This window comes from Triturus cristatus, chromosome 5_1 (genome assembly GCF_964204655.1).
Source record: "Triturus cristatus chromosome 5_1, aTriCri1.1, whole genome shotgun sequence".
Lineage (NCBI taxonomy): Eukaryota > Metazoa > Chordata > Amphibia > Caudata > Salamandridae > Triturus > Triturus cristatus.
Window position 1 is genome coordinate 213,181,494 of NC_140587.1, and position 1,040,477 is coordinate 214,221,970.

At 46.4% G+C, this 1,040,477-nt stretch overlaps 1 protein-coding gene and 1 non-coding gene across 3 annotated transcripts; both read right to left on the minus strand.

Annotated features, from left to right (window-relative positions):
• Positions 1-217,787: 217,787 nt before the first annotated feature.
• DENND3 (DENN domain containing 3) lies at positions 217,788-974,807 on the minus strand. Of its 2 annotated transcripts, none has more exons than XM_085604830.1 (23): positions 974,131-974,807; positions 882,690-882,972; positions 743,818-743,933; positions 696,657-696,799; positions 694,206-694,317; positions 689,451-689,570; positions 668,022-668,240; positions 662,551-662,669; positions 650,185-650,340; positions 611,699-611,795; positions 574,692-574,795; positions 572,135-572,310; positions 521,151-521,672; positions 444,375-444,634; positions 424,287-424,457; positions 415,134-415,263; positions 389,879-389,986; positions 380,859-380,998; positions 369,338-369,498; positions 288,080-288,213; positions 235,652-235,770; positions 235,391-235,531; positions 217,788-218,750 (listed from the first exon to the last, which is right to left on the minus strand). In XM_085604830.1, exons 1-23 carry the CDS (start codon positions 974,212-974,214, stop codon positions 218,550-218,552), a joined length of 3,816 nt encoding a protein of 1,271 aa, XP_085460956.1. In that variant the 5' UTR covers positions 974,215-974,807; the 3' UTR covers positions 217,788-218,549. The 2 variants fall into 2 exon arrangements, with proteins under 2 accessions (XP_085460956.1, XP_085460958.1); XM_085604832.1 differs by having other exon boundaries at positions 696,657-696,794; positions 974,131-974,618.
• LOC146830656 (U6 spliceosomal RNA) lies at positions 365,356-365,462 on the minus strand. The gene has a single exon (XR_014961623.1). It is a non-coding gene; the product is annotated as a U6 spliceosomal RNA (small nuclear RNA).
• Positions 974,808-1,040,477: the final 65,670 nt, after the last annotated feature.

Genomic DNA, 1,040,477 nt, shown 5'->3' on the forward strand with positions numbered 1-1,040,477 from the left:
CTCCCTCATCCCTCCAACTTGTTGGGCACTAATTTAAATGCAAGTGCTCCTAATTGTTTTAACTCTAATTGTACAGTTTCCCCTGATGGTACTATAACTGATACTCCCTTACCAGTTGCAACCCCTCTGGACATTCCGACGGCCCCTGAGGCAACTATTGGGGTGAAACGCAAAAGAAAGTCTGCCAAAATGACCAGCGTGAAGAGGAAGCAACCCACCCGCCCCAGCACGTCCTGTACTGCCCTGAGCTCATGGGTACGTGCTTCCCCAAACCCTAAGACTGTCGTCGCTCATGTGCACACTTCAACTATTGAATCTTGCCGCTCCATCAGTACCCAGACCGAAACTGGCCTGCCCCCCTTTGAAAGCTACAGTCATGGTGAAGCTATTATTAGCCGTATCATGGACACTGTCTTTGAACGTGTAAAAAACGTACTCGACAGTCATTTCGCCACTTTGAAGGAACAAATGCCTTTGCTTCAACATGAGCCATCTGGAACAAACTTAATTACCCAGGATAGTCCCACAGTGCCTATCATAACGGGTAGCACAGACTCATTTGTACCATCTAATAATGTGTTTAACTCTAACTCTAATATTTTGTCCTGAGTGTCCAATCCAACCCCTTCGGTCAATTTATGTGGTGTCTGCAGTAAAATCAAGGAGTGTTTTGCGCTTGAGGGCAACGGTACAGAACATAGTACCTCCTACAATAGTAGCGTAGAAAGTCTATCTGTAAATAATATGCCCGACTTATTACTCCTGCTAGTATACCTACTGTGGCACAGATCAATACTTCCTCAGTAGGTGGTGGGTCACGAGAGGGTGGCATTCATAACACACACTTGTTAAGTCCCATTAGCAGTAGGGAGGTGTTAAATCTGCCTCCGGCAGCTAGCCCCTACGTAGTGGTTTTGGCGGGTGTACCCCTCCTTAGGACAAATCAAGTTGAATCGTAGGATCAACTACGTTACAAAAGTGCAGACTGGTTATCTAAGCATAAAGGGTTGAGGGCATCATTGATCAACAATATCATTATGGTACATATAGTTGGATGGGTGGGGCAGTCTCCAAAGAGCATCAAGGGGGACTGCATAGTCATCAACTTTCGTAATTCGTCAGTGGCCAAATCAATAATAATGGCACAGGAGGCCCGTTCTAACATTACCACCAGTATATGGGCCTTACCCTGTGGCTATTTTTATAAACCAACCCTGGGGGCTACATTTCCCGATTTTCCACCTACTGCCCCCCCCCCCCCCCCCCCCCCTCATTACACAACAGATTTCTGCCATTATCGGGCCTGGACAGCCAGATGTGACTGTCTCCCCCACTGACATCATCAGCATTATCTGAACCAGTCCCCTTACCAATTGTGTCCCCACCCCGTGAATTTGTCACTCCAATCATACCTGACGTGGACTCTACCTTGAAAATATTAAGTTGGAACGTCGTGGGCCTAGCATCCAAAATGGACCTACCTGATTGGTTGGAGTTAGTCCAAAAACAGGACATTTTAATGTTCCAGGAAACTTGGGCCACACGGGAGCTATTCCTGGAGGGATTTGAATGCTTTAATATCATAGCCCCAATCCCAAATTCCGGTCGGCCGACAGGAGGTCTCTCAACTTGGATCAACGTCATGGCGGGCGGTGGTGCAAGGGCTCTTGCTACTAACAACGCTAAATTTCAGGCAATAATCTCTAAACGGGGGATCTCGATTTGTTTAATTAATTTCTATAATAATGCTTTCAAGAGTATCCCAAACATGAATTTTATTCATTTGTTTAAATTTATTTCTAACTTGCAGAAGTCCAAATGTGTTGCCAGTCATGTAGGAATTTGTCTAGGGGGTGATTTTAATGTTAAGTTACCGAGCGGTATTTATTCTGCTATTCACCCCACCAACAAGGCACCACTATGCAATAGGGGGACCCAACTACTAAATCTTATAAGTATTAATAACTTTTTAGATGTGATGGAGTGTGCTGCAGTCCCCACAAGGGGCAATCACATAGAACCTACTTATAGAGGCAGGGGCTCGCCTCCACCTTCGATTTCATTTTTATTACACCTCCACTAGAGAAATGTGTGCTAAAAGCCGAGTTAGTCCCCACAGTTCATGGGGATCACAACCCCATCAACCTAACCCCGAGTCTCGCCCCCAGGCCGATCCATGACAAAGAGTGTGGTGCTAGGGACTTGTCCCCTTCCACCGATAATCTCAGATTGGTCTGGCGTGGTGTAGACAATAAAGTTTCATTTGGTAGGATGGCAAGAATAAATCCAGAATTAATCGATATTTGTTTGTCTTTTAAGGAACATAATTCTGCTGTAGTTGTTGCTTTTACGCAGCTATGTGCGGGCGTCAAAACCTTGCTGTCCAGGTCCATCAAGGAAACCCATTCCGACCCAGGCTGGTTTAACGCTGATTGTTCCGCAGCGAATAGAGCTCTTCGAAGGGCTCTTGTTAAGAAACCCAGAGACAGCTCCCTTATCAAATCACTCAGACAACGCTATAAAGCAGTCATATCAATTAGAAAGGAGGAAATAATCAGGGAGCGCTGGGATAATCTCGCCCGGGCAGTCACGTTTAAAAATGGGAAGGACTTTTGGTTAGCTGTCAAAGACATGAGGTCCTTGGGACACCCCATGACCACAATTAGCTGTAATATCTCTAATGAGGCATGGGAAGCGCATTTTAAGAAAATGTATTCAGCTTCAGCTCCAACTATAGCCACTAATGAGCATGCTATCACCAAAGGGGTCCTGATTAACCTGTCAGAAGTCGAGGAGACTATTGATCAGAGCCTGGGGTGTAAAGCCCCAGGCCCTGATGGTTTGCCCATTGATCTTATCAAAAGCCAACCAGACTGTTGGGTGCCCTTATTGCTGAATGTTTTTAATAATTTAACTAATTCCACTATACCCAATACATGGTCCACCAGCATTATCGTGCCGATTTTTTAAAAGGGTGACTGTTCCAAGCCAAGCTGCTACAGGCCGATCTCCCTGATCGATAATACGTTGAAAATTTTGGGGAGGGTCCTGTGTAATAAGATCAGGTCGTGGGCCGAGGAAGACTAGATTTTACATCCTTGTCATTTGAGGTTAAGAAGCAACATTGGCACTGTTGAGCAGTGCCTCAACCTCAACTTGATCATTAGTAAATATAATGTAGCCAAAAAAACACCTACATACCTAGCTTTTATGGATCTTACCTCGGCCTTCGACTTTGTTATCAGGTCACGGCTTTGGACTATCCTTTTAAACTATGGCCTGGACGAGTCCCTTGTATATTTTTTAGCCTATTTACATGAAGACCTACACGCCCAGGTGCGCATCGGTAGGGGTGGCGAGGTATCCAAAGATATTGAAGTCGGTAAAGGGGTCAGGCAGGGTTGTGTCCTGGCCTTTTCATTCTTTACATTAACGCCCTGAATAAGTCACTGGCAAAACTCACCCATGATGTTCCCTGTATTAATGGCAACAAACTCCCCGCTTTATTATACGCCGATGATGCGGTGCTAAGGGGTCGTACCCCAAAAGCTCTCCGCATCTTGGTGCGGGGTTTTGTTGATTTTATGGCTAGCATGGATCTATGTAATTTAAAAAATCTTTTTTAATGGTGTGTGGGTCGAAGAAGCATTTTTACACATCGATTGTTTTAGATTCAGACAGTTTACAAAGCACTCGCACTTTACCTTACCTAGGGCTGGTAGTTGCCAGCAATAGACTGTGGGCCGATCATGTAGCTTACTGTAGGAGAAAGTTCTCCAACTCTACTAATACAATAATTAGTTTGCCAAAACCTAGGAACACGGAGGTTGTATCTGCCACTGTTAAGATCTTTAAACTTCAATGTATTCCAAACGCCACTTATGGCGCAGAAGTTTGGGGTTTCACTAACTGTGGTAGTATCCAGGGTGAAGAGAACAGATTCTGTCGCAAAAACCTGGGTGCTCCTATTTCCTCCTCACAGTATGTTTGCCACAGGGAATTAAATCTGCTACACATTGAAGATTACATTAAGGCTCGCCCTGCACTATTTTGGCTCAGAGTCTGGAAGAACCCAGCGGCACAACTTACTAGGGTGATTATATCAGATTGCTTAAAATGTGATAGAGGGGTGGAAATACCTTGGCTAGCTGCTGTTCACAAAAGTTTAACTAGCGTGAACCATGAGTATTTATTTTCAAACCCCACAGAGCTTGGTATTGTAAGTAAGAAAACCCTACAAACAGCCTTATATGCATTATATAGAAATGTCAGACACAATAAAGAGATTCAGAAAATGTCTGTCGCCAGATATATGCGTATTGAGAACATTTCCTTCGCTCCATCTAGCTATCTTCTAAAGCCTATTGGCCATTGGGAAAGGGGTCTATTGTTTCAGTTGAGGGTTGATACAATGAAATTCATGCTCTATTTTCCTGCGGGGTATAACTCCAACCTCAATCATTTGCCATGCCCCTGTAACAGTCAATACAAAAAGTCTATGCTGCACTATTTATTCTTTTGTAGTTACTATTTAATACAATATTCAAACTGGAGGGAGAAAGAAGAGTCTCTGATCCACTCAGCTTCCTTTTCTCAAGTATCTCAAAAATCAATAGGGGAGTGGATCACTAGTCCCAAAAGAACCAGGGTGTGCAAAGACAGTACTTTGTACTGTTAAGAAACTCTCAATCACGTGTTACAGAGATCGATATAAGCGGTATATTTTCGTTCTCCGCTCTGTTGTTATCAACGTGACAGCATCATCATAGGGTTAATGCAATGCTTCCTCCACCTGGAGGTCGTCCCACTGGTTGTTTCAGTAGTGATCGTAGAAAGAAAAAAGGTGATTTTTAGTGAAGTGACATGTGGTGGAAAAATAATACTAAAAAAAGGGTTAAAAATCCCGTAGAGCCAGTAAAATATCTTTAATTACACTGGATACGAGAAGATTATAATAGTTCTTCGGTGTGCACTCAAAGACTGGTTATGGTCTAGTGCACTATAAAAAAGTGTCCATAAAAAAGGTCGAAATGTTTCAGCCCTCTTAAATGCCCCGAAGGGTCAAATGGGCTTTCTTCAGGACCTAAACACGGTGGTGGTGACCCTAATATTCAGGGGGTCTCCAGTGAAAAAGGAGGGATGTAACGTTTATAGTCCCACGTATATCTGTTCAATTTGAACCTATAGTCATCATTCAAATCAATGTAGGGAAGGGTAGAGGATAGAGGGAAATAACAGAGAACAGGCCATGTTAGAACTGTAAAAGTGTACAAACATTGCTTGTTACGTCAAACATTATAACAACTAAAAAATGGCAATTCTTTGGAGGTGAGTGGCTATAAATAGAACCACTGTTCATGGCAAAATTCGTCCCTCCTTCCAGCAAGAAAAAGAAGAAGAAACACACAATCCATTTTGTCATACAACGAAAGTTAACAAACCCGCTTAAGGGTGGCGTTCTAAGGGGTAAACTGTGATTCTGAAAAGAAGGGGGTGCATGTGCCAACAACCCCATTGTTTTGTTACTAAGATGAGCCATTACGCCAAAACCATACGACACCAGACATCTCTCTTGTTACACGTTGCTCATTAAGCTTCATTACATATATAAAGAGTGGGGTTCTCGATATAAATAAAGAAAAGGCCGTGTATAGCGTCAAAAGTAAAGCGTGCTAAGTTAGCATACTTGTACTCTGAAAATGAAAAAAACCTTATCATACAGTGCTGACAAGAAACACTGACTGGTGAGGACGATGGTGGTATAGCAAGAGGGATGACAAGAGGGCACACTGAGTTTCACTCTCTTTCATAGCTATGTGTCTCATGCCATGCTGGTCACATTCTGTCAATCTTTTTTCAAACTAACAGAGCATTGCAGGGGTGTAATGCAGGGCCCTGCAGTTCCTTTGGCATGGTGGTGGAGGAGACCACCCTTCAGAGGGCCCTATTCATCCCAAGGTCAATGAATATCTGTGAGATATAGGAGATTTAGGGGGCCTCACCATGTTCTGTAGGGGGGCTATCATGTTCTGTTACACTATTGAAATATCGTATTCTGGGACATGTAGGTCAATGTAGTTTCCCTTTTGGGTAGAGTTAGAGGTGTCCCACATGACATGCACGTGCTTAGCAATGATCATTTTTAATAGCTTCATATATCTGTTGGCAGTACTCTCTTTAGTGGTAACAATTTTAAGTCTTGAAATGATGAGTTTGCCCTGCCAGAGTCTAAACTGTGATCTAACATTTGCACAGAAATACATTTAAATTATGCAGGGTTTTTGCATGTTTCTTTAATAATCTAATTGCACTGTCCTGGGAAACCTGTTGTTTTATAAGCCTCATTTTCTAGTATATCTGATTGTATGTAGTAGGTTTTTGTGAAGTTTGGTGCAGACCTTCAAATGGGATGATGACTAGCCTCGCTCTTGACCACTCTCAGAGACTCCACTGACCTGAAAAGGAGTATTGGGAAGCTTCAAACTGCATGCAGACCACTGTAGGAGGCAGATGACAGCAGCTAGCAGACCTCACAGCCCTTCAGAGAGGGCAAACAGCCTCAGTCCCTGAAGCACTGCTGCACTGGGGATAAGCACAAGTTAATCTCATGCAGTGGAGTGATATTTCAGTCAACACCTGGGAAGTGATAAAAAGTAAACCTGTAGGTCATGTAGTGTCTTGGAGTAAACAGTGTCTGCATGGAGGCTGTGCACATGTAAGTGACCAGGACGTTCAGTCATCTGCAGTGTGCACAGGAACTTCGGGAAAGGAAAGCGAGGAGGAGCTTTAATGTCCTGCAGTAGCCTCTGGGACAGAAGGTGAAGAGAAGCTTCAGGAACCTTAGAGGGAGGAGTGTTGGAGAACTTGAGATTAAGCAGGGTGAGCAGGAGTCTTTTGGAATTAAAGGTTAGCAGGAGGCACTGAGAACTGAGAATGAAGCTGGAGCCTTGAGGACCTAATAGGTTGAACCGATAATTGGGTGTCATTAACACAAGGATACACTTGGCGCCCAAAGAATTTAGCGTAGTAAGAAAAAGCGCAAATATGCAATTTAAGCGGTGCAAAAGGCAAGGGAAATCACCCTAGACCCTCCAATACATCCCCCCTGAGGTGTATTCCAAGTAACACTTATCCTCTGCACACGTATTAATCAAAACCAAAATGTCACAAGTAATCGAAATAGAATCAACAAAAGAGAGTATGTTGTTTCTGGTTTTTCTTTGGTATTTAATCCAAATCGCCCATCCAACACGTGTTTCGTCGATTGAGGTGATGACCCCTCGACTTCTTCAGGGCTGTCAGGCTCTCTTGTAATTGATAAATGCCCTCTCCGCTGGTTGTAATTCCGTCCTGGCTGGTTTGGTTGGCTTTATTGAAGAATTTCTGGTAAGTGTGACAGCATCAGTATTGTGACTCTATTAATGTACACCGGTGTTTCCCCCGGCAAGTAGACTGGGTAAAGTTACGCTGTATCCAGTCTGAGATCCTTGTCAGCGAGTACGCTGAAACGAAATGCAATCTCCACTCGGTGTTCTATCGTTGAACCGGAAGCATTGAGGACCTAGATTGAGCATGGCATAAACTGGGAACCTAAGGGTGAGCCTATGGGGCCCAGTGGTCAGCAGGAGCTTTGGAAATCTAGTGGTGAGTGGGAACCTTGAGGTCTTTGTGTGTTTAGGGCCCAGGAAGAGCTGGGGGAAAAGTAAGTAAATGTACTGTTGATTAATGGAAATCTTACAATATAAGATCATCAAAACAATCATGTTATGCAATCTAATACGATGAAAATAATCAGCCATCACTTTATACAATTGAGTAAAAAGATTTTCAGTTTTGCAGTTTAAAACCAATTTTTTAAAATGTGTATAATGCAAGCAGCCATCAAGGCATCAATGGTTCTCAAAAAGTCCACAGTAATCATCTTTTGATATGTATGCTAAATACCGCCTCATATGCAAGACTTCAATAGCTAACAAAAAGTGTAAAGTAAGTGCCTAATTGGTACATATGTTAGCACCTCATATGACTTGTGTTGAACACATGAGCGCGACATGCGCTATGCCACGCTCATGCGTTGTGAGCATTTTTCTATCATTGCTACTGCTGACGGAGACACGAGCATGATGAGTTGTGGAAACTCTCGTGTCTATTTCATATAGTGCTCTGGGGGTTGGTGGGGAGTCTAAGTGTGTGGGCATCTTTTGAAACCCTGGAGCTATGTATATATGTGGAGGGTGGTTACAGTTGGGTCATTCTCGATCTGGAATTCTGGCTGTTAACTTCTGTCACAGAATAAAGCTTGTGCTGTTACTTACCGGAGTCTCGCCTGTTTCTGCAATTTGTGTGCTTCCAGTTCATACACTGGCGACGATTGGGAACGTACCTATGTGTTATTGGAAGTTCCCTGGGGCTGCCCGGATTTTGTAGTTTTTGCAGCTCATTTATTGGAGTACGGGAGCCCATGCATCTTCATTGGTGCAATTGTGTACTGCTCTGCCCTATTTCCTATTTGTATCCTACAATTGGTTTGGAGAGCATCCATGCTGTGCCTGATTGGGAGCTCAGTCATTTTCGTATCTGCTCTTGGATTCGTCCGTGTTCTTTGCGGCATCTCTGCTGGATTGTGTTATTTTATTTCCGGCATCTTGCGGAGTTCGTGCACTGTGTACTTATCACTGTGACATGCACACATCTTCGCAACCTCACTGGTTACATTTGTTTTATTGCCGACATCCTGCGGAGTTCAAGCAAAGCGTGTCTGGTCACTGTGACGCGCACACAAATTTACAGTTGGACTCTGCCATTCCCAGTTTTGTTGGCGGTTTCCCGCAGAGATGGGCAGAGTGCACCTTTTTCTGTAACATGCGGGTGGATTATTGGCAGTCGTGGCTCGCATGACTTGTGGGTGAGGTGGCGAGTAGGGGGGCGGGTGGGTTGGTCGCGTGGGGGGGATAAAAGAAACAAAAATGTCTTCACTTACCAGGTCCCGCAACGCCTCCGCTCCTGGTCGGATCCTGCGCCGTGTTTTCCTGGAACAGGAAGCAGGCATCCTCCCGGACCCTCCGCTAAGCCAACCTCAATGCTGCAATTGCAGAGTTGTGATTGGTGTGGACGGCGCCCAGCCGGGCACCTGTAGGGAGGCCATTTTTTAGGTCTCGCCTGGCGTTGGAGCACGCATGCGCTCCTCGCCCTGCGAGGTCTATAGTAAACACTCTAAGAAGGGGAACTTTAATCCACGCCCCTGTGTCTCGACCGTTTCCAATTGGCTTTGGTCGTGATCAATGTTTTTCCCATGCTTTTGGTTTTCTGGCTGTCACTTTTGTTGATGCCCTTGCAGTTTTGTGATGCCGCCCATCGTGACAAGCGCATCTGTTTTCATTCAGCCCAGATGCAAATACAAGCGGCTGAATGAAAACAGATGGCGAGCGTTTTTTTTCTCTTTGTGCAAACACAGTCCGAGTCTTTGATCTGTTATCTTTCTCTCCTTGGCAGGGTGTGTGTCTGTGTAGTGAATACTTGTTATGGCGATGTTCCTGCCAGCACACAGTTATTTTTATTTTGAGTTTGCTGGAGGTGGGTCGCTTTGGCAGCCTTTGTACGAGTTTAGTTGATGAACCTGGTGGGGTTGGGAATGGAATGACATCGGTAGTTTCTCTGAAATGCCTTTAAAGTTCTCCCTTGTTTCAAGAGAAGTCAACGCGTGAAACAGCGACCCTCTCACCTTCCTGTGAAAGAGATGGCACAGTCAAACTGTTTTCAAAATATGGGCTTTAGATTATTATCTGTGTAAAACTGCTTCGGGAATGGTTCTGGGAAGCTCGGATATGGTCCGGAAAGCTTCAGTCTCCCGCGCTGCACCAGACATGTGAAAAACACGCAGTGTTAGGGGGCTGCTGCTGTTTGCATGTGGTAGCTTTCTGTTGTGTGGCTATAATGCTTAGAGGCTGTGGTGTGTACGTGTGGATGTAATGCTTGGAGGCTGTGGTGTGCAGGCACAAAGTAATGCTGATTGTACAATTTTGTGTGTTCGTGCTCCTACATCGGCACCGAGTGAAACCCGTCTCTGACTTCTGTGTTGGGTGTGATTGTTAGAGTGAATGTTCCGGAGAGGGCACGTCCTCTGGTGCCGGCTGATGGAGGTGAACCTGCCCAGACAGGGTTTGAGACCTGTGCGTGTGGGTGGGCCTCGGCTGTCCTCGTTTGCCCTCAGTGTGCTTGGAAGCTGTTTGCATGAAAGCAGGGCGTTGTGTCCCTAATCTAGTGTGCGAGGCAATGGGCATTGTGTGTCACACAATTTCTGCGTGTAATGACATCATGGTGTTTACTGTTCATATGGAGACGTGCGTGTATGCAGTGTGTTGGTGTCTCTCATGCACAACGTGTGGTGGTTGTTTGTGGTTTGTACACCAGGCCTGGTTCTGCGGTGTGTGGCACTATACAGCACTATACAGCATTTGAACATCTGTGCAAAGCGCGTTATTTGGAAATTGTTGCACGACATGTGGTGCAATTTATTTCGGTGTAGCATGTCAGGGGTCAGTGTGCACTTTACCTTTTAAGAATTGGACTGGATTTCTTTTTAATTAATGCATTTACAATAAGGAGAGTGTGGGCTTAATTTCATTAGTAATTCAATAAGGACGGCGATTTCTAGCTGCCCTCAAGTGGGGACTGGGTGATTGTTCCTCAAGGTTCGAGCACCTTGAAAAAACGTTTTTCTTTTTTCTGTGATGTTACAGGATTAATAAGTATGGTACCGAACTATTACTCCAGGGTAGGGTGACCACGCGTCCCGGGTTGGCCGGGAAAATCACAGTAGCTAGGGTGTAAGAGGTATGAAAGGCGCACATATAGTATTCACACTAAAATTAGTTAAGAAACAGATTATTACGGTGCATCCAGAAAAAGGAGAAAAAACACCCTAATCTCTCCAAAGCTCAATCATAAGATTTTTGGCCGGGAAATGCCTGTTTTACACCTCAGATTTCAGCAAATGGGGCTCGTTATGACCCAGTTTTCAGAGAGGACCCGCTAAAAACAGTGGGGGGCATTTCTCAGGATAAATTCAAAGAATGCAGCCCCAGGTGCACTGTCAGGCAGCTTTGGCCTATGGAGTATTGTTGGGCTTCCAGAGCCACGTTTGCGAGAGTTGAAGCTTTTAGCATTGCAAACAACAATTCCTTTTATTTGTTTTAAAAACCAAAACATAAATAAAAGACATTGTTATTTACAATGCCAATTGCTCAAACTTGTTCCCAGTATTAGCACATACCTGACTTCAATTGACAACGCCCCGCCATATTCCAAAGTCACCCGATTGTGCCCACCATGTGCAACCCCTCTTCCCAGTCATACCTCATCTCGCACATTCTTATGCATTACTCCGACTCCCGATTACCCAAAACCCACAATGTATCCCCCTTTTCTTTTCCTTCTACTCACCCGCTTCCTTACCCAAACTCTCCCATACCTCCTATGTCCTTTAAACACCATCCTTGCCACTCTCGAGTCACCTTCTCTTGATTTATCAAATTGTACCCGCTCCTACGGCTAACTTCTCCACATCCCCGTTTTCCTTCCGTCCTTTATTCTTGTACTTAGTACAGAGATCATGCAAAAACCATGCCAGTCACTGCTTGCATTTTTCACCGCACCAACCTTAGATATGCCTATAAAAAACTCACGCTGACCTCTATAAACCTTCGTCACTTGGTGGCTTTTTCCCCAGCCCACCCATCCTTACCAAATGTGCTTTCAAGAAGTAAATCTCTTTTGGGTGCGGTTTACAATTCAGTTACCAGTTTGTAACAGCATCGGCCATCACAACCCACACCATATTTACGACATAATAGAGTACGATGCCTAATTCTATAACTAGAAGAATGACCCCCACCCCCGAAACTTTTATCGCCTGCCCCCACCCCCCGAAATTTGTCTCTAGTTGCGCCTCTGACGCCTTGCATACTTCCCAAACATTAATCCAACACTCCCTGCTGGCACCACGTGCAGCACTTTACACCGTCATCCTCCCGCAGTTCCAAATACTGCACTCCCCGCATAGCTTGATTAGTTGGGATTCGTGCCAGTCTGACCCGTGAACACAGTCTGGAGTAGTTGCTGCCTTGCTCTTTGAGACATTGAATACAAGCAACACAATGTGATGTTCTGCAAAAATATAGCTGGCTCCGAGATGCCACTTGTAATTACCACGGCGCCTGCCTCCCGGGCCGCTATGCATGTAGTGCAGACGCAGTGCCCTTAACTTTCTCAACACGGCTCCTGCTCCGTCCTCCGTGGCCGGAGCAGCTGTGCCACCCAGTCTCAAACGCCATCCTGCATAAAGGCGCATGGTTGGTTTCGAGGCGCATTCAAAGCACATTCTTCCTTTCACAGATCATTCACTTCAAGGCGCATCACCCCGTCCGAGGCACATCATCTCTTTCAAGGCGCAGAGTTCCATTCAAGACGTAACATTCAAGGCGCAACAATCCGTACAGCAGCCCTTTCAAGCCACATCGTCCCTATCAGGGCACAGCATATTTCCTTGCCAGGCGCCTCATTCAAGGCGCATCATTACTTTCGGAGCGTATCATTCATTTCCATGCTCCTCACTTCAAAGCGCATCATTCCTTTGAAGGCAGCCTCTTCCTTCTGACTCACGCCGTTCCTTCCAATACAGCCTTCCCTTGAGTACTGCATTCCACTCAAAGTGCCCCTTTCAGTGCCACATGCCTCCAACAATGCTCCCTCCTTAAGTACCGCATTCCATCTGCACGAGCATGCTCCTTCCGAGGTAATTCAACCCCCCACTTGGCCCCTTCAGATGCGCCTTGTTTCTGCCTGTAAGTCCTATTCTTTATAAAAGCGCCTCGTTCCTCCAAGGGAGGCATGGTATCTTACAAGGCGCTGTACTTCTTCCAAAGCACCCCTTTCCCCCAAAGCAGCTGGCTTTTATCAAGACTCCCCTTCCTCCCAAGGCACCTCATTCAGCCCGAGGCACCTTCCTCCCCTGACGACACGCTATTTCCTCAACGAAGACTATTCTCTCAATGGCACCCTATTCCCTCAATAGCACCGTGATCCCTCAATGCACTCTATTCCCTCAATGTACAGTATTCTCTCAATGGTATAATCCCCCCTCAACTCACACAATTCCCTCGAAGCACACTGTTCCCTCAATGCAACCACACCCCCTCAACGCTATTCCCTTAATGGCACCCCATTTCTTCAACGCACACTGTTCCCTCCATGCAACCGTATTCCCTCAACCCACACTATTCTTTCAATGCACAGTATTCTTTCAATGGTACCATATTCCCTCGACGGAAACTATTCCCTCAATGGCACCATATTCCCTCAGCTAATTACTCCATAACACACACTCCCCTTCCACATAATCCCTATAATTACTATATAATCCATATAATTACTAGACACAATACTACTGCATGCCATGCCACATAATTCCATTACACATAACTGCACTCAACACCACACATTTCATGCCACACAATTACCCAACAAACAATTCCAATCCAACCCACATAATTCCAATCCACACCACATACATGCACTCCACGAAACGCAAAGCTATCCACACATTTCCATACCACACAATTCAACTCCACACATTTCCAATCCACACCACATAATTCAACACCAAACCACATAATACAACTCAACAATACAATTACACAACACAGCAAACACATCCAGTACACTCCACACAATTCCATATCCTGCCACAACATTCAACTGCAGACCACATGTTTAAACTCCACTACATACCACTCCAAAACACAAAATACCATTCCTTATAATTACACTCCAGAACACGCAATCCCACTCCACATAATTCCAAAACATGCAATACCATATATTTAATATCCACATAATTCTACATCACACCATGCCACATACTTCCACAACACAATTCCACGCCACACAAGTACGTAACTAACGAATCCAATCCCTCTCACATAATTCCAGTACACACCACATTCATACACTCCGTAACACATAGGTAAAAGACATTACCATTTACAATGACAATAGCTCTAACTCAAACAAATGCGAGACCTATTGCATTTCCAATGCTTGTTCTATGTAGGCTGCAGCCTACATAGAGAAAATGGAGCGTGCGCATGACTGGTTTGGTTGGCCCCAGAGGGCCGACCAATCAGTCAAAGCACTCAGAGTGGGCAAGCTACTCTTCCCCAACCTGCCCACCCGCCCGCTCGCCCCCAACCAGGCATACCATTCTGCTTTCTCGCAGCGCTAGAAGCAGAAACATAAAATGGTATTTAAAATACAATTTTATGTTTCTGCTTCTGGCACTGCGTGAAAGTAGTGGGGCGACGGTCCTCCGCCCTAATGGAGGAGCCGCCCCGATTATTGGTATTGATATTATTTCAAGCTCGACCTCCTCGTGACATGCACACCTCCTGGGTAAGAATTTGCGTTTAGGCGTGTCATTTCTCAGTGATTTGCTCACTTTCTCGTATGGGACAACAGTGACTACTTTTATTTGTTCTATTCCTTTATTTTGGGACTGTGTTTAAATTTATTCATTTGTACAATGTCTGGGATCGTTCCACCTCTTTCTTTCCTCACAACTCCAGGGGAACCACCCATGGACTGGGAAACATGGGAGGCGGTATTTTTAGCATATGTGGAAGTCTTAGAGAGAGAGTATTGTGAACCAGAAAGGAAATTGTCTTTATTAAAACATTGTATGGGAGGGATTGGTTTGAAAGAATTCAAGAATCTGTCAGTTTAGGTCAATCCTGGCAATAATCATGCTTATCAATATGCCTCTAAACAGTTATCTCTACGGTATGGTAAGAAGACTAATGTGGTTATGGAAAAATTCATATATCACTCTAGGAAACAGCGGTAAGATGAATCTATAGAGAGTTATGTGTCTACACACATCGCTAGCTGTGACTTGTGATTTTGAACATGACACATGTGAGCAAGTTTTAAGGAGCCAAATTCTTATTAGGACTAATAGAAAGAAAATACTGGAGAGACTATGGACCACGTCAGATATGTCACTAAATGCTGCGCTCCTGAATGCTAAGGCTATTCAGCACTCTGAAAAGTTTCTATAAGAGATAAGGGACAATGAGAATAATGAGGTGCACATAGTAACTAAGGATGAGGATAAGTTAAAGAAATTTATAGTGCAGAAAAATTAGATGCCACCGAGGCCAGAGATGAAGAAAAAATGTCCAATTCCAAAAGGTAAAAACATAGCTGTGTGTTTCAGGTGTGGCAGTAGTTCCCATTTGGGTAATTCTAAAATGTGTCCCTCCATGGATAAGGTGTATTCCAGGTGCAACAAAAGAGAGCATATTGCTAGATTGTCTAGATCGGCACATAGGAAGGTGAATGTGATACAAAATTATGATAAATGTGACCTTGTATGTTAATATAATGACCAAGATATGAACACTGTGTTAAATATTAGTGTTGGTAAATGTGTCATTAAATTTCCATCTTATGACTGTACTGTAGATGGAGTAGGTATACAGGTTTTGGTGGACTCATGTGCTTGGTACACCATCATAGTCCATGGTTTGGTCATGGGGGAACAACTTTTTATTGTCTCCAGATGTTGCTCCTGGAGGGTATACTGGCCATAAAATTCATTTGGTTGGGTATTTGTGGGCCAATATAGAGTTTGGCGGATCTCACATGTTTGGGAAAATGTATGCGGCAAAGATTGGGCAATCGGTTAGGTTGGGCACACCAGAAATAACTGGGTATTAGGTTGGACCTGAGTGCGGATCCTCCTTTATACACCATTGGAGCTTCTTCTGATGTCACATGTGGTGTGAGTTCGGGGGGGATTCTGATTTCATGCAGGAGCTGAAGAAGAAATTCCCTGACGTTTTCAGTAATACATTTGGGGTGTACCAGGACTTTGAGCATCGTATCAGGTTGCCTGACAATGTTATTCCCTCTCATCACAGGGTGAGGAATGTACCACTGTCATACAGGAGCAAGTTGAAAGACACGTTAGAGGATATGTGTGAAAAGAACATCATTGAACTAGTGGAATCTTCACCCTGGGTATCTCTGGTAGTGATTTTGGTCAACTCTACAGGGGAATTTAGGCTCTGTATTGATCGGCGCAGCCTTAACAAAGCTAGTTGGATCAATGCTCATCCTCTTCTAAATCTTCATTAGATAGTATCCACTTTAGCAGGAGCACAAGTGTTCTCGTGCCTTGATTTAGCTAATGCATACCATCAAGTGTTTTTACATGTGGAATCCAAAAATCTCACTGCGTTCATCACTTCTGAGCTGAGGGGTTGTTTAGATTTTATGGAATGCCTATTGGCTTGGCAAGCATGGCTTCTGTGTTCCAAGGGTTAACGAAGGAAACGGTAGAACAATTTAGTGGAACTGTCGCTTTCCAGGATGATATATTGGTAATTGGCAAGGAAGGAGAAGAGCATGATTGTAATTTGAACAATGTTTTGGTTACTTTAACAGCTAAGGGTCTTACTTTACGCTCAGACATATGTAGATTTAGGAAACAGGGGATTGAGTACTTGGGTCATTGCATTAGTGGGGTTGGCATTAAACCCAAGAGGAACCATGTAGAAAACATTAGCAAGGCACCAGCTCCTAACTGCAAAGAGCAATTGGAGGCTTTTCTTAGGTTAACTGAGTTCTACAAAAAGTGTTTACCAAACTATGCGTTTATGATGGACCCCTTCAGATGTTTATTAAAGAAGAATGCTAAGTTTAAATGCATGTCCACTGCGTTTGATACTTCAAAAGGTTTGATTGTGAATGCCCCTTGTCTTACACCCTTTGTGGTTGGGAAAAAGTGTATTGTGATAGCGGACACCAGCAATTGTGGTTTGGGTGGAGTCCCAATGCAGGAAGAACATGGTAAGGAGTGGATTGTGGTGCATGCGTCAAGGGCGTTGCATGATGCCAAGAAGAACTACTTTGTAATTAAATGGGAGTTATTGGCCTGTGTGTGGGGTGCTTAACACTTTAGACCTTTTTTGTGTGGAAGTAAGTGCATTATCATAATGGATCACAAGCTTCTTATGCACACTTTGGTGCCAAGTGGGGGTGCACTATGTCTGCTACATTAGCCAGGTTGGCTTCTAGGTTGCAGAACCTTCTGTACAAGGTGGAGTATGTGCCGGTAAGGTTAATGTACATGCAGATTGCATGTTTAGGTTACCATTACCGGAAGGAGTTTTTAGTGATGTTGACATGGATGATTGCGAAGTGGCGTTTACTCGGCAGGATTTTAATTTACTTGTTTCTGAGCATCCCATTGTGCAAGAAACTAATTGGGAAGAGGAGATGGAGAGGGACAGTGAGCTGAACAGAGTAAAACAGTTTATTTTAGGTGGTTGGCGAGAAGAGAGGAGGGTTCCAGGTGAATTGATGGGTTATTTCAAGATATGGGTGGAATTAGCAGTTGAGAATGGCATGGTGGTATGAGGGGACAAGTTTGTTCCTCCTTTTAATTCAAGGAAGTCCATTGTGGATATTTCTCATGAGGGTCATCTTGGTATCTCGGCCACAAGAAGGCATATCAAAATCAATTTTTGCTGGCCAGGTATTTGTTCTTTTGTGGAACATCAGGTAAGGATATGTGGGAAGTGTGCATATAATGATAAGTCAGCTAAGGCTCTGTCTGCTGATCCTAAGCCGGTTGATTTTCCTGTAGCATCATCCGTACGATGGGCCTTGACAAGACAGGAAGCTTTTGGTATTGTGTTGATGGATTACTACTCTAAATAGCCTAAGATGAAGATGGTGAACAAAGTGGTTGTAGAGTTTTAGGATTAGGTTTTTTGTACAGAGGGCATTCCTCAGGAACTTGTGACTGACAATGGGCCTCAATTTGTCCGTAAACATATGGAGAATTATTTGGATAAATGTGGTGTTACACATAAGAGGATTGCTGATTTCCATCCCGAAATAAAATATTCAGCTGTCTGTGAAGGGAGGGTTGAGCTGGAGGGATGTTTTGCAGTCTATGTTAGCCTATAGAACTTTCCTAATTCCGTTACTTCAGTAAGTCCGTTTGAGCTATCAAGAGGACTCAAACCCAGCACCGAGTTGGTTCCATGGTGGTTTGAAGAGTAATAAAATTGTCAGTGTGAGATTGCGGAAGTGGATTTTAGGGAAATTCAAAGTAGGATGGAAGTTTACAAAGCAAGGATGAAAGAAGATTTAAGGGAAAGGAAATATTTTGTAGGCAGGCAGGTGGTGCAAGTGGGTGATATGTTTCGCCTTGAAAAAGGCACTATGGTGGGTAAGAGATTTCCTAATTGGTCTGATCCTGTACATGTTATTGAAGTTTTAAGGAATACTGTACATGTGGATGGTGGTGGGGTTTGGAATCTCAGCAGGGTGTCATTGTTCAGGGGTGGGATTTTGTCTTTGGATAATTATGTCACCAATGCTTCTTTGGATGTGTCTGGAGATGAATGTGCCAGGAACGCTGGAATGGATGAGCCTTCCAGTAGCAAAAGTATGGAATGACCGGGGATAACTCCAGAAGTCCAGATCAGGATGACCACCTTTAAGGTTCAAGGATTTTTTTCCATCCTAAAGGGAAAAAAATGTAAAGGGAGGTGCGCTCATGTGTTGGGAGCATTTTTCTGTCATTGGTATTGCTTGAAGTAGACATGAGCGTGACATTGTGGGAAAGCTTGTATCAATTTCATATGACGCTCTGGGGGTTTGTGGGGAAGTTCGCGTGTGTGGACATCTTTTAAAACCCTGGGCTATGTATATATGCGGCGGGTGGTTACAGTTGGGTCATTCATTCTCGATCTGTTCTTCTGGCTGTTAACTTCTGTTGCGGAATCAAGCGTGCGCTGTTACTTACCGGAGTCTCACCTGTTCCTGCAATTTGTGTGCCTCCAGTAATTACTATTAGGCTACCTAAATACATGACTGTGCAATAAAAATATAATGGATCTGTAATTCTATACTATATGTTAATTAAAAATGTAATCACTTGCAGCAAATCCAATTCCAAAATGGCATCATGAAAGTCCAAATTTCTAGCCACAAGCTTCAGGAACTTTGTAAAAATGCAGTTCAACGATGTTTTAAAGCATGGTAGCGCCGCTTGCCTGCAAATCCCATCTTGTTAAAAACTATCATTAATAGCCCAGTTCTCTCTTCCAGTACTGCAGGGCAAAGACAGGTTAAGTGAATGATGTTTTCATCTCCAGTTTTGCACAGACTCGAACATGAGGTTTTTGTTACCCGCAGTCAAGGCATTGCACGAGCAAGGCCTGGGAGAAGGACAAATCATGCTCTAGTAAAAATCATTTTTAGCTGCATTGAGCAACCCCTCTCTAGATAGGGCTTTGCTTTAAGAATTGTATATTTGTTCAGCATCCTTCATGCATGTGATCTACGTGCAAGGAGCGCATTAATCTTTCAACATTGAGATTTGTTTCATTAAACCGTTGATGACTTTTTAAAAGAACTCGGAGGGTAGAGACATTTCCCATAAAGTGCGAGCTGACAACTCATCTATTGCCAAGTTTAGACACTCCCAGGACAGAGAGTTACATTTGTTTGAACCTCTTGCCAAAGAATGTGGCATAGATAGTTTGAAGTGTTTGATTTTATTATTTTCCAAATTGGAATATTAGCTCCTTTCCTTGCTTGATTTAATAATCCAAATTCAAGCCTTGTCTGGGCTGGCGAGGCATAGCAGGGGACACGGAAAAGAGATCTACGTGTTTTTACAATGATTGTGTTTAAGGTTACCGCGTCTCTACCACGCAGTGCCTCGCTTCCATAAGAGATAGTCATGTTGTGGTTATTACTTTTAGCAATGGGAGGTGGCTTGGGCGGCCTAGTGACCGCTGTCGTGTGTGGAATGCGAGAATGAGAGTTGTGCCTTTCCTCTGCAGATCCAGCCCATGCTGCTGAAAGGAACCCTTATCATCAAGTAGTACTCCAAGGTATCTGCATGTTTTGACCTGCTCCAGTTCTTGGCCTTGTAAGTACCACTTATGCTTTTTCTGTATCCTGTTGTTTACTTCCATAACTTTTGTTTTTTTCCTATTTATATCCATATTTATAACCATGCCATTGACTAATGAATAATTTCATATTGTATCAATAAGTCTTTGCAGACCAATCTTTGTTTGACTTAACAGGATCGTCGCACAAAAGGTTCGATATGTGCTTGTCTTCAAACATGGGAGGATGTCCTCTTACTTCATCCAGTGCTTGCATCAGATCAGACGAAAAATACGTTAAAGAGGTATGGAGCAAGAACGCACCCTTGCTTCAGTCCCTGGGAGGTTTACTTTTTCCATCACCTATTTTCACCCTTACTCAAGTATCAGAATACAATAACTGGATAAGACAAGCAGGTATGTCTAGTTAAAACAGCTTTTGCCAGAGAAGGTGGCGCTGCACGCAGTCAAATGGCGACTTAAAATCTACAAAACAAAGGTAGATTGGTTGCTTATTTAACTTCTATTTATCTATGATTACTGAGATTGCTACAATGTTGGTCGCCGTACCTGACTCTTGAACAATCCCTGATTGGTTTGGAGGGATAATCTGCCTCTCTACCGCCCAATGTGATAATTCAGTCAGGAGGATACCCGCGAAGAGTTTTGCCTCGGTATCTTGCAATAGGATAAGGCGATAAAAGAGCTGGAAGTAAACAGAAGCGTCTGAGAATCTCAAGGTGGACATGGTCTACACTGACCTGAGGAAAAGCAGGAGTTCACAGGCAAGAGAGAGCAAGAGAAACAGAGCCTAACGGGGATCCAAGCAGGACTAATGCGGAGCAGGATTCCAAGACACCAGGGAGCGAACAGAACACAAGCGTGAGCAGAAGCTTCTTGGGTTCTCCATGTGAGCAGGGTCCTCAGGGATGTCTCTGAGCAGGAGTCTCAGAGGACCAGAGAGTGAACATGAGTTTAAGGCTCCTGAGGATGAGTGGGTAGTTTTAGGACTAACTGATGATGAGCAGAAGCCTCTTGGGTTCTCCATGTGAGCAGGAGTCTCAGAGGACCAGAGAGTGAACATGAGTTTAAGGCTCCTGAGGATGAGTGGGTAGTTTTAGGACTAACTGATGATGAGCAGGAGCCCCACTGTCTTGGGTCCTTCGGAGTGAAAAAAAGTCAGAACTAAGGATGGATATTAGCCTCTAGGGGCCTGTGGGTCAGTGGGGATCCCCATGAATGAGCAGGAGTTTGAGGACCTAAGAACAGGGAGATGATGCAGGGGTATGAGGGTGAGCAAGGGCAAAGCGAGACTCATGGACATGAAGACGAGTGTCAGTAGGCAGCAGGTGAGCTGCAGTGGAAAATGGAGTTTTCAGTCGTATCCAATGTTACTGGCCTACAGGTTATAAAAGGCTTGATTTACCACAAAGCTTTCCCACACTGAATCATCTGATGCTAACCAAGTAATGCTTCACCAAAGGTTGCAATCTGAGCCACATTTTTCGGGGTGCCTTTAAATGGATTGCTGGTAGTTGGCAGAACAGAGGGGAGAATGGGGTGAGGAAGGGAAAGCATCACACACAGGAGTGAACAACACTGGAGCCGGCGGAGAAACAAACAAGGAGTTAAGAACACAGCACAGAGGAGACAAGGTAGAGAAGAACATGGAGCACAGCAGGTAGAAGCAAGATAGACTTTTAAAGTGTCTCCCATGTGTCTGGTCGGATCACTCCCTTATTTCTTGCTAGGTCCCTCTGGATGGTCCTTCCACCTGTCCACCTCCAGAGTGGAGGAGAGTGCGAAGTTGGCACAAGATCGAGTCGGATAACCTTACTAACTTCTTCCAAAGACTTCCCCCGTACAGGACTGAGGAGGGTTATACTAATATTGACCTGACCAGCCAGTCTCTTAGTGATACTCTCCTCCTGGCCATTGACCACCTGGCACCAGTACGTAGGGAAAGAGTCAAGCCTAAAAACAAAGGGGCCCCCTGGTTCAACGAGGCTCTACGAATACATAGACAGAGCCTACGTAAAGTTGAAAGACAGTGGAGAAGAGCTTATAAGGCCTCTGACCTGATCCTCTATAAAGCTGCTTTGGCCCTCTATAAGAGAGCTACCACTTCAAGGAAAGCTGAATATTATGAGGCTCGGATTATTGAGGCACCTAATAAGCAAAAGGAAACCTTTAAGATCCTAAAAGAACTCAGCAGTAAGGTTGATGTGCCCTCGTCTCAAATACCCTTCGATGTCGACACCCTGCAGTCCTTCTTTCTGCAGAAAGTGTTGGATATTTTGCTTGAGATCAATAGCCTCCCTGTGACTGATGCTAGTCAAGGACTGGTGTCGTCTCAAACTTCACCAGTCCAATTTCTTGCCCAATTCCCGCCGCTGGACTCAGAAGCGTTGGCCTTCTTGATAAACAAGATCAAATCCGGCTCACCGGCTGATCCCTGCCCTCCGAGGATCTTCCAGCTGGCTCGCCCAATCCTGGAATGCCAGATTCTCTCGCTCCTTAACTTCTCCCTGGCCACGGGTCAGGTGCCAAGTAATCTGTAAGAGGCTCGAGTTATCCCTCTATTGAAAAAGCCAGGAGCTGATAAGGCTGATTTGAAAAATTAGAGGCCTATCTCACAGCTCCCCTTTCTGGCTAAAGTCATGGAGCAACATGTCCTAAAACACCTTTCTGGCTTCTTGGACACATTTAAGCTTCTACATCCTCGTCAGGCAGGCTTTAGAGCATACCATAGTACGGAGTTAGTCATGCTGTCCGTCCTTGACGACCTTAGATTGAATGCTGATAAGAGAGAGCCGAGCGCACTTGTGCTCTTGGACCTCTCTGCGGCATTTGATACGGTCCGTCATTCCATCCTGCTGAGCCGTCTGTTGGACCTCGGACTCAGGGGCTCGGTCCTTGACTGGTTAAAATCCTTCCTCTCGGGTCGCTCGCAAAGGGTGCAGCTTGGCGACCGTTTCTCTAAGAAAGGTGTCATTCCATGCGGCGTACCCCAGGGCTCTGCGCTATCCCCGCTGCTCTTTAACATCTATCTGCAACCTTTAGTGGCTGCCTTATCCAATCTTGACTGTCGTGTTTTTAATTATGCTGACGACACACAGCTCATTCTGAGGATTGACAATTCAGCCCAGGCCCAAGAAACGGCTCAAAACATTTTAAGATTCACAACTAGCTGGATGACTGCTAACTCTCTGAAAATTAACCCGGATAAAACGGAGGTCCTCGTCAGCCCAACTATTAACAACTCCTGGGGTGGCCTGTTCTGGCCCACAGAACTTGGGACTCCTCCATGCCCATCCCCAGTTGTGAAAAGCTTGGGAATCAAGATTGATGCAGAACTCTCACTAAGCCATCAAGTCTCCTCTGTGGTGGGCACTTGCTCTGGTATTATGAGGCAATTGAGGAAACTGGCCCCCATTCTGTCCGCTTCTACCATGAAAACCATAGTCTTGGCTACTATTCTATCTCGCCTTGACTATGGAAATGCGCTGTACCTAGGTCTCCCGCAGAGACTTACTAACCGGCTCCAGGTGGCACAGAATGATGCTGCTAGGTTAGTTTTTAGCCTTCCTAGAAGGTCTCATGCATCACCTCTGCTTCTAAAGCTACACTGGCTGCCCGTTAGACAACGCGCTAAATTTAAGGCCCTATGTATCGCCCACAAGTCCCTCTATGGTCACGCTCCCAGCTACATTAGGGATCGCCTGGCCAGGTATATTCCGGGACGCCTACTTCGCTCTACAGACGCCTTCCATCTGGTCTGTCCCCGAAGCAACTTGGCCTCCAAGGGCGGGCGAGCTTTCTCTGTGATCTTGCCTCGCCTTTGGAATCAACTGCCGGACGTCGTACGGAAAGAACCAGGCTTACTCCCCTTTCGAAAGATACTGAAAACGCTGCTTTTTAGAGACAGTTTCTAAGCTCCCTATGACCAGGACTGTCTTTATCGGGCTATTTTTGCAAATCTCCTTCTGTCAGCGCTAAGAGACCTGTCGGTATACATGCGCTATATAAATTCCCTTACAAATACAAATACAAATAAGAAGCGAGAAGTACCCGAAAATGCCAGCATCAAAAGCAGGGGCAGAGACGTACACGAAGGCAATAACAACACTTAGAGAGAAACACAGCATAAGGGTGCGCATTTGGGCGAGCACACAGAGGCGATGAGAGAGCTAAAAAACACATGCACTCTTATGGAGTGCATAACCCAAAAGAAAAAAAGTTCGGCAAAAGTGATCAGTGGAAGGATAGAAGACAGCCAATAAGCGAGATGGAAAGCAGACTGTGCTTCAAGGGAGGGACTGAGACACAAGAGGGACAAGTTGTGACAATGAAAGCCATTGAAGTAGAAGCAAGCAAATGAGACTGACAATAAAGGCAACCAAAGGTCAACAATGGTGGGCTTTAAGCCCCTGCAAGTTCTTGCACTGTCTGGCAAGCTTCACACAGTAGAAGGTTCCCCAGCAGCTTTTAGACTTGCTGATTCAATAATTGCAAACATTTTCTTTTAGGTAACAGGCACCCTGGAGAGAAGCCTTATTTATTCTTTAGCCATATGTCCCACCTCTCGCTTCACACCATAGGAAAACCTTTCCTTCTCAACCCGAGGCTGCTGAAGAGCAGGGTTAACAGTTCCGGAGCAGTTTCACACCCTCTAGTAGTGCTACTGCCTGTGAACTCTAATTCTACGTTCAGTATCACAGCGCTGTCTCCGGCTCTAGCATTTTTTGACGGCTGTCAAATTCTGCTTGGAGTGTATATGTTTGCTAGTTTTCTCATCTTTTAATACATCCAACTATATTCAAATGTTTGCTCACTATTCCAATGTGTAATACCATTGTCAACTGTCCAATTTATAACCTTGCAACCTCCTCAGAACTGTCAGTAAAAATTACCTTTTGGCCTGTATTTTTGCCCTAGATATTGACCTGTTCTCCAGAATTTTCTCCCTCTGTCCTGAATTTTTACTGTCACTGTCCAGAATTCGCCTTCTTGCCTGGTGGTCACCCTACTCTGGAGCCACACCCGCCAAGGCCTAAATAAAGCCAACAGTGTCTAATGTAGTTGAGGTTTCATAACAAAACCTAGAAACCACTGAAGGTGGGTAAGTTTGCAGCTTTGGGAAGCGTATCCCAGTTAGACTAGGCCAGTCCCTGACTGATACCTCCTGCTTGTAAGTGCTGGGCAAGCCATGGCGGTGCTGGGCAGGCGCAAACGTAAAAGGTCCCAATGCAAAACGAGAAGACTCCTTTGGAATCAGGGCACTGCATTTCTGTTTTATCGAAAACAAAACCATGTTTAGTGTGTTTGCTTTCGGGGAATAAAAATCCCTACCCATCTTGCACGCCGCCATGGTGGACGAGCCGGCATTGACATTTGAGCCAAAAGTGCTCCCGCTGACCTTGGCTAGAAAATACCCCACCGCACAGTGGACCAATGATTACCTTAGTGATACTGCGCTAAGTATGACCACATGTGATGTACAAACGAAATAAAAAAACGAGTTATCAAAATAACACAGGTTAAGTCTGAATATTGAAAATCCCTTATTCAGCACCCATCAGAGAACAGGAGAGGAAGTAAGGAGGCAGCAGACAGGAAACTGAGCGGCCAGATAAATCCAGAGCCTGTGGTTCTCTGTTACTTGTAGGTTAAATGTAGGTTAAATCCAGAGCCTGTGGCTCTCTGTAATCCGTAAAATAAATCCAGAGCATGTAGCTCTCTGTAGCCTGTGGGATGAATCCAGAACAGAGCCTGTGGTTCTCTCTATCCTGTGGGATAAATCCAGAGCCTGGGGCTCTCTGTAACCTGTAGAATAAATCCAGAGCCTGGGGCTCTCTGTAACTCATGGGATAAACACAGAGCTCGTGGCTTTCTGTAACCTGTGGGATAAATCCAGAGCCTGTTGCTGTCTGTGACCCATGGGATAAATCTAGAGCCTGTAGCTCTCTGTAACCTGTAGAATAAATCCAGAGCCTGGGGCTCTCTGTAACTCATGGGATAAATACAGAGCTCGTGGCTTTCTGTAACCTGTGGGATAAATCCAGAGCCTGTTGCTGTCTGTTACCCACGGGATATATCCAGAGCCTGTGGATTTCTGATACCTGTGTGATAAATCATGAGCTTGTGGCTCTCTGTAACCTGTGGGATAAATCCAAAGCCTATGGCTCTCGGTAACCTGTGAGAAAATTTCAGAACTCGTAGCTCTCTGTAACCTGTGGGATAAATCCAGAGTTCGTGGCTCTCAGTGATCCGGGGGATAAATCCAGAGCCGGTGGCTCTCTGTAACCTGTGAGATAAATCCAGAGCCTGGGGCTCTTTCTTACCCGTGGGATGAATCTAGACCCTGTAGCTGCCTGTAATCCGTGGGATAAAGCAAGAGCCTGTGACTCTCTAACCAGTGGGATACATCCAGAGGACGTGGCTCTTCATAACCTGTGGGATAAATCCAGAGCCTGTGGTTCTCTAACCCGTGGGGTAAATCCAGAGCCACTGGCTCTCTGTAACCACTGGGATGAATCCAGAGCCTGTGGCTTTCTGTAACCCGTGGGATAAATCCAGAGCCTGTGGGTCACTCGAACTCATGGGATGAACCCAGAGCCCATGGGAAAAATCCAGAGCCTGTTGTTGTCTGTAACCCATGGGATAAATCCAGAGCCTGTGGCTCTCTGTTACCTGTGTGATAAATCAAGACCTTGTGGCTCTCTGTAACCTGTGGGATAAATCCAGAGCCCATGGCTCTCGGTAACCTGTGAGAAACTTTCCGAACTCTTAGCTCTCTGTAACCTGTGGGATAAATTCAGAGCTCGTGGCTCTCAGTAATCCGTTGGATAAATCCAGAGCCGGTGGCTCTCTGTAACCCATGGGATAAATCCAGAGCCTGGGCCTCTCTCTTACCCGTGGGATCAATCTAGACCCTGAGGCTGCCCGTAACCTGTGGGATAAATCCAGAGCCTGTGGCTCTCTAACCAGTGGGATACATCCAGAGGACGTGGCTCTCCATAACCCATGGGATAAATCCAGATCCTCTGGCTCTCTGTAGCCCATGGGATAAATCCAGAGCCCGTGGTTTTCTGTAACCTGTGGGATAAATCCAGAGCCTGTGGCTCTCTGTAACCCTTGGGATAAATCCAGAGCCTGTGGCTTTTTGTAACCCGTGGGATAAATCCAGAGCCTGTTTCTCTAACTCGTGGGATGAATCCAGAGCCCATGGCGCTTCTTAACCCATGGGAATAATCCAGAGCCTGTGGCTTTCCATAACCTTTGGGATAAAACCAGAGCCTGTGGTTCTCTAACCAGTGGGATACATCCAGAGGATGTGGCTCTCCATAACCCGTGGGATAAATCCAGAGCCTGTGGTTCTCTAACCCATGGGATAAATCTGGAGTCTGTGGTTCTCTCTAACCTGTGAGATAAATCTAGGCCTCTTGCTCTCTGTAACCCGTGGGATAAATCCAGAGCCCGTAGCTCTTTGTAACCTGTGGGATACATCCAGAGGACGTGGCTCTCCATAACCCGTGGGTTAAATCCAGAGCCTGTGGTTCTCTAACCCATGGGATAAATCCGGAGTCTGTGGTTCTCTCTAACTTGTGAGATAAATCCAGAGCCCGTGGCCTCTGTAGCCCGTGGGATAAATCCAGAGCCAGTGGCTCTCTGCAACCAATGGAATAAATCCAGAGCATGTGGTTCTTTCTAACCCATAGGACAAATCCAGAGCCTATGGCTATCTATAACCTGTGGGATTAGTCAAGAGCCCATAGCTCTCCGTAACCCATGGGATAAATCTAGAACCCGTGGCTCTCTCTAACTCGTGGGATACATCCAGGGCCCGTGGCTCACCATAACCCGTCGGATAAATCCAGAGCCTGTGGTTCTCTGTAACCCATGGGATAAATCAAGTGTCCGTGGCTCTCCGTAACCCATAGGAGAAATCCAGAGTCTTTGGCTCTCCATAACATGGGGGATAAATCCAGAGCCCTTGGCTCTCTCTAACTTGTAGGATAAATCCTGAGCTTGTGGATCTCTGTAACCCGTGGGATAAATTCAGAGCCCGTGGCTTTCCATAACCTGTGGGATAAATCAAGAGTCTGTGGCTCTCCGTATCCCATAGGAGAAATCCAGGGGCAGATTTACAAGAAAGTGATGCATCTGTAGAGATGTGTCACTTTCCTGCCCCACCTTGAGCAACCCTTGCGCCACCATGGATGGCGCAAGGATTGACTGATGCGTCAGAAATTTTTATGCATCGGTTGGCGCAAAAGTCACGCATTGCTGGAGCCGTGTCGCAAGCTCGACGCAACTCCAGCAATGCATGTTGAGGCCTATCCTCATTGTCCTGCGTCACTGTTATGCCTGCCTAAAGCAGGCATAGGGTTTTGATGCAGTGGCGTCCTAGAAGTGAAGCAGTGAAGTCTTGTAGATTTCACTGCATCACTTTTACAAGGCTTTGCTGCATGGGAACGCCTACCCTGAATACATTATATCGGACGCAGGTATAATGTGACGCAGGGCTTTACAGCGTGATGCATCTCCCTAGATGTGTCAGGTTATAAATTGGCTGCATTTTTATGCTGCGGCTGTGTCACAAAAAGTGTCGCAAAAAAGGCCCAAGGGACTTGTAAATCTGCCCCCCAGAGTCTTTGGCTTTCCATAACATGGGGGCCAAATCCAGAGCCCTTGGCTCTCTCTAACCCGTGGGATAAATCCAGAGCCTGTGGGGATAAATCCGGAGTCTGTGACTCTCCGTATCCCGTGGGATAAATCTAGAGCCAGTGGCTTTCCGTAACCCGTGGGATGAATCCAGAGCCTGTGGCTCTCTGTAACCGTGGTATAAATCCAGAGGCTGTGGCTTTCTTTAAACTCTGAGATGAGTCCAGAGACTGTGGTTTGATGTTTGCTTGTAAACACCACACTTGGCTTGGAAAAGCGGTGCAATTCTGCGAGGTCCATTTTTGTTCGTTAGCCCTACATTTTCTTCCATTGAGCTTGCCAGCCGTTATGCTCCATCCATTTCCTTTTCTGTTCATCATCAGAACTGGGCTCAGATGAAGGTGTCTACAATCCCACCAACCAGGGCTATGTACTGACTCAACGAACAGTGGTTCCAGCAGATCTGTTTTGCCAAGGGCATGTTCCAGATTTACCGTAACCGGAGTCCCTCTAGTCCCCATAACTGTGGTTCCTTACATTTATCATGTGGGGGACATGTATAGAAGCAGTATATGTATGCTATTTGTGTGTTGGAAGTCATATAGACTGCATGTGTGTGTTCTGCATACGAAGGCAACTCTCCATGTTGAAGTCTGGTTTCATCCACCATGGACATCCCAGCATGCATGTTATTCTTCTCGAGTCCCCTTCCATGAAACCTATTCTATCTTGTGGGTAGGCAGGGTCAACAGCCAATTTCTTTCCTTAGAGAAAAGGGAACCCTCCAATCTCCCTCTTCTTGTGATGTCGCTGGTATCCAAGGACGTGGTACCAGATGCGGAGATCTATCTGAGAAGAAATCCACAAACTATCTTGGCCACGCCAAACTGGTGTGACTTCTGACACGCCCCTCCTAGGCGGTTGTTTCCCACTTGCACCATAAGAGGATGAAAGATGCTCACACGTTCGAGCATCTGGACACCAAAGAGGCCTGCAAATGTGGCACCAGAGTGAAACATTTCGTGGATTGCTATTCTCCATCCAGATTTGAATTAAATCTAGGAATTCAGACTTACGTCTTGCTGCTGTAACCCGAGGAGAGAAAGGGAGCTTGGAAGAGCCTGCCACTTGGAACTGTCCCAGAAAGTCACCTGGAGAATCTGCATGGAGGGCATCCAGTGGGGCCAAGAACACACAGGAATCATGAATCCCCACCTCCCCGATATCGTGGAACTGCGGTGCCACTTGTCTTACACAGTCTGGTGAGTCTGCACCATCCATAACCCATGCTTTGTCTATAAGGGGTATCTTGGCATCATTCCCTCCTCAGTCCAGAAGAACCAGGAGGCAATCCTCGTCCCCACCCCTGCCATGGCACTGGCTTCTGCTTGCTGGAGGAGGTCGCCCCGGTAGCACAGCAGTTTGAACCATGGCTCTAGCCCACATGTTTTGGGAGACAGTGACTCTCGATACTGTCGACAAGTTCAATTCCCATTTGGGAACGGCTGAAGAGAGTTACTGAAATAGGCGCCCCCGTCTCACTGTACTTTGCTGGGGAGCCATAAAGTTATGTTACCCCAGGGATCAGGGGAGTGCCTCTAGAGGACGCCGTCACGCACTGCCACTGATGCGTCTTCACGCAGACATCGCAAACGTAGACTTGTTTTCTCAGTTAGATAATGTAAGGGTCTCTCGAGTGAGGGAGAGGCCTTTCGTTTTTAGTTAACAGATTTTATTGAAGTATTCAATAAGATACACAACCGTAGGCGGGGCTCATTGCAGTGGTAGCTCGTAATGCAACACACAATATAAAAGTGTTCACAGAATCACAATGCAGGTTTGAAAAGGTATACAAATAACGCATTTGAAGAAGAAACTGCAAGAGTACATCCCCTTCCAGGCAGTCGTACTTCCCAACACACAGCCACCGCTACCCCACGTCAATCAATCAATCAATCAATCAATCAATCAGAGAATTTGTAGAGCGTGCTACATACCCGGGAGGGTCTCAAGGCGCTGAGGGGGGGGGGCCGCTACTGCTCGAAGAGCCAGGTCTTGAGGAGTCTTCTGAAGGTGAGTTGGTCTTGGGTCTGCTGTAGATGGGTAGGGAGGGTGTTCCAGGTCTTGGCGGCGAGGTAGGAGAAGGATCTGCTGCCGGAGGTTGTTCGTTCAATGCGGGGGACAGCGGCGAGGGCGAGGTTGGCGGAGCGGAGCTGGCGGGTGGAGGTGTAGAAGCTGAGTCTGCTGTTCAGGTAGGCTGGTCTGGCGTTGTGGAGTGCTTTGTGTGCGTGTGTGAGGAGCTTGAAGGTGATCCTTTTGTCTACGGGGAGCCAGTGTAGGTCTCTCAGGTGGGAGGTGATGTTGCTGCGGCGGGGGACATAGACGATTAGTCGGGCGAAGGCGTTTTGGATGCGTTGTAGTCGTCGTAGGTGTTTGGCTGGGATCCCTGCGTAGAGTGCGTTGCCGTAGTCCAGTCTGCTGCAGACGAGGGCCTGCGTCACCGTTCTTCTTGTTTCGGTCGGGATCCACTTGTAGATCCTGCGAAGCATGCGGAGAGTGTTGTAGCAGGAGGAGGAGACGGCGCTGACCTGCTTGGACATGGAGAGGGAGGAGTCGAGGATGAATCCTAGGTTGCGTGCATGGTAGGTGGGTGTCGGTGCTGTTCCCAGTGTGGTCGGCCACCAGGAGTCGTCCCAAGCTGAGGGGGTGGGTCCGAGGATGAGCACCTCCGTCTTGTCCATGTTCAGCTTCAGACGGCTGGTCCTCATCCAGCTGGCGACGGCCTTCATACCCTCATGGAGGTTGGTTTTGGTGGTGTGTGGGTTCTTGGTGAGGGAGAGGATGAGCTGGGTGTCGTCGGCGTAGGAGATTATGTTGAGGTCGTGATGGCAAGCCACTTGTGGGAGGGGGGCCATGTAGATGTTGAACAGCGTCAGGCTGAGGGATGAGCCCTGGGGGACGCCGCAGATGATGTCGGTGGTTTTGGACCGGAAGGGTGGGAGGCGGACCCTCTGGGTTCTGCCGGAGAGGAAGGACGTGGTCCAGTCTTGGGCCCTTTCTTGGATTCCAGCTTCCTGGAGGCGTGTCTTTAGAGTGCGATGACAGACCGTGTCGAAGGCGGCTGATGGTCCAGGAGGATGAGGGCTGATGTCTCGCCGTTGTCTAGTTGGCGCCTGATGTCGTCTGTGACGGCGATGAGTGCAGTCTCGGTGCTGTGGTTTCGTCTGAATCCGGAATGGGATGGGTCCAAGATGTTGTTGTCCTCCAGGTGGCGGGTCAGCTGCAGGTTCATATCTATAAGAACATTCACCCTACCCTTCACCCTTCACCCCTCCCCCCCTCGGCTGTCCCCTGGTCGTCCTTAGTGTCAGGTGTGTGGAACTTGCTAGCATCCCAGTGGGAGTGGTTGCATGTGGTGTTAGGTGCTATCACAAGAATCAATGGGGTCCTGGTGCTATACCCCCTCGGGTGCTGCCCCCATGAGAGATTGGATCTTCAAAGTGGCGATAGTATATGGGGGGTACTTGGTATCTCGTCAGCAGCAGAGGGGTCAGGATTCTACAATGTCTTCACCAATGTCTCCCAGGCCCTGGCTAGTTCGAGGGAGCCTTGACCCCGTGCAACCTCGTTACCCTCTCAACACTCTCAAAGCCCACCCACCTTGGAAATTCCTTCTTCTAAACCATCACTTGGGCCCTCTTGGATATTTCCAATTTCTGGTCATTTCTCTCTTCGCAAGAATAAAAGTAAAATCCTGGAACTTACTCATAGCTGTGGTTTTGGCAGTGTGTGGGAACCAGCTCAAAAGACAGTGTGTGAAGTACTCTGGATGCAGGTAGGAGAGTAAAAAGTACTTTATTGGCATAAGTACACCATCCACTGGAAAACACCTCCAGACAGAATTGGACCGTAAGAGCAACTGTCAAGGAGCAGAGCTAGCACTCCAAACCAGAATGTAGAATGCACACTTGACTGCTGCACAAGCCAAATACCCCAACATCACACACTTTTCCCCCTAAATATAAAAACTAAATATAAACAATAACTCAAAAATAAGAAATGGAAGAGGAAATGGCAAGACACAAAGAAAACCAAAAGTAATTTTAAAAAACATTCATGATCAGACACCCACAGTTGTTTCTTCCTGACCCTTCTGCCAAAACGTTCAAATTATCGTAGATTACCTCAGCAGATACGATGCTGGACGACGTGGCTTCAACAGGGGAAGGATTGACAGATGAGTACTTACCCACAAAATCCATGTCCCCACAAGAAGAATTCATGTCATCCAAACAATTATTCTTAGCACAGGGAGCAACATAAACATTTTTGTCACCTCTGAGAATAGCAACGCGTTTGAGATGCCAAACTTTACCATAACTTAATTTGACAGCAGTTTTTTAAAACCTTAGTAACTTCAAAAGGACCTCAAAATGTACTGCCACCTTTCCTAACCTTCCATGGTTTCTTGACTTTGACAAGCATACCAACTTCAACGTTGGTGTTTACCTTAGAACCTCTCTTGCGATCATACATACTCTTGTACATGTCATGAGTGTCCCTGATCTTCTGTCTCACAACCTCCAAATCCAAATTGGATGCTGTGCTCTTAATTAACCATGCAGGATTAATTTTAGTTTGGGCAATTCTTCCTCTCATAATTTCAAAAGGGTTACACCATCAATATCATTGATAGTGGTGCAATACAACTAAACAGATTTAAGGACACGTAATTCCCAGTTACCATCTTCCGTACGAGCAAATTGAACAGCACCCTTGAGCACCTTGTTAAAAGGCTTGATCATGCCGTTCCCGCTGGGATTATATAAAGATGTAGTGCGATGTTTGAGACCTAACCTGTTGAAAAAATCTTGAGCTCTATGGGAGACAAATTGTACACCATTTTCAGTGATAATCTGGGTAGGTACACCTTCCTCAGTGAAAATGGTGTCTAAAAAGGACAGGACAGCATCAGTATCAATTCTGTCAAGAATCGTAACAATGGGCCATCTAGAAAACACATCAATGGCAGAAATAACATACTTCGACTCATTGCCAACAGGACCCATAATGTCCACTGCAATAGTTTCCCAAGGACCGTTAGGAATACAAGGAGTACTCCTGTTGTGCCGCAAGGTTTAGAGGGACTTGTCGGCGTTGGCACAAATTACACAATTCCTAACAATGCTTCAATGCTTTCCACAAAAATGTCTAAACCAGGCCACCAAAAACCATTTTTTACTGACTGTTTAGTTCTAGCTATGCCACAATGGCCCTCATGACACAGCTTAGCAATAGAATCCCTTAACTCAAAGGGAGGAACAGCCTTATCACCTCTCCACTGAACCCCATCAGCAGAAGATAGCTCGTTACGCACTTCCCAAAAACATCTTAAATCCAGACTTAAAAGATTTTTACTGGGCCATCCATTGTTGATAAAAGACAAAACCCTTCGCACAACAGCATCCTTGGAGTAGGCCTCTAACCAAACCTGTTTATGGATGAAAGGAATACCATCATCATGTAGAAAAGCAGTATGGAAATCATCCCAAACTTTAGAAACATTCTCCTTAATTTTTAAAGGCATTCTGGACAGAATATCAGCAGAGACGTTCTCCTTGCCAGGAACATAATAGATCTTGTAAATAGAATCCTGAAGTGTCATAGACATTCTTGCAGTACGTGCAGAAGCTTTGATCCTGCCATCAGTAGTAAGAAAGATTAACCAAAGGTTTGTGATCACTTCTGATGTTGCACTGTTTGCCCCAAACAAAAGCTCTGAAGTGCTCCAAAGCCCACACCATGGCTAAAGTTTCCCTTTCAATTACTGAAAACTTTTCCTCAGCAGCAATAACAGCCCTAGAGGCATAAACAATGATGGCCTCACCACCCCATATCTTGCTTCTGGGACAAAACCGCACCTAAGCCTTTAGAACCGGCATTGGTGGTGAGCACACTATGCAGATTGGGATCAAAACCAGACAACGTAATGGCATCGGCAATGGCATATTTAACATCCTTGAATTCCCTCTCACATTCAGAACACCAGGAGAATTTGGATTTATTCTTCAAAAGCTGTATGATTTGAAACACCCTGCAAGAAACATTTTTTAATGTACTTGGCATAAAATTCAGTAAGACCAAGAAATTATCGTACATCCTCTTTGCTTTTGGGGGCAGGGCCAGCAAGTATAGCCTCGACTAACTCGGGTTTGAGTTTAACACCATACATGCAGAAGACATGACCCAAATACGTTACAGAACTTTCAGCAAACCTACACTTCGAGAATTTCACATTGAGGCCCCTGGAGTCTAGGATCTCTAACACCTTGTTGAGAATGGAATCATGTTCTGCTTTATCTTTCCCGTACAAAAGAATGTCATCTTGAAAGTATTGAACGTTGTCAAGTGACCCAAATAACGAACGCATGAGTCTTTGGAAGACAGCCGTAGCTGAAGCAAGCCCAAAAGGCATTCTTTTGTACTGATAACATCCCACAGGAGTGATAAAAGCAGTACATTTCTTGCAGTCATCGTGTAAGACAATTTGGCGGTACGCTGCAGAAAGGTCAATAGTAGAAAAATATTTGGCACCTTTAACAGAAGCAAGCATTTCAGAAATGTGGGGTAAAGGAAACTGATCAATGAGGATTTCATTGTTAATATATCTCAAATCAATGCACAGACGAATATTGCCATTGGAACGTCTGGCAATGACAACAGTGGAAACCCACTCTGAAGATTCTATTTTGTATATGATATCCTAAGCAACCAAATGGTTCAACTCTTTTTCCACCTCCCTCCTGACAGTAATAGTAATGTTTCTGGCTTTGAAAATTTCAGGACAAGCATCCTTTTTGAGAACGATATTGTGCTCAAAACCAGATAATTTACCAATTTTGTCATTAAAAACATTGGGAAACTTGTTAAGCATGTTTTTTCCAGTAACTTCCCCCTCAGCTAAATCCATAACAGGTTCAGGGCTGTTAGGGTCTAACAAAATGCAGAGTTCGCCCTAAGATGTACAATTTGCCTAAGCTTTCACGGTTCTTGAATCTAAAAATTAAATTGCAGAAACCCAATAAATCAATTCTTTCCCCAGAATACCCTTCAGGAGAAATATCAGGTTCTTCCAGATCTGAACCCAGCTTTGTAGAAAGCAAAGTATTCCAAGCATTTTCATTGACAATAGAATAGAGTGAAATCTGAATATCCACTCCACCAATGGTCATTTCACAAAGGGGTTTCTTTTTGCAAGAAACATTGTTGACTTTCTCCGTTACCTTATCCTTAATATTAAGAACAAATTTATCATAGACAAATGAAGAGGAATCAGCATCATCATCACTGTAATCACCATCTTCAACACATTTTACCTTTTGTTTGGATTTTTTATTGCACACCTTTGCAAAATGGCCAATCAACCCGCAAAGGGAACACTTCTGTTTTAAAGCTGGACAAAACGTACTATTGGCAAGGTGAGATTGGCTATCACACATAAAGCATCTTTAGGTTGCTTTAGAGCAGGCTCTGGGTTTATCTTTACCTAACAGGTTGTGATCAGTTTTAAGAGGGCTCTTAGAAGGACGAGAGCTGGTATTAACTTTAGTGACAACATCAACCTGTCTAGTAACTGATTCTGCTTGTATGACTTTAGCGCTCCAGCTGGACATTTCAGCCTTCATAACTAATGCCAGGATATGTTGCAAGTTGGAATCCCCATTAACCCATAGTCTCTCTTGTATAAAAGAATCATTAACAAGCATAAATATTTGATCTCTGATGAGATCCTCTTGAAGTGAGCCAAATTAGCAATCAAGGGATAAGTACTGAGAGCAGCTACGAATTCATCGACACTTTCATTGGGTTCCTGTTTTCTATTGAAGAATTTGTATCTTACAATGCCAATGCAAACTTTAGTAGAGAAATGCCTATCAAAATCATCAATAGCACAGTCAAATACATTTGAATCCCCTTCCCCACTCAAACCCTCAGGCCATTACAATGTAAATAAATACATTTTTTTTGTTCAGGGTACGTCTTTCCTTGGTCATCCAAAGTCTCAATATTGTTTAGAAAAAACGGTTTGCATTTCACCCACTTCATACAAGGGACTCTCCTGCAGGCCAAAACGACTGGGGTGGGTTCAAAGAAAAGTTCTGTGCACACATATTGAGAGAATGTATGTGTGTAAAAACAACAGCAAGTTTCAAAGTATCAAAAGAGGGATTGGTTCGCTGTATGCATAAGAGCTTGAGGAAGGTTGCAGAGTATTAACAGCACCCTTTCTTCACCCTTGGAAAGCCTTTTTAAAAAAATAAAAATCTTGCCACAAATGGGGAAGCAAGAAAAAAAAAATGGTCCGAAGAATCCAGGAGACCGCAAGAGGCGAAAGGTGCGGAACGTGAACACAATGAAAATAGAAGGAGAACACAGCAAAATGGCGCCATGCAGCATGAGATGTGCAACGTGCAGCGTATGAACGCTAGAGGGCTGACCTTCCAAACAGAGGGACCGTTGGTCTTAGATGCAGCACCGACGTCTTGACGTCACAAACGGTTGCTTGCCGATGACGAAGGATGAAGCATAAAAAGCAACAGAGTAAGCGCGAGAAGGGTGATGTAGGAAAACAATGGAGGTCAAGCAAGCCAAACTGCCAGGAACAGCCGAGGAGCCGCAAAATTTAGAAAATAAGGGGACTCACGAAGGGAAGGCGTCAGAGTCGGTCGAATCACCATAGAACTCAGCAGAGAAGCGGCGAAGCTCAGGAAATAGTAACGTTGCAGCGGATGGAAGACAGCCATCGAAGAACACGCTGTGAAGTTGAAGAAACTGTGGGGTCCGCCGGGGTGGTGTGACAACTCATGGACACAATTGTAAAGTACGCCAGACGCAGGTAAGAGAGTAAAAAGTACTTTAATGGCATAAGTACACCATCCACAGGAAAACACCTCCAGCAGAAGTGGACCGTAAGAGCAACTGTCAAGGAGCAGAGCTAGCACTCCAAGCCGGAATATAGAATGAACACTTGCCACCTGAATGAGCCACCTAACCCAAAATCACACAGTGTCCAGGGGCACAGGGGACCTCCTTCTCAATGACCTCAGCCAGAACTCCTGTAATGTTCCTCCAGTAATCCGCTAAGCTTGGGCATTCCCAAAAGATGTGCAGGAATTCGGCTCCTACTGCTCCACATCTCGGGTATCTCATATCCTCTACTGCAAAGTGCCTAGTAATCCTTCCGGGGGTAAGATACACTCTATGCAATACATAGAAACTGATGAGCTTAAAGCTGTCATTTCTAGATACTTTGAGTATTTGCTCTAAAATAGTGCCCTAGTCCCCCTCCGAAATGGGTACCCCAAGTCTCCCTCCCAGCGGGCTCTAAGGGTGGCTAAGGGCAACATCATGTCTCCCCGTAATCTTTGGTATAAAGTAGTAACGGCTTTAAAGGTCCTCAACGAAGTGACAAGGTGCTGACTGCTTTGTGCATGAGGTGGTTCCGCTAAGACCAATTTCCAGTGTCTACGAATAGGTGCATTACCCCGCCATGAAGGAGAAAATGGCCCTGCAGCAGATCACGTTGCAAGTGAAACTCCTCAAACTGGAGGAGCACTTTCACCTCAAAGAGGGCCCTGAAGGTCATCACCGCTGCGGCCATCGAGTCTGTTATACTTCTCCAGTCGCCTCCATGAGGTAGCCTTGCCAAACAAGTCATCAGTACATCAAGGGAATACAGCAACTTCATCCGAATCCTCTGTAAGCTTCTACTCCAACGATGACTGAGGGAGAGGCCTTTTGTGGCAGTAATAGTGCATAGTGCATAGTGGAGAGGGAGAGGCACTCCATATTGTGACAGAAGAAAGGAGTCGTGGTTTCATAGAGTCAAATAAGAGCTCCAACAAGACCTCACTGACCCCTCATGATTCTGGGCCGGTTGAAGTGGTTAGGCCTGGGAGTTAGGGTCTAGATCTCACAGTCACCAGCTAACTATGTAGCCTGGAAAGAACCAAATGGATGTTCAGTTATATGACCTTATTGAACGTATGCATACGTGATGACTGGATAATGTGAGCCTGGGGCCTATTTAAGAGCCGGTTTGTGTTGCTCTTGCACCACAAAACGTGGTGCAAGAGGGACGCAAACCTTTCATGTTATTTCTGAAGCCATGCAAGGCCACTATGCGTGGCTATAATGGGCTCCATAAATCTGGAGTAAGGCAATGCAGCACAAATCGCTGCGTTGCTTACTCTGTGCTACGAACGCATTCCATGGGCTTTGCATGGGTGTTGCATGGGTGTTCCCACACGAAACCGAGGGATTTTGACTCATTCCCAGATTAACCAGAATTGGTAGACCTAGGAATGCGCCAAAAAGCTATTCCTTCTCAGGGGAGGCGTGAGCGGGCCACTGTACCCCTTAAGATTTCTGAGCTTTAGGGTGTAATCCCATCGAGCTTTCATTGAACACCTATAGTAGGTTCCAATGCGTACAGATTTCAGAGAGTCAGTTAGAATCCTTGGTAGGATCTGGATGTGATGGGAGCAGGCACTTTTCATCAAGACGCACTGTGCTGGAAACCGGAGCAGGAAGGTTCCTTTCTCTCAGCCTCTCATTCCTTTGAGATGGTGCATCTTGCACGGGACGGCACCCGTGTCATAATTTTATCCAACAAACGCCGAAGCTTCTCAAGATGCACTTGACAGTGCGTCTGCCATTCGACATCACGGTTCAGCCCGCCCCAGCCATCCAAGTTCATTGTATTGCCTGACGTGTTTCTGTGGCCAATATATATATATCAAAATCACTTCGCTGCACCAGTCCCCCAGCCACAAGATCCTGACATGCATCCTGAACTTGGAGCATACCGCCCGATAGTTGAGGACCGGCGGCGCTCCCGACAGCAACTCCGGCCCCGCTGTGACACCGGGGGCCAAAGATACGGAGTTCCGAAATCGTGGCCTACATCGACGCCGGAGCCGGGGGCTCAAGTGTGGGCAGCGGCCGGACCACAATAGAACAACACGGGGGCTGCAAACCGTAAGTCGCCGGTCTTGCTTCGGCCTCTGGACACCAGCGGGCACCAGCCACGACGAATCGTCAGGGGCGAGAGAGATGAGCGGGGGCGCGCTGGAAGGCCCCTCGCGTGTGATCCCCGGAGCGGCAGCAGTGAATTAAAGACTCAGAGGTGCACGGTGTGGCTTCGAGCCGGGAGATTGCGGTGAGGCCACAGCGGAACCCTGAGAGGGCGAGGGGGTGCGTGGAGGGCTGCAGGTTGTTGGTCCTGACCCCCCCATTTTTCTACATCCGGTGGTATATTGGAGGGAAAATGTACTGTGTGCCCCGAAGGGTGGGCTCCGGCGCATGAAAGGCGGCATATTGGGAAGACAGCCACCAGAGAGGGTCGCGGGGGCAGATTGGCTCACTGAGAGGTGGAGACCCAGTGGCGGATGTCGGAAGCCCAGTCCGGAGCCCTTGGTTGGGGGGCCAGGGGTCAGCAGGGCCCCCCCCCCCCCGCTGACTTGGACCATCACTGAGGAGCGGGGCTGGCCAAGGAGGTGTTGACTGTAGGCTGCGGGGGGTCCCAGCATCGACGCAAATAGGGCAGCTCCTCGGGCGCTGAAGGTCGCGCACTAACTCACTACGTGGGAGCACGGAGTGCCCGGGGACTGGGCCAGCTTGGATCCACCATGGCAGAGGAACGTAGCTGTGGATAGATTGCTGTGTGGTCCCGGCCTAGACCCCCTATAACTCTTTGCAGGAGGAAACAGTGCCGACACGCTCGGGGAGTAGCTATTCCGATGGCAACCAAACCGGAAATCGACAAGCACCAGCCAAGGTCATCTAAAGGAGCGAGCCAGGTCCAGACCAACAAATTAGACCGGTATACAATGCCTAAGGGCTCCCCTGCCGTGTACTATCGGTGGGGGGGGCTTACGGGCCCTCCAATCGAACCAACGTTGCTCGATGTAATAGCAGACATAGACGGAGTCAAGTCGTCGCTGGGACAGAAAATTGAGTTGCTGGACAATAAGTTGGACACAGTCATAATAAAAGTCAATCTTATCCGTGCAGATCTCACGAAAGTGAATGAAAAGGTCAAGTCACTAGATATAAAGACTGCCAGTCTAACCGATGACGTGGCGTTGCTCCAGCAGGAAGTGCAAGACCTTAAAACTTCTCTGGACCTGACCGAACACAAGCTGGTTGAATATGAGGGGAGAGCCCGACGCAACAACGTACGCATCCTAGGGGTGCCTGAGAAATCTGAAGGCCCAGCCCCGGAAATGTTTGTTGAAGACATTATCCTCAAGCACCTCAAGCCAAAGGGACTGGGTAACTTCTTCCCCATCGAGCGTGCACACAGAGTCCCGGGAGGGCGACCCAAACCTGGTGCGCACCCGCGTCCGATGATTGCTAGGGTCTTGAACTTCAGAGACAGGGACGTGATCCTGTAGGTGGCTCGCTCAGGGCCCCCTTTGCGATACGAAGATGCAAATCTCTTTCTTCCCTGATTTCACGCAAACTGTGCAGAAACAATGCCGGAACTTTCTTGCAGTAAAGAAAAAAGTAAGACAAGATGATGAAATACGCAATGATGTTCCCGGCACGCTTGAGGGTGGAGGTCGAGGGGAGAGCCTGTTTTTTTGATAACCCAAAGGTGGTCTTGGACTGGGTCGACAGCCGTCCCCCTGGTGGCCCGGGGAGGCGAGATCGAGACGGAGAAGGTCGCACCGCAGGAGCAGGACTGAATGGGGCCGCTGATTCAAGGGACTATTGTGTACTGTCATGTATTGGGGATTGACCCACGGCTGATTCCCCCATTTAACCCCTGAGACTATATGACATTAATGGGCTGTATCGGCTTCAGGGAGACTATTTTGAGTTGGGCTGGGGGGGGGGGGGGGGGGGGGAGATGGGACACCGGCCTTCCTCCTCATTACTACCTTTAGATAAACAGTAGATTTAGAGTTTGGGGCGACAGGCACACTGCCAGTTGGGGATGGGCGGAAGCCACGAGCAGCGGTGCAGGGAGGGGGGGAAGGGGAATGGGGTTAGCGGCGGTTCTTGTTTTCGGGGTCGCACTGTTTGTGAGAATGGTTGTAGTTTTCATTGTTTTGACAGCATCAAGTGACAGCGGAGTGCATGTGACGTTTCTATGACAATCCAATGACGAGCGATAGACGGGGATCGGGGATAAGCGTGCTGAGTTAGAATGTGAACGGGCTAGATGACAAAATAAAGAGGGGGATGGTTAGTCAGTATATTAGACGGCACTCTCCAGACGTGGTACTTTTGCAGGAGACACATCTAATTGGGAATAGATGCATGGCCCTCCATAAAGGGGGCTACAAGCTGGTGGCACATGCAGGTTTCACCACAGGGTCGAGGGGGGTCAGCATATTGATTAAAAACTCATTCCCCCTGACTATTCAGGCCACATGGTCTGACCAGAAGGGTAGGTATACTGGTATATCGGGTCAGTGGGAAGGGAAAACAGTCACTTTTGTCTCCATTTATGTCCCACCTGGCCTTCAAACGGATACGTTTCAGGATCTGGGCTCCATTTTCCTGACGCTGCCCCTGGGCCTCCTGGTGTTAGGGGGTGACTTCAACGCGGTAATGGATGGTGAACTAGACCAGCATCCCGCCCGTACATTGAGACCGGCGCAAAGGTGGCTTCCTGACTATTTGGACACAATGGGGCTAATAGACGGCTGGCTGGCGCACAACCCAGGCAGAGCGCAATATACACATGTATCATGCACGCACCATAGTTTATCGAGGATAGATCATGTACTGGTCCCGGCTGCTCAGGCCCACGCCCTCCGGGAAGTGCATCATCTGGGTAGGGGTGTCTCGGATCACTCCCCCATTTGGCTCAAAATGGAATTTGACCAGACGAATGCAGGCAGGATAGCTCCTATCAACCCGTGGCACTCGAGGGACCCTTCGACAAAGAAAACCATAGTCATGGCCACAGATAGGTACTTTCAGGAGAATCAAGGCACGGTGGACTCAGCACAGACCTTGTGGGAGGCGTATAAGACCATCATTCGGGGGGAGGCTGTATCCCTGATCGCAAAGAAAAAGAGGGAACAGCAGGCCAATTTGGAAAAAGCAGAAGAGGAAGTGTTAAAATTAGAAGGGGAGGTGTCTCGGGGGGTGACCCCTGAGGGCCTTCACCGTTTGAAATTACGGCAAGACGAGATCGGTAGCATTGCCAGAGACCGAGCCAGGGCGCAGAACGGAGAGGTTCAGAGCAGGATATACGAACATGGAGACAAAGCGGGAAAGCTGATTGCATGGCTGGAAAAGAGGGAATGGGTGTCGAGGCTGGTGCCGGAGATACAGGTGGAGAACTCAGGTACTATTACGGACCCGCAAGCTATAGCGGACGCGTTCGCGGCATATTATCGGGGGGTGTATAGTACGGCGGGTACGTTTACAGAAGCGGACAATAGGGAGATGATCAGAGATATCCAGTTACCCATCTTATCAGGCGAAAATAGAGACTATTTGGAATCCCCGCTCACAGATGATGAGATGGCACAAGCCATCAGAGGAATACATTCCGGGAAAGCCTCGGGCCCAATGGCATTCCAATAGAACTTTATAAATTGAGGTCCAACAGAATCGCTCCATTTCTTCGTTCTATGTTTGAAGAAAGCAAGGAGAGGGGGCAACTTCCCTATGATCAGCAGGTGGCCAACATAGTGGTTATATACAAGGAAGGCAAGCCTAAGACAAGCTGCTCGTCATATAGACCTATCTCGTTGCTAAACGTAGAACCCAAAGTCCTGGCAAAACTGCTGGCAACAAGATTGGCTAAAGTCATCACCACCTTGATCCATTCAGATCAGTCGGGCTTTATGCCACATCGAAATACAGCCCTCAATCTGCGACGGCTGCACTGAGTTCTGGGTAGGACTCCAACAATTCAGAAGCCAGCGGCGTCGGTATCATTGGACGCCACTATAGCATTCGATATGGTCGAGTGGCCCTATCTTTTCGCAGTGTTGGACAAACTGGGTTTCGGCCCGGAATTCACGGGCAGGATACGCCTCCTGTATTCTACTCCGATGGCCCGAGTGGTAGTGAACAACCGCAGGTCTCCCGATTTCCATCTGAGCGGGGGCACCAGACAGGGTTGTCCCCTGTCCCCACTCCTTTTTGCCCTGGCCTTGGAGCCATTGGCAGCGTGGGTCCGACAGGACCGTTCTATACGTTGACTGCAATGGTCATTGGAATGGGAAGACAAAATCTCACTTTATGCAGATGACATTCTGCTCTATCTCACTAACCCGAGGGGGTCCCTGACCTGTTTTTTTGGACGTGTTGGCGATTTTCTTCGCGATAAATTGGTCCAAATCGGTGCTCTTTGTCCTTAGGGGTGACACGCCGGTCGTTCCAGACACTTGCCCGATACAGATTGCGCATGAAGGCTTTAGGTACCTTGGAATCTACATAACACTGGACCCGAAACTCCGCTACACTAACACTCTGAGCCCTCCCCTGTCGAGTTTCAGAAATGACGTAGCACGCTGGAAAGCTCTCCCGCTCTCTATGCTGGGCAGAGCGGTACTTTATAAAATGATGGTTCTGCCCTGGTTTTTATACGCGCTCCAGAGCGCGATGGATCCGGTCCCTGCGTCTTACTTTAGGGAAATAGAGGCCTTTCAGAGGCAGCTGCTTTGGGATGGTAGGCCCCGCATAGAGTTTTCTAAACTCACACTCCCCTGGTATGATGAGGTAATAGGATTGCCCGACTTAAGGAAATATTACTGGGCTTCCCAGTTGGCGGCTGTTAATCACGGGATATATGGGTGGCCAAATGACCCTGCATTCGCTATGGACCGATGGCAACTACCGGGAGGAGACTATACCAGAGCGCTATATGCCGGGCCCTGCAGATTTCCACTTACAGGGCCCACGGCGCATGCTGTCCAGGTGTGGCATGCGGTTAACAGACACCTTAAATGGGAAGGGAAGTTCACACTGGCCACCCCGCTTTGGAGCTCGGAGAGGTTGGGAAGTCTCTGGAAGTCCAAGGTGTTTGATAACTGGGACCTTATAGGGATCACGCACATAAGAGACATCTGGAAGGAGGGCACAATACACACATTTGACTCCCTTAAGTTGCAGTATAAATTGAACGATAGTGAGCACATTCGTTACCTTCAGGTCCGACATGCGTTGCTTACACACATCCCAAGGTGCACAATGCTCCCAGACGCTTTTTCCCTAGAGGACAGGGTGCTAGACGGATATCTACCCGAGAAAACCATCTCTCTAATTTATAAGAAACTGATAAATAACATGGAGGATCCGTTAATTAACATACGACGCCACTGGACTGACGACGGTCTAGAGCTAGACGATGAGGACTGGTAGGTGGCGGTCTCTTGCCCGCGAGTGGTGGCAATCCAGATGAGGCTGAGATTGGTGCAACTTAAGATACTTCACAGGTCATATGTCACAGGGCCCTGCCTGGTCCCGATGGGTCGTTCAGAGAGTGGAGAGTGCAGAAGGGGATGTGGGGAACTAGAGACATTCACTCATATACTGTGGCACTGCCAAAGCATACAAGAGTATTGGGGAGAGATGCACCACACGCTGGGGATAGACTTGCAGCCAGAGGCCCGCAGGTGCATCCTGAATGTCTGGGAGCCCACACGCATAAAACACAATGGGCAACGTTGGCATTCATGATAGCGAAGCGTAATTTTGCCCAGCTGTGGGGGGCTAGCCAGCCACCCCGGATTGAGAAATGGGCAGAAGACCTGGACTGGTGTATGTTTCGGGAGAGGTCAGTCTACTCTGCCAGGGGGTGCCCAGGGAAGTGGGGCAGGGTCTGGAAGGCTTGGAATCACTACAGGAGAGATATCTGTGCCCCACCAGCCCGTCAAGAGGACACTGAAGCACGCGAGTCCCCTTGATCCACCAACTGCTACAACTGTGTAATGTTTTCAAATGTCATTGAGAAACATTGGGAATCTATGAGTATGTCACTTGATGTGTTTCTTTGTTGGCTGAACTGTTTAATAAAAAGACAATAAAAAAAAATAATGAGGTGAAAATGTCTTTTTAATCAAACAAAAAAAAGAGCAATAGTAAACTGAAGAAACTGTAACCTGTGCGCCCGCCATGCAAAGTGCTGCTCTCAATAATGCCAAAGAATATTTCATTGTTCTTCTGTAAATCAAATAATTGATGTGATCAATGATGTAATATAACGTGTCATGAGTGATGTAGTACGTGACGTCATAATCAGGGCATTGCGAGGGTGCGAGTTATAGTTTCTTCAGTTAACTGTAACTGGTGAATTTCAGTGTTTTCTTTAGTTTAAAAGGTTACGTTTTAGCTAACATTTTCATCTCACTAAAATGTTGTTTTAACCTTTGTGTTTTTTAGTAAATTTGAATGGTTTTTAACATAAAGTAAGATTTTTTTACCAACCTGTCAGTCTTAGAGTGGTCTTCTCCCAAAGCTTTTGCCTTCCTCCATCCATATTTTTTTGATCTTGTTTTTGTTGGCTTGGGACTCTGTGCACTTTACCACAGCTAACAAGTGCTAAAGTGCGTGTGCTCACTCATTCAAACACAGTAACATTGGCTTATACCCAACTGGCATATTTAATTGCCTTATACATTCCTAGTGAAGTAGAATTACATGTGCCTGGGCCTGTAAATTAAATGCTACTGTGGTCCTGCAGTACTTGTTGTGCCACCCACATAAGTAAAGTAGCCTTGCAAACCTGTATCAGGCCTACCATTGCCGCCTGTGTGTGCAGTTTTAAACTGCCATTCCGACCAGGCAATTTCGACCTGTTGCTAGACCCAACCCTTCCTTTTTAGTACATATAAGTTACCCCGAGGGTAGGCCCTACAAAGCAGGGTGCAATGTATTTAAACGTAGGAGATGTACTTTGAGGTTTAAAATGTTGTGATAGTGAAAAACTCTAACAATTGTTTTTCATATTGCAAGGCCTACCTCTCCCATAGTATAACTTGGAGTTACTGTATTAACTTAATAAGGATAACTTGCATGGAACCGGTAAATTAATCATGTTTGATGTCTTTGGAATTGTAATGAAAAATCCTTTTTTATAGTAAAGTCGGATTTTGAACTACACTTTTGAAAATGCTACTTTTAGAAAGTTGGCATTTTCCTGCCTTAGCCCTTTGGTGCCTGAAGGCTGTCTCTGGGTCACATGACTAGGTGTAGTTAGTAGTTGGTCTTTGTGTATTCTTCCCAGACAGCCAAATACAATAAAGAGCTTACATGTGCCTGGATAGGCCGTCACTGGCAGGATGGTGGCGGGGCTGGGGATAACCCTACTTACACTCAAATTGACTGTGTTCTGCCTTCACACAAAGGATTGCATACCCCCTATAGTTAGTCTGGAGCCATGGGAGGCAGGAAAGCTGAGCAGTTCAAAGGGAATCCTCTAGAAGCTTCTTCCACTTCAAAGAAGTCACCAGGTTTAAACATGGACCTCAGACATCAACTCTTCAGTACACTTCTGGACCTGTGGAAGACTGTGCCTGCAACCTGTTACCAGGACCACCAGTGTGACTCCAAGGGCTAGGTTCTTTCAACTGGCACCCGGACTCTTTAACTGTGAGTCCGACCCTGCCAAGTGGTGCCACCCGAGTTCTGGACCCTTGGAAGTGGTCCGGACAGTGCTCTGCCAGCCCATCCGGCACAACCTGAGTAGAACCAACACATCACCTCTGCTGCATTAACTTTCCCGGCACAAGGACTTCGCATCCAGCAGCATCATCCGAACCACAGCGCAAAGCATTCCCAATGTAAAATCCCTTGTAAAATCGGGCTCACCAAGGGATCTTGCCCCCCCACCATGTTCTAAATTTAGTTGCAGGAACAATTCTTCCAGTAATTCTGGAATTGATCAACTCCTCCATCTCCTCTGTGGTAGTTCCCCTGCCCTGGAAATGCTCTATGGTAAAAACACTAATCAAAAACCCTAATTTGGACCTTGACCTCCTGGGGAATTTTCGTCCTGTCTCTCTCCTTCCCGCGATTAGTAAGATCCTTGAACGGCATGTCACTTTAGTCCTATCTGGATATCTAGAGTCCAACTATCTTCTGCGCCCCTCACAGACGGGTTTTCAACCCCAACAAGGGACAGAAACTGCTCTCCTAGCGGTAGCTGAAGAGTCCAGGAAAATTCTGGACGAAGGAGGTACAGCGGCTATCCTCCTCCTGGACCTCCGCACCGCATTTGACACGGTCAATCATAGTATCGTGACTCTTAGACTCAGGAGTCTTGGAGTGGCGGGGGTGTCATCACCTGGCTGCAATCCTTCCTGGAGGACAGGTTTTTTCAGGTCTTTGAAGGCAATACCATGTCAGATCGTATGCCTCTCAGCTGCGGTGTTCCTCAGGGTTCCTCCCTGAGTCCTACACTATTTAATGTGTACATGAGCCCGCTGGCTGAGATAGTCCGTCCATTTGGTGTAAATAGTTACATACGCTGATGACACACAACTCGTTGTGGCCCTAAACCACACAGACAATTTGGTTTGGGCCCCCGTCTTGAGAAGGGGGCTAGGTGGATGGAACTCTCCTGCCTGAAACTAAACAGAGAAAAGACTGAGCTGATGCTCCTAGGAAACTCTCCTATCTTTGACACAGGGCTATTGTGACCTAAGTGCCTTGGCCCTGCCCCCATACCAAAAAATTTGAATAAAAGCCTGGGCATGTGGCTGGATCGCTCTCTAAATTTTGAACATCAGGCAACGGAACTATTGCCCACCTGTTATGGCATTCTTAGGATGCTTCGCAAGTTCTCCCTCTTCTTACCTTCTTCGCTAGAAGGTTGATGGTCCAGGGCCTCATTCTCTCTCGCCTTGACTATGGAAATGCCCTCTATCTAGGTGCTCCCCTAGCTACTATCGCAAAGAGACAGATTGTTCAGAACTGTGCCGCCCGTTTGCTCATACAGACCCCCCCACCGGCAGTCCGCCATGCCAGCACTGAGGGCGCTCCATTGGCTGCCTGTATTGGAGAGAATTACATTTAAATCCTTATGTATCACTCACAAGTCCTTTTGGGGGAAAGGCCCGATAATTATCCGAACTATTGTCTCTCCTTACTGCCCCAACAGAAGTCTACGCTCGACTAACCTCCTCCTTGCCTCAGGTCCAAAAATCAAAAAACAAGAAGGCAGATAATGTTAGACTGCAGCTGAGAGCTGGTCACATCCCACAGGTGGCTGGAAGAGTTTTTTCACCGCTGTGAACTGCTTTAAAAATCCTGTTTTAAACCATTGTATTTTCTTTTAAACTAAGCCTCACATAGCGCTTTTTTTTTTTTTTTTTTTTTTTTTTTCCAAAAATTTTATTAAAACAATAAAGCAGTTACAAGCATGGGCCTACAACCACCAGGGCCGGCCGCTAGACTCAGAAAGGATCGTACATTAGTTAAAGCAGTAGGCGACACCTGGGGCCCAGCCCCGTAAATGGCTCAGGATAGCTCGAGAGAAGCAGGAGACATACATTTAACATAAATAACAACAAAAAAACAAAAGGCGAGGCATACGGGCAAAAAGCGTGGGTCAGGCTACACCCGGGGGACTTTTACTCCAAACCTTCAATTAGCTATCAACAGGAGGGAGTACTGAAAGATCGGGGGGGGGTAACGGGAAAGGAACATCTATATTCGATTATTACAATCAGTTGCAAGGAACCCTCAAGGGTCAGGGGGACAAGGCAATATCGGTGTCCACTAGGGGGGGCGTACAGATACCCCCACGATACACGTTCCATTGCCCCCAAATTCTACCCCATGCCCCGGGTTTACCGCGGGCCACATATACCGTCTTCTCCCTGAACATACACCAGTCCATGTTTTCCTTCCATACTGACACGGTGGGCGGCCGCTGGGAGCCCCAAAGCCGCGCTATATCCCTCTTAGCAATCATGTAGCCCAGGGCCGCCCACCGGGTCTGCGCCGCGTTATAATCATTGGGCTCCCACACATTCAAGACACAGCGACGCACCTCCGGCAGCAGCGCCACCCCGGTGACTTGTCCCATGACCTCATGAACCCGACGCCAGTATTCCGCCACCTCCCGGCACTCCCAAAGGATATGGAGAAAGGTGGCACGGAGCCCACACCCCCGCTTGCAGAGCCCATCTTCCGAGAATCCCATCGAGACCAGACGGGGGCCCGTCACATACACCCGGTGGAGAATCTTTAACTGGACCAGGCGGAGACGGGCTGGAATGGCGACTTCCTTGGGGGACGATAGTGCGGACTGCCAGTCCTCGTCGTCTAATTCCACCCCGTCCCCCGTCCACGTCTCCCGAAGGCGCACCAATAGGTCAGCCCGATTATTAATGAGTTTTTTATAGATTAAGGAGATAGTACTGTCGGGAACATGACCATCAAGTATGCGGTCCTCGAGGGGCGAAGAGGCCGGGATCTTGGTCCCCTCCCCAAAGACAGAGAGCAGGGCATGCCGAACCTGGGCGTATCGGAAGAACTCCTTTTCCGAGAGTTCGTATTCGCTCTGGAGCGCCGCGAAGGTCTTAACCGCGCCCTTCATCCATAAGTCTCCCACTCTACTGATGCCAATCGTGTCCCAACGGTCAAACCCCTTCGTTGTCCAGAGGCTTCCCAGTCGGTCGGAGGCAAATAAAGGAGTAGCGCATGTCAGTCGCTCACTCCAGCCCATGGCTACATTGGCCGCCTTCCAAATCCGTACCGCGATCTTAGTGGGGCCCGTCAGGGTCCGTCCAGCCGAGCGGGAGTAAAGCGCCCTGTTATAGTTACCGCCGGGAAGCAGGAATTTATCCATCTCATACGCCGGGTTCAAGCCAGGCGCATACGTGGCATGGTTAATGGCTGATAGCTGTGAGGCCCAATAATACCTGCGAATGTCGGGAAGCGCGATGCCCCCGTCGTACCAGGGGAGAGTGAGTTTGGCCAGGGCGATACGCGCCCGTCCGTCCCACACCAGTCTCCTCTGCAGGCTCTCTACTTCCCGAAAGTAGGCCACTGGAATGATGTCGAAGGAGTTCTGAAGTGCATAGAGGAACCTGGGAAGGGACATCATTTTAAACAATGCGGCCCGACCCAGTGGGGACAGGGGCAGCCTACACCACCGAGCCGTGTCTTCCCTCAAACGCCGAAGTGGAAGCAGGAGATTGTGCTCATAGCGAGCTACCGGGTCCAGCGAGATGTGTATCCCCAGGTATTTAAAGCCGGACTGAGATATTTGGATCGGAAGCCGAGGCGGCAGGAGAGGGGGGCCACCGGAGATAGGATAGACACAGGATTTAGACCAGTTAATCGTGAGACCCGAATTTCTCCCGTAGGAAGTCAGAACATCGAAGAGAACGTTAAGCGACTGCCGCGGCGAGGTAAGATACAGGAGGATATCGTCAGCATATAACGAGACCCGATCTTCAAAGCCCGGGGCCCACCGGATCCCCCTGATCGAGGGCTCCCAGCGGAGCCAAGCGGCGAGTGGCTCCAGGGCGAGAGCAAAGAGCAGAGGGGACAACGGGCACCCCTGCCTCGTACCCCTACCGAGAGCGAAGGGCCGAGAGACCCGCCCATTAACCACCACCTGAGCCATGGGTCCCGTGTAGAGAAGCTTCAACCAGCCAAGAAATCCCTCCCCAAAGCCGAATTTGGTCAAGACAGCCCAGAGGAATGGCCACTCGATGGTGTCAAAGGCCATCGTGGCATCTAAAGAAACCAGCACGGCCGGTTCGGAGAGGTACTCTGCCCTGGCGAGGGCGCCATGGAGACGCCGCAAGTTGAGGGCGGTGTTGCGATGTGGGATGAAGCCGCATTGATCAGGATGAATCAGATCGCAGATAACGCTCAACAAACGATTGGCAAGGACTTTAGCCAGGATTTTAGGCTCTGCATTTAGCAGTGAGATAGGCCTGTAAGAGGCACAGCGGTCCCGTGGCTTACCTTCCTTGGGGATCACGACTATCGTGGCCAGTCGCTGGTCGACCGGAAGGGAACCGGTCTCAAGGGACTCCTGAAACATACGACTGAGGAAGGGAGCTAGTTTATCCGGGCGCAACTTATATAATTCGATAGGTAGACCGTTGGGACCCATGGCCTTGCCCGAGCGAAGGGACCGAATCGCAGTCGCGATTTCATCCACCGACAAGGGAGCGTCCAGCTGCTCACGGTCCTCGGCAGAAAGGCCAGGCAAAGCAATGTCCCTCAGGAGAAGGCGAGAATCTTCCTCATCCCTATCAGTCACCGGGGAGTACACAGTCCGGAGGTGGTCGGCAAAACATTCCACAATCTCACCAGGCTCAGTCACACACACTCCATCCGAGACACGCAACTCCGGGACCACACGATTCACTCTCTCCTTCTTGTCCAGCCACGCAATCAGCTTTCCCGCCTTGTCCCCGGCATCATACAACCGACCCTGCTGCTCCCTATACATAGTTTTGGCAGCGTCGGTGACAAGAGATCTGTATTCAAACTGTTTCAGGCTGAGGGCATGGAGCCCGTCCGGAGTGACACCCGCCTCCAAGGCCGACTCCAGCCCCGAGATGTCAGTCTCCAGCTTCACCACCGCCTCACTCCTGAGCTTCTTGGCCACTACTATCTGGGAGAGGGCGTGTCCGCGGATTACGGTTTTAAAGGCTTCCCACAGGGACATTGCAGACAACACAGACCCCTCGTTTTCAAGAAAGTATTGGTCCATAGCCTTAACCAGACTCTCGCGGGTCGTAGGGTCTCGCAGGTACCACGGGTTAATGGGAGCGATCCGCCCTGCAGACCGCGACTCGGTGTCAAAGAGAAGCCACAGCGGGGAATGATCGGAGATACCCCTCGCCAGGTGCCTGACCTCTCGAATTCGACCCGTCTGCGCCGCGGGCATAAGGAAATAGTCTAACCTAGAAAGACTCCCATGTGCCCCAGAGTGAAAGGTGTATTGACATTGGGTCGGATGCATTAATCGCCAACTATCCACCAGGCCGAAGGTCTCCAACAGACCACCTAGCCAAGCCTGGGCAGCGGGGAGGGCCCTGGGTGGGTGACGATCCAGGTCCCCCGAAACCACCGAGTTAAAATCCCCGCCCATAAGCAAAAGGCCATCCGGAAGTTCAAGCAGCATTCGACCCAAGTCCGCGAAGGTGGAGTTCTGGAGGCCCGGTGGGACGTAAATTGAGACCAGGGCAAGGGGATGCCCCTCCCACCTCCCAGTCAGACAAACATAACGCCCTCTGTCATCTGAGACCACCCTCGTGATCTCCAACGGAAGTGAGGATCGCAGGAGAATGCCCACCCCCCTGGAGCCAGTTGTGAAACCAGAGTGAGCCACGAGGCGGTATCCCCCCCTGTTCATTGCATGGCAGACATTGCCAACCAAATGCGTCTCCTGGATAAACACCACATCAGGAGTCAGACGACGCAAATACTGCAGAACTACACCCCGTTTGATACGGTCCCCCAACCCATTGACGTTCCATGACATCAGCTTCAACCCGTCCCCCCCCATCCCCTCCAATAGATCAGAGGTCCCCCCGCAAGTAGCACAAGTCCCAAAGGTGGCAGAAAATCAATACCTCGCCCTGCAAACAAAAACCACACTACAAAACAACCCCTCCTTCCCCCCCACCCCCCCCAACACCCAACTCCCCCCACCCTGCACCCCTGCGGGCCAAAAAACCCCCCCAAATTGCAGTGTGCCTGTCGCCCAACTAACCCCAGTCTACAAAAAGACCCCGGAGGAGGAAAGGGACCCGCCCCCGCCCGCCCCCCATACAGGTACTAGCAAAACACACTGAACCAAAGAAGTACAACCCAGCTGAGCAGTGCAAATTGGCAAAATCAAGGACCAAGAGTCACTCCAAAGGGGACCCGTCACCGTTGGCACCCGCAGAGGGCCCGGGACGGCCACCTCTGTCCGGCAGCGAGTCCAACCAGTCACTCACGGCCACAGGAGAGTCAAAGAAGGCAGTCCGATCCTCATGTTCCACTCGGAGTTTGGCAGGGTAGAGCATAGAGTACTTTAGGCCCAGCTCACGAAGACGACGTTTCACCCCCTGGAATCCCATCCGCTGTTTCTGGACAAGTTGAGTAAAGTCCGGATAAAAGTTAATGGATGAGTTCTCATATCGAACCGGGCCATGGACCCGCGAGGCCTGCAGAATCGCATCCCGGTCTCTGTAGTAAAACAGTTTGGCCACGATAGGCCTCGGGGGGGCCCCCGGCCGTGGCCGCCCGCCCGGAACTCGATGAGCCCGTTCAACGGCAAAAAATTTACTCAAGCCCGCAGGGGTCAGCTGTTGGAGGATGAGTTCCTCGACCAGGAGGTCAACCGGGCGGTCGTCGGAGGACTCCGGTACGCCGATGACACGGATGTTGTTGCGTCGGGCCCGTCCCTCGAAGTCCTCCAGCCGCCGGGCCATCTGCTCATTGACCACCTTGATGTCGCCGAGCGCGGCCTGCAGGTCCGCCACATCCGCACCCAGGGTGGAGGTCCGCGCATCGAGAGTTTGAACCCTCTCGTTTGTTTTGGAGAGGTCCGCCCGTATTAAGGTGACATCAATCGCCACCGTATCGATCTTGCGGGCCAGGGCCTCGTATTGCGTGGCGATGGTCTCCCTGATGCCATCAATGGCGCCCATGATGTCCTGTAGGGAAAGTTCCGAAGAGACGGATGTGCCACCACCGGCGACGTCTGAGGGGGGACCGGCCGTTCCAGGAGAGCCTCTGCCCTGAGTATAGCGGTCCATGTTGTTGGTCTGGACCGATCCTCCACGGAGGGAGGATTTAGTCTTGCGCCCCTCGGGGCCCCCCTTGCCCCCCATGAGGCCACGGACTCCGAGGGGGACCGCCGGACAAAAGTAGTTGGGATACCGGCCCTGGAAACCAGCGCCTCACCCGAGGCCACAGTATGGCGGTGCGGGGGGACCCAAGGCGATAGGCACTCTAGTGGCAGGAGGTGACAAAGCTTTGTGCAGAGGTCAGGAAAACACCCCGCCACCTCAATCGCTCCACCGGCCAGCCCCCTGAGGTCTGAAAGTGAAACCGAAAGTGGCCGAGCGGCCCCTGGCACCGCGCCGCAGCCGTTGTTGTTCAACTGCGACACGGCCCCACGGCTCACCTTCGCCCCGGGCACCTCCGTCGGGTGGGTCCCAAAAGTTCAAACAACGATAACTCAGGATTCCCGGGTCCGATTAAATTTCTGAAAGGAGATACGTGCTCAGCCGGTCGTCATCTCCCAGATTCCATAAACCAAATCAGGATATTGTCAGGATAAATTCCGAGGAGCAGCGAGGGTCCGGGGAGCCCTGTGCTCACGCGACCATCTTGGATGCGCGCTAGGCTCCTCCCCCTCACATAGCGCTTTTAATTGCTTTTATACAAGCCTCACTCTTGATTTGATTTGATTTTATAATTTTATATAGCGCTGAATCACCCCAGGCGGTATTTCTGTGCTAGCAACAGCAAGCTAGTCTTAAACTAAAAAAGATATGTCTTCATGAGCTTTCTGAAACGGAGAAGGGGCATTTCCATGCGGAGGTAAAGGGGAAGACTGTTCCAGAATGTAGGAGCTAAGTACGAGAATGCCTTACCACCTGAATGGGCTTTATTTATTGTAGGAACAGAGCGAAGTTTTTTTGATCCTGATCTGAGAGAGGATATGGGATGATACATTTCCAGTTTCCTAGTAAGATAGTGAGGACTAAGTTCGTTTATAGCCTTAAAAATCATGCAGCCTGTTTTAAATTGTACTCTTTTCCTAATTGACAGCCAATGTAGTTTATGCAGCAAAGGCAGCAAGGGGATCCTAGCTGGAGAATCGGTTACCAGGCGAGCGGCCGTGTTCTGAATAACCTGCAGTTTATCCAATGAGGTGGCATGAGCGGAGAGAAGGAGAGCATTACAATAATAAATCTTGCTCATGAGCAATGCTTGAATTAATGTCTTCCTGGTGGAAAGTGGAAGCAGTGGAAAAACTCTTCTAAGTAAACTTAGGATGTGATAGCAAAACCCAACAGTGGTATTAACATGGGTTTGCATCGTGAGTTTTTTTATCAAGCTTAATGCCTAGATTTTTTACTACCTCTTTAGGAGCAGGGGCTTTACCCAGCTCCTCAGGCCACCATCTTGGTGACCAGCAGATGTCTGCACCTCCGAACAACAGGATCTCAGACTTCTCAGAGTTTAACTGGAGATAGTTCGTTTTCATCCAGGAGGCAATAGACATCATACCCTGAGAAAAGATGATTTGTATATCGGATCTCGTTTTATCGAAGGTGAGGAGGAGCTGGGTATCGTCTGCGTAGGAAATGGGGTTAAACCCCAGATCCCTCATCAGTTTAGCCAGAGGCGTCACATAGATGTTAAATAGAGTAGGGCTCAAACATGAGCCCTGCGGGACGCCTCTGGTGACCCGTGTGGGAGCCGATGAAAAAGGCCCCATTGACACTGCCTGAGTACGGCTAGACAAAAAATTTGATAACCAGCTTAATGCAGATCCCTCCACACCAATCTCCAGAAGTCTATGTAGGAGAACTTGATGGGAGATAGTATCAAAAGCTGCTGATAGGTTAAGCAGCACCAAAAGTGCCGCTTGACCTTGATCCAGAGCAATTCTGATATTATCCACTACCTCCACCAAAGCGGTTTCAGTGCTATGTTTAGCACGAAAGCCTGACTGAGAAACATCCAGAGCCTAAGAAGACTCGAGAAAAACAGATAGATGTTTATTGATATGTTTCTCTGTGATCTTGCTCTGTAGCGGGAGCAATGAAATCGGACGATAGTTTGACACATCCTCAGAGGAGATGTTAGAATTTTTGCGAATGGGGATAATTTGAGCATGTTTCCATTTTTGAGGGAGAGTGGCAGATTTTAAAGAGGCATTGATTATAGAGCAAACTGGGGATGCCAGCTGGGCCGCAAATCTAGAAGAGGTTTTAGCAGGTATAGTATCCAAAGGGGATCCAGATCTGGGACATTCCAAAAGTGTTTGCACTTCAGTGATGGTAATAGCAGGAAATGTAGTCAGACGAGGTCCATCGGTAATGGGTTGTAACGTAATCTCTGCAGGAATCGAAGCAAAAGTATTGGATAAGGTGATATTATGATAGATCTTCTCAATCTTTTGCACGAAAAAGGAGGAGCTATTATCACATAGTGACTGAGAAAAACTATCCCTAGTCTGGCAAGATTTGCGGTTCGTAAAATCGTGTACAATTTGAAAAAGTAATCTTGCATTGTTACCTGCCTGCTCCAAAGTCGCTGCAATAGAAGATTTACGGGCCAATTTAACATTTTTATGATAAATGATCATAGCTGCTTTATACATAATTTTAGCACGCTCATCATGTGAGCGACGCCAAGTCCGCTCCAGTTTTTTACAAGCGCTTTTCTCAGCACGCAGGTCAGACGTATACCAGCCAGTAGCAGAGCTTTTGGGTGAGTATCTGAGAGGTTTAAGGGGAATTACTTTATCCAGTAGATTACTAACTCTCAGATCAAACAAATCGAGCTGTTGATCTACATCCCCTTGCGTACTGTTCCAATCCCACTCAGCAAATAGTAGGGAAAGATGATTGGCGGTTAATTTATGCCAAGGTCTGTACTGACGAGTGGCAGGGGTATTATTTGTCACCAGAAAAGAGTCCATATGACCCAACACTTGGTAATTTATCATGGAATGATCGAACCATCTAAGCGGTAAAGTTTCACCACATTTAATATCCAAGGAGTTGGAAAGGATAAGGTCCAGGGTGTGCCCAGCAATGTGTGTAGGAGCGGTATTAATAATCTCTAAGCCTCCTGCAGCTAGATCTTGTAGGCATAGAGTGGCATCTTGATTAGAGGCATCTTCACTATGGATGTTAAAATCCCCAAGCAGGAGAAATTTACGTGTAGCAATTAAATGGGGAGAGATAAATTCGAGCAGCTGATTGGTGAAGTTTAATATTGACCCAGGCGGTCTATAAACTAATGCGCCTTTCCAAATGCAGCGTATAGAGAGGTCCAATCTAAAAACAATGCATTCAAATGCTTCCGTCCCCATCTGATCAAGGATGGTAACAACCAGTTCCTCTTTATAAATTAAGGCTATGCCCCCACCCATTTTGCCTATTCTATCCCGCCTAAGAATCCGATAGCCCTCAGGTATAGCTAAAGCAATAGCCGGGGTGGAAGAGGGTTTAAGCCAGGTCTCAGTTATAAAACCTATGTCAGGCTTCTGATCGGTTAAAACATCCCATACATTTGCAGAGTGCCTAACCAAAGATCTAACATTGGCTAGGATACAGTTCCATACTTGGTACTGCACAATAGGAGACGAATAACTAAGGGGCTCCGACCTCAAAGAGTTAGGTAAGCAAATACAATCAAAAGGATTGTAGCATAGACCCTTACAACACACCCCATTTAAAGATAGCAAATGCTCACGTGAGTATATCCGCATTGGATTATACGCAAGTCTAGATAACTGCAAACAATCAGGGTGTCTGGCGGCTGGCGGCGTCCTGGCGCGGACGGGCGCAGACGGGCTTGCCTCTGGCGCCATCGGCGCGCCCGCTGCGCACCTGCGCTGCGTGCTGGCATGGGTGTGTTCTTAAAGCCCCCGCAGTGCGAACGCTAGAGCGCTGACAAAAATGGCGCCGTGAAATGCACTTGTCCCTCAGAAACCCCGAAAGACTCGCGAAGTAGCGAGGAGTGAGTCAAGTTTTAGTGTGCAGGTAAGAGGAATTAACACAGGAATAAAATGTAGATATTTAAAAAAAGAAAATAGTGCACTTCGCCTGAAGTACACAAAACACGAACAAATACACTTACAAGCTCCTTCCCTACACATTAAGGGAGGGAGGGAGGCTAAGAATAGTTAAAACAGATTTACTGCAGTTTTACGAGCAGCTACAACGTTTCTGTCAAGCATACACAATTTCCTTCAACAAGTCAGCTCTTACCTGCTCTCCCGCCTTAGTCCAGCGCGGCTGTGTGCCGATTGTTTGGAGGGTGTGGCAAAGCAGAGTGCAATTACCCACACCTGGTTTTCAAAGAGGAGGGGGTGAAGCGGAGGAGGTGTTTCACCGAGCAACACCCTACTTAACTCTGATGTGACAGCAGACGCGCAGCGGGCGTGCCGCTGGTGCGTCGGAGGCACGCCTAAGGCAAGCTCATCTGCACCAGTCCGTGCCCGACCGGGTCCAAGAGCCAGGACCCCTGGCTGTCGGTTGCCCCATCACGATGTTAAATATAGAGCGAATGAGCTAAAGAGCCTGATGCCACCCATTATGGAGGCATGTAAACACAATATACACGGAGACAAGGAGGAACTCTCCTGCGGCAATGACTTCACCTCAACAATAATAAATAATCAACAGAGAGAAGGACTGTCCTTCCCCCTGCTGAACTGTAGATCCCTAACTAAACATAAATATGAAATTCACGATGTGCTGGAGGAAAAAAACACCTGACGCCATGTTTTTGCCTGAAACCTGGCTCAATGATAGCTCTACCCCATATATCCTAGATGCTCTACAGGAAGGCTACGGGATAGCAAAACAGGACCGGGTTGGACAAAGGGGGGAGGGGATTGCTATACTCTATACATCAACGATAAATTGCGACATTAAAGAAACAGGCCTTGACAAATGTAAGGGGATCTTTTTCACGCTTCCAATAGCAGGTAACGATACCATAGCTGGTTTCCTGATTTACCGTCTTCCAGGGCCAGAAACACAATTCATAACGAGCTTAGGTGAAAAAATCATAAACACAGCCATAAGTCACAGCAAACTCCTCGTTCTAGGGGACCTTAATATACACTTTGATGAAACTACTGTGTGTAAAGACCTCATGATCTTCAACCTTGTCCAAAAAGTTAACGCACCTACACATCAAACAGGACACATTTTAGATCCTATTTTCATTAACATAACTGACATGGAAGTGGGAGCATCTTGGCCAATCCCATAGTCCGATCACCACATAATCCCGTTTAAGATCCCACACACAAACCCACGAGTCAGCTTACCCAAAAAGTCAGTAACCCGTAGGAAGTGGGAGAAGTTTAATCCTGACTCGTTCACTCAGGCACTACGAAAAAATGAGCCGGAGCTGGACAAGGATATTAACCTAGCCAACAGACAAGTGGGATCATGGCTAACCGAAGCGCTGAATGAAATAGCGCCCTGGACGACCAAAAATATAAGAAGGCGGAGCATCTCAGCTCCATGGTTCAATGACACCTTAATGAAGGCCAAGCAAAAGTGCAAACAGTTGGAACGCAGGTAGCGTAAGAACTACTGCGCAAACATTAAAGGAGAATATAAACAACAACAAAAAACATGCTACACTCTGATAAAGAAAACTCGTTGTGAGTTCTACACTAGGAAAATTGAAATGGCCAAAAACTCCTCAAAAGAGATGTTTGCCATATTAAAATCCCTACTGTCAGCAGATAGATTAACAGAGCCCCCCTCCACATCGGAGGAATCCTGCAATAGATGTGCCGACTTCTTTGCAGAGAAAGTGACAAAGATCTATGATACTTTCCCTAGAGAAGCACGCTAGTGGAGGAGTGTGGCTCAATGGTTAGAGCGGCAGACCCTGAAGCAGAGTTCTGGCCAGGGACAATGGTTCGATTCCCGCCTCGGCGGGACTCGGGCTCAATTTCCTCGGACCTGTCTATTCTCGCCTCGGTGCCTATTCTAATCACGGGCCCCACGCTGCAACTCTGGGCAATAGCTTGCTTAGCCTCCACACCGGCCCCAACAGCGCTAAGGATGCCTGGCTTCACCCTGGGGGTGCCCAGGAGTGGACACTTCACAGGGAAAGCCAGGAGGGGTTCCACAGCGGTATGAGTATCAGCGCCAGGAAACCGCAAAGGCGACACCGCAAGGTGGCCGTCTGGTGACAGTGCGCTCTATAAGTACCTTGACATTTACATTTACATTTAGGCCACTACCTCCAAAGACACTACATCCACAGTAGTCAAAGATGCAACCCAAGAGGAATTTATAATGCCAGAGACAGATGTAATAAGGAAACTAGCAAACGGAATCAAATCAGGTTCACCTAGGGACCCATCCCGTCCTGAAATCTTATTACAAGGAGCAAAATTTATTGTACCTTTCATATCAGAACTTATCTCCTGCTCCGTCCAATCGGGAGAAGGTCTCTATGAATGGAAGCAAGCTATGGTCTGCCCATTAAGGAAAAAAACACAAATAGATTATGAGGTACTAGATAATCTACGTCCCATCTCGCTCCTACCTTTCTTTGCTAAAATTGCAGAAAAAATTGTTAACACTCAGCTCACAAAACACAGCGATAGTAATGACCTACTACACTGCTCACAATCAGGTTTCTGTGCTGAACATTCCACTGAAACCGCCTTGTTCCTGGCCACAGAAACTCTAAGACAACGGGCGGACGAAGGACACACAGCTGCACTGATCCTGTTGGACCCCAGTGCAGCATTTGATACAGTCTCCCATGGCCTCCTCCTACAGAGGTTAGAATCTTGTGGAATCAGGGGTAAGGCTCTGAGCTGGATAAAATCCTTCCTGGCGGAAAGGGGTTTCCAGGTTACACAAGACACATTCACTTCCAAGAGATCTCCCCTAATACAAGGAGTTCCCCAGGGGTCAATACTGAGCCCCAGAACATAATGCACATCAATTTTCCCAATGTATGGCGCAAGTAACAGCATGGATGGCAGACCACTGCTTAAAACTTAATGGCAGTAAGACAGAAGTGATGGTAATGGGAGGAGTTCTATCTGGACATCAGCTTGGTGGCCGGAAGCACTTGGCCAGCTCCCAACATCTAAAACCGAAGTCAAGAACCTCGGAACATGGCTTGACCCCAACCTGACATATGAAAATCAAACCCGAAAAAATAACAGGCAAATGTTTCGGAACGCTGAAAACCCTACGGAAAGTCATTGACCTACTACTGGTTAAAGCCAGAAAAACTAGAATACATGCAGTGGTCACCTCTCAGATTGACTACGGCAATGTTCTATACCTAGGTGTAGCTAAAAAAAAAAAAAGGCTGATGAAGCTGCAATCAGTCCAAAAAGCTGCTGTCCGGCTAGTGCTGAATCTACCTAGAAGATCGTCTAACACAAAGGCCCTGGCTCAATTGCATTGGTTGCCTGTGGGCAAGAGGATCCTGTTCAATACAATGTGCTTCTGCCATTGTATCCTAGCAAATAAAGGCCCAAGTTATCTACAAGACATGATTACACCCTACACCCCCAATAGAAGCCTAAGATCTGAAGGAAAGTCATTGGTAATAGTACCCAGATTTAGGAAGGCCAGGCTAGGAGGCTGCTCTTTCAAATACCTGGCAGCAAAACATTGGAATTCACTACCAACTGATTTGAGGAAAGAGCCATGTGAAGCTGCCTTTGGGAAAAGGCTGAAAACTTGGCTTTTTTCCCACCTACAAACCAGAATAGACCTTGAAACATGACAGCTAGGGCTCACCTACCTATCTCGTGTCATTTCTGAGATTCTGCTCAGCAGGGGGGGACACCATTGGTGTAACCAGGCACTCTACAAATGCTGATGATGAAGAAGTGGCAAGCGCTCTTTTTCCTAGAATGCTGCCAAGCTCTGGAACACCCTTCCTTTCCATATACGTCAGGAGTCCAATCTTCTGACCTTCCGGAAACTCCTCAAAACCTAGCTGTTCCAAAATTCTGCATAATCTTTTCTGTCTGCTCCGTTCGCTGATGCTGTTAGCGCTGGGATGTCTTAGGGTAGCTACGCGCTCTATAAGTGTTTTTTCATTCATCCATTCCTTCACAGCGCAAGCTCTGGTAGACTTCAGTCTCGATGACAATGCAGGAATTCACATCACAAGCCCAGCATCTTCTCCAGAACCAGCCAATGCACAACGCCTCTGCGAGGAAGCAGTAGATGCAAGGTCTTGCATTTCAGCCTCGAACCTCTCTGGAACTGATGCTGCGCAATGCATCTCTAACTGGGACCTCTCATCACCTTGGCTGTGCAACAGATCCTAGATACTAGATCACTCAATGCTCAATAACCAGGATTTAAGGTACGCTTGTTCAGTGGTCCTAACTGTGTCCCCGTAGCTGGCCTGTGCTATATCATGGTCGGCCTGAACTTGTGACTTGTGACTTGCAACCAGATAACCGCAGTTGGCGCTTTCTGCCTCTATAGTCACTGAAATCTTTAAAACTGCATAGCTCCGGTTCTACTGGTTGGAATTCTTTTTAGTCTTGTTTTAGGCATTAAAATCTACTCTAATTTGCTAATTTGGTGTGGCATTTTTTGTGTTGAGTCTTCACTTTAAAACTGTTTGAAATGCTGCATGTGTACTTTATGCATTGCCTCTAAATTAGGTCTGACTGCTCTGCGCCAAGCTACCAGAGGGTTGAGCACAGGTTAGTTTTAACCCTTCCTGCACAAAAGCAATCCTGCCTGGAATGCAGGCACCCTTGAACCATGACACAAGGGTGTCTGCATTGGTGCTAGGCAGTACACAGTGCACCAACGTTAGGAGAAAGGAGATATGTGCCATATCTTTGTAAAATTTTTTCATTTTTGCGATCTGCCTTTCATGCAGCGCAGTGCAGCAAGCTGTTTTGCTGCATTGTGTGAAATGTAAGCAAATCTGCCTAGAACTTTCTGATTGGACAACCCAGAGCAGTAACCAGCTAAGCAGACTATAATCATAAGAAATACCGTAAAGGGACCCACAGAGCAGTTCAAAGCTGGCAGAGTACTGAATAATCATAAATTGTGCATTTTTCTCACACCTCATCATCCCCCACACTGCTACGCACTGTCTCTCAGAACATGATAACCGCACCTCAGTGGTCATCGCACACAACATGGAAACACCTCCCACATTGGATCACAAAACAAAAACACCCTTCTAACCACATACCACCCTATCTGGCAAAGCTTGCTGCCCATGTAGGTAATTGCTTCAGTGCCACACATATGGGTAGTAAGTGCTATACATTACAATATTTATCACTTGTGCATAAACAAGATTTGTTTTCATCCTATTAAAATCTTTGTCTCTTTTACTTCAGAATTACAAAAGAAAATGGGATTCATTAGTGCTTTTATAACTGCTGGTATATGTTCATGTACAGCTATTTACATTTGTTGTCAATTAGAAAAAATTTGACGTCCTACTATATTTGTTTCATACTTTCTGTGCACAAGGCCAGTGGAATTATGTAATTCTGTGGCCACAGAATCATGCACTTCTGCTGCTGCAGTCTTTACCAAATAATTGTGAATTTACCTCACTTGCCACATAATCCATCATCTGCTGCATATTCTTAATGTTTTAGCACAAAAAAACACATTTTGTTTGTAGCTCAAACAGATCAAAAAGTACTACAAGTGCTGCAATGTGTGCAGTTGAAGGTCCTTCACAAAGGTTGACAGTTCACCTGTCAGTTACTTAAGCAAGCGGTATTTGGATGTGGAACTGGTACAGTGAAACCTTTGCCCAGACAGTGCTAACATGTGCAAAAATGACAGAATAAAATAAGTGATACTATTAAAAAAATGTGCCAGATAAAACAGAATAATTTGTGTTTTCTTTCCACATACTTTACTGTATATTGCCGCATAATCTAAGCTTCCAATGCTACCTATTTCCAGGGGCCTTGTCTGTACCACAGAGTGATTGTTATAGTTCACTTCACACAATCCTCTCACTTTGCAGTCAAAGGAAGAAAAGTGAACATCTCCAGAATAAAAGAATAAGCATCAATTTGTCAGAAGACAGCTTGACATTTATTTAACAAGTCATGGAGCACACAGCAAATGGAATAAGAAAAAAACCTACATTTAAATGCATTTTTTTGCTCATTTACCTTCTGAATTCCCTCACCTCTAAATTATGCCAGGTATCTCGGTCGTTTTGGGGGGGGAGGGGCAAAGATGCTTATGGGCTGGCCCAGCCCTCAAATGTCCCCCCGTGGCTACGGCCCTGCTGGCATCAAAGGTAGCAAAAGCAGTTTCAGGAACACAGGGGCAGCTTGTGCTTATGGACCTCGGTTGAGGAGCCATTCTCCTGGTTTATTGTCATTTGTTTTAGTACACTATTAGTGTATAATAAATAAAAAAAAAACATGACCCTCCCAGGCAGCAGAGGTAGGCAAAAAATGCTTTGAAATGTATGTTGTGTGGATGTGTGCAGGTGGGAGGGTGCTTATGTGAGAGAGAGAGAGAGTGTGTATGTGTGATTCTATGTGTAAGCATGTGTGCATGAGGAAACGTAAAGGTCAAATGGCTTGCGATGTCACTTCCGCTACCCCTTGCCTTTTGGTGAATTGACATTCATGCATTTCTGTTTTTTCTAAAATGATGTTTGGGTGATTTTCTTAGATGTGGTGCACATAAATAAAATGTCAAATGTTTTAATGCACAGTAGTATAGAATATCAAGACTGAAAGGGTCGACGAACTAGCCAGGTTGCATCTCATTTAGTTTCCAAATGTAATGCTTTAGACCAGTGCACAAATTATCCGGCACTTTTCGCCCTTTAGTGCCTCTGTAAGACAGATTCCAAACTTGATGAAAGCAAGGAGGTGCACGAAGAAAACAGTACCAGTCCAGTATAATTCTTGAACAGATTCATTATTGCAAATTCATGCACAATAAATGAACAACCAGGGGGAGGAGCCTAGCGCGCAACCAAGATGGCCGCGTAGGTGCGAGGCTCCCGAGGACCTCCGCAACCTCCTACGTTTATCCTGACTTCATCCTGCATCGGTTGAGGGAACTGTGTCGGTGAGCCTGAGCCGAGGTGGTACCCGTTTCCCGTTTTTGAATCGGACCTCGGGTGCCGGAGTGAGCACCGATTGAAGTTTGCGGCCTACTTCTCTCCTGACCCCGGATTCGCGTTTGGGGGCGCCCCGGTGGCAAAGTGAACAACAACGGCGGGCTGGGCCTGGCGAGTCGCGTACCCTGCATTTTCACTTTCACTTTCGCGCCCCCTTGCTGTCTTTGCTAGTGGGATCGCGGCGCTCTTGGTGTTGGGGTGGCCTCGCTGGGAGACCCTGCCTGCCTGCCTGCCTGCTGTGGCCCGCTCCGCTGTCCTGGGGTGGCCCCCCGGAGCTCGTGGCCTTGATTGCTCGCTTTTTACTGCGTGGCTGGTGAGGGTGTGAGACCCGCGACGATGGCCACTAAACAAGATGGAGATCGGTTGAAGGCCAAGTCGACCCGGCGTGGCGCCGCACATCAGGCCAACATCATGGACCGCTACACCCTCCCGAAGGGATCTCCCGGTGGACCGCACAAGTCCTCTGAGTGCCCCCCGGATGCCCCGGATTTGCCCACAGATCTGACTCTGCAAGACGTCATGGGCGCCATTGCTGAGATGAAGGCCTCGGTGGGCCAGCGGTTTGACACGCTAGCGTATAAAATCGACGCGGTCCTCGTTGATGTCAACCTGGTGAGAGCTGATCTCTCGAAGACCAACGACCGGGTCGATTCTTTGGCCCACACCGCGTCGGGCCTCACGACTGAGGTGGCGGCCCTTCAGACGGAGGTACACCGGCTTCGTCAGGCGAGTGCGCTCATGGATCGGCGCCTGGAGGATTCCGAGAGCCGGGCCCGGAGGAATAATATCCGCATCATCGGAGTACCTGAGGGACGGGAGGAGTCGGCGGCGGATCTTTTTGTGGAGGACCTGATCACTACCCATCTCCAGCCTCGGGGACTGAGTAAATTGTTTGCGGTGGAGAGGGCTCATAGAGTTCCCGGGGGAAGGCCGAAGGTCGGAGCCCCTCCGCGGCCTCTTATTGCCCGTATCTTTAATTTTCGGGACAGGGATGCAATTCTGCAAGCCTCCAGACTGCAAGGGCCGATTAAGTTGGAGAACATGGAGGTGAACTTTTATCCTGACTTCACCCAAGCGGTCCAGAAGCAGAGACTGAGCTTCTTGGGCGTCAAGCGGCGGCTTCGGGACATGAACTTAAAATACGCCATGCTCTTCCCAGCCAGGCTGCGGGTGGAGGTGGATGGTCGCACTCACTTTTTTGACCGTCCTGAAGCGGCCGGGGACTGGCTGGACACTTTGTCTGGGGGTCGGGATCGGGATGGCGGGGGGGGGGGCTGCGGGAGAAGGCCCACTGGACCGGGACTGAGGTGCTGATACTGGGACTCACTCTGGACGAAGATGCTGCCGCTTTCGGCCAAGCTTAGGGTCTCTCGTTTTTTGTACTCGTTCTCCCTCCTTTGTAGGTGGTGCGGGGTCTCGAAGGGGTACTCTTTCCTCCTCTAGGGGGTTTACCTAGTTTCAACTATATAGGAGCGACAGGCACACTGCAAGTTGGGGGGGCTGTTTGGGCTCATGCAGGGGTGCAGGGAGGGGGGAGTTTTGTTGGGGCGGTTGGGTTGGGGTGGGGTGTTGTTCATTTGTACCACAAGGCAAAAGTATTGTCGTGCTATTCCCAAAGTGCTCTCGGGGGGACGAGTGATTGCTTTCGTTTATGATGGGGGGTAGGGAACTGAGTCTTTTGTCCTGGAACGTTAATGGACTGGGGGACAGGATAAAACGAGGTGTGGTCCTGCAGTTCCTGAAACGAATTTCACCTGACATAGTTTTTCTGCAGGAGACGCACCTCATTGGCAACTCCTTTCGTGCTATGAACCGGCGGGGCTACCGCCTTCTGGCCCATTCGGGCTTCACGTCGGGTTCAAGGGGTGTGGGCATCATGGCCAAGACCTCGCTTCCGTTGGAAGTTGATGAGGTACTCCATGATGACAGGGGACGTTACACGGTTCTGGTGGGTAGAATGGAGGGCAGAGTGATTATTTTTGTTTCTGTCTATGTCCTGCCAGGGTTGCAGACGACCACCTTTGCGGATCTGGGGCGCCTCCTCCTTGGCCTTCCGGAGGGGATTCTGGTGGTTGGGGGGGATTTTAACGCTGTGGTTTCTGGAATTGAGGACCGTCACCCCCCTAGGGATCTCCCCCGTGCCCAAGCGTGGTTGTCTGGCCTATTGGATGCCTTGGGGCTGGTGGATTGTTGGCGTTTGAAACATCCTACGCAGAAACAGTACACTTTTCATTCCGGGGCCCATGGCAGTCTATCAAGACTAGACTATGTCCTGGTGCCGGCGGCGCATGCGGGGAGGATCGGGGAGGTGCGCCATTTGGCGCGGGGTATTTCAGACCACTCCCCGCTCTTATTGCACTTCGATATTCTCCCGAGGGGAGAGGGTAGGGTGGCCCCGATTAATCCCTGGTACCTGCGTGACCCCACCATTCGCACAGAGTTGGTTAAGTCCCTTAAGCGATATTTTGATGATAATGTGGGGTCGGTGTCATCTGCGGTCTCGCTATGGGAGGCATTTAAGACGGTGATTCGGGGGGATGCCCTGTCCCTTATTTCCCATTCCCGGAGGCGCGAGCGGGAGGAGGTGACCCGTGTTGAAACTGAAATAACTGAGTTGGAGGGCGACCTCGAATGTGGGGTGACGGATGACAAATTACATGTCCTCCGACTCAAGCAGGCGGCCTATAAGGCCCTCGTCACGGAGGCGGCCAGGGGCCTCAGTAGAGAGCAACAGGGGAGAATGTATGATGTGGGTGATAAGGCTGGGAAATTGATTGCGTGGCTGGATAAAAAGGAGAGGGCGAGTCGAGTTGTCCCGTCGATTGAGAAACTGGATGGTGTGTGTGTCACGGAACCGGAAGAAATAGTCGATTGCTTTGCAGAATATTTCCGTGGGGTGTATTCCCCAGTGTCCTCCCGCTCGGAAGAGGATTCCCATGCCCTGCTTAGGGATATCACGCTGCCTTCCCTTTCGGAGGAGGACAGAGTGTCGTTGGACGCCGCCCCAACCTCTGAAGAAATTGCTCTCGCCATACGCTCGGTCGCTTCCGGCAAGGCCATGGGTCCTAATGGTCTTCCCATCGAATTGTACAAGCTGCGACCGGATACGCTGGCGCCGCATCTCCGTGCGATGTTCCTCGCGGCCCGTTCGGCGGGTTCCCTCCCGCTAGACCAGCGTCTGGCTACTATCGTGGTCATTCACAAGGAGGGGAGGCCGCGGGACCGGGTCACGTCCTACCGGCCTATTTCGCTGCTGAATGCGGAGCCCAAAATTCTCGCCAAGGTGTTGGCCAATCGGCTGATTGGCGTGGTGTGCGATTTGATTCACCAGGATCAGTCCGGCTTTATCCCCCATCGCAACACTGCGCTTAACCTGCGGCGCTTGCATGGGGTGCTCGCGCGTGTCCCGTTTATACGGGAACCGGCCATTTTGGCATCCCTGGACGCCACTATGGCGTTTGACACACTTGAGTGGCCATATATTTGGGCGACACTGGCGAAGTTTGGGTTTGGCCCGGGATTCATCGGTTGGGTGAAATTGTTGTACTCGGGACCGCTGGCGCAGGTGGTTGTGAACGGTAGAGTGTCGGCTCCGTTTGAGCTGGGCAGGGGCACGCGGCAGGGCTGCCCATTATCACCGCTCCTCTTCGCGCTTGCCCTGGAGCCCCTGGCGGAGTGGCTGCGGTGGGAACCTTCTATTCGTGGTCTCCGATGGACCCCCGAGTATGAGGACCGCGTATCTCTTTACGCTGATGATATTCTTCTGTACCTGGCTTCCCCACGTAAATCACTGATAGTACTGGTTGATGTATTGCACTCATTTGGCCTCAACTCCGGCCTGGTCATCAACTGGGCTAAATCGTGTGTGTATGTCCTCTCTGGGGAGGATCCTATCCTTCCGCGGTGTTGTCCTATCCAGATCGCCCCGCGGGGATTTAGGTACCTGGGTGTCTTCATTACCCTGGACGCGGAGGCCCGATATAGCCAGAACTTGCTTCCCCCCCTCCAGCGCCTGAAGGAGGACGTCGCGCGTTGGAAGCGCTTGCCGCTCTCGCCGCTCGGCCGGGCGGCATTGTTTAAGATGATGTCGCTGCCACGTTTCCTGTATGCTTTGCAGAATACAATGGACGTTGTCCCGGCGCGCTACTTTCGCGAGGTGGAGAGTTTGCAGCGCCGACTGTTCTGGGAGGGTAGGCCGCGTATCGCCCTGGCGAAGCTGACGCTCCCGTGGTACGACGGGGGGGTTGCCCTCCCAGATATCAAGTGATATTACTGGGCCTCCCAGCTGGCTGCGATCAATCACGGCCTTTACGGGCCCGCCCTAAACCCGGCCTTTGAGATGGATAAAATGTTACTGCCGGGCGGTGACTATAATCGGGCGCTTTATTCTAGCTCGCATGACGCGCGACTGACGGGCCCCACGAGGGTCATGGTACGGGTGTGGCATACGGCTAACGTGGCGATGGGGTGGAAGGATCGCTTGACCCGGGCGACGCCACTATACGCATCTGAGCGGCTGGGCTCCCTGTGGACCTCGAAGGGCTTTGAGAAGTATGACATGATAGGCATCAGCAGGGTGGGCGATCTCTGGACGAGGGGGGGATTCAAAACGTTCGATGTGCTGCAGACAGAATTCCAGCTGCAGGACAGGGAGTACTTTCGTTATATGCAGATCCGTCATGCGTTGTGCTCCGTATTTCCGGACGTTGCCTCCATCCTGGAGTACTCCCCTCTGGAGGATAGAGTGCTAGATGGGCATGTCCCGGACGGCACGATTTCATTAATTTACAAAAAGCTCATCAATGACCGTTCGGGACTGCTGACCGGCCTTCGTGAGGCGTGGGGGGCTGATGGATTGGAGCTGGATGACGAGGACTGGGTGTCTGCGGTGGCCTCCCCGAAAGAGGTGGCCATACCGGCCCGCCTTCGCTTCGTCCAGCTCAAGATACTCCATAGGGTCTATGTTACGGGGCCGAGGCTGAGGCGTATGGGCTATGCTGTGGATGGGTTGTGTAAGCGTGGGTGTGGTTCTTTGGGGACCTTTCTCCATATTCTGTGGGAATGCCCGGAGGTGGTGCGATTCTGGCGTGGTGTGCATGAGGTTTTGCAGGTAGTTACGCATGTGCCGCTGTTGCCTGAGGCGAGGAGATGTCTTTTGAATGTATGGGAGCCAACCGACTACTCAGTGCCGCAGACGTGGTGGGCGACTCTGGGATATATGGTGGCCAAACGTGACATTGCGCAACTGTGGGGTTCCCAGAGGTCGCCGACTGTCTCGGCGTGGAAGGACAACATGGATTGGTGTATGTTTCGGGAAAAGGTGGTGTATGTTGCGAGAGGTAAGCCTGGGTCATGGGTGAAAGTATGGGGCCCCTGGAACGCTTACCGTGGGGGAATCTGTACCCCGCCGCTACTGCCTGATCCGTCACCGGCCCCGTCTCCTTAGCCTGTTTGTCCTCCCGGTTCTGGGCAATGAGTTTACTTAGTCCCCGTCCTGACCTATTCCCCCCCTCGATATTCCTATGAACCAGTGGGGTCCCCCCCCTAGGGGAGCACATGCTGTTGTTTCCGACTGTGGGTTGCCTTGTGGACTTGCTTTTTTGTTGTTATTTATATAAAAATGAAACCGTCGTGTGGGGTCCGGATGGTGTGGCTGCCAACGCCTCTTTCAACTCCTGTGAAGTCCCTTTTGCCGCAGCGTGCGTTCTATTGTCTGTATTACATGCTCCTTCTGTTTGCTAGCGGCCAGCCTGAAGGTTGTAGGCCCATCTTTGTATATTTTTTGGATTCTGTAATAAACGGTTTCAAAAAATAAATAAATGAACAACCAGCCAACGCATTTCGTTCCCAAGATACACTCATCGAACTTCGTCAGGGCTCTATATTAGAGGAGGCTAATACGCCATGAACATCCATCATGATCCAGTAGCAACAATATGATAATTGGTAAATCCCAGGCCCGATCAAGGTGTCAGACATCGGGCGTGGGATTTCCCAATTATCAAGCATTGTCCCGCTGAAGCTTTTCAACTTCCATAAAAGAGATTAAGTCCAAACATAGAAATCTACACAGCGACTTTGTCCGGCATCTCCCTCATGACAACGTCCCCTACTCGGACACCGCTGGCTGCCTTGCCTCGCTGAACTTTACCTTCTCAGAACTTTTTCTTCAGAAATTCTTCTAAATCTGAAGGAAAGCAGAGGCTGGGCTCAATCCACTTCTTGTATCAGAACCGTGCTCCATGGCGGTCAGCCATAACTTTCGACTTTGCCCACTCATGAGTGAGATGTTCATTGTCAGTGCTTTGATTTTTCAAGCACTAGTTTTCACTTAAAAATTAGAAAAATTCATAACTCGGGTTCCACTGGTTGGATTTTTGTTTGGATTGGTGTCAAATAATTTATTGAAACTTACTGGTGTAGGATTTTTTTGTGTTTTTATTTTATTATTGTTAAGTGCTGCATAAATACTTTACATATTGCCTTTAAATTAAGCTGGACTGCTTTTGTTCTAAGCTACAAGAGGGTTAAGCACAGGTTAATTTGGTGACTTTTTGTGGTTAACCCTGACAAGGATTGTGGCTATTACTTGCGTAGGGTTTCACCCCCTGCACCCTCAACCAATAACCCAATTTCTAACTGAAGCAAATCACAGGCGTAAATAGACCAAATGCACAGTTGTGCATCTTGGAATAGGGAATAGCATTTACATTATAGCCCGTTCCTAGGTATCAAACACATAATTGGTCTCAGATTGTGCACCAGCTATTTTGGTGATCTAGCTTGAGAGCAAACTAACAGGTAAACAGTTTGCACACTATTTGGGGGGCCAATCTTGTTCGACCCACTCATGCAAAATACGCAATGGGATCATTAGTAAGTTTGGGAATGTAGCAATGGTACATTAAAATCAGGCCACTGCACAGTCAATACAAGTGGGAGACATGTTTGTGTCCATAGAAAACCCTCAAAAGGCACTACACCATTTTTTTTCAGTGGCACCCAACAAATTAGAAATTCATCTTAGTCTTAAACTGACACGGACGCTTACCTTGAGTAACTTAAATTTGATCTTACTTATTCAAGATAAAGATGTTTAATGAGCTGTAGGTAAGGGAAACACCATCTGCGTTTAGTCCTTTATTTAGTACAAAACGTGTGGTCTTTCAGTACAAAACACCATTTGGTGGCAGAAGCATAGACCTTTACTACCTCCATGCTTTTCTTTATACAGGAGAAGTTTGTGTTACAGTTACAATCAGTATCTCCTTTCCCCTTCTTATCTCCCCCTCTGCTATGCTTTGACATTTTCTGCATTACTTGTGTTCGTAAAGCACTTAGAGGCTTAGAAGAACTCTGCAAGTTGAGACAAGCTCAGTCCTCCAGGGAGGACAAAGGATGCTTTCAGAATCCACAAGGTGTTACAAATATTCCAATGACTATAGGCGAAGAGAAACAACTGCATAGAGAACTAATGACACAGAAACACATTTACAGACAAGCCAAAGCAAACATTTCTTCATTAACATTCGAAGAGCATTTAAATGCAAAAGACAAACAAAAAACTATGGTGAGCTACAATCACAAAGTAAGTTGTTAAATCCGTCCCAGGCCATGCTGTAAACACAAGCGTTGAATAAGTAATTCCCGCAGGCCACACAACATGCCAATCAGAGCAACACAGACAGGAACAGATGAACAGCATCAGAGATACAATCCAAATCTACACAGTTCAACAGAAAACTACAGAGAGGGCGTAGATCATCCCTCGCCTCCAGGTTCCGGACATAACAATTCTATATTGTATATAAGGCTTCCAGTTTTTACTGATTTTTACATATAAATACAGACAGAAGGCAATGTGTTTCTTCTCGGTATTTAATTGTACAAGCAGAAAAATACTGAAAATGGTGCTTCTTGTGAGTGACTTGCTATTCTTTCTTACCCGAATTGCTGGCCAACAGCAGAACAGATAGACAGCATGGGGTGGTAAGGAGCAGGAAGAGATTTCCCTTAATACAAGCATATATTAACGTATATGAGTCTAATGCTGCATCTACATGTGGGTGTAGTGTTTTGCTATATTTGACTGCTTAATTTCCCAACACAGGACAGGCATCAAAATATGGGTTAAATAAGCGTGGACATATACCATTGGAAGACTCCATTTATTCTCAAAATACAAAATAAATATCCAGTGTCCCACACCTTGGGCAGGCCGACATAGCAGCTGGGTACGTGAGCTAACCATGGGGGTGTGAGCAGGTCCGGTTCTAGAGGGCGGGCCAGGTCCACCCAAGGAATACCCTGGCCCACCCACTGCCATTCAGAACTGAAAAACAATCGTGTTTCACCTCCACTTTCATAGGGTTGTGCAGCTCTGTGGGCTCGCCCTCATCCTTTATTTTAATGATATCCACCATTGACATAGGACACTTGCAGGCCTGGGGAGAGGTGTGAAGTCAGCAGAGTTTATTAGCTGCTATGATGCACAAATGACCAGCGTAGCTATCCTGAACACTGCATTATGTTTCTGGGCTTATTGCATCATATGTTTACACTTCAATGCTTTGCAAAGTAAAAAGCTGCCACAGTTTTTTGTAAAACATGAAAAGCTGTAAAGTGGCTCTGTGTGACAGCAGAAGCATTTCGGCTGCTGCACATGACCAGGAGCATGCTGCAGTCTTAAAGGTATGTATCTTAAAGATTTGACAAGCAGCGTCACTCCCCTTCCCCAAAACCGGAAGCACATCAAATAAAGCAAAGTATGTAGCTCTTAAGGTGTTGATTATTGTGTTAAAAATCTCAAATGCGCCCCTTCCCCATTGCACCCTCTTACTTCACTGCGGTCAACGCTGAGATCACTCGTCTTCTCTGGGAGGACAAGTCGCCTCGCATTGCCCTCCATAAGCTTACCAGTGGCTGGTATGATGGAGGTATAGCCCTCCCCGACATTAAGACCTATTACTGGGCGTCGCACCTCATGGTTATTAACCAGTGGCTCCATGTGCCGGGGGATGACCCCGCATACCGTATGGATCGACAACTATTCGGCCCCGGAGGGGTGATGGGAGCCCTTTACAACCCAAAAAGGGGTCGCGTTCCGGCGGGGCCCGCAGCCCATACCCTCCGGATATGGCACGCGGCGCAACGGGCGATGGGATGGGCTGGAAAGATTACCCAGGCAACGCCGCTTTGGGACACTAGGCAGCTCGGGGTACTTCGCACTACCAAGGGGTTCCACCAGTGGGATCTTATTGGTATCTCCAGGGTGGGAGACCTCTGGCGCAAGGGAGAGGTGATCACTTTTGCCCAACTGCAAGCGGATTACGACCTGGCGGACACCGAACACTTCCGATATTTACAAGTTCAACACGCTCTTCAGGCGGCGATTCCACGTGGGACTCGGCTCCCTGAGTCATCGCCCTTGGAGGACCGGCTCCTCATGGAGCATCTGCTCCAGAGGGCGACGTCCCTAACGTACCGGAAGATAATAAATAACCGCCCCGACCCTTTTTCCGCCCTCAAGGGGAAGTGGGAGGCAGAACTTGGAGAATTTGATGAGACGGACTGGAATTCCGCGCTCTCATCCCCCAGGGAGGTGGGCATATCTTCCAAGCTCAGACTGGTCCAACTCAAAATTTTGCACCGCACATACTACACCCGCACCCTCCTATTCAGACTCCACTGGGTGGAGTCCCCGCTGTGTCTCAGGAACTGTGGCCACGAGGGGACCATCTTGCATACCCTCTGGGAGTGCCCTGTCGTGGCGACTTATTGGAAAGGGGTGTTGCGTATTCTCTCCCAGGTAACAAAAATTCCCACGCTGCCGGAACCTCGGCTGTGTCTCCTCAATGTCTGGGAACAGACGGACCACAAGAGGGTGACCCAGCTTTGGGTGACTTTGGGGCTCATGCTTGCAAAGCGTAATATAGCCCAGAAATGGGGATCGGGGCAGGGGCCTACCCTGACGCATTGGATCCGAGATATGGACCTTGTAATGGTGACCGAAAAAACTGTGTATGTCCATAGAGGGTGCCCCAAGAAATGGTCCCAGGTCTGGGGTGGATGGAATGTATACAGGGGAAATATCTGTGAGCCCCCACCGGATGCAGCGGACTCGGATCTCAGTGACCAGGATTAATGGCTCCACTGCTGGAGATGGGCGGGGAAGGGAACGATGGTGTGTTGTCATTGGGCTGTTTATTTCTCTCTGTGACACCTGTATTGTCATTGCTCCGGTACCTTGTAACCCTTGTATGCCATGCCTTGCACTAAACGAGTGGTGTTTGTTTTATGTTTTGTTGATAAACCCAATAAAAATATTTCAAAAAAAAAAAATCTCAAATGCGGACAGATGCCAATATCTAAAATATAAGCTTGATTAAATACTTTGCTGTTTATTTGGCCAGTAGCCACTCACCTTCATGGCCTACCCATGCTTTTTTAAGGCCCTCCCACAGAAAATTTCTATAGCCGGATCCTGGGTGTGAGATAGGTCTGGTGCACATAATTGAATTGCGTCGATTGCGCGATACATAGCGGACCTGGTTCAAGGATTTATCGCACTGTTTATCTGATAATGGCATATGTCAATTGTGTGACCAGCGTTGCGCGCCTTAGTGTCCGGTTGGCAACTGTAAGGCCGTATAGGGAGGGCTGTTATAGGTCTACTGACAACCCCGTGTGTGAGGACCATGTGTAGTGTAGAGACCACCGAAGACTCCGCCAGACCCCGTCCCCCAGTGTATGGCTACTGCACTATAAATCGCATGACACGTCAGAAAGTTGCCAGCGACCATGACCCATGATCCTGTATGGGCCTGGAAGGAGAAAAAAGACTTCTCAACATAGAAGTCTCCCATTTTGTTTTTTAATTTAAAATCTTTATTGCATTTTATCTTTTCTGATACATATAACACAAACATCGGTATGTATAACACTTATAGCAAAATTATTGTTGCTATGTTGCTGTGTACATAAAGCAGGGTATTTCCATCGTACAATCATAGCATGTTCTGCATATACAGCGCAGGATTTGGCGTGCATTTGTAAATTAACATTGGCATCGACTAACATAGAAGTCTCCCATGTGTTTCAGACCCGCTACATGCAAGCTCTGGACCCCATGGTTACCGACAACTCCCTAAAATGCCACCGTCTGCCACAAAGGAATTAATAGGCAATATGCTGGCTCAGTCACCTACCATTAACATACCACAGCCAACAATAGTGCGCAACCCTCATCTGGCGCGACGGGGGGACAGGGCGCTGTCCCGAGGAGGAAATCCAGGTATAAAGAGAGGTCCCATTCAACATTCTGCCTATCTCTGCCCGCTCCAAGCAGGGGCCGTTCCCAGCCAATGAAACAGCAACTGCAGCAGTGCCGCAGTGTATTAGGGCTCATCATTAGAAAACCTTGAGATGGTCCATCCAAGCCCAATAATGAGTGATAAAGGCTTTCTCAGGCTCATTCCATTCTCTCTTGAGTATCTGGCTGATCCCCTGGATTTGAGAGAGACCTCGATTCACAATGGGGGGCGACTGGTGCAACATGATGGCCTGCCCAGAGTTACCAAAAGAGGAGGCAGGCAAGGATCTAGAAACCCCATGGGCAAAAGAATGCAAGCAACCACCTCATGCAAGACATGTTTGGCTTCAGTATCTTGTTTGTTATACAAACTCATAGTCTCCTCAATCGATAGGGGAAGGACCATCCGAGCAACAGGAAGAGGCAGAGCAGGGAAGTGCAGAAAGGGTAAAGGAAGGAGGGTCGAGGCGCAGGTCTAGAGGAGCAGATGTGACCAGGCGCTGGCGCTTGCACCACTGCAGCATGTAAGAGAAGAGCTACAATCCACAGAACCAAGATGGCAGCTTTTGCAAGATCGCTCTCAGGTACTGTCACCATGGCAACCAGGATACCACAGAAGTAACAACAGACATCACAAACAGCAGGTGACAAAAGTCAAAGAAGCAATCCACCAGGCAACAGATGTTTGCCAGCACATGCACAGAGAAGGAAGGAAGGCAACACCAAGACGAAAAGAGGAACTCGCATGCTTCAAGAAAAATCCCTTTGCATGGATTCAGAGACGGAAGAATTGAGGTCAGCATCTCTCCAGCAGTGTAGGATGAACTTGCAAGAATGGCCACCTGACTTCTGGTCTCAGCGGTGAGGTAAACAGAACGCAGACTTGGAAGCAGTCCAAAGCGGGCAGCGTTGGTGAATCTCTGTCCCATTTGACACACTGCGAATGGCTGCCCACCAGCAGGTGGATGGAGCAGAACCCCCATACTGAGAGGCCCCCACATTGCCACAGAGTCAGTCATCGAGGGCAACAAGAGAACTATTTGTATCTTATTACAGTGACAGCACCCATTAGGGAGCAGTCAGTGAGGAAGCAGTACAAAAATAGAAAGGTCAGTAGGGCTGCTTCTACATAGCCCAAGATAGGCCATGCACCAGAAGGTGCAAATCCTGGAAGAGGACTGCAAGCCCCTCTGTAGACCAGAAGAAAACAGAACCTGCTTATCCTGGAAGAGGACTGCAAGCCCCTCTGCAGACCAGAAGAAAACAGAACCTGCTTAGCAGGAAGGCCCCCCAAAAGAAAAGAAAAAGAGGGACATGTTTACCCCCTTCAAGGGCAGGTGTCAAGGACCTAGGTGTCCGTCTTCATGAGAGTAAAAGCAGGAAGTGCGTAGGTAGAGCGATAGATACCATGTGTGAGTTCTCAAAAGAGATGTCACAATTGTTACAGTCGCCGACTGTGGCACATTATCTGTCATTGTGGTTACTTTGTTCATCTATAATCAAAGCATTATTTTGCAGTTTTAATTTTGTCATAAGCTTGCACGATTAGCTTATATGTCTCATTGTCTTTCAATTTGTTGCTACTCATCATTTGTTTTGTAAAATCGACAAAGTACTTAATAAGTAAATGGTTTAAATAAGAAATTAATTTTGCAGTCAGTGTCCGTTTTTTTACTTTGGTGCAGTAATGCCTCTAAAAATGTAAGTGATGCATACTATATGAATTAAAATGATGGAATCACATTTGGCTAGTTTTCCCACCACGGGTTTCAAATAAAAAGTTGACTTCCTTCCAATATCCTTTCATAATCATCCTGCTAGAGCTCCCTTGTTCGTATGTTTGCGGTGTAGCCTAGGCTCTAGAGGCTTATATACCCCCTTCTTTTTTTGTAATATCGAATTGCAATGAAGGCTGCAAGAAGCTCTAAACATGTTATGTGCATTAATGAATCCTTCTTGGATCATTTTCCTCCAGTTTCACACCTGCCACATCTCGCACCACAACCCCAGGCCATCTGACTCCAATACAAGATCCGGGGACATAGAAAAAATAGCTCTTCCCAGTCCACGCATCCACATGACATAACCACCACCCTATGTCTTCCATTGCCTCCTAGTATAAAGGGATCTCTTCAGAGTATTCATGCCCTCTTCATGGATGTGTTATTTTGAAGAGCCCTGTAGTACAGCGAACCTGAGAAGAGGCCTGAATTGAAGATGAAAGCAGACTCACCAGTCTTGCTAACTGATGCAAAGAAATCCGCTGCTGTGTCAGTATCAACTCGCTTTTGATTGCCTTTAGTTTCGCATATGGAAGAGTGTCTAGGAGTTCACTAAAAAAAAAAAAACAATTCCATCTATCTGAAAGTACCAAGGTCTGATATCTACCAGGTGGCAACAAACACTAGATTCTCAAACCCCTCTACAGCTATCTGAACCGGTCGCAACAACAGCGAATGAAGAATCATACCGTCCAGATATAATCCTCAGTCCCTGTCCCCTGAATATTGTTGCTATCAGCTTTAGCAGTATGGTGAAACACCAAGGAGCACAGGACAAAACTAAAAGAAGGAATCTGAGGGCCTGACCCTGCCACAGGAACTGGAAATATGGCATATTGGCACTGTTAAGTATGCACTTTTAAATCCAGATTGACCATCTAGTCCTCTGGCAATATAATGTACCAGAGACTGACTACTGTCTCCATTGTGAAACGCCAGGGGTGCAGCACACAAGGATCTATTGTCTCTTTCCACAATAACTCCTATTCCTCTTCCACAATAAAGTATTTGCCCTCCAAGCAAAATCGCACAGGTATCGAGGGTCTTGACTGCACTGGACTAGTCATATAACTTTGTCTGAAATCCTCTTTTTTACAAGTACATGTATTCCATCAATGATTCAAGACTCCGGTTAGATTTGATGAGTATTTATTCCAATAAGATAAAACGTATTGAGCCCCACTGAACTCGCCCTGCTGCTCAGATGCTTCTTTCCCACTGCCCCCACTCCACGTTCCAACCATCGCCCACCAACATTCCCAGCTCAGCGCTCACGCGCTAACAAACAACACATCCCCCTTCTTAAACAAAAAAAAACAAAATACAAGTTTGAGAAAAACAAGGTCAATAATTATACAATTAACAAATCATTGACCCTAACCAATAGAAACTACTCCATAACTATATAGCACAGGTTGTAGCGATAAATTAGTTATGCACAATAATAATCTTTTCGCCAACAAGGCTTACAGATAATTCGTCCAGACAATCTTCTAGTTTCAGGCCTCCGTGTAGTTTCAGGCCTCTGTGGTGCAATTAATAAGTGATCTTCATCATTTCCCTCATCAACAACAGGACTAGAGTTTTCAATATTACGAACATTTGAACATGAGTCCTTGTTTACCCATAATTTGCGTTCGAGATCATTGCACAGTCACTTTTCTTAAATTCCACCAACGTCCATCATACAATTTCACACAATTGCCTCTAACTTTTAACACTTCTTTGGGTAGGACCATCTTGACATACCTCCTCTAGAAAAACTTTCTTGCGAAGTCCTTACCCAGTCTCCAACCTTGCACATCGGTGTTTGTCCTTTAATTTTGTCATTGTGTCTTAATGCATACTTGTCCTGATAATCACTCACCCTTTGTTCCAAAATATCTCTTGGAACTAACTTTGAAGAATCCCTACGCATCCATGCAGGTGTGATTTTACTACACACCACTCTCCCCTTGAGGAGACTGAAAGGAGATTCGCGAGTAGCAGAATGTGGTGTATTACGGTAACTCCACAACATATTCTTAATAGAGGACCTGCAATCTACACCCTCATTTTCAGCTAACAGTATACATTCCTTTAAAACACGATTGAATCTTTCCACCATCCCATTTTGCCTGGGATTGTAAACAGCAGTCAAATTATGCTTCATACCATGCTCACTCAAATACTGTTGGAACTCATCAGCCAAAAATTGCGGACCATTATCAGTGGTAATGCTTTCTGGATAACCTTCCCTTTGAAAAATGTCTTCACAGAAATTGATCACATTAGACGCCTTAATTTCTTTCACAAAGGCTACCTCAGGCCACTTAGTATAGTAATACATTAAAACAAATGCAAATTTTCCGGTTATGTGATTTACATTGAATGGACCACAAATATCCATGGCTAGCCTTTGCCATGGCCTATCAGGAAAAACAGTAGGAGTGATGGTAGTTTCGTGCGATACATGCGACTTATCACTACACATACATGCAATGCAATTCCTGACATACCTGTCGATCTCTTTATCCATACCTGGCCACCAGAAATCACCCCTCGCCCTCTTTTTCATACTTGTCATTCCAGAATGACCTTCATGTAAAAGTTCCAACAACCTTGACCGTAATCCTATAGGTACAACTAGTTTATCAGTTCTTCTCACAATCCCTGTATCCAATTCAACCGATAATTCAAACCAAATCATTTTGTAATCTGCTAAGTGATCATCCTTGAGTGGTTGACGAATGGAAGGGTCAACTAAACATGAAACCACATGTTGTAAAACCTGGTCATCTAGAATTGCTTGTTTCCACTCCTCTAAACTGATAGCACCATTACAAACTTCGTTTACGGACGCTATCAAACATCCTTCATCATGCTCTTTAGATAATGCATCTTCAATGTAAGGTTCTGGAAGAGGTAACCGTGATAGACAATCAGCATTGATATTCTTAAGACCAGGCACATACACCACTTGAAAATTGTACTCTTGTAATCTATACAGCCATTTTGCGATTCTGGGTGTAGCTTTTCCAGCACCTTTAGTGGTACAAATGTCTACAAGTGGTTTGTGGTCTGTTTTTAATTCGAACTTGGTACCCCAGATGTAGGCTCTAAAATGGTTGACTCCCCAAAAACAAGCTAGGGCCTCCTTCTCAATCACAGAATACTTAGTTTCTGCACCCTTTAGTGTACGAGAAGCAAAAGCAACCACCCATTCACAATTGCCTTCCTTTTGCATTAACACTGCTCCCAAACCATATGCACTTGCATCAACAACAATGATAGATTCGTTATGAGGATCATATGGCTTGAGAGCTACTGCCTTGATAACATCCTTTCTTAAATTTTCAAAAACAGACTGGCATTCAGTATTCCATTCAAATGTTGAGCCTTTTTTCATTAGGAGTCTCAAACAATGTACCTTTGACGCAAAATGTCATACAAATTTCGAATAGTATTCCGCTAACCCCAGAAAAGAACGTAATTGTTCTTTATCTTTAGAAGACGGGGCCTTCTCAATGGCCTCTAGCAAATTCTTTTTAGGTCTTACACCCTCAGCAGACAGAGTGTGACCCAAATAATCTATGTGGGTTACTGCAAATTTGCACTTATCTGCAGACACCGTCAAACCGGCCACTTGTAACTTTGAAAGAATTTCATTGAGTGTGTAATCATGGCTAACTAGATCTTTTCCCCACACCAGCACATCATCTTGAAATACAAGCATATTACTGATCCCTTTAAGGATGCTACTCATAAGTCTTTGAAAAACTGCCGAAGCAGAAGCTAACCCAAAGGGCATCCTGCGGAATTGGAATGATGTTAAATGGCGTGAGCTGGGGTGTAATTTAATTTGATGATATGCATTCGATAAAGTACTTTGCATGTTTAACTGAAGCAATCATCTCATTAATGCTCCTTCAATTGCGTTGCAATTTTTGTCCTTTATACAACTCCATTATACAAGCATTTTAATCCTGGTTGAGATCGTAGGCAGTAAATGACAATATGACGCATCGCGTTATGCTACCATAGAAACGCGTGCGTGAGCATGCGCAACAACGTCGGTGACGTGAATTCTTGATGAGTATTTTTTCCAATAAGATACAACGTATTGAGCCCCACTGAACTCGCCCTGCTGCTCAGATGCTTCTTTCCCACTGCCCCCACTCCACGTTCCAACCATCGCCCACCAACATTCCCAGCTCAGCGCTCACGCGCTAACATACAACACTCTTACTGTCTGAAGAACCTATGGGTCATTCAAAATTGTATCACGATAATGTGTAAACTTGGCCAATCTGCCACCCACTTTGAGGGTAGAGCAGAGATAGCATACCTGGAATTCCCCATCCCCTTGATTGACCTCTGCTGATGAAGAAACATCCTCCCCTTCTCATCTCTAGGAGGAACATGGCTCTGGAATATCAAAACGGGTACCTACAAGGGTAGGATCTGAAGAAGACTGAACAGCCAGTGAAATCCCCCCAAATCCACCAGCAATAGAAGAAATCAGACGGAAAACACTTGCAGGGAAGGCTGGGCCCTGTCACAGGATATAAATGTCTGAATGAGCATCCAATCTCTTTGAAGTTTCAATCCCCCAAATAGAAATCCACGATTGTTATTTGCCAATTGAGATCCTACAAGATCTCCTAACTTTGAATTTATATGCAATAATAAATGTTTATACCTCTCATTTTTTGTTTGAATCTTTTTATTGCATTTTTAGTTTTATACATACAGTACTTATCACAATCTTAACTGGCAGACGTGTAATGCGTACATTACACAACAGTAGCAATGGATACCAGCAGTGCAACCCTTCAAAGATTCAATGATTACAGAACAAAACAACAACAAAGAAGCTAATATATAGACCAATGGGGGTTTTGTGTTCTGTCCCACCATAGGAGGACGTCAACAGGGTATCCGCGCTATTATTTGACAGGAGGGAATGATCAATGTACATCAGTACAGAGATACAGTTTGAATGAGTAATGGGGGCATCGCCACAAAGACTGGCGACACGGTCGCAGCAGAAGGTGCATGAGTAGTCACTAAGGCTGCTTGACAGTCAGTCAGGAGAGCATCCCAGCTGTCTGTTAGTGGGTACTTGCGTAGGCCCTGTGTGTCTTCCCTATACTACACTCTCTACTGGGGCCCAGGCCGCATCAAGAGTTCCCAAGCAGGGTCTGCAGGACACATTGATGACCTCCACCCATGAGTAAATTAAAAGTTTGGCAAGGAGCAAACCCAGGTCAACGAATCGTGTAGTGGCCCTGTGTTTCTTAAATGTGTCTGCCTCTCATATGACACAACTGCATTCACATTACCCAGAAAACATGTTGTACTCCAGGCCCAATTAGATATTTCTGGGTCCAAACTTTAACCAAAACTCTTTGCCTATTCTGCTGCGCATCGAATCTTAGTCATCAGGCTCAAAGCATCTAGCATTTTGTCTTGGCATAAGGCCCATGCTGTTTACCCTCTTGCTAGGGTCCTTACCTCCTCTAGTAAGGAAGGTAGCCTTTTTTTAGGCCCAAAATTGGTGTTATGGCTGCCTAATCTGTAATTATAGGACATTTGACGCTCATTTTTGCTCCCGGTGCTCTGCCAATCGAGCAATTGATTTAGGTTTAATAGACTCATCTAAGCAGGGAGAAAGAGAGCTTCCTTTGGATTTGGGTATTGAATCAACCCTGGTTCAAGCATGGGGGAGGGGAAATCACTTGGATCCATGATTACCAAATATGGCATATCCATTGTTTTAACTTTTTCAGAACTTCACAGGCAAAAATCATCATCATGATATGTAACACTGTAAGGCAAGTCATGAAAGCTTTGATAAGCAAGAAACTGAAACGGCCTCTTACTTGGCGCCCAATGCATGCCAATCACAGGTCTTGCCAAATAATCTACCATCAAAACATTCTCCCTCATACCCCTGAGGGTATTTAATCACCACATTTAACTCTCTGTCGCTTTTTGCCACCTTGGATAAATCTCTCCACCTGCTATTGAGATTTGACTACACCTTTAGGTGTGCTCATGGAGCTTGAAATAGCAGTTGCTAGCAAATTGCCCATGTCCATTGCCACATTCTTGAAAGATGAAGAGACCACCTTATGAATAGAGTTCGACACTCTGGTATCTAAAAAGTTGCAGATGTTCTTTTTAAAAGTTTAATCTTCCTCTGCCTGCGTAGTAACATTACTATGGCCTCTCTACATAAGGAATAAATAAATAATAATTATCACTTCACAGAGAGTTGAACCCTGACAATATGTATTAATATCTGCATCTGTCGGCCATTGGCAGACACGGGCGAGGCATATAAAGACTTCAATGATGCATAGCACCAGAAGGATTCATTGATTATATTTTAAACTCTGGCTGCTTGGGAAGAGCTTTTCAAACAGCCCGCGCAGGCGAGCTGTCGTAATTACACTAAAGTGAAAGCAAAACAAGCAGATGGGCTTGTTTTACCTTCACAGCATCAGTGCTCGGGGCATATCTCAGCCCACAAAGCACTGATTGGGATGGGAGAGGTATCGTTGGAAAGGGGAGAAGGAATGATATCTTACCTGTAATCCCAGTTCTCTCTCAGGGGAATCTCCATTGAAGAAATAAGCACCGACTAGTCCCGCTCATGTGCGGGGATCCAGGAGCACTTTTTCCTAATATGTCTTCTGAAGTGTAGATGTTCACCTTTCTTCAGGAAGGCCTGTAGAAACAATTAAGATAAGAATATTGTGCAGCCTATAAGGAAGTCTATAATGGCTAATTTCTTAAGATTGCATGAGACCATGAAAACAAAGGCCCTAAAGCGCCATGTGGAAAGATCAGCGATAGGGTTAGCTGCGGTATTTGGGGCTTGGTTTAGCCACCATTAATGGAAACCTACCAATCGCAAACATTTTTGAAAACTAGACAACCTGAGGATTCCAAGGTGGTTCCCACAATGCCTTGCAAACCTCAAACTTTGTCTGAAATTTTGCATTTTCCAACGGCGCCCATTGACCTTGCGTTGACCTGTTCCTTTTGCGGGTACTAGTCCCAGCCACACAAGTGGCACGACTTTTCTATCGGCACAAGAGGGGTAATACTGGGTGGTAGGAGTTTTGTGGATTCATGTGGATTCCCTAGGTTTCCGGCACAGAAATGTAAGGAAAATGAAAACTTTCAGACAAAATTTGAGTTTTGCAGGGCATTGTGGGTAAGAAAGCCTCATTGGATCCACGCAAGGCGAACCACCATAAAATCCGCTGGTTTTCCAGTTTATTCAGCTATCCCAATTGCTCATCTCTCAACGTAGCGCTTTAGGACCTTTTCATCTCGTGGCCCACCCACACAAGTGGTGTACTGTTCTTATTGGGGGACGAGTGGGAATTCAGGGTGGTAGGAAATATGTTGCTTCCCGGTGTTTCCAGAACTTTCCGTCACAGAAATGTGAGGAAAATATGTGTTTTTTTTTTTTAACAAGTTTGAAGTTCTGGGTAAAATTACCTAGAGAGAGCCACGCAAGTCACACATCCTTATACTCCTCTGGTTGTCTAGCTTGAAAAGATTTACAGGTTTACCTAGGTGCCGGCTGAGCTAGGGCCAAAAATACACAGCTACCCACTAGACACCAAGGACATATATGATGTGTCCATGTTGCATTTTGGGTCTTTTCCTATCCCGTGCACTAGGCCTAAGCACACAATTGAGGCACCATTTTTTTCAAGAGATTTTGATGAAAGCTGAATGGAAGGAAATTGTTTTTTTTTTTAATCGCAGAATGAGGTGTGCAAGCAGTTCTGGGTAAAAGAAAAACACACAAAAAAACCTGGTGATAGCCAAACAAGTCACCCCACACTCGATTCCCCCAGGTGTCTATTAGGTTTCAAAAATATGCAAGTTTGCTAGCTTTCCCTAGGGCCCAAAATCCACTGCTACCCACTTTGCAAAAAAGTGTCAGTTTTGAGTGAAAAATGTGGTGTGTCCATGTTGTATTTTGGGCCATTTTCTCCCCCAAGCAGTTGGCCTACGCATACAAGTGAGGTACCATTTTCATCGGAAGACATGTGGGAGCATAGAATAGTAGAACATTTGTTATTAACAATTGGATTTTACTGCATTTCCACCTTGCAAATGTAAGCCACTGTATGAGAAGGCATTTTGAAAAATACCGTCTAAATCTTATGCCAGTACAGGTACCTACAAACTCAGATGTGCAAATAACCACTGCTCCTAAACTCTGCATCCTGGGCCCATTTCAGAAATACAAAGGTTTCCTTGATCCCCATTTTTCACTCTGCATATTTCACCATATGAATTGGTCTATGCTCGGTACACAATGAAAAACATGTACGGTGCAGCTCAGTTGTTCGCTCTGGGTACCTTGGGTTCTTGGAGAAACTATAAACCCATGTATCCCTACAACCAGAAGGGTCTAGCAGACGTAATGGTATATTGCTTTTGTAAATCGGCCATAGTGACAAAAAGTTAGAGATGAAAAATTCACAAATGGAATTTTTATTCCTGGTCATTTTCAATATTTCTTTATATCCACAGTTAGTTTATTTGGGAAAAGTTTGAGGGATCTACCCGCATCTACACCCTTGCAGGATTTGGAATGTTATCTACTTTTAAGAAATCTACAGCTTTTTTGGATAACCCATGGGCTTCACACTGGTTTTCACCACAAACTGGAAGTAGGTTGAGATCGCAAAAAAATAGGAAAAATGGGCTACCTTATTGAAAAATGTCAAAACTGTGGTAACAAACATTCTTTTTTTTAAAAATTCAGCTCTGCCAGCTCCTGCAAGCTGTAAAGATGGGGACTTAAGCATAGCAAACTGTTCGTTGATGCTGGTTTTAGGAAACCTTTCAAGAGCACTTTTTCCTATTTTAGCTATATTTTGACTAGTTTCTCGGTCCCCTCCAGTGGAATCCACAAACCCTGGGTACCTTTAGAATCACCAGGATGTTGGGGAAAAAAGGACGCAAATCTAGCATGGCTACCTTATGTTGGAAAAACAAAAGTCATGGAGACCTAAGCACAAACTACCCCAGATAGCTCAAAAAAGAGCTCAGCACTGGGGGTGAGACACATCAGTTACGGTGTTAACGTTTGTGTATAGTCACACATATTTATAGTATTTAATAACTTTCTTTTGCGCTATTGGTTCCTGCTTTAAAATGTAGGATTGTGGGAATGTTAGTGTACTTCAAATGTGCAATGGATAAAATGCAGCCTAACAGGACAGCCAACTGACTCCTGGAGTCCACTTCTTTGTACTGGTACAGGTAGGGCAGATCAAGCCTTTGAAGTCTCCTCAAAGGTCTCAACAGCAGGTGCAGTCCTGTCTTCCACAGATCCATTTGTGTTCAAGAGGTTGCCTAGGAGTGCCCATTTATGCCCAGCACTAGCTTGTTGGTGGGGGTTGACTCCTGACCCATCCTTAACCACAAGGGAAAATGTTCCCAGGGGTAACCCTATCCACGTCCTGTGTGTCCTACTGCATACAATCCTACAGTGCTCCTCTATACCTAAAATCAACATGGCAGAATCTTTCTTCTCTTGTGCTGAGCTCCTGTGCACATCCTTGAGGTGCAGCCAGGAAAAATGAGCAAATCCTCCTCTGTGGTCACTCAAAATCAGCTCTGGGGGTAGCTCTCTCACTGGGATTGGTAACATAGGGGGACAACGAAGAAGGCATGCCCATGTGTTAGCTGGCTGTGATGGGGTAGGCCTCTTTGAAGTTGATGATGGTCATCTGGTCAGAGGAACAGAACACCTTCCCACATCCATAACCTTTGTCTTAGCTCAGGAAGCAAGTTCTCACCTCATCAAAGAGGCTATTAGACTCCTGGTGACAGTCGGAAACTCATACAAAGGGGCTTCTAGAGGCATTGGGCAGGTAAAAGGTGACTTATTTAACATAAATCCTTCTTTACCAGTGAGTTAGGCTTGTAATAAATATTTTAAAAGTACAATAAAGCACTTTAAAAACCTGTTCCTAGATGGCAATACCATTATTAATTTTAATGAACAAGTTACTTACCTTCGGTAACCACTTATTTGGAAGACACTCTGGCCGTAAATTCCTTACCTTGGAATATTTCCCAGGCATCAGACTTGATCCAGAAATTTTTTGGTGAGAATTACCCCTCTGTGTCAGTAGGTGGTGTAGTTTGGCTCTGCGTGAGGTTGTCCTCCACACCAGAAGTGATGTGCGCAGTGCCTATATAAGCGCCACCCCAGCATGCTGACTTCAGTATCTCTTTGCGAATTTGAACGCCTGAACCACGCAGAACACAGACTACTGGTTTGGGAAGCTAGGGCCCTTAAAGGGGAAACAACCCTTTAACTCTGAACTCCGCTTACAAAGCAAGGAGGATGTGTAGGCCGGTATGGAATCTGCAGCTAGACAGATTCTCTACTGAAGAAAAGTTATTAAAGAGAAGTAACTTGTTCATCTTATCTATACTTCTAACCGCAGATTCCTTACCACAAAATAGATACCCAAGCAATACCTCCTGGAGGTGGGGCTGCGATACAGTTTAGACTAAGAAGTAATGTAGGACTGAACAGCAAAGTGATCATCACGCCAGACTAGACTGTCGAGGCATAAGTGCTTTATAAACATGCGCAAGGAAGTCCACTTTACTGCCTGACAGATATGCAGGACAAGAACTCTGCAAGCTAACACAGTGGTCGCAGTCTTGGCTCTGGTAGAATGAGCTTGCAAACATTAAGGAGATTGCTTTATGGCCAATGCATAGCAGATCTTGAAGCATTGCGAGATAGTCCATTTCTGCGCTACCTTGCCTTTTTTTGCTCCGACGTACACCACGAAGAGTTTAATGTGCACCCAGAACACGAGGGATTGAGCGAAAAGTAGTATATTATGAACATATTTTTCTGTGCTGGTGCAACCTTATAATAATATGAGGCTGGGTCAGACATATTAAACCCTGAAAAATATGGAAATTTCTGTGCAAATGATTTTGAACTGCCTTTAGGCGGTGTTGGACAATGTTCCCACTGGTGGTATGGAACACATTTCTAGGATTTTCAGATTTATGCAGAAACTGATGACCATAATGTTGATAACATTACATAGTTTCATAACCTGATGTACCTTCCAATGTTTCACTATTAGAAAACGCAGCAGATTTTTCTAAATTAGACAACATGTTCTTTACAGTTTCAAAATCCCAATCATCGGAAAATTTAATTGAGGTAATGATATCACTTAATGATATTTTAAATAAATGTGGAATTTTTAAAAGTTCGGTCGGGCTGAATATGTCGAAATCAACCTTGTCCCACACTATACCATCCGGTATAGGAATTGCTGTTCACTGATGACAAGTCTCTTTTGTCTCGATGAGATGATTGATGTGGTTTTAAAATTAAATTCACCTTTTGGGCTGCACAGCTTTGCCGAATGTATTGTCCATTAATAAGCATGTTAAAGACGATCACTAAGCCTAACCAGAAAAGAAAGAAAAGTACTCCGGTAATTATCCATAGTTCTACCCACGGAAATACCAGGTAAGTTCTTTAAAGAAAGGTCAGAAAGTCTTTAGCTTGCTGCTCACGTGATTTTTGGGCTGACATTGTTTCAGGTTCACTAGGATCCAAGGAAAACGTATCAAAGTTTATGAAGTAGCCAGAAGCAGTTCGATCAATTGTTGGAATTGCATCAGGATTTGTTGAAATCGTACTTTGCTCTTGTCAAGGCATGTTGACGTAGACATCTGTATTTGGTCGAATAGCAATTGGTCTGTTATTTTGAGTTTCATTTTGAAGTTGAACTTCAGGTTCAAGAGGAATGAGTTCCATAGCATTGTTGCGAAGTCCATCATTCCGTACAGGTGACTCTTCGAATGTGATCCGTCTTTCCGTTTGAACTTCTTGAATTGTATCAAGAGGAGGGCGTCTACTACTTTGGAGTCCATGTGGCCTGCTACTTAGTATCGGTCACATAGTGTGGTTTGATTGGGTCAATTGAGACAAATATTTTCTCCCTTTTTCCGGCAAGAGGCGGTAGAAGTACAGTTCTTGTTCCCTCAATTGCTAGGACCGGTGCAGGCTTTCTGTAAGATGGCCCAAATTCTTTTTTGTCCGGTATTTTCTCTCTGACCATATCCCCGACTTTTGGGATCCAGACAGGTCTTGCTGTGACTGATTTGACTTCCCCAGTGGTGCTCTGCTTCAGGTGGACATTACTGTGTTGTGTCCTGGGTTCATTTAGATTCTGTAAAACAGCCAAACGATCATGGATGTCAAAAGGCTTTTCATCCGCCACTGCACCTTCACAATCAAGATTAGGTACCCACATTCTAGTCCCAAATAGGATCTCATAAGGAGTGACATCCCCTAGAGAACTTCTTGGCATGATGTTCAGAGCTCTCTGTACTCCATAAAGATGTTTTACCCAGCTCTCACCCGTGCCTAATACTCTAGCTGTTAAAGAATGCTTTAAGTCTCAGTTTTTCCTCTCCACGACCGAATTTCCCTCGGGATGGTACGGAGAGGAGTACCGCAATGCTACATCCAATCCTCGCATGGCCTTCTTGTAAGCCCGAGAGCTAAACGCAGGGCCCTGGTCAGAATGTAATGTGCCAATTGCATATGTCCCTATGAAGACTCGCAAATCTTTTATAACCGTTTGAGCTTCAGCCGAGTGCTGGGGCCACACCCATCGCAATTTAGAGCAGGAATCCACTGCAACCATGATATATCTGTAAGCCCAATCTCTTTTTAAGGGGCCGTAGTGGTCCAAGTAAACACATGCTAGTGGTTCGTCAGATGTTAACAATGGTGTCTGCGCTGGACGTGCTACGTTGGAACCTTTCATCTGCTGGCAGATGTCGCATTTCAAGACATAGTCCTTAGTCTGCTTTGTTAATCCAGGCCACCAATAGTGTTGTTTCAACAAAGAAACAGTCGCCGTAACTCCTGCATGTGCAGAACCTATACCCTTATATGCTGCTAGAATTAAACCTAACCTACTATCCATATTTGGTATTACTCTATCCCGCACTCCTGGAATCTGAGCAAATGGAATGTTATTGGCATCTAACTTGTAGGAGCGCTTCAGTGGAAACTTTTATGGTAATGCTTTGCTGTTTTTGCGTGAAGCAATGACAGCCACCCTAATCTCACTGTCTATTCTCGTTTTGAAACGAGTGATTGCAGCTACGGAAGCCATGCGTACAGCCCCCTTTGCGGCTTCATCAGCCAATGAATTCCCTTCAACGTGAACGCCATCACGCTGATGACTCAGTGTATGTATCACATGTGCCCTTGGTAGTCCGGATTTCAACTCCACTACCTGTTCCCATAGCATTTTATGCTTAATTGTGCCAACTTTTGCGTCTTTGAACCCGTTTAGAACCCAGTATTGCAAGTATTCATTATATGGCTGTAGACAGTAAAAGAAATTGCACACAATTAGTGTGGGGAATTCTCGATCCATATTTACCAGTGCCAGTATCAAGGCTTTTAACTCTGGCAACTGTGCCCTGCAGTCGACCTTTAACGATAGCACATGCTGCGCTATATTGTTGCTTACTTCCTATGGCCGGTTGAGCAGATCCATCAGTGCAAATAATATATTCCAACTGATCTAGAGGCATTATTTCATTTGGTAGAGGATATTCTTGTTCGTATTGCAGGAATGCTTGTGTCTTTAAGTTTGGATCGTACCTGTATTCTACATCTGTTGCAGTGAGAGAATTGGTCCATTGTATCCATCTTGGATGTAAGGCTCTAGCGTTAGGAGCCCTTGCCTTTGTTGCAGCCTCTAAGGCTGGGACCGGAGCAACTACAATTATTCGTTTCCCCTCAGCCAGTGCTCTTTCTCCCACTACAGCAGTCTGTACCGCTGTTAGAATATTTTCTGTAGATGCAAAGCGTATCTCAGCATTTGTGTGCAAATGTGACTTATATGCAATTGGTACTGTTTCACCTTCAGTATATGTCAGATAGGTGTACCCAGATTGACCCCCAACCATACGGATCACCAGGTTGCGTATGTTTATGCGTGTCTGTAAGTGTTTGGGAGCTATCATGTCAGCTTGTAAGAAACTGAGTGTATCTGTGTGTTCCTGTGTCCAATGTCTTACTGAAAAATCAGGTTTTATTAAGTTGTAGAAAGGTTTTACTCTTTCTGCGTAATCTAAAATGTAAGTTCCACCAAAATTTAGGAATCCCAGGATTGATTGTACATTTTTTAATGATTTTGGAGGTTGGAGCAGTGCACATTTTTCAAAAAAATTGGCTGCCAGGCTTTTCCCTTCACTTGGAAGCTCATATCCTAAAAACAGGACACTGAGGTGGGTGTTTTTTGATTTTTTAAAGTTGAATTTGTAGCCCTCAGATGCAAATCCCAAAATTATGGTATTTGCTCTGTTCAAGTGTTCCTCTAGGTCATCGTCCGTCAGATAAATATCATCCATATACGACAATGCCTCTTCATCTAATTTTTGTAGTAGCTCAGTCACTCTGGCCGAAAACAACCCCGGGCTGTTCTTATACCCCTGGGGGAAGTCGAAGAAAATGCCGTTAGGACCCTAGTGCTGAGAATGCTGTTAAATACCTGCTTTCAGGTGCTATATTTTGGCAGAAAAATCCATTTGAGATATCAAGTGTTGTTTTATATTTTTTCCACACAATGTTATTCATTAATGCGGCACTGTGTGCATTTTGGACTGCAAATCTCTTAGTGCAAGTTTTTAAATGTCTGTAATCCAAAACTAGGCGATATGTATTGTCAGGTTTCATGACAGAAAACAAAGGATTGTTCATTTGAGAGGTGCAAGTTTCAATCACCCCTTGGTATTCAAGTTGATCTAAGATCTCTCTGACCTGTTTAGCATCTTGCTTTATTGGATACTGCCTATGTGCAGTTGGAGTATTTTTTAAAGGAATTATGAGGTAGGTTGAATCCTCATCCCATCCTACATGGTTTTTGTATAATGCCGGAGCCTAGGCTACCGCTCACTCCTGCGCATATGTGTGTTGAAAATGCCTGGGAACAAGGCCTGAGAATGCCGGCATAAATACTGTTTCTCCTTTAGGGCAATCCATGACGTATGCTGGCGTCAAGTCTTGTTCAGCTAATAAGATGTCATAGCCAAACGTCAGGTTCTCCCAAAAGAGACTCTCACTGGCCTACCATTGTCCCCCTCCATTTGGAGCGCTATTTCGTATACTTTATGTGGAACATTTACCCTAGTATCGGGTGTTTCTACCATGACAATCATTTAGGTACGTTGTCACCAGAAATTCCATCAGGTTCTGGCGAGCTATTGTTAGTTCTGCCGCACTGTCTAGCATCTTCAGAGCCCATTGCTCGTTCAGTAGTCTAGTCCTCAGAATTCTGGGCATGTCTATTCTTTAGACCTGCAACTTTCTTCTTTTTGAACTGTGGCTTCTGTTTTGGCTTTTCTTCTTTTTTAGAAGTGTAATCTTGAGCGTACTGTTTGTCTCTGGACTTTGTACGCACTTCTTGTCTGTCTGACCGTCCTTCCCTCTTGGAGTTTTACGACGAACCCTGAAAGGAACGAGAGGAACATGTATCAGTATCCTGATACCGGTCAGGTTTCTTAATATTATCCCTATTCCTAAGGTTTTACCTCTTTTCGGAGGGCTGCTGTGGAGATCATCTACCTCGGGATTGAGATCTGTTTCCTTTAATGTTTTGCTGTTTTTTATTACCCCACTTCTTTTTAGTCGAAGCAGGTGTCTGCTTTGAAGTGTCCTTTTCAGAACTGCCCATCAGTTTTAAAGCTTTCCTACCCAAACTGTCTCTGCCTAATTCTGCAAATGCAGTTTCAGTTATTTTCGGTAGTTCGTGTTCCTCTTTTAAAGGACTGAACTCCCTTAGGCGTTGGCGGATGGCCACTGATGCTGCTTCCCCTTTAATATTAGCTAGTATTATGGCTGATCCCTGGGCACAGTTACCTGTTAACTTCATCCCTAAGTTCAGGGCAGGTTCTGCTCCGTACTCATTTTGTATTTGTCTTAATACGTCTGGTATTACTGCTAATGACGGGATACCATGAGATCTGATATAAATGGCAGCAAAGACTGTACCCCAAGTGGTACAATCCTCTAATTGTGGCGTTATCCCCATGGGCAAGCAGATTTTTAGCATTCTGTGTTTTTCATACGGGGTAGTATTCTGGAATACTGCCTCGAGCTGTGTTATTTTCTGAGCATGGTATTTGTTCACGTTTAGTGGGCATTTTACCTATCACTGCGTGTAATGTTTGTGGTGTGATTTTAGTTGCGCTACCCTGAGGTTGAGTTCCATTTATTGCAACTATTGCTTGTTGGACTTTAAATGTCATCATGATGAATTGTGTCACGTTTCTATAGATTTTAATTAAATCCTTGTGTTGTATGAGTAAGTCTCCAGGTGGCATTGTGTCATTGTCAGGATGTGTTGTGTAGGCCGCTAATATCGGCCATGTTGCACCTTCTCCTCTGAGCGAATCGAGTCTTACTCTTCTTCTTATATGGGCTAGGGCGCCTTTAAACCAGTATAAGTGTTCCTGGTACGTGAGCGGAACCTCAATGTCCTCGAACGGACAATATTCCGCTGGTGCATCTCCTTCTATATAGTAGTGAAATGTCTGTGTTCTTGCATCTGCTGCTGGGAATGTAACCCACAAATAAAATACCTCTATTTTGTTTGATTCATGTGCCTCAATCTCGAAAGCTACTATACAACCCCTAGCTGATAACCATTCTCTAGCAATTTTAGGGTGACTGTATTTCTAAATATTACTGTAATTTGTATTGCGTCTGCATCTTCTTCTCCCGCTGAGATATGTAGATCTACTCTTTCGTTATTTCTGTCCTCAGTCATTTTGTAAAGAAGAAGTTTTTCCAAGGGAACTAAGATAAGGTGTTTATGCACAATTTAGGAACACCGTGTCCTTCAAGCTTGATTAACCAACAGCCCATAAATAGGATTTTTAGCTTACTCAGCTGTGGCGGAGTTTGTGCCCACCCACTCTGGTGTTTTGTGAGGGGTCTCTGAGAATAACACGATTGATCTACTCAGATTCTACTGGTAAATAAGTACCCAACCAACGTCGGTGGTGCCATGTCGTGTAGTTCCTATGTCACCTATACAGGATCTGCGCATTTGTATAACAAACTGTGGGATTGGTGGCAGACTGATTCTGTGCACCCCCACCGGATATGTTAACCTGTCTGTATCAGCTAGCTCACAGTGCCACTAGAATCTCCTCTGGTCGGAGAGAGAATAGTTCTCGGCAACCTCAGAACATGACAACCCTGATCCCCCAGGATTTTGGAAACAATATACTACTTTTCGCTCAGTCACTTGTGCTCACTTAGTCTGTCTCAGAGATACCCAGAATAAACATACTGGGCGTTTGTCAATAAAGGTTTGTTGAATAGTTGTTATTCTAGTGTAAAATGGATGAGCTGCAACAACCATTAGACAGTAGCAGATATATATGATTAGCAGTACTACAAAAGTAAAGGGATGGTATAGTTCTACCATCTTGCAGAAATCATGAATATATACACGTACATAAAACACATGATAAAAGTGCGTACTCCTACGATGCCTCCTTAACTAGATGTACCTAAATGTACCTAGCATCTGTGTAGATGTTATGCCAAGAATCCCTCTAGGATCTAGTCAACCCCATTACCTGAGAATATGGAACCCCGTCCTGGTCTCGAGTTGGACACCCTGCGAGGGATGTTAGACCACTGCTAGCTGGAGCGTCTGCATGCAGAAACCTCAGCGTCTCTGGTCATTGTATCAGCCGGGAAGTCACGGTCTCCTCTGTCTTTCTAAGCAAGACATGATATATATATATACTCATAGGTCACCCCAGGGGTCCTACCTTGCTGTGTAACTGCGTCGGCCTAAAGGATAACATCGGGGCTGAACTTTATACAGAGATATTATACAGGAGATGTCAGTCCTGCTGTGCTTCCAAGAAGCCTCATGCATAATATATGAGATTCAAACTAGGGAAAAACCTGCGTTCTGAATGCAATGTCGTATCTGGGTAAAAGGTCAGTCCCTATGAACCGTTATGTATGTAATGTAGTGAAGGATATAGGTGAAAAGTTGCAGTGTTACCTGCACCTATATAGGGTACCTATATAGAATATAACACCACTGGATGCCCATTATAATTGGAGGACAAGCTAAAGGGGTCTGGAGACTTTGGCTGTTCGGGGGGGAGCGGGGGGGGAGTTGCGGTGGACTGGATCGGCTTCTGGCTGCCTGTTCCACGTGGTCTGTGGGAACCACGTCCTCTGCCACGAAAAGACTGTGCTCTTTGTTGGCCGTGGAGGCTGGGTGTGTGAAGATATGGTAGAAAGCCCCTTTCCTGGCCATGAAAAGGACTGAAGGCAGACTGAAGTTGGCAAGGAGATATGGAAAGGCCCAAGGACCTGGCCATAGCGCTGCTGTCCTTAAAGCGCTCCAGTGCGGAGTCCGCCATTTCACCGAACAAAAGAGAAATCAAAGGGCATGTCCATGAGTGAAACTTGGACATGCCCTAAAAAGCTACTGGTTCTCAACCAGGCATGGCACCCAAGGGCGACGGACTATGAAATTGCTCTGCACAGAGAGTTTGTCGCGTCCAGCCCACATCTTATTGTGAACTTGGCTGCTTCTCTTCTGTCAGCTTGAGAGCAAGGCTTGGGCCTTTTCAAAGACCATGGGAAGCACTTGTGTTACCAAGTCCCCGATCATGTGGAAGTATCAGCTTAAGAGGCATGCAGTGTTAACTGACCGCAGCGCCAGGCTGGCTGACGAGAACATTCTCTTCCCGAAGCTCTCCAGCCTTTTACATTTCCTAGCCGGTGGAGTGGTAGGTGTTGTGGTAAATATTTTATTACCGGTACTATTTTTTATGCGGTAAAGTCTAGTAAGAATAACTCAGTATAAATAAGAGGCAGAATCCGTGGTATTAGAGGTTCTGAAAGGCTTTATTCCTCTACAAAGGAATTATGGTTCGAACCATAGGCATCAAATTCCATCACCACGAGGGTTCAGGAAGGGAAGGCAATACATTATTGACAAGTAAAGATATTTATATGAAAAGCATTACATTAAGACAGATGCAGGAGGCGTAACAGCTGATAATACAGATAATACTACACATACGTAATGAAAATAGGCGTAAACATAGGCGTAAACTAAAAACGTCATTAAACATGATGTCACAGGTGGGTGGATCCATAAATCGCATGACATGTGATTGACGTGCAACTAGAGGGTGAAGGGGACTTGACATTTAGCTCTACATGTGGAGACAGAAGTCTGGGGGGTCATGTCAACCTAATCCCAAATCATATCTAATATCTTATGTTTAAAGAACTGTATTATCCAAAAGGAAAGGTCTCTCGGACGGAATCTATTCTATACTGACTGTTAGTGCGTGTACAAGCGTCTAAGTGTCTACATGAGATGCGAGGGGGCAGGAATCCTCCATAGTAACGGAGCTATGAATTATTTGCATGAGGACAGTGAGGCCTGGCCCTTTGCTCGGTAGCTGGAAGAATGTTTACCTAAACTACTAGACAGGAATGCATCGGATGAGGAGCGGAGCAGATAATCTTGAAGGTGAAATACAGTTTTTGGCAGGCAACGGGCCGGATCAGGCATCGTTAGCCGCGCAGGGAGTAGGACAAAGTTCATGGATACAGATGCGGGCTCGGACTGGAGCTTTCAGAGGTAGAAGGCAGGAAAAGGCTTGATGGCAGAATTCAGGGCCTACTCGCCTGAACTGTAAAACATGGAAAGTGAACCACATAAAGTCGGTGGCCTTTCATACTTAGGAACGGAATATCCGACTCATTCATGGCGGATCTGAAAGAGGACATGTTGACGGTGGACGCACATGTATTTGCGTCTTCATAACTAGAACTGGAGGGAACATACATGTACTTGTAGCATGCACATGGAGCCGTTGGGGTCTAAGATAGGGGACATAATCTGATCATAAAATTCATATTTCCTCAGTGTGAGAAAGTGCCATCTTTCTTGCATGGTATGCCCCCACTTTTTGCTGAATGGACTTTGACTGAGTGTGCCCTGGACTCCTGCCAATCAGGTGCCCAGGGCCTATGTTCCTTCCCTAAAAACCTCAAACCGGCAAAGCCTGGCCACATGCCAGCCCCTAGTAAATGGTACCCAGGGCCTTGTGACCAGGGAAGGCCTCTGTAGTACATGCTTAGTGTTTCTGTGCTTATGGAATGTTTATTCTTCTATGTTCTTCTCTGCCCTGTGAGTTCTAGGTTCTCTTCTTAGACAGTTGCTGTTGGCTTCTGTCGTGGAGAGTCCGTTCTTGTGCTTGCTCTGTCTTATTAAACTGCTCTTCAAGAGGATACCTTTCTATGCCTACTTATTTACTACAATTTGGCGACGAGGATACTGAGATAGTGTGAGAAGATTATTGTACGAGGATACTGAGATAGTGTGGGAAGATTATTGTATTGAAGTCTCCACTGAAATAGTGTGTACAGCGAAAGTTTAAATCCCCAGGGAGTGTTAAACTAATGATGATCAAGTCCAAACAGATGTGCAATTATAGGAAGGCCCAATCACCCATCGATATGGTATGCTATTATAGTGATGTGAAAGTCCTAAAAAAGATAGGGTATTATTATGATGATGTTCAAGTCCCCACAGAGATAGTATGTTATTATAATGATGTTCAAGTCCTCACAGAGATAGTGTCTTATTATAGTGTTGTTCAAGTCCCCACAAAGATAGTGTGTTATTATAGTGTTGTTCAAGTCCCCACAAAGATAGTGTGTTATTATAGTAATGTTCAAGTCCCCACAAAGATAGTGTGTTATTATAGTGTTTTTCAAGTCCCCACAAAGATAGTGTGTTATTATAGTAATATGCAAGTCCCCACAGACACAGTGTGTGAAGATGATTGTGTTTAAGTACCCACTGAAATAGTGTGTAAATTCTAAGCATAAATCCCATTATAAAGAGTGTGAAGCTAATGATGTTCATGTCCACACAGAGGTTGTGTGTAATTAGAGGAGTGCTCAAGCCCCCACAGAGATGGTGTGTCATTATAGTGATGTTCAAGTCCCCTCAAAGATAGTGTGCCATTATAGGGGTCTCTAGGTCTTTATGGAGATGGTGTATGATTATAGTGCCACCCAGGTACTATTAGAGATAGTGTGTGTTTATGATTACGTTCAAGTCTCCATGGAGATAGTAAGCAACTGTAGTGATTTTCAAGTCCGCACAGTGAAATCGAGTTATTATAGTCATGTTCAAGTCTCCACAGCAATGTGCAATGATACATATGTTAAAGAACCCAAACAGATAGTATTAGTTGGAGGCTTAGTAGACTTAGGTGCATCCTCTTGAGGGATCTGTGTTTGACCTTCTACTCACATGTTTAAATCCTTGTGCTTCTGCTCAGCCTTTCATCCTTACAAGGTTGATAATATGAGCACCATTAAGTTCGGTAACAATAAACATCTATTTTCCAGCGCCAAGATAACTTCAGGTGTGAATGTGCACTTTATAACTACAAGAGAGATGATGTGACAATAGTGGTGTTTAAGCCCCCACAGGAACTAGACTGGAAGTATCCCATAGATTTAATAATCTCAGTTTAAATCCAGCATTAACTGACTTAAACTATGTTCCTCAATGTGGTCCCAATTAACAAAAGTAAATTTAGACCAAAAGTTTAAGTTTAGAACAAAAGTCTAACTTTACTACTTTTCAGTATTTACAAATGCTCTTACGAGTAGTATCTTTACGTCTGTGCAGCTTCCGCACTTGGGCGGATATTAACAGATATTTAACCTATCGCTTAGTACTCATAAATTATAAGAGATAAGGAAAGAACACATAGTCAAATTAATTTAGAGGCCAAAGATCCTGCAATGTGGTCAGATTGGAAAGCAAAGTTGAGATTGCCTTGTTCTTTACACCAACTTCACCACTAGGCATCATCTTTAGATAGCTGTAAAATAATAGTCCCCAAAGATATGGCATGTAATTATGGTAAAGTTCTAGAGCTGAAAGAGTGTATGTGGTGATAGTCATTTTTAAGCTCTGTAGAGATTGTGCATGATTATATTGATGCCCACGTTCCCAAGTATATGTTGTTTAATTAATAATCACTCCCAAGTCCCCATAGGCCTAGTGTGTGATTATATTTATGTTCAAGTACCCGCAGAGATAGTATGCAAAGATAGTTATCTTCAAATCCCCGCATCAACAGTGTGTGATTATAGAAAAAAATAAGTCCCCACAAAAAAAGTGTGTGATTATAGCAATACTCATGTCCCCGCAGAGATAGTGTGTGATGATAGTTATGATGAAGTCACATTAGATTTTGTCATTACAGTGATGTTCAGGTCACTGAAAAAATACAGTATGTTTACAGTCCTGTTCAAATCCTCCAAAAGATAGTGTCTGATTATAGTCCTATCCAGGTCCACACAGACTGAGGGGCCAATTCACAAAAGGCCTCCATACATGTGAATGGGGGCGCCCACTCGTGGTTGGACCTTCAGACTTCAATCACTCATTGTGGGACCGTCACGACTGCGGGGGCCCTTTGTGAATTAGTCCCATAGTATTTGGTTATATTCTTTTCCAAGTCTCTGCAGAGACAGTGTGTGATTATAATCTCATTTGAGTCTCCGCACAGACAAGTGTTATGATAGCCATGTTCAAGTTCCTGTAGAGATAGTGTACGATGATTCTCAAATTGACATTCATGCAGAAATGGTGTGTCATTACAGTAAGGCCCAGTTTCCCAAAGATATAGCACTTAGATGGTGTGTTACGATACACATGTTCAATTCCATGCATGATAATGTGTGATTGATTATATTGATGATCAGTTCCCCACAGAGGTAGTATGTGTTTATAGACGTACCCAGGTCCCCACAGAGATAGTGTACGATGATACTCACATTCCCTTCCCAGAAAAGATAAGGTGTGATTGATTAAGATTGATGGCCAGATTCCCACAGACAAAGTATGTGATTATAGGGATGCCAAGGTCCCAACGGAGATGGTGTGTTATTATAGTGTTACCACGGTCCTCAAAGATATTGTGTGTGATGATAATTATATTCATTTCTCTGGAAAGATAGTGTGATTGGTTATATTGATCCCCAGGTCCCCACATAGATTGTGTGTGATTATAGGGATGCCCAGGTCCCCACAGAGATAGTGTGTGATCACAGTGATGTTTAAGTCCTCAAAGTGATAGTGTGTGGTTGTATGTGAGATCAAAAAGGACTAGCCTATTTGTGAATTTACATAGACTCAAGACTGTAAGGCAGGGTACAAATCATTTTGTTTGTTCAAGAAGCCCTCACCCACCAACCTAGTTGGTGGCATGCTTCATCATCGGGCCCACCCAGTGACACCGAGTGTTTCCCGGGTGTGCTTCGACGCCTGGATACAGCGGAGCAGGTATGTATCTGAGTGTGCAGTGTAGTGACGTGAAGGTGACGATTTAAAAGCTATGCAGGGATCCCAGTACCCGAGGGTAAATTATATTTTAATAACTGGGTCACTGCTAGCATTAAAAAAGGCTGTTGGATGTTATAGGAATGTTAATTAGGGTTTCCTACATCCAGGTGTGGTCTACATGTTTCAGCCAGGCCTTTATGATTAAAACTGGCTTTCCTCAGGACCAAAGTGTGTAGGTGCAAATTACTTAGATTTAAGTGATTGTGTAATTTTGAGAAATGTGTAGCACTCGCTAAGGTGCTTTACATGTGAGAGGGGGATTCCCTCTTAGAGCATTACTGGACATACAACAAGTATGACAGGACACACATACAGGGGAGACTCTCAGTATGGTTACATATTCACAAGACAGATTGATTGCCGATATCTATTGTGCTGTGTAGACGATAAATAAGCGGCAAATGGTGTAGCCATATTGGTGGTATGGCTAAGGTGAGAGTTATCATATGTACACAAAGTTTTGGTGGGCTAAGCATCGTAAGTGCATCAACACACAAAAAAACTGTGGCAAGTGCATGAAAGGAAGATTATCCTCACATTGGCTTGTTGCCATACATGCCCCATGGGGCATGATTGGCAACAAGCCAACGTGAGGACACCTTCACGTCACTACACTGCACACTCAGATACATACCTGCTCCGCTGTAGCCAGGCATCGAAGCACACCCGGGACACACTCTGTGTCACTGGGTGGGCCCAATGATGAAGCATGCCACCAACTAGGTTGGTGGGTGAGGGCTTCATGAACAAACAAAATGGTTTGTACCCTGCCTTACAGTCTTGAGTCTATGTAAATTCACAAATAGGCTAGTCCTTTTTGATCTCACATATAAACCCCGGGGATACGGACTAGCTACCTAGTCCTCTCTCTCTCCTTTGATAGTGATATAGTGTGTGGTTGTAGTCATATTCAAGTCTCCGTAGTGATGTGTGCAAAGATAGTTATTTTGAAGACCCCCAAGCAGATATTATTAGTCTGGTGGCTTACTAAATAAATGCATCCATTGGAGCTTGTGCTGGACCATCCACACAAGTCTGACTTCTGCTGCTTCCACTCAGCTTTTCACCCTTCCAAGGTTGATAAAATGAGTATCATTGGTTTGGATAACAATAAACACCTGTTATTCAGCACCAAGATACCCCTAGGCATTAATGTATACTTTATATGCACACATGAAATTATGTATTGGGATGTGATAATGGTATTCAAGCCTCCACAGAAACTAGACTGGAATTATCCCATTGATTTAATAATCCCCCTTCAAATGCAGCATTAAATGAATTAAATTGTTTACATCCAGGAAGGTCCATTTGTCCTTAAAAAATACAAATATCTGAGTTTTCATTCTCTTTTCCAGCGCCCACCTCATGAACTAGTCTCCATTAAGAAGATACTACTTTATTTTGGATTACAACAAACTCCCCATGCTGATTCTTTCTGATCCTTTTGGTTTATTACATTGGAGAAAAAGATTTAAGGACTGGTACATTTTTGTTATTTTTTGCTCTAGAATCCGAGAATGAAATGGTCCTCTCCTCACAAAGCTCTCCCAGAGTACTTCTTCCACCTGATCTTGAGGCTCTTTTTAATCACCTAGGCTCTCACTCAGTAAATACCTGTATAACTTGTTTAACAAAGTTAAAACATTTGCTGTGTTTGGGAGCACAAATTCTGTGGAAGATGTAGCTGGATTTCCTAATGGGGCTAGCCTCATTTGATGGGAAAAATGTGCTCAAGTAAAACATGTAGATAGGAGTCCTTCACAAAGTTGAAAACATGTTTTCAGTGTGGGCATTTTGTACATAGAGTATTAAACCCTATTTTATTAATAGGGCTTATGGTCTCTTTGAGCCGGAGTGGAGGAAATCACTGATAGTGATGTAACTAAATACAGGAGCATTCTGATATTGTGAGACAAATATTGAGTCAAATATACAGTCACTACAAAAATATAATTGATCAAAATATGGAAGGTAAGAATACCATTTCTGTACATAATATTGCTCATTAGTCATTACTTGGTCTATTGAGTATAATTCCATTTCTACCCTTGTTTCCCATTGCAAGGTAGCACCCTCTGTTCATATATAGTATTTAATATCATTTGCTTTAATATAGTTGTAATTAATAGAGAATCTGTTTGTTTCTAATGTTGCAATGACTGGAGTGGGGAAAGTAAATTTTACACCTCTACAATCCAACACTTTCCCTGCTGTTGCACTCATTGGAGTGGGAATAGTAATTTTTACCCCTCCACAATCCAACATTTACCCTACTATTGCATTGACTGGAGTGGCAATAGTAAATTTGACCCCTCCGCAATCTAGCACTTTACCTACAGTTGCATTGATTGAAGTGGAAATAGCAAATTCTATCCCTCTAAAATCCAACATTTTCCTTAGTGTTGCACTGAATGGAGTGGGAAGAGTAAATATGATCTTCACGCAATCCAACATTTTCCCTACTGCTGAATTGATTGAAGTGGGAATAGTACATTTTACCCCTGTGTGATGTAACAGTTTTCCTACGGCTGCTTATTTTTGTATAAATTGTAGTGGGAATAGTGTATACATTAAATGACAAATTATATAATTTATTTTAAATCGTTACACTTTATATTATAATGCTTTTGTTTAAAATTATAATATTGATAATTATTAATGTTTTTATGTGTAAAATATTTTTGTAAAATTGTAAAAAATAGTTTAATTTTAAATGTTATTAAAAAAAAGAAAATTAAACAGTTTGGGGTTCATTATTTGTGGTCTGCCAACGCATTACGATGCGTTGGGTGGAGGGACCATCCACGGCACTTCCGACGTGCTCAATTTGAGCCCGTTGGTGCGTCAGAGGGGCAGTAAAACCTACAATAAGGGCTGTGCGGCCCAGGCACCACTGTAGGGATTAAAATGTTCCTTTCTGCCTGCCCTTTCATGGTGGTTCACCTACCATGAAAAGGCAGGCAGAAAGTGACTTTGGGGGCCCCCAGCAGGGCCCCCTTCTCCCCTGGCCCTCTGCTATGGTGCCCCCCCAAACCATCCCTGCTCCATGTTTCATGCACCGAATGGTGCCTGCCACATAGTGCAGGAATGTTTTCAAAGTGTTTATTTTCTATTTGGGCGTGAGACCACAGCACACACTGCAGTAGAAAATATACACATTACGACAGCTGTGAAAGCGGTTGCTTTATAATCAGGGCAGCAGAACTGCGAACTTCTAGTCGGGCGGTCCTGCTTCCGCTACGGTGCCGGTCAGTCGAGAGTCCGACCGGCATCATAATGATGCCCTTTGTTATTTCTGTATCACAGATTGAGGAGCATACATTCTAAAGTGAACTCAAAGTTTCTGTTAGAACTAACAGCAAAGCTGCTGTTTACTACAGGTGTATCAACTCACTCCTCCACCTGCTTGGTGACACCATTATATAAACAAATGATGAAAACCACACCACTCCAAAGAGAGGGGAAAGGATAAATGGGAGAAAGAGTGTAATATGAACATTATAGATAACCAATGGCCATATAGCTGCCTACACACCAATGAACAGTGGACACAGATCAGCACATTAAGAATACATCTAGAGATGCTGCTATGCTCTAAAGGGATATGGGTCTTTACAATGAGATGACATGCAAGAGGTGTCAACTCCCCAAGGTCGACTTCCTTCAACTGGCATGGAACTATCCATCCATAAAGAAATACTAGATTGATATACATTGTGCTGTGTCATATATAATAGATTTGTATATGATCAGCCTCCTTGGTTGCACTGCTGGGGTATGTGAGGATATACCAAAGCTGTATAGGAAATTTACAGCTCTTGTGAGGCTTCTCCCCAAGAGGATGGTGGCCTTGAGATGTGAAAGGCACTTAGTCCCAAAGATAGAGGATTAGGTAACGATTCAGTATTATATAATGATAAGGCAGAGGTACTGGCAACCTTCTCCCTCCACAAAAGAGAACTTGTTACACCCATGCCTATCATTTCATAGATTGAGCACAAGCCAATAATATGTGTTTACACATTACTACACTGTCACTACAACACATGGATGGGAACCCTGGCAGATAGAGTGAGAGAATAAACATTAGGAGGCTTTCGCACCAATATGGCCTTGGTGTATGAGCACTACTGTAAGGCCAGCCCCAGTAAACCACAAATATGATTAAAGACTAGCATGTTCTTTGAGAAATCTCCAGAGATCCAGAAAATATTCTAAATTGGACTACTCTACCTGGCATTGGAAATTAATGTTTTACCAATCAAAGTTGCATTCTGGTGAAACAAGCTGCTTTACACTCCTTTTGGAATAAGCCTGAAGGTTGCTCTCCACAGCTACCACTTAGTAAGCTTTCTAAGGGTGTCAACAACCACTAAAATCACCATAAGGGTTGTCTGGATTGGTGCAGGGTGCCCACTTACATAAGTGTGCATCATATACCAGGCCAGCCTCTCACAATAGGTGTAAGCAAAACTTTGAACAATGGTATATCTTATAGTGCCAAATCTGAAATGAATAATCAGAAATCTGGAGTATCAATGTCAAGTAGACCAGAGAAGCAGACTAAAATACATTAGACAATTTATATAACTTTCTAGAGAGCAGCAGAGAAGACAAACATTATTAAAGCAACCATATAACAATATGGGGAACATTATTTATGTTACTACTAAACCCAGAGGGATTGATTTTTTTCAGTGCTACACAGACAAACAACGTTGCTGCACTCAATTGTGCAATGAGGAGAAAGCAGCTCTTAGCCATATTTATTTAAAAATGGCCTACTGAAGGTGTCATGCCTTGTGCTGGTGCACTAGAAAGGCAAACACAAGGAGATGATGGATGGAGTGCTGAAAGTTTTCAGACACTCACCCCCAGTCACAGATCTGGGTTGAATCCATCATCGTTCTTTAGCTCACTTTGCCACCCCAGGTCAGACAGAGCTATATGCAAATCAGTCTTGACCCTGTGCCTCATGGGAACAGTCCTGCCCGAACTGCCAAGCCATGTCTTCCCTGGACCGGAAACAAGCATCCTGGGACCGGTTTCGGACGAACAGCCCTCATCAGCTAGGCTAGCTCGAATCCAGTGGCAAAGTGAGCAACAAACCCACGTCTGGGCATACCCTGCCAACTTAGGGCGAACAAAGCCTAGCACCCTTCACAACCTTTGATCCATGGTGCGGGGGGTGCTAGCTATCATAGTATTTGTACTGAAAGCTTATCCTTCCAATACACATTAGTATGCCTATTCAAATTCTGAAGCGTTTCATACACTGTATGTGTGCTGTGCAGTGCAGCACATATGCAATGTATGAAATATTTGAACAAATGAAAACATTTCTCCTTGATAGAGCTTGCGCTGATACTTCCAAGTTTCACCCTAGTAACGCCCACTTGACATAAAAGTGGCGAAAAAAATGCAAAGATTTTTTGTCTCCTTATTAGGAAGTCCTACAATAAATATTTAACATTTTACAAAGAAGCTCATTGATTAACTTGCATTCTGATCCTGTAGTAACTTAAACAGAAGAGGTGTTTGGCATTACATGGTGGGAAGTCCATCAATTATGCTCATTTATGCTCATGACAAATACTTGACATGACATGCTGTTTTGTTACACATTCTGCAGTACCCCACTTCATACCCTCTATTCACCAAAGTCCCACATTATGAGTGAGGGGATCATATGATACTCACAGGAATGTATTCACACCAATAAGAGAGATGTGACAAAACATACCATAGTTCTGCTCCCCCAACTAATATCATAATATTAAAATCCCTATCTCAAACATTAGTCATCTAACCCATGCTTCTATCCTACCACTTTTGCCATTGCCTATATTCTAGCACTTCTACCCTTGCCTTGGCTCTAGGAACTTTACCCCTGCCTTTATCATAGCAACTCTATACCTGCATATACCCTATTATCTCCACTCCTAACTATAGCTTCATATTTATATCCTTGCCTATAACGTTACTTCAAGCTACAATCTAGTCCTAGTACCACTGCTATCATTCCCCACACCCAAGTAACTCTTCACCTCACCACTGTCATGTACTTCCTATATACCCTATACAGGATCTGCGCGTTTGGATAACAAACTGTGGTATTGGTGGCAGACTGATTCCGTGCACCCCTACGTTAGCCTATTTGCATCAGCTAGCTCACAGTGCCCCTAGAATCTCCTCTTATTGGGGAGACAATAGTTCTTGGCAACCTCAGAACATGACAACCCTGATCCCCCCAGGATCATGGAAACCATATACTACTTTTCGCTCAGTCACTCGTGCTCACTTAGTTTGTCTCATAGATACACAGAATAAACTGGCTGGGCGTTTCAATAAGAATTTATTAAACAGTTGTTATTCTAGTGTAGAATAGATGAGCAGCAACAACTATTAGACAGTAGCAGAGATATATGATTAGAAGCACTAAGAAAGTAAATGGATGGTATAGCTCTACCATCTTGCAATAATCATGAATACATACAAGTATATAAAACACATGATAAACGGTGCGTACTCCTACGATGTCTCCCTAACTAGATGTACCTAAATGTACCCAGCATCGGTGTAGGTATTATGCCAAGAACCCCTCTAGGATTTAGTGCACCCCATTACCTGAGAATGAGAGAATATGGGACCCCGTCTTGGTCTCGAGTTGGACACCCTGGGCGGGATTTTAGACCACTGCGAGCTGGGGCGTCTGCATGCAGAAACCTCAGCATCTCTGGTCAGTCTGTCAGCCGGGACGTCACGGTCTCCTCTATCTTCGTAAGCAAGATGTGATGTATTTATACCAATAGGTCTCCCCAGGGGTCCTACCTTGCTGTGTTACTGTGTCGGACTAAAGGATGACGTTGGGCCTGAACTTTATACAGAGATATTATACAAGAGATGGTAATCCTGCTGTTAGTACTGTTGTGCTTCCAAGAAGCCTCATGCATAATGGATCAGAATCGAACTAGGGAAAACCCATTTCTGAATGCAGTGTCATATCTGGGTAAAATGTCAGTCCCCAAGAACCGCTATGTATGTAATGTAGGGCAGGATATAGGTGAAATGTTATAAAGTTACCTGCGACTATATAGGGTACCTATATGGAATATAACACCACTTATTCATCATTTGTATGATATCTCTTTGTCAAATGTTCTTAAATATTTGTAGTAACATAGCTTTCTCTTTTTTTTATATTCACCTGTCTAAAGGCATCAGACAGATGTTCTGCACTTTTTTCCCTTAAACATTTATAAAGCTGATGCAGGCCATTACTTAGGCACAATGAGTGTATACCAATGCATGTTGTATCAAATCCATGAATCTGCCATATTGCCACACATTCAAGCAAAGTCATGTTGTCTTCAAGTGTCTAAATTATATCACATGTAAAAGTAGGTGCCCTTGAAATAGCCTGATAAACTGCATGAATCACCATGTGTGCTTCAGTACCGTTATCCCACCAGTTCGCAAAATTCTCTCTACATATGTTCTCCTCTGCGTAATTGTCTTTGCAAACATGCATCCATGTGTGTTGACAGAGAAAGCGTTTCACTATACAGTAGATATACCTCTAGGCTTGGTCACCATTTGGTTATTTTAGCACCTAAACAAGTAGTAATTATACATTTTATGTGATGCTCTGGATGTATGTAGCACTAAAATGCCACTAGGGCAAACCCGAACTCTGTGTGTAATGCCTTCTTGTTTGGATAGGGGAACAGTTTGAAAGCAATGTTGACCTACATTTACATTTACTAAATTTTATTGAGAGAGCACATGTGACTCAAAGTGATTAAAACTATTGCACTGAGAAACGTTCACTCTCAATAGAAATTTTCCACTGAAAGTTGATGCAAGCACAGCAACAAATACAACCTCTTTACATATTACAATCCCCTGACATTCCAACCAAAATGGAGTGACAGGGTGATAACAGTAGAAACACACCTCAGATTCTTACAAAGCTAGATCAACTAAAGTCATGACAAGTAGCGTGATATGGTTTTACATGGAATGATAGAGCCTAAGGAAAACAGTTGCAAACAATGGGCAAAAGGAAATCGTGTGATATTTCCACACATAATATGTGTGATTTTCATGAGAATAACGCAAACTTCTTGGTTTAACCCTGAGCATTTGAATGAAGAAATTTGTAAAGGAAGGGGTGCTTAGATTACAAAACTCACACTAGGTACTGTATGCTTGTACATGTTTTGTGATGCAAAGCTATTTCACGTTCAGTGTCATGAAAATGCTGCATCAGCATACATCTTGTTCTCAATGCGATGAAGTGCAATTATTTGATGTTTGTGTAAAGCAACACTGCAGATTTCTGTAAGCATATAAATCAAAAAAGTCAGTGCACAATATAGATGTGAGCCATTGATGATCTACATGCATATATGTCCATTACAATGAGAGCACACAAACGGAGAAATGTTGTGCTATCAAGTAAAAGTGCTCCTGACTGCTCAAAGTTATTTACAATATTAGATCATTAATTGCACGGTTCCATTTTCATTTAGAATGGTAACATTACTGTTAGAGCTGATAACAAAAGAAGATTATGTGAACTGCCCACTCACATGATTTATGATTTGGGAAAGCTAAGAAGCATACTGATTTTCTGTAATTCTGACGTTTTAACCTCTCACCAGATTTACCATGCCATTAGCGTATTTTTTCTACTTGCTAAAAATAAAGATCCCAAGGCAAGGGCAAAAAGCGCGTTCTCAATAACTTTGGTCTTGATTTTATGACAGGAGCTGTAAGTATAAGCACAAAGTGAGAGAACTGGGCATGTGTACAGAAGAGTGTAAAAGAAGTAAGGTGTGTGTGATGTATATGCTGTTACATGTATACTGTTGGACTTGGCCCCTCTGGCAGGTTCACCCCTAAACTTTTCGCGATTATCTTAGCTTTTTCCCTATGTTGTGTGGGTGGTTTTAGGCCCCTAGGCGCTTTTACACTGTGTCCCAGTGGAGAGTGCGTGTGCGCTGTGTATGTCTTTAGTGAGACTGACCTGCCCTCCCATAGGAATGCATGGGGAATGTGTGTGTCCATGGTAGTTCCTGGTGCGTGGGGAGTGCAGGGTCGAGTTTGGTATGTGCAAACTCGTGGGAGTGAATGCTGCGCGATGATGTGTGCGGCGTTACTGTGTCTAGTATAGAAGTGCCACTTCTAGACGCTGGCATAAATGTGAAGTGACTCTCTGGTGTGTGATTGGCTGGTGTGCCTGGCTCCAGGAGTCAGGATGGGTCTGCCCCAGTGGTGAGTGGAGAGATCTGCATGTTGATGAGGGGGAGGAGTACACCTGGGACCTGAATAGGGCTGAGCTTTCCCCACACAATGCTGGCTCCGCCCACTGTGGTGCGACTGATGATCCTGGCCTGTTATGTGAATAGGGAGAGGGGCTGAGCAAAACAAAGTGCTCAGGGACCAGTTGCATCTGGTTCGCCCCTTCCCTGCACCTGGAGGCAAAGGAAACCTGTGTATAAAAAGGGGCTGTGACCCCATGTAAAATGTTCTTCTTCTGATCCTAACTTGGGGGGCCTGCTGCTGCTGGGCGCCAGGAGAGACCGCCACTGGGGACTGCCTCCCTGCCTGGAGGGCCCTGTGAGCTGGCCCCTGGGCCTAGCCCTTGCCCCCCTGCCTTCCTAAAGACTTTCCCTGGACTTTGCCTTGCTGGGGAGAGCTTTCCACTCTTAATCCTGGACTGTGGACATTTGCTTTTATTCCTTAACAAGCGCTTTGCTTAGCGCTGGGCTTCGTGAGCAGTTAAGAATTCCCCGAGGTGTGGAGGATTCCCCTGTGCTCGGAGGAGAAGCGGGAGCCCACCCCGCATTCTAGTGCCTGTCGCGGGTGCCACCCCGCTTATTTCTTTATTTAAATTGCGGGAGCCCACCTTGCATACTAGTGCCTATAGCGGGTGCCCACCCCACTTATTTCATTCTCTTTAACGTTAAAACGAAGGCGGGAGCCCACCCGCGCTTCGTGAGAGAAGAAGAAATAAATCACCACCGCAGCCCGGTCCAGACAGGAAGCCAGGAAACCTGTGTGAGGACGTGGGCAGGACTTAAAACAGGAAGCGGACGGGAGCCTACCCCGTGCTCCTGTGACGGAGAGAAGGAGGAAGCGACCTCGTGAATCACCGCGTCGGCCCGGGTGAAGGAGACCAAGCCGGAAGCCGACGGGAGCCCACCCCGCGCTCCGGTGAGCTGAAGGAGGCCGTTGAGAGGAAGAGAGAGAGCCCCCGAGGAGCGGGAGCTCTCTTGTGCTGGCCGCCACCTGGGAGCGAGACGCCACCGAGGGAGAGCCCTGCGCCTACATCGGAGGAGGCGTCCCCCGCAGTGAGGAGCCCTGGAGCAGCGCGAGGAGACTGCCGGTGAGTGGGGCACCACGTGGTTATCACAGCTGCCCCGGTTTGTCAGCGGGCAGCTGCAACGTTGGGGGTGACTTTATTCTAAGAAGCCCGGTTGGGGAGGCACAGTGGTGCCCAAGTCAGGTTCACAGCTGCGCCGCAGTTGCGGGCAGCTGCATCAAGGGGGCATTTGTGTTTAGGAGTCCCCCAAGTGGGGCTCCCCCGCGCTTATTTCTTCTTTGGGGCATAGTTTACTTCCAGAGCGTAGGTGGCTCCAGTACTGCTTATTTGTTTCAGAGCCTGTGTGCTCCAACGGGGGTCATAGTTATTGAAAGGGCCATTGAGAGCCCAGTCCTCCTTTTAGACATTCCGGGCTGCACAGCTGCCCAGCAAGTAGTGGGCAGCTGCAACGTTTAGGCCTGATCTTTGCGCCTTCTGCCTTGGCTGCGTGTGCAGCCCAGCCCTGACACTTTGGACACAGGGCGTTTGAGCCCCTGAAAGGCCAAGTTGGCCTGGGGACAGTTTTCCTGTGTTGTGCCCTCACCTAGGGTACATGGTGATATTTGCATGTGTACTTTTGCGCAATGTGCATTGCCTGTATGCTTATTTTTTATTCCTAACTGTGTCCATGCATAAGAGACTGTTTTCCTAGTATAGGTTATGCTAGTGTGTTCATGGTTCCCTGCGTGATATATGTCTAAGGTGTTTAGGATTGCATAGGGTGTACTTACCTTTTACCAGTGGTTACCGGTTGTGCACTACATTTATTATTTGTTCTACATGTCTACATTTACCATTTGGTGATTTGTGATGATTCTGACAGTGGTCCATGTGGCCCTGTCTTGTGTAAATAGTCCCCTGTAAATTCCGCCCAGTGCCAGTTGGCACACTGTAAATTGTGTGAATATTATCTAAATGTGTTTTGGTACAATACAAAGGCTATTTTTATATATAGTTATGGTCGGGTGCAAATAGTCACCCAGGCCTATCAAATAAAAGAAAAAGAAAACCCAGAAAAAGGTAAGACCCCAGGTATAGTGCATGAACCTACTAGAGAAGTGGGAAGAACATGTCCTTTTACTTGTTGCCCTCACACACCCCGAAGGATGTCATGCTTCATCATCGGGCAGGTGCTCCTCGTTGGGCCGGCGCTGCAATTCCCAACGGGTCCCCCGAAGGGTCGCTTTGTCGGAGATCTTTTAAGGACTGCCGGATGGTGCATGTGGGTGTGCGAGGAAAGTGGGTGCTCTATATAAGGTGCATAGTAACGTGCAAGATAATTAAAAGCTGGCCAGGGAGTGTCATACAGCGTGTGTAGAAATGATGAAACCCTAGGCAGCATAAAAAGGAATATTGTCCTAAAGGGCATAGTATGTCCTCATGTAAAGGGTCTAATAGGTCGACATGTTTCACGCCTTTATTGCCATACAGGTCATTGGCGTTTCTTCAGGACCAAAACAACAATTAGAGTGAAGTGCACGTGATATCCAAATTTAAAATATAGGTACCCTCTCAAAGTTTCAGGGCTGACAAGTAGGACTGTGTGATGGCTACAACCCATTGGTTGTGAACGCTCCTGATGTTAACCTCTAGCTGTGTCTCCGGGAGGCTGACATCTGAAAGGCACTGACTGCAGTCTTCACCCCAACGCCATGGTGTGCTCTGCTCCTGTTCTTCCTTGTTCTTTCACTTTTCCAGGCTTCGGTAGAGTGCAGAGGGGCTGGAGCTACAACAGAGCAGTGGAGTGCAGGACATGGGGCTTGACAGCAGATGAGACAGTGCTGTAAGACTCCGAACAGGACACAAGCGTGCCACAACATAATGACAAGAACGGAGCAGAGCACACCATGGCGTTGGGGTGAAGACTGCAGTCAGTGCCTTTCAGATGTCAGCGGCAGGGTTGTGGACCAGGGCCAATCGGACTCGATAATTCTCGCCTTGGTGCCTACTCTAACCAGGGATCACACTCGGCAACTCTGGGCATTAGCTTGCCTCATCTCCACAACGGCCCCCCACATTCGCCGAGGATGCCTGGTTTCACCTTGGAGATACCCAGGAGGGACCATCTCACAGGGATAGCCAGGATGGGTTCCCCAGCGGTCTACAGCGCCAGGACGCCTCAGGGCAGCAGTGTGCTTTACAAGACACATACATTTACATTAACATTTAGAAAGAGGAAGTTACTAGGAGAAATAAAGATATTTCTCCTAATTACACCTCTTCTGGGAAGATGGATCTTTTTGGAGCTTTTCCCGGTTAACCAGTTCTGGTAAATCTGGGAATGCATCAAAACCATGGGAATTGCATGGAAACACCCATCCAATGCCCCAGGAATGTCTCCCTTATGCAGAGTAAAGCAACACAGTGATTTGCACTGTACTGCTTACTCCAGATTTATGGACCCATTCAGGGTGACTCAAAGAGGTCTTGCGTGGCTTCATAAATAGAATTTAAGGTTTGTGTCTGGCATGCACCACGAAGCACTTGGTGGTTCTGAATTTCTGATGGTAGCATCTGAGGGAGGATTTGTGGGTGCTCCTGTTGCTGTTGTCCTACTGTATCTCCATCAGCCTCCAAGTTGTTTGCAGTGGAATTTGGTGAGCCTGAGCTTTTTCGTGTTTCAGCTTGCTTGCGGTCTGGTTCTCATGTCTTTATTGGCTTTGAGAGGTGCCAAGGTATCTGTGCAGGTGTTGATCTAGGCTTTGAAGTTGTAGGTAGATTGGGGAAGGTTGTGATTGTGTCGAGGCTGGTGGTGTAGGAGTTCGGAGAGTAGGATGTTTCTGAGATCTTGTGATGGTGTTTCTCCAGTGGTATGGCATGGCTATGCTAAAGGTGATGAGCATGTTGTCAGACCAGATGATCAGTGCGGGCTTCTCTACTGTGAGTTTGCTGAAGCTGGTGAAGATGGGGTTAATTTGTTGTCCGGCAGCATGTGTGGGGGCTCCACTCACTGAGAGAGTCTGAGGTTAGACATGTCCTCGGGAATGTTGGCCTTGTTGATCAGTGAGGTCATCTAGTTGGTAGTTGACATCACTGAGGAGGATAAAGGCACTTGAGTCGAGAATCAGGGAGGTTGCAATATTTGAGTTGGTGTCATTAAAGATGGTGCGTGGCAGTAGACAGCAGTGCCACTCAGAATGTAGTTCACGATGATGCGGCGTTTGATGGTCAAGTGTTCCATGTTGCTGGAGGAGATTTACAAGGTGGTGGAGCATTGGATGGATTCTTTGAAGATGATAGTGATTCCGGTAGTCTGTTTGTCCTATCTTGAGATCCTGTAGCCTGAGGGATTGGTGTGGCAATAATTGAGCAGATGATGGAGTCAAACAGGTTTTGGTGAGTAAGAGAAGTTCTGGGGACCAGTCATGTAACAGATCCCTAATTTTGGTTTACAGCAACATGTGCATTTGTAAAGTGCACATACACCCAGAAGGGTATTGTGGCGCTGAATAACAGACCCAACTCAATGGTACTCATTTTAGCGGCCACAGAAGGATGAAAATGCACCCGCCGGGATCTGAACCTGTGGCCCAACACAGGCCCCTACAGTGGACGCATTAGTCCACTAAGCCACCAGACTTGGTAGTTTAGATACTACATGAAGCCCCATCAACCTCAAGTGGCAGTGCGCCATTTGGCATCACCACAATGTGAACAGATGGAGTGTTCTGCCACTTTCCTCAATGTGCTGCAGTCTGGGTGGCAGGAAAACACTGCCTTTGCAAAGGTCTCCCACCTGCCTGGAGGCTGTGACTGCTGAAAACTAGGGACAATTGCAGAGGTTTGTTGTGCTGTTTTGCATCCATCAATAAAAGTCCTAAGAGGTAAGTCTGCTGCTCTCAATCCCATGCCCACTGGCTGAGGCGCTGACTACGTAACTATGAATGTTACACCACTAACTCCTGTGCTGTTCTGCATCTCAGCGAACAGGTAACAAGAGGCCTAAATCTAGAAACTGAGAGATTGTGTCTGGGACTCTGCTGAACCCCCAGTGATGTGAACAGTATATCATTTTGCCGTGAAATGAAAGTACTTCTCTTTTTAATAAGACAGGCTCTGGGCCGGATAGTGAATTAATATGTCTGTTTTTTTACTACATGGGTACTGCGTCTCTAGTTCTACACTACTTCCCAAAGTAGATTTTGGCTGCTGACCCTCACTACCATGGGAGTCCAGTGTGAACGAGGTGTGCTTGGCCCAGCTTGTTGACCAGTAGTGTGAGAACTACATTACACCAAAGGCAGATGACCACGCCACCAGACTTGTGGCCCAGTAGCCCCTGCTTGCCTTGCGACCTTCGCTTAACAAATATTACACACCCACATAATTCAGAGCAAATGCAGTGCCACTCATAAAATGACAGCACCAACAAAGAGTACAGTGTACCACACACAAGAGCATCTGTGGCCTTGAGAGCTCACTAAAGCACCAAGCATCTTGCAAAATTACCATAATACCTTTGCCTTAGCTTCTTCTCAGGACTATGTGGTGAGATCACCTCCCATTTAAGAAATAAGGTCTTCATAATAAGAAATGCCAAGTGTTACACCATGTTATGTCAAAAGAGCCTACTTACCTTACTACCACCTTTTGATTTCAAATCTAGCAACAAAGAGGGCATGGTCATCTGTTTAAAAAAAGACCTACAGAACTTCCCCGTGGCCATACTCCATGATCTCTGATACTTAGGTTTTCCATAGCCTTTTATTTTGTGGGAAACAATCACACCATTAATAATAAAACCCAACTTAGTTCCAAAAGTCCCCAATAATTATTGGCGCATACCATGTTATTCCTAATTGAGAAGATCATTGAGAACTCTGTAGGATCACCATTGCAAGTGTACTGAAAACAATACCAGTTAACAAACACGTCTCAGTGCAGATTCCACTCAGAGCTTGGACAGCATTACTGAGTATTAGTGACATTTTCAGAAAGATAACAGACAGAGACTGGTGGACTCCGCCTATATGTCTATCTGCAGTAGCTGGATGGAAAACATCAGCAAAAGGAAGCTTTCCCACGTTGCAATATGTTTGTCTTCAATGAAGGGCAGACCTATTATTTCTAGGAAAAGAAGGACAATATAGAGCAAACACTTTTATTTTGGCAGGAGCATCTTATATATGAGGTGCTGCACACAAAATGTGTGCAGCACCAGTAGTGACCACTACAGAAACAAGGACGTTATAGGAATTTGCAGAATATATGGACATTTAGCGCAGATCAGAAGCAAGCTTACTGAATTCCAGCATGAACCAACAGGGAGATCTCTTTCCTGGGCAGGGAGGCTAGAGCCCGTCGCTACGGCGAGGGCGACAATCCTGACAAAACCCTTGCCAACCTTCTTCGCCAACCACACGCAGCCTCTTACATTACGGCTCTTCAGGATGGGGGCCCGGACAGAATGACCTCCCCCGCCGAGGTGGCTGCCAGGCTCTTCACCTTCTACTCGCAGCTATATGCTGCTGGAGAGGCGCCCTCTCGTGAAATCCTTGACCAATATTTTGACTCGATCAAACTCCTGTGGCTGGGGAATAGACATCGGCAATACCTTGATGAACCATTCACTAAAGAAGAGATATTGACTGTCATCAGCGGTCTCCCCGGGGACAAGGCCCCCGGCTCCGATGGCCTACCCGCATCCTTCTATAAGCACTTTGCACCTCTCCTCGTTCTGCATCTTGGCGGCCATGTACAATGAATCTCATGATTGTGGCCGCTTCCCCCAACTCTCCCCGAGGCAATACTCACACTTCTCTTAAAGCCCGACAAATCCCCCGAGTTCTGCGACTCCTACTGCCCCCTATCCCTCATTAACACCGACAACAAAATCTTTGCCAAATTGCTGGCCACGCGCCTCCTTTCCCTCATGCGTTATGGCTGCCTGGTTTGTTTTGGTTTTGTGAATAAACCGATATTTGAAAAGAATCCGTGGTCCGTGCTCCCTTCTGCTCAGCTGGTCAGACACGAGAGAGGAGAGTGCTCTGCTGATATATATATATATATATATACATATACACACACACCTTCCTTTACTACTACCCACCCCCTAAACCCAAAAATTACCCCAAACACCATTTACCACTACCTACCCCTAAGACCTATAATTACCCTTCCCTCCCTTTACCATTATCCACACATTAAACCTACAATTTCCCTTACCACCCTTTACCACTACTCACACCATAACCCTATATTCACTCGTACCACCCTTTACCAATACCCACCACTAGGCCTTAAAATTACCCTTACCACCTTTTACAACTACCCACCCAAAACCCTAAAATTGCCCTTAACTCCCTTTATCACTACCCACCCCTAAACCCGAAAATTACCCCTACCACCCTTTGCCACTACCCACCCTTATACCCTAAAAATACCCATACCACCCCTAAAACTTATAATTACTCTGTCTACCCTTTACTACTACCTACCCCAAAGCAATCCTAAAATTACAAAGGCAAAGCAACATAAAGACTCTGAATCCCTGTTACAGGCATTCAAATGTAACAATAAGCATTGATGCCTGTAGTTATTTGTCAAAAATGCTAAAACCAATTTTTGTTTATCGCAACGTAGAGCACCATCATTCTTTAAATGCAGTTATGAATCAAAAGGCAACAGTGAAGTATTCTGGGCTTTGAAACTAATCCAAATTGCTTTTAGAAATATTTAAAAAACAAAACCAATCTTCTCGACACAAAAAAATCTAAATTAAATACTTCATGTAAATAAAGTTTTATTTTAATAAATAAAGAAAAGGTTAATTGCATGAAAAATATTTGGATAAAGACGCTGTTATGCAGCTTTTACATTGAAATGTCTGGCCTTTCTGCTGCTATTGTGTGTTTCTGGTGAGCAAAGTGTGTTTAAATGCAAAGTGTGTTTAAGACTGCAGTACCACCTCCTGTCTACAGGGGCAGAGCTGAGCAGAAATATAAACACACTTGATGCAACATAGGTCCCCACAAGGCAATTTTTTCAAAAGTTGTAAAAATTGACACAGATGTTTCTGAAACCATTTTCTATCATTTAAAAGACATTGCCTTGTGGGGACCTGAGTTCAGGTCCCCACAGCGTGAGTGTGTTATCACACCCAAGTCCCCACAAGGATAGTCTCTCTCTCTCTCTCTCTCACTCTCACACACACACACACACACGCACGCACGCACGCACGCACACACACACACACACACACACACACACACACACACACGTGTTACCATCCTTGTGGGGACTATGTGTGAATACCTGCCTTGTGGGGACTAACCTTTCCCAATGTTTATACAACACACTAATAACAGAAAAATGTTAAGAAAAAATTCATGATACAGGATCCTGCTTCAAATTTGCAAATATATTGTTATTTAATCGCGCGCACAGCACCATCCTTGTGGGGACTTGAACACGTGCTACCATCCTTGTGGGGACCTAGTCCGTAACACTATTTGTGATTGAATACAGTCTAAAGCACATGGCTAAATGTTTATTTTATCAACAATATACACAAACAACATTATAATCCATTCATATATGAATTGCTACATATATACTAGGGGTATACATAAAGACAGATTATGTTAATGTGCCAGAACATATCATATCGTGCTTATAGAAAGAGACTTTAAGCTGTATTTAACCTATGTATTAGTGCTTACACTCTTAGGAGATGAGGGAACTAACACACAAAGAAATTAACATATGGAACCAAGGAATTTGGTCAAGTCGAACCCAGAGTTTGATTAGCTGCTTACATTTTTGGCAAAATAGATGTTCAAGTCCCGACAGAGATAGTGGGTGAAGATCATTGTGTTTAAGTCTCCATAGAAATAGTGTGTACATTCAAAGCTTAGATCCCATTACAAAGAGTGTGAAGCTAATGATGTTCAAGTCCACACAGAGGTTGTGTGTAATTATAGGAATGCTCAAGTCCCCACAGAGATGGTATGTTATCATAGCGATGTTTAAGTCCCCACAGAGATAGTGTGTTATCATAGAGATGTTCAAGTCCGCACAGAGATGGTGTGTTATTATGGTGATGTTCAAGTCCCCACAAAGATAGTGTGTTATTACAGTGTTGTTCAAGTCCCCACAAAGATAGTGTGTTATTATAGCGATGTTTAAGTCCCCACAGAGACAGTGCATGAAGTTGATGGTGTTTAAGTCCTCATTAAAATAGGGCCCAATTCACCAAGGTAAACTTAGACAAAAAGTCTAACTTTACTACTTTTTCCAGTATTCACAAAGGTAAATTTAGACCAAAAGTCTAACTTTACTACTTTTCAGTACTCACAAAGCCCCATACAGAAAATGTGAAGCTGATGATGTTCAAGTCGAAGCAAATACAAGGAGATGATGGACGGAGTGCTGAAACGTTTCAGTCACTCACCTCAGTCACAGATCTGGGTTTAATCATCATCATTCTTTAGCTCACTTCGTCACCCCAGTTCAGACCCAGCTATATGCAAATCAGTCTTGACCCTGTGCCTCATGGGAACAGTCCAGCCCGAACTGCCAAGCCAGGTATTGCCTGCACCGGAAACAAGCATCCTGGGACAGGTTTCAGGTAACACCCCTCATTAGCCAGGCTAGCTAGAATCCAGTGGAAAAGGGAGCAAGGGACCTACGTCTGGGCATACCCTGCCAACTTAGGACGAACAAAGCACACACAAGGAGATTATGGATGGAGTGTTGAAACTTTTCAGCCACTCACCCCCAGTCACAGATCTGGGTTGAATCCATCATTGTTCTTTAGCTCACTTTTCCACCCCAGTTCAGACCCAGCTATATGCAAATTAGTTTTAACCGTGTGCCTCATGGCATCCCTGGTGATTCAAGTCGAAACAGAGCTTGCGTTTGATTACAGAAATGCTTAAGTCCCCAAAGAGATGACATGTTTTTATAGTGATGTTCAAGTCCCCACAAAGTTAGTTTATTATAGTTTTTTTCAAGCCCCCACAAAGATATTATGGCGATGTTTAAGTCCCCACAGATATAGTGCATGAAGATGATTGTGTTTAAGTCCTCATTAAAATAGGGCTCGATTCACAATGGTAAACTTAGACAAAAAAAATCTAACTTTTCTACTTTTCAGTTTCAACAATGTAAACTTAGACTAAAAGTCTAACTTTACTACTTATCAGTATTCACAAAGCCCCATACAGAGAATACTAAGCTGATGATGCTCAAGCCAAAACAGAGCTTGTGTGTAATTACAGGAATATTCAAGTCCCCACAGAGATGGTTTGTAACTATTATATTACCACGGTTGCCAAAGAGAGTGTGTGTGATTATAGACATGCCCAGGTCCCCACAGAGATAGTGTGTGATTATAGACATGCCCAGGTCCCCACAGAGATAGTGTGTGATTATAGAGATGTCCAGGTCCACATAGAGATAGTGTGTGATTATAGAGATGTCCAGGTCCCCATAGAGATAGCGTGTGATTATAGAGATGTCCAGGTCCCCACAGAGATGTTGTGTGACTATAGTATACCATCGTTGACAAAGAGAATGTTTGTGATTACAGACCTGCCCAGGTCCCCACAGAGATAGTGTGTAATTAATGGGATGAACAGGGATAGCACACATTTATAGTGCGTGATTATAGTTGTGTACAAGTCCTCACAGAGATATTGTGCGATTATAGTGATGTTTATTCCCCACAGTGCTAATGTGTGATTACAGTCATATTCAAGTCTCCAGGGTGATGTGTGTAATGATAGGTATGTTGAAGAACCCATACAGATCGTATTAGTCTGTTGGCTTTTTAAATTAATTAACCCACTAGATGGATATGTGTTTGGCCACTCTCTCATATGTTTGAATCGTGGTGCTACCACTCAGGCTTTATTCCTTCCAATGTCTATACAATAAGTATTATTTACTTGGATAGCAAAAATCATATGGTATTCAGCAACAAGATACCCTCAGGTGTGAATGTGCACTTTATATATGCAAATGAGATGATATGTGATAATAGTGGTACTCAAGTCACCACTAGAGATAGACTGGAATTATCCCATATCCATGAATCTTACTTCAAATGCAGCATTAACTTATTTAAACTGGGTTCCTCCAGGAAGGTTTACACTTCCTTAACCCCTTCGACGCTCATGACGGAACGGTTCCGTCATGAGCGTCGGTTGAGCTGTGCTCATGACGGAACCGTTCCGTCATGACCACGCCCGCGCAGGTAACGGTCAGCACAGCGGGGGAATCCGCCCCGCATGGAAGGGGTTAAAAATCCAAGTATCAGAGTTCTCATTTTCTTTTCTAGTCCCCAATTATCAATTCTAGTCTCTTTTAAGAAGATACAACTGTATTTCTGATTGCAATAAACTCCCCATACTGATTCACTCGGACACTTTAGGATTATTACAATAGAGAAATTGATTTAAGAACTGGCACATCTTTATCATTTTTGTCTTTATAATTCAAGAATGAAATGGTCCTCTGCTCACAAAGCTCTTCTTTCTCTTAAAGTATTACTTATACCTGCTCTTGGGGCTCTTTCTAGCTAACCAGGCTCACAATCTACTATATATCTATTTACGGTTTACACACTAATAGGCCTTGGAAGTAGGCCACTTGACAAAATGGATGATTTTTTTAATGAAAAATTGATTGTGTTACTGACTGATTAAGTGTATCTTAGTGAATACATGGGTTAGTGAGTAATGTTTATATATATAAATATCTGTATCAGTCTCTCACTTTGTGTATAAGTGGCTGCATGGGTTGGTGAGTAGCTACATGAGTGTCTATATGGGTTATTACTGGGCTTTACGAGTATCAGTATGAGTGTATGTATGGTTCAGTGGGGGGTATTACGCAGTGCATACATGCATGAATGAGTGAGTCACTATTTGTATGTGTTGAAGACAGTACGTGTGCAGGACTGTATGGGTTGATGAGTGTGTGTATGGGTGTGTTAGTGAGTGAATGACTGTCTCAATAGTGTCTCTATTAGTAACTACATATATTTTAAACTAGTATGTGTGGGTATTGGTGTATATAAGTGAGTATATGTGAGAGTGAGAGATTGGAAGAGTTCCTGTATGAATAAGTATGTGTTTCTATAAGTTATTGTTCAAAAGAGTAAGTATGTGTAAGTATCTGTAGAAGTAAGTGTGGTGGTGTGTGTATAACTGTATATGCAAGTAAATGGATGTTTGATTCTGTATTAGTATGAGTGACTATGTGTGTGAGTAACTATGGATGAGTGGCAGTGTGTAACCGGATGTATAGGTATATGAGTACATATGATGAGTGAGTACATATATGAGTGACTATATAGGACTGTTGGTGAATGAGTGGATGTGTATGTAGATCTTAGAATTACTGAATTGGTTGTTGTAACTGGTTTTGGTATGTCCATTGTTTTGAAAATTTTAGTTTCTATTTTTGTATGTGTGTTTCAAAGGTTATCTGAGGGTGAGAGGAGGTCTGCCACTCTATCACAAGGATGATGTCATCAGTGATGTCATTTGAGATGTCATCAGTGATGTCATGAGTGATGTCACTGACCATGTCATGAGTGATGTAATATGTGACGTCATCAGCAGTGCATTGCGGGCACGCGAGTTATAGTTAGCTGAACTAACTATAACGGGGGAATTTCAATGGTTTTGTACGAGCGAAATGTCCAGCTAACTATAACTCCCCTGAAACCTATGGTTTTTCAGTGAATTTGTAAGGTTTTTTAAATGATATATATATATATATATATATATATATTTGTGAAAACAGTCTTTCAATTACGAAAGAAGGCGGCACACCAGAGTTTCCAACCGGGAAGGTTTATTGTGCAAAAAGAACGACGCGTTTCAGCCGGTCGGCTTTCGTCAGGTTCAAAGGTCAGAACGTAATGATGCTGTTAAATACACGCCGTATCAACCATGGAAACAGAAAACATACTGGCTTTGAATGCTGCTTGCTCCGCAATCGTGAAACATAATGATAATCATAATCGTTTAAATTACATTTCATTATACGACCACAGATTTGATGGTAGCATAATTCTCTACATGATAAATAAATGAACTATGTAGTGTCTGACAATCAAATGATTTACAATAGAAACTGAAGACATCCTCATTTCTAAAAAATTGTCAGAACATCCAGGTATTGATAAAGTTATTTGATAAAATAAAATAAACTTATCATAACAGTATCAAAATTAATGATAAAGCAGCATGATCATATGCATGGTGAATAAATACGGGACCTTAATCAAATGGATGCAAAAATAATTGCAAAATTAATAAAGGACACATCGTAAACACATTAATATAATAATGTCCATAGAGATAAAACAAACATAAAAAGAGCTAGAACTATGCAAATAACAGATTCTAGTGCAGGAGGATACAAATGCCAAGGGATGCTATCAAATCAATCCAATGACGCTATATGTCTGTCAAATATGAACAAAATTAGTTTGCAAACGCCATTCAAAATAGCGCATCAGCGGTCCAATCCTTGTTGTTTATAATATATAAATAAATAAATCTGAACAGTAAAATACTGCAAGGAAGGACAAACAAACATCCCTTATGGACAAAACATATGATAATGGCCAAGTGGCCTACCTCCAAAACCTATTTATGTACAAACTCTATGGACAGACACGTATAGTATGATAACAGCCAAGTGGCCTACTTCTAAGGCCTATTAGTGTGTAAACCGTAAATAGATATATAGTAGTCCATAAATCTACCCAATTATAATAGGAATGATCATGTTATTGAAATAACAGCAGCAGGTCAGACCAAATGTGCCATATATACAAAGTGATAAGTGAACAATTAAAAGGAAAAGGGGAACTTTAGTGCCTTGTGAATTATAGTTCAAATTCTATTGAAAAATTCTATTGAAATAATCCCTGTTTATACCAAAAGGCGAAGGAACCGAATGGTCCCGACCACCTAAAGAAGATTATTAAAAAGGTGCTAAAAATAGATATCTGCCCCAAATGGGGTCTATCCAATCATTATTAATGAGCCACTGCCCAAGATGCGCCAATAACTCCAAATGTGGAAAAACTGGGAGATGTAAAGTGACAACACCTGTGTACCCTAAAAAAAACAATACATTTCTTAACACTAACTTATGTATATAAAGAATGCAGCTAGGGAAACAGATAGAGCACTGAGGATATATAGGAGGACACCAGAGGGGCTATAGCCTACTAATGTGTTGCTAGTTCCTCCTCCTTATTCATGCCAAAGGGGTACCTTGTATTAAGGTCAATGATGTATCGGGACTCAAGAATACATAATTGTTTTTCCCGGTCACCCCCTCTGATGTTTTTCATGATACGGTCAAGTCCCATGTAGCTTAGGAGCTGATTATTGCTGTTTTGGACATTATAAAAATGTCTTTCAACAGGATAGTTCAAGTCTTGATTTTTTATTGCTCTTAAATGCTCCAAAATGCTTTTTTCACTGGCAGTTTTGTGCTGCCTATGTAGCGAGAGCCACACGGGCATTGTAGGCAGTAAATGACAAAATCAGTCGTACATGTGATACATTTAGATATCAATCTCTTTTCCATTTGATGTGGTGAAAGTTTGGCAGCTATGGCTATTGGAGCATGCCTTGCAGGCATTACATTTGAAAAAACCCTTAATCTTATTCAGCCAGGTGGTGGGGACTTCAGTTTGATCATAACTGTTAACCAATTTATCCCTAAGGGAAGGTGCTGTCTTGTATGTTACTGTAGGGGAGTTACCCACTACCTTGCCAATCACAGAATCTGATTTTGTTGGCTCTTGCATTGTACATAGTGATCATTCTTGGAGTAGTAGACGATTGTTCAATTTTGTCAATCACATTAGTTTTGAATAGAACATCTTTCTGATCAGTATCTTTTAGTTTTGCCGCTGCTTCTATCATAACTTTCTTAGGATAACCTCTAAGTTTGAATCTATCCAGCATACGATCTTGTTCCTTACTAAAACCTGGATTGGTACTACAGTTTCTACGGGCACGCAATAGTTCGCCATATGGTATGCTATTAAGCAGAGTTTTGGGATGATGGCTACGTGCATGCAAGGTACTATTGCCTGCTGTTACCTTTCTGAAAAGATTGGTTACGAATTCATCATCTTGGTCTGTTTCATGTATGTCAAGAAAGTCACATTCTAATTGACTGATGGTGTGTGTGAATGTAAGATTTTAATCATTGTTGGATAAACTCTGTATAAATCTTATAGCTTCTTCCTTGCTCCCGTCCCAGATAATGAAAAGGTCATAAATATAACGCAGCCATAATGGCACATGACTCGTGAACAATTCATTGTCATCAGTCCATACCACCTGCTCCTCCCACTAGCCCAGGAATAAATTTGCTGAGCTGGGGGCGAAGCAGGTTCCCATATGAATTGAAAGACTGTTTTCAAAAGTTTGTGGTTTGGCCGCCACGGCAGGCACTGACCGCAAGAGGCAGGCGTATGGCGTTTGTCTGAATTCCTCTAACTATATATATATATATATATATATATATATATATATATATATATATATATATATTTATAATCTACTGGCGGTCGCCAGTTTACAGTTAGGACCGTGTTTCCATAGGAAATCTGAAAAATATATTTTGAATAACTTTGGCGCCGGTTGACGAATCCTCGCGAAATTTTCAAAGCTAATGGGGCGCTCCGCTGAGCTCCTACCCTGAAAGTCTCAGGGTGATTCGTCAAGCGGGGGCCGAGGAAAAAGGGGGGTCCCAAAACGCGTTTTCCCCATGAATTTTTCCATAGGACGTTTAGTCGAAGGTACAGCCCGAACGGCTGAACAGAATTACTTGAAATTTGGCAGAGAGGTAGTCCTCAGGTCAGGGAAGTGCCTTTTGCAGGTCTGGTGTAAATCTGTTCAGTATTTTCTGAGACAATAGCATTTAAAAGCATATACATATCTATACGCGCGCACCGTGCCGTGCGCGAGCGAAATTCTGATTGGTTGTTAGATGTCAGTAAACATTCGAATTGGTCGAAATCAGGAAGTGTCGGCCGCCATTTTGTCTCTCGCAGTCTGAGGCAGTGAAAAACAAAGGTGGAAAACATGAAAAGGTGGCAGGGTAGAGAGTTTCTGACCCCCTAGCCTTTGTCAGGGGGTTCCTGAAGGACCCCGAAGGGTGAGAAAAAATCGGAAAGGTGCGCGCATGTTGCGCGCAAGCTGTAAATGCCATAAAAAAAAAAGATAAATAAATTAGCATTTAAAAAACCTTTGAAATTCACTGAAAAAACCATAGGTTTCACACACGTTATAGTTAGGAATTAGCATTTAAAAAACCTTGCAAAGTCATTTAAAAAACCATAGGTTTCACAAATGTTATAGTTAGCTGGACATTTCACTCGAAAAAAACCAATGAAATTCCCCTTTGATAGTTAGTTCAGGCAACCATAACTCACGCGACCGCAATCCACTGCTGATGACGTCAGATATTACATCACTGATGACATATGTGTCTTTCTGTAAAATAAATATTTGTAATATATGTATAGTCAAAGATTAATGGAAGAATAAATGGGTAAATAAGTGTCTAAATACAGTGATGTAATATCTGACGTCATCAGCAGTGGATTGCGGTCGCGTGAGTTATAGTTGCCTGAACTACCTATAACGGGGGAATTTCATTGGTTTTTTTCGAGTGAAATGTCCAGCTAACTATAACATTTGTGAAACCTATGGTTTTTTAAGTGAATATATATATATATATATATATATATATATATATATATATATATATACACACATTGACTTTTTAAAAATATAGTTTGCAATTTTAAATGTGTAATTGTATTTTTAAGAGGCAATTAGATGGGTCTGGTGGCTCCGTGGACTAATTTGCCCACTGCAGGGCCCTGTGTTCAATCTCATGGTCATAGGCTCAAATCCCGGCGGGTCAACTTAGGCTTTCAAACATCAGAGGTCGTTAAAATGAAGACTGTTGGGTAACAATAAACATCTGTTAGTGCCAAGATGCCTAAGAGTTAATGTGTTATCTACAAACACCTATGTTAAGTAGTTTGTAATTTAGTAGCGGGATTTTGGGCGAATATGGTCGGAGGTTAATTAAATTTTGACTAATTATTTTTTAATGTTAAGTAATGTAAGGTAAAATCAATATATACATGGTTAGTATGTAATGTTTTAATTGTTTAATTGTTCTTTCACTTATTTGGGTTTAATTTCAGATTTTTTATTTATATTTTGTATAGTATAATTAGTTATAGCTAAATTAGCAGCATGTCAGTTTGTAGGGGAATAGTATGAGAAATTATTTCAATGAAAATAGTTTTCTTTATTATTTGTTGTTTAAATATTTAATTCATAAATCATAATTTTTTCATTGAAAAAATAGTTTTATTTAGACTGCAAGAAATAAGTAGTAATATATATAAGCAAGTGTATAATATATTTATTATTTTTATATGTTTCATTTATTTTAATTTTATTATTGTTTGATTTATTTTTTAATTGATCTTGGTGTTTGTGGTTTTTTCAGTAGTAGCTAGGGAAGTGAATTATATGTAGGTTTATTTAAATATTTCATTTAATTATACATTTGTTTTGTATATTTATAATAAATTGTGCATTTTATTTAAATGTATACAATATATAATTTCTAGTTTAACTATTGTTAATTATTTTATGTTTTTAGGTACCTAAATATTTTTTTAAATGACTGTATTGGAATGATATATGTAACCTTTCTGAAGTCCAACACTTTCCCTACTGTTGCTTTAATTGAAGTGGGAACAATAAATTTAGTCCGTCCAATTCATATGCTTTCCTTAATATTGAATTTGACATTGTGTGCAAACAAAGAACATTCTGTTTACTGTGAGACTGCGGGGGGGGGGGGTCTTGCCCATGTTTAAGGCTTGTGGCTCTCTTTCCAGACTCACGCTGTCATTTCCGGTCCTCTGGGCTCCCGTAGGGTGGAGCGGGGACGCCATCTTGGCCAGGAGCTCTCTAGTCACGCAGGCTATAAAAAGAGAAGCCACTTCAATGAGTGCAACAGTAGGAAAAGTGTTGGATAGCGGAGGGATAAAATTTACTATTCCCACTCCAGTGAGTGCAACAGTTGGGAAAGTGTTGGATAGCAGAGGGATACAATTTACTATTCCCACTCCAGTCAATGCAACAGTAGGGAAAGTGTTGGATTGCGGTGGGGTAAAAATTACTATTCACACTCCAATGAGTGCATCAGTAGGAAAAGTTTTGGATAGGGGAGGGTTAACAATTACTATTCCCACTCCAGTGAGTGGACTAAAACGACCCTCCAGGGGCCCAAAACTGGCACCCCGACCTGGAGTCCCACCCGGGAAATGTCCTGTGCCTGCTAAGGCCAGTTGGCCCTGCTCTAACCCCTCCAAAAAACAATGCTTTCCCTACTGTTGCTGAGACTGAAGTGGAAATAGTAAATCTAAACACCCAGAAGTTCAACACTTCCCTTACTGTTGCTTATAGTTTTTTCAAATATTTTTAATACTTTTGTTTGTTTTTAATATTTTGAGTTTAGCAATGTTTATATTAATGTTTTATTATTGTTTTTCTATATGCACTATATTAGTTCGAAATTTATGCACACAGTTTTTTAAATTACTTTTGGACATTTGTTAAATTATTAACATGCTATAACTATAAGTTAAAATGGTTTTATTTCCAAATTTACTGTACAGTATAACTAAATAAAACGTGTTTTTATATGGGTATTTTAATATCTAAATTGGGTCAAATGCCCCTCCGTCATCCCAAAATTTCCCTACTGTTGCCCCCACTGGAGTGGGAACAGTAATTTTTACCCCTCCACTATCCAACACTTGCCCTACTGTTGCACTCATTGGAGTGTGATTAGAAATGTTTACCTCTCCGCTATCCAACATTTTCCCTACTGTTGCATTGACTGGAGTGGGAATAGTTAATGTATCCCTCTGCTATCCAACACTTTCCCTACTGTTGCACTCACCGAGCTGTTTGCCAGGGCTGGTTTTGGCTGATTTTCTTACAGGGGGCCAATATTGTAGCTATGCTTCAAAACTGGCCCGTCAACAAAAATGGCCCTCCAGGGGCCCAAAACTTGCCCCCAACCAGGTAGCCCACCGAGGAAATGCCCAGTGTCCTCTACGGCCAGTCTGGCCCTGCTCTACCACTCCAAAAACCAAAGCTTTGCCTACTGTTGCTGAGACTGAAGTTGGAATAGTAAATCTAAACACCCAGAAGTCCAACACTTTACTTACTGTTGCTTAGAGTATTTTAAAATACTGTTTATTACTTTTGTTTGTTTTTTAATATTTTGGGTTTAGCAATGTTTATATGAAGAAAAAAAACTATCCGTTTTTCTATATTCACTATCTTAGTTCAAAATTTATACACTGTTTTTTAAATTAGTTTTGGATATTTGTTAAATTATAAAAATGCTATAGGTATAAGTTAAAATGGTTTAATTTCTAAATTTACTGTACAGCATAAATAAATATGGGTATTTTAATATCTAAATTAGGTTAAAAGAGTCTCTGCTACCCAAACCTTTCCCTACTGTTGCACTCATTGGAGTGGGATAGTCATTTTTGCCCCTCCTATATCCAACACTTTCCCTACTGTTGCATTGACTGGAGTGGGAATAGTAATTTTTACCCCTCCGCTATCCAACACTTTTCCAACTGTTTCACTCATTGGAGTGGGAGTAGTAATTTTTACCCCTCAGTTATCCAACACTTTGCCTACTGTTGCACTCATTCAAGGGTAATTGTAATGTGTACCCGTCCGCTTTTCAACACTTTCCCTCTTGTTGCATTGACTGGAGTGGGAATAGTAAAATTGTATCCCTCTGTTATCCAACACTTTCCCTACTGTTGCACTCACTGGAGTAGAAATAGTAATTTTTACCCCTCTGCTGTCCTAAACTTTCCCTACTGCTGCACTCACTGGAGTGGAAAATTTAGGTTAAAGGTTTTAAATAGTTTAATGTTTTAATTTATAATAGAATGTTCTTTAATAGATGTTATGTAATTGGTATTCATATGTATATATATATATATATATATATATATATATATATATATATATATATATATATATATCCACAGCAAAAACTCTCCAAATGACAGGAGCCCCCGTCCCTGCAGGGCGGCTTCAAAACGGGAATGGAGAATCCCGCAAACGGCTTCGCGCCGACAACAGCAAAAAATAATGAAGCCACAACTCGATGACTTTCTGGCATTTATTTCCAAATGGGTTGGCAGCATGTCAGTATATATATATATATATATATTCACTGAAAAAAACAAAGGTTTCAGGGACATTATAGTTAGGAATTGGCATTTAAAAAACATTAGAAATTCACTGAAAAAACCATAGGTTTCATGGGTGTTATAGTTAGCTGGACATTTCCCTCGTACAAAACCCTAGAAATTCCCCTGGTATAGTTAGTTCAGCTACCTATAACTCGTGCCCCCGCAATGCACTGCTGATGTCGTCACATATTACATCACTCATGACATGGTCAGTGACATCACTCATGACATCACTGATGACCTCTCAAATAACATCACTGATGACATCACTGATGGCGTCATCCAGTGATTGTGTGTTTCTGTAAAGTTTAAATATATTTTATATATTTATAGTGAAAGGCCGGTGGAAGAATGAGTGGGTGTACAAGTGTGTGAATGGATGATTTTCTAGGTGCGTAACTGACTCTATAAGTGAGTCATTAAATGTATCTTACTGCGGACTAGTGACTAAACTGTGTGAATGTCTGTATGTGTCTGTGTGTAGTTGTATAAGTGGATGCATGGTTTTGTGAATAGCTATATGAGTGTCTATATGGGTTATTGATTGGTTTTCTGAGTATCTGTATGGGTGCCTGAGTGTTTGTGTGGGTAGGGTGTGTGTGACTCTATGCATAGATGTGTGAGTGGGTGATTCTATGGGTGCATGGTTTAAGAGTGCATCTGTGCTCAACTGTATGGGTGGGTGAGTGTATGTATGGGTGTGTTAGGGATTGAATGTATATCTCAGTGGTACATGTGTGACTAACTACATATGTGAAAGGCAGTATATATGCGTGTTGGAGTATATAACTGGGTATATGTGAGAGTGTGTAATTGTGAGAGTGGCTGTATGGATGAGTGTGTGCTTGTATCAATGATTGTATAAGAGCGTAAGAATGTGATACTATTTTTATGAGTAAGTGAACTTGAGTGTGTTTAACTGTATAGGTGAGTAAATTGGACTGTGTTTTATTACTTGCACGACTGACTAGGTGTGTCAGTACCTCAATGGATGATTGGCGGTCTGTGAGTGTCTATATAGGTGTATAAATGCATATGATAGTCTTGTACGGAGTGACTAAGTATGAGTGACTGTACAGGTCAGTGAGTGGAGGTGTATGTAGACCTAAGAGTTAATGAGTGGGTATGTAGCTATTGGTATTGGAGTATCTATGGTTTTGAGAATGGCAGGGGTTGCTTTACAAAAAGGATTCGATGTAAAGACAAACGTGCCTCCTGTTAAAGAGTTGTGATACAGGCAGCACCCCATTTGACACACAGCTGTGTGCTGCACATCGTATTTTACAGGGGGGAAAATGCAAGCGATGCAGCATGCACAGCAGCTTGACAGTTTCTCTTTCGCACTTCTTATGCATGCCTTTCTCCAGAGCACATCTATCGAGAAAAATTACCCTTTCTTCCATAAGCATTTTTGCATTTTGATGTATGTCATCCCAGTTTAAAATGCAACGCATTTTTATACATTCAATACATAAAATAACTACTGGAACGCCAAATTATGGTATCGCTTTAAAACACGGTGCCAATGCGGGAGGGGGTAAGGGTTGACAAGCCCGCCTTACTTCCTCTTTCACTCCTTTGGAGTGCGTCCATCGCATTCCATCAGTCACAACCAAATGTGAAGCCTTGCCCTCCCAAAATTCTGCTGGTATACCAGGGAGGGACAGGACAGAGTGACCACAGAAGAGAACCAGCGAGTAAAATTCTTCTCTATTTTGAATACTGGGGAAGCCAATTGTTCTCCAGCTGGTTTCTAGCACCAAGTGTCACCCCGGGGAATCCCTTAATCATATGGACCATCTCGCCCCCGTTGGAAGGCCACTTCCACCACCTGCCTAGCTGCCAGCCAGTGCTGGAGGGTGAGAGAAGTTAGCCGGTACCGGTACTCGCATCAATGGTACCTGTTTCGTCGAACTCAAGGACGGGCTGCTGAGTGACCAACCAGGCTCCGCCCTTGAACCAGGGTCAAAACCAAGCCCCTCCAAGTTCTGCTGCTTCACCTGATTGTTAACATGAATCCCAGCGCAGACCACCGGCCTATGACCCATGTTTGGCCATGCCTGAGCTAAAACACCTCTGAACAGCATGACAACAGGCTAACCACCAGCATTGCATTCTGAATGTTCCTGACACAGCCAAGAAACATGCGCATAACGAAAGCAACTGGCCCCATGCCATAAAAGTATCAATTCAGCCTTCTATGAATGCAAAATGTGCTCTGTGGCGATCCGTATTAGTGTTCCCTCCAAACCAGCCGCCCTAACCAGGCAACCCGCACCCTCTTGGCACTGGCACACTCCCACCCCAGCTGCCCTAGAGTGCCTGGTCGTGTGTGGCCACAACCTACGTTTTATCATTGATGTTATATCGGGGTATGATGACACTCAACTAACTCTACTGCTGAGTGCCCCTTGCACCATCGCAAGTATGTCTTTGCCTACTTAGTGGCTGGATGTAAAGTTAGATGACATTGGCAGCCCAGTCCCGGGCGAACATAGCAGCTTTACAGTTTCTGGTGCTGTAGACCGTACCTGTAGCTTGCAAACCAAATGCAATTCCCTTGCTCCTGTTGAGCACGAAACCCACAATAATTTCTCACCATGGTTCAATACCTTACTGCTGCTCATCATTTCCAAGCAGAATGTTGACCAATCAATGTTCTGCAATGGCACTACTTCTCTGCCTGCACCAGTCTGCCAGTGCCGAAAAGACCTTTGTCCTGCTGCCTGGCCTAAGCAATCTAGCCCTGTTCTAGAAGCGCCCGCTTCAGCCCTGGAGCAAACAATTCGCCAGTAACCCGAAACTGGCCCTGATGCGAAACAAACCATGCCAAGGCACACAGGTGTGTGTAATAACTGAACAACAGTGTCAACCAGCATCCTCAGCTTACAATAGGCGTGAAGGAGTAGGGGTTTCCAGTGAGAATAAGAAGACAGCAAATACAGCGGGAGGAGCGACCAATGACCTGCCCAAAGACTCTTCGAAATCCTCCTACCGAATGATGTGGGAGCTCGCCACCAACCTCTGTCCAAGCCTGCCACCCCACAAGTATTTGGACCCCTATTGCTCCAAGGATTGGAGGGGGGGAGGAGGGGCAGTCTGGTCTGAAGATGTGTGTGATGGAGGACATGCGTCCTAGAGTACCTATAGTTGGGTTCAAACGAGTACCTGATGTGTTTAATACTAATAACAGTAGTAGCAACTCAATCAGAACAGGGCTAGTGGCCCCCCGTCTTACAACCGTGTGCGACACACAGGGAGATTAACGGAAGGCTAACCCCAGTCAGACACAGAAAGACCCACCACGTGGCTGTGCCCAAAACCACCATCCCGCATCAAACCGACCCGATGGAAAGACAAGCTCCTAACGCTCTACACCGCGGATGACCCAGGAAATAACCAGTCGTTTAACAATCGAGTAAATAACAACGGACATCCTTTCAGCATCTGAAGGCCTAGCCCTTCAGAAGTAACCTGGGGGCCCAACGCCAGGCTTCAGGACAGGCCTCGGCACCTGTGGCGTGTGTGTTCTTTGTCCACTACCGTGTGAGCCAGGGCCCCCGTTGCATACTTTCTTTTTTTTTTGATCACTGAAGCACACGAAAACCACCCTAGCTGTTCCTTGCCGCTAGGTCATCCTACCCTCAGGAGGCCAATGAACGACCAGGTAACATTAACACTCACTCAACACTAGGCGTAACTCTTTGCTTAGCCTAGGTGCTGGATGCAAAGTGACATCTCCACCAGCTCCTGACCATAGTGGTGAAGAGTCTCAGGAGTGCTCGGCTAATATAAAAGACCTCCACAGAACAGGGGGAGCCCTGCGCAGCTACAAGTGTTTTCCAGAGTAAAACTGGACTGCAGGGCTACCCAGCATGCTCCGGCACTGGCTAAGGCATACAGACCGGCCACCAACACACCGCACATTTAATAGGTGTTCCAAGTCCAATCGGCCTAATTTGCCAATGCAATAAAGCATTGCAACCAGGCCCCCCCCAGAACCAGGCCGCCCCAGAACCGCTGAGGCAGGAATACTACCAATCAACCTCCCATCTCGCATCAGTACTGGCTAGACTATGCCTCTTTGGTGCATAGGATAATGAGACATCATTGTGGCTAACAGGCATATCCTCTTGAAAAATGCCTCCGTTCAGGCATGGTAAGGCCGGGTCACCAACACTACTAGCCAAACTTACTAAAGTTTTACACTCCCAAGCCCTTTCAGTGTGAATATTATTGAATCAGAAGGCACAGGGATACCTACGGGCCCCGAGCCCTTCCTGATGAAGGTTGTGCATTACCAACAGTGAGAGCCGTACTCATTACTGGTGAGACCAGGCAAAGTCAGGCAGATCATTGCTTCCCCAGGTCTATTTACAACATTTACTGGGTTACCAAATACGTTAAGGACATCCGCAATGCATAACCACCCGAATACGATGTTGGGCCGGTGGCGATGAACGACGTACACAAAAGGCTGGTAAAGCAGTGGACACTGAGAGATGTTGCCCTTGGCCACCAAGAACTCACACAATAGGTCAACCTGCCTGGCCCAACGCAGGCAATAACCGGGAAATCACACCTCCTTCCTGGACAAGGGACGTTGATGGACACAAAAAAGCGGGCCCCTCACCCTATGCCATTGACCGACTCGGGCCCACGAGGTAATCTACTGTGGCGGAGGACACCTACCCCTTGATGGATGCTGTATACACATTACCCCTTCAGGAGCATGCCTCCCAGGTGGCCGACTCACCACGTGCACTCCGACAGTTTTCAGCCCGGTAGAACTCAAGACATGTCACCCAATCTCTAAGACAAGCAACAACTCCATGACATGTCAATGCATGGGAGGAAGGCAAATCAACCACCGCTAACCCAAACCGCAACAAGGGACATATGACCTGTCTTTGAATGCACAGCACATGTGGTAAAACAAGTTTTAAAGGCATATTTATTGTCCCTTCACCACCAGCACACTAATTTAGAATAGAGGCACCGAAGACCTAAACCGTTCCTTAATTAAAGGAAAGTGTCGAGGCACAAAGCCCCTGCATATAGCTGCAGTTCGCCGTTTGTGCTGCGTAGCGACTACTACAGTACCAAATTGTGTGATGCAGCCCCTATGTTTCGTTAAGCCATATATCACATTTCACAAAAAACAAGGCAATGATATACATGACCCCTACCTTCCTCCTCAAGGGTATTTCTAATTCGTGCCAATCAGAATATGTAGTTCCCTAAAGGCCCTTTCCATATATTTCCTTGCCAGATGAAAATCATCTCACACACAAGAGGCAGAGTTCTTAAAAAGTGCCTAGTCAAAACTAAAGACTTGAGGCTGTCTACTCAACTATGTTCGTCTCCATCACATGACTAAAATGCTGTAAAACTCTCACACTGCTGTGGCCAAGGGGCAGGGCTTCACGCAGTACATACAACAATCTCCAGAAATGGCCATCTTTCGCCTTAAATGCCCTGCAATGCACATGAAAGGGGGGGGCAGCGCGTATTGTAAGAATCAATGGGAATAGAACCTGTGACCTCGAATAAGCGTCTCTCTCAGACCTTAACCCTTAGGCCACCGTGCCTTTACCCGCGCTGAACCAAGGGGGGGGGGGGGGGCGAATTAACTGAAGGCAGAGATCACACGATGGTGACGCGACCACTATGCTCGCAACTTGCATTCGCGCACATTTGGCGGCAGCGGCGCTGACGGACCACCTCATCCAGGCACCACCCGGTCCCAACTCGACGCACAGGGGCATTTACCTTCAATAATTTCCCAGAAACACAGGATGGTGCCGCCACCACAAGGCTCGCAGCCTGCAGCACTGCACCTTCCGCGGCAGCGCCGCCAACGGAACCCATCTTCACGGCCCCACTCGGACCCCAGTGAAATACAATAACTGATTTGCCCAGGATCACCGGATGGTCCCGCCAACCTATTAAATCATTAGGCCAGGATCACTGGGTGGTGCCGCCACCACTAGGCTAGCAGCCTGCAATACCGCGGCAACGCGACCGACGGACAACCTCGTCGAGGCCCCACCCGGACCCGACCTCGAGGCAGGAGGGGGGGGGTTCAAAGACTTGCCCAAGATCACATAGCGGCGATTCCAAATATCATCAGCAATGCCCAGTTATTAGTTAGCGTGCGGGCGTCTTCCCCCTTACCTCCCGCGAGCAACAAGTGATATTACAGACCTATTTACATCATACGCACTCTGAAATCTACTTGGCACACATTCTTTGCAGCAGGCATATTAACCCTCTGCACTAACTACACCGAAGTCCAAACCTCAACTATACAAAGTCCAGATCTCTCTCCAGGAAGATGACGAATCACACGAGTTATCTAGACATATATGTGAGGCCTGGTACTTGCCCCGGGAAGAACGCAGCATCCGGTGCTTCAGCCGGGAGTGAGCAGAGGTTCGGGCTGAGTGACAGATGTTCCCCCACCGTTAGACACCGATCCCACTGACTTATGGGGGCACCGGCAGCTCCACCGCAGCCACCCTGGCATCGCACCACTCCGTTGGGTCCGCGCACCGCCAGGCCGCGGGCCCTCAACCTACAGGTCTCTGAAAGTAACAGTAAAAGGGTGGGGTCCCTTGGGCCAATATTGGCCTGGGGGGGCTATGTGCTCCTTCCTCCCTTTAGATGCTGGCCAGGTCCCAGGAATGGGGTCCCTGGGGCAAATATTGGTGCAGGAAGGGGGCTGCATGGCCCCATCTCTCTTAAGAATAAGTGTGGGCCCTGGAAGATGGGATCACCGGGATCAATTTTGGCCTGGGGAGGGGGGGCAGTGTGCCCCCTTCCCCTTTTAAATATAAAGTGGTTGACCAGGGTTAGCTCCAGGGCACACACCATTAATTGGGCTGGTCCCGGAGATATTAATATTAATATAATTTTAAAGGTGTACTTTATTTTATTTTTTATTTCATTAGCAATTTGTTTGTATTTTGGTTTGTTGGGGGATAGGGTGGGAAGTTAATTAAATTGTACAGAATACTTTTTTAAATTTAAGTACATTTTTAATGTAAATTATAACTGCCAACTAGAGACCACCATTTCTAAAAGTAGACGAGAATAAAAAGAATAATCCTGCACATCGAGGTTGATGTAGCGCCAAGCATCTACTAAGCCAGCGTCAGTGAGTTCCCTCTTAAGCTGACCTAACATGGTCCCCATGCTCTGGAAATGGGAAGTGTTCCTATCAAGTGCAGGATCCCAGACTAAGTTCAAGTCCCCTCCCATCAGCACCTCCCCTGGAACACGTTAAGTTGATCCTTGAGTAATTTATGAAGGAAGGAGTCCTTGGCGTGGTTTGTGGCATACAGATTTAAGAAGGTCAGGTCAGAATGGCCTCTCTCTATTATCACCATCAAGAAATGCCATCCCAGGTCTCTGACTACACATGTCAACTAAGTAAAGAAACCCCGCTTAAAAAGGACAGTCACACCTAATGTTTAAGTTTCTTTGTACGTCCAGTATTGGGATGGATATCTTGGATGTGATGTTCAGTGACCTCCCTCCTTGAGTAAGTGGGTCTCCTGTAAAAATATTTTGTAGGGGTCCTGTTGTAGAATGTAGCATCATATCTCCTCTTAATTGTAGAATTAAGCCCCTTCATATTGAGGGAGAGGAGTTTAGTTTTAGCTGGAGTCTCCATAACCTGCGGGCAGCTCCAAGGGGAGAAAAAAAAACCCTGTCCAGTGCCATGCCTCTCGGTTGAACACATAGAAGAATGTGTTAAGCGGACCTGAAACCCAAACAAAACCACTTGGTCAACAGGCTCCAACATTGTGAGGCTCTCCATCAATGGATTGATGAGAAATCCCATCAAAATCCAATGAGGTGGCACCTCAGATGGAGAATAACCCCAAATGTGGTGGAAAAATGGGCCAGGAGGTGTAAGTGGTATATACCATGGTGGATGCCTTCACAACCCTATCGATCATGCAGACCGAAAGTCAACTAAAAGAGAAGCTAGTGAGTGCAGGCCCGAGGCCGTGGGTCCTGCAAAAGAAAATTTAAGGTTAGCATGGCAATGAGTTCCAGCAGAAGATGGAAGTTCTGTGCAAACAGCACCAAAGGCAGTCAATCATCACTCACGAAGGACTGGGTGGATTCCTGCTTCATATTCTGCAAGTGGGATTTAATGTCCTCTTTTGCTGCTTGTAGGGTCTTCACCTTACCAAGAACGCGTCTGCCACCCATGCTCCAAGTCGGGCACCATCCATCCTGATCCTCCGGAGGAGCAAGTGAGGATTCCCCGCCGAGGACCCCTCAGGCAAGGCCAGCATGCATTTGGCTTCGGTAGGGGGGAGCGCACTAGCCGTTGTTTGCCTTTCCACTGGAAGAAGAGACCAAAGGGGTGAGTCCATTGCTAATTGAGGCCCTGTTCCCAAAGAGTCTCTGTGATCGGTTTGAAGTTCCGCCGCTTCTTAAGCTACACTGAAGAGGGGTCCTGAAAGATTTGTAGGGTGTGACTGCAAAAGACTAGGTCTGCCTTACCCTGAGCCGCTCTAAGGATAGCCTCTTTCTCCTGATAAAAGTGGACTCTGGTTAGAATGTCAGGGGTTGTGTCCGAGTGACCTGCCATAGCTGCTATGTGGTGGTCTCCATCTAGGATCAGGGGTTGGTATTCTGAACCTCCCCAAAGGGTCTGGAGTAAGCCACTTTTGAAGGCCATGATGTCCTCCCCCCTCCGCATCCCTGGGTGCGTATTTTATTCCTGTGGCTGTGGTTCACCAAATCTTCCTGCTTAGCCTCGAGTTTCATCTGTTGGTGATCCAGAGCAGTTACGCAGCACCAGAGCATTTCTTGGTGCTACATGCAAAATTCCATGTTGTGCTCTAAGTAGTCCGCCCTTGCCCTCACGTCTGTGATGTTTCTGCAAAAGTCCAGCATGCAGCTTTTAAATATCCGCTTTAAGGGAACTAATTTCATGCGTAATGTCATTTAAGAATTTGTCCATATAGTCCTGGGTGATTGGATGGGCCATAGGAGCTCCCGGGGAATGTGTGGATGTGCCTCCCTTAGTAGACATGTTTGGTGAGAAAGGCATGTACCAGAGGTAACCAACAGAGCTGTCTCTGTAGCGCTTGCTCCTCGGCATATTATCACGAGGAGGTCAAAAAAGTGGAATTCAGGCAGGATAGAGTCTGCGTATCAATTGATACCCAAGCATCACAAAGCCAGGCAAGTCTCCAGATAGATGTTCAAGGCGTTGTTTCGTATTAGCTGCTAGGGACTGAAATGCTGAACGATGTGAAGTCCCCACAAAGAGGGGAGAGGGAACCAGCAGTTAATGGAGGAAATACCTCAAGAGGCCTACACAGACGAAGCCTGGGGGTGTCACTGCCACTCAGCAAGCAGGCTTATAATCCAGGACAATGAGCGGAGTATGTAGGCCTGTAACATGCCCAATATCCAACAGTGGGCCCTCGCCGCAGCCAACGGTCACAGACCCTAGAGTCCATTAATGATGCCCTCCCCTCCACTGGGGGCAGCAACAAAAAGGTGAAGAGTCATAAGGTCCCTGCTGGAGTCCGGGAACAACACTTCCCTTGTATCTAACAGGGATTGCGGAGCAGGTTCTTACCTCCCCGCGTTGCGGCCGTGCATTAATTGCTATTTGCGAGCTTTGCAGACCCACTGTAGTTCTTTCAAGAAGTACCAAATGGTCAGCTCAATACAGGGATGAGATATTCTTGCTCCTCAACTTTGGAGGACCTCTTGAACAACCACCCTACTTATCAAGGTCACTTACGTATATATTAAAAAGAAATTGGCAAGTGCACAGTCCTGGCTCATGCTGGCATGACTATGGTCAAGGCTACAGTTATCTTGCAAGTGGATATAAGAGTTGCCCACACTGTACCATAGATATCACATAAAAACTGGACATCTGAGAACGTTAGTCTGATGGCTGGGGTACCATTCTACATTGTATCCGGAACTGAGTTAATTACAATTGAACTATTTATATGCTGAATACCATGTATACCTCATTTAAATGCATAGGATTATTTATCGGTTTCATAGATATAACACATTGTAAAAGATGTGCCCTGCTTGATACATCCTATTTGTATTCTTGTCATGCATTTTAGAATTCCAACACTTGATTCAAAATCCTACTAGAAACCTTTCACAAATATTTTCCCCCAATTTCCAATATTTATATTTCTAAACAATCACCCCAGTTACATGCAAAACAAACATCTGGGTACATAGTGACCCAAAATCTAATGTATTGGAGTAGCTCATATTATAAGTTGCCTATAGGGAGACGTGCATAGATCCCTTTTGGCACGTTATAGGCAGGGCCACTGTATGGAATTATGAGGCAGGGGAAGACCAAATTATGCAGCACGGTTGACTAAATTATGTGGCAAGAAAAGGCAAATTTTGAAGCATAATGCAGCACATTTTGGGACTTCAAAATGTTCTCATTTTTATTATTAACAAAGGTTTAATTTCACAAGTACCAGTTTAACACAAATATGGCAATAAGCAGAGGAAAGGTGACCAGTCAATCTTTGTGAGGGGTCCTCCACTGTGAGGCAACATGCATCTCGGAGTTTTTAGTAACTTTGAATCCATTTGAGCTAGAAACAAATGTTTTTGTTAAAATCTGCCGCTTATGCTGCAGATGATGGATTATGTTACAAATGCTGCAAATCTTTAAATATATGCGAAAAAGCCGGCGGACAAAAAGCACAATATTGTTATGGCTCTGATTATAGGTGATTAACTTTGTGGTTGAACACCATTAGAAATGTAAAGACCAGCTCACTGAAAGTATTTTATTTAAAAAAATGCTGCTTGTGGAGTGCTTTTTCTAAGAGTTCGTTTATGAAAGATGCCAGCTTTTAATTGGAAAGGCCAAGCTCCAAAAACACACAAACCTTTGGCATGCAGTCAGCATTTGTGTATGAACATGCATTTAAGACAATGTTACTGTCACTGTTTCTGGAAAAGAAAATTTGACCTTGAAGTGCAATATAATTCCTTCATTCTCTCAAATTGCGCTTTTTACGTAAGTGAAAGAATGGTAAAGAAATAAAGCTCGGATAAAGTTACATTTTCATTACAGAACATTCCCTGTATGCTGCGATTTTGTCGGGGTGACTGTGTTTATTGAAACTGCAGTGTGCAGTTCAATTGCACACACCTGGGCGAGGAGGTGGAAGTGACTCGGCTGGAGCTGGGAGTGTCACGGTCGAGGCCCGTTTTCATGCAGAGTTGCCTGGGCAATCGCCCATTCACACCTGCTCCTCGGCCGCCTGCAAGACAAAAGAAGCCCTTGCCTTGCATATCTGCAGGAGAGGGGGATGGGCGCCACAGAGGACGGGGCACCTTCTGAAAAGTGCTCAGGTTTGCAGCCACGGGGATAGGGTCTTCGATTCTCAGACCCGCAAGTAGGAGAATTTGCATCTATATAGCGCTTCAGCACACTAACATGCTTGCACTAAATATAGACAGTCAATTTTGAGGGAAACAATCTCGAAACACATCCATAAAAAAAGCAAAATGTTGCATTTGAAATCTGTGACATTTAACAAAATTAAATAATACAATCTCTACACTTGCATTAGCCACTAGATATTTCTGAAAAACACACAGGGCTTTTGATATGCCTGTGATTTTTCAGTAATTTGAAGTTTATCTGTACAATGTCTGACTATGAATATGTTCCATTACATGCCCCAGACATGGTTTATGTGCGTGGTTTTTAACAAGGACCTTTAACACTTAAAAGCTGGAATCTCTAATAGTTCGGACTTTATTATTTATACTCTGTAGTTTTGCTTTCCGTTTGCCAATGTATTTCTTTAAGCATCTGAATGCAAAAAAATAAAAAACACAAGTTTAGCGTCTGCAATTTCAATTTCAGTGACTTCATCTCTTGTAATTAATATGTCTCTAAGCTTTAAATTTCAATACGAGGCTACATTTGGTGAAATGAGCCCCTTGTAACTTGGAATGAGCCTCTCTTGCTTATTCTCATCATTAAATTCTCATTTTATCCCATGCAAGTACGAGTAGCCAGTTCAGTATTATTTGTTTGTTTGTAGACGGGCCTGCAGATGTGACTAATACTCGGACACCCACAGACCAGCCAATGCATCACATATGTTATAAATGCATTTAACTTTTAATTTCTGAGTGCTTAGATATGAACTTGGCAAAGAACTTCTGTCTGAGCCTTGCACTACCACCTGAAACTGCAAAAGTGCCCAGATTAGACTGCAGCCTTGTGCGAAGTTCAGTCTGCAGACATGTGCAGGTGCATATCTTCGAATGCAGGCATCTGCCCATCCGAGGCCGCACCCCTATGCCCAGATCTCAAAGCAGTCCTGTGCCCAAATGAGAACGCAGCCCTATGTGCTAAACTGCAGGCTTGCTGCTGCCAGGTGAGCACAGCACTGCATTCTTATTTGGGCACAGGTCTGTACTTGGAGCTGGGCACAGGCATGAAATCTGACCTGGGAACAGAGGCATGCATTCTTAAGCTGGCTCAAGTCTGCAGTCTCAGGTGCAGAGTTGCTGTTTCAGTTGGGCATGCAATTGCAATCTGTACTGGGTGGGCTAGGCCTGAAGTCTGGCATGTGCACAGACCTGCATAAGAATAATATTAACTGAGCTGAAACTGGAGCTGATCACTGGACTGCAGTCTGGCTACTGCAGTAGGAAAGGAAAATGTTTCCCATCGATGCCTAGTCCTCTCTGTGAAATAGTCACAATAATCCTGGTGCGCTGTCTCCTGTGTGAGAAACTAATGTCCATCAGGAGAAAAAATGAACATCTATGCAATAGTACATTTTACTTACAGTCCATTGGGGATGCAAAACAAATCAGTTACAAAAATGACATTTTATTTTTGGACGTGCATGTCCTGCATGGTTTAGCATGATGAAAGTATCATAAAATTTTTGCTATGTATTGTACCCTCTTACATTCAAGATTACGCTCAGATACAGATCCATCACCCCCACTGGTTTCAATTTTCTACTAACTTTCACTATCCTTTCTTCCATCTCAAATTGTGAACTTTTGGAAAGTACTCCCTCCCTCCACATGAACATCTAACAATAACTACTCCTAATTGCACATTTGCCTCTCCAGGTAGGTTGTGTAACCGTAGCATAATTAACTTTCTTAACTTGCCCCTACCAGGTAAAACTCAAGAATCATAAAGGATGTATGTATGAATGCCAGTCAAAAACTTTACATAACTATTACATGGCCATTTAAACATGAGAAATCACCCACCGCTCGTCATTCTCCCCCGGCCACCCCTCAGTTCACACAGTTGTTGTGGACCCATCACCCATTGAACCCTTGCTCTCTGCCACGGATAACTGCAGGTGATCCCCCTCTCATCTCCTTGCAAGAGTCAATTTCTGAGTCAAAGGTTGCTGCTCTCTGTGTATGGACTCCATTGAAGGCTAGACTCTCTTCTTCCTCGTAATTATTTTCCAGGCTGTGTAGTGTAAAGGGGCTGCCTATCCCACAGAGCTGTTCTTCTGTGCCGGGCTGCAGGCATCTATGCTGCCTCCATCAGGATTGCAAAGAGGGGAGCAACCTAAACCCTTTCTTATGGGACCTGAGCTGCCTGACAATTAATATTATTAGGGAGGCTTATAAAGCGCTTGGTTACGCTAGAAAGCGTGTCCCCGCGCTACACCTGAAAACTCAAAGCAGTAGTGAGGAGTAGGCTCGATTATCTTGAGAAAAGGTGTGTTTTTAAGTTCTTCCGGAGGCTGGATTCCGATGGGTCTAGGCGGAGATTAAGAGGCAGGGCGTTCCAGCGCTTCGCTGCCAAATGGCGAAAAGAGCGTCCACCCATACGGGCCTTTCTGATCCTAGGAACCACAAGTAGACCTCCGTGTGAAGAGCGCAGAGCACGTGAGGGTGCATACTTGATGACTAGGTTCTGGAGTGGTGAAGACGCTTTCCGAGCGAGAATACGGTGACAGGTACAGAGGGCCTTAAATTCCACTCTGCTTCTTACTGGCAGCCAGTGGAGAGTGTGAAGGGCAGCTTTAGAATCCGATCTTTTAGGGACTTTTAGGATGAGGCGGGCTGCCGCATTCTGCAATACCTGGAGGCGGTTTATTGCCTTACAGGTGGCACCCAGGTACAATAGGTTGCCGTAGTCTAGGCGCGATGTCACGAGGGCGTGTACCAGTGTTCTCCGGGCGGACATAGGGAGGAGAGCAAGGACCTTGCGTAAGATTTTTAAAACGCTGAAACAAACACCCGCCACTCGGTTTATTTGGGGTCCAAAAGACAGGTCAGCATCGAGCCATACGCCAAGGTTTTTGACTTCCTGACGGGGCATAGGTGCCTCCCCCAGACAAGGGGGCCACCATGCCGATGACCAAGCGGAAGGACTCCCACCCCCACCACGAGCACCTCTGTCTTGTTGCCATTTAATTTAAGGCAGTTGGTGGACATCCAGGTAGCAAGGTCTTGCATGCAAGCCTTGAAACTGTCCGAAGCAAGTCCGGGTACTCGTGAGAGGGAGATAACCAACTGCGTGTCATCTGCGTATGACACGATTTTCAATCAATGACTCACGGCAATCGAAGCCACTGGGGAGACGTAGAGATTAAACAAAGTTGGGCTCAGGGACGATCCCTGGGGAACGCCCTGTCCCAAACCCATGTCTCTAGAGTAGTGATCACCCAAGCGGACTTGGAAGCTTCTCCCAGTCAGGAAGGATTGGATCCATTGGAGTGCAGCTTCGGATATTCCTCCGTTATTCAAACATTGTAGCAAGTTGGCATGAGCTACAGTGTCGAATGCTGCACTCAGGTCCAGTAGGATGAGGGCCATGGTATAACCCTCATCCGCCCCCTGACGAAGGGCCTCCACCGCTGTTAAGAGTGCGGACTCTGTAGAATGACGCGGACGAAAGCCGAATTGGGTGTCATGTAATAATGCCGCTTTTTCAACAAAATCCATCAGTTGTAAGTTGACCAATTTTTCGGCTACTTTGGCCAGGTATGGGAGGAGTGAAATTGGATGCAGGTTCTCTAGTTTCTCGAAACTAATGGTTGGTTTCTTCCTTAGGGGTAGAACCACCGCCTTTTTCCAGTCTTTAGGTACAGTCATGGTACTAAAAGACATGTCTAGTAGGTGTCTGATGTAAGGTTCTAATACCACCAGACTATCTGCCAGACGTTTAGGTGTGGTAGGGTCCCGAGGAGAGCCCGACCTCACGGATCTGCAAATTTTTACGAGATCATCTGGAGGCGGGATAACAAAGTGGGTCAGTCTGTGTCTATCACCCCATTCCCTAGGGCTTTCGACAAATTCTGCCCCAGTTATAGGCTGTGTTGGGAACGCTGAGTAGATTTTAGCTATTTTCTCTAAAAAAAAATTAGCAATTTTATTGCACGATTCGGGGGAACAATCATCTGGGACACTGGATGATTTTCCGCTCGAAAGAGTTTTGTAGAGCGAAAACAGCTCTTTTGTGGAATTACTAGCTTCATTGACTCTAAGCGTATAGTATGCTGTTTTGGACTTTCTAATTAGGCCATGATAGATTCGCCTCTCTATCAAGTAGGTGGCTCTAGATTCTTTGGAGAAGGTCTTGCGCCATTCTCTTTCAAGTCTCTTCAGTGCAGTTTTCAAGGCTCTTAGTTCTTCGTTGAACCATGGGGCTGTTTTTTGAACACGGCCCCCAGATTTGGTTTTTTGAAGAGGAGCGGTACAGTCCAGTGCCTCAGTGATGCGATTGCAAAGATTAGTGTTGGCCGTGTCAGCGTCATCCCCCCCGGGCTCCCCCCTTTAGTCAGTGCCTCGCAGAATTTATGCTGGGAAAAAGTAGCCCAATTCCACCTAAGATGATATAGCAATGCTGGCTGCGGGGGTCTACTTCCAGGAATACGAATGGTGAAGGGAACTAAGTAGTGATCCGACCAGGGAATGGGAATAGGGGATTTGGCTTCTACTTCCCCCCAGTTAGCAAATATGGGATCCAGAAGGTGACCCAACTGATGTGTTGGACCACTAACAATTTGAGTCAATTGGAGGGCTCCTAATGCCTGACTGAAATTCTTACTAATGCTGTCTGAGGGGTTATTGAGATGTAAGTTAAGGTCTCCAAGTACCAAAAATTTATTGTTACATAGAGCGGTCTCCATAATGCCTTCAACCAGACTTTCCTCAAACTTGGCTATAGGACCAGGGGGTCTGTAGATTAGCATGCCCTTTAGCGTGTAGCTATTATTCACTTTAATAGTGAAACTCCCTGCCTCACTATCCAGGATAGGGGAGCTGTCGAATTGGCATTGCGAGCTTTCTCGAACTACAATTGCAATGCCCCCTCCTCTGCCAATGGGTCTGTCCTGTCTGTGTATTGTATATCCTACTGGAAGTGCCTCAAGGGCATCAAATGTAGAATCATTATCTAGCCATGTTTCTGTTAGAAACATAAGGTCCCATTTTGTCTCAGAGAGTAGATCATATAGGTCTAACTTATGTTTCCTTAATGATCGCACGTTAAGCAGTCCACAGTGCAGAGTGTAGTCCATGTTGTTCGTGTTCCTGTCAAGGTCATAGGAGAAGTGGCAGTGTTTGCAGCCTATGTTGTCTTCTACGCGTAGATTATGCTTGCATGACTCATCAACATTGCGGCGTAAGGTGAGTAATTCCTGCTTACTCCACCGTATGTGGTCATCCCGAGGGGCATGGGGTATGGCCCTGGACCGCGTACGCTCGTGGACGGGCGCAGACGGGCTTGACTTAGGCGCGACTTCGGCTGCGCGTCCGGAAAGGGCACATTGATATAGGGGCGGAAGTCGTGGCCTCGAGAGCGGGTGTGTCTGGAGGATCGAGCGCGCGATGGCGGCAGCGCGGTTCCCCACCTGCAGCAGCGCTAGGATCCGCTGAGCTAGACCTACCCAACTGCAACCAGGTGAGTAGGTGCTCAGGAGGTGCAAAGTGCTCTTTAAAAATACACAAGTTAAAATGACAGTTTTAAAAGATCGAGAGCAGTCCTCCCGGCTTTCCACCTCAGGAGTGTTTCAAATGTTTGGCGCGCTTGTGAGTCAGCGCGACTATAAGGCCGGGGAAAGGGGGTGTGGCCTCGAAGTGAGCGTGGCCTCGAGAGTGGGCGTGTCTGGAGGATCGAGCGCGCGATGGCGGCAGCGCGGTTCCCCACCTGCAGCAGCGCTAGGATCCGCTGAGCTAGAGCTTCCCAACTGCAACCAGGTCAGTAGGTGCTCAGGAGGTGCAAAGTGCTCTTTAAAAATACACAAGTTAAAATGACAGTTTTAAAAGATCGAGAGCAGTCCTCCCGGCTTTCCGCCTCAGGAGTGTTTCAAATGTTTGGCGCGCTTGTGAGTCAGCGCGACTATAAGGCCGGGGAAAGGGGGTGTGGCCTCGAAGTGGGCATGGCCTCGAGGGTGGGCGTGTCTGGAGGATCGAGCGCGCGATGGCGGCAGCGCGGTTCCCCACCTGCAGCAGCGCTAGGATCCGCTGAGCTAGAGCTTCCCAACTGCAACCAGGTCAGTAGGTGCTCAGGAGGTGCAAAGTGCTCTTTAAAAATACACAAGTTAAAATAACAGTTTTAAAAGATCGAGAGCAGTCCTCCCGGCTTTCCGCCTCAGGAGTGTTTCAAATGTTTGGCGCGCTTTTGAGTCAGCGCGACTATAAGGCCGGGGAAAGGGGGTGTGGCCTCGAAGTGGGCGTGGCCTCGAGAGTGGGCGTGTCTGGAGGATCGAGCGCGCGATGGCGGCAGCGCGGTTCCCCACCTGCAGCAGCGCTAGGATCCGCTGAGCTAGAGCTTCCCAACTGCAACCAGGTCAGTAGGTGCTCAGGAGGTGCAAAGTGCTCTTTAAAAATACACAAGTTAAAATGACACTTTTAAAAGATCGAGAGCAGTCCTCCCGGCTTTCCGCCTCAGGAGTGTTTCAAATGTTTTCATCTCAGCTCTGACACTCCCAACAAGCCCCCCTCAGCATTGCTCACCATGAACTGCCACTATATGTGGGCATGAGGGCTATTTACCAGGGGGTAGCTTCCATTGGTACTGCAGGTGCAGTTGTGTGGGCCCAGATCTCTGAGGGGCTCACTGAACCCTGGTTATTACCGTATTTCAAAGTTCATACACTAGCCAGTGGGCCCATTTCCTTCCTTGCAATAGGGCCCATAACACACTGCTATGCCACTGCTCTCGACACTGGACCGCCACTGCTCTGTTGGGTCCCTGAATCAAGATGGAGGCCCTGCTCCTCCTCCATGCAGGTGTCTAGTGACTCTCAATTGCTGGTTGCAATCTAGCTCAGCCGGTTGCTGTCTGGGTCCAAGGTTTCTTAGCACGGAATTCCAACTCCGGGTCCATTCATCACTGCACAGCTGGTCGCTGCAGTCACACTCTAGTTCCATCCAAAACCAATTAGAGAAGGGGGTTGTGATTGAGCTGGGTGGGGCCTGGTGCTGAAAAGTCCATGCAGAAGAGACACACTTCTTGTCCTAGTCCACAGTAAGGCACTTTTTAAAGACAAATTGGGTCAATGGAGGGCATGCTGGAGGGACCTGAAAAAGGGGAATGTATCAAAAGAATTTTTTAGGTAAATGAATATATAGCATATTTTGGGGCTTTATGGGAATTTCTTGAGCTACTCGGTTGATTGTGTATCACTGGATGTTTTGGTGATATGTTATAGTTACATGTATATAGTGCTTCAATCCACTGATACAGCACCAAAGTACACTTCAGTAGAAATGCATCGACTCTGTTGCTGTCCATAGTGATGTTTACACTGTCTCAAATGGAAATCAGAGTAGAGTTGGTGCCTCGACAAGGGTGAAATCTAAATTAATGATCTAAAAGTTACTTTTTTCTTGCAAGAAGATTCGGATCTGAGTGAGCACTGCTCTTTTCCTCAGTTTACCTGAGAACAAAGCATTACATTTCAGGTTTTATGTTGCTAGAATATTATTCTTATGAGTGTTTCTATATAAGATACCGTAGAGGCTGACAGGAAGGTGCGAGAAGATAGGAAGTTGTTGACAATAGTTATTGCTTGGGTTGCGGTAACAGTTGAAGTTAAGATGTCCTTCAAAGCTTGTCTGACAGTGAGCTGCAGATCCTCCATTTGATCATAGAATTTAGAGACTGGGAGTTGTTTTAAGGGGGCGAAAGACCAGTGTCTATCATTCGATGTATTCATAATCTGGGTACTGGTGGACTGCATAGCTAGTGTTCTGTACCAGTGGTGATGCTCCTGTACTTGTCCTTTTGCACAAAGTTTAGCTGCAAAGAAAATATAGAAACCAAGCAATTAGGTAATCTTTGTGGTGTTGCACTTAGGACTGTGGAATTCTGTTAAGCTCCTCTGATGTTTCTTGGAAGGTTGTTTGGCACTGGAGAACTGATTAGAACAATATATTATTTTCGCTTTTTTTTTAATAGAGGATATATAGAACCTGTTAAAACACTTGAGATGGGCTTTATCACAGAGATGATGGATTTCATCCATTTGCCTTGAGATGAAGTGATTTATGTTTTCATCTTAATCTTTTTGTTGTGCTAGTGGTTCTCATGTAGATGGTTTCTATGTGGATATTTGAAAGGAATACATTTAGCAAATGCTTTTGAGAGCAATTTGTGAAGCGGATTCATTTATGTTATTTATTTGGAAGGTGAGACTGCTGAGGGTGAATACCCCATAGGGGTATTCACTATGAAACACCACCACTATGCAGACCTCAATACACTAACACACCATGCCTGTGAAAACGTCAATATGATTACACAACATCCAATACATACCCACCTTGTTCCTGCTTGGACCTTAACATGATCACACTCCATCCCTATGGGCACTTCTATATTATCATTTACTATTCCTGTGGGGACTACAGAATGATCACACAGCATCTCTTCAAGATGATTACAGAGAATCCTTAGGGGATCGCAGGATAATCGGACACCATGACAATGTCAATATATCACTGTTTGGGCCTTAATATGATCACACGCTATCCCTGTGGGGAATTCAAAATGATGACATAGAATCCTGCAGGCACTTCAGTATGAACATACACCATCCCTGTGAGGACATTATTACTATAACACAAAACACTCTGAAGACTTCAGTATGATCACACCCCAACCATGGGTGCTTCACTATAACCATGTCATCCCTGGGCAGGTTTCAGTTTGATCAAACCCCATCGCTGTAGAGACATTTATATGATCACACAACAGCCCTGTGGGGACTTCTATATAATAAAACAGCATCTCTGTGGGCACAGTATGATGACAAAGCATCTATGTGAAGGTTTTAGTTTGATCACACAGCATCCCTGTGGGGATTTCAAGATCATAAAGAACCCTGAGAGGATATCAGTATACTCGGACACCATATCTGTGGTAGCTTCAATTTGATTTCATATCATCACTGGTGTATTCACTATGATACACCACCATTGTGTAGACTTCAATACAATAACACACCATGCCTGTGATGATATTACTATAATCAAACAACATCCTAGTGACAACATCAATATATTCACACCTTGACCCTGTTTATGCCTTAATATGATTACACACTACCCCTGTAGGGAATTCAAAATGATAACATAGAATCCTGCAGGCACTTCGGTATGAACATACACCATCCCTGTGAGGACATTATTACTATAACACAAAACTCTCTGAAGACTTCAGTATGATCACAAACAAACACTGGGGGCTTCAATATAACCATGTCATCCCTGGGCATGTTTCAGTTTGATCACACATCATCCCTGTGGGGACTTCTATATGATCACACACCATCCCTGTGGGGACTTCTATATGATCACACACCATCCCTGTGGGGACTTATATATGATCACACACCAACCCTGTGGGGACTTCTATATGATCACACACCATCCCTGTGGGGACTTCTATATGATCACACACCATCCCTGTGGGGACTTCTATATACTCAAACAGCATCTCTGTGGGGAAAGTATGATGACAAAGCATATATGTGAAGGCTTTAGTTTGATCACACAGCATCCCTGTGGGGATTTCTATATTATCACATACCATCCATATGAGGAATTCAATATGATCACACAGCAGCTCTGTGGGGACTTGAAGATAATAACACAGAACCCTAAGAGGGTCTCCGTATAGTCAGACAAAATGCTACTGAGAGAGTCAATATGATTACACATCTTCATTGTTTTTTATTCTATGACACACCACCACTGTGCAGGCTCCAATACAATAACTTCCATGCATGTGAGGACTTCAATAGAATCGTACAACATCCCAATGACGTCAATACATTCACACATCGTCCCTTTTTGGGCCCTAATACAATAATACACTATATGGATGGGGAATTCAAGATGACAACAAAGAACCCTGTTAGCAGTTCAGTTTTTTTTCTTTGTACTTTTATTTAGCGCAAACTTTCCCCAAAGGTATTGGAGTACTTTACATGAGCACCAGCTACATTATACAAGGACACATTCATTTTTTGGTGGGTACAGGGGATTAGGTGATTTGCCCAGAATCACAGGATGTTGAGATGAATCTGAGGCTCGAACCTGGTTCCCCAGCTTCAACGTTGGCAGCTCTGTCCGTTACGCCACATCCTGCGAGTCCTTCAGTATGATCACACACCATCCCTGCATCCATGTGGATATTTATACATGATTACAAGCCATACATTGGAGGACTTCAATATGATCATGCCTCAACCTTGTGAAGATATTGGTATGAACCCACAACATCCATGGTAAGGTTTCAGTATGTTTATACACTTTGCCTGTCAGGCTGTCACTATGATCGCACACTATCCTTATGAGGACTTCATTACAAAAGTGGACTATCCCTATAAAGGCTTCAGTGTGATCACACAATAACCCAGTGATTACCTCACATGATCACATATGATTGTTGTTCACCTCAATATGATCTAACACCAGCCTGGGAGTAATTCAATTCAGTCACCCATCTTCCCTATGAGGACTTCAATATGACCACTAAATATATCCCAGTCATAACCTCTATAAGATCACAAATCAGCCCTTTAGGGACTTCAAGATGGTCATACATCAACCTTGTGGGGACTTCTTTATGATCACACACCATCCTTGTGAGGCATGATATGCTGAAATGCTTTGCAATTTCAAATATAAAATCTGTCAAGTATTGTGAATGTAAAAAAGAGCAAATTTGTAATATTATCCTCTAAATCTAGGTAAATAAAACACTCAAAATACAAACAAGTCAATATGCTCAAATAATTTATAGTTTGTTTAAAAAAAAAAAAGATAAAGAACCACATGACATTAAAATAACATTATATTTGGGTATAAAATATACTGATAGGCATGCTGAAATTCCATTTAAATGGTTCTACTGTCTGCTTATAGCATAAAGTGTGTTCAAATTCCTTTAGTGGGTTTAGGATTGCAGTACCACCTTTAGTGTACGGGGCAGAGGTTTAGCAAAAAAATAAACAAACAAAATGAATCACAGTTCCCCACAAGGTAAATTTAAAAAAAGTTGTGAAGATTGCCACACATGCTTCTGGAGTAATTTATTTATTGTTTAGAAGACATTACTTTCGTTGAAGATTGATCAAGCGGTGACAAAGTTATTACCAAAACAAAAAATACTTCGTCTATGGGAAAAGTTAGTCCTAACTATAAGTACCAACTGGCTATCGCCAGTAGTATATCTGAATAGATTTAGATATTCACTACTTACCCCATAACCCTGAAACTACCTTTACCACCCTTTACAACTACCCACCCCATAACCCTAAAATCACCCTTACCGCCCTTTACCACTATCCACCTCATAAACTGTAAAATTACCCTTGCCGCACTTTACTACTATCCACCTCTATACCCTAAAAATACTTGTACCACTCTTTACCACTACCCACCCCTATACCCTAAAGTTACATTTAACACCCTTTACCACTATCCACCCCTAAACCTTAAAATTACCCTTACCACTATATATATATATATATTCACTTAAAAAACCATAGGTTTCACACATGTTATAGTTAGGTGGATATTTCACTCGTAAAAAACCAATGAAATTCCCCCGTTATAGTTAGTTCAGATAACTATAACTCGCGCGCCCGCAATCCACTGCTCATGATGTCACATATTACATCACTCATGACATGGTCAGTGGCATCACTCATGACATCACTGATGACATCATCCTTGTGATAGAGTGGCGTATTCCTTTTTTTTGGTTTTTCACCGTGCGCGCACGTGCGTGCACCCCCGCGATTTGTTTTCTGTCTTCGGGATCCTTCATGGACCCCCTGACAAAGGCTAGGGGGTCAGGAACTCTCTACCCTGCACCCTTTTCACGTTTGCCACCTTCCTTTTTCACTCTCGCACTGAAAACAAACAAAATGGAGGCGACACTTCCTGATTTCGACCGATTCGAACGTTGACTAACCACCAATCAGAATTACGCTCGCGCACGTTAGGGTGCTCGCACGGTGCGCACACGGTTCGCGCGTATAGATATTGATATGCTTTTTTAATGCTATTTTCTCAGGAAATACTGAACAGATTTACACCAGACCTGCAAAAGGCACTTCCTTGACCTTATGGCTACCTCTCTGCCAAATTTCAAGTAATTCTTTTCAGCCGTTCGGGCTGTAGCTGCGACTAAAGGTCCTATGGAAAAATGCATGCGGAAAACGCGTTTTGGGACCCCCCTTTTTCTCGGCCCCCGCTTGACGAATCACCCCGAGACTTTCAGGGTAGGAGCTGAACGGAGCGCCCCATTAGTTTTGAAAATTTCGCGAGGATTAGTCAACCGGCGCCAAAGTTATTCAAAATAGAATTTTGAGATTTCCTATGGAAACTCGGTCCTAACTATAACTATCTACTGGCGACCGCCAGAAGATTATATATATATATATATATATATATATATATATATATATATATATATATTCATATATTCATCACCAACTGTTGCTTTTCCAAAAGAAATCCAGGACACGCAGGAGTGTATGTTGCAAGATTTAATGGGCAAGGTAGCGCCTCACCAACACGTTTCGCTTTGCAGCTTTAACACGGTGTTAAAGCTGCAAAGCGAAACGCGTTGGTGAGGCGCTACCTTGCCCATTAAATCTTGCAACATACACTCCTGCGTGTCCTGGATTTCTTTTGGAAAAGCAAAAGTAGGTGATGAATATTGGGTTGACGGAGCCCGTCCAGGACCTCCGCACTTGAAGCAGCGGACTCCCGTAATTTATGTCTGTGGATATTTTATATATATATATATATATATATATATATATATATATATATATATATATATATATATATATATATATATATATATATATATATAGCAGTCAACCTTTCCTCAAACGATCCGCTCAATCCTGGATCAAGAAGGGGACGGACTCCGATAAGTTATACCCAAATTATTTTATTTTGTTTGTGCGCTCTGCCGCCATGACGCGTTTCGGGCTCAACAGCCCTTGATCACATGACGAACCCCTCGTGTGAGTCCCTTTTAAAGTGACAGTGCTTAATTGTTTGCCGTTGACATAGAAGAAAGGTTTAACCATGATGCAGTCGCTTTTAACATGATAGTTCTAGTCACTTATAATTGTAAAATACATCTGTACATTTGTTGCTCCTCACTATATAATTGTAAAATACATTTAAACAATTGTTGCTCAATGCTGTATAATTTATACTGCAATGAAGTGAGCTGTAATCTGATGTGAGGCTGGAGCTGTTGGCTCATATGCCATGCAGTCTATTCATGAATGTATATATATATATTACCTACTGGCGGTCGCCAGTAGGTAGTTATAGTTAGGACCCCTTTTCCATAGGAAATCCGCAACATTCTATTTTGAATAACTTTGGCGCCGGTCGATGAATCCTCGCGAATTTCTCAAAATAGGTGGGGCGCTACGCTCCGCTCCTACCCTGAAAGTCTCGGGGGGATACGTCAAGCGGGGGCTGAGATAAAAGGGGGTCCCAAAATGCGTTTTTCCCATGCATTTTTCCATAGGACCTTTAGAACGAGCTACAGCCCGAACGGCTGAACAGAATTACTAGAAATTTGGCAGAGAGGTAGTCCCTATGTCAAGGAAGTGCCTTTTGTAGGTTTGGTGTAAATCTGTTCAGTAGATTCTGAGAAAATAGCCTTTAAATCAATATATATATCTGAGCCCGCTTACGGTACGCTTACCGTACGCTTACGGTAAGCTTACGGTACGCGTACGGTGGCGTGCGCGAGCGCGATTCTGATTGGCTGTTAGATCTTAGTAAACATTCGAATCGGCCGAAACCAGGAAGCGGCGGCCGCCATTTTGTGTGTTTCACTCAGAAAAAAAAAAGTGAAAACAAGAAAAGGGGGCAATGAGGAGAGTTACAGACCCCCTTACATTTGTGAGGGGGTCAAAGAAGGACTGAAAAGTACAAAGAAAACATTTATTGATTTTTAAAAAAATCACGGGGTACGCGTACGGTAAGCTTACGGTAAGCGTACGGTAGAAAAAATAAATAAAAAAATAAATGAAATTCAGATTTAAGTGTTTAGATATTAGGGGGCTCTAAAAAGAGCCGTTGTGTTTATGAAATGATTTTTTAGTGGTACCTACAAGTAAGTACCGATGCAGAGTCTAAGGTTCAAGAGGAAGACTCTGTTCCCTTCATCATTGAAGTGCACACCATCTCCTCTATAAATGTCTTGCATGTCATAACGCAAGTTGTTGTGGTAAATGGCACCCATACCATAGTCACGGAGGAAAGCAGAAACAGATTTGTTGACGTGCTTTCTTGCTTTGTCAATCTGCGGACAGAAATGATTGGACCAGTTCCATTTTTGCCTTTGGCATATGTTGGAAAACACAAAGGCAGTTTTAGGGAAAAGTGAAAACAGTTGTGCAAAGGTGTCCTTCATAAGCATTTCCAGACCTACCCCAGTCAAAGTGCCTAGGTCATTGCCACCACAGTGCACTATTATGAGGTCAGGGTGTTGGATTTGCATGAAGGATTTCACCAATGGCATCAATTGGTGCCACTTTAACCCTCTCTGACCAATCCATTTAATGTCTACATTTGGCAAAGCAAGGTCTCTCACCATATCTGTTTTCTCTGCAAACTTTTCACTCCAGAAGACATAGCTGTGCCCTACAATCCACACTGTGAACATCTTCAAAGGAGAACTGGATGCACTCAGGAGGTGTCTTTCAGTAGAATGGCAATATGAAAAGAAAGACAGTTTGGAAATGGAGGCATACATATTTTTTTCAAAACAAAAAGAACTGATTGGCTGTTTCATACCATTCTAGAATAAAAACTAGGCTGTATGTGTAAACTAATAGAAGCATGTTTTGTATTGGTACAAAAAAATGTGTTACCAAAGAACAGTACTATGGATTTGCTGTTAGGTTTGAAAAGTCAAGCACTCTTGCTCTGTGGAATTGAAACATTGTGTGGCGAACTTCTGACCTAACTCCACACAGCAGTGTTCCATGAGCTGTTGCTATGGTAGCAGGCAGAAGTCAAGTTGGGGGAAGGGTACTAGGCAGAAGTCAAGTTGGGGGCAGGGTACTTTTGGAAAAGGGTTGGTTTTCAACCAATAGAAATGTGTGATTACATTTGAAAAAAAGGGGGAAGCACTGAGATTTGAAACTTACATGTATATGTGTGGAAAAATAGAGGGAAAGTTTGCCATTATCTGGTTCTGCTGAGAGGAGAGAGGTGAACAGAACAGAGATCCTGGCTCTGATAATCTGCTGTTTGAGTGCCACATTTCTTTCACAACTAACTAATTTTAAAGGTGAGGTTAGAGTTTGAGAGGAGATGTATATGGTAAATTAAGAAATGAATAATAGAAATGGAAATTCTTTTTGTTGAAGTTGCGTTTATCATTTTCTGTTTTGGGAGAAATTTAAATGTGAGGAACATGTAAAATAATATGGACTATGTTTTCACGATAAATTAAGGTGTACTGGAAAAAAAAAAGAATAGTTTAAGGGTTTGAGGTTGGACTCAGTAATGCAAATACATTCAGCATCACTAAGGCTGGTTGCCCTTGCTGGAATGTAGGCAGCCACCCAGGTTACACATGGTGGTGGTCTGAAAAAGCAGTTTGGACATGTGCATTTAAAAAAATCAAAAAAGTGGTTTCATAATGTGTCAGTCTGTAAAAGTGATTTTCACTTGTCAAAAAAAAGAGCAGTAAGTGTGCTTTTAAATTGGCAAAGAAATTTCGTTTTGGGACTAATGTGAAAACATGACTGTGTGGAAATAGGAATTACAGGCAGAGATTTATTGCGTTTTTTTCTGGTGATTTCACAGTTGCATTAGTAGGAAAAAGGGGGAGCGATTTTTTGGGGGAAGAAGCAGACTCTTAGCACACACCCATCTGCTTGCCATGTATAATCATGCACAGTATTTACAAGCGAGTGGGGTTTTCAGGTTTCAGTCTGTAATGCAAATACATTCAGCATCACTAAGGCTGGTTGCCCTTGCTGGAATGTAGGCAGCCACCCAGGTTACACATGGTGGTGGTCTGAAAAAGCAGTTTGGACATGTGCATTTAAAAAAATCAAAAAAGTGGTTTCATAATGTGTCAGTCTGTAAAAGTGATTTTCACTTGCCAAAAAAAAAAAAGAGCAGTAAGTGTGCATTCAAATTGGCAAAGAAATTTCGTTTTGGGACTAATGTGAAAACATGACTCTGTGTGGAAATAGGAATTACAGGCAGAGATTTATTGCGTTTTTTTCTGGTGATTTGTTGTTCACTAGGGAAACACTGGTCTCCCTATGGCAAATTAGATCTTGACAAAAGGCGCATCGAATATCAACCCTCCGAAATCGAGGGTTCATTTCCAGAGGGCCAGCAAAAGGAGATGCTCCCCCCACAGATGAAGGGCTCACCTGACCTGCAGAAGAAGGAGTCAGCTCTGCAGATGATGGTCCAGGCTGAGCTGCTGTGGATGTACTTGCTTGTCTTTCTGAAGAGTTACCTCCAAAAAGATGACCATGTGTCCTTCTGTGTACATCCTTGAGGTGTCTCTTCATGGTATGATTCCCAAAGGAATACTTCCTGTCAGGATTACCTCTTGAAAGTACACGCTGACACAGCTTGCAAGTTACTAAGGGCGCATTCACCTTTTGCTGGCCTTCAGGAAAAGTAAAATAATCCCATACATAAGAGGGATTTTGTTTCCTCGCTCTCTGCCTCAAAACAGTGCTGCTAGTGCTAGCCTCACTCTCAGAAGAGCTCTGCTGTTCTGCCATCGTATCACAAAGACAACCCAGCTCCTTCTCCTAAGGGATCACAAGCAGAAATGAGAGGAATGGGTGTGGTGTAGGAGAGTTCTAGAACTGAAAGTAGTTTCAACCAATCAAAAGTTGTGTTTCATGATCACATGACCTACCGTACGCTTACGGTGCGCTTACGGTGCGCTTACGGTACGCTTACGGCAAAAGTGCGCATGCGCGTAAAAAAGACACGCGCTTGCGCGCATGCGCATAACAGACACTACCCGACACTTCCGCGTAACGTGCGCGTGTAGCGTACGCGCGCACACGTCCCACGCGGAGTACGCGCGGCTACGCAAATTGCGTAACTATACGCAAGCAGCGTAGAAAAATTACGGGCGTTGCGTAAACCGTACGCTTACCGTAAGCTTACGGTACGCGTACTAAAAAAATAATTAAAAAAAATAAAAAAAGTACTGCAAATAAATTTTACGTTTATTTTAAAAAATATATTAAAAAAAAAACATATTAAAGAATTTTAAAAATTTAACCATAGTCTTTATAAAAGGTAAGAAAAATAAAATAAAAATATGTTAAAAAAATAGAAGAAAAAAAGAAACAATTAGCATTTAAAAAACCTTGCAAATTCACTGAAAAAACCATGGGTTTCACACACGTTATAGTTAGGAATTAGCATTTAAAAAACCTTAGAAATTCAGTGAAAAAACCATAGGTTTCACACACGTTATAGTTAGGAATTAGCATTTAAAAAACCTTAGAAATTCAGTGAAAAAACCATAGGTTTCACACATGTTATAGTTAGCTGGACATTTTACTCGTAAAAAACCAATCAAATTCCCCCGTTATAGTTAGTTCAGCTAACTATAACTCGCGCGCCCGCAATGCACTGCTGATGACGTCACATATTACATCACTCATGACATGGTCAGTGACATCACTCATGACATCACTGATGACATCTCAAATGACATCACTGATGACATCACTGATGACATCATCCTTGTGATAGAGTGGCAGACCTCCTCTTCCCCTAATATAACCTTTGATACACGCATTCAAAAATAGAGACTAAAATTTTCAAAACAATGGACATACCAATAACAGTTACAACAACCTCTTCAGTAATTCTAAGATCCACATACACATCCACTCATTCACCAACAGTCCTATACAGTCACTCATACATGTACTCACTTATCATATGTACTCATACACCTATACATCCTGTTACACAATGCCACTCATCCATAGAGCTACTCACACACATAGTCACTCATGCTAATAAAGAATCAAACATACATTTACTTGCATATACAGTTATACACACACCACCACACTTACTTCTACGGAAACTTACACATACTTAGTCTTTTAAACAATCACTTATAGAAATACATACTTATTCATACAGGAACTCTTTCAATCTCTCACTCTCACATATACTCACATATATAAACCAATAGTCACATATACTAGTTTTAAACATATGTAGTTACTCATAAAGACACTATTGAGACAGTCATTCACTCACTAACACACCCATACACACACTCATCCACCCATGCAGTCCTGCACACATGCTCTGTTCAACACATACAAACAGTGAGTCACTCATTCATGCACCTATGCACTACGTCATACCCCCCACCGAACCATGCAGACACTCAGACTAATACTCAAAAAACCAACTAATAACCTATATAGACACCCATGTAGCTACTCACCAACCCATGCAGCCACTTATACACAAAGTGAAAAAATGATACAGATATTTACATATTTAAATATTACTCACTAAGCCATGTATTCACTATGATACACTTAATCAGTCAGTTACACAATCAATTTTTCAAAAAGAAATCATCCATTTAGAATGTAATATACCCATTTATTCTTCCATCAACCTTGAGATATACATATATAAAACATATTTAATTTTCAGAAAAACACACATTCACTGGATGATGTCATCAGTGATGTCATCAGTGATGTCATTTGAGATGTCATCAGTGATGTCATGAGTGATGTCACTGACCATGTCATGAGTGATGTAATATGTGACGTCATCAGCAGTGCATTGCGGGCGCGCGAGTTATAGTTAGCTGAACTAACTATAACGGGGGAATTTCATTGGTTTTTTACGAGTAAAATGTCCAGCTAACTATAACATGTGTGAAACCTATGGTTTTTTCACTGAATTTCTAAGGTTTTTTAAATGCTAATTCCTAACTATAACGTGTGTGAAACCTATGGTTTTTTCACTGAATATATATATATATATATATATATATATATATGTAAAAAACTTATATATATATATATAAATCTTTCTATATATATATATATATATATATATATATATATATATATATATATATATATATATATATATATATATATATATATATATATAGAGAGAGAGAGAGAGAGAGCGAGAGAGAGGTCTATCTCTCTCTCTCTCTCTCTATATATATATATATATATATATATATATATATATAACGCACTGGGGAGAGCGCCATTCTTTCCGACGAAACGAGCCAGCAACGTGGGATTTATTTCAAAGTCGGAGACGGGTGCTCGCCAGCTGGATTACCGATTACACGCATCGCAAGCTGCAGAAAGGGAAAACGCGCATATCTACAACCGGAGGGTCGAGGTAAGCGTGTATGTCCCGGCGGCGTGTATGTTTGTGTAAAGATCGGGTGGTTTAACTGATAACGCATGAAAGCGTAAAAGCTGGCTTTCCATGAGTTTTGGGAGAAGTATCACACAGAAAAGAACCGCACTTTGAGTTTTCAATTGAAACGAGCGGATAAGGCAAAGGGATACAATTCTTACCAATACACTCATTCGCAAACCTAAAATACCAGAAAACGGGAACATATCCGTGGAAGGAATTCATTGTTGTTAGTGGAATTAAACAAACAGCATACTGACTGGCAACAGTCAAACAGCCCAGCAGCTCACTAACAAAAAATATAGATCAAAGGCAATAAATCCAGTAACTATGGAAAAACGGGAAGCAAAAAGGAATGAACTAATGGATACAATGTTCGAAGCGAATATTGACACATCAACTGAAACTCAAACCAAATCATCGGGCAAAACGGATAATAAAAGCAAGCTACGAGCATGGGAAAAACTTAGCAGGAAGGAAATTAATAAGTCTTGGGAACTAATTTCTTTAAAAAAATACATGGAAGTTCGAAGGGTGCCACGAGGCTTAAGGATTCTATTAATGCCCAGTAATCAAGACTCAACAAATGAATTACTAAATGAATGGGGCGAATTTATTCTAAATGCATCACTTGGTTTAATGAATATTCTGATTAAACATCTTGAAATTAGCTTAATAAAAATTAAGGAACAATTATGCGACATGGAAAAAGAATTACAAACCTTGAAGGTCACGCCCGAGTTGGTGCAATTCAAAGAGGAACTGGAAAGCCAAATTGAAAGACACGAAGAAACAATTAGAAAACGGAAACAAACTAAATTCATCCGTGATAAAAATGATTACTCAGACGGACACATATTTACTTTTGCCAGAAAATTTGATTTTTTCAAACAACTAAAATCTTCAGATATGATGGGCGCAACAAGCAGTTTGTCCTCATTGACATCAACTGAGGCAAGCGATGTGGAATTAGAAGGACCAGCAGATCCGTCAAAATTGTCTTTTTTAGGGGATATGCGCCTTGTATTGCAACAGAGGCAACGGGAGCAAAATCGCACAACCCAACAAAGTTACAGAGGCAGGGGAAGAGGCCGAATTTGGAAACCCAGAAACCAAAGAGAAGAAGCAAGAGAAGTAAGCGAAACAACAGAAAAGATAGGGGCCCAAACAAGGAGCATGAGACAGAGAAAGAATTACTAAACATAACAATCCCTGCAGATGAATTGCAAGTAGTGAACTTATCTCAAAGACAGATGACGGACGCAGAGATTTCCCTTTTAAAACGAGGTATACATTTTTGCCCCACACAATCAACTGACATCTCACAATTAAGAATTGATTTTTATAAATACATCAGAAAAATCAAATTGGCAAAAATCTTTCATGAGAATCTGAACACGTGGAATATTAAAGAGATGGAAATGGATAAAACAGTGTCTACCCTAGCGGCAAAAGACTCCGAAAGCTACGTGACCTTATTGAACCTCAATGTGGAAAATGATGATGAGACCATCTCATTACAGGAAGCTTGCACCCAGTTAGGAGCTGGATTAAGTAAGAAGAAACAAAAATCTAAATATTATCCCCAATTGTCTCCTGGAAACAAAGTGGACCTTTTTCAGGAAGCAGTTGTACAGGATTTACACAAAATGAAGACCTCAAAATACAGAGACAATTTATCAAAATCAGAAAGAGAAGCGCTCAAATGTTTAGCGCAAGACAATCAAATTGAAATAAAAATCGCTGACAAAGGCGGCAACATAGTGATCTGGGATCGCAATGCTTATGCAATGGAAGCACACCGCCAATTAAAAGACACAGAATATTATGAGAAACTCAAGCGGAATCCAACAGCTGAAATTAAAAGGAATTTAGATCAAAAGCTTTTATCTTGGGCCAGGAAAAAACTACTGGATGAAGCTGAAGTTAAATATCTAACTGTTCAATTCCCCATAATAGCAACTATCTATTTCCTTCCTAAACTACACAAGGACTCCAAAAAACCACCGGGGAGACCAATCTTATCAACGAAGGGAACCTTGTTGGAGCCTTTGGCCAATTATATTGATTTTTTCCTAGCTCCCTTCGTATGCAATCTAAACTCCTACATCAAGGATACAACAAATCTCTTAATCAACCTACAAAACACCCACTGGCAAGACAGTTACCATCTTATTACCATGGATGTCACAGCCCTTTACACGAACATTGAAAATGAAATGGGTTTAAAGGCATGTGAATTCTTTTTGAAAGAGAGAAACATTCATTACAATGATCATAATATCATGTTATTGGAAATGATTTCAATAAGCTTGATGCAAAACATTTTTGTCTTTGGGGAGGAAATCTATCGCCAGAACATGGGTACGGCGATGGGTTTTTCCTTCAGCCCGAGCTATGCCTGCCTAGTAATGGGCTGGTGGGAGAAAGAAGTAGCCTGGCACCCACAAAATGATAAATATGTCAACAAAATCGTCATGTGGAATCGTTTTATAGACGATTTATTGATCATTTGGGATGGAAGCAAAGCAGAATTTGCGGAATATTTTCAAATCCTGAATTCAAGTACGGCCAAATTGAAATTTACTTTTGAGATCAACAAGGAGAGAGTAACTTTTTTAGATACTGACATCTATATAAAAAATGGCCAAATTCAAACCACTGTACACCGCAAATCTACAGCAACCAATGCGACATTAGAAGCAACCAGCTTCCATCAACCGTCACTCATTGCCAGTATACCCTACGGGGAATTTTTGAGACTTCGTAGGATATGCACTGAATACGAAGAATGGAAAAATCAAAGTCGTTTGACAGCTAAGAGATTTGAACTGAGAAAGTATGACAAAACATTGATCAAAAGATGTTGGAAACGAGCAGATGAGAAACCGAGAGAAGAATGTTTGAAACCAAAGCAAGAGACCACATTGGGCAAGGAACCAATTAGAATGATCTCGGACTTTACGAATGATGCCCAACAAATCAACAGCATACTTAGAAAAAATTGGAAAATCTTGCAAATGGATGAAACAGTGAAAGAACTTGTGGGTAATCACCCATTGATCACGTATCGCAGAGCTCGGAACCTCAAAGATCGATTGGTTAATAGTCACTATCAACCAAAAAAGGACACCCATTGGCTAAAAACAACAGGTTTCATAAAATGTCAAAAATGTAAAGTGTGTGAGATTGCCAAACCTACCAAAGATGTCTGCCTAGCAAACGGTTCCAAATGGCAAATAAAACAGTTAATATCATGCAAAAGTGAATTTACAATCTACATTGAGTGCCCATGTAAAATGAAGTACGTGGGCAGCACCACTTGTGAACTAAAAAAACGAATTTTGGAACACACACGAGCAGTAACAAACAAGGATGCATCCAACGCAGTGGCAAAACACATGAACCAATCACACACGAACAATTGGAAACTCCTTAAATTTTATGGAATTGAAACCATACCACTGACCATCAGAGGTGGTAACAGAGAGAAAATCTTACGACAAAAGGAATCTCGTTTTATCATCAAATTCAGAACACTGACTCCTTATGGGCTTAACCAAAGTGAGGAATTATACAGCCACCTCTGAATTGCATGGAATGGATTTTCGTTGATGTAAACTTTAAATTTTGAATCCATTTAAATTTTGAATCCTTTGGAAACTTGTATGGGGTTTTTGCTGAAGCTCACAATGCTTTGAACATGAAAGGGAATCGCATTGACTGTTCAATTGATTAATGTCTACCATGTCCTGGTTTACCTTTTTGCTAACCCGGACAAATAGTTTGGGTGCCAATCTGTTAATATATTGAGAGACACAAGAATGATAGACAGAAGTATGATTGAAATACTTGAATGTCACACCCCACTGGAGGGGTATAAATGAGGAACAAAAACGGTTAAAAATCCTGTCTTCATCACTTTCTAAAATAATTCATTGGGCACATTATAAATTGCATATTTTGTTTTATTGTTAAAAATTTATTGTGGCACTAATGGTTGACAGAATAAGACTGTATATACTTCATGTGGAATGGAGTTTTCTTTGAACATCATTGATGATTGTAATATGCTGATAATGTTAAAACCGTATGTTAATCTGATGTTGGGAACTACAAGTCCCAGAATGCACGCAAAGTCACATGACAGGAAATGCTCTTGTTTTTTCAAAAAACAGTTATGAAATGTGCATGCAAACCAGGCCACAGTATCGTGAGCAAGGTCTTGAGGCAAGACCGAAACGCGTCGCTTTGTTTTTGGATTTATTGCAATCTTCATATGGGCTGAAATAAAAACAGTTCTTGTATTTTGCGGAGTGCGACCCTATTTTCTCTTGTTTAAGAGAGTTGGACATATATATATATATATATATATATAAAATCATGCATCAAAAAAACAGGTATGGTAAAGGTACAAACATGTGCCTGCAAGGTAAAGGCATCCATGGTAAAGGCTTTGTAGTAAAGGCAATGTTGTAAAGGCTGTTTCCCATCTAGCCATCATCTAAAATAACATATTCCATAACACATATTGATATGTAAACAAAGGCAAAGCAACATGCAGATTTTGAATTCCTGGTACAAGCATTAAAATTTAACAATAAGCATTAAAGCCTTTAAGTTAATTGCCAAAAATGATAAAAACAGTTTATATTGTTTCGCAGCTAAGGGTGGGCGGAATTTGAGAAATTGACTTTCGCAAATTATCGCAAATTTGCACAAAATCTCCGCGAGCATGCGAAACTTTCGCGAAGATGCGGAGATTGCTTTTCCCGCCCGTTCGCGATGTGTTTTTGCGTGCTCGCGGGGAAATATATCTCCAACTTGCCCATGCGGTCGCTAATGGGCGCGGCCATCTTGCTCGCAATGCTTATTTCCTGTTCGCGAACGGATAGGAAAACTCGTCGGCGAACGCAGGGACCGGGTAAGTCGCGAGCGAGAATGCATTTTTAAAGCGCGAACAAGAAAAATACTTCCGTTTCGCGGCAGGTTGCGAAAGTTTTGACATTTTCGCGCTCTCAGCGGAACGCGAAAATGTCAAAATATAGCAAATTCCGAGAACAGAACGAAATTTACGGCCCAGGCCTAATCGCAGTGCAGTGCACCTTCATTCTCTAATTGTAGTCAAGAATCAGACGACAATAGTGAAGTATTCTGGGATTCAAAACTGATCGCTTTTAGCAATATTTATAAAACCGCTGACAAAATTCAGACACAAAAATCAAAATGTAATACTTCATGGAAGTAAAGTTTTATTTTAATAAATAGAGTAACGGTTAATGTACATGTGAAATATTTGGATAAACACAAGGTTATGCAGCTTTTCCTTTAAAATGTATCTCCTTTTTGCTGCTAGTGTGTTTTTCTGGCAAGCAAAGTGTGTTTAAATGCAAAGTGTGTTTAAGACTGCAGTACCACCTCCTGTCTCCGGGGGCAGAGCTGAGCATAAATATAAACACACTTGGTGAAACACAGGTCCCCACAAGGCACTTTTTCAAAAAGATGTAAAAATTGACACAGATGTTCCTGACACCATTTTATATCATTTAGAAGACATTGCCTTGTGGGGACCTGGGTTCAAGTCCCCACAGCGTGAGTGTGTTATCACACCCAAGTCCCCACAAGGATAGTAACACAAAACACAAAAACACACAAAAACACACAAAAACACGCACACACACACACACACACACACACACACACACACACACACACACACACACACACACACACCCCCCCCCCCCCCCCCCCGGCTGAGTGCCTGGGTACAAGACAAAACAGAGTCAACATGGCACACATCCCTGTGTGCCATGCCCACCACCTACACTGCCCTGGCATACATCAGCCACCCCTCTAGCTGGGTGCCCTATGCCAGTGGTATGGGCACAGGAGCATGAGCCCTGTGCCCCTACAGTACCCAGGTCCATTCCTGGGCACTGTAAGTGCAGTGCTGCCATTTAAGAGTACATGGTGCTGAGAGCTCATCAAACACGAACTCCACAGCACCATAATGGCAACACTGAAGACTGAGAAGTTTGGTATCAAACTTCTCAGCACATTAAACCCTCACTGATGCCAGTGTGGGATTTAATGTACCAAGCAGCCCAGAGGGCATCTTAGAGATGCCCCCTGAAACCTAACGTACAATCCATGTCTGGTCTGGGAGGCTGCCTAGGTTGCCAAACAGCAGACATGTTGCTGGACCCCTGGGTAGGAGAGTCCCTGCTCTCCTGGGCCTGCCACAATGCACCTGGGCGAGGTGCAAGGTCTCCTCCCCCAGGATGGACAGGGGGAAGCTTCAAAGGCATGCCGCCTCTGTGAGCTTTCCCAGGCCACTTGCTGCCACCACTCTGGCGGGAAGCCTGGCCGGAAACCCCAAATAAGGACGGGGATGTGCCAGCCTGCCAACCCCACCCCTCAGGTGGGGAGGCGAGGTGAAGCACATCTCCGGGCGCTCGCCATCTTGAAGATGGGAGGCCCTGCCCAATCAGGACTAGGCTACTGCCCCCTCCCACAGGAGAGTGGCAAGATAGAGGGTGTACCCACCCCAGGGCAGGGACCCATTGGTCCCTGCCCTTTACCTACCTGTAACGCCCCTAAATCTAGTATTTAGGGGCACCCTGCACCTTCCTTCCTTAGATTCCAGATTCCGAAAAACAAAGAAGAGCAAGAAGAAAGAAGACCTGCCGTGGAGCTGCTAAGAAGAGGAAGACACCAACTGCTTTGGCCCCAGCCCTACTGGCCTGTCGACCCTCGAACCTGCTCCTGCTACGTCCCGGCACCTCTTGTGGCCAGCAACCTCACAAACCCCGGAGGGCCTGGCTACCTTTTGGCTCTAAGCACCTGGGACTCCCATGAGCAAAGGCTCTGCTCAAAACCAGCTTCTAACGCCTGGCATCAGCCCAGAACCGCGAACCCTGCACCCGCCAAGCCTGGCCTGTGCTGGAGAGAACAAAGACTCTGAGGACGTCCCCCCCTGGTGACTGTGACCCTGAATCAGGCACCCAAGGAATCACCTCGATGCTCCTAACGACACCTGCAGCCTCAGAACCAGGTACCCCCAACTGCGATCAACAGAGGGTAAGATTTCCCGACACCAAAAGGCACCCCTGCACCCAGCGCCCTGCGGCCCCCTGTGCCCAACTCCTGGGTACCTACCTATCCTCCAACTACCCAACTTACCTCTCAAAGTAGTGGTGGCACCTGAAGAATCTTCGTCCCCGAGCTTGCAGCCTTTGTTCAACCAGGAGCTTTCCCATTGAAATCCATTGAGCGCCCGAAGGCTCTAAAGCACCCTGCACCCAGCCGCCCGAGTGGCCCTGGCAGTGTAACCTCTACACCTATCTACTTCCCCATTTGCCCCGAGCAAGTGACCAGGAGCCCAGCTCCTACAGCCGCGTGGCCTGCTGGTCAGCAGCCACCAACCAAGGCCCCCTGCCTCCCATAGGATAACATTGGGCCTAACTCACTCTGCACCCGGCTGCCCCTGTGCCGCTGAGGGTGTAACAACTGTACCTACCTGACCCTGGGACACCCCTGAGTCTGTGCCCAGAACCTTTACTCTGCCAGTCAAGTACTTACCCAGAAGCCAATAACCCAATTTTCCTCCATAGGGTAACATTGACTGGTTTCTTCTGAAATTTCTTGTAAGTGTGGAGTTTCTAAAACTTAAAATAGTCACCAAAAATCAACCGAGTAACGAAAACGAGAATACTCACCTGCTATTAGGAGAGATACCAGTGCTGGATCTTGGTGCCCAGCACTGACCCTGAAAAATATTCACAACCGTACTTACCAATAACCCAGTTTTCTTCCATAGGAAATCATTGACTGTTTTTCTGTGAAATTTCTTCTGTCGATTTTGGCAAACTTCAAATATTCTTTAAAAATCGTACCAACTGTGAAAACTTAATTACTTACCTGTTCTAGATAGAGGTCCCAGTACTGAGTCTAGGAGCCCAGTACTGGATTACAAAAGTAACGAGAACCTACTTTACCTGAAACTTGAATTTTCTCCCATAGGGAATCATTGACTGTTTTTCTATGAAATTTCTTCTGTCAACTTTTAAAATAGAAAAATATTGCCTAAAAATCACAGCAGTAACTAAGTCGACTTTTATCACTTGTTTCTAAGAACTGTCCCAAGACTGAATCTAGGATCCAGTCCTGGAGTTACAAAAGTAATCCTGAAAGTAATCTATTGCAAATAACTTAAAACTTCCATTGAGCTCAATGCATTATTGTGTTTGAAACTGTGTTGCCTATTGCAACAACCTGTAACTAGTATTTACAAAGTCAATTGCATATTGCAAAAGTATTTACCTATTGTTGGCTTCTAAAATAAAACAAACATATATTTTTTATAAAAACCATTGGCCTAGAGTTCAGTTATTGAGTGTGTTAGACCATTTGCTGACTGAGTGTGTACAACAAATGCTTTAAACTGTCCTCTGATACTGCCTTACTGCTCAACCAAGCTACCACTTTAGAGAGTAAGGTTATATCTAACTTTAGCCTCTACCAAACCTCTGGGGACTGTGGACTCTGTACCTATTTGGGAACAGTATATACAGAGCCACTTTCTCACAGTAGGTAATGTGCCTCATTGAATGGCAGTAATGGTTTGGTGGGGGGGCAACTCCTAGCTGAAGCCCCTCCGTCACATTTGTCTTAGATGCCACTGAGGGAAGCGTAAAGTCCAGGACATCAGCCCCCTCAGCACCACCATGGCTCCGTAGCCATGGTAGGAGGAGAGACCAGGCCAGTGTCTATGGAGGTAAACAGTCCATTGGCATCCATCAGATCCTCATAGTAGTTGTCCTCAGGATCTTCTAAAGACTGTTATCCATAAGGGACAACAGACCACTTCCAATCATCACCTTCTAGGCCATTCTTATGAATAAGGCAATGACTTCAATATGGATAGTCTGCCCCAGTTGGAGCTGGAGTCGTTTGATGCCTGTCCGGATCCGTATCGGAGACTGAAATGATGATGGGGTGGTGCCACCGCTGGGCATCGGCACTAGAGCGGGCACCAGGGAAGGTTGTGATCCCTTTACCGGCGCCGCTCCGGATCTGTCAATTGATCCTTGTAGGCCAGACTGCCACTGAGGGCTATAGACCAGTAAGTGCCCCTCCTGGACCCGTGGGCCCCTAATGCTCTCCAGAGGAGTCGAGCCTCCCAAAAATGAGGTGCATGGCCTCAAAGTTGCATAAGTTGGGTGGGTGTCACTCCACCTTCTGAAAATCCAGGGAGGTGTGGAGATGGCCCAGGTTCCCCCACAGAGCTAGGCCTTGAGTGCCGATGGCTCAGCGACCCGTCTGAAGACTTTCGCAGTGAAGTTGAAGACCTCTTTGGCTTCTTTTTCTTTTTGCGGTACTTACTAGACTTTCCCGGCGATCGCCAGGTATGGCTTTGATAACATTCTTGGAAACTTCTCGCATAGGGACCTCAAGTGTCATGGAGTCAATAGACATCAAGCAGCAAGGAGCTTGAGGGAGCACTCCCTCAGAGCCTTCGGATGCATGGCGCGGCAGTCCTTGCATGTCTTAGCATTGTGGTCTTGCTCAAGACCACCAGAGACAAACCTAGTGCGAGTCCTTCACCGACATCTGTCGATGAAAGGCGCTGCATGGCTTAAAAGCTGCCTTTCTGTTGGATATCCTTCACACCATGAGACAAAGTCTCCAAGAATCTTCATCAAAAGGTCGAAAAAGGTCTATCAAAAAGTGAATGGGTGTAGCTCTTCTCCAAATCTGTGCTGACTGGTGCACAAAGAAAAGAACTGTGGTGGCGAACAGATAGGCACTGCGTATGTCACTTCTTGTGCCGAAAACGACAAGCATGGTGTAGACGATGCCACCTACTGGTGCACAGGGGAACTGGTCACCAAAGATTTCCAGATTCAGTCTGACGCCTGGGTAATATTCTAAGGTAAGGAATCTATGGCTATTAGTCTCAGACATCGTATCTCAATGCTTGCCTATGGAACAGCTAACCCTGCTACACTGAAAATAGATTTAAGTGCCTTGTCACTGAAAGGACATCATTAACATTGAATATTTAGATATCCTACTTTTAAACACCATGCACACTGCCCTATGGTCATTTAAGGCTTATTTAAAGGTTATTTATTAAAGTTTTAAAGGCAGGTTTAGGCCTGTCATAAGGGCTTATTCGGACAGGTCAAAATTGCAGCTTTCAAACAATACAAACAGGCTACAGTGGTAGGCCTGCAATCATGTTTCGCACTGTTACTCTAGTGGTGACACAACATGTACTGTAGTCTTTTAGAGAGGTGCAGATGAATAATTCAGTAATAAGAGCTTTATTAAGAAGGGAGAAACACCCCTGGACATGTCCTTCCAGCAGCAACTGTCTTTTCCTCTGTGTTCCACCTTCCAGAACCCTGGAGGGCTATGAACCATCACTAGAATGCAAGACCAGTTGCTAGGACACAACACATCTTCCTTCCCAACAATAAATTAAAAAGCAAAGATACATGAAATCACAATAACACAAAAGAAAACAGATACTCATTTACATAATAATAATGGCACACATAATCGTTATGCCACTTAGGACTCTTCCCGACTAGTCTGGTGCCTTCAACAGCAACAGACCCACCATTGCTGTTCTCCACCTTTTTCACTTGACCACCACCCATCTTTTCCAGCCACACATCCAGTTCCACAACATTGCACAAGGTAACACATTAGATGTTCCACTTCTTGCCATCAGTTAACCATACATTGTTACCCGAAACCTTAGTGACACATTTGGGCAGTGACCATTTTGACAATCATCCTTTATGAGCAGCCATACTGTTGGTTCTCACCTAGTGTCCAACTACAAACACTTGTATCCTTTTTTTTAACTTGTCATTATGCCTACTTACATACTTGCCCTGGTGCTTTTTGACCTTGCACTCTAAACTCTTTTTACACACATGCTGTGTGAAACCCATAAGCATCCACGCAGGAGTAACCATTGTCCTTGGGTTGTCTGTCCTTTAGGAGTCCAAACGGGGTCGCCTTGGTGACGAATGGGGCGTGGTGCGGTAGCTCCACATCTCTTTTACAGCTTCCTCACAATCTCCACCATTACTTTCAGTCAATTGAACACACTCCTTCAAGACTCGGTTAAACCTCTCAATGAGACCGTTCTCCATGGGATTGTAAACAGCAGGAGTACGGTGCGAGATTCCCATTTTAAATGGATACGTTTTAAATTCTTCCGCTACAAACTGGGGCCCATTATCTGTGACCAACATGTCAGGACAACCCTCCCTGTGGAAAATTTGATCACAAAACTCAATGATATTAGCTGCCTTAATTTCTCCAGAAAACGCCACTTCCGGCCACCTGGAATAATAATCGATTAAAACCAAGGCGCATTTGTTTGTTATCCCTTTAGAAAAAATGACCCACAAATGTCCATAGCTAACCTTTCCCACGGCTTGCTCAGAAAATTAGTGGAAACAATGGGATTTATCACTGCACATACACTCTATGCAAGCCCATAGCTGCTTTTCCACATCCCTGTCAATCCTGGGCCACCAAAACGTCTCCCTGGCTTTTCTCTTCATACCGGACATTCCATTATGTCCTTCATGCACTAACCTTAGAAGTCTAGTATGTAAGCCTTCTTGCACCACCAATCTGTTGTTCCTGCGTAGCACACCACCCTCAACCGAAAGTCCTGTCCAAACTGTCCAGAACACACCAAAGTTTTTCTTGAGTATAATATTAGATCCAGAAGGGTTGGATAACTCAACCATTAATTCCCCAATGGTGGTATCCTCTTCCACAGCCGACTTCCACTAATCCACAGAAATGGCACCTTCACAGGACTCAGACACGTTGGCCACCACACAGTCATCATTAGAATCTTCTTCATCTTTACAATGTAGCGGCAAACGCGTTAAACAATCAGCATTAATATTGCGGATTCCAGGAACATAATTCAGTGAAACATCATATCCCCGAAGTTTGTACAACCATTTGGCAATTCTGGGAGTCGTCTTCCTAGCTCACTTGGTGGTGAATAAATCTATAAGAGGTTTATGATCTGACCGGACCTCGAAATAAGTTCCCCAGACATAGGTCTTAAAATAGTTCACACCCCACCAACACGCTAGGGCCTCCTTCTCTATGACAGAGTAAGTAGCCTCTTCCCCCTTAAGAATGAGGGATGCAAAGGCCACCACACGTTCTTGCCTAAGATGTGTCTGCATCAGGACAGCTCTCAGTCCGTACGCACTTGCATTCACCTCAACCATACTGTAATCTGATAGGTAAAAAGGTTTCAATGCCACCGCCTTCACAATTTGTTTATGAGCTGAAACGCAGCTTGACAATCATCTCACCATTCAAATTTGTTGCCTTTTTTCATCAGCACCCTTAGAACATGTACCTTGTCAGCGAAATGGTGGACAAATTAGGAATAAAATTCAGCTTAACCAAGAAGTGAGCGCAATTGCTTCTTATCACGTGGTGGTGGTGCATCCACTAAGGCAACCAGCAGTCTCTTTTTAGGCTGCACCCCCTCCCACGACAAGGTATGCCCAAGGTAATCAATTTGCTTCACTCCAAATTTGCACTTGTTCACCCCCACAGTCAGACCTGCAGCTCCCCCACACTAAGAGATCTTCTTGGAACACTAAAACCTTGGACATTCCCTCAAAATCTTGCACATCACTCTCTGGAAGACAGCGGAGGCAGACGATAAACCAAAAGGCATTTGAATTAATCAGAAAGCCCCTTCCGGCGTGATAACCGAAGTAAGGTGCCTGGACGTTGGGCGTCACCTCATCTGGTGTATGCGGTTGAGAGATCAATCAATGAAAAATAGGACGCGTTGGTGCAGACGACACTTTCTCATTAATATTTGGAAGAGGATAACGGTCAACCAAAATATTTTGATTAAGATCTTTCAAGTCAATGCACATGCTCAAATTCCCATCAGATTTTCGTGCCAAAACAATGGGGCTAAGCCATTTTGATGATTCTATCAGTTTGATGACTTGCGCTTCACAAAACCTTTGTAACTCCTTCCTCAATTGCCCCCTGAGTGCAAATGGCACGTTCCTCACTTTGTGCACACATGGAACGTTATTAGATTTCAACACTATGCAATGCTTGAATTTTGCTAAACACCCAAGCTCTCCCCCAAACAATTTAGAAAACTTGGCACTCTACCTGGCTTTTTCCATGTCCTCTGTAACAAGTACCTGCTGGGGATGATTGGGGTCTAAAGTGATGCCTAACATTTTTTGTTCACACCATCCGAACAGTACTCTTCCCTTCTCTACCACATACACTTTGTGTTGCTTCCTTGCCCTCGTGTGATAAAATACAATTGAAAAAGCCCACCAAAGGAAGCTTGACACCACAATAGCCTACAGGTTCAATATCAGGGAATTCAATTTGCAACTACCCAATTTTTCCCAAGTATCTTTGTCTATAATTGTGTATGGGGAACAGGAATCTGCCCAGACTGCTATTTTGGTACCATTGATTCCCAAGTCACACTTAAGTAACGGATGTTATAGACAGCATTGTCATAAACAACGATTACTTCAACTTCCCCGTCATCAGTAGAGTTCTCCTCACAATGCTCTCTTATTACATGTACAGAGCGCTTCCAATTCTCAGAAGAACCTTTACTCATGCGTGCAAAATGACCAATCTTTTTGCACCTGTAACACTTTTACTTAATGGCTACACATTTATCAGTCTGCAGTGTCTCATGCTACCACATGTGTAACGAACTCGATTGTGTTTAGGCAAAGTGGTCTTGATACTTTTTTTCCACAGCACAGACTTTAGCAGAATCAATTTTATCTTTAATTTGGTCAGTGTTCAACTCCTTGACATATTCAGAAGTGTTTCGTCTAGCTATCTCTATGGTATTTTTTGTAAGGATGGATCCTTCAAGTCCAACACCCTCTATTGGATTTTAATGTTGCTTGTTCTATTTATAAATTGATCCCTTATAATCTCCTCATGCCGGTCTTTAAACCTACATGTGGACGCAAACGTCCTTATCACAGATATGTATTGTTCCACTGACTTCCCCGGTAACAGTGAACTTGAAGAAAAAAAATGGTGCCTCTCTGCTGCTACGCTGACTTCTTGCTGAAGTTCTCCTCCAAGGCTTTCACGACATCTAAATATTCATCAATGTGTACATCTTCACCTCCCCCTTCACCCTCACCACCTTCTCCACCTCCATGACTAGTAAAATTCACTCTTGTAGGGAAGGGTGAGGTTTTCAACACCTTCCTGCCCTCCACCCCCAAATTGTGCTTAAGTAATGCTACTTTGCGCAAGCTACGAAATCCTCTCCGCCTATTGCCTCCAAGTATGTTTCAAAGGACTCTAGCCAATCCTCCCATGGCAGTAGGTTCCCCGGGATTCTGCAAGAATTTTTGAGGAGGTAATATTGACGACATATCCATGCTGATCAGTAACCTATCTTCCGAACAAATTTGTTTAGATAATGCAACAGGCAAGCTTTAAATAATGCAAGGCCACTGAATGGTAACCCTGAATACGGTGGTACAATGGTTGAAATAATTCAATATTACATAATTACTTAATTGTGAACCAAAATACAACCCTGAATACGATGGTACAATAGTTGGAAATAGTTCAAAATACGTTAAGTTACTTAACCAGTGAAGCAAAATACTGCTAAAAGCCAAAGTACTGTAGTTACTAAATACAAATGCACAAAAAAACTAATTAAAATAAAGAAAGTGGTCACTGTGGTTCAATTCGGCTGTCGCTTCCTCCTCGCTAAACACTGCTGGTTCCTTCCCCATTAATCTTCATTGCAGCTGCTACTTGACGTCTTGCCACACGTCCCACGACCCCCTCAGGACTGTGGAATTCCCATGGCAACACCAAAACTCTACTGCAATGCGTTGACACCCTGAACGTCAGGCGTCTTGCATACGCTAGTCACATGTGTAACTACGCATCTCCCTTGCTACGACATGCATCGGAATGGAGAGAAGAACAAGACGCCGGAACATAGCACTTGTCACTATGCACTTGTGGAACACAACCCATTGCGAAGTGCCAGTAAGCTTTTCAATTGATAACAAAATGGCAGGTCACTCACCGATTGCTTGAGTTGGCTCACCATTTTAAGTTGGCTCACCGGTGCAAGTACACAGTGGCAGTTAACTAACCGGTGCTAACGTACAGTCACTTCCACTTCCTTACGCTTGGCAGTAATGGGCTACTCGCTGCAACACTTCACGGCTGGGCGATACTGGCTACTCACTGCAGCACTTCACAGCTGGGTCTCACTGATCATGCTCTTCCATATCTCCGCCACCTCGAGCCTGCTGGCAATGGTGTTGCAACAACGCTGCCTGTTGATCTAAGGTCCTTCCACCTGTTACACCACGCTTTGGCAGCAGCACCTCTTCATTTCAGGGCCCAACAGTACTGTCCAGAGGTTACAGGATCATCGCACGATCCATATCAGTTCCTTGTACGGTCTGCCCTCTGATAACATATATCCCATCCTGGTCAGCACTTTTAAAGAGGCACAGACGAATAATTCAGTAATAAGAGCTTTATTAAGAAGGGAGGAACAACCCTGCATACGTCCTTCCAGCAGTAACTGTGTTCTCCACTGTAGTCCACTTCCCAGAACCCTGGAGGGCTAGCAACCATCACTATGATGCAAGACCAGTTGCTAGGCCACAACATAGTCCACTAGTGACTTTTAAATTACAGCCCTGGGTACACATAGTAGTTACTTCTTGGTAAGTTAAAGATTGAAGTATAGCCAATTTTGACATGGCTTAGAGCAAGTGCACTGTGGCCTGGTTAGCAGAGTCCTTGCTCAAAGTCAAAAACCCTCCAGCATCAGTGCAAACAATGGGGGTGATCATGCAAAAAGAGGCATTATCCTACAGTAATCCTATTTCCAAAGCCCTTGTAAAAACTTTGGCCCTGGTGAAGAGGCCCACAAACCTTCAGAGGGCTGCTTCTTGGCCAACGAATAGACGTTTTTGATGCAGAAACTATTCTCTTTGGTAGGGTCCTCTTTTGCACCATCATGTCTTTCATAACCTAAAAAACTCAACAAAAAGCTGATCTACACAATGGTCCTTTGTACGGTTACTGTAAAAGCTCAGTGCCCTCAGAGGGTTGAAGAACAAGTTATTTACCTTCGGTAAGAAACATGAGTAGTGATAGATTCCTTACCTTAGAATTACCCCAAGGCGCCAGACTGGATCCGGAAAGTTTTCCTCAGCAGTACCCCTGCGTGTCGTAAGGTGACGTCGTGCAGCTCTGCCTCAATCGTTGGCGCCGCCTTCGCGCGCTGACATCAGTTCTGTACACGACTTTCCGCGCCAGGAACGCAGAGCCATGCAAGATACTGACCCCTGGTGCCTTAAAACTAGGGCCCTGAAAAGGATGACCTTAACCCTAGAAATCAGTTCGCAGAACGGGGAGGATGGGTGAGGTGGTAAGGAATCTATCACTACTAATGTTTCTTACAGATATATTGTTACCGAAGGTAAGTAACTTGTTCATCTGAAAGAAACACGTAGTGATAGATTCCTTACCTTAGAATAGATACCCCAGCAATACCAACCCCAGTGGTGGGTCTGCGAACCAAGATCACACCAGGAAGTCCCAGAGAACAGAACGGCCAAAGAAGCCGTCTCTTCGGACTTGGCTGTCCAGGCAATAGTGCTTAGTAAAAGTGTGCAGCGAAGCCCCCGTAGCTACCTGACAGATGTCTTGTAAAGGGACACCACATCCCAATGCAATAGTGGCTGCCATTGCCCTGGTGGAATGGGCGCACAGCCCCAACGGAGGCTCCTTTTTAGTCAGAGAATAACAGGCTTTAATACACAAGACGACCCATCAGGATATAGTCCGCTTGTGTACGGCCCGACCTTTCTTGGCACCGACGTAGCCAACAAAGAGCTGGTCATCCACTCGGAACTGTTGTGTGCGGTTCAAGTAAAGCGAGAGCGCACGTTGTGGGTCCAGACTGTGGAGCCTCTCTTCCGCTCTGGAAGGATGCGGAGGCAGAAAGAAGGTGAGCAAAGTGATGGTTTCCCGATGTGAAAGGCAGTGACAACTTTTGGCAAAAAGGATGAACAGGTTCTGAGCACAACCTTGTCCGGATGGACAGATAGAAAAGGAGGTTTACAAGACAGAGCCTGGAGCTCACTCACTCTCCTAGCGGAGGTGATGGCAACCAGGAAAGCAGTCTTCAAGGTTAATAGAGGTAGAGGACAGTTGTGAAGAAGCTCACAGGGGGCGCACATCAAATATGTAAGAACCATATTCAAGTCCCACTGTGACATCACAAAAGGAATAGGAGGGAAAAGGTGAGTAACGCCTTTGAGGAATCTATTTACAACAGGGGACTTAAAAAGAGAGGGCTGGGGGCATGGCCAAGGTGGCGACCTGATCGGACATGAAATACTGAGGCTCCCTGCCGCGGCCCTTCTCCCCTGGTTACATAGCGCAGGCAGTCCCCCAACTTCTGCACTAAGTAGTGGACTGGCAAGCAGGGGCAAAGCGGTGCCAAGACGAGGGGTCCGCTGTCCGATTGGCGATATCCCACGCACTGACCTGGTGGTCGAGCCGGCACTCCTGCAGTGAAATGGCGCCCGAGTGGTAGCTGTTGGGGCCGGAGGCGGGCGTCCTCTCTGGCCCGGTGTTTTGCCCGCAAACCAGCTCCGGAGTGGCAGTTCACGCGCCGGAGCGCGTTGTGGGTGGTGAGCGGCTCCGGCGCTGAGGGGGAGTGCGCGGACCTACGACCTGACCTGCGCCCGGCTGGAGGTGAGATCGACCCGACGGCGCGAAAATAGAGGGCGCGGCTTCAAGGCCTAGCTGCACAGGTGCGAGACCCTTCGGACGCCCATCGGCCCGGGAGCTGGAGAAGGACGGGCCTGGCGTCCGGAAGGCGAGACAGTGCAAGCCGACTCTGCAGCGGTGCTACTTCGGGCTGAGTGGTGATGGAGCAGCCCTTGTGTTTCACTGCCAACCTTGGTGCGTGACTGGGGTGTGCGGAGTGGCCCCACCCTACTTGCAACTGACTGAGGCAGTCCCGCAGCGCGGCGTAAACTCCAGAGTATGGTGCCTTGACGCTGTAGATCACTGTGTGCCTTCCCTGACCTCGTGGAGCGGCCCAGAGCTTCGGATCCACCGGCAGCTTCCCATCACAACCAATCTGCAACTGGTGGGTGACTTCTGCACTGTGGCAGTTGGCACATCTGGAGTGAGGACTGCCCGATACTGCTCCAAGCACCAGGTACGCTCCCCAGGCCTGGGATTGTTGGGGTGAGCGCCGCGTGGAGGAGAGGCGGCGCCAGACAAGGTCGGCACCATTGGGGAGGGTCCCCGTAAGGGCACTGCAGGGCGCATCGTCCTTTTCAGAGAGATACGCCCGCTTGCCTATGTCTTTTCGCGCCCTGTGCCACGGATAGCGGTGCTATCTAGTTTTGGTCTGTGTGGGACTTTGGCCAGCTGCCTTCGGCCTTGACAGACTCTCAGTACTTGCTCCCCCATAACTGCTATCGCGGTGCTACTCTCAAGGACTGGGGCTCTGAAGTCTGACGTCTTTCGAGGTCTGTGGGGTCTGGGCTTGCTTCCCCGTCACCGGAGTGCAAGAGGGTGGCACTCGATCTGGGGAGGTCTACCAGAGGACTCTTCAGCCTAGTCACGGACCCCTTGGCGCTGCACGCAATCTGGACAGGGGTTCCTCGTCGTGCTGCATGTCCTAGCTCTCGCTGAGGGGCGCCTCTCTCATCGACCGAGCCTTCGCTCTCGGCCTAGCTGGAGCCCACTTCGTGCCCCCCCCTCGGTCAACCCGAGGCTGCCAGGGACCGTTGTTGTGAGGATTGCCCGCTCCCTTTGTGGAGGCGGACTTGGGCCCATCACCTTTCCAAGAGTCTGTAGGCGGCATCCTGGCGGATCCTGCGTGCGGGCTCACGGATACGACCATCAGGCAACACTTCGGCCCTTTCACCAGCATGGCCAACATGCTGAAAAAGGGGGACCGCTCTTTAAAAGACATGCTCACAAAAGGGACAGCAGCTGGAGATAGGGGGAGCCTTACCCCCATCATCGACGCAGCCCCCTCGACAAGATGAGGGTGAGGTGCCCATCACCCAGGCATTCCTTGAGTCACTTTTTAACACCCTCCGTATCTGACTCACTCGGCCTTACTCAGCGCAGTCCCGACTCTTCTCCAAAACCATCACAACGATCATCAAGGGATGGCTGGCAGCCAGTGGGAAGTCGACGCTCATCTTTGACACAAGGTAAGTCGGATTGCGCCACAATGACCACCGAAAGGGCCTCGGCTCTCGCAGCAGTAACAAGAGACATTTCTAGGCCAGACTCTCCGTAATTTCACTATGGGGACTACATTTAGCACCACACTTTCGCTACCGGGGGTGGGGGGGAGGGGCGTAAGGGAAGCCCAGGTCACCCGAACATCCTGTTCACCCTGCTATTCTCTTTCCGTTGGACCGCAGCTAGGGCTGAGGACATTGGACAATGTTTGGTATTTGGGAATGTTACGTTGGTGTTTGGGGGGAGGGAAGGGGAGGGATGGGATGGGAGTTGAGGAGAAGGGGGGCGGGGTGTACCGGTTTGCGGCCAAAGGGAGACTACGGGGGCAGGTTGCATCCAGGATTGTGAGCTCGACTATGGCGGAGTCATTGAGTCAGCTTCTCATACACACAAACAGTCGTTGCTTAGCTGACACACCCTCAGCGAACTACTGTGTCTCCCATGACAAGCCAAGTCCTCACTCTCGATGTGAAAGGGTTGAATAGCCCCATCAAGAGACGGGCGATTCTGAGTTACTTGGAGAATTCTGGGGCCTCGATATGCTTGTTGCAGGAAACGCATCTACTACCCAAAGATTGGCACAGAATGAGATCTCGAGCAGTTTCTCACCAATTCTATTCTTCTATGCCAAATAAGAAAGGGGGGGTGGCTATACTATTGGCGCAACACTTTCATGGCGGCATTGGAGACAAAATAGCAGAGATAAAGCGGAGGCTACTAACTTATAGGTTCTTGGTAGGTGGTACCCCTGTTATTGTGGGATCCCTCTACCCCCCCAAAGTTGGGCAAGCGCCCTTTCTCACAGATTCCATGTCGGAAATACTTCGCCATCATGATAGGCAAATTTTAATTGGAGGTGACCTCAACTTAGTCATGGACTCTGGTAAAGATAGATCGGGTCAGCGCCACAGGGGGGCAGGGGCGCTCTCGAGTGCAGGGAGGGATTGGCTACAGAGTAGGGGGCTGATAGATCTTTGGCGAGCGGCTCACCCCCACAGCACACAATACTCATTTCATTCCCATGCACATCAAACGTATGCTCGACTGGATCACTTTATAGGGTCATCCGACCTCAACGCACTGGTGCGGAATGTTGAGATTGTCCCGGTGGCTTTGTCCGATCACGATGCCGTGACTGTCACGCTTGACCTCCGCCCCCTACACCGACCAAAGGGAAGGTGGCGTCTCTGGGAATCCCTCCTACAACATCCTGACGTCTCACAGCAGGTGCATAACTGCATCACTGACTACTTGACGCGTAATGACTCCCCTGACGTATCCTTGACTGCACTATGGGGAACCCTTAAAGCAGTAGCGAGAGGGAAACTAATAGCCATTTCCGCGGCAGACAAGGTCCGCAAGGAGAAACGGGAGGAGTTAGCGGCCAAAGTGGCGGAACTCGAAGAGTACACCATCGTACCGGGGCCCCGCGAATGTGGCAACAGCTGAAATCGGCCAGGGCCCAACTGGCTAGCCTGGACCTTGATAGGGCAGAATACGCCACCTTACGACTTAAACACTCCTACTACATCGGGGGAGATAAAACGGGGAAGCTCCTGGTGAGCAAACTCCGAGCTAGGGCTCAACAGTCCAAAAATCGCGGCCCTTAACACTTCGTCCGGTGAGCAGGTCGTGGACACACTCCATGACTTTTACGCCACTTTGTATAGTAGGGACCCTACGGTCGACGGCTTGGGGGAAGCTCATCTCAGCCAGGCAGCGGTAACAGCTTTAAATACGTCCGGCGCTACAGCGTTAGATGCGCCAATTAGAGTGGAGGAAGTCATAAGCGCGATCTCCCGCCTCAAACCCCTGAAATCACAGGGGCCGGATGGGTTCTCAGCGGGTTTTTACAAAGCCTTTTGCCAGCCCCTAGCCCCGATTTTAACTCGCCTGTTCAACTCCTTCGAGGGACCGGGTTCTATCCCAATGGATATGCTGGAGGCAGATATAGTGGTTATTCCCAAACCCGGGAAGGATCCCACTCAGTGCGCAGCATACCGTCCAATCTCCCTACTTAATCTTGACCTAAAGTTGTTTAGGGGTGTCTTGGCTGCCAGACTGGGCCCCCCCATTGCCGGGCATTATTGAACCCGACCAATCGTGTTTTATACCCAATAGTGACAATACCAAGCGGTTAATGCACTTAATAGACAAGGCCCATTATATGGGGTTGGACGCCTTATTACTTTCCGTCGACGCTGAGAAAGCGTTTGACAGGGTGGACTCTTTTTTTTGGATAAGACGCTAATGCACTTTGGTATAGGGAATCGTTTTAGGGCCTGGGTTGCGAGCTGCTATGATCAACCCACGGCGACGATCCGTGTCAATGGGATTAGTTCACGGCCGTTTGACATCAGGCGAGGCACAAGACAGGGGTGTCCTCTTTCAGCTCTGCTCTTTGCGCTATACATCGAACCCCTAGCGCAACGGATTAGGGACAACCCCAACATCTCTGGTATTCCCTTTGGGGGGTGAACGTCACATTGTTAATTTATATGCCGATGATATCTTGGCGACTCTTGATACTCCCAGCCGCTCTGTTTCAGCGTTTTTACAGGAGCTGACTGACTTTGGCAAAGTATCGGGTTTTAAAGTCAACGTGGGGAAATCAATGCTGCTGCCACTGGGTCTTAACGAGAATGCCTCTGAGAACACCTTTCTAGAGTTCGGGGAATTGCGACCACAATCTGAAATCCCCTACCTGGGGATAACTCTGACCACTGACCAGACAATTGCTCAAAATTATTCCAACCTCCACTCCCAAATCACTCGAGATCTTCGCAAATGGCTCTCATCCCTGTCGCTGTTGGGCCGCGTAGCAGCAGTTAAAATGTCAATTTTGCCTAAAATATTATACATATTTCAGACTATCCCGGTCGGACCTCCCATGCGATATATTCACTCATTGCAACACGAGATACACCATTTTATCTGGGCAGGGAAAGGCCCAAGGCTACATAGAGACATTGCCTACCGATTCCCGGATGAAGGGGACTTGGGGATTCCACACCTATTTACGTACTACAGAGCGACGCAACTTCGCTATCTTGTAGAATGGAGTAGGCCTGAATCAGAGAAAAGATGGCTGTTCCAAGACAGAGCGATGGCAGGCCTCTCCTTGTGGAAGGTACCATTCCTGAAACCTTCGGATAGACCAAAGTATCTCAATAGATCTCCTATCGCTCGCTCGGTGGTACGGGTGTGGGACGCGGTGGCGACCCAGCAACATCTTACCTCCTTCCCCTCGCCACTTACGCCCTTATTCGACAACTCGGAATTCCCTCCAGGACTCGACGCGAGGGCGTTCCCAGAATGGCGAGCCTCGGCCTGTAAATCTGCTGGACACCCATTTGATATTAACGGGTTCCTCCCATATGCCGAGTTGACTAACTGGCATGGCATTAAAAACCCCAAAAGATTTCAATACTTCGCCATTGGTTACTTCATCCTGACACGTGCCCCCTGGTTAGTAGACACCTTACGACCTATGAGAAGTGGCTTTTATCGAAGCACTCTGACCGCCATTTGATTTCTGAACTTTATCTTCTGTTGTGTTCCCCGGCCCCCTTGGAGCGTTCGGCTGGGCAGCGACGGTCGGAGACAGAGTTAGGCAGGAGTCTTTCACTAAAGGAATGGCAACAGATCTATTACAGAGCAAACCACACCGCCAGGAACACAGCAAGCAGGGAAGCAACGGTTAAAGTTGCCCTTTACTGGTACCTGACCCCGGCCCGACTTGATAAAATTAACCCAAATCGCAGCCCCACCTGTTGGAGGGGTTGTGATGAGGAGGGCACATTGACGCACATCCTTTGGTACTGTAGGGAAGTGACCGGTTACTGGACAGCAGTCCTTAATGATATAGACACTTACTTTGAAACCGAAATACCCCACTTTTCTGCCTATACTCTTTTAGGGTTGCCTAATGCACTCACCTTCCCATTGAAATCCATTCGGGGGAAACAAATGGGGTTAGCGATGGGCGCAGCAGAACACCACATCTTATCGTTATGGGGCTCGCAAACCCGCCCGACACATACTGGGTGGCTACACAACTTGTGGTACATTATCGGGATGGAACGAATACATGCTACCCTGACCCACTCTTCAGATTCCTTCCGTACTATCTGGCGCCCCATCTTGGCGTTGCTGGCGCATGAATTTAACGAAGTCACATGCCTCAGATACATTCGCTTGCTCAGACTTACTGACACTCCACAGTCTAAGGATACAGATTAGGGGATACTTCATCTTCGTGCTCACATGGCGCAGCAGCACACCGGTACCGGTGGGGGAGGGGGGAGTTGGGATAGGGAGGGAGGGGGAAATGGAGCGCGGGCTTGGAAGGGGAGCGGATCTAGGTACTGCATTTTAAAGTATGTTATCAGTTGCGGACCTCATGTTGGACATTCCCCTTTTTTGCATGGACATTAGTCATCAGCTTCGGCTATGCAAGCTTGGGATGCGCCGCCTAAATCAAATAATGGGGTCTGTTGGGCTACGAATGGGCAGTGATGGGTCTGTTCAAATGTCAGTTTGCCAGCTTGAAACCAATAAATAAAGTTATTTAAAAAAAAAAAAAAAAGAGGGCTGATCAGGGAGCCTGAGAAAGGCCAAAATAGCAGAAAGGTAGCCCTTGATAGTACCCAGAGCAGAGCCCTGCTGGGCCAAAGAAAGAAGGAACAAAAGGACTTCTGAAAGATGGGCAGAAAGGGAATCCACAGCCTTTGCTGTGCACCATGCCACAAATTTGTTCCACCTGCAGGCGTATACCAACTTAGTGGAGGGACGCGTGGCTGTCAGAATGACATCACAAACTTCAGGAGGCAAGTGGAAAGGAATCAACTGCCGCCGTTCAATCTCCACGCAAGGAGGTGGAGACTGGACAGGTTCGGGTGGAGGACTGTATCCTGCTGCTGCGATAGAAGATCCTCCCGAAGGAGCAGTCGGATCGGGGGATCGATGGTCATACTGAGTAGCTCGGGATACCATACGCTTCAAGCCCAGTCCGGAGCCACAAGAATGACTTGGGCCCGGTCACACCAGATCTTCTTCAGCTCTCTGGGCAGAAGTGGTATAGGCGGAAAAGCGTGCAACAGACCGCAACTCCACTCGCAAAGAAAAGCGTCGCCGAGCGAGTGCCGTCTTGGAAATTCCAACGCGCTGACATTGCGCGTTCTCTTCGGTGGCGAATATATCTAACCAAGGCTCTCCCCACTGTTGAAAGAGACCTTGCGCCACCTCTGAGTGAAGTCGCCATTCGTGATCCATCATGCACCTGAGGCTGAGTTTGTCCGCCCTGGCGTTCAGTGAACTTGCCAGGTGTTGAACCACTAGGGAAATGCCCTGATTTTCCAGCCACATCCGGAGGTTCAGAGCCTCCTGACATAGGGTCCAAGACCCCACCCCGCCCTGTTTGTTGTAGTATCACATGGTGGTGGTGTTGTCTGTGAACACCTGCACTACTCTCCCCTTGACAGAGAGAAGGAATCCCTTCAGTGCAAGTCAAATCGCCCGGTGCTCCAGAAGGTTGATATGGAGCCGGGACTCCGCCAGCGACCAGAAGCCTCTGATCTTCGCCTCTCCCATGTGGCTGTCCCATCCTAGAAGGATGCATCCGTCACCACTGTGTGCTTCGGTTGGGGAAGGGAGAGGGATCTGCCATTGACCCAATTGCGGTCCGTGAGCCACCACTGCAACTGTCTTGCAGTGCCCTCCAAGATCAGGACGTGGTCGGACAGGTTGCCCTGATGTTGAGCCCACTGGAACTTCAGGTCCCACTGCAGAGCCCGCATCCGCCACCTGGCATGATGTACCAGCAGGATGCAGGAGGCCATCAGATCCAGCAGCCGTAGGGCCATCCTGACCGAAACTCGGGATAAAGGCTGAAAGATCGGAATCAGAGCCTGAATATCCTGAACCCGCTGTTCGGGAGGATAGACCCGAAACTGCGCAGAGTCCAGAACCGCTCCGATGAAGAGGAGCATCTAGGAGGGACTCAGATGTGACTTCGGCACGTTGATAGAGAACCCCAGCAACTGCAGGAGGTCGGCCGTAGTCTGGAGGTGGGAGACGACTGTTCGGGGTGAGCCCGCCTTCAACAACCAGTCGTTGAGATAGGGGAAGACTGGAACCCCTAATCTGCGCAGATGAGTTGCGATCACCGCCATCACTTTCGTGAACACCCGAGGGGCACTGGTGAGGCCGAATGGGAGCACGGTAAACTGAAAGTGCTCGTGGCCTACCGTGAACCGCAGGTAACGCCGGTGGGCCGGCAGGACTGGGATGTGGAAATAAGCGTCCTGCAAGTCCAACGCTACTATCCAGTCTCCAGGGTCTAGGCCAGCCAGAACCTGAGCTAAAGTCAGCATCTTGAACTTCTCCTTCTGGAGGAAGGCGTTGACGCTCCGGAGGTCCAAGATAGGGCGTAGGCCCCCTTTGCCCTTCTTGGGAACCAGAAAGTAGTGGGAGTAACAACCCCGTCTTACTTCTGGGCCAGGAACGCACTCGATGGCCCCCTGAATGGGCCTGAAAGCTCGGACTAGGAAGGCTTTGAGGCAGATGCTGCGGGAGCGGATGTGGACTGACCGGCTCTCTGTCCCCCTGCTCCGCCACGGTGGAATCCACGTCCGCGACCGCTTTGAGGCTGGTTCTGCAGCCTGTGGCTGGACGAATGTGCGGGGGCACCCCTTCCTTGGCCACGAAAGGGGCAAAAAGCAGAAGTTTGCTGGCGCTGGGCCGACAGGCCCAAGGACTCGGCCGTAGTCCTGGAGTCCTTAAAGCTCTCCAGCACGCTATCTGCTTCGTCGCCAAAAAGGCAACAGCCATCAAAGGGCATGTCTATGAGAGACCCTGAAACGTTCGTGGACCTCAGCCAGGCATGACACCGTCGTTGCAATCACTCTACCCAGCGAGTCCGTGGTGTCAAGTCCACATCTGATGGAATACCGTGCTGCATCACGCCACTCAGCAAGAGCCTGGGCGAGCAGTGTCCTGGCCTCCTCTGGACACTGGGGCAGCACGTCCGCCACCTTATCCCACAGAGAGTGGGTGTAACGGTCCAAAAGGCATGCAGTATTAATGGACCGCAACCCCAGACTGAGGGAGGAAAACAGTTTCTTGCCAAACTGTTCCATCCTTTTGAATTCCCGATCCGGAGGTGCAGACGGGACGGCGGTTTGGGACGTGGAGGCCTGGATAACCAGACTCTCAGGGGTGGGGTGTATGGACAAAAAGCTGGGGGTCGCCCGGAGCTGGGCGGTGGCGCCGGGCCACGTTCCGATCCACAGGAGAGACTGTGGAGGGCTTGGACCAAGTGCCCATCAGAACGTCGGTGAGGGCCTCATTAAACTGCAGCAGAGGCTCCGAAGAGCTTACTGGCGGTTGAAGCACCTCAGTGAGGAGGTTAGTCCTCACGGCCACTGCAGGGAGCTCCAGGCGCAAGGCCTGGGCCACCCTGCGCAGCACCACAGCATAAGTAGCACCCTCCTCTGTAGCCACGGAAAGAGGAGAGATGAAACCAGTGTCAGGCGAAGTGTCTAAACCACTGGGGTCCCCCAGCTCATCTGCCCAGTCCTGACTTAACTGGCACTGCTGTGCCAGAGGGTCCTCAGACCCCTCCCAGTCCTCCCCTTCATCCGTGTCCTGGTAAACAGGCATAAATGACGGAGCCGGGTCATAGGTGAAAGGCTCACCCATCGACGGCGGAGATGGCACCGCTCCGACGCTGGACTGGGGATGAAATTGGAGACGGCGTCCGAGCAACACCATGGGGGTCAGCGCCAGCGGAGGAGTCGTCAGGTCAACTGGCGTCGACCGGTATCCAGGCCTGGATCCCATGGGGACATGCGGCGTCGGGACCGAAGTCGACGACGGCGCCGGGGCCGAAGCCGCCGTCTCGCTATGACCCCCCCATCGGACCTGCGGGGCCTGGAGGCGCGCCGGCAGGCCTCAACGGCGGAAAGAGACTCCTCATGGCCATGAGGAAGTCTCGAATCTCGCCCAGAGTCGCATGAAGCCCAGGGACCGGAGAGTGTGGGGCCGGATGCGACTCCTGCGGCTCTGGCGGAGACACGCGGGTCTGGCAGGTGATGCCACCCGAACCCTCGGCCGAGTCACGCTACCGGCGAGGGGAGTCAGAAGAGCAATGTCGCTTCTTAAACTTCTTTTTGCCATGCCTCGACTTACCTGAGTGCGAGGACTTGGATCCCGACGAGCGGTAATGACTACAGCTCCGCGACCGGTCCCTCGACTTCCTCCCCGACCGGGACCTCGAGCGGCGTGGAGCCGACTGCCGGATCTCGAGGAGCTTGCGGGACTGCCTAGATTTCAACGTCAAGGCCCGGCAGTCGGGGCCCGACTTGTCATCGTGGTCGGCCCCAAGACAGTAGAGACACCGATGGTGGGGGGTCGGTAACCGACATTAGTCGGTGACAGACGTCACACGGCTTGAACCCGGGCATCCCTACCAGCACCAGGAGTCGAAGTCGACTCGAAAAAGATAGACGAAAATGTCCAAAAAGTTAGTCAAAAAGGGTACGCTCTTCCCGGATCTGCGCTTGCTGGCGCGTAAAAAAAAAAAAGAACTGACGTCAGCACGCGAGGGAGGCGTCTAAGTACTCTGACGACGTCATCCCGGCGATCATGACGCCGACGACGGACGCTGAGCCGCAAACCACGCCTACCGACGCGCAGGGGTACTGCTGATGAAAAATCTTTCTGGATCCAGCCTGACGCCTGTGTATATTCTACAGTAAGGAATCTAACTAACGTGTTTCTTTCAGATATGGATGCTTTATCCTACAGAATGGACAGCATGGCTGAAAGACTGGACAAACACGCTGAGAGGCTTGACATGTCTGAGCGAAGGCTGACGGAGGAAGCGCAGACTACCTTAGATACTGAACATAAACAACTGGGTAGGGTGCTGCGTGTTTTGCAAGACAAAACTGAGGACTTAGAAGCACGTTCCAGACGCTGTAACCTTCGGATCACAGGTTTGCCGGAAACCACTCATACTGGCAACATGGAACTATTCATAGAGAAGCTTCTGAAGACTCTGCTGGGCGAGGACTCACATGTTTGTCGTGGAAAGGGCCCATCACTCCCTGGGGCCTCGGCCGCCCCCTGGGGCGCCTCCTCGACCGATCATTGCAAAACTACTCAACTATCGTGATCAGGATGTGGCGCTGAAGCTGGCTAGGGAGAAGCAGCCTTTGGGATTTGAAGGATCTACGATCTCTTTGTTCCCGGTCTTGAGGCACGTTGACAGTTTGCACCAATGAAAAAGCAGCTCCGCGAACTTGGTGTGGACTATGCTATGTTATATCCAGCGAAACTGTGCGTCAACAGACAAGGTCGATCACTCATTTTCACGAACCCGAGTGCCCTGCAGAAGGCGCTATAAGACTGGTCGAGAGAAATGCGTCGCAGCCCGGACCGGCAACTACTTGATGAGGAGGCAGGAGGACAGCTGGAGAACCAGGACTGATCTATGGCTAGCGCTTCTGTGCGATAAGTATGATCTGGGGACTCTGATAAGGTTGGGGGTGATATTTGGCAGGGTCTAGGGGGATAGATATGATAATTCGACCACCTCCCCCCCCCCCTTTTTTTCCCTATTCCTTTTTTCTTGCTCCACACTATGAACAAAGGCCCACTCCTGCTGCCTCCGCTGCCTCAATGGGATAAAGTGGGAGCCTTGCCCGGAGGGGGGGGGGGGGGGGGGGGGGGGGGGGGGGAAGACAGCTGATGGTGATAAGTTGAATCCGAAATCTGCACCAGAAGAGTGTCTTCATTTTTGAGGGGTCTGGTCCAGGACAGTAGCGCCTGGCCTTGTTGATTTTGTGTGCTAGCATGCCCCGACATTGTGGTCACGCTCATCGAACTGAGGTCTGGGTTCAGAGAGGGGGCTGGGGATACAACAGTTTTTGTGGTTGCATAATATGGTTATGATGGGGACTTGAGAGGGGCCACGCTTGGGCCTGATATTTTTCCCTGTCCTACAAGCAAGTTCCGCTCATGTGTGTAATACACCTGGGAGTATTCCTTGATTTTGAGGAGGGGTATGGGGGGGGGGGGGGTGTTCCTTTGATGTTGATGGGGCAGCACCGCAACCAAGTTGGGGATGGTCTGACGTGGGAGGGGGGTTGGCGGGTTTTGGGAAGCGCAACAATATTTTTTTATCAATGTGCACATGGTGAGAGAGGCAACTATACACTACACAGGTCAAATTGTTGGTTCTGGTTAGACAAGAGCGATGGTGGTACCTAGCTGCTCCAAAGTGACCCAGACTGTAGAAGACCGAGCACTTACGTGGAATGTTAGGGGTCTAAACGACCATAGAAAACTCCGTAAGGTAATACTTCACTTGCAAAATCATGACATAGACATCGCTTTATTGCAAGAGACGCACCTTCCGCTCAATAGTCCCATACTACGCTGCAGAGGCCAGCAAGATAACATACACGCCTCAGGTTTCACCACACATGCCAGAGGCATGATTACATGGGTTAACCCCAAATCTCCATACACTTTAGTACCACTGGACACTGACAGCGACAGCAGATACGTGATATCTAGATGCCAGGGGAAGGGCATAGATCTAGTGATTGTGAACATTTAGGGCCCCAACTTCGATTGCCCTGAGTTCTTTGAAACATTAGTCACAGCCGCTAACAAATACAGGAAGGGACAATTCCTCTGGGGAGGTGATCTTAATCTGATCAGGAACCCGAGCCTTGATCGGACGAGGGGACCTGAGAGACGCCCCTCTGCTGCAGCTAGAGCGTTGGAGAGTGCAATTACTCGCTTGGACGTGTGCGACGTTTGGCGCACGAGATATCCGCACACAGGGGGATACATTCATTATTTGGCTTATTATAATCTACATACCAGAATCGATTATTGGTTGGCGTCTATGCCACCATATGACAATGTCAGGGAGTGCAGGGTTCTCCCGCGAACTTTGTCCGATCACTCCCCTCTTCTGATAACGCTAGCTACTCCTAAGAAATGCATTCCGCCGTTTACTTGGAGATTCCCTCCCTATTCGCTTCTTGACTCGGTATTCAAAGCCGAGATGGCTGAAGCAATAGAGACGTTCTTCACCACAAATGTGGGGTCTGTAGATAGTTTTCAAGTGATATGGGAGACCTTTAAGGTTTACATTCGTGGCATTGCTATATCTAAGCACTCGGGGGTCCTCCGTGATATTAGACGACGTCTGGTAGACTTGGAAAAGAAATTGGGAGTATTAGAACAGCAACAGTTGGTGTGCGCTGATGAAGCATTATCATGGAAATTAGGACACTTCTGGAAGAATACGAAGACGCAGCGGATGCCTTACTTAAACAACTTGGTAAATATGCGACGGCCGGGTTAGGTTCTGGCTCAATTGATACGGAGGCATCGCAATAAAACTCAGGTTGTTGAACTAAAATCGGCATAGGGCGAGGTACTCACTGAGGAGGCAGACCTAGCGGAACGTTTTAAAAGTTATTATGCAGAATTGTATTCCACTCGCTCTTCTGGTATGGAAGATGAAATCTTGGATTACCTTTCCCATATCAAACTCCCCTTCCTCACTAATACACATCGTGAGTTTTTGATGAGGCCCATAGAAAAAGATATTATAGGCCCTGAAGGGCATGAGGTCCGGTAGTGCCCTGGGAGTGGACGGCCTCACTGTGGCCTTTTATAGAGCGTTCCTAGATATCCTGCTGCCGCATTTGTCAGCTCTCTACGACGACATGTGTGTAACTGGTACTATGCCACCTACGATGAGAGATGCAGTCATAGTCACCATACTTAAACCAGGTAAGCGGATCGTACCGTCCACTCTCCTTATTAAACGTTGACACTAAAATTTTTGCTAAAATCCTTGCTAATCGGGTGGCCCCCCTCGCTCAGACGCTTGTTGCCCCTGAACAAGCTGGGTTCATCCCAGACAGGAACCTCACCTATAACTTACGCACTGGCTTCGTGGCCTTGCAGCACACTCGGCAAGACACAAAAGCGGTTGCGTTTTTTCTCGACATGGAGAAGGCCTTTAACTCTGTTGAGTGGCCCTTCATGCGACACGTTCTGACCAGGATGGGTCTAGGACCGGTTTTCCTCCAGTTGATTGGGATATTGTACAACTACCTCTCCACCAGAATCAAAAAAGGCGATCTGGTGACGGACCCCATTGCCATTACCAGAGGGACGAGACAGGGGTCCCTGTTGTCCCCTATATTATATGCCTTAGTAGCTGAACCGCTGGCCTGTGCATTACGAGAATATCATAGCCACCGAAGCATGATATTATATTGTCTACCTACGCTGATGACACATTATTATACCTCCGTGACACGGAAAACAATCTCTCTATAGTCTTACGCGAGGTTGTGCACTTTGGTGCCCTCTCGGGGCTACGGGTCAATTGGTCCAAATTCATAGCTGTTCCACTCACGCCCAACACGACGCCTCACAAATCAGATTATCCACTACAGTGGTCCACAGACTCGATCAGGTATCTGGGCATACGGTGGACCCTCACTCTGAGGTTGTGTTTAGGGAAAACTATGGTATTGCTGTCAGCAGGCTGGAAGACGACGTAGATAATTGGATCAAGCTGCCTCTGTCTCTGCTTGGCAGAATCTCTATTATGAAAATGGTGGTGTTACCGCGGTTTCGGATCTTATTCATGAATATCCCTATGGTATTGCGCAGCACCTTTTTCAGTCGGGTCACAACGCAACTGATAAGATTAGCCTGGACGGGCAAGCACGCTAGGGTTAAGTGGCAGACGCTTACCTTGCCGTATCACATGGGGGGGGCTGGGTGCCCGGATTTAAACTTATAGAGCCACGCAGTGTGCGTACGCCTATTACTGGATTCACGGCCCGCCACCTCCGCATAGAGACCATAATTGCCGACCCGCTCCCACTCCCGGCATTGATGTTCGATGACACAGACCGCAGGACAAGCATACTTGATTCCATTAATGCGACACGGCATGCTTGGCACTATCTGCTACAGCTTCAGGCTGGAGCTCCTCTGTATTCCCCAGCCATGCCTCTCGCCTGGATCCGCTAGCTGCCCCCATGCAGGGACAGAGGTGTGAAATGAGCATTGCGCTCGCTGAACATCCAGACGGCTGGCGATCTCTTCCTTAACGGCGTGGTTAAAAGGTGGGAAGAGTTTGAACACCATGAACCCCCTCGCACTCTGCTGCAACAGTTCTAATTCCACAGGATGAGACGGGCATTATTCGACATATTAGGGGAGGACTTATTGGAACCTCCTGAGGTTATGGAATTAACTCATGTTATTAAAGCCAAATCTCCCCGCAATATTTATAAGATGGCTATGACCCACAGGGCTAATCAGTATTCTAAGGCCAGGTTGGACTGGCAGCGGGACTTGCAGCAACCGATTGATGACGCTATGTGGACTTATTGTTGCACCAGTACACGAATATCGTTAAAGGGCAGGCACAGATTGATCCACTTTAAATATTTAAATAGGAAGTATTACACTCTGGAGAGATAACACAGATACGGATTGAGGGATAACCCAGCCTGTGAAAGATGCACCGAACAATCTGTGGACTTCTTGCATTTGGCCTGGTCGTGTCTTAGGGTCCACAAATTTGGGGGATTGGTTTTTGGTGAGCTGGGGAAAATTACTGACTTAGCGCTCCCTCTAGAATCTAGACCCAGCACTGGCTCTGCTGGGATATTCTAAAATGATCCCTAAAGAGGGATGCAGACGTATTGACATGGGACTTCTAGCAAAACGCAGAGTAGCGATTAACTGGCTTCGCAGCCCTAACCCCACTATGACGCAGTGGTCACACAACATGCTTTTCTGCAGTACACAGACCGAGAACTTTAGTGACCTTCTTCCTCCCCGTAGACGTCTGAAAATCTTTTGGGGGCTTTACATGCGTACATTTCTTCTAGAGGGACTGGTCGAACTGAGACTGAACACGACTTACAGGAACGTAGTGACACCATACCAGCTAATTGATTCCACTTACAACATCGTTAGGCAGATGCTAGGACTGTTTAGTCACAGCATACCTGTACATGTTAATATAGTTGTATTCTGGAGCGGCTGAAAGAGAAGATATAGTTACCAGTATGAATAAGGTATTTGCTCACAAAGACATGTTCATTTGCAAATTGATCTGTATGTATTATGCACCATTGCACTCAGATGTACGCCTTGTGCACAATTTATTGCTGTCAGATGTAGCATCTTGCCTCTAGTATGTTATGTATGAGTTTGTACAAATAAAAAAAAACTTTCGGGACCACTCCCGCAGAGACTTCGGCACTATGGCCCGGCAGTCGGGGCACGACTTGGGGTCGTGGTCACGCCCCAGGCTGTAGAGACACACCCGGTGCAAGATTTGAAAGCCTCGAAAAACTCAGTCAAAAAATGACTGGGGGTACCGCTCTCCTCGGATCTGCGCTTGCTGGCGCAGAAAAAGAAAGAACTGACGTCAGCGCGCAAGGGCGGCGTCTATGTAGCTGCCGCAACGCCATCTCGGCGACCACAATGCCAACGACGGACGCGGAGCCGCACGACGCCACCTTCCGACGCGCAGGGGTACTGCTGACGAAAACTTTCCGGATCCAGTCTGACGCCCAGGGGTAATTCTAAGGTAAGGAATCTATCACTACGTGTTTTTTTCAGATGCAATGGTTTTTATTTTCCTCTTTCAAGGGTGAAGTGATAATAAAAAACACTGGGAAACTGAGAGATTAATGTGGAAGGGATTTACAACCTTTGGTAGTGAGGGCCCTCAATATCAAGTTGTCCGAGAAGGTTGGTAGTATTGAACGTTCCTGCAGTTCACTCAGATGATGTGCTGGTGTAATTGCAATAACAAAGTGTTTTAAGTGTCAAAAGCCCTAAAGAACAACATGCACATAGGCTCAAAGGCATGCGCATGAGAAACGCCAAGAAAAAGGTCATATCCCACTGGGGCATTGTATTGTATTGTATTGTATATCTATTTGTATAGCGCGATTGCTGCCCCACGGGCGTCCAAGCGCTAGGTATGTAGACAGGGCTGGGCGGTGCAGCAGAAGTTTAAGACTCGTTGGACCTGGCAAACAGAAGGGTCTTCAATTGTTTGCGAAAGGAGAGCAAGTTAGGGTTGGACCGGAGTTGTAGAGGAAGTGAGTTCCACAGTTTTGAGGCGTTCAGGGTGAACATCCTGCCTCCAGTTCTAGCTCTCTTAACTTTCGGCACCCCGGCCAAGAAAGCCTCCGTGGAGCGAAGATTTCTGCTTGGGTGGTAGCGGGTGACTAGGTTGTCATTTATTGCTGGACCTGTTTTCCAGAAGGATCGATGTGAAATACACAATGCCTTAAAAGCCACTCTCTGCTTCACCGGCAGCCAGTGTAGACTTTTTAGTCCAGGTCTGGCTGACTGCGTACGTGGGATCTTAAGCAGGGTACGGGCTGCGCAGTTCTGCACCACCTGTAGCTTCCGTAGGGTCATCTCAGGGGCTCCCACGTAGAGAGCATTATTAAAATCCAGCCGGGACTGTATCAGGCCTTGTACTGCCACCTGTTTGGCCTCCATTGGTAAAAGGGGCAAAACTTTTCTGAGTGTTCTGAGCAGGCCCAAGCATGTGGCAGATAGCTTAGTGGCCTGGGGGGTAAATGTAAGACTTTTGTCCAACCAAATTCCCAGGCTCTTTACACTTTCTTTGGGGGTAGGGGGAGTGCCCAGGCAGGAAGGCCATAAGGAGATAAATGGCACTGGCGACACTGGGCCCAGGAGCATAAGCTCAGTTTTATCCCCGTTGAGCTTTAAGGAGGAAGCTGTCATCCACCCTTTAACCTCCTCTAGACATTTTATCAGGCCTTGCGGGGTTTGCCTGTTGCCCTCCTGCATCAATGAAACCACTAGCTGGGTATCGTCCGCGTATGATATGATCTTAATACCGTGCGGTTCGACGACCCCAGCCAGTGGTCTCATGTATATGTTGAACAACGCAGGGCTCAAGGAGGAGCCCTGCGGAACCCCACAACTCAGTGATTTGCTGACTGACACTGTGCCCCCGTCAAAGATCTGGAAAGATCTGTTAGTCAGGAAAGAATCAAGCCACCTCAGTGCATTGCCTGTTAACCCGATGTTGAGGAGATGGTTCAGTAAGGTGGTATAACTGACCGTGTCGAAGGCTGCACTTAGGTCAAGGAGGATCACTGCCACTGATCCTCCTTGATCCAGTATCCTCCGTGACTCTTCGGTGACTGCCAACAGCGCAGTTTCAGTTCCGTGCTTGGGTCTAAAGCCTGTCTGGGTCGTGTCTAATAGCAGGTTGTTCTCAAGGAACTGAATTAGCTGGGTATTTATGTGTTTTTCCAAGATCTTACTTGCCCAAGGGAGCAATGAGATTGGGCGATAACTGGCGTGATCTTCTGGGTCAAGATTCGGTTTTTTTAATAGTGCCCGTACCATGGCTCTTTTCCATACAGTGGGCACTATGCAAGATGAGATGGAAGAATTTAATAGATCCAAGATTACGGGCAGAGTGATTTGACTTGCCCACAACATGATCTCCGGTGGAGCTGGGTCAAGTGGACAGCCAGATTTGACTTGCCAAGCCAGTTTATTCAAGGTGTCGAGGTCTAGAGGTGGGAAATGTTCAAGAGTTGGCTGGTCTGGGAGAGTGGAGTGACTCGAGAGTGTTTGCTCAGCTCCTCCAGAATTTGAGGCTACTGTCGGAAAAGAAGAATAAATCTGGGAAACTTTATTATGGAAGAATTCCGCTAGCTCGTTGCACTGATCTTGCGTTTTTGGCAGGGGTATGGCTGTGTTTAATCTAGTGCATTTTTTTACCAAGTGAAAGATTTCCTTGGGTTTGGATTTAGCTTCCATAATTTTATCTGCGAAGTAGGCAGCCTGGGCCGTCCTTACCCCATCTCTATAGGCCTTGATTGCCTCTATATTGAAGCTTTTTTTCGGGTAGGAAATCTAGGCGCCACGCTCTCTCTCGTTTCCTACAGAGGCGTTTTTTCTCCCTTAAGGTGTCTGAGAACCAGGGAGCTGATTTATGCAGCCTCTTTGATGTAAATCTCCGACAAGGGAGAATAGTCTCCAATGAGTTAGTGATCCAACCCTCATAATCCTTATTCGCCAAGTTGGGGTCTGTGCAGAGGGATGGGCGGGTGGAATCTAAGTTGCTGCACCACACCTCCATGGGAAGTTTAGGCCAGTTCCTCTTAGCTTTCACTTGGGGGGCGGGCGGGGGGGATTTACGAGTGAACCAGGTCAGCGGGACTAAGAAGTGATCGGACGAGGGAAGGGGAGTGGGTTGGCCCACCATCAGCTCAGTACAGTTGCTAAAGATCGGGTCAAGTAAATTGCCCTTTTCATGGGTAGGGGCTGTGACCTGCTGGATTAACTGTAAGGCTGCCAGATCATCTGTTAGTTCCATAGCAGTATGGTCTGTGGGAGTATTGAAATGGAAATTAAGATCTCCTAGCACTGTATAGTTAGCTAAAGACATGGCTCGTTTACCTATGATGTCTGGAAGAGATCTGTGGAACATTTTGGCCAGCTCTGGGGGACGGTATATTAGAGTGCCAGAGAAAGAGCTATTAGCAGTGAAGTCAATACTAAATGCTAAGCTCTCGCATTCGGGGATGGTTTCAGTTGTGGTGCGGCATTGGTACTGGTCTTTCAGTATAATAGCCAAACCTCCTCCTCTCCCCTCTGTCCGGTCCAGTCTGTGGATTTGAAAGCCAGAGGGTAAGGCTGAGATTATGTGTGGCTCTGATTGGGGGGTGAGCCATGTTTCCGTCAAAAAGACGGCGTCCGGCTTGCGCTCCTCTAACAGTAGGGCGATTTGTGTGCTATGTCTCGGAGTGACCTGCAATTTAGCAAATACATGTGGTACTCCTGCGTCGTGGCTAATACTGTGGTGTTATAGAAAGAGTGTTTACATCCAAGGCAATGGGGGGGAAGTTCAGCTGGTGAATAGATGTGTGCGCAGTGAACAGCCACCATAGCCCCTATGTTATGGATGTCTGCTGAGCTATACGTCCTAGTACGAAAAACAATGGTCCTGGACCATAAATCAAGGTAGGCCGTAGTTCCTAACTTAGTGATATCATTCACATATTCTGAGCTACATGTAATCTATTTTGGTAGCTCTTAGTATCCAATACAATATTATTCATAGGGTCAACCATGCAATAAACCAATATCAAAAGTTAATAAAGCATTTTATTCTTTTTGAACTTTTTAAATTTCCATTAGCAATTTTGTCAAGGTTGCGTTGCGTTACGGATGGATGTCGGATTTTAGCGGCAAAAGATTTGGATTGACTCCAACTGTGGCAAAAGACTCGGATCGCAAGTGGGTGGCACCACTCAATTGAGCCCCCACCAGTACTACTGTGTGGCACCCCACAAACGGAGGCCAGCCATATGATGTACACCACTGAATTTTCATAAACAGGAACTCGCTTCATACATCGCAGCGGGCAATCTACCAGGCCCAAAACCTCCTCCGGGTTGTTCCCCAGTCCTGATGAAGATCCGCACGGCCAAGGTTCAAACTTCCACATTAGGCCACTAAGACGGATCGAAACGTCGACGCCCCATATATATGAACCTGGGATATGTTTACCTACCCACGTGCCTTATTAGAATTGGCTTCTAATGAATGTATAATTGCCTGATTTATTTATCGCATAAACTGATACACGTGACCAGGTCTATGCATTTGGATGGTGAATGACAACCAGTCCATTGCTCAACTTGTCTAAGTTTTCTTATGTCACAGCCTCTGAAATAATTTCCTCTTTCCTTTTCACTCTTCTTTACTTAAAGCACCCTTACTATTTGCACGTTCCCCTTGGAGCAACCTTGACAAAATTGCTAATGGAAATTTAAAAAGTTCAAAAAGAATAAAATGCTTTATTAACTTTTGATATTGGTTTATTGCATGGTTGACCCTATGAATAATATTGTATTGGATACGAAGAGCTACCAAAATAGATTACATGTAGCTCAGAATATGTGAATGATATCACTAAGTTAGGAACTACGGCCTACCTTGATTTATGGTCCAGGACCATTGTTTTTCGTACTACATTGCACCCAGGTCCTTGACTTTTTTTGGGTTACCCCATTGTTTGTAATGGAGCTATACGTCCTGACCTGCGGTAAGTGGGGGCCAGGGATTGTGGCCCCTGGTCCCGGTTGGTCGCGGAAACAGCACATCCTTATATATAGCAGATAGGGGGGCGTGGCCTAGGTGAGTGGGCGGTGCCCGGGGGTCACGGCGCTTCTCCTTCCACCCACTGCAGCGCCTGACTCGGCTGCATGGTGAGGGGAATTACAAGGGAGCAATGAGGTGAGGTTCCTTCTAAAAAATACACAGGAAATCACGATGCAATACAATACAATTTTAAAAATATATCTAAATCTATCTCGCTCCCGGCATCCGCCTCAGAGCTCTGTCTAATGAAAACGCTGGCCGAAATGCGCGCCTAAAATAGTCAAGGGGGCGTGGCCTAGGTGAGTGGGCGGTGCCCAGGGGTCACGGCGCTTCTCCTTCCACCCACTGCAGCGCCTGACTCGGCTGCGTGGTGAGGGGAATTAATAAAATTAGTTTGGGGAATATGTGAGTAAAACCTTTTAAACAATGCATCACAACCAATGATGTAAACATAGAAAGTTGTTGTGGAAAACACGTAAAAGAACCGACAAATAACCTTTCATTGTGACCATCGCCTGCCTTGCTGGTCTAAAGAGAGTACCAACTAAAGAACATCAGAAAGTGTGCCTTGTAGGGGGGGAGCTGTCAGTGATCCAGGCGCCATATATGTCTTCGAGTCTAGTGTAAGTTGACTTTGTGGAAGGCTACCTGGCAGCAAGGATGACGTCCATCACCTCGTCAGCTGGTCAAATGTAATTTTACTCCACGCAAGGAGGTGAAGGTTGTGAAGACTTGGGTGATTGATCCTGGCCATTTGCTGAGATAGTGCGATTGGAAAACAGGTTTAGGTTCTCGGAGTACCACACTCTCCTGGCCCAATCTCGGGTAATAAGAATGATTGATTTTGGCCAGATCTGTCAGCATATTCATCAAAACTTGAGGTAAGCATAGCAGTGGTGAAAATGCATACAGGAGTCCTTTCTTCCATACCAACTAGAATGTCTCCCCTAAGGAGTGCCTTAAAACAAACTCCAGAATTGTTGACACTGCACATTCCCAACTATGGCAAATAGATCTAGCCAGGTCACACTCCACAACTTGAAGAAGCCCATTTGCCATCTTGGGAGGAAGATTCCATTAGTGGTCAGCCAGATGACACCTACTCAGTTCATCTGCTCTGGCATTTAGAGACCCCGGTAGGTGGTTTGTAACCAGAAAGATGTTCCGCTGGTCCAGCTGCTTCCAGAAGCGTAGTGCCTCCTGATACAGGACAGAGGAACCCGATCCGTCCTGCCTGTTGCAGTACTATATTGTGTTCATCTTGTTTGAAAGTACGGGCATCAGCATTCCTTTGATGGATGGCAGAAAGGCTTTTAGGGTCAAAATGATTGCTCGAAGTTCCAAAAGACTGATAAGGAGTTGGCTCTCTTCCGGAAAGCAGAAGCCTCTGATCACCATCCCTCACAATTGCTCCAATCCAGCAGGGATGCGTTATCACCATGAACTCGGGTGGGAGAAAGAGTGGCCTGCTGCAGGTCAGGCTGGTGTCCATCATCCACTACTGCAAATCCTGCGAAGTCTCACTCAAGTTGAGCATAGTGTCAGAGGCGCTCCTGAAGCAAGGCCCAGTGGGATCTGAGGTTTCACTGCAATGCCGACACGTGACACCTGGCACGGAGAATGAGGAGGAGACAACACCGGTAGACCAAGAAGCTTCAGAGCCGTACTCACTGAAATCCAGGAATAATCATGAAACATCAGGATCATATCCTGAATGTCCCTGCCATATTTAATAAAAGTCCGCATGGGGCTCACGTGGAACTTCATTGATGGTAAAAACAAGGACATCAGGAAATCATCTGTCATCCAAAAGTGTTCTATAACGGACTGCTGCTACCCCGCCAATAGGTGCTTCCAGTGGATAACAGAAAGAATGATTTAAGCAATGAATACGCACTATGGCAATAGATTTGAAAGGACTTTGTAATGTCAGAGGACAAAATGAAATCTCTACACAGTTGAATCAATACAGTATTTTATATAAAGCAGTAAATAGTATATACACTTCTTTTAAATCACACACGTAAAGAAATTTTTGTGCATAGTGTCCCCAGGTGAAAATTGGAACCAAAAAGTGACTGTACAAAACCAAAATGCTTTTTAGAAAAGTGGATTTCCATAAATGAAAAGAAGAAAAGACCATGTAAATACACTTTTTCAACAGTCTACGTATGCAATGATACAGGCTGGATTGTGGTCTGTTCTATGTGCTTGTCGACGGCGTTTCGACCCTCCTGTGAATGCGGGGTCCCTTCAGGACTAACGATGCAGGGACATCTGGATGTGGAAAAAGGCGCAGCCTGAGTAAAGTGCCTTCGTGAAAAGTGAAACAAATAACTCACATGAGGACCCAGCCGGGTTCTCACGGATTGGGCGGCCGGCTCTTTAAAATGGAAACAGGGCTGAAAAGGCTCCTCAGATGTATTGCTACAGCCGTAGCAATTGGATTCCCCTTATCTCATCTCAGCGTGCAAGGGTGTAAAATGAGATGGTACCGCAGTGAATGGAATTGAAGACGGACCAATGTCCGCGTATACCGTAGCAGCGACCTGGATATGCTGCAGGACACTGAGCGTGCAATGTCACTTTTTAGAGAATTTGATTATTCTGGACTGTTTGAACCTCAATTCGCTATTCACTCACATAATCAAAATAACTGTTTATTTTGTAGTTACTATCATATTTTCAATCCAGAAGATCCCTTAATTTTTGTTTTTCAGAAACATTCAATGAATTGAATCTTCTATTTAACCATAGACCATTAACCTCTCACGGTTTACAGCAGTCATTCTTCAGCTTTCCAGGTAAATGATAATATGGCAGCACATTTCCGTATAGGTTTAGCACGGTTTCAACCCGAGGCAACACTCGGGTCAGATGGTTTTAGCCACTTTTTATACCCATTTCAAAAATTTCTCTGAGGTTTGATAGGATATTTAACATCAGGCCTTACTACATTACGGTCCTCACTTCAGACTTGAGGTGAGAGATTCTGCATCTGCCATTTCAGATTCTTAACATCAATACCATTATTCTATCTCCGGGGTTGGGTTGAGGAGTTTACCAATCCCAAAAAAATCATACACTACGATGTGAGGTTATTACCGGGTACAGTAAATTCCCACTTATCCCATCTTTTTCCTGGCAAACTTGCACACTTTCATGCTTACAGTACGTAACTGTGCATGTTTTTCAACCAGCACCTTTAGGCATGTCTGACCTGCTGAAAATTATCAGTGTAAAATTGGGGGAAGTGTTGTAATTATTGCGTTAAGAAGGTGGACACTGGTAAATTTGAGACTTTTCTTACTTTCCAAGTAGAGCCACCAACTCCAGCTGCAGGTCTGTCAGTTCTCCTGGTAGCAACTGTCTCACATGAGAAACTGCCATGGAGATGGAACAGCCAGGCTCATGCAGCACTTTGAATAATTACAACACATCCCCCTTACTGGAAAAACTAAAGCAGACGAAGAGGAGGAAGTTGAAAAAGGAGAGAAAGAAGAGAAGGCAGGAGAAAGAGAAAAATGCACAGGTCATAACAGGACACCATATTAGTTCAAATACATTACAATTGAGATCAATAAATTCTATAGTCTTCATAACGCTTTGGAGGACAACAAGACCTTGGAGTAGGACCTCATGAATAGAAACTCGGAGGGGGACTACACTTTTGCAAACTTGGACCAGGCAATACATCGGGAAATGAAGGAAACAAAGATGTCGCCTCTGAATTTCACCAGGCGAGACATGCTCCACTTACCACCACAGTCTCTTAATAAGTACCCACTCACCAACCTTCCATGACGTGGCTTTAGTTGATTACTTAAAATTAAACCGCTCATTGTACTTCTCTTGGTAGGACTTGATTCTAGCACCCACCTCCTCCTTATCCAAACAGGACCTTCAATGAGAGGTAACCAGCCAGGATTGAGTTTCGATAATGCAACCCTCCCTCTCAATATTTGAAAAGGAGACTTTTGCAGAACAGTATTGAGGGCAGTGTGATGTGCCCACCAAGTATCTATTAGGACACTCTTGAGAGGAACCTTCATTTCAATTGCACTCTGCACACATGCCTTTACTACCCTGTTCACGCGTTCCGCAAGTCCATTGGCTTGGGGTGCATAGAGCGCGGTCTTCTGATGGATGATGCCATAGTCACTCAAAAAGTCTTGCATCTCCTGTGAGATGAACTGCACCCCATTGTCCGTGATGAGCAACCTGGGAATGCCCTCACTTGCAAATTCCTCCCTGAGAAAGTCAATAACCACCCTGGTACTGACAGAATTCAGGCATTTGGTGGACACCCACTTGGATGAGTAATCCACTAAAAGTATTACAAATCTTTCTGAGGGACCTCATAGTTCAAAGGGACCCAATAAGGTCCAAACCAAGCTTGACCCAAGGCTCATGTGGGACCTCAACAGGTGACAAGGGAGCTGTATTGGCGACCTGGGATTTATCATTGGCGGCGCACTGACAGCATTCCTTAACCACTTTCTCAACTTGACTATCCATCTTGGGCCACCAATACCTCTCACGGGGACGTGACTTAGTGGGATTTCTACCTAAGTGCCGCTCATGAGCAAGGTTAACAAGCTTTGGTTTTAAGGCATCAGAGGGTATCACTTTCTCACCACGCATGAGTTGGCCTTGACAAATGGGAAGTTCATTTCTGATGGACCAGAAAGGTAATAAGTCAGAGTCAAGTTTTTTGCTGTCAGGCCACCCTTTGATGACAAATCCTGTTACAGTAGGAAGCAGCACATCTTCCAATAAGGCCTGTTCCCACTCCAGTTCTTGAATAGCAGGCTCCTTGACCCAACAAACACTAGCAGAGTCACAGTCTGGAGCATCTCCGCAACTCTCAATGGGCAGTCTAGATAAGCAATCTGCTGCTTTGTTGGCAGAACCAGGAAGATAATGTACTTGAATATTGTATTCTTCCAACCCCTTGCTCCAATGCTTAAGCCTGGGTGTAAGTCTCTCACTCTCCACACATGAGAACACCTGAAATAAAGGGCGATGATCTGATTTACTGAGAAGGGAATGCCCCACAAGTAAAACTTAAAATGTTTTATTGCCCACACTGTGGCCAAAGCCTCCCTTTCGATGCACGGATACTGTTGTTCAGGTTTCTTTAACGCTCTAGAGGCGAATGCAACAACCTTCTCCTCGCCTCCATCAACCTGGGAAAGCACCGCCCCAAGGCCAGACAAGCTAGCGTCAGTTGTCAGGAAGGTTTTCTTCTTGGTGTCAAAATGGCCAAGGGCAGGCATCTTACCTATTGCCTGTTTGATAGTTAAAGGCCGCGACACACTCTGGTGACCAGGCAAAGTGCGTTCCTTTCCTCAGAAGGGCTTGGATGGGTTCTACAGTGAAGGCGAAGCCCTGAACAAACTTTGAATAAAACTTGGCGAGGCCAAGGAAGGACCTCACATGCTCTTTATCAATTGGGGCAGGGGCATCAACAATGCTCCTTGCCAAATCTAGTTTTGGTCGGATGCCCTCTCCAGAGATGACATGTCTCAAATATGTGACGGAAGACACACCAATCTTACACTTTAGCCTACTCACAGTTAAACCTTTGTCAGCTAGTCTTTGCAAAGTGGCTGTCAAAACACTGTCATGCTCAGTCATCCTTTCCGCAAACTAAGATGTTGTCCTGAAAGAAAATGACGTTAGAAATGTCTCCCAGGATCATCTTCATGATGCACTGAAAACAGGCAGCTGCCAAAGCTAGCCCGAACAGCAGTCTGATGAAACGGAATGCCCCCAGTGGTGTCACAAAAGATGTCAGGTGTTTGGACTCTGGATGGAGGGGTACTTGGTGATAAGCCGAGGACAAGTCTAACACACTGAAAACCTTTGCACCACCAAGAATGTTGATTGACTCGGAGATATTAAGAAGGGGTTGGCGGTCTACCCATATCCACTTGTTTAGACTCCTCAAATCGACACACACATCCTGATATTCTTCCCTCCATCCTTGGCGGCCAAAACCACTGGGGCCAAACATTCAGAGAATTCGATTTCCTCAATTATACTTAGGGTTACTAGTCTCTTAAGTTCATTTCTCAGAGGATCTAGCATGTTTGGGACCTTCCTAACCTTGTGTACCACGGGTGTCCCATTCTGCTTAAGCACTATGTGGTGCTCGAAGTCTTTAGGCAGACCAAGGTTGTCAGAGAAAACCTGAGGAAACTCCTCAAAAAATGTATTTGAGGTTGCAGAGTGATCAACCAACAAGACCTGCTCCAATGAATAACGAGCATTCGGACTGAGGATTATCCCAAAGTCTCTCTGATGTCTCCACCCAAGGAGGTTATCACCTCGTTTGGCAACATACATTTTTCCAATGGTCTCCCTTTCCTTGAAGTGAATCTTCATGATGGCATACCCTATTACATCAATGTGCGAGCCACCATAACAGACTGGGCTAATGTCAGGGGCAAAAACTTGTGACTCAGGAAAGGTTTTGTCCCAGAGATCATTGCCCAGCATGGTAAAAGGAGATCCAGAGTCTGCCAGAACCACAAATAACTTGTCTCCAATTACCACCTTGCATTCCGGCATACAGATGAGATCTGCATCTATCATGCCATCACCTCTCACCCTAATGGTTCTGGAGGTGTCATTAATAGCCTGGACGTTCTCCACTTTGCGTACTCTGCCACCAGACTTGCATACTCTTGCATAGTGACCTTTGATCCCACACTTGTGGCAGATTGTATTCCTCACGTAGCAGTTAGGGTAGTTAGCGGAGTGGTTAGTACTCCCACACCTGTAACATTTCATCCTATAAAAGTCAGTGGAAGGCTTGACCTTGGTTCCACGCACAACTTTAGAGACGACGTCAACGGAGGCTTGAGGTGTCTCTCTTTAGGTCAGCTCATGAATACTATTGGGAGTTGGAGTGTCGTCAGCAATTGCCTTATGAGCTTTCATCTCTTTGACCAAGCCAGAGGTGTTTTCCATCCCCTCTACGATGGCTATAGCTTCCTTGAGGGAAGGGTTTCTGGACAATATTTCTCTTGCACCCTAGGACTGTTGGTGCACCTAACCAGTTGATCACGTATCAACGAGTCAGAAAAGCACCCAACTCACAGGTGCGTGCAAGTGTCTTTAGTGAAGCTATGTCGTTCCCAACCTTCTCATTGGTTTCTTGGATTCTCCTGAAAAATGTGTGCCTCTCTAAAACAACATTGATGCGTGGCGCAAAATATATCTCTAACATTTTTATGGACATTTCGAACACATCAGATGGTTCACCATCTCCTTCACCAACAGGAATTATGTCAATACTCTCATAAATGTTGCGCCCTTCTATTTCGAGATTATGCAGGAGAATTGCTAACTTCCTATGAGCCGAGAACTTTTCACCTCCAATAGCTACCAAATACAAATCAAATAGCAATTTCCACCTCTTCCATGGCAATAGTGGTTCACCCTTTTCACAAAGAAATGGAGGAGGCGGTCTCATCGAAGTGGCTGACATGGTGGCAGTGCTATAGTCAATCAAAAACATAAAAAACAATCAAAATTGGCACAGGTAAATGCAGACAGATGAAGCACAAAATGCATTATAAGAGATAATTTTCCAAAAACGCCATGTATTTTGAGTCAAAATCTTCACAGACGTAGATAGAGCAAATGTTGAGGTAGATGCGGTAAAAAGTTAATTGTAAGAAATATCAGCAGCAAGTACCTGTAGAATCCCTAGGAATATATTGGAATTAAACAATCCCATGGTTGAAACCGATTCCAATTATAAATACCAAAATTGGACTTCGTAGCGGTGCGCGTTACTCAGTGTAGTCGTTGCCATGGGGATCAGACGCAATCCAAGATGGTGGCACGCAACATGAGTGTCACATGATGACGCAGCTCAACGCTCCAGAGGCTGTGCACGTCAACGAGTGTGTGAGAGCAGCGTCATGAGCAGCGTCGCGAGCAGCAAGAGCCATTTGGAAAGGCAAAAGTGTGAAAAATTGCCCAATTTCGGCTCCAAGCACTCTCGAAGTCGGGAAAAGCAGGAGCAGACGTCGGAAATCCTCAGGAGAACGGAAAGGGCGCCTCTTCACTGGTCACTAGATTCCAATCATCGTGGAGAAGAAGGCAAATCCGTGGGTTTATAAGAAAAGGGGGGAGTTGGTGGCAAGCTTCACTCGTCGCTAGTGTTAGGAAGGTGGACACTGGTAAGTTTCTGAGACTTGTATTACTTTCCAAATAGAGCCACCAACTCCAGCTGCTGGTCTGTCAGTTCTCCTGGTAGCAACTGTCTCACATGAGACGCTGCCATGGAGATGAAACAGCCTGCCTCATGCAGCACTTTAATAATTACAACATATTGCTTCTCTCAAGAAATTTCTGAATTTTGATATTGCTGCGACATCGAAGTTAGCACACACTAGAACTAAACACCCCTGTAAGAATTGGATCCGAGTTAGACAACTCCTATGCTCCTGGCAAAAAGCTTAGCATATTAAATAAATGATACATTTATGTAGTACATTTTCATTTGACTTGAATTTGAGAGTAAATATTATGAAGGTTGATAGTAGGTGTTACATAAGCCAAAATAAAGATTAGTAGAAGATAACGTGGTCCAGTTGCATCATGATACCTGCTAGTTACGTGGTTATCTTTGTATGAGCCAACAATTTTGTTCCTAGAGTCGATGTAGGAGTATGACCTAGGTCAGAGCAAAAATAGTGTACAGAATGTGTCCATGTTACCTTACTGGTGGTGCCAGCTGGTCTCGTCACTTTGAATTCAGAGTCCTCAACAGGATATAAATAAAAGATGGTGTAGTACTCCATATACATAATGCTTATTTGAATTCACTTTAAGCTTACTTAGTTTTAGTGGAGGAGAGGTGAATTAAATGATATTTCATATGCAGTAATTTGCTATAATTTAATAGCTATTGATAACCCAACTGAATTTACAGATATAACACAATGAATGGGCAGACCTGCAAATTCGTATTGCAGGAAATAAAAGCTCATATAATTATTAGGTATATACAAAACTTTATTCACTAAGGAACTATTATACACATAATACAGTATTTAAATGTGATGAAAAATCTACAGTATGTACATTCAACATAGTAAAATAAGTTATTGATCAAAGGTATTCCCAGTATTCTTTCGAATTTCTTTCAAGTCATAGTTTTGCATTTTTATAACAGAAAGAGGTCTTTAATAGTTTTTCATGAGGGTTAATCACTTTATACTGGGGCTAAACACTCCTGCAATATTTTGCAGATCAGCGAACAGCTGCAGTGATTCAGAAATGTAGCTATAATTGCATAGGAATAACCAAATGTGGATATGAACTTTGAGACAAACACTGTGGTCCGAGTAGCACTTTCGGGAGTCCAGAATCAAAGGAATCCACCACTGGGGAAGCAATGTAGTTAGTGTTTCCATGTGGTATTTGGAGTCTTAATCTGGTAATAGCCAATTTCCTCATGGACATCAAATATGACAACTAAGAAATTACTAGAACACGGAATTCTCAATTTATCTTGAGTATGTACTACTAAACTAAGCAGAAAAGCAAAACCACCAAAATGTACCCTCAGTACAAACATTTTGAACTTCAATTTTGATTCAAGGCTTTACTTTCCTAAAGATGATTTGAGTTTAAACAGTGTAAAGTATTTCACTGTATATCTGTTCTCAGGTTTTACGTAACTGATTAATTGAACGTCTCAACCTCTATTGCACTCACAGTCAGGATTTTGATAGTTTTATATGACAAATTAAACCTAAACTAGCCCAATAGATGGATGGGGGTCTCAAAAATGTGTTCAGTATAACAAAGGGGACGTTCATTTGTAAGTATCAATCTGTTTTCAAATGGCACAACTTTACTCCCAAATATAGACCAACCAAAGTCCTTAACTTGCACCTTAAATTCACAAATCCGCATACTAGATCTAGCTTATAATAAATGTGTATGTCTATAATTCGTGAAAGTTCTAGGGTGCCCTAAAGTACCTGTTTGAATTAATATTTCTAGTAAAAACATGTGGTGTGACAATAAATCCATGAATGTTTCATTATTCAGTTTTTCTATAAATTACAAGGAAAAATGAACTATTTGACCAGCACATCATTCCAATATTCAATTTTAGAACTAAAATCTAACTTCAGATTTGAAAAAAACAGGATGCAACATTCCTTGAGAAAACATGTAAAACTACATTGCTTTTAAGTACTATTGGCCTTACATGGAACACTGCAAATACTAATACATTTTGTACCAGTGAGAAGGAACAAATGAAGACCTCTATCCGCTGCCAAAAGCTCTCTAGGAAAGTAGATGCACAAAACGGATTTAAGCTAAGGAACCAAATCTGGGGACAGGATCAATTGAACAGATGGACGGAGAGCTTGTTGAGGCTGGGGTATCTTAAGGAGTTTTCAAATTAAGGTGGTGGTAAAGTCAACACAAACAGTGTTTTACAGACACTGGCGTCTTTAGTGAAGACACCTCCCATCAAATTAAAAAAGTATATTTTGAATGATCTGCTGATCTCAAAGTGTAGCAATGCAGAATAAGAAACCCTGGTTAAATATGAACTATTGAAAACCTTACATGAGATTTTGTTCTGCACACCGGTTTTCAAATTACAGGCAATGGTGTTCCGGTAGACACAATTTGACCTGAAAGAAAATCAAACACTGCTCAAAAGCTTTCATAATAAGCTTTTAAATGTTATGAGGAGTAAGGCATAATATTCTTTTTACTCCCAGGAACTGCCTGAAAATGATGTAGTTACAGTAATATAATGAAGGATAACAGATTTTCTGAGGAAAATTCCCTGTTATCATATATGTATTACAATAGTTTGCATCTTCACCATAACTACCAAAAGGTATTCTCAGTAATCTGCTCGATTTTGAAAATACATTGACTTGGCTTGTAAAGGCAAACTGATTATTGGATACAAACATTTCGTACATAGCACATCTTATTTTTAAGGTGGCATGCACGTTCCGGTGACTGCTGCCATCATTGTTTTTATTGTAACCCAGTTTCCAAAAAGGAAAAGGTTCATGCCTAAGGTTTGGCCCATTCTCACTTTTTCTATGCTGTTCCTGCTCTGTAAGTTTCACAATATAGGCAAAATAATATTTAATAATGTAATGTTGCTGGCCTACTTAGAATCTATTTAAGCAGGCCACAGGGTTTAACCCCTTAATGTCAAATAAAGCCTATAGACTAAGATCAGTTGACTAAGCACACACTGCTGAGATCTCTGTGTGATATTCAGAATGTTTATAAAGCCAGGGAGTAAATGATACTTAAAGCAATTTAAAAAATAGTAAAATGTTAAAAAGGTCTTACTTTTTTGATGTTACAAAAGAACTTTTTAAAAATTTAACAAATATTGGTACAGCATTTAAATTGATACTTATAAGGTTCATGATCCAATCCAGGCATGAAGGAGTAAGTCTTTCATTCTACTACAGTGAGTAAAAGGAGCATTTAAAGTGACACAATTAAGATTGTGTTGTACTCTATATAATTAATGATGTCACCATTTCTTCCTCCGGTGGGCTTTCTGGTAAGTCTACATTTGATCAATGTGCCAGCTGCAGACATTTGTATTTAATCTACAAATCAGACTTAATCTTAAAAAAATATAAAATAATACAAAGTCCTTAAATTCAGAGATAGGAAGAATTATGTGGGTACACATTATGAAAGGTTTACTATTACAGTTTACAAACACGTATACATTATTTGTGTAAATCAGAAATCAATGTTAAGGCATTAAAAAGGTTATTGTAGCTCACCAAATGAGCAGACTTACTGCAAGATCAGTATTACACTTGAATATCACCAACTGTAATCTTTGCAAGCAGGAAAAAGGTTTTCATTATTCTGAAATCAATAACTGTGAATATCCATGGGCTACTTAATAATAGCTATAAACAATTTCCTTTGAAGGCTGAGAATGGCTTTTTCAATAGAGGGTTGAGTATGCTGGTATAAACTGCAGCGGTGTGTCTGTGATTACTGAACTTACTAACGGACCATGAGAAAATGTAAGCTGTCCATATGGGATATAACTAGTTGTTATTTGCATTTATTGATTTGTAAAGCAATATTTCCTGTAGTCATCGTGGCGGCAGTATCCTAACAAGAGACACGTGGAGGAAAGGCAATAACATATATAAATAAATAATCTTCACAGCAATGTGAAACTGAAGATGGTCTGCAATGCAGCGATGTTGAACCGAGGAATGTTCTACAATTTAGGGCCTATGGCACCATTTGCTCTACTTCTCTTCCAAACCCACAGCAAATATGCTTGAAGCATAACATTTTTAAAAGGGCTAATTAAACGCATTGAAGAGGTCTCATAGGCACCATCCTTTCCTGTGAAATGCACAGTGAAATCTTTGCTTCACTGGGGGCCAATGAATAGAATGTCAGGCTACTGAGACATGGTGACACTTATGCAGCCTGGAGGCCAGTTTGACTTAAATGTTTTACAGCTTACTCACCAAAGAATCAAAAGCCAAAGGTACAGAGCATTGCTGTAGTTAAGTTACAGAAGGCTGGCACCTGAGACACAGTCATGCATTTCAGGAGTACGAAAAGGTAGACTCATTTAAAAGAGACAGTGTTACAAAAACAAAGGCTACACCAAGGTTCTTCACCTTAAAGACAGAGGTTGGCAAGAGGCCCAAAAAGATCAACCCAAGCCTACTGGACCAACAAGATCACACACTTCCTCGATTATGGTCTTTGCATAGACAGTAGCAAGACACTTCCCTCGCTGAACAACAGAGTTATTCAAACATTGGTCATATTCAACAAAAAAATTGAATACTGTCACCACAGGAGACAGCCTCAAGTCCAAAGGAATGGATTAGTTCCTCCAGTGGTTGTACAAAGTGATTCATCAAATCAGGGAGAAAGGGGAATTCCTGAGATGCCACTCATGTACGACCATTGAGGAAGGACATAAACCACTTGAGATATTTACCTACTTGCCCTACTGCACTCTGACGACTGATCAAGATGGCATTACCAACCATGTGAAAATCAGTGGAAAGAACAATGAGCAAAAGGCCTACTTGTTCATGTTCCCCTTTTGAAGTTTGGAACTCATCCAGAGAAGTGGGCAGTACTGAGAGTGTTGTATTTAAGCTGGAAGCAATACAATTATAAGGAATAATTTTTTAATACATATACATATTTTCATAAATACCATTTGTGTATGTAATATTCTTTTCTCTGATTTATAATCAAATCCAGTGCTTGATTCTGGGAAGGAGTGTAGTGTTTGGCTTAATCTAGTTGACCTCTTTCATGACTTATTCATGCTGGGGATCTATGTGGAGTGTCTAGTGGTCACATACATACTTCACATTAAACATCAGCAAAGTTGGTAGAACTGGTGGTAGTCTTAAAAAGCCAAGAATGAATTAAAAATGGAGTCCAAACTATCTTTTCATCTTCTGAATGGTTAATGCAAGTTCCTGGGTGGTAAGCCTGTGTAAATTCTTTCTTAGAGGTTCACTTGTGATGCATGTCATGTAAATGGTTGCCAAATATAAATAGTAGATAAAGATAAGTATTTAAGTTTTGCATAACGAAAAGCAAATATTAGGCAAGTGAACTCCGTAAAGTCTTCTGCGATATAGGGAGCCCTTTTGGAGTGTGAATGTAGTTGGAAAGGGGAAGCGTGGAATGGATGGAGAGTAGTGGTTGAGGAATGCAGTGGAGTGTAGCTGTCTATACAGTAAGACAAAGCGCAATTAGGGAGCAAGGGAGAAGAATGGTGGCATGCAGTGGCATACACAATTTAATGGAGTGTGGGATCAAATGCAGAGCCTCACAAATTACTTAGATCTATCGACACACATTTTGTGCAATCATTGTATCCAGGAACCAACGTTGAAACAACCTCTGAAAAAAGCAATTCTCTGCATATGTTGAATTGCACTAAAATTGAAAATCATGTTCAATTGTCTTCCATAATCTCTACCTCCACGTCTCATATGCAATTACTAGTGATCTGAAAACAGCTGAAGCAGTAACTTCATCGAAGCACTTAGGAAATTGATTTCTGCTTCTCCAAATCTGACGAGCAATGATCTACTTTGGAATATTGCATTACACTGATATCCTATGCCTTCTCCATAGTAATGCAGTATTAATACAATTTAGCAATATAAATAAAAGAAAAGTCTTGTTGTGGTTTCGGCCATGGTTGGCCAAGTCCCAGGAACTCAAGGCTGCTTCCACTCAAAACACACAAAATTGCATAATCATGTTACATTGCATGCTCACCCAATGTAAGGGTGAGATTTGAGGCGCAAAAGCGCATAGTAGCGCTGTGCTTGTGGTATAAAGAATTGTAAGAAGCAGTGAAGAACTATGAGTGGTCAAACATGGCCACTTATGTTAGGTGGTTTTGTTTTAGGGCACTTTTAGCCCTTTTTGCCAAGTTAACAACTGTGTGTATTTTAAAGTGCAATTGAAACACCAACAGGTGTGCTTTGCATTAAATACAATATCGAAAAGTCAAGGAGGTTTGATCTTCACTTACTCTCATTAGTGTTCGGTCACAATAAAAAACACCTGAAGTGTCACTACTTAACCCCTTCGCTGCGGCGGGAATTCCGCCGCAGCGCTGGGGGGTGTGGGGGGGGGCAGCGCGGTGGCGCTGTGCTCATGACGGAGCCACTCCGTCATGAGCCACGGTTGAGCTGTGCTCATGACGGAGTGGTTCCGTCATGACTCCGCCCAGTTGCATTGTCCCCCCACACAGGCGGGGAAACCGCGCCGCGTGGGAGGAGCGGCCGCCAACGGTCGCGTCATGACGGAACCACTCCGTCATGAGCACACGGCAACCGTGGCTCATGACGGAGTGGTTCCGTCATGAGCGGGGAAGGGGTTAAAGTCCTCAATTTAGTATGAACAGTTTGCTTGTTAAGATCCTTTTGATGATAATAAAGTGTTGATCTACACTTGAGACAGGGTTAAGTACATTGCAAAATCTGGAATCATGTACTTCTTACACTACGAGATGCTCTTTGGTTGTGCTTCAAGTGTTGGGTTGCTCATGTACTTGATGACCACAGGCTGCCTCATAGAGCCTAGTAAGGAGCAAGCTTCTGCAGATATCCTGATCACTTGCTCTAGAAGGCCTACTGCCTGCTGGAGAGAACTTTAACTTTAGCCCTGGATGACACTGTGAGCCAATGATGCAATATTAAGGTAGGTTTTTATCAACAATGCCCATGAGAGGTCATAGTCTGGGTGACTGTATATGTTATGGTTTGCATATTTGGAAAGTGCCCAAGGGTGCCGTGGGTGACTGTATATGTTATGGTTTGCATATTTGGAAAGTGCACTATCACCCTCAAGGGTGCCCTCGACGGTCTTTGCAACCTGTCAGTTATCTGCAGAGACTGAAGTAGATCATTTGGCAGTAATCTATATGCATCAGGATTAAGACTCCCGTCAACTCCACTTGCTTTGGTTTGCAGGTAACCAAATCAGCACCATATCCGAGGCCATATTAGGGAAAAGGTACACTGTCACAGTTTGTGCCATGGTGCACCTTTAAACAGGTGCCCTGGGTGCAAACTGGGACAGTGCACCGTATTACAAAGAATGTGCTGCCCCCCCGGGCAGCTGTGAACTCGTGCAGTCCTGGGAGCAGAGTATTCTTCTTCAAAGCCGCTCCATGTTTCACAGTGCGAGGGGAAACCCACCTGCACTTTAAGGAAGGGAGAGAGAATCCCCCTGCAGGCGGTTGCAGTGAGTGACTGTACTAGCCTGTATGGAGATGTCGGAGGAGTCGATGGAACCCCCTTTCTCCCCTCCAGAGGGCTGCCTTCAAGAGACACAATGAAAGTGCACCACCTTTTTGTGGAGAACTGTAAGTGCGCCTACTAAGGGCCTGCTTGATTCTACACCTGCTTATGCCACACAGCACAGGAGCAAAGCGACTCTCTAATTTGCATGGGACCACGCCACATGCAAATGGGAGAACGCCCAATCATGACTGCTCTGGTGCTACAGATGCGCCAGTACTGTCAGTATTACAGAAGGGATGTCCCAGCATCTGAAGCTCCTTCTTTAATACCATTTACTGAGGGAGTGGGGCAAAACGGGTGGATACAGCCCCTGCTATAACAGAGACACAAACCTGTGAACAGCAAGCTGAAAATCCGACAACTAAGATAGGCCATAATTAAGAATAAAGATGTGCTAAAGAATCTCACTATTGTTTTACAGATCAATGTCTTTGGCACAGCAGGGATGCTGTGAAGAAAGCTAGTTCGAGATACATGAGCAGATTATGCTGTTGCCATTATCTTTAGGACCTATACTTTGCCTCTCTGAGTAGGACTTTAATCTCACTGTATTTGGAGAAACTATGTGCTATTGATTACTGTATAAAGCGGCTGTGCTGGGTTAATAACATAACAGGAGAAACTGAAGAGCACATGTTCCCTTCGAAGATGTGTCTTGCGTAAGATGGCAGAGGCTTACTGTTACCCAACTCAATGGTAGTCATTTTATCGACCTCTGTAGGATGAAAGGCTAAGCGGGTGCCCCGGGATTTGATCCTGTGACAATGTTGTCAAACACATATCCCCAGAGTGAATTAAATGGTCCACTAAACCACCAGACCCAGGTAGCACATACAAACAGATATTTACACTGACAGGAAGAATACAATTTAAAAAATTACATAAAAATACACACAATGACAATAATGAAGGGCTCGTTTGTTTTTAGCTTATAAATATTCCTTGGAGGCACTTGGGGACTTCGCTATACTGAACGGAAGGTAACGTCCAACAAAACAGATCAGAGGTGATACTTATGGATAAATAGGTGTGGACCTCAAAGTGTGGCCTCATACAAGCATTGGCAAACCTACAGATAGAAATATGTGTGGGCAAGAGGTGCGTACTGAAGCAAACAATATCAAACTTGGATAGTTATTAGAACAATCCTACTTAAAATTAGATGGAAGACTCATAATTGCACTAAAATATGAATGTCTTTTAGGAACTTGAGCAGCGATGCCACAGTTTGTTTGTTTCACAACCAAAAGTAATTGCAACTTTTGCAGTGGAGAACCAACCGGATAATTACACTGGAGAGATCAATCTCCATATACAAAGGTCAATGACCAGACTTTTCCAAAGGTCCAGAGAACAACGCTATTCTACGGTCCAGATGGCAATTTTTCCATCCTCTCTCCCTGAGCCGCTAAGCACATATCTGTCCCCTGCAGAGCACAAAGATTTAACAGCATCAGCATGGGCTACCAGCTCCTTCTCAACACTCTTCTTGTCAGCATCTATCACATAGATCTTGCCTTTGGACTTGCCCTGAGAAAGTCCTTTGCTGCCAATCCAGATCTAAAAAACAAAAATGGAAAAAGTGTATTAGTGGAGAAATCTTTAACTTTATACTACATTATAAATGAAAGCCAACACCTCCTTCGGTATTATAAATCTTCTTTCGATCTTTTATGAGCCCTAGAATGTATTTGTCTACAATGCACAGAAGCCAAGAGAAACAACCACTTTATATAATTTGGGAAGGAAACAGATAGGTGATAATGCCAGTCAGGATAGACTAGGCAGGCAGGTAATCGCCTGACTTTGACGAAGGAGAAGATAGCTAATTGAACACACCATCTAAATTTAATGCAGAAGGGAGAGGAAAAACTGATTTTAAGACAAGTGACATTCTTTCGGAGTCTGAGAAAATCATATGGTTCAAAAGTGTTAGATGTCAATGTCAACAAGGACTGGCAAAACCAATGTTTCTAGCTTACCTTTAACTCAAAGAATAGACACATAATGGAACCAGTGCCATAATTCCATGCATGCAAAATGTAGCTGCTTTGCCTGCGGCATAACGGTGTCCTTCACCTAATGTGCATAATCACAATATGCCACAGGTTGGTAGTATGAACCTACCAAGCATCCCAACATACATGATTAGATTGAAAGCTAGATTGCATTTATTTAACGCTTACTACCTCGGAAGAGGCGTAGAACTTTACGCTGGGCAGCACGCTGCTTCAAAATGCAAGGTTAATGATTAGTCCAGTGTTATTGGTTATTTATTGGGATTAGTTTTGTGCACTCAGCAACCATTCCATGCACTTACTGCAGTTTCTTAGTAATAGATTACATCAACAGGAGTTAGGTGGGATCATCAGGGGTGAGGGAGTATGTGAGTTCACCTAGATGGTCGATGGGGTTAGTAGATGAGCTTGAGGATTTAAGGTATTGCTAGGTTACAAGAATAGGAGATGTTGTGATCTCTGATATCAGTTGTGGACAGTTAACAGATATAATCAAAGAAATTAAGAGCAGAGAAAGTAGTTTGTGCTCTGATGGAGGAGGCAAGCAGAGGATGGAAAGTGAGGAATGGGCCATTTGAAAGAGAAAAGGAGTGGCGAAACACAGAAGTTAGGTCAGTTTTCATGTGGGATTTAGAAATATAGATGTTGCTTTTTGAGATAGCTATCAATTTGAGGATGCAAGGGTGTAGAAAGAAACAATTGTATTTGACTATGGTGATATAGTAGGTAGTTGTGATGGACACTAGAATCAGAAGAAGACCCTAGTTGTAGAATGGACAACTTCCCCAAATAGCAGAAGTGTACTGCCTTCATTCCTGAGGCTGCAGGGTGGAGATTCCAACACCTAAGAGAAGCAATGGTGACTGGACTCCGTTTAGAAATAAAAAGACTTTATTAGTAAGAAGCTGGTGATTAAACATTCTGAAGAACTGCCCTTTGGTGAATGGTAGTGGGCAGGTTGGACTGCAGAGTCTGCTGTACATGGTGAAAGGCGTCCCTTCAGATGAGGCCAAGCCTTTTGTCTTTCTTGATCATAGGCAAATGCAGAGATTCACACCTCTTTGTGCGTGCTCTAGGCAGAAGATGTCCCTGTTGTGAGGGGCATCACTACACAAAGGCTGTTTCTGAAGAACAGCGAGGAAAGGATATATACATTCTGATACCACCAACTACAATGTTGTGTGATGTGTACAGTCCCCTCAAAGTCTCACTAAGCCTTTCTGTAACAATATTTGAAATGCTAATTATGCCCCTGAATGGGTGCTAGGCAGACTTTTGAAGTTGTTATCCTGTCTTGCCTCCTCACAGTTTGTACAGGCGATATTTTCATGAACAGTACATAACTGTTTCCATACAGAGGTTGATGGCAATTAATTGATACTAGTATTGCATTTTTTTAATGATTCATTAAACTGAGGGGGAAAACACAATTTTCAGTACATACTAACATGTGGCAACTGATCCACGTGGATTGTCTTTTTAGTCTTCTCATATAGTGTCTTCAAAAAGAGTAAAATGCATATTCCATTACGATCGGAGAACGATGTAGGTCGCCTGTTGTGAAGTGAACAACTAAATGGACAACGCACCCTCACGAGCCTGCGGCACAAAGGACTCTGTGCATGTTGAAAGCTTGATTCTTAATTAAGGGTCTAAGTGGTCTGCACCCATGCCTGAGGGAGTGATCAGAAACGGTTAGTGCAACAATTTGACTGCTGGAGTGTTCCCTGCAGGGGCTCTTGTTGAGAGTTCTAAGCAACCTTACTGGCTGCTTTTGAGTGAACAAGTACAGGATATGGTAGTCAAAATATAGTACAGAAATTCATTGTTCTTGAACTTAATGAGTGAGTGGATCTTCCCAATCACTTTTAGTCACTCTTTCGGTCAAGCTTGCTGAATTCAATTACACACTGCCAACAATGGGGCACTGAACTGAAGTTGAGCAAACTCATGCAAGAACTGCTGGGTAAAGTGAAACCAGTTGTGGTGTCTGACTGATCACAATATCATCAACTTGATAAGGAGCATCAGACATCCAGAACAGTTGACAATATTCTATAAAAGTCTGAAATGTATTTCGAATATGGTTCAAGAAGAACAGAAATCACTTTAGAGAGACAGTTACTTTCTTTTTCGAACATATCTAAAGGAGAATCTGAGAATTTGGAGTAAATGAGGGGCTGGCATTCCCCTGTGTTCCTGAACTGACAGAACATGATAAATGTGTTTTTTGCCAATATGTATATCATAATTGTTAAATATGACAATATAGGCCTATTACAGAGCGTTTACACAAAAATAGTATACAGCAGAACACTGAAGACCACAACATAAAATACAATACAACATAAAAATAGAATAAGTTAAAATACAATAATTCATAGCTGTAATCTCCAGTCTCCGAATATATATGAGCCAACTGCTCAATCGATTATTTGAAGATCGATCTATTGCACAAGACAAAGGCCAGTTTTAAGTAAAGACAAAGATTTACAACAGAAAATCTTAAAATAAAATATGGTGTCTTTGCTGCCTGCATCACAGTCACAGCTTCCAGATTGATACCTAGATGGAAAACATTTGGTCAAATATTCCTGTGTGGAAGGGTGACAAGGCGAAACTTTATATTGAGAGTACATCTGATATCAGAGCATCCTGTCTGCATTTTGTAGGCCAAATAATTAGCAGTCAAGGGACCAAGGATTACAGACGTTAACATTTGATTGAGGTTTAGGTCCCAATACAGATTTTTAATTTTGGTTGAAGAATTATAAATGTGCTGACACAGTATCTATCCTAAGGTCCTTAAACCTAATTTCATTAAGATTACCTTTTAATGTGACAGAACCAAGGGTGATTACCAGCCTCAAGTAAAGATGGCACCTTCACCATTGTATTCCTATAATCTACAGCATGAATATTTTTTATGTAGTTTTAGCCAATACAATATAGGGTGTAATGCAATTTCATCTGAAATCGCATGAAAGCCAAGTTTGAGCCGAAGAAGTAGCAATGGGGCGCCTCATCGCAATTTCAGTAGTGATCTATAAAACTAGTTTTCAATTAGCAAGACGAACTTGGTGTTTAAATGACCCTATTATTCTGCACCATATATGCAGCTGTAACTGCTTTCAACTAGTATATATGCAAAATAATGCTGCTTGTATGCCCCTCTTTCTTTTCCTAGCATCTCAGCACAGATGCTGTGGTCTGACAAAAGTTTAAAGCAGCTAATTCTCTTTATTTAACTCAAGACGGATGAAGGTCAAAGCACACTCCTAAATAATCAAAATATTGAACTCAATCCATGCCTTGGCCATTTATAGTAAGGCTCCTGTAGGCGTTTTGGTGGGTGCATAACCATGAAGTTGGTCTTTGCAACATTTTTACTCAAACACTTTTTGTTACAATATCCATTAATCAGCTGATGGATTCCATTCTCAGTCAGAGTTAGAATGACCAAATTGTCTGCATACAATAAAAGTGAAATATTCTTATTGCAGACTTTGGGAACATCAAGGTTAAGAGAGTTGAGATATTTTCCAACATTATTCAGAAACAACCAAAATAGAGTAGGGGCAAGAAAAAAGCCAGTTTTGACAGAAACACCTTCTGTGAGATTCCATTCTAGACCATATCTAATACACAAATTATTATAAGTATGCAGAGGCTTCACTATCTTTTGTAATGTGCATTCAAGGCCTTATAGCTGTAATGCCTTTCAGAGGAAGTTCCTATTTTACTAAATCAAAGGCAGATTTTAGATCCATAAAAGTTAAAAATAACAATACTTTCTTTAGGTGGGTATATTCCAGGCAAATTTGTTGTAAAGGTGACAAGTTATTATTTATTGTCACACAATCATGTATTTGATTCAATAAAGTTCAGCCATAGATCTTGATTGCACTATTCTGGAGTAGATAAATAGATACTGAACTTTATTCGATATGTAACAACAATATCAAAAAAGTACATACATGTAAAATCGTTAATACAACAAGAATAGTACATAGTTAATAACATGATTAAAATCACGGGAATTAAAAAAAATATAAAATAGATACAGTCAGGCAACTAAGTGAGAGGCTGGTTAAGATTGCATTGATAATCTCAGCCTCAACGTCAATTTCAAGTATGATGACATGGCTGCCAGGGCTAGGGGGGTATCTAAGGTTTTCAATTTAAGGTATGCCAATTTACATGAACGTATACCCCAGGATTTCAGCAATGGTATTAAAAAAGTGGTCCTTGGCAGTTGATAAAATCTGCAGAAAAGAATACAATCGATATTGGATTGGGGCGAAAGGCCATCACAAGGGCATTTTTGAAGGTCAGTGAGCCAACAGTTTGGGTTAGGGAAAGTTAGGAGTCTAAAAAACGTGTTGGTGCGGAAACGGGTCAGAAGCATACGGGTGAATGGAGATGGTTCTAGTAATAGATATTGCTGAATGCCAGTGACGGTGATCGAATTTTGATATTCAACAATAGTAGACTTCTGTATATCAAGGAGCCAGCGTTTATGATACAAATGATTTAAAACGAGTCGCTTTAGCTCAACTCTGGATATATGAGTTAGGGTAGATGGTTCCTCAAAGAATTCCGGGTGCCCGATGTCATTGGACAGCCTTTTAACATAATTTAACCATTTGATGTTTCTGGCCTCTGTCAGTTTTAGGCAATCTATAATGATTTCCCTATTGAGAGGGGTTTCCTCATTAATCCAGACTTTGTGCCATAGGATTAGGGGAGAGAAGTGAATGGTATCTACAATATGAGTAAGCCCCAGTTCACTATGCACCATATGAGTAGAGGTGCCAGGCGGGACAGCCAAGAGGTAGCGTAGAAAAGCGTTCTCAAGGCGCTGGATTTGTTCGGCCGGTTCGATCCCCCAGATCCCAGAGCCATAAGTGGCGGTTGAGACACACTTCGCGCGATAGATCTGGAGTAAAGGATGTATTGGGCGACGCCTAGTTTTTTTGAAAAATTTGTAAGTGCGCCTATTGCTTTGGACATTGCTAAGCCTCTGGCTTGAGCCGCGGCTCTCCAGGAACCCCTCTTATTAAATGTAATGCCCAGGTAAGCAAAACTGTCGACGTTGGTTAGTTTATTACCATTCAAGAAAATGGTGCATGGCTTTTTTCCAATCCCTTGACCGCAGGACATGGTGTAGGTTTTGGAGGTGTTGACTTTTAAGCCTCTTGTCGACATGAATTCAGTGAATTCAGTGACAGCCCTCTGAAGCCCCATGGGGGTCTGGGACATAATTGCCGCATCGTCGGCGTAAAGCAAGATAGGGATCGGTTTACCATTAATTGTAGGGTAATCATGGAAAGTTCTAGAGAGGTGGAAACTGACAGAGTTGATGTAAAGCGTAAAAAGTAAAGGAGCTAAGATGCAGCCCTGTCTAACACCTCGTCTAATGACAAATCTATCTGAGCATTCTCCATTGATTCCATACCTCACGCGAGCCGAGGCGTCCCTATACAACTCTTTGATGAATAAAATTATAGTGGGATCTAAGCCAATCTCAGTAAGGGAATCCCATAACTGTCCATGGTCAACACAATCGAATGCTGAACTAAGGTCAACAAAAGTTGTAAAAAGATTTCTTTTTTTCGCCTGGGTATATTTGGCTATTATAAGGGATAAGTTTAAGCTCTGTTCGATGGTTCCTTTGCCATGTCTAAAACCATATTGCGTGTCCGAAATAATATCTTGGGTACTAAGCCAGTCGTGTAATCTGTTTAAAATAATTCGCCCGGCTACCTTCATGAGGGAGTCTAGGAGTGAAATGGGGCGATAATTGGCGGGGTTATCCCTCCCGCCTTTTTTAAAAATCGGGACGACAATAGCCTCTGGCCAGGTGGAAATAAAACCGGTGGTGTTCATAGAATTCAGTGCGTTAGTGAGCAGAGGGGCCCATAAATCAAGGTGTGACTTGAAAACGTCTATAGGGACACAGTCTGGGCCTGGGGCTTTCCCAGAGGGGCTATCTTTCAAGGCCGTAAGAACCTCAGCGTGGTCAAAAATAATATTTAAAGGGAACGAAGTGGGAAAAGTAGGGTCAGGGGAGGAATTGGATACAGAATCAGTCTCAGAAGATAAGTTTTCCAGATTGATGGGATTATATAAGGAACTAAAGTGAGTGACCCAGGTTTCAGGAGTGATGGCTAAATCCAAGGTCGAGGGCTGAGAGGATCGAAAGAAAGGGGCATTGACTGCCCTCCAGAAGGCAGTATTGTCTCTCTTTTCAGAGGCCTCCACCAAGGCTGCCCAAGCCATCAGCTTCAGCTGCTTTTTCCTTGCCTGGCGCTTAGTGCGGTAAATGTGCCTGGCATGCTGGATCTCTTGGCGGTTTCTAGGGTTGGATTTCAGAGCTGCTTTCAACAGACGTAGGGCTTTGGAGCAGTCCCTATCAAACCAGCCGTGGGGGGAGGGAACAGGTTTCTTCGGGGTACGCGCCAGGAGAGATTTAATTTCTATCAGAATTGCGGAAAAAGAACTAGATGTTAACTGTGGGTTTTCCGCCGGTGTCAGACAAATTTGAAAATGGTCATAGGTGTTGGTGACCAGCCTTTTAAGAAAAATAGAGGGGTCAACTTTGTCCCATTTAAGGGAGAGACCCGTGGTGGTACCCAACTGCAGGGGAGGAGAGTAACTGGTGTTCTGCCTGGCTGTGCCATTGGTATTCAAGGTTAACTTTAAGGTGACCTCGATAGGATAGTGATCACTGATAGGAATATCAAGGGTCTCCCAATTAGTGATCAGGCCAGAGTACCTTGAAGAAATAAATGTGTAGTCAATCGTGGTGTGACAACCTCTCCCATTGTAAGTAGATTTGAAGGATTTGGGGGGAAAACATAAATCGTTAACAAAGGATAAATTAAAATGACATAATAAGCCATTTAGCAGATCCCCCAATTTAGTGTGGCAAAAGTGATTGGGGGAATCATCCATTTCGGTCATCCGGCCACAGGCAGCACTGATATTCTGAAGACAAAGCGGACAATTGAAATCACCTACCAAGATGATTAAAGTATCAGAATTAATTTGGGACTCTTTATTTAATAGGTCGAATTTTAAACCATTAAGCACCGTGGCCAGGTGAGCATTAGGAATGTTATTATAAAAATTGACCAGGACGGCGTTATGAGTAGAACCGCCGGTCAGGCTGATTAACTGGTAATAGGGGGACCCTGTGGTATAGGTTGGTGTTAATCTGGTTTCAACAGAAATATAGGTCGTAAGCCCTCCCTTATATCTGCCATGAGGGCTGGGAGAAGCTGGGGTGTGAAAGGTCTGATAACCTAGGAGGTGAAGCTCAGTAGGGGTCCAGGTTTCCTGGAGGCAGATAATGCTGTATCGGGATACGATTTGAGTCCAGGCAGGGTTGGACAGCTTGTCGAGGAGACCTGCCACGTTCCAAGACAGCAGGCCATCACCCTGGGTGGGCTCAATCGTGCCGGGGATACCGGACGACAAAACTGTTGCGACCGTAGCGGTTTCTGGGGAATGCAGGGAATTAGTCGGAAGAGAAAAAACGCTATGAACCGAATAGGAAGGAAGGGGATTAGTGATGGAGGCTGTCGACGGGGACGGTGACTCTAAGAGTGGAAAGTAAGGAACGGTGGCAGAAAATGAATTCCGCCCCGAAGAAATGCCAGAGGGAGAATAAGTCGTGGTGTTGAGATTATCTAATACTAAGGGGGGTGACGGATTGCTCGTGACAGATCTATTGTCATACATGGGACCGGGGTGGGGAAGTCAATCCTGATCGTTCAGTCCCGAGAGGGGAGCATATCTGTTAAAAGTGGAAATAGTGCGGTGGGGTGTCGCAGGAATAGCCCTTAGTAGAGAAAAAGCAGATATGGGATTTATCAGAAGGGAACGAGGGTAAAAGTAGCTTAGATCGACCGTTAGAATTCCAGAGCCCCTACCTGGGGTATACCAGTCCACTATATAAGGTGCCGCTCTACGGTCACGAAAGTTAATAATAATAACATCTCCCTGTTTGTCCTTGGGTCTGGGGCCCAGCCATTTCAATCTCCTAACATGTAGGATTTCGCCGTTGATTTCAGGGGGGAGCGGTCTGTTCTGTGTCAACCAGTATACTACTTTGTTCTTGAGTTCCTGGTGGCTCTCAGTTTTGCCCTGCGCGAGAGCTGGGACACCAATAAGAGAGACTACGTAGGGTGCCGCTTCTGGGGGCAAGTCGATATATGAGCTTTTATCTAAATTGTGGGCTGGGGGCGACGGCCTATTGAGGGTAATGCCCTGGGGCGCTACGGAAATCTGGTTGTGGTCTTCACTGGATGCTCCTTTGAGAGTGGATTGAGTCACTGGGATGGGAAGGGGAGCTTGGGGATTCTGTGTGTAAGTTGGTGCGTTGAGCTGGGATGTCATTTGGGTGAGGGGGAGAGAATGTGTGGCCAAGGGGTTTTTACTAAAGTGAGAGTTCAGTGCAATGTTTGAGTCTAATAGAGAAGCATGCGTTACTTCTAAGGAAGCTAGCTGTGATGCAATGTTCTTGACTCTCTCTGTTAAAGGTAAGAGTAAAGATCTTACCAAATGCTCTATGCCGGAAAGTAGATTGGAATAGGGAGAAATAGGTGGCTGCGTTGAAGAAATTGGAGGCCTAATGCGTATAGGCGACCGAATAGGTTGGGGCTTGGTTTTAACTGCGTCTGAGTGGCCATCCTTTCTCCTTTTTTTGATTGATACTGTCCGGGTAGGTTTTGATGTTACCTTCAAGCCGCTGGGCCTATTGTTTGCCTGTTTTTGCTTAGTTGTCTTTGCAATGGAAATGTGCGATGAATCCGCAAGGGAGGTGCCTACAGAGCGGTAGGGATTGGGTGAGTGGGTTTCAGACTCAAATGAAATAGGCACTATATCTATAGGGTCACATTGTAGCGCCGGGGATCCAGAGTCAGGGGTTAAGTCAGAATATGAGGCCCTAGGTGGCGGTGAGATGACCTGTTGGATATGGCCCAGAGAAGAGCGCTTCCGAAGAGCAGGATCGAGAGACAATCGGCGTTCCGTGATTGCAATCTCTTTTTCCAGCACGGAAGCTGCCCTGGTGATAAAGTGGTCAAGTGTCCCCCTAACGGAACCCCCGACCAAAGAAGGCCTTGGTTTAGACACGTGAGTGGCCATATTAATTTACTTGGGAAAATCACGGCACAGATATGGATGAAGAAAAATACAGTCATGCGAAAGTGAGGTAGATCCAAAGAGGGTCCGTAGTAAACGGCCCTAATTTAACCGAAAAGAGACAGAACACAAGTCAATCACCTGAAACAGGGGACGTTGACGAAGTTGGGATGGGAGATGACAGGGGGGTGACCCAGCCCAGCCTCGATCGGCCTTAGACGGCCGTAGACGGCCCGCCCTTTGCCCGGGCTTAGCCCGGCGTGTCCCGCTGCGCGTCCCGCGAAGCGGGAGGCGCGAGGTCGATTTCAAGGGCTGCCGGTGGAGGGGGAGGGGCTGCAGATGACGACGCTGCTCCTCACTGCCTCGGGTCCCTCTGGTCACTGAAGTCTGGAGTCCAAAAGCAAGTTGCACACCACTCGCTGCGCGTCCCGCGAAGCGGGAGGCGCGAGGTCGATATCAAGGGCTGCCGGTGGAGGGGGAGGGGCTGCAGATGACGACGCTGCTCCTCACTGCCTCGGGTCCCTCTGGTCACTGAAGTCTGGAGTCCAAAAGCAAGTTGCACACCACTCGCCGCGCGTCCCGCGAAGCGGGAGGCGCGAGGTCGATTTCAAGGGCTGCCGGTGGAGGGGGAGGGGCTGCAGATGACGACGCTGCTCCTCACTGCCTCGGGTCCCTCTGGTCACTGAAGTCTGGAGTCCAAAAGCAAGTTGCACACCACTCGCTGCGCGTCCCCAACTATTCTGGAGTAAAATTGGCTGATCATTTAAACAAACTTTACCTTTTTTGTGTGGTGTGAAGGCATTGCACCAAGAATTGGATGTCACATTAGAGCTTAAGATTTCATTAAATACATTGGTCGGGGCTGGATCCCATTTTATTGGATGTAAATGATATAGATCTCCATGAACACCAACTGGACCAGGTGCCTTTTACAACCTTTGTAACAATATTATGTTTTCCACGTCTGACACAAAGGTGAAGCTCGGATTCAAATCATTGGGCACAACTTCATTATATGGGCTCACAACATGCAATACAACTCAATTGCTGCCTATTTTGTTGGAATTAAACCAGGAAATGAAGACATAATTTCTTAAAGTGGTTGACCCATTCGTTTGGCCCAATGTGGTCTTCCACTGACCTTTGCCTACTCCAGTAACCCCAAGACACAAACACCCTGAACTTTTAACTGCCTTACAGGCCCTTTTTCAAGTCCTCCAGGATCATATTGCAATGTGACTGCTTTTTTTTTCTTGTCAAGATTTGTTTATATTTTGCATTTGCACTTCTTAATTCTAAAGCTCCAGATGATGATTGCCATTTTCTGTTTAATATGCACTGAGAAGATTTTGCGCATCAGCTGTCGTCATTGTACCAGTCAAAGATTTTCCTAGAAGTAATAAGATTGCTCCTTTTATGTAGTATGGAGAAAAATTAAACGGTTTTAGAGATCACTGAATGTGGATTGATGATGCCTATAATCATGGGACAGGAAGAGTACATTTAGCACTTCCCCACTTCAGAAAGCCCTTTCTATTACGGGGATTTTATAAAGGTTTTCGAAAACCTGAGACTGGAAGAAAAATAGTGAACTTAAGTTTTCAGTAACAGTGCTAAAGTTGCCACTAATGGGTTATGATAGCTTTGGGGGCTCTCAATAACTTCCATTTCCTTAGCCATGATTGAGAAAAATGTAATCAACCAAACTTGCTTTCTTGCATATATTGAAAGTCTATCTTGCTGGAAAGTATGATTTTGTTAGCCCATTAAGGGTGTACTTTTATGCTGCTATGTTGTGGAAATCCTACCTGATAGAGTACCATAACGGTGCTTAGTGGCGGCTTTGAAATCGCAATCCACATCATTCGGATTCTAGGCCATCAGGGATGTGGAATTCCTATAGCCCGACGCCCAAGACATATTGGTTGGGGTCAAGGGCAAAAAGTTTTCATGTGTATTTTGTCCTTGGGACAAGTAGGCCCAACCCCCTGCAGCACAAACCCTTTGGTTGCCAGTTTGCAGTACCACATCATGGATAAGAGACGGGCACTGTCTGCAGTTAATGTAATATTTGTGTTCATATGTTAATGATGTTCAAACTTGTATTTATGGTTCATTAATTGAAACCCTTCATTATTAAGGTGAGCGCTCTAAGTAAATATTGTAAGCTCTGACAGCACTACTGACAGTGGTTCCAGTATAAAAATGTGTACACACGTTTTCAAAGTTAAGCAATATGAGGCTATGTATAATGCTCCCAGAATGCTCTCTGATTTGATGCAAATATTTGCAGAAGCTTGAAAGCAAGATTGATGATTCTTTGCTTTCAAAATAAAATGTTGATAAAAAAAGAAAGCAGGAAAAAAAACCATTTCACTAAACTATAAATTTCAGGTACTATTTCTTTGCAGCATCATTTAGTAACGTGTTGATGCATGCTAGTATTTCCCAAAAATATTCATAATGGAAAATAAGTGTATCCAGTTTCAATAAGATTATGGGAAACAAAAATAAACAAGCATTGGCATAGCCAGTAGGTCTGAAATTGGTGGTCAGCTTTTTAGTTTTGTCAATGTGTGAATTGTTTTGGTGTAGTTTTTGTAAAATCTTATTGGTGTGGGAGCTGTCAGGCCCTCACTATTATAACAAACACTGGCAAAAGCAAAACATGTTTTTGGTCTCAAAGCACACTGCCATAGTAGTTACTGGCACTGAACAAAACTACTTTGTGTGCCGATATGCTCTTTGCGAAACAGCAGAATGCTGTCACCCACAGTGAAGCCAGCCAACACAGAGAGAGCGAGAGAGAGACAGAATTTTAATAAACGCAAAAGGTCATGGTCAACGCCTGACCAAATTAGGGGCCGAATTATCAAAGAAATTCTCAAAAGTGCACCCATGGTATATGTCCTTGCATTAAGTGCAGCTATATGGCTTTTGTGAATTCCCAAGAATTTACAGAAGTAAGACAAGAAATAGTACTCAAAGAAAATATTTGTGAACTGTATTAGCATGAGCAAATATGCATGTGTAGATTTGTTCATGCAAAAATCTGAGTGTTTGCAAGTTCACTTTCCCTCCAACCATTTTTTTCCCAACTCTGGAAGAAGGTTTACGTCTGCCAGTGTCAGGAGTAAATTTCCAACATTTCTCAGTTTGGGAAAAGATTAGAGAAGAGTTACTGAAAACCCTTAAAACATGCAAGTTAGTAGGTTTGCACAGACTCAAAAGGGCATTTTAACCCTGGAACTATTGCCTACCACTACCACTACCACTACCTTCAGCCCCAGTATGTAGATCTGCGGAAACGTGGCAACGTAAGTGGATTGCAAGTATTCAAACACTACTGTGGTATGAGCCATGGCATAATCAGAGAGGCTATATCAGAGCTCTCATATATTGAGATTGCTGCCATAACTTGTCCCCACACTACATGGCACCAAAGGGACAAGTGGATTTAATTACAGGACAAGTAGATTTATGAAGCAACCTGCCCCATGGACAAGTAGATATTTTATTAAATTCCACACCCCTGCAAGTGCAGGTTTTATTTATTTAGGTGTGGCGCCGCAGCCGGGACGACTGACGCTGGAACTCTGGGGCTCACGGTTCGATCCCCGGTACTGGTGGCAGGTCAGCCCAGCACCATGTGACTCTAGGCAATAGCTCGCTTAATCTTCCCGACGGCCCCCAGCGCCGGGATGCCTTCGGGTAGCTGTTCGCGCTTTACAAATACTGGATTTACATTACACATGTAATGCTGTTAATTCCTATTGTTCTATACCATTTGTACGAAATTTTAAAATCTTTAATAGTTATGGAAAATGTAACAATATGCAAAGGAGAAATTCAAATGAACTCAATGCGACACAAGTAGTGAAAAACCAATCTTTGAAAAACTAGGAAAAACAAGCATTTACAATGCAATAGGTCTTGCATTACTGAAAGTGTGAGCTATTGGTGTTGCATTATTATTATTTGCAACACCAGAGCAAGGAGGTACAGGAAGGCAGCATGTGTGAGCAGGCAGTACAGAGAGGAAACGGGGATTGTGAGGGAGGGATGAGAGGGACAGTGGAAGTGCAAACAGGGCCCAAACTATATAATAAAACGAATGCTCAAGATCTATGTGTAGTTTAAAAAAAAAAACATACCTACGTATCCATTGCATCACAAGTGAGAGAGAACTTAGTGTGTAGGGCGCATGCTGCGGAGAGTGTGCCATGATTGAAAGAAGTATCCCACGCACAATACTGAGACGCACCATAAATGTTATAGTAAAATAACCAGTAATTGATTGTCACTGTTCTACTGGGAGTTAATGCAGAGTGCCAGGGGAGAGTACAGACAATGATGAGGGACAGAAGGGGCAGGATACAGGGTTGTGGGGAGTGATGGTAATGAATAAGAATGCAATCTGAAACATAAGCAATGGCAGCAGGAAGAACGGATAAGAGTGGCGAGCGATGAGGAGCAAGACGTGAAAAGGAAAGAAGAGAAACAAGCGAGAGGGGAAAAAGGAGGAGAACACAGCTCGTAGAGTAGTGTAAGTCGAGAAGCATGACCAAGAAAGACGGTGGGGCGGAAGAATACACAGCAACATACAAAGGAGGGGAGGGAGGAAGCAAGCTGGGCGGACGAAAGTGCTGAGGAACAGACAGAGGCTTTTATTAGTAAAATAGTTGATATGTGAACCACTTCACAGCCCCTTACTTTCCCCCCACTTTTTCCTATCTGAAAATGACCTACTCTTTGCCGGCTGCCCTTCTTTTTATTGCCAGTAAATTAATCACTGTTCCCTATCACTCTGAATGATTAGAACTTAGGCAAAGATACTTGTTTAAAAAAAAAAAATGTCAGGCAAAAGCCTTTTGGCTGAATTTTAAACAAACGGCTGAAAAAGGGGTCAAATAAGAAGGGGACCTGCAGGCCAAATACTATGTGGATTTGTGCTAGTGCAAAGGTGTAGGTCATGGAGTTTAAGTATCGAAGGCAAAACTGGAAGTAATTTTCCACTGAGTGCTGAAGTTCGACTTTATACTGTTGTACGATTGGATGCCATTGATACATTGCCTTCCAATTAAAGAACAAAGAATTAAGCTGAACTCTGGTGCTCAATAGAAAGCAGAGTCAAATATATTAGGAAAAGGGCAAAAAACGTAAATGATGCAAATTCCCAAAAATATTTTATATTTAAAGGGGCGAGAAACTTCATACTACCGTACTATTAGTGAGAATTCTGTTTCTGAGCAATCACAACCTTTAGTAGCAGTAACCACAAGCCACAGTTGTAGATAATCATTTGATAGAAACAGTAAACAGTCTAGGTATTCAGATGGCAAAGCCTTAAAAGAGTTAACAGTCAGCTGTGACCTGGGGGAAGGTAGTAGCTGGTTAAAGATATCTAACCAGGAAACCTGGGTCCCTCAGCAACTCTGGTGGCTACTATAAGGAAACAGAGTAATCATGTTTGCTTGATGAGGTGGGCACTTCGCATTCTTCTGAATTTGGGAAAAGCCCACCCCATCCAGTATCCGCCTACAGTTGAATAGCCTTCCCGAATCTGGAAGTAATCAAAAAAACAATGTACTCGGGCACCAAGAAAATCAACAAACATTTTATTGTTTTTAAATCTGCTGGAAACAAGCATTCTGTGGAATACAGACTGCTACTTTATTATTTGCTGCATGTTTCTACCAGCTCACACTGACACGCTCGGTCTCAGGCATGTGGCACTTACTTTAGTTCTGAGGCGACTGTAGCTGGCGGCGCGCCATAGGCAGGCCCCCTACATGGCCTGCCTGCAACGAATTGGACTAGCGGGCAGGCACCGCAACCACCCCATGCATGATTTTTCTTTTGACAGTGTTACCTCAGTGGGGGCTCAGCTGCCTGCTGTGGAACAGTGGCCGCCACGGCTGAACTCCGTGGTTTGAGTAAGTAATTATCAAGGCATCGCCCGCTGGTGGGCTGGGATCAGATGGTCTGTAATGAAGGTTACTAGAAACAATTTTGTTGCTGGTGTCCCAAAGAGCCTGTCAAACTCTTCTGGTTAGGAGAAATGCCGCATTAGCTCCCGGGGAATAAATAGTAGCATAGCAAACATTGCACTCTAATTCTTGTGTTGCGGTCAACCCTGAACGGAAGTGGCAAATCAGCTGCTACCTTCTGACTGCAACACAAGTATCTCTTTAACAGCAACAGGCTTTGATGCCCAGCACCGTACCCTTCAGATCAAAAGAACAGCTACAAAACTAACAAGCACTAAACTGACATGAAAGCAGGCGCCATGCTGAAACAAGAAAAGCGTCGCCCATGTAGAAAGTAGGAGCGCAACTGCCCATTAAGTGGGCGCCGTGGGAATCAAATAAACAAGACTTGGTACTTAGAACAGGAACTCACATTGTAACATGAGCCGGACATGAAAGAAGTAATCCCCAAAGGGACACATAAATGCCTTCAGCGAAAGGAAACTGCAGTTGGTCAGTTCTCCTTCCTAAAAAACTGAAGTTATGTATCGGGAGCACCACCCAATGAGGAGCCAGCAAAGATGAGGGACGCAGGAGTCAACCTATGGTAAGCTGCAGGCGGGATTACACTCTTACGGTGAATACAACACGTCTTGCATACAGCGCATGTGCGCTGACACTCGTCCTACAAACATGAGATTGCTGGTTAAAATGTACATACTAGATGATGATACAGAAAAAAAAATGATTGTACAAAAAAAAAAGTAAATGATCGCAAAGGCAAAGTTATTGGCAGAGAATTCCTAAAATTAAACAGGTGAGGAACAGCAGATGCAGAATACACAGATTAGAAAACTCATGCGGTATATCAAAAACCATTCTGAAATGTTCTTGGGTGAGATACCGAAATGATTAGTTGCATGGGAGTTTTTCGAGTAAAAAGTAGAATCAAGTGCAAATTTCAGTGTCAATGACACACCTTATTTTGCCTTGAATGTGAAAACATAAAATCAGAGATTAAAGGTGAGGCAGGACGAACATACTTCAGTTATGTCTTCCTTACCTGACTTTTCACTTTAATCATACAGCTAATTTCTGTACAATCTGGTAGCTGAATGCTTTTCGGTGGCTTAGGGAGATCCTTTGCATCCCAAATGTAGACATTACTGCTGCTCCCTGTAGAGGCTATCCACAGCTGTTCCTTCTAAAACACAGGTGTACATAGCAAATATTACCATACTGTTTGCAGAGACAGACTCAACAGGCAATACAAATGTTGTGCCCGCCACAGTGAAGTAAGAGTAGTTAAAACTGTACACAATACCTCTGGGAAGAGCTGCAAGAAATGTAAGGGACTGCCCATGTCTTTCAGATCATCTGTAAAGCTCACTTTTTGCATTATGCGCCCCTCCTTACTTGTTTTCAGTATGTGGTCTCTGGTACCTGTGAACATAAACATTATTAGGAAATTGTTGCAGTGAGCCAGATTTATAGTTGCAGAGAACAACTTCAAATAAAATCAATTGAGATAAAAAGAACTTCTCAAATTCATACAAATGAATATATTGCAATCCTCCCAAGCCGTTTTTTAACATACAGAAATTATCTACTTCTGAAAGGAATAAGAGTATTGGAAAACCACCTTTTAAAGAAACATTCAAACAACAGCCTTCAGGAATATATGTTTGTTCTACCGAGGCCACAGGGCTGATGATAAGCATGCTCCTCGCACCAACAAGTGTACAAATTTCCTGTCCATCTTGCTTCTACCCCTCGAGTTTGCCTTGCCAGGTGCTTCGAGGACAAAAGGTGTTGTATTACTTAGCCGAATAAACATCAAGTCCATTTTCTATGCTTTGGTTGGAGGCGCACATGTGCTACAAGCAAACTGAAATTAAATGCATCATGTTTTGCACCTTTTTTCATGGCACTCAGGCTATAAGTGCAAACAAGGCGCATTAGTACTATGTGGAACTGGCTGTCTACAACCGTTGATGAAATAATGCATTCCCTAAATACTGCGTCAGCGGTCATTCACTAGCAGTGGAACACCCTCGCAAGCAAATGGTCGCACAGTCAAGGATTTCACTAGTTGTATTAACAGTTGTGAAGATGAAGAAAAATGTATAGAGCCCGACAAATACCCTGGGGTCTCTAGGCGCTGCCTTTGAACCAATCAGTAAAAACAAAGAAGTAAACAATTAGACCGGGAAAAAACAAGTTTTAAGGCCCTTCCTAAATTTAAAGAGACTGTTCTTTTTTCAGCTTGACAGGCAAGGAATTCCAAAGGCTTGCCTTTGTGGCCGTAAAGCTCTTACCACCCCCATATCACCTTGCTGACTCTGGGAACAGTTAGGGTTCTCAGTTCGACTGATCTGAGGGCTCTGGCAGGAGTGTAAGGCTTAAGGAATTTCGTCAGCTGTATTTGCCCCATGTTGTTGAAAGATTTAAAAGCAATACATAATGATTTAAATTGGATCCTCTTAGCTACAGGCAGCCAGTGAAGTCTGACCAAAGCGGAGGGGAATGAATCAAATTTAGAGATGCCCAACAGTAATCTTGCCGCTGCATTCTGGACCGTTTGAAGTTTGTTGATGCTACGCCGTGGAGCACTGGAAAAAGAGGGTATTACAATAGTCCAGTCTTGAGGAAATCAGCACTGAAACCACAGTCTTCCTTAGATCCATAGGTGTTGCCAGGAGGATTTTCCTCAAAATTTTCAGGATAAAGAAGCATGCAGAGGTGGCTGAGTTAATTTGTGCTTCAAAGCACAGTTTGGTGTGAAACAAGTCACCAAGATTTTTAGCTTTAGGCACTGGCTTGGGTAACGGGCCCAATTGGTCCGGCCACCAGCTGTTTGTCCAAAATGAAGGATTGTTCCCCAGCAGCAAAACTTCAGTCTTGGAGGAGTTCAATTTCAGTTGTCTGACATCCACTTTGCAATATGGCTCATTCAGTCACAAAACCTAGCAGCAGTCTGGCTAGCAGAGCTGCTCACTGAGACGACAATCTGTGTGTCATCCGCATACGACACGAAGGCAAAGCCATAGCTTCTAACTAGACTAGCCAGGGGGGTGACGTAGAGGTTAAAGAGTGTTGGGCTGAGGGAAGAGCCCTAGGGAACCCCACAAGGCAACGTAAAGGGGGATGACACCAAGTTTCCCAAAGCCACTTCCTGAGACCACTCAGACAGGAAGGAGCTTAACAGGGATAGCGCCTTACCCCTGATCCCGATGGTGCTCAACCAGTCCCGCAGCAGCCCATGATTGACAGTATCAAAGGCTGCTCACAGGTCCAGGAGGATCAGCCCTGCATTCTTCCCAGTGTCTAGTATCAGCATGAGCTCCTCCGTTGCCGTGATGAGAGCCAACTCTGTGCTGTGCTGAGCATGAAATCCAAATTAAGAGGGATCCAGGATTGCATAGTCATTAATAAAAACAGAGTTCAGTATTTAATGCTTTTTCAATTACTTTTGCGGGAAATGGAAGTCTTGAGATTGGTCTATAATTGAGCGGCTTCTTAACATCCAGATTAGGTTTCTTTAATAGTGGAAGTATGGAGGCTTTCTTCCATTCCGTTGGAACATTTCCTGTCGTGAATATGGAGTTAAAAATTACAGTTAAAGGAATGGCTATAATCTCTGGCGAAATACACAAAATTTGGGGAGGGCATGGATCTAATGGAGAGCCAGATTTAGTAGCAGCAATGAGTTTAGAGGTTTGTTCCACTGTCAATGTATTAAAATAGTAAAGAGTCGGGCTGATTCAACCGGAACTTGTAAATTATCAGAAAGAACTGATTGATTCTTGTCCGGCTCATCTGGTGTTTGAACTGGGTGTTTATTCTGCTGTGCAAACAGGTCAAAGACAGCATTGACCTTGTGTTTGAAGGATTCTGCTAATGCGTTGCAGAACTCCTGGCTAATACTAGTGTCAGGTACAGATGGCAACTTCGCAAGTTTCTTTACTGTATTGAACAAGGTTTTAGGGCATCTATTGGCTGCCATGATTTTCTCAGAGAGGTAAATGGCCTTTTCCCTAAGGATACGTTTCTTATAGGTTAGGAGAGATTCCTTGTATTCCAGTAGGGTAGTTACATTATCTTCTAGTCTCCACTTTCTCTCTGATTTGCAACATAGTTGCTTCTGTACTTTCAATGTGTCATTAAATCAAGGTTCTGATAGTGTTCTCCTGGATTGTTGACATTGTTTGGGGAGGCACTAATTGTGACAAGGCCGAGTCAAGCCAGGAACGGTATTGCGTTGTGGCCTGATCAGAATCCGAAGACAATTTTGGCAGAGTTTTTAAAAGAATGGTATTTAGAGAGCTAGCATCTACTTTCTTCCGGGGGCAGCTGGCATACAGTTCTCTGGGAGTTTTAAGACAATTTTTTTGCAGAAGAGATATGTCGAATAAGATAGCCTTATGATCTGACCAGATCAAGGGCAGAACTCCAGTCCAACTCAGCAGGGGGTTATCTGAGAAAATACCATCCAAGCAGTGTCCAGCGTTATGTGTTGGGACCTTGACAAGTTGGCACATCTCTGCACTATCCATTTGATCTAAGAGTAATTTGGTATCAGGGTCGGCAGATTTTTCTAGTTGGAAGTTCAAATCCGCTAACATCGTGAAATTGGGGTGTTCCTCTTTGTGAGCGAGCATGGTGCCTAAATTATCTAATAAGGCGACCTTGGATTTGGGCGGGCGATAGAGTAAGATTCCATTAAATGAGTGTTGGCCAAACAGTTCAATTTTAAAAGCAAATGCTTCACAGTCTTTATTATCCATATTCAGTTTTATACAAGACTTGAAGCTAGATTTGAGTATAAGGGCAATGCCCCCACTTTCTTCCCTACCCGGTCCATTCTGTGCATTTTGTACCCTGCAGGTAAGGCCAGTACTAGATCTGGGTCCGGAGAGGCGTCTGCCCAAATCTCTGTATCAAAGGCTATATCTATTTGTTTGGCCTCCACAAACTCTCAAAACACAATAGCATTCTAAATGAATGACCTCACATTGATCAAAACACAAGAAACTCCTCCGAGGTGTGCCTTATTGACAATGTGGGTATGGATGGTTAATGAGGTGTGCAGAGTTGTTAGGCCGTAATTCATGCATTGCTCTATACCCTGAGCTTTGTACAGCTCAATGCGCGGTTCAGTACAAGTCTTACCTACCCATTGTAGTTCGGTAAGAATATCTCGACTATACTGTATTGTAGGTTTCAGCCTGAAAGCATCTGGCCCAAAACCGGCAGCATGGCTGGCACTGAGCGCGTTCCGAGCTGCTACAACTGCTACAATAACTGCTACAATCATAATTTCCATAATATTTATTTAGCATGTTATTAAAGAACTGGGTATTAACCCCTTCAGCGCGGCACGGATTACCGCGCTGTGCTGAAGGGTTCGTGCGCGGGCGGGGCCATGACGGAGCAGTTCCGTCATCCACACAGCGCGACCGACGCGCATGACGGAACCGCTCCGTCACACGCATCGAAGGGGTTAAGAGCTTTAGAAAAATTGAGCATGAAGATGAAAAGGATTCTGCCAAACACAATTCTTTTGGTTCAAGGGTACAAGTGACCAAGATACAGTTTGCAGCACTGACGTGCTTGCATAGAACTAGGGAGTGGATAAATGTTCTGTGTGCGACGACTACCGATCAGTCAGAGGAACCCGTGTTATGGATCGGCTGCTTAAGATTGTGCAACACACTTACCTTTTGTTTTAAGGGATAAAGGCTGAGAAAGCAGAATTACTTCTTCTGTGCCTTAATACCATTACTTTATTGATGCTCTATGATACATTTCATGCCTGAACTACAACATCGCTTTTAGGATAACCAGAAGAGCAGATTACTTCTGATATGTCAGCTACGTTTTGTGTATTTTCAATGCACAGAAGCCATTTTATGAAGTGTTGTAAAATTGCACGTTTTCTGCACTGTATAGTAAGCATTTCTTCGTTTTAGCATAAATTATAGAAAGTTGTGAAATCAGCGCTTGTTTGTGTCTATTGAATCTAGCCTTCAAGGACTTTACATATTCTTTCTCATGAGAATATCCTGCCATCTGCCCATTAGTTTTAAGTAACAATACTGATGACGTGCTTTCACTTAATTGTACTGAGGAAAAAAACTGCATAAGTGTGCTCCGAATCTATGGTTTTCAGAATTACATGCTCTAACTGGATTGAGCAAACACAACAAGATGATGGACAGGGCGCTGAAATTTTACAAACACACACCCCCAGCCACTAATAGATCGGGGTTGAATCCATCATCGTTCTTTTGCTCACTTAGCCACCCCAGTTCAGACCCAGCCATATAAAATTAGTCTTGACCCTGTTCCTCATGAGAGCAGTCAAGCCGGAACTGCTATGCCAGGTCTTCTCTGGACCGGACACAAGCATCCTGGCATTGGAGCGGATTTGCATATGGCTGGGTCCAAAGTGGAATGGCATGGCGAGCAAAATAACGATGGGTTAAACCCAGATCTGTGATTGGGGGTGAATGTTTGATAATGTTCAGCATTCCGTCCATCATCTTTTCGTTTGTATTACCGAGCTAAGTGGGAAGGTATGCCCAGACGTGGGTCCCTTGCTCGCTACGCCACCGTTTTCGAGCTAACCTGGATGATGAGGGGTGATACCCGCAAACCGGTCCTAGGAGGTTTGTTTTCCGGACTAGGGAGGACCTGGCCTGGCTGTTCGGGCTGGACTGTTCCCATGGGAGCAGGGCCAAGGCGGATTTGCATGTGGCTGGGACCAAATTGCAATGGATTGAACCCAGATCTGTGACTGGGGGTGAATGTTTGACAATGTTCAACATTCCGCCCATTATCTTTTTGTGTTGCATTTTTGCCCCAACTGGATTGAGGGCATAAGCTTTGGTACATTGGAACTACAATTGTCGCACATAATTTTGTTTGCATTCTAGCTATTCTTTCATGAAACGTGTTGGACTTTTAGGCTTGCCTGAAGTATGGTATTTTCTTTTGCAAGTTAAATGAAGTAATTTAAATGAAGAGCTATCATTTGTGTAAAATCTCTCTAGCCTAGCAGTCTATATTAGGTTACTAGTGAGCAACCTCTAGTTCACTAGCATACATGTGTCCAATGCCATTGAGCTGAATCAGGACTACGCAGCAGTTTGCTCGTGCAAGAGCCACCCCAATACATTGTAGATCATGCTCGATGAGATATCTGCATACAAACCGCTCTGTTGTGAAAACCTGCCAGGCTTACACTGCTTCATTCATATTAGAAGGCTGTTGATCAGCCTGGACTATGGATAAACAAACAGAAACCCTCCAGCTTAAGGTACAGAACATCCTTCGGTTTACCATAAACTGGATGATCAATTCACAAACCCAGACAAGACGGAGCTCCTTGCTATTGCCACAGGGGCTAACCCCTGGTCCAGCCTCTTCTCGCCACAGGAGCTTGGCACCACTCCGATACCAGTGCCAGCTGTGAAGAGCCTGGGTATTAGGTTAGATTCCATGCTAGTGATGGATAAGCAGGTAGCTGCGGTAGTGGGCAGTTGCGTGGGATTGAGAAGGCAATTGCGGAAACTTGTACCCTTGCTGTCATTTTTGACTATGCGTACTGTGGTGGCGGCTTTAATCCTGTCACGCCTGGACTACGGCAATGCAGTATATATAGGACTCCCCAATAAACTTTTGGGGAAACTCCAGGTGGTCCTAAACGACGCAGCACGACTGATTCTTAAATTGCCGAGAAGAACTCACGCCACTCCCTTGTTACAGCAGCTACACTGGCTCCCTATTAAGCAGAGGATAAGATTCAAGGGCCTGTGCATTGCACATAAAGCTAAGTATGGAGCTGCGCCCAGCTACATTAAAGACCGTTTGATGCCTTATGTGCCTGGTTGTGGTCTCTGTTCATCAGAAGCACACCTGTTTGCTTGTCCATGTTTTGACAGAACAACCTTAGGGGGACGTGTCTGCTTGGTTGCGATTCCGCAGCTTTGGAATAAGCTCCCAGAGAGTCTGCGTGGTGAGGCGACTCTCCTCCCACTCAGGAAGAAACTTATGACTAATTTGTTTACTGAGGCGTTTGGATAAACTCACCCCAAGCTTTGCTCTGTTTGCAAGCATTATGGCACTCCCGGGTTTATGGTTTGTAGCGATTAGAGATCGTTGGTGATTTGGCACTTTACAAATATAAATTAACATAACTTAACAGTTCTGTACATACGCTCAGTTGCACTGCTGCACTAGGGAACGGGTACTGGGTGGCAGGGTCAGAGGTTTTACACCGTTACATCCTGCGGCTTGTCCCTGCAGCAGTTCTCGCATATGCCCCAATTACTGAAACACTGTTGTACATCTGTGACTAACCAAAAAGAGTCCACTCGTCCTAGAAGTAACGGTCACACCGTAGGTCTTAATAATAGTTCAAGGGAATCAATGAGTTTTCTAAAAAATAACCCTCACCCTCAAGATGTCCCATGGTGGCATGCTTCATCATCGGGTTCTTACCGCCCGGTATAGGCGTGCTACAACCAATGGAGACGTGGGAAAAATACCTGGCTATGTGGAGTCTAACGTTTATTAAATCCTGTAGCGGTATTATTAGGAAAGGGGGAAGTGGAGATTTACACTGTAATGAGTGTCTGTCTCGGGGAAATTACAGTGTAAGCCTCAGGATTTTTATAAAGTTTAGACTCCACGTAGCCAGGTATTTTTTTTTTTAACACAACCTACCTACTTGACCCTCCCACTCTCATATCACCAATCACCCAATAGTCAATACCCTACAAAGTGCTCCCACGTCTCCGTTGGTTGTAGCACGCCCAGTCCTGCAGCTGGACGGGAAGAACTCGATGATTAAGCAGGTCACCATGAGATATCTGGGTGGGTGAGGGTTATTTTAAGAAAACTAATTGTTTTCCTTGAACTATTATTAAGACCTACGGTAGGACCGTTACTTCTAAGACGAGGGGACTCTTTGTGGTTACTTACATTAGATAGGAGGCTGAGTCCACAACGAACCTGACCTCTCTCTCCCACATTTGTTTGTTTTGTACATCTGTGACTATTATACGCTATCTCCTCACCTCAATACCCATCACTACTAAGTGGGGTGGGGAGAGGCAGCCTGTCACCCTGAATGCCTCCTTTTGCCCAGTAAGCAACTAAACGCTACCGCCGACTGAATAAGCTGAATGCATGGAAAGTCTCTCAAATCAAATCATCACAGTTGAAAATCTTGATCCTTTAAAAATATACCTCAATTGGAGGTTGTATTTGTAGTGTGAAGTTCTTCAGAGAAGATGAACTCATTCCATTTCCCTACTGCAACATTTGCCAAGTTCGGAGGAACAAATTACACAGAAGTTTCAGCCTGTGTCAAGTTCAGTTTGCAGTGCAGCTGATATTAACCCCTTTACTCTCCTACCAACGTATATATGCAACATGTAAAGGTACAAATAATATATAAATAAAGGATTTGCCCCTTCATTGCATATACAAGGCCGGTGTGATCATTTGAGAAACTGCCCAGTACAGGAGTGTGCAGATAACATGGGAATGAAGGGATTAAATTAAATGTGTTCTTATTCTTAATTGTGTTGGAGGTAGGACTGTAGTCCATAATAAGAATGCTCAAAACAAGAATCAAAGTGTCAGACAACTGGACCACATTTCGAATCATAGAACAGGAGACAACACACAAACAAGCACTGGCAAAGCCAACAGGTCGGGAATTGTCTGTCAGCCTTTTGACTTTGTCATTGTTTTTGTAAAGTTTATTGCGGGGGGGGGGGGGGGGGGGGGGGGGGGGACGAAGAAGGGGCGCCGAACCCATGATGATGCACAAACCAATATATATACATATATATATATATCCATATATATATATATATCCATCTATATACATATATATATATCACTTAATGGAACTACTTTGTGCATGGAAGTGCTCCTTGTATAGGAGCAAAATGAGGCCGCTCGCAGTGAAGTTAGCAAATGACTGAAGTTGGCTGGCCTCTTGCCCCATGCTTTAGTGTTCCCCTTTAAAATGAGAATGACACAACAACAGAGCAATGGATGAAGAGGGCTGGCAGAAAGCTTTGATAAGTAAGGGTATTATGTAATTGTAATTGCATTTATATAGCACTTACTACCCCTGACGAGGCGATGAAGCGTTTTCTCGCCGAGTAGCACGCTACTCCGGGACCCATAGAGGATTAGTGTTGAATTAGTATAGTGAAACAAGAAAATACATTTTTAGTGGTGGATAGGTTAGTCAGTTATTTGGATTCAGAAGGATATCAGAAGGATTAGAAGAGAAAAAAAAAGGTTTGTATTTATATAGTGCTTGCTACCCCTGATGGGGTGTTGAAGCACGCTACTCCGGATACCCATAAGGATTAGTGTTAAATTAGTATGGTGAAACATGAAAGTAATTTGAGTGGTGGATATGTTATTCAGTTATTTGGATTGAGAAGGGTTGGGGAGGGATAGAAAATGGAAAAAGGTTTGCATTTATATAGCGCTTGTAACCCTGATGGGGTGTTTAAACGCTTTATTGGCGAGTAGCACGCTACTCTGGAACCCATAAAGGATCAGTGGTGAATTAGTATAGTGGAATATTAAATTTGAGAAGTGAATATGTTAGTCTTATTTTGATAGAAAAGGATGGTGGAGGGATAGAAGAGTGAAGTATTTGGATTTAAAAAAAAAAAGATTTTTTGTATTTAGGTCATAGCAGTAGGAGGAGGCTTTTGGATTAGTTAAAAAGGGTTTTGGAGGGGCAGAGTCAGAGGGAAGAGTTTAGAAATGTTTGTTTTGGGCGATCAGTATAGTAAAAGAGGTGCCAGATGAAGCAAGGAGGGGTAGAGTAGGAGAGAGTCTAGAAAGGGTTATTTTGGGGATCATAGTAGTGGTATAGGGTTTGGGATAAACGAGAGAGTGGATGTAGAGGATATATTGATAGATGTATAGGGTGAGAGATAAGGTAGTGTATTGGAAAGAGTAGTAGAAAGAAGTTTGAGATGGGTCAGAAAGTTGGGCTAGAAAATATATTGAGAGAAGTATAGGCTGAAAAATAGGGTAGTGCATTGGAAATGCTAAATTAGAAGAAAGTGATAAATATATATATCCATAAGTACATTTAAAGTATATAGATGCATAAAGGAGGTAAGTATATGTAGATTAAAGATATTGATAGAGGTACAGGATGAAAAATAGGGTAGTGCATTATATATGCTTTTTCAGGAGAAAAGTAACAGACACACAGATCCAAGTACATGGAAGGTACATGGATGGACAATGGAAGCAAGTACATGTAGACCAAAGCGGATTTTTTTTTTCTTTTTTACAACTTATTTATTCTACATGTTTATACAAAGCAATACACAAAGATAGGTACATATCTATAGTGAAAATAATGCAGAGGGATATGCTGTAAATTTCAGTTTGCGTATGGTGCTTATGTGGGGAAGAGCCAATTCTTCAGTACTTTTCTGAAGATAAGGTGGTTGTCGGTGGATCTTATGTTGGGGGGGTAAAGAGTTCCATAGTTTGGCTGCTTGAACAGAGAAGGATGCGTCCCCCACGTTTTTTTTCTTTTATCTTGAGATTTTGAGGCGAGATGCCCCTTTAGAGCGGAGGTTCCTTTGTTGAATGTGTTTGGTGATTTTATTCCTGATGAGGAGCGGTCCCATTCCATGTATTGCTTTGTGGGTGATACAAAGTAGCTTGAACCAGGATCTTTTGGCAACCGGTAACCAATGCAGGGATTTTAAGGCAGGTGAGATGTGGTCTCGCGGTTTGAAATGCAAGAGTTGTCTGGCAGCCGAGTTCTGAATCCGTTGTAGTCTTTTCATGGTTGTTGAAGGTGATCCGTGGTAGAGGCTATTGACATAATCGAGTTAGGACAGAACAAGGGAAATGGTAGCGTGGACCTTGTGTGGAAATCCCAAATGAGGGAAAATTCGTTGCAGCGTTTTTATAGTGACAAAGCTTGATCTTACTAGTTTGTCCACTTGGACATTCATCGACAGCTTGGAGTCCATGGTCATTCCGAGGTTTCTTACTTCCTTCGATACTTTAGGTGGTGATTACAGTTCATCAGGCCAGGCAGCAAGCGGGTCATAATGTTTCCAATCGCCACACATGAGTATTTCAGTTTTGGAAGCATTCAATTTGAGATGGCTCCAAGTCATCCACGGCTCTGAGACAACTGAAAATTGGGGATTTTCCAATGTCTTTGGTGCATTCCAGTTGAAGGATTATTTGCGTGTCATCTGCATAGTTAGCATGTGAGGTGAAATTGATTGATCAGTACCGGTAATGACTTCATGTAAATGTTGAAAAGCATAGGTGAGCTGATAGAGCCTTGAGGGACCCCTGCTTTTTTGGAGTACGGTTTGGACGAGAAAGGTGGGGTATGGATGACATTAGTTCTGTTTAGAAGGTAGGATGTGATCCAATCTAGAGCAGTGCCCTCTATGCCGGCTTCATAGAGTCTTTGTTTCAGAGTGTCATGGTCAACCGTGTCAAAGGCAGCTGAGAGGTCCATGAGGAGTAGCGCAGCAACCCCGTTGCGGTCTACTGTATTCTTCAGGTCATCCCAGATTGCAAGGAGGGCAGATTCAGTGCATCTTCCCAGACGGAATCCTGTTTGGAAGACTCAAAGTATGTCATTCTCTTCAATGAATTGTGACATCTGGGCGAACACTGCTCTTTCTATCAGTTTGCACAGGAAAGGTCCATTTGTAATGGCTCCGTAGTGGTCAGGGTTCAGCGGGTCCAAGTTTGTTTTCTTCAGTAAAAGGCGTATGTGTGACTTTTTGAGTTCTTCTGGAAATATACCGGTAGTTGGATGGATGTAAGGTAGTTTTAGGTGAGTCGCTTAGTGTTGTTATATGTTGTAAAGCAAGCAAGTGGTGGTCTGACCATGTGACTGGAGTTATAGTTTGAAAGGTAACTAGTTCAGTATTAGCAAAAATGACATCTAGGATATGTTCAGCGATGTGTGTGGGTTTGTGGACAATCTGATGCAGGTTCAGTGCGTGTTGGTGGGACAAATGATAGAAGGCTGATTATATGTTTGTTAGGAGTAATTAGAGCAGGGAGCGAGTGTCTGGATGGGATGTAATTATGTATGGTGTTGAATGGCGTTGTGTTAGTGATGAGTGGATTGGTTAGTGGTATATGATCGAGTTGTGTACTGTTTGTAGGTGATGGTGGAAATGTGTGGTAGTTGGGATAGAAGGGTGCATAGATGTGGTTTGGTTGGTTTTGTAGTGTATGCTGGTACATTGATTTGTGCATAGGGTTGTGTGTGGTGAACATTTGGTGTGAGTGTGTTACTATGTTTGTGGATGTGGATGGTGTATGCTGGGTATTAATGAATGGGAAAATGGGCAGCATTTCTGGCCCTAGTCCCGATCAGGCTCGAACAGGCAACTGCCCTTGTCCTCTCCGCCCTTAGCCTCGACGCCTGGGCTGAGAAGCCCTAAGGCTTGGTCTTTTATAGCCCTATTAGTCAGGTGACCCCTTCAGTCAATGGGAACCCTAGCCCTAAAACTATACAATCATAACACTAGCCCTAAAATCTAGAACCATTAGCAGACCAGAACCTTACAGCCAATCTTAGCCCTGGTCTAAGCAACCAATCAGTTTCAAAAAACCCTGATCTCTACGTCTAATAAAGGCTCTAGCCCTACCAGTAGTCCCAACCCAAGTCCAAGCAACCAATGGCACAGGAAGCCCTAGTCCCTACTTCCAATAGAAAGCCTAACCCTACTCCTAGTCCCACACCTAGTCCAGCAACCAATCGCACCAGAAGCCCTAATCGCCACTTCCAACTACTTCCAATTAAAGGCCTAACCCTAGTCCCAACATCCAATCACACAGGAAGCCCTAGTCCCTACTTCCAATAGAAATCCTAACCCTAGCATTAGTCCCAACCCTACATTGAGTCACAAACCCAGAAATCAATCAGAAGCCTCAAATACCCAACCAATGAGGACACTAACCCTAATCCAATAGAAACACGAGATACAGCCACCAATCAGTGTACACATATACCAACCAAGAGCAGAATATATAAGGTCCCAGCGACCTCAGACAAGGTTTGCTGGCCAAGGAGTTGGAACCCGCTCCTCAATTCAGAAATCTCCTAGGAGACAGACAGGCTCAACCCACACTTTGGACTTTTGCAGGTAAGGGCCTAACAAATTTGTCCTCTAACAATACTGTTTGTATAAAACTTTACTCTCTCTCCTGGCAAAAAAATGAAGTGCACAGTCCCTATTAAACACAGTTTAAACAGCTCACAGCAGATTACTGCTGTCTCAGAGCACCCTCTGATGTAGAATATCCCTGTTGCTGGGGAGGGGAGGGGGCTGGTTTCACAAAATGGTGGCTGTGGGTGCACTGCCTAACATACAGGTCTTAGCACAGAGCAAAGGAGAAATTTGGAGGGGAAAACTGATAGTCAAGGGGAATGAGAGGGAGAAACTACAGAGTTTGGACTGCAAATCCCACAATTCAACAGGTTAAATGGAAGCAGTCACGGGCAGGAAAAACCACAAGTTTAAACACAAAAACAGGTGATAATTTATGCAATCACGGGCAGGTTAAAACTACAATTTTAAGCTATAACAAACGCAGGCAAAGACAGTTAAAGAAGAGATGATGCAATATGGGTAGGGAAAATAACTATTTAACTTTTTTAGGAAAGAGACAGCACTAGTCTGCCTCCTTACCACTTCCTGGACTCTGCTGCACTTCAATCTGGGGGACAGGTAGGCTGCAACTTACAAGATGGAAGAATATATAATATATCATTTTAGTAATATGAAAACACCAGAATAAAAAGATGTTTTAATCAATGTTCCATCAGCACTAGTGAATACTAAACTTGAGTCAAGAAGACCACATGAGTTTCTAGAGCTCAGCCAATTGACTTGAAGGATATTAGGCAGATGATCGAGGTTTGGGGATTTCTAGTTCTCAAAATAAGCAGTGTGATTTTGTGTGCTGAATCACAAAGGTAAAGGAAGCTCCACCAAGAAAGGCAGGTCTTACTCTTTTTTAATGACACATGCAATGGGACCATAGCTGGAACCAAAAAGAAATGAGCTATAAATGTAATGCACTTCTTCTCGTTCCCGAGGCCCATGTATCTGCTGATTTGCGTGAATGGTGCACATCTCCTCTGCAAGGACGTAATTGCCCTCATTTACGGGGGGGAGGGTGTAGATGTGTGTGTGTAGGTGTATGTGTGATATATATATATATATATATATATATATATATATAGGCTGCTGAATTCTGATTAACTTCAGATGGTTTTTCAGATAGGCAGGAAGTCAAAGAAAAAGCCAGTGGCAACTATCCAGTTGAGAACGTCACCTAGCAATACAAAGCATTTTGAATTCCTGTTACAGTAAAAAGGTTTTCAGCACGCTTCACCTACGCACAACACCGGTTCCGCATGGGCAGCAGCAAAGTACAAAACACACACCACCTGAGCAGCAGTGCATGGTTTGCTGGTTGTGCCAAAGAAGCTAACCTCATCTGTATATTTCTCTAACTTGTTAACATCTTTTTAATATCCAAAAGCCTAAACGTTTTGCCTTACCAAAGCTTGTTTCATTTGTTAGGTCTGGCCTACAGACAGCTAAAAGTTAGGTGTGCCGGAATACCTATTGTGAGCAACACCTATACTTACTGTGGGCTTTTGGCCACCCCATTGCTCAACATTGGTTAGCTTTCTTGCTTTCTAGCTTTCTTGCTTTCTAGCTTTCAATCTCATTTGACTGCCTCTTAGTAAATGGCTTTTTGTCTTCTACCTGTGTTTATACCACTCATGGCGCATAACTAATTTACCATCCTTTCGATAGTAGTACTTGTCCTAGCTATAAAATTTGCTTTAAGTGTATTATCACTGCAAGCTTTGTTTCCTCCATCTTGGAACGGCAAGTAAAAATATTAACACAATGATGGGCGAGTCATGGGTCTGTGTTTTTACCCCTGATGATGTATGTACAAGCATATATCATTGCGCTAGGCTGTGCCAGTGTCGTGACACATGCGCGTGCAGGAGTTAAGTATGCTCACGCAGGATTGATGCCGTTTGTGCGCATACACAACACTTTTTTCCTTTTTTTGAGCCAATTCTGTAGAATATCAATCAAAAGGAACTATTTTTTGTTGAAGCTAAACAACATCGGCAAAAAGCATTGACAAAGCCAGTAGGTCTACATTGGAAGTGAAAAGGTGAGACCTATTGCCTTTGCCAATGCTTGTTTTATGTGGTCATTTTATTGCTCTACTTCCTTGTTTACCGAAATTCTCTAGTTTTGTTCCCTCCCGGACATTTACTATTATGTCTTCCTCCATCTGTTTTCCTTTGTAATGGATTCTCTTTTGCCATCACATTACACCTCAGTAGCAGAACCTCTTCCTGACCGAGCATCTGAACACCATGTCGCAATCAATCGATGAGAGAAGATTTGCTGGGCAGCGACACTAACATGAGCACAACTGCACGTGACATTCTTTTACCGTATGCTTCATCTGATGTATGTTTTAGACTATCGGAAGAACACAGAGCAAAGGAGCTCATACCGTTAAAGTCCTCAATGCATTATCTAATATTCAATATAATATCCTCATTTACCAGTACTCCTGTTTTACTAATACATTTTCATTTTTTAACTATGCATTTCATTGAGTATATTATTAGTTTAATCATCTTTCTACTGTGCCTTTTTGTACATACCGAGGACAATAAATATTCACTCATGACGTTTTAAAGTACAATGTTATTTTACTCTTGACATTTTTGCTTGCTGTTTCCTTAGAGTTAAACTGATTAAAAATGGTGAGGCGGGCAGGGAAGAGACACTAAATGACAATGGCAGCGAAAGCAACTGTGGCCATATAACACGTTATTAGGTCACTGTCCTAATAGATGCACATTCCCACTCACTGCAGTGCAAATGTCCAATTGCATGTTATTACCACAGTGTAGCGCCTCACAGACTGGATATTACAATGATTGTATACAAGAAAACAATTCTTTTAGTAGGCATCATGCATCCTTCAATGTGATTTTACCTAACTAGACATATTAACCCCTAGCATTCTAGTTTTGTTTAAATGTCTTTTTTTTAAACTTAAAAAAAAACACCAAATGGAAATGAAAAATGCCATATCAAACTGTATCTGCAGATACATAGAACTTAGTGTGATATTTATTACCACTCCACTGCCAAGATTGGGGAGGGACAACATGTCCCACTAAAGGCTTTGTCTCTCATGACTGACTACCTGTCCCCACATTTTCTTGTAATAAATAGCATATTGCAGTGTGAGAGCGTGTATGTAAGTGGAGTTGTGCCAAGCTCCTCCCTCCCTTCTGCCAGTAACGGCGCATCGAGGCACACCTAAACTCCCTATTATGTGTGGGTGTGTAGGAGGAATACACAAAGTACAACTGTCAACTACACCCAGATATATATATATATATATATATATATTTATTTATTTTCACTGAAAAAACCATAGGTTTCAGGGGCGTAATAGTTAGGGATTGGAATTTAAAAAACCTTAGAAATGTACTGAAAAAACCATAGGTTTCAGGGGCGTTATAGTTAGCTGGACATTTCCCTCGTACAAAACCCTAGAAATTCCCCTGTCATAGTTAGTTCAGCTAACTAACTCGTGCCCCCGCAATGCACTGCTGACGTTACATATTACATCACTCATGACATGGTCAGTGACATCACTGATGACATCACTGATGACATCTGAAATGACATCACTGATGACATCACTGATGACATCACTGATGACGTCATCCAGTGAGTGTGTGTTTCTGTAAATTTTAAATATGTTTAATATATATATAGGGAAAAACCTATGGAAGAATGAGTGGGTGTATAAGTGTGTGAATGGATGATTTAGGAGGTGCGTGACTGACTGTATAAGTGAGTCATTAAACGTATCTTACTGCAGACTAGTGAATAAACTGTGTGAATGTTTAAATCTGTCTGTCTGTTGGTGTATAAGCGGCTGCATGGTTTTGGGAATAGCGATTGCGGATACGGCATCGGGACCGCACTATCATCTGTGCAAACCCGCAGCAGGCGGAGGACTTCCTCAAGACCTTGCGACGATCATCTCCGGCGCACGGCAATAATGCTGGCTGTTCAGGTTCTTGTTCACCCATGACTGAGGATTAGCCGCTGAGCGCCGACTCCTTTGCTGACCCAGATTGGATCTTATGGCCTGATACAGGGCCTTACAACGGAGCTGAGAGAGAAGACACTCCCGGGGCCTTCGGAGATGAGCTGGTGGCGGCGAGACTTGGCTGGGACTTCCTCTAAACCCTGCGACGACAGTCTCCGACCCACGGAACTGATGTTGGGAGGGCGAGTTCGCACTGGCCCATGGCTGAGGAGTAGACACTTTGCCTCAGCTCCTGCGATGGCCTGGACTAGATTCTCTGGTCCCTTGTCGAGAGCCCTGGCGGCGCTGGGGGAGAGGACACCTCCGGGCGGCCATGGGGCGGACCTATCGCTGTGGGAGATGGACAGAGCCGCTGTGGTGCGCTGGGAGAGTTTCTTGCTGGAGCTGTCGTCGACAGATGAGTACATTCTGTGATGCTTTGTGTCAGACATTTTGTGATGCCGCATTGGGGGTACCCTGGGCGCAGCGCTGGCTGCGCTGCTCCTGCTCGCTCTGGTGTTGCCTGATTGTTTGCTTGCACTGGGCTTGAAGGGGTCTGATTCAGTGGGTAGGTCACCCTCGACTCTACCCCCGTCCGCACCGGCCTATCAGGGGCGGAGGCGGAAAGTCCTACCGCTGGGTGTGACACGAGGGAATTGACGGCACTCTGGCGCCCCACTGAGGAAGATCTCCTGAATTCAAAAGTTAAGGGCTAGCCTAGGTCTTGAGAGTGGACTGGTCTTTCTTTGTTGGCATTCTACGGTTTGATTTTGTTTGCCTTATGGTTGGGGAGGAGGGAGGGGCGGGAGGATTCTGGGATACCGGTGCATTTGGGGCGCTGTTGTGGGAGGGGGGGACAGGAGGGTGGGGGGCGGGAGAGCGTCGCTGGGAGGAAGACACACTAGCGATTGCGTTGGACCAACTTCAGACACACTGCTGCGCTGCATTGCAGCGACTAACATGGCACCACGTTACACTACACTGGGGACTGACGCACCGTTCACTAGGTCGGAGGATACGCACCTCCGGTGCACTGTTTCATGATCATGGAGGGCGATCGTAGAAATAGCCTGAAGCTTCTGTTGTGGAATGTGCGAGGGTTGCGGGATCCCAGGAAGAAGCGGCACATACTTTCTTGCCTTGATCGACACGATATAAGCATAGTGGCACTACAGGAAACCCACACTGACCCTGGCACCCCTCCCACTTTTGGTAGCAGATGGGCCTCAGATAGGATATTCTCCGCCTATTCAACATATGCGCGGGGCACGGCCATTTTAGTTAAGAGGGGTACCCCCTTTAGGTTTGCTGGTTCACGGAGCGATGGGGAGGGAAGATTTTGCATGTTGTGGGGCGCCTTGGGAGCGCAGTCGCTCGTTATCGTCAGCTACTATGGCCCCAACATTGACAACCCGGACATTTTGAATGTAATGTGGAGGCAGATACTTGCAGTCGGGGCCACTCATGTGCTCTGGGCGGGCGACTTTAACACAGTTGTTGACCCGGCAATGGACCGATCCTCACACATGCCCCACCACTACACGAGAAGCCAGAGCGCCTTAAGGGGCTTGTTGGAGGACGGCGGGCTGGTTGACTTGTGGAGGCATAGACACACCGGCGAGCGGGAGGGGACATTTCATTCAACCATGCATGAGTCTTGGTCTAGATTGGACTACTGGCTTGGGTCCAGGGGAGTATACCCCTGGATACGCAGCGTAACACACATGGCTCGAACCCTGTCTGACCATGCCCCGGTGTGCTTGACGGTTGAGGTCCCGACGTTGACTACAGGCCTCAGATGCTGGAGACTGGCCCCCGAAGCGTTGCTGGACGAGGTATTCCGCACTGAACTGGGGGAGGCAATCGCAGAGTTCTTTGAACGCAATAGGGGATCGGTTGTGCACGTGGGTACTTAGTGGGAGGCGTTTAAAGTCACTATACGCGGGGAATGCATGGCCAAAAGTTTTGGAGTGTTGCGCGACATTCGCAGGAGGCTGCGCCTACTTGAGGCGACGATCAAGGGGCTCGAGACAGATATCTGGAGGAGGGGCAATGGAGAGGGCAGAGCCAAGTTGAGGGAACTACTGACTGAATACACAAATGAGGCGGACAGAGAGATGAGGTTCAGAGGAAAATACGCTCAGGCGCGCCGATACGGCGAGGGAGGGAGACCCGGGAAGGCCTTAGCGCAGTACATCAGACAGCCTCGATACGCCAACTACATACTAGAGGTGGAAGATGGGGAAGGTACTTGCCAGAAGGATAGTCCTCAGATTCTGCAGGCCTTTACTGACTTTTATGCGGAGCTCTACCGCTCTAAGGGGATTAACGAGGCTGACTTCCCGCAGTTTTTTGGGGACATCACGTTGGGGTATCTGGAAGACAGGCAGAGAGAGTTCCCATGTGTCCCCTTCACGAATGAGGAACTTAGGGAGGCGGTTCTCCAGCTGCCGTCTGGTAAGGCGCCTGGACCGGACGGGCTACCGAGTGATTTTTACAAACTGTTCATAGATCAACTGGCCCCCATTCTTCTGGAAGTGTATGCAGAGGCACAGGAGACACAGGCATTGCCACTCACAATGAGAGAGGCCCTTATCCTGTCCATTCTGAAGCCTGGTAAGCCGGCCCACAAGTGTGACTCCTATCGACCACTGTCCCTCATCAACGTAGATAGTAAACTTCTCACTAAAATGATAGCTAATCGACTGAACCTCCTGATGGATAAATTGGTCCTGCCGGACCAGGCGGGATTTATCCCTGGGCGCTCCACTTCCCACAACCTGCGTACCCTCTTTTCGATCGTCCAACAAGTGGCCCCGCAGTTGCCGTTGGCGGCTGTCTTCTTGGATGCCACTAAGGCATTCGACTCGTTGGAGTGGGACTACCTACACGCGGTGCTTCGGTGTATGGGATTCCCGGTTGGCTTCTCTGCCTTGATCAAATTACTTTATACTGACCCAGTGGCCCGCGTGCAGATCAATGGCCACCTGTCTCGGACGATATCGCTGTCGCGGGGCACTAGACAGGGATGCCCACTGTCGCCGCTGCTGTTCGCCTTGGCGATGGAGCCACTTGCGGCCAGGGTACGCCAACATTATCAGGAGAAGGCCCTTAGATGCCTGCTGCGCCCCATCTTGATATCATTGTATGCGGACGATGTCACGTTGTATGTAAAAGACCCGCTGAACAACCTCAACCCGCTCCTACGGGAATTTGTACGATTTGGGGGCCTCTCCGGCATACACATAAACTGGGCGAAGTCCCAGATCCTGCCCCTCACTCCGGCGGCCGTCCCCTTCGCGGTTGATTTTCCCTTAGAGTGGTGTGACTCCACCGTCCGATACTTGGGGGTGACTGTCGCCTTGGATAGGGAGGAGTTGATCCGAGAGAATTATGGCCGGGCCATTGATGCGCTGCGGGACTCCATCTCGAGGTGGACGGCTCTGCCATTGTCCATGGTAGACAGAATATCCTTGATTAAGATGACTGTGCTGCCTAAGTTTCTGTATTACTTACTGAACATTCCCTATCACCCGGGCGGGTTTTTTTTCTCCACGCTGAGGACGGAGCTCCTGCGCCTTGTCTGCGGCGGCAAGCAACCTCGGATTAGCTGGGAGACGCTGGCCAGTCCCTACGCACTGGGAGGTCTTGAGCTTCCTACTGGTTTCACGGCCCGAAATATACGGCCCATGTGGCCACGGAACACTGGCTGGTAGAGCCGGTTCCACTGGAGGAGGCGGTCCTGCTCCCTGCGGGGCGGTGTGAAGGGGACCCCACGACTGTGGAGTGCACGGTGCGAGCATGGAATTGGATTGCGCACAAAATGCAGGCCCCGATGCTCTACTCCCCCTGCTTGCTGCTGACGTTTCATCCTCAACTGACCCTTCTGCAGGAGGGCGTTTTTAAACGATTCCAGCGACTACAGCGGACAGTCACATGGGGAGATATATACAAGGATGGGAGGCTTGCTCAGCAGTTATGCCGAGCCCCCCCCCCCCCCCCCCCGACGGGGATGGAGACATTCGTCTATGCCCGACAGAGAGGGGATGCGGGCCTGTACGCCGGATTACACGGCTGAACCACAGGTGCTCCCTCAGTTGCACGCCTTGCTGGGAGCAAGGACGGCCTCCCACTTGGTGTCCACTCTGTACCGGTCGGTCTATGTTGAGCTGGGCGCCCCGCATGGCTCTGCTCGGGCCAGATGGGAAAGTGAATTAGGACACAACATCACAGACCGGGAATGGCACTACTGTTGTACCCAGATTGAGAAGGTGTCTGCTAGCGGCAGGTTGCGTATCACGCATTTCAAGTTCCTGCAAAGGTACTATTACACCCCCGCTAGGCTGCGTAGATATGGGCTGCGGGAGGACGCTAGATGTGACAGATGCCGGACAGATTGTGCTGACATGCTGCATTTGGCCTGGAGCTGCCCGGCCCTTCAGTTATACTGGGAAAATGTTGGGTGCCTCGCTCCCGCCGACACCGTTGATGGGCATTTTGGGATATACGGAAAAACTCCCAGTGCTGCATAGGAGATTTGCCTCGCTGTGCTTCCTCCTTGCCAAGTGGAGAGTGGCCTGTAGATGGGGAAGGGGGAGGGCACCTAAATTCCAAGATTGGCTAGAAACAATGATCCTTTGGCACGATCAGCTCGCCCTCTACTCTGACCTCCTTCCGACTGGTTCCCGACCTGGAGACATATGGGGACCCTTGAGGACGTACCTGTTGCTGAACCCTCTGCTGCCTGACGAGACGACCCCCGCCTCCCTGACTGGAGTAGAGACTGGGTAGTTTGCGGGGGAGCTGTTGGTGACCTCTTGACGCCCCCGGGGATGGGGTACTGGATGGGGGGGCTGGGGACTCTTTTTTGATAGCCTGGATTGGCGTGCCTGCCCGCTCTGCTTGTGGCCTTCTGGGGCCGGGGTGCCGGTGGCGGTGGGATGGGTGATGGGCTGCCCGGGGCGCTTATGCAACCAGCTGTGGCCTTGGCATGTTCGGAGGACGGTTTACAGGGACAATAATGATCTTGTCGAGATATGTGTAGTTGCGCTTCTGCATTTCAGACGGAGTCCTGTTGCCTAGATTAGTCCTCGATTGCCCTCAGATTTTTAATTTCTGTCCTGCTGGTCTCTTACCGCGATGCTAGGTTGGGGTGGGGTATCTAGTTGCTGTTCATTTCTTATTGGATAACAGTATCTTTGTTCTACTAAAATGCAAAACCCATATCTACTGCTGCGCGGCCGGCCCTTTAGAGTTGTGGACGTTCCGCTGTGTACCTCTTGATTGCTCTGTTTATTATGGTTTGCTGCCGGCCCGAAGTGGTTGTAGGCGGAATGCCGTGTACAGACTCTTTTTTGCTGAATAAAGGTTTAAAAACACAAAAAAATGGTTTTGTGAATAGCTATACGAGTGTCTCTATGGGTTATTGATTGGTTGTCTGAGTATCTGTTTGGGTGCCTGAGTGTTTGTGTGGGTGGGGTGTGTGTGACTGTGCATACATGTGTGAGTGGGTGATTCTATGGGTGCATGGTTTTAAGAGTGCATCTGTGATGGACTGTATGGTTGGGTGAGTGTATGTATGGGTGTGTTAGTGATTGAATGTATATCTCAGTGGTACATGTGTGAGTAACTACATATGTGAAAGGCAGTATATATGTGTGTAAGAGTATATAAGTGGGTATATGTGAGAGTGTGTGATTGTGAGAGTGGCTGTATGGATGAGTGTGTGCTTGTATCAGTGATTGTATAAGAGCGTAAGAATGTGGTACTATTTTTATAAGTGAACTTGTGTGTGTATAACTGCATAGGTGAGTAAATGGGAGTGTCATTCATTATTTGCATGACTGACTAGGTGTGAGAGTACCTCTATGGATGATTGGTGGTGTGTGAGTGTCTATGTAGGTGTATAAATGCATATGATAGTCCTGTACTGAGTGACTAAGTATGAGTGACTGTACAGGTGAGTGAGTGGGTATGTAGTTATTGGTATTGGGAGTATCTATGGTTTTGAGAATGGACATCTGAAATTTTGATTGAGTATATCAAAGGGTGTGAGAAGATGCTCTAATTTATCACATGAATGACGTCATCAGTGATGTCATTTCAGATGTCATCAGTGATGTCATCAGTGACGTCATCAGCAGTGTATTGCGGGGGCGTGAGTTATAGTTAGCTGAACTAACTATAACAGGGGAATTTCTAGGGTTTTGTACGAGGGAAATGTCCAGCTAACTAACGCCCCTGAAACCTATGGTTTTTTCAGTGAATTTCTAAGGTTTTTTAAATGCCAATTCCTAACTATAACGCCCCTGAAACCTATGGTTTTTTCAGTGAATTTCAAAGGTTTTTTTAAATGCTAATTCCTAACTATATCAGGCCTGAAACCTATGGTTTTTTCAGTGAATTTCAAAGGTTTTCTAAATGACAATTTTGAATGTATTAATTGTTATACTGATTTTTTTTATACTGATTTACTACATTTTTTAAACTATTTATTTTTAGATATTTTTTTTAAATTACATTATAATTACATTATACATTACAATACAAAATATACTTTCTCAGAATGAATTACTTTAGTTTAATACTTGGCAAATAGGCAACAGACTTTTAAGTACAGTAGTTACAGTTGTTGCAATGGGCAACACAATTTCAAACACAAAGCAACATTGAGCTCAATGTGAATTTCTAGTTAAATGCAATTAGTTACTTTATGGATTACTTTTCTAACCACAAGACTGGATCCTAGATTCAGTCCTTGGACATCTCCTGTAAACAGTTGAGTAAAAGCGCTTTGGTTACAGTAGTGATTTTAAGGAATATTATTGTATTTTAAAAGTTGATACTTAGAAACTTTTCCCCATAGAATCACCAATGTTATCCTATGGCAGAAAATTCACTTAGCAGGTAAGTAGTGTTATCGTTACTTTTTCTTACTCAGTGGTGGATCCTGGATCCAGCACTGCCCAACCTCCTGTAAACAGTTGAAAGAATGTGTTTAAGTCAAACAGACGATTTTTTTGGAATATTTTTAGTTTGTGAAAATAGACACTTAGAAACTTTTCTGGTGAAAACCACACAATGGATTCCTATGGAAGGAAATACAAGTTACTGGTAAGTACCCTTAGAATTACTTTTCAGGGTCAGCGCTGGGCTAAAAGATGCAGCACTGGGTTCTCTCCTGATTACAGGTGAGTAAATCGGAATTCGAAGTTCAGCTGATTTTAGAGGAATATTTGTACAATGGTGAAGGAAGAGGGAGGGGCCTGAGGTGACGTGTGCAAACACGCCCTGTGGCGCGTTTTAAGTTGGGGAATTAATTCCTCTTCAATCCTGAGGTCCCCTGGGGGCCAACTAGCCCACCAGGTACCTCCAGTATGCACCAGGGAGCTGCCTTGCAGAGAGGTGTTCAGAGACCACACCCCTTTTTCCAACACTCTGCAACGCAGCTCCGTGGCGCTTAGTGGAGGTACCTGGTGGGCTATTTGTCCCCTAGGGGACCTCTAGATTTAAGAGGAATGAATTCCCCAACTTAAAACGCGCCACAGGGCGTGTTTGCACAGTATCACCTCAGGCCCCGCCCCCTACCTTCACCACTGTGCAAACGCGCCCGTGGCTCGTTTTAAGTTGGGAGATTAAGTCCCCTTGAATCCTGAGGTACCCTGGCGGCCAACTAGCCCACCAGGTACCTCCAGTAAGCGCCAGGGAGCTGCGTTGCAGAGAGGTGTAAAAAGGGGCGTGTCCTCATTACACCTCTCTGCAACGCAGCCCCCTGTCGCATACTGGAGGTTCCTGGTGGGCTAGTTGGCCCCTAGGGACCCCCAGTATTGAAGGGGAATTCGTTACCCCCCCTGCAAACGCGCCAGGGGGCGCGTTTGCAGAGTGGTGTAAGGAGGGGGCGTGGCCTACCAGCCCGATCCTTTTTTTTCCCCCCTCTGTTTTTTTAGAAGGGGGGCTGTGTAGCCCCCCTTCTTTTTTTTTGGCCCTGGGGACCCATCCCCCAGGGCCTGCCCCCAATTTTGATTTTTTTTTTTTTTAAACGGGGGCCGCATGGCCCCCCCCTCCCCAGGCCATAATTTGCCCCGGGGACCCCATCCCCCGGGGCATGGCCCTTTTTAAAAAAATAATTTTTTTTTATGGAGGGGGGGCTGCATAGCCCACCTCCTGTGCCACCTATGGACCCCATCCCCGGGGGGCCATTTAAAAAAAAAAAAAGTTGGGGAGGGGGGCCTCGTGCCCCCCTCCCGGGCCACTTATGGCCCCGGGAACCCCATCATCCGGGGCCTGGCCTCCGTTGGGGGCCGTGGGGGGGGGTCCCCAATACCCCCCACGGCCCCGCCGCCCCCCGCGGGAGCCGGCATTGCTTTTCCACATGGGGAGCAGCTAACATGCTGCTCCCAGTGTGGAAAAGCAATCGTCTTTGGTATTTGGAAGAGAGAGCAGATTTCCCTGCTCTCTCTCTTTTTTTAAAAAGCTCCGGGGGGTGGCGGTCCCCGGGGCTGCGGGGGGGGAGGGCATGAGCCCCCCGCATACATTAACATAAGCCCCAGGGGGTGGTGGTCCCCAGGGCCCCTCTGGGCCCCCCATTATAAAACCATATTGCCCCCGGGGGCTAAATCTAAACGAAGCGCGGGAGTCCGCGCTTCGGTTTTTTTTTCGTTAGCGTGATGCGCGGACCCTACGCGCATCCTGCGATTTAAAAAAAAAGTATTTTTTTTTGGCCTTGGGAGTCCTTGTGGGACCCCCTGAGCAGGCCTAGGGGGTCAGGGTGTTTCTACCCTGCCCCCTTGTTGCGTTTTGCGTCTTTGTTTTTGTGCTTTCTTGTGCCTCGGTTCTACCGAGGCACAAGATGGCTGCCAACACTGTAATATCGGACGTCATCAGCAGAGGATTGCGGTCGCGTGAGTTATAGTTGCCTGCACTAACTATAACGGGGGAATTTCATTGGTTTTTTACGAGGGAAATGTCCAGCTAACTATAACATGTGTGAAACCTATGGTTTTTTAAGTGAATTTGCAAGGTTTTTTAAATGCTAATTCCTAACTATAACGTGTGTGAAACCTATGGTTTTTTAAGTGAATATATATATATATTTCACTGAAAAAACCATAGGTTTCACACATGTTATAGTTAGCTGGGCATTTCACTCGTAAAAAACCAATGAAATTCCCCCGTTATAGTTAGTGCAGGCAACTATAACTCACGCGACCGCAATCCTCTGCTGATGACGTCAGATATTACATCACTGTATTTAGACACTTATTTACCCATGTCTTCTTCCATTAATTTTTAGCTATACATATATTACAAATATTTTTTTTTCAGAAAAACACATATGTCATCAGTGATGTAATATCTGACGTCATCAGCAGAGGATTGCGGTCGCGTGAGTTATAGTTGCCTGCACTAACTTTAACAGGGGAATTTCATTGGTTTTTCACGAGTGAAATGCCCAGCTAACTATAACATGTGTGAAACCTATTGTTTTTTCAGTGAATTTGTACGGTTTTTTAAATGCTAAGTTCTGTATTTATTTATTTTTTTTAAGGTTTTTCACCGTGCGCGCACCGCGCGCGCACTGTGGGCGTACGGTGCGCTTCGCGCACCGAACGCCCACGTTACGTAGTTCGCGGAATTTTTCCGTTTCTACCGTGCGCGTATGCTACGCGCACTCCGCGATTTTTCATAAAAAATTTAAAATACATTTTTGCCCTTGGGGGTCCTTCTGGGACCCCCTGACCAAGGCTAGGGGGTCAAGAACTGTCCAGCCTGCCCGCTTTACAAGTTATCCACCTTTGTTTTTCACCCCCTCAGACTGCGAGAGACAAAATGGCGGCCGACACTTCCTGGTTTCGACCGATTCGAATGTTTACTAAGATCTAACAACCAATCAGAATCGCGCTCGCGCACGGCAGCGTGCGCGTACGGTAAGCTTATGGTACGCGCTCGGAGCGCGCCCATAGATATATATATTGATTTAAATGCTATTTTCTCAGGAAATACTGAACAGATTTACACCAGACCTGCAAAAGGCACTTCATGGACCTTATGGCTACCTCTCTGCCAAATTTCACATAATTCTGTTCAGCCGTTCGGGCTGTAGCTGCGACTAAAGTCCCTATGGAAAAATGCATGGGGAAAACGCGTTTTGGGACCCCCCTTTTTTCTCGGCCCCCGCTTGACGAATCCCCCCGAAACTTTCAGGGTAGGAGCTGAGCGGAGCGCCCCATTAGTTTTGAAAATTTCACGAGGATTCGTCAACCGGCGCCAAAGTTATTCAAAATAGAATTTTGAGATTTCCTATGGAAACTAGGTTGTAACTATAACTATCTACTGGCGACCGCCAGTAGATAATATATATATATACTAAAAAAAACATAGGTTTTGCAGACGTTCTAATTAGGAATTAGCATTAAAAAAACCTTTGAAATTCACTAAAAAAAAACATAGGTTTCAGGGACGTTAGTTAGTTGAACATTTGACTCCTATAAAACCAGAGAAATTCGCCTGTTATAGTTAGTTGAGCTAACTATGACTCGCGCGTCCGCAATGCACTGATGATGTCACATATTACATCACTCATGACATGGTCAGTGACATCACTGATGACATCTCAAATGACATCACTCATGACATCATCCAGTGAATGTGTGTTTCTATAAAATGTAAATATGTTTTATATATATATATATATATATATATATATATATATATATATATATATATATATATATATATATATATATATATATATATATATATATATATATATATATATATATATATATATATATATATGCCAAGGTGTATTGAAGAATGAATGCATTTACAAGTGCCTAAAGGAATTATTTTGTATGTATGTGACTGACTGTATAAGTGAGTGATTGGACATGTCTTACTGAATGCATGGGTTACGGACTAAACTGTGTAAACGTCTGTATAAGTCTCTCCATTGGTGTGTAAGCAACTGCATGGTTTGCTGAATACCTACATGAGTGTCTATACAGGTTATTGATTTGTTGTCTGAGTATCTGTATGGGTCCCTGAGTGTCTGGGTGGGTGTATGAGTCTGTGCATAGATGTCTGAGTGGGTGATTCAGTGGTTGTATGGATTAAAAAGTGCATCTGGAAAGGGCGGTATGGGTGAGTTAGTGTGTCTATGGCTGTGTTGGCGAGTGAATAAATGTCTCAGTGGTATATCTGTGACTAACTACATATGTTTTAAGCCACTATATGTGAGTGTTGGAGTATATAAATGAGTATACGTGAGACTAAGTTATATCAAGAGTGGGTGTATAAATAAGTGTCTGCTTCTATCAGTGATTGTATAAGACAGTAAATTTGTGTTAGTATCGGTTTAAATAAGTGATGTGGTATGTCTAAAAATAAGGAAGTTGGTGTGTATAACTGTATACATGATTAAATGGGTATGTGATTCTTTCTTTGAATTACTGACTAGGCTTGTGAGTAACTCTATGGATGAGTGGTAGCGTATGACTGCATGTATAGATGTATGAGTGCATATTATAGTCCTCTACTGATGAGTAACTACATGTATAAGTGACTGGATGTGTGTGTAGACCTAGGAAATAGTGAGTGCTATGTAGTATATGGCATTCTTCTGTGTATGGTTTCGAAAATAGTAGTCAGCATTTTAGAATGGGTGTTTATATTAGAGCATCAGTATGTGCATCAGATTTTCACGTGGATGATGTCATGAGTGATGTCATTTTAGATGTCATCAGTGATGTCACTGACCATGTCATGAGTGATGTAATATGTGACATCATCAGCAGTGCATTGCGGGCACGCGAGTTATAGTTAGCTCAACTAACTAGAACAGGCGAATTTCTCTGGTTTTATACGAGTCAAATGTTCAACTAACTACAACGTCCCTGAACCTATGGTTTTTTTTAGTGAATTTCAACGGTTTTTAAATGCTAATTCCTAACTATAACGTCTGTAAAACTTATGTTTTTTAAATTTTTTTTAGAGAAAACTGCACTCCCATACCGGTAGCGTACCAAGCTCCATCACCACACGAATCCTAACCGCCATATTGCTAAACTCGTAAATGATGCGCATTTCGTATCCGGCGAGTTCGTGGCACAGCGTCCCACGTAACATCTTATACGCATGAAGTCACCCCAGGTACTACTTTGGTATCCGACGGGCACGCAGTACCAAGCCACGCATTACGTCATGTACGTATGGGGTCGCGCCTGCTGTGCATTCGACGAGTACACGCTGCCAGGCCCTTTGTTACGTCACAGACGTATAGTATCGTGCCGGGTACGCCATTCCTTTTTTTTGTCTCAAAAGTATATCTAAATAACTTTAATCAGTATATGAGAGCACGCGAAAATCTAAATTATTTTAAACATTTATATATTTCTGACTGTCATAAACTTGTATTATGATAAATATATTTTGTCAAAATTGCGTCGGGTGCGGCCTCCTTGCGCGCTCGGTGCGCGATTGTCATGTGACCTTAAAAGAAAGCATTTGATTGGTTCATAACATTTCCCATTGTAACAGTTGTACGACCCCACCCATTTTACTCATTCTATCTACAGCGTTTGAGAGACACCTCTTCTGCTTAGAAAGCTTTTTTGAAAAGTGTTTTCCTGTATACACATATCTTATACTACACACAACATGGAACGATCATCTTCATCAATATTCATGCTCTGTACATTAGCCTTCCACGTGATTGCCATGCATCTCAAACGTTCCATCAAAAAACAAATGTGTTACACGATGCCCCTGGTGTGTGTGTCTGCACATTATTGTGCTGCCTTGCGGCCTGGGTATTGCTGGCTCTAAGGAGCATCATCAGCCACGGGAAGACTGCACATCCTAGATCACATGCCATCTCATTAACGATAGTTTCCGCCCTCCCGACACATGCTACACTAATCTAAATTGCACACTCTGCGAGGTCAAAACTAAAGAAACACACATAAGTACACTTCCTGGCCAGGCAGGAACTGAACAACGCTCAAGTCCCCGGAATAATTATTCACACCCCTACGCTAGCCTGGCGTACGCAAGCCCAGCCCTCTTTGCGTACGTATAAATAGAATAACAACAACGCCACACGTCCCTCTTCTTCCGCACTACCTCAAATGATTCGCCGCATCCACCTCGCACAACACAATGCGCAATAAAATCCTGCCAATCAACAAGGGCTCTAAATTGTGAGCCCTACTGCCCGTCGTCTACGAAAGTGATCCAAGAGGTGTACACTCTCCTGCAACCAACACTCCATCTGAATTGTGAGCACTGCTGCCCGTAATGTTTGCTCACACAACAATGACAGCAGGTAAGCAGAGCGGCCTGGGTGCACAGGGCCTCCAATTGAGCGTGCTGCGGCGAGAGGGGTGGGGTGCTTCAGCCTAGCTGCGCAGGTCCGAACAAACGATATTGCCATGTGTTACGATGTGATCTTTGACCTCATTCAGTCACATCTCTCTCCCATTTTAAAGATCTGCTGGACTGTACTGTAGGCCTGAGCTAGCGGGCAGCGCTGCCCTACAGACACCTTTCAGCGCGGTGCTGCGGGAGGGATGGGATGCATCAGCCAGACTGCACACGTGCGAATAAGCGATATTGCCATGTGTTATGATGTGATCTTTGACCTCATTCAGTCACATCTCTGTCTCATTTTAAAGACCTGCTATACCATAAGGTAGGCCTGAACCTACGGGCAGCGCTGCCCTACAGACACCTGTTGAGGGCGGTTCTGCGGGTGGGGTGCATCACCCTGAGTGCGCATGTGCGAAAAAGCGATGTTGCCGTGCGTAATGATGTGATCTCTGACCTCATTCAGTCACATCGGTCTCATTTTAAGGACCTGCTGGACCGTACTGTAGGCCCGAGCTAGCGGGCGCCTACAGACACGTGGCGTTGGCTTTTAGGACACTGTAGTGAGCTCCTTACTAAGTGTACATGCACACAGGCTCCCGCCACTGCATTACACGCACACATTATTTATTTATTTTTGCAGAGTTTTATATAGCGCGAACTTGACCCGAATCCAATCAGGTATCAGAGCGCTTTACACAGCACCAGTTACGTTACATGAGGACACACATTCATTTTTTTGTTAGGCAAGGGGAGATTAAGTGAATTACCCAGAATCACAGGATGTTCAGCGTCATTACCGAGACTCGAACCCAGTTCCCCAGGTCCGAGGTCGAGTGCCCTAGCCGTTAGGCCAACTCCTCTCCCCTGCTTCTAGCATGCGCTCTGTTCCTTTGTATGTGAACGTTGGCATAACATTATTATTTAACCTTGTGTATTCTCGTGCACTCCAACTCCTCTTTGAACCACGATTACCACTAACAGTTGGTAGATCGTACTTCAAAAACGAAAGATGCACTCAACTGCTATTTTCTATCAAGTTTGAAATAACCCTTCATTTACCTCCAGACGTTTCCACCATTAAATTATTTCTCCCTTTTCAGACATTCCATTGATTGCCACAAGAAGGGCGGAGCGGGAGCTGACCCCGCAATGATGCCCTGGCATTCTGACACCTTCCATCGTGGTATCAAGACACCGTCCCCGACCGGAGACCTGGTCTATCGGACAAACATACCCCGGACTAGGAGCTAGCACCAACACGTCATGGGACACACCAGTGGTGGCAGGTGAGCAGTGAAGCCTCGGTGTGCAAGACCTACAATTGAGCACAGTGCGAGGGAAGGGGTTGGGGTGCAGCACCCTGGGTGCACAGGTGCATGCAAGCGATTTTCCCGTAGCTAATAATGTAGGACTATATTATCAAACAGCAGCAATAACATTATCACCACTTTAGTGACAGGAAACAGCCCTAAAGCGACTATACGCGGTTGATAATATGGCCTTGTAAATTCCCATAGAAGCCCAGGTTCACACCAGAACCTGGGCTTCTAAGGGAATTCACAAGGGCATATGATCAACCCCTTATCGCCACTTTAGCGGCAGTTTCCTGCTGCTAAAGCAGAGATAATGTTATCGCCCTTCCTTCATAATATGGCCCATAATCTCTGGCCTCATGTATTTAAGTTTAAGGACTTGCTGAACCACACTCTCTCGCAGACCCCAGTGTCCTAGACAAATGGATGGCCGAGGGTAAACCCTAAGGGCTGGGTGCAATAGGCCAACGCTCTGTCTCCTCCTCCCTCTCTTCTTTTGACTCTCCCTCCCCTTCTCCCTTCCACCCACTCCCCCTCCCCCTCCATTCCATTCTCACTATGGTCCTTTCATTTGGACTACCTTTCTTTACCTTTTCCACATAGCACACATACTTATGTTTAAGTTTTGTCCTGCAGGTTTCCTACGCTGCTTCCACTGGAGTCCAACCCACGTTTTTTTTTATTATACTGTTCTATTAAAGTTACATTTCTATTTATTTCTGTTTTAATAAAGATTATTTACTTTTTCAAATAAGTAACTGAGTGTATAGGTCTTCTTTTTCTGACGACACTGGTCTATTGTTTATTGTGAAAATCATGTTTATAGGAGATTTTAAGGACAACATTATTTAATATTAGAGTGCACCTACCAAACATAATCTAACTGACTATTAGACAAATGAAGCCTGGGTAATTGTACAACTGCAAGAGTTCTATGAGTGTATCACTTTATAACACCATAAGTACTGCCCGTGTGATTACAGAACAAATAAGGCACTGCCTAGGACCACCGAGGCTTCAAGGACTGTCGAGGCCCACCCTGCATATTTAAATAAAGACCCGGAGTGTGGCGATCCCCGGACTTCAGTTGGCCTCGAACCCCCCGAACAATTAGGAAGCAATACCCGGGAAGGTGCCGCTCCCCTAGGCTGCAAAACGTCTCTGTGCCCTTCCGCGCCTAATTTACATGTGACATTAAGATCCCCAGTCCTACAGAGACCCCGCAATATAATAATTGGATTGGCCACGGAACATTACCCACCCACCAGGGGCCTCATTTAAAAGAACGGGTGAGACCCCGCTTTTTTTTGTTTTTGTTCTTTTCTCTCCATTTTTACCATCCGCATCCCCTGTATTAAAGCGATACAAGGTTTTCCTCCTCTCGCTTCAAGTAGTTGAAAAAGTATCTGCTATCACAGGGTGGGAGCCATGCACCACCCTCTAATAGCAAACACAAATGTCCAGCGAATGCACACCCCGGGACATTGTATGAGCTGCACCTGAGAGGTAGCCCTCCCTACTACCATGATGCATTTGTTAGTATAAATGCATACTAACACTACTTACACACGTGTAGTACAGCGACCAGAATGTAGTGAAGAAGCAGAGGAAGCTCAAAATCTAAAAATATAAATCCTACCCGAAGTCGGATGACATAGTCCAATGAACCGACGACCCTGGCATGAGTAGAAACAGCTACACGAACAAAACGGGTCTTCAGCACAACACAATCAATTTTGAATATTGCTGAGTGGTGCCTCCTTTTTGCCTTCTCCCATTCGTCGCCAAATTTATGTAGTGAAGAGGCAGACAGCAGTGAATCCAATAAGTAGATTTATTACAAGAAAACAAGACACCTGAAACAACCACCAACAGGAGCAGACAGCAAAGCAACCGTCTAATCCAGCACCGTGTACAAACTCCGCAAAGTTCCCCTCATGACAGCCCTACATTCTAACATTACATACTGAGGGCCATATTATCAAGGAACGGCGTTAATATTATCGCCGCTTTAGAACATGTCGAGAACATGGGCTTCTATTGGAATTCTCTATGGCATATTATCAAGCCCATTATCGCCGTTTTAGCGTCAGTTTCCTGCCGCTAAAGCGGCAATAATTTTAACGCCGTTCCTTGATAATATGCCCCTTAGATTCTAGTAGAATTACATACTAACATTCTACTATGACTTACAATGAAATACTACACAGAGCACATGACTTTACAGCAATGAGCTCATAGTTTCATCCACGAGTCTTGACACCGGTAGGGGTAAGACTTTCGCTTCCCACTCCCTATATTGTATAAACTTAAACTAACACTTCTTCCACAAATATGCTACAGCGCCCAGAGCACATCACTTTACAGCAATGAGCTCACAATTTAGGCTCACTGTTTAATCCCCGAGTCTTCACACCAGTAGGGATGAGTAGTTCGCTTCCCACTCCCTATATACTATAAACGCATACTAACACTACTTACACACTTATACTACAGCGACTAGTATCCTACACTGCTCAGAGCCCATCACTTTACAGCAAATCAGCTCGGTTTCATCCCCAAGTCTTCACACCGGTGGGCGTAACTACTTCGCTTCCCGCTTCCGGTATACTATCAACACACTGTAGCGGTCAATAGTTCGCTTCCCACTCCCTGTATGGTATAAACGCCTACTAACACTACTTGCACACATATGCTACAAACACCAGACCACATCACTTTACAGCAATGACCTCACAGTTTAGACTCTCGGTTTCATACCAGAGTGTAGCACCATATCATATCACCACCATGCCACTCTGAGCAACACCGCACTTTCAGACCGTTAACAGTGATAACTACCTACTGTCGACCGCCAGTAGGTAAGCCAGAAAAAATTTCAATAGTTCCTTGATTCTTTTAGCTTTCAAAAATTCTCTCTATTACGGTCTTTCTACTTTTCCATATAAATAGTTTTTATAATATTAAAGTACACATCGAAGTCAGAAATGCAACGTACTGTATCAACACACTTTCTAGAACATTCTACAAACGTGGAGGTTAAAAGTTCCGTTTTTTTAAACCTAGCGATATTTTTTTGCAACGTTTTCTCGAACATTTTACGGCACGTGCAGGTTAAAAGTTCACGATTGTTTTAGGTTCGAACAGTGCCTTCCAAATGCAAGTAGCAAGTGTGGTTGAGTTGAGCACATTTTATCCTATAATATGTACTATAATATGTACGTGCAAACTGCTTTTTCTTAACCAATCACAAACATACTTTTCCACAAAACGAATGTGCACCCTACTTTTAAAAAACAATGCTTTTCATCTCCCAATCAGGTAGCGTTTTGTATGCGAAAAGAAACTAGTTCCCCATCTTTAAACATATCTCTTATTCTACGAAGGAACTGCATGAGCTACAGACATCTTTCCATACCTTCCAGCCATACCTTCAAAATGCTAGTGTGGATCGTAGGACATAGCTATGTTTTCTGGTGCAAGAGGTATGCAGAACACAGACGTATTGACTTAGACCTAGGTTTACAAAATGTGGACATTAAATGGTTTGGACAGAGAGGATTGAAGTGGCACCAACTGTTGCCTTGGTTAAAACCTGTTTGCATCTCCAACACCCTGACCTCATGATTTTGCACTGTGGTGGAAACGACCTTGGCACATTGACTGGGGTAGATTGGGAAATGCTTATGAAGGACACCTTTGGACAATTGTTGTTACTTTTGCCTCAAACTGTCTTTGTATATTCCAATATATGCCAAAGACAGAAGTGGAAATGGTCCAAATAATGTTGTCCTCAGATTGAAAAATATCGGAAAAAAGTCAAGAAACCTGTCTCTGCATACCTTAGAGACCACAAAATGGGGTCCATATACAACAACATACGTTTTGATATGGCGGATATATACAGAAGTGATGGAGTACACTCAGTGCTTAATTTGTGCTGGTGCTTTTCGGTGCTAAGCACCGGCACTTATTTAACAGGGCCAGGGCTATTGAATTTTGCCCCCTTGTACGATGGGCCCAGTAATTAATAACAATAAATGTACCTACCTGTCCTGGTTCGATTGCATATCTGCCTGGTAGTTCCAGACAGCGCTCCACCCAGGTCCAGGCACAATCTAGGGTGTGAGACTAGATTGTGTCATGCGCAGTCTGCATGTGCGTTGTGCAGTAGGATACTACCAATTGGTTTTTGTCACTGCGTGTAACGGCAGGAGACATGTAGTGGTTAATATCGTCCATGCCTGTAGCAGAGAGAGGGCGAGGATCACTCAATGACGTCTCTGTCGATAGAAAGATGTTTGCGCAGAACTTCGAGAAGTTTCACTTTCGCTCTGTGAATCCTGGAGAGTTCAGGGCTTTCAGAAGTCCCACTGTACCAACGCTGCAATCTGTCGAAAAACGGTCCTGCTTTTCATCAAAATGTCCTTTCATGTTCTGCTGCAGTCCTCATCAGTATAGGAGAAAGGGTAGGAGGAAATCGTTTTTAGGTCTCGCTGAGACAGCGAAAGCTGTCTCTTTGAGACATTTTGTAAGTGGGTTTTCAAAAGTGCTACCCACATGGTTTGGTGGCCAAGAGCCTGAGTGCACGATGGCGTGCACGTGCACAGCTGCTCCTCTGCTCATTGCATTCTCCCCTCCCTTCTCACCCAGCCCTTTGATGCTCTGCTTGCATCTCCCCAACGCGATCACTTTCACTTTCTTTAAACCACCTATAAATAAGGACCTAACTCCTCTATTTCCTTGTCTGACAAACAAAGCCGCACATCCTCAAAAACGTGTTGCCACAAAAACAAACTCTCCTTTACAAATATAGATTTCTATTGTCTGTTCCGATAGAAAAACAGAAGTCCGTTTTCCTTCTGACAGCTGCCTGCTTGGAAGTCCGTTTTCTATATCTACTATCCATTAGAAAGCTTCCCCATTCTCGGAACTAAAAGGCTTTCTTCCTGTGACAGAGGTGAGCCCATGGTAGTCGTTACTTACCATAAAGTTGCTGAGCTAGGAATGTTGAGCGCATGAAGCGCTTCAGTAACTCAAATGCAAACACACTACTTGACAGAGCGTTTTCGATGCATGAACATAAAACATTTGTGTCTTTTAAGAGCAAACCTGTCTCAAAAGCAGTACCTCCGAATCATACTGTATGCAGACCAGTTTTAAATAAATGAAAAAAGATACCGAATATCCAATAAAATCGTGAGACTCTCTTCCTCGCTGTGCTGTATTGACTGTTGAACTGCTCCTGCAAATCACTTTGCTCGTGTAGCCTTGTTTTCTTGGTCTATTCATGTCCCAGCGCTTCTATGCTTGAAACATCTGGGTGTCCCTTGTGATTCCAGGCAAAGACTGTGTTCCAAACGCCTCCTTTTGTTGCTTGCGGCTTTTTACTAGCTACTGCCTAGCAACATCACCGTGTGATATTTTCTTTCTACAGCCCTTATGTTTACTCTGCTGTGAACTTCACAACACTGCACACAGCTTGCAAACACTGTTGATTGCTTCGTAGTTCACAACAGGGCTGTAATTTTCACCAAAGGACTCCTGAAGATATGCACTTTAATGTACACGACCACAGCAGAAAGAACACTGCTTCCTTTCTACCAGTGTCCTATAATCGGTCTTTCCTGTCCCTTCCTTCACAAGCTCCCTCCAGCAGCAGGAATGCTGAAGCCCAAACGTCCCCTGGCAGATTTGAGGGCAGAGAAATAACTGGACTAGCACAGCCAAGAAAGGCGTTCAGCCCTTGGTACTCGGATGTAGGTAATTTGCACCTTGTAAAATGACTGGGTAGTTGGGTGTAAGAAATCGGGTTATTTTCTCTCACTGTAAACTCTGATGATTAAGACACTAGAGGCAAAGCACAGCTGAAGTCCTGGTTTTTTTAGGCAACGTGTTGCTTTACCAGGTAACTCTGATGTTGAAGGCACCGGAGGGGTACCCAATTCTTTATTTCTTCTTCTTTGTGCTCTTTTCACACGCATGATTTCTTTAATCTCGCCGCTAGTGTTATGAAATCCCGTTAGCGTAGTAACCAGCCTGGACTCTACAATGCAGCAGTTGGCTTCTTTATTCACACATTAGAGGTTCAGGAAACATCCGGTTCAGCAGCAAGTTATAGGAATCCATCTATAGGATAGCCCTCCAGGAGCATAGGACTTCCCTGCTCAGCCTCTGGTCTCAGCTGGTGTAAGAGCCATACAACACTTCAAGTAACTTAGCAACATTCCATGGAACATCATACACCTGGTGGAGCAGGGACACCGAACACACGGAAAGCAAGACACAACATGGGTCACTTGGGCCGAGGTAAAGACCATGACCGGACCATGGAATTGGTGAAAAGTTCAGCATTATAATAGCCCTGCTGACTAACGAGAACCTATGGCCAGGCAGAGCTCCATGAAAGAGGCGGCATTGAAGAAAGTGTTTAGGAAAGGAGTAGAAACGGGGTTCAGTTTTACCAGATCTTTCCTTAAAAACTCAGAGCAGACGGGAGCTGCAAGTAATCAGGAAGTGAACAGAGCCCGCAGCTTCAATCCCCGCAACCAGCAAGTCAGAGCTCCGCATAAGTGTTCATTCGGGTGTAAGATGCCCGGAGTTCCTGTCCAGGTCCAGGGTGAGGCTGCCTTGAGTGGTGTGATCGGGCTCTTGCCTTTGGTGATGACTCTCTGCCTGATCGGATTATATTCCTACTAATTTGTGCCAGGTCAGTGTTTCATCTGTTGTGGCAGCATTCGAGGGCGAGCATTGTCTTGCGTGAGTATACGAAAAGTGAAAAACAGTGTTCACAATTTACTGTTAAATCCAACAGTGTTGTTTGAAAACTGCTGTAGTCTAGTCGTTTAGTCTAGAGCGTGTTTCTCTGTCTGAGAGAAGTGACAGCGCCTCTCTAGCAGCTGTCATGTAGGTCCTTCCATGGGAACTGTCATTTTTTTTTGTTAATAATCTTTGACCCATGTGATGAATAGGCCTTCAATTTAGTAAACGTGGCCCATCCAGCTCTGATTCTTTTTTTAGGTCTCGCTGAGACAGCGAAAGCTGTCTCTTTGAGTCATTTTATAAGTGGGTTTTCAAAAGTGCTACCCACATGGTTTGGTGGCCTAGAGCTTGTGTGCACGATGGCGTGCACGTGCACAGCTGCTCCTCTGCTCATTGCATTCCCCACTCCCTTCTCACCCAGCCCTTTGATGCTCTGCTTGCATCTCCCCAAAGCGATCACTTTCACTTTCTTTTTTTAAGTAAACCACATCCTCAAAACAGCTGCTCCTCTGCTCATTGCATTCCCCCCTCCCTTCTCACCCAGCCCTTTGATGCTCTGCTTGCATCTCCCCAACGCGATCCCTACTGTCTTTCACATGTGTTTGCTTGTTAATTCTGCCCTCAGACGTGTTTTTCTGACACTATTGTGTGCATCACGCTGAGTGAATCGTGAGATCCAGTCCAATCACATCAACAATTATTTCGGCAACAGAATCTTTGCACTCTTCTACATTATTCTCAGATCCTACAGCTTTTCTGTTGGAAACTTGGACATTTGAGGTATATGCGCCACTGTGCTAGTTTTTTGTTTTCACGTGCTTGTTAAATGTGGCCTCTGGTGCATTGCCACTCAATCGAACAGACCCCGGGCCTGCACACTTCGCAGCTAAACGAGTGTAAGTCGGAAGTTTGTGTACAGTGGCTTTTTGAGTTGGTGCAAAACTGGTGTGTGGGGGGAAAGGTTGTTAAAATGGTCTGAGTTTAAAGTCTCTCGAATCAATAAACGCAAATTCATTTCAACTAGATCATCATGTTAGGCAAGCTACCAGAATGCAGGGTGTTCCGTTAGAATCCGCTTTTATAACCTCGTAATTCTTTTTGAACATTTTGAAGAAAATGTTGGCTTCTGACCCGTGTGCCTGGAAAGGAAGGAGGGCGTGCCCCGGGACACTTAAGCACCACTTGAAATAGTTGTATGCGGAGTGTTGTGAGTCTAAAGGGACACTGTAAAAGCTCTTGCTAAAATCATACTGGCATCAAATCATGCTTCAGCTGTTTCTACCTCTTTCTAGCAATACTGATTTTGGACTTGATGGGAAAATACGACGTTCACTTGTATCCATATGTTGACGAGTCGGAAAAAGCGCCTAAGGTTGTCTTTAAGGCGGTTGGTGAAGAGCTCTTATGTAGTACAGAGTTCTTCACGGGTTTAGTTGTCACTGTGCGGGGAGCACACCCGCCTGGCAACATCTCCCATGCAAATATGATCCGATCTGTAAGAGGCTCTTTTACAGCTCCGAGCAGCGCTTGGAAGGCCTGCCAGATTACGGGAAAGTATGGGGGAGGTGAAAAGCGGGTGTTGATAAACGCGTGAATTAATCGGATATCTTTTATGGTGTGTATTATACTCTACGAAAAGGCGACCTCTTAAATGTATTTATTCACCTATAAAGTAAAATACAGCAACAGATGTTCATACAGCAGCAAACATAAAATAGGTACGTTTGTTGTATTTCCTCATGTATCCCAATGTTCAAAACATGAATGCCAAAGTACTTCGCAGTATTCGAACCGGGTCATCACTAATAAACCGTTGATCGAGTTATGATAAGACAGTTTGTATTTTTTAAATACTGAATACGCAAATATTTTTGGTAAAGATGAGCGCGAGTTACTTTCTGAATTGTCTACACCTTGGCAATAGCATCTTAAACATTTTGCAACACTCGGGGGTCAGGTGCCGCACTCCTGCTCTCCTCGTCACCTCGGCCCTGCTAGAGCGCTGCGGGGAGGGGAGATGGGTCTTCCTGGCGCCTGGCAGCAGTGACTGCTATCTCCGCAGCAGATCTGGTCTTTAAGGGCCCAAGTGACAAAGTTCAAATCTTCTCTTCAAGTGTTTTCATCCCTAAAGTGTCACTCCAGCCCTCCCCAGGAGACCCTCACACTCACCTCTCACCCCCCCCCCCCCCCCGACACGCACATTTCCACCGGGTCTTCTGTTATTGTGCAGATTTCCCGTCTCCAGGCAAGATGTCCGTCAGTCTGCGTGGTACTGCAGCCCCCTCCCCTTCTTGGCCTCACTGGCAGGAGGTGCGAAAGGGCAGTCAGAGGCCGAGAAACAAATAAAACAAGCATTTGCAATGCAATAGGTCTCGCAATTACGCAAGTTTAAGCTATTGGCATTGTAAATGACACCGCCTTTTATTTGTGTTTTAAAAACAAAAATAAAAGGCATTGTTATTTGCAATGTTAATAGCTCAAACTCGCGTAAATGCGAGACCTATTGCATTGCAAATGCTTGTTTCTTTTGTTTTGTAGATTTCTATAGTGCAAACTCGACCTGAAAGTTACGTTTACATAAGGACAAATTCATTTTTTGGTAGGCGTTGGGGAGATTAAGTGCTTTGCCCTAAAACACAGGATATTGCACCTGGTTACCCAGCACAAAGGTCGGCAGCGCTGGCGGTTAGGCCCCATCCTTTCCCCAGTTAATATTGTAGTATCAACTCAGGCATACCTAAAAATGAACAGATTATCAAACCAATTAAGCTAAAACGAGAATGGCACTTCTTCCAACAACATACACCCATTGTGAACATTTTTACCGTTCGCATACGTTTTAAGAATGCTCCGATTGCCATAATTCTTTCTTGTATTTAATCTGTATGTGGCCACCACCTACCACTGATTTGTAAAAGGCAGTAAACATTTTTTTTAATGACTTGTGCATTTTAATGTCAAAACTGTATTTATTTGTGACGTTACATTCCTAAGCATTTTATCTATTTAATCAGTTTAACAGACGTGTATTTTAGCGCAGGTCCATGGTTGCAAGGAGCTGCTGTTTTATGACGTCCAGGTTACCTAAATGACAAAAGTGAGTGTTTGAACGTGTTGGACAAAACACCGAGCCTCCCAGCTGCATTCAACTTGACACTCACACGTAATACTTATACAAATGAGGGGAGAAGGCTTGAGTTTTAGGAAGGACAGATCAGGAACATTATAAGGATTTTGTGGTCCCTGGGCCAAACTAATTTTGTGGGACTCTGTTCAGAACAGGTTTGGATTTTATGATCCAGTTTCAGCTCTTTCATGCCCGCCTCAGCCAAGTTACAGACAGGGGCCCGTGCACACTCCTCCAAATTCTATATGTGTTTTCATCTAATATTCAGGGATAGTGAGGTATGTTTTCAATATTGTAATACAGAAGCTGACAAATATTATTTTAAATATTCTTGCTGACCCTTTCGTGTTTTGAATAGGTGATGTCTGGTTTCACAAAAAAAAAACTTTATGGATGCTACATGGTATGTATGATCAAAGTCCCGCCGGGCCATCAGCCACGTGATTAATCCCTCCAGTAAAGGTCTTGTTTAAGAAACACGTGTGTGAAAAGCTGACAAATGCCTGTGTGGTAAAGTTCCCAGTGGAAAGATTAAGTTCCATCCGTGTGGTAAAGAGCCTGACGTGTGGCAAATGTCTGTGTGGTACATTAAGTCACTGAGTTAAGATGATCCTGTGTCACAATTGTGTGTTAAAAGGCCAAGTACCATGTATTAAAAATGCCTTGTGTGATGCATGGCTCCTTCCATGTGATAACTGTTCATGTGGATAAACGGTTCCCCTTGTGCTGTAGGGTCCCACTTGGTAAAAGTGTGTTTCAAGTATTGTGAAGTGTTACTTACTGCATCGGAGCACTACATGCACCTATCTGTACGGTGATATTACGTCTAGCTTTTAGCAGTGCCAGTTGAGGATGTGTGTGGAGCCATTAGAGTAAGTCGGTGGAGCCAATGGAGGAAGTGGGTGGATTTGGGGGAAGTGGGTGTGGCCTCCTAAAAATATTTGAGCACCTGGACTTAATATTTTACAAATTAAGCACGGAGTACACTTCACAGATCAGGGAAACCGAGTTTTCCTGAATAACTTGAAGCTGTGCATCCGCACTTATATGTAGCTCCAACTAATGAACACAAGGGCTCTTTTTAGAGCCACTCTATAACTTACATCTTAGGCCCGCTATTTTAGGGCCAGATAACGCCAACTCCCGCACCCTCGCCAAAATGTATTCTCCACACAGCTGTGGCGCAGTGGCCAGACCATCTCACTTTGCAGCACAGACCTCTCGCTTTGATCCCCAGCTCTACTCACCCATAGGGATGAGTAGTTTGCGCTCTACAAATACCATATTGATTTACCTTTGCACTCCTTATACAACACAACCTAAGCACCATACACAAGCTACAATGTTCTAAACAAAAGTTCATCCAAGTACCTATAACTACATGCTGACACTACTTGCACAGATGTGGCACAGCGGCCAGAGCACATGACTTCACGGTATATGACACAGTTTGGGCTCACGCTTTAATCCCAGACTCCGGCAGCAGCTCAGCTTAGCAACATGAGACTCTAGACAATACCTCACATATATTCCGTACCCCAGGACTTTCATACCAGTACGGGTCAGTAGTTCGTCCTAGTAGTTATAAACACATCTGGACACTACTTCCACAACTGTAGTGCAGCGGCCACGACATGACTTCACAGCATAAGACACAATTTGGGCTCACGCTTTAATCCCAGAGTCCCGCACCAGCTCACCTTACCGGCATCAGACTCAACCCAATACCTCACTTAATTTCCGTAGCCCACCACTTACACACCAGTAGGGATAAATACTTCGCTTCGCACCCCCTCTATAGCACACCCTAAACACCCCACAGAGGTTACAGTGCTCCTACCCTCCTATTTCCCACTTCTTTCCCCCTTTTTTCACCTTACTCGCTTCAACTGAATCACAAAATGGAGGCCAACACTTTCTAGTTGCAACCGCTCGCAGCCAATCAGCAACAAGTTCGTGCTCCTAATGCCTCAGCCAATCAGATGGCAGAATTCCCAAATATCGATGTCTGTAACTTTCGATACTTCTCAAAAACTACTGAACGAATTTACAGCAAATAAACAAAAGCGTGCTTTCTAGACCAAGACCCTTCTCCCTGCCAAATTTGGGGTAATTCCTTTCACCCGTTCGACCTGTAGCCTTGTCTAGAGTTTCCTATGGAAATGAACCAGGAGAAAACAAGTTTTGGGACCCCCCTTTCTTCTCTGCCCCTCCTTGACGAATCACCCCCAAACTTTCAACATAGGAGCTGATCTCAACAAAGAATTAGTTTTGAAAATTTCGCAGAATGTTGCCATTTTCCTATAGTAACTAGGTCCTAACTATAACTAGCCAGTAGGTGTGTGTATATATATATATATATATATATATATATATATATATATATATATATATATATATATATATCCCAAACATCTCACAGTTGCCTGCTGAGAGAAGGACCACACCAGGTACGTAGATTTTCGCCATTTATTCTTTATTTTAATTTGGAGCAAGTATTCGGCGCCTCACATGAGGAAGATAGTCATGCACCACAACTTCCAGCAAGCCATGCAGTTGGCCATGCCCACGGAGGCGGGGAGAACATTGAAATACCGGTGTATTTGAAAGCTGCCCAGTCCTTGTCTCCTGAATGCCGTAGCCCCTGAGGAAGTGTTCTTACATGAAACGCGTTGGGCAGGTGAACTAAGCTGCGAGGCAATACCTTTGTTCGAAGTCTGTGTGCCCTTCAAAGAATAAATGGCGAAAATCTACGTACCTGGTGTGGTCCTTCTCTCAGCAGGCAACTGTGAGATGTTTGATACGTAGCGGCCCAGCCTGAGCCGCGAGAAGTACCCTACTGCACGTTGTGCAGGCTTCGCGGTGATGCCAATCGACATTGCCGCGCCAAAGCAGGTATGCCGTTGAAGGACAGAAAAGACAGCACGAGCACGAGTTCTGCCAGCGCAACCCACTGTGGATTTATATTTTAATTTGGAGCAAGTATTCGGCGCCTCACATGAGGAAGATAGTCATGCACCACAACTTCCAGCAAGCCATGCAGTTGGCCACGCCCACGGAGGCGGAGAGAACATTGAAATACCGGTGTATTTGAACGCTGCCCAGTCCTTGTCTCCTGAATGCCGTAGCCCCTGAGGAAGTGTTCTTACATGAAACGCGTTGGTCAGGTGAACTAAGCTGCGAGGCAATACCTTTGTTCGAAGTCTGTGTGCCCTTCAAAGAATAAATGGCGAAAATCTACGTACCTGGTGTGGTCCTTCTCCCAGCAGGCAACTGTGAGATGTTTGATATGTATATATATATATATTCCGCACAAGGTTGGCCCTAAGAAGATGCCTCTCGAGTAGGGGTTACAGCACAAACCATCGCAGGCAGCATGCACTTCAGCAGAAAGCCGGTCTCTCTATGGCCAAACGCGTTTCGAGCTCCCTCGAGCTCTTGTTCACTGGCAGAAATGAGGCAGGAAACGAAAATTAATAACAGCTGCTTTATTTAAATAAGGAATCCCGCCCCAGTGGGTGTTGAAGAGAATGGCCTGATGGTTATGGTAGTCCAATAATACCAGCCAAAAACTAATTCCAGCGTTCTTTCACCAAGTGGATTCGAGTCTTGCCACAAAATTCACTAAATAATCTATATCCCCATTTGGGTGAGAGAACTGCACCTCACGCTGAAAGGCACGCCAATATTTTCCTGAGACTGAGGCCCCCTCCTTTACAACGAGCGCCTATGATTCACGGCCAGACAGGGCCAATCCATGGCATGTTATTTGGCGGCTAGCGATAACATGAGCATTACTCATGTTATGTTACTCGCATATTTGGATGTTTATAGGAATTGGAATAATTCATGATGGAGTTTAACATTATCGTTAAGCATACTCTCTAATTTTTCTCAAAATTGATATTGCAATTTTGTATAATGTGGATCGAAAACAGCTAAAATTGCATATTTATAAATGGCGCATTCCATGAGGTGTCAGTGCGCAGTCCCTTTTCTATGTCGACATACTTACGCTATGCATGTACAAATAATGGCGGCTTCTCGGCGTGTTGACAAACACAGAGGAAGGCAGTTCGCCGAAACGCGTTTGTTTGCATCGGAATAAAGATCTCCTCCGAGCGTCTCTCGTGAGTGCTTATTTCTCTGAATTAAGAGGACAGGAGCGTCGATCGATATATATATATAAATATATATATATATATATAGATATATATATATATATATATTTATACACATATATATTTGTTGGTTTCCTGGGGTGTGAGCCCTGGTCAAGCATCAACCACAATCCGTGTCAGGACGAGACGCTAGTGGCAAACTCTGTTAGCTCGGCACAGAGCAGCCAGGCTTAACTTAGAGGCAATGTGTAAAGTATTTGTGCAACACTTCAAACAATAACAACGTAAAAAACACAACACAAAAATAATCCAATACCAAGATAGTAAAATAGAGTGATGTTTAATAAATAAAACAAGACCAAAACGACAAATATCCAATCAGTAGAAATGGAGATATGCAATTTTAAAGGTTTCAGAGAAAATAGCGTCAAAAAGCACAAATCGTCAACTGTGAATATCTGGCTGCACCGGACAACACAAAGTCAGAAGTTCAGGCCAACTGCGAAGGAGCGCGGGCCGGTGACCGGGACCCAGTTAGGCCCACAGTACCTTAAATCCTGGTTTGCGTAGTGTTCCGAGGGTCTGAGTCAAACATGTGCTGCGCAGCCGAAGCGATGCGTCGGTTCTGAGATGCGGCAATGCTGTGGTGCGAGGTCCTGCATTGTCGTCTAGGATCCAGTAGACAAGGGATGCGAGGTCCTATGTTGAGGATGCGTCGTGCAACAGCGGTTCCAATGAGGCGCCGGGCTGTGATGTGGGTCTGTGCAACGGAACCGATCCACTCATCAGTAGCGTTCCTTCTGTTTTGCTCGGGGTTGCGTCACGTAGCAGAGGAGATGCGTCAGTTCTACTGGATCCACAGAGATTGGCAGAGCACCTTAGAGCCTGTTCCAAGGTTCCAGGACTGGAGCGGCATCACCTGGCAGGGTAGACTCAAGATGGCAGGGTCCAGGTGCTGGGTTGAAGGTTGTTGGAGGCTTCTGTCCCTGAAGCTCTAGTTAGGAGGCTATCCAACTAGCCCTTGGAGTCACTTTGAGATCCTGCTTCAACAGATGCAGGTGCAGTCCTTCTCATCCAAGCATGAGGACAGCAGGTCAACATAGCAGTCCTTCAGAGCAGTAGTCCAGCAGAGTGTCAGCCCTTTCAGCAGCACTTCTTGGCAGAGTATCCACAGGTCCAGAAGTGTACTGAAGAGTTGTTGTCTGAGGTCCGGTATTAATATTCAGTTGTGCCTCTGGAGAGGAGAGAAGATTCTAGAGGTATGCCTTTGAAGTGCATATGTGCTGTGCCTTCCCTGCCCTGGCTCCAAGCTAAGTTGTGCCAAGCTTCTCCCTCTCTTCTTTCAGTAACGGCCCTTCCAGGCACATCAAACCTCCCTATTGTGTGTGGGTGTTTTGGAGGACTACACAAAGCCCAACTGTCAACAACACCCAGTTATGTAACCAAGAGACAAGCTACAGACACTAAATGGCTAAGGCAAGAAAATGTCAACTTTCTAAAAGCGGCTTTATCATTATGATATTAAAATCAGACTTTGACATGTGTTAGGATTTTTCATTACAATTCCAAAGACACCAAACATGATCTGATAACTTCCTCCCATTTGGAAATTACAGCTTATTAAATGTAATAAGGTAACTCAAATGTTGTCCTATGGGAGAGGTAGGTCTTGCAAAAGTGAAAAATGAATTTAAGAGTTGTTCCACTATCAGGACATGTGAAACTAAAAAGAACATGTCAAACTTTTTAAATACATTGTAACCTGCCCTCGGAGCTGTCCAGGACCTACCGTAGGGCTGACTTACATGTATTAAAACAGAAGTTTTGGGGCTGGCAAAAGGTTTATTTTGCCAGTTGAAACGGCAGTTTAAAACTGCGCACACAGGTTGCAAGGGCAGGCCTGAGACATGTTTACACAGCTACTTAAGTGGGTGGCAGAATCAGTGCTACAGACCCACTAGTAGCATTTAATTTACAAGCCCTGGGCACACATAGTACCACTTTCCTAGGGTTTTACAAGTAAATTAAATATGCCAATTAGATATAAGCCAATCTTAACATGTTTTAAGGAGAGAGCACAAACACTGTAGCACTGGTTATCAGTGGTAAACTGCACAGAGTCTTAAAGCCAACTACAACAAAGTCAACCGAACAGAAGGGTTGAAGGCAAAAGGTTAGGAGGAAAGAAACACCAAGGCCACATCTAATCTATCCATCGATACATCCATCCATCCATCTCCTTCACTGAAAAATCTAAAGGTCAAAGTGACGTTATAGTAAGATGTTGAAATCGCCTAATGACTAATGTTTATAAACTTAAAAAAAGAGATACTAAAATAGTCAGTTATAGTTCTGTTAGCTAACTCTAACATACACCCCAGCAATACAAGGCTTACGACCTCATGCATCACACTCATGTCATGTTTAATAACATCAATGATAACATAACTAATTTCATTTGGTGTAAATCCCTTCAGCTGTTAAATGTGAGAGCAAAATGTTTTATGGGAGTTCAGATAGGAATTCACTTATTTATATGGCATGTCGAAACTTAGTTGACCTCCTCATTGACTGCCAAGTTTCATGCAAATATGTTGAGGGGGGTAAAAAGTTATAAGCAAATCAAAAAATGGCTTTTCAATGGAAAGTGTGACTCAAACATAACTACACAGAGGCTATTTCCACTGCGATGTGATTATATATATTGTGAAGACTTCATTTAGGAAAGCTAAATCTTCTGCAAAAGGAATTCACCACCATGAATCATGGGGGGGGGGGGGAGGGAGGGTGGTGGTGGATGTATGTATGTATGTAAATATAATGCAGTTTCCTCTCCATTAGAAAAGGGCTCCGAAACAGCTCGGGTTCACAATGCAAGAGCAGTTCGACAGGGTGTGACATCTCAGTAACTTGTTTCGGCTGAAGAAACTGATATATATATCTTTCAAAGATTACAGGGATGTTATAGATAGGCTCAGATTTCACTCGAACAAAACCATGGAAATTCATCAGTTATAGTTATCTGAGCCAACTAGAACTTACGCCCCACAAACATAATATATGTTAGAAGTAGTATCACTAATTAGTAGTACATCTAGTATACTAATTTAACTTTTGAAGTAGTTTAGTATATATGTTTAACTATCATAAACTCTTAGAAAAAACTTAAGCTCGCCAGATAATGTAATCAGTGAGGCCATTTGAGATGTAATCAGTAATGTCACTGACCAGGTCATGAGTGATGTAATATGTAAGGTCATAAGCAGTGCATTGTGGGGGCGTAAGTTATAGTTAGCTCTGTTAACTAGAACTGCTGAATTTCACTCATTTTGTATGAGTAAAATCTGAGACTAACTATAACATCCCTCTAACCTCAGTTTTTTTCAGGCTTTTTTAATGTTATTTGCCAACTATAATGTCCTTGTAATCTTTGGTTTTTCAAGTGAATGTCTAAGGTTTCTTTACATTTTGATTTCCTTACTGTAACCAGTAACCTTTGAAAGTGAGGGTCTGAGTGGGTGCATGAGGGTCTGAGTGGGTGCGTAAGTGTCTGAGAGGTTCTATGAGAGCGTGTGAGTGTCTGAGTCGGTGCGTGAGTGGGTCTGTCAGTGGGTGTGCAAGTGCCTGAGTGTGCGAGAGGATGTTTAAGTATCTGTGTGAGTTAGTAGCTGTGTTAGTGACCGGGCTTCAACTGAACCGCATCTGCCCCTTTATCCAAAGACGACACAGTTTTGCACAAAATATCAACCAAAGTGGAGTACTTTCTACTGGTTGATTACTAAGTGCTACCTCCTTGGGTAAACGTCCAGTACATACTTACACTACAGCTGAGTAATGGAGCACGACGAAATGTCACTAGTGACCTTGTGTACGTTTTGGCAATGTGATTGTTCCACATGCATCTTTATGCAGAAATTTGTGATATCATGAATCTTTCTATAGAGAAGACAACAAGAGTACAAAGAGGTAAATCTCCACCAAACATGGGTCCTTCCTCGTAATTATATGAAGTTAATGCTTCATTGTTTGGTGGAGATGTCCTCATATGCCTCAGCCTCAATAACGCGTCACCAAATTTGGCGGGATAAGCACTTGGTAACAGTCCATCATCCTGGCAAAAGGCGAGAGATCATTGCATACTACTAAGGTGGACAGGATGGGGCCAAATGGTCAGAGCTTCATGTGATTTTGCACATTTGTATACACTTGGTCATTTAAGGGGAGAACCATGGACTCTGCTCTCATCAGGTAAGCAAAGAAAGTACCCACTCGTAACATTCACTACACATCGTGCTCAAATAGATCAACGATGCATTCACCTCAATAAAGCATTTCAGACCGTCTTTCAAAGTGGAACTGCCAAGAAAACACACTTGCTTTGCCACTGTCAAGCCCAGGAGGTCAGAATCATTTGTCATTAACAGAAGTGGAGTTTCAATTGAGGCACCTGCTATGTTTAGATTTGTGAAAGTTTCCCGTTTAGGTTTAATGTTTGTCAAAGTTAAGCAGACCTATGGGCCAGCTGATCCTGCAATTGTTCTCCTGTGACGTTTGCCCACAGTTCGCTACCCCCTTCTGCCTGTCTACCTGCTACCCTCTGTTTGGGACTCCTCTACTCATTTCTTACTCTGTTTTGCTTTTTCTGCCTTCAGTTTTCCGTTCTCTGTTTTGCCTTTTTCTGCTGGTTTTTCTGCCTTCAGTTTTTCCATTCCAGCTTTCTGTTTGAACTCTTCTGCCTATTTTTCTGCCCTCTGTTTTGCCTTTTCTACTAATTTTTCTGTCCTCTGTTTTGCCTTTCCTGCTCTCGGATTTACCTTTTCTGCAAATTTTTCTGCCTTGTTTTGCCTTTCCAGCTCGTTTTTCTGCCCTCTGTTGTGTCTTTTTCTGCCCCCTGTTGTGTCTTTTTCTGCCCCCTGTTGTGTCTTTTTCTGCCCCCTGTTGTGTCTTTTTCTGCCCCCTGTTTTGTCTTTTTCTGCCCCTGTTTTGTCTTTTTCTGCTCGTTTCTCTGCCCTGTTTTGCCTTTTTCTGCACCGTTTTGCCTTTTGTGCTCGTTTTTATGCCCTCTGTTTAGTATTGCCTTTTCTGCTAGCTTTTCTACCCTCAATTTTGCCTTTCCTACCCTCCGTTTTGCCTTTTCAGCTGTTTTTTTTGCCCCCTGTTTGGTCTTTTTCTGCTCGTTTTTCTGGCCTCTATTTTGCCTTTCATGCCCTCTGTTTTGCCATCTCCACTTATTTTTCTGCCCTCTGTTTTGCCTTTTTTTACTCTGTTTTCCCACCCAGGACATACAGTGTGCATTGTTAGGGACTGTGGGGAGTCTCAATGGCACCGCGGTCCCTGGCAATGCTCCTCCATGCAGGGAGTTGCTAAACATTTAGCTCTTTGTGTGCGGGAGCAATCTTTTAATCCGTTTCCCTGCCCGCATGACAGCGGGCAGGGAAACAGATGAAAACTTAGTGTTTGAACTTGCTTGGCGGGAGCTGTCACAGCTCCCACAAAGCAAAAGCAAAACAGATTTCTCCAGAGGGTGGGCATATTGGGAGATAGCAGGAGCCGGCCCTGAGGGATGGTGGTCCCCAGGGCCATTATTTGGCTCCAGGAGGGAGGCCACGCCCCCCCCTGTTTCCACAGGCTTGCCCTAGGAAGGTGGAGGTCGCCGGGGCTGTATACAGCCCAGGAGTGGGGCCGCATAGCCCTCTCTCTTTTTGGCAGTTCTTTAGTGGTCTGGGGAGGTAGCGGTCCCCGAGGCAATTAGGAAATAGGAGGGATTGGTGTGCACGGCCCCCCTCTTTTTTTTATTCCATAGGCCCGGAAAGGAGGTGGCCCCCAGACCTTCAAACGCCTCACGCCCCATCCTAACATAATAATAAAACCCGGGGAGGGGGTGGTCCCCAAGGTTAAACTCCTCTTGAGGGGGAGGGCTGCATGTGTCCCCTTCCAGAAAACAACATACTCAATAAGCTCCCAGGACCTGGCCCAACCGGGGGCTCCAAAAAAAATATACAATTACACGTGGACTTTCCCGGAGTTGTGGATCTGGCCACAATTGATGAAAAATTAAAAAATATATTCTTTTTTTTGCCCTTGCAGGATCCCAGGTGGACCCCAGGAACAGGACTATCGTGCCACCTTTTCTTTTTAACGTTGTTTGGGACTCAGCTGAAGGAGAGTCCCAAGATGGCTGCCAACACTTCCTGGTTGAAGTGTTGGCAGCCAATCAGCACGGGGACTGTTAGATCCCGTAGGATCAGAGTCCCTAGATATACAGATTTGGCTTTCAATTAACATCTGAAAAACTACTGAACAGATTTACACAAATTTACAGATTTACACAAATTCACAAAAAGGTTGCTTTCTGAACCAAGAGCTACCATTCCGCCAAATTTGATGCAATTCCTTCCAGCGGTTCGGGCTGCAGTAGTGTCTAAAATTCCCATAGGAAATTGCATGGGGAAAATGCGTTTTGGGACACCCTTTTATTTGGACCACGCTTGAAGAATCATCATCCCAAAACCTTCAACACAGCAGCTGAAAAGACTGTTGTACTAATTTTGAAACTTTTATTTAGATTCGTTAAACAGCCCCAAAGTTGTTGGCAAAACAAAAAACACTTTTCCTTCAGAAACTAGGTCCTAACTAGAACTACGTGCTGGCGACCGCCAGTAGGTAATCTCTTCACTCACTCTCTCAGCTTCCCTAAGTGATTAGTTAACACCATTCGTTTTTTCTTCACACTTGTGCAGACACATAAATCTCAATATATAATGTTATTTTAGAATAAAAACAACTGAAAATGATGAAATTATTCAAATTCTTAGGAGGCCTTGTAAAAATGTGTGTTTACTTACAGAACCAAAAAAAGCCATTGACGAGCTTCGCAGACTTAAGTTCTCGACATTCTACCTGAAATGTGCGCCGAATTATTAAACTGCTAGTCTCCCAGGTAATAATGGTTCCATCCGAGCTGCATGTGTGCACTTCGCTATAAGAGTAAAACAAATAGATCACTGAAAGAGTATTTTTCTAAGTAGCACCTTTACACAATTATAGAAACACAAACGTCACCTCACATCTGTGGAGGAGCATTAAAACAAGTAATTCAGTTATTGCAGGTACATACAGCATACAATCGCCATCAAAATACAACCTCCTAGACATTCAAGGGCACTATGCAATGGAATAAGAAATGTATTTGAAAGCAACCCTTTGGCCTCCGGGTCTGCGATATGCATAGAAAGGATGGAGAGTGAGAGAGTGAGAAAGGCAGAGATGCTGGTGTCGTCGGCGACTATAAGTGTGCTGTAAAACGATGGTGATAACTATTTGGCAGGCTGTAATGTCCTGTTGGACATACCAGCCTACTGGCACATCACCTGTGAGTGCAAAATGATAAAAGGGAATCCTTGGTGATCCACTGTTGCCTTCAGCCATGCGCAGTGGGCACTGGGTGTAGGGTATGACCAGCCCTCATGCTACGAACCATTGACACTTGTCATTTCTGCAGCACGCAGCTGGCTCGGGTCAAAGCTTGCAGACAAACCCTGTGCTGTCCCCATGCCCGAAGATATTGTGCATTGCCTTTAGGCATTGAGAGAAGCCTCTGTACAAACTGCATCAAAGTCCAGGTTCATAGTTCCACAGCACATGCGTAGTTGCACGACGACATTTGTTCTAGTTTTTTTTTTTTTAGAATTTAAAAAACATAAAATCAATGTATACTTAAAAATCTAAATGGTGGCTAAGATATTAGAGAAATCAGAACAATTTTCAATGGAAATTAAAACTTAAACTACAGAGTTGCCATTGGGGGTGGATATATATATATATATATATATATATATATATATATATATATATATATATATATATATATTCACTGAAAAAACCATAGGTTTCAGACATGTTATAGTTAGCGGAAATTTTACTGATAAAAAACCAATGAAATTCCCCCGTTATAGTTAGTGCAGGCAACTATAACTCACGCGACAGCAATCCTCTGCTGATGCTAATACTGTATTTAGACACTTATTTGCCCATGTCTTCTTCCATAAATTTTTAGCTATACATATATTAGAAATATTTTTTTTTCATAAAGACACATATGTCATCAGCAGAAGATTGCGGTCGCGTGAGTTATAGTTGCCTGCACTAACTATAACGGGGGAATTTCATTGGTTTTTTTATCAGTAAAATTTCCGCTAACTATAACATGTCTGAAACCTATGGTTTTTTCAGTGAATTTGCAAGGTTTTTTAAATGCTAATTCCTAACTATAACGTGTGTGAAACCTATGGTTTTTTCAGTGAATTTGTACGGTTTTTTAAATGCTAAGTTACTTTACGCCATTCGTGGCGTGCACGCCCACTTAACGCAGTTCGTTCCGTGCGCGCACGGTGAGCACGCGGTGCGCTTCGCGCACCGCGCGCCCACTTTACGCAGTTAGTGCCGTACACGCAAGGTGGGCACGCAGTGCGCTACGCGCACCGCGTGCCCACGTTACGCACCGTGCGCACATGGAGGACATATTATGCGCTTCCTTGTGATAGGTAATCTGTTAAATTTAATTTGTAAGTGATGACAATAATATGCCATGCACAGAGAGTTTTTTTTTTTTATTAAAATTTTTAGCGTAAGCGCACTGTACGCGTACGGTAAGCGTAATCGGCGAAATTTTCAAAAAATAAAAATTTACCGTTTTTGGCCTTTGAGGACTCAACTAACATGGCTATGTGCATGGGCGCTGTCTAAACAGCCCCTTTATATGTTTTTTGCCTTTATTTACTGCCCCCCCCTCAGAGTGCGAGAGAGAAAATGGCGGCCGCCGCTTCCTGGTTTCGACCGATTCGAATGTTTACTTAGATGTAACAGCCAATCAGAATCGCGATCGCGCACGCCACCGTACGCGTACGGTAAGCTTACGGTAAGCGTACCGTAAGCTGGCTCAGATATATATATTGATTTAAAGGCTATTTTCTCAGAATCTACTGAACAGATTTACACCAAACCTACAAAAGGCACTTCCTTGACCTGAGGACTACCTCTCTGCCAAATTTCTAGTAATTCTGTTCAGCCGTTCGGGCTGTAGCCCTGTCTAAAGGTCCTATGGAAAAATGCATGGGAAAAACGCGTTTTGGGACCCCCCTTTTATCTCAGCCCCCGCTTGACGAATCCCCCCGAGACTTTCAGGGTAGGAGCGGAGCGTAGCGCCCCACCTATTTTGAGAAATTCGCGAGGATTCGTCGACCGGCGCCAAAGTTATTCAAAATAGAATGTTGCGGATTTCCTATGGAAAAGGGGTCCTAACTATAACTACCTACTGGCGACCGCCAGTAGGTAATATATATATATATATATATATATATATATATATATATATATATATATATATATATATATATATATATATAAATAAAACAATTCACCTCCCACAGTGACACCATGGAAGGAAGCATGGACACGAAGTGGCTTAGGGTACGGCATCTCTTTGTTAGTTGATGTCGAACTCGATCCCGAGCACAAGGAGAAATATATATATCCCCCTCGCCGATACATAATGGGAAACTGTGCAATATGTTTCAATATTGCGATCGAGGTGTTCTGGTGACAAACCATAAGGGCAGACATGCAAGAATAATAATATTAGCATATTGCACTCTGTTATACTGTGAAAGGAGTTTTGTGGCTATTACACTTCCACACATGGCTCATTCCACAGATGAGCACAGAGCACTATGCTATTCATTTGTATTGGTAAATGTGGGGTCTCTTGGCCTATATAAAAGGCAAAAGTACATTATACAAGGAAACGTTCATTATTTAAAGGCATGGGGAGACTAAGTGATTTGCGCCTACACTCGAACTGGGTTTCCTAGTTGCACAGTCTGCAGCTCAGACTGTAACACCACATCCTAGGGAGAGGGATGGCATACATGCAAACATTTTATTAGAGGAAAGTGGGAGATTTAAAAAAACAATCAGGAGAATCTATTTCTCCCATTGACTTCTATTGAAGCAGAGGAAATTTCAGGCAGGAGACAGCCCAAATAAAGTCATTGCTTCAAAAATCGGGAGACTCACGCCTGAATCAGGTCTATAGGCATGTATGGAATGGAGGCAAACTGAAGTCACATGTAAGCTTGGCTCGTTATTGGCTCGAGGCTCAAACAGGACGTAAGGCTGGGCCAGAACCAAGCTTAAGGTTCGAGCTCTTAGTGACTCGCCTACCTCTACTTTTATGAGGCAGTAGTTACACTTTTCAGCGAAACAGCATTGATCACACTACCTTAAACAGTGAAGTTACGGGTCATGTGCGTCATAAGCCTCCGGCACATAGAGAAACATGGAAGAACAGAAGATGGCGGATGGGAAGTGAGTGAACTCTGTCGGGCACCACATTGATTGATCCTGCTACATCTTTTTCAGGTCGCAGCCTACTAGATAATGCAGCTGTCTGGTTTGCTGAAGACATCTTGGGGACTTTCGCAAAGTTGACCTAGGAATGTTATTGCCTTTGTGGTTTAGAACTCACATTTTCCTGCTTTCCATTTGTGGGCTTTATCTGCTTTAGGCTGTCCAGGTTCACTTTGTCCCTCATTACACATAGATGATGCAATTTCCACACATTTTTGTCTGTGCACTGTATAGTTATTAGTAAAACTGTATGTCTGTGCAAATGTAATAGTTATTCCAATTGACAATGTGTAGTCTGTCATGGAAGTGTACTACCACACCATGCATACTTCAATCTACGTCACTCCAGTTTATACCACGCCACTGCACTACTCCACGACACTGCACCATATGTCACGCCTCTCTACTCTACCTTGTACCACTCTACTCTATGCCAATGCACTCTTCCCCACTCTACACCACTCTACTTTAGGCCACACCAATCTACTCTGTGCAACTCTAATCCACACCACTGTACGCTACACCATTCTGCAACACTGCATTCTACACCACTGCACTTTATGCCAACACTCTATGCCAATGCACTTTACTCTGCAACACTCAACTCCATGCCCCTGCATTATACGCCAATCTACTGAACGCCACTCTAATCTACTCTGCACCACTGACCTCTATGCCACTCTGCACAACTGCACTCTACCCCGCACCACTCCATGCCAATTCACTTTATTCTGAAATAATCTACTCTACACCACTGCACTCTACGCCACTGCACTAGACGTCACTGCACTAGACGTCACTGCACTAGAGGTCACTGCACTAGAGGTCACTGCACACTACTCCACTGCACTCTGACACTCTATTCTATGCCACTGCTTTCTACGCCATTTGACTCCACTCTGCGCAACTGCACTCTACTATCCAGCATTCTAATCTACACAACTGCACTCTACGCCACTCTACACCAATGCACTCTACACCAGTTCCCCTCTATGCCACTCCACTGTACACCACTCTACAGGTTTCAACACTAAGCCACTCCAATACAAAACACTCTCTGCCACTCAACTCTACTCTTCAATATTCCACTCTATGACACTTCACCCCAGTCTCCTCTCCACCACTAACTATAGCCATGCTAAACAGCACCCATGCTGGTGTACAACAAAGCCAAGCCAATAGCTCTTGCATAGGTGAGACATATTGTCTTTGCCAAAGCTGGTTTAAAGCTGTACCCCGGGCCTCTGTGACACGGGAGGAATGAGGAAAAAGGCCGGTCTGTGGATAGCAGAGGCCTAGAGGGGAACATAGGGTCTTGAGGCCTGTGTGGCCTAGCACTGGGGGTCTGGAGGAGGCAGACCTATCTGGATAGCTTTGGGTGGGGGGAGGGGGCAGCAGCAGGAAGGCTGAGATATCCCACTTGGATCTGACAGGGAGTCGCCTTTGAGGCACACCCTCTCCCCCAAGTGATTGTGCCAGCGTTCTCGGTACCACAGGCCCACCCTCAACAAGCCCAGACAGGTGTTTTTCAGCCACCTGCATCCCTGCTTAGATTACAGAGCCAAGGAAAGATGTGGGGCTGTGCAACGTGGTGCAGACAGCGGAAGATCCTATGGACTCTGGAGGCTTAATTGGAAGGGGTCCACTGATGGGCTGTGAGTTCAACCCCCCCTCCTTTATAGCCCGTCACCCAAAACACTAAAAGGGGCCCAGTCAAGTTGACTAGCCAGTATCTACAACCATAGCTCTGCAGTCAAAGAACATTTCAGGGCCTTGCCCAGAGAGAAAGCGGTGACAATCTAAGTTACTGTTCGGTGTGTACAGAACCACACAGTGAGTGAAGGGGCATGCTGAGGGGCTCCCTTAATCCCGTCCCCACTCCCCTTCCTCACTGTCTACTGTTCCTTGGACTAGATGGCCAGTGGGAATGACTTGCCAATAAGCTACACCTGCTGGTTTGGGTTCAAAGCTTTTGTAGTCACTATCCTCCAGAGATTAAGTTGACAACCCTAGGATACCACATGGGGACCCTGGAGACAGAACCTCACCTGGGTGAAGTATCGAATGTAAAATATACTGTGTTTTGCTTGGGTTGGGATCCTGTCCTGACACACTGCACTCCAGGGAATTATTGCTGCTAGATGAAGGGGGAGGGGAACGGTTGGGGGTTGAGATGATCTAATATACTTCAGAACACCACACGTGAAAGACCTTCCTCTTGCTTCGGTCTTGCTGTCTAGCCTGCGACCTGCCTGAACTCTGACAGCTCCCCTCTTGAGCAGGAGCTTCATTGCACTTCTGACCTTCCACGGCGATTGTAAAAAACAAAATAGCCTGGCCCAAGGCACTTGGGGCCTTCACATTAGAAACCACCACTATTTTGCAGACCATCAATTCTTCCTTGGGAAACCACGATTAACTTGTTAAGCTAGGACACAATAAAAACCCTGAAGCAAATCATGTCCAAATCATCTACGATGTGCAAGGGACTGGAGGAAAGGGAAGAGGATGCAGAGTAACATACACATAGAGATAATCTACAGTCTGTGGGTTTCTCTGAGAACCGTGAAGGGGCTTCCACTGAGAAATTCTTAAACAATGGTAGCATATGGTGACACCTCAGGGGAGACTTTCTACATGCTTCATAACAAAGAGCGCTATTCCAGCAAGCTCAACTTGGCGAAACCACTCCTCCCCATGATTGCCTGTTTCCTTAATTATAAAGACAGAGTTGAGATCCTCCATGTTGCTTATAAACAAAGCATATTAACTTATGAATAACACACGATCATGATTTCTCCTACTACACTAAATTTGCACATCAACAATGTAAAACGTTTGAGGAGGCCGAAAGGAAACTTAGGGATATGAACATATGTTACATGCTTTTCTATTCAGGTAAGCTAAAAGTCATTTACAGGTTTCATACTTTACTTTTGGAAACACCCGAGGCGGTCTGGGAATGGGTGGAGGAAAGACAATGTATCAGACTGCCTAGATAGTCACCTTTTGACAGCGACCCACCTACCGCTGCTGCAGCAGTCAAAAAAACCTCAGTGTGCTCCTGAAACAGAAACCCATCCCGGTCGATGATGCACTGGACTGAGGATGCAGAGCCTTGATCTTAGCTGGAGAAGCACAGACTTACGCAGGGGGAAAGCTCCATTGGTTCGAATCGAGATGATACTCCTCAGTTAACCACTATGGACAATGTCTAAATATAATTTGCCTTTTCTCATACTTTACAAAATTCTCCTGTCTGGAATGTAGCACCAAGATATAACACCAATATCAGTAAATAAGAAAACTTTAGTATATAACATTTGATGCAGTATTTTCCTTTTAGCAGGTCTTTAGACTATGTGGGGGATAATTGGAATGGAACAAGATATTGGTTCCGCTCTGTTGGAGGGAGTCTCAGATCAGTCCTGCGACAGATGCTCTATGTTCCCGCAGTGTAGAGTGAGGGGTAAGGGTTTGGTTTTACTAAAAAGATTTTTGTCTTACTACCTTGTCAGGTTATGACCTCTCACATCAAACAGCACAGTGCTCTACATAACATTGCATACTTTTGGAACCCCTCTTAAGCCCAGAAAAGACATGGTACTCTGGAAGGGGCAGTTGCGTATTCTCACTGTAGTGTAAATTGCTTATTAGATAAAGTCAAGAGGGGGAGGGGCGGTCCTTAAAGCAGCCAAATGCCTCAATTCAGATATACACGTCTGACAAGAGACCCACCTTGTGGGTAACACAATGATTTTTATGGTAAGATTGGGTTCTCACAGATGTTTCACCAGGGGCACGAGGGTTCAAGAGGGACATCCATCCTTTCTTGAAGCAACTTAGCCCTAATAGTCACACAAACATTGTGTGATAACTCTTGTCAAGATGAGCAATCACTGGGCTATTATATGGGAACCCATTATGCATGATTAGCATTTATGAACCCTCTAACTGGACGGTGACTTTTGTAGAGGTTGTCTGTCAAATCCTGGATCAACCACCACCAGGACACGGGCTCAAGGGGGAGATCTGAATGGGGTGATTAAAGCCACCTGATCTTGACAAAAAATCTGGGTGCACTGGGGCTGATTGATATCTGGCGAGTCTTCTAACCACAAAAATAAAGCATAATTTATTACTCTGGGTTTCATAGGAGATTCTCCAGCCTTGATTATAGCCCAGTGCCAAATTTGGACCTGCCTGGAGTGCCTGGAGTTTGAACCCTAGCATGAGTCCTCTCAGATCAATCACTGGTTGAATTTACCCTTTGGATTGGCACGAGACAGCCTGTGTCGGTTGGCGACTGAGTTAAAAGTGGTTGCAGGGATAACTAAGCAGAACACACATTAGAGACACGGTTGATACATACTTTTCTAACAATCTGGGAACTGTGACTTCCCCCGGGTGCTCTGGGAAGCTATTGGGGATACCGTTAGCTTTCAGACTGGAAGAAAATACAGCAAGAAATATTCGGTCGTTGATTGAGAAGCTCAACTACTCAAGCTTGAGCCCCAGTAAATAGCTTTCAGACTGGAAGAACATACAGCAAGAAACATTAGGTCGCAGATCGAGAAGCTAGACTCCTCAAGCTTGAGCCCCAGTAAATACATTCAACCATACACACTCCTAAGGAAATTTCTACACACTAAAACTGTGCTCCAACAGACATTGGCAAATAAAACAAGGGTGGCGTGGTTTACGACAGTCACATTTATCAGTGGCGGTACTAAGCAAGTAAAGTATTAAGTCAGACTGTGCCAAAATATCCCTAGGAAGGATGCCATAGAACAACTATCCGATGTCAAGGGTTAGGTCATCGGGGAGACCGAGACATAGCACAGAAGTTTGTGATTTACTAATCTGATGTATATTTCCAGACAGATGAACTGACTGCAGACAAACTGGCATGCTTTACTGACGATCTTCCAATAAAGTGGCTAACAGAAGCATAGAGAAGAAAAGACTACTAGTGACGATATTTCAGAGACCTTGGGCCAACTACAATCTGGTAAAAAGCAAGATTAAGATGGTGGCACTGCCGAATTTACTGCATAAATACCAAAACTTCTCTTTAGAGAAAATGTGCACCTTTGTTAGACGTATCACTGGACCTTTCTATGAAATTGGGGGTTCTCCCAGAAGGGCTGCAGTAACATGCTGTAAATCCACTTATGAATCTGGAGTTGTGACACGTGGCATTCTGGCTTATTATAGAGCCTCCCATTTACGGATTCTAATTGATTGGTGGCATGATACACAATAAGTCCCAGTCTTAGGCATCCAAACCGTGGGTGATGCATGGTGCTCAAATATTAAATTTACTCTGTAGAGGAGCAAATGATCCCTCACTTCCTCACCACCAGGCTGCAATTTAAGATCTAAAGAGAGACCTGCAGAGATTTGGGATTGAAATGGAAACAAACTAAAGAAATTACACTGTAGGATTGTCAATGTATGTAACTAGAGATTCAGGTGATAAAGATTCGGGAAGGTGAAGCACAGAAACCGGAAAAGCAAAGCAGAAGACTTCAAATAATTCCCTATCTCTTGAAAGAAGCCAGTTATAGTGCTATCCAACAATCTAGCTCATAGATCCTATAACAAGGTTTCTAAGAAGTTATTGCTCTCTTGGTTAGAGGGTGAGCAAGAGAAGCTGAAATTCGATAATCCGGCTTAAAAGAAACAAAGCTTTCAATCTTGATCTTCCAGTGAGAAGTTATAGGATAGAGAGGTGGAGTTTTCTTTCTGCATTTAAGGATCTGTCCTCCACCTTCGAAAGCGTGAAAAGAGTTAAGTTGTAGAATATTACGAATTTGTTCATTGTTAGCACTAGCTTGCATTCTGGATTATCTGCAACAGTTAGATTTTGTTAGAAGGCTCTTTTTATAATTCCGACTTCTTTACTTCACTGAGGAGAGCCTGTGTTCCCACTAGAGTACTCCGGAACCAGTAGCACATTTTCATTTCTTTTTCATTTTATTGTGCCCGCAAAGGCCAAGGAGTCAGTGTTTACAAGAAATTGAGATACAATTCCTCGTAAAGACAGGACACAGGGAGGGCGCCCTAAAATGGAGGAGCAACATTTTTCTTCGTGTTTGCAGTCAGCCAATCTCAGGTACCAGTCCTGTTCGAATAATGGGGCTGACGAGGGGCGCACCATCGGACAATCAGAATGCTCTCTATTTTTTTTTTGCAGTACTGCAGTAGTCCCACTGGACCAACCGTCCAGATATCACTATAATTTAAACACAATTTCTTGATAACGGCTGAATGGTTTACACAAAATATTGTGAAGCAGGTTTTCAGAGTAAAGATCTAACTGCCTACCAAATTTAGTGTAATTCGGTTTGCCCAATTTGCTGTATCGCTTCCAAAAATGTCCTACGGGAAAATAAAATAGACAAGCATTTGCAATGCAACAGGTCTCGCATTATAAAAGTGTGAGGAGTTGGCATTGCTAATAATAATGCAACACTAGCTATTGGCATTGTAAATGATAATGCCATTTATTTATGCGTTTGTTTGATAAAATAGATTAAAAAAGGCATTGTCATGAACAATGACAATAGCTAAAACTTTTGCAAATGCGAGACCTATTGCATTGCAAATGCTTGTTTCAGTACTGCAGGCTTTTTTTAAGTTTTAGTCACTACTCAAAATGAAATCCATTTTATCAGCGTTGCCAGTGCTCCTTTATGTTTAATGCCCTAAATGAAACACAATGTTCTAATCAGATTGCTAAATAGCATCTCCAGCCCCGATCATAATGTCTCACTTCATGCTGGACAGTGGGCACCCTGTTTTTATGCAGTGCCAAGACGGGGTGAACTAATGCACAGACTGAGGTCTGTCAGCCTCCGAGGCTCAAAGCATTCCTTGCAACAGTCCGCTGTGTCAATGTATTGCCATGTGTACAGCACACACTCTGCAACAGCAAGTGGTTTCAAAGTTGGGGGGGGGGGGGGGACTTCCCAAACTTTGCCAAGGTGTTCGTGTTTGGTGACAGCATATTTATGCTGACAGCCAAAAAAACTGTTTGTGGTTGTGTGTGGGTGTTGTTGTGGTTGCGTGTGTAGTTGTGATTGTGTGTGGTTGTGTGTGTGGATATGCGTTTGTGTTATTGTGTGTGTGTGTGTGTGTGGTTGTGGTTGTGCGTTTGTGTTATTGTGTGTGTGGTTGTGTGTGTGTTATTGTGTGTGTGTTATTGTGTGTGTGTGGTTGTGTGTGTGTGTGGTTGTGTGTGTGTGTGTGTGGTTGTGTGTGTGTGTGGTTGTGTGTGTGAGTGGTTGTGGTTTTGTGTGTGTGTTTGTGGTTGTGTGTGGTTGCTGGTGTGTTAGTGGTTGTGTGTTGTGTGTGTGGTTGTGTGTTTGTTATTGTGTGTGTGTGTATGTGTGGTGGTGTGTATGTGTGTGTATGTATGTGGTTGTGTGTATGTATGTGGTTGTGGGTGTGAGTGGTTGTGAGTGTGAGTGGTTGTGGGTGTGTTTGTGGTTTTGTGTGTGTGTGGTTGTGGGTGTGTTTGTGGTTAGGTGTGTGTGTGGTTGTGTGTGGTTGTGGGTGTTGTGGTTGTGTGTGTAGTTGTGGTTGTGTGTGTAGTTGTGGTTGCGTGTGATGTGGTTGCATGTGTAGTTGTGGTTGTGTGTGGTATTGTGTGTGGATGTGCGTTTGTGTTATTGTGTGTGTGTGTGGTTGTGTGTGTGTTTGTGGTTGTGTGTGTGTGGTTGTCTGTGTGTGTGGTTGTGTGTGGTTTTGTGTGTGTGTGTGGTTTTGTGTGTGTGTGTGGTGTGTTGTGGTTGTGTGTTGTGGTTGTGTGTGGTTGTGTGTGTGTGGATGTGTATTTTTGCAGTTTTGTGTGTGTGGTTGTGTGTGTGTGTGTTTGTGTGTGGTTGTGTGTGTGGTTGTGTGTGTCTGTGGTTGTGTGTGTGTTTGAGGGGTTGTGTGTGTACCCCTTCAAGGCTTAACATTGTTTTTGGAGTTGGGCACTGCGAAGGCACATGCCAAGCAGTGGGAGAAGGATCACCCGGCTATTGGAGTGGATACCATCTGACACTGACATAAGAATATTTTCCTGTGCTGCCTCGCAACATTTTCGGAAAGACTCCTAGGATGGCATTTGAAAGGTACACTGAAGTAAAAACCTGAATGTGAACTTGGAGACTGAAATGTTGCATTTTTTACTTTCAGAAGGTTTCCCACTTGGTTCATTACGGCCATGAGTCCTGTGACTGTAAGGCGGCACATCTGTACATTACAGCCGTTGTTCGGTGCGTTTAACAAAGACTGATGAAATCACTCATCCCGTGCAGCTCGTGACAATCCAGTCTGGGTTTAATAAACGTTATTTTGATGTGTTGGAACTTTGCTAAAACAGCTGACTAGATGAATAGTGCTCAGAGGCACAGGCTAAAAATTGTCTATAGTAACCCATTAGGGATTTATATTAACTGTCAATTTTTTAACTGAGATGCTTAAGTAATATTTTGCACTAATGTTTAAATGATTCATGTTTCACACACAATTACTACTTTTAATAACAAAACGATGTAAATTGTCATGAACTGCTGCAGAGATGAAGTGCATTGTCTATGTTTACTGTTTACTGACCCAAGAATATTTTTCTGTGCTGCAACGCAATATTTTCGGAAAGCCTCCTAGCCTGGCATTTAAAAGGTACACTGAAGAAAATACCTGAATGGGAAATTGGAGACAGAGATGTGGCATCTTTACTTTCAGGAGGCTTCTGTTTTAATTTAATTAAGGTCATGAGACCCGTGACTGTAACTTTTTCTATAATCGCGGCACCGGCGCTTTACTTTCAACATTAAAAGTAAAGCGCGGGTGGCTTTTGACGTTGTTACCTCCTGAGAAATGCTCCTCCGTAACACCACGTGTTCCATAAATGTATGTCGTATGTTCCTATCATTGCTAGCGGCCGGCCGGATGGTTGTAGGCCCATACTTGTATACTCTTAAGACTTGTAATAAACGGTTTCAAAAAAAAAAATAAAAAAAAAAAAGGTAAAGCGCGGGTGCCGCGATTATAGCAAAAGTAAAGAAATCTTGAAATGGTGCAGCGTTCCATTAATTACAAAAGAAACCTACGTAGTTAATTGTAATTCTCAACGGGCATGAACGCAAGAAGCTTACCAGGGAAAAGTGTAACAGTGCTGTGTAGCATATATATATATATAACAAGGGATTCGCGCGCAAGCGTGCGTGCTTGTTGCGCGTTCTAGCAAACTGGGGGGAAAATGCTATCGCTGGCCACAGTTTGCGCGCGCCCGTGCACATGCATTGCAAGCTGTAGCCGGGGTAGTATTTTTTGAAGCCCTCACTTATGGTCTCGCCAGACCAGCGCCCAAGCGCTGGGTCAGGCAAGACCTAAAAAATGGCATTTTGGGACCCACTGTCCACAACTCACATGTTCACCAAACACTACTGTGTGTATGTGCTAGAATGTCAGAAAGCTCAAGTGGGCCAGGCTATACTACGTACACTTTTTCAATCCTCTGCAACGTCCGTTGCCTAACCACCACTTTGGAGAGAAGTGCTTTAGAGTCTATGCAGAGAATGTGTATCTACAGGTACACATGCCACAAACTGAAAATGTTACTTAACCTGTAAGCATCTGTTTGTGGCATGTAGTGATGTAGATTCACATGCGCTCACCGTTCTCTTCGGAAGTCTTCAGGTGTTTTAGATGGTTTTCTTTACCCTTTTCAACATTTACTTGCATAGTCAAAACATATCAAATCAAAAATATGCTTTATTCGATTTTAGTCATTTAAAAATCACAAAAGCAGACAAATAAAAACAGTTCATAAAAACAGTAGATTAAGAACAAATTATACAATACAAAGATAGACTTATTGGACAGTTCATTAGATAATAGAATAATTAACCCAGACACATTGATACTCAGGGGAATGCTTTTTTAGGAGTAAAATCCAGAATAGTCGGTACAAGCAGAACTATATAATGTGAGAATTTAACTATTTAAAATCTTACTTTCATTATGTTCCTTAAAAAACCAGCCATAACACCAATACAATAAATACTATCCAACAGTTCTAAGTATAAAAAGGCAGATCTGCATTGCCTCCATCCCCCCATCTTTAATAAAGGCTTAATCCATCTCGATCTTTACTTGTTATAAAATTTGCAAAATAAAATCACATGGATAGTAGTTTGTGGTGACAGGTTGTCACATGAGCAATGACAAAGTTCTCTGGGCCAATCATTCATCTCTTTTTTTTTTTGAAAATTTTATTGTGCAGAAAGAAGGGTACAAGCACGGGCCTACAACCGCTTGGGCCGGCCGCTAGTAGGTAAAAAGTTCAAACAGTGCAAACACAATGACTGGCCCACCGGGGCTCCGCACCCTACAGAAGCTCAGACTGCACATAAAGGAAAATCAGGAAATCATTCATCTCTTGATGACTAGTTAATCGGTGAAAAATACCAAACATAAAACGTGTTAAAAGATACCTGTCATATCTCCCACGTGCAACATAAGAGATATGGTTGAACATCATAAGTTATCAAGGTCAGTTAATGTTGACTACCATGCTTTTACTCATCTCTAGGGCCGCTCCAAGTGACTCTAGATGAACCATGCAGATTGCTTTGAACTCCTTCCTAGCAATGGAGTTCATTGACTCTGGGAAATTATAATATTCTTGGTGCCCAAGGTCAGTAAGAAAGCTTTTAACATATTTCAGCCATGTAATATTGCTTGCGTGATCCAAGTTCGAGTCCTTGATAATTCTTCTATTTAGACCCGTAAAACCTGAAGTCCAAATTCTGTGCCTAAGTAGCACTGGTTGCATTTTAATCATATCCGAGATATGTGAGATTCCCAACTCACTATGACAATTAAAAACTGGGGAACTAGAAGGTACAGCTAAAATGAACCTTAAAAAAGCATTTTCCACATGTTGTATGGGGGATACATCATGATAGCCCCAGACTCCAGCCCCAAATATCGCAATGCTCATGCACTTTGCTTGATACATCTTAAGAAGAATCTCCAGAGGTCTTTTTCCCCCTTTTCTTAGAGAAATTTACAACGGCTGTGGTTGACTTCATAAAAAGAAGGCTCCTACTCTTGACCGCCGGTCCCCAAGAACCTGAAAGCTCGAACTGGATACCTAGGTATGAAAATTGATTCGTGGAAACTACCGTGCTTTCTCCAAGTGGAGACTTCTACATTTTTGTCTCCCCCGCCCACAAGTCATAATGAAAGTTTTTTTAGCATTTAATTTTAGTCCTAAATCATCCATATAGCTAGTGTAGGAAACAAGGGCTTTCTGCAGACCTATCTGTGTCCGGGCCATGAGCACTGCGTCGTCAGCGTAGAGAAGGGAGACAATCAGTCATTTATTAACATACGGTGGGTCTCTTGCCTTTCCTGTCAACTCCTGTTCCAAAGAATTTGTATATAGGGTGAACAGGAAAGGCGCCAAGACACAGCCTGGTCTCACTCCCCTCTCCACTTTAAACGGCACAGTGCACTCCTCTTTAGTTCCAAACCGCACCTTGGCCGTAGCCTTTGAATACAACTGTCTTAGAAACTGTGCAGAGCTAACTATAATTTGTGCCCCCGCTAAGCACTGCTTATGACCTCACATATGACATCACACATGACCTGTTCTATGACAGCATTTAGTTTGTTTTATAGTTTACATAGTGGAGGGTAGCTAACATATTACTTTTCTAGAGAATTTCATACAGCCTGTGTGCAGCTGATGGATGTAAGTGTTCACAAAACGCATGCTCTTCTAATGCTTTATAGGTGTGTAGAGTTATTGAACATGTTCTAAATCATTGTATTGAAGAGCAACTGCCTGCAGATGACAGTTGATGACTTGTGTCCAGTATGTTCCACACACATTTTTGGGTTCTGCAGAAAAGGTTTCCAACAGGGCAAAGATTCTATGTAATAATTAATAAGTATTGTAAGAAGCCTTGAGTTATAAGACAGAATTATCTCGCCATGATAATTTCTCCATAACAAAGAAGATTGTGTGCACCAGGTACTAACCTATGTACATGTGCTTCTTTTGCTTCAGCAGATGCGCTATCTGTAAAGTTTTCACCACAGTATGCGCTGGTAGTATGATCTTTAGCAACTGGATTATTTTGAGAGACTGGTGTCTTTTTTGAGCAGTGCTGCATAGAATGTACACTGTTTTTAATACTCTGTGGTATATTTCTCATGAGAGTTTCACAGTCTGCAGAGTGGTACAAAGTAAACTATGTCCATAGAGTAAACACTGGTTACAGTACTCACTGTTCTACTCATATCAACTTCATTTCTCAATGACAGTGACTGTGAGGGGTTTGATACAGATAAAAGCTGTCCGTAGTAGGGCATTAATTTTGGAAGACGTTGAGTATTTTGAGGAACTTCACTTTCTATAAACAGTTGTATATATATTTAACACTGTGTGCAATGAGGAATTCCATATTTCTGTGATTGATTGTTAATGTGAACTAGGCTACCTGTGAAGTGTATGGTATACGGTTAATGTTGCACATAACACATGCTTGCTACACGTAAGGCAGTTGTATCTGTGATGGCATTAATAATGCATGGTATTATCCTAAGCTATTTTGCACTTACCTTCAGGCCTCTAATGCCATACTAGTTTATAGAGTAATTTTACTCAACTGTAATTCCAGTTCTCAGACATGGATATATTTTACATATTCGCATGCTTGAATCATTCCCAGTAGTCAGGGCAATGCCCGGCACATTAACACTGCTGTATACAGTATAAAATATACAGCATACAATATACAGTATACAAAAACCATAGGCCTGAAACATAGCATCTTCAGTAGCACATCCACCTGATTTGAAAGAACCCGAATGTCAGTCAATGATGTGGAAGTTTAAGCTCTCCTACTCCCAGTAGAGGGCACCATAGCTCAGATTTCAAAGCACAAGGGTTGTATGACATTATCACACAAGTCTTTACCTCGCACATTTAAACCACGCACACCATTACCACGTTTGTCAGGCGCGCAACACCCATTGGGCTCACCGGGCTTCAGCCCCCCCCGTCGTGTGTGACAGCCCGGCCGAGACAGCCTCGCGGGCTGGCGTCCTTCTAATTGCAGCCGCACCAGAGTACTTCACGGGTCTTTAAAAGACCATTTACTCGTTAATGAGGCTTTTGTTGTGTCTTCACCCCTTCTTACAGCCATTCTGCCTATGGCTGGAAGTCTTAGCCCCCCCCGAAATATTTTTCAGCCCCCCCCGAAATTTGGCTCTAGTTGCCTGCCTGACGTTTGTGCATCCATTAACATTACAAGTACACTTAACACGCAAACAAGTAGCACGCACAGTTTCACCACGCATACCATTTATCTTTCTTTGCTGTAAATGTTCTGAATTTGCTTTAGAATGCATATTAAACTTACCGTATGCAGCACGTTCTTTTCCGATCGGCGATCGCCCGTCCTGCTCTAAAGTGCTCTATGTTCTATAAAAAGAAGCGTTTAACCACGCACCTCCTAGAATGTTAATTGAAAGGGAAATGGGACTATTCTTTTGCAGTCACTGCTAGTACTCTGGGGGTTTCCAGTCTACCCGTCCTCCATGTCTCCCAGAATAAGTGAACTCACACTAACCCTGCTTTGCATAACCAGACTGTAAAAGCAGGGCATTGAGGCTTGTGCAGCTAACTTGATTTATACGCTTGCCTTCAGTACTGTCTTGTACTGAGTTGTACCGGCTGTCCGCAATCAAGTAAGTTCCATTTCATGGCTGGGAGACCCACGGGCAGTCGAGCTGTCAGCGCAGTCGCAGGACTGATCACTGGAGGGTGATACGAGGCTTTGGTGCTCGCCTGCATCGAGTCTCACGTAAGTTTACGTTGCTCAGTCTTAAATATGTTAAAAACAAGCAATTGTCATTCCATAATCTCGGTTTTGGATATGTTTTCAAAATGCAGCTTTGCAGGTCTTTTCTACCATTGCGCCAGCAAGTCTTGCAGGTTCTACCAGACTGAATAACTTTAGCATCAGTCACCCCTTCACTCTCAGTCCTGCTATTCACTTGTTAATCATGTAAATAAGTTCTTACACACTGCTAACCATTTCCTAAACTCACGTTTAACACTAATGATTCCAGAAATCGAACTAACCTTTCTACCTCGAAGTAAAACACCCAGAATAAGGTGCAACACTGCCACCTACTGTTAAAATGCGTGGTGAAGTCTTGCGTTGTAAAGACTTGCGTGGCAATAGTCTTTACGATGTACATAATGCGTGGTAAATTGTATATGACGTAAAAACTTCGTAATACAGGCTGTTTTTCTGCACAAGTGTAAGAAAAGCATAGGATGAGCTTCTGACCCGGGAGGAGGGAGGGTAAGTGAATTATAAAAGATATAGAGGGTGGAGAACTGGAATTACAGGGAACTAATTTCTCAATGGCACCCTGCACATTTATGAAACGCACACCCCCACGCATTAATATGAGATAGGCCGCAAGATGACAGATATAACATCAACACCAATCTATATTCGCGTTAAGCGCCGACTGCGAAGAGACACACATGCGGCCGCCCGGGGGACACCACACACCTCAAATTATTCCAAAACCGCGAAACATAGCCGGGCAGGAGCATGTTGCACCCGCTACCCATGCTCATTATAAGGAGAATCGGGAACACAAAATTAATGACTAGTGTTTCAAACCGAGTCGGTAACTGTGTTGAACACCCACGTCTCAGAGTCCCCCACTGTTCCCACCGACCCAACTTACACTCCTAGTCCCTAGTGAGTGGTGCCCGCAGCTCTGTGGGTCACCGGCAGGATCTGTGAGGGAAAATAGGGAGGGATAGTTGTTTTTTTGGTTTTTTTTTGTGCGTGAGCATGCCTCATTAAAAGAGAACCGGCTGCGCCACAGAAGAACACATTCATTATCAGATAGATACGAGGAGATAGAGTGATTAGCCCAGAATCACAGGGAGCGCCACGCCCCTGTGACCAGCGCTCAGAACCTAGTTCCGCAACCCCTCTTTCAGTGCCTCACCTACCGCGGTTTCATAGGGCCCCTCAGACCCCCCCTACCGGTGGCACTGGGGTGGCTGCTGGCGCACGAAGCGATTACAATACGGCGGGCCACGCCCCGTATCCCTAACGTAGGGGTGTCCTTTGCCTGCACAGGAAGGCAGCGCTTGACGCCGCCTGGCGATGAATAATCGCGTCCTGCCACTCCCCGCAGTTCCGCCCGCCATTAGACAGATGGTCGGCTTCCCTCCCCCTCGTGTTGGGCATCGAAGGACCTAGGGTACATGGCCTGTGTCTGCGCGCGGTGGAGGGGTGACATGATGACCACGAACGGTGCACTTGGTAAGCGAACACTTGGGCCACCTACAGGTACCGGGGGGGGGGTGCAGCACTAGCTGGCACCGAGCGCGAAATGTTGTCCCGAGGGGCGCGCCATTAGCGGAGGCAGCTTCGCGACTGCCCGCAGATCTGAGGTGTCTGCCACTGCCCTGTCCAGGCCTGCACGCCCAGAGCTCCCATAGTGACCACCCCAGGTGGGTGGCACCTAGAGTGCTGATGATGCGCGTGTGGCTACGCGGCTGTCCCCTTGTGAGACGCAGCCTCATTCGCCACACCCCCCCAGCGCTTGTCCCCCACGTCCAGGGGCCTGGGTGCAAGGGGGGGGGGGGTCGCCAGGAGAGCGCGACCGAGAAGCTGGGACCCGGTCAAGGGAGGGCCCACGAACAGCAGAAACCGCCCCCCCCCTGCTGCCCGTGCAAGCGAGGCGGCACAGCACCCCGCCCCTGCAAGCACAGCATGCTGCTGGGGCAGCGACGGGCGCATGTGACCCATTACCCCTTCCCTCTGTTTGCTCCAATGTCTACCAAAATAATCTCCGATGGTGTCGCTTAACATGCGCACCGAAATGACACAAGACATTCAGGCACGGGGAGATAAGTGATTTGCCCAGAATCACAGGCTGAGGCCGCGACCTCGGGGTCGACTCTAGTTACCCGCACCCAAGGCAGCTGTCTACGTGAACAATCACAATCTGTTCCGGTGGCGTTGCGGGCAGAATGAGGCACCGAAGGGCGCCCCGGAGCTCCTCGGAGCATTGAAGGTCGCCCGTGCGGGGCGTGCTCAAGAGCAAGGATCGATCCCCCCCGCGAATGGGGCCACCCACTCCGTGCAGCTGCCCTACAGGTGCATGTCCCCCAAACCACGCACAGGTGCACTGTCCCCATGCTGGGTTATTAGTAAGGCCCTGCCGCATCCACGCATCAATGGGAGGGGGGGAGAGAGGGGGGGGGCCGGAGGTAAAGCCTAGCTCGTATAAGGATGATGCTATTAGGCGCTCGATCGAAGGCTCAACGGTAACAGCGCGCTACATGAGGACACATAACTATAGAAGGAACGGGGAAATAGTGATAAAGAGCATATAAACAGGTTATCTGTTGCATCTTTTATATATAGCACGACCTCGCGGCTCGAACCCTGGTATTTGCATCTATATGTGGCGCGACCTCGCTACTCGAACCCTGGTTATTTGCATCCTATATTTAGCGCGACCTCGAAGCTCGAACCCTGGTATGTTGCTTCTTTTATATGGCACAACCTCGAGGCTCGAACCCTGGTATGTTGCTTCTTTTGTATGGCGCGACCTCGAGGCTCGACCCTGCTATCCTGCACCAAGGTCGGCAGCGCAGCCGACGGGCCACATTCCCTCCCCGGCCACATCTCTCCCCGCATTGTGAACAGATGAGAATCCCAGGCAATATTAGGGAGAGTGTGCCCACCCTGGGGGGGACCACATGGGGAGGAGAAATGCTTTTAGGGGCGGCACGGGATGGGGGGGGGGGGGCAGCGCCAGTAAACCAGGGAGGCGCAGCTCCGGGCCACCCGGAACCCGTACACACGCCCGCGCGCGGCCCGCCGCGTAGTAGAGCGTGTCCCCCCCCCCTACAGGTTACGTACTCAAAGAAGCCCCTCCCATGAAACATTCATCGCGTGGCCAGGGGATGTTGGGGGGGTTTGCCTACCGTGGACATGCCCCTGCCACCGCAGGCCCCGAGGCCCGACACCTGTCATGTAAGCGCCACCGCTGTGGCCTCCTGCCTCTCCAGTGGAGAGCGCGCCCCTGCGCCGGGCTCGAAACCGGTGCACCTGGCCGGAACGGAAGCCCCAGCTGCCAGGCGCAATCGCTCGGCCCAGGCGCTACATCCTCCCCCTTCCCACCTCGAAGACCGGGCGCCAACCCCCCAGTCCTGCAATCGGGCTTGGACAAGAAACCACGAGGGAGGCCGCGCATACCGGCCAGCCACCGGGGCGTCTGCTGGGGCGGCGATGCCGGGACATGCCCATACCAGTGTCAGGTATCAGAGCGTGTTACGTAGCCCCAGTTGCATTAATTGTGGACCCATTGTTGCTGGGGGGAATGGGTGATTAGACTAGATCACAGGTGTTCAGTGTCATTGCCGAGACTCGAACCCCAGTCCCGACATACAAGGTCGTCCGCACACCCTCAGGCCAACTCCTCTCCCGGCGGATTATGAGTGGTTGCGTTTAAGTGGCTTTCGGGCAGTGGGGGGGGGGGGGGGGGGGAGGGGGATATGTGTCTGTTGCAGAGATCGTGTGCCAGTTAACCTTTCGAGTAAGAGGTCAGTGAAATGTAACATTGAAGGCCTCCTGATCATAGACGCACACCATCTGCAAGAGACACGAACCGCGTCTCCAACAAGCAGGCCCCCTGCCCAACCAACAACCACACACCACAACCAGCCCTCCGCGCACGGCCCTCCCCCCCGCCCGTGGTACTCCGACCACAGGGCCCCATCTCCTGGTGCTGCCCAGGGACAGGGCCGGGGCGAGAGGAAGGTCACCGGCAAACTCACCCAAATAAGCTGAAAGAGGCTGGACGCGCGACTACGACCTATTCCGCGACGGCGAGTTTCGAGCTGCGACCTCGGTCAAGGCGAACGAGAGGACAAGAGGGCGAGGAGGGGGCGGAGACAGTATAAATACCCCTGTCTCCTCCCTGCCCCCGCCGGAAGCAGCCATCTGCTGGGGTCTCCCCTGGTGCGACCCAGGGACTAGACCTCCCACCCCTGTGCCTTCCTGTGGCACTAAGGCGGCCGCCCTCTTAGGGGGGGGCCCGCTGCGCAACCCCCCCCCCCCCGGGCAGCCTTACAAGTAAGTTCCATTTCATGGCTGGGAGACCCACGGGCAGTCGAGCTGTCAGCGCAGTCGCAGGACTGATCACTGGAGGGTGATACGAGGCTTTGGTGCTCGCCTGCATCGAGTCTCACGTAAGTTTACGTTGCTCAGTCTTAAATATGTTAAAACTTACACCCCAGTCCTTTCGGGGTGGGGGCAGGGGGGGAAACAAGCGAGTCTCCCCGGGGACATGCAATTTATTCAATGCCGGCGCTTGCTCTTGGGGGGCCACATGCCGCTTTCAACACGCATGCAGTAAGTGCGGGGGGCGCCATCCTGCATCCCCTTGCCAAGCCAAACAAGACAAGAAGCCTGACGTCACCTTCAAACCGACCATTTGAGCCGCCACCGCCCCCTCCCGCTGCTGCAACCCCCCCCCACCCTCTCTCCATGCTCGGGGGTGCCTCTCACACCCAGCACGCTCAGTCATTCAGGTACCCCGCAGTCTCCTGCGCGCTCACGCCCCATGCCTGTAAGGGTCCATCCCCAGTCATCCTTGACCGCATGCTCGATCTCCTCAGGCAGTACCCTAACACTTCTGACAGTGCGCTCCTGCTGGAAGGCTTCTCGGTGGGCTTCACCATACCATTTGTAGGTCCCTTGTCCTGCCGCGATGCGGAGAACCTCAGATCGGCCAGGGTCCTCCCACATGTCTTAAAAGAGAAAGTGCAGAAGGAACTGAGGTTGGGACGGGTGGCGGGTCCGTTCAGAGAGCCCCCGCTAGACAACTTTGTAGTCTCCCCCCCTTGGCTTGGTCCCTAAAAAAGACCCAGGGTCCTTCAGACTGATTCACCACCTGTCCTACCCGGAAGGGGCCTCGGTAAACCACGGCCTTCAGGAGGGCTCATGCTCAGTGTCATATTGTACATTGGATGTCGCGCTTGATCTGGTCAGGAGGGCTGGCAAAGGAGCATGGTTAGCGAAGGCCGACATTGAGTCGGCTTTTCGTTTACTACCAGTGCACCCGAGCAGTCAACACCTGCTGGGTTTCAAGGTGGACGGCATGTACTACTTTGACAAGTGCATGCCCATGGGGTGCACGGTCTCCTGTGCCTTCTTCGAGGCCTTCAGCTCCTTCCTACAATGGGCCTTTCAGCACTCTTCCGGTGTATCTTGGGTCTCCCATTATTTAGATGATTTTCTATTCATTGGGAGGGACGGCACCCAGGAATGCAGGGCAGCCCTCACGGACTTCCAGGTGCTGATGCGGCAGCTTGGCGTTCCCTTAGCCCCCAAGAAAACGGAGGGTCCAGCTCAGGTCCTCTCTTTCCTAGGTATTGAGTTGGACACAGTGGCAGGGGAGGCCAGGTTGCCGGCGGACAAGGTGCGGGACCTGAGAACACAGACCAGGCAAGTTGTAGGGAAGGATAAGGTTTCCCTGGCATCCCTCCAGAGCCTCCTGGGGAAACTAAACTTTGCCGCCAGAGTCATCCCCGCAGGCATGGCATTTGCAAGAAGGATAGCTAGAGCCACGGCCTCTGTTAGTAAAAAACACCACCTGGTTAAGAGGAAGGTCACCGGCAAACTCACCCAAATAAGCTGAAGGAGGCTGGACGCGCGACTACGACCTATTCCGCGACGGCGAGTTTCGAGCTGCGACCTCGGTCAAGGCGAACAAGAGGACAAGAGGGCGAGGAGGGGGCGGAGACAGTATAAATACCCCTGTCTCCTCCCCGCCCCCGCCGGAAGCAGCCATCTGCTGGGGTCTCCCCTGGTGCGACCCAGGGACTAGACCTCCCACCCCTGTGCCTTCCTGTGGCACTAAGGCGGCCGCCCTCTTAGGGGGGGGGGCGCTGCGCAACCCCCCCCCCCCCCCGGGCAGCCTTACAAGTAAGTTCCATTTCATGGCTGGGAGACCCACGGGCAGTCGAGCTGTCAGCGCAGTCGCAGGACTGATCACTGGAGGGTGATACGAGGCTTTGGTGCTCGCCTGCATCGAGTCTCACGTAAGTTTACGTTGCTCAGTCTTAAATATGTTAAAAACAAGCAATTGTCATTCCATAATCTCGGTTTTGGATATGTTTTCAGAATGCAGCTTTGCAGGTCTTTTCTACCATTGCGCCAGCAAGTCTTGCAGGTTCTACCAGACTGAATAACTTTAGCATCAGTCACCCCTTCACTCTCAGTCCTGCTATTCACTTGTTAATCATGTAAATAAGTTCTTACACACTGCTAACCATTTCCTAAACTCATGTTTAACACTAATGATTCCAGAAATCGAACTAACCTTTCTACCTCGAAGTAAAACACCCAGAATAAGGTGCAACACTGCCACCTACTGTTAAAATGCGTGGTGAAGTCTTGCGTTGTAAAGACTTGCATGGCAATAGTCTTTACGATGTACATAATGCGTGGTAAATTGTATATGACGTAAAAACTTCGTAATACAGGCTGTTTTTCTGCACAAGTGTGAGAAAAGCATAGGATGAGCCTCTGACCCGGGAGGAGGGAGGGTAGGTGAATTATAAAAGATATAGAGGGTGGAGAACTGGAATTACAGGGAACTAATTTCTTCGCTAACGTTGAATGTTTTATATATTCACATGCTTGAATCAGAATAGCAAGAAGTATACATTCTAATACATAACAACAGCAAGAAGCAGGCTTGCCTTTACTAAAACAGGTTTCTCAAGACTGCCTGTTGCACAGCTGTGTCAGCTTCTTCACCCATTTCTAGGCAGTAGTGCTTTGTGAATGTATGTCAGCTCTTCCAGCTGGCTGCACATCAGATGTCTTTCAAGGGCACCACAGCATAGAGTGCGTCTCAGTTGAAACCATGCACATTGCTTTGTGGATGTATGTCAGCTCTTCCAGCTGGCTGCACACCAGATGTCTTTCAAGGGCACCACAGCATAGAGTGCGTCTCAGTTGAAACCATGCACATTGCTTTGTGGATGTATGTCAGCTCTTCCAGCTGGCTGCACACCAGATGTCTTTCAAGGGCACCACAGCATAGAGTGCGTCTCAGTTGAAACCATGCACATTGCTTTGTGGATGTATGTCAGCTCTTCCAGCTGGCTGCACACCAGATGTCTTTCAAGGGCACCACAGCATAGAGTGCGTCTCAGTTGAAACCATACACATTGCTTTGTGGATGTATGTCAGCTCTTCCAGCTGGCTGCACACCAGATGTCTTTCAAAGGTACCACAGCATAGAGTGCGTCTCAGTTGAAACCATGCCTTCACTCTTCCCTGGAATGGGTGCTTGGCCATGGTATGACAGAAGGAAACACAGGTCGAGAGCCAACGAGCTATCACTTTTTTCGACAGGGGACAGCGGAGTCTTGGTTGTCCATCAGACACAAACAACTTGTCTGAAGTGTGTATGTCCTTTGATTTGTTTATGCGAAACCGGAGACATCTACTCGGGTCCAATGAACGTAACTGATTACGTAGATGGATTTGGGAAGAAAGACCCAAGAATAACCGGTTCATTCAAATTAAAGTCAGTAGCAACTTAGGTATAAACTTGGGCTTAGTTCTCAAGATTGCCCTTTGCGAACCTAGGGAAAGTTTCCTTGAAGGTAAATGCTTGTATTTCTCCCACCCTCCTCATATACATTAGTGTTAATGAAAGTGCTGTTTTCCATGAAACCAGCTTTAAATGGGCCTTATGAATTGGTTTGAAAGAAGGCAGCATCAACTGACTGAAGCCGTGTTAAGTTGCCATGGAAGAGGTGGATGTCGATGGAAAAGCTCTAAAAATTTCTTTAATGACCTATTTTAAGATTCTTTGCGAGACATTGACCACTCAGTTCTCCTACATCTTGAAACTGCAGCCAGAGGGACCTTGGCTGAAGAGTATCTAAGTTCACACTGTTCGCTAGGTTAAAAAAATCAGAAGGATTTGATGAGGTTTTTTTTTTTTTTAAAGTATGACCACCATAATTCCTGCACCATTATACAGAAATAATTCCACTTGGCGTTGTAGGTCTTTGTGGTTGCTGGAACTAAAGCCAAAATGTTTCTACATTCATGAGACAGATCCAAATGGCCAAAATCTAGGTGGTCAGTTACCATACAGTCATGTTTAGAGATTTGGGCTCATGCTGTAGAATCTCTGAGATGCCTGAACAGAATCCTGGGATGCACTTTCAGAGGAATAGCTGGACATGTTGATAACGGCAGCAGCTCCTTGTACCAATACTGGTGTGGCCACGCCGGGGCAATGAGGATCAGAACGCAATGATCTCTTTCCACAAAACCCTGGGGATCAGAGGAAAAGGAGGGAAGGCGTAGTAGGCAAATATCTCAGACATAATGATTGAAAGGGAACTGCCTGTTGTTCCTGGATGCCAGAACATGCTTGCGCAGCACAGGCATTTCCTGTTCGGTGTGGCAAACAGATTGATTGTGGGGTGACCCCATTGATCAAAAATGTAACCCACCTGCTTCTGTTCTAGCTCCCACTCGTGACAGACAGACATTTGCCAGCTGAGTACATCCGCCTGATCATTCTGGCATGCTGCGAAGTATTCCACAGTGATGTTGATCTTGTGGTAAATGGCTCAATCCTAGGATTGTTGAGCGCCTTCTGAGAGGGATCATAATCAAGTTCCTCCTTGCTTCGCTATACAGATCGCGGACATTATATTGTTCATACTGACTAAGACTAGCTGACCTATTACCCTAGGAAGAAATTTCTGCAGGCCCAGTCGAAAGACGCATAGTTCTTTCACACTGACGTGCAGTGACTTTTCCGCATCTGACCATAGGCCTCTGGTTGTGAGTTCCTGCAGGTGTGCTCCCCATCTATCGTGTGATGCACCTGTTGTAAGTATCATCCTGTTTGACACAGGTATGAAAGACAGTCGTGCTTTCAGATTTGCTGGAAGCATCCACCATAACAATGCCTTTTTGAGCCTCCTTGTGACTTGGAAGCAAGTCGAGGGGTCTTGGTAGGATTTGGTACATTGCGAGCCCATTTCTGGCTGAACATGCCTCAAGCGTAGTCTGCAAAAAGGAACAAGGCCTATTCATGACACCATTAGGCCACCTGAAAGGATTTATATTGTATTGGCTATTTTGTAGAGATCTTTCTTGCCACAATTTGCAACCTCTTTGCCCTTTCCTGAGATGGAAAAGCCTTTCTCAGTGGTGTGTTGAGTAATGCACCTAAGAACTGAATTTTTGTTCGAGGCTCCAATGAAAATATTTCAATGTACAACGTGAGGCCCAACTTCTTGAACAGGCTAATGCAGGCTGTAGTAGACCTTCTTTCCTCTTCTTTTGATGGAGCCTTGCTGAGCCAATCATCAAGGTAAGGGAACACCTGATGACCTTCCCATCAACAAAAGATGTGAGTTCTCTTTCCTTAAGAATAGCTCATGTGGTCTCCTTTTTTCATCTCGGATGAGTTCAAGCTATGGTGCAATATCATGCCACATCTAGCAATCATAAATGCCCAAGACTGCCTAAAAAGTTGGCTAATTTGATGGAGGTTGCTGCCATAGATGAGACTATTTACTCTAAATTATCTATACATCTGCTATATCTATCTGGAGGGCTGGAAGATGGTATAAATGGAGTCTTGTATCTTCTTTGAGCCGCTGAGGAGAACCTAAACCAGCTTAGTATGCCCATGAGGCAAATTGGATCCGTCTCCAAAGCTTTATATTTCTTCTTTAGGCAAAGAATTACTGCCGGAACCGTAGCCTGGTGACCTTCTGTCCAAATAAAACCTAGAATTGCAACTTTAATAGGCTTCCTTGGTTGCTCCATACAGTCATAAAGGAAACATTTTGCTGATCTATGTACTCATTGGAATTTTAATTTTTTTCGCAGCTCATTCCATGAAATATGGAAATATCTTTCATCGTATCTTGAAAAACAGGTGCTTCATCCCCTTATCTTGGGATTGCTATATCATGTGCTGTATCATCTTGTCCTCCATCATCCTGCGACAGATCACCTCCTTCCTTATCTACATCGGAATAGATAAAATGATTGGTGTCATCACTGACAATATCTTCAGGAGTTGGTGGAACCATTGGCCTCTGAACTACGCTGGGTGATTCTCTTACAGGTTGCAAAGGGGGTAGTGATAACTGCTGTGGAGGAGGATTAGCTGATAAAGAAATAGGCTTTTGTGGCAGTTGTTGTGCCACTAACTTTTGAAAAGTTTCCATCATCTACTGTGATGGATTAAAAAAAGCCATTGGTAGCTGAACAACATCGGGGTGTCGGTGTCTAGGCGGAATGCAAGACCTTGTAGCAGGAGGGATATAATCCCAATGGTAATCCTAGTCGGAGGAAAACAGCTTTTATTCAATGCCCTGTTCAAGCTCTGGAACATATGTCACAATTAATTGTGCTCGGCTATTTGCAGTTTTCAAACCATATTGACTTGCATGGTCTTCCTTTTCAAGACTGAAAAATTTGAGTTGGTGGTAATGCCGATACCTTCAATGGTGAAAGCAGAGGTGTGAAAACTACATTTGTTGGTGTCAACATCAAAGGAATGATTGTGGATGGCATAGTTTCTACAATCGACATTATGGTGGTCAACGGCGACGGAGCAGGTTCCTTCGTCGACAAGATAGCAGACCACAGGGTTGTTGTTGATGCTATTGTCATCAACTGTCTTGGAGAGGACAACATTAACAATGTAATCGACAAGGTTGATATTAGTTCATCTTTTTTAGAGGTCGAGTCTCAATGTAATCAGATGAACCATAAGCGGCAAGTTTTCCTGGTTTAGGAACAGAAGGGGTGGCTGCAAGTGCTGTTACAAACAAGTCCAATTCTGGAAACTAAATGGGTCTCCTTTTTGTACTGCCTTCGTGGAAATGCTTGAAGGGGCACTGTTAGATTTGGGGTCTCTATTTGGCAGAGGTAGGTACCTTTGACCAAATAGGGACCCTGCTCACCCCCTTGGTAGCTTGGCACGAGCAGGCAGGCTTATCTCAGTAGCAGTGTGTAAAGCATTTGTGAACACATACAGTAATCCAGTGACAACACTACAGATGGACACCACACAGGTTGTATAATAAAAATAAGTATTTTTATATAGACTTAACACAAGACCAAACGACAAAAATCCACAGTGCTGTACTCCAAAATAGACTCTAAAATAGTAGAAAATAGCTCAGTTCTCTCAAGTTGTAAATGCGACACTTTACTCTCAAAGTACCTTGGATGCGTAACGCAATGCAAACAAAAGGGTCACAGGGAAGGTGATGCGTCGGTTCCTTACACTCAGGGGAGTGGATGCATCGGTGTCTTACTGCTGCACAGGGGAGTTGATGCTCGCTTCCTTACTGTGTGGGGAGGTGATGCGTCGGTTTCTTACTGCTCTCGGGTACGATGCGACAAGATGGCGCCTGGATGCGATACTCTTCTCCGGTGCGATGTGACAAAATGGCGTCTTGCTCTCGATGCGACAACGTTGATGCGATCGGTTCTCGCCCGACGGCCGTGCGGCGACTTGATGATCTTTGGAATCGCAACAGGCCCTGCAACGCACTTCTCCGGTATGCGACGGCGACCTCTGCGGCGGCGGCAGGCTTCTCCGGCGATGCGCCGCGCTTCGGCGATGCGATGGCGAGAGCGGCGGCACGCTTCCATGGCGATGCGACAGCAACTGCTGCGGCGGCAACACGATTCTCGTCGTTGAGTCGCGCTTCCAGCTCCCAGCGACATGCAGTCTCTCAGAAGGCCCAGCACAACAGCAGGCACTTCAATTCTCAGCAAGGAAATTCAGGGTGGAGCTGGTTGGTGAAGTCTTGTATCCCTGAGACTTCAGGCAGGAGGCAAGCTCAAGTTCAAGCCCTTGGAGATTCTTCTATTTGATGAAAAGCACACTCAGTCCTCTTCTCCTTTCTTTGGCAATGAAGCAACCACTGCAGGCCAACCCACAAACACACAGCACAGGGGTAGTCTCCTCCTTCAGCTTCCTGGTTCTTCTCCTCAGCAAAGGGTCATCTTGATTCCCAGAAGTGATCTAAAGTTCAGGGGTCTGGGTCCCCCTTTTTATACACCAAAATCCTTTGTCTCTGAAGGCAGAGTGTGTCTGTACCTAGTCCAAACCAGCTCTGGGTGCATTCTGCCAGTGCACAACTTCTTCCTTTGTCAGTGTGGGCCAGGGTCATCAGACGCACCACAGAAGGTGGAGCCAGCATTTTGGAAGGCAGGCACAGCCCTATTCAGGCCCAGGTGCTACTCCTCCCACCACTCCTCATGCAGATAGTTTATTCCGCCCTGTGCTGACTCACCCGGTCTCCTGGAGCCACCCCAGCCCCTGTCACTCACAAACCAGACAAGGAATACACAACCTAGCAGAGGCAGGCTTGGATGGTTAGGCAAGAAAATACCTACTTTCTAAAAGTGGTATTTTCAAACACAGAATGTTGAAACCAACTTCACTACACTAAAGGATGTATTTTATCACTCTGAGTTCAGGCAGACTAAACTTGTTTTTCTACCACGTTCCCTGGGTCAGTTAGGATTATAAGATGTTATAATCAAACCGCTCATTCTGGCCTTTGGGGACAGGTAGCCTTGCAATAGTGAAAAAAGAAAATGGCTGTAATTCACTATCAGGACATGCCACACACATCAGGGCATGTCCTACCTTTTACCTACAATGCACCCTGCCCTTGGGCCTACCTTAGTGGTGTCTGATATGTAGAAAAGGGAAGGTCTGGGGACTGGCAAGTGGGTGCACTTGCTAAGTCGATATGGCAGTACCAGACTGCACACAGGCCCTGCAAAGGTAGGCCCGAGACACACTTTACAAGCTGCTCCGGTGGGTGGCAGAATCAGTGCTGCGAGCCCACCAGCAGCATTTGGTTTACAAGCCCTGGGCACACGCAGTGCACTGTACTAGGGTCTGACAAGTAAATAAGCCAATCATGGAGTCACTAATCCATACATCAATTTACAATAGAGAGCATATGCACTTTAGCACTGATCAGCAGTGGTAAAGTGCCCAGAGTCATAAAACAGCCAACAACAGGTCAGAAAATATACAGGAGGAAGGCAAAAAGTTCAGGGATGACCCTGCAAAAAGGGCCAAGCACAACAGGCACTTTTCAGGGAATCTTCCCCTGGAGAGAGGGCATTCCCTTTAGAAGAAGGAATATTCTCTTTTGCGCCTTCAGTTAAAAAGCCAACTTCCTCTCCCTGTCCTTAAGAGTTTTAGACTCCTACCAATGTCACATTTAAATGCCTTATGTTTCGGATGCATACAATAAATGCACTGTGTAACTTCAATGTAAATCTTTTTTAGACCACAGGATGAACAAGCTTTGAAAAAAGATTGCTTGTCTCCGTTAGCCATGGTGGTAGTTGGTGACAGCGGTCTGTCCAGTAAAAAGATCTTGTTGACCCAGAAATGTATACAATGTCCCTAAAACAACTATCAGTACTTCTCTACTGAAGAAAGGGCTGGTTTGAATCCAGGGCAGATCAAGAAAGTAACAAATTTAAGGTTCACTGAAGGGTTTGAGCAGAGCTCTGTCAGAGGGCTCGCTCACACATGTGTGGTAGACATCTGAGCTATGGTGGCCTCTAGAGCGAGTAGGCGAGCTTAAGCTTCCACCTCACTGGCTGATGTTTGGGTTCTTTCAAATGAGGTGGTTGTTTCAGACCTATAGCCTTTTTACAAGGTATATTGTATGCGGCATATTTTAAACTGTATACTGCCATGTTAAAGCACCAGGGATTCCCAAACAGACATTGGGGACTGATTCAGTGTCAATGTATAAAAGATCCGATATTGTCTTCGCCACAGGGGACTTGGTCCCAAGATGTGCACCTGGATCCAGCTTTTGTATACCGAGCCACTGGCACAGGTGGTAGTCAACGGGCATATCTCAGACCCCTTCCCGTTGGGGCGGGGGACGCGACAGGGCTGCCCTCTTTCCCCGCTCCTTTTTGCTCTGGCTTTGGAGCCGCTTGCGGCCTGGGTGCGGCAGGACCCGGTGATCCGGGGACTAAGATGGACTATGGGGTGGGAGGACTGCATCTCCCTCTATGCTGACGATGTCCTGCTGTACCTAGCCTCGCCGGCGCGCTCGATCACTTGTCTCCTGGACATCTGTGCGTCGTACGGGAGGGTGTCCGGCTATAAGATAAACTGGGAGAAGTCTATTGTATATATGCTCCGAGGCTCCCCGCCTCGGCTCCCGAGGGGATGTGAGGTTCGGGTGGTGGAGGACGGGTTCAAATACTTAGGAATTTATGTGACCACTGATAGGGAAAGATTTGTTGCCGAAAATCTGGCGAAGCCCCTGCATAGGTTTCGCAGCGACGTCAAACACTGGCGTTCTTTACCCCTGACACTGCTGGGGAGGGCCGCCCTCTTCAAAATGATGGCTCTCCCTAGATTTTTATACATACTTCAGAATACTACCTTCCCGGTCGTGCCTACGTATTTCGCCGCCATCAACGCGGAGGTCACCAGCCTATTGTGGGAAGATAAGGCGCCGCGGATAGTGCTCCATAAGCTCACCAGAGGGTGGTACGACGGAGGTATCGCCCTCCCTGACATAAGACTGTATTATTGGGCATCTCAACTCATGGTAATAAATCAGTGGCTTCATGTGCCTGGGGATGACCCGGCGTATCGTATGGATCGGCAGCTGCTGGGGGTCGGGGGGTTATGGGAGCGCTCTACAACCACAAGAGGGGCCGCTGCCCCTCGGGACCCACAGCGCATACCCTCCAGCTATGGTTTGCGGCGCAGCGGGCTCTGGGCTAGGCCGGAAAGGTAACCCAGGCCACACCTCTGTGGGAGGCGAAACAGTTGGGGGTGCTATGCACCACTAAGGGGTTCCATCAGTGGGATCTAATTGGCATCTCCAGGGTCGGTGACCTTTGGAAGAAGGGGGAGTTGGCCACATTTGCCCAATTACAAGCAGATTACGACCTGGCCGACACCGAACGTTTCAGGTACATACCAATTACAAGCAGATTACGACCTGGCCGACACCGAACGTTTCAGGTACATACAAATACGTCACGCACTCCAGGCGGCGGTCCCGCCCGGGACACGGCTTCCGGAGTCGTCGCCATTGGAAGACCGACTCCTCACGCAACATCTGACGCAAAGAGCGACGTCCCTAACATACCGAAAGATGTTAAACAATCGGCCAGACCCATTTGCGGCCCTTAAGAGTAGATGGGAGACAGAGCTGGGGGACTTTGATGAAGCGGAATGGCAGGCGGCGCTTTCCTCCCCTAAGGAGGTGGGCATATCGTCCAAACTGCGGCTGGTCCAACTAAAAATGTTGCACCGCACGTACTACACCCGTACACTCTTATTTAAACTTAAACGAGCTGACTCCCCCCTATGTCTCAGGCAGTGTGGTATGGAGGGAACCCTTTTTCACACTCTCTGGGAATGCCCTGCAATAACTCTGTACTGGAAGGGAATACTGCGCACACTCTCCCAGGTGACCAAAGTTCCGACGCTCCTGGAGCCGCGGAGGTGTCTCCTCAACATCTGGGAACCGACAGACCTCAATAGAGTGGCACAACTCTGGGTGACACTGGGACTGATGTTAGCGAAACGCAATATAGCCCAGGGATGGGGATCTAGGCAAACACCGACCCTCGCTCAATGGTCCCGGGATATGGACTCCATAATGATTGTCGAAAAAACTGTATACATACATAGAGGTTGCCCCAGAAAATGGACCCAGGTATGGGGTGGGTGGAATGCCTATAGAGGAAATATATGTGAACCCCCGCGCGATACTTCAGACTCTGAACTAAGTGACCACGACTAGACGAACTATCGCTTGCTTGCAGAATGAGGTGGACACTATCATGTGATACCGAAGGGGTACCAGTGTTTTTTGAGAATGCCCTGAAAGCTTCGTTGCACTCTCGATGGGTTGTTATACTGCTGGACTCAATGCCAATGTATGTTGCCTTATGTTTGAAAAAACTCAAAAATATATACAAAAAAAAAAAAGATCCGATATTGGAGAGCTCAGAAATTCACTTATAATTCACAGTAAACTAAAGCTATGGTTATGAATTAAAACACCAAAACTACTAAAATTCACAAGTTATGGCTAGCTCCACAATTTAAAACTCACACAACTGAATTGCAACGCTATAGGTGCCAGGATTGAAGCCAATTCCACCCAGATAGGAACCCTTCCCCCAACCTCTGAAAGAAACATCTATTAGAAAAATAATTGCCCCTCTAAGACAAGTAATGCATACACCTTCCCTGTAACACATCTTCCACACACACGCACTTCCAAACCCAACTACCCTACTCTCGAATAACATGCACCTCTTGTACCAAACAAATGAGACAGAGAGGCAATGACCTCAATATTATATTCCTCAGTTATGTACAAACAACACTCCAATAACAAATGGCCATGTCTGCATTAACAGCAGCTCTTTGTTTTACCATTTCTCTGAGTTCAGTCCCTTGGGTGGCGATGCAAAAGTAATGGGGGGGGGGGGGGAGCTGTATAAATGTCACTGGTCTGCAACGGGTGATGCTGGTAGTTTTGTTAGAAGAGAAGTGAGTGCTGCTTTTAGGTACATGAAAGTATTGCATCTGTATGTGTAACTCAGGATTGTGAAAACCCAGTTGTGGATAATGTGTCCATTGCAACTGCTAGGGTGCATTTTGTCTCCCTTAGAACTCAGTAACAGCTGTGGGTACCACTGGTTTTGCTATTTTAACGTTTCAGCTGCAGGGTTGGCCCTTTTAGGCTGACCAGCTTGGAATCACCACTATTTTAAGACTGGCAATGCTATGAAGCCTGCTTGCTCATACCTTTCCGGAGCAAGCAGCAGAGGATTCGTAAGTTCCAATTTACAGTAGGTGTACATCCTTCTCTTTCTCTATGGGTCCTATTTACTGAAATCTTTCTAGTGTTTGAAGGAGTGCCACACTGGTTTATAAAAAACAAGGTAGACCTTATTCACAACAAGCAGAGTTAACTCCTTACAAAATGTTTGAAGAAACTGTGTGTGGCTGTGAATTAAGGTAACAAAACAGAAAAATAACGGCTTACAGGGAGTAAAAGTGTGCATAGTATGGCCCAACCTGACTTATGGGAAGTTGTCATTGGCATAAGACAATGAAGTAGAAGTGATACTGGAATGAGACTCTTTAAATGTACACGTCATATGATTAAGCTGAAATGTCCACAAGTCATATGAACAGTGTATTTTGGTATATAGGTCCCAACTAGATCATCGGGAAACATAGGTATTCTAACCCACGTTCAAGATGCACTCCAGTTGTTTGCCAGACTAAGGGGGCCTTAAAATCAACTGGGACAAATCCTCAGTCTATCTGCTACATCCCGACTTGACCCCACAGGAGATCTGTCTGGCTGGAATACCCCTTACCTGAAGGAATTCTGCAGTCCGGTATTTAGGAATTCGCCTGTATCATTCTCCAGCTGACCTCCAAGACAGCAATTTGGGGCCTATACTAACAGCATTGAAGTCACTTGTACTATTCTGGAAGAAATTACCATTTGCAACAATGGGGAAAATTGCTTTCTCAAAGATGGTGATCTTACCATGCCTTTTATATTATTTTACTGACCTACCCATGGTACCTGTTAGAAAAGCGTACTTCATCCAAGGAAGACAGGAGTCGGTAAATGAAGATAGAGCGTGAGTTTAATAACACGTCTATACTCAGCAAGTTACAGGTCAAGAATGGCAACCGCCCTTCCACCCATCGCATGCCCAACCTTCCACCCTTTTGAAACAACACATTCTTTACATGACACGAGCTACCCACGAGCTAGATAAAGATCCACGCTCGTGACAGCTCGCGCCATCTACATTGCGTTCCCAACACACCTTCCCCCCTTAAAAAAAAAACAAAAAAAACCACATGAACCTAAACATAATATCACACATAAATAAGAACATTACTAAATTATCCCATAACAAAATCCTTTTACTTATCAGGAAGACGATGTGAGCGTGCCACCCTAGAGTTACCAGAACCACAAATGGGAACAAACGCTTCCTTACGGTTGTCATTACATTCAAAATCAAGAAAAACATTGCTGCTATAATCTTCTTGACCACTAACAACTCCTTTAGACAAAGAAACTCTGTTCAAATTCCACACCGAACCACCATCAATTCTGATGGCATTCTTGAATGTCTCAATCACTTTTCTCGGACTTGACCATACAGGACACCCTTTACCAACACCTTCTTTTTTCTTTATGCGAATCCAATCTCCCACTCTTATCACCTGTTTAGTTGGTGGGCCACGATATCATAAGGTAGATATAAATAAAATAATAAATGAGCCTAAACGATTTATTTGTTTAGAATTAGACTCAAAACGAAAAAAAAACTGTTACCGCATTAAATCTCCTCTTCAACGCTTCGCACCTTTTTTTGTTACTCCACGTTGATCCGAGTTGTTGCTAGGATACCGTGAAACAAAATGGTGTCTGCTGCTCCTTTGCGTTACACGTCAGCACGTCAGCGTGCGTCCGACGCTCATTAGCATGCGTATGATGCCTTGCGAAATATGAACTCGTTGAGGATTCCAACAGCGGAAATATTCCTTAATTCGGCTGAATTCCTCGAGCTTCCTGGACTAATGCTACCACAGCAGTGTACTCGTAAGTCACTTTTCCTCGTTGTCCTCACGAACCGTCACGTAACAGGAAAAATTTCTTCCGCTTTTCCAAGAAACGAAAAAAAAATAATATAACCAGGCTGGTTCAATTGTAATTGTATCCCGCTCGTCGCCAGTGTTAGAAAAGCGTACTTCATCCAAGGAAGACAGGAGTCGGTAAATGAAGATAGAGCGTGAGTTTAATAACACGTCTATACTCAGCAAGTTACAGGTCAAGAATGGCAACCGCCCTTCCACCCATCGCATGCCCAACCTTCCACCCTTTTGAAAGAACACATTCTTTACATGACACGAGCTACCCACGAGCTAGATAAAGATCCACGCTCGTGACAGCTCGCGCCATCTACATTGCGTTCCCAACAGTACCTTCCTGCAGCTTCTTCTCCAAACTCGATGCACTGCTAGTAGAACTTATCTGGGGCAATGACTACTGTAGGGTAGCTCTAAAAAAAATAACAATTGCCTACAGGAGGAGGCAGCTTAGGCGCCTCATCATTTAAAGCCTACTTCCTGGCGGCGCAACTGCAATTGGTTGCTAGATGTTTGGCAAAATCGCAATCTGAAGGTAACATACCATGGCTCAGAGCCCCTCACTGCCACCACTATTCATAGCTTCCTGGTCCCACAGCTCTCACCAGACTCCCCATGCTCTCTACAAGTGCAGGTTGCTGGCAAATGTTTCACTAGCATGCAAATTATCATGTGACATGTCCCACCATATGCCTCAGGATTCCTACTGCAGGGCCTTCCACATTACCCAGGTACACACTCTACTTTGGACCTGCGTAGCTGGCATGAGCGGTAGCTGACCGCAGCCGGCGACCTTTTCTCAGACAACTACCTCCTTGCATTTGAGCAACTCCAGGTGGACTATGACCTCCCACTTGGACACGTCCTTACTTACCGTCAACTACACAATACTTGCCATACCTTATGGTCTACATGAGACGAGGAGCCTCTTACACATGCTGTCATTAAAGCACTTCTTTCCATGGGGGAAGGAGGTCACTTAATCACGTGGCTATACAGGGCCATTCGGGACCATATAGGAACCTCCTTAGGGCCATTACGCACTAAATGGGATGATGTATGGGACCAGCCTCTGGCCTTTTCTCACTGTCTCAAGAAATGCCAGATTAAAAAATATCCAGCTTCGTTGTGCAACTCAACCATTATTTTCCCATGCCATATTTATGAGGTCTGTGCTGTAAATCGGGAATGTGGAACTTAGTCACATGTTATGGCCCTGTCCAACCCTCCTTATCTACTGAAACACACTACTGTACATGAGGTCATCGAACTCACAGACCTATATACCTGGGAGGACTGCGCACTCTATATTTTTTAAGCGCAAGAAGAAACACTACATAAGCACTCGCTTCACTGGATTAGCCCGTTTACTGGCAAAAAGGACACTTCCATTACAATGCAGGGCCTCCACGGTGCCCACACTAGCAGCATGGCAAGGTGAAGTGTGTAAACGGGGGACAGCAGAGGGGACCACTCTACGCTACCAAGTAGTGCGACATCTTCACAAAAGCCCCATTTCCCAAGAATGGGACACACTATTTATTAACTCATTTCTTACACCACATATCCCAGGATGATCTTCCCGTGTGAATGTGACCGCACGCTACACCAGCCTTGGAAGCCCATATGAGAGTTCCTTCCCCACAATTAATTATTGCTTGGTACACTCTCCCTAGCCCATCTCTTCCCCTCTCCCTAACTGCTCACACTGTGGGGACACACAGTGGGCCCGCCTTGCCGCTACAGCATAGTTCCCTCTAAACTGCGCATCTGAGCAGGCGTGCACACTTAATTTCTCTCTGTGCAGAGACCTACAGAGTGCACCACAAACAATTCCTCTGCACTTGCAAGGTGCTTAATTAGTCTTTTAAATGGCACCCTAGGGATTAAGTTGCTCTGTTAAATGCATTTTTAAAGACGCGTTTTTGTCTTTAAAAATGCTAATCGAGGAAGTTTAAACACCTGCAGTGAAGGGCAGTCCAGAAGCAGCAGGAGAGCAGTCACAGAGCCTTCACTGCAGCCCAAGAGTCCTATCTGAGGCATACATTGAGAATTGTGGCAGTTCTCAGACATTAACATACTCTGGAAGTTAGTGCATACATTCACCACTCAGCTGTCAGCCGCCAGTAACATTTCAGAGGTTGAAACTTCATAACTAAATGAGAGCTATCAGCTTTGGACTCTGACAGATTTAACACTATTTAGCTTAAAGGGCTGTGTATTTTCATTGCTGAAACTGCTCTTATTTTAAAGGGTGACATAGATAGAAATTGTGCAGCAGGTGTAGTGGCGCCAAGTCTGCAGGGCACCATCTGGTAACTCCTAAATTAAGTGCGATTCAAAACTCCTCTGATTTTCACAGTTGCGGATTTTCAGTTTAAAAAATAATCTGTAAAATTAATTCTCACACTCCAACTGATGTAATTCTGTTTACAGGGTCTTCTGATAGGTTACAGATAGGTTACAGAGAGGAGTACCACATAGTCAGGGCCACTGGAATTATGTGGCATGGGAATACCAAATTATGTGTCAGGGTTGACTAAATTATGCGACAATAAAAGGCAAATTATACTGCATAAAACAAATCTTTCTGATTTCTAATGACGTTGACAACAGTAAAAGTGAATCAACAGATGTTTTTAATCACATTTGTAATTCTATAATGTTATGCACACTGGTTATAAGTTTTTGCACACTGTACTGGTTATGGTGTACAGCCAAGGGAAAGGCCTATAGACCGGATTCGTTCACTGTGAAAGGGTATTTCTGAGGCCAGGCCATATGTTTGGCCTGTTTATGATAAAAGGTTATGACAAAGGCAGTAGGCCTAGCTTGATTATTGTGAAAAATATTTGTTAAAGCCAATAGGCCTATACTGGAGATTGTTATAGTCCTTACATGGAATTTCACAGATTACTGTAGTATGCAAGGATTTTGGTATTGGTGACTGACTCAAAGAAACTGCGGACCCGGAAGATTTACACAATGATGATCCTTATCAGGCCTTCTTAGGGGGGATTCTCTTTATGTTTTAGACAACTGTAATTTTGTAGATATTTGCAATTTTACTGACATTCGCCTTGTAGTAAGATTTATGCACAATACAGCTGGCCTGCCTATATTACAGTGATGACCCAATCACAAAAGCTATGAACCAGATTGGTTAATTGCGAAAAAGTTATTTCATATGCCACAGGCCTGATCTCTCTCTTTGGAAAAGGTCTGACACAGGCTGTAGACCTGATTTATTATGACACACGCCTGTTAAAGCCAATAGGCCTTCACGGGTGGATTGTTATTGCACCCTGTTATAGCCTGCAGACGTATTTTGTTACATGAACTCTCACAGATTCGTTTTTAGGCAAGACTTTGTGTTTATTATTCATTGGATAAACCTTAGGGGTCCATGATTTGCACAGTAATAATTCTTTCTAGAATCTCTTTCACAGGTTTGACAGGCTTAGTTGTCTGCCAGAATCTTGTAATAAAAAAACATATATACCACTGCTATATATACACCAGTGGCATATATACCATTGCAGTAATTGACTCGGTTACCCTGTGAGTGACATTTGTCTGACCACATGTGCACAGCCAACTGAAAGTGAATGCATTGCTTGCTTGCCGCTCAGTGCAGTGTACCGCAACATTTACAGCCACTGCATCTAAACCACCTGACTACCATCGAAGAATATTGTAAATAAGGTTTCATTGATTTAACAATGCAAAATGGCCAACATTTTGGCTCTAAATGCGGCAATGAGATACAACTATAGAAGAATACACTATGGACAGTAGCATTGCACGGCGGACACCTGCTTCTTTGTTTGTTACTGCAAGCATATGTCTGCCATTTGTAGGCGATAGCATGTTTTCTTTTTTTCAATTTGTATTCTTTTCATTTCTTGCATATGTTGCTGAGTTTGTGCATGAATTTATTATGGTTGTGTAAATGGGTGAATATATGAGTGGCTCAGTGATGAATAGATGAATGAATGCAGGGATGATTAACAGTATGCATGTATGATGACTTATTCTGCACCTAAACACATCACTGACTACGAAAGAACTTATATATGTAAGCTAGACCTATTGACATTAGCAATGCTTATTATCAACCTTCCAGTGATAGATAGTCGATTTTCCTAGTTGCACATCTCATCACTCGGTTGCGCACGCACACACTAGAAACGTAGAAGAATAATAAGAGGGAACATTGTGCATAGTCATTCTTATTCAACTAGAGCCACTATTCATTCTTCCCACAGCCTTCCAATTAACTGCGTGTTTTTTTTTGTCCTCATTTGCCATATCCCTCTTCTCTGAATACACCAGCCACCTCGCGTGCCCCCCTTTAGAGAACAAGATTAATTTCTCTGCCGAGCCTAGGCACGATTATCGTTTTGGCGGAAGATAATAAACCAGAAGAAGAATAATCACTCACACCATCAAGGTATGTTACTACCTGTAGGATCTTAGTAGAAACGCCGGAGATCAATGACCCAAGATCCTTGGAGTTATTTAGGCATAATCATAGGACCCGGGGGAAAAAAAAAAAAACCCGGAACCCTATAAGGACGTCAACCAGCCGGAATACTGAGGCGCAGATGATTCCACCCAGACTTTACAAATTTGTCTTCTGGACAGAAGAATTGCATAGAATAACAAGCATTTGCAATGCATTAGGTCTCGCATTTACGCAAGTTTGAGCTATTGACATTGCAAATAACAATGCCTATTGGCATTGTCATTTACAATGCCAATAGCTTTAACTCGTGTAACTGCGAGACCTATTGCATTGCAAATGCTTGTTCTTCTATGTAACCTGTTCTCAACTGACTTTTTTTATGATCAATATGGCTACTGTGCAAGGTTTTATTATTGGAAATTTGTTTTGTGTTATTTGGATGAATTTGTAAACTTTTGATGGATCTCAATTCGAAAAAATAAATAAATAATTGTTTTATCCCTCCTTCATAATTTGTTTACGCATTACCCCTCAAGTACAGCGTATCGATCGCAGGTAATCTCAGACATGGCTGCCAGACTGAAAATTGAACCCTACAAGGCTTTAAAACAGCAACCTATAGGCATCAAGTTGCACTGGCTTCCAGTAAAAGTAAAAAGGCTCTGGCAATTATCTGTAGGAGTGAAGAGAAATCAAACAGGAGAATACAGAACTACGGGAACAATTTTGTCCATCCTAGGCTTAAGTAGGAGATGGGTGCGAAGCAATAAAAGATTACCAATCAAACTTCCAAACATTCTACAGGGGACTGGACTTAGAGCCCATATTGGAGGAATAGTTGGGTGGGTGGTGGACCATCTCCCTCTAGCTTTAAAGAGGCATGGCACACTGGAGTACCAGGCACAGCCGGGTCTGGGGGGTATGGGTCATGGACGGAACAGAATAGTAGTCGTGCATAGATCTGCTGCCTTGACTGGATGGACAGTGCGATGGGTGGGGGAGTGGGGTGGGGGGTTGTGTTATGTTTTTTTAAGGGAGGGGACTGCTTTGGTTCTGCATGTCTCTTTTGTAGTCTGTATACGATACTTCATGAGAAAAATGTCAAAACTGGTATGTTGTCTTTTGATATGGTTGAAGTCTCTGGGTCACAGAGCTTCGCTGGATGTGTCTTTGACGAATAAAATTTGTTTACAAAAAAAAAAACTTCCAAACATTGATCGTCAACTGAAGTAGGGTGTTTTCTTCCTCTCAGTTATGGACCCTTGGATAGCAGCAGAGCGTTTTCTCATCCGCTGAAAAACTGTGGAAAATGCCCTTATTTTTCAGGGCTCAATGACGTTGGCAGCGATGCGAACATCAGTTACTGCGGCTTGACAGCTGTAAACAAGATATGAAATTACTACTGGAAATAACAGCTTGTACTCTAAGAAGAGCAGACTGCAAAAAACAGCATTCAATAAAAACTACTGAAAAAACTTGTGGATGCAAAACAACAACAATCAAGTCAAGGGGAGTCAAATTTCGCACAAAAGCTATCATGTTTGAGCAAAGCACCTGAAAGCACTACATTGGAGGGCTATGTATATGCAATAACATGATGGACTACATAAAACCGACAAAAGGAACCCATTCATACCTGAACAATGGATGCAGAGCTAAACTAGGAAGGTTCCTTCTGTTGTTGAATATCAAGACAAGTTCGCTTTGTGGCTGCATTTGAATAATAAAAAGTAACAAAACTAGACCACGAGGCACCCAACAAAGACAAAAAAGGCACCACACAAAAATAGCATTTGCTTTACATTGAAATAATCACCAGCGTAGTCGGTTTCATCAGCACCACAGCTCAAGAAACGGCGAGACTCAAAAAAAGCTTTTACAATGCAACAAGTCTAGCATTTACGAGAAATTGAGCTAGTGGCGTCGTAAATTACAATGCCTTTGATTTTTGTGTTGTTTTTAAAACAGACAAATAAAAGGCATTGTCATTTACAATGCCAATAGCTTAAACTCGCAAATGCGTTCGGTGCCAGTGCTATACATTTTTTTTCAAAATGCTAGGAGAGAGCATGTCCTGCATGCAACGGCAGGCAGGACAAAGCTATTTGAGAAAATAGTGCCCCGAGACTGTAATTAAAGCGTACCAAGTAATAACACCAGTAGCAGGGGGTGTCGCCATGGGAGGTTACAAAATGAGACATGGCAGTACTAAGGAGGGACTACTAAGCCTGTTGACCAATGTACAGCCACAGTTGACAGTAGACAATGACACAACCCAATGAAAAATATTGGCGGAGAGTGGTCCCTACGTGAATACAGCACGCCTCGCAGAGCAGCACATGCGCTGCCCAGGCTCGACCTAAAAACCACACTACTGTGGCAACCAGAATGCCAGCAAATTACCCACTACAAAGACCACCTCATTTCCTTGAGAAATGGAGAACAACCACACACGCTCGCCACATGACTCAAAGTTGAAGATGGAAATACACCTAGGGAGACCAGGCTTGCACATAGTGTGACCATAGAGACACATTTTGTGCGGTACTGTCCAGTGTAAATGGATATCACAGGAACATTATGCCTGAAGTGATACGAGAAGGAAAACAAGTTCACATTAAAAACAAAAATCAATAAGAAAGTGGGCATCGTTCTGCGTGATGGCAGAGGCAGCAAAAAGGGCTATCGGAGAAGTCACATCCTTCTAAGATTAGGCATGAAATGTAAACTCAAGCATGTGAACCCTCCACCTTTGCATATGAATATTAAAGGAGCAATGCCCCGATCCTCCTAATTTTTTCATTAGCTGAACTGCAGCTATAAACGTTGGCAATACTATTAAAACTTTTGATGTAATCCAATTCAACTATAATTAGGCCGTCTTTGATCCTACTGCCTCTTGGCTCTACCTCTCTGCGATTCCTGGTCCAGCACAGGCACACACCGATTATGTGTAACCAATCGCTTTACAAATGATCTTATTATTAATATTATAGTAAAGTTCAACCGAATTAAAGCTGTATACTGGCTAGTGAAATCTATTTTAATCAGATGTGTGCCATGCTCAATTATCCCGGCTACAGATTATGTTGGAAGATGCTGTTTGTTGACCATCTGGTGCCAGCCAGTGGAAATGACCCACAGGCAACTTCTGTGTAGGGCTAGAACCCCTTTTCTAGGCCATTAGTGATGATTTTTGTGTGCTTGATCTTAAAACTAAAATGCCACTAGCAAACTTGGGGCAGTTTAGTTATTTCAGTCCATTGGCACAATCAATGACTGTTGTTCCTCTTAAATGTTTTTTTAAAACCAGACTATGATGCACTCTCTGCTAATATACAATAATAAGTTGTCCATGCCAAGCCAAAATGATTGTTTGCATGAATCCCTGTGCAATTAAAAATGTCACCATGTTGAAAATTCAGAAGCAGAGAGGAGGCCAGGGATGATCTGTGCTTGGTGCCTCCCTACGGAACCACGCACCAAGAAAATATCCTCTGTGCGACTGTTTGGAGACGGGTATAAGTTTACCTGCTCTGCTACTTAAGAACCACAAAAAAATCAGTGAGTGAGTGATAACATTTACTGCAGCATGCTACTCTAACAAGAGCATCTTAGAGATGAACAAGTCTTCTGTCCCAGACTTCAGGGAAGGAGAGGATACCCTGTCCATTCCTCGCTTTGCTGTGAAACCTTGTCGGTCAAACAGACATAATAAAGCATTGTTAAAGTTGCGGGATACAGATCAGGCCAGGATGCCATCCACTGGGAAACTGTGAACAACGTGTGACCGAAAGGGTTCTTTCACGTGGGGGATCAATTCTTATATGGAAACAAGGTGGCACGGTAACCTATTGAGAGGGGTTCCGTCCCTCTTCAGAAAAGAGGACGAGTTATCCAATGGATTCAGAATAATACAGTTAAGGCAGACAAAAACAGACTTTTTTTTAAGTTCACCTCAGGTACCTCAGCAGTGCTTTGAGGAAGGGGTACATTTCCAACGTAACTACTTTGTATGATAATCGTTACCCCACATTTGCACAAATTGAATTTTTCTTGGGAATCTTTTAGCCCTGCTGGAACTAGAACAAGAGTGGAGTTGAAGGAAACAGACCGGCCCAGGGGAAATTATTTCGAATGTTGTTGTATTAGATTCCATAGAATTATCTCCAGAAAGTGTATCACCAACACCAACTTTTCGGGCACAACCCTGTGTGATCAGTGTGTCCTAACTTGAGAAACCGAGATCAATGGGATGTCAAGTGACCCAAGGATACACTTGCGGCAAAACGCTTACAGCCAGGTTTTGTGTAGATGGGTCTTGTACTGACACCAGTGGGTAATTTATAAAATAATAATAATTAAAACAAGAGACTAACCCCAGCTAAATGTGGAGCATGGAAAACCAAGAATAAAATACAATATTTACACAGTTCACAAATATGGTGTAACCGGCTACGAGGGTGGGGGGGGGGTGAAATACAAGTGTCTTACTGAAACATAAGTGACTCTCCTGAAATGTAAACAATGTGCCAGCAAATCACTGAATTAGTGTACAGGTTTGCACTGAATGACTAAATAATGTTAGCATGTTGAAGCGGGAGAGTGCCCCTTGATTCTAAGAATCAGCCAGTAAGCATTGCAGGTTGAAATGTAAAGGTGACCTTGTTTTGAGGGAAAAGCGTAAATCTATTGTGTTGACAATAAGATAAGCGATACCCAATAATGAGGAGCCAGCAGAGAATTACCACTACCTCCAAACTGATGAAGCAAGAGGACACCATTGCACATTACAAGCTGCAGTCTATGGGTAATATAGACAACTCTGCCATGGTTGAAGCGTGTTAATAATTCACTAGGTTGAACCTCGAGGATATTATTATTTATATTAGGGAATAAGTTACAAAAACTAGGCACAAAGTCAAGCGCTCAAGTGGTTTAAACTCACCAAAACGGTCTGGTTTTTCTTTGACGTGTGGTTCTGGTGGCGTTGATGTGAGCCACCATGTCGTTGCTTATATATCGCATTTAGGTGAAATAAAAATGAGAATGCACTAGCTAGTGCCATTCATATCCCTTTAAGCAATCTCAGGTGCCATGTTGAAAAACAGGTCCTGCAATGTAAAACGAGCATACAAACAAGATCTCATATAAACCCACGTCCTCAAAGAGAGTGATACGGTTCGTTTTACTGTTGGTTGGGGAAAAAAGAAACACCATGTGGTGAGTATTAAAACCGATGTTATAATGGGTGTGATGTCAAGCGGACCAAGGGCCTCAGAGAACAGCCGGCTTCTTGAACTCGGCCAGCTTGGAAGAAACTCTGAATGTAATCTTTTGAACAGATGAATTAATGTCAAATAGAAGGCGTTTTTGCAGAATCCGCTTGCCTGGCTGCAAGCCTGAAAGTGGCAAAGGCAGGTGTTAGGCAGCAGGAGCACTGGCAGCAACCAGACTTGAGGTAGTGCCATGTGTGCTGCAGAGGTATGGATAGCGAGGGCTGCCCCAACATAGAAAAAACAACAACAAACAAAAACGCAAACACTATAAAGCGGACACCGCGTCCGGGACGAAAAAGGCACACGGTGAGCAAAGATGGGGGAGGGAGGGGAACAATGGCCTCTGCAGATTTATTTGATTAACATGCCGCCAGCTGAATCAAAGAGCATAATTAAAAAGTGATAGCAGTTATAGTGAAAGCTTGGAGAAGCTGTTTAAAAAAAATACTTTACAGTAAATACAACGAGCCGCATAGAAAGAAAAGCATGCCGTGCCGTCAACCAGAAAGCGCAGGTTAAGGAAACAAGCTGTCTCCTTGGAGCAACGCAAGTCAGCAACGAGGTGTGCGCGCGTTAGGCGTGTGTGTGCGTGCGCGTGTGTGTCTGAGCGTCTGCGCGTCCACAGACCCCGATCGCTGCGCGTGCCCCGGTCTGTCTCCCTTGGGAGCAAGCACGGCGACAATAACTCTCGTTGGCGGCAGCGCTTCGCGCTGCAACGCCAGCAAGACCTAAAAATTACCTGGCCTGGCCCGTAACATTGGGATCTAATCCAAAAACAATTAATGGCAGAGTTATTGTCAAAGTGATGTCTAGAATGGAATTCAGTGATTTTTTTTTTTTGCAAAAACAATTTTTATTACATAATTCAATTACAATTGCCATCCGCAACGACCAGCATATCCTTGGTCTTTTCCCAGTAATAAACACCATTGCATAGTACAGTGTAGACCACTTCCAACTACCAATGCACTGCCCCCAACACTCCCCAATGCAAATACTCCCTCCCCCCACCCACATGTCAGTGCGCCATAACCGCAGGTACCGGGATAAGTCTGTCTCATAATTAGCCGCGTGAGCGGCCGCTGGCTACTCCCCACCCCCATGGTCAGGCGCCAAGGAGAAGGGAAGCCCTCCCGCCCTCATGCGTGATCCGTCAGCTGCCTCTCCACCGCTACGCTGCTGCATGCTGCTCCAGTGCCCTCCTCCGCTTCTGTGCCCCACCCCCGGAGGTCAACCACTAGTGCTTCCCATGCATGTGCCATGGCTAGCGCCTTTTCATCGTTTCCCCGCAGCGCTAGCTGCAATCTCAGCGTACTCTCGCTACCCGCCCATTTTGTGAAGGTAGCTCTCCACCTCGCAAAGCTGGGACCAGTTCTCGATTTCCAGTGTAGGGTAATTTCTCTTTTAGCCACCACCAGCCCTAAGTCGCAAAACCTACTTGTGACTTTCGTGCGCGGTGTGTGGGGAAACCACAGCAGCAGACAGACCCCCATGTCCACTCCCAATTCCCGCCCCGTCACTTGGATAAGCCGTCAATGACCTCCCCCCCAGTAGCAGCTTAGGATGCCACAGGACCAAAACATGTGCTTAAAGTCAGCCCCCTCCTCCCCACAGCGAGGGCACTGCGGAGTGGGACCCCCAAAATATTGAAATAATTTAGCCGGCGTCAGATATGCCCTATGCAAGATAAAGTACTGCACCAATTGAAACCTGGCATTACGTGTGCTCTTCCAGGTCCGTCTCTGCAACTGGGGCCACGTCAAGTCCGGGATGGGCTTCCCGATATCCAGTTCCCATTTATCCTTCAACGCACTCAAAGGGGCTAGGTGTTCCGTCGCCATTCTCTGATATAGGCAGGTAATGGCCTTGACTGTGCCCGCCGCCATGACCACATACTGACAGCCGGCAGCCGTCTGCGGTTCAGAGAGTCCCGCATTCCAGTGCTTTTGTAGAGCTGCCACCAGGGCCGCGTGGAGTAGATAGTCTCCCCTCGGGATCCCGAAGGAATCCTGCAGTCCCTGGAATGGCTGAAGCACTCCATTGAGGTACAGGTCCCCCACCATCTGTATCCCCAGGTCTTCCCACTGAGCCAGCCCCGACCAATCCCCGCCGTGGGGGAGGGCACGCACATACCCAATGGGATCTCCGGGGCGTAGGGGTGAACAGTGCCGACCCTTCGCAGGCTGCGGTTCCAACACAACCGGAGCGTTCGCTCCTCAAGCGTCAGTTGCGACAGCTCGAGTCGCTGCTGGAAGACAATAAAAGAGAGGACATGTCGCGGGATTACCCTGCCCTGTGGGCCTTCGGGGCCTCTAAACTCCCTAGCCACTGCCTGCGTGAGCCATTGCAGCTGGGCAGCCAAATAATACCACTCGAAATCGGGCACAGCAAGCCCTCCCTCGGCTCTGGGCCGTCGCAGCGTGGCCAGCGCCACCCGTCGTCTGCCAGTTCCCCAGATAAAGCCCGTGATCATGGCTGTGAGCTTGCGGAAGAATGACACCGGCACCCAAATAGGGAGGGTACGGAAGAAATACAACAGTCGCGGGAGCGCCACCATCTTCAGTAGTGCTACCCGCCCAGCTACCGAAAGTGGGAGGGTGCTCCAGAATCCAATACTGCCCGCCAGGCCTCTGATCGCCCTCCCTACATTCCCTTCCAACAGATTTTGTTGGGTGCGGTAGATATGCACTCCCAGATACGGCAGACAGCTAGCTTCACAGCAGATAGCCCCCAGGGTGAGGGGGGTCCGCTCCCACTGTGCACGGGGTACACACAAGTCTTGCCCCAGTTGACTTTCAGGCCCGACAAGTATCCGAAGTCCTTCAGTAGCGCCTTGGCGCCATGGCGGGCCCCTTCCGCGTCAGCCAGAAAAAGCAGTAAATCATCTGCATATAGGGAAATATAATGGATTTCCCCCCGTAGTAGCAGCCCAGCGTATGCGCGTCCCAGTCGAGCATGGGCCGCCAGGGGCTCAACCGCCAGGGCAAACAACAAAGGCGATAACGAGCAACCCTGCCTCGTTCCCCTTCTTACTGGATAGGGGGCCGATATCGTGGTCCCCGTTCGCACCATAGCCACCGAGTTAGCGTAAAGCAACCTCGTCCAGCGCACGAACACATCCCCCAAGCCAAATTCCTGCAAGACCCTAAACAGGTAAGGCCACTCCACACTATCGAAGGCTTTCTCCATGTCAACCGACAGCTTCAGAGAGGCCGGGTAAGCCAGACAGTCCACTTCCAGAACCCGCAACAGTCTCCGGATACACGTCGACGTGTTCCGTCGAGGGATGAACCCAGCCTGTTCAGGGTGTATCAAGGAGGGCATATGCGCCAACAATCTCGTGGCTAAGATTTTGCTCAGGATCTTATAGTCTACGGTGAGCATGGAGAGTGGACGATACGCTGTCCTGGCACTCGGGTCCCCTCCCTTCTTCACAAGCGGTATAATCAGCGCCTCACGTGTTGAGGCTGGCAACTGACCCTCCTTCCAGGCCTCCCGGTAGACTGACTGTAACTGTGGGGCAAGCAGGTCCGCATAGGCCGCATAGAACTGCACAGGGAGCCCATCGGTGCCCGGGGTTTTCTTGTGCGCCATATGTTTGATCGCCATACGAATCTCGCCTAGCGAGATATCCCCCCCCCAGCGCCTCCTTGAGAGTGGGGTCCAGTTTCGGTAAGTGGGCCGTTGTCAGGAAGTCCTCCAGTTCCCCAGGAGCGTCTTGCATGGTGTTAGTATAAAGGGCGGCATAATACGCCAAAAACGGACCATTAATCTCCCTCTGAGAGTATACTGTTACCCCCTCCCCGGTGGTCAGCGAAAGTATGGGAGAGCCGCGCGCGTTCGGATTCGCCAACCAGGCCAAAAGCGACCCGACTTTGTCCCTCTCTGCATGTGCCCTAGCGAGGTATGCCTTATAGTCAAAGCAGCGGAGCCGCTCTACCTGCACTGCCACATGTTCTCGCGCCGCGACCACCTCATCCTGGGATTGCTCCCCCGAGTGCTGTGCTCTCTCCGTAATGCGCAGCGTAGCCTCCGCCTTCTCTATGTCTCCTAATAACGTTTTCCTGACCCCGGACGTGGAGGAGATACAGATCCCTCTGATGACCGCCTTGAACGAGTCCCATTCCCATGCCATCTTGGACGCCGTCCCCGAGTTTTCAGTGAAATAATTCGTGATGCCATCCTGGACTTCCGCTTGGAAGACCGAGTCCTCCAGCATCCGCGGATTCAGGCGCCAGGTGGGTATCGTCTGACGCTGCCTACTCCAGTGCGCTATAACCAGACAGGGGTTGTGGTCCGATATGGTTTTCGCCAAGTATTCACTATGGCGAGTCAGAGCCTGTATGCCCGGAGAGCATAATATGCCATCCAGACGCACATGCAGCTCATGTGGGGTAGAATAAAAGGAGTAGTCCCTCTCCAGTGGATGGTGCTCCCTCCACGTGTCCACCAACCCCCACGCAGTCTGCCAGTCCCGTCTACTTCTAGCCATCCGATGTATTGCCGATTGAGGCAAGGGCGGGTGAGAACGATCTAAGTGGACATCAGTGATGGAATTAAAGTCACCCCCCAGTATGGTCGGCCCCTTTAAGTACTCCGCTAAGGTGCCTGAAACGCGCGTAAAGAAGGCCGCTTGCTCTACGTTTGGGGCATAAAGGCTGCATAATGTCACGTCTCTCCCATCCAGCCTGCCCTGCACTGCCACAAACCGTCCCTCCGGGTCCACCTGCGTGGCGAGGGGCTGAAAAGGAAGACCCGCTCTAACCCAGATCAGGGTGCCCTTGCAAATTTGGAATAGGTGGTGTAAAACAACTGACCCCGCCAGCGCCTGTGAAGTGCCCGCCCCTCCGCCCGATCCAAATGAGTCTCCTGCAGAAAGGCCACCTGCACCCCTCTGCGCACCAAGTAGGCGTGGACTTTGCAACGTTTCATCATGGAGGTGAGCCCCCTCACATTCCAGGTTATACACTTCAACTCAGGGGGGGAAGCCATCACACTGTGCAACACGTACTATCCAACCACTCCCCGTCCTAGGCACACTGACATCACCCCAACCCCTCTCAATTCCCCAACAACCCCCAATCCCTCCCGCCCCCAGAACAGGTTCCCAACCGTAGTTACCCATCCAAATACAATACAATTAACCAACTTCTCTGATAGCCACCAGAGCCTCACAGCTAGTGTGAGTAAGAGGAGGTAGGCCGGCGCCGAACGGGTGCAGAAAGTGTTCCCAACAGAAGTCCTAGCCCAGTCTCCACAGTGCCTCCCCAGACCTATCCCGCCCCCGGTAGACCCGACCCAGCCCACCCCCGCCCCCACAATCAAGGAGCGTCGGGCAGTCCCCTAAAGATCCACGGCAGTCCCATCCCCCAGCGCAGAGTCAACAGTGCAGCATATCGCACCTCCAGCCCCCTGCAAGCCTCCTTACTGTCAGCGGCACTTCAGGAATAGTTCAAGTGTCCAGTATGCCGTCCGCTGTCCCAGGCGTGACATGTGGCAGCACTGTCACATCTTCCTCTTCCTCTGCCTCATCACTGCGTTGTGTCAGACCCTTTGTGGGAGCCCGACTCCCCAGCAGGGGCGATTACCAGAGCGCCGGAAATGGCAGAAACCGCCTTCAATGCTGCTTTCCGCTCCAACTCCGTCTGGGACGCCAGGGGGGAGCCCCTCCCAGGCAGCCGAGTCCTGGCACGTCGGCCGCGGCGAGGTTTCGGCGAAGCCCTCCGCGACTCCCTTCCAGTGGAATGCGCCCCTGTCCCGGTTCTGTGCAGCTCCAACCAGCCCCACGCGGCGTCAGGGTCGTTGAAAAAGAATGTTTTGCCGCCCAGTATGATCCGCAGGCGCGCAGGAAACAACAGCGCGTTTTGAATACCTTCGTCCCTGAGAGCCTTTTTGATCGCCAGGAACGATGACCGGTGTCGCTGGACCTCGAAGGGGTAGTCCGGGTAGATAGAGACTGACGCGTTGTCCACCCGGTAGGGACCCCGAGTCCTGGCCTTCTGGAGTATAATGTCCCGGTCTTTGAAGTGCAGTAGACGCGCAACCACCGGGCGCGGCGGTCTCCCCGGGTCCAGGGGGCGGGCCGGGACCCTGTGCGCTCGCTCCAGCGTGTAGAACGGCGTTAGCCCCTCTGGCGCAACCACTTCTCGCAGCCAAGTCTCTAGGTAGGCAAGCATGTCGGTCCCTTCGATTTTTTCCGGCAGCCCCACCACCCGTATGTTATTGCGGCGATTACGTCCCTCCGCATCCTCAGCCCTCTTCTCCAATAGCTGCACTCTCCGTTTCAGATCATCCACGGCAGCCTCCGAAGCTTTCTGGGCTGGTGCCAGCTGTTCAAGCGTGACCTCCGTCTGTTTGACTCGATCGGCCAGCTTCCGGTGATCCCCCCGAAGCAACCCCAGGTCCGTGGAGACTTGCGCTATGTCGCTCTGCAGAGCAATCCTCGTGTCCGAAATAACTTGCAGGATCTGGTCCAGCTGTTTTTGCTGTAGGCCCCCCGATGGGTCCCCCGCCGCGTCGCCATCCCTCTCGCCAGGCGTGTCCCGGTCGCAGCAGCGGCGCCCTGCCTCGGGCGTGTCTTTCCCATCACTCCACTCAGGTGCGGCTTGTCCGGAGCCCCACTGCCTCAACCTCCTGTTGCCCACACTAAGCCGGATAGGGCCTCAACTCCGCGGCGGTCCGTGGGCGGCAGCGAAGCGACCCCGCTCCGCGTCCCGATAGAGCTTGCCGCCTTCACGAGGGGCCCGTCCAGCCGCCAGGGGACCCCCACCGACCCAACACAGGGGACAGGGGGGGCGGTCCACCCTCCGCACCTCACCCAGGCAGGTCAGCCAGTCTGCCCCGGCCGCAGGCCCACAGAGCTCCAGGAGGGCCCCACCGCCTCCACTCAGGGCCGGTCACCGGACTGGTCGTCTCTGTCCAGCACAGGGCGTCACCACACAAGCGGAGCCTCACAGCTCCCGCCGCCCCGGCACAGCAGTTCCAACAACCGGCGCCTCGCAATTGGACCCGCGCTTTTCGTCCCGTGGACTGGGGGCCGTCCACAACCACAGGGTCCGCTGCAAGGGCTCCGGGGCTGCTCACTGACCTGCAGTCCCGGTGCCCGCACTCCGCCGTCTTGCCGCAGATGCCACCACCGCAGCGCCGCGTACGGGTCTCTGATGCTGACCCTCCGCTTCCAGTGCTCTCCGCCGGCGGCCCCGCACTTCCGGCCGGCTCCTCAGATACGCCACTCCGATGCTCTGTCTGCAGGGTCAGGCCCCACAAAATGGCCGGCGGCAGCCCGCTCCGCCGCTTTTCTTCCGGCGTCAGTCCAGCCGCAGCGGCCCCCGGCCGGCCGCAACACAGTAGGGGGAGTCTGGGGCGGCCAGGTCCGGCCCCCGGGAGACTTGCAGCGGGTCCGGGGCGTCAGTGGTCAGGATAACGGCCAGGCTGGGTGCGGAGCTCTCGGCTCACGTGTCCATCCCCATCAGCCTCCAAGCCACGCCCCCCTCTAATGGAATTCAGTGATGTTATTACTTCTTCCCAAAACCGGCCGATGAAGGGGCAGTCTTTAAACATATGAACATCTGATGCGTTGGGGAGATTACATTTATTACATTTTTTATTTTGCTGATACTTCGAGAGTTTTAGCGGGGAGAGGTAGGCCCGGTGTGCCGTAAATAGATGGTTCCGTCTCAGCCATGCTGGTTTCACGATTTTGTAGAGTAGAGAGAAGGATTTTATCCAATCATCCTCACAATGGGGGCCCAATTCTTCTCCCCAGAGATCACCGGGAAGGGTAAACTCGCCATCAATATCATCCAGCAAACTCCAGTACCACAGAGAGACCTCTTTACCCCCCTTTGCCGCTCTACCAGCTGTTGTTCCAGGTTGCTAGTGACCCCCAAAAGGACGCCATTTTTACCTAGAGCCCTGGCCCAACTGACAAGCTGTATATACTTAAATCTTGTCACTCCAGGTCTTACCTTATCCCGCAAATCATCCCATGACACTAAATCTCCTTCAAACAAAAGATCCCCCACCTTACGATTCCTGCGTCCCTCAAAGGTCAAGCCAGACAATCTATTAAGCAGGCCGGTAGGCCTGGGGAATCCCAAATCGGTGCATAGGTGGAATAGTAAGAGAGCCCCAGGTTCTTCCTGATCAATGCCCAAGCTTTAGCCAAATTTTTAAATTAACCTTTTAAAAAAATTGTTGATCTCCGTATTTTAACATAAATCCATCTAATGGTAGGCCCGCCCCTATTAGCATGGCTTTATACATTGTCCCCGTTAGTACGCTACATGGAGATTTCAATAGCATCCTTGAATGGGACAACTGAAAAGCCCATGCATAGTATACCAAGTCAGGCAGTGCCAGCCCCCCCTTCTCTCTTCTCCTACTCAACTTTTTCCATGCTAGCCTAGTAGCTCTGTTGTTCCAAATAAAGGAGTTAATCTCTCTGGCATCTGTCCAAAATTTTAGGATCAAAAGCCAAAGGAATAGTGTTAAAAAGGAATATATATTTGGGCAGGATAGACATTTTAATCAAGCTGGCCCTCCCCAGGATGGTAAGTTGGAGATAGGCCCATGATTTTAAAAGCCTCCGACAATCCTTAAAGACCCGGTCCACATTACATTCTACAATTTTATCAATATCTTGAGTTACCCGAATTCCAAGATATCTCATAGAGGAGGTCGTCTTCAGGTGTTTACTGACGACATTCCATGCCATAATTTCTGTTTTACCGGGGTTGATTTCATACCCAGAAATACGTCCAAATTCCTCCGCCCTTTTGGTGACAATAGGAAATGATAGATCCGGGTCAGATGTTAGAATAAGGATGTTGTCTGAATAAAGTGCAACCTTCCTCTCCCACTCCTCAAATTTAAAAGAGGGAATATTAGCATCTGTTCTCAGAACCTGCGCAAAGGGTTCAATATATAAATCAAAGAGAAGGGGAGAGAGAGGGCAGCCCTGCCTAGTTCCTCTCGTCATAGTAAAGGGTTCTGTCAACTCCCCATTAATTAGTAACCTGGCCGATGGTGCTCCATACAGCAAAGAGATGGTGCGACAAAAATATTGACCAAAATTAAACTTCCTCAGGACCGCAGCCAAATAACTCCAATTAACTCTATCGAAAGCTTTAGTAGCTGTTAGACCCGGCCTCATGGCATGGCCATCCCTGACCCCTGGCCACACCCCCTGACCCGTACACCTCATTCAGTCCCTCAGTACACGGCCTAGCCGGTCCTGCCCACCAGGACCCACACACACTCGACCCGGACTTCCCTGTCCGTGCCCTCCATCTTCCCAGCACCACCGGGCCCGCGTGCCCACTTCCTGCACCTACGATGGCCGCCCGGCCCCAGCACAACCCAGGCCTAGAGGCGCCACCCCGGCTGGGGAACATCGCGCTCCCATAGAGGGAGAGAGGGAGGAGCAGTTTCCATCACACCTCTGGCCTCCCCTCGGGAGATGGGTTTCGATCGGCCCTCTGGCCTCCCTGAGGGCTGGCTCCACGCCTGCTGGGTGTCTGGGACTCCTCCCGACCCGGCCCTGAAAGGATCAAAGGACAACATGGCAGGAAACTCCAACGAGCAGCCCCCAGGCGCTAAGACCCCTGCCTACACGAACCCCGGACATCAAAGAGGAGCTGACCTATATCAAGGGGTGCTCTGGGGCTATCTGGCAGATTCGACTCTGGACGACGAGAGCCCTGCTGACGTGGTCGCGGCTCCCTTGATACCTTGGAACCTCTGAGCCCTGCTGAGTGACTCGCGGCTCCCCTGAAGATCGTAAGACCTCCGAACTTGTGCTTGAGCCCTGCTGAGTGACTCGCGGCTCCCCTGAAGATCGTAAGACCTCCGAACTTGTGCTTGAGCCCTGCTGAGTGACTCGCGGCTCCCCTGAAGATCGTAAGACCTCCGAACTTGTACTTGAGCCCTGCTGAGTGACTCGCGGCTCCCCTGAAGATCGTAAGACCTCTGAACTTGTGCTTGAGCCCGCGGGGTGACTCGCGGCCCCTGAAGACTCCTCTGGTCCGGCTGGACTGCGGCGTATCCCCCGGCTCGAGGATTGTGAGCTGTGCGCTGGGTACACCCCTGCATCTATCCGGATCCCCAAAGACTGTCCCGCTACCCCCTTCCCTACCGAGACTCTGTGAGCCCGTGCTCTATTTTGTACATCTCTACCTTGGTGATCATAAAGATCTGACGAAGCTGAATAGATAAAGATCTGTTCCCAAGAACCTACCGTGTGGTGTCTCTTTGTCGTGTGGTGCCGTGTGTGCGATCCTAGATACGAGACTCTTCCCCCTGGGGAGTCTCCCGCCAGTGCCCGGCTACGATACCCCGAGGGTAGGTCTCAGGGTGTTCAGGTAACCTCCCTGACTCCTCTGGGGTCACCTTCTAACAGTAGCATCCAATGTAAGGGTTGCCAAAGGAAGGGAGAAAGCAGTGGCGATGGCCCCCACCAGCTCCCGTGTTAAATCAGCCAATTGTCGCCCCTTAATTAAACCCTTCTGGTCCTGATGTACAATTGAACCAATTACACTCCCCAATCTTGCAGACAAAATAGTTGCGAAGATTTTTATAATCGCTGTTAAGGAGCGAAATTGGCCGATAGGAACCACGCTCAGATGGATTTTTCCCTGGCTTAAGGATCAACATGATGGTTGCATCGTTCCAGGACTTAGGAGGAAGCAGACCCTTAATAAGAATCTCATTGAAAAGGGCCGTCAGGGTTGAGACCAAAGTTGGAGTCAGCACCCGAAAGATCTCACCGGGTAAGCCATCGGGACCAGCTGCCTTCCCTTTTTTAATTAAACTGATGGCTTTGCTGACTTCTTCCTCCGAGATTTCCATCTCTAAGTATTTACGTTGAGTCTCGGTGAGAGTTGGCAGCAGTATTTTATCCAGCCAAAGATCTCTTGTGGCTTGGTCCTCTTTGGTATCCTCGTTGTATATGTCCCTGAAAAATTCTAGGAAGGCATTACCAATATCCAAGTTAGAAAGTCTAAGGCCGATCTCCCCTTCCACTTTTATCTCTCTAATATAATTTTTTGACTGGTCCCCCCCCCTGGAAAACCCTCCCATACTTCCTCTGACCTGTTGGACTGTCAGATTTGCATCCTTGAACAGCAGCCCCTCCCTCCACACTACTTACGCAGTTTACCCTTCTGAAGCCGAAAAATAAAAAATAAAGAAGAAAGAAGAAAAACAATCACAAGGAGAGGGAAAAGAAAGTTCCTAACAAGAATGGAAGAGTATATTTCTCTTTCATTTTTTTAATTTTCTTATAATATATATATATATATATATATATATATATATATATATATATATATATATATATATATATATTCCCTTCCCCCCCCCCCTCCCACTGTGAAATCCACTTACTCTTTTTTTTTTCATTACGTCCTATATCTATCATTACAGAGTTATTTATTATTAAACTTCTTAAATCTTTTCCTGATATACCCTCCCCCCCCCTTTTTCCCTTTCCTTCCCTTCCTCCCTTTCTCCTTCTTTAATGTTTCCTCCTGTAAAGGAGACATACATTCTCAGACCCAGAATTGAATGCTTAACTCCCCCCCTGTGAGTTTCCTACAATATCATTCAACCATACATCCGCCTCCTGGGGAGATCTAAAATTAAACATTTTATTATTATGCATCACCCGCAAGAAAGCAGGAAACCTCATCTGTACCGTTGCACCCAAAGATCTGAACTTTTCCACTCTTTGGCCTAACTCCCACTGTCGATCCAGAGTGGTTTTAGACAAATCTGACCGCACCTCAAAGGAGAACTCAGGCCCCTTGACTGTCTTTTCTTTTAGCGCCAAATTTAAGAGCTTCTCTTTTAGTGCGTATGTATGAAAATTAATCAGAATTTTTCTCGGTTTTGCTCTACCGGGTTTTAAACGAAAGGGCTCCCGATGAATCCGCTGTATGTCCTTCTCTAAAGCCTCGACATCCTCCTCAAAGACTAAAGAGGCGTTAAGCAAATAGACCACAAAGGCCTTTATATCACCTCCTTTTCCCTCCGGGATCTTAAGGAGTCGGAGGTTATTTCGTCGTGAGAAATTTGAGGGACTCCACTTTTTTTTTCATAGCGTCCCCCTCTCTCTGTAGGGACTGGATTTTGTACTCGGCTTTCTCCATATCCGATTTCAGGGCATCGACGGAGGTCTCAAGAATCTCTATCCTTCCCCCAAGATAATCGACTTTTTTCTCAAGAGTCTCACATGTGGCCCTTATCTCAGCCTGATTGATCTTAGAGATTGAAAAGTCCGATCTAATCTCCTCCCTCATTTCTGCTATCGTTGCTATGAGGGCCTCCAGCGTGTTTCCTCCCTCTAATGTAGCACTGCCAGTACTAACACCAATCTCCGATAAGGGTTTCTCTCTCCTGTCCCGCTCCTCTGTGGCCCTGTCTTCTTGGGCGCTGAGTATTTGTGCATCACATACTAAAGGCCTTATATCAATCATAGGGTCACGAGAGGGATCAGCCATAACTGGCACAGGGGCTTTATTAGCTCGAATCTCTAGTACTTGAGGCAAAACCTTAAAGAATGAGCACAGAGAGGGAGTTATTCGTACTACACTACTCTGTTTATTTTTTGCTCCCTTCTGAGAAGTTGTTTTCCCTCTGGTACGTTTATATGCTTCTTTGCCAGCCGAATGGCCCCTCCTGTCTTCGTCCGCGTTTAGCTCTTCGCTGACCCTCTCCACCACCCTTGCAGGGTTTGCCGCTTTCTTAACCGAAACCTGTTTATGAGACACACTTTTATCTCCTTTGCCCACTTTCTTCGCTCTGCCGATGCCCTTTCCTTTATTGAGTTCGCCGTTACTCCTGTAACCCTCCTCCTTTCTCCCCCGTGGCTCAGTCTTACCTTCTGGCTCCCTGACTGAGCCGCGGCATTCTTCCGTGCTGGCCAAAACGAATGCCTCTGGGTCTGGGTCTGTGTCCTGACTTCCAGCCTCCAGAATCTCACCTGTGGACACCTCTTGACGACCGGCAGCTGCGCCTCCTGTGGGGCCGCCGAAACTCCCCCTCAGGCTCCACCGCGCTAGGGAGGCGATAGCTTTGACCCAGCATAGCACATCCACGGGAATTTTCCGGAGAAAAAAGCGAGAAAAGAAAGCTCCCGCTAAGCCGCAACACACCGGGCCGCTCAGGTCAGAAAGACGTTACCATCAGGAACCAATACAGTGGAGCGGCCTGCGTGTTTTGTCGGCCTACATTACCACCACCCACCCCCCCCCCCCCCACTCCTCATGTTCTAGTTCTGGAATTTCAGCACTGCAGTCGCATTTATTATTTTATAGTTTCACTGTAGCACCCTGATGTACGCTATGTTTACAATATGTGTTTTATTCTTTGGCATAGACCTGTTAAGGCCAAGCTCCAGATATTATACTTCAGCTGGTATTGCATGCTGTATACTTATTTTTGTGATTCCCTATACAGGGATTCATATTGCATTATTGTGTTGATGTATATTACAAAAATATAAATAAAACATGTATTTAAAAAAAACAAAATTGAGCAAACATAGGTGTTCTAGCTCTCAGCAAACTGTGTTCTTTGGATAGTGCTCCATTTACGAGCAAGAACCTTTTTAGGTCTCGCTGAGCCAGCGCGCATGCGCTGCTCGGAGAGCATTTAGTATACAGGTTTTCAAAGTGCTACCCAAGCCTAAAGCTTGAGTGCACGATGGCGTGCACGTGCACAGCTGCTGCTCGCACTCCCTCCTCCCTTCTCCCCCTCCCTTTTCCTCAGTTTTAATCAGGCTCCTCTGCTGCTGGCATTCCCCCCTCACATCTCGCCCAGCCCTTCTGGTCACCTCGCCTTGCACTCACCCCTCCTTTCTCCCCTTTCGGCCGCTTTGATGTTCTCAGTGAGCCGCGCGGCTAATGCTTGTTTGCATGTGGATTTACACTAGAACCCCTGACCTCTCCGTAAAAGCTTCCTTAATGACATCTTAAAATTTGTTGCAATTAAGAAAAAAAAGCAACGGTCATCTAGATTCAAAGTCGCAAGCATAATGGTTTTTAAATCCAATCGTGAGAAAAATGGTGCATCTATTTTGTCCATTCAAGGAAACGGGGAATACTCTGACAATTCCATTGGTTCCCAAAATATACCAGATTGCTTCCCAATTGTCTCTGGCCTTTAACTTTTGCCTTATAACATGCACATATTTGTACTCACCTTTTATTTAACTGGGAAAGAAATGACAGTACCTTACTGTCGGAAGTATATCTTATTTACCAGCCTCGGAAATGGTCCTCTTGTATTTATTACAAGGGATATGTGTACCTGCAGAGTTACAATTACTCGCTAGTGAATGATTTGATTTGATTTAAAACGTATAAAGCGCACGAATGCCCAACGGCGTCTTGGCGCTATAATCAACAGTAAGGATTCTCCACAATTTTACTTAAATTACCTTAGCTTTAGTTTGTTAGTTCTTAAATAACCATGTTTTCAGCAACCCTCTAAATATCATTAATGAATTGCTGTTTTTTATTGACATAGGTAACGTATTCCAGATTTTTGCTGTTCCCAGAAAGAAAACTCCTACCCCCCCATCGAGCTTGCTTATATTTGGGTACTGCTAAAAGAAATGCTTGTGATGACCTTAGGTTCCTAACTGGACTGTATTTTTTAAGGTGTGTTCTAAGATGCAGTGAACCATTCCCATGTAATGCCTTAAATGCTAGGCATTGTGACTAATTCTTTTAGCCACTGGAAGCCAATGAAGTTCTTTTAATCGGATGGAGACCGACTCAAACTTGGGAATGTCTAAAATCATTCTAGCTGCTGCGTTTTGCATCCTTTGGAGTCTGACTAGAAATTGTGTTTGAAGACCCACATATAGGGCATTGGCATAATCCAGACGCGATAAAGCCAAAGCGACAACTACTGTTTTCAAGGCATCCTGCGGAATAAAAGGACGGATCTTCCTAATAATTTTCAAAATGCCCCAAAAGGTAGATACCAGTTTCTTGATTTGCCATTCAAACGTTAGTCTTTCATCAATTATGACACCTAGGTTCCTCACCTTCGTGACTGGGACTGGACATTCATCTAGGTCGGCCGGCCACCATCTTGGGGACCAAAAGGGCGTCTTGGCTCCTAATAACAGCACCTCTGTTTTTCCCCCCATTGAGCTTGAGGCAATTTCTCTGCATCCATGTATTAATCTGTACCATGCAAGTATTAAATCGGACTGCTGTCTCATCTATGTTATTAGACAACGAGACCACTACCTGTGTGTCATCGGCGTAGGAGACCACCGAGAAACCAGCTTTCCTAATTATGGCCCCCAGAGGTGCCACATATATATTGAAAAGAGTCGGGCTGAGGGAAGAGCCCTGTGGCACTCCACATGACAATTTAAAGGATTTAGAGACCAGTCCATCCATTTCTACAACAAATGATCTATTCGTTAAATATGACGATAGCAGTGTGTTGGCAGTATCTTGGAGCCCAAGCTTTGTTAATCTTTTGATTAGGATTCCATGATTCACTGTATCGAAGGCCGCCGACAGATCTAACAGAATCAAGGCGGCTGTAGTATATTGGTTGGGAACATTACTATGTCACGTGTGGAATGTCCATCATAGAATGATATGATGTCAGAGGATAGTATATAAATGGTAGCTATGGAATGTAGGGAGGAATTCTAGATGTGCCGTTGTTGAGGATGCCAGCACCCTCTTACTTGTATGCAGATTACTTCAATTAAAGAAGAATTAATCCATACTACGCTTCCGTCATTACTACAATTTTGGCGACGATCTGGCGAGTACTTTCCACGCGTTCAAACAAGTTCATTTCAGATGTCACATCGTAATGTGTAACCGAAGAAAAAGTGAAGGCGTGTTGTAAAGTTCTTCTACCTAAGGATCGACAAGAACAGATGGTGTGGACTTCGGGAGAATAGTGGAAGTCGTGAGTTAAAGGGTACTTAGCTGTACTTACAGTTTGAGTTACCGTTTCCTGCACGCTCCGGGAATATTTCGAATCCCGCAATCCTCAACTTCCCCGAACGCCATTTTCGTACAAACGAAGCGTGTGACGGCAACGCGGCATTCTGACGTTGCTCTAAGCACGTAGGAACGTCAGACCACGCAAGTCACTGGCACGGCCATTATCGTTACCCTAGCAACGCCGGCAGCATCGGAGCAGCGTTTTCAAGCGCAGAACAGCGAAAAAGGTACTTACTTTTAAAATACAAAGCGGCGAAAATTCTAGAGGGTGTTGTGCAGGGGTAAAAGAAAGTTAATATTAAATAAAAAATTTTTTTAAGAACATACAGTCTTGGTTACTTTTGACGGTAAAACAACTTGGATAAATGCCTACCACGACGAATTCTAATGTATCCTCAGGGGATATTACTGGTCATCCCATGCAAATTAAATCCCCTAGAGAGTTTCTACCGATCCCAGGTGAGCCTACAGTTGCATGGATTGATTGGAAAGAATACTTTATCAACTACGTTGCAAATTTAGAGGATGTCAGTGGTACCTTTTCACCTGAGAGAAAAAAAAGGATCTTAATGTTATGCCTTGGTCCAGAAGGTCTACGTGTATACAACCAGTTACAGAAACAAGACAGAGGTGGTGATATAGATGTATTCAAAGCGGCTATTCTGGATCTGGATGACCATTTTTCCCCTAATGTATGCATAGCAGTTACTAGACATTCATTTTTTCAGCGGAAACAAGAGAAACATGAAAGTATTGAAGACTATGTTGCAGCTTTAAAACTAATTGCTATAAAATGTAAATTTGCTCAACTTCATGATGAATTTGTACGCGATCAAATCGTCATGTATGCAAAGAACAAAAGCATACAAGATAAGTTATGGGTTGAAGGGGAAAGTTCATTGAAAGACATTATCACAATGGTCAAAAAGGCGGAACTTTCGGATCGTTGCGCTAAAGCTACATTGGCTAGTGAAAAAAAAGAAACTGAAATTGTGGGTAAAATCTCGGATAGTAAAAGTACTTACAAATCATTTAAAGAAGTTAAGATGAGTGATAATAAGAAAGACAATGTAGAGAGTAAGAAAGAAAGTAATTTAATTTGTTACAGGTGTGGTAGCCAATTTCATTCCGCCAATTATCAGAAGTGCCCAGCAAGATCAACAAAATGTGTTGTATGTGGTATTATTGGTCATTTCGCTAAAGTATGCCGAAAAAAAAAATTTGTGAAATCAAAAGGGAAAGTTTCCTGTATTCAAGAACCTGATCTGGATCTTAACACTACTTCTAGTGAAGAAGATGTATGTTTGCTAAGTAACAAAAAGAAAAATGTTGTTCTTAACATATCTGACAACTCTTCCTCTAAACCATTTTGGCAAATGTCGTTAGGTGGAGTATCTGTTCAATTAGCAGCTGATTCTGGTTCTCCCTATACAATCGTTGCTCAACGGGTATGGGAGGAACAATTTGTTTCACAAATAGGTAATTGGCTTGAACCACCAGACATTACCCCAGAAAGTTATACGGGAGAGAGAATTGATATTCTAGGTTTTAGATTGCTAGTTTTTAGATTCAAAGGCAGACATGCAACATGTAAATTATACATTGCCAAAGAAGGACCGTCCGTCTTAGGTTGGAAAGACCAAAAAAGCCTGTATATCATTCTTGATCCTAATAGTAAAGAGCAGGTATTGATCTCGTGTGATGGTGAAGACACTAAAAAATGGGTCCTAAATGAGTTCCAGTCAGTTTTCTCAGGGCAAATGGGGAAACTTAAGGGCTTTACACATAGAATTAGACTCAAGGAGAGTGCTGTTCCAAAAATACACAAAGCACGCAACGTACCCGTGATCATACGAGACGAAGTTAAAACTGAACTTGATAAGTTATTGACTGCAAATGTAATTGAACCAGTCGAAGCTGCAGAGTGGGTTTCTCCATTGGTCGTTGCCCGCAAGGCCAATGGAAAGGCCCGTTTATGTGTGGATTTGAGATATTTGAATAATCATATATTGGTTGATCAATATCCACTCCCCAGAATTGACGAAATGTTGTCACTTACACGAAAAGCAAAGTGGTTCTCCACTTTGGACTTGTCAGCTGCTTACCATCAAGTAGTATTAGACCATGATAGCAGACATTTGACAACATTTTGCACACCTTTTGGGTGCTTCAGATTTAAACGAATGCCTTTTGGCTTAGCGTCTGCGGCTGCAGTTTTCCAAAGGCTAATGTCTAAACTTTTTGGTCATATGCCAGAAGTTATATTCTTTCAGGATGACATCCTGATCATGGGTGAGAACAAGTCACATCATGATGATGTTCTCAGAAGAGTATTAGAAATTCTAGAAACTAATGGGTTGGTTGCTGAATTAAGCAAGTGTAAGTTTTCGGAGAAATCGGTCACGTATTTAGGTCATGAAATTTCCAATGAAGGAATCAAACCAAAAGCAAAACTGGTAGATGCCATTGTCAATGCTCCTGCACCAAAATCTAAAGATGAACTTAGATCCTTTTTAGGATTGGCAGAATTTTATTCAAAGTTTGTCAACCAGTTTTCTCAGAAGACATATGAAATGCGTGTGTTAATGAAAAACAAGAGTTCATTTGTGTGGAGTGAGGGGTGTCAGAGAGCATTCATGGAAATAAAAGAAGCTATTACTAATGCACCCACTTTACAAGGTTTTGACCCATTAGCTGATACGCTTCTCACCACTGATGCAAGTGGCACTGGGTTAGGAGCTGTGCTGTCTCAAGTTTCTACTCAAGGGTCAGAAGTGGTAATAGCTTTTGCCTCACGTTCACTATCTCCGTGTGAGGAGAAGTACTCGGTGATCGAACGTGAGACTCTAGCATGCATATGGGCTATGGAGCATTTTCGAAAATTTATCTGGGGAAAAAAGTTTATTCTCAGATCAGATCACAAGCCTTTAACAAAACTGCTAACAACAGAAGGACTGTGTAGAGCCTCGGCAAGAATTGCAAGGTTGTCCATGAGATTACAGGATTATATTTATGAAGTTGAATATGTCCCTGGAGTTAGGAACGTAATTGCTGATTTCTTAAGCAGGTTATCATTACCTCTCAAAGAGATTGATCATAGTTCATGGAATGACTGTTGTGTTGCAGGAATATTCTCGGATACTGAAGGCTTATCTATGGATGAGTGGGAGCGAGAGTTTTCTAAAGAGGAGGTTCTTAGAAGTGTGTTAGAGAAAGTTAACAATGGTTGGTCTTCAGAAGCTAAGCTAAACCCTCAAATCAGACCATTTTGGGAAGTCAGAGATGAGTTGAGTTTTGATGGAAAGTTTTTATGTCGGGGCGAAAAACTCATTCCTCCTAAAGCAGTACGTCAAAAAATAGTTGAAATAGGACATGAGGGTCACCCTGGGATTTCTAGGACAAAAAGAAATGTTAAAGCATTATACTGGTGGCCTGGAATAGACATAGAAATAGAAAGACGCATACGGGATTGTGCAAGTTGTGAGTGTGCTGATAAAAGTCAGAAAACTTTTAACCCCCCTATGTCTTCAATAGCGTGTCCCAAATTACCATGGGAAGAAGTAGCCTTAGACATTATGGGACCAATTATGTGGCAAGATGGTGTATATAAACACATTTTAGTCTTGGTTGATTTGTTCTCAAGATGGATTGAGGTAAAAGTGGTCGAACGTATTGACACGGATATTGTCATTAAATTTCTTGACAAGTGTTTTTTAAGAGAAGGACTACCTGGTTCTATCTTAACAGACAATGGAGTACAATTCAAATCAGAAACAATGAAAACGTTCATGAATTCTACTGGGATTAAGCAAAGATTTGCAGCTTTGTATCATCCCAGGGGGAATTCAGTGGTGGAAAGAGTCAACAGGATCATAAAAGGGACATTGCAACTTGCTAACAAATGTAAAAAAAACTGGAATACGGAACTAGACAAAATGATTTGGTCTTACAGGATAACTGTGCATGATACATGTGGGGAGTGTCCATTTGGATTAATGAGAGGAAGATTTCCGTATTGTAAAATTAACCCCATATGGATGGGTAGGTCAAAAGAATACAAGTGGGACAGTACCAAGGTCAGAGAAAATATATGTATCTCGCAAGAGAAGAATAAATTATATTTTGATGAGAAACATGGTACTAAAAAAGTTTCCCTAAATGTTGGACAAGTTGTAAGAATTAAAACAGCTAAAAAAGTTGGTAAGTTACAACCTCGTTTTTCAGAACCCAAAACTATTGTCAAGGTGATGCGCAATACTGTCATGTTAGATGATGGTGGTGTGCATCACATGAGTCGGGTTGCTTTGGCTAGATTGTCTGGAACGAATCGAATATCTAAAGAGAGGGGAAGGGGTTATGATTATTGGTGGTTGAGCCCCATTTCGGGTTCTGATTCTATTACTGAGTCGGGACAAGATGCCACTATAAGCAGTGACGTTGAAAGAAGGTCTGGTAACAGTGAGTCGGATGGTGGTAGGGAACAGGACACCATTGTTCAAGATACTTCTTCCCCAACTCTTTCTGTTCCTACTATGAATTCGTGTCTTAGCAAGGAAAATAATCAGGTGTCTACCAAGTGTGGAAGACATGTGGTTACACCTAAATTTTTACAAGATTTTGTCTGTGATTAAAATGTTTCATTTTGTTGTATTTGTATTTGAAGCATTAATGTGTTTATTATTATTAGAAAGGGGGATGTGTAGTATATTGGTTGGGAACATTACTATGTCACGTGTGGAATGTCCATCATAGAATGATATGATGTCAGAGGATAGTATATAAATGGTAGCTATGGAATGTAGGGAGGAATTCTAGATGTGCCGTTGTTGAGGATGCCAGCACCCTCTTAGTTGTATGCAGATTGCTTCAATTAAAGAAGAATTAATCCATACTACGCTTCCGTCATTACTACAGCGGCCTTCTTTCCCTCGTCCAAAGTTGTTCTAAGTTCTTTTACTGCCATTACCAATGCGGTCTCGGTTCCATGGCCCTCTCTGAAGCCATATTGTGATTGATCTAAAAGATCTTTCTCCATAATAAAGGTTGTGATTTGCTTGTTAATTAGTTTCTCCAACACCTTAGAGTAAAAGGGGATTCATGAAATTGGTCGATAACTACCTGGCTCAGTAGGATCAAGATTGTTCTTTTTCAATAAAGGCCTGACTGAGGCTATTTTCCATGCTTCTGGGAAAATCCCTGACCGTATTGTTTGTGAAAATACTGATGTAAGTTGTTCACTAATCGTATCTGTGACCATATGAAAAATTTTAGGGGGGCAAGGATCCGATGGAGCTCCGGACTTGGTTGACATTACTGTTTGTCTAACCTGTTCCTCTGAAGGCGGAAAAAAGAGGAACCCAGGACTCGATCCTGCTGTGCGATTTCCTGACTTGCTATCTTCAGAGGCTAGCCTTGAACTATCTTTCATTGATTTGTATAATGTCTCTACTTTATCAATAAAAAAAGATCCCAGAGTATTACAAAATTCTGGATCATTCTGCTTCTGGGAGCTCCCTGGAGGGTTTTTTTTATTTTTTTTTTATTGAACAGTTTTGCAAAACAGCCAATACAGCCAACAAACATATCAGTACACATCAGCATGACATTGTAATACAGGGAGCTGTCGGGTTTTATAGAAAGAAACCATAATTCAATGGTCAACATGTCAACATCTGAAGCCATCACAGGGCCATGGAGTTGAATTCAAGAGCCCGGGGGTCCCACCATCCCATCGCACCACGCAGGTCAACCCGGACAAAGTAAAAGAGACGTAGGACGCACAGCGGGATGTCCCAGCACGGCATGGTCTATTAGCATGCTGGGAAGCACCCGGGCCTCAGGGCGCCCTCTCCACTCCCCAGCACCCCGCAATCAGTCACACACAGCATCTCCTTCCACTGCCCCCGCCTGATGTGCCCGGGCCCAGCTCACAAACGGTTCCCAGATGTCCCGGGGCCGGGATGCAACCGGCAACAACTCCCCAAACGTGGTTAACTGTGTATGTCCATACGTTACGTCAGCCAGCCAACCCTTCACTGTGGGTATCCCACTCCTCCTCCAGTGTACCGCCACCCGCCTCTTGGCAAACAGCAGAAGCAACGCGTGCAGCTTGCGCGACTGTGGTGGAGTGTCTCGAACATAACCCAAGAGCCCGAGCAGGGGGGAAGGGACGTCAGAACGGCCCACAATCTGATTGATTAGGAAAAAAACCTGAGTCCAGTACCCCACCAGCTTCGGGCATGCCCATGCTATGTGCAAAAAAGAGGCCAAGGCGGATCCACATCGCCAGCAGTCGTCCGTTTCCCGCAACCCCATCCTTTTTAGGCTGATGGGGGTTCTATACACGCGATGAAGATATTTAAAATGTATGAGACGCAACCTGTAGTTCGGCGAAAGCTCTGTGAGCTGCCCACAACAAAACTCCCACTGATCTTCAGTGAGCTCAGGCTGGAGCTCACCATTCCAACACTGCATAGACTTAGGCGTCCCCACCAGGTCCGTGCGCTGCATGTGGCGATAGATACGAGTTACCAATTTTCGGGGAGACGGGGCGCCTACCACAGCCTCCAAGGCCGTAAAGACCGGAGGCGCGTCAGGGAAGTCTCCAGATAGCGCCCGGCATGCCGCTTTCAGTTTGTGATACAGAAACAATTCGGAAAAGGGCACCGCACCCCCTTCCTCCGGCACCGGAGGAGACATGAACTGGCCTTCAGGAAACAAATCCGCGAAAGTGCGGAGGCGCAGCTTATCAGCAAGGCGGCCGGCTAGTCCATCAACCACACAGGGCAGTATCGGATTGTGCATCAAAGGAAGCGAGGGTGCATACAACAATGGCACTCCGGCCCTCTTGCGCAAGTCCTCCCACACCCACTGCAGCATCCCAGCCGTGTCCACGTCTGTTCTTGGGCGCCGTGCCTTGGCGCAAACCGCTACTCTCAGCGGAAGGGGCGCAACCGCGTCCCAGATCCACCGCGACGTGGGGTTGATAGGGGGTAGGGTGGGTCCAAAAATGCACGAACTGAGCCTGCGCACAGAGGGCATACAGCTTCATGTCAGGAGCACCCAGGCCCCCCTGTCTCAGTGGCAGCACTAGCGTATCCCACGCCACCCTGGCCTGTCCGCCCGACCATACCAGCGCTACCAGATGGGACCGCAAAGTAGCAAAAAAATGCGAAGTCAGCGGGATAGGTATATTGACGAATAAGTAAAGAAATTTGGGTAGTACTACCATTTTTGTCAATGCAATCCGCCCAGCAAGCGACAGGGGCAGGGAAGACCAGGATTTCACTTTCTCACCCAACCACATCATTGCCCTGCCAAAGTTAAGGCTCCATATGTCCTGAAGATCTCGGCTAATCCAGATCCCCAAATATTTAACCTCTTCCGCCTCCCAACGCAGGGGATATTCAGAGTGCACCTCACTAGTACCGTCCGTAAGGGGAAAGATGACCGATTTGGACCAATTGATGGAAATGCCCGCGAGGCCCTCAAAGCGAACAAATTCCCGCAAAACAGGATCCAAATTATCAGCAGGATTGATAAGATAAAGGGTCACATCGTCTGCGTAGAGTGAGATGAGTAGACTTCTAGAGCTGAAACCTATACCTCTCGCTGTGTGGTGCTGTCTGATCCGGGCCGCAAGCGGCTCCATAGCTATGGCAAACAGCAGCGGAGATAGAGGACAGCCCTGCCGAGTACCACGTAGGATAGGGAACGGCGTCGACACCAGTCCATTGACTCGTACCCTGGCCCTTGGCATGGTATAGAGCAGACGGATTTTCTTAAGCAATAGCGCACTGAACCCCATCCGCTCTAATATAAGGAATAGATAAGGCCATTCTAGAGTGTCAAAGGCCTTAGTAGCGTCTAGAAATACCACTGCAGCCCTGACATCCGGGTGTAGGTAATGCAACGCGGCAAAGACGGTTCGCAGGTTATGGGAGGTCGCCCTTCCCGGTATAAAGCCGGATTGGTCTGGAAGGGCGATCAGCGGCAACATGGGCTGCACCCGGTTCGCGAGCAGTTTGGCTAAGATTTTCATGTCAACGTTAATCAATGATAAGGGCCGATAAGAGTTGAGATCGTCCGCCGGCTTGTCCGGCTTCAACAGTGTGATTATCAGCGCCTCCCGCATGGGCCGGCAACACCCCCTTCTCCAAGGCCTCCTCAAACACTGCCAACAGCCGCGGCGCCAGCTCCTCCGCGTACGCCTTGTAGAAAGCCGTTGTCAGGCCATCCGGTCCCGGCGCCTTATCAGGCGGCAGGCTTCTTATAACTTGCGCCACGTCAGTGGCGTCGATAGGAAGGTCCATATATTCCCTGTGTTTATTGTTGAACCACACCAATGCGATGGAGTCGAGGAAGGACGGGAACCCGTCAGGGCACGCATTCTGAGTGTTGGTATAAAGTCGGGTGTAGAATTCCGAGAATGCTCCCAAAATATCCTTTTTATCGTGTAGTCGCCCTCCGTCCGACGTGCTCAACTCGTGAATATAGGTCGCGGACCTAGGTGGTCGAAGCATACTTGCCAGGGCCTTCCCGGGTCGTCCTCCCTCGCCATAGCGCCTAGCCTCCGCATATTTCCCTAAGAATTTGACCTCCCTCATCGCCTCTTCGTCGTATTCCAGTAACTTAGTTTTTAGCTGCCCCGCCACCGCAGACCCACCATCCTCGAAAAAGGCGCATTCAAGCCGCTTGATATCAGCCTCCAGCGCCGCCAGAGTGCCCCGTATCGCCTTCAGTACACCTGCCTGTCGGGCAATACATTGGCCCCTAATAACGGCCTTAAAGGCCTCCCACAAGGTCGACACCTCAGCCACTGAGCCTTCATTTCGTTCAAAATAATCCGTAATATCAGTCCGTATCTCTTCCTTGAACGCCTCGTCAAGCAGAGCCTGAGGCGGGAGCCGCCACGAAAACGCCGGAAAGGGATCTCCCGGGAGTAGCAGTCGCAGCATACAGGGGGCATGGTCAGATAGCGAGCGGGGCATGTGCTCCACCTGTGCCGTCCACAGCGCGACATCTCGCGACACCAACCAGAAGTCTAGGCGGGACCACGCGCCACTATGTGCCGATATACAGGTACCCTCCCGCAGGGCCTCATGTCTCCCCCGCCAGACATCAACCAGTGCCCCATCAGTTAAGATGTCCCCCAGCGCAGCACCTGCCAGCGGATTCAAAGTGCGAGCTGCCCCCCTTCTATCCATCGTGTCGTCCAGTACGACATTGAAATCACCTCCCCAGATAATCGTCCCACACCCAGTGGCCTTCACCTGCCCCCACAGCTTATGGTAGAAGCCCGGGGAGTCAACATTCGGTCCAAACACCGCCACAAACACCACTGACACACCGCATACAATGCCCTGGACCATCACAAACCTACCCTCCGGATCACATTGAACTGAACCCTCCCGCCAGTCCATGCTTCAGAACCCATATAGACCGCTAGCAATAAAGGCGTGCAGTGGACAACAAACCAACAAAGAACTAACCTTACCAACCACCCCCCACCCACACTAACTCCCCAATTAGGTCGTGTAGTACCCATCCCGAAATCAAAAACCTCCAACATAGTCGGGAGTCCTCCCAAGGGGGCGTGCCGGAGCCAGCATCTTGCCCTGACGGAAAACAGGGCGGCCAGAAGGTCTGCAGGCTTCACGGCCCGCACGAGGTCGAAGTATACAAAATGGAGTTGCAGGGTGTCTCGGCAAAGCTTTACAAAAGAGGGAACCTACACCACACCTCCCCAACAAACAAAGGTTCAGCTGCACGGGCGGTGAAAGAGTCCAGCAGTTATACAATACCCCTCAGTCATTGTCACTCAGGGCGCCAGCTGCATTCTCCGCCGCCTTCGACAGCCGTTGGAGCTTCTTGGCGCCGACATGTTTTGCGAATTTCATCGCTTCCTTGGCGGTCGCAAAAAAGTGTGTGGTGCCTTCAAACGATACCTTGAGCCTCGCAGGGTACAGCAGTGAATATGGGATTTGCGCCTGAAGGAGGAGTCTCTTAGCCGGCGCGAACTCCCTACGTGCCGCCTGCACCGCCGGAGTAAAGTCAGGGTAGAAGGATATGGCATTCCCTTGATGTGTGATCTTGCCTTTCTCTCTTGCCAGCCGAAGGATCACATCTCTGTCCTGGTAGTTGAGGAGTTTAGCTATGATGGGTCTCGGAGGTGCTCCAACTGGCGGTCTCTGGCCAAGTGACCTATGCGCCCTTTCCACCACAAAGACCGCAGAGAGATGCGGGTCAAACAGCTCGTGCAGTAGATTGGTTATGTAGGTTTCCATTTTGGAAATGGCGGTCGTCTCCGGAATACCGGTGACGCGGAGGTTGCTGCGGCACGATCGGGCCTCCAAATCGTCATTCTTGGCCCTAATAACATTCAACAGTCTGTCCATGTGAAGGAGCTGCTCCTTCGTCTCGACTTGAAATTCGTGGAACTCCGCAGCGCGACCGTCCAGCGTGTCTAGACGCGTCTCATGCTCATTCACCTGCGTCTTGACCGTCTCGAGCTGGGAGGTCAGGGTGTCCAGTTTCATATCTATGTTTCGGAGACTGGACCTCATCTCCAGCATCAAGGTCCTCAGGTCTTCTCCGTGGTCATCCACCCCTAGGTCCGATCCACCCTCGGCCCATGCCTCCGGGCCCGCGTCGGCCTGTCGAGTCGCTCGCTTGCTGTCGAAGGTCAACTTCGACTGCTTCGTGTCGTGCTTCCCCACCTCCACCTCCACCTCCACCTCCACCTCCACCTCCACCTCCACCTCCACCTCCACCTCCACCTCCACCTCCACCTCCTCGGATATCCAACCGGCTTCGCGCGGATTCAGGGCAGGCCATCCAGCTCAGCTCCTCAGAGTCTCCAGGCAGGGACCGTCCAGGGCTTATGTCGCAGCAGGCGAGAGTAGCGCCCGGTTTCGGATCGTGGTGCAAGCAGCACCACCCACTCCCACACTGTCGGTCGCTCCCTTCCGCAGCTCCACCAGCCCGGCGCAGCGCCAGCAACCTCGCCCTTAAGCAGGGTTCCACAGGTCATAAGGCCCTCTCCCACGTCTCAGTCTCCACCACCTCAGCCAGGCCCAGTAAGCGCGTCAGCACAAGCCCGGGGTATAGCTTCGTGGATGCTCACTCCCTCCGGTCAACGACAGTCTGGTCGTGGCCTCAGCTATCACCTTCGTCCGCCAGACGGTCGACCGCTGCGGTCACCGCCGCTGACAATATCCAACCCCCAGGGCGCAGATCCACGCAGAAGTCGGCACCTCACCGTATGTCGCCAGAAGAGTAGTGAGGCAGTCCTCCGCCGCCGCCCCGTGGTATGTCCTGCAGCGTGAGCGCCCAGCCTCCTCCTCCGCACTGCTTCCTCGCAGCACCTCAGGCTCGGCAGTGGCCACCAGACCGACCCCGCTGTTGCGCTCCGCGCCAATGGTCCAAGCTATCAGCGACGCCGGGCCCTCGACCACGTCTGCGCCACGGTCTCGAGTTTCGCAGCGCCGACTCCAGGCTCCGGCCGCCGCAGCTCCTCGCACCGCTGCAGCGCTCCGAGCGTCGTAACTCCGTCGGTATAGCCTCCCGGCTCATCAATTGTTTCATGCAGGCGCCGGACACCCCACGCTCGCTGTCCAGCAGACCTCAGCGGTCACAAGTCGCCCAAATGTGCAGGATTCCTGGAAGGATCTCGTTCCGGCCGGCGGAGCTCGCTTAAGCAGCGGCCATTCCGCAGCTCGGCTAGCCACGCCCAACCGAGCTCCCTGGAGGGTTAGTGAGTTTTCTCACCGTATCAAACAATTCTCTGCAGGTATTTTTTGCTTCTAAAATCTTGTTAGTAAAATATTTACTCTTTTCCTCTTCAATTATTTCCTTATACTCAAGCAACGTCTGTGCGCACTCTTTTCCTCCCATCATAATTCACTCTCCACCTTCTTTCAGACCTTCTACAAGCCTTTTTATGTTCTCTGAGCTTGTCCGAGAACCATGGTTGAGAGGGTCGCTTCTTTTTAGATAAGAAGGTTTTCTTTAGAACTACTGATTCTACCGCCGTCTTGATCCAAAGATGTAATCTATTGGCCATACCGTTCGAGTCAGTCTCTAAATTTGGCTTAGCTGTTCCTAGTACCTCTTGTAGCATAGGGATGTCAATGTTGGCCCAGTCTTGATATACCGTTCTGGCCGGGATATCGGTAGATATCCTTGACTGTCCAATACCCTGTATGGTGAATACAATGGCTTTATGGTCCGACCAAATGACTGGTATAACTTCCAACATTTTTAATCTTGGATTGGAAGTAAAAATTCCATCCAGGGTGTGTCCTGCAATGTGAGTCTTTTCTGACAATTTTTTTTAAGGAGAAGCTTCCCATTGAATCAATAAGTGTGGCCGTGTTATTATCCTCTACTTTTTCTAAATGAAAATTAAAATCCCCTAATACTGTAAAATCTGAGTACTTTATACTTGATTCTAAAAATGGACTTATATTCTCCATCAGGGTGGTATGAGCTTTTGGTGGACGATAAATGAGAAGGCCATTTAACGTATAATTATTGTTGAGTGTTATCTGAAAGGCTAGTGTCTCACACTCTTGTGAGCTGCCGCTAGCACATCCCTTCACTCTAAGTTTTTCTCTAAAAATAATAGCAAGCCCTCCCCCCCGCTTGTGCTCTCTGTCTGCTCTAACAATAGAGTAACCCAGAGGGAGTGCTGCCTTTAATTCTAAATTTGAGGCGGCATCAGCCCACGTTTCTGTAATGAATACCAGTTCAAGTTTCTGGCCTTCAATCAGATCCGCCAATTCAGTATTATGTCGAATCAGTGAACGTGCATTAATTAATACTGCTCTCCACTCCTTCAGAATAGGCCTATTCTGTTGTGCATCTTGACTGGTAGTTTCCATTACCTTACTATAACTGAAGTTCAGCTTGCAGTGTTCGCACCTCCTTGGCTCGAGCCTAAGGTCTATTGGTCTACCGCAGAGAGTATTAATATTAGTATTCAGCTTTAGGAGATCCTCTCGCAAATATGATGGTGGTTTATAACATTTAAGAATTGGAGCAGGGGTCATGACGCTAGACGCGGGCCGGACACGGACGGGCGCAGACGGGCTTGCCTTAGGCCATTCCTCCTCTTATCTCCCCCCGGGCCGTAAACACTAGCCCGCTAAACCCACTCCTCCTAAGATGGTGGTACCGCGTTGTAGTGTGGGCCCCCGGAGTCATACACAACTAAGGTGCAAGTGCAGGTATGGAGTATCAAAAATATATTAATATGTTATTTTGCTAAAATCAGTCTTAAAATGATCGTGAAAATTCTTGTAACTTGGCAGAGTTCCTCCCGGCTCAAGTCTCAGGAGGTCAACAGGAAAACCGAATGCAGACATCTCTACTTAACTCTCATCAAATTGAATGTAACCACAATCACACACAACCACACACCCCCCCACACACACACACAACCACACACAAACACACACACACACAACCACACAAACAATAACACAACCACACACACACAGCCACAACTACACCCACAACCACCCCCACACACACAAAAACACACAACCACCCCCACACACACAACCACCCCCACACACACACAACCCACAACCACACCCACCACACACACAACCACACCCACACTCCCACACACACACACCCACAACCACCCACAACCACACACACAACCCACAACCACACACTCCCACAACCACACACACACACCCACATACACACACAACTACACACAGAACCAAACACACACAGAACCACACACACAGAACCACAAGCACACACAACCACACACACACAACCAAAACCACACACACACACCCAACCACACCCCCAACCACACCCACACACAACCACAAGCGCACACACAGCCACACACACACACCCTGCAACCACACACAACCATATCACACACAAACCACACACCCCACACACACACAACCACACTCCCCCACACACAACCACACACACAGTCACACACAACCACTACACACACAACCACATCAACACACAACCACACACACACACACTTTCTAGTCCTCTTAAAGACAACAGTATGGGTGTGCCTACACAGCGCAAGTGTCACAATGGATAACACATCTGACTACAGATCTGAAGATTGTAGGTTTGAATCCTATCTGGCTCGGAAGGGTCACAGGTATCTGTTTTATGGTATTCCTGTGGAATTCTTATTTACCTCAGACTTGTTGTAGGTTCAATATTCTCCAGCAGGACTCATCCAGCAGTCGTTCCATGGTAGGGTTGCAGTGATAGGACCATGGCTATTTAAACATTTCCCATTTGCTGCTGGATTCTATGTGAAGGCCGTCATGTGGTGTGCTGCTTTTGTATTTAAACATGGGTCCCTGAGTCTCTAAACTAGGAAAAAATCTTGTTGACAAAAGTGTGTGTGAGAGGGTCTGTGGGTGCAGGCAGGTGTGTGTACTTGAGTGCTGACCCATTTACATGTGTGAGAGGGACAAGCAAACTGCCTGTGGGCTGTAGGCCTACAACTGGAAGCCCAAGCAGCCAGGCAGAACCACAGGTAAGGAGAGAGGAAGTCGGTTCATTATTGGAGCAGGATCAGGAGTATCTTGCCCTGCTCCCTTCTGCCCCGATCGGCCAAGACCTCTCTATTAGGATGGAGGGTGAACATTTCTTGGACCTCAGAAACTGAGGGATGCAGGCCCAATATGTCCTCCAAGGGCCTAGAGGACCTGGTGCCCAATCTGGCCTGGTGTTTTTCAGCTTACCCGACCACTCTGGTTGCAAGGCGGATTTTAACAGTGCTGCTGAAAAGGGACTCCCAGACAGCCCTGAGGCCATCATTTGCATAGGCTCTGACCTTCTCTTAATCCTGCCTCCCACAAAGCAACGCATTGCTGGCAGCAGTATAGATTTGGGGGTGGTGAAGAATAAGGACAGGGAGGCTGAAGAAGAGAAAGAAAAGTCCCAGAAGTCCTGCAGGCTTCCTTGCTAAATGCAGCTGGACATAGAGTGCACCTTCTTTACTGTGAGGCAAATACATTAAAAATGTTGAGGAGAGACTAATTGAAAAATACATATTACGAGGAAAGCACTGGAACCTGTTATTATTTCAATTAGTCTTGAAAACATAGAACAGTTCTCTTGTGAAAGCTGGTAAAAATATGGAACGCTTCACAAATTTGCGTGTCATCCTTGCGCAGGGGCCATGCTAATCTTCTCTGTATCGTTCCAATTTTAGTATATGTGCCGCCGAAGCAAGCACACTTCATTGATGAACCTACAATGTTTATAAACTCTAAATCTACAGTCTCTAGACATAGGGTGGCCTGGCAGAGATGCTCGGATGGCCAGTAAGCAATCAAATCTGAGCCAATGGGCAAAAATGCATGAGGAGTAACAATCCATTATTCTTCACTGCATTTGTGGTCCAAGACTTCACACATTGGAAGTATGTAGATTATGCCAGGGATGCAAAGGCTCATGGTTCAGGCTACAGACAAGGAACAGTGTGACATCACGCTGCCTGTGGAACAGTGATATTAAAGGTGAAACAGCTGCACAGTAGGTTAGGTGAAGGGCTCAGAGTGGAAAGGTAGCATGCTTGGGTCCCTGGACAAGTTGAGCCTATGACAAGGTGTCTGAATTTTCGCCTGTATTGTAATATTAAACATTTTATTGTTCTACCCGCCTGCTGACTAAGAAGTCCTCAAGCTCAGCCACACACAGATGTGGAACTGATGATGTTAATGCAGACTATTTAAGAAACTGAGGCTGATCTAAAATATTTCCTTGGATCTAGGACCATTTCGCCTGACTTAGGTCCTTCGTCCTCCTAAAGTCCTTTGTATAAGTTAGGAACACCTGATAGAACAGGATTTCAGGAGATCAGGTGGGTTTACTTGTGTCTTCGGGTTGTGAGCCATAAACGTGGCTATAAAGGTTGATGGAATGGTGTTTTAAAACACACAACCACACACACAATAACACAACCACAACTACACACACAACCACACACCCACATAACCACACACAGCCACACACACACAACCACTCCCACACACAACCACAACAACCCACAACCACACACACACCCACAACCACACACACAACCACAAACACCACACACAACCACACCCACACAACCACACCCACAACCACAACCACTCACACAACCACAACCACACACACAACCACAACCACACACACACACACCCACAACCACACACATACCCACACACACAACCACGAACAGTTTTCTGGGCTGTCAGCATAAATGCGCTGTCACCAAACACTATGAACACCTCGGGAACGTTTGGGAAGTCACCCCCAACTTTTAAACCAGTTGCTGTTGCAGAGTGTGTGCTGTACACATGGCAATACATTGACACAGCAGCGGACTGTTACAAGGAATGCTTTGAGCCTCGGAGGCTGTAAGACCTCAGTCAGTGCATTAGTTCACCCCGTCTTGGGGCTGCACACACACAAACACACAACCACACACACACAACCACACACACACAACCACAACTACACACACAACCACATTACACAACTACAACCACATCACACACCCACACAACAACACAAACACACAACCACACACACAACCACCACACACACAACCACTACACACACAACCGCAACACAACCACACACAACCACAACCACACACACTCCACACACAAGCACAAGCACAACCACACACACACAACCACAACCACACACATCACACACACAATCACACACATACAACCACAAGCACAACCACACACACACACAACCACACACGCACACACACAACCACATACACACAACCACACACGCACACAACCATGAACAGTTTTCTGGGCTGTCAGCATAAATACGCTGTCACCAAACACTATGAACACCTCGGGAAAGTTTGGGAAGTCACCCCCAACTTTGAAACCAGTTGCTGTTGCAGAGTGTGTGCTGTACACATGGCAATACTTTGACACAGCAGACTGTTGCAAGGAATGCTTTGAGCCTCGGAGGCTGACAGACCTCAGTCTGTGCATTAGTTCACCCAGTCTTGGCGCTGCATGAAAACAGGGTGCCCACTGTCCAGCTTGAAGTGAGACATTGTGATCGGGGCAGGAGATGCTATTTAGCAATCTGCTTAGAACATTGTGTTTCATTTATGGCATTAAACATAAAGGAGCACTGGCAATGCTGATAAAATGGATTTCATTTTGAGTAGTGACTAAAACTTTTAAAAAGCCTGCAGTACTGAAACAAGCATTTGCAATGCAATAGGTCTCGCATTTGCAAAAGTTTAAGCTATTGGCATTGTTCATGACAATGCCTTTTTTTATCTATTTTATAAAACAAACACATAAATAAATGCCATTATCATTTACAAGGCCAATAGCTAGTGTTGCATTATTATTAGCAATGCCAACTGCTCACACTTTTATAATGCGAGACCTATTGCATTGCACACAGTACAGTTCAGTACAAACTACTGGGCCATAAGCCAGCCGTCTTTTTTTATTTTGGCAATTGGAATACTTGCACACACATCTAAGTTAAGTTTCTTTACATGTTGCCATGCAAACAAAGCTTTCTCACCCGATCCTTTAAATTGAGGAAAAGAAACAGCTCCTACATTAAAGATGAAAGTATTTGAAAAATTGAGCACCAGACTCAAAAGGTGCAGAACTAGTTGCATCTGACTGTTCTAACCCACATTGACATTGTGGGCCTTTGAGTCCCAGATACAAACTAATATCTGCAAATTGGTGGCCATAAGCATTGCACAATAAGCCACTAACAAAACCTGCTTTAGAATTTAGCCAGTGGGAAGATAAATGAAAGCGTTGGAACCTAAAGATGTGGGGACTGGCAGAGAAAAGTTGTCTGTGTCGCTTGCTGTGGTGAATTATTGTACTGGGATTGTACCGGTCTGGTTCTTCCTTTCAATTAGAGATGAGAAGGAGAGTTAAACAAGCATTGGCATAGCCAATAGGTCTCGCCTTTGGGACCTTATAAGTGTTTAGCCATGCAACAGTTGATGTTGTTGCACCAAGGATATTGTGCTGCATAACTAAAAACGTATAAGGTCCCAAAAGCGAGACCTATTGGCTATGCCAATGCTTGTTGTTATAGATGCACGGTGTGTTAGTGCTCTTTCTCCACTCTCTATAGTCTCTGCTCCATCGGTCCCCTCCCTACCCTTTCTCCAAAGGTTAACACAGGACCCCCTTCAAGAGACCATTTAGGATGGCCTCTGCGTTATTCCTGCGGGCATGAAACCAGTGCGGTATTACGGAGTGCCTCACCTTCCCTATCACATGCGACAACCACATCTTGACCAGCCCCATTTATTTCCGCATGTAGCAAACTTCTGAGTGCTCTACCTTGACCTGACAGCGGTCACCGGTCTTTAGATGTGTTACCTTCATTTTCTTGCAGCACATCAACTTGGACACTTCCATGGTTCTTTCATGCTTGATCTTCGCCATCAGCATTCTTCCTGAAGAACCATGTGGAACACATCCATGAGCGCTGCCTCCCTGGGATGTAAGAGGCTGCTCCAGCAGAGGAGTGCTCCATCAGAGTACTTCCAAATCCTTTATTGCCATATCTCCTTTCCAATTTAAACACGCCTTTTCTCCATCCACAACTAAAGGCAGTTCTCGCTTTTGCATTTTTATCAAACTGCACCCAAGATGTCCTTCATAAGTGAAGCCCATTATCTTCTCTCTCAGAAAGCACCCCCATTTCCACGCACACTGCATGCACTTTCCCATGATCAAAACTGCTATATCTATCCTTCCCACCATTCAGAATACTTTCCTTTGTAGTTCAGTTTCATACTCTTCTCTACTTCCACATATTTGTATTTGTTATTTTACCGGTCCACATCAACCACAGGGTCGCGGTACATGTTTTCCACCTGACCAATAGCCTCACAGACGTCTGTGTGGGAACAGAGATTGTGAAAACCCTTTGAGAGAAAGGGAACATCGTTTTTCATTTAACTCAATCTGGTGCATTCAAGAAAATCCACTTTGACCCACAACCTCCAAAATTAGACTTTATATTGATCATGGTCTTAAAGGTGATTACATTTTAACTATATATTTAGTTAAGGTTAAAATGAGACAATATATGTACCTGTGGGTCTTGTTTCCCTCCTCGGCAAGGATGTCCACCACTGCACTTCTGTGATCCGTTAGCTGTCTGTTACATGACATACTGTGGGTGTTTATGATGTAGATGATGGAGTTCTGTGATCCAATCCATACTTGGCTGTGATCTATGCCACACATGCAAGTCTGTTGAAAACACAAAGAGAATCAACAAAACAAAGGAGATGAGCAGACGGTAACTGGAACCCCCATACTTTAGACATATAATACCGGGGTAGTCTACTTACATCAATGCATAGTGTGGAAGGAGTGTAAAAATGAAGCCATATCAAAAGTTCATGAATTACAATATATTTGTAGAAAATCGGCCATAGAGCTTGCACATCACACAGAGTTAAAACAATTCCGAAGCAACAAACATAAGCAGTAGGCACTGGTGAGGAGGTGTTAACTAAGGAAAACTTTCAGGCAGTGGGTCAGTGAGATATGTAATGCCAGCGACCTATCCAAGATGCTAGCTTGCTATCGGAAGCAATCAGTGATCCAGAAATTCGGCAAGGAGGGATTTTACAACCCGAAAAGTATAGTCGTTCCAGGCTTACGAATTATCCTTATGATAGTCTAGCTACATTACACAAGTGCCTTCTCCAGCAAAACCTCATTGAGATAGCTTATGAAATAGGCTGCGGAACTCCTTCGCACAGAGGATCTACAGGACCGTTTATGTTGGTCTATGAAACTAGGGAGAGCTCTTGATCAACTGTGACCTGTGTTTTTGTAGACTAACTCCACTCTTTGCTAGAATGCACTATATTTGACACTAACTAGCCAGGTGGAGTACATGAGCCAATTTATAATAACACTTGGGCACTTGCACAGTAGAATTGGGCCTGTGTCTTGAAACCGTGAACTCCTACACAGAGAGAAGTCAAGGGGGTGTGCAATCTCGGCCCACTCCTGTTTCATCTTTACACTGCAGAGTTGCCCTTGCTTTGTGGAGGCTAGATCTGACGGGCTAAACCATGCGAAGGTTTCTGAGAGAGCGTTCAGGATTCGATTGCCTGTTCCATTTTCATGGTCTGTTTTAGGGAACAGTCTTGGCTGGATATGAGAAGCAAATCTGCATGGTGTTTCTGCTGATCTGAGGTTTTGCCAACGATGTAAACTGGAATCTGTTAGATATGTATAGTAATTTCTTTATAAGCATGCTGTCCATCTGCACTCCTTATGTCGTCTCTGTCATGGTAATGGAATGCTATGGTTTGAATCCCAGGATCTTCTCAGTTCCTGTAAGCTGTGGAGACGAACAGTCAATAAAGTATGTGCTCTTACACTTAGCTGCTTGGTGTGATTACTTCAAATTTGGCGACGAGTTTCACCGTTCCTCTCTCCACCCACGTGTGCAGCGAAGGATTCCTGCGTTCCAAATCTTCTGAGCCTTCTTTGTTATCTTCAGTGCGGAAGATCATCTTCAACAACATCTTCAGACAAGAGTGACTCTTCACACCCGCCTTGCGCCTTTGCCACATTTGGTTCATCACACCATTTCTGCTTGGTTCTACATTGTTGGTGAGACATTTTTTTTATTTTTATCCTATTTTCCACTGCGCTTCAAGTTCGGAACAAGCATTTGGTGAAGATAATGTGTTGTGGTTTAGTGACACTTCCTGGTGTGCAGGCGTGGTTGTGCTCCGTCTTGTGCTCGAATTGAATTTGCTGCCTGTAGCCTACTCGATCCTGTGCAGTTCGTTGGCTGTTGTAATCGCTTGGGGGAGAGGTGCTTCACCTTCTGCAGCTTCCCCATCTGATGATGTGTTGGAACCTCCCGCAGGAGTCGGCGGAGACAGGCTACACTTCACTAGGAGCGATCTACGAGTCACAAGCAGTTCCTTGTTGCTTGATAACAGGAAGCATTGGTCTACAGCGCGTCACTGAGTCTGCGTCTTCACGCTGAGGAGTGCATTGAGCGCGTCTCTTTCTGAGCGCGTCATTGAGTCTGCATCTTCACACTGGAGGAGTGTGTCAAGCGAGTCTCTTTCTGAGCGCCTCCTTGTGTTTCCCTGGTTACGGGAATCAAGCCTTATGGAGACATCCACTGTTGCGCTCCTCTCCATTCATCGTCGAGGTGACATCGCTTCTCTCATTGGGGAGCTACTAGTGGAAGGCGGAAAATTATTCTGCCGAGCTGGTTGTGGAAAGCGTGAAGCTATTTCAATCTGGTTCATTCCAAAGGCCGACACAGGATTTCACAGGATTTCATTTAAGGTATGCGACCGACACTGCAGTAGAAGCGGAGCAATTGTTTGGCTACACACATTATTTAAACGTAATTGACTGTCACTCTGTTAAGTACTGCAATCGAAGGGAGGCAATTAACTACTCCATCGCAAGCGGCACTTTGAACAGAAATTTGGCATAATTTATCTTTATTTGTGTGGCTTAGCAGTCTGTTTCAGTGCTGCACAGTCACAGTGCTACACAGTGACAGTGCTGCACAGTGACATCTACATATTTTTGACAGTACGCAGTCAAAGTGGAGGTCCAGTATCGACTTGGTGGTATCTAATTACGTAACTTTTTCTTTATTTCACAGGTGGACTATTCTAATTTTGACAGAGTTGTATTGGTGTTCATTTATTTTCTTTACAGGTATTTTTCAGATGAACTTTTATTCTTTCAACAACTTATAGAAATGTACGTTTTCTGTTTTGTGCTCTCCATGCAGAGTGTGCAACCACCCCCTGCTTTTTTACAGCTTCCAGGTTAGTGGAAAGTCTGGTATAGAGCATTCGTAAAATACTTAGGTGCTATCGGGGGCTCAAGATTTAGCGCTGAGAGGAAACTTTTCATCTTAGAGCATAATCTGGGGTTCGAAGGTCTAGCTGTTTTGGAACATCTACCTCCTCCAGTTGTGGATGAGGGAGAAGAAGAATTAAATGTTTATAATCAAGCCGTGGGCATGCTGGAGAAACAGTTTGATGTGGAAAGCAGTCTTGTTGTTGCTAGGCACACGTTTTTAGGTCTCGCCTGACCCAGCGCATGCGCTGGTCTGGCGAGACTTTTTGAGAGGGCTCCAAAAAGTGCTACCAGGCCAGTCTAGAGCTACAGTGCATGTGCGCAGGCGCGCGCGTCGCGCTTGACCGCGATTACTTTCACTTTCCGCTTTGATGTTTGTTTGATCGCCATCGCGATCACTTTCGCGGCCGCACGGCCGCTTGTCTCTCTTATCCTTCCATCTCTTATCTTGTTTCTCACTCTCATATTACAAACGCACCTCTTCCCCCAGCCTCCCCACCTGTCCATGCCTTCCCCCAAGGAAGCAAACTCTTGTTTGACGTCGCACTGTATACATTCCAAAATAAATTAAATGAAATTGTGCATTTCTACTGGTCAGACTCATCCTTCGGAAAGGGGATACACTGCGTAGCATGCGTCTTTACAGTCCTCCGGCCACCAATAATTAAAACCAATAATTAAAAATAAAATAATTAGGGAAGTGATCATGCTCTGATCTCCATCCTTGGTGGTGCAGGCCTTGGCACGCCCACGGTGTTACATCCACCCCCAACACGAGCCCCTCAGTGGGGCGTCCCTACGTCACCTGCCGCCTCGTCACGTGGCCTTGGAATGTGTGGCCACGTTCCGATGCCACGCTCCTCCTCTGCGTGGACATGTCTGATGCATAGTTAAGTGTGGAATGCACAGGTTCGGTCCCAGCCTCTCCCACTCGCAGCGAAAATATTTCACTGTCTATTGTTTACACATGTTCTGCCTGCAACGTGCCATTTGGCTGTCATCGTGTTATGTTGTGGGTTTTCGGATGGCCTCTGGCATTCTAGTTTTACAAGTGGGGTTGACAGTTCTTGGTAAATCGCACCCAGGGGTGTGATAATGCCTCGTAGCAGACCTCAGAGAGAGAGTGCAGCTCGTTCCTTCTTGACCTCTAAGCGCGCTTCCTTTCTTCCGCAGAGAGGCGTAGAGCATTTCAGATGTGGGCCAATGGTTTTCAAATTCAGGGCTCCCTTTTAAAGCCCCATAAAACTCACCTGTTTGCCTCACTCAATGATGATCCGAAGCATGGGTGCACCCATTTTAGGAATTACAATACAAGCCATCCGGTAGATAGCTCAGTGAGCTGACCATGCTTGGCCAGTTCTCACGGAAATGTATAGAAGTGCAAAGTCTTGCTCTGCCATTCACCTATTGCCACCGTAACACTACCTTGTTTGTTATGTACTAAACTACTTTGTAGTGTAATATGAAACAAACAGCTACGTACAACATTTCCTGTCATTGTTCGTATAAGTAAATAAATACATCTACATATAAGTAAACACTTGCTACTGACTCATGCTGTCTTTTGAAAGTCCAGAGTTTGAACCCTGGCAACGCTGCTTCAGCCTTTCATCCTTCTGAGGACTGTAGATTGAGGCATTTGGTTATAGTAGCATTTGGCTGTCCACCAAAAATCCATAAGGAACCTGCAGAGTAATGAACAGCAACTGGCTAAAGTAAACTACGCATGTTCGAGCTCTCACTCGCTTTTCCTCATCGCCCTGAGCCAGAGCGATCCATGGCAGTGGAAGTGACCACTCTTGTCACTCACGTTTGACACCAAAAAACTCCCTACACAGATCTTGTTGCAAATACAGCACTAATTCATCTAGTCACTTCTTCACAGTGTAGTGTGCTTCTCTTAGGAGAATGTGCTTCATCGCCTCATCAGGGCTGGGAAGGGACATACAAGAAAGTGCCGTTATAAGCTTTCATTACAGCACTTAGAACTTGGCAGAAGTTTGCTACATTACATCAAGGTATTATCAAGTAAAATATGTTCAGACTCCTCCATCTCTAGTTGTGTTTGCAAAAAGCACAATGTTGTAACAGCCCTGAACAGCAAGTAGGTCGTACGCTTTCTTTTTTCACACTGGGAGTCCTCATACCCATCTTTAACCAGGCATCACTCTATACAGGGCCCTGCACTACTTTAGCAGAATGTATTGATCGTTTTTAGGTCTCTTCGAGACATTTACTAAGTGGTTTTTAAAAGTGCCACCAGAGGCTTTTGCTGGCCTCAAGCTTGCGGTTACGCACGTGAGTGTGCGCTCAGCCGCCAGCTTTCAGCGCCTGATCGTGATCAGTTTCACTTTCGCAGGCGGCCGCGTCACTTTTGCTTGTTTTTTTCCTTTTGCGTGCTTGGTTTTTTCCTTTTGCGTGCTTGTTTTTATTTCCTTTTCTCTTCTTGTGCTTATCCTTTCTCTGCCACCCGACAGAACCAACTGTAGATTATATTTCGGGCTCCCGGTTTTATGGTATTTTTTTTTTACATTTCCGTCTGTATTTATCCATATTTATTTTTTGCTAATTCTATCTGTATTTATCCATCTTTATTTGGGGGTTTGTGAAAAAATGGAGCTGAAATTAGTATATTACCACATTTATTTAACCAATAAATAGGCACGATGCTTGAATGTCTGCCAGGTTTCGATGCCGTGAACATTCACTGAAGATAAATCAGTGCACTTATAAGAAAATATGCAAATTTCAGTATCAACCTAGTGCATATCCACTGCTGTTTAAGCCTCTTTACTAAAATTCCTTTCTTTTTTTAACCCCCTTTCCTATCAATCCACACAGATATGGGCCTGGCAGTCATGGCAGAGTGTATTTAGAATTACTCAAAAAGCAACCCAATTTCCGTTTTTATCCACATTTAAAAATAAATACAGACAAGAATATAAATGTTTTCGGTCTGCATTTAGCTGTAAAAATCAGTAAAAACAGAAAACAGGGAGCCTTAATTATATTACACCAACAGAACCAACTGTAGATTATATTACAACCGACAGAACCAACTGTAGATAATATTATCAAAACCCAGGTTCTGAGGGACACAGGGTTACCCCATTATCCTTAATGATGTACTTTCTCTGGAGCATAGCCTCTATACCATCCTTTGGATTTGCCAATTTTTATCCACCCAATGGTAACGTTTAGTTAACTACTTTCTTTCTTTCTTTTCAGCACTTCATGAGTGTTTGTTTTCTACCTCTTTCACATTGTGCTGCTTCTAACCCAAAATTAACCCTTCCCCATGTGCACTTGTGTTGCTCCCTCATTCCTCTCCCAGACTCACCCATTGTTTTCCCTACCCCTGCCTCGCTTTTCTTTTTACTGTGTGTTGTTTCTCAGACTCAAGCGCCTTGTTTGCTCCTTCGTCCCCTACCCACTCTCTGTTGCTTTCCCCATACTCATAGACCTCACTTGCTCCTCTGTTGCTCCCCCACTCCTCCTGTTCATTTAAAATAATGTATTTAATTTGAAGGTTTCAGGATAGTCTGGCACCTGTCATTTGCTGCTGGTCGATCCGGACATCAAAATGCCTTTTCATAAAAGTAAAGTGACTTACCAATGCAAGTGGCCCCCAGCCATCTTGGATTGGTAAAAAAAACAAGCATTGGCAAAGCCAATAGGTCTCACCTTTGGCACCTTATAAGTGTTTAACCATGCAACAGTTAATGTTGTTGCACCAAGGATATTGTGCTGCATAACTAAATACTTATAAGGTCCCAAAAGCGAGACCTATTGGCTATGTTTTACTAGAGAGCAGGAGAATGATGAAAGCATAGTGTCTTATGTAGCGGCTTTGCGCATTCTCGCTTCAGAATGCGAATTTGAACATTTTACTTGTAAACTCATTTGAGATCAAATTGTGGTGCATTGTAGGGACAAGAAGGTCCAAGGGAAATTACTCACCTTAAAGAACCCTTCTTTGGAGGAAACAATTACCATTGTCAAGAGTATCGAATTGTCTCAAAAAGCCTCGAATTAGCTAAAACCTGAGAACAGTGTTGTGGGTGCTGTTAAAGATCATAAGGATCCGAGTGTGAAATTACAAGGAGACAAAATCATACCGCTATCTGAGACAAGGGTGAATAGGTTTGTTCCCACAAAAACAGAGAAAAAAGGTTCTTACTCTAAAAATCTCTGTACCACGTGTGGGTTACCATCGCATTTCCCCAACTCGAGGGTATGTCCGGCAAGGAATGCATTGTGTCGCAAGAGTGGGAAACAAGGGCATTTCACCAAAATGTGTGGTTTCCGAGGGAGTGTCAATGTTGTGTACTCTGAGGAACCCAAGAATGATCCTGTGAGTGAAGTCATTAGCTCACTTACCGACTTTGTGGTGGTTGTTAATGACGATTCGGAGGATTGTGTCGATCCTGTAGTTGATGTGTTGGTGGATGGTAAGTATCTGCAACTGCTGGTGGATTCGGGGGCGCGCATGACTAGGATTACTGAGGAATTGTTTGAAAGTACATGGGTAAATAGATCACCTGACAGAAGTCCTGTCTCCTATGAAGGGAGGAGGATTGAATGAACGGGTTTCTTTGTGACCTCCCTAGTTTGTTTTTAAGGACAGGCACATCCAAGGAAAGGTTTACGTGGCAAAGAAGGGTCTTAACATTCTTGGTTGGCATCACCAGGGGTTGTTCGGGATGACTCTTAAGCCTGGCATGCTAGAACAAGTTTCGGTGGTGGGTGAACAATCCGAAGGAGAGAGTTTAGTTTCTTGGTCCAAGAAATGTCCGAGAGTTTTTGGAGACAAGCTTGGATGCATCAAAGGGTTCAAACACTTTATCAAGGTCAAGGAAGGTGCTCTTCCCATCAAACACAAATTGCGTAATGTGCCCTTCAGTATCGGGGATGACCTGTCTTCAGAACTTAAATAAAAAGTGTGAATCTGGTGTCTTTGAGCCTATCGAGTCCTCCCTCTGGTTATCTCCCTTGGTGGTGGCGCGCAAAAAGAATGGGACTCTCAGAGTATGTATTGACTTGCGCAGCCTGATTAGGGAGATTTGGGTTGACTCACACCCCCTTCCCCGTATCGATGACATTCTCTCAAAATGTGCTGGTGCGAAATACTTCTCAAGATCGATCTAGCCTAGGCATACCATCAAGTCAAGCTGGATCCGGTCTGCAAGCACTTGACAACTTTTGTGTCACCTCGCGGCACCTTCCAGTTCAGAAGGATGCCGCTTGGGCTAGCTTTGGCAGCCTCAGTTTTCCAAGGTGTCATGAAGAAGGTTTTGGAGGGTGTCACAGATATGGTTGTCTTTCAAGATGACATTTTGGTGTCTGGAAAGAGAAAGGATTCGCATGACAAAAACCTTGCAAACGTTTTGGAGAGATTGGTGGGTTGGGGAATTGTAGCTAACAAGCTCAAGTGTGTTTTTGGGTGTGGAGTCCATTGAATACCTGGGACATCGCATTTCTAGTGACTGTATTGTGCCAAGAGAGGTGCTCATCGAAGCCATTTCTAACGCTCCATGTCCCACCTCCAAAGAATAATTCTCCTCATTTTTGGGTTTGCGCGAATTCTAACCGAAATTCATTTCTAAATTTTGCTGCTTAGACAGTCCACATGAGAGGTCTCCTCAAGAAGAAAACTGCGTTTGTTTGGAATGATTCCTGTCAGGAGGAGTTTTCCCAGATTAAAAAATAATTAGGGTCTTGCAACATTCTTACCCCTTTTTCAATGTACAGTGTCTGCGGATGCCAGTCTAGATGGTCTTGGGGGCATGATCTCTCCGGTCAAGCGGGGTAAAGAGTACACTGTAGGTTTCATCTCCCGTGCGTTACGCCAGAGTGAGACAAACTACTCAGTTATTGAGCGAGAATTGCTGGCGTGTTGCTGGGCTGTTGAGCGTTTCAAATGTTTTTTGTGGGGGAGGATGATTACTCTTCTTACTTATCATAAGCCCCTCATTCTGATTCTTGAGGGTAGAATTGTCAAAGACCATACCACCAGAATCGCTAGGTTGAGTTTGAAAGTGCTGCAGTACAATTTTGGGGTTGCACACATCCCGGGCGGGAGAAACACAAGAGCCGATTATCTTTCTAGGTCTCCTTTACCATTAGGAAAAGATGATCGTAACGACAATACAGATGAAGAGTGCCTTATTGCCGCAGTTGATGCATGTGGTGTGGGTTCTTTCACTGAGCGTGATTGGTTTGGTGGAAATGGAGTCCGATACTGTACTTAAGAAGGTGAAGGATTTTATTGTATCGGGTTAGCCTAAGGAAAAACATCTGGACAGTGACCATCATCCTTTTGCCAAGGTCGCTGATGAGCTTACTTTGGAGAGTGGAGAGATGATCATGCGGGGGGATAAGTTTGTCCCTCCTGAATCTCTCAGAGGTCGCATCATCGACCATGGTCACGAGGGACATCTTGGGCAGACAAACACTAAAAAAAGGATTTGTTGTGTGTATTGGTGGCCCTACATGGACCGTCAAATCAATGAAGCTGTGGAAGGATGTGTGACATGTTGTACCAGTGATAAGGTTATTAAGATTGTTTTGCCTCCTGTTCAGCAGGTGGAGGCACCCTAAGGTCCTTGGTTGAAGTTGGCTATCGACTTCGTGGGACCCTTCAATGCCCATTAAATACAAGTTCGCACTGGTAGTTGCTGATTACTTCAGCAAGTGGTGGGAGGTCCATTGTATGACGGATCCAAACTCTCATGAGGTCATCAGGTTTCTTCAGACTCTTTTTGTCCGAGAGCGTTTCCCAAAGGAGATTGTATACGACAATGGTGTGCAGTTTATGTCCAAAGAAATGTCTGATTTTCTGTTCCAGTGTGGGATCTCCCACCGGCGTGTAGCTCTATATCACCCACAGGCCAATGGTTTCATTGAGCGCACCAACCGAATGCTTGTTGAATGTGTTCAGTGGGCTGTTTCATACAGAGTTGATATCAAGGAGGCTGTCCAGAGTATGTTGTGGGCACATCGCACTGCTTCAAGTGCCATCACAGGGTCTAGTCCTTTCGCTCTACTTATAGGTAGACAAGCTTCCTTTCACATGTGTCCTGCCTGGATGAAGAAGTGGGGTTTGCTGTCAAGATGCTGGGGGACACAGGGAGATAGTGATTTACAATCACTTCCTGCTGTCCCGACAAAAAGTGATTGTGGCACGCATCCACAGCCTGCTGTCTTGGATATGACCAAATCAAAGTCTGTGGTTTCTGTGGGAGGATTGGGTGAGAATTAAGTCCCCTCTTACTGTTCCCAAGGGTCAGTCAAAATTTGGTCCTCCTGTCAAAGTTGATGCTACCTCGCGCTTTGCTGCAAGAGTCAAAGGCAAAAATTGGTGGAATCTGTCCAGAATTTACAAGATTCCTATGAGGGTTGTGATGCACCTGGGTCTTGAATCGGGGAACGTTGTTCAGCCTTAATCAGTTCAAAGAAAACCTACTGTAAAAGAGAGTGTACTGACACCGTCCCAGGTTGCGAAATCCTTTTTGAAATATGTCCCTCCACGAAGGAGTAGTAGGACAAGCGTCCCGCCAAATTGTTTACATCTGTAGTCAGTTTTATTGTTTTTTTAAATTATGAACATTTGTGTGTGGATGTTGTGTCCATCTTTTGTTATCGCTGTTTGGTACACCTTTTGCCTTTTTCATCTCATTGCTTCTTGGTAAATCTTTCTCATCTCTCCTCTTCTCTGCCTATCTTCTTTTGCCTTTGCTTTATCTCTTTTCCTTTTGTATTAATGGAAAGAGAGGAGATTTTGTAGTAGTTTCTCTATAAGCATGCTGTCCATCAGCCTTGCACTCCTTATGATGGCACTGTCATGGTAATGGAATGCTATGGTTTAAATCTCAGGATCTTGTCAGTTCCTGGAAGCTGTGGAGACGAACAGTCAAAGTATGTACTCTTACACTTACCTGCTTGGTGTGATCACTTCAATATGCTCCGTTTCATTGTCCAGCGTTACGTCCGCTTCACAACCAACTTATAGCTTCTTTTCAAACTCAAAGGGAGACCAGCAATAAATGTGAATTATTTAACTGTCATATGACAGGCTACTGTTGAAGCCTGCTAGACAGTGAATAATGTAACATTAAAAACTGAAATAAAAGTCTAATAGTTTACATAACTTTTTGTTTTACAGAAAAAGCTTTGACAAAAAAAATCTAAAACTGTGAACTAGGGCGTTTGGAAGGCCACTCAATACTAATATTGCATTAGAAGCCATTAGAAGAGTATTTGAAATGATAGGATGCTTGAGGAGAGGTAGAACCATCATCACAAAACAGGCTGGATTATCACTCATCATTAACACAGCCTTGTCTTCAATATTGTGTGGAACTCCTTGCAAAAGAGAACTACAAAGCAAAGTACACATGTAGGAGAAAAGGATAAAAGGAGATACAATAAAGACAGACTCTGAAGGATGATGCACTAGTCATCATTTTTCTGACAAAGAAACTCTTTGCCTACAGGTAACAATGTCAAACTTAAAACAGAGTGGTTTAGATTACATGTGAAAGTACTTCCTTTACGGGCAGTGCCACTGAAAAGGTTATGGAGACACCAAACCGCTTGCATCAAACATTAGACACAGAGGAGACAAAGTTTGAAAATGTAATCTTAAAGACAAAAAAAGCCTGAGGTCTGTAGATTAAAAATAGACATGTAAATGAGACACGCAGCCCTTGTCGAGCACCACATTGCATGTTTCTATACTTTCCACTTACTAATTTCTCATTGCCGACTTTAAAACAGTGCTGCAAGATGGACCAGGTAATTGCATTGAAGACAACAACTTTCCCTTCGCTTAAGGCGCACCACAGCTTTGACTGGGCTTCAACATTCCTTTCCGTAGAATCCAGTTGTCCTAGGAAATAAAGACAAGAATGCACATTCTGGTTAAAAGCCTTCAATAGCCAATAACATGTAAATCATGGGTATGGCGAAGTCTTTTACAGTAGGGAGTGTTAGGGAGTCAGTCCGTAGGCCTTCAGCAGGGTGCACAGTGGCAGGAGGAGGAACAGGAGAGGAAGGACAAGTTGGAGAAGGACAAGGAGGTCAGCAAGAGAAGGTTTAGTATGAACAGAACAATTTACAATACGTTTGCTACTAAATCATATGAGTTTCCAATAATGAAGAGGCTCAAAAGCATAAGCAAGTGTCATGGTAAAAGAGGAACAAAAACCTATTGGTGCCATAGGGTTTCTTTATCGGATATCCATTAGTACCCACACATTATGTAGGGAAGCTACCTTGAAGCCAAGAAAAGAAAATTCACAACTCAAACAAGTGTAGCCCAAGGGAAAAGATGACCCCACATGTACATGCACTGCTAAAACACACGTGTGCATGCCTTTTAGTCCCACTACTCTACAATAAGCCGGACAGCCAAGTCTGGCCCTAGCAGAGCATGGGTATAGTTGGGCCAATTTAAAGGATTATATTGTTAATGAAAAACAATCAACAGCTAATTGGGAGCTCCCTGCCATCCGCCTCCATAAAATTGGCAGATAGCGGGTTTAATAACAGGTGAATAAAGCAATGCAGAAACAGCCTTCAGAAAAGATTCACTTTGTCACTTTCTTGTGGAAAGCAGTGTGTGCAGGAGGCGAGATAATCAGCACAAAACTAGAACCTGTAAAGGGACATGATTTTGAAAACACAGTGTATGGAAGCAGGTCAGGGCAACCAAGCCTATCTGCTAAGCTAGAGAAGCAGAGTTGATATTGTATTTAGAACAGCCATGCATAAAGCTTTCTACAATGATTGATGCACATCAGCATAAAACAAAATAGAAAATAAAAAGCAGGACATGAAAGCTTTGTTGAGCCTCCATGAGAGCGACTGAAGAATATTGGAAATGTAAGTCTTATATAAACACAAGTGCGGGGGCGTGGCCAAGATGGCGGGGTGAGCAGACGCTTCCTCCCGTAGCTCCTCCGGCCCGGCCAAGCTAGAGCCCTTTTCTTATGCTTTTCTCCCCCCGCTGAGGCTCAGCGCGGGAGAGGAGCGTGGCGGAGCATCAGGGGTGCACATTGGTGCTGTTTTGGTTCGGATCGCCTCGGGGGAACTCCCCAAAAAGTTCGATCGAGACCAAGGAACGACGACCGCGAGCCCGAGGGGCGGAGCGCATTGGAGAGCTGTCCGGGCGCCTCGGCTGGGCCTGGTGCTGAAAGTTGCGATCTGGAGGGGATCTGGCCCGCCGTTCGACGGTGACTGAAGGAGCCTTGCGGGAAGGGACCCGACGGTGTGGAAGGCTTGGGACGGGTGCCCCGGCACTCAGACTGGTGACGGCGACACCTCGCACTGCGGAGGCCCTAACCCCTAGCCGAGGTACAGCGGACCCCCTGATGGGGTTGGACCATCTGGGCCCCTGTGCGTGACAGACGGGGGCCGGTGGTGGAACTTATTTTACTGTGGGGTGCCTCGGGGGCTCCGGTGGTGTCGTTGGGCCTGGTCGTTTTGGCCTGCTCCGCCCGGCCGCCATTTTGTCCCCGAAGGAGCAGTGGTGGCAGCCTTCGCCGGAGTCCTGGCTGCTGGATGCAAGTGACCCCCGCTGCTGCTGGGCTGATTACCGGAGGGATGTGCTGATGAGACCCCTCTGCTGCGGCCCCCTTGGTTGTCTCACACAAGCTCTTGCGGCTGACGGTGACCGGACTGGGCCGCCATTTTGTCACCTGTGACGCAGCGACTTCGCTCGTGGGGGATACCCAGGTCGAGTGCTAGCCGGTGGCTGAGCATCCCTGGAGCGCCTGGATCGGTGCCCGACTGCGGAGCTAGCGATGTCTGGAAGAGGAGGCCCGAAGAAAGGGGACCGTACCCTGCCGGACATGCTTGGCAGGGCCCAGCACTTGCGGGACAGGACGCAGCCCTCACCGGGGCCCTCCCGGGCTCCGGCGGATGTGACTGGAGGGGAGCCACCCGTCACGAGGGCCTTTATGGAGGAACTGTTCAGCTCCCTCAGGGAGGACTTCCAGACACTGAAGCGGGAGGTGGCCAGCGAGGTCCGAGAAGTGCGCAGGGAGGTGGAGGGCCTTGGCGAGCGTGTGGAAGCGGTGGAGACGGAGGGCCAACAGCGAGCGGAGGAGATAGTCCACCTCCAGCAGGACGTTCTTCGCCTCCGGGAACAGTGTGTGGAGCTCCAGGCCCACTCCGAGGACCTTGAGAACAGATCTCGGAGGAACAACATCCGAGTGCGTGGCGTGCCGACTGCGGACGAGGGGTCCGATCTGGGGAGCTACCTGCGGGCCCTGTTCCGAGAGATCCTGGGGGAAGCTGCGGACTTTCCCATCAGCATTGACAGGGCGCATAGGGTTGGCCGGCAGCGCCAGTCATCGGCACCTCCACCGGACATTCTGGCCTTCCTGCCCGACTTTCCACTAAAGGAACGCATCATGGCTGAAGCCCGCAGGAAACAGCCCCTGACTTTCCGGGATCGGCCGGTGGCGCTTTACCAGGACCTCTCCGCCATCACTCTGCAGAAACGCAGGTCCTTTAGGATTGCCACTGACTTTTTGCGCGAGCATGAGACGCCGTACTCTTGGGGTCACCCCTTCCGCCTGATTTTTCGGTGGAACGGAGTGTTACACCAGCTACGCTCCTTGCAAGACATTTGTGGTGTCCTGGGGCTCACGGCGGCGGAGGAGGAGGGAGCTACGCCGTCGTGGAGGTCCTCGGAGAGACGGAACCGGCGGAGGTCAACGAGGCGGCGCTCGGCGACCAGTGTGGGGCGCCCGGACTCCCCTACCATCAGAGCGGACATGGCCGACGCCCTGAGGGCGGCGGCCGGGGACTCGACCGGCTCCTCTAGCGTGGCCTTGACGGCCTAACACACACTCCGGGGGGAGATGTCTTTAGCTTCTTTACATGCTTGGTACGGGGCGGGGGGGTTGGGGGGAGCGGTTGGAGGTGAGTGGCTGGACGTCCACTTCGCTCTTTTCTACGGACTTGCCCATTTTGGGGCTTGACTGAGACTATGGGGTGTTTGAGTTTGTGGGTGGCTAGTTGCCAGGGTTGTGTTTTGGGTGGGGGAGGGGGTTGTTTTGGGGTTGGGAAGGTCCCGTCCGATGTTGTCTATGCCCGCTTTGTTTTGGCTTGTCCTGCGCTGCGGCCCCGCGCGCCCCACCCGCTGATTCCCTGCCCATTGCATGGCGCTCCCGACCCCCGCGAGGAATGCCGGGCCTAAAGGTAGTGACCCTTAATGTTCAGGGTCTGAACAACCCGGTGAAGCGCAGAGCGATCCTGTCGTTGCTGGAGGGGACGCAGGCGGACATTTGCCTTTTGCAGGAGACACACTTATTGCCCCGAGACTGCCATAGGATGCGCTCTGCTAAGTTCCCTACCCAGTTCTTTTCCTCGGCAGCGAACAAGACGGCGGGGGTAGCCATTCTCCTAGCGAGCTCCTTTCGGGGGGAGGTGTTGCATAAGTGTGCTGAACAGAAGGGGAGGCTCCTTGCGTATCGCATGCACCTGGGAGGCATAGCATTTACGGTCGGCTCCGTTTATAGCCCAAACGATCACCAAGAGCGCTTCCTAGATTCCGCGCTGGTGGATGTCACTGCTTCCCCCGACCGCCACATTATCTTGGGGGGAGATCTCAACATTGTCTTTGACTCTGTGATGGACAGATCGGCGCAGCGCTTCCCGCAGACGGGGGAACTGTCCCAGGCTGGGAGGGCCCGGATTGCGGAAATGGATCTGCACGACCTCTGGCGCTCCATGCACCCCACGGATAGGGACTACTCTTACTTCTCGCACGCACACCAAACCTACTCACGGCTGGACTACCTCCTGGTGAGTGGACCGATGCGTGCCGCTGCCACGGCGGCGGACATCGGGGTCCTGACCCTGTCTGACCACTCCCCGGTCACCGGCGTTTTCCAGTGGCCGGCGGCCTCCCCCTCTCGGGGGGTGTGGCGCCTCCGGGATACACTTCTACACAAAAAGTCGGTGGTGCAACGCATCGGGGAGGTCATACAGGACTATCTCACCCACAATGGCAACACTGACACCTCGCAGGCGACACAGTGGGCGGCATTGAAGGCCGTCCTACGGGGGGAATTCATCTCTATCTCTGCAGCTGAGAATAAGGAGCGGCAACTGAAGAGGGATGAGCTGACAGCTCAAGTCCGGGAGCTTGAGCAGGTCCACCGCCGTACGGGGCGCCGAGGGTGTGGAGGCAGTTGAAGGCAGCGAGGAAGCTTCTGTCGGCTCTGGATCTTGACAGGGCGGAGTACGCCGCCCTACGCTTGAAACATGCCTACTACACTGGGGGGGACAGATGTGGCAAGCTCCTAGCACACCGGCTCCGGGTCGCGCAACAGCGCAGCGTTGTGAAAGAATTGGTGGGCGCGGACGGGGGGGCTGTCTCCGGGGACGCGGAGGTAGCGGAGTCTTTCCGCGGCTTCTACGAGGCGCTGTATGCTGAGGAGCCCTCCTCGCCACGGGATGCCGACGGCTATTTGGAGTCGGTGACCCTCCCGGTACTGGATCCGGCTCAGGCTGACCACCTGGAGCGGGACATCCATGTTGGGGAAGTGATTTCAGCTATCGCGCGGCTGAAACATGGCAAGGCCCCGGGCCCGGACGGGTACACGTCGCTATTTTACAAGACTTTTTGCACGGCCGTGGCCCCTGTCCTTACTCGGCTATTTAACTCTTTCTTCGAACCGGGAGCCATCCCTCCGGATCTCCTGAGGGCGACGGTCGCGGTAATCCCGAAACCTGGGAAGGACCGGGCCCTCTGCGGCTCGTACCGACCCATCTCGCTTTTAAATGTCGACCTCAAGTTGTACACGGGGATTCTCGCGTCCAGGCTGAGTCCACACCTCCCCGACCTGGTGGAGGCGGACCAGGCTGGTTTTGTGCCCGGCAGACAGACGGTTGACAACACCAAGAGGGTGACGCATGTTCTGGAGAAGGCCTCAAGGATCTCGGGGGAGCGGATGTTGCTGTCCGTTGATGCGGAGAAGGCCTTCGACAGAGTTCACTGGCCGTATCTTGAGCTGGTCCTCAAGAAACTGGGAATCGGCGATAAGTTCCGCACCATGGTCTTTAACTGCTATAAGCATCCTTCAGCGTCGGTGCGGGTCAACGGGTGTAGCTCCGGTGGCTTTGCCATCGAGCGCGGCACGCGGCACGGCTGCCCTCTTTCGCCGCTCTTGTTTGCCCTCTACATGGAGCCGTTTGCTCAGAGGATTCGTAATAATCCGGATGCTGTCGGGGTCCGGATGGGCCAGTACGTCCACACCGTCAGTCTCTACGCGGACGATGTCCTGCTGACTTTGGACGACCCTAGGAGGTCGCTGCCTGCTTGCCTTCGAGAGCTGGACGCCTTTGCGGGGGTGGCCGGCTTCAAAATGAATATGAGCAAGTCGATGGCATTAGACGTGTCCCTGGCTGCGGAAACCAGGAGGGATCTTCAGCGGCTCTTCCCCATGCAGTGGTCCTCGTCCACGGTGCCGTATCTGGGGATTCTGCTGGCGCCTACATTACCGGAGATGGTTACGGCCAATTATGCCTCCCTCAGCAGGAAGATCAAGGACGAGCTTGGCCGCTGGAACAAAGGCCTGCTGTCCTGGCTGGGGCGAATCGCGGCGGTCAAGATGACGGTGTTGCCCCAGATACTATATCTTTTCCGGGCCCTTCCGCTCCAACCCCCGGTGGGCTGGATACGACAAATGCAGGCTGACATCTCCCGCTTTGTCTGGCAGGGCCGCAGGCCACGCATGAAGAGGGTCCTCTCCACGCTTGCTCCGGAGGCGGGGGGTCTCGGCATTCCGGACCTCCGTAAGTACTTTCAGGCGGCACAGCTCCGCTATCTGGTGGAGTGGAGCAGGTGGGAGTCCGACAAACATTGGCTCTTCCAAGACCAGGCAGTGGCGGGCCGCACCTTACAAGAGGTTCCATTCCTGCGCCGCGCGCATCGCCCCCCTAATCTTTACGCTTCCTTTGTTACGCGGGTCCCCCTGCGTGTGTGGGACGCGGTCTGTGAGGCCCGGGGCCTTACCACCTTCCCTTCGCCGCTCACGCCCATTGCGGGCAACCCGGACTTCTCCCCAGGGATGGAGCCGGGGGTTTTCTCCCACTGGGTGCAGGCGGGCTGCAGGGCACTCTTCCAGATCTATGGCCCGGAAGGAGTGGTTCCTTTTCAGCAACTCCGCCAGGAGTTCGGCCTGACGGAGCTGGACAGATTGCGCTACATGCAAGTTCGGCATTGGGCCCTCCAGCCCCAGGTGCGTGCCACCGCCGCCCGTCCAATTACACCGTATGAGAGGTGGTTGGCTACTCGGACCTCCGACGCTAAACTGATCACCGATCTGTACAAATACCTACAACCCCCGCCGTTTCACTATTACAACCCGGGGAGGGAGCGTTGGCACAGGGAATTGGGTAGGACACACAGCCACAAGGAATGGGACAAAATTGCGTATCGGGCGCGGCACTCTGCATATCACACGGGCCTTACGGAGACCTTTACTAAGGTGTCCACATACTGGTACTACACCCCGGAGAGACTGTATGAAATGCATAAACACACTGACAGGGGGTGCTGGCGGAGCTGCGGGCAGGAAGGTACCCTTACACACATTCTTTGGGATTGCCCAGTGCTGACCGCCTACTGGAAGGAAGTCTTGGACGAGGTGGATAAGCACTTTGGGATAGAGCTGCCGCGACTCCCGGCGTATGTCCTGTTGGGCCTCCCCAATGACCTAATGTACCCACTGAAGTCCCGTAGGGGTAGGCAGATCGCAATCGCGCTGGGGTCTGCGGTTCAGAACATTCTAATCCACTGGCGCACAACCACCGTCCCCTCCATCACCGGTTGGTTGCATAGGCTCTGGCATGTGCTGGGGATGGAGAAGCTGTCGCTTACGGTTGCGGGGGAGATAGACCAATTTGAAGAGCTATGGCAACCCTTTCTAGCGCTGCTGTCCACTGAATTCCGGGAGCTCACCTGCCCGAGGTATCTTAGACTTCTCAGGCTGACGCCGCCAGTGACCCCAGCGGACTAGCTTACATGTGAGACGGGGACCCCCCGGGGAGGGGGGGGGGGGGTGCGGGGCTTCCTGGTTAGGATTACTCTGATGCGGGACCATAGGACGGGGGGGGGGCGGGGGGGGGAGTGTTGTTTCGTTACTGGGAGGATGGGGGATGGGAGGTGGGGGATTGTGTTCTATTGAGGTGTTGATGGGGGGGTTTTTTATTGCTTAGATTTGGGGTGTCGGATACGCGTGCGGGGATTTCACAGCTTGTATTTCTAGCTTTCATTTACTGTGTTTTTCCCCCTGACCCACCGCGCTACCTATTGCCAACCCTCTGGAGTTGCACCCTTTTTCTTTGACTGTATTCCATGTATCCTGCCCTCCTATCCCCCTCCCCCATGGTTTGTTTTGTCTCAATAAAAACGTTTTAAACATAAACACAAGTGCCCATCTGGGGGAACTTATTGACCTCTTACTTTTTGACTGAGCAAAGAAGCAGAACTAATTACTGGAAAAACGGTTCACGTAGCAAGCATCTCAATAGCAGACTCCCCAGACTGAAACCTGTTTGTGAAGAGACCATGCAGTTCAAGACCTATTGATTTATGGTGCTATGTATTGTTGTGATGTCACTGTTGAGATATTTGTGAAGGTTTGGTAGTATTATGCAATGAGTTAGAACATTTCTAAAAGGACTTCAGTTTATTGTAAGATTTGATTTCAGGATCACACCTAGGCCATGCACAAATAATGATACAGGTGTATTTAAATTTTCTGTAGCACAAATTGTTTTCTAATAACTCAAATCCTACTGTACAGATGTAAACGAAACCACAAAAAAGTACCATAACAACGGAAACATTGGTGTATAGCTGGCCAGTAGTTTTCAATTTAACATCGAGTAGAAATGTACTTATATACTCCTATGCGATTGGATTGCCCCTGACAACCTTCGACCATCTTGAGTAGTGAGGTCCAAATATGGATTGGAGAACCAGATGAAAATGGGACATGTTGCTACCAAATTGGGTGCAAATTAATCAACGTGTCAAAGCATATTACACAAACAAAAACACAAATCACCCTGTTGAATAAGAATCAAAACCATTACTACAGAAGAGTCATCACCACACCATTGCAACTATGCACACACAGACACGTGTAGTTCTGCTAAAACCTGATCTTAAATTAACCTGAAGAATAAATTGAGAGGTCATTAGACGGTTTGCGTGATAGGGCTAAGTGATAGACGATTACTAATACCAACCACGCTGTCATTGGCTCCAGAACACTGTGGCATGCAGGGAGGACAGAGTAAAACAAAGATCTGAGATCGACAAGTAAAGTGAGACCTTCAGGTGCAGTGACCCAGTCACTCCAGGCGGGTCCACTCAATCTTCTCTTGGATAATGTGCAGGGCAACTTCTCCACTTACTAGAATACCAAACTACAAGATAGACTTCCATCTTTAAATTCTGACTTTTTCATTTGACACACTTTTGCTGACTACAATCTCTCTCGTCATGAATGTGCCTTCAATTGATTCATTCGATTACTAGGAGAGAAATTACGTTTGTGGCATTATGTGTTGCAAGAAAATGCTAAATAACATCACTTAAATGTAAATTACAGTATACTCTAGATCTTGGATTTGATTTTTATTATCCTAACGAGTGAGTAAACCACGTTACTCTGGGTTAGAACAAGTAAACGTACTGAAATATAAAAGGACACTCATGCACTGTAAAAATACATTGCAGTACCTGGAGTGTACAGTAGGACGTCTACTGACTGCAAGACAGTCTCTCCAGCTGAAGGATTAATCCTGTGCTTGAGTGTTTCCGATGTAGTTTTTGGAACCATCATGGGAACTGAAAAACACAATGTTACACTTACAGCATAAATCCATCCAGCTATCACTTATGATTTCTCTGCATCATAAACTGGGATCATTATGATTTCACTCTAATAATAATAATTATAGTTTATTAGTCAATTAAAACCATAAATACGATCCAATCATGCAATACAGAATGCCAAATGAACTCAGAAGGCATCTTAGAGAGGCCTCCTGAAAAACGACCTAACTCCAGTGTCCTGGCTGAGTGGCTGCTCACCATTTGCCACCACCATATATGTTCCTGGATCCCTGGGTTGAGAGCCTTCAGCACTCAGGGTCCTGAAACAAAGCCCATCCTGGGATGAGGCACAAAGCACATCCTGGGTTGAGGTGCCAAGCCTTCTCCCCCAGGATGGGCAGGGTCCACAAATGTGAAGCTTCAAAGGCTTGCAGCCTTTGTGAGCTGATCTTGCCATTTACTGCTCCCAGCAAACTGGCCCCCACCAGTTTTGACCCCCATTATGGAGGGGGAATCGACAGGAGAACTAAGATAGGAGGAGAGGTGTGCCCACATTTCCCAACCCCACCCCCCTCAATTGGGAGAGGCTAAGCACAACTCTCAGTCCCCGCCATCTTGAAGATGGGGGGACACAGCCAATCAAAGTGACGATTATGCCCCTCCCCCCCCCCCCCTGGACTGGAGGGTGGCATAATAGGGGGTGAACCCACTTCAAGGAAGGGACCCATTGGTCCAGAGCTGTACCTACCTTAAACGCCCCTAAATGTTGTATTTATTGGCAACCCTGAACCTTGCCCCCTCAGACAAGCAAGAAGAAGAACCACCGAAGAGGCGCACTGAAGGAAGAAGAGGAGGACACCAACTGACTTGGCTCCAGCCAAACTAGCCTGTCCCGACCTCGACCTGCGGAATCCCGGTGTGTCCTGCAGCCAGCAGCCCCCCAAATCCCAAAGGGCCTGCCCTGCCTTCCCTACAAACACTTTGTCTCCTGTGAGCACCAGACTTGCTCAAGAAACTAGACTCTGGCTTGACCCGAATCAGTGAGTCTGCACCAAGCAGCACCTGATAGCAACACCACGAGGAGCTCTCCCTGGTGATCCACACCTGGGATCCGGTGATTCCTGACCTGCTTCAAGCCTTTCAATGACACCTGCAGCCTCTACCTGGAGGATCCCCCCCGACCGGAGCTGGTAAGGAAAATCCGGCGCCTAAAGACACCCCTGCAACTGACGCCCCACTGCCTTGGGTGGCCCAACTGATGGTGTCCAGGACACCCCCAGCATCTTAACTTACCTCTCCAACCGATGGTCGCCTCCAGAAAGTCTTTGTTCCCTAGCCTGCAGTGTTCGCTCTCACTAGAGCTTCCCAATTGAAAACAGGGCCCACGACGTCGATCCAGCACCCTAAACCCATCTGCCCCTGTGGGTGCACCTTGTGTACTAACTTGGATCCCCCTTTGCCCTGAGCTTAACCCCAGGAGCTTTGCTCCCTCAACCTTGTAACCGATAACTTAATTTTTCTTCATAAGATTACATTGAATGTTTTCCTCTGAAAAACCTTTAAGTGTTGAGGGTGTTTGTATGGAAACGTAAGAAACTGTCTGGATAAAAACTGTTTTACTTATCTTTTATCTAGGAAATGTCCCAGTGTGATATCTAGGCATATCACACGGAGCAGAAAAAGTAATCATAAAAGTAATCTAAAAAGTAATTACTACTGTATTTGCATATTTTACAGACCTGTAAGAAACGTCATTATTCATCCAGCTTGCTTATGAACAATCTGTCTTGAAAAGTACAATTCTATTTACCTGTACCATGTCTTGCTTGGTTACATAAATAAAATACAGCAAAGTACTATTTTTGATGCAAAAAATTGGTCTGAGTTCGGTCTTTGAGTGTGCGACATTTCTTGCCCGAGTGTGTACAATAAATGCTGACCACTACCCTCTGATAAAGCCTTACTGCTCGCCCACACTACCACAAATAGAGCGTAAGGTATTATCTACTTTAACCTCTGTTAGCCTCTGGGGATCCACTGGACCCTGTGCACATTATACCCTACTTTGGTATAGTATAAACAGAGCCAGCTTCCTACAACTGTGTTCAAGGAATGAAAGGGTGAAGGTAAAACGGAAACACGGTCCCTTGGGGGATGGAGAGAGAGAAGTTACAGAGGGAGCAGAAAAAAAGGAGGTACAGGGAGGAGCTTATGTGCATGTCTCTTGATCTCAAACATACCTCTTCTACTTCACGAATACTCTCCCGAAAATTAGGGAAACTCCTGATAAAGCACTATTTGCAGCCTTGGCTCTAGTGGAATAAGCTCCAAGGGCCTCAGAAGGATAAAGTCTCTCCTTCTGCTTACAGGGATGTGACTGAAAGAAAACAGATGTAGCGTGGAGTAGTGATCGCGCTAAAGAAAATAGTTTTTCAGACGGCAGTAGCTTCAGAGTACAGCTGTAAAGAGGCTTTAAATGAACACACGTCAAGAAAGTTAAGACAAAATTAAGGTTCCATTACGCCATATAAAACAGAGTAGGTGGAAAAGTCCTTTTAAGAAATGCATCACAAAGGATACTTTTTAATAAAGAGAACTGATCAGCCAAACGAATTTAAGCTGACAAATAAGTTATGTCCAAAGGAAAGTGTTGCCGGACTAAACAACCCAGCCATTAGAACATCAGATAGCTTTGGTTGTAAAGGCAAGGACTTATTTTCTCCTCACACCAATTTTTGGCCGAAGGCCTTAATTTAACGATTTACTGGAAGGGCAGCGAGCAGAAAAAAAGGACATCCACCACTCACGGTGTAAGATCAAAGCCCCTCAACTAAATCTACAAAAACTCTATTCATGAACTTGTAGGTTGTAGAAGTTCAGGTGAAACTCTACCTTTTGCTGAGACAGCAGATCATCCTGAAGAGGAAGCAGAAGTGGAGGGCAAATGCTCAGATTCAGGTGATTGGAATACCAAAGTGCCAGAGTCCAGTCTGGAGCTATCAGAAAGAGATACGCTTGGTCCTGCTGACTTTCTACAGAAACAACTGTGTCACTTCCAGAGGCAGAAAAACATATCTGAGGTGAAACGAGTATGCTACAGACCACTGAGAAGGAAACTCCAGGGCACAGAAGATGTAACAATGAAATGTTTTTGAGATGGGAAAAAAGTCTAAAATGTATGTCACACACTGGGCACAGAGGCCCCACAGCACCTTCGGGTTCAGTAGCACTCATGGTTGGCAAGAAGACACTTTTCTGCTCTGATGTTGGGGATACTACCAGGTGATTTACGATAAGGGAAATGCCTTTAGGTTCCAGCCATCGCAAAAGCTCTAGCGCCTTCAAACACAGGGCACAAAACCCCACTCCGCAAAGTGGTTGCACTATGACATAGCTGTCTTGTTGTCGGTCAGTAACTAGATCACCTTCCTCCTGATGGAGGGCAAACAGACAGGGCAGCAACTCCCGAAGGTTGTTACGACGGAGCTGCTCCGTTGCAGACCAGAGGACCCTGATCTCCACATCATCCAGGTGACCGGTCCAGCCCAGAAATAAGATATCTGTGACTTCTCAATGAGGCAGGGCAAGGCCAATAGCCTGCTTCATGTCAGTTTGGTTCCCATCATCCACCTTTGGCAGTTCTGAGCCGCTTCATCTGATATGCTGATGTTGTTCAAAAGACAGCTCACAGTGTAAGGCCCACTAGAGTTGAAGGTTCCACTGGAGGACCTGCATATGCCCACAGCCCAAGCAGGATACATGAACCAAGAACCCCAGATGTCTCTGAACCAGCAAGGCCAGCAAACACACAAAACATGCCCTGAATGACCCACTCATTGCAGAACTGGAAAGGTCCTCCAAGCCACGATGTGGAGAATGACCCCTATAAAGAGAATACTCTGCACAGCCTGTTTATGGAACACACCAGAGAGAACAGAACAATGTCATCTTCAAGTAGTCTAAGACCAGCTGTTGCGAGCAAGTCTTCAGCAGCCAACTGTAGATGTACAGGAATAGGTTTATACCTGACCTGCAAATATGAGATGCAACCACAAACACGATCTGCATAACTACCGAAAAGCTGATGTGCAAGCAGGATCGCAAACTGAAAATTGAAATATGTGACCTGCAAGTAACAAGGACGCAATCCAATCCTCTTGGTCCCAGGTCAGCAGGATATTGGCAGCATCAATATTTTCAAATTTACTTTGAGGAAGGGGATAATGAGCCTGAGATCTAAAATCTGCCTCCAACCACAGTCCTTTTTGGATACCAATAAGTTGCAAGAGTAGCGTCTCATATCTCTCTCCGCCTCAGGCACCATCTTTATTTCACACTTGGCAACAAAATCAGCACTTAATGAGAGAAAATAGCGCCATGACCTGGGATGGCTGAACATAGACAGGAGGGACTGGCGGAGAACCCAAGAAAGGGAGGGTATCACCAAACTAAACAATTTGAAGGAACTATTGGTCCTTAGTAACCCCAGCCATGAAGACCAAGTTGAATTCCGCCCCCTACCAGGACTCAAATCACAGTCGGAGGGGAAACTAACGAAGCTTGATGGTGGTGGTGGTAGCAGGCAAACAGGAGAACTATTGCAGCCGTTAATGATCAAGTCCTCTACTGCCACCCCTTTCCCTGGAGCCAAATAAAAGCTGAAATGGCTGCTAAATAGGCTGAGGGGCTGCCTCTTGCAACAAGTAAGGCCTCTTATGTAACCACAAAACCTTCAATACGAATAGTGAATGTGGCAAGAGTGGCAGAGTAACCATAGAGAAGGAGTCATACTCTGCTGTCCTTAAAGTACTTATAACCCCAACAACACAGTCTAGTGTCCAAGCCGGACCTCAAAATATATTTTGCCGCACACTGGCCATTTAGTATCTCCATGGTGAAGGAGTTGCGGAAATCCTCAGGAACAGCGGACAAAATCTCATTTGCCATGCACAGACCCCAAAACATGCAGCTTTTAATGAATATAGAACAACGCTTGCTGTAAAACAAAACTCTTGAGCCCATTGCAACTATTTTCTTCGACTCTGACGATGCAGTGGAGAAAGATTTCAGACTAACTGCTCATAGGCTCTCAGAAGTTGGATGTGGAGTCAAAAATGCCAGATGACATGGCGTGTGTCTGTTTAGTCATGCAATACAGAAATTCACTGGCAAGGTCAAGCAAAGCTTGGACCAGACAGCCATGAGAGACTTGGTCAGGACTTCATTAAATGGTAGGAGAGCACAGAAGATAATGGCACAGACGGTAAGATCTCCATTAAAAAAAGTTAGCCTTAGTCTCCACTGTAGGCAACTGTAAGCCTCAGTGGCTCTGTGTATAACCACCACAAAAGAGGCGCTTCCTCATCTGGGAGCCCCAAGGGATAATTCAAGTCCATCTTTGGGGACCTGGCCAAGCCACTGGCATTCTGGAGGTCAAGATGCAAACCAGCATCAAGTAAAACCAAGAGTTTAAGAGACGTAAATAATGGGGAACACCCTTTACAACGACTCTGGAACAACGAGTCCCGGAGTCACGCAAGCCGAACAACGACTTGGAAGAACAACGACTTAGCCTGAACTACGCATGGTCATTAAGGAGAGTTCAAGTGATTCTTGTCGTTTTTTTTGCCTACTTTATACAATATATAGTTGCCAAAACAGAGGTTTTTAGAGCATTGATTAGCTTGTGATGTAACAGGGGAGGCTGCATTGGTTGTTGAAAAGCAAATGATATATGTATATATAGAGCTGTATATATATATATTCACTGAAAAAACCATAGGTTTCACACACGTTATAGTTAGGAATTAGCATTTAAAAAACCTTAGAAATTCAGTGAAAAAACCATAGGTTTCACACATGTTATAGTTAGCTGGACATTTTACTCGTAAAAAACCAATGAAATTGCCCCGTTATAGTTAGTTCAGCTAACTATAACTCGCGCGCCCGCAATGCACTGCTGATGACGTCACATATTACATCACTCATGACATGGTCAGTGACATCACTCATGACATCACTGATGACATCTCAAATGACATCACTGATGACATCACTGATGACATCACTGATGACATCATCCAGTGAATGTGTGTTTTTCTGAAAATTAAATATGTTTTATATATGTATATCTCAAGGTCGATGGAAGAATAAATGGGTATATAAGTGTCTAAATGGATGATTTGTTTTTGAAAAATTGATTGTGTAACTGACTGATTAAGTGTATCTCTCACTTTGTGTATAAGTGGCTGCATGGGTTGGTGAGTAGCTACATGGGTGTCTATATAGGTTATTAGTTGTTTTTTTGAGTATCAGTCTGAGTGTCTGTATGGTACGGTGGGGGGTATTACGTAGTGCATAGATGCATGAATGAGTGACTCACTGTTTGTATGTGTTGAAGACAGCATGTGTGCAGGACTGTATGGGTGGATGAGTGTGTGTATGGGTGTGTTAGTGAGTGAATGACTGTCTCAATAGTGTCTTCAGGAGTAACTACATATGTTTTAAACTAGTATATGTGACTATTGGTGTATATATGTGAGTATATGTGAGAGGGAGAGATTGAAAGAGTTCCTGTATGAATAAGTATGTGTTTCTATAAGTGATTGTTTAAAAGACTAAGTATGTGTAAGTTTCCGTAGAAGTAAGTATGGTGGTGTGTGTATTACTGTATATGCAAGTAAATGTATGTTTTATTCTTTATTAGCATGAGTGACTATGTGTGTGAGTAACTCTATGGATGAGTGGCATTGTGTAACAGGATGTATAGATGTATGAGTACATATGATGAGTGAGTACATGTATGAGTGACTGTATAGGACTGTTGGTGAATGAGTGGATGTGTATGTGGATCTTAGAATTACTGAAGAGGTTGTTGTAACTGGTATTGGTATGTCCATTGTTTTGAAATTTTTAGTCTCTATTTTTGAATGTGTGTATCAAAGCTTATATTAAGGTGAGAGGAGGTCTGCCACTATCACAAGGATGATGTCATCAGTGATGTCATCAGTGATGTCATTTGAGATGTCATCAGTGATGTCATGAGTGATGTCACTGACCATGTCATGAGTGATGTAATATGTGACGTCATCAGCAGTGCATTGCGGGCGCGCGAGTTATAGTTAGCTGAACTAACTATAACGGGGCAATTTCATTGGTTTTTTACGAGTAAAATGTCCAGCTAACTATAACATGTGTGAAACCTATGGTTTTTTCACTGAATTTCTAAGGTTTTTTAAATGCTAATTCCTAACTATAACATGTGTGAAACCTATGGTTTTTTCAGTGAATTTCTAAGGTTTTTTAAATGCTAATTCCTAACTATAACGTGTGTGAAACCCATGGTTTTTTCAGTGAATTTGCAAGGTTTTTTAAATGCTAATTCCTAACTATAACGTGTGTGAAACCCATGGTTTTTTCAGTGAATTTGCAAGGTTTTTTAAATGCTATTTTTTTTTTTTATTCTTCATTTTTTTCAAACATATTTTTAATTTAATTTTCTTATCTTTTATAAAGACTATGCTTAAATTTTTAAAATCCTTAAATATTTTTTTTATATATATTTTTTAAAATAAACATGTAAAATTTATTTCCAGATTTTTTTTTTTTTTTTATAGTACGCGTACCGTAAGCTCACGGTAAGCGTACGGTTTACGCAACGTCCGTAATCTATCTACGCTGCTTGCGTATAGTTACGTACTTTGCGTAGCCGCGCGTACTGCGCGTGGGACGCGTGCGCGCTTACGCAACACGCGCACGTTACGCGGAAGTGCCGGGGAGTGACTGTTATGCGCATGCGCGCAAGCGCGTGTCTTTTTTACGCGCACGCGTACTTTTTGCCGTAAGCGTACCGTAAGCGTACCGTAAGCGTACGGTTGGTCATGTGATCATGAAACACAACTTTTGATTGGTTGAAACTACTTTCAGTTCTAGAACTCTCCTACACCACACCCATTCCCCTCATTTCTGCTTGTGATCCCTTGGGAGAAGGAGCTGGTTTGTCTTTGGGATACGATGGCAGAACAGCAGAGCTCTTCTGAGAGTGAGGCTAGCACCAGCAGCACTGTCTTGAGGCAGAGAGCGAGGAAAGTAAAGCCTTCTTATGTTTGGGATTATTTTACTTTTCCAGAAGGCCAGCAAAAGGTGAATGCACCCTTAGTTACTTGCAAGCTGTGTAAGCGTGTACTTTCTAGAGGTAATCCTAACAGGAAGTATTCCTTTGGGAATCACACCATGAAGAGACACCTCCAGGATGTACACAGAAGGACACATGGTCATCTTTTTGGAGGTAACTCTTCAGAAAGACGAGCCAGTACATCCACAGCAGCTCAGCCTGGACCATCACCTGCAGGGCAGACTCCTTCTTCTGCAGGTCAGGTGAGCCCTTCATCTGTGGGGGGAGAATCTCCTTTTGCTGGCCCTCTGGAAATTAACCCTCGGTTTGCGAGGGTTGAAGTACGGTGCGCCACTTGTCACGATCTAATTACTTATAGGGAGACCAGTGTTTCCCTGGTGAACAGTAAAATAGATCAGCACACTTGTCGTACCGTCTAATATTCCCAATCTTTCTTTCCTCTGTCCCTGCATGAACACAACGGTTCTTTTAAGAGCCAACCTTATCTTTCATCTTTTTTTTACATATGTTTTTAAAAACTTTTTTTTATTTTTTTTTACCGTACGCGTACGGTAAGCGTACCTTTTTTTTTATTTTTTAAAAAAAACACTAAAAATCATTTATCACATTAGAAGGTCCTTGAGAGACTACAATTATTATTATTGACTTACCATACTCACTCAAAAAAATATTTATTCATTTGTTTTTTTAAAAAATAGTTTTTAAAATGGTTGTAGTTTCCGAAAATTTTCTATATCGATCTGAAAAAAAAGAAAAAAGTATTAATATTTTTAAACCATTTTATAATACAGTACACATATTTACATTTTTTACCAAAAAATATTTGTGCCTTATTTTTGCTGTTTTCAGAATATATTGCATTTCACTATAAATTGTGAAAGCAATTGCATTCATCATTTTACAGCGGGCAAAAAAAAATAACAATCTCAAAGATTGTATTAAAAAAGCCCAGAATCTCTTCTCACTTAAACTTATCATTACAGAAATGCATATTATTCTAAAAAAATATCATCTAAAAACAATACTTTTTTCTTTAAAATACCGTCTGATATGTTTGTTTCAGAAGTATAATCACAAAATTATATCTCAAATAACTCCAAAATACATCTGATTTTATTTCCTTTAGGCCAAATAGTATTTTTTTTTTTTCCTGGAATAAATTTCCAAGGGAAAACCATTAAAATTCTAAAGTTTAATCTGTCCAGATCTCACCAATTCTCTGTAACATTTTGGTTCACGAAAATTTTTTGAATAATTTATTTAGTCCACAATAGAATTGCTTACTTTTCCACATGGCCAAATAATAATTTTTTAAATCATTTTTGAAAAAATTTCCAATGGCAGTCCAATAGCATTCCAAAATTTAAAATGTGCAGAAGTTACCGATTATCTCTAAATTATTGGTTTTTCAAAATTGCATTAAAAATTAAAAAAGTCCACATTACAATTGGTTATCTTTCCTTTAGGCCAAATGATAATTTTAAAAATCTTTTTTCTACAAAATTGCAATGGTAATCCAGTAAAATGGTAAAATTATTTTGTCCAGATCTTGCCAAATCTCTCTAAAATTTAGGTTTCAGGAAGATTAGATAGGAATTTGCTAAATCAAAAGGCAAACGTTGTTTGAAAATCAATTGGGAATCATTACACAGTGTCCAGCCTTTTTCACATTTTAGATAAACTGTGTAATGTCCAGAAGTAACAGTAGGTCCATCATGGAAAATTATTGCAACAGTTACAAAAGTTTTTCCTGAAATTGATAATTGCTGTCCTGTAAACTTCTTTATTAAAGTATCCAATTTTGATCCATCAGCTCTACATCGTTGCATCATTAAAATTACATACTGTCCGTATTCCCTTAAAATTAATGTTGATAACATGTCAGAATTACACTCACCACATTTCATGCTATGATTAGCATCTTTAACTAATTTTGCAAAAGTGACTGTTTTACTCTCTGGCAATGTCAAATAAATAAACCTTTCATTATCAACAATAGAGCCACATATATTATAACAATTATCACAACTATGTTCCCATTTATAAGAGAGACCAAAAAAAATGTCAATGGGAACTCCTTCTTCTTCCACTACCTGAAGAAAATACATCAAAAATTCGTGTGCATCTTGCTGTTCATTTTGAGAAAACTGTGTTCGTCCTGAACATACATCTAAAAGTTTTCTAATATCAGTAGCACTTTCTATTTGAGTTTTATCTTTACTCAGCTTTTGAAAAAGGAGACTCAGCTCTGAACAGAATCTTTTTCCCTGATTTACTATTATCTGCTCTTGCAAACTTTCCAGATAAAATGCAACATTCAGCACTACATTAGCGTAGCAGTTGACACCAGAGCTATTTTCAAAATGACATCCTACAACCTGTTCTTCATTGTCCTTTTTCTTTTTGTTTGCAATTACATCACTCCTCTTTTTTTTCCTCTTCTCTATATCTTCATTACAGATATTCTCATTTCTCCTTTTACGAGAAACTACACGTTTCTCCAACACAGGATACTGACCTAAATGAGGAGCATAGCTTCTTCTTAATCTATTATACTCCTTTACACAGTTTGTATCAGCACTAACTTTTGAGTCATCAAAGTCTATCATGAATAAACCTGATAATGTTTTGACTCGTGACAAAGCTACATATGCCATACCTTCTTTGAACACAGTTGAACCAATGTTCACAAATGCACAATCTACAGTCAATCCTTGAGACTTGTGGATAGTTACAGCATATGCTAGTGAAAACGGAAACTGCTTCCTACGTACATATAAGTCTTTCACAAGCATGAAACGAACTGAACAACGACAAATGTCTTTAACTTCCTCTATCTGATCAAATTTAATTTTTAAACATTCAATTCCATCTTTTTTCTGATAATTAATAAAACCCACAACTCTTCCCATCGCTCCATTCACTAAGCCTTTCTCAACATCCAAATTTCTCCTTAAAAACACTCTACAGTTCATGCAAACATATAGATTTTTTTCTAATCCTGCTGTTTTGGAGATGTTCTTCTCTAGTGAGTCCAATTTATTTTTCAGTTTGCCTGTTACTGTGACAGTAATTCTTCCATCCTCAATTTTGTCCACTGCTTCCAATTTCCTGATGTCTTCCTTTTCCAATTTCAAAAGCTCCTCATTAAATATTGAGCATTCACGTAGAGTTGGCATTAAGCAGATGACACTTTTGTTTTCTGCAATATTCTTGTATATTTTCTCTGCAACTATTTCTTCCTTTGGAAATAAATTATGTAGCAGCCGACTCTGTAATGCTTTTTTCCCAACTTCTGTGAGTAGTCCAATCCTGATATCTTTCAGAATACTTCCATATTCTTCATCGTTTGCTTGCCTCATATTAGTTGTAAGTTCCTTGTACTCAAAGAAGGACCAAATATTTGTATTTCCAATGCTTCCCAATGACTTCTTCGTGTCTTCATGTGTCACAGTATTAAACACTGGTTGTCCTTTAACTGGAGTAAGTTGCAAAAGATCACCAAAAACTATGACGTGTTTTCCACCAAATAACACGTCATAGTCTGTCTTCAAAATTTGCTGCATTCTTAAATGCACAAAGGCAAGCATTAAGTTTGATACCATGCTCACCTCATCAATAATGAGAACTTGCATCTTCTTCAATACTCGTGAAACTTCCAAGGATGCTTCTCCAGTTAGCTTGTTGAATTGTATTTTGTTCTCATGCTCCACTGGTAACATTAGCAAACGATGTAAGGTGATTCCTTTTATGTTATATGCTGCTAACCCAGTTGGAGCAGTAACCACACAAGACAAAGTAGAATCCGTTTTTTGCTTTAGGTAGCTTCTGATGACTTTAATTAGGAAACTTTTTCCAGTGCCAGCTTGTCCGCTTACATACATCCTGATTGGATGAAATGATGTGCATGAGCACTCTTTTTTGATATGTAGAAATCCGTGATCAATTTTGTTTTTGATCTCTTCATAAATTTGTTGCTGCTCTTGATTCAGTTGTCTTTCCAAATTTTCTAAGTCTATAAATTCTTCTTGAGCTTGATTCATAGCCGTTTCCACTTCATTCATGGCTATTGATGCTTCATTTTCAACGATTGGTTGTCCTAGGGGATCTTGACTGTGTGTTCCTGAACTTTGGCTGTCCTGAGAACTGTCTCTAGCTATTTCTGCTGCAATTGTAGTTTCCTGTTCAATTTCTTCATTTAACATTTGCAGATAAGTTGAGAATGTACTGCATTGTATGCTGTCTTTGCAAGCATTAAAAGAATCTTCATAGCTCTGGAATTCTCCCAGTAGTTCATCCTCTGTACGCCATGGTTTAAACAACTGTAAAAGAGCCAAGTAGTAAAATTCTTTCTTGTCGGTAGTGTCGCAACTCAGCTTCCGGTGATTTATCAAACTTCCTTTGGTTTGCTTCACCAAACATCCTTCTTCACCAACAACTTTATATTTTCCACTGTTGATGTCTTCTGCAGCTTTCCGTGAATAAATGTAGTTCTGTAACACTTCATAGAGACACATGTTCTCCAGATGATGACTTCTCTTGGGATAATATGTGTCCAACATGTTTGTTTTCAATATGTCTGTACTTTCTGGGTCATTCTCAGCCAAATATTCAATTTCTCCAACAGATTTCAGTACCCGATTTCTCATTGCTGCAAGGCCTAAACTTGCCCAAATTATTCTTCTTGACTTCGAGTAGAGACTTGCAGAAGATAACCTATCTGAACATTCGTAGGATCCAATTTCTCGATGCGATAACATCTTCAAACTGAAACTGTACAGCTTCTTACTGACAGTCTTCTCGTGAGAAATCTCTTCCCACATTTCCTTCAATTCTGTTTTTTCTGATTTCGTAATGTAAGACGTTACATATCGAGCAACAGCAATGGAATTGTCAGCAACATACTGTATATCCATGTTAGCGTTCCACATGGATAAAATGACTGGGTTGTAGTCATTTATATTTTTTGATTCTTCTTTTCTTTTAAGGTTGTAGGTATTCTTAGGTGATTTTCTTGTGATAGTATGTCTCACAGCTGACATAAAACTGTTGACTCTTCCATTTGTAAGAACAGGTCTAGGAAATCCAAATCGACATTTAGTGTAGTATTTTTCTTTGCTCTTGTATTTCCGTCGACAGTATTTTCCACACCGATGACTTTGGAAACGTAGAACTTGCTCCTTTAACTTGTTCTCTTCTGTGCTTTTAGGTATAGCACATGTTGCATATTCTTCAATGTAAGATAACACTGCTTCATCAGTATCTGTTCCAAACTTTGGGGCATCCTTGATCCACAGCAGCATATGAATATGAGGAGCACCTCTTGCCTGGTACTCTTTTCTCCAAAAGAAATCCACTACTTCTCCAAGGGGTGGATTTTTTTTATTGCAGATGAAGGATATCATAGCCTCAAATCTATGATTGAAATATCTGCAAACATTAACCGGATCCAATGAGCACAGTTCTCCTGCTGTCTTGTATTCGATGTTTTTAATGTTTGAATTGGCCTCTCGTAGAAAATCCAGTAAATCATCCCAAGCGTACTCGGCACAGCTTAGGGTAAGGAACCATGTTGTTGTTCCTAAATTGCGTAACATGCATTTTAGTTCACCATGGCGTCGGTACCAATATTCATTTGTCCCACGCTGACAAGCCATCAGATTGATCAGTTGTGTTTCCAAATGATCATCTCGGTGCTGCACTTTCTCCATAAAATCCTTAGCAGACACATTTTGTAAATGTACTCCACTTTTTAAAATGTGATTTACTGCATAAGACAGTGCAGACAAGTCGCTTTCAAATAAAAGATGGAACAAATAAGGAATACTTTGTCGAAATCTGGGATCTTCAGCATATAGTCTTGTAGTTCGATACTCTGAAGCTGGAATCTGTTCTGGACGTTCATCGTATCGTCCTCCTTTTCCTTTAGGAAACAGCTGGGGAAAACATCGAGCTTCCAAGCTCTCCTCCCATACACTCACGGGATTTCCTTTTGCTTTCTTCATCTGAAAGAGATCAATATTGTCTCCCATAACTTCTTTCGAATGGAGAGGATGTATGCTAAAATGTTCATAAATTTCTTCTTCCTTTGACTTGTCCACTTTTTCAATTTGTCCAGTTGGTGTTTCTGTGTCTCCTTGTAAATCTTCTTCTTCTTCTTCTTCTTCTATATAAATTGATTCATACCATTTGTTATTTTTTTTCAAATACAAATTTGCTCTTTGTACTTTCCGCACATCTACCAGCTCCTGCCAAATCTTCTTATTCTTTGTAGGTACACCATTAACCAGAATAATTAATGGTTCAGTTTCCAAAGTATCCGCATCAATAGTTTCCATATTTTTTTTCAAATCCAAGGGCAAATACACCACTCTACCTTTTAAACCTCTCAGTAAATCTGAAGCAGGTAATTTACCAGTTTTGGGCTCCATACGTACTATGGTCTGGAACGGATGAACACATTGAATGAGTATAGACTCATATGTATTTAATTCAGAAAGTTCAGCAGGAATAGCATCCAATTCTAAATTATTATGTACAGCTCTGGTCGGCATTCTATTTTCCTCTAACTTGTTGTAGCAGTATTTACAAATACGCTGATCTTCACCCAATTCAAAACAATTTTCAAGAAATATATATGTGGCAAAATCCATCCACTTATAATTATCTTCATTTTCACTCTTTCTGTAGAGATCAACATTCCTAGTTTGTTTTCTATAATGAGTTCTGCGGCAACAAATACAAGTAACATTTGGTCTTTCATTAGAGATTATTGCAAATTTTGTTATGTGATCATTAAATGTCTTACTTACACAAGGTTCTACATTCTCTTCCACTTCTGCCTCATTTACTGTGTCCTTCTCTGCACTGTTTTGTTCAGGACCAAAGTTACAAAACTGAATTTCATCAACAACCTTCTCTACATCTGATACCGTTCCTCGGAACAGAGCCCTATTCAATTCATTTAACTTTATTGCTGGACTTTTGGCAAAATACAACCGTCTCACAAACTTTCTCATTTCAGTATGATGAACAGCCAGCATCCTAAAATGATGGAAAACACTATTGCACACTTTTCTAGATAGACAAGCAAGAGAATGACCCTGCAAACCAGTATTCTCTCTCACTCTGCATGGATCCAGACTTTGAAGCACCTTAATCTTTTGTTTTACACTTTTTTTACTATATTCTCTTAGAAACTCTCGAAATCTGTCAATAGATTCCTGACGCACAGTGCAAATACTACTACAATTCCAAGTGTACACTGGGGCTTTAGGACGTCTCCCCATTGCCTCATCTGCCATCACTTGTACCTCATCTCTTGGAACCATTATCTCCTTCTCCATTATGCAACCATTTTTTACTTCGTATGAACGACCTCTGGTGTCAACTGCATGCAGCAAACTATTACTTTGAAAATAGCTCTCTTCATTAAAAAAAGGTTCACTACTTGAACTATGCATCCACTTTCCTAAAAACACTTTACAAAAGTTTGTTCTGTTCACTACTCTTTTGCTTTTGCTTTGTGATTTCAGTACATTAACCATTTTATCTAATGTACGCATCCTATTCAAAATTAATATGAATAGTTTCCTTTTTAATTCTAATGCTTTTGCTGCAATGGCTTCAATTTCTTTTTTTCTCTTGTAATATTTAGCCTTTTGCTTATATTTCTTTATATCCTTTATCAAATTGGACATAACTCTTCTCTGAAACATTTTTCTACGTATCTCTTTAAATGCTGTTTTTCTGTTTATGTTAAACTTTTCAATTGCAGAAGGTATATTTGCATTAACTAAATTCTAATTTTTTTGCTGTTCTCTATGTTTTGTTACATTTTTCCGAGAACAGACATTTTGTACATTTTTCTTTGTTTTGAATATTTTGTTTAGAAATTGTTTTTTTTGCTTACCAGAAGATTTTTTCTTTTTCCCAACATCAGCATCTTCTACTAACTTTGGTCCTCCAGTTGTCTTCAAATATAGTTTTTTTTTTAGCGTTTTTTGAACTCGAGATTTTGTAGGCATCTTAAATTTTGTTCACTGTTCTTCAGTAATACCTGAAAAAAACTAAAAAAAAAATCCTTTATTGTATTTAAATATATTACTACATTTCTTTTCACAATAGTCACAAAACGAAATTTCTTTGCCAATTTGAATGCACACAAACTGCTCTTTTTTTTGGGCAAGTGAAAATCTCTTTTACAAACTGTCACATTATGAAACCAAGCTGTTTTTTCAGACCACCACCATGTGTATTCTCTGTGACTGCCTACACTCCAGCAGGGGCAACCAGCCTTAGTGATGCTGAATGTATTTGCATTACAGACTTAAACCTGAAAACCCCACTCGCTTCTAATTACTGTGCATGACTATACATGGCAAGCACATGGGTGTGTGCTAAGCCTCTGCTTCTTCCCCCAAAAATTCGCTCCCCCTTTCCATCTACTGCAACTGTGAAATCACCAGAGCAAGACGCAATAAATCTCTGCCTATAATTCTTCTATGCACACAGAGTCATGTTTTCACATTAGTGCCAAAACGAAATTTCTTTGCCAATTTGAAAGCACACTTACTGCTCTTTTTTTTTCGGGCCAAGTGAAAATCTCTTTTTACAATTTGAAATCACTTTTACAGACTGACACATTCTGAAACCTTTTTTTAAATTTATTTAAATGCACATGTCCAAGCTGTTTTTTTTTCAGACCACCACCGTGTGTATTCTCTGTGACTGCCTACACTCCAGCAGGGGCAACCAGCCTTAGTGATGCTGAATGTATTTGCATTACAGACTTAAACCTGAAAACCCCACTCGCTTCTAATTACTGTGCATGACTATACATGGCAAGCACATGGGTGTGTGCTAAGCCTCTGCTTCTTCCCCCAAAAATTCGCTCCTCTTTTCCATCTACTGCAACTGTGAAATCACCAGAGCAAGACGCAATAAATCTCTGCCTATAATTCTTCTATGCACACAGAGTCATGTTTTCACATTAGTGCCAAAACGAAATTTCTTTGCCAATTTGAAAGCACACTTACTGCTCTTTTTTTTTCGGGCCAAGTGAAAATCTCTTTTTACAATTTGAAATCACTTTTACAGACTGACACATTCTGAAACCTTTTTTTTAAATTTATTTAAATGCACATGTCCAAGCTGTTTTTTTTTCAGACCACCACCGTGTGTATTCTCTGTGACTGCCTACACTCCAGCAGGGGCAACCAGCCTTAGTGATGCTGAATGTATTTGCATTACAGACTTAAACCTGAAAACCCCACTCGCTTCTAATTACTGTGCATGACTATACATGGCAAGCACATGGGTGTGTGCTAAGCCTCTGCTTCTTCCCCCAAAAATTCGCTCCCCCTTTCCATCTACTGCAACTGTGAAATTACCAGAGCAAGACGCAATAAATCTCTGCCTATAATTCTTCTATGCACACAGAGTCATGTTTTCACATTAGTGCCCAAACGAAATTTCTTTGCCAATTTGAAAGCACACTTACTGCTCTTTTTTTTTCGGACCAAGTGAAAATCTCTTTTTACAATTTGAAATCACTTTTACAGACTGACACATTCTGAAACCTTTTTTTTAAATTTATTTAAATGCACATGTCCAAGCTGGTTTTTTTTCAGACCACCACCGTGTGTATTCTCTGTGACTGCCTACACTCCAGCAGGGGCAACCAGCCTTAGTGATGCTGAATGTATTTGCATTACAGACTTAAACCTGAAAACCCCACTCGCTTCTAATTACTGTGCATGACTATACATGGCAAGCACATGGGTGTGTGCTAAGCCTCTGCTTCTTCCCCCAAAAATTCGCTCCTCTTTTCCATCTACTGCAACTGTGAAATCACCAGAGCAAGACGCAATAAATCTCTGCCTATAATTCTTCTATGCACACAGAGTCATGTTTTCACATTAGTGCCAAAACGAAATTTCTTTGCCAATTTGAAAGCACACTTACTGCTCTTTTTTTTTCGGGCCAAGTGAAAATCTCTTTTTACAATTTGAAATCACTTTTACAGACTGACACATTCTGAAACCTTTTTTTTAAATTTATTTAAATGCACATGTCCAAGTTGTTTTTTTTTCAGACCACCACCGTGTGTATTCTCTGTGACTGCCTACACTTCAGCAGGGGCAACCAGCCTTAGTGATGCTGAATGTATTTGCATTACAGACTTAAACCTGAAAACCCCACTCGCTTCTAATTACTGTGCATGACTATACATGGCAAGCACATGGGTGTGTGCTAAGCCTCTGCTTCTTCCCCAAAAAATTCGCTCCCCCTTTCCATCTACTGCAACTGTGAAATCACCAGAGCAAGACGCAATAAATCTCTGCCTATAATTCTTCCATGCACACAGAGTCATGTTTTCACATTAGTGCCAAAACGAAATTTCTTTGCCAATTTGAAAGCACACTTACTGCTCTTTTTTTTTCGGGCCAAGTGAAAATCTCTTTTTACAATTTGAAATCACTTTTACAGACTGACACATTCTGAAACCTTTTTTTTAATTTTATTTAAATGCACATGTCCAAGCTGTTTTTTTTTCAGACCACCACCGTGTGTATTCTCTGTGACTGCCTACACTCCAGCAGGGGCAACCAGCCTTAGTGATGCTGAATGTATTTGCATTACAGACTTAAACCTGAAAACCCCACTCGCTTCTAATTACTGTGCATGACTATACATGGCAAGCACATGGGTGTGTGCTAAGCCTCTGCTTCTTCCCCCAAAAATTCGCTCCCCCTTTCCATCTACTGCAACTGTGAAATCACCAGAGCAAGACGCAATAAATCTCTGCCTATAATTCTTCTATGCACACAGTCATGTTTTCACATTAGTGCCAAAACGAAATTTCTTTGCCAATTTGAAAGCACACTTACTGCTCTTTTTTTTTCGGGCCAAGTGAAAATCTCTTTTTACAATTTGAAATCACTTTTACAGACTGACACATTCTGAAACCTTTTTTTTAAATTTATTTAAATGCACATGTCCAAGCTGTTTTTTTTTCAGACCACCACCGTGTGTATTCTCTGTGACTGCCTACACTCCAGCAGGGGCAACCAGCCTTAGTGATGCTGAATGTATTTGCATTACAGACTTAAACCTGAAAACCCCACTCGCTTCTAATTACTGTGCATGACTATACATGGCAAGCACATGGGTGTGTGCTAAGCCTCTGCTTCTTCCCCCAAAAATTCGCTCCTCTTTTCCATCTACTGCAACTGTGAAATCACCAGAGCAAGACGCAATAAATCTCTGCCTATTATTCTTCTATGCACACAGAGTCATGTTTTCACATTAGTGCCAAAACGAAATTTCTTTGCCAATTTGAAAGCACACTTACTGCTCTTTTTTTTTCGGGCCAAGTGAAAATCACTTTTACAGACTGACACATTATGAAACCACCATGTGTAACTACAACAAAAACAATTCCCATTTCTATTATTCATTTCTTAAGTTACCACATACATCCCCTCTCAAACTGTAAACTCACCTTTAAAATTAGTTAGTTGTGAAAGAAATGTGACACTCAAACAGCAGATTATCAGAGCCAGGATCTCTGTTGTGTTCACCTCTCTCCTCTCAGCAGAACCAGATAATGGCAAACTTTCCCTCTATTTTTCCACACATATACATGTAAGTTTCAAATCTCAGTGCTTCCCCCTTTTTTTCAAATGTAATGACACATTTCTATTGGTTGAAAACCAACCCTTTTCCAAAAGTACCCTGCCCCCAACTTGACTTCTGCCTAGTACCCTTCCCCCAACTTGACTTCTGCCTGCTACCATAGCAACAGCTCATGGAACACTGCTGTGTGCAGTTAGGTCAGAAGTTCGACACACAATGTTTCAATTCCACAGAGCAAGAGTGCTTGACTTTTCAAACCTAACAGCAAATCCATAGTACTGTTCTTTGGTTACACATTTTTTTGTACCAATACAAAACATGCTTCTATTAATTTTCACATACAGCCTAGTTTTTTTTCTAGAATGGTATGAAACAGCCAATCAGTTCTTTTTGTTTTGTAAAAAATATGTATGCCTCCATTTCCAAACTGTCTTTCTTTTCATATTGCCATTCTACTGAAAGACACCTCCTGAGTGCATCCAGTTCTCCTTTGAAGATGTTCACAGTGTGGATTGTAGGGCACAGCTATGTCTTCTGGAGTGAAAAGTTTGCAGAGAAAACAGATATGGTGAGAGACCTTGCTTTGCCAAATGTAGACATTAAATGGATTGGTCAGAGAGGGTTAAAGTGGCACCAATTGATGCCATTGGTGAAATCCTTCATTCAAATCCAACACCCTGACCTCATAATAGTGCACTGTGGTGGCAATGACCTAGGCACTTTGACTGGGGTAGGTCTGGAAATGCTTATGAAGGACACCTTTGCACAACTGTTTACACTTTTCCCTAAAACTGCCTTTGTGTTTTCCAACATATGCCAAAGGCAAAAATGGAACTGGTCCAATCATTTCTGTCCACAGATTGACAAAGCAAGAAAGCACGTCAACAAATCTGTTTCTGCTTTCCTCCGTGACTATGGTATGGGTGCCATTTACCACAACAACTTGCGTTACGACATGCAAGACATTTATAGAGGAGATGGTGTGCACTTCAATGATGAAGGGAACAGAGTCTTCCTCTTGAACCTTAGACTCTGCATCGGTACTTACTTGTAGGTACCACTAAAAAAATGACTCCATAAACACAACAGCTCTTTTTAGAGCTCCCTAATTTCTAAACTCTTAAATCTGCTTTTCATTTATTTATTTTTATTTTTTTTACCGTACGCTTACCGTAAGCTTACCGTACGCGTACCCCGAGATTTTTTTTAAAATCAATAAATGTTTTTTTTGTACTTTTCTGTCCTTCTTTGACCCCCTTACAATTGTTAGGGGGTCTGTAACTCTCCTCATTGCCCCCTTTCCTTGTTTTCACTCTTTTTTTTCAGAGTGAAATACACAAAATGGCGGCCGCCGCTTCCTGGTTTCGGCCGATTCGAATGTTTACTAAGATCTAAGAGCCAATCAGAATCGCGCTCGCGCACGCCACCGTACGCTTACCGTAAGCGTACGGTAAGCGTACCGTAAGCGGGCTCAGATATATATATTGATTTAAAGGCTATTTTCTCAGAATCTACTGAACAGATTTACACCAAACCTACAAAAGGCACTTCCTTGACCTAGGGACTACCTCTCTGCCAAATTTTGAGTAATTCTGTTCAGCCGTTCGGGCTGTAGCTCGTTCTAAAGGTCCTATGGAAAAATGCATGGGAAAAACGCGTTTTGGGACCCCCCTTTTATCTCAGCCCCCGCTTGACGGATCCCCCCGAGACTTTCAGGGTAGGAGCGGAGCGTAGCGCCCCACCTATTTTGAGAAATTCGCGAGGATTCGTCGACCGGCGCCAAAGTTATTCAAAATAGAATGTTGCGGATTTCCTATGGAAACGTGGTCCTAACTATAACTACCTACTGGCGACCGCCAGTAGGTAATATATATATATATATATATATATAACCTACTGGCGGTCGCCAGTAGGTAGTTATAGTTAGGACCCCTTTTCCATAGGAAATCCGCAACATTCTATTTTGAATAACTTTGCCGCCGGTCGACGAATCCTCGCGAATTTCTCAAAATAGGTGGGGCGCTACGCTCCGCTCCTACCCTGAAAGTCTCGGGGGGATTCGTCAAGCGGGGGCTGAGATAAAAGGGGGGTCCCAAAACGCGTTTTTCCCATGCATTTTTCCATAGGACCTTTAGACAGGGCTACAGCCCGAACGGCTGAACAGAATTACTAGAAATTTGGCAGAGAGGTAGTCCTCAGGTCAAGGAAGTGCCTTTTGTAGGTTTGGTGTAAATCTGTTCAGTAGATTCTGAGAAAATAGCCTTTAAATCAATATATATATCTGAGCCAGCTTACGGTACGCTTACCGTAAGCTTACCGTACGCGTACGGTGGCGTGCGCGAGCGCGATTCTGATTGGCTCTTAGATCTTAGTAAACATTCGAAACAGCCGAAACCAGAAAGCGGCGGCCGCCATTTTCTCTCTCGCACTGAGAGCTAGGTTGTTAAATAAAACCAATAAACATGTAAAGGGGCTGTTTAGACAGCTCCCACACACATAGCCATGTTGAGGGAGTCCCCAAAGACCCCCCAAGGCCAAAAATTCAATTTTTATTTTTTCGCTAATTTCGCCGATTACGCTTACCGTACGCGTACGGTAAAAAATGTAAAAAAAAAAAACACTATCCACACTCTCCCCACCCCCTGTGCTTTTGGTGGCCTTAGGCCACCAAATGTGGGGGGTTTTATTTGACGCTCGAAAAACCACAATATTTTACACAAAAATAATAAAAGAAAAAATGAACAACACTCTCTCCACCCCGTGTGCAAATGGTGCCCGAAGGGCACCATTTGTGCATGGCTTATAAAAATTACGAAAAATTAAAATATTACCTTTCAAAACGAAGTGCATCATATGTCCTCCATGTGCGCACAGTGCGCGAAGCGCATCGTGCGTACATGGCCCATCTAGCGTAACGTGGGCACGCGGTGCGCGTAGCGCACCGCGTGCCCACCGTGCGTGCACGGCACTAACTGCGTAAAGTGGGCGCGCGGTGCGCGAAGCGCACCGCGTGCTTACTGTGCGCGCACGGTGCGCGAAGCGCACCGTGCGCGCACGGAACGAACTGCGTTAAGTGGGCGCGCACGCCACGAATGGCGTAAAGTAACTTAGCATTTAAAAACCGTACAAATTCACTGAAAAAACCATAGGTTTCACACACGTTATAGTTAGGAATTAGCATTTAAAAAACCTTGCAAATTCACTGAAAAAACCATAGGTTTCACACATGTTATAGTTAGCGGAATTTTACTGATAAAAAACCAGTGAAATTCCCCCGTTATAGTTAGTGTAGGCAACTATAACTCACGCGACCGCAATCTTCTGCTGATGACATATGTGTCTTTATGAAAAAAAAATATTTGAAATATATGTATAGCTAAAAATGTATGGAAGAAGACATGGGCAAATAAGTGTCTAAATACAGTATTAGCATCAGCAGAGGATTGCGGTCGCGTGAGTTATAGTTGCCTACACTAACTATAACGGGGGAATTTCACTGGTTTTTTATCAGTAAAATTTCCGCTAACTATAACATGTGTGAAACCTATGGTTTTTTCAGTGAATTTTATATATATATATATATATAGGCACCAAGTATTCATCAGTTTCTCCACAAACAAGAATACACGAACTCCTATATATATATATATATATATATATATATATATATATATATATATATATATATATATATGTTTTCATTCTATGCAGGTGGCTTTCCTTTAGCACCACCATGTGGTCATCACAGCAGATCACCAGCACCCCGCCACCCCCAATCTGCCTTCACTAGGCCCCATGGGCCACTTGCATGGTTGCCTATGTGTCCACCAAGAGACATGGGGTCCCCTTTCAGGGGACACTCCATCGGACCAGTCCATAGAAGTGAAGAAGCCTCTCCGCCAGGGTCTCCACGCTACTGTCCTCCTTAAAGAGGGGTGGGGGCTCAGTGATCATAGCAGTGAAGAAACCGTTCCAACATAGTCCAAGTACAAGTCCATAGAATTCGGTCACTGCAGATAAGGGACCATCCAGACTAAATTCATTCTCCCTTGTCTTCTGCAGGTCCCTCTGCTTTTCGGAGCACTTCCCCTGTGTGGGGGCTTAAAAGTGGACGTGGTGGGTTCTAGAAGATGGGCATCTCTGCCCAATCGAAGATGTAACATCATCCCTCCACACCAATGATCTATCTTCCTGCTCAACATTTTGGGATTTTTTTTAATGTTGAATTCCAGTTCAGTCAACCACAAATCCTCTAAAGCATTTAGATTTACCCCTAATTGACAAAGCAGGTTGCTTTCACACCCAAACTTCAAAAGAGTGCCCATTCCATGAGTAGTGCCAGAAGTCTGGATGACACTGTTTATTTGAAAAAGTGCATGGCCATTGCTCGTCTGTAAATGTGGGATAATTAGTTCATGCAGATTTCTCTATATCCTCTTTCTTTCTCAGAGACACATGCTATTCCTTTCCAAATCGGCCGGTTTTAGGGAGGCTTTGATCTACCTGCTGGCCAGCAGAGTAGTTAACTTGGCCCACCACTGTAGTTTAAAGCTTGAATCTCATTAGGGTCCGACTTAGAAGAATACTGCAACACCCAGCACATATGAAAGAGTACAAATATTGCCAAATTAATATATTTGCATCGAGGAGATTTTTAAAGCAATAGAAAGTGATGTTAATCTTTTCTGTGGGTCGCACAGCTTTAATCTACAATGTGAATACAAAAAGGCAGTACAGACCGGCAGTAAAAGACTGCAGACTGACAGTAAAGCCCTATTGACTCACACTATGCTAAAACATAACGGGGGAAATTTCTTTTTGTATCCCCATTTAATTCATAAGGTCTGCACAGGTACCCTACCTGACTTAGACAGTAAAATCATTCACTAAGTCTGCACACAGTGGCACACGGGTGCACACATATGTGAAATTAGTACAGGGGAACAGTAGACCTAATTTTTAAATGTGGTCACAGGCGGTTAGCACTCAGTCATTTTAGCAGAGCTTATACAGAGCGAGACTAAGTTTCCGCACACATCCAAAAATCTGCTGGTACATTATTAAAAAAATCAAGGGGCTAAAGAGGGTCAGAAGCCACTTCCTCACAGGTATGGACTGTGACTAAGTTAAAATATCAACAAATCCACTAGTCAAAGTGTTCCAGTGAAAAAAACAGGTAAAGCCGGGTTGACATTTTAAAATGAGATGCAATTCAAGGTGAACCAGCGCACATCTTAGGGTTTCAGTTATTTTACACTGGATCACATGGGAACTGTTTCGGTGCAAATTATGAAACATTGACTTTTCATGCTGAAGAGAACATGTGAGTGTGCTTAAAGATCAAAATAGACCAGCAACAATAATGACAGAGTGTACGTATAATACCTTCATTCTTTTGTCTGTCAAAATGTGACAATTTAGTGGCAGCATAGATTGCCTTGGGGGACTGCAATGAACCAACAACTGCATCCATGAGCAGGACATTCGTCAGAGCTTCCTGAACATACTGAGGATCCTGAAAAAAACAACTTTATAAGTACAATAGTTTTCTCACACATCCATGTACCACATTTCATAGTTAAGTGCAACATGTTGTTAAAGACCAATTTAAATAACACACATCAGGTACTTATTTTTCATGCTGCATTGATAGGTTATTTATCGTGCTTCCTAAAAAATAGTGGTCACTGGGAATACTACTGGATACCCTGTCTGAGTCACTTTAACGCATTCTCCTGGTTGCTTACCTTATCAACTGTGTCACTTTCTTTTCTTTTCCCCATTTTCTTGAGTCCTTTTATGAATGACGTTCTGAAAAAACACATTCTCCCCTCTTACTTACCTGGAAGATTCCTATGCCTATAACAAAATATTTGTAGTTTATCTTGCAGCCTTCCTTTGCATAAAGATGTTTTGAAGCACCTGTCCCTTGGAAATGTATATATTTTTTTTAAAACATGGCTTGGTTCATCCTATTGGCTTTCTTTACATTCTAACGTTTTCCAGCATGCTTCTTGGAAATGTATGTAGGCCATGTTCAGCATTCCTCCCTTTACTCAATTTGTAGTTACTTAGTTTTTGAATTCTATTTTGTACCTTTCCATGGTTATTGTTACTTTCTATGATATTTTTCCGTTTATTATAAAGCACCTGAACGTCATGGAGACACTATATATATATATATATACATATAAACGTGGTTAAATAAATCATCTAATAAATAGGATCAAATGGTCTGTGCAACAGAGAAATGCTGTTCTGCACACTGAAAAAAGGTGAGCTTGCTAGCATATCTATGACACTTTCCATCCCCAAAGATGGAGGATAGATGGTGGTAGTTAGCCTCTCACTAAACCAGAGGCAATGTTACTCAAAGACACAAGCTATCTGCATATCCATAGTCAGAGCCAGAAACAGAGGCTTCACCCTTGCATAAGTATCCTGTCCAAAAGAAAGGCTGAGCTTTCCAGTTTCTTCTCCCGAAACTTTAACAATATGGAGCAGAATTTGCATGTATCTTTTTAATGATTTAAACTCAGATACTGCAAGTAAGTATTAGCAAGGCAATAAAACATCTAGGGCCACCTGTCTAATGTTTTAAAGTACTTTGCTGGGCTATAGTATGCAAATTCATAGAAAATAAAATAACAGATGACCATTTCAAAAAACCCAAACACCTCAAAATCAACTTTGTGAAAAAACTAATTTATAGAAATATAATTTGTTTGAAAATAGCAAGAATAGTTACAGTGTCAAAGACAAGTGTAAAGTACAGAGTCAAAGACAAGCATAAAGTGAATGACAGGAGAGCTAGCTGGATTCTGCCCTGTTAATGCATAGTGGTTTAGTGTTCTTTAAAGGAGGTAAATCTTCAACTCTTTCCTAAATTGGAGCAGCCTTGGGGCGGTGCGGATGGGCACGGGGATGTTGTTCCAGATCCTGGTTGCATAGATGGAAAAAGCCAGCGGTCTTGTTTTTAATTTTGTACACTTCCTAGATTGCAATCTTATGGTTTACTGGCTGTGTGTGTGCCGAAAATCACCACAGAAGGTGAGCTTGTCTGCAAGGTAAGTGGGGTGCTGGTCATGATGGCTCTGTTGAATGATGCAGCTGGTTTTGAAGATTGTGAGGGCCGGCAAAGGAAGCCAATGAAGCTTCGGACTAGATGGGGGTGATGTGATCATATTCCTTCAGGCCCTGGATGACATAAGCAGCAGTGTTTTAGATTCCTTTAAGGGGTGCCAGTGTGAGGTCTGGGATGACATGGAGTAGGACATTACAAGCATATGGACGCAAGAGTACAAGGGCTTGAACAGCAGTTCTGAAGTTGCTTTCTGGAAAAAAACGGCTTGACCTTCTTCCAGGACACCGCTTGTACCGGGTCATTGTTTTTTTTCTTTCTTCTCAGCAATGTATATCTTGAGGGCGAGGTTGGTGTCCTGGGTGAATCCAAGTGGTGTGGTATTCTATGAAAGTTGGGGTTCGAAGCGGTCTAGGCTCAGGTCATTAAGCCAGGTTTGAACTGTTTCTTGTTCTTGACCAATAACAGGCTTTCGGTCTTGGTTGGATTGATCTCTAAGCGGAAGCTAGACATCTACTTTTGGATGTTGTGCAAGCAGTGGTTGATGTGTTGAATGTATGAAGCAGAGGAGACTTTCAAGTAGAGATTGTATCACTGGCATACTGGTGAATCTTGGTAATTGTATCTATGAGTAGAGCACCAAGAGGCGCCATGTAGAGTTTGAAGCTGACACGAAACAGAATGGAACTGTTGGGAACTTCACAGGTGATTGGGTCTTTTAGGTTCCAGAGGTGCCCATGTGAACAAAAAGGTGTCAGCTGGAAAGGTAGGAGCACCAGTGAGACATTGCCAGTAAATGCCATTGGAGACTCCAGGGTGCATAGGGGGGTGGGAAGGTCACTTATTGAGGCAGAGGAGAGGTCCATTTGTATCAGGAGGCAGGGGTCATCTTCATCTATGGTCAAAAGGGCATCATCTACGATGTACTAAGTCTCGGTGCTGCAGCGTGATCTGAAACCAGACTGAAGTCATGCAGGAGATGGTGTCAGTTCCATGAAGGAAAGGCAACAGGAAGTCTTACAGCTTCACTAGGCTTCAGACCACCTCATAGGCTTCCGTAAGTAATTAAGCCTTGCCCTTCTTGTATAAAATGCCCTATTGATCATTCTTCAAAAAGAATGTATATGTTACCAATGTTCCCAATATCCAGACTTCCGCAGAGATGGCCACCTTAGCGTCTCCCATTTTAAAGGGAGATCACGTCCAACGAAAATCACTCAGTATTGCGTTCCATGTTGTCACGAGAAGAGCCTTGCTGTCATGCTGGTGAGTAAATCCAGTTTCAAGGATTAGGAGGCAAATCCAGAGTGATTTCAAGGTCAGAGGAACTTGAGGGCGATTAGAAAATAGCCCACAATAACTCTGGGAGAAAAAAGAAGTGCATAATGAAAATTAAAAGGAAGGAATTTCGAATCTAAATTGATCCTAGAGCTGTAAAATGTTGCGCGGAGATGTGATGAGGAAGCAAGAGAGGGAACTATGGTTAAACTATTCTACGAGTACTAATCTAACTTTGCTTTAAATCCTATAGTAATAGCATTTCACATCTACGGGGACACCATAACAATTCGAATATAAAAGAACCAAATAGGCTGTGAGAGAATCCAGGATCCAAAATGTATCATGTTAAATACCTATTCGATAGTAATTAGTAATCACAGTCATTCTGCTAAGTAGCATCTTTGTGTAATTTTGTCATTTGTTGTTACATGTCTCTCTACCAGCTGCTCCTTTTTCCCTAAACCTTTTCTCATCATATCACCCCAATGGTATTCATGAGCCACATTTGAGCATCATGACGGTTAGCATTGATGTGATCTTGGAGTGGAGCATACTTTCCTAACTAATGTTAGTAGAGTGATGGGCCAGAAGGTGGCAAGGTCATTCGGGTCTAGTGTAGGTTTATTTTGGAGTGGGAGAACCTAGCCAGTTTTTAACTTCAGGCAAAATGCACTGTGTGACAAAGTGTAAGATAATTGATTATTATTTGTATAGGGTGACTGACTAGCCAACTCTATAAACAATCACATCCCTTGTCAGAGTGAAAACTCAGTCACTAGATTAACCAGAGTCAAACCCCTGGTAGTTATGGCACAGAACAGACAGCTTAAGTTAGGAATGCATAACTCCAAATAAGGGGAAGCAGAGACATTATATGTTATAGTTTCAAGTAGAAACAGCACTAAAAAGCACAAAGCACCAATGATAGTCTATGGTTTAGGTAGCCAGGGATGTAGGCACAATTTGAGGCTGACCCTGATAGACAGGTCAGATACACCAACCCAATTCATCCTTTTCAAAGCTTTTGCCTTCTGACTTAGTCAGTTAAGCCCCAATCCACCAAAGGAGTGTATTTCTAAATCCCCCTAGGACCTCAGGGGAGGCACTTGGGGACTCGCAGGGTGTCAAGTAGAGGTCAGGTCCAGATGCCACTCGTTAACCGTGCAGTTGTGAGAAAATCCTCTTGTAGCCCGTAGCTTCAACAGGAGACAAGCCAGCCTGGCAGGGAAAAGTTTCCAAGGTCACTTTCGGCATTTTCAAGATGGCTAAAGTCTTCAGTCACACCAAACTTGGGCTCTGAGGGCTGAGGTTGTGTGTGGAGAGAGTATTGTCGTAACCCTATTGTCCTCCCACATCTAAAACTAAAATCCAGTTTGAAGCAGACACTGTAACCACAATAAACCCAGGGACAGAAATCTGGTAGGACAAAGGCAGGATTCATCAGCAACTAGACAGTGGAACAGTGGAACCACAAGAATTGTCTTGGCATGCCCTTTCTAGTCCCTTGAAGTGTGCCCCAAGTGTTATATATAAAACCACAACAGACTTGAGAATCAGGATTTGACACTAATGTCACAAAGAAGCCTGGTTGGTGGGGGGTGGCTTGGGGGCAGGGAGACGGGACAAAGGAAGGTGTCAGCTAATATTTACTGTGACAGGCCAAATCTTCCTGAAGGGTACCCTGGGTGTTATATGTACAATCCTAATAGAGCTGTCAAGAGGAATTTGACAATTTATTTTCTTTGATTTGAGAGAGTCGTATAGCGCGAACATGACCCGAAGGTATTAGAGCTCTTTACAGAGTAAGCACAACAGTAATAACATGAGGTACACATATATATATATATATATATATATATATACACATACAATCAATCACACACACATACAAATATACGTATACACACATATATTTAAATTAATGGTATAAAAAAAGCAAACTAAGTACAGTGGGATATAAAACAAAACCGCACTCCGAAAAAAAAATATAATACATAACAATTGTATTAAAAATGTGTCTAATTGCCAATAGGAATATAAAAACGCAGAATTTTCTGAGGAAGATGTAATAGGGAGTGGGTAGGGTCGAGCAGCTGCATAGATTTACCCGAGAAGGTGAATGCGTATGGCATCTTAGCACTAACGAGCAAGCCAGCTTGGTGCTTTACAACGTAGAACAATATCAGTCATACAGGGTACATTGAGAGCAAAATAAGAATATATAGTACACAATGCATAGTGGGATACATAAACAGAATAGCAGCGTAAATGTCAGTACAAAATCGACAGTAAATCACAGAAGAGTATGGTTAACAGTGTACATAAGTGTGCTGAAGTAGTTATGGAAGGTGGTTGCAGGGTGGGGAGACAAGTGGCAGAGTGTTGCCCAAGGTAGCGATGAGTAGAGTAACGAAGGGGGTGAAGTGAAACATTGGACCAAAACTTACAGCATGTTATGGAGTGATGGGAAGCAGCAGACAAATGGAGGGCGGGGTCAAACAGGGAACAGGGGGGCGTTGCCAGGTCCTCAATGAGAAAGGAATTTGTTGGACAGGAATTCTTTTACTTCTTTCTTGAAGAAGGATGTTGTGAGAAGCTGTCTTGGTATATGGTGCACACTTATGTAAGTGGGCACTGTGCACCAATCCAGACAACCCTTATGGTGATTTTAGTGGTCTTAGACAACCTTAGACAGCTCTCTAAGTGATAGCTGTGAAGAGCAGCCTTCAGGCTTAGTCCAGAAGGAGTGTAAAGCAGCTTGTTTTACCAGAACAAAATATTTTAGGTATAGATTAAGTGGAAAAGAACCACACAGTATATTTATACATTTTTTTGTTTATTATAAGACACTCACTAACACATACAGATATCTCCTAGCTGGATATATACACAATGCACACAATACTTTTCAATAGAAACGGGTAAGTAGCACAGAATACACAGTGGTCGCCTGGGAGAGACCAAACCATATACTAAAATAGTGGTATGTGACCCACGACTCGAGTCAAGACTATACCCAGAAGACGTAGAAGTGCCAGGGACCCAAGGAACCACCCAAAATAAGTAACCAGGAGGCCCATGGAGGCCTTGTGCAGAGTGGGAACACGACCGTGGGATCAATGCAAGTCAATGGGTAAGTCGCGGTTGCAATTTTAAAGAAGGACCCTTTCCAGTGGACCCTGAAGAAACCCCGTGGAAGACAGAAGGTTGGAGAGTCACCAGACTAGTGGATACCCTAGGAACCAGGATACCTACACCGCTGTTGAGCCCAATTGAGGACTTCAGGAAGATACCGCTGCTGGGGAAGGTGACAGTGTCCGGTGGAACCCAAAGGTGGATTCAAGTTAAGTACGTGCAAGCAGACGGGACAGAGTCTATGCCACTCAGGAGTGCCCAGGAGGCACGGAAGACAAATGTCCACTGATATCGAGTGCTGCAGGAGAAATGACGTGACCTTGGAGCTGGGAGGACCAGGCGACGTTCACGAGCTGTCCCATGTCGGATGTCGAGATTTGAGGGGGTCGGTGTCCGTCGGGAGCACCAACAAGCCTTGGCAACTGCAAACAACATGGAAAGCGAAGAAAGTGCATTGTCGGAACCAGCAAGGTCCAGGTGACTCACCACAAGCAGGGGAGTCAGGGAAGACCCGAGCAACCAATGGAGGCCAAAGAATTCAATGATGATCCTCAAGAGGATCCACAGGCCGGAGGCACTGGAGTCACAAGAGTACTTCGACCAGCTAACCACAGATGCCGGCCCGCGGTGCAAGTGAAGTGGCGAGGGTAAAGATCTTGATCATTGGAGATGCTTGAGGTTGGGGTAACTTGGAGCCCGAAGATCCTGGTGGAAGGAATCCAACAAGCCTTTGCAACTGCAAGTCGACACGGTGCACAGGGGTTCAGTTCCTACGGTTCCGATGAGGGATACTAGCCTCAAACTTGGTGAGAGGACAGGGCATGCCTAGAGGAGTGTGGAGAACCACCACCTGTATTGCTGAGTCTTTCGGAGTCCGTGGGAGCCCAGGATCAGCAGACCGGTCAGCTTAGTTGTGGTGCCTGCAGATGCAGGGAAGTGACTCCTTCACTTCAAAGGAGATCTTTCAGGTGTCTTTGATGCCCACAGGCTTTGGAAGGTTCCTATATGGTGCACAGGCACAGACGTTTCAGCAGACAAGCAGGACAACAAGATCAGGAGCAGCAGGAGTCTTCCTGGTTGCAGCTTTGATGCCCAGAGCAAAGTCCACAGTGCCCAGACAGTTGAAGAGAAGTGGTGTCTTGAATTGAATCTTGTCCCACAACGAATCTAGGGACTAACCCTCAGGTAAGCCCTTAAGTACCCTAAGGAAAGGGTTGGGAAGATTCTGGGTTCAAAAAGGATGCTCACATCTCCACCTGCATTTTCGGTCAGGTTCTGAGGGGTTATCTTTGACCATGTAGGTCACCCAATTGTTTTCTCCTAGGAGATAGCGAATACCCATTCGCATCTATTCAAATGCTAATTACTGGCTGTTAGAAGTGGGAGAACTAATGCAAATTGGCCTCCAGAGGCAGTAGGTATGGAAAAGGTAACTGTCAAAATTAATTTTTCCAAACACTTATCGAACATATAACCACTATTCAATTGGATTTTTAATAACTATTACATTTAGTTGCTTAATTACTTTTATGGCTGTGTCCTAACCAAAATTAGCATTATGAAATTTGAAAATTAGCATTATTAAATGTGAAAATTGGCATTAGTAATTGTGATTTTTTAATAATGCAATGTTGTCCTATGAAACAGCCAGCCTTGCTACACTGAAAATAGCTTTTGGGGCTTTTTCACTGCAAGGACATGTCTAACATATCCCTACATGTCCAACTTTTAAGTACCATCCAACCTGCTTTATAGGTAATAAAAGCATACATAGGAGAGTCTTACAATATACCGAAGGAACGTTTAGACTGGTCAAAAGGGATTATTTTGACAGATTTCATTTGTAGGTTTAAACTGAAACAGCCAGGCTACAAATGATAGGCCTACAGTCATGTGTGCACTGTCACTGTAATGGGGGCACAATGGGTACTGCAGTCCACTATTGACATTCAATGTAACTGTTGTACCATACACTAGCGCCTTAGAGGAAAGTTAAATATGCCAATCAGTGATATGATAATTTCACCATTTTGAAAGGGGGAGCAAATGCATTTTATAACTGATTATTAGTAGGGGTAAAGTGTACAGAAGTCTACAGTCAGTAAAATATAGGGTCCAGTAAAAAGGTGAAAAACTAAGAGGGACCCTTAATACAGGGAACATTTTCTACAATATCAACCTTCTTTGGAAAATGATGTACAGAAACGAAACAGGCAAGGAGTATTACTGGGATGAATTCTAAAACTTTGTGCCAATGGTAAATAGGTATTCAATTCTAACAGTAATCTTGATGTGAGCAATTTAATTACGCTGTTTGTAAAACTCAAAAACAGCTTAACGTTTCACCAAGATCTAATTATCAATCTGCTTTGAAATCTCTTGCCATTTTCAAAAGCTTATTTTTGCCTAGTAAAACTAGCATAACTAGGACAGTTTCAAAAATAAAACAAAAGTTCTTGTGTAAAACTACATACATATGGAAGATAAGAAATGCACAACTTTAAGCTATCTAATTCTTTTTGAATTACAATTCCAATCAATATTATTATTTTAAAACCTAACCACATAGTTTCCTCATAAAAAATCTGAAGACCAGTTCTTAACCAGATAAATAAATATGTAGTTCCCACGTTATCATAATAGATCAATATAGCATGCAAAAAAAAATCACCTTTTTATTTTAAGACATATTGGTATAGTTCCAATGTGTTCACCACTCTACTGGATGCACATGAACCAGAGACACAAGCATTGAACAAAAGAACAGAATACTATTTAGTATTACAGCTCGAAAATGAACATATGGACTGAGAAAGTCTCTTTTCACTGTTCATTATTTATTAATCTTTTCAAGTATGCAATATAGCGAGGGCTAGCTAAAAACAGCAGCACATCGTTTTGTTCAGAGTATTTTCCCTGCTGTAGAAGCACTTGAAATACAAGGGGGGGGGGAGGGCAGTCTTAGATCAGTATGGTGCTGTGGGTGTGGTTGAGACCAGACTACAGAGTCCAATAATTAATGAAGTAACACAAATACTGACCTTGTAGTCATCAGCCATTTTCCTGCCAGCCACCATCTCTTTTACCATGAGGTGCCACAGATCACACTCACTTTTCAAGTTTGCTTCAAATATTTCCTTTCTTGATACGGTTTTAATTTTTAAGGTAGGGATGCGGAGCAGTAAGAACGCCACTGTAGTGCATTTCACATCCTGCAGGCAAAACATAGAAAAAACATTACTTGTGCATGATGAAAAAGATGAAGGCCTAGACAATGGACTTCTTTGCCTAGTATAGCTAGTTTCATATATAGGATATGAGAACATGGACACAGGATAGAACCATGTAGAACGTCTGAAGAAGCTAGTTTCAGACATGTATATATTTTCAATTTTTATAAAGCACTGTCTGATAGTTGTAAACTGCTTCAAACCACTCATATACGTGTTGCGATTTAAAGTGCAAAGATTGCTGTGGATCAACAGAGTGCTGTGCACGGAAGGGAATTGGGGAACGTTTTGAGTCTGCTTGTTAGGAATGGATGTACTGGGAGATGGTAGGCTCCTTATCAATAGCATGTAAGGAATTCCTTGAAGAGCTTGAGCTCTGTTCTGAACTGCAGGATGGATTGTGTAAACCCAGTATCTCTAGATTCTAGGATCTTAATTTGTAGATTCTAGGATCTTAATTTGTAACTTTATAAAACCTATGGTGCAATATTGCTGATTTTGTCAGTAAGATACTCGCACATATGGTTTGGAATCTCACACAGCTATACAATCAACCCAAAGTCCATGCTAAGGTGAGCGAGGGTAGTGAAAGGATCAAGGTAAGCAAAACAATGAACTGTTCATAGAATGCAGGATTAATCCTAGCTCTACGTGGAGCTGCACCATCTAGTCTTATATCTAGGGGAATCCAGCTGCTACTTATCCTAACACAGTTGCATCTTACATTGTAGGAGGCACAGAAAGAATGGGGCGAATGGGAAGAATGTGCCTTTACCGTAAGAAAACAGCCCAAACATTTTTTCCATTATTCAATGGAAACCGTAGAACTTTAAACAATATAATGAGTTGCAAATCTTGGAAAGACAACTAAGTAACAACAGTTTGTATACCCTATGTTTAACAAATGGCTAGCACATTATGGTCCAGATGTTTAGGTCTCTAATGCATTAAATGATGAAGACCAAAGAATGTTGGTTTAACAATGTTTTGTAGTGAAGACAGGGTTTTGCCTGCACACATTGCTATGTTAGCATAAGCGTTTTAGAAGTTAAACCCCATCTTGCCACTTTGCCGCTTTTGCACATGACACTACAGGTAGCTGTTATTATAAATAAAACTGCTTGTTTTTTCTTCACATGAGAACGGTCTGTTTTTCACATCCATAGACTTACACCGCGACCTTAGTCTGAATACTGTGTGCAGAAACCGTCAAGGTCAAATAACAATGTATGCTGTTGAATTCAGGTTGATCGGCCCACGCTCTAGAAACAACAACCACACAGCTGCAATTATCTGAAACTCGGGTGCCTTTGATATTGCATTTGCATGCATGATTCAGACACTCTTGGAGAAAACCTTTCCAGACACAGAGAGCAGTGCTGATCCTGTGATGTGATTCACCTAAGCTGATCTTTGAGGTATGGGGTTCCCCATCCAAACCTAGATACCTTCTATTATTATAAAACTAGCTTACTAGCCAGGGAAGGGTGGTACACAAGGTATTATAGGACCTGTTTCCACTATCATTGTAATATGATTTCTCCCTTTGTTTTTTATGGTATTGTAACAATGCTGATGGTTTTATTCTTGATCATTTGTTTGCTTATGTTAGCCAAAGAACTGCACCTTAGAGCACGTAGTTAAAAATAAACATTTTAAACTTTTCCGTGTCTCTGATTACTCACGTTGTGGACTGATATGAGAATAACACTGAAAATATGTTCTTGAATCCCACCATTCCTGAAAGTATTCTAAGTCGCTTGTTCTGGGTTGTCTAATCATTGGTAGCTTCGACATGATACGGAGAACGAATGAGACACTGATGCTAGTCGGATAGGGGTTCTAGGTACTGAGGTGAGATTTTTGGTACACCACAATTCACTGAGGTCCTGGTTTCCTGCGCATAGTTCTGTGCATGAGCAGAATCCCCACAACATGGCGCACCTAACGTTTTGGTCTTATGATTGAGATGCCTTAGTAGTGCTTATATTTGTCATTCAAGCTTGACAATTAAAAAGGTTTCTTTTTGAATTACTGACCCTTTTTGTGCTACGGGTTAATATAGATTGGTTTTCTTCTCTGCGCCCTTATGGCTGAAGTTGCTATTGCAGCGCATAGTCGAGCACTTCTCTGGCGTCACTTGACACAGTTCGGGGTGCCCGACAATGGAATGTCTATTATCTTTGTAGTGAATGTCGATGCATCGTTCCCCTCTGAGCTGTTTTACTCTTTGGTTACTTTTCCGGAAGTGAATGCGGATGATAAGACGTTTCACGCATACACTCCTACGGCAGTTCCAGCTAATTACACGCCGTATAGGACGCAGGAAATTCCAAATTCTGCTTGGCAGCATCGTATTTAGTTCAATGGCGCCCTCCCCCACACCGTAACTCTGGTTTGTTTAGGTCCCTTATCCATTCCTGGGGCCACTTGGCCTGTCTTTGCCGGGTTCACACCACATCCATGATATTTGCAAGACCCACTGGATGACTTACGTCAACTCCATACCGCCTTGATTGCGGTGCATAGGGCTTTAGTGCAATACGTCTCTTGCAATGTCCAGGTGGGGGTACCTGGGGTTGCGACGCAACCAGTTGGACCGGCCGGGATTACTATTAGTCCCGTCATGGTTAATTCGGTAATGGGCAAACGCCCCCAGAATAAGGACGATATGCCTTATTGGCTTGCTGAGAAATTTGACCAGCTGGAGGCAGTATTTCCAAATTCTAATCCTGTGGAAAAACACAGGATCCTTACCATCAGTTTGCAGAAAGACTTAGTCCCAGAGGTAACAGATTGTGAGAACTGGGGTAAAATGTTTGCAGCGGTCTACGTGAAGAGCTTCGGCACACCGTCTATGTATTGCCCTCCGTTATTAAGCATGTTCAGGATGAGCACGGTCCGGAGGCGGCGGTCGAGTTGGGTATGAGGCTTGACGGCGTGTTCGACGTAGTTGCTGATCTCATCCTTGCTAATGTCAAGTGAGATGCGGTTAACTTTCAGGTGTCGAATGAGCTGCACCTCGTCGCCAACGTCGATAAACCCTGGCAGTTACGGAGAATTATTGCAGAGGCTTATAAGACCACTGGCCGCAATAGTTTGGGTGTTAAGCCTTTTGCTAAAACAACAGCGCAACCGCAAACTCAGACGGTTAAGTCTACTAAAGACGACAGTCTGGCTTTTCCTAAACAAAATTGGAAAACTAAGAAACAGGGGAAGCAGCAACAGAAACAAGGGTCACGTCCAGCATCGCCAATACCAGTGACTACTGAACCCACATATGAATTGCGCGATCGCACAAGAATTACGTCTCCCGATAGATTTCAGGTTCCTGAACAACGTTCTCCTTGTTCTTCACAGGAAACATCGGTCTCACAAGCCGGTGGAGGTGAACGTGGCAGAGGTCGGGGTGCCCCACAAGGACACGAGCAGCCCCGCCCGGCTGATGGTAATGGCAAGCAGGACGACTTTGCACGTCAACAACCTCCGTTTCAGAAATAGAATGTTGCTGCACTAACAGCTAGGTATGCCACAGATAGTGAGAACACAGCTTCGGAACCTGACATGGGCACTAACGCTGCTAGACAGGGCTGTGGAGGTTACAAAAGTGCAGCAAGCACTGCGTGCATATCTGAAGGGGACAGCAACTGACACATTTATTACTGTAGAAACTGCTGATACTAGAGTGGCCCCCCTGACAGATAATATGACCTAGTCCTTTTAATTGAATGTGACATACAACATAACATATAAGGGATTTTTTGGGAAAATCTGACCTCTATATATGACATTTTGCTACCAGAGGCGGACTGGCCCCAGCTTTCGTTTTGGCCGCTACCAGAGGGGAGGATGTAATCCTCCCGTCTTTCGCGCACACTGTGCCGAAGGAGCAAGCTCAGAATTTTGCGGAAGAGTGGGCACAAGTGCTTGCTCCGGCATTATACCGTACACAGGTTGGGTGGGATAAATTATCACCGAGCCATGAGATTCCTTTACGGTCTATGGCACAGCCACAACCCCAATATCCCATGAGTCGAGAAGCTCAATCTCACGTCGCAGGAATACTTGAACAATTGGAATATCAAGGTGTAGTTGAAACATGTGTGTCCCCCATGAATAATCCTCTTTTTACTGTAACCGAACCTGATGGGTCATACCGCCTAGTTTTGGATTATCGGCATTTAAACTCTCCTTGTCGAACGTGCGCAGTACAAAAAAAAACACCCACAGTTCTGCCCTCGTTGATAGTCTTGTGAGAAAAAGGTTTAAGACCACACTTGAGGGGGAGGAGCCTAGCGCGCAACCAAGATGGCCGCGTAGGTGCGAGGCTCCCGAGGACCTCCGCGACCTCCTGAATAAATCCTGGAAATATCCTGTCCTTGTTAAGGGGACTGTGTCGGGGAACCCGAGCTGAGGCACTACCCGTTTTTTGGGCTCGAATCGGACCCCGAACACCGGTGGGAACATCGACTGAAGGTTGCGGCCTTCTCCTCGCCGGCCCCCCGGATTGGAGTAGTGGCGCGATCCGGGGACAAGGCGAATAACAGCGGCGAGCGGGGCTGGGCGACTCGCGCACCCCGCACTTTCACTTTCGCTTTTGCGCCCTCCTTGCTCTCTGGCGAGGTCGGGCTGCGGAGCGGGGTGCGGTGGTGTGGCCTTGTCCAGGTGCCCAGCTGGCCCGCCGGCGGTGGGTCGACCCGCGGCTCAGTGGTCGCCCCCTTGACACCCGTGATCTGGTGTGACGGCCCGTTTCGGAGATCTTGGCACGACGGTGGAAGGGCCAGCATGGCCACCAAACAAGATGGCGACCGGGCGAAGGTGAAGACGACCCGCCGTGGCACGGCGCACCAGGCCAATAGTATGGACCGCTACACGCTCCAAAAGGGTTCTCCGGAGACAACGCGGTCATCCCCGGTGGGACCGACGGAGACACCTGCCCATCCAGTGGATCTAACCCTCCGGGACGTCATGGGCGCCATCGCTGAACTGAAGGCCTCAGTGGACCAGCGTTTTGATACCTTGTCGCAAAAAATTGACTCGGTCCTGGTGGATGTGGGCCTTGTGAGGGCGGACTTGTCAAAGACGAACGACCGAGTCGACTCCCTGACCCACACCACAACGAGCCTCACGACTGACGTGGTGGCCCTCCAGAAGGAGGTGCGCCGGCTTGGCCAGGCGAGCGCCCTGATGGACCGGCGACTGGAGGATTCCGAGGGTCGCGCCCGGAGGAATAATATCCGCATTATTGGTGTGCCGGAGGGACGTGAGGCGGAGGCGGCGGATCTCTTCGTGGAAGACTTGATCCTGACCCACCTCCAGCCCCGGGGGCTGAGTAAGTTTTTTGCGGTGGAACGTGCCCACCGGGTCCCCGGGGGCCGCCCTAAGACCGGTGCCCCGCCGCGGCCCCTTATTGCCCGAATCTTTAATTTTCGGGACCGAGATGCCATCCTCCAGACCTCCAGGCAACAGGGACCGGTCAGGTTGGACAACATGGACGTAAACTTCTACCCAGACTTTACCCCGGCAGTCCAGAAGCAGCGGCAGAGCTTTATTGGCATCAAACGTCGTTTAAGGGACCTAAATCTTAAGTACTCAATGCTCTTCCCGGCTAAGCTGCGGGTGGAGGTGGATGGTCGCACGCACTTCCTCGACCGGCCCGAGGCAGCTGGGGACTGGTTGGACACCTTGCCTGGGGATCGGGGCCGGGGGGGTGGGGGGAGCGCAGCTGGCGAGGAGGGCCCGCTGGACCAGAATTGAGGGGTGCCTGTATTGCCTTACTCGGGACATTGTTCCTTCACCACATACTGCTTCTGTAGGTTCCCCTCCCATGGAGGTCATGTGGGGTCTGCTGGGGGCTTCCCTCCTCCTCTGGGGGACTAGTTAGTATTTAGCTATGGGGCGACAGGCACACTGCACTTTGGGGGGGCTGTCTGGGCTCATGCAGGGGTGCAGGGAGGGGGGAGTTTTGTTGGGACCGGGGGGTGGGGGGGGTGTGTTGTTTGTTCGTACCGCAAGGCAATCCTGCAACTGTTCTGTTGTCTTTAGACTGCTCGGTGGGGGACGACCGATTGTTTCGACGTATGATGGGGGGTAGGGACTTGACTGTGTTGTCATGGAACGTTAACGGCCTGGGGGATAGGATTAAGCGTGGTGTGGTCCTGCAGTATTTAAAACGTATTTCCCCAGATGTTGTCTTTCTGCAAGAGACGCACCTTATAGGTAACACCTTTCATGCAATGAACCGGAGGGGATATCGTTTGGCGGCCCACTCTGGCTTCACCTCAGGCTCGCGGGGGGTGGGTATCATGGTTAGGAACTCGCTCCCGTTGGAGATTGATGAGGTGCACCACGATGAGAGGGGACGTTACACTGCTCTGGCGGGACGTATGGAGGGTAGAGTGTTCAGTTTTGTGTCGGTGTACGTCCCGCCTGGGCTACAGGCCACTACATTTGCGGACCTGGGGCGCCTCCTTCTGGAACTTCCGAGTGGCCTATTGGTGGTTGGAGGGGACTTTAATGCGGTTGTTTCTGGATCTATGGATCGCCATCCCCCTAGGGACCTCCCCCGGGCACAGGCGTGGCTGCCTGGCCTTTTAGACACACTGGGCCTGGTGGATTGTTGGCGCTTAAAGCATCCCGTATTGCAACAATACACCTTCCACTCGGGGGCCCATGGTAGTCTTTCGCGGCTTGATTACATCCTTGTCCCAGCGGCCCATGCGGGGAGGGTGGGAGAGGTGCGCCATCTGGCACGGGGTATTTCAGACCACTCCCCATTGTTGTTACATTTCGATGTCTTCCCGAGGGGGGATGGCAGGGTGGCCCCGATTAACGCCTGGTATCTGCGCGACCCCACCATTCGTGCCGACTTGATCACATCCTTGCAGCGCTATTTTGAGGAGAATGTGGGGTCGGTCCCATCTGCCATCTCCCTATGGGAGGCTTTCAAAGTGGTTCTTAGAGGGGAGGCCCTCTCCTTTATTGCCAGTGCCCGGCGGCGTGAGCGGGAGGAGGTGACCCGGGTGGAGGCCGAGATTGCGGAATTGGAGGGTGACCTGGGGAACGGGGTAACAGACGCCAAGTTACATGTTCTGCAGTTAAAGCAGGCGGCCTACCGGGCCCTCGTCACGGAGGCGGCCAGGGGCCTTGGTAGAGAGCAGCAGGGGCGCTTGTATGATGTGGGTGATAAGGCCGGTAAATTGATTGCGTGGTTGGATAAGAGAGAGAGAGCGAGCCGGGTGGTGCCTTTGATTGAGAGTGTGGATGGTGCGTGTGCCACGGAGCCGGAAGCCATTGTCTCCTGTTTCGCGGATTATTTCCGCGGAGTCTACTCCCCTGCTTCTCCCTGTTCGGAGGCGGACTCCCGTGCCCTGCTTCGGGATATTGCACTCCCCTCCCTTACGGCGGAAGACAGAGATTCGCTGGACGTCCCTCCCACCTCGGACGAAATTGCCTCGGCTATTCGCTCGATTTCATCCGGCAAGGCCATGGGCCCCAATGGCATTCCCATTGAGCTATATAAGTTACGCCCGGATGTGCTGGCACCCCACCTGCGAGCGATGTTCCTCGCGGCCCACTCGCAGGGCTCCCTCCCGCCGGACCAGCGTCTGGCCACAATTGTGGTAATCCACAAGGAGGGGAAGCCCCGTGAACGGGTCACATCCTATCGGCCGATTTCGCTTTTGAACGCGGAGCCCAAAATCCTCGCCAAGGTGTTGGCTAACCGGTTGGTTGGCGTGGTGGGCGATTTGGTCCATCAAGACCAATCGGGCTTTATCCCACACCGCAATACGGCTCTTAATCTACGGCGCTTGCACGGCGTGCTCGCGCGTGTCCCATTTGTGCGGGAGCCAGCCATCTTGGCGTCCTTGGACGCCACCATGGCGTTTGATACGCTCGAATGGCCATATCTCTGGGCGATGCTCGCGAAGTTTGGGTTCGGCCCGGGTTTCATCAGCTGGGTCAAATTACTATATTCGGGCCCGATGGCGCAGGTGGTGGTGAACGGGCGTGTGTCGACCCCGTTCGCGCTGGGGCGGGGCACGCGACAGGGTTGTCCCCTGTCGCCTCTTCTGTTCGCCCTGGCCCTGGAGCCCCTGGCGGAGTGGCTGCGGTGGCACCCTTCCATCCGTGGTCTCCGCTGGACCCCCGAGCACGAGGACCGCGTGTCCCTCTACGCGGACGATATCCTTTTGTATCTCGCCTTTCCGCGCAAGTCCCTGATCGTCCTAGTTGATGTTTTGCGCTCCTTCGGTCGCAACTCAGGCCTAGTAATTAACTGGGCGAAATCCTGCGTCTACGTGCTTTCCGGGGAGGCTCCGGTCCTGCCGCGGGACTGCCCGATCCAGATTGCCTCCCAGGGTTTCCGGTACTTGGGTATATATATCACTCTTGACCCGGAGGCCCGCTATGAGCGGAATCTGCTGCCCCCTCTCCAGCGTTTGAAGGAGGATGTGGTGCGCTGGCGGCGTCTCCCGCTCTCGCCGCTCGGTCGAGCGGCCTTGTTTAAAATGATGTCCTTGCCGCGCTTCCTCTACGCCCTCCAGAACACTATGGATATGGTCCCGGCACGCTACTTTCGTGAGGTGGAGGGCCTTCAGCGGCGCCTGTTCTGGGACGGGAGGCCGCGTATTGCTCTGGCTAAACTGACGCTCCCGTGGTACGATGGAGGGGTCGCCCTCCCGGACATTAAACGGTATTACTGGGCCTCCCAGCTAGCTGCAATTAATCATGGCCTTTACGGGCCCGCCCTGAACCCGGCATTCGAGATGGACAAGATGCTCCTGCCCGGTGGCGATTACAATCGAGCGCTGTACTCTGGCGCGCCTGACTCCCGTCTGACGGGACCGACGCGTGTAATGGTGCGGGTTTGGCACGCGGCTAATGCAGCTATGGGGTGGAAGGACCGTTTGACCCGGGCGTCTCCACTGTATGCCTCTGAGAGACTGGGCTCCCTGTGGACATCGAAGGGCTTCGAGAAGTGGGACACGATCGGAATCAGCACAGTGGGGGATCTCTGGACGAGGGGGGGATTCAAAACTTTTGAGACGCTGCAGGCGGAGTTCCAGCTGCAGGGCAGTGAATACTTTCGGTACCTGCAGGTCCGCCATGCGCTGGGCTCCGTCTTCCCGGATGTTGCATCCATTCCGGAGTCTTCCCCCCTGGAGGACAGAGTGCTGGATGGCCATGTCCCGGACAGCACGATCTCCCTCATATACAAGAAGCTGATTAATGATAGATCGTGCCTGTTAACTAGTCTCCGCGAGGCTTGGGTGGCCGACGGGCTGGAGCTGGACGACGAGGATTGGATGTCCGCGGTGGCCTCTCCGAAAGAGGTGGCCATCCCGGCTCGCCTTAGTTTCGTCCAGCTCAAGATTCTTCACCGGGTCTACGTGACGGGGCCGAGGCTTCTACGTATGGGTTTTGCCATGGACGGACTGTGTAAGCGTGGCTGTGGTGCGTTGGCGACTTTTATGCATATACTGTGGGAGTGCCCGAAGGTGGAGCGATTCTGGCGTGGTGTGCATGAGGTCCTGCGTGTGGTCACGCGTGTAGCGCTGCTGCCCGAAGCGAGGAGGTGCTTGTTGAATGTATGGGAACCGAATGACTACTCGGTTCCGCAGACGCGGTGGGTGACTCTGGGATACATGATAGCGAAACGTGATATTGCTCAATTGTGGGGATCCCAGAGGCCCCCTGCGGTGTCGGCCTGGAAAGAGCACATGGATTGGTGTATGTTCCGTGAAAGGGTGGTGTATGTGGCGAGGGGTAAGCCTGGGGCGTGGGTGAAAATCTGGGGCCCCTGGAACGCCTACCGTGGGGGCATTTGTGAGCCACCACAGCTGCCGGCTGCCTCGCCTGCTCCGTCTCCCTAGCTGGACCCTCTTGCTCGGCCGCGGGCACGCGGCCCCCCAGTCCTTGATCTCCTCCCATCCCCCTCTTCAGATCTTTCCTGCCAGTCTGGATCCCCCACTATGGAGCAAGTGTTGTCACCTTGAATCTCGGGTTGCCTTGCGGGTGTGGTTTTTTGTTGATGTTGTTAGTCCTTAAAATGAAACCGTACTCTGTGGCAGGACGCCGTGAGGCCTGCACCGTTGATTACTCCTGTGTTTCTACTGTACACCGCTGAGAGACCTTTACTGTCTGTATGTACTATATTTGTGATGCTTTAGCGGCCGGCCGTGCGGTTGTAGGCCCATACCTGTAACCTTTTTATGGATGCAATAAACGGTTTCAAAAAAAAAAAAAAAAAAAAAAAAAAAAAAAAAAAAGACCACACTTGACATCTCCAATGGCTTTTATAGCCATAACCTGTCCTCTATTAGTAGTCAATGGACAGCCTTTACTTCTGGCGGCAAACAGAAACAGTTTAAAAGATTAGCCATGGACTACAAAAACAGGCCATGTGTCTTTGCCGCATGTGTAGTCTCTCTGTTAGAGAGCATTGACCCTGATGGGTACTCATGTGTGTTGATGGATTTTTAACTCACAGATGACGAATTATGGCCACATCTGTGTCGCGTTGACCGCATCATTGTTATGTTTGCGGACTTCCGTTACAAATTTAACGTATACAGTGTTGTTTTTGGGCTATGAACTCAACAACGAAGGTCGAGGTTTAGCACCTCACTTCCTGGAGAAATGCGCATGTTTGCGCCCTCCAACAACTCTGAAAAAACTACAATCTTTGCTGTTTTTTTTAAATTTCAGGCATACTTACATTCCCGATTATGCCCAGCGTATCAAGCCGCTATATGCCTTGGTACAACCTACTTTTACCAAATCGAGCTGGCTGCCAGAACATTCAGCTATCTACACTCTTTGCAGGCTGATCTTCTTTCTTCTAAATACTTATTGACACGTGCTAACCGCACAAACCTCGTAATAAGAATTGTGCCTAGGGCAGTGGGTTTCACGTACTTGACATTTAATGAAGGGGACACAGTCCCTATTGCTTGCAAGTCACACTTGTACACTTCGGCTGAAATGCGCTTTTCCACTGTCAAAAAAGTTTTGACTGCAGTGCAGATGGCGATTCTAAAAGAGAGAGCACTGTCGCAAGGGAAACGCATGTTGAGGCAGTGACGAAAGCCAGTGTACCAAATTCTAAAGCTTTGCATCCACGTTGGATACAATGGGCCACTTCTTTGACGTCTCCAGATGTCACTTTCATCTTTGATGCCTCATTGCAGACTCAGGAGTATTTGCAGTATGAATTTGTTCATCCAGCTCCTCTGTCCTTACGCCCGCTTGAGGATTACCATTGTATCATTTACACTGACGGTTCGGCGACGGAATCTAAGCATGCTTATTCAGCGGCCTGCGCAATAGTGGCTGGTACTTTTGTGAATGGAGAATTCAAGTCTGATGTCGTGCACACGCAGACATTGGGTAATTGTACCGCCCAGTTGGCACAGCTACGTGCTCTGGTGCTTGCACTGGAGTTTGCTAATCCTCGAGTGACTACTCTTATTGTGAGTGACTCATACTACTAAGTTCAGTCTTTTAACCACAATTTATTCTTTTGGTCTCAAAATGAATATCGCGATTCCAAAGGTAGCACAATCAAACATCAAATGCTTTGGGTTCGAGTTGCAGAACTTAAACGTCTGCCGCTCGTGAATGTATTTCATACTCTTGGTCACCAGCGCGTAGGTATACACGCTGGTGGCAACAGTTTAGCTGGCGACCTAACAGACCTGACATTGCCTCGAGATGCATACAGTTACTAATCCATTATTGCCTCCACCAGCTGGTGGTCCCGTTGAAGATACGGAGTATGCCTATCCCACAGATGGGTCGTTGCCTGGTGTGCAATCAAGTGCAATTGAACAGTCATGTTTTTCATTTGACACTAACTCTACAAGATCGAGTGCCCCATCGAAAATTTAAATTTTTGCTGTTTGGTTTAAAAAAAAAAAAAATGTTAATTCCCCCTTGGACTTACATTTGGCTGGTGCTCATATCTATTTTTTTGTTCATGTCCATTGGATTTGGGGTTGTCTTTTTTTGTCTAGTGAATGGACACTATCTAACCGAAAGATCTGCAGTTAGATTAACTGATGGAACTTTGGCACCCCACTCCTCATCGCACATCATGAAGAGGGACCAGACTTTTGTTAATATCACTGCCTGGCCTGTGTTCGATGGGATTGTATGGGATGCTGTAAAATTTCAAATTCATGGCCCTACAGAGGTGATTAATGTCCCCAATGTACTTCGTGTTTCTATGGGGGATGTTGTGAAACAAAACATACGCTCTGATGATTGAGATGTCCAAGTCGTTGAGGCTTTATTTTCTGATTTGAAATATTATGCTGCTTTTGATGCTGAAGATTTATATTTAGACTCAGCAAATTATGGAGAATTTTTTTGCTACCAACACTATGGCAATCATTTCCTGCATAAAGCGAATACATTTAGAAATGTTGTTAATTATACGCAATGGGAACATTGTCCAGCACCCATTGAAGGCAGTTCCAAAACTCTAGTGGCAAAATTTACATATTTTACAGATTTCAGTGTATCTAAACGCGAAGCCTTTTATTTTAAAATGGCTGCTGAGACAGCTTCCAAAGTTAGACTGACACATACTAAATTACTGTATTCGAAGTCCTTTATGGATGAATTAGCTATAGGGGGCTATGAGCTGTGGAAAGATACCATTGATCTTAAATCTGTTTGGGGTTCTAAAGCCTGGCAGGTACAAGGCACAGAAGCACTGCATTGTGCATGCCTTATCCCCAACCACCTGTTTTTGAATTCTACTATTTTTCAGACCACCTGCCTTGGATTGGCTACTTCTAAAAAGATGAATGACCCTTCTATTCCTGATCTGGGCGCTTGTCCTACCTGGGATAATCACACAGATCTGTTCCTCCATGAATTACAGTCATTCATTACTAATACTGCCTTCAATATTTCCAACTTAGCTCCTGAAGGATGGATGATATGGCAGAAAAGTTCAGATTCCTGTCAACATCGTTTTCTGGGTCTGCACCCCAGTCGGTTATACACAGGTTAGAATAGACCCCCGATTTGAATCTTCCCATTCTGTTACTACCTATTCTGTAGGAAAATTATGTCAAAACTGGCTTCAACATTCCACCTTGGCATCTGCTAAACTTCACTTGTCCAAATTAACTGACACTGTAGATTTGAATGATTTTGTTAAGGGCGCTGTGGGTGGCAGGTCCAAAAGATGGGTATATGCTATTTACAACGAAGTTTGGAAATGACCTCAAATTGAGGCTGCTTCTAGATTAAGAGCTATTGATCAAGCTAATTTGGAAAATGCTTGCTGTCATTGATAGTAGCATTAACACCCTTTCTTCCAGAATTTACACATTAGATAATATTGTTTCATCTGTTGTGGATATTATACAAGATGGCATGTGTGTCTTATACCATGGTCAAAATCAATAGATTTCTATAATGCAGTTTGCATGGACTTTACAAACATTGAAGGCTGGGAAAGTTCCCTGGGACTACATGAACACATCATCTTTATTCCTGCCGTTTAATCTGACTGATAAACAACTGTTCATGTCCATGAAGGATGCAACATATTCACTATTGCATATTGAAAAGTTGGAACCTTTACCATTCTCTGTGGCCAAATCAAACTCAGCTGTGTGGCTTACACATGGGTTAATCACTTTACCTTTTCCCTTGTTTAAGTTCAGTTCATGTATGAAACACTATGCCTTAGGCAGATATGAACCACTTGGTACCGCTTTCCTACACGAAGTTTGGTCACTCCCATTTACATACAGGTGCCTGAGAGAGGGTAAAGAGGTTTATTTAAAAGGAGAGGATTGCACTTCCACACCTGATCACTCAGTAGTTTGCAGGAACAGCCAATTGCATGGCGCATGCAACATTCACGCCCCGAATTTAGCTTGCATTTTGAAGGGAAATCCTGTGCCTGCAATTACGCCAACTTCTACGTTATTAGCGAACGGTAGCTATTTGCTTTTAAATAATGAGGCGTGTTGCGGGATGCTAGCAGGGATTCCATACATTGTGACTGTCTCACAACGAGTAGTCTGTTGTAAAAATGGGCTTTTCCCACCCCCACATGGGAGACTCGATGTATCCATCTGGCCTTCAATACCAACCTTGAAAGCAGAGTTCAACAAGATGAGCAGAATAAGGGCTCTATTGTCTCAAAAAGAAGTCACCTTAACTTCCTCTTGTGAAACATTTGTCCTTCACGTAGCAAACACCCGCACCGAGGTGCATGCTCTTTTAAATACTGTTCTCCCACTTCATTTCGGTGCTCTGATTCACACTATATTCAATGCCTCGTCAACAACTGGCTTGGTGCATTTTTTCAAAGTTGTGGGCTCCGGCCTTGTGACCTCATTCCAAACAATATTTGGTGTGATACCGGCATTTTTTCATTCTATTTTTTCCAGCGTCGTCGGCGGGCTTCCATTAATCCTCGCCTTGACTGCTGGTGTGCTCCCGTTGGTTTGTTTGCTCCACAATAGCTGCACGATCTGTATCACGCGACAGCCTGCCCCAGCTGCTCCAACTGCGCAACAGGATGCTAGAATACTATGGAAATCTACCTCTGGCCACTTTAAGTGTAGCCTATGGATTGTCCTTTCGGTTCTCATACTTTACTTGCATGCAACCTGTTTTCCATTGCCTTGATTGTTCTTTTGAATGGGCTCTGGATTTGTGCCTGTCGAACACTGCGTCTCCTGCCCCGGATTATGATCGACTGATGAGTCCCTTAGTGTCTCATGAGTTGGACTGTTCTGGAATCGAGATTATGGCCTGTGCAGCTGCGCACGGAATCCTAGGAAATTGGGATATATATGCAGCAGCCCATGACTTCCAGGCACGAAGTTATCTTGAAGAACACGCAAGTTGTCCTCTGATGGTGCTAGAGGCTTCGGTTATCGAAGAACATGTATGTTCATTTACCTTTTAGATTGGATGGCTGAGTCATTTACTGAACATTACAATGACTTCCTGTTGAAAGCTGTTGCTACATACTGTGCCTATACGTTGAGGGATTACATTGGCAGTTGTCCATCTTCCGCACGTACTAACTCGAATTTTTTTACTTTTTATTTTTTACTCCAGACTGGGCTTTGTATTGCCCCTTATAGATTTTTGCAAATATCTGAAACTCGGGTGCCTTTAATATTGCATTTGCATGCATGATTCAGACACTCTTGGAGAAAACCTTTCCAGAAACTGAGAGCAGTGCTGATCCTGTGATGTTATTCACCTAAGCTGATCTTTGAGGTATGTGGTTCCCCATTCAAACCTAGAGACCTTCTATTATTATAAAACTAGCTTACTAGCCAGGGGAGGGTGGTACACAAGGTATTATAGGACCTGTTTCCACTATCATTGTAATATGATTTCTCCCTTTGTTTTTTATGGTATTGTAACAATGCTGTTTTATTCTTGATCATTTGTTTGCTTATGTTGGCCAAAGTACTGCACCTTAGAGCACGTAGTTAAAAATAAACATTTTAAACTTTTCCGTGTCTCTGATTACTCAAGTTGTGGACTGATACGAGAATAACAACGAAAAGATGTTCTTGATTCCCACCATTCCTGAGAGTATTCTAAGTCGCTTGTTCTGGGTTGTCTAATCATTGGTAGCTTCGCATGATACGGAGAACAAATGAGACACTGATGCTAGTCGGATAGGGGTTCTAGGTACTGAGGTGAGTTTTTTGGTACACCACAATTCACTGAGGTCCTGGTTTCCTGCGCATAGTTCTGTACGTGAGCAGAATCCCCGCAACAGTTTGTGACTGTGGCTACAATCATAAATTCTCCACACATCCCTACTATCTAGAGTAGTATCAGATATGAAGAAAGAGCAGATAAAAGTCCACACAACCAAGTATTTTAGCAAGGACACCTGATAGAGAAAGGACAGAAGAGGTCATAGCTCCAGGTTTTCAAGCATGTAATACCAATCAGAACAAGCATTGGCAAAGTCAATAGGTCTCACTTATTTAAAAGCTATTGACGCAACAACATGGACAAGGGGGTGAGAGACGAAGGAGCAACAAGGAAGACCGGGAAAGAAGAAAACAGTACCTGAATCACAGCACGAGCAGTTAGGAGGCGGCAAAATAATTGACAATTAAGCTAACGAATGGTAAGCAGTGGGCGAGCTCTAAGCCCCTTGTACTCAATATCTGTTGCAGCCACAGTGCATGCATGCGGTCTTTGACAAGTTCTAAAAAATAAGTGAAGTAGGGGGAGAAAAAGAGAGGGGAACAAACAGAAAAAAATAAAACATGAGACGGAAAGGTAAAAAAGAAAAATTAAAGGTGAGAGAATAAATGGGTAGATAGAAAACGCAAAGAAAGGGAGGAGACATTAAAGGAAAGAAGAAAAAAAGCTGAAAGCTAGGATGAAGGAGAAGAATGGATAATTGGTTAGATGGAAGGTTCGACAGATGAAAGGGTGAATGGTCAGATGGAGACGAGTGAATAGATGAATGGGTTAAAGAATGAATGGACACATGAATATATTGATGGGTGGATGAAAGGATGGATGTATAGATGATGAGTGGATGGAAAGATGAGAGGATGGACAGATAAATGCATATCTGTATGGATGTGCAGATAGATGAAGGAAGGAGGATGAAAGGAATTCTTGTGAGGGGGTCGGTTCGTTTGCTCTGCGTGCTCTTTGCGATTAGAGGAATTTTTCAAGAGGAGAGTGTTTTCATTTTCTGACTTTTCCCTTGTTTCAGAGGTATCACTGTGAAATTAAATAGAATAATGCTTTGTTTGCATAACTGCGCATACAGGAACTGTCAATGCTTGGACATTTATAATATCTCTTGTATATTTATTTGAAATCTCATTTATACATTGAACACTAAAAAACCAGTACACCGGTTCTTTTTTGTACCTAAAGTGTAAAGATATTTCTTCATTTAAAAGTTTTAATTAAGCACGGGCCTTGCCAAATGGAACTTAGTGCGCTCTGCAACTAATTAAACACAAAACAATACGGTGAACTACAGATACATACAAAGATGTCATAATAAACAGTAAAAATAATTTTAAATTCTCATCTCATTATTGTCCCAAATTGTCGCTCAGCATTCCTTGGACCCATCAAACATTAAACATAATATAGCCAGAATAACAATTTTCCCAAAGCTCCTTTTGATACTTATGTTGCTAGCTTTTTTCTCGTATATAACCAGAGAGATAAACAAAGGCATTGGGAACAAGCAAAGACTGGGTGACTCTCAGCAGTGGAACATGTTTGTAAAATAAATGGGAACCTGCAGCAACGGGCACGAAGCACTAAAATTAACAGGCGGCGGGGGAGAGAGGGGACCACGGCATGGGATGTTAAATGACTGTGATAAGCGTGCGCGGCCATGCTAATTGAAAACAGATGGCCCCTGCGTGCTGCTGCTCGCTCTTGCAAGGTGGATGCCTTTTCAAGCACGAGTGCTTGAAAAGAGCTGCCCGATCTCTAAAGGTCATCTCCTAGAGCAGGCATGCGCGCTGCTCTAGGCTCGACCTAAAAACGGAGATTGGGCATTCATTTTGTTAATCCTGTCAAGACTGGTTACAAAAAGCAGTCCAGGACAACAGGAAAGGGCACAGGTATCTAATCTGCACCACTGGATTAACAGGAAATATCACTTGATGCCACGTTTCATGCAAATGTAAGCATACACCAACACTACATGGGATTGAAGGGCAGGTTAAAAGTCTCAGTCCTCCTCCAAGGATTTGACCCCAGAAAAAAAACTCACCCCGCACCATGCAAAATTAATAGGACCAGTGGGTTGTCTAAAGACAAAAAATAAAATCACAGTATACTGTTCTGAGGAGATTTAGCCCCAGAGAACATAGCTGAGTGCAGGTACGCTGAGAAGCATGTGCATTTAAGATCAGTTGCCCTCGCTCACCCAAAGGTGACATGCTTCATCATTGGGCTGTGCTCCTCGCCAGGCCAGTGTTGCAATGCCAGGTGGACCCCGCGAGAGGAATCTTTGTCAGAGACCTTTTTAATAAGTTTGCTGACTGAGCACAGTAGGACAGGGGACGGTGTGTCATACAAAGTGAGAAGATTGGTGAAAAGTGTGAGGATAAAATCAACTGTCAACCAGATGCCACAAAACTGTTTCTCAATGTGTAATTCCTGGTTGATGTTGAGCTTAAAAAGAACACGGAAAAACTCAGGATTTACTGGTCTCTGTCTCTACAAGTGAGAGTGCGTTTCTGTCACCTATATACCTGCTGGTAAGCCAAGGTCTAACAGGTCAACATTTTCATGCCTTAGGTACTCTTGGAGCAAACTGGTGGCATTTCGTCAGAACCAACAATTTATAAAAACGGGTAGATGTGGCCTAATCTTTTCCGCAGAGTGAGGAGCTCAATAACTTCAAGCCCCTCACCGTGTATGGGTGATAACTTGCCGACTGACATCTTACCGCCACTGGCAAGCACTGTTCTAATAAAGTGCCTGAATTATGAAAACCTGTATCAAAGCAAAATGAAAGATGTATGTATGAAACACACAAATAAAAACTCATGGTGAGTGGATCTTTAAAATTATTCTTGAAAGCACACCCCCTCCAAACATGTACTACATATTGACAGTAGCGTTCTGCCCCAGTGCGGCCCATACTGCCAAAGTGATCTCTACAAACGTGTGCATCGATAAGATTAAAGGGTTATGGATCTCAAAGAGGGATAGGCAGACATAACATACAAAAAATCAAATCCCCACCCTCCTGCAATACAGGGCAAATCGACCTATCCGATTGCGAGGACGCCAACACAGAGCGTAACCTGCATCGCAGGATTTGCATTAATCCAGCTCGTATACTGGACAAGTAAAAACAGAGTGTAAACTGGGACCCCAGCTGATAAATACTCGTTGCTAAATACAAAGCCTCGTTGAGCCCTCACTTACTTGCCAACTCTAGAAACTGCCTACTAGCACCTACACCCCGTCCTCGCCCCTGAAGGTATCGGAAGGTGTAGGCAGCGGGTTTAGAAGCATCTGGGTCAATGAACTGCAGACAAAGTGGGTTAGATGCTCCGTGTCGTCTGTGTGTGTCAGAGCGAGGCAGTCACAGCTAGAGGTGGGCATGCCTAGAGGGCGTGGGCCGAGCACACTGAGGCTGTCGCTCGAGCAGAAGAGGGAAAGGAGTGTCCTGATGGGTGTGTCAATGTATCGAGGGCCGACTTGCACTGGAGCCCCGAAGCGCAAGTCATGCTAAATGGAAAATCACCTTTAAAATGCCCAGAAAAAGGCCATACATAAGGAAAAGGTATCAAGAATATTACTATCCCCGGTGCAGTGGCAACCTGGTAAAATATAGAGAGGGCTAAAAGCACTAAGTGAGAAATAATAAATCATGAAAGCAAAATTGGTTAATCTTTAGATGTATGGGGACACACCAAATCACGACTACTTCACTTACACATGTGTCAGTAGCTGTGTCGTGTATCTACCTTATAAGGTGCAACAAAAAACCCTCAGTTGTTTGTCCCACCTGCCAAGCGGAAAAATGAAACAAGGAGGGCTATCTTTTAGAGCTGGCTTGAGGGACATATCATAATGGACGTTCTGTAAACAGAAGCTAACACACAGTAAGTATACTGCTAGAACCATACAGTATGTATATGGAATTGGGATGACTACTGGAATCTGTTCAGGTAATATCGTCATTTAATCCTACATGACCGGTACGGAGGCGGAACACCCAGGGATATCGTGACCGTGAACAGTTTCAAAAACGGTCCATCTAAAATCTGTGGTGGTGACACCATTCTTGCAACAGACCAAGTAACTGGCTCACATGGGGTATATAAATGCAGCCTAATGTCTTTCATTTTCAGCAAGAGTTATACATTTTTAGGCAAGATAAATTACCTCTATATTTCGGAATGTGGATATTTCAAAATAGCCAGGTCGTCCTTCAGTCAGCAGAAACAAGCGTTTTTGTGTCATCGCGATTTTCCCAACACCATAATTTGTTTTCACTGAACTTGACACTTTGTAGACACATTCCGTTTTATCCAGATGATCAAGTACAACTGGAGGAAGGTCGACATCATGCGCTTCTGCTTCGGTTTCCTTCCAGTAGGTGTAGAAATGTCTGAATGTTTCTGGATCTATTTGCTTCTGATGTCCTTCATTCAGGGGAAGAAAGTAAGTGGCTAAATATTGTATTCACAGTATATACGTCAACACATTTTTAGTGCTATGTCACAATTTTTACCAAGGTCTGTGGTGTTTTCACTGTATTACACATTATAGGTGAGATTGGCTTTAAAGTACAGTTTCACTTAACTTAAGACTAGAGGGTCCAGCAAAGTCTCAAACTGGGGTTATACATGCACCAGTGAATAACTTTTCAGTCCCCAAACATTCTACATACACATTTTATTTCAGCTCACAGTTAGATAGCATGCCTTTGTTCCCCCACAGGGCTAAGTGATTACTCTGCTCCCCAGAAGAGGGACCAGTGGCCTCTCCACACAATACAGCAATTACCACTGCTTGACCCTTTACCTGTGAAAGGAAGGGGTGGGTGGGAAATCTGCATTTGTTAATTAGCTCGTCACACTGCATCTAGACTGGGACACCAAGGTTCACTGGAACAAAGGAAAAGCCCATACTTTTAGAGCCAAAATGGGAGGGGCTCGCCTTTGAAGTTTTAGTGGAAAAGATCAGGCATTTGTATTAGTAAGGGTCGGAGCGAAGGCTCTTGGGGGAGCTCTTACCAGAAATACCTTGTGAAGTTGCCATTTTGGATTACCCAAAAATGCTGTACAGGAGGGTTGGGACCAGGGTGGAGGAATGATGTGGCATCCTAGAATTTGGCCAGAGGTGTCTGGCCCCTAAAATGTTCTACCCCCATCAAAAGCCCATGCACAAGGGAGAGACAGATGAGAAGACCCTGGACCTGGAAGCGACAGAGAAAGGATGCCCAGCTTGAAGGAGAAACCACTTGATTCCCTGCAAGATTCAACTAAGGACTGCTATTCCAGTTATCCCACAGGACTAGGGTTGCCCTCTAATGCTCCCCCTGACGATGAGTTGGGGAAAAAAAGAGCCTGCTTAGGACACCCTGGATAGTTACCCTAGGGCTTCTATGGACTGCCTCAGACTCCACTGTCACTGAGGTGCTCTACAAGATGCCAGGTGGCTCTGGGGCCTGGTGAGCGTGGCAGGGAGGGTGTTTTGCTTGCTGCTGGGGGTGGGGCTGCACAAAATTCACCCACTAGCAGAGAAAGAGTATCAAGAGTCAGGCAGAGGACAGGCCTCACAAAGGCCAACAGAAAAAGCAGCTCCCTACAAAATGTGTAGGTTCAAGTAGCACACAGGTTGCCAGCTTCTGCTGAGCGCAAGGAGCAATTGATGCAGCGGGAGGCCTTGCAGCTATCCCCTTGGCCTCAATGAGCCCTAAAACCATGTGGATGCCCCCGGTGAAACAGGGACTCCAGAGATGAATAAGGAGGCACAGTGGGGGACCGCACACAGAGGACATACCGTGAAAAGCACCTAATTAAAATGTTCACCCCATTGGGGTGAAGTGCCACATAACACCCTGGAAGGGAACTTATTTGCATACTTTCTTCTTTGTGGTGCCCCGAGGATGGGCAGGGGCACCACCAAGTTTATGTTTACATTTTTGGGTAGAGGCTACATGATGTACAGCAGCCCAACCAAGTGTTCTGATATAAGTTAACGCCAAGTCTCCAGGAGCCTTATATCCATGATCCTGGAAGAGGCTAGCCTTACATTTAAGCACTCCCAGAGTTGAAGCTTTTTCTCTTGGGCTATGAAGTGGAGGGGCTCCTATGGTTGTTCCTGTGTCTGCAGTATGAGGCTAATGCTGGTAAAAGAAAGACTCACACATGTGTTTTTGAAGTCAAAATGTATTAACAGGAGGGAATGGACAAAGCTATGTTTATCATTATATGGAATGGATTTGAATATGGTTACAGTCCACACTGATTTTAATGGCATTACAAATTTACTAATGTGGTCCCATCCTGACAAAGCTAGTAAGCCTGCCTTATTTAAAATTACGTCTCCTTATATTGTGCAGCTGCATCTGGTATAAGTGGGTGGTATTTTGACTCTGGGGTTTAGCACCCACTGGGGTTGTAAAATGGTATGGAGGGGGGTCACCAAAGGTATTCTCATCCACCAGATGTACATATTCGTAATTTCTTTTTTTTGGATATCTTTATTACATTTTTATTATTTTCTCAAGACAGTCAAATCAAGCAGGAGTATAATGCACTTACATACATAATCGATATCACTGGTGTCATTACATATGAAGTTCCAGGTAGTACCACTTAGTGAGCACAGCGTGATTTGCCTCCAACTCTCTCAGGGTGACATGCGTTGGCAGATCAATATAGGTATACGATACCTACTTATACCGTCGCCTCTAATTGAGGGGCAGGACATGTCTATCATATGGGTCTTCTACCTACAATAATTGGTCCGATATAAACGTGCCTAGTAAACCCATGTCATACAACTTGCGTTCAATACAATCATTAAATACCAATAAACAATAAAGTACAAATAATAGGAAGTGAACCAGTTCGTAGATTGCAAGATATCCTCATTCTACAACCTTTGAACCATAACTAGGAAACTGAAAAGAAGTGCAAATAAATACATTTAAAAAAAAAGGAAGTATTGAGTACATAAGGAAACATGTATCTGATGCGACACATGCTTTTCGAGTGTAGTAATGTCGGGGGTCATGTGCAATGTGGTTGACTTTAGTCGCTGTTTCTGGTCAGTACGTAGTTGTGTGGGTGCCAGGATATCATGTGTCTGGGACCGTGTCTATGTAACATCTTGAGGGATTGCGGGGACATTGCCTAGGTTAACGGTCATGTCCACGGGTGTCTCGTGTACTCAGCCCATCCACTCCACCCAGGCAGTATTTCAGGCATCATCTCCCAATCGATGTGTGGGGGGAGCACATAACGCTGTGCTAGTTTGTGCTAAAGTTTTCAGGATGTCGTACCAGGCCTGGGCGATGGCAGTTTCTTCTCTATGAAGAATGGTGCTCTCCGCCTGTGCCCAGTGTTCTAAAGATTTTAGCCAATGGGATGCCTCCGGAGGGTCTTTGTGTTTCCACCTCTTAGTTATCAGCCATTTTGCAGTAATTAAACCTAGGTCACAGAATCTAGAGCTTACTTTGTTGGCTTTCGTACGCTTATATAACCCTAGGATGCAAACCTCCCATGTGTGTGGCACTTCGGCTTTAATGCTACTGGTGAGAGTTGCCGTTATTGTGCGCCAATAGGAGTGAAGCAGGGGGCAGGACCACAGCATGTGTAGTAGGTCAGCATCCAGTAGACAGCATCTTGGGCAAGCAGTGGTGGCGAAGTTAAAATATTTATTAATCTTGTCTGGCGAGAGATACGCCCTGTGTATTATATACTTTTGTATGAGTTTGAAACGTGAGTTGCGCGGTATGTGCGTGGCACTGGCCAGGACTCGCTCCCAATCTTTATCTGTCCAGGGCTGACCACTGTCCTCAGCCCATCGCGTCCGGAGCCCCTGCGGTGGCTTTAACACGTGTATGAGTAAAGCCTGCACTAGCCATTGAATCACATGTGTTCCCTCCCCCATCACATGCGGGTATTGCAGCAGCTGATGTGTTTGTGGCTCAATTGTCAAATCAAATCAAAATAAGCTTTATTCGGAAAGTTAATTTCGATCCATAAAAGCATGTACAATTTAACAGGTCATCTAATACATTTAAACAAATCATTTTTATAAAAAAATATATGTACAGAGCATGTGTCGGCAAAAGCTCATTAACATGGTTCCAGCTAGTATTGATACAAAAATAGCAGCACGTGGGCGCGGAAGGACAACAATTCATTTTAGTGAATAGGCGATTAAAATAATGAGTGGGCGATAACAATGATAGGTATACGAAACATTAATCCCATATTTAGCATTCATTTTATTAGAGTAGTGGGATTAAATTGCGGCTTTAGGGCAAGAAAGAAGAAACAATCGCCCCCTAGTGCGTTATTATGATGCTTTGGGGGATAAATCCAAAACAACGTTTGGTATCATATGTCTAGCGTTCTTCTATATTTGCTCTAATCACGATGTACCTAAGTCAATGTTGTTTCGACATTTGATCACATTTTTTAAAAAGGCAATGATATTGTAATTTATGCAGTCATTATCGAGACATTGGAGGGCCAAAAATGCTGGGCGACATTGGCGAATGCCCCAAATTTTAAGAATTGGTTTTATCCATTTCCTTCTCAGTTCTTCATAAAATTTGCAAAATAAAATAGCATGAATGGTTGATTGCTCGGAAACAGAGTCACATGGGCAGTGTGGTAATTCATTTGACCAATTGTTAACAGTTGGAAATGTCACTAGCCTATGGAAAATGTTCAATCGAAATCGAGTGAGAACAAATCTGTCGTATCTTTTTTCAGATTTTTGTAAGTATGGTTGCATGCCAAATGAAGTTAGTATCATGAGATTATGGCTCACAGACAGTTTTGTAACTTCACTCGCGAATCTCAGGCTCTCCATGTGGTTCATGCAGCGTTTCTTAAAATCTTTCCTTGCAATAGCTAACATGGAAAGAGGGTTATTAAAATATTCAGGGTTACCAACGTCTGTCATGAAATCCTTCACATATTTGATCCATTTTATGTCCAGGCAATAGTCCAATTTGAGAGCGTCCTGAAGAACTGCCTGATTAAAGCAGTTTGTCTCAGACTTCCAGATGCGATGCCACAGAATTGGGGGTTGGATTTTTATAATATCCGTAATGTGAGGAACTCCCAACTCAGCGTGGCAGACATAGGTAGACGTAGAAGCCGGAACCGCCAATAGATATCTAAAGAAAGCATTTTCCACTTTTTGCAGTTCGGAAACATTCCGATGACCCCATATCCCTGCCCCATATGTTGCTACGCTCGTGCATTTTGCCTTATATATTTTTATCAATTCCAGGGGCGGTCTTCTTCCTAGTTTTTGAGCAAAGTTAACAAGGGCAGTAGTGGCTCTAATAAAATGAAGTTTTCTTAATGTGATTGCTTGGCCCCATAGGCCCTTGTCATCTACGAGAATTCCCAAATATGAGTAAGTGGATGTGGTAGCCATTTAAATAGATATCTTTACCCTTTTTACTGCCTTTACCACATTTCATCACAAAAGTTTTTGAGGCGTTAATATTTAGATCAATATCTTGCATATATTTATTGTAGAGATCCAATGCCTGTTGTAGGGCTAAGGGGGTCCTGGCTAAGATAACAGCGTCGTCCGCATAAAGCAGTGCCGGTATGCGTCTGGGGGCCAGATCTTGTTGAACCTGGGGAACGTCCTGACTTCCTTCCAATAAGGCCTTCTCAAGTCCGTTAGTATATAGTGTGAAAAGGAATGGAGCCAGGACGCACCCCTGTCTTACCCCTCTAAGGACTTTGAATGAGGAGGTGCATTCACCCGCTCTGCCAAATCGGACTCGCGCTGAAGCATTACTATAGAGAGCCTTCAGAAAGTCTATTAGGGGTTCTTCTACTTGCATTTCTTTTAAGGTATGCCATAGTTTCCCATGAGAAACGCAGTCGAAGGCCGAAGAGAGATCGACAAACGCTAGGTAAAGTTTCCCTCTCTTCGCCCTCGTATATTTACCCAGCAGGATAGCTAGGTTAAGCCCCTGATCTATTGTCCCCAGACCTTCCCTAAAGCCAAACTGTAGATCAGACAGTATGTTCTTATCTGTAGCCCAAGTTTGTAACCTTGAAAGGAGGATCCTTCCTGCTACTTTACCTAGTGAGTCTAGGAGTGTGGTAAATAAAATAAATATTACCGGACTGAATTTCATGCGGAATCTTAACTTAAAGTAAAATAGCTCAAAATAACAAGAGGCAGAATCCGTGGTATAAGAGGTTTCTAATGGGCTTTATTCCATTCAAAATGGCCGACTCGAGTCGCGGCCCTCAGGTTCCGTCACCACGAAGGTTCAGGAAGTGAAGTACAATAATTCATTAACAGACATGTATTTTTATAATAAGTACATTACAATGAAACGAATGTAGAAGGCGTAACATTTGATAAGAAAAATGACGTGACAGTGACATAATCGAAACTAGGCGTAATAAGGAATAAAAGAAACATGATTGGTTAGAATTATCAGACATAGGTGGATCTATAAGATAATACTTGGCATAGATGCGCGCGCGGCAGCATGACGTGTAATTGACGTGCAACTAGGGGGTGAAGGGGACTTGACATTTAGCTCTACATGTGGAGACGAGAAGTCTGGGGTCAAGTCATCCTAATCCCAAATCATATCTAACATCCTATGTTTAAAGAACTATGTTATCCACAAGGAAGAACTCTCGGACAGAATCTATTCTATACTGACTGTGTGCGTGTACAAGCGTCTAAGTGTCTATATGAGATGCGAGGGGCAGAAAACTTTCCATGGCAACAGGGCTATGAATCACTTGCAGGAGGACGGAAAGGCTGAGTCCTTTGCTGGTGAGCTAAAGGAAATGTTTACTTAAATCACTTGACAGGAATGCATCGGCTGGAGAGCAGAATAGATAATTCGAAGGTGAAATACAACTTCTTGGCAGACAGGCGAAAACTGGCCGAGGCAGGCACCGTTCGCTGCACAGGGAGTAGGACAAAGTTCATGGATACAGATGCGAGCTCAAGCTGAAGCTGTCAGAGACAGAGAGCAGGGAAAGGCTTTGAGGACAGAATCGGGCCTACTCGCCTGAACTGTAAAAATGGAGTAACTTAGCCATATAAAGTCGGTGGCCTTTCATACTTAGGAATCGAATATCCAGCCCATTGATGGCGGATCTGACAGAGAACATGTTAACGGTAGACACACATATGTTTGCGTCTTAGAAACTGGAACTGGAGGGAACATACATGTACTTGTAACATGCATATAGAACCGTTGGGGTCCAAGATAGGGGACATAACTGATCAGGAAAATCCACATTTCCACATTCCCTCCTTGTCCCCTTCTTGCCCTTCACGAGACATCAATCTTCATCATTCCTTCGATTTGCTCATGGAGCATCATTTCTTCTTCTTTCTTCTTCCGGGATCTTGAACGAAAACCTTGATGTGGAATACACGATGTGGCACACAGACCACAAATCGCTGGTCCACATTGCAGGCATAGACAACAACTGAAGAGCATAAGAAGGCCAATACCTAGGAAGGATAGAACTCTCCATCCCCAGGCTGATATCACACTCCAAAACCACCCGGACCACGTCCAAGTGCCTGGATTCTCGTGTATCTGGCTTACAATCTTATGAAGGCGTGTTATAGCTTTATATACAGATGGCGAATTTTCTGGTATGAATATGCAGCAGCTGGATCCGATGACCCTACAAGCTCCGCCCCTATCGGCCAGGATGACGTCAAGGACAAGACGATTCTGGAGAACAACAATTCTCATCACTGATTGTTCCTCTGTCAGATTGCCTAGGGCGGCTATAGTCTCGTTTACTACAGCTTCAAGAGTCTTGGTGAGTCTGCGTATCAGCTTACTATTTGATATTGTACCTATATAGGGAAAGATACCTTTATTGAAATCTACATACTTGTCCCACGCCGTCTCAGTATAATCGACAACTGGGAGATCTCTTTTCTCTCTATTGTGTACTAAATGAACATTTCGATAATAATCAGGGGGAGCTAGGAAAACAGGTGGCAAAAGGAATGCTATGTAACAGGTACCATCCCAATCTAGAGGCAGACGCATATATGCAGTCTGACCACATATGAAGTAGGAGTGGCGAGAAGCTCTAAATGAAGATTTACCTTGATCACTATATTCTACTGTAGTAACGCATTGGCTATGGCCCATGTGTCTGGAACCAACTTTTCTTACACATAATTCACCCTTAACTGGAAATACTGACATAGTGGGCAGAATTAGTTCAACTTCGGATTTGACATTCAGAATCATAAGATTAGGCGTAAAATTACCTAATTTATACACTTCATTTTCTAAATCAGTTCCTGTTCTACTGGGGTGACCCTCCTTATTAGGGTGACAGACTTTGAATAAAACTAGATTCAGATTTCCCCATATCCAATGTTGTTGATAAACTGCTGTGTCTGGGTCTATGGAATTTAATAAACTAAACCATGCTCCACAGGAGCCATTGTGTGTGAATGGATGTGGAAAGAAAGGCAGAACTCCTTTGTTATTCTGATAGGGAGGGAGTCGGCCACACACCCAACAATTGGTCGCATTACTAGTCTGATGGGAATGATGTAACATACTAATGAATGTGTTATTGCGCAGCGCAAGTCTATAAGATAATTCATGTGGCGGTAGGTCACTAAAAGAATGTTCATCAGTTATATTGAAAACACGTTTAGAAACAGGATAATACATATGCAACAATATACTTGCAGTAACTATTAAAAAACTCAAGGAAGACAAAATTAATAAAGTCACAATACAGTGGTTACGCAGTAATTTACAATAAGCATGTCGTTTCATTATGATTCTGGACTCTACATGATTCAGACCTAAAGGGTACATGTCGGGACAGATTCAACCGCTTCACCTTGGAGAGGACTTAAACAATCAAATCGTCCGACAGTTTAGATCTGGACCTGAGTTTCTGTTTATAGCACTGAGAGTCATTTTGTTCAACAAAAGGAAGTTTTGAATCAGTCTGTGAGGGAGTGCAGGGCACAGTGTCTATATCTGAAGGTAGTCCATGAAATTTTTTTACGTGACTGGAATGAATCCACCCCTTTCGTCCCTCGATCTTCACGGCTGTTCTTGTGGTCAACAGGACCAACTTGGGTGCTTTCCACCTGGGCTCCAATTGACTCTTCCTGTCGAAATTTCTCACAAAGACAAGATTACCCGGAACAACGTCATGGGGTTTCGCCTCAGTGTTGTCGGGAAAGGCTGCAGCTACCTGTGAACGAGAAGATTGTAGTGCAGACATCAAGGAAGCCAGGTAATCTGTCAGCATATTACAGTCAACATCAGTTATTTTACGTGGTATAGGCGTCCCCCACATATTCGGCGGTCTACCAAAGATCACCTCATACGGGGATAGCCCTGTTCTAGAGTGTGCTACCATTCTCATGTAAAAGAGTGCAACTGGTAATGCTACTATCCAGTCGACACCTTTCTCTCTACATATTTTGGACAGTCTGATTTTCAGTGTCTGGTTATGTCTTTCTACGAGACCTGCTGCCTCGGGGTGTCGGACACAGTGGAATTTCCACTGATATCCCAACAAGAGTGAGACATGTTTCATTAATTCGGATGAGAAAGGCTGACCGTTATCTGAATATACAACACGTGGTAAACCGTACCGTGGGAAGAATTCTCGAACTAGCTGTTTGGCAGTAGTCGGGGCAGTGTAATCTGATACGGGATACGCCTCTGTCCAACGAGAGAGAGCGCAGACAACTACGAGGACATATTTGAATCCTCGACAACGTTCCATCTGAATATAATCCATCTGGAGGACTTCAAAAGGATGGTCAGGAGGCTGAAATCCACCCTGCTCTACGGGAACACTCTTTCCTGGATTAAACTGGCAACATATCATACAGGTACGAACTTTTTGTTTAGCTGCTGCTCGTAAATGTTTGTTGAACCAAATGTGCTGAATGCTGTCTAGCATAGCCTTCTCTCCTAAATGTGCTGGACTGTGAACTGTAGCTATAATGGCTTGAACCATGGAATCAGGGAGAAACCATACAGATTTCTCCTTCGTCATCCATCCTTGATCTGTCTGGATCCCTCCTAGTTCAGTCCACTTCTTTATTTCTTCTGCTGTGGCATGTGTCTGTATGTCAATTACGTCAAGTGTGGGATCCTTAATTGTCATACACTGTGTTGGTGTCTGAACTATTGGCTTTGTCATGTCTAATGTGCGATTCTGAGCAGTCTGTTTAGCTGTTCTGTCAGCTAAATCATTGCCTTGAGAAATGGTATCAGTAACCTTCGTGTGTGCTTTACATTTCATAATTGATATAGCAGTGGGTAGATGTATTGCGTCTAACAAGGCATGAATGAGGGGTCCGTGCTGAATGTGGGCACCATGGGACGTTAGATAACCTCTCTCTCGCCACAGCACGCCGAAGTCGTGTACAACTCCGAATGCATAACGTGAGTCAGTGTATACATTAACTTTCTTATTTGTGGCTTGAATACAGGCTTGCGTTAGAGCAATAAGTTCTGCTGCTTGGGCTGACAGAATATCTATACAATGTGTCTCAATAACTTCAGTGTCTGTTGTGACTGCATACGCGGCCACTAAATCTCCTTTACTTGTTCTCATGCATGATCCGTCTACATACAACGTCAGGTCTGGATCTAACAATGGAACGTCTGTCAAGTCTTGTCTAGGTTTCGTCTTTATTTCAATGATTTCAATACAATCGTGAGCTAGTGGGTCTGTTCCAATTACAGGTAATAGTGTAGCAGGATTCAATGTATTACACCGTCGGATCTCTATGTGTGGTTGAAACAATGTCAGTTCATAACCAGTAAGTCTTGCTATGGTCAAGTGTTGTGTTTGTGTTCGGTTCACAAGAACCTCTACTGCATGTGGTACTTGAACTGTCAATGGGTGTCCTAATACTATGGCATCGCTTTGTCTGATTGCTAAAGCTGTCGCTGCCACTGATTTCAGGCATGCAGGCAAAGCCTGAGCTACGGGATCTAATGTACTGGAAAAATAAGCACATGGCTTGCGTGATCCTGCTTGATCCTGAGTGAGTACTGACAAGGCAGTACCTTCGCGTTCTGTAACAAAGAGTGTAAAAGGTTTGCTATAACATGGTGTTGCTAAAACAGGTGCTTGACATAAAGCTTCCTTTAGGCTTTCAAAAGCTTGTGTATGTTCCTGAGTCCAAGGGAGAACAGTCGATGTGGCTGCCTCCTGTGTGGTTAACTGAATGAGTGGTTTTGCTAGAAATGCGTACTGAGGGATCCACTGCCTACAATATGAAGTGAGGCCTATGAAAGCCCGCACCTCCTTCTGTGTCTGGGGTATTGACATGTTAGCAATTAACTGGATGCGATCTGGTGTAAGCTGCCTTCCCTCCTTGGACAGCGAGTGACCAAGATAAATAACTCGCTGAACACAGAATTGCAGCTTAGAAGGGGACACCTTGTGCCCCTTGTCGGCTAGGAAATGTAAAACTGTCAGAGAAGCTTTTTCACATTCTGGCTCGCTTCTCGCGGTGATCAGCAGATCATCGACATATTGAAGCAGTGCAGTATTGACTGGCATGTGGATACTGTCAAGTTCTCGTTTCAGTGCTTGGCTGTAGATGCTGGGGCTTTCTGTAAATCCTTGGGGAGCGCGTGAGAATTTAAAGCTGCGCCCATTTAAACTGAATCCGAACAAGTATTGGCTTTCCGGATCTATTGGGACGCTGAAAAAGGCATTCTTGAGATCAATTACAGTAAAAAATGTTGCTTCGGAATCAATTGCTGTCAACAATGATGATATATCAGGGACCACAGGGAATTGTGGTACAATACACTTGTTTAGTTCACGCAAATCAATAACCAATCGGTACACTGGTGGAGCAGTAGGATCAGTTCGTTTAAGAATCGGAATTATCGGTGAATTACATACATTGGAGTCTGTTTCTACAACTACTCCCTGGGCAATTAGCTCATCAATGATTTTCAACAAAGCCACTACAGCATCATGCGGTAACTTGTATTGTCGCATTCGTGGTAGTACCACTCCTGCTTTCAATGTAACTCGATAGGGTGTAATGTTCATGCAGCCAACATCCGTAGGGCCTTGTGCCCATAGATGTACTGGTAAAGTCTGTAGTCGGGGATCCATGTCTCTAGACACATAGTGACCTTTAAAATCACGCAAAAACAACCTTACTCCTTCCGGAGAACAACATATTATGGCTCCTAGTGCTTTCAGAGTTTTAATTCCTAACAAATTTTCTGGGCATGATTTAGTAAGCAATAAATCTGTAGTTCGTGTCAAAGGTCCTATCGTAAGTGGTAGAGGCTGTGATACTTCATTAACAATAGGTTTTCCTGAAAAACCAAGGGAAACATTTTGAGAGCCTGAGAGGGGTGCCCCTGGAACTTCACTACGTTTTATGGTTGTTCGACTTGCCCCTGTATCGAGTAAGAATTTTCTATCTTGACCTAATAATTCACTATGTACATAAGGTCCTTCTTGATCTACCGGAATCTCGATAAGCGGTAAGTCAACTTCCCTCTCTAGGCTGGTTCATGCGTAACGCTGATACTCAGGGTATTCATACTGTGCAGTCTGATACATTTGTTGTGTTGTGGTTTGTGTGGCAGTAGCAGGCAACGGTGGTGCAGCTGGCACAAACTGTATGGGTTGCTGTGAGGCTGGCATAGACTGTTGCTGAACTGGCACGGACGGTCCATGCTGCATAGCTCCTTTTTCATTCTGATCTTGTCTAACTAATCGTGGTCTCTCTTTTGCAATACCTGTAGCTATATTTCGTTTCAGGACTTGACAATCATGTACATAATGGCCTAGTTGTTTACAGTAATTGCAGGTTCCTTTTACAGGAACTGCAGAATCACCAGAATGTGTCACACCCTTTTTGTGACCATCTGCTGGTACTGTCTGAGAAACTAGCATTTTCATTTTTGTATCCTTCATGCGTTTATGCTCGTGTTCTTGTTCATCCCTAATTCTATTGTGATGATACTGTAACATTTGTAGCATTTGCGACGGAGTGTTACTTTGCCAGGTACTCTCGAATTTTAGTATTCTATTCTTCACTGGAGGCAATGCATTTTCCACTAATTTTGTCACAAATAAATGTGGATATGAGTCACTACTTGCTTTTATACCACTATTTATACCAAAACATTTTTCAAATCGAGCATAATAATCGCTTGTGTCTTCATCTTGCTTTTGTTTACAGGCTGTGATTGCACCCCAATCTTCCTTTTTTGTAGTTAATAAACGTGGCAATACCTGTACTAGTAAACCTGGTAATAGTTTAACTTTATCCCCGAGCCCTGAACCTGCGGCTCGGCCCCTTTCTTCCTCTGCTAATGCTGTCCAGTCTATCTTTTGGTCTCCCACTTCCCACTCTTTTTCTTTCAGTTTTTCATATATGCCAGCAGGCAAAAGCACTTTTAAAATCGTCATAATATCAGGAAAGGTGTACTCTCCCATCAGTAACATGTCTTTAATTTCTCGGTGGAAACCCGCTGGGTCTTTGTCATGACTAGGTACTACTTTCTTCATTTCTAATAATTCCATTTTTGATATGGGTGTGTAAACAAATACACGGTGAAACTCATTGTCTTCGCCTTTTATTGGGTGCACTTCCCGTAAAGGATTTTGTCTATCCATGTAGTACGGTGCTCTTTCTCTGGGGGGCAGGGAGAGAGAATCTGGATTTACAAAAAGGACGTACTGCTTACGTGACACTAATATCTCTTTAATTAGCTTGTTACTAGAACCTCTCCATCTGTACGTAAGTAGTTCCGTTAATATATCAGGTAAAGGACCAGGGTCAGCATGTTGGCTCTTATATAATATGAGGAGTTGCTGAATCATATAGATTCCAGCTAAACGTTGTTCATCTGTACTGAGGTTGAGAAACGTGTGTGCTACGGTCTCATCACCGTATTTTTCAGGACTAACAATCCAGTGAACGGCTGATCTGGCTAATTCTTGCTCATCCATGGAATCGAGGAGGTGGTAACCTCTTCGTTCTCGTAGTATTTTATCTGCGGCTTGAAACGAATGTTCAGGAGATTTCAGATTTATTACAGGCGTCGGATACGTTCTGCTATTATTTGGACATACAGAGTGTATTGGATCAGAAAAACATCTAGTATTTTCACAAGATCTTCCTCTGCCTACATAGGCTATGGTCTCTGACTGTCTTGCAGAGTCCCCTGATTCGGACACTTCATCTTGCTCAAACTCGTCTGTTCCCAATCTCTCTTCATGAATACGCTCTATTTCTTTACGTATTTTTCGGCACATGGCTATTATACAATTTTGCTTATCGTGTCTCCCTTCTGATATATTCTGACTCCATCTTGTAAGAATAAGCATTGCATTCCGGTCTACCTCCGGACGATCTTGATTTCTGATCACACAGTTTATGAGGAAACGTAACAGTTCCCCTTGTATCTCTACTTTCTGGAATTCCATAGCTCTGATAATACATCCTGAATCTCGTCCTGTTTGAACAAAATGATATATGTTATCTAGATGCGTAGCCATCCCTGGTAACCTTGCTAAATACTCTGCGGCTCGTCTGATACGTAATGATGCCAGGACCATTTCGTCCTCTTTACCAACCACTGGGTCATATCTACAATTTACAAGGAGTTCCTTAAGCGTACGTTCATTTACGAACTTAGGTGTACGTGAATGTGCTGACTCTTGAAAAACAAGTTTATTTATTCTAGGTGGTGTGAAGGTATTGCTAGCACCTCCCGTGGCCCCATCTGGGGCGTCGGGCGTGAATGGGTTCGTCGAACGTGATACAGCAACTATGGGTGTCGATACCCCTGTAGAGTCAACTGCGGAGACAGATGCGGAAACAGATGTGCTTGCCGAAGCTTGCGTCGGGACTTGCTGTTGCACGGGTGCAGATACCTGATCCTGACGTTGAACCCCTCCGCCAGACGGTCTATGTGGTGTGGCGTTAGCATACTCGGGGGCTGCATCGTCTAGATATGAGGAAAGAAAAACATCTTCTGCGGTTCTGGGATGCCCCTTTGGATGTACCTTAATTGGAAATAATGGGGGTGGCAAGTCTTTTGGCACCTCCGTAACAGCCTTAGGTAGTCCTTCGGCTAGAAGGGGATACATACCATTCATAAGAGCATTTCTTTGTCTATTTACTTGTTCTGATTTCACTCGGATACCTTCCTCAATTAATAGATTTTCTTGAACTTTATTTGAACTTTCTTTACTCCTCTCTTCTTGTCTACGTGCTTTTTCTGTTCGTCTATGAGATTCTTTACGCCATAACTCAACAGCGTCTTTCTGTGACTGTCTGACCTTTCTTTTCCATAACTCTTCCTCCACTTTCATGATGCACTCTGCATCCCAGGTTCCCGCTATGGGCCACCTTTGACTTTCCGGTAATCCTTTGGTATAATCTACCCATAGATCAAGAAACAATATGGCATCTAAGCCATGTTTATGGTACATGAAATGTCCTGGAGTGTCTCTAGGAGGAATAGGAACTGCTTCTTCAAGCACCCCTTTTCTGGTAGTAATCTGTCTTAACTTCGAGAAGAGCGGCATATTGACAACTGACCTGATACTTACTCTTGAACTTACTTAATACGAGAAACACAATAATGAACAGTGAACAATGAACAGTCATTCATACCACAATATGCAAGACATTTTCTGAATACTTTAAACATTAAACATTAAACATTATAACAATGATCGACAATGATGACAGTCTGCTTAACTAATCACCACGCTGAATTCTTGACAATAACTGAATACTTCGGAATACTTGATATACTGCTAAACAGTACATATACACTGCTAAACAGTGCAGACCGGATTTGTGTACCCAAATCCGTCTTGACCGGCACAACCTATGTGCGCGTCAACACGCCTCCTCGGCGATGGTACTCACCGAGTAGCTCCTTGAAACGGAAGGCCTCAGAGAATGGACAGGACTCGATAACTGCGGACATCGGACCCTCTGGACGTCGGAATTTCGGAAAACCTGGTGGGCCTCTGTATACCTCGGATCTTGCTCTCTCAGCTAGGCTCTGGTCGGGATACTTCGCACTTCTCACCGCCTCGTCTGGGTTGATCGCAGCCTCAGTCGCCCCCGCTTGACCGGAGGGAGCTTACAGGAAATCCTGCTGGTACGCGTTTATGGTCCGTCCAGCTGTGGCAGGAGACCGGGCCTGCAACGCACCGCCGGCGCGTGAGATGAGAAAGTGTCCCTGTTCGGGCGCCATTATGTGGTAAATAAAATAAATATTACCGGACTGAATTTCATGCGGAATCTTAACTTAAAGTAAAATAGCTCAAAATAACAAGAGGCAGAATCCGTGGTATAAGAGGTTTCTAATGGGCTTTATTCCATTCAAAATGGCCGACTCGAGTCGCGGCCCTCAGGTTCCGTCACCACGAAGGTTCAGGAAGTGAAGTACAATAATTCATTAACAGACATGTATTTTTATAATAAGTACATTACAATGAAACGAATGTAGAAGGCGTAACATTTGATAAGAAAAATGACGTGACAGTGACATAATCGAAACTAGGCGTAATAAGGAATAAAAGAAACATGATTGGTTAGAATTATCAGACATAGGTGGATCTATAAGATAATACTTGGCATAGATGCGCGCGCGGCAGCATGACGTGTAATTGACGTGCAACTAGGGGGTGAAGGGGACTTGACATTTAGCTCTACATGTGGAGACGAGAAGTCTGGGGTCAAGTCATCCTAATCCCAAATCATATCTAACATCCTATGTTTAAAGAACTATGTTATCCACAAGGAAGAACTCTCGGACAGAATCTATTCTATACTGACTGTGTGCGTGTACAAGCGTCTAAGTGTCTATATGAGATGCGAGGGGCAGAAAACTTTCCATGGCAACAGGGCTATGAATCACTTGCAGGAGGACGGAAAGGCTGAGTCCTTTGCTGGTGAGCTAAAGGAAATGTTTACTTAAATCACTTGACAGGAATGCATCGGCTGGAGAGCAGAATAGATAATTCGAAGGTGAAATACAACTTCTTGGCAGACAGGCGAAAACTGGCCGAGGCAGGCACCGTTCGCTGCACAGGGAGTAGGACAAAGTTCATGGATACAGATGCGAGCTCAAGCTGAAGCTGTCAGAGACAGAGAGCAGGGAAAGGCTTTGAGGACAGAATCGGGCCTACTCGCCTGAACTGTAAAAATGGAGTAACTTAGCCATATAAAGTCGGTGGCCTTTCATACTTAGGAATCGAATATCCAGCCCATTGATGGCGGATCTGACAGAGAACATGTTAACGGTAGACACACATATGTTTGCGTCTTAGAAACTGGAACTGGAGGGAACATACATGTACTTGTAACATGCATATAGAACCGTTGGGGTCCAAGATAGGGGACATAACTGATCAGGAAAATCCACATTTCCACAGGAGTGAAATTGGTCTGTAGCAGGAAGGATCCTGTCTATTACCCTTTTTGAAAATAGGGACCATGATGGATTCTGACCAGCTATTAATAAGGCCCTGTGAGGAGGTTGCATTAAGAACGCGAGTCAAAATTGGGGCCCAGAGATCTGTATTGTGTTTGTAAATATCTACAGGGACCCCGTCAGGTCCTGGGGCCTTGGAACCTTTGCTATCGTGTTTAATGCAACCAAAACTTCGTCAAGAGAGAAGAATATCTCTATGGGGAAAGATGTGTTATATTCAAATACAGATGATGGTAACATGGCTGTAGTGTCTGTCGACTCTGAAAGGCCAAAAAGTTTTGTGTAATGGTTCACCCATTGGGCCTCGTCTATCGCAATCTCTATGGAGGGAGAGTTATCGGAAAGAAGAAATGGAGACCTAATTACTTTCCAGAATGCCTTACTATCATTCTGGTTACTGGCCCTGTGTAGGTCTTCCCACAAGGAAATTTTCATTGTCTTTTTCCTGGTCGCGATAGCCTGGTTATATAATTTCCTTGCCTGTTGAACAGCTGGACCATCTCTATCCCTATTATGGATCGCTTTTTTTAGTGTGCGGTAAGCGTTTGTGCAGTTAGTATCAAACCATCTTGGTTTCTTAAGGTCACCCTTTTTCCTCTCTACGGACATGGAACTTTTTATTATCGCAGTGATGTGATTAAAACTTTCTAGGATGAACGAGGGCGATGAATTCTCATTCAGAGAAGACAGAATATGGGGTAGAGCCTTAGCCACTACGGAAGATGTAATGGTATCTGGATCAACTAATTCCCATTTTAAAGAGTAACCGTTCATCCTATCAATAGTAAGGTTAGGACAGGTGTGGTGTAATTTGTTCTTTTTACATTTATTGCGGGAGATGAGATTTTTCTTCTTAATTATTAAAGTTTGTGGGAAATGATCGCTAATAGCGATCTTGTGGGTGATGAATTGCTTTACCCTATTCCCAAGATTATTTGATGCCAGAATGTAGTCTATCACCGAACCTGTCCCTCTCCCACTATAAGTTGGTGAAAAGGCAGTTGGGGGAGTTACTAATTCATTTGCAAAACTCAGATTCAACATAAATATGGTCTCGTTCAGAGCGCTCCCAAGGATGTTATGAGGAAAGTGAGTTAGGTTACAGTTTTCCTCATCATTCATGCCACATGTATGATTGCTACTATTGGGGCACAGATTAACGTTAAAGTCTCCCCCCCAGATGATTTGGGTATTTCCTGAGTTGGCCATCTGGATTTTATATACCACTTGTCTAAGTTGATCGATAACTTCAAATTCCTTCTCTTTTGGGATGTTATCGTAGAAATTCACGAGTGTTAGGGTGTCATTCCTATCCATTGTAAGAGTAAGAATTTGATAGTAAGGGTTTGGAGTCTCAAATGTGAGTTTTTTTCACTGTCACCAGATTGGAGACATATATACATAAGCCTCCCTTTGGTCTTCCATGGATGGAAGGAGAGGCTGGTGTATGGAATGTTTTGAAACCATTGATGTTAATGCCTTTTTGCGACCAAGTCTCTTGGAGACAAAGAATATCCGTATTCTTAATAAAATCAAGAAATATATCATTATGCATTTTGGTATATAGGCCCCATATATTCCAATATGTGATAATTATGTCGCCTTCCTCTTCCCGAGGTGTTATATGTGGCTGGAAAACTAATCCGGGTGCTTCAGATTTAGGTATAATAAGATTCATGGTGTCCTCCCTGATACAGAGAGAAGCAGGAATTACCACCTGCTTTACTCCGTTCTGTGGATGCCCCTGAGCAGAGTAAACTCTGACTGCTGATTCGATCTCAGACTCAGGTGAGCCCCTTTGAGGAGAAATAGACAAACTGGTGTCAGAATTTCCAGCCTGAAACATTGTTCTTTTTATTGCTATTGGGGGTAGTCAATCTGGGTCCTCTAACGAGGTAAGTGCGCTAAAGCGATTGTGTATAGGGATGTTAAAAATTTGGTTGGGCGTGAGCTGATGGTGGGCCGAATTCATTAATTCGGAGGGAGGACGATAAAAGAAGCCTAAGGGAAGTATATTCATTCCTGATTCAAGGGTGCTTTTGGCCGCTAACCCCAAGATTATTTTGACTAACCAAGGAGAGCGAAAGGTCAATACCAAACAATCACCAGTGAATAGTTTCCTAGATCTTCCAATCCATCCTATTCTGCGTATCATCTTAAATTCTTCAAACAATATACCGGTGTCGCCCATTCTATCCCCCAGCCAATGTAGTGCTTTATTCCTTAATGAATCACAGGTCTCCTGATCATTAGGTCGTAAGTGTGGGACATTACCCAGGATCACTGTGTAAGGAGTGCAGGCTGGAGGGAGATCCAGATGTATGGAGGATGGTGCCTTTATGGATGTTAGTTTGGGGGCAAATATGGTATGTTTGTCGATGGCGGAGTGGGACTTGGGAACTAGGTTTTGTTGTGTCTCTGTGATCCTGATCTGATTGCTAATTTCAGTTGTGGGGATTTCGTCTGAGGGGTCAGTATGGGGTTGGAATAGTCGTGGTTTCCTGATTTTATTTGACTTACTAATAGGCTTAGAGCTAGAAGATAGAATACTCGTCTTCGTTACAGGAAAGGAGTTTTGCCACATGGGACTCGATCCGGTCTAATCTTGATCCGATAGCCTCAACAGCTCCTCTCACAAAAGAGTCTAAACTATTTAAAGATGAGAGGATACTGACCAGATCGCACCCCTTAATCTGTTCTTTAGTGATGTTTACTGCTGTTAGAGGTGTAGAGAGGGTTTGTAAAGTGCTAATAACTGAGTCTTGGTGTTTTTTCTTTGCTGTAGTCTCCTTTCCTCTATGTGGCCTTGGTTTACTTGTCTCCCTTGTACCCCTTCCGGACTTCCCCGGCTGATTCTCAACCGTATTTTTCCCCTTGTCTGGTTGTGAGGTGATTATATCGCTGTGGTTATGCACTATAATGTCACTAATGCTATGTTGAACACATCCGTTAACTGCTGTTCCGGAATCAGCCATCGCAGCAGGGGTGATGATTTGAGTAGGAGTAGATTGGCCGTCCTCCACTCTATCTTCTCCAATCGTCAATGAGCCAGCTGCTAGGGTTTGTTCTACTGTGGTTATTTGTTTTTCTATTGCCCCCATAGCCCCAGTCAGGTATGTTAGAAGTGATTCTTTCTTTGGTTTCTTAATATCCATACCCTCCGATGGTTCACAACTCGGTGTTTTCCTTTTGCCCATACTCAAAAATACCTTTTTGGAGCTTAACTACTGGTAAACAACACAATATCTACTTAGTTTAAGATCAGTCTAGTGAGTTATGTGAGAGCAATCAATGTTTATCAAATCCGGAGCTGTTTCGAAAATAATAGATATTACCTACGGATTTACTCCAGTCCGTACGCGGAGGTCAGAGTAGACAAGGTGTAGAGTGGGGCCACGATGGGAGGCCCGGTCCGGTCCCACACGGGCAAGGACGGGCCCGTCCTTGGCCCGGGCGCTGCCCGCACGCGGGAGGCGTGCAGGGTTGAAATAGGCAGGTGACGCCTGCCACTGACGTCACCTGCGTGCGCCACTCGTGTATGCCTGGGAGCTGTAGTCCGCGATATTGATGCCGTTTCCCTCACGGCGGGTCTGCTGGTTATACGGTGAGTGCCCCCACTTGAAAGACCCTTCAGGGAGTTTGTGCCGGTCTCGCGTTGGGCCCGTTACACAGGAAGGGCAATTAGAGTTAATCTCCTCTTGGAGCGCGTCAAGTCTCCCCATGTCTGTGTTAATGTCCGTATGATGGCTGCGTGCAGGAGGAACTGACCCGCCAGCAGGCCAGTATTTGCTGTCAAGGTTACAAAGGGCAACAAGGTACCATCAGCGTATAGGTCTCCTAGTGTCTCCACTCCTGCCCCAGTCCAGGGCGCCAGCGTTACGTCTGTTACACAGTCTCTGCCTCGGGGCGTGCCGACCAATGGTAGTATTGGGGCATAGGGAATAGCGTCTTTTGTAAGTTGCAGGCTCCTTCGGTAGCATCTGTGGGCCAACTTGATATTTAACTGTGTCGGGCGGGGAGATTTCGCCAGTGGGTGGAATAAGCCATAGATTTGTGTCTGTGTCCATAAACACGACTCAGTGGCGGTGTCTGCCAGGTTTTTGCCGCTTAGCCACTTTGCAACCCACTGCAATTGCGCAGCTAAGTAATACAATTCTAGATGAGGAACTGCCAAGCCCCCGCATTCCGGTGATGCATACAATTTCTGTAGCGCTATTCTGGGCCGTCCTGTATTCCATATTAGACCTCTGATTAACCCCTCCAGCTCTCGAAACAGCCGCACAGGGACATACACCGGCAGATTTGCAAAATAATACAACAGCCTGGGTAGCACTATCCTTTTAGTCAGGGCGATGCGACTCATCACATTTAGTGGCAGAGTCTTCCAAAATTGCGTCTGTGTCCGGATGGAGGAGATGGCGCACACCAGGTTGCCCTCCAGTATGTCCGCTGGGGATCTGTAGATCAATATGCCCAGGTATCTAAACGCTGTTGGGTACCAGGCAAGCGCCGTGCCGTTGATTATTATGTCAGTTGCGTCCACATTCTCACTAAAAGAGTAAGCGCCCGACTTGGTCCAATTTACCTTAAGGCCTGAGACTTCCTCAAACTTACGAAATATACTAGCAATAGCTGGCGGTAGATCGTGTAAGTTCCTCATATACAACAGGTCATCAGCATATAAGGATACCGTGTGAAGACCATCTTCCAAGGGTATACCCCAGTCTGCTCCGCTGTCTTGCAGTAGAGCCGCCAGAGGTTCCATGGCAAGGGAGAAAAGCAGTGGGGACAACGGGCACCACTGTCTAGTTCCACGTCTGACCCTGATTGTATCAGACATGAGCTTGCCTGTGCGAGCCCATACCGAAGGCCACTGGTACAATAACTGCACCATTTGTAAATACCCATCCCCTAGCTCGTATTTGCGCAGCACCGCTGCAAGATAGGGCCACTCTACTGAATTAAAGGCCTTCTCCAAATCCAACACTAAGCATCCAGATCGTGGCCAGTTCTCCGTCGCGTATTTCTGAACTCGGAATAGCCTGCGAATGTTGAGAGGTGCTCCTAGCCGGGACAAATCCATTCTGATCACTGTGGACCTGGGCTGGTACAAACAGGGATATACGCGCCAAGTTAGGGCGGAGGCAAGGATTTTATAATCAGTGTTTAGCAAAGCCAGTGGACGGTAGGAACCAAGAGACTCAGGGTCTCTGCCTGGCTTCAGGAGAGAGATCAGCGTTGCCTCATTCTGTGTAAGCGTAAGGGCCGAGTCGTCCAGGGCCGCTGTATACACCCGTAGCAATTCCGGTATTAATATATCGGGGTAGGCCTTGAAAAATTCAGCCGGTAGCCCATCCGGACCCGGGGATTTACCGTTCGATAGAGAGAATATACTATCACGCAGTTCGTCCGGGAGCAGAGGAACACCTAGTTCGTCTTGCTGATGCTCAATCAGCTGCGGTAACACCAGGGCAGAGAGAAACTCCTGTATGTCCGTATCTGTGGCTCGCAGGCAGGACCGAAACATCGTGGTGTAGTGCTCCACAAAGGCATCATGTATGTCTCTCTGGGTATGAACCGTGTCACCGTGTGTGTTTTGTATAGACGTCACAGGTTTACTCCCAGCCCGGGAACTCTCTTCAAGCCAACGGTATACACTGTTGCCAGCAGAGCTGTGACAGAGTATAGGGTCAAACCCCTCCCGCCCCGCCCCGCCCCCCCCCCTCCCACCACCCCCCCCACCAACAACATGATGGCACTCACCGCTTCTATCGAGAAGCCATCACTGATTATAAAACACTGATAAAAGCGGCACAAGCCTCATACTTCTCCACGAAAATCCTGCTTGCTAAATCTAAACCCAAGGAAATTTTCCAAATCATTAAAAAACTAACTAAACAGCCCCCTAGCCTGCAGGTGGACAAGTCCACTACCCACTGCAATAATATCGTTGAATTTTTTCATCAGAAAATAAGCTCTATCTACTCTGCCTTTCCCTCGAAACACCCTACCCCCCCAACCCCCTCTCTCCTTCCCGCTATCCCCCCCCCCCAGTAAACAGCCACCCACGTTGACTCACTTCCCCCCTCTGGATCTCGCCACACTTGAACCCTTAGCATGAAAAGTAAAATCCGGATCCCCTGATGACCCTGCCCCACCAGATATAATAATGGCAGCTTCGCAGACCACCCTACCTATTATTAGGGAGGTCTTAAATGCCTCCATTTCTTCTTGCACGGTTCCCACGGTATGGAAGCAGGCTATGGTCAGAGCCTTATTAAAAAAGCCTAATTTGGACTCTACCAATCTGAGCAACTTTCGCCCCATTTCCCTGCTCCCATGGGCAAGCAAGATCCTGGAGAAATATATAAATCTACAACTTATAAACTTCCTGGAAGATCACCACCTATTGGACCCCACCCAGAAGGGCTTTAGACCAAAACATGGGACCGAGACCGCCCTCCTCATGGTCACCGAGGAAGCCAGAAAAATCCTGGATCAAGAAGGATCAGTGGCAGTGATCCTCCTTGATCTCAGCGCGGCCTTTGACACGGTCAGCCATGACATTCTGCTGGACCGTATATCCCAGGCCGGGATTAAGGATAAAGCCTGGTCTTGGTTCCAGTCCTTCTTAGAGGATAGATATTTTCGTGTGTTCGAAGGAGAGTCTGTGTCCACCAGCAGACCTTTGAAGTGCGGAGTCCCCCAGGGCTCTTCTCTGAGCCCTGCTCTCTTCAATCTGTACATGAGGCTGCTAGAGGATGTCGTCCGCCCATTCGGGATTAAGGTCATCTCCTATGCGGACGACACGTAGCTGGTGGTCTCCATGTCGCAGGCAGCTAATCCACCTGCTCGGGGATTGCTCAGAGAGTGCCTGGAGGAAGTGAAGACCTGGATGTCCCTATCGTGCTTAAAATTGAATGGGGACAAAACTGAGCTAATGCTTCTAGGCCCCTCTGATCTTAGTCTCCCCGCCTCCCTGTGGCCGCCTAGTTTGGGATCCCCCCCAACTCCCAAAAACAGTATCAAGAGTCTCGGAGTCTGGCTGGACAGATCTCTGTCCTTTAATGTACAATCCACAAAACTCTCAGCCACTTGTTTTGGCATCATGAGGATGTTAAAGAAAATTCTCCCTCTCCTCCCCCTGGAAGCTAAACAAGCAGCCGTACAAGGTCCAATTCAGTCACGCCTTGATTTTAACAACGCACTTTATCTTGGTGCTCCTGATTCCACTCTGAGAAGGCTTCAGACAGTCCAGAACTGCGCAGCACGCATCTTACTCGACCTTCCCCGCAGACAGTCAGTGAGGTCCGGACTGGTATCCCTTCACTGGCTACCGGTGCGCCAGAGAGTTATGTTTAAAGCTATGTGCATAGCTCACCAGGCTTTCTGGAACACTGGCCCCAGGATTACGCGAGACCTAATTACCCACTACACGCCCAGCAGAAGCCTACGCTCTAGTCAGACTTTCCTTGCATTGGCCCCCAGAATTAAAAGAGCCAGATCCGGAGGTAGAACATTCTCCCATAATGCTGCCAGAGCCTGGAACGGCCTCCCGTTGCATCTCAGAGCCAACTCCAATCTTACGGCCTTCCGCAAACAGCTAAAAACCTTTTTATTTCATCCAGTCTAATTTACCCCCTTCTCTCCCCCCCCTGGGCTTCTGTGCGAGTCACTGGCATTCTCAGCGCTTGGACGCCTCCGGGCAACAATTCGCGCTCTACAAATGTACATCCAATCCAATCCAATATGCGACTCGGTGGCCGAAGTGCGACCTCCATGTGTGAGCACAACATTAACGACTAAATACATACACATATACTTCACAATACCTCGGCCAGCAGTCCAATCAAGGATACAGTCTCTCAACGTTCATATGATGTCATCCTCTGTCTGCGGAGTAACATCCGGCTGTGCAGTCGAGTCCTGCGAGTTTTGAAGACCATACTCCTGCTCTTCGTCGCTGGACAGATCACATTGGCTCGAGTTGGATGCGTCCTCAGTCCCCAGAGAACCACTAATCTCCGCTACCGCTTGCAAGGCAGCTCGTTGGCCGCTGAGGATTAAATCCGTGTGTGGTCCTATCGGAGGCGAGGGTGGCGTTCGAGTTCCTGTCGATTTTCTCTCTCTCCGACGGCGGCGGAGGGGGCCTTTCAGTCTCGGCAAGGTTGTCAACCCAGTGGTGTCTCGAGGTCCCGCAGTAGTAAAGGTGTCCAGCCAATCCTCTGCTTCCTCTGGTGTGGCGAAGAAATGCGTTTTGTCATTCGTCACTACCCGCAGGCGAGCCGGGAAAAGCAGTGAATATTTCAGGCAATGCTGTCGGAGACATTCCTTTACCACCATGAAGGAGTGTCTGCACCTCTGCACCTGGATGGTATAGTCCGGAAAGAACATTATTTTGTGGTTGTCGAGCTGGATATCTTGCAGTTTCCTGGCTGCCTGTAGGATGGAATCCCGATCTCGGTAGTTGAGAAGTCGGAGGAGCATGGGCCGTGGGTTCGATCCCGTGGGGGGGGGGGGGCAGGGGGGGGGGGGGGTCTTGCAGGGACTCTGTGTACACGTCCTATGACGAAGTGAGGCAAAAGGGTTCCCTCCGGCAAAAGGTCTTTGAGCCAATTTTCCATGTGCAGCGTTGGCTCTCTGCCCTCCCAGCGTTCTGGCACTCTCACTAAGCGTGCGTTGTTTCTTCGTGCCCGCCCTTCAGCCCTGCCCTCCAGGAACTCCACACGGTTGAGTAGGTCCTGTACATGTTTGTCTGTCTGGACCACTTGTCGTTTGAGGTCAGTGAGAGCAGTTTTCAGAACGGTAGTGCGGTCTGCCAATTTCTGATGATCAGCATGTAGGTGAGTGAGGTCCATTGCCACCTTGTCGATCTTGGATTCCAATGAGGTACGGGTCTGGTTTATATTTTCTTGTAGCCGCTCCACCGCTGCAAGCATTGCATCCAGCTTGCTTGCCGTTTGATCTGCGTTTCCATGTTTCGCCATCTTGTCCGTTTTGAGCTTTTGGTGGCAGCGGGGTCTGTGTTCCTCCAGTTCCGCTCCGCGCGCCTCCCGACATGGGTCAACTGTGTCGCACTCCTGTGCTATTCTGTATATAGCAGGGTTAGGAGCAATATCCCTTGAGCGCACGTCCCACTGTAGGGCTCACACCATTGGTAGGAGGTTGCAGGCGTGAACAGCAACTGTCTCAGTTTGGGACCTCTTCAGAGTGCCACTATCTCTCCCAGTTGCGCCCGCAGCAGCCCAGCCACCAACCACAGGGCCCAGCACTTCGGCCTATCTCTAGCAGCGACGTTGGTGTATATCTCAGGGAGGGGCTAATAGTGTGTGGCTTCGGCGTGATCCTCCTCTAGTACCAGCCAGGCTCCACTCCATCCAGTTTCGCCGTGCAGAGACGCGTGGGCGCGGCCTAGCCGCGCGGAGACCCGTCTGCGCCTGAAATCTAGTGATCGCTAGGGTAGCAATGAACGTCTCCCAACCGGTCCCAGGGGGCACTAACCGGGCACCTCTTACTTGGTGATAGCAGCTGGAGTCCAGTGTGTTAGCGCCTCTATCATCCACACGCACAACATGGTGATACCCACCAGCGTAGACGCAGGACCATAGCGTGCAGCAGGTAGCACCACAGGGCCACGCCGTTAATCCAGAACACAGTCACAACAGCCCAAGCAGCGCCCCTCCACCAGCGTGGACGCTGGGCGAATCAGTGGTATCCTAGGACAGAGCAGACACTCACTGGGTCCTTCAGGGAGGTCTGGGTGCATCACTCCGTAACACCCAATATGTCTGCAGGAGGTCCATCCATGCCCGCAGCGCCGACAGCAGCAGTGCCGGCTCAGGCGGCTCCCGCCCCCAGCTCGCCAGTAGGGAAGGCGGGGGAGGGGACCTCCCTGCGGTAGAGTCGCAGTGGCAGCCCGATGGGCCAGGCAGGCCTCACCAGTCGTCCCTCCAGCCGGTTATCTTGAAGAGCGCGAGTTGAGCCCAGATCGTCACAGGTCCCGACTTCTATCTCAGCCCCTCTCTCTCGCAGCAGACAGCCCAGATCCGTCAAGGCGGGGGCGAGGGGGCAACACAGCGGGGGCCGTATGCACCTCTCACTGCAGTTCTGTAGGTGATGAGGTCCAAGCGTCCATCAGCCCAACACAGCAGCTGCGCCAGCCTCGCGGCCCCGTGGGCGGAGCCAGACCCCGGGCTCGAGTAGCCACAGCCGGCTCCATCGGGTCCACGCAGAGGGCAGCTGCGCCGGCTGGAGGTGTCACACCTGGGGCTCTGCCAACCTCCAGTCGATGTCGCTGTGTTAGGGCGATGTCTTGTGTGTATTTCGGCCAGCCGGTGTCTCCACGGGCGACTCGATGCGGAGAAATTAGCCTTAGGGGAGCCTCTTGTGGAGCTCTACCTAAACACGTCCGCCGCCGTCGTAGCCACGCCCCCTACATATTCGTCATTTCATGCATAGTATTTAGTACGGTGTATGTAATAAATATGCTTTTCCTTTTTAAAAGAAAAAGCACTTACTGAACAATAATATATTGAGAATTGTTGCTGCATGCCAGAAAATTGGGATTGCTAGCCCAAACCTCCTCCCTTGGGTAGGCCTTAGACTGCTCTGCAATCCTCTAAGAGTTAAGTGCTACAATGGGGTACATGGCCCCAGTAAAGAGACAATTACAGACTTCTTACTACTGAAGGACTCACATCTTTTGCAACAAATAACTTAATATCCTACATTGACGTTTACTGCATTGTGAAGTTGTGTTCTTTGAAGGGGTGAGTCTTCTATACTTTCCTAGAATGGTGTACGCTTTGGCGGTCTTGACGGATACAGCAATGTTGTCTCAGATCCTGGGTACATAGTTGGAAAGGCAGGTTATCTTGGGATGTGATCATATTTCTTCAGACCCTGGGTGAGACATGCTGCAGCATGCAAGATGCCCTTAAAGAGTTGGAGATGCCATAGAACAGGGCGTTACCACCATCCCAATGACAGAACATACCGGCTTAAAGGGGGGCTCTGAAGTCAATTGTGAAGGAAAAAGGTTTACTTTTTTTTTTTAAGAAAAGAGAGATGGTACCAGGCTCTCTTTGCTTGTATGACAATTAGTTCCTTGAGGGCAAGATTTTTGCACAGTGTGAAACTAAGTGGCTTGTCATTCGGTGGAAGTTGGAATTCAAAGCAGTGAAGGTTATGGACACTGAGCCATGTTTCTAAGTTCTTTTGTAGTTGTTGCCAAATAATAGGAATTTTGTCTCGTCTGTCTTGATTGATTTGAGATACAGGCAGGCACTGCGTGTCCAGCTCTGGATCATATGGAAGCAGTGGGTTTTTTTCCACAACAACTTTTATTGGGTTTTGACAATATAGCCAGGCCAGAACAGCCCATATACATAGGCAAATAATTGTACGGTGAGTAGCCATTAACAAATGTGAAACAAAAATGACACAGTAGTTCTCCCCCCGCAAACCTAACATGCTCCTCATAGAGTCCGCATGCAGATGTTCTTGGATTCCTCATTGAGCAATCATGTTGTACCGCTGTATGTTCGTATTTCAATATCTAACAGCGCCTCAACAGTACTCACAGGAGCCAGGACAATGCCTCTATCATTGGACCACATTTTTGGATGTTTTTATGGGCAGCCTCCAGCCTGGTACACTGCAATCTCTAGGCTCATATAACGATTCATACCTTTCTTACATGCCCCTATACATGGTAGAGAAACCACTTTCTACATTCTGGCTATGTCTCTCTTTACTAGTGTGAATCCAAGAAATAACAAGTGTCGTTTGTAGGGGTTGAATCTCGCGTGGGGTTTCAAATTGTGCGGTATGTGATGGCACCTCTGCTTGTGAACGTTAGTTATAGGTAGAATAAATACGGTGCTACAGATGAGGGGATAACCCTAAACCCCCCTAAGCAGACCGAAGTCTAATGCAGAAAAACAGAAAACCTGTGCACACGTTTGGAGCGTTAGCAGTATCAATTACTGTATGTAAATGAACACAAGCAATCAATAAAACAAGAAATCAATGAAGGATCCGATGACGTGATTCTTTTCTTTGTAGATTTATTCGGTGACCAAATGTCCAGCCAACACGTGTTTCGTCAGGGAGTGAACCCTACGACTTCTTCAGGGCTATAGGATGTACAATGGCATAGTATTAGCACAGTATACCAAAAGGTAAGTAAGCTAAAAGGCAATACAAAGTAACCAAGAGGTGGCAAGGGTGAGTGCAACCAGAAAAACAGAACCTATCTAATACAAGGAAGGACAGGGTTAAGGGCACCAGGAAGGTTCACGGTCTGTAGAAATCACATTTATGCGTAATAATGCATAGGTTCTGTATGTGCGTATTTCAAAAACCATTATTAGGAGACAAAATGCAAGCACCAGAAAAAGTCAAAGGACAAGAACGTTGTGGCATAAAACACATAAGATTCCACTAGACAGATAAATTAAGGTGTGACATGGCATATTTGAGGAACAACTATATGTAACAATTTCTCAGGTGACATGGAGAGGGGAGATAGTAAACCAATAACCAAAGTTGAGGAGAAACACCATATCCAAAGCAACGTGGTAAAGAGGTAAAGTACCGGAAGGAAATAAAAAAGTAAGACAAGAAGAATCATACCCAATGGGCAAAAGAGGGCAGGAATGGTATATCTGCAAGAAGAAGGGGAATGCAAAGTGGTCAGTGCACACATTGCACAGGGGTAAGGTCAACAAAAGGTATAAAGGAAGAAGGTAAAACAGGCTCACCACTCCGCCGGTTATAATTCCGTCCCGGCTGAGACAGGAAGTTCAGTCCCAGGAGGGGCAACGGGTATAAGTGGGTAAGTACCACAGAAAATCACTGAAGAAAGAAAGCGTAGGATGGTAGGTAAGAGGTACAACAATGGATAAGGGTAAATAACAATAAACGGAGCAAAAGGCCAAAACACACGAGTGAAAAAGTGTGAAGCGTCATGGTAGAATGTTAAACAAGAATACAGTGCCACTAGTGGAAACTGAAGTCCAGTGAAACCACAATCATGTAATATGAGTTGTAATCGGTAAACGTGTAAACAGAACCTTAAAATTACAGCGTGTACATAAAACACATACGACGCTCGGAAATGTGAAACCCCATTAGAGTGACGGAGCGTCGCAAATAAGAATAGTAGTAGTGAGACGCGTTGGATGGAACGAGTGAATGTTAAGAATCCGGTGAAACTGATCACACGGCTCAGAGTTAGAGCGGTGTAGCAGCACGTGTGGAAGGCAATGTAAAGGGAACAAACAAACTAAAGCGATGGGGTGAAAGCAATGATGTCGGCAATAACCGGTGAGAGTCAAAGGCGCCGAAAAACTAAATAAGTGAAAACGTGAGCGGAACGGCGTATGATGTGAGCAACCAGTAGAGCAGGACTTACCAGCAACAAAGGAAGGGGTGAGTCTAGCGAGTACGCCAGAAATCCGGGAGTGAAGCATCCACCGTAAGCCAACAAGACTTCCGTATATACCAGAAACGGAGTTGACAACTAGAGTGCTGACTAAAACGGACTATCACCCGGAAGTAGATTAATACATGCGCTCTGTTTACCGAAAGACCCCAAAATAAATAAACGTTAGTACGCTGAAAAAATTGAACATAGAAGTGGGTGGAAAAAGGTAAGAAGAAAAATAAAAGTAAGTACAAATCCAATGCTGGGGATAAGGGTAACCCGGAACAGTGGGTGAGTATCATGATGTGGGAAGGTAAAAATAGAAGAATGTGCCAGGATATCGGGAGCAAGTGCAGAAACCAGGCGAAAAGATATGTATACAAGTAGAGCGACCAGGTGTGTTGGTATAATGTAAACCGAGCACGTGGGGGGTATAGTGGTAACAGAAGGGTCAGGAGTAAAATTTAAAGGTGACGAGTACAAGATTCAATGTTAACGGAAGGCGATCAAGAACCTCAGGTCGGAGGAATACGTAAAGTGTAAAGGTTATTGGAAAACGGAGGAGGGAGTCGGAGAAGTGCCAAAGTATAAGATGTACTGTGCTACAGTGGCAGGAGGCATTTGGTGTAACATTATTTATCTAGCCAGCAGTTGGTTAACTCTGCATGTTACGGTGCCTAGCAAATTAAAAAAACAGTACTTGTTACAACATTTGTAATGGATGGTTAGGTAAGACATACGTGTCAGATAATATTAATCAACAATGGCATTGAACAGTGATAAAGTAATTCTGGACACATGGGGACAAAGGTGTCCAGCATACTACAGCATAATCCTGCATATCGCGCATGTCTACATCAATTACCCAAAAAGAATTGTAGCTTGTGGTCGGTATTAAGTCCCATCTCTACCGCATGCAGACGCATAATCCAAGATGCTTCTGCGCGGCGTAAAGACAATTCTCTGTCCCCACCTCTCTGATGCAATGGTATGACCTCTATCCCCAAAAAATTGAATTGCCTGTATTGGCCTTGTTCGGTACAATCAATTGCATGGATGGCCATGGGATATCTGATGTCACCTTGTTTGATTGCCCTGGCATGTTCACCAATCTGGTCTTTAAGCATCCGGATGGTGCTGCCCACGTACTGTTTGCGGCATTTACATTCAACAATATAAATTACAAATCGTGTTAAACAACTGATGTTCTGCCTGATGTGATACTCCCTCCCATCAGGACCACTGAATTTCGATATGTTGTGTGAGGCCCATCTACACACACCACATTTGTGGAAGCCTAATGTCTGTTTGGTAAGCCAGTTCGTGTCAGTCAAAGGTTTGGGAATCGTAGGGCTCAAAATGCTTCTCAAAGTGGTCCCCCTTCTGTAGGTGACAAGAGGTCTACGAGTAGTAAAAGTCTCCAGGGATTTGTCAGCTCGTAGCGTGTTCCAGTGTTTGTACATGCTCTGGGTCATGACATCAGTTCTCTTGTTGTGATGCGTGATAAGTCTTACTGGTTGTATTTGCGTGTCTCTGGGCTCTCTGTTCCTTAATGTCTGTGCGTGGTACCCGTAAGATACGTCTCTCTGCTTTGTCAAGATTGATTGGTTGATAACCCCTGTTCTGAAACCTCTCTTTCATGGTGTGTATGCATTTGTGGAATTCTGTATCCTCACTACAGTTTTTTCTTGCTCTAGTGAATTCACCAAATGGGATAGCATTGATTTGATGTCTCGGGTGTGCACTAGCAGCATGCAAGATCGAGTGGGTTTGCGGTGCAACTTGCTCTGTATTGTGTCATTCTGAACATACAGCTCTACATCCAAGAAGACCAGGTGTGTTTTACTGTGTTGATGTGTAAATTGGACTCCTAGTGTGTTAGTGTTGAGGTAGAGGTAAAATTCAAGAAGTGTTTCTTCTGGCCCAGACCATAATAATAGACAATCGTCTATGTAGCGACCCCAGTAAACTATACTGAGCATATCTTCTCTACATGCCAAGTTGATGTACACAATAGGACTTGAGAAGCTATGGACTGCAATGGCGCCTGTGGCAGAAATGAAGGGGAAATAGTGATAGAAAGGGTAGGTTTACGAGATACAAGGAGATCGTTATGAAAAAAGAGCGGGCTGGGAGGTACTTTCATGGATAGACCCAGACTAGAGTAAGGTCAAACTAATGTCTTGTGGGGAGTGGATAGATTGGATGCAGTCAGCAGGATGGGCAAGTCAGAGGAATTCTGAAGTTCCAACACCTGCACCAGAATAGTGAAAGGCATCACAGCACCAGATCAGGCTCACACACCACCTGCAGTCAGCAGGGTGGGTAAGTCACAGACATTCTGAAGTTCCAAGACTAGCACTAGGATAAAGGTGTCTTGGCAACATATCTGGCTCACACCTCTGATGTGGTGGAATCTGAATAATGGGGGATCTGTTTTTGAAACTGTGGACCTAGAATGTATGGGCACAGGTGGCACAAGTTACAAAAAACAAGTGAAAGTGATTGTTTGCAGGTGAATGGCCGTCCACACATGGAGCCTGTTGCATTTGTAGGGCTCCGGCAATAGGCCCCAAGTAGACCTTTCTACTGCCTCATGTGGCCCCGGCCTGGGAGCAGGCACTGTCTGTCGAGGCTCCCCGTGCCCCAGGGAATGTGCAGAAAGCAGAAGCGCTCCTGATGACAGAGCCTGGGCAGGGCAGCCTCCACAGCACTGAGGTACCGTGAGCGAGCCAAGATGGAGGCAGCCACTGCGGTCTAGCCCAGTGAGGCGAACGAGTCAGCGTAGACCCTGCAGGGGCTAGAAGGCATCACTACCAGAGTGCTCAACCCCCGGCAGAGGTGGGGGAGGCAGAGGAGAGGAGGTCCAAGACCCCAGGGGAAGCAACCTGAAGGCTCAGTTGGGCATGTGAGATCAGCAGTGCCTGGCTGTCTGCCAAATTGATTCAGCAGCATCGGCGGTGGTGTCCAGCCCAGGCGGCAGCAAGTGGACTGTGCAGACGTCGCAAATGAGACCTGATTTTTGTGGGATGGCATGTGAGTTTGGACCTCAAATGCCATCCCCACCACCCCTAGTGGCAGAGGTTTGGGACAGGGGCCGATCGAGGGAATCCCTACTTGGTGCTGGAGGAAGGGATGGGCAACGCTGCCGAAGAAGCAGCTGCAAGAGAGTACAGGACAACTATAGACTACAGTGAGCAGGGGGTGGTTGTGCCTTTAGAGGGATAGGGACTGCTTGCTCAGGGTCTGGGCTGCTCTGCTGCCAGGCTCACCCCGAGGAGTGTGCATCCTACAGACAGATTTACCTGCTCAACTTTGAGACCCATTGCCTAGCTAAGGTTTTGGCAAATCGCCTGATGCAGGTGATGTACTCCATGGTAGAGCACAACCAGTCAGGATTTATGCGCTACTGGGCAATAAGACATTTTAAGACATCTAGCGGGATGCCTTGCCCGCAGAGACCGAATAGCTGATCCGGCCTACCTGCTCACCCTGGACACCAAAAAGGTGTTGGACCCCCTAGAATGGTCTTATATGGGGGCAATTTTGCAAAAGATAGGCTTCGGTTTGCAGCATCTGTCTTGGGTGCAGCTGCTCTGCGCCAATCCGATTGCCAGGGTAAAGGCTAAGGAAGCTCTCTCCACAGAGTTTGGCTTGAGCTGAGGCACCCACCAGGGATGTCTGTTATCCTCCCCTGCCATTCTCAGTGGTTGTTGAACTGCTGGTTGTTGCCTGGATATGGCGGTGGGACCTGGAGTAGGAGGATGTGATATCCCTCTTATGTAGACGACATCCTGCTTTTCTTGGCCGACCCGGAACGGTCCATGCCCAAATTCCTACAAATTCTGGTAGTGTTTAGGTCTTAAGGACTCTGCATTAAACTTGAGTAATTCAATAGCTTCCCCCCCCCCCTCACCCCCCATCTCATGCTTAGCTGCGTGGGGATTGTGGCTACACCCTAAATGGGAACAGACCGGATTGAAGTATCTGGCCATTGTCATGACTACAGATAAGGAGCTCTTTATCTGGGAAACCCTCAGCAGGCTCCTGGACAATTCTAGGGGTGATATGGGTAGATGGTGGAAACTCCAGTTGTCGCTAATGGGAAAGGCTGTCTTGTACAAAATGATATACCGCAGAAATTTCTAAATACGTTACAAAACACCCTGGATGCTTTTTTAAATGGTAGACACCCCCCCCCCCCCCCCGCCCCTCCTCAGCCTCAGTCACTTATAGCCCTTATAGCCTGACACCTACAGATCATGGGCACCCAGTGAACGGTAGGATCCGCCATCACCTGCACCCATGGTAGTCAATCACATCAGACCAATGGGTTTTGTAGATTGGCCAGGGGGCTCCTCCCTCCCCCTTTGAGACTACCACCAACTGCCCCCTTACCATGCCGCTTGTGCCAGGCTGATGAAGAAACATCTTTCTCTGCTCCATCAGGAAGTGATAGTTCTCTTGGCCAAGGGGGCAACAGAGAAGGTGCTGATGCCAGAATTAGGTTGAGGTTGCTATTCCCACAACTTTCTGGTGCCCAAGGAAGACAGAGGCCTTTGTCCTATCCTAGAAGAGCGTCCTCAATTTCCTCAAGAAGGAGAAGTTTGAAATGCTCATGCTCACTCAAGTATTGTGTACCCTGGACCCGAGACACTGGATTTTAGTGTTGGCCTTGCAGGACACATTTCCATATTCCAATCCTGCCTGCTCACAGACGTTGCCTACGGTTCATAGTGGGCCACGAGCACTTTCAATTCGCTGTGCTCCCTTTTGGCCTCACTAGTGCTCCTTGGGTGTTCACCAAGGTGACTGGTGATGGTAGTGGTTCCTGCTCAACTGCGGTGATCAGGGGTGCCAGTCTTCCCCTATCTCAACAGCTGGCTGTTGAGGGCAGACTCACCCCAGACTGTCGTCTCCCACCTCCAAACTATGGCAGACCTCTTGCATTCGCTGGGGTTCACTATCAATGTGCCTAAGTCACACCTGGCTCCCTCTCAGATGCTCCCTTTCATCTCAACTGTTCTGGACACTGCAGTTTCGGAGCTATCCTCCTGAATGGTGAGTCTAGGATATTCAGGTTATGATACCGATATTTCTACCTATATCCTGGATTTCAGTGAGTCTGAGGCTGCTGGGCTTCATAGCCTCTTGCTTGTGACACATACCCGCTGGCATATGCAGGCTATGCAGTGGCACCGGACATCCCAGTGGACGCAGCATCACTGAAGTCTCTCTTACATGGTCCAGAGTTCAGAGGAACTGCACAAGATCTGCAGTGGGGGTTAACAAACCTCGATTGGGTCAGTGGCAGACACCTCTCCCTTCCCCAACCACATCTGACAGTAGTGACAGATGGGTCACTCCTGGGCTGGGGCAGCCATCTGGGAGAGGTGGAGCCTTAGCTCTCCAGTGACATCCGGACTCATACTTACATCAAACTTCTGGAGCTCAGAGCGACCCAGCTGGCATGAAGAGACTTTCTACCCTCTATCCAGGGAATGCAGGTGTTCACAGACAACACCACTGCCATGTGGTACTGCAACAAGCAGTGCTGGGTGTGGTCATCGACCCTTTGTCAGGTGGCCCTGCATCTCTGGACATGGCTGGAACAGCAGGGCATTTCCCTGGTGGGTCAACACCTGGCGGGCTCTCTAAAAGCCAGGGTGGACAATCTCAGCAGTAGAGAGAGCCTTGGTTACATCTGCTCACCACCGCCAAGAACACGCAATGTCAGGTCAGCATTTCTGCACACTGGAGTTTCCAAGGCAGCTCTCGCTTGGAGATGGTTTTTGGCTTAAGTGGAGCTCCCACCTCCTGAACACTTTTCTGCCCATACAACTCCTGCCCAGAGTTCTCAATGAGATCAGTAATGACTGGGCCCAAGTCATCCCTCTGCCTCAAAACAGGACTCGGACAGTATAGCACCCCCCGAGCTGTTGAGCATGGCCATGCAGTCCTTCGAGTCTCAGTCCGGGTCTGGTGGCTCAGTAGACTAATGTGTCCACTGCAGGGGCCTGTGTTTGACCTCACGGTCACAGGTTCAAATCCTGGTGGGTCCACTCAACCTTCATACATCTGAGGCCAATAAAATGAGTACCATTGAGTTGGGTAACAATAAACATATGTTATTCAGCGCCAAGATGCCTCCGGGTGAACGTGTGCTTTACAAATACACATCTTATGTTATGTTGTGAAAAGGCTGCCCCTTCAGGAGGATCTTCTGTAGCAGCAGCAGGGGAGGGTTCTCCAGCCGAATCTGTCAACACTCCGCCTTCCTGCGTGGAGATTGAGCATCAACAGTAGAGAGCCTTCAACCTTCCGACTGTAGTCTGCAATGTTATTCTGAAGCCTGGCGTCCCCTCCACCAAAACGGTGTACGCCTGCTACTGGGGCAAGTTTGTGGCATAGCATGCAGAAAGACAGATTGACCCCCCTCTGCTCCTCTTTCTCAGTTTCTTCTCTTTATTCTTTTCCTTGCCCAGCAGGGCTGTGCTCTGGGCACCTTAAAGGGCTATCTTTGTACTATTTTGGCCTTTCTGTGGTTGCCTGAGTAGCCATCCTCTTGCAAATCCCCGATTGTACATAGGTTCTTGAAAGACTGACAACATATGTTTCCACCTTCTCCTTTTATCATGCCTCAGTGGGACCTTAATCTCGTCCAGATGTTGCTGATGTGCGCTCCCTTTGAGTACTTGCACTATTATCCTCTCAGACTCCTTACTATCCAGGTGGCCTTCCTGGTAGCAATAACTTCTACCCGGAGAGTTAGTGAGCTTCAGGCTTTGTCATCCAAGCCTCCATACCTGAACATCTACCCAGACAAGCTGGTTCTACGGACTAGAGCTAACTTTCTACCGAAAGTCGTCACTCCCTTTCGTGTAGGCCAGTCTATCACTCTGCCTACTTTCTACGCTCCGCCACATCCTTCTAAGGAAGAGAAGCGACTTCACTGTCTGGACCTAAAAAGAGCATTGTCGTTCTAACTTGACCACACGAAAGAGTTCTGGATGAACGATCAGCTCTGCATGGGGTATGTTGGAGCGAAGAAAGGAAAGGCTGTGCAGAACTGGACCATGACCCAATGGATCGTGCTCTGTATTATAATCTGCTAAGCACTGGCCAAGAAGCAATTCCCTGAGGGTTTGCATGCTCATTCCACCAGAGCCAAAGCTGTGACCACTGCATTAGCATGTGGTGTTCCAGTCCTGGACATCTGCTAGGCAGCAACATGGGCTTCCTTGGACAATTTCACAAAACACTACTGCCTGGACAGTTGGGTCATCGGTATGGGCACTTTGTCTGTTCGGTCCTGCAGGAATTTTTGGTATGAAATTGTTTTGCAGACCCACCTGCAGGGAGATATTGCTTGAGTATCTATTCTAAGCTAAGGAATCTGATGGATAAGTTACTTACCTTCGGTAATGTCTGATCTGTTAGAGACTATCTAGCTGCAGATTCCTTACCGACCCACCCATCCTGCCCACTCTGAAAACTGATTTCTAGGGACAGGGCTTCCCCTTTCAGGGCCTTAGTTTTCCACAACAGTTGTCAGTGTTCTTCGTGGCTCCATGCTACGGGAGTGTAAAGTGTTTAAAATTAACTGACGTCAGAGCGCCGGGGTGGCGCCTATATAAGCACCCCCCACATCACATCCACAGAGCAGATTGACTTCATCCACTGGCACACAGGACAACTGTTCACAAACATTTCCTTGATTCAGTTTGATGCCTTGGTGCAATTCTATGGTAAGGAATCTGCGGATAGACCGAGTCTCTGCCAGAGAAGGCATGAATTACCAAAAGGTAAGTAACTTGTCAAACAAGAAGAAATTGAGTGAATCAAGATGAGACGTGCAGGCAGTGGAGGGGGTAAATACTAAGAGTAGGTGAATTATTTAGCAGTTCAACTGACTCTGCTTCTGAATGGGATATATAGGACCACAGGGATTCAGGCAAATAAGAGGTGAAACAAGTCTGTTTCCAGATGTTTCCTGAATGAAAGGAGAGTAGGTTTGCCTCTTCAGGCAGAAATTGCGGCTTCAGAAAAGGATTTACTTTGAGTAGAGGAGGTCCTAAACCTCTGAAACTTCAGTTTGAGATCATTACAGCTACCTAGAGTTCTTTACCCTCCTGAATTGTGGAAAAGGGATGACAGGTATGAAGGGTTGTAGGTATGCAGGGGCCTCTAGATTAAGCAGCCGAACTTGAAGATGATTCTTGGTCACAAATTTCTAAGGGAAGGTCAAATGTGATCTTATTTACTAGCCTGACTGTACATTGGAGTATGATGGTTAATAGGGTCAAGTGTAAATGAGGAACCTCTGCTAAAATTAGTTACTTAAGTCCTCCAGGTAAAAGATAACACGGTCGTGGACAGCTCTTTTCAGCATGTCTTTGGGAATGAGGTCTGGTTTTTAAGGTATTGGAGAAATAAATGAACACTTTTGGCCATGTTGCTAATATAAGGAGTAAAAGACAGAGGAGTACAATGTGAAGGCAAGCAATTTCATTGTAGGCTTGAGACTGAGGGAGAATTGAGATGTAGATAGGATTCACATGCTTGAATCTTCCCCGTCGTCCTGGTGGGAGTCCCACGGTACTTGGATATGCAGTACTATAGAAGTACATTAGAAACCATTAAGACTGATAGGAGATTTTAAAACCAACCTGCATCTTTATGGTAGATCCAAACGTTGACCAATCAGAGACAAGCCCCAGACCCCATCTCCCCTGCAGAGCCACTATACCTCAGATTTCACGCACAAATGTGCCCAAGTGAATAGTTGTATGAGGTAAAACATGGCAAGCCTAAACGGGGAGGTGGGTAGGCTGCATGTGAATATATTAAAGATTTCAATACTGGAGAACCACAGTGTACAGGTTAGTAACCTGTTTTTTCTCCCGTATTGAATCCTTCATAGATTCGCATGCTTGAATCAGAGTGGGTAGCAGTCCAGTTCTTAAAATCAAAGCGATTAGGCTTAGACACCTCTGTATGAATTATATATTTTATCAAGAACCAACAAAAACATAACAATATATCTATATATATTTATTTCATAAGTAGCACTCATATCCAATCACTAATATTAATATATATCTCGAGTAACTCCTCTACATAACAGAGATAAAGAATACGAAAAAGACTGTACCTCACATGAACAGATGTCTCAGGACAGCCTGACCCACTGCCGCATCAATCTTCCAAGCTGAATCCAGGCAGTAGTGCTTGGTGAACGTATGCACGTTCGACCATGTTGCCGCTCTACAGGTATCTGGGAGTGATACTCCAGTAATAAGGGCTGTAGAGGCTGCCACCTTTCATGTGGAATGCGCTGTGACCTTTGCAGACAGAGGCTTAAGGCATTTTCATGGCAAAAGGCAATCACAGATGATATTCAACGAGCAATACTATTCCTTGAACGTGTGCGGCCTTGCCTTGGAGAAACAAACAATACAAAGAGCTGTTCTGACTTCTTGAAAGTCTTTGTTCTGTGAATGTAGAATTTTAGGTAACGCCTCACATCCAAAGAATGTAGAGCCCTTTCCACAGGAGTGGAAGGGTTTCCGAAGTAAGTTGCCAGTATTATCTGTCCATTTAGATGAAGAGGTTGGGAATTTTGGTATAAAATGTGAATTTGTTCTCAACATGACCTTATCCTGTTTGAACTGGAGAAACAGTGAAAGCCTGAATTTTGGTGACCCTTCTGGCTGACATGAGAGCCAACAAGAGTTCAGTTTTCCATGAGACGTACTGTAGTGCTGCTTAATGGATCGGCTGAAAGGGTGGCTTCATGAGTTGAGCAAGAACCGTGTTTAACTGTCAAGGAACCGCAGCGCGCTTCTAAGGTGGAAAAGCCCTGAAAAGGCCCTTCATGAATTCCTTCACTATTCTCATAGACCACAGCGAGAGCTCTCCTTGCTTCCTGAGAAACCTGGAAATTGCTGCTAGGTGCACTTTGATAGATGAATGCGCTAATTTTGATTTTGGCAAAAGGAGGAGATAAGGCAGTACTTGCTCCGGTGAAAAACGGATAGGAAGAATACCCTTTTCAATGCACCAGTGGCAGAATCTTCTCCATTTTGCTGCGTATGATTTATTCATGGAAAAAGCTCAGCAATGCTGTAGGTTGTACTTACACTCTGGTGAAATGTCTAGATCTTTTAACTCATAGTCATGAGGTTTCATGCTGATAAACTCAAAGATTTTATCAGAGGGTGAAGAATTTGACCATTGTCCGTGGACAGCATGTTTGGCAGAGGTTGAAAGAGGATGTGCGGGGTTATGGACCGCAGTAGAAGCTCTGGGTACCAAAACTGCTGTGGCGATGCCAGGGCTATGAGAATGAGATGGCATGGTTCCTTCTTCATTTTGGACACCACCTTTGGGATGAGCGGGAATAACGGAAAAACATATTCAAACATCCGTGTCCACTGCATATTTAGAGCGTTCCTCCAAGACTTGGTCTGAGAGAACCTGCTGGCAAACTTTTCACACCTTTTGTTGTTTAGGGTTGCAGAGAGATCCAGCCTCGGAATACCCCACAGTTTGAAAACTCGCTTCAGTTGTTCCCAATCCTATTCCCATTTGTGACATTGAGAGCTGGTTCTGCTTAAAGAATCTGCCCACTTGTTCTCCACGCCTAGAACATGTTCTATTTGCATAGTTATCTTGTGCTCTATCAGCCATCTCCAGATTTCCTGGGCTTGAGTCAATAGTGTGCGAGAACTAGTGCCCCCTTGCTTGGCCAGGTAGAACATCGTTGTGGTGTTGTCTGTTCTTACTAGAACAGAAGCGCCTTGAATCCTTGGAAGGAAAGTCTGCAGTCCCAGAAACACTGCCCTCAATTCCAAGAGGTTGATGTGCATTCGCGCCTCTTGGACAGACCATCTTCCATGAATTTGTAGGTCTTGGAGAGGTGTTTCTCAACCGTCCATCGAGGCATCCGCTGTCATAATGAAACTGGATTGTGCTGCCTGGAATGATAGGCCTGGAAAGATATTGCGTTTTCACCCACCATGTCAGGGCCGGTTTCATTCGCTGAGAGATGAGAATGACATCTTAGAAAGAGCCCCGCACCTGAATCCACTGCATATCCAGTTGTTCCGGAAGAGGTCTCGTGTGCAAATGGCATTTTGGTATCAATGAGATGCATGATGATAGCATTCCCAGCATAGATTCGTACACTCTTACTGAAGTGGACTATTTTACGTGCAGCAGGGCTGCCATGTACATTATCTTGTGCTTTCACTCTGGCGTGGGAAATGCTTTCATTATTCTGGTGTTTAAGACCGCTCCGAAAAATATCAGTTTCTGGCTTGGAATAAGACATGACTTCTCTACATTGAGTTGCAAGCCTAGACATTTGAAAAGCTGATGGCAGGCCCATATAGATCTTCTTGCAGAGTGGAACGTGGACCCTTTTACAAGCCAGTCGACCAGGTAGGAAAAAACTTGGTGGCCCTACCTTCTCAGGAAAGCTGCTATCGGAGCCATGCACTTTGTGAAATCTCTGGGGGCTGAACGAAGGACCAAAGGAAGAACTTTGAACTGACAGTGCTACCCTGCCACCTCGAACCTCAGGAACTGACGGTGTTTGGGTTGAATGGGATTGTGGAAATATGTGTATAATAGATCAAGTCTCCAATAGAAGCCTTCCAACAGCCCTGCCTACAGAGAAAAGCGGCACCTGCCATCTGCCTGAATGCAATTGAAGACAGATCCATAGCCTAGTCAATAACTTGAGAAGATGCTCAGCCACCTTATGGCAGAATGTCTTTTGCCTCCTTTTTCTTTTCTTCAGGTAGGTGCAAGATCTGACCACATCTGGCGGACATAGCGCCCCAGAATTGCTAAGGCGCTGGAGGCCTTAATGGAAGTAACCGCCATAGTGGCAAAGCGCCTGCCGATGTTGTCTAGTCGTTTTCCCTCCCTGTCTGTTGGCACTGAGCAAGGAGCTGCTGGATTCCAGGAGAGCCTCTGCGCGGCTTGCATTATCACTGAATCCAGTAGAGGATGCCCACTCAAGCACGCAGGAGCAGAATCAGGGGCTTTGTACTTTTTCTCCATTCTTGGTACTACGCCCGTAAGAGAGGCCGGATTTCTCATCATCTTCAGCCCTCCCTCCCAGATGTACTCCACTATTGATATGGATCATACGGATTTCCTGGCAGGATATTTAAAATCAGAGAGAAAACATTCTGTCTGGGCTACGTGCAGTGGTAAATCAAATCTTTTGGAAGCTCTTTCCAATAACTCGTGTATACCTCCAATTTCCCCTGGTGTAGAACTTGCTGGAGGAGGAGATGGAGACGGTGAAGATGGAGCAAAATAGTCGTCCCATTCTTGGCCGTTCAGGTCTGTATCTTGAATGAGTTCTCCCTCCTCAGGCTGATCATCAGCATCGCTTTCAATATAGTCCTCCCTTATTGTAATACTCCGAGGAGATGGTCTCTCCTCCTGTATTGGAGGTGGGGGGAGTAACCACTGGCGGTGGCGATGAAACCTGTATGCCAGGTCCCTCTGGCGTGAGCGGGACTAGGGTGTGAGGGTCTGGAAAACGTTTATAATAATCATGAAGCATGTGCCTAAGGACGGTGACAAGAGAAGTTGACATCCCCTCATACATCCTAATGTTCCTCATATGCTTCATATGGATAATGCTCCTGAAAAGAGTCGCATCGTTGTGGTTTTGTGACAAGCCGTGAAGCAGTAGTCCCCTTCCATGTACTCTGAGGTTTCCTGGATATGAGAGTCATTCTCATCATCAGTGTCCTGGCATTTAACCTCAAGCTGTGATGGGCTGTTAGGTGAACCAAACAAGCTCTCGTCTTCCGATTCCTCTGTATCCAGAAATTGAGATGGGGGTACAGGCGATACCTTGGTTATTTTTATGCTCCGCCGACAACGCCATCGGCGAAGGAATAAGTCTAAAGGTAATTGTCCTCGACACCGGTATTCTTGTATGGGACTTGAACACCCTCGTCGACTGAGTGACCGTCGACGAGGTCGTGGACGATGTTGGCAACGGAGTCGCCGTCATCTGAGCTGTAGACGTGGCTGGCGACGAGGTGATAGTCGTCTCTGTGCTCGTCGACGAGGCAGTCGCCGCTGTCGAAGCCAGCATAGTAGAAGCCAGAAACGTTGATGGTGATTTGGCCGCCGTTCGACGACGGGTCTGTCAACTGAGCTTTTCTCATCAACGAAGCCCGTGTCTGAGGCGTGACAGAGGCAGAGGAGGAGGATTTTTTTGGGTCAGAACCTTTGGATGGTTGTTTCATGGCTGCTTTATCAGAAGCGGATGGTTTGTCAGCCTTCATCTTCTTTGATTCTGCCTTTAACCTCTTCGCTGCGGCGCAAATTCCGCCGCAGCGCTCCCGCAGTGCTGGCATTCCGATCGCGGGCGTGGTCATGACTTCTCCCGGCCGTCGTCCGCACACGCCCATCGTGACTCATGACGGCCGGGAGACGTCATGAGCACGGAAGAGGTTAATAAAGTGGAGCTCTCATTTTTACGCTTTCTCTCAGATGAGGAAGGACCAGGACTTTACTCCACATCAGATCCAGAATCAGATCTGGACTTTCTTATTAAGCCATAATAATAATGTGGCCTCTCTGTCCTTCAGAGTTTTGGCCGAAAAGGTTCTGCAATATTTACAATCCTCGGCAGTATGCTTGGAATATAGGCAGTTTAGTAAGTCCTTGTGGGGGTCCTCAGAGAAAAGTCTTGCCTTTCCACAAAATCTACAGGGTCTAAAAAAGCCTTTTCTTAGATCCCTATGACATCCTTGAAAGTATAGAAGATAGCAAACAATACCTTAAGCTGACTTCAGCAGGGTCAAAAGTTCACTAACTGACAAACTGAGCAGAGCTCAGGGAGACTCCCTCACACACAACATGCGGTTAGAAATCTGAGGTATGGAGTCTCTGCAGGGGAGATGGGGTCTGGGGCTTGTCTCTGATTGGTCAAAGTTTAGATCTAGCATACAGATGCAGATTGGTTTTAAAATGTCCTCTCTATCTTAATGGTTTTCAATGTACTTCTATAGTACTGCTTGTCTAAGTACCGTGGGACTCCCACCATGACGAGGGGGAAGATTCAAGCATGTGAATCTATGAACGTTTCAATACTGGGGAATTATATTTTGTCTGCATATTGATGGAACGTTGTTCGCATATTGGTAGAATAAAACATCAGCGAGGTTGAGAAACCTCTTGCACCTACACGCTTGTCTAAAATGTATCTAGGTGTTTCACAGGAGTTCCCCAGGTGCAGAGTAAATATTCTTTTCCACATAGTGTGGAAGTGTTCTGCCATCAAAACCTATTGGTCTGCATTGATTTCAAAGATGTATGATATTACAGGCAGAAGACTGACGCTCACCTTATGGCAACCTGTCTGTTTGGCTTATTCACAAGGCCATCTAAAGCTTACATGTACATTTATAAACCCTGCCTTACTTGATAGCTAAAGCTGACACTGCTCTGAACTGCAAGTCGTCTGGTGCACCTCAGTAATCTGCTAAAGCAGACTGCAGCGGAGGTGATTGAAGAAGGGCGGTGCAAACATTGAACTCTGAGGAACACCCCATGCCACTTCTGTTTCCATAGAGGTGAAAAATACTGATATTTATTATTTGCTTGTAATGCAAGAGGAATGAAGAAAGTTAGTTGAGGCCAAGCCTTGTGATGCCCATTCGGTGTTCTAGAATGTAGAAGTCAACTGCATCGAAGGCCATTGGCAAGTCTAGTAAGACAAGCAAGCAAGATATTCAAGGATGTGTTGAACAGCTTCAAGGACTTTTGATAGTCGTCATCTCTATATTGTTTCCTAAGCAAAAACCAGACTGAAATGGAGAGAACCATTTTTCATTTACTCCGTATTCAGTCAGGTGATTGCTCACACATTGTTTGTTTGCTTTCCCTAACCAAGTAACAACCTGCTTGATAGTGGGCTAGGACACTGGGTTTGACTGCTTTTTTATTTTAATGGGCGTAATTTGGGTGAGCTTGAATGAGTTATTGAAGGTCCCTTGTGTGAGTTCTGAGTTAATAATTGACAACCTGGTTGATTCAAATAAGTCTACATTAGTTTATGATTTTGGAGGAAATGTAATCTCAGAAGAACATAGTTGGTGATAAGTGTCAGTGAATCTGTAGCTATTGGCTCTAAAGTTTCACAGAAATTCGGAAATTTGCCAGGAGGTTCTGCGATGTTTGTGGGAGGCAAATTGATGTTGAACCCAAAAGTGTTGAGAGAGCATGTCACAATTTGCTTGTGAGGGGATGACAGAAGCTTCTTTCTGAGGAGACAAACTGGATGTTATGTACCAGAACATATAGTGGATATTATTTGGTGGTTTGATTTGTTCCTGGATATAGCTTGCTTTTATGAATGCGATTGCTGGTTTCCACTTCCTTCTCATTTTCTTCAGTTTAGAAAGTAGAGCAGGGGACTTAGTAAGACAGCAATTGTTTTCCAATGCTTCTGATAGCCTTTCATATTTTGTAGAGTTGATTTGAGTGCCATGGTTAGCTGGGTGCACATTTAGGGCCAGATGTATGGCCATTTTTGTTTGCAACTCGCAAATTGCAATTAGAGAATCGCAAAATGAAATATACTAATGTGTCTCAGACCCATCTAGCGATTCTAAATGGGGTCGCAAATGACCTACCTCATTAAAATTAATGAGGTAGGTCGCAAATTGAGACCTATTCAGTATGGTCTTTAATCACAGGGATGGTGGCCTGCTGGGGTCAGCAGACCACCATGTCTGTAATTGCTTTTTAAATAAAGCAACTTTGTTTTCTGAAATGCAGCCGTTTTCCTTAAAGAAAAAAAGGTTGCATTAAAAAAAAGAAATGAAAAGTTTTTTTTTCATTTCTTTTAGAGTCCGTGGGTCCGCTGCCTGCTCTTAAACATTTTTGGTACCCACATTCACAAACCCATATTTGCCAATGGGTTACCATCTCATTCACTGAGTCGGTAAAATATGAACGTTTTGCGACCGCATTCTGGTTGCAAAGCAATCCTATATGCCACTGCGACTCACTATTAGGAAGGGGCGTGCTTGAAACCTCCCTTCCTAATAGCTACTCACAACCTATTTTGTGAGCCGGTAATAGGTTACTGACTCGCAAAATAGGGTTACTACATTGCAAGAGGCATTTTGGCAGTTAAACAGCCAGAATCTCCGTTTGCGACCACTAAATACGGTTGTACATGTGGCACCTTAGTTTGCAGGTGGGCTTTTAGTGATTCAGTTGTGAAGTTTTTTTAGTAAGAAGGTACATTGGAACTCTGAGGGGGATTTGGTGACAAAATGGAAGTTGGATGTGACAATCTAGCATGAGATAGGCAGGTAGCGAGACAAGTCTACTTGAATGGGAGTGAAAGAAATGAGATCCCGCTGAGGTGTGAAAATGAGATCCAGTATTTTCCCCTTAGTGGAAGGAGTGCTAAAGCGGGTTGTAGTTACTACTTTCCCAATCTATATTGAATGTGGGACCAGGATTCTGTTATGCTAAGGAAATCTAAATTGTGGTCTTAATGCAGTCAGTGTTGGCTGATCTGTTATTGAGGGGCTTGAAATTCAAGTGTTTTAATGACATACAAGGGGGGGGGGGGGTGCAGAGAGATCACATTTTATGATGAAAGGTTTTCTGGGCTTGATAATTGGACGGGATTCCTGTAGGTTTTAAGGTTAGAATCAGGAGGGTTAAAATGTTATTGACACATTGTGATAGACAGTGTAGAGGTGTTCCTAAAAAGGAGGAAGGTTGTGTCCAGGCATCCTTAAAGAAGGACTTACTTACTAACAGAGCAACTGAAAGAGGGCAGATGATTTAATGGAATACATTATTAGGTTTAAGTAGGATGGGGTAACTATAAACAGTCACATTAGTAAGGTGAGGCTGCATGAGTAGGATTTAGAGTGAAAAGGGGAAAATAGGAGACTTGTAATCGGGTAGAGATATTAGGCTGAGATGATTTGGGCATGTGCACATGCCCTTGTGGCCACTAGGGAGGCATAGAGAAGTTCAAGCTTGCTAGGATACCATGTGTAGTAGTAGGGGTGATAAGCCAATTCAAACTTTACAGGAAACATGCACATGAAGATCTGATTTATATTCTTTTATCAGAAGTGTTGACTAAGATGGTAGCCCCAAGTGATTGAGGGGAATGAGACTCCTACAGCTTGCAGCAATTGAAATAAAGGATCATGCATTTTGTGGCCTATTGACAACTCACATTTATGCAGAATTGGGCTATTTGAGTGGCTGCTCCTTAGCTAATATTTATTCTTGGCAGGACATCCACATGCTGTCTACTGTCTTAGGCTGGGGCTGTCAAGACCAGATTCCTTCTGCATAGCAGGAAAGTTTTCAGTTGATTTATGAGTGACATTTCTATGCTTGCAGTGCGTTGAAGTGTGACATTTTAATGCCATATGTGTGACATTGAATAACACTTTATTGCGCTCGTAAAAGGCAATTATTTCCATCTAAAGCGAGTAATATTGGGTATTACCCCATTTTACAAAATGCAATGTCCTAGAAGGGACCTTAAAGCAGCTGCAACACTTCTGAAGTACTGATGCATATTATAAAATTAACAATCCTCAGATAGAGAACAGATCACGTCTGTGCAGTCAGTAAACACAGGCGGGAAGTTAGACACAGGCAATGAGTATATATGGCATATAAGAACTGCAGAGTGCGACAACCTTGATCCCAGCTGGCCACAAACAAGAGTATGCATCAGCCAAATCTGAAAGCATTTCTTTACTACTAGATCGTGGTCTGCCAAGAGTGTCATATAGGGAATGGCAAAGGGGCAGAGCATAACAGGTCCACCTCAAACACGGCTGGTCTCTGCAGAGCAGGATAGCTGCTTGCTGTACTTTGGTAAACTAGACAGTTTAAAAAAAATGTTTTTTAAATATCCTGAAACATCTCTATTGCATGTATTTGGCTGGCCAATATTCAATATATATTTCCATGACTGTACAATCACTATTAGAGAAGAGTTTGCTGTAGGTTCTGGGCTTAGTGCTCCGAAGGATGGAGTCTCATCAAAGGGGGCGGTACTTCAGAGTCTGGAACACGTAAATACCAACGGAGGTCTCTGAGAGCTGTAGTGCTGGTTGATCACACAGAGGCCCTGCTGATTGTGTAACTGGTGGCACAGGAGCCCAACATTGTCTTGCATGTGGTGGCAGTTGATCACCGTTGCAATCTCCCTGCTCTCTAAAACACAAATGGAGTAGAAACAAGATGATGGGCAGGTTCCATAGTGAAGGGGCTAGTAATGACTGGAGATTGCTCCATAATAGCACCACTCATGTGTACTGCTGCCCTTGTGCATCTTGCAGGGCAAGTGCTCTCAACTGGGCAGTCGGATCCATCTGTTGATGAGTCTATGAGGGCTGTCAAGACTTGGCAGAAGTCAATTATTAGATATTGGATTTCTGGTTGGCAGAGGTATGCACCCTGTCCATGCAGGAACCAACACTCTAGTCAGGGTAAACTAGATACAAATGAGAAGATAACCTGTACTCACCCTCTCTTGGCTCGGCACAGAACAGTCAGGCTCATCTAAAGAGGCAATGTGTAAAGTATTTGTGCAACACACACAGTAACAGAATGACAAAAATATTCCACACAGGGTTGGAAAAACAAAACAGACTTTATTCCTAGGAGTAAAACAAGACCAAAACGACGAAAATCCAATAAGTAGAACCGGAGTTATGAATTTTTAAAGGTGTAATCACAATATAGTTCTTAGAATCCTAAAGAACCAGCTGTGGACATCTGGTCATGCTAGATCGGGGTAAATCCAACTTTCAGTCAAACCACGATAGACAGCTGGTCAGCAACAGGACTCACGCAGGTCCAGCTGAAAAAGTACCTTGGATGCACAATGTGTTGAGGACCCTATGTGAGGAGCAGAGGAGGCGATGTGTCTGGTTGTCGATACCGTGGATGTAGGCGATGTGTCGGTTCCAATCGGCGCAGTCAGTGATGCCTCGTCGAGGAACCCCTTTGCAATGCAGGCGATGTGTCATAATCGAGCCATGCAGTTCATACTCGTCGAGCTACGCAGACTGTTGAAGCAATGTCGTCGGGCAGCAACTGCGTCGAAAGGCGATGCATCGGTTCTGATTGGTGCAAAGCAGTCGATGCATGGATTCTGCTGGATCAGCTCAGAAAACAAGCACTTCCAGGCGCCCAGGACTGGATTAACACTACCTGGCAAGGCCGGACTCACAGATGGCAGAGTCCATGTGCTGTTGTGGGGTTTCTTTGATGGCCCTGAGACTACAGAACAGGCAGCAGCCCAGGAGTATGCTCTGGGTTCTAGTGAGATGGGTCCAGTCCTTTTCCTCAGCAGGGCAAAGGGTAGCAAGCAGCTGGCAACAGGCATCACATCAGAGCAAAAAAGCAGTTATTCCCGAGCAGCAGTCCAGCAAAGTGGTAGTCCTTGTTGCAGCACAGCAGTCCTTCCTGACAGGGTATTTCACAGGTCCAGTAGTGCACTATCTTGGTTGGGTCAAAGACCCAGTACTTATACCCAGTGGTGCCTTTGAAGTGGGGGTGACTTCAAAGAATGGTCTTTGAAGTGCATTTAAGAGCATCCTTTCCTCCCAGCCTTGGTTCCAGACTATCTGTTGGGGTTATTCAGCCCCTTGTGTTGGACACAGGACATTGCTTATTCAGGTGTGTCAGCTCCTCCCTCTATTCCTGCCCAGGAACAGTAAAAGAATTCAGATGAATACTCCGAAATACCTACTCTTCCTGTGTTTGTGGATGTCTAGAGGGAAAGCACAAAGTGTAGCAGTCACACACCCCAGACATGTATTGGAGAAATGCTCCAGGCACACAGAGAAGTAAGAGCAGAGTAATGCTCACTTTCTAAAGGTGGTTACATTAAACAAGGGCAGCCCTATTACCCGAATTGTTAGAGTAGTGTATCCTGATCCTCATGTAAAGCGCTCGGATACCTCCGGGTTTAGCCAGCGCTATATAAAACTCTGCAAATAAATAAATAGTGGATCACTCATATGTCAGGATATAATGCTGCACGGAGCTTGTAATGGTTCTGTAGCGAACCTGTCCTGTCATCTGAGGGGTGCCCCAGCTGCAGTGATTACTCCAGCATTCGGGCCACTTTCCAATGGGAGTTACTTGATGCTGAACAGTTAAGGCTGCTGTGGAATGCTACCGGGCATCACATATCTGGTAACCGTGAGCTCCAGGATTACTTGTTGTATGCAAGTATGGTTTCCACCGACCCATACAGTCAGGGAGGCGCCGTTATGGCCTTCACTGAATGTCTCTTTAATATGGTTTGATACTCCAAGCAGCATGAAAGCCATGCTTTTACAGAAGTCTGTGCCCTTAACCTCTGCTCGAGAGACTTTTGATCTCCAGATCGCAAGGTCTCCAGCAGAGATACAGGCGCTTATCCATACAAACTGCCCTTTCCATTTCGCAGAAATGGTCAATCATATCTTTAACATGTCTGATACGACAGGCATAGCCCACCTATTTAAGAACATAGGTTCTGGACTTCTAGGGACCTTTCAGATGGTACTGAGAGGTATACTAATCTTCATAAACTCCGTATTCGGAAGCATCTTTGGAGGACTTCAACTGATCCTGTTACTAATCGCAGGTATCCCGATTGTTTTCCACCAGCTACGCAATGGAGGTCCCAGTCACCAAGGATATAAAACAAGCATTTACAATGCAATGGTCTCGCCTTTTGCATAAGTTGGAGCTATTGGTATTGTAAAAGACAAACTTTTTTATTTATGGGTTGGGTTTTGAAAATAGATAAATAAATGGCATAGTCATTTACAATGCCAATAGCTTTAGCTCTCGCAAAGGCGAGACCTATTGCATCTATACACACACACACACACACACACACACACACACACACCGAGCCCCACACACACAATCCTTTGGTGAATATGTAGTGTTGGAAGGGGTCCACAGGGGGCACAGCGGTGGGGAAACGAGTGGGACAGAGGGCAAAAGGGGCACAAAAGGGAAAAAAACGAGTGGCGCAGAAGGGCACAGAAAAACGAGAGGAACAGAGGGCAGAAAGGCACAAAAAACGAGTGGAACAGAGGGCACAAACAACGAGAGGAGCAGAGGGCAGAAAGGCACAAAAAAAAAAAGAGGGAAATGAGTGGCACAGAGGGCAGAAGGGCACAAAAGACGAGAGGAGCAGAGGGCAGAAGGGCACAAAAACTAGAGGGGCAGAAAGGAACAAAAAAAGAGGGAAAACGAGTGGAACAGTGATCAGAAAGGCACAAAAAAAAGGGAAAAACCAGTGGCACAGAGGGCAGAAAGGCACAAAAACGAGTGGCACAGAGGGCAGAAAAACGAGAGGAGCAGAGGGCAGAAAGGAACAAAAAGAGAGGGAAAACGAGTGGCACAGAGGGCAGTAAGGCACAAAAACGAGTGGCACAGAGGGCAGAAGGGCACAAAAGAGCCACAAACCGACCCACACACACACAATCCTTTGGTGAATATGTAGTGTTGGCAGGGGTCCACAGCGGCGGGGAAACCAGTGGGACAGAGGGCAAAAGGGGCACAAAAGGGGGAAAAACGAGGGAAACAAAAAAAACGAGAGGAACAGAGGGCAGAAAGGCACAAAACACGAGGGAAAAACGAGCGGCGCAGAGGGCAGAAGGTCACAAAAAAACGACAGGAACAGAGGGCAGAAAAAACGAGAGGAGCAGAGGGCAGAAAGGCACAAAATAAGAGGGAAACGAGTGGAACAGAGGACAGAAAGGCACAAAACAAGAGAGAAACGAGTGGAACAGAGGACAGAAAGGCACAAATAACCTGCCTCGGTGAGGAATCTAGCTGGGCTTGCGGGCGATGGTCCTCTCGTTCTCCGGATGAAGCTGAAGCGCCAGTTACAGGACAAGCAGCTGGACCCCTACTCCGCGCCGCGGCCCTGTAGAAAACAGCGCTTGCAAGAGATGCCATGAGCGAAAGACTCGCCACGGCGTGCGCGCAACACTCACCCAGTCGGTCTGTGATTGGCTGCCCATGTAGCACGTGACCAGGGGGAGTCACGCGCTTTCCGGGAACCCGCCAGGTAGGACAACAAAACAAACCCAAGGAAAGAAGCATGGAGGGTCGGGGCAGCGGAAGCAGCAGCGGAGGGGGTGAAGAGCATCACCGGAGGGCAGACCAACAGCAAGTGAGTGCAAGGGAAACAGGAAATGATATTTTGGGAGGGTGAAAGGGACCTGCCGCCAACAAGACTATTGTTGCCGGGAGACAGACCTGGGCACGAGCAGATTCTGGTCCGGGCACACTGTGAAGCGCGTTCACGGACCAGAATCGGCTCGTGCCCAAGTCTGTCTCCCTTGAGAGGCATCACGGCAACAATAGTTTCTCGTTGGCGGCAGTGCTTTGCGCTGCAACGCCAGCGAGACCTAAAAAGCACTCCTGGAGTATAAATACCGTGACTGCATGGTACAACATCTAGGCAGGCCGCGCCTAAGAGAACTACATGCATCTTGGTTCTTGTCGATGGACTGCATCTTACCTGTCCTCAGATGCCTGTTTTGCGGAGAACAATGCGTGTTAGACCTTTGTTTGACACTCCCATCATGTGTGCAACCGGATGCGAATGCTCTACTGGACCAGATAACGGCCCATGTTCTGCAGTGTCCTCAGCGTATTCCAATGTTGATGGCGGCATTCCTTGTGGTAGTAACTGCACCTGTTGGTATGGAAACCGGCTCCTCCTCTGACGCGCAGGCTTTGGACGGCGCAAGAAATGTCTAGAAATAGACTATTATGCCTGGCCCTAACATAAATAATGGACCTGTAATCTTGTCTGGAAGGACGATAATAGATACTAGGCCCTGAAGAAGGTGGTTATAATTTACTGTCACCACCAAAGCGTGCGTTGGCTGAGATCGTATGGAGTCCCTGAGTCCCGATGCAACAGAGGAAGAAATAGCTACATCATTGTCCGATTGAGAAGGACTTGTGGTGGTGTCAGAGTGTGATTGAATGGGCTGGGGGAGACGTGCTGGATAGATGGGTGCTTGTGATGAAGAAATATAATTTTTTTTCTTCTTTAGTCTGTTTTGTACTTTCCCCCCCCTTTTAGAGCACCTGTAGGATTTTTTTTTTTTGATTTTTTTTTGCATTTTAACCCCTTCGGTGCTCATGACGGAATGGTTCCGTCATGACCCACGGTTGAGCTGTGCTCATGACGGAACCATTCCGTCATGACCACGCCCGCGCAAGATTCCGTCAGCACAGCGGCGGAATCTGCGCAGCATCGAAGGGGTTAATAAGAGAAAACAAAAACAAAAAAACACTAGCTGTCAATGAAGCTGCATCAGTTGATTGGACACATACAGTTCTTACAAGTATCAAGCAGGATACATAGACCATAAAATAGATGACCTTGCAGATAGGCATTATTGTGACAGTAAGCAATCCCACAATCAGTCATGGCATCAAAGGTGTACATTTCAGCAGTGATCCAGGTAATCAATTATCAGTTACAGTCAGTAAATATGCAGTGAGGGTTCCAAATGTCACGGGGTTTGGAGGAGCTAGGCAATTCCTCAGCATAGCATGTGAATTGATCACAACAATAGACCAAGTCCTGCAACCATTGTTTAGTTTCTGGCGCCCGACTCCCACCGCAACAGATCGAAACCCTACGTTTAACAACCAGCAACGCCACTGCTACTAACTTTCTACGAGAGGCCTTCACATCATTGACCTTTCCTAGTAGACACAATTGGGGGGTACAGGATATAGGCAAACCTACCATCCTTTGGAGGGTTCACGTGACAGAGACCCAGAAGGAGAGAATCCTTGGACAGGCCCAGGCTAAATGGTAAAAGTTAGCATTGAGCGAGCCGCATCGTGTGCAATCGGCAGTGGCTCGCAGACCATATTTATAAAGTTGGGATGGCGTGTAGTACAATTGATGCAGATATTTAAAATGTACTAATTGTAAGTTCCCATTCGCTGTGAGTTTCCCCGTCAGTTGACAGCAGCCAATCCAGTCCTCCTCCGAAAGAGGATCCGGAAGGACAGCATTCCATTTGTCCCTTGCCACCATCCCCGCAGTAACCGCCTCTTTCTGTGAAGCACGATATAGGCGTGCAACCAGTCGTGTACGTGAAGGTGCAGTATAGAGGAGTTGTAGCGCATCTAACGTGGGGGGATCTGTCGGAAATTGAGGGTACAGCGCACGTATAGCTGAGCGCAGCCGCGTGAACACGAATGTTCGCATTGCAATATTAGGCCCATCAGGGAGTATATTTCCGGCCTCTACAAATTTGCCCCCTGAGAATTCATCTCCCATGATGGACATGCCCATTTCTTTAAGTGTTTTCAGTGCTCCGGACTCGCTGGTGACCAAGAGATCTGAGTGGTGAAGTAGCGGCATATTAGGTGCATAAAGCGGTAGCTTCTGCGCGCGTCCACCAAGCTCTAGCCACGCTCTAGTGGTAACATGCACTGTGTCTATTTCCCCTTTCTCAAAGACGGTGTGCTTGTTGACGATCATGGCTTTCAGTGGTATCGGGTGTACGGCTCCTGCTTCAACCGCTACATGGGGAATGTAGGCTGGTTCCTGTTGCCAGTAATAGGCATAATGGGCCTGTGCACATAGATGATATAAAAGAAAATCTGGTGCTGTGAAGCCCCCCTGTGCATAAGGCAGTGTCAGTGTTTCCCATTTGAGTCTCGGTTCCCCCCCCCCCATGCAAGTGTAACTAATAAGGACCGAAGTGTGTCAAAAAAGTGGCGTGTTAAGTGTACCGGGATGTTCAGGAATAAATATAAAAATCGCGGAAGAACCACCATCTTCATTAGAGCTATCCTATCCGCAAATGACAATGGCAACTTTATCCAGCGGGCAACTTGTTCTTCGAGACGCGAAATAGCGCAACCAAAATTGGATTGGCTCACAACGTGTGTCCTGATGGAGCCACACTCCCAGGTATTTCACGGAGTCAGAGCACCAAGCCAACGGGTAATCCAAGGACAACCGGGGTGTGCTATCCGTAAGGGGTAAAATAACGGATTTTGACCAGTTTATCCCAAGTCCAGAAAACCATTCGAACCGGATATACTCCCTAATAAGTTGCGCTAGGTGTGTAACAGGATCCCGCACGTATAACACCAGATCATCGGCGTATAGAGAGACTGCCAGGGGTCGTTGATAGAATCGCAGTGCTGCCTGCACATGGCATTGTCGGAGAATACAGGCTAATGGATCAAGCACTAACGCAAACAACAAGGGCGACAGCGGACACCCTTGCCGCGTGCCTCTTTGAATCGGGAAAGTATCCGACAACTAACCATTGACTCTCACACGTGCCACTGGATCCGTATAAAGTAATTTAATCCAATTTGTAAAGATGAAAGGCACGCCCATGCGATGCAAAATAGCAAACATATAGGACCAGGAGATGGAGTCAAAGGCCTTGGCGGCGTCAAGCAGTACCGCCACTGCCGGGAGGGTGGGTTCGAGGACATGCAAGACCCCAAATATGGTGCGTAAATTATGGGATGTGGAGCGGGTAGAGACAAACCCTGATTGATCTGGGAGCACCATAACAGGAAGAAGGCGCTTCAGCATATTTGCCAGTACTTTCGCCAATATTTTCACATCACTAGTTATCAAAGATAAAGGTCTATAAGATTCGCACCGATCAGGAACCTTGTCGGGCTTCAACAAAGTTACTACAAGTGCTTCCCGTAGAGTGGGAGGTAGACAACGGGTCTCGTATGCCTCCATATACATCTCCAAAAGGCAGGGAGCTAGGAGGTCAATATATGCTTTATAAAACTTCGCAGGCAGGCCATCTGTGCCTGCCGCTTTCCCATTGGGCAAGGCGGTAATGGCCTCCTGAATGTCCTCGAGGGTTAAGGGGTGCATTAAAAATTCTTGCTGATGTCGTGAGAGCCATACCAGTGCAATGTCGTCTAGATATTGGGTTAATTCTGCCTCATCTGCCGATTGTGGACGCTTATAGGCTTCAGTGTTATATTGCTCAAAGGTTCGGAGTATATTGAGTATGTCGCAGTGCACAGTGCCCTCACCTTTAATGGATTTAATCGTATATGTCTGCCCCCACGGGTCTGCTATTCTGCTAGCTAACGCTCTTCCTGGCCTACCACCCTCCCCATAGTATCTAGCTTTACTCCTACGTGACATACGTTGTATTTCCTTGTCTGCCACATCATTATACTCCCCATGATCTTCGTTTTAATAGAAGCCAGTATTGCAGGGTTAGCCGTAGCACTATATTCACGCTTAAGACTACTCAGCTCACGCTCCAACCCAGACATAGTGTTCCGTAGTGACTTTAGAACACCTGTTGGACCCGGCCTCATGGCGTGGCCCATCCCGACCCGTAGCGACACCAGACTAACCTCTACACCCCACACGACACTGTTCGACCCGGCCTTGTGGCATGGCCATCCCTGACCCCTAGCCACACACCCTGACCCGTGCACCTCATTCAGCCCCCGAGTACACGGCCTAGCCGGTCCTTCCCGCCAGAACCCACGCACACCCGACCCTGACTTCCCTGTCTGTGCCCTCCATCTTCCCAGCACCCCAGGGCCCACTTCATACACCTACGATGGCCGCCCGGCTCCAGCGCAACCCAGGCCTAGAGGCGCCGCCCCGGCTGGAGGACATCGCACTCCCACGGAGTGAGAGAGGGAGGAGCAGTTCCCTCGCACCTCTGACCTCCCCTTGGAAGATGGGTTTCGATCGGCCCTCCGGCCTCCCTGAGGGCTGGCTCCACGCCTGCTGCGTGTCTGGGACTCCTCCCGACCCGGCCCTGAAAGGATCAAAGGACGACATGGCAGGAACCTCCAACAAGCGACCCCCAGGTGCTAAGACCCCTGCCTACACAGACTCCGGACATCAAAGAGGAGTTGACCTATAACAAGGGTTGCTCTGGGACTATCTGGCAGATTCGACTCTGGAACGACGAGAGCCCTGCTGACGTGGTCGCGGCTCCCTTGCAACCTTGGAACACCTGAGCCTTGCTGAGTGACTCGCGGCTCCCCTGAAGATCGTAAGACCTCCGACCTTGTGCTTGAGCCCTGCTGAGTGACTCGCGGCTCCCCTGAAGATCGTAAGACCTCCGACCTTGTGCTTGAGCCCTGCTGAGTGACTCGCGGCTCCCCTGAAGATCGTAAGGCCTCCGACCTTGTGCTTGAGCCCGGCTGAGTGACTCGCGGCTCCAAAAGACTCCCTCGGTCCGACTGGACCCCAATGACCACAGCGTATCCCCCAGCTCGAGGATTGTGAGCTGTGCGCCGGGTACGTCCCTGCATTGATCCGGATCCCCAAAGACTGTCCCGCTACCCCCTATCCCTACCGAGACTCTTTGAGCCCGTGCTCTATTTGTAAATATCCACCTTGTTGATCATAAAGATCCTACGAAGCTGATTAGATAAAGATCTGTTCCCAAGAACATACCGTGTGGTGTCTCTTTGTCGTGTGGTGCAGTGTGTACGATCCTAAACACGAGACTCTTCCCCGGAGGAGTCTCCCGCCAGTGCCCGGCTACGATACCCCGAGGGTAGGTCTCAGGGTGCTCAGGTACCCTCCCTGTCTCCTCTGAGGTCGCCTTCTAACAGACACTGACTAGCGTAGCCTACCCCACCCAGAACCCGGCGTTACCCACGTCCTCCCCTCCATCTTCCCGACACCGGGCATCCTTCCCCTTCCATCGGCCTCGCGGCCTCCAGTGACCCGGCCCAGCACCCCAGATGGCCGCCCTCGACCCAAGCGCAACCCCGGCCTAGTCGCGCCATGCCGGCTGGGGGGAGAGAGAGCTCCTGGTGAGCAGGAGAGGGAGAAGGGGTTTCATTCACACCTGGCCTCCTCCCAAGAGATGGTTTCGATCGGCCTTCCGGCCACCCTGGGGGCTGGCTCCACGCCTGCTGCGTGTCTGGGATCCCTCCCGAACCCGCTTTGAAGGGATCAAAGGGCCGCGTGGCAGGAACCCCCAACAAACGACCCCCAGGCGCTAAGACCCCTGCCCGTGAGGGCTCCGGACATCAAAGAGGAGTCACCCTATAACAAGGGGCGCTCTGGAACCCTCGGCAGTTGAATCCTGGAACGAAACGAGCCCTGCTGACGTGGTCGCGGCTGAAGAACATCCTCCCAAAATCCGACGGAACTCTTGGAACCTCGGTGAGCCCTGCAGACAGCGTCGCGGCTCCACCTGGCAGAGACGGACTTCTGCCTAAAATATCTGAGCCCTGCTGACGTGGTCGCGGCTCACCTAGCACCCTAGAGAACTCTGAGCCCTGCTGAGCGACTCGCGTCTCCTGGAAGATTGTCCAACCTCCGACACCGGGACTCGAGTCCTGCAGATTTGGACACCCTCAAGAGACATTCCGGCCCGGCTGGGCCCCAAAGATCGTCTCGTATCCCCCGGCTCGAGGATTGAGAGCCGTGCGCCGGATACGCTCCCACATTGACCCCGAACCTAAGATTGTCCCGCTACCGCTACCCCAACCGAGACTTTGTGAGCCCTTGCTCTACTTGTACATACGCCTCTGCGGATCATAAAGATCCTGATATCTCTAGATAAAGCATACATACTCCAGAATCTACGGTGTGGTGTCTCTGTGTTGCCTGGTGCTAAATCAGCGTGTACGATCCTAGGTACGAGACCCAGCCCTGAGGGGGTCTCTGGCCAGTGCTCAGCTATTGCTCCCGGAAGGGTGGGGCGCAGGGTGGTCAGGTACATATTCTGTCCTTCCCTGAGGCAAGCCCTTCTAACACTGGTGGCAAGCGACGGGACCTGAGCCCACAATCTAGAGATCGTACAACGAACGGCTGACGCACTACCGAGCAAAGACGGCAGAAGAAACCACCATGAGCACCACTGAAACTGACGCGAGTGCTAAGTTTTGTGTACAGCGGTTAGAAGAATACACACACAAGGAGCTGAAACAATTTTGCAAACAACGGAAGATCGCTACCACCAAGGAGGAGTGTGGCTCAATGGTTAGAGCGGCAGACCCTGAAGCAGAGTTCTGGCCAGGGACCAGGGTTCGATTCCCGCCTCGGCGGGGCTTGGGCTCAATTTCCTCGGACCTGTCTATTCTCGCCTCGGTGCCTATTCTAATCACGGGCCCCACGCTGCAACTCTGGGCAATAGCTTGCTTAGCCTCCACACCGGCCCCAACAGCGCTAAGGATGCCTGGCTTCACCCCGGGGGTGCCCAGGAGTGGACACTTCACAGGGAAAGCCAGGAGGGGTTCCACAGCGGTATGAGTATCAGCGCCAGGAAACCGCAAAAAGTCAACACCGCAAGGTGGCCGTCTGGTGACAGTGCGCTCTATAAGTACCTTGACATTTACAAGGAAGACATGCAACAAGCCCTGAAAGCCTGGGTAGAGTCCGGAGCCTCCCTTCCCCGACTGGACGAAGTCGGTGAGGAGACAGAGCGGCCGGACGAGCTCAGGAACTTCCCGAGAACAAGCAATAACCCCCAAGCGCAAAGTAACGCAGCGAGTGGGGGCTGTTCCCCGGAAGACGTTACAGACAGGGAAAGGGACCGCAGTCATGAACTTGAAATGGCCAAACTGAAAATAGAAAGCGAGATAAGGCTAGCCGAAAAAAAGCTAGCGGTGGAAACAACTCCGAGTACAAGGAAAGCTAGAAGAAAAGAAATTGCAACGAGAGGAAAAAAAACTTCAGCTGGAGCACGAGCGCAGCTTGAAAGAAATAGAGTTCCGAGCAAGGAGCGAGGGAGCTCGACCCTCGGGGGGCCAAGAACCCGCACCCCTGGGGGAACTGAAAGTCCACATCCCTAAGAATGTGGTCAAAGAGTACTATCGGAATGATGACATCCAGCAGTGGTTCAAAGCATACGAGGTAGCCATGACCTCCCACCGCGTTCCACAGAAGGACTGGGGGGCCGGGTTGTGGGGGCGATTCCTGAGTGAAGGACGAGACACCCTCCTCGACCTACCGGCCTCTATGCAAACATCCTACAGCCACATGAAGGGGGCCCTCCTCACGAAATACGGCCTCACCCCCGAAATGTATCGGCAGCGGTTCCGGGACTGCCGAAAGATTCCAGGCACCACCTGGGTGGAATACGTAAACTTTTACAGCCGAGCGCTGGAAGGGTGGATCAAGGGCAACAAGGTAACCACCTTCGAAGAATTGACCGACCTCATTGCCTGGGAACACTTGTCCACAAACTGTTTTGTATAACTACGTCAGCAACTGCTCGACAGCAAGCTCGCAGACCCGAGGAAGCTGGCCGTCGAAGCAGATCGCTGGGTAAACACCCGGGTCCCCCGGAACCCCGTAGGAGACTACCCCCGCAGCCATCAAGGACCTCCCCGTCAGAGAGGGGGGGGGAATCAAGGGAGACCGAGGGAGTTCCCGTCCGGGCCCCCGCATAGCCCCCCCATGGAGCCCACCCCCGGGGTTCCCAGCTCCTCCGCCAGGCAGTACCGCCACCCCAGGCAGACAAGGACCCCGGGTGAATATCACATGTTTCCGCTGTCAACGGCTAGGGCATTACGCCAGCGACCCTCAGTGCCCCATGGCCCAGAAACCCCACACGACAGCTCCCCAAGCCGGACACATGGCCACCGTAACCCTAGGGGAGGAGTTTGAGGACCCCGAGGGATGGGAACCTGCAGCCATGGCCCTAGTCTCTCTAGGAGATCGAGATAGGATTCCCGGGGCACCCCTACCCGCAAACACCAAGAAGTACCGCCAGCTCGTAAAGGTTAACGGCCACCCGGTGGAGGCCCTTCGCGACACCGGGGCGAGCATCACTGGTGTCCTCAGCCACTTAGTCCAGGCGGACCAGATCATCCCAAATGTCTTTTGCCCTGTGATAGCTTCCGACAACACAGTTTGTGTAAGGTGGCCTTGGTACCATTCGAATGGGGGGGGGGGGAGTAACCGGAACATTGCGGGTAGCTGTCCGAACCGAACAACCTGTAGACTGCCTCCTGGGAAACGACCTGGAAAGTTCCCCCTGGAGACAGGTCGAGCGCAAGACCCACCTCGGGATGATGGGTCTACCAGAATGGGTGTGCGCAACCACCCGATCCATGGCGGCCCGACTACCCCCCCCCGCGGGGGAGTCGAGGACGAAACCCCCAGCATCCCCTCCGTTGACCCAACCGGAGACGACCCTGTTGAACCTCACGCCCTATCCCCAGGAGAAGAGCCCCCCACCGATGACGGGCTCGTCCAGCCCGACCACGCGCAGATCACGGAGTTAGGTGATCTGCCCGAGTTGGCCCAGTGGCGCCATGAAGGGGGCCCCTCCCGAGAGGAGTTCTGCAGAGAACAAGCGACCTGTCCTTCCCTGGCGGATTCCTGGCGACCAAACGGGAACCCACTTATTGTATTGGGAGAATGACCTCCTGTATAGCGAACAGCGGGCTGCCGAGCTAGGGTCAGCCCGGGTGCTGGTGGTACCCCTACGCTTTCGAGACTTCCTCCTGGGTTTGGCCCATGATGTACCCCTGGCCGGCCACTTGGGCCAGGACAAGACCTACCACCGCCTAGTAACGCACTTTTATTGGCCAAAAATGCGAGCCCACGTAGAGGCCCACTGCAAGTCCTGCCCCACGTGCCAGGCCAGTGGTAAAAGTGGAGGGAAGCGCAAGGCTCCGCTCCAACCCTTCCCAGTCATCAGTACCCCCTTCGAGCGGGTCAGAATTGACATCGTGGGGCCCCTGGATCCCAAGACCGCCCAGGGTCACCGCTTTATCCTCGTCCTGGTGGACCATGCCACACGATACCCGGAGGCCATCCCCCTCCGCACCGTCACGGACCCCGTGGTGGGCCGGGCTTTAATGGGGATCTTCTCCCGAGTAGGGTACCCCCCGAGAGGTCATGAGCGACGGAGGTACCAATTTTATCTCCAGATATGAGATCCCTGTGGCAACAATGTGGAGTATCTTATACATTCACGACCCCTTACCATCCCCAAGGCAATAGCCTAGTGGAGCGGTTTAACCAAACTCTGAAGGGAATGATCATGGGCCTCGAGGAGCCCCTGCGGCGTAAGTGGGACGTCCTTCTCCCCTGCCTCCTGTTCGCCTACAGGGAAGTCCCCCAGAAGTCCTTGGGGTTCAGCCCGTTTGAATTACTGTATGGGCACCCAGTCAGAGGTCCCCTGAGCCTGGTCAAAGAGGGATGGGAGACGGCACCCCGGAACCCCCCGCAGGACGTGTTCCGGTACCTGTTGACTCTCAGGAACCAGACTCGGAAGTTCCGAGAACTGGCCTTGGCCAACCTCGAGGCGAGCCAAGAAGAAATGAAGCGCTGGTACGACAAGAACGCCATGCTGGTCGAGTTTTAGCCCGGCCAGCAGGTCTGGGTGATGGCCCCAGTGAAGCCGTGCGCCCTCCAAGACAAATGGACCGGGCCCTACAAAGTGGTCGAACGAAAAAGTCAGGTGACATACGTGGTGGACGTCCAGTCCCCTCGGAACCCCCTTCGGGTCCTCCACGTGAACCGCCTCAAGCCTCACATCGTGCGGACGGAGTTGAGCTTGCTTCTGGCCACAGACGACGGGGCGGAAGAGGAAACGGAGCCTCTTCCTGACCTCCTGCGGGCCAAAGAAGAGGACGGCTCCGTGGAGGGGGTGGTCCTCTCCCCCTCACTCACACCCCAACAACACGAGGACTGCCGCCGGCTCTTGGGTCAGTTCTCAGACCTGTTCTCCCTCGTCCCCAAGGTCACCGACTGGTGCGTCCACGACGTGGACACCGGAGGCAGCCCACCGGTACGGCACCGAGCCTACCGCGTCCCCGACCGAGTCGGGGCCTGCATCCAGGCGGAGGTATCGAAGATGTTATCTCTAGGGGTGATCGAGCCCACAGACAGTCCTTGGGCCAGCCCAGTGGTACTAGTCCAGAAAGCAGCTGCCCCTGGTGTTGCCCCCGAACTACGGTTCTGCGTGGACTACCGGGGTCTCAATGCGGTCACCCGGGCCGACGCTCACCCTCTCCCCCGCGCAGATGAGCTCATTGACCGCCTTGGGTCTGCTCAGTTTCTCAGTACCTTTGATTTGACCTGCAGATACTGGCAAATTGCACTCACAGAGGGCGCCAAGGAGCGGTCCGCCTTCTCCACCCCGGATGGGCACTATCGCTTCAGAGTGATGCCATTTGGGATGAAAAATGCCCCGGCCACCTTTGAGAGACTGGTGAATAGAGTCCTGGCCGGGCTGGAAGAGTTTAGCGCCGCCTATCTGGACGATATTGCGGTATTGAGTTCCGAATGGGGTGAGCACCTCCGGAGGGTCTTGAGGGCCCTGCGCCAAGCCGGCCTCACAGTGAAAGCCAGCAAATGCCAGATTGGGCAAGGATCGGTGGTCTACCTGGGGCACCAGGTCGGCAGCGGGCAGGTCGCCCCCCTCCAACCTAAGTTTGACGCCATCCTGGCCTGGGAACCACCAACCACCCAAACTGAAGTCCGCGCCTTTCTGGGCCTCACTGGTTACTACCGGAGGTTCATCCAAGGTTACGGCAGCCTCGTAGGACCCCTCACGGAGCTCACGTCCAAAAGACAACCTAAAAAGGTGCAATGGACCCCTGCCTGCCAGAAGGCGTTCGACGCCCTGAAACTCGCCATGTGTACAGCCCCTGTGCTCTAAGCCCCCGGTTACTCCAAAGAGTTTGTGGTACAAACGGATGCTTCCAAGCATGGCATTGGAGCCGTCCTATCCCAGCTCAATGAGAAGGGCTTAGCCAAGCCCGTGGCCTTCATTAGCCGAAGGTTACTGCCCCGAGAGCAACGATGGAGCACCATTGAACGCAAGGCGTTCGCCGTAGTCTGGGCTCTAAAGAAACTGCGACCCTACCTCTTCGGAACCCACTTCCGAGTCCAGACGGATCATCGACCTTTACGGTGGCTCATGCAGATGAGGGGAGAAAACCCCAAATTGCTACGATGGTCCATCTCCCTCCAGGGGATGGACTTCACAGTAGAGCATCGCCCTGGCAACGACCACGCCAACGCTGACGGCCTCTCCAGATTCTTCCGCCTCAGCGAAGAGAACCCCGAAGAGGATGGGTAGTTCTCTCCGGCCTTCAGCTGGGGGGGGGGACGCAGGTTGGACCCGGCCTCATGGCGTGGCCCATCCCGACCCGTAGCGACACCAGACTAACCTCTACACCCCACACGACACTGACTAGCGTAGCCTACCCGACCCAGAACCCGGGGTTACCCACGTCCTCCCCTCCATCTTCCCGACACCGGGCATCCTTCCCCTTCCATCGGCCTCGCGGCCTCCAGTGACCCGGCCCAGCACCCCAGATGGCTGCCCTCGACCCAAGCGCCATGCCGGTTGGGGGGAGAGAGAGCTCCTGGTGAGCAGGAGAGGGAGGAGGGGTTTCATTCACACCTGGCCTCCTCCCAAGAGATGGTTTCGATCAGCCCTCCGGCCACCCTGGGGCTGGCTCCACGCCTGCTGCTTGTCTGGGATCCCTCCTGAACCCGCTTTGAAAGGATCAAAGGGCCGCGTGGCAGGAACCCCCAACAAACGACCCCCAGGCGCTAAGACCCCTGCCTGTGAGGGCTCCGGACATCAAAGAGGAGTCACCCTATAACAAGGGGCGATCTGGGACCCTCGGCAGTTGAATCCTGGAACGAAACGAGCCCTGCTGACGTGGTCGCGGCTGAAGAACATCCTCCCAAAATCCGATGGAACTCTTGGAACCTCGGTGAGCCCTGCAGACAGCGTCGCGGCTCCACCTGGCAGAGACGGACTTCTGCCTAAAATATCCGAGCCCTGCTGACGTGGTCGCGGCTCACCTTGCACCCTAGAGAACTCTGAGCCCTGCTGAGCGACTCGCGGCTCCTGGAAGATTGTCCAACCTCCGACACCTGGACTCGAGTCCTGCAGATTTGGACACCCTCAAGAGACATTCCGGTCCGGCTGGGCCCCAAAGATCGTCTCGTATCCCCCGGCTCGAGGATTGAGAGCCGTGCGCCGGATACGCCCCCGCATTGACCCCGATTCTAAGACTGTCCCGCTACCCCTACCCCAACCGAGACTTTGTGAGCCCTTGCTCTACTTGTACATACGCCTCTGCGGATCATAAAGATCCTGATACGTACTCCAGAATCTACGGTGTGGTGTCTCTGTGTTGCCTGGTGCTAAATCAGCGTGTACGATCCTAGGTACGAGACCCAGCCCTGAGGGGGTCTCCGGCCAGTGCTCGGCTATTTCTCCCGGAAGGGTGGGGCGCAGGGTGGTCAGGTACATATTCTGTCCTTCCCTGAGGCAAGCCCTTCTAACAACACCCGACTACAATCCCACACAGGCTCCCCGAATAGTCACTTTAAATGCCTCCCATAGGGTCCCTATAGATTGCACCGTACCAGTATTATGTAGAAAGTAGTCCGATATAGCATCTCGAATCCCCTCACAAAATACTGGGTCAAGTAGGGAGGAAGATTGCAAGCGCCATTGAAAGGGGGAGGAGGTACGCGTCGGCAAGGTGATGCTCAAAAGGACCGGGGAATGGTCAGATAAGGTCCTTGGTAGATGTTTGACTTGCACAGTCCATGTATTGATATCCGTCGTGACCAGCCAATAGTCAATACGGGACCAGGATTGACATGCATATGAATGACAGGTACCCTCGCGTGTGTTCGGGTGTCGTAACCGCCAAGGATCGAGTAGCCCTAAATTTTGCATACCGCGATGTATGGCGGAGGTTGCCTTCTTCAGTGTGGGTTCAGCTAGGGTGCACCTATCTATCGCTGGGTCTAACACCGCATTAAAGTCCCCCCCACATATAATGGCAGATGGGGGTAGCTGGCATATTTTACCCCATAGCGTTTCATAGAACGCCGGGTCGTCAATATTGGGACCATAGATATTGACAATGAGGATCAGTTTACCGTACAGTGTACCTTGTACCAGTACAAACCTCCCCGACTTATCTTCCTTCACATACACTGGGTGAAAGGGGGTACCTTTCTTTATTAATATCATGGCTCCCCTAGCATAATTGGAATATGAGGCTGCCAGCCGCACTCCTGCCCATCTGGTAGCCACTGTAGAGGCTGCCCGGTCAGTAAGGTGGGTTTCCTGCAAGAGGGCTATCTGGATGTTGTGACGATCCAGCTATGAAAGCACCTGTCTCACCTTTTTGGGATTGTTAAGGCCCCTAACATTCCATGTCACCCATGAGACTGTGGGCACTTTAGCCCCGGTCATAATGAGTGTGGGTAGTTATTGTAGCGAGCCATCGTGCAAAATTAGTATTCAAGTGGAATTTGGTCTGCTGCTGGTGCGCCATCAACACTATCGTAATGATACAGACTTCCCCAACAAACTCCCCCACCCACTCCAGCATCCGAACGACACCAAAGACCCCAACCCTCAGAACCAAAAACACAGCTGCATGTTGCAATTAGAACCAACAAAAGCACCTAAAGGGTGCAAGATCACAGATAACAAAAAAAAAAGGGGGGGGGGGGTAAAATACGTTAGTTGTGGGGTACTCCCTTTGTGGAGGGTCGCTAGTGGCCGTTGGCCCCCAGTAGATACAGGGAGGGGGTTGAGGTGAATATACTCGGACGTAACACCCGGTGGTATACAAAGCTAATAGCAACGTTCAGATCATAATAACATGCCTTCTATAAGCAGAAAGAGCAGGCAACAGAATATAACAAGCGAGTATCAAAAATGCGTAATACGCACTATGACCTGTAACACAAACATGGAAATGCAGTGACCGTAGGGCAATAGCTGGATAATAGACATCATCATTAATCATTAGTAACATAGAATGTCAGAGCCCACAGTCTGTAAATAAGGCCACGTCACACTCGTTCCAGTCAGCATAATTCTCACGTGTTCAGCTCTTTGCACCAGCTCCAGCATCTGCAACCGGCTCCAACGCACGTGCCGAATCCTTCCGCTCAATCTGACGCACATATTGTAGGGCTTCTTTAGGCGCCAAAAAGATGCGAGCTTTCCCTGCGTGGTGTATCCTCAGTCGTGCAGGATATAACATTGCATATTGTATGTGCAGTGTCTGTAGCTTTTTCTTTACAGAGTGGAATTCCCTCCGCGCCTGTTGTACAGCCATGGCGAAATCAGGGAACAACTCAACCTTCATGCCCTGATAAGTGGTGACTCCCTTCTCCCGGGCCAGGCGCAGCGCCGTGTCACGATCCCTATAGTTCAGGAGACGAACTATAATGGGACGCTGTAGCGATCACCAGCGCAAGAGCGCCGACATTGGACCAACAGAGAAGAAAGCGCGAAAGAAACTACGTTTCCCAGCAGGCCCCGGGGCGCAAGTCCCGGAAAGGGCTACTTAAGCACTTCCGCGGGAAGCGGAAGGTGCTTGTCAACTGTTTTCAGTGGAGACCTGTGGCGGAGGGTATTCCCCGCCGGATTTCAGCTAGAAGACTTTTCAGCGCTTCGAGCAGAGGACAGCCCCGTTCCACCTAGAGGGTGGCGCCGAGTGGAGACGCTATTCGACACGGAATCAGCGAATCAGATAAGGTAACCCGGGAGAGACGCCTGAGAGCTCTCTTCCCGAGTCCGCTTCCTTCTTAACTTTGGTTACTCCGAGACCCGCACTCGTGTGCTGGTTCCATCCCGTTAGGAGACTACGGACGCACGCGGTGCGTGTACCTTGTGTCCCCTGGTATTTCTTTACGAGTGTGAAGCAACACTCCTTCCCGGAGCACGATCGAGACTACGGACGCACGCTGTGCGTGTACGTTGTGCCCCCTGGTATTACTTACGAGTGTGACTCAACACTCCTTCCCGGAGCACGATTCGAAACATTGCGAGCCGTGCTCGCGTATTGTTTCGTTACCTACAGGACCAGCGGTGGCAGACATTCCTGTTTCCCCAAGAGACGCTACCGAGAACTTACCCCTCGAGGAATTCCCGTATTGCAGATACGTTGTGCTACTTCCCAGCCACCTGTGTCGTAACAGGTGGGTACTTTACCAGGAAAACGGGAAGCGGAGTCCGTCTGTGTACCGTTCATCCCTGCAGCATTGACTCTCGCTTTCTCATCCCTGCAGGTTGTCCGTAGCCCCGGAGAGTCTTCCTACCGTCCTGCCACGTCTCTGAAGGGATCCTCCTCCTCCCGGTCCTGTGTGTTTTCCTTTCCCCCGGAGTCCAGCCCTCGGCAGTCGAGTTCCGTTCTCCTGCCGGGGTTGCACTTCTGGGGATTTGGGGATCTTATCTACAATCATCGTCCCTGCTGAGCTCAAGACAGCAGGTCAGTGGTGTGTGCTAGTGTGAGCTACTGACAGTCTGACAGCCTTGACAGACGCGGAGGAGCCCCTGGTATAGGTTTGGCTGTTAATGATCGATGAACTCTTCCCACAATGAGCACATTGGAGAAGTGTTCAGCCCCTAGCATATCTTTGAGCAGTGTTTTCACATATGTTTCCATGGCCCCAGTGTTGGTCGATTCGGGAATGCCCGTAATGCGTAGATTGTTCCTGCGCGGACGGGCTTCGAGATACTCGTTCTTGGCCTGGATCACTTCAAGTATTTTCTCCATGCTGGAGCACGATGTGCTGACGACCTCCACCTTGTCTTCTGTCGTGGAAATACGTTGCTCAGCTTCAGCTATTCGGGCGCCATGCTTGTCAATTTTGGCGGTCATATTATCCATGCGCAAATTGAGGTGGTCAATCTTCGCATCAATAGTTTGCAAACTCTGCTGCATAATGAGCATCAGGCGCTCCAGCTTGGTATTCGTGCCCTCTTCCATTTCTGGCTCAGTGTCTGATGTGACTGGGGCTTGAGATCTCGGGAGCCGACGCGCTTCAAAGTTCAATTTTGTCTGCTGTTTGTCTGTTCTTCCCATAATGAAGCTTGAAAGTAGCGGACTCAAGCGCACATCAGATCTAGATCGTGTAGGCGGTAGCGCGTAGGGGACCCGCTGCAGACTGGATGGTTTGCGTCACTTGGTGCAATAGGTACACTACAGCGTTGTGGTCCTTAATTATGCAATTCTAAGGTGTTAGCACCCCCACTGACCACCGATTGCAACCAGTCCGATTAGGAGGCCGTGAGGGTAAGACAGATTTTGCTTTGAAGAGTTCAGCCCAGTGTAATCAATGGATGTCACCACCTACCACCCCCAACCAGGCAAGTCTCTCACCAGCGATGCGTGCGCCGTCGCCGCCACTAAACCAGGCAGCACGGGATAGGGGCAGCATCCTTTAAATAATGGGCATGCCGCACATTGAGTGCCCAATTAGAAATGCAGGAACATGCACCCTGCCACTACCTCCCCTGAGCGATTGCCAGTTGGTGCAGCAGCAGGTTTTCAAATAGGCAAATCAAGAATTAGCAAACTGCCAGATGTAAAGAGGGTGAGAGGATTGCTTTCCTACCTATCTAGGTCAACCTGCCTTTCTACTGGGCAATCTTTAAGGTGAGTTTATAGATCCATATGTGGATCAGCCTATGAGAGCTGTCTAGACTGGGTAGAATGAGACTTTGCCGATTTTATATCAAATTCTGTGTAACAACCTGACAAAATACATTAAAAGACACTGTGTACTTGGTTATTGACAAAAGCATAAAGCAAGTTAACCATAAATATGCATTTCTATAATCCTACTGTGGGAGACCAAAACTATGCCCTCCTGAGGTGGTCAATATTGAAAATAATCTTTGAAAAATGCAGCGTTATGGTCGGAGGACTTACTCTCATTAACACATAATTTGCAAAGTCCACGATAAAAAGCTACAAATCTACTTCCATAGGTTTTCTCCTACGCTTTCAGATTTCCAGCTTTTAGGCATTGACAGGGAATCCCAATACTAGTTCATAGAAAGTATGAATCCTAGGTTTCCTTGAGTACTCAAATCCATAAAATATACACGTTTAATTTCATAACCTAAAGCATTACCATTTACCACAATTTTTATCTTGGAGGGAGAAAATATTTTCCCTTATAAAACATGAGTATGTTATTTTTCCTTACCTACACTAACATGGAAAATCAACAACTCATGCCTCTTGTAGGCGCACTAACGCATACGATATCATGCAATGCCCATTTTTAACTCATTCACTACTCACACCGCATCTACATGACCCCTGTGGAGTTTCCCCACATCGCACCAGATCGGGCACTTGCCTTCAGTGCAGAGAGGAGGGGGCGGACTTCATGCACTTAGCCGGGAGGTGTTTCGGGGTTAGACATTTTTGGGAAGAGGTGGTGGAGAGGGTGCAGAGTGGCGCTGGTCTCCAAATGGAGTTGATACTGCAGCACTGACTGCTGGCACATGTCCGGAAACATAAAAAATGTAAGACAGCTTACAAACTCTTGCAGTTGCTTATAGTGCTTACGCGGAACAGAAAAGCAATAACTTGGATGGGATGCGTGCCCCTGAGAGTGATGCATGGATAAGGGATGCTCGCGAATGGACGCTGGCAGAGGAGGCCCTTATGAAAGCTAGTCATAGAGATGACAAACTAGATGAGCATCGAAGGTAATGGAGGAAGCTATGCAATACGTTCCTGAATACTGGATTGAATGGGAGTGATCCGAATAAATTGGGGGTGGAGGCAGAGCGAATACACAACAGAGGAAGAATCGAACTAGGTATATTGACGGGCTATTTGATTTCTGTTCCATGGTCATTCTCATTCTATGTGCCTGTGAGATCTCGATCTATGCATGATACCCTGATGTTTATTTCACTAATTTGTGCTGTTCATTGCTGTACACCTGATGTATGAGTTACTTACCTTCGGTAACTATGTATCTGGTAGAGATGATTCTAGCCGCAGATTCCTTCACGTAGAATTATCCCCAGGCGTGAGACTGGATCCGAAACTTTTTTGCCACAGCATCCCTGTGCGCCAGGGGCGGGACGACATCACGTGACTCTCCCCAGACGTCGTCCGCGTACGTGACCTCAGCGAGGTCACATAAGACCCGCCCCGGCACGCCTTTGTCAGTTTTCTTGGGAGAACTTTTCCGCACCACAATGCTGAACCACCAGATAAAAAACTGTGGAAGCATGGGAACAGTGTGCGAAGAGCAGAAAAATTGGAAAGAAACAGTGACTAACAACACCACCAGAGTAGTGTCAACACCGAAGAACCCAAGGGCAGGGAAAGAAGAAGAACAAGCAGGAACCTGCGTAGTCACCCTGCCAGCACAGACGACCTCCCATCCCTGTGCCCCGAAGGCAAAGAACATGCGTAAAAGTCATGGGACACGTAATAAACCCACCCCCCCATCCTGAGCGAGGAATGGGACCAGTCCCAAGACAGACAGGGAAAACAACTTCCAAGTCACCCCAACCTAGAGTACAACCACCCACAAGGGACAAGGGCAAGACAAGGCCAAATGACCCTTAATCAGAGGCTAGCAATGGAAGGAAGGGAGGGGAGGGAGGACAGGGGTAGAAAGCAATCCCTCCCCCAAACCTGGAGTAGCCAGAGCAGCAGGGCACCGGAGCACCGGAACCCCATCCTCCAAAGGAGGAATGAACCACCCCCAGATGGAGCCAACCGTCAAGAACAAGGAAGGCCCGCGCAGGAGACACAGCTCTCCACCGGGAGGCGAGTACCGAAGACCAACCCAAGGGTCCTCGTAGAAAAGGGGAGGAAGGGCGGGCCGTGAAGGAATCTGCAGCTAGAATCGTCTCTACCAGATACATCGTTACCTAAGTTAAGTAACTCTTACATCTGAGAGACTACTAGCCGCAGATTCCTTCACGTAGAATTGATACCCTAGCCATACCCCCTGGGAAGGAGGGTCTGCGAAAGGACCCCACCAGCCAATGCAGAACAGAGGGCCCCACAGTGGACCAGATCTGTGGATCAGGTAGAACTTCACCCCTGCCAGGCGAAGGGAACCTCCACAAGCAGAACCCCACTGACCTCAAGGGGATGGAGGAGGGAAAGAAGGCTGAAGAGGCTCATACACTCACAGCAGAGGAACCAAGGGCAAGGATGGAGAGGACGAAGCACCCCACTCCCCCACAAGGCAACATAGCTTCCGCCCAATGCCAAGACAGGAAAAGCGGAAGAAGAAGAAGCCTAGAGGGCCCAAGGAAACGAGAGAAAAGAAGGCGAACCCACTCCAGATAGAAAGCAGCCTGCCAGCCAGAACAGCGCTGGCAGTCAAAGCCACCAGAAGCAAGAAGAACAGCCCAAGGCCCCAGGAAGGCCGAGTAGGCGACGCCTGGCAAGGGAGAACACAGGAACATCCCAGACCTCAGGACAGGAGCAGGGAGAGGAGGAGATGCCCGGGCACACCACTACGAGTGGCCGCGCACAGAACCTCAGGAAGCAAAAGCAACCTACCTAAACGCCATGGAGAACAGGAACCCGAAGGCGACCAGAACCCTCTAGCAGAGCGCAAGCTATATGACAGCTACCACTACCCCACATAGGGTACAAGTCCCATGATATGGGAGCCCTTTTTGGAAGGACAGCAGAGGAAAAACAAAAGAGCCACGGGGAAATAAACACCCCGCTGAAGGCATGATAAGCAGCCCAAGCAAAGCAGAAGGCCCAATCTCAGGGCCAAGTCCGCGCAAAAACTTCTGCAGAACCCGCACAAAATCAACACAAGGGCCGCCCAGCAGCCAACACAGCTAAAGTTCCAAGGATGGACGTAAACGGCCAGAAGACACACTCCACAGCCAGAACAACCGGCCTAAGAAGGCCCAGAATCAACCCAACTCAGAAGTCACTGAGGAGGGGACGGAGGAGGATAAGGCGGACAAGGAGGACGGAGCCCTGCCAGGGCATGGAACAACAGGCTGCCATCTAATGGAAGGTTGATGAGTCGCTCCCGAATATTCTCAGGAAATACTCCGTCCCGAAGCCAAGCATGGCGACTGAGAGCGACTGAGGAAGCCATGGCCCAGCCCAGCACCTCTGAGACGTCCAGAGCGGAGCGGAGAATAAACGCCGCAAGCTCCCGGCCATCCAATGCATGATGCCGTAAGTCCACCTGACCAGACTCCTGGGACGCTGCAGATCCCAGAGACTCAGCCGAGCACCACAAATAGGAGGATGCCATAGCAAGCAAACACAAGGTGTTAACGGCCCGCAGGGCCGTGCTGATCGAGGCAAACATGTTGCACTCCCAAGATTCCACCCAGCGGGCCTCTCGGGATGGCGTTGTCAACAGTGGCGGCAGGGAGGGAAAAGCAACTCCGCAAAAGGGGGCTGGCGGCTGAGGGGTGAAGGGAAAGACACGCCGGGTCACGCGGCGCCAGGAGGTGCTGGTGCAGAAGATGCTGAGGCACCGGGTTCCCTGAGGCAGGACACCTCCAAGCCCCCGTCAAGGAAGAAAGGAGCGAACTTTCGAAGGGAAGTAAGACTTCCCTCCCACCAGAGCCCTGGTGGAGTACCTCCAATAGAAGGATCAGCCGGAAAGTGAGCCACTGGGTCACCCATGCGCAGGATGCCCACAGCCGTGGACACCGCGTGAGCGAAGGCTGCACCCGCCTCCGTAGGGCCCCGCGGTGGAGAAAGCAGCTCCTCCGTGGGCGACTGCTGCAAACTAAGGCGGCTGTCCCCGAGGCCAAGTGGGACGGGCAAGGGCCAGACCTGGAAGTCAGAAGGAGCCGAAGAATGAGGGACCTGCCGCTCTTCCGATGAACACCTCTGCCTCAGGAAGGGTGGGGGCCGCCCTTCGATGCCAGTGAGAAAGACACCACACGGCGACCAGTCTCCGGGGAGGACGACACCAATATACAGCCTGCCTCCGGAGAAGGAGCGTCCGAAGACAAATGCGCGGTACGACTACTGCGCAGAGCCGTAGAGTCGACTGCTTGAGGCAGGACATCGGCACCATCCGGCGTCACCGGACAAGGTACCTCCAAGTCACCCCGCACCGGAGACCGGAGTAGAGCTGGAGCCGCGCCGGCTCCGGGGTGGTGCCGGAATGACGCCGGCCCGACCCCCGCCGAGGCAGCCCCCTGCGTGGGGGAACGAGACAGGCCTGGGGAGTGGCATTAAGTCCTCCGCCAGCCGCGGCCCTGAATGAGGCGAAGACCGCTCAGCAACCCATGTGGTGGCGCCAGGGACGATTCAACCCCGACTCGCCCTCAGACGAGGCAGCCGCCTGTGGGGAGGGATGAGAGGGGCCCGCAGAGGGACGAGGGGTCCTCGCTCGACCCGGAGCGGGACGAGGAGGGTCCACCGACCCCTGTGACTCCGCACGGTCCAGCTGCTGCCGACGCCATAGCGGCGTCACCTCGGCCTTAGACAGGACCACCTTGTCAAAAGACCGAGAGGGGCTTGGGGATGCGACCCGAGGCCCGGCGACCTCCCGCGACAACACAGGGACTCCCACGGGAGTTTGTGGAGAGGCATAGATGCCGTGGCCTGAAGGAGGGGCCCCAGAGTAGCCGCACCCCAACAGCACCACATCCTCCAAGCCTGGATCCGAACCAGCCGGGGCCGGAACCACCGGCGACGCCGCGGAGGGCCCTGCTCAGGGCGAGGGATCCGCCGACGCCCCAGGAGGGGAAGGAGGAGGAGACGCCAGCGAGGCCTGCAAAGCCGCCGCGTATGTCTTCATTTGGACTCTCCACGCCCCTAACACCGGGAAGCGGTGGATAGGACGACACACGGGGCCGCATCACCCGCGGAGAGTCCACGCCCCCGGAAGGCCGGAAACCAGCCCCCGGGGACAAACTGCAACACTTACCCACTGGGCAGCGACGCTCACGTGACATCGGAGAAGGGCGAGGACGATGACCACAGCCGTATCTGAAGCCTTCTGCCGAAGCAGACCGAGGGGAGGACGTCGACCTGGAAAGATGCGCAGAGTTTCATCTGGCGCTCCCGCCGTGACTTCGGCTTCAACTGTTGGCACGCCGCACAATCTGTGGTGCCGTGATCCTCCCCCCAAACACCATATACAAATGAGGTGAGGGTTCGTCGCCGACATAAGACGCCCACAAAACGTGCAAGTTTTGAAGCCCGAAAGCATTCGCACATTGTTCCACCAAAAGGAAATGGAAGAAAAAGGGGCCCTAACAGGCCCATAGCAAGGATCGGATCCGCGTTGCACGCGAAAAAGGAAAAAAGTGACATAGGCGCGCTGGGGCGGGTCTTATGTGACCTCGCTGACGTCACGTACGCGGACGACGCCTGGGGGGAGTGGCGTGATGTCACCCCGGCGCACAGGGATGCTGTGGCAAAAAAGTTTCCGGATCCAGTCTCACGCCTGGGGATAATTCTACGTGAAGGAATCTGCGGCTAGTAGTCTCTATCAGATGAGTCTTTTTTAAAACCAATAAATAAAGTTGTTACCCAGGTTTGGACTGAGTTTGAGATTTTTCACCAACTCTGCAGGGTGCCCAAAGCAGAAACACCAACAAATCTAAATAAGGCAATGCAACCATCTGGATTTCCACAACTTCCCTGGTTTCTCTTTCCTTGTTCTTCCCAGGTATGCTCCCAAGGTCCAATTGTTGTTACACAATTTTTTCTTAGAGAGAAATATCTCTATAGTTGGTACTATTCAAAGTGCTCACATTTTGTAGAACTGTATAATCATATATCTGTTCACAATTGTAGATACACCTGCAAGCAAGACATTCCATGCCACCATTTCTAATTCTTGGTTAGGTTTTCACAAAGTGCTTTTTATGCACACCTATCTAATACTTAGATGCACAATAACATTTGAGTTGAACCTATTAAGAGCAGTCCCAGACCTTGTAGAAAAATGTAGAGAATTCATAAGAGCATTACAACATGTTTGTAGCGACTTATTGTTTTGTGTAGCTTCATAAAATAAAAAAAGAAGTATGCAGTGGAGCTCAAGGTTAACTTTAGTCCTTTTGCATAAATCTTGAATATAAACAACTGAAATGTAAAGACAATATAGATAGATATATTTAATAATACAATATAATGTAACTCAATATAATGTAATTCAATATAGATATTGAATTGCAATGTAGAGAGATGGAAACTATCTAGGCCATCTTACCTATTGTTAAGGCCTCGAACAACCGGTCTATTGTGCCATTATCCTTGACAATTCCAGATTCTTGGATCCGTTTCACAAAATCGCATTGCTGCATATGCTTTTCGGGTAGTTCAAAATTCTTTACATGGTCATCTGTTTTTGCCACCTCTCTTTCTTTTTCCATAACCTGGCTTATAAGTCTTTTCAGCTCAGGTTTCCGTTCTGCTTGTGCACGTTCAGAGGGAGGCATGTTTTCAACCACTTTTCTCACGAGATCAAGTGGGAAAATTCGGATGTCTGTTTTATACAAGTTCTGGAAATCTGAAAGTGCCGGCTGGAGTTTACCCTGCATCAAATAAATGAGGCCCCGCAGATAATAGTATTGTGCCATCAAGACCGAGTTCTCAGAGGATGGATTGTTCATTGCACGAGTGAGGCTGTTGCAGAAGTCTACATAGTAGGATTGGACAGATCGGCTCATCAAGGGAAAATTGACATCAGGTAACTTGAAAGTGTGCACTGTCTTTTGGGGTATTCGTAAGGCTAAAAGACACAAATACAATACATGTTAAGATTGAGTGCAGACTGTACATAACATTACATTTTTTGTGAGAATGCCAGTTATAAAACATTTACCATCAAGATGAAGTAACAAGGATAAGATCTGATCAGGAAGACTGGTGGTGTATGGGACGGGCAGATAGAACTGACTGATTTAGGATTATATAATTTTTTCAGAAAGTAAATTTATTGATTTTACAACCAAGGTCAAATAACACACAGTAGTTTTAAAGTAAAATCACATATGAGACACCAGATGGAAAAAGTATTAAAGACTTGCATGGAACTCCCCATCAAGGCCAGAAAGGTCCCACCACGACCCCAGATTTTCACATTCTTCAGAGGGCTCTTTGGTCCTGGCACACCAGTCCATCATGGAGCACAATTCCTTCATAGTTGGAGGCTTGAGGGATTTCGAGGGGAGAACAATGTCACGTTTAGCCACAACAGCTCCAATGGTAGTCCATGCACTCTCACCACTGGGTCCCTCGACATCCTCCAGAACACCCAGATTAGCCCCACGAGGTGAGCAGTCTAGTCTCCGCATAACCTCAGAGAGAGCAGTGAAGATGAATTACAAGTTATTTAGCAATGACTGGACAAGCCAAACCACATGGAAGAAGTCGCCATCCTTGGCCGGTCACAGAGGCAGGCGTACAGAGAGCACCCATCCTTTAAAGCAGTCTTGGGGTATAACATGCAGTGTGAAGGAATTTGAGTAGAATGATGCATAAGTGAGAGGAGATGATCAATTCCTGCCAATCACCATCATTGAGGTAGCCAATCCAGTGCTTCCACTTGGCCTTCAGGGCTCCTAAGGTTTCAGGGAGTTCACAATTAGATGTATATTCGCGAAATGCCGCCCCGGCCCAGCGGTGAGGAGGGGATTTGGGCCTCCAGAGGGCTGCACTCTGGCAGGTCACGCAGCAGCAGGTGGTATTCCGCCAGTCTGTAGCGAGGCAGCAGATACCTGTAGAATTTGGTCCTATGGAGACTGAACTCCTCCTGGAGGTCCCATAAAATACATCATATGGGAGCTCCTGCAAACGTTCCTCAGGTGAGAGATGCTATTAAGGCCCCAGCGAGTCCATCCCTTTGAGGTGGAGACTTGGGACACCCAGCAGCCAGCCACAAGGGGGTCGCCTGCATCAACCATCAGTCCCATCCAATCTAATCGAGGGCCACTTGCCAATACGGGAGTGTTCCTCCTGGTCTCAGGCAAAGAATAAGAAGGTGGAGTCCCATATAACTATTTCAGGATACGCTGGCGGCCAAGAAGCGTGATTTACAGATGAATTGTAAGGTCATCCGGATCTCTGAACAGCCAGTTATTGTCCGCGAGGAGCTGTGCGGCCCAATAGTACAGTCAAACATGGGACATCCCCATACCACCATGGAAGGCCGATTGAAAACAGATGAAGAGCGCTATTCGTTGAGTCTTATCCGCCAGCAGAAATTAGTGTAGCATCCCAGATAATCTGTTAAGCTAGGATTTAGGGCGAAGAGGGGGTAAATTCTGCAGGGTATGAAATAGCCATGGAGTGCAATCATTTTGAAAAGTGCCACTCTTCCCAGGACATTAAGAGAAAGGGAGGTCCATGTAGTCCCGAAGGGTCTGACGCAGCAGTGATGTCAAGTTCAATCATAAAATGAGCCCAGGGCTACAGTGCAATGGTCACCCCTAAATAAGGAAAGTTAAGTCTACGCACAAGAATGCAGTCTTAGCAATCAACTACCTCCCGGCCCCCTCGGATTGGAACAAGGATGATTTACCCCAAATAACCACCAGCCCGAGGCACCACCATATACAACTTAAAATTTAGCTTAAAAAAAGGCCCTTTTTCCACACATTTTTGTGTGGGATCATAGTGCCCGCACAAATGTCCTACTACCCAGCGTTCCCCCTGGTCTCCCGAATAAAATGATACCTCACTTGTGTGGCTGTTCAATGTACAATCAGCTAAAAATGCATTTTATTTTACAAAATGTAGCCCTAAGAATTCACTGCGCTGTACCCTTAATCCCAATGTTTTTGGCTCTTTCCAGTCACAGGCCCTTGCCCACCCACACAAGTGAGGTATCATTGTACTCGGGAGAACAAGGGGAATGCTAAGTGGTAGGACATTTGTGCCGGCACGGTAATACCACACAAAAATGTGTGGAAAAAGGGATTTTTTTCAGCACAATTTGAGGTTTGCAAGGGATTCTGAGTAGGAAAATGTTAGGGGACCCACGCAAGCCATACCTCCCTGGACTCCCCAGGGTTTCTAGTCTTCAAGAATGTCAGAGTTTGGTAGATTTCCCTAGATAGCCGCTAAGCCCGGGGCCAAAAACTCAGGTGACCCCCCCCCCCCTTGCAAAATCAGGTTGTTTTGTGATAGATAATTTTGGTGTCTCCACAATACGTGTTGGGCCCTTGCTTGTCGTGGCTACTTGACCCACCCACATGAGTGAGATACCATTTTTATTGGGAGACCTGGGGGAACGTTGGGTGGTAGGAAATTAGTGTCAGCCCAGTGATCCTACAACTTTACCACACATAAATTTGAGAAAAAATTTATTTTTCAACTAAATTTGAGGTTTGCAGGGGATTCTGGATAGGAAAACGTTGGGGTGTCCACGCAAGCCATACCTCCTTGAACTCCCTAGGGTGTCTAGTTTTCAGTCAGTCAGTCATAACCACTTTAATCGATTAATTAAAATCATAAAAGTACATCACAATAATTCGTACACATAAAAACTTTACAAAATACAGTTTAAAAAATAGTTCACATAGTGGTCGACCAAGCCAATAAATATGCCCCTAACAACAGTATACAAACTGAGCATCAAGTTTTTTCCTTTTCCTTACCGCAGTTACTAAAAAATTAGCAATATTAAAAATTATCCATGGGGAGTCAAGTAATTGAAGGTACATCAGTGCTGGTTTTACTTGGCAGAAGCCTCTCCCTTGTAGCAAAGGTAAAATGTACTTTGTTCTAATTACTGTGTAATGGTTACAGAATAGGATAAAATACGTAGTATCCTGAATTGAACTGTCGTCGCAATTACACAAAGCAGCATCTTCTGGTTTGCACCAACCTTGAAAACTACCTAAATTAAAATGTATTAAATTAAAACGAAATCTAGTCAGCAGCCAGCGGTGAAAATGATTCGAGACTAGTCTAAGATAGGGCTCAATCTGGGGGGAAGTTATTAATAAAAAATGTGTCCTTACTGATGCTTTATTGAGTTCCACCCCCTCCCGCTCTAGAGACCTTAAAGTCAGGAATTGGGTTTTAATCTGGTTAACATCCCCTTTAGCAATTGTTTCTGGATTGTCATAGAGCTCAGGGCGCCCTAAGATGTAAAATGAATTCTTAATGTACAGGAGCCACGGTATATCTAGAGCTCTATCTAGCCCCATACAGTCTTTTAAAATCAATCGATTCAGGGAGAGTTCGGGGTTCAGCCATGTTTTCAACCAGAATACCAGGGGGGCCAGGCTAATATGATCAGACACATAGTTCATTCCCAGTTCTTGATGGATTGAAAAAGTCGGGGTAGACTGGGGGACGGAGAGAATAGAGCGAAGGAATTTATTTTCTACAGTTTGTACGCCCTCTGCTTTTTTATATCCCCAGATAGCAGCTCCATAGGTCGCTAGGGCCAGACATTTCGCCCTATAAATAGCAAGAACTGCCTCACATGGTTTGCCACCCAGCCGTCGAGTAAAACTTAATATAGCTGAGGAAGCTCTACCTACGCTATTCTTCTTAGCTAAAAGCTGGGGGGTCCAAGAGCACCTATCATCAAACAGGACCCCCAGGTAAGTAAATACCTTTACCTTTGTAACCTCAACTCCATTACAGTAAAAGGTTTTTCCTCTGTTTTTACACATACCCAGGGACATAACGTGTGACTTAGTGCTATTTACCACTAAATCGAGAGAGTTCATGAACTCCCCAAAGGAGTTCAATAGTCGCTGCAAACCTAGAGGGGTACGTGCCAACAACACGGAATCGTCCGCGTACAGGAGAACAGGTAAACCACTGTTCCCTATACGCGGGGTGTCCAGGCAGGCCTTACCTAAAACAATATCCAATCTGTTAATATATAAAGTGAAGAGTATAGGGGCAAGGATGCAACCCTGGCGAACCCCTCTAGATGATTTAAAGTGCTGTGTGCATTTCCCCTCATGAGACACCCTTATAGCAGCATGTAGGTCTCTGTGCAAATCCGCAAGAAAAAGGACCAAGCAAGGATCGATGCCCATTTCCAACAGGATCGTCCACAGCTTTGATCTGTTGACCAAATCAAAAGCTGTGGACAGATCCATGAAAGCCAAATATATGGTACCTTTAATTGATTTAGTGTACTTGTTGATTAACATGTACAAATTAAGACATTGGTCCATGGTACCTCTGCCAGATCTAAAACCATATTGGGCCTCCGATAAAATCCTCCTCTCCGATACCCAGTCTGAAATTTTGTGCAAAATCACTTTGCCCAGGATTTTCACTGCTGAGTCAATTAGCGAGATGGGCCGGTAATATCTCGGGTCCCCCCTCTCTCCCTTCTTAAAAACAGGTACAATAATCGATTTGGACCAGGACTCCGGAAACCCATTCGCCACACTAGCATTAAAAACGTTAGTTAAAATGATACTCCAAAGCTCGGTGTCACCTTTGTAGAGATCCAAAGGGACTCCGTCTGGTCCTGGGGCTTTATTTGAGGCCGAATCTTTTATAGCCTTACAGACTTCATGTTTATCAAAGGTTAGGTGGTCAGTGTGAGACGGTGTTTCAGAGGCCTCCGGGTTGACCAAGGTTATATTGCTAGCATAAATTTGTTCAAAATGCGTCAGCCACTCCTCCTCTGGGATATTTATTTCCAAAGGGGCATTTTCTTCTCCTGTTAGGAGTGGGCTATTCACAATATTCCAAAACTTGGCACTATCCTTGAGGACCTCCACCGAGGTTAGTGCTTCCCAGGCCTCTTTCTTAAGTTCATTTTTACGCCTCTGAATAGTTATTTTATAATTTTTCCTTAAATGAGAAATTAGGGCCTTATCCCGGGGTTGTTTTTTCAATGTAATTAATAAGGTTTGATGGGCCCTAGAACAGCTGGAATCAAACCACTTTTTCCCCTGAGATGGGCGCAATTTACTGGTAATAGTAAGGTCAGAGGTAACCTGGGAACAGATATGATCATAGGCAGAAATAATTTCCCCCCCCGTAGAGGAGGGGTCCAAACACTTCCCAAACGCAGAACTATTTTTTACCAGTAAGTTTTCCATGAAATCCTCTGGGACTACTTTGGCCCATTTTAATTTCCTTCCGTGATCACAGGGGACTAACGTAACAGGTGGGGGTAGAGCCAGGGTTACATCCTTGCGGCAAAAACCCTTATCTAAAACTAAAATAACAGGGTTGTGGTCACTAAATGGAGACCGGAGAACAAAATACCTAAAAACCCACTTTAAAAGAGCTGGTGATAAAAAAATATAATCGATAATTGATTCACTGTCCCCCGCTTCAAACGTGGCCACCCGTTGACTCTTGGATAAATGACAGGGCTCAAACAGGTCCGCTGAGTGAAGCAGCTCCTCAAGGGCTTCTCCCTTTATAGAATGTTCAAAATGAGGGGATACAGCGTGCGGGGGGCCATGTAAATCAACAATCTTACAATTATCTACACAAAGATGAATATTAAAATCACCCATAAAAACAATTTGTACCAAAGTGGTCTGACGAGTCCTATAAGATTCCAAAAAATGTAATAAAAAACTAAGATTCGCGTTCACAGGAACACAATCCCCAGCATTATAAAAGTTAATAAACAACATTTTATGTTGCGACTCTAGTGTACATTCCAATATTTGACAGTTAAGAGAATTTGTGTCTAGCTTAGTGATCTTGGCCTTTAATTTTATAGAACAAAGGAATAGTAGGCCACCTTTAGCTCTTCCGGCGGGTGATGGAGATGCAGGGAGAAAGAAAGATTTAAAACCATCAAGCCACAGGATATTTTCCCTAGACCACGTCTCTTGTAAGGCTATAATGTCAAATGAAGAGATGAATTTTAACCAATTTGCATCTTCTTGTTTAGACCGTAGCCCGGCTATGTTCCAGCTCATTAGTTTCACACATACACCATAATCCTCAAGATTAGTAGGATCACCACCGATGTCACTAAGTATGGGGACTGATGAGGGTAGTCAATCATTAGCGTCTAGTTGTGACAAGGGTAAAAACCTATTTGCTAAGGCGATAGTGTTTATGGGCGTGTCTATCCTATTGTTGCTGGGGTAACCCTGGAAAGGGGCTTTAATAGAGCACCAAGGATCGGGATCAGCACTAGGGACTGCACAACGGGCCACAGGCAAAAGGCGCACCGTTCGTGTTGGGGGATGATATCTCCCTCGAGTCGAAGAGGAGGTAAGGGGCAATGGATAAAAGAGGCTTAAAGGGACAGCCCTAATGTTAGAATCCCTAACCCAATCAAAGGCGTCCCATAACAAACGAGGGGCTACATAAGGATTGTTAAAATTTACCACCACACAGTCTCCCTTAAATTTTTTCTTGGTTTTACCTATCCATCCAACCCGCCTGGCTGTCAAAATATAGGGCGATATATTGGCATCACCCGAGCAGTTCTGGTCACACCAGATTCTGGTATCTGCCAGTAGTTCCTCAGGTGTTTCGCTTTTCCCTTGCAAGAGTGGAGGCACATTTACCAAGATAACCACCAATGGAACAGCCTCAGGGGGAAGATTAATGTAAGGGTGGACTGGGGTAGTGCTTGAAGTGTACTCACTAGCAACATTAACCTGAGATGATACATGGGGCTGTGAGCTCGTATCCCTATTTGGGTGCCCCGCTTGAGCTCTGGACACTGGAACTATAATGGTGGGACTTGGGTTTGACAATGGGTCACCAGGCTGTAACCTGGGAGATACACCCGATAACCCACTAGAGGGGCCAGATGATATTAAATGGGTCGAGATAAGGGAAGTACTCTTTTGTAGTGGTTCAAATGCCTTGGTCATAGCTAAAAGTGTAGACTCAATTCGGGCACATTTCTCTAATAAACTGGCCACACACATATTCAGCGTATCAACTATGTCTTTAGCAATGTTAGTAAGGGACTCCTCAAGTCTACTAGTGAAAATATTTTCCACCAAGTCCCGGACAGATGAATGAAGGGAATCAGCGTACACTTGGGTAGGTTCCGATGTATTGCGACTGGGTAAAAAGTCCCGCTTATGTTTATTTCTTTTGGCCATTTTCCTTGTGCATTTTGGTTGGGGTTTGGGTTGTCTATTAGTGGCAGGGGGCTGGCAGATGGTAGGTTTAGGCGAGAATAACGGGGGGTCAGGGGCCAATATGTTTTCAGCATCATTTAGATGGTTATGGTTCACAGGTGGGGCGCCAATAATAACAACAGGTTCTAATGGAACTGGGATGGGCTCCGATGACTGTAAGAGGCCAGAGTCAGGCGGTTCGTTAACATTGAGGCCCAATTCTCTCTCTGCCTGAGCAATTTCCGAGGTTAGAACCCCCACAGCAGAGGTTAGATATGAGATGATGCTTCCCGATTTTCTAGGGACTTTGGCTTTAGTCCCCCCTTGGGCCTGGGTAATATGTAATTTCCGCTTACCCATAGTTGCGTCCTGATGATGTACGGGAAAGAAAGTGGGCCCGGCCTGGTCTAGTTTTCAAAGATGTCTGGGTTTAGTAGGGTTTCCTAGATGGCCCCTGAGCGCAGGCCAAAAACCTAGGTGAATCCCTTTGCAAAACCAGGTTGTTTTGTGATAGGTAATTTTGATGTCTCCACAATACGTTTTGGGCCTTTCCCTGCCGCGGGAGCATTACGAACCCACACAAGTGAGGTATCATTTTTTTCGGGAGTCTTTGGAGAATGCAGAGTGGGTTGAAGTTTGTGGACCCACACAGGTTCCTGGACTTTACATCACAGAAATGTGGGAAAAATGTGTTTTTCAAAAACTTTTTTTTTTTTTTTTTTTTTACAGAGTTTGAGGTTTGCAAGAGATTCTGGGTAAGAGAACCTGGTGAGCGCCACACAAGTCACCCCATCCTGGATTCCCCTGGTTGTCTAGTTAAAAAAAATATATAGGTTTGCTAGGTTTCCCTAGGTGCGGGCAGAGCTAAGGTTCAAAATCCACAGCTAGGCACTTAGCAAAAAAGGGTCAGTTTTCACTGTAAAAATGTGGCGTGTCCACGTTGGGTTTTGGCCCATTTCCTGTCGCAGACACAAGGCCTACCCACACAAGTGAGGTACCACTTTTATCGGGAGACTTTGGGGAATGCGGTGTGGGTGAAATTTTATGTATCCACACAGATTCTAGAGCTTTCCATCACAGAAATGTGAGGAAAATCGGTTTATTTTTTACAAAGTTTGAGGTTTGCAAGGGATTCTGGGTAACAAAACCTGGTGAGTCACATAAGTTACACCCTTCTGGATTCCCCTGGGTACCTAGTTTTCAAAAATGTATAGATTTGCTAGATTTCCCCAGGTGCCGGCAGAGCTAGGGTTCAAAATCCACAGCTGGGCAAACAACAAGCATTTGCAATGCAATAGGTCTCGCATTGCGGATAGTTTGAGGTATTGACATTGCAAATAATAATGCAACGCCAATAGCTCATACTTTCAGTAATGCAAGACCTAGTGCATTGCAAAGGCTTGCGTAGTAAGCCAGGAACCAGCATTGTATGTCTCAGTGCAGTACCACAAGCGGCTTCAAAATGTCCCTTGTGAGCAATGCACTATAACTGCATGTCTCGGTTCAGTACTGCAAGCTGCCCCTAGAGGTCCCTAGTGAGCAAGGCACCAGCACTGCATGTCTCAGTGCAGTACCACATGCTGCTCATAGAGGTCCCAAGTGAGCAAGGTACCAGCACTGCAGACCTCTTTTGGTCAGATATGGTACTGCACCCGACAGAAGATATGGTAAATCCACCCTATCCATAATGCATTGCATGCAAGACAGTACTATGAGTACATTTATATAACTATGTCCATATATACAATTAGTATCTTTGACAAAAGAATTACATTATTTTCGGACTGAGTTGTACTCTGTGTGGAGCCGATGAAGAGAAATTTATAGACTGTCTCATAAATGTGAGATGTTCTAGTGAGCGAAGTAACCACTGCCAGCCTAGCTTAGGACCAAGTGTGTGCTTTGCCTGAAGCCTTTTAAGAAAATAGTGCCTTGAGGCTATAATTAACACTCTGGGAGTAACACATGTAACAGGGGTATCCTCATGGGAGGTTACAACAAGAAACATGGCGGTACTAAGGATGGAATCAAAAAGATGGGCGGAAAGTGGGTGGCACATATCCTGAATACAGCATGTCACAAAGAGACATCACAAGCCCTGCCTAGGCTAGGCCTAGAGAAGGGTCAATTTTCACTGTGAAAATGTGGTGTGTCCACATTGCGTTTTGGGCCGTTTCCTGTCGCGAGCACTAGGCCTACCCACACAAGTGAGGTACCATTTTTATCGGGAGACTTTGGGGAATTCGGGATAGGTGGAAATATGTGGATCCACGCAGATTGCAGACCTTTCCATCACAGAAATTTGAGGAAAGTGTTTTTTTTTTGTTGTTTTTTTTAACAAAGTGTGAGGTTTGCAAGGGATTCTTGGTAACAGAATCTATACAGCGCCACTCAAGTCAGCCCCTCCTGGATTCCCCTGGGTGTCTAGTTTAATTTTTTTTTTTATAGGTTTGCTAGGTTTCCCTAGGTGCCGGCTGAGCTAGGGTTCAAAATCCACAGCTAGGCACTTTGCAAAAAAAAGGGTCGGTTTTCAATATAAAAATGTGGTGTTTCCATGTAGTGTTTTGGGCCGTTTCCTGTAGCGGGCACTAGGACTACGCACACAAGTGAGGTACCATTTTTATCGGGAGACTTAGGGTAACACAGAACTGTAGAGCAATTGTTATTACCTATCGACTATCTATGCATTTCTGCCTTCCTAATGTAAGACAATGTGTAAAAAAGAAGTCACTTTGAAAAATGTCCTATAATTCACATGCTAGTATGGGTACCCACAATTTCGGAGAAGTGCAAATAGCTACCGCTTCTAAACTCTCTATTTTGGACCCATTTCAGAAATACATAGATGTCCTGGATACCTATTTTTCACTCTTTATATATCACCAAATGAATTGCTATATACCAGGTACACAATGAAAAACCATTACAAGAAGCAGCTCAGTTATTGACTCTGGGTTCCTCGGGTTCTTGGTGTACCTACAAGTCCTATATATCCCCACAACCAGATGGATCCAGCGGATGTAGCTTTCAATAAACTGTCATACTTAGAAGTTACAGGTGAAAACGTTGGCACAAATGGCTGTTTTTTTTAACTCATTTTCAATTTATCGTATTTTCAACTGTCAGTTTCCAAAAAAAAAAGTAAAACCTTGAAGGATCTACACAAATGAACCTTAGCTGAATTAAGGATGTGGTCTACTTTTCAGAAATGTATAGCTTTGCGGGATCCATTATTGCGTTTACACCCATTTCTACCACTAACTAGAAAGAGGTTGAATGCACAAAAAGTAGCAAAAATAGGCCATGTCCCAGTAAAATGCCAAAACTGTAAAAAAGTTTGGTTTTCTGACAAAAGTCTGCTGTCCCTGAAAGCTGGGTAGATCGTGAATTCAGCACCACAAGCCCTTTGTTGATACCATTGGCAGGGAATACACCAGATGCTTTCTTCTGCAGCACTTTGTCCCCCATTTAAAAAAATTTTTTTTAAAACATTTGCTGTATTACGGCTTATTTCTGGGTCCCACCAAGGGGAACCCACAAACCCTGGGTACATTTAAAATCCCCATGATGTTGGAAGAAAAGTACGCAAATTTGGCGTGGATACCTTATGTGAACAAAACGTTACAGGGGCCTAAGTGCAAACTACCTCATATAGCCAAAAAAAGGCTTAGCACGGGGTGGGGGGAGGAGGCCTAGCAGCGAAAGGGTTAATAACCACCAGGAGGGACTGTTCTTCCTCCAGTGCCTGGAGTCCCCATTGATATGCTGCTCAGTATTGACCTTTATTACTCAAGCACTGAAACTGAGAAGGAAATATGCATTATAGCCTATAACCTAAGACACCCCTTTGGTAGGTCTAGGGTCCCCCCTGGACAGGGTGTTGTGCATGTGAAAGGTAGGACATGTACTAGTGTGGGTCATGTCCTGACAGAGAAATAATCTCCATTTCGTTTTTCACTGTTGAAAGGCCATCTTGCCCATAGGACAGAATGGGAGGGCGTGTAATATTTTTTCCAGACTGTACTTCCAAAGGCTTAAGATGGAACGGTGAAGTTTAGTATGCCTGAACTCACAATGTAATAACACATCTTTTTATGTAGGTAGTTTTTGCATTGTGTGTTCAGAAGCCACTCTTGAAAGTGGATGCGTTTTTGTGCTCTGACATTTCTGTGTGTCTCTGCCTGGCTTGGGATTGACTGTCTGGATTTGAAAGCGATAGGATCTAGGGAAGGTCTTGACCAAGGGGAGGAGGTGAGACAGCAACAGGCTGACCTGCATCTGGAGTGTAAGGGGTGGAGAAGCCCCTAGAGGTGAAGAGGCCTGGGCTGCTGCTATAAAACAATTGTCCCATCTCCTGCCGAGTGATTGAGAATCCAGACCCCCAATAATCAAAGGAAGAAAGGTGTCACTGGCCGGGAGACACCCAGAACTGGTTTGAACAGAGGTCAGTGCCCCCTGAAGCACAAAGACTTCAAAGCCATTGAGGGGTATAACTAAGAGAACTGAAGCTCCTGAACTTTGGAGAATGGCTTGATCAAGTGTGAACAAGACTGGAGCTACTTCGTGGTCAAGAGGGCCTTTGCCAAGGAAGAAACAACTGAAGAGACTGATGGATAGGACTGCTCTTGCTGTGTGATCTGGGGCTGGTCTGCAGTTTGCTGTTTCAACCAAGGAAAGGCTCAAGGGATTTTGCTGTGTGCTGTGTCCCCCTGCTTGAAGGACCTTGCAGTGTGCTGTGTCCTGAAGCAACTATCCCCAAGGGCCTGAGGTGAGCTGGCGCCCTGTTTGGAAACACAGGAACACAAAAGTTTCCAAAGAAGACTCTCAGAGACGCTGTGTGCATGTGCTCTGTCTAGCCTGAGACCCTTGTTGTGTGCGGGTGCGTTGTGCACCGTGAGACCTTTGTGAGGATTTGCTTTGTTACCGTGTGCACCGGAATCCAAGTGAGTCTGAACGCCGTTGTGTGCGGGTGCGTTGTGCACCGTGAGACATTCATGAGGATTTGCCGTGTTATCGTGTGCACCGGACTAAAGTGAGTCTCAGCGACGCTGTGCGTGTGATCTTCTTGCAGCCGGAGACTCGTGTGTGGAGTGCTCAGTGATCGTGCACTCTGAGTGAAGGAAGATTCAGCGCCGCTGTGTGCGTGTGCTTTGTGGCAGCCTGAGATCTTCGTAAGTGAAGCGGCCCAGACCGGCAATCCCGGAGGAGCTGAGTTGCAGGCCCGAGCCAGCGTTGTCATTCCACAAAGCTGCTTGGAGGCCCAGCCGCTGGACAAGGAGAGGAGAGTGGGTTCCTGCCCCTGGGGAGGGGCGCGGGCTCGGAGGGAGACGCTCTATGCCCCTCGCTCGTGTTGGCAGAGCAAGCCTCTGCTTCGGCTCGTATTGCGACCCGTATTGCCAAAAGGAGTAGCGGTACCAGGGCTGGAGTGCGAATCTGCACTTTGGAATTACATCGTACTGTGTTGGGGGCAACTGTGAGAGGCTGACTGAAGGTCAGAAGGGAGGCGGAGAGACCGTCTAAAGCCCGGTGATCAGGGCCTGGGTGTACTGCGTAGTATTTTATTTCTGAGAGCAGAGTACTTGACTGACGTATTACACTTTACAACATTTATGTGAGAACTACTTGATTGTTGTATGACGCATTGCCTCATTATTGCAGAACGACATATCTGGTGGTTGGGTTGCGCATTGCATTGTTTTACCTTGCAACGTGCCTGATTGTTGCGTTACGCATTGTATTCTTTTCATTGCAGAGTGTCTGATTGCCACGTTACGCATTACAGTATTTTTACATTGCAAAAGTACCTGATTCTAGCATTATGAACTGTATGACATGTGATTAGGAGTACAGGAGAATGTTTAGAAGTGCTCATTGACATCACCAGAACTTACAAAGGCTGGCTGGCCTAATAACCGGCCAGGAGAAATATTACACAACCTCGTATGTTGGTTTTATTTTGTGTGGTCTTATCGTATATCTTCTTACATAAAGTTTATACTCATTTGATAAGAATTGTGTGGAGTCTATTTGTGGTGTCATCATTGGATTATTGTGAGCGTGATTGCAAATACTTTACACATTTGCCTTGAAGATAAGTCTGGCTCCTCGTGCCAAGCTACCAAGGGGGGGTGACAGTGTGTTAGACCTGTCAGCCCTTTGGGTGGTCCCTCCTCATCATTATTTATTTTGTCCCACTTTTGCCTCAAACCCTGTGTGAATTTTTCCTTTTTGGGAACCACCAGACTTTTTAGTGTTGCTACAGATTCAGGGAACCATTTTAGCTACCCCTGAAACTTCTGTCTGAGGGCCTGAAGCACAAAATGGTGGCCACCTGTGACATCACCAGCATCCACTGGAACCTACCAGCACCTTCCAGAACATTCCAGGAGATTCCAGAACCCTGTGACCGTTGGAGGCGGTTTAGAATGTTGGGAGGATAAGAGAGGCAGTTGGCAGTTGGAGCTGGCAGTTGGCACCTGACTGGTGAAGAGAGAGGAGCACAACAGTGAAGGAGGAAGGAGTGAAGCAGCAGGGGTGGAAACTTGTGCCTGGAGTGGGGACGATAAACCCACCCTTGATACTTGTCCCTACTGATGGATCCCAGCCTATAGCCCTGTGTGGGAAGAAGACAGAAAAACTCATCCTAAGGACCTGAACAGCAGGAACAGGCCTTAGAAGCAGAAAGCAGCAAGATCCTGACCTGAGAACTGGTTTCCCTGGAGTCCGGCGTCGAGTAGCCTGAAGACCTGGAGCCCGAGGTGGAGAAGCGGCGCTGACTGAAGTAGCAGACGTCGTACCCGGAGCCGCCTGAGGTCGTGAGAGGGCGCCGACGGGGGTCGAGAGGAATACTAGAGGTCGAGGAGGAAGTGAACCGAGGTCGAGCGAGCGGCGTCATCGGAGGAGTGAAGTCCGCCCTCCGGAGTCGTCGGAGACCGAGGTAGAGGTGAACCGGAGGTCGGGAGTGAGGATCGCACTCCGGAGTCGCCCGGAACCTGTGAGGAGGAGCACCGGAGGTCGGGGGTGAGGATCGCACCCCGGAGTCGCCGGAAGTCGACATCGAGGCCAGGCCGGCCGACGTCATCGGAGCCGAGAGCGCCATCGGACCGGAGCCGCCCGAAGTCGACATCGTGAAGAGACTGCCCGACGCCGTCGAATCGGAGGTCGAGATCGAACCGAGGCCACCGACATCGGACCGGAACCGCCTGCCGGCGTCGTCAAAGAACTGACATTGTGCCGAGGCCGCCGAGACCGAACCGGAACCGCCTCACGGCGTCGACACGACTCCAGCGGCGTCGGAACATCAGAAAAAGGGCAGTAAGTGGAGTAGAGGGCGCCTAAGGCCCTGTGGAGACCTGAGAGACTGCTCTAAGGGGCTAGGGAGGTGCTGAAACCCATCTGACTGTGCCTGGGGTGAACTGGGACTAACCTAGAGAGGTTGTGTGGAGAAGGAAAACCAGGGCATTAGTATTCCCCCCTTTGATCTACCTCAGTTTAGGCCTCAGCCTTGTCCCAGCCAGGGAGTAGCCCCCCCTCAAGCCTTCCACAACCCTACAAGCTGTGCCTGGGCCAAATCAGCCCTGAAGAAGTGAAGTGTCATCTGATTATATGAGGGGTGCTGTATACTTGTAATTATTTATTGGGGATACTGTATTTATTGAATTTTTATCTATTTATTGCTGCACTATATTTATAGGTCCACAGGACTTGTTGGTGTACAATATTTATTGGTACAGTATTTATTGCCTCAAAGTATTTAATTGTCTGTATTTATGCCCTGTTATTTATGCTCACCCCTATTTATTTCATCAAACAGCCAATATTTATTTGACCTGCACTAATTGAAACTTGTATATTGTGATTGACCTATTTATTTTTCCAATCAGCAACTAAGAGAAAAAGATAAAGAAAGAATATTTTCATAATTTTTACGGTGTAGAGTCGTTTTTGGAACGGATGCACGCATGGTTATTGTATGGGTATATTGTATGCTTAGCACGGTGCCTGTTTCCTGACCACTCGAGCCAAGCTACCACAGTGTGTTCGGGGAGTCCACCACCACCCTGCGGAGTGGGAGTGGGCTGTTTCCAACATAAATTGGTGTTCAGTGGTGGGATAGAGCTGTGCCTACATATACTCAACAATAACTGTGGGTAGTCCATAGGCCTACACCGGGAGTTTTCTCACAGCGGCCTTCCAAATTGTGGGTTTTTGTTTTTTCCAAATTTACTCTGGTGGTGGGAGGAGGTATTACTAAAGGTACCCCCCTGCATTGTTACTGCACAAAACCTGTCCTCTAACCTGAGTGGGCAAGATGGAGTTTGTACTGGAAGATTTAGAAACGTACACTGTGGCCCAACTCAGGGAGTTTTGCCAGCGGGAGGGGGTGTACTGTCCCCCAGGAGCAAAGAAGGGTGCACTCCAAACCAGCTTAAGGGCTTGGGGGGAGGCACGCCGAGAAAGCAAGGCTGAGGAGGAAGACAGGGATGGAGAGCCTAACCCCGAGGGGGCTGAGATGTACCAACCTGAGGTGGGGAACCTGTCAGCAGGGCCCAGGACACTTTCTAGGAAGGGCAGCACTGTCTCTAGCGGGGGCTTATCCAGCATGGAGTTAGCAGATCGGAGAGAGAAAAGACAGCTCACATGGGATTTAGCAAAGCTGGAGAAGGAGAAGGAGGAACAGAGGTTGGCTCATGAGACGGAGAAAGAGAGGATGGCTCATGAGATAAGACTGAAAGAGATAGAGCTTCAGATCCTAAGAATTGGGGCACCAACTGTTCCTAATGGTGGCAGCAAAGACCAAGAAATCACCAGGGAATCCAAACCTTACCTGCCAAAGGACATAGTAGCTAGCTATGGGGCGGGTGACGACATCGCCAAGTGGCTAGCAGCCTATGAGGTCTCGTTGAGGGCCCATGGGGTTCCAGTGAAGTATTGGGGAGGAGGATTGTATAGGTACATGCCTCCAGCTGGTAGGGATGCTTTATTGGCCCTCGAAGAGGATGAGCAGACCCACTACCCCACCATGAAACTGGCGCTCATCAGAAAGTTTGGACTAACACCTGAAAAGTACAGACAGAAGTTCAGGGGTAGTCACAAACTGGGCACACAGAATTGGGTGGACTTCCTGGACTATGCAAAGAAGGCACTGGAAGGTTGGATTCAGGGCAGTGAAGTAAGGAACTACGAGGAGCTGTTTGACCTAGTACTGAAGGAACACCTACTCGAGAAATGTTTCCCTGAACTGCGGCAACACCTGGTGGATAGCAAGCTGACCAGCCCCCGGAAGCTTGCTGAGGAGGCGGACATTTGGGCTAGTACCCGGGTGTCCACAAGGGGGACTGGAGGGGATACTCAAAAGGCCGGACAGGGCGCCCCCCAGAAGAAAGAAGGAGGGGAAAAGAAAAAGGAGTTCTCCAAAGGCCCCCAAAATAACTTCCAAGGGAAGGGAACAGGATTCACCTCTAAGGCTAACCCACCCAGAAACCCTAATCCTGGCCAGAGTCAGCAGCCAAGGGTTGTCCATTGCTACGAGTGCGGTGGCGTTGGACACTATAAAGGAGATCCGAAGTGTCAGAAACGATCACCCCCTCCCACTGGAGGAAAGCCCCCCGGAGTAGCTAGTGTAGTGCTCGGGGAGGAGATGCCCTTAACTAAGGGAAGGGAGTGGGCGGGTGTCACTTTAGTGTCCCTGGGAGAACGGGAGATGGTTCCTAAGATCCAGGTGCCCGCAAATACCGCAAAGTATGGGCAGTGGATCACCATCAACGGCCAAAGAGGGGAGGCTCTGAGAGACACAGGAGCCAGTATGACTATGGTGCGTAGCCAGCTGGTGTCTCCAGAGCAGGTAATTCCCGATGTACTCCACCCAGCCGCGATGGCTGACGGCAGAACAGGCCACTATCCCGTGGCCGAGGTTCCCTTTGAATGGGGGGGGGTTGCAGGTTCACTTCGAGTTGCCGTAAGCCCTGCCGTGCCAGTCGATTGTCTGCTGGGGAATGACATGGAGCACAACGCTTGGAAGGAGGTGGAATACCGGACTCACACCGAGATGCTGGGTACACCTGACTGGGCCTGTGTTAGCACAAGGTCCGAGACTACCCGAAGAGGGAGTTCATTCCGGCTGGAGCCTGGAACAAAGGCCCAGCCAGCTGCCAGTCAAGGGAAGAACCGAGGACAGAAGGAGCCTGCCTCGGCGTCTCCACCCCGTAGGACGGATAGGCCACCGGAGGTGGTGGGCCAGGAGTCTGCGGAGGGGGACGTTACCAACCTGGAGGACTTACCCATCCCGGCCGAGTGGCACGTGGAGGGAGGCCCGTCCAGGGAGGAATTCTGCCAGGGCCAGAGGGAGTGCCCTACCCTTGAGGGGCTGAGGCGACAGGCCGAAGCCCAGGCAGCAGGGAACGTTGAAGGGAACTACAGTGTTTACTGGGAGGATGGCCTCCTCTACAGTGAACCCAAGGCACCCCTACATGGATCGTCACGAGCCTTGGTAGTTCCTCAACGTTATCGAGCCTTCCTTCTGGAGTTGGCTCACGAGATACCATTGGCAGGACACCTGGGGCAAGACAAGACCTTCGCCCGTCTTGTCCCACACTTTTATTGGCCTCAGATGAAAGTGTCGTCCGATACCTACTGCCGGACATGTGTGCCTTGCCAAGCCAGTGGGAAAACAGGGGTGAAGCTGAAAGCTCCCCTGGAACCACTTCCTGTCGTTAGCACCCCCTTTGAAAGGGTGGGCATCGACATTGTGGGTCCATTAGATCCACCAACTACAGCTGGTCACAGGTTCATCCTGGTTCTGGTGGATCATGCCACACGGTACCCAGAGGCAATACCTCTGAGGACCATAACAGCACCTGTTGTGGCTAGGGCCCTGATGGGAATCTTTACCCGAGTGGGTTTTCCCAAGGAAGTTGTGTCCGACAGGGGGACCAACTTCATGTCAGCATATATGCGGGCAATGTGGAAGGAGTGTGGAGTGACCTACCGGTTCACAACTCCTTACCACCCCCAGACCAATGGTCTGGTGGAGAGGTTTAACAAAACCTTAAAAGGCATGATCAGAAGTCTGCCTGAAAGCCTGCGGAGGAAATGGGACGTCCTCCTACCCTGTTTACTCTTTTCTTACAGGGAAGTGCCACAGAAGGGAGTGGGCTTCAGCCCCTTCGAGCTTCTGTATGGGCACCCTGTACGTGGACCTCTTAACCTGGTGAGAGACGGATGGGAAAGAACTCCCAGAAAGCTCCCCCAGGATGTGGTGAGCTACATGCTGGCCTTCCGGAGCCAAATGGCTAAGTTGTGGAAGCAAGCTTCTGACAACTTGGAAGCCAGCCAAGCAGTGATGAAGGCGTGGTATGACCACAACGCTCACCCGGTGGAGTTGGAGCCTGGCCAGAAGGTGTGGGTGATCGTACCAGGAGAGCTTAGTGCCCTTCAGGATCGCTGGTCAGGACCCTTTGAGGTGTTGGAGAAGAAGGGTAAGGCTACCTACTTGGTGGACCTGAAGACCCCTCGTCAGCCCCTGCGGGTGCTGCATGCCAACCGCCTCAAACCCCACCACGAGAGGCCCGAAGTCATCTTGATGATGGTGACTGACGGAGGAGAGGACGTGGAAAGCGAGCCTCTCCCTGATCTGTTTGCGTCTCAAGAAAAGGATGGGTCGGTGGAGGGAGTGATTCTCTCCCCATCTCTAACTCCTGAACAGCAGGAGGACTGTCGCCAGGTCCTGGGGCAGTACTCTTCATTGTTCTCCCTTGTCCCGGGTAGGACTCACCTGTGCGTCCATGACGTGGACACAGGAGACAGCCCACCTGTGAAGTCCAAGATCTACCGGATGTCAGACAAGGTGAAGGTCAGCATTCATAGTGAGGTCACTAAGATGCTGGAGCTAGGAGTGATTGAACCTTCTAGCAGCCCCTGGTCCAGTCCGGTGGTGTTAGTACCAAAAGCCGCACCACCGGGTGCCCAACCAGAACTGAGGTTCTGTGTGGACTACCGGGGACTGAATTCAGTGACAAAAACTGATGCTCATCCGATCCCTAGGGCGGATGAATTGATTGACCGGCTGGGAGCTGCCCAATATCTAAGTACCTTTGACCTTACTTCGGGGTACTGGCAGATCTCTTTGACTGATGGAGCAAGGGAAAGGTCAGCCTTCTCCACGCCCAATGGCCACTACCAGTTCTGTGTGATGCCCTTTGGGCTCAAGAACGCACCTGCCACGTTTCAGCGCCTGGTAAACCAGATCCTCACCGGAATGGAGAGTTTCTCTGCTGCTTATCTGGATGACATAGCCGTCTTCAGTAACAGCTGGGAGGATCACTTGCGTCACCTGCAAGCTGTTCTCCAGGCCCTGAGACAAGCTGGATTGACGATCAAGGCCAGCAAGTGCCAGATCGGGCAGGGGTCGGTAGTGTACCTTGGACACTTGGTGGGTAGGGGAACGGTGCAACCCCTCCAGGCGAAGATCGAGGCCATCATGGCCTGGGAAACCCCCAAGACACAGACTGAGGTCCGAGCATTTTTGGGCCTCACGGGATACTATCGCCGCTTCGTGAAGGGGTACGGTACCATCGTAGCCCCCCTCACGGAGCTCACGTCCAAGAAACAACCTCGACGGGTAGTCTGGACGGAGGCTTGTCAGCAAGCCTTTGAGAGATTGAAGAAAGCCATGTGCGAGGCCCCGGTCTTAAGGGCCCCAGACTTTTCCAAGAAGTTCATTGTCCAGACAGATGCATCAGAACATGGCATTGGGGCAGTGTTATCGCAACTCAACGAAGAGGGTCTGGATCAACCCGTGGTCTTCCTATCCCGGAGACTACTTCCCAGGGAACAGAAGTGGAGTGCAATAGAGCGTGAAGCCTTTGCAGTGGTATGGGCTCTGAAGAAGTTGCGGCCATACCTGTTTGGATCGCACTTCCTAGTTCAGACCGACCACCGACCCCTTCGTTGGCTGATGCAAATGAAGGGGGAGAATCCCAAGTTGTTGAGGTGGTCTATTTCCCCTACAGGGGATGGACTTTCAGGTGGAACATCGGCCTGGAGTGGACCACGCCAATGCAGACGGTCTCTCAAGGTATTTCCGCCTTAGTGATGAGAACTCCCAAGGGGTTGGGTAGCTCTCCCCACTTTCAGCTGGGGGGGACGCGTGTTAGACCTGTCAGCCCTTTGGGTGGTCCCTCCTCATCATTATTTATTTTGTCCCACTTTTGCCTCAAACCCTGTGTGAATTTTTCCTTTTTGGGAACCACCAGACTTTTTAGTGTTGCTACAGATTCAGGGAACCATTTTAGCTACCCCTGAAACTTCTGTCTGAGGGCCTGAAGCACAAAATGGTGGCCACCTGTGACATCACCAGCATCCACTGGAACCTACCAGCACCTTCCAGAACATTCCAGGAGATTCCAGAACCCTGTGACCGTTGGAGGCGGTTTAGAATGTTGGGAGGATAAGAGAGGCAGTTGGCAGTTGGAGCTGGCAGTTGGCACCTGACTGGTGAAGAGAGAGGAGCACAACAGTGAAGGAGGAAGGAGTGAAGCAGCAGGGGTGGAAACTTGTGCCTGGAGTGGGGTCCATAAACCCACCCTTGATACTTGTCCCTACTGATGGATCCCAGCCTATAGCCCTGTGTGGGAAGAAGACAGAAAAACTCATCCTAAGGACCTGAACAGCAGGAACAGGCCTTAGAAGCAGAAAGCAGCAAGATCCTGACCTGAGAACTGGTTTCCCTGGAGTCCGGCGTCGAGTAGCCTGAAGACCTGGAGCCCGAGGTGGAGAAGCGGCGCTGACTGAAGTAGCAGACGTCGTACCCGGAGCCGCCTGAGGTCGTGAGAGGGCGCCGACGGGGGTCGAGAGGAATACCAGAGGTCGAGGAGGAAGTGAACCGAGGTCGAGCGAGCGGCGTCATCGGAGGAGTGAAGTCCGCCCTCCGGAGTCGTCGGAGACCGAGGTAGAGGTGAACCGGAGGTCGGGAGTGAGGATCGCACTCCGGAGTCGCCCGGAACCTGTGAGGAGGAGCACCGGAGGTCGGGGGTGAGGATCGCACCCCGGAGTCGCCGGAAGTCGACATCGAGGCCAGGCCGGCCGACGTCATCGGAGCCGAGAGCGCCATCGGACCGGAGCCGCCCGAAGTCGACATCGTGAAGAGACTGCCCGACGCCGTCGAATCGGAGGTCGAGATCGAACCGAGGCCACCGACATCGGACCGGAACCGCCTGCCGGCGTCGTCAAAGAACTGACATTGTGCCGAGGCCGCCGAGACCGAACCGGAACCGCCTCACGGCGTCGACACGACTCCAGCGGCGTCGGAACATCAGAAAAAGGGCAGTAAGTGGAGTAGAGGGCGCCTAAGGCCCTGTGGAGACCTGAGAGACTGCTCTAAGGGGCTAGGGAGGTGCTGAAACCCATCTGACTGTGCCTGGGGTGAACTGGGACTAACCTAGAGAGGTTGTGTGGAGAAGGAAAACCAGGGCATTGGTATTCCCCCCTTTGATCTACCTCAGTTTAGGCCTCAGCCTTGTCCCAGCCAGGGAGTAGCCCCCCCTCAAGCCTTCCACAACCCTACAAGCTGTGCCTGGGCCAAATCAGCCCTGAAGAAGTGAAGTGTCATCTGATTATATGAGGGGTGCTGTATACTTGTAATTATTTATTGGGGATACTGTATTTATTGAATTTTTATCTATTTATTGCTGCACTATATTTATAGGTCCACAGGACTTGTTGGTGTACAATATTTATTGGTACAGTATTTATTGCCTCAAAGTATTTAATTGTCTGTATATAATGCACTTGTATTTATGCCCTGTTATTTATGCTCACCCCTATTTATTTCATCAAACAGCCAATATTTATTTGACCTGCACTAATTGAAACTTGTATATTGTGATTGACCTATTTATTTTTCCAATCAGCAACTAAGAGAAAAAGATAAAGAAAGAATATTTTCATAATTTTTACGGTGTAGAGTCGTTTTTGGAACGGATGCACGCATGGTTATTGTATGGGTATATTGTATGCTTAGCACGGTGCCTGTTTCCTGACCACTCGAGCCAAGCTACCACAGTGTGTTCGGGGAGTCCACCACCACCCTGCGGAGTGGGAGTGGGCTGTTTCCAACACAGTGGCTATCTAAAAAGGTGACCTTCCTTTCCCTGACGTTGGAACGCGGGTCCCTACTTGGCCTAAGGTACCTACCTCAGCGAACCAGGGATTCCGGGCCTAACACTTATGTATCCTCTTTTTCTTCTTTTAATCTCAGGGATAGCTGGTTTTATTAAAAAAAAATTTTTTATTTTGTTTTATTGTGCTTTTATGGTCATTTGACTGAATAAAGTTGTTGAACAGAACATCTACAGCATTTTAAACAGTTTAACTGGCACATGAGAACAGTGAGAATCCAGCGTAAGGAGAGAAGTGTGTCACAGTCCAAGGCCAGCTGGAGAAGACAGGCGTGTATGGGCAAAATATCACAGAACAAGGTTCTGATCTCCTAGGGTGGCTTTATAAAAAAAAGTCTGGAACCGGTGTGAAGTCCAAATGTGGGTAAATTTGCGATGGTGACAAACTCAAGAAGAATACTCTTGAGGAGTATCCTGCAGTTTTTCTGACAAATAGGAATTACTGATAGCCTTTTCACATAATATTATGCTAAAGAGAATAATAATAATGCCTGTTTTGCACAACACCAGACAAATTACACATTTAAAGCAATCATTTCAAAGGAAAACTTGATTAGTTACTGCCACAGGAAAGTTTCAAGTCTACTAAATCCTTTGAGTGGTTGACACAAGTAGTCCTCGCTCCAAACCTGGGGGACAAAATGTATTTACATGATCACCTTCTGGGGATCAATAAGATGATTTGGGTTGACAGTGAACTCCTTCACGACATTTTTAGAAATGTAAAGTATCTTGGGAGTAGGGAAAACACTTGCGTTTTAAAAATGTTTTCCTACATAGCAACAGCGGTTTCTGAAATTACTCAGTATAGTTACTCAAAACAATGGAATTAATTAAATAAAAATGTGCAAGTGGATAGAAGCTGAATTCTTATTAGAAACAACAAGCAAGGTATTCAATACATTAACTGATTTTTGATGAACATTGAACAATAAAACAGTGCATAAAAAAGCGCAAAGGGTGTTCAAGTGCTCATGCAGGACACAACATTTCTGGAAAAGTTATTTTTACAGTGTGCAAGGAGAACAGCAAAGAGCTGCAACTGGCCATGAAGAAAGTCTTTTCTATTCCTTGCCCAGTACTGTTCAAATTACAGAAAATATCAGGAAACAATCAAAGAAATAGCTCATGGAGTAGTAGTTGGCGAAGTTTTGACCCTATTAAGGTTGGGGGTTGTCATCAGGACTGAGGAATTTAAAAAGCCTGAGAAAGATGCTAGGAAAAAGAAAAGAAGAAAGATGCTAGGAAAAAGAAAAGAAGAAAGAAAGAAAAAATGTAAATGGCCCATTGCCATTTCCAACAATTATTATTATGCATGTTATTTACCAAGGCAGGGAAACTTACAATGTATAGGCCAGAGTCCTAGGAGCCGAAAAGGCAGAATAGAGGAGAGCAAAGGGTAATGAAACATTTGTGTTTGTGCTAGACACTCATCAAAACAGCACCAAGGATGTGAAGCCTAGAAAATGATTTACAAAGTATTAGTTAATGGCTGCGCACAAAGTAATGGATGATGCCAAGGTGTACGTACCAGAAGAAAGGACTTACGAGAACTGTAGGATGGAGGCACCATCTAAGGAATGACTCTGAAACTAGGAAAGCAGCCTGTACCAAATCCAATTAAGACCACCACTGTCTTGTAAGCAGAGTGCCACAGTACCACGAAAGAGAGGACTATCCCGGAGGATTATGCCGGTTGGACAGTAAAATAATAAAACTGAAGAACATTATTTGCCATTAGTACGATTCAGAATGTGAGCCAAACAAAGTCTGGGTGAACCAGGCTTGCAGTGGAAGTGAGAAGAAGTAATTATAAAGCATCTGCCATATAAAACTGGTCTCGGGATGGGGAAAACTGCCTTTGAAAGGATAAGCATCCAGCATATATAATGGGGAGCTAACCATTTCTGTCAAGCCCTGTAGCAGCGGTGTCTCATCGCACATCTACAGGACAACGCATATGTACTGAGTGGAGGGGTGCAGCCAAAGGAGAATAGGCAATGCCTCAAAGAAGAATTAGAGATACAATAGCAGGCAATAAAACATCAAAAAGCTCAGCAGCCAGAATACTTCAGTAGTTAGAAAAATAAAAGGCTAATGCCCTAAAGAAGAGATTAGAGTTAAAAAGAGAACAAGTTGCTACCTTAACGTACAATATTATTTATTTATTTTACTTATTTATTTAGTTTGTAAAGCGCGCGAATCACCCCAACAGGGGTATCTCCGCACTGTGACTGCCAGTGCCATCCAAGGGGAAGATAAATCAGAACAGCAGCTTTCTGAAAACCAGAAAGTTTGTGTATTGACGCAAATGGATAGGGAGTTGGTTCCAATAAAGTGGGGCAAGGTGGGAGAAAGCTTTACCACCCATGCGGGCTAGTTTGAAATGCGGGATATGAAGGAGAGCTTTGTAACCGGACCGAAGGGGCCTAAATGGTATTTATCTGACCAACTTATCTGTCAGATAACTGGGGCCCATGTTGTTCAGGGATTTATAAACCATACAACAGATCTTGAATTTAATTCTCTTTTGCCCTGGAAGCCAGTGTTTTTGGAGTAAAGGAAGAGAGGCAGTTCTGGGAGGGGCATTGGTCACCAAGCGGGCCGCCGTGTTCTGAACTACTTGGAATTTGTTTAGGGAGGTTTCCTTGGCTGAAATCAGCAGAGCATTGCAGTAGTCCAGGTGGCTTAGGATCAAAGCCTGGATAAAGGTTTTACGTGTGGAGAGTGGCAGGAGGGGGAAGACCCTTTAAAGGAGGCCGAATGTGTGATAGCAGGCCCCGGCAGTGGTGGTAGTGTGCTCCTCCAGAGTTAGTTTATGGTCTATCCGCACTCCTAGGTTCTCGACCACCTGTTTAGGGGATGGGGCAGATCCTAGTTCCTCCGACCACCAACTGGGGGACCATCTCACTGCAGCTTCTCCAAACAGCATTATTTCAGATTTTTCTGCATTAAGCTGCAGGAAGTTTTCTCTCATCCAGAGCGCGATGACTTTCATACCCTTCGAAAAGGTGGTCTGAATATTGAGGTTGGTTTTGTCAAAGGAGAGAAGTTGGGAGGAATAGGCATAGGTGATCGGGATAAAACCTAATTTCCTCAGTAGCCCAGCCAAGGGGGTAACATAGATGTTAAATAACGTAGGGTTCAAACAGGAGCCCTGAGGTACCCCCTTGGTAACTCTTGAGGTCTGTGAGCGAAAAGAGTCCAGATTGATGGTCTGGGTTCTATCGGTCAGAAAATTGGCCATCCATTTTAAGGTGTTCCCTTGGATGCTTATGTCCCTAAGTCTCTTCCCTAGGTCTCTTCAGTAGGATCTGGTGGGAAATGGTATTGAATGCTGCAGACAGGTCAAGCAGCACCAGGAGTACTGCCTGACCATTGTCCGCTAGCATTTGGATGTTTTCAGTAACTTCCACCAATGCCGACTCAGTGCTATGTATGGGTCGAAATCCAGATTGTGAACAATCAAGATGATTCGAGGAGTCAACAAACTCAGACAAGTGCTTGTTTATGTGCTTCTCCAGAAGTTTGCTATGTAGAGGGAGCAAGGAGATAGGACGATAGTTACAAACATTTTCCGGGGGAGCTTTAGGGTTTTTCCTGATAGGGAAGATTTGTGCTGCTTTCCACTCAAGGGGGAGACTGACTTCCTTCATGGAACTATTAAGAATGGAGCAGATGGGATCAGCAAGTGTCTTAGATAGCAGAGCGGTGGTCTTGGAAGGAATAAGGTCAAGTGGAGACCCTGATTTAACTGCTTTTAGTAACGATTCTACTTCCTTCGGTGTAAGAGCCAGGAAGTTCTCCAGTGTTAAGGCATCAGGAGTAATACCATACTACACAGTCAAATTTTACTACAAAGTACTTCTATCAAATAAAGGCTCTTTACAGTCTCCAGATAATCATAATGGAACACAGAAAATTAATCTGTAAATGTAGGCTCTAAACAGAACAAAACAAACAAAATGCACAACTCCACATGATTCACAATATCTGCATAAAAATTCCAAATCTGTCAGAGTGAAGAAGCGTAGACATTAGTTGATGAAAATTGTTAGAGTAGTGTATACCAGTTCTCAGTACCATTTAAAGCTCAATTAATGGTTTCACATTTAAGGATTCAGAAATCTGGATATCACCTTCTCTAGGTGCAATCTATATATCTCAATCACTTGCCACTGGAGATAATTTTCTGCATGTTTCTTATAACGGTATTAGGGGGCAAACCCATTTGCGTCTGCCCGCACCTCGCCTGCAACCAGGACCTCTGGACCTCCACCCAATCAGTGCTGCCCAAGACACTACTCTGTCACAGCCCTTCATGCCCTGAGCCCCAGACTACTCTCCCTATGCTGCAGTCTGGCTGCCCGATCTGCTGTGAAGGTGCTGCTTGCACTGCATGCCACTTCACCTGGAACACCCAAAGTCTCCTACACCAAAAACCCTCACCATACATGAAGCAGTTGCATAAAACATGGTTACACACAACGACCTGCACCCTCCTTAACACACGCTTGCTCTCCAAACAAGCCATCGAAGTCTGGGACCTCTTCCAGGACCTACTCTTCCACACAGAGACCTGGCTCAAACCTGCTTCCGCTCTGGACACTGCGACAGCCACCCCACCGGCTACAATATCATAAGACAGAACAGGGAAGCAAACTCAGAGGAGGAATAGGAATCATATATAGGGAAAACATCCAATGCGCCTTCCTCTCTGCCAACTCCTATGACCAACTGGAACTCCTGGCTTGCAAACTCAGCAATCTCAAACACCATCACCTTCGGAGGAGTCCTATTCTTTTGCACGCGCGGGCGAAAAGCTGACTTTGAAACCACCATTGCAGACATGCCCCACCCCGACCACCACCATCATGCTCAACTCCATCTCCTTCCTCCTCCTCCGAAACTTTAATTTTCACTTGGAATATCACTCTGACGTGAGCACAATAACTTCCTGGGAAACCTGAACTCATGCAATGAATGATGGCCCCCACTCACACTGACTGACATCTTCTATGCCCTATCTCTTCACCAACTCCTCCATCATCACGGTGGACAAGCACGCCCCTCTAAACTGAACCAACCACGCACTCATCTGATTTGACGCACTCTGCACCTGCCAACTATGAACCACTTGCACTAAAATCATGTAACGCAACAGGAATACAATCTTGAGGAAACTTAGGACAAATACCTCTAAACTCACTGCCCGAAGCTCTAAGGAGACCTCTCTCCTGATCCACTTCAAAAACTGGATCACCTCCTGCTCAGACAACCAGGACCGACTCAAAACCACCACCACCTCTTGGACCAGACCTCAAGCAAGCTGGTACCACGACAACTTGCCCCACCACCAGCTCCACAACTGTCACCACTTCACAAAAGCTTAACTTGCAGCTCTGTCTGTACCTTCACAACTCGATAAACACAATACACAGCACCTTTGCACTCCAATCAAACCTTTCATCTCTAGCATCCCCCCAAACATGATGATTAGAATACACAGGAAACCTCCTTGGCTTGCTGGCCCACCGTCACTCCATGAAAAACGCTGATAAGCTCTGCTCTAATGACTCAGGAACTTTCTCGGACCCCTGTCCACATGTCACCAAAGGACTCAAACCCATCTACACCGCCCTACTCACTTACCTCCACTATCTTTCTAAACACATGGAAACACACCACCATCCTGCCATTAATGAAAAACCCTACTGCAGATCCAAATACACCAGCAAACTACAGAGTTATCTCCATGCTACCCTATCTGCCGCTGTCTTGGAAAAACTCAGCAACAAGAGACTGACAACCAACTCAATGTTAACCATGTCCTGGACTCAACCCAATCAGGATTCAAACCACAGCACTGAGACGGACCTCACCATCCCTACTGACTATATGCGTCTCATCAACGGCCAGGGCGACAATGCAACCATCATCCTCCTCAACCTCTCCTTGGCTTTCAACACATGCTTCCACATGATGCTCATCCAATGCCTCCATGAGACAGGAATTTTCACATTGGCTCTGCAATGGATCAGTGTCTTTTACAAGCCACACGCAGGCTGTCCCTACACCTCCGAGCCCTCCAACGTGATACGTGGCATCTCCCAAGACTAATCTTTATGCTCAACACTCTTCAATATCAACATGACCAATATCCTCTATACTATAATACAAAAAAGGGGGACAGTAGGGCTTGTTTATTGGAGGTCCAGTGTACATGGCCCAAAGAACTATCAACGAAAAAGGTACACAGTTCCTCAATTTGCAATGAAGAGATGAAGTGAATGTAGGGGCTCAACCATCCACTAGCTACCAGAAGGTAACCAAGGGAAGACCAGGGGGGGGAATTCCCTTGGTGGAACTAGAGCTCTCACACACCCAGCAAGCTAGGTGTCATGCTTAATCATATGAGCAATGCCCCTCGTCAAGTCGGCGCTGCAATCCTCGACGGGCTCCCGAAACTGGGGCTCTTTATCGGGGATCTTTTGTTCCTGCCGATAGGTGCATGGGGGTGAGGGGCCTAGTGTGTGTAGATGTAGCAAGGAGTGAATTAAAAAGGGTCAGTTAGTCCTAGTCGATATTTTATTCAGAAGGTAAACTACTCTGTTAAAAATGGTGTAGAGTGGCTAAGTGCTAGAGATAATGTATCTAGACATGTAGCTCTACTCTAGGAGATCAACATGTTTCATGCCGTATGTGTCAGAAGGATCTGGGCAATTCTTCAGGATCAGAAACACTATCTACACTACGTGGTGGAGCGAAATCTACATACCACGTCCTTAGGTCTGTGACCTGTTGAGAAAATGCAAGATAATTAAAAACATCTCTTCTTCTTATTGACAAGGTATAGTACTGATGTTGTGAGATAAATTCAATAGTGTGGTGACTAACTAAACCACCGTGCTAGAAGTAGCTCAAATCGAAATTCTATATAGTGAAGTACCTCATAGGGCCGTGTGTAAAGTAGCGGGGGTGGGTGGTTAGTGGGGGGAGGAAGGGTGGTTAAAAACAGCTAACTAGCTGGCATTAATACATGGAGAACGCAAGGCCGGACTCACCTAGTAACGTTATCCTCTATACCCATGGCCTCAACATAGTCTTGAGTGCCGAGGACACATAGCTTATTCTCTCCCTCTCTGATGACATTCAATGGAAGTTTATCGACTGCATGTCAGAAGACACCCTCTGGATGAAGTCTAACTGAATGAAACACCACCTGGAAAATACGGAAGTGGTACTCTTTGGAAAAGGCAACTGACTCTGGTCCTTGGCCATCAGAACTAGGTTCCCCCCCACCCCCAACTCCGTCAAACCATGCTAGGAACCTGGGGATTGGGATCAATAGCTAAATCTCGATGTCCAGCCAGGTTAACTCCATAGCCCCTGCCTTGTTTTTGCATCTTCAAGATGGCTTCTTCTCAAAACCCGTAGTAAAATGACCCAAACTCTAATCACCAGCAACCAAGATTGTGAAAACTCAATTTAAGTGGGAATCACTCAACTCCACTCACCAAGATGCTCCATGTCATCTACTATGCAGTGTACAGACATAGTACCCTGCACCCATATATTAACTCACATCAAAGACCTCCACTGGCTTCCCATTCACCAACACTCCCGTTTAAAACTACTCACCCACACATACAAAGCCATGCACAACCTAGGACCCACGTACCTGAACCTGCATCAGCCATCAAACCCCTGGCAGCCGCCTTCACTCGGCAGCCTTCGGTCCCTCACATCCGAAGTCTGAGGCCACACCTTTTCATATCCTCACATCAGAGTAAGAATTCTGAAAGACTGGAAATCTGGATCTTCTGATAGGCCCAGGATAGGGCAGTTTCCCGTTCTCCAAGCACCAAGATACCCACCGGAGTGATTTTTGCATTCTAGGATGAGGCTTAACTTAACATAATGTTAGGAACCTTATACTTAATTCTGTTCCTATGTTGGTCAATCCTTCATTTTTTTTTTTTTTTCTTCTTTCCATAATTTACAGGAGGCCACGCAGACATGACATGATACTATATGTGACATTTGGGGCATCGCAGTTCAAAAATTGTGCAAGGGGAGTAAGCACAGCAAAATAAGGTAACTCCTTATTTTATATTGCAACGTTAAAAACACTGCACTTCCCACACCTTAAATGACTCTCTAGTAGCGGTAATCCTCAGATGTTATGCAAGTTGTTCTGTTTAGGTTTGGCCAGATGTGCAGCTCAGACTAAGAGGTCTTTCAGGTTAAACCTTTTTCTGAAGTCAAAGTTCAGTGCACCCAATAGTTGCCAATGTTTTCTAATGCATTTAGTGACAAATTTGGATAATAGAAAAAAAGGTTGTGACACAAAAGTTTGTCATCTTGCTTTTTAGTTTGGAAAGACAGCAAATTTTCTCTACAGTAATACCGAGCCCTTTCCATGGAGTACTGAATTAACGAGCCTGGACAGCCAACTTCTATCACTTAAGTATTTGGGTTTCCGAAAATGAATTATGATTACACAATCTGATCCACAGAAACTTACTTTAACAGAGTGAATATGGGAGGGATCTGGAATGGTAACAAATTCCTTAATAAAGTATTTCTGTCTGTAGGTTTCCTGTATGAAGTTTAAAGTATTCCATTTTCAATGTTGGTAGATGGCAAGGCAGTTACTTGTAGATCTGCTGCTCTGGAGTGTGAATGAGAGACATCACTGAAGAAATTAAACCAATTAGTAAAATCTTTAAGATCAATTTTTAAGCCATGCCAAGTCATGAATGACAATGTATGATTTGAATGGATTGGAAAGGATGTCTAATTTTTTCAGAATCTCTACAAACAGTAGTACAGAATATGGAGTAAAATCTATACATATAGACATCCCTTTAGTTTGGAAGTGGTATTTATGAAATTGAAAATGGTGCTTCGTAAGTTCTAAACCGAGTAGTGAAATGATGAACAAGTTCATTATCTTTGGTAACGCCTTGTCAGGTAGGGACTATATCTAGTCGCAGATTACTTACCTTAAAAGATTCCCTAGATGTCAGACTGAAGATTTTTAAACAGTACCCCTGCGCGCCGTTAAGTGGCATTATTGGCGTCGTCTGCGGTGCCTATATAGAGCCACAACGGTGCGCTGTCGTCAGTTACTTTCACAACTTTCCACGCGAGGAGTGCAGAGCCATGATTAACCTGACCACTGGTGTGCCAAGCTAAGGCCTTCAGAAGGGTATCCCTTACACCTCAGTCAGTTCTCAGAGAAGGGAAGATGGAAGGGTTGGTAAGAAATTTCCAGCTACATACATTCTCCACCAGAGAAGGTGTTGCCAAAGGTAAGTAACTTGGTCATCTGATAGAGACTTCTAGACTCTGATTCCTTACCTTAGACCAAATACCCAAGCAATACCTCCCCGGAGTTGGGACTATGAAAACAATTAAATTAGAAAGTCATGCATGACCAAACAGGCAAAGTGCCAATCGCGATGGATCGACCTGTCCAGGAAGTAGTGCTTGGTGAACGTGTGCAATGAAGCCCACATTGCTGCTTGACAGATATCCAGGACCGGGACGCCACACACCAACACAGTGGTCGCAGTATTGGCTCTGGTGAAGTGAGTTAGCCAACCCTCAGGGGATTGCTTGTGGCCATTGTGTAGCAGATTTTAATGCATCAAACGGTCCATCTCGAGATACTCCGTTTTTGCACTTGCATCCCTTTTTCAGCTCCCACATTGCTCACGAAGAGTTGAGTGTCCAGCCAGAACTCTTTTGTGCAGTCAAGGTTGCACGACAAATCTCTTTTTGGGTCCAGATGGTGGAGGCTCTCTTCCTCTTTGGAGGGTTGAGGGGAAGCAAAGAAGGTAGGCAGGGTGATGTTGTGGCCTACATAGAAGGGAGTCACAACCTTCGGAAGGAAGATGGCACGTGTCTGGAGAACCAAGTTGCCTGGATAAAAAGGAAGTATAAAGAGGGTGTACTGAGAGGGCCGTGCAATTAGATGACCCTCCTGGCTGATGTTATGGCCATTAAAAAGGCATTTTTGATGGTTACAAGCCTAAGAAGGCTAATATGCAGAGGCTCAAATGGTGCACACGTATGAAAGGGGAGGGCCAGGTTGAGGTCCCACTGACGCAAAATGAATGCCTTACAGGGAAAACATATGCTGAAGTGCTTTAAGGCACCTAGCCACAACATGTGAATTAAAGAGAGGAGTTTAATCAAGCAACTGCAAAAAGGCAGAGCTAGCCTTTAACTATGCCCAAAGTAGAGCCCATCTGGGTCAAAGACAAAGCAAACAACAGAGCCTTGGATAAAGGTGTAGAAAGTAGATCAACATTGTGGGAAGCACACCATGACACAAACCTATCCCAAGCGCAGGGGTATACAGACTTGGTGGAAGGATGCCTGACTGCCAGAATAACATTACAGACTTCGTAGGGAAAGTTAAAAGCTGTCAATTGGCACCACTCAATCGACATGCATGAAGGTGGAGGGTGTGCAGTATAGGGTGCAGGACCCTCCCCTGTTGCCACAACAGAAGAGGCAGCCTGACTGGAGGACTGATGGTCATGCTCAACAGCTCAGGATACCAGACTCTCCATGCCCAATCCAGAGCCACATGGTTTACTTGGGCCCGGTCGTTCATGATCTTCTTGAGAACTCTGTGCAAGACTGGTATTGGCAGACAGGAGTAGAGGAGGCCGGAACGCCACTCAAGACGAAAAGCATCTCAGAGCGAGAGTCGCCTTGGAAACTATAGGGTGCAAAACTGCTGACATCGCGTGTTCTCTGCGGTGGCAAACATATCTAACCAAGGCTCTCCCCATTGCTGAAACAAACCCTGCACCACCTCCAGACGAGAGGCTATTCGTAATCCGCCAGGCATCTTCGGTTGAGTTAATTGGCTCTGGTCTTCAGAGAGCCCGTCAGGTGTTGAACCACCAGGAAAATGCCCTGAGGTTCCAGCCATGACCAGACACACAGGGTCTTGTGACAGGCGTCCATGACTTCATCCCACCTTGTTTGTTGCAGTACCACATGGTGGTGGTGGTTTTCCATGAACACCTGAACCAGCCTCCCCTGATGAAAGGAAGAAAGGTTTCAACGCCAAGTGAACTCAACACAATCAAACTCTGAAACATCCTCCCACCTCATCTCAGAGCAATTCCCTCACTATGGGCCATATGTATCATTCAAAATGCGATCGCAAACGCCGAAATTCACAGAATTTCGGCGTTTGCAATCGCAATTTAGCTAAGTGGGATGTATGAAAGGAAAACAGCCTCGCAAAATAAGTAATCGCAAAATTTGCGATTCCTTATTTTGCAATTGCATTTAAGGAATCGCAAATTGCGATTCCTTCAATGCAATGTAAGAGGCCCAGAAAAGTGCAATTTGGCCTTAAGGAATCGCAAATTACCACCGACTTCAAGTTTGTGGTAATTTGCGATTTCCTTGAAAAATGCACTGTTTTGCATTTTTCAAAGTGCCATGGGGCACACACAAATGCCCTTAGGGCACTTTGTTTTCCTTTCATACATCCCACTTAGCTAAATTGCAATCGCAAACGGCGAAATTCTGTGAATTTCAGCGTTTGCAATCGCAATTTTGAATGATACATATGGCCCCTGGTTATTTAACATCTAAATAGCACGTAGCTTGCCTTCAGTCAGCGCCGAGACACCTTGTGGTAAACGCACGCTTGAAAAAATTCTTAACATAATTGCTCGAAACGGCAACAGATTGATATGGAGCTTGGACTCCGCCTGAGACCAGCATCCACTGATCTCCATCTTTGAGAACGTACTCCATTGATTCCCCTGACCTATGACTTGGGTATTAAACGCTTGGAGTATCTGACAATTTGGATAACACTGTCGCTCTGGATTAGAACTTGGACAACACCGGAGCTAATTGTGTACAGAGAATCATTGATCGAACTCTTGGCACTCAACACTCAAACCACGTTCCCTTGGTTGATCCACATTAGAGCGTGGCTTTTGGATCTAGGACTTAGCCGATATTGGTTGAATCCAAGTCTGCGGACTCCTGAGTCAAAAAGCAAGATTAATTTGCCATTTTGGGATTTTGTGAGAGACAAGGTAACTCTAAGCGATTCACATGGAAGCTTAACTACACAATTCCTCGAGTTTAAAATGACACCTCAATTTGAGCCGTTTTTAGATGAGATAGAACCGCTACTGGCAAAGTGTTTATATTTGAAATTTAGATATGAAATTTTACAACTAAGCAGCTTTGTTGCAAAGTGGCCAAGGCTACAAAACAAGGAGGGGGACCCTCATTGTGCCTCATGTCAAATGGGGGTTGATGAAGATATCGCACATGTCTTGTTTTTCTGCCCAGCATACAAACTAGCTAGAAGGAAATGGATAAAACCGATAGCCGATAGGTGTCTTAGTGTCAGGAGAATGAATGTTATGCTGAGAATACTAAAAACGGACAACTACCGCCTAATAGTCTTTAGTCTCAGTCGATTCCTACTGGCTATTAACTTTATAAGGAAAAAAGGGAGGGCAAAACGTATAACTTTAATAAAACTGGCTGTCAATTCAAAGTACCTACTTGGATATAATGCTGTACAATTTGGCAGAAACAATTACGACCCAATGAACTGTATATTATGGCCAAGATCAAATGAAAACTTAAAAGCAAATAGTAGAAGTGTCGGTGTAAAAACTGAATCCTTTTAAATCTACATGTACTGTATTAGTTTCCATGTTTTTAGTAACAATTCGATGATTTTAAAATATGATAGCTTTTTATTACAGGCATCTTATGGAATTTTAAATAATATCTAAATTCTTGTAACGCCCTGAACGTCTCATGATCGTTTAACAGACACGACAATGAGGACGCAACCACTTGTGAAGGGTTAGTTCTTTTAATGAAGGCAAATAAAATACAAAGAACAAACAAAAGTTATAGTCACTGGAATCCTCCAGGCTAAGTACGTTACCAGCCCACAGCACGGATGGTCCTAACCGTCCTCTGCATATACACCGATCCCGGCGTATGCCAACAGAGGGCAGAAATGAAATGGCCGACAATGCCAATCGGTAGGCTGTGAGGGGCACGAAGAGTGTTGGGGAGAATCGAGGAGTCAGGGAAACACCCAGCCGGGGTCTCTACCTGAAGGGAGCAGCCGCTCAACCTCTTCCTCAGACTGCACCGGGACGCGGAGTCACCTCCTGGTGATGCGTCACCGATACCCCAATCACAAGCAAGAAGACTGAACCGAGAGCAGCCGCTCGATCGATCCTGTGGACTTCCGAGTCTGTAACGCGGCAAACACCTCCTGGTGTGCGTTACAGCTGGCAGTCCCTGTGTCTCTGGTCGGGCTGGGAGTTACGACTCCAACCAGCAAAAGCGCCACTGCGCTTGGACTCAGCCGAGTCAAAAAGCGAAGCTCAATGGTTGACCAGTAGAGCTTCCGGGTCCTTCACAGGTGACGATGGGGCAAGACACGGCCCAGGGAGTAACGACTCGACCTACCTCCGTTCTTGCCTTACTGGAGCACCACTCCGGAACACTGCTCTTCACGAAGCAGGTACGTCGGTGTAAACACAATATCCGACAGCCTTGTACCTCCCGGTTCCTCCCTTTATAGGGCGTGTTTTCCTTGAGTTATGTAACAGCTCTCCTGTTTACATAAGGGCGTGTTTCCCTTGAGTTATGTAACAGCTCTCCTGTTTACATAAGGGCGTGTTTCCCTTGAGTTATGTAACAGCTCTCCTGTTTACATAAGGGCGTGTTTCCCTTGTATGACAGGAATTCTTGACAATTCTAGTAGCTTTTTTTAACAGTTTGGATATAAATCAATTCATGCTGATGGTCCTGTGGTATAGTAAAACAATTTGAAGCACTTTGCACCAAATGCACAGGCACTTTGTAAGAACTAACCATTATCATATAATAAATTGTGTTTTTCAACTATAACATTGATCAGGCACTTTATAAGGGAACAAGTTAACAGGGCAACTTTTAGATTATCAAGAAAAAAAGGTGGTACTTGCCTATATCCAATACGAACTGTACATGTAAATACATTTTGACAATGTGAGCAATGGAGAATGTTCTCTTTTAATTCTATTGATGCATGTATTATTTATTATTGTTTTCTTACTTTAATGGCATTATAGGCAGAAATATAGTATTTTGATGATGATGATCTCCATCTCTCCCAGATGGTCAACATAGCCCAGACAACTCAAGCGTTGCGGCAAAGCAAAGCCTTGCCAGACTAATGAAAGGATAAACAGCAAAGCGTCAGACAGACCCCATTGGGCTAAGTCTGCGCACGATAAAACTTATGTCATTCATTCAGGTGCAGAAAGGAAATCAACTTTTTTTGAAACACACCAAGACACAAATTTGTCCCAACGGAAGGTGTAAACTGACTTCAGAGGGATTGCTTGTAGCCAGAACGACATTACAGACCTCTGTAGGAAGATCAAAGACTGTCAACTTTTGCCACTCAATCTCCATGCATGAAGGCACTGCCTGCGTAGGTTTGGCTACAGGACCCTGGCCTGTTGCTGTGATAGTAGACCCTCCGGAAGGGTCAGCCTGATCGGAGGGCTCATGCACATGCTCAGGATACCATACTCTCCATGCCAAATCCGGAGCCACAAGAATGACTTGGGCCGAGTGGGTCCTGACCATCTTGAGAACTCTGGGCAGGAGTGGTATTGGCAGTAAGGCTTACAGGTTGGCCTTAGCTGGAGATGACAAGTGTTTCTAAGAGTGCCACTTTGGAACGTCCAGAGAATATAAGTACCGACATTGCGTGTTCTCTGTGGTGGTGAATAGATCTAACCAGGGTTCATTCAATTTCTGAAGAGACCTTCCACCACCTCCAGATGGCGCCGTCAATGGAAATCCACTGGTATCACCAGCTCAGTTTGTCCACTGGCGTTCAGAGACCCCTCCAGATTTTAAACCACCAGGGAAATGCACAGGTGTTCCAGGAATGTCCAGAAACACAGGGCCATTTGACGCAGAGTTCACAACCCCACCCAATCCGTTTGTTGGAATAGAACATGAGGGAACTGTGGTTCATGAACTGCTGAACCAGTATTCCCTTGATAGAAGAAAGAAAGGCTTTCAATGTCAGGCGAATCACTCACAACTCCAATAGGCTGATGTGGAGTTGGGACTCCGCTGGAGACCATAGTCCTCTGATCTCCACCTCTTCTAGATGGCCACCTCAACCCAGGATGGACACATCTGTCAATTCAGTCCACTCCAGTTAGGGATGGGATGGGGGTCTGCGCTAACCCAATCTCAGTTCGAGAGCCATCACTGTAGATGTTTTGCTGTTGACTTCGATATCTGGACCAGGTCAGAGAGATTCTGTCAAGAATTCCTGTCATACAAGGGAAACACGCCCTTATGTAAACAGGAGAGCTGTTACATAACTCAAGGGAAACACGCCCTTATGTAAACAGGAGAGCTGTTACATAACTCAAGGGAAACACGCCCTTATGTAAACAGGAGAGCTGTTACATAACTCAAGGAAACACGCCCTTATGTAAACAGGAGAGCTGTTACATAACTCAAGGAAAACACGCCCTATAAAGGGAGGAACCGGGAGGTACAACGCTGTCGGATATTGTGTTCACACCGACGTACCTGCTTCGTGAAGAGCAGTGTTCCGGAGTGGTGCTCCAGTAAGGCAAGAACGGAGGTAGGTCGAGTCGTTACTCCCTGGGCCGTGTCTTGCCCCATCGTCACCTGTGAAGGACCCGGAAGCTCTACCGGTCAACCATTGAGCTTCGCTTTTTGACTCGGCTGAGTCCAAGCGCAGTGGCGCTTTTGCTGGTTGGAGTCGTAACTCCCAGCCCGACCAGAGACACAGGGACTGCCAGCTGTAACGCACACCAGGAGGTGTTTGCCGCGTTACAGACTCGGAAGTCCACAGGATCGATCGAGCGGCTGCTCTCGGTTCAGTCTTCTTGCTTGTGATTGGGGTATCGGTGACGCATCACCAGGAGGTGACTCCGCGTCCCGGTGCAGTCTGAGGAAGAGGTTGAGCGGCTGCTCCCTTCAGGTAGAGACCCCGGCTGGGTGTTTCCCTGACTCCTCGATTCTCCCCAACACTCTTCGTGCCCCTCACAGCCTACCGATTGGCATTGTCGGCCATTTCATTTCTGCCCTCTGTTGGCATACGCCGGGACCGGCGTATATGCAGAGGACGGTTAGGACCATCCGTGCTGTGGGCTGGTAGCGTACTTAGCCTGGAGGATTCCAGTGACTATAACTTGTTTATTCTTTGTATTATATTTGCCTTCATTAAAACAACTAACCCTTCACTAGTGGTTGCGTCCTCATTGTCGTGTCTGTTAAACGATCCTGAGACGTTCAGGGCGTTACAGATTCCTCTGATGCTTCACCCACTGGGTCTTCAGGTTATGTTATCTTAAAATTACTTTTAAATCACATGGATACTCGGAGGTGTCTTGGCGCTGCTTTTATTACAGTGGTCTTACAGCTCTTGTGAGACTAATAAGCCATTATATGCTTGGAAGCTCACAAGCAGTGTTTTTGTCCCTTCTGAAGGATAGGAGACCAGACATGGATTTGATGTGTGGTGGGGGAATGTTACAGTTTGGAGGCACTCACCACATAGCTTTTTCTGCTCCATCACGAGAGTCTGCAATTAGGGACAACAACATTTTTTGGCACAGAGAAAGCTGCCTGGTAGGACAGTACCATTTAAAACTATTCATCAGATATGCCGGGCCTGTGTTGTGAAGTGCCTTATGGGTAGCCAATGGAGCGTACATAATGAATGTCTAACAGATGTGTATTTAGGAATTCTAAGCAGCATGCATGCTGCTAGGTTCTGGAGAACCTGAAGCTTGTTTAGAAATTGCTCCTGTATATTCAAATAAAGACCAATGCAGTAATAAAGTTTGGACATGACCAAGGCCGTCACAACCATTTTTTGTAAGGGAGGATTCTCTTCACTACTTTTTTTTTTTTATTGTATAGGGAGAGATTGTACAATTGACTTGGCATCTAGTAGGACTCCCAGGTTGTTTACTTTCCTAGACAGTAACCAAAGATTTCCTAGTTCTTGAGTGCACCAGGATGGGGACCAAAAGGAGACCTCTTTGCCAAAAAAGATTACCTCTGTCTTTACTGAGTTTAGCTTAAGGCAGTTCATGCTCAGCCAAAAACTGACTACCAGCATATAGTTGCTGAATCTGTTGCTGCTATTGTCATCCTTACTGACTAGGGACACTACAATCTGGGTCTCATCTGCGTAGGATGTGAGGGAGAAACCAAAGTATTTGATCATACAGGCCAGTGATGTTAAATATACAGTAAGAAACGCTGACCATGTGCTTGGTTTACCTTACTATGATTACCCCAGGGGCCCAGCATCCTACATAATCTCTCTGCCATCGGCTCCATTCCTAGCCCAAAGAGTAGGGTAGACAATGGGCACCCCTTCCTGGTTCCCCTAATGTAAACAAAAGGTTTCCGAGACCTCGCCTCCCAACTGCACCCTACCGCGTGAGTCAGTATAAAGTAGTCCGGTCCACTGTATATACACAGGGCCCATGCCCGCCTTCTAAGTACCTGCCAAGAGAAGTTCCAGCCCAATGACCCGAACGCCTGTTCGATGTCTAGAAGTGCAAGGGCATAAGCATCTCCTTCCGGCTGTGGGGCATGATATATATGCTCGAGCCTCCTCAGATTGTGGAGAGTATCTCTTTGGAATGAAACCAGACTGGTCTGTGTGTATTAGAGGTGCAAGACGGGGAAGCAAATGTGCTGCTAGTATGCTGCTAAGGAGCTTTACACCTACATTTAATCGTGAAAGTGGCCTGTACGAAGCGGCTTCCGTCGGGTCATTGCCTGGTTTCTGCACCATCACAATTAGCGCTTCACATGAGCGTGGAAAGCTTCCCTTTTGGAGGGTTTCCTGATAAACTTCCAGCAACCTATCAGCTGCCATATCTGCCTAGCAGTGGTAGAACTATGCAGGCAGACCATCGGTCCCTGGAGGTTTCGCAATTTTCAGCACCCTAATCACCAAATCTCTTCTCGACGGATGGGTCTGTCCACAACTTAGTGGTCCCCCAAGTCCAGACTCGGAAGTGGTATTCCCCCCCCCCTCCTCCTCTTAACCCCTCCTCCTACATCTTCCCCCCACTAGGTACTACGCTTGCCGACCTTCCAGGCCGCTCTCGTCGTACAGCTTAGGTCTAAATCAGATGGGTCTGGAATACCCCATTGATAACTAGCTGTGTACTGACCAGGGTCAATATGGTCATGTATCACGAACGCTGGAGTCCGTTTGTTCTCCTGTCCAGCCAGTTGGGCAAGCATCACTCCAGTTTTGTCGCCCTCCGCATGCAATCTTTGTATGAAATGAGCTGGGCACCAAAGTGATATGGCAGAAAAGCAGTGCATGCAGTTGTAAGCTCAGCTATGCAGCCACCTTCACCCCGGAAAGCAGCACATGAATGTGCATGGTGTTGAGATCCTTAGAACATGGATGACAGGAGTAGGTAGGTAGGAGTAAGTCATCCAGTAAGTCCGAGATTCCCGTATCAGATAAAGCGCCGCTCCATGCAGGTGATTTTCGGCAAGGAAGAAATGCATGATAGGAACAGCATACTCCTTGCCAGGAAGGAGGGAGATGCCAGAATCAGCTGAATGAACGGCTGAGAAACTGCAGTGGCTGCTGTTAAATAGTCACAGCTCCAGGGTGGTCTTTAAGAGAATGACACTGCACCCCCCATATTAGCTGTGACGCGGCCAGCATAGTGTAGTTAAATTAGAGTGAATTCCAAAGCCACAGGGTACAATTATGCTCCTGTTGCCGACTATAGTGCTACACTAAGCCCCATCCCCCTTCTGGAGGCACCCTCACTCACATTTGGCAGCAGGTAATTGCAGCTAAGGCGGAGTCCTGGTCTGGAGTGCAGAAGGATGCTGCCATCTTGCCCAGCTTTCAAGCTACATCCCAAGAATCAGAAACCGGTTTCTTGTAAGAATACATCTGAGCAGTTTTCCTCACAAAAATTGAAAAAAAATTAAAAAAAACATTAACAAACTTCTTTTAAACTAAAACAGGAGTGGGGCGTGGCCAAGATGGCGGTGATAAAGGACGTGTTTCCCTATCCCTCCAGCGCCACCCAATATTTGCCTTGTTTATCGCCCTTAATCGTGCCCATCTGCGCTTACCGGCTGTTGGATTGTTGCCTGCTATCATCCTGGCATAAGCGGTGGGCTCCTTTCTTGCTGTCCCGGTGTTTGTCCCCACGAGCCGGCCTGCCCGGCCCCGGCCTTGCTGTGGCCCGGCGGACCCTGGTGTAGGCTCGGCGGCGGTGAGGTTGGCTGCTGCTTCGCTTGGGGGCCTCTAGGAAGAAGTTGGATTGTTGGGTCCTTCTTGCACTGCCCTGTAGGTGGGCCGCCGGCCGGTGCGGATCCTGGTGAGACCCGGTGGTGCAGAGACGGAGTGCCCGTCATTTTCTGCTTCCTCGGTGGCATGGCTGCTCCGTGATGGCAGCAGGCCCTCGGGCCGAGAAGCTCACCGGGTAAGGAGGGGGCCCACAGAAGCTATTGGAGGAGAATTATTGCACCCGCACTAGGGCGGCTGAGGAGCGGAGGGGTGTTGAGCTGGCGCCCGTGACTGTGATCGGTCCGCAGACCGGCGGATGGCGCTCGCACTGGTGGCGAATGAGAGGAAGGGGCTGTTGGTTTCTGCGGGTCCTCCCCTCCCAGTGTATAGGGTCCTGCCACATCTGGGGCTGTGTGCAGAGAGCGGCGCTCGGCCGGCGGCCCTGACTGCATCGAGGGCCTCCGCATCTACCGTTGTGCTGTGCTGCTGGTGAGAAGCTCGGGAGTGGCGGAGCAGGGCAGCGGGGTGCCGTCTGTGGTGGGGCTCGGTCCGCATATCGGCGGACGGCGTTGGCGCTGATTGCGGGGGTGGGGCGGGGGCTATCGGCTCCTGGGGGCCCTCCCTTCCCCCTGCTTGCATAGGAGGCTGGTGCTGGCTGGGGTTGGGGTTGGGGCCGCGTGCTGGGGGCGACACCTGGAGTGAGGCGCACGGCCTCTTGCCCATATTGATTATGCCTGCGACTTGGGGCTCATGATCTGCCGCACTCCAGTGAGGCTTGTGGTCGGCCCGTGATTCGGCGGGCAGAGGTGGATCGGCGGGCCGTGAGCTCTCTTGCTCACTGGTGGCTGGGGCACCCCTGGTGTGACTTGCGACCGGGTCTGGCTACTGCCACATCGTGGTGCACTCTTCAGGGGCGCCTCCTCCTTGGACTGCTCTTGCTTGCCCCCCGGCGCTGCGGTGGCAGCTCCTTTGCCGGCTCGGACTTCTCAGCTGCAGGCTGCTTCGCCCTTTCGTAGCTCACTTCCCGGTGGCCTGCCTGGTGGTGGGACCTTGTCGGGGCCTGGCCCGGCTCCTTCCCCTTGCTTGAGTCTGGGATACCTTGCAGCAGTTCGCCACCACTTTTCTGCACCATGTCGTCCAATAAAATTAAAAGAGACAAGGCCCTGAGGGGCCCCTTCCAGGCCGCCTCGCAGCCCGCCCGCCTCGCAGCCCGACGCCAGGTCACCTGCAGTGGATGATGAGGATGCGCCAGCGACCAAAGCTTTTATGGTTGAGCTGTTCTCCTCCATGAAAGAAGACATTCAAGAGTTGCGCTCCCAGCTCTCCTCAGATCTTAAGGATGTTAGGCGGGATGTCGACGCCATAGGAGAGCGGGTTGCGACTTTGGAGGAGCATGACCTGGGTAGGGAAGAGGACTTGCACCAACTTCAACAGGAGATGATCCAGATTCTGTTCTTGGAGACGGATCTCGAGGCGCATGCGGAGGATTTGGAGAACCGCTCCAGACGTAATAATATCCGCATTCGGGCGGTTCCGTGGAAGGAAGAGGGAGACTATCTCCGTGCCTACATCAGTGCCCTGTTTCAGCAGATCCTGGGGGATCGGGAGGTCCAGTTAGACCGAGTCCACCGGGTGGATCTTCCGTGCGGTGCTAAGGCTCCCCCTCCGGATATCCTTGTCTGTGTGCATGATTTCCAAATTAAGGAACGAATCCTCCGCAAAGCCAGAGACCTACATCCGGTGCAGTTCCGAGGTCATCAGCCTGCTCTCTTCCAGGACTTAGCAGCTTCCATGCTGGCTAAACGCAGAGCGTTTAAGCCTGTTACCAGTCATCTCAGAGAGCGGGGTATACCTTACTCTTGGGGTCAGCCATTCCGCCTCATCTTTAAGCTCAACAGCAAGCTCCTGCAACTTCGTTCCCTTGAGGATGCCTGCTCCACGCTGGGCTTGGACCAACCTTCTACTCCTCCTGAGCCTGCTCATGCTCGCCCTCGACGACGCAGGCGCTCCTCGGAGTGGCAGCGGGTTGGGGGTCCATCGTCTAGCTCTAAGCCGGATGCATCTGTCAGGCGGATGGAGAGAGGCGGTCCTTTCATCGGTGTCGAAGGTGACCGACAACACCGATGTCCCCTGATTCACGTACCTTGGCATCCTTTTGGGCTCAGATGTTGGCGCTGGAGGGGAGGAGTCGTCCGACGGCACACACTTTCTCTGCTCCCTGACGTGCCTGGGACTTGTTAGGTGCACTATGGTTCGGATGAGGGGTGAGCCGCGCCCCCTTGAACATTTTTTCAGTGAGACGAACTGTTGTCATTTCCTTCGAGTTCCAGTTTTTGCCCTTTTGCTTCAGGGGTTTTTCCTTTTGGAGGGCGGGGGTTTTCTTAGGAGACGACCTTCAAACCTGTTTCCTTGGGTGCTCGCTGTTCTGTATTTTTCTAGCCTTGTTTTTGTTATGTCTTGCTCAGGGATTTTTTATTTCATTGACAGGGGTTGTCATAGGGTGTTTTTTTGGGGCTCCGCATCAGTTCATGGCCGTGAACGGCTGGTAGTCCAAATGGTGAGGCTGATTTCCATTAGGGTTGATCCTGGGGGTTTGGGGGCCGGTATATAGACGCTCCCTTCTTTTCTGTATCGATGAGTAGGGACCTGACTATTGTCAGCTTGAATGTACGAGGGCTGAATAATCCGGTCAAGTGGTTAGCCATACTGTCCCTTTTATAGAATGCTGGGGGGGATATCTGTTTAATGCAAGAAACCACCTTTTGCCTAAAGATACCAAGTGCATGCGGGATAGGCGCTTCCCACAGCAGTTTTGGTTCTCGGGCCAGTCCAAACACAATGGGGTGGCGATCCTTTTTAGCGCACGGTCGCAGTGCAAGTTGGTCTCTACGATAGCAGAGATAAAGGGGCGGTTCCTGGCAGTCAGGGTGCAATGGGGGGGGGGGGGGGGGGGGGGACATGCATTTCACGGTAGGGTCCTTATATGCCCCGAATGAGCGGCAGGAACCCTTCTTGCGCTCCGCCCTATCTAAGGCTCTTGCTTCCCCGGATTCAGCACTTCTGATTGGGGGGAGACTTAAATCTGGTAATGGATCCGGAGGTCGATAGGTCGGGGCTGCGGTCTAACCAACCGGGGGCATTGTCAAGTGCTGGGCAACAGTGGCTCTGACTGCGGTTTAGCTGATGTGTGGCGAATACAGCACCCGAAAGACCGCGACTATACCTACTTTACAGCTACACACAACATACGCGCGTCTTGACCACCACTTTCTGGCCTCTACATCTCTTCTCCCTCATTTGCGCGCTGAGACTATTACTCCTCGATCCCTCTCAGATCATGCCCTCCTCTCGGTCCAACTACTGGCACGCTGCGCGCGTTCTAATCCCCCGGGCTGGTGCCTTCGTGATTCCCTGCTTCATTCGGATGACGTCACTCAAAAGATTCAAACTGTTATTAAGCACTATATCTCTGAGAATGCGCAGGATGACACGCCCCTTGCGTCGGTTTGGGAAGCCTTTAAACTCGTAGTTCGGGGGGAATTTATTGCGGTTGCTGCGTCTTTCACGCGACTCTGCAAACAGAAATGCGTGGAGCTGGAGGCGGCGGTTGAGGAACTGGAAGCGGTGTGGAGGGAGTTAGAAACACGCCGCCGTATGCTGAAGCATCTGGATCTGGATAGGGCTGAGCATGCTCTCCTGCGGCTGCGGCATTAATTCTACCTCAGTGGGGATAAGAGTGGGAGGATGCTGGCACACAGATTACAGGCGCAGGCACAGATGTCTGCCATCCCTGTCATCCGGGGTCCGAATGCAGTGGAAGATACCACGGATGCACTAATTGCTGATACATTCCGTCAATTTTACCAGCACCTTTATTCGACGGAAGACGCCCCTTTGCCTGATCCAAGGGACTATTTGTCCTCCAGTAATATCACCCCCTTACTTAAGTCATCGGCCAATGATCGAGACTGTCCTATTCGTCTCGAGGAGGTGATTTTGGCAATTGCGCGGCTCAAAGTGGCTAAGTCGCCAGGCCCGGAGGGCTTTTCAGCCTTATTCTATAAACAGTTGTGTGTGGAACTGGCTCCCCTTTTAACAAAGCTTTTTAATTCCTTCCTCGATACCGGGAGGGTGACGCCTTCCATGTCTGAGGCGGCCATCTCTGTGCTTCTCAAACCTGGGAAGGATCCACAGGAGTGTGGATCGTACAGGCCGATCTCGCTCCTTAATATTGACGCAAAGTTGTTCGCGGGTGTGTTAGCCTCCCGTCTTAACCCCCTCATGGATACCATCATAGACCCGGACCAAGCAGGCTTTATACCTTCAAGACAAGGAGGGGACAATACCAAGAGGTTGTTGCACCTCATCGATTTTATTCACCGATCGCATAGTCCGGCATGTCTGCTGTCAATAGACGCGGGTGGACTGGGATTATTTATTTGCGGTGGTCCGTACATTTGGATTTGGGGATAATTTCATTCGATGGGTGCGCTGTCTATACGCCTCCCCCAGGGCGACGGTGCGGGTAAATGGCTGCAAATGAGCCCTGTTTCCTATTGCCCGGGGCAGGGCTGCCCCTTATCCCCCCCCCTCTTATTTGCGCTCTACATGGAGCCTTTTGCTCAGCACATCCGTTCCAACCCTGATGTGGGGGGTTTGAAGTTCGGAGTGGACATTCATGAAATTAATATGTATGCTGATGACGTCATCCTCTCTCTTACGCAGCCGCGGACGACTCTGCGGTACTTGACGACGAAGCTCTCTACCTTTGGTGAGTTGGCGGGGTTTAAAGTCAACTTCTCAAAGTCACAAATTCTTAATATTTCTATCCCGGAGACAGAGATTCGGGACCTCCAGCAAGACTTTCACTTCCAGTGGGTGTCCACGGATATTACCCATCTCGGCATTCGTTTGACCCCTTCCATTGCTAAAACGGCCGCTCTTAACTACTCTCGGTTGCTGGAACAGACGGCCAAGGCCCTGGTGGCCTGGTCTCGTCTCAAGTTGGCATGGTTTGGCAGGCTGGCGGCAGTGAAGATGACGGTTCTACCGCGCATCCTCTATATCTTCCAAATGCTGTGTTTGAGCCCGCCGCCAGGCGCCCTCCGCAAACTCCAGGGGCTGCTTAACAGGTTCCTGTGGGACAATAAGAAAGCACGCCTTGCGCATGTCACTTCCCCGAAAGCACAGGGAGGGCTTGGCTTCCCGATCATGCGAGCCTACTACCAGGCAACATGTCTTCGCTTCATCACGGAGTGGAACAGGCCTCTTTCCAGTAAGCACTGGAATTTTATGGAACAAACGGTGGCTGGTCGGAACATATGGCGGGAGCTGTGGCTTCCACATCGGCACAGAGCGTGGGGGCTATACTCTTCTCTGATTACTTCCCCGACTCTTAAAGTTTGGGATCGATTTGCAGGCCCGAAGGGGTGGACAACGTTTCCTTCTCCTTTGTCCCCCATAGTCGATAACCCCGACTTTCCGCCAGGTTGCGCATCCCAGATCTTCCAACGATGGCGGGAGGAGGGTTGCAAGCGGGTAGGTGACGTGTTTGATCACGGGGATGTGATTTCCTTTCCTCAATTGCGTAGGGATCATGAGTTGCTGGAGGCCGATGGCTTTCACTACGCGCAAGTTGTACACTGCATTACACAACCAGAGAATTTCGCGCTAATGTCCCGTCTCCTGACGTCCTTCGAAAAATGGCTTGGGTGTAAAACGGACGATCGTAAACTCATCTCTGAACTCTATGCCCTGATCACCTCACAAACGCAGAGGCGCCGCACCAAAGCGCAGGTTCGATGGGAAACTGACCTGGGGAGACCCTTGTCGCACAAGGAGTGGGACCACATTTTTTACAGGGCACATCATACTACTTCCAACACAGGAGGGGCCGAATCTGCCTATAAGGTGGTTATTCAGTGGTCCTTTTCTCCATTTTCCTTTTTTTCTTCAGTGTATATTTACCAAAATACTTGAAGACACCATAAAAACTCCTGCTGTTAAAGTTATCAACAATTTTGGACCATCTGTGTCCCCAATTTTAAAATGTACCCACTAACAGGAGACCACATTATATAGACAAGAGGAACCCATAGTATCCTGTATATAATTCCTAATTTTTTCTTACAGCTTATCGGCCTTCGTGAAAGCGCCACAACTGTGTATATCGCATTTTAAGAAAACCTCCTTTGACTAGACCTTTATTCAAGGTAACTTTTAATGCCAATGACCATTCAAAGTGGAAGCAAAAAAACACACTTGATAGGGTGTATCTACCTATCCGTATCATGGTCAAAGTGTTTCTTTATTTCCCCTTTTCTTTTCTTTCATTAATATTCCTTTGAAATTTGTTGGTTATCATCTCTCTTTATTCTCTCTAATGGTGAACACATTTCCTTGTTCATTGCACATTATCTTTGGTGTTTCATGAGTCCTACAGTTTACTATCTTTTTGTGCTCACATTCTAGGTATATATATTCCTTTGTTCAATGCACACCGATTGTGGTGTTTTAGATTTTTGTATCGTTACTGCCACTGTTGAACCCAGTTTTAATTATCCCTTTTGTTTTCAAATTTCCTTCCAGAATAATCTTTGTCCCACTTTCAGTGGCCCTTTTTCTTGAAGAAGGCACCTGTGTGTGCCGAAACGCGCGTAGAATACATTCCAGTCTATTAATAATTTGTGCCACACTACTACTATGTAAATTGTGAAATATCAATCATTATTTACCTGTTATTATTTACACATTTTCATTTGCCTGTATAATTTTGAGTGCATGATTGACAGTGTGTCTGCTGGATACGTTAGCTTTTGTATGAATGATTAAATTGTTTTCATATATTTTTCATGTATAATAAAAATAATTTTGTATTTTTGGTATAAACATTGTGGTACCTGGGTTCTCATTGTCAGTATGTAATATCAGTCCTTGTATTGTCCTTTTGTTCATTAGTTTCCTAAATTCTGCACAATTATTCACTGGTATTATACACCAGTGCGCATTAGGAGGTGAGGCAATTCCAAGTCAGACCTCTGCTCGCGGAGGTGTGGTTCTGTTGGCACTCTGGTGCATCTGCTTTGGCGCTGCCCCAAACTAGTGCGCTATTGGACTGCAATACTTGAAGATATAGATGCAGCTTTCCAGGTCACTTTGCCACATAAGCCCGAGCACATCTTGCTAGGTCTTCCCCATCCTAAGTTTTTCCCGCTGAGAGGTAAACAAATAGCCATAGCATTGCTGGCAGTGCGACAGGTGGTCTTAGCGCACTGGGGATCGCTGACGATTCCAGATCCTCTATACTGGATTCAGAAGCTTTGGCAACTCTTAGCTATGGAGCGGCTGTCCCTAAGTGTGGAGGGGAAAGGCACGGACTTTCCAAAGCTGTGGGCTCCCTTTTTGCAGATCCTCACCAAAGATATGAAGGAAGTCACTTGCCCGAAATATTTGCAAATTTTGCGCCTCGTACCTCTAGAGCCTCCTGGCGCATCGGGGAATTGACTAACTAGTTCTGAGATCCATGTGTGGAGACATGATTGACGGCCTTGTCTGATCTGAACTGATGCGGAGGGTGGGTGGGGGGAGGTTGCGGGTGGGGTGTTTGTTCCTTTGTTCCTGTTTTTTATATATATATATATATATATATATATATATATATATAAATATATAAAAGTGGCACTTTCATTTTGCACCTACCTGGCTCACTAGGGCTTATTCTCACTGCGAGGTCGGCCTCAGGGATGTAGACCTATACGCTGTGTCTTTTTCTACAGTTCTTGCTCTGCCGGTGATCAGATGTAGGCAGTATAGCTGTGTATTTGCTTCTTTGTGACCACATAATAAACAGGATTCATTCTAAAGTAAAACTGGACTCCACCGGAATGATAAAACTGTGTGCGAAGACCAGCTGTTTTCTTCAGACATGCTCTGATGAGCTGTAAGAATAGAGCAGATGTGATATTGCTTTTGGTCAGATTTCTCAATACCCAAGTGAGTTCTGTGCACCTAGAAACAAATATGAAAGAGAGAATCACCTTTAGGAGATTGCTTTTGTTTTGCTATTTCAGTGGTTTCCAAATTTAAAAATGTACCGTTTTTTTTGAGAAAAGTATAAATGTCACTGTTTGAGAGGTCCAGCCTTGCTTCCAGGATTCTCTCCAAACATGTGAATACGAGGATGATTACATGGAGACACACGTCTAGTAAATAATTTGCCTAATCCATGTGTAGGTTAAACCTACCAGAACTTAACAGGGCAAAAGAGTACAATAAATCTCCATGATAAATCCCCGAAAAATCAGACGAGGTAGACTTTATTGCATGGGATAAACAATGAATTTTACTGAGACAAACTGCACATACCTCTCTGCTTCACTCGGAATCAAGGCTTTCATGGTAATGAATTTGCTGAGCTTGTAAAATGAAAGGCTGTCAAACCGGCCAGCATTTGCAACAGTAATCTTTAAGTTACACGATCATCGACATGGGGTTGCTTTAAGCCACTGAGATACTATAATAATTGTTCAAGTATAGAAAGTAACTGAAGTAAAAATAAGGCGTGAAATTAATGCGGATGTTTAAAATGAAAAACAAACAATACATGTGTTGCTTGCCTTACCATTTGCAGTTTCTGGCATCCGCAATGAATAGTGCCTTGCGGGAGGATCTGTATTTGTCAGGACTTGCAAATCAGGCATGCTGATTACTAATCGTTTACTAAACATGTGCTCAGGTCTGAATCTGGTCAACGCCGCTCGCTCTGCAATTCTTCTTCTTGGGCTTTCAGATCCAACACTAATTTAAGAAAACAGGACAGCATAGGATGGTCAGATGAAAAAAGAATTGAAAAAAGGAAGGAGATGGCAAAATCTTGAGACCAACAACTCAAAGTTTGGGGCAGACTATTTTAGACCTTTGATAAGTAAATCATCACCAAGCAGATATTTACCCAAATTCCACGGATCGCTCTATCCACTATGTAAGAACCTCACAGTCCAAACCAGTAAGGTCTACAAAACCATCTGAAATTAGGCTTTTGGAAAAACGTTATTATGCTTGCTTTCACGGTTTAACAAACTACAGCAGGCTAAGCCTTTTACAGAAGTATCAGATAGCCATGCAAGTATACACCACTACCTTGTTAAATGTGTATACTTACATCACCCTGAATATATGTCAGTTGAGTAATAAACATATTTATCTTTACAGGCACCAAGAACAAATGTAAGAACAAAGCTGGCCATGCTCTACCTAGCAACACACTGTCAGGAAACAGTAACTTTATTTTGATTTCCTTGAAGATGAATTAAACATTTCTTCGAATCAGAAAGTAGATCAACACACGGTTACATTATTTTCAGTAACTGAAGGCAGACTTTGATAACTAATGACTAATTTCATTATCATGATACACAATAAGCATTTCAAAAAGACTGCAGCACCAAATCAATGTTGATGTCCACAGCCTTTTCTATATCCAAATGCAGATTATAGGTATAAGTCAAGCTAAAACGTCTTATGAGGATCCTGTATCTCCCAAGACATTGGAAGAAATGGCATCTTCTTTAGCTGCCCTTTACAGGCTCGGATTGGAAAAAAGCGGTTCCCTCTCTTCAAAATAAAAAAAGCAGCGAACCCATCAAACCAGATTAAATCCAGCCTACAGCACTCTGGCCTTTCCCTGTAAAGATTTTGGAAAAATAGGTCAATACGATCCTATGTGATATTTTGGAGCTTTACTAACTACTTGACCGGTTCAATCGGGGTTTGCTCCTGCACACAATTGCAAAGCTGCGCTCGTCTCCCGTGGACGAACTTACAATGGCAGAAAACCAGGGCTGTTTTGTGGCCCTTGTATTACTTTCTCTTTCATTTAAAATGGTCACACAAAATCTTGATCTCTATGTTAGCAGAGCTCTGAGATGGTGAAATTCCTACCTGGAGAACAGATGTCAAGGGTTTCCCAAGTTTCTTCTCTGAGCCCAACCTTATTTAATGTCTACCTCCGACCTTTGACTAAGTTGATCTGTAACCTTGGAGTTAACTTAATGAAATTACGCAGATGATATTCAGTTGATCAGATATGTGGACCAACTGGCACCTGCACCTTTTCAGATAAAGAATTTCCACACCAGTATATGATATATCACCTCTGGGCTTGGTTGGAAGTCCTTAAAATACAACAGAGAGAAAACTGAGCTCTCTGTTGCTCCACAGGCAGGCGCCTGCGTCCATTCTCGACAGCCTTTTGGCCTCTGCTGAGTAAGGCTGCTCCTATAGCCTTTCCTCCGTTTTTCTCCTTTGAGCATATTATAAAAATGTTTTCCTTCTTTCCCATCCACGCGTATCTGGATTATGGATTACTTTTATTTATTTATGGGATCTTCAGACTATCTCTTCAAACACCTGTATTGTACTCAAACCACCTCAGTCATACTTGCCTTTCTCTTACATGTCAATCAGCATATGAAGCCTTGAATTTACTACATTGGCTTCCCTTGCCTAAAAGGATTATGTTCAAACCCTTTTGTATCGTTGACAAGTCAATTCATCAATTTGACCTTTTTATCCCACATCAGAAAGGTAATCTGTACTATCTCAAGCGCTGGTTACAAGCTGCTGGTGACAACTTGCTCATTCTTCCCGAATTCAATAGAGGTCCTACTATGAGCAGAGCATTTTCTGTCGAAGTTGCCAGCCTCTGGAAAACAGCCTTCTCATTTTCTGCGTTCTATCAAAGAACTCTTACCGTCCAATGAAAAGACTTAAAAACATGGCTTTAGACCCTTTAATGTACCCCATATGGTTCAGTATTGAAGTTGGCTGTTATCAGCAACACGGCACGTTTCTAGGTAGCGCTATACAACTCCATAAATACTAATTAATTATAATATAAAAAAGACTGATCTGTGACAAGCATTTCAGTCAATAAATGTATCAATATACTTTAACACAAAGCTAAAACCACACACAACACATTTCCAAGTACATCATCCACTTCTAAATCCCTATGTTAGCATTGTAGGGACTGAGAGTAAATAGTTTCCGAGACAAAAGTTGGAATTTATGCATTGAATGCCAACACTTTGCTTGAACTGAATGAGAAAACATACTATAATGATTTAAAATCACTTCTAATGATTTCATAATAAAAATATTTGGAAAAACAAAAGTACCTGTCAGTTTGAGAGGGGGTAGTTAGCTCCATCCTTGTGAAAGCATCCATACTTTTGTTAAGTCGAGCTTTTAGAAACGAATGGAACATTACTGTCTCCAACACCTACAATACACAGGAAAAGAGCACACATACTGTTATTACCTCCAATTACCGCCATTACTTGATTCTCTGTAGATGCCATGACTGTAACACCATCAATTCCAAAAGGAACTAAACAAAATGTGACCTACTTCATGTGACCTGGTCCAGATGAATTAGGACAAATTACTATGCTATATTGCAAGTGATTTTTCCTGCCGGATTTTCTTTTTTCAACAAGCATTGGCATAGCCAATAGGTCTCACATTTGGGACCTTGTAAGTATTTGGCCATGCATCACATTATCCTGGGTGCTACAACATCTACTTTATGTGCCACTGGTGAATTGGGAAAAACCCTTGAAAAAGATCAAGGAAGGTGCGACATGCACCAAAATGAACAAACATGCAAAGCCACTAAAATAAACACTAAAATGCTAGATCCAGGATAATTTGGGCAAACATTGGCTTATTAAGAGTCATTTTTAACCGGGGACATTCCCATGGATGTGGCAGCACCAAATAATCTACATTCACTACCTATTTCTCGTGCAGTCCCCCAGCAACTTCCCCCAACACCTATTGAAAGTAACACTGTTTTGGACACTACACTTGTGTAAACGTCACTTTGGATCCCCGACCAGAAGCAATGCCATTTGTTATTATATTAAGACATTATCCTAAATTGTTGCAACATGTAATGAAATCGTTGGGTGAACTACAAAATAAGGTGACACACTGGTTGGCCAAACAGTTCTGGGATTCTCATTTTTTATTTTAAGCAGTGATTATGAAGGGTAGACGGGATAGGCCCTACCAGGAAAACTGTATAGGGCGATTGTATCGTTGTGAATTTCCGTTACCCTAAGGTGGTTAAATCTTTTCTTTATAAATTAAATTGCAAGTTAAATCCCAAGAATATTCGAAGAGATATTTTAGTTGAACTCGTTGGCTTCGTTTTTAGACCAGACATGTTTTCTAATTTATAAAGAGCCCCCTTCTAAATGGGAGTTTCAGTAAATCGGTGTGTTACTCAACAGGAATCAAAATCCAAATCTAGTATGCTCATAACAGTACCAACATCTATTATATTAGCCCCCCTCTCCAATTGCGACGAACAAGACTGACTCCAAAGTTGTGTCTAGTTTAACAAGAATAATCTAACTGATGTTCCGATTGTAGACTGTGATCAATCTAAAATAGTTATTGGAGTGCCTCATTGTAGTAACAATGACTGCACCAATCTTGTAGTTCAGTTCTGGAATATCGTGGGGGTAAAAACTAAATTGGGTAATTTAGAATGGCTGGACAATCAAAGAATCTCACCTAGTTTGCTTACAAGAAACTTGGGCAGTTGATGAATTCTATGTCCAAGGATATTCGTCCTTTAAAACTCTGGCAAGCACCTCTGAAGCTGGGCAGGCCAAGGGGGATCTAGCCCTATTAATATCCACAACCTCCCCATTGAAACTTAAAAGATCTCATACCAGTTATCCCCTTTTTCAGCTTTTCCACCTGCAAACTGATGAATATCTAAATATTGTCTTAGTTAATCACTATAACAATGTCTTTGATAATACTAAAGCTAAAGGAATTATTGATCTCAGAAGGGTGAGTGAATCCTTTACGAGCCAGATTAAGGATGATTATATCCTAATTTGATTAGGGGATTTAATATAAGAAAATGCAATAGGCCAGAACCCCGAAACTTTGAATACTTAAAAGATAATGGTGAGGTGATGCTATATTTTCCCCATAATATACACGGGGAGGTAATTAACGAAATTATCTTTAAATACAATCTGAAGCTTCTAGAATACTCTTCCGAGCCTGGGATGCCATCAATATCTACTTTCCATGGGCATGGTCATAGCTCTACAATTTACCATATTTTAGTCTGTGAATATGGACTTCGTTTGAAGTAATCTTTTGAGATCACACAGAGCTCCTTTAGTGACTATTATCCCTAGACAGTGGTTTTCAATATTAAAACTTCACATCTAAAAGGGCAGCAACTTGCGAATTTTATTGAAACGCAGGGTTAAATGGTATCAGCTTTAGATGTTCAAATATAAATGTCAGAGCCCTTCAATAAAAGGCCATAGAGGTAAACCTTAGTGATTTCAACATGTGAACTAATTTGAGGTCCCCCTCCTGTGCGCATTATGGCAGCTTTTTGCAAATTAATAGTAGAAATAGCAGATAAGCTAAGATCCACTTATAGAAGCACAGGAAATAAGAAGCATGGGTGTTGATCAGGACTGCTCTGTGGCAAATAGAGCCTTGAAGAAAGCCTTACAGGATAAACCAAGAGATAGGATAAAGTTAGTATATTGAGAGCTGCGTATAAACAAGCCTTGGCTAAAAGGAGAAGACAATTGGAAGATACGTTTTGGGGCAACGTAATACAGGCTGCTGACACAATTGATAACATATTTTGCTGGAAACAATAAATCAGCCTTTCTTGAAACACATATTAGACCCCAGGGTTGAGGCCACAGGAGGAGTGGAAAGATCATTTTGGAGCTATAGTTAACCCTGATGAGCTTGCAATAGAGTTGCCTACCTCAGTAGTATATACAACATATGCAGTAGATTTACAACCAATAAGCCTAGATGAGTGAATTAATGCACTAAATAAAACCACTAATGCAAAAGCCCCTAGACCCAATGGGGTCCCAATAGAGATGTTTAGGTCACATGTCACCTTATGGGCCACACTCTTTACACAAGTGTGCAATGCTACAGTAGGTGGTTTTCTTCCTGCTACCTGGCCCAAAAGGATTATCGTGTCAATATGTACAAAAGGAGAAAGAGGAGCTCCAAGATGTTATCACCCAGTATCTTTCCTGGAGTCCACTGCCAAATTAATGGGCTGAACCCTTTTAGAAAGGTTAGAAGTGTGGGTGACTGAAAAACACATTCTCTCAGACACGTATGGATTCAGGAGGGATGTTGGTACAGTCAAACAATATGTGAACCTACACCTCCTTATCTGCAAATATAGAGTAGCAGAAGAGGGACACATACACTTATGTTTCTGAGACTTAAGTAGCGCTTTGACATGGTAAACCATGCAAAGCTTAGGAAAACATGAATGAGATGGGTGATCCGATTGGGATTATTACATCCTGTCACAACTGTATTCTCATCTGACAGCTCGAGTACGTTACGAGCCTAAGGGGAATGCACTTCCCGTTTTAAGGTCTCACATGGGATTCGCCATTGGTGTGCTCTCGCCTCCCTGCTCTTCTCATTATTTATTAACGGGGTGGATGAGACATTGCAAAAAGTAAAAGCTGATGCCCCTAGGGTCACAAATAGCCAGTTCCAATCGTACTATATGCAGAGGATGCAGTTCTGATATCCAGAACAACAAATGCCCTTCAGCTCCTGTTTGATCATTTTTTTTCTTGTACAGAGAATAAAGATATGAAAACTAACCTAAAGAAAACCTACACTATGGTATGTGGAAAGAGGTGGGCCAATAGGAGGTTACATCATATTAAAGGGATTGGCCGAGACCCCAAATTTTTCATATCTAGGAATACAATTTACTAGTGAGGGGAGCTGGGGGACACGTATGCATACGGGAAAATTTAAATTTTTAAGAGATATAGAAGCCCATTTTAGATTTGCGGCTAAAATAGACAATACACCAATCAGAGGACTATTAATGCTATATAAAAGTAAATGCCTTCTGAGTGTTAGTTTTGGGGCTCCCCTGTGGGATTGGGTAAATTGTGCCTTCGTACAAACCCCAGAAAATCTATTTTTAGACAGATTGTTGGCCGCACCAAAGTCTAGTTCATCCTATATTGTGCATCGCAGAAGTGCTGTTGTATCAAGCTAGATCCTGCTTCGATGATCAACTAATGACAAAACAGTCTGAGGAATTGCCAGCGGCCTTCTTGAGAACATCTCAGGCAGGAATTGTGGCCACGCATATGTGTGAGGTCCCAATTTGTACCTGGGCTTTAGTTTTTTTTGATGTGGTGCTGCTCAACCAACCCTCATCTCACTCCACCCTGAATTTGTGCAATGGTGCATCTCAGTAAGGTAAGTGTTGTAGAAAAATAAACACTCAATGAAAGATTTTTTTATAGGGAATCTTGGTCAGACTAGAAGGTGGTACCATTCAAAAACAAAGAGTAAGAGAAATAAACACAGCATTTTTATTTTTTTGTTCAATCAGGTTTTATTGGCACTTCTTTAGTTACCTCTACTCAAATGCTGCGGCAGACAGACCATAGTCTTGGAAGCTGTGTTACACCTCAGGGGATAGGGAGTCACCATGAAACCTTTTCCCTTTTCTCTTCTCCTTTTTCCTGTTTAAAGTAGCAATTTGGAGTAATCTCTACTGGAGGTTTATGATTCACCTCTGACAAACTGGAGTTTAACTGAAGAACTCAATTTTCTTTCAATTGAACCTACATTTCATCCTGATTAAGACAATATGGCTGTACCTTGAGATCGCGAAAAATCTCAAGCAATGGTGACTGATCTTGTTGCTGGGATATATCAGCACGTTGACGTACAATACTATAGCCTTCTAGCCCTTCGTAGCGGGCTATACCGGCTATTAAAGGACCGCTCCAGCGTTAAAGGCCCGAGCCGAAGGCGAGGGACTTTAACAAGGGAGCGAAACTTTAATAGCCGGTACAGCCCAGCTACGAAGGGCTAGAAGGCTATTAGAACATTCTGCCACTAGAGGGCCGAATGTTCCAACAAATAAAACAAAGGCCTCCGAGTTCGAGGGGTTTAAATTCCCTCGGGCTCTGAGAGGCCTTTGAAAACAACATTGGAATGTTGCTTTGCGGGCCTTTACCTGCCCGTAAAAGCATGGAGCACTCCATTGCATTCAATGGAGCTCCCAACATTCCAATGTTCTAAAAAATTAACAACTCTCTAGGTTTGCAGCTGGTGAGAGAGGAAGGCTAAAATTCTCTGGAAGGCAATGCAGTTCCTTTATGAACCCCTCGCCCTCCAGGCCTTTCTCCTATCCCCTGGTAAAGGCTGGGCTGGAGTCTTGGTTCAGGGCCAAATACCTACAGTTCACAACTGCCCCTACAGTATGCACCACACTGATGCAGACCTGTGCCTAAATCTACAAACCTGTACCCACATCTACAGAGCGCTTCTATGGATAGGAGGGCAGCACCATACATTAGCCTGTTCTCGGCCCCTCACTGTTCAACTTGGACTTCACTGTGGGCAAAAATGCCAAACGCACATGTAATATTGACATCTATATAATGTTTCAATTGGTTTCCTTTTCTCTTCCAACCGTGGGAAAGTTTAAGTACCATTATATCTTATCTTAAAGAATATATATATATATATATATATATATATATATATATATATATATATATATATATATATATATATTCACTTAAAAAACCATAGGTCTCACACACGTTATAGTTAGGAATTAGCATTTAAAAAACCTTGCAAATTCACTTAAAAAAACATAGGTTTCACACATGTTATAGTTAGGTGAACATTTCACTTGTAAAAAAACCAATGAAATTCCCCCGTTATAGTTAGTTCTGAGAGTATATTTTCTGTAAATTCACATTATCTTTCTCAGTAATGTGAGAATGAAGTCTGACTTTCTCAGTAAAACATGTACATCCAACAAGGGCAGAGACTGTCAGTTGATTCCTTTGTGTTCTACTGCAGCTTCCCAGAGTGTTCCAAAGAACAACTAGAGCGCTAACAGTCCTACTTATGATAAACGTATGGCACACCTGAAGCCATCTTGCTTGGATTAAAGTGGTAACTCTTAAAACATTTAATTTAAAAAGGAACAAAATGAGGGGGTTCATTTTTCCATAAAAAGTATGATTAGTGCTGCAGAAAGAAAAATTAGGGCACATTTTGAGTGACTTCTCAAATCCTCTTCTATTTCATTTGACATGCAGACTGAAACATGCACTTGCAATACCAGCAGCAGTTTTCCCTGGTGAGCAGTAGCTTTACTACAGTGATCTAATGAGCAAAAAGAGTGCTAACATTCTGAATTTATGGCAAATGTGTGACCCATCTGAATGCCTTCTTGATGGAATCAAAGTAAAAAACTGAAAGTATTTCCTACTGAGGAGACTGCAGTAAATGAGGAAATTCGGAAACTTCATAACAGATAAGTCTCCCAAGATGGCCACCAGAGATAAAAGAGCCCAAATGTAGCCCAAATATCACCCAGATGTAGCCCAAGTATAGCCCAATGACAGAATGTCCCAGAGTGTTCTTAAAAACAACTAGATCGCTTACGGTCTTCATTATGACAAAAGTATGGCACACCTGAAGCCATCTTGATTGGAATAAACTGGTAACACTTAAAACATTTAATTTAAAAAGGAACACAATGAGGGGGTTCATTTTGCCGTAGAAATTATGATTAATGCTGAAGAAAGAAAATGAGGGCACATTTTGAGTGACTTCTCAAATCCTCTTCTATTTCATTAAAAAAATTCTGACATGCAGACTGAAACATGCACTTTTAATACCAGGAGCAGACTTCCATGGTGAACAGTAGTTTTACTACAGTGATCTAATGAGCAACTAGAGTGCTAACATTCAGAATTTATGGCAAATGTGTGTCATATCTGAATACCTTCATGATGGACTCAAAGTAAAAAACTGAAAGCATTTCCTACTGAGGAGACTGCAGTACATGAGGAAATTAGGAAACTTCATAACAAATAAATCTCCCAAGATGGCCATCAGAGACAAAAGAGCCCAAATGTAGCCCAAAATCACCCAGATGTAGCCCAAATATAGCCCAATGACAGAAGTGTGCAAAACACTTATTATTTTGTGTTTTTGCAGTGTTATATAGTGCAGACTTGTCAGGTATTGGAGTGCTTTACATGAGCATTGGTTACATCACACAAGAACAAATTCATTTTGGTTGTAGACATTGGGAGACTAAGTGATTTGACCAGAATCACAGAATGTCGAGCTGAAGCAGAAACTCCAACCTGGTCCCCAGCTGCAAAGTCTGCAGTTCTGGAAGTAACACCACATCCTCTCCCCTAAGTGCAACATTTAATCAAGTGGTCAACTGGATAAAAAAACAAAGATAACAAATAATTTAAAAGTGCTTTGTCGCTATTTGGAAACTCAGAAAATATATCCTTATTTTAGTCTTTTAGAGCACTAACCATAAATGTGATGCCAATAAGACCCTCTCATATATGTAATTTCTAAAGGAAATGCTCTAGGTATTACAGTTTTGATTACATCAAGATGACGTCAGGCGTTCCACACTTTTGTAATAAATATAGAATGTTAGCAATCTAGTTGTTCATTAGGATACTGTTGAGAGGCAGAGGCCAGGGGCACGGACTCTGAAAATTGAAGGCAGGTAGGAGGGTGCAAAGGCAACAATTTAACCACACTGAGCAGGCAGGAAGGGCCGTGGCAGCACAACAGACTATGGAGGGCAGTGGAAAGGGGGGCAGGGGCAGCAAACCAACAATACAGGACTTGCAAGAGAGGCTGTGGCAATGTAATAGACCATTGTGGGCAGAAGGAAGAGGCAATGGTAGTACAACCATACATGCCAACAGACCCGATTCAGCCAGGAAACGTCCAATGTTTTTAAGCTCAAATGGGCTTTATTTGATCTGTCTCCTGTCTACAATCTCCTCTTTTTCAATGTAACTCAAAGGGGAAAATCAATACCCCAGTTTTTTTTCAAAATCTCCCTCTTACCAAGTTCAAAATGTTCGCAAGTATGGTACATTGGATCATGGAAGGAAATGGGGTAGGGACATGGACTTGGATAACAGAGGACAGGAGGGACATGGAGAGGTGCACCAAACTGACACTGCAGGGCAGGCATCAGGGTTTGCAGCAGCACAATACACCACACAGAGCATGCGGGACGGGAGTGCAGCACAACAATCCATAGAAAGCAAGAGGGAGGGGACAGGACCATGCACATGGACAACAGAGAACAGAGGGGCAAGAGGCAATGGTAGCTAGCTGACCATAATGGACAGACAGGAGAGAAAGCTGCAGCATAACAGACCATAAAGGGCAGGAGGGACGGATCAAGGGCATTACAATGGAACAGACAAGCCAGGAGGGAGGGAGTAGGGGTCTGCACATGTAAACAGAGGGCTGGGGGCAAGGGGGCAGGACAGGAGCAGCAAGATAGCCATGGAGGTCAGGCAGGATGGGCACTAGAAGCAAGACACACCATGAAGAGCAACAGTGAGACTGTGATGGCATACACACAGACCATGGAAGGAAGGTGAGAGGGGGTCAGGGGCAGCTAACTGACCACACAGGGAAAGTGGGAGGGGCCATGGCAGCACAGAAGACCATGCATGGCAAGTGGGAGGGTTAGTGGCAGCACAATGGCTATGATGGGCAAGAAGGAGGGTGCAGGGGCATGCACAAAGGACGATGGAGGATAGAAGGGAGGGTCAGGACCTGTGCACAGACAAGAAAGTTCAGGGGAAGGGGCCTCACAACAGACCGCACGGGGCAGGCAGAAGGAGCAGTTGCAGCACAACAGACCAGGGAGGGCAGAAGGGTGTGGCAGTACAATGGACCATGTGGACAGGAGGAAGAGGATAGGGGCATGGCATGTGGACAGGCAGGGTGGAGGTGGCAGGGACAGGTTACAGTCATCTGACAATGCTAGGCAGGTGGGAGGGGAGTGGCGGCTCAACAGAACACTCAGAGTAGATAGGAGTGGCAGGTCCATGGAACATGGTGGGCAAAAAGGATGGAGCAGGGGCATGCACAAAGACATCGGAGGGCAGGGGGAAGGAGAATAGGGGCAGCAAGCTAAGCACAGAGTTTAAGCAGGAGGTCAATGATGGGACATAGAATTGGGCAATGGAGGGCAGGAGGAGTGGACTGGTACATCATACTAAATTGAGGGCAGTGGCAGCACATCAGACCATGCATGGCAGGAGGGAGGAGGCTAGTCCATGGATTCACACAACAGAGGATAGGGAGGAGGGGGATGGGGCAGCAAGCTAACTGTTCAGAGAAGGCGGGTATTAGGAACTTTATTGTTTTTAAAACGTGTGTCTGTGCGAACTACTTGAAATATGAACAAGTATGCAGCATAATCTCACTTTTATTCAGGAAGAAGAGGACGTTTGTGACTGTGACTCCGGGCTCACTTGGCCGAAACACCCCCTGACCCTCCACCCCCTATCGCAAAATGTAATGCCTGTGAAAAGGATAGGTGAACACAGTGTTATATAGAACATAGTCCTGAGAGCACGATTGAAAATGAAAACTAGATATAGTGTATGGTATAAACTATGCACCAAAAAGTGTGATATAAGATGAACCGGGCGTGAAATATAATATGCAATACATTGTGCGCAATGACAGATTCATTGGAGAGCGCGAGATAGCACAGGCACTAGCGCGTGCTATGCGATATGCGCCTTGGAGTGTAATATGCACAGGGCAGTGTTGTGTAACCTAACTAGTCTCTAATGTTGTAATATAAAATATGTGCTGGGGAGTGTAACGTTGCATATGCACTGTGACAAAGATATGGATCCCAGATTGTAATATGAATGGCATAGCACTGTGCGTTATAACATGGGCATCGAGGAAGGCACGTTAGATGGGGCAATATAACCCATGCGAAGACAAGTGTGGCATGACATATTCACGGGGTGGTGTTACAGTGCACATGGGCTAGAGAGTGTCATAGCATATGCACTAGCTAGTGGAATACAACACAGAGGTTTGTGGCACTCAGCAGGCAATGGTGGGTGTAACACAGCATTGGGCTCTGCCAGGAGCGCGCTGTGACTCTCAAGTGATGTTCGTCCCCTTTCCAGAGAGTAAAATAGAAAGTATTACACATCCGGCAGTGAATGTGTGTTTTATTAATCGTGAGGGGGGTTTCTTGCATAGTTTTGGTCGAATTTTTGTCGAATCCCTTTGAATGGCTTGGTGTGCATGTGTATTAAATGTGCCCGTCAATAGCTACCCATGTTTGTATAAATAAACGACAAGGGTATCTACCGGGATTAGGCACGGTAGGGCATCAGACATGTCAGAGCTTCACTAGTGTTGTAAATACATTCCACGTGGATTCATTGTATGCATAGTCGCCTTTTAATGAATATCACGCAAATCGTCATGGTGATAGGTACGTACGGTTTGTCCAGCATGTCCTAGGTGTGTCTATAAATATATATTTTTTTAAAATAATAAAAAACAGTGGCCGGCCCTGGGGATTGGGGTCAAAAAAATATAATTAGGAGACAGGCCCTGGGGGATGGGGTCATCAGGGCCAATAAATTAGAATAAGAAGGGGAACCACACAGCCCCCCTTCTTAAAAAATTAAAAAAAATAAAAGACTGGCATCGTGCCGGAGGCGACGCCCCCTCCTTGCAGCACTCTGCAAACGCGCCCACTGGCGAGTTGTAGGTTGGGGAATTAATTCCTCTTCAATACTGAGGGTCCCTGAGGGCCAACTAGCCCAACAGGCGCTGCAGACAGGTGTTCTGAGGCCAAGCCCCTTTTTACACCTCTCTGCAACGCAGCTCTGTGGCGCTTACTGGAGGTACCTAGTGGTCTAGTTTGACCCTAGGGACCCTTAGGATTCAAGGGGACTTAATCTCTCAACTTAGACCAGCCACAGGGCGCGTTTACACAGTGGTGAAGGGAGGGGACGGGGCCTGAGGTGACGTGTTCAAACATGCGCTATGGCACGTTTTAAATTGGGGATATCATTTCCATTCAATACTGAGGGCCCCTGGGTGCTAACTAGCTCACCAAGTGCTTCCAGTAAGCGCCACTGAGCTGCATTGCAGAGAGGTGGTCCAGGCCGTGCCACTTTTTACACCTCTCTGCAACGCAGCTCTGTGGCACTTACTGGAGGTACCTAGTGGGCTAGTTGGACCTTAGGGACCCTCAGGATTCAAATGAACTTAATCTCCCAACTAAAAACGGACACAGGGCGTGTTTACACAGTGGTGAAGGGAGGGGACGGGGCCTGAGTTAACGTGTGCAAAAACGCCCTGTGGACTGTTTTAAGAGGTAGTTTTAATCCCCCTGCCCTATTATATACTAGGGGCTTACAGAGGCGGTCATGCTAATCACAGGGGGACCCCAACGCATAATGTTCCCTAGTGTATGTAGGTGTTTTCACTGTATTCCAAGTGTCTTTTTTTTTAACATAGCACTGGCTCTAGGACTGGTTAGTCAGACTCAGTTACCACCAGTATCCGTCTGAAAAAGTTGAGGGAACAGGATGATTTTGCAACAAGGCTTCTTTCTGCTCTTCTTTTTGTTCTTTCTGCACGTTATCCTTCTTCCTGCACTTTTCTTCGTCTTTGAGGACTTCTGTTGCTTCTTTCTGCACTTCTTTTTTTTCCTTTCTGTGCATTTTTTCTTCTTTCTTCACATGTCCTATCTCTGTAGGCATAGTTAGAAATTAGCATTTAAAAAACCTTTGAAATTCACAGAAAAAACTTTAGGTTTCAGGCACGTTATAGTTAGGAATTAGCATTTAAAAAACCTCAGAAATTCACTGAAAAAACCATAGGTTTCAGGGGTGTTATAGTTAGCTGGACTTTTCACTTGTACAAAACCATTGAAATTCCCCCGTTATAGTTAGTTCAGCTAACTATAACTCGCGCGCCCGCAATGCACTGCTGATGACGTCACATATTACATCACTCATGACATGGTCAGTGATATCACTCATGACATCACTGATGACATCTCAAATGACATCACTGATGGCATCATCCTTGTGATAGAGTGGCAGACCTCCTCTCACCCCAATATAACCTTTGATACACACATTCAAAAATAGACTACAATTTTCAAAACAATAGACATACCAATACCAGTTACAACAACCTCTTCAGTAATTCTAAGATCCACATACACATCCACTCATTCACCAACAGTCCTATACAGTCACTCATACATGTACTCACTCATCATATGTACTCATACACCTATACATCCTGTTACACAATCCCACTCATCCATAGAGTTACTCACACACATAGTCACTCATGCTAATAAAGAATCAAACATACATTTACTTGCATATACAGTTATACACACACCACCACACTTACTTCTACGGAAACTTACACATACTTAGTCTTTTAAACAATCACTTATAGAAACACATACTTATTCATACAGGAACTCTTTCAATCTCTCACATATACTCACTTATATACACCAATAGTCACATATACTAGTTTGAAACATATGTAGTTACTCATAAAGACACTATTGAGACAGTCATTCACTCACTAACACACCCATACACACACTCATCCACCCATACAGTCCTGCACACATGCTGTCTTCAACACATACAAACAGTGAGTCACTCATTCATGCAACTATGCACTACGTAATACCCCCCACCGAACCATGCAGACACTCAGACTGATACTCAAAAAACCAACTAATAACCTATATAGACACCCATGTAGCTACTCACCAACCCATGCAGCCACTTATACACAAAGTGAGAGAATGATACAGATATTTACATATTTAAACATTACTCACTAAGCCATGTATTCACTATGATACACTTAATCAGTCAGTTACACAATCAATTTTTCAAAAACAAATCATCCATTTAGACACTTATATACCCATTTATTCTTCCATCGACCTTGAGATATACATATATAAAACATATGTAATTTTCAGAAAAACACACATTCACTGGATGATGTCAACAGTGATGGTCATCAATGATGTCATTTGAGATGTCATCAGTGATGTAATATGTGATGTCATCAGCAGTGCATTGCGGGCGCGCGAGTTATAGTTAGCTGAACTAACTATAACGGGGGAATTTCAATAGTTTTGTACAAGTGAAAAGTCCAGCTAACTATAACACCCCTGAAACCTATGGTTTTTTCAGTGAATATATATATATATATATATATATATATATTTTCACTTAAAAAACCATAGGTTTCACACATGTTACAGTTAACTGGACATTTCACTCGTAAAAAACCAATGAAATTCCCCCGTTATAGTTAGTGCAGGCAACTATAACTCACGCGACCGCAATCCTCTGCTGATGACGTCAGATATTACATCACTGATGACATATGTGTCTTTATGAAAAATAAATATTTGTAATATATGTATAGCTAAAGATGAATGGAATAAGACATGGGTAAATAAGTGTCTAAATACAGTGATGTAATATCTGACGTCATCAGCAGAGGATTGCGGTCGCGTGAGTTATAGTTGCCTGCACCAACTATAACGGGGGAATTTCATTGGTTTTTTACGAGTGAAATGTCCAGCTAACTATAACATGTGTGAAACCTATGTTTTTTTCAGTGAATATATATATATATATATATATATATATATATATATATATATTTGAAAAGTCTTTATCGGGCCACCAGTTCCAACAGGAGAAAATTGAAGCAACAGGATTTACAATATAAGAACTGGATTCAAAAATTGAACAATAACCCTGGTCTAGAAATTTGTATGTCGGACAAGGGCGGTAACGTCGTTATTTGGCCGAAGGAGGATTATAAAACTGAAGTTAAAAGGCAGCTCTCGGATACCAACTGTTACGAAAAGATCAGCATGAAAATCTATAACACCTCTAAGGAATCCCTGAAGAGAATGCTACATGCCTACAAAAGGCAGGGATTAATTTCAAGCCAGGAATTCAATTTTCTTTTCAACGAATTTCCGATTATTCCCACGTTCCGTCTGATACCTAAAATCCACAAAGGAGTGAAGCCGGTACCAGGCAGACCCATCATTTCATCTATTGGGAGCATCAGTGAGAATGCAAGTAAGTATGTGGACTACTTTTTACAGCCATTAGTCCGTGATTTACCAACTTACGTTAAGGACACTGGTGATTTCATCAGGAAACTAGCGAGTATTCAATGGAGTGAGGATTTCTTGTTGGTGACTCTTGATATAGAGTCTTTGTATACAAGCATAGAACATGACACAGGAATTGCGGCTATTAAACATTATTTGGACTGCAGACCCATCAAATTTTACAGTCATAATGCCATGCTTTTAGAACTTATTCACTGGGCATTGAACAACAACTATTTTATGTTTGCAAATGAATTGTATTCCTAAAAGAGGGGAGTCGCCATGGGGGCTTGCTTCTCCCCCAGCTACGCCTGCTTGCATGTGGGCTGGTGGGAGGAGCAGGTCCTCATGGGAACCCATGCTGATGTGTTCAGATCTAAGATTGTAGAGTGGTTCAGATACATCGACGATGTTTTTATGGTTTTGGAAAGGTGATCGTGAAAGTGTGACAAATTTTATTGAAGTTTTAAACATTAACACTTTTAATCTAAAATTCACTTTTAACATTGATGAGACATCAGTTGAATTTTTAGACACAAAAGTCACGATTGTTGAGAACCATATAGAAACTTGTCTGTACAGAAAACCCACCGCTGGCAACTCCATTTTACACGCCAGTAGCGCCCATCCACCTCACCTCATAAAAAGCATCCCCTACGGGGAACTCCTCCGCATTAAACGCATTTGTAGTATTCCGGAGGAGAGAGCTTCATGTTCAGAAGAGGCAATGTGTAGGATGAGGCAACGAGGTTACTCTGAGGGGATCCTCAGGGAAGCCTATGAGAAAGTAGAATCCATTTCCAGGGACACCCTGCTTAAAGATAAATCGGCAAGAACGACTGAATGGTTTTTTAATTGAATTTGCAAGGTTTTTTAAATGCTAATTCGTAACTATAACGTGTGTGAAACCTATGGCTTTTTCAGTGAATATATAAACATATAAATATAATCTGCATATCTATATAAATATAAATTCATGCAAACATATACATATATGCATACATATGCATGGTATGTACATGAAAGTTTGAAAAACTCTAATACAAGCAAAGCTAAAAAGCCACCTAATTACAAACAGAATTGCTTTAACTTAAACGAGGGCGAGACCTATTGCATTTTCAATGCTGGTTTACTTTGATTCCATCAAGAAGGCATTCAGATGTGTCCCACATTTTCCATAAATTCTGAATGGTAGCACTCTAGTTGCTCATTACAACTTGGAAAACACTACTGAGGCGGAAGCCGGTAGTCGCTAGTTTTAATATTTTAATTGTTTCTCCGTGTATAAAGTGTGTTTTATTTACTTGTATTGTGCTTCAGACCCTAGCCTCACCTGTGACACAGCTCAGCGGCTGACAGCTGCCGCTTTGCTCGTAGAGCACATTGCGTCTTGCAGCCATTCTTGGTCGCCGCCGGACACGCCCACCGCGCCAGGCCACGCCCCCCCCCGCCTAATTGGTATAAATAACGCGCCAATGCGCCTGCGCTTTCTACAACTTGGAAAACACTACTGAGGCGGAAGCCGGTAGTCGCTAGTTTTAATATTTTAATTGTTTCTCCGTGTATAAAGTGTGTTTTATTTACTTGTATTGTGCTTCAGACCCTAGCCTCACCTGTGACACAGCTCAGCGGCTGACAGCTGCCGCTTTGCTCGTAGAGCACATTGCGTCTTGCAGCCATTCTTGGTCGCCGCCGGACACGCCCACCGCGCCAGGCCACGCCCCCCCCGCCTAATTGGTATAAATAACGCGCCAATGCGCCTGCGCTTTCTACAACTTGGAAAACACTACTGAGGCGGAAGCCGGTAGTCGCTAGTTTTAATATTTTAATTGTTTCTCCGTGTATAAAGTGTGTTTTATTTACTTGTATTGTGCTTCAGACCCTAGCCTCACCTGTGACACAGCTCAGCGGCTGACAGCTGCCGCTTTGCTCGTAGAGCACATTGCGTCTTGCAGCCATTCTTGGTCGCCGCCGGACACGCCCACCGCGCCAGGCCACGCCCCCCCCGCCTAATTGGTATAAATAACGCGCCAATGCGCCTGCGCTTTCTACAACTTGGAAAACACTACTGAGGCGGAAGCCGGTAGTCGCTAGTTTTAATATTTTAATTGTTTCTCCGTGTATAAAGTGTGTTTTATTTACTTGTATTGTGCTTCAGACCCTAGCCTCACCTGTGACACAGCTCAGCGGCTGACAGCTGCCGCTTTGCTCGTAGAGCACATTGCGTCTTGCAGCCATTCTTGGTTGCCGCCGGACACGCCCACCGCGCCAGGCCACGCCCCCCCCGCCTAATTGGTATAAATAACGCGCCAATGCGCCTGCGCTTTCTACAACTTGGAAAACACTACTGAGGCGGAAGCCGGTAGTCGCTAGTTTTAATATTTTAATTGTTTCTCCGTGTATAAAGTGTGTTTTATTTACTTGTATTGTGCTTCAGACCCTAGCCTCACCTGTGACACAGCTCAGCGGCTGACAGCTGCCGCTTTGCTCGTAGAGCACATGGCGTCTTGCAGCCATTCTTGGTCGCCGCCGGACACGCCCACCGCGCCAGGCCACGGCCCCCTCCTACGCACCGACACTACCTATAAATCATGAGTTTTTGTCGGAAGCGCAGCGGACGAGCGCAGCGGGCGCGACGAATGCGCGCCGAAGGCGCGCTTAAGGCAAGCTCGTCTGCGCTCGTCCGCGCCTCGGCAGCGGCTGCAGCGCTCCCCGATACTCTTGCCCTTATACCCTCCACCAGCCCTCCGTATCTGTCACGTGAGTTTTTACTCTCCCTCAGAGACTTTGCTCATGAAGGCCAACTCTCCTTCTTGGACACTGCATTCCCCTTACAAGACTTCGCCTGCAAAGGTCTACTGATGGGCGGCCTGCTGAATGTCAGGTCATTGCCCAAACACGCCAATGAAATCTCTCAACTTATCGAGAACCACCACCTCGACGTATTATTCATGACTGAGACCTGGACCCACTCTGACTGTAACATAGAGCTAGACTGGGCATGTCCACAAGATTATAAAATCTTACATCTCCCAAGACCCAAGGGTCGGGGTGGTGGAGTTGGCATAATCTACAGAGCCTCCTGGTCCATAAAAACACTTGACATGGACCCAGTGGCTGGTACGGAAATATTAGGTCTTTCAATTAACTGTCTCTCCGGAACATCTTTCACGGCTGTAATATGTTACCGCCCGCCGGGAGCTTTTAATTCCACACAACAGCAGTCGCTCCTCACGACTATCACGAATATGGCCACTTCCCACAACAAATTGCTTGTCCTGGGTGATTTCAATCTCTGGCACAATGGTAGTCTGGACTCTGCTTTAAACAATCTCTTACTCTCCTGTGAAGGTGTGGGACTGTCGCAATTGGTCAATGAACCTACACACTCAGCTGGAAACCAGCTCGACCTTATTTTCTCTTCCCCCCAGCTGGCTCTCCTGAACGACATCCTGCCTTTGTGCTGGACTGACCATGCACTTATTAAACTTCACATAGCCAGCGGCAGAGCTAATAAACCGCCACTCAGTATCACACCCGACTCTCTGTATAGAGACTGGAAAGTCTTAGATAAACAGAGACTGACTGGCCCCGTATTCGAGGTGGAAGACAGCTTCTCCACAGCCCGGTCGGTGGAGGACAACTATACGTCCTTCTGCACCAACATTGCTAATATCTCAGAGCGTATCGCTCCTCTGAAAAAATGTAAGCCAAGGAGTAGAGCAGCCGCCCCTTGGTTCAACGACTCCTTGAGAGCCCTCAAGCTGGTTTGCAGACAATCTGAGAGGAAGTGGAGGCAAGGCTATCTCGATTCCAATAAAACTCTTTGGAAAGACAATCTTCGAGCGTATAAATCTGCCATTGTCCGAGAAAAGGCTAAGTATTACTGTTCTACGATTACCAATGCCACTAATAGTGCAAAAAGCATTTTTCAGATACTTAGAAACCTTACCCACCCAGATTGTGTTACGTCAACGCAGCCTTCCACCCAAGCTCTCTGTGATAATTTGGCAACCTTTTTCATTAATAAAATTAATACCATCATTCAAAACCTGAAGACCCCCCCCGCACTGGGAGATGCCATTACTCAGGGAGCCAGCACTAGCCCCCTGGACCTGTCGCCTCAATCTTCCTGCGCGACGGCTAGACTGAGAGCATTCTCCATGATCTCTGAACCCGAGTTTGCAAAACTGGCGTCCAGTATTACCTCAGGTTCCCCGCTCGACCCACTGCCTCCAAAAATTTGGAAAAGCTCCGGAATAGAACTTTTTGGCATTCTGCGCCAAATTTGCAACCAGTCTCTGCAATGTGGCTATGTTCCAATCCCGTGGAAACAGGCGCTTGTTACCCCGCTCCTGAAGAAACCCTCCCTCAACCCAGACTGTCTCTCCAACTATCGACCCATCTCCCTACTGCCTTTCCCTGTGAAGGTAGTGGAACGATGGGTCAGTTCCTGCCTTTCTATCCATCTTGAGCAGAACAACCTTCTGGACGATCTCCAATTCGGCTTCCGTCCTGCCCACGGGACCGAAACGGCGATTTTAACAGCCATGGAGGATCTTCGCATGCGTGCAGACAGGGGCCAGTCAGTGGCATTGATACTGCTGGACCTGTCCGCCGCATTCGATACGGTCAACCACAGGACACTGCTGTTGAGACTCAGGGAAGCTGGTGTGGAAGGCACAGCTTTGCTTTGGTTTCACTCTTACCTGCAGGACAGGAGACAGGCTGTCTCCCTTCCCCCTTTTCAATCTGCTTTCTCACCGGTGCCACAGGGAGTTCCCCAGGGGTCCTCCATCAGTCCCATCCTTTTTAATGTATACCTTAAACCACTGATTACATTAATCAAGTCTTTCGGGTTAAAAACAATTAATTACGCAGATGACACCCAGCTCATTCTCTCCTGGGAAGGAGAGGATTCCATCTCCCTGACCTCCTTCCATGAGTGTCTTAGAGAAACGGCTGGCTGGCTCCATAGGAACTCTCTTCAATTTAATGCCTCCAAAACAGAGGTTCTGTTCCATGCCGGCACCATGCTATCACACCAGTTCCCGAACGACTTCTGGCCTCCTGAGACAAGGGAGAAACCTAAACCTGTCTCCTCGGTCCGCAACCTGGGGGTCATGCTCGATAACAAGCTGAGCATGGAAACCCAGGTGGCGAAAACAGTGGGGATCTGCACGGCCTTGCTACGCTCCATGCGAAAAATTATGCCACTTCTCCCTGCACAAGCCCGGGCGCTGGTAGTCAGGTGTACGATTCTGAGTCGCCTGGACTACTGCAACGCCCTTCTCCTTGAGTCCCCTGTTACGCTGTTGGACCGGTTGCAACGAATTCAATCAGCCGCGGCCAAGTTGGCTCTCGGCTGGTCGAGAAGGTCTTCGGCCACTGTGGCACTGGCCGAATTGCACTGGCTACCCCTAAAGCAGCGGGTGGCTTTTAAGTCCCTCTGCATTGTATTCAAGGCCTTGCATGGACTCGGGCCTAGGCCCCTGCAAACCTTGTTTCAGTGGTATACTCCCACTAGAGAGCTTCGGTCTTCCTCAGCGTATCTGGTAAGGGTGCCCAGATACAATAAAGCCAGAACTGGGGGCAGATCCTTCAGGGTCGCAGCTGCCAAGTTATGGAACAGTCTGCCCATTAATATACGCCAAACCCCCCAACTTCTCCCGTTTAGGAAGTGCATCAAGACCTGGCTCTTCCCCTAGATCGCCCAGCTGTACCTACTCGTGCTCCTCTTCAGTATAGTATTTTTTTTTTTTTTTTCCTCAGCGCCAGGAAGCCTGCAAGGTATCAGCTGCGCTATATAAATAATTAAAATAAAATAAAATAAATAGATCACTGTAGTAAAGCTACTGCTCACCAGGGAAGTCTGCTGCTGGTATTGAAAGTGCATGTTTCAGTCTGCATGTCAGAATTTTTTTATGAAATAGAAGAGGATTTGATAAGTCACTCAAAATGTGCCCTAATTTTTCTTTTTTCCTCACTAATCACAATTTCTATGGCAAAATAAACCTCCTCATTGTGTTCCTTTTAAATTAAACTACTCACTCGCTACTACTTTCTACTACTCACTCTCTACTACTCACTTTCTACTACTCTCTACTACTCCCTCTCTACTACTCCCTACTACTCTCTACCACTCACTCTCTACTACTCTACTACTCCCGCTCTACTACTCCCTCTCTACTACTCCCTCTCTACTACTCCCTCTCTACTACTCCCTCTCTACTACTCCCCCTCTACTACTCACTCTACTACTCACTCTACTACTCACTCTACTACTCACTCTCTACTACTCACTCTACTACTCACTCTACTACTCACTCTCTACTACTCACTCTCTACTACTCACTCTCTACTACTCACTCTCTACTACTCACTCTACTACTCACTCTACTACTCACTCTACTACTCTCTACCACTCCCTCTCTACTACTCACTCTCTACTACTCACTCTCCTACTACTCACTCTCCTACTACTCACTCTACTACTACTCACTCTACTACTCTCTCTACTACTCACTCTCTATTACTCACTCTCTACTACTCACTCTCTACTACTCTCTACTACTCTCTCTGCTACTCACTTTCTACTACTCACTCTCTAATACTCACTCTCTACTACTCTCTACTTCTCACTCGCTACTACTCTCTACTACTCTCTACTACTCACTCTCTAATACTCACTCTCTACTACTCTCTACTACTCTCTCCTACTCACTCTCTGTACTACTCTCTACTAGTCTCTCTGCTACTCACTTTCTACTACTCACTCTCTAATACTCACTCTCTACTACTCTCTACTTCTCACTCGCTACTACTCTCTACTACTCACTCTCTACTACTCTCTACTACTCACTCTCTAATACTCACTCTCTACTACTCTCTACTACTCACTCTCTACTACTCACTACTACTCTCTCCTACTCACTCTCTGTACTACTCTCTACTACTCTCTCTACTCTCTATTACTCATCCTCTACTCTCTACCTTTCTCTACCTCTCTCTCTACTACTCTCTACCTCTCTACCTCTACCTCTCTACGTCTCTTCCTCTCTCTACACGCACACATATGCACATATATGCATTTATATATATGTATGTGTATATATATATGTATATACATACATATATAAACATATATATAATCTGCATATCTATATAAATACAAATATAAATGCATGCATACATATACAGATATGCATCTTATTTACATGAAATTTTGAAAAACACTAATAAAAGCAAACCTAAAAAGCCACCTGATTACAAACAGAATTGCTTTAACTTAAACGAGGGTGAGACCTATTGCATTTTCAATGCTTGTTTACTTTGGTTCCATCAAGAAGGCATTCAGATGTGACACATTTGCCATAAATTCTGAATGCTAGCACTCTAGTTCCTCATTAGATACTGTAGTAAAGCTACTGCTCACCACGGAAGTCTGCTGCTGGTATTCAAAGTGCATGTTTCAGTCTGCATGTCAGAACTTTTTAATGAAATAGAAGAGGATTTGAGAAGTCAAAATGTGCCCTAAGTTTTCTTTCTGCAGCACTAGTCATAATTTCTATGGCAAAATGAACCCCCTCATGTTGTTCCTTTGCAAATTAAATGTTTTAAATGTTACCACTTTATTCCAATCAAGATGGCTGCAGGTGTGCCATACTTTTGTCATAAGTAAGACTGTTAGCGCTCTAGTTGTTCTTTAAAACACTCTGGGATTTCTGTCATTGGGCTATATTTGGGCTACATCTCAGTGATATTTGTGCTACATTTGGGCTCTTTTGTCTCTGGTGGCCATCTTGGGAGACTTGTTATAAAGTTTCCTAATTTCCTCATTTACTGCAGTCTCCTCAGTAGGCATACTGTCAGTTTTTTTACTTTGATTCAATGAAGAAGGCATTCAGATGTGTCACACATTTGCCATAAATTCAGAATGTTAGCACTCTAGTTGCTCATTAGATCACTGTAGTAAAGCTACTGTTCACCAGGGAAGTCTGCTGCTGGTATTCAAAGTGCATGTTTCAGTCTGCATGTCAGAATTCTTTAATGAAATAGAAGAGGATTTGAGAAGTCACTCAAAATGTGCCCTAATTTTTCTTTCTGCAGCACTAATCATACATTCTATGGCAAAATGAACCCTCTCATTATGTTCCTTTTTAAATTAAATGTTTTAAATGTTACCACTTTATTCCAATCAAGATGGCTTCAGGTGTGCCATACCTTTGTCATAAGTAAGTGTTAGACCCGGCCTCGTAGCATAGCCATCCCTGTCCCCGCACCACATAACCTGACCCATGCACCTCACGTAGCCCCCGAGCCCACGGCCTAGCCGATCCTTCCCACTAGAACCCACACACACCCGACCCGGACTTCCCCGTCCGTGGCCTTCCTCCTTTCGGCCAAACCGGGCCCGCGTGCCCACTTCATGCACCAAGATGGCCGCCCGGCCCCAGCGCGACCCTGGCCCAGAGGCGCCACTCCGGCTGGGGGACATCGTGCTCCCATTGGCATGAGAGAGGGAGGAGCAGTTTCCATCGCACCTCTGAGCTCCCCTGGGAAGGTGGGTTTCGATCGGCCCGCCGGCCTCCCCGAGGGCTGGCTCCACGCCTGCTGGGTGTCTGGGACTCCTCCCGACCCGGCCCTGAAAGGATCAAAAGACAATAGCAGGAAACCCCGACAAGCGACCCCCAGGTGACAAGACCCCTGCCTGCATAGACTCCGGACATCAAAAGAGGAGTCGTCCTATAACAAGGGGTGCTCTGGGACTATCCGGCAGATTCGCCTTTGGAAACACCTGAGCCCTGCTGAGTGACTCGCGGCTCCCTGAAGATCGTAAGACCTCCGAACCTGTGCTTGAGCCCTGCTGAGTGACTCGCGGCTCCCCAAAAAGATCGTAAGACCTTCGACGTGTGCTTGAGCCTTGCTGAGTGACTCACGGCTCCCACAGACTCTCTTGGTCCCGCTGGACCCCGACGTCGACAGGCGTATCCCCCAGCTCGAGGATTGTGAGCTGTGCGCCGGGTACGCCCCTGCATTTGATCCATATCCCCAAAGACTGTCCCGCTACCTCCTACCCCCTCCGAGACTCTGTGAGCCTGCGCTCCACTTGTATATATTTTGCCTTGCGGATCATTAAGATCCTACAACTCCGATCTGATAAAGATTTGTACTTAAGAACTCCCGGTGTGGTGTCTCTTTGTCGTGTGGTGCCGAGGGTACGATCCTAGATACGAGATTCCTCCCCTGAGGAGTCTCCCGCCAGTGCCCGGCTACGATACCTTGAGGGTTGACCTCAGGCTAGTCAGTGCCCCTCCGGGCCCCTCTGAGGTCGCCTTCTAACAGTAAGACTGTTAGCGCTCTAGTTGTTCTTTGGAACACTCTGGGAAGCTGCAGTATAACACAAAGGAATCAACTGACAGTCTCTGCCCTTGTTGGATGTACATGTTTTACTGAGAAAGTCAGACTTCATTCTCACATTACTGAGAAAGATAATGTGAATTTACAGAAAATATGCTCTCAGTTTAGCTTATAGATCACCTTCCAAACCTCTGTGGGAAAAGCATGTGAAAATAGTTTTCTCTCAAACATGATTCATGATATCCCAGCAGAAGGCTTTTTCACATGTAAAATCACCTTAGAACATACTACAATTCCTAAAATGAGTATGGTACCATCAACAAATGATTTATAATGTAACTAAGGTCTTAAAACCTTCTATTAACTGCAATGCTTTTTAATGAGGTGCTATCATGTATATTGATCCCAAGATGGCTGCCAACACTTCTTGGATGAAGTGCTGACAGCCAATCAGATCTCACAATGAGATGTGTGGTTAGGCTCCGCCCAGATATGTATATGATTTTACTTTTGATTTTCTCAGGAACTACTGAACGGATTTACACCATATATGCAAAAGGCACATGCCTGACCTGAGGACTACCTCTTTGCCAAATTTCAAGTAATTCTGTTCAGCCGTTCTGGCTGTAGCTGTGTCTAAAGGTCCTATGGAAAAATGCATGGGGAAAACGCGTTTTGGGACCCCCCTTTTTTCTCGGCCCCCGCTTGACGAATCACCCCGAGACTTTCAGGGTAGGAGCTGAACGGAGCGCCCCATTAGTTTTGAAAATTTCGCGAGGATTCGTCAACCGGCGCCAAAGTTATTCAAAATAGAATTTTGAGATTTCCTATGGAAACTAGGTTGTAACTATAACTATCTACTGGCGACCGCCAGTAGATAATAGACACACACACACACACATATAGACACACACACACACACACACACATACATCGCATGGAACAACATTTGAAAAAAAGCACGTTTGAGTCTTGCTCAACGGATGCACCTTTAGAATGTAGCTCAGTTCCAGTCCTTATTCAAATCTCAATAATCAGCTCAGTATATCATTTGCTTATCAATGTGGTGCCAACTTTGCAAGTCTAATGAGCAGAGACTATACCGTACATAGTACCCAGCAGTGTGTTTCTTTTACGGTTCGGAAACGGCTCTTAGCTACCGAGCAAGACTGCAGCAAGCCTGTATATACTTGTGTGAATTTGCATGAAAAATATGAGATCTACACTTCTGCCATGTTCCCAACGCTATGAATGGCAGGCAGCCTCCCGGGCCGCACAAGCTTGTGTAACATAGGGGCTTGTTTGCTCAGGAGTTCTGCTTTCAATGTGAAGTGGGTGGCAACCTCAAATGAATGTTCCCTTTATGCGTGAGAAGTGAAGCAAGGCCAGATTGCTATCACAGATGCCTTCGCTCCCATTTGTCCGTTCTGTGCACAGATCATTACATGCTACGCTTGGTATCAGCATGAAAGGCGTGCTCCTTTTGCCGTGCTTGGAGATGAGTAAACATGCTGGCCAGAAACATCTGTGTTTATTCATTCCGCCCTGAACCCCGAGCTTTATTTTTATAGGAGCACCCTCTCCAGAGCTGCTCCACCTTGGGCTGGGCTTCGTATTGTTTACTGATGCCGTATGCCCCACGCTAGTCTTCCACACTTGGCTGCCACAACAACAAAACATCAATTGTATAAATTATACTTCTGACCATAAAAAAATTTATGTTCCGAGCTAAACCGTAAAATGGCTTATTCGATCAAGAAAGAGCCTGTTGCAAGGTTTTGGGGCTATCTGCAATCATCTAGCATCATAACTCAGACTTTCGCCATTATTATTGGTGAAAAGAGTGGCATTGTATTGGGTAATAGAAACATCTATTTAGAGTGTTAGGTGATTGCACAAATTGTGCTAACAAGTGTTATTTAAAACAGTTAATAAATGCAAAGCATGCGTTGGATTATTACACTTTCCTTCACGATTAGTGTTCGAGTGGCGTAAGCTTTGCTTACAACAAACACTGCTGTATGGGCGCTGGGGGTTTATAATAGTTTAGTTTCTAATTTCTTTCAGCAGCAATTGGACAAGGGTTCAGAACGTTCAATGCGTACAAACAGGTATTTGTGAGTAAATAGAATGATTGAAAATGCTGCTCAGCACCTCAGACATAGTTTAAAACAAGCCGTCGCCATTGAGCGAATGAAGATTAAAAAAAAGTGCTTACCGACTAATGAAGGAGACAGTGTAACGTCGCAAGTAAAAGATCCAGTCATGATGGGCGGTCACAAAAGGAGACGGGGCCGTAACAAGGAGGGACTAAGAAGCCTCATTATCAATCGGAAGCCATCATTTACCATGGACAATGACACCAGCCAATGAAAAATATGGGCGGGGTTTCCACACCATTTCTAAAACATACCCTACTACAGTATGCCTTGCAGAGCGAGCAGCACATGCGCTGCAACGCTAGGCTCGACCTGAAAAAGGAGTATCGTTTTCCGGCTAATTTTCCAAATGATTCAAACATGACCAGAAAAAAGCCCATGAACGGTTACATCAATAATAGAAAATAAATACACTAACCCCCAAGCATGTTTAGGTCTCGGGACCATCCGGTCGGCAGACCGGAAGTCCGGAGATTTAATGTCTTTGAGAAGAGGGGCTTGCACCCGCCCCTCTTCTCTCCTGTTCTCCATTGGCTGGCCTCTTAAATGCTGGCCAGCCACTGGAGAAGAGGTCAGTCACTCCGTTGAAGCCCCGTCTTTTTCGGATCGGGGGCGTGTTTTTTGCGAGAAGTCTCAGGGAGGAGACAACAGCAAAACACGCCCCCAAATCCGAAAATGAGGCTCCCTTTCTCCGAGGCATTTTTGCTGTGCCTCGGAGAAAGGCGGTGGTGTGCTTGTTTCACTGTGCCACCTAATTTCCCTTTGTAGTAGAAGCTTGGCTGAGGCCTTGATATTCCCGGCAGTGAGGCTCCGAAAGCTGAGTGAGCGTTTGACATTTCAGCTGACCTACACTATCTGTGCCCCCGGACTCCCTCCCCTGGCCCCAGGCATTTGCATTTGAATCGGCCCATAGTCCCAGATAAGATTGTAAAGGCAGCAGGAGGCAGGGGCCCCCTTGAAAGTCTCCCGAAAAACAAAAGTGAGTTGTTAGCCGCTTTTCTTCTCTACCTTCCTGCCCCCCAACCTCCCCCACCCCTTCATCTCTCTCCCCCAAGAAAGGCTCGGCTCCCTACTGTAAACAAAAGAAAGGAGTATGTACAGTGCACTGTGTGCTGACCCGTGCATCTGCTCCAGATAGGCGCGAGATGAAAGGCGGTGCAGAGCACCATACGTTTGTAACGTCACACTTCGCACCACTGGAGCTAAGCTGTGTTCTCGGTGCTACAAGCACTTTCTGCAGTACATCAATTAAGAGCGAGACATAATCCGTTGAAGATTATTGCATGTACATTTTAAAATGTAACGAGAACCAACACCGGCTGTCTGCAGCCAGATTTACGAATACCAGCAAGAACCACTTTATCATAACCTCATAGTGGAGAGGATTAAATATTGTTTTACATTTCTTACAATCTTTTCTATTATCCCCACCCCCCCAAACAAAAATTAACGCAGTACAATTTAGCAGCCCCTGGCGCACATTATAACGTCACTAGCCATTCCAAAACATCTCACAGCCACAGGGCCATGTTACACTCCCCCATTCACCCTTGCTCAATCGTGCAGAAGACTGGCATCCGGAATGATTTCAGATCCAATTTACGCCTGCCCTCGGATGCACTGCAGTGGTATGTCAGGCGAGTAAGACACCACCATTCTATACCGTCAGTTACTGCGGCATCTGTTCCTTAGTTTATAATAAAACGTGTGTTCTTTATTTAGACCTTCTACCCAGCGCGCATGAACATTTAGTTCGCATTTATTAACACGTAATCTAACTGGATAGCCATTCCGTGGACCGTGAAGGATGAACGGCTGAGTGGGCCCGCCTGGGATCTGCAGGTCACACACAGAAGTCAGCTTCGGTTTATTAGCCGACTCGATCTCACTAAGAAGGTAATGCTGTAATATTCCAAGCCTGCGTTTTCTTTTACAAATCACGGTTTTAATTTGTATTAATGCAATTTGGCTACGGACCAGGGTGAAAACCCCCAGAATACACTAAACTGTGAAACTAAAGTCCAGGAATGGAGCGCTGCGTCTTTCTGACATGGAGTCCGTTGCTAACGTTACATCTATATTTCTACAAAGCATGTCGCTGGAGATACACAGTATTAAACGGCCATAAAAGAAATATTAGAACATTTATCTCAAAATCACGTGTATGATGGGCCTGGATCTCACATCCTGTGCTAATTAATCCCCCTCGTCCCACTGACGTTTTCTGAGGATCTGTACCACCCACTCCGCCTCCGAAAGAGAATGAAGAAACAAAATATACACTTGGTGACATACTTCAGCATCGCCTAGTTTTCCACGTCTATGCATGCTCAACTGTTCCAATCTAGGTTTTTAACTTTGCATTCTGGGACTTGTAGTTTTATTCAGCCGAGTATAAAACCTGGACTACAAGTAACAGGATGCAAAGAAAATCCTGGACTGGAGTAGTTAGTCTGGCACGGCTACTAGAGACTTGGCAGCTATGTTAGTTCTTCACCGCAGCACCAAAAAGTTGCACCGGAGATGCGCATGGCTGTCACTCCCTCAAGGCAGCACCTCTCAGACAAGGAGCACGGGTCACTTGGTAAGCCATTAAACGAGTTCTGAGCCTAACAAAGACTTCAACGTACAAAGGACACGGCTCCAACCCACCCCGCAGCACGGGATGCACGGAAAAGAGACCACCACCGTCTCAGGCACACAGCACCAGCACCTCTCACCCGAACCCAAGGACCCCTTTCACCCTTACTGTCCTCAGGAGGCGGCTGCGGGAAGGTGAGACCTCTGCGGGCGAGTGTGAAAGAGGGGCTCTCTTCAAGGGAGGGGGCACCAGGGCTCCCCGCGGGAAGTAAAACAAGCATTTACAATGCAATGGTCTCGGCATTGGTAAAGTTAGAGCTATTGGCATTGCTCATGATATTTTTGTTTATGTTTTTGTTTTTAAAACATTTAAAGAAACGGCATTGTCATGAGCAATGCCAATAGCTCTAACTTTAGCATGCCGAGACCGTTGCATTGTAAATGCTTGTTTTGTCCACTACCGGCACTACAGTTCAATAAAACAATGTTTATTAATTAACCTTATCACATGACTCGCAAGGATTAAGGGAGGAGGTAATGTTTTGATACCAAAAGACAACATTTGCATAACATCTGTTTCTCACCATAACGGACAGGAATAACAACAAGGCAAGTATTGCATCACTATAGAAAAGCCACACCAAAAAGTGAAAGCAAAGAAACTTGCCTACATTTAATCAATAATTTATTTCCAGCTCAGGTCTCATCTTAATTTAACTGTGTTTTTATTAACAATGTTTTTTCTTGTGGCACAGCTCAGGCTGTTATGAAAAAGATGGAAGCACTCGTGATGGAAAACGTGGAAGACTCATATTTAGAAATATCTACCAAATCCAAGTCGTTGCAACACATGGCAGAGTAGAGACAATGTTAAAAAGAGAAAAAAAAAGCATTGGTGAAAGTTAGGCTTTAAGGAACGTGCTATGAAATGCAACTTTGTAAACGTTATCCATATGTGGATGCAGCATCCAGGAAATATTTACAAACCAAAATATTGTGCACAAATATCCTCTCTGCAAACCTCCTCACTATAATAGCTACAGATTCTTCTGCACTGCACAAGACAACATTCTACACTGCTACACTCTACACTGCTCATGAATGTCCATGGTGGAGCAGACAATGCCCGGAGCAGGAAAAGGGGACGGGGGCCACGGAACAACGTGAGCCACGGTTTAAATGTGAGCAGTGTAGAATGTGGTCTTGTGCAGTGCAGCAGAATCTGCAGCTCTTGTAATAGAAAGGCCAGAGGTCTTGTATACAAGTTTAACAGGAAGTGGGACATATTAGACCCCTGAGGAAGGCCTCAACAAAGGGATCTCTATTGAGATGTGTCGGGGGGAGGAGAGGAGGTCATGATCATTTGTTGTCAACTACTCAAAGTCTTTCAACCAGGCTAAAGCTATCCCTTTGATGACACAATTTGGCAGAGTGGAAAATAATATTTTGTGGTCAATGGTGTGAAAGACAGAGATCACGGAGCACTAACACTCTTGACCCCTCCACATCCATCATTTGATGAAGTGTGTCCAAAGAAGAGCCCACTGCCAGTTTTGTAGGGGACTTTATACTCACCCCATGATAAAGACAAATTGAAAAGGGGTCCAATATTTCTTGAAATTTCGTTAATAGCTGAACAATCTACTTTTCCAACTATTTAGAGAGGTAAAGGCAGAGGGCAATGGGTCTAAAATCATACAATTATCTGTGACAAGCAAAGGTTTCTTCAGAAGGTGTTTCACTATGGCCTTAGAATGTGCTAATAGTTAGTGAATAATTGAAATATACAAGGAGGTCTTTGGCCAGCCTAGTTACAAATTTGCACATATATTTTGCTGAAAGAGGATCAAAAAGGGACCCAGCAGACTGGCAACTTGAAAGTAAGTTGATTAGCTGAATCTCATTAAGCAGGAAAAACTGTTTTAAGGATGCCTCTACTTTCTACAGAAGATGTTCTCTAATTGTAGTTAATTTGTCCTGAAAGAATTGGCATGTTCTTATAGTTCATGGGATACAGTAAAGCCATTCTGAGTAGGGTTTGCAGCTATCTAAATAATAGTGAAAAGTTATTTGGAGAAATTAAGAGCTGTTTGTATCAGAGGAAAAATAGTTTTTTCTTGGCTTCTTTTACTTTTTGATAAGACTCATTAGCTTTAAGCACATAAACAGTCTTGGATTGCAGATCATAGGTTTTAATCCATTCACGTTCCGAATGGTGTAGTTCCAATTTCAGTTTTATAAGCTATCCAGCAAAACCAAAATGTATCTCTGTTTTTGGAAGGATGATTCTTCGCTTAACTTGTAAGGTTTCATTAAATCCTCTAGTCATACATGTATTAAAGGAATCTAGTGACAGAGCAGAGCTAGTGTTAAGTTTGAGATTACTGAGGCTTTTGCACCTAGATCTTACACTGAGATTTCTTCAAGGTCTGAACTCTAATGTTTTACAGAGTATGGTTTTTGTGTTAAAGGAAGATAGATTTCGAAGGTAAAGGGGAAACAATCCGTTCAGCACACAGCCTGAGATTCATGAAGAAGATGGCCAGCTTAATGAGAAGGATCCCTGAATAAAACTTGTAAATGAAGCACTTCAATATTTGTTTTAAACTGACGCACAAGTCCTGGGGATGTTTAAACCATATGTTAAGATCCCCAAGCAGTATGAAATTATCCTTATAAAAGCATACACTGCACATCTCAGCTATAAAATTATCCAAAGAATTGGCAGGATGGTTAGAAGGAAGACACACCTTTAACGTCACCATGAAAAAGTCGCATTGCAGAATAATAAGTCACGGTGGCTTAAGCTCAGAGATAATCAATATTATTGCTACGCACCTATCTTTTTTTTGCATTACCTCGTAACATGGATCAATTTGCAACCTTGAAGGACTAATCCATAAATCAAAATAAGCTGGCTAAGACTTTGATGGTCAAAGCATTGAACTCACTTTGCCTCCAAACCACAATAATGTTTTAAAAAGATACATTGCATCAACAGTTGTTATGATTCACATTTTAATATTCACCTATGCAGAATCCACATCACTATTCCACCACATAAATCATACCAGAGCACACTGGAAAGAGCATTTCATGCATGGAAAAAACCGATACAATTCTGAAACACCAGTAAACCTGTCCTCCGCCTGCAAAGAAAAAAATTACGATAAATTACACTACAGGCTCACAAAATGATAAATCAAAAATCAAATGGGGTGAAAATGTGCAGTTATCCCGTGCCTCAGTTGTTTTCTTTTCAACTTCATATAGGGAAAAGCAACAGAATGGAGAAAACAGTGGATGAGCTGTTATATGCCATACTCACAGGATGGTTTTAAAGTATTTAATACCAATTCAGATAGGCAACTTACCCAAATAAAACCAAAAATATTTTTCAAAAGTATTTGGCCTAACTGAATATATGACCTGGGAATGACATCCAAATCACAGTGTTTATAGAAAGCCTGACAAGTAGCCTAAGTCTAAACAGACTTAGATGAACAGCCACAGATGCTACTCGTACAGACTACGTAAGCATAGATTCTCTCAGCAACTGAATACAACTCAGAGGTGCAAGCAATAGGTAGAGTCACAAAAAATAACAGTGTGTGAAGATATGAGAGTGTTTAACAGATCACTGCAAAATTAAGGAATTCTGATGAAAACATTACCATCAGTTCTTACTGTCTTTAAGATGGAATTGGACAAGTTGACAGAAGATCAATTTCCCTGTTTCATATCAAAATCAGAGAAAACCCTCAGCAAAAATTGATGACTTTTTGCTTGATGTTACCTTCTTTTTGACTAATCTGACTGGAATCCTGCTAATCAGGACCCCAGTCTATCTGCTTTCCCCTAAAATGTATTGACATGTACTTAGGTACACTCCAGATTGGATACTGGTGTACCCTTATAAGTCCCTAGTATATGGTACGCATGTACCCAGGGCATAGGTACCCCAGAGGCCTCCCATGGGCTGAAGCATGTATTATGCCACCCCTGAGAGGTCATGCATAATGGAACTACAGGTCTGCCATTGCAGCCTGTGTAAGATGGTGCATGCACCACTTACGTTAAATATATGTACTACACTTAAAACCTACAAGTCACCTCTATAGCCGGCCTTAACAATCCTGAAGGCAGGGTGCTTGGTTTTAAGTGAGAGGGTGCCCCTGCATGAGCAGAGCCCCTCTGCAGCCTTCGGAGACGATTCTCCCAGGTTGTCTGTGACACAGCCAGACATCTAGGTAGAGGTGCATTATATCCTCGCGGTGAATGCCATCTCAAACGGCTGGAAAAAAACATGTTGTGTTTGGTATCAACCACCTTGGAGTCCTACCTCCACACTGGTAACCGGTGTGGGAGGTATGAGTCCACCCTTCAGAAGCAAGCTTCGAGGGGTCCCTGGTCTTCCGGTACCAGCCTTCGACCCGGACAGCACAAAATGCTGCCGACCAGAATCACATTTCTGCCTTCCTGCTGTTGAAGCAAGCTCGAGCAGGGGAAGGCAGCACAATAGGCATCCTGTCACAGGGAGGTGTGATCATCTCCCAGGCAGGAATTAGTGCATTGGAGCTTGGAGTGTGCACTTCCAAAGTGCCTGAAAGTCTGCACGAGGGGCACATTTGCTGTCTCTGTGCATAGTCCAGCTCAAACCAGTTCTTGGAGCCGTTGGCTCCTACTCTGGCACGAAACTGGACAAAGGACATGGGAGTAACCTCCCCACTGTCCTGACCCTCCCCTGGGAGGTTCCCCTGAATCTGCCCAACCCTCTCCAGTGGGTACAAAAGAGCTTACCTGGCCGTAGGACCCTAGATTCGATGAGGACAGATTCCGAACAAGAAACCACTGACCTTCGACCGTCTGGACACTCTGGACTTCAACTGGGCCCGACTTCATCTCCCTCTCCGTCCAAAGCATTGTCTGTGCCCGTGCACCATACAGGTTCCATGCAGGACCTGTGGAGTATCAAGGACAACTGAAGTATCTCCCTTGGGGTGAATAAGTCACTCTTCTGCATTCGCAGGCACCGTAACTCAACTGACCAGTCTGCTGATCCTGAGATCCTGCGGACTCCGAAGGCTCCAGCAACACAGGAGGTGGGTTCCTACGTTCCTTGAGGTCGAGCTGCCCTCTCACCAAGTTTGAGGCCAGTATCCCTCGTGGGGACTGCATAACCCGAACCCCTGTGCACCACGTACAATTGCAAGTGCATATGCTTGTTGGTGTTCCCCAACTTTGTGCATTGGGCTGTCGATAACCCAAACCTCTGCGCACATTTCGTACAAAGGACTTCGGGCTCCTCGCACTCCGTGCCCTGCAAGCTGTCATTTTGTGAAACTGCTGGAAGTCCCCTTGCGACGCCTGTGCCTTCGGCCTGCGGGTCCATTTGAGGGACAATCCTGATTTTCTTGGGCTCCCCTGGTTGCTCCAGGCCTGCCCTGACTCCCCTTGCTGTGGTGAGTCCTCTAGTCCTTGCTGAGCCAGACCGTAACCTTTCTTGACCTTCTTCGTGGGTTGCCATTGCCAAGGCTTGTTGGTGCTCCCGCCAGACACCGACCCCTCAGCACTCGACATCCTTCGTGGGACAGCTCGTATCCGGCTCCTGGTCGTCCTCGACGTCTCCTGGTTCCTGCAGCTATAGAGTCATGGTCTCCTTTTTCGCACCTTAAGCATCCGACATCAGTAGGCATTTGTCTACCGAGCCCCCGGTCACTCGAGTGACCCAGACTCTGTCCCCTCTGCTTTCAGGTTCCTTCCATCAAGAATCCACCTGGAGATTCCACCGGACACTTTTCTTCTTTCCAGCAGTGGCATTTCTTTAAAGACTCCCATTGAGAACGACGGAGGTTTCCGACGCCACTTCAGCCCTATGCACCCGGCTCCTCTGGGATAGGTAACTCTCGTACTTTGGTATCCATGGGTGGGGTGGCTCTCCAACCTTCTATGTTCCAAAGGGTTTCCTCGTAATCCACTAGGGAGGGCCCTTAAACTTTAAAATTGCAACCGCAACTCTCCCATTGAATTGTACGTAGCACGCAGTCGTGTTGTCACACTGCACCCATCCTCCTTGAAGTCCCTACTTAGTCACCTTGGGTGGTTCCTTGAGGTCCCAGCGATACTCTACTCTCTAAACACTGTCTTGACTCGAGTCGTGGTTCTTATACCACTATTTATATGGTTTGGTCTCCCCCGGTAGTCCACTATGTATTCGTGCTACTTACGATTGTTTCTGTGCTATAGTATTGTGTGCTTTGTGTTTATCTGCGTGTAGCAGATACTGTGAGGTATTTAAGGGGTTATAATAATATATATATATATATATATATATATATATATATATATATATATATATTCTTATAAAGATTGTGTGGTTCTCCTTTCATTTAACCAATACAATAAGTTTGCATTCTGGTAAAACAAGCTGCTTACATTCATTCAAGACTAAGCCTGAAGGCTGCTCGCCACAGCTACCACTTGGATAGCTTTCTAAGTTTACCTTTGACCTCTTAAATCACCATAAGGGTAGTTTGGACTGGTGCAAGGTGCCCACTTTAATTAGTGGATATCATATACCAGGCCAACTTCACAGTATGTAAAAAAATGGACTAAAAGGCACCGAATTGATCAAGTAGTACTTTCTACTTTCCAAGGTGATGCCGTCTCAGTAGAGTTATGGTGCCCATATTTAAGGAATCGAAGAGCTTTGCACAGCTATCTGCAAGATCCCCATGTCTTTTGACATTGAGGGAACAACTTTGCAACAGCGACGGCCCAGAAAAGCCAACAGCTTAGTTAAAGATACGGCAGATATAGTTGCATAGCCCAAATCTCTCTTCGCCAAAACAGCACCTCTACAATGGAAATATATTCTCGACTTCAAAACCAGAGGTGGGGAAGCTTAGCAAACCTCCCTCAATTTCAAGGAAAGTGAGTAAAGCCTATCCTCCAGTAGCGTTCTTCCCTTGCCCTGCAAGGTAGCTTTCTCCTTCACAAGTTTCTGTCTCTACTCCAGGGTACAACCAGGTAATGGTGGAGATAAAGTGTGTGTAATACAATCAAATGCAGGGATTACTTGTTTGTGCTCTAGTCTACTCTATCATTATGAATGCTAGCACTTTATCTGCTATCCAGGTTCTACAGCCTTTCATCACTCAACATGCTCACGCCCTCAAATGACATGCCTACTGCTATCTAATATTTCAGGATGTTGCGGCAATCAATGCTCCCTTTCATTACCTGCTGCCCTACCTCCCCTTTATTTATTTGATATAATGGGATACCTTAACTTACCAATGCTGACTGGAGTCCTGCCTGGCAGCAGTAACGCATTAGCTTGCTGTTGGTTTTACACTGTGGGACCCGGCCTTGTGGCGTGGGCCTCCCTGACCATCAGCACCCCAGCCCAACCCGTACACCACCCTTGATCCCTGGTTATCGCCGCCCTGCCTCCCCACCCAGTAGCGACCGAAGACCTCCGGCCACCATGTCCCGATGTCCCCGATGGCCGGCCCGGGGTCCCAGCGAAACCTAGACCCTAAACGCGCCATGCCCGGCCGAGGGAGAGAGAACCCCCCCAAGCAAGACAGGGAGGGGTAGTCTCTGTCACACCTCTGACCTCCTCTCAGAAGAGGGTTTCGATCGCCTTCCGGGCCCCCAGGGAGCTGGCTCCCCGCATGCTGGGTGTCTGGAGTCCCTCCCGGTCCAACTTGAAAAGACCAAAGAGCCAAGCGGCAGGAAATCCCAACACACCGCCCCCCAGGCGCCAAGACCCCTCTCTGCGAGGACGCCGGACTTCAAAGAGAAGAAGATATATAACAGGGGGTGCTGAGGGGACTAAAACAGAGAAGACCTGGACCTAACAGAGCCCTGCGGACCTGGTCGCGGCTCGACGAATCTAAAAAGAAGGACGCTACCCGACCCTTGGAAACCTGATGAGCCCTGCTGACTTCGTCGCGGCTCCCGCTTGGCAGAGACCCTCTTCTGCCCGAACCATCAGAGCCCTGCTGACGTCGTCGCGGCTCCCTAGAACACTGAGAACACCGGAGCCCTGCTGAGAGACTCGCGGCTCCCCCCCAACCCTAAGACCGGCTGAGCCTGCTGAGTGAATCGCGGCTCCCTGAAGATCACCCGACCGACAGTTCATTCCTGCCGGAGCCCTGCGGACGTGGTCCATGCTAGAGAGTACACTGGTCCGGCTGGACCCGAGACCGTACCGTGTCCCCCAGCTCGAGGATTGAGAGATGTGCGAAGGATACGGTCCGGCTGGACCCGAGACCGTACCGAGTCCCCCGGCTCGAGATCTGTGCGAAGGATACTCAGCATTGACCCTGAACCTAGAAACTGTCCCGCTACCCCAACCTCCTGTCAAGAAATTACCAACGCTTGTTGTATTGACCAAAGGCTACCTCGCAGATCATAAAGATCCAGAGAATCTATAGATAAAGAGCTCCGTTCTACTGAAACCTACTGTGTGGTGTGTCCCTTTGTCAAGTAGTGCAAGCTCAGCGCGTGCGATCCTAAGTATGAGACCCTTTCCCGAAAGGGCCTCCCCGCCAGTGCTCGGCCTGATTCTGGGAGAGGTGGATCACGGGGTGGTCAGGAACGTGTTCTGTAACCCCCCTGAGATCGGCCCTTCCAACATACACCTGCAAAGCTCCTGCTCCTTAACTAAAATTTCCCTCACACTCTCCCATTACCCTCCCTCAATCTTGCTTCTATTTCACTATCAAAGTCCCATCCCCTATGGCTGCCGTCCCCTACATCCGGATGACTAAATCCCATAAAATATGGCTCTTTTGATCATGTATTTTGTACTCAATGTCCAAACATTTTATATACTAAACTTCAACATATTTCATTATAATCCTATTGTGTATGCAAATACTCGTGTTCCACACTCTGATGCCCTTAGAGCCATGCTAAATGCTTTAGAAACTGTAAAAATAAAATTAATGTACTACGAACAAAAAGTTACCTTCTTGTAAAATAGCTGATCCCCCGGTGCTCTTGTTTTGAGAAATTCTTCACTGTTGAACACTCGGTGTTCATAATTAAGATGGCCTTTAACGTCTCTGTAATATAAATGTACACCTTTTAGAAAATCTTTTAAACCAAATAGTAGAGTAAAATATGTATTCAAAACTGAATACCAAAAAGGTATTTAGATTATTTGCAGCTAGGTATGAAATAGAAAATCCATTACCAATGTCAGCTTTAAAATCTGTGAGGGATGTGTTTTGACCATACACTTTAATTTTAAACATACAACTTGAATCAGTACTCTGTGGAGTAATGTCATCAGTTACGCAAATGTGAAGACTAACAAGTGTTTTCTACATTCTAAGTTCTATGAGAGTATGAGGCAGACAGGTGCAGTGGGAAAGTCAATTTGCCTGTGTTGTGTGAGAATAGGTGGAAGTGTGCTAAAGTCTTATTGTCCAGGTACAGTTGGGCGTCAGCAGTTAATGAAACATTTTCTCATTGTGCACTCTTGCCTTTAGTACCGGTCTATACCTATATAAAGGGCAATTAACTATGGTTAACACTTACAGCGGAGGGCATAAACAGGTGCCAACTCCCTAAGAAAGGGCCTATAAAAGTCAATCACTGATATATTCATAATTCACATCAGAAAAATCATGTTTAAGATATAAAATAGATGAGATGATATGTTCATCACCAATCCATCATCAGGCTCTTATGTAATGTATATGCTTACATTATCCTTTTTATTTATTGTTAGACGCCTTGCCAGATGCTAACATTTGCTTGTGCACTGTTAGAAGGCGACCCCAGGGAGGTCAGGGAGATCACCTAAACACTCTGGGGCCTACCCTCGGGGTATCGTAGCCGGGCACTGGCGGGAGACTCCTCAGGGGGAAGAGTCCCGTATCTAGGATCGCACACACGGCACCACACGACAAAGAGACACCACACGGTAGGTTCTAGGGAACAGATCTTTATCTATTCAGTTTCGTCACATCTTTATGATCACCACGGTAGATATGTACAAAATAGAGCTCGGGCTCAGAGAGTCTCGGTAGGGAAGGGGGTAGCGGGACAGTCTTTGGGGGATCCGGATAGATGCAGGGGCGTACCCAACGCACAGCTCACAATCCTCGAGCCGGGGGATACGCTGCGGTCCAGCCGGACCAGAGGAGTCTTTAGGAGCTGCGAGTCACTCAGCGGGGCTCAAGCACAAGTTCGGAGGTCTTACAATCTTCAGGGGAGCCGCGAGTCATTCAGCAGGGCTCAGCACAAGTTCGGAGGTCTTACGATCTTCAGGGGAGCCGCGAGTCTCTCAGCAGGGCTCAGGTGTTCCAAGGTTGCCAGGGAGCCGCGACCACGCCAGCAGGGCTCTCGTCGTTCCAGAGTCGAATCTGCCAGATAGCCCCAGAGCACCCCTTGATATACCTCTTTGATGTCCGGAGTCTGTGTAGGCAGGGGTCTTAGCACCTGGGGGGGTCGCTCGTTGGAGCTTCCTGCCATGTCGTCCTTTGATCCATTCAGGGTCGGGAGGAGTCCCAGACACCCAGCAGGCGTGAAGCCAGCCCTCAGGGAGGCCAGAGGGCCGATCGAAACCCATCTCCCGAGGGGAGGTCAGAGGTGTGATGGAAACTGCTCCTCCCTCTCTCACTCTATGGGAGCGCGATGTTCCCCAGCCGGGGTGGCGCCTCTAGCCCGGGGTTGTGCTGGGGCCGGGCGGCCATCGTAGGTGCAGGATGAGGGCACGCGGGCCCGGTGGTGCTGGGAAGATGGAGGCCACGGACAGGGAAGTCCGGGTCGGGTGTGTGGGGGTCCTGGTGGGCAGGACCGGCTAGGCCGTGTACTGGGGACTGAATGAGGTGTACGGGTCAGGGGGTGTGGCCAGGGGTCAGGGATGGCCATGCCACAAGGCCGGGTCTAACATGCGTCCCCCCCTAGCTGAAAGCCGGAGAGAACTACCCATCTTCTTGGGGGTTCTCTCCGCTGAGGCGGAAGAACCGGGAGAGGCCGTCAGCGTTGGCGTGGTCAGTACCAGGGCGGTGTTCCACGGTGAAATCCATCCCCTGGAGGGAGATTGACCACCGCAATAGTTTGGGGATTTCCCCTCGCAGCTGCATGAGCCATCGCAGGGGGCGATGGTCAGTTTGGACCTTGAAATGAGTGCCGAATAGATGGGGTCGTAGTTTCTTGAGGGCCCAGACTACGGCGAACGCCTCGCGTTCAATGGTGCTCCTCTTCTGTTCTCGGGGTAACAACCTTCGGCTGAGGAAGGCTACGGGCTGGTCTAGGCCTTGGTCATTCACCTGTGACAGGACTGCCCCAATGCCATGCTCAGAGGCATCAGTTTGTACCACAAACTCCTTGGAGTAGTCGGGGGCCTGGAGTACGGGGGCAGTACACATGGCCGCTTTCAGGGCATCGAACGCCTCCTGGCAGGCAGAGGTCCACTGCACCTTCTTGGGCTGTTTCTTGGACGTGAGTTCCGTGAGGGGACCGACCAGGCTGCCGTACCCCCTGATGAATCTTCGGTAGTAGCCGGTGAGGCCCAAAAAGGCTCGGACTTCCGTTTGGGTAGTGGGTGGTTCCCAGGCTAGGATGGCGTCGATCTTAGGCTGCAGGGGGGCGACCTGCCCGCTTCCGACCTGGTGCCCGAGGTAGACCACCGAACCTTGCCCAATCTGACATTTGCTGGCTTTTACTGTGAGACCTGCCTGGCGCAGGGCCGTTAGCACCCTCCGGAGGTGGTGGAGGTGCTCTCTCCATTCGGAACTGAAAACCACGATATCGTCGAGATATGCAGCGCTGAACTTTTCCAGCCCGGCCAGGACTCTATTCACCAGTCGCTGGAAAGTGGCCGGGGCATTTTTCATCCCGAAGGGCATCACGCGAAAGCGATAGTGCCCATCCGGGGTGGAGAAGGCGGACCGCTCCTTGGCTCCTTCCGTGAGCGCAATTTGCCAGTATCCGCAGGTCAGATCGAATGTGCTGAGGAAACGAGCCGACCCGAGGCGGTCAATGAGCTCGTCTGCTCGGGGGATGGGGTGAGCGTCGGCTCGGGTGACTTCATTGAGTCCCCGGTAGTCCACACAGAACCGGTGTTCTGGGGCGACACCGGGGGCTGCTGCTTTCGGGACCAGTACCACGGGGCTGGCCCATGGGGCTGTCTGAGAGTTCGATCACCCCTAAGGTCAACATCTTCGAGACTTCGGCCTGGATGCAGGACCGGACTCGATCAGGTACTCGGTAGGCTCGTTGCTTCACCGGCGGGCTGTCTCCGGTGTACACGTCATGGACACACCGGTCGGTGACTTTGGGGACGAGAGAGAATAAGTCAGGGAATTGCCCTAAGAGCTGGCGGCAGTCTTCGCGTTGCTGGGAAGTGAGGGATGGAAAGAGGTTCACTCCTTCCACGGAGCCATCCTTCTCCTCGGTACACAGGAGGTCAGGGAGGGGATCTGACTCCTCCTCGGCCCGGTCATCTGTGGCCAGCAGCAGACTCAGCTCCGTCCGCACAAAGTGGGGCTTGAGGCGGTTCACGTGAAGGACCCGAAGGGGGTCCCGAGGGGTCTGGACGTCCACAAAGTACGTGACCTGGCTCTTCCGCTCAACGACTTTGAAGGGCCCAGTCCATTTATCCTGGAGGGCGCAAGGTTTCACGGGGGCCATGACCCATACCGGCTGGCTCGGCTGGAACTCGACCAGAGTGGTGTTCTGGTCGTACCAGCGTTTCATTTCTTCTTGGCTCGCCTCCAGGTTGGCCTCGGCCATTTCTCGAAACTTCCTAGTCTGGTTTCGGAGGGACAGGACGTATCGGAACACATCTCAGGGGGGGGGGGGGGGGGGTCTCGGGGCGCCGCCTCCCATGCTTCCTTGACCAAGCTGAGGGGCCCCCGGACGGGGTGCCCGTAGAGTAACTCAAAGGGGCTGAACCCCAGGGATTTCTGGGGGACTTCCCGGTAGGCGAACAAAAGGCAGGGGAGCAGGACGTCCCACTTGCGCCGGAGGGGCTCTTCCAGGCCTGCGATCATCCCCCTCAAAGCCCGGTTAAACCGCTCTACTAGGCCATTCCCTTGGGGGTGTTACGGTGTGGTGAACTTATAGGACACTCCACATTGTTGCCACAGAGACGTCATGTATTTAGAGATAAAGTTCGTCCTGCGGTCGCTTACGACCTCGCGGGGAAAACCCACACGGGAACAGATCCCCATCAACGCCCAGCCCACCACGGGGGCGGTGATGGTGCGTAGGGGGATGGCCTCCGGGTATCGGGTGGCATGGTCCACTAGGACGAGGATGAAGCGGTGACCTTGGGAGGTCGGGGGGGTCCAGGGGCCCCACGATGTCGATTCCTACCCATTCGAATGGGGTATTGATGACCGGGAAGGGTTGGAGGGGAGCCTTGCGCTTTCCTCCACTTTTCCCACTAGCCTGGCACATGGGACAGGACTTGCAGTGGGTTTCTACATCTGCTTTCATCTTCGGCCAGTAAAAGTGAGTCACTAGGCGACTGTATGTTTTGTCTTGGCCCAAGTGGCCTGCGAGGCTCATGTTGTTTCCTTCTGCCGTTTTTGCCGGTGGTGCGTCCGCTGCTTATGGTACGATCTCTAGATGATGGGCCCGAATCCCGTCGCTTGCCACCAATGTTAGAAGGTGTTGGACTCGTGGCGTGGCCCACTCAGACCCGTAGCGACACCAGGTTACCCCCTACACCCCACACTACACTGACTAGCGTAGCCTCCCCGACCCAGAACCCGGGGTTACCCCTGTCCTCCCCTCCATCTTCCCGACGCCAGGCACCCGTCCCATTCCCCCGGCATCGTGGCCTCCAGTACCCGGCCCCGCAACCCCGCTGACCGCCTCGACCCAAGCGCAACCCCGGCCTAGTCGCGCCATGCCGGCTGGGGGGAGAGAGAGCTCCTGGTGAGCAGGAGAGGGAGGAGTAGTTTCATTCACACCTGGCCTCCTCCCCAGAGATGGTTTCGGTCGCCCTCCGGCCACCCTGAGGGCTAGCTCCACGCCTGCTGCGTGTCTGGGATCCCTCCCGACCCCGCTTTGAAAGGATCAAAGGGCCGCGTGGCAGGAACCCCCAACAAACGACCCCCAGACGCTAAGACCCCTGCCCGTGAGGACTCCGGACATCAAGGAGGAGTCGACCTATAACAAGGGGCGCCCTGGGACCCTCAGCAGTTGAATCCTGGAACGAACAAGCCCTGCTGACGTGGTCGCGGCTGAAGAACATCCCCACAATATCCTACGGAACTCTTGGAACCTTGGTGAGCCCCGCAGACAGCGTCGCGGCTCTACCTGGCAGAGACGGACTTCTGCCTAACGACATCCGAGCCCTGCTGACGTGGTCGCGGCTCACCTTGAACCCTAAGAGAACGCTGAGCCCTGCTGAGTGACTCGCGGCTCCTGGAAGATTGTCCGACCTCCGACGCCCGGACTCGAGTCCTGCAGAGTGGACACCCGCACAAGAGACATTCCGGTCCGGCTGGACCACAAAGATCATCTTGTATCCCCCGGCTCGAGGATTGAGAGCTGTGCGCCGGATACGCTTCCGCATTGACCCAGATCCCAAGACTGTCCCGCTACCCCAACCCCAACCGAGACTTTGTGAGCCCTGGCTCTTCTTGTACATATTCCTGCGGATCATAAAGATCCTGATATTGCTAGATAAAGCATACGTATTCCAGAATCTACGGTGTGGTGTCTCTGTGTTGCCTGGTACTGAAGCAGCGTGTACGATCCGAAGTGTGAGACCCAGTCCTGAAGGGGTCTCCAACCAGTGCTCGGCTATTTCTCCCGGAAGGGTGGGCGCAGGGTGGTCAAGCACATATTCTGTCCTCCCCTGGGGCTAGCCCTTCCAACACTGGTGGCACGCGACGGGATCCAAGCCTGAAATCTAGGGATCGTATAACGAACGGCTGACGCACTACCGAGCAAAGACGACAGAAGATGCCACCATGAGCACCACGGAAGCAGACGCGAGCGCCACGTTTTCTGTACAGCGGTTAGAAGAATATACACACAAGGAGCTGAAACAATTTTGCAAACAACGGAAGATCGCTACCACTGGTCTAAACACCAAGGAAGACATGCAACAAGCCCTGAAAGCCTGGGTGGAGTCCGGAGCCACCCTCCCCCGACTGGACGAACTAGGTGAGGAGACAGAGCGGCCGGACGAGCTCAGGAGCTTCCCGAGGACAAGCAGTAACCCCCAAGCACAAGGCAACGCAGCGGGTGGGGGCTGGTCCCCGGAAGACGCCACAGACAGAGAACGGGACCGAAATCATGAACTAGAAATGGCCAAACTGAAAATAGAGGGTGAGATAAGGCTAGCCAAGAAGAAGCTAGGGTAGAACAACTCCGAGTACAAGGGGAGCTAGGGGGAAAAGAAGTTACAACGGGAACACGAGGAAAAGAAACTTCGGCTGGAGCACGAGCGCAGCTTGAAGGAAATAGAGTTCAGAGCACGGAGCGAGGGAGCTCGACCCTCGGGGGGCCGAGAACCCACGCCCCTGGGGGAAACGAAAGTCCACATCCCTAAGGATGTGGTCAAAGAGTACTACCGGAATGATGACATTTAGCAGTGGTTCAAAGCCTACGAGGTAGCTATGACCTCCCACCGCGTTCCACAGAAAGACTGGGGGGCCGGGTTGTGGGGGCGATTCCTGAGCGAAGGGCGAGACACCCTCCTTGACCTACCGGCCTCCATGCAAACATCCTACAGCCACATGAAGGAGGCCCTCCTCACGAAATACGGCCTCACCCCCGAAATGTATCGGCAGCGGTTCCGGGACTGCCGAAAGATCCCAGGCACCACCTGGGTGGAATACGTAAACTTTTACAGCCGAGCGCTGGAAGGGTGGATCAAGGGCAGCAAGGTCACCACCTTCGAAGAGTTGACCGACCTCATTGCCTGGGAACACTTGTGCACCAACTGTTTCGTAGAACTATGCCAGCACCTGCTCGACAGCAAACTCACAGACCCGAGGAAGCTGGCCGTCGAAGCAGATCGCTGGGTAAACACCCGGGTCCCCCGGAACCCCGTAGGAGACTACACCCGCAGCCAGCAAGGACCTCCCCGTCAGAGAGGGGGGGGGAATCAAGGGAGACAGAGGGAGTTCCCACCCGGGCCCCCGCGTAGCCCCCCGAGGAACCCACCCCCGGGGTTCCCAGCTCCTCCACCAGGCAGTGCCGCCACCCCCGGCCGACACGGCCCCCGGGTAAATATCACCTGTTTCCGCTGTCAACGGCTAGGGCATTACACCAGTGACCCTCAGTGCCCCATGGCCCAGAAACCCCCCACGACATGGCCACCGTGACCCTAGGGGAGGAGTTTGAGGACCCCGAGGGATGGGAACCTGCAGCCATAGCCCTAGTTTCTCTAGGAGATCGAGATATGATTCCCGGGGCCCCCCTACCCGCAAACACCAAGAAGTACCGCCAGATTGTAAAGGTCAACGGCCACCCGGTGGAGGCCCTCCGCGACACCAGGGCGAGCATCACTGGTGACCTCAGCCACCTAGTCCAAGCGGATCAGATCATCCCCAATGTCTTTTGCCCTGTGATAGCTTCCGACAACACCGAGAGTTTGTGTAAGGTGGCCCTGGTACCATTCGAATGGGGGGGGGGGGGAGTAACCGGAACCTTGCGGGTGGCTGTCTGAACCACACAACCTGTGGACTGCATGCTAGGAAACGACCTGGAAAGTTCCCCCTGGAGACAGGTCGAGCGCAAGACCCACCTCGGGATAATGGGTCTACCAGAATGGGTGTGCGCAACCACCCAATCCATGGCAGCCGACTACCCCCCCGCGGGGGAGTCTAGGACGAAGCCCCCAGCACCCCCTCCGTGGCCCAACCCGGCAATGATCCTGTTGAACGTCACACCCTATCCCCAGGAGAAGAGCCCCCTGCCGACGGCGGGTCCGTCCAGCCCGACCACGCACAGATCACGGAGTTAGGTGATCTGCCCGAGTTGGCCCAGTGGCGCCACGAAGGGGGCCCCTCCCGAGAGGAGTTCTGCCGAGAACAAGCGACCTGTCCTTCCCTGGTCGGACCCCGGCAGCAGGCCGCCGCCCAAGCCGCGGGCGACCAAACGGGAACCCACTTATTGTATTGGGAGAATGACCTCCTGTATAGCGAACAGCGGGCTGCCGAGCTAGGGTCAGCCCGGGTCCTGGTGGTACCCCTCCGCTTCCGAGACTTCCTCCTGGGCTTGGCCCATGATGTACCCCTGGCCGGCCACTTGGGCCAGGACAAGACCTACCATCGCCTAGTAACGCACTTTTATTGGCCAAAAATGCGAGCCCACGTAGAGGCCCACTGCAAGTCCTGCCCCACGTGCCAAGCCAGTGGTAAAAGTGGAGGGAAGCACAAGGCCCCCCTCCAACCCTTCCCAGTCGTCAGTACCCCCTTTGAGCGAGTCGGAATTGACATAGTGGGGCCCCTGGACCCCAAGACCGCCCAGGGTCACTGCTTTATCCTCGTCCTAGTGGACCATGCCACCCGATACCCGGAGGCCATCCCCCTCCGCACCGTCACGGCCCCCGTGGTGGGCCGGGCCTTAATGGGGATCTTCTCCCGGGTAGGGTTCCCCCAAGAGGTCGTGAGCGACCGAGGTACCACTTTTATCTCCAAATATATGAGATCCCTGTGGCAACAGTGTGGAGTCTCGTATAAATTCACGACCCCTTACCATCCCCAAGGCAATGGTCTAGTGGAGCGGTTTAACAGGACTCTGAAGGGGATGATCATGGGTCTCGAGGAGCCCTTGCGGCGTAAGTGGGACGTCCTCCTCCCTTGCCTCCTGTTCGCATACCGGGAAGTCCCCCAGAAGTCCTTGGGGTTCAGCCCATTTGAGCTGCTGTATGGGCACCCAGTCCGAGGCCCCCTGAGCTTGGTCAAAGAGGGGTGGGAGACGGCACCCCGGAACCCCCCACAGGACGTGTTCCGGTACCTGTTGACTCTCAGGAACCAGACTCGGAAGTTTCGCGAGCTGCCCGAGGCCAACCTCGAGGCGAGCCAGGAGGAAATGAAGCGCTGGTACGACCAGAACGCCACGCTGGTAGAGTTCCAGCCCGGGCAGCAGGTCTGGGTGATGGCCCCCGTGAAGCTGTGCGCCCTCCAAGACAAATGGACCGGGCCCTTCAAGGTGGTCGAACGAAAAAGTCAGGTGACCTACGTGGTGGACGTCCAGTCCCCTCGGAACCCCATTCGGGTCCTCCATGTGAACCGCCTCAAGCCTCACTTCGTGTGGACAGAGTTGAGCTTGCTCCTGGCCACAGACAACGGGGCGGAAGAGGAAACGGAGCCTCTTCCGGACCTCCTGCGGGCCAAGGAAAAAGACGGCTCCGTAGAGGGGGTGATCCTCTCCTCCTCCCTCACACCCCGACAACACGAGGACTGCCGCCGGCTCTTGGGCCAGTTCTCTGACCTGTTCTCCCTCGTCCCCAAGGTGACCGACTGGTGCGTCCACGACGTGGACACAGGAGACAGCCCACCGGTGCGGCACCGAGCCTACCGCGTCCCCGACCGAGTCCGGGCCTGCAGGCAGAAGTATCGAAGATGTTATCGCTCGGGGTGATCGAGCCCACAGACAGTCCTTGGGCCAGCCCCGTGGTACTGGTCCCGAAAGCAGCTGCCCCTGGTGTGGCCCCCGAACTACGGTTCTGCGTGGACTACCGGGGGCTCAATGCGGTCACCCGCGCAGACGCTCACCCTCTCCCTCGCGCAGATGAGCTCATTGACCGCCTTGGGGCTGCTCAGTTTCTCAGCACTTTCGATTTAACCTGCAGATACTGGCAGATTGCACTCACGGAGGGCGCCAAGGAGCGGTCCGCCTTCTGGACCCCGGATGGGCACTATCGCTTCCGAGTGATGCCATTCGGGATAAAAAATGCCCCGGCCACCTTTCAGCGACTGGTGAATAGGGTCCTGGCCGGGCTGGAAGAATTCAGCGCCGCCTATCTGGACGATATTGCGGTATTCAGTTCCGAATGGGGTGAGCACCTCCAGCACCTCCGGAGGGTCTTGGGCGCCCTGCGCCAAGCCGGCCTCACAGTGAAGGCCAGCAAATGCCAGATTGGGCAAGGATCGGTGGTCTACCTGGGGCACCAGGTCGGCAGCGGGCAGGTCGCCCCTCTCCAACCTAAGATTGACGCCATCCTGGCCTGGGAGCCACCAACCACCCAAACCGAAGTCCGAGCCTTCCTGGGCCTCACTGGTTACTACCGGAGGTTCATTCAAGGTCACGGCAGCCTCATAGGACCTCTCACGGAGCTCACGTCCAAAAGACAACCTAAAAAGGTACAGTGGACCCCTGCCTGCCAGGAGGCGTTTGACACCCTAAAACTCGCCATGTGTATGTACAGCCCCTGTACTCCAAGCCCCCGATTACTCCAAAGAGTTTGTGGTCCAAACGGATGCTTCCGAGCATGGCATCGGAGCCGTCCTCTCCCAGCTCAATGAGCAGGGCGTAGATCAGCCTGTGGCCTTCAATAGCCAAAGGTTACTGCCCCGAGAGCAACGATGGAGCACCATTGTTAGACGGCGACCTCAGAGGAGCCCGGAAGGGGGGTCCTGACTACCCTGAGTCCCACCCGTGTAGTATTGTAGCCGGGCACTGGCGAGAGATTCCCCAGGGGGAGGAATCTCCCAACTAGGATCGTACTTCTGGCACCACACGACACAGAGAGACCACACTGGGTATTCTCAGAAAACAAGCTTTATCAAATAGGTATCACTGCAAATATGTACAAGGTGAGCACGGGCTCAAGAGTCTCGGAAAGGTAGGGGGGTAGCGGGGACTGTCTCTGGTAACGGTTCAAAGCAGGGATGTATCCGGCGCACAGCTCACAATCCTCGAGCTGGGGGATACGTGGTCGGAGTCGGGGTCCGGCGGGACCGTGAGAGTCTGGGGGAGCCGCGAGTCACTCAGCGGGCTCAGGTACAGGTTCGGAGTTCTTACGATCTTCAAGGAGCCGCGAGTCACTCAGCAGGGCTCAGGCACAAGTTCGGAGGTCTTACGATCTTCAGGGGAGCCGCGAGTCACTCAGCAGGGCTCAGGTACAAGTTCGGAGGTCTTACGATCTTCAGGGAGCCGCGAGTCACTCAGCAGGGCTCAGGTATGAGTTCGGAGGTCTTACGATCTTCCGGGAGCCGCGAGTCACTCAGCAGGGCTCAGGTGGGTTCCAGTTCCAGGAGCCGCGACCACGTCAGCAGGCTCTCGTTGTTCCAGCGTCGAATCTGCCGGACAGTCTCAGAGCACCCCTTGTTATAGGTCGACCCCGCTTTGATGTCCGGAGTCTGCGCAGGCAGGGGTCTTGTCACCTGGGGGCCGCTTGTCGGGGTTTCCTGCTATTGTCTTTTGATCCTTTCAGGGCCAGGTCGGGAGGAGTCCCAGACACCCAGCAGGCACGGAGCCAGCCCGCAGGGAGGCCGGAGGGCCGATCGAAACCCATCGTCCCAGGGGAGTTAGAGGTGCGATAGAAACTGCTCCTCCCTCTCTCATCCCCTGGAAGCGTGATGTCCTCCAGCCGGAGTGGTGCCTCGAGGCCCGGGTCGCGCTGGGGCCGGGCGGCCATCTTGTTGCATGGAGTGGGCACGCGGGCCCGGGGTGGCCGAAAGGAGAGAGGCCATGGACGGGGATGTCCGGGGTTGGTGCGGGTGTCCTGGCGGGAAGGGTCGGCTGGGCCGTGTGCTTGGGCTGCAGGCACCAGGTTTCGGTGGTGCGGGGGCACGGAGGGCCACTCTACGAGGCCGGGTCCAACACGCGTCCCCCCCAGCTGAAAGCCGGAGAGAACTGCCCATCACCTTGGGGGGTTCTCTTCGCTGAGGCGGAAGAACCGGGAGAGGCCGTCAGCGTTGGCGTGGTCCGTACCAGGGCGGTGTTCTACGGTGAAGTCCATTCCCTGGAGGGAGATTGACCACCGCAGTAGCTTGGGGTTTTCTCCTCGCATCTGCATGAGCCATCGCAAGGGCCGATGGTCAGTTTGGACTCTGAAATGAGTGCCGAACAGGTAGGGTCGTAGTTTTTTGAGTGCCCAGACCACGGCAAAGGCTTCGCGCTCTATGGTGCTCCACCTCTGTTGTCAGGGTAGCAGCCGCCGACTGAGGAAGGCGACGGGCTGGTCTAGGCCTTGATCATTCACTTGGGACAGGACGGCCCCAATGCCATGCTCGGAGGCATCGGTCTGGACTATGAACTCCTTGGTGTAGTCGGGAGCCTGGAGGACGGGGGCAGTGCACATGGCCTTTTTTAGAGCATCGAAAGCTTCCTGGCAGGCAGCCGTCCACTGCATCTTCTTTGGCTGTTTTTTAGACGTGAGTTCAGTGAGAGGGCCGACCAGGCTGCCATACCCCCGAATGAATCGGCGGTAGTAGCCCGTGAGTCCCAGAAAGGCTCGGACTTCCGTTTGGGTGATGGGTGGGTCCCAGGCCAGGATGGCGTCGATCTTTGGCTGTAGAGGGGCGACCTGGCCACTCCCGACTTGGTGCCCCAGGTAGACTACGGATCCTTGCCCGATCTGGCACTTGCTGGCTTTTACGGTGAGGCCTGCCTGGCGCAGGGCGGTTAGCACTCTCCGGAGGTGCTGGAGGTGCTCACTCCACTCTGAACTGAAGACAGCGATGTCGTCCAGATAGGCCGCGCTGAACTGTTCTAGCCCGGCCAGGACCCTATTTACCAGTCTCTGGAAAGTGGCCGGGGCATTTTTCATCCCGAAGGGCATCACGCGGAAGCGGTAGTGCCCATCGGGGGTGGAGAAAGCAGACCGCTCCTTGGCCCCTTCGGTGAGCGCAATCTGCCAGTAGCCGCAGGTGAGGTCGAAAGTGCTGAGGAACCGGGCGGCCCCTAGTCGGTCAATGAGCTCGTCGGCTCGTGGAATGGGATGGGCATCGGCTCGGGTAATGTCATTGAGCCCCCGGTAATCCACGCAGAACCGGAGCTCGGGGGCGACACCGGGGGCTGCTGCCTTCGGAACCAGGACCACGGGGCTGGCCCAGGGACTGTCAGAGGGCTCGATCACCCCCAGGGTCAACATCTTCGAGACTTCAGCTTGAATGCAGGACCGGACCCGGTCAGGAACCCGGTAGGCTCGGTGTCTCACCGGCGGGCTGTCCCCGGTGTCCACATCGTGAACACACCAGTTGGTGACCCGGGGGGTCAGGGAGAAGAGGTCGGAAAATTGTCTGAGGAGCTGGCGGCAGTCCGCTTGTTGCTGGGCAGTGAGGGCTGGGGAGAGGTTCACTCCCTCCACGGAGCCATCCTGCTCCTTGACACACAGGAGGTCCGGGAGGGGATCCGACTCATCTTCGGCCCCGTCATCGGTGGCCAGCAGGAGGCTCAGTTCTGTCCGCACGAAGTGAGGCTTGAGGCGGTTCACGTGCAGGACCCGGAGGGGATCCCGAGGCGACTGGACGTCCACCAAGTAGGTGACTTGACTCTTCCTCTCAACCACTTTGTAGGGCCCAGTCCATCGGTCCTGGAGGGCGCCAGGCTTCACGGGGGCCATGACCCACACCTGCTGGCCCGGCTGGAACTCGACCAGAGTAGCATTCTGGTCGTACCAGCGCTTCATTTCTTCTTGACTCGCCTCCAGGTTGGCCTCGGCCAGTTCTCGGAACCTCCTGGTCTGGTTCCAGAGGGCCAGGACATATTGGAACACATCTCGGGGGGTGGTCTGGGGTGCTGCCTCCCACCCTTCCTTAACCAAACTGAGGGGACCTCGGACGGGGTGTCCATAGAGTAATTCAAACGGGCTGAACCCTAAGGACTTCTGGGGGACCTCCCGGTAAGCGAACAAGAGGCAGGGGAGCAGGACGTCCCACTTACGCCGGAGGGGCTCTTCTAGGCCAGCGATCATCCCTTTCAAAGTCCTATTAAACCTCTCTACTAGGCCGTTCCCTTGGGGATGGTACGGGGTGGTGAACTTATAGGACACCCCACATTGTTGCCACAGGGACGTCATATACCTTGATATAAAATGAGTTCCGCGATCGCTCACGACCTCGCGGGGGAAACCCACCCTGGAAAAGATCCCCATCAGGGCCCGGCCCACCACGGGGGCCGTAATGGTGCGTAGGGGAATAGCCTCCGGATAGCGGGTGGCGTGGTCTACTAGGACCAAGATGAACCGGTGACCTTGGGAGGTGGGGGGGTCCAGTGGCCCCACGATGTCGATTCCGACTCGTTCGAAGGGGGTACTGACGACCGGGAAGGGTTGGAGGGGAGCCTTGCGCTTCCCCCCACTCTTCCCACTGGCTTGGCACGTGGGGCAGGACTTGCAGTGTGCCTCTACCGCTGCTTTCATCTTAGGCCAATAAAAATGGGTCACGAGACGGCTGTAGGTCTTGTCCTGACCCAGGTGACCGGCGAGGGGGACATCGTGGGCTAAGCCCAGGAGGAAATCTCGGAAGCGGAGGGGTACCACCAGTACCCGTCCGGATCCCAGTTCCACCGATTTCTGCTCACTATACAGGATGTTATTCTCCCAATAGATTCGGTGCGTTCCGGTCTGGTCACCTGCGGCTTGGCCCTCGGCCTGGCGCCGCAGCCCGATCAGGGAAGGACAGGTGGCTTGCTCCCGGCAAAATTCTTCCCGGGTGGGCCCGCCCTCGTGGCGCCAATGGGCCAACTCGGGTAGATCCCCCAACTCGGGGACCGGGGCGGGGTCGGATGGTGCGGGTTCGTCGCTGGCGACGGACCCTTCCGATGGGGGAACGGGAGGACCCTCGGCGGGGACGGTACGGGTTTCTTCGACCGGGGTGCCCTCGACTTCTCTCCGGGGAGTGAGTCGGGCTGTCATAGATCGGGTGGTGGCACACACCCACTCGGGGAGTCCCATCATTCCTAGGTGGGCCTTGCGTTCTACGTGCTTCCAGGGAGAACTCTCCAGGTCGTTCCCTAGGAGGCAGTCGACCGGCTGGGAGGTTCTTACGGCCACCTTGAGTTTACCTATCACCCCTCCCCACTCAAATGGCACCAGGGCTACCTGACACATACTTTCCCTATTGTCTGCGGATATTACGGGGCAAAAGACATTGGGGAGGATCTGCTCCTCGGGAACTAGGTGCCTGAGGACACCGGTGATACTGGCCCCGGTGTCCCGCAGGGCCTCTACCTGGTGGCCATTGATCTTGACGAGCTGCCCATATTTCTGTGTGTTGGACGGTAGGAGGCTACCAGGGATCATTTCCCTATCTCCCAGGGATACTAGGGCCATAGCGGCGGGTTCCCACTCCTCGGCTTCCTCAGCCTCCTCCCCCAGGGCTACGTTGGCTATCCGTCTCGCAGGGGTGACTTGGGTGGCCATGGGGCACTCTGGGTCATTGGCGTAGTGCCCGGGTTTCTGGCAACGGAAACATGTGACGGTCACCCGGTGTCCTCGTCTCCCAGGGGGCCCTGTTACTGGTGGGGGGGGCGCCGGGAAAGGTGGAGGTGGTGTCTTCGGGGGCTAGGCTGGGACTCTCTCAGCCCTCCCTGGTTCCCTCCCCCTCTCTGGCGGGGTGGTCCCTGACTGGTTCGGGGGTACTCTCCTACCATGCCCCGGGAGACCCGGGTGTTGGTCCAGCGGTCGGCCTCCACAGCCAGCTTCCGGGGATCTGTGAGCTTGCTATCCAGCAGATGTTGACGTAGCTCTATGAAGCAGTTCGCAGCCAGATGTTCCCATAACATGAGATCAGTGAGTTCGGCCAGGGTGGTGACCTTGCTGCCCTTGACCCACCCATCGAAGGCCCGACTAAAAAAGTTTACATACTCCACCCAGGTGGTGCCCGGAATCTTCCTGCAGTCCCGGAACCGTTGGCGGTACATTTCTGGGGTGAGGCCGTATCTTGTGAGGAGAGCCTCTTTCATGTGGCTGTAGGAGGTCTGCAGGGAGAGGGGTAGGTCGAGCAGGGTGTCCCTTCCTTCGCTCAGAAACCGCCCCCACAACCCCGCCCCCCAGTCCTTCTGTGGAATCCGATGGGAGGTCATGGCGACCTCGTAGGCCCGAAACCATTGCTGAATGTCATCGTTTTTATAATATTCTTTGACCACATCCTTGGGGATGTGGACCTTCTGTTCCGCCGGGGGGGCCGTCTCTCGGTTTCCCGAGGGCCTCCCGTCCTCATTTCGGGCCTTGAGCTCGAGTTCCTTTAAGCTGCGTTCGTGCTCCAGTTGGAGCTTCCTTCCTTCGTGCTCCCGTTGGAGCTTCTTTTCTTCCAGTTCGCCTTGTACGCGCATTTGCTCTACCGCTAGCTTTTTCTCCGCTAACTTCAATTCGCCCTCGATTTTGAGTTTGGCTAACTCGAGTTCATGACTGCGGCTTCTCTCTCTGTCCGCGAGTTCTTCCGGGGATAGGCCCCCGTCTGGTACAATGCCTCGCACCTGATTGTCGCTGCTTTCACTTGGAGGGGGTTCGGCTTCGTCAGGGCGCTCCCCCGTGCCTTCCGGGCGGGAGGCCCCGGTCTCCACCCAAGTTTTCAGTGCTTTCTGCAAGTCTTCCTTAGTGTTGAGGCCAGTGGTAGCGATTTTAAGTTCTTTGCAAAATTGCTTTAGCTCTTTGTGTGTGTATTCTTCTAGATGCTCCACCTGGAACACTCTGTTGGCGTTGGTTTCTGCGGAGCTCATGGCGCTTCCTTCTGCCATCTTTGTTGGACGTGCGTCCGTTGTTCACTGTACGATCTCTAGGTGATGGGCCCGAATCCCGTCGCTTGCCACCAATGTTAGACGGCGACCTCAGAGGAGCCCGGAAGGGGGGTCCTGACTACCCTGAGTCCCACCCGTGTAGTATTGTAGCCGGGCACTGGCGAGAGATTCCCCAGGGGGAGGAATCTCGCAACTAGGATCGTACTTCTGGCACCACACGACACAGAGACCACACTGGGTATTCTCAGAAAACAAGCTTTATCAAATAGGTATCACTGCAAATATGTACAAGGTGAGCACGGGCTCAAGAGTCTCGGAAAGGTAGGGGGGTAGCGGGGACTGTCTCTGGTAACGGTTAAAAGCAGGGATGTATCCGGCGCACAGCTCACAATCCTCGAGCTGGGGGATACGTGGTCGGAGTCGGGGTCCGGCGGGACCGTGAGAGTCTGGGGGAGCCGCGAGTCACTCAGCGGGCTCAGGTACAGGTTCGGAGTTCTTACGATCTTCAAGGAGCCGCGAGTCACTCAGCAGGGCTCAGGCACAAGTTCGGAGGTCTTACGATCTTCAGGGGAGCCGCGAGTCACTCAGCAGGGCTCAGGTACAAGTTCGGAGGTCTTACGATCTTCAGGGAGCCGCGAGTCACTCAGCAGGGCTCAGGTACGAGTTTGGAGGTCTTACGATCTTCCGGGAGCCGCGAGTCACTCAGCAGGGCTCAGGTAGGTTCAAGTTCCAGGAGCCGCGACCGCGTCGGCAGGCTCTCGTTGTTCCAGCGTCGAATCTGCCGGACAGTCTCAGAGCACCCCTTGTTATAGGTCGACCCCTCTTTGATGTCCGGAGTCTGTGCAGGCAGGGGTCTTGTCACCTGGGGGCCGCTTGTCGGGGTTTCCTGCTATTGTCTTTTGATCCTTTCAGGGCCGGGTCGGGAGGAGTCCCAGACACCCAGCAGGCACGGAGCCAGCCCGCAGGGAGGCCGGAGGGCCGATCGAAACCCATCGTCCCAGGGGAGTTAGAGGTGCGATAGAAACTGCTCCTCCCGCTCTCATCCCCTGGAAGCGTGATGTCCTCCAGCCGGAGTGGTGCCTCGAGGCCCGGGTCGCGCTGGGGCCGGGCGGCCATCTTGTTGCATGGAGTGGGCACGCGGGCCCGGGGTGGCCGAAAGGAGAGAGGCCATGGACGGGGATGTCCGGGGTTGGTGCGGGTGTCCTGGCGGGAAGGGTCGGCTGGGCCGTGTGCTTGGGCTGCAGGCACCAGGTTTCGGTGGTGCGGGGGCACGGAGGGCCACTCTACGAGGCCGGGTCCAACAACCATTGAACGCGAGGCGTTCGCCGTAGTCTGGGCCCTAAAGAAACTGCGACCCTACCTCTTCGGAACCCACTTCCGAGTCCAGACAGATCATCGACCCTTACGGTGGCTCATGCAGATGAGGGGGGAGAACCCCAAATTGCTACGATGGTCCATCTCCCTCCAGGGGATGGACTTCACAGTGGAGCATCACCCTGGCAATGACCACGCCAACGCTGACGGCCTCTCGAGATTCTTCCGCCTCAGCGAAGAGAACACCCAAGAAGATGGGTAGTTCTCTCCGGCCTTCAGCTAGGGGGACGCGTGTTGGACCCGGCCTCGTGGCGTGGCCCACTCAGACCCGTAGCGACCCCAGGCTACCCCCTACACCCCACACTACACTGACTAGCGTAGCCTCCCCGACCCAGAACCCGGGGTTACCCCTGTCCTCCCCTCCATCTTCCCGACGCCAGGCACCCGTCCCATTACCCCGGCCTCGCGGCCTCCAGTACCCGGCCCCGCACCCCCGCTGGCCGCCTCGACCCAAGCGCAACCCCTAGTCGCAACCCCTAGTCGCGCCATGCCGGCTGGGGGGAGAGAGAGCTCCTGGTGAGCAGGAGAGGGAGGAGTAGTTTCATTCACACCTGGCCTCCTCCCCAGAGATGGTTTTGATCGCCCTCCGGCCACCCTGAGGGCTGGCTCCACGCCTGCTGCGTGTCTGGGATCCCTCCCGACCCCGCTTTGAAAGGATCAAAGGGCCGCGTGGCAGGAACCCCCAACAAACGACCCCAGGCGCTAAGACCCCTGCCCGTGAGGACTCCGGACATCAAAGAGGAGTCGACCTATAACAAGGGGCGCCCTGGGACCCTCAGCAGTTGAATCCTGCAACGAACAAGCCCAACTGACGTGGTCGCGGCTGAAGAACATCCCCACAATATCCTACGGAACTCTTGGAACCTTGGTGAGCCCTGCAGACAGCGTCGCGGCTCTACCTGGCAGAGACGGACTTCTGCCTAACGACATCCGAGCCCTGCTGACGTGGTCGCGGCTCACCTTGCACCCTAAGATAACGCTGAGCCCTGCTGAGTGACTCGCGGCTCCTGGAAGATTGTCCGACCTTCGACGCCCGGACTCGAGTCCTGCCGAGTGGACCCCGCTCAAGAGACATTCCGATCCGGCTGGACCCCAAAGATCATCTCGTATCCCCCGGCTCGAGGATTGAGAGCTGTGCGCCGGATATGCTTCCACATTGACCCAGATCCTAAGACTGTCCCGCTACCCCAACCCCAACCGAGACTTTGTGAGCCCTGGCTCTTCTTGTACATATTCCTGCGGATCATAAAGATCCTGATATTGCTAGATAAAGCATACGTATTCCAGAATCTACGGTGTGGTGTCTCTGTGTTGCCTGGTACTGAAGCAGCGTGTACGATCCGAAGTGTGAGACCCAGTCCTGAAGGGGTCTCCAACCAGTGCTCGGCTATTTCTCCCGGAAGGGTGGGCGCAGGGTGGTCAAGCACATATTCTGTCCTACCCTGGGGCTTCCAACAGAAGGCGACCCCAGGGAGGTCAGGGAGATCACCTAAACACTCTGGGGCCTACCCTCGGGGTATCGTAGCCGGGCACTGGCGGGAGACTCCTCAGGGGGAAGAGTTTCGTATCTAGGATCGCACACACGGCACCACACGACAAAGAGACACCACACGGTAGGTTCTAGGGAACAGATCTTTATCTATTCAGTTTCGTCAGATCTTTATGATCACCACGGTAGATATGTACAAAATAGAGCTCGGGCTCAGAGAGTCTCGGTAGGGAAGGGGGTAGCGGGACAGTCATTGGGGGATCCGGATAGATGCAGGGGCGTACCCAACGCACAGCTCACAATCCTCGAGCCGGGGGATACGCTGCGGTCCAGTCGGACCAGAGGAGTCTTTAGGAGCTGCGAGTCACTCAGCGGGGCTCAAGCACAAGTTCGGAGGTCTTACGATCTTCAGGGGAGCCGCGAGTCACTCAGCAGGGCTCAGCACAAGTTCGGAGGTCTTACGATCTTCAGGGGAGCCACGAGTCACTCAGCAGGGCTCAGCACAAGTTCGGAGGTCTTACGATCTTCAGGGGAGCCGCGAGTCACTCAGCAGGGCTCAGCACAAGTTCGGAGGTCTTACGATCCTCAGGGGAGCCGCGAGTCACTCAGCAGGGCTCAGCACAAGTTCGGAGGTCTTACGATCTTCAGGGGAGCCGTGAGTCTCTCAGCAGGGCTCAGGTGTTCCAAGGTTGCCAGGGAGCCGCGACCTCGTCAGCAGGGCTCTCGTCGTTCCAGAGTCGAATCTGCCAGATAGCCCCAGAGCACCCCTTGATATAGGTCAGCTCCTCTTTGATGTCCAGAGTCTGTGTAGGCAGGGGTCTTAGCACCTGGGGGTTGCTCGTTGGAGCTTCATGCCATGTCGTCCTTTGATTCTTTCAGGGTCGGGTCGGGAGGAGTCCCAGACACCCAGCAGGCGTGGAGCCAGCCCTCAGGGAGCCCAGAGGGCCGATCGAAACCCATCTCCCGAGGGGAGGTCAGAGGTGTGATGGAAACTGCTCCTCCCTCTCTCACTCTATGGGAGCGCGATGTTCACCAGCCGGGGTGGCGCCTCTAGGCCGGGGTTGTGCTGGGGCCGGGCGGCCATCGTAGGTGCAGGAAGTGGGCACGCCGGCCCGGTGGTGCTGGGAAGATGGAGGCACGGACAGGGAAGTCCGGGTCGGGTGTGTGTGGGTCCTGGTGGGCATGACCGGCTAGGCAGTGTACTGGGGACTGAATGAGGTGTACGGGTCAGGGGGTGTGGCCAGGGGTCAGGGATGGCCATGCCACAAGGCCGGGTCTAAATCCACCGAACAAATTGAATTTTTTTTCAACTTGGATATCTATCCAACCATCCACTGAAAAAAACCAAAGATGGCAGGGAAGTTATAGTTCGGAAACCGAATTAAAAAAACCTTAGAAATTTACACACAAAAAAAAAACAGAGGTTACAAGTACGTTATAGATAGGTTTATACACACTAAAGTGTAACTATAACTGCGTGGGTGGGTGGGTGGGAGTGTGTGCGGGTGGGTGGGAGTGTGTGCGGGTGGGTGGGAGTGTGTGCGGGTGGGTGGGAGTGTGTGCGGGTGGGTGTGTGCGGGTGTGTGCGGGTGGGTGTGTGCGGGTGTGTGCGGGTGGGTGTGTGCGGGTGTGTGCGGGTGGGTGTGTGCAGGTGGGTGTGTGCGGGTGGGTGGGAGTGTGCGGGTGGGTGGGAGTGTGCGGGTGGGTGGGAGTGTGCGGGTGGGAGTGTGCGGGTGGGTGTGTGCGGGTGGGTGGGAGGGAGGGTGGGTGTGTGCGGGTGGGTGGGAGGTAGGGTGGGTGTGTGCGGGTGGGTGGGAGGGAGGGTGTATGTGTGCGGGTGGGTGGGTGGGAGGGTGGGTGTGTGCGGGTGGGTGTGTGCGGGTGGGTGGGAGGGAGGGTGGGTGTGTGCGGGTGGGTGGGAGGGAGGGTGGGTGTGTGCGGGTGGGTGGGAGGGAGGGAGGGTGGGTGTGTGCGGGTGGGTGGGAGGGAGGGAGGGTGGGTGTGTGCGGGTGGGAGTGTGCGGGTGGGAGTGTGCGGGTGGGAGTGTGCGGGTGGGAGTGTGCGGGTGGGAGTGTGCGGGTGGGTGGGTGGGAGTGTGCGGGTGGGTGGGTGGGAGTGTGCGGGTGGGTGGGTGGGAGTGTGCGGGTGGGTGGGTGGGTGGGAGTGTGGGTGGGTGTGTGGGAGGGAGTGTGGGTGGGTGTGTGGGAGGGAGTGTGGGAGTGTGGGAGGGTGGGTGGGTGGGTGGGTGTGTGGGAGGGAGTGTGGGAGGGTGGGTGGGTGGGTGGGAGTGTGGGAGGGTGGGTGGGTGGGTGGGTGGGTGGGTGGGAGTGTGGGAGGGTGGGTGGGTGGGTGGGTGTGTGGGAGGGAGTGTGGGAGGGTGGGTGGGTGGGTGTGTGGGAGGGAGTGTGGGTGGGTGGGAGTGTGGGTGGGTGGGTGGGAGTGTGAGTGGGTGGGTGGGTGGGAGTGTGGGTGGGAGTGTGGGTGGGTGGGAGTGTGGGTGGGTGGGAGTGTGAGTGGGTGGGTGGGAGTGTGAGTGGGGGTGTGGGTGGGTGTGGGTGGGTGGGGGTGGGTGGGTGGGAGTGTGAGTGGGTGGGTGGGTGGGTGGGAGTGTGAGTGGGTGGGTGGGTGGGAGTGTGAGTGGGTGGGAGTGTGAGTGGGTGGGTGGGTGGGTGGGTGAGAGTGTGAGTGGGTGGGTGAGTGGGTGGGTGGGTGGGTGGGAGTGTGAGTGGGTGGGTGGGTGGGTGGGAGTGTGAGTGGGTGGGTGGGTGGGTGGGTGGGAGTGTGAGTGGGAGTGTGAGTGGGTGGGAGTGTGAGTGGGTGGGAGTGTGAGTGGATGGGTGGGAGTGTGAGTGGGTGGGTGGGAGTGAGTGGGTGGGTGGGAGTGAGTGTGGGTGGGTGGGTGGGAGTGTGGGTGGGTGGGTGAGTGGGTGGGTGTGAGTGTGGGTGGGTGGGAGTGTGGGTGGGTGGGAGTGTGGGAGTGTGGGTGGGTGGGAGTGTGTGTGGGTGGGTGGGAGTGTGGGTGGGTGGGTGGGAGTGTGGGTGGGTGGGTGGGAGTGTGGGTGGGTAGGTGGGAGTGTGGGTGGGTGTGGGTGGGTGTGAGTGGGTGGGTGGGTGTGTGAGTGGGTGGGAGTGTGAGTGGGTGGGTGGGTGGGTGAGAGTGTGGGTGAGAGGGTGAGAGTGTGAGTGGGTGGGTGGGTGAGTGGGTGGGTGGGTGAGAGTGTGGGTGAGAGGGTGAGAGTGTGAGTGGGTGGGTGGGTGAGAGTGTGGGTGAGTGGGTGAGAGTGTGAGTGGGTGGGTGAGAGTGTGGGTGAGTGGGTGAGAGTGTGAGTGAGTGGGTGAGAGTGTGAGTGGGTGGGTGAGAGTGTGAGTGGGTGGGTGAGAGTGTGGGTGAGTGGGTGAGAGTGTGGGTGGGTGAGTGGGTGAGAGTGTGGGTGGGTGTGTGGGTGTGTGGGTGTGTGGGTGTGTGGGTGGGTGGGTGTGTGGGTGGGTGGGTGGGTGGGTGGGTGTGTGGGTGGGTGTGTGGGTGGGTGGGTGGGTGGGAGTGTGGGAGGGTGGGTGGGTGGGAGGGTGGGTGGGTGGGAGTGTGGGTGGGTGGGAGGGTGGGTGGGTGGGAGTGTTGGGAGTGTGGGTGGGTGGGTGGGAGTGTGGGAGGGTGGGTGGGTGGGTGGGTGGGTGGGAGTGTGGGTGGGTGGGTGGGAGTGTGGGAGGGTGGGTGGGTGGGTGGGTGGGTGGGTGTGTGGGTGGGTGGGTGTGTGGGTGGGTGGGTGGGTGGGTGGGAGGGAGGGAGGGAGGGAGGGAGGGTGGGTGGGTGGGTGGGAGGGAGGGAGGGTGGGTGGGTGGGTGGGTGGGAGGGAGGGAGGGTGGGAGGGAGGGAGGGAGGGTGGGAGGGTGGGAGGGTGGGTGGGAGGGTGGGTGGGTGGGTGGGAGGGAGGGTGGGAGGGTGGGAGGGAGGGTGGGAGTGTGTGTGCGAGTGTGTGTGCGAGTGTGTGTGCGAGTGTGTGTGGGAGTGTGTGTGCGAGTGTGTGTGCGAGTGTGTGTGCGAGTGTGTGTGCGAGTGTGTGTGCGAGTGTGTGTGCGAGTGTGTGTGCGAGTGTGTGTGGGAGTGTGTGTGGGAGTGTGTGTGGGAGTGTGTGTGGGAGTGTGTGTGTGGTTGGGAGTGTGTGGGTATGTGTGGGTGGGTGGGCGTGTGTGTGAGCAGATGGGTGGGCATGTGGGTGGCAGGGGTGTGTGGGTGGGCATGTGGGGTGCTGGGGTTGTGTGGGTGGGTGGGTGGCTGGCTGTGGGTGTGTGAGTGGTTGTACGGGTGTGCGAGTGGTTGTACGGGTGTGCGAGTGGTTGTACGGGTGTGCGAGTGGTTGTACGGGTTGATGATTGGGTGTGTGAGTAGCTGTATGGGTCAATGTTGGACCCGGCCTCGTAGAATGGCCCTCCGTGCCCCCGCACCACCGAAACCTGGTGCCTGCAGCCCAAGCACGCGGCCCAGCCGACCTTTCCCACCAGGACACCTGCACCAACCCCGGACATCCCCGTCCATGGCCTCTCTCCTTTCGGCCACCCCGGGCCCGCGTGCCCACTCCCTGCAACAAGATGGCCGCCCGGCTCCAGCGCGACCCGGGCCTCAAGGCGCCACTCCGGCTGGAGGACATCACGCTTCCAGGGGATGAGAGAGGGAGGAGCAGTTTCTATCGCACCTCTGAACTCCCCTGGGACGATGGGTTTCGATCGGCCCTCCGGCCTCCCTGCGGGCTGGCTCCGTGCCTGCTGGGTGTCTGGGACTCCTCCCGACCCGGCCCTGAAAGGATCAAAAGACAATAGCAGGAAACCCCGACAAGCGGCCCCCAGGTGACAAGACCCCTGCCTGCGCAGACTCCGGACATCAAAGCGGGGTCGACCTATAACAAGGGGTGCTCTGAGACTGTCTGGCAGATTCGACGCTGGAACAACGAGAGCCTGCTGACGTGGTCGCGGCTCCTGGAACTGGAACCCACCTGAGCCCTGCTGAGTGACTCGCGGCTCCCTGAAGATCGTAAGACCTCCGAACTTGTACCTGAGCCCTGCTGAGTGACTCGCGGCTCCCTGAAGATCGTAAGACCTCCGAACTTGTACCTGAGCCCTGCTGAGTGACTCGCGGCTCCCTGAAGATCGTAAGACCTCCGAACTTGTACCTGAGCCCTGCTGAGTGACTCGCGGCTCCCTGAAGATCGTAAGACCTCCGAACTTGTACCTGAGCCCTGCTGAGTGACTCGCGGCTCCCCCAGACTCTCACGGTCCCGCCGGACCCCGACTCCGACCACGTATCTCCCAGCTCGAGGATTGTGAGCTGTGCGCCGGATACGTCCCTGCTTTGAACCATTACCAGAGACAGTCCCGCTACCCCCTACCTTTCCGAGACTCTTGAGCCCGTGCTCATCTTGTACATATTTGCAGTGATACCTATTTGATAAAGCTTGTTTCTGAGAATACCCAGTGTGGTCTCTCTGTGTCGTGTGGTGCCAGAAGTACGATCCTAGTTGCGAGATTCCTCCCCCCTGGGGAATCTCTCGCCAGTGCCCGGCTACAATACAATACAGGTGGGACTCAGGGAAGTCAGGACCCCTTTCCGGGCTCCTCTGAGGTCGCCGTCTAACATTGGTGGCAAGCGACGGGATTCGGGCCCATCACCTAGAGATCGTACAGTGAACAACGGACCCACGACCAACAAAGATGGCAGAAGGAAGCGCCATGAGCTCCGCAGAAACCAACGCCAACAGAGTGTTCCAGGTGGAGCATCTGGAAGAATACACACACAAAGAGCTAAAACAATTTTGCAAAGAACTTAAAATAGCTACCACTGGCCTCAACACTAAGGAAGACTTGCAGAAAGCACTGAAAACTTGGGTGGAGACCGGGGCATCCCGCCCGGAAGGCACGGGGGAGCGCCCCGACGAAGCCGAACCCCCTCCAAGTGAAAGCAGCGACAATCAGGTGCAAGGCATTGTACCAGACGGGGGCCTATCCCCGGGAGAACTCGCGGACAGAGAGAGAAGCCGCAGTCATGAACTCGAGTTAGCCAAACTCAAAATCGAGGGCGAATTGAAGTTAGCGGAGAAAAAGCTAGCGGTAGAGCAAATGCGCGTACAAGGCGAACTGGAAGAAAAGAAGCTCCAACGGGAGCACGAAGGAAGAAAGCTCCAACTAGAGCACGAACGCAGCTTAAAAGAACTCGAGCTCAAGGCCCGAAATGAGGACGGGAGGCCCTCGGGGAACCGAGAGACGGCCCCCCCAGCGGAACAGAAGGTCCACATCCCCAAGGATGTGGTCAAAGAATATTATAAAAACGATGACATTCAGCAATGGTTTCGGGCCTACGAGGTCGCCATGACCTCCCATCGGATTCCACAGAAGGACTGGGGGGCGGGGTTGTGGGGGCGGTTTCTGAGCGAAGGAAGGGACACCCTGCTCGACCTACCCCTCTCCCTGCAGACCTCCTACAGCCACATGAAAGAGGCTCTCCTCACAAGATACGGCCTCACCCCAGAAATGTACCGCCAACGGTTCCGGGCCTGCAGGAAGATCCCGGGCACCACCTGGGTGGAGTATGTAAACTTTTTTAGTCGGGCCTTCGATGGGTGGGTCAAGGGCAGCAAGGTCACCACCCTTGCCGAACTCACTGACCTCATGTTATGGGAACATCTGGCTGCGAACTGCTTCGTAGAGCTACGTCAACATCTGCTGGATAGCAAGCTCACAGATCCCCGGAAGCTGGCTGTGGAGGCCGACCGCTGGACCAACACCCGGGTCTCCCGGGGCATGGTAGGAGAGTACCCCCGAACCAGTCAGGGACCACCCCGCCAGAGAGGGGGAGGGAACCAGGGAGGGCCGAGAGAGTCCCAGCCTAGCCCCCCGAAGACACCACCTCCACCTTTCCCGGCGCCCCCCCCGCCAGTAACAGGGCCCCCTGGGAGACGAGGACACCGGGTGACCGTCACATGTTTTCGTTGCCAGAAACCCGGGCACTACGCCAATGACCCAGAGTGCCCCATGGCCACCCAAGTCACCCCTGCGAGACAGATAGCCAACGTGGCCCTGGGGGAGGAGGTTGAGGAAGCCGAGGAGTGGGAACCCGCCGCTATGGCCCTAGTATCCCTGGGAGGTAGGGAAATGATCCCTGGTAGCCTCCTACCGTCCAACACACAGAAATATGGGCAGCTCGTCAAGATCAATGGCCACCAGGTAGAGGCCCTGCGGGACACCGGGGCCAGTATCACCGGTGTCCTCAGGCACCTAGTTCCCGAGGAGCAGATCCTCCCCAATGTCTTTTGCCCCGTAATCTCTGCAGACAATAGGGAAAGTATGTGTCAGGTAGCCCTGGTGCCATTTGAGTGGGGAGGGGTGATAGGTAAACTCAAGGTGGCCGTAAGAACCTCCCAGCCGGTCGACTGCCTCTTAGGGAACGACCTGGAGAGTTCTCCCTGGAAGCACGTAGAGCGCAAGGCCCACCTAGGAATGATGGGACTCCCCGAGTGGGTGTGTGCCACCACCCGATCTATGACAGCCCGACTCACTCCCCGGAGAGAAGTCGAGAGCATCCCGGTCAAAGAAGCCCGTACCGTCCCCGCCGAGGGTCCTCCCGTTCCTCCATCGGAAGGGTCCGTCGCCAGCGACGAACCCGCACCATCCGACCCCGCCCCGGTCCCCGAGTTGGGGGATCTACCCGAGTTGGCCCATTGGCGCCACGAGGGCGGGCCCACCCGGGAAGAATTTTGCCGGGAGCAAGCCACCTGTCCTTCCCTGGTCGGGCTGCGGCGCCAGGCCGAGGGCCAAGCCGCAGGTGACCAGACCGGAACGCACCGAATCTATTGGGAAAATAACATCCTGTATAGTGAGCAGAAATCAGTGGAGCTGGGATCCGGACGGGTACTGGTGGTACCCCTCCGCTTCCGGGATTTCCTCCTGGGCTTAGCCCACGATGTCCCCCTCGCCGGTCACCTGGGTCAGGACAAGACCTACAGCCGTCTCGTGACCCATTTTTATTGGCCTAAGATGAAAGCAGCGGTAGAGGCACACTGCAAGTCCTGCCCCACGTGCCAAGCCAGTGGGAAGAGTGGGGGGAAGCGCAAGGCTCCCCTCCAACCCTTCCCGGTCGTCAATACCCCCTTCGAACGAGTCGGAATCGACATCGTGGGGCCACTGGACCCCCCCACCTCCCAAGGTCACCGCTTCATCTTGGTCCTAGTAGACCACGCCACCCGCTATCCAGAGGCTATTCCCCTGCGCACCATTACGGCCCCCGTGGTGGGCCGGGCCCTGATGGGGATCTTTTCCAGGGTGGGTTTCCCCCGCGAGGTCGTGAGCGATCGCGGCACTAATTTTATATCAAGGTATATGACGTCACTGTGGCAACAATGTGGGGTGTCCTATAAGTTCACCACCCCGTACCATCCCCAAGGGAACGGCCTAGTAGAGAGGTTTAATAGGACTTTGAAAGGGATGATCGCTGGCCTAGAAGAGCCCCTCCGGCGTAAGTGGGACGTCCTGCTCCCCTGCCTCTTGTTCGCTTACCGGGAGGTCCCCCAGAAGTCCTTAGGGTTCAGCCCGTTTGAATTACTCTATGGACACCCCGTCCGAGGTCCCCTCAGTTTGGTTAAGGAAGGGTGGGAGGCAGCACCCCAGACCACCCCCCGAGATGTGTTCCAATATGTCCTGGCCCTCCGGAACCAGACCAGGAGGTTCCGAGAACTGGCCGAAGCCAACCTGGAGGCAAGTCAAGAAGAAATGAAGCGCTGGTACGACCAGAATGCTACTCTGGTCGAGTTCCAGCCGGGCCAGCAGGTGTGGGTCATGGCCCCCGTGAAGCCTGGCGCTCTCCAGGACCGATGGACTGGGCCCTACAAAGTGGTTGAGAGGAAGAGCCAAGTCACCTACTTGGTGGACGTCCAGTCGCCTCGGGATCCCCTCCGGGTCCTGCACGTGAACCGCCTCAAGCCTCACTTCGTGCGGACAGAACTGAGCCTCCTGCTGGCCACCGATGACGGGGCCGAAGATGAGTCGGATCCCCTCCCGGACCTCCTGTGTGTCCAGGAGCAGGATGGCTCCGTGGAGGGAGTGAACCTCTCCCCAGCCCTCACTGCCCAGCAACAAGCGGACTGCCGCCAGCTCCTCAGACAATTTTCTGACCTCTTCTCCCTGACCCCCCGGGTCACCAACTGGTGTGTTCACGATGTGGACACCGGGGACAGCCCGCCGGTGAGACACCGAGCCTACCGGGTTCCTGACCGGGTCCGGTCCTGTATTCAAGCCGAAGTCTCGAAGATGTTGACCCTGGGGGTGATCGAGCCCTCTGACAGTCCCTGGGCCAGCCCCGTGGTCCTGGTTCCGAAGGCAGCAGCCCCCGGTGTCGCCCCCGAGCTCCGGTTCTGCGTGGATTACCGGGGGCTCAATGACGTTACCCGAGCCGATGCCCACCCCATTCCACGAGCCGACGAGCTCATTGACCGACTAGGGGCCGCCCGGTTCCTCAGCACTTTCGACCTCACCTGCGGCTACTGGCAGATTGCGCTCACCGAAGGGGCCAAGGAGAGGTCTGCTTTCTCCACCCCCGATGGGCACTACCGCTTTCGCGTGATGCCCTTCGGAATGAAAAATGCCCCGGCCACTTTCCAGAGACTGGTAAATAGGGTCCTGGCCGGGCTAGAACAGTTCAGCGCGGCCTATCTGGACGACATCGCTGTCTTCAGTTCAGAGTGGAGTGAGCACCTCCAGCACCTCCGGAGAGTGCTAACCGCCCTGCGCCAGGCAGGCCTCACCATAAAAGCCAGCAAGTGCCAGATCGGGCAAGGATCCGTAGTCTACCTGGGGCACCAAGTCGGGAGTGGCCAGGTCGCTCCTCTACAGCCAAAGATCGACGCCATCCTGGCCTGGGACCCACCCATCACCCAAACGGAAGTCCGAGCCTTTCTGGGACTCACGGGCTACTACCGCCGATTCATTCAGGGGTATGGCAGCCTGGTCGGCCCTCTCACGGAACTCACGTCTAAAAAACAGCCAAAGAAGGTGCAATGGACGGCTGCCTGCCAGGAAGCTTTCGATGCTCTAAAAAAGGCCATGTGCACGGCCCCCGTCCTCCAGGCTCCCGACTACACCAAGGAGTTCATAGTCCAGACCGATGCCTCCGAGCATGGCATTGGGGCCGTCCTGTCCCAAGTGAATGATCAAGGCCTAGACCAGCCCGTCGCCTTCCTCAGTCGGCGGCTGCTACCCCGAGAACAGAAGTGGAGCACCATAGAGCGCGAAGCCTTTGCCGTGGTCTGGGCACTCAAGAAACTACGACCCTACCTGTTCGGCACTCATTTCAGGGTCCAAACTGACCATCGGCCCTTGCGATGGCTCATGCAGATGCGAGGAGAAAACCCCAAGCTACTGCGGTGGTCAATCTCCCTCCAAGGAATGGACTTCACCGTAGAACACCGCCCTGGTACGGACCACGCCAACGCTGACGGCCTCTCCCGGTTCTTCCGCCTCAGCGACGAGAACCCCCCAAGGTGATGGGCAGTTCTCTCCGGCTTTCAGCTGGGGGGGACGCGTGTTGGACCCGGCCTCGTAGAATGGCCCTCCGTGCCCCCGCACCACCGAAACCTGGTGCCTGCAGCCCAAGCACGCGGCCCAGCCGACCTTTCCCACCAGGACACCTGCACCAACCCCGGACATCCCCGTCCATGGCCTCTCTCCTTTCGGCCACCCCGGGCCCGCGTGCCCACTCCCTGCAACAAGATGGCCGCCCGGCTCCAGCGCGACCCGGGCCTCAAGGCGCCACTCCGGCTGGAGGACATCACGCTTCCAGGGGATGAGAGAGGGAGGAGCAGTTTCTATCGCACCTCTGAACTCCCCTGGGACGATGGGTTTCGATCGGCCCTCCGGCCTCCCTGCGGGCTGGCTCCGTGCCTGCTGGGTGTCTGGGACTCCTCCCGACCCGGCCCTGAAAGGATCAAAAGACAATAGCAGGAAACCCCGACAAGCGGCCCCCAGGTGACAAGACCCCTGCCTGCGCAGACTCCGGACATCAAAGCGGGGTCGACCTATAACAAGGGGTGCTCTGAGACTGTCCGGCAGATTCGACGCTGGAACAACGAGAGCCTGCTGACGTGGTCGCGGCTCCTGGAACTGGAACCCACCTGAGCCCTGCTGAGTGACTCGCGGCTCCCTGAAGATCGTAAGACCTCCGAACTTGTACCTGAGCCCTGCTGAGTGACTCGCGGCTCCCTGAAGATCGTAAGACCTCCGAACTTGTACCTGAGCCCTGCTGAGTGACTCGCGGCTCCCTGAAGATCGTAAGACCTCCGAACTTGTACCTGAGCCCTGCTGAGTGACTCGCGGCTCCCTGAAGATCGTAAGACCTCCGAACTTGTACCTGAGCCCTGCTGAGTGACTCGCGGCTCCCCCAGACTCTCACGGTCCCGCCGGACCCCGACTCCGACCACGTATCTCCCAGCTCGAGGATTGTGAGCTGTGCGCCGGATACGTCCCTGCTTTGAACCGTTACCAGAGACAGTCCCGCTACCCCCTACCTTTCCGAGACTCTTGAGCCCGTGCTCATCTTGTACATATTTGCAGTGATACCTATTTGATAAAGCTTGTTTCTGAGAATACCCAGTGTGGTCTCTCTGTGTCGTGTGGTGCCAGAAGTACGATCCTAGTTGCGAGATTCCTCCCCCCTGGGGAATCTCTCGCCAGTGCCCGGCTACAATACAATACAGGTGGGACTCAGGGAAGTCAGGACCCCTTTCCGGGCTCCTCTGAGGTCGCCGTCTAACATTGGTGGCAAGCGACGGGATTCGGGCCCATCACCTAGAGATCGTACAGTGAACAACGGACCCACGACCAACAAAGATGGCAGAAGGAAGCGCCATGAGCTCCGCAGAAACCAACGCCAACAGAGTGTTCCAGGTGGAGCATCTGGAAGAATACACACACAAAGAGCTAAAACAATTTTGCAAAGAACTTAAAATAGCTACCACTGGCCTCAACACTAAGGAAGACTTGCAGAAAGCACTGAAAACTTGGGTGGAGACCGGGGCATCCCGCCCGGAAGGCACGGGGGAGCGCCCCGACGAAGCCGAACCCCCTCCAAGTGAAAGCAGCGACAATCAGGTGCAAGGCATTGTACCAGACGGGGGCCTATCCCCGGGAGAACTCGCGGACAGAGAGAGAAGCCGCAGTCATGAACTCGAGTTAGCCAAACTCAAAATCGAGGGCGAATTGAAGTTAGCGGAGAAAAAGCTAGCGGTAGAGCAAATGCGCGTACAAGGCGAACTGGAAGAAAAGAAGCTCCAACGGGAGCACGAAGGAAGAAAGCTCCAACTAGAGCACGAACGCAGCTTAAAAGAACTCGAGCTCAAGGCCCGAAATGAGGACGGGAGGCCCTCGGGGAACCGAGAGACGGCCCCCCCAGCGGAACAGAAGGTCCACATCCCCAAGGATGTGGTCAAAGAATATTATAAAAACGATGACATTCAGCAATGGTTTCGGGCCTACGAGGTCGCCATGACCTCCCATCGGATTCCACAGAAGGACTGGGGGGCGGGGTTGTGGGGGCGGTTTCTGAGCGAAGGAAGGGACACCCTGCTCGACCTACCCCTCTCCCTGCAGACCTCCTACAGCCACATGAAAGAGGCTCTCCTCACAAGATACGGCCTCACCCCAGAAATGTACCGCCAACGGTTCTCGCCAGTGCCCGGCTACAATACAATACGGGTGGGACTCAGGGAAGTCAGGACCCCTTTCCGGGCTCCTCTGAGGTCGCCGTCTAACAGTCAATGACTGGCAAAAGGCAGAAAGACCTTTGCATTCTTTGAAGGTGTGCAGGACAGGGCCAAACAGGCAGAGCTTCCAGGTGATTTGTACATTTGTATACTCTTAGTAATTTAAAGTGAGAACCATGAACTCTGCTCTCACCAGGAAAGGACCGGGGTGAATGGGGGGCCGTGGCTCCATTTCCCAGGCTGATTTTGGCCCCTTAGCCCCGAGGACCATATCCCTTGGGGCCCTGGAGCCCACCCAGGGCACCCAGTGTGCATCGCTGGAAAACACGGGGGAGCCTCAATTCCCCTGCGGGCCACTTGTGCTCCTTCCCCACATATTAGAACTTGGATTACCCCCGGGGCCTGGCCAACCTGGGGGCTGAAATCCAAACAAGCACGGAAGACCGCGCCTCTTTTTTCTCTTAATTTTGCAGCAAATTCACGGATCCAGCCGTGATTTTGACAAAACATGCTTTTTGGCCCTGGCGGGGTCACAGAGGGATCCACCACCAGGCCTAGGGAGTCAGGGGATTCCTACCCTGCTCCCTTTTCTTTATTTGTAACTATTTGGGGAAGACTCTGCTGAATCAGAGTCCCAAAATGGCTGCCAACACTTCCAGGTTGAAGTGTTGGCAGCCAATCAGATCTTTGCACAGGATCTCTCGGATCTGCAGTGGGTTCATATACCTAGATATACAAATGTGGTTTTCCTTTAATATTTAACAAAAATACTGAATGAATTTACACTAAATAACAAAAAAGACTCTTCCTGGACCAAGAGCTACCTCGAAGCCAACCTTGGTGTAATTCCATCCAGTGGTTCGAGCTGTAGTCGTGTTCAAAAACCCTATGGGGAATTGCATGGGGGGGAAGTGGAGCGTCCTGGGACCTCCCCATTTTCTCAGTCCCTTCTTCACGAATCACCCGAAACAGTCAACACAGTAGCTGAACTGGGTGTCATACTAATTTAGAAAAATTTGTGAAGATTCTTTACACGGTACCAAAGTTGTGGGCTAAACAAAAAACGCTTTTCCTACGGAAACTAGGTCCTAACTAGTACTACCTATTGGCGACTGCATGTAGGTAATATATTTATATATTCAGCTCCAAGGTTGTACACCAGATGAGTAGCACTCGGACAACCGCAGCAAGACAACAGTGTTTAATAGGTATGAACGGTATTCCGCCTGCGGATACATTAAACAGCCGTTCCATATAGGACTGCCGGACACATTTCGAAGTTCCTCAACTCCCCAGAGGAAAGGATGCGTGCATGTACCGGTCCCACTTCACATTTAAATATTGCATGCCCTCAATTGGGCCGCTCATATGAGCCTGTGCATGATGGAAGCTGTAGTCTCTGCACTTAGTAATCCACAGATGGATGCACACATGATGTTCTGTTAAATTCAAAATCCTCAAAGGACCCCGCAGACGAGCCCGTCTTTAATCCTCTGCTGCTGCTGCCCCACGTTTGCGATTCAGTCAATATATATATTTCCATGTTTGCATATGAAGTGAAAAACTACCTTTGAATGAAATAAGATGGAAACTAGGTCTTAACTATAATTTCCCCCCGTGCCTCCCCCCCTCACCCACATCTTAGAAGGAAATAAGAGTTATACAAGTCTGTAGAATGGGTCGCATGGGGCGGAGAACGTAGCTTGCTGATCTTTAAAGAGGGGAACTGTTGGAAAGGCGTTCTCTGGGGGCTTCGGAATACGTTCCTGACCACCCGTTGACTCACCTCTCCCAGAGTTAGGCCGAGCAAGGGCGGGGAGGCCCTTCCTGGGAGGGTCTCGTACCTAGGATCGCACACACTGAACTTGCACTCTCGGACAGAGGGACACCACACAGTAGTTCTTCGTAAGACAGTACTTTATCGTTAGCTTTAAGGGACCTTTATGATCCGAAATGCAGGTATTGAAGCAGCGCCACAAGCGGCTGTGATTTCGTGATGGGGGTATGGGGGTAGCGGGACAGTCTTTGAGTTCAGTGTCTCTGGGGAGTATCCTTCGCTCAGCTCTCAATCCTCGAGCTGGGGGATGTTGTTTCTCTCAGCAATCTCTGCCGATTCTTCTGGAGAAGAGTGCCGCGAGTCACTCAGCAGGCACAGGTGGTTTCGGAGTCAGGGAGCCGCGACAGCGTCGGCAGGGCTCAGATGGTTCAGAGTTCGGGGAGCCGCGACAGCGTCAGCAGGGCTCAGATGGTTCAGAGTTCGGGGAGCCGCAACAGCGTCAGCAGGGCTCAGATGGTTCAGAGTTCGGGGAGCCGCGACAGCGTCAGCAGGGCTCAGATGGTTCAGAGTTTGGGGAGCCGCGACAGCGTCAGCAGGGCTCAGATGGTTCAGAGTCGGGGAGCCACGACAGCGTCAGCAGGGCTCAGATGGTTCAGAGTCGGGGAGCCGCGACAGCGTCAGCAGGGCTCAGAGGGTTCAGAGTTCGGGTAGCGTTCTTCGGTTCGGGGAGCGATCGAGCCGCGACCAGGTCAGCAGGCTCTCGTGGTCCAGGTCTTCTCTGCCTCCCGTCCCCTCAGCACCCCCTGTTATACTCCCCCTCCACTTTTAAGTCTGGAGTCTTCGCTGAGAGGGGTCTTGGTGCCTGGGGGCGGTGTGTCGGGATTTCCTGTCGCTCGGCCCTTTGATCTGTTCAGGTGGGTCCGGCAGGGACTCCAGACGCCCAGCAGGCGAGGCGCCCGCTCACCGGGGGCCTGGTGGCCAATCGAAACTCTCCTTGGGGAGGAGACCAGAGGTGTGACAGGGACGGCGTCTCCTGGTCTGGCTCGGGGGCTTCTCTCTCTCTCGGCCGGGCATGCGTGGTAGGGTCTTGGGTGTTGCTGGGGCCCCAGCCGGCCATCTGGTTGTTGGGCCATGGTGGCCGGAAGTCTGACATCGGGGATCAGGTGCGGTTGCAGGGTGGCTTGCTGGTCGGGAGGGCCCACGCCACGAGGCCGGTCTCACAGGAACATCTCTTCATCTGGCACTCATGGTGGGAATGTCTAAATGAGCCTTAAACGTCTTCTTGAAGTAAAGGACTGAAAATGTTTGGCATATGTGTGATGGCATGTTAGTTCAGAGTATCTGCAAGTAAGAGGAGGTTTGCCGTGTAATCTTTTCCATATTGCTGGAAGGGTGGAATCCCTTAAGTAACAACCACAATACTTGTCCAGGTGAACCAAAAAAGTCACAAAATTAACCTGTGCTTAACCCTCTTTTAGCTTGGCACAAAAGCAGTCAGGCTTAACTTAAGAGGCACTGTGTTATGCATTTATACAGCACACGAACAGTAATAAAGTGAAAAACACAATACAAGAAAAATCCTACACAAATTAAAAAATGTTTTAGTACAACTTAAATGAGACCAAAACGACAAAAATCCAAACAGTAGAACCAGAGATCTGGAATATCAAAGGCTTAGGTACATCTAGTGCCTAAAAGCACAAAACGCCACTTGAGGGCATCTGGTCATGCAAGACCGGGGGAAAGTCACAAGTTCAGACCAACCAAAAAGGAGCATAAGCTCGATACAGGGACCAGGTTAGTTCTGCTGAAAAAGTTACATTCTCACAGTCTGGCGGTAAGAGGACAGTTCACGCAGGAAGAGGCCACGTGGAGAAGAAAGAGTGGGGCAGATAGTAGTCACTGTAATGCGCGGAGTAGGCTGGGCAGCGCTGTAATTGCCACTGTAGGACAAAGAGCTGGTTGAGAGTCACAGATGGTCGCTACTGGAGCCTTGGGCTAGCTGTCCCCAAGGGCTGCTGATTTGCCAAGTCTAGATCTTGCATTGGGGCTGTGGTTGGTGGTTTCTGTAGCATGAAGAGTCGGTTTCGCCAGAGCTTCACGTTGGCAGCTGTTGCAGAAAGAAGGATCTCTGTGCAAATGGGCCAGTTTTCCGAAGTGCAAAGAGCAAAAATTCTGTATTTCTCCCTTCTTCACAGGAGGAGCTCAACTGCAATCAGCCACAGGTCCAGGGCCTGGGGAGGCACCTCATGGGGATCAGGAACCCACTCTAGCAGAGGCCAGCAGGTCCAGCTACAGCAGGTCAGTTGGGCTGTTGTACGGAAGCCTCTGGAGCTTGTTGTGTCCCTGTTGCCCAGACCAGGAGGCCACCCAACATGCCCCTGGAATCACTCTGGTAGTCCTGGATTCAAGCATCAAGGTAGGCCTCATGCAGCCGGCCAGTCCTCTGGGGAGCATGGCAAGCCTCAAACAGGAAGCAGTCATCTGGCAGCAGCAGGGCAGTCCTTGAGGTACAAGACAGTCCTAAAGCAGCAGGGCAGGTCTCTGGGTGGTCAAAGGCAGTTCTTCTGATGTCCTCCACATGTCCAGGAGTGTAGTCAAGAGGTGGTTCAAGAGATCAAACAATTATACCTGGTGCCACCCTTTGAATTGGAGGTGAAATCCTGGCTACCCCCACATCTGGTTCTAGCCAAGGCTCCAAGAGGTCTGTAGTGACAAAAGACTAGTGTGACATTCCTTTGTGAGTGTGCTAGATGTAGCTCTAAGTGGGGCAGGAAAGAGCTCTACACTCACAATCCTGCTAATACCCCATGCCCCTATGTCTCACTGTCTGAAACGCAAACACAAAGACCTTGCAGTAGTAAAAAGTGAATTTAGGAGTTTTTCACTATCAGGACATGTAAAATCTAAGAACACATGACCCACTTTTTAAATACAATGCACCCTAGCATGTGAGCTGTTTAGGACCGACAAAGCCAAAGCAGAGCCATTCGATGCCACCTACTGCTGCATAGAGGTAATGCTCAAGATTTTCCAGATCTAGTCTGATGCATGGGGAATATTCTAAGGTAAAGAATCTACAGCTAAAAGTCTCTATCAGATGCAAACCTGCAACTCCAACTCAATATCAAATATTCCGCCAATGTGATTAGTTGATAGGGCCAGACTGTGTAAATTTATCTCATCTGACACTTCCTTGGGAGTCTGGAGCACCTGGAAGCCAGTTTCTTAAGGCCGATGGCCACCATTGGAGCTTCTATCTATCTGTCCACTACCCTTATAGCAGCAGCCATATCGGGGAATAAGCACATAGAATGAGAAGGAGGGAAAATAGAGGTGAGGGAAAATAGAGGTGAGGGAAAAATAATAAAATTTAAAGAAAGAGAAGATGCTCAGAGAGCGCATGAGTAGAGATCGAGGAGAGAACGAACAGAAATGGGATGAAGGGAGTTTGAATGGCGTCAACAGGTTTCGCATCGGCTGCTTCTTGTTTGATGTCGGGTCTTTTGGTCACAGTCATTGGCATTCTGCAGACCTGGTCATTTTTTTCACAGATTTACTAGACTCTGAATGACCAACAGCACCCGAAATTCCCCCTGCCACTCATTTAGGATTAGAAAAAGTATGAAGAAGATATGAAAAAAAGTTTGCATGGTTGTATGTCAAAAAAAATCGCACACACAAGCCTAAAGGGAACAAGGGCATTCTTCTACAAAATGATGGGAAATCACTTCATTCCTGTAAAAACTGGTATTTGAAAAATAATGTAAGGTCTTCAGTTGATCAGACATTCAATGCTCTACATCACTCATGTGGTGATGGCAGTCAATTAAACCATAGAATTAATTTGCAGCTGATACTGGCCAAGAAAATTACCTGGAAATTAAGGAATTATAATAATAATACCCAACTATCCAATTCATTCATAGATCGTTTTAAACTGAGCAAAATTATTGAGATGACACTGGTGTATACTGAATGTACTGATAAATAACATTTAAGCAAGGGGAACAAGTTAGGCCCTATTGGAAATGGGCTAATTTAGTATTATGTACAAAGTGGGTCATATAAAGAGAGCCCAGAAAGGAGACTAGCTCTCTGTGAAAGGTTAGTCATTCAAGTTCGGGGGTAGGGTTTACTTGAAAATATTAAGAGCTGGAATTAACAGCGAGCACAAGATTATATTGAGCAAAGATAAGAGGGAGCAAAGCGGGGAAAAATGAGTGTGCACAATAATTCTTCAACTTATGTTTACTTTGCTGCTTGATAAAAGTAATAATAAAGCCTTATCTGGACAGACTTACCAACATTCATGAAGTAACTGTTATAGTTGCAGTATCATGGGAACAATCGGTGAAGAAATAAAAAAATTAAAAAACTACAAAGTAAACAACTAAGCAGAAACCTAAGGGACAATGGGAAATAAGCTAAAGTTATGACAGTATGGTTGAAAAAGATGACTGTACCTGAAAATAGAGACAATAAGCTTCAAGGCAATTTCCTGTATCTCAGAGTTCAGGTTTTGTTGCCACAACTTCCTGCGCATTCTTAGATTTTCAAGGTCTGTGCCCGAGTTGAGGTGAGCACATTCCAAGTCAAAATGTAAACGAAGACCTTTCACTCTAGAAAATAAAAGGACAATTTGCAATCAAATTCTAAGGACAAACAGAAATCAAGTTCCACTGTATTTCCAAAATGTGTTCTGGGACAACAGAAAACAACTTAAGTTTTAGATCACTTTCTGGAGAGTAATCAACATGGACTATCATAAGACCATAATTTACATTGAGATCCCTGCGCCTTGAGACCATGTTCTGCTCGATTTTCCCAGCCTTCTTGTGAGGAAAGGTGATTGAATGTGACTTCAGTCTCTTACCATTCAAGTCTAAGGGTTAGAGTAGTGAATGGAGCCTATTTACTAGGCACTTCGACATGATCCTGTGCTCTTCCCCATAGATCAGGGCTTGCACACATAGCCTAGGGGATAGATTCGTTAGTATTAGGGATAACCTGTCCTGTAGTGAGGGGATTTCATGGAGCCGTGCTGAATTCAGGCCTGGTAGGCCTCAAACGGGAGAGACTCCATCTTTCTTTCTGCTCCGGCAGCTTGGGATGCTTCTAGGTCAAATGTAATGTTTTAGTTATGAGGTGTTATTCGCTTGGAGAGAACCGGTTCAGGCCGGCCCTTATCGAAGGATTGTATTTGTCTTCATGCCGAAGACACTACATCAGGCCGGCCGGCTGGGAACGTGTCCTTGGTACGGGGAGGTACAAGAATTTGGTGGGCGGCAGGTTACGGGCCGGAATTTTCCATGAGGAAACGCACCTCTATATTAGTGAAAGTCTGAGGCAGTTACATGTTCAGTCCGTAGGCGGCATCTAGCCGTTAGCAGTAAAGCTACTACTTATTCCAGGGAAGACAGACGCCATCTTGGAGGCGGAGAAAAACCGAGAGACAGATACTCTCCTAGCAGAATAGCCAGAGAGGAGAGAGTAGCCGATAAGGAAGAGGTCCCAGTGACTCGGAGAAGGGTGAAGGGAACAGCGCATAGTGGTGCAGACGTGTATCCGTGACTGCGGAGGTGTGACTTCCAGGCGAGCCAAGGCACAGACGAGAAGGGAACCTAGATGACCACTGAGTGCAGGCTACACACTACTAAGGTGATGTCGACCCTTTCTTATTAGAGTGCACAACTTAATCTTTCACTTTTCTTTGCAGGTTATGTGTTATATTGTAATGTTATGTGATTGCGTATGTAATGAGTAATAAAGTACCCAGTTTGTAGTGAACCAACATGTGCTGCGTGTTCTTGTATGAGAGGGTAGCCTATTCTTCTAGTCAGCTGCGGCTACATGAACAGATGTTAACCCTGATCAGGTAAGTGGTAACTGAATAAGGGAGAGAGGAGCCCCTCGAACCGGAGAACAGGCTATGCTCGAACTGGCAGTCCTTGTGTGATCTGATGAATAGTGAGACTGATTCCCTTTTTGTATGTTATGGTGATCATAGGATGAACTGTCGTATGAACTGTCGTCTGGGTAGAGAGGTCTGGATCCGTATGGGATCGCGAGGCCGCCACTTGTGCTGAGACTGCCGTCTGGGTAGAGAGGTCTGGATTCGTATGGGATCGCGAGGCCGCCACTTGTGCTGAGACTGCCGTCTGGGTAGAGAGGTCTGGATTCGTATGGGATCGCGAGGCCGCCACTTGTGCTGAGACTGCTGTCTGGGTAGAGAGGTCTGGATCCGTATGGGATCGCGAGGCCGCCACTTGTGCTGAGACTGCCGTCTGGGTAGAGAGGTCTGGATTCGTATGGGATCGCGAGGCCGCCACTTGTGCTGAGACTGCCGTCTGGGTAGAGAGGTCTGGATTCGTATGGGATCGCGAGGCCGCCACTTGTGCTGAGACTGCCGTCTGGGTAGAGAGGTCTGGATCCGTATGGGATCGCGAGGCCGCCGATTGTGCTGAGACTGCCGTCTGGGTAGAGAGGTCTGGATTCGTATGGGATCGCGAGGCCGCCACTTGTGCTGAGACTGCCGTCTGGGTAGAGAGGTCTGGATTCGTATGGGATCGCGAGGCCGCCACTTGTGCTGAGACTGCCGTCTGGGTAGAGAGTTCTGAATCCGTATGGGATCGCGAGGCCGCCACTTGTGATACTGTCGTATGGGCAGAGAGGTCTGGATCCGTATGGGATCGCGAGGCCGCCGATTATAAGAGGTCTTGGTATGTATAGTAGGAATTCCCTGTCCTTAGGTGGTAGATATATGTGGTTACCTATTGTAAATAGGCCCTAGGGAGGGGGAGGGGGTAACGTTCTGGCTGGGTTAGTGAGGCTCTGATGAGCGGGTTCTATCTGATCCGAAAACCCAAGCAGAACATTTGGCGTCACGAACCGTTTACGAAACCTGTGTGTGTTGTGGTTGTATCGTGTTTGCTTTCGGCGCGTGCGTGGTTTCGTTTGTATATTATTTGTATATAATTGTGTGTATAGTTTTTTTTTTTCTTTCTTTTCCGAGATGTTTTCTAGAAAGTCGAAATCTACTTTTAAGTTGCCCGTTGATATTCCCAGCTGGGATTCAACGCCTTATGAAGCCTTAGCCCGTGAGTGGGCTGATTCTACTGGTTTGAGTGAGAATTGGAATTCTTTTTTGGAGCTGGCGGAGCCGGCTAATGTGATTACTTGTTTACAGAAGGCGCCGGTATCGAAGGGTGATGAGCTTCCCGTTTTGGGGCGCAGAGGTTGGATTGTTCTGTCTGCGTACAGGATTCTGCATGAGAGGTTGTTGAAGTTACAGAAATTGCATAAGGATGTGGAAGCGAACTTTGTTGAGATTCAGAATGCTCATACTTTGTTGCGGTGTCAAAATAAGTTGCTTGCTGACAAACTTGAGACGTACCAAACTATTGCCGAGAGGGCGGCTTTGCGAATTGCTCGTTATAAATACAAGAATCGGCGTGGTCGGGTTTCGACGCGAAAGGTGCGTCTGGTCGTGGCGAAAGCCGGACTGGATTGGAATCCTGATGAATGGGATGGTAATATCTGGAACTCGAGTGATTCTCGTTCCTCGGGTGAGGAGTCTGCCAAGCGCGAGTCCTCTCGCTCCGGCCGTGATTGTAAGTCTGCTTCTTGCGCCTCTGATGGTGCACCCCGTGATTGCGCTCGTCCTTCGAGTGGGGTCGATGCTTCTTACACTGATTGTTCCTCTACGTGTACTGATCGAGCTCCTTGTGATGCTCGTCCCGCGGTCTCGGTGCATCCAGTTTTTCGGCGGAAGTTGCAGCAGGCTCCCGGTGCTCCGAATGGTATTGCTTTAGACTCTTTGGAGGATTTTACTCAACAAGAAATTAGTGATATTTTGCAGCGATTTCGGCAGCGAGCTGGTGAGACCTTACTCACATGGATGGTGCGCCTTTATGAACTGGGCGCTGCTGGCATTATGTTGGATGCTGGCGATTGTTTGAAGTTTTGTTCCTTGAGTTCGGATTCTACTGTACAGGATCATTTTCGTAACTTTAATGGTGGTGGTCAAATTACTTTGCTTCAATTGGCGACTGAGGGTTGTAATCGAAAATTTCCTACTGAGTCTGACTGGCCTGTGAATGACAAACCGTGGTATACTTTGCGCGATGCTGCACAACGTCTCAAAGAGGAGGTGATGAAAACGGCAATTTTTCTGAATACTGCTGACAGGTTGCTTGATGGTTTGTTGACATCTTCTGTGCGGAATCGTATTATTCGTTCTTCCCCTGTTGCTTATAAGCAGGTCATGATGACTTTATTGATTAATCAGACTGGTAACATGTTATCTATGGTGCTGGAATCGGTACGCCAACTCGGTGAGTTGGGTGAGTGGTTTAAACCTGAACGGCAGTCCCGGCCTGACACTCGTACTCCTGGTGACAATAAACTTACTAGACGTGATATGTTTTTTGGTCTTATGGCCGATGGTGTGCGGAAGGAGGACATTGATGGTGAGACTACTCCTCGTTTGTGGGAAATGTTTCGCAAACGTGGCTTGGATCGAAAGGAGGGTGCCCGGCGTGTTCGGACAACTGAGTGTGATCGTGGTTTTTCTGACGGTAGCGGTGATGACGACCGCCGTGGGCGCTCTGATCGTCGTGATGATCGACGTTATGTACGTGATTTGTCCCCCCGTCGTGAGAGAGACAGAGAGAGAGAGGGGGAAAGAGAAAGGGGGAGAGATGATTATGTTAACAGCAGACGTAGAGAGGATAGGGATCAATCCCCTGAGTTGAGAAGGAGAGAGGATCGACACAGATTGGCCGATCGAAACCCGCAGTACAATGCAGAGGACAGGAATCCATTTCGTAATAGAGATGGATATGAACAGGAGGTATCGATACCTGAGAAACGTGAGAGTCTTTATCCTGATTTATCCTGGTACACAGAACGCAGTAAAAATGACTAGGAAATAGGTCAAGCTCCAGTACACAGATGGGCTCACAGAGATAATAGACCCTATGTAGATATTGGTATTTATTGGAGACATCGTAATGTCCAAAGGGCCCGAGCATTGGTAGATACAGGAGCGGAGGCCACTCTTATTCATGGAAAATCAAAGAAGTTTAAAGGTCAGCCTTTTACAATTACCGGATTAGGTGGAAAGGAAACTCCCGCAGTTCAAACTTTACTTGAAATGAGAATAGGTAGAATTCCTAGAAAAGAATACTCTGTATTAGTGGTGCCACTCTTAGAATTCATAATTGGAATTGATATTTTGAAAGGAATGACTTTGCACCTAGATGACGGATGTTACCAATTTGGAACTAAACATTATATATCGTCCAGGCCTGTACGGGTTGGTCGTTTAAGAATGCCCCCCATAAAAGTTTCCCAGGCGACAAAAGTGGTTTGTCAGAAGCAGTATCGTATTCCAGGTGGTCATGAAGAGATTAGTACCACTATTCAGGAGTTGGTGGATGCAGGAGTTATAACCCCAGTTACTTCTGCTTGGAATAATCCTGTTTGGCCTGTACGTAAGAGTGATAATTCTTGGCGCATGACTGTTGATTAATCGAGAATTGAATAGACACACACCCTCTTTGACTGTTGCAGTACCGGATGTTATTACCCTAATTGAAAGAATCCAAAAACATCCAGGTACATGGTATGCGTCCATTGATATTGCTAATGCTTTCTTTTCGATTCCGATTGCCCCTGAGTGTCAGGAACAATTCAGTTTTACGTGGAACGGGCGTCAGATGACGTTTAGAAGTCTTCCCCAGGGCTATGTGCATAGTCCTACGATATGTCACCGGCTGGTGGCAGAGCATTTGGCTGAGGTACCGGTTCATCCGCAAATTCAGATATGTCACTATATTGATGATATTTTGATCCAAGGCGGAACACAAGAGGAAGTTCAGACCCAATTGGACAGAGTCATTGAGTGCCTGCGTGAGAAAGGTTGGGAAATCAACCCGGATAAATTACAAGGTCCGTCCCAGGCTGTGAAATTTTTGGGTATTAATTGGCATGAGGGGCACCGAGAAGTGATCCCTCAGGTTAAACAGAAAATTCTTGATTTTGCAGTTCCGAGGAATAGGAAAGAAGCCCAAAGCTTCATTGGTTTGTTTGGTTTTTGGCGCCAGCATATTCCTCATTTGAGTCAAATATTGGCCCCTTTGTACCATGTCACTCGTAAAAAGAATGCATTTGAATGGGATAAACCACAGCAAGATGCGTTCAGTCTGGCAAAAGAAGCAATTCAGCATGCTCTGGATTTATGGCCTGTATGTGATGGTGATGTGGATTTGAATGTGTCTGTACAAGGCCTTTATGCGAATTGGAGTTTGTGGCAGAAACAAGGCAAGAGTAGAGTACCGTTAGGTTTCTGGACCAAAAAGTTACCTGATGCTGGTGAGCGTTATACACCTTTTGAGAAACAGTTACTTGCATGTTATTGGGCTCTGGTGGATACCGAGCAATTGACTTTGGGACATGATATAGTTTTGCGACCTGAAATTCCTATCATGCAGTGGGTTATGAGTTCGCCGAAAACTCACCGAATTGGACACGCTCAAGAGGCGAGTGTGATTAAATGGAAATGGTATATACAAGACAGGGCACGTGTGGGACAAAAAGGAGTTGCATCTTTGCATGAGCAGGTGGCGCGGGCGCCATCGACTGAGACTGAGAGTGAATGTTCCGTACCTTTAGTACAGGAGTCTCCTGTTAGGTGGGGTAGACCTTTTGATGATTTGTCCGCGGAGGACAGAAACCATGTCTGGTTTACAGATGGTTCAGCAAGGTTCATAGGGACGAAACGGCATTGGAAGGCGGTGTCCTATAATCCGATCACACAAAAATTGCTGAGTACAACTGGTGAGGGTAAGAGCAGTCAATTTGCTGAACTCTATGCTGTTTATCAAGTTCTGAAACAAGAGTTACCTGGCACATGTCATATTTTCACCGATTCTTGGTCTACTGCCAATGGACTGGCAGTTTGGTTACCGACTTGGCATTCCCATAGTTGGAAATTGCATTCAAAAGAACTGTGGGGAAAAGAATTATGGCAGGAGATTTGGGAAATGCTCCCACAGAGTACTGTTACAATCTTCCATGTGGATGCTCATACCCCGATAGACTCTCTTGACAAATTCTTTCATAACATTGCAGATGAGAAATCTAAAATTGCTGAGGCAGTGGTGGACAGGCAAGATTCTGATATTGCGGGATTGGCGAAATGGGCCCACCAGAAAGCAGGACACTTTGGAGAGAAAGCCACTAGCAGGTGGGCTGCTGATCGAGGAATCTATATTCCCCTAGATTTAATCAAAAATGTTATTCTACATTGTCCCATTTGTCAGCATATCAGGCAGCGCAAAGTGCCCCAAATTGTTAAAGGTCATTTACATCGCGGGAAATTGCCCGCTCAAATTTGGCAGATTGATTACATCGGTCCACTTCCTATGAGTAGGAATTGTCAATATGTTTGCACTATTGTTGATACATACAGTGGCCTGCTGGTGGCCCTTCCCTGTAAGCAAGCTACCCAATTGAATACTATTAAAACATTGGAATTGATTATGATGTATTATGGTGTACCATTCCAAATTCAATCTGATAATGCATCCCATTTTCGTGGAAGATTGGTACAGGAATTCTGTGTGGAAAACAATATTGAATGGGTGTTTCATATACCATATTATCCACAGGCCTCGGGTCTTGTGGAGAGGTTGAATGGCCTGCTGAAAGATCAGTTACGTAAATTAACAGATGACAAGTATAAGAATTGGCGAGACTTTTTGCCTCAAGCGCTATTGATTTTGAATAACCGTCCTTTTCTAAATGCTGAATCCCCACTTATGCGTTTGTTTCCTCCGAATGTTGATGCTAAACCCAATGAAATCAGAGAGACTGTGATGTACTGGGAAATTACTCCCGGAGCTTTGGCTCCATGTAGAGCGACCCCAGGGTCGGCAGGTTTAGACTTGCATGCCATGGATGACACCGTTATAAAAAGTAAGAATCAAGTCATCATTGAAACTGGTGTTGGTGTTCATATACCAACTGGGAATTTCGGATTAATCGCCCCTAGATCGGGGCTGGCTGTAAAAGGCGTTCAGGTGCTTGGAGGAATCATTGACAGTGATTATCAGGGAGAGATTAAGGTGCTCCTGCTGAATAGCAGTGAGGTTGACTTACTGATACATCAAACTGACCGAGTGGCTCAATTGCTAATAATGCCTGTTTTCAGTGGTGAGATCACAAAAGGCACAGCCCCAACGTTGCTAACTGTACGAGGCCAGAAAGGTTTTGGCTCCACAGATAATCCTGGGGCCAGAGTTTGGGTGCAGTCGCCTAAGAATCCCCCTGAACAAGCAGAGGTCATTGCAACCGGTCAAGACAACACCATTTTAGTTATGAGACCAGGGAAAGATAGCTGGGAAGCAGTCCCGGCTGACAAATGTTACTTACGAGAATGAATAATGCCTGTATTTGATTCTCTTTCAGATCATTCTTTGGATTGTTGCTGCAGGATGTGTCGGCGTTGGACTCCTTTTGGGCTGGTACGACGAGAGAGGAGGGATCCCATCAACCCGGGCTGAGTTGAGAACCCGAGTGTCGCGTTCCTTCGCTGCGTGGGATTCGTCGTCGAACTTTTGGACTACGTTAGCCAAACGAGTGACTAAAGCCCCTCATTTCTGCTGGACACCGATGAGATCGGTGACTGACATTCTAGCGACTTGTTTAGTTGCTGTCCCTGCTTCATTGGAGACTTTGACTCATATTTTCAATATATCGAATGCTCGCCCCAATGTTCTTCTGGGCGATTTTGCTACCCATGAGTATTGCCCCTTGTGTACTGTACTGTCAGACCCGATACCCCCCCATCCAGTCCCAAATAGTTACCTATAATATCACACAGGGTGATTTGTGTTTTTTCCTTACTTGTGATCCTAGTGCGATTTCTGAATGTATGCGTTTAAGATTGAAAGGTGCCACTTCATTCACCGCTCATGAACGAACTTTGTGCCTTCAAAGGACACCGAAAACATGTACTTCTGTTCAGAATAACATGACTTGCAAGAGTTTGGTAGTTACCCCCAGTCATTATCGCACGATGTTACTACCTGCCGGATGGCTTTTCTCATGTGGTAATACTTCCTGGCCATATATCCCCGCAAATATTTCTGGAGGCCCTTGTGCCATTACTAGACTGAGCTTGTTAATGTTTTCATCACATCCGAATGCCAACTCTCGTGTGATTCGAGATACAGTGAGGTTACAGGAGGATTGTGACTCATATTTGCATTTATATTCCAAGTCTGAATACCTTAGCCTGGCTATTTCAATTGTTGGTGTTCCTGCTTTGGCAGTTTATAATGCCAAATCTATTGGGAAAATGGCCTGCTGGATGGTAAAATCCATTAATCATACTTCTACAGTCCTGTCTGACATGCTATTAGACGCCCAGGGTGAACGTAGAGCTATCTTGCAAAATCGAGCGGCCATTGATTATCTTTTGCTTAAACATGGACACGATTGTTCTGATTTTGAGGGTCTTTGTTGTTTTAACTTGTCTGATCATACAAAATCCATTCAAGCTCACATTGATAAACTACATGACTTGACAGAAGAAGTTAGAAAACACATTGACCAGGGCTGGTTTGACTGGCTCTTTAATTGGTTACCTGATTTGCATATGTTACGTCAGATATTAGGAGGTATTCTGGTTACTATCGGCATTTTGATTTCTATCTGTTGCTTTATTCAGTGTATTCCTTCACTACTTCAATTCTGCCCACCTGGTACTAGACATAGATCAGTTAGTTTTGTTTCATATTATTCTTCCACAGATATTAGTTCTGTTTAATGGATGTATAATAGACTGAAGTCAAGGGTGAAATGTTCTGCTCGATTTTCCCGGCCTTCTTGTGAGGAAAGGTGATTGAATGTGACTTCAGTCTCTTACCATTCAAGTCTAAGGGTTAGAGTAGTGAATGGAGCCTATTTACTAGGCACTTCGACATGATCCTGTGCTCTTCCCCATGGATCAGGGCTTGCACACATAGCCTAGGGGATAGATTCGTTCGTATTAGGGATAACCTGTCCTGTAGTGAGGGTATTTCATGGAGCCGTGCTGAATTCAGGCCTGGTAGGCCTCAAACGGGAGAGACGCCATCTTTCTTTCTGCTCCGGCAGCTTGGGATGCTTCTAGGTCAAATGTAATGTTTTAGTTATGAGGTGTTATTCGCTTGGAGAGAACCGGTTCAGGCCGGCCCTTATCGAAGGATTGTATTTTTCTTCATGCCGAAGACACTACATCAGGCCGGCCGGCTGGGAACGTGTCCTTGGTACGGGGAGGTACAAGAATTTGGTGGGCGGCAGGTTACGGGCCGGAATTTTCCATGAGGAAACGCACCTCTATATTAGTGAAAGTCTGAGGCAGTTACATGTTTAGTCCGTAGGCGGCATCTAGCCGTTAGCAGTAAAGCTACTACTTATTCCAGGGAAGACAGACGCCATCTTGGAGGCGGAGAAAAACCGAGAGACAGATACTCTCCTAGCAGAATAGCCAGAGAGGAGAGAGTAGCCGATAAGGAAGAGGTCCCAGTGACTCAGAGAAGGGTGAAGGGAACAGCGCATAGTGGTGCAGACGTGTATCCGTGACTGCGGAGGTGTGACTTCCAGGCGAGCCGAGGCACAGACGAGAAGGGAACCTAGATGACCACTGAGTGCAGGCTACACACTACTAAGGTGATGTCGACCCTTTCTTATTAGAGTGCACAACTTAATCTTTCACTTTTCTTTGCAGGTTATGTGTTATATTGTAATGTTATGTGATTGCGTATGTAATGAGTAATAAAGTACCCAGTTTGTAGTGAACCAACATGTGCTGCGTGTTCTTGTATGAGAGGGTAGCCTATTCTTCTAGTCAGCTGCGGCTACATGAACAGATGTTAACCCTGATCAGGTAAGTGGTAACTGAATAAGGGAGAGAGGAGCCCCTCGAACCGGAGAACAGGCTATGCTCGAACTGGCAGTCCTTGTGTGATCTGATGAATAGTGAGACTGATTCCCTTTTTGTATGTTATGGTGATCATAGGATGAACTGTCGTATGAACTGTCGTCTGGGTAGAGAGGTCTGGATCCGTATGGGATCGCGAGGCCGCCGATTGTGCTGAGACTTCCGTCTGGGTAGAGAGGTCTGGATTCGTATGGGATCGCGAGGCCGCCACTTGTGCTGAGACTGCCGTCTGGGTAGAGAGGTCTGGATTCGTATGGGATCGCGAGGCCGCCACTTGTGCTGAGACTGCCGTCTGGGTAGAGAGGTCTGGATTTGTATGGGATCGCGAGGCCGCCACTTGTGCTGAGACTGCCGTCTGGGTAGAGAGGTCTGGATTCGTATGGGATCGCGAGGCCGCCACTTGTGCTGAGACTGCCGTCTGGGTAGAGAGGTCTGGATTCGTATGGGATCGCGAGGCCGCCACTTGTGCTGAGACTGCCGTCTGGGTAGAGAGGTCTGGATCCGTATGGGATCGCGAGGCCGCCACTTGTGCTGAGACTGCCGTCTGGGTAGAGAGGTCTGGATTCGTATGGGATCGCGAGGCCGCCACTTGTGCTGAGACTGCCGTCTGGGTAGAGAGGTCTGGATTCGTATGGGATCGCGAGGCCGCCACTTGGGCTGAGACTGCCGTCTGGGTAGAGAGGTCTGGATCCGTATGGGATCACGAGGCCGCCGATTGTGCTGAGACTGCCGTCTGGGTAGAGAGGTCTGGATTCGTATGGGATCGCGAGGCCGCCACTTGTGCTGAGACTGCCGTCTGGGTAGAGAGGTCTGGATTCGTATGGGATCGCGAGGCCGCCACTTGTGCTGAGACTGCCGTCTGGGTAGAGAGGTCTGGATTCGTATGGGATCGCGAGGCCGCCACTTGTGCAGAGACTGCCGTCTGGGTAGAGAGGTCTGGATTCGTATGGGATTGCGAGGCCGCCACTTGTGCTGAGACTGCCGTCTGGGTAGAGAGGTCTGGATTCGTATGGGATCGCGAGGCCGCCACTTGTGCTGAGACTGCCGTCTGGGTAGAGAGTTCTGAATCCGTATGGGATCGCGAGGCCGCCACTTGTGATACTGTCGTATGGGCAGAGAGGTCTGGATCCGTATGGGATCGCGAGGCCGCCGATTATAAGAGGTCTTGGTATGTATGAGTAGGAATTCCCTGTCCTTAGGTGGTAGATATATGTGGTTACCTATTGTAAATAGGCCCTAGGGAGGGGGAGGGGGTAACGTTCTGGCTGGGTTAGTGAGGCTCTGATGAGCGGGTTCTATCTGATCCGAAAACCCAAGCAGAACAGACCCTAAAACAGGTGAGGTGCTTTACAAACCCTTGATTGATTGATCTTGGATGAGAAAGAAGTGCAATATTAACAATTAATACTTTGATCTCAGTATGTGCTTTGTTGGTCAATTCTTTCTTTTATGACATTAAATCAGATATTGTATAAGCATGCACAATTATTCAGCTGCTGAAATATTTAGTGCAAGCCATTGATTGATGAGCAATCAATGGAGTTTCGGCCAAGAAGGATACAATACACTATATCAAGCATTACTTAGGCATAGTCTGCATCTAGGAGAAAGATATTTTAGAGCCCTACAAGAGGGCGCTACTTAAGTAACAGACGCCTAATAGAAATTAACTTTTAGATTCTATGTGTAGAAAAGTCACAATCTCTTCCTCTGTGAGACGTCCCCGCCACAACCATAACCAACCCCACTAGACACAGTTCTGCAAATATTTTTGGTTATACTTCATCCAGCGGACACAATAAATAAAAAAATGTTTATGGAAAACCGTGTGCTTGATTACCTTCGTACAAATGGGTCAGCTGCATCACAAGGGATACTTGGAATTTCAATACTATTTTCACCGGCTGTTGAATACATTGTGCCATCATCAATATTTATCAAAATTAAGTCTTCAGCTTCCTTAAAAAATGAAAACAATTAGTTTCAGAATCCTTCAAACATTTTATATCTGAACAAAATAGGTTGATAATCTCAGAAGCCTTTAGCAAAACATACATGTAATACACATAAGTATGCACACACACAAATGTGCATGCTCACACATAGAAACACATGCATAGACACATGCAAGCACCTGTGAACATGATGTATATGCAAATATAATCATGCATACACAAACATATACATGCACACGCATCCACACAATATATGGCTAGCTGCTTTATTTACTTTAATCACCAATTAAATTTATTTTTTAATCTAAATGATTACATATTATGTATGGATTGCCAGGCAAGAATGTTTGAGATCAACTTAAATACCTTAATTATTAAACATTGACAAAAATCCCATCCTTTAAACCCAATTTCAAGGCAGACGTAAAAAGCATTTCATAAATTCAAGGAGGAGGTGGCAAGAGCAATGGGAATTTTTACAACTAAAAAAAAGATTAAAAAGAAGAGATATTAACAAATCCAGAGCCAAGTCTTTCATCATCCTCCTTTTGCAAGCACAGGACGGAAAATGTAGTAGTCAAGTAAAGACCTAAAGCATTCTTCTGTGCTAAACCTTGCAACTGATCTGTAAGTGGAAACATGATCTGTAGTCTCATTTTGGGTGGACACCAAAAGAAGTACTCTTTGCAAGCTAAGAGGAGAACAGTCAAAGAGTGCGGTGTCTCTGAATCAGGTGCCGCGCTCAAAATCAAAGATTTAAAAATAAAATTTAAACTAAGCACAGTGTCCCTAAAGCGCGCGCCGCGCTCAGTATGCAAATACAAAAAAAACCAGGCGCCGTTGTCCCCATCAGTGTCAATAAACAAAATAGTGCTCACCCACTTATAATGCAGACCATGTAAAAGGTCCAGTTGTTTTGGGATATAACAAATGCAGATAAGGCAGTACCAAGGGAGGACAGACAAGCCTATTTACAAATCAGAAGCCAGCATTTAAGAACAACAATGACACAACACAAGCCAATGACAAATGTGGGCAGGGAGTGGGCAGGGCTTCCACTGCATATTCTATTACAACACGCCTCGCAGAGCGAGCAGCGCAAGCGCGCTGCCACTAGGCTTGACCTAAAAATGACAAAACGTCTATGAATGACTTTTCAGTTTGACCTCGGTAAAATGAGGATGACTTGCAAGTGCATGCGACTAAAACAACCTCCAAGTATCATTTTCGGCAGGTATACTGGCCCTTTGCATCAGTATGCCTTATGAATATACATAGAAATTTTAAGAATGATCCTAGCACCTACTGGAATCCAATTGTGTGCTTTAAGGGTGGTTTCATGTGGCCTTGCTGATGGCTGCAAAAACACCTTCCAGCTGCTTGGTTCAGTTATTTTTCAAGAATGGCAATGAGCTTCTAAGAAACACCAGACTAAATGATATTATAGTTGTCGCGAAGGCCTAGGATATGGCCTCTTGTCTGCCTGAATCGGTGTACATCATGGAAGAGTGAAAGTCCATTGACATGAAGTGCAAATAGAGTCAGAGTATCCCCCGATTTGTTTACTCTTAAAAACGCAGAATAATGGGACCCAGAGTTTGTAGGTCAGATGAAGCAGAATGAGATAGGCTCAGACTCTTGCGTAACAGCATTTCAATCAACTCTGTTCCTGCATAGGCAGTGAAGTTGGGAGAAATTACTTGACAAATTCTACAGCAGGCTAAATTCACCTTGTTTTCCTGAAAAGCGGAATTAGGGTTCCTCCACTTGTGACAAAAAGACCAAAGCCCAGTTGAGTTTCTTAAAAGAACTCTGCTGTTATATATATTTTTATTAAATAAAATAAATTAATTGAGCTAACAGAAGATTAACAGAACTCATGGTAGTAACTCTGTTAGGCTTTGGGCTTGTTTTTTTCCACCCAATGAATAACTTTAATTCTGCTCCACTGCTCCACAGCCAAAGGATAGAGCGCACAAGTTTTTCTTATTCAGTGCATTCCTCAATACTTAAAATGAGGAAGTGTTGTGCTGCAGGGCATTCGGCCTGCACTCTGCTTTTCTTTTAGTCAAAGGCAGGCGGATGCAAAACCAACAGAAACAGGCATATTTGCCCCTTGTTCCACATCCGTACACTGCAAACTGAAAAGAAAGAAAACCTATGGCTGCACTATCGTGTTTGACGTTTCAAGATTGTGTCAGCAGGAGGTCCACAACATGGTGGAAATAAAGAGTTTGCATGGTGTTGAGGTGGTTTAACTAGTGTGGAAACTGGTCCATTGGCTCGCAGGTTTAAAATTCTCCAAATCAGAAATCAGCTGACTTTGGCTAGTGTCAGTTCAAGGGCTTTATTAAAGAATTAATCATCAAGAAGGTGAGGTTGATTTTAAAAGGATAAATGATCACTGCTACAATAAAGGAGGGACTGGGACTGGGATGGAACAAGCTGCTACACATGAAAATGATAAAAATGATATGTATAAAAAATGCTCAGACGTGAGTCCCGTGCCCTCCATGCCACTGGAATCAAGCTATCCTGGCTGAAGAGGGGTGAAACCCCGAAACCGGTCCTAGGATGCTTGTTTCCAGTCCAGGGAGGATCTGGCTTGGCAGTTCGGGCTGGACTGTTCCCATGAGGCACAGGGTCAAGACTGATTTGCATATGGCTGGGTTCAAACTGGAATGGCATGGTGAGCAAAATAACGATGGATTTAGGCCCAGATCTCTGTACTGGGGTGAATCTATGACATTGTTCTGCATTCTGCCCATCAACTGTTGTTTTTGCATGTATAAAAATCCACACAGGAGAATTTAAGGGCATACCTCTCCCCATTTCCTACCTTAGCTATTTTTCAGGATTATTCGGTGCTCCAGAGGAAGAAGATTACTGCAATGAGGCTAACTATGTGGCAGTTAAATTCATACGGGACATAAAGGATAGGTCTGTAGACTGAGTGTATGTTTGTTAGATCCAAGTTTAACCTCTTCAGTGCCCATGACGAGATAGTCTCGTCATGGAGCACGGTTGCGCTGTGCCCATGACGAGACTATCTCGTCATGGACCCCGCCCGCTAATGAAACGCCCAGCACAGGGCGGGGAAAGGGCGGGGCACTGAAGGGGTTAAAGTAAGGGCTTAGTACTACTGGTACGTCACAACTGACTAATGCACTGGTGGTCAGCGCGGGCAGTACATGATCTCTGGAGGAAAACAATGAAGACAACATGGTGGGAAGTAGTACTGCTTGATAAGTGCTGAGGGCAGGTATTTTATAGAGTTAGAATACATGTTCGGCAGAGGGGAATGGGTTGAAGAAGCTGGTCAAAATTCATTAGAGACATGAGATGGTAGTGGGAGGTAGGGAGTGTAATCAATTTCTATTTGCTGGGCGGCAGTAGAGAGCTAAAATTAGGGATATCACTAATAACCTGTTTAATTGTGGAAGATCTCACTAGAGCCAGAAATGTCCTGTTGCTGGCTCAGATCTTAATCATCCCATCACGCAAAACATTAATGGGGAGTTTTTAAAATGTTTGCATCGAGTCAGTGGCCACATTAGATTTCTGAGGACTGGTGTATGGAGAGTTTTATCAGGAAGGTGTCCTGACATGTTTCCAGACTGGTTGTAAATAAAAGGAGGTTGGGTTTTGTTTTAATTGCCTTTGAACTGGTAGGGTCATATACTAGGAGGGTTTGTGTGTCTGATCTCATGGTGGTATTTTTATTCTGTTTCATTAGTTTTTGTACTCTACAATTGTTAGATACAAGATGAAGTTAGGTTTGAGGTCCGTGTGTTGCAGCTGGAGTCCATGTTTACAAATGCGTCTGCTTGGGCATTCAAAGTATGATTTAAGTAAGACATCATAGATCTCAGAATACAGAAAGACTTTTTGAATAATCTGTGGGTATGCCAGTGAAAGTAGGTCTGAAAAAACTATCTGGCATGGTTATTAGCCACTGTGGAATTATTTTAGCTTTCTTACACTTCATCTCAGCTTCCCCCCGCTTAAAACATCCTACACTTCAATGTTAGTATATGGGGACATTACATTCTCCATATTTTTCAAAATCATCTTTTTATTGGTCTTAAAATATTGGCATGAGTGAGGTGTACATTTGTATTCCAATGCAAATTACTTCGATACAACTTGGAAAAGTAGTACTATATAGGGAAATGAGGATGCCAGCCATTGATAAATTCCACTAGCTTAAGTACTGTACAGTCTTAGTTTATCAAGAGTTGAGCTAAAGGCTTCTGGATGAGTTTAAATGGAAAGGAGACAGATTGCTTGTAAGAAATTATATCATGCGGACATGAGATTACAGAATGAGTTTGAAAATGTAATGATATTTAACCATGTAGCAACAGGATTGATGGCAAAAAAAACAATCTTTCTTTCCTTGACAGCGCTGAGAATGCAGTGCCAGTCTATACCCAATGCACCTGAAGGTGTGTATCGTGAGATTTGCTGTTGGCTCACAGACGATAAGCTCAGGATTTGTTAGCAACCTACTTTGTTACTGAATGCAGGCTTGGTAATATGGACAGCCTTATTTGGTGAAGTCAATGTCCAGAAGATCACATGGTTTAGACAGTGGGAACGCTCCTTTCCAAGTGGCTACATTCAGGATAGAAGCAGGCTGTACTGCTGGGCACATGGGTCTGCGGAGAAGAGGGACTGGTCCACCAGTAAGGACCCAATGTCTCTGTGGAAGTCGCAGGACAACAGGTTGTCACTCTCCTAGGGGGAACACCAGACAAGACTTGGATCTCTTCATTTAAATGGTGAGGTCAATGGAGCTGGAGACAGTCTCCATGGAAGCGGGTGAATGTCTGGTGCAGGCACACCCAGTCCTCACTCTCAAGGGTGCACCAGGGTGTCCACATTGCGGATGGGCCACTGAAAATGGGCACATGGCTTCAGATACAGAGAGCAACTTCATCGCCATTAAGGGCAACGCAGAAAGATCAGAATAGATTCGTAGAAAACAAGACCACTGACTTCCAGAGTGATAAGAAAGGGAAGTCAGTACCTTCAGCAGAAGGAGCAAACACCAGGAATGCTGTAAAATAAGCAGTGGACTTCAGACACAATAGCTCCCAGGTATGGAGTACTAGGGTCAGCACCACGGATGAGCTCACAATCCTGCATCTTGTCATGTACAAATAAAATAGAGTAATATGCTTTTTCTTTTGGGTATTCTTTTTCATTAGATGGTTCTACCTATAACACAAATTCATTAGGTGTGAGAAATGTACCTGCACAAAGAAGACAATGGGCAAATTCTTTCAAACACAAAAAAGCAAGAAAAATTCTTAGTAGTCATACTCTATGCTGCAGATGTAGCAGAACTTACCCTGCTGACTTCATCAAAGTGACTGAGGTGACAGCCCATGAGGAAACATGTTGGGGCCATCAGGAAATCCAACATATGGCAGGACAATATGGGCACATAGGTATGCTGCCACTGCAGAGGATGAAGGTACAGCATAAAGCATTCTGAGACAAGTGTGAGTAAAGCCCAGTCAGCGGAGAAAAATACAATCCGGTGCTCAGTTAAAATGCAAGATATAATCTGTGGATAAATAATTAAACATTTACCAAATAACTCTTAGTTTTGAAGAAGGAAGATAAGCACATGCACAAAATGTCAATACTTAAATAGCAATGTACAGGAAGTATAAAATTCTAAATATTTAAACTTTAATTATCAGAACTTGGTCAGTCAGTGTACTCAAGACTACACTGCTGTGCTAACAGAACATTCTCAGTCTAGGAGTCCAGTCAGGAAGGGTTTCGGTTGCAACCTCTGGCCCATTCACTTGTGACATGCATTAACCCTTACAATTCACAAGCATTTGATCCTTCCACCTAAAGGGGCAATTACATTGTGCATTTTGAACTGCACGAGCTGTAGTTACTTAACGCACAGGAGGTAGCAAGGCAGTTCTGTAAAGCCAAATGCATACATATAAATTACAGTGGCCATTCATTTGAAAATAGGTACTTTCAAGCAAATGAGGGGCTACCCATGCCCATAGTCTTAGGTTTATGCATTTCTTTACAGCACAATGCCTAACTGACTATTGAAAATTACAATAGTTGGGCAAAGAGTGGAAACTACATCATTATGAGGCAAAATATATGCATGAGTTAATTAAACAATTCACTTTTCTGTCCCTCCCTTAGAGGAGAAGCTACTCCAAGGCAAATAAAGACAAATATTTTAGGCAATCAGAGTACATTACTTAAACTGCTGTGTATGTCGTCCCTGCACCAGTTACTTAGGGTGACATTGGTTCTGAAGAAGAAAGGAGGTCCAAGAAGTCCTAGGGTTCACAGTATAACTAATGCACACAAAGAAAGCTTGTACATGTGCATATACTTTCACCAACAGACTGAGTATGTACACACAGGACCAATGAGTGACATTCAGAATTGTTCTGACCAAAGCTCTCCAAAGTACAAATCACATCTAGTTTGGTTAACACTTGAGGTTATTCCACAAGAACTATTCAGTTGTGCCAACTTAAGTGTAGTACCTCTTTTTGTAGAACATGACTTTTGCCAACTGTTCCATTCTCTTTTGTAAATTGTCTGGCTCAGTTCTTGGAATAGTGGCAGTCCATGTACAACTGCATCAATTAGATTTCACCTTTTAATCAGATTTCACGTGGAGCTATCTTTCAACATAAGACTGATTGCGCTACCATTCTATGGCTAGCTGCCAACTTGCAACTAGGTATCCTATAAGCACTTTAATGGGTGCTATTTTTTATCATACCATGACTCTTTTCCTAAAAATCGACCACAAATTGCCTCAGATCTACATCTTCAGGTTCCAGTAGAACTCCTCACTCATAATCACATGGTGCCCTTGATTTAATTGCTGACCTTGGTCTCTGGCTTCAAGACTGCTTGCTGCAGAGCAATGATCGAATCTGTATGTTCTCCACCTTACCCATCCGCCGCCAGTAGGTTTACTGTCTTTGCCAAAAACACCCCATTTATGTTCCTCTGAACCTCTTTGACAGCATCGTAAAAGGCATTTTAGAAATGATATCACTTTTTTTCAATTTGTACTGGCCACACTCTACTCAGGTTTACCCTTGAATAATGAATGTGGTTATGTCTTCCATTAGAACTCACTGCCAAGCACTTGCTGTGTTCACAAAGCAATATCAGAGTACCTCTCATTTCAGGATACGATTCTGCAGGGTATGAGCATACTATCCAGTGGTACTTTGCAGATGTTTGGGCCAGTGTCAGCACCAGCCCATTTCTCATCATATTCTGTAGTCACCTACGTGCAAGCACGCTCTTGAGCTTACAACTTGTCCGCTGGAGACCTGGCATTGTGAAAGGAGCCCTAGTAGTCTCAAGAACACTACCAAGAAGTGCTCATGTTGCAAACCCTTCAGCTGACTGTCTTCACCCACTAGGCAACTAGGTTTTTGAGGGGGCATTAGTATAATATTTCAACCACATTTGGGGGGTTTGGGGGCATAAAACAATCCGCCTATTCAGGTTACAGCAGGCCAAACACAGACTGTGATGGTATGTGCCTCTGTGAGGATAGCTCACAGCTTTAGTGAGAGTCAGGCATGACAATGTATGCATACACACATGCATACATGTGCCATAAAATGCACTACACCTCAGAAGTCGCACAAAATCAGTCTAGCAAGAGTGTAATCTTAAATCGGTTTGATCGACTGCTGAGCAGAGCCACTATGGCCATTACTGTGTTGAATGACACGGAGTTCTTGTACCGCACTTCCCGCATTTTTTAATCATTTTTATTCTTAACTGGTTTTATACTATTCTATTGCGCTTTTAAATGGGAAATGTGAAATGTAAAACTGCTATTTGAATTTGAATCTGCACTGCTGCTTGTATTTACCTGCACTCGCCACTTTAGGAGGGCTGGACCTATACTCCTCTTCCTGGATATTCTGGGGTTGACAACTAGAGACGCCATTTTATGTAGTACGCGCTCTAGTTATTTAGGGGCTTGACTATAAATATGCGTTCTGCATGTTCGTGCCAAAGACGTGCCTAAGGCAAGCCTGTCTGCGCCCGTCAGCGTGTCGGAAGCAGCCAGGGCCAGCCATGCTGCCTATTTTGCTTCCCAAGCCAGAGCTTCCTCTCAAACCTACAGTCGCACGGAGTTGCTTTTGCTTTGCCCACAACGCTGTAAGTGTTCTAGTTCTTGGGAGGTCCTGGACAATCTATCTACGGTATGCGAGAGCTGTAATTTCTGCCTGTGTCCCAGATCTGTAGATTTACCCGCACCAGCTACCTTCCCTCTGAAATCCTCGAAAGGACAATGTATCCATGCTGCCTTGATCAATACCCACTCGCTAGCTTGGCATTTTCAGGATATGTACGAGCTCCTTTCGGACGAGTCTCCTGATTTATTATTTTTAAGGGAGACCTGGCTTAATCAGTTTTCTAACCCAGTTATTGAACTGGCTATCCCTGAGGGGTATAAAATGTCCCGCGTGGATCGTAAAACAGGAAGAGGTGGAGGCATAGCGGTGGTGTTTAGGGATTTGTGGACTTTCCACCGGGGTGAGACTCTGGGTATTGGCCATGGAGAGGCGTTGGAGTTTTCCATTACCATTTCACCCCATTTTACACTAGGCGGCACATTGGTTTACAGGCCGCCTGGACCCGCAGGAGCTTTTCTGAAAGCCATGGACGAGGTCATTATTCCTCGTGCTCTACGTTTCACCCATTATCTATTTCTTGGGGGTTTTAATATTAATCTGGACTGTGTGGAGGTGAGGGAAACTCGGGAGTTTATCAACTTGCTGAACCTTGTCCATCTCTCCCAATGGGTCAGCTCCCCCACGCATTGCGGAGGACATATTTAAGACCCGATTAGTCTAACTTTCCCATCTTTGTTAAAGAACCCCTCCAAGTAGCTTGGACCGATCATTTTGTGGTCCACTTTTCGTGGACCATTGAGAATTTACACCCATATAAATCGGCATCGTCAAGGCAGAACCTCCCACAAAATTGACCCCATTGCCTTTAGTTTGGCTTTGGATGAGTCTTGGCCAGCCTTTACCAAGGATCTGGGCGGAGCCTGGAGAGCTTCACTAGCTGGATCTCGCAGGCGGTTGAGCATCTATCCCCCTACACGTTGGATAGGCTATCTAGAGATTCACCTTCTAAACCATGGTTTTCTAATTAACTTAAAGTGCAGAAACCTCACTGTAAAAAATTAGAACAATGCTGGAGACTGTCATATTGCCCTCTAGCCAAAGCGGCCCTAAGGAAAGCACAGAAAGTATATTATGCATCTATACTTCAAGCCAAGAGTCTGTTCTATGGTGAACGTATAGCTCTCTCTAAAAATAATGCCAAGGCAATTTTTTCTATCATGCACAGCTTCCTAGACACCAGCGCTGAGATCATTACTCTACCTGCCTCGGCCGCCTGGTGTAAGAAACTGTCTAGTTTCTGCATCGATAAGATTTAGGCGATCCAGGCGAATTTCGAGATCAGTACTATTGCTCCTGTAGGGAATTCTTCCCTCGAAACTCCTTCATCTGGCCCGTCCCTTTCACCCTCCTTGACAGCATTTTCACGCATTGCTCCGCAAAAATCCTTGACTATCCTCAAATCATTGAAGTTAGGCTCTCCGTCAGATCCCTGTTTGGCCAGGTTGTTAGACTCAGTTGATGAGGTTGTTAATCCAGAGGTCAACACTTTGTTCAGACCGCCATAGTTCCCCTAGATTGGAAGCAGGCCAAACTCCTGCCTCTGTTGAAAAAGCCTTCTTTGGACCCTTCCCTTCCAGTTAGCTACCGCCCTATCTCTCTTCTCCTCGCCGTGGCGAAAATTTGGGAGAAAGCTATTAACGAACAGCTCACCAACTTTGTTGAAGTGTCTGGCTTGCTCCACCCAGCTCAATCGGGGTTCAGAGCTACCTAAAGCACAGAGGTGGCCCTCGTTGAAATCTCAGAAGCAATCAGAGAGTGTTTGGACGCTGGTGGCAGAGTGGCTCTGGTTTTATTAGATCTCTCTGCCGTCTTTGATTCCGTGCCTCACTCTCGGCTATTGGCCGGTCTCTCGGATATCAGTATCTCTGGAGCAGCCTGGAACTGGTTCAAATCATTCCTGGGAGATAGATCACAGCAAGTTTGGCTGCCCCCGTCCTCATCGGCTCCCCAAAGTGTGACCACAGGAGTACATCAGGGATCTACTCTGAGCCCTCTCCTCTTCAACATATATGTCACCCCACTGATTTACTTGGCGGAGGAGCTGGGGGCTAAGATCATCGCTTATGCGGATGATACCCAGCTCCGCTTTACATGGGGGTAAAAATGACTCCTCCCCTGCTCGTGCTAGAGCCTGCCTTACAGCAGTTTTCCAATGGCTCCTTTCTGCCCAGCTTAAGTGCAATGAGGATAAATCTGAAATCTTCTTGTATAGGATTTTTCCTCCTCAGTTTAGGCAATCACAATGGCCGGGCGACTATCCTCTGCCCAACTCCGCGGGTCAGCCGGTCAAAAAGCTTGGGATCTGGTTCAACAAAGATCTCAGATTCTCTACTCAGATTAAGAAGTTAGCAGGGCAATGCTTCAGCACCCTCAAATCAAAGAGGAAGTGTCTTCCCTCCTACCTAGAGCAGCTAAGGAAATGGTTACCAGCGTCTTGATCCGGTCACGTATTGATTACGCGAATGCTTTGTACTTTGGCCTGCCAGGGTACCAGTTGAAGAGACTGCAGGTAGTTCAAAACGCTGCAGCAAGATCTCTACTTAACATTCCTGGGAGATCCAGCATAAAGCAACATCTGCACGACCTTCACTGGCTCTCCATGGTTTAAAGAGTTAAATTTAAAGCCCTTACCCTGCCGCATGCAGCCCTGTACGGATCTGGTCCGCTTTATCTCAGGAAACGTTTTCGGTTTTATGTACCCCGGAGACAGGTGCGCTCAGCTGCGCAGTTTCTGGCAATTATCCCACGTTTTTGCCTCACCAGAATGGGTGGCAGTTCTTTGGCCTACAAGGCAGCAAAGGTCTGGAATTCCCTTCCTCTAGACCTTCGTGCCACTCAAGATCCTAAACTTTTTAGGAAGCGTTTAAAAACTCTGCTTTTTATTTAACTTTCTTTGCTGACTCCTAGTTCCCCTCCTTTTGGTTGCCACACCGGGACACTCTTGGGTAGCCGTGCGCGATATAAATGCCAATAACAAAACATAACTCACATTTTAAGTAGCTCATTGTATATAACAGGGGAGAGCCCAAAAACCCTTCTTGGCCTTGGGCAAATCAATAATAGCAAGAGATAATTTGAATGTTATGCATATTAGCACTATTTTGGAAATGGAGAAAGGAAAATAAAAACTGATTTACAGCTATTTTGAGTAGTCTTTGGACTCTGGTCGAGGACACATTCTCTCCCCAGCAGCTCCGCGCCAAGTTCCCTGCCGCCGAAGCCACTTCTCCTCCTGAGAAGGGTTCGAGCCCCCTACGTGTCAGTCACCGCCGCTGAATATAATCTTACTCTCTTTGGGCTATTTCATTTATTTTTGTTTATCATTGTCTCCTGACTGCTGCGCTATCGTTGTCTCTCTACTGCTTGCTATTTAAGTGTCTCACTGCTGAGCTTTCTCCCGCTTCGTTCTCCCGCCGCTCTGCATCTGCAGCCCCGCCCACCTCCTCTGCCCATTCCGCCTCTCAGCTGATCGGCCCTCCCCCTTCCCCTTCTTAATGGTGGCTGACGCGCCAAAGGCGCACCTAAGGAAAGCCCGTCTGCGCCCGTCCGTGACCAGACCGCAGCCAGCCCCAGGAACCCTGGATCTCCGGGACCCCGCCGTTAAGGCACATGTACGTTATACTCTGAGAGCTCCATTGATAACTGTTGCACATTGCAATTTAAGTTGTTAAATGTTAGAAATGGGATCTCTAGTTGGCAGAGGTAGGTACCTTTGTCTAAGTAGGGACCCTTCTTCCTGGTAAGGGGGATACACTTCTAAAATAACCCCTGCTCGCCCTCTTGGTAGCTTGGCACGAGCGGACAGGCTTAACTCAGAGGCAGTGTGTAAAGCAATAGTTAAAACTTTCAGTAATACAGTGAAAACACTACAAGTGGACACCACAGCAGTTTAGAAAAATACGTAATCTTTATCTCAACCAGAACAAGACCAAAACGACAAAAATCCACAGTACAGTAATAAAAATATGACTTTCAAATGGTAGAAAGAGTTCAGTTGAAAGCAAATTGCAGATGCAAAACTTTACACACAAAGTACCTTGGATGCGCACGCACACAAAAAAAAAAAAAAAGAGGGTCGCAGGGAAGGTGATGCATCAGCTCCTTGCCCCGGGGGAGGTGATGCGTCTGTTTCTTACTGCATCCCCCAATGATGCGACAGACCTGGCGCCTCGATGCGACGATCCGGAATGATGAGTGGGTTCTTGCAGCCGCACAGCAGGGCTTGCGTCTGAATCGATACGGTGATACAGACTTCAGAGGCCGGTGAATTCGATGCGGCATGCAGCGATTTCTTGAGCTGCGAGCAGGCGCTGCGTCGGTTTCTTCGGCGATGTGTCGGAAATGGGTACGGATGCGTCACGCTTCTCGTCGTTGCGTTGCTTTTCCAGCTCCCAACAGCCAAAGCAACCTCCAGCAGCCCAGAACAGCTACAGGCACCTCTTGGCAGGTCAGAACTCCCAGCAAGGAAGCTCAGGGAGCTGGGGGTGAAGTCTTTGTGTCCCTGAGACTTCAGAACAGGAGGCAAGCTCTTCTTTAAGCCCTTGGAGACTTTCCTCAAGCAGGGGACACAGCAAATTCCTTTTCCTTTTCAGAAAGTAGCCACTGCAAGCCAACCCCAGATCGCAAACAGCACAGGGGGCAGTATTCTTTGTCAGTTTCTCCAGCTCTTCTCCTTGGCAAAGTTTCCTCTTGATTACCAGAAGTGATCTAAAAGTCTTGGGTCTGGGCCCCTCTTTTTATAATACAAAATCATTTGTTCTCTGGAGGCAGAGTGTGTCTTTTCCCAGCCAGAACCAGTTCTGTTCTCTCCGGTGCAGCTTCCAAGCAGCATTGTCCTTGGCAGACCAGGCCCACTCAGGTGTGAAAGATCTCCTCCCCTACTCTGAATGCAGCCCAGGTCTATTCAGCCCAGCCCTGACTCACCCTGGAAAGGCAGAACACAAATCAACCCCTCAACCCCCAAGTGGCTGTTTGAACAGAATGCACATCCCCAGCCCTTGTCACTCCAAAGTGAGACAGTCAATACACAAACCAGCAGAGGTACACTAGATGGTTGGGCAAGAAAATACCTACTTTCTAAAAGTAGTATTTTCAAACCCAGAATGTAAAAATCACCCTCACTAAAAGGTGCATCTTAACATTCTGAGTTCAGGCATATCAAACTTTATTTCCCTATCATGTTCCCATGGGCAGTAATACTCATAAGACGCTAAGACCAAACTCCCCATTCTGTCATATGGGGACAGATAGCCTTACAATAGTGAAAAACAAATTTGGCAGAATTTCACTATCAGGACATGCCACACACATCAGGGCATGTCCTACCTTTCACATATACTGCACCCTGCCCACAGGGGTACCTTGGGCCTACCTTAGGGGTGACTAACATGTAAGAAAAGGGAAGGTTGGGCCTGGCAAGTGGGTGCACTTGCCAGGTCGAAATGGCAGTACCAAACTGCGCACAGACACTGCAGTGGCAGATCTGAGTTGCATTTGCAGGCTGCTTATGTGGGTGGCACAATCAGAGCTGCAAGCCCACAAGCAGCATTTGACTTACAGGCCCTGGGCACACACAGTGCACTGTACAAGGAACTGACTACTTAATAAAATAGGCCAATCAAATAATTTACAGGGAGCACTTGCACGTTGGCACTGAACAGCAGTGGCAAAGACTCCAAAGTATCTAGAGGAGCAAAAAACGAAGTTCAACACTTAGCAAAACACAGGAGGCAAAGGCAAAAATAAAGAGGAAACCCACGTCAATGATGCCAGATCTAACATTAATAAAAACATTTAAAAAAAAAAAAAAAGAAGGTCTCTCTACTGTCCATAAGAGAATTTGCTCAGTTTGGGTATTTTCCCAGAATTTGAAACAGGAACACATCAGTTGTTTTGTCTCTTACCCCCTCTATCAGGAATGCCCACTGGAATTCCTACTTACATGGTGTCATGACCGGAGTAAAATCCCTGGGTATATGCATCAGCAGTAGTATAGAGTTGATTATCTATAAAAATTACTGGTATGCTATATCAAGTCTAGAAGATCGAATTAACCACTGGATTATGCTCCCAGTGACCCCTAGTAGGGCACACAGCACTCGCCAAAATAGTGGCCCTTTCAAAATTACTATAGCTTAACATTCTGATCCCACCTCCCAAATGGTGGTTTAAGTCACCTCAGTTCCTGGATGGTACGGTTAGCCAGGGCGGGGCAACAGACTAGAATTAGGAGGGGGACTGACATTACCCTTCGACCTTCTCGATTTTGAACTCAACTTCTTATGCGCACAGGCTTACTATGCACATTACTGGTCAAATCAGACTCCTTTTAAGCCACATATGGAAGTTGAAGAACTTGTGTGTCCAGAAAATAAATCTTTAATTTAGAATGCAGTTAGACCTGGCATCTTTTGGCGTTTTAACCCTGTCTTTTTGCTTTCTGATCTCCTGGATTTGAAATTGTATTATGGATTAGTGTTTGCATGATTGAAATATTTGATTTACTGTTAAGTTCTTAGTAAAGTGCACTAGGAGTGCCAGAGCCTGTAAATCAAATGCTGCTAGTGGGCCTGCAGCACTGATTGTGCCACCAACACAAGCAGCGTTTCAATGTGTTCTCAGACCTGCCACTGCAGTATCTGCTCGCAGTTTTTCCTGCCATATCGACTTGACAAGTGCACCCACTTGCCAAGCACTAACCTTCACTTTTATTACATGCGAGTCACTGAGCCGCTGCTTGCACTGCGACCTGTGAGCACTGCACCCCGCACCTCCTCGCTCCACTGCCCTCACCGACGACGACGCTGAACGCTGACCTTGATACCAGTGACTGCCCCATGGTTTTCGGGCATTGCTTGAAAGTCACGCAACGAACTGCCATGTCCCGTCCCACACCGCAGTCTGGGAAGACCGATGCCAGCTCCCATTAACCGGCACCATTGCTTGCACCGTGACCAGTCAGCACAACCACCGCCTAACTCCGCACCGCAGCCTTGGTCTCACCGACACCGCTGGATGACAGTCACAGAGTTGTTGCCTCCACCGCGACTTGAGTGCACCGCTACGCTTCACTTCGCAATCATGACGGTTGCCACAACCGGCATGCACTGACACAGATGGCCAGAACCAAAGTTACTGTTTACGAGTATGCTGACACTAGCGCCGGTCTGCACAAATGCGGTTGGCCGGAACTGTTGGATTCTGTTTTTTGCACCGCGGTAGCCCCGAACGGAGCTACCAGCTTCATGGAACTGTATTTTAAAGTCATTTCTAAAAAGTGTATACTTTTGATTACTGTTGGTCTTTTATCGTCTTCGTCTTGTTTGCACAGATAAATATTGGTTATTTTTCTAAAACTGGTGTTGTGTCCTTTTGTAGTGTTTTCACTATATTATTGTTGGTTATGTGCAAATGCTTTACACGCTGCCTCCGAGATAAGCCAGACTGCTCGTGCCAAGCTACAAGTTGTTCCCCAAGGTCTTCCTTCACCCCCTACATTTCTTCCTATGTTTCAGTTTTCCTTCTGTTTAAAGGTAGTTTTGTATTGCATTATAAAGAGAAACAAGCATTTTTAAGTTTGATGTCGTTCTTAAGTGGAGCAATAACTCTTAGGGTTGAGCTTGCTTATATGAAAAAACTAGAATAAACATAATCTGTGTGACACACTTAGCCATTGGACAAGCAAATGGGGTACACAACAATAAATGTGATAACTGAAAGGGTGTCATTTTAATCTGAAAGAATGTTTACATTTCAATTTTGGTCATAGGTTAATAAAAGAAGACAATATATCTAAAGTGTTTTTCACCCAATAGATGCTTGTTTGGCCAAGACTAACATTTCTTACTTTTTCTTATTCAGAGATGTACATTTACACATCACATTAGGATCCGCTTAGCAACAGACCGGTCCGACTCAAAACAGATCCCAAACTTGTCCACAACCAGAGACATAAATGGCAGTAAAGATGAAGCATCCAATGCCCCTAAGACCATCAATGGCAGCAATAATGAAAGCACTAACAAAACTGCTGCACCGATTAACTTGACTGGAAGCATAAATTGCTAAATATCTGCTTGGCAGTTGTGGATCCACTCCTGTGCTCTCTCCTCAGCTACGAGGTGCACCCCAAGTTGGGTATCATTGGAGTACATCTGGCAACTCAGAATAGGCAAAGTATACATACATTGAAGAGAGGACACAGTGAAATTCCAGAGACCATACAATAACCGGATGAAGAGCCATTATTTGGCTAGAACTCTCACTCTGAGGTAATTATCCCAGCTATTTCAGTCTATCTAGATTTGACTAAATATCAATACTTTCATCTCTATGTAGTCCTGAAGACTACAAAAAGTCTGGCAACCTCAGAATCCTCTCACCAACTCTGAAACTCCACACTCAACCTTAAAGACCATCTGCACCACCCAAAAGTGCATATATGGGGGAGGTACAAAAATAGCAAAGAAATGAAGTACAGCATTATATACCTGGCTACATCTGACAAAACAATTATCCTAATCCACCAAAACTAAAGCCACTTGAAAGAACGTAGTGCAAGGAGGCTTGCACCATGTTAGACCTGGCATCATTGGCATGAGTCTCTCCTCCATTTTTTTCTGTTTGCCTCCTCTGTTTACGATGTTTTTGCTGGATTATTGCTTTGGGCACTGTGCCACTGCTGATCAGTGCCACAGTGCAAGTGCTCCCTATGTTAAATTGTTACATTGATTGGTGTTACCATGATTGGCTTGGTTGACTTACTGTTCAGACCCTAGTCTAGTGCACTGCGGGTGCCAAGGGCGTGTAAGTTAACTGCTGCTGGTGGGCTTGCAGCACTGGTTGTGCCACCCACGGAAGCAGCGTGTAAAATGTGTCTCAGGCCTGCCACCGCAGCGCCTGCGTGCAGTCCCTGACTGCCATGTCGACTTGGTAAGGAAACACACTTACCAGTCTCTAAACCTTCACTTTGCCACATTTCAGACACCTCTATGGTAGGCCCTAGGGCAGGGTGCATTGTTGGTAAAAGGTAGGTCATGCCCTGATGTGTGTGGCATGACCTAATAGTGAATTACAGCCATTTTCGTTTTTCACTATTGAAGGGCTACCTGCCTCCAATAGGCCAGACTGAGCAGACTGATTATTAACTCCATTATAATCTATCTGACTCAGGGAGCATGGTAGCATGTCGAGTTTAGTATCCCTGAACTCAGAATTTAATAACACACCCTTTAGGATGGATGGTTTTTAAATTCTATGTTTGAAAATAACACTTTTAGAAAGTGGCTATTTTCTTGTCCAACTATCTACCGGTCTCTGCTGGTTTGGTGTGTGTGTCAGGGGCTGGGTGGCTCCAGAGGTCTGGGTGAGTCAGTGTGGGGTGAATGGGGCGTTTACACGTAGAGTGAGGGAAGAGTAGCCTGCCCTGCCTGACACAATACTGGCCCCGCCTCCTGCTGGGCGACTGATAGCCCTGCTCCTGCCGGTGACAATACTGGCTCCGCCTCCTGCTGGGCGGCTGAGGACTCTGCCCTGCCCAGTGAATAGGCCAGGTGCCTCTGCCTGGCAACACCCACAACAAACCTGAGATGGTGGGAATCTCCCTGCTTGGACAAAGGGAACAAAGGGAAAACGGGGTATAAGAGAAGGACCCCTGAACCAAGAACTCAGATCACTTCTGACAAGGAAACCTGTACCAAGGACAAGAAGCCTGCTGATCTAAGGACTTGCCTCCCCTTTCTGCCAGAGTGCTGTTTTGCTGTGGAGGAACCTGGAAGCTGCTTCTTTATTTTTGCCAAGGAACAAGGAGAGAGGAACTTGGTGTGTACTCTCTGAACACTTGCTAGGAAATCTCCAAGGACTGGAAGAGTGCCAGACTCCTGTTGAAGTCACAGGGCCAAAGGACTTCACCATCTACTGAATTGCTGGAAAGTGTTGTTTCCAGTACACAAGGGAAAATCTGCAGTCTCGACGCCAGCAGCAACGCCAGTGAGCAGTGGGTATCGGCCCCGGCTCCAAGTGACCCCGTCTCGACGCCGGTATCGACGCCAGTGAGGAGTGAGTATCGGCTCTACCTCCAAGCGACCCCGTCCCGACGCCGCTGCTGATCGCATCGACTCGACGCCCTACTCGACGCCGTGAGCGCTGCTCCGGCCCGACATCCCTCGACGCCGCTGCGGATTGACCCGACTCCGAGGCACGATCGACGCCGACCTCGACGCCGTGGATCCTCGTTTTCTTCGTTTCTCAAGGTACTGTACTTGTGGGGTCTGTTGCGACTCCAGGCTTGACGTAGCGCTCCTCGCGGTCGACGCCGAACCTTGGGAATCTTGTAGACTCGACGTCGTGTGACTCCTGTGGGGGTTACATTGTTGCCAAAGAACTGTGCTCAGAAGAATACTTTGCTAAAGAACTATTTGCCAAGAAGAAACCTTACTTGAACTATTATTTTTCCTTCCAAAGAGTATTTATTAAGACTGTGGTATATTTTTGTCGTTATTTGGTCTTGTGCTAAGCCTTATATAAAAATACTATTTTTATAATAACTTCTGTGTCGTGTCCATCTGTAGTGTATTCACTTTATTACTGTATGTGGTCATAAATGCTTAACACACTGCCTCTGAGATAAGCCTGTCTGCTCTGCCAAGCTACCAAGGGGGTAGCAGGGGTTATCTGAGTGTGTAATCCCCTTGCCCTGACTAGAGTTGGTTGGTCCCTATTTGTCAGAAGTGTATACCTCTGCCAACTAGAGACCGCCGGTTCTAACATTGGTGGCAGCGGTGGGATTTGAACTTTGCATTTATGACTCATGTGCAGTGATTGGTGTACGCTACATAGTGAAAGCAGACCATAACGCAGCCACAGTCTGTTTGGTAGGATATTCTATTTTTGTTCTCCGCTTTCCTGGAGCTTATTTTCTTAAACACTGCCAGTTTTGACCATGGAGAATGCCAGAGCTGCTACACCTGTGGAGATTGCTGTGGGGGAATTTGATAAGGAGAAAATAGATTCCTACGTGCTAAAGGATCTAAAAGGATTTTGCAAGCAGTTTAAAGTTCCTACCACAGGTCTCACAAGGAAAGACGACTTCCTCAAAGCGCTGAAGGCCTGGTTAGAGGCCAGAAATCCCTCTGATCCGGTGGTGGTACCGGAAGAGGAAGAAGAGGAGGAAGAGCCCGCAGATGGGCCAGTGTCATCTCCAGGCAGTAGTGCGTCCTCTAGGAGCCTTTCCCCCGAAGAATTAGAAGACAGGGAGAAGGAGAGGGGGTACAAGTTAGAAATGGCAAAACTTAAATTAGGAGGGCAGTTGGAATTAGAGAATGCAAGAAGCAAGAGAGAAGCTGAAATGGAGAGCAAAAGATTAGATTTTGAGAGAGAGAAATTAGCGTTTGAACGTGAGAAGATGGTGAGGGAGATGGAGCTTAAAACTAAGAGTTTAGAGTTGAATCCCTCTGGTGGCAGCACTCCATCTGTGCCTGCAGAAAGTAGGTTTTATTTTCCTAAAGATGTGATCAAGGATTACAGTAAGAATGAAGATATTAGCCAATGGTTTAAAGCGTATGAGTTAGCATTGTTGGCCCACCGGGTCCCTGAGAAGGATTGGGGAACGGGGTTGTGGAGCCGCTTTACAAACGAGGGGAGAGATACCTTGTTGAGCCTTCCTGCTGAGGATAGGATGTCTTATACTCATATGAAAGATGCTTTAATGCTGAGATATGGCTTAACTCCAGAAAAGTACAGACAAACCTTTAGAGAATGTAAGAAGTTGCCTGGTACTACGTGGGTTGAATATGTGTCTTTTTTCTGCAGAACCATGGATGGTTGGATAAAGGGTAGCAAGGTTGATAGTTATGATGCTCTTTATGATTTGTTTGCTTGGGAGCACTTGTCTAATAACTGTTTTCCAGAGCTACGCCAGCACCTTGTTGATAGCAAGATATCTAACCCTAGAAAACTTGCTGAGGAGGCGGACCGCTGGGTCAGTACCAGGGTCCACAAGGGTCCAGTGGGAGACTCAGCCAAAGGTGGGCAGGGTCCCCAGCAGAAGAGTGGGGGGGACAGGGGTAAACAGAGGGAGTTTCAGAAAGGGCCCCAAAGTAGTCCCCAAGGGAACCAAGGGAAGGGTTCCCAGCCTCCCCCTGTAAAGAAGCCAGAGGCCCCGACAGGTAAACCTGTTCACAGGGGCCCCATGACCTGCTATGCCTGTAAGCAGGTGGGACACCGTTATTATGATCCCCAGTGTCCCATGAAGGATTCGAATGCACCGCCGCGTGCACCCCCTCGTCAGGTAGCAAGTGTAGCCCTGGGAGGGGATGAGATGGGTGCCCCCGGTGGGTGGGGTCCCGCAGAAATGTCCCTGGTCTCTTTAGGAGACGTGGAAATGGTCCCTCCAACCCCTCTGCCTAGTAACACTAAGAAATATAGGCAGTGGGTGACCATTAATGGCCATAGGGTGGAAGCTCTCAGAGACACCGGAGCGAGTGTGACAGCTGTCAAGTGTCACTTGGTGTCCAGAGAGCAGGTGGTCCCTCATGCATTCTACCCCGTTGTAGCTGCTGACAACTCACAAAGTCAGTGTGAGGTAGCTCAAGTTCCCTTTGAGTGGGGGGGGGTCTCAGGTACTCTTCAGGTTGCTGTGAGGCCCGCCATGCCTGTTGATTGTCTCTTGGGCAATGATTTGGAGGACTCCCCTTGGGCTAAGGTGGAGAGAAAAGCGCATCTGGAAATGTTGGGTCTGCCTGAGTGGGTGTGTGCGACCACCCGGTCCATGTCAGTCAGTAAGGGTGTTGATGGGGGCCCGGAGCCTGAAAGTATGGCCCAGGTCCCAACCGTGAAGAGAAGAGGCAGGGGGCGCGGGAAACCGTCCCCCATCGTTCCCGCGGTCCAGGAGGGAGCAGACCCTGAGGGGGATGCCCTGGAACCGACAGGAGAACAAGTGGCCGAACTGGGAGACCTGCCCGAGCTGACCCATTGGCAGCAGGATGGTGGTCCCTCCAGGGAGGAATTTTGTGCTGAACAGAAAGTGTGCCCTTCTCTTGTGGGTATGAGGCAGCAGGCCTCAGCCCAAACGACAGGTGATCAGTCAGGATCACATTGGGTCTACTGGGAGAACGATCTCCTGTATAGCGAGCCTAAGGCTGCTGAACCTGGGTCAGCCCGTGTGCTGGTGGTACCCCAGCGCTTCAGAGCCTTCCTACTGGGGTTGGCTCATGACGTTCCGTTAGCTGGACATCTGGGGCAGGACAAGACCTATGACAGGCTTGTCACCCATTTTTATTGGCCCCAGATGAGAAAGGATTCAGATATCCATTGTAGGACCTGTCAGACTTGCCAGGCAAGTGGGAAAAGTGGGCGGAAGCAGAAGGCTCCCCTCCAACCTTTTCCCGTCGTCAGTACCCCCTTTGAGCGAGTGGGAATTGACATTGTGGGGCCACTGGACCCCAAGACAGCCATGGGCAACAGGTTTATCCTGGTCTTGGTGGACCATGCCACCCGGTACCCGGAAGCCATCCCTCTCCGAACAGTGACGGCCCCCGTGGTGGGACGGGCACTGATGGGTGTTTTCTCCCGCATGGGGTTCCCCAGAGAGGTGGTGTCAGACCGGGGCACCAACTTCATTTCGAATTATATGAAGTCTCTGTGGAAGGAGTGTGGGGTAACCTACAAGTTTACCACTCCTTACCACCCTCAAGGTAATGGGCTGGTTGAGAGATTCAACCGGACCCTAAAAGGCATGATCATGGGTCTTGAAGAACCAATGAGGCGTAAATGGGACGTCCTCTTGCCATGCCTGCTGTTTGCTTACCGTGAGGTGCCACAAAAGTCTCTAGGGTTCAGCCCCTTTGAGCTCTTGTATGGTCACCCGGTAAGAGGACCTTTGAGTCTGGTCAAAGAAGGCTGGGAGCAATCTCCCAGGAAACCTCCCCAGGATGTATATAGTTACATGCTGGCCTTTCGGGACCAGACTCGGCGCTTCAGAGATCTTGCTCAGGCAAATCTGGAGGCCAGCCAGGAAGAGATGAAGCGGTGGTACGATCAGAATGCCACTCTGGTTGAGCTTCAACCTGGTCAGAAAGTTTGGGTCATGGCCCCTGTGGAACCTTGTGCGCTCAAGGACAGGTGGACTGGACCATTTGAGGTTGTGGAGAAAAAGAGCGATGTCACCTACTTGGTGGACTTGAAGTCTCCCAGGAACCCCTTAAGGGTCCTGCATGTCAACCGGTTAAAGCCCCACTTAGAAAGGTCCGAAGTGGGCATGCTCCTTGCCACAGATGCCGGGATGGAGGAGGAGAGTGAGCCTCTTCCTGACCTCCTGTGTGCAAAAGAAAAAGATGGGTCAGTGGATGGTGTTGTCCTCTCTGACACACTGACCCCTGAGCAGCAGCAAGATTGTCGCCATCTGTTGGTACAATTCCCTGATCTGTTCTCCTTAATCCCTGGTGTCACTCAGTGGTGTGTCCATGATGTGGACACTGGGGACAGCACTCCTGTGAGGCACAAGGCCTACAGGGTGACTGAAAAGGTCAGAGCATATATCAAGGAGGAGGTCTCCAAGATGTTTGCCTTAGGGGTGGTTGAGTCCTCTAGCAGTCCTTGGGCCAGCCCAGTGGTCTTGGTCCCAAAGGCTGCAGCGCCCGGTGCTTCACCAGAACTGCGGTTCTGTGTGGATTACCGAGGACTCAATTCGGTCACCAAGACTGACGCGCACCCCATCCCCAGAGCTGATGAGCTCATCGATCGGTTGGGGGCTGCCCGGTACCTTAGTACGTTTGATCTAACGTCTGGGTACTGGCAGATCGCCTTGACTGATGGGGCAAAAGAGAGGTCTGCATTCTCCACACCAGATGGGCACTACCAGTTCCGTGTGATGCCCTTTGGGATGAAGAATGCCCCTGCCACATTCCAGAGGTTGGTCAACCAGGTACTGGCCGGGCTGGAAGATTTCAGCGCCGCCTACCTGGACGATATAGCAGTGTTCAGCGCCAGCTGGGAGGAACACTTGCGCCACCTCCAGGAAGTGTTGTTGGCCCTGCGCAGAGCAGGCCTCACAATCAAGGCTAGTAAGTGCCAGATTGGGCAGGGTTCAGTGGTGTACTTGGGGCACCAAGTAGGGAGCGGCAAGGTGGCCCCCCTACAACCCAAGATAGATACCATCCTGGCTTGGGAACCGCCCAAAACCCAGACTCAGGTGAGAGCCTTCTTGGGTCTCACGGGTTACTACAGGAGGTTTGTCAAGGGGTATGGCAACATTGTGCACCCCTTGACCTCGCTGACTTCCAGGAAGCAGCCGAGACTTGTGATCTGGACTGACGCCTGTCAGAACGCCTTTGACACCCTGAAAACTGCAATGTGTACAGCACCGGTCCTCCAGGCACCCGACTTTTCAAAAGAATTCATTGTCCAGACAGACGCTTCAGAGCATGGTGTGGGGGCTGTTCTAGCACAGATGAATGAGGAGGGCCGAGACTTACCTGTAGCCTTCATCAGCCGGAGGTTACTTCCCAGGGAACAAAGGTGAAGTGCGATAGAGCGTGAGGCATTTGCTGTGGTCTGGGCGCTGAAGAAGCTAAGACCCTACCTGTTTGGGACTCACTTCCGGGTTCAGACAGACCACAGGCCCCTCAGATGGTTAATGCAGATGAGGGGTGAGAACCCAAAGCTGTTGAGGTGGTCCATTTCCCTACAGGGGATGGACTTTACGGTGGAACACCGCCCTGGTACAGATCACGCCAATGCTGATGGTCTGTCCAGATTTTTCCGCCTTAGTGATGAGGACTCCCTGGGTGAAGGGTAGTTCTCCCCACATTTCAGCTGGAGGGGACACGTGTTAGACCTGGCATCATTGGCATGAGTCTCTCCTCCATTTTTTTCTGTTTGCCTCCTCTGTTTACGATGTTTTTGCTGGTTTATTGCTTTGGGCACTGTGCCACTGCTGATCAGTGCCACAGTGCAAGTGCTCCCTATGTTAAATTGTTACATTGATTGGTGTTACCATGATTGGCTTGGTTGACTTACTGTTCAGACCCTAGTCTAGTGCACTGCGGGTGCCAAGGGCGTGTAAGTTAACTGCTGCTGGTGGGCTTGCAGCACTGGTTGTGCCACCCACGGAAGCAGCGTGTAAAATGTGTCTCAGGCCTGCCACCGCAGCGCCTGCGTGCAGTCCCTGACTGCCATGTCGACTTGGTAAGGAAACACACTTACCAGTCTCTAAACCTTCACTTTGCCACATTTCAGACACCTCTATGGTAGGCCCTAGGGCAGGGTGCATTGTTGGTAAAAGGTAGGTCATGCCCTGATGTGTGTGGCATGACCTAATAGTGAATTACAGCCATTTTCGTTTTTCACTATTGAAGGGCTACCTGCCTCCCATAGGCCAGACTGAGCAGACTGATTATTAACTCCATTATAATCTATCTGACTCAGGGAGCATGGTAGCATGTCGAGTTTAGTATCCCTGAACTCAGAATTTAATAACACACCCTTTAGGATGGATGGTTTTTAAATTCTATGTTTGAAAATAACACTTTTAGAAAGTGGCTATTTTCTTGTCCAACTATCTACCGGTCTCTGCTGGTTTGGTGTGTGTGTCAGGGGCTGGGTGGCTCCAGAGGTCTGGGTGAGTCAGTGTGGGGTGAATGGGGCGTTTACACGTAGAGTGAGGGAAGAGTAGCCTGCCCTGCCTGACACAATACTGGCCCCGCCTCCTGCTGGGCGACTGATAGCCCTGCTCCTGCCGGTGACAATACTGGCTCCGCCTCCTGCTGGGCGGCTGAGGACTCTGCCCTGCCCAGTGAATAGGCCAGGTGCCTCTGCCTGGCAACACCCACAACAAACCTGAGATGGTGGGAATCTCCCTGCTTGGACAAAGGGAACAAAGGGAAAACGGGGTATAAGAGAAGGACCCCTGAACCAAGAACTCAGATCACTTCTGACAAGGAAACCTGTACCAAGGACAAGAAGCCTGCTGATCTAAGGACTTGCCTCCCCTTTCTGCCAGAGTGCTGTTTTGCTGTGGAGGAACCTGGAAGCTGCTTCTTTATTTTTGCCAAGGAACAAGGAGAGAGGAACTTGGTGTGTACTCTCTGAACACTTGCTAGGAAATCTCCAAGGACTGGAAGAGTGCCAGTCTCCTGTTGAAGTCACAGGGCCAAAGGACTTCACCATCTACTGAATTGCTGAATTGCTGGAAAGTGTTGTTTCCAGTACACAAGGGAAAATCTGCAGTCTCGACGCCAGCAGCAACGCCAGTGAGCAGTGGGTATCGGCCCCGGCTCCAAGTGACCCCGTCTCGACGCCGGTATCGACGCCAGTGAGGAGTGAGTATCGGCTCTACCTCCAAGCGACCCCGTCCCGACGCCGCTGCTGATCGCATCGACTCGACGCCCTACTCGACGCCGTGAGCGCTGCTCCGGCCCGACATCCCTCGACGCCGCTGCGGATTGACCCGACTCCGAGGCACGATCGACGCCGACCTCGACGCCGTGGATCCTCGTTTTCTTCGTTTCTCAAGGTACTGTACTTGTGGGGTCTGTTGCGACTCCAGGCTTGACGTAGCGCTCCTCGCGGTCGACGCCGAACCTTGGGAATCTTGTAGACTCGACGTCGTGTGACTCCTGTGGGGGTTACATTGTTGCCAAAGAACTGTGCTCAGAAGAATACTTTGCTAAAGAACTATTTGCCAAGAAGAAACCTTACTTGAACTATTATTTTTCCTTCCAAAGAGTATTTATTAAGACTGTGGTATATTTTTGTCGTTATTTGGTCTTGTGCTAAGCCTTATATAAAAATACTATTTTTATAATAACTTCTGTGTCGTGTCCATCTGTAGTGTATTCACTTTATTACTGTATGTGGTCATAAATGCTTAACACACTGCCTCTGAGATAAGCCTGTCTGCTCTGCCAAGCTACCAAGGGGGTAGCAGGGGTTATCTGAGTGTGTAATCCCCTTGCCCTGACTAGAGTTGGTTGGGCCCTATTTGTCAGAAGTGTATACCTCTGCCAACTAGAGACCGCCGGTTCTAACACACCATATGACCGATTACATCAAAGCCAACCACCTTACCATTAGAAAAACAATCTAAATATCCTTCTTTTATTTGTACGGATTCATTCATCTTGTAGGTCTTTAAAAAAGGTCACATACAAGACTCGCTCAAAGATGGAGCAGGTGGGAGTAGTGGCACAGAGGATGGAAGTTTCAAATTCACATTATAAGCTTCCTTAAGAAAAGGTAAGAAAGCATAACATAAGCTCTCAACATACACAATGGTGGAGGGGAAAAAATTATTTTGATTAAAAACAGTAGAAGGAGTAGGGCTGCGTAAGCAAGAGTACAGCTAGAGATACGAAAATTGGATGGGGAAGACAAACACTTAATTGGAGGAAAAATATCTAACATTTATTTAGAGCTTATCTAGTATAACCTTGTTTTATAACCCATCATTTTAGTTATTGTTAACGTATTTGGGGTTCATACAAACTATAAATACTATCAAATCAAGAAAATACACCAACTGTTAACTATTTAACTGCAATAAACAAACGTATTACCTTTAGAACTTGCTCAGGTGTGAAGCACAGCAACGGGATGTGAAGATCCAAGTCGGTAATTGTGCTATCTGGATCCATTCGTGAAGGAAATACTATATTTAGAGGCTTCACATTGAATATCTGTTAGATCAGATGTACAAGATTTTAAAATGTAAAATAGTTGCATGAAATACAGCTTCCCAAAATGTTATAACAAAGAACCAAAGAGGTAAAAAATGAAAATGTAAAAAAATACACAAACCCATACAATCAAAAACATCAATATTAATGGTATTATATCATTTAGGACCTCAGATCACAAAGACTCAAGTAGACATGCGGAAATCTAGGAGTCACAAATGCATGCATATCATAGTAATCACAAAAATCCAGAGGCTACGAGTGAAGATCTATGCAAATCTAGACTTCCGAAGAGATGCCTGAATGGAAACCGGCATATTTTCTGAAGAGAAAATCTGATCGTTTGTTGCTGCATTTAAGATGTGCATTCCCTTACCTTTTTCTTTTGTTCTCTATATACTTTTAGGGCTGACAGAGTGTTCAAAACAACATTTTACAAATGTAAGTCTGTCCTTATTCACATTAACTTTAGACTCAATGTGAAAACCACTGGGAGGATTTATGCACACCTGCAAAGTTACAACTGCCAGGAAATGCCCATGTAATGTTGAAAACAAGTCTTACTGACAGAATTCCTACTGTGAAAGTTCCACCTGGCAAAGTGGCATTGATTTACAAACCCAGACGTCTTACATTTCTGTTTGTAGGTAAAGTTTATGCGCATTTAAGTTATATGTAGGTGCACCTGGCTGTATTACAATTGGACTCTGTAGTTAAAGCATTTTATCAGATAACAGGCTGAAAATATTAAATACTTGGACAGTTGTTATGGGAGCACATTGCCTAAACAATATATGCTAAAGTCGAACATCATTTGCAATTTAATCATCGAATCCTGACACTTATTTAAATTTGTTAAGCACCATTTCAAACCATCCTATTGTAATTCCATAGGGAAAAATATTATCGTAACATTTCAAATTTCCATCTTTGATTAGGTTCAGCCATTTAAATTGTTTTTGCAGAAAAAGTAATCACAGTCTTTAAGAGGGAGACATGAGAGAGGTGGTTGCAACACACTGAAACAGGAACATTTAGCAGGCAACTATGCGATGTGTCATTTATGTACAGTGGTGGCTATGACCATTTACCGGTGATGCCAAGCTATACCAGCACTAGTTAGGGTTAGAGAAAAGGAAGATGGACAAGGTTGAGAAGGTTAAGAAGGAGAGTGCCTACAAGCAGAGAGAGAGAGAGGGGAAAAAATACAACTCAAGTTTAAACAATGGTAGAATACCTTTCATAGTGTATCAAAGTTTTGCTTTTACGAGGTCTGCCAAGTTCAGTCAGGCCTCAGTGCTCATAGCATAAGCTTTGAACAGCGCAGCATACACTCAAAACGGATCCAGTGAAAAATTACATATAGTGTGGCAAGCACGCGTTTGACAAGTAGGTTTTCAGGTTTAAGACTAGATAGTACATTTTAAAACTGCAGAAAGAAAAGCTCCTTGTTCAGTTTAAACTGAATCTATAGTTTAAGTGTTTCAGACCCAAGGCAAGTTGGCCCTATCCTTGATTTCTGAGACTATAGGAATCAACAAGGTCAGCTCGAGTGAGCTCCGGGGTCATCTGGAGAGCCAGGTCTTGAGATCCTTTCTGAATAGGTGCAGTGTCGGGCTACGTCTGATGCGGAGGAGGAGTTTGTTCCAGGTCTTGGCCGCAATGTAGGAGAAGGATCTGCCACCCACTCTAGCCCTGTGGATGCGAGGGATCGTGGCTAGGGCTATGTTGACAGAGCGGAGGTTTTTTTCTTGGGGGCATGGAACGAGATTCTATGGTTGAGGTATTGGGGTCCGGAGTTGGAGGGTTTTGTAGGAGTGTGTGAGCAGTTTGAACGTTATTCTTTTTTCGACTGGGACCCAGTGGAGGTCGCGGAGGTGTTGGGTGATGTGGTCATGTCGTGGGATGTCGCGGACTAGTCTGGCTGCAACGTTCTGGATGGTCTGGAGTTTGCGTAGGAGTGTAGTCCAGTCTGCTGGTGATGGGTGCGTGGGTGATGGTCTTCCTTGAGTCAGGGGGGATCCATTTGAAGGTCTTGCGGAGTATGCGGAAAGTGTTGAAGCATGTGGAGGACACGGCGTTGATATGGCCGTTCATGATGAGTGAAGACTCGAGTATGATGCAGAGGTTGCAAGCAGAAGGGGTGGGTGGGTTTCTGAGGGTGGAGGGCCACTGGTGTTGTCCTAAGAGGAGGGGGTGGAGCTGAGGATGAAGACTTCTTTTTTCTCGGAGTTGAGCTTCAGGCAGCTGCTGCTCATTCAGGTTGCGACGTAATTCATCCCTTCTTGGAAGCTATGCCTGGGGTGCTCCAGAGTGGATGCTTTGCATAGTCTTTGCAGGGTCTTCTGTGGCGAGAGGGGTCCAGGTGAGGATGGTCAGCTGGATGGCATTGGTGGTGGTGGGGGTGTGTTGGGTCGATGCCCTGGTCTTGGTCATCGAAGTTGTCGCAGAGCATCTTTATCTTTTGGTGGAAGAAGGAGCCGAGTTTGTTGCAGAGGTCGTTGCAGGGAGGGACGTCAGTAGTTTCGACTGTTGGTTCTGGTGAATTCTTGTATGATGGCGAAGAGTTCCTTGGAGTTGTGGGAGTTGGAGAGGATTCTGTATTGGATGAAGTTTCTCTTAATTGATTTGATGAGTTGGTGGTGTGCTATGGTTGCGGCACTGCAGGCGGAGAGTGCTTCCGGGGTTTTGCTATTTCTCCATGTTTTCTCCAGTCGTCGAGCAAGAGCGCCTGGATTCTAGAAGGTCTGTGGTGAACCAGGCCGCTTTCGCGTTGTGTCGTCTGGCGGAGTAGTGGAAGTATTGCTAAGAGGAGAGAATCATCAAGGCAATTCACGGATACATATGCTGCTTCCTGAACAGCTCCTGGGTGCTTCATGGTGTCTTTGGCTGCTCATCATCAAATGTGGGACCAAACAAGATGCAGTGGTGCAAATGAACTTCTTTCAAGCATTATTCCACAAACGGATATCAGAGCCATTATAAAACAGGATGAAAATAAAATATATGGTACGGTAGGATGTGCAGGATTGATGCAGATCCAGCTAAGGATAAAGTTCTCTGGTGAACTTTATGAATAACCCTCCATGCAGCATATTAACCAGATAACCACATGGCTCAATCATGGAGTTAGAATCAGAACTCTGTTCTTGTACATCAGAGATCAGTTAGCTTATCGTAGATAGGCATCCACTTCACACAAAAAAGCAGTGTGCAGGAGGAGAACCATTTTTGCAGTAAAGATGGTGCATGTTATTTAAGTCTGGGCCTTCTTCCGTATTAAATCAAAGACTGTGAAGCCACATCTTTAGTGTTTACTGAAACAAATGTGCCAGATCGTTATAGGGACAGAGCCCTCTCCTCAGGTAAACAGGTTCTCTACCATCTACCAACATAGGTCATTTTAGATGAGCCTTAAAAGGCCCGTTCAGTTAAATAATAAATAGTGGTTGACCCTCAAATTGTAAACCGTACTAAGCTCAAGTATTACAGAAATAGGAGCGTTTTTAGAGATCGTCAGGACAGTAGAGTTGGTTGGGTTTTTAGATTTGACAGAGAAGAGGGTTCTAGATTGAGGCTGCTGCAACAGGGAAATGTGGGTTTCTTTTCTGTGCTTGGGAGGAACCACCTTCTCAGATGGACACTAAAGAACAATAGAAATGGTAATTGCTGCATAATTAAAAAAACACTAATATATGAAAGATGAAAATTAGATTAAAACTTTAGAGGGATTCATAACAGGAACTCATAATGGAGGAAGTACTGTCCACCGGATCCATAAACTCTGTCACCATAGTAAATTAAAAGAGAGCAACCTTTACATATCTCTGTTAGCAGAAGCAACACAGGCTGAGGTTAGAGCAAGTACAGATCCTTTCAAACAGCAGAATCAAACTGTTCTATCAAATTGTGAAAGCAACCAAAGGCCAGATATAGTGAAGCGAACCAGTTAGCAGCTGTCATTGGCCTTGAGCAAGAAGCGTGCAGAGCTGACACACTGAAAAGCAAAAATTATCAAACTAATTACATGTTAAACTGCAGGCTTTGCATCAAGTAGCAAAAAAGCAGCATTTTTAAAGCGGTTGCTGAGGTTGCGGTATGATTAGACAAACATAGAATAGCGCTAGGATAAGCAGTACAATTTTAAAACAAACAATATTTTCTAAATAGCGGTAGAAGACGCAATTAAATAGGAGGCACTATGCCTACAGATGCAACGCATTTAGGTAGTAAAACAGAAAGAAAAGTTAGCGACTTGAGAACTTGGAGAACCCTGATATGCAGACAAAAAAATACATTTTGAAGTCACCCAGAAAGAAATCAATTTGCATGAAAGAAAAGAGAAGACTTTCAAAGTATGCAAGAAACATAACAAGAAGGTCAAATGAACAACAGTATACAGCGTTCGTTGATGGAGGAGAATAGTCGGAATGGGAACATTCGGGAAGTGGTCATGTAAGCTGCACACCATCAAAAGATGTGTAAATGAAAAGCACACAGAGTAGGACAAGCCTGGGAACCTAAAGAGATTTTTTTATTACTCTTTGAGCCAAGATACCATAAAGAGGGATAAGTAAACATGTCTGTTTAAATAATAGCATGAAAATGTCAAAAAGAAGCAAAGTACGTATTTACCAAATGAAGTGGTCCTGGAGGTGGGCTTGGTACTAAAGCTAATTTTGCAGCAAATTCTTTTATTCGGCCTTCAATGTCAAAATCTTTGCAAGGTCTCAGATGTACCAATAAGCTGAACAATAATTGAAATAACAGGTAAACAAACATTACGTGAATTACTTTTAGACATTCATTACAAGCAATATTTAAGAAAAGAACCATTTAGATTTTTCCTAGACTAAATCCTTTATGTACAGACATTTTGGTATAGAGCTGGCCCTCTCGGGCTGTCGAGATGTCACCTACTAGTGATGTGATACATCTTAGAAACATTAACTTAATTCCGATTGCTACATACCTCTTTTCAGTATTTTTTGCACAAAATAAAATAATAAAAAAGGAGATAAAAATAAAATTCATATAAAGGCCCTGCTGCAGAGATACAGTTAATTACCGTTGAATCCTATAGGGCCGACTCACCTTTTCATCGTCCAGGGGCTGATCATTTAAATATCAATGAGTTGACCAATATTAACATGTTATTGCAAACCATTGAAGCTCAAATTCATTGAGCACTATAGACATATCTTGCTTTTGCTTTTATTCCTGAAACAAACCCTTTTCGTTCGTTATTTCTATTCTTTGTTTGTTTGAGACCTTCAGTTTCGATTTGGCATTTGTACTCTACATTGACACATTGCAGTTAAGAGATTCGTTAAATAAAAAATAACAAACAGTGATAAATCTAACAAACTTTTCTTTTTATTGAAACTGCAGACCTTCAGTTATGTGTAATACGGCCATCAAAATGATTCCTTTATTTCTGTTTTATACAACACCAAATTGCCAGACTGCGGCACCTTCAAAGAAATTAGAAGTCTAAGTTACAAAAAGGTTCCCCCATAAATCCCTAAATATAGAGCAGGTAAACAAGGCACATCCAAGGACTATCATTCTATTAGCGATATGTGCACCGTCCAAATGGTCTGAAGTTTGAGGTCCACTCCTTGCAGAGAAGAGGTAAGGGTGGTCAAAGTGTTGACCCAAAATAGGTTGAAGGCCTTTAAAAAAGTTATTTAGAACACTATAGAGGTTTGGTAGGCTAAAACTGTTCTCTCGGTCATGGTCTAAGATTCTTTTAGGGTTGCGAGTTCAAGGTTGAGGGGTTTGCCACCATACTGTTTAAGATTAAACATGGAGTTGAAGATCAGGTTTGCCTTTCCAGACCTGAGATTATGAAGAAGGGCACAATGGAGAGTTAACTTCTCCAAGTATCAAAATCACAAAAATGTAACAAAGGAGATGATCACTAATCAGCTTCTCATGAGAACCACATGGATAATATCCAAATCCAGTAGTGGTCACATATAGGAACAGATGCTATGTTTGATGAAACAACAGTTACTGCATTAAGAAGGGCACAAGCAATAGTGTGTAAAAAAAGCATGGTAGCCACCTGCTTCTTGAGGCTTGGCAGGAAGCAGAATAGCTATACCTGGCAGCAAGCACCTTAACTAAGCTCTGAAGCATTTGGCGTTGTAAGTGAGTTCAAGGCCTTGTTTGGCTACCTTCAGCAGTTGGCTGCTTATGAATATTTTGACTACACTTAAACTCAACAGGAGGCAAACAGGCTACCATGTAGTCTTCAAGTTACCAAACGAATCACTACCCCGAATTATATGTGCTACGCCTTTAAGATGGCCGACTGTCCTATCGACTGCTCAACTATGTTTCACAGATTGGTAATTATAAATCACTTTGACTGCCAAATACTAGTCAGAACCTTAAGTGGAATTTATGCTTTAACGTTTTGAATTTCATATTACGGACCAGACCAAAACAGCCAACATTTGCACAGCCTCACTTTACTCACAATATACAGAGAAAGTGGGCAGGTAACATTTTAAAACATTTAAAAAATACACAACAATGTAACGCCTCTATTGTTAAATCTAATTGAAAGCAAAATTCTAGAAAATGGGTATAGTTATGGGAAACTGGTGTCTTGAGTTAATAAATCTGTTGAATAAAGTCAGCTCTATGTCCTGAATACAATATAACATTTTCTGCATGGTAACCGTAGAGACCTGCTTGTGAACTAAGGGGGTTGACGAGTTGCTAGTCTGGTAGAGGATGGAGGAGGCTGGACCTTCTAAAAATGGGGATAACCTACTGAAGATCCCGGCCAGCCGAGTAGCCTTTCTCTCTCACATACACACCTATACTGTTTTTGTAACAAGACCATCCAGACAATGATTTTTTAGTTGCTTTCTTTGGTCCCAGTTAAGAGACAAGCATCAACATCGTAGTTCATAATGTCAACAACTCAACAGTAGTGGGCAATCCGTTAACAAAATGGAGTGCAACAGTAACATCAACAACTAAATTATCAACCCATCACTATAGCTGCACAGTTAAAAAAAAAAACAACAAAAAAAAACAATGGCAGTCACACAATAAGGTCAATCTTACCAAGAAAGGCAGTCCTTAAGTGCATTATAATAAGGATATTTTGAGATCACGCACACTGCAAAAGGTACAAAGCAGTCAAATGTCTTAGTCGAGTTCATAGAAGAGTCCCAAGAAACTTGACCATTTGTTAAGATATGTCTATGCTAGAGAGAAATAAATACAATTAAACATTATCTGTACAAAAAAGCACAAAGTCAATGGTAACTATATTCTAAAACAACATTAAGATAAACATAACTATACAACTGATAACATTATGAATCAGTAAAACAATTAGAAAAACTATTTCCTGTGCTTCTTTAAAAATCTGCACAGGATAAATGTTGCAGCATGCAATAACCTAGTTATGTAGATCCTACTTGCATTTTGTAGCCTTTGAGATTTAAGGCACTCATCTATCCTATGGTGGCATGCAGTCATTAACAAAACTGACCCCCTTAATTATTCTTCACATGACTGGGTGTAAATTGAAGGTCGCATCACATTTTGAAGGGAAAAAATAGCACTTCAGAAGAAGCAGATTTTTTGATTGAGAGCACTTAATTGGGAGGGCTGTATATCAGAATATCAAAAGCAAAAATATAGTCTGGCATAGATGGATCATGATCTCAATGTTACTAACAATACTATTGCTTTATTGGAATTAGATTTTGCATTGTAAACTTCAAGAGAGCAATATTTTTGTAAAACATATTTAGGACATGACTGTTTTGTTAGATGATATTGACATCACAATATGCTTTTACCTTAATATTGAGGCGGTAAGGAAAGGCAATGGAAGGGAGGAAAATATGCTTGTACAAACACATCATAAAATAGACATGTTGCAGATGTGCCCTACACATGTTTTTTTATTACTCATAAATGACTGAAAAACAAAATCTCAACATTAAGCCTAAACACAACAACAAAAAAGAAAGGAGCATTAACATAAGTTTGAAAACAGTTGCACACAGCAAAAGAGCCTTAATACCGATTATTGCCTGAAAAGAACCTAAATCTGTATGAATACAAATGAGAGAAAAACTACTGGGCCAATTCACAGTGACATTAAAACCATTTTGGAGCATGTAAATTAGAACATCTGTACCACCCTTTTATGTACTTTTAGATGGCTTCGTAGCTGGTCCCATAATGTTTAAGTAGAAAACGAGTTACTTACCTATAACTTCAGTTATCCAGTATTAGTATCTTTCATAGGTTGACATGGTTGAATCATCCCCACCGTCAAGGTGGGAGTCTCACGGTAAATATTATAATAGCAGTAATTCATCTTATCATAGGCAACAATGCATTGCAAATTCACTGCATTTGTCCAGCATTATCCTTATGTAAAAAGAATTAAAGCTAAAACAAAACTAATCAGGGAGCATGGCTTGGTCAGCCAGCATGGCGGACGCAGCTTGAATAAGCTCTGTGCGTCCACCACCAAAATCAGTCTATTATCCTACCTGAAACTATCTTGGAGCAGCTCATCCGTGTCGCAAGGGATGGGGACTCCAGTCGGTGTGCCGTTGCAGAGTCCGAGAGGGATTTCGCCACGGGATTCCAGCTGGACACGAGCACCGCGTGGAGCGTACTGCAGCCGGGGAACGGCGCCCTCTGGCCTGCCGCTGGAACGAGTTGGTGGGCCGCGTCCTGTGCCTGGATCGGGTTTTGAACCCAGAGCGATGTGAGCAGGGGTGTTGGGGGGCTAGGCGGGGGCGGCCGGTGTTGTGCAGTCTCGCCCGCGGGCCTGTCCGGGCAGAGGTCTCGGCCTTGGGTTGGTGCGTGGGCTGTAGGGGAGCTCATCGGCCCAATTGGCTTCTACACTGCAGTCGCGGGGCTCGCCTGGGGCTGGGTGCCGCCCGGTGCCGGGGACTTGCTTGCTCTTGGGCCTCTGAGGCAGGGAGAGGGGGATAGTGACGCTGTCTTGCAGCACCTGCAGGGCCCAGCCGGGGCCGCATGTAGCAGCGCTCCCTCGGGGTTGTGCCCGCGCACCAGTGCTGGGGCAAGGGCGGTCTCCCGCTTGAGAAGGAGGTTTACCCTGCCTTCACCTGGGCCAGTGTGGTGCGGAGCGCCCAAGGACAGGCTGCTGTTCAGTGGATGCCTCTAGAGCTTTGTCCTGGGACTGAGGCCTCGGCGTGCAGCACCTGTGCTGCCATTCACTCTCTCCCCTCAACATTGGGTGCCTAGGCATCGGCCGGACGGCCGTTTTCTCTGCTCTGCACTTTCAGTTCACGTCCCGTGGCAGGACCTGGTAGCTGGTGTGCTCCTGCGTGGGGCCTAGTGGACATTGGGTCAACGCTGTGCCTCTGAACTTTGCACTGCTGGAGGAGACGCTGCCTTGGGACGCGGGGTGTTAGGTGTCCGCCGCGGGCTGGTGGTCTGGCAAATCAGGTTCCTCTAAAGGGGCATGCTTGGCTGCCCACTGCTGGTTGCCGAGGCAGCCAGATTAGATCCGGTGCTGCTTGTGGCCTAGTGGTGGGCGGATTCCTTGAGGTGCGCCCTCTGCATATTCCCCTTAAGAGGCTGGTTGGCTCGCCAGCGACCGTGTGCTGCCACGTTAGGCCGAGCTCTACCCCCTGTGAAAACTGTCCTGGTAACTCGGTACCACTACAATGGGGAAAGACAAACCTGGTGCCCGAAGCAGAGCACCTTAGATCAGTTTGCTGCCTCTTCGGGTGGGGGCGCTCCACCGGCCCCTATTACGGATAACAAGGCCTTATTAGCGGCCATTATAAATGCAAGGGACACGCTGGAGGCCAAAATAGGGGCAATGGGTACTGGGTACTGAGGTCTCATTCTTGCGGCAGGACCTGCGAAAGGCTTACCGAGGCGGAGACGCGGGTGATGCCTGTGGAAGATAACGTGCAGAACCTCCAACACCAGGTCAACAAATTGACTGATCTCTAAAGAGCTAGCTGCCCGCGCCGATGATGCAGAAGGTCACGCAAGGTGCAGCAACCTCCATTTTGTTGGGTTCCCGGAGGGCTGCGGGGGTGGCTCCATGAATCACCTCCTCACCTCCTGGCTTACAGGCCTGCTGCCTGCAGAGAAGGTTTGACTATGTTTTGTGGTTGAAAGGGCCCACAGGGCACTCACGTGAAAACCGCCTCCTGGAGAAAACCCACGGCCCGTCAGTGCTAAGTTGTTAAATTACGCAGACAGGGACGCTGTGCTGCAGTATGTCAGGTTGACCAAGGATAAGCTCGTTTATGACTCCAGGCCTTTCATGATTTTCCTGGATTACACCCGTCTGGTGCAACAGCAGAGGCAGTAGTTCACGGCAGCAAAGAGGCGGCTGCATGAGCTCAATCTATCCTACATGCTACTATATCCTGCCAGACTCCGGGTGATCTAGAACTAAAAAAAAACTCTTTTTTGACTCGTCTGAAGCAGTCTTCGCCTGGTCTGATGAAAGGGCCCACCCGAAGCCACACGCCACCGCTGGAATCCTACTCTTCTAGGGGCTCACAGCGGAATAGAAAACGCAGGACGAAATAAAAAATAAAAAGACGGTATCACTCAGGTCCAGACCGTCGATCTTCCAGCCCTAAACAAGCATGTTGACATTATTGCAGCCAGTGATACTCCCAGTTGCACACTATTGTATGCCCAAAGGCTGGACATATTCAGAACATTCTGTACCAGGTAGAGGTGGACGCTATGCACAGTGGCTGACCTGCACGGTCACTATGTGGGAATTTAGCGGAGATCCCTGTTAGCATGAGCTGAATCCATCTTGTTTGTTGCAGTCATTTTAGTTGACCATGTGCTCGCCATGTGCTCCTTCAGTCTTCACTGTTGCCTACCCTTGTTGCTTTGCTGAGAGACTGTTTATATTTAGCTCCTGCAATACTTCACATGCACAAAATAGTCTGTAGCTGCTCATGCACCTGCCTTAGACTAACTCTCAGGCTGTTCTAACTGATGTCAGCAACTCATTACTCCTCCTACTTGTTGACTGTGCATTTTCTGTATGACCATCTAGGTGTGTAACTCTTCTCATGTGTACTTGTACCGCCGCCTTTTGAGCCCCTGTGTAGGTATAAAAGACCCACAGCCTCAGTACTCCTTGTGCTACCTCATACACTGCCAAAGGGTTTTGTATGGATGAAGTTCCACCTCATGAGGTTTAATAAACGTTTTTCTTGATATTCCAGTTTCAGTGCGAATTTCTACTTATTGATCTGAAGACTAGTGCGCAAAGAAGGGCGAACCCCTAGCACCGGTATGCCTCGCTGAGGTCTACTTCTACAAATTGGCGCACAACGTGGGGCTCATTGACGACTCGGATGCCCGAAGGAGTGGTCTTGACGGAGGATTGGAATCTCGCTACGGATGATCACTGCTTGAGGAGACCCATGTCCTGGCAGCCAAGGTGCCCTTCCGATCTTCCTGACCTGACCCTCCAGGTGGTGTTGGTCCTCGACTGAGATTCCTTCTGGTGTTCGCCGTGCACAGACCATTTGGTCGATTCAGAACTTGGCAGTGGGAGGCTGGAGATTTGTCCTTGGTAAGGTCGTCCACATTTGTTTGCTTGTTTGGCCAAAAACGTGATTTGTCTGGGTATATATAAATTGCAATTTATACAGGCAGGTAATGAGAACTTTGAAAACTTGAACGGCACACTTTGAGTTAAGTGCTATTTTACGTATAATATTGTATATACTACAATATTCTTGGCATGCCTGTTTCAAGAACACTTCGTAGAATGTGTTGCTTTCTTGAAGGTACCAATATTGATCTAGAACAGAATCAGCCGACTCCCCCCGAGGGGACACCAAATAGAGATATGTACATTAAATATGGTATTTCCCATGAGAGAGCAAGTCCCTGTTAATGGAGTTCTTCTGCCTGGTATAAGTTTCTTTTTGTTGTTTTTCTTTATAAAATAGTTAAGAAACCTTTCTGTAGTGCTATGTTCTGTTGTGGGCGGCTGCAGCCGTTATGCGTGCGGCTCGCTCCGGCTCTTATGACTGCTGTATTATTGTCTTACACTAGCGGCCGGCCCATGCGGTTGTAGGCCCATGACTGTGAATATTCGATGTGCAAATAAAGGTTTTCAACAAAAAAAAAAAAATATATGGTATTTCTTCTATAATGTATAGTGCATTAAGGAACAAATACACTAGCAAGAATCCTGAGTTGCGCTGGCCTGTAAATGGGTCATTCGATCTTAGAAAAATTCTGTATGTGGACCAATGTATGTTTAAGGGCAAAAGTAGACAAGATATGTTTGACTGTGTACGAATGTGGGAGAAAGAAGCGCATGAACGTGTGAGACGAGAACAAGCTTTAGCAGAAAAAGAAAAGCGCAAAAATATCTATGCGAAAGGGCAGGAAATGAAACTTAAAGATACGAAGGAAACAAAAGAGAGGGAAGATAAGGAGCATCGTTTACAGGTTTATGGCCAATACCCTGTTCGGAGTACCCTTTACCCTCTGCTTAATAAACCACAGGACAATTCACTTTTATTAGATCGTTCTCCGCCTCCTTATACCTTTCCCTCTGTCCCCAAGCTTGATTCTGATGATGATCTCTCTTTCACAGATCAGGATGAATCAGGATTGGGTACTAAACGACAAACTCACTCTTTTATGATGACTGACCGCGCGGCCACTCTTAGATCTTTGGCATGGAAAGTGACCCGTGATGATATTTCTGCTTCAGACCTTTTAGCAAAAGTTCAGCAATGGCCCGAGGTAAAGCAGTTATATTTTACAGAAATATTTGCTAGAGAAGTAATTGAAAGATTTAGAAAACATTCCAAAGAATTGGAGCCTGTTGATATAAAAAATGATCATAAACAGTTGAGTGACGGTCTTTTTCTCCCGTCCCAGATGACTGACTTAATTAGACGCTTGGTTAAACTACGAGCTAAGGCATTCCGTTTGCAAGAGGAGAAAAAGGCAGTTGATGCAGCTGAACAAACACGTCAGCCCTCCGCGTTGCAGGATGACAATCCAGGGACAGATAAGGCTATTGTAGTTCATGGGAAAACAATGCGTGAAGCTGCGCCTTTGTATGTTTCTCATAAGGGTGCTGGAACGGAGGACGATAAAGATTCAGCTGATGCGAAAGTATATTTTATTTATAATTGGGTCTATACTCCTTGGAGTAAAGCAGATGTCATGGCTCTTAAAACTGCTTTGCCAGACCCACGGAAAAATCCGGCGGCTTTTTATGAAGTTGAAGGAGCTATTAGTTCTTGTATTATGACTTTGCCTGATATTGATGTGTTTTTAGGGCTTATCCTACCCCCTGATATGTGGAGATCTATATTCGTAAAGTAGATGATCATGCAGCTATGGGAGATGTCTGGAGGGAATTAGAGAGGATAGATAGAGAAAGGGAACCAGCAGAGAAACCGCAACAACTGATTTTAGATCTTCCAAAAGCTACAATAGTTAAATTGAAAACTCTCATTCCTCCTAAAAAGATAGATTGGACTATGTTTGCGTCCTGTAAGCAAAAGGCAGACGAATTGGTCTCTGATTTCTTTACGCGTTATGTGGAGACATTCCACGACTTTAGTGGCCAGTCATTGACAGATGACACAGGTAGGCATCTGTTTGTCGATAGATTTGTCGCAAACATGTTGCCAGGAATAGCTATGTCGCCTAAAGGCCAGTGAGAGTTCATGGACTATGTCTTCTCAGTACTATGAACGACAGGAATTGGAAGCTAAGGGCAGTGAGGATAAAAAGACTAAGGATTTAAAAACGAAGGTTATGTTAGCGCAAGTTTATGGTCCATCTTATAGAGGTTGTGGCAGAGGCAGCCGTGCGATGTTATCGCCCTGGCGCAACCTCTTTCACCCGAACTACTTTGTTTCCTGATTATTGTAAGGAGATTGGACATTGGGCTGCCGACTGTCTGCAATTGCGTGCTCAGCGATACCAGCGTGGCCGAGGACAAATTCGAAGCCATCCAGGGAATTTAGGATATAGGGGAGCTATGGATGATCGCACCAGGTTTGAGGCTGTTGAGCATACTCAGAATTCTTCTAATACTTTTGATAAACGCAACCAATATCAAATGTCTGATAATGCCTAGGATGGGGTAAGGAATCAGTTGAAGTCCCTGTAGATTAGAAGGGTCCCTATGTGACTGCACACGTTTTGGGTTCTACTGATCGTTTTTTGGTTGACACAGGAGCTACTCGTAGCGCCCTGTCTAAACAATTGGTTCCAAGGACTCCCCTGTCTGGCTTAACAAACACATCTATAGGTTTCGATGGGACTCCTTCCCTTAGCCCACTATCACAACCACCTGCATTTCATGTTGATACATTTTATGCTCCATGTCCATGTTTGCTTTCTCCTAACACGCCGGACAATATTGTGGGTCTTGACATGGTCAAGCATTTCAGGGCTACGATACGCTGTTCTCCAGAAGGTGTGCATGTTATTTTGAATGACAACTATCCCTTGGTTGAAAAATCTTGTCTTGTTAGAGAAGATATTGCTCTGGCTTCACTCCCTAGTACTTTGTGGGCTACGTCAGACACAGATGTAGGACAAATGGTTATCCCACCAGTTCATATTCAAGTGAAAGAAGGCGCTTCATTACCCTGATTGCCTCAATACAACATTTCTTGAGAAGGTGAAGATGCACTTATACGTATTGTCCACGATTTGATTGAAGTAGGAGTTGTGGAAGAAGTCCCTTACAATATCTGCAACAGCCCTATCCTTCCTATCTTAAAGAAAGACACGGATACTAAAGTATACAGATTCATCATTGATTTACGAGAGGTCAATAAGATCGTAGTGCCCCAATACCCTGTAGTCTCTGACATCACAACACTCCTTACCATGGTTCCTCCGACTGCTACTACATTTTCAGCGATAGATCTGAAGAATGCTTTCTTTTCGATCCCTATTCCTCTTGATAGCCGATATTTGTTCGGCTTCACTTTGGATAATAGATCTTTACGATTTTGTAGAGTTCCACAGGGGTATACAGAGTCCTAGTATTTACAGCCAAGCGTAAAAAAGACAGCTTGATTCTTTCCCTGTGCCTACAGAGGTGGCTCTTGTACAATATGTCGATGACATCTTGTTGGCAGCTGATACTCCTGAGCAGTATGAAGAAGGAACACTGTCATTGCTTTCATTTCTTGCATCACACCATCACAAAGTTTCTCGGAAGAAATTGCAGTATTGTAGACAGAAGGTTACCTATTTAGGTCACCTACTGTCTAAGGAGGGACATGCACTCACACCAGATCGCATTCAAGCAATTTTAGAGACACCTGTGCCCCCTACTCAGAAAAATGTTAGTGCATTCATTGGTCTTACTTCTTTTTGTAGGCAATGGATTCCTAATTTCTCACACATTGTTAAACCATTGTTGGCCCTCTTGACCACAGACACTCCAATGCTCCTTCCATGGACTACTGAATGTAAGAATGCTTTTCAACAGTTGCGTCAAGCACTATGTTCTGCACCAGTATTAGGCACTCCAGACTACCCTAAGGTTTTTACACTCTATGTACACGAGAGGGATGGTTGTGCACTTTCAATTTTAGTACAGACACACGGTGACAAGCAGCGTCCTTGTGCATATTTTTCAGCTGTCCTTGATCCAGTCGCTCGTACGTTGCCTGGATGTTTCCGCTCTGTTGCAGCTGCAGCTGTGTCCATACGTCAGAGTGAAGGGATAGTCCTGTCACATAGATTGCTTGTGCTAGTACCCCATGCAGGTGATGCCCTTTTAAAGCAAACTAAAACGCAGCATTTAACTAGTGCTCGTTTGACAGGATATGAACTGACACTTTTGGCCCCTCGTATCACTCTGAAAAGATGTTCAACTCCTAACACGGCTACTCTGTTGCCGTAACCGGCTACTCAATCCCAGTCACAAGAGTTTCATGATTGTATATTCCTTACTGAGGAACAGACAAAGGGTCGTGTTGACCTATAAGATACGCCCCATTCAAATGATGGAGAATTATGGGTTGAGGAGTCCGGTTTACGATTACCAGATGGCACGACATCAGCTGCATATGCATTTACAACACTTCAGACAGTAGTTGAGACAGCTCGTATTTTACAGAAGTCAGCTCAGGAAGCTGAGCTCATAGCACTAACAAGAACGTGTGAGCTTAGTACTGACTTGTCTGTTAATATCTATACAGATAGCCGCTATGCTTTTGGAGTGGCTCATGACTTTGGGCTACTCTGGAAGAAAAGAGGCTTTCTTACATCACATGGAACGCAAATAGTGCATGGAGAATTAGTGCATAATCTCCTGACAGCCTTGACATATCCGAAGAAGATAGCGATTGTTAAGTGTAGCGCACACAAGAAAGTGACAGATAAAATAGGGCAAGGTAATGACTTCGCAGACCGCACAGCCCGCGAAACTGCAATGCAGTCAAGCACCACATCAGTGTACGTGGTGAAGTCACAGGCTGAACGTTGGCATGATGCCAGGCAGGAAGTGCTTGATATGCAGTGATCTGCCTCCACAGAAGAACTTGAGCAATGGTCTAAGGAGGGAACATTGGATGATGAGGGCTGTTGGAGAAATAAAGACATGACAAAGTGGAGACTACCCACAGCCTATTTACATCCTAGGATTCATATGGCACATGGGCCAGCACATGTTGGAGCATCCTCAATAACGAAGTTGCTTGCGCAAGTTTGGGATCATTCAGAAATTGCTGGCACGGCTAAAAAGATAGTGCAGTCCTGCTTCATTTGACTCCAGTACAATCCTGGAAAAGGGACACAAACTTCAACAGGAGGGTTTGCTACACCAACTGCACCATTTGAGGTTCTGCAGATGGATTACATACAGCTTGAATGCTGTAATAATTTAAAGTAAGTTCTAGTAGTGGTATGTGCCTTTAGTAAGTGGATAGAAGCATACCCTACGAAAGATAATACAGCTCTTACTACAGCGAAGGTGCTTCTAAAGGAATTCTTCCCTAGATTTGGTGTTTGCAAACTTTTGTGGAGTGATAACAAACCCCATTTTATTGGGCAAGTTGTGGAGTATGTCTTGAAAGGATTGGGGAATAAGCAGAAGTTTCATGCTGCCTTCCACCCACAATCAGCAGGACTAGTGTAACAATATAATGCTACCCTTAGGCTTAAATTAGCTAAGATTCAGGCTTCCACATCTCTGAAATGGCCAGATGCACTACCCTTGGCATTGTTGTCCATTTGATCAGTACCATATACACGATCTGGCCTTACACCATATGAGGTGGTATTTGGAAGACCTATGAATATTTGGGGGATTCCTAAGTCACACCCCATACATGATGTACCTTGTGTTATGATGAACGATTATCTATTGCAGTTGACTGATAGCCTGCTTTCTATTCATCAACAGGTTTGAGAAGCTCTTCCTGACAGGTTGGAAGGTGAAGGCCATGGATTGCGACCTGGAGACCATGTAATGGTCAAAGTCTTCCAGAGGTCAAATAGCTTGGAGCCCAGATGGCGCGGTCCTGAGCAGGTGCTCTTGGCAACAAGAACTGCAGTCCGAGTGACCAATCGGAAGTGCTGGGGTCATTCCACACACTGTAAAAAGGTGCCATCTGTCCTGGTAGAACCTGCTGCACTTGCCGACCATCGAGACATCCCGGACACAGAGAGAGGCCAAGCCATATCACCTGAGGAAGTCTTCCCGGACCTCACGATCCCTGGTACATCTCAATATCAGCTACGGCCCCAGAGATAAACTGCAACCGTCCTGGGTTAGTGAAAAACTGAGCTGCAAGGGAGGGGGGGGGGGGGGGAATCTATTAGTGACATCCATCTTAAACTCAGAGAAGAAACCAACGGCTGCCCAGGACTTAAGAGTTCCATCTGCTTTGTTATTTCAACGTCAAGATAAACATGCCTATGAAAGAGACATGGGTTGCTGCGAGAATCTACGATAAGAAGACTGTGTGCATAGTTGGGTTTACTGTCAGTGTGATCATTATGGCAGTAATTGCTTGGGTTGTAGAGGAAGTGGCTCCTGCTCGACGAGTTTTGACTGCCATTACTCCAGCACCAATTGAGCACCACTACTTTACTCTCCCTTATCACGAGCAGAAGCAATGACAGTCCTATCTGAACAACATGTTTATCCAGATGTTACACCACACACATAATGCTACGAACATTACCAACTGTTGGGTGTGTGGAATGATGCCAGCTCATCAGAAAAAGGGAGGAACACCTTTTATTCCTTTGCCATTCTCGCACAATGGTTCTTGTAGGGCCTGGTTTGCACTACTCTGGGCCACCCATGTTGCTAATTTCACTGATTATGGTGTGGGAAGATTGAACTATCAGCTGAATAAGGTGTGCTATCCTGATGATGAAGTTGATCCGCAGGCTAAAGGAACTATATGGGAGATGGACGAGTATCGTAAAGGAAAATCTTCTACACACTATGTTTTTCCGAACATTCGAACTGCTAAGGGTAATGGACCATTTGTTTTAGCTGTGACTAGAGCCCGTGCAGATTTGTGTGTGAACAGTGTTGGCAGAATTCCTGTAGGGAAAAGTGATTGTACTTTGGTTTTAAATATTTCTGGAATAAATAACAGCAGCTTTACATAGTCACATAATACATGTTTTATTTGTGGGAAGAAGGGATACTATAATTTACCTGTTGGCTGGTCAGGAACATGTTTTGTGTCCTTTCTATTACCACCTGTGTTCTTAGCACCTGCATCATATCATAGAGATTTCAAACTGTTCAATGACATTTCCAAAAATAGATTTAAGAGGACAATAAATCATGATGAAGTGGGTCAGACTGATACTACACTGCAGCAATATGTTGATTTCAATTTGGGGCTGTTTTTCTTTGTTGGGGCTGCTTTGAAGAGCCGAAAGATTAGACGTTTGACACGTGTCGTAGAGGCTGTAACTAATCAGACAGCTATGGCACTTGGGAACATCACTGAAGAACTACAGATTGCGAGGATTGTGGCGCTCCAAAATCGTATGGTCCTGAATATCGTTCTAGCTGATCGAGGTCATGTCACATCATCGGGAGTGGTTGTTGTGTCTTCATCCCTGTTTATGCCCTTTCAGTTTTTGATGCGATCTCTAAATTCCATAGAATCACTGCTTAGATTCACCCTGATACCGGAACATGTACTTTAGCCGGTTGGCTATGGATGTTGTTTACTACCTGGGGTTGGAGAATGTTAACGATATTATGTATATTGTTTGCAATTTTGATGACATGCAGCCTATGTATACAATGTGGACCAATATGTTGCTCCCTCTGTATCACTGCTTGTACACCTGCTAGATGCAATGTCAAGAAGATAAATGCCCAATATGTATTAGACAAAGAAGTTAATTAAATGATGCAGATAGATGTACGTGATGTATAGTTGGACTCTTCTACATTATAGATGTCTTCTGCTAATGCTAAAAGGGTCATCTGTGGGAATTTAGCAGAGATCGCTGTTAGCATGAGCTGAATCCATCTTGTTTGTGGCAGCCATTTTAGTTGACCATGTGCTCGCCATGTGCTCTTTCCGTCATCGCAACTCATTACTCCTCCTATTTGTTGACTGTGCATTTTCTGTATGACCATCTAAGTGTGTAACTCTTCTCATGTGTACTTGTACCGCCTCCTTTTGAGCCCCTGTGTGGGTATAAAAGACCCACAGTCTCAGTACTCCCTGTGCTACCTCATACACTGCCGAAGGGTTTTGTATGGATGTAGTTCCACCTCATGAGGTTTAATAAACTGTTTTCTTGGTATTCCAGCTTCCGTGCCAATCTTTACTTATTGGTCTGAGGACTAGTGTGCAAAGAAGGACGAACCCCTAGCACCGGTAGGCCTCGCTGAGGTCTACTTCTACAATTAGTTCCCCACGGTTTAGGTTGTATGGGGAGGTTGGGATCCATTGGGTGGGGGATCCCTGGGGTCCGAGGTTGGGGTCCTGGGGTTCTCCTCACCGCGGCAGATGCTCCTGGTTTTTGGGAGTATCGGGAGGGGGGGGATACCGGTGGGTGGGTGGTTTCAGGGTAACAGTTATGTTATTTGTTGTTTACACATGCAGACACGGACCCCATTCCTCGCTAGCCAGATCAGTGCTCTTAGACCCAGATTAGATATATGGCCTCTCACGAGAAAGTCTCCCATAGGGGTGAAATAACGATGGTGACGTGGAACGTACAGGGGCTACTCAAGAGAGTTAAAACGGGGGCAGTTTTACGGCAAGCCAAACGATACGGGGCTGACATTCTTCTATAGCAGGAGACATCTCCTGGGTAATAAGGCCCCATGTCTGGCACAGTTCGGGTTTCAGTAGGTATACCATGCAGGATTCACCAGGGGTTCCCGCGGGACTGCCATCCTTATCCATGGTAGTGTCCCCTTCCTCCATATGAAACACTGGGTGGACCCTGAGGGTAGATCTGTTTTTCTGACGGGAACAATTTATGGTGAACCGCTCACGCTCAGTAGCGTATATGCACCCCCGCCCCTTGAGACCACATTCGTAGAAGGTTTGACTAGATTGTGGGGTGAACTACCCGAGGGCTTGTCCCTCCTGGGTGGCGATTGGAATGCACTAAGACACCACTAGACAGGAGATGGGGATTCAGGGGTTGCCTCCCCCATCGGTCCATCTAAACTGTCATCGTTCGTGAGGGCATTGGGATGGGCTGATATTTGGCGGTAATACCATCCAGCCGAGTTAGGCTAAACATTTCTTTAGTGGTGCATGGCTCCGCATCTCGCTTGGATTATCTGTTCATACCCCAGAGCTATGTCCACCGGTTTGCTCAGGCCTCACATCTTCCAATAGGGCTGTCAGATCACTCTCCAGTTACGGTGACGCTTCTCTTAAAGGTTCAAAGGCCCCCTCTTAGATGGCGGATGTCCCTGTGGCACCTGCCCTGCTTGAACCGGATTACCATGAGTGTCTCCACACAGCGAACCAAGAGTATCTTACCCTAAATGCAGACTCTACTTCCTCCAAAGTGACCCTGTGAGAGGCCCTGAAACCTACCATTAGAGGGGTGGACGTCAGCTATAGGACGAACGATAAACGTAAGCGCGCCTCTCGGAGAGCAGAACTAGAGACCCAGTGCCTCTCCCTAGAGGCACAATACACGAGAGAGCCCACTCCGACTCTTCGGAGAAACTTGTCCCTAGCGCAACAGCAGCTAAATCATCATCTTACAGAAGAGGCAAAAGAAATCTGGTTGGCGTCTCAATATCGAATTTATCATTGGGGGGATAAATCCAGCAAAATGCTGCATAGACTGTCAGGCCAGGCAGGCCCCGGCCACAGTTCCAGCCATTAGGGGTAGGGACGGTGCCCTGCATACCTCTCCAGGGGAAGTGGTGGAGGAATTCGCACATCATTTCGCTACGCTATACACCTGGAAGGAACAGATCTCGGGCGACGTAATCACTGAGTTCCTGCGGGATATTCCTCCCCCAGCAGCTATCTGATTGGATGAGAGACCAATTGGATGTCCCTATTACATTAGACAAATTAACGGCTGCATTGAATGTGATACACTCAGGTCGAGCCCCGGGGCCCAACGAGTTCCCTATGGAGTTTCTTTGTTCTCTTGTGACTATGCTGGGCCCGCACCTATTGGGCACAATTCACAAGGCTCTTGAGCAGGAACTACTACCTCGGGACTGGCGTCAAGCTTAAATTGTCCTCTTTTTAAAGCCCAGCCGCCTACCAGAGGACCCGTCCTCATATCGACCTATCTCCCTTATCAACTTCGAATCCAAATTGCTGGGCAAAGTTCTTGCGGACCGCTTGCGGTCCTGAATTCAGGACTTGGTACATTTAGACCAATCTGGCTTTATGCCGCACCGGGCCACCCGGCATAACATCTGACATGTTCACAATGTTATGGCCCTGGCTCCAGAGTTGGGCCGCTCTGCGGCCCTACTCTTGGCAGATCTAGATAAGGTCTTCGACTCCCTCAGCTGGGAGTACTAATTGCAACTCCTAGGGGCGATCAATTTTGGGCTACGTTTCCTAGCTTACGTACGCCTACTTTACACCGAACCTATGGCGTCTATTCGCATCGCTGGTCATTGCTCTCCCTTCTTCTCCATTTGTAGAGGCACACGGCAGGGCTGCACCTGTCCCCTCTCCTCTTCGCTCTGGCGGTAGAGCCCCTGGTGGCGTGGGTCTGTAGGGACCCGGTGCTCCGAGGCTTTGATTGGCCAAGGTCACAACCGGACCGCATTGCATTATACGCGGACAATGTCTTGTTTTTTATGACCGACCCTTGGATCTCGGGCCCAGGTATTTTGCAAATTCGTCGTGTCTGTGGTCAGAATACTGGGCTCCACACCAATCCAGCTAAATCTGTGCTATTCCCAGTATGCTGTCATCAAGATAGGACTACGAGGTCATCTCAACTATAACATGCCACAGAGGGCTTCTAATACTTGGGCGTGTATGTGTCTCCCTGCCCGCAGATTTCATGGGCCTGCAACATAAACCCGCTCCTTGTCAATCTTCGCAAGGAGACCTCTATTCGGGCCTCCTTACCTCTTTCGCTCTGTGGGCACACTAGCCTTTTTTCCAGATTTTACAGTGGCTGTACAGGCTGCAAGAAGGGAGTTCAGTGCGGTGAAGATGTTTTTTACAAGCTGAGGGAGTGCCCTATGCCATTCTGTACCCCTCACGCCTGCGAGTAGGGCCGGATGGCGATTCTAAGATTTTCGCTAATCCCAAAAGCAGCCATGGACCATGCCAAACAACTGAAACGCAGACGGCGCAACCCCGTCACACCTCAGGATGAAGACGATTGATATGTAACGATTTCCTTTGTGGTTGCGCTGTTTAATGTTTACTGTGCTTATTCAGGGATGTCCTGTGCCACTGTCCGTATGTGTGTATATTATTGCCGGGATTGCTCCAGGAGGTATGTGTTCTATATACTGTGTGATGCATAAATCAGTGTGTACACTATGGCACGAAACTAGACCTGCCGGGCCATCTCCTACTTAATGGGAGGCCTGTAGCACTCTGCGCCCCCCGCATTAGGTGTACCCCATAGAACTACGGCTTTGTTATGGGTATGCTGGGGAGGGGGGTGTTCTATCGGGATGGCTTTGGCGAGTTGGGGTTGCTGAAGTGGGTGGGGATTTGGGGGTTTTGATTGGGAGAAGGTGGAACAAAAATGTGGATATGCTACAACGTTACAGACTTGCATTGTATACGGTATTGTACAGGTGTTATTTGATGGCAACGTATGATTATGAATAGCGCAATTAAATTCCTCACCTGGAATGTACGTGGGCTTAACACCCCCAAGAAGATCAGATCACTTTTCATATTTAGACCGCATGGGGGTGCAGGTGGCATTACTGCAGGAAACTCATCTAACCAGTGACTCAGTGAAACAAATCGGAGTGCGTTGGGCAGGTACCAAAGTGGCGTCATCTTATTTTACCTACTCCAGAGGTGTGTTGATTCTGGTGAAGAAGGGTGTTCCCTTCACTGCAATTCGCTCCGACTCGGATGAGCAGGGGCGAATTGTACTCCTTCATGGGAGATTGGGTGGTATGAGCGTTCTCTTAGTAAATGTGTATGGTCTAAACACGGATGACCCCATCCTTTTATTCTGATGTGTGGCATAGGATCTGTGCGTTTCCACCGTCTGCAGTTAGATGGGGTTTAGATTTTAATGTCTGCTTGGATGCAACTATGGATAGGGCTGGCAATAGTGAGGCAAGACCTAAACAAGCTGCGGAAGTGCTGCTGGGGTTATTAGAAGCAGGGAGCCTGCGCGGTATTTGGCGTCTTCTGCATCCCGCCGGTCGGGAGAGCAGATTTGTATCTTTTGTCCACGGATCCTGGTCCCGCATTGATTTTTGGCTCGTTTCGGAGATGTTAAGCACCTGGATGATGGAGGTGAGTCATGGGGCTCACATGCCTTCGGACCACTCTCCGATAGTCCTTGACTTACAGGTTCCCACTTGTGAACGTACGCCCTTCACATGGCGACTACATCAAACTGAGTCAACAGATATAGTGTTCAGGCTGACGATTGCAGAGGAATTTTTTTTAGAGAAAATGAGGGGTCTGTGGATAGCGCGGGAATGCTGTGGGAGGCGTTTAAGGTAACCATCAGAGGGGCTTGCATAGGGGCACAGTCGGTGTGTTACGTGATATCCAACGCCAAATTAACAAATTGGCATCAGGCATCTCCATGCTGGAACGAGAGTATTAGACCAAACCATCCCCAGCGAAATTGGCGGAAATACGAGTGCTTGTCACTGAACATAACGAAACAGTTGACCAGGAATTATTACACTGCTCCCGTCGGAAAACTGCTCGATATTATGGAGAGGGAGGTCATCCCAGCCTTTCCTTAGCGCAAAAATTTGCAGCGCAGTGCAGTCAAGAACACATAACCGAATTAATTGATGCGGACGGGGTGGCCCATTATTCGACTCCGGAGATAAATGATGCAATATTGCAATTCTACTCCCGGCTATATGCTGCTAACTGCTCCCCACCACCTGAGGAGATTGACTTATATGTAGACGATGTTGTATTGGGATGGCTCTCGAATGCACATCGCGAATACCTTGCGCAACCATTTGATGAGGAGGATGTGAAATTAGCCATAATGTCCCTGCCGACCGGCAAGGCTGCCGGGATGGATGGGCTGCCTAGTGAGTTTTATAAGGCATATGTGCCGGATCTTGCCCCAAGGCTTTAAGAGGTGTACGCGGAGGCGTATGAGACGGGATGATTACCACCCTCCCTTAGGAAGCCCTGCTTGTGACACTGTTGAAACCAGATAAACCTCCGAATCAGTGCGAGTCTTATAGGCCTCTCACGCTCATTAATATAGACACGAAGATACTGGCAAAAATGATTGCCACTATAATACAACCACTGGTCCCACCTTTGGTCTTGCCTGATCAGTCCGGGTTCGTAACCGCGCGCTCTACGACTCACAACTTACGCACGGTTTTCTCCACCTTACATTATTTTGAACCGGACTTCCGAGCAGTTGCAGTGCTGTTAGATGCAGCCAAAGCTTTTGATTCCTTGCAATCGCCTTATATGTTCACGGTGTTGACCGGGATGGGCTTTCCCCCATTTTTCCTTCAATGACTTCGGGGTCTGTACAGTGATCCGGCTGCCAGGGTGCCCGTCAATGGGTGGGTAGAAGCAAGAAACAATGTCCACAAGGAACTTATTTTATATACCTCATTGTCAATGAAAAGCAAAAATTGCAACTTGTTAAGTCAAATAAACATTCAAATATTTGCTTCTAGCAAATACCCAGTTCACAAGGACATATGGGTCGCTCTTGTGTTTTGAATATGTCAATGGGTAGGTGTCATCGTCGTTCCATATTGAAAGTGGTACGAGGCAGGGGTGCCCATTGTCACCAATGCTCTTCTCGCTCGCCCTTGAACCTCTGGCATGTAAACTCTGACAAATACATGCAGAAGCTGCCTTACGTTTTCTGCAGAGACCACTCGTAGTCTCGTTACACGCGGATATGTTGCTTTATGTCCGCGACCCTGCCGTGTTCCTGCCTGAACTGCTTAGGGAGTATGTTAAATTTGAGAGGTACTTGTGTCTTGGGATCAATTGGACAAAGTCGATGGTGTTCCCCCTTACGGCGCATACGAAGGAGGTGGAGCTGGATTACCCCTTGACTTGGACGTCCGACCCAGTGAAATATCTAGGAGTCTGGCTGCACAGGGATCCTACTGTGGTGATATCCGAGAATTATGGTCGCACGATCACACGGATCACTGAATTGGCTGATCGTTGGGCACATCTACCACTTTCACTGGCAGATAGGATAGCGGTCGTAAAAATGACCCATCTCCCTAAACTGCTTTATTTTTTTGTTAATATTCTAATAAAATTGAATGTGGCACTGTTCAAAACTCTTCAATCATCGCTATTGACATTTGTGTGGGGTGGTAAGAAACCACGATGCAGGTGGGACCTTCTAGTGCAGCCCTTTGACCGAGGCGGGTTTGAGGCCCCAGATCTTCGACTTTACTATTTGTGTGCACAAGCGCAATTTGCGCATTATTGGCACTTCCCCCAGCGGTTTCAGCCGCATGTTGCTATCGAAGCAGATGCAGTTCTTCCAATGCCGCTACAGGTGGCAACAAACTCAAGCGGCGCGGGAGGTCCGCGGAATGAAATTGACCCTGTACTGTGCGCGGCGTGGGCTTGGCGAATGTTGGCATAACGGGTTAAGCTGCCCTACTTGTATGCACCTTCGCTGCCGTTGGCCTCACACCCCAATATTTCAGCGGCACGGGAGAAACAGGCTTTACGTGCATTGGCTGATACGGGTATCTCCCGGATGGGAGATTTGTATACGAATGGCCAATTCAGGTCTTTACAAGATGCACAGAGTGGTGGGGATCATGGCTTAATGTTTGGCTTCACTTATGTCAGAGTGCGACAGGCTATTAGGGCTGTTTATCCGGACTACCCGGCTGAACCCACTACTTTACGGGCAATGCAGGCGATGCTGGCGGGAGAAGGGCGTCGGGGCTTAATAACTAGACTTTAAAACGCTTCACTGCATGAACGAGAACAAGTTGATCCCCCCCCTCTTGCCTTAAATGGCAGGCAGCATTGAGAGTTACCCTGGCGCCCGACGTTTGGACAGCGTGCTGTGCACTCACTGGCTGGCTAACAGCAAACTGTAACCTCAGAATAATTAACTTAAAATTTTTTCATCAATTATATTATACTCCTGTGCAACCTTGTAAGTATGGCTTGCGAGAATCTGCTAATTGCGTGAGGTGTGGTAGGGCGGATGCAGATTTTATACATGTAGCGTGGTTATGTGCGGAAGTGTTTGCCTTCTGGATTGCGGTGGTAAAAATGCTTTCTGAGGTTGTGATGGAACCTTTGCAATGCACTCTAGAGATGTGTCTGCTTGGGTAGGTTAAACGACTCAAGCCTTGTAACAGACGTATAGTTGCAGTGTCTACTTTGTTTGCAAAGAGGGCTGTTGCGCAGTGTTGGGCTGCCACGGCCGTTCCAACGGTAAAGAAATGGCTTTGGGACCTACTTTATTGTAGGGACCAGTTGCTGATCTATGAGGAGGAGTTACCTGAGAAGTCTCGCCCCAAAGATTTCTGGGCCCCGCTCACAACATACCTTTCTTGTCCAGACTTGCTGTAAATTTGTGGAAATGTTGTACTTTTCTCCTTTTTGCTATATCACTTACACCTCTGTGGGGAAATGTGCCAACTGCCTAAGCCACTTATGTTACATTAATGTCTGTTGACGCCTCGTGGGCGCTTACTACCTGTTAATATGAGTGGCTTGAATGGAGGAATTCGCCAGCTGCCATCACTATTACTGTTTTATATATGCCTGTCTATTGCTACATCGGGTTTCTTTGAATGCACTAGAATAATGACCGTGTTCTGCCTGGGGGGGCGGGGATGGAGGCAGCTAATTCACTGTCATTTGTATGCATCAAGTTTGCATTTTTTTCGATGTCATTGTCTTTGCTGAAACTACTAAATAACGGTTTTTTTTTAAAGTGGTACTTGAAAAATTTAATAAAATAGGTTATAAAAAAAAATAAAACACAGCCAATCAGACATTAGTACCCCTCTAGAACACTCCACAGTGAGGTAAATCCCTCAGATTTTTTACCACAAGTGACGAGTATTTATAATAAGGGAAGCTTCTCTGGGAAAGAAGGTGGGTCGCAGGTGAATCTATGAGAGATACCAATACAAGATAACTGAAGTTAAAGGTAAGTAACTTGTTTTCTTATCCAGTATTTTATCTTTCATAGATTCACATGCTTGAATCAGAATAGCAAGCAGTTACCAAAGAATAATTTATTCTAATTCAATCTTTCAGGATGGCAGGTACCATATAATAACAATTAGATATATATTACCCACTGGCGGTCGCCAGGAGGTAGTTATAGTCAGGACCATGGTTCTATTCAAAAAGCGTTTTTACTTTTGCCGATATCTTTGGCGCCGTTTGACAAATCTTTGCAAAATATTCAAACCTAATGGCCCACTCACTTCAGCTGGTGTTTCGTTAAGCGGGGACGAGAAAAAGGGGTGGTCCCAAAACGTGTTTTCTCCATGTTAATTTTCTTAGGAAAATTTAGACTCAGCTACTGCCCAAACTGCTGAACAGAATTACACCAAATTTGGTCAAAAGGTAGCTCTTGGTTCAGAAAGCACTCTTTTTGTTAAATGGTGTAAATCCATTCAGTAGTTCCTGAATAATTTAAATATTTCTCAGAAATCTAAGTAGGGATGCGGAAGATCCACGAACCCTCCCGATCTCGAGCTTGCAATCGGACAGGCTGCCAACACTTCAAACCAGGAAGTGTTGGCAACCATCTTGTGATTCGGTTGAGTCACAAGAAAAAAGGTAAAAAAAATTAAAAATCAAGAAAAGGGGTCAGGATAAAAACACCCTGACCCCCTAGGCCTGCTAAGAGGGTCCCAAGGGACACCCAGGATAAAAAAAAAACATTTAAAGAAAAAAACCAAATCGTTTTCCTTAAGCTCTAGGGTTGGCCAGGTCCTGGAGGCAAGCAAAACTAATGATGTGGGGGCCGTGCGGGCCTCCAGGGAACACCACCTCCCTGGGGCTTATACATACAATGCGGGGGGCTACGAGGACCCCCGCTGCTCCGGGGACTGCCACCTCCCCAGGGCTATAAGAAAATGAATGCGTGGGGGGTCTTTTGCCCCTCACGGAACCCCAGGGGACCGCCTCCTCCCCGGGGCTATGTTTTTCCAATGCAGGGGGGCTATGAGGCACCCCTGCAGCCCCGGGGACCACCACCTCCCCAGGAAAATATTGAAGAAAATAAATGCATGGGGGAGCAGCAGCCCCGGGGACCGCCACCTACCTGGGGCTATGCTTGTCAAATGGGGGTGAGACACGCGGCCCCCCGCAGCCCTGGGAACCGCCACCTCCCTGTGGCTGAGTATATAATTAGGTGTGGGAGTGCTCAAGCTGTCCCAAGGGACCACCACTTCCCCGGGGCTATGTTCAAAATAATGTGGGGGGGGGGGTGGGCTCAAGCCCCACCTCAGCCCCAGGGATCACTTCCTCCCCAGGGCTACTTACAAATAGGAGGGGGGCCGTGCGCCCCCCCCCCTTGGAGCTGTAAATGGCCCTGGGGACCGCCACCCCCAGGTCCGAATCCAGCAATATCCTGGGGTGCCCAGCCCCGAGACATTGCATTTTGCTTTGGGATGGCAGGAGCACTGTTCACGCCATCCCATAGCAAACAATGTGCTCGCTTTGAACAAGCGAGAGCACTTTGCTCTCGCTTGTTCAAAGCGAGCACACTTTGCTTTTTAACCCCAGGGAGCTGCATGTCAGCAGCTCCCTGGGAGTAAAAAGTCATGCAAGCTTCCACAGGAGGCGGGAGCCGGCTGGGACCGCGTGGGGCTTCAGGCCCCCCCCCCCCATCCCCAACCAGATGGCCATGCCCAGGAGGATGCAGCCTCAGGAGGGGGCCACGTGGCCCCTTTCCTTTTTTGATAATTAAAAAAGTGGGAATGGGGTCCCCGGGGCCCAAAGAAATCTGGTGGGGGCACACGGCCTCCCTTCCTAATATTTAAAGAAAATAAAAAAATCAATTAAAAAGCCATTAACTCGCCAGAGGCCCCGGCCCCTTTGTACACTACTCTGTTAACGCGACTCCTGGCAAGCTCTTGGTTGGGGGATGAAGTCCCCTTTGCTCTTGAGGATCCTTGGAGGCCACGCCCCTTTTTCCACCACTCCGCAAACGCACCTGTCAGCGCAATGCTGTTGGGGCTATGAGGTCCCTTTATGTCCGGAGGGCCTTAGGACTAACGTGGACTTCATCCTCCAAGCAGGAGAGCCCCAGGAGGGAGAGTCGTGGAGAAAGGGGCGTGGATTCTGACCACCTCTCAGAAATCCAGCTGTGTGGGGCTTACTAGAGGTAACAGTAGGGCTAGGGGACTTCATGCCCCAACCAAGAGCGTGCAAGGAGGCGCGTTTGCAGACTGGTGGAGAAAGGGGGTATGGCCTATAAGAACTCAGCAATCCTGCTCTGTGGGACTTGCTGGAGGTAACGGGAGGGGTAGTAGGCCCACAAGGAAGTTCTTGGGGCCAACTACTCCTCTTGTTACCTGCAGTAAGTCCCACACAGTGGGATTACTAAGGGGTCTTCAGAGGCCAACCCCCCTCTGCAAACGTGCCAACTGGCGCACTACTGGTTGGTGGATGAAGTCCACTTTACTCCAGAGGGACCATGAGGGCCAAGAAGCCCTCCTGGTAGCTTCAGTAAGGACTAAGCAGCGGAATTACTGAGAGCTGGTTGGAGTCCCAGCCCATTTTCCCTACCACTCTGCAAACGTAAATGCTAATTAAAAAGCCTTTGAAATTCACTGAAAAAAAACAGAGGTTACAGGGACGTTGTAGTTAGGAATTAGAATTTAAAAAACCCATAGATATTTACGGAAAAAAACACAGGTTACAAGAAAGTTATAGTTAGGCTGACATTATACTTGTAAAAAAACCGAAATTCAGCCGTTATAGTTAGCTCAGCTAACTATAACTCGCGCACCGACAATGCACTGCTGATGACGTCACCTATTACATCACTCATGACACGGTCAGTGACATCACTGATGACATGATCCTCATAATCTGATACAAATACTCACGCCCCAATATAACCTTTTATACACCTACTCCAAAATTAGAGACTACCATTCTCGAAACCATAGACACACCAATATCAATTAGTACATACCCACTCACCGATTCATAGGTCTACACACATCCACTCACTTACCCATACAGCCACTCATACACCTAGTCACTCACCCATACAGCCACTGATCGATCCTCTCATACACCCATGCAGACATTCACACACCGCCACTCACCCATATAGTGGCTCACACACCTAAATAGTACATTACACTGCCACTTATATACCTATACAATTATACACACACACACACACACCACCTCACTTATTCAAACAAATACTAATACATACTTACTCTCTTATACAATCAGTGACACAAGCACACACATCGATACAGCCACTCTCACAATTACTCACTAACACAGTCACTTATATACTCCAACACTCACATATACCGCTTTTCACATATGCAGTTACTCACCCATATATTACTGAGACATCTATTCAATCACCGACACAGCCATACGCACACTCACTCACTCATACAGCCCCTCGCATACTCACTCATGAACCCATACACTCAGTATATCACCCACTCACAGATCCATGCAGAGAGTCACAAACCCCCTCACCCACCCACATAGACACTCAGTGGAGAAGTGTGGATCAGTGGTTAGAGTGGCAGACCTCGATGCAGAGCTCTGGCCAGGGACCAGGGTTCGATTCCCGCCTCGGCAGGTCTCGGGCTCCTAAATTCCTCTGACCGGATATTCTCGCCTCAGTGCCTATTCTAATCATGGGTCCCACGCTGCAACTCTGGGCAATAGCTTGCTTAGTCTCCACAACGGCCCCCACAGCGCGAGGGATGCCTGGTTTCACCACGGGGGTGCCCAGGAGTGGACACTTCACAAGGAAAACCAGGAAGGGTTCCCTTGCGGTATTCGTACAAGCGCCGGGAGACCCCATGTGGGTAGCTGCGCGCTATACAAGTACAAACATTTACATTTACTCAGGCACCCATACAGGTACCCAGATAACCAATCAATAACCCATAGACACTCATGTAGCTATTCACCAACCCATGCAGCCAATTACACATTAAGTGACAGTCTAATATAGACATTTACACAGAGTAGTCACTCACCCATACATTCACTGAGACACGTATAATCACTTCCTTATAGTCAGTCAGACCCCCACTGATTTATCCATACAGACACTCATAGACCCACTCATTCTTCAATAACATTCATAAACGTTTTTAGAAACAGTAACTGGATGATGTCATCAGTGATGCCCTTTGAGATTTGAATAGCGGACCTGAAAAACTACTGGCCCATCTCTCTCCTCCCCTTTGCGGCCCAAGTCACCGAGAGACTTGTAACCACCCAGCTGACCGCCTTCATCGAAGAAAGCTCCATCCTAGACGTCTCACAGTCTGGATTCCGCAGCAACCACAACACAGAGACCGCCCTTCTCGCTGCCACTGACGCATCCACACTGTAGCCCTCACCCTTCTAGACCTCTCCGCAGCCTTCGACACCGTTTCTCATCGCACGCTCACAGCTAGACTTCACAATGCAGGGATACAAGGAGCCGCCCTCGAGTGGATCCTATCCTTTCTCTCTAGCATAACCCAGAGGATCAGACTTCCTCCCTTCCGCTCCGAACCCACCGATATCACGGACTACCCCAAGGATCATCGATCAGCCCCACGCTCTTCAACAGCTACATGGCCCCCCCTCGCCGCCAACGTCAGACAGCATGGGCTCAGCATAGTATCCTACGCAGACGACAGCCAGCTCATCCTCTCACTCATGAAGAATCCCAAAGACACCAGACTCTGCTTCCATGAAGGATTTAAGGACGTCGCAGCCTGGATGAAAGACAGCTGCTTGAAGCTCAATTCAGAGAAAACCGAGGTCCTCATCCTCGGACCCTGCACCTCCCCCTGGGACAACGCCTGGTGGTCCTCGGGAATCCACCCACCCCTATGGACCACGCACGAAACCTCGGCATCATCCTCATCTCCTTCCTCTCCATGAACCGCCAGATCAACGCCGTCACATCCACAAGTTTCAACTGCCTGCGCATCCTCCGCAAGATCTTCAAATAGATTCCCCCCGACTACAGAAGGACCGTCACCCACGCGATCATAACCAGCAGACTGGATTACGGCAACGCCTTTATGCTGGAATCAATAGAACTCTTCTACACAATCTCAAAACCATCCAGAACACCGCAGCCAGACTCGTCCTGGGGACACTGCGTCACGAACACATGACCCAACACCTACGAGACCTCCACTGTCTCCCCGTCAAGAAGAGGGTCACCTTCAAACTCAAGCCTACAAATCCCTCAACATCGGACCCAATTACCTAAACGAGAGAGTCTCCTTCCACGTACCCAAAAAGAACTTCCACTCCGCCGACTTGGCCCTGTAAGAGATCCCCCGCATCCGCAGAAACAGAGCAGGCGGGAGAGCCTTCTCCAACATCGCAGCCGAGACCTGGAACGAGCACCCTGTGAACATCAGACGCTCCCCGACCCTGCACATGTTCAGGAAGGACCGCAAGACCAGGCTCTTCGACTGATCCGGAGCTGAACCCCCCCCCCCAGGGCGTTGAGACCCTCACGGGTGAGTACCTTCTTTCTAAACAAGTGAAATGTCCCCCTTACTAGAACGTTCCTGTAACCTGTTTTTTTCCCCGTGAATATAATAAATATATATATATATATATATATATTTTTTTTTTTTATTATCTACTGGCGGTCGCCAGTAGATAGTTATAGTTAGGACCGGGTTTCCATAGGAAATCCACAACATTCTATTTGGAATAACTTTGGCGCCGATTGACGAATCCTCGCGAAATTTTCAAAATAGGTGGGGCGCTCCGCTCCACTCCTTCCCTGAAAGTCTCAGGGGGATTCGTCAAGCGGGGGCTGAGAAAAAGGGGGGGTCCCAAAACGTGTTTTCCCCATGCATTTTCCCATAGGACCTTTAGTCCAAGCTACAGCCCGAACGGCTGAACAGAATTACTTGAAATTTGGCAGAGAGGTAGTCCTCAGGTCAGGGATGTGCCTTTTGCAGGACTGGCGTAAATCTGTTCAGTATTTTCTGAGAAAATAGCATTTAAATCAATATATATATATATATCTATAGGCGCGCTCCGTGCGCATACGGTAAAATGTACCGTAAGCGCACGCTGCCGTGCGCGAGCGCGATTCTGATTGGTTGTTAGATCTTAGTAAACATTTGAATCGGTCGAAGCCAGGAAGTGTCGGCCGCCATTTTGTCTTTCGCAGTCTGAGGGGGTGAAAAACAAAGGTGGAGAACGTGAAAAGGGGGCAGGGTGGACAGTTCCTGACCCCCTAGCCTTGGTCAGGGGGTCCCAGAAGGACCCCCAAGGGGCAAAATTATTTTTAATTTTTTTTCGAAAAATCGCGGAGTGCGCGTAGCGTGCGTGTATGGTAGAAACGGAAAAATTTCGCGAAATGCGTAACGTGGGTGCGCGAAGCGCACCGAGCGCACACAGCGCACGCACGGTGCGCAAAGCGCACCGTGCACGTACGGTACGCGCACGGTGAAAAACCTCCAAAAAAAAATAATAAATACAGAACTTAGCATTTTAAAAAACGTACAAATTCACTGAAAAAACCATAGGTTTCACACACGTTATAGTTAGGAATTAAAATTTAAAAAACCTTGCAAATTCACTGATGACATATGTGTCTGTCTGAAAAAATAATATTTGTAATATATGTATAGCTAAAAATTAATGGAAGAAGACATGGGTAAATAGGTGTCTAAATACAGTGATGTAATATCTGACGTCATCAACAGAGGATTGCGGTCGCGTGAGTTATAGTTGCCTGCACTAACTATAACGGGGGAATTTCAATGGTTTTTCACGAGTGAAATGTCCAGCTAACTATAACATGTGTGAAACCTATGGTTTTTTAAGTGAATTTGCAAGGTTTTTTAAATGCTAATTCCCAACTATAACGTGTGTGAAACCTATGGTTTTTTTCAGTGAATATATATATATACACACACACACACACACACACACACACACACACACACACACACACACACACACACACACACACACACACACACACACACACATATATAAATATACATACCAAATTTATAAAGGAGCACGTACAAAACATACCATCTCAACAGAATACCACTAAATGAAATTAAACACCTCCAAAACATACCTTATATAAAAAAGTTGCGTAAGACTGCTTGTCCAACTGCCTCTTCTGCATCTGTAGCCAAATCCAGGCAGTAATGCCTCGTAATTATATGCACGCTTCTCCATGTTGCTGCGTGGCAAATTTTATCCAATGGAACTCCTGCAAAGAGCGCCGCTGAAGAGCATACTTCCCGTGTGGAATGAGCCTTAGGTTTGAAAGTAAGCGGTCTGCCTGCTTTAGAATGGCATTAGAGAATGGCGGCTGCAATCCACCTGGCAATCGTTGCTTTGATCACTGCAACACCTGGTCTTTGTAAACCACGGGAAACAAAAAGCTGGTCAGATTTTTTAATGTTCTTAGTATGTAATAGATATAACTTGAGACATCTCTTGATATCAAAAGTATGAAGAGCTTTTTCAGCCGGGGAAGTAGGATTCGGAAAACATTTTCTCAGAATATCCGGCTCAGTAAGGTGGAAATTAGAAGGTACTTTTGAAATTAATGCTGGGTTCATTCTAAGCAGGACACAGTAATTAGTGAAATGAAGATAAGGTTCTTCAATCATGAAAGCTTTAATTTTGCTGACTCTCCTGGCTGATGTAGGAGCGATAGCAATGCAACATTCCAGGAAATATACTTGAGCTCAGCCTTGTGTATAGGCTCAAAGGGTACTTCATAAGTTGTGCAAGAACTAACTAAGTCTCCATTCAGGAGGAGGAGCTCTAATAGTAGGATAGACTCTGAAAAGTCTTTTTATGAACTGTTTCACCAGTCGACTTGAACAAACAGAAAAACTTTTAGAGGAACGTCTAAGTTGAAATGACAGCAAGATGTACCTTAATAGAAGTATACTTAAGGCCTGATTTAGCTAGGGAGAGTAGACAAGGAAAAACAATTTCTGGAGGAGAATCAAACGGATGTACATTGTTTTGAAGACAGAAGTGCTTCCATTTGAGACTAAGTTTTAATCGTAGATATTACCCTTGCTTTAGATAGAATGTCTTTGGAGTCCTGTGGCAGGTGTACGTCCTTGAATTAATGGAGTTCAGCAACCATGCATGCAGCTGGAGTGAAGCGGGACGTGTAGGGAGAATCTGGCCCTTGCTCATTGTCAACAGAGTCGATAATATTGGAAGGCGATAAGGTTTGCATTCTCTAAGCAAGAGCAGCTCCGTGAACCAATGCGGAACAATGAGGATCAGACAACATGGCTCTCTTCATTTTCATCAGAAGCCTCAGTACTAAAGGGTAAGAGGGAAAAGCGAATGCAAAGATTCCCAACCATCTTATTAGAAAAGCATTTCCCCATGACCCTCTTTCTGGTACCCTAGCTCGCGAAGAACTGGCCCTACCGGTTTATTCGGGAGGCGAAGAGATCCAAGTTGGATACCCACCTCTGGAATATGTGATTGAGAACAATCTGGTCTAGTTCCCATTTGTGGCAGGAGTTGGAAGTTCTGCTTAGAGTATCTGCCAGACTGTTGTTCACCCCTGAAAGATGTTCCACCTTGATATGGGAGCGTGTACCTCCCTATTTGTTGAGGTAATGCATACATGTAGTATTGTCCGTTCGTATGAGAACTGAAGCAGCTCGTATTCTCGGGAGGAATGCCTGTAAGGCTAGGAAAATGGCCCCCAACTCTAGGAAATTGATGTGCATCTTTGAAAGCACTCTGGACCACTTGCCCCTAATCCGAAGACCTTGCAGGTGTTCTCCCAGCCATCTAGAGAAGCGTCCAAAGTAAGAACGAAATCCGGCAATGGGGAACGGAAAATTAGCCCTTTTGAGAGATTCCGGGAGGACTGACACCAGAGAAGTGCTTTTTTCATAGCTTGAGTTATCTGAAATAGATCGAACGACCTGATACTTGAAGCCATTGACTGTCCAGCTGCTCCTGTACAGGTCTCATTCGGGTATCATTAAAATTACTGATGACATCATGCCAAGCAGAAATTTTATTAGGAGTATAGAAGCAAACTTTCTTCCTGCTAACTATCTCGCTAGTCAAATAAGGTTTGCTTGCCTTTCTGTAGATAAGAATGCCTTGTCTTGGACGGTATCTAGAATTTCTCAGAGAAAGACAGTCTTCTGAGACGGTTGCAGAATAAATGTTTGGTAATTGAGTGTTAGCCCCAGGGAACGGACTATCCGTAAGCAGATCGAAGTTGCTTTTGAGGCTTGTTGATATGACGGTGTTGAAAGAGAAGCAGACCTTGAAGCCTGAGACGAGCAGCAACTGGAGCCAGGCACTTAGTGAACACTCTTGGGGTTGAACGAAGACCAAACAGGAGGTCTTTGAATGAAAAATGAGCACCTGTCACAGTGAAATGGAGACATTTTCGATGTTTGGGATGAATTGAGGAATGGAAATATGCATCTTGTAAATCTAGAGTGGTCATAAAATCTGCATGATTGAGAAGCTAAAGTAATTCCTGAAGTGGGACCATGCGGAAAGACTTTTTCTGCAGCTATTTGTTTAGTCTTCTGAGATCCATAATGGGTCTCCATTTCCCCAACTTTTTCTTTATTAGAAAAAAGCGGGAATAAAAACCTTTTCCCATCTGGGAACGAGGAATTTTTTCTATGGCCCCATTCTGGAGCATAATATCCACTTGCTTTCTGAGCAATTTGAGATGAGCTGGAAGCCGTCCTAAGGGCAGAACGGTTACAAATTCTAGAGTATGACCATACTTTGATGTCCAGGACCCATTTGCCAGTTGTAATTTTGCTCCACTGTTCATAGTGTAGAGAAGCACATGTCAAATTGAGGGTGGCCCTGAGCGAAGTCATAGCAAGTGCTGGGAAGTTGTCACTGCTTTCTAGTATTGTCTCTGACTTGGGTAGTTTGCTTCCTACTGGGTTGTCTGGAATATGCAGCGGTGAGTGGTGATTGATACGACTGCTGCTGTTGATAGCCGTATCGGTAAGACTGATAGGATTGCGGTTGGTATTTTCGAAAGCTTCCCCGAAAGGAATAAGATCCACTGCCAAGGGCTCCTCGAAAAGGTGCTTTCCTATATTGGAGAGTTCCTAATGACTTAGCGGTAGCAGTATCCGCTTTGATCGCTTGCAAGGCCTCATCAATATGTTTTCCAAATAGTGCATCACTATCAAACAGTATGTCTAAAATTTTACTCTGCACCTCAGGACGGAAGGTGGTAGATATGAGCCATTCTTGGCAAAGAAGAACTGCTACGCCAGCTAATTACCTAAAAGCAAGAGAAGCAATGTCCACAGATATATCAGTAATTTCAGAGGCTGATCTTTCACCTTTGAGAAGAATCTTTCTTGCCTCTGGTTTCTTAGCATCCAGTAAAAATTTGAGATATGATGCCACATCCAACCACATTTGGCAGTCATATCTTCCTAGAATTTCTCGGGAATTGGCAGCATGCACGGATGCACCAGCAATGGTGGTAAACTCCTTCACAATATTGTCTAAGCGCATTCCATCCTTATCAGGCGGAGAAGTAATGGGTACTGAAGGATTCCGTGATCCTGCGCAGCTTGAACAATTACAGAATCTGGCCTTAGATGTCCCACTAAGCATGCTAGTGCATCATCAGGGGCTTTATATATATTTTTTAATAATCCTGGGGAGGATTGCCGGCACTGAATACGGCTCTTTCATCATTTTGATTCCTTCCTCCCAAATATGATTGATAATGGGAATTGCACGCGCAGATTTTCTGTTCTGATCTTTAAAATCATACAAAAAGCAGTCTGACAGTTTCACAGGTAATGTTAAGTGAGAACAATTTGCCCTCCTATCCATCCATGTAGAGTCAATAGCTTGAGGTGCTGGCGGAGAAGGCATAGGAATTAGGTAATCTTCCCACTGATCAATAATTGTTAGAGTTTTCTGAATTTTTCCTTCTTCATTGTCATCGTCATCCTGTGGGACTTGATCTTGTTGCACAGGAACAGAATCTTGTGATTAAGTAAGAGGCACTATAACTGGTCTAGAATCCAAAGCAGACAGTGGAGATTTTTCTTTTGGCTCAGATCCTGCTGCAGTAGGGAAACATGTATGGTAATTATGCAACATAGCTGTTAAATCTTGCACCAATGCAACAGGCAGCTGTATCATTGGTTCCTGGTGTGCCATCAACATTTGTGATCTATACATGGGATGAGTATACTGTGGCCCATAATATTCATCTTCATCCTCCTCTTCCTGAAATGTTACATGAAGTTGAGAAGGGCTGTGGGCCGGACTAAACATTCCATAATCCTCAGAGTCCTCTAAAAATTGTCTTGGAGGCAAAGGGGAGATGTATGAAGGATCCTGGTATAAACCTCTTGATGACGGCATCGAGAATCTCGAATACAAAACAGACTGTGATATGCAAGGTAGATTGTCTTTTTGCTTGAGGTATCGACGAAACAGATACTGTCGACATAGAAAAGACAGTAGTCAGTGACTGTCGTCATCGTCGATGCCGTCGACGGAACAACTACCGTCGATAAATAAGTTGTCAGACGAAGTAGTTGTCGGCGGCGGAGGCATCAATGAAGGTATCGTAGACCGTCGGTGGTGGAGACGTGGACGATGTCCGAGGCATCGACGGCAGCATAGTCGACAATGCAGGTGCCGACGAAGAGATTAGGGTCGATGGTGGAATAGGTGCTGTCTACGACAACAAAACTTCTGCTGATCAAATCCTAGTCAACGAAGCTTCTGTAGACCGTGTTGTTGACAACTACTGAGAGACTAATTCCAATGGCAGTTTTGGCGACGCCGAGGTCTTTTTCGAGGACGACTATGCTTTCACAGACTCTGACTGAGTCTTTGAATGTTTAGAGGCAGTTTTTCAGGCAGATGTTTCCTCAGAAAGTAATGGAAGCTTCCCTTTTTGTTGAGGTAGTATTCGCAGAATCATGATTGGTCTTTTTTTATGCTTTCCTATGCCCCTCGGGGATTCCACAGATCTATCCCTCTTCCTAAACAGCTGGAATGATGCCTGGGACTTACACTACCTTCCTCATGAGAGACCACAGATGATTTAGGTTTTTGCCTCTCCGACCAGATAAGTAGTCTGCCTTCTCTAACTTTCAAAGTATATGAAGCAAATGTTTTGCATATTCTACAGTCCTTTACCTTAAGAAGAGGGTACAGGCAGTAAATACAATCCTTGTGGGGATCTTCAGCATGCAGCCTTTGCTTAACACATGACCCACAAGGACTGAGGAGTCCTTTCTTAGAAGATTCTGACATCATGACATCGCAGAAAAACAAGATTAAGAGAAAAAACTGAGCAGAGCTGAGGGAGACTCCCTGTCACAACGACATGCTGTAGAAAATCTGAGGGACTTGCCTCTCTGTGGAGTGCTCTAGAGGGTGCTGATGTCTGATTGGTTGTGTTTATATTTGGTTCTTTTTACAAAAGGATATGGATGGGCTAATGCAGTGACTGTGCAATGCATTGTTGACTATAAGATTAATTACTGCTATTATAATATTTACTGTGAGACTCCCACCTCGACGGCAGGGATGATTCAAGCATGTGAATCTATGAAGGCTCCAATACTGGATAACTCCTGTAGTACTAATTCCTGTATTCATACATGCTTTTGTGAAAAGCTCACAATATCCTCTTCAGGTCTCCTTCTAACAGATGCAAAAACATGATCAGCAACACTGTGCAGGCAAATGTGTATGGAAATGGATCAAATCAAATTCCCAAACTATTAAAGATCACAGTAAACACTAATGTATTTTATGCAAATGTAACTATGTATACATATATCTATATCTCCATATATATCTATAGATACATGTACATAAAATATCTATCTGGTTAAATAGGCCTTTTAAGTGAATGTTTGTCAGCGTTTCCAAAGTTCAGATTTCATAGATGCAATGACAGACCATCTGACATGCTCACCCTCACAGGTCCAGCCTTTATTCAAGCATCTACCAATAAACCTTTCCCCGTGTGTGAAGTAAACATTGTAAACACAGAAATATGTCAGGTCAGCAAAATGTTACGCTGTCCCAGATTTTACTTTATTTTCTTTCTATAGAGGTCCTATAGAGGTCTTTTTAAACCTACTATATAATGTCAATGAGCTACACATTAAAAGCATATTGTAGAATGCATGTTTCTAATTTCCTTACAATGTGCTTGGCATTAAAAATGTAATCTGCGGGGGAGGAGCCTAGCGCGCAACCAAGATGGCCGCGTAGGCTTACGGCTCTCGAGGGCCTCCGCAACCTCCCACGTCTATCCTGACTTAATCCTGGTTTATTTGACGGGCTTTTGCAGATGAACTTGCGCTGAGGTGCCACCCGTTTTCCAAATTCAACTCGGACGCCGGGAGCCGGAATGGTTGCACTCTGAAGTTTGCGGCCTGCTCTTGCCCTGGTCCCGATCTCGAGCTGGTGAAGTGCCCGGGTACGAAGTGAACAACAGCGGCTGGCTGGGCTTGACCTGTCACGGACCCCGCACTTTCACTTTCGTTTTCAAGCTTGTTTTCTGATATCGGCTGAGAGACTTTGGTGTTTCAGAGGGGTGCGGACGGCGGAGTGTCTGGCCTGACTCTCGGACTCTACATGGGCTTACTGTTGGCGACGGCTGTGTTTAATTGAATTAGCCACCTGGTTCCCTTTTTCCTGGTGCGGGCGGGTGCCAACCTAGGTGGCCTCCGGACGATGGCGGCGAGACTAGACGGAGACAAGTTGAAACCCAAGTCAACCCGGAGGGGTGCCTATACCCAGGTCAATAATATGGATCGATATGCGCAGGCAAAGGAATCACCTAGTGGCTCGCATAAATCGCCTGAGAGGTCTAAAGAGGTCTCAGACCCATCGTCAGAATTGACTTTGCGGGACGTCATGGGCGCCATTGAGGAGATGAAGACCGCTGTGGGTCAGCAGGTTGATACCCTGGCTCATAAATTGGATGCGGTCCTGATCGATGTGAATTTGGTCAGGGCAGACTTGTCCAAGACTAACGAGCGGGTCGACTCCTTGAGTCAAGCGGTGTCGAGCTTAACTGTGGACGTGGCCGCCCTGCAGACGGAGGTCCGTAGGTTGCGGCTAGCCAGTGACCTGACGGACCGGCGACTTGAGGACTCCGATAGCAGGGCTAGACGGAACAACGTTCGTATCATTGGAGTGCCGGAAAGATCGGAGGAATCTGCTGCGGATCTTTTTGTGGAGGACCTGGTGACCAATCGTCTCGCGCCCAAGGGACTGAGCAAGTTCTTTGCGGTGGAGCGGGCCCACAGGATTCCGGGTGGTGCGCCCAAAGTGGGTGCTCCCCCGCGGCCTATAATCGCCGGGCTTTTTAACTTTCGGGATAGGGATGCTATCCTTCAGGCGTCGAGGGTGGCCGGGCCGCTGAAGTTTGAGAACTCTAATGTCAGCTTTTACCCGGACTTCACGCAAGCGGTCCAAAAACAACGGCTGGGATTTCTGGGCGTCAAACGGCGCTTGAGGGACATGGAGCTGAAATATGCGATGTTATTCCCGGCTAGGCTGCGGGTTGAGTTCCGGGGTCGCTCACACTTTTTCGACCGGCCGGAGGCGGTTGGAGACTGGTTGGATACCCTGCCTCGGGGACAAGATCGAGACAGTCGGACGACGGAGAGTGGACGGGATTTGGTGGAGCAGGACTAGAACTTGGTTCCTGGTGATGGACTGGACTGGTGACGTTTTGTACCTTGGCTCAACTGGACCCTAGTTTGGCACAATATGCCCTCCAAATGCCCGGGGGTTGTGGGGAGCTTATTGGGGCCCTTTCCTCCTTCTGGGGTTGTTTTTGTGGTATATGTTAGGGCGAAAGGCACACTGCGAGTTGGGGGGGCTGTTTGGGCTCATGCAGGGGTGCAGGGAGGGGGGGGGAGTTGTGGTTTTGGGATTGTGGGGGAGGGGGGTTGTTGGGAATTGTTTGTTTGTTTCGCAAGGCAATGTGAAGTTCTCTGCTGACTTATCCGGTTTGTGCTTTCTGGGATGTGGGTATCATGCATGGGAGTGGGATTGGGGGTAGGGGATTGAGAATCCTTTCGTGGAACGTGAATGGACTGGGGGACAGGATCAAGCGCGGGGTGGTGTTGCAGTTTTTGAAACGGATCTCGCCCGACATTGTTTTCCTGCAGGAGACACATTTGATTGGGAACTCCTTCCATGCCCTAAATAGGAGGGGCTATCGCCTTGCCGCGCACTCTAGTTTCACTTCTGGCTCTAGGGGAGTGGGCATTTTGGTTAGGGCCTCTCTCCCCTTGGAGGTGGACGAGGTGCTCCACGATGATAGGGGGCGCTATGTGGCACTGGTGGGGAGATGGGAGGGTAGGACTGTTTCGCTCGTTGCTGTGTATGGGCCTCCGGGGTTACAGACGGCTACATTTGCTGATTTGGGGCGTTTGGTCCTGGGACTCCATGGGGGGGTTCTGGTGTTGGGGGGTGACTTTAACGCTGTTGTCTCCGGGCTGGAGGACCGTCACCCCCCCAGGGATCTCCCTAGGGCTCGGGCCTGGTTGGGTGGCTTTTTGGACACTTTGGGACTTGTAGATTGCTGGAGATTGATGCACCCGGGACAGGCGCAATATACCTTTCACTCGGGGGCCCATGGGAGTCTCTCGAGACTTGATTACATGCTTATGCCGGCGATCCAAGCTGGTATGATTGGGGAGGTGCGTCATTTGGCCCGAGGTATTTGACCATTCCCCTATATGGTTGCAATTGAAGGTTGTCCCTGGGGCAGAGGGGAGAGTGGCACCCATTAGCCCCTGGTATATACGTAACCCTAAGATCCGCGCGGAACTGGTCAAATCCACTGGTCACTACTTCAATGATAATGTGGGGTCGGTGTCGTCGGCCGTCTCCCTATGGGAGGCTTATAAAGTGGTGATCAGGGGGCAGGCCTTGTCCCTTATCTCCCATGCTAAGAGGTGCGAGAGAGCAGAGGTGGTTCGCCTGGAAACTGAAATAGCTGCAATGGAGGAGGACTTGGAGCGGGGAGTTACTGATGAGAAATTGCACGTTTTCAGCCTCAAACAATCAGATTATAGAGCGCTAGTCACGGAAGCCGCTAAAGGGATGAGTAGAGAGCAGCAAGGACGACTGTATGATGTGGGGGATAAGGCCGGAAAGTTGATTGCTTGGTTGGATAAGAAGGAGAGAGCGAGCAGGGTGGTGCCCGTTGTGGAGAGAATGGATGGAGTGCGTGTGACTGACCCGGTGGAGATTGTTGACTGCTTCGCGGATTATTTCCGCGGGGTATACTCTCCGGTTTCTGTGCGTTCGGAGGAGGACTCTCATCTGTTACTTAGAGACATTGCATTGCCAACCCTATCGGAGGCTGATGCAGTGTTGATGGAGGCGAAGTTGTTGTCAGATGAGATCGCCCTGGCCATTCGCTCGATCGCATCGGGTAAGGCTGTGGGTCCTAATGGTCTTCCCATCGAACTATATAAGTTGCGTCCCGATACGATAGCACCGTATCTTCGGGATATGTTTTTCGTGGCACGTGCGGCAGGCTTCCTCCCCCCTGACCAACGCCTCGCCAACATAGTTGTGATACACAAAGAGGGGAAGCCGCGAGATCGCTGCGCCTCCTATAGGCCCATTTCGCTGTTGAACGCAGAACCCAAAATTCTGGCTAAGGTACTGGCTAATTGACTGGTTCGGGTCGTGGGCGACTTGATTCATCAGGATCAGTCCGGTTTCATACCTCATCGGAATACCGCTCTGAATTTGAGGCGGTTGCACGGCGTGCTTGCTAGAGCGGAGTTTATATGTTAGCCGGCCATCTTGGCATCTTTAGATGCTACTATGGCGTTTGACACCTTGGAGTGGCCGTATATTTGGGCCGTGTTGGCGAAATTTGGGTTCGGCCCTGAGTTTATTGGTTGGGTAAAATTACTATATGCTGACCCACTGGCTCAGGTGGTGGTGAATGGTAGGGTGTCGGCTCCCTTCGCACTGGGGAGAGGTACGCGGCAGGGATGTCCGTTGTCACCCCTTCTCTTTGCACTTTCTTTGGAGCCTCTCGCTGCCTGGTTGCGTTGGGAGCCGTCGCTGCGAGGCATTAGATGGACGCCGGAGTTTGAAGACCGTGTCTCCCTTTACGCGGATGATATCCTTCTGTATCTCATCTCTCCCCGACAGTCGCTAATTGTATTGGTGGACGTACTGAATTCCTTTGGTCGCAACTCTGGTCTGGTCATCAACTGGGCCAAGTCCTGTGTTTACGCCCTCTCGGGCGAGGCCCCCCCCCCTGCCACGGGATTGCCCCATCCAGATTGCTACACTGGGGTTAAAATATTTGGGAATCTTTATCTCTCTGGATCCCGCGGTCCGCTATGAGCGAAACCTTCTCCCTCCCCTCTGTAATGGCTGGATTTTCTGTTTAGATGGGATCAGCCCCCAGGGGCCCCTGTGACCCAGCCAAAACGTACTCACCTTCCCTTCTTAGATCGTATTTACAATGGGTAGATATAAAGATGAATATACAGGTCGCACCTAAGAATGGGGAATGACAATATACATATATGGATTTTCTACAATATCTTATTCACATCAGTTGGCCTCGCGGTCGCCCTGACCCAGACCGTTCTACCCTAGGGCAGATCTGACACGCAATCCGGCGTGTCTACACACGGGCCTGCAGAACCCAATGCTCCCTTTTCCAAATCGTTCGCGATCCTGCGAAACTTACACGGCGGTATCCCTCCCGCCGCTCTCATTTACACACGGGCTGCAATCCGGCAGCCCTACACGCTGGTAATCCTCCCCAGCGCTCTCATTAACGCCGCATATCAACGACGACCACATTCCTATGAAACATTATTAGGATGATATCTTAGCAATCTACTTAGGATAAAACTAAAATAATAACTTTGGATATGGATTCAGATTATATAGTGTACTCCGTGCTTACGACATCAAAGGTCCACTCACTCCCTCTTTATTTGATAACTATTCGTCTGATCGGGATTTCTCATCCGTTCGTCTAAACAGTGCTCAACTAGGAGCATCATTTACCAAGATTGGACACAAGAACCAGGTACACGATAATTCTATATGAATTAGGGCATTTATTAACCATAAACATAAATCACATTACTATGCAGCATTACATTTGCACAAGAAATAAAAGAGAAAGATTAGGGTGCACGCACTATAAGAATCGGTCGGACTTCACCTGGTTAATGGGAAATCGGGACTCGGCAGTCATCTAGGCTCCTGTCTCGTCTCTGGGTCCTGGCTCGCCTTGCAGTCACCCTCAGCCGTCACAAGTACACGTCTGCACTGATAGGCTCAAACTCGTCTGCTCTCCCTCAGGACCTCGGAACCTTGCTGTTAATTAGCTACCGTCTCTCTCTCTCTCTGGGTTAGTGCGCTCCGCGCCACTTCTCGTTCAGTCTATCTTCAGAGAGTTTCGGTCTTAAATCTTTCTCCGACTTCAAAGATGGCGACTTGTCCACCATGAAAATGAATAATGGCAGAGATGCTAACGGCTAGATGCCGCCTACGGACTGACTGACTGAAAGACTAACACCTTTGCTAATATCAAAAGCCCGTTCCTTCATGGAAATTCACGGCCAGTAACCTGCCGCCCACCAAATTCTTGTACCTCCCCGTACCAAGGACACTTTCCCAGCTGGCCAGCCTGAAGTTGTGTCTTCGGAGTGGAGAAAAATACATTCCTTCGATAAGGGTCAGCCTGAACCGGTTCTCTCCAAGCGAACAACAGCTTAAAACTAAAACATCACTTTTAACCTAGAAAGCCTTCTCGAGCTACCAGGCAGAAAGCAAAATGGAGTCTGTCTCGCTTAAGGCCTACGGAGCCCATAATATGCATAGCTCCATGAGAAACAGATCGGTATGTTAGCAAATGAGTAAATCATGACTAATACTTATATATCTAACCCCTCACTTAAATTCATAAGCCTTACTCTAAGAGAAATGGCACGAAAATGCCCTTATATCTGTAAGACAAGGTCCCTGTTTATCGGCCTAATCCCTATGCTATGGGGGTGATAGGCTGGAGTCACTCTCCATCATTCTCCTTCTCCAGAGAGCTGGCAAAAAGACAGCCATAACACCCTCCAGCGATTAAAGACCGAGATCGCGAGGTGGCGACGACTTCCGCTCTCGCCGCTTGGACGGGCGGCATTGTTTAAAATGATGTCGCTACCTCACTTCTTGTATGCTTTGCAAAATACTCTAGATGTCGTGCCGGCCCGTTATTTCCGGGAGGTGGAGGGTCTTCAGCGCCAACTGTTTTGGGACGGGCGGCCGCGGATTGCTCTCGCCAAGTTGACGCTTCCTTGGTACGATGGGGGGGGTCGCCCTCCCCGATATTAAACGATACTATTGGGCGTCTCAGTTGGCGGCGGTGAACCACGGGATATACGGTCCTGCCTTGAATCCGGCCTTCGAGATGGATACATTTCTGCTCCCGGGTGGGGATTATAATAGGGCGCTGTACTCGGTGACCCCGGACACGCGGTTGACAGGACCCACGCAGGTTGCGGTACGTGTGTGGCACGCGGCGAATGCTGCAATGGGGTGGAGGGATCACTTGACTCGGGCGACGCCGTTGTATGCCTCCGGGCGACTGGGTTGTTTTTGGAGATCGAAAGGCTTTGAGAAATGGGATATGATTGGTATATGTAAGGTGGGTGATCTTTGGGCGAAGGGGTCCTTCAAAACGTTTGAAATGCTTAAAACTGAATTTAAATTAAACGATAGAGTGTACTTCCGGTATGCGCAAGTCTACCATGCGCTGTGTTCGGTTTTTCCGGACGTTGCTGCTATCCCCGAGTATTCCCTACTGGAGGATAGAGTGTTGGATGGCTACGTGCCCGACAGCACTATTTCTCTGATTTATAAGAAACTCATTAATGATCGCGCGGACTTGCTGCTCCGTCTGAGGGAGGCATGGATGGGCGATGGCTTGGAACTGGACGATGAGGACTGGGTATCGGCGGTGGCCTCCCCGAAAGAGGTGGCGATCCCGGCCCGCTTACGATTCGTACAGCTGAAGATCCTTCTTAGAGTGTATGTCACGGGACCCGGTTTGCTGCGTATGGGTTACTCGATGGATGGACTGTGTAAGCGTGGATGTGGCCTGCCGGGTACCTTTCTTCATATCTTATGGGAGTGTTCGGAGGTTGTGCGATTCTGGAATGGTATCCACACCGTAATGGAGGAGGTCACGCACGTCGCTCTGTTGCCAGAGGCTAGGAGGTGTTTGTTGAATGTCTGGGAACCGAATGATTATAATGCGGCACAGACGCAGTGGGTGACTCTGGGGTACATGGTGGCTAAGCGTAACATTGCACAGCTATGGGGCTCCCCGAGGCCGCCCACGATCGAGGTATGGAAGGAGAATGTGGACTGGTGTATGTTTAGGGAAAAGACGGTGTATGTGGCGAGAGGCAAGCCAGGGAAATGGACTAAGGTATGGGGTCCATGGAATTTATATCGTGGACGTATCTGCACCCCGCCTCTGCCATTAGAGGTCGATATTGCTTTGTCCCCCTAGCCACACATTCTGCGGGATTGTGTGAGGTGTGTTCCATGTTTTGTCTTCCCGTTGCCCTCTACTACCGCTTCCAGACAAGAACTGCTTTGGACACTGTATGTTGTTCCCCGTCCTGGGAAGAGCACGCTGCTATTTCGGACTCTCATTGCCTTGAGTGTGTTTTGTATTTAATAGAAAATGAAACTGTTTTTTCCGATTGCTCCTGGCCTATGGCCACGGCCTGTTATATGGGCTTCCGAACTGCCGGGAGCTTTGCCTCTGATTCATTTGAATGTGTGGCGTCACATTGCGGGCCCTCGGGCTCTATAGCGGCCGGCCTTGGTGGTTGTAGGCCCTTGTCTGTATTTTGTTAACATTTCGCACAGTGGTATTAGTAATAGATAATAGGCGCATATGGTGAGTACACCTGGTATCTGTAAAATTCTTAAATCAGTGACGGTGCTCGAGGGTAGGGGAGAACCACCAGCCTCCCTAAAAACTGCGGTCAGACCACATAGAATCAAGATGAGGGTACCCAAGCACACGTAAAAATCAAGGTCATAACAGTTAGAATGTACATAAACAAGTAACACAAGTGGATCTTCGTCTCTTTCTTTTAAGTTTCTTCGATTTAATATTCTTTTTCTCAGAATGTATTTCACAGTCTTCAAAGTGGTTCCCAAGCCAACACGTGTTTCGTCGCCTTTAGTAGTTTTTTACATGCGACTTGTTCACGGCTAGGTACAAATTGATATGGTAATTCACATTAGTTTATATGTTATTACAAGATGCAAACATTTGTAAACAACGTAAACAAATGTGCTCCCAGGGTAGGTGTAAGTACTATGGGTAGATTTATCCATAGGTGGTATCACAAGGCTATAGTGTACTATCAAACACCGTGAGGTAAGGTGAGTACTAGCCTTATCATATCCGTTGGTGATTGTCAGAACTTCTACAGAACTTGCGTGTGAGTGACATATGTGAGACAATCATATATATGCTGGAACTTCATTCCAGTCAAAATTTAATCAGGTATCGCATGCGGTATGAACAGTCCATTAAGTCAGAAAACACAATATGTACGCTGGCTATTATCGTAAAGAAAGTACTATGAATAGAAATAGAACGTGTGCCAAATGGAAGGAGCAGGTGAGGCAAATAAAACAACTGACCTGAACACTGTTTTATATGCAAAATCTGTAATAAATGTAATCAAGATAAGAAACATTGTCGCTATTAGTAACTATATAAAAGGACAATTTCGTAAAATGCTGGAGTAGTGGACGAATTATTGTCCATATTCATATACATACGTCCAGTATGACGATAATTCCAGGTCATACAATCATACGGCGAGGTAGGGGGAGGTTAAAGAATTTCTTCAGGGTGAGACGCTTTCCAATCTCAGCTGTGCTCGGAATTTGAGCACCCCGTCTAAAACAAAGAGATAGATTGTCTCAGTATTGCCAACGGGCAACAGAACTGGTCTGTCTGTCAGAAATTTCACTTCTGCGGCAATCACGAGGTGAGCTATGCATATATTAGTGTGACCCGTTACGTATCGTCTATGTTCAATATTAGAACATCTAGTCTTAAAAACCCGAGAGATGTAGAGTATGATCTTAACATGCAGACAGTATGATGCTGGTCTGCCCATAATATCACTTGCTATTAACGTAAATAAAAATATGGTCTCAGCATACACGAGTATATTCTCGGTCTGCCCATGCAATCATTTGTTCTTAAAGAGGGAACACAAGAAAAATAAAATACTTAATCGCTTCATTCCAAAGTTATCTATGCTCAGTCAGAAAGAATCACCGTTAGAAACAAATAAATATCCTTGTGTCCTCACTATCTAGCTTGTAATCTGTAAACGTATTTACTCTTGGTAAAGAGTAAAAGGTTATGGTAAAATGACAACGCGTGCCCCGTTATTCGTTCTCCTCTTACCTCTGGGTATACGAAGTGTGTCTTCCCCCAACCGCGTCTGGCTCCAAATCAGAGTTGTAGGTGTACGTTTACTCGGCAAGTATATGCACGAGTAGGAGGTCACGTGACCGGAAGTCGGTCAGGTGCGAAAAGCATACGACCGAAAACCACAGGCGCCATATTTAAGAAGGTTATGTCTAGGTAGTATGGAATGGGTGAATATCTCTCCATATTCTATGTTAGTACTATACAAATAAATAAGACGCGGTAAAATCATGTTTTTCAACATTCAAATCCCGATATGAGTGCGAGTGACGTTATCACATTAGTAACCGATTTGTTAAATCGGTAGAATATATTGCATTATGCGTTCGCGTCGTAACAGGAAGGACCAAACTAAGAGTATCTAATTGTAATTGTATATTTATTACGAGCGTATTTTAAGCACATATTGATTTGTAAGTTTGGCAGCCATCTTGGGTCAGGACATGCCCAAGATAGTGAAGGAAAAGAAAACTTTATGAAGGGCCCAGAGTGAACAGAAATCAAGACTGCACTGTGTAGGCAGTTACTGAGTGTATATTATAAAAGCGTAAGTATAGGGCCACATGTACACATATCTGTATAACCGAATAGAAATCTGAAACTATTAAAATTAAAGAAGATAAAGCGTACCTGTAGTATTCTGATAAATTGTTTGTCAAGTATCCAAGGAATTTCCTAGACTCAAAGACTGTACATACCGTGATGTGTATAAAATTTATAGTGGCTTACCACATATAATCAATGGTGATTTTTGGTGAATGGGTGAGTGACATCATGAAACATATACTTCGCAGAATTCTCATAGTCTCTTCAATACAACCGTATTTATACAACAACCAAATGTTTTCAAAAGAACAACATCTATGTATTTAAACACTGTCCATTCATCTCAGGAGATGATACAATAATATGACCGTATATAGTATTTGACTTCATTTACCAAGAAAGTAATGCATTTCATCATCAACATTGATCCCTAACTCAGTTGTACGCAATTTCAGTATCCAGGAAGCTTCATTTCTACGAAGCATGAGTTCTCTGTTACCCCCTCTAGGGTTTCTCATGGTTTGCTCTATACCATAGAATGTAAAGTCCCTGTGTACTCCCTGCGAGTGGCATTCCAGGATGTGTGTCGCAATGGGGTATCTTTGATCACCCTGTTTCACTGCCCTCATGTGTTCCCCTATCCTGACACGTAGGGGGCGTATCGTGCTGCCCACATATTTTTTGTTGCACCTGCACTCAATAATATATACAACAAAATTTGTGTTGCAATTGATATTCGTCCTAATCTTGTAACATTTCTCGTTAGGACCCATGAATTCCAATTTCTTGTTGTAAGCCCATTTGCACGCTGAGCAGTGTCCACATCTATGGAAGCCCTCCATATGTGTAGTTAACCAGTTTTTACCAGTAGTGGCTATTGGATAGCTGGGGCTAAGGAGACCTCTAAGGGAGTTCCCTTTTTTATAGGTGATTTCTGGTTTGTTGCCAATAACCCCTGTCATGGTATCGTCTTTTTTAAGGATATGCCAGTGTCTGTTGAGACTTTTAACTAGCACATCCGAAATGTCGTTGTAGTTTGTAATAAATCTTACTTTGTTGTCATCTGTCTTTCTGTTGGTAATATCCCTGAGGGTCGTTTCTCTTTTAATCTTCCTGATCCTAGATTTAGCTTTTTTTAGAATGTTGGTGTTATAACCCCTAGATTTAAAACGTTCAGTCATTTCTTCAGTACATTTTGTAAATTCAGCGTCCAGACTGCAGTTGCGTCTGGCTCTGACAAATTCTCCATAGGGTATCGCATTGATCTGGTGCCTAGGGTGCGCGCTGGTGGCATGTAATATTGCATTGCACGCTGTATCTTTGCGATACAATCTGCTATTAATCTGATTGTTTCCTACATACAATTCTATGTCAAGGAATGTTACTTTCACCTTGCTATGCTCGTGTGTGAATCTGATATTCCATGTATTGTTGTTGAGGTGTTCAACAAATTTCATCAGTGTTTCTTCATCTCCTGTCCAGATCATCAGGCAGTCATAGATATATCTGCCCCAAAAGAGAATAAACTCTGTCCATTCCGATCCATGTTGGCCCCAGATCCACTCCTCCTCAAACCATCCCATGAACAGATTGGCGTATGAAGGAGAGAATCTGGAGCCCATGGCAACTCCCTGTTTTTGACGATACCATTTATCCTTAAACAAAAAAACATTGTTGTCAAGGATAAGTTCTATCATGGTAATCAACATCTCTGTGTGTTCCCATGTGCTTGCAGATCTGGTGCTTAAGATTTTTTTGATCGCTTTCAATCCACATTCTCTTTTGATACTGGTGTAGAGGGCCGTGACATCTAGTGTCACTAGTATCATTTCTGGTCCCCATGTAATGTCCGATAAGAGTCCCAAAATGTGTTTCGTATCCCGTATATATGATGGGAAGTTGCATGCCAGTGGTTTCAAGAAAATGTCGACATATTCTGACATTCTTTCGGTGGGGCCCTCTATCCCTGAAATGATAGGTCTACTCTGAGGGAAGGGAAGGTTTTTATGTATTTTTGGCAGTGTATACAGGCACGGGTATCTTGGTTTATTAACCTGTAGATAGCTATACTCATCATGATCTAGAATACCCATGCCATACCATTGCTTTAGATGTCTATTAATATGTTCTGTCAATTTCCAAATTGGATTGATGGAAAGGTGTTCATAGCACTCCAAGTCTCCCAATTGGGAGAGAATTTGTTTCTCATAGTCTAGGTTGGACATAATGACAATGTTGCCCCCTTTGTCCGCCTCCTTTATAATAATGTTGTCATCAGTTCTTAACTTATGTAATGCTTGTCTCTCCCCATATGTCAGGTTGTCATTCCTTAGACGTGGTGTGCGTTTCTTTAAATCAAATCTGTCTAGATCACTGCTAACAAGTTTGTGGAAAATGTCTATACTATTCCCACTCTGTAAGGTTGGTACCCATTTAGATTTTTCTCTTAGGCCACTCTCCACTCATACATCACTTATCACATTCAGATCACGCATGACAATATCTGCAGTTGTAATTTCATCTTCACAATCTGTTAGTGACAAAAGTAGCCTAGTATCAATGATATCTTGAATAGTTACCGCACTCAGAGGATGTAGTTGCTGATCAATAGTATCTTTTTTATTCATTTCATTCGTAAACATGAAGTGTTTCTTGATTTTCATTTTCCTAATAAATTTGAACAAATCTATTTTCACATCCACCACATCCCCTTGACTCTTGGGACAAAAGTTAAGACCTTTTTTCAGAAGTGTTTCGTCATCGTTTGTTAATATTTTAGTTGACTGTTGTCTGTATTTTATCGTGTAATAACGGTTTCCAATAAAAAAAAAAAAAAAAAAAAAAAAAAAAATGTAATCTGCAATAATACAAATGGCTGCATTTTCTCAAAGCACTGAAACATATCTGCAGTATCGGGCATAGAATACTAAAATGAAGACATTCAAATGCTCCAAGTCTTTATAAGGAGTATACATTTCAATGAATAAATCACGTAATATAAAAAATACACAAGTATCAGGTGTAATATGGCCCTTTACTGCCATCTTGGGGCTCAGGTGACATTTCTAAATCACTCACCCTTCGGTCTTGTGGTTTGTATAGATCACCACACCTCCCAAATAGCAATATAGGCCCAGATTACAGAGTTACATGTATGTATTGAATATATATATATATATATATATATATATCAAAACAAGAATGTACGAAACCTCCAGTTTACAGAAATCCTATATTATTTAGATATTTAGATATACATGCAACAAGTGTATGTAATAACAAGATCATTTGGGAGATATGAAAAACGTATAACCCTTACCTGAACAAGTCTATAGTACTGTGCTACAACCCCATAGGTTCTGTTTCCAAACACGTCAGTGAAAACAAGGAAATGGAAGTGATCTTCTTTTCGTTCAGATGTTAAGGAAAGTCCTCCTTTATAAACAAACAAATAGGATTGTGTCACAGACCAACATTTTCAAATAGTTAAACTGAAGTCAAAGTACATACATATACACACACACACACACAAACACACACACACACACACATATATATATACACATATATATACACACACATATACATACACACACACACACACACACATATATATACACTCATACATATAGATATATAAGGAAAAAGCCAAAGGTTAAAGCTTGTTTATGGAAATCAAGTTTAAACTACACAAACTTTTAAAATTCCTAAGTTAAAAATATAACTTTCATTTACAATTTATCCACCATCTTCAAATTATTATAAGTAGTGGACCTCATTACACAGTCTTTTCAGCTTGCTAACCAGACAACACTTACTATAACTTGACACTCTACTATGCACTGTGTTGTGACAAATGATATCATTTGAGAAGTTATAAGTGTTGTTATGAATGTTATGATTTCACAGGATATACGTGATGTAGTAAGAAATGGAATAAACAGTGAATAATACTTAATGTAGTGTGGCAATTCAGGTGACAAGACAGTTCAGAAGTGCGCAACTTTCAGTAATTTGAAGGTGGTGCGTAAATTATAAATTGAAGTTATAATTATAACTTTACAATTTTTAATGTTTGTGTATTTTAAGTTGGGTTTGTATGGAAGGAATACCTGAGGAACTTCAAACTATAAATTATCTTTAACCTTTGTTTTTTTCATTGTATTGGAATGGGTTTTACTTTTTAATAAAACTGTTTCAAAGCACAGCGTGGAGTGTCATTGATTGGAGTGTAGTGTAGTACAGTACAGTGAAGGAGAGTGTCAGAGTCTAGCGTTGTAGAATGGAGTGTGTATATGTATGTATATATATATATATATTCACTGAAAAAACCATAGGTTTCAGGGGTGTTATAGTTAGCTGGATTTTTCACTTGTACAAAACCATTGAAATTCCCCCGTTATAGTTAGTTCAGCTAACTATAACTCGCGCGCCCGCAATGCACTGCTGATGACGTCACATATTACATCACTCATGACATGGTCAGTGACATCACTCATGACATCACTGATGACATCTCAAATGACATCACTGATGACATCATCCAGTGAATGTCTGTTTTTCTGAAAATTAAATATGTTTTATATATGTATATCTCAAGGTCGATGGAAGAATAAATGGGTATATAAGTGTCTAAATGGATGATTTGTTTTTGAAAAATTGATTGTGTAACTAACTGATTAAGTGTATCATAGTGAATACATGGCTTAGTGAGTAATGTATAAATATGTAAATATCTGTATCAGTCTCTCACTTTGTGTATAAGTGGCTGCATGGGTTGGTGAGTAGCTACATGGGTGTCTATATAGGTTATTAGTTGGTTTTTTGAGTATCAGTCTGAGTGTCTGCATGGTTCGGTGGGGGGTATTACGTAGTGCATAGGTGCATAGAGAGAAATTAAAAACCTTTCCGTCTGAGAACTCTACAGGAGATGTCATAACTGCCTTTGGCAGATTTGAGGAGACGGTTAGAGCAGTAATTAACACCATTATCCCGGAAAAAATATATAAACCACGCATGGCACATAAACAAGAAGTATGGTTTTCTGAAGAACTTAGATCTTTGAAACAAAAAACCAGAAAAAAGGAAAAAATATGGAGACAGTCCCAAAAACCACAGGACAAAGAACAACATAGAACCTCTCTCAAAATATACCATAAGGCCATTCGAATGGCCCGAAAAAAACATATTGCAGCACAATTATCAGCGGCTGGGAAAGACTCTAGGGTATTATATAATATTTTGCAGACTTTTTCCAAGCCTGTGAGACCGCAGAGGTCACGTCACAGGATCTCTGCGATGAGATCTCTACATTTTTTATGAAGAAAATAGACGGGATCTACGACAGGATTATGGCCTCAAATATGAGTGCTGTAGGAGGAAACAACATTATCCCTCACGAGAGTACACGACAGGTACAATCTACTCAGTGCCTCATAAGCTTTCCCCCCATCTCCTTAGAAGAGGTAATCTCTCTGATTGCTCAAATCAAGAGTGGCAGCCCTTTAAACTCCATCCCAGCACGAATTATGCCTATGCTTGCAGACGTTCTGGGACCCCAAATTCAGGACTTGATTAATATCTCTTTGAGTACAGGGATGGTTCCCTTAGATTGGAAAAGGGCTTTGGTAAGACCATTGAGGAAAAACACTGCAATCCCCTGGACGGAACTGTCTAATCTAAGACCCATTTCACTTCTCCCCTTTTTGGGTAAAATAATAGAAAAATTTGTAAACCGACATCTGTCAAATTATATTGAAACAACAGACGGGTTGGACCCCTCCCAGTCAGGTTTTAGACCTAGACACAGCACAGAGACCACCTTGCTGTCTGTCGCGGACGATCTCCACATGTTCCAGGATAAAGGCTATTCTGTTATCCTGGTCCTGTTGGATCTGTCCGCGGCGTTTGATACTGTGTCACATAACATCATGACCACCAGGCTAGCTAACATCGGCTTGGAAGATAAGGCTCTAGCCTGGCTGAGGAGTTTCCTGACTGACCGCACACAAAGGGTCATTTTGGGTACATATCGATCTGAGGAGAGGGAGATCTCCAAGGGGGTGCCACAGGGCTCTTGTTTGAGCCCTACTCTTTTTAACATCTACGTGGCTCCCCTAGCAGGCATCATGAGATCTTATGGCTTTACTCCAGTGTCATACGCGGATGACACCCAACTCCTCTTCCCTTTTAAAACCCTCACGGCCAAAGTTAGAAATGACTTCGCCCAGGGGATGAAAGCAGTGGCCCACTGGATGGCATCTAACTTCCTGCAATGTAATGTGGCAAAGACGGAAGTGATGCTGTTCGGGGAGGCCAAACTCCTGTGGACTCCTGACTGGTGGCCTCAAGACCTTGGCCCAGTCCCTGAACCTAGACAGGTTGTAAGAAATTTAGGGGTCCTTTTGGACCAGGAGCTTTCCCTAAAACACCACGGTAATCAAGTGGTGGGCTCTTGTTTCCACCTTATTGGTTTGTTACGGAGAGTCTTCCCTTTGCTGCCAGATTCAACTAGAAAGACTCTGATACAGGCTTTGGTACAAAGTAGGCTGGATTATTGTAATGGACTACTGCTGGCGGCAAATGAAGGAGTTATCTCCAGATTGCAAGTGGTCCAAAACACTGCTGCCCGCCTTGTTCTAAACCGGCCTCCCCGCACTCCCTCTAAACCCTTACTCAGTAAGCTACATTGGTTATCTATCAAACAGAGGGTGAAGTTTAAAATCTGCTGTACTATACATAAATGCCTACATGGGAGAGGCCCTGCATATCTATCTAAGAAATTTTGCCCCTACATACCCAGCCGCTCTCTGAGATCCAGTGAGCAGGCTCTGTTATGTATACCAAGGGCAAAAAAGGCAAGACAGGGAGACAGAGCCCTATCAATTGCTGGTCCTACTTTATGGAACAGTCTCCCTACATCTTTGCGACTATGTGACGATCACTTTCCCTTCAGGAGACAGTTAAAAACCTTCCTATTTCAGAATTAATAAGATATATTGTCCGACTCTCTTCTTCTGTTTGCAATATGGTAGTCTAATGGCGCGGAGATACTCCTTCGGGAGTCGAGTCCAGCGCGATACAAACCCATAAATAAATAAAATAAATAAATAAATGAATGAGTGACTCACTGTATGTGTTGAAGACAGCATGTGTGCAGGACTGTATGGGTGGATGAGTGGGTGGATGAGGGTGTGTTAGTGAGTGATAGACTGTCCAAATAGTGTCTTTATGAGTAACTACATATGTTTTAAACTAGTATATGTGACTATTGGTGTATATAAGTGAGTATATGTGAGAGTGAGAGATTGAAAGAGTTCCTGTATGAATAAGTATGTGTTTTTATAAGTGATTGTTTAAAAGACTAAGTATGTGTAAGTTTCCGTAGAAGTAAGTGTGGTGGTGTGTGTATAAATGTATATGCAAGTAAATGTATGTTTGATTCTTTATTAGCATGAGTGACTATGTGTGTGAGTAACTCTATGGATGAGTGGCATTGTGTAACAGGATGTATAGGTGTATGAGTACATATGATGAGTGAGTACATGTATGAGTGACTGTATAGGACTGTTGGTGAATGAGTGGATGTGTATGTGGATCTTAGAATTACTGAAGAGGTTGTTGTAACTGGTATTGGTATGTCCATTGTTTTGAAAATTTTAGTCTCTATTTTTGAATGTGTGTATCAAAGGTTATATTAGGGTGAGAGGAGGTCTGCCACTCTATCACAAGGATGATGTCATCAGTGATGTCATTTGAGATGTCATCAGTGATGTCACTGACCAGGTCATGATTGATGTAATATGTGACGTCATCAGCAGTGCATTGCGGGCGCGCGAGTTATAGTTAGCTGAACTAACTATAACGGGGGAATTTCAATGGTTTTGTACAAGTGAAAAGTCCAGCTAACTATAACACCCCTGAAACCTATGGTTTTTTCAGTGAATTTCTGAGGTTTTTTAAATGCTAATTCCTAACTATGCCTACAGAGATAGGACATGTGAAGAAAGAAGAAAAAATGCACAGAAAGAAAAAAAAAAATGCAGAGAGAAGCAACAGAAGTCCTCAAAGACGAAGAAAAGTGCAGGAAGAAGGATAACGTGCAGAAAGAACAAAAAGAAGAGCAGAAAGAATCCTTGTTGCAAAATCATCCTGTACCCTCAACTTTTTCAGACGGATACTGGTGGTAACTGAGTCTACCCTACCTTCGAGCTGGCGTCTGGACAGGGCAGGTTTCCAGTGCCGTCACCTGAGCAACCCCCCTAGATGGTGTGGGCCTCCTACGCCGCTTTTAACTCAAGGAGTAATACCAACTCTTTTTAGATCTAGTGCAAAGGGGGCACAACAAACTCCTTGTCACACACTACCTGTTTAGGAGACACTTTACCTCCCCCCCCGTTGCCTAGTGAGAGGGTGATTATTACCCCTCCCACTACACATAGTCTGGGCACCTCTCCCACGCTTTTCACCTCTACTGGTCCTGATGAAACGCCAGGGATCATTTTGACCACTTAAAGGCACGAAACATGTCGACCATTTGACCTTTTTCTCTAGTTACCGCAGACACATTACGTCTTGGAAAGTAACAATCTCTTCACGTTTTTATTGTACCAAGGGTACCTCTTTATTAAAATACCCTCCTAGGTAACCCTTAGGTATTTTTATCCTTGCACACACTTCCCTCACCACAGAACTTGGTACTCTCCCTCCACATACCCGCATGCACCCATCGGCAGCTCTCTAAAAGATCTCCGCTAAAGAGACCCTTCGGGGGACCCGTAGGGCATTGCACCGCCGGCCCGACGAGGAGCACAGCCCGATGATGAAGCATGACATCCCTCGGGGTGTGTGAGGGCAACAAGAGACACCCTTGCTGTCTCCCCCCATCCGAAGTACCTCACCCTTGACCATAGACCCATAGATCTACCTTGTTTCTTTTTTCTTTCTCCTTGTTGTGGTTTGGTCTCGGTTGACTCTCAACCATACCGACCCTGGAACAGTGCCTTCTAGTGATTACCCCATTGTCTTTTCGGAGCATAGGCACTGGACCATTAACCAGCTCCTGGTCCCCCCCCTCTCTACATTTTTGGTACGGTAACTGAGTCTGACTAACCAGTCCTAGAGCCAGTGCTATGTTAAAAGACACTCAGAATACAGTGAAAACATCTACATACACTAGGGAACACTATGCGTTGGGGTCCTCCTGTGATTAGCATGACCTCCTATGTAAGCCCCTAGTATACAATAGGGCAGGGGGATTAAAACTACCTCTTAAAACAGGCCACAGGGCGTTTTTGCACACGTTAACTCAGGCCCCGTCCCCTCCCTTCACCACTGTGTAAACACGCCCTGTGTCCGTTTTTAGTTGGGAGATTAAGTTCATTTGAATCCTGAGGGTCCCTAGGGTCCAACTAGCCCACTAGGTACCTCCAGTAAGTGCCACAGAGCTGCGTTGCAGAGAGGTGTAAAAAGTGGCACAGCCTGGAACACCTCTCTGCAATGCAGCTCAGTGGCGCTTACTGGAAGCACTTGGTGGGCTAGTTAGCCCCCAGGGGCCCTCAGTATTGAAGGGAAATTATATACCCAATTTAAAACGTGCCATAGTGCGTGTTTGCACACGTCACCTCAGGTCCCGTCCCCTCCCTTCACCACTGTGTAAACGCGCCCTGTGGCTGTTCTAAGTTGAGAGATTAAGTCCCCTTGAATCCTAAGGGTCCCTAGGGTCAAACTAGACCACTAGGTACCTCCAGTAAGCGCCACAGAGCTGCGTTGCAGAGAGGTGTAAAAAGGGGCTTGGCCTCAGAACACCTGTCTGCAGCGCAGCTCCCTGGCGCATACTGGAGATGCCTGTTGGGCTAGTTGGCCCTCAGGGACCCTCAGTATTGAAGAGGAATTAATTCCCCAACTTACAACTCGCCAGGGGGCGCGTTTGCAGAGTGCTGCAAGGAGGGAGCGTGGCCTCCGGCACGATGCCAGTCTTTTATTTATTTAAAATTTTTAAGAAGGGGGGCTGTGTGGTTCCCCTTCCTATTCTAATTTATTGGCCCTGATGACCCCATCCCCCAGGGCCTGTCTCCTAATTATATTTTTTTGACCCCAATCCCCAGGGCCGGCCACTGTTTTTTATTATTTTTAAAACATATATATATTTATAGACACACCTAGGACATGCTGGACAAACCGTACGTACCTATCACCATGACGATTTGAGTGATATTCATTAAACAGCGACTATGCATACAATGAATCCACGTGGAATGTATTTACACCACTAGTGAAGCTCTGACATGTCTGATGCCCTACCGTGCCTAATCCCGGTAGACACCCTTGTCATTGATTTATACAAACATGGGTAGCTATTGACGGGCACATTTAATACACATGCACACCAAGCCATTCAAAGGGGATTCGACAAAAATTCGACCTAAACTATGCAAGAAACCACCCTCACGGTTAATAAAACACACATCCACTGCCGGATGTGTAATACTTTTTATTTTACTCTCTGGAAAGGGGACGAACATCACTTGAGAGTCACAGCGCGCTCCTGGCAGAGCCCAATGCTGTGTGACACCCATTATTGCCTGCCGAGTGCCACACACCTCTGTGTTGTATTCCACCAGCTAGTGCATATGCTACGACACTCTCTAGCCCATGTGCACTGTAACACCACCCCGTGAATATGTCATGCCAAACTTGTCTTCGCACGGGTTATATTGCCCCATCTAACGTGCCTTCCTCTATGCCTATGTTATAACGCACAGTGCTATGCCATACGTATTACAATCTAGGATCCATATCTTTGTCACAGTGCATATGCAACGTTACACTCCCCAGCACATATTTTATATTACGACTTTAGAGACCAGTTAGGTTACACAACACTGCCCTGTGCATATTACACTCCAAGGCGCACATCGCATAGCACGCGCTAGTGCCTGTGCTATCTCGCGCTCTCCAATGAATCTGTCATTGCGCACAATGTATTGCATATTATATTTCACGCCTGGTTCATCTTATATCACACTTTTTGGTGCATAGTTTATACCATACACTATATCTAGTATTCATTTTCAATCGTGCTCTCAGGACTATGTTCTATATAACACTGTGTTCACCTACCCTTTTCACGGGCATTACATTTTGCGATAGGGGGGTGGAGGGTCAGGGGGTGTTTCTGCCAAGTGAGCCCGGAGTCACAGTCACAAACGTCCTCTTCTTCCTGAATAAAAGTGAGATTATGCTGCATACTTGTTCATATTTTAAGTAGTTCGCACAGACACACGTTTTAAAAACAATAAAGTTCCTAATACCCGCCTTCTCTGAACAGTTAGCTTGCTGCCTCATCCCCCTCCTCCCTATCCTCTGTTGTGTGAATCCTAGGACTAGCCTCCTCCCTCCTGCCATGCATGGTCTGATGTGCTGCCACTGCCCTCAATTTAGTATGATGTACCAGTCCCCTCCTCCTGCCCTCCATTGCCCAATTATATGCCCCATCATTGACCTCCTGCTTAAACTCTGTGCTTAGCTTGCTGCCCCTATTCTCCTTCCCCCTGCCCTCTGATGTCTTTGTGCATGCCCCTGCTCCATCCTTTTTGCCCACCATGTTCCATGGACCTGCCACTCCTATCTACTCTGAGTGTTCTGTTGAGCCGCCACTCCCCTCCCACCTGCCTAGCATTGTCAGATGACTGTAACCTGTCCCTGCCACCTCCACCCTGCCTGTCCACATGCCATGCCCCTATCCTCTTCCTCCTGTCCTACATGGTCCATTGTACTGCCACACCCTTCTGCCCTCCCTGGTCTGTTGTGCTGCAACTGCTCCTCCTGCCTGCCCCGTGCGGTCTGTTGTGAGGCCCCTTCCCCTGAACTTTCTTGTCTGTGCACAGGTCCTGACCCTCCCTTCTATCCTCCATCGTCCTTTGTGCATGCCCCTGCACCCTCCTTCTTGCCCATCATAGCCATTGTGCTGCCACTAACCCTCCCACTTGCGATGCATGGTCTTCTGTGCTGCCATGGCCCCTCCCACCTTCCCTGTGTGGTCAGTTAGCTGCCCCTGACCCCCTCCCACCTTCCCTCCATGGTCTATGTGTATGCCATCACAGTCTCACTGTTGCTCTTCATGGTGTCTTGATTCTAGTGCCCATCCTGCCTGACCTCCATGGCTATCTTGCTGCTCCTGCCCTGCCCCCTTGCCCCCAGCCCTCTGTTTACATGTGCAGACCCCTACTCCCTCCTTCCTGGCTTGTCTGTTCCATTGTAATGCCCCTGATCCGTCCCTCCTGCCCTTTATGGTCTGTTATGCTGCAGCTTTCTCTCCTATCTGTCCATTATGGTCAGCTAGCTACCATTGCCTCCTGCACCTCTGTTCTCTGTTGTCCATGTGCATGGTCCTGTCCCCTCCCTCTTGCTTTCTATGGATTGTTGTGCTGCACTCCCGTCCCGCATGCCCTGTGTGGTGTATTGTGCTGCTGCAAACCCTGATGCCTGCCCTGCAGGGTCAGTTTGGTGCACCTCTCCATGTCCCTCCTGTCCTCTGTTATCCAAGTCCATGTCCCTACCCCATTTCCTTCCATGATCCAATGTACCATACTTGCGAACATTTTGAACTTGGTAAGAGGGAGATTTTGAAAAAAAACTGGGGTATTGATTTTCCCCTTTGAGTTACATTGAAAAAGAGGAGATTGTAGACAGGAGACAGATCAAATAAAGCCCATTTGAGCTTAAAAACATTGGACGTTTCCTGGCTGAATCGGGTCTGTTGGCATGTATGGTTGTACTACCATTGCCTCTTCCTTCTGCCCACAATGGTCTATTACATTGCCACAGCCTCTCTTGCAAGTCCTGTATTGTTGGTTTGTTGCCCCTGCCCCCCTTTCCACTGCCCTCCATAGTCTTTTGTGCTGCCACGGCCCTTCCTGCCTGCTCAGTGTGGTTAAATTGTTGCCTTTGCACCCTCCTACCTGCCTTCAATTTTCAGAGTCCGTGCCCCTGGCCTCTGCCTCTCAACAGTATCCTAATGAACAACTAGATTGCTAACATTCTATATTTATTACAAAAGTGTGGAACGCCTGACGTCATCTTGATGTAATCAAAACTGTAATACCCAGAGCATTTCCTTTAGAAATTACATATATGAGAGGGTCTTATTGGCATCAAAATTATGGTTAGTGCTCTAAAAGACTAAAACAAGGACATATTTTCTGAGTTTTCAAATAGCGACAAAGCACTTTTAAATTATTTGTTATCTTTATGTTTTTTTATCCAGTTGACCACTTGATTAAATGTTGCACTTAGGGGAGAGGATGTGGTGTTACTTCCAGAACTGCAGACTTTGCAACTGGGGAACCAGGTTGGAGTTTCTGCTTCAGCTCGACATTCTGTGATTCTGGTCAAATCACTTAGTCTCCCCCATGTCTACTACCAAAAGGAATTTGTTCTTGTGTGATGTAACCAATGCTCATGTAAAGCACTCCAATACCTGACAAGTCTGCACTATATAACACTGCAAAAACACAAAATAATAAGTGTTTTGCACACTTCTGTCATTGGGCTATATTTGGGCTACATCTGGGTGATTTTGGGCTACATTTGGGCTCTTTTGTCTCCGGTGGCCATCTTGGGAGATTTATTTGTTATGAAGTTTCCTAATTTCCTCATGTACTGCAGTCTCCTCTGTAGGAAATGCTTTCAGTTTTTTACTTTGATTCCATCATGAAGGTATTCAGATATGTCACACATTTGCCATAAATTCTGAAAGTTAGCACTCTAGTTGCTCATTAAATCACTGTAGTAAAACTACTGTTCACCATGGAAGTCTGCTCCTGGTATTAAAAGTGCATGTTTCAGTCTGCATGTCAGAATTTTTTAATGAAATAGAAGAGGATTTGAGAAGTCACTCAAAATGTGCCCTCATTTTCTTTCTTCAGCATCAATCATAATTTCTATGGCAAAATGAACCCCCTCATTGTGTTCCTTTTTAAATTAAATTTTTTAAGTGTTACCAGTTTATTCCAATCAAGATGGCTTCAGGTGTGCCATGGGGGCGTGGCCAGCCGGGCAACATGGCGGACGCGAGCGACTGAGGCTCCGACCGTTACCTCCCGGACATCCTGTAAATTATCCTGAGGAGGGAGCGGATCGTGGTCGCTGGAAGCGGACCCGAAGCGGGGCAGTGCGGAGCAGCTGATGCGGCCCCGCGAGCGGCAACTGAGGGGCGCTGTGGCCCAGCGGAGCTCGAGTGGCGAGGAGGCGCGCTGCGGCCTGTGAGGCGGGGCCTGCTGCGAGGCCCGGAGGGGACGCCGTGAGACGGAGCGGAAGATGGCGCTGGCAGTGAGGTTGATCCCCTGGCGGCTGTGGACTCTTGGCGGCTTGGAGCTGCTGACTCCGGTGACCGCGGACTGTTGGGGGTCCTGGCGGGTGCTGAGGAGCTGCGGACACGTGAGGTGGAGCGTGGTGCCCGGACCCTGCAGGCCGCGAGATCACCACGCATCACGGAAAGCGGTGGAGGACTGCGGGGAGGCGACCGCCCGGCGGGGCCAGTAATCGGGGAGCCACGGGACCCGAGTAGCGAGACGTGAAGGGCTGTGCTGGGCGCCTGCAGCGGTGAGTCCAGAGGCCGGAGTGCGTGGGAGCAAGCGGCGTGAGGTGGAGGGTCCCGAGCCGAAGTGGCCTGTGCGGCGGAGTCTACGCTGGGGCGGCTGGGAGAGGACAGTTGCCGCGCGGGAGGACCCAGAGGCAGCGGAACGGGCACTAAGGCCTGGGGCTGACGCCCTCCCGCGAGAGGCGCCGCACTGAGAGTGGCCGGAGCGGCGGACGGCGCGCTGGCCGTTGAGGGGGCAGCCTGGAGCGATACTTTGAAGAGGCGAGACGCTCACGCCCGGGGCACTGGACGCTGAGCCGTCGGGAGCGTGACCCCGGCTGTGGGACTGGCTGGTGTATCTACTGGGGCCAGCAGGGGCCTAGACTGACCGCCGGCTACCTGGAGCGCTGGTGCGGGAGTGCGGAGCCCTGAGGGGAACTGGAGGACTGCTGCCGGTTGGGCCCGTCCTGCCGGGGCCGGTTGCCGTTTAGGACTGTGGCAGGGCCCCTGATCCTTCCCCCCCCACTGACTTCGGCCTGGCGGCTGGGCCTCGGGGTCTGACTAGGGGCCGGGCGCCGGAGTGGAGCGGGGGGCCGGCGTGGCTTGGAGGGCCCGCGGCGGGTCGCGTACGCGGTGCCTGGCAACGACCTGTGAATGCCGACCGCTCAACAATACGCGATGGGCCGACTACGTGACAAGACGCAGCAGGGTCAGCTACGGGCCGGGACTGCAGACCCCGCGCAGAGTCGGCCGGGGGGGGGGGGGGGGGGGGGGGGGGGACGCGGAGTCGCAAGCGGCGGCCCTCTCAACCAAGATGGATACCATGCTAGCGGCAGTGGAGAGGCTCGGCGCCACCCTGGACCAGACGCGGGCGTCCCTGGAAACGAGGATGGACAAGGTCACGTCTGATTTCACCCTCCTCCATGCTGACCACCGCAAGCTGGCCGAGAGAGTGGAGTCGCACGGCCAGGCGCTCAAAGAACTACAACCTACCGCGCGGAGCCATGGCGCGGCGTTGCAGGATGTACTGGACCGGGTCCACGCGCTCGAGGACAGGGTTGACTATGCGGAAGGACGCTCGAGACGCAACAACATCCGCGCGGTGGGTCTCCCGGAGGGAAGGCACCCAGAGCAGTAGGTTGAGACCTGGCTGAGGGGCCTCCTGCCCCCGGGGGTGCTGTCTCAACACTTCGTGGTGGAAAGGGCGCACAGAGTGCCGGCGCAGAGACCCCGGCCGGGGGCCCGGCCCAGACCGTTCCTCTTCAAGCTCCTCAACTACCGGGACAGGGACGCGATCCTCGGCGAAACTCGAAGAACTGGTGAACCGACCGTGGGCAGTAGCCGAGTTATGCTCTTTCCTGACTACACCGCAGCCGTCCAGCGGCGACGCAGCAACTACATGGCGGTGAAGCGCCAGCTGCGAGAGTTGGCTCTCCCTTACTCCCTGCTGTTCCCAGCCCGCCTGCGAGTAGTGGCAAAAGAAGGGGCCCGCTTCTTCGACTCCCCGGAGGACGTGTGGGACTGGCTGGAGGAGTCGGGACAATGGACAGGGGCGAGACCTGCTGGTTCGGAGGTTGACGGCCGCCCGGGGAGGCGATCTAGGAGACGAGGGCACCGAGGGGCGCGGCGGCAGGCGCAGCTGGGACCGGTGGCACCTAGCCCAGAGAGGATCCGGATGGAGCGGCAGGGGGCGCTGGAGGCGGTGGCGACGCTTGGGACGCCGCCCGCCAGTGACCGACTGGACGCCTGCACGCCCAGTGGGGCGGGAGCGAGTGGGGCGTCGTCCCCGTCCACAGTGGTCTCGGAGGACTTGCTCCTGCCAGTGGTGACCCCGCAGACGGCGGACCTGATTGCGTGACCAGATGGCGAGATACCGAAGGTTTGATAACAGTTGCGGGCACTGCCCTGGAGTCACGAGGCGGCCTTGGGGCTGTACTGGTCGGATCCGGGACCCTGGACCCACTTGGGGGGCAGAGGGCCCAGAACTGAAAGAGCCTGGCCCTGCGGGGGTGGGCTGGGTGATATATGTGCTTCCCCTAATATTGCATCTGTGGCAGCCTCCCACGGGGGGCTCGCATTGGACCTACACGACGGTTCAGCTCCGGACCTGATTCTGCTCCTTATTCTTCCAGTTGGGATGGGGGAAGGGTATTGGTCCCAGAGGTTGCTATGATTGCACGAACCCCATTTGTTATCACACTACAATAGCCTAATATTACTTGGCGTTACTGGAGGTTTGGACGGATGCCCCGTTGGGAATACGCCCTGATTGTTATACTGTTCATGTTGGTTCTATTGTTTATCTGGCAGCGCGTTAACATGCTCCCCCCTGACTGCGGTCCCCCCCTCTCCCTGGTGGGGGCGCCCTGGCCCCAGTCCGGCTTGCTCATCTTGACTTGTAATGGCACACACTAATATTGTGACCTGGAACATACGGGGCATGCACACACCGTCCAAGCGCTACGCCATCTTCTCCTATCTGCAGCGGCACTCAGTCGGGATTGCCCTCCTACAGGAGACGCACATGTCCTCGACGGAACTGGGTAGGCTTTCTAGGCGCTGGAGGGGACACACGTACGGCACTGTTTATTCGGCGGGGCACGCTCATCTGGGTGCGAGCAGGAGTTCCTTTCGTCTGCACGGAGGTGGTAGTGGACCGGGAGGGGAGGTACACCTTAGTGCGGGGGAAGTTGAACGGTCAAGAGCTGTTGCTAGGCTCGCTGTATGCGCCCAACGTGGACCAGGCCTCTTTCTTGGCGCGATTGACGCAGCTCCTACACCCTTATGCTGGGCTCCCCTGGCTGCTGGGAGGGGATTTTAACATGGTACTAGACGTCCAGTTGGACCGATCCTTCCCACCCCTCCGCGCCACGGCGGTGGAATCTAACGCCCGGGCATTGGGAGATTGGCTCACGCACTGGTCGCTGCAGGACTTGTGGGGTACGCTTCACCCGACGGACCGGCTGTACTCCTACTACTCGGCGGTCCATGATCTCCATGTGCGACTGGACAGGGTAGTGGGGACCCAATCGTTGCTCCCGCTTATCGAACAGTCGGAATTTCTGGGGCGGACGCATTCCGACCACAACCCCCTATGGCTCCGGATCTGCTGGGTGGCGGACAGCCCGCCGGTGCCCACCTGGCGACTTCAGCCGAGCGCTCTGGAGGACCCGGAGTTCCGTTCCTCCCTTGGTACGGCCGTCCTGGCCTACTTTGACGCCAACGAGGGGACGGCGAGCAGTGCCTTGGTGGAGTGGGACGCCCACAAGGTGGCCATCCGGGGGCACTGCCTGGGGGCCCAGTGGAACATACGAAAGGCCCTATCGGACTCCCTGGTGCGCCTCTAAAACGACCTCCTGCAATATGAGAGGGAAGGAGAAGGAGGGGGCAGGCACTCGCGCAGCCTGGAGGATCTCCGCGGGCAACACGCGGAGCTCCTGGAGCGGCTCCGCTGTCATAATTATGCGGCGCACACCGCCAGAACACACGCCAGGGCGGATAGGGCGGGCCGCCTGTTGGCCTGGATCATCCGGCAGGAGGATCGCAAGACCCCGATCGGAGCAATCTGTGGGGAGGACGGAGTGTTGGTACACACACAGCGGGCAATACACCGGGCCTTCGTAGGCCACTACAAACGCTTGTACGCGGCTCAAGGGACGGGCCCCCGGCAACTTCTCGGGGAGTTCCTCGCTTCCATTCACCTACCCGTGGCTACCAGGGAGCACAACGTGGCACTCAGTGGCCCCCTTTCCCTGGAGGAAATCGGGGAGGCGATCCAATCGTTAGCGACGGGCAAAACTCCGGGACCGGATGGATTGCCCGCGGAATACTATAAGGCATACCGCGAGACCCTGGTGCCGCTGCTGCGCGAACTTTACAGCAAATCGCTGGAAGAGGGGTCGCTCCCACCCTCCATGCGGGAGGCGTTCCTAGTCTCCCTACCTAAGCCGGACCGAGATCCCACGGCCCTGGGCTCCTACCGCCCTCTGGCGATGCTCAACGTCGACTACAAAATACTGGCGAAGGCCCTGGCGGAGCGGTTAGCGCCAGTGGTCCCGCACCTGGTGCACCCCGACCAGAATGGGTTTGTCCCAGCGAGGTCCACGTCGCTCAATCTCAGACGATACTTTAGGGTGGCCGGTGAGGCAGTGCACAGATGGCCCAGAGCGGGGTGCCTCCTCCTCGACTTGGAGAAGGCGTTTGATTGCCTGGAGTGGGGATATCTGTCCACGGTGCTGTTGCAGTACGGACTGGATGGGGACTTCCTCCGGATGGTTGATCTACTCTACAGGAACCCCACGGTCCGTGTTCGGTTGGGCCCCCATGTCTCGGAGGTGGTGCCGGTGGGCCGGGGCACCAGACAGGGATGTCCCTTGTCCCCGCTGCTGTTCGCCCTGGCGATGGAGCCCTTGGCGGAGGCTCTGAGGACGACCCTGGGCGATGGTATACCACTGGGAGACGCGGTTCACCAGGTGTCGCTTTACGCGGACGATCTGCTGGTGTACGTTAGAGACGTAGGTAGTATGCCGGAGCGCCTGGCCCCACTCCTGCGCTCATTTGCCACTATTTCGGGGCTTCGCGTAAACGCGGGTAAATCTTGTCTATACGCTTTCAGCGAGGAGACTGCGGACCCGGGTTACAGCCTGAATGGCACGCCGGTACAGTGGAGGGGCGGTACCTTCCGATACCTGGGGATACACATTTACCGATGCCCAATTGACTTGTTTGATGGCAACTTGGGGAGGGCGGTCACGGCGCTTGGGTCGCAGGTGGCCTTCTGGAATACGCTTCCGCTAACCACCACGGGCAGGGTGGCGCTCGCCAAAATGGTCATGCTCCCCCGTCTACTGTAATACTTTGTCAACCTGCCACTGTACGTCCCGCCCGCCTTCTTTGGCAGGCTCAACCGGATGCTGCGGGATTTTGCTGGGGCAACGCCAGGCACAGGTTGGCGCTAGCAAAGCTTTTCCTCCCGACGGACGGGGGTGGGCTGGCGGCGCCCTGCTTTGAGCATTACTACCTGGCGGCACAGCTGCAATGGATTGCCCGCTGGTTGGCCGACAGGGGCAGGGATGACACAGCCACGGGGGCTGCCCCCTACTCGCTAGAGCGTGTGACCGGGCTTTTCCACCTCTTGGCCGCGGTGGCGGGGCCGATGCTGCTCCTCCTGGCAGTGGCGCACAGGTGCTTTAAGAGGGCCTTGTACCTCACGCGTGCGGTGGTGCCATACGCGCCGGCGATACCCCTAGAGGGTTCTCCTGGAGGTGGGGGGGGTGCTCGCGGCCCCCGTGCTGAGCTGAGGTGCTGAGGTGGGCGGCGGACGTGCACACGCTGGGGGACCTGTACAGGGATGGTGAGCTGATCCCGTACGAGACCTTGGTGTCGGAGGACGGGCTCCCACCCGGCGGATTCCTCTTGCACCGCTCACTACTGGCGAGCCTGACCGGCAAATGGGGGAGCATGGCCACAGAGCCTGCCCAACATCTGACCATGTAATATCTGCATGTCATGGGACGGGGCGGGCACTTGGTCCGCTGGTTTGCCGCCTTGTTGCGAGAGCACACGGCGGTTGATCTGGGCCCACTCCGTGGCAAGTGGGAGCTGGACCTGGGACGGCCGCTGACGGACAGGGAGTGGGAGAGGGTGCTCAGGAGCCCAGTGCGTATCCCCCGCAATCTGCGGTTTCGCCAAATTCAGCTGTTCATAGTCCACAGGGCCTACCTCACACCTGAGCTGATTAACAGGTACTTTCACCGCGTGGATGCGCTCTGCCCTCGGTGCCGCGAGCTGGGGGCGGGGCTGCTACACATGCTGTGGAGCTGCCCTGTGCTGCACGCCTATTGGAGGGCGGTTAGTGGGCAGATGCAGGGGAGTGTGGGGCGCAGCGTTCCCTTTGACTGACCCGAACACATCTTACACCAATTTACCAGATCGCCCAAAGACAAGGTAGTGTCCAGATTCCTGGACCTGGGGCTCGTGGTGGCGAAGCGCCTCATTACCAGGAGATGGAAGGCGCCCGACCCGCCGCACGCGAGGGCCTGGAGTTCATCGTTTCAGGCATGGGCCAGAGCGGAGGGGACGGCCATCCGCAGGGAGGACACACTGGGGCTGCGGAGGGAGCCCATGGCGGACCGCTGGGAACAGTTGCTTGCTGAGTTCCGGGCTCGGTGGGGGAGGGTACCACAGGCGACAGAGGTGAGGCCAGGCAAGATGGCAATGGCGCAAGCGGCGGCGCAGTGTAGGCAGCCTCGCTGGCGAAACAGTATAGCCCCCATTGTCATAGGTCCACTGGTAAGGCGGTAGGGAACACTTGGGGATATCTGCGCCCATTAAGGCTTGGAGGGGTGCCCCTGGAGTTGGAGAGGGGGGTCGGGGGCGGGCTGGGGGTGGGAGCACACCATACACGTCAATGTACACGCTGCCTTTGTTATGGGTTCTTTCCTTTGTATTGCATGTAACCTTTTTGATTATATCGACGCCTCAGTTGCATAGGCGAGTTTAGTTTTCCTGTACGGCTCCATGGCTGGTGGGTGGTGGGGTTGGCCCCTTCCTACGAAATGACATCTGAACTCCTAAGGGTGAAGAGACTGGGCCCCAGGAGGGCGGTGGCGGGCGCGCTAGCAGACGCCAGGCTGTCCCCCCACCCCCCCCCCCCCCGGCAGTTGGCATGATTTACCAGCATGTATAAGTTTCTGACTCGATGTCTGCGAAATGTGATGCCGTATGATATGCTCATGTATTGTGATCTAAAAACTTAATAAAATAGATTTGCTAAAAAAAGATGGCTTCAGGTGTGCCATACTTTTGTCATAATAAAGACAGTAAGCGCTCTAGTTGTTTTTAAGAACACTCTGGGACATTCTGTCATTGGGCTATACTTGGCTACATCTGGGTGATATTTGGGCTACATTTGGGCTCTTTTTTATCTGGTGGCCATCTTGGGAGACTTATTTGTTATGAAGTTTCCTAATTTCCTCATTTACTGCAGTCTCCTCAGTAGGAAATACTTTCAGTTTTTTACTTTGATTCAATCAAGAAGGCATTCAGATGTGTCACACATTTGCCATAAATTCAGAATGTTATCACTCTTTTTGCTCATTAGATCACTGTAGTAAAGCTACTGCTCACCAGGGAAAACTGCTGCTGGTATTGAAAGTGCATGTTTCAGTCTGCATGTCAGAATTTTTTAATGAAATAAAAGAGGATTTCAGAAGTCAAAATGTGCCCTAGTTTTTCTTTCTGCAGCACTAATCATACTTGTTATGGAAAAATGAACCCCCTCATTTTGTTCCTTTTTAAATTAAATGTTTTAAGAGTTACCACTTGAATCCAAGCAAGATGGCTTCAGGTGTGCCATACGTTTATCATAAGTAGGACTGTTAGCGCTCTAGTTGTTCTTTGGAACACTCTGGGAAGCTGCAGTAGAACACAAAGGAATCAACTGACAGTCTCTGCCCTTGTTGGATGTACATGTTTTACTGAGAATGTCAGACTTCATTCTCACATGACTGAGAAAGATAATGTGAATTCACAGAAAATGAGCTCTCAGTTTAGCTTATAGATCACCTTCCAAACCTTTGTGGGAAAAGCATGAGAAAATATTTTTCTCTCAATCATGATATCCCAGCAGAAGGCTTTTTCACATGGTGAAATCACCTTAGAACATACCACAATTCCTAAAATGAGTATGGTACCATCAACAAATGATTTATATTGTAACTAAAGTCTTAAAACCTTCTATTAACTGCAATGCTTTTTAATGAGGTGCTATCATGTATATTGGTCCCAAGATGGCTGCCAACACTTCTTGGATGAAGTGCTGACAGCCAATCAGATCTCAGGATGAGATGGGTGGTTAGGCTCCGCCCACATACATATATGATTTTACTTTTGATTTTCTAAGAAACTACTGAACAGATTGACACCAGACCTGCAAAAGGCACTTCCCTGAGCTGAGGACTACCTCTCTGGCAAATTTCAAGTAATTCTGTTCAGCCGTTCGGGCTGTACCTTGGACTAAATGTCCCTATGGAAAATTGCCTGGGGAAAACGCGTTTTGGGACCACCCTTTTTTCTCAGCCCCCGCTTGACGAATCCCCCCGAGACTTTCAGGGTAGGAGCGGAGCGCCCCACCTATTTTGAACATTTTGTGAGGATTCGCCAACCGTCGCCAAAGTTATTCCAAATAGAATGTTGCAGATTTCCTATGGAAACACGGTTATAACTATCTACTGGCGACCGCCAGTAGATTATATATATATATATATATATATATATATATATATTTATATATATATATACACACATACATACATACATATCCACATTTACATATACATATATACACACACACACACACACACACACACACACACACACACCTATTTATTTATTAACTTTATAAGGCGCAACAGCTACCCAAAAAAGGTTTCCCGGTGCCTGGACAGTGCTGGAATCTAAAAGATTATTGGTCAAATAGCCATGTTTTTAATGAGCGACGAAACTGGGAGTACAAAGTTTCCTTGCGTATAGCAAGAGGAATGGAGTTTCAAAGAATGGGACCTAGAACAGAAAAGGATCTACCACCCATTCTGGACAGTTTAAATCTGGGAACTAGGAATTTTTCAAGTGAAGCAGAGCGAAGATGACGGGTAGGAACATAGGGGCAAACGAGGGTGTGCAAATAATCAAGTGCTAATCCCCATTTGATTTTAAACATAAAGCTCAATGCTTTAAATTCGACCCGCTTTTCAAATCTGAGCCAATGTAGATCTAGAAGATGTCCAGAGATAGAAGAACATCTGGGGACCCTACAGAGGAGTCTTGCCGCGGAGTTTTGTTCAAGTTGCAATCGTCGGGACACAGCCTTGTTTGCACCCAGAAAAAGAACATTCCCGTAGTCCAGCCGTGATGTAATAAGAGCATGGACTACGGTTTTCTGGGTAGCGTTGGGCAACATCCAGAGTATTTTGTACAGCCATTTTAAAATAGTAGCAGCGACCTTAACTGCTTGGTGGTGCATTGTCAAACGATCGTCGATATAAAAACCCAGGTTGTGGACATGATCAACTGGCCGCGGAAGAGCACCCATCTCGTCCGGCCAATGAGAGGAGTCCCAGAGATCGGAAAGGGTATCTTCGAAGCCAGCCCCTCGTAGAAGGTTACTGAAAGTCGGAGCAAAGTTGGAGTTAAGCATCTGCCAAGAGGATTCAACGGAAGGTCCGGAGGAGTCGGAGGACGCTGAAGGTACCGGAACCGTTGTTCCTTGTGGTGAGCTACTCTATCGACGCAATCCGTGAATATTACGAGTGGAAGGGATAATGGAGTATATTAATTATACCAAGCAAAAGAAAAACACTTGGTAATACTGCAAAGGTGTAAGCAGATTTATTTAGCTATTATGCTGTCAACAGCAGACGCGCTCAAAGACCGTGAAGCGGCAGCAGATGCCCTTTTTTCTAATATCACAGAAGTTGAAACCATAAGAACAGACCAAACCAAAAACTCTAACTTCAATACTAACAACGATGTTAAAACTTTATTGAAAAAGCTTGAGAAACTCCATCGTACTGAAACGACGAAATGGTGGGAAAATAAATCATTGGAAAATTATAAAGAGGTGGGCAGAGTTCCACGGGGTCTTAGAGTAATGATTGCGCCTTCCTTTGAAAATCAAAATCCAATGATGTTAAAGGAGTGATGTTAGAGTTCTGAAAGAAATAGATTATGTCAATGCACTACTGGAAAAAAACGAGCATAAAGATCAAATTTAAAAAAGGAAGGGAAGAAATAACAGCAAGACTCAAAAAGCATGAGGAGACCATCAAAGAAAGAAAAGTCTATAAATTTGCGAGAGACAAACGAGACTATGAGACTGGTCGTGTTTTCACGTTTGAGAAAATTTGACAATGGGGGGCGGAGCTTGCCGGGGATCATGGCGGACGCGTGAGCGCGTAGCTCCTGGCATCAACCCTCAAACGATCCTCCATTTATCCTCTACTCTGCATAGCCCGAGCGCCTACACGCGGGGAAACCCTCCCGCACCAGACTGCCTCGCCTGGGAGCCCCGGAATACCCCCACAGCGCAGCGGGGAGTCGGAGCGGAGAGCGGGACTCAGTCGGGCGGACTGGGCCGTCATCCCCGACCTGCCTTGGGACCTGCCCCGGTGTGCGTCGCTCGACGTGCGGACACTGGCGAGGGGGGAGGACCCGTACCCCCGGGGGTGCCGACCGCGGAGGAGCCGGAGACGTCAGGACGCGGACGACACCCGGTGGGGCCCAGGAGATACAAGCGCCAGTGGAGGACGGGGGCTGAGAACCGCCGGATCTGCCTCCCCCCCCCCCCCCCCCTCCCGAGTCGGGCCTCAGCCGGACGGACGGAGACCTCGCGGAGCACGTGGAGCCCTCGTGCTACGGAGCCTGCTGCTGGCCCCACACACGCAGCCCCAGCATAGGGAGGGCCCGGACCCCTGCTGCCTCGGGGCGAAGTGGCGTGACGCCGCGGCCGCCTGGCGGACCGGCACTGGTGCTTCGGCCGCGGCCTCCCGGCGAGCCCTGAGGAGCCCGGCGGGGCGTTGGGGACACTCGGAGCGCGCTCCAGACGACTGCCGGACCAGTGTGGAGAACATTGCGGACCGAGACCAGTCGGCCCCCTTCGGGACGCCGGCCAGGAATCAGACGGCGACGTGCGGCCTGGAGGGGCAGGTGGAGCCTTGCTGGAGCGAACATAGCGGCCCCTTTGGGGGAGACTGCCGGGAGGCACCCTCCAGACATAGGGTAGGAGCGATTGCTGGGCGACGCGGCTAGGCCGCGCTGGGGGGCCTCCGGGCCTGCGCCTTGACGAGAAACGGCTGAGCCCCCTCCTGGCCTCGTGGGGGTCGCCGGACGCGGGAGCCTCCGGGCGGATACCGGGGCCGGCCGTGCGGTGCTGAGACCCTAAGGAGTGCGGAGCTTCGGAAGCAATATGGGCAAGGGGGGCAAGACCCAGCCGAAACTGTCCTTCGACCCGCGCAAGACGAAGGGGCCTGATGTCGCGGCTCCGGCGCCGCCGCCCGGGGGACCTTCCCCGGAGACCTCTATCTGCGCGGACATTAAAGAAATGCTGGCGACCATGGAAAAGGGGTTGCAGGGCAGCCTGGCGGAGATCGGCACCAAGATCGATGCACTCTCCTATCGCATGGACCGCATGTCGGAGAGGGTGGACAAGAACTCAGCGCGCCTGGACGAGTCTGAGAACAGAATAGCACAGATCGAGGAGGCGCAGACGGAATGGGACTCAGACCGCAAACACTTTCGTAAATTGCTCCAGGTCATACAGGACAAGTCAGAGGACTTGGAGGCCCGCTCGCAGAGGTCAAACGTCCGCATCACTGGAGTTGCTGAGACGACGCAAACGGGGCGGATGGAGCCCTTCGTTGAAAAACTGCTTCGCACTCTGCTGGGTGAGGACGTGTTCTCGCCCATGTTCGTCGTGGAGAGGGCCCATCGCTCGCTGGGACCTCGCCCCAGGCCGGGCGCTCCTGCGAGACCTATCATAGCAAAGCTGCTGAACTATAGGGACAGGGACACTGCCCTGCGGATTGCGAGAGAAAAAGGGAAGCTGCAATTCGAGGGAATGGCCATCTCCATCTACCCGGACTTCACGGCTAAGGTGCAGGAGGAACGGAGACAGTTCGCCCCCTACAAGAAACAATTGCGCGACCTGGGGCTGGACTACGCGATGCTGTATCCAGCGAGGCTGCGGATCAACAGGCAGGGCCAGTCGCACTTTTTCACGGACCCGAAAGAACTGCAACGATCCTTGAAGGACTGGTCCAGGGGTCAACGCGGTGGCTCGCGGGAACATGCGGGCGCCTGTGCCGGGGCCTCTGGCTTGGAGGAGCAGGACTAGACATCGGGAACTGCCCCCCCCCGGTGGATGGCCGCCCGGCGCGGATCTGTGGCCTCCGCCTCCCGGGGGCGTCTGGGTCCCCCGAGAGTGGCCTGCCTACTGGACCTGTGTGCGGATGGAGGTGATGGTGACGGCCCTCGACGAGGTCGCTGATGGGTGAGATCTTTCTGAATTGTGGAGGGCGCCTTCCTATTGTAACACTGGACCTGGGGGGGGGGGTTTTGCTAGCAGTTGCGGACTACCGCCAGCGCGGTGCCTTGGGGTCTCAAAGTTGTGGGGTTCTCCATAGGGGTGGTTCTATCCGGATGCGTAGATGACCTATTTCTGCCCCGGCCAGTGGCTGAACTGGATGCCCATGCATGGGCCCCCTGGGACGGCCGGGTTCGGCCTGCTGGCGTGGGTATTGCGCCCCTGTGGGGTCAACTCAAGGGCCTACTAGGACTATTGACTGGGGAACATCACCAGCTCGAGCCCAGCAGACAAGTGAGGGTAATGGTGCGGGGGGTGCGTCTGCACAGCGGTGTCCTGCCGGGTAGAGACGTTCGACCCCCGGTGGCCGCTGCCCCAGCGCTGTTAAGCACGGGTGGCCCTCTTGAGGGCCGATATGGGGAAGTTATCTCATGTTTGTTGATAATGGAGGTTGGGGGGTGGGGATGGGGTCCTGTCTGGCCAGGTTGGGGGTGTTCGGCTGTGGGAGGGGGGGCTGGGCGGTTGGGGAGTTGTTTTGGGGTTGGGGACTGGGAAACGCACGGTATATCGAGAAAAGGATCTTCTGCTATGTTCTTGCGCGCTCGTGATGTGCTGTCAGGCGGTAATAGTGGGGGGGGGTCCTTCGCTGACTCTCCCCATATGGAAGCTATGAAGTATGACTGCAGGAATGCCTGAAAGTGGAGAGCTGACGGGGGATGGCCGGGAGGTGACCCTCCGAGCGCTCACATGGAATGTGCGGGGATTGAACGACTTTCGCAAATTGCGCAAAGTACTGAACTACTTCAATAGGCACAACATAGACTTGGCACTCATGCAGGAGTCTCACCTCTCACTCACTAGCAAATTACTCACCCACAGAGGTCTGTCTGGTTGCAGCTTGGCGGCAGGCTTTACTTCACACTCTAGAGGGGTGGTCACATGGGTGAACCCGCGATCCAAACTGTCGCTGCAGAAGCTGGCCGCTGACCCGGACGGTCGCTACTTGATTGCTAGGTGTATCGGCAAAGGTCATGACCTTATTGTGGTCAATGTTTATGGTCCCAACTACGATACCCCGGAGTTCTACGCCGCACTCGCAGCGCAGTGCAGGAGTCACGCCCAGGCGCGCATGGTGTGGGGGGGCGATTTCAACTTCATATTTGACCCGGCCTTGGACCGCTCCACGGGGCGGGCCCGCCGACCGGCGGCGGCTGCGGTGTATATGCAGGCTGAATTGACCAAACTGGACATGGTGGATGTCTGGCGGCATAGAAGCCCCGAAAAGGCAGGTTACACACATTACTCGGCATACCACGATGTGCATACCAGAATCGACTACTGGCTGGCGTCCCGGACGCTCCTAGCGGCTGTCAAGCGATGCGAGGTTCTACCTCGTACTCTGTCAGACCATTCCCCCCTTCTCCTGGTATTTGCTGCCCCGGGCACACGATTGCCGCCGTTCACATGGCGGATGCCGCCCTACTCCCTGCTGGACGAGGCATATAGGGGGGAACTGGCGGACGAGATTGACGCTTTCTTCGCGGCTAATCTGGGAACCGTGCAGAGCTTCCAAACGGTATGGGACTCGTTTAAGGCCTACATTTGTGGCGTGGCCATGGCCAAGCACTCCGGTGTTCTCAAATCCATACGGCAGCGTATGAAGACATTGGAGACGCAACTGGCTCAGCTGGAGGAGCGACACAGGAGGTCCACGGACCCCGAGGTGGCCGCCCAGATTCAGACGTTGGTTTCAGACTTCAACGCTGAGGCGGACAGGGAAGTGCAGCACATGGGCAAATACGCTACGGCTCGCACCTATGGGGAGAGCGAGCGCCCGGGCTCCCTGTTAGCGGGGATACTCCGTAGTACCAGGCGGCCCTTAGTCGTGGACGAGCTGGTGACTGCCTCTGGGTCGGTGATTACCGACGAAACGGAGATAGTGGAAGAATTTCGGGGTTACTACGCGGGGCTGTACACAGCAAAATCCTCCCAAATGGAAGAGGAGATAGACGACTACCTCAGTTATATAAAAATGCCCTTCCTGTCGAATTCGCAGAGGGAATTCCTGGCGCTGCCGGTGCAAAAAGACGAAATCCTGGAAGCACTGGGGGGCATGCGGGCTGGCTCTGCCCCGGGTGCGGATGGGTTAACGGTGGCGTTCTACAAGGCCTTTCAGGACAAACTTATACCACACATCATGACCCTTTTTGATGATATCTGCCAGGAGGGTAGCATGCCGGACTCGATGCGGGAGGCACTGCTCGTCACCATTCTGAAACCGGGGCGGCCCCCGAACCTGTGCGGCTCGTACAGGCCGCTTTCCCTGATAAATGTTGACGCCAAGCTGTACGCAAAGGTCCTTGCTACGCGTCTGGCGTTGCTGGTGCCGGAGCTGGTGGCCCCGGAGCAGGCGGGGTTCATCCCGTCCAGGAACCTCACTTATAACATTGGCACAGTCCTTGGAGCCATGCAGCATGTGCACCCAGGAGGTAAAGCCTTGGCGATTTTCCTTGACATGCAGAAGGCATTTGACTCTGTCGAGTGGCCCTTCATGGTGAGAGTCCTGAGGAAACTAGGGCTGGGAGAACCGTTCATGCAGATGGTGGGCGCACTATATTTTAGACCCACGGCCAGGCTGCGCATAGGGGACCGAGCCACGGACGCCTTCGCTGTCTCCAGGGGTACTCGGCAGGGGTGCCCCCTTTCTCCCCTCTTATACGCTCTAGTGGCGGAGCCGCTGGCGTGCGCTATGCGGGAGTATCATCAATTTGAAGGTATCAACTTCCCCTCCTATCGGATTTGCATCTCTACCTACGCGGATGATACGTTGCTCTATGTCCGCAACCCGGAGGAGAATCTCTCCTCCGTGCTGAGAGAGGTAGTTCGGTTTGGGGCCCTCTCGGGCCTCCAGGTGAACTGGAATAAGTCGCTGGCGTTCCCACTGACTCCGCTCACAGTGCCGTTCCCCATGGAATATCCCCTCCAGTGGACAACGGACTCCGTCCGATACCTGGGGATCCAGCTGCACAAGGACCCGGAGGTCCTGCTCCGGGAAAACTACGGGGTAGCCTACTCCAAACTTGTCGACGACGTAGAGGTGTGGATCAAACTCCCTCTGTCGCTGATGGGCAGAGTGGCCATCATGAAAATGGTGGTTCTGCCGAGATTTCTGTTCCTCTTCGCGAACATCCCCGTTGTACTCTCTAAGGCTTTCTTTGCGCAGCTGACCCAGACTCTGGTGCGGCTGGCCTGGGGCGGTAAGCAGCCCAGGGTGCAGTGGAAGGTTCTGACGCTCCCCTACGAGATGGGGGGGCTTGGGGCCCCTGACCTGGAAAGGTATTATAGGATAGCGCAGGCGGCCCACCTACATACATGGATCCACGCCACCACGGATATACCACACGTGCTGATGGAGCGGCTATTTGCGGAACCGCTTCCCCTCCCGGCTACTGTCTTCCAGTCGGTGGACCGCAGGGTGGGAACATTGGACTCCCTGAGGGCCACGAATCATGCATGGCATGCGATTCGGAGGGCGCAGGACTGCGATCTACTGTATTCCCCGCTGATGAGAGTGGAGTGGGCGATCTGGCTCCCCCCACTGAGGGACGTGGGGGTGAGGCGAGCACTGGGCGCCTTGGGCGTCGCCAAACTGGCGGACCTGTTCCAGGATGGGGTGGTTAAAACATGGGAACAGATTTGCTCGGCCCGGCCTGGGGCTACCCAGCTCCAGCGCTTCCAATTCCATAGAATCCGTGGTGCGCTCTCGGCTCTGCTGGGGCCGGGCCTGGAGGAGCCGCCGGAGGTCCCGGAACTCACATATGTCATCAAAACGGTTACTCCAGCCAAGCTCGTTTCGGCTCTCAAAAAACTGGGGGACCAGCACCGGGCGCCTGAGTGCTCGGCGGCGCGACGGGGGTGGCAGGCCGACCTACAAATGGAAATAACTGACGAGATGTGGGCCTACTGCTGCTCTAGCACTAAAAGGGTGTCGCTAAATGGTAGGCACCGACTGATACACTTTAAGTTCCTGCAGCGGGTCTATTACACCCCAGAGAGACTACACAGGTATGGGCTTCGCCCATCGGCGGAGTGCGAACGCTGCCATGTCCCGGTAGCGGACTTCATACACATGGCCTGGCACTGTCCGGGTATAGCCCGGTTCTGGACAGCGGTGTTCCTCGAACTGAACCAGATACTAGAAAAGGATATACAGCCTAACCCGGCACTGGCGTTGCTGGGTTTCTCCAGGCCGCTCCCGCGGGCGCTCAGGCGCCTGACGGACATAGCGCTTCTAATGGCTCGGCGAGTTGTGGCGTCGTGCTGGATGAGGGGGCCGCTCCCCACCAAAAAACGTTGGGTCAGAGATATGCTGTACTGCTGCACGCAAGCGGAGACATACGGTGAATTGTTGCCCCCGAAAAGCCGGCCCAAGAACTTTTGGGGACTGTACAGAACGTATCTGACGGCTGGGGAAACCGAGGGGGCGAGCCGGGGAGCGTCACAGGACAACGGACATGATACACACGGCGAGGCGGAGGCAGGTGGGATACTGGAGAGCACGCTGGCGGACGCTTGACTGGATGGAGGGTTGGCGTGACGCCTAGGAGGCGAGCCTGTGGGCTGAGTGTGCTGCGGGGCATTACCCGGAGGGACGTGGCATGCGTTGAGTGGAATTACGGGGGAGATGGAGGGTGGATGCGAAGTGGACGGCGAACTGAGAGTGGAGCGCTGCTCTGACCGCTTAAAGCTGACAGCAGGGACGGCGGATAGGACAGTACGCTGATGCGAGTGTGATGAGACGACGTGCGCGGGGTGGGTGGGATGGGAGGAGGGGAGTTGGGTCTTGTTTAACAGAAACTCAGGGACTGACTCAGGTTAGCTGGTGTAGGAGGTTGCTGGTGGAACCGCCCCACATACATGACAGTCTGTAGCGGGGTCTGAGGGCAGGCGCTGCCGCTAATATCTGCAGTATAGGCAATGGGATACCTGGTGGGTTGATCTCCCTGAAACGCCGCCGGTCCTCCGGGATGTCGGCTAAATGGCCGTGTACTTGTACTCTGCGCCTCCCTCTTTCCCCCCCCATCTCCTGTGGATCAGGGGGGTAACACATTGCTATGTAACTTCCTGCTGTGCTGACCTGTCTGCTTACTTTTTGTTAAATAAAGGTTTTTGAAACTTAAAAAAAAAAAAAAAATTGACAATATAAAGCGCCGTGCTTTAACAAATGAAGGCAGTACAGATAATATAGTTTCTTCTGGCGCACGGTTAGATGGTAACTTCTCTTCCATAGCAATGAGCAGTGTCGACAGCAGCAATGAATCTGATGACAGTGCTGCACAAAAGGCACCTCAGGTACCAACCAATTTCGCACCAGGAGAGGAGCTTTCTTTTTTAGTGGAGGACCGCCGGCAAACTCTTAGACCGCGCAATCAAGCGCAGAAACAAGGATTAGGAGAAATCAACGGAGGAAACAGAGGCGGAAACTCAAACTTCAGAGGAAGAGGCAGGAAGAATTACAACAAAAGAAAATAAATCAGGTACCAAATTAAATGGGCAATAATACTGTAAAAAATGTATCAGAAATTACGTTGTCAGTTGCGGAAGAACAATTATTGGCTTTGGGTTTGTCATTTTGTCCCACAAGTTGTTTTAAATATACACAAACAAGAGTAGACGTTTTTAAATTCATTCGAAAGCTCAAATTAAGAAAACACTTTCAATTAAGGAAAGCGGCGAACATTGCTTTACATAGCAGTCCTGCACAGGGGTTGTGTTCTAATCTCCAAGCTACGGATGTGGGCACTCTTCTTGCAGCACAAACCTTGGCTGCTTTAAATGATACACAGGAAAATTCAGAAGCAGGCATTGTTTGCAATATACCAGCAAATAGCCCATTCAAGCCCCCATCTACCTTTATCCCATGATGCCAAGAGATGCAATTGATGTATTTAGCGACTGCATGGTTGAAGATCTAAAAAAGTTGAATCGGGTGGTTTCACAACAAAATCAACAAAGAAAACATTCTGAAATTCAATATACAAAACTCATGTGCAAGTTACAAAAGCATACCGAAGCTATCATTAACAAAGCCGACAAAGGCGGGAAAATTGTTCGATGGCCAAGAGTTATGTATATGGAAGAAGCTTGGTTACATCTCAAAGATACTAACTGTTATAGGAAAGCCAACTTCCAGGAATTAAGGCAAAACAAAGAATATGTGTTTGGCGAATTGGCACAGTGGAAGCGTGTGGGTTTGCTATCTAAAAACAAGCATTTGCAATGCAATAGGTCTCGCATTTATTCGAGTTTGAGCTATTGGCATTGTAAATGACAGTGCCTTTAATTTATGTTTTAAAAAAACCAAACTTAAATAAAAAGCATTGTCATGTACAATGCCAATAGCTCAAACTCGTATAAATGCGAGACCTATTGCATTGCAAATGCTTGTTTTTTTATCGCAAAGAGTAAATATCTGGGCTCTAGAACTTCTAACGCGACACCAGATGCAGCTCATGCCTGCAAAAAGTTTGCTAAGCAAAGGGATAGAGGGGTAATAAACCCCCCACCCCCCACTACACTTCAAAAGCAAAGACAAGGAATTCGAGCAAAGGGACCCCATAAAACTTGTGCTTATCTCAAGGAAGCACATTCTTCAAGACCAGCAGAACAGAGCAGGGAGTCCTCAGCAACAACACAGATCGTTCGTTTACTATTACCAGCGCGAGTTTGCTGCTGCCTTGGGGGCAGCACATTACTTGTAATAGGCTGCACTGACCTTGCGTGAGTCCAGGACACCTGTTGAAAGCTGTGCCCTGGGACAGAGGAGAACAGTGCACCCATTATGTAATACGGGCCCTGGTAACTGTGTGAGTGCGTCTGTGTGTGTACCTCCGTGCGTGTCTGTATGTGTGTTTGTATGTGTCTGTACGTGTGTCTGTGTGTCTAGGTGCGAGTGTGTAATTGTGTTTGGGTGTATGCGTGGTGCGTGTGTCTGCCTCTCTGAGTGTCTGTAAATGTGTCTGCTTGTGTGTCTGCGTGTCTAGATGCGAGTCTGTATCTGTGTATGAGTGTGTGTCTGGCTCTCTGAGTGTCTGTCATTGTGTCTGCCTGTGGGTCTGCTTATTGTGGATAGTCGTAAATGCACCAACTGTGTAATCTAATGTCTTGAGTTTAGGCGCGAATGTTCCTTCTCAATTATTGTTCAAAATGCCTGCGCCTCCTTTCTTTTGGTGTTGGGGCGGAGGCAATGAGGGTGAAGTGAGGCCCCCTGTGGTACTACTTTTGTTAATCACACGTGGGTTATTCACTCAGCGTGAAGACAATGAGAAAGGGGCCTGGCTGGTGGTAGCATGTGATCAAATACAGAAAGCGCCCCCGTCTTTGAAGTGACTGGCTTAAGCACACAGGGGCATGGTGACGTCACAGACACTGGGGTGGAACTCCGTTTCAAGCAAGCATTGCCGAAGCCAATACGTCGGCCTGGCATTTTGAATCCTAACTAAAACATCTTAGAACAAGGGGCGTTTTAGGAAAATGTGATCGATGTATGCAAGTCTAGTTTGCATAGACCACAGTGAACTTCAAAGTAAAAACATTTAAACAATATTACATCGAAGCTGCTTTCCACGCTAACTTGGCGCTTTGTTCTCTGAGGTAAGAAAACACTCAGTTTTACTGTCAGGGAACCGGGCATGCAGGTTGCGGTTTGAAGATGTCGAGTGTCTGCTTTGTCTACGCCTCGCTGAAAAGTCTGCTCACGCTTAATACCCAGTTAAAGGAGGCTTTGTTGCTGGCTCGGGGGCTTTGATATTTTAACAAATTGCCTCCTTTTGCCGTAGTTAAGCATGAGGAAGTTTGATATTATGTTCTGTGCGAGTGTCAGGAGATTGGAAACCGGAAGGCATGGTCATGCAGGCCCGGCTGGTGAAAAGCTTTGTTCAAAATGCCTGCACCTCCTTTCTTTTGGTGTTGGGGCGGAGGCAATGTGGGTGAAGTGAGGCCCCCTGTGGTACTACTTTTGTTAATCACACGTGGGTTATTCACTCAGCGTGAAGACAATGAGAAAGGGGCCTGACTGGTGGCAGCATGTGATCAAATACAGAAAGCGCCCCCGTCTTTGAAGTGACTGGCTTAAGCACACAGGGGCATGGTGACGTCACAGACACTGGGGTGGAACTCCGTTTCAAGCAAGCATTGCCGAAGCCAATACGTCGGCCTGGCATTTTGAATCCTAACTAAAACGTCTTAGAACAAGGGGCGTTTTAGGAAAATGTGATCGATGTATGCAAGTCTAGTTTGCATAGACCACAGTGAACTTCAAAGTAAAAACATTTAAACAATATTACATCGAAGCTGCTTTCCACGCTAACTTGGCGCTTTGTTCTCTGAGGTAAGAAAACACTCAGTTTTACTGTCAGGGAACCGGGCGTGCAGGTTGCTGTTTGAAGATGTCGAGTGTCTGCTTCGTCTACGCCTCGCTGAAAAGTCTGCTCACGCTTAATACCCAGTTAAAGGAGGCTTTGTTGCTGGCTCGGGGGCTTTGATATTTTAACAAATTGCCTCCTTTTGCCGTAGTTAAGCATGAGGAAGTTTGATATTATGTTCTGTGCGAGCGTCAGGAGATTGGAAACCGGAAGGCATTGTCATGCAGGCCCGGCTGGTGAAAAGCTTTATTTACATCGCGATCACATCAAAGCGGCCGCGAAAGTGAAAGCAAACGAGTGCTTTCAGGCTGCCAAATGGTGCGCGCGCCCGGCGCACATGCACTGTATTTGGAGGCCTGAAAGCACTCGTTTGCACTTCCAAAACTCGCTTACTATAAGTCTCGCCAGAGCAGCGCTAAAGCGCTGTCTCAGGCGAGACCTAATGAGTACAGTTTCTTAAAAAATGATTATCCTATGACTCCTTTTTTATACTTTATCCCAAAAGTGCACAAAAAGTAGATACCAGTCCCTGGAAGACCGATCATTTCGGCACAAAAAAGTCTTCTTGAGGCAATGTCCAAATATGTGGATCATTTTCAACATGAATTTGTGGAAAATTTACCATCATATATCAGGGACACTGGACATTTCTTGACTAAATTAAAAACAGTTGCATGGGAGGAAGATTGTTTGCTAATTGTGATGGACATCAGCTCACTTTATACTAGTATTCATCACAATGACGGCATAAATGCAATTCGTTATTATCTTGATAAAAGGAGCATACATATGTACGAACACAACAAGGTGCTGGTTAAGATGGTAGAGATTTGTCTAACCCACAATTACTTCCTATTTAACAAGGAAGTTTTTCAACAGTTACTCGGAGTGGCTATGGGGGCATGCTTCTCTCCTAGCTACGCGTGTTTACACGTGGGCTGGTGGGAGGAGCATGTCCGGAGGGTCACTCATAAAGATATGTTTGACCAACATGTTCTCCATTGGTGGAGATTTATTGATGATGTTTGCTTGATTCGGAAGGGTTCGCCAGAGGCAGCTATGAGTTTTATAAATGATTTAAATGACAATGCTTTGAATTTAAAATTTACATCAGATATAAGTAAGGAAAAAGTACAATTTCTGGATGTGGAAATATACATAAAAGAAAACAGAGTACATACCAGGTTGAAGAGGAAACCTATGGCGGGAAATTCTGTACTCCATGCCAATAGTGCACATCCCCAACACCTTATACGAAGTATTCTTTTTGGTGAATTCTTAAGAATCAGACGTATATGTAGTCATGAGGTGGATCTTAAAGAGTGTTAAAATGAGGCTTTTGATAGATTTTTAAATAGAGGATATAAAGCCATTGAGTTAACAAAAGCAAGAGACAAAGCTAACAGTATTAGCGACAACAGCTGTATACTTGAAGTATCGGAGACCCAAATAACATCTATCCAGATTGGAAATGTTACTGATACAACTATGGTTGAATCAATAGACAATATAAGATTGATAACTAACTTTTGTAGACAGGAGAGACAGATTCGCAAGATTCTTTACAAAAATTGGCCAATTATCCGGTCAGACTTAACAATGTCACAAATCTTGCCCAAACTCCCTAGTCTAATATATAGAAGGGCACCCTCTATGAGGGACGCACTAGTTAGGAATAGCCCTGAAGTGTCAGTTTCGAATACATGGCTCTCAATAAGTTCAGGGTTTTTTCAATGCAGTTCATGCCGTGCATGTAAATTTGGAATAAATACTTCAGAATAGGTCACTGCCTTCAGCATGGAACCTGTTAAAATACAAGGACACTATACTTGCAGAACAGATTATGCTATTTACATTTTGGAATGTACTTGCCATCTACTATATGTAGGAAGCACTAAATTGCAAGTTTTTAATAGGATATTACAACTTCTTAGAGCAGTGGTTAACTCTGATCCCAACTATCCTGTGGCACAGCATTTTAAACTTGTACATAACAATAACCTTGAGGATCTTAAATATTTTGTTATTAGCTCAGTGCCCAAAAACATCCGAGGGGGCAACAGAGAAAAGAGACTGAGACAAATAGAATCTGAATTTATCATGCTGCTTGATACTAAAATGCCACATGGCCTCAATAACAGCGATTATTTGCATAATTTTCTCTAAGAATAGTTGGGTTCAACAATAATGAATAATTAATGATGGATCTCAGATTTGCTGTTGAACTGGCTTTTATTCTCTTTTTTTATGGCTAACTTTTAGTCTGGTTTTATCTAGATTTTAACTGGTTGAGACGGAGGATATTGCCGGTTTTTGGAGCCCTGGGATTTTATATCCTTACAATCATTGCACTTTAAAATTGTTGGCTGCTATATTTATGTTTTCTATGTATGGCCTATAATGGTAGGTCTCATTTTAAAGGGTTGATTTGTGATTTTAGTTGGTGGCATCCCTGGTTTTACTTGATTTTATTTGAGGTTGCCTCGATTTTATTGAGTTTTACGGGACTTCTGCTGGCTATTTTTCATCAATATATCAAATCAACATCAACAAGTCGGGACACTGTGTCCATATTTTTGAGAATTTAAATTATCAATATGGAATATATGTAGTGTTACTACTGCTATATTTATTTAATATGGTTGCCCTGAATGTTTTGATTGTTTTTGTACAGATATATAACAAAAAAATCTTTTTTGCCATTAGATACATCTGGGTACTAAAACTGAAGATTGGGACATGACAATATGCAACTGTGGAACTGACTGAGAAATTGAAATGAAGAGATTACTTAAAGGACATCTGCACTAATGCTGCTATGTATTTTTATTATATGCATTTGAAATTTGTAATTACGCACTTTTTCATGATAGCACTTGTATGCACATTTTACACATAACAAATTACCATTTAGTAAGCAAATAGACTTATTTTATGAGTGCCAGCTCTAAAAATATTTATTAGGCCAATTGTTGCTGTTAGTAATATTTATATTTAATGGATTGATTTAAGCCAATAGAAATCTAATAGCACGAGGCTATGAATATGTTATTATTGTTTTGGTCTAAACAACCAAAATGATGATTTATGAGCGAACCAATTGGTACCGTAATACAAAGGGAATAGAAGCATTATGCTGTTATTTACATGTTCCGTGTAAAACATAATAATAATAAGGTGTATAATGAGGTGTATATTTATTACATACTGTGGCGGAATTGTAAAACCATCTATTTATGCTTGCACTCGGTCCATACATCAATTGGATAAAATGTATCATGTGCTTTCTTTGAATTTCACTATATATGCGCACTGATCGGTCCAGCGCGTCACGTGATCAAGACTGCCGTTAGGCAGGCAAAACGCGTCAGGCTGGGCACTTGCTGTTTCAGAGACTTTTTGCACATGCACTTTTAAAAAATCTGCAACAATAAAAAGAAGAATATATCTCCATATTTTGGTCCGTACCTGTTGTTTGTGATCGAGACTGGGATCATTGCAGGATGTGGTTAACATTAATATATATATATATATATATTCACTTAAAAAACCATAGGTTTCACACGTCTTATAGTAAGCTGGACATTTCCCTCGTAAAAAAACCAATGAAATTCCCCCGTTATAGTTAGTGCAGGCAACTATAACTCACGCGACCGCAATCCTCTGCTGATGACGTCAGATATTACATCACTGTATTTAGACACCTATTTACCCATGTCTTCTTCCATTAATCTTTAGCGCTACATATATTACAAATATTTATTTTTCAGAAAGACACATATGTAATCAGTGATGTAATATCTGACGTCATAAGCAGAGGATTGCGGTCGCATGAGTTATAGTTGCCTGTACTAACTATAATGGGGGAATTTCATTGTTTTTTTACGAGGGAAATGTCCAGCTAACTATAACATGTGTGAAACCTATGGTTTTTTAAGTGAATTTGTACGGTTTTTTAAATGCTAAGTTATGTATTTATTAATATTTTTTTTATTTTTCAGGTTTTTCACCGTGCGCGCACCGTGCGCGCTGTGAGCACTCGGTGCGCTTCGCGCACCGAGCGCCCACGATGCGTTGTTCGTGCCGTGCGCGCACGGTGTGCGCACCCCGCGCTTTTTAAAAAAAAACAATACATTTTTTTTTCACCCTTGGGGGTCCTTCAGTGACCCCCTGACCAAGGCTAGGGGGTCAGGAACTGTCCACCCTGCCCCCTTTTCACGTTCTCCACCTTTGTTTTTCACTGCCTCAGACTGCGAGAGACAAAATGGCGGCCGACACTTCCTGATTTCGACCAATTGGAATGTTTACTGACATCTTACCACCAATCAGAATTGCGCTCGCGCACGTCACCGTGCGCGCACGGTGCGCGCCTATTGATATATATGTACTTTTAACTGCAATTTTCTCAGGAACTAATGAACAGATTGACTCCAGATATGCAAAAGGCACATCCCTGACCTGAGGACTACCTCTTTGCCAAATTTAAAGTAATTCTGTTCAGCCGTTTGGGCTGTACCTTGGACTAAAGGTCCCTATGGAAAATTGCATGGGAAAAACGCGTTTTGGGACCCCCCCCTTTTTTCTCAGCCCCCGCTTGACTAATCCCCCCGAGACTTTCAGGGTAGGAGCGGAGCGCCCCACCTATTTTGAAAATTTCGCAAGGATTCATCAATCGGCGACAAAGTTATTCCAAATAGAATGTTGCGGATTTCCTATGGAAACACGGTCCTAACTAGAACTATCTACTGGCGACCGCCAGTAGATATATATATATATATATTACACAACGTTACTCCTTCCGAAGTTCAAGCCCCCTTGGGAGGGGTGGCGCGGACCGGCGGAGACAACCGGCAAGTAATATGCTCGAAAATGGAGTTCCAAACGCGCTCGTGGAGTAAAAATTCACACCAGGGAAACGAATGGTCCGATTAACAAAGGTAGGTTTATTCAAGTCATAAACCAGCCGTCTGGTTTTTGACTTGAATAAACCTATATATATATATATATATATATATATATATATATTCACTGAAAAAACCATAGGTTTCACACATGTTATAGTTAGCTGGACATTTTACTGATAAAAAACCAATGAAATTCCCCCGTTATAGTTACTGTAGGCAACTATAACTCACGCAACCGCAATCCTCTGCTGATGCTAATACTGTATTTAGACACTTATTTGCCCATGTCTTCTTCCATTAAATTTTAGCTATACATATATTACAAATACTTTTTTCATAAAGACACACATGTCATCAGCAGAGGATTACGGTCGCGTGAGTTATAGTTGCCTACAGTAACTATAACGGGGGAATTTCATTGGTTTTTTATCAGTAAAATGTCCAGCTAACTATAACATGTGTGAAACCTATGGTTTTTTCAGTGAATTTGCAAGGTTTTTTAAATGCTAATTCCTAACTTTAACGTGTGTGAAACCTATGGTTTTTTCAGTGAATTTGTACGTTTTTTTAAATGCTAAGTTACTTTACGCCATTTGTGGCGTGCGCGCCCACTTAACGCAGTTCGTTCCGTACGCGCACGGTGCGCTTCGCGCACCATGCGCGCACAGTGAGCACGCGGTGCGCTTCGCGCACCGCGTGCCCACGTTACGCTAGATGGGCCATGAACGCACGATGCGCTTCGCGCACCGTGCGCACATGGAGGACATATGACGAGCATCGTTGTGACAGGTAAATTATATGTTTTGCTTACCTCTTATAAGCCATGCACAAAAGGTGCCCTTCTGGCACCTTTTGCACACGGGGTGGGAAGAATGTGTATATATATATTTTTTTTTTTTAATTATTTCTTACCGTACGCGTACGGTTAGCGTAATCGGCGAAATTTTCGAAAAAATTTAAATTGCCTTTTTTCACTTGGGGGATCGTTGGGGACTCCCTCGACATGGCTAGGTGCTTGGGAGCTGTGTAAACAGCCCCCTTTCATGTTTTTGCACTTTGTTTTTCAACCCCCTGTCAGAGTGCGAGAGAGAAAATGGCGGCCGCCGCTTCCTGGTTTCGACCGATTCGAATGTTTACTAAGATCTAACAGCCAATCAGAATCGCGCTCGCGCACGTCACCGTACGCGTACGGTAAGCTTACCGTAAGCGCACGGTAAGCGCACCGTAAGCTGCCACAGATATATATATTGATTTAAAGGCTATTTTCTCAGAATCTACTGAACAGATTTACACCAAACCTACAAAAGGCACTTCCTTGACCTGAGGACTACCTCTCTGCCAAATTTCAAGTAATTCTGTTCAGCCGTTGGGGCTGTAGCTGTGTCTAAAGGTCCTATGGAAAAATGCATGGGAAAAACGCGTTTTGGGACCCCCCTTTTATCTCAGCCCCCGCTTGACGAATCCCCCCCGAGACTTTCAGGGTAGGAGCGGAGCGTAGCGCCCCACCTATTTTGAAAAATTCGCGAGGATTCGTCAACCGGCGCCAAAGTTATTCAAAATAGAATGTTGCGGATTTCCTATGGAAACGTGGTCCTAACTATAACTATCTACTGGCGACCGCCAGTAGGAGATTATATATATATATATATTCTACTGGCGGTCGCCAGTAGATATTTATAGTTAGGACCGAGTTTCCATAGGAAATCTGAAAATTCTATTTTGAAGAACTTTGGCGCCGGTTGACGAATCCTCGCGAAATTTTCAAAACTAATGGGGCGCTCCGTTCAGCTCCTACCCTGAAAGTCTCGGGGTGATTCGTCAAGCGGGGGCTGAGAAAAAAGGGGGGTCCCAAAACGCGTTTTCCCCATGCATTTTTCCATAGGACCTTTAGTCGAAGGTACAGCCCGAACGGCTGAACAGAATTACTTGAAATTTGTGAGAGAGGTAGTCCTCAGGTCAGGGAAGTGCTTTTTGCAGGTCTGGTGTCAATCTGTTCAGTAGTTCCTGAGAAAATAGCATTTAAAAGCATATAAATATCTATTAGCACGCACCGTGCGAGCACCCTAACGTGCGCAAGCGTAATTCTGATTGGTGGTTACATGTTAGTCAACGTTCGAATCGGTCGAAATTAGGAAGTGTCGGACGCCATTTTGTTTGCTTTCAGTGCGAGAGTGAAAAAGGAAGGAGGCGAACGTGAAAAGGGGGCAGGGTAGAGAGTTCCTGACCCCCTAGCCTTTGTCAGGGGGTCCCTTAAGGACCCCGAAGGCAGAATTTTGTTTTTTTTATGTTTTAATGTGAAAAAAAAAAAAACACATTTTTAAAACGTAGTTTATTGTAAAATAAATATATTAAAAAAAAATAATAATACATAAATAAATTAGCATTTTAAAAAACGCACAAATTCACTGAAAAAACCATAGGTTTCACACATGTTATAGTTAGGTGGATATTTCACTCGTAAAAAACCAGTGAAATTCCCCCGTTATAGTTAGTTCAGAAAACTATAACTCGCGCGACCGCCACTCTATCACAAGGATGATGTCATGAGTGATGCCACTGACCATGTCATGAGTGATGTAATATGTGACGTCATCAGCAGTGGATTGCGAGTGAAATATCGGTTTTTTAAGTGAAATATATATATAATAAAGGTTTGCCACCTACCTTTGTGTTCGAGTGCTGTTCAAGCGTGGGCAAGTTGGAGCATGATATTTGGGCGGCGGTCCAGCCGCCGAACTTGCACCACCCCATAATCGGGGGCCGCGTGGCTGATATCTATCGAGCTGCAATGCGGAGCACAAAGGAGGGATTGAAACTGGACGCTGCTGGCGGCGGCCCATTCGAGGGCTTGAAATGAGTGACAGACATTAGTGCCACCATATGACACGAAATCAACCTGGACTGCAGTTCCCACAATGCCCCACTGTCATGTGACAGGCCCATCCAGGGGAGTGGCATCAACATTGTGAAAACGGGGCCAGGTGCACGCAATCAGCTAAGCAAATGCCTCTGAAGAAGAAAGGAATCTTTTGAAACGCGTCAGGCTCTCTGCCAAACTGACTGTCTGATTGAAGCTGTCAGCAACAGACCGGTTGTACCCTGAAAATAAAGGTTTGCCACCTACCTTTGTGTTCGAGTGCTGTTCAAGCGTGGGCAAGTTGGAGCATGATATTTGGGCGGCGGTCCAGCCGCCGAACTTGCCCCACCCCATAATCGGGGGCCGCGTGGCTGATATCTATCGAGCTGCAATGCGGAGCACAAAGGAGGGATTGAAACTGGACGCTGCTGGCGGCGGCCCATTCGAGGGCTTGAAATGAGTGACAGACATTAGTGCCACCATATGACACGAAATCAACCTGGACTGCAGTTTCCACAATGCCCCACTGTCATGTGACAGGCCCATCCAGGGGAGTGGCATCAACATTGTGAAAACGGGGCCAGGTGCACGCAATCAGCTAAGCAAATGCCTCTGAAGAAGAAAGGAATCTTTTGAAACGCGTCAGGCTCTCTGCCAAACTGACTGTCTGATTGAAGCTGTCAGCAACAGACCGGTTGTACCCTGAAAATAAAGGTTTGCCACCTACCTTTGTGTTCGAGTGCTGTTCAAGCGTAGGCAAGTTGGAGCATGATATATATATATATATATATATAAAAAATCTACTGGCAGTCGCCAGTAGATAGTTATAGTTAGGACCTATTTTCCATAGGAAATCCGCAACATTCTATTCCCTATAAGTCTGGCACCCATTGACGAATCTTCGCGAAATTTTCCAAACTTTTGGCCAGCTCCGCTCCGCTCCTACCCTGAAAGTTTTGTGGTGATTCGTCAAGCGGGGGCCGAGAAAAAAGAGGGGTCCCAAAACACATTTTCCCCATGCAATTTCCCATAGGATCTGTTGTCGCAGATACAGCCCGAACCGCTAAACGGAATGACCCCAAATTTGGCAAAGAGGTAGTCCTCAGTTCAGACTCGTGCCTTTTGCATAAATGGTGTGAATCTGTTCAGTAGTTCCTGAGAAAATTAGGGTAAAAAAGTTAGTGATATTTATGGCCGGGGAGGATCCGCGGACCCTACCCGCACCGTAAGTGCACCCTCCCCGAACCGAGCACGCACCCTCCCGATCGCGCGCTGAATGCTAATTGGCTGTCGAGTGTCTCTCTACATTTGAAACCAGGAACTGTGGGCAGCCATTTTCTGCCTCTGTAGAAGCGAGGCTGAAGAAGCACAGGGAATAAGTGTGTAAAATATATAAAGGGGGCAGAGTGGAAATACTCTGACCCTCTAGAGGTTCTTAGGGGGTCCCAGAAGGACCCCCTGGGGCCCCCCTTCTTTTTTTTTTTTTAAACGGCGAAATACGCGCACGGTGCTTGCATCCTAACTCGTTGGGTGCACGGATTCTCACGCGTTAGGTGCGTGGATCCACGGCAATCTTTTTTGAAAAAAGACAAGAAATCATTGGTTGTATGACTACTTTCTACACTGAAAGGTAGGGTGTATATTTCTGTTTTTTAAAGGTATGATTCTTATTGGTTAACAAAAACAGGTTGTAAGGAACATTATATATGATAAGCTGATATGTTGAAAAGTCAAGCACACTTCCTGTCTTGTGTAGGAACATTGTGTGCTGAACTTGTGACCTGTGAGCCCAGTGCAGTGTTCCATGACCGGTTTCTATGGTAACAGGCAGAAGGCAGATTGGGGGAAGGGTTGAAATGTATTTCAGTTGGAAAGGGTTGAAATGTTTAACCAATAGAAATGTGTGTTTGCTTTTGAGTTTATGTGTGAAGGATTGTGATTTGATGTTTACATGTATATGTGTGGAAAATGAAAGGGAAACTTTTCCATTCTTTGTTTTTGCTGAGAGGTGCACAGTGCAGAGATTCTGTAAAAGAAAATATGGGGAGTGGTTGATATTCTTCTTAATCTACAAAAGAACTTGAAAGATGAGTTATTTAATTGTGAGGGGATGTATGTAGACTATTTTGATTTTAATCAGACTAATGTAAAGTGTAGGGGGTACTTTTTTCTCTACAATGTGTGTGCATGTAGAAACCATTCTGTGATAAGAATTTGTGTTTTTCTTGTGTTTGTAGACAGATAACTGTGCTGTTTTTATATTTTGGTAGAATTAGAAACCAGTCATTGTTTATGAATTTGTGAAAATGAGTTATGTTATGTTTCTATACCTAAATGTAGTACTACTTCTAGATGAAGAAATGTGTTTTGGTATAGTGCAAGGGATAGTGTTGTTTGTCTAGAATCACACAGTGAGTCTGTGTGGATTTGGGAACCATTGTGAGAGAAGCATTTGGTAACATCGTGTATTTGCTGACAGATAACGGTTTTAAAACCGGTCATGTTGTCAAGTTTTAGTAGCATTAGAAGCAAGTCTTTGCTTATACTTTGATTATATGAGTCAGGCTTTGACATAAAAGTGCAGTCCTGAAATATGAAGATTGTGTGCAGTTCCCTTACCACTTCCACAGTAGTGAATGATTTTTGGTAAACTCCTAGGTATAGTGGTTGTTGTCTAGAATCACACTGAGTCTGTGTGCATTTGGGAACCACTGTGAGAGAAGCATTTGGTAACATCGTGCATTTTTTAGCAGATAACTCTTTTAAAACCTGTCATGTTGTCAAGTTTTAGTAGCATTAGAAGCTAGTCTTTGCTTATGCATTGATAAAATGAGTCAGGGTTTGACACCAAGGTGCCGTACCATGTACTATTCTGCTAACTGTGGCAGAACTGAAAATTTAAAAGTTTTACCTAAGCACTGTCCTAGAAGTAGTCTGATTATTTAGTCAGTTTCTAAGTACCAAATAGATTGCTTCAAATGTCTATGCAGTATGCATGTAGTGTTCTAACATACTATACACTTGTCTTTTACACCTTCAATTCCCTAGTCAGTATCCATACACTTCCAGGAAACATCCTGTCACTTCCTTTGCAGTCCTCTAGAGACCCATTCAACAGCATGTACTAATCCATTCACTGTGCCAAAACCCAAACACTTATAAATTGACCAAGACACTCTCTTTCCAGTACTCTAATGATTCAGTCACTGCCAAAGTATTCATGCACTGAGCCAGGTCTTAGCACATGGACTTCTTCAAACCCCTATCCACTATGCATGCAGTCCTCTAACCACCTACACAATTGTCTTTCACACCTTCAATTCCCTAGTCAGTATCCATACACTTCCAGGAAATACCCTGTCACTCCCTTTGCAGTCCTCTAGTGACCCATTCAGCACCATGTACTAATCCATTCACTGTGCTAAAACCCAAACACTTATAAATTCACCAAGATACTATCTTTGCAGTACTCTAATCATTCAGTCAGTGCCTAAGTATTCATACACTGAGCCAGGCCTTAGCACATGGACTGCTTCAAACCCCTATGTACTATGCATGCAGTCTTCTAACCACCTAGACACTTGTCTTTCACACTTTCAATTTCCTAGTCAGTATCCATACAGTCCAGCACTTGTCACTGCCTTTGCACTCCTCTAGTGACCCATTCAGTACCAAGTACTAATCCATTCCCTATGCGAAAAGCCTATCACTTATAAATTCACCTAGGCACTCTCCTTGCTGTACTCTAATCATTCAGTCAGTACCAAAGTAGTCATGCAGTGAATCAGGCCGTAGCACATGGACTGCTTTAAATGCCTATGCAGTATGGATGCAGTCCTCTAATCGCCTACACAGTTGTGTTTCACACCTTCAATTCCCTAGTTAGTATTCATACTCTTCTAGCAAACACCCTGTTACTCACCCAGTGTGTCTCCTTATAGTACTGTAATCATTTAGTCAGTTAGCATGTAGTCTTTTAGTGAGGTAGGCTTTAGGGCATGAACTGCTTCAAAGTAGTATGCACTATGCATGTAGTGTTTTAACGATCGTCACACTTGTGGTTCAGGGCTATAGTTTCTTAGTCAGTTTTTATATAAAATGTGTTTGTACAGTAATGGAATAGTATAAATTTGAAAGTTATTAATATACATTTATTTGTGATTCTTTTTTACAGATACAGAACAGGAGTGTTTCTCATCTGTTTGCACTCTTCTCGCGCATGATTGTTTGGATGAAGGGTCCTTAGGTGTTTCATCATACTTGCTGTGCCGCACGAGTATTTTTTGTTAGGATCCCCTCGTAACAGAACTCTTTGGCAAATTTTGCGAGTGACGAAGGTGGGATTGGTCTTGGTTTGCCCCTTGGGAAAAGTAAAAAATTTCCTCACCACTGAAGAAAAACGTTGTGGGCGTGGTGCCTTCTGCAAAAAAAATTCCTCAGATTCAGTAAATATTTTAAGGCGGCAACATTTACAGTTTTTGTAAGTTAAACTAAAATTTTGTTAGCTGTATGCATTTTATATATCTGTGATTTGTTTCTTGTGGTATTTTGTTGAGAATACTATGTTTTTTTTTTTAACAATCTTTCTGATTTTCCAGGTCTGTCGTCGACATCCATGGTCCCCACAAGAGTGTTCCGCCTTGTTGTTTTGTATTATTGTTGTTACATTTTGTTTATTAGTTTATTGTTCATATATATGTTAATAAAAAAATAAAGTTTGAAAATAGTTTATCATTTATATATTTTTTATTATAAAAAATAAAGTTTGAAAAAAAAATGAATAACGTTTTTGGTTGTTCTCTTAACTGCTGTGCGACTCTTTCTTGTTCTTATTACTGTTATTTGATGGAGTCCACCATGGTGTTAAATTTTGGGGCACTTATCGCTGGAATACTGGGGATATCTGCAGTTTGCACCAACTTCTGAATAGCGTTAGATTTATCTCAACTTTACTTCCGTTAAAGTGCTGATAATGAAATGGAGAGTAGCCGTTCCCGTGCAAAAAGACACGAGGTGCACCTTTCCGATTTATTCTAAATACTAAAATCCTGTATTGAATTGCACTGAGGTATTGAATTGCACTGAGGTATTGGCTGCACTTACAGTGGACACACAAAATCTATTAAGAAATCTCATTGTATTTATATTGATTGGGAATAGTGCGTCAGGTGCTGGATCTTGACGAGATACACTGCTCAGTTCCTATATTGTTCTGCACACGAAAAAAATCACATCGCAACTTTCATACCAATTGCAATGCGAAACAAATTCCGGCGATAAGACACGTTAGCACCAGGGATTTTACACCTGCTTTATGCTGGTGTTAAGCAGGACAACTACCTGCACCGTGAAAGGGAACACAGCCAAGAGCCACACCAGAACACCCACAGGTGCCATAGAGTCAATGAGCATGATACAGGGATACCCATGAGGGCCAGAAGACTCATCTCAACTACTCCAGGACCGCCAATGCCCCCCAAACCTACATCTTAGTAAGTGTGTCCCTGTGGTCATTGTCTTAGCATGATAGGCACGAGCCCTGCAACATCACAGTGTGCTGTCACCTCAGCGTTGGCAGTGAGCCTGGATGTGTAGCTACGCACGCATCCATCTGCATGCACAACTGGCGTGTGCTGGTCTGGGGTTCACAGGACAGTGCAGGGGTGTGCCTATCCGGCAAGGGGAACGGGGTGTCTCGGACATGTCCGTGTACAGGAAGTGCGGTAAGTGTGGCTCTGTGTTCTGGTGTGGCCTGCTACAAAAGCCGCAGCAGTCGATGTTGTAAAGTGGCATGCACCACCTCCAAACGGCACTGTGATGTTGTAGTTGGAATGTAGCAGGACATGCGCAAATAGGCATTACAATGGTGTGCCGTACGAGTGCACGAGATACAACAGCGCACCATACAAAAGTGTGGGGACTCGTGGGAGGGAGGAGCAGCTGTTTGGCAACATAACACACAGTGAACTCGACCATGTGCCACATGCTGGGCATCTCATCCATGATGACCACGGTCGCAGACATCCCACAACACCATTGACAGGCCTTTGTACACATCCTGTATGAATGCAGCGTGGTTTTCACTTCTATGCTCGTTCAGTGGTGTGATGTTGGAGGGTTGTGTGACTTGTGCTGCTTGTTGGTGTGTTTCATTTTGGCCATTGTTAGTCTATATGTGTGTTGTACTTAATTGTGCATGTGTGCCATTCTGCCCATCTCCCCCCTCCCCCCACTCCCTGCTTCTTCCTCTTCCTAGTGCTGTTGTGCCTATAATGTTGTTGCTGCACACAAATACATGTAAAGAATAAATTAGAATAGTTCCTAGATTCTTTTAAGTTTCAAAACTTCTCTATTGGTTTCTTTTTAATTTTCCATATGAACCGGTTTTTTTAATATTCAACAACACAGAAGTCAGAAGTGCAACGTATTCTATCAACACACTTTCTAGAACATTCTACAACACCTGCAGGTTAAAAGTTCATCAATTTGTTAAAACTTAACGATATTTTTTTGTAACATTTTCTTGAACATTTAACGACACGTGCAGGTTAAAAGTGGACAATTTTTTTAAGTTCGAACATTGCCTTCCAAATGCAAGTAGCAGGTGTGGTTGAGCTGAGCAAATTTTATCCTATGATATGTACTCCACGTTGAAACTGCTTTTTCTTAACCAATCACAAAGATGCTTTTCCACAAAACTAATGTGCACCCTACTTTTAAAAAAGAATGCTTTTCATGATATTTTTAGAGATAAGTTATAGATAGGAATTAGCATTTAAAAAACCTTTGAAATTCACTGAAAAAACCATAGGTTTCATACACGTTATAGTTAGGAATTAGCATTTAAAAAACCTTAGAAATTCACTGAAAAAACCATAGGTTTCAGGGGCGTTATAGTTAGCTGGACATTTCCCTCGTACAAAACCCTAGAAATTACCCTGTTATAGTTAGTTCAGCTAACTATAACTCGCGCCCCCGCAATGCACTGCTGATGACGTCACATATTCCATCACTCATGACATGGTCATGATACATTTTTTGTAATTTTTTATAGACTGCTTTCAAGTCAGGGGCATAGTGTCTTCGCCATTTCCTAAGTGCTTTGCATTTAGATTTTTCAGCTTTAAGGGTATCATTGTACCATGGAGCTGGGGGGCGATGGTGAATCAATTTTTTTAGTCAGAGGAAGGCATTCTTCAACAGCATGAGACAGCCAATTTTGAATGTTTTTAGCAGATACATTGACTTGAGAAACGACGATAGGGGTATTTACGTTAAGCAAATTGTTCAAGGTAGTTATGTCCATTTTTTTCCAGTCCCTTTTAAAAAACATGGACAAAGGAAACACAGATGTCAGACTTGCAGGAACAGAAATTATAAACTTCAATACAAAATGATCCAACCTCAGAATAGGGGTTGCTGGTTCACATTCAATGGAGGAAAGGCTAGAAAAGATAGGATCTAGAAAGTGTCCAGCCTTATGTGTGGGGCCAGAGTTGCAAAGATTATTATTCATGGCTGAAAGATCTGCAATAAAATTAGTACATGTAGGATTTGCAACGTCCTCCAAATGTAAATTCAGATCACCAATTAACGAAAAATTAGTGGAACTCAAAAGTAATGGAGATAACAAACCAGGAAAGGTGGCTGACCACGAAGTAGAAGGGCCTGGAGGGCGATAAACCAATAAGCCCGAAAAAGTAAATTTAGGGGTAAGTGCAAGTTTAAAAAACGCAGCTTCGCAATTTGGAAGGTTTACAGGGTCCAATTTTCACTGAAGGTGTTGTTTAAAAATGATAGCAATCCCCCCCACCTTTCCCAATGGCTCTATCCATTCGAACAATGGCATAATTAGATGGAAGGGCAATAGCAATATCGGGCCCAGAGTTTTCATGAAGCCAGGTCTCGGTGAGAAAGAAAGCATCCGGTAACTCATCCAGGAGGAGATCAAAAACATATCTTTTGTGCTGAGGAAGTGAACTGCAATTTAAACTCAAAAACCGAAACTGATAAGGGGGGGGGAAACATCCAACATTGTAATGGATCTACATTTGTTATCCAAAGACAAGTAAGACTGGGACAGAACAAAAGAACAATTAACGCCTGAGCAGGTATGAATAGCTGCATTGTCAACAGCCAGTTGAATGCAATCAGCACTACTGCTCGGGCGTAAGGCAAGGAGTTGTGTAGTAGAGTATACTAACCTTGAAGAAGACAGCGGGGCAGGGGTCGTGGCCCCAGGCCCGGTCGGCCGCGGACGGGTACAGACGGGCTTGCCTTTGGCACGCCGCCGGCACGCCCGCTGCGTGCGTCCGCTATGCGGAGCGTGATGCATGGAGGTTAAAGCCTCCGCTAGGTCAGGTGACTGAGCGCATGCAATTCCCCGCCTCCCCACCTCTAGCTCAACCAAACTGTACCGCGATCTCCCTCCACAACAAACGGGAAAGCCCGTGGTGGAACGGGGAGTAAGCGGAGCGGTGAAAACAGCCAGGAGCGAAGGGTGAGTGCAAGGTAGCAGTACAATGGCAGCAATACAATGTTTACAATAAAACATCTCAAACAGATTTACGATAAAATTTACATGAGAGGACTAACTTCCAGCGCGCGTATATAAAGCAGTGGCATGGTGTCTTCTATTGTGTAGTCAAGTATTGTAGACAGTAGCAGCAAGCTGTACAGTGGAATGGCATGCTGAACAGTAGAGTAGGATGATGTATACTGTTAGAGTAGAGCGACGTAGAGTGTGAGAGTGAAGTATTGTCAAGTGGAGTGTCGTAGAGTACAGTGAAGGAAAGTGTCACAGAGTGGAGTGCCAGGTCATCTAGTGGAATGGCGTATCGTAGAAAGAAGTTGAGTGGCACCACATCAAGTGTTATGCAGTGTAGTACAATGGCATAGAGTAGATGGGCATAGAATGAAATAGAGTATCAGAGCGTAGAACAGTGATACTGTCATACCCCAGGCATCTTGTACCATCACTGTCCCTCACTTTAACCCGCATCTAGCAACATTATAAAGCGGAGGTACATTTAACCTGCTTTCCAGTACCATAGCACTTACTATTCTTTGTGTCCCAATAAACTCCTCAAACGGCTCGTTTCTGTCACTTAATTAATTCTCATGCAGTAGAAAGCAATAAGCGCCAGGAGTGCAGAGGAGGAGTCTGCCTCCCGTATATAAGCAGCAAAGTGCAGCAATTTGCCGCTTGGTTTCAACTTCCGTATGGGCTTGGAGGAGCACGCACCCGTGTTACGACAAACAAGTCAATTGCTGAGCTAGGCTCTGCTCCAGTTTCCTGGCTGGGAGGCGGACAACCCTTTTCCCTGCAGTGTCCTTCTGGAGACGCATGTCCTGATTGTCACCCCTTCATTTTGCGAGAGAGGCTGTTGCCTCTACCTGGTTTTGTCCTGCATGTAGAGAGCCACTCGGCCTCTACGACACACTGTATACACACATACACGCATCCCCACCCCTCGAGGCGGGCTCGCCTCGAGGGTATAAATAAAAGTATCGGAAGACCGCTCGGGGTCTTTCCGGTTTAACCAGCACTCGACTCACCGTCTGGTTACTTGGCAATCTTGTCCCCTCACACGTGGCCTGTCCTGGGTCACCACATTGGCGACGAGGCCGGAGGTCCCGCTGCGTGCTGCCAGCTCGTCCCGCTGCCCCGCAGCGTCATTGGAGCCCAACCGAGACGCTCCATCGCTGTCGGTGCCTTCCGCCGGTCACGCTCCTGCTCCGTGTGCTGCCTGCTGTCCCGGCCCTCCGCGTGTGTCTCCTGGAGGAGATAAGATCCGGGGGCGTGCTGTGTGTTCGCTGGAGCTGGCGCGTTTTGGTGAGGCGCTGCCTCGACGCGCTGAACGCGCTCCTTCCCCGGGCTCTGCACCTGTTCGCGAGGCCCTCGGGGTGCCCTGCCCCCGCTGACATCGGCGGAGAGGATCCTACACGCTGCCTGCTGTACCGCCCCCAGGATTCCACATGGCTGTAGCCTGGCCGCGCGGTGGGTGATCCCACCACACAACAAGCATTGGCAGCTGCACAAAAAAAACAAAAAAAAAACAAAGAAAACAAGGAAGAAGAGGGCGACTGCCAGCAACAAGCACTGGCTGCTGCAGGAGGTTTCTTCTGTCGTCCCACATCAAGCATTGGCTGCCTCAAATCCTTCTTCTGGTCCTGGCAATTCCTACAGATGCTGAGCGTCGTTGCCGCCCGTCAGGAGACAGGGGACGCTGCTGACGCATCCAGGGTCTGAGTGAGTACGCCTGCCACACGCCCGGCGCATTCTCTGCTGTTCACCTACCTGCCAGCTGTTTCGTGTGTGTGACACCAGGAGTGGTGCACCTGCAGATCGCGATGAGCGACCAGCCAGGTGCTGGAGGAAGCGCCGCGCCGGCTCAGTCAGCTGCACCGGCTGGAGGGAGACGACAGGCACCTGACCCACCCCGTCACCATGCGACGACCAACCCGCTCCCGCCATTCAGCGAGATGGCGGACCCGGCCACTGCTGCACCCCGTTGGAGGGCATGGGTCGGTCAACTGAACAACTACTTCACGGGGACCCGTGAGACGGATGGAACTGTTAAACGCTCCCTGCTGATTTTCTATGGGGGGTCCGAAATCTATGACCTTTGAGACCCTGCCGAACACGGGCCGTGCTGATGACTACGACGGCGCGGTGGCGGCCCTCAACCGACACTTCGATCCACAGCTAAATCTGGATTTCGAGAAGTTCAAGTTCCGACGGTCACTCCAATTGGAAGATGAGTCCATCGACATGTTCCACGCACGCTTGCGGAAACTGGCGGCCACCTGCGAGTTTGCCGACCAACCACAAGAGATACGGAGCCAGATCATACTCTGGTGCAAGTCGAAACTGCTCCGGAAACTGATACTGCGCCAGCCGGGCATCACGCTGGATCAGATCCTGGTGCTTGCCCGGTCACACGAACTTTCGGACGTCAGGGCGGAAGAGATGGCTGCGGCCCTACACAAGCCTGCCCCGGTGCAGGCCGCCACCAGAGCCCCCCAGATCAAGGAGGAGCGCGTGGATGTTATCCGGAGGAGGCCGACGCCCGCGAGAACACGACCGCCACCTGGAGGGCCCTGCGGGAACTGCGGGGAGGAGCACCTCCCCACGGCCACGTGCGGAGCAAAAGGGCGCGAGTGCTCCCGCTGCGGGAGGTTGAACCACTACGCAAAGGTCTGCCGCAGTAGCCAGCCACGTCCTACCCCGAGGAGGCCGAGAGGTTTCACGCAAAGGGTCCGACAACTGTCGATTGTGGAGTCCGAGGGGACAGAAAAGGAAGTGCCGCACCAGCAGAACCTCGACTTGGAAGACGAGGACGACGAGATCTACTACGTATCGTTTGTGGGCCAGTCCGGGAGCCGACGAAGGCCGCCTCCCATGTGCTCGGTCAGAATAATGGACACCACTCTTCAGGCGCTCATAGACACTGGAGCGACAGTGAATGTCATGGACTCCCAGCAATTCGAGGCCCTGGAATACAGACCTCCGCTACTCCCAACCAAAGCTAGAATCTATGCATATGGAGGAGTCGGCCCCCTTCCCCTGAGGGGCACTTTTGAGGCACCAGTCACCAGTGGCTCCCTCACCACCATGGCCCGGTTTCACGTGACAGAAGGGAAAAGGGGCACCCTCCTAAGCTGCCACACGGCCGAAGACTTGGGCCTCGTGTTCTTCACGAATGAAGTGCACGAAGCACACGCGGAGGACATACTAAGAGAGTTTCCCGAACTGTTCAAGGGTCTGGGGAAGCTGAAAGGAAAGCAATTCAGACTTCACATAGACCCCACGGTCAGGCCAATAGCACTGCGACACCGACGAGTACCCTACAACCTGAGGCCCCAGGTCGAAGCTGAACTGGCAAAACTTGAAGCGCTGGGTGTCATCGAGAAGGTTTCAGGTCCCACACCCTGGGTATCCCCGTTGGTGGTCGCCCCAAAACCGAAGCAGCCCGGGGCAATCAGGCTGTGTGTTGACATGCGGCTACCCAATGTAGCGGTCAAAAGAGAGCGCCATGTCACGCCGACCATGGACGATATCGTTGCAGACCTCAATGGGGCCAGATGGTTTTCCAAACTAGACCTCAACGCGGGTTACCACCAGTTGGAGCTGGAACCGAGCAGCAGGTACATCACGACGTTTGCAACGCATGTGGGCCTGAGAAGGTACAAGCGCCTCAGCTTCGGGGTATCGTCGGCCGCAGAGGTATTTCAAAATGCCATCAAGGAAACCCTGTCTGGCCTAACCGGAGTGATCAACCTGAGTGACGACATCCTCGTGTTCTCCTGCACCCTAGAGGATCACCATGCACAGTTGAGAGCCACACTCCAACGGCTCAGGGACCACGGCCTCACACTCCACAAAGAGAAGTGTGTGTTTTATCAGGAATCCATCGATTTCTTTGGATACACATTCACACGGGACGGCCTAAAGGTAGACCCTAAGAAAGCGATTGCCCTGCGGTCCGCTAGCATACCCAAATCACCAACCGAGGTGAGGAGTTTCCTCGGGATGGCGACTTATTGTGGGAGATTCATCCCAAACCTGGCGGCGTTGTCGGAACCCCTCCGTGTCCTCACGAGAAGTGACCAGCCCTGGCGGTGGACCGTGGAGGCCAATGCAGCGTTTGTGAAGATCAAGGCGGCCCTACAAGACAAGACGGTAATGGCGTACTTCCGCCCGGGGAAGCCGACAGAGCTTGTCGTGGATGCCAGTCCGGTGGGCCTCGGAGCGGTGCTACTCCAGGAGCACGAAAAGGGCACATGGAAGCCGGTCGCGTATGCCAGTCGGGCACTGTCTGATACTGAGACGCGGTATGCTCAGATCGAAAGAGAGGCTCTGGCGATCAAGTGGGCCTGCCAGCACTTTCATCTGTATTTGTTCGGACAGGACTTCACAGTGGTCACGGACCACAAACCGCTGGTCCCGCTATTTGGGGGCACCACACGGCTAGCCCCGCCACGGATTGAACGTTGGGCGGTACAACTGCAGCAATACCGACTCACAGTGGTCTTCCGTCCCGGAGCGCACAATCCGGCTGACTACCGGTCCCGGCACCCTGAAGATCTTCCCACTGCATGCGTCCCTGCAGACGTCCGATACTCTGACGCCTACGTGAAGATGATTGGCAGAGATGCCTGCCCAGATGCAATGACCCCCGAGGAAGTTGGCCAGGCGACAGACCAGGACGGAACCCTGACGAAGGTCAAAGAAGCCCTGGCGTCCCACAACTGGAAAAGGTTCCTGGAGGGTAATCAGGTGCTCACGGAGGAAGAGAAACATGCCCAGCAGCAAATGTGGCAAGTCCGCCACGAGCTGAGTGTTGGTGAATGTGGCACGGTGCTACGAGGCCATCTGCTGGTTGTTCCCTGTGCACTTCAGGAGAGGTGCTTACGCTTGGCACATGAGGGCCATCAGGGGATGGCGAAGACCAAAGCCCGCCTAAGAAACAAGGTGTGGTTCCCAACCATGGACGCAAAGGTCGAGGAGCTGGTACGGAGGTGCCGCGCATGCACGATCACAGGAGCGGACTCACCATCTACGCCGGTCATCACGGAGGAACCGTGTCATCGCCCATGGTGCAATGTGAGCGTGGATTTCGGCAGTTTCCCGGACGGGAGACAGATGCTGGTGATGGTGGACGCGTACACGAAGTTCCCGGTGGTGGAAGTGGTGGAGTCCACGTCGTTCCAACACATCCGGATGGCTCTGGAAAGGACCTTCGCCATGTTGGGGAACCCGGAGGTGGTTCGGTCGGACAATGGGCCACCCTTCCAGGGCCAGGAGTTCAGGGACTACATGACGCAACGGGCGATCCGGCACAGGCGGATCACCCCTTTGTGGCCGCAGGCGAATGGAGACGTTGAGAGCCTGATCCCCGGGCCCGGGATGAGAGAGGTGTGTCCAGCAGGGGAGTAGGCTCCAGGTTGCGAAGCAACCCAGCCCCCAGCCAAAGACTCCGAGACTATGTATGCCCATCGCCTTGAGAGAGACTTTTAAATGAAGGGCACTATCCAAAATGTTGGAGGGATGTAGAGAGCCACTCGGCCTCTACGACACACTGTATACACACATACACGCATCCCCCACCCCTCGAGGCGGGCTCGCCTCGAGGGTATAAATAAAAGTATCGGAAGACCGCTCGGGGTCTTTCCGGTTTAACCAGCACTCGACTCACCGTCTGGTTACTTGGCAATCTTGTCCCCTCACACGTGGCCTGTCCTGGGTCACCACACTGCAGTTTACTCGAGCGCGCTCGCTGAGACTTTACATAGCTTCACCCGCGAGAGGCGGTGCCTCTACTGCAGCTCAGCTAATTATCCAGCATGTACGCTCGTTTAGAGTTTATTTCTCTTTACTTACCAGCGAGAGGTGGCTGACTCAAAGGAACTCTGTTCTACGGAGTACCGAGCGCAAATGCTCGCCCTGATTTTCAGTGCCTCTTCCTTTCTACTCATAGTATTTGCTGCATTTTATCATCGCTACATAGAACAGCAGCAATATGCGGTGAGAGCGAGCCAGTGCTACAGATCAACATAGCTTTAAACCAGCTCAGTTATATTTTCTATACATGTTATGTAACCCTAACGTTGCTGAGCAACTATGACTATCACAATTACTGTGATTCAGGGTTCAGGAGCCTACCAGGTTCAAGACTTTGTGTTGTCATTTAATTGTAGTCCTGGATTGACAAAGAATATATTTTGAATCCCTTTCGTTTCACTGAAGAGGACGGGCCTTTTCCTTCGATTTCTTCTATGGGTTTAAAGCTGATTTTGGTTGAGTGCATTAATAGCATCTTTGAGTCGCAAAGAATGTTTCACTACTCCCGTTTTGTATACACTGTATAATAGAAAAGTTAACAAGCTGTTTCTCATCTTTCCTTTTCTCTATTTTGTTGTTTTCTTAAATGCATTAGGGACCATTATGCACCACTTTACATCAAGGTTGGGTCATCACTGTATTTAGAGCCGTCCCATGTGAGATACTTCAGGACCTAACGTCTCCTTAACGCTGTGGTGGTCTTCCCAAAATCTGCTTCCTTCTGGCTCCCCTGGGGGAATCGTTTGTACTTGTATATTCTTACCCTGACCTCACAGACAATCCTCTTTGAGAGATAGGAGGGCCATCTTCGCTCCTGGGGATCATAGGAAAACCACGCTGGCATTTATCAACACTGTGGTTACATTGGATGACAGTTATAGAGTGGAGCTGCACACACAGTGTAGTACACTGTTGGATAATGGAGCGACATAGAGCAGAATATAGTACATTGGTGTAGAGTAGGATAAAGTGTAGTAGAACATAGTATAATGCAGTACACTGTAGTGGCGTACCATACAGTTGAGTAAAGACTCATAAATTGGAGTACCGTGTTGTACAGTAGAGTGTACTGGGGTGTCAGACAATTGGAAAGTCATGTAGATTACAGTAGAGTAGGATGGCATACAGCTGATTTTTGTAGAGTGGAGTGGTGTACAGTACAGTGTTGTAGAGTGTGGTACATTGAATTGGCATACAGTGTTAGAGTACTATGGCACTGAGTGGAGTGGCATACGGTGGAGTAGTGCGTCAGAGTAGAGTGGAGTAAAGTGGATGCAGTGGCATACAAAGAGTTGCGCACAGTGTTCTATAATGGACTAGAGTTTCGTAGAGTAGAGAGAAGTTGAGTGTTGTCTAGTGGCCTACAGTATAGTGCAGTGTTGTACAGTGGAGTGAAGAGGTATAGACAGGCGTGAAGTGTTGTAGAGTGGCATAATGTGCTGTAGAATGGCGCTAGATAGAGTACAGTAGTGTGCAAAACAGTGGAGTTGCGTAGAGAGGATTGTTACATAGTAGTGTAGAGGGAGGTAAAGTCTTGTACAGTAGAGTGGAGTGGTGTAATGTAGATAGGATTAAAGTACAATAGAGTGTATTGGTATGTCGTAGAGTGGAGTGGAGTGTACTGGCAGAGTGTAGGTAGTAAACTGTTATGCATTGGAGTTCGGTCTCGTACAGTAGAGTGCTGTGTCGTATAGAAAAGAGTCATACAGTGGAATACAGTATTGTACATTGGAGTGTATGGGCACAGAGTGAAGTATAGAGTTGGACAGTGACGTGTATGGGGATAGAGTGAAGTAAAATGTTGTAGAGTGTGGTAGACTTTATAGAGTACAGTTCTGCGGAGTGACATGTAGTGGAGTGGCATATACTGGAGTGGGGTAGAGGTGATTACCATAAAGTGGAGTAAAATACAGTGGGATAGCATAGAGGGGAGAGTAGAAGAGTGGATTGGCATACAATAATAATAAATTCTTTATTCGGTTTTTACAATTAAAAAACCATAAAAGAGCAGTTACAAATAGAACATCGCACATAGATTAAAGAATAATAAAAATTAAAGCTAAACAATTATCAGCTCATATAGTTAAAACCAAGGTTTTACAAAAATTCATTTCATCTACAAATACTGGGATCAAACCGCTGCTTACAAATTATTCCTATGTTGCAGAATACATTTAAGGAAGTTAAGAACAAGATAACAGGTCAATTCGGAATCTAGGCTTTGAAGGCGTAGCATTGCCGGTCGACACTGTCTTAGTCCCCAGCTCTTTAATAAAGGTAGTAACCAGACCCTCCTGTGTGGATGATGAAATTTACAAAACAGAATAGTGTGTAAATTTGTCTGAGTTGACACTTCATCACACGGACAAGGGGTGGAAACCTTCTCCCAGCTGTTTCTCTTGGGGAAGGATACTAGCCTAAAAAAGGAGTCAAATCTAAATCTTGTTAACAACATTCTGTGATAGGTGCTAATCTGTAATGTCAAATAAGGTTGGATGGAGTAAGTGGTCTGAATTAAATTAGCATGAACAACCGAGGGTTTCGATGCCACGGAGGTCAGTCTCAGGGACTCCAGATGCGTTAAAGCCAGTTTTTTAAGTCCTTTCTTTGACAATTCGTTAATTTTTTTTGGATCTGTGTAATAGATCTCCAAATCTAGATCCTTAAAAAAATTTTGTACATAGCACAACCATTGAATTGATACAGAGTGGTCTATGGCCATTGCGTCCATCAGAATTTCTTGTGAAAACACATTGTTCACGGAAGACCAGATACGACGCCAGAGCAATAGCGGTTGAATTCTTATCAGGTCCTCAAGGTAGGGAATACCAAGCTCCAGATGAAGGGCATATACTGAGGAGCTCATTGGTGCTGCTAAGAGAAATCTTAAAAAGTTATTTTCGGCGACCTGAAGGGTGCTGATTTCTGCGATTCCCCACAGGCCTGCTCCATAAAGGGCAATTGCCTGGCATTTAGCTACGTAAATTTTTAACAGCTCCACTGGAGGCCTTTTCCCTAGCCTCTGTGAAAAACTTATCAGGGACATTGTTGCTCTTTTAAACAAGTGACATCTGGCCTCCACTGCTGCTCTCCAGCTAAGCCTATCATCAATCATTATCCCCAAATAGCAGTACTTCGTAGTTACCTCAAGTTTTTGCTCTTTAAGAAAAATATTCTTTACACATTTTTTGGCTCGCCCGGCTACCATGACAAATGTTTTTTTCACGTTAACCTGTAAATCCAGGCTACCCATGAACTCAACGTATCTATTTAGGGATTTTTGCAGTTCGCGTGGGGTGCGGGCCAAAATGACCGCGTCGTCGGCGTAGAGCAAGGCGGGTATCAATCGCCGTTTGACCCGGGGTAGGTCCAGAGCCCCCCCTCAACATCTCCGCCTCTAGGCCATTTGTGTAGAGGGAGAAGAGGAAGGGGGCAAGGACACATCCCTGCCCGACGCCTTGCTCCACTCCGAACGGCGTAGTCAATTCACCCTTTGTGCCAAAACGCACCCTAGCGGTGGCACCCGAATATAGTTCTCTCATAAAATCTACGAGAGATGAGTCCACTCCCATCAGTAACAAGATATTCCAAAGTTTCGTATGTGAAACGCAGTCAAAGGCGGCAGATAAATCTACGTATACCATATACACAGTTTCTTTTTTTCCTTGGCAGTATTTTCCCAGGATCAGACTGAGGTTCAGGGCCTGCTCTACCGTTCCAAACCCCTCCCGGAATCCAAATTGAAGGTCTGAAATAATGTGTCCCTCCTCTGCCCACTGCTGTAGTCGTTCAAGAACGATTCTACCGACCACTTTGCCTAGCGAATCTAAAAGGGAAATGGGACGATAACAATTGACATCTTGGCGGTCACCTTTTTTAAAAATTGGGACCATGATAGACTTTGTCCAAGAGTCCAACAGTCCCACTTTTGCCACTGCTATGCATACTCTAGTTAAAATGGGGGTCCAGAGGTCCGGGTTAAATTTAAACAAGTCTACTGGGACCCCATCGGGGCCTGGAGCTTTCCCGCTTTTGCTAGCATTCAAGGCCGCTATAACTTCAGCGATATCAAAAGTTAGGGAGATGGGATAGTTGACGTTTGGAAGACTATGATCTATTCTTTTACTGGTATTTACTGGGTTTTTAAAAAATGTGTCACCCACGTAGCCTCATCGATAGCCACTTCTATCTTAGGGGTGTCTGCGCCCAAGAGATATGGAGTTTTAACAGTACGCCAAAAAGCCAAACTATCCTTAGATACAGCGCTAGTGTGCAAATCGTCCCACAGTTTCATTTTTAATTCAGTGATTCTTTGCTTCCGTGCGGAGACATATTGACGCCTCAGCATTTGAATCAATTCTGAATCTCTCACTGTTTTTTTTAGTTCCTTTTTTAAGTTGGACAGGGCCATGGTACAGGAATGATTAAACCATCCTTTTTTGGTCGAGGGTGACCTCCTAGATGTTATTGTAAGAAGTTCCTTAATCTTTTCCAGTATTAGTAGAAAGTTGGTTAAAACAGCTTCTTCAGGTAACGTTGGATCAAGGCAATTGGTTATATTTACATATGACTCCATTACCAATTTCGCCGTGATTATCTCCGGATCCAGCGTCTCCCACTTTACTGTATAACCATTTGTCCTGCCCAACTCCAATTTATTTTGAGCGAGCGTAGAGGCGATTACACTAGTTTCCGGTTGTCCCTTCAATTGTTGGAGTTCTAGTCTAAGAGCGGAGTGGTCACTAAAAGTATTTAGCAATACCTCAAAGGACCTTACTCGAGGTAATAAGCCTGGGGAGAGAAGAATATAATCTACTGTAGTGCTGAAGCCCCTACCCACATACGTTGGTTGTAAAAAGTTAGAGTCCGGGATCAGTTTGTTTACTATTTCCATTTCTAAGTCAACCAGCATATTGTTCATTGCAATCCCCGTTTTACTATGATTAAAGTGCATGATAGGAGCGTTCTCTTCATCCACAATTCCACATCTATTTTTCCCGACATGAGGGCATGGGTGGATATTTAAGTCTCCTCCACATATAAGGTGGACTGGGCCCTTACCAAGTGGAGAGTTATGACCCAATTTCTCCTTAATTAGATTGATGAGAGACAAAAATTGTTCCTCGTCAAGATTATTATAGACATTGAGCAAAAGAATAGGCTCACATTTATTATAGAGGAGCTTTAATAGTTGGAAATTTGGATCAGACAGCACCAAGGATGTTTTGAGATCATTGATTGTGTTGGCAATATATGTAGTCAACCCTCCCTTGGGTCTTCCAAAACCGCCCCCCAACGCTGGCGTAAAATACGTTTTATAGCCAGCGAGGTGAAGCTCTGTCAAGGACCAAGTCTCCTGGAGACATATGATATTCCCCCCTTCCAAAAAATGTATCAATGAGCCGTCTTCGATTTTTGAACGAAGCCCTGCTATATTCCAGAAAAAAATGGATAGAGAATGCAAATCTACATTATGCACTGTTTCTTGGATTGAGGAATCCATTGTGGAATTAGATGTTAAATGGGAAGAGCTATGATCGGTGGATTTGAAATTAGTTGATGGTCAATCGACCATTTCAAGAACACTAAATCGGTTGTCCGTGGGAAACCCAAACCAGGTTTCCCTTTGGGTTGGCTCTCTATTTAACATCCGCAATTGGTGGAAGCCCCAGTCGTCATTTCCTCTTCCCCGAAATTGTGGGCCTGAATTTATCCTATAACCACCATGCTCATGGTAACGGGGGCCCACTGTGTTCCAACGATTGAAATAATTATCGTGGACTGGGGCTTTAGTTTCCCAATAAGGAGCATTGGTGAATTGAGCATCCCTGGGCGACCTGGAGGGATAAAAAAAGGAGAGACGTCTAATACCTATTTCGCCCTGGGTGTTTGGACGCTCCCAAGAACATATGTGGTCCACCACCCATGGGTGGTCAAAGGAAATCAAAATACAGTCGCCCGGAATTGATTTCCTACTATTTCCCACCCACGGGGTTCTACGGACCATCAAGATCCTAGATGACCCGGGTTCAGTAATGGGACAGTTGTTATTTAACCAAAACTGCACCTTATTTTTCAGTGACCAGGTAGTTTCCACGACGTGATCTTCTAACTCGGGAACTCCTACCATAACTACCACATAGGGGCTTGCTTCTGGAGGTAGGTCAACTGCCAACCTTTTTTTGCAGCCCCTCGTGTCAGCCAAGGTGTGATCAGTTGTTACTTGGTTAGGGACCTGTTTGTTTTGTTGGAGCGTCTTTTTTCCCTTGAGAGGGGAGTTTTTTGGCCCTGGCTTCGCTGCTCCCAAAACATTTTTCTGAGAAGGATGACAAATGTTGGAGTTAGCAATAGGATCTTCTGTTCGCTCTATAATGGTTGTTTCGGGACGTGGTGATTTAGATGTGGAATCAGAAGGGGCATTTTTAGAGGTTTTTTTTTTCGTATATGACACCTTTTGAAGGGGAGGTTTGATACTTTTCTCTTTTTGTTTATCCCCCCCCCCATTACTTGTTTTGGTTTCGTGATGTCAATAAGGAGCTGTAATTGTTGTTCCATCCGAGACAACCTTAATTCGAGTGGGGTAATGGTAATTTTTAGAAGGTCTGCTATGTTGGCTATTGACACAGGGTTAAAATTGTCTCTTTGCAGGTAAATAGGTAAAGAAGAACTCGAGTTAAGTACGCTAAGCGAATCTAAATTTTCATGCGTGGGCTGATTAATGACTGATTTACCAGGGTGGGGATTGTCAGATGTGGGTGTTGAAGGTTTTGGTTCGTCTAGGGTACTGGAGTCATGAGGGATCGATTTATTAGGTTTTGTTCTTCTTTTCCTAATTGCCCCCTCCCTTTTCCCTCTAGTGATTCTTATTTCTTCCGGGGTTATTTCGGGGATTAGTACTGGCGATTTTTCTAAATCAAGGCTTAATTGAAAATCGGAAAGTTGTGAGGGTGAAAGATCTACATTATTTGGTAGACTTCTCCTACCTGTGGGAGAGGGGCCACAGCCCCCAATTCGGCGGGACTCGGGGGTTTTTGCATTCTTCAAGTTTCCCATGGATGACCGCTTTGCCAGGGCTAAATCTAAAGAGACCCTACCTTCTATTAGGGTGATGCTTTGGTCAATAAAATTGTTCGCCTTGGTGATAAAGTCATCCATAGGACCCAAACGTTTTCCCCCACCTCCCTTTACTTTATCTTTAGACCCTCTCGTAAGAACCATCTCCACAATCGAGTGGAACAATTAATCTACAACAAAATTTTGGCGCACAGAGTTTTCACCAGGCTACTTAGAGCTCTCACACGATGAGCTGGGTTAGGTTCTGAAAGTACCTCGGTGTTATGGAGAGGGCCCGGTCCGGTCTCCTCCGTTCTCTGACGGCCTCAGACGGCCCGCCCTTTGCCCGGGCTTAGCCCCGGGCTTAGCCCCGGGCGCTCCCGCGCAGCGGGTAACCAGGTTCTTTAAATAGTACAGTACTGGGGCTTGGGGGCGTGTCGGCCAGGGAGAGCAGCCCAGGTGTTGGTGGTTGGGCTCGCAGGGACTCCTGGACTATGGAGTCCCTGCTGCTCGCAGCCCCGGTCCTGAATCTTTTCCCCTGGATGGCAGGCAGTCCCAATCAGCAATCCTCCGCGGTGACTGAACGCGAAGCGGGACCCGCGAAGCGGGTCCGGCGAGTTGCTGGCGCTGTGCACTGGAAGGGCTGGGATGTGCAGGGGCAGTCCGGCGTCAACCCTGAGGTAAGCAAGTAGTTTAAATAAAGCTGCTGGCCTCCAGCATTGCGTCATGCTCTTCCGCTCCTCTCTGCTGCTGCAGGCAGGCACAGGCTCCCAGCCTATAGTGGAATAGAGTGGAGTGGTGTACAGTGGAGTGACGAAGGTTACAGTGGATTAGCATAGAGTTGTGTGGCATACACTGAAGTGGCGTAGAATCAAGAAAACCATTATAGGGAGGAGCCAAGATGGCGACCGGGACGGCAGCGTAGACTCCCGGCTCCGTGAACCTCCGCATCCCGCACGGATATCCTGCACGAGATCCTTAACCTGTGCTACGCGGTCGTGTTTCTGAAGAAGAGAGGCACCCGACTGTGTGACTCCGAGGTTTCTGGCTGCGGTATCGCTGGAGAAATGTGCATTTGAACTTTGCGGCCTGTGCGGCCCTGGAGCCGGGACCTCGAGTGGACGCCGTGGCCGGGTGGCAGTTCAACAACAGCGGCCTGTTGTGACTGGGTGGAGTCGGTCCACCGGAGCGGTGCCAAACTCGGCCTACATTTCGTCGTGGTCGTCTCTACTGTCAAGCGCAGCGGACCGAGTGCATGCCCGGGGGTGCAATTCTCAGACCCTCCGGTGGCTGCCCCTGCCTTTGATGGTGAGCTGCCCGGCCGCCGCCCGTATCCTGCCCTGATCATTGCGGGCCGCCCCCGAATTTTTACGGGAGCTGGTCCGTAGTGGGGACGACTGTTGCCCGTGACCACGCAACGGATAACTTTTCGCCTGCCCCCGGAACCCGGTCACCAGCGACGTGGACATCGAGACGCTTGTCCCGGGGTCCCGGCCCCGGTGAGGGTCGGGCATACTTGGCGGCCATCTTGTTGCGATGAAGCCTACCATCCTGTCCGCTGGGCCGCAGCGGGATTGTGAGAGTGCGACTTTCGGGAGTGTGGCAGCGCGATCGCAGAGAGCTGTGCTGGGGTACGGCGACCTCCTCGAGGCCCTTGGTGCTCTTCACTCCTCCTTGATTCATGGTGTCGGGGTCTTGGGGAGTAAGCTTGACGGTGTGGCGTCGGCGTTGTGGCAGTGGCGGCCCGCCTGTCCGCACGTACACAGGGACTACCCACACTGCGCACAGGAGGACACTTTGGCGGCCACCCCTGAGGTTAGTGCACGGCTGAACGCTCCGGCCAGTATGCTACAGTGTGTTCGTCCAGCTGAGGACCTGATCTGCCCCGGAGGCATTAGACCTGAGTGGGATGTGGTAGCCTCGTCCCGTACGTGCCCTCCTGCGACCCAGAGACAACTCCAGCAACTATTGTCTGCTTTGGCTGCTTCTGCCTTCCTGGACCTGGAGTGCAGTGCATATCCTTGTGCAGCACTGGGAAGCCTGTTTCTCCACGCTGCGGACTGTGTTGATGCTCAGAGACTTCCACCCCACCTGTGTGCGTCGCTTCTCGGACGTTTTTGGACAATCCTCTACCTTGGAACATCGGATATGGTGCTGGGTCGAGGGGTAGGCATGGGCAGACTCCCAAAGAGTGGTCAGGGATGAGGCTGATCCTTCAGGGGTGGTCATCTAGTGGACGGGCGGGCTCAGGGGTTGCGTGCTCTCCTGGCATAGCTAACAGCATAATAGGTGCATAATGCTCCCCATTTTTCTTTGAGAAGATAGATTTTGTGCCGTTTATTGTTCACTTTGGGGGAAACTTACCGTGCGGGAGGGAGAAGCCGGGGGTATGTTTTGAAGGCCCTCCTCCAGTTTATTAATACTTTCTCTACCCCCCCCCCGTCTGGTGGGGTTCTTTTCCTACTTCTTTTTCCCTATTCTCCTATATTTCGGGTCTGGTTCCAGGGCGACAGGCACACTGCTGGGGGGGGGGCCGTACTCATCTGCAGAGGTGCAGGGTGGGGGGTTGGGGGAGGGGATTCTTTAGTCTTTTATCTCTTTTTCCATGGCCTCCTTTTTCTTCTCTGATTCTTTTTGTTTTTCTTTTCTGGGATCAGCGTGATACACCTCCTTTGCTATGACTCGTTGCCGCTCCGTGTGTACCACAATTTCCGGGGTGCTCTCCGGGAGTTCTGGCGTGGGAATGCAGGCGCAACTGCTTATGACATTTTTCCCCATCCTGATGTTCTTGTGTTTGCGCCATTGACCTAATGGATTGCTTTAAATCGCTTACGTTTATTACTCTGCATACCTGTAATTGCTGTTTGACAATTGTCTGGCACCTGATCCTTCTGCCTTGTTTCATTATAAAATGAAAACCTTTTTCTCCTGGTGCCCTACCTACTTTGTTCACAGTATTAGCATTACGATTCTGCTCCCCGAAGTGCTGCCTGTGTTTACACTTGCCTTTTTTTTTTTTTTGCTCTGATTGCTTAGCGGCCGGCCCCGGGGGGTTGTAGGCCCATACTTGTTCTTGATTGAACTGTCAATAAAGGTTTACAAAAAAAAAAAAAAAAAAGAAAACCATTATAGAAGGAGTGGAGCATCATACAGTAGAGTAGAGTGCTGTGTCATACAGTGTTGGAAACTGTTGTAGAGTGGAGTATAGTAGAGTGTTGTACAATAGAGTGTACACGCACAGAGCTGAGTGCAAATTTCTACGGTGGAGTGTAAGGGGATAGAGTGGAGTAGAGTCCAGTAGAGTGGCATTGAGGGTAGTTAAGTTTATGTAGAGTGGAGCTCTATAGGGTGAAGGAGAGCACACTGGAGTTGCATAGAGTAGCATAAAGTGGAATATCGTAGAGTGGAGTAGCACAGATTGGAGTGGTGTACAGTGGAGTGACACAGAGTGTAATAGCAAATAATATAGTAGCATACAGTGTTGTGGCTCAAAGTGTAATAGCGTATAGTGTAGTAGCATACAGTGGAGTGGGTTGGAGCGGAATACCATACAGTAGCGGGGAAAGACTTATGATGTGAACAGTGTAATAGCATACAATGGAATAGTGTAGAGTGGAGTATTGTGGAATGGAGTGGAGTACAGTGGAGTGACATAGATATGACCGAAGTGGCGTGGAGTAGACTGGAATAGTGTATAGTGGAGTAGCGTACAGTGCAGTGCCATACAATTAAGTAGTGTAGATTAGAGCGGCATACACTGAAATGGGGCAGTGTATTGGCATACAGTGGAGTGGCATACAGTGGAATAGAATGGAGTGGAGCGTTGTGGCATACACTAGAGTGGAGTAGTATACAGTGGAGTGATAAACAGTGGAATGGCGTAGAGTGGAATAGCAAATACTGGAATAACATAATGGAGTAGCATACAGTGAAGAGGCGTAAACTGGAGGAATGTATGGTGTCATAGCACAGAGTGGAGTGGCATAGAGCTAAGTGTTGTAGAGTGGAGTGTAACACTGCATAGTAGGTAGCGTACAGTGGAGTGGCGTATAATTGAGTGGTGTAGACTGGAGTAGCATACAGTGGTGTGGGGTAAAGTACAATAGCCTACAATGGCGTGGCGTGCAGTAGAGTGGGGTCCAAATCGAGTAGCGTAGAATGAAGTGTCATCACAGTTTTACAGTGTACAGTCATAGCGCTGGGATGCCTCTGGGTAACCACGCGCTTTATAAGTGTTCCTTCATTCATTCATACACTGGAGTGGCATAGAATGGAGTAGCGTACAGTGGAGTGGCATACAGTGAAATGGCATAAAATGGAATAGTATATAATGGAGTAGCATATAGCGAAGTAATAATAATAATAAAAATCCACATTTGTAAAGCGCGAACAATTACCCGCAAGGGTCTCTAGGCGCTGGGGGCCATCGGGAAGATTAAGCAAGCTATTGCCCAGAGTCACATGGTGCTGAGCTAATCTGCCACCGGCGCCGGGGATCGAACCGTGATCCCCAGATTCTGGAACCGTGATCCCCAGATTCCGGAGGCAGTCACCCTGGCCGCGGCGCCACACCTCTTCCACACCGTGTATGGCATACAGTGGCGTGACGAACATTAGAGAGGCGTCGAGTGAAGAGGCATACAGTGGAATAGCGTACAGTGGAGTGCTGTGGAGTGGCATACAGTGGAGAAACAGCAGAGTGGCATATATTAGAATGGCACAGAGTGAAATTGCATATAGTGGAGTAGTGTCCAGCGGAGTGGCATACAGTGGCGTTGTATACAGTGTAATTGCATAGAAAGGAGTGGGGTAGAGAGGAGTCTCATACAGTGAAGAGGCATAGAGTGGAGAGGCATAGAGTCGAATAGTGTATATCGGAGTGGCTACAGTGGCGTGGCATACGGATGTATGTAAAATTTAGCAGCAATGTAGATTATGGTGGACAGAGTAATCCAAAACAGCAAATTGAGCTGCCTTGTGCTTCTCCATATTTACCAATCAATGCTGGGGCCTTGCAAGCCTTTGTAAATCAGACTCAAGTACTGCATTGCCCATGCAACACCATGATGTTTTTACTTCACTTTGGCTGTGTTCATTGTAAGGGCCTTAGATATAGGTAAGTATTAAGTCCCTATCTATACCAACTTTATTAAATTAGGGACATTTATTTATATATTTTTTAAATAAATTTACAGCCATGTACTGCGGTACTTTCACAAACGCTTATGAAATTCCACAAAAATACAGCAGTGACAGATACAAGTCGTTTAAATGCCTTATTACTTAAAAAAATACTTCTCCTACATAATTGTAGTATCCAAAAACGCATAATCTCTGCACCATAATGTAAAATCCTGACAATTTTATGTAAATTCATTCAGCCATTTTCATGCTACATCAAATACAATAGTCAATAGAAAATGCACTGGTGGAATAAAGCGTTCTGAGACCCCCTTTTATTTTTGCACCCCAAAAATTTACATTGTCCCAAAATTTTGAAAATGCTATACGACTGGAAAGTTTTGTGGGGATTAGTCAAAATACGTGGAAAGGTATTAGGAAGCTAATATCCAAGGAATTCCTATCTTTGGGAATAATAACTACAGAGAGGCATTCAGATTAAATGTGACCTCTCTTTTTTATCTATTGCACGTTATGAATTTTTTATTGGGTTACATAATAGTGTGACCATAAATGTGTCTTATAGTTGTTCATGTAGTAATTCTGAAACTTAACATACAGTCTAAATTTATTTTTGGGGCTTTCTTGCTAGTTTAGTAAGATTGTGCTACATATGAAATCCAAAGTGAATGAAAGGCAATCATGGTCATGGTTATAAAAATAGATTTTGGCAGTTTACTTGCTCACTACCTGGGCTTTCACTTTGCAAGTCACCACAGGTTAAGATATTAAGACCAGGTATGGATAACGAGAGTCATAGAGCAGTATAACTAATGTTTACTTTGATGACACTGTTAATGGCTCAGTTCCAGATAACATGCTGCAACATATGAATGTAAGGGTCTTTGTTAGATGATCAGGTTGTATAGAGAACAAGGAAAAAGAAAAAGGAAAAAAGAAAGAAAAATAAATCGGGTTTGAAACCAATGAGGACCATGGAGTTTGAGGTTTTGTAGAGGATTCAGTTTGGTCTCTTTCCAGCAGACATAAGGCAGATATGACGGGCAAAGATTTTCCATTGAAAGAGCTGGCCCAAGTCTTAGGGTTATTGTCAACAACTATCCAAGCTATTTTCCCAGGTACTGAGAATTATCACCTTTGTAGAGATTAAAGGGAAAGTAGTTTTGGAAGGAAATCATTTGATGGAGAAGGCATATGGAGTCTGAGTAGAGCAAAGTGATTTTGGGGGACAAAGTAGAGATAATTTAGTCAGAGGTTGGTCACAACAGTCAGAGAAAAAGAAAAGTGCTTGAATAGCAGGTGGGAAAAGGACAAAGATGGGCCAGAGTTTACCCATCATTTGTCTGGCATAAAAGGGGGGCTCTTTTGCAGTGTAAAACTTTGTAGATGGAACAAATAACTATTTTTTTTGCTTAGAATGGAAAGTGCGTCAGAGATCCAGTATATCAATTAGGCGGAAGGAGGATGAAGAAGTTAACTGATTTAGCAAGCAATTTTTTCTTTCTGCGAGGGTAGGGAATGAGCAACGGAGGTTGAATGTAGAGGCAGACTAGAATTCAAGCTGACAGATTGAAGCAAGTGGATGTTTGACAGGGAAATCTCTCTTAATCAAGACAACTCCCAAGGTATTTCACCCAGAGAACTAATCTGGGGGAGAGGTAGTTGATGCCTTTTAAAAAAAAACAAAAAAAAAACTAGACAGATCAGCATATGCTTTTTTACCGTTTCACTAGCATTCCAAGGGTTTTGTTGCATATGGCAGGGGAAATGGTCCATTTGGTTTTTATTACTTCCTGGAAGCCGACTCCGGCATAGTTTCATGAGGGGACTGGATTGGGAGAAGAGGTCCCTTTATTACTTCGGTCATTCCTGGACTTGTTGAGGAATCATTAAAGGGAAATGGTTAATGGCATTGTTCAGACATGGCAGTTGGAATTGATGTCAGGAATGCTTTCAGAAGACCCTGGAAAGTCTGCAGCTTTTCTAAATAGGCTCCCAAGTTTGTTAGGGAACTACAGGGACTAGGAACAGATTTTATTCAGCTGGGAAAGCTTGGCATAGTTGGTGTGTTTAAAGGGAGCAGGATTCTATAGGCGCACCTATAGCACTGGTGGTAAATTTTATATATATATTAATATATGGTTTAACTTTCCAGATAGTGAATGCGTATAGATCTGCAATTGCTGCGGATCATTGTTGGTAGACTGTTTCCTTTTGAGACAAATGATTTTGTTCGTACATTGATGAAAAGTATTTGCTGCATTAGACTCTGAGTCTAGATACTCGGCTCAATAAAATAGGAGTGTGGTGCTACGGTTATTAAAACTGTAGCCAGACAATAGAGATTTGCCTTTAAAACACTCGTCATAGATGCCTGTGATGCTACTTTGTTTAGTTTATTTTTTTTAAGTGCATGTTGCATGTAAGAGCTTCGAATTTAACAACCAGAATCTACGATCCATTAATCCTATACTTCAAAATTCCCAAAATTGTCTGTCACGCAAGTTCCTCAAACTGAACACTCAAAAAACTGAATTCCTCCTAATCGCCCCATCCAATCCGATAACAGCATTCAATTGCACACCACAAATCACTGAGTCAGCAAGATAGCTTTGAATAATCCTCGACAAAAACCTTAATATGCAGGAGCATATTAGTGCCACCACCAAAGGACTAACCCTCGAAAAGAGCATACTCCGGAAACTAAAACTATTCCTCATGCAAAAAGAATTCAAGTCTCCCGTGCAAGCACGCCCCTAATGTAGATCATGTACAATTCCTCTCCCGGGTCTCCTTAGCCTGGTCTGATTGGAGTGATTGTCCATGGTTGCTTGGTGGAGATTTTAATGCTGTCTTTGATGTTGAGCTAGATCGTTCTCATCCCCCATTGGCTGGTACTGCTGCGCGGAACCGTGCCGCGGCCTTGGGTCAGTGGGCACGGGGTTGGAACTTGCTGGATCTTTGGAGATCGCAACATCCGACTGCTAGGGAGTACTCCTTTTATTCTTACCCCCATCACTTGCATACACGCCTGGATTACTTCTTGGGTTCGCCAGCTTTGTCCTCTGCGGTCTCCCACTGCACTTATTTGGGCAAAACCCTATCAGACCACAATCCTATCAAATTGTGCCTTCAGTGGGGCCGGTCCCCGGCGCCGATACCAACTTGGAGGATGCAACCCCTTCAATTAGAAGACCAGGTCTTCCGTGATACATTACAAATGGCGATCACCACATACTTTGCTGTTAACGAAGGCACTGCCTCGACACGTTCCCTAGAATGGGAAGCTTTCAAGGTCTCTATACGGGGGGTGTCCCTGAGCTCCTTGGTGGGGGCCCGTAGGGAAGTGATCCGGGACCTAACAGACCTGGAGGCAGCGCTGCAGGAAGATGAAGTGGCGGCCCAACTGGACGAGCAGGCCGAGGAATCCTTGCAGACGGCCAGAATTAAGTATGCGGAAACTCTAGAGCGTCTTCGCTTATTAGATTATAGGGCGTACACCCAGCGCACGCACTCGGAAGCTGACAGAGCGGGCACGTTATTAGCGCGGCTTATTGCCCCCCGACTTGTCCTACTCCCATCCTGGTTATTAATACCGCACAACATGGACAGGTTCAGACTCAATTGGGGATAAACTTGGCGTTTCGGACCCATTACGAGACACTCTATGGGGCACGCCCAGCACCGGGCGCGGAGGATGTGACGGAGTTTCTGGCGCAGGCGAACTTACCAGTGCTGTCTGCAGCAGAGATTCAGGACTTAAAGGCACCGAGTACCCCGGCCGAGATCAGAGTAGCTATTAAGTCCTTAGCCCGTGGGAAGACCCCTGGCTCCGACGGGCTACCCATTGAATTTTACTCCACTTTCTCACCTCTCTTAATCCCCAAACTACTTCAATTCTATATGACATCACTCGCAGAGGGGAGGTTTCCCCCTACCACTCGGGAGGCGATCGTCACATCCCTCTTAAAGCCGGATAAAGATCCCCTAGATATGTCATCCTATCGACCTCTGTCGATCCTTAATACAGAATATAAAATTCTTAGTAAACTCCTTGCTAACCGCCTTCTCACACTTCTTTCGTGGTTGATCCATACAGACCAATGCGGCTTTGTCCCACGGCGGAGTACATCGCTGAATCTTCGGCGCTTTCACGCCCTCTTGCATGCCTCCGGGCTCCGACCACCGAGGGCAGGGTGTCTATCCTTGGACATATCGCAGGCCTGCGACCCTCTAAGTTGGTCTTATATGCTGGAAGTATTGGCTAAAATGGGCGTTGACCCAGAACTATGTGCCTGGATTCAACTGCTCTACACCGCCCCCAAGGCCAGGTTCAATTATCTCCTCAGCCTACCCTATCTTTCGGGGTATGCGCCAGGGTTGCCCATTATCACCTATATTGTTTGTTTTGGCGCTTGAGCCTCTGGCCCAGAACCTTAGGCGGGCCATGGTCCCCCATGGCATTCAGATGGAGGGTGTCCTGCACTCAGTCTCGCTTTACGCAGACGGCATGCTGCTGTACTTTCGTGATCTCCTGGCCGACATGAGGGAAGTGGCGGATATTTTTCTTCACTTTGGGGAGGTTTCCGGGTTGCACCTCAATGCTTCCAAATCTATAGCCTATTCCTTCAGTGGCACGCTCACGGCTCCGGAGCTACGTTTTGGGCCTTTGTCCTTCAGGGTGGCAGCAGTCACTTTTAAGTACTTGGGGATTAATATCTATCAGTCTGTACCGGATGTCATAGCAGGCAACCTGGTACGCACAATCTCTTCCATACGTTCCCACATTACAATTTGGAATACATTGCCTCTTACCATCGCGGGACGGTTGGCAATATCTAAGATGGTGATGCTGCCTCGCCTGCTTTACCATTTCGTCAACATCCCGGTGGTATACCCCACTTGGATCTTTCAAGAGTTGGATACCCTGCTGATCTCGCTGATCTGGAGTCCAGGGAGGCATAGGGTGGCATTAGCTAAGCTACGGATCCCGAGTGGCGCCGACGGCATGGGAGCGCCCGACTTCTTGGCATATTGTATTGCTGGTCAGCTGCAGTGGATGGCCTACTGGCTGGCCGGGAAAAACCTGTTTGAAATAGGCTATACCCCGACCCAACTAGCGCGCAGTACCTTGCAGTCATTGTTGTGCACCGGTGCTCCTAAGCCTACTGAAGATAGCGCTTCATTATTGGACAAGGGCATGTAAGTATGCTAAAATCCAACATCCATATTCTCCCAATATACCGCTGTGTGGCCTCCCCACGAGGCAGGGAATTCTGAATGGCAGTCATTTACGGAATTGGGCGCAACAGGGGGTGGAGACAATAGGAGCCTTTTTTCAGGAAGGCAGTTTGATGCCCCACGTGGACTTTGAGCGGGTGAACGCGGAACCCGATAACCAGTTTCTGCTCCATGCGGCGATCTCCCGGTATATTCGGGCACAGTGGCAGGCGACACCTGTAGAACCCTCAACATTCCACCTCTTGCGCTCCCTCCACATAATGGGCCATGGAGGTTTCCTGGTTCGTTGGCTTTACTGTGGCCTCCGAAAACACACACAGATTTCCTTGGCTCCTCTCAGGTCGCGGTGGGAAGCAGATTTGTCCCGGGCATTTAATGATAGAGAGTGGTCCTATATACTGGAATACCCTAAGAAAGTGTCCCGCAATTGTAGGTTGAAGACTATCCAATTGTTTGTCCTCCACAGGGCTTACCTTACACCCTATACACCAAGTAAGATGTACAACACGGCGGTATCGGCCTGTCCTCGTTGCCCGGCACCAGATGCCGACCTGATGCATATGCTGTGGCTTTGTCCGGTGCTGCGGGGATACTGGGGTAGGATAACGCAAGTTTTATTTACAATCACCGAGCGCCCCTCCTGGGACACAGCAGAGGCTTGTTTATTGGGGCTTTTACCGCTCCCCCTTAAAGTGAAACTGTTGCGTCATTTTGCCAATCTGACTTTAATGCTAGCAAAGCGCCTGATAACACAGCGTTGGATGTCTTGTGCCCCACCGCGTGTAGAGGCCTGGGGAGAGGAGGTATTACGCTGGTCGGTGGCGGAGCGAGAGGCCCTGCACCGCGAGGAGAGTCGGGGGCTGCGCAAGCGTCCTATCTCCCTTGAATGGGCACACTTGACTGAGCTGTTTAAACGTGAAATGGGGGAGGAGGCTGCAGGGACCCATCCCCAGAGTTCCCCTGTACGTGCCGTGGTACCTGGCAGCGGATAAGATTGGTGTTTGATGGAACCTGTCCCCTGGCAATGAGAGATGAAGTATCCCAAAGGATGGAAGCCACTTCCCGGTGGGTGGTGGTTTACTCCTCCCCTCCTTATTCCACTTATTCTCATTCATCTAGTTCTCCCCGCTTGCTGCAATGTTCTGCCTCCTCCCTTCCCCTGCCGCACGCTTAGGGTGTGGTCTCCTTCCCTTCCCTCCCCCCTCACCCCCCCCCGGGGAATGCCCTGCGGCCCTCAGACCGAATTTATGTGGCATGGGTTGGTTATAGTGGGTGGGTTCTGGGTGGGATGGGGAGTTGGGGGGATATTGGGTGGGCATCGCTCCCCGTGGGTAAAGTGTCTTGAAGGATGGTTACTTAGTGCATAGCAATGTGCGTGATTGGTGGCCTTTCAGGCCGACCTGTTACATGTTAAGAATGTATGGACAACTGTGCTACTCTACTTACAGGTTGGCGCAAGATGCTTGTGATGTATCCACTGCCATATATGTACTTAATGTGATTAATGCAATATGTAATTCATTGCTCCTTCTAATGGGAAAATGTAATAAAGTTTGTTATAATTTTTTTTTTAAAAAGTCTTACGTGCAAGCGCTCATGATCCCTCGACTGGAATATGGAAGCGGTACCCTCTCAGGAAAATCCCTCAATTAGCTCCCTTATGAAGCAAGAATTCAACAAAAAATTGCATGTATATAATGCACAAAGTTCTGCACTTCAACACCCCAAGTTATCTCGCCAAGAAGCTCGAGCTGTCAGCTCTAGATCAGAGGTCTCCAACCTTTTCTGCAGTGAGAGGTACTTCGGATCAGTGAAAATCATAGAGAAGGCTAAAGAAACACACATTGTTACCAGACACCCCTGCGCCCATCTTCATTGACTTTAAACATAATTTCCATAGAGCCAGATACTATGGTTTGAGCAAAATAACTTGACTAGAGGCGCTATGTCAGGGCTGTCAGTTAGAGCGTGGTCTTTGGGGATGTAAGAACTTGTGTGCGTATGAATGGGATATATTTGGATGAGTGACTGAGATCCTGTGTCATATGTACTTCCAGAACAGGACATACCATTCACCATATGTGGCAATGTTACATATGTAACACAAACATACAAAAGGTTTTTTTTAAATGAGAGAAATGTAAAGTGGAGAAAAAAATTCTGCAAACATTCTTCATATGGATCATTTTATGCACTTTAAATTTCTGTCATTGAAAAAATGGCTGTATATTTCAGTTCTACTGATGGCACAGTGTTTACTGGTTACTGAGAACAAGAGGCCAGCTGTTTGTAACTGCCACACTTTGAAATGTTGAGAAAATTAAAATGAAGAGTTAACTTAATCATTAAGGTAACTTTTCATTTGTATTTTCTCCAAGTTGAAAGCATTCAAAAACACGGATTCACCTATTTAGGCATCTATATTTCCCTTGATCCGGCACTCCGATACACACGCAACTTGATCCCACCCCTACAACGACTTAAACGCGATATCGCACACTGGAGGAAACTTCCTATTTCCATGTTGGGCAAGGCTGCGTTGTTCAAAATGATGTCCCTGCCTCGCTTCCTCTATGTACTCCAAAACACGGCTGACCCTGTACCTGCCTCGTATTTTAAAGAGGTGGAAGGCCTGCAGAGAGACCTCCTTTTTGATGGCCGGCCTCGAATTGCCCTACCAAAGCTCACGCTTGGGTGGTATGACGGGGGAATCGGATTGCCGGACATTAAAAAATATTATTGGGCTGCCCATCTCATAGCCATTAACCATGGCACTTATGGCCCCCCCGACGCCCCGGGTTTCCGTATGGACCGCTGGCTCCTTCCCGGCGGGACCTACGGCCGAGCATTATACTCCGCGCCAGGCGGGTTCCCCTTAACTGGGCCCACCAAGCACACAGTTAAGATATGGCACGACGCGGCAAAATCACTGGTTTGGGCTAACAGACTAACGCTAGCGACCCCACTGTGGGACTCACAAAAACTAGGGTACCTGGGTGACTCAAAGGGGTTTGACAAATGGGTGTATCAAAAAGGAGAAGAGGGGGGACCTAGGAGCTAATGAAGGTCCAGTGTCCATGCTCCTAATGCTTATATGAACAACAACAAGAGGACACTGTTCCTATAACAGGGTGCAAAAAGTCACCCATGTTTTGGGGTGCAAAAGTCACCCATATAAAATTAGGGGAAGAAAAAGGAAGAGAAAAGGAAATCCTAGGGATGAAGAGTCCATAGAAAAGGAGAAAGGAAAATTCATTCTTTGTCCTTTAGTGCCCTCACACACCCCAAGGGGTGTCATGCTTCATCATCGGGCAATTGCTCCTCGTAGGGCCGGCGCTGCAATTCCCTACGGGTCCCCCGAAGGGTCACTTTGTCGGAGATCTTTTCAGGACTGCCGGATGGTGCATGAGGGTGTGTGAAGGAGGGGGTCTTCTGAGGGTAAGAGAGATGCGTGCAAAGTGCTACAAAAAATCATAAATAATAAAGGGTAAATTTGCAGCTTAGTTGTAGACATTTTACCCTTTGTAGTAAAAATATATATCGCCCCAAAGGCACACTATGCCTAGGTGTCAGAGGTCATGGGTCAACATGTTTCGCGCCTGGATCGCCATAAAGGTCGGTGGCGCTTCTTCAGGACCAAAATCATAAAAAGTGTAGTGCACGTGAACCAATATACATCACATTAAAATACCCTCTTTTTTCTTCTTGAGTCAGGGCAGTGCAGAAATCTGTATACTCTCATTGTGGCTACAGCTGTGTGGTAGAGACTGCTCCTGACCGTGCCTAGGAAAAAGAAAACGGAATCAACCACAGATGTGGGCATCAATACATATTGATGCATTCATAATGTGCTAGCACTGTGTGCACATCGATTAGACAAAGGAAAAGAACAGAACAGACACACAAGACCGATTAATTGTTGGTGCTCCAATGAGCCACAATCATGTATGGTATCATAGGTACTGTGACGAGACCTTACTCCGTGCATAAGCTATTTTAGCCAAAAAGTACCATGCTCGGGTAACGGTGCCGCCAATCTAATATTGCGGAGTTGATAACACACAACTATCTATTGTAAAGGGAGTGCTTACCTAGCACTGTAAAAATGTAAATCCCCTTGGCAAGAGCAATGGATGCCCGCATATAACCGGGCTGTAGAGACAAACAAAGACATTTTGTCGTCAAATCAAAATACTCAATGCACTGAGCAGTTGCTCAGAATCTTACAACACATTTAAAAAGCTTTTATAAATGATTCACTTACAATTTCACAAGGGTGTTCCCTCCTCTGAACCTACCCCGTCCATGCGTATGCCGAAAATGCGCTCTTCGTGACCAGGCGCGATATTAATGAGGTGGCGGGATCAGGTGTCTGGGCGGATTCCCTTTCCGGGGTGTGCTCTAGGCTTCCAAAACACGGGGGTGCATGCGCGAGTGCACGGATGAAATGCGCATGTGCATGAGGGGAGAACTACTCCCCAGTATCTAAATACCGGCTCTCGAGTTAACAATGCGTTGATGGGGCAAAACTTAGGCGACCGGTGCTGCCGACAAGAATTCCCACAGTAAAAGACGGTAATGCGTTGTAGGGCTAACTCACGCTAAACGAACCCATATAAAGATTCTATTACTGAGCAAAATCCCATCCCGTATGAAATTCAGGGCGAGTCTGTGTTGTAGATAGTAGGTAAATTAATCAATGAAGTTGGTATTTTCTGTTGAATGAAAATAATGGGGCTATATCTAGGGTCACCAGGACACTGCGTACACCGGTGCCCCCCACCCCATAAATCAACCTAACAATTAAGTCAAAAGGAGGGCTGGAACTTTAGCCATAACAGGTGTTTTAGGGCGAAGTCCGGCCACCTTATACTGTTAATATGATAATGTCTCGTGTGTCTAAGAAAGGTAAAAAGAGGAAAGAAGCAATAGTATGGTCCCTCGGCTGAGCCGCCGTGCATTATCTGTATCAAAAAGGAGAAGAGGGGGGACCTAGGAGCTAATGAAGGTCCAGTGTCCATGCTCCTAATGCTTATATGAACAACAACAAGAGGACACTGTTCCTATAACAGGGTGCAAAAAGTCACCCATGTTTTGGGGTGCAAAAGTCACCCATATAAAATTAGGGGAAGAAAAAGGAAGAGAAAAGGAAATCCTAGGGATGACAAATGGGACCTTATCGGTATATCTACTGTCGGCGATCTTTGGGCTGCGGAGGCAGTCGAGCCTTTTAGCACACTCCAGACTCAATACACACTTGCTGATTCAGAGTTGTTTAGGTACCTTCAGGTCCGACATGCGCTGCAGGCCTCGATACCAAGGGGTGACGCCTTACCGCAATACTCCCCGCTGGAAGACCGACTCCTAGATGGGTACCTACCTGAGCGGGCCATATCCCTTACGTATAAGAAAATAATTAACATGAGTAACCCCCTGACTCTTCTGCGAGAGAAGTGGACCGAGGACGGAATAGAACTGGACGACAAGTGGTGGCAGGCAGCGACCTCGTCCCCTAAAACGGTAGCAATCTCGGCACGACTCCGACTAGTACAGTTAAAAATCCTGCACAGAATATATATAACGGGGCCTCAATTGATGCACATGGGGGGGCACACGGACGGGTCCTGTAGCCTTGGGTGCTCCCAGCTGGGCATTTTCATACATATCCTTTGGCACTGCAGGTTCATTCAGGAATACTGGCACAAGATTCACTCTATCATTAGTGAAACCCTAGAGATTGAAATCCGTCCGGAGGCTCCTAGATGCCTCCTAAATATCTGGGGACCCACAGATCTCAATGCCTATGCAGTACAATGGGTTACACTTGCTTGCATGATTGCAAAGAGAAATATCGCCCAGCTCTGGGGGGCATCCGAGGCACCTACAATAACAGACTGGAAAAAGGACCTTGACTGGTGTATGCAAAGAGAAAAATCAGTATTCATTGCAAGGGGCTGCCCCTAGAAATGGTCCAAGATTTGGACCCCCTGGAACTTATATAGAGGCGAAATATGTACCCCCCCCCAGACTTCAAGATGTAGATGTCTCCCCCTCTCCGTGACTTCAAAAATGTCGCTACACTTTGTATTGATAAATCCTTGTGCTTGCATTGGCCTATGCTGTAATGCTGTGATACTATGCCTTGATGTCGGTGTTTTTTCTTTAAATAAAAAAAGTTTAAAAAAAAAAAAAAGCATTCAAAAACATCATTGTGTTCACAGCACCAATATTGAGTTGATGAGGGCTTTTATTTAAGAGTTAAATACCTCAATGCTTCAGTTGTTCACCTCTGTGCCCCAGCCCAAGCCTGGGTCATAAATCTGACTGAGCACAGCTCATTATCAGACCCTGCTATCTGCAGCCTGATGATAACGTAAAATAAACAAATCCATCTCTTAACTATTAAATGAAAATATGACCTTGTGATTATTTAGAAATGAACTCAAGGCTGTGAGCTACTCTGAAGGTGGCTGGGAGCTACTGATAGCTCACGACCAACTGGTTGGAGACAACTCTAGATCCTCTAAAAGCTCCAGCACCCGCTGCTAAAACCATAGCGTTTCATCAGTACGAAAACCTACAACAAAGCTTTCTCTGGCCTCGCCCCTAGAATCTGAAAATCTCTACCTCCTGAAATAAAACAGTTCCCTCCACGGCCTCCTTTAAGAAAAAAGTCCAACTTTTATTTGTGAACAGATTTCTTGTATAGATCATCAGAATTCTGTTTCTTGAGCTTTTTGTTCTCTTAACCCGTACGTACATTTACTATGTTCATGTTTTGTATGTCGTAGGCTCATTTACTTTTAAAGCCCTCCGATACCCGCAAGGGTCACGTTCATGCTATATAAAACTTTTCAAATAAATAAATATGCACTAAAAGAATGGTGTTCAGCATAACAAGAAACTGAAACGTCAAATAAAGTGGAAAGATACCAGATATAGAATATATACATACATACACACACACACACACACACACACCCATTCACACACACACATGCTTCTGAATGTTGTTGTGCAAGGGCTTCAAACACACACATAATCAGAGCCTCCAGCCTTGGCATACAATTATGATTTTGAAAGCGGAGTGTGTCAATAAAAATCGAGATTTTATTAAGGAAACAAAGACTCAGATTATGCCTCCCCGTATAGCCCACTAGTCTGGAGTTTTTTGGGTTTAGGTGTTCTCAGGGTATAGATTACTTACGTGACGTGATGATTGGTAATTCAAGCAAAAGCACAGAATATTAGAATTTAACGTCTGTGCATCTTTAAGGAAAATGCTACATACCAATATGCATCTGTTCTTGGCATGTAGAGCTGCAGAGTTGTACACTTTTGCATAGATCGCCATCTGGTGTTGGGCTCGGATGTCTGCATGATGTTTTTGTCTTCAAAGAAGTGTTGTAGTCACGAGACCGGTGACTCCTCCTTCGGTGGACAATGTGCATGGGCATCGGCTCCATCGTTGGATTGTTTTTGCCACTTAGGGTTAGATGGAGTAGTAAGAAGTAGAAAGATGTCCATGCGTGATGTATCTAAATAAGATAATACTGGTACAGATAGAAGTATGCGGAGAGGTGGGTGGGTGTGTACAACTCTGCAGCTCTACATGGCAAGAACAGATGCATACTGGTAAGTACCATTTTCCGTTTGAGGCATATGAGCTAAAGATTGTACACTTTTGCATAGACTATACAGCAGTTTCCTCCTTAGCGTGGCTACCTGTATCTGTTGCAGTAGTTTGAAATAGTGTTTTTAATACAGCCTGGCCTACACTAGCTTGTTGTTTTGCCTGCACATCTACACAATAGTGTTTTGTGAAGGTGTGTGGTGTGGCCCAAGTTGCTGCCTTACATATGTCATCTAGGGGAATGTTCCCTAAGAATGCCATAGAAGCCCCTAATTTGCGTGTAGAATGAGCTCTCAAGTGAATGGTTAATGTTCATTTGGCTTTAAGGTAGCATATTTGTATGCCTTTTAAAACCCACCTTGCAATTCCTGTTTTGGATATAGGATTGCCCTTATGAGGTGGGGAGAAAGCTACAAAAAGCGGTTTGGTTTTCCTAAAGGATTTTGTTCTTTCAATGTAGTAAAGTATCGCTCTTTTAACATCTAAGGTGTGTAGAGCTCTTTCTGCCACTGAGTCTGGTTGAGGGAAGAATACTGGTAGTTCAACAGACTGGTTCAGATGGCAGGCAGATACTTCAATGGGTAACAGTTTTGGGTTTGTTCTAAGATCCACTTTGTTATGATGGATTTGTAAAAATGGTTCATGTATGGTTAATGTGCGAAGTTCACTCACTCTTCTGAGAGATGTGATAGCGACTTCAAAGGCTACTTTCCAAGTGAGGAACTATAGTTCACATTTGTGGAGAGGTTGAAAAGGAGGACCCATTAGTCTGGTAAGGACTACATTGAGATTCCACACCGGAGAGGGTGGAGCTTTTGGTGGAATTATTTTTTTGAATCCTTCCATAAAAGCTTTCATAGCGGGATCCCTAAACAAAGTCAAATGTTGTCTGTTTTGTAGGTAGGCCGCTATGGCAGCTATATGTAACCTTATAGATGTATACGCTAGGTTACATTGTTGTAGATGCAAGAGGTAACAGATGATATTCTGAATGGAAGCATCTAGTGGGTTGATATTGGTGTGTGAGCAATAAATGACGAATCTCTTCCATTTTCCCGCATAGCATGCCCTTGTGGTAGGGCGTCTAGCTTCTTTGGTAATGTTCATACAGTCTGGCGGGAGATTAAGGTAGCCAAACTCTAAGATTTCAGGAGCCAGATCACAAAGTTGAGCTGATTAGGATCTGGGTGCCTTATCTCTCCATGGTTCTGAGTGAGAAGCTTGGGTGAGAGGTGAAGCTTTTGATGTGGTACTACTGATAGTTCCAACAGAGTTGTGAACCGTGGTTGCCTTGCCCATGTTGGAGCAACTAGGATCATTGTGATGGAATGTTGTTGGAGTTTCCTCACCAGTAATGGAATGAGTGGGAGAGGCGGAAAAGCGTAAGCAAATTTGACTGACCAATTCATCCATAGCGCATTGCCTTTGGACAATGGGTGTGGATACCTGGATGCGAAGCTTGGACATTTTTGCGTTTTGGTGTGTGGCAAACAGATCTATTTCTGTGTGTCCCCACATGTGAAAGAATGGAAGAAGAACTTGAGGCTGAGCAGATCCGCAATCTGATTGTGTGCCCCTGGTAGGTGTTCTGCCAGGAGGTATATCTTCTGGGGAATGGCCCATCTCCAGATGCTCTGCGCCAAGTGGGATAACTGGAGAGAGTGTCCCCTCCTTGCTTTTGTATGTAATACATTGCTGTCATGTCTGTACGGATTAGGCCAGCTTTCCCTAGCAGGTGCAGTTGAAAAGACTTCAACGCTAGAGAGATTGCTAACCATTCCAGGTAGTTGATGTGAAATTGTTTTTCTTGGGGGGTCCATACACCTTGAACAGTATGGGTTTGAAGATGTGCTCCCCTGCCGGTGGGCGATGCATCTGTTGTTAGCACTATATGTGGGACTGGCTCGAGGAACGACCGCCCTTTAGAAAAGGTTTTGTGTGGTCCACCACTGCAGAGAGCAATGGGTGTGGTCGTCTATCAACACCACATCTGTTAGCGGACCTTGAGCCTGGTTCCACTGACGTGATAGACACTCTTGTAATGGACGCATTTGTAGTCTTGCATGAGGAACGAGAAAAATGCAAGAGGCCATCATTCCTATTAGTTGCATGAACACTCTTGCTGGTAGTGAGTGTTGTGGCTGAAATCTTTGAACTAGCGTTGGTATAGCACTTAACAGGACTGTATTGGGATATGCTAGGTCTGTGAAAGTATTTACCGCAGCTCCTAGATATTGTTGTATTCTGGACAGTTGAAGATGGGATTCGCCCAGATTTATTGTGAATCCTAGACTGTGAAGCAACTGTATTGTACGGAGTGTGTGTTGAACACAGCTGTTGTAGGACTTTGCTTTTATGAGCCAATCGTCCAGTTAAGGGAAGACATGAATTGGTTGTCTTCTCAGATAGGCTGCAACCACTGCGAGGCACTTGGTGAAAACTCTGGGTGCCGTGGTGACACCGAATGGGAGAACTTTGAACTGGTAGTGTTGACCATCTACCACAAACCTAGATATTTCCTGTGAGCGGGATGAATGTGAATGTGGAAGTAGGCGTCCTTTAGATCTAGAATGGAGAGAAATTCACCTTGCTGTAATAGTGGAAGCACTTGTTGTAAAGTGACCATGTGGAAGTGGTCTGATTGAATGTAAAAGTTGAGCGGTCTGAGGTCCAGTATTGGCCTGAGAGCCGTCCTTTTTGGGGATTAGAAAATAGAGGGAATAGAGCCCAGTGCCCTGATGAGGCACAGGAACTGGCTCTACTGCATGTTTTTGTAACATTGCTAAAACCTCCTGTTTGAGGAGCGTCAGGTGTTCTGATGAAATTGGATGCTGTTTAGGGGGAATGCTGGGAGGCGTAGAGGTGAGTCCCAGGCAATAACCATACTGGATAATCTGTCTTACCCACTTGTCTGTTGTGATGGAATTCTAGACAGCAGGCACTGTAGGAGGCGTCCCCCGACAGGAGTGGGATGATCGGGGGGAAGCGCAGGGAAGTCACTGTTTGTTATTAGGGGAGTTGCGGGTGTTTTTACCCTTGCCTCTACCCTTGTTGTTTCCTCTGTAACCTCCTCTATTGTATCCCCTGAAAAAAGAGCTCTGGTTGGGACTTTTATAGCATGTGGACAGGTGTTCTGACGTATTTGTTTTGGAACCTGCTCTATAGAAAGAGCAGCGAAAAGAGCCTCAAGCAAATAGTGACTGTAGGGCTCCCATAGACTTTGCAGTCTCCGTGTCCTTTTTAATCTTTCCTAAAGATGTGTCCACTGCAGGGCCAAAGAGGTGCTCCTGATCAAAAGGTTGATTAAGGATGGTATTTTGTACCTCTTGTTTAAATCCAGATACCCTGAGCCAGGCGTGTCTGTGTAGCAAAACACTGGTATTTATTGCACGGGACGTGGAGTCTGCTGCGTCGAGCACGCATTTGATGGATGTATTGGTTATTAGCTTGCCTTCCTGTATAAGGTCATTGGCTTTGTCCTTATATTCTTGAGGTAGGTGTTGAATGAGCTTTTCCAGCTAATCATAGGGGCCCTATCGTATCTTGCTAGAAGGGCTTGTGTGTAATCTATTTTCCATGAGTTTGCAGCTTGGGACGCCATACGTTTACCTGACGCATCTAACAATTTAGATTCTTTATCAGGAGGTGGTGTGTCACCTGACCACTGAGAGTTTGCCCTCTTGCGTGCATTGGCTACAACCAGTGAACCTAAGGGACGTTGACCCTTGATGTATATAGGGTCAGTGGGAGCTGCTTTGTATTTCTTGTTAATTCTGGGGTTAAGAACCCTAGCTCTAACTGCGTCTTTGAACACCTCAGGAGCGTGTCTAAGAAGGCCTTTTAACATGGGTAAGACACGAGTAGATTTTTGTGGTTGGTCAAAAGTCTCCAGCAGAAAATCCTCTTCTACAGGATCTGAATGTAGTTTGACCTTATGATATGTGGCGGCCCTATTGATTAGCTGGGCAAAACCCACATTGTCATCTGGCAGAGATGGTTTTGAGGGGTAAAAATCTGGATCATTGGTTAGATCAGTATTATAGTCATGCCATGGGTCTGGTTCCTGTGGTGGATCATCAGGATCCTCAGTGTCTAATGGTACTACATCTTCATCTTCTTGCCCATCCCCATTTGAATCGTCACTATCCCCTGGTTGTGGAGAATGTGCTGGAGAAATGAATGAATTAGGGTTAACCGGTGGAGGAGGTGAAAGTGGTGGTATTGTATTAGTAGCTATGTGTAATTTCTTTGGAGGAACTGTAGCGTGTGGCAAATGTTCTGGTTTCCTCTTTGTAGGTAGCTTGGTGACTATATGACCATTCTTTGGGTGAATTAAGATGGTAGTCTGTTTCGGATCGGGAAAGAAAAGCTCTTCGGGATCGATAGGTTTCTGCGGCGCCGACGATTTCTCCTTGGAAACTGGTTTTTGGCTGTTTGGGACCAGTGTCCTATACAGAAGCTTTCCTTGGTTCCAAGGCCTTCGGTGCGGATTGTTTCGGCTCCGGAGGCATTTGTTTAGGAGGCTTATTTGTAGGAGTTTTGTCTTTCAATGTTTCCGGCTCCTAAGTTTTCGGTGACTAAGTCTTTTCTGTGTGCTTTGGTGCCGAAGTCTTCTCTGTGTGCTTCGGGGCCCAGGTTTTATCCGGCTGCTTCGGTGCCGATGAATTATCCGGCTGCTTCGGTGCCGACGTATCTGTCAATTTCGGTGCCGAATGTTTTTCCGGTGCCGGCAGAGGAGGGCGTGGCAACTCGGACGACTGAGCTTTCGCTGCTGAAGATGGCTTTTCGGTACCGGGTGGTTGGCTGGAGCCAGAAGGCTTTTCTTTGTCCTTCAGTGCCGGGCCCTGAGTCGGGGCACTCAAAATTTTCGTACGGTGTGGACCTGAGCCCGAAGGCGAAGGTGTCACTGGATCCGTTGGTATAGGCTTGGGTGGGGGTCTCGGTACACACGTCCTTTTGAGCCGGGGTGATGTCATCTTCGGCAATGGAGACGTCGGCTTCGGAGTACGGGACCTGCTCTTCCTGTTTTGGCTCCGGAAGGCTATCGGGACCTGGATGGAAGATGTCCGGAATTGAACCTGTACCTCGGAATATCTTGTGGCATCGAGCTCGACAATCCCGGATGGTCTTCTCGGACTTGAAGGAGAGACAAGCCTCATCATCGTCTTCTCGATGTCCTGGAAAGAGGCGCAGATTGCAAACAGGATGGAGGTCCGGGTGTGGGAACTTAGCACCACACAGTGGACATTTCTTAAAGGGAGTCCGTTCCATCGACGTCAGTCTTCACCGGCGCGGGTAGGCCCAGCAGCCCGCGTCGAAGTCTGCAGGTGTCGAATTTTATTCAAAAATTGTCAAGGGTGCGCGTCAAAAGCATGCGATCGAGACAATACCGTTGGTTACGTGTGATTGCGCGTCGAAAGCGGGTTTGATAACGACACCGACCCGGAGTGCAGTAAGTCACATCCGAACCCGGGAAAAAAACAATCCAACGATGGAGTAGATGCCTATGTGCATTGTCCACCGAAGGAGGAGTCTTCGGTCTTGTGACTACAACACTTCTTCGAAGACAAAAACAACATGCAGACATCCGAGCCCAACACCAGATGGCGATCTATGCAAAAGTGTACAATCTGCAGCTCATATGCCTCGAACATAAGACTTTAAGAGACTATTGGATTAGCCAACTGGTCCTATGGAACTGGTCCTATGGATCGTCAAAATGTTTTTTATCACACAAACCTGTATTGTTGTTTTATACTTAATGATTCTGGATATGTTAGCGCACTGTGTGGATAATTCTTTACCGATACTTGGGAGACCAAGGTATATGCTCATCTTTTATTTGTATAATTTGTTGAAAAAATAAAAAAAAGTTTAAAAAAACAAACAGTAGTTAATCACAGTCTCATGATACATACACACCCCCTTGTAGTTAGTTGCCTGTGTTTTAGAGAAAATATCTTGAAAGCTGCTTAGCTCGGACATTGGAAAAATGTGTTAGGCTATGGGCAATAGATTTCCAGTCATTGTTTTCAATTTAATCCATCTAAGACTTAATTGCTGTTTTTGGCAGGATATAAATTGCACAATCCTATCGACCAATGACTTCATGGCTCACTTTGGATAATGGTTCAGCTTCTTTTTCTGTATCTTTGTAGTCACTGGCCCATCCCCCTCCAAGCACATCATTTCAAATGTGGTACAGATCAAACACCAACTCTAATTAGGAAAAAATGCATATTTTCAGGTTCTAGTAGTCTTGGGGGCAATATCGCAGGTGGCTGCTTTTCCCTCCCTTTATTAATCGTGACTACCCTTTTTAATCCTTTTTTTTTTTTTAGAACCATTTAATTTATTAGGCGTTACTGCGATGTGCATTTTTGTAATGATTTTGATTAATCATGCAATAAAGGTTTTCCTTCCACTAAATGTCACAGATCGAGTTCTCCAGGGCAAGTTCAGGGAATTCTGTAATTGGCAGACTCCTGAAATCCTCGCTTCGCTCCCAAGGGGCAGAAGGCATTGCAATAGTTTGGCCGAGGTCTGGAGCAAAGTGGTTCGACCTCATGGCGCTGATCATCTTGGAGTTCTCTTGGCTTTCCTTGTAGGCCAGGCAGGGTATTGTTAAAGGTCTTGCGCCTTGCCAATGAGGAGGTGTAACATGTGGGATCTTCCTTAGTTAGCATCAATAATCCCTTTCCCTGATCTGCAGACCATTCCGTATCGGATTGGGTTTTTTCACAAATTGAATAAACACTTTATATGTAAATGGCACTTTATCGACAGTATCGTTGTCTGAGTTTACTTAGATGTTTGTTTTATTTCCTCCTTCCAAAAGTAGTCATGGAGTAAGGCACCCGTCGGTGAAGCTTCCTCTTTGGAGGAGGTCTAAAATAATACCGAATAAACTGTGTTTAATTAGAATGTCCTTCGCCACATCACTGATGCGAGGTGGCATTGAACAAGCAACAAAAATGCACGGTTGGAAATGTGTGCGCGTTTTCAATGTCGGTAGAGTAGTTTGCAACCGGTAGAGGCAGTTCTTATGCCAGTGGGAAGGGTGCTGCCAGCCTGAAGTGGGCGTTTCAAAGCTTCCCTGCGAGACTGTACTTGACATTCAACAGCAGTTGGTGTATTTGTTTAACATGCATTGTCTTGCTTCATTACTGTATTGGTATTTTAGCGAAGAAATTGTTCGGAATTTTCTAATGTTTAATTCTTTGATTTGATTTCAGGCTAAAAATCGACGTTTTTAGGTCTCGGCTAGCGAAGGCTGCGCTTGCGAGGTCTCGCTCGCGAGATTTAATGACTTGGAGAAGAGGGGCTTGAACCCGGCGCTCTTCTCTCCTCTTCTCCATTGGCTGGCCTCTTAAATGCTGGTCAGCCATTGGAGAAGAGGTTTGTCTCTCCAAACATGCCCCGTCCTTTTCGGATTTGTGGGCGTGTTTTTTCGATTCTTTCTCTGGGCGTGTTTTTTTTAATACACGCCCATAAGACAGCGAGTCTACTGCATGTCTTGCTCACGCTGCCTACACGCGCTAGTCGGCTCTCTGATTGGTTGGCAACTACCAAATAAGCACTGTGATTGGTGGACCTTGTCAACCAATCAGAGAGCCTACTGGCGTGTGCAGGCAGCATGAGCAAGATACGCTGTAGACTCGCGTGGTGCACACCCAGCTGGTTCGTGCCCCCCCCTGCGTGAGGCTGACGCCAAGAACACCTGGGCTTAGCTGAGTCGCTGCGATGCCCGCGGCAACCGGGAACCAAGGCAGAGTCCGCCTGGCTGTGGACGGGGCCTGCGAGTGCAACAGCATTCCTGTCCGGAGGTCTGGCACTCCGCGAAAAGCAATTCACCCGCTTGGTGAGTTTAGCTGGCAACCGTGAGGGCTGGAGGGAGCCCCCACGGCCCAGTCGCGTCCTTTTAGCTGTGCTCGATTTGCAGGTTTCATGTCTCAGGCGGCGTGCGGGTTTGTAAGTATGCCCGCTTCCGCTCACTTTTTGTACTTTTGCCTGCGGTATTTGATCCGATGGCGGGGAGCCGGTTTCCAGTTGTCCCGCTCTCTCCGCAGTTTGCATGTCATCTCTGCTTTCACTCTCGGGCGGGTTTATAAGTATGTCCGCACCCGCCCCACTCGCTTCAATGCTTTGCCTGCTATGTTAGCATCGTTGGTTTGGGCATCTAACTACCGACCTTCGGTTTTGGTGCACGTTTATTCGGTCCTCGGAAATAGTTGCGGTCGGTGAGCGGATTGTGAGTATTCCCGCTCCCGTCGCTTTTGGCTGCATGTTTATGCATTTCCCGTGCAATTCTGTTGCAGTTGTAGTCGGTGAGCGGTTCGTGAATACTGCCGCTCCCCCCGCTTGCTTGTTTCTGTATCTCCGTGCAAGTTTCCTTTGTTTGTTGGTGGTGAGCGTCTCCGAGGTACTCCCACGCTCACCACATTCCCCCAGCACCTACAATAGCTCAGTCGGTAGAGGGGAGGGTTGTCGGAGAAAAACAGGGATCTTTAGGTCACAGGTTGGAAACCGCTGTGAAATCATTTTTCTTAATTTACAATAGTTTTTACCACGGAATGCCAGCGCTCTAATATGGGGATTGACTTACCCTCGGGCATGAGTCTCAATCTGTTTATTTATGTCTGGTGTAGGAGGCACATGCGGTTTCCAAGAGGCACAATACTGAATGTAACAGTCTTACCTTCAAGTTATATCTTAAAGCCACTTGATCTTGGGTCAAATTAGGCGCATGTAAATCCCACACCCGTAGTCTTGGAAATTCTAATATTAAAATTCCTCAAGGGTGAAGACGGAGACACTAACTGTAAAGATTTACCCAACACAGGAACATCAGTTGGTAAACTTTATTTGTAGCATGAGAGAGAGATACCTCCAGCTTGCTCATCCAGCTCACAATCTTCTTCTCTCCTTCAAACATCAACATTCCACCTTAGCAACAAGCCTTCCATTCTACTGAGCTCTTACATGTACATTGAGCTCTACACATCTTCCCCCTTACATATATTACATAACACATTAAATGAGAAACCAATATTAATCATGCACAATGTGGTCAGGAGCTCGACACTTGGAAACATTCCCAGTACTCCAAGCAGAACCATCCCTCAGAATGAGAATGTTTTTCTTTACCATCTTAACCTGTATAGGTTGAGAAAACTTGCTTTCTCCTTTAATGACATTTCCCCCACGTCTTACCGCCACCCAATCTCCAACCCTTATATCATGATCTTTAACACCTTTCCTAATATTATAATGCCAGGCCGCAGCCTTCTGTTGCTCAACAACATCGTTCTTAATAGCATTACGGTCAACCCACACACACTCTTTGCTCTTCAGCCATCCTGGAACCTCCTTCATTCCTGGTTCACGACCCTTAAAAGAGATGAAAGGGCAAACACCTGTTACAGAGTGTGGCGTAACTCTATATGACCACACCAATTTTTTTAGTTCATCTGACCACGACAAACCATTGGAAATGGAAAGTTGGATGTTGTCCATTATCAACCTATTAACTCTCTCCACTAGGCCATTGGCTTGCGGTCTGAATAATGCAACCTTTTCATGCTTGATTCCCATATTTGAAAGAAATTCCCTCATTTTATTGGAGACCAATTGAACCCCGTTATCTGACACAAGGGTTTTCGGTATGCCTTCATTTAAGAACACCCTTTCCATAAAGCCAATCACCTTTTCTGTCTCAATGCTATCTGTACTTTCCACTACAAACCACTTCGAGTGATAGTCCACTAGAACCATTAAAAATTTGCTTCGAGAACCAAGCTTCATAATGGGTCCTAAAAAATCTATCGCCAACCTTTCCCAAGGACGACTGGGAAAATCTGGACACGCAAGCGGTGGTTGCCTCACAACCTTTGTCTTATCACTACTAGCACAGGCATAACAGTCCTTGACCAACTCCTCAACTTCACTGTCCATGCTAGGCCACCAAAACGATTGTCGCACACGTCTCTTGGTCATATTCCTGCCCAAGTGACCCTCATGAGCTATATTTATTATTTTGCGTCTGAGACCTTCCGGCGGTACCAACTTATTTCTCCGCCACAACTTTCCTTCATCTATACTCAACTCTGTTCCCACATTCCAATAACCCTTGAAGTTAACGTCTTGACCACAGTTCTCTTTCCATCCTGCTGACACACACATCACCTCTTGTAACACTTTATCTTGCAACATCGCTTCTTCCCATTGTTCTTTATCAAATGCTTGCTCTTCGCTATGCTTAATTACATTTACGCCCTCATCCAAGTCCTCATCAACTGCGTCAATAGGCATTCTGGAAAGATAATCAGCCACCACATTTTTCACACCCTTCATATACTCCATTTCAAAGTTGTACTCCATTACAGATAGAATCCATCTAGAAATCCTTGGAGTAACATTTCCTTCTAATCCTCTACCACTTTTAAACAAATGCACTAAGGGCTTATGATCAGTGTGGACTTTAAAAGGTAACCCCCAGACAAAATAGCGAAAATGTTTTATACCCCAACAACATGCCAGGGCCTCTTTCTCAATGACCGAATAGGATAACTCTGCCCCTTGGAGTCTTCTTGATGCAAATCCTATAATGCTTTCATTACCCTCTGTACTGCTCGATTTTTCCGGTCTTATTGTGTTGAAGGGTGATTTAGGTGACTTCAGTCTCTTTCCATTCAAGTCTAAGGGTTAGAGTAGTGTATAGAGCCTATTTATTAGGCACTTCGACATGATCCTGTGTTCTTCCCCATAGTTCAGGGTTTGCATACATATCCTAGGGGATAGATTCGTTAGCATTAGAGGTAATCTGTTCTGTAGTGAGGGTATTTCATGGAGCCGTGCTGAATTCAGGCCTGGTAGGCCTTAAACGGGAGAGACTCCATCTTTCCTCCTGCTCTGGCAGCTTGGGATGTTTCTAGGTCATAGGCAGTGTTTTAGTTAGGAGGTGTTATTCGCTTGGAGAGAACCGGTTCAGGCCGGCCCTTATCGAAGGATTGTATTTTTCTTCATGCCGAAGACACTACATCAGGCCGGCCGGCTGGGAACGTGTCCTTGGCACGGGGAGGTACAAGAATTTGGTGGGCGGCAGGTTACGGGCTGGAATTTTCCAGGAGGAAATGCACATCTATATTAGTGAAAGTTTGAGGCAGATACTGGCACTTGCTTTTAGACCATAGGCGGCACCTGGCCGTTAGCAGTAAAGCTACTACGTATTCCAGGGAAGACAGATGACAAACTTGAAGGTGGAGAAAAACCGAGAAATAGATATTCCAAAGAGAAGAGAGTAGCCGATAAGGAAGAGGTCCCAGTGACTCGGAGAGGGAGACGGGAGTAAACCCGTGATTGTGTGACTTCCAGGCGAAGCCGAGGCGCAGACGAGAAGGGAACCTAGATGACCATTGAGTGCAGGCTACATACGACCAAGGTGATGTCAACCCCTTACTATTAGAGTATACAACTTAATCTTTCACTTTTCTTTGCAGGTTATGTGATATGTATTATGTTCCGTGAGTGTGCATGTAATAACTGAATAAAGTATTAAAGCAATATGTGCTACGTGTTCTTGTGTAAGAGGGTAACCTATTCTTCTAGTCAGCTGTGACCTGACATGAACAGATGTTAATCCTGATCAGGTAGGTGGTAACTGAATAAGGGAGAAAGGAGCCCCTCGAACTGGGGAACAAGTTGTGCTCAACTAGCTGTCTTTGTGTGATCTGATATATAGTAACACTGATTCCCTTGTTGTATGTCGTGGTAATTATAGGATGAACTCGTGCTAAGGCTGCCGTCTGGGCAGGAAGTCCTGGGTCCGTTTGGGACCGCGAGGCTGTGGCTGCCGTCTGGGCAGGAAGTCCTGGGTCCGTTTGGGACCGCGAGGCTGTGGCTGCCGTCTGGGCAGGAAGTCCTGGGTCCGTTTGGGACCGCGAGGCTGTGGCTGCCGTCTGGGCAGGAAGTCCTGGGTCCGTTTGGGACCGCGAGGCTGTGGCTGCCGTCTGGGCAGGAAGTCCTGGGTCCGTTTGGGACCGCGAGGCTGTGGCTGCCGTCTGGGCAGGAAGTCCTGGGTCCGTTTGGGACCGCGAGGCTGTGACTGCCGTCTGGGCAGGAAGTCCTGGGTCCGTTTGGGACCGCGAGGCTGTGGCTGCCGTCTGGGCAGGAAGTCCTGGGTCCGTTTGGGACCGCGAGGCTGTGACTTGTAGGTCTTGGTATATATAGAAGGAGTTCCCTGTCCTTAGGTGGTACATATATGTGGTTATTTAGGTGTAAATAGGCCCTAGGGAGGGGGTAACGTTCTGGTTTGGGTTAGGGAGGCTCTGTTGAGCGGGTTCTATCTGATCCGAAAACCCAAGCAGAACATTTGGCGTCACGAACCGTTTACGAAACCTGTGTGCGTTGTGTTGTACTGTGTTTGCTTTCGGCGCGTGCGTGGTTTTGTTTGCGTTTTTATTTTTGTATAATTGTGTGTGTAGTTTTTTTTCTCTTTCTCTTTCTTTCTTCTTCTTTTTCTTCTTTTTCCTTTTTCACGATGTTTTCTAGAAGGTCTAAATCTACTTTTAGGTTGCCCGTTGATATTCCCGGATGGGATTCAACGCCTTATGAAGCCTTGGCCCGTGAGTGGGCTGATTCTACTGGTTTGAGTGAGAATTGGAATTCTTCTTTGGAGCTGGCAGAGCCGGCTAATGTGATTGCTTGTTTGCAGAAGGCACCCGTATCGAAGGGTGAGGAGATTCCCATTTTGGGGCGCAGAGGTTGGATTCTTTTGTCTGCATACAGGATTCTGCATGAGAGATTGTTGAAGCTACAGATATCTCTTAAAGATGTGGAAGCGCACTTTGTTGAGATTCAGAATTCTCATACTTTGTTGCGGTGTCAAAATAAGTTGCTTGCTGATAAACTTGAGACTTACCAAACTATTGCCGAACGGGCGGCTGTGCGAATTGCTCGTTATAAATACAAGAACAGGCGCGGTCGGGTTTCGACGCGAAAGGTGCGTCTGGTCGTGGCGACAGCCGGGCTGGATTGGAATCCTGATGAATGGGATGGTAATATCTGGAACTCGACTGATTCTTGTTCCTCGGGTGAGGAGTCTGCCAAGCGCGAGTCTTCTCGCTCCCGCCATGATTGTAGGTCTGCTTCTCGCACCTTTGATGGTGCACCCCGTGATTACGCTCGTTCTTCGAGTGGGATCAATGCCTCTTACACTGATTGTCCCTCTACGAGTACTGATCGGGCTCCTTGTGATGCTCGTCCCGTGGTTTCTGCGCATCCAGTTTTCCGTCGGAAGTTGCAGCAGTCTCCCAATGCTCCGCAGGGTATTTCTTTGGACTGTTTAGAAGACTTTACTCAGCAGGAAATTAGTGATATTTTGCAGCGATTTCGGCAGCGAGCTGGTGAGTCCTTGCTCACATGGATGGTGCGCCTTTATGAACTGGGCGCTGCTGGTATTATGTTGGATAATGGCGATTGTTTAAAGTTCTGTTCCTTGAGTTTGGATTCTACTGTGCAGGATCATTTTCGTAACTATAATGGTGGTGGTCAGATTTCTTTACTCCAATTGGCGACTGAGGGTTGTAATCAAAAATATCCTACTGAATCTGACTGGCCTGTGAATGACAAGCCGTGGTATACTTTGCGTGATGCTGCTCAACGTCTCAAAGAGGAGGTGATGAAAACGGCAATTTTTCTGGGTACTGCTGACAGATTGCTTGATGGTTTGTTGACATCTTCTGTGCGGAACCGTATCATTCGATCTTCCCCTGTTGCCTATAAGCAGGTCATGATGACTTTATTGATTAATCAGACTGGTAACGTGTTATCTACGGTTTTGGAATCGGTGCGCCAACTCGGTGAGTTGGGTGAGTGGTTTAAACCTGAACGTCAGTCCCGACCTGATACTCGTACTCCTGGTGAAAATAAATTTACTAGACGTGATATTTTTTCTGGTCTTCTGGCTGATGGTGTGCGGAGGGAGGACATTGATGGTGAGACTACCGCTCGTTTGTGGGAGTTGTTTCGCAAACGTGGCTTGGATCGAAAGGAGGGTGCCCGGCGTGTTCGGACCACTGAGTGTGATCGTGGTGGTTCTGACGGTAGCGGTGATGACGACCGCCGTGGGCGCTCTGTTCGTCGTGATGATCGACGTTCTGTACGTGATGTGTCCCCCCGTCGAGAGAGAGACAGGGAGAGAGAGGCGGAAAGAGAAAGGGGGAGAACTGACTATGTTTACAGCAGACGTAGAGATGATAGGGATCAATCCCCTGAGTTGAGGAGGAGAGAGGATCGTCACAGTTTGGTCGATCGTAACCCGCAGTACAATGCAGAAGATACGAATCCGTTCCGTACTGGGAATGGATATGAACAGGAGGTACCGATACCTAAGAAGCGTGAGAGTCTTTATCCTGATTTATCCTGGTACACAGAATGCAGTAAGAATGATTAGGAAATAGGTCAAGCTCCGGTACACAGATGGGCTCACAGAGATAATAGACCCTATGTAGATATTGACATTTATTGGAGACATCGTAATATCTAAAGGGCCCGAGCATTGGTAGATACAGGAGCGGAGGCCACTCTTATTCATGGAAAATCGAAGAAGTTTACAGGTCAGCCTTTTACTATTACCGGATTAGGTGGAAAAGAAACCCCTGCAGTTCAAACTTTGCTTGAAATGAGAATAGGTAGAATTCCTAGAAAAGAGTATTCTGTACTAGTAGTGCCACTCCTAGAATTCATAATTGGGATTGATATTTTGAAAGGAATGACTTTGCACCTAGATGACGGATGTTACCAATTTGGAACAACGCATTATATATCGTCCAGACCTATACGGGTTGGTCGTTTAAGAATGCCCCCCATACAAGTTCCCCAGGCGACAAAAGTGGTTTGTCAGAAGCAGTATCGTATTCCAGGTGGTCATGAGGAGATTAGTACCACTATTCAGGAGTTGGTGGATGCAGGAGTCATAACTCCAGTTACTTCTGCTTGGAACAATCCTGTTTGGCCGGTGCGTAAGAGTGATAACTCTTGGCGCATGACCGTTGATTATCGAGAATTGAACAGACACACACCCTCTTTGACTGTTGCAGTACCGGATGTTATTACACTAATTGAGAGAATCCAAAAGCATCCAGGTACATGGTATGCGTCCATCGATATTGCTAATGCTTTCTTTTCGATTCCGATTGCCCCAGAGTGTCAGGAACAATTCAGTTTTACGTGGAACGGGCGTCAGATGACGTTTAGAAGTCTTCCCCAGGGATATGTGCATAGTCCTACGATATGTCACCGGCTGGTGGCAGAGCATTTGGCTGAGGTACCGGTTCATCCCCAGATTCAGATATGTCATTATATTGATGATGTTTTGATCCAAGGCGAAACACAAGAGGAAGTTCAGATCCAATTAGACAGAGTCATTGAGTGCCTGCGTGAGAAAGGTTGGGAAATCAACCCTGATAAATTGCAAGGTCCGTCCCAGGCTGTAACATTTTGGGGTATTAATTGGCATGAAGGGCACCGTGAAGTGATCCCTCAGGTTAAACAGAAGATTCTTGATTTTGCAGTTCCTAGAAATAGGAAAGAAGCCCAGAGCTTCATTGGTCTGTTTGGCTTTTGGCGCCAGCATATTCCTCATTTGAGTCAAATATTGGCCCCCTTGTACCGGGTCACGCGTAAAAAGAATGCATTTGAATGGGATAAACCACAGCAAGATGCGTTTAGTCTGGCAAAAGAGGCAATTCAACATGCTCTGGATTTATGGCCTGTACGTGATGGTGACGTGGATTTGAATGTGTCTGTACAGGGCCTTTATGCAAATTGGAGTTTGTGGCAGAAACAAGGCAGGAGTAAAGTACCGTTAGGTTTTTGGACCAAAAAGTTACCTGATGCTGGTGAGCGTTACACACCCTTTGAGAAACAGTTACTTGCTTGTTATTGGGCTCTGGTGGATACCGAGCAATTGACTTTGGAACATGATATAGTTCTGCGTCCGGAAATTCCTATCATGCAGTGGGTTCTGAGTTCGCCGAAAACTCACCGAATTGGACACGCTCAAGAGGCGAGTGTGAATAAATGGAAATGGTACATACAAGACAGGGCACGGGTGGGCCCGAAAGGAGTTGCTTCTTTACATGAGCAGGTGGCGCGAGCGCCGTCGACTGAGACTGAGAGTGAATGTTCCGTACCTTTAGCACAGGAGTCTCCTGTCAAGTGGGGTAAGCCTTTTGATGATTTGTCCGCAGCGGAAAGAAACCATGTTTGGTTCACTGATGGTTCAGCGAGGTTTATAGGGATGACACGGCACTGGAAGGCGGTGTCCTATAATCCGATTACACACAAATTGTTGAGCACAACTGGTGAGGGTAAAAGCAGCCAATTTGCCGAGCTTTACGCTGTTTACCAAGTTTTGAAACAAGAGTTACCTGGTACATGTCATATTTTCACCGATTCTTGGTCTACTGCCAATGGACTGGCTGTTTGGTTGCCAACTTGGCATTCCCATAATTGGAAGTTACACTCCAAAGAATTATGGGGAAAAGAGTTATGGCAAGAGATTTGGGAGATGCTCCCACAGAGTACTGTTACAATCTTCCATGTGGATGCTCACACCCCGATAGATTCTCTTGACAAATTTTTTCATAACATTGCAGATGAGAAGTCTAAAATTGCTGAGGCAGTGGTGGACAGGCAAGATTCTGATATTGCGGGATTGGCGAAATGGGCACACCAGAAGGCAGGACATTTCGGAGAGAAGGCCACTAGCAGGTGGGCTGCTGATCGAGGAATTTATATTCCCCTAGATCTAATTAAAAATGTTATTTTACACTGCCCCGTTTGTCAGCATATCAGACAGCGTAAGGTGCCCCAAATTGTTAAAGGTCATTTACATCGCGGGAAACTGCCCGCTCAAATTTGGCAGATTGACTACATTGGTCCACTTCCCATGAGTAGGAATTGTCAATATGTTTGCACTATTGTTGATACATACAGTGGCCTGCTGGTAGCCCTTCCCTGTAAGCAAGCTACCCAATTGAATACCATTAAAACATTAGAATTGATTATGATGTACTATGGTGTGCCATTCCAAATTCAATCTGATAATGCGTCCCATTTTCGTGGAAGATTGGTACAGGAATTCTGTGCGGAAAATAATATTCAATGGATATTCCATATACCCTACTACCCACAGGCCTCGGGCCTGGTGGAGAGATTGAATGGCCTGCTAAAGGACCAGCTGCGTAAGTTAACAGATGACAAGTATAAAAATTGGCGAGACTTTTTGCCCCAAGCACTATTGATTTTGAATAATCGTCCTTTTTTTAAATGCTGAATCTCCACTTATGCGTTTGTTTCCCCCGAATGTTGAGGCTATGCCTAATGAAATCAGAGAAACTGTGATGTATTGGGAAATTACTCCCGGAGCTTTGGCTCCATGTAGAGCGACCCCAGGGTCGGCAGGTTTAGACTTGCATGCTATGGATGACATTGTTATAAAAAGTAGGGATCGAGTCATCATAGAGACAGGTGTTGGTGTTCAGATACCACCTGGAAATTTCGGATTGATCGCCCCTAGATCGGGGCTGGCTGTAAAAGGCATTCAGGTGCTTGGAGGAATTATCGACAGTGATTATCAGGGAGAGATTAAGGTGCTCCTGCTGAATAGCAGTGAGGTTGACTTACTGATACATCGCACTGACCGAGTGGCTCAATTACTCATAATGCCTGTTTTCAGTGGTGTATTAATGAAAGGCACTGCTCCAACGTTGCTAACTGTACGTGGCCAGAAAGGTTTTGGCTCCACGGATAATCCTGGGGCCAGAGTTTGGGTGCAGTCGCCTAAGAATCCCCCAGAACAAGCAGAGGTCATTGCCACCGGTCAGGACAATACCATTTTGGTTATGAGACCAGGGAAAGATAGCTGGGAAGCGGTCCCGGCTGATAAATGTTATTTACGAGAATGATTAATGCCTGTATTTGGTTCTCTTTCAGATCATTCTTTGGATTGTTGCTGCAGGATGTGTCGGAACCGGACTGTTTTTGGACTGGTACGACGAGAAAGGAGGGATCCTATCAACCCGGGATGAACTGGGAACCCGAATGTTGCGTTCCTTCGCTGCATGGGATTCATCATCGAACTTCTGGACCGCACTGGCTAAGAGGGTGACTGACGCCCCTCACTTCTGTTTGACACCGATGAGATCTGTACATGACATTCTGGCGACCTGTCTGGTTGCTGTCCCCGCCTCATTGGAAACTTTAATTCATATTTTTAATGTCTCGAAGGCCCGTCCCAATATTCTCCTGGGTGATTTTGCTACCCATGTATATTGCCCCCTATGTATTGAATTGCCGAACGAGCAAACCCCCATCCAGTCCCAAATACTTACTTATAATATCACACAAGGTGATTTGTGCTTCTTTCTTACGTGTAATCCTAGTGCGATCTCTGAATGTCTGCGCCTAAAACTAAAAGGCGCCACTTCGTTTACAGCTCACGAACGGACTTTGTGCTTTCAAAGGACACCGACCACATGTGTTTCAGTTCAGAACAATATGACTTGTAATAGTTTGGAAGTTACCCCCGGTCACTATCGCAAGATGTTACTACCTGCCGGATGGCTTTTCTCCTGTGGTAATACTTCCTGGCCATTTGTCCCTGCAAACATTTCCGGAGGCCCTTGTGCCATTACGAGACTCAGTTTGTTAATGTTCGCATCGCATCCGAATGCCAACTCTCGTGTGCTTCGAGATACTGTAATGTTACAGGAGGATTGTGACCCATCTTTGCATTTATATTCCAAGTCTGAATACCTTAGCTTAGCTGTTTCAATTATTGGTGTTCCTGCTTTGGCGGTTTATAATGCCAAATCTATTGGGAAAATGGCCTGCTGGATGGTGAAATCTATTAATCATACTTCTACAATTTTGTCTGACATGCTATTAGACGCCCAGGGTGAACGTAGGGCCATTTTGCAAAATAGAGCAGCCATTGATTATCTTTTGCTTAAACATGGACATGATTGCTCGGACTTCGAAGGTCTCTGTTGTTTTAACTTGTCTGACCATACACAATCCATTCGTGCTCACATCGACAAGTTGCGTGACTTAACAGAATAAGTTAGAAAACACATTGACCAGGGCTGGTTTGACTGGCTCTTTAATTGGTTACCCGATATACACATGCTACGCCAAACATTAGGTGGTATTTTGATTGCTGTTGCTGTTTTGATTTCTATCTGTTGCTTTATTCAGTGTATTCCTTCACTACTTCAATTCTGCACACTTGGTACTAGACATAGATCAGTTAGCTTTGTTTCATATTATTCTTCCACAGATGTTAGCTCCATTTAATGAATGTATAATAGACTGAAGTCAAGGGTGAAATGTACTGCTCGATTTTTCCGGTCTTATTGTGTTGAAGGGTGATTTAGGTGACTTCAGTCTCTTTCCATTCAAGTCTAAGGGTTAGAGTAGTGTATAGAGCCTATTTATTAGGCACTTCGACATGATCCTGTGTTCTTCCCCATAGATCAGGGTTTGCATACATATCCTAGGGGATAGATTCGTTAGCATTAGAGGTAATCTGTTCTGTAGTGAGGGTATTTCATGGAGCCGTGCTGAATTCAGGCCTGGTAGGCCTTAAACGGGAGAGACTCCATCTTTCCTCCTGCTCTGGCAGCTTGGGATGTTTCTAGGTCATCGGCAGTGTTTTAGTTAGGAGGTGTTATTCGCTTGGAGAGAACCGGTTCAGGCCGGCCCTTATCGAAGGATTGTATTTTTCTTCATGCCGAAGACACTACATCAGGCCGGCCGGCTGGGAACGTGTCCTTGGCACGGGGAGGTACAAGAATTTGGTGGGCGGCAGGTTACGGGCTGGAATTTTCCAGGAGGAAATGCACATCTATATTAGTGAAAGTTTGAGGCAGATACTGGCACTTGCTTTTAGACCATAGGCGGCACCTGGCCGTTAGCAGTAAAGCTACTACGTATTCCAGGGAAGACAGATGACAAACTTGAAGGTGGAGAAAAACCGAGAAATAGATATTCCAAAGAGAAGAGAGTAGCCGATAAGGAAGAGGTCCCAGTGACTCGGAGAGGGAGACGGGAGTAAACCCGTGATTGTGTGACTTCCAGGCGAAGCCGAGGCGCAGACGAGAAGGGAACCTAGATGACCATTGAGTGCAGGCTACATACGACCAAGGTGATGTCAACCCCTTACTATTAGAGTATACAACGTAATCTTTCACTTTTCTTTGCAGGTTATGTGATATGTATTATGTTCCGTGAGTGTGCATGTAATAACTGAATAAAGTATTAAAGCAATATGTGCTACGTGTTCTTGTGTAAGAGGGTAACCTATTCTTCTAGTCAGCTGTGACCTGACATGAACAGATGTTAATCCTGATCAGGTAGTTGGTAACTGAATAAGGGAGAAAGGAGCCCCTCGAACTGGGGATCAAGTTGTGCTCAACTAGCTGTCTTTGTGTGATCTGATATATAGTAACACTGATTCCCTTGTTGTATGTCGTGGTAATTATAGGATGAACTCGTGCTAAGGCTGCCGTCTGGGCAGGAAGTCCTGGGTCCGTTTGGGACCGCGAGGCTGTGGCTGCCGTCTGGGCAGGAAGTCCTGGGTCCGTTTGGGACCGCGAGGCTGTGGCTGCCGTCTGGGCAGGAAGTCCTGGGTCCGTTTGGGACCGCGAGGCTGTGGCTGCCGTCTGGGCAGGAAGTCCTGGGTCCGTTTGGGACCGCGAGGCTGTGGCTGCCGTCTGGGCAGGAAGTCCTGGGTCCGTTTGGGACCGCGAGGCTGTGGCTGCCGTCTGGGCAGGAAGTCCTGGGTCCGTTTGGGACCGCGAGGCTGTGACTGCCGTCTGGGCAGGAAGTCCTGGGTCCGTTTGGGACCGCGAGGCTGTGGCTGCCGTCTGGGCAGGAAGTCCTGGGTCCGTTTGGGACCGCGAGGCTGTGACTTGTAGGTCTTGGTATATATAGTAGGAGTTGCCTGTCCTTAGGTGGTACATATATGTGGTTATTTAGGTGTAAATAGGCCCTAGGGAGGGGGTAACGTTCTGGTTTGGGTTAGAGAGGCTCTGTTGAGCGGGTTCTATCTGATCCGAAAACCCAAGCAGAACACCCTCGTACACCTGAGTCAAGACAGCTCCAATGCCAACTGCACTAGCTTCTGTAGTGACAAAAGTTTTGGCATTCACATTAAAATGTCCTAAAGTGGGAGCATGGAGTATACAATACTTTATACGTTTGAATGCTGCGTTACATTTCTCATCCCAACTGAATGTCACCCCATTTTTCATTAAAAGCCTTAAAGGTTCCACTATTTCTGTGAACCCACATACAAATTTGGAACAGTACTCTGCCAGCCCCAAAAACGACTTTAGACGTTACTTATTGTTTGGGACAGAGGCATCGTTGATGGCTGACACAATACTTTTCTTAGGCTTGATTCCCATTTCAGATATTTCATGTCCCAAATACGTCACCTTACTCTTCCTCAATTGACACTTCTCCCTCTTTATAGTCAACCCATGCTTTTCCATACGCATCAAGACCTCTTCTATAACCGCATCATGATGTTCACCATTTTTCCCCACAACTAACACATCATCTTGAAAAAAGAGAACATTCTTTACCCCTTCAAATACTTGTTTCATGACCCTTTGGAACACTGCAGAAGCAGATGCCAGACCGAATGGCATTCTGCAATAGTGAAAGGCACCCAATGGAGTTACAAAAGAGGTGAGATGTCTTGATTCCTCACTGAGATTAATTTGGTGATAGGCTGACGACATGTCAATAACACTGAAAATCACTCCACCACCCATTGCAGTCAGCATTTCTGAAATGTTAGGTAATGGTTGTCTATCAACCCAGATGTTCTTGTTCAGGTCGCGCAAATCCACACACAAACGAATCTTGTTTCCCTCCTTGGGTGCAACCACTATGGGCGCCAACCATTCTGAGGCCTCAATAGGCTCAATGATTTTTTGATCTAACAATTTGTTCAGTTCTTCTTGAAGGGGGCCTCTCATTAGGTAGGGAACATTCCTTACTTTGTGGACAACTGGCACAGCTTTATGTTTTAGGATGATTCTGTGAGAAAAGTTTACAAGCCTACCAAGCTTATCTGAAAAAACATTGGAAAACTTTTTCATCACATTTGTGTCATAATCATCTACATCGTGCACAACCACGGACTTGACAGGTTGATCAGCATTTGGATTCAGCATTATCCCAAGGTCCCTCTGGTGACGCCAGCCTAGTAAATTGGACCCTTGCTTTGTTAAGTATACTCTACCATAAATTTTTTTCCTTGCAAAGCCTATTACCATCCATTTAAGGCCAATTATATCTACTGTAACCTACCGCTTTTATGTCAGGAACACCCCAATCCCCCATTCTACTTGTGTCTTTCCATACCTTGAGATACATGTCTTTGGACAACAAAGTGTAAAGACTCCCAGAATCAATTAACATTTTCACATTGCCCCCATCTAAACTGATCATTGAGTGAGGTTTTTCTAGTTTATCCGTGCTTTCCATAACCATACCATTACTATTTACCAAATTACAATCTACCTCCTCAAGAACAGAAGACCCATCTACACAAAGCATTAACTCTTGAATATTCTCACGTGTCATCAACTTCTTGCACATACTGAGTTTTAGAATTGCACATCTTAGCAAGGTGTCCCCTCCTGCCACATGCTCTGCAAATCGCATTTCTAGCCATGCATCTGAGACTTGAGGCAATGTGCCCAGGAGCACCGCACCTGTAACACTTAAAGCTACGTGCACTAGTCAATTGCGACAAGTTTCCAGGTCGTGTAGTAGCCACTGGTATATTATTTCTTGTATGGAGGCTATCAGCAGACTTAGCTGTTAGTTTAGGTTGTGTTTTCCCCATTTACTTCACAACCTTGGTTTCATCCACAAAAGCTTGAATATCAGACTCCTTAGAATTTAAATCTTTTGCCCCCAAATCTTTTGATGTGATTTGTTTAGTCGCCAATAAACTACTACACTTGTCCATCTCTTTTATCCATAAATCCGAATGTTCTAATCCCTTGGCTATTTGTATTGCTTCCTCTAATTTACAATCTTTAATAAGAAGCTTACTCGTACCCTCTTATTATTGCTGCATCTGACAATTTGATCACGTATAAGTGAATCTGTTAGCCCCTCAAAACCACAAGTAAGAGAAAGTCCCCTTAATGCCGCAACATAGCTTGCAATATCCTCATCCGGTTTTTGTACGCGACAAAAGAATTTATGTCTCTCTAGGACAACATTAATTTTTGCAATAAACCTTACTTCAAGCATTTGCATGCTCTTCTCATAAACATTGTTGGGTTGCCCATCACCCATTCCTAAGGAAATTTCAGGAAGGTCTTCATATAAACATCTTCCTTCTACCCCTAAATGGTGAAGTAATATGGCTAATCCATTGTGCTTTGCACGCGTGGGTTCGTATCCCATCCTCGTCGCCAATGTAAAGATTTACCCAACACATGAACATCAGTTGGTAAACTTTATTTGTAGCATGAGAGAGAGATACATCCAGCTTGCTCATCCAGCTCACAATCTTCTTCTCTCCTTCAAACATCAACATTCCACCTTAGCAACAAGCCTTCCATTCTACTGAGCTCTTACATGTACATTGAGCTCTACACTAACCCTGGTGTAGGAACAAGCCTTAAGCCTCAGTGGGGGTTCAGCATCCTGTGTCTCTGGACGAATCTCAGTAAACAATATGGCAGAAAAAAAATAATAATATTAATAATAAAATTGTTTATATAACGGAGTTCTTGTTTGCAGTTAATAACCTTCTGCTTGCTCCTTTCTGTTTGGTAATTCAGGCATGAGTTACTGCGGCACAGTAGTTAATGGATCTGCCTCTTACTTCCAAGGTTATGTGTTTTTTGCTTCAGTTGATGCTCGTATGTAGTCCATGCTTATGTTTCAAACTCGTATGTATTGCATGCTTAAGTTTCAAACTCGTATGTATTTTATGCTTAAGTTTATGCCTCCATGGGTGGCTTTTTATTCAGCTAGCGGTCTCCTACATGCCTATTTTGTTTGGAATCTCTCCTTTTTACTGCACAGGAGTCACTGAAACTAAAAGAAGGCTGTGGAGGCCATTTGCAAGTGCTTTGTCTCGCGCTCATTTTGTTATAGCTTCTTTGTTTGCAGCAAAGCTTTGTGTTCACCTGCCTTCCATTTTCATCTAGTCATAATATAAGAATGTAATAAGGCCGGGGCATAAATGCTGCAGGAGGGTAGAGGGTACATCTCTCTGTGTGTGGGTGGCTTTGTGTGTGTGGCTCTGTGTGTGGGTGCAAATGCAATAGGTCTCGCATTTGACAGAGATTAAGCTATTGACATTGTAAAAAACAAAAACAAACAAAAATAATGTCACGAGCAATGCCAATAGCTCTAAATTTAACAATGCCGAGACCATTGCATTGTAAATGCTTGTTGTCATATCTCAGCGTCATGGATGCCTTCGCATGAAAACATTTGTATAAGCATTTGAGAAAGGAAGAAAGCTAATTTCATAGTTTCCTGTTTTTGAACACGAGTATTAAAATGACGCCAGCATAAAAGAGGATGAATTCCACAAGACATATAATATTTTTTCTGTTCTGTTGCTAAAGTAATGTGCTTTGGGGTAAGAACATTATACAAGACTGCACATTATCAGACTCTGTCTTGAATAAAATCTCAATTTTTTTTTGACACCCTACATTTTGAAAATTAACATATTTAACTTAAATAAAAGTAATTTAAAGGAAACGGACATTGAAAAAGCCAATAGCACGGAAGCTAAAGCCACACACATTTGCTTTGTCATTGCTTGTTTTATTGGTCATTCAGCTTGCAAATGGCCAGCAAAGTGTAATACACAAGGATGTGATCATTCGAACGTCTTACGAAACTATGCCTATGCAGCAATTTTACATTCTTTCAGGCATCTACTAAAAGTTAGGACATGTGGTTTTGTAAAACCGATTAGTTATCAATATGAGCAACTAAGCTAACCCAAAAACTTGAGTCAGTCAGTAAAGTCATTATCGGATAACGTTTAATGTTCAACATTAAATTCATTGTCCCCAAGGAAATGGCCTGCAATGCTGGAAAATGGTCGCCAAATGTGTTGCTCCGCAATGGGGGAGAAATAACTTGTTGCCCTCGCCCTCCATTGCCACTGCTAACTCAAAATAGCATAATGAGTCGACCCTGATGATGCCTTTGTGGGCCATGAGACACTGTACAGCAGGCAGCGGAAATTGCAGCCTACAGCAAAGTCTCTGTGCCGAGCTTATCCACTGGCGAAACGATTGCTGCTGGTTGCATCTTTACTGGGGTGGGCTTCTCGGATGAGTCTTGAACTGGACCTCACATCGGATCCGGCCCCAAGAGAGATACACTCATCCTCACTGGTGTTGGGCAAATGACGTGTCCCGAACCACAGAGGCTGCGTGGCTGTGGCCAACTATGGACTAAGGCCACGAGGACTCTGCCACCCCTTTTCCTTGATATTTGCTTGTGAAATGCCCAGGCTGTGGTGGCAATATGTGCATTCCACCCACCAGTGGTCCCCACTGGTATGACATCAGATGTCGTATGTAGGAGGCATGAAAATCCTGAGTTCACCTATGATCTGGTAAATCTACAAATATTGGTGCACGATCCATTGCTTGTTGTTGGATGCCAATGGGCCCTGCTGCACACCCATTGACATTACTCAACACTAATAACCCTACATGATCATAGTTTTAAAGCTCCCCTATATATAATGTATACTGAATAGTGCTACTTGACATTTCACATATCCTTTTTCTACTAAAGATGTACTACGGATTAATAAATCACTTCTTCTCGACTTAAAGGCTGGCTTGGTTGCAACTGACAGGCAATTGGATGCAATGGCCATCCAGTTTGATGCGCTCGGACAAGCATAATGTGCGCCAAGATGTAGCAGTGTGTAGGATCTCCGATCTGGAGGAAGACGGGACTGGACAGGGACTAAACTGTTCACGATGGAAAAACATTTTGGCAGCAGTAATGCCTAAGAACAAGCGCTTAGAAGCAAGATCTTGATACAATAGCTTTAGAATTTTAGGCCGAACGGAAACCACACACATGGGTAAACGGGAGCACTTTGTTGAAAATGTGTTATTGGAGAATTTGACTGTAACAACTGTGCGGCAATGTTTGTTTTTGAAACAGCATGTTAGATCCAACAACCTTAAGGTGGTCTGCCCCCAACCTTTTGCCTGCCTCCCTCCATTATTCTGCAGTCGTTTTTGCTGACTTTAGGACTTGGTACACTTTACCACTGATAATCCGTACTAATGTTCTTGTACTCGCTCCCCTGAACATGGTAACATTGGCTCATACCGAATTAGCAGATTTATTTACTCATAGCTCCCTAGTAAAGAGCACTACATGTGCCCAGGGTCTATAAATTAAATGCTACTAGTGGGCCTGCAGCACAGATTGTACAGTCCACATATGTAGCCTCTTGACCATGTCTCATGCCTACCACTGTAGTGCCTGTGGGTGTGCAGTTTACTGCCACTTCGACTTACCATATAAAACTACTTGCCAAGCCTCAAACCCCCCAACCCCCCCCCCCGCCCCTTTTATCACATACAAGTTACCTCTAAGGAAGGCCACACAAAGGGTAGGGCTCAATATTAGTAAAAGGCAGGACATGTACTTCTGTTTTACATGTCCTGGTAGTGACACACAGCTAAATTCGTTTTCACTATTGTGAGGCATACTCCTCTCATAAGCTACAATTGGGAATTCCTTACAATACCTTTAAGCTGTAATTCCTGATCAGAAAGGAGTAGCTTTTTCATGTTTCCCATCGTTGGAATGGTAATGATAAATCCTCTTTACTAGTAAAATCTAATTTAACAGTAGTATTTTAGAAGTGCCACTTTTAGAAAGTGGATATTTATTTGCTTGTACTACTCTGTGAGCCTTACAGCCTGTCCCTAGTATGTGTCTGAGCTAGGTGACAGATTCCTTTGGACATTCCTTCTAGACAGCCACAGACACAGCAAAGGGCTGGGTGTGATTTAACATCCATCTGCATTCAGGTGGGTCTTCCTGGGAAGATGGGAGGAAGAGGCTCACCCTTACCCTTCAAAGGGTAGTAACCTGACCCCATACAAAGGACTGATAACCCCCCACTGGTAGTATGAAGCGAGGGCTGGGATTGAAAGGGATACTGGTGCACTTCAAAACCACTCTTGGAAGTTTCCCTCACATCAAAGGCCAATTTGGGTATACGCACTGGGTCTCTGGCCCCATCAAATCAGACACTTCTGAACCTACACCAAATCTGTCAGAAGACCTGCGGTGCTGTGCAAAGGACTCAACTGGACTGTTTTTCTGACAGGACTGCTTTCTTTCTTGTTGCCCTGCTGCCTGCTACTCTGCATCTGCTGGAAGGAGAGCTGTCTTCCTGCCAACAAGATCTCAAAGGGCTTGTTAGCTTACCACCCGTTTCTGAAGTCTCAGGGGAACACAAGACTACCTGCAGTTCTGCCAAACTCTGCCTTCTGTGAGTCCTACCCTTGCCTGAGGTGCCCCCTCTAAGTTCTGGACCTCGGGCAAGGGTAGGACTCACAGACGGCAGACAATCATTATATCAGTTTTCAATCAAAGAAGTGCCACGAAGCAAGACTGCAATTGGATTTGAGCTACAGTGTCTGTACTTATTCCAGAAAATAGATACACATTGGTCATACTGGTGACCTGCTTCCTACCTTCATACTCAATCAAAAAGTGGTGGATGTTCCATCTGATGTATTGCACGTGCATTACAGTCCATGGACTGTATATAACAGACTGGGACAGACCTCACATTTTGACAGATTTCCATGTCTGCCAAGCCCCAAGATCTTTAGCCATTCTAGAAGTGCTTTTTATTGAACTGCCTCAGGATGTTGATCACAGCTTTCAAATCTAGATATGCTCATATTGTCCCAGTAATGGCTCCTAGAATAGCCACAGACATACCCCATCTTATTACCAGGCAGCAGAAAGAGTTGGATTTGGAAGTTGTGGACTGCATTTTTGGCAGTTTTGTTATCCAGGAGGAGGTAAATTCCACCCGCAGAAGGCTACTGCCAAGCACAGTGAGCATGTTGTAGGTCAAATAAGAGAAGTCCTCTTTGAGCTAAGCATGCTGGTATGGGTAGACATTATTAAAAAGTTCCGGAATCTGTGGGGTCCATAATTGACGTACCACCCAGGGCTCATAACTTGTGTGGCTGAACCAATTACCTGAGGCATTCATGGACCAAACATGGAACATGAAAAGACCACATTGACCCGATAGTCAGTTTTCATCAGTTTCCAGTGCAGATAATAGGCCCAGCTACACCAATGGGGTACTGTTTTTATTCAGAGAAGTGTGGGAACGCTAGGGGGTTGGAGTTCTGGGGATCCTTGCTTATTCCGCAACTTTTCATCACAGACATGTAGAAAAAGTGCTCATTTTTACCCAAAGTCTTATGTTTGCATGGCACTCTGGGTAAGAAACATAGTGGGATCTACTCAACTCATCCCAATTTGGACTCCGCTGGGTGTCTAGTTTTCAGAAATGTCCGAGTTTAATACATTTCCATGGGTGGTTACCAAGCCTGTGACCAAATACCAAAACTATGCACATCACAAAACTGGGTCAATGTTCACAGCAAAACCGTGAAGGCTATGTTCTGTTTTGGGCCCTTTCCTAACACTTATTATCCACTGATTTCCTCTATATTTTTGACGAAAACACTTTTGTCAAAATGTCACAGTAGAATTGTAAACCCCAAACTCGGAGCTGTACGAATAACCATTAATCCAACACTGTATTGAGGGCATATTTACAAATAGAAGAAAATTAAAAATCATAGGTTTCATTCATAGCCATTTTTCATTAATTAGATTTTGCCTTACAAACTGATGAATGTTCAGTACACAAATATCATAAGCTGCAGCTCAGTTGCAGTTCTGGGTCTCACATGGCTTTGGACACCTGCAACCAGAAAGGTCTGACAGATGCAAGGGTATATTACTTTCATAAAATCGAATACAGGCTCAAAAAATTGCAGATGAACACAGTGTTAGCTATTTCTATTTTTCCTACTTATTTTCATATTTTTTTATTTCAAAACCATGAGCAATATACACAAAGTACCCCTGGCTGAATCTGGAATTTTGTGTACTCTTCAGACATGTAAGCGTTCACCCAGGGATCGCATACACTGGTTTTCACCATAAACTCCAAGTAGGTAAAAACTACAACAACAAAAATTAATAAATAAACCAATAAATGAAAAATAGACTGTGTATAAAAATGCAAAACCTCTGGCAAGAAAACGGCATACATTTTCTTGCACATCACTTTTTTTTAAACTACATTTTGGCTTTTTTATCTGCTCCCTCCTGGCAAAACCAAAAACCGTGGATAACTTTAGATTTCACAACATGTGTGAAAAAAGACACAAATTAGTACAAAATACCCTTTATGGAAAAAAGGTTATGAAGTTAAGCTCGAGGTTACCCAAACCTAAAAAATAAAAGCCACAGGGGTTAAGGGGTTAATTAGAATCTGTAACACATTAACAAATACAAAGAATCCAGCTAGCAGAAATGCGGCCTTTATTGTGTCATCAACTACTACTATTACATGTTAGGCTAAGCATGTAATTGAACAGAGAAAAATCGTGTTGGCGCAATTATCACCTCTATTCTGCATTCCTCTCCTTTTATGTTAACTAATACACATATCAATTTTGAAGGTTTACGTAATCGAGGTATAAAAGGCACATACCCAGGGCAATGTGTATAGAGATGGGTATGCAGTTCCTAAGGGGGAGGAGACATCAGGTCAGCGAGTACTAGGTTCGATATGTAGGTTCAATAAGTGAATCCTATTATTCAAAGTGAGAGGGGGAGACCCCTCTTCGGAACTGGAGCCCTCACATACCCAGCAAGCTAGATGTCATGCTTCATCATCTGGGCTTGCTCCTCGTCGGGCCGGCGCTGCAATGCCCGACGGGCTCCTATAAATGAGGCTCTTTGTCGGAGATCTTTTGTCCCTGCCGTTTGGTGCAGTGGGGGTGAGGGGCCCAGTAGTGTAGATGTAGTGTAAGTGAGTTAAAACAGGTCAATTATTCCTTGAATTGTATTTATTCTGGTAGGTAAATTGCCCGATTAAAAGTCAACAGAGTGGCGTAAAGCTAGGGGTTATGTGCCTAGATGCCTACGTCCTACTCTCATTCGTCGACATGTTTCTTGCCTCTGTTGTCAGTAGGATCATGGGCAATTCATCAGGACCAGGGTATCAAATGCTATCTACACAAAATGAGAGGGGAAAACCTACCTCCCACATCGTAATACAGTGGGCAAAGTCCCACTGATGTCACGGAACCTAAGGGCCTAAATAATATGGCCTCATCAATTTCCAGCAGAATAAAAGGGACACCAACAGTTAGTGTCCGGAAATCCAGAGATTGTGTGCAGGCTCACCTACCCTCGCCGCCGGAATCGATGAGAGTAGGACGTAGGCATCTAGGCACTTAACCCCTAGCTTTACGCCACTCTATTGACTTTTAATCAGGCAATTTACCAACCAGAATAAATACAATTCAAGGAATAATTGACCTGTTTTAACTCACTTACACTACATCTACACTACTGGGCCCCTCACCCTCACTGCACCAAACGGCAGGGACAAAATTTTTCCAACAAAGAGCCCCATTTATGGAAGCCCGTCAGGCATTGCAGCGCCGGCCAGACGAGGAGCAAGCCCAGATGATGAAGCATGACATCTAGCTTGCTGGGTGTGTGAGGGCTCCAGTCCCGAAGAGGGTTCTCCCCCTCTCACTTTGAATAATAGGATTCCCCTATTGAAGCTACATATCGAACCTAGTACTCGCTGACCTTATATGTCTCATCACCCTTAAGAACTGCATACCCATCTTTATACACATTGCTTCGGAGGGTGCCAGGTTGCAAGAGGAAAGACATGGTTGCTGGGAAAAAGCAACCCGACACATATTAGTCAGTGGCTTGATTTCTTGAACCTATTAACTGCGATCTCAAAAAGAGCTTTAAGACAGCAGGCCGAGCATAGTATGTGCTGGCGTCTTATAAATATGGCTGGTACAATTCACCATAGTGGTTAGTAGAAGGGGGGGGGGTTGTAAAACTAGCGCCCTCCCTCTAACACACATGCTGCTATCTTAGATCCACTTACGATCTTGCATTTAAATGGGCAAAGCAATAAATGATGCCACGATACATGTTCAACAAAGCATCGTTTTAGGAAGCCTATGGTTGGGATTTGTTAGCAATGCAGGGTTAGAAAACATTTATTTTCTCTATACTTAATTGCCCCTTTAAACTCGTAAATCAAGGAAAAGAATACTTACTGTACATCCACAGTACCTACTTAGACTGATCCTGCAAGGATTTAGGGAGAGAAAACACAGGGATGGGGTCCTTTTACAGGTCTGCAATGACTGGGCGACAGAACTACTTTCGTTTCATTTATTTTTACATTGATATGAAGAACATGGACTGGCACAGCAAGCTGACAGTGTGCTTTACAAAAATAACCAGAAAATAGACAGTACATTTAGAAATGGTTTATCCTTGATGTACCTGGCCCTTTTGGCAGGTTTGTCCTCAAACGTTTTGCTCTTTGCCTCCTATTTTGTCTGACCTCTTTTTGTTGGCAATAGGACTCTGGGCACTTTACCACTGCGAATTAGTGATAAAGTGCATACGCTCTCTGTAAATTGTGATTATGATTGATTGGCATATTTGATTTACTGGTAAGTCCCGATTAAAGTGCACTGTGGTGCCCAGGGCCTGTAAATCAAATGCTACTGGTGGGCCTGCAACACTGGTTGTGCTACCAACATGAGTAGCCTTGTAAACTCATCTCAGGCCTGCCACTGCAGTGTCTGCAAGTGCAGTTTTAAACTGCCATGACGACCTGGCAAGTGCAAACACTTGCCAGGCCCTAACCTTCTCTTTTACTACATGTAAGGCACCCCTAAGGTAGGCCCAAGGTATCCCCAATGGGCAGGGTGTGGTTTATGTGAAAGGTAGCACATGTACTGGGATGTTTTACAGGTCATAATAGTAAAATACTGCCAATTTCGTGTTTCACTATTGAACGGCCTATCTCGCCCATAGGTTATCTTTGGAGTGGCCTTGTAACACTTCACAAGTGTGACTTTCAATAGGGAAGAGATAGAGCTTTGGAGTTTGGACTCCCTGAGCTAAGAATCTAAAAACACATCTTTTATTAAAGACTGTTTTTAAATTGGATATTTGAAAATGCCACTTCTAGAAAGTGAGCATTATCTTGTTCAACCATCCTGTGCCTCTGCCTGCCTGTCAAATAAACGTCTGGTTTAGACTGAGAGGGGTATGTTAGTGCATTCACTCTAGACAGTCACACAAAGGGAGTTGAGGTGTACCCTGCATATCCTGATGGCCAATCACCAGGATGAGGGGCCTTCCTGAGCTAGAGTGGTGGAAGTAGCTGTCACCTGCAACTGAATAAGACTGTGCCTGGCCTCTAACAATGCTGTCTCCACCCCCCTGGAGTGTCTGGAGCCAAGACCAGGCAGAACAATTATTTATGCACTACAAAGACAATCCTTTGAAGAATGCCTACTTCAAAGGCCAAAAGGAGTATAAGTATTGGACCTAAAACCCCAGACTTTCAGAACACTTCTGAAACTGAGGACTCTGCTTCTGTCCGTGAACAGTGAAAAGACTGCACTTTGCTTTGTATCCTGCTTTTCCAAGTTTCTCCAGGGTCTTGTGTGTACTTGCCTCCTGTTAAGAAGTCTCAAGAACACAAAAGACTTCCTGCAACTCTGTTAGTGCTGCTGAACTCTCATCTGTGAATCCTACCCTTACCGGAGATGCCTCCCTCCAGTCCAAGGGTCTCAGAAGTGGGTTCTGCAGCTGATCTCTGTAAGAACTAGAGCTAAACAACGCAAAGCCTCTCGGAACAGACGCCGCAAGATGCGAAGCCTCGCCGAGTCCCACCACACAGCTGACAGCTCCTTGGAACAGATGTCGGCTAACACGAAGCCTCCCTGCGCAGCCCCAAGAACAGATGCCGGACAAAGTGAAGCCTCGCAAAGTGACGTATCACCTATTTTTCCGCATCGACCTCCATCGCATCCAGATTTCCACGCATCGCACTTGTGCGCCAATTTTCCACCACATCACCAGCAGACCAGGACAGACTTGGTTTAGACGCATCACTTCTCCTTACAGTCCAGATTCGATGCAACACTTCTCCTGTGTGAAGCAGAACTGACATCGCCTCCCCAGGGACTCAGGACCAGATGCATTGCTGTGTATTCCAACGCTTCCCTCCTCTGCAGCAGTTTTTCCTTGTGAATTTTGACGCATTTGGAGGTACTTTGTGTAAAATCATGGTATCCATAGGGTTCTATGGATAGAATTGGTTAAACCTTTAAAAAGTGATATTTTGAGTTGCGTGTGTTGGGTTTTTGTCATTTTAGTCTCGTTTGGTTTAAGTAAAGATACTTAATTATGCTAAACTGGTGTGGTGTCCATTTGCAGTGTTTTCACTGTGTTACTGTGTGTGTTATGCACAAATACTTCACGCATTGCCTCGGAGATGCTCGTGCCAAGCTACCAAGGGGGTGAGCAGGGTGTGTAATCTCTTTATCCTGACTAGAAGGAAAGGTCCCTACTTGGTCAGGGTGCATACCACTGTCAACTAGAGACCCCCATTTCTAACAATGATCTCGACTAGTTAGATGTCCATGGTCTTATGGAGTGTGGATTTCAGTATTATAAAATATATAGCTCAAATATTGCTGCATAAGTTCAAAGAAGATGGCAGACTAATGGGTATTGTCAGAGCATGCATTGAATACCCTCTGACCATTAAACATAGAATTGCATGATTTGAGGCTCCTTTTAAGTTACGAAGGAGGAGAAAACTAGACAGAAGGATAAGAGGCATATGTATGAAACTTCCAGGTTGTATTTCCTAAATAGCGAATCCTAAGAAATCGCTATTTAGGAAAAGCAAAATGGAATATACAAAAACTGCAATTTCCTAATAGCCATTCCTACAGCGTCGCAATCACTATTAGGAAATCGCTATTTAGGAAATGCTAAAGCCATTCGCTAAAGCCATCAACGTTGAAAACGAGCTTTCAGGCATCAGCACCTTTAAATAAATCGAAAATGGACATTAAAATCTGTCCACTACCACTCCTGAATACTTCTAAAGTCCAAAATAGCAACGTAGAAGACAATGCACAGCCTGGAGCACACTTAATATCAAGGGGTGATCAAAAGGAGTCTAATCCGCAGTTCACACAAAAGCAGGTACTACATGATAAAACAGCAAAAATCGGATGGAGCCCCTGGGCCAAATGGCCTGCCCAATGCCTTATTTAAAAAGGATCCACCCTTCTGGTCTACACATCTAACCCCCCTGTGCCTTGGAGACATCTACTATCCCAGACTCATGGCGAGGAAGTATACTTCAACCGATATACAGGGGGTGCATTCAGACCCTATTAATTATAGATTAATAGCACTCATCGATACAGAAGCCAAGATATAAAATCTGTTAATTGACCTAGAGGATTGGGTCAGCAGTATACAGTTAATCCCTAAAACACAAACTGGATTTCGTACAGGAATGAGTACCATAACAAATTTATCAGCAGTTACGCTCTTGGCCAACCAAGCAATCGCTAAATCAAGCTTCCTCTGTGTATGTTTTGTGGACCTTAAAGCCGCTTTTGATAAGGTCCCCAGAACAAAGCTATGGGAAAAAAGGAAATCCTGGGGAGCTCCTACAAAATTGCTTGAAGCAATCAAAAACCTCGATTCAAGAACATAAAATTAAGTGATGGTGGAGCTTAACGAATTGAATCCTAATCACCAACGGCCTAAAACAGGGGTGCGTCTTGGCCCCCTGTCTATTTAACATCTATACAGCGGATCTAGAGAACCATCTTTGCTTAATACAAGGAGACCCTCGAAACTGGGCAGCGTTCCAATAGCAAGTTTGCAATACGCTGATGACACTGTTCTTCTTAGCAAACCGCCTCGAGGTTTACAGCAGCTGCTCACTCAGTTAGTAGAATACATATCCATTGCTCAACTAGATATCAATTTTCAAAATACAAAGGTCATATACTTCTCAAATTCCCACAAAAACCAACCCAGATTCACCTGGTTTGCAAACAGTAACATCTTGGATCAGGTTGAAACATACAAATATCTGGTGGTATTACTAGATCGGAGCGTCAACAATAAGCAATACTTGGCACTATGACAAACAAGAGCAAACCAGCTGATATTTACGTTTAAAACCCTGCAAAAAAAAAAAAACTTAGCGACTGCTCAACACATCATTTGTTAAAGGTCATTGCAGCAAAATTCTTGCCCTCAATCTCGTATGGATCCTAAGTGCTGAAAACCAACTATGCATTAACCCTGAATATTGCACAATCTAATCTCTTTAAGAAATTATTCTCAATCCCCCGTTACATATCTCAAGCCCACATTCGGCTTGAATTCAGGATTTTAAAAAAAAACAGATCCCTGCAAGACAGATTCCCTAGCCCATCATTGCTAGCTGGAGGTCGAAAAGCAATCTAAGTTGAAGACTTTCTTCTTTAAAGTTGGACGAGACTTGGCTCGCAATGTCTGCCTACTCTAGAGTTCAAACAAGCAACCAATAAAGCCATTAGGCTGCAATTTCAGTTAACAGATAAGGCATCCATGACTCACAAAACCCACATGTGGGCGGTGATGCCAACATATAAAATTCTAAAGTCTCAATCGTACCTGCTGGAACATTTTTCAAGATCAAAAATGTTCAATTTGATATTACTGAGGTTTGGACTTTATCCATTCTAAAGACCTTACTCCAAAATGGAAAAGGTCCTGGCCTACCTTGGAATGTCGCCTTTGCAGTAATGAAAATGGATCACTACTCCATCTTCTATGCACCTGTCCGGTGCTACTACCTCTTCAGAAAACCCTTCTACGGCCAATACTGAAGCAAGAACAAATAAGAACTTGCAGAACTGCCGTAGTAAAATCATTAGGAGCTACGACAGTCCAATTGGCATGTAAGGCAACAAAGTTCTTGAGCTTACCAGCAAAAGAACTAGAAAAGAGTGATAGATGAATTAAAAGTATTTGCAGTAAGTCTTGAAAACTGGAGTTAAAAAACAAAAATTTAGGACAGTCAAAGTTAAAGTGAATCAGAGAACACATATGGAGACATATCTAGGTTAAATATTGGCAGGTCAGCGCAGCAGCACCTTGCACTTTATCCATCTCCGGGAATCATTTGCTGATGTTGGACAGCCTGCAACTGGACTAACCGAAATCCATTACAAGTCTCACATTATTTCATTGCCGGGTTGAAGTCCTACGTTCAAATGTAGTCAAAGGAAAATTGTTTTACCATTAATTTTAGACAGCATTTTAATTGGATATATATTTATCCAAGCATTAATGTTAAAAATTGTAAGCAGTTTGATGGTCGTTTGTACTGTGCTTTTATAATTTTAAATGAAATAGAGTAAAGCATTTTTTTTTTCCTTTCTTTCTACTGGGTAGAAATCGCATTTTGCGACCACGTTTAGGCCGGTGTACATATAATAAAAAGGCAGTATTGCATTTCTTAACGGACCGAAATTGCAATTCTGTCTGTTAAGAAAAGCAATTTCAGGGGGCATGGCCAGCAGCCAATGAAGACGGCCGCCATCTGAGTGAGCTGCGCTAGCCGCCAGCGAGCAAACATGTATAATCCAACATCATCCGTCTCGAGGGCAGCCAGAAGCAGGAGGCTGATCAGGGACGGAGTGGCTACCCTGACATGCGACACTGCTCCTGAATGAGGTTGCAGGACCGGGCAAACGGTGCAGAGCAAGATCAGCCTGAGAAGGCAAGATGGCGACGCTCTTGCAGTTTAGGGAGAGAGTGAGGCCCAGTGCTCTGCCCAGAGAGACAGGGAATCGTGCAATCACAGAGCGTTGAGTGAAACGGAGTGCCCACCCCCGGTGCAAGAAATATCGCTGGCAGCTGATCTGGGGGCCGACAAGAAAAGAAGACCGCGAGTGCTGGAGCGTCAAAAACAGCGGGGAGCTGACCACGCCAAACAAGCGTAGGTGCACTGAAACACACCGCTGATCGGTCTTAAGCCGGGCAGGAGAGACGACTTGATCAGGTGTGAGAGTGGGGCCCGGGGAGGATATTGACGGCGGGGCTCTCACGGCAGAGTGATCAAGGGGCAGACCAGGAGTTGGAGACATGGGCACCCCCACCACCCCTCCCCCCGCAGACACCAACAGAGTCCTGCCCGGAGGTGACCCTGGCTGAGACACAGCGACATAAGAGCTGAAACAAGTGGAGACACGAGCGGCTTGGCCCAAGGCGAATGCACAGCGAGACCTCGTGAAGCCGGTCTATACCCCCAAAACTAGGGTGATAAGGAGCCACAAACCAGAGCCAGCACAGGAGCCTGAGGCGATCAGAGTGTGGCCTCGGTTGGGGAAAGGCAGGCGCGATTACCCCTCGGGTGGATGGGACTGCGAGACAACCGCTTGTAGACAGGCTGGAGGTTGGCACACGCCTGTGACCTTGTGCGAGTACCCACAGGGAGGCAAGATAAAGATCGGAGGCCAAAGTCACGATTACCAGCGCCCAATACTCCACCCAGAGACGGAACCCTTTTCAGAATCCGAGCCTGCCGGCGAAAGCCATAAGACCGAAAGACTACAGTCATGGGTAGCAACAAGATTGTGGGGCCAAGCCAACCATATTGATAAATACACAGTGACTGTGGGCCGATAAGGGGGCGCGAATGGGGGAGCATCACTGATCGAGCAAGACTATCAGACCCCGGATCCCTCCTTGAAACACGTCATGATGGCAATCAGGGAACTGAGGGGAACCCTGGAACAGAAGCTGGACTCTGCAACCGAAGAGGTAAATTTACTCCGAGCAGACTTCTGGAAAATTTCAGAAAAGGTGTCCACGGCGGAGGCAGGCTTTGGGGGACTGCAGGCCAAAACTAAATGATTGAAGGAACAGGTTTTAATGATTACTAAGAACCAATCTAAAATCTTTGCCCGACTCGAGGACCAGGAGGGCAGAGCCCGACAAAACAACATTCAGGTGGTGGGGGTGCCAGAGAGAATGGAAGGACCTTCGATGGACCTCTTTTTGGAAAAATGTATCCTAAATAAACTGAAGCCCAAATGCCTATCCTCCTTCTTTTCTGTATAACATTCGCACCGGGCTCTGGGAGGCAGGCCTTGCCCCGGGGCACCCCCACACACGATTATAGCACAGATACTGAATTTTAGAGACAGGGACGCCATCTTGCAGCAAACACAAGGAGATGATGGACGGAGCGCTGAAACTTTTCAGACACTCAACCCCAGTCAGAGATCTGGGTTGAATACATCATCATTCTTTAACTCACTTCGCCACCCCAGTTCAGACGCAGCAATATGCAAATCAGTCTTGACCCTGTGCCTCATGGGGAACAGTCCAGCCCGATCTGCAACATGAGAATGCCACCATCTGCTTCTTTCCTGACTTAACGCTTTAGTTCCAGCATCAAAGGCACACATTCCACACAGTCAAAAGGGCGCTTCGTGAGGAAAATGTGAAATATATGATGCTGTTCCTCATTGATCTTCCACGCAATATCAGTACCTCCAGACGAGATGCGATTTTTCAGTGACCAGTCCGCTCTGGCTGGTTCATCTAATCGGTGACTTTGCGTTATACACAGCGTAGTCTCTTTCCAAACAGCATATTTCAAATCAGGCATGCCCAGACCCTAAGTCGAGGACTTTATGTATATCTTGATGCCCATTATTAGTATCACCTTATGCCTGCCACTGTCAGACATCTAATGCTACCCCATCCGGTCCCATTTTTCAGGATTTGAGGTTACGTGCTCGCATTTTGGCATATTCCCCAAGAGGCTGACGAGTAGCGGCCTGGCTCTCCAATAATCTTAGCCAGTTATAATAGTGCGTTACTAAGGAGCCCTCCAACCTCACAGCTGGCATTTATATTGCACTCAAAGAAATGTTGGATCTAACTCATGACCATTTAATGACTGATCTCCTGCGCCCTGACGAAGGACTTGTCTGGACTTCGGTCCTTTCCGAAACGCGCGTCGGCGCCCAGTGTGTGCACATAAGGAAATGAATGACTCCCTTTGTGATGTACAGTTGTATACATGCAAATGGTTATACACATTTTTGTGAAATTATTTGATATATTCTGTCTTTTTTCTTTCTCTTTTTTTCTTCTTTTTTTTTTTTTACACGAAACAACAAGGTGGCAGAATTTGCAAATCCAAAATAAATGGCAAGGGGCATTTCAGACCACTCCCCGGTAACTGTGGTTATTAACAGTCCGCCCCTTAACAGAGTAGCATTACTGAGGATTGACCCATGTCACTTGCGGGATCCAGCACTCAGAGATAAGATCCGGGAGAGCTTGGAACTATACTTCAAGGAGAATGTGCGGTCAGTGGAATCGCACATAACTCTATGGGAGGCCTTCCAAGCGGTGCTGAGGGGGCAGGCGCAGGCACTAATGAGGGACAAAAAGAAAGAAGAGGCTCTACAAATTAGGTCACTAGCGCAGGAAATAATAGATGGAGGGTGAGAAGACAATGGTGACCAACAATGACTTACACCACAGGCTAACACTGCACCAGCGCGATCAGTGAAGCGAGAGCGTACGCCCTGGTAACGCAGCATCGTCTATATGACATGAGCGACAAAGCATCAAGGCTTCTGGCATGTTTGGAGAAACAGGATAGGGAACGATCTTGGGAGACCGAGGTACGAGACAAAGAATGGTTACTGAGAACGAGTACAGAAGTAACGGCGGCCTTCGCCACACACTTCGAGGTCATTTATGCATCCGTCAGCACTAGATCCGAAAGGGACTGTGAGGAACTATTAATGGACTTCTCCCTACCCACACTAACTGAGGAAGCGTGTGAGACATTAGACGCCAATCTCAAGGAAGAAGAGCTAGGAACAGCCCTGGGATTCCTCAAATCAGGGAAGGTAGCAGGTCCAAACGAACTCCCAGTCGAGATATACAAAAGTCAGGGCTCCATAATAATAGCACCACTACTAAATATGCTAACAAAGGCACAGGAGAAGAGAAAACCCCCGTTTGACCAACGAGCGGCCACCATCTTGGTAATACACAAGACGGGGAAACCTTCTGATCAAGGTTGCTCATATCGCCCAATCTCCTTGAGCAATGTGGAGGCGATGGTAACAGGCTGGCGCCGGTCATCTCAGAGGTTATCCACGTTGATCAATCCGTCTTTATGCCAAACAGAAGCACTTGGCACAACTTCACAAGGCTATATGGGGTGTTTCACATGACGGATGACCCTGCTGCCCAACAGACGCCATTGATGGCGCTGGATGCCTCAATGGCGTTCGACAGCATAGACTGACCCTATTTGTTTATGGTGCTCTGTAGGCTGGGCTTCGGCCCTACTTTTTGTAGCTGGGTAAGGCTGCTATACTGGACACCTCAGGCCCGAGAGCGAGTTAATGGAGCATTGTCAAGACCCTTTCCAGCTGAGGAGGCACTAGACTCCTGTCCCCATTGTTGTTCATCCTCGCATTGGAGCCACTGGCGCACTCTCTCCTTTAAAGACCTACAGTAGGAATATAATTTAAATCAGATGCAGAGATACCACTACCTTAGACTGATGCACGCCCTACGGCGACATATCCAGCGCGATACCCCTGTCCCAGACCACTCTCCCCTACAGGACATATTGCTAATGGATACCATCCCTGAAAAAACAACATCCACGATATATCGCAAATTAATAAATAACATACCGGACCCCCTGGCAACCCTGCGCACGGCGCGGACGGACGATCTTGGAAACAGACAATGAGGAGTGGCTGGAGGCAATACAGAGCCCAAGAGAGATTGCAATCCGTACAAGATTTAGGCTGGTACAACTCAATATACTCCATCGCACCCACTACCCCGTACACACTTATATAAATGGGGAAGGTCGCACACAGCACTATGCGTAAGGGGTAGCAAGCAGGAAGGGACTTTCTTTCACATTTTATGGGAATGTCAGGAGATTGCCAGGTTCTGTCATAGAGTCACAGACATAATGTCTAGGGTGTCCGGGGTGACAGTTCCTATAGATGCTAAATGGCTTCTACTGATGATCCGAGGAGATGCTGATTGGCCCAGGCATGTGGGCATATGGCTGGCCCTTGCAGCGGGAATTGCCAAAGGAAGCATCACAAGGAAGTGGGGGGTGCCACTACCACCGTCACCAGGAGAGTGGGAAAAAGACCTCGACTGGTGCCAATCAGCTGATGAGACAGTATACACAAGTAGGGGGTGTGCTAAAAAGTGTGAGAAAATATGGTCACCATGGCGCAAGCATAGAGCGATAGTGGGGGAAAGGTGATACGCACCAGTCACGCTCAAGCGGGGTGGAGGTGGGTTCGACGAATCAGGTCTACGCTTACAGCTACAGACTTTGTCCCGTTGGAAACTTGTGCCCTTTGAGCCAACGGAGGTAAACAGTCCCATACCTCTTTCGCATACCATTAATGTGATGTTGAAATCCAACCATGTACAAAGTGTTGTTTTGTAATGTATGGTCATTTTAGCAAAGTTAATAAAAAGATTTTTCTTTTTTTTAAAGAAAAGCTATTTCCTTTCATTCATATGGCGCATATTCCTTAGATGAAGACTTACAGCCATTTTGAAGGAGCCAGACAATGTAGAAAAGAAAAAGAAAAAAAAAAGATTTTTTTTACCGCATTCTGAATCGCTAACAATCCCCAACAAGCATTTGCAATGCGATAGGTCTCACATTTGCGCGAGTTTGAGCTATTGACATTGTAAATGGCAATGCCTTTTTGTTTCTGTTTTTAAAACATAAATAAAAGGAATTGTCATTTGCAATGCCAATATCTCAAACTCACGTAATTGCGACCCGGAAAAGGTGGCAACGAACAAGTTACTTACCTTCGGTAACGCTTTTTCTGGTGGATACAATATCTGCCTAGGGATTCCTCACCTTTCGAATACCCCCTGCGCCAGCATTCCGCTGGAAAATTCTTTCCTAGCTCTCCCACGTCGACGAGGACGTCACAATGGATCGGCTCCACTCGCGGCACCGTATGACGTCATCAAAGCCACAAAAGGACCTAGTCGGCGTGCTGACGTCCGTTCCACCCATTTTTTCCGTGCCACCGAGGCTAACGGGCAGACCGACACATTTTCAAATGCAAACATAGCATACCAAATATATATATGCATACAAATTCACAATAGCATAATAAGTAAAAGTATAGAGAAATAGCAACAGAATAAGCATTTCTCATTATTAAAGTACAAACATGAATAAGACGTATCAAAATAAAATATTTTTTGGTAGAAACAGGTGGACAACGGGGAGGCGGGTGGGAGCGTGAGGAATCCACAGGCAGATATTGTATCCACCAGAAAAAGCGTTACCGAAGGTAAGTAACTTGTTCTTCTGATGGATACTTCTGCCTGTGGATTCCTCACCTTTCGAATAGATTCCCAAAGCCGTACCCCACCCGGAGGAGGGTGTCCACCTGACTAGACCAAAAAATCCTGCAAAACAGAGTGAGCAAAATGGCCATCCCTCCTAACCTCAGAGTCCAAGCAGTAATGCTTTGCAAAAAAGTGTGGAGGGAGGCCCAAGTTGCTGACTTACAGATATCAAGAACAGGAACACCTCTAACCAAAGCAGAAGAAGTAGACTTAGCTCTGGTGGAATGAGCTCTGATACCTTCAGGCGGTTCCTTCTTGGCCAGGGCGTAGCAAACCTTGATGCACAAGATAATCCACCTGGAAAGCGTCCTCTTGTGCACTGCCTTACCTTTCATTTTCCCAACATAGCCCACGAAGAGCTGATCGTCCAGCCTCAGATCTCTAGTCTTATCCAAATAAAAGCTGACAGCCCTTTTAGGGTCCAACCAATGCAGTCTCTCTTCCTCCTTGGAAGGGTGAGGGAGAGGATAAAAGGTGGGTAAAGGGATGGATTGTCCAATATGAAAAGGAGTAACCATCTTGGGAAGGAAAGCAGCCCTGGTCATTAGAACCAACTTATCCGCATGAATGGTCAGGAAAGGAGGTTTCAAACTAAGAGCTTGAAGCTCACTTACCCTCCTAGCCGAGGTAATGGCAATCAAGAAAACCGTTTTAAAAGAAAGAAGCCTCAACTGGCAAGTATAAAGAGGCTCTAACAGAGAACCCATTAAAAAAGTGAGTACGAGATTCAAATCCCACTGAGGCATAATGAAAGGTGTGGGAGGCAACTTATTTGTAAGGCCCTTAATGAACCTCATGACAATGGGGGGACTTCAATAAAGACGACTGGTTCCGTAAACATAAAAAGGCCGACAAAGCCGATAAATAGCCCTTAACAGTGGCTACAGCACAACCTTGCTGTGCTAAAGAAAGAGAAAACTCCAAAATATTAAACAAGCGGACCTTCAAAGGGTCAATGTCTCTCTCTCTCCGCACCACTTAACAAACCTGGACCACCTGGAAGAGTAAAGAGACTTAGTGAAGTGTCGCCTGGATGATAAAATAACATTCACTATATCCGGCGAGAGAGAGAAAGAAAGAACTCAGGTTGCCCCGTTCAATCTCCAGGCATGAAGGTGCAGGCTCTGGAGGTGGGGGTGTAGAACCTGCCCCTGCGACTGCGAGAGAAGGTCTGCCCTGAGAGGGAGAAGGAGCGGAGGGTTCGATGAGAGGTGAAGAAGAAATGTGTACCACACCCTTCTTGGCCAATCCGGGGCGATCAATATAACTTGGGCCCGGTCTTGGCGAATCTTCCTCAGAACCTGAGGAATCAAGGGTATGGGAGAAAACGTGTAAAGAAGTTGTGAGCTCCAATCTATCTGAAACGTATCCCCCAAAGCTCCCTGCAACGGATACTGGAGACTGCAGAATAACGGGCAGTGCGCCTACTCGTGAGTGCAAACAGGTCCAACCGAGGGGGATCCCCACATCTGAAAGATGCGATGTACCAGCTCCGGATGAAGCCGCCACTCGTGATCAGCCGAGTAATGCCGGCAGACTGTCCGCACGAATATTCAGCACACCGGCCAGATTATTTGCAAACACACAAATCCGTTGGTCCTGAGCCCAGGACCAGAGCCGCAGAGCCTCTCGACAGAGGCGATACGACCCTACACCTCCCTGTTTGTTGATGTACCACATCGCGGTAGTGTTGTCCGTCAGGACCTGAACCGACTGACCACGAAGGGAAGGGAGAAAAGCCTTCAATGCCAAACGCATCGCCCGTAATTCCAGATGGTTGATGTGAAGCAAACTTTCCTCTGGAGACCAAAGACCTTTGACCTCCAGAACCCCTAGATGAGCACCCCACCCTAGAGTGGAGGCATCCGTGATCACTGTGGTCACCGGCGGAGGAGGCTGAAAGGGCTTCCCTCGAGACAGGTTACCCTGCACACTCCACCAAGACAGCTCCGCTGCAGCTTCTCTGGAGATTCTGATGCTCTCCCCAAGATCTCCATTGTGCTGATACCACTGCCCGCGGAGGCACCACTGGAGTGCCCTCATGTGCCAGCATGCATGGTTGACCACCAGAATGCAGGAAGCGAACAGACCGAGCAGGAGAAGAACCTTCAGGGCTGGAACAACCGCTCCATCGTGAAACAAAGGAATCATTTCCTGCATGTCGCGAATCCTCTGCGGAGGTGGGTATGCTCGGCACACAGAAGTGTCCAGTATTGCCCCTATGAACAGGCTGTGCTGAGAAGGCACCAGGTGAGATTTGGGTACATTTATTGAAAAACCCAATTTGAACAACAGAGGAGTTGTCACTTACAAGTGGCGCAAAACCAACTCTGAAGACTCCGCTTTCAACAGCCAGTTGTCCAGGTAGGGGAAAACCGGAACCCCTGACCTTCTGAGATGAGCCGCTACCACCGCCATCACCTTTGTAAAGACTTGAGGCGCGGAAGTAAGATCGAATGGAAGAACCGCAAACTGGTAATGTTGCGATCCCACCGTGAACCGGAGATACTTCCGATGCAACTTCAGGATGGGAAGATGAAAATACGCATCCTGCAGATCGATGGACACCATCCAGTCTTCCTGTTGCAGTGCAAGGAGAACCTGAGTCAAGGTCAACATTTTTTACTTTTCCTGTCTGAGGTAAAGGTTCAAAATCCTGATGTCCAAGATCGGTCTCAAGCGACCATCTTTTTTGGGGATCAGGAAATATCGGGAGTAACAACCCTGACCCCTTTCCTGCTCCAGAACCACCTCTATTGCACCTTTTTGGAGTAAAGGGAGAACCTCCTGCTGCAAAAGCAACAAGTGGTCTTCTGAACAACCACCCTGGCAAGGAGGAGGAAACTCCAGAAATGGGAGGGCGTACCCATTCTCTACAAGATTCAAGATCCAACGATCTGATGTGATCAGTCTCCAATCTTGTAGAAAGAGGGACACCCGACCTCCAACTGGACCAACATGTTCTAAGATGGGGAATCTAGAACTGCTTTCCCGATGTACCAACGGTGGCAGGAGGGGAGGTAGAGGAAGAGGAAGTGGCTTGCTGACGATTTGCACCCCAGAGGCCTCTCTTATTCTTCCCTCTGTATGATTTGTACAAGGGATTTTGCTGTTGATGGCTCTGCTGAAATTGTTGGCGGCCATGAAAGGAAGCAGATCTTCCAAAGCCCCGATATCTCTTGTATCCATAACCTCTAGACTGAACCTGGAGGTCTAAAGATCTTGCGGTGGCTCTACTATCTTTGAAAAGTTTCAAGGCAGAGTCTGCCTTAGAACCAAAGAGCCTTGACCCATCAAAGGCAAATCCAACAAGGTTGCCTGTACATCAGCCGAAAACCCTTGTGCCATGCCCGTCTCCTTGTAGCCACAGAAGACCCCATAACACGAGCCACAGAGTCAGCAGTGTCCATGCCTGACTGAATCACTTGACGTGTTGTGACCTGCGAATCCGAAAGGACTTCCAAGAAGTTGGCACGATCCTCCTCAGGCAACTTAGGAGCAAGTTGAACAACAGAGTCCATCAATGCATGTATATATCGTCCAAAAAGGCAAGTCGCATTAGTTGATTTTAGAGCCATACTCGCAAATGAAAACACTTTCTTCGCAGCTTGCTCTGTCTTTTTTGAGTCCCTGTCACCCAAACTGGTAGGAAAAGCACCAGAAGACTGTTTTGAGCAAGAAGCTTGGACAACTAGACTCTCCGGTGTCGGATGTGATGACAAAAAAGCCGGATCACCAGGGGCAGGCTTGTATCTTCTCGAAATATAACGAGATACAGCCGGAGCAGACAAAGGCTTCTGCCACACCTCCAGAATTGGATCTGTTAAAGCCTCCGTGAATGGAAGTAGGGGCTCAGAGGGAGATGAAGTATTCAAAACTTCCGTCAGTACATTAGACTTAACCTCAGCAGTGGGAAGTTTAAGGCCCAATAAATCAGCTGCCTTCTTAATTACAACATGAGAAGGTGCAACGTCCTGCCCAACACAACCACTTGCAGATGGTAAGTCATACTCAGGAGAAGTATCTAGGCCACTAGCTTCCTGAAGGCCCTCAAACTCATCCACAGAGTCCACAATTTCTCCTTCCTCCTGTTCTTGCAAATACTCCTCCTCCTCAAGCAATCTCTGAGCAACTCTCCTGGAGCGTTGCATAGGCAAGGGCGTCGGCGGAGCCACACGCGGCGCTGAGAAGCCACCAGCGGCGTCGATGGAGGAGCCTCGACATCGAACCTTGACATCGATCGAATCCGAGGTGGAGCAGACTCAGCAGCTGAAGGAGTCCGGGGAGCCGAGGTAGACTATCTCGGCACCGGGAAATGCCAAGCCGGAGTCGACGGCATAAATGGCATGGAGGGTGCCTGGGGATAGAACTGAGGCACACCCAGGTTGAAAGCCAGAGGACCCACGGGGCCTGAAGGCGCACCAGATGGAGTCGAGGCTCTTGCAAATAAACCAAACATTGCATTGAGAAAATGCGAAGAGTCAGCCCCAGGAGCAGTAAAAAGGAGGATATGAATCCGTACCTTCCTGTAGGGAAGTCACCGGAGGTCGCACTGGAGCCTGCGGAGCCAGGGACGTCGCCCGCACAGGTGAAGCCACACGGCCTTGAGAGGACCCTCCCGGCGCCATCGCTGGAGCCGGTGATTCTTCATGAAGCGAAGAAGCCTCTGAAATCTGCGACGCCGGAGATGGTACTGGCGTCGCCAGAGGAGAAGGAGTAGGAGAGATAACGTCCCTTCTCCAAGGTCGCTCAGCTGGAGTCGGCGACCTCAATCTCAAGACTCTGGCTGTCTTAGAACGATGTCGAGGGGTATGTCTTCACACAGCCTGGTCTCACTCCTCTTTCCACAGCAAAAGATGGGGTAACCTGGCCCTGTGCACCCCATCAAATTTTTGCATATGTGTCCTGATGGAGTCTAGCAATGAGTGATAATAGAGCATGGGGCATCCCTAGATCTTGCAGAACTTTCCATAACTTATTACGAGAGACAAGGTCGAAAGCTGATTTTAAGTCTACGAAGGCAGCATACAGGCTATCTTTTTCCAGGACCACCGTCTTCCAATATAATAATGTAAAGCGAAAGGTTTGATCGATTGTACTGGTACTTGCCCGAAAACCAGCCTGGAAGGGAGACAGAATATCATAAGAACTAATCCAATCCTGGATTTTATTTAGGACCAGCCGACCCATGATCTTCTGGGATGAATCGATTAAACTAATGGGTCTATAGTTCCCAGGTACTGATTTATCACTCTTTTTATATATAGGAATTATCTCAGCTCCCTTCCATGACTCTGGTATCGTCGAACCTTTGGCTATTTCATTCATTGAGTACAGCGATTTCCTTCCCTCCTCCTCCCTCCATGATTCATTGATTTAATTGATGTAACTATGTAACCTGTAACTCTGGGTGGATGGCAAAACTTTTTGTACTTACCTCGGTGCACAAGCAACCTTGGCCGATGCCCGGTGGAGCTGTCGCATGCAGCTATAGAGGAGTCTGGCCCTGGTTTCACCCCATCGGCAGTCACCTACCCAGCCGGTCATCTGACATCGTTTTCCTCGTTCCCCCGTTGTGTTTCCTTCCCTCCCCCTCCCCCTCCCTCCATGATTCTTTGATTTAATTGATGTAACCTGTAACTCGCTGATCCTCATGTAAAGCGCTCTGATACCTCCGGGTCTAGCCAGCGCTATATAAAACTTTTCAAATAAACAAATAAATAAATAAAATGAATACCAGAAAATAACGGATCCATAGACTTTTATTGGAGAAAAATAGATCAGCTGGAATCCCGTCGGGACCTGGCGCTTTACCTCCCATCAGAGAACCCAATGCAGTGTTAATATCTTCTTCAGTAAATGCCGAATCAACATAGTAAATATGTGTGAGCTCAATTATCTCCCTCTCTTCAGGGCCACCAGCATATTGTAATTGAAAATGTGATACCCAATCATCTTGACTTACATAATTTACCAATTCTGCTGGGCTACTCTCCCTGCCCCATTTTAGGACCTCCCAAAATACTTTTTGGTTGTTGTTTTCGCAAGCACTTTTTAGGTCCTGCCACCTGTTTTCATCCCAGCATTTTTTTGCCCCAACCAAAACTTTCCTATATCTTGACCTGGCTAATCGGATCTTTTGGATTTCACCTTCCCCGATAGCTAGACCCAATAGACTACGGGCCTCTCTACAGTCCCCTTTGAACCACTTGCTCCCCTTCATTTTTTTAGTGCCTTTATTTTTACATGCTTTGAAAAAGTAGGAACAAAGTTTGGTAAAAAAATCAACGTGTAATCCAGTAAGCATCTCGGGGGGTGCCAAATTAGATGAAAGTTCTTCCATGTCTAGCACCGCCTTGCCTACATCTAATGAGATCCTGATTATGGTTTCTGGTTTTGCTACTAGATTTGCCCATTTTAGACGCCTCATATTGTTTGTGGGGGTAGGTCTAAGGTTATCAGTTCCCTTTGGGGCTGAGAAACCCCTTTTTCGATCACTTCCTCAAAAGCTGCAGACAATGGATTGTGGTCGCTCTCAGCACGTTGGACAACCTTCATGTCCTTAAGCTTATTCCAGAACTGGTAATTGATTAAAATATAGTCTATGCGACTCTGACTGAAGCAGTTATTAAAAGTTGATGCTCCAGCTCCATCGGACTGGGTTCTACCGTTTAATGCCCTGAATCCTTTTTCCATGCAAAGGGAGTTCATTTGCACCACCACATCCGTCCATCTCTTAATCGGATTTACATCTAGTTCTGGAATTCTCCACAGGGCATCCTCGGGATTACAAAAATTGGAATTACCCTTTATAAGTGGTTCAAAGGTCATGTTAAAATCGCCTGCTATTATTGTATTAGTGCCCATAGAGTGTTGCCCCAAGAGAATATCCAGGGCTACCAGGACCTCAGATTTCCTACCCTTTGTCCCTCTTGCGTAAACATTGTAAATATCTAGTTTTTCAGCCGTTCCCCATTGCAACCTAATCGCTAGTATATCCATGTTGTGGGGTTCAAGGACCTGAATATTCAAGCCAATCTCTTGTCGTATCCAGATTACCAGACCTCCTGAGGGTCTACCCTTCCCTCCAATTATAGCAGGAACATAGTAATTCAGGTATCCTTCGCAATGAACTGCATCTAACGCCCATGATTCCTGGAATAGGCAAACGTCATGTTGGTCAATGAACGAGTGCCACTCGGGAGAGATTATCTTTGAACCTAAACCAGCTATGTTCCATGACATCACCGTCAACTTAGATGGTAAGTTTTTGGATGGGCATAATCTCCCCTCAATCGATGGAATATCATAGGAGATTGAGGGCTCAACTGCTCTTTGCGATAATGGGTTAGGAGCAGAAGAGGGAGTAGTTATAGATGAAAAAGCATGATGATTATTTGCCTTACTGACTCCTCTAGAAGTGAGCAATTCGGAACTAGGGGGGGGGGGGGCGCACCCGGAAGCACGCATTCTCAATGACAGGAAGTGTACTGCCAAAAAGGACCGTTTCAGAATGAGTAATTGGCAGTGTCACATTTATTTGTCAATCATTAGAGTCCAAATTTGACAAACTATTAGAGGCATTATCAACAGGCACATCAGGGCGATCTGACCAGGAACAAATGGAACTCGTCTGAATTGAATTGAGGAGTGATCTGGGGAGGATGAACGAAACTCCAGGGCAAACAAGTTCTCAACTAAGGCATGATCTCTTAATATTAGCTCAATAGAATCCCAAGAACTGGTCCTGGAAGAAAGTCTACGAGCTCTCGTGATGTCGTCCCTAATAATAGATCGGCAAACCCTGATGTGGCGGATCCAGTGGATTGCTTTATTTGTGAGAGAATATGCACTTTCTCTATTAGGCCCGGTATTAGATTTGGGGACATTGACCATAAAGATTTTTGGCGCCTGATCCAAGTAAGCTCCTGCAGACATAAGACTATGTTGGGTGTTATTAATTCGATTATATCCTGTGTCTAGATTAGAACAATTTCTAGACTTCAGTTCTAAGGGTTGTGATTTTAATACAGTAGCATAGGAAGGGCCACCCCGTTCCACTATAGATCTATTCTCTTCCCCCGCAGTCTGCTGGTGCGCACTGGTGACTTTACCCCGTACGCTAATAGGTGGAATATCTGGACGGGTTTCCAGTTTAGACAATGCCCTCGCTTGCTCAGGCTGCGCGACACTGCGTGTAGGACCATCTATAGTGTGTGTGGGCCTTTGCGACAGAGAGTCAACTTTCGCGGTCAGCTCCACTAGCTGAGAGCGTATTAATGCTACCTCAGATTTTAGTTCAATGAGAAGGGAGAACAAACCCTGGGTATCTTTAGCATTACCTGGATTCATTTTCCTGCAGCTCCTGCATTTCTCTACATCGTGGTCTGAGGAGAAAGCATTTTATCTGAACTATTAATGGGTCTCTAATAAAAGATGACAGCCCTCTAAGGGATTAGGTCGCCCTCCTTTTTTTCTAGCACATAATCATTACAAACAGTGAAACACGTCTTCATACACAACAGGTCCAAGATACAAGTGCTTGCACTGATTCAAGTAAAGCACAACAGGGTGTGTGTTTTTTATTCTTACAGGGAAAAAAATGGAAGGCAAATAACATTCGCAGGAAAGATGCAGCTCAATCTTTTAAATAAAAGCCGCAGTCCTAGCGTGGTGGGATTTAAATCACGATTTATAACATTTATATAGTTAATCAAATGAGAAAATGTTCCTGGGTCTTTTAATATTTGTATTATATTATTTTATTGTTATATATTATTTTATTATACCTCACTTCCTGCCACCTTCCTGAGCTCCAGCACTTTTATTCTGTGAGATGAGCAAAAAGCACCACATGCCACAGTGGAACTGTGCGACCAACAGAGACACAGCCACAATCCCTGCTTCTTTCGGTCTCCATGCATCCATGGGAGGAACAAGATGCAGGAGAAAGCGGCCGAAGGTGGTGCTCCAGGACCTGCTCCTTCCCTGCTTGTCTTGGATTTTTAGAGACCCGACCAGGCACAGCGTGTGGCTTTTAAGAACCCACCACCCCACAGCTCAGTTGAGACCCGGAAAAGGTGGCAACATCAACAACCTTTCCCCCCATGTCCACCAGGAAATTCGGAGGAGACCATGGCTGAAAGCATTGGCGCAATCAATGTAGTTTTACACTTGTGTTACCTCATCAGTTTCCAATGGTTCCAAAATCGTTTGATCTCTACAAATCCTTGCTACATAAGTCATGAAAAAATAAGAAACATCTGCAAAATAGAAATGTGGCCTAAGTTTGAACACCGGCATTGGCGGCCGCTTGCTTGTATTTGCAATGCGCCATGCGAGCTGACACTTTGAGGAGAGTGCTGTCAGAGACGGCAGCTATTCTTTTAGGTGAAAGCGCGCATGGCGCACTGCAAATGCAAACAAGTAGCCGCCATTGCCAAAGTCAATGTTTGGCTGTTTTGCGCCCTTGTTGTTTTACGACAGCTTTTTTGTATTTGCAGTGCGCCACACAGCAAATCCTAACAAGCGTCTGCCATTGTCCCCATCAATATCAATAACAAAAATAGTGCTCAACCACAAGATAAGGCAGACCGTGTAACGAGCCCAGTAAAATGTCCAGTCATTATGTGCGGTAACAAATGGAGACAAGGTGGTACCAAGGAGGGACTAACAAGCCTCAGAATGAATCAGAAGCCAGCGTTTACGAAGGACAATAACACAAGCCAATTAAAAATATGGGCGGAGAGTATGAGAGGCTTCCAGTGCATACTCTACTACAGCATGCCTCGCAGAGCGAGTAGCACATGAGCGCTGCCGCTAGGCTCGACCTAAAAAAGTAGGGGTCCGACTTAATCGGTCACCCCGAAAGGCCCTCCAGTCCATGCTACTATGAGAAGAGCCCCAACCAGCCTCATGCTATCCTCCACCCCAGGGTCCTCCATTCTCAGAGTGTGGTGAACGGATTAGACAGGGCAGGAACAGCCCATCGGGTGTTTTTTAACCCATTGCTGCTGTGTGTGCATGTTGCTAAGCGCCAGCATGATGCATTGAAGCCCCTGTAAATCATCTTGCAGCACGTCGTCACACCTGGTTTGACCCATTGTGGGTCCCTGGTGTCCTCTGCTGTCCACCAATTCCGAGGCCTGAAGGCCATTTTACAGTCCTGGGCGGACAGGATATCTGCTTTCAACCATAGTTGCTCCTTGGTACCCGCTGCTGTGCATATTGATGTGTGTCAGCTTAGCACCCTGAACCCCGCTCAAGAGCTTCTTACAGCACATCAGGTCTAACAATTTAACTCATCCCTGTCCCCTGGTGCCTGTTCTAGGAAGTGGGCTGTGCATGATGTCAAGACCTGGCCTTGCTGTCTGAAGCCCATCACCTCCCCTCCTGCCTTGCACGGCATGAGGTCTGGTTTAATCCATTACTGCCCCATGATGTTGTAAATGATGCTGAAAATCACTTTAGTGGCCCGAAGCCTGTCTTAAATCCTCTCAGAACATGAGGTTTGGTTTAATGTATTACTGCTCCCTGGTGTTTTCTGCTGTAACTTTCCATGATGTTAAGAGCTGGGTCATGGCAGCACATGAGATCTGTTGTAACTAATCGCTTCTGCCACTGCAGTAAGTGTATATAATGGAAGAGCCAGCCGAGTGGTTCAAAGTTCATCCCACAGCACCTCTTGGCACATCAGATATGGTTTAACTTGTTCCCTGGTAGGCGCTGCAGCTAATGATCATGATGATGTGAGATGATATGAGAGCCGGCCTAGGCACTAGAGCCGCCCGTATTGTCTTGCCACCTTTCCACATGGGCGGTACTGTTCCCCAAAATCAGGCATCTCTCAGAATTCTTCAATAAGCATAGCCAAAATCCCCAGAAAGCACTAAAAGTCCTACACAGCATGCCAATAACTTGCACGAAAGGCAAATCATGTATGCAGATGGCAGGTGCAGGATACACCTATCAGAAAGGTATAAGAATAGTCAAGCCTGCTTGCTAGCTATATACATCGGAGGGATGCAACCGTGCACAGTGACCATCATAATTTCTTATCGACGCAAATCATGTTAAGTAAAAATCAGGTGAAAATTAATACGGTCTTGAAGGAAAAAGGCAACTGGTATGTACAGTAGGAGTGGACGGAATTGGTGGAGTTTCATTTTGTGGAATTAACCCCTCAGTGCCCTTACGCAAGTATTTTACGCCTTCACCAATTTCAAATGTCACCAGCTGCTACTGTATGTAGTGCTCTCTGCCCCAGTTACAGTACCTGAACGCGTTATGCCCACTAGAGCAGATTGCGGTAAGCCATAATATCATTTTTTTACCATACCACTCCGTGATGACTCTAGCGTCCAGTCGGAGGATAGAAGGACAAGCGGTCTCCGCGTGCACATCTCCTGTCCGACCAGGCACAGTGAACAGGCACAGCGAACAGGAGACCGGGAGGGACAGGAGATGTGCACGCGTGCGAGTGGCATTGAATGAAGCCAGACACCATGCGCGTGCACAACGACTGTCCGTGCGCGCACATGGTTTGTCTCCCTTCCGAACGAAACTGACAACAATAGAGTCTCGCCAAGGCGAAAGCAGCGCATGCTCTGCGTTCGCCAGGCAAGACCTAAAAACGGGCAAAGAAAAGAGCAGACAAGAGCATTTTATGATGACCTAGAAGAAAGTACAGTAGGTTTCCTGCTCCTAGCAACAAAATATTGCTGAAGAAGCTCTTTTTGATGACACAGATTTATTAAGTATGTCCGTGCATTTTTGAATTAAAGAATACCAAAGCACACTGCAAGAATGGTTCACAGTAGGGCTGGGGCAAGAGGAGAACAGAGACGAAGGGACAAGCTGCAACAGCAAAGATGGACGTGGTGTTGTATTGAAGACAATCTGGTCGCTCTGCAGTGCAACATTAAGCTGTTAGAAAAGAAGGGAACTTCAACTACGTTCCGAGGCAGGGAAGAGATGGAACCTGAAGGGTCTAGATTGGGAGGGAGTTCCAGATTCTCTAAGTGTCACAGAAGTCCTGCAGTCTCGCCTTTGCCGGTGTCCGACTTGAAATGCTAATGGATAGGGAAACTGTGTGATCTGCCAGAGACCATGATCTTGGTTGCCAGGTATGGTTGTGTTATTGAGTAGACCAACCGTTAGAAGACATAACATGAACCAGCAACTCGAGCACTGAGACTTGTCCATCAAAGAAAGATGTTATGCTGCAGTATCTCCTGCACTCAATAACTGCCATTGAAATCTAAATGGAGCACAGAAGGTCTGTGACAGTATCAACAAGGTCTTCTTGTTGCAATTTAAGGCCTTCAGTCTGGAGCTGGCAATTCTAAAAACAAACAAGGCCAAAGAATACCAAATATTTTTCTGCAACATATTTAAGCCTAACTATGTAAATGTTATATTTGCCCCAAAGAGTCTGTGCGCCGACTAATTTGATTTTTCATTGGTTAGGTTTTGTGTAATGCAGGACAGTGCAAAGATTTAGAGTTCGCTTTTATTAGGGACGCACATTTCCTCCTCCCATAATGTCATGGAAGTCAGCAAACCAAACAAGCATTGGTAAAAGCAATAGGTTTCACCCATACGATTAATACTTTTTGTTGTTGTAGCAAGTTTTAACTTGGTGAGAAGTTGTGCAATACAAGTTACTGAAACTCAGTAAAACTGATATTTGAGAAAGGCAACATATTATACAGTAACATCAAATTTGGTTAACATTTAAGCATTTTAGAGAGGAATCCCCATGTCTGACGTCTAATCTCATTTGCCACATTTCACTGTAATGAAGTGTGGTAATTATTGTGCTCCAGATTTCAATTTTACCTATTTTAAATTATACTATTCAACAGTCCGTCGTGACAATTATTTTGATACTTTTTAAGTGGTCTTTTCACAGCAGACTGCCGGTTTTAAAAACGCCCATAAAAACTTACTAAACAAGGAAAATAAAGATTAAGAGCAACAGGCAGAGGAACCACTCAGAAGAGGAGAGGAGAACGGTAAATACAAGCATCTCGACATGGCCACTCGAGTTTTCCGGTCCGGACCTGGGTGAAGGGACAAATAAGGCGATCGGTCTGGTGGGAGAAGAATGAAAGGAAGTAGAATAACGAGTTGAGCTCTCAAATGGAGATGGTGAAAGGCAGCACGCAAGAACAATGTCAATGATTGGGATGGGCCTAGGGGCAAGAAAGGTAGATATGTGGGTAGAAAATTGTGCTGTATTCTGGTGGCAGCGAACGACCTACACCACGCACGAGAAGCCACGCCTCTCCTGGGAACTATGGAAGTAAGGCATCCTGGAAAACCTAAAAAGCGCGTATAAATAGGTTTCTATCTAGAAATCTACATAAAAACAACTGAAATCCGCTTAATTATATTAACTTCGGTTACCACAATTTACAACAAATTGGACGCTGTCAAATAGTGTGAACGTGGTTTAATCCATATTCACTACACAACATGGCTGCAATTTCAAGCATCTGTGAGTCCAGCACCTCAGGGGAAACACCATCTTAATACACTTTGTAAAAATAACCATCATGGGATATCTGTAGTGAAAGTGCAAAATTCGGTGCCACAACAACATTTTCACTATTCATTAAACACTTGGACAAGTAGCACTTGCAGCCGATAAGTTTGTGCCAATGCTAACCTCCTGGTCTAAGCTCAAATAGCTACCAAAGAAAGTCATGGTTGCTACATTCCTTTAGGACGTACAGCTGGACAATTACACCTGGCCATTGGACAAAGCAGACCATCAAGCAAAGGTGCACCCTTTGTTATTGTACAAGCTGGCAAATGAAGCAGTATAGTTAAGAAAGCATTCTGCTTTGCATGTAAGCTTGAGAAATAAAGCAACAGCAAAAAAAAAAAAAAAAAAAAACACAAAAAACACAAAAAAAATAAGACCTTACAATGCACCGTCAAAATGTGTAGGATTATAATAATGACCAATGGCACAGTAGACATAATAAAATGCATTGCTGACCAGCCTACATTTTATCAGCAACCAAAGAATGAACGTTTACTTAGGCCTGCAAGAATCCAGTTTGTGCGTGGCACCTTTGTTGATCTTCTTAACGTGGAATATCAGACTACTACTTCAGGGTTTTAGATAGTTGATTTCGGACCCCAAAGACTGTATAATGGTGTCTCAGGACTAGTAGAGGACCCCAGTCGATTGCTGAGGATAGGTGCAGCTTATGGATATTTCATGACTTTTATTAGAAAAGGGTGTCTCAGTGCTGAAAGGCATGAAATGTATTGTGTCCTAGCTGACAATCGGCAGAACCTGCCCTTTCAAGCTCCATCTGTCCGAGGTGCTGTATGTAAGCAGTGGTACCATTGCGGCTGCCATTCATCTGGACAGGTTGCACCGAATGTTTGGATGAAGGCGGTTTGCACCAGCAGTGGTATCGGCGGTGTTGAGATCATAGAAAAGCCAGCACATTCTAAAGTGAACTTTTGATGCACTCATCATGCCGCTACAGACACTCAGAGTTGTGCTTCTCACCATCAGGCTCACTGTTGGAGAGGAGTCCAGAGAGGATCAGCTCCACCACTATCCTGACACATCATCATCTTGTACCGCAGCAATAACTATTCATCCCCAATTTCAGTACCCAACTGACCTTTATTTGGCCCCTCACTTTGCAGATTATAGAAGCCTGCAGATTGTTGTTTGGAATAAAGAGGCTGGTAATGGTGACTGGAAGGGAGAGTGCATGAAAATGTCAACTTTGACCAGCTCTTGAAAGTCTCATTCTGCTCACCGTGCTTATTGTAAAAACAGCGGTTCTAAACCATTTGACATCTGTGGACCCCCAATGCATCATTATTGGTGTCCCAAGACCCCCCAACCCCCGTCCTAAGCAATTTCCAAAATTTGAACCTCAAAACAATACACAAGGGTACAAAAACAAGAATACATCAAACAAATACTCAAATATTGAAATATTTTGTGTAGTTTACAATCAAAAGTAGAACAAGTTTGCAAATGTCCAATGTTGCTTCCTTATTTGTATATACTTTATTCATTTTAATTACTTCATTGTTGTCAGTCATAAACCAGAAATGCTTCTTGACAAGCATGCATGGAAAAATATTGCCGAGACTCTTATGCACATACAATAAACTATCCAATAAATTTAAGTTAAATCATCTAGCAATATTACCAATGAAATACGGAGATCTTTAAAGGAAGCCTTGAACTAATCCGTGTACCACTCTATAGGATATTTCTTTTTATTTACTAAATCAATTTGCAATCATATTTTAAAATGCTAGATGTGCATCCCACGCATCAACAACCTGCTCACTGGGTGACAACTAAGACATTCTGTAGTAGTGCCTCTGTAATTTTAAGGCACCAGTAACAGAAGTATTCAAATGAGGGCTTTGCTAGATAAGCAGATCAACTGAGTTCAACTCGTACGTTTCAGCTATTCACAGCAGTCTAAATAGTCGGAAAGATATTCGGAATTACCAGGATTAGTCGAATACATAATTACATCATTACTGAGACTATCCTAGAGTACACCTCCATGGGCGTCCCCAGAATTTTTTGGGTGGCTGGAGTGTTGTAAGGGGGGGGGGGGGGGGGGGGGGGGAGACATAATTAAAAAAACTTCAAGATCAATCTTGAAATTTTTCTGAAGAGCAAGTGAAGAATCCGGGAGGTGAGAGGCACGCGCACCATCCTTTGCCCCCCCCCCACTCCCCCTTGCTACAGCCCATGCACACCTCGTAGTATCTGGTATTCTACACCCCTCATCCCCTGGGGTACAGTTGCTTATGGTATTGGTAAATCTGGAAAACGCAAAAACTGTGTCAATATTGGGACACTCATAACAAGGCCCATAGAGATTGGTGGAGTACGGAAAAAAGGATACAACAATGTTGCACTTATTTTAACACTTACATGCATTTTGAGTAAAGCATAAATTGCCTTCATTGGATTGTAATGCTTCAATTGCCTCCTATTGCTGCTAAACGAGGCACAAAAAAATGTACAAAATGGTTTGGTTTCGGTCTTTAGTCGAAAAACTATTAATCCTGCGTTGTACCAATCTGAAATAGTGTCACATTGTTTTACCACTCAATGTAGCACGAACCGATAAATAACGGATACATACTTAAAGTCCGAATTTTCATCATAAAAACGTATGCCCACGTGACTCTGGGCCAGTGTTGACAGGCCATTGCAGAAAAAGCTGCCATGACATTTCACTTCTTTGCGTTCTAAAGAGAATTTGCTTGTGTTAAAGCAAGAAAAAAGTAATACCTTACAAATACTTGGTTATTTGGTTACTGGCTTTGTCAGCCTTCGTAAAATGTATTTGTTTTAATCATAAACGTAAAAACAATAAAAACAATACTGAGCACTGTGTTCACTAGAAACAAAAGAGGTTACCATTGAATTTTCTATGCTCCATGGTTTGGCTTGAGTGAGACTTATTAAAAATATGTAAATGTACTACTGCAAAATGGAATCCATTTAATTTGAATGGAAGCGTCCTTTATAGCAGGACACCCAGATTTGCCTTTTTGAGATGGGCCTCATCAGAGCTTCAGCCAACCTCTGGCTGGAAACCAGGGATGGTAGAGGGCTGGGCTGGAATCTCTTGGATTGGCGGAGAGTTCATTAAGGCCAGAGAAGTGTCTGTGAAAACTAACCGAGCAGATGCAACATCTAGTCAAAGTGCTCCCACCTTTCTGCTGCCCAATGCCATGGGACAGAAGGGCCTTGTTGAAGGTTTTACCCTTCACATCAGCATGCAAACTCCACAAACGTGTCAGGAGACCTCACAACCACGCCCTTAGCCACACATTTGGCTTTATCCTGCCAATTGTTTAAGTTTACATTATTGAATGTCATGCATCTTCAGCCATCTTTGAGCCTCACCCGAAACAACTGCTTGTAGATGTTTGTAGTATAATGTAAATGTTTCCTGAGTACTGTTGTTGTGGATAAGGGTGGTTATTGGACCAAACTACAGGTACCCAAAGTGAGAATTCACTCACTCATCATAAGAATATGCATATATAATTGAATTTCTTTCACAGAGGACAAGAAACGTGGCTTGATGAAGATAACGTGCAAAATAAATGCATATGGATAAAAACGGTCATTCTTATTTTAAAAAATAACATAAAAGTGCCACTGTCCCCACACAGGACTAAAGCTAAACAACCAAAAATTAATATATACTTTCATACCTGGAAAACAGAGCTGGGGCAATCCGATAAGATCAATATCTTTTGGTACACTAACATCTTCTGTAGCCTGATCTTTTAGGTCCTCAGTTTGACTATTTACATTTTCGGCTTTGGCTTTCTCTTTCTTTTTCCTAAATGAACGCCGCCTCGTCGTCTTGTTGAAATTACTGTAAGTAGCTTGTTGAGGTGCAGGCTCATCCTTCACAGCAAATGGAGGAACAAAGACGGACAGAACCTCTGGATCAAGGGAATGACATTTTCTTAAGCTCCCCCTTTGGGCTACCTAGAAAGAGAGGGGGAAAAGCAGTGTCATTCCACTTGCTAGTGTTTGGTAATAGTGAAATCATGGTATCTTGAAACATGCCAGCCCCAGATAAAAACATTACAATTTCCCGAAGAGAATCTCTTTAGAAGATAAACACAGGAGATAAAGCAGTAATGCAACCGGCTATTGATTCCAGGCTTCTATAGATTTTGTAAGGTGAGAAGCCACATAAGATTAGATCCAAAGAGAACTAAATCCTCTCCAGCCAGCCCATGATGCAAGATCATAAACCAGCAACTGATATCTTCAACAAAAGCATACTTCATATTTCCAAAACCCTAAGAGCCATTCGGTTTGGAAAACTCACCAAGGCACTCACCCAGGCATTCACTCATGTCCTCACAACTCTGAAGAATTCTGGGTATGCCCTCTATAACCCTTCGCTGCTTGGCATGTGCTGTCTTTTGAATAACTTTTCTGAATTTCGTTCCCTGTATTCGGTTTGCATGTGCCTTTGACTCTACGCGTCCCGGCCCCTTATAATCAGTCTGTGTTCTGTTCTGGTTTCTGCTTGCCCCTCAAGTTCCAGGATTTGCTTGTTCCCGTTTACACTACACTAATACATACTAGACCTCCTCTACTGTTTAGGATTGTTTTTTACTCCAATACTTAACCTTTTGAGTAGCTGCCAAGTGGCACTTCCCAGCTTTTCAAGTAATGGGTTGGTAACTAACAAAAAGCACAGTGTAATCTGTCTAAATTTCTCGTTTAACACTGCATGTATGGCCTCAGAAAGTGCTGTAAGCTAAAAGGCTAGGAGAGACTAATGGTGTCACGCCCGTCAAGCTGTCACCTGGCCGTGTTCTGTAAACGGCCAAGAGAACTACAGCACTAAATGGGACTTTTACACAGAAAGGAACTCGTCAAAATAAAGTAGGTCAGCTTCTTAGCTAACAAGTGGATCTGACAATCTAGGCACCAGAATAATAAATGAAATGAGAGGAAAGTAATCAAATTATGTTACACCAGAAATAATGGGCCCCCTAGATATGACGGAAATCTAACACAAAAAGGCAGACAAAACTAGGTTTGGGTGGAATTTTTAATCCTACCGGCGGAACTGGAGGAATTTGGCGATGCTGCGTTACTCTTGTAACGCATAAATCACTGATAAATTACGACAGCAGAATTAACTACTTTAACCTGCAGTGGTTCTTAAACAGAGCAACTGCTCCCTCAACCAGTTTAGAAACCACAGCAAACCCCTCAGCGCCCTTTTATCACTGCATTATTTAAGGGCGTCCTTAGGCTGGGCTACTTTTGTACACAAAATGCATCCTCCCATTGATTTTTGGACGTGAGGAAACATTTTTGCACTAAGAAAATAGCACCCAATGCCCACTATGCCCTACTGTTTTATTAGACAAAATGCATTCTTGCATCCATTTTTGGACACCAGAGTGCATTTTGCTCTAAGAAAATACTGGTAAATGCCCACTCAGCCCAGTTGTAGAATTCGGCTTAATTTTAATGCAATTCTGCAGAATCACACTCCGCAATTTCTGCACAGCCCAAGGCAAAACCAGGTTTTAGCAATGCACTCAGTGTGCCCGCACTTAAATATTCTACTGCTAAACATGAAAGGACGAGGTGAGGTTAAGGAATTAGATACATTCCGTGAAGTTACAAATCTGTGTGTGGCAGCTGGGTGGCCTTCAAGGTAGCCCGGGCGTCCACTCTTTACTCTAGGTGGAAGACCGAACCAGTGCACAGTTCTATTTTATGCCCTATTCGTTCTCCACATATCCCTATTTCGTCAGTATTGAAGACCAAGCCATAGTAAAGGGAAGCAAGTCTTTCGTTTAACCTTGGTGTGCTCTACTTCAAATTAATCAAAGACCAACAGTGTAAGCGCTAGGATAAACAACTCTCTGCCTCCTCTTGCAAAGACCCTGCTCCTAGACCAGGATAGGCAGATCAAGGGAAGTTTGTTTTACTGGAGGTTGATCATAATTGCTGGCTCCCCATGGCCACAAACTCATTGACCTTTGCAACTCAGCTTCTTGCACAGCCACATTCACTCTTAACATCAGAACATTAACAGTGCTCCTTTATTAACGCGAAAAACAGAAATTGGAATTTGCCATGGGCCTTAGTGAACTACACTTGGAACAAATCTCAGTTGAGCTCATACCACTGTCAATAGCCACGGTAATAATTTCTTCTTTTTTCAATCCTTCCCTTGAGCAAGGTATAGATTATATCTTCACCAATCTTAAACATAAAACGTACTTCCTCCTGTAAGCACGCACCACTACCTACTATATCGAGAGCACCTGCTAAAGATGAATTCTTGCATTTAACAAACCTCACCTAAGACAAATTATTAAAGCATCTTACAACAAAATGATCCCAGATTAATTATTCAGTGAAAGCCTCAGATTCGACGAGAACAGCAAATCTCTTTAAGGCTGCCACATGAGTCCACAGTTTCTCCAGCCCCAGGTTTCCTTGAAAAACATGCATGTTTATAACCATCAAACTTATATGATCAATTTAAATGTTTTCCTAATCTTAATACTGGCTCCTTCCTTCAAACTATTGCTCCCTACTATATAAAAGGGCGCACAGTTAAGCAGATGGTTCTACCTTCATTGTCCATTAGAGGTCACTCAGAACCTCTTGGGTGAAAAAACATTGTTATTATTCACTGTTATCTATTTATAAATCTATAGCTTATGTATGGTTTTTACTTCGAGCCACTAGCGTGAACACTAGATCTAGCTATTAAATACCATCACAAAAGAGGTTACCTTCTGTTGCTAGGTCAGAAATTCCAGGCTGCTCTTACCGGCCTCTCCGAAAGACTGTCAGTGGAAGGTTGGCTCTCTGCTGTCGGGAGGGTGAAATGGCACAGAAAGTGTCAAATGGGTGACTGGAGCCCAGTTAGTTATAGTTTTTATTTTTTTACATTTGGGAAATGGGGAGGAGAAGCCATGTTCTGTGCGGTACTCCCTTGGTATTGTCTATAAGCGAAAGCAGGGAGTTTGGGCGTCATGAATAACAACATTATACATGGCAAAAAGTGAATAACAGAATTTTTTTTAACCTCGGATCTGAGTGCCATCACAGATAACTCAAGCTTCGTTCTCCTTGCCTATTTGATGTCCCTCAGAAACCCTTGGAGAAAAACACCCTGTGATAGGCAGCCAGTTGCTCAGAGAAATGAGATTAAAATTGGTAGGTTTATGGACTTACACAGCTCTACAGCCCTTCTGGAACAGAGTTAGGACGTGCCTTAACGATGTGCTGGGGTGGATACTTCCACTAGACCCACGGCTGTTCTTGTTACATTCCACTGACGATATTGGGGGGGAACAAATATAAACAGCACCTGCTATTCCTAGCCCTTACTATAGCCAAGCGGTACATAGCGCAGGGATGGAAGGCATCATCTCCCCCAACCATAGGCAAATGGAAGTCCGAATTGGATAGGTGTATGGGTGCCGAGATGGCTGTATTTGAGGCTAGGGGCTGCCCACAGAAACATCGCAAAGTATGGGCACGGTGGGCAGCTTACCGTGGAATTGACTTGCCCCCCATCCCTGAGGATGACCCCTGAGTTGCTCTCTCTGCTCTTAACCATGCGTCCCCCAGGGTTGTATCGATGGACTGCTTTATTATTTCACTGGGTTGCATGCTGTGAATCTGCTGAATCATGTATTCTATTTAGACACTGGTCCACTGTCTGCATAGTGTTTAGATTATTATTTTACCTGCACGTTCGGCAAGGTTTGTTTTTTCTCATAGAAATGGTTATCGATGCACACATTGTTCAAATGCTTCATAGTACCACTGAGGGGCCGCTGCCCAATGTATCGGAAAATAACCAAATTAAATTTATTACAAAAAAACAAATTTGTAGGTTTATTCCTTCCAGAAAGTCCCATCCAACCTTATCTACTGTTGCCCACTCTCTCACTGCTTCAAGACCTCCTTGCTCTACATTCTATATGACCTAGTAACGTTCTATACTACCAGCAATAATACAAAGCTATACTTGCATGGATATCACACATCCCCATTACTCACTTTTATCTATTTACAATTACATATGTCAAAGATTGTCAAGTTGATGCCAACAAATACCAGGCTATGTTTTAAAAGGTGAAGTGAAGCGAGAACTTGCTACATTTCATTTTTCTTTCTATTGACATTAAAAACATTACAGTTCTAAATCAGGCAGCGAGACAGGCCATTTGGGGGTGAGGGGGGCAACTGCACTGGAGTCAGAAGAATATAGGCCCTGGAAGGTAGTAAGCAAAAGCATCAAATCCTCTTTCTCTGCAATAGAGTGCAATCCTTTCAGTGCATTTAGGACGCAGTGCCCATTGGATTAAGTGTGACACAAGTGAGCTTCCTCAATGCAAGCCAGTGCTTCAGTCATGGACTCTCTAATTAGCCACCACAGCAGTCGGAGAAATTATCCAAATCCAATTTCTTTAGTTACTGACTTTTCAAAAGGTCTATATTCCAAAGGAAGTGACACCAAGGCTGGGGCAGGGGAGGGTAATTTATTCACTGTGAAACAGCTCCCACTTGCCCCACATACTGCTAAAGTGTTTACAGCCTCCCAATATACCCACGTAACCTCTTTCAGTGCCAAAATCATCCTCCTCTCCACCTCCCAGTTTATTTCAGAAGAGGCTACCTTTCTCACGTGTTGCTTTCTTTCTCCAATGCTTCCTTCCACCAGCAGTTTTATTCAATGTCACAGCAGACTAGATCATGATCTTATTTACAATCCCAGTCAACTGCACGATTCCCAGTGCCCTAAGGTACACGTACACCATTCTGGGGTACTCATGCAATTCTCATTACCCCTTAAGGCCCTTTAAGTTACATGCCAAGTCTGGAGCCTACCACATCGGTAATGTGTAATTGCTGGTCTATGCTACGCTGCACTGTTGATTTTTGTATTAACTTGAACAATACTGAATAAACTAATTTTCAACACAACAAAAAAAAGAAAACTTGCATGCCAAGTTATGTACCCGTACCGAGTTGTTGTCCTGGATTTCAAAGAAAAAAGTTCGCAGAATACAGATGCTGAGCAACCATTTTACCTAAACTGTTTAATTTGCATGTTCAATAAGAATAGAATTCGTCATTTGGTAGAAACCAATCCAGAAAAAAGTCTTTCTAATCTGTCTTACACATGCTTTTATAAAGTTGAAAATGGTTTTCTAAAAAGATTGTCAAAGTGCGACTTTATTAGGTCGCGCATAGGCAGCGCAAGCTGCCGCTTAGCGACCTGTTGTATATGCTTCGTGGAGTTTCAACCCCTCACATTTCTTCCATTTGCTTTTAATTTGTCTCCATCAGAGTCCTTTAAAAATCCTTGCTTGCTAATGGTCAGCTCTGCCTCTTTGTCCCTCCTTTTTCTCTGCCATTCCTCCCAGGCAGCAGGGGCTATCTAAGGAATCATTACGCTATGGTTGATCTGCTCTTTTGAGGGGGGGTGAGGGGGGACTATTTTTTTTCTGTATTTCCTGCTTTGTTACTGTGTGCAGTATTTATTACTCCCATTTCCCTGTTTATCGACTGCATGTTTTTTTCACTTGTGTCCCACATTCAAAGTATTGGAGCCCAGGCTGAAACGCAGTTCCTGAGCTTCAAAGTCAGCCGCTCTAGCCATAATTACTGTTTTTGTAGTCAACGTAAATTGGGCTTTTTTTGGGTAGGACATTGGTTTGGTTTTGGCCTTCCTTTTAAGGGGGATTGAGCTTGTTTCACTTTGCACTTGATAAGCCATTAGGGTGATCTCCCCGCCCCCACACATGCCAGTTCCAGTGGTGCATGTGTGAGTTGCATTCATTATTTAGATTTGATTTTTTTGCATGTTGCTTTTAGGCTTTTCCTGCATCCATCAGACTGTAGGATTTTGTATAAATTATGGATTTTAAATCAAAACCCCATACTATGAAATCATAATAGGATTGTGTACATGTCTTACGAAAATCCTAATTAAGAAAAGATAAACAGTCTCCTTGTTTTAATTGGTTGGTTCTCGCGTTGCTGTTGGTCTATGGCGCACGCTTTACGGCTGTCTTATCAGTCAGCATGGCGTGCTCAGGCCAGACCTCGGTGCTAGAGCAAGATTTAAACCTTCACACCTCAACACAAAGCCATCCAGAACAGATGGCAATTGATGCCAATACAGTCCCTTATTCAGCGTGCAGGTATGTAAGCTGTGCAGCCAAAATACAGTCCAACGCCCTTCTGATTTTTTTCTTCTTTTTCAAAACCTAGAGTTATTCTGCAGCTCTTACTTTGATTTTACATTATTACCATGTGCTTGAACGTCACAGCGTACATATTGCTGACAAATAAGCAAGGCTGGCTTAAGGTGGCACGCACTGTACAGGGCAACATGGCATTGTGAACAGTCTTTACAAAAAGCATGTGATGTAACATAGCCACGAGCTTGAGGTGAGGGCGAGGTAGGTCCCCAAGTTAAGTTATTAGAAGCTGCTCTCCGAGACAAAAGTTGAGCCGACCTGCAAGGTGTTAACCCCGCACTGCAAGAACAAAGACAAGATGTGCTGTCTCTGGCTCCCAAAGAAGAGAAAACGCTGATAACAGATAGCTGCTGTCGTAGAGTTGCCTGCTTTCGCCCCAAACACTCCTGTAAGCCAAGTGCGCTGTTATATAGCTTTCGAAGACAATTCTTTTCACCCTGTAATTTTCAAAGTAGTTACTGATTTGAGAAAAACACATTATTTAGTATGTCACCTTAGTTCAGGATTGTGACTTAAGATTGCTGCTGTGCCCACGGCTTGTAAATCATGTCAAGAGTTCATGCCACCTGCACATAAGAGCTGCAGCCCTTTACCCACCAATCCCTACACACACCCCCACCCCACCCTCTCGGGTTCCTGCTGTGTAGTGCTGTGTATTGTGTACCATTAAATGGGTAATAACTGTACTCCGTGGCCATAGAAATATTGGCAATCGGACACAAATACTCACAACATAATCACTTATGTACAGTTCTTGGAACCACACAGGGGCGTAACACAGGCCCCCGCAGCCCCGCGGTGTGGGGGGGCACACCGCACTCCAGGGGCCCCTTCACTCAGTCTCAGCGGAGCCATCGAAGCAAACCTCAAGTCTGTGCGTGCAAACGCACCATTTAATTCATGATTGAAGTTCAATCATTAATTAAATGGTGCGCACAGCGGCGTCCTCCCCATAAATTAAACGGTGCGCGCCGTGCACGCCACGGCCAGCCGCACGGCCTCTTCATTATTTAAATGGTGCTGTTTTGGTACCGCGCCGGCGCGGCCTCTAATTGGTTGGGAATGGTGGTGCGCACGCGCACGCCCGACCCCCGAGGGACTTTCACTTCTTGCCGCGCGCGGGATGATGAAAACTGTGGCAGACTATAAGTGGAAATAAAACAAAAGTGGACCTGGGGGGCCCCTGGAATTGCTGCCGCTTTACAGGTAAGGCTGTGGCTGATGTGTCGCTTTCGACACCTACCGCTGGCTGCAATGTCCGTGTCCTGCTACTGTTATGTACAACCGTTGCTGCTGTGCTGCCACGAAATGGTACATTTCTAGAAAAAACTCGCCAGGGTTTGATGTTATATCACCTTTACGCCCTTTAGAAATATATTTACTCCATTGTCTGTGCAATTAAATATCTCTTAAAAAATTCCGGCCTGTAAAAAAGATCTTTGAGGAAAAAAAAATTTTGTTCTGCAATGTGGTCGCACTGATGTAGCAGGTGTTAGCATGAATTCTTTCACTCTTGCTTCTATCAGTGTAAACAGAGCAGATGGTGCAAAAAATGTGTGACATCAAGATGTTTCTTGGTTTCCTGACTGTAGTGTGGACAGTGTCAACACATTCTTTCACTGGCCACTAAAGACACGTGTGATGCAGGAACAGGGCTACTGTAATTCTGCAAACATTTCCAACACTGCAGGTGTTCAGTAATTCTGTAATGTAAATGTAACATGTACAAGTCTTCGACTGACGAATGAGGAAACAGAGGATGTGGACCGAAATTCTGACATTTCAGATATCATTTATGGACCCATTCTGTCAGGTTTAATCTGGTAAAATGTGCCTGTGAAAATCCTAAAGTGTGTGGCATTACTGCACTTCTAGTAATTCCAGCGTGGGCAGAAACTCACGTTTGCGCCCAGAACGATATTAAAATAAAACCGGCGATGAGGCCTGGGACTGTTCAAGCTTCATGTTTGCTATTTGGACACTAGATGAAATTGGCCATAAAAGTAGACTCCTGCAGTGTAGACTTCATTTTCATTACCATGCGTGCCTTGAACCCTGTTGCCCGATATTTTCTAATTCCACAAGACTACGCACACATTTTGACAGCTATTACACCCTTAAAAAAGAAATACTTAAAAAAAAAAATCACATTTCATTCAATTTGTAATTACCTCCCTGTGTAGCTGTAGCTCAGCACTGAAGCTAAATTATCTCCCTCACCCAATCCTACTTATCATATCATCCCCCAAGCCCCCCACCTCCTTCCACCTTTACTCTCGTCTCCTGAGATAATACAGCACGTCAAGCCAATTCACTGTGACTAACTGAGGAAGGGCCGGGCCTCTTTGCCCCTAGTAGCTAATCTACTACACAATCTTTCAATTACTTGCTCCACTAAAAGGTATGATAATCTCCACAGAACCTGCTACCATTAAACGAAACGGAGAGCTCTGATTGGTAGATAGCTCTTCTGAAAACTACACTAATAGGAAAGCACCTGCGACAGATAAATGTCTAAGTATACTTCGGGTGTTCATAATTTTAGTGAGGGCAGCTCTGTGTCCTTTTGGTCTAAAAAAAAAAAGAAGCTTTTTATCCTGTTCCAGGAATAGGTTTAAAAACGAACAAACCTGCTAATGCATGGGTGAGGAGTTGGCCTAACGGCTAGGGCGCTCGACCTTGGACCTGGGGAACTGGGATTCGAGTCTCTGTAATGACGCTGAACATCCTGCGATTCTGGGCAAATCACTTAATCTCCCTGTGCTTACCAAAGAATGAATGTTTGTCCTAATGTAATGTAATTGGTGCTATGTAAAGCGCTCTGATACCGGATTGGATTCGGGTCAAGTTCGCACTATATAAAACTCTGCAAAAAGAAATATAAATATACCTGTGGAATTACGTTGTATACATTGATTTCTTAGTTTTTTTCTTTATTTTTCTTCTCAGTCAGCGCTAATGAATCCTCATGCCATTCCCGTGCAAAATCAATCATGTCTTTAAACAGAAAGCGTGAGACCCGAAGTGCTCGAAATTAGAAAGGCAGGACATTTCTGGTTTTGCTGCTGGATTATGTTAGGCTGACACATTAATCCAAGTTTTTTTTCGAAGCTGCTTGTTTAATATGGAAAGGTTAGAGAGGTTGTTTGTGGCTCATCGTGTTGCAAGCTGTGCTCTTTGTAGGTGAGAGGCGGCTTTGCCCAGAGGGCCGCTTCATAGTGCTGCTGCTGAGAAAATATGCATTACAGTTGAAATTTACATTTACTGCTGTAGTGTGAGAATGCATTTCATGAAAAAGAATATAAAGTAGGGTTGCCAAAAGAAAAATGCCAGCCATGTGTTGTTTAAAGACCCTGAAAGACCTTGTCTTGACACTAAATAGGGTTATAAATAAAAATGTATGTATTTATTTGTAATGTGACTTTTCTGTCTTAGTTCCCTTTAATTATCAGTCATGGATCATTTGGGCAGCCCTAGAACACAATTAAAGTGCATCCTATTTCTATTTACTGTTCAAAGTATGCACAGATAAGTGCTGAAAATACGGCTTTAGGTGACTGGTTATTTTTGTCGGTGGGGCAAAGTGGTAGGTGGTGGACCGGGCCGCTGGGGGGGGCTCATTGTGCTTTGCCGGGGGGCCCCCTCAAGTTTCGTTACGCCACTGGAACCACAGATGTGTGGTATGAGGCGCTTTATAATAAAATGTTGCATGGCCAAAGCTTTGCACCTTTCTAGTGCCATCCCAAACTTTCCTTGGTTGACCAGGGTGAATAACGCCTGCCAGTAGGGACTCTTTTTATCATTTGTATCTTGATGGCTTTTGTAGAGTGCTACATGGTGTGGATTGGGACGTTAAAGCACTTGGAGATGAATGACCCACAAGGTTCTACAACTGCAAGGGTGGGGGGGGATAGAGTCATGCAGGGTCTGATTGTCAAGACCTAGGGAAAGTGGGCAAAGTAGCAGTATTTTGCCACCTGCTGCTTGATCGGTTACAGCAGGTCTATTATAGGTGTTTCCAGATTTTAATTGTTGATGCTGGAATCTCGTGAAGCAGCCTTTCATGTGCTCTTGTCAATTGCCATCTTGTGTCGTTCTGACGTCAGTAAGTTTAGCATTGTATTTGGTTAGGCATGCCGACTGCTTATGGACCAATGTCCCTTTTTAGGTCTCGCCTAAGCCAGTGCATGCGCTGCTCTGCGAGACATTTAGTAGGGGCTTCAAAAAGTGCTGCTTTGGCTGGCCTAGCGCTTGCGTTCACGGGAGCATGCACGCGTGCAACCGCCAGCTTTCAGCGCCCAATCAGGCGCCATCTGTCTTTCCTCTCACTTGAGTGCTTTCTTAACGCGCCTCCGCCACTCCCCTCCCCTGCCGCGTCACGCTGCTTTCACTTTTGACATTTTGTTTCAGATTAGCGCGGTGCCTGCCTTCCAGCCACCGCGCTAATTTAAATCATGGCAGCTGCTTCCGGAGACTGCACGGCTTTCTTTTGTTTTGACTGGTTCCACACTATCTTCTTACCGGCTTGCTGATGAAATTATTGCTTGACTGAATAAATGATTTTGCTCTTACACTTCTGGATAGAACTTTAATATTGCAGATATCCCAAGAAATGGGCTTAGTTCCTAAATGAATCTGAAAGAACTATTGTGCCTTTCAATACCCGTGTATATAAAATGCAGTAATGCAGTCGTGTTCATGCCTTGTCAAAAATGGCAACTACCTCTAAATATCTTTGATTACAGTTAGACTTTACAGTTTAAAGGCCTCCCTATGGCTTTAGTTTGATCAGGACTTTCTTTTGGGATGTGTCTCCAATGAAATGACTCTGGCTACTTAAATAGTTTGATCAGGACTTTCTTTTGGGATGTGTCGCCAATAAAAGGACTCTGGCTACTTAAACTCTAATCACTTCACGCAACAGCAAATCTGGCATGAGCCTTCATATATTAACCGAGGGCAACCAAGCATGAGCTATCTGCTCTCTATAACAGGCTCCCCAGGTGCTTCAATCTACACCACCTCGCCCCATGTGTAAACCACTTACCTCTCACAGCTCAGACATCCACTGGTTACAATACCTTCCAGTCACGTTTTTATGCTCCCCGGCTCTGGCACTCTTCTCCTCAGGTCTGAACCCTTTCTATGTGACTAGGTCGAACATCCCCTCACTTCAAAATTCTCACTTCTACATGCGAACCCAGTCTGCATTGAAGCTCAGACACCCACTGGCTCCAGTCTGGCTACATTACCTCACCTTAACTTTTTTGCAGTGCTCCAAAGCTCAGGGAACCCCTTCTCTCACATGTCTCGCCACACCATCTCACACCCTCTTCTCAGCCTAACTCCCTCTCGCCTTAGGACCCCCCACACTTCAGTTCACATTATCTCGCAACCTCTGGTTCTTGCCACCCCCTCCTCCCCATCTATGCAGACACCCCATGCTACAGTCTGGCCTCCCACCGCAGACGTCTCCTTCCTCAGTCCACACTACCTCCACTTTACACACTAACATTCTGAGCCTGGTATTGCGTTCACCCCTCTGTACTGCTTGCATCAGTGGCGCCACTCCCTGCCTAACATAGCGCCTCAAATGCCCACCTCATAGCTCCTCACCTACTCACCCTGAAGGCGCCCTGTGAGCGACTGCCAGACTGCCTCCTTGAAAGGTGCAATCTTTACTTCAGGCTCTGGGGTACCTGCCCCTCGCTGCAAATTGTTCATTTCAGTACTGGTTATTATTGAGCGATGTATGCGCCTCGCAGCACGCTGGCTGTTCTGACTCACGCGCTCTCTGGTGCCCATTCTTTGATTAAAACAAAAACCTAACCTTTAAAATTAAGCCCCTGTGCTCATGTGTTGTTTGGTCGGGGCATGCACTTTGACTGAGCGAGGCTCCCTGACTTTGTGACGGCCCGTGAAGGCTCCGCCTCACTGGTAGTGCCAGGTTGATTTGTGTTCACTTTTCCACATCCTTCTTCGTGGGCTGGACCTTGTGGTGGCCCCGGTTACAGTATGCGTAGCATTGTGTGAGCATCTTTGCCCGTACAGAGAGGAGCTTAATACTCATGTGAACACACTCTCCAGCGGCACAAGTTACCTATTACAATAGACGTCACTGAGCAGGCGATTGCAGCATTAGGAGGTTGTCTCTTGGTTGCGGTCATTTTACTTTGTTTTTACTATTGTGTGCCCTTAGGGCATTCATTTTAATTTACTGCCTTATGGGTTGTGTTAGGGATGCATCATTAAAAAGCCTTTGTTGCTCTCTTATGGCAGCTCTCCATCTGTCAGATCAGTAGGCAAGCCTATGCATTCCTGTATTTATTTTCAGTAATCGACCCAATGAATTATAATTGGCATTCAGTAATTAAGATTTGTTTTCTTTTCTTTTTAGTTGGCAATTGGTTTGTGCAGATGTAACCATAGACTGCTTATTGCGTTTCTGTGTTTACCTAGGTAAAGGGTTTACCCAGTGGAAGACGTTGTAAGCTCTTCACATTTGGGAGATGGGCATAGTGTGTTTCGCAAAACAGACTCTTCAGTTTTGCCATTTACATGTTGTGGTCTGTGTGACTTGTATTTCCATTAGGAGTGTTGGTATCTTAGATAATACGTCATATTAATGCTACCATCAGATTTAGCAGACTGTAAGCCTGTGGAAAGTTTATTGGCCTTATCCTGCACAACTGATATCATGTGCTTACCGCATTATTAAAAAAAACACACTTGTAGTGTATCATGAGCTCAGTGCAGCCATCCAGTCGATAGTTTCGGAGTGGACATCCTGCGGGCGCATATAAAGGAACTTTATCACAAAACATTTAAAAATGGAGTCCATCCATAATTTTGCTACTGGTTTGTTCTTTTGAACCGTTGGCAGATCTCTACTGGATGGTATGATATCGCTCGGCATCCCATAACCCACCATCCATCATTCTTCAATAAACTGGTCATTTTAAGTCGCAGTACATGTGCATAGCCCGGTTTTAGTATCCACCGAGCAAATTTTATTTTCAACTTTTGGTTTTTGTACAGTCCTGCTTGTGGCTTTCTTGATGAAAGCACCTTGGTCGCGCAAACGCTCGTAGATTCTACAAAGACCACTCAAGCCGCACATTCTGTGATCATGTCAATTGGGACATATTGTCATTTTTGAGAATCATTGCTCGCTCGGGATTCAGGACTACTGTTGCCCTGACTTGAAAGGAATCAGACCAAGTTATTAGAGGCAATATATATTGATGTTGTGTTCATAGACGTTTGGATGGAGATGTGACTGTCGTTTGATATATGCGGGATGGTATTCTGAGGGAAAAGTGTGGCGAAGCGGCCAGAGCGGCTGACTGGAGCGCGGGGCTTACAGTTCGATTCCTTGTGGCAGCTCAGCATCATGTGACTCTGGCCATTTATACAACAGCCCATTTATACAGTCAGCAATCATTGTTGAAGTGTGCATAGTTGCTCTGGGGAGTTCTAATTACAATGCATTATTCATGGGTGCTCTTAGTGCGGTCAGAAATGGGCCAATCACACTGGAATAGCGCACCCTAATACACACACTGTAAAAAAGCAAAGTGTAATAATTGTATAGCTCTTCAATCCCTGGCGGTACAGCACCAAGGATAATGTGCTGCATGGCTACACACTTATAAGGTCCAAAAAGCGAGGCCTATTGGCTATGCCAATGCTTGTTTATTCTCTTACCGTGATTCTGGAATAAGGTCTGGTAATTCGTGCATCAAAGGCACGGCTCTATTTTGGGCTGTCTGAAAATTTACTCTGTGTGCTTGTGCCTTGTGTGGCGATTTGAGCTGCAAAATTCAAACATTTAATATCTGAAAATATGCGTCCCCTGCCAAAGCAATGGAAGAGTGCTCCCTCATTGGCAAGGTCCACTGCATGTTGTTTGTGACAGTGACAAACTTGGCCTACGTTGGCGGCGATCCAAAAATAAGAACTTAGCCGTTTAAAAACAAAACATGTATATTTCGGGGAAATGAAGCTCACTCACTGTGTGCCTGTTTTTTGGAGACACATAAGCAAAGCAGGAATTTGATAACTACTGTGAAAAGAGGCATATGTTCCGCTTTTAATTTCAATAACGAAGGCCTACCCATGTTCCAACACTTTAATCAAACATGTGCAGACGAAACATGTGAATCCTGTGTTATTCCACTGCTATGTCTATCCTCTCTCTCGTTTTCTCTTCTATGATAATTTTTCCTGCTTTATGTCTTCTGTCCCTCTTGTCTTTTCTTCTACCAGTTCGCTCTTTATTTTGTCCCTGCCCTCCTTTACCTACAGCCCCCTTCACTTTTCTCATTCTTAAATAAATGGGTGTCTTTCAGAGCATTTCTGCTCTAAAACCTCTTGGAGAAAGCCCTGCCTTCAATGTCGGCTCCAATACATCAACCTAGTGACAGTACCCAAACTAGGAGGCTCCCTTGCAGAATGTGGTGAGGGGCTCATGATATTCCAATTTCTCACAGATTTCCATAACCCCTGGTCTGAATGGAGCCCTCACTGCAGAAAACGGACTGCAAGAGCAGACGTTACACCCCTGCCTACACCTGAAATGTTCACCTGGAAGGAGATGGAGAAAACTATATTTGACCTAAGAAATTTAGAAAATGTATTTTTTATCTTGCAGCTTTAAAAAAGTTGTCCCCATATAACTGGGGTCTGCAAGGGAGGAAGGTTGAGCCACTGCTACCAACTCACTTTTCTTAAACAAACCAAAATCTCTGAAAGGTGTGCCACTGTTAAATGAGGCAGCCGTGTTGATGTCTGTCTGCAGAGCCTCGCGTGTACCCTGTATTGCCTTCCATCATTACATTGGTGTTGAGGCGCGCGCAACTGTGGCTTTTAACCTATACTGGGCCAGCTGAGCCTGCACGGAGAGAAGGGAGCCTGTACTATCACCGCATAATTACAGGCCAAATTGCACAGCTGACGCAGGGTTGGCTCCTTGTCATGAGCAACCTGGTCGCCGTTCAATCAGTTTAAAGTGTTACCCAATGTGTCTGCAAATCGACAACAAGCATTGGCATAGCCAATAGGTCTTGCTTTTGGGATCTTATAAGTGTTTAGCCATGCAAAACTTGATGTTGTTTAATGAAGGATATTGTGCTGGATAACTAAACACTTACAATGTCCCAAAGGCGAGACCTATTGACTACGCATTGGGGTGCCTTACAAGTGTTTAGGTAGAGCTATTGACTTTGCCAATGTTTCTAAGCTGTGTTGTAGAGAAGTGTGGCTACTGTGCAGCATCCGGAGAAGTTGTAATAAAAAAGTGTAAGAAGCACCGAGTGATGCTGTGCTGGCCCTGAGTGATGCTGTGCTGGCCCTGAGTGATGCTGTGCTGGCCCTGAGTGATGCTGTGCTGGTGCTGCTGCAGGGTGATGCTGTGCTGGTGCTGGTGCAGAGTGATGCTGTGCTGGTGCAGAGTGATGCTGTGCTGGTGCAGAGTGATGCTGTGCTGGTGCAGAGTGATGCTGTGCTGGTGCAGAGTGATGCTGTGCTGGTGCAGAGTGATGCTGTGCTGGTGCAGAGTGATGCTGTGCTGGTGCAGAGTGATGCTGTGCTGGTGCAGAGTGATGCTGTGCTGGTGCAGAGTGATGCTGTGCTGGTGCAGAGTGATGCTGTGCTGGTGCAGAGTGATGCTGTGCTGGTGCAGAGTGATGCTGTGCTGCTGCAGAGTGATGCTGTGCTGCTGCAGAGTGATGCTGTGCTGCTGCAGAGTGATGCTGTGCTGCTGCAGAGTGATGCTGTGCTGCTGCAGAGTGATGCTGTGCTGCTGCAGAGTGATGCTGTGCTGCTGCAGAGTGATGCTGTGCTGCTGCAGAGTGATGCTGTGCTGCTGCAGAGTGATGCTGTGCTGCTGCAGAGTGATGCTGTGCTGCTGCAGAGTGATGCTGTGCTGCTGCAGAGTGATGCTGTGCTGCTGCAGAGTGATGCTGTGCTGCTGCAGAGTGATGCTGTGCTGCTGCAGAGTGATGCTGTGCTGCTGCAGAGTGATGCTGTGCTGCTGCTGCAGAGTGATGCTGTGCTGCTGCTGCAGAGTGATGCTGTGCTGCTGCTGCAGAGTGATGCTGTGCTGCTGCTGCAGAGTGATGCTGTGCTGCTGCTGCAGAGTGATGCTGTGCTGCTGCTGCTGCAGAGTGATGCTGTGCTGCTGCTGCTGCAGAGTGATGCTGTGCTGCTGCTGCTGCAGAGTGATGCTGTGCTGCTGCTGCTGCAGAGTGATGCTGTGCTGCTGCTGCTGCAGAGTGATGCTGTGCTGCTGCAGAGTGATGCTGTGCTGGTGCTGCTGCAGAGTGCTGCTGTGCTGGTGCTGCTGCAGAGTGCTGCTGTGGCGTTCCTGAGTGCTGCTGTGGCGTTCCTGAGTGCTGCTGTGGCGTTCCTGAGTGCTGCTGTGGCGTTCCTGAGTGCTGCTGTGGCGTTCCTGAGTGATGCTGTGGCGTTCCTGAGTGATGCTGTGGCGTTCCTGAGTGATGCTGTGGCGTTCCTGAGTGATGCTGTGGCGTTCCTGAGTGATGCTGTGGCGTTCCTGAGTGATGCTGTGGCGTTCCTGAGTGATGCTGTGGCGTTCCTGAGTGATGCTGTGGCGTTCCTGAGTGATGCTGTGGCGTTCCTGAGTGATGCTGTGGCGTTCCTGAGTGATGCTGTGGCGTTCCTGAGTGATGCTGTGGCGTTCCTGAGTGATGCTGTGGCGTTCCTGAGTGATGCTGTGGCGTTCCTGAGTGATGCTGTGGCGTTCCTGAGTGATGCTGTGGCGTTCCTGAGTGATGCTGTGGCGTTCCTGAGTGATGCTGTGGCGTTCCTGAGTGATGCTGTGGCGTTCCTGAGTGATGCTGTGGCGTTCCTGAGTGATGCTGTGGCGTTCCTGAGTGATGCTGTGGCGTTCCTGAGTGATGCTGTGGCGTTCCTGAGTGATGCTGTGGCGTTCCTGAGTGATGCTGTGGCGTTCCCGAGTGATGCTGTGGCGGGCGGTGCTCCCGAGTGATGCTGTGGCGGGCGGTGCTCCCGAGTGATGCTGTGGCGGTGCTCCCGAGTGATGCTGTGGCGGTGCTCCTGAGTGATGCTGTGGCGGTGCTCCTGAGTGATGCTGTGGCGGTGCTCCTGAGTGATGCTGTGGCGGTGCTGTGGCGGTGCTCCTGAGTGATGCTGTGGCAGTGCTCCTGAGTGATGCTGTGGCGGTGCTCCTGAGTGATGCTGTGGCGGTGCTCCTGAGTGATGCTGTGGCGGTGCTCCTGAGTGATGCTGTGGCGGTGCTCCTGAGTGATGCTGTGGCGGTGCTCCTGAGTGATGCTGTGGCGGTGCTCCTGAGTGATGCTGTGGCGGTGCTCCTGAGTGATGCTGTGGCGGTGCTCCTGAGTGATGCTGTGGTGGTGCTCCTGAGTGATGCTGTGGTGGTGCTCCTGAGTGATGCTGTGGTGGTGCTCCTGAGTGATGCTGTGGTGGTGCTCCTGAGTGATGCTGTGGTGGTGCTCCTGAGTGATGCTGTGGTGGTGCTCCTGAGTGATGCTGTGGTGGTGGTGCTCCTGAGTGATGCTGTGGCGGTGCTCCTGAGTGATGCTGTGGCGGTGCTCCTGAGTGATGCTGTGGCGGTGCTCCTGAGTGATGCTGTGGCGGTGCTCCCGAGTGATGCTGTGGTGGTGCTCCTGAGTGATGCTGTGGTGGTGCTCCTGAGTGATGCTGTTGTGGTGCTCCTGAGTGATGCTGTGGTGGTGCTCCTGAGTGATGCTGTGGTGGTGCTCCTGAGTGATGCTGTGGTGGTGCTCCTGAGTGATGCTGTGGTGGTGCTCCTGAGTGATGCTGTGGTGGTGGTGCTGTGGTGGTGCGGAGGGATGCTGTGGTGAAGGTGAGTTATGTTGTGGTGGCCCTGAGTGATGCTGTGGTGGTGCGGAGTGGTGCTGTGGTGGTGCGGAGTGATGCTGTTGTGGTGCTGACTGATACTGTGGTGGTGTTCTCTCGGCTGAGGGGAAACATCAATCAAGGAGGATGGCTGTCTGGCTTGTGCCCCAGTGGCGCCTCTGGTCGGTTTCCTGCCGACACTTGTTAATTTAGCATTGTAATGTAACTGGAAACAAGCCACGCTGTATGCATGCTTGAACAACAATCACTAAATAATAGTTACGCAACGTTGCTGCAGGAACACTGGGAGTTGTTTAAAAGCACCAATGTAACAAATATTGCGTGTTAATACATAAGTATGGAAAACCTTCGCAAATAATTTTTTGATTTGAGCCAAAGACTCAAGAAATAACGAACATAGCGAGAGGAGAGGGAATAAAGGGGCAGACGGACAGATGACCGGGTATTGGGAAGAATAGAAAGAGTTATAGTGCAGTATGCGGGGGTACTGGATGTCTATGCGCTTTTACCTCAGAAAACTGCGGAAGGGAATGTTAGCAGGCGGGGTATACAACGCAGTGTTATTGAAGACCCTTTAAGCACTTCACCTCACATAAACGGTGGCACTATATGGGTCACAAGCAAGTTACACAGGTTGACATTATGGAGCGGTATATGGTGCGTTATGAAATGAAGCTTGGCTGAGCAGTCCCACTGTATCCCACGACTAGCCTGCAGGTTGTTGTCAAAGATAGAGCGGTCTATAGCGGTTCATACGAGGAGGCCAGTTCTGCAGCACTTCAGGGCGCACTGGTGCTCCGCAGTCACAGCTAAAGTCTGCCTTAGTACCACTGTCACTAGTGTTAGAGCACGGAGTGCGCTGCTTTTACCGCCGCAGGTATTCATTGCATCATGAACCCGCACAAGAGGTGGAGACGTCCGGACTAATGAGTATGTAGAATAATCTTATTAACCAGCGAGGTAGCTCAGTGGGTTAAATGCTCGCCGGGACGTCTCCGGTGATGAATGTTCAGGAGTCCGGTAAACCTCACTCACTTTGTCATTCTCGAAATATTGATGTATTGAATACAATTAAAGCTGGAAGCTTTCACACCTGTGAATTACAGCACTTAGAAACGACTAAACTGACATGAAGCTCTATAAAAGTGATTGTCTGAGGGTAGACTGTAGAGAATTTTGCAGATTACCAAATGGGACTATGTAACAACCCATGTATCAGACTGAATATGAAATATTAGAATAATGCAAATTATTACCAGTGCTGGCAAATGCTGGACTCTTCGAAGCGCTCACGGACATCTGCCGACTCAAAGTGAAAGAAAGAGTAAAAATTTCCCGTGCGGCCGTGAAAGTCTGAGGAAGTGAGACTGAGGAGGGGGGAGGAGCGTTGAAGCATGCGCTTGGGAAAGCAAGCGAGAGGAAAGCCAGATGGCGCCTGATCGCGCGCTGTAAGGGTGCCCGCGAGCTCGTAACTGTGCGCGTAACCGCATGCTCTAGGCCACAGAAAAAGCTGTGGTCGGCTTTTTAAAGCCCACTCACCAAATGTCTCGCCAGAGCAGCGCATGCGCTGGCTCAGGCGAGACCTAAAAATAACGCTCTGCATGCTTGACCAGAGCTGGCCGGACCGATAAATGCACAAAACTGAGAGCTTGTCACTTTCACTTTATGCATTTTCCCATTATAGAATAAACTGCTTAACAACCTGTGTAGCTCACGTCTGCATTGCTTTAGTATTTTTGACTTCATAAATCGTACATTCAAATTAAAATCTGCCTGGCTGTGTATAGATAGGTTGGATCCACGTTGCCCTCAGTGTATTGATTTTAGTGCTTGCCTGTGGGGATCTCCGGATCAGGTCTTACATAAAGATGTATAGATGTGCCAGTCAAAACTCTGTACACCGATTCAAATGTGCTTTGTTGAACAATGTACTGTTTAACAGTGTATTCCGGAACAGCAAACTGTAGACATGTGATGACTATAGATTTTTCCACGCACAAAAAGCTCCCCATGTCCTTCCTGCTAGGTCCATAAAGTTGATCAGTCACTCGTAACACACAGTTGTGTGTTTATGACTCAAGTTCATCATTCACTAGGACAGTAAAATGCTCCATATCCAAAGTTATAGCCTAACCCGTGAGCAGCCAATAACATGATTCAACTTGGTAATTTTAAAGCATTACAGGCTCTATAACAAGCATTTGCAATACAATAGGTATCTCATTACAGAAAGTTACTGCCAGTCTTGCTTCTCATTAGCAAGGACTAAAAGTACAAAGTGCGTGTCTTGCAAATGGAAGAACTATTGCATTGCAAATGCTTGTTTTTCAACCTGCTGCTCTGTGTCTTCAGAACTTTCTTGTATTTCTGAGTGGGTTTCCCATGCCCATGTTCTTCCTGCCAACCTCGACCTCCTCTTCCCATACTCGTCCATACCTTCCCCATGTTCCTTGTTTTTCTGCAGAGACAATTTTGCAACATCATGCCTTTTTTCACCATTAAAAGTGGGTCTAGGTTTATTCCTTGTAGAAGGTCTCACCCAGCCTTATCCACCGTTGCCCAGTCTCTCACTGCTTCAAGAACTCCTCCCTCTACATTCTATGTAACCTAGTAACATTCTATACTACCAGCAACACTTACATGTACAATATAGAGCTATACTTAACACACATCCCCATTACTCACTGTTACCTATGTACAATTCCATATGTCAAAGACTGTCAAGTTGATGGCAACAAATACCGTGCTATGTTTTAAAAGGTGAAGTGAAGAGAAGAGAGAACTTGCTACATTTCATTTTTCTTTCTATAAGACATTAAAAACATTACAAATTTAAATCAGACACCGAGACAGGCCATTTGGGAGGCTACGGCACTGGAGTTAGAAGAATATGGGCCCTGGCCCTTACTCATCAATACCTCTCCCATGTTCCTTGTTTTTCTGGAGACACAAGTTTGTAAAATCATGCCTTTTTTCACCGTTGAACTACTCGGACTCCTACCTCGGAATCTATGCATCTTTTTGCCGCTCTCATAATACACAGCTAAATTCCATGTATGGGATTAGCTAAAGGTTCTAAATTGTCTTTCATTTACCAAAACATTTATTTCCCTTAGTACATTCATGTTTGTTTTACTAATCTGGTGTATTTTCTGTTCACTTTAGACAAACTGAATATCTATTAATTTGGGGGTGGGGGGGTTCTACTTAACGGGTTTACAATTATTCTGGTCCTTGTAAACAGATGTATATTATTTTGTTTTACTATGAACTTACAAAATAACTTTGGGCGCAACAGTGCAAGGAAAAAACAACTTTGGAATCCCTCATTTTTCTATGGGAGGTGAACATTTGTCGTGACAGAGATACTGTCAGTTGCAGGTATACATTTTGCAAATGCAATCAGCTTGTCAGTGCTGTCAGAAACTAGCATTTTACCAAAAAAGACAGAATTTTCACTTGTCATTTTCTGAAGTAGAACAGTACTTAAACAAAAAAAAATTTTTTTTTTTAAATAGTTGTGGTCGCTAAGCAGGAGGCTGCCGTTCTAACAAACACTCATAAGAACTATTCTGCCTTTCATGACCATTTATCGCCATCATCATCAAATACCAGCTATGTCTGTCACACGGCAGGGACTTTCACCATTATGCTAGGAATCACCATAATTGTGTTAAGCATGATCATCAGAGATCATGGATGGGCACTATTGTTTCGGGCCACCATTTTTCAAGGTACAGCCACAACTGTGTCAACAAAGTGCACAACAGGTCAACCATAAGTCATGATGCCAGCAGTACAACGAATTTAATTGAGAATGCCTACTCTGTGCCATGAATTGACTACTGTGAATTTATTTTTACATTTTCATATAGCAGAGGACAACCAATGTAGCGTTAGTGAGCTTTACAAGTAAAAAAGAAAAACTATAACATAATTTTAAAAACTGTGGAGACAGCTCTCATAGTCAACAAGTATTGCCAAAGTCAACAGTCGAGGCTATGCAAGAGCTATGGGCTTTGTCAATGTATTTTAGCCATGCTGTACACCTGTGTGGCTGCTATTAAACATGGCTAAAAGTTCGGGGCATAGACGAGAGTTTCGTAGAGTAGAGAGGTGTGGACTGTAGTGTCAAGGAACAGCATGGAGAGGAGGGGCGTAGAGTGGAGGGGGTAAAGTGTTGGAGTGGTACAGAGTGGAGTAAAGTAGCATGGAGAGGCATAGAATAGAGTGGTCTAGAGTGAAGTGTGGGTAGTGTTGTAGAGTGGCATAGAGTGTTGTAGAGTGGTGTGGTGTAGAGTGGTGTAACGTGGAGTATGCATGGTTTGGTAGAGCACTGTCATGACAGACCACACATTTCTCATTAAAATTTCCATTACATTTGCACATACAGTTTTACTGATAAACTATATTATGCACAAAAAAAAATGTGAGGAAGCGGCTTACCCTAGTGTGCCGAATTGATCATATTAAAATATTTGTTTCCACACACTTCAGAAACACAGAAAGAATGTGGTTCATTTGTGCTTTCCAAATTCTAATGTATTCTGAAATCGGTGCACAGTTCATTAACAAACATTCACATGTGTGCTAGAAAAAAGCATTTTCTTTCCAAGTACCCACAAGACTGTCACATAACTCCTCTAACTTTAAAGCTAGAGATAGAAAAGTAAACACCAAGCTCCCTCGGAAGACGGAGCCTGACATTTGACCTCTGTCTTTGAATGCCCAGCAAATGAGACAAGATAAGATCAAGATTTAAAGGTCCATTTACAGAAAAAGAGGACTCCTGGAAGAAAAAAGGGAGGGATGGTGAACAAGCTTTGCTCCTCTGGAGGGTCAAAGACATCTGTACCGCCTAAAACAAAGCCAGCAAATAGAAAGCCAGAAAATGCGGGTTTCAAACCAAAAGTTCAATGGTAACCAATGGGCGGAATGCATTTCCATGGAAGCTTTCACAATGCCCTCAAGATTTCTTCAGCAACCCAGAAAGCCCTGCTGTCTGTTAGGCTGCGACCTAAAAAAGGACTATGCATAATGAGTTCTTGGAGAAGCAAACAGCATTGAGAAAGTAATGCTCAGAACAATGGGATGATAATAGGTGCTAGTGGGAGGAAGAAATAGAATCTGGAGAATCCCAGAGGTCTAAGAATCCGAGATGTGTTAGAGAGATATAAGAGGAGAAAGGAAGAGAGGAAAATGAGAAGCAAAGAAAACAGCTATGCTGAGTGAACAATAGGTGAATATTTGATAGAATGACGGATGAAGAGAGAGAGGAGTCTTTACATGGGAAGGCAGAATTTACTTCCTTGAGAAGCAGTTCAGCTATTTAATTTAATTACAAAGGAGAGGAACATTTGTAATCTGTGGTAAGAGCTTATACCAAAATGTTGTGTCTTGGTCTTTCTTGAAGACGGGAGAACGGTCATGTTTTGAGTATTGTGTGACTGCATTCTGAGTGGAGTGTGGATGCTTATGTCAGGCTTTGGTGCACATGGAATGGTGTACTGGCAGCGATCCTCATCTGACAAGGGTCCACTGGAGACAGTGGGAGTGTCTCAGCCTAACGTCTGCAATGAAAGGTCTGGAGCTCCTGGTGAGGTGTTATATTTGAGCGATAACATATAGAGTATTTACTTTTCCTATAACAGAAAAAAGTAACTTAACTACATGAGCAACGTGTAGGCAAACCATCCTCTTAACATATACAACAAGGAACACTTGAAAGAGGTACAAGGAATAAAGCAGAAAAAGAACAGTCAGACAAAAAAAGAAAACACACCCAAACAGTTGTTTGTCACCTGGCCACCCAACAGAGATGTTCCTTATGCACTCACGAGAGAAAAGATGTTCCGTAGTGACAGGTAAAGAGAGTTAGCATCTGGAAATCAGAAGTGTCTTTATTCAGAAGGAGAGGTGCCCAACTGGAGGGCTGCAAAATTCAGTCTGCGGTGACCAGGTATCAGGACGTTACCCAAGAACTAACACACACAGACAGAAAAAGGCAGTGACGCAGAGAGGCAAAAGGCACACATTCCTTCAGAAAGCATCATGGCGAGTGCTACTAAGGAGACTGCAGGAACAAATGTGTGTCATTCTGAAGACAGAAGAATTACTTGTGGCTATCCAACTATAACTTTGAGATGTTCAGATAAGGATATCTAATAGTGTATGCCAAATGATATGTAGAAGGTGGACCATGGAAGGATGTCCTGCTAATGTGTACACTATCGACTTTAAACATTAAGCGTGCCACATGGAATGTATCCATGGACAATGTTGTCACGTCCTAGTGAAGGGACAGGTAAAGCTGCAATTAGAGAGCCATGAATGACAAGTCATGCTTGGAAAAAAAAGTTTATTTAGGCGAGATTTAGAAGTTGCTGACAACATTGTGTCTGGGAGTAGTACATTGGGGCAATATCTTTAAAGGACAAAACGAAGTGATGTCAATTATATCCAACTGTTTAGATCTTGATCACGTGTTGAAAACACCCTGGTGCCGCCTACTACCCCTAGGTGGCCTTGCACGAGGTCACACCTCGCATCCAGAGGCCCGGCTGTAGAGAAGCATAGTCAAACCCTACCACAACTTCCTGGCGCCTTACACTGCTGCGGCAATATGGGCTCTGGCCAGCGCAGACCACCATCTTGCGGCCTGCATTGTCGTCACTTGCTGCTCCCCGGTTGCCTCACAGGGCTCGAACTTTGCTCCTTGGCCCCTGCGAGGCAGCCCACCTAGCGTAGCGGCAAACTACTGCGGCCTTCATGCTGCGGAGAGGAGCAGACAAGAGCTGTGGGCTCCCCGCTGTTGTTGGGAGAGATAACTGTGGAGCAGGAGAAACAACCCCCGCATTAGAAGGGGCTGAAGGCTCGGACATCATGGCATTTAGGGAAGATTTACTCCAGACGATTAGGGGAGATGAGGAAGCCTTCCAGCTCGTCCCTGATATCCTCACAGGAGTGCACTTCTTCACTGAAAAGGAAGCTATTTTGCAAGCCTCAAGACGTTTCTGGTCTACAAGGGACATGCTTTTTGAATATTCTAAGACCTTGCCCCGGGGATGCTACGACGCCACAGAGATTTCAAGACTGTTCCGGACAAACTGCGTGACCTCAACATTAAATACCAATTGGGCAACCCCTTTGCCTTGATCTTTACTTGGGAGGGTAGTCGTCAGGTGCTCCGCTCCTTGAAGGATGCTAAACAACTTCTGCACCTTTCGGCAGCCTCCAGTGAGACAAGCCTGTCGCCTCCTCATATGTTGTCCCGGGAGGCCGTGCGCCACGATTGGTCCACGGTGTCCCCTGCCAAACACAAAGCCCACGATAAAGAAGAGTCCTTCTCTCAAGCCAAACAAGACATTATCTAACACCTCCACACCATGGACGGTGTAAACTCCAGAGCCCGCTCTACTTCAACTTCCAATTGAATGTAGAGTTGCCCCACCCTCGGCTGGGACTTGGGATGTCTGTTTGGTGCTACTACTTTGCAGCTGCTGATGTAACCATGACCTGGACCCTGCGTACATAGCAAGGCCATGCTGACGCGGCCTGTACCCAGGGACTACTGGATTCATGCTATAGTACTCTCCTCCACTCGTATTTATACCAATTGACGCTTGGATCCCCGCAGCTCGGCTCTCCCGGGGCCCTCCTTCATTGACTTCAGCCTCTTGGTGGGGTAACCCCTCGCCCTGACGGCCACTGGCTGTGGAGGCTAGAGACTAGATGATCCACTGATCCCCTGCACGCACCCTCATACTCAATTCGCTCCCTTGGAGAGTGAATTCTCCAGAATGTCCCGTGCCCAGCCTAGTGGGTCATTCCAGGACTTGAATATTTTCTGGCCCAGTTGGCCTTTTGTAGCCTATGTTGTTCCTTCTCTACCTCCCCTTCTCTGTATCCTTCTTCTGCGGGAGCTCGAGTTGGATGTGGGTGTCTTTTGGGGTACCCATTCTACCCACTCAGCTCTGTAGGAGGGTTGCTGTTCATTTCGGGCTCCAACACTGCCCTGCAATGCACCTAGCTTTCCAACCCCCCCACTTGCCCGGGTGTGATCTTTCAGACCACCGCGTACACTCACCGAGGCACTCGGACCCGGCCCTTTCAATACCCGTGGTGGCTGCGCCTCCCTCTTTGCCCAGTTACAGTAGCTGATCCTCCTGCCCCAGAAAATGGCTGACACACCTTAAATCAAATTTCTCTCTCGTAATGTGAGGGGCCTCAATGCACCCAACAAGAGACATCACATTTGCCGTTACTTACTTATACACAACTCAGACATCATTTTTCTGCAGGAAACTCACATTTACAATCTGATATATATCAAATAGCCCACCTAAAATACCTGACTCAAGTCTGAAAAGTTTCAGCGCTCCGTCCTTCATCTCAGTGTGTTTGCTTTGTTCACCCTAAGTTGGCAGGGTATGCCCAGATGCGGGTCCCTTGCTCACTTTGCCACTGGATTCAAGCTAGCCTGGCTGATGAAGGGTGTTACCCAGAAACCGGTCCCAGGATGCTTGTTTCCCGTTCAGGGAAGACCTGGCTTGGCAGTTCGGGCTGGACTGTTCCAATGAGGCACAGGGTCAAGACAGATTTGCACATAGCTGGTTCTGGACTGAGGTCGCAAAGTAAGCTAAAGAATGATGATGGATTCAACCCAGATCAGGGACTGGGGGAGAGTGTCTGAAACGTTTCATCGCTCCGCCCGTCCTCTCCTTGTGTTTGCTTCATGCTGATTGGCACCTTAACACGCATATGCTGAATGCGGCCAAGCAACTGCTCGCCCTCCATTGGAAGAAACCCTCTGCACTGCCTACTGCTCTGTGGTTCACATGCCTTAGGCATGTCATGACGATGGAACTTCTATCATGAAGGGTAATGCACACCAAATCCAAATGTACTCACATCTGGCAGCCACTGATTGATTACTTCTCCAAACTGGAACACTCCTGCTTCACTCCTCCTCGGCTCCGAGCCCTCCAACTCTTGGAGGATGCCTACCCAGCCCATGGAGCCAAAACTCCTCCTCTGCGAGATTCCCAGAACCTTACCACAGACACTCCGATACCCTCCTCCTAACTTCTAGCAGAGATTTCACCTGATCCTGCCCAGATGCCTCACCCCCTCTTTCTTTTCTTCTTCTCCCTCTTTTTTCTTTCATTATTTCACTCTTTCTTTCTATTCTCTCCTCGTATCTCCTCTTCTCCTACCTTCTCCTCCCCTCTTCCCATTTTTCGCCCGTAAAGGGCTCAACCATTTGTGTCTCTGGCTCTTTCCTGTTCCCATATTTTGGTGACCAACGCCTTGATGCACCTTTAAAACGGGTGTATTTTTTCTTCCTATTTCCACAGTTGCCGCTTACCTGGCTTGACGCGGCTTTTCTCATAGTCCTTATGTTGCTCGATATGTGGTACATGATGCTAGTTGCCCTTAGCGTATGACCTCCATGTTAAGGATGTGATTGATACAATTAGCTGTCCATCATGCGTTTTACATTGTGGTGCATGTTTATGTCCTTTAATAAAATGATTTGACAGAAAATACCATGGCTAGCCTACATAAATTGGTTCTGTAAATTGCGGTTTGATTCACCCATTATGACCATCCCTCCTTGGAAAAAAGTGTTATTAAGAGCACCTTTCTGAATTACAGAAAGGAGTGTAGAACGCTTGAAGAATACAAGAAACATACTGTCGTTTTATATGTATCAAATTATTTGTTGGAGGGATTTAAGCATTATCTGACTTGGGTGACTAACACTCAACATTGTTTTGTGTTAGCCAGATTACGACTGGGTATTGTCCACCATTGGGTCATCATTCCTGAAATGAACAAAGTACCCATCAGCCACTACACCTTGTCCTTGCAATGGTGTTCCAGCTCAAAGCACACAGCACTTTTAATCCTGTTTTGGGGTTTTTATGAGTATTTAAGAAAATATTATCGAAAACCACTTCCCCCTTTAAAGTAATATCAGGGATTACAGAGAGGGTTTGAGTTTCTTATTTGCGCTAATGAACCCTCTGGTCTGTGTTATAATCGTGCTTTATATTTGGGCTGCCATACATCTCAGGGAAAGTATAGTACTGTAACGTATTTTATGTGGAGGTTTCAATCTGGTTTTTATATGTATTTTAATATATTGTTGTATCTTTATGATGATGCTTTTCCTATGTACTTTTATGGCCTTTTGTCTTCAAACCGAATAAAGTTTTAAATCGATTGATAAAATGATGCTGCAAGGGAAATAATGTTTTGTGGCATTTGTGCAGACTGCAGCACATTCCGGTGAGAGATGAATGGCATATTCATGTCAGTTTGTACAGAAAGGGAGAGAAACAAGTGTATACAGACTTTAACGTTGGGTCCAGGTGAGACCCAGGTGAGCAGGTCTGAAAGAGGACACAAAGAGCGCTGGTCTTCAGCATGCCGAGGAGAGTACACAGGTCTGTTTGTGCAGAAGGGAAGGCAAACTAGTATGTGATGACCTTGCACTATTGAACTCACAAGTGAGCGTGTACACGCCTGAGCACAAGTCAGTGCATCCTTACTTGACTCGAGACGGGGGCACACATGCGAGTGCCGCAGAGGCTGAAATGTCTAATCAACAGGTCAATGAAGGATCAATCTTATTTGCTGTTGAGAAGTAAACAGCGTGCACACAAGGGTACCCAAAACAATATGCCCGAGTGAAGGCCAGAGTCTCCGGGAAAGAACACCCAGCAACGTTCCTTATTAGAGAAAAACAGAGCACAGAGAAAACGTTCTGGAAAGAGGAATACTAGTGTAACGGCCTTTGCCCTGCGCAGTGCGCCAAGGTATCAAAGCACCAACATGGTAACAAGAGGGAGAACACCATCAAGAGCGCTAGCACTGAGGTAAGGTGTTCTCTGTCATCAGGATGGGTGGCTCCTAACAAAGACCACATCTGTTACTAGATGTGCTTCTTATGCCAACAGAAAATGTAAGGCGTCTGAGAGCAGCTGAGAGTGAGCTTCGTGACACAGTCATCTTGGCTGTTTGTGCTGAGATTGTCGGATGCATTTACCACAGTCACACAACCACTGACTAGCGGGAAAGGTGGCTTGTGGTGTGCCCTATGGGGGCTCGAGGCAGCATGCTGAGATGCACATGGTCTACCAGACAGACAAAGATCTTCCACAGAAGATCGCACGTTGTGGTGTTGCACACCGTCCTGGAGTCATCACCCGCCTCAGACTCCCCACATCTGAGGTGTAGCAGTGGTCTGCCAGACCAGCAAAGCTCTTTCACAGAAGGTCGCACGTTGTGGTATCGCACACCGCCCTGGAGTCATCACCCGCCTGAGACTCCTCACATATGAGGTGTAGCAGTGGTCTGCTCGACGGGCAAAGCTCTTTCACAGAAGGTCGCACGTTGTGGTGTTGCACACCGTCCTGGAGTCATCACCCACCTGAGACTCCTCTCGTCTGAGATGTAGCAGTGCTCTGCCGCTGGTCCATGGTCATGGCATATCACCAGCGTTGAGGAATGCCATATATTACCAACTGTTTTAACAAGCCACCTGTCTTTACTTACCTGAGGTAAGTTCAATGACATTCGTCTCCTCACAACTGTTTTCCCACATTTTTGGATCTGGTCACGTCAGAAAGGGTGGGAGAACTATGGATTTTTGCTGCCTGCATGGCACAGAAAGTCCATGGACTGTTCTCTGAAGACATTAAAGGGGAATTAAACAGTCATCATGTAGTCCCGATCCCTGACATGCCATTAAACATGCAAAGGTAGAAATACTTTGTTCAAATAGGTTTAGACAGAACGAAACGGTGTTCATTTTGTGGCTCTTAAACAATGCTTCTATTTTTTTCATGTCATACCTCTGTTTGCTATGGTCTCATATTTGTGTATTTTGCAACAGAATGGTGCAGCTACAAGGGTGTATGCTTTTGTCGTTTTGTTAGATGGAAGACGCTTTAGGTAGAGCTGGAATGGAATGTTTTACTGTTTTACTCACAGCTTGAGCCTAGATGCAGGTTTTAGGTTCTTACCCGATACTTGATGCTATTCAAGGTGAATGTACCTAAAACGCTGCCTTTGACCTTGGTTGTCTCACTGAATCTGGTGTGATGCTTTGCAGTTCGAGTGTGTGTTCATATCCTTTGTTATTTCATATATTTCGTTTTTAGGTCTCGCCGGAGACAGCGCTTTAGCGCTGCTCTCGCGAGAGCTTTTGTAAAAGGGGGATCTGGAAGTGCAAACGAGTGCTTTTCAGGCCTCCAAATACAGTGCATGTGCGCCGGGCACACGCACCATTTGGCAGCCTGAAAAGCACTGCCTGATCACGTTCGCGGCCGCTTTGATGTCCTCAGTGAGCCTCGCGTCCACTGAGGACATCAAAGCGGCCGCGCACACCATTTGCCACCCCCTTCCTGTTATTTCTAATAAGCTTTCCCGCGTGCGCGCTTGTATGTTTTTCAAACTTTGAGCGCGAGGCGCGCGTGCTTCTTCCTCTAGTTTTCCCCTTGTTATCACTGGCCTCTGTTATAGCCTATCACTTGTACATGTTGCTCTTTCTCATATCCCACCTTTAATTTGTGCTGCATCCTCTCGGACGCAGGCGTTCATTCTCCCTTTTTTTTCTCCTAGGTGAAACTATATTTAGCTGTAGTTGCCTCCTACAGTTTAAATGCCTGATTGATGTCCCTTTCTCAGCCCTTGCAGTTCTAGCTGTACCTCTCAGTTCCGTGCTAGATACCAATTGCTTCATTTCAGTTCCTCTGTTCAGTTGTTGCCTCTTCTCAGATCAATAGAACATAATGTTTTACAAAAAGACCTCAAAACAAGCAGTCACAAAGCTGAAATGATGGCAGGCTAATACCAGAACTATTGGCTTTGCCAGTGCTTATGGGATATTGGTAAGTAACTTGCTTTAATACATGTATCCTTTTAGAGTGGAGTCTGAATGGACCTTCAGCTGGGCTGAGTGCAGTTTGCAGTTTACTGTCTACTGTCAGAGGTCAGGCTCATCATGTGGTACCCCAGGACTTTTTTGGCACGTCTGAACCCTTTCAGACCTCGTTTCACGGCTCTGGCAATGCATTTCCTGCAAACAATTGTATCTTCCCTGGCATGACAGCGCCTTATTTATAAATGTGACTGGCATTAGTATGAAACAGGCCATGACTTAGTCGACGTCATGAACGGGTTGAAAGAGATGCACAGTAATAACTTGTTTTTAGAGTGGCAATGCTGCGCTTTTAAATGCTACAAATAAGTGTTTTGATTGTATAAATTAATCAGTTTCCAGACCTGGGACGGATGGAAGGCTAACCTGGCTTTGCCAGCGTTCGAACTCTGACGTCACTATACTCACTAAGTCAGTGACAGCTCTGGGGCTGAGTTGCTTTTAAACCGTGCAGGGGTTTCCTAAGTGACTGATTCACACGCAATGTAATATGACATTTTTCCATCAGTGTCAATTGGCATGGTTCTTTTTTCTCGAACTTGAGAGCGTGTTAGGTGGTGGTTTGTGCTCCCGGCTTCAGGGCAGGCGGACAACAACTGGAAGCATAGTTTTTATGTGTATTAAAATAGAGGCATTGTTACACGTATCCTCATTGAAATCAGACAGCAGATAAAATATTAATATCAGTATTTGGATGTTGGGTGTATCTAAGATTTATTGCAATATTTAGTTTTGACTGAAGTTAACAACGAGGTATCTTTTTCCAGCGCCATTTTAGCTCGCATATTGTCTGTCTCTGCGTAAAAAAGCCTGCTAGATCTGGGAACGATTCAACAAAAGCTAGGCTCTTTGTTATCTCAGAAGTGTGATAATTACTCCGTTAATTAGGAGAGAGGAAAGACCTCTTTGTGTCCCGAGGCAAATGTCTGCGCCAGGAGTCTGCGCCACGGGAGGGACTCCGGCATTCCAACGGCAGGCTGCTTTGATCTGACTGACAGGAAGTGAGATGAAGGGGAAACTTTCCCCTTGGAAAACCTCTCCGTAGCCACATTGCTTGTTGGGGAAACACGACACAAGGCTTCAGAATACAGCAAGCAATTCTAGGAATTCCAGGATGTCATCATGGATGGTGAAAAGGGCAAAGGAGAGTCATATCTGATTAGTTGGGAAACTTGGAACATACAGCATATATGGGCCGACTTCCGCTATTTAATACAAATGTGCCACACGTCTTTTCTAGTAACTCATTTCATCTAACGTGAAGACGACGTAATACTTAAGTAAGTCCAGGCCGAACTGAAGATGTTTGCTAGAACTGGGAGAGGCTATTTTGTGATTATGTTCCTCAGACAATTATCACTTTCTACTTTGGTTTATAGGTCAGAATAGCAACAACATCAACATTGGCCTAGCCAATAGGTCTCGCATTTGGGACTTTTGGCTTTGCCAATGCTTTATGACTGTGCTACATATCATTGGTCAAAATCATTTTTGCAGATGCTGTGCAACATGGCCGAAAAGAAAAAGAAACAAGCATTTGCAATGCAATAGGTCTTGCATTTACGCGAGTTTGAGGTATTGGCATTGTAAATGAAAATGCCTTTTATTTATATTTTGGTTTTTAAAACATGAATAAAAGGCATTGTCATTTACAATGCCAATAGCTTAAACTCGTGTAAATGCGAGACCTATTGCATTGCAAATGCTTGTTTATATTTGGCACAGCAATCACTGCTGAAGAGACAAGTGCTGTCATGGATCATCTTTGCATTTGATGCGCAGTGGCCATGTTTATGACTAGTGAGCACTGGCGGGTCTTTTTGGTACATGATGGGTAAAACTTTGTGCTTTGGGTGCTGGGTGATTACCGGATTGGCTTCCTTGTTGAAGAATGGCGAGTGTCTATGGTATCTGTAATTGTAATTGATCTATGAGCAGAGTGTAGATTTAGATCAGTCTGAGGTGTGCATTGAATGGTAGCCTTCAAGTGATTCATGCCTAGGAGGGCTGCACTGGACTGGTAGGAGAATCTCAGTAGGAGGGCTGAGCTGAAGAGTTCTGGAGCCCCTGCTGGGGTTTACTTTCACTCTAACTGAACTTCCGAAGTAAAGAAACAAAAACATGGGCAGTGTGTGGACAATCGGTCATCTCAACACAAACATAGCCAGTAGGTTGACAAGAATATCTTCAATATGTCATAGATGGGCAACCAGTATGTCACGGATAGCAAGAATGTTGCTCCGAATGCTACATTAGATCATGAATGTGCTACTAATATGCCACGGACAACAAATACATTGCCATCAAAACCAACAATACGTAAAAGATGGACACGATGTTCACCTCATACCCATGGACAAAAGACCCACCCACAAACATCAATCAGGGAGACAACAACAGCGCACATAGTTTCTCACACGCGCATCAGTAGGCACACTTCATCTGCGGATTCCTACAACAGCCATCTGCTCTATGGTGGGCAAGCTCCCTGAACATGTGTCTCTCCAGGTGAGGAGTTACAGACAACCAGATCATAAATAAGGCTAGGACCAGGAACCTAACCTTCTTCACCTGCATATACCAGGTTTCATGATCTCAGCTTAGATCAGAGAAGAAGCGAATTAGCATCAGTACACAAACAGCAGCCCATATATCAATCGCTGTACTGCTCTGGGTATGTTAACTATGGATTTCATTTCTGCCTCTTGAACCTTCCCTGTGGGCGCGCTGGTTGGGCCATGCCTAACGCCACTTGTGCACCAGCCACAACCGATTATAAAAATACTGAAAACCACTGCAATCTGTGATTTCACAAGCTAGCTAAATAATTGATATAAGACAAAGAAGCTTCGGCAATGTCAACAGTTCTCAGTTTTATATAATAAAGCACTTGCTGTGAGAAGTAACACCGATCCTGTAGGTAAGGACCAATACATTTTATTTTCAATATAAAAAGGTCTATAAAGACAGGAGATTAAAAAAGCACGTTGTATTGCTTTTAGTCAAAAGAATATGGACCTGTGCTCAATTGTACTCAAACCATCAGTAATGGAGAGCCTTTTTAACCATATGGTTAATAGAACATGTTCAATCGTTGCTGTCAGGAGGCAGCTTATCCGACATCCATAGCAAATCAGAAGTGATAATATGATTATGATTTCTTGGCAAAGCTAATAACTGTGCCCACAGTGCAGTATTTCTTAAGGCAAATACACTGCAAAAGGCATTGTTTCTCGGATGAGAAGGTCGAGTGAGAGAAGGAGGAGACAATGTGTGCTCACAGACAAAACATAATGAACAAAAATAATAGGATGGGTGTTAAGGGAAAGAACGCGCAACCTGCAAAATGACACAATTTTTAACCATATAGACCAAAACTTTCTCAATACGGTGCTTTCAACTTGAGGATAAACACCCTAAACCCTCAAAAACAATCGATGATTGATTCATGTAATTTCTTTTGTCGAAGCACATGTGAAAATAACATTCAATGTCTCTTGTAACAACAACGAAAATAGGAACAAATTGGTGTGGGCTTCTCTTCTTCCTTTTATTTTCAAATTGAATCTTCAAAGTTCTTTAATTCACAAACATTCTTCCACTCCCAACGCGTTTTGTCGATAAGGGATTAACCCATGCGACTTCCTCAGGGCTGGAAGTAATAAATAATATAAATTGGAGTATAGAAACCCCCTTATTCCATACCAAATAGCCCACATTGCTTCCATGTGCAAAAGGAAATAAACATGCTGTGTGATTTCACACTATTATCAACTTGTGTTTACACGTTTTTAGATTCTTTAACAATTTTAACCCCAATGATTGGATATTCATTACATCTGCTTATCCACCATTATGACTGTGAACATTTAACATTTCCGTGATGGCACCATTCTCCCAACTGTGAACCATGCTAGAACTTCAAGCCTAAATGAATAATCAATACCTTATTCTCCTGTATCTGTCTCCTATAGCGAAACAACCATATAAAAACCGTATTAACACCGCGGAGCACATGAGGCAAAAATGGCGTGGACCCAAACCACATTCTATAACACACACATACCTTCATTCACTTTGTTATTGTCATCAGCAGTAATTCTTCCTCTTATTCACACTCAATCGTCGGCGCTAACCTGGAATATAATTTAGACTCTAAGTATACTAAACTTGTATTTGTATTTATCCAAGGCCAAACACCAACAATTCCTGACCATCGCATAGTCTCACCTGATTCTTCGTATCCTCTACTGACAATCGCTACTGTATCTTGTTCTCAATCTTTACCATGAGTATAAGTCCTTTAGTTCTTCACAATCCCTGAAGTACGGAGATCTAAAGGAACACAAATTCAAAATCTACCCTTAGAAATATCCTCAATAGTCAATATTACGTAAAGCCACCCTCGTTCAAGCTTTCTTACTTACTTTCGGAATAACAAGGTCCCCGGATACAGGAACACACCCGCATTTGCTGTTGCCGCGTTTGTTTAAAAACCAAACTGTAGAAATGAACAAGGTGACTTCTCTCCAGGATCCACTCCCAGCGCCATTTTGGATAGGTTTTAAACTACAGTAATCTAATCCAAATAACGGCAAACCTTATCCAGTTAAGTAAACCTTTCTACCGGTCCAATCATATACCATAAATATAGAAATTCTATTCTCACTCGCTATCTATTATATAATGCGCCTCCCGCTTCTATACGATGTAAACTAAAGATATAACCCGTTTCTGCATGCTGATGTTGGCGCCATTCTAGTCAAGTATAATAATAATATATTGTTGAATACAACTTACTTGAATGATCCTTATTCCATCATTAAATGAAACACTAAATAATAAAAAAACTGCTAAATAAAGTTTTGTACGAATAATACCACAACATCAAACAGTCTCAGTCTAGCTACCACAGGCTGTATATTAACATCCTGTCCCTTACAGAATTCTATACGTTCCTTAAGCATCTATGCTAATCCTCTTTCACTATATCATTATTGCTGCTAACTGCTTCAATATGGCATAACATATCTGCACCCTGTAGATCTTCATAGAAAAACTGCAATACGTTTACAGCCAGAAAATTATCTCAAACGCGATTGAGTGTGAATAAGAGGAAGAATTACTGCTGATGACAATAACAAAGTGAATGAAGGTATGTGTGTGTTATAGAATGTGGTTTGGGTCCACGCCATTTTTGCCTCATGTGCTCCGCGGTGTTAATACGGTTTTTATATGGTTGTTTCGCTATAGGAGACAGATACAGGAGAATAAGGTATTGATTATTCATTTAGGCTTGAAGTTCTAGCATGGTTCACAGTTGGGAGAATGGTGCCATCACGGAAATGTTAAATGTTCACAGTCATAATGGTGGATAAGCAGATGTAATGAATATCCAATCATTGGGGTTAAAATTGTTAAAGAATCTAAAAACGTGTAAACACAAGTTGATAATAGTGTGAAATCACACAGCATGTTTATTTCCTTTTGCACATGGAAGCAATGTGGGCTATTTGGTATTATTATTATTATTATTATGTGTTCTTATATAGCGCTCAACTTACCCTTGGGCATCTTGGCGCTTGCCTTGGGAACCCGTCCTGGTTTTTCCCTGTGAGATAACCCGTACTGGGCATCCCCAAGGTGAAAGCCAGGCATCCCGCCACGGGGGGGCCGTTGTGGAGATTAAGCAAGCTATTGCCCAGAGTTGCAGCGTGGGACCCATGATTAGAATAGGCACTGAGGCGAGAATATCCAGTCCGCGGAATTTATAGCCCGAGACCCTGCCGCGACGGGAATCGAACCCTGGTCCCGGACCAGTGCTCTGCATCGAGGTCTGCCGCTCTAACCATTGAGCCACACTTCTCCACCATTGAGCCACACTTCTCTACCTTTTCAGTAGTTATTTGCGTCAATAAATCCTCAAAAACCACAATCGCAGCATGGAGACAGCAGGAAATATTTTTCGTTTAAAGCCTGTAGATATTTCAGGCTGATACAACTAATCTGATAATAACAACTGTTTCTTTTCAGCCAACGGTGAGGCCCAATTCAAAAGTGATGGTGAACTTCCTATTTCAACATCAGCTCATGCTTGAACAATATACCAAAAGTAGATAACTACAGGAAGGTGTGGTAATTAAACAGTATTTTTGCTTCAAAAACGGTTTCATTTTTATCAGAATTCTTCACCGAAAGTCTCCCTTACATGGAGTAGGACCCCAAAGTACCCTCTGTGGGTTTGTTAGTAGAATTCTTTCTTCGACATTTATTTATAGCCAACTTTTTATGCAGATTTTACTTTCTACTTACTTTCTACTTACTCAAAGTCATGAGAAAAAAGTTTGGAAAAGTTTATTAAGAGTTTCTTATCCTTATAAACCAAGAGAAAGCAGAGTTAATTAAGAAGAGAAATAATTTAACAAACCAAAATAGATAAGTAAACCGTGGGCCTTTCAATCTTTAGGCCAATGTAGGTAATGTTACAGAGTGTGTACAGTGGAAGGCAACCACCACTGATTCAGGACGAAAGGACAAAGGCCCTCGTTACGAGGACATCGGAATTACCGAGTATTTCACACTCTGAATTACTTATACCGGGGACACCGCTAATTGGGGATACGGAATTACAAGGACAATATGAGTGGGACCCCAATGAATGGGAAATAACCAGGAGACATCTGTGTTACTGAATATCTTTCTGCGGGTTGTATCTTATCAGCATAATCTAGCAGCTTTTGCAGCTAAAATGTCAATGGACAAAGGAGGAAGAGACATTGGAGGGACAGGTTTTCACATCAAATGTCATCAATATGCAGCAAGCAACTCTGGTTACCGATCACATTGGGATTATTGAGTCACTTGTAATTGTGTCAAACTGTTTGATAACTTATTAGTTAGGTGCTAACCAGCACCTTCTGAACATGCAAGAAGGTGGTGTGGCATTCCTGCAAGTGAGTGAGGCATTCTCTTTAGAGAAACTGAGGTCAGCCTTCGAAAGTAGGCGAGGAATGCACAGACCCTCAGAGAACTCCACTGGCTCCCATGGTCTGCCTGTATCCCTTTTATAACCTTAACTTTTATCGAAGAGTAAATAAAAGTAAGGAGCAGCACAGTGGAACTCAAACACATTTCTGTCAGCACATATACAACACCGGTTACATTCAATAAATAAATAGGTGAGTATGGGGCAGGGAACAAAGGTAACAAACAGTTGCTTGTGGCTTTGGGTATATGCATTGGGGAGTTAGTAGGTGATCAATCTGTTCTTGCTTCAATTAATCTAGGATAAAATTGTTTTGACGAGCCGGCCCACATGAAGTGGGGGTGGGAGGAGATCAGGAGGGAGTGAGAGAGAGGTCCTCCATTCTTGGCCCAACCTTTTTCAGAATCATCTTTAAAAAGGAGACGATTGGTCCTATTCAGAATCTCATTAGTTCTCTTATTCCTTTTACCGGGGTTAGCTCAGTCAGCCATTTTACTGTGAAGCAACTGTGTGCTGCGGCTACAAATATTCTCAAGATGTATTTGACTGTGTGAGTTAGACAGAGTTGTATTTGAGTGCCTATGATTGTTCAGCAAGATCATCAACAGGAATTTATTAATTTGTAAACGCGACGAGTTCGGAGCTTGGAATATTGACAAAAATTTACTTATCAGCAAAATTGTTTACCACACCCCCCTCAATCATCTGTTATCAATAGGAGTCGGTAAAGTTAGTGAGAGCAGAATAGCCGTGTCTGCATCAACCAGAACGTCAATTAGAAACACAAGCACTTGCAGTGCAATAGTTCTCGCATTTGCGAGAGTTTCAGCTATTGACATTGTAAAGGATAATGCCTTTTATTTATGTGTTTATAAACCTGCAAGCGGTGTTTACCCACCCCTTGCAGGTTTTCTAAAACACATAAATAAAAAGCCTCATCATTTACAAGGCCAATAGATCAAACTCTCGCAAATGCAAGACCTATTGTACTGAAAGTGCTTGTTCTACCTGGCGACAGAGCTGCCTCAGTGACTGCTGGGTTTATCCTCAGGCAGCATGAGACTGAGCAGCCTCTATCTGCTGGCGCCCTTCGCTGTTGTTCCGGTAGCCTCAAGTCAGCACAATGTTGTCCCTGGACGGCTGCGAGAGGAAACTCCAGACGCTATAATGTGCTGCAAGAAAATTTAAACTTTTCACTCCCGCGCGCTATATAAATGTCTCATATGGAAAGATTTTACACCGAGGGTGACTTTGCCAACAAAGACCCACTGTCCGTGCACTCTGTGCTTTCCACCCCCAACTTACAAACATATCACTGCACCACAGGAGCACAATTAAACACAATAAACCAGCCCAAGGTAGCAATCGCACACCATGGCATTATGGGTATGCAAATGAGCCCAGGAACGGCTTCTTTCTCCACATTGCAGTATACGACCTGTAAGAAGTGAAGCCAACATTACAACTGTAGTGCAAAAAAAAAAATGACAATTTTGCAGTGAATCTCGCTTTTATTTAAAGGCATTTAAAAAAAAGTATCAGTACACTGAGATTTTCATGACAGGCGCAAAGTACAATTCAGTATTAAAATTACATTCTGGGGGCGTGGCCAAGCAGGGACTGGAGATGGCCGCGTAGCGCGCGAGCTCCGTAGCCCAACTCAGCCTCTAACTATCCTGATCGAACATCCGAAGCACCCGGAAACGATCCCGTGTGTCGGATCGCTGGCGGAGCCTCCCTGCCGTGGCCCGGTGCATGGAGGAGTGACAGCGAGGCGGTGGAGGCTTCCGCGAGACCGCGGCCTGCTCGTTCCCCGGAAGCCGGGTCCTGTAGTCGCGGCTGCAGCCGACGTGGGGGCCCGTGTTGACGCTCCCTCCCTGCCGCTGAAGCCGCGGCTTGTACGGAGACGCGGGGGCTCTCCCCCCCCTTCCCCCCCGACTATTGCGGACGGAGCGGCTGGGTCTTGGTCTGACCCGGGGGGACTGTGGTGCCCCCGACCCTACAGGGAGCCTGAGAGACCTGGCAATACTCCCCAACGAGATCACTGCGGAGAGCGCGGGCGCTGTGTCTGAAGGATCTGCTGGTGACGCCGCGGTAGCGGAGCACAGCGCCGCTATACAGCCCACCTTACAGGTGGGAGAGGTGAGGAGCCTTGGCCTGTGGGACAGCTGGAGCGGTCCGGATCTTACCTGGGGAGAAGCCGGGAGACACCGAGTGTAAGGAGCAGCCTGGTCCTGTGCTGGCAAGTGGTGTCCCAAGACAGGGTTTGGCCCGATTGCAGCAATATATGAGGTGACCCTTTATATTGGTGGCCTGCGGTGGGGACTCTCGCGCTCCAGCCGCGCGGTGTACCGTGGTGGCGCTCCCTTGGTTTCCAACCTAAAACGGGACTAATGACATAATGTCGGACATACGTTAAAGTAACGCTTATGGTGTGACATAGATGTATACTAAGGGCGTGGGCGCGGAGCTCCCTGCTTTTCCCCCCTGGATTGTTTTTTCCTTCTTTCTTTGAACTTTCTAGGGCGACAGGCACTCTGCAAGTTGTTAATGGGCAGTTTCGAACCCGAAGGGCAGGGGAGCAGGGCGGGGGGGTTGTTGGTCAGGGTTTTTTTTGTTTAATTGGTTTTTGTTTGTTGCGAGTGTTGCTATGACGATGGTACAGTTCCTTTTCCTAATGGGTCTTAATCCTACTCTCCGCAACACCATAGATGGGGATGCGACGTAACAAGGAAGTCAGAATCCTAAGCTGGAATGTTAATGGGTTGGGGGACAAAATTAAACGTAGTATAGTATTGCAACAGATTCGGAGATTGTCGCCGGATATTGTTCTTCTCCAGGAAACCCACCTCATTGGTCATAGGTGTAAAGCCATGCACAGATGGGGATATACCATGCATGCCCACTCGGGGTTTGCATCTAATTCTAGAGGGGTCGGGATCATGAAAAAGAAATCATTCCCCTTTTTGCCTGCTTCCACTCATATTGACAACCGAGGAAGATATGTGGGTGTCACGAGCACATGGGAGGGAACAACCATCACCTTCATGTCGGTCTATGCCCCCCCGGACTACAGCCACCACATTCTCCGACCTCAGCGCAGTGCTGTTGAAGTTGCCAGAGGGACATCTAGTGATTGGGGGAAACTTCAACTCAGTGGTATCAGGTACACTAGACAGACACCCTCCACGTACGTTGCCGGCCACCGCTCACTCTTTCTCTAGTTTTCTGGAGGCGATGGGGCTTGAGGACTGCTGGAGGGCTTACCACCCTGACAAGATTCAACACACCTTCCACTCGGGTGCCCATAACAGCCTTTCGCGGCTGGACTATATCATAGTCCCCGCCCCGCAGGTGAAGAACATACACGAGATACGGAACCTGGCCAGAGGCATATCCGACCATTCTCCTCTTTGGGCCCACATTGTCCTCGACGACTCCTCGGTGGGGCGCATCGCCCCAATCAATCCCTGGCACCTTAAGTGCCCTAAAATACAGACCGGTCTTATTAAATCCATCGATAACTATTTTCTGGACAATGAGCATTCGGTTGACTCCCCGCAGACACTATGGGAAGCCTTCAAAGTAGTGGTACGGTGGCGAAGCCCTCTCCTTAATAGCGGGGTCCAAAAAAGACAGGCTAGCGGCGGTCTCTGAGATAGAACAAAACATCTATCGCCTGGAAAATGATCTGGGCCCTGACCCCTCGCCGGAGGCTCTTCACGCTCTGCAACTCCGGCAGGAGCAATACCGAGCCCTGGTCACCGACCGCGCTAAGATCTTGGGACAGTGCAAACTAGGACGGGTGTATGACTGGGGTGACAAGGCCGGGAAATTAATCGCCTGGCTAGACAAAAAGGAGCAAGCCAGCCGACTGGTCCCTGAACTAGGGAATCCCGGAGGACCCGCCATAGTGGATCCCCAAGAAATAGTTGACAGCTTCTCGGCCCACTACCGTGCGATCTACCGCTCCATAGCGCCACACACCGAAGCGGATTCCTCCGATTTACTACGAGATATCTTTACTGGTGCTGTCCGATGGTGACCGCGCATTCATGGACAGCGCCCTTATAGCGGACGAGATTGCAACCGCAATCAGAACACTCCGCCCAGGCAAGGCCCTCGGTCCCAATGGCATCCCGATCGAACTCTACAAACTCCGCCCAGACAAACTTGCCCCATATCTGAAATCGATGTTTGAAGCTAGTCTCGAGCAGGGATCGCTTCCCATGGACCAGCGAATCGCGACTATCGTCGCGATCCATAAAGAAGCGAAACCCAAAGCTGATTGCGCCTCTTATAGACCAATTTCATTGTTGAACGCCGAGCCCAAAATATTGGCCAAGGTGCTCGCTAATAGACTGATCAAAGTAATAGGGGGGCTGGTGCACCCTGACCAATTGGGATTTATGCCGCGGCGAAACACTGCCCTTAACCTACGCAGACTGCATGGGGTCTTGGGCAGGGCGTCGACTTTGCGCGAGGACGCCATTGTGGTCTCCTTAGACGCCACAATGGCCTGTGACACGCTTGAATGGCCCTATCTCTTCGCAGTGCTCACGAAATTAGCATTTGGGCCGGGCTTTAGTCAATGGGTACGACTGCTCTACAGCGCCCCCATGGCTCAAGTAGTCGTAAACAATAGGAAATCCGACCCCTTTTTACTTAGCCGAGGGACCCGCCAGGGATGCCCACTATCTCCACTACTGTTTGCCCTAGGCCTCGAGCCCCTCGCGGCATGGATCCGCAAGGATGTAATGATTCGTGGGTTGCGGTGGGCGACTGACTGGGAAGACCGCATATCTCTGTACGCAGACGAAATTCTGTTATACCTCGCATCCCCTAAAAGATCCCTCATTGCATTATTCGACATTCTTTCCATTTTTGGTAGATATTCCGGATTTGGTATTAATTGGCAAAAATCTCTCATTTACGTCCTAAACGGGAAGGCCCCCCCAATTTCCCCCGAAATTGTCCCATACCAATAGTCTGACGGTTTCAAATATCTGGGCATTTTTATTTCACTAGACAAATCCCTCCGTTTCGCCCGAAATCTGGCTCCCCCGATACAACGTCTAAAGCAGGACAACACGAACTGGAAATTGCTTCCCCTCTCCTTACTTGGCAAAGCGGCCCTCTTTAAAATGATGCCCTGCCCCGCTTCCTCTATGTCCTCGAAAAATTCGGCAGACCCAGTACCAAATTCCTACTTCCAACAAATAGAGGGCCTTCAACGAGACCTCCTCTAGAATGGGAGACCCCGTATCGCTCTAAAAAAACTCACCCTCAGCTGGTTCGATGGGGGGGATTGGATTACCCGACGTAAAGAAATATTATTGGGCCTCACACCTAACGGCAATAAACCATAGCACGTATGGGAGACGATCCCGGGTTCGGTATGGACAAACTGCTCCTTCCTAACGGTTCCTTTGCCAGGGCCCTTTACTCTACGCCAAACAGATACCCCCTCACCGGCCCCACTAAGCACTCCGTCCACATTTGGCACACGGCGACGGCTTCGTTGGGTTGGGCCAACAAATTGACCCTGTCCGCGCCCCTGTGGGACTCCCAGAGACTCGGAGACTTGGGCAACTCACGGGGTTTTGACAAGTGGGACCTAATTGGCATCTCACACATTAGAGACATGTGGGACAAAAACGGCATCAAGTCTTTTGACTCTCTCCAGCATCAATATTCCATGGCGTGCTCAGAGCGTTTTCGCTACTTGCAAACCCGCCATGCGCTGCAAGCGGCACTACCCCGTGACACCTCCCCACCTGACTATTCACCGCTGGAGGTCAGACTGCTTGACGGATATCTACCCGAGAGAGCCATCTTCCCAACATATAGGAAACTCATTAATAATATGGACGACCCACTGGGGCCGGTGCGAGAGAAATGGGTGAAGGACGGTATTGAGCTTGATGACGAAAATTGGCAGACTGCAGTCTCCTCCCCCAAAACTGTCGCCATCCCGGCGCGCCTCCAACTCGTGCAACTAAAAATACTACACAGAATCTACATCACGGGGCCCCAATTGATACACATGGGTGGCTCAACGGATGGGTATTGTAGAAGGGGATGCACCCAGATGGGCACATAATATGGCATTGCAACACAATACAGGCCTATTGGCAAGACATCCATCACGTTATGAGCCAGGTACTGGAGCTCAACATAAGGCCTGAAGCTCCCAGATACCTCCTTAATATCTGGGAACCCACTGACCTAAACACACACGCCATGCAATGGGTTACACTGGGATGCATGATTGCCAAAAGAAACATCGCTCAACACTGGGGGGCAACGCTGCCCCCGAGGGTCGTGGATTGGGAGGCGGACCTCGGCTGGTGCATGCTGAGGTAGAAGACAGTTTATGCAGCTAGGGGCTGTCCTCTGCAGACTGCTGTTCCGATGACAGGTTGAGGCCAATGATTGACTTGGAGTCAGTTCTCTGTATTTTCCACAGCTACAACAGTAGTTGTGTGATTGTGTTAATAGATTTTCTTTTCCTTCAGCAAGTCTAAGTAAAATGGGGAAAAAAATGACAATTTTGCAGCAAATCTGGCTTTTATTCAAAGACAGTTAAAAAAGTTTCAGCACACTTCAGAATGCCAAGAAATAGAAACCATTTTTTTCCCTATTTCTTTGCATGCTTAAAGAGGCCGGCTGGCATTTTCTTTAGTTTTCATTACTTTTGTTACAATCGCATCACCTGCACCGGTGCTGCGATTGCAAAAAAAGTAAATTAATAGAAACTTTTTTTCTCTGCAGATAACGAACGCCAAGAATGCTTCCTGAAAAGCGCAAGGTGGGCGGGGCCTAATGAACAGGGCGGACACCAACAAACGCCGAGAATGCTTCATGAAAAGCCAGAGCAAGGCGAGCAAAATATGCAGTCTGGGTGCGCGGGGCCTAATGGAGACAGGGCGGACTCCAACCCTGCTTCCAGAGAAGCCGGACACAAAAGCAACGACATTAGTTCTCGCCAAGGCGAAGCAGCGCATGCGCTGCAACGCAGGCGAGACCTAAAAAAGGGTGAGGCGTGATCTAAATAGACAAGAAGGAAGGAAAGGGGGACACATATACTCAAAATAGTGTTCCGGCACTACAGACCAACAGTACCAGGAAAACACCTTTTAAATCAAAATAAAGAGCCAATTTTAGATTCTTTCTAAAATGATGACTCTGAGCTCACCATACAGAGCTCTACAGGGAGCATGTTCCAAGCTTGCACGGCCAAACAGGAGAAAGAGTGATCTCCCCTTCTAACCTTAGGTACCACTACATGAGAAGACTATGAAGAGCGTAGAGCTCTTTCAGAGGAATAATGTTGCAACTTAGTTATCAGATACTGAAATGCAGCCAGAAAGAAGGTCTTATGTGCAGAACTAAAGTCTTGTGAAGAATTCTCTTCTTTACTAACAGCCAATGCAGTAATCGCAAGTGAGGACTCAAACATCTGGCACAGGAGTTTGAGAAAGAGAAGTACGGTGGCATTTTGAACAATCTGTAGTCTGCTAATCAAATAATAAAGAGACCAAGGTATAGAACGTTAACATAATCTAGCGGAGAGAAGGAAAATCATTTTTTTTAAGGCTGGAAGCAGTTCAAAGCATGGAACCGCCACCGCGGAATCCTGCGGTTAGAAGCAAGTTGTTGAACCTCACCCCTAAAATGTTCGCAGCTGTCACAGACGGGGGTGGAGGAGGTGCCATTTCAGGCCAACAACTCGGGTATGCTTGGGAATGTTCGGATTAAATTACACTGCTGACTCAATTACAGAAAACCTTGACTCCAAGTAAAAGCACTGCTTGCAACAGATACTGTTGATTCAAAATACAGGCACATCTAACTCGAAATTAGATTGGAAAGGCCCAAACAAGAAAAGCCCAAGCGTATCCATGTTACACATTAGCTGACTAACATGGAGCAATTAAAAAACTGCTGGAAGACAGATCTTAAAATGTCCACATACAGCTTCTGCCCGCTTCTCAAAAGAGGGGTATCTGAGTGTCATCGGCGTAAGGCACAGCTTTGATTGCCGATTGCGTGCAGGAGCGCTTTAGACGATCGAATGTGTGGTGTATTCTATTGTAGAGGTTGTGAGACTTTTCTGCCCACTTTATTTAGTTATCAGATTTTTTGTTATCAGATCAGTTCTATTCAGTCAGCACCAAGATGCCTCTAGGAGGTACACTTTGCATCTATACATTTTAAATCAAATAATATGAGAACAAAGAACAGACTATAACATGGAAAATGGTTTATTGTGTGAGGTTTGTCTCCAATACCCTCAGTAGCAGCGGGTGAGTAAGTTAACCCACCAGCCTTGTAGTCTTGTCCTCCAAGGTTGCCCAGGCATTGTTCCATTGGAGGGAGGGGGCTGGGTTAAATAGTATATGTTGCTGTTACTTTGGCAATAAAATTGAGGGTTTCTGGGCTACGTACAACACAGGATGGGGGCAATAACTGGTGGAGACTACTGAAGACATCTACCTTAACATTCATATATAATGAAATGCATATAATGCTCAGAAGGACACTTGGTGCAGCTGTATACATACTTTATTGTAGTAATTATATTAATGATAGCAAAGAATGTTATGTTTTCATAATGTGTTTGCCATTGCAAATGTTGTGACAGTAACACTAAATAAAAGGCATTACTTTTACCCGGCTCGAAGGTCGTTCCATTTTCGACCTCAGAATAACAAACAACCAAGTCAGACCTGTAGGTATTCAAACGACATGACAAGTTACATATGGATCTTAAACACTTAATACAAGTATTGGGTCCGGCAGGTGGCTCCAGTCCGGACATAAAATTTGCACTAGTCCTACGTTTAACATTTTTTTTTTCAGACTATCTTTACATTTTAAACGGTCTATCTTGACAGGAATGTTGAATTGCTGTGAAGAATTGCTTTTTAATCAAGAAGACAAGCCACACTAAATCCTTGCTACATTTCTGCGGGTGAAGTTACAATTACTTTTCTTCGGGTCTCATTTCGAAGTTGAGGTTACAAAAGGTTCATATTAGTGTACTACACATCCAACCTAATCTGAATACGGAAATCACACTTGCACTGAATAAATGCAGTTTATTGAGTCTAAGTTTACCTCGACTTTCCTGAAATCTTCCTGCTCACCTTTTCATCGCATACCTGCCTATTTCCGGGTTTGCTTTCCTTGTATATCACGAGGTGCGTGGATCAAGCCAGACACGAAGAATGCACGCCCTGTTTTCTTTGCTTTTATGGTTCATTATGTCACACAATTGCTTTTATTATTTACATTTAAAGTTTGGTCCCGTTAGGGAGGTTGGCTCTTTCACCGGTAGCTGCTGGGCTCCGCTTTCATTCTGCTGGACACACAACGCTTATTGTTACTTAGCTACTTTTGGCCATATCACTCTGTTATTGAGGCTGGACAGCAATTTAAAAATGGTGTTGTGGATGCCGACAGCAGGTACATCGCTGGCACATGAAAGGCAAGACCGTCTGAGCAGGTCACTGACCAGCACCAGCCATGCTGTCCCTTGGCAGCCCAGTGGCCCGGTGGGACACCAGGTAACCATATGGAAACCAGGTAGTCATATCTTTTATACTAAGGAAGTCTTCCTAGCACTTAAGACACAACTTGAGGACATTACTCTACTACTGGCCATGCTAGATGGGAAGAATAACTTGCCTCAATGATCTTTTAAACCTATGTTGTCCTCACTGGGTTGTGATTTAATCAATGCTCGCTCCTTGGGGAAACATGCAGATGAAATGTTGTGCAACCTTATTAACCTACACAGGTTTGATACCCTTTTTTATAACAAAAGCATGGACAACAGAAGCTTTTCATCATCCCTCCCTTAATTGCAAGAGTAGCAACTTAGCTATCATCGCAACATCCTCTATGAATATTGCTAATTCATATAGCTCTCAACCCATTTGACCATGCAGAACCTTTACGATTTTGCCTGAATCTATCATCTGAATTTTCAATCACAGGTATGCTTTGCTACCCACCAATCAGAAGATACAGTAGATTAATGGACCTTCACTTTACAGCAGATGCCTTTTCCTTTATCCTCTGGGTGGAAAGATTTACAGGCGGAGGAATTCAATTATTGGGTATCTACTGCAATTGACAAGGTGCTCCCCTAAAGACAAAATGGTCTTATACAACACCACCGACCGCTCTGTGGAAAAAAGGTCTCTCCAGTGCGAACCTCATCTCTGTTCAACAGCGGTCACCTCTTCAAGCCTCTATTTCATAACGATCACTTTAGGATCCATCTTCCCCATAAAATCTTCAAGTCGGATCTTTCCAGTCCATCAGTGGCACCTCTTCTCCGTACAGCATCCTCTCTCCCTGAATTCAGAAAAGGACTCAAGACCTGGCTCGTCAACTGATCCCAGCAAGAAACCGGTGCCTGGATACCCTCGTGGGTGATTAGCCACGCTCTACAAATACAAGTTGATTGTTTCTTCATCTCTGTAATAAGTCCATTTCAGCAGCTAAGATCCCTCTTTTTTGCTAGAAAGGGCATTGATCCCCTCTCTCCTGAAAAAGCCTCCAGCTGACCCTGCAGTACTGAGTAATTTTTAGGCCAATCTTGTTGCTGCCTTACCCTATAAAGATTCGAGAAAAGGTAATCAATCAACAGTTATCTGATTTTATTTATCACAATAATGTGCTACATATAACAAAGACAGGTTTCTGCTTCCCCGCAGTACCAAGGCTACACTTAAGTTTTAGATGATTTATATCTAATAGAGATCAATGTTAGTCTTTTGGACGTACATAAAATGGAGCTGTCATCAAGTCCAAGGCGTACTCAGCCTACAAGGGACCTTTGAAGGGACGTAAGATGTGATTAGCTCATGGACATCTAGAGACTTTTTGCCATTGTTCAGTGCCATGTGTTTTTTTTCCCTTTACGCTTTCCTTTAGGCCTTGCATGGAGATAAAACTTTATCTTGCTCATCCTGTAAATTGATCATAATTGGCCTACTGTTTGTATGTTACAATAAACGCAAATAAAAAAGAATTAAAAAAAAAGAATAAAAAAAAAGGTATTTTGATCTTATTGGATCGATCCTCTGCTTTTGATGATCCCATTACCATCTGATCACTCGATTGGCCAAAGATAGGACTCAGGGGCACGTCCTGGCCTAGATCGAATCCCATCTTACAGGTCATAGCTAAGCTGTTTTAATGGCTCCTTTCCAGTCCAGTTTCAGGGCTATGTAACAGGTGACATGCCAAACAGCTTGGCTCCTTTCCAGTCCAGTTTCAGGGCTATATAACAGGTGACATGCCAAACAGCTCATTTCTGAGCCCCATGCTATTTTATCTTTATGTCTGCCCTTTTGCTGGGCTCATCCTTTATTTTGGCCTTCAGCCAATTATTTATGCGATTCTTTTTTCTTGAGACAAAAATAGGGAGAATGGATGTACTTAATTTAGTGATTGTAGGACATCAATCGGTAATTGGATGCCCCAGAATTATCTCAAATGAGACAGAATACAGACAAAATGGATAACTTGGTCATATCTGGCAGCAAGACTAGTACTCTGTCACCGTCTGACTTTTGGCCTCATTTAGAAACAGCTCCTTCATAGGCATCCTCAATACGCAACGTAGGGGTTGATTTTGTTCAGAATTTTTCAATACAGTACAGGTCCCTAACCTTGCCTCCGCGTTCTTCAGGATGATCCATCTTTTACTACCACTCTTATTTTGGTCTACCATTCCAGCAGTGGTTCAGCAGTTTTAAATCAGATGGCTAGACTATTGTAAGTAATTCACTATTACTTGGAGCTCCAGACTATATCATCATAAACCATAGTACCCCCAGGGGCACCCCGCTTTCCCCCCTCCCCCAAATTAGGTTACCCAAAGAAGACACAAGAAACAGTTGTAAGTGGGTAACAAATGCTGCAGGTTTTTATTACATAATTCCAGGATATGTAATAGGTGGGTTATCTTACGGGCGATCCAGGGGCAGGCGGCCATCTACTTCACCTGCCCCGCCTGATGAGCCGGGCAGCACGGGAACGACCCGCAAGTGCTGCCCCCCAAGTGATTCTTTTTTCGATCACGTGCCGTTGAAATTCTACTCACACCCCCCCTCTCGGGGCGGAGCGTCGCATAGCAAGCCCCCGGTTGTTCAGGCCCACAACCGCCCGCAGGCCTAGCGGGGCGCCGACCGGCTTCCGGGACCTCTCTGGAGGCTCCTCGTTTTGGCTCAGGCACCACGTGGTGCCGCGCAGAGGTACCCTTTGTACCGGCCTGCTTCCAGATCGCCCTGTAACTCCGCCACAGCCCTGGAGGCGGCTAACCGTCGCAGCCAGGGCCCCCCACCAACCCGCTATAGTCTTACCTGCACCTCTCCTATCTAGGGCTTCCTGCAACTAGCTGGAAGGGAACCATCCCTGCAGACAGAAGAGTTTGACATTCTGCCACCTCATGACAGTTTGACCGTGCTCGCGGGACTCAAACCCTGTGAGATCCCTTATAACCACAGGCCCAAGACTTACCAGTGAGCTATAGCTCCTGGAGTTGTAGATGGCCCCATCTATGTCCCCAATCCCTAGACGCTATCCTAATCGGATAGGGTCTGTTGAAATAAAGGAGCCTGTGAAGATGTGCGATAACTATTCGCCCCCCAGCGGGAAGGTTACACCTATTCACAATCCTGGGCCTGCCCGCTTTGACTATCATGACGAGAAGGGTTACTTAACATTTGTACAGTCCCCTCAGATAGTTAACCTGGGGCACGGGAGTGAACCTAACTGCCAGCGCGTGACCATGGGCAAGGGGCGACTCTTGCCCCTGCCCACCATCCCTTATACCTTATAGGAATTATGCCCCTACGGATCCCTCAGTGATGATCCCTTAGGCATACCAGCTTCGGGAATCTGTTTGGATTAAGCGTTGCGCGCTGTCATAATGTCCCCTTGTGTTTGCCCCGCTGTCACCCCAGATATTGGGACAGCAGCACCCATAGCGCGGTAAAAGTGTCCGTAAACCAGGATCCCAGTCTCCTGCAGCTGCCGTACGCGACCAGTGATTCCGGTGGGGAGTGCCACCAACCGCAATGGTCCTCCAAGCATTACGGAAAGCCCATTTTTACCTGGGCCTCTCTCCAATTGATGGTGATTACACCCAGCTGAAGGCCAGAGGCTCGCCTAAGGAGCCTATTCACTTGTTTTGCTACCCGGCTCCCTTGTGGGAGGGCCACAGAGTTAGGGCAACGCGTGTGCTCCCAGGGCACGGTGCTGCTGGAAAGCAGATATCTGATACTCACACGCTGGTACCTTATCTGTTGCTAAATGCCCTACTGCAGGAAGTTTCCCAAGAACCGTAGACTTCGCGGTCCCACCTAACTTGATCCCATCACCTGGGGGGAACCCAGTGGTGGCAGGACCTGCATGGTAACTCCATCCCGGCGTAGCTATCGCTTATTTGTGCCGCCGAAGCAGGCAACGCCCCCTTAGTCTCAAGTTCTACCCCTAGAGGATAACCTTGGGAGCAGACAAGTCTGTGGGAACCAACCGGAAACTTTGGTGCAAATACCGGCCCTATTCTGAACGTAGCGAATGCTGCACGGTCAATAATGCCCTGATGCCCTGGGGCTCTACGCGGTCTTTACCAAACTTTGAACGACCGCACACTTGCTATATAACAACCATACCCCCACCAGCCGGGTGGAAGGTCTTCCTTGAAGCAACCCGAAATCTGTCTTTGGTTGCAGGGGAATGCCCCCCAAAGTACATCTGGACCTATTCCTATATGGTTCCTTCAGCTCCTCCTCCTGCAGGCCTAACTCTTGGTTATGGTGCCCAGCTCAGTGTTCTGCAGGCCAATCGGCTTAACCATGAACTATCGGTCGATTTGAGACAGAGGTAAACCACGGGTTGCAATCCGCTCGCGAGCGGCGCACCCGCAACCACTTGGACAATCACGCCGGTAACCTTGTGCCGTGATTTGGCCCTAGTGATGCGCTATGTGGTGACCACTTATTCTTTGCCGCTATGTCAGTGCGTCCCCGAATTCAATGCGATTGGGGCGCTGAGCTGCACCCATATTTAACCCATCTAGTGGCTCAATCCAGACTTCCTTTAGCATTAGATAATAACTACCATTCTATCTCGGTTGCGTTGCCCTGCCCGACTAGGCACCCACCCGGGTGTCTAGGTTACAGTTAGATATGTGTGAGTTCCCCATATCAGTGACCGTTGAAGGCGGCCCACATAAGCATGTTGGCGGGGCCAAGTTGCGGGCTTAAGCATACCTCTTTTAGACTGTCGGCAGCGACCCGTGTTTAACTGTTACTAACATGGCAATGACAGTTCTACGTTAGGACTATCCCCACACTGGTCCGCCCTGCCCAAGGACTGATGCACCTGGGAGGGCGAGGCCGTAAGCAATGGGGGTGGGTAACGAGACAACAACAATGACAAGCGAATCCAAGCCCCCTTTCAGCAAAAGGTTGGAGACGAGCGACACGTGGTCACGTGTGGTAAGGATCGGACTGCGCGACCCTTACTGTAATTAGCACTTATATGTCGCGCGAACTCGACCCGAAGGTAATGGCGCGCCGTTCATGAGCACCGTATATACATACATCATCAGGCACGTGGATAATAATTATCTGGCCAGAGTCACAGCGTGACCCGCCCGAAGTTGTTGGAGTGCAGTAACATGAGCCCCGTATTTCCATACCTATTCGGGCACGGTCGATTAGTGATTAGCTCAAACCGTACTGCGCGCAAAATTATTAGAACGCCGGACACAAGCACCGACCAAATAACCCATTCAGGTGCAGGAGGAGTCGTAATGCCCGGAATCGCCTAATGCGCGCGAATGTGGGCACGAGCAAATTCTTGTGAGTAATAGATGTACTTTTATCATGTGTCTGCATCATAGGAAGCCAGCCACCACATGTTGCATATTTATCTAGCGCGCACTCGACCGGAAGGTATTGGAGCGAATTTTGTGAACAATGCCTGAACTTGTATCATTTATCTGCCATATAGGAAGTCAGCAATACAAGTTGCAGAATTATATAGCGCGAACTCGACCTGAAGGTGTTGGAGCGCTTTACCTGAGCACCCTATTTACATTACACATTCCAGCACTGGAAGCTTACAAGATTCGTACCATACTAAACGATCCCCGTGCCAGGTCCATTGCGCCTGCCGCACGCAGCCCACTGCATGCCCCCCCCTCCCTCAATGGCAGCATCGCCGACGGGAGGGGGGCGATACCCTTTACCAGGGAGCGCCACAGGTGTTGCACCGCCCGCGATCAGCGGGGACCCAGGCAGCTCCCAGCCTTGCAGTGCTGGTGCATTGGGGCTGTGAACCCACGCTAGTCTCCTACCGGCTCCCACGGCACAGGGTATGCGGCTTCAAGCCGGCCGCACCCCCCTCGGAAGGGAGGTGACTTAATGTCATGGGAACCTAATACGCCTAGCGCAACAATGCCTACATCAGAGAAGAGTTTGAAATTTGTCAGCGTATGACACTTTGGCAGCATACAAGTTTCGAGCCAAGCCTCCACCAGAAACCCCCAACTTGCAAGGAAGTGGCGACAATTTCATGGGCCCATACGATGAATGCAACGCGCATTTGTGGGCCCCGTTGTTTCCTTCACGCATCTCGCCAATGACTGGGGGAATTGGAGGGCTATCATGCATTCAACGAAGAATCTGTGTGTCGCATAGCATGCCGCCTGTTTTATTTATATAGCGCGAACTCGACCCGAAGTTATTGGAGCGCTTTACCCCGTATTTACATTACGCATTCAGGAACGGTGACGTTAAAACAGATACTTGCTTTATATTCTAATGCTCTGCCGGCTGAGCTACATCAAGCAGAAACTAAGCACCGTATTTACATACACATCCGGGCACGGGGGTTAGAAGATTTGCCCCGAGTCACAGCGCGAACCCCAGCCTAAAAGTCTTAGCCCCGGGTCAATGCTGCGTGGTGCGACCCGAAGGTAATCGGACCGCTGTGCGTGCCCCTGTTTTTAATACAACTCAAGCCGAAGGGAGATCCAATGCTTTACCCCAGGATCCCAGCGCGATCTCGTCCGAAAAGTGCCTGGGCACGGTTAGAGGGAGATTATTGCCTCGCCCAGCGGACCGTTTCCGGGCGCGGGGAAACAGGTATTCATACATATCACTTTTATTACGCACCCCTGCTCGCCTCTACCCCTACCCCCAACTCGATACCTGGCAAGCGACAACATGGTGCGCGCCTGCGCCACACCAATGAACTTACTGTTGCCCATTGAGCCATTGCCCCCTATGTAGTGCTGCGTCGCGCGCTAGCTAGGCCCGACGGTACCTGCGCGCGTTAAATAACCAGTTATCGTGTTCCACCCCGTTCGATTCATAAGGCCTGTGATGTTTAAATATTGCGCGCTGGACCCGAAATTCTCGGAGCTCTGGGAGGTCGCCAGTGAGGGTGGGGGAAGGCTAAATAGCCTCCCCCTCACACCTGGGCCCGGAAGTGACGCGCATTGCACGTCACTTCCGGCCCTGACACGGAGGGGGGCACCAGTCTGTGTCCCTGCCCCCCCCCCGAAGGAGGGAGTGGGGAGGGGTGACCGGGGCCCCGGGGCCACTAAGGCGCCGACCGCCGAGTGGCCCCCTGCGGGGGCCGCGGTCAGCGGCAAGTACGGGCCCTGAAGCCACTATACCCGTCATCCACTGTATGGTACCTCTACCGCAACACCTGCGTGGTATTGGTGTGTGGATTGCCGTGATACCGACCAATCAAAACCAGGGAGCCTTGCACTGGGGCTCTTAATTGCATATTATCTAGCGCGGGCACAAGGTATTGGAGCGCTTCACACAGCACACCGCTTACATTACCGATCCATGCACAGGGTAAATAAAATGGCTCTTCATTGCCTGTTATCTAGCGCGCGCACGACCCGAAGGTATTAGAGTGCTTCCCCGGCACAGCATGCACATTACAGCCTCATGCGCCGTGTAAAAGAAGGGCTCGTAAATGTATGTTAACGAGCACGAGTGCGACCTGAAGGTATTGGAGCGCTTAACCCAGCACAGCGTATGGAGCTGGAGCACCCTATCGTGTTACAAGCTTATCTGCATTGTTGTGAAGGTGCTAATTTTAGGCTATCTTTAAAGTGTTACAAAGCCTTATTTCATCATCCAAGCACAGTGCGAAATTGATGCGCCCCCTCTTTTGTAGCTCAACATATCTATATCTATATCGTGCGAACTCGACCCGCAGGTATTGGCGCGCTTTACATGAGCCCTGTATTTACATTACCATTCCAGCACAGGGAGATAAGTGTTTTGCCCCTCCAATGCAGCGGTGAATGAAGGCCACTTCTATCAGCTGTGGAAGCCTTATTAGTTCGCTGGGAGCAACCAAGACTACAACCCCCAGAATGCCTTGGGTTGCCAAGGGATGGCATTGCAGATGCTTGATGTCGTGTAATGTTAACACCCATGGACAAACCGCTCTGTCACTTCAATTCAGGTATTTGGTCAGGCGTCAAAAGGGCTTGCGAGTCCATAGCCACTCGGATATTTGTAATCTAGCTTTGACAAATATACGGGTAAGACTACCCCCCCACTAATCAAAGATACATCATCACCGATTGAGCTACTCAAGCAGACAGTTAACCCAAAGCCCATAATGCCAATACCGGGGATTGAACCCGGGCCTCATACACGCAAAGCATGCGCTCTACCACCGTGCTACATCCCCTCCCGAAACTGGAGAGCTCTTAAAGAAGCCACGGGTTAGGCAGTGTATCCCTGGTGTTACGGTGTCCCAAACTCAGGAATCGACCGGACCCAGAGTGAATGGTCGATCTGACCGGGGGAAACTTCGATGAGGAAGTGGTGCCTTCGAGGGAGGTGCCGATGCCATGATGACTGTGTCCGGCGACAGTCGGATGCTGGATTCTCAGTGCTCTTGAAATTAGTGCCTGGATTCTCATGCGCTGACTGAGCGCTATGGAGTCCCTGTTAGTTGACACGAAACTCCCCGCACCAGCCTGAGGTGGCGGGAGGTCCTGTATCTTCCCCTCGGCGCCGCAGTTCAGGTGCCGCCCCCCGGACTCGAGGCACGGGGGGGGGGGGCAAATGACATCCCCATAAAACCAGCATGTGGACGCGACCACGAGGCCCGGAAATCGACTTGCCACCCCAAAGACGGCCGCGCAGCAGCCAGCCCACACACGCACAGAGGCCCGATATCGCCCACTACCCTAACCCCACAACGGACCAACTGAGGCATGGGGGGGGTTAAATGCAATCGGCCAGGATCCGAGGACACTGCCTCACGGCTCGAGGCTACTTCCCCGCACCGTAGCGGCAGCGAGGACAGTAGGACCATTTTGCCCAAGAGTGCAGGCACCGCTGCCTCGACCCCCCCCCAACCCTAGCTCGAGGCGTGGGGGAGAGTGAACCATTAACCCGGGATCGAACAGCTTTAAGGCCGGCCCCCCTACGGAGATTACAATAAAGTGGGGGGTGCGGGCATTGATCCAGCTACACTTTCGCGCTCTCTACAAATAAGGCTACGTTCCCAGCTGTACTGCTCCTAGCCGCCCTTCGGCATCGCTGCCGACGACCGCGGCAACCGCCCATTAAACTCGCCACCCATGCTTAATCTTGCGCCCCCTCCGCAGGCCCAGTCAACCTGGTCATGCCCAGTGACAGGGCCAGGGCGGAGTGGGTGCAGCAAGACTCACCGTGAGATACAAGACGGCGAGTGATGCAGCGTGGATCCAAGCGACGAGACACGACCGATGCTGCATGTGGCGAGGTGGGCGACAAAGAGGTCGCCAGTGAGGGTGGGGGAAGGCTAAATAGCCTCCCCCTCACACCTGGGCCCGGAAGTGACGCGCATTGCGCGTCACCTCCGGCCCCTGACACGGAGGGGGGCAACAGTCAGGATCCCTGCCCCCGCCCCCCCCGAAGGAGAGAGTGGGGAGGGGTGACCGGGGCCCCGGGGCCACTAAGGCGCCGACCGCCGAGTGGCCCCCTGCGGGGGCCGCGGTCAGCGGCAGTTACAACAGCTGCAAACCACAACAACTCGTTGGCTTTTTCTTTGGCCAGCTTCCAGCTCGCTCTTCCGCCACCAAGGCACACATTACATTGGCTCCCTATGGCCAAGCAAAACTGCCTTCAAGTCCCTCTGTACGGTCTTCAAGGCAATCAATGGACTCTGTCCACTTTACTTGCAAAACAAGTTCCAGTTCCATTAACCCACGAGGCAGCTTCGATCTGCTTCAGCTAGACTGGACAGATCGCAATGCCAGATTTTCTCAGACACATCAGCTAAATGCTGGAACTCTCTCCCGCTGAATGGAAGAACCAAAGCTAATCAGTTTTCCATTTGCCACATACTTGAAACCGGATTGCTCTAAAGACCTTAACCCTGCTATTGCGCAAGCTCGGTGTACCAGTTCCAGCGCCAGGACACCTTTTCTTAGTAATCGCACACTTAATAAAAACAAATATGCTCAATTTAGCCATTGGCAGTAAAAATGCGGCATAACCAGGAATTAATGGTCTTTGTACTTTATCGCTTTTTTCAAGTTCTGTTTTTTGTTTAACCTGCAGCTTAGACCGGGCTGTAAAAGGAGAGCAAATCCAAGCTATAGCAAGTATTGCTTATCTCATCATAAACAGCAACAATCTCAGAACGAAAGAAAAGTTGTCTGTGCTGGTTTTGAAAAAGCCACAGTCCAAATTAGGTCATTATTTCTGCTCAGGCCACCAATCAAGCCTCGTACATAAGTGGGTTTCACAGAGCATTACTTGGCAAGCGGCAAATAAGTGTTAAACAACAAATAGCAAAAGGAGGTGCGAGACAGCTGTGGGCACATACTCGGGTAGACGAGCAATTTTTAATCGACGCAAAACGGAAGTGTCTCTACTGCGAGTGCCAACAATAGACCCGCGTAATTTAACTGCTTGAATTCTAAGAATGTTGAAAAGGCAAATTTACTGATCACAAAATTCTCGCAAACTAATAACTGCTGTTTGTTTTTACTCATTATAATAAAATGAATACTGGCATATAACACAGACTTTTGCAGGACACTCCAGTCTAGACCACAGAAATAATTTGAAATACGGACCGCCAATTTCAGCATTAGCTATCCATGAAAGTCATGCTGCTGCTAGTTTACTATACCTGGTTAGAAGGACGGAGAGAACCTTGCGAGTGCTTGGGAACTAGGCCAGTGTTGACAACCCTGCCCGGGTGCAAAACTATTCATGAAATGTATGTACTAAATGCAACATCCGTCTAAAATGACGGGGACTGTACTGAAAATGGATTCTTATCCTCACATTAAAATATGCTTTCTATCGGACCAGCACCTAACTCACACTCCGCAATGTGTTTTTTATTTAGGCTACTTCGAACAGGAAGCCTTGTTCTGCATAGTTTCGGCATGAGAGGACCACATTAGGCAGCATGTTTTATAAAGAGACAGAGACCGCAGTCCCCTCGGGCACTCGTTCCACTTCAGAAAGGCCCGTGCTGTCGAATGTAAAGTACAGCCTCGCAGGAAGTCTCGAAACGCCCACTTCAGGCTGGCAGCACCCTTCCCACTGGCATAAGAACTGCCTCTACCGGTTGGCAAAGCCCGACATCGAAAACGCGCGCACATTTCCAACCGTGCATTTTTGTTGCTTGTTCAATGCCTGCTCGCATCAGTGATGTGGCGAAGGAAGCTCTAATACATATTAAATACAGTTTATTCGGTATTAATTCAGACTTCCAAAGACGAAGCTTCCCCAACGGGTGCCAGAAAACTGCACGACACAATTTTTTTTTTTTTTTAAATGGAACCAATCCTTCCTCTCTATCACTATTACCGATAAAATGAAATAAAAAAAATCTATGTAAACAGACAACGATACTGTCGATCAAGTGCAATTTACGCATAAAGTGTTCATTTCATTTTTCAAAAAACCCATTCAGATACGGAATGGTCTGCAAATCGGGTAACGGGATTATTGATGCTAAATAAGGAAGATCCCACGTTAGCTGAGAGACTGATCATTAGAAGATGGAAGGCTCCTGATCCCCCTCACATATTATCGTGGAGGCGCTCCATGCTGACATGGGCCAAGGCTATCGCACAACGCCGAGAGGACACCCTGGGTATTCGAAAGGCGGGGCCGGGATCGGCCCCGCCGCAAATATGGCGGGGCACCGACCCCCTCCCCCCCCTCGCCCGTCCAACAGGCGGCGCGGACCACCGCGTCATCATGACGCGGTGGGCGCGCCGTGTCCTGGATTGGCTCGCGACGGTGACCCATGGCCCAAAAGCGATTAAGGCGCTTCCGGGTCATGGGCGAGTGGGGGGGCTGGGGGTCAGACCAGTTAGAACTGGTCTGCCCCCATGTTTTAGGTTAAAAGGCTGGGGAGCGTGGAACTCGGTCTCTTTGTCCCGCGCTCTCCCAGCATCTGGTCGCAGCCCTTAGGAGGCTGCTTAACTTCTTTTGTTTTCTTTTATTATTGCAGGTTCCCGTGCAGCGCCGGTGATTTCCTACGTTGTTGTTCGCGGATCGGAGAGGAGACGCCGTTCCGCTGAGGCGAGTGGAAACCGGGATTACTCGACGACGGGCTTCCTGGACGGCGCGTGTACGGTGATTCGGAGCATCCTGCCCAGGTCAAACAGGATTACTTTAGAAGCAATCCCAGAGTCATTGGATGATCATCCAACTACTCTAGAAGTCATTTTCACATCATCAGACATCATCAAGCTCTTGAAGTCATCAGCAGAGTTTAGAAACTTGAGCTCGATGACTTGTGGATGACTTGAAAATGAGCATCTGATGACTTCACAAGGTGTGACTATTCCTGATGACTTCGGGAAGACTTAAGAATGAGTATGCGATGACTTCACAAGGTGTGACTATTCCTGATGACTTCAGGAGGATTTAAGAATGAGTATGTGATTACTTCATAAGATCCAATTGTGCTTGATGATTTGAAAATAAACATCCAAATCTCCACAAGCATCATTTCTTCTTAACATGATGAAATTGCTCCTTATGTTTTGAGAATGATTATACTTCTAGTGCAAGAGGTAAACACAACTAATCTTTTACCACTACTATCATCACCCGCGCATACCAAGACAATGCAACTACCATTACGCGGCAATGCCATTACAACGCATGGCATTACAATGCATATGCATTTACCACACATGCTTTTACAACAAAATTTGTTGTAAATGCATGAATGGTAGAAGCATATGTGATTTATATGTAAGTATAAGGTATGTATAGGGTTTGGGTTTTGGAGTGTAGGGTTATATGTTTTGGGGTTCAGGGGTAATTTTAGGGTTAAGGAGTTTGGGGTGCTGGGGTATTTATAGGGTTCAGGGTGGGTTTAGGTTTTGGGGTGTCTGGGTATTTTTAGGGTTCAGGGTGGGTTTAGATTTTGGGGTGCAGGGGTAATTTTAGGGTTCAGGGTGGGTTTAGGTTTTGGGGTGCAGGTTTATTTTTAGTGGTCATGGCTAATTTTAGGGTTAAGGGTATGTTTGGGTTTTGGAGTGCTGGGGTATTTTTAGGGTTCAGGGTGGGTTTAGTTTTTGGGGTGCAGGGGTATTTTTAAGGTTTAGGTTTTGGGGTGCAGGTTTATTTTTAGTGGTCCGGGGTAGTTTTAGGGTTAAGGACATGTTTGGGTTTTGGGGTGCCCAGGGTATTTTTGGGGTTCAGGGTGGGTTTAGGTTTTGGGGTGCAGGGGTATTTTTAGGGTTCAGGGTCATTTTAGGTTTTGGGGTGCAGGTTTATTTTTAGTGGTTATGGGTCATTTTAGGGGTAAGGGTATGTTTGGGTTTTGGGGTGCTGGGGTATTTTTAGGGTTCAGGGTGGGTTTAGTTTTTGGGGTGCTGGGGTATTTTTAAGTGGCATGGTGGGTTAGGGTTTTGGGGTGTAGGGGAATTTTTAGGGTTCAGGGTGTGTTTGGGTTTAGAGGTGCTGGGGGATTTTATAGGTTCAAAGTGGCTTTAGGTTTGGGGTGTAGTAGAACATTTAGGGATCAGGGTGTGTTTTGTTTTTGCGGTGCTCAGGGTAATGTTAGTGTACAGGGTTCAGTTTAGGTTTTGGGGTGCTAGGGTAGTTTAAGGGTTCAGGGTGGGATTGGGGGTGCAGGGGTATTGTTAGTGGTCAGGGCGTGTTTTAGGGTTCAGGGTGGATTTGGGGTGCCAAGGGTAATTTAAGATTTTAGTGGGCATGGGTATTGGGGTGGTATGGGTAATTTAACAATGTTAGGGGTGTTTAGTTATTGGGATAAAAAAGGCCTTTTTTGTTTTTAGTTGTCGTTTAAAAAATAATTAAAATTAAATATATATATATATACATATCATATTAAAAAATATATCTATATTTACCATAAACACTTTTACAAATTTTATGCACTCACCGTGCACGCCATTGCGTTGTCATGGCATGCGTGGTAAAGGCATATGCGGAGTAAAAGTTTGCGGTGTGATTATATCGCGTGGTTGTGCATTTTTATACAAAGGTGAAAAATTGCTTTGCAATTTTTAATAAACAAAAAGGGCAGAAATGGTGCTGTGCATGAATAGCAAAATGTATGCAGCGTTAAAGGTTGGAAATAGAATTTCACGCAACTAAGAGTGGAAAGACTATGATGCCTCTATCATAGCTGCCAAGGTTTCAGATTGAGTATGTGTGACATTTTCATATTTCACTGTAATTAGGAGTGACATTCAACGACTATGAGTGACACTTTCCTGGGAACAAAAATCAAACAATGAAGATGAGGGAAATATATAAATAACAGAAATTAGATCCATTTGAGCAACCAGAAACACTAAAAAAAAGTCTTAATAAAGCTGCAAAGCACTAGAAATGGAAGGGCACTAAGCAATATGAAACACAGGGCGCTCTGGCACTAAGCAGGCCACTTGTTACTAGTAGCAAGTCTCATCTTCCGTACTCACAACAATACCAGTGGGCACTCGTTTTTGTGCCTCTCTGTCCTCTGTCCCTTTCGTTTTTCCCTCTTTTTTTTGTGCCTCTCTACGCCACTCGTTTTTCTCTCTTTTTCTGCGCCTTTCTGCCCTCTGCCCCTGTCGTTTTTGGTGCCCTTCTGCCCTCTGTGCAACTCGTTTTTGTGCCTTTCTGCCCTCTGTGCCACTCGTTTTGCTCTCTTTTTCTGTGCATTCCTGCCCTCTGCTCCTGTCTTTTTGGTGCCTCTCTGCCCTCTGTGCCACTCGTTTTTCTCTCTTTTTCTGTGCCTTTCTGCCCTCTGCTCCTGTCGTTTTTGGTGCCCTTCTGCCCTCTGCCACTTGTTTTTGTGTCCTGACCTCTGTCCCTCTCGTTTTTCCCTCGTTTTTTGTGCCTCTCTGCGCCACTCGTTTTTCTCTCTTTTTCTGCGCCTTTCTGCCCTCTGCTCCTGTCGTTTTTGGTGCCCTTCTGCCCTCTGCCACTTGTTTTTGTGTCCTGCCCTCTGTCCCTCTCGTTTTGCTCTCTTTTTCTGTGTTTCCTTCCTCGATGCTGCCAGCACGATCTAGTCAATTTTGGTGACTAACACTCTTGACTATTTGTGAGAGCCAAATTCTATTAAAGTTGGAGAGTTAAAAACAAATTTACAAGCATAAAAAAGAGCCAACTTAATTCTGAATACCATTGAAAATTGTGTGTTCATGGGATCGGCCACTTGTGCATTGGCACAATTTGGAGGTATCAATGAAGCTGAGCTAAACATTAGCCCGGGGGACTACTTTTGTCCTTCTTCAATTTCAAGTTCTTCATACCGGAAGTTGTACTCAGCCGGAAGTGGGTCTCAAGCAAGACCAGCGAGGCGAGGCGAGGGGAGATTAAGTGCTGGTGTGCCAAACCACCGACTATTGATTACCGATGCCTTCTGTGCGTGTTTGCAGGAGAATGGAAGGGATATGCATTGCTGAATGTCGTCGGTATTGGTTTTTAGTAGAGTGGTTTATGGCTTGCCACCTTAATTTACACTTATGGGCTTCTTCCTCAACTGCGCTTTCAAAGGCGGGAATCTGTAATCATGCCGGCTGAAGAATGAGGCGCCAAAGGTGATGCGAGACCGAGCGGACTCTCGTTCAGCATCACATCACTGCAGTGAAACAGAGAGTGGGCAAGTATACATCAGGTAGTATTGGTGAAATGTACTACTAACCTGACTACTTTCCATGCTCTCCGTGTCACTGCAGCAGACGTGGGAGAACCCAAGATGTCCGGTAAGACTATGTTTGGGCTGCCAGTGGAGTAAACACGGGAGTCCAAGCCTCCCAGCTGCTGAAAACTTACAAGGCCCAGTTATGGTGCGAAGCGGGATGGGGTATTAGTGCATTGTATCCTTGGTACCAGTGCAGCGTTTGAGTCATTCGTGGGTGAAAACAAAGTTGACCTTTCCCCTCTGCTTTTATGGACGAGTTCGCATTCAGGTTAAGGATAAAACGATCCTACTTTAAGCACATGGGAGGCTGCTAAGAAATATGCGTGCAATGTTAATAGGAATATTTTGAAAACGAGCACCCTCTTTCTAGGGTTACATAAATCAAGGTTAATTTGAATACAAGAAAAGCCTGCATTATGCGGCTGGCAGACAGTATAGTCATGAATCAGATCATGCTCTGTGCAGCGTATTATTCACACTTTTCGCCAAAATTAGGGCCATGCTATGCGTCTGAAATTTAGCAATGTCCACAAACATTTTGGCCACAAACAAGGTCTCCGTTCCCAGTACCCTCCGCCACAGTCGCGCCTTTTTCTTCTGTCCAGGGCTTTAAGTGGCGCCGGCAGCTCTGAAGAAGCAGGTGCTGAGATTGGTCCCTATCGGACTCTACATTTTTTTGCCCTCGGGGTGAAAAAAAGCCAATTCTGCGGCAGTATACACTTTTGATTTTCTTGCAATTGTATATTGCGCGAACTTGACCCAAAGGTATTGGAGCGCTTCACATGGGTAATAGTTACATGACACAAATACATCAGTCCATATTATTTTTGGTAGGCACAGAGTTTAGTGATTTGCCTAGAATCACGGAATGGTGAGCATACGCCAAAACTCGAACCTGCTTTTTCCCAGCACCAAAGTCGGTATCTCTAGCCGTTAGTCTACAACTTCTACCACGAGGACTAACCCATTTTCAATATTCGGTAAAACGAAGCCGTAGTTGTTGCTTATACATCTTATGCAAATAACAAACATTGCCAAAGCCAATAGTCCTCGCATGTTGTAGGTGTAATGTTACTTGTTGTATCATATATCTGGCTGCAATGACAGAAGAATAAACATACCAGTCGGGTGACAATCTTTGCTAAGCTTAAGGGTTTTCAAGCCACCCTCTACTTCGGTCACGCCCCAATGAGAAAACCCTAGGTTTTTCATTCCACTTAAAGCCCTTCTTATCTCATATATATCACTCGCTCCACGGCTTCTTAAGCGGTGGCCACATTTTCTCTTTCGATTTTCTCACTGTGGCAGATGAAAAGCCTCCATTTTACAGCCGTAATCATATCAAGAAACAGAATATTCTCAACATTTTTGTTTGTTCCTGTTAGCCCATACCTTTAGTAGGTTGCACTTCTCATCTACTGTGCTTACATTGGGGCATATTAACAAGCCAGGCGATAAAATTATCGCGGCTTTAGCGGCAGAAAACTGCCGCTAAAACAATGATAATGAGCTTGATAATATGCTCCGTGGAATTCCAATTGAAACCCATGTTAAATGTGAAGGACATCTAACATGGGCTTCAATTGGAATTCCATAGAGCATATTATCAAGCCCATTATCGCTGTTTTAGCTGCAGTTTTCTGCCGCTAAAGCGGCGATAATTTTTTCGCCTGAGTTGTTAATATGCCCCTATGAACCGCCCCCACCGTGCCCTGGTGATTTATTGTGCTAAATAAGCAGAGACACGGGAATTAAGCGGTAGGGACGGTCCACATTATGCAGCATGGTGACTAACTTAGGCGGTCACAAAACAAGAATTATGTAGCATAATGGGTCGCATTTTTTTGATAGTATTACTTCGTTATTTTGACATCTGTGCATATGTTAACACTGTCTGTGCAAATGTTTCGCCTCATTACTTTTCAAATTAACACTCAAATACAGCAATAAGTAAAGTAAAGGTGACTGGACAGTATTTGTTACAGGCTTTCCACTGTGCCACAATACGCACAACTCTCCTTTTGGTAACTTTGATCCTTTTGAGCTAGAATCAACTTTTTAAAAAAAATCTGCAGTTTATGCAGCATATGATGGATTATGTGGCAAATTACGTGGAAAACGCAGCAGTTGTAGAATATTATAATTCGAGTAGCCCTGTATATAAGTTACATAAATGCAGGACCTGTCAAAACCTCGACAATATGCTGTTTGAAGAGAGAGCTTCATAAATGTGCCAAATCTTATGTTTGAAACTTCTGCATAATGTTGTAAGTATACAAACGCTGCTTTATGATTTGATTTCTACCCTTCATGATAGTCTTGACAGCCCCCATAACACTCCACTCTGACTCTCCACTCTCCTTTTCCCCAGTAACTTTAGCCCGGCTGAACAACAGCCACCTGGTGTACAACATGGCTGAAGCATATGGCAAAGCCAATAACTCTTGCATAGGCAAGACCTATTGGCTTTGTCTATGCTTGTTATTGACCTGGCGCAAACATCTTTATGAAGTGGGGGCAGTAGTAATCCATGTTCAATGACCTACTACACAAGCAGTTCAAAATATAGGTCAACACATTTGCTCCATTTTTAGGTCTGTTAGGCAGTGCATAAGAGACGTATTGTTAGCTTCTGTTGGCTTAGAGCCAGTATGTTGGTTTGTCAGTTGGCTTCATTGCCACTCTGAATTGCTTACTTCTTTTTCGTTAGTGTTTTTTTGGCTTTCTCCCCGCTTTTTGTATTTGCCCCTCCTGGAGCATGGAAGTATTTCTGTGCCCTCGCACTGCTCACCTTTCCCAGTTTTAATTGTTCTTCTTGTTTAAGCACTCTGCGTGACTGCATGGTACATCTGTCTCACTATTGAGCTTTTCTACCATTCTCTCTATTCTCCCTTCACTCTCTGCTCTGTCTGCAATTTTTCTTTTGCTTCGCTTTACCCTCACACTTGCTTCATTTCATTATTCTCCTTCCCGGGTTTCCCTTCCGCTCTCCTTTATCGTTTTTCCCTCTGTCTTCTTTCTTCGCTCCTCTTTTCACTTTTTATTCTCACCATGTTGTAGCTCATTTTTGCACTCCTAATCTCAGCTTTCCCAGTTCTCTTAACATACTTTTTCTAACGTATTTATCTTTTCCTTCGTACTTCTCCATACTTATTTTCCCTTTTGTTTTTCCTTCTTGCATATATCTTTCATGGTTTCCACCTGTCTGATTCCTTTCTTCTTCATCACTATTTTTCCCTACTCCTATACCTTAGAAAGTGTTTGCACATTGTAATCCAGGTCTGGTACGTTATTACGACGACAGTCCATGCACTGTGGGGGTAACTTCAACATTTTATATACTACTATCATCAGAACTGTTTGTTCAGGACTCACTTGCCAGCCCAACACTCACTCGCACTCTTCTCCAGACAGTGCAGATAGCAACTAAAAGTGACCCCAAATTGGCCCACTACCCCAAATCTCTTCCCTTGGGCCAGTCGATCACTAAATTGCAGGCCACCCCTTGCATAGTCACAAAACTTGGAATCACTCTCCTACGGTGACGCTACTCCCTTACAATGGTCTTTTCTATGCCACAAAGTGACACAACTGGGTTTGAACAATTTAAAATATTAAACAAGCAATGGCAAAGCCAAAAGTTCTGCCATTGATTACCAGCCATTTGGCTTTGTCACCGTTTGTTTTATTATGTTTTTTGAAAAACATTGTTAGGGGACACGTCAGGCGCACATGAATCTAAAACAATAATTGTCTAAAAGCAAAAATACTTTAGGTCTTAAAATCGCACATTGCCTTATAAGGTAAATACTTGGGGTGTGTGCATGTGTTTCTTGTGCCGTAATACCACTGCGCTTCAAAGTTAAGAAACAACCACACCTTTCACGGTGCTCAAATTTAAAGGCCGTGGCCGGTGCACGTTAATCAACTACATGCGCGCTATGCAAGAGTCTGTGCGCGCTGGTGAAATGCACTGTGCGCGCATATTACAGGCAATGATGGTCTTCACCTCTATCTTTTCTCCTGGTAAAGTTTGAAGGTGGTGGGGTTGGGAAGGTAGAGAGAGTAGAGCAGCAGCGGCTCCTCCGTAATGGCAGAGGAGCGTTTCCCCACTGCTAAAAGCCAGCTGATTAACCCCTTCAGTGCCCATGACGAGCTGGACTCGTCATGGGCCGCGGTTGCGCTGTGCCCATGACGAGTCCAGCTCGTCATAGACCCCGCCCGCTAATGCAACGGCCGGCACAGAGCGGGGAAAGGGGCGGGCACTGAAGGGGTTAACAATAAAACATAACAAAACTATGTATTATCCTTTTATTTTTTCCTGGATAGGCAGAGTCCGCTAAGTGGCCCAGTCTAGGATGGGGCAATCCTCAAGGGACAGTAGCAGGGGGGAGGAGCGGTGGGAGCAGTTCGTTTTCATGTTGGTTTGGAAGGCCGTCTTAGGGCGGCCAAACCAACATGCGCACTTACATTTCTACAACCATCCTGTGTTGTATCTCCGGGTGGAGAAAGGCCACAGGCTCCCTGTGCCTGAGTGAGCGTTAAACCAGCCTCCTCAGCCAATCCTGGCACTGCTGTCATGCTGAGTAATAGCATGATAGTAGCTTTGGGATTGGGTGGGAAGTCTCGAAGCTGGACTGCGCTTCTGGAAGAAGCTGGACCCCGGCCGTGGCAGGTAAGTAAATGTATTATTATTTTTTTTTTAATACAAACTCCCCGCTGCCCCACCACTTTCTATTGAAAGCAGCCACTGGAGTAGAGGCTTCTACATGACGGTGCCTGTCTTTGGCATAATTCTGGGTCTGACTGAATAGTTGTCATTCTTGACATATTGTGCCCCTTTGTTACATAGTGGTGCCCACACATAGCATAATGGCATCCCTGGAAATAAGGTGGTAATTCTTAGCTTATGATTCGAATAGTTTGCACAGTGATTCCCAACAATGGCAAAGATTTCACATGACCTGCAATTTTAAGTTAAGAGATTGACAGGTATGCATTTGTCACTGATAAGACACCTTCTGCCAGGCCCTTTGGACAACCCTTCATAGTTTGATAAATTCTGGCCAGGACTTGCATCCAAACCCTGTGGGCCCCCAAAATCACGCTGCCCATGGCCTTTGGCAGTGTGAGGTTGGGTGCCCAACTTTGAGCGGGTAGCCAACTGCCTGCTGCACATTGCCTTTGGCTTTGTGCTGTAGGGGTTGGCCACAGGGCCTGGCCTATGGCCACACACACACTGCACCCAACACCCTGTAGCTGCCAACCACCTCACAAGCACCCACCCCATGCTGTGCACAGCCGAACAGTCATGTGTATCAGTGGGTTGACCCTGTAGCAAACCCACACTGCACATGGCCTAATGTCTGCAAAGTGGCGATTAGTTATAGGGTCTTGCATTTTATTTTTGAATGTTTTATCGGTACCACAGTGGCTGCAGCAATAGAGCTGCTTCTTTTGTTGACTTTTTAAAATTCTCTTTCCTTACTTTTAATGTTATCCTGAACAGTATACTATCTCTCTTTGAGGTCATGTACATGCTTTGGCGAAATAAAAGCACACAGTGAGAAGTAATTTCAGATCCATTTATTTGAACCAATTCTTTGTTCGGTGTATTGCCACAGGTCACCATATCAAAACTTAAAGTGACTTTGTTTAGCTCAAATGAAGACCTGTCACAGTTAGTATGGGGAAAGGTCAAACGTTGCAAGGCTGCTACTCAATGCAAATGGTATTCTTACCAACGCTCCTCACAAATTCAATTTATATCATTGTCCTTGTTTAAAGAAGGATCCTGATTTAAACCCATACAGTTTTCTTTTTTAAAGGGACACCATGTTTCACCCAAGTATTTCATTTCAAATTTGTTTTTAAATTAGACTTGAGTAATCCAGGATGAAGGAAAGGACATTTGGAAAGTCTGTATTTAAACATTTAGGAGTGATCTACAAGCATCGAGAACATTTTATTAAACCATTCTGAAGTAATCCCCATTTGCAATAGCCAAGAGTGCCCATCCAGTGGATACTCTTGGATGTTACGAATTGGGATTACTTCTAAATAATTCCACTGAGTACTCTTGGTTGTTAGGCAGTGATGAGGGGATGTACTGTAGTGTTTTCCCAATACCCTTGTGTACATTAACTCCAATTTGAAGTTGTCATAAAATCATACTACAGTAATGCATAATAATTCTGTAGATGTTAGCAAATCATCCAGTGGTTGTAAACTAACCATGAGGTTGTCCTGAAATCATCCGGTAGTATTTCAACCTCATCCTGCACTTGTCAGTTAGTATTCCTTGAGGTACAAGATCATCACGCATTTTTAATTGAAGTAATCAGTACACCATCCTGGAGTAATTCACGCTGATTCTGCAGTTGTCAATTAGTATTCTTGGAGTTGTAAAGGATCATCACGCATTTTTAATTGAAGTAATCAGGACACCATCCTGGAGTAGTTTTTGTGATTACAGTAAGAGTCATCTCATTTAAATATTTTGCTCTGTGGGAAGACTTCAGGATGGCTTGGGATGACTTCCCCAGATAATTACAGGAATAGCCTGGCTGAAGTCATCGGATGACGCTAGAATGAGTCCAGGATGATCTTCCTTTTTGACTTGGGCTGGCTTTGTCTGGTGGTCTCGTGAAGCTCGTGAGGTTGGTGGGGCGCGCGCACGCGCCGATACGGTAACGGTCAAGCGGGGGGGCCCAGGGGGCTGAGCTGTGATCCGGAGCTCGGTTTAATCCGGTGAAGTTTTACTAGGAAATTGCTGGTTGTGTTGGGAGGAGCAACTGTGTGGGGCATACGGCTGAGGGTTCAGGCGGTTCTCTTTTAAAGGGTCTTAATTTCAGGCTGCACGTTTAAATTCCCCATTGTTTTCTGCTCGTACATTTTTGGCATTTCTGGTCTGGCCTTTGCATAGCATCAAGGGGCATATAAGCAACTGCGTGGGTTGACAATCGTTATTTGGGGGACTTTTGGTAACACAGTGTTGATTACTATTCCGCTACAATTGTCTGTTTGGTGCACATTTCCCCGAAACTGCAGTATACCCAATTCAATGTGTATGTTGTCACGTTCAAGTTTTTGTGTCTGCAATATCGTGATTATTGTATTGCGTTAAGCCTGTGTCGCTTGTGTTGTTCCAGATAAAGGCGTGGGGTTGAATTGAGGTTGGGCAGGGGGTATTGAAGGGAAAGCGTGTGGGTCAAAGCATAGCATGTCAGGGAAGCGGGGAGCCAAGCGTTCGCGCATGGAGCATATGCTAGAGGCAATGATGCGTAGGATGGCGACTATGGATAGGAGGTGGGGCAAGGTGGAGCAAATGGGCCACAGCCTGGCTGAGTTGAGGCAGAAGGTGGAGGAACAGGGTGGGCCGTCTGGGAGGCCGAAGCGGACAACAGTACCCCCAAAACCAAGGGGGGGGGGGGGGAATTGGAGGCTCTCCTTAAGAAGGTTAGACATAAGAAGGGTAAGATCCAGGTCCCCAAGGTAGTGGCACCTCTAGAGACACCGGGTGGGGGTGGTCCGTCCAGGCTCCCAGCAGTGCCAGAGTCTCCTGATTTAGTGCTCAACGTCCCAGGGTCACCAGTGCCAGTAACTGCACCAGTTCCGGTGGCCCCTGTGATTGAACCGGTAGTGCCAGGTTTCATCCCAGTGGTGTCCCCAACAGGCCCCAATGCTCCGGTCTTGAATCCTGTGGCCCCGGTACCATCACCAGCAGGGGGTGGGCAGGTCCCGTTGGAGTTAGCCACTCAAATAGCGGCAGTTCTACCATGGTTAGGAATGGGGGGGGGGGGGGGGGGGGGAGTGTTGCCCTTGGCGGCGGGCACCGATCCTTTGGCAGAGGCACAAAGATTGGTGGCAAAGATCATGGCAGCCCCGGGCGGAGAACAGAGCTTGGGCGCGGAGAAGGCCCTGCAAGCACAGCCAGGGCTTCAGCAAAGCGACAGTGGAAAAGCCAAGACGGCAGAGCCAGCGGGAAAGGAGCTGGCTTTACCTTTGTTGGGCGCCGGGGTGTTACCTTCCAGGAAGGAGTATTTAGCGTGCCATGTTGCGAAAGATGTGAAAGAATTGATCTGGTCTGGGGCGTATGTAAACATGTTTTCCTTATTGATGGATAACAGGGAAATGGATTATGCAAAGCAACAAAAGGATTTGATGCTTCCCAGTGAGTGGCGGGCGGAAATCGCTAGATTCAGGGTGGAAGAGACATGGACAAACTGGATAAGGGCATTTTCTATGTATATGGCCATAGTGGCTGAATGTACACCTAATATGCAAGCGGAAATGGCTTGTTACCAAAGCAGGGTGGCGATGGCGCATGATAAATACGGTGGTGTGGGGTGGAAGGAATATGATATGAACTTCAGGAAGGCAAAAGAGTTTGACCCTTCACTCACATGGGACAGGGTGGATTCTATTTCCTGGTTTGATCAGTTTGGCCCAGGGCATTCGGGCAGTACAGGTCAGAATTGGGGCAAGGCACATAGTTCGCCGCCACATCAGCCCTTTCGGTCAGGGCAGCCCGGTGCGGCGGCGCCGGCCACTGAGAAAGGAGGAAAGAGAAAGGGAGTGTGTTGGGACTTTAATAGAAAGTCCTGTACTAGAGCCCAAGGCACCTGTAAATTCAGGCACGCATGTGCCATATGTAATCACCCCTCTCACCCAGAGTCAAAGTGTCTTAAGAAAGGGAACACCTTTTCAGGGCCAAGAGGGGGTAAAAAAACAGGACTGAGGAGGAAATGGAAAAGGTAACGCATTCACCTATTGATGTCTTTGCTATGAATCCCTGGTTAAATCGGTATCCAGATCATGCTACAGCTAGGATGCTGCAGGAAGGGTTTTTGTATGGTTTCAGGATACCAGTTGGGGATTACAAAGGGACATCGGAGTGCAAAAACCAATTGTCTGTGAGGTCAAACATAAGGGTGGTAGTGAAAAAGATTGAGAAGGAGTTGGGTTTAGGGAGAATAGTGGGTCCGTTTGATGTCCCCCCCGGTGCCTAATTTGGTCTGTTCTCCCCTAGGTGTGGTACCAAAAAAGGAAGAGAGGGAGTTTAGGTTGATTCATAATCTATCAGCGCCCAGAGGCAAGTCATTGAATGATGCCATCAATGAAGAACTTTGCAGTGTAAAATATGCGTCCTTTGATCAGGCAGTAGAGATGTTGAGGGTTTTGGGTCCGGGGGCCTGGCTGGCAAAATCTGACATTGAATCTGCATTCCGATTTTTGCCAGTGCATCATTTAGATCATCATTTGCTGGGTTTTTCATTTCAAGGTCAGTTTTACATGGATAGGTGCATGCCTATGGGTTGTTCAGTTTCCTGTGCTTACTTTGAAAAATTTAGTTCATTTTTGGAGTGGGTTTTCAGACAAGTGACAGGACATCATTTTGTGATGCATTATCTCGATGATTTTCTCTTTCTGGGACCGGCGGGCTCTCAGGAATGCTTTGTGGCCTTGGAGGAATTTTGTGGACTCATGCGTACATTTGGGGTCCCCCTGGCTCAGGGAAGACAGTGGGGCCAACAACCACAATTGAGTTCCTAGGCATTGAAATTGATTCAGTACAGGGCTGTTTTAGGTTACCTGAACAAAAGATAATGAAATTCCGTTGAAGGGATTGAGTTAATACATATAATTAGCACAGTGTATCTAATGACAGCACGTTTGATTATACTTGTAATAAGGCCCGTTTCCATTGAACTCAGCTTGATATGATAGAAAGGGCCGAAAGCAGGACTGCGGCCATCTTGGATAGTGACTCTCTCTCCCTTTATGATCACGTGGTTCCCTGAGCCCACCATTTGCCCAATTTAGCATGCACCAGTTGAGAAGACAGGCTGAAATGTATTTACGACCGAGAAGCAAGGTCACATCTGCTAAAGGGAGTATCAAGCGAATTCCTTCAGACCTGGGACGAGAAGGGAGTCACCCCGCCGACCTTCTCTCTGCAAAGATAGTAACCCTTTTGTATAGCCGAAACTAGATATGGGATGAGCTCATTAGGAGCGCCTGGACTGGCTGGTACTTTTCCGCTTGTAAGGCTTTGTATGTTGAACTGATAATGTATAAAAGTGTGAATCTGTCAAGGAGTCTTCAGTCTTCCTCGGCGCACCTCATGGGTGAGGATCGATGAGGCTCCTCTATGTAGAGTTCTGTTTGTGGCCAATAAACGCTTGAACCTTCTACGTTGCTAACTGCTCATTATTTGACTTACATTGCGGGCCACTGGTAAGTGTGGCCCTTGGCTATCACGATATAGATTACTTCACCGTGCTGCTTTGCAGCAGTGTTTGTTAAAGGACAAAGTGACGCTACATCAGTTGCAGCAGGTGGTAGGCCAGTTGAATTTTGCACTAAGGGTGATACCTATGGCTCGACCATTCTCTCGTTCCATTTCTCAGGCTATGGCAGGCTTACACGAAAAACACCATCACACGCGACTGTCATCTGAGGTTCGCCAGGACATGCGGATTTGGATTGCATTCCTGGAGGGGTTTCAATGGCAGAGTAGTGTGGCCCGGTCACCCCATTACTTCGGCTGCCTTAGGTTTATGGACTGACGCGGCGGGTAGTGTGGGATTTGGTGCCATACTTGGGAACAAGTGGGTGGCCCAGCCGTGGCCGGGGTGGTGGTGTGAGTGTGGCTTAACAGCTAACATAGGTTTTCTGGAATGGTTTCCCATTTGGGTTGCATTAACGGTATGGCCCCAGGATCTGCAGAACCAGTCTGTAATCTTTTGGTCTGATAACATGACAGTGGTAGAATCCATCAATCAACAGGCGGCAAGGTGTAAAATGATTCTTCGCCTGTTGAAAGAGATAGTGCTGTTATGTATGAAACTAAATGTACAGTTTAAGGCAAAGCATGTCCCGGGAGTGCGGAATAATGCTGCTGACGCACTCTCTCGCTTCAAGATGCAGGTTTTTAGGGACCATCTACCATCTCCAGAGGCAACATCAGCACACTTTCCCGAAGTTCTTTGGCAGATTGGTGCCCCCAACTACAGAACCTCATGGCTGCTAGCCTAGCTCCTGGGACCAGGAAAGCTTATGAAGTGGCGTTTTGGTCTTACTGTACTTTTTTGGGTCAAGACTGGGAGGAGAGATGGGATACATCAGGCGCATTCCTCTTGTTTTTAGACAGCCTACATAAGGGGGGGCGCACAGTGGCGGCAGCCAGGCGACATGTAGCGGCAGTTTCCTTCTTCGCGCAGATTAGAGACACAAACGATCCCACAAATAGTTTCATTGTGAGGAAGGCATTGAAGGGGTGGCGACGAATCCAAGGTGGGATTCCTGACACCAGGCAGCCGATAGGGTTGGAGCTGCTGAGTGCGCTGCTGACGGCGCTGGGCGCTGTCTGCAGTTCAGTGGGGGAGACTCTATTATTCAGAGCTGCCTTTGCATTAGCTTTTTATGGGGCATTCAGAGTGGGTGAATTGGTGGCACGCAACAAGCAGGATAGGCAGGGCGGCCTCTTAATGGAGTACGTAAAGATACAAAGTGATATTTTGCTTTTGATCATCAAGAAATCAAAAACCGATCAGGAAGCTCGGGGTGAAGGGGTGGTACTGCATAGGGCGCGAAACAACCCGTGTTGCCCGGTAATGCATCTTGAAAATGTCCTCAGTCTGAGGAACAGCGCGTTGGGTGAAGCATTATTATTACATGCGGACGGTACACCACTTACCAGGTACCAGTTCAAAACAGTATTGGATATGGCAATCAGCAAGGCAGGCATGGATCCAAGTGTTTTCGGAACGCATTCTTTCAGGATAGGGGCTGCCACTGAGGCAACGGCTAGGGGGTTGCACTCCAGTAAGGTACAGAGGATTGGACGATGGGTTTCCAATAGTTATAAGCGTTATGTGCGGCTGCACATGTTGTGATGCCACAGTATAATGGTGTACTGATGCTTCTCTGTCTGTTGTTTTCTTCACAGTTTCTCAAACCTGTCACGCAGGGGGGGGGAACTGACATCATCCCAGCAACAACATTCTCCGCATCGATCAACAAAGCTACAGGTCACAGGGACACGTAATGTGTAGATTGTAGGGCATTCATATGTACGGCGTATGAAATCTGTTTTTCTTGCAAGTGACTATAGGAAACGGGCAGAGCAGAAGGGGTTCACAGTATCTTTTCATGGAAAGGGGGGCCTTTGCCTTAGTCAATTTAGGGGCTTTATGACTGATCTGCTGAAGAGACATAGTCCTCCTCCCTCTATCGTTATTTTACACTTGGGGGGCAATGACTTGGTCAGGTTGGGCAGGAGGGTCTTGTTTGAGAACATAATCTCCGAGATTGGTTGGTTAGCCAAGGCGTGCCAAGGTTGCTACATAGTTTGGTCTCACATGGTACCCAGATTTAAATGGAGAGGGGGGGGGGGGGGGGGACTCTGTGAGAGCTTTGAACCACTCGGTAAAGAGGGTCAATAATAAAATAGGGAAACTGTTCCGATCTTCTAAATTACAGTGCATTGCACATGGGTGTGTTAGGGGGGAACCGTGCTTCTTAAAAGACGGGGTCCACTTGACTAGGTTGGGTAATGACTTAATGTTAGAGAATTTCATGGCTTGGCTAGAGGGTCTGAGGGAGGGGGCATGACCTTTCTGAGGGATAGGTTGGGGGGGGGGGGCCAGATAGTCGGGCAACTATGCTGGCCTGTGGCGGTAAGGTCATGACTAGTGAGCAGTAAATTTAAGGTCCTTAGGGGGCGGCCTCATTCTCGGATGGGGGTCGCCCAGGGGGAGGGACAAGGGGTCTCTCCTATAACTGCAGGGGTGGTACATCCGGTTGGCTGGATGGGTGCGGGGAAGGGGGGAGTCACGCTTTCTTTTAGGCTGGTTGGCCACCCCGCACTGGCATGGACGTCATTAAATGGCGCAGAGTGCAAGACCCCCCAAATTGGCGTGGAGTTCAGGGAACGTATGGGGGTAACCGGGGGAAGTACCCTCTCGGTAAGCGGGCCCCCTGCGCATGCGCAACCCTACGGGGGGGCGCGGTAAATTGATAAGGGTCTGACACCAGTTAATGACCTTGCCGTAGGCTCAAATAGGATATGCTGAAAGTAATTAATGTATGATTATGATCTTTATGTTAGATTCGGATAGGAAAACTATGTATTAGTGATATGTTAAGGTTAGCCATCTGAAATCTGTGCATATTATTGTAATCAAATGTCGTGTTATGTTTCTGCGTAAAAATTTGTGTAAATAATGTTTGTTTCTTGAAACTTTTGATTTGTTTTCATATGTTAATAAATACGGCCGGGGGTTGTTCGACCCCCGCCTCCAAAAGTCATTACCGCTCATATCCCTCATTACAAATGTGTTTATGCCCGGGGGGGGGGGGGGGGGGGGGGGATGGGGAGAGGGGGAAATTCGGTAGTCACTGACCATATCGAAAGGCGGGGCCGTGATCGGCCCCGCCGCAAATATGGCGGGGCACCGACCTCCTCCCCCCCTCGCCCTCGCATGTCCAACAGGTGGCGCGGACCACCGCGTCATCATGACGCGGTTGGCGCGCCATGTCCTGGATTGGCTCGCGACGGTGACCCATGGCCCGGAAGCGATTAAGGCGCTTCTGGGTCATGGGGGAGTGGGGGGGGGGCTGGGGGTCAGACCAGTTAGAACTGGTCTGCCCCCATGTTTTAGGTTAAAAGGCTGGGGAGCGTGGGACTCGGTCTCTTTGTCCCGCGCTCTCCCAGCATCTGGTCGCAGCCCTTAGGAGGCTGCTTAACTTCTTTTGTTTTCCCACCCTCCATCCCCTGTTGCAAGGTATTTAATGGGTGTTTGTAATTGCCGGTGTGGTTCCTTCCTTAGGCGTTTTCTCCCGTTTGCAGGTCTTCAATCGTCGTATTTATTGCTATTCCTTGGTCAGGCGGTAAGGTCATGACTAGTGAGCAGGAAATTTAAGGTCCTTAGGGGGCGGCCTCATTCTCGGATGGGGTCGCCCAGGGGGAGGGACAAGGGGTCTCTCCTATAACTCCAGGGGCGGCACATCCGGTTGGCTGGATGGGTGCGGGGAAGGGGGGGGGGGGGGGGAGTCACGCTTTCTTTTAGGCTGGTTGGCCACCCCGCACTGGCATGGACGTCATTAAATGGCGCAGAGTGCAAGACCCCCCAAATTGGCGTGGAGTTCAGGGAACGTATGGGGGTAACCGGGGGGGGGGGGGGGGGGGGTGGGGGAGTACCCTCGCGGTAAGCGGGGCCCCTGCGCATGCGCAACCCTATGGGGGGCGCGGTAAATTGATAAGGATCTGACACCAGTTAATGACCTTGCCGTAGGCCCGAATAGGATACGCAGAAAGTAATTAATATATGATTATGATCTTTATGTTAGATTTGGATAGGAAAACTATGTATTAGTGCTATGTTAAGGTTAGCCATCTGAAATCTGTGCATATTAATTGTAATCAAATGTCGTGTTATGTTTCTGCGTAAAAATTAGTGTAAATAATGTTTATTTCTTGAAACTTTTGATTTGTTTTCATATTTTAATAAATACGGCCGGGGGTTGTTCGACCCCCCTCCTCCAAAAGTCATTACCTCTCATGTCCCTCATTACAAATCCGGGGGGGGGGGGGGGGGGGGGAAATTCGGTAGTCCCTGACCATACCGCAGGACCCCACTTGCTGCAAGCTGGGACACGGCGTTAGCGGAGTTACAAAACATTCACAATGCCAACAAAGTAGCTCCACCCTTGACTAATGCCACTGTATAGGAGTACACATCAGCAGAGGAGGGCAGACGCTGAAAGGGAAGGGGATCTGAGATAGTAGGAGCAGAACATAAACACGCACTACCCAATTACTACACCTCGGCCACATACTAGACTCCCCCTTTTATGCGACAGTGCAAAGGACACATTAGGAGGGAGGACCAGGGACAGCTCCGATTTTATCACACAATCACCTGTTGTGTTTTAAGTTGTCCTTGTTATATTACTACCCGCCTCCCCAGTTCACAGACCACTACACAGCGAGTGCTTACAGAGCTGGCATGCGTTACATAATTAGGAGCTGCAGTTATCTTGAGAAACAGTCTCTAATATCCGAGGCACATGTTCACACAGCAGTAATATAGGTATGCTGCGGACAGAAATGTGGAGCTAATCTGACTGAATTTGCATCGCTATATATTCACTATCAACGTACACACCAAACGGCCATTACCAAAAGTAATGTATATTGTGTATGTCTGTATTGGTAACAAAAACCAAATAAAAACAGATTAAAAAAAAAAAAAAGGGAAGATACCACATGTTCCACTGCCTCATTAGTCAGACGCAAGACCTTTAACAATACCCCGGCCCACAAGGAAAGCCAAGAGAGCTCTGAGATGATCAGCGCCAAGAGGTGGAACCACTTTACCTCAGACGTCAGCCAAACTCTTCCAATGCCTACTGCCCCTTGGGAGGGTAGCGAGGATTTCAAGAGTCTGTTAATTACAGCATTCCCTAAAACCACGCTGGAGAACTCTAAGATCTGCGACATTTAGTGGAAGGATAACCTTTATTGCACGATTATTCAAAATCATTACAAAAACGTATGTCACAATAACACCTAATAAATTAGACTATTATAAAAAAAGGATTAAAGAGATTAGTCACGATTAATAAATGGAGGGAAAAGAGGCCACCTGCGACATTGCTCCCAAGATTACGAGAACGTGCAAAGAAGCTATTTTCCTTAGAATTAGTGTTTGACCTGTACCATATTCGAAATAATGTGCTTGGAGGGGGATGGGCCAGCCACTTCACAGATACAGAAAAACAGGCAGAACCATTATCCACTGCGAGCCTTGAAGTCACTGGTCGATAGGGATTGTGCAATTAAATCCTGTCAAAACAGGAATTCAGGGAGGAGCCTAGCGCTTGACCAAGATGGCCGCGTGAGCTTTGAGCTCCCGCTACCCTCGCGCCCTCCGGCAATCATCCTGTCCTAAATCCTGATTTTCATGCACGGAATCCTGCAGATGAGTCACAGCTGGGGAGATTGACGTTGTCCGGGCTGAGATCGCCCACCGGGGACCGAAGTTGTGCATGGCGGAAGATTGCGGCCTACCTCCGAAGGATGCCAGGGGCTTGCGTTGGCAGGATGCCCGGCCACTAATTGAACAACAGCGGCCTAGGGAGGTGTGAACAGACGGACCGATGCCGCTGCACTTTCACTTTCGCTTTCTCGCCCCTTTGTTTGCGCTGGGTTGGGAGCACTTCATGCAGATCCGCTGTGGTCTGGAAGACCTCCACTCGGACCTGACTGGCTGCTGAAGTCCGAGTTGACCCAGTTTCCTCTAGCTGAGTGAGGGACGTCTATTTGCGGCTGATCGTCCTGCAGTTCGGGATGTCGACCAAATCGGAGGCAGACAGGTCGAAGTCCAAGACTACCAGGCGGGGAGGCTATACCCAATCCAACAATATGGATCGTTATGCCCAGCAGAAAGGGTCACCTGGTGGATCGGGACAGTCGCTGGAGGCACAGAAGGCCGATTCGCCCCCAGCCTCGGAGTTATCATTGCAGGATATCAAGGGGGCGATAGATGGGATGCAAGCATCGATTGGGCGACAGTTTGAGGCCCTGGCGCACAAGGTGGACACAATCTTGGTGGATGTCAACTTGATTCGCGCGGACCTGGGCAAAACCAATGAGCGGGTCAAGTCCCTGGACCTCAAGACTACAGGCCTTGCGGACGATGTCTCGGAACTCCAGGCTGAGGTTCGTAAGTTACGAACCGCGAATGACCTCTCCGCCCGCCGGCTTGAAGACTTTGAAGGTCGGGCCCGGCGCAACAATGTGCGCCTTATTGGGGTCCCGGAAACCTCAGAGGAGCACTCCGTGGATTTACTTGTCGAGGACTTGGTGGTGAATCATCTTGCGCCTAAGGGCCTCGGCAGGTTTTTTGCGGTGGAGCGGGCTCACCGAGTGCCTGGCGGACGGCCTAAGGTGGGAGCCCCTCCGCGGCCGATTGTAGCCCGGATCTTTAATTTCCGGGATCGAGACGCTATCCTGCAAGCATCGAGGGTGACAGGCCCGGTGCCTTTTCAGAATGCCTCCGTGAGCTTCTATCCTGACTTCACCCAGATGGTGCAGAAACAGAGGCAAAGTTTTTTGGGGGTAAAGCGGCGGCTTCGGGAGATGGACCTGAAGTATGCCATGCTTTTCCCCGCCAAGCTCCGTGTGGTGTATGACGATCGGATTTTCTTCTTCGAATCACCGGACTTGGCAGGGGACTGGTTGGATGCGCTCCCGCGGCGACAGCCTGGCCGGGACAGCGTGGATGGAGCGGAAGGAGACCGAGATGGCCAGAAGTGATATCACAGGTGTCGGCTGGTTTTTGACTCAGCTCCGGACAGTGACTCGCACCTTACTGCAGTAATGGGAGGGCGGCGGGGGGAAGATAGGAACTCTTTCCTCCCTTGGGGTACTTTTCGTAGATTTGTTTTTTGATAGGGCGACAGGCACACTGCAAGTTGGGGGGGCTTAGTAAGCTGACGCAGGGGTGCAGGGAGGGGGGGGGATCCGGGATGTGGGGGTTGTTGTTGGGGGTTGTTTTCTTTTTTTGCAAGGCGTAGCAATGGTTGTCAGTATTGTCCGATCGTGGTTCTCTGGGGGGGGTGGGGGTCTCCGTGTTCAGGGATGGGGGATAGGGGCTTAAACATAATTAGCTGGAATGTTAATGGCTTAGGGGATCGTATTAAACGGGGGATAGTCCTGCAATTCTTGAAACGGACCTCGCCAGATGTGGTCCTCCTGCAGGAGACCCACCTTATAGGGAATATGTGTTATGCGCTTAACAGAAAGGGTTACAAATTCATTGCTCACTCGGGGTTCTCCACGGGCTGCAGGGGTGCGGGCATACTCGTCAGAGCTTCCCTACCATTTGAGGTTGACTCCACTATTGCTGATGACAGGGGGCGCTTTGTGGCTGTGGCAGGGAGGTGGGAGGGCAGAACGTTGGTATTGGTTTCTGTTTATGTCCCTCCAGCCCTGCAGGCCTCCACGTTTGCTGATCTGGGCAAGGCCTTGTTGGAACTCCCCGAAGGGCTGCTAGTGGTGGGAGGAGACTTCAATGCGGTTGGTTCTGGAACGCTCGATAGGCACCCGTCCAGAGACATCGGGGTGCTCAGAAGTGGCTTCCCGACTTTATAGATACTTTTGGTCTGGTAGATTGTTGGAGGCTACGGCACCCCACTCAGAGACAATATACCTTCCATTCCGGGGCCCACGGGAGTCTCTCTCGGATTGATTACTTGCTCACTCTGGCTGCCCACGCCTCTTTGGTGTCTGAGGCTAGGCACATGGCACGGGGCATATCTGACCATTCACCGGTGTGGGCCCGTCTTGATAGTGGCCGGGTGGTGGGGGGCAGGGTGGCTCCCATTAACCCCTGGTACTTTCGTGACCCCATGATGCGCAGTGCGTTGCTGAAGACAGTTGACCGCTATTTTCAAGAAAATCAGGGTTCAGTTGAATCAGCGGTGTCCATATGGGAAGCTTTTAAGACGGTATTGAGAGGGGAGGCCCTTTCCTTGGTAGTGGCCGCCAAGCGGCGGAGAGACGCTGAGGTGACACAAGTAGAGGGCGAGATAGCGGCTTTAGAAGTGGCCTTGGGAGAGGATGTTGCAACGGCCACACTGCATAATTTGAGCTTGAAGCAATTGGAATATAGGGACCTGGTGACTAACGCTGCCAAGACCCTCAATAGAGAGCAGCAGGGTCGATTGTACGATGTTGCTGATAAGGCCGGGAAATTGCTGGCGTGGTTGGATAAAAAAAGAGCGTGTTAATCGTGTGGTGCCAGAGTTGTCGACGGATGGGGGAGAGGTTGTTACTGATCCCGACGGTATAGTTCAGTGTTTCTCGGACTATTTTCGTACGGTATACACCTTGGTCTCGGACAGGCCCACTGAGGACTCGTGTGACCTTCTGCGAGACATCACTCTGCCCTGCCTTTCTGCCATTGATAGGGATGACCTCGATGGGGATATAACGGTAGATGAAGTGGCGTGTGCTATCCGAGCGTTGCGCTCCGGTAAGGCTTCGGGCCCAAATGGCTTGCCGATTGAGCTGTATAAGCTTCATCCTGATAAGTTGGCTCCTCACCTGCGCGCCATGTACGTGGAGGCGCGGGTGAATGGGTTTCTTCCGCTCGACCAACGGCTGGCGACGATTGTGGTTATACATAAAGACGGTAAGCCCCGGGACAAGTGTGGCTCCTATCGGCCGATATCACTTCTCAACGCCGAGCCGAAAATCCTTGCTAAGATCCTTGCTAACCGCTTGGTCCGGGTGCTTGGCGACTTGATCCACCCGGATCAGTCGGGCTTTATCCCGCACCGTAACACTGCACTGAATCTTAGACGCCTTCACGGAGTGATTGCTAGGGCGGGCACGATACGAGAGCCGGCTATCGTGGCGTCCCTCGATGCCACGATGGCCTTCGATACGGTGGAATGGGCATACCTACGGGCTGTGCTAGCCAAGTTCAGCTTTGGGCCTGGATTTGTAGGCTGAGTGAGGTTGCTCTATGAGGGGCCTCTTGCTAGCGTCGTGGTGAACGGGCGGGCGTCGACACCATTCGAGCTCGGGAGAGGCACCCGGCAGGGCTGTCCCCTGTCGCCGTTGTTGTTCGCCCTTGCCCTTGAGCCGTTGGCGGCGTGGATACGATGGCACCCGGATATACGTGGGCTTCGTTGGTCGCCTGACCACGAGGACCGCATTTCACTCTACGCCGACGATATCCTGCTATACCTCGCCTCGCCTAAGAAATCCCCGATAGTGGTTTGTGACGTCTTGACTTCTTTCGGTCGGAACTCTGGTCTTGTCATCAACTGGGAGAAGTCACGCTTGTATGTCCTGTGTGGGGACGTCCCGCCTGTCCCGCGCAACTGTTCGATCCAGATAGCCCGGCAGGGCTTTTTGTATTTGGGGATCTATATTTCCACCGACCCCATTTTACGATACGAGAAGAACTTGCTCCCTCCCTTAGCACGTCTGCGACGGGACGTGGCGGTTGCCGCTTTCCCCCCTTGGCCGTGCCGCCCTGTTTAAAATGATGTCTCTTCCCCGTTTCCTCTATGCCCTGCAGAATACCCTTGACCTGGTCCCGGCCAGTTATTTCCGTGAGGTCGAAAGCCATCAGCGCGCGCTCTTGTGGGAAGGGCGTCCGCGTATAGCGATTGCTAAGTTGACGCTCCCGTGGTACGACGGTGGTATCACGCTTCCAGACATTCGACGTTATTACTGGGCCACCCAGTTGAGCGCGATTAACCATGGTGTGTATGGTCCGGCGCTGAGCCCTGGCTTCGCCATGGACCGCTGGTTGCTGCGTGGGGGCAATTACCACAGAGCGTTGTACTCTAAGTCGTCTGACTTAACCCTTACGGGGCCCACCAGGGTGGCCGTGCGCGTATGGAAGGTGGCGACGGATTCACTGGGCTGGAAGGGTAAGCTTACCCTTGCCACCCCTCTGTTTGACTCCGATATTCTGGGAAAGCTTTGGCATACAAAAGGGTTTGCGAAGTGGGACCTGATCGGTATATCCAGGGTTGGAGACCTTTTGGTTAAGGGTAGGATAAAGTCATTCGAGGAGCTGCAGAAGGAATATGAGCTAGGGAACTCGGAGTTCTTCCGCTACGCCCAAGTGTGCCACGCCTTGCGGTCAGTCCTGGTAGAAGGTGAGAAGGTGCCTGAGTCCTCCCCGCTGGAGGACCGGATCCTGGACGGCCATATGCCAGAGAGTACGATCTCGCTCATTTATAAGAAACTTATTAATGTTCGGGCGGATCTTCTTCTAGGGTTGCGCGACCAATGGATCAGGGATGGCCTTGAACTGGACGACGAGGATTGGCAGTATGCAGTTTCTTCTCCCAAAGAGGTCGCGATCCCCGTGCGCCTGCGGCTGGTGCAGCCTAAAATACTCCATAGGGTCTACGTGACGGGGCCTAGGCTGGTTCATATGGGTTTCTCTGAGGAGGGCTTATGTAAGAGAGGCTGTGGTATGGTGGGCACCTTCCTACATATTATTTGGGAATGCGGTGTGATCATGGAGTTTTGGAGGCGAGTACACGAGGTGATGGGGGAGGTGACAGGCATCGTCATGCAGCCTGAGGCGCGGTGCTGTCTCCTGAATGTTTGGGGTCCTACTGACCACGACGCGGCACAGACCCAATGGGTGACCCTAGGGAATATGGTAGCCAAGCGCGACATCGCACGTCTGTGGGGCTCTAATAGGCCACCTACATTGACAGCGTGGATGGAAAACATGGATTGGAGCATGTTTAGGGAGAAGACATTGTATTGTGCTCGAGGGCGCCCTCGGAAATGGCACTCTGTATGGGGGCGATAGAACCAGTACAGAGGGGGCATATGCCTGCCCCCAGACCCGGACCCGCCCGAGGAGCAGCTCTCCCCTTAGCCCCCTTTTTCCGGCTTAGACCTCTTTGCTGAATGTGTTTGTCCTCTTGAGTCCCTGAATTCCCCTCCTTTCCCTTACTATAAATCTGTGTCTGTTGGACGAAACGGGGCTCGCTCCCCCGGATGGGAACCCTTTTGGTGCTTATAGTGATTACCGCCTTGCTTGTGTTCTGGTTTGGATTTGTGTTTATTTAAAACAGAACCTTTGCCTATCCTGTTAGTGAAACGTGGACACCCGTATGTGTTGTGTTTCTAAAGCTGCCGTACCTCCGGGTTGTCGGCTGAATAGCTGTGTCACTGAATTGCAAAATAAAGGTTTTGGAAAAAAAACAAAAAAGAAAAAAAAACAGGAATTCAGTCTTAGATGGATTAAACTGAAAACAATGACTGAAAATCCAACGCCAAAACCCTAACACATCCTTCCGATGTCTGAGGTAAGCAACTTTCAAGATATTCTCACGAAAACACAAGCAACTAACTACGAAGGGGATGTGCATGTATCATGGCTCAGTGATTAACTATTGTTGATAAAGTCTTACTTAAAGATGCACAGACTTTAGATTCTAATATTCTGTGCTTTTGCTTGAATCACTATTGTGGGCTGCAATTCTGTACCACAGCCGTTTCTGCCTCAAGATGCTCAAGTGGGACGTGCTGAGGGCTGCCATGTGAAATTAAGCTACAGTACTCACATAGTTTTCTCAGATAATTCTGCATTTAGACACATTGTGGAGATTTGCAATGTTTATGAATTCCCGAGTCCCTCTGATCCTACAAAGGGACCCAAACTCACCGGAATAATCAAGGAATCATACAGTGACATCTAAACCTCCAATAAAATGAATTAAAAAATAAACTGCGAATTGGAACAAAGCCCAAATTATCATTCGATAATGTGACACACCATTCTCAAACCTCAAGGGCTGCAATGGGGTCCTTTGCAAGGTCATCACAAGAGAGTGCAGTGCTGGGATGTTTACCCAGGCCCATTTTAGGTACGGTCCTGGATTCTAGCACACCACAAGAGAGCGGAAGATTATGGATTCCAATTAAATGGAGGCTTACAAAACCCAGCCATAAAAAAGCCTGGCCTATTATTTTGGAACAGGAAAGTGCACACTGTTCAGCGAGTTGTTCTGAAGTGTGTTATTTCAGTCAGTAAGATATTGCCTCCAAACCGAGAGATGGGCCAGAACACAATAGCAGAAGGGCATCATCACAAGCAAATCACACTCGGAACTGAAAGGAATACCTCTCAATCCCGCATCAAAAGTGCCAGGAGGTCATTCCATGTGGTCATGCACTTTACAAGTGCCAATAAACTGCTCAACATTTCACTGCACACTGGGATCATTAGAGTGTAGGCAAGGAGAACAGAGAATGTCTGAGAAGGAAAATGTCACTGCAGCACATAATCTTTCTTTATTCAATCGTAATGCCCAATTACAGTGGGGGAAGTTTCAAAAGTGACAAATTAATACAGGTGCACTTTACCCAAGTAGAGCTTCTAAGCATTTTGTTTAATTACAATTTGAGTGATATCAGCAACAGGTATATTAACCGTCTAAATTTATGTTTGTTAAATCTGCAAGTGACAAGATTTTAATCCTGGTATATCCACTCGGCACTTAATTTTTAGGTTGAGTCTGGGGCTCAGCGCATGCGCTGCACTGTGTGGCATGCTGTATTCGAGCATGGCTTGAAGCCCTGGCCGCTTTCCGCCCATATTTTTAATTGGCTTGTGTCATTGTCCTTCATAAACGCTGGCTTCCGATTCGTTAATAGGCTTGTTCGTCCCTCCTTAGTATACCCTTGTCTTCATTTGTAACCTCCCATGAGGACTGGCCCTTTTCTGTTACACGGTAGGTCGGATTTAATCTGTAAGCACAATTTTCTTTAATGAGTTTCTCCTACTGCAGGCACAACATGCTTCCATGCAACAACAGCTGCTCTCTCGCTCCTTGGATACAGATCCACCCCTTCCCCCCTCACTGCTTGCCGCCCCAACCACCTTTCAAAGGTCTGTTTATTTTATTCTTTTAACTTCTCTTGTCCCACCCCTACTTGACCATGCAGTTTTAAAAAAAACAATTACATTAGTAGATAAAGCGATTTGATGTTGAGCCGATGTTCGAACACTGGTCCCCAGCTCCTGAGTAGGTAGCTCTGACTGCTGAGCCATATCCTCTCCCTCTGGGGGCAGCACAATATTATATATATTTGCTTGTTATGCACACAAGTTCCGATAGAAACTACACACGGGCAAATTATAAAGGATGAATGTTAATAATCAACGCAAAAATGCCTTAATTTTTTTTTCTAGCTAAAGCTTGATTGCATCAGCTGTTGTCTCTCAGTGCTTGCTGTTAGTCACTGGTGCAAGATGGCTGCGGGTTAACTTTGACGAGCTGGGCCCCGAGCAAAGGGACCCATCAGACAAAAAAATATACAAAAACAATAAAAATCCATGGAAACAGAGGACTGCAAGGCTGCCAGCATCTGTCCCTTTCCCCCAAAGAGGAGTGTGAGAAGGGGCACTACAAACACCCATGCACTTGGCCAGGTAAGGGGGAAGAGGTGAGATGTGAAGGAGAAGGGGCTTTGGAAAAGGGCTTCACTCCGGCAACTGGTACTGATGCACCCAATTACCAAAATGATTTATAGTTACCCATAAATAGGTCAGATATGGAAATAACTGTTGCTAAAGTATGCCGATGTGGCAGAACATCAAAGCTTTTCTGAAAAGTAAATACTAATCGCGGTTCTGGAACAACTCATGATAACAGCAGAATTACACCCAAAAATACCAAACGTTGTTGAAAAACTATTTCTGGTCCAAAAATAGCACCTGTTACCTCCAGTCCTCACCAGTCCTCTCTCGCCTTCCAGTTGTTCCAAACAACCAGTGCACGCTCCCAGATTTTAGTTTGATAAAGCCATAGTTATAAATCATAAACTGATGATCCTTACTCATCTAAAAAATGTTTCACGGCTAAGTGCTGTCCCAGTCTAAATGTTGAAATGTAGCCCTGACTCATGTTTTTCGACAGTCATTTTTGGCACTTTCTTTTGTAATACAAAGAAGTAGGGGAGAAAATAAAAGAGTCTCTGGTAAATCGTTCGATAAAAAATGCATTTAAGATCGTATTATCAATTGGGAATTCAGTATGGATTTTCTTCGGATACCCAAAGGCGCATCTGAAGTGGGCACCAAAACGTCATGCAAACACACCAAGAGCTTTTATTGGTACCCAACTGTGCTCCATCAGACCTCCAATTGGGCTTCTGACTGCACTTCATTGAGCTGCTGCAGACGCTGATTTCAGCTCATCCAACCAGCAACCAGCTTGAATTTGTGAGACTGCTCATTTAGCTCCCTGCACTCATAGGGGTGTACACAGGCATTTCATGGAGAACGCGCACTTGCAATAACCCAGCTGATTTGTTTCTGTACTGGTGTGCAAAACGGTCTCGCCCAACCTTTTTTGCCGTCCCTGTGCGTGATGCTGCTGAGCGCTTTGTCCCTTGCACAAATTACAATCACTTGATTCTCATGGCTCTGGCAGTAACCTTTAACTATCAGTGTGCCAAGCGTTCATTTTTGCTCCTAAATCGCCCCTTGTTTTTTTTATTGCATTTAGTCTGAATTACTACATACATTATCATACCACGAAGTGCATTGCAGTATCCTGTTGTGTGCAGTTACAATTCAATCCAGGAGAGCTGCACATAAGCTTGTGAGGGTACCCCCGCACTAAACATAAACAAAGGAAAAACAGCTCGGAAGATTGTGGTGTGTTCCAACTTTAGTGCCAATACTTTATAAAACTATAATCAATTTAACCCAAAAAAAAAAAAACATCCCCTAATCCCGTCCCGTCCTTGGAGCCACATGATATATACAGTCGTGATCACCCTCGATGCAGCGTGCATCATCTACTGGGGTATCGACATCTCCCGGTCTGAGTTAGTCACATTGGATTCGCTCTGTGCGTTACCCCCCACCCGGCCCGCTGGGAGGTCTGATCTTGGTTCCCCTGGAGATCGATTATCATGGAATTCCACGCCATCCTATCGTATTACGCTTTGTCGTCTTTTCTCACAAATTTCATCCTAATTAGCTCTGCCAGTGCCCACTCCTTCATATCCTGTAGCCAATCTGTATATAACGGGGGTTGGGGTTGCATCCATTTTAATAACTACTCGACGTTTAGCCAACACCAATCCCAAATTCACAAATTTCCTAGACATTGCCTTATTTTTAGGTTTAGGTAATAAGCCCAATAGCACCTGTCTGATCACCCGCTGCCTCCCCCAGTCATGTCAGAACACCATCCCAGTAAGGCCAGAGTCTGGGGCACTGCCACATCATGTGTAGAATATCCACTCCCCAAGTTGCGCATCTTGGGCAGGTGTCAGTGCGGTGTGGGTATATCATGTGGAGTGTGTGTGAGGTCAAGTACACCTGGTGAATGACACTGTAATGAAGAAGTTTAAATCTTGCGTTAGCATTAGCCTTATGGACCCCTTCATGTACCTTTCTCCATTCCACCTGTCAGACGCGCGGGTAGTATCGAGTCCAATTTACGGTGTAGTCCTAATGGCTCCTGTGAGATGTCATCTCGTAACGCACGATAAAGGTGAGAGACGTAAATCGCCCCTTGTTGTGATGACATTCCCTCACTGTGCCAAAATATCCTTCCTTTTCTGAGCATTAATGAGCTTGTCCCCGAATCCAGTGCTTGAAAGGGCGCAGTATCAATCCAACGTGCCCCTTCAAGATAAACATTTTTCGATCTTTCAGTAAATCACATTTTACTTGCACTCCCATTATTCTGTCAAAACTACATAGCCCTACTGGTCCTGTATGGCAACATCACTTTGTTTTATGTCACTCCCCCACATATTTTGCAAATGAAGAATACTACCCCCCCCCCCTTCAAAACTGTCCATCATTCTTCACGTATAACCCCCTCATGTTAAAATCCTCATTGTGTGAATTTCCCTTGTCTGTGTCACTATCTCTTAAGGTGTCCAAAGTATCTCCTCCTAGTAGAAGCCAAATATAGCTGAATGTTCCAAGACAACACTCTTTGAAAGGAGTCAAGGCATATATTCAGAGTGAGGACTCCCATTTTACAGCGCTGTACAGATTAAGCTGCTTCTAAGTGTTGGCGACCAGTAGGCTGCATAGTTTAGAAACTTCACGTGAATAGAAAGACCTTTTGGGGCTAAGAAGAAAACGTCTTCTACCCTTCATGGAGGCAGATTTTGAGCTCTGCCTGCAGCAAGAGATCCATTGATCTAAGATTAGGAGAATGGCTGTATAATTATATTTTGTTAATTAAGCAAGAGAAACTCATGAATTATAAGGCATAGGGCTACTGACTGGAAGCATATGAGCTACGTGATTCATTAACAAGTACATTCTGATGATGGTCTCCTTTTTTGTGAATCCAACAAAATAAATCCTCACACAGTGTCCCTTAAAAACTCCCCATTGGATGTTGCAAATTATATTCTCATTGGGTGTCTGAAAATTTATTTTCAGAATTTAGTCCCAAGGTGCATGCACTAATGCAGATACGTGTCCTTCCAGCTCGTCATGCAAACTATTTTATTTGTTTCACAAGATGTCACGAGTCACAGCATCAAATAAATGAGGCTTAGGAAATAAGTAGATTTGCCCTTTTCTGAGCACCTGGCATTGAACAGAAAGATATGAGAAAACACTGCATTAGTACAGAAAACTCGAAGAACAAGCAATTGCAATGCAATAGGTCTCCATTACTGAAAGTTTGAGCTTTTGGTATTGCAAATAATACTTACAAATGTAAATATTACTTATGGTTATATTGTTCTATGTTTAACATGTATATAGGGGACTGCATAAATAAGTACATCTTTTATCAGAACTATTTATCTACCATTGCTTCACTATCGTCGGGTTACATATTATTTGCCGTCTCAGAAATAAAGTGGCCATCTTCTGAGGAAAAAAAAAGTACGTCAAAACGTAATCCATACCTATGCCTGAGGGGTCGGTACTGTTTGAAAGAAAACTAGTTAGGTGACAATATAAACTAAAAAACGCAATTAGAATATCACTCTTTACGAGCCAAATAATCCTGCCCTTTTATATTGTTTACTACCTCTCTTAAAATGTTCAGAAGGGAAAGTGAAAACAAAATAACTCTCTCTTGTGCAGGAAAATAATCAATCTTCTTAGGTTTTCTCAAAAATTGGCACGGGAGATTATTATTTGACAGGCTCAGGCAGGTGTAAACTGCTGTTGCTTAACATTGACAAGAAAGCTGCACTGAACTGTGTTGGGAATGGGAACAGAGCTTTCCATGTATGATAAAGTAAGTACATCCAAGAAAACACATGGCAGCGGGCAGCCCCGTGAGGCTCGTGTTCTTACCTGGAAACAATGCGCGATGCTTTCTGCGGGGGCACCCAGCAGGACACAGACTTCCAGCACAGCCGAGGGCAAGACCTCCTCCATGGCGAGTACAGCTCTCGCCTGGCACCATCAGCGCTGGCACACCGCCGCTCCCGGCCGGCGCATGGTGCGGCAGTGGAAGATACAGGAGGGCACAGACGCTGTCTCCAAGTAGCCGAGGAGAATGTACCCGTCTCACCTCAACCGCTGACGGACTCCTGGTTTAGCCACTTGTTGAGTTGCGGTGCCCTGAAGTGTTCAAAAGGTGGGCTGCTGCGGTGTAGCCTGGACTCCTGTTGCCTACCTGCAGCTGCTGGTCTCTACAGTAACTGCCGCGCGCGGGCCAACTCGTAAGACCCTAGAAATGTACAACCCTTTTACTGAACCTATGGCAACAGACATATCCTGTCCAGCAGAGGACGATCCGCCCAGCTCCGCAGCGCAGCCGAGCCTCCACAGACCTGCCCGACTCAACCGCCTCACTGCAAGACGTCCTTCTTCTGTATCGCCGCACTCGCGGTTCAAGAGAGTCCGTTTTCAGTGTCCGCGACACCTGAAGCTTCAGCTATCGCCTGGAGACGGCGGCGGTCGGTTTGAAGTCGAAGTCCAGCGTTGGGGCGGGCTCTGCCACGCGGCAGGTTCCGCCCCAGCAGACCGTGAAACCAGTCCGGAGCGTCATCCTAACTAAGAAGTTGTGGCAGGGTCACTACGTCACAGGGAACAGCGAGGTGGTTCTGCATCCTCATACTTCTATAGCACTCTTCTCAAGGTGGAGCGAAAGACGCACACTGTCGCAGGTGGAAGGGAGTCAGCCTGGGAGTTGGTGCACGTGACTCCTGTTAATAACACTCTCACTTGTACAGTGTCGTGTACGTGGCCTGGCGAACAAGAGGCCTACGCTGTCGCTCTGCAGTAAAGCACACTCACAATCTGCATCTATTTTGATAATGGCCTCGAGCTTCCAGCATCCCGTTTATTTAGGCCTCCGGGCCCAGCAGTTATAATGTATGGTAGAGGCCGGGTGGCACTCTACATCCTTTCCAACTTTTACTGGTGAGTATCTAGATCCACAGTCACTAATACAGAACAAACATATTCTTTCAGCCTCTGACTGGGTGCCGGGTTGGAGAGAAGATCATATCTTTGATTTTGGGTCTCTTTTTTTGTGTGCAGAATTATGTAGCGCGAACTCGACCCGAAGGTATTGGAGCGCTTTACATGAGCACCGGTTACGTTACACAAGGACACAATTAAAAAATAATAATAATAATTGGGTAGGCACAGGGAGGTTAAGTGATTTGGCGAGAATCACAGGATGTGGACGCGACCCTGAGGCTCGAACCTTAGTTTCCAGCACCAAATTCGGCAATCTAGCCGTCAGACCACATCCTTTTTAGGTCTCGCTGAGCCCAGCGCATGCGCTGGCTCGAAGAGACATTTTGTATATGGGCTCCGAAAAATGCTACCAGGCCAGCCTAGAGCTACAGTGCATGTGCGCGGGCGCGCGCGCCGCGCTTACTTTCACTTTCGCGGCCACAAGGCCTCTTTGATCGCGATCACTTTCTCTTTCACGGCCGCTTTGCTGCGTAGACCCAGCCTCCTCTGCCGGCACACCCACTGTTTTCATTGAATCACTTGCATATTTGGGGAAAGCAGGTACAATGTGTTGTGCATAGAAGAACAGTCCTTGCATCTCGTCTGAGCAGGGTGTGGTGGTATATTGCTTTGGCTTGTAGTTTCCTTGATGATGTGAATCTTGAATTATTTGTGGGGATGACAGGGCTCACACATCTCAAGAGGCTAGTAGCTTGCTGCAAGCGGGCAAACGGAATATCTCTCCCACAGCCCTGCACTCTGTGAACAAGAGCTGTGTAGCTAGAAGTTCCTGTCAGGGTTGGACATCTGTTTACATGGTAACAAGGCAGGAGGATCTGTGATGCTATCTGTAATGTGGCTTTCTGTACCACAAATATTTGCAAAACCCTTCCCACAAAAGTCTATCTTCTTCTGTTTCTAGAATTTGAAGACTCAAACAATGAGAAATCTACACAATTTGAAATATGTTCCGGGCGGTGGTAAAATGATAGTTACAATGTGTTTTCATTTAGTAGTAACGTGGGTCCATTTTAGAAGGAAATGCCGGATCTTTATATTCTGACTTAAAATTAACATTTCAGGGGCATTGTTTTTCTTCACCTGATGAAGTTGATTGAGTCTATAGCGAGGAATACTGCGGATTGGCAGCCATCTCGGACGCCGCCATCATTCTGCCCACTCTCTGACAGCTGCTGTGCAAAATGCGAGCTAATTAATCAAGGGCGGCCTTGGCAGTTCTGGGAATGTGCCGTACCTAACGGCACTGACATTTTCTGTATTCAGAAGGCGTTCGGCGAAGCTGCATCCTTTCACCGTTTTTTAATAAATCGGAGGAAGCCGGATGTTGTGTACAAAGTCAAATACCTTTAATAGACGCTATTATTTTTCCAAGAATACCCTTCACATTCAAATAAAACATTTCATGGGTACGTTCCTGATGGAATAGTTGTACCTCCAAAGAAATTGGATGTTCGACAAATGTTATGACTGACAATAACTTTTTATGTTGTTTTGTTTCCGTGGCAAAGCTGTAATATATGAACAGGAACTGGAGGAATATTGTGATGCCCATAGATTTCGCTAAGAATGTGCGAATTTATATCATGGTCGTAGGCGCCTAATCAAACTCTGCTAGGCTGGTCTACAACAGTTCAGGTTCCCGTACAATTTTGGAGCTAGATTTAATTTCCTTAAATCTCGAGTCATTTACAGAGGCAGTGTGTGACTACAGCAGTTCGTCAGAGAAGTAGTCTAGTTCACACGGAAGTTGAGTGTGTCACTGTCAGGGAGCACTCTCCGCAGCAAAGCTTCCTGAGCGTCACCCCAGTTCAGCTTGGTTGCCAAACGCAGCCGGTCATCAGCACATAGCCGCCAAGATTTCAGTCTGCTTATGTGTGAGTTTTCCTTTTTTTACAACACTTTTGTGTGTGACAGTTCAGAGCTTTATGTGTCACTTGATTAGGGTGACCAGATGTTGAGAAGCAAGTACTGGGACAGGTCAGTTATATAAGCACGAGTAAAGCCTCTAGTCTCACTGTTACATCTCGTTTCTGAGAAGTGCAGTACTTTCTAATTAACAGTATTATGTTTTTCTTGAGAAGTGCAGATACTCTTCCTCTCAAAATAAACAAGCATTTGCAATGCAATAGGTCTCGCATTTATACGAGTTTGAGCTGATGACATTGCAAATAACAATGCCTTTTATTTTTGTTTTCGTTATTAAAACATAAATATGAAAACAAAACTAAAAGCTATTGTCATTGACAATGCCAATACCTGAAACACACGTAAATGCGAGACCTATTGCATTGCAAATGCTTGTTTTCATTCCTTGCTAGCCAAAATGGAGTTTCCTTGGCTACCTCGAGCAGGGGTGTTGGCTTGCAGACTGATTACAACGTGGTGAATCTCAGGAACCAGGAGGGGCGTTATTATCATGGGGCCTCACAGAAAAGTCCTTCTCCAGCCACACCAAACTCCGCACGGACGGTAGGGTGACCAACAGGTATGGGTGCAAATTCAGGACAGTGAGTGTAAAAATTCAGGACAAAGGCTCAAAATTCAGGACAAAAATTCAGGACAGAAGGTCAAAATTCAGGACAAAAATTTGAGACATAAGGTACGTTTTACAGACACATCAGAGGAGGTCGCGCAATAGTATATAAGTAAGTAAATAGACAACCAACGTAAGTACAAGTCAAAATAGGTTTGTTAGGTTGAGACAATTGTGCACTTCACATTTTTTTGGTATGCGCGCAGCTTTGAGCAACTGTGCAGGTCTTTTTGTGCTATTTCATATGACAACAATCTATTTATGTGGTTACTGCACCGGGTTGTCCAGTCTGATATTTTGTTTACAGTTCAGGGTTCTGGGCAGGCATATTTGGTGACAAAAGTGGTCAGGAAGATCTGCTCAGATGGACTTTGTTACCAGCATCTCATATATGAGTGCCATAAAGCGGCACACATAGGATGTAGCCAATTGGGACCTGCAGTGCTGGACTAGAGGGCAGTCCTCCGAGTGACCAGCTTTGTGTATCAGATCACTCTAGGTATTCCATGACTGTTCAGCTGGTGATGACTGATTTCGGGGCTGGTATAAAACTGAGTGATGGATAAGACCCAAGCGGACAAGTCTTGTGTGAGGGTAAGAGCATTAAGCAGGAAAAGAGAGTTACTAACCACCCTGCATGAGCTATAATTGGCTGCACACTGCTGAGTGTTATGGAATTATTGCAAGCCAGAATGGTTAGATAGAAGTTGACATTGCTATATAATGCCCTGGTTAGCCATATTTCAGACCTCCTTACTTTAACTGTATATTGGAGGCTGTATACTGCTTGGGCTGTTTCCTTTCTGTGAGCTCTAGCTGTAGATTCTCATTGATGCACAGAAGTGTGCTACAGACTAGAAGTTGTTAAGGCATTATTGTAGGGCAGAAGGAGGCACTGTCTTTTACATACAGAACATTTTCTATTGAAATGGCTGCAAAATACCAAGATGCAGTTTTACTGAGAAAACTATATAGCGCACAAACAATGTGTGGAAAGGTGGTTTCAGCAAATATGTATCATTTGAACATCACCAAGTAAATTGTCTTGATTGTTTTGAACCTATTAAAACTCTGTTTCCAGCACACTTCTGAATTACAAACAAGTGGTCCATTTGTGGTTTCCTAACTGCTGATATGTTTGAAAACATTTGCACAGTTCATTTGCAGGTATTTAAAAGTTGTTCTGTGTTACAAAAACACGGACAGCTTACAGCCTTTGGATTCACACGCTCTTTATGACCACAACAAGACTGTCAACTAGTCCACTTTACTATTCTGTCTGTGACCGCAAAGTTAGAGAGCCGTCACGTAGGTGTTACGAGGGTGGTGCATGGGCGTTCCCATGACTGGTTTATGCCAGAATGATGTGCCTATCTGAGGTAGGTGTAACAAGAAGAAATATCTTTATTCTTTCTTGTTACTTCCTCTTTGCATGTGCGCTGTATTCTGCAACACACAGGCAAAGAGGAAATAACGCTAAAGGATAGCTTTCCCTTCCTGCGCAAAAAAAGTACTTGACCACAATGTTTTGGCACTAGGCAGCCACAAGAGCCCCAGTACTAGGAGAGAGCAGAACTGCACAATATATTTGAAAATAAGGTGCTGTTGTGCTCTTTCCACAGCACAGAACTTCACTTGCTGAGCTGTGTTGCATGAAAAGCTAGTAAATATACAAATCATAAATTTGGCACAGGTTTTTAGACATAAATTTTGTCATTGGCATTGTACAGCGCTCCGCTGCCTTTTTGGCTAGGGTCACACTACAGAAACAACACATACATATAGATAGAAAATCACAGCTTGTTAGGAAAAAAGGCTATTTTTCAAAGAATGATGGAGAAATGCATCCAAGGCTCCAGCTCGGAGCATTTGTCTGGCAGGTTACTGTGGGGCACTACAAGGTTTATGGATTAGTGCACACCGATTTTGCTATGTTAGACATTTCTAATTGTGCTTTTTGTTCTTCATTAACGGGAAATGGTGAAATAAAAACGGTACAGAAACATAGGTTATAATAAAATAAAATCCTTCCATTCATAGGCTATGCCTTCCTACTAGTTCATCCTACATTCAACTCTTGAAGTGCATTTACCTCAGGACCTGGGACACAGTCTGCCTGCAGAAATGATAGCTATAACCCTAGCAGGGCTAGCTTTAGTGCTTATGGAACCCGGTGCGACAATCTTTGTTGGCGCACTCTCCTGTGAAAGTAGTGGCATAACGCAAAACTATGGGGGGCCCGTGCAGAATTAAATGAGGGCCCACTTAGTCTCCCATATCTCACATATGAACATTGGCTTTAAGCTGTATGAGGCCTCCTGAAGGTTTGGGGTTCCCTTGAAGGGTTGCCACCTCCCCCGCACTGCAGGGGATACAGAGGCCTTCAGCCTTCATTACACCCCTTCACCAAAGACCTCACTCTGCACAGAGTCCCTCACTATCAACCGCCAATGGTGCCCCTCATCTCCATGTAGACCCTATCTCGTGTGTATTTCATTTATTTTATAGTGCTAGTCAGCCCAGTTTAGGGTGTTGAGCACTTTAGCTCACACACATTGTTAGAGACTGATTCATATATGTGTGTAAATCAATGTATAGGAAATGATAATTAAGACAATGGGGGCTGCAAGGTGTAGGAGTCACATGTCATCTATACTGGTAGGTACAGGGGTGTGGAATTTAATAAAATATCTACATGTCCATGGGGCAGTTTGCCTCATAAATCTACTTGTCCTGTAACAAATCCACTAGTCCCTTTTGTGCCATGTGATACAGCAACAAATTATGACAGCAATCTCATTATTTAAGAGTTCTGATATGGCCTCTCTAATTATGCCAGGGCTTGTACCATAGTAGGATTGAATACTAGCAATTCCCTTATGTTGCTACGTTTCTGCAGATCTACATTCTGGGGCTGAAGGTAGTGGTAAGCAATAGTTCAAGGGTTGGAATGCCCTTTTTAGTCTGTGCTAACCTACTAACTTGCGTGTTTTAAGGGTTTGCACCAACTCTTTTCTAATCTTTTCCCATACTGAAAAAGGTTGGAAATTTACTCCTGACAGTGGCAGACGTAAAACTTGTTCCAGGGTTGGGAAAAAAGTGGTTGGAGGAAAAAAGAACTTGAAACATTCAGATTTTCACATGAGCAAATCTACACATGCACATTTTCTCATGCTAAAATGCAGCTCACAAATATTTTCTAGGAGTACTATTTCTTGGCCTACTTCTGTAAATTCTTGTGAATTCACGGAAACTATATATATATATATATATGCACTTAATGCAAGGATATATACAATGGATGCACTTCTGAGACTTTCTTCAAAAAGTGGGCCTCTAATTAGGCCTCTAATTAAGCCTGGCGTTAACCATGACCCTTTGTGTTTAATAAAATTCTGTCTCTCTCTCTCTCTCTTTTTCTCTCGTTCTATCAGGTGGCTTCACTGTAAGTGACAGTATTCTGCTCTTTTACAAGGAGCATATTGGCACACAAAGTAGTTTTGTTCAGTGCCTGGAACTGCTGTGGCAATGTGTGCTTTTTGAGAGCAAAAACAATTTTTGATTTTGCCAATGCTTCTTAGAATGATGAGAGCCCAGCAGCTCGCACACTGATAAGGTTTTACAAAAACCATGCCTAAACAAGTCACGCATTGACAAAACCATAAGGCTGACCGCTAATTTCGGGGAACAACCTTTACAACGCAATTTTTACAACGCACTACCATTACAACGCATTTTTTACAACGCATAATCCATTACAACGCTTGACATTACAACGCATGACACTACAACGCATTTTTAAAAACTACCTTTACAACGCATACCATTACAACGCATAGTACCATTACAACGCATACCATTACAACGCATAATATTACACTATACTATCCAACACTTACCCTACTGATGCACCCCCTGGAGTTAGAATAGTAATTTTTACCCCTATACTATCCAACACTTACCCTACTGATGCACCCCCTGGAGTTAGAATAGTAATTTTTACCCCTATACTATCCAACACTTACCTTAAATGTAATTTAATATTATGCGTTGTAATGGTATGCGTTGTAAAGGTAGTATGCGTTGTAATGGTAATGCGTTGTAAAGGTATTTTTTAAAAATGCGTTGTAGTGTCATGCGTTGTAATGTCATGCGTTGTAATGGATTATGCGTTGTAAAAAATGCGTTGTAAGTGCATGCGTTGTAAAAGTGTGCGTTGTAACGTCATACATCCGCTAATTTCAGACCTACTGGCTTTGCCAATGCTTGTTTATTTTTGTTTCCCATAATCGTATTTAAACTGGTTACACTGATTTTCCATTATGAATATTGTTGGGAAATGCAAGCATACATCAACATGGAACTAAATGATGCGGCAAAGATATGGTACCTAAAACCGTACAGTAGTTTAGCAAAAGTTTTTTTTTCCTACTTGCATTTTTTTGTGAACATTTTATTTTGAAAGCAAAGAATCATCACTCTTGCTTTCAAGCTTCGGCAAATATTTGCATATAACCAGAGAGCATTCTGGGAGCATTATACATAGCCTCATATTACTAAACTTTGAAAACATGTGTACACATTTATACTTGAACCACCGTCAGTAGTGCAGGCCGAGCTTACAGCATTTACTTTTAGTACTCACCCTAATAATAAAGGCTTTGCATCAATGAACCATAAATACAAGCTTGAACAACATATAACACATGAACACAAATACTACCTTAACTGCAGACATTGCCCTTTCCTGATCCATAATGTGGTACTGTAAACTGGCAGCCAAAGGGTTTGTGCAGTATGGGGTTGGCCCTACTTGTCCCAAGGACAAACTACACAAGAAAACTTGTTGCCCTTGACCCCAAACAATATGTCCCGGGCGTCGGGCTATAAGAGTTCCACATCCCTGTAGGTACTATATTCAGGGCCACTGGAATTAACACAGCAGGGGAGGGACAAATTATGCTGCAGGCTTGACTAAATTATTTGGCAAGAAAAAGAAAATTCTGAAGCTGCAAATTTTGTGATAGTATAACTACATTATTTTCTCATATTTACACTTTTTAACACTTTTTGGGCATAGTTTGGACCTCATTGGTACCCGTATAACACCTAATTATAGCAATATGCGCAATAAAGGAGACCAGTCAACCTTTGCAACGAGCCTTTACAACCATGCACATCATCATGTTTTAAAATCTCACACAGAAGATAGCCATCTCCTGTACAACTACTAACCACCAATCTCTGTTTTTTAACGTTGCAGTCACCATTTTGGTAAGAAAACAATAAAAACATAACTCACAACATTTTGCGCATCACTTTAGCTGCATGTTTTTGGTTGGGTAAAGTTGGGGGAAAAACATGCGCAGGTGGCTAGCCTTTTGGCTTTGTCAATGCATGTTATTTTGTTGTGATTTTTGTACAACTAGATTGTTGGTAAAGTTGGTGGGCCCTTGAAAATATGTATTAAAAAATATTGGCTAAAAGCAAAATCTTTTTGGTCTCTAAAAGCATGCATTGCTGTAGTAGTCCATGGCACAGAAGGAGATTTATTTGTATGTGGAAGCGCTCCGTGTGAAAAAGTAGAAGGCAGTCACTCATAATTAAATTAGCCAGTGGCTGAAGTGTGCTGACATAATTCCCCATGCTGTATGTGGTAATAAGTGAAAGAAAAAAAAATGAGAATGGCACAACAAACGGCTGTGAGGGAAGAGGACTAACTGGATGCCCCTATGAGTAAATATATTATACATAGAAGTTTTGTAAAATCTTAATGTTTTTGGCTAAAAGAAAAAGACCTTATCAACTTTAAGATGACCAGCTGGGGGCTTGTATGCATTTATCTTCGAGTACGAACAGCTTTCTTTGTTCTTTCTTGTATGTTGGTGCTCATGTGCAGAGAGTATTGTTCAGACCAAATTGAGAATTTTGAAAACGCAGTATTTATCCCATCTGTGTCTAGCAAAGGTTTTGAGGAAGCCCTTGAATTAACACCTGGTTGCAGAGTTTGAGGATCTAATTTCCGTTTGCTTTTTATTTTTTTGCCATAACTGTTAAGCTCGTATTTATTTGTTACTAAAATATTAAACATTACTTGTAAACCGAGTTTCACAGCCTCATGCAGTTTTGCACAACTAGACTAGTTGTGCAAAACTGCATGAGGCTGTGAAACTCGGTTCACAAGTAATGTTTAATATTTACATGTAAAAAATAAATACAAACTAAACATTTATGGCTAAAAAAAGCGAACGGATCCAATAGTAATAGTAGATTTCTTTTGCTCAGATGTGGGTGGTATAACCTACTGGTTCCAAGCAAGTCAATCGCCTTCAAGGCACTCACTTGCGTGCGCATACGTTAAAGGCAGACATCCCATTGTCATTCTTTATGTGATGATCAGCAGCAGACAGAATGACAATGGGCCTGTCCAAAGTTTGTGCGAGGTCTAGGAGGGGCTGCTGCAGCCTCTAGAGTTCAAAGAGAAGTTTGAGAGGTCCAGAGTGAGAGAACGTTTAAACTCCTGGGGCTTCTCACAGGGGAACAGCACAGCCTGCTGCAATTGTGTAAATTACGGACAAAAGGCGTCCGTAAAAGGAATGATGACGGACAACGGAGAGGCCACAAAAATAACAGACGGTCCGTGAAATTTACGGATGGTTGGTCACACTAACGGAGGGCCCTGCCCAATTGGCCTCGATTACACTAATGCATTTTAGTGCTGGTGTTCTCATCATCGCACTTATTGTCACAGGAGGGCATTGCTTAAAACATAAGCAACAGCAAGTGCCTGTCTTAGCTGCTCATGTGGATCCAGCGCCTTCTGTTGTTTTCTACTTGACACTGATAGAGCGTCATGTTATTCTGAAATTTGTAGGGGTGCATCATATTCACTGTTATTCAGCACCCGCATATTAATCAATGTAGGCTAAGAAGTGCTATAGAAATGTATTGCTGTAATCGCTTAACATAGAAGTGATTAGAAATGTAATAATGCTTTTCGTGAAAAGTAACGTTGCAGATTATGGTGAATGTATTTAGTAAATGCATAATGATTAGTTATGAAATGCAATATAGTAGGTTAAACGTGTGCCATGTTAAAGTTACACGTGCAGGTTGCTTATTCACGTATATGAGAATAATGAACTTATGCTTAGAGTGTGATTTAGTAATGTTTAACAGTGTAAAGGCCTGATCGCATATACGTCTAAATGAGAAAGGCCTCTTAATTTCTTATGTTAGCTAGCATCGTAGGCCGAAAATGATTTCCCTTGGTAAAGGCATTGGGTTGCAGGGCGATGTAAATCCTAGAGAAGTGAAATGTTTTTCGTTCCCATGTTTCTGTTGCAGGTGCAAGGACATTTAGCTCATTAGTGAGACTAGGTCTTTGTTTTAGGAGTTAGGATGCTGCGAGAAGCCAACAGGGGAGTACGTTGGAATGTGAGGATGATACTTTCTGCGGAGAAGGTGCCTGGGACCCAAGGTCAAGCTAACCGTTGTTGGATGCGAGAAAAGTTTGTAGGAAAAGTACTGGAAGAAGACCTGGCTAAAGAGGTGTGCCGAAGGGCGTGTTCTACGATTTTGGGGTTTTGTATTAGGGACGGTGACACGTGGGTTGAGCAGTTGAGGTTTAGACGGGAAGCTAGAAAGAGCATCTTAGAACGAGCTCTGACCAGGTGAATGTACTTCTTAGGAAGTCTTCACTTCTGACACCTTTAATTCTCTTGCCTGGGAAGGGGAATGTTAAGTAGGGATGTCACCTTAGAGATAGAGTAGGGATAGACTAACGTTTTTTTTCCTTTCTTTTTAGACTAATGATTCTTAATTTGGACGTTGGCTTAACCATTGCTTTCTTGATGCTTTTAGAGTCAGTGATCCTTTTTGTTTTGAGTCGGATGAGAATCTTACGTAGGCTTGCATTTGTATTAGTGCCCATTTACCGTCTACACCTTGTATTAAGGTGTTTGTATGTTCAGTTATTTTTGGTTGTAATAAAATCTTACAAATTTTGGATTCGGAGTCAGTGGTCCTTTCCAAATGAGATCTAATTTTGGCGATTATGTGTTGATAATTGTATTTCCTCCCCTCTACAATATTTAGCAGATAAAAAGATCCTGGCGACCTGAGAGGATTCTTGGAGATAATCAGGTAGGCAAGAATCTGGCTCTATCAGTTGGTAGCAGAGGACAATCGATCCAAGTTGTTAGCGTAACAAACAAGAAACTGACTAGCCCATTGACAGAGCCAATTCCGGTGAAAATAGGAACCTTCAAAGATCGACACCAGTTCGTGGTGTGCGACTCGAGTCCAGTATGCCTGTTAGGTAGAGACCTGCTGTGCAAGTTGAATTGCACCATCTATTGCACACCAAAGGGTGTTGAAGTACAGACAAAGGATGATGATGCGACCTTTAAGGTTGCAAACCAGTGTGTGTGTATAGAAATGTACCCGGCGCTGACAGTGGAAGAGCTTCCACTTGATCTGAGGGATTCTGTGTCAATTAATGTGTGGGATCTCAGTGGAGAAGAGATCGGATTGGTTAAGGGTGTAGATCCGGTGAAGATACAGGTCAAGCCGAATGTAGCATTTCCTAGGACGCCACAGTACAATTTGTCACCTGAGACAATTGCAGGAATCAAACCGGTAATTGAGTCTATGATCAAGCAGGGAATTCTGAAAGAGATCATGGGTAGCCCATGTAATTCACCTATCATGGGACTACAGAAACCGAGTGGGAAATTCGGGATTGTGCAAGACCTACGAAAAATCAATGAGATAGTTGTTCCATGTTGTCCGGTGGTACCGAATCCATCTGTTATCCTGTTTCAGATTCTATGTGAAGCTGAGTGGTTTGCAGTGATTGATTTGTGTCAAGAATTCTTCTCGATCCCACTCCATGAGGAAAGCCAATTTATTTTTGCTTTCCGGCTGGAGAACCGTGTGTTAACGTGGTGTCATATCCCACAGGGCTACACAGAGAGTCCATCGATCTTTAATCAGACCTAAAGAAGAATCTTGAAATTCTTGTGTTGCCGCAGAACTCCGTTCTGGTGCAGTACATTGACGATCTGCTCGTTGCTTCAGAAACTGAAGACGCTTGCAGGATCAATACCATTGCCTTACTGAATCATTTGGCAGAGAATGGACACAAGGTATCTCTAAGCAAGTTGCAGTACTGCTTGAGTGAAGTGCAGTATTTGGGTCACAGAATTGAGAAGGGCAAGAGAAAGGTGTCACCAGATCGCATTGAGGCAATTATGAACATGCCTGTGCCCACCACTCAGAGAGAAGTTAGAATGTTTTGGGGGATGGTTGGCTATTGTCGCCAATGGATTCCCAATTTCTCCTTTGAAGCGAAGCCCTTGCAACGGCTGACGCATAAAGATGTGAGTGATCCGGTACCATGGGACGAAGACTGCTTGAGATCATTTTTGAGGCTGAGAGAAGCCCTGTGTTGTGCTCCAGCTTTGGGGATGCCTGATTACAACAAGGCATTCACATTGTTCTGTTGCAGGAGAGAAGGTTGCGCATTGTCAGTTTTGACTCAGAATCATGGAGGTGTCCGTAGACCAGTTGCCTACTTTTCAGCTACTTTAGATCCAGTAGCTTCTGCGTTGCCCTGATGTCTCAAATCCGTTGCTGCAACAGGTGTCAGTATTGAACGATGTAAGAGTATTGTAATGGGACATCCACTTACAGTTTATGTGCCACACTCGGTTGAACTGTTAATGACAAGGACTAAAACACAGCACCACACGAACAACAGATTGACACGTTACGAGCAAGTTATACTTGCTGCAGAGAATGTAACATTGAAGAGGTGTTCTGTTTTAAATCCTGCGACATTGATGCCTATTCCAAATGTAGATGATGAAGATTGTGAGGATCACGATTGTCTCGATGTGACTGAACTGTGCACCAAACCGAGACCAGATATTGTTGATGAACCACTCCTTGACCCTGACGAAATTTTCTTTGTTGACGGTTCGTGTCTAAGAGACAATGTCGGTCGACTGAGAGCAGCATTTGCTGTATGTATCATTACAGGGGTGGTTGAAGCTGCTTGTTTAGAGGGAGTACACTCCGCAGAGGTAGCTGAAATCATTGCCTTGACCCGTGCCTGCTTGGCTGCTGACCAGATTCGGATAACGATTTATACCGATAGTCAGTACGGGTTTGGTGTCGTTCATGACTATGGACAGTTATGGTCACAGAGAGGGTTTATGACATCTTCAAGTTCGCCCATCAGAAATGGAGACTATGTGAGACAGTTGTTGGAAGCATTACAACTTCCGAAAGAGATTGCTGTTGTCAAATGTTCTGCCCATTCTAAAGGAAGTGACTTTGTGTCTATGGGGAATAACTATGCTGTCGAAGTTGCCCGTTTTTTTGCAGAACAAGGATGCATATTTACTGGAGGGTATACTGGAGAAAGCCAAGAAAGAACCAATCTCAGCATGATGTTAGCCATGGCCGATACATGGGAGGAGCTGAAACGATTGCAGGATGAGGTTTCTGATCAGAAGAAGGATGGCTGGATAATATTGGGATGTGAGAAGGGAGATGTGAATGTGTGGGTTTTGAGTGATAGACGAGCTGTGCTACCAGAACGGCCGTTGAATCCAATGGCAAGATTGATTCATGGTGCAGTACATCTTGCAGACATGCGATGGTGGGAGTGTTCAGACAGACATGGTACAATCCGAAGTTTCGTGCAGTTGCCGAAGCTGTATGTCAGAGGTGTGTTACATGTCAGCAGATGAATGCGGGAAAGAGAACTGCTGTGACTTTAAGTCACATTGGGAGGTCAGGAGGGCCTTTCAATAGGATGCAGTTTTTTATTGAGATGCCAAAGTGTAATGGGTTGAGGTACATCTTAGTTGTGGTATGTGTCTTCTCAAGATGGGTGAAGGCTTACCCAACACATAGATGTGACACACTCACTGTAGCTAAGCTGTTGCTGAGAGAGCTTATCATGAGGTTCGGTTTTCCGACCTCTTTGGAATCGGACAGAGGGACACACTTCCATAGTGGAATCATGAAGTTGCTCTGTGCTGCCTTGAATGTGGATCAGAGATTGCATTGCAGTTACCGACCAGAGGCTTCTGGGATTGTGGAACAAGTTAATGGGACTTTGAAAGCACGGATGGCAAAAGTGTGTTCTTCAACGTCTCTGAAATGGCCTGACGCACTGCCCTTGGTCCTCATGAGTCTTCGTAGTGTTCCTGATAGGAGGACTGGGTTGTCACCGCATGAGATTTTGATGGGAAGGGAAATGCGAGTACCAGCAATACCTGCCACTGCTCTGATTAACATCACTGATGATTTGATTCTCGACTACTGTATGGGACTGACTGGCGTAGTCCATTCTGTGTCCCAGCAGGTGCAAGCAGCAACTGTTCCAGCCGCAATTGACTTGTGCCACGACCTGTGCCCGGGAGACTGGGTGCTTGTGCGTAAACACGTGAGGAAGAGTTGCCTTGATGTTCGTTGGCGTGGTCCGTACCAGGTAATACTGGTCACGAACACGGCAGTGAAGTGTGGGGGACTGCCGAACTGGGTGCATGTCTCCCATACCCGCAGAGTTCCAGCACCCTTGGAAGATACAGCCCCTCTCGTAAATGAAAATCCAGCTGAGGTGGCAGGGCCATCTGAGAGGGCAAGCCAAGCTGTGAGTGTTGCTGATGCAGTTGGATATGCACTAGATCGAGCTGAAAGGGGTTGTGCAAATCGAAGCCCCGAATTTGATTCAGACGAAGAAAGTGTTGCTATGGGCGGAGTAGAGTCAAATTCTGTTGAAGAAGGAAGTAGTGCACAGGGTATTCGAAGGGAGAACAGAAGTGCCACAGAAGCAGAAAGAGTTTGGCCCGTGAATCAGAGGAGGCTGAACTTGAGATTGGCACCTGAAAGAGATCTTGCCCCAGTTTCTGAAACGTCTTAATCCGAACAAAGTGATGAAGAGCAAGCTCGAGCTAATCTGAGGAGATCAAGGAGAACAAGAGTGCTGTGTCAAAGGTACGCCTCACCAGAGTGGACATACGCTGTGACTGATGCCAGGTGTATTGAGCACGGGGAGGCCGAGGTCCTTGACGTTGATCAGCAATACTCCGAACCTGAAAATAGACGTGTTGTTACTGGTTCCAGGGGTGGAAATCGAAGGAATACTGACTCTCAATATTCCGAATCCACCACTTCTGAGCAAGGTTCGTGAGCTGATCTTGGAGACGCTGGTTTTTCCGTCTTTTGGCATTGTACCACCGCATCAAGAGTTAGTGGTACTTCGTCATTGAAATTTTGCAAGGCGTCTTAGAGATTTTGGGAGCTGATCTTGTTCTGGATTGAAGGTAAAAACTTTGTTGTATATAAAAGTCCAAGGAAGAAGATAACCTAGGCCCGAGTGGAAGAAGAGTAAAGTAGGGACTTTCCGTCAAGACGACGAAAGGAGGGAAGTCTTTTTGTGGACTGTGTAAATAAGGAACTGAAAATTGCAAGGGGATTTCCAGCTTTTGAAGTGTCGTATGAACTGGTTGGCAAGCAATACCCGGAGGAGAAATAGACTCTTACTTGTTGCTGTCGAGCCAAGAACTTTGAGAACTTTGCAAAGATGGCAGATGCTGGAAAAACTCACCGTAGGGCTAAATTAGTGATAGGTACACTTTTAGGGTTGGTGATAGTCTCTATAGTTGTAATAGTTGTAGCCTCATATATCGTTTCACATAAGCAGGAAGGGGAGGTACAGGGGACAGCTACACCTACCACCTCTAGCCAGAAAGAGGTTACTATAGGAGCTAAAAGAGCTTTGTTACTTGAAGAGAGTCGTAGGTTTCACATAGATCTGTCTAGAAGTGATTTTAAACTTAATGCGTATGCAAAGTTGTTGTACGAATATGTGGATGCGATGGATGCGAAAGACTGCTATGTGTGTATGCAGCTACCTTCTTCTGTAGATGAGGGTATTAGATTCCATCACCTTCCACTAACATGGAATTTCCTTTAGTTTGCTGCTTAATATCTATTATGAGAGAAAACAATTTGAGTATTTATTTTCCAATTACGATTAAGTACTTCCCGAGGTTCCAGCTTACAAGCATTTGAATAAATATGATTATTACAAGTCAGAGGACTGACTCCGGAAGTATTTCATACCGTCTTTGGAACTGGATACGGCTTATGCTCACCGACATAATTTGACATGTTCATTGTCAGATACAGAAACGAAGTTTGTAGGCCAAGTAGAGGATAGATATAGAAAACTAACACAGACACGAAACACAGGAGATAGTCCAGTAGATTGGACTGACGAGGAGAGATTACACAGATCTAAAGGGAGTTATGGTCCCATAGCATTGGACCAGGTGCAAAAGGGGAAGTTGTGTGTGAGACGTCCTAAGACCTATTATGAAAAGGTTTCGGTAGGACAAAGTACGTGTGATCATATCTTTACAATGGAGGATTCTGCTAAGAACTTTTTGCAAGGTCCGGTACAAGTGATTCCAACTGTTTATTATGTGTGTCGAAGAAATGCCTATGTGAGGTTGCCTGCGAATTGGTATGGTACATGCTATTTGGCTATTATTTTTCCGAAAATCTATCATGCAGAAGATTTGGAGCTTTTGGAGACTGGACATCATTCTAGAGTTAAGAGAGCTGCGAGTGCAGGAGCAGTGATTGGGGATATTTTTGGAACAATGATACCAAGTTTGGGTGTGGTCTTGAATGATGTAAAGATCAGAAGGTTGGCAACCATGGTTAATGAGTTGTCGATGAATACTGCAAGGTCTTTGCTACTGGTGGATGGAGAGATGTTGTCGATAAGAACAATGGTTTTGCAGAATTGCCTTGATTTAGATGTATTATTGGCAAAAGCGGGCGGAGTCTGCAAATTATTGAAAGTTCAGGAATGTTGTACGTATATTCCAGACAATAGCAAGGATCTGGAGAAATATATAAACATTACCACGATTCATCAAGAAATTGAGGATTTGACTGAAAAAGGGGTGTGGCAAAAGATTGGTAAGGGATTTGGTCGTGTGGGAAGTTGGTTTGCGAGTTTGGAAAAGGGTTCCTTTGATTTGTGCTCAAGCCTCTCATTATTGTTGTGGTTTGTGTGATCTGCTTGTAGGGTCTCATCAGAGCTTACAAGTGGTACAGAGGAAACAGAATTGAGAGAGATCTCAAGAGCGAGTGAAGTGTGAATGGCTAGACTGCAGGACAGTCAATATCAGAATATCAAGAATATGGAGAAGTTCCGACGGGGGAGGATGGCAACAAGTACTGTTTAGGTCGGTTCTTTCTCCAAGGGAAGTAATTGTGTAATGGTGTGATGACATTTGTCATCAAAGGGGGGAACTGATAGAGCGTCATATTATCCTGAAATTTGTAGGGGTGCATCATATTCACCGTTAGTCAGCACCCGCATATTAATCAATGTAGGCTAAGAAGTGCTATAGAAATGTATTGCTGTAATCGTTTAACATAGAGGTGATTAGAAATTTAATAATGCTTTTCGTGAAAAGTAACGTTGCAGATTATGGTGAATGTATTTAGTAAATGCATAATGATTAGTTATGGAATGCAATGTATTAGGTTAAACGTGTGCCATGTTAAAGTTACACGTGCAGGTTGCTTATTCACGTATATGAGAATAATGAACTAATGCTTAGAGTGTAATTTAGTAATGTTTAACAGTGTAAAGGCCTGATCGCATATACGTCTAAATGAGAAAGGCCTGTTCATTTCTTATGTTAGCTAGCATCGTAGGCCGAAAATTATTTCCCTTGGTAAAGGCTTTGGGTTGCAGTGAGATGTAAAATCCTAGATAAGTGAAATGTTTTTCGTTCCCATGTTTCTGTTGCAGGTGCGAGGACATTTTGCTCGTTAGTGAGACTAGGTCTTTGTTTTAGGAGTTAGGATGCTGCGAGCAGCCAACAGGGGAGTGCGTTGGAATGTGAGGATGATACTTTCAGCGGAGAAGGTGCCTGGGACCCAAGGTCAAGCTAACCGTCGTTGGATGCGAGACAAGTTTGTAGGAAAAGTAGTGGAAGAAGACCTGGCTGAAGAGGTGTGCTGAAGGGCGTGTTCTACGTTTTTGGGGTTTTGTATTAGGGACAGTGCCCCGTGGGTTGAGCAGTTGAGGTTTAGACAGGAAGCTAGAAAGAGCATTTTAGAACGAGCTCTGACCAGGTGAATGTACTTCTTAGGAAGTCTTCACTTCTGACACCTTTAATTCTCTTGCCTGGGAAAGGGAATGTTAAGTAGGGATGTCACCTTAGAGATAGAGTAGGGATAGACTAACGTTTTTTTTTTCTTTCTTTTTAGACTAATGATTCCTAACTTGGACGTTGGCTTAACCATTGCTTTCTTGATGCTTTTAGAGTCAGTGGTCCTTTTTGTTTTGAGTCGGATGAGCATTGCGATTCTCCTATTACAATGACTAGAGAATCTGGATTTCATTAAAGACACGGAGGCTGACATTATGCATTATCCTTAAATGCAATCTCCAAGCAGCCGCATTACATCACAGTAACAAGTATTCCTAAATAGAATATAGCAAATACATAAAGGGCATGAGCCAAGTACAATCTGCCTCTGTAAATGCGGATAAAGAAGATAGAAAGAACATGAAATAAACATAAATATGAAATGTCCAAACAACTTTAGAATGATCTTCAGGTGTACATCACGAGAAGAGACGAAGAGGAGAAGAAAAAGGATCCAAATGCTTCGAAGTTATGAAGAATTACCTGAAAGTAGATAGAGAGGTGAAAAGACTATTGCAAGAAATAAGAAATACAAGTGAGAAAAAACAACATACATTGTGAATTAGAATCTAGCACTTTAAAATATTATAGGATAAATAAACAGTTTACGTATAAAAAATCAGATTAGTCATCCCAGGGAGGGATGGGAGGGATAATGTCAGCCTCCGTGTCTTTAATGAAATCCAGATTCTCTAGTCATGGTAGTAGGAGAATCGCAATTTCATTACAAGAAAGGAGGCTACATTATGCATGTTGGTAGCTTTGTAAGACTACATCAGACATATGCTCGATGGGCTTGCAGTAGTGTCGAGCAAAAGTGCTAGCGTTAGACCAGTCTGCTGCTTTGAGGATGTCGTCTAACTTACCTACAGACCAGAGAGATTTACTGGCCACAGCACCTCTAAGTGAATGAGCTTGGTATTTTCTAAGATCGATACCAGCTAGACTCATGACAGATTTAACCCATCAAGCAATGGCCGCATTACATCACAGTAACAAGTATTCCAAAATAGAATATAGCAAATACATAAAGGGCATCAGCAAAGTACAATCTGCCTCTTTTAAATGCGGCTCTGAGCAGATAAGTGGTCTACTTTTCTCATACTTTAACCTTAAAGGTAATGTAATATATACTTCGTTTTATCATGGGTTAATCCCCCCCCTTCATGCCTCCACACTGATTTCCAATTTATGGAAATTCTCCCCTCTTATCTCATAAGTGATTTATTCGTGATTTTTAATTATATGTAAAAAGTTTCGCTAACCTCTTTCTTTCAGCTAGCGGTAAGTATCCTTTATGTCAAGATGCTTTATCCAATGTTTATTTCTGTCGTTTGTTCACTATGGTTTACCCACAATCACTACTATTCATTATATCTATTTACTTTATCCCCACTCGCCTCACTAGAAGCGGGATACTTCTAACGATTTACTTATTTTAAAGCGAGACACTTCTACCGATTTATTTATTTTAAATCTCGCCATGTGCTAAAGGTCGCTCCATAACTCCTCACGAGCTGACGAGCGCTGATAAGCTTTAGAGGAGCGATCCTTGGCAACAGCGACGTCGCGCACTCGAAGCACTTCGAAGCATTTGGATCCTTCTTCTTCTCCTCTTCGTCTCTTCTCGTGATGTACACCTGAAGATCATTCTAAAGTTGTTTGGACATTTCATATTTATGTTTGTTTCATGTTCTTTCTATCTTCTTTATCCGCATTTACAGAGGCAGATTGTACTTGGCTCATGCCCTTTATGTATTTGCTATATTCTATTTAGGAATACTTGTTACTGTGATGTAATGCGGCTGCTTGGAGACTGCATTAAAGGATAATGCACAATGTCAGCCTCCGTTCTTGTAATGAAATCTTACGTTGGCTGCATTTGTATTAGTGCCTATTTACCTTCTACACCTTGTATTAAGGTGTTTGTATGTTCAGTTAGTTTTGGTTGTAATAAAATCTTTAAAATTTTAGATTCGGAGTCAGTGGTCCTTTCCAAATGAGATCTAATTTTGGCGATTATGTGTTGATAATTGTATTTCCTCCCCTCTACACTATTTAGCAGTTAAAAAGATCCTGGCGACCTGAGAGGATTCTTGGAGAAACCTCAGTTTATGGGGCCACTGGACAGTAGCTTTCTGAGGAGTTCCTGTTTCGTACCCGCCATGCCAAGCCTGGGTGACGCTATGTGATTACCCTTGCAGTGGACTCTGGTGGTAGTGTACAGCATATATACAGTCCCTTTTTCCTGACACTTTGCCAATGTCCTGATGGTTAATGTGGCATCGGGCATGAGCTGAGCTGAAGCCTTAATGGTCCAGCCTCATGGTCTCAGCACCACCGCAGGTGTGGAGAGATAGAGAGACTCAACCTCAGACGGCTCATGAGAATAAGCAGAGATTGCCAGGTGGGCTAGCCAACAAAATAACAGCGAGAGCCAAGCCCAGGAGCAGCTCTGGCTCAAACCGCCCGTGCATGAGTTGAGCATTTAAAATATTTGGCTTGTAAATCATGTAAAAGTGTGCTATTCACATCACAAACAGTGGCATTATACATAAGGTGTGAAACTAATAAACAATTACTGGGATTGCACCGGTAGGATATACAAAGTGCTTAAAATGTGCGGGTACCATCCGGTACTGAATACTGGCTTTTTTTTTTACTTTGAGAGGTAGAGTACCTGCACTTCTCAAGAGAGACATAATACTTTTAATTGGAGAGAAACAGCACTTCTTAGAAACCATCAGGTAGTCAGGTACAGAGTACCTGCAGTTCTATTTTTCCATTTCATGCACTGGATATACAATTGCGAAAAAATGTGTAAATAATGAAAATGAGGGGGAAAGTAAGGGAGAAAGGATGGAAACAGAGGGATGTAGTTATGAAAGGAAGAGAAAAAAGAAGGACAAAATGGATGAAAAAAGAAAGGGTTTGGTAGAAAAGCAATGAGCAAAAACAGCTATTTAGGCCATGCATTTCATGTGACTCTGCTCATTCTAGTCGAGAGACCCGGGAGTAGTTGTGCACTATCGAGAGTTTGCATATTTCACCACAATTGCAATGAAGGAAGTCTTGTGGGCAGAAACTTAGCTACCATTTTAGGAAGTATTTTCGTCAATGCAGCTGACAGTTCTCAGAACTAAACCAAATACGAACAGATAAAACTTTGCCCACCTCAAACACAGGCCCTTCTTTCCCTTCCTGTTGCCCCTCAGTGAAGCCTAAATCTGTCCTTCCATAATGACTTCCTTCTCACCAGGGCTGGTTCGATGTTTAACCCAGTCAGACCCAAGTTACCAGGTCATTCAGGCATCTCCCTGTACCTAAGAAATAAATGTGCCCTTGTGTAATGTAACTGGTGCTCATGTAAAGTGCTCCAATACCTTCGGTTCAAAATTGTGGTATATAAAAAAAAAAGTCACAAAAAATATGAAAAGGTGTCTTCAAATTTCAAAAAAGTGTATTTCTTAAGCACCTTAGGACATCAAATTTTATTAAAAGTACACAGATGTGATGATAATTTTTCAATGATTTATTAAAATATTAATGTTGACAGGATTACTGATCAGAGTGCATATGCTTTATTAATACTAATAAGTACATTTGCACATGGTTATCATTTATGGCTGCTTTTACTCCAATAATGATGATGTTTTGACATATGAGTTATTGATCTAGAACTTTTGACCAAGCAAATAGGCTTACCTGATGTGCTGATATGACCCTTTAGAGGGTAAGATAATGCAATGTAATCAAAGGTATTTCCACCAACTTATGTATATTTGTAAATCTCTGTGTAGTATTTAGTAGTGTGTGCGTGTGTGTGTGTAATAAATGTACTTTTCCTTTTTAAAAAGAAAAAGCACAGACCGGACAATTATTTATTGAGTGTTATTGCTGTGTGCCTGCAAATGGTAATTACTAGCCCACACCACCTCGCTTGATTAGGCTATGGACTGGTCTGCTGCGCTACCCTGAGAGAGTCTAGCATTGCAATGGTATGTTTGGTTCCCCGCGAAGGGCAAATGTGGACCTATTACCTGTGCAGGCCACACAGCTAATGTCTTCTTTCCCTATAATTACTTTATTTTTAGATTTATGCTGAACTTGTGCCAGTGTTATATTCTGACACCGGGACACATTCAGCAACACCTGCACATTGTCTGCTTTCCTTCCCAAGCAGCAACGTGCAGGCAGAGAGGGGGCTTTGTTATTTTAAATTTAAGCAGGGTCCAAAACAAAGGCCTAAATTAATGGGCTACCAAGCCTCCTCTTGTTCGAGTATCCTGTCTGGGAGCTGTCTGGAGCCTCATACCTAGAGGCAAAGGGAATGGGGGGGGGGGTACAAAGGCAAACAGCTTGTTATAAGTATTTAAGTGAGGCATGTTTCTTTGACTTTGGACAATCCCTGTGTTTAATAGATTTGCATACACTGTAGACATATCAGATGTGTCCCACTAGTCACACAAATAACATTTTAAATATCACTATTTTCTTTTATTTCCTTTATAGCACTAGTCATCCCAATGCAGAATGTCAGAGCGCTTTACATCACACGTACACATTATACATTGATAATAAATCATATAAATGAGCAAATCACTGTACAGGATGTGTAACATGAGACAGTGAGGGTTACAAGGTGTAGCAATCACATATCCTTCATAGCTCACTGCACTGTATTAGAAGGATCACAATTTAAGAACTGCAAGTAACAAAAGGATCTCTATGTTAAAAGCAGTAACCCACTTGTGTAGCTACAAAAAATCTGTCATCTGCATGTTAGATGCTTTGCAGTAGACACATTAACCTTCTATGCTATTTTGATTCAAAACTGGGACTAGACAAAGCACAGATGTCTCCAGCAAAAGTGATAACATCCAAAGTTATCTTACCATTATTATTGTACCGTGAGATTTACTCAGCATGCAATGATCTCTGCAGCAGGTGCCTTAACCCCATAAAATATTTTAAAATGCAGACTTTGCGAGCAATTAAGCAGAACAGATTTATTGTCACAATACTCCCTGCTGCTGATTACTTTGTGAATGAGTTAAAAAAAAAAGTATAATTTGAATCCCACATCTGATGCCGCTTCTTGTGATGCTACTTCCTGTGATGCTACTTCCTGTGATGCTGTGTTGTAATATCACGCGCTGTGATGTCACTTGCATACTGCCTAACTTGGTTAGTCCCCCCACTTCTGTGTTTTTAGGTCTTGTGCTGTGTGCATTGACTCACTACACTACACATGCTTTCACATGCAACACAGTTTGAGAAAAATCAGGCGGGAAAATATTAGCATACCCGAAAATACAATACAAAATGTTTTGTTTGAGAGTTAAACCCAACCACGCTTTTTTCAAAAACATTCCTACAGTTAGAAGCCCCGACCTCATGACCTTGCTCAATATTGGACGTGAACCCTTTCATTACTTTTATGTTGCCATGATTGGGAAGAGGAGGGCATGCCGCAAAAGTATTTGTTCTTGGTTACCGCCCTGCTAAAGATTATCGCCAAAGAACATGCGCTTTCACTTATTATGTTTAAACTAGACATTGGCCACACAGCCTGGCAAATGAAGGTGCCCCAGCCCCTCTCCCTCTCTTCTCCGCACCAGCTGCTAATAATAGTACGACTGAAACAATTAGTGTAATCTTGGTGCATAAAGCCAGCCTCACAGGACTGCAAGGTGACTTAACTATGTATGTATTGTCACGTGCGTTGTGAGAAACTGCAAACAATGAGGAAAAGTTTTCTTTTCATCGTTTGTAAAGCAACTCTGTTCAGCCGAAGTCTGTCCCTGCCCCGCCCATTAAAATACTGAATGTCCAAGGAGGGGCATTAATAAATGCAAAGGGGAAAGGCAACTGTCCCACTAACATCCGAGATGTTTCTATAGATGCAGGCTTTAAGTGGGATGAAAAAACTGGGGGGGGGGGGTCTCTCATAGGGGCGTGGCAGTCGTAATTAAGGGCGTGGCTTAAAACATTTAAGCTAAAAATCTGAGTTTAGCATAGTGTGCTGCCCCCCTGGCATTTTGCTTCTTCTGTCCATTCATCCAGATATACAACACGATAAGGAACATTACACCTACAACAAGCCAGGACTATTGGCTGTGTCAATGGTTGTAAGTTGCATAAGATAAGTAAGCAACAATCACTTCATTGTATATAATATTGAAAATGCTACTCGCTCTTGTGGGTGAGGTTGTCGTAAGGCTAGAGCAGCCGCCCTTCGAGCTGAGACAGCAGGTCTGAGCCTGACTCCTGTGATTCAAAACATGAATATGTCTTTGTGTAATGTAACTGGTGCTCATGTAAAGCGCTCCAAGTTTGCACCATATAAAACTGAAAACGGGTCTCTTTGAAGTCACATCAAAGGCAGTACTATTGCAGAGTTAAGTTTTTTTTAACCCTGAGGGTAAAAATGGAAATCCCGATAGGGACCTGTCTCGGCACCTGCTTTTAAAAACTGCCGGTGCTGAGCACCAGCAGGACCCGGCCCACTTAAAGCCCTGGGTAGATGTACTTTACGTCATCTCAAACTCCCTGCAGGGCCAGTGTGTTTATGCACTCCAAGGACAGAGGTGTCCCCTTCTCCGCGGATGAAGTTCAGGCACACTTATCTCGACGTCCTTGTGCTGTATCCAGCGAAGTTCTGTGTCAGATTTTGGTACCAGCTGAGGGAGTGCAATATAAATTTAGCCTCAGTTAGTTACAAAAGTACATCCTATTTTCGTGTGTTTCTCCAGCGGAAATAATGACTACCCGAAAGGCAACCTACTGTTGTTTATTGGATAATGCACTACCTTCCATGTATTATAAGCAGGGCCACTGGAATTATGCGGCTGGGGGTATCAGATTATGCAGCAGAATTGGCTAAATTATGTGGCAAGAAAAAGCATATTATCCTGAGAAATAAAAGAATATTTTTCGATGGTATTACTTCATTATTCTGGCATTTCTATATATGGTAACACTGTCTGGGAAAATATTTCACCTTATAAGTACCAGTTTAACACCCAAATATAGCAATAATCAGCTAAAAGATGACTTGTCATTCATTGAAAAGGGCCTTCCACCGTGCAGAAACAAGTGTCACCAAAACACATTTTGGGCCTCATCTACAAGAAAATGACACTGTGCGGTGCCGCAAGCCATTTTGCTTCACCGAGTGGTGTCATTTTCAAAGCACAGGGATGCGTCGTATTAGCAATAATACAACGCATCCCTGTGCTTTCCCCTGCGCTGGTGCACAATTGTCTGCCATGCGCCAGCGCAGGCACCCTAGTGTAACTTTGCAAGGATGCCTGCACTGCGGGGATCATTATTTTTGTGCAGGAAGGAACACCTTCCTGCACAAAAACAATATTTAATGGCATTTTCCTATTTCTATGCATGCTACAGAATGCAGCACAAATAGAAAGAAGAACAAGCATTTGCAATGCAATAGGTCTCGTATTTGCGAGAGTTTGAGCTATTGTCATTTACAATGAGTTTTATTTATGCATTTTGAAAACCTGTAAGCTGTGCTTAAACACGCGCTTTGTACTTATAGTCCTTGCTTACGAGAAGCAAGGCTCGCGGTAACTGCCCCTCTTTTACTGCCAACCTTGCTTCTCGTAAGCAAGGACTATCCGTACTAAGTGTGTGTTTATGCACCGCTTGCAGGTTTTCAAAACACAAGAATTGTCATTTACAATGCCAATAGCACAAACTGAAATACGAGAGCTAGTTTTAAATGCGTTCTATTTAGTGTTCTGCTCCAATTATAAGTGCGCTCGTTTTTGGGGACTAGGACTTGTTTTTCAACATCGGACTTTGACCTAGAGCAAGTGAGATAGTAAGTTAGAAAAGGAGTGAAGAAGGAGAAAGAAAAAGTCTGAAAAACGCAAAGAGAAAACAGATGAAATCTAACTTGCATGAATGAGTTAAAGAATCAGCAGGGTGGAATAAAGACTGGGCAGTCTAGTGATTAGTCACTAGACGTCATAAATAAGCCCCTATGCACTTGGTATCCTCCAGTGAATGTATGGGTCTCTGATAGCGTGCACATTGCATTTGAGTACACATCTTAAATAAGGCTTGCTGCAAAAACCAAATAAAGGTGGTTTGAAAAAAAAATTATGAAAAGCATGAGTTTTTGTTTTAGTGCAACTGAACCATTTACGTGTGAGACATGGACACGTGTTAGATAAAATCCTGTTAGACTGTTAAGGTTTTGGGATGTTTATTCTTTCAACTGAATTAATTCGATTAACCACCAGTTTAGCCTTGTGTGTTCTGCTTTTAAGTAGACGAAACACTTCATGTGAGTTCGAAATGAAGTAGCCAAATAAATGTATAATTAGTAGCGAAATTATGAAAAGTAAAAATGGAGCTATAGTTTCTAGGGCTACCACCCAGGTACTGTTTTCTGCCCTCCGTGATTGGCTTGTAAGATGTTGGTAGCCTGCACCATGTGTGTGTCGCTCTGTGCCCTTCACTCTGTTCCTACACAGACCCATTCTGTGAGTTTATCATTGTGAAAGAATGTTCTTGCCGGCTGCCTTCAAATTAGCGTTAATCCCGTCTGGTCTGTGAGCTCGTTAACTGCGTCAGTGTGCTGAGTAGTTCCAGGGTGACATACTATATCATTAATGTTTGAAATGAAAAAAAGGCAAACGTTCAGAAACTGATTCGGTGTCACTAATTATTACATAACACATAAAAACGAATTTGGAGAAAGTTACTGCATGAAAATATGCATTGCCAGGAAGTCGGGGCCAAACTTCCAACTTTCGCAAAGTCGTGTGTACTTACCTGCAGGACGGGACATGCCTGGCCTTATCTCAATCTCCCCTCTGCCTGCTCATACAAGTGAGCGCCGTGCTAAATATAAAGCGCGGCGCCCATATACAAGTTGTGTGCACCATAAAATAAATGTTTTTAAAAGCAGGCACCATGCTGAATATCTGCAATGCCCAAATACATACAATTAGAGAGCGAGAGTAAAAACAAATTGAAAGCTGGCGGGTGCTGAATAAAAAGCATGGCACCCGAACATGAAACGAAGCAAAACAAAATAGAGTGCCTCAATAGAACATATGTAAAATATTTTTTTTTTTAAAGCGGGCGCCGAGCTGAATATCCAAGGTGCTCAAAAACATACAATGAATGTCTGTGGAAGTGCAGGCACTTCTTGGCTCAAGCCTGCAAGAAGAGAAGGAGGCGATTTGGCTCAGCCCTGCTCCCTGATTGCTGCCATTCGTGAATCTTGATCCATGCCTTCTTTTAATCCCTTACTCTTTGCTAAAATGCGTGGTTGTTTTCTGAGCATCAGCGCCAAGGTTTCTGCTTACGGTCTTTCATTCTAAAAGTTATGCATGCCAAAACTAACGCTGCACTGCGGGAGTGAGAGGGCTCCACCAAGAGTAATAAAAAGCATTGAGGACAAGGGAGGGAGAGCAAACTAAGAGAGAGATAACAGTGTTTATAGAGGAGGGGCATGCTGCTCAGCATGCTGGGCTGAAAACAACATTAAAAAAAGTTCCCCTCAAACACACATCAAACACAAAAGCAAACGAAAACAGTAGTTAGGCGCTGCTGCTTTCGGACTACACGGAAGTCAGTATCAGATCAACAGCCAGTAAAAACCCAGCTAACAAGAGGTATGCCAATGTTAAACAAATGGCGAGCGGCAGGAGATATTACCCAGCAATAGGCGTAGTTTCACCCAACATATAGATTACTTGATGTCTCGGAGAGACAGCCTATGCGCTGCCTTTGCGAGACCTAAAAAACGAGGAGAAATAAAAGTATTTCTCTTTGTTGCGCCATTGGATTCTGGCGCATTCCCAGTTTTACAAAATGTTGTAAATCTGGGAATGTGTCAAGTTTCATGAATGTTGCGTGGGAACACCAACAGCAACACCCATGGAACGCGCCTTTCACACAGAGTAATGCATGAAAGGGGCCCATATTTACAAGGTCATGAAAAGTCACGCAGGGTGACTACGTGGCCGTGTAAATATGGGCAAGCCCGTTGCGCTGCCAGTGCGTCAAAAAAAGTGACGCACCTATAGCCCAATGGGCTTCTTAATAAGCCCCATTGATTGCTATCATTTGTAGATTATACAGCAAATGATAGATTATGTGGCAAATCCAAAAATGTGCGTAAAATGCAGCATCTGCAGAATCGCATAATTCTAGTGGACCTGAGTAGAAGAAAGCTACAAGTTAACATGGCAGTTCTATAACCATACAGGGGAAAGGGGCCAAAGAACATGTTACTTTACATAATGTAAAAACTCCAAGATGATAACTTATATACGGGATAAAGTACACACAGAGGAGTTCCATGACCATATAGAGGAACAAGGTCAAAGACCGACTTTCTTTATATGGTTATGGAACTCCAAGGTAACTTGCAATATCCTTATCATGTACGGCAGGGGATTCTTTATTCCTCATAATACTTGTTTACACCATCATCTTTCCCACAAAGCACTTAAATCCTTGGTGCGTAGCTCTTTCATATGAAAGAGAGAACATGTTTGCAAACATGAAGAATAAAAATAAAATCTATCTCTCTAGAAAACCAGTGACAATTAGCTCCAGAGCACACATTCTGATAGTGAGTTCTCTACATATAGGTGAACCTTAAACATCTTATGCGTCTTCTAGCTCACCTCGCAACACATGTACACAACCCACAGCCCAGCCAGTCCATGGTAAACTATGGGGGTGAGTACTGAGTGCAGTGAAATGGCCTGACACCGTCACACGTAGGAGAAAATAGCAGTAAATTTCTGCTACGTATATACAGTCTTTGCTCCAGTGCATATGTGTCATACATGTGTCATCCACACATGTACAGATTTGGACAAGCTTCCTCGTATACCTGTAGCCATTCAATATGCATTGCCACCCAACAGCACTCATAGCCGTGAGCGCGCACATCAGCACTATGGGGATGTTTGTGCAGCGACTGTTATTAAGTGTACTGTGCCCTGTTGTGTACTTTATGTACTCAATTGTGTATCCACGCACTGCAGGATCCAACACGCACATACCCAGGGCAGACCCCCAAGAAGCAGCCCTAGGAAGCACTAGCATTGGGTACCCCTTATGTACCCAATATTCTGAATACCGAATGTACCTACAGCCAACACCACATGTTCATAAGTGCAAAACATACACTGTGCGTTCATGTTCTGTGTGTAACACAGAGGTCTTTTTGGGCCTGCACCAGCAGTGAGTGCCAGACCTGCACCCCAAAAGCAGCTGCATTCACATGTGCTCTAGTGCACATTACTGAATGCAAGAAGGCACCAGTGCAACCGATCGTGGTCAAGTCAGGCCACAGTCACACCCTCACCATGACTCACTACGTTCTCACTGCAACGCCCTACCACTCCAGCATTCACTAACCTCCTCACTGCAGCACACTCCCACTCCAGAACTCACTGCAACACACTCACCCACCAGCACTCACTAAACCCTCATTGCAACACCCTGCAACTTCAGTACTCAATAAACCCTTACTGCAACACACTCACCTCCAAAACTCACTGAATTCTTCACTGCAACCTCTAGACAAATCTCTGCGCAGGCACACCTCAGCTCTAACCACACCCGCTTCAGTCCTCTCTGTCCCTCTCCGACCCTCATTGCACCCTCATAGCCCTCACTGGCTGCTTTGATCACCATACTCAAGCTCACTGCACAACCTTCCTTGACCCAAAACCTTCAGCCCTCATTGCCCATGTCCGACCCTCACTCTACCCCCACTCCCCAGCCATCATGGTCCCTTTCGGACCCTCGGTGCATCAATCCAACACTCAGTGACTCCTCACCAACCCTCACTATGCCTGCTTTGCCCTCATCCCACCTGCCTGCCCCTCTTAGACACCCCACACCCTTTGGTATGTCTGTCTCCCTCACATGGCCATTTTTTGGGGAGGGACACGTTCACGGGTAGCAAGTGGGGGCAGACAACTCCATCTTACCCAGCAAGTCCTCCTGCGCCCCTTTACCGAGTGAAACCGGTGCTCTGCGTACAGCTGCCTGTAGCTGATGTTCGCGTTTTATAAAGTCCCTGGGGGCCCCTTACCGCTGTGCGGTCCAGACCCGCTGGAGGTCCCAGTAGGACCGGGTGCGTGGTACTTCATTTCTGTGCGCCCCTCACGCTATATCCATTTAATTGCAGGGCACAGTGGGTTTGTGGTGTGCCCATGGAAAGGCTGTGTTGCGTTTGAAGGGGCCACCAGGCTTCTAGCATAACTGTGGGCGCTAGTTTACATGTATTTTCCACTCATTTCCTCTTTCCTGTATATTAATTTCTCTCCCTTTCTCACTTCCTCTGATGCCCTTTCTCTTCTTCTTCTTTCTCTCCTCTGTTTATCTCTTTCCACTCTTCCTCCCACCATTTCTCCCTCCTCTTTTCTTTCCCTCTTTTCTGCTCTTTTTTCTCTCTGTATATAGTCTTCTGCCTTCTCTCTTCTCTGTCTAACCATAAACAACTCACTCATCCTCTATTTCTTTTAATCTCTCCTGTGGTCACTCTCATAGAAACACGCACTATCTGTTCCCCCTCTCTCAGTTTCACTCATTCTCTCTCTCGCATCTTCTATCTCTCTCTGAAGTACATCCACTCACACAATTTCTTGCCAAACAGCTCTGGCTAAACACATAAAGTCCCCAAGGCGAGGCCTATTGGCTATGCCAATGCTTGTTGCTTCTAGCCATTAATCATCATCATGGCGTTCTCCGCCATCTTTGGCCCAGGAAATCTTAAGGTTCTTGAAAAATGTCCGGAGTATTCATAGCCAAGGACTTGTAAAATTTTAAATCTTCTACCCACCCCTTTCACCTGTTCAAAGTTTAGCTTCCAAGGGACAAAAATCTAGGATTTCAATGAGATAATCAATGCATGGGTAGAGGGTATGGCATAGCTGGAGGTACTTGAACAATCAGTGCTTATGCAGGTCATATGTTTCCTGTAAATCTGCAAATGAGCACGTGTGTCCCCTTCATGACATCTCCCAGCTTAGAAATACCTATGTCAGGCCTGAAAGCCTATAAGGTGCTGACCACCGGTAGTCTAGTGACATACCAAAGTGAGGTTTCTTTCATAAGTTTAATAAACCAGCCTATGCCACATGTGAACTCCTGTCAGAGATGTAGGACTTTTCTTATCGACAGGTGTAATTGGAGGTACATTTAACCCAATATAGATAATGTTGCCTATAATCCATTATTCTAGCGCATAAATCGGCTCTTTTTGAGGTAAGTGGAGACATTTAATCATGATTATTAGATGAGCCGCCCTGTAGAATGACTGGATGTCTGTGGCCCCAGTGCCGCCACTATAGCGCGACTTATAACATTTGACCATGGCTATCCGTGGGAAGCAGCCTCCCCGCAGAAATGTTTCAATCATGGAGTTCAAACTGGCAAAGTATTCCTTATTGGCATTACATGGGTAATAATTGGTAGAACATACGTAGCAGTGAAACTATTTTAATTGTATTTATTTAAAGGACTGTATAGGAACAAAGGAAGTGCAGCCAGGTTACTTTGCTATTTATCTACCTATGAGGAAGAATGTGCTGCCATGCCACTGTCTTCTTTCATAGGTATGTATCCCCAGTTATCTAAAGCCCTCTGCCGCTATCTCCATGCCTGCAGCTCAACTCAGGTCTCCGGGGTCTGGCTTTATAGGGTAGACCACTGAATAGGAGGGGGTGCCATCAATCTAGAGAATTAACCAGCCACTGAAAATTAGGAGAGCTGCATGAATGGTGGATATAAACTAGAAAGTCGTCCCCACATAGCAGGTAAATGGGGGTGAGGGGCGTCTTGCGCGTTGAGGGACGGTGTGGAAGACGTCAGGAGGTATGGGTAGGACAAAGCATGGTAGGTCAATGCTGAGGGAAGCATTATCTGCCCCCCTTCTCACTTCCTGCAGGAGACAGGCGGTGGAGTTTCACCAGATGAGGAGCCCAGAGCTGGAAATAAAGCCCAAAGTATTTGAATCCCTAACCAGCATTTAATCCTCTTGTATTTCCCTTGTGTTGTATCTGCAATTACCTCAGTTGAATATGTTACAACTAGATTAATGGACTACAAGATATGACATAATTTTTCTAATTTTGTAAAGTGGGATTGTGAGATCACACTTATATGGTTTTATTCCAACAATAACAGACTAATTAATGTATGCATACTATGCATGGAGTCAATCTGTCTTGTGCATTTACAATGAGAAGCTGTATTTTAATTCGGATGAGTATGTGCCTTAGGTGGTCTGCGCATCATAGGTGTCACGTTTTTTGAGTGGGACGATTGCTGCATTACAGGCCAGTTAGAATGCTGCTACTGATTTTTCTTACATATTATTTTTACTTGGTACATATTTTCAAGGCATGCAGATGGGAATATGTGTGGTGTACCAGTGCGGAGGCACACATACTTGGTCATCTCTCCAAATGGTGCACTACATACCTACTTACATCTTGATGTATACATGTTTTGATATTCAGTACATCTGTCTCCAAGAATATTGCCAAGAGCTTTACAGCCTTCCTGCGTTGTGTTGTGGATGGATACTGGTTATGTTTGCTAAAGATGCCTAAAGTCATAAACAGGTCTGCGTTTGGTTTTATAGACTTTGAACCTCATTTTTGATAAATTAAACACTTGGGTATAGTTTGATTTCTTATTTAGTTTTTGATTCTAGAAATAACTGCATATGGTTATAAATTGTAGAATTCTAGCATTGAATGTGACAGGCCACGGGTGACACATAAACAGAATATATACATTTCTTCCTCTCATTAATCTCATTGCGTTCTTGATCATTTGTAGATAGTTAGTGTATCCCTTAGGCCGGTGGTAGATTAAGATTGCCACCCCCTTTATCTCCCTTTATAACTTGTTTTTGAAAATATTCCATTAAGGGGATATTTTGTGGCTTACTCTGAAATGTTGATCTTTGTTGATTTATCCTGTGTTGTTTTCCTTCTTGTCCTCGTTTGGATATGTTTTGCAGCTCATATGCAACATTGTATTTCTTGGAGTTATTGAATGTCATCTCTAAATTCTATGTAGGTCAATTTTCCCCTAAAAATACATTCATTGCAGTGATGAACTGTGATTGGAGGGAGGACCCACCCTATCATGATGGTGTATTCTGCTTTTTAGCAATATGATATATATAGCACACATGTCCATCAAGGTATCGCTCTTAAGAATATTTGGTCATTCAGAGGATATAATGAACACATCATTTGGCACTTAACGAGTCATAATTAACATTAACAAGATAAATCATGTTGAGACATTTTTACCAAAGATTGTTCAGAAGATATAGGCAAATATCAAGTAATCGTCAAATAAACATTTAGAAGTGCTTAGTGTGAAATTTGAACATATGGTGCTGGACATAAAAAAATACAGCTTAAAATGTGTTCAGACAAGAAAACAGTGGCAGACCTATATATGCAGATTAATCGCAGAGTGTTGAATTGCTTTATGGACCCTATCAATCACACGGCCCCTGGTGAGTTACAAAGCAGCTGCACACACTCTTGGCACCTGTAGGACCTGCCACTTGTGTGTTAATGCATCTCCCCATAGGCACAGAATGGGAAAAGCCCTTTCATACATCACACCAGTCTCTTCCACTCACCAGTAAAGACGAAAGCTCTCTCATCTCCTTGTGAAGCAATTCTAAGGGATCTCACTTATGAGCATCTAAACAAAGGGCCTCATTTACAAAAATATGACTCAGTGCAGTGCCGCGAGCCATTTACCTGCGCCGACCTGCGTCATTATAAAAGCACAGGGATGCGTCGTATTACCAACAATATGACAAATCTGTGTGCTTTTCCCTGCGCTGGCGCACAATTGGGTGCTATGTACCAGAGCAGGCACCCTTGTGTCATGTTGCAAGGGTGCCTGCGTTGCGGGGATGATTGTTTTTGTGCAGGAAGGTGTACCTTCCTGCACAAAAACAATGATTGATGGCATTTTCCTCTTTCTATGCGTGCTGCAGAAAGAGGAACAAGCATTTGAAATGCAATAGGTCTCGCATTTGTGCGGGTTAGAACTATTGGCATTGGAAATGACAATGTCAGACCTACCAACTTGTACGAAATTTACACCATGTAAGGAGGGGGTGGGGCCTCTTGCCAGAAGTACCTACGAGGTACTTTTGCCCCCACCCTGTCCCCAAACCCTCTCCTGAAAAAAGAGGCTTTATTGTAATCAAATGAAGTGATTGCCATCATTGCACAAATAGTGCTTATTCATGTCATGGCATCCATGTCTCAGAATGCTACCTGTGGTGAAAAGCAGGTTCTTTTCTGGGTCACACAGATTAGAGTGTTGTGTCCTGTGATGACAGATGTTGTGTGATGTAATATTCAGAGATGTTATCATTATGCTAATTGGTGGTTCTAAACCTTGGAAAAGCTTACTTCTTTCTGGTACTGAATGATGATAAAAATGCTTCCTGCAGAAAGAGCAGTCTGCTGTTAACACGCAAGGGTCACTACTCAAAAAGAGCAAGGTAATGAGGGGTGGGAAGTTCAGTATTGAGCGAGTGGTTGTGGCTAGGAGGAAGGGCGGGTGTGCATGAGTGAATGAGAGTGCAAGTGAAAGTCACAGTGAGTGAGAGTCAGTGATTGAGGGAATAGATGCATATGTTCGCGGAGTGGCCTGAAAATGAGAAGCAAGAGAAAGTGAATTTGAACAATGCGCGAGCCTGGCGAGGGAGTGAGCAGGTTGACCCAGCGAGAGTAACTAGACTGGCAAACTAGGTAAGTGACATGGAGCATTTACGTCACCTCAGTGACCGAAAACAGTGAAGAAAGCTTATACACGGCTATTTCTTACAACGTACTTTCCGAGTAGCAGCGTTTCTGCCCCACAAACCAGTCAGGTGTGCAACTCACACACAAGAATCTTCATATTGGCGACCAAGGGGGTTAGTGTTTCAGAGCACACAAGGGGTATGACTGTCCAAACTCATTGAAGAAAACAATTCAAACATTTTTTCTGCTATTATTTCTTTGACAGAATCGTGTACAGTGTCCTTATCAAGGTGGCACTGGAAGCACAATCAGGACTGTTTACCTGAAACATACAACGTTATTCACAGCTCTTCGCGAGACGGATATTTGTCTACATAGACTTTGGTTATATCATTGGATTTTACTCGCACTTTTACTTATGGTACGGGTCTCCCTACGGGGGACGGTTTCTTAAAAGTTTTTTTCCTGCCCTTTTGTCCTAATCAGCTTGCTTTTGCTTTCTCTATGTATAAGAGTTTATTGGCAGCTTGGGTGAATCTAACTTTGGACCTACACAGGCACATATATGTCCCTCCCCCATCCCTCCCCCTCTAATTTCTGATGAAATATTTTATATTACACATGGCTAGATGGGGCATCTAGATATAACACTACATATATAGGAATCATGTTTAAGTTGGGGGCATTCTTGATTAAATCATACTCTCAAGCAATAAGGGTTTTCAGAATATATATATTTTGGAACCACAGAGGCATATTTATGCCTCCGTTGTTACTAATGTAATGGTTTCATTTGCATTGTTATGTGTTGTTTTGCATAAAATTGCTCTGTTTGGTAATGTCTGTATACTCACTGCCTAGGGTACATCTATCATTTGTCCTGTGCATATTCTCTTAGTATGTGTTAACTTTTAACCCCTTCAGTGCCACGCCCTTTCCCCCTCCTGTGCCGGGCGTTTCATTAGTGGGTGGGGTTCATGACGAGATAGTCTCGTCATGGGCACAGCGCGACCGTGCTCCATGACGAGACTATCTCGTCATGGGCACAGAAGAGGTTAAATTGTATCTTTTAATGTACTTTTTAAATGTTGTGTGTGGTGCGTTTATTTATGTTATGTTTTTCTATATTCTTCCAGCCCTGACGAAGTTCAATCTGAACGAAACGCGTTGGCTGAGGCTTTGTTTGGACAATTAATTTAAAATAAAGATTTTTTGACTACCAACTACTGACCACTTGGTGTAATGTATTGACAAGCAAATTGGTGGTGCACCGCCCCAAACCCCTTCCGAAACAATTCAAACATGTTTAACTGATCCTAGCCGGGCACCATTGTCCACTTGGCCCTGCAAACTTTCTATTTATTAGATTGAATGCCTGTTTTTTATTTATTAGATTGAGTGCCTATTTTTTATTTATTAGATTGAATGCCTGTTTTTTATTTATTAGATTGAGTGCCTGTTTTTTATTTATTAGATTGAATGCCTGTTTTTTATTTATTAGATTGAATGCCTGTTTTTTATTTATTAGATTGAATGCCTGTTTTTTAAACAGCCTGGGTTGCAAACTCTATACAGGAAAATCGAAACATAAATAAATAACCATGTATGTGCGTCACTCGAGTTCATTCTTTGCTCTATATAAAATGATACTGTCAACGTTTAAAGTCACAGTGAAAGGGATTAAAGGACAACTTTGAATCAGGGGACATTAGCAAGTAAACCTAGGAAGCTTCAAAATCTGTTGGCAGTGCCTGCATCTGTTAAGGGGGGTAGGTGGATCGAGTGCATTATAGAAAGTCGACTTCTTCATAATAGGTATAATATACGAACACCTGCCCACGATCACGATGTCCGTGAAACACGATTTCTCTAATAAAAAGTATAACGTACGTAAAATTCAAATGGACATATATACACTGTAGCACTTCCAGTCCTCTTGCAAGGCCTGAAGCACTTAAGCGTGTACTGTCTACCTATCCACTGCAAACATCCGAGAACCGCCTTTACACCTAAAGTCAAACTTGCCATGCCACACAGCTACAGCGCTGATCAAAGGTGCCTGGAACTGGAAGCATGGCATTTTGCAGAAGAAATTAAAGTAAAGTTATGGAGGCGGCTGCCGTGCTGAAACCAGAAGTGCGGCGGCCGTTGATGGCATTTGCTACAGTTAATTAATTATTCCTTCAAAAACAAACATAATGCAAGAAACGAATATTCCAATTAAAAAGCGTTTTCCTCACCTGTGTTTTGCCACGGCGTAATTCAACATAAAGTTGTGCAGCCATCAAGCTGAAACCAGAAGTGTGTGGGCCGTGACCTACCGCGCTGATTAAATGCTCCGGGAACTCGAAGCAGAGCATCTGGAAAGAAGATTACAGTGCACCTCTGTAGGCAGCACAACAGGCGCAAGGTGAAAGCAGCATGAGCATTATTACATGCACTCACCCAATGTGCAGAAACCGGGAACACAGCGCCGGTGGCAGGCTGTTGTTGCCGCCTGGAGGGTGCAGCCACCTAATGGGAGAAGGAGGAAGACCCGTGGCTGAAGCAGCTGGTGTCCGCAATGATGAGCGGGCAGTGGCAAGAGAGCTTCAGACTGCAGCAGAGGAGCGGCAGTGGGACAGCCATAGGTCTGCCTCCGAGAAACGAGCACATGCACCATTACTGCCGCTCCAAAATAGTTAGAGAGGGCGGTGGCACTATAAAAAAAAATGCGACGGGCGGAAGGCAAACACTGGGTTCGGTCAAATGAGAGCAAACTGCAACGGGCAAAGGCAGAAATGTAAAAAAAAAAATTTAAAATGAAAAGAAGCGGGACGGACAAATTCAACGTTTCTGGGCGGAAGGAATCCATGTAAAAAAAAAACACAACCATTCAAATTAATAGGTTGCGGGATGGCCAAATGCTACGCTTCTGTCAGAAGGTGGTCGAAGGGCGGAAACAGCAACGGACCTAACGCAAGATAAAAAATGGAACCAAAAAAAAAAGAAGCCCGCAACTGGTGCGAGACATGTGGTTTCAATTATCGTGCCCGTGTCTGGCCACGATAATTGAAACCACATGACGGCCGGTGCGCGTAATAGACACCAATAGGCCGTGGGCGGAGCAATGCGCCCGCCTTTGGCCTATTGCGTGCTCTCTTTGTAAAAAACAATAGCGTGCCCCAAAAGGAAAAGCACACACTCGTGCGTGTGCGATTCCTAGACCCGTTTTCAAACCCCCCTACAAAAGGTCTCGTGCTGAGCACTGCAACGCTAGGCGCGAGACCTAAGAATGAGGAGAAAAAAAAGTATTTCTCCTTGTTACGCTACTTCTATGCCTCCTCTGGGGAGATGTAGGATTTTGACACATTCCCAACTTTAGAAAACATTGTAAATCTAGGAATGTCTCAGGGTCCATGGATAATGTGTGGGAGCACCCACAGCAACACCCATGGAACACCCCTTTCACGCTGAATAATGCGTGAAAGGGGGCCATATTTACAAGCCATGAAAAACTAAGCAGGGTGACTTTACGTGGCCTTGTAAATATGGGCAGGCACACTGCGTTGCCGGTGCATAAAAACAAAGTAACTCACCGGCCGTGCATTAGCCTTGTAAATTAGGCCCAAAGTTTGTAATTTATATGCTATTTCGGCCACAGATTCAGCAATTTGCAACTATGAAATTGTGAGGGTTATTGCATTTAAGAGAAAGTAATGGCAGATCAAAAATGACTTTCAATTTTGAAATAGAGCTGTCACCATAACTAAGTATATGGTAGTGATTGACTGTGTTAAATATTTTTATTTGAGTATTTGTGCTTCGGATAGGGCGATGGAGCACTATGCAAATGCTACAATAGAACACAACGAGTTTCAGGTGGTTTGCAATGTTTTTCTGGTAATATTGTCACAAGTGTGTGTTTGTAGGTTTAGCCCTTTTTGGGAACACTTCTGTACTTTCGAGATACACACATGCTATTTTATAGTTTATAAAAGTGAGAGTTTGTAACCTGAAGCTAAGTTGTACACAACGGTGTCAGCACAACCTTGGGCATATGCCATTTTCACACATCCCTAAGCACTGCAAACCTATAGAACTTAACTGAAATCTTTTGCTAGTCAGTGTATGGAAAGCCTGTATTTTTTATTCAAATTGTCCCTCTTAGTGTTGGTGGCGGCTTTTGGATGGTTTGTTTCTGACAGTAGGACACTTTCCCTGCACTTTGAACTGGTAATGGAGTCAAAACAAATGTCAAGATGTAAAATAGAAACATCATTTTGTGCGTGGTCAAAGACACAAAGAAGCAGGCAGTCGCTCATAGGTAAAAGACTTTGTCAAGGTAGGTTGCCACCTATTTAGCCTGGCACAGTGCTTAATTTGTAAAATATGAAGTACAGGTGCTCAAATATTTGTCAGAGGCCACACCTACTTTTCTCTGGCTCCACCCACTTCCTCTACTTGCTCCACCCACTTACTCTATTAGCTCCACCCACATCCTCAACGGGCACTGCTAAAAGTCAGATGTAATAATACCCCATACCCGAACTGAATTTCAGCAAGGGAGCCTTCATCATAGTAAGGTTTTGATAGGAGGTTCCTCTGCCCTGTGAAAATTTGGAAAAAGATTAAATCAAAAGTGCATTCAAAGCACAATTTGGGAATAAATTAGCTAGGATCACTAATGCATTGAAAAAGGATCATTCCAGTGCTCTATGTGTTGATTTGGGTAAAGGACAATACTGGGGTATGCCATTTTTAACAGAGTCTATGAGTTCAAAGATACAACTTTTACATAGCTTATGTGACAAAATAAACCAAAATGTTGTGAAAACACACTAAATAGATAAACTGAATAAAATCATGCAAGACAGTTGAATGAGTCACTTAGTTACTTCCAGTTACCGAAGGGGTTTGGAGTTCATAAAGGTATTACTCCAAAAGCAGGGTGACGTTGGTGACAGAGTGCAGAGTTAGTTTCCCACTGTCAGTCACAAAAATTATTAATTAATAGACACTCAGGGCCAGACTGGTAACCCAAAGCAGCCCTCACAAGTTTTGATAGACCAGCCCCCATACGGTGCCTAGCAAGCGAGCTTAACGGCTGCTATAGGTGTTGGGGGCAGCGGGGGGGAATTCCCCCCTCAAAAACATTTTGTAAAAACAAAGACCAAAATGGTGCACAACACATTTTCCATTAGATATTTAGCTGCATTAACTTTCAAAGCATAGTAAACCATAAATGATGACCTGACATAAGCACCCAGGCCAGAAATTATAATCGCACACGGTACTCAGACCAGGAAGCATGGAAATATTGCACAAAGGCACCCAGGCCAAAAAGCATGGAAAAGTCACACAATGGCACCCAGGCCAGAAAGCATGGAAACATCAAACAAAGGCACCCAGCTAGGCCAGAAAACATTAAAATGTCAAACAAAGGCACCCAAACCAAGCCAGTAGCGCTGGAACAATTTTCAGCTGGAACAATTTTCACAGTGTTGGTGCTACAGCTGCCCTAAATGTTACATCACTGAAGAAGTCAATAAGATTGTGAAAAATCCAAACATCACAGTAAGGACAAACATAACAAAGGAACCTTGCCCATTCTGGCGGAGGTTGTGAGGGTGTGGTGGTTAGGTATGTTGCAGTGGAGCATTTTGAATGTTGTTTAAAGAAATCTGCATTTCCTAAGCTTTTAATGTACGAAACACTTCAATACCCTATTATGCTAGGAATGATGCAAATCCCTTTGGCTTAGCCTAACCAGAGGTCTGTTGCACAGACTCGAGGCAACACAGAATGACAGTGTTAGAAATTCTGCCTGCATGGAAGCGATGGAGTAGCAAGGATGCAATGGGCCCTGCTGCAAGCAAGGAAAATGCCCCCTTTAACTGTTATTGGGGTAGTCAGCAATTACCAGGGTTTACTGGGAACCTCAGGGGTATGTGGCCTGGTGCCACTGTACCTGCTGCACCAATACTAGCTACACCCCTGCATGTAAGAGAGGTCATATATCCAATACCAGGAGCGGCGTGTTCACTCAAAATTGAAAGCCACATTAAGTTCAACTGCCTGGACTTTCCAAAGCAGTACATTATCAATTAAGCACTTAGCATTCTTTTACTTGAAGGAAAACATCTCTACCCCATTTGTACCAAAGGGCCAAGGTCGTTTGACTCAGAAGTACTATGTTCACAATCAGTAGACTTGATTATTAAGTGTGTGGGTGGGGGGTGTTTAAGCAGTGGAACGCTCTGCCTTTGGACATCTAGTGGCAGCTTAAATCATTGATATTTAGGACCACTCTAAAACTCTCCTCGTTGTATGAGGTCATCATTTCTTATTACTAGTAAAAGACTCTACAGTGCCTAGATAGAGTAGGGCACAGTGTGTTCCATATAAGTGCTATTGCTATTATCAAATTCAAACCAAACGCCCAGTGCTTGGAAATGTCTCAACTGTGAAGAAGATATTAAACAACGTTCCAAGTATATTCTTTTCAATAACAGTTTTTTTAACCATAGCGAAGCTATGGACCAAAATACATTTCCTTCAATAACACAACCATTCATCTAATTAAAATGCAGCAAACAGCTCAGATGAGATAGGAAAAGAGGACACCAGATATATTTTTTGAAACAGGAAGGCAAAGTGAAAGTGGTTTGTGACCTTCCAGTTTGAAATATATTATGTAAAGACTTTGTAGAGGTGTGTGTAGGCAGACTACTTATGCTTTCTGAGCAATTAAATATGTTATGCGGAGAGCCAGGGGGGAAGATTCAGTGGACGAGTTTCTGGTTTTCTGTTTCCCTGAGGCCTAGTGATAGTTTAACCACAATGTTTTGTGAGGGTCACAGTTCAATCGTTCTAGAAACATAAGCCAGTGGAGCTACAGTACTCTACTTAGGGCTTGGGGTTTAAACAGAATGCACTAAGGGAGTAAAAAGGAGGCGTCCTTTCCTTGCTTTAAGTAATTGAAAATAAATCCATTCATGACTTTCTCTATCAGCATTTAGAACAACTTTGAAACAAATAGGTCCCTATATGTATAGGCTTCCATGCCCCACAATGTATCTGTGTGTTTACATGTAAAAACAGTTGTGTGGCTGAGTTCTCTGTTCTGTGGAAGCTTTTCATTTCTTACCTTATATACCATCCCTTCTGGAACATACCATATATATATATATATATATATATATATATATATATATATATATATATATACTATATCTAATTTTACATACCATAACTAACACTGCATACCACACCATATAAAACATTAAATACCATTCACTTACCAAACCACTCCTTCCTAATCTAACACACCCGCCATACCGACATTCCACACCTGCCATATCTCTAGACTAACCTACCATACTGTTGCTAACCCATGTGCCCATAGGACAGTGTTGTGGGTACTTTAATTAAACCAAGCACTGACAAAATCCTTAGGTCACGTTCAGCATCGGGAATAACAAAATGATTTTCTAATTGGCTGTGCAGCATAGGCGTAAAAATGCGGCGAGTAGTAAAGCTGAGTAGCTGGGTGACTGAGAGGATAATGCACGCCTCTGACAATAAATACAAATGCTGCAGCAAAAAACTAATAAAAAGCTCTCCAGTTTTGGCAATGTCCTTTTAAATTGCTGGTGTACTAGCATGGGCGTAGGAAGTGTGGGGGACGCGGGGGATATATCCCCCCCAGATTTTGGAGTGGGGGGGACACAGGGGACAAGGGTGGGGGGGACGAGGGGACAAAGGAATTTCCCCTCTCCCTTCTGTTATCGCAGGGCCATTAGCACGCGAAAGCGCTACCTAATGGCCCTGCACTTGACCTGCCTGGAGTCAGAGGCCACCCGCCCTCTGCCTTTTGTTATGCTGCAGGAAGGCTCAGCCGTTCTGGGAAGGGCAGAGAACGGAGAACAAATAAACGCTGTCTCTTTTCCTTCATGGCAAGGACCGTGTCCACTACTCCTGATCTGCCTCTGGCGGCTGCCCTCCTCTCTTTATTCCTCCATCTCTTTCTGTCTCTGTCTCGCTCCTGCTTATGTGCTGATTTCAAGAGGCAGCTCTTAAGGTACTCTCTCTTGCCTCTCCTTTTCTTTATTTGTTCCCCTGTGAAATTGATCCAAAAAAGGCTGAACACTCCGGCTGTAAATGTCCTCATTTTCTGACCGTTTTCTATTGAAAAGAAAAACCTCGGAATGGAGAGAAAAAATAGTTAAATACCTAAATAAAGCAATACAGAGTGGACAGCAGACAGGCCAGACTGTTATTTACACCCACACACATTAGCGCCACTTTACAGAGTTTGCCAGTGAAAGCGCTACTTTCTTTTTCTCTTCTTTCTTTGAACAACATTGTTTTCCCAGGGTGGGTAAGTGCGCCATTCCTAAAGGGACTGCAGTACCTGGTTGATGGGTAGAGTGGAAACGTTTAATATGATCGTTTTCAACTTTTTAATTATTTTAGCTTATAAAATGCGGCTCTGTGTTTGGGGATGTGGTCTTTTTTAAACCAAACTGCATACATTTTGAAAGGATATAAGCAATGGACATTGAAAGGGGTCCCTTCCTGGTCCTGTAGCCATGTCTTGAACTTTTCAGGCAAAATCCCTTACTGATTTCTGAATAATGAGTTTAAAACCGTTAATGTAACCATGTTTTTTTCTGATTACAGTTCACATGCTTTGCTTATTCTTGCATTCCCTATGAGTGTTTGCTTTTTCCAGGGTGTTATTCATTTTTTTCAGGCAGCATTTTACTGTTGTCTAGTGCATAATTTGAATTTAGTTGCAGCACAATTGAGTTATGCTGAAGGCAGTGCGAGTTTCTCTCAGTGGGGCAGTATGGTGTTCAGTGTGGGAGAGAAGGTGGCACTCTGGCCAGAGCTGCTGAATTTGGAACTGGAGAACCATGTTCAGACCTTCATGACCAGTTCACCATACCACACTCCTGACAGAGCTTATTCCGATGCTACACCTTAGAAGGCCCGATAGACCTTAGAATCCCAGGTGTCTTAGCACCCGCAGGTGGACCTGTCCACCACAATCCATACTGCAGCTCACTTCCAGTCTTACGGGCAGGCATATGAAGAAGCACATCCTAGATCGACAGTGAATCTGTCACTGAGGTCACAAGACCCTTAAGGCCAGTCCACCTCACCCATTGGTACCTCCATTGGCCTTTTTCCAGCACTAGCAGTGCAACTTGCCTGGGGTTGTCAATGTAGGATTTGCATGCACACCAAACTTAGGGGGTGATTATAATGGCAGTGGGACCGCCACGTCACCCCGTCGTTGACGGTCCCACCGCCATTGGTGACTGCATCACAGCCCGCCATATTACAATAGCGGGTGGTTACCTGGCGGTCGGAAAGACCAACCACCACGCACCCGACGGGCTTCTTCAGCCCGCCGGTGTGGTGGAGGGGCTCGTGGTTCCTACAATGCTGGTGGTGCCTACCATGCACCGCACCAGGGATTACAATGTCCCTTACCCGCCAGCTTATCAATGGCGGTTCACCAGCCATGGAAATGCTGGCGAAAGGGACATTGGGGGCCTGTAGCAGGCCTCTTTACCCCTGGCCCCCAGACATGGGTCCTGGGGGGCATCTATGATGCCCCACAACATATCACTGCACCATATGGCAGGCACCGATATATTTAACATGTTCCTTTTTTTTTTACTTTGCGGCGGATGATGCAGCCAGCAGCACCTGCTGCAATGTAAAAGATAGGCACTGCGAACACCGTAGTGGCAGTCACATTGTAATGCCTATCGTGGGGCCCCCACCTGGAAGGCCAGCGGTCCCATTCCCTGATTCGATGGCGGTGGTACTGAAGTCCGCCTGCCATCGTAGTCAGCCCCTAAGTTTGCATTTTATGAATATGATTCAGCGGGAAATAAATTGATGTTTGCAATTTAATTGACTTTGGTTGGCCTCTTATCTATGAGATTTCCCTGTTGAATGTGACTTTACATTATACATTTTCGGTTGTATGAATAGATTGCATACTACACTCTCCTACAGGTATTAATTTGAGTGTCATTAGGAGTGTCTGGGACCAATTGTTTTCTTAGGAATTGTTTTCTTTACTAACCTTTGCAAAGGGCCCTAAACTTCACAGCAACACAAGTCACATTTCTTTTAGTAATTTGGGATCCGTTTGAGCTACAAAATTGTTTTGGAGGAAATCGTTAGATTATGCAGCAGATGATGTATTATGTGGCAAATATGATACAGCCATAGTTAAGTGGAAAACATTTTTCCACTTAATTTTGCCCCAACATTGTAGTTGATCAATTAGTAAGTTCCCCAAACCCAAAAGTCGAGTTTGGGCACAATTTGCATTTTAAAAGCAGCCCTATAACACAGGGCTACTTTTAAACTGACCTCAGGCTTCAGCAGTGCACACATGCAAGCGCAGAAAGGGCTGCTGGCCTCTAAACTGCCATGCCCTATTATATTCTAGGGACTTAAAAGTAGTTCTAATCCCCCTGCCCTATTATGTACTAGGGCCTTATAGGAGAGGTCATGCCAATCATAGGGGTACCCTAACCCATAGTGCACCCTAGTGTATGTAGGTGTTTTCACTGTATTTTTAAGTGCCTCTTTCAGAATAGCACTGGCTGTTTAGGCAGAGGCCAGGGTCAGTCAGTCAGGTACCACCAGTACCAGTCAGTAAAAAGTTGGGGAGTGCCCAGGGCGGCTTTGCAACACTAGAGAAACACAAACTCAGAATGTAAAACATAACACCATGGTTGGGGGGGTTCTCTTCAATAATCAGAATTGATTTCTATCCTAATGAACCCATTTTCCAACATTAGGATAGGGAAAGACTGGGGAAAAATCATAACGTTCTAATCTATACATTGAAGTTTTTATGCAGCTCTTTGATGACGGTTAATAGCTCACTGTTCAATGTTAGGATTTTAACTTATAAACTTCAAATACCAAAAGAATATCTCAGACAAAAGCAGTAACTCACTGACCTTTTGAATTAAAACTTTCACTAGACAAGCCTTCGATCTCTCTCAAAAAAAGAACATTAATCACCAAAGTTATCTTCACATTTTTATTGTTTCCTGAAAATTACTGGAGACCAGGAATGCAGCAGCAGGTACTTTTCAAACCCTAATGCACTTGCAAACACGACGCCCCCACCCTAAGTCAGCGGCCTTTGTTTGCTTTGTGCATTAAGATGCAAGATTCATATATATGTTTTTTTTAAACATTTGGTCTCATTACTATATGAATGTAAATAACAATAAAGAATACATGCAAACTGTGACTACATGCCTGCTTTTCTCAATATTTCACTTCGAAAGTATGCAATTGTATTTGTTTAACGGGCGGTGATTTGTATAGGGTCACTGGAAAGTGCACAAGGTTGTCCCTGTCCCCCCCAGAATTTTAGTGTCTCCTACGCCCCTGTGTACTAGGAGAGATTTTGCCTTTTGCAGGCCATTCTGTGCCTGCCCCTGACCCCCGTTTGTGGCATTGCCCGGTTGGTGAAATGGGACCGGGCTGGAGAAGCCGACAGAAGACAATAGCTCGGTTGCGGGCTGGAGTGGATACGATATCATTGATCTGTGCGTGTCCAGCAGATTGGTGCCCGTGTCCCCTCTCACAGCTTCCTTCTGCTGTTCTTTAGATAGACATGGTAACAAGGAAAGTATGTGTTCACAGAGATAATCACCGGCGCCTGACACAGAAATAAGGTCAAAAGTCGAATCTCTGATTTAACTGATGTTGAGTGTCTTTCCGGAATAACACACATTATTCAACACCTCATGTCTTCTCTGGTGATCGGATCCGATGCCGAGGAGGTCAGCCCTCTCTGCCTACCCCTGCGAACTTCAAAGCGCCAAATCCTCGCAGTCACACCCACGGCCACACGACCTGCGCTGCAAATTTGGGAGGCATTTTCCCCAGCCTCTCCCGACGAGTGTGATAAATTATAAGAAATGTAAAGCAAATCATGTTTGTGCACAGGGCCCGCGCAAGAAAATCTTAATTTAAACACTGACGCTGCTACTGGTGGCCGGTGCAGTGCCACACACCAAGAGGCTCGTTAGGCGGCCCAAGCTACGCCTCAGGCTGGGGGCGGGCGCAGGGGCGTAGGAGACACTAAAATTCTGGGGGGGACAGGGACAACCTTGTGCACTTTCCAGTGACCCTATACAAATCACCGCCCGTTAAACAAATACAATTGCATACTTTCGAAGTGAAATATTGAGAAAAGCAGGCATGTAGTCACAGTTTGCATGTATTCTTTATTGTTATTTACATTCATATAGTAATGAGACCAAATGTTTAAAAAAAACATATATATGAATCTTGCATCTTAATGCACAAAGCAAACAAAGGCCGCTGACATAGGGTGGGGGCGTCGTGTTTGCAAGTGCATTAGGGTTTGAAAAGTACCTGCTGCTGCATTCCTGGTCTCCAGCAATTTTCAGGAAACAATAAAAATGTGAAGATAACTTTGGTGATTAATGTTCTTTTTTTGAGAGAGATCGAAGGCTTGTCTAGTGAAAGTTTTAATTCAAAAGGTCAGTGAGTTACTGCTTTTGTCTGAGATATTCTTTTGGTATTTGAAGTTTATAAGTTAAAATCCTAACATTGAACAGTGAGCTATTAACCGTCATCAAAGAGCTGCATAAAAACTTCAATGTATAGATTAGAACGTTATGATTTTTCCCCAGTCTTTCCCTATCCTAATGTTGGAAAATGGGTTCATTAGGATAGAAATCAATTCTGATTATTGAAGAGAACCCCCCAACCATGGTGTTATGTTTTACATTCTGAGTTTGTGTTTCTCTAGTGTTGCAAAGCCGCCCTGGGCACTCCCCAACTTTTTACTGACTGGTACTGGTGGTACCTGACTGACTGACCCTGGCCTCTGCCTAAACAGCCAGTGCTATTCTGAAAGAGGCACTTAAAAATACAGTGAAAACACCTACATACACTAGGGTGCACTATGGGTTAGGGTACCCCTATGATTGGCATGACCTCTCCTATAAGGCCCTAGTACATAATAGGGCAGGGGGATTAGAACTACTTTTAAGTCCCGAGAATATAATAAGGCACGGCAGTTTAGAGGCCAGCAGCCCTTTCTGCGCTTGCATGTGTGCACTGCTGAAGCCTGAGGTCAGTTTAAAAGTAGCCCTGTGTTATAGGGCTGCTTTTAAAATGCAAATTGTGCCCAAACTCGACTTTTGGGTTTGGGGAACTTACTAATTGATCAACTACAATGTTGGGGCAAAATTAAGTGGAAAAATGTTTTCCACTTAACTATGGCTGTATCATATTTGCCACATAATACATCATCTGCTGCATAATCTAACGATTTCCTCCAAAACAACTTTGTAGCTCAAACGGATCCCAAATTACTAAAAGAAATGTGACTTGTGTTGCTGTGAAGTTTAGGGCCCTTTGCAAAGGTTAGTAAAGAAAACAATTCCTAAGAAAACAATTGGTCCAAGACACTCCTAATGACACTCAAATTAATACCTGTAGGAGAGTGTAGTATGCAATCTATTCATACAACCGAAAATGTATAATGTAAAGTCACATTCAACAGGGAAATCTCATAGATAAGAGGCCAACCAAAGTCAATTAAATTGCAAACATCAATTTATTTCCCGCTGAATCATATTCATAAAATGCAAACTTAGGGGCTGACTACGATGGCAGGCGGACTTCAGTACCACCACCATCGAATCAGGGAATGGGACCGCTGGCCTTCCAGGTGGGGGCCCCACGATAGGCATTACAATGTGACTGCCACTACGGTTTTCGCAGTGCCTATCTTTTACATTGCAGCAGGTGCTGCTGGCTGCATCATCCGCCGCAAAGTAAAAAAAAAAGGAACATGTTAAATATATCGGTGCCTGCCATATGGTGCAGTGATATGTTGTGGGGCATCATAGATGCCCCCCAGGACCCATGTCTGGGGGCCAGGGGTAAAGAGGCCTGCTACAGGCCCCCAATGTCCCTTTCGCCAGCATTTCCATGGCTGGTGAACCGCCATTGATAAGCTGGCGGGTAAGGGACATTGTAATCCCTGGTGCGGTGCATGGTAGGCACCACCAGCATTGTAGGAACCACGAGCCCCTCCACCACACCGGCGGGCTGAAGAAGCCCGTCGGGTGCGTGGTGGTTGGTCTTTCCGACCGCCAGGTAACCACCCGCTATTGTAATATGGCGGGCTGTGATGCAGTCACCAATGGCGGTGGGACCGTCAACGACGGGGTGACGTGGCGGTCCCACTGCCATTATAATCACCCCCTAAGTTTGGTGTGCATGCAAATCCTACATTGACAACCCCAGGCAAGTTGCACTGCTAGTGCTGGAAAAAGGCCAATGGAGGTACCAATGGGTGAGGTGGACTGGCCTTAAGGGTCTTGTGACCTCAGTGACAGATTCACTGTCGATCTAGGATGTGCTTCTTCATATGCCTGCCCGTAAGACTGGAAGTGAGCTGCAGTATGGATTGTGGTGGACAGGTCCACCTGCGGGTGCTAAGACACCTGGGCTTCTAAGGTCTATCGGGCCTTCTAAGGTGTAGCATCGGAATAAGCTCTGTCAGGAGTGTGGTATGGTGAACTGGTCATGAAGGTCTGAACATGGTTCTCCAGTTCCAAATTCAGCAGCTCTGGCCAGAGTGCCACCTTCTCTCCCACACTGAACACCATACTGCCCCACTGAGAGAAACTCGCACTGCCTTCAGCATAACTCAATTGTGCTGCAACTAAATTCAAATTATGCACTAGACAACAGTAAAATGCTGCCTGAAAAAAATGAATAACACCCTGGAAAAAGCAAACACTCATAGGGAATGCAAGAATAAGCAAAGCATGTGAACTGTAATCAGAAAAAAACATGGTTACATTAACGGTTTTAAACTCATTATTCAGAAATCAGTAAGTGATTTTGCCTGAAAAGTTCAAGACATGGCTACAGGACCAGGAAGGGACCCCTTTCAATGTCCATTGCTTATATCCTTTCAAAATGTATGCAGTTTGGTTTAAAAAAGACCACATCCCCAAACACAGAGCCGCATTTTATAAGCTAAAATAATTAAAAAGTTGAAAACGATCATATTAAACGTTTCCACTCTACCCATCAACCAGGTATTGCAGTCCCTTTAGGAATGGCGCACTTACCCACCCTGGGAAAACAATGTTGTTCAAAGAAAGAAGAGAAAAAGAAAGTAGCGCTTTCACTGGCAAACTCTGTAAAGTGGCGCTAATGTGTGTGGGTGTAAATAACAGTCTGGCCTGTCTGCTGTCCACTCTGTATTGCTTTATTTAGGTATTTAACTATTTTTTCTCTCCATTCCGAGGTTTTTCTTTTCAATAGAAAACGATCAGAAAATGAGGACATTTACAGCCGGAGTGTTCAGCCTTTTTTGGATCAATTTCACAGGGGAACAAATAAAGAAAAGGAGAGGCAAGAGAGAGTACCTTAAGAGCTGCCTCTTGAAATCAGCACATAAGCAGGAGCGAGACAGAGACAGAAAGAGATGGAGGAATAAAGAGAGGAGGGCAGCCGCCAGAGGCAGATCAGGAGTAGTGGACACGGTCCTTGCCATGAAGGAAAAGAGACAGCGTTTATTTTTTCTCCGTTCTCTGCCCTTCCCAGAACGGCTGAGCCTTCCTGCAGCATAACAAAAGGCAGAGGGCGGGTGTCCTCTGACTCCAGGCAGGTCAAGTGCAGGGCCATTAGGTAGCGCTTTCGCGTGCTAATGGCCCTGCGATAACAGAAGGGAGAGGGGAAATTCCTTTGTCCCCTCGTCCCCCCCACCCTTGTCCCCTGTGTCCCCCCCACTCCAAAATCTGGGGGGGATATATCCCCCGCGTCCCCCACACTTCCTACGCCCATGGGCGGGCGGACCGTAACGACGGTGTGTTTATGCCTACTGCAAGCCTCTTTACTATAATACTGCTAGTAGTACTTACGGTTATGTGTTGGGCTGGTCCGGGGCACGCTGGAGCTGCCGCACAGCCCTGACCCCCGGAGAACCAAATCCAGCCCAATCTCAGTGTCCCGCCCACCGGCCACACTGAACTAAGGGCCTGCCAATGCCTGGATGCGATCATAAATCTGAAAGGAATCTTCTTGGCTGAATCTTGGCTCGGGCTCTCACTGCCGCGCCGCAACACCAGTACCATGCAAGTTTGCAGCACTCTTCTTCACCGGGACTCGGGAGCAGCAATCAATTATGTTACAACCATGTGTAATGCTGCTTGCTTCAGACACGCAGACCCGGCCCTGATAATTAAGTGCCGGTGCTAAGCACCGGAAAGCACCGGCACAAATTGGCATCGAACTATTTTATTAAACATCCCGCACCTTCAGAAGAATTTCACAAGCCACCTAGAAGTAGAGTTGTGTCAGTATGGTGCATGGCAATTCATGCAAGCACATTTTGGAGGCCTCTTGTTTTTAACGTGTACGTGTGTCTGTGTGTGTGTGTGTATGAGAGAGTGCAAGTGCGCAAATTGATTTGTTAATTTTTTTTTCATATTTTTTTTGAAAATTCTTTTTATTGGCATTTAATAATATGAGCATACATACACCACTTGTCGTGAAAATGGGTACTTTACATTAGCGGGCAAATAGACCAACATCAATATAGAGAGTACGTACGTGTCTTGTTCCGTGTGGAAGTGGTCTGTATGATTACCGAGCATTGCCTGTATAGAAAACTGGGGAGGAGAACCAAACTGGGGGATGCCATGGAGTTCTGAGTGACTAGTTCTAGGCTGTGTCCCAAGTCTGCCATTGCCCGTTCAGCTATATAGCTGCCAACCATCTAGGGGGGGGTGGGTGTGTGCACAGTCCGGGAAGAGGAGCCGTGGGGTGTATCAGGTGAGTAGAGGGGGGAACTCAGCCGGCCCGGGGGTGTTGCGGGGGGACGCTGGGGGGGATCCCCCGCCACGAAGACTCGGACCGCGGGAGGCGGTGCGGCGTTGGGGGTATTCATGTCGGCTACCAGTGTTGTTGGGGTCTGGGATTGTCTGAATTGGTGTAGTAGGAGCGCCCACTCTAAAGAGATTGGCGTTTTACGGGTACCCTTAGCCTCCTCCTCTTGTATTGCGTCCTCCTCCGCAGCAGCCCATTTAAGAACCGCCCCTACCCAAGCTGCAAGCGGGGGACCAGTAGGGGACCGCCAGTGCATTGCTATACAGCGTTTAGCCAATAGGTGGGCCAGGAAGACGAAGCGCATCGATACCTTGAGTCGTTTTCTCCGCCTTAGGATACCCAGCGCGCATCCCTCCCAGGTAGTCAAATGGGTCAGCCCAGTGAGGTCTCTGAGTGTTGAGTGGATAGAGGTCCAATAGTTCTGGATGCCCGGACAGGTCTAGAACATGTGGAAGAAGGCAGCATCCTGCGCCTGACAACGAGGGCATAGAAATGTAGTGTCGGGATAAAAACGTTGAAGGCGCGCTGGCGTCAAATAGGCCCTATGGAGAATGTGAAACTGTATATTCTTAAAGCGGGCATTCCTGGATACTTTTTTAGGGAATTCGATTGCTCTGTCCCATTCGCTGTATTGATTTGTTAATTCATATTAAACAATAACAAATCTTAATTGCCGATACATGGCGGTGCTATAGTAAAGAGATGTGATGCTCATATGATCAGAATCCGTGCTTGCATCCCTGCGCAAAAGTTGCGTCTTGCTAATTGTCAATAATGTAATGCATCATAAATAAATAATGTTATACATCGAAGACGCACAACACGAGCATAAGTAGTTTAATGGCATCTTGCCCATGACCGACCGGGTTCTTGGTTACACAATCATATCATTTGTCTGTGTTTATGTTAATTTGCTGGTGAAATCCAACAGACACCTCACCGTACCCGAACGAGCTGGGGGCCGGTGTCACTGAGGTGGGGGCTAATTTCGTTGGTGGAGACCTGCGTGTGCTTCGAAATAAACAAAGCAAAACGAATTTCGTTCAGCACACACAGGTCCCCATCAACGAAATCAGCCCCCAGCTCAGCAGCATGCCAAAATGCCTGGTAGCCAGTCCGGCCCTGCAACCCCCCCCCTGAAACTACGTCCCTGCTAATCCTAATGAACTTTTAAAGCACTCAACTCCAAAAAGTACAGATCCCAATGCGTTATTGCTATACTGCTGTTGTGTTACTTTTACTCACTAATATTAGTCACTCTGTCTTGAAGGAGTGCCTGACATTTGCATATAAAACCGCTGAGTTTGTTGAATAAATATTACCACTGTTCGAGAAATAAAGCTTCATTTAAGTGTTCCAAAAAAAGGGGACCCGTTACAAATGGGGGGTAACAGCATGGACGTCAATTCACCAAAATGCCTGGTTTAGCGGAAGTGACTTCACATGCCCTTTGACCTTCACTTTCACTCACACATAGATAGCTTATACATACACATGCACACCCACACATACAAACGCACTCTGCTACATATGCACTCGCATTCACACATACTCACACTCTCTCTTTCATTATACAAGCACGCACACAAAATGCATACATTTAAAGCATTTTTTTTTACTTACCTCAGCAGCCAGGGAAAGTCATATTCCAGCTTTGTGTTCTATTTTTATTATTAGACTATAACGAATAATATAATATTATTCACTATGAGTAGAATAAAAAATTGAGAAAAAACGAGGAGAGTGATGCCCCCACTGACGTCCATAAAGATGAGGTGCTTCTGTTCCTGCCACTGATTTTCAGCCTTGGCCTGTGCAGGTAAGAGTGGTGGGACAGTGAAAGTCGAAAGACGACCGCGCGGGGAAATTAAATAAATAATTAAAGTTCCCTCGTCGTTGTCTGTCGAAATCCTCTGCCCCACCCGGCCCCACCACCCCTCCGCTCATACCTGCATGAGTTGCACCTGCTGATTTTGCCACTGCTGACGCTAGGGGTCTCAACGGCAGTGCCGGGGGTTACAAGGGCATGCCAGGGGTTGCAGCAGCGACCCATGGTAACCCCTAAATTACGTCCCTGGGTAACAATAACACCCCTAAAGCAAGATAACGTAGCATAATAACTGACTAACCTATCCACCACTTAAAATGTACTTGCATGTTTCACTATACTAATTCAACGCTAATCCTCTATGGGTCCCGGAGTAGCGTGCTACTCGATGAAAAAGCACTTTGACGCCTCGTCAGGGGTAGTAAGCGCTGTACAAATGCAATTACAATACAATATAATACAATACAATATGCATCGCATTCAACTAGCCCAGATAAAGAAAGTAAGCATTTTTCAACAGATGTGATGGTCGACAATGGAGGAAATTTCATCTCCATAAAATTGTACAACGTAACATAAAGTAATGCAACAACATAGCCCAGAAACAAATAATGTATCAGCACATGACACACCCTAAAAACAGACAGCATAGCATAGTAAGATATAACATCTCACTGCAAAGCACTGCATTTGCTGCATTCCTGTGCAAAGGTTACATCATTGCTAATTAGCAATAATGCAGTGCTTCAGCTGAGAGCCCTTAGTACATTTGTACCTTTCTTGTTAAAAAAGGGACAGAAAATTAGTGGTTGAAACTGGCACCAGCTGTACACAGGGGTGTAACTTTGTCAGTACGACTGTGGTTGGGCTTCATAGTTTCCAAAAAACCCGCAGGCATATCATGTTAAAAAAAATTATACAACTGGTAGGTCGCACAATAGGGGCTTAAGGTGCCTTGGAAAAGTGAGAGGAATGCGGATTGGAACAGGTACTAAGAGAGGGAAAACACAATATCTTGTAAACTAACTTAAGGTTTGAAGACTTTCAAAACAGAGAGAGACAGTGTGAGTGTTGTTTCTTTGTATGTCAATATTTCTTCTGAATTCTGACAGACCCCTCCCCATACCCGACTGAGAGCACCTGTACTCAACTATTTACCAGTAAATACATTTATTGGGGGGGGTAACACCCCTCCCCAAAGCTAAGCCCCTGATTGTACTATTACTGCCATAGCACATCAACCTTTCTCTTGTGTTTGTAACGTACTGCAGAAGTTACACAGTATGTGTATCTGTGAAACTTAAGCAGTGGGCCTTTACTGCCGCGACTTTTGTCTTTCTCATTCCTCTTGTTCTAAGCCGATACATAGGTTTACTTTGTTTCAGTCGCACCAATAGCTTTATGGCGGAGGATTATTAAGATTTACACACCGGACCGTGTGTTCTGCACATCCACACTTGCCCTCACCCTGTGGAGCCAAAGCCAGACTGAGGTTGTAGGTGTTCAGTGGAAGTCTTGATGTTCTGCAATGTATCTCAGACTCTACGCACTCTGTTGAAGGAAATTCTTAGAAACTCACAAGGTAATATGCTTGTTTCTGCCTGGACCACTCTTGTGGTTCAGAGAAAATGTTGTGATTTACAAAATCCAAAATAATAAATAAGAAGATTACTAGTTAACATTCTCCTGTCCTCCTCACCGCAAGTCAACTTACTACCAAGCAGCGGCGTAGCGTGGGTTGCCAGCCCCCGGGGCAAGTAATGCGCCCCTACCCCATGGACCATAGGCACTTTGTGCTATTCAGTTCACGGTTGGCGGAGAGATCGATCCCCTTTCTGTAGTGTCCAGATCACCCAGTGCTGTGTACGAGTGGCAACAAAACAAGTGAGGTGTAAGGGTTCACGCATGCCCGTACCGTGAGCGTAGAACAAAACGGTTCTAATTGTCCAATGTGCCTACCTCACATTGAAGGTCAATCATTGCCATGGAAACTTACTTTAAAAAAGGATGTAGTCAGTTCCACTCTTTGCAGTAAAGTTCCATCCAGATGTAATTATGTCAAGAGTAACTCACTGGCAACTGCTGCTGAAGCGCGCCCCCGAAGAACAGGGCCATCGCTATGGGGTCAGGACTGCAAATCTTACCTGAGGTGTGCTACTGCTGTGTTTTTTGTAAAATGGTGATGTCTGAAGTAGGGAGGCAGCTGAGCACCAGCACCTGCTGAGTAACTGCAGCAGTAGGTGCTGCAGTAAACCCTGGCCTATTTTTGGCATCTCTTTCTTCTGTGCCCTTTATGGCCTTCGGCTGTCCAGCCTGGAATGTTAGTTCTATAAGGATGTCATTCTGTCCATGTAAATTGACGCCTGGTCATTGTTTTACCAGCCTAGCCTGTATTTTTAAGGCTCAACCAGTACAGAAATTGCAAAAACCGATGTTTTTTCTCTTGTGAAATGTAAATATAGAACAGCAAACTCATGAGGAAATCAAAGTGTTTGAGAGCTGTCTACATTAATTCAAAAGTATTAATACAGCAAACAGTGGTGTGATTGCCATGTTACAAAAAAATACTGAGAATGTTATGCAAATTCTTTTACGCACTTAGCAGGGCACTTTCTAGACACTGTGTTCTCCATTATACCTTTGTATACTCCTCTCTCCCTATGGCTTGGTCTGACCATTTTTTAATCTCTATGACTCTACGCTTTGAAGGTCCGAAACCATGTGTCAGTTACATTTCTACTTTGAAACGCCCCTGGCATAAGCTTGAGGCAAATTATTTGATAGATCTCCTTCTAACTTGGAGGCCCCAACTACCTCCCAATATAAAGTAGCAAACAGTCTTTTCAATCAACATTGATCGGCCATTAAGGCATACCATAAACTAATTTGGAAATCCAGAGCCGATCATTTTGCCTATAACATTCAAAATAGTAGCAACCCTGCGAAAAGTATTTTCTCTCTTCCGAATGGACTTAAGAAACCTGCATCGGTAGTGGAGCCCACCATCACATCGAATACTCAGTTTCAGATCTGGCAAAGTTCTTAATTAGAAAGGTAGAGAATATCTACAAGAACTTTGCCACCATCTCTAGCAATTTGAGTCCAGAGGCGCAGCTCAGTTCCCCCGTCCATCTTTACACTCTTTTCCTCTGCTATCCTGTGAAGAGCTATGCACTCTCAGCTGTAGAAATTAGATCGGGCTCACCAGATAATCCACTCAAACCGGTCCAGTTTCTGAAATTCCAAGACCGTCTCCTATCAGTTTGTTACGAACTGATAAATCTTTCGCTGTTGATGGCGTCGGTACCCGCCCCATGGAAACATGCCAAAGTAATCCCATTGCTGAAAACCCCCCGCTCTGGACGCATCTAAACCAGAACATTTTCACCCCATCTCCCTCCTACCTTTCTTGGCTAAAATTACTGAATCCCATATCAATACTATTTTAACTACATTTGGGGAGACTAATGAATTTCTGGATTCCTCTCAGAATGGCTTTAGACCACGCCACAGCACCAAATCCACCCTACTGGCAGTTGTTGACCATCTGTGTGGCTCCCTAGATGAAGATAGCTCTTCTGCTTTGATCCTACTCAATCTAAGTGCAGCGTTTGATACCGTATCATATGAGATTCTTTTGCAGCGCCTACAGGAGATCGGTATTGGAGGAGCCACCTCAACCTGGTTCACATTATTTCTATCAGAGAGATCTTTCCAGGTTGTGTCTTCCCCATATCCCATATAGCTCTCAGGTGCATACTGTACATTAAGGAGTTCCCCAGGGATCTACTGGGAGCCCCACGCTAATTAATGTTTACATACAATCTCTTGCGATGGTTGCAAAAGCCAGGGAGCTTTCTCTAGTATCCTATGCTGATGATACTCAGCTCGTGATTTCCGTCTCTAACCACTCCAATCAGAATCTGACTAAATTTCATGATGACATGGTGGCTGTTGCTGAATCGATGTCGGTCAACTCTTTGCAGCTGAATGTGAACAAATCAGAAATCCTTCTTATAGGAAGAGATACTCATCTATGGGGAGATCATTGGTGGTCTGCCTTGCTAGGGTCACTCTCCCATCCAAGGAGGCTGTTAAAAGCCTGGGTTGATAGAACGCTGACCTTTGAAGCTCAGGCAAAATCAGTGGGGGGTGTCTGTTTTGGACTTCTACGAGGGCTCAAACCCATGCTTGGGTTCTGTGATTCACAGACAGCCAGGTCATTATCCAGTCCACTATACTTTCCAGACCGGACTATTGCAACACCTTGTATCTGGGTGCTAATAAGACTGTTATTAGAAGACGTCAGATGGCCCAAAATGCCGCTGTGCGATCACTATTCACACTAATAAAATTCTGCTCAGTTTCCAGAGAATTCACTTCAAGGCACTGTGCAATGCACATAGAATCTTCACTTCCCAGGCACCCCCTATTCTTTCCAACTTACTACATCCGTACATTCTTCGGCCTGAGCTGCATTCAGCTCATCTTAATCTTGCATGTGTCCCTCGTGTCAGAAGAGCAAGAGCGGGAGGGCGCTCCTTTCGTGCTAAAGCGCTGGCCCTTTGGAACACTTCGGTGACCATCAGGAGCATCCAGAATCATTGGTAATTTAGAAAGGCAGTGAAAACGTGGTTATTCCATCCTAATCGCTCAGGCTTGTCTCTCCTTTCCGAAGTCTGTCCTGGAATTACCGCTGGGACGCCCCGTGGCTAGGGCAGCCGTGCTCTTTTCAAATTCATTAACATTAACCGACCAGCACTTGGCCCTTCTAGACTAGCAAAGTTAAGAAATGGCCTTTATATTTATTTCTGAGAAAGGTGCATATTTTTAGGCGTCCTACTTTCCTCTGGCCTACTGTTCCTTGTGTGTGGAAATCTACATACTGAAGATTTCAGCGAGGGGGAAGGGCGCCCGCTGTTCAAATGCACATTCTTTTCTCTGTACTTAAACATTTTGATGTGTGGAGACAGCCCTCCCCCTACACTCTCATCCTGAAAGAGGCGCTATTCCAGACCTTGGTTCGAGCAACCATTCAACCATTTCCAGGGTGGGAAGACTTTAGATCACAAACTTATAAGGCAACCCATATCTTGTAACACCCATTGCCTATCCCTTGCGTGGGATTTACTACTGCATATTACTCTGCATCTGTGGCCCAGAAATCCAAATTAGTCAATGGATTTCTGCCTGCCAGGAATCATTCTGTGAACACCTGGTAGGAGTAAATTAGATATTTTCATTTGTAAATCTGTGTTTAAAGCTGGAAACACCTTAGCGAATAGAAGAAAACCAATATCCTGAGCATCAATCAAACAGTGATGTATATATGAGTCCAAACAGAGTTCTTGTCGTGTTCTTCTTTGCTTTATTCCATATTCTGTATGGTAATAAATACTGATCAATACAACTTTAGCCAACACGTGTTTTGTCTTTGTGGAAATGTCTACTGACTTCATCAGGGCAACTTCAACCATTGGTATGGCAAACGCTAGTACAGATTCGTCTCTTGCTATCCACAAACCATCTTCCTCAGTCCACGGTACGGTATCCTTATTCCAGCAGAATCTATTCGGAGAGTACACCTCGTATGTTCGCGGCCTTTGCGAATAGGTCACAATATATTAAGTACATTCCCTATAGTCAGCCTCTTTCAGCCATTATCTTCTTTGACACAGGACACTTCAGCCATGGGCTTCAGACATTGTCAATAACATTTTGGATCCGCCAACATGAGTACTTTATTTTGACTGCCTGTCCACTGGCTGTTTGAATGTTTCTTCACCTTGTTGGTGTGTATTAAAGACAATTTTATATCAGAAGAGTTCACTCAATTATCCGACATTCAATTGTTTTGTCTCATATACACATTAGATACAGAAATACCTTCAAAGCAAAAATAATTTCCTTCAATGCTTTGCTTTAGGTTACACAATTGTTCTATCTAGGGTATTTTTTTAACTTGAAGGAGAAATGTGCTTGTTTACCATCGATAAAGCACATCCCGCCTTCTGTCAGTAGAGAACAAGCTCTGTTTGGAACTTAGACGTCCTTTTTGAGCCTCAGTCACCATTCCACCTTTGAACTTTCAGTCTAGTTTCACATGATTTCACCATTGCTAATAATAATTAGATCCCTTTCGCAGAGACACAGCTCCTTTCTCCTGACACTGGATAGATAGGTCCACTGGCTAGGATTTGCTTTGGACTTATTTTGAAGGGGAGTTTTGCTTTGTTTTGGACTCCTTTTGAAAGGGAGTTGTGCTTGTGTACCCTTTCCTATCTGGATAATATACACTCAGCCTTTCCCAGTGGATAGACTCTTATGAACAAGCTTTTGATAAAACACAACTGTTAATAAACTCATTATCCCCATACTGAGCCTCGGTCACCACTTTACACTTGCACTTTCAATCATGCTCTCAACTCCTACCCCTGCTGTTAATAACAGCAGATACCCCTCCAATGGAGACCTCTTCTTTCTCATGGTTCTCAATAGGAATTCTAAAAATGAATGCCCAGAGACAGTAAAAAACACAAGGCGCAAGACACATTTGGCTGGTGAATATAGTGGTTTCCCTTTGAGGATGGAAATGTTTAGGACATAATTGTGCTAATTTCCCATTTCTGACCTGTACAATATTTGTACGTTCTTGTCAGGGCAGAGATTCCAAGCTTCCATGTGCAATTATCATGCCAACATTTTCAAACTGGGAAGTGGGGGATTTTGAGAACAAAATTAGGGGAATGTATTTTCCCCAATGATTTATATTGAAGCAGAGACAATTTTAGCTCGGAGACACCTAAAATTAAGCCATTTGTGGCTTAATAAATAAATGCCAATAGACCTGATTCAGACAGGAGACTTGCGATTTTTTATGCTCTCACATACCACCCATTCGCTGATAATTGATTCCCCTTTGGTAGAGACACAGCTCCCTTCTTCTGGTGCTGGAGGGAAACATCCTTTACAACAAAAGCAAAACCATGACCTGCCTTTACAACGCAGTCACTACCCAGACTGTGACGTTGCCATGCATTCCTTTACCCCGCAAGTCATTACAACGACTTGCTTTAGGGAACGTGGTGTTGGACTGGTGTTGGATATTAAGTCTAACACCTACTCCCCTGATACACCCACTGGAGTTGGAATAGTAATTTATCCTATTCCAAAGTCCAGACTGCCCCCCCCCCCCCCTTCCTAAAGCAAGTCGTTGTGATGACTTGTGTGGTAAAGGAACGCGTGGTTCTGTCATACAAGCGGTGCTGGATAGACTCACTGGCGAAACATGTTCAATGATGCTCAAACCTGGTGCACAACCTGTTTGGTTACTTTGACAGCAGCTATGTTTGGAACTTAGGTTTCTCTTTATGCTATTTTTTTTATGTGTTTGTCACTTTATTTGTTGTTTTTTGATTCTCTGGTGCCCTTAAGAGAAGGATTGCCTCACACCGTGGAAGTGAAGCACCGACAGCACCAGCAGCTTTGTGTCCAGCCTCCTTCTTTAGAAAGAATTGTCCATCCATCTGTCCCAGGTTAGCTGTATTTTTGCTTCTCAAATCTACATCTAACAACCACGGAAACTGAATAATTAACAGCAACACCCAAACAGGGAAAGCTAGACTTTTGTAACAACTGACAACTGTACTAAGGATATGTTCTCTTGTTGTATGACATAAATGTTTTTTTTAAACTACTTAAGTATATTTTTTCGTAAACCACTCTAACGACTCGGTTCTTTTGCTAAGTATCTGTGCTCTATTTATCAAGTCTCGTAAAAAAAAATCAGCGGACTAAGGGCATGTCCACTTTATAATGGATTCTCGAGAAATGCCATTAACGGGGGTTACTTGAAACGTTAACCTTTATTTCCTGGTTTATTGGTTTATTTCATATACCTGAGAAAAACAGAAAAAGTGTTTTTTTTGTTGTTGCAGATTTATATAGCGCAAACTCAACCCAAAGGTATTGGAGCGCTTTACATGAGCACCAGTTATGTTACAAAAGGACAAATTCATTTTTGGTAGGCACGGAGAGATTAAGTGATTTGCCCAAAATCACAGGATACTGAGCCGACGCTGAAGCTCGAACCCGGTACCCCAGCTCCACAGTCGGCAGATCTAGCTGCAAGGCTACATCCTTTCCCTCCCGGTGGTAACGTTAACATATACTCTCCCACTCGATGAGAAACGTGGAATTAGCCAAGAGCGGACTGTTTCCACAACTAGGTCGGCTACGGAAAGCTGCAACCCTTAAATAAGGCAGAATATAACCATATGCTATTAAATCACCTATTAGGGGTCGATTACGATGCCGTTTGCAAAGGCTCCGAATGGCATTCGGCTAGTCAGAATCCGATTTGGAAGCATTGTTTCCAACCGACTTAGAAACATTTCCGACTGACCGATTACGATGGTCAGAAACCGTTTGGACTGTCCAACTTGGTTCCGAGTCGCATCCGAATGGGATTCGGAGACTCCATGTTCGTCGGAGCCGACTTGTACGTCTCTACGGGCCGCGTTTCCGACCAAGCGATTACAATGTCGGATTAGGACAGCCTTTCGGCTGTTGGAATCTGACTTTTGGGGCCCGTAGCAGGCCCCCCTTCAAACAGAGGCCTCCCAATGGGTCCGTGGGGCTACCCATGGGACCCCTCTTCACAAACCATAGACAGTGTGGCAGGCCCCATGGGGTGCCCGCCACAGGGTGCAAAGTTACGCACCCACCCCTTTCTTCAATGGGAGCTTGTGTTGTCGGTCGGAAAACAGGCTCCCAACGAAGTCAATGGGAGTCCGACTGAACGGTGTTTGGAAACATCATAACTGTCGGTCGGACTCCCCCAACCCGAATCGGTCAAAAACCATTCCAAACCCGATGCGGTCAGAATGTTTTCTGAAAGACATCGTAATTGGCCCCTTACTCTTAAAATTCCTGCTTCAATCTAAGAATTTTTGTGGTACTATTTTTAGCTATCAGAGATACATCAATAGCCAGGGCCACTGGAATTTTGTGAAAGGGAAGGACCAAGTTATGTGGCGAGATTGACAGAATTATGTGGCAAGAAAAGGCAAATTATGCAGGGTAATGCATCAAATTAGCTTTAGTGCAACCTCATTATTTTGGCATTTTTATACATGTTAACACTATGTGGGCAAATGTTCCAATTCCTTAGTACCACTTTGACACCCTAATATAGAAATAAGAAATCGGAAGGTGACCAGTCCACCTTTGTGAAGGGCCTTCCACTGGGCAACAACACATGTTGCCAGTTTTTAGGGATTTTTTATACTTTTGACCTGAAAACAATATTTTTGTTAAAATCTGCAGATTATAGATCATAGCTATATATCTATTATATGGTAAATGAAGCAAATCCATAGTTATGCTGAAAACACTGCAGAATCGCATACTTCTAGTGGCCCTACCGGTAACTTATAATTTATGTGTTATATTTTTCTTCAGGAAGAGAGAGACTATGTGCCTGCTTCCCTGCCAAATTTCCATCATTGCTGTTGTCAATATTATAATGCTGAAATATGCAAATGATGTAGCAGATGATGAATTATTTGGCAAATGCAACAAATCCCAAATTATTCGTAAAATGATGTGGCGCCAAAAATCGCATAATTCCAGTGGCCCTGTCAGTAGCCAGAAAATAAAGTGCTCGAACCTTTGAAAACCAGCATTGTCATAACTAAAGCAGACTTTAAACTTTTCAGAACGGAAAGTAAATGTGCATGCAGAGACCCTACGTCAGACTCATTTACATAGTCAGTTGTTATCCTGAAAAGCTGGCATGGATCTGGCCTTCCTGGAACTACGTTGGGCCACCCCGTTAGTAAATTGCATTTCATTGAGTAGCATGACCAATACGGTAGCAGTTCGTGCTTTTTGCCCATTTGTGCGCATTGCCACTTTGGGGCTGTAAAAGGTCTGGTCCGTGTGCCGCTCCCTGGCATGTACTTTGGGTGCTGCTATCCAGCCCTGCACTTGCTCTGTGCAATGGAGTGTAAGTAATGAAATAACAAAAGGGGAATTAGCAAAGGAATACGTTTCATTAAGATGCCTTATGTAAGCGGGCATTGTGCACTGACCGCACTGACTGCTCCATCCATTTCATTGGGAGCATCTTTGGGATCTATGGCATCAAGAGATGCACCCTGTAAAGTCTGCTGGGCGGGTTCAAGACCACGGAATGCACATTCTTTGTCACTGAACAACATGTGCAGCATCAGATGCAGACGGCGGAACAAGCGTCTGTACTTACAGACCTCCCTAGATGTCTCAGGTCCATTCAACAGCATAGCCAGGGTGCCATTGGGCTCGAATGCAAGCAAAGACACTGCCCAACCTCTCCTTGTTTAGTTGTTAAAACAGCTAGTATTGGAGTACAGTGGACCCCTCAATGGTGCCAATGCACATAGTACACCGTTGGCATCAACAGTACACTCCTTTGCAAATGTATGAACATCAGGAGCAGATTTACTAACATGTACTAACATTTATTAACATTTTGCGCAGGATTTTCACCACAAAAGTGATGCAAACTGGCACAAAATGTTGAGTGGAATTTGCTTTCCGGTGCAAAACTTATTTTGTTGTCTAAAAGTAACTCAAGCTAGTACTCTGCACTGCTTTGCATTACTTTGTGTCAAGGGGTCTTCATGAGTGGTACATGGGTGTTCCCATGCAACTATTGATGTTGTTTGACTCCAAACTGTATCTACTATTAATGGTAGGCACAGCTTTGTGCAAACAAATAATGCTTCTTTCAGGCGGGCTTTATTCTGACTTTGCATGCACACATCCAAAGTGGGAAGAGTTTTAAAGTTTGTATAGGCATAGTTTTTAGGTCTTACCTAGTCACTGCTTGCGTTGTATCTTCGAGAAATGCTGTATCTAGGATATGGGCTTGAAAAAACGCCCATCCTTTTCATTGGTTCCTGTTTGTGTCCTTAGAAATACTGGCTTTTAATTGGTGAATACACTTAGAAGTCCCTCCTTTTGGAATTATGTATCCTTCCATGAGGCCTGCCCTCTTACATGTGTTCTTACTGTTCGCGTAATTTATACTTAGAGAAAACGTTTTAGTTGGCCTGCCTCTTTGCACATTAACTGTTCTGTTTACTTGTGCAATACAACGTAGGTTGTGTCATTTGCTTGCCATCCCTTTATCTCCCATGCCTACCCTCACCACTCTGGCACACCACTGCCTCAATTCTTCATATCCCTTAATCTCCCCGTGCCTCCCCCTTTCCCCTCCCACAACACTGCTCGCAAGCTCCCACCACCCCTCTGAGGCCACTGATGTTTTTCTCTTTTATTTTACGTTACAAACGCTTTTATTTATGTAGTACACCTCCCAATGGGCTGGGGAAATTAAACATCAGCCCATTATCACAGGATGCTGAGCCTGACAGCAAACTCGAACACGGATCCCCAGCTCACCGTCGGCAGCTGTCACCGCTTTACCATATCTTTTGCCTAGCCATGTTGCAGGGTGTAGTACCATATGTGGCCAAAAGAGGTCACAAGGGACACCTAGCTACAGCCTGTGGTACTGCACCCTCACAACACTGTTTGTTTTCTGTGAGTTCTGGGGCTTGTAGCCATGTTTAACCCAAAGTAAAACCAAGACTACAGAGAGAAAGAGAAATCGTTGATTGGAGCAGTTAGGTACGACCTGGGACGGTTGACAGTTATAGACAATACGTTCATTTTTTAGCTGTATTTCCAAGTGCACTAGTAAATTGTGATACCTCATCCCTTCTTGTCTGCTTGTAATCAGACTAAGTGTATTGACACCATGCTTTGATAACATTAAGAGCAAATGAAACAAATGATGGCCGGAATGCTGAACAAAACAAACA

Coding starts and splice junctions, on each gene's coding strand:
- DENND3 (XM_085604830.1), bottom strand. CDS start 974,214: ATGGAGGAGGTCTTGCCCTCGGCTGTGCTGGAAGTCTGTGTCCTGCTG. Junction 689,571..694,205: donor CTCCAGGACCACTTCATTTG/GTAAATACGTAC, acceptor CTGATCTAACAG/ATATTCAATGTGAAGCCTCT. Junction 611,796..650,184: donor CTTATTGTCTCTATTTTCAG/GTACAGTCATCT, acceptor TTTATATTACAG/AGACGTTAAAGGCCATCTTA.